The 1,153,433-nt window shown below is 40.8% G+C and overlaps 2 protein-coding genes, 3 long non-coding RNA genes and 1 pseudogene across 26 annotated transcripts; 3 read left to right on the top strand and 3 right to left on the bottom strand.

Annotated features, from left to right (window-relative positions):
- The first annotated feature begins 68,892 nt into the window (after positions 1-68,892).
- Positions 68,893-69,547, top strand: LOC123602259. The gene is made up of 2 exons (XR_006714433.1): positions 68,893-69,025; positions 69,148-69,547. It is a non-coding gene; the product is annotated as an uncharacterized LOC123602259 (long non-coding RNA).
- A 34,332-nt stretch (positions 69,548-103,879) lies between these two features.
- On the top strand, positions 103,880-672,614 carry MAST4 (microtubule associated serine/threonine kinase family member 4). Of its 19 annotated transcripts, none has more exons than XM_045494932.1 (32): positions 103,880-104,528; positions 249,580-249,733; positions 278,618-278,742; positions 363,880-363,954; positions 396,140-396,171; positions 411,218-411,253; positions 555,271-555,359; positions 594,342-594,411; positions 598,157-598,165; positions 599,596-599,674; positions 605,942-606,099; positions 608,099-608,174; positions 610,127-610,336; positions 614,683-614,784; positions 617,911-618,043; positions 621,549-621,616; positions 624,575-624,660; positions 631,973-632,181; positions 633,542-633,680; positions 635,509-635,641; positions 636,510-636,675; positions 638,523-638,624; positions 643,501-643,623; positions 644,025-644,137; positions 646,218-646,345; positions 646,691-646,881; positions 651,053-651,253; positions 653,557-653,786; positions 654,316-654,438; positions 663,598-663,734; positions 665,687-665,868; positions 666,211-672,614. In XM_045494932.1, exons 1-32 carry the CDS (start codon positions 104,172-104,174, stop codon positions 670,089-670,091), a joined length of 7,917 nt encoding a protein of 2,638 aa, XP_045350888.1. In that variant the 5' UTR covers positions 103,880-104,171; the 3' UTR covers positions 670,092-672,614. The 19 variants fall into 19 exon arrangements, with proteins under 19 accessions (XP_045350888.1, XP_045350897.1, XP_045350905.1 ...); XM_045495013.1 differs by lacking the exon at positions 103,880-104,528 and adding an exon at positions 204,597-204,682; XM_045494941.1 differs by lacking the exon at positions 598,157-598,165.
- LOC123582402 lies at positions 443,633-443,795 on the bottom strand (annotated as a pseudogene).
- LOC123606567 lies at positions 634,870-649,349 on the bottom strand. The gene is made up of 3 exons (XR_006716341.1): positions 649,245-649,349; positions 641,375-641,377; positions 634,870-634,914 (listed from the first exon to the last, which is right to left on the bottom strand). It is a non-coding gene; the product is annotated as an uncharacterized LOC123606567 (long non-coding RNA).
- Positions 672,615-678,216: 5,602 nt separating the features above from the next.
- On the bottom strand, positions 678,217-696,159 carry CD180 (CD180 molecule). Of its 2 annotated transcripts, none has more exons than XM_045495089.1 (3): positions 695,915-696,159; positions 687,884-688,050; positions 678,217-683,668 (listed from the first exon to the last, which is right to left on the bottom strand). In XM_045495089.1, exons 1-3 carry the CDS (start codon positions 696,002-696,004, stop codon positions 681,940-681,942), a joined length of 1,986 nt encoding a protein of 661 aa, XP_045351045.1. In that variant the 5' UTR covers positions 696,005-696,159; the 3' UTR covers positions 678,217-681,939. The 2 variants fall into 2 exon arrangements, with proteins under 2 accessions (XP_045351045.1, XP_045351053.1); XM_045495097.1 differs by lacking the exon at positions 695,915-696,159 and adding an exon at positions 693,902-694,230.
- A 46,944-nt stretch (positions 696,160-743,103) lies between these two features.
- On the top strand, positions 743,104-999,830 carry LOC123606570. Of its 3 annotated transcripts, none has more exons than XR_006716344.1 (6): positions 743,104-743,291; positions 763,289-763,596; positions 764,521-764,639; positions 839,258-839,360; positions 999,345-999,414; positions 999,726-999,830. It is a non-coding gene; the product is annotated as an uncharacterized LOC123606570 (long non-coding RNA). The 3 variants fall into 3 exon arrangements; XR_006716350.1 differs by having other exon boundaries at positions 763,289-763,430; XR_006716355.1 differs by lacking the exons at positions 999,345-999,414; positions 999,726-999,830 and adding an exon at positions 912,982-913,693.
- Positions 999,831-1,153,433: the final 153,603 nt, after the last annotated feature.

The following is a 1,153,433-nucleotide window of genomic DNA, read 5'->3' on the forward strand; positions in this document are numbered from 1 at the left end:
TGCTGAATTTAGAAAGATATTTCAGTCTGGTTGTATGTGTTTTCTGTCTTTATTGTCCATCATCAAAATTTTGAGCCTTTGGAGAATTGCAAATCCACATAAGTGACCTACAGTGGTATTATATTACTTTGTAAATGACTCCTTTAAATCTTGGTTGCATTTAAAATAGCATTTTTAAAATAAAATAGCTTTAATAATAAACAGACAATGTATTTGACAAGTTTTATCCTATAAAATGGTCAAAAAAATTACTCTGAACTGAGACAAAAAGGAAACATATGTGAAAACATGGGGCTCAAATATTTATAACATTTCAATATAAAAAGTAGAATTAAGGGGGCATCTGGATGGCCCAGTTGGTAGAATGTGTAACTCTTGATCTCACCGTTGTGAGTTCAAGAGCCATGTTGGGCATGAAGCCTAAAAATTAAAAAAAGTAGAATTGAGAATACCTTTCCTTTTAAAAGAATTTGCAGTGAGCTTCTCATCTACCTTAACCCCTGTATAGACTGTATTTTATCATCTAAAATTAAAAAAAATTATTTTAATGTTTATTTTTTGAGAGAGAGACACACACACAGAGTGAGAGGAGGGGTAGAGAGAGACAGAGACACAGAATACGAAGCAGGCTCCAGCCTCCGAGCTGTCAGCACAGAGCCTGATGCAGGTCTCGAACCCACGAGCCAGGAGATCGTGATCTGAGCTGACATCAGAAGCTTAACTGACTGAGCCACCCAGGCACCCCTCTCATCTAAAATATTATGACCTAGAGAGAAAAGTCAGTTGATAGTGTCAACATTTTCAAATTTAGTAACTATAAATACAGTTCTGAAAATATTACAGTAAAATGTTAAGAGAATTTTAAGAATAATTATGCTAAATAATTACACTTTAAGCTAAAAAGCTTCCATACAATGAAGGAAACCATTAAAATGAAACAGCAACCTACTGAATAGGAGAAAATATTTGTAAATCGTACGTCCAATAAGGGGTTAATATCTGAAATGCATAAACAACTCCTACAACTCAACAGCAAAAAAGCAAACAACTCAATTTAAAAATGAGAAGAGGATCTGAATAGACATTTTTTCAAAGAAGACATTTGAAAAGATGTTCAACCCGATGAATTACTAAGGAGATGCAACTCAGGACCACAGTGAGATATCATCTTACACCTGCCAGAATGGCTAGTATCAAAAAGACAAAAATTAACAAGTGTTGGAGAGGATATGAAGAAAAAGGAGCCCTTGAACCAAGTTGGTTGGATTATAAATCTTTGTAACCACTATGGAAAACAGTGCAAAGAGTCTTCAAAAAATTAAAATTAGAACTACCATGTGATCTAGTTATTCTACTACTGGGTATCCAAAGAAAATGAGAATACTACTCTGAAAAAACCAGATGTTCCCGTGTTCATGGAAGCATTATTTACAATAGTCAAGGTATAGAAACAACCTAATTATCCATTCATAGATGAATGGATAAAGAAGATGTGTGTGTGTGTGTGTGTGTGTGTGTGTGTGTGTATATATATATATATATATATATATATATAATAGTGGAATATTACTGAGCCATGAAAAAGAATTAAATCCTGCCCTTCGGGAAAGCATGCATGCACCTTGAGAATATTATGCTGAGTGAATTATGTCAAAAGGAAAAAGAAAATACCGTATGATCTCACTCATGTAGAATCTAAAAAAACAACACCCCCAAACAGCAAGAAAGCCCCCTAAAACAAAGTAAAAACCCAAATGATCAAAACAAAACAACAAAAAGTCGTAGATACAGAGAACAGATCAGTGGTTACCAAAGGGTGAGGAAGTCAGAGGGATATGCAAAAGAGTTGAAAGGGGATTCAACTGGGAGGTGATGGATAGTAACTAGACATTTGGGGATGATCACTCTGTAGCATACACAGATGTTGAATTATAATTTGTGCACCTGAAACTTATATAATAAAAAAGGTATATTCAGAAAGGTGATTGTGACATTATTAGAAACAGATAGGACTAAAAAACTGAGTAAAGTAAATGAAACTGTCCCAGAAATCCTTATGTGATTTTTTAATATTCAGGTAATCAATATAAGGAATTGTTAAACATTTAAATTTTAATGTACATGGATATATAATTTTATTTTGGATACATTAATCTAAATTCTCTTGGAAGTTTTTATATTGAAAAATAATTTGGTTAGAATTTTTTTGTAGATCCACTACTATATCAATTTGTTAATAAACAGTGTCTAAAATTATATAATAGTAATTTTTTTAGAGACTCTTTCACTCTCAGTGATGTCCTCATTTGGATGACAAATTACATAACCCTAATTATAGTATTAATCATGTACTCACCATACCTGGACTTCTGGGTTATTGTAAATCGATACATTGTGTAATCTCTTATCCTATAAATTCCACCAAAATGACTGTAAGGGAATAAAATGCTTTAAAGCCAGAAAGCTAGATTAGAAGCGCAGAGACACAAAAAATGTGCAATAGCAATAAATTGCTACAAGATTTAAAGTAGATCGGTGCAGATATCTGATTAAAAAGAGTCCAGAGGCTTTAGCCTAAGTGCCTACTGAGGGGCAAGCCTGTCCTGTGCAGAACCCTGACAGCTGCAGGACTCATAGGAAGATGGGGTGAGTTGTGGGGCTGAAAACCAGAAGAGAGTCTGAGAGTCTTGACATGCAGTCATTACCAGCCTTTCTCACGTAGAGTTCTGCAAGAGAATTAGGTCCTACAGAGAATAGTTTGAATGACTAGTTTTTCAGTTCTTCCAAGAATGGCACACAGTGCTATTTAAAAAAAAAATTTCAGTTGTTTATTTTTGAGAGAGACAGAGGGAGACAAAGAGCAAGCACAAGTGGGAGAGGGGCAGAGAGAGAGGGAGACACAGAATCTGAAGTCGGCTTCAGGTTCTGAACCATCAGCATAGAGCCTTGTGCAGGGCTCAAACTCAAAATCATGACCTGAGCTGAAGTCAGACACTTACTGGGAACCAGTAGCCAGGCACCCCAGTTAGTGTTATTTTTATGCATAAGACAGAAGTTCCTTCATTAACTACAACAGATGTCTTCGTGCATCAGAGCTTGAGTGTCTTGCAGTGTCCAGCTGAGAAGGAACAGCTGGACTCTCCAGGGCTTTCTGTACCCTGAGCAGTCACTACTGAAAACACTGACTTCTCAGGCCCTCTGACTCTTTCTCCACCCATCGACCATATTTATACTTTCTGAGGCAGAAGATTAGAAGATGATTCCTTGGGGAGATTGAAAAGCCACAGAAGAAAGAACTACAAATATTGACAGTGAAACCTAGTCAACAAACCCTGTCAGACCCAGAGTATTTCCAAGCAGCATTTTTGTGTCTCTTTCTCACGTAGGAGCAATTGTACTGATCAGAGCTCTCCAGAGGAACAATACCCAGAGATGTGTGTGTGTGTGTCATGTGTGTAAAGAGATGACTTAAAACAAATTAGTTGACACACACACACACACACACACACACCCCACCACAGAGATGAGCAAGTCTCAGGATCTTCAGGGGGACTTAACAAAATGGAGATCCAGAAGGACTAATGGTTTAGTTCCAGTGTGTGTCTGAAGGTCTGAGAACCACGAAAGCCAATGACATAGTTCCCAGCCACAGGCCAGCAGACTCAAAGACCCAGGGAGAACTAATATTTCAGTTGGAGCCCAAAAGCATGAAAGAATGACCTATTACTGGAGGGAAAGTCAAGCCATTTTGTTCTACTCAAATTTTCAACCAGTTTCAGACCAAAGGCATGTGATAATTCCTATGACTGAAGGACTACATCTCTAGACATAGAGGGTCCATCAAGTTCACTGCCCAAAGAATAACAATATTTTTTAAAAAGATCCACATCAGTGTATATTAAAGGAGGGAAAAAGCAGGTCACATACAAAAGATCAGGAGTCAAAATGACATCAGGTTTCACATGAGCGTCTAGAAATCTTGAAGGCACTGGAGCCAGACCTTCAAAATCCAAGTAAAAGTGACTATCAGCCTAAAATTCTTAACCCTACCAAATTACCAATCAAATGTGAGGGTAGAACAGAGACATTTTCAGACGCTTATATTCCATGCACACTGTCTTAAAAAACAACCAGATGATGTTTTGTAGCAAAATAATGGAGCAAAATAAACAAAATCAAGACAGGAAGGGACAAGGGTCCAGGAAATGGATCCCAGGGGAACAGTGAAAGCCTGGGTGTGAACCAGCTCTGAAGGGGAAAAAACCAGGGGATGTCAGGAGGGAAGTTTCCAAGGAAGAAATGGGACCAATAGACGACATGGTGAGGTTGACCTAGTGAAGAAGAACACTGAGACTGATTCTGTAGAACTGTTAGAACTATAGGAAGAATCAGTGAAAGGTATGTGAGAAATGAAGCAAATAGAAAAACAATGAGATCGATGAAAGGAAATTAGACACATTAAGTGGCTGAGCAATACACAGGGTTTATGCATCCATAATCGTTGGCAGATGGACAGTAGAAGGGAGGAACCACAGAGAAATACATATGTTTGTAAAAGAAATATATTCAGCAGTAATTTCCCAGCTCCAGGGGTGCATCCAGCTCTGTGCTAGGCTAGAGACAGCAGGTGAGGAAGATGTGCCTGCAAGGATCGTGCAGCCCAAAGGGTTAGATGGAAAAGTAATTTTGCTAGTAGGATGTTCCCAGACTTTTCCTCAGCTCTTGCTTACAGGTGTGCCTGGTTCCTTTTTGAAAGCCTTGATCTCTTAAATGGTTGGCAATTTACACTTGCAAAATGATTCTAGGATTTTCACTGCAGGGTTCTCATCATTGGGAGCTTCCATTCTTTACCTATTTGTTTACACACCATTAAATGTTGCATAAAGTGAGGTATTACTGGAATTCTAAATTTCCTCCCCTGACAAGAGAGAGAGAGTACTATATCTTCGAATCTGTAATATGCTCCCTCAATTGTTTCACTGTCCCTTCCCTGCTCTTTACTTATCTTCTGGCAGAAGGTGAAGAAGCTCCTTTAGGCGTGCCGACTTCCTTAAATCTCTGGGGGTACAAGCATTCCCCCGGCATTCATTCATGTGAGGCAGTCATGATGGGTCTCACAGGGAGGCATATCTGATCCACTTGATTCAGAAACAGGATGAGTGTCCTTCTTGAATACACCATTGGGAGGAGGACTGGTGAGGCCTGATGGTGGATGACATCCTTAGCAAGAAAGAAGGACATTTGGTGAAAGGAAAACACGATAGAATAAAAGCATTCATGCTCTTCTTCAGAGAAGGAAATCTAGAATAACTCTGTCTGGTAGAACTTTCTGTGATGTTGGAAATGTTGTGTGTCATCCAATACCTTAGCGGTGGCTATTGAGTACTTGAAATAGGGCTTGTGTATGGGGCCTGGGTGGCTCGGTCAGTTAAGTGTCTGACTTTTGATTCTGGCTCAGATCTTGATCTCGTGGTTGTGGGATCGAGCCCTGCATTGGGTTCTGTGCTTACAGTGTGGAGCCTGCTTGGGACCGTCTCTCTCAAAATAAATAAATAAACCTATAAAAAATGTTCTTCAGAGAGACTAGAAATTTTATCTTTTCTCCCTCCACTCTTTCAGTTCTTATACTAGAGAATTACATGGGTCCCGGTGCCTGTATAGTCACATACTTCCGTCAGTCAGTGTCATTTGTTGGGTCTGTCCTCTGTGCCGAAGTGCAAACTGACACGGTGAGAGGGGTTCCACAGAACGCTGTGCATTCAGATCTTCCTCTCAAGGAACTGCATATGAAAAGAAATGAAAGCATATTCATAGAATAATATAGTGAGAACACATGAATACAGTAAAATCTCTAGGTACATAATTAATGAAGGTTCATTAAGTAGAGAGATTAAGAGAATTGGGTCACATTAATCAGGGGAAGTTTGTAGGGAATGATCCAAAGCCAGATTTGGAAGGTGAGAGAGAGTTTAATGGAATGGCATGGGAATGCCTCCCCCATGACTTGCCCATCTTGTCTGAGGATAGGCGTGGCTGGGGCTTGTGTATCTAGTGTTACTTGCATTGGTTGTTGGTGTGACTGAAGCAAGATGGCATTACAGTGCAGGTCCTGTTGTGTTGAGTACAGGGGAGGCAGGAGGCAGGGTGGTGCTCTAGGATCCTTCTTTTTGAATGCCAGTTTCCAAGCCGACTTCAGATCAGACAAGGGTACAGATCCTTCTGCAGAACAGAGTCAGGTAGTGTGTTTTGAAACAAATGACTTGCTGAAGAGCAGGTCCCCTTGCAAGTGCCAGGAAAGGAAGCAGAGCCCTTGGGGGAGAGTGGCCCCTTGTGGACCACTGGGTGGTAAGGGAGGGTTAGGGATCCAGGAGTTGCCTACAAGGGGTGGGTGGAGGGGTGTTGCCCACAGGATGGCTGCTGCTTTCAAGGGGCGGCGATGGGGCTGGGATGGTGGGCGGTGGAGAGGGGCATGAGTTCAGGCAGTTAGGACATGGTGTAGCAAGTCCTGTGGGGGGAGGGAACACACTGGGGCCCCGGTGACAAATTTTGCCGAGGGCACGTGTGAAGACTTCACAGAATTGTGAGTGACATGCGACTTTTGAATTGGGTCCTGAGGACTGTGCGGTGGTTTTCTAGGTGGGAGGGCATATCAGGTAGTGGTACAAGCTGGTAAGAAAATGTAGTAGCATGAAAGGGATGATGTGTCCAAGGAGGTTGACTCTGCACTTTGGCGGAAAGGCCCTTCCTCAGGGGCTGGAGACAGAAGAAAGACATTCTGGTTTCCAGACTCGTTTAACTTCAGGAGCAGAGAAAACCCAGCTGCTGCTGCTGCTGCTGCTGCTTCTTCTTCTTCTTCTTCTTCTTCTTCTTCTTCTTCTTCTTTTTAATATGAAATTTATTGTCAAATTGGTTTCCATACAACACCCAGTGCTCATCCCAACAGGTGCCCTCTTCCATACCCATCACCCACTTTCCCCTCCCTCCTACCCCCCAACAACACTCAGTTTACTCTCAGTTTTTAAGAGTCTCTTATGATTTGGCTCCCTCCCTCTCTTTTTTTTTTTCTTTCCCCTCTGCCATGGTCTTCTGTCAAGTTTCTCAGGATCCACATAAGAGTGAACACATATGGTATCTGTCTTTCTCTGTTATGACTTATTTCACTTAGCATAACCTTCTCCAGTTCCATCCACATTGCTGCAAAAGGCCATATTTCACTCTTTCTCATTGCCAAGTAGTATTCCATTGTATATATAAACCACACCTTCTTTATCCATTCATCAGTTGATGGACATTTGGGCTCTTTCCATACTTTGGCTATTGTTGAGACTGCTGCTATAAACATTGGGGTACAAGTTTGAAAGTGCTGCTATAAACATTGGGGTACAAGTGCCCCTAGGCATCAGCACTCCTGTATCCCTTGGGTAAATTCCTAGCAGTGCTATTGCTGGGTCATAGGGTAGATCTATTTTTAATTTCTTGAGGAACCTCCACACTGTTTTCTGGAGTGGCTGCAGCAGTTTGCATTCCCACCAACAGTGCAAGAGGGTGAGAGAACCCAGCTTCTAATTCGTAGGAAATCTGGCAGTGTGCTGTCAATCCAGACTGTGGCAGACTCTCCCGGCCCAACTTAGTGAGCTCTTCAATTATCATTTATAAGGAAAAGAAAAGGATTGGGGGGGTATTTGCAGGTTTAAAGGGACTTAAATACACCTTTTTTAAAAATAGGCAAGACTAAACTATAGTTTTATCACATGGGTGAAAATCTGAAGGAACCAAAAAAAAGACCTCTCTAAAAATCAGAATGGTAATTACTTTGAGAGAAATCGAAGGGTTTTGACCAAAGCTTCTGGGGTGGCTAGCACATTTCTGTCTACTGACCTGAATGGTAGTTATAATGGTGTTTGCCTTAATGATTTCACTAAGGTATACATTTATTTTGGGGGGTTTCCTGAATTCCTGGGTGAGAAGTTTTAAAAATGAGTGATGCTTCTCCAAGAGTGAACTGACTTTCCTGCCGAGGTGGGTGTTACAGATGGAAGAGATCTTGCTGGCACCAACCCCAGGTCCATCTTAACTGAGCCAAAGTGACAGGGACAGGCAAGATGGGGCATGCTGACTATGACAGGGATCAGCTGGGCGGCATCCTGGCTGCCCAGAGCTCTGGAGCTGAAGCCATAGTGTGCTTTGCCTGGGGAGCCATTACCTTCCAAACTCACCTTTCCAAAAACAACAACTTGTATTTAAAAAAAAAAGGGGGGGGGAATAACAATATCCAGGACATCAGTTTCTCTTGGCCAAAAAGCCTCAGATCTGTGCATCCTACTTTGGATGAATAACTTAATTTTAGGTAACTTGGCTTCAAGTATATCCATTCACTCTTCAGTTTGCCTTTAAAAATTTTTTTTAATGTTTATTTATTTTTGAGAGAGAGAGACAGAATGTCAGTGGGGGAGGGGCAGAGAGAGAGGGAGGCACAGAATCGAAAGCAGGCTCCAGGCTCCAAGCTGTCACATCAGCACAGAGCCCAACGAGGGGCTCAAACTCACGAGCTGTGAGATCATGACCTGAGCCAAAGTCGGATGCTCAACCGACAGAGCCACCCAGGCGCCCCTTCAGTTTGCCTTTTAAGATGGAGATTGATGTGGTCCTGTGGCAGGAAAAAAAAAAAAAAACCCATCCATGCAAACCCTCTGCCTTTTTCTTTTACTAATAATCTATGCATCGTGTACGCCTGGTGTTAAGTTTCAGATCACATCTCCCAGTTCCTGAGACCCTCACATATGTTTGTTTTGTAGCAAGGAGTTAAGCATCTCACACTGTGGATTCCGGCATGGAATGTACATGACCACAGCTACACTACCAATATTAAACAGGAATAATAATATAGCCATAGGTAATGCGGTTAAACAAATAGGTCTCCAGTTCTTTGTCTTCTTCAAACACCTAATGCAGATGTCTCTCTCTTTATTAGCCGAGTGCTTTGCTTCTCTGTCTGCCCTTTCCCTGGCATTAGTAGAAGCAATGTGTCTTGAAGAGTGCTTTCCCATAAGGAAGGCTGTCAGGCTCTCTTAAATATAAACAAGTGAAAGTAAGGACTGTTTTTGTGCATGTGGTGTTTTTGATACTGGTCCCTGTAGTAATTCAGACTTACTTGTTTTAATGAGTAAGGTTTGGACCTTGCTCTCCCCATATGTATATTAACTCCTCACACAAAGGCAGGGTGGATATGGTGTGAATAACAAATCAAGGATCAGAGGCTGCAGGTCAATAGGGCCTTCACAGATGAACACTGTTCAATGTTACAGCCAAGGTCAATTGAAACCGTAATGCTGCTTGGCAGAGGGAGACAAGACCAAGAAAGGGCCTTCAAATTTGTAAAGAGATTAGCTGTCAAGAGTTAACCAGCATGTGTTAGCTATTTTAATAAAAGAGAGCTTGCTTTGTCTCCCAGTTCATGGGTTCAAGCCCTGCATCAGGCTCTGTGCTAACAGCTCAGAGCCTAGAGCCTGCTTCAGATTCTGTGTCTTCCTCTCTCTCTGCCCCTCCCCCACTCATGATCACTTGCTCTCTCTCTCTCTCAAAAATAAACATTAAAAAAGAGGGCTCACTTTGAATACTTTTCATGCAGAACTCTTATGTAGAATTTGTGGAAGACCAAAATCTCCATTTTGTAAAATCTACTTTCTTTTGGAATGGGTCATTCCAGATAGCCAAGCATTCTGAATAGCCACATATTCATCTAGTTAAACACAAAATATTTTTTAAGCCATATTGGTTGATAAACTTTCTGGAAAATGTTTTACACAGTCTCCTGAATGCCCAATTGAAAGAATACACGCTTTGGAGGGCAAAAGAGCCAGAATACTCATAGTCCCATTTACTCATTGAGTGTCCTTGGTTAATTATCTGTACTGCGTCTCATTTTCTTAATATGTGAAATGGGTATGATTGCACTATGTAGTAAGCATTAAGTTAATCACACTACATTGTAAGTACTCTTCACTATTGGCTTCTCTGAGGCCACCAGCCTGGCTCTAATCTTCCATGTGTTAGATAAACATCTGGGAGAACACCAGTACTTAGAAGTGGCACAGAAAGTTTGAAGAATCCTTGATTTGAGAGGCTTTAGAGAAGACTGGGGTGGTTTGGTAAGGCTGGCTCTAATGACTAAGTAGGCAGCATCTCTGTGGTGTGATTGAGAAGGTTTCCCTACCCCCACTCTTCCCCATCTACCTAGAATAATTCAGATGCCTCTTTTGAGATCAGATTTTGATTCTTCAAAAATTTCTTCTTAAACAGAATCTTGGAGGATGTGGCAGACATGACAAATCACCAAAGAGTTAACCCTTGAAACTAGGTCTCACTGCCCAGCTTCAAGGAGTGTCATTAGTTATAGCTTCCAGCGGTTCTGAGAAAGGAATTTCTGTCGTTTGTAAGACATCCAGGCCTGTGGCCTTTTGTTATAGCAGTGGAACGGACTAGGACACCAAGAGTGGGGCAGAGAACTCTACCCGATTGAATGAGGACAAAAAAAGGTGGTGAAATTTCCAGGCAGCCAGGAGACAGTTTCAGGAATTGGAGTTGGAGGGAAGGGAGTGGTGCAGGTGAACATGCCTTCCACAGGCTGAGGACTGGGGTTTGAGGGGATCCCCTTAGGGACAGAGACAGGAACAGAAACAGAGGGAGCAAAGGAAGTAGCTGAATAATGCTTTACATAGATGATCTCCAACCTTGCAACAACTCTACAAGTTTGATGCAAAAAAGAAAAAAAAAAAATGAGCCTCACAGGAGTCAGGTAACTTGCTCAAGCTAGTGAATGGTGCAATTCTGTCTGAAAATAGATCCCCTGCATTGAGAAGTCTCCGGAAAGAATGAGATGAAAATTTATTACTTTTTTTGTCTGCTTGTCATCTTTAGCCTTTGGAAATGGGCTGTCATGTAATTACCTTTCTCGTTATGCGGGTGGTGATGGGAAGGGAGGGCCGGGCTTGGGCCAGCCTATCAAGTGACTCAGAATCCTTAGGCCTAGTGAATTTTCTGGGGGGGGGGCACGTGACCCAAGGGGACCATAGTTTTCAGTGATTGATACGGATGTTTGAGGCCTGGGGGGTTCTCTTTCTTTTTACTGGGATTGGAAGCCAAAAGAGGGTGTAAACCTGGAGCTACTGGGGGCATCTTTCCCATCATATGGAGAAAGCCTGTCTGAGGATAAAGGCTTCATGATGCTAGAATTTGAGGACACTTTATTTTTATCTTTTCTAATTTGAGAACACTTTGGGTACATGAGAAAAATGTATTCTTTTTGATTCCTTGAACTATTTTTGAATCCCTTCTATTTATTATTGCTGTGTGTTTTGACTAAAACAATGCCAGTTGCCCACATCTATCCTGTGGCTAAAACTGATATTGCCTCTGAAAAGTGTTCAGCTGCTAGTCGAAAACTAATGTGATTTTTTGAAAACAAACATCTGTTTCAAGAAAAGATGGCCTAATACGGTTTACTTCTTAACGAGAGACCAATTATAAACTTGTTTGTGAGTCAAAAATAGCAATTTCTCTTCCATTTGTCAAGTTCCATAATACCTTATTCTGATGTAGGGTATTTTAAAAGAGAAATACCTAATTTTGCAAAAAGTTGAGCATTACAGAAATATAATTGCATTGTGACCATTGGGTAGCCACACCGAACAGGGTTTCTCAGGGTCTGAGAAAAAATGAAAATGAAGATGGTTTTAAATTCTAAACCTCTCCAAAACAATGTACTTATTTCTGATAAGTTAAAACAGTGTCACCCTTTGCAATTGCTCATTAAAGTTAGGGAGAAGTAGACATCTGGGAAAATCATCCCAGGAGTTGGTCTGCCTAGGAAATGATCTATTAGTGGCAGTAACACACAGACCCAGGTGTTTCCTACTTTCAGGAAGGGTTTTAGGTGATTCCCTTCAGAGGAACCTATCAATCTGATAACAGTACCTATTGTCAACAGATACTCTGTAATTTTGACAATGGGGAGATGCGAAGACAAGTCTTAATGACTCAATACAGAATATTACAGAAGAAAGGTGGTTGAATATTAATCTCTACATGGGATGAAGACGCTGTCTTCAAAGCATCAAACCATTTTCTGGTTTGCAGGTGGTTGCTTTTTGCAGTATGTTCACAGAGTGAAGAGAGAAAGAGAGCTAGATCTCTGGTGTCTTATAAGGGTAGTCTCCCATCATGCACACTCCACCCAGACGACCTCATCTCAACCTGATTATCACCAACAGGCTCTACCTCCAAATATCATCACATTGAGGGGTGAGGTATCAACATGTGAATTTGGAGGGGAGAGAAACACTCTGTCCATAGCACCATCTCTTGGTAATTCTAAATTTCCTTTGTATATATTGAGACTATGTTGTTAGATGCATATTAAATTTTTTAAAACATTTTATTTAATTTTTTTCTTTTATCAGAGCATAATGGCCTGTTTTATCCCTAATATTTTGCCTTATTTTGCCTTAAACTTTATTTTGTGTAAGAACAGTATTGTCACCCAACCTTTCTATTAGTATTTTCTTAGCACATCATTTCCATCTTTTTAAACTTTATTTGTTGTTAAGTTCTACGTGTGACTCTTTCTAATAGCTTATAATTGGATTTAAATATTATATTTTTTAAAACACAACCTGAATACTCTTGTCTTTTAAACAGAGAAGTTTAACCCATCTATATTTGATGCAAATTCTTATATATTTAAATGGATTTCTGCCTCTTATTTTGTGTTTTTAATATATTATTCTTTTGCTTTTTTTGTTTCCTTTTCTGACTCCTATTGGATTTCAACTTTTAAAGAAATTAATTTTCATCCTTTTACTCATTTCGGAAGTTAAACATTTCATTTATATTCTTGTGGGTTTTTTTTCTTTAAAGTTTTTGCCATGAACACCTGACTTAAAATCTAAATTATTGTTGGCTGGTATCTTGGTTCCATCCTATTTTAAGAACAGTCAATATCATTTATTATTAAAGCATATTTAAAAAAATTTTTTTTTTCAACGTTTATTTATTTTTGGGACAGAGAGAGACAGAGCATGAACGGGGGAGGGGCAGAGAGAGAGGGAGACACAGAATCGGAAACAGGCTCCAGGCTCTGAGCCATCAGCCCAGAGCCCGACGGGGGGCTCGAACTCACGGACCGCGAGATCGTGACCTGGCTGAAGTCGGACGCTTAACCGACTGCGCCACGCAGGCACCCCAAAAGCATATTTTTAAAAAAAATGTTTTTTTTTTGAGAGCACAAGGTGGGGAAGGGAAGAGAGAGAGGGGAACAGAACATCTGAAGCAGGCCCCATGCCGACAGCACAGAGCCCAATGCAGGCTCAAACTCGTGAACCATGAAATCAAGACCTGAGCTAAAGTCAGACACTAAAATGACTGAGCTACCCAGGCACCCCTATTAAAGCATATTTAATTTGCCTACAGAAAATGAGTCTCTGCTCATCATTGCACCCAACTCCTTCTCTGTGGATTCACTTTCCTTCTTTCTGAAGTATGCTTTCCCTTGGTCCTTTCATCGAGGGCTTGTTAGTTGAACACTTTTTCAATATTTGTTTTAAAATATCTTTATTTTGGCCTCATTCTTGAATTATAGTTCCTTTGGGTATACAATTATAGGTTGCCTGTTATTTTCCTTCAGATCTGTGATATGATCATCTTGGGTTCTATGTGTTAGTGATGAGAAATGTACTATCTACTGTTTTATTATAGACCGTCTGTTCTCCCTGGTTGTTTATAAAGTTTTTCCCTTGATCCTTGCATTCTGAAATTTCGTTACACCGTGATTCAGTGTACTTTATTTAAATTTATTTATATTTAATTTGCCTGGGGCTCAGTATGGTTATTCAGCTTAAGGATCAGTAATTTAAAAATTCAGGAAAATTAGGGGTGCCTGGGTGGCTCAGTCTGTTAAGCATCCGACTTTGGCTCAGGTCATGATCTTGTGGTCTGTGGGTTTGAGCCTGTGTTGGAATCTGCTGACAGCTCAGAGCCTGGAGCCTGACTCACATTCTGTGTCTTTCTCTCTCTTTGCCCCTCTCTTGCTCACACTCTGCTGCTCTCTCTCCTCAAAAATAAATAAACATTAAAATTGTTTTAAAAATCAGGAAAATTAATCTACTCTTGTCTCAGATAATGGCTTTCATCCATTATCTCTAGACAAGTGGTCAGTAAACTATGGTTCATGAACAAATCTGGCCACTGCTTGTGCTTGCCAATAAAGTTTTATTGGAATACAACTACACCTATTTGCTTACCTATTGTTTATGGCTGCTTTTGTACTACAACTGCAGGTTTGAGTACTTGTGACAGAGATTATATGGCCCACAAAGAATAAAAGATTTACCATTTGTAAAAATTTGCCAGTCTCTGCTGTAGATTTTTTTTTCTGGAGCTTATACTGGACATAAGTGGACTTTTCATTCTATCTCTTGGGTCTATTAATGTCTAGTCTACATTTCTACAACTTTATTTCTCTGTGCTGCATTCAGGGTAATTTTTTTTGAGTTCAGTATTTTTCAGTGTGAAGTTCAGTATGTTGTATTTTGTGTAACGTTTCTGTGAATGTGTATCAGGATTCAGGGCTGGTTAGCTCAGTCTGCCAGGTTTCAAAACCAGAAGTCTGCCTAGCCTGTAAATACAACATGCTAACCCAAGCACTAGTGGCAGTCATCAACAAATAATCTATCTAATCATCTGATGTATTAGAGTTCTCCAGAGAAACAAAACCAATAGGATATTTGTTTGTTTGCTTGTTTGTTTGTTTTATAAATTGTCTCACAAAATTATGGAAGGTGGCTAGTCCAGAATCTGCAGAGTGGGCCTGCAGCCTGGAGATTTGGTGAAGAGTCAGTGTTGCAGTTCAAGTCCAAAGGCAATCTGCTGCAGAATTCCCTCTTGCTCAGGAGCAGTCAGTCTTTTGTTCTTTCCAGGCCTTTAACTGATTGCATGAGGCACACCTACATTTTGGTGGGCAATTTGCTTTACTCAAAGTCCACCAATTTAAATGGTAATCTCATCCAAAAACACCCTCACAGAAGCATCCATAATAATGTTTGATCAAATAGTGAGCACCATGGTCCAGCCAACTTGACATGTAAACTTAACCATCTCAAGTCCACCTTTTGTCAACTTGGCACTCATATTCATCTTCTTAAATCATGTTTAATCTCCAAATAAAGGTAATAAGGTCAGACTTATGTTTAACATGACACAGCTATCCTGCATGCAATCAAAAATGCACTAACCCTTTCCCCAGAAAATGATGCAAAGTCCATGGTAATGTGTATTCTTCTCTTTGATAACCCATAACTGAGATATTATGATGTAAAGTTAACAATTATTAAATACTATGATGTAAAGCCATTATATCTTATGTGATAAGGGAATAGGAGAAGAAAGGCAAAGACATTTATTATACACACACACAACATTATATGTACACACAAACATATTCATAACAAAGTAAAGAAATTCTCATTTATAGTCCTTGTTTCTTTAACTGGTCACATAATTATAGCTGATATTTAGAATATTATCTTTTACTACCCATTCTATCTTCCCTTCACTCTCAGCAAATACCTCATCTAGTCAGGGTTCTTGGCTTCGTGGGATGATCCAAATCTTCATTCCTGAGTGATATGAGCCATTAGTAGTCCTTCTTGGATTAGATTGTTGTAGTTTTCCATTGACTGTAATCGCAACACATGGTAACTCTAAGAGATATCCTAAAGGATCTCCTGTATCCCAGGAATTCTTCCTAATCTCCAATGTGGAGTAGCTGTCCAATTTCTCCTTGGTCATCAGGATCAGTTGCCCCAGTCAGATTTCTTTCTTGCTTGTTGATTTAGAGGCCAGAGTAACTGGGTGGCACTCTTCATTTCTAGTTCAGTGCCTAGATCATTATTCAGTGCACAATCATTATTGTGCTTCCTGGTGAAAGTGTTCCTCCTGTGGGAATTAAAACATCTAGATCAGCAGAGCACAAAGTTGTAGAGACAGAAATAAAAAATTTTGCTTATCATTCTCTTGGGGTAATACTAAAAGGTACCATCCCATTTCTATCCCTGATTCTTGGACCTGTGAATTTTGGTGATAGGACAAAAAAATATCATATATTGGACACTTACACACAGCATGTACAGCCTTTTGGAGAACCTTTCCCCAGCCCCACAAGATAATGCCATCTAGCTGGTGCTGTAACTGAGTCTTCCAAAGGCCATTCCTCTGTTCTATCACACCAGGTGCTCCAGGATGGTGGGGAACATAGAGAGACGTGGATTTCATGAGGATGGACCCATTGCTACATTTCATTTGCTGTGAAGTGATTCCCTTGATCAGAAGCAGTGTTGTGTAGAATACCATGACAGTGGAAGAGGCATTCTATAAGGTCATGGGTGGTAATTTTGGAAGAAGCATTGTCAGCAGGAAGGCAAATATGTATCCAGGGTAACTGTCTCTTTTTTTTTCCTCCTGGAACACAATGTACTAAGTCAAGTCTCCTTTCTAAAACTGTGTATAATCATAAACACAGCTGGTGGACTTGTTGCAGGTACCAGAAATAAACGGGAACTATGGGAAGCCCATGAAAGAATTAACACTATTCAAAAACCAGGAAAAATGTACTAAGTCTACATGATACCACCGAAGTCACAGAAGTATTGAAGCATTCATATTCCAAAAATCAATCTGAGCTACAGAAATGATTAAGTAAAACCTGTACAAATACATACTCATTTCCCCTTGCACTAAACATAGCCATCTTCTAAAAGGAAATACCAGTGCCCCGTATTTATAAATGCAAATACTACTTGTAGTCAAAAATCAAAGTCATTTAAAGCAGCTGATGAAAATGCCATTTAAGCCATTACAATGGGCAACAAGATCACAAAATCACTGTCAAAGTAGAAGCTGTGTGTGAAGCTTCAATATCATCCCGAGGACTAGTAGACTGGTCAGGCTTCATAGACATCAGATCATCATTACATCCTCACATTTCAGGGTCCTAGTTCTTTTCTGAGCAACACTGCAACAAAGAAGAAAAAGCTGTGGTAAGGAAAATATACCATACCATGATAAGGATTGGCCTAAAGTGTTAGGTGTAAAAGTTTAGTATTGCTGTATAGATGTAAGCCATTTAGGTCGAGTACCTACTGAATACTTGCATCTGTTAGTCTTTTGTGGGTGACTCTGGGGAAGGACAAGAGACATTAAATACTGTGAGATGCTTCAGCTGAAAAGATTTGGATAGCCAACCATTAAAGCCCAAGATGGTGTGCATCTCAGGGCTCAGTCATGCAGTATCAGCTAGTAAGGAGTACGTGTCTTCTACACAACAGAGCACTGATTAGCAGAAGAGGCGGTGATTGCAGCAGAAAGTGGGGAATTGTGGGGTGCTGACCAGAAGGCTCTCCACCTTTAGTAGCTCACATCCGGAGCTCATCCAGGGCTGAGCTCACATCTGGAAATATTATATATTATTTGATTCTAATTTAGATAAAATCTTTTGATCATTGAAACCACCAAGTCATTCTGCTGCCTGGAGTAAGAACTTTCTAGGAGGCCTAGCCCTCCTTCCCCTCTTCACTGATAAATGCCATGCCCCATGGGGCTCTTAATCTTTCTTTGGCTATAAGTACGTACCTTTAAGGCCTGGACTGGGCACCCTGGAGCAGGTGGTATAAAGGGTGTGAACGGATAGGATGACAAATAGCTTCTGCTCTGGGAGCAGCAGATTTCCTCGTGTGTCCTCCTGGCCAGTGCATTCTCCCTAAGTCTGCATTCCAGGCATCCCTGTGCCTGGGACTTTTAGCTGTGCCTCATCCTTTCTGCGTCTCCTGTTCTCTGCTTGCTACTTGCTTGACTGCTGAGGTAGGCCTTGTGCTTCCAACTCTGTCCATTGTCCTTGATGGCTTTCATGGTTTCTCTGAACTGTGATACCAACAGATCTGTCATATTAGTGGGACTTTGAATCTTAAACACCACTGACACCTGAATGCCCTGGATTATTTCACTGGGGAAACTGGCACAGGAAGTCATTGAAGTGGTGCCCTCAGGTGCATAGGGCTGGCATTCTGCTCTGCTCAGCCTTTCCATGTGGCTATTCCTCAGAGCCCTGTTCTCAGCCAACTTCTTTGTCACCTTGACCTAATTTAATCTCATTGACCCCTGTGGCCTCCACCTCCATCTTTTCTCTTATGGATCCCTAGTCCCTCCTTCAGGTTCCAGATGATGAGCTGGCCAGGGACCCAAGTTATAAGCCACACAGGCTCACTCAAGCAAAATGTAAATTACCAAAAATACATTGTGTAGCTCCCAGAGTTGTTGGAAAATCTAAAGAATAAGACTCAGCAAATGGGCTAGAAGAAAGGGAAGCCAAAGTTGAGCAGCATTGTGAGTCTAGGGAGGTCCCTGCTGCCCCAAGTATTGGACACTGCTGTTTGCACCACCAGAGAGCATTTTCCCTTGGAAAATGGGAATTGTTGCTGTCTGCAGAGTGAACATCATTGTCCTTATTTCTTTAAGTTACTCATTCCTAATTCAAAGTCTCAGGTGGGTGCATTTGATTGGCCAAACCTGCATCATGGGTACATATCCTAGGTATAAGGGGGCTGAAAAAGCAAAATCTGACCCTTTAAGATTTTGTACTGGGATGTGAGCTGTCTCTCATTGGGACTCATACAGTGGGGAACTTACCTCTATACAAAGTAGGAAACATGACAATAAAAATAAGGAGGAAAGGGAGAGGAAGGTACGAGAAAGGAGAAAAAAAAAAAAAAACTACCACAGAGACATAGGTCCAATTGCTTTTCAACTGTTCAACTTCATTAGATCTACAAACACCTTGGATTATATTTGAGGTGAAAGCTCCATCATTTATCCCAAAATACTCTCTTTCCTTCCACTGTCTTTCCTTTTTTGACATGTAATTGAAATCATTCATCTAGCCACTCAAGCCCCTATACTCAGGGTTATTCTCCCTTCTTAAACCCCCTGGTCATCAAATCCTATGGGCTATACATTACAAATGCTTCTTAAATCATTGTTTCTTGCATAGATTACACAGGCACGCCCTAACTATTCTTCCAACCTCTACCATCACATCATGGCCCTTGACACCATTGCCACCCCATTTGTGAGATTATTTACTGTCTGCCCCTCCTCATCTCTAGTTCTGCTTTGCTCTGCTCTGCTAATGCTCTCTCTTCAGTCTGTCTAAGAGTGGAACAGTGAGAGGACCATCTATAAATAAAAAGAATTAAGTTGTGTGATCACAACTCACATCACCACTCTTGGCCTTTTCTCACTCTGAGGTGAGGAATGTTGGGGAGTGGCAATACTCTTCTGTAAAACCGACTCCCAGGAAAGAGTAAATTGCATAAAAAGGATGCAAGTCCAAGTACATCAAATTTCTTACCAGGCCATACTGACTTCTCTCGGCTCTGGCATGGTGCTTATTCGTATTGGTCAGCTAGGGATTTGGTAATAACCTCTTAGATAGTGCCCAGAGGACCATACCTTCTAGTATATACCCTTTTATGTCTCTAGCTCATTGAATCTTGGATGGACTTTTGCTTCCCTTTAGCCAATAGAAGTTGGCAGAAATGACCTGATGCTAGTCCTGGGACAAAGTCTTAGAAAGACTTGGTAGCTTCTACTTCTGTGCTTTTGGGAAACCTGAGTTGCCATATTCGATCTGTGGTTACCCTACTGGAGAGACCTCGTGGAGAGGTTGTATGGGAAGAGACAGGCTTTGAGATTACTTGGGAAGTTAGAGAGTTTCCAGCTGTATCCGATCTTCCACCTGCCTCCACCAAGGCACCAGTTCTTATGAGGGAGCCAACTAGGATGAGCCAGCTTCCTCTTGCCCCCAGATGACTGCAACCCCAGCTGACATCACGTGGAGCAGAACTGCCTCTGAGTCCAGTCAACTCCCTGAATCATGAGGGCAATAAGGTGATTGTTGTTTAAATCCACTGTTCTGAAGTGGTTCCTTACACAGCAATAGATAACTGAAACAGGGGTCATTGATTATGTGTGTGGTCTTGTTTAATTATTCATCTAACTGACTTCCACTTCTAGGCATTTAGTACATTTTCCTGTGGGCTAATACTAGCTCTTCAGTGCAGAACTCCTTTAGTTCACTGTCAGCACAGGGCTTTGATTTTTTAAAAGATGGACTCATTCCATGGCCCTTATCGATACTTGAAGCCCAGAAAAGCACACACATGACAAAACTACAAGCTTCAGCCTATAAATTGAATGGGCCAGTGTCCTCCTGCTCTTTTCTCCCTCAGACTTAGAATAGCACAATTACCTTGGCCAGTGAAGATAGTTGTTTAAGACCCTGAAAGAGATAGATCTAAAATTCTTTGGTGAGAAATAAGAACAATGATAGGAGACGAGGGGCGTTTTAATTTGGAGAAATTTGATGAAATAAGAGGGGAATAAAGGAAACCCTCCATATCAAATAATGTGCGTCATGTTTAAAGATGCTATTGTAAGACCCATTGGCAGCAAGGAATGAATCCTGTATTATGTTGATATTATATTCCCCCTGACATAGAATAAGGCTGTCACTGGGGAACAGTTGTCTGACCAGGGACTGTAATTCCTAGCACTCTCTGCACCTACGTGTAATCCTAGGGCTGGTTCTTGTGAATGGACTGCCAGCAGAAGTGATGTATTACTCTGAGTCCAGGATTTTAAGAAGTCGTTATGCCTTTTCCAGGCTCTCTTTCTACTCGTGCTAGCTGGACATGAATGGCTTCAAGGTTCCAGGGGATGAAAAAAATTCCAAATGGAAGAGACCTCGATGTATGAGTTCCAACAGGGAGGTGAGTGGTTTACCAACTAGGAACACTCACTGCGAAGTGTTACATGGGAGAAACAAATTTTTACTGTGTTTGGGCTTTTAAAAACTTTAGGCTTATTGTTACAACAGGTGGCATTCCCTTGGTGAATGTGGTTGTTCATTCTTTTAATTTTTTTCATAGATGAGACCATTACTAGTTTTGAAATTGTGGGGAATTTAACTCATTTTCCTTAGCCTCTGTTCTCACATCTATAAAATGGGGCTAATGCTGTGTACTTCATTGGATTATTATCATGCTAAATTAGGTATTACAATATCCCATCTATTACAAATTGCCCTGTACTAAGTGCTTTATAGTTATCAAATCCTTCCAGTAACTATGAAATAAATTCTGTTAGTATCTATGTTTCCTAGGTGAGAAAAGGGAAACTTGGAGGGCTGAAGTTTTTGTCTGATGTTACATGACTAGTGACTGCAAAACCAGGATTTCAACCAAGGCAGCCTGACTTTAGAGGCCACCTGCCTAAGCACTAGACTGCTATCATTAGGCCCAGCACAAAGCCCAACATAATAAATACACAATAAACACAATCTCATTTTCCTTCCACTTCAAGGAAAGAAGCAAGACAAAACCTAATTATCAATATGTATTGATAATACGTATTAATACCTAATATATATTGTCAATACATATTATTAGTGTGTATTTGTGGCTAAGTATACAACACACACAGGCACACACAGAAACTTGTGTGACTTCACCTTTATTCTCATTCAGTTTGGTGTGTTCAAACGGGAAGCAAACTAGAATTTCCTCGCGGTCACTGCCAATGCTGCCACTAGAACATATAGGCCCTGTCAACTGGGAATGTTATTTTGTGCTCACAGCCCAGCTGCAGCTGCATGGTCAAAAGGACCAGCAAGAACACTGAAGAAATGAATCCCAAAATGACTAATGCATTTTAAAGTTGCTTGTGAAACATTCATGCTATCGACCTGCTGGAGGAACATTGACAGAAAACCCATCTCTGGATGAACATGACTGCAGGAAGTGGAGGGAAGGCCGGGTCCCTAAAGTCTTTCTTATTTCGCTTATTATACCACGTATTTCTTGAAGCAAACTAGTTGCAAGCATCCAATCTGAGCTATAGCTTGGAAATAGACTGACCTTCATAGTTTTGGTCAGGTGGCATTTTATATACGTGAAGTACTTTTTAAAACATTACAAACCATGATAGGAGTGCCAGTGCTTTCTCTAAAGTCATATCAGCTATTATTAGATTGTCTACAGAACCAAGCTCAGAGTGCTTTTTCAAAAAGGTACAGCAATTTCCCCCATTCTAATTCCTGTACCAGGAGTAATTTGTCTTCTGGGCTTTGGAGCTACTGAACTACTTTCTTTTTTCGCCTGAAGTTTTATCAAGGCAATATGCTTAATCAATGTTTGCTGATGTTTATGGTCTAATGCTTACTGACAGCAGGTGCACACAAAAAAAGTAAATTCCCATCCGCATAAAAATCTTACTTAAATTCACCCGCATGCTGTTTTGCTGTAATTTTAGCAGACAGGTGATTTTTCATGGCACCTTCATGCGTTGTATCCCCTCCGTGGCTGGCTCCATTTCCCTACCTGCTGTTCTCGGAAGCTGTGCTCTTAGCTCCTTTCAGATTGTCCAATCGGCGTGTTGATGAACTTTCCTTAGTACTTGGTGTTGATGTGCTGGTCCAGGAAATAGACACCCTCCCTGAGTAATTTAGAATCTGTTGCTAATCCATCAGTTAAGCCAAGCTAGAGGTAGGCTATGGAATTGTACCTTTTGGAGAATAGCAGAAACCCTAAAATAGTTTCATTGACCCATAGGATCTATTTCCAATGGTCTACAATGGAAGGGAATTTAACCAAGGGAAGTCCATTAACCTTGATGATAGTCACTTGGCTAATTATCCATCAAGATCTTGGAAATGTGCACCTAACCACAGCTTCCTCGTCATCATTCTTTGTTTACTGAAGCAAGGGAGGTGGCTCACCTTTCTGCTCCCCATTAGAGAAGGGCAGTTTGTAAACTGAAGACAGCCAACAGTGCCCTAGGCAGGCATTTTTTCACTTTGGCGTCATTTCAGTTGGCCTTCGATTCTTTTAGGCAAAGGGAATAGTTTGTCATCCATTTCTGCTGAAGAGTAAAGAAAAGGGGGAGGGCTTGGCCTCCTGGAGAGACTCCTCTTGGCCCCTCTGGGTTATCAGTGCCCTCTATCAGCTTGCATGTCTATTCCTGTCCTACCCATATGCAGGATTGTGCTGCAAATCATGTGAGGTCCAATGTAGATCTTAAATTTTAAAGTGTTATATGAAGTTAAGGCATTATTTTACTCTGTAGAAATAAAATTTTAGTGGCACCATGCAAGGACAGCCTTTGAATCTCAGGCAACTATAATAAAGACAGAAAAATGAGACCACAACACTAAGTGACTGTTTAGTTTGCTTGTTCTTAGAGAACTTACACAACTGCCCTAAACAGAAGCACTCCAAAGACTCTCTGAGAATATTATAGTTATATTTAAATGTAACTGAGTTGTTAATACACCACTGCTGTTTCACTACGGCTGCTTTCCTCTCCCCACCATACATTGTTTCTAAAACACTGCACGACAATCATGCTAAATCAGCTTTAAAAAATAAGAAAAAAAAAAGGATGAAAGAAGAAGATATCAAGCCCCTCTGGGGGTTCAAAGGCTAGACATAAAACGACAAGCAAGTGAGAATTAAACAAAGCTTTGTGAGAGAAATCTCAAAACAAGATGCATCAGAACCAATAGAAATTCAGGATCAATTGTGTCAGCAGATCAAAGACAAGACCTAGCCTAGTGAAGAGCGTTAACTATCATCAGGGGAGATGCATCCTACTTCCTAGAGTGAAATAGACACTTTCCTTCTCTATGGTGATCAGGCTGATTTTGGGTAAAGATATCCAAATTGAGGAATGCACATACGTGTACCCATAGATTGGGGTTAGAAACTGAGAAAAAGGTAAATTAGCTTTGTAAAAAGCATTCTAGAGAGCTTAGATCCTAAAGATTATAGAAGCTAGTGTTGATGTCCTTGTTAAAGGAGTTATCCTACCTAAGCAGGATCTATACCCCATAGGCAGGTATTTTGTAGGAAGCTTTCTTCTCACTGTGCTTCAATGAGTAACCCTTGCTGCTTATCTGGCAGATAAGCAAAAAACCTGTTCCTCAATTTTAATTTAGCAGACTTAAATAAATGCATTGTTGGCTGAGAATCAGGACCATGGAGTGATGGTAGCAGTCATGGTAAAAAGACTTGGCAGGAGTAAACTGCACAGATTTGTCCAGACTCTATTTAGACACCTGCATTAGATGGAGGGTGATAGACTGCCAGTACCCTGCCTGGCTGCCAGGAGTCTATATTCATCTCAGTACTGGAACTTTTAAAACAATGCTCAAAATGAACCGTCCTATCCATGCAGTACGAGTGATACATATACCTACAAAAGTAAAAAGCTTACAAGTATAACTATAAAATTGAAGTCCTCTGAATGTTGATCTTTTTGGTTAAGGTAAGAAACAGTACTCTTTTATCAAGATAAGGCAAGGGCCCATTTTCTTGATGGCTCATAGTCAATAGTAAAAGAATTGTTGATTCCTAAGGCAAAGGATGGTGTAAACAGAACCAAAGCCTCATGAACAACAAGCACAATTAAACGGGTGATTCAGACTGCAGCTAAACTTTCATATAGTGGTTATTAAGTAGAATAGAAGAAAATAGGAAAATGGGACAGATTAGCTGTCAACTGAATTTTTGTGTAAACTCTGTATGGATTGTGAGAAGGAAATAAATTATTATTACCAAGGGGTACTTGAGAAAACAGACTCCGAGAAGTAAGACCAGCTAACCTGCTCTATGGGACAGACAGGTATGTCTTGGGTGATAATCCCGTTTCTGATCGGTTGGTCACCTCATTGTAACATAGCACCTCACTACTGTTAAATATATGTTTGGGGAAAAATTTTTTATAGAGATAGTCCTGTAAGTCTGTAAATAGGTTGATGTGGAAAATTATGACATTCTAGGCAGCTAGTCTTTCCTCAGCCTTTCTAAAAAATTTCACCATCAATAGAGTTTAAGTAGAGGATGGGTGAGAAACCCTAAGAATTCAGGTAAAACTTGAGCCTCACCTTAGTGTCTTCGCCTTGAACAAAGAGCAAATGGTATTATTATCAGTTAGAATAATTTTTCCTATAGAGAATGTATTCCATTCACAGCAGTCACCTAACACAGTTCTTGCTGAATGAGGATATAAAAGACTTAAATGAATAAATGAGCTAACTGATTCTCAGAGAATTTTAAAATCTCCCAGTCTGATTGTGGCTTTATCTATTGCTCCTCGAAGTGCTTTAAATTTTTGCTTTATATATTTTAACACCATATTATCATATGTATACAAATTTAAAGCAATTTTTTCTTTCTGGCGAATTGAACATTTTATCACTATAAGGTGTCACCCCTTATCTCTAATAATGCTTTTTGTCTTAAGACTTACTGTCTTTGACATTAAAATAGTCATGGTATTTTTATTTTGATTAATGTTTGGATGTTCTATATTGTTCCATTGTTTTACTTTTCATATTCTTATATTTTTGATGCTATCTCTTATAAGCATCATATCCACTTGCTTTCTGTAAACCCTGACTGGTTATCTTTGTCTTTGAATGAGATGTTTGGTGAATTTAATGTAATTGTTGTTATATTGGGATTTAAATCTACCATCCTATTATATTGTTTTTCTTCCCATTCTTTGGCCACTTTGGGGGTTGATTTGAATAGTTTTTGTTGATTATGTTCTGCATCGTACTTCTTCTGATTATCTATTGTTACATAACAAACCACCACTAAGATTAATGCCCATTTTAGTTTGGTTATGATGTGAGTTGGGGACTCAGAAGGACTTAGGTGGGCAGCCCTTTCCTGATTTCTGAGCTGGTTGTCTGCATCTCATCCCAACTCCATATTTACTGAATAATGTTGACAGCTTGAAGTCAGTCTTGGTGGCAGTGTTTATACCATGAAAATTGGCAAATGCTACTATTCAGGGCTTCCTCCTCCTTCCACGGAGAAGTAATGTATAGAACACTATTTTGACCATCGTGTTTAGCAGAGAGACCATACAGATCCCTTTGTAGGACCCAGAGAACAATAAGTTCCCACATGGTGTCTGGTTGATGGGGTTAAGGGTCCATTATAGAGGAATCACATAGTAACTGGTTCACTTAGAAGGGTATGACAAATAAAACTGATGTTTCCCTATATATATGTTCCTCAGTCCAGTCATATTGGGGCCAACACTAAAAAAAAATTATACCTGCAGGGGAGGGAGTGTATAGCAGAAGCTGATGAACTCTTAAAAACAAATGTGTTTTAAGTATTCATAGAAATTAAAGTCAGGGAAGGAAAAGGTAGGCAAAATATATCATTTAGAATAAGAATACTTTCATTAAAGAATTAGTAAGTCCTTAGTGTTAGTTAAGAGCCCAGAGAAATCAGTACAGTAAATGGTGAGTTGAGTTCCTATTAAAAGACTATATATGGTTTATTTATTGGCTCTAGACAAGGTTTGTACTCTTTTTTTTTTTTTTTTTTTTTTTTTTTTTTTGCCTCACATACTTGCAAAGTAGGACTGAAAATAGCTTTCACCCACCTTACTGCCTCACAAGTTCCATAGCATGTTGAGGTAATAAATTAGGTTAAAATAGAAGTTCATAAGTATCTGTGAATTACTTTGATTTAGGAAGAAATACCTGTGTGTAGTATATTGTTATATGCATCCAGAGCCCTGAGTCTTCTTTGAGTGGATTCAATTCCTGTAATACCCAATTACGGAGTCTCATAAGTATATGAAGGGAGTAGATTCTATGGAAAACCTCACTGAAGCACCATGGGAAACAGCAGAGTGGTTGACTTCCCTCACCCCAACAACATGGCTATAGTCCTAGATTATACAGAAAAAGTCCTATTTTATAGCCACTACCTGTGCAGTGTCTGTTCTGTAGTGAACTCAGGGCTTTTCCTTACTTCTCCTGGGCCTTTGTTACATTAACATTTGAAAACCTATTTTAGGAGGTTGAACTTTAAGCTGCTGTCTCAAGGAACCAGTCATATTACATGTATTTTCTGTTCTGATTCAAAATTACAGAAAAAAGCCAGTTACAAAACAGAAAATATGATCCCAAGTTTACTAAAAACATAGATGTTGTCAAAAATATGGGAGGCTAGTTTCCAAATATTTCTATGATTATTTCAGAGCAGTGGGATTATGGGTGATACTAATTTACACACACACACACACACACACACACACACACACACACATATATATATATATATATATATATATATATATATATATATATATTTGGATATCCTAAATTTCAAAAATGAAGATGTATTATCAGAAGAGAACAACGCCCACACAATGTCCCATGTTTATGCCTGGCACCTTTCAGCAGCCCCAGATGCCCTCAGATTCACAAGATAGTACCTTCAGAAAGGAGGGGTAGGCATGTGATTTGATTGTCCATCAGTAGTGTTAAAAATTTCATATCTGAAATGTATTCTGAAAGCATCTCCCATATAATACTCCTCATAGCTCTACAAGAGGCTTTCCCTGAGATGATGAAGTTTTAGGATGAACTGATGCATTGAGTCTCTGTTGGCAGTACGGGTTTTCCATCTCGGTATCTCTTACTTCCTCTTCTGGTTCATGCTGCTTCTTTCCATCCTTAAAATCCTATGGCTTGTGCACACACAGCTTGCCAGCTGGACCAGAGTTATGGCAAACTAAACATTGACATCATCTGGCCAAACCCATAGCCAAGGAAATGAACATGCCTGATATATGTGTGTCCTGATTTACTTTGGAACGCCATTCCATGGCTCACAAAAAAGTCAGTTGTACTTTTTCCATATTGCATCCCAAAACCCACATACTCCTGGCCAAAGGTTAGGCTGTTTTAAGTGGTTAAGGAAAGCCAGAAAAACCTGCCACATCATATATACTCTGAACTGTCTGATTAGGGAGAGATTATGTATTTGATGCTATGTTTTGAATATTTCAACTCCAGGATTTCCATTCTAGACTGTGTGACTTCACCTGGTTATAATTTGCATTTTACTGAAAGAGTCAGCAGAGCACTAACCCCTTTGGAGACATTACCTCATCAATCCTCCCTTAGTCCTTGGGGAGAGATGGGGTCAAGCGTGATAGGGAAGAGAAAGCAGACATCAAGCTTTTCTCTTCACAATGTGACTCAGAGGCATGGACCCTGGTTCAGAGAGGAACGTGGACTCCTGAGTCCATGGTGGGGCTCCTGCACCTGTGAGAAGGCATCAGGGAAGTAGCTCCTTTCTTACAGTGAACCCCCTGTTTGTGATCCATACGGTGGATTCAAGGACCTTCTGGTGGTAGTTCTGTTCTTTGTCTCTCTCTTTCCCTACAATTTCTTTAATTTCCCAGCATATCTCAGGTCCTTTTAGAGTTTAACTCAAACATATAAACTATCTTATTTTGTCCCCTCAATGTCATTCTGTGTTGTGCATTCTCTTTGTCTAAACTGTAAACTTTTTATGACAGGGATGGTACTCTATGATTTTTGCTGCCCAGCACGGCACAACACCCACCCACCTCTCACTACCTCACCCCTCCTCCCTCTACTCAGCATGATTCTTCTGACTGCTTAGTGTGTGTCGCCCCCTGTAGATTGCAACTTCCTTAAAGGCGGGGAATTTTGGTTCATCTTTGCATCTCAAGTGCCTTGAATGGGGTCTGGTACCTAGGAGGCCTTAGGAATGAATAAGTTCACGGAAGGAAAGAACGAATATTTGTAGGAGGAGCTCATTTACAGTGCAGATGTGTGCTTGCTGAGTGACCCAGCACAAGATCACAGTTGACAGCTTTTGGGTTTATAGAGATGGCGAGCCTATTTTATTTTATTTTGTTTTGTTTTATTTTTTTAATGTGTGTTTTTGAGAGAGAGAGGGAGACTGAGAGACAGAGCACAAGCAGGGAAGGGGCAGAGAGAGAAAGAGACACAGAATTTGAAGCAGGTTCCAGGCTCTGAGCTGTCAGCACAGAGCCCGACATGGGGCTCGAACCCATGAACCGTGAGATCATGACCCAAACCAAAGTCAGATGCTCAACTGACTGAGCCACCCAGGCGCCCCATGATGCACCCATTTTAAATAGAGAATAGATGAAGGAAGCACAGAAATATAAACTGAATGTTGCCTGGCATGGAAGAGGGCTTTTCATTCCAGATGTTGTAGAAGAATGGACCATGTAACAGAGGTACTAGGGAGAGTGCCATTGAAATGCAAATAGGGAATAGGACACTGTGCATATGCATAGACTGGAAGAGTCTCAACATTAGCAGGATTCTAGGTGAGTAAACAGGGTTTCAGAGAGATGCAATAATTTACTTAAAGTGCCACAGCTAAATATCGTCTGAGCTGATTTCTAATCAATACAGCATATTAAATGATCTTTAAGAAATTTTAACTCAGGGGCGCCTGGATGGCTCATTTGGTTGAGCGTTCGACTTCGGCTCAGTTGGTGATCTCGTGGTTCATGAGTTTGAGCCCTGCATTGGGCCTTGCACTGACAACATGGAGCCTGCTTGGGATTCTCTCTCTCTCTCTCTCTCTCTCTCCCTCTCTCTCTCCGCTCCTCCCCAACTCGCATTTTCTCTTTCTCTCTCAAAATAAGTAAATAAACTTAAAAAAAAGTTTTAACTTAAATATATATCTACTAGAGCCCACATCTGGTAAGCTTCCATGGTTTCTCAGAATCCCCAAAGTATCTTAGCTAATTCTATAGTTAGTGATTGTGTAAAATCAAGTGCGGCATTTTGTACAGCTTCTGGTTGTATCCATTTGAACCAAGTTAACCTGGTTTGGGTAAACAAGGCAAACCTTACAGAAAGACAGAAGTTCCAAAAAAATAAATGAATAAAATTTAAAAAAGAAGAAGGCAGAAGTTCCTAATATTAAAGAGTACCTAGGTACCAATCCATCTGAGCCAGTAGATGCTAAGAATTGCCTACTGCCTGTGAATGCACGAATAATTACCCTGGCAGGGTGCTCTTCAGGGCCTGCTTTGTGGCTGTCTTTTGAAAAGCTGAGCAGGGATAGAATCAGGTGCTTGCTACCAGGCTGACAGCTTGAGCACTGCTTCCTGATAAGGAGCAGGGCAGGATTGCTGTGCACTTACCCTGTGTGGGCTCTGAACTAAGGGTAATGATTTCCTTCTCTACTCAGAGCTCATGGTAATCCCTGCCTGTAGCATGTCTTTCTGATCTCCTCTCCTCTAAGGCTGGTCGTGTGAACAGAAAATAACCCTGGAGTGAACCCAAGAGGTTCCCAAACAAAGTAAAACCTCCTTTTCAACAATTGGAATCAAGTTGATACTCTTTGTGTTAATACACTACTTATACTATGAAAATATTAACTTTGGTATTATAGGTTCATTCTGGAATAGAGTACTAGAAATACGTCTTTCTTAGTAGGAAAAGTTAGTGCCAAGGGACTGCTCATTACCAATGGTTCCTTGTTCCTTCTCTCTTCTCTGTATTCACTCTTTTATCCATCCTTTTCTCTTGATGCCCCTTTCCTCTTTGCCTTCCCCTCTTCCCCCCTCCCACTTTCCCTTTCCACTCCACTCTCACCTGAGTCTTAGGTCTGCCTGGGACACTCACAGCCACCTGAAGTCTGTCAGCAGCAGGCAGAGAAGTTCCTGGCTTCTCCATTTGTCACAATGAGCTTCAGTAGGGTACTTTCTCTTTATTCAGATAGAATATCCAAGGCTGTGGTCTCCTGTTGCTGCTGTCCCAAATTACCACAAACCCAGTGGCTTAAGACAACACAAATTTATTATCTTATGTGTGGAAGAAAAGAAGTCCTAAAAATCAAAGTATCACCAGGGCTGAGTTCCTTCTGGACAATCTATCCCTGTGCCTTTGCAGCTTCTAGATGAATTTCTTGCCTTGTGATCCCTTCATCTTCCAAGCCCGTAGTATAGATCTTCAAATTTCTCTCCCTCCCTCTCTCCCTCTCATTCTCTCTCTCTGCTTCCGTCATCACATGATGGCTTCTCTGGCTCTAGCCCTCCTGTTTCCTTCTTATAAGAAGAAGAATCACATTTGTGATTCTATTGGGTCTACTCAGATAAGCCAGAATAGTCTCCCAGTCTCAAATTCCTTAATCACATCTGGAAACTCTGTTCTGCCTTGCCACATGGACATCTTTGGGGGCCATTATCTTTTCGACCACAGCTATGAAGCCAGTGGCCTCACAGGCAGGTTACTGACTTGAACATTCTCATTTAAAGAACAAGCAGCTTTACATCCTCTTGTGGGAACAAGCTCAGTTTCTGACAACAAAACAGATGAAACACATGAGTAGGGTCTTGCCAACAGACAAGACTGTAGTTGCCTGTGGGTGAATTTCAGTCTCCAGTGGTTTGGTTTGGGGAAAGATGGGGCAGCAAGTATGGTCAAGCAGAGCTTTGGAGTAACCTGGGTTCCGAGTTTGAAATCTAGCTCTCTGGCATCTGCTACAGGATCTTGGGTGTGTTTTCTTAATTATAAGCAGAACTGTGCTTAATTACAAAATGGGTATGGTAATTCTTTCCTCATAGGGTTGGAAGACTAATACAATTATGTGTATAATATGCCTGCTATGGTGCCTGGCACATAGAGGATGTTTCATAGAAGTTACTTCCTTTACCTCTTTCTTTGGTGATTCGATTAAAGGTCAAGAATGAAATTGCAATGTGGCCCAAAGTAATTAGGTTGAGAGTAATCAAATAGATGCTGAGCAGTGGAATTTTAAAATAAACTCAGAGGATATACTTACACAATCCAATGGGAACTGACGAAATCTATTTCTTCTCCTCTGGCTTCATTCTAATTACATTTTATGTCTCTAAATTGAATGCGGATATGTAAGGGAAGACTCGACCTGTCTCATGTCTATACCTGAAGAATTGTAGACACATAACAAGTATTTCTCACTCTCAAGTTTCACAGATACACAACATCTGAAGATTCAGTGGGTCTTTAGGAAGCATCCAGAACAACCTCTCAACAAATGTCCGCACTCTTTACTTGTCTTTATTTAAATGCTTTCTGCAATAAGAAGTTCACAACCTTTTGAGATAGTTCATTGCATTGTTGGCCAATTCTTATTAGAAAGTTCCTCTTGGGGTGCCTAGGTGGCTGAGTCGGTTCAGCGTCCAACTTCAGCCCAGTCATGATCTCACAGTTCGTGGGTTCATGCCACACGTTGGGCTCCATGATGGTGGTGCTTGGGATTCTTACTCTCTCCTCTCTCTCTGCCCCTCCACCATTCATGCTTTTACTCTCTCTCAAAATAAATAAACAAACTTAATAAAATAACAGTCTAACAAAAGCATTCACCATGAGCCTTGTCTTTTCTAAGTTAGAATTCCAAGGTTTCTAAAACTTACTGTCATTTACTATTCTTTTTAGGTCTTTCCAAATCTTATGGTTGCCTTTCTGTTACTGTGCCCTAGTTTATCAATGTCTCCCATAAAATAAGTCATCCAGAGCTAAACAGAGTATTCTAGATGTGGTCAAATTAGTGCACAGTGTGCTGAGACTTTTCATTTTTATTGGATCTGGCTGACCTTTCCGTTGATGAATTGTAATTTCATCAGTTTTTAAAACATTAGTCTCATAGTTCTGTCATTTGCTTTATTCTGAGCTTGCAGTGAATCAATGCTCTATAAACAAGCATGTCTTTTCCCCTATCCTTACTTGCCCCATTGATTTATTATAGTGTTTGTTGTACAAACAATATTAAAGAGGGTGGATATATATGAAATAGGTGATCCAGAATCTTACTGTGCCAGCATTTGCAATTTTCAATTGTCCATACTCTTTTTCCCTTAAAATAAATTTTTTTTATTTGAGAGAGAGAGTGTGAAGAAGGACAGAGAGAGAATCTTAAGCAGCCTCCACACTCAGCATGGAACCTGATGTGGGGCTCAATCCTATGACCCTGCAATCATGACCTGAGCTGAAATGAAGAGTTGGATGCTTAACCAGCTGAGCCACCCAGGCGCCCCCGTCCATATTCTTTTTAAGTCCTCACTCATAAACTTCTACAAATTTTATATAGTTTCCAACATTACCTAGAAAAATTTTCATATTCCCACTTTAAAGACTAACATGTTAACAACATTTTCCATGCTGTTACATTATTTTTATACCCAAAAATGTATTAAATTCCATAGTAAGATGTACCATATTTACTCAGCCATTACCTATCTCAGACCTTGAAGTGTACATGTACATATACATAAAATGTTTTGCCTTGGCGAGATTTTAACATAGTCCTTGAAATCAATGACTTTTTGGACCCAGATCAGGATTTTATGTTTCTCCGTTTTAAATATCCTTCTTTTTAGTTTTTATTCCTTGTGCAGATCACTTCTCCAGTCCCTCTGCTCTTAATGTCACCTTTCAAGTCTAAACAAATATTTGAGAGAAGTAAGAATAAGACTTTAGGTTTTAATATCCACACTAATTCTACAATTACTTCATAACCATCTCGACCGGCAATAGAAGCCTTTGTCAGTGCCAGCCTAAGAGCTCCTATTTCAGGGGCAGTTAGGAAAACCATCCCTACCCTTAAATGCTCTTTTCTTACTGGCCAGCTGATGCCTGTAATTAATGGAGGCTCAATGGTTAAGTTCCTTGGCCGGGCTCTGGGTTACTTTCACTTACTACATTCCAATCTTGTTATGGAAGGCTCTCAGTGAATACTTAGTAGTAGAAGGAATGAAAAAACATAATTAAAGATAAGACTTAACAATTTAAATCAGCCTGGGGAGATACCGCTTCATTCACACTAATGAGTAAATTGCTGGTATTAGATATTTCCCTGGGCACAGGTTTTACTACAAGAAAGAAAGATTGTGAAGCAGTCTACCTCTGTTGGAGAGAAGACAGTAATGTTTTGGGACACCTCAAACAGGTACATTATAATCTTGCCCAGGGCCAACCTTGGACTTTACATACCCAGACTATTAGGGCTGTAACTAACCACAGAGACTTGGAATTTGTAAGACTCTTGGATACTACCCTCAAATGCATGAGACGTTTTACGGCCTTTTACAATTTTTGACTTACCTGTTTCACTTGGGCTGATGCTACCAAACAAGAGAACTTGCCTTTCGTATTACTACAGAAACATCTAGTTGGGGGAGGGGAGCAGGGAGAACAACGGGAAATAGTAAAGACTTGGTAGCATCTATACTGAGCTCTGCTACATCTTTATTCAAGAGCTAACAGGGTACAGATGGTGGATTGATATCCTTTCCTGGTATTCATCATTCAAGTCAAGGCCTGACTTTTGAAAAGGAGTATTAGAGTGACCCACTGTCAGAGTTTGCCTAGGACTTTCCTGGTCCTAATCCTGAAAGTTCCACCTCCCTGGAGACCCTTAGGCCTGGGCAATACTGCAACAGTAGGTCACCTTGTCTGAGAGCTACCAACAGTCCTGACTGGATTCTCTGGGAATTAACTTGAAAAAAAGCCAGAATTGCCCCATTTCTGTTGCCCGTTCTCAGCCTTCTGGCTGTGTCCCTTGGCAGTGGCCTATGGAAGCTAAAGGGAAAGTTCTTCTCTACCTCCCCTTTTTGGGTTGACTGTTAGTTTTGTATGGTGTGACCTAAGAAGTTGTGCCAAAAGAAACTTACCTATCCAAACTTGTGTTCTCTACTGATCTGTCAACTTGACTGAGATACCTTTGGAGCCTAAATGATCATTCCTAGAAAATTATTTCTAGAGAATCGTCGAGAATCATCACAAGTGCTACTGCAGGTTAAGTCATTAGTATTCCCATTCAGATTTGTATGGGTAAGTTTTACAAACCATCACCTAAACAATGTTCTGAAATTAGGGGACAACAGATAGGAATATTTTAATGGGCCAAAGCAATTAGTAAATCAGGGAATGGTGCTCTAGTAGAGGCCTCAGTGGTACTTTCTGTCTGCCCAGGGCAAGAAGAGGCACTAGCTCTCTTGCAAGGAAGTTATCAATTAATTATAATCCAACTTATAATATATGTTGACTCTTCTTTAAGTTCCAGAATAGAGATACTCTCCATGTTACCAGCTCAGACTTTGAACATTGACATGATTAGTCAGATGGTGTTTTCCCTCTTAGCACTGCACAGCTTCACTGCCCGCTTTGTGTGGGTGTCATTGATTAGACTAACATCAGATAACCTCCTGGTGGCCAGCTATGTCTTTCTCTTCTTTTCGTAGACTAATTCATTTCTTCTTCCCTCTACACATACTCTTTGTAACTTCTTCTCTTTTCTTCATTGACAGTTACCTCAGAAAAGTCTTTTTTTTTATATTTTTTTAAATGTTTATTCACTTTTTGAGAGACAGAGACAGAGTGCGAGCAGGGGAAGGGCAGAGAGAGAGGGAAACCCAGAATCCAAAGCAGGCCCCAGGCTCTGAGCTGTCAGCACAGAGCCCAACACAGAGCCTGAACTCATGAACTGTGAGATCATGACCTGAGCTGAAGTTGGACACTCAACCGACTCAGCCACCCAAGTACCCTGAAAAGTATTTTTTTCTTTTGATGTATTATTCCCTTTCCCTCCTTATGTCCCTTTACAAGCATATACATTCCTGTATATGTATGTGTAGACATGAGATTCCATACACACACACACACACACACACACACCCACACACACACATACACACAGGGATATCTATATCCTCACAGCTTGCTCATATATATCTGTTTCAAGTAAGAATGAGGGGCAGAGATTTGAAGTTAAATTCAACAAAATAAACACTCAAGCCCTTCTATTTCTAGAGTATTTGAAAGTGCTCAGGAGCTTTTCTTCACAATTTTTATGAAAATCTTCATCTGCCCCTTTATTCTCTACTATTTAACCAGCTTTTCCTCAAGCAGTAGTACTCAATAGAAATAATTTCCTACTTGTTTTTCCTTCTTTTCTTTTTTTCCCCTTTACTTAAAAAATGATAACCAGCATCGTAGCAGCAACTTTTTTCTCTTTTTGTTGTAAATCTAAGGCATATGCAGCAATATTGCATGTTAAGCAAGGTTTTGTGGACTAGGTGGAGATATAAACACCATTAGGAATGATGAGAAACAGGGAAAGCCGGGTGTGAGGTGACAAATACAATGGGACAAGATGTTTGAGATACTAACAGACACATGCACATTAGGCGTTTGAGCTGCGATCCTTTGCTTTTGGAAGCACCTCAGAAATCTAGAGACCTCAAATCTGGCATGGGCTTGAAAATAGAGGGTGGAGGATTGGAGCACCTGGGTGGCTCAGTTGGTTGAGTGTCTGACTGTCGCTCAGGTCATGATCCCACGGTTTGTGGGTTTGAGCCCTGCATTGGGCTCTGTGCTGATAGCTCAGAGCCTGGAGCCTGCTTCAGATTCTGTGTATCCCTCTCTCTCTGCACCTCCCCTCACCCCTGCCGAGCTTGTTCTCTGTCTCTCTCTCTCAAAAATACATAAACATTTAAAAATTTTTAAAAAAAGAAAGAAAGAAAAGAAAATAGAAGAGAGGGCCCCAGTATGTTCTGGCAAGTTCTCTCATATTCCACTCATTCTGGCCTGAGATCATAACGTCTTCCAGACCATAAGGAAAAGGGGTATGTTGGTCTTGCCCTTCCCTGGGGCCCTGGCTGCTGGAGTGAGGGCAGCTCTGGGCCATCTGGGTTCCAACCAATTGATTTAAATCACATTTGTATGCCAGAGACTTCTTGTATTTTACAAAGGTCTTTTTATTAATTCACATGGCAAACCTGTAAAATGTAGCTATTATCACTATTTTATAGATGCTAAGTAATTTGCCCAAGTTAATAGTATATTTGACTTTTCTCTCTCCCTCAGCTCCAAAGAATCAAAGCCTTGTTGATTTTTGCCTCGGCAGACCACTCATGCTCGTTGATTCCTTTTCATTCCACTGTTTCCCCTCCCCCCATTCCAGGCCTGGGTCACTTCATGCCTCCACCCCTACAGCCTCCCACCCACCCACCTGTCTCCATCCTGCCTTCAGCTTCAATGTGTCTACACACCCAAATGTTGCTGCTAGGGTTCACTGTTAGATTCATTGTCATTACACTGCTCTAGTTGTATCATTTCCCTCTTCACACATTCGAGGACATCACCATCCTGCTGCAGGATCGTGACCAGACCCTTCAGCCTGGCATTCAGGGTCTCCTGCAGCATTTCCTCAGCCTACTCTTGCAGACTTAGCTCCCCACACCTGGCCTGACAGTCCAACTCTTCCATTCCTTTTACCTGAAAACTCTTGAACTCCACATTCATACTTCTGCTTATTATGTTTCCCGGCTGAAATTCCACCTCTTCTCCCCCCTGCCCACCTCAATCTGTGCAGCTCAGACCTCACCCTTCTGTGAAAAGTCACCCTCAGGGTATAGACCAGCCCTCGAGTATTAATCATGTAGCTCCGACTGACATCTCTGTCGTTTCTGTTTAATATTGTTACTTTCTTCTTTATGGTTATGAACTTTTCATGAATTTCCCCATTTTTCATGTTTTTCCAGTTATATAGGCACCTTGGAGGCAAGAATTAGGTTTTCTACTGTTTCGATGTAGCAAGATAATATCTTGAAATATTAATCTTTGTGCTTTTGTTTTTCTCTTGTCCTTGCAAGTGACTTTCCCCCTCTCAGGCAGAGACATCTACATTGCCTTGGGGAGAAAAATAGAAGCAAGAGAAAAATCCAGAAACTCTTCATGTTCCAGGTTTCCTTTTTAACTTCTGAAACAGATTTTTTGAGATTCAAAAGGGGAATGCTTTCTACTACAGCCAGAGTTTATACCATGACAGTGGAGTTGGAAAGAGGGCCGGGCATATCGCCCATGGTCCACTTGGCACAAGGAGGCCTGCATCTGCCTCAAGACTCTTCTGAGACCTAGTTAAAATGCTCTGTGTAGATACCTTCTACCAATACCGCGATCTGGGACACTCCTAGAAACATGAGCCCTGAAGGAGGGTGGAGAGCTTTGATATCCCGGGGGACATGGAGGTGGGAAAGGAAAAACCCAGCACAGAGACTTGGGAGGACACACATTGGGAAGCTCCTCCCTGTTACCTTGTATCCTGTATCTGTGCTTACCAAGATGGTAGCCACTAGCCACGCATGAGTGTTGGATACTTGAAATGTGGTGTGTGTGACTAAGGAATTGAATTTCAATAACCATGTGTGGCTAGCGCTTACCATATTGAACAGAGCAGTTCTAGAGTGCCTGACCACAGTCTATCTGATTCCAGTGATTCACGGTGTCTAGCACCATTCCTGATGCATAGTAGGTGCTCAATAAATATTTTTAGTAGGAATTAATGATTCACACATTTTAAAAGTAAAACATACATGTTGACCACCAGTTCAAGATAGACCTAAAGTCTCTCGGCTTCAATGTTCTCTGTTCTACTGATCATACAGAAGCTCCTGTGGTTTGGTCCATTTAAAAAGCTTTATAGGAATTGATTTTTCTAGAGGTGTATAGTTCCCAAACCATTGACATCAAAAGATAGCTAGCTATTTAGCCTGACAATCCCTCCACCGCTTTGAATCTGAAAGCACCTAGACCAAGCTTGCCAAAGCTTTAAATAACTCTCTGTACAACCCTAAAGGGAACTTGGGTAACATACTTTTTCACTCTTCCTGGTTGAGTTCAGTTTTGTTTCCTATTATATTTGTGACCTCATTGTCCCAGTTCTTCCCAGTCTGTGCATAACGAGATAAAGTCGTATTGATATTCAAGTGATAGCAGTGGCTTCAGCCCCTTGCTAGGTCTCTGTGTCCTTATCATGATTTATACTGCCTTATATGAGAACACTCTTGAACCAGGCATAGCCACGTGGCCTCAGGACCGCTTCAAGCCCCTGGGGATGCTCCAACATGGAACAGGGCTGATCTTTGCTTTTCTACCTGGTCTCTGAAGCAGCTGCTGATACTCCAAGTCCCAATACAGGTTTCATTTTGTTTTCTTTGTTTTGTTTCAGGGAACATATATCTTTCAGCTTCTGGCTCTTCCCACTCCTTTGGGGATCCAAACCAGTTCTTTAGGCAGAAGGATGAGACTAAATTAAATAATCGACAAATAGCTGTGGATTCTATTATATATAAAAACTAATTTTTTTTTCAGTCAGTAGATATTAAATATGCAACATGCTTACTTCTCAGGCAAGACATCTTCCATGTCTGTCTTCTTTGTGCAGGACACCAGAAACTCCAGTGTGTCTCAGTTCGTGAGAAGATAGAGAGAGACCCATAAGGGTCATGCCAGCAGCCAGAGGATGAAACTTAGGTGGGGCGCATCTGGGAAGAATTACAAATCATTCCTTTAATCCAAAAGTGATCAAATCTTAGTATGTATCAGAATCACCTGGAGGGATTATTATAACACACATTGCTGGGCTCCACCTGCAGAAGGCTCCGCCTTGTTATGTAGTAGGTCTTGGGTGGGACCCAAGAATTTGAAGTTCCAACGAGTTCCCAGGTGGTACTCTTGCTGGTCTGGAAAACACACTTGGACAACTACTGCCTTCATCATTTGGTGACTAGCTTTCCGGAAAATCAGCTTATGGAAGCCTGACAATTCTCCAACTTCACTTCATCTTAGTTTTCTCTTATTCTAAACCTTAGTCCATAAAGACCTTTCTTGCCTGAATCCAAGAAGACAACAACTTGGACGAGAATTCTCAGTACCTTCATTCTCAGTTCTAAAAAAATTGTCAGTTTTTTCAGGGTTTCTTTAAGCTCTCAGACATCTTGGTTTGTAGGTGGTAGAAAGCAGTGATTCACTGACGAATCAAGGCATTGAGCAGTTTGAGTAAATCTCTGTAATCTCACAGTAAGGACTTGACTAATTAGGCAGAGCTCTGCTCTATGAGCCCACAGGAATGAGTCCACTGTCAGATGGACATTGTTATCCTAAATTATTCCAGAACAAGATTGGACAATGCTTGTCATAATTTGGGTAAAATTTTCCAAAAGCCGCAAAACGTTTACAAGGTTTAATTAATCCACTAGAAAATTCAGTTATCTTACAGATGTTTTATCCACATGACTTTAAAGGGTCAGCTGGGTAAAATTTTCAATATCACCAAATGTTTTTGCAACAGGAAAACAAAGCTTCACTTAAAATATTTTAAGAACCTAGATTTTTCTCTATGCTTAATCACTCTTCTGGTCAATAAATTCTCCTTTCTGTGATCAAATGTCACTGTTGCAATTTAAACTCACTTCTTCTTGTTTCTATTTCGTATAGTGGGGGTGAGCACTACTGTTAATTATCTATTGGTAATTACTCTTAATTTATTTGAAGACAGCTAGTCACTCTTTATCTTTTCCTTTTTCATGCAAAATTACCTCCAACCCTTTAGAAAGCGTACCTCATAGATCCTAATTTCAATCTCCTTAATTTGTTCATAACTGTCCTCTAGACCCTATTTTTCCCAGACCTTTTTTAAAAGCCCAGACCCAGACAGTGAATCCCTGGCTCCCGACGGATGTGCCCTCTTCACATTGGCCCTGAGGAGTGAAGGTTCCTAATCCTGTGATTCCTGCACTCCCTGCCTTGTTGTGCTAAGTCTCTATCCCATGCAATGGTCGAGCGTCAGGTTTGAGGATAGTGGTGATGTTGCAGAATTCTGTTTTTTTTTTTTTCCTAGTCATTTATTTTTTATTTACTTTTTCAATATATGAAGTTTATTGTCAAATTGGTTTCCATACAACACCCAGTGCTCATCCCAAAAGGTGCCCTCCACAATACCCATCACCCACCCTCCCCTCCCTCCCACCCCCCATCAACCCTCAGTTTGTTCTCAGTTTTTAAGAGTCTCTTATGCTTTGGCTCTCTTCCACTCTAACCTCTTTTTTTTTCCTTCCCCTCCCCCAGAATTCTGTTTTTAATAAGTATTTTTGAAAAATACTTGAATTCAAAGAATCTTTTGGATTTATACAAATTGGTTCCATTTGCCATTAAGTAAAATTAATATTCATTTCGATTAATGAATGCAAATTTGTCTGGTGCATTTTCTTTCCTTTTTTTTTTTTTTTTTTTTTTTTACCATTTATTCATTTTTGAGAGAGAGAGAGATGCGTGTGTGTGAGTAGGAGAGGAACAGAAAGACAGAGAGAGAGAATCCAAAGCAAGCTCCACACTGTCAGGGGAGAGCCTCATGAAGGACATCAACCCACAAACCATGAGATCATGACCTGAGCCGAATTCAGACACTCAACTGACTGAGCCACCCAGGCACCCCATGTCTGGTGCATTTTTATTGCTGGGTCACTCTGATTTCTTTTAAGGTGTTTTTCATAAACAAAAGTGAAGGCAGCTCTCATGGGTATATATATATATATATATATATATAAATTGTGAGAAACCTATTGGTCTAGGCTTTTCTCCTAGGGAAAAATCAAGATATAGGTAACAATTGCATTGTCCTTCATCCTAATCCAGCACTACCCCCTAGTTACAGCCTCCTCTCTCCAGCAGGTTCTGTGTGTTTCAAATCCATTGACAGCAGTTAACATTCTTCTGTCATTTTCCTGTTGTGAGAGAACAGGATGCAGAGGAGGTTTCTTCTCACAAGTTACACTTAGATCAACATATGGTCTAAAATGCTTACAACTGGTAACTTCATTTCTGCTTACTCATCTTCGGTGCTATTGTTTCCAATTTTTCTTCTTCATGTATGTATATATTTTGCATTTTCAGAATATATTGATATTACTGTTATTGTAAACAATTACTTTTTGAAAAAGGATTTTTTGAAAGAGAAAATAAAATCCTTTCCTTGTATCTGCATATTTACCATTTCTGGCTCTTTCTATTCCTTTATGCATTTCCATCTGCTATCATCTTCCTTCTGCCTGAACAACTTCCTGTAGCATTGCTTATAATTCGTGTTGGCTGGCAGGGAGCTCTGTTTGTCTGAAATATCTTTAGTTTGCCTTCAGATTTGAGGGTGTCTCATGGGTAACAAATTTTAGATTGCTGCTTTGTTCCTTTCATACTTTAAAGGATGACTTTCCATTGTCTTCTGACTTGCATAGATTCTGACCAGAAGCTTGCTAAAAACTCTTCCTCTTCCTCTTTACATACAATATCTTTTTCCTCTGATTTAAAAATGCGTTTCTTTCTCACTGGCTTTGGCAACTTGATTACAATGTGCCTTTCTTTGTGCTTATTCTGCTCTAATTCATTGAGCTTCTTGAGTCTGAGTTTCTAGATTTCATCCAATTTGGGATATTTTTTTCCATTTTTTCTTTTAGTATTTTTTGTTCCCTCTCCCCTTTTTGTCTGAGACTCCAACTGCACATAAATTAGCCCCCTTGTAGACATAAATTAGTGTCTTGTGTGTCACAGCCACTGTCTTCGTGTTCTTCCAGTAAGCTTTCTGTTTCATTTTGGTTATTTTATTCATAATCACTGAACTTTCCTCTTCAGTGTCTAGTCTTCTATTAATCACATGCAATGTATTTTTCATTTCATGTGTTTTTTTTTTCTCCTTGAGTCTTTGGATCTTTTTTATATGTTCCTTTTTTTCCCCCATATTATGGTCATGATTTCCTTTACCTTCTTAAACATATGTAGAGTTTTACAACAGCTGTTCTAATGGGTTTTTTGTTTGTTTTTTGTTTTGTTTTTTTTTAGATTTTTGTCTGCTACTTCGCTCTCTGTGTCATTTCTGTGTCTGTTTCTGTTGATTGAATTCTCTCCTGGCTTTAGGTCTTATTTTCTTATTTCTTTGCATGCCTGCTAATTGGCTAATGGATGCTAGATGTTGGTGAATTTTGCATTACTGATGGCTGGATTTTGTGGTATTCCTCCAAATAGTGTTGAATTTTGTTTTGGCGCCCAATTACGTTGCTTGGAATTAGTTCAAAGCTTTAGAGAGTCTTCCTTTTAAATTTTATTAGGGTAAGTCCAGAACCGCTTTTAGTATAGGCTGAAGGATATCTGAGGATTCTACTGTTATGTCTTATAGGTTATGATCACTTTCCATTTTTGCCCTGTGTGAACTCTAGAAACTATTTTGCTTACTTCTTCCTGGTGGTTATTTCCCTGAATTCATGTAGTTTCTGCTCAGACATGCACAAATTAGTCCTTAGCCAAAGACTCAAGGGGAACCCTCAGATTTTGTGAGCTTTATCTCTGTGCATATAGTTCTCTGTCTCATAAATTCTTACTGCCCTGATTTCCCGAACTGTTCTTTCTGTACCTTCACCTTGTAGAGACACTGGACTCGTTTGATTTCCCCTTTGTGCCCTGCAGCCTGGAAGTACTTCCTGGCAATGAGCAAAATAGTTGTTTACCTGACCTTGTTTGTTTCCCTTCTGTTAGAAATCACAGTCCCTTGATATTTATTGTTTAATGCCTGCGTGGTAAGCAGCTTCTAGGGTGGCCCTCAATAATCTCCACCTTCTGGTATTCATATTTTGTGTGTCCCCCTTCTCATAGGTATGGGCTGGATCTGGATCTAGTGTCCAACCAATAGGATGTGATAAGTATGACAGAATGCCCCTTCTGTGATCACAGAAAGCTACAGAAGACTATGACTTCCTTCTAGCTGGCAGGCTGTCTCTTGCTTGCTTTGATGAAGCCTACATGGCAAAGAACTGAGGACAGCCTCTTGCCAGAAGCCAGAGAAATGGAGGCCCTAAGTCCACTTGTCCACAAGGAACGGAATCCTGCCAGCAAGCACATGAGCAAGCTTTGAAGTGGATCCTTCTTCCACTCTAGCATTCAGAAAAGGCCACAGCACTGGCCAATACCTCAGCTGTAGCCTTAAGAGATACCCCGAGCTAGAGGCTCATTCTTGGTGTTAGTATTGTGGTAATTTGGTAATAGTTAAACCATGACTGGATTCCTGAAACACAAAAACTGTGGGATAATAAATGTGTAGTTTTATAAAGCTGGTACATTTGGGGGATAGCTGCTCAGCCATAAATAACTAATATAGTCTGAAAATCATTGTTTCACATATACTGTTTTTGTTCTGCCTTTTAAGGCAGGAAGATAAATTAGGTCTTTGTTACTTCATTATGCTCAGAAAGAAGTACAGATTATTCAAATGAGAATCTCTAGAAGTGTGACCTAGACATCAATAGCACATAAAACTTTTCAGGTGAATATTCCACTACTCAGTATTTACCCAAAGAGTATGAAAACACTAATTAATTCCAGAAGCTATAATACACCCCCTAAATTTACCGCAGCATTATCTACAATAGCCAACTCACAGAAGTAGCCTGTGTCCATCAATCCATGAATTGATAAAGAAGATATGGTGTATATATACAATGGAATATATATATATATATATATATATATATATATATATATATATATAATGGAATACTCAGCCACGAAAAGAATGAAATCTTGCCATGTTCAGCAACACAGATGCATCTAGACAGTATAACGCTAAGTGAAATAAGTCAGTCAGGGAAAGACAAATACCGTACGGTTTCATTCATATGTAGAATTTAAGAAACAAAGCAAACTAACAGAGAAAAAACCAGACAAACCAAAAGATAGACTCTTAACTATAGAGAACAAACTGATGGTTACCAGAGGGAAAGTATGTGGGGGGGTGGCGGGAAATGAATGAAATAGGGGAATTAAGAGCACACTGTGATGGGACACTGAGTAATATACAGAATTTTTGAGTTGCTGTATTTATTATACATCAGAAACTATACTGCAATTAAAATTTAAAAAAGAAAAAAACTTCCAGGTAATTCCAGTATACAGCCAACTATGAAAGCCACTGTCTTAGATTAGTAATTTCTACCTTTTAATGTTCATATGAATCACTTGAGGATCTTGTTAAAATCAAGTGTTTGATTTAGCAGACATGGAATGGAACCTGGGATTCTGCCTTTGCACCAAACTCCCAGATCATGCTCCTGGTTTGTGGACTACACTTAGAATAGTAAGGACTTAGATTATTGGGTGCCTTCTGTTTATTCCATCTATGGAGAAACTTGGAACAAATTTCTAGTATCTGTACCAAAGAATATTTGAGTAGCTCTACCCTCCTGTTTAAAAACACCCTTCTTCAGGGGCACCTGAGTGGCTCAGTTGGTTAAGCATCTGACTTCCGCTCAGGTCATTATCATACGGTTTGTGAGTTCAAGCCCCGCATTGGGCTCTGTGCTGACAGCTCAGAGCCTGGAGTCTGCTTCGGATTCTGTGTCTCCCTCTCTCTCTCTGCCCCTCCCCCACTTGTGCTCTCTCTCTGTCTCTCTCAAAAATAAATAAATGTTTAAAAAAAACCCTCTTCATTAGCTGATGTCTCATTCATAAATTCATTACTTCAACAGATATTTATTTTATATTTCTTGTATGACAACTGCTTTGCTAGGTGAATGAGACACAGCACCTTCTTCTCTTCCCACCCCACCCCAGCTCCCTTGTAATCTGAAGCATTCTGTTTAGTGGAAGAAGTAGATAGGTGAGAAAGTATATGACAAAGCAGGTTCATAAGGGCATAGATAGAAGCACAAATTAATTACAAATTCTCTTTTAGGGTGCAGAGTTCAGGAAGGCTTCTAAAAGAGGTGATATTTGAAATTTGGAGTTATGAGTGGCCTTCCTTCCCTGTATGTACGTTGGGCAGCAGCTTTTGAGAGAGCGAATCCTAAAACATTTACCCCTTCGTCCTTTCTCTGCTTGAGAGCCTTTATATTGGTATCCCTTGCTCTCATGCAAATTGGGTTCCTAGTGGTCCATGCTGAAGTCCACACCCTGAGAGAGACATACAGATTAAGTCCCTTCTGTAGCCCTCACTGTCTTTACCCTCTTTATTTAAGCAAACAAATTTAAGAAATATCTTTATTTTTTCAAGTCAGTTTTATTATGGAAAAGTTTCAACTGCCAAAAACTACCATGTTTCATTTTTATCTCTACTCATTTCTCAGAAGGTGGGATGAGGAGTGGAGTGGATAGACAATGACATGTTTCACATTTATTTTATCCCACAGCTGAGTTCCTGACTTTTCCCTCCAGGGGAATTCCTTGTTGTGAAACTTATTTCAATGCTCTCCTGAAATATTTCTGATTAACTAATGAAAGTAACAGATGAATTTAACTATGTAGAAAACAAAGCAGAAATTTCTAAGCTTTATTCAGATGGGATCATAAGAGATTGTTCGTTTATTTTTTGGAATAACCGGTGCAGTCTAGGCTTATGAACTGAAAACAACAGAGTTTTTCCCCTTGAGGTGGAAAGATCAGTCCCTCAGTATTTCTCCACAATTAAAAAAATTTTTCTTAATGTTTGTTTATTTTTGAGAGAGAGAAACAGAATGTGAGGAGGGGAGAGGCAGAGAGAGAGAGGGAGACACAGAATCCAAAGCAGGCTTCAGGCTCTGAGCTGTCAACACAGAGCCTGATGCTAGGCTCAAATTCGTGAACTGAGAGATCATGATCTGAGCCAAAGTCAGATGCCACACAGGAGCCCCCACAATTTTTCAATAAATACTGGAGAGAAGAGCAAGACACCATCCTCCTCATAGAACATGAGGCCCTTTGCCATTATTTTGTATTCGAGTCTACATCAAGCTCAGCGTCTCCATTAAAGGTATGGCTAAGGAGACAAGAGAGCTGGTAAGTGGTCCAGCAGATTCCTTATGCCCACTCACATATTATAAGAGTATTGAAATCATAGAACCAAATAGGAAGCATCCAGGTTTGGCAGATTTATTTTTACCTAGCTGTATGCAGTCACTGGTTGACCCTCCTAAAGTCTAAAGAAAGAATCCAAGTGAATAATTGCTGTTTGATGTCCATAACCCTGATTGTGATCATGATAAAGAGAATAAGTAGGGCAGTGTATCAGTTAGCTTTTGCCGTGTAACAAACCACTTCACAACTTAGTGACTTAAAGCAATGAACATTTATAATTTCTCACTACCCTGTGGTAGTTTTCTGTTTGTTTGTTTGTTTTGTTCTTTCCTTTGGGTTTTATGGGCCACTTCTTACTTAGGTCAGCTTAGCTGAGGCCAGGTAATTTAGGCTGGTGTTGGTCAGATGTCTGAATGATTTAGGAGTGGCTGGGATAGAGCCTCTGTCCATTAGGCCTCTCATCCTCCAGAAAGCTAGCTTGGGCTTGTTCATACAGAAGAGTTCCCAGAGTACAGTAAGAGATGTAAACTCCAATATGCAAGCAGTTTTCAAGCTTCTGCTTGCATCACATTTGCTAATGACTTATTTGCTAGTTACATGGCCACGCCCTGATTCAAACAATGAAGAAATAAATCCACCCTTGATGGGAAGAACAGCAAAGTCCTATTGAAAAGGGCATGCATATAAGGAATTATAATGTATCTAAGGCAGGCACATCTTCTCCTGTTTTCAACACCCTGGTTGAATCATCCCATGCCTCAGTTAGTCCAGGCAGCCATGTAAGTACAAACTGGCCACTAATGGTAATTTTCATAGTTACTTGCTCTTAATCTCCAACCATATACCACTAGGTCTCTTTTGCACCTCTTGTCTTTTGGCAGAAACATCTAACGTCTCTGGCCTCTGCACTAGGCTGGGAAGCCCATCTACGACATAGTCATCAAATGAACCATTCATTAGTGTGTAGGCTAATCCCTAGTTTACATATCACTGCTCTTGAATTTTTTCATGACCTCTTCAGGTGGATGTAGGTGAATTCTTTGCTCTGTGGTCTCAGATCTTATTGTTCATAATTCTAGGTTGCCCTGTGACATCACATAGAAATCTTTTATCTATCACTCCCATTGAGCCATAAAGGAAAGTCATCTTGTCACATTCATCTTGGTATTCCTGGTGCCTAGCCCAGGGTCTGGCTCACAGTAGGCATCCAGTAATTGTTGACTGAATATATGATACACAGCCTAAATAAGCTGTACTCGGGGAGTTTATGATTTGGTTGGAAAGACAATACATTTAACAGAAATCAAAATAGATTTCTCTCATGCTGGAAGAAAGGCCTGGGAAACATGTAGAGAATAATATAAATTATTTGCTGTAAGAATCAAGAGAAGGGGAAAAAATAGTGCCTGATTCAGTTTGTAGCCTCTTAGCCACCTTAACCCATTCCTTTCCCAACATTAATTTTTGTCTTGCTCTACCACCAGATCTCATCTGTCATCATTTTCCATGGCTCTGGAAACAGCCACTTTGTGTCCTCATCCCCACCCCAAACAAGTTACTTAATCTCTGAAAGTCTCAGTTTCCTCATCTGTTTTCTGAGGATCGGAGAGGATTGAATAAGTTAGGACACCTAAAATCCCTTGGCATGGTGCTCAATAAATGACAGTTTTATTAATGTTCATAATATTGTTATCGTTACTACATTTCCATCTCTGGTCCTGCTTCTGTTGGGCCTTGCGTTTCCCTTCCTTGACTATTAAAATCACCTTCTCAAGACTTTCCCCTAATTCATCCTATAACTTTCCCTGATTATCTTCTCTCTCTTTTTTTTAAGACTTTATTTATTTTGATAGAGAGAAAGAGAGAGAGGAGAGAGAGAATGAGTAGGGGAGGGGCAGAGGGAGAAGAGAGAGAATCTCAAGCATTCTCCATGCCCAGCATAGAGCCCCCTGCAGGGCTCAATCTCATGACCATGAGATCATGACGTGAACTGAAATCAAAAGTCACATGCTTAAATGACTGAGCCACCCATGTCCCTCTCTTATTATCTTTTCTAAAGGATATATCTGACCCCTTCTTTTTTATGCTTTGAAAGTTTTTTCCCTTCCCTTTGCCTAAAGAATCAAGTTCAGACTTCTCAGCTCTCCTCCAGCAATACTAGACAATTTTCAGTTCTTTGAATATGCCCTGCTATCTTAAACACCCTTGCTTTGCACAGAGGCAGATTTGCAATGACGACATGAGGCTTATGCTCCAGCCTCTTGTTTGCACAAGTACCTTCCAAAGCTTGGAATGTTCTTCAGGCTTCGGGGAGGAAGGAGCTGCCTAGCTAGGAGCCTGAGCCAAGGAGTACTGTTGCATCAAAGGGTGGTAGTACTGGGACCACAGTAAGAGCCAGCGTGCTGCCCGCCCCCCCACGTCTCCATCTGCCCAGACCTCAGTGACAGTTTGCCCCTGGCAACCTCACTGCACCTCTACCTTCTCTATCTTTGACCCCCCTGGAGAAGACCTGGCTTATGAGCCACTCCACTCTGCTTGGGGGGCATTATGACTCAAGCTCCTCCTTGCATTCCTACCCCAAACCCAGGGTCACCATCAGGGAATGGGGAGCCTCTCAGGCTTTCCTCTGTTGAGCATGAAGCCATAAAGCAAGTTACAGATGTGGCATGACTGATAACAAAGTTATGAAACCAAAAGAAACTTCTAAAACCATTAGTAACAAAAAACAGATGTCCCTCACTCATACCACAGGAAAGATTGAATTGTCTTCCTGGTCTGTCTGCAGAAAATATAAAATCAGTCAGACTAGGGGGCCAAAATATAGGGGGGAAAGTATCATAGAAGTGGGTTAGGCAGTTAATTCAGGAATAATAATAACAGCAATAGAACAACATGAATTTGTGATGTTCATGGTATTTAGCAGCTTTTGAAAATTTGAAATTTTATCTACTTTTATATTTGTGAATTTGCTTTCCTTCTTAATAGAGAACCCAAAATGCATTATTAACTTTAGTTCCCATAAACGGAATCTGCCCCTATAGCACACATGGGTTCCTTGTTTATAAGGTACTTATTTTTTCTGAAGATACAATTCAAATGTTGTCACCCGATATCCCCTTTCCTGCACTATCACTGAACCTTGTACATGTACCATTCCTGCTATACATGCACGTTCATCAAAAATCGGTTATTCTCTCCACTTCTTCAAAGCTGGGAGGCTTCTTTGACCCAGGTTTGTGTTCCCTATGCCTAATGCTGTGTCTGTCACATAATTGCTTCATCAACGTTGAATACATGAATGAATGAATGAATAGCTGGGTAGACTGGACAGGGAGTGGACATAATCACAAGGAGTTTCACGAATATTTGGAATTTGTGTGATAGATGATTACCATTTAATTTTGAAGTGAAGTATGAACATTCTAGATAGTGATGTCAGCATAAACACAAGATTTATCGGGGGTGGGGAGGGTGGCAGGAAGAAGGGATGACAATAAGGATCTTTCTGGGATGCTGGAAATGTTCTGTCTTGAGTATAGTGTTGGCTACCTGAGTCTGTACATGTGCTATCATGTGTTAACATGTGTCAACTGCATATCAAAAGAAAGAAATTTTATGAAATGATAATTTTTAAAATAAAATTTGCTAAGGCCAGACAAAACTGGGTATTTGTGACAGACAATAAGGAAATTAATTTGATTCAAGTAAGTATTAAGCTTTATTATTTACATAATCCAATTTTTAAAATAGAATGAAGCAAATGATTTATATTGGGAAATGGTGGGAGAGAAAACTGAACAGGCACAATGATCGGGCCTTAAGTCAGGACTGATATCTAACTTTGATCCACTATGTAGCAGAAAGACATGCAGGTTAGGAAATCAATCAGAGATCACAATGAGCTTAGATAACAGAGATGCCATTAGCAATACAGTGAGAGTCAGAGAGCAGAGACAGATTGAAGGCAAGAGCTGACAAGAATTTAAAAAGTTTTTGGATGTAGGGAATGGAGAGACAGTCAAAGAAAACTTTAAGCTTTCGGATGTGCAGAGGAGCAATGGGACTGCTCTTGGGAAACATGGTAGGATTGAAATAGAAGGTGGTTTGTGGGAAGAAGAGAAGGAAGCTGGATGGGGCACCTGGGTGATTCAGTAGGTTGAGTGACTCTTGCTCTTGGCTCAGATCATGATGTCATGATTCATGAGATGGATGGAGCCCTGCTTTGGTCTTTGTGCTGATACCATGGAGCCTGCTTGGGATTCTGTCTCTCCCTCTCTTTCTGTCCCTTTCCTGCTCATTCTCTTTCTCTCTCTCTCTCTCTCTCAAAATAAATAAATAAATAAACTTAAAATAAAATTTAAAAAAGCAAGTCATTCAAGACAGTTCCTTTCTCACTGGAGTACTTACTATGTGCTGGGCTGTGTGCTCAGCACCTCACCTGCCCCACACCTCCTTTAATTCTTCTCAGTAATCCCACGAGGCCCATCCTTTTGTTATCCTCATGTTGGAAATAAGGAAATTGATGCTCAGAGAACTTCAGTAATTTGCCCAAAGTTATAGCTCAAGTTTTTTATTTTAATTTTTAAATTTACTTCTTTATTTCGAGGTGAGGGGTTGCAGAAAGAGAATCCCAAACAGGCTCTGACCTGTCAGGGCTCCAACTCATGAACTGTGAGATTATGACCTGAGCTGAAGTCAGATGCTTAACCAACTGAGCCACCCAGACACCCTTTAAACACTTTTTTTTTTTTTTTAATTGAAGTGTAGTTGATGTATGGTATTAGATTAGTTTCAGGTGTACAAGAGAGTGATTCGACATTTAAATATATTATGAAATGATCACAATAGTAAGTGTAGTTACCATCTGTCACCATACAGTTATGACAATCATATTGACTATACTCCTTATGCTATACTTTACATGCTTGTGACTTTTATAACTGGAAGTTCGTACCTCTTAATCCCCTTCACTTATTTCATCCATCATCCCACCCACCACCCATTCTAGAAACTACCAGTTTGCTCTCAGTATTTATAAATCTCTCTTTTGTTCTCTTTGCTCGTTGTGGTTTTTAGATTCCACGCATAAGTGAAATCATGCAGTATTCATCTTTCTCTGATTTATTTCCCTTAGCATAATATTATCTAGTTCTATCTATGTTGTTGAAAATGACAGAATTTCATTCTTTTTTAATGGCTGAGTAGTATTCTGTGTGTATTTGTTTATTGATGGACACTTAGGTTGTTTCTGTATTTTGGCTATTATAAACAATGCTATAAGAAACATGAGGGTGCATATATCTTTTCAAATGAGTATTTTTTGTTCTCTTCAGATGAACATCCTGAAGTGGAACTGCTGGGTCATATGGCATTTCTACTTAATTTTTTTGAGGACCCTCCACACTGTTTTGCATATTTGCTATACTAATTTACCTTTCCACCAACAGTGCACCAGGCTTTCTCTCTTCTTGGCATCCTCCCCAACACTTGTTATTTCTTATCTTTTTGATACTAGCCATTCTGACAGGTGTGAGGTGGTATCTCATATTTAGTTTTGAATACATTTTCCTCATATTTAGTGATGGTGAGCATCTTTGCATATGTCTGTTGACTCTCCGTATGTCTTTGGAAAAGTGTCTTTTTACATCCTCTGGCCATTTGTTCATCAGATTGATTATTGGTGTTGAGTTGTATAAATTGTTCATGTATTCTGGATACTAACCTCTTATTGGATTTATCATTTGCAAATATATTCTCCCATTCAGTAGATGGCCTTTTTGTTTTGTTGATGCTTTTCTTTGCTATGGAAAAGGTTTTCAGTTGGATGTTCCCATTTGTTTATTTTTGCTTTTGTTGCCCTTGCCTGGGGAGGCAGATCCAAAAAGAGTTCTTTGAACTCTTGGAGCCTCTGGATGGCTCAGTCAGTTAAGCCTACAACTTTGGCTCAGGTCATGATCTCATGGTTTGTGGGTTCCAGCGTCGCATCGGGCTCTGTGCTGACAGCTCAGAGCCTGGAGCCTGCTTTGGATTCTGTGTCTCCCTCTATCTCTGACCCTCCCCCGTCCATTCTCTGTCTCTCTCTCTCAAAAATAAATAAACATTTTTTTAAAATTAAAAAAAAAGAGTTCTTTAAACTCTTAAAGTTGACTAGTACTTCTTACCTCTCTCCAATAACCTAAAACTACTTTTAGGTCCTATTTGTTTAAAAATATTATTAAGAAAAAAATGTCTAACGTGGTATACAATGCTTAACAGCATTACTATTACATTACATTACATTACAATTTCAAGTGGCTCTTGTTTACTCTTGTTACTCCATTTTGTACCAACTTTGCTTAGTTTAATGAAGTAGTTTTTATTGTCTTTTATACACACGGTGCATGGTGGAGTCTTTTCGCCGGAACCCAGGTGCTTACAATTTAAATCTTTCTAGAGCTGTTTGCATCTCTGTCAAAAGGATCCATTTCCCAGAGTTCTCTGTCGTTGGCTCTTTGGAGACGGAATGCACATTCTGTGAGAAGTATGAATGTGTACTCTTTCTCTCTGGCCCAGGTAGGCTAACCAAAACTATGTCTTGCTTGGCTTCATTTCTCTCGGTATGTGCCTTTCTGCCTTTGCCAAAGCCAAGGATGAGTGAAACAGTGAGTCACATGAATGATCATTAATGTTTTCTTGACACATTGGAAGGGAACTCACACATGCTTATGTTTCTTTTCTTTTAGCTGATCCTTCTTACATAGAGCAAGAGATCAGGGCAAAAGGATGTGAATCACTTGGAAATGATGAACAGTGGCCTCTGGCCAAGAAAGGGTTATGTCAGGTGTGTGGTTTTTCCAAACCTAAAATATTTGCTTTCAATGCACTTAGCAGGGTTATAATTGTAGGGTGTTAAACTCTTAGAAGTGTCATGTCTACCCAGCGCTCCACTTGATGATAATAATAAAAAAATAACAGCTTTATTGATATATAATTTACATACTTACAAAGTGTGTTATCATTATCACTAATTTAGCCAGTAGTCGTCACTTTCCATTCCTTCTTCCTCCAGCCCTGGCAACCACTAATCTACTTTTTGTCTCCATGGTTTTGCCGACTCTAGATATTTCATATAAATGGAATCATATAATATGTGTTTTTTTTGTGACTGGCTTCTTTTCCTTAGCATATTGTTTTCATGTTGTAGCATGTATCAGTAGTGCGTTATTGTTTATGACAGAATAACCTTCCATTGTATGGCCATGCCATCTTTTGTTCATTCATTCATTCACTGATGGACATTGAGTTGTTTCCACTTTTTAGCTATTAAGAATAATGCTTCAATGAATACTCGTGTACAGGTTTTTGTGTGGAAATTCTCCTGGATGTAGACCCAAGAGTGGTATTGTTGGGTAATATGGTATCTCTGTTCAGCTGTTTGAGAAACTGGATATACCATTTTACATTCCTACTAACAGTGTGTGAGGGCTCCAATATCTTTACATCCTTACCAGCCCTTGTTATTATTTGTCTTTTTTATTATGGCCATTTATTAGTTGTGGAGTAGCACCTCATTATGGTTTTTAATTTTATCATGGTAAAATATACATAACATAAAATATACCGTTCTAACCATTTTTAAGTATACAGTTGAGTGGCATTAAATGCATTCACAATGTCAAGCGACCATCGTCATGGTTCATTTTCAGAACTTTTTCATCATCCCAAACAGAAACTACCCACTAAATAATAACTAATCACTTCCCTCTGTCCCTTCATCATAGTTTTAATTTTTGTTTTCCTAACAGCTAATGTTTTCCTAATGGTTGATCATCCTTTCATATGCTTATTGGCCATTTGTGTATCTTCTTTGGAGATATGTCTGTTCAAATCCTTTACTCATTTGTAAGTTGGGTTATTTGTCTTTTTATTGTCAAGTTACAAGGACTCTCTTATATGTTCTGGGTACAAGTCCACAAGATATATGATTTGCAATATTTTCTCTGGGCTGTCTTTTGCTTTCTTGGTGGAGAAACCACAAAAGTTTTAAATTTTGAAGAAGTCTCATTTACCTATTTTTTCTTTTGTTGCTTGTGCTTTTGGTGTGGTAGCACAGAAATCATTGCCTAATCCAAGGTCACAAAAATCTACCCTTACATTTTCTTCTAAGAGTTGTATAGTTTTAATTCTTACATATAGACCTATGATCTCTTTTTAGTTAATTTTTGTTTATAGTGTGAAATAGAAATCTGAGTTTATTGTTATATGTGAATATCCAGTTGTCCCGGTACCATTTGTTGAAGGCCATTCTTTCCCTTATTGAATTGTCTGACACCATTATAAAAAGTTAATTCATTATAAATGGACTTTCACAATGATTCCATTGATCTACATTCCTGTTCTGCCAGGACCACACTGTCTTGATCATTGCAGCTTTGTAGTAAATGCTGAAATTGGGAAATGTGAGTCCTTCATCTTTGTCCTTTTTCAAAATTGATTTGACTCTTCTGGGTTTCTTGCATTTTCACATGAATTTTATCATCAGTTTGTTAATTTCTGCAAAAAAAAAGTCAGTTGGGATTTTGATATGGATTACATTGGATCTATAGATCATTGTATGTAGTATTGCCATCTTAATAATAATATGTCTTTAGATTCATGAAGGTGGGGTATCTTTTCATTTACACAGGGCTTCTTTAGTTTTTTTCAGCATTATCTTATAGTTTTCAGCATAGAAATATTGTACTTCTTTTGTTACCCTTATTATGAAATATTTCTTTCTCTTTGATGCTATTATAAATGTCATTGTGATCTTAATTTCATTTTTGGATTGTTCTCTGCTAGTGTAAAGAACTATAGTACCCCACCTGCCCTCTTATCTGAAGTTTCATTTTCTGCAGTCAACAGTACTCCAGAAGCAGGTGTTTCTCCTTCTGACCTATCACCAAAAGGTCAGTAGTAATGTGACACTACATCACAATGCTTTTGTTGTTCACCTCACTTCAACTAATCATGTGGGCATTTTATCATTTCACATCATCACAAGAGGAGTGTCGTACAATGTTTTGAGAGAGGCCACATTCACATCATTTTTAGTAAGCTGTATTGTTATAATTGTTCTATTTTGTTATTGTTGCTATTCTCTTACTGTGGTTAATTTATACACTTTATATGTATAGCAAAAAACAGCATATGTAGGGTTTGGTATTATCTGCAGTTTCAGGCATCCACTTGGAATGTATCCCTCTCAGATAAGGGAGGACTAGTGTACAATTAATTTTTTGAATACTGATATTGCACCCTGCAACCTTGCTGAGCTTATTTATTCTGACAGCATTTTTGGCAGATTCTTGAGGATTTTTTATGTATAAGATCAAATCATCTACCAACAGAAACAGGTCTACTTCTTTTCCAGTCAGGCTGCCTTTTATTTCTTTTTCTTAAATAATTTCACTAGCTCAGTGAGTGTTTCAGATCCAATTCAAGAAGATTCAAAAGAATTTAGAATTTCTTTTGCCAGAAGAGGAAAAGATCAGGAAGGACAAGACCAAGAATATCTAGGAACCTACTGTCTTGCTAATAAATCTCTTTGTTGATCTTCCTATTTCCTCATTTCCCACTTAAGCCATTTCTTCTCTGACCTCCCCATTTAGGAAGCAAAGTATATTTGAGGCAGGGGACTTTTATCTTTTCTTTTAAAATGTGTGTTATTGGAGGGGTGTCTGGCTGGCTCAGTCGGTTAAGCATCTGACTCTTGATCTCAGCTCAGGTCCTGATCTCAGTGTTGTGAGTTCAAGCCCTGTGTTGGGCTCCATGCCCAGTATAGAGCCTACAAGAAGGAAGGAAGGAAGGAAGGAAGGAAGGAAGGAAGGAAGGAAAGAAGGAAGGAAAGACAGAAAGAAAGAAAGAAAGAAAGAAAGAAAGAAAGAAAGAAAGAGAGAGGAAGGAGAGAGAGAAAGAAAGGGAGAAAGAGAGAAAGAGAGGGAGGGATGGAGAAAGGGAGGAGGGGAGGCAAGAGGGAGGGAGGAAGGGAGGGAAAAAGAAAGAAAGAAACACAAAAATGTGTGTTTTTGAATATTACCCATATCCTGGTGACCAGCATTCGTTCAGTTCTCTTTTACCCCCTATCTCCTGTCTTAACCTAAACCACTATACCGGATACAAAAGACAAGAAAATGTAAAATTTAAACAGTAGAAACCAATGAACTTGGTTGGGTTGCTTTTCATTTATATGCCTGGACTGGAATCCCCAACCATCAGAATAATGAATATCAGTTTTTCATTTTTGGGTTTCTCACCCTGATTTGGGATATCTCATTTTTTATTTATATTTATTCCCATCTATGTCAACGTTAGGAAATAAACATCCCAACTTGGAGGCTATGTTTACAATTGGGCCTCTTCCACACATACATTATTTAGCCTCCTCATTACCTGGCCAACGTAGAGGATTTAAAGCATCAACATAAATCTGATTTTAATTTTCTCCCAATAAGAGCTGAAAAATATGTCTAATTACAAGGATGCTGTAGAGTACAATGGGAGAATCCTCAATTCTTGCTAATAACCCTGACAAGTCTGAAATAATGTGTTATTTTTGGAATCACTATATTGCACTTTGAGCTAGTTTTCAGGGAAGGAGCTATACAATAAAGGCAAGAATCACCTGCTACAAGGGCAGTCCTGGGTTCTGGTTCTTCTGCACTTAGCTAGCTGCGTAGCCTTGGCTAAGGTAAGTCACTTGAGATCTCCAGGCCTGAAATGAAGGCGTTAGACTCAAGAATCCCTGCGAGCTCTGACATCCTGTGAACCTTTGATTCACGTGTGCTGCACGCAAGCCGAGTACCATGTCATTTCAAGAGGTACGTGACTTTCAGAAAGCGGAGTGTGCGTGTGGTGTGATCACAGCTGGCAGGGCAGCAGAGGCTCTTGAAGGAGGGCACGTCTTGGGTTTGATTTTAAGTCTGTACCTACGAGTCTGTACAGTCTTTACCTTCAAAGACCACAGAGGAGGGAGTGACCATATGACAAGATGTCATGAAGTACGTTCTACATGAGAATTGTTTTTTCCAGATAATTATTGTTTTTAATTTTTAATGTTTATTTATTTTTGAGAGGGGGGGAGGGAGAGAGAGGGAGATAGAGGATTTGAAGCAGGACCAGTGATGACAGTATAGTCTGATGCTGGCCTCAAACTTGCAAACTGTGAGATCATGACCTGAGCCAAAGCTGGACACTTAATCAACTGAACCACTTGGGTGCCCCTTTCCAGATAATTCTTAAGAACACAGTTCATCTAAGCAGAAGGCATTGTAAACTTAAAATTTCCTGAATATTGCTGGCATACAGCCTAGAGATCTTCTCACTAATGTTCCTCAGTCTAATGACTGTGAAGTAGGAGCTGATGGGCCAGGTGAGGGTCGCAAGGAAGGGACCGTAGCTATGGGCTTAGAACTCCTGCTTACTGTTAGGTAATTGCACATCCCCATTTGCCCAGGACTGTCTGTTACCCCAGATAAATTATTATCTGTTACCCCAGATAAATTATTAATAGGGCCCCTTTCCTCTCTAAATTCCCCTGGTTTAGATAATAAATTATATAATCACCATAAGAGGATATTTATTCCTAGGTCCATTTGCTCAAGCGGGTTTTTTAGTAGTAAAATAATTTAAATGTTATTCAATTAAGTTCCTCACGTGCTTCATTTTCTTGCCTTAATAGCCATATTAGCTTCCATTTATTCACGCAGCACACACTGAGCCAAGATTTTATGTAGGAAATCTTATCCACAGCATCTCAGTAGAGGGAGAATTATTCACCCTCATTACAAATGAGGAAACTGAGGCTCTGAGAGGAAAAGCAGCAGATCCAGGATTTGAACCAAGGTCTATTGGCATCAGAAGTCTTTTGTCATTGTGCCTCTGTGAGTTCAAACAAAAGAATATTGTTAACTTCAAGAAATGAAAATGGTCTCATTTTATTTATTTATTTACTTACTTTTTTTTAGTACTATAAAATCCATTTATTTAAAAAATTCTCCAGGGACCTACATGGCTCAGTCAGTTAAACTTCTGACTCTTGATTTCCACTCAGTTCATGGATCTCATAGTCATGGGATCAAGCCCACACTGTTCCACGCTGAATGTGGAACCTGCTTGAGATTCTCCCTCTCTCTCTCTCTCTCTCTCTTTCTCTCTCTCTCCCTCCCTCCCTCTGCCCCTACCCTTCTTCCACATATGCGTGCTCTCTCTCTCTCAAAAAAAAAAAACCCAAAAAACCCAAGTTAGTTAGATTTATAAGTGAGTTTTGTCACATTTTAAGGAACACATGGTTTCAGTTTTATATAAATTGTCCCACATGATAGTAAGGATGAAAAGCTCTCTAATTTCTGTTATAATCTTGATAACATACCTTCCACGACGTGGCTGTTTTTCTACCTCTAGAGGTGCAGTTTGTTTTCTCGGTTCTCATATCAGTTTCTTGGGGGTTCAGAATGATTTGATATTTATCTAGCTGTTCGAGGGACAAGGCAAGCCTTGGATCTCCCTACTCCTCTGCCATCTTAGCTCCTTCTCCTTCACTTGTAATTTTAGATTCAGAATGGTTATAATAAAATGAATGAAGCACTGCTAGGAAGTTACCCAAGGGATACAGGAGTGCTGATGCATAGGGGCACTTGTACCCCAATGTTTACAGCAGCACTTTCAACAATAGCCAAAATGTGGAAAGAGACTAAATGTTCATGAACTGATGAATGGATAAAGAAGTTGTGGTTTATATATACAATGGAATACTACTTGGCAATGACGAAGAATGAAATATGGCCTTTTGTAGCAATGTGGATGGAACTGGAGAGTGTTATGCTAAGTGAAATAAGTCATACAAAGAAAGACAGATACCATATGTTTTCACTCTTATGTGGATCCTGAGAGACTTAACAGAAGACCAAGGGGGTGGGCGGGGTGGGGGGGGAGTTACAGAGAGGGAAGGAGGCAAACTATAAGAGACTCTTAAAAACTGAGAATAAACTGAGGGTTGATGGGGGGTGAGGGAGAGGGGAAAGTGGGTGATGGGCACTGAGGAGGGCACCTGTTGGGATGAGCACTGGATGTTGTGTGGAAACCGATTTGACAATAAATTTCATATTAAAAAAAAAAGAATGCAGCACTTCAAATCCTGGCAACAACACTCAATTGCGTATTCTCTCTGTTCCTCAGTCTCCCCTTCAGGAAAATGGGGCTGTTAATAGTTCCTACCCTATACAGGTATTGTCAGGATTAAGAGCTAATACACGTAAAGTGCTTAGAACAATGCCTGGCACTGTGAAATCTCTCAATACAAGTTAGTGATTCCATCACCATCACCATCATTATCACCATCATCATTGATAATTGAATGTCTTCGCTATTACAATTTCATTAAGTACAAAATATGTAAGAATTTTATGTTTTTACTGTGTAAACATATGTTTTCCCTCTCCTTATGAACTGATTTATCCTTCTTTGAAAAACTAAAGGGGTCTGTGAAAGTTATAGTCTTCCAGTGAAGAATTGGTAGTTAACTATTGACTTGATTCAGCATCATAATGACTGAAAAACCTGAAAATTCATTGAGAATCAGGTAGAAAAAGATTTTCAAGTTGTTCTACTTTTTAAGTAATCTCTCTGCTCAACATGGGACTTAACTCATGACCCAGAGATCAAGAGTCGCAGCCACTATTGACTTGAGCCAGCAAGGCACCCTGAAAAAATTTTAAGGTTAAAAATAACTTTTTTCTTATTACCCAGATGAATAACATGTTCATTGTTATATAGATTCTTTGTGTGTATTTTTTTCATATGTAGGTATACATATACGTATCAATGGAAATGAGATTAAACCAAAATAGTTTTGCAGTCTTTTCCCACTTTGCGGGGTATTTTTAACCACTTTCTGTTTCAATAGTACTCATTCCATTTCCAACTATTTTTGGCAGCAGAACTAATTTTCCAAAAGAAACTGATAAAATTGAAGCTTTTGATGTTGAAGCAGGAATGTGAGACCCAGGGCCCCACCTACTTAGGCTCCCATTGGCTTTTATCCTTTCCCACCCTTTACCCAATCACCCCTGAGGCACCACCAAGGAATCCTGAGGCTGTGCCATAATATATTTAACCAGTATCTCTTCGTTTAGATTATTTCCAACTTTTTCCTGTTAAAAAAAAAAATACTGCAGTGAACATCTTTGTAGCTCATCTTGGCACATATGCTTATTTATATATGTATTTTCTTTGGGCGTTTTTTAGAAGCAGGAATTCTGGGTCAAAGGATATATGTATTTTATTTTATTTTATTTATTTATTTATTTATTTTTCAACGTTTATTTATTTTTGGGACAGAGAGAGACAGAGCATGAACGGGGGAGGGGCAGAGAGAGGGGGAAACACAGAATCGGAAACAGGCTCCAGGCTCTGAGCCATCAGCCCAGAGCCTGACGCGGGGCTCGAACTCACGGACTGTGAGATCGTGACCTGGCTGAAGTCGGACGCTTAACCGACTGCGCCACCCAGGCACCCCAGGATATATGTATTTTAAATCAAATTTTTAATCACTATTGCACAAACTGTCTTTTAGAAAGTCTGTACAAATTAACAGGCTAACCATGGGTATTTTCATGAAAAGGAAAATCCTGGCCAATGTATTGATTAATGGCAAAATCAGAAAATTTACACCCCATGCCAGGTATCTTTAAATTAGTACAGGAAATTAGTACAGGAAGGAAGAAACCTCCCACTTCCAAAAGGATTTTGTTCTTAAATGCTTACAGAGAACTTAAAAGCAAAGGCCCTACCCTTATTTTATAGTGAAAATTAAAAAATGGGGAAAATTTTGCTCATTCCTATGAACTGGGCTTAGGACAGTTTTAACACAGCAAACACTCTTAAAGTAGGGATCCAAAAGAGCCAAGTAGCCTGAACATCGCTGGCATTTCTATGGACATTGCTGGTAAGACCAGATACATCCTGACCATATCATGTAACTTCACCCAGCTTGATGATCATACATGATGCTTACTGGGTCCTGAGCCCAGGAAGTGGTCTCACTTCAGTGTAAGGGAGAGTCCTTGAAAAAGCCATCTAGGACTCCTTCCATAAAATCACTTTTGGCTACCTGAAGGTGCTGTCTTGCTTCTAGTCATCTGCCACATCATCAGCCCTTTAACCCTGAAATGCTATGGTGTTGGTGAAGTCACACTGGGTGGGGACAGCAGCCTTGGGTGGTGTAGCCTTAAAGCATCATCTCATTCAAGTTGGGTAAAATTTTGGCTTGGGGCACCTGGATGGCTTCGTCGTTTAAGCATACTACTCTTGGTTTTGGCTCAGGTCATGATCCCAGGGTTGTGGGATTGAGTCCTGTTTGGGGTCCTGTGCTGGGTGTGGAGACTGCTTAAGATTGTGACTCTCTCTATCTTTACACCTCTCCCCTGCTCTCTCTCAAAAAAAAAAAAAAGAAAAAAAAAGAAGAAGAGATTGGAGATTGGCTTAATTTCTCCAGGAGATTCTTAAGTTTGTTTGTTTGTTTGTCTGCATTGACTATCTTTAAAAACCAGTGAAGTCTCTTATAGATCTCTTTGCAGAGAGAAACTAACTTGTTGAAAAAGTTGGTATGGGGTACCTTGGGTACATAGCAGTGCTATACTTTTGATTCCTCTTGTTACAGTAGGTTACTAAGAGTCCTTGTATTAGCATTGTGCAAAAATTTGGAAAGTATTTTTAATTAAACCAAGTGAAAGTCTTGCCATAGATAATTTTCTAGGTATAAATGATCCTTTGGTTTCTCTTATGTCATTGCTGTAAAAGACTCCCGCCTCCAGGCCCCATACTGCGCCTGGTCGGGGGTACTAAACTAACTGCCTTTCTGAAGACTCAAGGAACATCACATCAACTTGACTCTGCTCTCCTAGAGTGTCAGCACTGGCTGCACACTGGAGTCTCTTGGAGAACTTTACATACAGATACCTGGATCCAGTCCCAGATCTTCTGACATAGTTGGCCTGGGATAGAGCTGGGCATGGGATTATTTTAGGGGCTCCCTAGATAATTCTCATGTGCAGCCAGGATTGAGAATCCAGACTTCTCTGATTTCATAGGTTTGTCTAAGAGTTGGATTGAATGTAAGTCAGTTGGAGGAAGCTGGGAAAAAGAAAAAGAAAGAGATTGGAGGAGAAATAATTTCTCTATTTTAAGAATATCTGGGGCGCCTGGGTGGCGCAGTCGGTTAAGCGTCCGACTTCAGCCAGGTCACGATCTCGCGGTCCGTGAGTTCGAGCCCCGCGTCAGGCTCTGGGCTGATGGCTCAGAGCCTGGAGCCTGTTTCCGATTCTGTGTCTCCCTCTCTCTCTGCCCCTCCCCCGTTCATGCTCTGTCTCTCTCTGTCCCAAAAATAAATAAACGTTGAAAAAAAAATATTTAAAAATAAAAAAAAAAAAGAATATCTGTTTTGCTCTCCTAAAATAAATACTGGGGCAAGATCAGGGTTCTTCGTCATCATCAACTTAACTCCCCTGGAGGGAGGTTGAACATCAGGGCAAAGACATGGGCAGTGTGGGAGGAGGTCATTTGAAATTAGTTATCAGTTTAACATAAGTAACGCCTTCTTACGGCATCATTGCTATATGGCCAGAGTGAGTAGAACTTGGAAATCATTCCAAGCTAAATTCTTGGTAATTCAGAAGAAGGCCTTTATCCTCTGAATCAAGTGCTTAATGATTTAATTTGTCTTGGATCTCATTGTGGAGCTCATTACTAAATCCATCAGGACCCAGAGGGTGTCAGAATGATTTAGCAGTCTTATAAATTTCTCTATATTCTCTGGTAATTCTCATCGTATGTTAAATGCTGCAGAATGGCAGGAAGATATAACTTATCAAAATGACTGGGGATGACTTTGAAAACATCTTTTTTTTTTTTTTTTTTCCCTAGAGGAGAAAAGAGCTGTGGAAAAAAAATCTTTTAAATCCCCAAATTAATATTTAACTAAGTTAGCAGTGAACCTGTTCTCATTCAAGCCCTTGATTGCTTTGTTAGAAGTAATTGCTTATCTCAGTTTGAGAAGCTTGGTTGAAGGAGGTTACTCCCTTTCATGTCTTATTCATATAAACTTTTCTGTTAAGTATTTTAAATGCACTTTAGCTCTTAAAATTTTGTGAATTAGATAGGAACCTACAGAAGGGAAGAGGTATGCTTTTTTTTTATATATCAATATATTACTCCTATTAAAAATAACATTCCCACTAATGTCAAATGGTCTTTTGGTACCTAATGATCTTGACAAGAACAAATACAACTGTGCAGACTTGGAATTGGGAGAGAATACGGTCATTTATCTATGGTGCTGTGGGAGAGGCATTTTCCTTTTCAATTTTCTCCCTCCATTTTCTTATTACAATTACTGTTTGGGTTCATTATGACAACTTCCATCATTATGACTTTCCCAGCTCACAAGCTGGAGAAAGATTAATGGTAGAAGAAAATACAGTCTTTGGCAATAGAGCTACAGCTAGCTGTTAATATAACAGAAGTACATGAAATCCATTTATAAGATTTATGCTTGTGATGGAGAAAGTGGTATAAGGTCTACCTTATGTTAAGATATAGAACCCGAACTATTGACAGAAAGCATGTACATTTCATGCATTCATTCACTCATTCATTCAACAGATCTTCAGCATCAGTTATCTGTGCGTGTCACACGCTAAGATAGAAACAAACCCTAATAAGACCCAGTCTGAAAGGGATGTGAGGTGAGGAGGATGCACAGGGTCAGGGGGAGGCAGGGAGAAAGGATTTTGCCCCTTACATGTTTTTGCCCATTCTGAAGGTTAGAATTTTGATTCTCATTATTTGGCAGGAATCCTTGGATCTAGGTCTATATTAATAGACCTAGATGTTGTTTAACACAAAGCTTAGTTGAGAATAACTCAATCTATAAATGAGACTGCGTACTAATTCATCCTATAGTACACAAAGAATAAAGGCCCTACGGTGAGTCCAATAGGAGTCTCTAATTCCTCCTCACCAAAGAAATTGGTAATCCTTTTATAATTTTCATGACAGAAGAGTTCTGGTCCAGACTGGGCTATTTTATTCTAATGTAGATGTGTATCTATGTGGTATCTTTTCGTGACGAGTTTGAAGGTGCTGCAGGTCTCTTACTAGTAGCCCCAGAGAGTTATAAGATGTTGTTTCTTCACCTTGGGAGGGAGTCCTCTGGGCCTTGTTTACAAGAGCTCTCCACCTGTTCCCTCTGTGGGATTTTCTTTCTCAGCCCTATGGTTTTGGGTGGGGCATTTAAAAAAAGCTTTGAAGCAGAAGAGTCATATCCTACTTTTAGGTCTCGCTGTAAATGCCTATGTCATTGCTCAGTGATGGGGAGTTGGGGACAACTGTTGTGCAACGGCATTTAACACCTTCCCCGGTGGAAATACTTTGGGAGTAAGCTCAGAGATGTTGCCCTTAAATCACTTCTTGCTCAGTCTCATGTAGGTTGTAGTCATTTCCAGCTGGGCCCTGGAAATGCAATAATAAACAGCAGTATCCCTGTCCCCAAGGATCTCACAGTCCAGTGAGGAAATCAGACAAGTGTATAAGTGTGTGATCAGTGCTGTGATAGAGGTATGCAGGTGGTGGTGGGCTCCTGTGGGATCACAGAGAAAGGTTACTTAATCCTAAAAAGCTAAAAACATTAAAAATTATGTTAAATAGCACAATTGTAAGAAAGTCGATCATTCCAAAATGATCTTTCTCCAAGATTTTATAGTTCTATTTTAAAATATAAAACTGGTCAATCTTGTACTATGTTTGTTGAGGTCATATCTTGTTATCATTCAATTTCATTAACTCTTAAATGTGAGGTGTATTAGGAGGTAGTCAGGAATGATTTCCTACAAGAATCCTATCAAGGCAGGAGCTTAAGGAAAAAATGACAGTAAACCAGAAAAAAACAAGAAGTGGATAGGAAATGTTCTCTGCAAAGGAAACAGTGCTCACAAAGGCCAGGAGAGAAGAGGTGATGGGTCAGCAAAGTTGGGTCAGTACTTCCCATGTGGCATTGGGGAAGGTAGCTTAGGGCAGAAAAAGAATGAGACTGAAAAGGGGAGCAGAGTGTGATTATGGAGAGCCTTAAGGGCTGAGTAAGGGGTTCAGAGTTTATTCTGAAGACAATGGAGGAGTGGGGGATAATAAAAGCCTTTGAACAGGAATGGGACAAGATCAGAGTTGTATGTTAAATAGAACATTCTCGCAATACCCTGGAGGAGAACTTGAAGGGACAAGGCTGGAGGCAGGAAGACCGAGGGCAGGCTGATGCTATAAACCAGGGAAGGGAAGCTGGTGGCCTAAGCTTAGGCAAGGAGAGCGGTGGAGAGAAAGAACTGAGAAACTAGGCAGATTGTTACTTGAACTAGATTTGGTGACTGGTGAATAAAGGGATGAGGGAGAGGGCAACATCCTCCTCAGGCATGGCCATCAGCCTATGGTTCCAGAATGTGACAAGAGGAACAGTAAGCATCCACTAGAAGGAAATCAACTATAACAAGCCAAATAAACAGAGATGCTCCCACCCTTTATCACGAATACCACAATTTTAATACTTCTACGTTATCCCTTGCTTTTAAAATTTTATTTGGGGGTGCCTGGGTGGCTCAGTTGGTTAAGCATCTGACTCTTGATATTGGTTCAGCCTGTGAGCTCACTGTCATGAGACTGAGCCCTGTGTCAGACACTGCTGAGCGTGGAGCCTGCTTGAAGTTCTCTCTCCCTCTCTCTCTCTCTCCGCTCCTCCCCTACTCAGCCTCTCTCTCCCTCTCTCTCTTTTTCTCTCAAAATAAATCAACTTTAAAAGTTTGTTAATTGTTTTGCACAAGTAACATAGTCGCATGGTTCAGAAATTAAAAAGCCTCAACAAGGTATACATTGAAAAGCCTCCTTTCCCTCCCTCCCTCCCATTTGCTTGTTTCTTGTGTGATCTCTCCAGGGACTTTATGCAGATGCCGGAAGTGCAAGCATGTATCATTCCTTTTTTCCACAAAAGCCAGCAGCATACTTTACACTGTGATCTGTACCTCGGTCTTTTGTTTTGCTTTGTTTTGCTTTGTTTTGTTTTGTTTTTTAACTGAATAGTATATCCTACATAACTTTCCATATCAATGTAAATGGAGAACAACTTTCTTATTTTTCTATTTATAGGTGTATAGTATTCATGGATATATAGTTGTTTATTAAGCCAGTTCCCTGCTGTGGACACTTGGATTGTTTTCTTGCTATTATGAAAAATGCTTCAGTAAGTATGCATTCATCATTCTGTACTTGGGTGTATGTATCTGTTGAAATGGGCTTGACATATCACAGAGAAAAAGCATTTATAAATTTGTTAATAGAACTAAATTTTTATTTTATTTTATTTAAAGGGAAACTGAAAAAAATTTTAGTGTTTATTTATCTTTGAGAGAGAGAGAGAGAGAGAGAGAGAGACAGATGTGAGTGGGGGAAGGGAACAGATAGGACGAGACAGAGAATCCATAACAGGCCCCAGTCTCTGAGCTGTCAGTCCAGAGCCTGACACAGGGGTCAAACTCATGAACCGTGAGATCATGACCCGAGCCAGAATCGGACACCTAACTGACTGAGCCACCCAGGCGCCCTAAAAACACTATATTTTAAAAGTTGATCACTCCAACACAGTCCGGAAACTTTCTTCAAGATACTTTGTATTCATCTATTAAAATATAAACTTATAAATCACACACTATGTTTGGAGTGGTATCATACTGTTACTGCTCAATTTATTAACACAAAGTGTTAATACTGCTCCACTTTAAAAAAATTTTTTTAATGTTTTTATTTATTTTTGAGACAGAGAGAGACAGAGTATGAGCAGGGGAGGGGCAGAGAGAGAGGGAGACATAGAATCCGAAGAAGGCTCCAGGCTCTGAGCTGTCAGCACAGAGCCCGACGCAGGGCTCGAACCCACGGACCGTGAGATCGTGACCTGAGCCGAAGTCCGACGCTTAACCGACTGAGCCACCCAGGCGCCCAATACTGCTCCACTTTATTAACACAAAGTGGCACATGTGTTATAGCAAGTTGATAACATGTGAAAGTAATTTGGGATATCCAGTGCTTCACGGAACGTGGACTTGGAGTCCCTGATAGCCTATTTTTTGGTACTAATAAATGGTAGCTTTAAGTCGCCATTTTAGGTTTTTTTCCTCATATTCCTTAAAACACCCAACTTTTTAAGAGATAACAGTTCCTTGATGTTTGCAAGTTGTGGGCATGTAAGAGGAGATACATTCATTATATGTTCAATATCTCAAGACTGCCTATGCTAGTATTTTTTAAACCAGGAGCTGATCAAAACAAACAGAAACAAATATAAAAAAATATTTCTTTGGATCTGGGCTGTTTTTATAGATACAAATGAATTTTAGATAAATGTGTCTGATTTTACATATTTTTGATAGATCTTCTGTGGAGACAAGATTGCTTTTCCATTCAAATCTCTGCTGTGTGGAACCCACCTCTAGCTTAGATTTCAGAATGCAATTCCCATGAGGCATATACCTCCCCAAAAGTATACCTGTTCTTTCTACCAGTTGGCATGGGTTTGGGATATTGATATCCTATGAAACAGTGACAGTCTGTCTGCCAGCTGAAGCCACACAACCCTTCCTTTCTGGCAATATCCAAGTCAAGGAACCTTGCCTATCTTAACTCTAAGTCTGGAATTTGAGCCTGTTGAGTCTGTGGTAGTTTCATTTGCTTTTGATATTTAGTCAGTAGGAAAACTGAGAGGATATTGAATGTCCCTTGGTCTTACTTAGAAGCATAGATACTACTTGGATTATGAGTATTCTCAAGACTTTAACAACAGAAGGAAAATGCTGTGGCAAAAAGTGAGGGTTGTCTTTGGTCTTCCTCCATACTGTCTTGCTTATTGTTAACATAAATCCGCTGCATCCCTGCAGATCTACTCAACGTGGTGTCTATTGACCATCATTGGGTGCCAACTCGTCTTCCCCACCCCTCTTATTCCAGAAGTTCATATATGTTGTTTCTCGCTATTAAACTGTCCCCTAACTCCCTTACTCTCACTGCCATTTTTCTGCTATTGTGTTCTCTCCACAAGACAATGACTCTGCTCTATCTTAGCAATTCATAAACCTTATTATGCTTCAGAATCACTGGGAGTGCTTGTTAAATCTCAGTCAGGGTTTATAAATTTGCATTTTAATCAGCAGGCTCCACCTGGCTCCCCAGGTGATCCCGACTTGATGAGGAGACCACACTTAGAGCAGCCCTTCACTCTACTGCAGGAGAACAGCACTGCTCTTCTGTTAAGGAGACCTGGGTGTAGGTCTACCCCTACCAGTCCTATGGCTTTGGGTAAGTCACACCAACTCCCCGTGCTTCTACTTCCTCCTCTGTAGCATGGAGACCAAGAAGAGAAATTGCACTGGAGTTCTTCAACTCCTTTGCCCCATTGACTTTCCTTCTCACCTGCTTAGGAAACCCCAACTTGGAGTGGCCTTATCATCTGCCTTTGTTTCTGGGCACCCTGGCTATTGAATGAAACTTGAGAAAATCACAGATCCAGGCTGACTGGTGCTGCTCACCTGAGCTCCCCACACCGTGCAAACACCACAGTACTCCAGCCACTCTCTTGTTCTGCACAAGGACCGTTCCAAATGTACCTTTCTCTATTCAAACTTCAGAGTGAGAAAGGGGTTATGAGCTAAGGAATGCAAGAGGCCTCCATAAGCTAAGAAAGGCAAGGAAACAGATTCTCCCCTACAACCTCCTGAAGGAAACAGTCCTGCAAACTTGTTGGGTTATGCTTAGTGAAACTGATTTTGGACATTTGGCCTCTGCACCTACAAGAGAATAAATCTGTTTTGCTAAAAGTCATTAAGTTTGTGGCAATTCATTATAGGAGCAACAGGAAACAGATGCCACAAAGTGAGATCACTTAGGGAGCATTTGTGAAGAAGTCTCTTGAAAGCTGTTGCCTCTGTGTGGTTTTGTCTTCTATGGATCTACAGACAAGGCGCTGGTGCTGCATCTGAGACCACCCCTGGGTTGTCCTCAAGACCGGAAACAGGAAGTGCTGGATGTTGAGAGAAGAGCTGGAACCCACTAGACAATGTGTCCTTTGCTATATCTGACCAGAAACACTTTCAGAAAGCAATGGCAGCTTTGTCACTTTTGCCTTCTGAATCTCATAGAAGTTCTTGTTTTGGCCAGCTCCAACCCAGATAGGGAACAGAAATCATAGTTCTGGGACCTACAGTTCCCACCTTAACCAAGCTGGTACAACACATTCATCCTCAAATGACCTCATTTTATAGGTTTTCATCTGGGCTTTTCCTCTCACTTACATTACGGCGAGAGCATTTTCCTGTCATTGAAAATTCTTCCAAACTAATTTGGAAGAAATTCTGATGACCCATAATTTATTTAACCATCCCTCTGTTATTTATTGGTGACTTAAGATGTTTTCTTTTTTTTTATTTTTTCCTGTGTTACTAATAGTACGGTGGTAACTCTCCGTGCATACAAATCTTTGTCAGTATCTCTGATATTTCCTGGGAATGGATTCCTAGAAGGGGGATTACTGAATTAAAGGAAGTCAATTTCTACAAATTGTGATGATTCCTGCCAAACTGCTCTCCAGAAACGATATATCAGCTTTCACTCCTATTAACTGGGCCCTGGCCAGCATCGAATATTGTGTTTTAAATCTATTCAGAGAGGCACTTCTTGACAATATCTGATGCTGGTGATCATTATAGCTCAAGACTTGGAAGTGAGGTGAGTTGGCTGCAATATTCATCTGCAGCTGGCTGGAGAGGCTGGTGACACTTCCTTCCTTTACCTCTGTGGGCACCTGCATCTTCAGAAGCTAGACTCGTGGTGAAAAACAACCTGCTGCGATAGGCAATACAGCACTTTTCAGTCAACAACTTGGGGAAATATATTACTTACAATTAAGTATGACCTGAAGAAATACTAATATGGAAGGAAAACTATTCCTTTCTCACAAATAAAGAAACACATTAAGTGAGCACCAATGATTTCTCTAGCTCTAACTAGCAAGTCCCTAACAGATTAATAGTTAGCATTCACTTCCCTGAAGTTTTCAATCATTATTTAGGACATTTCGAAGCCTATACATTGTACCAAAAACTAGATTCTGCGTCTAATATGGGAAAAGCATACTCTTTGGTTTACAGTTAAAACACTAAAACACATTACCTGGCTAATTCCCATTGCAAATATTTGAATTAATAAGGATGGTTTTATGGCACGCTATTTTAAATCCTCTTTTTGATTCTCAGCTTTACTGCAACAGAAATGAAAAATAAAACATGATTGCATATTGCTGAAGTGACCCAAGGAGAAAACCTATTATATCAGAGAATTTCGTGCAGGGAGTGATTAAGCAGTCTGTCTACATGTTTTCCCAAATTTGTATTTCAGCTGAAATGTAATGGTTAGATGGATAAGCAGTAATTGGTATATTGAGAAAAGAAATTAATACTGACTTATCTTCTCTCCAAACTGCAAAGTTTATTTTTATATACAATCTCAGAATGCTAATAAAATAATCTAGTTTCCATTTTTTCAAAATTAGAGATGCCTGAATTTGTGACGACAGTTTTGCTTTATGAAAGCCTATTTTAGAGTTATCAGACTGTCTGAAATCTTTAGAGAGTCTCTGCATTAAGTAAGCCAACCAACAAATAACCTCTCAGCAGACAAAATCACAGAAAGCTGAGCTACAAGGAACATGGCAGAGATGATGAGCGGTTCTCGGGGTGGTCCCTAAACCAACATCAGAATCACCTTGGAATTGATCAGAAATGCACATTCTCAGGGCCCTGCTCAGACCTATTGGATCTGAAACTCTGGGGAGTAGGACTGGGCAGTTTGTGTCTTAACAAGCCATCTGCTACATGCTGAAGTTTCTTTAAGAGCTACTGATCTAGAATGTTGCTTTCGTTGGGCTGAGAAGGAAGCCAAAGCCCAGAGAGGGCTATTACTCCTTGAATCACAGGAGAAGTTAATGGCATAGTAGGACCAGACTGCCTAGTCTGTAGACAACCTCAACAGTCCTTTACAACATGTGGCTTGTCTGAGATACTCAGTGAGGATGAAAGTGTATTTAGCATGCTCTGCCAGTCAGGCAAACTGTGTGGCAACTTTTTCTAGAAAGGAAAACTTAATGCTACAAGAAGCAACCTATACAAAGCTTAGCTATAAAGAAAATTTACTACTGTGAAACAGCCAACCAAGTCTTCAATGAACTAGATGCATGGACTATTACTATACCTCTTGATTGGATATTTTAATCATAAGTACTAGGGAAATTTCTCTGTTGAGATCACAAAAATTCTCATTGAGGTCTGTATAAAATCTAGCCAGTTATCCATCTTGTAAAACATAAAAAATAGTGCAGCTATATGCCTTGAGGGAACTTCTCTGTTCAAATGACCTTATTCATTGGAGGCAGATGAAAAAGTAGGGAAAGTTTGCCAAATTACATCTACATAGCTTATCTCTGTGATTTCTAACAAAAGGGAACTTTTCTATCTCTAAAAGGAAACTCTTGATATACTATCAATGGGAAGAGAATATGATGTAACTGATTTTTGTAGTATATTAAGAAACTCAGAAATGAAAAGGAGGGGCGCCTGGGTGGCGCAGTCGGTTAAGCGTCCGACTTCAGCCAGGTCACGATCTCGCGGTCCGGGAGTTCGAGCCCTGCGTCGGGCTCTGGGCTGATGGCTCAGAGCCTGGAGCCTGTTTCCGATTCTGTGTCTCCCTCTCTCTCTGCCCCTCCCCCGTTCATGCTCTGTCTCTCTCTGTCCCAAAAATAAATAAACGTTGAAAAAAAAAAATTAAAAAAAAAAAAAGAAATGAAAAGGAAAAGATCAAATAATTTTAACTCATATTTGACCTTATTAAATAATTAAGTTTCTTTTCATTTAATCCAGTTGTGTATCACCAGATGGAAGAAAGGATTTATTTGATTGAAATTCCTTTGCAGTCAGCAAGGACATCTTCAGCATCACAAACATCAAGGATATGATACCTCCATTTCAACAGGTTCCCAGTTCAGCAAGGCTCAAATGATCCATGTGGCATTGTCTTTGCTAAAATATAGGTTTATCTGCACAACATAAACACATATCGAAAACATGCAACACATTAGCACTTTTCTTGATGTTTTGGACATGACCTATGCCTTAAGAAATACTTGGAGTGAATGCCTATGAAATTCTCATATACATTCAAGAGTACTGCCACAATAATGATGAGACTATGAACAGACCTTTCACCCAGTCCAATAGAAATAGAAAGTGAAAAAGATGGAGAAATGGAATGTGAGCCACATATGCAATTTCAAATTTTCTAGTAGCCATTTAAGTACAAAGAAACAGGTGAAATTAATTTTAATAATAGTTTAATGTAAGTCAATATATCCAAAATATTATCATTTCAACATGTAATCGATATAAACATTCCTAATGGGATTTTACATTCTTTTTTGTATTCTTTGAAATCCACTGTATGCTTCATACATACACACGTGTCATCTTGACGAGCCACATTTTAAGTGCTCAGCTAGCCACAGGGGGCTAGTCACTACAGTATTGGACCAACATGGGTATAGACTTAGTAGTCAATTTACCTATTTCTAGATGCTTCCCTTAGCTTACTTTCACCCAAATCCTAACTTCCAAAGTATCAGCCTTACCCTCTGATGTCTGTAAGGGACTCTTTTGAAGTACGTCTTGGTTTTATTCTCTGTTCCTTTTTTCTCCAGTTTCTCCTTAGGTCCTCAGGCTTTAAATGCTAGCCATAAGCTGATAACTCTCACATTTGTGTCTCCACCCTAGACCTCTCTTCTGAGCTCCAGATTCTCATTTCCAACTATATACTCAACATTTCTTCTTGCATATTGAATAAACACCAAAAGTGTGATGTCACTAAAATATGCACTGACTACCAACCCTAGCATAACCATCATATTTGCTTCCCCATAAGCTTCCCTCTTGACAGTAAATGGCACTACTACCTTCACAGTTGTTCAGTTAGATACCTCTCTGTCCCTCACACCCACACCCCACATCCAATCCTTTAGTCAACTCTGTTGGCTCCACCTCCACAATGTATATCTATTCAAACTCCTCCCTACCTCCATTGTTATAACCTGAATCCAAGATGCCATCATCTCTCTCTGGATCACTGCAACCAACTCCTAACTGGTATCTTGCCTATAGTCTAGCCACCATTAAGCCACCAGATTGAGCTTTACAGCATACATCATATCATATGTTCCTCTTGCTTACAACTTCTCCATTGCCAGAGCGCCTGGGTGGCTCGGTCAGTTAAGTATCCGACTCCTGATTTCAGCTCAGATCATGATCTTACTCTTCGTGGGTTTGAACCCCACGTTGGGCTCTGTGCTAGTGTGGAGCCTGCTTGGGATTCTCTCTCTCCCTCTCTCTCTCTGCTCCTCCCCCATTCATGTGGTCTCTGTCGTTCTCTCTCTCAAACTTAAAAAAAAAAACTTTAAAAAAATGTTCGACATCATTAGTCGTTAAGGAAATACAAGAGAAGCCTACAAAGGAATATTATTTCACAAACTAAAAAGTGTCTATCACAAATAAAACACACAAGAGCAAATGCTGTGGAGTTTGTTGAAAAATGGGAACCCTCATGCCTTACTGTCGAGAATATAAAACGGTGCAGTCACTCTGGAAAACAGTTTGCAGTTTCTCGGAATGTTAAACATAAAACAACCATACCACCCAGCAATTCCACTTCTAGGTATCTGCCCCAGAGGAATGAGAACATTTTTCCACTAAGAGATTTGCATGCAACTGTTCATAGCACCATCATTCACAGTAGCTAAACACTGGAACAACCTACATATTTATTTACAGGTAAATACATAAACAAATGGTAACACACGCATACAGTGGAACATTATTCAGCAATAAAGAGGAGCAAACTACTGACATGTGCTATGGAACCTCAAAAACATGCCAAGTGAAACAAGCAAGACACAAGAAACTATATATTGTATGTTTCCATTTATAGGAAATTTCCAGAAAAGGCAAATTTTTTTTTCTAGCATTTTTTTTTCAACGTTTATTTATTTTTTTTGGGACAGAGAGAGACAGAGCATGAATGGGGGAGGGGCAGAGAGAGAGGGAGACACAGAATCGGAAACAGGCTCCAGGCTCTGAGCCATCAGCCCAGAGCCTGACGCGGGGCTCGAACTCACCGACCGCGAGATCGTGACCTGGCTGAAGTCGGACGCTTAACCGACTGCGCCACCCAGGTGCCCCAGAAAAGGCAAATTTAAAGAGGCAGAAAGTAGATTAGCAGTTGGATAGGGCTGAAGATGGCAACAGGGAATAACTGTAAGTGAGCCATGAACAATCATACTGGAAATATGGGAATGATCTGAAATTGATTTATGGCAAAAAAATTGATTTATGGTGATGATTGTGGCCTTCAGTTTAAACATTTAAAAATCATTGAATTGCACCCTTGAGATAGGTGAATTTTCTGATATGCAATATATGCTTGAAAAAAAATGTTTTATAAAAACACAAAAACTTCCCCTTAGACTGAGAATAAAACCCAGACTCCTTACTGTGCTCTACAAAGCCCTACGTGATTGACCACTACCCATCCCTCAGACCTCATTTCTTGCTAACCTCCTTTTCCTCATCATAACCCATGTAAATTGGTCCTTTGTTCTACCTCTCTAACATGCCAAGTTCATTGCTGTCTTACTTAAGGTGTTTGTTGCTCTGCTATTCCCTCAGTTTACATGCCAGCTTCCTTCTCCACACTCAGGACTCAGTTCACAGCACTTCCTCATCTCCACCAGAGCCAAAGCAGAAGCCCTTACTCGTCACAGCCAGAGTTCTGTGCAACATTACTAGTTTCTTGTCTCCACAGCCATGACCAGTACCTGACATTACGTTATCTGCACTTACAGCTGTGCTCTGAATGTGCCCCTTTCCAAATTCATGTGTTGAAATCCTAACCCCCAAAGGTGAAGGTTCTAGGGAGGTGGGGACTTTGGGAGGTGCTTAAATCATGAGGGTGGAGCCCTCATGAGTGGGATTAGTGCCTTTATGGGAGAGGCTCCAGGGAGACCCTTGCCCCTTCCACTATGTGAAGGGCACAGAGAGAAGTCTGTGGTGTAGAAGACCGCAACCACACAGGCACCCTGATTTTTTCCTTCCAATCTCCAGAACTGTGAGAAGTAAATTTTAGCTGTTGACGAGCCACCCAGTCTGTGGTATTTTGTTATAGCAGTACCCACAGACTGATACATGCTTATGACACATGTTAACCGCATGTCTCCCCTTGTAAGCCCCCATACTCCCAGTTGAGGGACTTATCCGCCTTTTGGACCCTGTTCAGAACACGACATGCTGACACACAGGAGGCGCTCACTAAGCCAGACCGATTGATTGACTTGCTAAATGTTTGGATGTTTCATTAAATGCTCTGATCCTCAAATTATTCTTCGGTAAAATAATAGATAATAATTGTATCTATCCTTCTTGTCTCACAAGGCTGTTTGTGAGGGTTAAATCAGAATTATGTGAAGCACTATGGACACAAACCTAACTGTTCTTATTTTTACGAGAAGATCACCTCATGATTCCTTTGGACCATCCGCCTGTTTACATAGTTTGGAGGCAGGAAACTACTGTAAGTGAAAGACTGAGTTAAACACTCTGTGTACTTCAGGGAATGGGAGATACAGCGTACAAACAACCATTCTATGCAGTTATCCAAGGAAGCCAATACTCTACTGCCGTGTAAGATAAACAGTGCCCTTTCCTGTCCCCTAATTCCATAAATGAAAGGCGACTTCATACAACCTCATAGGAAGCCACCTATTCTGGTGACAATGAGGAATCTGTAGGGAAGTAGGTCTGTTTGCTTGCCCTTTGCCCTTCCATGTAAAGGGGGACAAGGGCAGATCACTTGCCATATTAGTAAGAGTGCAAAACCCAAAATTCCACATATAGGAAACTGGACTTCAAAACTGGCTTATTTCACATAAGTTACTAGACAGATATCAGAGGGTAATAACTTCTTGCTGCCTTTTAACTAAGCTGCTAAATATGAAGTTATCCTCAATTCCCCTTCTGTCTCTTTCTTTCAGTTTTTCATTCTTTTTCTTTTTTCTTTTCTTTTGTTTTATATATATACACATATAGATATATACAATGTAATACACATATACATTATATATGTATATAATATTGTTACATATAGCATTATATATTATATAGTATTAATTGTGTCTATACATTATATATATAATATATATAAAGACTTGATTCACTTAGAGCAGTTTTATGTTCACAGCAAAGTTAGAAGGAAGGTCCAGAGATTTCCCATATAACCCCTGCCCCTACACATGCGTAGCTTACCCCATTATCAACACCCTCACCACAGTGGTATGGCTGTTACAACTGGTGAACCTGCACTGACACATCACAACCACCCAAGGCCACAGTTTACATTAGGTTTCACTCTTGGTGTTGTACATGCTATGAGTTCAGACAAAAGTGTAATGACCTGTATCCATCATTGTAGTATCATACACAGTATTTGCACTGCCCTAAAAATCCTTTGTGCTCTGCCTATTCATCCCCTCTGATCTTTTTACTATCTTGAAAGTTTTGCCTTTTCAGAAAGTCATCTTGTTTGAATCATACAGTATGTAAACTTTTCAGATTGGCTTCTCTTACTTAGCAATATGCTTTTACATTTCTTCCGTGTCTTTTTCATGGCTTGATAACTCCTTCCTTTTTATGAGTAATATCCCATTGCCTGGATGCACCAGAGTGTGCTTATACATTCCCCTGGACAGTGAAGGACATCTTGGTTGCTTCCAAGATTTGGCAATTATGAAGAAAGCTGCAATAAACATTCACATAGAGGTCTTTGTGTGAACGTAAATTTCCGACTCCTTTGGGTACATATCAAAGGATGCAGTTGCTGGGTCATATGGTAAGAGTGTGTTTACTTTTGTGAGAAACCGTCAAACTGTCTTCCAAAGTGTTTACCGTTTTGTATTTTCACCAGCAGTGAATGAGAGTTTCCATTGCTCCACAACCTCTCCAGCATTTGATGTTGTTACTGCTGTGGGCTTTGGGCACCTAATAGACTTCTAATGGCGTCTCCTTGTCTTTTTCATTTGTCTTTCCCTGATGGCCTATGATGCGGGCGCGGGGGGCATCTTTTAACACACTGATTTTCCATCTGTGTATCTTCTTTGGTGGGGTGTCTTCTCAGGTCTTCGACTCATTTTTAAATCTGGTTGTTTTTTTGTTGTTGCTGTTGCTTTTGTTGCATTTGAAGTGTTCTTTGTACATTTTGGATAACAGACCTTTATCAGTTGTGTCTTTTTTTTTTTTTTTTTACATTTATTTACTTTTGAGAGACAGAGGGAGACAGCCTGAGCAGGGGAGGGCAGAGAGAGAGAGGGAGACACAGAATTAGAAGCAGGCTCCAGGCTCGGAGCTGTCAGCACAGAGCCCAATGCGGGGCTGGAACCCACGAACCGTGAGATCATGACCTGAGCCAAAGTCAGACGCTTAACCGACTGAGCCACCCAGGCGCCCCTCAGATGTGTCTTTTATAAATATTTCTCCCAGTCTCTGGTTGTCTTCTCATTCTCTTGATTTTGTCTTTTGCAGAACTGCAGTGTTACATTTTAATGAAGCCCACCGTGTCAATTGTTTCTTTTGTGGATCATAGATCGTGTCTTTGGTGTTGTTACCGAAAAAGTAATGGTCATACCCAAACTCATCTAGGTTTTCTCCTGTGTTCTAGGAGTTTTATATTTTTGCATTTTACATTTAGGTCTGTGATCCATTTTGAGTTGATTTTTGTGAAGGGTATAAGGTCTATACAAGATTCCCTTTTTCACATGTCAGTGTCTAATTGTTCCAGCACTATTTGTTGAAAAGTCTATCTTTGCTCTATTTCTTTTCCTTTCTAAAATGTACATCTTTAGTAGTTTCATTGAAAGTTCTCTTGAGAATTATTTCAAAAGCAATCAAAATCCTTCTTTCTCTCAGACTAAATACAATTTCCCAACCACCTCACCATTTTAAAACTTTAATCCCTGTATAAATTCTTTAATGCAACAAGAGCTTCTTGCCGTTAAAATTGTCATTTTCTTGTTGCCCTTTAACTCAAATCTTAGTTTTTTAGGAACAAAATAACTCTGCTCAAAATATTTTCCCCTTAAAAATTGAGATTTTGGGGGTGCCTGGGTGGCTCAGTCGGTTGAGTGTCCAACTTCGTCTCAGGTCATGATCTCATGGTTCGTGAGTTGTGCTGACAGCTTGAAGCCTGGAGGCTGCTTTGGATTCTGTGTCTCCCTCTTTCTCTCTCTCAAGAATAAATAAACATTTAACAAATTTTTTAAAAATTGAGATTTTCTAGTGTCTTTTAGCATTCAGTGCTTCTAATGTCAATTTGATACCCAATCCATTCTCAATTTACATCATCTCACTCACTCTGGAAACTTTCTCTTGATCCTTGGTACTCTAAAATTTCATCAAGATAGATCTGTTTCAATTTGTTTAGTGTTCTGTGGGTTCTTTCAGTCTGAACACATGTACTTTTATTCAGCTTTGGGAACTTTTCTTACAGTATTTATTTGATGTTTTGTCTCTGCCTTTTTATTATTTTTCCATTTTGGAGTTCCTCCTAAAGCACCCCTACTTTCTTAGTTATATTTGGTCTCCATGATGTGGGCTGTGGTTTCTTCTACCAATAAGATTACATCATCTTTGTTTTTTCAGGATTTCTTCAAAATTTCTGGAGTACAATAACATACTATTTCTACTTTCCCAGGCTGATTGTGTGTGTGTGTGTGTGTGTGTGTGTGTGTGTTTCTTGTGATTTGAGGCTGGAGGTTAGAAATACGTGACTAATCTGTCATATTGATCTAGGCTCCCAAATGATTATTTCTATAAGGCTGGAATTTGTCTGCTCACAAGTGGAAGTTCCCTGTTTGAGATTTCACAATGCCTTCCTCAGACAAAATTTTGGAAGAAGTATAATTTTTATGGATACTGAATACAGAAGTTATTCCTTTATTGCTGTGGTTTCATGTAAGTCAGCCATGTCCATTCTAGTCTGCCACACTCCTTCCCAGGTTCTACTTTCTGTTAACGGTTGTGAGTGCTTTCCACATTCTCTTATTTTATGTGGAATATAAATGCAGTCACCACGAGGAGGCTAGGTTCACCTTTTCATCCTGTAATTCTTGAAGATCTTGAAAAGAAACGGTCTTTAATGTGGTTCAGGGATGGAGGCTTTTTAAAACATGCTGCTTAGAGAATTAACCTTATGTCAGTGACACCTTTCTAAGTTCTAAACATTTTAAGGGGAAGAGAGATCATTAAGGAAAGAAAGAGGTCATGCTTTCTACTCCATAGTCCTGGGAACCAGTCAAAGGAATAATAATGTTCCAGCCAGAGTAATCAGAGCAGATATGGCTAATAGGTTTCAACTTGAATTGAAATAAATGATTGATAGGGGCTGCCTGGAGCACAGCTGTGTTGGAAAAGATTGTGAGGCCACATCTGGGTTCACAGGACAAAGTGTGATTAATGATGTCTGCCGTGGTTATGAGAGGAGGTGGTGGTGGTAGCCATGCCATGTATATTTAATCCCTGAATAAGAGTCTTCTGATGAATAGAACTATTCATCCATGAGGGTGCCAGATTGCAGTTAGAAGATTATGGGCATGTTCTGACAGCATGGAGGTAAGATGCTAATGCTATTTGGACTGATTTTATTCAGCTTGTAGTCAGAATGATTTCCTGAGTTAGCAGTGCCAGTAAGTTGGAAAATAAACTGTGTCATATTTGTACATCTCCTGCTTAGTTAAAACTTAAGCACAGGACCATGATGCATCCCAGTACAGACAGAGATATGATGTAACACAGAAAATTGGGATAGTAAGCTACTTGGATTATCATTCTGATAAAATCTTCCTGTATCCTAAAAAGGCAGGGGTGGATCCTTTTTCCTTTTTCTTTTTTAATGTTTATTTTTCAGAGACAGAGACAGCATGAGTGGGGGAGGGGCAGAGAGAGAGAGACACACACACACAGAATCTGAAGCAGGCTCCAAGCTCTGAGCTGTCAGCAGAGAGCCCAACGCAGGGCTTGAACTCAAGAACGTCAGATCATGACCTGAGCTTAAGTCGGACGCTTAACCGACGGAGCCACCCAGGCGTCCCTGGATCCTTTTTCCATTTGCTTTATTTTATACTTCATTAAGGGGCGCCTGGGTGGCTCTGTCGGTTGAGTGTCTGACTTCGGCTCAGGTCACAGTCTCACAGTTCGTGGGTTTGAGCCCCGCATCAGGCTCTGTGCTGACCGCTTGCTTAGAGCCTGGAGCCTGCTTCAGATTCTGTGTCTCCTTCTCTCTCTGCCCCTCCCCCGCTTACGCTTTGTCTCACTCTGTTTCTTAAAAATAAATAAATGTAAAAAAAATTTATTTTATACTTCATTCAGTCATTATAGAAAGATATAAAGAAGAGAGTGGTATTTACCCATGATACTGTCAGAGATAATATTGCTACTATTTGGGTGTAGAACCTTCTAGACTCTCTTCAACGTATATGATTGAAATTAACGGGGTCATAGTGTGCATCCTGTTTTCAGCCTAAGTTTCAGCCTCTTTCTAAGTTAATATTATACCTGCATAATAGTATGTAATAGATCATTAATACTTTGTTCGATCTATGTATCATATTTATTTAATCAAGCTTCATAGGTTGTTTCTCATACTTTGGTATTGCAAATAACACTTTGGTGAATATCCTTGTACATAAATATTTGTGCACTACTTATTCCCTTAGAATAATTTTCTAAAAGAGTATTTCCTGGGCCAGATTAGTAAATTTTTGTTTTCATTTTAAGAGTTTTGTTACTGTCCTCCAAAAAAGGCTAACAATATACTTAATAAATCTTGAAGAGAATGACATAGAAAGCACAATTAAGTTGTTAAGATCACTCCCCCGAATGAAGAGCCTGAACTATTCCCCACCCACACAGCCTCTTTTCCTACTTCATGGATGTTTACATCTCTTGATCATAGAGGCCATTATAGTTGGAACTACAGCAGCCGGTTCAGAAGCAGGGAGAAGCGTTCGGGGCCTGTGGAGTGGAGCCAGATATGGTCAGAGGGAGGGCTTCCTTCCATCCACCAAAGAGCTGCATGGTTCCAGCTGTCCCAGGACTGCTGAGCACCCGTGAAGGACTGAGCATTCTTTCCTGTACTTCCTAAAACATGCCAGGCTCATGCTGACACATTATGAAGGTCCCCAGTTACATCCTATTGATTAATCTCTGAGGTTACCTGCAGGCATGCAGAGTTTGGAAGGCTGGCAATTGGAGGGCTGGTGGAGTCTGGAGGAAGACTAGGTTGCTGTTCCTTAAGCGGGGAGGCGGAAAGCTGTCCCTCAGCTGGAGTGAATATTATAGGAAAGTTGAAGTTCATGACTTCCTTCTGAAAAGGCTTGAATTGTTAATGGGTCAGGATGGTGTTTTTTTTTTTTTTTTTTACCTACATACGTTTTCTTTCTTCATCCCGAGACACAGCTCTTTATCCCATTTCATCATCTTCTTTTTTCTTGAATTTCTTTTTGACCTTTAAGAATCCCCTTTGTCATTTGTGGCACTTGAATGAGTATTTGGTATTGTGAGGAAACACTGGAATAAATAAATCACAGTTAATGACATCAGAAATCATAGTTCAGATTATCTATAACAAGTAAGAAATTAAACTTCAAATAACCTATACCTACATGGTTTAGGGGAGAAGTTGTTTTGTTTCATTTTCAAATAATAGCACTACTATTTAGTTATTCCAGCTTCAAAGATTTCATTCTCCCCATAAATTGTCATATTGGTGCCTTTTTGAAACTAGAAACCAGAGCAGCTGGAACAATTCCTTGTGCATATTGGAAAGCATAGTGAGCTAGAAGGCACAATGGGCGGCTGCTGGCTCACAGGATGTGCAGATGTGTTTCTAAACACACCCAGTCTTAGTAGGTGGCATGAACAGCCAATATCAGTGATAACAGAGCTTAGTTTCAGACCTAGAAAATTCTAGTGGGCAAACACACACACACACACACACACACACACACACCTCCCAGGAGACTAAAAAAGTCCAATTACTCACATTCCATTTGTTTTTTAAAAGCATGCTAATTGTAGAAATTTGTTCTTTCTTTCAAAAATAAAAAGTAAAGGATTTAAGAGTAGAAAAAAACCAAAACAATTGGGGAATCAGAAATATATTGAAATTTATTTCTGGAAATGTTTTGCTCTTCGTTTTACTTTGAGAATTGTAAAGATTTTCCTCCATTTACAAAAGTAGTGCCTATGTGTTCATTGCAGAACATTTGGAAAATATGGAAGTTTTTTTTAAATTTTTTTTATGTTTTACTTTATTTTTGAGAGAGGGGGAGGAGGGGCAGAGAGAGAGAGGGAGACACAGAATGCGAAGCAGGCTCCAGGCTCTGAGCTGTCAGCACGGAGCCAGACGCGGGGCTCAAACCCACGAACCCTGAGATCATGACCTGAGTCCAAGTCAGACACTCAACAGACTGAGCCACCCAGGCGCCCCTGGAAAATATGGAAGTTTAAAATTACTTACATTCCACCCACCCAGACACCACTCACATATAGGCAGTTTTGTTTCCTCTTCTTTGTATCTAAATATGTAAATAAAATTTCTCTTCCTTCGTTATCTTCTTTTAAGTTTGATCAGATTTTTTTATGTACTTTTGATTCCTATTTTCTTCACCCCAAATTTTATCATGAGCAGTTCCTTGATGTTTTTGGTATTTAGTTAGCAATTATTTATTGAGTGCTTACCATGAGTCAGGTATTTTTCCAGGCACTGGAGATATAGTGAAGAAGAAAAGAAACATGGCACTTGTTGTCTTGGACTTTGTAGTCAAATGGGAAGACATGTGGGTAAAAAGCAACTATTATGGAATAAGGTAAGTATCACAATGTGGAATAGAAAATATAGGCTGGTAGCACCTAACTGGAAAGACTTTCTTGAAGAACAGAGCAGACACCTAAAGGTGGAGAAGCGTTTGCCAGCAAATATGATTGCTTTCATGGCTACATAATATTCCGTAGCATGAACATGCCACTGTTTAACTAGTCTCTTATTGGACAAGTAGATTGCATCTGATTCCTTGCCATTATAAATAATAATGAGAAAGTTGCATTTAAGTCTTTGTCAACATTACTGATATTTCCTAGTATCAGATTTCTAGGAATTTCATTACTAGGTGGAAGAAAGCAAACCTTATGCAATTTCTTGATACGTACTGCTAAATTGCTTTTCAGAAAGACTTCTCTACACTCACACCTAGGACATGACATCACCCGTGGGACTACTCCCTTGCTGCGGTTGAATATTAACATTAGTTTAAAATACCAAATTGATAGTCGAAAAATATATTTTACTGTGCTTTATTTTTTTTAATTACCAGAAAGATGAAACATTCTTTTCTATATGCATTAGCCTTTTGGGTTCTCTTTTAGTATCTCTTTATGCCTTATACTCAAGTTTTCTACGGGAGGTTCATTTTTGTGTATGTTTTGATCTTTGGGAACTATTTTTATATTATGAAGTATTTGGTGTGCGTGTGTGGGGAGGTGATTTTAGGAATGTTTGCTTTCCAGATGTATCATATTATTCAGATCATTTGTTTCCTGTCACCAAGAATGGAAGTTTATTTAGTGAGCATATACACAGAACAACGTTAGTAGAAAACTATGCACTTGAGCTATCATCTTGCTTTAGATTCTCCTGTTCCAAGTGAATGACCATGGGAAGCTATCTAAATAAAATGTCAAAATTCCCATACTGGGCAACTATGAAGACAGAAAGGGATTTAAGATAAAAGTGACTCTTTATTTACTGACCTATCTGGGTCCACTGACTATCTTTACACACATACAGGGAAAGAAAATGCCTACCTAAAAGTATCTCCCATTTCTGAATGGAGGACGGGTCATGAGTTGTAAGCCCCAGGGCCAGGTCTCTGGGTTTGTCTCAACCACCAAGACAGAGGTTGGTAAGTTGCCCCACCTGGAAGTAGCAGCTGTGGGGCTCAAGAAAAAATTGGACATTTAAAGTAGGTCATTAAAATGTCACACATCATGAAGCTTCAGCCTGGGACTGAGGACTCAGGGTGGGGACCAAGAGAGTAATACTGGGAATTCTTTATCTACCACAGTGCCCAGGACAGATTCTGCTTTACAGCCTGGATCAGAAAGTCTAATACAATGGTGGTTTAGAAAAGAACTTAGAAATCAGCAAGAGTGCTATATAAATTTTCAATCTGTGACTTAATCCTAACCTAAGAATAACTATAACCCAGATAATTTCTTTCTGCTTCACTTGTTGGCCCTATACTCGAAAATTTGAAATTCCTTCTTACCAAGCTACACATAGATTTGAATCCTTTTTCAATAAACATGGACTATGATATATAGAGTTTGGTAATGTGCCATTTAACTTGACATCATTTTATTTTATTTTATTATTATTTTTTCAACGTTTATTTATTTTTGGGACAGAGAGAGACAGAGCATGAACAGGGGAAGGGCAGAGAGAGAGGGAGACACAGAATCGGAAACAGGCTCCAGGCTCTGAGCCATCAGCCCAGAGCCCGACGCGGGGCTCGAACTCCCGGACCGCGAGATCGTGACCTGGCTGAAGTCGGACGCTTAACCGACTGCGCCACCCAGGCGCCCCTTGACATCATTTTAAAAACATTTTCCAATTCATTAACTATTCTCCAAACAGTGTGACTGTATAGTTTTCCACTAAATAGACCTATCACATTAAGTTGACCATTTTTATTTTATTTATTTCTTTTGTTTCAGGTTTTTATTTAATTTCTAGTTAACATACAGAAAACTGACCGCTTTTTAAACTTTAATTTTTTTGCATTCTTTTTTTTTTTTAATGTTTGTTTATTTTTGAGAGAGTGCAAGCAGTGGTGAGACAGAGAGAGGAAGACAGAGGATCCAAAGGGGGCTCTGTGCTGAGCCCTATGTGGGGCTTGAACTCACGAACTGAGAGATCATGTCCTGAGCAGGAGTCGAATGCTCAACCAACAGCCATCCAGGTGCCCTATCCCATTTTCTAAATTATAATAAATTCTATACTGAACATCTGTGTGAGTACTTGTTTTAAATGCATTTGTGATTATTTTGTTAGGATAAAAATTAAAATTGGGTTAACCTGGAGAATTTTATCCCAGACATTTATATTTTTAAAAAATTGGTGTTATACTGTACGTATTTATTGTCACTCAGATGTTTCATTTGGCAAATTGGGAGCATTATTCCATGACATCAAATATTCATTAAAAACATTTTTCTTTAGTGAGCCACCTTGGTGGCTCAGTGAATTGAGTGTCTGACTCTTGGTCTCAGCTCAGGTCATGATCTCATAGTTCGTGGGTTTGAGCCCCACATCTGGCTCTGCACTGATAGTGCTGAGCCTGCTTGGAATTCTGTCTCTCCCTCTCTCTCCCTCCCCCCTCACTCAAAATAAATTGATAAACTTAAAAAAAATTTTTTTTCTTTAGTGGCCGTATGATAGTTCGTTTTGTGAATATGCTATCATTTATCATTTTTTAGCCATTCCCTATTATTAAAGAATCCCATTATTTCTACTTTTTTTTGGTGTTCTAACATCTTTATATATACATTTTATCTAATTAAGAAAACCGAATAGAATAATGAACTTCGTCATCCTATTATCCAGCTTCAAAGATTATCAGCACATGGCCAATCCTGTTTCACCAGTAACCTTCAAATCCCTATTTCCCTGTGGCATGTTTTAAAGCAAGTGTCCCAGAACATTTTTGTTTCAGAAGGCATAATAAGAAGGGGATTATTTGTGGCAGGTAACAACTTTACAGGGGGTTTTGTTGTTGGACATTTCTCAATTTTTTAACTCAGTAGCTTGTTAGAAAAAATATCAGGAGATTGACAAGAAGTAGAAAACAACATGGTTGAAAAACATGGTTCTCAACTAAACACACTGTTCTTAATTTTAGTTTAGTAAATTTGAGGTTATGCCTGAGGGCACAGGAGTCATCATTTGGATTCTCTGGCCACAGGCTGTCTGAAGTAGAGGAAGTAAGCGCTTCTCTTCCTAGATAAACAATGTCACCTCTGACTTTTCATTAACGGGAAAAAGAGGAAATGCTGAAAATAGCTGAAAGATGTTTTTACTTTACAACGTGTAGAAAATTTTCTGTAAATTCATGGTATGCTTTTAGCACTGAAACTAGCAAGAGAAGAGAGTGAAGGGGTGGTTCCTATGAGGAGAAAAATTGTTCACAGTAATCCTCTAGAAAGTCAGTAAGAGGCTTTTTAGAGTGTGGTGTACTGCATACCCACCCACTTTGAGCCATGCGGGGGAGACCAAAGCTATAAACACATCCCTAAAATGTTTTAGTACGTCATAGGTCAGATATCAGTAACAGCTCCCCTTCTTGGAATTCAGCAGAATTATCTCTGCACAGAAAATCATCCCCTCCTTCCTTATCCACATACTTGGACTTCCTCTAAGAACCTCCTTCCTCACCTTTTGTTACTCAGCAAATATGTGTTGATTACTCACAAGAGACCCAGCAAAAGATGAACTGCTTGCTTTTAAGTCATTTATTTTTTACTGTAAATATTATAACCAAATTACTTTTAGAAGCATAGGACCAATATTTCTCTGGTTCTGTTTTTTCAATCATCCGTATGCTTCCTTCTTCCCTCATTGACTTTAACTGCTTCAATTTCTCTTGGAAGCAATCAGATTCAGTCTTCCTGTCTTCTCTTTTTCTTTTTGTTTTCTTGTTTCTGTCTCCCACCATTCATTCATTTTCTCAACTTTGCTGTATTGTTAGGCCACCATCTAAGATGTGATTGGATCTTACCTTCTAATGAAACTCTTTAACTTCTCTTTCTTGTAAAAGTAAAAACAAAAAGCACTGTCAAGAGAGTCTTTCACCCTTGAAATTATTGCTTTGGTCTTCTGCTGGTCGAAAGTTAGCCTAACTAAGGTGACATTATTTTATCTCTTTTTTAATAATCATAGGCTCTAACTAGAAAAGGAAATTTTGATGAGCTTTGCTTTGTAAACCTAGCCCCTTTTCAAAGGAGCTTTACATATGAAACCATGGTTCAGTATTGATTGCTAGATAGAAGCCAGATTTCCTCATAAGAGAGGGGGTTGGAGAGGTGGTAAGATGGAGAAATTTCTCCTAGATTGGGGAAGATTGTTCCCCAATGTAATTGCAGAGGTAGTACATGTCTATATATACATACATATATTTTTTTCCTCACTCTCTCTCTCTCAATTTCCACTAAGATTTCTGAAAAAAGAACAGAACAGAAAAAGAACAAGGATATGCTTTAAAAAGAAGAGAGTTAGAACTTGTGGAAAATTGCTTTAGCAGTAGCCTGGAAAAATAGGCAGTTACAGGAATATTCCTTAATCAGAAATAGCCAAAGGTGTGCCAATTGGGGAAAGTGGTCCAGAAGTTTGAAGTTTGATTCTTGGGAACATAAAGAGTTAGTTAATTGTGTTTGAACTCAGGACAAACCCAGGATTAAATTAAGCACTGATTGATTAACAACAAAGATTATGAGAAGGGAGGACATAACTGTATCTAGAATCTTATATTTCTTTAAGTGGCTTCCTACTTATATGTCCTATTTAAATAGCAGTTAGTCGTATTAGTAAATATGTGTGCTTGTATGGTTGAATAGTTTTACTTTCATATAAAGAAGTATAATTACTGGGGAAAAATTAGTATTAATTTTTATTTCTCATTTTATAATGCCTATGGGACATTATTTTGGGGGAGCAGCAAAGTCATAACCACCAATAGTTTTCTGACACCTGATCCTGTTTATAGTTTAAATGTTTATAGTTTAAGTGCTACTAATGGAATAAAAAGTCCTTTAAAGATTGACCTTGGAAACCCAAAGTTACAAATGATAGCAAATGTTAGGCTGACAAAGTTGCCTTTTTCATAATAAAAAATCATCAGCAATATTTTAAATTTTATGATTTGATTCCATACTATGCATAGCCAACATAATTGGGTAATACTTTTGAAATATTATCTGATGCATTTTTTTGGTTCTTGGACAATCTTAGTCCTGTTTTCTTCCCATTGTATCAGTGGCATTTCTTGGTAGGAAGTATTAAATGCAGTATAGAATAAAGTAATTTTCACTTTCAAGAAAGTTATTAAAGTCCAGAGCAAAGAGAGTGGTCTGAAAGCCAAAACATTGTTGATTTTCAAGAGCTCTTAAAGCTCTTATGATAGAATAGGTTTGGAAGAGTCTGAAAATTTGGCTTTGTGTATGACGTTCTATGCCCTAAATTGATATTGTTGACATAATAAGAAATACATAACAGTATGTGTTCTTTTTGGTATAAATTTAGAGAATTTGTACCATAAACTCTAAAATAGCTCCATGTCTACTATGGCCCCGTGGTGGTAGACCAGGAATGACCGAAGGAAATGTCCAGGGTTCTCAGGATTCTGCCTACCATAGTGGAGGATAAGTAAGCAGCTAGGTGGAGAGTAAAGGAGTGATTAGCAGATCGAGAAGGATCAGAGATGTTCAGATTGTGTCGGTCAACAACTAGAGACTGTGAAGGGCTTCGGATGTTAGCAATGGATATAATGAAGGCAGAGTTTCACGTTCAAGATTGGGAAGGATGAGCTACACTTGAGCAGAATCCACTGTGAGCACTGGATACTAGAGGAAGCAGTCTCCCTGCTAGGACCACATATTAGCACCCCTGGAACCTGGTCCATTTCTAAGGGAAGTCAAAGAGGAATGAGTAGAAGTCTGGATTTTAGCATATACCAAAAAAAAAAAAAAGTTTTAAAATAGAAAAAACTACATTTACATGAATGACGGCAGATTAAATCTGCCACAAGCAGAAATGGGGACCCATCGTTCATTTCAGTTAACAAAAAAATAGTTTTCGCTTTACACATATGAATCTTATAACTATGTGAAATTCAAATTTGCAACACAAATAATCTCTGTCCACAAAGAGCTTACAACTTTAGAGAGACCTTTACACCTAAAAGTGTTCTCCAATAACAACCCAAGACCAGAGTGAAAGGGGCATCAGAGACATTCCAATTATCTACACCAATGTTATGTTTTTTTCTTATTTGGGCCCTGAAGTGTTTGGCACACCTGACTCCTCCCTGTTTCTTGAAACAGCCACTGGCATTGATCTGGGGATCCAGAGATTTTGCTTTCCTTGCTTTTTCTCTGATCTTTCTTTTCTTTTGAAGGACACTGTTTGTGTTCCTGCCTGGGTTCTCTGCCTTTTCCACCCCTGTCCCTGGGGAATCTCATCCATGCTTCGGTTTTTCACTACTGTCAATGTGTTCTTGACCCTCAAAGCTCAATCCCCAACCCACTTCTCTCTCTGTTCAGAATCCCAGACATACATACTCAGTTGTCTCTAGAATAATTTTGCCTCAGTATGCCACAGCCTATGAAAATGATTATTTCCAAACTCATCTCTCTATGACAGAGTGCCTGGCACAAAATAGGTGTTCACATATTTACTGCGGACATCATGTATTATAATTGCCTGTTGTGTTGTCCTTCTCTACCAGATTCTAAATATCTTGAGAGCACAGATAATGTCTTTCTCAAAACCTGTTGCCTCCCCAGCATCCAGCACAGTGTCTATCACTTAGTAGATGCCTCAATGCTTCCTGAATGAATGAGGATAGAAAATAAATCCTTGGAGTTTAAAGAGGGAGAAGTGATCCTAGGACAGAGGTCAGAGAGAATCTATGGGAGCATTCTAATTACTGTTGTTGTGTAACAAATGATCTCCAAACATAGTGGCTTAAAACAACCATTTATTTTGCTTCTGATTTGGGAATCAGGAATTGAGCAGGGCTTGGTGGGGCAGTTTTTTCCTAGGTTGACAACTAGGGCAATCATCTGCAGGTTCTGGAATGAATATCCAAGATGTCTCTCTTGACCGGTAATTATGCTAGGGAACAGGTGGGTTGTCAACCAGAGTGTCTAGACATGGCCTCTCCAGCATGGTAGTCTCAGGGTTTTGGGGCTTCTTACTTGGTGCCTGGCTGCCCCTAGAGCAACTATTCTAAGACAAGCAGGTAGAAGGTACAGGCCATTTATCACAGGGTCTTGGAAGGCATGGAGCATTCCATTCCCTCTGTTGTATTCTAATGGTTAAAAGCAAATCCCTAAAGGTCAACCTAGATTGGAGGATAGGGGACCTCTACCCCTCCTCTCAGTGAGAGAATTGTCAAGAACTAGAGGAAATGTTTTAAAGTTGCCATGAGGGAGATTGGATTTTAGTTAAGTTTGGACATATATATAGCATTTGAGTAGTTGTTGGATTTGTATGTGTAGAAAGGAGGCTAAATAAGATTCTATGTACATAGAAACCCAAGGGGACAAGAGTGGAGTAGAGGCTGAGTTATAAACAGTGAATAATCCATTTTGGCATGAGCATAAGGTTTGTGGAAGGAGGTTTGGAAGGTGAACCTGGAAAGAAACTAGGGCCTTGCATGCTAGGCTAAGAATTTTGGCCTTTATCTTATTGACATGCAAGAGAGTGTGGCATGATCAAAGTGCTATTTCTGGAATATTAATCTGGCATGGGGATATGCACTAAGTTTGAAGGGCTATACTATAAGCTAGGAAATCACCTAGAGGGCTGTTGCAGTAATCTCAGAGGTCATGAGGACCTGAGTCAGGGAAGCAGAATTTAACCTGGGAAAGAAGAGATGAATGGGAGGGTTATGGGAAGGAAAAATCAACAAGACTTGATAACCAAATGGCTATGGAAGGGTCTTGACAGCTGGAGTGTTGTGTGATTCTTATAGGGGAAATATAATGTATCTCGGGTCTCCTGTGTTGGTGTTGATCTGAAGAATTCTTTAACACCTAGGAAGGTAACTCTTGCTCCTACATTGGGCACTTAATTGAATAAGTACAATTAAGGGATACCTGGGCAGCTCAGTCAGTTAAGAGTCTGACTCTTGATCTTAGCTCAGGTCTTGATCTCAGGGTTGTAAGTTTGGGTTCTGTGCTGGGTGTGAAACTTACTTTAAAAGTAAATACATACATACATAAAATTAATATTCATCCAAGCAATTTAATATGCAAGATTAAGTTTTGAAATTACAAGCTACAATATTTGGGAGAAAACATCAAGCCGAGGCCTTCAAAATTTCTCCCTTGTCTCTTTTCCCTCCCTGTCACCTGCTTAATAAATATCATACTGAATTCTTGTATTAGATACCACCATAACTGTGAATTCCTCATGTTTTTCTATATGAAGATCACTGAAAAATAAAACCACACACACACACACACACACACACACACACACACACCACAACACAACACAACAGTAACAGAAAGTATAACAATCAACAATTGAACCTCATGCCATCTGGCCTTTTACCCTATATGAGAAGAGCTGTTGACTTCCCTTGTTGACAATCTATTTTTCCATTAGTATGAATGAGCTGAGCTACTGAAATCACTCAATGTTTTTATTTATGGCCTATTCTACAGCTTTCAAATTAAGCTTATATTTGGTATTAGTAGATATTCATTACCTGTCTAAAGTGCCATTTAAAAAACTGATTGCTTGGGGATTAGATGGCAAAGAAGGGAACATGTCACACTCAGATGCTTCGCCCTATTCATAAAATGTTATAGTTAGACCTTCTCCTCTATTTTGTATACTGCTGCTTCTACCAGTGGACCAGGCAAACTGTCTTTGGATCTTTCTGTTTTAAAACAGTTATCAAGGGGCACCTGGGGGGCTCAGTCAGTTAAGTGTCCAACTTGGCTCAGGTCATGATTTCGTGGTCGGGGAGTTCAAGCCCCGTGTTGGACTTTGTGCTGACAGCTCAGAGCCTAGAGCCTGCTTCAGATTCTGTCTCCTTCTCTCTCTGCCCCTCCCCAACTCGGTCTCTGCCTCTCTCTCTTAAAAAGTGATTAAACATTAAAAAATTTTAAAACAGTTGTTATCTTGTTTCTTGAGTAAAGCTTTTGCTTTCTGTAAAATAACATGCATGCTGACAGAAAGACATAAATAATGAACCACTAAAGCAACATTCTAGCTAGCTAACACAATTTAAGAGACTTATTTATGCTGGATTTTTTTATTAAAAAAACAGGCAATAAATGGAAAGGGGGAAGAAGCAACCCACTAGATATGTAAAACTAAGAAATAAACAAGTTGTTCCCCACAAAGAACATCCTGTGTACGGATGCCTGTGAGGCTCAGAAATCACTCAGTACTGGAAGCTATAAACCCAGAATTCTCTGAGGTGCTTTTCTTCTCCCCAAAGAAGTCATAACAGGTATATATACAGATCTATAATGCCTTTCTGTTGGGGAAATGAAAGTACTTCCAAAACAATCTCATAACGTTGTGATGGAGGAAATGATGGCAGGTTTTATATTACCCCCATCACACAGGTGATGGAGGCTCTGATAAATGGCATCAGTGACAAAGTTACAAATAGATGCTAGGTCTTCTGATGTACAGCCAGGACTTCAGAAGTTAAATGAAAAATGTGTTCCTATTTTGTTCAGCCCTTCCTCATCTTGGAGAGAGAAACTATCTCATTGGTTTTAAACCCTGCACATTTCTACACAGATATGTATCCCCCCCACCCCAAGAGATAGGCCTCCTGACTCAGATTAAAAAAATTTTTTTTTAATGTTTATTTATTTTTGAGACAGAGAGAGACAGAGCATGAACAGGGGAGGAGCAGAGAGAGAGGGAGACACAGAATCTGAAACAGGTTCCAGGCTCTGAGCTGTCAGCACAGAGCCCGATGCGGGGCTTGAACTCACGGACCATGAGATCATGGCCTGAGCCGAAGTCGGACGCTTAAGCGACCAAGCCACCCAGGCGCCCCTCCTGACTCAGATTTTAAACTTGAATCTTAGATTGCAAAATGATATCACAATCAATAAATGCTAAGATAAAAAAATTAACAAATACTTGGAGGGTTCCCTCCACTTGTGTAACAACAGCTTTATGATCATGAGCTCATCTACCAAATCTTTGGGTAGTACAGTTGTTCACTCCTGCTTGGAAGTCATATACCCCTTTGGAAATCTGGTAAAAGCTGTAGGTGACCTTCCCCAGAGAAATGCACATTTACAATTACAAGAACTCTCGAAGCCAGTACTATCTTTGAAAGGTCCATGGATGCCCTGGTTAGGAACCAAATATAGTAGAAAGAGCATAACTTGACCAAGACCTTGAATTAAATCCTAGCACCACCTTACTGTGTGACTTTGAGAAATACTATTTAATTTCTCGGTACTAATTTCTTTATCTGTAAAAATGGGAATTGTACCCTCAAATTGGGCTTATTGAAGAGATTTTAAAAATAATGCATATAAAGCATTTGGTACTGTGTCTGGCATCTATCGTGTGCTCAGTGCGCAATTCTTTTCCTTTATGAGATAACTAGCAGGGAGATGACTGATGTTTGGAGCAGCCATCCTGAAACTGATAGTCACGCCCACTTCTACCTGATGGCTGCAAACAGCACGCAGGGGACAGATTAGTACAATTAATCAAGAGCTTGAGAGTTTTAAAGTCTGAATCATTGTAGTTTACTCTGTTAGCCAAATCAGTTGATACTCTTCTCACATTATGATGGTTCCTCGGGGAATTTCATCTTCCCAAGAAAGAATGCACAGCCCCCACCTTTCTGTTTCTTTTGCCCTCAGGGTACAGTCATGTGACTTAGGCTCTGCTAATCAAATGTGCAGACCGAGATGTAGATGCAGAAGTGATTTATGGGAGGAAGCAAGTTGGGGGCAGGCATCTATTTTGCTGGTGCAGATGGTGGGAGAGGCAGTGTGGTTCTGAAATCATCAGGAATGGCAATCCCCTTTCCAGCTGGTTCTGTGTTGAGGTTCTGTGGGCAGATCCTACACACTCCAGAGCCTGTTTCTTCAGTGCTTCCAAAGACTCTTTGAGCGTTCTGTCTTTTGAATAAGTCACTTCCTACCTTAACCAGATAGAATGGATTCTCTGGATGGCTTCTAAGAACACTGGTTTTCATATACTGCCATGTCCCACCATTTCATTTCATCTTCCTCCCTGCCCGAAGAATTCTTTTGCACAAAGTTTGCAACATGGCTAAGTGCTATAAAAGATCCTAATATTCTTACATAGGAATGGGGTTGCCATATGAATGGAGTTTTCTGTAAACAAGGCCACAGACTCTTTCCCACCATGACTAGTGCCCTGAGTCGTATTCTTGGGTTCTTGTAGCTTACATTCACCTTTCCTGCCTTGCCAACAGGCTGGACCAGTGAGAAATCTTAGCCGCTTCTCAAATGTTCCACCACCTGATTCACATCACATGCAGGTCGTTCTTATTAGTTTGGCTGTTTTAGGAAGGCAGATAGCTGGGAAGAAACTTCAGTGAGCATGACCGTGATAGCGGTTTGAGCTGACGATTTTTAAGCAGTTATTATTTTATTAAAATGAGGGACTCTTTAGGAATGAAGCCACCTTATTACATAAATAGATTTTTTCCCCTCCTCCTAAAATGTTTTGGCTTCTAGTCTTAGACTGAGCAAACTGTAAACACAGAATTTTAGCACAAGTGCTTTAGAGTCATGTGATAGCAACAGTCCCATGCACTTACTCATTAAGTATTTATCATGAATCCTTCTATGGCAGACATGGTGCAAGCTGTTGGCACAAGTAAGGTGCTAGATAAATAATATTCTTTAACCCTCAAGACCCTCATAACCTAGTAGGAAGACAGACAATTCTGACATAGTATGGTGTTAGGATCTATTTCTGCCATAACTGGAAATATTTTTTTTTTTTTCTGCCAGGTCACTCTTTTTCTCAAGTATTAACCTCCATTAAGAGAGACCCCTACGTATACCTGCAACATTAATGGTTTCCTAAAATCTAATGGAAGGGGTACCCTTATTGAGGTCAGGAATACATATTGAAGTTTAGTATTACTCATCGCTTTCAATGGCATACAGATGCCTTCTTCCCACCTGGACTGGGTGACCAGAGCATTCAGATCAGCACACCTGTATTTTTTAGAGTTCCCTGGTAGCAAGGAGTAGCTAATTTTAGCTAATTCATTAAGAATAAAGTTTTTTTTTAAGTTTTTTTATTTGAGAGACAGAGAGAGAGACAGAGAGAGAGAACAAGCAGGGGGAAGGGCAGAGAGTGAGGAGAGAGAACATCCCAAGTAGTCTCTGCCCTCTTGACACAGAGCCCAATGTGGGGCTTGAACTCATGAACTGTGAGATCATGACCTGAGCCAAAATCAAGACTCCAACGCTTAACTGACTGAGCTGCCCAGGTGTCCCTCAGAAAGAAAGAAGTTTTATCGGTAGTTCAGAGGATCAAAGGAAAGGCCAGAGAATAGAACTTGACAAAGTACAGGAACCTCAGCAGCTCTGGACCTAGTTAATGGGAGATAATTGAGAGCTTTGTCCAGACACCACTGTCCTTAAGTTATTCTTCTTAAGATTCAAAGTTCAAGGATATCCAACTCCAGGATTAAGGCCATCAAGGCTGCTCAAAAGGAAATAGGTGATTCTTAAAAATAAATTGGGATGCTCTTACCAAAAGGAGGCAGGAGGGGTATAGGACAGCCAGATACCAAATATGTCTACCATTATGTTTATGTTCCAAGTATATGGTTCCCATGGCACCAACCATGGATGTTTTCCTGGGCATAGCATTGATGTTGTTACTTACAGTTGTTGCCCTTTACCTCAACTACCCCACACTAGTCCATTTGTTGAGGTCAAGATAGGAAAAAAAACATTTCCCTTGAGTAGGGAGAAAGGGGTTCGGTGACTGAGGGCTGGAATTGTTCTCTATTTTGGCTGCGATTAGATTCTCCTAGGGACTCTTGCTTTTTAACAGTTTATTTTGTTTAATCTAATTTTAGATTTAAAGAAAAGTTGTAAAAATAGTACAAAGACTTCCCTAATGTCTCTTAGCCTGCTTACCCTAAAGATAACCGCTTATATAACCATAGTAGAATTATCAAGAAGAGGCATTAACATTGGTGCAATATTATTAACTAAACTACAGACATGATTCACATTTCGCCACTTTTTCCACGAATGTTCTTTTTTTTGTTCCAGGATTTTTTCCAGGATCCCACACTGTATTCAGTTGTTACTTCGTTTCTGTAACAGTTGCTCACACTTTATGTTTCATTATCTTATTTCTGTTGAAGAGTACTGATCAGTAATTCTGTACAGTGTACAGAATTGGGGCTTGCCATATTTTCTTATGATTTGCATTTTGCATTTTTGTTGAGTACCACAAAAATGATGTGTATTATAGCAAGAGGTTCAGAATGTTGATATGTCTTACTATAAATGATATTTAATGAGTAGGTTGAGGGGCGCCTGGGTGGTTCAGTCGGTTAAGCGCCCGACTTCGGCTCAGGTCATGATCTTGCGGTCCGTGAGTTCGAGCCCCGCATAGGTCTCTGTGCTGACAGCTCAGAGCCTGGAGCCTGTTTCAGATTCTGTGTCTGCCTCTCTCTGACCCTCCCCCGTTCATGCTCTGTCTCTCTTTGTCTCAAAAATAAATAAATGTTAAAAAAAAAAATTAAAAAAAAATGAGTAGGTTGATGTCTGAGGGGTTTCTCCACAGCACAGTTACTATCTTTAACTTTGTATTGGTAAGTATTCCGGGGTGGGGGCAGTAGTTGGAGTCTATGCAAATCCTTTTTCTCCTCAAACTTTAGCTTGCTCATTTGAGCACCCACATTTGAGTCTTACCTGCAACAGTTATTCCTTTGGTGTTTGTGTATTGGTGATCCTCTATTTCCCTCTTTGACAGTTGTTAATTGGTGCTCTATTGTGAGGTAGTACTTTCTCTGTTCCTTCATTTAATTTTTTTATTTCATTATTTGTATGAGTTTGGACCCATGGATATTTATTTTATTCTATGGTTTATGATCCAAAACGATCATGATTTATTTTGTTGCTCAGCTTGGTCTAGGTTTTGGCTACCGGGAGCACCTGTGTTCTTCTGACAAGGTCCTATGTTTTTTTTTTTTTTTTTTTTTGAGCATTTTTTAAATTTGTGGGACCATGAGTTGGTTCATCTTGTATTTCCCTGTCTTGCACTTCCCACCTCGGGAACTTGTTAAATCTTAGTGTCCAAGCCCCAACCCAAACTACTTCAATCAGAAAATCTTGGGGGCGCCTGGGTGGCTCAGTCGGTTAAGCCGCCGACTTCGGCTCAGGTCATGATCTCGCGGTCCGTGAGTTTGAGCCCCGCGTCGGGCTCTGTGCTGACAGCTCAGAGCCTGGAGCCTATTTCAGATTCTGTGTCTGCCTCTCTCTGACCCTCCCCCATTCGTGCTCTGTCTCTCTCTGTCTCAAAAATAAATAAACGTTAAAAAAAAACCTAAAAAAAAACATTTAAAAAAAAGAAAATCTTGGGGATGGGACACCAGTATACTTTAAAGTTCTATAGGTCATTCCAATACACAGCCAGGTTTGAGAACCAAACAGGAACAGTATTTTTGTAGCTTTAATGTGGCTACTAATTCCCCATGAATCTGTTAAGATTCTGATACAGTAGGCCTGGAGTGGGGCCTCAGATTCTGCATCTGTAATAACCTCCTAGGTCGTCTTATTGGCAAACCACACTTTGAAGGGAGAAGGACTAGAACATACTATTTCCTCAAGTTCAAAAAGCCTTCAAAGTTAACCCTAAGGTTGCAAACTGGCTCATGGCTGTGGAAGGAGTTGCTACTTCCTAGGTTAATATTCAGCATCATTTTTATTTTCTAATTAGTTGGGGTTGGTGGTGGAAGGAACTACGTGCCATGCAATGTAGACAGAGTCAAGGAAATTGCTGTAAGAATTGAAAATGGAAAACAGAACCATTTGACTCTGACAGCAAACCACTATAATGAATAAAAATGAGTAAATGTGTTTGTGTGTTTTCTGTTTCCTAAACAGGCAAAGAGTACTGAATAAATCTTTTTGAAAAATGAAGAGTGATAATAAAAGAACATTTCATGCTGAAAGCATAACAAAAAAATCCCAGATGTGAGTATCCATCTTGTCCATCTTGGAAAGACAGATGCAAAAGATTGGAGTCTTCTGTGGGAAATAGGTCACCATTTTGAATTCTGTTTAAACAGAATCCTCAAGGGAACATCATCCTCCGTTCTTTTTGTATATTAGCTCAGGTTTTCCAGCTGTTTCTGGAACATGCATATTCCCGCCCAGCTGCTGAACTGTCTTGGTCTCTCCCAAGGTAGTTGTATTCTAAGAGAAGGGGAACAAAGTGGTCCAAAGAGACGCACACTGTCATCAGTCAGGCTTGTTCTAGTCACCTTCTACAGAACCATGCATGTTTGCAGCATAAAATGGCCCTTTGATCTCCAAGTTAGGAACATCTTCAGTAATCCTTAAGTTTTAGTATACTTGATACTTTCTTGGAATGGAGCTGAAAAAATGCTGATTCCCCAGATCTTGGGTGGGGCCAGGGAACCAGCATCCTTTGTTCCCTTGCTTGCCTCCTGGTGATGTGATGCAAATGTTCTACATACAATGCAGCGAGAAACCTTGGTCTAAGAGATCAGATCAGCAGCATCCTCCCCTTTTGGTCCATTGTAGGCTTATTTTAACTTGCTAACATAGCTTAGTTTCCCATTCTTCTCAACCTCTAGGTCAGAAACTCCAACAGCTGCAATTCGAGTCATTACTCTTCTGCACTTACACTTTACAGCCATCATTTAAACATTTTCCTACTTATCTTCTGGAACCTTGTACTGTAGCCCTTCCTTTCCTAGAGTCTCAGACACAAATAACAGCCTTAGAAACTGTGGAGCTTTTCCTCCCAGCTGAGTGGTCAGAAACGGCCATGGTCTGTATTATGCTACACCTTCTGGTATAAATTAGAACCCCCCAGTCTAGGCCACTTCAGTACCACCTTTTCACTGGTGTTTATTTTGTCTTGAAATTGCATTTCATTGGTCAAGGATCAGGCACATCCATCATTAATAGTGATAATTTAAAAGCCTACCAAAAGTATAATACCATCATCTTCAAAATCCAAAAATAGTATGATATTTAGGAGTTTTTAGTGTCGTGAACAGGAACATATTTACTTGTCATTTTGCAAAAATGTTTATTTGAAGTTGGTGATGCTCTAATTTCACGTAGGTAAGACAAAGGAGAGTTGATTTCAATTTTATTAAATCCTAACCCTAATCCTTAGGAGGAAGGTCAAAACAATGGGACTGGACTATGGGTTTGATGACTTTTCCTCCAACATTCTCCATCTCAGAGAGACAGAGCTTGATATTCACATAGCCTCACCCACAGAGCAGAGACTGGCAGAGACAACAGAGACTCCCAGAGGCAACGCCTCCTGTTACCTCAGAAAACTGAGGCAAGTTTTAATCACTGAACACAATGGACACTTATTCAAGTGCCTGTCCTTGAACCAAGCACTTGGGATCATGTCCAGCACAATGTATGGACACTGATGACCTTGTCCTTTCTAATCTGTAGGCTGGTCTGGTTCTGTCCTTGGAAGCTATGCTATTGGCTCCCTAAGAGTTATGACTAAGTCATTTTTATTTTTCTGGCTCTTGCCTACAGTGACAGGACAGAAAAAAAAAAACATACTTTTATACCTAACATTAGGAGCACTTATGAGGTGTGCTTCTGGTGGGGTACTTTCTTTGCCACTGAGGATGATGATTATAATTTATCAGATAAGAAAGGTGAACCACAGGATTCTGGAAAATCAAAACTGATTTTGTTCCAGGGGTTTGGCCATACCTCAGCATTTGTCTCTGGGTCTAATTGTGATATTTCAGGGGAATTAGCCTGACTTTCTGATCACCTTCCATTTTTAGAATCATCCTTTGAGTTTGCCCATTTCTTGTCTGGAAACTCTCAGCCTGAACCACAGTCATAGTTTCCTTGTGGGGCAGCTGTGGAGATGACTAGGTACACTGATTTCGACTGCATGTGACAGAATGGAGTGTGAAATACATTTAGCTGATCACAAGTAGCATTTTTATTTTCAATAATATAACAAAATTCCAGACTTCATTGCTTATAGGAACTTAGTGTAGATATTATTTTGTGGAATTTTATTTGTATTTGTATTGATATGTGTCACAAGTTACAAAACAGATTATGCAGGGTTAAGGTTTAAAAAGTTAAATACTGATCTACCACTTGATTTTGATCTATAGAGGCTAAAAGCACAAACGGTGGGGTCAAACTGCTCAAGTTTGAATCCTGGCTCCATCACTGGCGCAAGCTGTGTGATTTTGGGCAAATTACTTAACTTTTCTGGGCTATAGTTTCCATACATTTTACACATGTATTATGAGAATAATAATAGTGGCTACCTCATAGGGTTGATGTGAGGATTAAGAAAATTAACATTTGTAAAGTGCTTGAAACACATTGTAAGTGCTTTATAAATGTTTGCGGGGGAAAAACAATCTGTTCTCCACATATCCTTTCATATTCTTTTACATATTGAATCAAGACAACAACATTCCTGCTCTATGGATTTTTGTAATGTAGCATATAAATATGTACTTGAAAAAAGTGGTCTGTTCTGAATTGCATTTTACTGGAATGTGTAAGAGTTCCTCAGAAGCAGACCGCTGGGTTCAAACCCCAGTTCTGTCACTCACTTGCTGTGGGACATTTGGCAAGTTATTTGACCTTGCAGATCCTCAATTTCTTTATCGATAAAGTAGGGCCAATACAGTCTATCATCTTAGCTTGCTGCCAAGGTTAAATGAGACCATCCATAGACAGTGTTTAGGGTTCAAGCAATAATAGCTATCATCATTTCTCTTGTTAGGAATTCAGATCATGTCATTGCCTCTTCTTTCCCGATGCACTGAGAGGCACCCCCTCCTTCTCTTTCATGTGAATGGTTTGCTTAAGTCCTCATTTCACTTTGGCTGTGGTGAATCAACCACATACGGGCTCGGATAAAGACCAATACTCCCGAGTAGAAAAGCAATTGGGAGGCCCAGGGCTGGATTCTGACCACCCCACTGTGCTCTCTCTTCAGCCTTGCTGTCACAACTTAGCCAAGTCACTAGAATTGCCCTTTTGCCTCAGCAGGTACTCACATCCCCGCAGATAATCCTCAAGTGTCACAATGCAAGCCTGACAGCCAGAGTCCCGCTTTGCAGTATGGCTGTCCATGGCAATAGGGTTATGCTATATTTCTTTCCCCTTCATCTTGGGAGGAAACTGATCAGGACAAAGCTTGCTGTCCAATATAATGAAGTGCTTTGTGTGATGTATCACTTGTAAATACCGTGATAGCATAAAAGGGCTCATTAGCTGAAGGGGCTATCAACTGGAGTCCTTCAGTTCTTAAGGATATTGGGCAAAACTGTTCTGATAAAGAGAAATCTGAGATTCTTGAGGATTTGTTCACTGTTTTCCTGTAACTCCTCTCTCCTGCCATGGCACATTGTTCTCATAGCATGACTATAGCTTTACAAAATTAATAATGGAGGTATATTATGCTGCATCAATCTCTTTTTAAAAATTTTTTTTAAATGTTTTATTTATTTTTGACAGAGACAGAGCATGAGTGGGGGAGGGGCAGAGAGAGAGGGAGACACAGAATCCAAAGCAGGCTCCAGGCTCTGAGCTGTCAGGACAGAGCCCTATGGTGGGCTTGAACTCACAGACTGCGAGATCATGACCTGAGACGAAGTCGGACGCTCAACCGACTGAGCCACCCAGGTGCCCTGCAGCATCAATCTCTTGCTTGACCATAAGCTCCTGAAGGGCAGGGGACCTGTCTTACTCACCTTTGTACCCCCTGCAAGCACCTGGCACACATCCCAATCACTGTCTGTGGAATTTAATCAGGTTGAATTTATAGCTCAGGTTGCAGTGCCAGAGCTCAGAATAGGGCTGGAGCTGAAGGCACGTTGAAGAGTCATTTATCTACCACTGCTGCACCAAATGCTGGCTTCCAAGAAATTTAAGTCACCCAATCACCCTGCAGGATGCATTCTCCAGGTCCAGGGAGGGCCTTAAGGCAATTCTTGTGCCTTTGGTGCAAGTTCTTTCTTCTAGTTCTTAGAGGTAAGGAAAGCGAAGCACTTGTTTTTGCATCCTGCTGGTTTAGAATCCAGGGCTAGCAGACAGTCAACTGGAAGTTGTAAACTCTTCATGCTGTTTAGCGGATGTGCAGAGGCAGGCAATGGTTAGCGCCACAGAGCCCTTTCTAATTCAACTTTGTGTAGGATTGGGCACAGTACTAGGCACATTCTCGTTCCCAATTAAATACAGGGGCATGACTTAAACTTCAAGTTAATAGACAAAAATAAATAGTTTTTGGAAAACTAACCATGTGTCCAAGCCAGGCACTCTGCTGAAGCTTATATACATACACATAAATATTTGCTCTAATTCTGCCTATAGCCTGACAAGACAGGTATTAATGTAATGTCTCTATTTCCAGCTGAGGAAACTGAGGCCAAACGAGTTTAAACGGAGACACCGTGATTGGAAATCAGGTCTGTTTAGATCCATCCACTCACTATACCACGAAGTTTCCCTCGTTCTCCTCCAGCAGTCTAGTGGGTGCGTGTGTGTGCGTGACTGTGTTTCCTTTTAAATTTCTACTTCTGGTCAGTTTCCTCAATTCTACTTTTTCGAAACAAAGTCCAGTTCTTCTCCAAGGTCTCACCGCCCCCTCAGCCATCTCTCCCTGGCGTTCCAAGGCCGGCCAGCCACTCCTCCGCTAAGCTCGGAGTCCAAGCCTTTGGCTCCGATTCCAGGCTCCGGGTGCCCCCTCCGCCACCGCCTCTCCCCAGTCCCGGGGGCCCCAGCGCTCCGCCGGATCCCGTAGCCCGCGCCTCGCCCCGCCTCCCCTACCTGACGCCCGTGCGGCCGGGGGCGCCGCAGCCTCCGCCCACCGGCGCGCCTGCCCTGCCATTGGCTCCCCTGGCTGCCCGTCTCCTCCGCCGGCCCCGCTCCTGCCCGGAGGCAGGTTTTGCTGGCGAAGCCGCAGTCCCGGCGGCGCGGGCGCAGCTCGCTAGGGTTGTGGAGCGTAGAGCGCCAGCTCGAGCTGGCCTGTCCCCGCGCGCGGGAGCCCCGGTCGGCCGCCAAATCTGGGCGGCTGGTAACTTGGCGGCGGGCTCCCGCGGCCGTGCCGCGGCCATGTAGTCGCCGGCGGGGCTCCCCGCAGCCCGGGAGCGGCAGCGAGAGCGAGCCGGAGCCGCGCAGCCCGCAGCTTTCCCTGGAGACGCTGAGTGCCCGCCGCGTCCCCGCTGCCCCTCGGGCTGCACTTTGGGCCCGAGAGGGAAATGGGGGAGAAAGTTTCGGAGGCGCCGGAGCCGGTGCCCCGTGGCTGCAGCGGCCACGGCGCCCGGGCTCCTGCCCCTGCGGTGGCCGCCGCCTCCTCGCCTGGCGCTTCCTCGGCCGAGTCCTCCTCGGGCTCAGAAACTCTGTCGGAGGAAGGGGAGCCCGGCGGCTTCTCTCGAGAGCAGCCGCAGCCACCGCCGCCGGGCGGCGCCCTAGGCGCCCCGCCGCCCGCCGCGTGCGCTCCCGCGCGCGTGGTGCTTGAGCTTGGAGTCTGTGCGCCGCCGCCGCAGCTCCGCGGAGGAACCGCGCCGCCCGCGCCGCGGGGCAGCAGCGCGTCCCAGGAGGAGCAGGACGAGGAGGTGGGCCCCGCCTTCCCCCGCTCGCCCCCCTCCGGGTCCCTGCTGTCGGGAGACCTCAGCTCTCCACTCCGCGCGCGGCCCACGGCTGGGCGCCCCGGGGCGTGGAGAGGGGGAGGGACCCCAGGTGCTCTGCCCCGAGCCCGGGGTGCTGGCAGTTAGGAGCCTCCCTGTGGGTCATTGACTTCTCATGGCTGTTACCTCGGTGTGTGTGCCTTCATGTGCGGCCTGATCGTGTGGTTTTTATGTCAAAACAGCAAACTCCTTAATGTTTGTGTCTGCTACGGTGGCTCTGTGAATGAGTGATCTGGACGCCCGGCTGGTCCCCACAACTAAGATCTTTTCCGAAGTGGGCGTTGCTTCCCGCCGAAGCTCTCGGGCGGAGAGGGAGTGTGGTGAGGGGATGGGTGTGAGGGGAAGAGACGGTGTGTCTGTCCTGGCGGAAGAGTGGGAGCGGTACCCGTGGAGTTTCACCGGGGCGTGTCAGTGATGCCGGCTCCCCGGAATCACCTGCGGGTGGTTTTGGCTGGTCCCCGCAGCGTCGGTCCTCTGAGAGAGCGGGACTCCGAGCTCTCGGTCGGCGCCACTGTCGTGCACGCCTGCATCTCTCATTCGGACTTGGTCCTGGGTGTCCAGATGCGCGCTGGTTGCCAGACTGGATAGAGAACCCCTGATTTTCTTCCGGGAGACTGTTTCTATCCTGGTCTCCTGGAAGAACGTTCATCCAAAACTTGTGGGTCGCGTCCTGACACATTGAGCGTATGACTTTGGTGTCCTCTAGATAGCTTTCCTTGGCTTTTTTTTTTTTTTTTTTTTTTGGCAGGGGGTGTGTTGGGGGGGCTTTGGAGCACAGTTAGAGAAGCATAAGGTTCTTCATTATCTTTTAGATTGTTTGCTTTGGAGAGTTGTGCCTAAGTCATCTTGTTCAGGCAGGGCTATAAATAAAACATCGTCCTAACATAGAGCCCTTGTGAAGTTAATTCCTCAGTGCCAGAGTCCTATTTTTTCTTCTCCTGGATGGGGTTAGCTTTAGTAGGTAATTGTCTTTATCCCTCAGAATGTGCATGTTGAGGTCAGTGTCCTGCCAGTGGCCCCCAGGGACCTCATTCTGGAGGCAAAGAGTGGATCTGCCACAGGGTGAGGGGAATCATGTCCTGGCGAGGCAGAGATGGAGCAGCGCTGTTTGGTCGATGGCCAAGCTTCTGGCAGTAACCATGATCGATTTTCCAGTGCCCTGGAGAATTGCAAGGATCCTGGACAGGTGTTGGGAGACTTGCTTTCTGAGGTCTGAGTTATGAGCCTTAGGCAAGTGGTTTCATTCCTCTGAGGTTTGGTTTTATCTGTAGAATGAGGGGTTTGAATCAGGTAACTTGAAGTTAAAGTTCATTTCCACAGAAATACTCTTTTTTGCTGATCAGGAATTTAGGGTGGATCAAATGTTCAGATTGATCCTAGGGACAGAATGCCAGGAGTTAAGCTGAGTGCCATACCTGCCACAGAGTCCCTCAGGGGTTGCATCTCATTTTTAAGATGTCAGGCATGTGCCAGGTGTTTATCCTGTGACATCTGCCTCAACTTTCAAGATGAGCGCACTTGTCATTGGGCAGCTGGGGGTATGCCCTAATTCACTGATTTACTAGTAGATTCTAATTTAGTGTTGTCATTGGTCAAGAAGATGCCCAGTGTTTTCTCTGTAGCTAGGAGAGGTTGCTCTGGGGTAAATGACACAGTCTTGCATATGGGTGGGGCAAGCAAGGAGCTTCTCACTTTTGATCCCAATTCTGTAGCTGATTTATTGCCTGGCCTCATGGTGACAGTGTTTTACTTCGTGGGAAGAGATATAATGATAGCTTATTTCTCAGGCAATGCAGTGAGGACTGGTTGATTGAAACACATTTTGGAAAGTGGAATGACTAAATAACATTGGTCACTATTTGTGAAATCTCAGAATTGGATGTAAACTGATACAGTATTGCAATTTATTGTGTAACTGAGTCTGTGGCAGAGGTTGCTGGAAGTTATCCAGGAGTGGAAATCTTGACTTGGCTGTGAGAATTTTAAAGTGAAACTGTTAACTGTGGAGTTTTTTTTTTTTTTTTTTTTTTTTTCCTCCTCAGGAGCCGAGAAGTGGTAGTCTTGGTGAAAGGCGTTAAAGTCCAGTGTGCATTTTCTGGTTTTACCTGGGTGATGGTATGGTGCAGTGATTTTTAACCTTTTGTGGGATGGTAGGCTTCTTTGAGAATCTAATGTCAGCTCTCCACCGGCTCCTCAGAAAATGCACACAACTACAAGTACCATTCCAGAGGGTTCAGTCAGGAACACTGGGTTGCAAACACTAAGTTTAGTGGGAAGACATGGGTGTGCTTCCCAGCTCTGCTGCATTAACTGGCTGTGGGATTGTGGACCATTCAATTAATTGTAGCCTCAGTTTTTTCACCTTTAAATGGGAATCACAACAATAGAGTTGTTAGGCATTTTATACCTGCGATTTTATGTAATCCTAGCACACTAATATATAGCATGAAGTGCTAAGTAAATATTAATTTTTCAAGTTCATTGGTGATGAATATCTTGTGACATGGAAGTACGAACTTGGGCTGGCTTGTTATTTTTATGCGTAATTAACTTGCTACTTTGAGAGAACCTGAGGCTGTGTCTGCTCAGGTTATTCTCATTTTATTAGCATAAGCTGGGAAACAGATTTCATTTGAATCAGGTCGTATTATGGCAAGGCACTGTTAGAGTAATGTCCTACTATGGCAAGGTGTTGAGTATAATGCTTTAAAAGGCTTAAGTGCAATGCATAAAATGGAAAGAGGTTCATTTAGATCTTTAAATTGTTGTGTCTAGCTTGGGAGAGTCATTGTTTTCCAAAGTGTTTTTTTTCTTCTCATAATAACTTACTGCATCACTTTTTATATATTTATTTTTTTATTTTTATTTTTATTTTTTTCTGCATCACTTTAAAAATTAAAAAAAAATTTTTTTAACGTTTATTTATTTTGGAGACAGAGAGAGACAGAGCATGAATGGGGGAGGGTTAGAGAGAGAGGGAAACACAGAACCTGAAACAGGCTCCGGGCTCTGAGCCGTCAGTACAGAGCCCGACGCGGGGCTCGAACTCACAGACTGTGAGATCATGACCCGAGCTGAAGTTGGACACTCAACCGACTGAGCCACCCAGGCGCCCCTCTGCATCACTTTTTAAAAAGCAGCAAAATTCTAGGCTCCTGGGTGGCTCAGTCGGTTAAGCACCTGACTTCTGCTCAGGTCATGATCTCATGGTTTGTGGGTTCCAGCCCCGTCACAGGCTCTGTGCTGACAGCTTAGAGCCTGGAGCCTGCTTCAAATTCTATGTCTTCTCTCTCTGCCCCTCCCCTGCTCATGCTTGATTTCTCTGTTTCAAAAATAAACATTAAAATAAATTTAAAAAAAAAACAGCAAAATTCAAGTATGTGGTGTATAATTGCAGTGCTAACTTGTTTTTGGCAACCTTGTTGAAGCTGATTTGAGTATATCAATAGTGTTTGACCTATTATGTATTTTATCTTACTATCAATATTTGTGTGAACTTACTAGGTATCAGAGACTTAAATCAGCCCCTTACACTTTTGTTGCTTAAAAACAATAAGAAGGCAGTGTTTGCATTCTTCTGTATTTAAACACCTGGGAGTTAGAGATGGTGCATATCACTTAGTTTAATAAACTGCATCTGACTTCCTCCGCTGTTTCCCTAAGCCTGTGCATTTGGAGTCTGCGGGTGTTGAGGGTTGGTGGCTCTGTCGATCTACAGGCATCTGTCTAGATTGGGGGACTGTTGCTGTGACCACATTTCTGAGATTTACTTGTCGGCAACTTTGTCCTGTCTTTTCCCAAAGTACCGTGTGATGACACTAATGAAGTACTCAGGTACCGTTTGCTGTCTATCACTGACCTCCTCGGGGGCAGGGATTTTGTCCTATATGCCTAGCACAGTACCTCTAGTATGTTAGTATGGACTCAGTGAGTATATATTGAATGAATGAGGAAAAAAGGACATCTTCGAAAATAGTTACGCATTTGATTGAACGGTGACTATGTGTTTTCATTTGTTGTGTATGTTGTGAATTATGCCCAGACCTCTAGATCTCTTATCAAAAATACCTCATGGATCCAGGTAAAAAAAATTTTTTTTGATCCAGGTAAATTTTGAACAAAGCTAAATCACTGAGGATCCACTCAAAATACCTTTAAAGGGACTTGTGTATTAAGTCCACTTTTCACTGTGTCTATTAGAACTTGAAACTTGGAAGGATTCTTAGAATGGCTGAAAAAGAAAAGGCTTAGTGGTTAAAAGGATTTTCAACTCCATATATAAAGTGGCTCATTTATACTCTGCTATACTAAAAGGTTTGTTTTATTGACGTATGTTGGGGAACAGTTTCCTGCGTGACAATAGGCACAGTCATGGGATGTCTTTGAACTGTTCTATTGAATGGTGTTTGAGTGCTGCTCTTAATACCTGGGATGTGTTTGTGGGATTCCTGCACACAGTAGTGATGCAGTACATGAATTTCTGCTGTTCATTGTTGAAGAAAATAAATAGCGATAAACAACTATGAATTCAGTAAAGCTTTTCATTGAGTTTGAATTTTATTATATTATTTTATTAATGCTTATTTATTAGAGAGAGAGAGAAAGCATGAGCATGGGAGGGGTAGAGATTAGAGAGAGAGAGGGAGACACAGAATCAGAAGCAGGCTCCAGGCTCTGAGTTGTCAGCACAGAGCCCTACATGGGGCTTGAACTCACAAACCGTGAGATCATGACCTAAGCCGAAGTTGAACGCTCAACCGAGCCACCCAGGCGCCCTGAGTTTGTATTTTATTAATCACAGCACCTACGTAATTTGAACAAAAGCAGTGCATAAATCTTGGTGCATTTATTATTTTGTCTACTTTTTTGACTCACCATTTCGATAAGAGAGTTGAGAAAATCAGTCAACCAATATATATTGCATGAGACTCTAGTGATGCATTGGCCTCAGCATTAAGGACATGAAAGTGGATGAGACAGAGATAGTTTGGACCCTACAAAGCTTCTAGTGTAGTTGAGGGAGATGGTCACACAACACACGATTATTAATTAGTTGGTTTCAAAGGCAGTAAATGGAACAGAGGAGCAGGCTGTGAGGGAGTGTGTCTATATCATGGAGCTCTCTTAGTCTGGGAGGTGAGAACTGCCTCACTGAGGAGGTGATGTTGAGCTGAGACATAATGGATGAGCGGGGAGATAGCTGGGAGATACCATGGGTAAGAGCCATGCAGGTAGCTGGAGGCCCTAAAGTGGGAGAGAGTATGGTGGGTCAGCGGGTCGTTTGGCATGGAGGAGGGGGGAGCATAACATCAGATGACACTTGAGAGTGATGCAGCAGCTGGTGCTGAGAGCCGTTGAAGGATTTGAATCGAGATAGTGGTATGGTGAGATTTGTGTTTGGGGAGGGCAGGAAGCACGAAGCCCACCTGTTGGGAACTGCTTGTGTAGCCTGCTTAAATGTTCCATGATTGGAGCTGATAACCTAGAAGAAGGCATCTTAATAAATGATGTGTACATGGAACAGGGGGCTCATTCCTGGTAGTTCAAGTGCCCCAGGTAAACACATGGCAAATACTGTAGAAAAAGAATTGAGCTCTCTTCAAGAGAATACCATAGTGTGAATATTAATGCTCCTTTTCACTGTGATGTTGCCTTAAGCCTACTATTTTCTTGAAGGAAAAACTTTATTAATGGGAATGGTGACTGAGAAGAGGGCCTTGGAATAGCTCATTTCCACAGTAAATTACAGAGAAATACTTACCCAAGGTGAATACAAGGGGAAATTGCCCTGAGATTGTATGAGATTCCTTGTCGGTGGGAAGTGTGGTGTTGGTGAGCTAATACACATTATGAGAATCTAGCTTGTTTGCCTGTATCTTCCTAGAGAAGGGCTGATCAGCATCAGAGAACTAAGGATTTTGCCTTTTCCACCTCTGGTCTGAGGTATTCTAGGGAAAGGTCATATTTATATTTTGCCACTGTTTTACAGTTGGTGACAAACCTATGTATTAACTATGTATTACAGTCAGTGACAAAGCTGTGTATTAGATTCAGTGGATACAGTGTATGAGTCCCATTGTTTCTCACTTTGTCCCTTGGAGGAAGGTTGTGGAAGAACTATAGTGCGGGGTGCAAACATGATACAGTGTAGAAAGAGCCTTCTCACAATGAGAAGGATCCATAATAGGGTGGCCTGGCATTGAAGAAAACTGAGTGGGTATGTGTGTGTGTGTGTGCATGCATGCATGCACATGTGTATCTTAAAAGAGATGCTTGTACTTTTTATACGAAAGAAACCTCATGTCATTTATAATCACATCCTCGTGTTCTGTAGTGTTGTCAGGAAAGGGCATGTGCTCCTCTCCTTCATCCCTTAAGGGCTAGCAGCCAGTTTTTCTCTGCCCTGCGTGAGAGTCAGTAGTGCCTGAAGGTACGGACCGATGACACTGAGCCACTTACAGGTTGTGTGACTTTGGAAAGGTTTTTAATACTGAGACTGTTTCCTCATAGGTCAAATGGACATGGCAACATTTATTGCAGAGGGTTGTTAGGAGAATTAAGAATTATACTTTATATGAAGTAGCCAGCATGATGCCTTGCACATAGTATGTATTCCGTAGCAGCATTTGTTATTACTGAGCATGAGGAGCTGGTTTATGCAGAATGGCTATGACATAGCCAGGAATAATTAGAAGCCTAGCGGTCCCTTCCCTGATGGATTATGCTACTAGCATGTTTTGTTGGTAGTCATGACAGGCCCTTTCATTCATGAGTAGGTAGATGTGTAGCACAGTTATCACTTTTCGTTTCATAGAGCATTTCTTATAATGTACTAACAGGAAAGCTTTATGGTGTATGGTTCATTAACCCTTCTATTAAGATATGATCTCTCTTTTACTCATGGAACTTGCTCTTAGTGATCATTTATTAATAATATCCTAAACAACTGTATGAACATGTAAATTACTGGCTTTGCCCAGGGATTTAGTCACAAGGCAGCATATCAGTTGTATGGTGAGGCTGGTGAGATGATGACCATGCACTTAAGTATCCAAGGTAATGATTTGGAGGCTGAGAAGGGAGTAATAAGACCAATCAAATGATTTTTTGGAAGCCAGCTTTGGTTTATATATGAGTTAGGGTGGAGTGGGGTAAGGCAGGTGGTCCAAGGGCCACCCCAACTTCACAGAGAGGAAATCTATTAGAAGTGTGATTGTAATTTTAAAAGTACAAGAATTAAGATATGTAAATTTTCCCCCGCCCCTCCCCCCCCCCCCATTCTGTTGTGTCCCTTTGGGGCAGTGTAGACATGTCAACCTTTAAGACAAAAATAAAAACAATCTAGGAGCACTTTTGATAAAATTCAAATGCTACTGCAGGGACTGCACCTCTCACCAACCTGGTGCTCTGTCTTATGAACCTGTTCAGGCTGCTGTTTATACAACTTTGCATTGTTCAGAGATTCTTGTTCTCTTTTATGTCTCTGATATTTTGTCTGGTTTCTTGTCTGGTACTGTTCTCTTGGGTTAAAGTAGAACATAACATAAGATTGAACAGAAGTCTTATCCTCCACCAGCTTCTGTGTACTTGTCTCTTTCATTATCTGTCTCCAGGAACTCTCACCTGGTTCGTAATTCCTGGGAAGGAAAGGAGAGAAAAGCCTTCCCCCAAAGGGGAAATGTTGGTTCAGGACCGTGGTCAGCGGCACACATACATCAAAGTCACATTTCAATGTATAGAACTTGTATGCAGTTTCTGGTGGTCCCTCCCACTTAATAAGGAGCATTCACTGCTTATTTAATGATTTGGATTCATAACTAGCCACATGTGTCTGTGAGACAGCCTATGAATTTGTACCCTAGACTTGTACTCTTTTGCCAGCCCATCAATTCCTCTCTTGGACACAGTCGATATAATTTTGATTATGATACTTATTTCCACTGAGCCTTTCAGCCCCAGTGGTTTGTACTGATATTGGGGGCTGGGATGAGGTGGGGATGTGTGTGAGAGAGAGGAAGTACTGTTAGATTGGCTTTCCTTTCTTAACTAATTTCATAGGCTATCATGTGGAAAATGAAAATTTAATTTTATTATTCTTGACGCTGTGATTTAGTGGTATTTTCAGTGGCTGGCAAGCTCACAGGTGCACCCAATTTAGTTTGGGTAGTTGAATGTACGTTAATAATCGCACGTTGGGTGTGGGTCCTTTGGCCTCTTAGAACTTGGTCAGCTACGTTTTCGATAAGCTGAGAAGTTAGGTATGTTGGTCGCTCCTGTCTGATAATTTTGTGCCTTTCTGTGTTTTAAAAATAATGCCATCATATCTCTGACTTCTGGTGTTAACATTTGTCGTTTAGGCATTTCTTTGTGCAGAGGTGGACACACCTTCTGCGATGTGGGAAGGGACCTGGTGCATCATCGGCGGGAGGGAAGTAAAGTAAAATTGGGTTAGAATTGGTTAAAATTTTATGTCACTGAACATGTCATTGAGACGTATATTACAGAAATTAAAAATTTAAAATTGCTTCTTAGGGCAGTCATTGCTACCTAAACTACATTAAGGTGTTGAAATGAGATGCAGTGATGATGAAATCTATTTCGTGTATAAAAGGTTAAAGGATTATTTTCACAAACAAGTTCATTATGAATAAATTGGCTCTGTAGGAGTGTTTATAGCTCCTACACATGTAACATAAACTCAGAAAATCTGCTTTGTTACTCCCATAGTTTTAGCTGGAGTGTTTAGTTGAAATCATCTGAAGCTTAATTGAGTTTGATGCTTATTTGAAGTCATCACCTCAGGCTTGTGGTTTTATTTTTTATTTTTTGAGGTTTATTTATTTGTTTTGAGAGACGGAGGAAGCGGGGGAGGGCCAGAAAGGGGGAAAGAGAATCCCTAGCAGGGTCTGAGCAGTGCAGAGCCTGATGGGGGCTTGAACTCACAAACCTCAAGATCATGAGGTGAGCTGAAACCAAGAGTTAGAGCCTTAACGGATTGAGCTGCCCAGGTGCTCCTTGTTAGGCTTGTTTTAAGAGGGCTGCTCTGGGGATTCTCAGGTGTAGCCAAGATGAGGAGAATGTTTGCTCCAGGCAGAAGTGCAGCCCAAGATGCTTATTTGGAGAAAAAGGACCATTGAGAAGTTTTACCTGGGGAGGAGAACTTCAGTCTCATCTCAAATGAATAGAGTACCTATCAGGAAGACTCAAGAAAATGCTGACCTTTCATTTTTGTGGCTCTCTTGTGACTAGTGAGTAGAAGTGCCAGGTAAATTTGGTGCAGTTTTAAAGACTAAGCGAGTGCTGTGTGAGCATGGGAGAGTGATGGAGAATGTGAGGGAAACTGCCTGTCAAATAAGAAAAGACTATCTTCTCTTTGCCTTGTGTTATGGTACTTTAACTTATTCTTTGAAATAGTACTTCTGTAAATTTTATTTAATGTACCACTTAATTTCCTTGGAATTTCTTGGCAGTTTGTTCTTCGTACACTGATTAGTTATCCGCACAAGCTGTTAACTGCTGGCTAGGAAGAGAAGTACAGTTAGAGTGGTTCTAAGATCTTTTAGACTAATTTCAATCTGCGGTGATGGGTGGGTTTTAGGCATGGTGCAGATTCACTATTAGAAGAAAGAAAATCAACTTTGAACTCTTCATTAAGAACAAACAAACCCTTTTGTTTTCATGAGTTGCACTTTGGAAATTAGAACGTTTCCACCTGGAGCAAGCTGAGTGTAACGATTTTAAAATTAGGGAATGAGACCAACTGGAAGGAGTTATGCCGGTAGAGAAGCAACTTGACCATTTGGCAATTTTTTCTTCCCTTTCCTCTGTAGCTTGGCTGCTGGCATTTTAAAAAGAACATGACAAACCATGTTAGTTGGGAGATTGTAGTAAACCTTTAGTTGAACAGAATATTTGGGAGAAAGGCCTTTCTCGGTTATGGAATTGTATGACTCAAAAAATTTTAAAGCTCTTTTTGCTCTCACTTTTTCTGCTTTTCCCCCTATAATGTCCTGGTATGGTTTTCCTGCCTTCCTATTCTGTGAACAAGGTACTTTTTTTTTTTTTTTTTTTTTAAATCATTTGACATCTTGTTCTGCTTTAGGGCTCTTGCTTTGGGCATCAATCATCTTTGAAAACCATTGAAGATGTAAAAGTGTTTAAGCGGAGGTGGTGAGGATAAAATTGCATGTAGTCTTGATGAAAGTAGACAATATTTTTTTTAATTTTAAAAGTTGAAGATAGTGGACTGTGTTGTACCTCTGAAACTAATGAAACCTGTGCATCATCTCTCCTTCCATTTAGAAACAAGTGGAAGGTAGCAGCAGAAGTTCTTTTTGTGAGGATTGTGCTGCACCTCTTTGTCTTGGGTTGTGCCAGATCTCGTCTATATTGTTAATATCTGTACAGCACTTAAGTTTGGATAGCATTTTCTGCTATTTCATTGGTTTTCTCATTCCCATTTTGTACACTTTTTTGGTAGTATAGTTAATAATTGATCTCTCTCCCACTAGATTGTGAGTTCCTCTGAGTGGGAACAGTGTCCTGTCTACTCGAATCCCTTCAACAGGGAGAGTGAACAGTGTAGAGTGAACAATAACATGTTGCACAAAATGGTACTTGAGCCATATTATGTGTTAAGACACCATTCTGAGGGCTTTACATGCATTTATTCACTGAACTTTTACCCTAGTCTTTTATTTATTTTTGAGAGAGAGAGAGAGAGACAGAGCGTGAGCAAGCGCGAGCAGGGGAGGGGCAGAGAGAGGGAGACACAGAATGTGAAGCAGGCTCCAGGCTCTGAGCTGTCCGCACAGAGCCCGATGCGGGGCTCGAACTCACAAACTGTGAGATCATGACCTGAGCTGAAATCGGACACTTAACGAACTGAGACACCTAGGTGCCCCTACCAAAGTCTTTTAAAATCTAGTAATTTGGTTGGTTTGCACTACCCTACTGTAGCTGTAGCTCAGTGACCTTCTCGATGTTAAACAAGGGAGGAAAAGGATGGAACAGGTTTGAGGAGACTGTTGAAGAACAGTGGACCCTTAAGGTCCCTGTTTGTTCTCTGTGTATCCAAGATTCTAGCACAGAGCCTTTGGTGCTCTGCCAAGAATAAATGAATGATCGTTAATGAAAATGCCACTTAGCGGCGGGGTCCCTGTGCCTTTGCCATGAAGAGTTTGGATTGTCTCTGGAAGTTAAAGTCAGGGCTAGGATTTAAAGCTATGATCTTGGGTTTTAGGTCATCAGTTAATAGGCTGGGAGAGTTTCTGCAAATGAAGGTTTTAAACCATAAACCAGTTTTTATTTTCTGGTTGGCTTTGGGAAGCTGAACAATCACAGTTGCAGCAGTAAGCCATTATTGGCCACATGTTTAAAGTCATTATTTTAATTTCTGATGAAATATTGATAGCCAGCCTTAAAACATTAACAGTGATGCTGGGCTGTACTCACTGGTGCTTAGGCAAAAGCTGCTGTCAGTGCATATGTGTTGTAGGAATTCTGGCAATTGTATAAGTAGTGGCTGAGTGTTAGCTGAGAGTTTGGGAGGTCTGAACACTGTCTTGGCTTCTTACTGGGTGGATTATAGCTTCCAAGGTTTTCATGTATGGTGAAGTAAGATGTCCTTTTTAGCTCCAATTTTTTGTTTCCCTCTTACTACAGAAACAAGACAATTTTACTGTTGTCATTAGTACATAATTTGTTCTAAAAGTATTTTTTTTTTCTTACAAACTTGGTAGGCAAATGTGTTTTCTGATCTGTGGATAGGCACATATTCTTGAAAGGAATTCTCACAAGGATGTTTGCCCATAGATCCTTCCTTTCAGATTATGCTGATTTGAACATACAGAAAAAAAAAAAGTTTCATGTTCCTCTTTTATTCATCTTTTAAAGTTATTTGGTATGTTTCTGTCATTCATCAGAATAAATTGAGGGTACTACCTCTTATCTCCCAGTCTTGCAGAGGAGTGTAACTCTGGATAACAAGGTCAGTTTTGTTATGTTTGGGCCATGTTTGGGCCACATGTCCCATCATAAGTTTATCATTCTGATGTCCTAGACTAGCAGTTTCTGATTTGATAAAATTCTTTGATTTGAAAAGTTTGTATGGTCTCTGCGTTACCTGGCCGCCAGGGCTCTCTCCTGCACTGTTGTGGATCCTACCTGCCCAGCCTTTGGAGTAGACTATTTTTACTTACTTACTTACTTACTTACTTACTTACTTACTTATTTAAAGACGGTGGTATCTCTAGCCTAAGCTGTTAGCCTTAGCTGTCAGGCCTTTTTTCTAAGTTTGTTTGGAAGTCCATTGTTTGGAACTTGGAGTGTGAAGTCCCATAGAGATGTAGTTTTAAAGGGTGATTGGGTTTCCAGCCTATAGAAGTATAATTAACCCCTAGAATGAATGGGATACTGAGGAGGGGCCTGTTTTCCCTATGGTGTTGGGGGCCATATAGCAGCTTCTGGAGGTGGATGCCTGTGGCACAAGTAATCATTGATGTTAATTGTCAACATCTGCCCATGTGGCTGATCAGGGCCCTAGTGAGCCAGGGGAGCACTCTCAGCCTGTGCTCTGGGGCTCTTCCTAGAGGTGTGGCAGTGACCTTACTTTGTCTTAAGGACACTGTCATGGATGCCCGAGACTCCTTCACATACCGGGAACAAATAATCTTAACTAGAAGCAAAATGTCCCCTGGCAGTTTTCAGTTCATTTCTAAGGGGGTAGACATGTGAAGGCCGAGAATATAAGGTAGAAGGTGGTTACCTCAAAAAACCCATCAGAATACCTTTTAAAATAAGCCAAGTACTTTTAATAGAAATAAGGGAAATGGTCTTTTTTTTAAAATTCTGCTGTGCTTTTTCTTTTAGTTTAACACCCATCACAAGAATTACCTAGTTCCTGTAGATGAGGTTTTTAGTAATTGCACATATCCTCCTTCCACTGGGGAACTTGCACATAAATGTGTGATTTCTGGGGCCTCTTTGTTTTCTGAACCTGACTCTACAGTGTCTGGAAGGGTGGCTGCATCCCTGCAAGTAGAGGATGTTTGTCTTCCTAATGTCTAGAGCTGCTGGTTTTCTCTCTCCCATGTGTCCACCCTCCTCTCAGGAGAGGGTGACAGCTAGGTTCTGGAATTCGTGCAGCTGGTTCATGTCAAGAGATGGAGAAGGCCCCCAAAGAATCGCTCGCAGCTGAGTTCCACCGGTGGGATGGTTCCATCAGAGATAGTCGGTGGTAATTAAAGAGAAAGTGAAACACGGACTTTAACAAATGATAAATGCAGGTTTACCAAGTGATAGGAATAAGCCCTGCTGAGAAATGTCAGGGGGTGCTCACTTTATACTCTTGAAAATCCTGTGATCACGTGGGCACGGTCTTGACTTGTTCAGATACTATTACCTGCGGTTCTTAGGAATTTATTTTGACACTTAAGGACGTCTAAGAATGTAAATTTAATTACTGCTGCTGTTCTGTCTGTGGGCTTGGATATAAAGTGGCAGATTATGTAACAAAATTATCGTGAAATTAAAAAAAAATCTTGAACAGACTAATTTGACTTTCGGGGGTGGGGCAGCTTTCCATTTGTGGGTAAAACAGCTGCTCATTTAGGATCTATTAGGAAACTAGGGCCTGTTGTGGTGGTTTGTGGAGGGAGGCTTCTTTTGTTTAATTAAAAAAAATTTTAAATGTCTTATTTATTTTTGAGAGTACAAGCAGGGGAGGGGCAGAGAGTGTGACAGAGGATCTGAATCCGGGTCTGCACTGATAGCAGTGAGCCCGACACAGGCTTGAATTAAAAAACCAGGAGATAATGACCTGAGCCCAAGCCAGACTTTGAACCGTTTGAGCCACCCAGATGCCGCAGGGGAGGCTTATTTTAATGTGAACTTGCAGGCTGGGACTATATTTATTATTCAAGTATAGGAATGGTGCCTCTCTTGCTGTGGCCTATTGGCCAGAAGGGGAGGAAATACAGGGGGAGGGGGGCTGGATGAATGGATGGACATAGAATCTTGGAATGTCCAAATGTTGTCTTAGTATGTTTTGATAATAGGTGCTGGTGAAGATGCCCTTGGAGATGGGATGTAGGACTCCTGCCTGGTACCTTAGCTGCTGCTGACAATTCTTGTGGTGGGGTTGAGCTGGTGTGCAAGGAGATATTTGTTGAAGCTGCTTCTTGCAAAGCTCTGTAGGAGTTGGCAGGTGGGAGGGAAGGAAACGATACGCAAAAGAAATTTAAAAAATCTGGTCCGTGCCCAAAGCAACACATAGTCGATTTAGGAGACAGCATAAGTGGAGTGAGTTGGTGTGAATGTGCAGTACACTATCAACACGTGAAAATGTGGGTCAAAGTAAGTAATGTCAGTAAGGAGAGCAAAAAAGAACTACAGAATCACCCTGATGGGATTTACCCTAAAGGGTTTTCCTGGTGCCTTGAAGATGGAAATAAGAAGAGGGGAGGAGAAGGTTGTACCAGATAAAATAATTTGCCCAACAGATGTGTTCACTAAGAAGGAATAGGAACTGGTAGGTGGTTTTTCCCTCTCCTATGATTCATTCCTTGTGCCCGTGTCATGTAAAATTACTAGTAAAAAACACTACCAGGATGCTAGTGTTTTCCTTAATACCAGTTTATTTATAGCTTCATAACTTTCTAATCAAGATTATTTTTGTTTTAAAGATTTATCTTTCCCTAGATAATTAAGCAGTGTTTGCGACTAATGCTGTTTTAGTCATTGTCTTAAGGAACTTGGTGTTTTTGTTGGTGAGGACAGAGTTCAGGGAGAAAGTAGGTTTGGTAAGAATTTACCAGATAAGCCCTTTTGGGTCCTGTCTCTTGAGGATACCACTTTATTTCCTTGCTTTGGGATATCTGTTGATTACTCTTTCCTTGAAATTTGCCAAGTGGAGAGCAATGATGTTTTTGGCTCAGCTGGAGTTTCAGACATTTCCTCAATCTTTTTTTTTTTTTTTTTCCTTCCTCTTCAAAACACCCTTGCAAAGCTTGAAGAAGCTCTCACCCTCTTGGTTCTTGGCAGGAATCATGGCCTGTGTGTGGGGGGCTCCTGACATAGCTGAGGATTTGTCCTGGCAACCCGTGATCCAGGAGCTTTTTGAAACTTGTGAGCTATGTGGGCTTGTTTCAGGGCCTCAGCACCCCTTGGTGAACTGGTTTTATGAGGTGGATCGTGTGATTTTACAAGGCAATTTCTGCAGGCTGGTCAGGGGAGCTAGTTGGAGGTGCGGAGGGAAGTGAATCTCCTGCGGATAAAACCTCTCTATAAAACTCAGGGGACTTGATGTCTCCTACAGGATTCTGTAAGCATGGGAGGAAATTGCTTCTCTAAAGAGTTAGTGATTCTGGTCTACTGGTGTGGGGACCATGTGTTATATGATGGCTGCTTCCGAAAGCCACACAAACTTAGAAAGCAAGGCAGCAGGGGGGACTGGAGAAAATGAGTGGACTTCAAGACTGGGGAAAGCTTATAGGAGGTGGTATTAAAATGTGCAAACCAAGGTGGAATGATGAGGGCAGTTGTGCTTTTATAAGGAACATTAAGCTCCCAAATGAACCTTCTCTGAGCTCTGTTCTCTCTTTCCTGGCCCAGCATATCTTCCCCTCACTCTTCCCTCAGGAAAAATACCTAAGCAAGCAGTCTGCGAGGCCCCGGGTGTGTGGCCAGTTCCACTAGACCTTCAAAGATTCTCTGTCACGGTCGTTTTTAGCATAACCACAGTGTGTGCTCTGGATTTGTGAAATTTGCAATTACAGCTATGCTATTAATTTTAACTCTGAGAACCATTCACTCTCCTTGCACAGTGCTTGCAGACAGCTGGTCAATGCATGAAATGATAGAGCCAAAGCTCTTCCTCTAAGGTGGAGTTGTCTGGCCTGAAAAATCAAGGAGTTTATTGGCCCTTACTGAAATGATAATTTGGGATCACTGGAAGTCTTTGGCTCTTGAGGAGGGTGATGATAGATCCTCATCTTTGTTTTCTAAGGTTAATCTGTCTTACTAGAGGTTATCTGTGTTGCAGAACAGAAACCCATTCAGGGAGCCCTGGTCTGTCCATTCTTTGAGAAGGTCCTCCTGTTTTTTTGAGCTGGCTGATTTCTTGTGGACCAAAAAGGTGTGGTACTTTGCACACCTCCCACCATGAAGGTGCTTCTTGGACAGTGTTTTGCGGAGAACGGAAACCTCATTGTCCACCCTCTGGGAGAGGTCTGCTGACCCCTCCAGGTTCGAAGTGATGGGGTGCTTCTCCTGGGGAATCTGTGTCTGTAGCATCTTCTGCTTTGTTTGTCGGGGGCACCTGTTGCAAATTAATCTTAAAGTGATTAAAACTGTCTTGCTGTGCTTTTTCTCTCCTCTAGTATTTGAAGCAGGAACTGAGGCAGTAGTGATTTCTTGCCTTGCATGTCCTTGCCTGGGAGAAAACTGAAGCAGTTTGAAGTAGAGATGCTTCTCAGTCTCTCTATAAAAAGTCTTAATTTACAGAACAGAGAGTGTTGACATGCCTCTTGGGATAGAGGGTGCGTTCCATTGGAGAGAAGGGAGAGAGAAAACAGGCTTTCTTGGAGGGGAAGGGAGCAAGGCTGGTATCCTTGATCGTCTTGTTGGCAGCGTGAGGCCAGGGAGAAGGTCACTGGCCACCGGGTGGGCCTGGGGAGGCTGGATTTTTAGACAGCGGGTTCCCTGCCTTGACAGGGATTCTGGGTGCTACCTGAGGGGCATGGAATCATGGGTGTGTTGGATTTCAGGGCCCTCAGGGTCTGGTTGGCAATGAGGATACAGTAGCAAGCATGATAGACTTTGCTTTGTGTGACATGACTTGGAGGGACCAGTTTTTCACCAGAGGCCCTGGACTCAATTAATTTGATTTGAAGAAAATACTTTTTTTTTTTTTTTTTGGTATGTCTGACTTCGTGAGTTAAGGTTTTATACCTGCTCTACTCATCAGCAAAACGTTGGTTCCTGTAAGTGTTGTAGCCCCATAAACTTAAAATTTTGGTTCTGCCATTTGTACGATTTTACTAAATATCCCAGTATTATAGTCCAGACCAGTAAGGCACCTAACGCTTCCTGTCTTTTTGCTCAAAGGTCTTGTGCTTCCTTCCAGCCCTCTCCTTTGCTCACCCCCAGCAAGTCGGTGGCTTATGGCGTAGGGTATCATCCACACTGAGCGTGCACTGAGCGTGTTGCATTACAATGTCTTCCTTCGCCAGACCGGGAGCTGCGTGAGAGCAGAGACCCTGTCTTGTTCATCTATGTACTCACAGCTGCTGCATTCCAATATGTAGTAAATCTTTGAGTCAATAGGTGTGTGGGAGAAGTTGACTCTGCAGCTCAGGAGAAGTGGAAGCTCTGTGACCAGTGGCAGCAGTGAAAGACTGAATTTGAAGCTAGAGCCTCCTCAGCTTGCCTTGACGATCATGGGTGGTGTAGCGTGTCCGTCTCTCATTTATTCTCTGTCCCCATGTCGAGGTGAACAATTGAATTCAAAGAAGAGAGGACTTAAAAACAGGGTTTTTTTGTTTTTAAGTTTTAAATATTGTATGTTCAAGTTTTATGTCAGAATTCGTTTCTAGAAGTCTGGCCCTGCTGGCCGGCCAGTTGTCACTAATGAGGCAGAACTGCCTGGAATAAGACCAGTTCAGCCTGGCTGAACATCTGAGTCCATTGCCTCCGGGCTACCGGTTTTCTCCCCTGAGAGTACTGGTCCAGGAGAGGGTGAAGACCAAGGCTTCCTTGGACGTGAACCACTTCATTTCTGGATTGACCAGTTTTGTGAAGCTCCGGGAAAGACAGGGTCTTGCTTTCTCAGGCTCCCAAGATGAGTGGCTGGCAAGGGCTTCGGTGTATTTGGGTGGGGGTGCTGTGTCTCCGTCTTCTGAATGGGCAAATGTTTAAAAATGTTTGTGGAAGCAAATTCTGGAAAGAAGACCAAGACTTGATTGTGGAAATAGTTGGTAAATACTGCTCCTTTCTTTCTTTCTACTAATTAATTTCCCTGACAGCTTTCCTGGCAGCTCTTATCCACAATTGGTTGCTGAATTGCAATGCTCAATTATCTGTGTAATAACATGCTATAAAAACATATAAAGCCAGGAAAAAATGGCTTCCACCAAAGAGGCTGAACCTTGAAAATAGACACCTTGCACATTCACATCTGGACTGAAAAGACAACATCAAATCTGTCGTTAATGATTTAATTGAATTTCTTCTTCCTAAAGGTAAAAGAAAACTTTAAAATTGAGTGTGAGATACTTAAGTTACCTAGAGATAAAACCAGAGTCAGTAGCTCGTTAAAATATGGGGTTTTCCGATGCTGTTCTGTGTATTCTATGACAATCTTGAATGTTGAGAATGTATTTCCATCTAGTACTTATTGAAGGCCTACTAGGTGCTGGGCACTGTGCTGGTGCTTTGCATACATTACATTTTTAATTTTTTGGAATTAAATTTTTTTTAAGTAGAGAGGGACGCCTAGGTGGCTCAGTCAGTTAAGCGTCCAACTCCTGCTCAGGTCGTGATCTCATCATCCATGAATTCAAGCCCTGCATCGGACTCTGTGCTGACAGCTCAGAACATGGAGCCTGCTTTGGATTCTCTGTGTCTCTCTCTCTGTCTGTCTGTTCCTACCCCGCTTGCGCTCTGTCTCTCTGAAAAATAAACATTAAGCAAATAAACAAACAAATGAAAAAATAAAACAATGAAGCAAACTTATAAAGGGAGAAAGACCATGCTTGAAAAGTCTGGGAGCACAATAAGCAAACAGCAGTTGTGGTTGAATAGGGAAGTTAGTGCTATGGCCATATTTGTGGTTTCAACTTGGAGCACATCTGATTCCCCTGTGGAGCTTTCAGATGACAGGGTTCAACTAGGAGATGCTGATTCTGTGTGCTTGTGACTGTTCAAGGCTGCCAGGTCGTTCTGTGAGTGGCCAGGGGTGTAGGGGCATTGGCTTTGTCTCTGTTGGCTTGTGGAGAAAGATGTGGAGACATTTCCTGAGAGCCTCTTATGAACACGAGCTGTGCTGGTTGGCTTGCATGTATCATCCTTTTCATCCTCACTGGAAGTCCACAAGGTTTAGTTGCCTCATTTTACAGCGGAGGAAACAGGCGTTACAGAGAGCTCACTGTTGGAGACTGGTCTTGTAGTTAGTGACTGGTACAATTTTTACTCCTCTGTTGCCATTCAAGTGTCTAACTTGTGGTATTTGGATTTTTACTGACCTTCAGCTTTGACCCAAGGGCTTTGCATAGAGGACACTGACCATTGTCTTCGGAATAACACCGGATTTGGCATATTTGACTCTCTTTACATTGTTCATGCATATTTTGTAACCTGAAGGTTCCAGGTTTTCTGTGTGTGTGTGTGTGTGTGTGTACCAATATGAATGTCTATTTACAGAAATGAACACTCCAATTAGCTGGATATGAGTTTGGATATTTACCCTGATGATTGTTGAGTGGATCTTCAAATAGCAAGGCAGCTATTAACACGTGTAATTCCCATTAGAATGATTGTGCTTTTCATTTTGTTTAGTAGTGTGAGAATTGCTAGTGAACATTTAACAAAAAGAGAAAGATTTTTTTACTTAATTTTGTTGAACTGATGACTATTTTGGACTATGAGGAGAGAGGAAATACAGAAGGAAGCATACCTGTCTGCCTTTGTAGGACATTGGTGTCTTTGTATGGTGTCCTAAGTTAGGGAAGCTTTTATGAAAGCACATTCCCTTCATGACAGTGCTCTGAGTGCCAGCCTTTCCCCCCAAGGCAGGCCTGTGACTCATGTGAAGGGTGATAGAGGTACTGAAAATAGTGGCAAGAAATGCAGAGAAGTAGAGAGTAACACTTGTCTAGTATATTTTTGTAGTCATTTGTTAGTTTTTTTTTTTTTTAGTTATTTATTTTGGGGGAGACGCAGTGAGAGCATGAGCAGGGGAGGGGCAGAGAGAGAGAATCCCAATGCAGAGCCTGACTTGGGGCTCGAACACATGAACCATGATTTCACAACCTCAGCCAAAATCCAGAGTTGCACGCTTAACCGACTGAGTCACCCATGTGCCCCAGTGTTGTGATCCTCTAACAGAAGTATGACCGTTAGGTGAGAGTAACTTTTATAGGAATAACAATAGTAGTTGGTGTTATACTTGGGAATTAATGGGGTTCCTGCTTCTGAACCTAGAGCCCCTCATTGTGACAGGGGCTCACTGGATTCTGAATTCGGGCCATGCCACCTGTGCAGCTGGGACTTGGTGAGCAGGGCCCCAGGGTGTATGTATTTCACTTCCTCAGAGCTGTCATGTCTTATCAACCTTTCGTTAGCAATATTTTTCCTCCCTGAAAACTCATAAAAATTCATGCTGTAATATCAATGCCTGCAGGATCCTGTAGAATTTCGTTGAGCTGCTTATACCCTTTTCTCCTAATAGATAATGTTGTTGTGTTCATATACAGGGATACAGATGTGTGCTTGTGAATCCATATAGGAGGCTCATGTATATGCCCGAGAATGTTTTCTGAGGGAAATAAACTCATTCCTCCCCCTCGCCCCCCCTCCCCCCCCCCCCCCCCCCCCCCCGGTTCAATGTGTCCAAGACAATTGTATGCATATTCTCAAAACATTGGATTCTGGTGAATATTTTAAATTTCATTAACCTTATATATATTTTACCAGATAACTTTCAGCATATCTGTTTATTACCGTAATGATGCTTTGCTTACTTGTGTATCTGGAGAGAAATAAAATGAGTGTACTTAATTTTTTTAATGATAAATTTCTTTATCAAGGTCACCTTTTATGTTAGAAAAGATTTGTAAACTCTTACCAACACTGTGTACATTCTTGTGCCCTTAAATTAAAAAAAAAAAAAAAAAGTGTGTTGTTAGCCTAACATATTATACCAGAATTTTAGTATTTTAAATATAGGTCGTAAATTGCAGGAAACTTTTAGTTGATTACCGTTTTCTCCATTTGATAGAATGAGGAGAGGGACAGTATTTAAAAAATAAATGTTACCCTGTAATTTTAGCTCACCATTACTGAAATAGTTTGTAGGGAAAATCATATGCCATTATGCTTAACTGTGTAATATGAAATCTTGATGAGTATCCAGTGGGTAGCTTGTCCTTTTTTCCGATAAAATCGCTTTTATTTTCAAGTGATTATATCCTGTGGGTGTATACATTTGTGAATGGGGAAAATATGTGCAACTCAACAGTGCTAATTTTCTTCCACCCTAAAACCATATGGTAATAGGCCTGTAAGTACATCTTAAAAGCTTAGTAAAATTTTGAATAAAGTTACATAAGCCTTAACCTTTATTATGGATAAAGAAGTTATACTGTGAAATGAGAATGGGGCAGATCAGTGTGTAATACTTGGTGTTCTAGCAGGCAGCCCTAACTGATGACCTTTGGAAAAAACAAAATCCTATGTAGTACTTCTGGTAATAGAGAAGGACTTAGCTCTGTGGCTAGTAATTTCATTTAGGACACATTAATGATGCATAAAATGTGACTTAACATTTCTATGAACTTTATGACAAAATATTGTTAGTACTTTTTTCTTGAATCTTTTCTTTATGCCTCTTTGTCCATTCTTTTTTCCTACCTCATATGAGGCCAGTTCTGTTTTTATGGGTCCCATTTCCCTCCCCCCTCCCCCCTCCCCCAGGACTCAACACAAGTGATAACTCATTTTGTTAGAATGGTAGCGATCTCAGAAGTGGAGGATTATGACTCCACTTGGGGCTTAATCAGCCTGAGCAGGTGCATTCTAAGGAAGAGAGATAGTGTTTTTAATGCAAATGTCCCCCCTTATTCAGAGGAAGGGAGACATGGATAGGAATTGACACAGCAGTTAAGTTGGAATTGTTTCTAAATAGATTGTTTTTTTTTTTTTTTCCCTGAATTCTCTGGACACCAGCAGCAGTTTTGTTAATAAATGGAAGTGAAATATAAAGGAAGAGAAGTTGAGGGTGACTGTCTTAATTTTTTGCTCTAAGGGATCACAAAAACTTAAGAAAAATGAAGTCAGAGGCTTACATAAATAAAAGAATCCTAAGTGGCATAGCATTCATTTTAGAATGGAATTGAATTTGGGATCCTAGATAAGAGGGGATGGTTATATTAAACTGCCCAAAGCCTTTCTGGAAGGCAGCTTAACTTAAAGGGTCTGAGCCTTCACCGTGAGGGTCCAGAATTTTTCCTCTTCTTCCTTTGTCCTGAAGTGTGCTACTGTAGGAGAAGGCAGACAATTTTTTGAATAGTGTGGAGGAACTGTAGTAGGCTGAACAATCTATGGCTCTCTGTTAGGCAAATACATTAACTTTGGATTTTAGACCATGTTTTTGACTGAAATGGCATTAGCCATGTTCTCGTTATTAGGAAGTGGTTACATGAGTGTTTAGAATTATTTATTGCCCTCTATTTTTATGTCACTGATTTTTTTTCTGTGCATTTCAAAATAAAAATTATTCAAAGAGAAGTCACCAATGTGTCCTTCCAAACTTAACTATATCCATATATTACTCATTAATTCCTTCCTCCATCTGCTCCAGAAGTTGTTATTGAGCCCTTACTATGCCCTAGGCCCTGGTAGTGGTACTGGGAATACAGTAATAAATAAGTAAAAGTCCATGACCTCTTGCATAGAAGGGAGACCAACAAAACATTAAACAGGTGTTAGAGGGGACATCTGCAAACTTGATCTGTAAGGCTCCAGATAGTAAATATTCTAGGTTTTGTGGGCCAGGTGGCTTCTGTCACAACTACTTGACTCTGGCTTTGTAGTGTGAAAGCTGCCATAGGTTATGTGTATGGGTATGGCTGTGTTCTAGCAAAATGCTATTTACAGAATGAGGTGGTGGGCTAAATTTGGTCCACAGTCCCTAACTTGCAGACCCCTGTTAGAATGTAAGATGCCTTGAGAAAGAAAATGAAAGGGAATCTGGGGTATTGGGTGGGGGCAAGGAGTGTTGGCGCTTTTGAGGGGTGGTCAGGGAAGGCCTGGCTGAGAAGGTTACTTAAGAATAAGATGGTGTGCTCAGGCATGTGTGTATCATGACTGTGTATCAGTCATGTCTATCTCTGTATCATGTGTGTGTATGTGCAGAGGATGATCCATACAGACGGAACAGCCGGTATAAAGGCCCTGAGGTAGCAACATACTTGGAGAATTAAAGGGATGGTGAGAAGGCCAGGGTGTTTGTAGCTGAGTGAGTGAGTGAATGATAGAATGGGAGATGAGATGAGATCAGACGCAAAGGTGGGGGCTGAGGGACAGGGTCACAGTGTGATACCTCATCGGGCCTTTACAATTAAAAACATTTTTTTGTATTTGTCACTTGGGTAGTTATTGGAGCGTTTTGAGTAGAAGAGTGAGTTACGCATTTTAATTTTAGCAGGATCACTGGCTTCAGGGTGGGCAGTAGACTGTTGGGGAGCTTGAGTGGAAACCTGGCAGAACAGTTAAGAAGGTTATCCAGGTAATCCAGGTGGGAGAAGGTGGTGCTTGGACTAGGCTCCTGGTGCTGCAGGTGGTGAGAAGCAGGCAGGTCTTGGAAGTGCATTGACCCATAGACCAACAGCATTTGCTCATAGACTGGAAAAGGCATACGAGAACTGGAGGAGTTGAAGACCCCATGGTTTTTGGCCAGGTAAACTGGAAGGGTGGGGTATCATTTACCGAGTGGGAAAGATGGCAGAAGGACAACCAGCTGGACAGCCAGCCTGTACAGCCTGCATTCTACCTGCATAGAGTCCCTGGCCCGATGTAGCACATAGCCTGAGATTCAGGGCTAAGCACACTTATGTTCGCGTGTACCCTGGGAGCCACCACTGTCCATTTAATAAGGATGCATTATGTGGCTGTCCATGCTAGGGTTTGCTCACAGCCTCCTGTTTGTTGAATTTGTGCTTGATGTTACTGTGGGCTCCTGAGAGTCCTCGGCTTCTAAGGGGCAGGTGAAGATTCCACATACAAATTCTTTGAACTTTTTTTGATTCATAGAGTTGGTAGAAGAAATGGTGATATCCAGTGGATCATGATGCAAGCCCTCATATTCAGGGAGGTATGTGGACTGATGTTTGGTGTCTATTATCTTTGTGGATTTTGTAAAAGAGTCATGGATTCCACATAATATTGATGGTTCTCACTGTGCTGCTTGGACAGAGTGCAACACCCTCCTGCTCCACTGTTAGTGTGCATATAAATAACATGTAAAATTCAGTGCCAAGAAGCAATTGAGGACAGTCATGCCTGCTTAGAATGTTCTGTAAATTGTCTGCTGAAACATCTGCGGATTGTTTCATGAGTGCATTGCCAAATTTATAACAGTTAAAGGGCAATAATGATTTGAAGACTGTAAGTGGTGGTTCTTGTTCCTAATAAGGCAGATGCTTTGGCCTTCATCTTATTAGGGAATTATGCCATCAATATTTAAAATGCTCTGCTGTATATTATAGAAGGTATTATGTCCTTTCAAGGGGTGGGGTTGAGATTTCTAGCAGACATAGAAGTGCCGATGTCAAGAAGGTCGTCAGATAATTGCTTCTGGAGGTAAGGAAAGATATCAGGTAGGGAAATACATTTGGGAAGTCATTCATGATCCATAAGGTTTTGGAACCAGTAGGATTCCTCAGGGAGTTAGCATAGGTAGAAGAGAACCAAATCCTGGGGTACTTTTGGAGCTTATCGGTTAAGAAGATGAATTAAGTAGTAAAGGAGATGAAAATGAATTGCCAAAGACGAGATTGAGGAAGAAAACCAGTGTTGTCCTGGAAACCAAGACAAGATAGTGTCTTGAGGAGGAGGAAGTCTTCAGCCACATCCAGTGATGCTGAAAGATTGGGGAAGGTGAGACAGAGTGTCTTCACCGGCATGGAAATCCTTGATAACCTGCATTAGAGTAGGGTGGATACAGTGGTGTATTCATCAGCTTTTTAGATGGACGGATGCAAGTAATTAAACTAAGCATGTACACTTTGGGCAGCTGTGACCCATATTAGTGATTGCCATTTTTTCTTCTAATCCTGTATCATCGTGATTTTAGTATTAGGTAAAGAAAAACAACTTTCTAGAGTGAAATGCAGAGCTTAGTGACTTAAAAAGCTGATTAGGAAGATTTAAAGCTTTTACAAAACCTTGGTCTTTCCCCATTGAGCCATGTGACTTGGGGGTCCTGTAGTCACTACAGTGTCAGTGATTCATACCATGCTCTTGCAGATTTGCTGGTAAGTTGGACAGATTTATTAAATAACCTTCAGCTTCCCTTGGACACGGTGCCATCTGTGCATTTTTTTTTTTTTTTTAATGTAGACCACAGAGCTATGAAATGCGATTCTTGTCACTAGACCAAAGGTGGGGCACTTGTTGTGCATCTGTTTAATTAAAATCACATGTTGATTATGTACAGTTAGATCATAACATGGTCAGGTTGGATTTCTTCCTATTGCTCTTAGGGGAATTTTTCCATGTGCTTAGAGGGATGAGTTAATAGATCAGGAAATTGGAGCAAAGGGCAAATTAAAGGGAAAAGGGAAAAACCCTAAAAGTCACGGAGTGGTTTACTATACAAGAACATATGACAGCAGGTCTATACAACAGCTGGAAGAGGGCCAAAACTTGATTCTGGATTTCGTAGCATTATAGCAGCCTAGGCTAAGAAAGTGGAGCCTTCCTTGGTATTGAGCTCTGAAAAATTTTCCCGTAACATAGGAAGCCTTGAATGATGAGTGCACAAAATCTTCAACAGTGTGCATACAATATATGTTCCAGTTAACTAGAATTGCATCTAACATTGAGGGAAAATGGGAAAAACAGGATTACATTAGGGGCCCAAACAATGCTGTCATTGGTAGAGAAAACCTGCCTAGTGATATTCAGTGTTGTTAGTTTAAGTTGTCTCTGTGTGTTTTGACAATGGAATACAAGCTGAAGATTTCTTTTAGACATTAAGAAGCCTACTGGGGCATTGTTTATTTGCATGGATAACCGCCAACATGGGGGTGGTGGCGGCGGAGGGCAGGGGGTGACGCAAGAGAGGTCTGTGCTTCTTACCGGAATCCCTTTAGATAAAAACGTCCTTGGCATATAAACAAAAGCTCTCCCTTCCCTCAGATTCCGTCAGAAGGCTGGTCGAAATTCTAGTTTTGACACTGATGGTTTTGGTACAGACTCAAAGGTGAAAGTGTGAAGAAACACATGTCCAGCAAGGTCCTTCATCTGATAGCTGTGTGTTCAGCCCTGTGGTGAGCCTGGCAGAGGTCAGATACATACCCACCTGTGGATCGGCCTCTTTGTAAGCCTTTTTTCTTTCCAGTCCTAGCTGTCTACCTTCCTTCAAGTTGTAGCAAATTACTTAAAACATTTCATATTTAACATTATGAACCGTTTCCACCTGGGCCCGTTCATATCCCCATTTATCTCAGCAAAAGAATTTCAGATAATGCTTCAGTGTGTTTTACAGCATATGCAGCACCTGCTCTCTGCTGGTCTATCATTGGTTGCTTTGGGTATAACTCGATATTCCCTGTAACACTAGTAGATATTGTCAGGCCATTGAGAATGGTCTGCTCCCTTGTCCTTGCCTCCTGATGGTTACATTTGAGTATATTTTAAAGGTTATTTATTTTGAGAGAGAGTGTGTGCAAGTGAGTGGGGGAGGGACAGAGAGAGAGAGAGAGAGAGAGAGAGAGAGAGAGAAGAGAATCCCAAGCAGGCTCCATTCTGTTAGCATGGAGCCTGATGCAGGGCTCAATCCCATGAACTGTGAGACCATGTTCTGAGCCAAAATCAAGAGTCAGATGTTCAACTAACCGAGCCACCCATGTGCCCCTAAATAGGAATATATTTTTATTTACTAACACTTGAATTATTGCCTCAAGTATCATGGATAGAATGGTAAGCTTTTTCAGAATGGGGTGGAGAATTGAACATCAGTTTTTAACCTGCTAGGTATGATCTTTTAAAAAAAAATGTTTAGCTTGAGAGAGGGACATTGTGTGCACATGTATGAGTATGGGAGGGGCAGAGAGAGAGAGAGAATTCCAACCAGGTTCTGCACTGTTAGTGTGGAGCCCAATGTGGGGCTTGAACCCACTAACTGGGAGATCATGACCTGAAGCAAAAGCAAGAGTCAGACATTGAAATGACTGAGCCACCCAGGCGCCCCGCAGTGTGATGTTTATTGATGAGAAAGGACAGTTTGAGGATGGTAGCTATTCTCTCTGGCCATCATTTGAGTTTTGAGTAAAAGAATTCCCCAGCACCACCCCATAGCAGTTAAATCCTTTCCTCTGGGGTGGATCCTAGGTACCGCTTAAGTCCCCAGATGATTCTCAAGCACAGCCGGTTTTGAGAACCGCTGCTCAGAATGTAGTGATATCGAACCATAACTGGTTATACAGAGTTGATGGACCCTTAAAGTGATCATTTTTTTTTTCTACATCCTTCATCCTGTTTCCATGAAATGTACATAGGAAAAAGATAACAGCTCTACACATTAAGTGAGAAACAGTAGTAATTTGAATTTTCTTATTTTGGAGGTTTGGGTAGGACATAGATTGACCTTTATCCCTGTTCCATCTTGAAAAAGAGACTTTGATACAACATGAGCACTACCAACAGAGTTGTAGGGGGAGTTGAATATAGATGATAAAACAAATTTGTAAACACTTAGGAGCATATATTGAAATTCAAACTAAATATGGAGTTATTTGTATATTAAATCATTTCTGTGAAGGCTCTTTGAGATTATACCTGAAGACCTCATCAATGGGTTTTTAGCACAATATACATACAAATTTGGACTATTGGGGCTGTTGATTATTCCAGGATCTCTGTTTCTTCATTCAGCTCAGTTTACCTCTGTAGAGAGCATCAGAACTTAAAGGGGGAAAAAAACTGGTTCCAGCAAGTAATCTCTCTAAATCTCTGCTTCCTTTTAGATTGCTAAGGCTGCTGACTCCGAGCCAGCATTACAGACAGAGTAACCTTGCTGGACCTTAAAGGTGTTGCATTTGGGAGCAAGAGAGAAGGTGTGTAGGGCTGTCATCCTCACCCCGCCCTCCCCCGCTTTAATTTGTTGCTTTTAATCTGCCATAGACTTGGAAGTCAGGGGATCAAATTAGATTTGCAGATCAGATAAGAGTAAATAGACGGTCAGTAAGGACCTAAGGAGCTTTCTAAAGAATAAAATCTGGGGGGCGCCTGGGTGGCTCAGTTGGTTAAGTGTCCGACTTCGGCTCAGGTCATGATCTCACGGTCCGTGAGTTCGAGCCCCGCGTCGGGATCTGTGCTGACAGCTCAGAGCCTGGAGCCTGCTTCGGATTCTGTGTCTCCCTCTCTCTCTGACCCTCCCCCATTCATGCTCTGTCTCTCTCTGTCTCAAAAATAAATGAACATTAAAAAAAAAAAAAAAGAATAAAATCTGGGAATTGCAGGGAGTTGCATCTAGAAAGATGAGTTTGGTTAATTTCCACATGGTGTTGGGGTGGGGGTAAGGAGTATGTAAAGCATTGTAGTGGGGCCTTGGAATGAAAAACATTCTGGAATTTGGAGTTGCCATGTTTTATATATACTTGTATCTATAAATCTGAATCCTGTGTTTCAGCATGAAGTCTTCATGAGTGTGGGAGACCCAAGTTAGGAGAATGAATATGAAGATTTATTTAATGACTTTTTCATGATAGGTATTGTTCTCCATGCTTCACATGTAGTAAATCCCCACCCCCATCATGTGCTCTAAAGTATAACTTCAGATATAAAGCCATTTGGTGATGGTTGGCAATAAGGAGCCGGACTAGTGACAAAGACTAGGAGAGGGTCCTAGAACAGATCCTTCCCTGGTGCTTCCAGAGGGAACGTGGCTCTGCCACGGCTTTGATCTCAGACTTGGAGCTGCCAGAACTGTGAGAGAATAGATTTCTGTTGTTTAAGCCACTATTTTTGTAGTGCTTTGTTACATTGGCCTGAACAGTTTTTCCTGTATTTTTTTTTTTTTAATCTGTATTAGGAAACTAAGTGTGAAGTAGTTTTTAGTGTAGTTTTAAAGTGTAAACAGTTTTATCTGTATTAGGAAACTAAGTATGAAGTAGCTCTGCTGGAGTGACAGAGATGTTGGAGGCATTTTTTAAAAATACCAATGATGCCATTGATATCATTAGTACAAATGATGGTAGTATTACTGGGGGGTGACAGTGGTTGTCCACTTACCAACATGTCGGTAAGTATAAAATGAAGTCTATTTTACATATATGTGTGTTTTAATATTTTAAATTTCTGTTTTAAGTGAATTTGAATTCGTTCCCTTAACCAATAATTGATACTAAATTTCCTTGACTTCTCTTTAGATTTCCTGAATTAGTGATCATGAATGCTAATTCCTGGGGTTTGGCAATATATTTGAAAGCTCCAGAATTTTGTTTGACAAGGTCTGTTTTTACCTCCAGGACCACATATATTTTGCTTTCTGTCATACATATAATATTTAAAAAAACTTTTGAAGGACTGTGTACTAGTCTACACTGGATGTCTTTGATGTCCCATGTTCACTGAGGCTTCCCTGTGCACATCACCTAGCAGGCACCATTGGGGTTCAAGTACCTTCCTTTGAGAAGCCTGATTCTGGAGCTCTGGATTTCCATTTTCCCTTGTATGGGAAAAACCCTCCAGTTAATTTTTTTTTTTTTTTTTGAGGGAAATATGGCCCTGCCATTTCCATAGTGGCTATTTCCATAGCAGCTGTTTTTTGATCTTTAAAACATTTTTATTTCTTAAATGTTTATTTATTTTTGAGAGGCAAAGTGTGAGCTGGGGAGGGGCAGAGAGAGTGGGAGACACAGAATCCAAAGCAGGCTCCAGGTTCTGACCTGTGAGCACAGAGCCCGACTCATGAACTCTGTGAACACAGGCCTAGACTCATGAACTCTGAGATCGTGACCTGAGCCGAAGTCGGACCCTCAACCCACTGAGTTACCCAGGTGCCCCGCCCCCCCCCCCCCCCCACCTGCCTCCTAGCAGCCCTTTCTGACTTTTGCAGAAAGGTGAGAATGCTTTCTGTTTAGGGACAGGCTCCTCTGTACCAGCATCTTTAACACATCACATTTTTGTGTTTGAAGGTAATTGAGGTACCAGGTACTTACTGGAGAATACAATTAGGAATTAACAGCCATTCATTGATGTAATGCTAGATCAGGAGCATAATAGTTACAGAGAATTTTTGAAGAATATGTAGTCAGTCTAGTTTTTGTAATTAAAACTCATTTGTTATCCTCATGCCTTATTTGCACATCATTTGCTCCAATTTACTATATGACCAATTGTATATTGGTCTGAGTTAGATGTTTCCCAAGAGCCCTCGGACATCCTAGTGGATTTTGATGGTGAAAATGTTAAAATTTTAATAATCTAAATAATAATTAAAAAAATTTCAAATATAGTTTCATGGAATTGGAGACTAGGTTATGTCCACCCCCTCCCCCCCCACCAACCAGGGCAGGGTATCTACTTTATTAAAATTTATTAATATGTGAATCTCTAATTCTTGTAGTCTAAAATTTGTTGCTGAATCTCTTTAGCTCACCAGACTGAGTTTCTGAAAACCTACTTTAGGCCCTTGGAATTGGTTGTTTTTAATAGTCCTTTGGTTGGAAGCTGTCAGCTTATACCCAGACACACTCTTGAGAAAAGTCCCTTGAAACTCCTACTGACAGTAAGGATTGTGTTGCACAGTGGCCTCATTATGAGGACACAAGGGAGCAATTTCTCCCTGGTCTGGGTCCTGAGAGTTGTGTTGCTTTAGAGTCACCAGTTTGTTTGTTTTTTATGAACGTTGCTTTTCATGTAACTGATCTGTTGCTTCCTCGTGTTGCCTAGGAACATTGTAAAAAAGCCTAATTTGTGGCCTTGCTATCTATAGTGCGTAGAACCTCAAATCCTAGGGTGTTGTGTTTCGATTTTTTGAAAATTAAACTCAGTCTTGGCGTCATTATTTTTAAATAAAAAAAAAAAATCCTTATCTCTTTTCCCTTGAACTGATTTTTTTTTTTTCTTGGAGAAAAATGTACACACGTTGTGAACTGCCTTAAAGTGCTTTTTAGGATCTACATAACCAGGGACAAAATAGTCCTAGGAAGCGCTCAGCGACTGGAAGCACATTCATTGTATTCTTCTCAGCAGTGATTAACAGATGAACAATATATATTTTTTTATTATATGAAATTTATTGTCAAATTGGTTTCCATACAACACCCAGTGCTCATCCCAAAAGGTGCCCTCCTCAATACCCATCACCCACCCTCCCCTCCTTCCCACCCCCCATCAACCCTCAGTTTGCAGATGAACAATATTTGATGGAAGCTGTTTGTCCCTCTCTTGGAGCCCCTCCCCGTAGGCGAGAGTGCATCCGGCCGGGCCCAGGGGATGGCCTGAGCAACGGACCTAGACTCTGACCTGTTATCCGGTTAGCCCAACCAAGTCCATGCTTCTGAAACCCAGCCTGAGCCTGTCTGCTTCCCTATCCTAGACGGTGCTCTTCAGTGCTCCCTGTCAGTGGCCGCCCCAGCAGTGGTCCACATATCGCGGGACGTGCTGAAAATCCCAGCCTGCCACCAGGATGCAATCGCTGCCAGCCCAGTGTTGTCTTAGAACATCTTGGGGTCTAGGTTCATGAGTCAGAGGTCTGTAGGTTCTTACTCTTACACATCAGTCCTTTTAGGCTGGATTATGCTGTAGATAGAAACACCACCTGGTTTTCCCAGCCTAAAGCACCGTTGGCCCCTTGCAGGGCCATGGGGACAGCCTGAGTAGCCTCTGTTTCCAGGCTTGCTTGTGATGGTTTCCAAGAGGAACAGAGCTCAGGCGGTTTTCATGGGCAGTTAAATGTGCTGATCTGCAAAATGATACATGCCACTTCTGCTCATATCTCCTTTTCTAGAACTTGTTAGCTGGCCTACAACCAGGAAGTGGAGTGCTGTTAATAAGTGCCTGGAAGAGGAGAAAACTGGAAATGTATGGTCAATCGCGTTAATGACGATCACGCTAAGTACAATCACATTAATGACTATCATGCTAAGTACAGTCACATCAATGACTGTCACACTAAGTTGTGAAATTAGTATGATGTTTTGTTGTTTATATTCCTCTTCCTACCTTTGCTCCCCCCCGCAACCCGGCGGGGGGAACCAAATCACTTTTCTAGAATATGTGCTTCACCAAAACAATGTAAGAAATCAGTAAAGGGATGTGAACTGGAACCAGGTGTGCAGTATTGCAAGTGTATACCAAACGAACTGTCTCCTGGTTGAGGATGGGTGTTAGATGGGAAATTAAACTGGTTGAAGCCCATGTGAAACCAGACCTTGGGAAAAGGGAACTTGGTCCATAAGATGGGGGTTCTTAACCCGGAGTCTGGGGAGATGTCTGTAAACTCCCTGAAGTAACCAAAGGACAATGTGTGCCTATGGTGAAAGGAGTCAAGGCTTTCATCAAGTGTTCAAGGGCATATAGGACCATACCTCAGACATAAGGTTAAAAATCACTGCTGTAAGATAAATACAGACCTTAAGTCAGACCAAGCCCTGTGGACTTGTGATGCTAAGCCCAGGCAGGAATTCTTCCCAGGTGACCCCTCTTGCTCTCATTTGGAATGGAACAGGTGAATTTCATAGGCATGGTTATTATAACAGTGCCCAGTACAGGCTGATGGACTATTCCACCAAAGCTAATTCAGGGAAAGCAAGTCCGTGAGGGCCTGGAATGGTACTGTTTGATGTACCAGCGGTGGCTCTTTGGATGCTAGGTTATGAGCCAAAACTGCTTCTCTGTTGATCTGGCCTAATCTAGATGCAGAACAGCAGAGAAAAGTTGTGTTTTATATCCTTGAGGTTAGGATCCCTGAACCTCGTTTTTTCTCACCCAGCTTTTGAGAAGTATTTGGTGGTAAGAGTATTGAGATTGTAATTGATGACAGCTGGGGTACTGATTTTCTGTGTTGTATTTTTATTAAGACACGTAGGGTCAGGAAAATACTAAGCAGAAGGCTGTGCCGCCTTAATGTGGAGGTAGCTGAAAGTGTGTCTGAGGAGACACCCCCAAGATTGTTGTTAGAATTCCCACCTAGACGTGGTAGTGCTCTGGAAATCCTGATGGCCTTCTAGATTTTGTGTACAGGTATATACTTGAAAAACAAAACAAGACGTGTCTCAGAGCAGACTTACAAATTAGTGGTTTTTCTACTTAATAAATTTTAAGCTTTTTCATGTTAGAACTATTCTACTTCTGTTTTAAGTGATTTCCCAATGTATGAATATATTATAATGAATTTCTTTTTGGATACGTGGATTGTTTTCACTTATTAAAAAAATTATGATTGCACACCATGCTGTGATCATACTGTGACATAAATCGTGGCTCACATGTATGATCTTCCTCTCAGGACAAATTCCAAGAAGTTGCATTGCTGACATAAAGAGTAGATACATTTTGGAGATGTCGGGTATGTATGCCATATTGACCTTGAGAAAAGCAATATAATGTTTGAGTGTTTTTCTCATATTTTTCTTTTTTGTAATGGTATTATCTCTGTTTAGAATTTGTTAACTTCAAAGATGAAAGTATTATTCCATTGTTTGAATTTGAAATTTTTTAATACTAGTGAGGTTGAAAGTTGTGTGTGTGGGCAGATGATTAGTTTTTTTCTCTAACTTGATTATTTATGTCTGTTGACATTTTAATAGGGTCTTTTTCTTACTGGTTTGTAGGAATTGCATATATGATTACAACAAGGGTCGTTTCCTGTCAGTTTTAGTGACATTAATACATTAATGGGATATATTAACAATTTTAATGTATTTTGAAAATATTTTTCTTTTTTTAAAACTTTATTAAATATCTACACCTTTTCTCCTGTTTTCATCAAATTTTTAGGGATTTTTGTTTCTATATCAAGGACTTGAAGGGGCACCTGGGTGGCTCAGTGGGTTAAGCGTCCAACGTCAGCTCAGGTCATGGTCTCACCCTTATTGGCCTTACTGCTGTCAGCACAGAGCCCGCTTCTAATCCTCTCTTCTCCTCTCTCTCTCTGCCCCTCCCCACCTCTAAACAAACAAACAAACAAACAAACAAACAAACATTAACAGCCCCTTCCCCCCAAAAAAGACTTGAAATTAGCTCCCTAATTAGTTTTATGAATTTTCATGTTGTCCTTACTGTTAAACTGTATGGAAGCTCCTACTCAGGGATTCTTTAACCTTCTCTGTGTCATGAGCTGCACTGGCAGTCTGGAGAGATGAGTGGGGTTCCAAGGAAGGGGTGGTGGCTGCGATTCACTTAGGCAAATGGGAATGTATGACCTGAAGAGAATTAACAACAACAACAAAAAGTTACTAAAGCTGACAAAAAGTCTGTCTCCTTTTTATTGTCACCATGTGCTGCCATTTCTGAGCAAGTCAGAGAATGAATGCTTTTCCCTACCAGGGTGGATCTCTTCTACCTCTTACCCTTTCATTATATCACTAGGATGTGGACCATTGCAAAACTTGAAATGCATAAAACAAAAGAATTACAAAGTAAACCAATTATATTGAGATACAGATGTCAAAATAGTAAAAAAGTATAATATAGGAAAAGATTTGCTTTATTAAAGCATTGACAAGTTTTAGCAGTGTGTTTAATAATTGTAATTTCAAGGTACTGAAGAGAGTAAATGAGATTTCAAGATTTCAAGATACCAAATTATAATGAAATCTGAATATTTCTATTGGTGACAAAATCCCAGGCATTGAAACTCGTACTATAGTTTGTAGTCCACCTTGATAGTAGAAAAGCTACATTTCAGAGGTTGATTGGGGGGGGCGGGGGGGGGGGGAGGAGAAAAAAAGGTGGAGTTTTATCATCCCAGTTCATGGCTCCCTGAATTCTATATTGGGGTAGCTTGGGGGTCTACATCCTAAAAGACCCTTTTCTGAATGGGATGCTTAGTGTAGCTTTCATTATAAGGAGTATTTGTCAGCCACATGATACAGTGAAATAAGATCAAGAGTTGGGCTGAATGGTCTGTATTTTTGGTTAGAGAAGATAAAAAAATCAAAGTTGCCAAGCGAGGTAGAAAGAGATAAGAGATACTCTGTGAGGCTGGGATTCAATCTGCCCATGCCCAGTGAGTAGTGTCCTGCATACAGTGCATTATGCTAGCCAGTGCAGGGAGCAGGAAGCAAGGCACAGGGCCTATATCAAAGAGAAGTTAGTATGGTGGGAGGAGGTGACATTTAAGCAGAGACCTGAAGGGATGAGGAAGAGCCAGCCATGTAAAGAATGGGAGACAAGTTCGGTGAAGAGTTTGTAGGTGCTGAGAACCACATGGGCTGAGATTATAAGGTAGAGGGAAGACATTGGCACGTTTGAGGGTGGGCAGAAGGTCATTGTGGTTTAACCTTGAGGGGGGGCGGGCAGGGAGGAGGAGAATTCAATGGAAGAGAGTTGGAGAGGAGGCAGGGCTGATCACAGAGGACCTTTTGGACCTTGAGAGGATCTTTAAATTATGGAAGAAGGCCCTGGTGCATTTCACACTTGAGGGTCATGTGTTGAAATTGGTCTTGAAAAGGACCACTGTGGATTCTGGGTGATGAATTGTGTGGATGGGGGTATGAAGCTCGGAGGTCGGTGAGGAGGCCGTTGAGGTGCCTAAGTGGAGGGGAATAACGCAGGAGATGAAGAAGACGGGACTCAGAGTAGAAAAAGAGGACTTACACTAACAAGACTGAGTAGCGTGTGTGAGGCAGAGGCAAAAATCAAGGATGATAATTGGTTTTCACTTGAACCATTGGGTGTCATTTACGGAGATGGTGAAGAGGAACACTTTTGGGGGGAGCAGTAGTTCTTTAAGGTTCTGCTTTGTACATATTTAGGGCACTCGTTAGAAATCCAAGCACGGGGGCCCCAGGGTGGCTCATTCAGTTGAGTGTCCAACTCTTGATTTCAGCTTGGGTCATGATCTCATGGTTCATGACTTTGAGCCCTGCTTCAGGATCTGTGCTGACATGGAGGAGCCTGCTTGGGATTTTCTCTCCCTGTCTCTGTCTCTGTCTCTGTCTCTGTCTCTGTGTTTCTCTCTCAAAAAAAAAAAAATTCAAGAACCAAAATTCATAGATAATTGGGTACTTGAGTCTAGTGCTCAGGGGGAAAATTTCTGACTGGAGATAGAAATTTGTAGTCACTAGCATATAAATAGTGCTGAATGGCATAAGAATAGATATGTTATGGGGCACCTGGGTGTCCCTGTCCTATGAGCTTCTGACTCTTGATTTTGGCTCAGATCATGACCAGGGTCTTGGGATCAAGGCCTGCATTGGGCTCTGTATTGAGTGGGGAGCCAGCTTAAGATCCTCTGTCTCCCTCTGCCCCTTTCCCTTGCTCATTTTCTCTTTCTCTCAAAAAAATAAAAATAAAAAAAATAAAAGAAAAAGATACTTTGCTAGATAGAAGGTATAGAGGTGACAAGTGGTCCTGGTTTGAATCCAAGGACCTCCAGGAGGTACATGTTTGAGAGAAAGGAAGAGGGAGCAGAGAGATAAGGAAAACCTGGAGAAGATGATGTCTTAGGAGCCAGGGGAGGGTAGTGTTTCAAGGAGGGAATGGTCCATGGGGACTCCTACTGAGAGGCAGCTCATGTTAAACTGGGAGGAAAAAAAAAGAGTTTGGGGTGTGAGGCAAGGGAAGGTAGAAGAAACATACATCTTGTTTTGTAGCTTTGACTTGGGAATGAGCTAAATGTTTTACATAAATGCAAACCTAAGTTAAAATTTAAAAATGATTGTGCCTGTAGTTAATAACGTATTATGCATCTAAAAAGTTAAAAGGGTAAAAACTCATGTGTTCTTAACGCAGTAAACAACAAAAACCCTTAAAGATAGAGAAAGTAATTATGTATCCTGCCTTTACATTTGAATTGGACCTCGGGATACCCAAATGATTGATATTTTACTTTGTAAAAATATTTTAGCCTTTGAATGCGGAAGAATTGCCAGATAGAGAATGTGACCATTTTGCATACACTAATAAATTAAAGGATTCAGTAATTATAAATAGCTACTAACGTCACAGAGGCAGTCAGACGTTATGTACTTCTTGATGAAGTTGATGACACCACCTAGGAGGTATTCTAGCACAAAGGAAAAAGAAAATAAAACCTTGATTCTTTTCAGCTCTGGATCTGCCATTTTATAAGAAGTACAGGGGAGAGAGGGACCTGTTAAATGACACCAGAGCAGTGCAGTCAGCAAAATCTAAACCATGGGAAACTGTATACAGGATGAATGATACTGTTTCTTCAATAAATTGCAATAAATTACAACATGGAGTAGTGAACTAAAAATTGAAGAAATATTTAAAAACGTATCACTCATTTTCAGTGTATCAATGTTATTTGCATCTTTTTCATACGAACTAAACTTTTTATGAAAACTGGGGAAATTGAGCATCCACTAGAAAGTTATTAAACAGTTGCTGTTCATTTTTTTAGATATGATGACATTGTGGTTAGGTTGAAAAAATTACCTTTTAGAGAGAGATACAGAAATTTTCATGGATGTAATGAAATGAAGCCTGGGAAGGTGGGAAGTCATCAGGGACAGAGGAAACTTGAATGACCATGAATTGATAATGGCAGCTGGATCACTGTCTTTTCTATTTTTGTCTAGATTTGGAATTTTCCATTTCTTCAAAAAATGACTATTATCTATCAAGAATTACTAGATATGATTTTGGTGTTATTATGCATACTTCTACATTCTGAGAATAGTCAATTCTGAGAGTATTCAGATAAAATCAGTGGCAGAGCACTTAAATACTTCGAATTGCATTGCACTGTCTCTTACAGTGTCTACTCCCCACTACTCCAAGGAGTTTAGGATGGACATGGCATCACCAATACTTGAAGTACCATGTTCTGTGGTTTCTATGTTGTTATTACTCATGTAGGTAGAAAGCTGGAAAGAGGAAACACCATGTCCTTAGTTTAAAACTGAACCTATAGATTTGTACGTAAACCATTATGTAAATGAGGATTTCAGAATGAGTACCATTTTATTTCTCTTTTAGTGGACTGAATGATTTTAAAAAATATGTATATTATTATGCACACAGACAAACACACAGTTGACATAGGTTTCCGTAGTGATTTGTGTTCTGGGAGAAAAATGGGTTTTGCTTTGGTCACATATCTGGTATTAGAAAATTAAATATGAGAACACTTAGAAAAAAAAGCTACGTGGTCAGTTTTTGTTTGCTAGTCCTAAAATGTCAGGGGAAGCATATTTTCTTGGAAGAAGGTACCATTTGGACTCCTAGGAGTGCTGACTTAGGAAGTCTTTGCAGAACTTCTCTTATTATTGAGCTAGTATCTGTTGGAACTATTGATTTGCCCTATGTGAGATTGTGTGTTATGATATGCACATCTCCTGTTTACAAAGTTTGTTTCTGAACATTAGTTACAGTCACACGTAGAGTTGAATATCGTAAAAGGAGTCAAAAGGAGTGAGAATCTAAAAAGTGAAATGAAACCAACTGGATATTTGTGGACTTTAGTGAGAAGTGTTCCTCTGTGTTAAATGTTCTGTTGTGCAGAGGACGGGTACCCCATAATCCATTACCCTCAGACCGGGCATCAGGCCATCAGGCTGCCGTGTTTTGAAATTTTTCTTCGATGATAACTGGGTCTTCTTGATGGTTGTGTTTCGTTCTTTTAAACAGATTTTCCATTTTGACATACTTTTTGTTTTGCTAGTCAAAATAAGTTTTCTTTCTTTCTTTGTTTTTTTTCTAAACCTATTCCTCTGGGCTCAATCTACCTCAAAAAAAATTAAATTGTATTCCTTCTGTTTAAGTCATCATTAAGTATAAATGCAAATGGAAAATCCATTTACATTCCTAAATTGTTGCTGATGTTTCTAAGGGATTTAATGGAAAAGAAAGAAGAACACGGCTTGATTTTTATCATATTCAAGAGACCCCAATAGCTTTCAGAAGTAGAAAATGAATTTCTACCAAGATTTGTAATACCCACTATTTTCCATGAGTTACTGTGTTCTGTATTCTAGAGCCCTTTATGTAAACAAAAGTGTTTATTAAGAAGACTTTTTTTTAAGCTATGTATGCACTTTGATTTTTAAAAAATTTTAATGTTTATTTTTTGAGAGAGGCAGAGTGTAAGCAAGGGAGGGCCAGAGAGAGAGGGAGAAACAGAACCCAGAGCAGGCTCCAGGCTTCAAGCTGTCAGCACAGAGCCCGACATGGGGCTCAAACCCACAAACCAGATCATGACCTGAGCTGAAGTCGGACGCTTAACCAACTGAGCCACCTAGGTACCCCTGCACTTTGATTTTTAGTACTTAGAGTGTAGTTAATAAACTGTCAGGGAAAACTTCAGTGTGACTTTTTCCTTTTTTCAGATTTGAAAGGAAATATTAAGATTCTGTTAGATAAATGTATGAACAATACCAATAGCTCTTAAATTGTTGGAGTAGTTGCAAACAGCTTTATGTAATAAGGATCTATTGATCAGACTCTAATTTTGCTGAGGCTTATATTTGAACAATATTTAGGAGATTATTGACTATTTATTGCCAGTTTGCATGTAGGTAGAGGAAAGGATAGAAATGGTTATTTAAAAACATTTGTTGTGTCAAAGCATTTTCTGTGGGTGGTCTCTGTTCACACATTCCTACCTTCTTAGTCTAGTCTCTTTATTAAGTTACATTATTGAGAGAGAAATCTCATGGTTCAGTTCAGTTTATGGATTGTGTCTCTCTGACGGAGGTAACTTTGTGGCTTTATTCCTGTCCAGAATGGGGACATCTTATTGGATAGGGTTGACTTTCAGGGGTTGTAGGTAGGGATGGTCAAGCCTATAGCTGGTAGAATCCAAAGTATCCAGAATCCAATATAGGTCTGGAGCTGTGCAAGAAGGCACGGTTCTAATGAGTTAGTATTCTTTGTTTTAGAAAGCTACATTTGAAGTAGTTGATTGCTTTTTAATTGAAATGGAGTAAGATGTCCTGTATAGGACATTCCCTAGTTCTCTGAAATGTACTTGACCATGTTCTAGCCAGGTTCTAACCTCTTAGCAGTAGGCTGGCATGGCACACTCTTCATTTTGGGAGGTGATTTATCAAAGGGTAGTACATGGATGACTGTATCAGAGGATGGGAACCAGCTGGGACCTTAGAAATCCTCCAGAACGGGGATTATAGGTGGGGATTGATGAGTGGGTTTCAGGGATGTGGGTGGTGACTCACCTCCCCATACTCACACATGAGTTGTTAAGCATGGGTCTAATTTGTTTTTTTGGCAAGAAAAGATTCTGGGTATTTCATTACAAATGTGACTAGGAAAGGTTAGAATCACTATAAACCCAGCTCTTTGATGTTACAGATGATGAAACTAAGGCCCAGAGAGATGAGAAGCCATAGTTGAAATCATTTTTCTGAGTCATCAGAAAAATCTGGATTAGGATCTACATTTCTGTTCCTCCTTGTTCATTGTTTCTACAGACACATTGACTTTATAGATCATTATGTAAAATGTGGCTTCCTAAATTTAGTTCTTTTAGACCGTCAAGTGGAAGGGAAAAAAGTTACACTAGTTTCGCAGAATGAAGAGCAAAGACCGTGACTAGGCCAATGTTAGTTTAATATGATGAACACTGAGCTAGGAGTGGTGGACTGTTGGGAGTTACAGGGTATTTATTTCAGTTTGATGCTTTTCAAGTACGTGTTCACTATCTCAGCCAGTGGAACATGGTTAGACAAGCTGTTTGATGCTTTCACTAACTTAGTAAATGTCTGCATGTAAAGAGAGACTTGCATGCAGTTTTTTGCCCCAAGTAGTTAAGTGTCTTTAAAAAAAAAAAAAAAAAGTTTTTTTTATGTTTATTTACTTTGAGAGAGAGTGTGCATGGGAGGAGCTGAGAGAGGGAAGAGAGAGGGAGAGAAGAAAGAGAATCCCATGCAGGCTCCACATTTTCATAGTGTGGAACCTGATGCAGGGCTTGAACTCATGAACCATGAGATCATGGCCTGAGCCAAAATCAAGACTCGATTGCTTAACCGACTGAGGTATGTAGGTGCCCCTAGTTAAGAGTCTTGAAAGTGCTCTTGTAATACTTGCTTAGGGGCCCCTTTATTGTTTAAAAAAGGAAAGGCAAATTAGGTCTAAAGTTACGGTATTTTGTACTAATAAGCCATTTGAAAGTGCTTGGAATTCCCTGGCAACCTTTGCAATTCTGCTTTGAATTTTTCACTTTTCAAATATTGATGACCTTTATTTTGTTCTTCAAATTCTAGTCCATTCCACCTTTCCTCCCCCCGCCTCCTCCTCCCCTGGTAGGACCTTCTTCCCAAATTTGAAATTTTCTCCAACTTGGGTTTTAAAATATTTTGCAGAGAAAAATTTTCTTTATCCTTGTAAGGCTTAACATAATTGTGTTTTTGTCCTATATTGCTAATGCTTTGGTTTTACTCCAGGTTAAAATGTTCTGGAATTGGGATTGATGTCATGGAAATTAAAAGGCATTTGCTAATAATTGAAACAATGTACCTTTTTTTGTACATCTTCCTGCACCTCCTCCCCCTCCCCCGCCATTGTTTGATATTCATTCTCTCTACAACATGCAGTGGATAAATCTTAAAAACCCTTCTTTCTGCCATTCAATCAGATATCTGGATAAATGATCTTTTCGGTCATTAATCATTGATAAAGGATATACTTTTTAAAGTGTTCAGTGATAAATCATTTTGATGGTTTTTAGAGCCCAGGATTTATCGAGATGCCACTAGTTATAGGCAGACATCAGAAATTGAATTGTGACTGAACATACTTTTAAACTCTCAATTATGGGCTCTGATTTTTTTTTTTTAATTTTAATTTATTTTTGAGGGAGAGAAAGAGAGCACAAGTGGGGGTGAGGGGAGAGAGAGAGAGAGAGAGAGAGAGGGAGGGAGGGAGAGGGAGACAGAATCTGAAGCAGGCTCTGAGCTACCCAGGTGCCCTTAGACTCTGATTTTAATCCTTTGTTTCCTTCAGGGCAGAGTCTGTGAGGGTCTCTCAGTGCCAAAAATTAGGTTCAATTGTTACCTTTAGAAATGTGACACACTGTAGGGGCGCCTGGGTGGCTCCGTCGGTTGAGCATCCAACTTCGGCTCAGGTCATGATCTCGCGGTTTGTGTGTTCGAGCCCTGTGTCGGGCTCTGTGCTGACAGCTCAGAGCCTGGGGCCTGCTTCGGATTCTGTGTCTCTGTCTCTGCCCCTCCCCCACTCACAATCTGTCTCTGTCTCCTTCAAAAAATAAATAAACGTTAAAAAAAATTTAAAAATGTGACATTGTATCATTACTTGTCATTTTTGCTTATGTAGAAATAACAAAAAACATGGTGATAAAGCATAAGTCTGGGGGACTTTTTCTAAAAAGCTAGTGTTATACTACTTTAGAGAATATAGTGTTCATTATCTATGTTCATAGAGATAATATTAATTTTTTTGTTCATCTGTTTGAACATCAAGTATTAGTCATTCTCCCCCTTTATTTCCCTTTTAACTCCAATTCATGGTTTGCTTATTCCTGAGCTTCACTGGATGACATCATTGGTGCCGTGAGCACTTTATGAAACCATTTATCACAGCTGTAAGAACAGGCCCCATAACTCTAGGATGCTGTAGCCCCAAGCAGCTGCCCAAGCTGACAGAAGCAAATGTCAGACTCGAGATGGACGTCCCATTTATGTGTCAGGTCTAGGCCTAAAGCCTCTAACATTTGAAAGCTTAGCATTACCAATGTGATTGAAAATTCAAATGATGTTTAATAGAACCTTTAAATAAGGTGTCCAGTCTAGCTGTCTGTCTGAGTCATTCTTAGTAATTTCAAACTTGGATGTTTGCCCTCTATTTACAAATGTAATATAACATTGACTGAATTTTTCCAAGTATACTTAAACTGCCATCGTGAGACTCAGATTTGGGATTATGAATGTCAGTGCTTCCTCAACACATTTGTAAATGATCTTCCTATACTGCATCCCTGGCCAAGTAAGCTGCCTCTTCCTAACTTGTGTCCCCCATTCTCTTCGAAAACACTTGGGTGTTCTTTTAACAGTTTGTTTCCAGGATCACTTTTTGGGACATCATTTAAATATTTTGTATTTTTATAACAAATTGTAAAATCTTTTTTTTTTTCAAGTCTATTTTTATTTTTCAGAGAGAAAGCAAGCGGGGGAGGGGTAGAGAGGGAGACGGAATCCCAAACAGGTTCCGTGCTGTCATCGCAGAGCCCAGTGCAGGGCTTGAACTCATGAACCATGCGATGATGACCTGAGCTTAAGTCAAGAGTTGGATGGTTAACCACCTGAGCCATGCAGGTGCCCCACAAATTGTAAAATCTTTAAAGAAATGGTGAGTTGGAAGAGCCCTCTCCAAAACTAGTTATTCAGACCTCTGATTCACCCTCTGTCCCCATTCCTGAACAGCTTCCCTGTGTCCTTGAGTTCAGTACCTAAACAATTTAAAAATGGCTAATAAAACATTTTTACCAAATGACTTAGCTTTTGTTTCTTTGGATTTTTAAAAAAGTTTAATATCTATTTTTTTCACTTTTATGTATACTGAAGTTTGAAAGTTACCATACAGGTTTTGCGTAGATCAACCATTCATGAAAGAGAAATTCCATAGAATTATCTGCATTTTTACAATAAGGAATGAAAGTTGAAATCGTTTACATAATCTAACTGGCCTAAATGGTATATAGTTTGAGTACTTAGTGTCTGTGTAACCAGGCAAAATTCATATGGCTTAGGGGTGATGGGTTTCAGGCTCCCTTACTGTAGCACAGGAAGCAGAGGCCCATTAGATGCTCCCACATGGCTAACTTCTGTGTCTGTTGCCACTGGTGGGCTATAATTGCTTTTTGAGAATTTACTAGACCACTCATTTTTCATGCCTCTGCCTTTGCTATCTTAAACATGAAGGGAAAAGGCTGAGTTTTTGAGTTGAACTTTAGAAATAATACAGGTCAGGGTAGGAATTCGAGCTAAGTCTAATAACTTTCACCTTAATGACACCTGGTAAGACATTTGCATATTGATGTTCTGCACTTTGAGGGAAATGTCTGCCTTTTAGTGGTTAATGTAATGTGTGTGTGTGTGTGTGTGAGAGAGAGAGAGAGAGAGAGAATTACACTTAGTATTTACATGCTGTTTCAGAGTTGGTGGCAATGTGGTGACTTTGGCCATAATATTTCTGGAAATCTTAATCCTGACGCTGCTTTTTGTTATAAGTCCATGGCATTTTAAGGAAGCTTTCCTTGGTTATTTTTACTACAGTTTGCTGTACTATGATTAGAACAAGAAGATCTGGGAAAGTTGAAGTTGACATGGCAGAGATTCAGCTAAGCGGAGAAAATATTTGGTGAAAAAAGAATCAAATATACAGGATCCCCGAGAGTAAAGTCCAGCAGAAGCAAGAAAATAAAACAGGGTGCCTGTGTTATGTCTCCTCCACAGTTTATATTTTGGTTTTTATACCAGGAATGCCTTAGGTGTATATTTAAACAGGAGGAGAAAGTAACAGCTTGGTGATTTGACTTACTTTTCTTTTAAAAAATGAAATGATTATATCCTGTCTGTGGCATTCCTATGGAGTTTTTATACAAGTCTCTGAAGAAAATGGTCTTGTTAATTTTAATATTTCATTGCAGGCTAACAATCTCAGAAGAAGAGATTGGTGCTTGATGGAAGTGTATCCTGAGATATTTTTAAATGAAAGCCTTGTCAAATATTTTATTTTCCTTCTGTGTTTCAGTATTCAAATTGTCACCTAGTGAGATGACTGTAGTGTAGTTGATTTACCAACGCAGCTAAAATGAAGTTGCTTTTTACCTTATTTGCAGGATAGTCATACATGTAGAATTAATTCTAAAGCAAAAATCTTAAAGTAAGAGTTGTATGAATCGGGACAGCCGAAATTAAAAGATTAAGTTTTAGAATACCTTTATATTTCATTTTTCCAGTTAAAATTGCTTTTTCTGGCTGGGTAATTTAGTCATACCTTCCAAATTGTAATAGGGTTTATGCTTGGGTTTCAAAAAACATATAAAGAATGTGGTGTTCTCCACGTATGCATGTTCTCTCCGGTTGGGAGTACAGGGTGTTCTTTGCTTTTGTGATGCACTGTTTCCTGGAAGTCCTGGCTGCAATACTGTATTAATTCACTTGGATGCCATACCAGTTATATAGACGGTACTTGGGCATAGCTGCTCTTGGGAAATGCTGACTGACCTTGAGCTGCTGAGTTTTGTTTCTGGGACGTGTTCAGGGTTGTCTGGCAGGTACATGGATAAAGCATCAAGGAAGAGGTGGGGACAGTTGCAGTATCAAGGTCTGAGCACAGGTTGGAGCAGAGGCTGTGCTTATCCATGGGGTTGTATAGAATAAGATCTGTACCCTCACTGGGTATAGGGGGAGCAGCAATGGGTTGTCCCCTCACCCAGTTGGTGTTTCAGGGCCAGCTCTGCTGCGTTTTGATCCAGACGCCTGGCCAGTCCTGCTCACATTTCCTGCATAATCTTTCTTTGTCCATTCTTGCAGCTTTCCTCATTACTTAGCAGTTAGTTTCTTCTCACTGAACTGTTGGAGTCAGCTCAGAGGTCACGTCCACTGGGAAGCCTTCTTGGATCCTGTGGACTGGCCTGGGTGCCTCTTCGCTGTGCCCTTGTCCCTTCCCTAGACTGTAATGGCCTGCGAGGTCCCCTGTTCCTCCCACTAGTCTTGAGGGCATCACGTGCTTCTCTCATTTTCAGTGCTAAATCCTCAGCGCCTGGGAGGGCTAAATAAATTCCTGCTCAGTGTGCTTCTCAGGCTGTCCTCCTTATGCTTCCTGAAGTCCTTAGTGCTCCTGGTTCCCTGTGCTGTTGGAGCGTGTCATTTTTCTCCATTGCTCACTGGTTGCCCATCACCATGTCACTTTCAGGGCCTGTCCCAAGTTAGTGTTTTTGTTTTGTTTTTACATGCCAGCCTTTCCTTGTCTGATAGTCGAATTGAACGAACTCTAGTTTACCATGTGGTTTAGTCACTCATTGCCACAATGATGCGGGGTAAGTAACTCTCATAAATCAGCTTATTCAGTCAGGGTTTGTGCTTGGACTCGGGTTCTCTTGGGTGACTGTGGATTGGCTGGTCTAGGCTGGGGGATACTGGTGGCCCTGCCTCAAGCCGTGAGTTAGGCTTGGGTCTGCTGCATAAGTGTTCGTTTTGGGGTCCCAGGCTGAAATGGGCCAGGAAGCATTTCTAAGGGTGAGAGAATACTAACCCGCTCTCTGGAAGAGAAGATAAGCCCTGATTGGTAGCATTTGCCCATTTCTGTGGTGTATATACTCCCGTCATGGCTGATTTCAAGCACCCAGTATGATGTCACCAGGAAGAGCTGCCCAAATAGCACACCATTATATGCTATTTCTCATCATACAGGTACAGCAGACAACCTTAAAAACACATGTAATAGTAATAAAGTAATTAGGAAGTTAGGAGGTTCAGTACTTTGGTTTTTAACATAATTTATTTTTAAGTTGATATAACTTAATTTTTATTAGAGGGTTTAACAACTGACCTATAAATTTGTGTGACAGAGTGTGAACGTGCAAGCACCCGAGTGGGGGAGGGGCAAAGAGGAAGAGACAGAATCCCAAACAGGCTCCGCCTGCGAAAATTTAAGTTTCCCCGAGGTTAACACGAATACCTGATGTGCCAGAAAGATCAGAGCTGCCACCTTGTCACTTCTCTACACATTCTGTTGGTCAAAGCAAGTCTTAGGGCAGAGCTCAAAGTCAGTGGAAGGGGCAGCACACTGTGTCTGGAGGGAGGATGTGCACAGTCACACGGGACAGGTGTGGTACGTAGGAGGCAAAGAGTTGGTGCCTGTGACTCAGTCCACCACACACATTGCCTCCTGGCCATGTTACATGTGGCGATGATATCTGTGTTAACCTTCTCTTTGAAAAGTTTAAACCGTGCTTCTTATGGGAGAACCTGGGAAATAAATTCTGTTAGCAGATTTGCTTAACATAATTTTAAGTGCCATACAGTCTAAGAGCTGTAACTCAGGAAAAATTTGGGATTATAAAATGAAATCTTAGTTTTTTCTGTATGTTGTGAGGTTTGGTATTTCCTTGTAGATTGCTTCTTTATCATTCAGAATCTTCTATGCTTAGTTTTCTCTAAAGACTTTTGTCTGATATTAATGTTCACTCTAGATCTCCCTTTATATTTTGGCCCTGTGTGTCCCAAGTAGTACTTACACCTTTGTAATATATTTGCTAAAGTTTTTCTTTTCTTTTCTTTTCTTTTTTTTTCTGATGGTTGATTGACTAATTTGGGATATGAATTGTGATTTTCCACTGATGAGTTAATTACATAAATTTCAGATCACTGAAATTTATTAGATATGTATTAGATCATTGGATAAAAATAGATTACTTTTGTGTAAAACAAGGAACTTCTTAGAAGGAGTTTAAAAAAAACCCTCTTTACTATTGTGCCAGGTAGAATTAAAAAAAAATTTTTTTAATATTTATTTATTTTTGAGAGAGAGGGCACATGCACGCGCACAAGTGGGGGAGGGGCAGAGATAGAAGGAGACACAGAATCTGAAGCAGGCTCCTGGCTCTGAGCTGTCAGCACAGAGCCTGACAGGCGGGCTCAAATTCACGAGCCATGAGATCATGACCTGAGTCAAAGTCGGACGCGTAACCAACTGAGGCACCCAGGTGCCCCTAGAATTTTTTTAAACCTTAAATAATATATTTGATGTGCATTTACATCACTGTGTTGTCTCTTGGTGTATAACCAATTATCCCCACATTAGCAACTTAAAATTTAAGCATTTATTATCTTACACTTTCTGGTAATCAGGAATTGGAGTGTGGCTTAGCTAGGTGCCAGGATTTTCGTAAGATTACAATTGAAGTGTCAGCCAGGCCTGTAATCTCACCAGAATCCTAAACTGGAAGGGGAGCCACTTTGTATCTTATTCACGGACTTGGTGGCAGGATTCAGTACCTGGTGGTTGTTGGACTGAGGGCCTCACTTCCTCACTGGGTTTGGGCCAGAGACCTCGTTCCGTTCCTTGCTACATGGGACTTCTCCATTGGGGATGAAAGTCACAGTCTTTCTATCACATGATCTTGGAAGTGATAACCGTGATGTTTGCCACGTTGTCTTCATTAGGAGCCAGTCTGTAGGTCCAGCCCACGTTTAAGGGGATAATTTACACAAGGGGATGAATAGGAGGAGGTGGTGATTGTTGGTGGCTATTGTAGTGGTTTGCTTACAACAACTATATTGTTGTATCTGGCACCCTGTAAAATTCCCACTTTGAAGATACAGAAGTAAGGGATTGGAGAGATTAAATTTTCTGTTTCAAGGCCAGGATGCCAGCATACACTGCGGCTGGTTCTTCAGCTTGGAATCTCTTCCCAAAAAACAATGAGGTCTAAGTGATGCTCGGATGCACACGGCATGAAGGACGTGTTCATTGTACCATATCACCCTGTATGGTGTCATTTATAAAATCAGTATTGCATAGATATGTGTCCTGATGAATGATGGAATACTCATCTTAGTACCACATTCTTAGCTCTTTCTGGTCTTGTTTTCTTTGTACGTATTTCCTTAGCTACAAAAATACGGTATAATATGAGAAACACATTTAAATAGTTTTCGAGTTTGGGGTGCCTGGGTGGCTCAGTTGGGTAAGCGTCCAACTCTTGATCACAGATCGAGCCCCGTATTCGGTTCCATGCTGACAGTGCGGAGCCTGCTTGGGATTCTGTCTCTTCGTCTTTGCCCCTCCCCGACTTGTGTGCTTGCATGCTCACACACTCTCTCTCTCTTTGAAAATAAATGGAAAAAAAACATAGCTTTCAAGCTTGAAAATCATCCGTCAGCTTAATTTCTATTGCTCCAAGCTTTTAAAAAATGGTTGCTCTCCATTGCCTGAATCAGAACAATAAAGTAATAAAACTAATTTGTTGACAAAGCAGTTAAAATTAGATTGTCTTTATTTCCAGAAACTCTGATAAAAATCCGTAAGTATCCATTTATCTATCTAAATATCCATGGTGCCTAAGAAACAGAATTCAGTCTTGAATGCGGCCTGAGAGATAATGACCTAGTTGTTTGGTTTTTTGACAGATAGTTGGTTCTTTGGTCCTAGTAGGTCTTAAGAGTCTACTTCCCTGAGTGTGTGTTTTTCTTTCTTTCTTTCTTTCTTTCTTTCTTTCTTTCTTTCTTTCTTTCTTTCTTTCTTTCTTTTTTTAAATGATGTGTTTACTTTTGGTGATTTGTTCATAAACTAGGACTGCTTTTCACTTCGTTTCGGTTCTTTGAAACAATTTCTTTAAGGCAAACTTTTATTTTAGACAAGTATTACCATTGCTTGCTTCACTCTTTGGAATACCAGCTTTGTCTTGTCAGGGTGGATCCTGATGCTTTGAGAGCCGCGTGGCTCTGTTCTTTAGCACATCTTCTGGGAGTACTGTGTGTAGTATTCTATGGTTGTTCAAAGGGCAGAGCTGTGCTAGACCCATACTAGAGTCTGAGTTGCTCATTCTGAAGATCAACCTCATTGAACTGGTGTCAAGAGTTAACAGTCGGTATAAGGACTTAGAGTTGTCACTAACACTCCTCTTTGGGTCTCCTCTCCCAGGGATGTAGTATACATTGATCTGAGGCCAAGAATACATGTTAATTCCTAACCCCACTAAAACCCAGTGATTTCTTCCTTTTGGCTGTTGTTCTCCTTCTCTGTGGTAGAGGTGGCAGTTGTGGGAACTTGAGTGTTTTCAGTATTTGTCACTTCTCTGTTCTCACTGTTGTTGCCCTAGTGACCGACAAATCTTTGTTGGTTTCTTGTCTCTCGTCCTTGGTTTGGTACGTGGTTGACTGTAACTAGTAGGCTCATTTTCTCCCGTTGCCAGTGTCATACTCCCCACCGAACCTGTACAGGTTTTCTTGACCATGACATCAAATATAACAACTTCTTCATTGCAGTCAGGGCCCTTCCTAACCTGGCATTTGATCCACTGTTTCCAGCTCCCTAGCCACTGTCCTGAGCAGCATGAGTCTGCGTGTCATTTCTTCACAGGCCAGGTTTATTCACATCTCCTTCCTTGGCTTGTGCTTCGCCAGCTTCCTCTCACTGTGGCATGCCATCTGCTCTCTTTCCCAGCCCGGATTTAATCCATCCACCAAACACCAGCACAGGGGCTTCATCCATGTGATTTTGTCTGATGGCTGTGGTTGTTCATTCAGCTCTTCCAATCCTGATTCCTTTCCTATTGGGTGCTTATAATCTATAGCATGCCTTTTCTGTATTTTTCTCCTGATAGTGTGTCTTGTGCCTCGAATGAATTGTAAGTTTATGAAATTCTAACCTTCCCAAACAATATGGGTCCTAAATGGTAAGTTCCATAATGGAGGACCCTGTCTGTTGTTGCCCCCCCCACCCCCATAGGGCCTGACTGAAGCACATAAGCACCTCAGGTTCCATTAAAGGATTCACCACATGCATAGTGAATACTTTTTGTTTTGCGAGACACTGTACTAGATATTTGTCCTCCACTGATGAATGGCTGAATGAAGTGTCTGTCCTCATGGGGCTTGCAGTCTGGTCAGGGAGGCAAGCATTAAATAAATAATGTGGTAAATGCTATGAAGCAAATGGTGTGCTGTGTAACGAAGAATAGGGGGACTTGGCATAGAACTGTCATGAGAGATTCTCTGGGAGATCATGTTTAATAAAGTACTGATGTTAAAGATCTGTATAAAAAGTAGAAATACAGGATAATTCTCCACTAGGCATCCAGAAGGGAGAGTAGTATCCATCAAACATCCTGGACCGTTAACTCTTTTTGAAAAGGCAACCTGAAGGGCGCCTGGGTGGCTCAGTCGGTGGGGCATCTGACTTTAGCTCAAGTCACGATCTCACAGTTTGTGGGCTCAAGCCCCGCATCGGGCTCAGAGCTGCTGTCAGCTCGGAGCCTGGAGCCTGCTTTGGATTCTGTGTCTGCCTTTCATTCTGTCCCTCTCCAACTCATGCTGTGTTTCTCTCTCTCTCAAAAATGAATAAACATTGAAAAGATTTAAAAAAAAAAATAAAAAGGCAACCTGAGGTGGTTTGATTCTAAAGGACTGTGCTTGCTACGGGGTAGGTAATCTCTCAGGAACTTTGTGAAGGGACTGAGGACCCAGTAATGGTGATGGGGTGGTCAGAGAGGAGACAGGAAGGGGGCTTGAGGACAAGCGCTGCAGAAGGTGCCTCCTGGCAACTGTTGACAGAGAGAAGAGATGAAGAGGAGAGAGAAAGGTTCAGGCGGCAAGGGAGATGGGAAAAAAATTAAAGGTTTATTTGTAGAATTACTCTTTCAGTACAAATTAAGTAGCTGAGGTAGAAATGGATAAAGGAAAGAATAAATCATTGTATCCACATACCATTTTACTGGAACAAATACATTTTCATGTTGCTGGTAGGTGGGTTTATTCACATTTATTTATTTATGTATGTATGTATGTATGTATTTTTAAAGCCGGAAACCAGATTCAGCAGAGAGATGAGAGAATCACAAAATTAAGTGTGGACAGTCTGGATTGCTAGCATGTGCTTTCTCTTGATTTAAGATGTTTAGTGACTAGGGGCGCCTGGGTGGCGCAGTCGGTTAAGCGTCCGACTTCAGCCAGGTCACGATCTCGCGGTCTGTGAGTTCGAGCCCCGCGTCAGGCTCTGGGCTGATGGCTCAGAGCCTGGAGCCTGTTTCCGATTCTGTGTCTCCCTCTCTCTCTGCCCCTCCCCCGTTCATGCTCTGTCTCTCTCTGTCCCAAAATAAATAAACGTTAAAAAAAAAAAAAAGTTAAAAAAAAAAAGATGTTTCGTGACTAAGCGAATACTTCATGATTTCCTTTCATTTAGTTTTTAAAGGAATTTCTAAACAAATCCTGGTCTGTCCACTTCGTTGCATTGATCTGATGGGTTTTGATGAAAATCTATAGAACGAGTTGTAATGGTATATTTTTCAATAGCAATGGTAACCGCTAGTATTTATTGAGTGCTTTACTAAATGCTAGGCCTTGAGCTAATTTGTTACTTGATTTAACCTTCACCACCAACAGTCACCCTGTGAGGCAGACAATGCTTTCAGTCCTTTGAGTCAGCTCAGACATATTGCAATATAATTGAAGTTTTGGAACGTTGTTGTTAAACAACTGAAGGCCTAAAACTGCCTTCAGTGTTAGGGTATTAATGACTTCGTTAGAAGATTGCCACATTTTAAAAATACTTGTCTTAGGGGTGCCTGGGTGGCTCAGTCAATCGAGTGTCTGACTCCGGTTCAGGTCATGATCTCACGGTTCATGAGTTTGAGGCCCACATCGGGCTGTCTGCCCTCAGTGCAGAGCCTGCTTTGGGATCCTCTGTCTCCCTCTCTCTCTGACCCTCCCCTGCTAGTGCTTGCCCTCGCTCTTCAAAAATAAATAAACATTAAAAAATAATAAGTAAAAATAAAAATACCTCTTAAATTTAGAAGTCACGGAACTTTGAGAGAAAAATAGGCTTGAGCATATTGTAGTTGCAGGGGCTGACGGGACCGGGAAGTCAACTGGATTTATTTATGTTCTGTAGCTAGGTGGTGGCCAAGCTGGAACTAGAATCCAGGAATTTACTTCCCAGTCCATGATAAAGAAGGTAAAGAGACCATTTTAGAAACCGGAAGTTGCTAAGAAGAGCAGTGAGCAGTAAACATGGATATGAAGAGATGCTGTTTCTTCGTAGAGAAATTGCCAAAAACTTGATGTGAGGCAACCTTTGGTCCCAAGTTTACTTTTCAGGAAAGCTGCCTTGGTTTGGCTGCAGCCTGCCCTTGCAGCAAATGCTCAAACTAGAGTGTTCTGAGAGAGAATACAAAGAAAGCATTCCCAGTAGTTTCTTGAATCTCAAGGACCTCGTCCCCCACGTCCCAGGTTGGGACACAGGGTGCATCACTTCCCGGTTATTCCATACCTCCTCGTGTGTCATAATGCAGTGTGAAGCCCCTGTGGGGTAACATTCGGGCTGTGGGATTCGCTCATTAACAGACAGGCCCAGCCAGCTGAAGTGTGGTATCCCTTTGCTGAGTCCTTTTTTTTTTTTTTTTTTTTTTTAACTTAGGAAATATTTGTGGAAAATTTAAGCCCTTAGAAATTTATTGGCTTTGATAATCCACTAGTGGTGTATGAAAGTTGGGAATGCCATTTTGAAGGAGATGGGCCAAGAACCAGGTAATGATGAAAGTGGTGCCCATGGCTTATCTGAGGCAAGAAAGGCAGTCTCGGTGAAGGCGGCCACTAATGGGCCAAACGCCTGGAGGTGAGATCTCGGGAGAAGGGGCCATTTGAGGGTAGGGGCCATCTCTGCTATGTACTTAATAATGGGCCCCTGCTCAGGGTTTGTCTTTCTTTTTTTTAAAAAAACCCTGAACTATGAATGCTGTCTGTACATTATCTTTCCTAAGCTTTGTCTTCTCTGGCATATTTGCCTCAGAAATGGCCTGTTTGCTTGCTGATGAGTTTGGGAATGTTGTTAAATCCCGCTTCATTATATTCCACATTTAACCCTTTTCCATTTATTCAGTAATTGAAATAGCTTCCTGGGTATGTTCACTCTGTTTAACAGTGGAAAGTAAGCTTGTGCGTATCACCCATCAGTCACAGGGTTATCTGGTCTTTTGTAATTGGGGAAGAGGAAGCCCTGAGGAATATTGATGAGAAGACAATGTGGGTGGGAGACTAGATTGGATTGAAGAAACTCTGATAACCTCGCTTGATGAGGTTCACTGGTTTTTTCCATGTAATGGAGAGGCCATTCTCAGATAGTCTGTTTTATTAGCTAAATGAATGCTTTTTGCATTGCAAGCGCATCTTCTTGCTTATGTGACTTGACTTCATGAAAAAAGAATACCTCTCACTTTTAAAGTACTCAAATGTGTGAGGCTCACATACATTTTATAAATTACTAAATGAAATGTTTTCCTTTTCTAGTGCCTTGGAAAGGAAAAATGCTTTTGTTCATACCTGTGAGATCTAATTCTTGGTTATATAATGCCTGTAAGTTCAAATATTGGATATATTGGCTTCATTTTTCCCTGAGCAAAATTGAATTTTGAGAGCTCACCTGTCTTATTTTGCGTGGTGGTATCCAATATCTGTTGATTTCATGTATGTATTTTTACAGTTGTAGAGTAAATATTATTTACCATCTTTCTAAGAAGGTATGTCAAGGTAAGACCCTTAAAAGAAAAATGTTTGTTCCAGAGGTTTTATTAAATTATTTCTACTTTATGGACCAGCTGCTGATCACCTGCATGGTACTGATCTGTCTTCACCTTTTATTAATGACCGAATTTATTTGCTATTCATTATTGTTTGGTATTTGGATGTCCAGCCTGAATCGATAGGCTATCTGGTTTACTGGGTGACAAGCATAGATAAAAATTATTGTTGTCTTAACTGAAGACACTGTCTTACACCAAGAAGAATATCTTCAGTGTCTCTAATAGTTTAGCAATCTGCAGACTGATCACAATCAGACAATGCCCCTATACCCCTTCCCATTCTAATTGTATCCTCATAAAATAAATATAATGCTACCCTCATATTGCCTGGAGAAGAAATTACAGATTCTGTATTAATGTGCTAATATTCTGTTTCTCTCCGATTCAGTAGCAATTTTTTTCTTGAGCATCTTATAACAAAGTGAGGTCGGTATTTGTAGTCTAATTCCCCATATATATTTCCAGTTAATCGAATTTTGCTTTTGTAAATGTATGGTCCAGAATGAAAGATGCATGTGTAAGTACTATCAGCAAGGGAAGTTTAATTTCCATTCAGCTGGAGTTCGGCTTATTTCTATATGCTCTTTCTTCCTCCTTTGCTGCCTGTCATTTTCCTTGTTAACCATGAATGTGATGGGGAATGTGCCGTGGTTACTGATGGGTATGTGGGTTCTTTGGTCTATCCCAATGTGATAGAACATAGTAACAGTTAAAAAATGGAAACCACTCCCGGCAGAAGATGGCAAAACAGAAAATAAGAGAGGAAGGTAAAAAGTTGAGGGATACTTTGTTTAAAAAAATGTCTGTAGTGCTCTTGTTTGGGGGAGTAAGTTTGTGTTAAACCAGGCAAAGAATGATTGCATTCCTATTCAGTGTCTGCCTGTGGACATTTATCTGCTGGGGACTAGAAAGCTTTGGATTATCACTTTGCATTTTCAGTGCATGGTGCTGCTGCCCTTGCTGCCCCTTGAGAACCAGCTCATCACATATGAAGAGAAGTATTTAAAAAAAAATTTTTTTTAGTGTTTATTTTTGAGGGAGAGACAGAGTATAAGCGGGGGAAGGGTAGAGAGAGAGAGGGAGACACAGAATATGAAGCAGGTTCCAGGCTGTGAGCTGTCAGTACAGAGCCTGACATAGGGCTCGAACCCACAGACCACGAGATCATGACCTGAGTCGAAGCTGGACGCTCAGCTGACCGAGCCACCTAGGCTCCCCTGAAGAGAACTAGTACTTGGAATATCAATAGTGTATAGGTAGAGCCAGGGAATAGGAATAAGCTACGTTATTCCACTTTTAAAATTTGCATTATGAAAATACATAGGTTAAATGGTTGGTCTTTAGTCACAATTGTGAGCATACCCTTGATGGTCCAGCTAACCATTGCAGGTGGGCCTGTCTAGACCAAAACAAAATGTAGTTTCATTCTGGAGAAAACAAGGGCTCACAAAGACTGGGCTGCTTCCAACAAGATTTTATGTAAGTTTAACTGTTAATTGTAGAACGGTTATGGAGGTTTTTTTTTTTTTTTTTCTCTTTTTAAATCAATATCAAATTAAAGCTAAGCAAGTGGAATTGTCAAGGCAACAGCTAGCATATAGTCCTTCAAGAAAACGCTGTACTGGAAGAGAACTAGTAACTGATATTTTTAAACTGTACTTGGAGAAAAGTGGTCTTTTGTTTAAAAAAAAAAAAAAAAAAAGGCATTATGAACCTGCAGGGTATGGTGGGAAAAAGCCTGGTCTTTGAGTCCAGACACTGTGTCTTTTCCGGGTCCATCATTCCCTCATATTTGCATACCCCTTAGTTACCAGACAGCGTGTCCCGGCTCAGAATGGCAGTAACAAGTAGGAAATGGTACCGCGACAGCTGCATGCAAGGTAGGTAGGTGGGAAAGCTATTCCTGTCTGGTAGCTGGGGAGTAGCCAGGCGGGGACTTGAACTCAAGTTCTCCGATTTCGAATCTGTTACCTGTGATAAACCACATTGCCATGTAGTATCCATCTCATCTGGATGTTGTAGCCTAATCAGACTACATACATGGAAGCTAATGCTAACAGGCATTTTGAATGGCCCTGACATCCAGGATTAAAAGATGTCTAGGCCAAATGGTGAGCAAAACAACTCTTTATTTTCCCATGCAGATTGTATTTAAAGTCAACTGAGCTTTATATATGTCCTATAGGTTCTAACTTAAATGTTGATTGATTTTCCTATGATATTGGTTATAGTGAATGCCATTATGTAGTCATTGAGTCATGTAGTCATTCAGAAAACTGTGATCAATTATATTTCCATGTTTTTCATAGACTCGAGGGATGCAAAGAGGAAGAAAGCATAGTCTTCATGAGTAGTTTATAGCCCGTAAGAAATACTGAACAGATGATTCTAAGGCTGTCTAGGTTATGCTGTAGTAAAGGTATAAATAAAGTCCCTTGGGATAATCTTCAGAGAGACAAGGTATTGGTTCTGGGTCTTACAGGGTCAGCAGGAGTTGGTTGGTGGGAACTGATGGAAGGATGGCCTTGGCATATGGCACAGTGCTTGTGAAGTCAGAGACGTGGTTCATCATTGTGCATTGCTCAGGGTTTGGGAATCACTGTGCAATTTGATGTGTGTGAACAGTAGCCTCTTGCTTCCCCCAAACCAAAGGGCTGTCGGATGGTAAAAGCCAAGCCTCAACTCCTTTCCTGCCTTACAGTGATAAGGACTTATTTAAAGAACACGTAAAAAAAATTGTTTTTTAATGTTTGTTTTTGAGAGAGAGACAGAGAGACAGAGAGAGAGAGTGCGCAAGCAAGGGAAGGGCAGAGAGAGAGGGAGACGCAGAGTCCAAAGCAGGCTCCAGGCTCTGAGCTGTCAGCACAGAGCCCGACGTGGGTCTCAAGCCCACGAACCGTGAGATCATGACCTGAGCCAAAGTCGGAGGCTTAATTGAGTGATCCACACAGGCACACCTAAAGAATATTTTTGAGTGTTTAATGAAACATCACTATGTTGTGTGCAGCACAAATGGAAATTTGTGATAAATGTAGTAAGGCTGGCCTGACTTGCTGATTGTGGTGTAGGAAATACTGTCTTCATGTCACAGGCCAATGGTTTTTGCAAGCTTTGGGAAGGATCTTAATTTTTGAAATTCAGTTGTTTTTGGATGGCAGCAAATAGGTTGGAAATACTTTTTGTAAGTAACTATTTTGTTTATTACCAGGATAGAAGGGATACCATTAAATTTTTTGATTCAGACTCTTGAGTAGTCGTGCTTGGATTTCCCAACCCCAGCATGAATTTTTTGAGTTAATTGAGTGAAAGAATATATGTTCTAAACAGTTCAATTTCTCGGGGTCCCTGGGTAGCTGAGTTGGTTAAGCATCCGACTTCGGCTCAGGTCACGATCTCACCTTTCTTGAGTTCAAGCCCCACATCGGGCTCTGTGCTGACAGCTCGCAGCCTGAAGCCTGCTTGGGATTCTGTGTCTCCCTCTCTCTGTCCTTTCCCCGCTGGCCTTCTGTTTCTCTCCCTCTCCCTCTCCCTTTCTCTCCAAAATGAATAAACATTAAAAAAAAAACAAAAAGAAAAAAAAAACAGTTTAATTTCTCTTAGCACCAGACAAGTAGTATCTCAGTACTGTTGCCTGGCCAGAATGTGTAAAATGAGATATTGGTATGTAGTTTGTTTTTATTTTCTAAGTATACCAAGTTATTAAGTTTAAACAAAGCCCTCCTAAAAGATACTATTTTTTTTTAATGTTTATTTTTTAGAGAGTGCTAGTGGGGGAGGGCCAGAGAGAGAGAGGGAGACAATGCAGGGCTCGAAGTCACAAGCCTCAAGAACATGACCAGAGCCAAAGTCTGATGCTTAACCGAATGAGCCACCCAGGTTCCCCAAGGAAAGCCCTACAAAAAGCCCTTATTTCTTAGGATCCTTTAGTCCCCACTAAGAACTGTATCAATTAGGATTCAGTTTAGTGTTAAGAGATACAACCTGGAGGGGCACCTGGGTGGCTCAGTCGGTTAACATCTAAGCATCCACCTTCAACCCAGGTCATGATCTTTTGGTTGGTGAGTTCGAGCCCCGCTTTGGGCACTGTGCTGACAGCTCAGAGCCTGGAGCCTGCTTTCGGTTCTGGGTCTGTCTCTTTCTCTGCCCCTCCCCTGCTCGTGCTCTCTCTCTCAAAAAATAAATAAATGTTAAAGAAAAATTAAAAAACAATAGAGATACAACTTGGAACCAGTGGCTTTAACCTAGAAGCTCTGTTTTTCTCCCCGACGGATAAAGCTAGGTAGGCAATATATACTTAATACAGTGACTCTGTACAGGGTCAGTATATACTTAATACAGGGACTCTGGTGTTCCCTCAGGGATCCATACCTTTCTCAGCTTATTGTCCCCATCCTAGGTGTGTGCATGTGCCCTCATGGACCTAGGATGCTTGCTCTTGCTTCAGGATGCGTCTGCATTCCCAGCAGGACAAAGGATATGGGTAACACACATTCCTGCTGCCTGTCTGACTAGAACCTACCGAACCACTTGATTGTTCCTGTCACTTGACAGAAATGTTATATGGCCCTTCCTTGTTGCAAAGGAGTCCAGAGAGTGTAGATTTCTTTTTTCTTTAGTGGTGCCTATTGCTGTTCTGAGATAAATCTGGACTTGGCTAGTGAGAAAGAAAAATGACTATCTGGTTGGCAACTGTAATGTATTACCCTACCCAATCTAAGGATCTTCAAGTATGCTTATTCAGAGCCTGGATCTTGTATTCAGAGCTTAGAGATGGAATTAATATTCCTTCCAGCAAGAGGTTGGACCGAAAAAGAAAATGCAAATAAAGCTAAAGTAGACACGTGTATTTGCCTTTAATAAATTGGGAAATCAAACAGGCTACACAAAGAATTTCTTAGTATTTTTAACTGAAGGGTGTGTTCTCAAATATTTAGCAAAATGGAATTCCAAGAGCCAGTGTCAATTTTAGGTTTACCTAGTTTTTATTTGGAAAGCAACAGCAGCAAGTAATAATACTCTCTTTTATAAGCTTGCTTCCCCCTGCCCCCCCCCCCCCCCCCCCACCGAAAATACACTGAATGGTAACTGAATCAAAAGGGAGCCCTCAGTATAGGTGATAGTTTTCATTGGTGGTGATAATCACAGTAGGTCTGTTTGCCCTATACTGTGCATGATATTCAGGGTACTATTTGACCCTTCAGGCTTTTTTTTTCTTCTTCTTGTTTTAAACACTTAAAATGTATCAGGCACTTTTTTTAGGCTCTAGGGATACAGCAGCGAAGAAAATAGACAAAATTCTCTGCCCTCAGAATTTGTAATTTAGAGTGTTATGTAAGCTCTTCATAATCTAACAATTGTTTATTTTATTTTAATTTTTTAAAATGTTTTATTTATTTTTGAGAGAGAGAGAGAGTGTGAGGAGGGGAAGAGCAGAGAGAGAGTGAGACACAGAATTCAAAGCAGGCTCCAGGCTCTGAGCTGTCAGCACAGAGCCCGAAGCGGGGCTTGAACCGACGAACTGTGAGATCATGACCCAAGCCAAAGTCGGATGCTCAACCGACTCAGGTGCCCCGAAAAGTTTTTTTTTTTTTTCTGACATATTATTCTCTTTCCCTTCTTAGGTCCCTTCACAAGCATATACATTCCTGTATATGTGTAGACATATGATTCCATACACACACAGACACATACACAGATATCTATATCCTCACAGGTTGCTCATATATACCTATTTCAAGTAAAAATGAGATTTTGAAGGAGATTTGAAGCTAAATTCAACAAAATAAACACTCAAGCCCTTCTATTTCTAGAGTATTTGAAATACTCAACTGACTGAGCCAACCAGGCGCCCCTGTTTTATTTTAGCGAGAGTATGAGCAGAGTAGAGGGGCAGTAGGAGAGAGACAGAGAGAATGTGCCAGAGAGAATTCCAAGCAGGCCCCATGTCTAGTACTGAACACAATGCAGGGCTTGATCCCATGACCTTGGGATTATGACCTGAGCTGAAATCAAGAATGGGATGTTCAAACAACTGAGGCACCAAGGTGCCCCTGTTTTTTTTATCCCCCCCCCCCCCTTCTAAACACTCTTGGGACTTTTATTGACTTTTTTTTTTTTTTTTAATTTTTTTCAACGTTTTATTTATTTTTGGGACAGAGAGAGACAGAGCATGAACGGGGGAGGGGCAGAGAGAGAGGGAGACACAGAATCGGAAACAGGCTCCAGGCTCTGAGCCATCAGCCCAGAGCCCGACGCAGGGCTCGAACTCCCGGACCGCAAGATCGTGACCTGGCTGAAGTCGGACGCTCAACCGACTGCGCCACCCAGGCACCCCTGTTTGTTTATTTTTGAGAGAGAGACAGAGCACAAGTGGGAGAGGGACACGAAAGAGGGAGACACAGAATCCGAAGCAGGCTGCAGGCTCTCAACGGTCAGCAGAGAGCCCAGCACAGGGCTCGAACCCATGAACTGTGAGATCATGACCTGAGCCGAAGTCAGATGCTTAACCGACTGAGCCACTCAGGCGCCCCTCATTTTGTTTTTCTAACTTGAAACTTCTATTGGCTGTATGTGAGACTTAGTGGTTAATTAATTGAGCCCTAGTCTTCAATTTCAGAAAGGGAAAACACAGGCAGTCAAAAGTTGTGAGCAGAAAGACATCTTTAGAGTCTGTCAAATCATTTCATTTTAAGCTCTTCATTTCACAGTTGTGTCATGTAAGGTACCTTAATTACAGAATCCTTTTCTTTTCCTAATTAAATATTGTAATACAGTCAAGGATCTTAATTCTTTAGGCATTTCATAATGTGTTCAAGAGCACTTAATATTTTGAACTTAGGGCACATAAAAAGTTGATTTTAAAATTAAAGGGACAGTGGTATTATATAAGAGCTGTAGTCAAGTAATGAGCTGGGCATGCTGGGTGCCTTTATTGCTCCGATCTGTTGAGAGAGAATGAAAAGAAGAAATTGGGAAAAAATCTAGGAGACTGTCGATCGTTAGCTCTAGAATGTGCTTTTTAAAAGGAAGTATTTGATCTCTTAAGGATACTTAGTGATAGCTTCTTTAATAATTGTGATCTTTCATTACTATTATGTGCCTGTACTTGGGTTGTATGCTGCTTTGGGTGCTATGGATTTTCTTTTTTTGTAAATTAAGTCATCAGTCCTAACTAAGATGTGCCTTGTTTGGAATGGTCTTCATCTCTTTGTGGAATTTGGCAGGTGCAAATCAGTCCATTAACTTGGTTCTTCATGATACCTTCCTTCAAACACCTGAGTACCTACCACCTGCCAGGCTCGGATTTCTCAGCAGTAAACAAAATAAATGTAATTCCTCCTTTCATGAAGCTTGAAATCTAGAAATGGAAGACAGTTTAGTAAAATAAACACATCATAATGCCAAATGGTGATAACTGCTATGGAGAAAAATAAAGCTGCAGATGAGAAGTGACAGAGGGAGCAAACTATTCTTATTTTTTGGTCACTGCTGTGAAGTCTCCATTAGCAGGTGATATTTAAATAAATACCCAAAGGGAGTGACGGAGTGAGTCACATGGCTGTCAGGGGGATAGGATATTTAAGATGAAGGGAACAGAAAATGCAAAAATCCTGAAATGAGAGCATGTGTGACTTTCGATTTGTTCAAGGAACAGCAAGGAGGCCACCATGGCTACCATGTAGTGAGCATGTGACAAGGAGGTAGAAGATGAGCTCAGACAGATAATGTCCAATCATTTAGGGACTTAGGTCTCATTTTAAGAACTTTGCTTTGTATACTGGTTGAGAAGAAAGGCTGATGGGAGGTTTTGAACAAAGGAATGGCTGATACTTTTTAAGTCTCATGGCCAAGATCATGCTTGCTACTGTGGTCATAGATTGTGGGAAGCAAGGTAGAAGCAGGAAGAGAGCAGGTGGGAAGTTATGTCAGTAACACACGTGAGAGAGGATGGTGCTGGACCAGGCTGATGGCAGAAGCCAAGGTGGCGAGTGGTGGTTGCATCCTTCATGCCTTTGGCAGATCCAAGGATTTGCTCATGGATTTGGATATAGGGTGTAAGGAAGAGAGGAGATAAACATGCCTCCAAAGTGTGTGGTCCAAGTGATGCAAATAGAATTGCCATTTACCAAGATGTGGAAGTTTGCTAGACGAGAAGGTAATAAAATCAAGTTTGATATTGAAGGTAGTGACTTTGAAGGCAGGCTTATGAGACAGTCAAGATGTACATACATCTTGTAGGCAGTGAGAGACAAGAATCTGAAGAGGAGAGGTCACAGCTGGGAATACTGAGTTGGGAGTTATCAGCCTGTAGGAGGCACTTAAAGACATGGGGGTGAATGATGTCATGAAGGAAGTGAGTGTAGGTAGGAGAGGGAAGGATTAGAAGAAGCTAAGACTTTTCTAAAAACCAAGGGGGAAAATAGATGCACAGGTAGTTTAGGAAATGAACACAGACTTTACCAGTGTGTTCAAGGAATTAAAAGAGAAGATTGAGAATTATGTTAGAAAATGAGATTATAAAAACAAATGGAAATGTTATAACCGGTTAACAAAACAATCAAAATAAAGAACTTAATAGGTTTAATGGAAGATTAGGCTCATTCGAAAAGTTAACCAAACATTCTTACCATATGATCCAGCATTTCACTCCTTGGCATTTTTATACAAAGGAGTTAAACTTAAATCCACACAAATCTCTGCGCTTAGATGTTAATTGCAGCTTTATTCATTATTGCCAAAACTTGGAGGCAACCAGGATACACTTAAATAGGTGATAGGTAAATAAACTGTGATAGGTCCAGACAATGAAATATTAATCAGCACTACAAAGAAACTGGTTATTAAGTCATGAAAAGACATGGTAGAACCTTAAATGCATATTACTAAGTGAAAGTAACCCATCTGAAATTGTTACGGATTGTATGATTCTAAGTATATGACATCTGGAAAAGACAAAGTGATGGAAACAGTAAAAACAAAACAAGGGGTATTGTTTTAAGGGGGGGTATTAGGTGAAGCACAGAGGATTTTTAGGGTAATGAAACTACTCTGTATTCTGGTATAATAATGGATACATGTCATTCTACATTAGTCCAGACCCATAGACTGTAGAATACCAAGAGTGAGCCCTGATAGAATTTGGATGACCATGATGTGCCAGTGGAGGTTTGTCATTCGGAACAGATGTACTACTCTGATGGGTGATGTTGTTAATGGGGGAGGCTGTGCATGTGTGGTGGACAGGCGCATATGGGACATCTCTGTATTTCCTCTCAATTTTGCTGTGAACCTAAACTCTTAGAAAAAAAAAAGGCTCTTAAAAAAAAATAAAGGTAGAGCCAGCCCTATGCAAAATTTTAAAAAGTTGACTGAAAGGTAAGTCCTATGAAGGTCTTCAGACTGAAGCAGTGAAAAGAGCTGAAGAGGTCTATGAAATATGGTGGAAAGATCTAACATAGACATAAGTGGAGTTTAAAAGTAGGGAAAAGGGAAAGTAGAACAGAACAATATTTGAAGAGATACTGACTGAGCATTTTTGAAAACAGGTAAAAGGAATGGGAGAGGAATTGGATGCAATATATATAGAACATTGTTTTGAGGAGGTTTTTGTTTTTTGTTTCTTTGTTTTTTATTTTTTTTATTTTTTTTTATTTTTATTTTTTTGTGAAAGAAGGTAGAGAAATTGGGTGAGGGCAAATGGGACAAACCTGACAAGCAGGTTTTTTCCCCTGCTAGATACTGGAGCATCCTTGTATGCTGATAGGAATGTTCCAGGAAGGAGACAGTTGGTATCAGAGAGGGGAGACAGTTGCTTGTATTGTGTCCGTTAGTGGGTAACATTGGCTGGGATCCGTGGCAAGAATAATACCAACATTTCTGAATACATGCCCCCAAATTTCTATTTGGATTTAAATTACATGATTAACAAGGAAAGTAATCTATTGTTTCTGTAGCTCTGTCATTGATTTGGTCCAGTATGAAGAGCATATTGAAGCAAAATTCTTTTCATGCCTCGCTCTGGTCATATACCAAACACCCACACCCCAAATCCTGTTAGGTATTGAGACACCTACCTAAGATCCTGGGCCTGATCTTTAGTGGCAATATTTGAACTGTAGACTTACTAGGAGACCTCACCTGGCAAACAGACCACTGAGTCTCGAATTACATTCACATATTACTTGTAAAAAAAAAAAAAAAAAGGGCAAGTTATTTAACCTCTTGGATCCTCTGTTTCCTCATTGGTAAATTGTGGTGGATGGTACATTAGTATCTACTCTGTAGAGTTATTAGGATTATTGAATGAGTTAGTGCATACACATTCCTAGAATTGCGTCTAATACGTAGGAAATACCTAATAAATGTTTCTTGCTACCGTGTCTGGTTTTAGGAAAACCTGTGGGAAGTGGAAGAATAGTTCTCACAAAAAATACCAATGTCTGGGTTTTACCTTTTATTTAAAAAAATTTTAATGTTTTTTATTTATTTTTTAGGTAGCATGAGTTGGGGAGGGGCCAAGAGACAGAGGAGGACAGAGGATCCGAAGTGGGCTTTGTGCTGACAGTGGTGAGAGCCCCATGTGGAGTTCCAGTGAACTCCCGAACCACAAGATCATGACCTGAGCCAAAGTTGGGCCCTCAACCGACTGAGCCACCCAGGAGCCCCTGGGTTTTATCTTTTAAAGTTCTAATTTATTTGGTCTAGGGTCACTTATTCTAATTTGTAACTGGGGTTACACTAGCCCTGGAAGTCCTTCAGCATATCCCTGCCCTCAAGAAGCTTTTATTAGGCTTAAGTTTGCCAAGACATTTACATATGTGATTTTGGTTGAACTTTTAAAAACTTGGCTCCTATTTTTATTCTGCATGACTTTGACATGTCTGTGACAGTAATTAGGCTTAGCTCCACAGACCCCCAACTGGCTAGAAAAAGTATGTATCATTCTTGTTTCCCATGTCATATCTGGTAATCTATATTCTGTCTGATTCTTTCATATGGAACTTTGTAGTCTGGGAGAAATTGCAGAAATCACACCAAATGAATTGTGTGACATGCCAAAAATAAAATGGAATATTCATTCCTGCACAGTTGCTTTTTATATGACTTCAAATGTGCAGCCTTTGGGACAATGTTATCACGTTGACTCCATTATGGCAAGAAAAGCTAATTTAGTAGAGAAATTGGCTGGAGTGTCTCCTCTAATAGAAATAAACACGAAACCACTTTAGTGTCTCCTCTTTTCAAGGACTGCTTTTTTTTCATAAAATTTACAAGCCCACAGATGGATACAGAAACCCCTATAACTCATGTACCTGTGACTTCATCATTTTTGAGATTATTTCTCTGGCAATTAACAGTACTAAGAAATGTGGGGCCATTTTAAAATCACAGCTTGCAAATGAAATTTAGTATTACATTTTTGGCATAACTAGTAATAGGGCCAGATGAGTAAATAGACATTGATACTGCAGTGTGGCAAGTGGTGGGGTAAGAATAAAAGCTGGGTTGCATGGGGGAGCACGTCAGTTCATCGGCGTCCTGCATGATGTTGAGGGTAGCACAGGGAGAGAGGCACCTTGCAGACTAACACCTGCAGGATGAGTAGAGGTAACCAGGTGCACAGGGAAGAGTGAAGTATTGGGGTGGGGGGCACCATCTTTTGGATAAAAGGGAGGAGCATATGTTGGGAGCATGAAATAGTGTGGCCTGTGTGAAGTTTGATCATACATATTCATGCCTATGCTGTGTAACCAAGAATGGCTTCACTGTTGACTAAGAAAAATAAACTTATTTGGCTAATCTTTGTGTACAGTCTCCCTACCCGTGTTTAAGACTTAAACAAAGGAATGGAATAAGGAAATGTACAGAAGTTTTCATTCATTAGTTGCTTTCCTTTCAGATGGTTTATCTTTCGTACCTAGCTAAGTAGTCCATTGAGAAATGGTGAGTTATTCTCAATATACGGCTGTGATATTACTGCCCATGTCTTTTTCTTCTGTGGGAAACATTCCTAGTTTTGTTGTTCTTTTTTCTTTTCTTTTTCTTTTTTTTTTGAAATTCAGTCCTATTTTAGGATACATGATGATCTTTGCTTCTTACTACATTTATGTTGGCCCTTAGGCTCTTTTCTTTCAAGATGTTATGTGGCCGGCATGAGAGCCCCCAGTACTATTGCCAGCATCAGGCGACGCAGTGACCCTCAGCAGCCACAAATGAATGGTTTATCTCAGATTCTCATCTAGTCGTGCTCTGTCTTTGTTGATGTGGAGTTCCCACTTCACCACTTAAGACCGTCAGTGGACTTTATTCTGTTGCTCATTTTACTGCCTAGAGTGAAATCTTGGGAACATTACCTGTTTGCCTAATACTTTGTTCTGTGAAAAGGGATTGCTACTGCTAATAGCATCTCCAAAAAATGGTGGTTGAATATGATACATTGTCAAAATGCAATTCATTATCACCTGTTTATTGTAGTTTGGAATGGTTGGGGTCACCTCCATTGTTTACCAACACAGAGACCAGTATTTGAAAGAGTTGCATTTTGAGGTTGGCTTTAACAGTCGATAACTTATTTTTTCTAATCTATTGAAATTGAGATTGCTTACTTTATTGAATTGCTTCCTATTCACTATGTATTAAGGAAAATCTTGCACTTGAATTCAAATGAGGAAGGTATAATTCTGTGGGATCAGTGCATTGGCCCATGCCTTTGCACCAAATGCCAGACCATTCAGAGCATCATCAAAGTGGTCTAGTTTGAAACAATTGCATTTTGTCATGAACGCAATTTGGGGTTTCAAGGAAAGAGCTATAGTTAGAACTCTTAAATTTTCAGCTTTATATTCTGTAATTAGACATCAATACCCATGGTCAGGAAGCTCACTGTCAATCATTCTGAAGTTTGAATGGATTTTATATTTTTATAGGTACTTTTTATCCTGAGAAAGTTTTCTTTCTTGTTCTTCTGGGTATTAATATCACTTGTATTTAATTACTTGCTTGGGCATTGTAGTTCTCTTGACTGTGGCAAGTACATGAGATGTTTGAAACCCAGTCTCCAGGCTTTCCTCACCCTTTTTAACAAGGGTTTAAAGGATGGCTTTTCTGCTTAGGTTGGTAATTTGTACCTAGTTAAGAAGGACTGGAGTGGATTGTGGGAGATGCTGAGGGCAGGAATATTAGGGGGAACGTAGCAACTTGACCACGTGCCCCAGTAGGGTCTTCGAGAAGAGAATCATCTTCTGTAAATTGGAGGCAGTGATGGTACTGCCCCACAGGATGGTGGTGAAGTCTAAATGTTAATTCATATAAAAGGCTCAGAACAGTGTCTGGAGCATAGGAAGCATGGAAATGTTAAGGGTTATTGGTTTGGTATAATTTTGCTTGAGAGAATTGCCAGGACATCATACTTAACGTCTCAAGAAAACTGTTCATGCTTGTAAAATAGGATTTGCTTAACATTCATAGGTAATAGAAGAAAGACATCGGGAGTAGGAGGAAACCTAGCCTTGGCCCAATTAGATCTCCAGCTACTGGTTGCTCAGCAAGGAGGTACAGCCGTTCTTAGCAGAGATCTTCTGGTAAAGAGTGGAGGATTCCAGTGGGGAAGAAATAAGAAAGCTACTCTAGACATGCTGAGGAAAAAAAGAATTGGGGAAGTGTCCAAAGCTCAAAGAATTGGAGCTTAGTGGATATAGCAACAACACAGCATCTGCAGTGTGAGTTCCTGTGCCTAATCCTCAGTCTGGTGCCTGCCCAGGAATTCAGCTGGAGGAAAGCTGTAGAAGCAGCAGGAGAGAGCTTTCCTCTCACCCAACATCGGTCGCATTTCAGGCTTAGTTCTTAGTGAAACTGGTCTCAGAGATACATGGAGAGTTTTCTGAATTTCTAGCCAGGTGTGCTCTGGGACTGAGATATTGCCTGCATACTAGCGATTGAGAAATGTGATGTAGCTTAGTGGTAGGGAGACAGGGTCCAAATTCTTGGTGATATAAAAAGAGAAGATATCAGTAGGTCTAGTGAAGGTTACCAGTTTTCAGAGGTTCTTTGTGTGCTTGGAGACTGCCAGAAGCCGTTTGGGGTGAGGTCACCATTGGGAATGTGGCTGTGGGAGGGAGCTGGTAGAGATAGAATACAAAGCATGGCGTACTGGGGCAGGGACTTGAGATTCTCTCCCTGGATTCAGCCCTGGGGGTGGGCATGATGAGCAAAGACCAGAAAAGCACAAGAGAGCCAAGGCTGCCTGGCAGGTTCTTGGGCTGGCAAATCCCACGGGTGAGGAGAGTATGGACTTGGGGCTCGTGCTGAAGAGTGAAGAAAGATTGTGCACAGTGCCCAGACTGGAGAACAGGAAATTGTTGAGAGTCTGTGAGCACCAAGGGGAACTGTTTCTGCAGTCAGTGAGCTAGCACAGTGGGGAGCAAGGAGGAAAGAGTTACACTAGTGACCTGTGTCAGGGGGTGCTGGCATCTGAAAGAGTGTGACATTTGAGTTGCATCTTGAATGAAGCATAGTTCACCAGGAGAAAAGGAGGCAGAATTGGAGGACAAAGCTTATCTCTCAACTTGAACTTGAATGTTTGCCCAGCTTTTCGGCAGTAGGGAAAAGTGATAAGAGATGAGCCTGAGAAGCCAGGTTACTGCTGGGACGTGCCAGGCTTTCTAATGCCTTGCTCAAGATGTGGTAGTTTACACTGCAGAATTGGGGTGATTCCCAGTGAAGATGTGGCAATTAACCTTCTGCACTACTTGGTTAAAATTTTTGTGAGGCTAGTACAGAAGTTGACAGTTCTGTGTGCCCTGGTCTTATTCAATAGGAAGCATAAGAACAAACACTCCAAGGTCAAATATAAATGGCTCTTGGAGTTACTGTTACTTTGAATTAGTCACAGCTCTATTTTTCTCCACTGGTACAAATCACCACTGCTTGGTAATGTATATGTCTAATTAAGATATTTCAATGTTTAATGTGGTGGTTGTAGTTTGTAATAATCTACCAGTCCCTAATTTTTGTCTTAATTTTCTCTTGAATGGATCGATTCTTAGAGAGCTTGTTACAAGTCGAGACTGTGGAAGCCACTTACTGATGAGATCTTATGAACATGAGCTGTGTGATCATATCTTAGATCAAATATGCTGGTTTAAAAGGAAATTTTTGCTGGAGAAATTCTCAGAAAAACTACTTTTTATTGAAGGTATATACGAAAAGACTAAGCAAGAGATTTTCTTTTCACTGAGGACTCCAGGCAGAGTATCTCCCCAGAACTAGTGTTGTCTTCTTTATAAGGACACGCACAGAATCTGTTCCAAAGATGATGAAAGGCTCCAATGAGGGGATTGGTTAGAGAAGGAAGCATGAATTTTTTTGCTCTTTTGTAATAAGAAAGGCGAGATAAAGCTGTTACTTGAAAATTTTGGAACAAACCAAAAACATGACTCATGTATTACAGCTTGCCTGGGCCAATGTCCATTTACACTTGTGTCAGCATAATTATTAATAGTGCCCCCTTTCGCTCTAAAGTATACCACTTTGGGAAGAGAAATTATTTTGTCACCTGACCCATATATAAGCCTCCTTCCCTGCTACAACTCTTAGAACATTGTATGTTGCTGGTTTTGTTTTTTTAAATGTCTATTTATTTTGGGAGACAGAAAGAGCAGGGGAGGGGCAGAGAGAGAATCCCAAGCAGGCTCTGTGCTGTCAGCATATAGCCCAATGTGGGGCTAGATCCCGAGAACCATGAGATCATGACCTGAGCCAAAATGAAAAGTTGGACACTTAACCGACTGAACCACCCAGGCGCCCATGTATGTTGCTGCTTAATCTTTGACCAAATGTATGAGGTTTTTGTTTTCTGTTTTTATATGTATATATCATTACTTTAATGGTGGGCATGCCATCTCATAGTCTTTTTCACTTAATACTCTTACATTTTTCTACATCACAGTTTTGCCTTTTTTCATTGCTATTGTATCAGGAATGCATTTAGCTAAAACTGAACTGATAGTGGCTTATACAATAAAGAATTTGTTGATTTCATTTAATAAGAGACCTGAAAATTGATCGTCTGGGGCTGGTGTGACTGACTGCTCAGGGATGTTCTTAAGGGTGGAGACCCCATGCTGCCGTCTTTGGGGTATCGTTTTTACCATCCTGTGGCACTGCAGGCATTGCCCCTGTCTTCCATTGGGAAGATGGGGGAAGGGCTAAGAGCAGAAGAGGCCCTGCCAGCCAGATTTGTCCTTTTGTAGGAATTTTTCTCGAAGACCTATCCAGTAAATTGTGCACCTGTGTTACTGGTTGGAATTGGGTTCCATGCTTACCTCTCACTGCAAGAGTTTGTGGGACATTTTAAGTTTCTGTAATGGAGGATGACAAGGAAGATGGGACTTGCTTTTGGGTATCCTGTCTACCAGACTCTGTCATGGCTGTGGATAATTACTTGGCTGTAGGAGTCTGGTTGTTGTAATAATTTTTTTCCAAGAGTTCATTTCTGCCACGCCACTACAAAACCATGTAACATTCATGGCTGAGCAAGGATTAGGAGAGGTTAAATTAAACTCCTTCAAAGAGTGAGGTACAGTGGATCTTACACAATGTCCAACTTAATTTCTTAATTTAATTCTGAAAATAAAGCTGATTCACCAAGTCTTTCAAGAGCGTGTATTTCATTAGCTTAGATTGTGTTAAGCATGACCGATTCTACTTCATGTCATTAAAAATTGGGGAAAAAGGCTGTTCGAGTTTTAAAAGAGTCTTGTAATGTCAAATATCTTGGGTTGGCAAACCAGCTTTAATGCCTGGCATTTTTAGCTGAGCTGGGAACTCACCAAAGATGTACACGAACATGCTCATTCTTTCAAATCCTTACCAAGTGCCTTGATTTTGTTTAATGTAAATGCACAGTGTCATTTAGGTAATATCTGGTGCTGCTATGATTCCAAACCATGTTTAGTCAGTGTTGGATACAAGTGATGAAATGTAATTGACTTCCCTCGCTCCCTTTCCCATTCTCAAAGAAAAACTGTCCCTAACCACTGCCCTTGGGGATCTATAATCTTCTTTTATAAGTTGAAAATTTTGTTGGATGATAGATCGTTCCTTTTTGTCTACTTATCCTTTTATCCCATATTCAATTGTTGTGTTCTCCCCTCTTCTGTAAGCAGTCACTTTAATGTGTATTTTTTATTTGAATGAGCTATTATGAAATATTTTGAGTGTTTGTCTATATTATATATTATATTGCTAGTATTTATATTATTTTCATTTTTAAATATTATTTATCCCCTGGATGATGGGAGAAAGTAAAAGAAAGGAGAAATATCTTAAAATGCATGTAAAATAAATATTTCCTCCTTTTTTTCACTCCACATTGTGTTTCTAAGACCATTTCCATGTTACATACATGTACGTGGAGTCTTTGTGTCTAACTTCTCCCTGAGCTTTTTCTACCCCATTTTATTCTCATTGATGGGTAGTTGGGTTGCCTCCTGACCATGTCCGGCATTTTTCTCCTCGTTTGTATTACCCCAAGATGGCATGATGGTTTTCTCGTAGGGTTTTTTTTCATGTGCCACGGACACACTGTCATAGCTTATTTCCTGACTCATGCTGCCTTGGGAGAGGTGCATTCATCAGGAAGGCAAGCAGTGTCATCAGAATGTGGCCTCTCCCAGACCCTGGGGTGGAAAATGGTCTTGCTCCCTTTCCTGGCCACCAGAAACAAGGCTCCAATGATCATTCCTCTTTGTGTTGCCTTATAGAACCTGTGTGAGAATTTCCATGGGACTTGAACACTGGAGCAGAACTCTTGTGTCATGGGATAATTATAATGTCATTGTATTGAAAATTGTGCCTGTGTACTCTCTCTAGTGGTCACACCACGTTCATTTCTCTCACCAATTTTGTGAGGTCTTCCCCTCCCCTTACCTAGCTGCCCTTGGTATTTTTCAGCTTCCTGCTATCTGCCAATGTGAGTGACTTAAAGTAGTATCTCCTGATTTTAATGACCGTTTCTGATTTCCATTCTGTTTGAGCGTGCCATCAAATGTGTGTTTCTCTTCAGTAAGCTGCTGGTTCACATCTTTTGCTCATTTTTCTACTGTACTTCTCTATCTTTTGTTGATTTGTGAAGGTTTCTTGTATATTGTAGAAAAAAATCCTGTCAGTTTTATGCCTTTAAAATATCTGTTAACACTTTCTCCGCTGTTAATTAACTTATTTTTTCTTGTTTTTGTAGATTGCTAGGCCAGCAACCTGGATCTGTGTGTGTGTGTGGGTGCGTGCGCGTGCACGCACATGCGTGTGATTTTTTCAAAAAGCTTTTATTGTATCTTAATTTTGAAGAAACATTTCTACTTTACATGTTAAGAAATCACTGTGCCAGAGACATAAATTGCTGTATTTTTATCTGTTGGAACTATAATACTTGAGGGTTTTTAAGATCTGTAGAGTAGTTTAAACCAAATTGAAATAGAAGTTGAAAGTTTAAGCTTCTTTTATAGCTTTCCAGCCTTCCGCTTCATTAGCATAACAAAGCGGTCATTTACATGAAACTGTACCTTGCATTTTTAAATTTAGTTAAAACATTTAAAACAGCATTATATGGTATAAGGCTCTCTGGGATACAGTAATTCTGAAAAAAGTCATGAGATGCAAGTGTATTTATTCAGCTTTGTTTCCCCAACAGAGAACTTGGATGTATAATGTAAGAGTGAAAAGTTGACAAGAATGTGGCTAATCATCAAGTCATAGAATATATTTTGCCTTAAACATATGAATGAGTATATCGTGTGGGAATTTTGAGAGTATACACTTGGAAATAAAATTATTAACCTTTGCTGGAACAAAGTGGAATGAGTAATTTCTTTTTTTGAGGAGGGGAGAGGTAATAGCTCTGGAGACAGTAACTGACTTCCTTTTGTATATTAAAAAAAATTTTTTTTTTTAAATTTTTAAGAGAAAGTGCTAGCAGGAGAGAGGGGCAGAGAGAGCGGGAGAGAGAGAGAGAAAGAAAGAGAATCTCATTCAAGTTCCATGCTCAGCACAGAGCCCAATGCCTGGGCTTGGCCCCATGACCCTGGGATCATGATCTGAGCTAAAATCAAGAGTAGGATGCTCAACTGACTGAGCCATCCTAGGTGCCCCTAGCTGGCTTCTTTTAAATATAACCAGGGGCCAACCACCTACTCAGTTCCTTGAGCGAGTGTCTCTGGACACTTTGGGCAAAGGCATAGATCGAAAACCATTTACTGGCATGTCTGCATGGATTACAAAAGAAGGAAAAATACCAAATTTCTTGTTTGCTTTTGTTTCTTATTAAAGAGAATGATAGGATGATCAGGAACAAATCTGAGTAAGAGGGATTAGACACCTAAGATGAGTGCAAAGATAGGACGCAAGTTTTGGTCTCGATGAGTGCAGATCGTTTGTTTTGTATGAATTGCTTTCCAGCATCCTGAGAAAACCTCTAGATGGAGTTGGTGAAAATAGAGTTCATCCATCTTTCAAAGCTCCTGGGGAGTGAGAATGATGCCAGAAGTAGAGACAGTGGTGTCTAGTTTCCAAAAGGGATAAGAGGTGGATTCCGTCATGTTGGCATGGATTCCAGGCAGAATTCCAGACCGATGAATGAGTAGGTGATCAGGCTGTTAACAGTCATTAAGTCCTTGGTTGTGAACAATAGAATCCAACTCGGGATAACTGAAATACCCATGGGTCTTATCCCAGGATATTGGATGTCTTGAAGGGAAGACTTAGCTGGTCTCAAAATGGCAAACACCATCGGAGGGCAAACAGAAAAATACAGCTAGCCTGTGTACTGAGCGAAGGGAGTTGTTAGAGAGCTGCCACTGGGACCCCTGCTATCAGACAGTCCCTGCTGCCTGCTGGAGTCTGGACTCTTCCACCAGTATGCATTCTGAATTGCTATTGTTTTCTCTGCCATTTCTTGCAAGTTGCAGTCCTAGATAGGTACAGCTGTTTGCTGAACTTTGGTAATTTGTCCATGTTCTAGCTGCCTGGGTTTTGTGAGACTTTGCCTATATTTAGCTTCCTTTTTATCTTCCTTGGAAGGAGGGAGGTTCGCACATCCCCACCAAGTTCGTCTCACTGCAGAACCCTCAGCCGTAGGAAGACTGTTGAGACATGGGAGAGCCAAGAGGAATGACAAATGTTCACTGGAGTAGTGATAGAGAAGGAAAGACCTTGCCTTGGGAACCAGTGTATGAACTCTGAGCCGGTTATAGCAGATGAAACCTACCTTTTTGATGAAGTTCTTTAGTTTTAATGGTACAAAAATTTGTTACTCTGAGTCTTCGGCCTTTGCTGCATGCTCTCCAGAAAAGGCTCATGTTCCAGGCATAAGTGATTGAATACCTCCTCTCTGAGAATGTTGGGTAATGGGAGTGATACCTTGAGGCATCTCAAAGGGGGATCCTCTGGGCTTCTTCATGGCTGGGCCCAGAACATCCGGGGCTGCTCATCAGATCTGCTGTTACAGTTACACGGGAAGGGATAGTGAGTGCATTGGAACAAAGAGCTGAGTCTATCAAGGTGAAATTTAATAGGGAATAAATAGTACATCTTGTTCTGATGTTCACAAAATCAACTGCATGTATGTGATGAATAAGAAGTTCACACTTGACAACATCACATGTGAAAATGCCTGAAACTTTTTAGCCGAATGGAGGCACTATCTAGTCAATATGAGTTGGGTGTCTTTTTTTTTTAAAAAAAGAAAAACGTGATCTTAAAGTGTGCTCATGGAAATAAAGGTCCTTCACAAGGGAGACATTTTCCCTATTTTTTTTTTTTTTTTTTTTTTTTGTGGATCTGATGACATATGAAGTATTCATTGATTCTTGCCACACACAAGAATGCTTTGGGGACAGAGACTCACCAAAGTGCAAGCAGAGGTTAAAGCATGGTGTTTGGAGGGCACTGAAGGCTGTGAGTCGTTACCTGGGAGACATAGCTGCTGCCTACAAAAGGAGGCAGGTGTCTGGAGGCACCAGTAGGTGGTATAACCACAGAGGACAGAACTGAAACCAGTGGATGTCATTTTCTTTCTAACACCAAGAGCTGGCTATCCCTTGAGAAGAAGTAAGTTGCATGTCACTTGTGACCACTAATTGTGACCAGCTAGACTGTTGGGGAAATTAAAACATTTCACCAATATATTTGCCCACATTCCTCTCACAGACCTTAGGATTCCCTGGTTGTTGAAGTTCCCCAAAGTTCTTTGCTCACAATGCTATTCAACAATTTTAATATCCAAATGAGGCTAGTGAAAGACTCAGAATAGCTTTCAGACCTGGGCATATTAATTCGTCCATAAAGCCGGAAGGGAAGGTCTTAATAAAGAGCAACATGAGACGATAAATATTTGATTTGAAAAGGTAGGATCATAAACCAATCACAGCACTTGCTGAGAGGGAGGTTTTTTCTTAATTGGCACCCGGCTGCCATAACACACGTGGCAAGCTCTTCAAGAAGCTTGTCTTTTTCAGATTTCAGGTGTTTTCCTTTCAACTTTTTATCCTCAAGATGTCAGTGTGTTGGAATTGCCTGGCTGATGAAGTAAATTCTAAAGGTAATCGCGAAGGGAGTTTAACTTGCCAGACACCTAGAGACGTCTCTTTCATACTTTGAAAAATATAAACAAGGTGCAAAATAATAGTTCTGTCAAGAAAATTACATATCGATTCATCATCCAGTGTTGGGAATTGAGCTAAAGAGTTTGTTCCTGAAACATCTTTTTGAAGGTCAGTTCGTGAAGAAGCAGCTTTTAGGGTTTTGTATACTTTGTGGCAAGCGCTGATGGCCTTGTTTCTCAATGGACAATTATTGAGGGCCTCCTGCAACCATTTTTGCAACTGGGGAGAGTTCTGGCATAGCTACTCGGATTGGAAATGAAAAGTTTAAGAAGTGGTATTTTCAAGGTTTTTGGCCTTTACGATGCAAACAAGTGCATGTGTCTTCCTCAGCAGTAGTATTTGTTGAGAGAGATTAGCATAAAAGTAGTTAGCTTGCAGCGTGATTTGAAAATTACAGCCTTGTAAAGGATCCCCCAGTTATGATGGCTGGAAACATGCAATCACCAGAAATTGCACTGTAAAGTCTGTACTGATCCCTGGATGAATTGCACTCCTTTGGCACTTCTCCGCTCCATCTCTAACCTCTCTTTTCATGTATTGTTCTGGGATAATGAAAGACTGTCTGAGGGTAAACACTGCCAGCTCTCCATTTTGGATTTACTCAAAGCTTGTGCATTTGTTTATATATTCAAAATATGGCCAGCAACAGTTAGTAAGAGCTTACTCTGTGTTAGGGCAGCAGTGGTGATTAAAAAAATACCTTACCTGAAGCTCTCAGTCTGGTAGAAGAGATGGTAAGGAAATCTGGTCTGTTACTTCTGCTGTGTGAAGGGAGCTTGGGATGCCCAGAGGAGGGGTGTGTGTTTGGGAATATGTTCCCAGGGAAGGGATGCTTGATCCTGGTCTGGAAAGGTAGGTGAAAGTTGGCCAGGCACATGTGGGGGAAGGGTAGCTGCTGGGCGGAGTTCAGAACACACCTGCAGAAGTTTGAAAGAGGAGGGAGAGAGGGCCGGCCAGGGGATGTGAAGGGGAAGCCTGGGGTTTTTGAGCTTCTGGTCGGGACTCTGGTGGTATAGCTCGATCAGAGTCCCTTGATGAACTAGTTAAAAATAGAGATTCCTGGGCCCATTCCCTCCACCGTCCCCTCAGGTCAGAATCTTTGGAGGTAGGACTAGGCCTATTTGATGATGAAGTCTGCCAGAGTTTGAGAACCATCTTTTTTGAGAATTGGCAGCACTGAAAAAAGGCAAGCTGCCGAGTGCCGTGGTCAGATGAGGTCTTACAAAGAGGACTGTCACGGGGGAGGCAGGCTGGAGTTTGTGATTGTTCAGGACAGAGGTGAGGGGAGAGAGAGAAGCTGCAGTGGGGGTGGGGGAAGGGGGAAGGAGACCGATTTGAATCCTATTTAGGAGATAGAATTGACCAGACCTAGTGACCCAGTGCCTATGTCTCAGTTTTGACAGCTGCTCAATTTCTGGTAGCAATCGGGGGGCTTTGTGTTCAGGAAGATACTTCCAGAGCTCTGTTCTGGAAGCATTCATGGTGGCAGATGGAGGCTCGGGGCAGCTGCTATGTGAGCATTTGACATCTGTTTTCCTACCTAAGAAAAGAAGCAGGTTAGAAGCCCTCTGTGTAGTCCCCACTGAGGACGACGCTTGGTGAGGCTTCCTGTGTCCAGTCGGCATCCTCTCATATCTCTGCATCACTGCTGAAGTTCAGTCAACCTTGTAGTCCTCCAGCAAGCTTGTTGTATGAAAGGCCTCCATAGGGACACCGGTCTAGCTACTCCAAGGAGGCGGAAACTGTAGGCTTTTTGTAAGGTTCTAGGCTTTCCAAAGGTTGCCAGCGTGTATACACCTTCCAGATAGTTTACGCAGCAGCTGCTTGGCCCAACTCTGGGCAGTACTGTTGCTTGTCTCTCCCCTTGACTGATGCTTTGGGGCTGATGGTTGGATTCATCATCCTCCAAAGCCTGCATTTGGAATCACTAAGCTCAGTGCAGACGTCTGCCTTTATATTAAGCATACTTGGTTTTAGTTGTTACTTTTATTATGCTTCAGTGTATGAGCTCCCTGGGTGTAAATTATGTCCTCACTCCCATTTGGTGAAGAAGACTGATGACATACACCTTCAAGAAAGAAGGGTGTCGTTATGTCCTTAACGGAGAACGAGTTTTAATTGTGTGGATTGGGCCTCTGGCATTAGCTTAGAAATGGTGCACCTGAAAGGGAAGAGCCAGCTGGGGCAAGGCTGGGATACACTTGCGAACCTGGGTCACGTCCCACTTACGGTTTCCTGACTCTTTTCCTCCTGGAAAGACACACTAAATTGAGGCAGAGTTGTGTTGACTCTCTTTTCTTATAGGATTCACTGGTTGGTAATTTAATTTATTTGGTTGTCTTGGAAGGAAAGACGGGAAGAGCCTGGCAGCAGTTGCTACACCTGTATTCCTTGCTGTCATTCATTGTCCTGCAGGACACCTCCTAACCTCATTGACAGTCCCCTCCGTGCCTGCTGCCAGCAATCCCCCCAGTAGTAATTAAAGAGTGAAGGAGAATGTCACTTCTGCTTCTCCCTGAGAGTTTGTGCTAACCACAGATCTGATTTTAGGGCAAGGCCTTTCCCCTCCAGCTTCTTTAAATCCCCTATTAATTCAGACGCTTTATTTACTGAACAAACAAGCCGCAATTTCACAGAGAGTAGTGAATAGACGCTTTACTTCTGGGGGGAGAAGCTCTTTGTGTTATTATGCTCATGCCGAAGCAGAAGACGTTTTCCTTCGTTCTTTGTGGTGTCATTTTAACCACCCCCCCCCCTCAAAAAAAGGCATATCTGAAGTAGAAACAAATGAAGACTGCAGTGATGTCCTGGTGGTTTTAATGGAACTTCTGTTTACCGGAATGAGCTCTCAGGAGCCTTCCCTACAGAAGGGAGTCCCCTTGAGTTGGAGCAAAAGCATATGGGACCAAGCTGCTCTGGGGAGCCCCAGGGCATGAGCTTCCCTGGGGCAGTTTTTGATACCGTTCTGTGTGACAGCCAGCTCCTCTGACTCACCACTCCCGGGTTGGTTGTGCCCACAAGGTGGGGTGGGGGTGGGGGTGCTTGGCAGAAAGAGTATATATTTGGTTCCATGAAAGTGCCAACTTTGAGAGTTCATGAAACACCCTTGTATTTGGCCACCACATTTACCATCACAAAGCACTTGCCATACTCAAAGTCTTCCAGGGCTAGAAGGGACCCTGAGAGATCATTTCCCCTTTTCTCATTTATCGGAAAATGCGAGAGATCCGGAGACATGAAATGGCTTGATCCAGTGTAGTAGTAGTTTCTGAGTCACACAGCGAGGACTTGAACCCTTTCCAGCTCTTTGCCCAGGAGTGCTGGGGCCCGTTGAGGAGCGGACTCTTGGGTCTTGCCCCAGAAGACGGAGTCACCATCCAGGAGAGGTGGGAGTTAGCAACCTGCAGTTGAAGCCAGCTTGACAGGTACTCCCAGCACACTGATGTTGGAGCGCTGCTGAAGGAAGGCCTCACCTGCAGACTTAAGTCCTGAATGTGCTTCTTTGGCCCTACGTGCTTTATATTTGTGCTTCTCACACTACAGGGCTCAGTTTGGCTAATGAGGGAATTGCGGGGAGAGTCTGGATGTTCCAGGAATGTGCGGTGATGCTGACAAGTGTGATTATTTAATGCTGACCTATGTGTACCTCTGTCATCTGCCCTCTTCTCCCAAACTGCCTCTTCCTTAAGGGACAACAACAGCAAACTTATTTTCACTTGTCACTGCTTTGCTGCACATCTCTCCTCTTACTGGCCTTCTCTACCCCTCCACTAGCTTTACCATCATAAACCCTTCAGTTCAGGATCATTTTGGGGGATGGGTGATGACAGCCAGACCATCAGTTAAGGTAACTCACAAATAAGCAAAAGGCTGGGTTAGCTGGACATTCTAGTATGTGGGTGTGTGTTAACTGCTTTAATGTGTGTGCCAGTGTCTAGGCATTATGTCTTGTCATAAATGTACTTGCTCCATGACCTACATAGAAAGCATCCAGGTTGGATGGGTCTCTTGCCAGTCTCTGTGGTGAGACTTGCACATGGACAGAGTTACAAGGCTGCCCCGTGGATCAGAGCCAAGGGGAGTTGTAGATGGAACCCCACCCCAGAAATGGGTTAGAATGTGTCAGGACGTGCCTGGCCTAACATGCTTGGTGCCTAAACTATGGGGGCACCGAGGTTAATTTCATCGGCGTTTTCATTAATCCCATTAAAAAGAATTTTTAAGTGCCCTCATAAGCTTGTGAGTCCCCGAAGGACAGCGTGAGGAATCACCTAGACAGTAAATGTCACACATGAAAGATTCTGTTGGTGTGGACGCTGATTGCAGTGAGTTGCATCAAGAGATAAGCTAAAAACAAAGGTGGGTTCGGTTTACTCAAGGCTCTGGAGTCGACCTGGTTCAAATTCTAGATCTGTTGGACTAGCATTACAACTGGTAAAAGAGAAAATAGTAAGACCTATCTCTTAGAATTGTTAAATTAGAGAATAGATACACAGAGGTGTATGTTCAGTACAGTGGCTGACATAGAGTAATGAGGAAATAAGTGATAGGAATTGTTATTTTTGCCTTAGAGAGTGTCATTGGTAACAACCTGCTTGATGATATGAAGAGTGAAGGGGGGTGAGGAAAAATGATGACAGGAGTAAACTAAAAAAAAATCTGGATTTTACTTCCTCAAAGGTTGACCTTTGAAGGGGTTGTTTGTTGATTTCTCGGTTACTCTTTGGCTGTTCTCTTGGCTGGTAGTCACAGGAAGCCCTGGATGGAATGAAAGTTGATGGAAGAGAGGTGGTGGGTTGTCAGAGGAAAGGAGTTCTTGCTACAGGAGACCCAGTGCTTACCTCAGTCAGGAAACAAGATCCTGCATGTTAGAAATGGGTATTCACTTCTAATAGATGAGCAGCTACCTCATGTCCGAAACCACAAGCTCCTTTTTCTCTAGGGTTTTATCAGCATCATTTTGGATCCTATTTAAAAAATTAAACTCCTTAATTTCCCCCCAACTCTAGCTCTGGAAGCTAGCCCTTTAGTATCATGCAGGTTGGAGCAAAAGTACCATCAAGATAAGAACCAACATGGGGCACCTGGGTGGCTCAGTCAGTTAAATTTCTTTCTTCAGCTCAGGTCATGATATCACGGTTCCTGAGTTCGAGCACTGCGTCAGGCTCTGTGCTAACACCTCACCTCCTGGAGCCTGCTTCACATTCTGTGTCTCTCCCTCTCACTGCCCCTTCCCAGCTTGCACTCTGTCTCTGTCTCTCAAAAGTAAATAAACATAAAAAAAAAAAAAGATAACCAACGTGAGTGCCCCATTACCACTCCTTTCCTTTAACACTTATTGAGGTATTTTGGACCCTTCGATGCTTTCTACTGCCTGTTGACCACTTATATTGAAAAAGTACACGTAGTTCTGTTTCCCAGATGGAGCTAGCCTCTAGTCTCTTAATCTGATAAACACCTGTCTTCAAACTCCTGTTCTTACACGGACTATCCTGTTCTCTATTATTTGACAAAACTTTAAGCCTTTCAGCTTATAGCATTGAGGCTGATGGGTCACCCAATAGTAAGAAAAGAATAGTGTCGCAAAGATGACTGAGTTGATACACCAGCATTCCTGGAGCAGATTTGCTTGGTCATGTTCTGGATAGATGCACATGGCCTGCCTTGGCATCATTAAGGTTGTGCATCCCCAGGGGCTCACCTGAGACTGGGGCTTGGCTTGCCACAGGGGAAGCTAGAGCCCTGTGACATATCTTCCAGCTCTCTTTTCTAGCTCTGAGGGAACCAGTGGGTGGCCTGAGATAATGTAGAAACTGGTATTCATATTGACCTGAGACCAAAATGTACTATTCATGGTGGCAGAAAAATTGGAGTGGAGGGTACAGGTTTATGTTGAGAAGACAGGTGTTTTGCCTTAGGAATCGTGGAATCGGGGCATATGGGTCTTAGGTATTTTTCACTCTAAGTACTAACATGGCAGCCTGTTTTAAAAAGGCACAGTAGGGTAGTGGATACTCAAGGAAGGTCAGTGAGTTTTGTCCCGTACTTCCGAGGAAAGCCTAGGCAACTTTTGCTCTGCAGGCCTGTTGTACTGTTTTTCCATCCATCTATGGCACAGGTCTGAATGGCGCTCTTCCTGCATGGCTGTCCAGGAACATGAAGGTAGACAATGCAACTGGGGGAAAGGAGCGTATGGTACAGTTGTCATGGGGAAAACTTAGTTATTTCTTGAATGTTGCAGCTATAACAAGAGTGTTTGTTTTTTTGTTTTTGTTTGTTTTTTTGGTCTTTTTTAGGTTCTATTCTCGAAGAGCACTAGTTAATAATTCACACACACTTAGCAGTTAAGTAGAAATTTCATTTGAAGCAACACTAGTTTCAATTAAATGTGTTTGCAAATCAGGTTCATAAATTGCTCTGGAAGGAGAGAGGCTGAGAGAGAGAGAGAGAGAGTGTGTGTGTGTGTAAAACTATGTTTTATACATAAACATTTGGCTAAAAGTGAGGATTGAAACATTTCCTAAAGGTCTGGTTGCCAGTCACCTGTCTAATTAGTCATATGTATAAAATGTAACAGTTGCTTTGTCAATTACAAGCAGGTAGAGTTTGCATTTTTATCCCAGTGTTCCTGGAACCGATGAGGTCTGATAATTTTTGAGGGCTTACAGTAGAAGAGGAAGAGTTAGGAAGGGGGCGGTCATTTTCTTGACAGTTTAGAAACGCTACAGAGAAGCCGCCTTTGGTGATGGCCGGTCAGCACCTGCTGTGCTCTTGCAGGGATGTAAAAGGGCATGCTGGGAGCCTCTAGGATTCTAGTAGCTCTTACAGTGTAAGAACAGGAACAGATGGGTGTGGGTTTGGGCACATGTAACAAAGTTACTCCACACATGGCCACATGAGTTCTATAAAGATAATCTGTTAAATTCTAAAGGACCAGAGAACATAAAACAGAAAGAGCTAAAAGCAGGACAGAGGCGTTAAGAAATAAAATGTTTGCCTAGTTGTTTCACTGGACACACACATAGTTGATCACTTTGCTCTTACTGCTTTCCACAGATTTTTTTCTTAAAGAAATCATTAATAAGACTAGGGAAGAAAAATCTCCTCACAGAATGGTACTGGTTACATAGATGTTTCATAGAAAGAGTCAGATTCACCATAATTTTGTCCTTTGTTGGATCTTGGGGAGCCATGTTTAAGAGATGAAGCTTATCAGACAAGGTTGGGCGTGTCCAGGGTGCTATGGCAGTAGACTGGAGGAGATAGGTCTTATTGCTGTGTTCATTACCACAGAAAAAGGATGTACTTTTTATTGAAGTTGGCTTTGGAGGGAAGAGTGATGGTTGTTTCCACCAGAGCATAGAGGTTAAGAATACCAGCATTATTGAGGTGCCTGTCTGGCTCAGTTGGTGGAGTAGGTGACTCGTGAATGCATGGCGTTGAGTTTAAGCTCCACACTGGTTTAGAGCTTACTTAAAAAAAAAAAAAAAAAGAATCCGGTGTTAGAGTTGGACTACTACGTTAAAATCTTGGCTCTGACAATAGTTTTGTGACCTTAGGCTAGCATTAACCTTTTTAAACCTCAGGTTCCGTATCGATAAAATGGAGATAATAAACTTAACCTCAAAAGGCGGATTTACCATGAACTGAATTGATACATTTAAGTATTTAGACCAGTATCAGTAAGGTAATCCATGTTCAGCAAATGTTAGCCATTATTAGTTGCTACTCTTATTGTTGTATTTTTGGTAGGGCTGTGTATACTTTGAAAAGTACATGAAATTTTTATAGAAATGGTTTTTTTCTAAGCAAAGCTGAAAATTCCTAATGAATTTATTAATGTGGAGATTTAAAATAAGATAAACAATTTGTCCCAGAAGTAAAATCTGTTTTATTAAGATTGAAAGGAATGTCTCCAGTTAATGTTTCTCAGCTGTTGCTTGCTAGAACAAGGTTTTCCTCCATTAGCTCTGATGCCACAGTGGAACTTAAAAACATTGTGCAGTATTTCAGGGGCACCTGGGTGGCTCACTCGGTTAAGCGTCCAACTCTTGGTTTTGGCTCAGGTCATGATCTCAGGGTTTGTGGGTTCCAGACCCGTGTCCGGCTCTGCACTGACAGTGCAGATCCTGCTTGGGATTCTCTCTGCCTCTCTCTCTGCCCCTCCCCAGCTCTCTCTCTGTCATAATAAACAAACGTTAAAAAAAAAAAAAAGTGTATTCCACAATACCAGATTTCCACTTGTATGCCCCATGTTGGATTGCTTCCTTAGCAGCCTGCAATCAACTCCTTGCCTATGTTTCCACACCACTCCTATCCCTACATGTTAAGCTCTTTTTGAAAAAAAAATAGGGGTGCCTGACTGGCTCAGTTGGTTAAGCATCTGACTTTGGCTCAGGTCATAATCTCACGGTTCGTGGGTTCGAGCCCTGCATTGGGCTCTGAGCTGACCCCTTGGAGCCTGGAGCCTGCTTTGGATTCTGCATCTGCCTCTCTCTATGCCCCAGCCCTACTCAGGCTCAGTCTGTCTGTCTGTCTCTCTCTCTCAAAAATAAATAAACACTAAAAAGTTTTGTTTGAAAATTACTTCATAAGTTTGACTTTCTCCCTACTCCATTTCACACTGCCTCTGCATCCTCCCCACAGCCTTGTAAGACTTTGTGAGCTCTATGGGCAGAGATAATAGCATGTATGTTTCTGATATTGTCAAATACCTAATTTGGCACCTTATACGGAAAGCATTTAAACAAAATTGAAACAGTACAATATAGCCATCATATTTTACTCTTATTTAGCTAACCTTTTTATTTTTAGTGGTTTTCAGTTGATTGCCATTTGTAAGGGTGAAACTCAAGTCTGCAGAGGATGTTCTATTCAAAAAAAGTTATTGGGGCACCTGGGTGGCTCAGTCAGTTAAGTGTCTGACTTCGGCTCAGTTCGTGATCTCACAGTCCGTGAGTTCAAGCCCCATGTCCGGTTCTGTGCTGACACCTCAGAGCTGGAGCATGCTTCCAATTCTGTGTCTCCCTCTCTCTCTCTGCCCCTCCCCCCTCTCATGCTCTCTCTCTCTCTCTCTCTCTCTCTCTCAAAAATAAACATTAAAAAAATTAAAAAAATTTTTTTTTAGTTGGATTGATAGGAGTCCTAACTTCAATTACCTGTCTGAAGTTGTTTGTTACAGTTCGTAACTTTGTCATAACCTTGTTTGGTTCATAACTTTCCTTCTGCTGCTTTTTTTTTTTTTTTTTTTTTTTTTAAGGATAAAGGTGATTTTCAGAAAGGCTTTGATCCTCAATTCAGTTGGTATTTTCTGCCATATTTTCAAGTGCTGTAGCAGTTTTCCAGGTGCATATGTACAGCACAGAACATTACCTTGTATGGCATAAGCTGTCAGACTGTCTTTATAGCCAGGTCTTACATCTATGAGAATTGTCAAATTTTTCCACTGTTGGGTAAACCTTTAGCTTGGTTTGGACATTAATGCAGTGTGACTCACGATCCTAAGGTCATGCTAAGTCCATATCCATTTTTAAGCCCAGTTCCCTCTAGGTTCAGATGCCTTTGCCTTGGAGCCCATCTATGCCAAGAAGACCAAAGGGGCTGACCCATTTTCTAAGACCTTGCTACAGTGTTAGTGACACTGGGCACATTGGTAAGGGTGGTTGCAGCTTTGACACACTCAAACAGGTATGAAATAATCTTAGGAATGTTCTGGCAGTCATACCTCCTAGTAGAGCACTCTCTGGAACCAGCTCTGTTCATGGTTTTAGACCAAGTTTTAGACCTGAGCTTTACCAGCCAGGCTAACTCGTCACTATTTTGTAGAGCTGAATTCTTCAGAGGTTAAACATGCAGGGATGGCCAGGACCCTGTGCTCTGGTGCAAGGGTAAGCGTGAAAAGGGGTGCTGGGTCATTATGTCTTTATCTGTTACCTCAGACAGGAAAAGTATCAGTCCTTCCACAGACTCTCTTACATGACTGGTGAGTATTGCAGAATCTTTCCCATTGCTTCTGGAATGAGACAAAGAGAAAGGAAGGATTGTTATATTGTAATAGACTACCTTATGGAAAAATGATTCCCGTTCAGGGCAGTGATTGCCTGGTCTGAGAACTAGGATGATTTCTTGGGCCCTTTTAGGTGTTGGGAGAGGTGGGAAAGGATCTTGCTTGGACCAAGACTGGCCACCGTGGCCAATAGGACAGATTGAGTGAAGACCTTCCCATGGAAGTCACTCCAGTCACTGAAGAGGAACATTTTGTAAAATTTGGTTTAAGAAGTCTACATTTAAATTTATGTCCCTAACCTTTCCTCATCAGAGTAAAACCACAAAAGAACTTAGTCCCAGCTTTTCAGGCTTCTCAACGTTTATCCTGTCATTGGAAAAAAAATTTGAAAGGAGGATCTGAGAGTCTCTTAGTAGCAGTGTCTTTAAGAGCTAGTAACCGCTCTGCTTAAACAGTTTCTTTTTTGCAATTTAAGCTTCAGTGAAAATGAAGACAGTTGGCTACTTTGATCTTAATAAAAATGCTTCATATTCGTGGAGACTGTTAATTGTTACTTAGTATTCTTTTCTTCAGATTATCTGCTCTCATGTTGCTTCCTCATTTTATCTTAGGTCTCTGCTGAAATATCTTGTGATCTCATAGAGGCCAGAATCGATTTGTACCCTAGACAGGATTTCTTTAGTCCCAGGGGAAGAGGAAGGTCGGTTTCCTTGAAGTACTCGAATTTAGAGCCCCCACTGACAATTCTCCTTTAGTCTCCTCTTGTCGCTCCTTAAGATGAACTCCTTTTACTCTTTCTTTGCTGAGCTTTTCCATTCTCAGAGGCTTCTCTCTTACTCTGCCTTTCTTCTGAAACTTATTACTGTTCTACCTTGCCTGTAAAACTTCAGCCTAGCACCTCATTGTTTGTTTGACCTGCCTGGATCTTAAAAGTTCAAATCGGTTGGGAATTCTAGATCTGCCCTTGACCAGCCTGTGCTAGTTACTTCAAGGTGCTTGTCCCTGAAGTTGATGAATAACATCTCCAGTGACTATGTAGCCTTAGCTCTACATGTCTAATTAAACAGCTCACTTATTATCCTGACAGTCATTAAAAGGTACAGGGTCTGGTACTGTAGTATATTGAACAGTACTACCTGCATGGGAAGCTTAAGTATTCCAAGGGGTAACAGCATCTCAAGTTATATTCTTCAGACCTTACGGACTAGTAACGTAGATATTGTGGGTTGTTTTCTCACCTGATTTGGGTGCATCTAGAATTGGCCTCCGCTGGTGGAAAGCTTTACGTATATTGTAGGCATGTGATATGGAAACTTTCTGGGGCAGTCAGAATCCTGCATTAATCATTATAAGTAATAATTAATCTGTGTGGGGTGATGGAAAAGCTCTGATTTAGGGAAACACTTTAACTGTTCCCCCACTAACTGGGCATTTGACCTTAGATGAGTCATTTAGATTTTAATGCCTCAGTTTCCTCATTTGTAAAACGGGACCCATGATACCCACCTTGTCTACTTCACAGGGTTACTCATTTGAGGATTAAATAATGAATAAAGGAGCATTTGAAAACCTTGGGAATATTTCATTAGTATAAGGTATTTATTTAGTGTTGGTAATAAGGATGACAATCGGGGAATGAGATTAATTTTTATGTTTCTCATATTATTTCAGAAGCCACATAACCTTTGTTGAGAAACTGTAAAAGTTTTATAAATTTTTAAAAAATCTATATTTATTTTTTGAGAGAGCAAGCATGGGAGCGAGCATGAGCAGGGGAGGAGCAAAGAAAGAGGGAGGCACAGAGTCAGAAACAGGCTCCAGGCTCTGAGGTGTCAGCACAGAGCCGGACGCGGGGCTCAAACTCACGGAGCTGTGAGATCATGACCTGAGCTGAAGTTGGATGCTTAACCGACTGAGCCACCCAGGCATCCCTAAAAGTTTGTTTTCATTTTTTGAAGATGAGAAAGTAGCTGCTGTGGTTGTCTTCTGGTTATTGCTTCCCACCCTTGAGCTAAAATGTCATATGCCATTAACTATCAGTTTGCACAAAATTTTCATACTTCCTTTTCTTTTCTTACTAGGATGTTCAGAAAGATACCTCATTGCTCCCTTCTCTTGCCTTGACTGTGATTACTTCATCCAAGCTGTTGACCCTTTCTGGGCTTTCTTCATGTACTGGTTTGAGTTGTGAAAGAAGAAAATACAGTCAAAGAATTTCTTTTCCAGTCATGTTTCTGATGGTGACTTTTAAGGCAGGCTGACCAATAGAACTTTTGGTGGAGTTGTTTTTACTTAAAATTTTTTTTAATGTTTATTTATTTTTGAGAGAGACAGAGACAGAATGCGAGTGGGGGACGGGCAGAGAGAGAGGGAGACACAGAAGCAGAAGCAGGCTCCAGGCTCTGAGCTGCCAGCACAGAGCCCGACCTGGGGCTCGAACTCAAGGACCATGAGGTCATGACCTGAGCTGAAGTTGGACGCTTAAGCGACTGCACCACTGTTTCTCACCACCTCCACTGTCATAACCCTCACACAGCACCACCTTGTGCACTAGGGCTCCCGGTGCTGATCTCCCTCTTCGTCCTTCCTGACATCCTTGCCTTGTTTATCAGCTTGTGTCTTGTGTAAAGCATAAACTAAGTCCTGTCACTCTTCTGCTTAAATCTACCAGTGTCCTCAAAATGCAATTAGGCTAAAACCACACTTATTTTTTTTTGCCACCCCCAGGCTAGGCGTGACCCAGCCCTGTTTGCCAGTTTTTGACCCTCCCCCCACCGAAGCCTCGCCAGCTACACTCACCCTCTTGCTTCCGTCATTGGTACCTAGCTCTCATCTCAGAGTCTTAGAGTTTGCTGTGGTTTCTTCCTTAAAGGCTGTCTGCCTTAGATCTTGTGGTTGTTTTCTCCTCATTATTTAATTCTAAGTCAGAGGTGGACTTCCTCAGAAAAATGTCCTCACCGCCCTAGCTGAAGCAGCACCCCCGTCCCCCCAGCCCTGGCATTCTTGAGCACAGGCCCTACTCGATTGTCTTCAGGGAACCTCCTGTTCTCAGGGGTGTGCCTGGTTTCGGCGATGTTCCTCCATCTCCCTGTACTTGCGCTGGAGTTCTGAAGGCGCTCTCAGTCACCGACTCCGTCAGCAGCGCCTGTGTCACGGTAGCTGTGCCACAACTGGTTTGGTAGGAACGAACCATTGGACGGTGCAGCTGTGACTGCAGACGGTGTGTGAAGGGGCCGCCTCGTTGCTGTTGTGGCGGTCCTTGGTACTGTCCGTAGCCTGGTGTCCTTAGGCCGGTATGGCTGTGACCCTACAGCCATTTCCCTCCCTCCCTCCCTCCCTCCCTCCCTCCCTCACTTGTAGCATATGGTATTAGGGCTGAAATGGAAATGGCTAAGTTTGTGTTTGCTCTAGTGGGAGCGCAGGTAATAATGAATTGTAGTTTGAAAAGGAGACTTATTTAAAACAAAAAACATTTTTAATGTTTTTATTGGTTGGCGAGAGAGCATGAGTGGGGAAGGGGCAGGGAGAGAGGGAGACATAGAATCCAAAGCAGGCTCCAGGCTCTGAGCTGAAAACAGAGAGCCAGATACAAGGCTTGAACCTGTGGACTGTGAGATCGTGACCTGAGCAGAAGTCAGATGCTTAACCCACTGAGCCACCCGGGCGTCCCTGAAAAGCAGACTTAAACTGCCTTTGCATTTGTTAACACCAAGATGGTTGATAGAAATTTGTCTGCTAGTTCATGATGGAAAATCCTGGTAGTTTCTCTTTCATTATCCGAACCTTATACAGATAGTTGTTCTTTGTTTCCTAGTTGATATTTTCCCTAATCTTGGTGAAATCCTCTAAACCTAAGATTTTGGTGTGACCTGCATAAATGTTTTTTGACTTTTGTGTTAATGTTGTGAGAACTTGTCAAACTGGGCAGCCTGTTAGAATTTTATCAGCCCCGAAGTCACACTGAAGTAGAAAAAAGTGGCTTATTGCAAAGTTTTATTAATAGTTCAGAATATTTATTTATTTTTCGTTTTAAACTTTCCAGTGCCATTCTTGTACAGACAACTTAGGGGTATGCCTTTCTAGTTGATTTTTCCTAAAGATTGTCCTGCGTGGAAGTGCCTTCTCCGTGTGTTCTTCTGCCTCCGAATATTCAACTGTACTGGTGTAAAGAAAGACTGAGAGCAAATGCTTTCCCTGTATGAAATGGGGCTGTGACATATATATATATATATATATATGTATATAGTCCCTGTATTAGTATTTCTGGATAGCATGTACAGATACTTTTGTTTTCTAAAGCAAATTGTTTAATATGTGTTTGTGGGTTTTTTTTTTTTTTTTTTAATATTTTTTTTTTTAAAGTTTATTTATTTTTGGGACAGAGAGAGACAGAGCATGAACGGGGGAGGGGCAGAGAGAGAGGGAGACACAGAATCGGAAACAGGCTCCAGGCTCTGAGCCATCAGCCCAGAGCCCGACGCGGGGTTCGAACTCACGGACCGCGAGATCGTGACCTGGCTGAAGTCGGACGCTTAACCGACTGCGCCACCCAGGCGCCCCAACAAATTGTTTAATATGTGTTTGTGGGGTTTTTTTTTTGTTTTGTTATTTTTTTCTTTGTGTTTTTAGTCTTTGTACATTAACATACTGAGAAATAGACCTTTGGAATGATTTAAGACTATAATTAGGAAATATGTTTTTATTTTCTTATTTTTTAAATTTATTTTAGAGAGTGTGAGCAGGGCAGAGGGGAGGGTGGGGGGGGGGAGAGAGAGAAAGAGAGAGAGAAAGAAAGAGAAAGAAAAAAGAGAGAAAGAAAAAGAAAAGAGAGAGAAATAGTGAAAGAAAGAAAGAAAGAAAGAAAGAAAGAAAGAAAGAAAGAGAAAGAATCCCAAGTTGGCTACATGCTTAGCACAGAGCCGTATGCAGGGCTTGATCCCACATTCCTGGGATCATGACCTGAGCTGAAATCAAGAGTCAAATGCTCAACCAAATGAGCCATGCAGGTTCCTCAGGAAATATGTTTTTAATTTTTGCTGTTAGATTGTAAATATGGTTTGCCTTTAGTATTTATAATAGAATGAAGTACATGTACTACCTTAATCATTAATGTAATCATTAATATAATTTATTATTAAAATATTGATTATCATTGCTAATGACTAGTATTATTGAAGTCACTATTAATGCGTCTTTTAATATTTCAGCAGTTGATGATTAAGTTTGAATTGTAGTAAGCGACTCACATTTGGTCAGTACTGAGTAGGTTGGATGTGGATGACTTTGGGGATAAATTACATGGCTTGCTTTTTTATAAATGTATCTTAAATGCATTCTAAGATAGTGGCATTCATGTCGGATGTCTTGTGGTACCTGGCTGTATTTTCTTTTGGTGGTGTTTTGCCTCTGTTCCCTTTTATAATCACTAAGGTGCATTCCTAGGTCTCTCTCTGCAGACCCTCTTAGAACTAGTTATTGGTTTCACTCTATGATTTTGTTGCTGGGGTGGATCTCACAGAAGACAAGCCAGTGCGCATTTACTTGTCTAGTTTCCTGTGATCCATTGGACCTTGATTTTCTGATCTTGAGTTTCTTAAGGGCTTAAGGCTACCACTATTTGAATTTAGATGTTTCTTTAGTTAGGGTTTCATTTTAAAGAAAATTTTTACTCTTTTTTTTTTAGGGCTTGATTTTCAATAAACAACATAAATGTTGGAAAAAGAAATGGATTTGAAATGGAAGGAATAGGTCAAGTCCTCATGCTGGATTTCACAGCCTTGAGCAAATCGTGTAACTTAATCTCTGCACTCTTACCAGAGGGATGTGGTGGGCGTACCTACCTCATAGGTTGTTAGAAAAAAATTATATATAAGAAAATGCCCCAGAAATACTAGTTTTCACCTCTCAGAGCACCCTACTTTGCCAAAAACTGGACTTGCTCGGTTCAAAACTTTTTAAAAATTAAATTGACATATGGTTCAAATTATACCCTATTTGTATTTTCAGTTTTTATTGGCTTTTGTGTTCACTTCTGTTTGTATTTTATGTATTTTTCTGTTAGTGGGGAAAAAAAATTCTTGGTTTAACAAGTTTCATTAAAGGAGGGTTGTTTTCTGCAGGCAACTGTGAGTCCTGAATGAGTAATTGCTTTTAGGAGCAGACATTGAACTTTGGTGATTGAAAAATTAGCTCATGAAGATTTGCTCCTTGGCCTCCTGTCTTTCTTCCATCTGGAGGTCTAGTGCTGTTGGCTGGATCTTCTGGGAGTGCGTAACTCTCCTGACACAGCATGGAGGTCCTTTATCCCAGGCGCTCTCTCAGCTCTCTGATGTGGGCTTCTCTTTATTGACTTACTCCCACCAAGGACTTATTTAGAATCTTCTATGAGCCAGGCTCCATTCTGGGCTCTGGAGATAGTCTTTCCTCTTGCTGACATTCATGTATAGGGGATGAATACCCACACAATGACACATGTTGCCATTCAGGTGGAGTAAGTGCTGAGGGAAACATAGGGCAGAAGGGGCAGTGAGACACCATGTGTCCGTGAGAGGGGATAGGTTGAGTAAGGAAGGCTTTCTGTCAGGGTAACATTTGAGTGGAGGCCAGAATGAAGTGGCATGCCAGCCTGTAGGATATTTGTGGCAAGAGCCCTCCAGGCAGAGGAGCAGCAGGTGCAAAAGCCCTGAGGTAGGACTGTGTTTGGGGTAATGGAAGAAAAAGAGGTTGGTGTGGATGGAATAGGTGAGCAAGGAGGGACAGAATGGTAAAAAAAGGAGATCAGAAAGGTATCAGGAACCAGGGATGTGGGACCTTGAGGCTACTGTCAAGATTTGGGCTCTTATATTGAGTAGAAGGGAAGCAACTGGATGGTTTTGACATGATAGGACTTAAATCGTAGGAGTATCGCTCTGGCTCCTGTGTTGACAATGGACACCAGGGAAGATGGATGGGAGCAAGGAGGCGAGTTGCAACAGTTGAAGAGAGAAAGGACCTTTGGCTTTGACCAAGAGGAAGTAACATGGGGCTGGAAACTGGATGTATTCTGTGGCTAGGCCTGTCAAGATTCGTTCCGATTTGGATGCATGTTCTTGTGAGTTCCCCTCCCGACAAGGGTGGCTGGCACAATATGTCACTTCATGTCTCCAGCCTTTCAGGAGAGCGTTTCTCACAGGTGGTCATAGGTCTGGTGAGGGAAGTGTCAGTAGGTCGCCAGCTCTTGAAGCAATCCTTTGGTGCCGTGAGGAAGGTGCTCAGATCCCAGCCAAGAGAGGCAGAAAGAAGATGGCATGGATGTGATCAGCGTTATCTGAAGCTCACTTTGCACAGCATTGATGCCATCAGCAACCTTAAAAATTATTCCTTAAAAAAAAAAAGCCAATAAAATCGCTATAATACTGAAGGCATTACTTAGTATTTGAAGGAAGTATAATCATTCTCCTAATAAATGTTCTACATTTTGACAATATCTACGTTTATTAGTTGGATCAGTGATGGGAGGGAGATTGAGGCGTAGGATACAGGAGCAGCAAGGTCACAACTTTTTTTTCCAACCAGCAACCATGATTTCTCAGGGGGAACTCAACAGATAGGTAGCAGTGGAGTGCTGCTGGTGTTTTAACAGCTTGATTTTTTTTTTCTTTAAAAACATTTTTTTAACGTTTATTTATTATTGAGAGACAGACACAGAGCGTGAGCAGGGGAGGGGTAGAGAGAGAGGGAAACACAGAATCCGAAGCAGGCTCCAGGCTCTGAGCTGTCAGCACAGAGCCCAATGCGGGGCTCGGACTCACGGACTGTGAGATCATGACCTGAGCCAAAGTCAGTTGCTTAACCAACTGAGCCACCCAGGTGCCCCGTATACCATAAAGTCCATACAATGTAAGTGTGCAATTCAGTAAATCACAGTTGTGCAGCCATCACCATAATTTAGTTTTAGATAATTTCTGGAACATCCCTTGTGCACCTTGCAGTCACTTCCTGCTCCATCCATCCAGTGAAGTGGTTTTGTTATGCGTAGAAATGTCCAAAGTTCAGAAATAGCCATTCAGTTTGTATATAAAAGATCAAATCAGGAAAAAAAAAAATGGTGTGTTTATCTGTGTTCCAGTTGGAACCCTGATAGCCATCAGAAAGTGTGAGCTGCCTGGAAACCCAGAGATGGTAATATTTTGAGTCACAACTTTTATAGGAACTTGAAGCATTAACACATGTGAACACTGTTAGCTTGTCCAAATTTTGTATGAAGTGTAAGAATGGTACAGGTCGATGAGGTTGGTTGCTGTGTTTTTGTAGTCTCCAGGGTGGAAGATGCCAGAAGGCCAAGTGGACTCATTTTTGCCAACACTATAATCTTGTTCCTGGGCTTTGTGATCCAGAATTGGTAATTAAGACACAAATTGGAGTGCCTGATTTTTTTTTTCCTTGTAACCATTTATATCTCTTTTATTATGCCTTGTCTGTTTGGAGTGTCAGTCATTCTTTAAAAGTGCACTCATTTGGGTTGATTCATTTGTTGATGAGAAAAATAGGTGTAGTCTTGAGTACTTATTAAGTGCCAAGTGTTCAGCTTTAGTTTCCTCACCTGTGAAAAGGGAATCCTAACAATCATCCGCAGGGTGTTACAAAGACTACATTAGGTGATACATAAAACTTCGTCATGGTGTTTAAGAAATAACTGTTGAGGCGAGTCTGCATGGCTCTGTCAGTTAAGCATCTGACTCTTGATTTCAGCTCAGGTCATGATCTCACGATTTGTGAGTTGAAGCCCCAAGTAGAGCTCTGTCTGTGCTGACAGTGCTGAGCCTGCTTGGGCTTTCTCTCTCCCTCTGCCCCTCTCCTGCTCATGTACACACTCTCTTTCTCTCATAATAAATAAATGAACTTAAAGCAACTGTTGAGTAATAGGTTGCCAGTATTCTATTTCCTGTTAATCCTGTCTATAGTACTGTGCCCCAGTTTTGAGCTCTAGGCTGGACTTGGGATTCCCTGCAAGTTCCAGCCTTGCCCCTCCTCCCCCATGCTCCCTGCTCTACTTAGCCCTTGTGAAATGCCCTCACAGGTCACCATTGTTCCCAGGCCTCTGCTTTATCCTTGTGTGGCTTTTGTGTCTTCTCTTACTGTGCCTAAGAACCTGGAGCTTACTGTCCTTTAAGCAGACAGTCAGAAGTTTCATATGTTTTCGGGTACTGGGTGCCCTGGAGGAGGGGTCACTTAGCATGAGGGTGTTTCTAGGGCTTTCTGATCTGGGGTCAAGCTGTGAATGATTGGTGTCCTCCAGGACACAGAAACTGCCCTGCATAAGCTTCATGGTTCCCCTGGGGGCCTCGTTCCTAGATGGGGATCCCTTCCAAAATTCTCCAGAAACTGTTTCTGGAGAGTGGATTACTGGGAGGGGCAGATTTCATGATTTTTATTTATGTGTGGTAATTCGGAATTCTGCTTGCACAGATTCATTTGAGATCATCTAAAGATTAAACGTACTGTGTGCTGTCTGCATTTCCCCATAGCTTCCTTTTTTTTTCTCTCCGTTTTTAATGGGTATAGCACGAGCATGTTCAGAATGATAATGACGGAAACCTCACCGTAATTAAATACATGTGCTGCTTTAGTTCTACAAAAGTCCCAGGTGTGTTTCTAATCTCGGCTCTACTAGTATGTAGGGATTTTTTTTCAGATGGAAACAAAAGATATAAGTGATAAAAACAAAATCTGAGCCAAATACATAATTATACAATCGAATGCTGTGGTATGATTTTGGATGGCAAAGTCAAATAATGTTTCACAGGAATGGTCTCAGGTTCTCTCGAGTCTGCTCTGACACCTCCATTTAAGATGCTATGAAATGAAAACCTTGTTGACTACAGAATCCTGTTTTCAGCATGAGTTCTTATAGCCATATGCCTGGCATTTACCATTAAACATTATTTAAAATCTGAGCACTCAGAACCTTGTGATTTACAATCAGAAGACATGTTTCCATGGTTCCCTTGGAATATTCAGTTTGTTGCAATGAGTTAATCAGTGACTCAACAAATATTAATCAGTAAATTCAAAGTCCTTTTCTATATTGTAATTACAACAGTTGACGTTTTTCGGTATGTGCTATGGGTTAGGCAGCCTGTGTACATTATTTTGTGCCCTCTTCTAGCACTTCTCAGGAGCACGTACTGTTGTCCCTAGAATACAGGTGGGGAAGTGAGATGAAGTTAACTTCCCCATGGTCACACAAGCTATAAATGGCAGTATCCAATGCCAAAGCCCCATGGCATTAGCATATACTGTACGTTGCATAACAATCAACTGGGAAGTTGATTAATACGAAGATTTCTGGGTGCTGCCCTGAGACTAGACTAGTAAATCTAGCTGCAGCCTAGGAATCTGCATTTTTAACAGCCTCCCCTGTGATACTAGTTGAGTTGATCCAGGAACTTCCCTGAGAAACAGAAGTCCCCAAAATTGTTTCCATCTTCAATATGACAAAAGACTTTAGGGTAACAGAGAGACCCTCACAATCTAATTTATGCCAGTGATGATGACCATAATCCATTCCCCAGAGTAGAGAGGACTCACTAAAGAGGCCAAGGTGAGTTGGAAGACAGAGCCAAGCCCAAAATACCCCCCTTATTCATAACACTATGTGAAATGGGAAGGTGATTTATAATTTGAAATTTAAATTTATTGCGAAAAGAAATAGCATTTGAGGTTAATAAGACAGGTTATTTTATATATTCTTTTAAGGAATGTTAATTGTCAGGAGTCTTGTCTATAACTACTTTTTACTGAATGATATTCTGCAAACATGGAGAATTTTCTAAGAAAATGTGTATGGATGGATGGAACAGAGAAATAGTAACTTTTTGTTCTTTAAAATGATCAGATGAAGCCCTTGAACCAGTGAGTGATTCATAAACATTCTTCACCTTCTGTTAGTCCATTTCTTTCTTCAGACTAGGCATTTGAATAATTGCCATTATGTAAAAAGGGGATTTAGCTCTCTGGGGATGATCCAGCAGACTTTGACTGGGATTTATAAATAGCCGTAGCTGAATTACTCTGTGTCTATTAGATGTTTTGATACAGAACACTTTGCACTTAGGCCTCAGCTGAACATCTAAAAATAATAGTAATAATAATGCAGTTTCTTCATCGTTTGATGTAAGTCAAAAACTACCAAGGCAGTGCTAGTCTTTGAAAACTCTTGTAATTTTTTGGTTTTACATTAAATTTTTTTTACTGGGGCATGTGGGTGGTTCAGTCTGTTAAGTGTCCAACTCTGGCTCACGTCATGATCTCACAGTTGATGAGTTCGAGCCTCGCGTCGGGCTCTGTGCTGACAGCTCAGACCCTGGAGCCTGCTTCCGATTCTCTCTCTGCCCTAATCTGCTCATGCTTTCCTGCTTTGTCTCTCTCTCTCCCTCTCTCTGTCTCTCTCTCTCAAAAATAAATGAACATTAAAAAGAAAACTTTTTTATTAATTAACTGACATACAATGCTATATGAATTTTAGGTGTAACAATGATTGGATATTTATATACGTTATGAAATAGTTGCCAGAATAAGTCTACTAACCATCTGTCACCATACAAAGCTGTTATAGTATTATTGACTATATTCCCTATGATTTACATTATATGCCCATGTCTTATTTAATAACTGGAATATTGTACTTCTTCATTCTCTTTACCTATTCTCTCTTCAGTCCCCCCATTCCCTTCCTCTCTGGCAACCACCAGTTTCTTCTCTGTATCTAGGAGTCTGTTTCTGTTTTGTTTGTTCCTTGTTTTGTTTTTTAGATTCCACACGTAAGTGAAATCATACGGTTTTGGTCTTTCTCGGGCCGACTTATTTCACTGTGTGTAATAACCCATCCATGGTATTGCAAATGACAAGATACCATTCTCAAAGGTGTTGTAATTTGTACTTGAAATTATACCTGCCCTTATTCTGAAAGCTCTATGGTGCTCCTGAACATTGAGACAATACGGCTTTATTTCCTGGGTCTTAATGTGTTTATTTCCCTGTAGGGAGGCCTCCACCTGAAGAGAGCTCAGTCTGTCTTAAGAAGATTCCAGTAAAGGGCCAGAGCTCTTGTGCTCCTGCATTCCGGTTCCTCCTCATGGAGTCCTATGAACTAGCCACTAATGTTGAAAATGTAGAAAAAGTTGATCTTCTGTGGACTGGAAGTAGCGAAGTGCCTTGCATCCAATAGGTTCTAGCCTACCGCTCATTTGTGCCAGTTTTCAGGCACCTCCTGTGGTGGTGGTGGGAGCTGTGTGTTCCTCATACCTGGACGGGCTGAAGGTGAGGGGGGATGGCACTTGATGGTTGTATGAGTCTGCCAGAGCTGCCACAACTAAGTGTCAGGGACTTGGGGGCTCCGACAGCAGACATTTATTTCCTCAACAGTTCTGGAGGCTGGAAGTTCAAGTCCAACTTGATCTTGGACTCAGATTTTATTCTGAGGGCTTGTAGGTGACCATCTTCTTCCTGTGTCTTCATGTGGTTTCTTCCTCTGTGCTTATCTGTGTCTTAACTTGCTTTTTTTTTTTTTTTTCTTTCTCAAGATACCAGGCCTATTGGATTAGATGCTACCTAATGACTTCATTTCACTTTAATTGCCTCTTTGAAGACCCTGTCTCCAAATATAGTCACAATCTCAGGTACTGGGGTTTAGGATTTCATTGTATGAATTTGATGGAGGAAACAATGAAGCTCATAACTGGAAACAAGTTGAGACCCTGGAGTGATAAACATGGAGGGCATATACTGTGGTAAAGAGCAGTGCCTTTTAAACTCTCTTCTTTGAAGTCTTTGAACTCTTTGTGTTGACTTCAAAGCGTTGATTTCTTTGCCTAGCATGCCCTCTGTAATGCTCCATGAAATAGTTACTGCAAGATCAGAGCCTTTGTTATCATTGGTAATACTAACAGGTACCATTTGAGTGCCCATAAGTGCTAGATCTTCTGTACATCTCACTCTGGTCTTCCCAGAGAAGGGGATGGTTCTGGTAGATCTATTCAACAGATGAGAAGACTGGAATTGAAAGAAATAACTTTTCTGAGTTCACACAACTACCAAGTGAGAGTCAGACCCAGCTGTGCAAAACTTGTCTGAGTTAGTGTCTTGGCTTAACCACTAGCTTGGGTCACACTTAACTCTGTCTGAACTGCAGTTTGTTTTTTCTTGAAAGGTTAATTTTTTTAATGTTTATCTTTATTTTTGAGACAGAGACAGAGCATGAGCCGGGGAGAGGCAGAGAGAGAGGGAGACACAGAATCAGAAGCAGGCTCCAGGCTCTGAGCTGTCAGCACAGAGCCCGACGCAGGGCTTGAACTCGTCAACTGTGAGATCGTGACCCAAGCCAAAGTCGGATGCTCAACCGACTGAGCCACCCAGGCACCCCTTGAAAGGTTAATTTTTAAGTAATCTCTATAACCAACAGAGGGCTCGCACTCACAACCCCAAGATCAAGGGTTGCTTGGTCTCTTGACTGAGCCAGCCAGACGCCCCTGCACTGAAGTTTCTTGATCGGTGAAGTGGTATGGGTGTGAATGTCTCTGTCACTGGGTGCCAAAAGATGACAAGAGTCCATGAATGGGCCTCTCAGAGTCTCAGTGAGCCGTGGCTCATGTTGTATTTTGTAGGTAAAGGCAGGATTGCATAATGACAGAAACATTGTCTTGTTGGAATGCATCACACCTAACTGACTTCAGCGAGCAGCTTGAATTCTGAACTTCAGTGGCCTTTTCTATAAAAAGGACAGTAGTGACTGGCATGTGGTAGCCAATGTACCCTGTTCTGACTTCCTTTTTAGGACTGACTTTGTGGTTGGCTTTCTGCATTGTCTAAACTTGGCCTTCTGTTTATAAGCGGGAAACAGTCCTTCTCCCCTAGTCACAGTGAGCTGCACGTTTGGCGCTTGTTACGGTCTCAGCCGGGTTTTCTGTTGTAGACCCATTTATTAGCCATTAATCATTGAAAACAGTAATGATGACATCCAAAAGAAGTGAGTTTCAGCTTCCATACGTTTCCTTTGACCATAAGTGAATTTATTTCCTGGGGTGGTGGCATTGTTTGAGAAAATAGAAATGTGTGTGTGTGTGGGGGGGGGGGACACATTTAAAAATGGTGAAATTTTAAAATAATGTGAAAATGGGATAGGTATTGATTAGAATTCACACTTAGAGATAATTGTGGACTGTGCCAGTAGAAAGCATATAATTTTCTCTGTTAAGACCTCAACTGTTTTTCAAAGCTAGGGTTCTTTTTCTTTCATGTCTGTTAATCTTTTCTTTCTAAAAGCACCCACACCATTTTTTTACAGGTGGCTGTTCCATAGAAATTTCCCATGAAATTCTTTAATTTTTCTTTCTCATAAAACTGACACTTTACACTTTTCCAGAAAACCACCAAGACTATCACAGACACCACCCAGACTTAGCCGTTGTTGATGTTTTGCTTTCTTTCAGATACTTTTTTTTCCAGATTCTCCATATCCTGCAGCTTCAGAATCCTTCATTGTTCTGCCTTACAGGTAACAGAGGATGTATTATTTGAGCTTGACCATAGTACCTTTAGGGACTTTGAAGCCTCAAAGTGCATTTTTCAGAGCCAACCTGACATTCTATTGATCTATTTCCTACTGAGTTTTATTTATAGAGCTCATTTTAAGCAATTATATGAACTCAATGAAAATCCAGTGAAATTCAAAAGAATTCAATGGAATTGAGTTGTACAATGTTCATTTTACATGCGAATTTTGGGTTTGAATGCAGTATTAAGTCTCGTCCCATATCAGTGTGTTGATACCAAAACTGACTCCCCGGAGAATGGATGTGGGGACAAAAAGAATGAACAGGGTGTTGACATCTCCACTTTGTGACGTACTAGCTTTGTGATTTCTATCCTCTCCAAGCCTTTTTGGGGACCTGTGGGTATTGCAGTAAGGTGATCGTAGACTTTAGAAAATGAAGCATTTCACCAACATTTGGTACCATATAGGCAGGTGGACTGCCAGCTGTTTTAACTGTAGGACTGACTCTTAACTTCCCAAGCTGGCCACCAGATGCCTTCATACCCTTGGCTCTAATATTATAAGAGAAGGAAAAGTGCTGGCCTCTGCTACCTCCCTCCTTACGTTGTTGAAGTCAGGACTTGCCCTCTCTGGAACTGGTGGGACCCATCTCTGCTTTGGTCCTCCTTATAGTGCTTTAGCTTGATCTTCTTCCATGTCTTTCCTGGATTTACTCATTTTGAATTCTAGAAACTGCGACTTCACATTCAGGTTCATTCATATCTGATATGCTTACAGGAAGCAATGGTTGATGTGTGTGTGTGTGTGTGTGTGTGTGTGTGTGTGTGTGAGAGAGAGAGAGAGAGAGAGAGAGAGAGAGAGAGAGAGATACAGACACACTCTGGATTCACTGGAACTTCTCTACCAAGTTCCTAATCTAATTTTGTTAGTGGTATAAATTAGCAGCTGAAATTGTTGGAAAACAGGAATATGAAACTGTGGACTCTTTTTAGTTGCAAAAACATATTATTTTCCTTCTCTTAGAAACATTGATTTGTTCTTGTTTGTCAGAGACCTCATTCTTCCGGTTTCCTTACCGACTGCTTGGTTATAGCCAGTGGCCTCCTTATCTTTGTTTCTTTCCCTCACAGTGAGAGAACGGCCGAGCTCTGGAATTGCTCCCAAACAAGGCTTCCCCGAGACGGATTTATTTTATGAGTCATTGGATCTGATGATTAAAAAGAAAAAAACAAAATGTAGTTTAAAAAAAAATCCACAAAACTTTTCTTGATGTCTGATATTTGGAGGGAAAAGTATACCCATTACATGTGTATAATTTGGTGAATTTTCTCAAAGTATGTAATCCCCATATACCCACAACCTGTATTAAAAAAGAGACTACTCGGGGCGCCTGGGTGGCTCAGTCAGTTAAGCGTCTGACTTCAGCTCAGGTCATGATCTCTCGCAGTCTGTGAGTTCAAGCCCTGCGTCAGGCTCTGTGCTGACAGCTCAGAGCCTGGAGCCTGCTTCTGATTCTGTGTCTCCCTCTCTCTCTGCCCCTCACCTGCTTGTTCTCTGTCCCTTTCTCTCAAAAATAATAAACATTAAAAAAGTTTAAAAATAATTAAAAAGTAAATAAAAAAGAGACTACTCTTCCAGGTGGCCCCCTGCGTCCCTTCAAGTCAGTGCGCCCTGACAGAGATACCTTGGAGCTGTAACCCTGTGCAGTAGTTTGGCTTGTTTTTGCACATCATGTAAATGCCATCACACAATATGCCCTATTGTATCTTGCTTCATTTTCCAAATGTGAAATGTGACATGTGTGGGAATTATGCCTGTTGTTATGTGTAACAACCATGTATCCTTTCTCCTTTCTGTGTGGTATCCTGTTGCGTCAATTTCCTATTCCTGTTGTAACAAAGTATCACAGAGTTGCTTCCAGGGTACAACTTACTCTCATACAGTTCTGCACATCCTAAGTCTGCAGTTTCACTGGGCTAAATAAAGTCAAGGTGCTTGCAGAGCTTCTGGGTTTTGTAGGCTCTCAGGGGAGAATCGGCTTCTTTGTCTTTTCCAGCTTCTCATGGCCACTGGATTCCTTGGGTTGTCAAAGCATGTCACTCCAATACTTGCTTCCTCTTCACGTCACCTCTTCTGTCATCAAATTTCCCTCTGCTTTCCTCTTGAAAGGACCTGTGTGATTATGTTTAGGGCCCATCTCCACATCCTTAACTTAATCTGCCCCTAAAACATCCTTTTGCTCTGTAAGGTAGCAGTCATAGGTTCAAGGAATTAGGGTGTGGAATTTGGGTACCGGGGCATTTTTCTGACTATCACATCCATTATGTGAAGATACTGTCATTTATTTTTTCCTTCTGCCATTAATGACCTTTTTGTGTTGTTCATACACACACACACACACACACACACACACACACACACACTCCATTGTGTATGTATCTAGGAGTTGGGTGCATAGTAATGTGTACGTTCAGCCTTAGGAATCCAAACTAATCAGTTTTTTCAAAATGCTTGTAGCAACTTGAACCCCCTTTGTTTCAGTATCTAACTGATCTGTAGCTCCCATTTTAGACCCTTTGTAAATAATCCAGGATTTTTCAAAGAGTATTTATGTGAACAGAGTCCTGAGACGTACTGTAGGAGAAAAGAAGTACTCAAATAGATATGGGAAATACTGGATCCTGCTAGGAGATGCACTTTGCAAATGAACCATGTTAAAGATTTTAAGCCTGTCTAATTTTTGTTTGATTTGTTTCTGAAGTGGGTTTGACTTTGACTCAGTTTCCCTCTGTTGAAATCTCAAAGAAAAAGAGTTCAAGGGAATGCTCTTTGAAAATTCTAAAAGAAAACCGTAACTTTTTATTAAACTTTAAAAAAAAATGCTTATTTATTCTGAGATAGCATGCATGAGCAAGGGAGGGTCAGAGAGAGAGAGAAAATCCCAAGCAGGCTTCACGCTGTCAGCGCAGAGCCCAACAGGGCTTTATCTCGTGAACCGGGAGATCATGATCTGAGCCAAAATTATGAGTTGGCCAGTTAACTGACTGAGCCACCCAGATGCCCCTATTAACTTTTTTTTAGAGAGAAATTTATGGTTCACAGAAGAGTTGGGAGGCAGGTACAGAGATTTCCTCTATGCACCCCGCCCTCACACATGCACATTCTCTTCCATTATCAGCATCCCCTGCTGGAGTAGTATACATATTTGTTACCAGTGATGAACCTACGTCAATACCTCACCTCGTGGTCACACCAAATCCATGGTTTACCTTAGATTCTGTGGGTTTGAACAAACATATCATGACATCCATCATTACAGTATCATGCGGACTGATTTCCCCTAAAAATCCTATGTTCCATCTGTTTTCCCCACCCCCACCTTCCCCACTTCTGGCAACCGCCGATCTTCTTACTGTCTCTATAGTTTAACCTTTTCCAGAATTTCTTATGGCTGGAATCATACATTATAGCCTTTTCGCATGCTTCTTTAACTTAGCAACACGCATGTAAGGTTCTTTTATGTCTTTTCATGGCTTGACAGCCCAAACAATACTGCACACTCTGGATGTATCCGTTTGCCTACTGAAGGACGTCTTGGTTGCTTCCACACTTTGGCAGTTACCGATAAAGCTGCTGTAACTTGCCATGTACAAGTCTTTGTGGGGACATAAGTTTTCAGCTCCTTTGTTTAAATACCAAGGAACATGATCGTTGGACCATATGATAAAAGTATGTTAGTTTTGTAAGATGCTGTCAAACTGTCTACCATGGTGGCTGGGCCATTTTGCATTCCTCCCAGCAACAAGTGATAATCCCTGTTGATCCACATCCTTGTCACATTTTGGTATCGTCAGTGGTTTGGGTTTGGGGCATTCGCATAGGTGTACATGGCAACTCATTTTGTTTTAATTTTCCATTTTCTGGATGGCATAGGATGTGGAGGATCTTTTCATGTGGTTATTTGTATATCTTTTTTGGTGAGGTGGCTATTCAAGTTTTGGGCTGAATTATTAATCAAGTAGTTTGTATTCTTGTTGTGTTTTAAGAGTTCTTCATGTATTTTGGATAACAGTCCTCAGTCAAATATGCCTTTTGCAAATGCTTTCTCCCATTCTGTGGCTTGTCTTCTCATTCTCTTGACGTTGTTTTACTTACTTACTTACTTACTTATTTATTTATTTATTTATTTATTTATTTATTTATTTATTTATTTATTTTAAGAGAGGAGGGGGGGATAATACAGAGACAGAGAATCCCAAGGAGGCTCCACACTGTCAGTGCAGAGCCCAACAGAGGGCTCGAACTCACAAACCGCGAGATCATGACCTGAGCCGAAACCAAGGGTTGGATGCTTAACAGACTGAGCTGCTCAGGTGCCCCTCCTGATGTTGTTCTTTGTAGAGCAGAAGTTTTTAATTTTAGTCAAGTCCAGCTTATCCCATATTTTTTTTTTCATGAATCACACTTTTGGTATTAAATTTAAAAAGCCATTCCTAAACCCAAGATCATCTAGGTTATCTCCTATGTGCTAGTAGTTTTCTAGTTTTCTATTTTACAGTTAGGTCCAAGATCTGCTTTGAGTTAATTTTTGTGATCGATGTAAGGTCTGCCTCTCAATCCAATTTCTTACGTGCAGATGTTGTTCTGGGACCATTTGCTGAAAAGACTGCCTTCGCCCCATTATGTTGTGTTCCTTTGTCAAAGGTTAATTGGCTATTTATGTGGGTCTGTTGCATCTTTTCTGTCCTGTCTCATGGACCTATTTGTCCGTCCTTTCACCAGGATGCTATGGTCTTGATTACGGTAGCTTCATATTAAGTATGGAAGTCTGGTAGTGTCAGTCTTCCAACTTTGTTCTTTTCTTAAAATTGTGTTCATTACTTTCGATGTTTTGTCTCTCTGTAAAAAGTTTAAAATTACTTGGTCCATATCCACAAAATAATTTTCTGGGAATTTAAATTGGGACTTCCGTGAACCCATAGATCAAACTGGGGAGAATTGATGTCTTGGTAATAATGACTCAGGATGATTATTGCTAAAAAAGTAATGGGAAGTTGTTGTTACACTTTTAGGAGGTAAAACCACTAATTATATTGGAGTACTCTCTCTTTGATGTAAAGACTAGAGAAACCATCAGAAAATGGGTTTCCCTTAGTGTGGCCTGTGATTTGGGGGAAAAATTATTTGTATTAGTGTCATCTTAAGTGTTGCATCAGGAAGCTCATTATAAGAAATAATTTCTACTTCCTGGGAATATTTTTGGTGTGATTGATTCAAAAGTGTTTGTCTTGGCGTACTTCTTCTCTGTTTGAGTTTCTCCACACATTCCCCTGCCTCTTAAAGGAATATCTTGCTTCTGGTTTATTTTTTCTCTTGGTTGGTTTGTTTAGTTGTGTTTTTCTTGTTTGCACCTCTGGTCTGTAGGGGGAGCCTGGCCATCAGATCCTAAGTGATAAACCCTGAGCTAGAGGGAAGTAAAGGTTTCCATGGTGTGTCGGGTGTCCTGGTGAAGCCTGTACTGAATCCTAAGCTGAGTCCTGAAGGACGAGGACCCAGGATTTGACGGGGGCTTTCTAGCCGGGTAAGGGAGTATGGACAGAAAAGATTCATTTTTGGTGGAAATGCCGCTGTTAAAGAAAGAAAGTTGGCCAGCATTGCTGCCCCCACCCTCACAAAACGAACTGCCTATTTCTGTGGTCTTTTAAACATTTCCTGTTTAAAGAATTATCTTATTAGGTAAAGGACAAAGAATTTTTAATGTTATAAAGTCACAGCTTATGCGCCTGTCCCTGAAGAAAAGCCTCCTTTGGCACTTTAAGTTTTGACTATTTTCTAACACACTGTGAGTGAGAAGCATAACCAATGTATTAGTTTTGACATATGGTTACACCCAGTACAGCCTCAGCCAAGTCATCTCTGGGGACTACAAAGGCACAGAGTTATATTTCCCAAGTTGGAAAAGAGGCTTTCAGAAATGAATTTCTCGCTCCACTCTGAGCAACTTCGCTGCTATTTCCCTGGGGAGGTTGCTAGGCATTTAATAGATCTCCACGTTAGAAAATTCTTCCAAGCATTTCGGTACGAGGTATTTTTTTGTGTGCGTCCTTGGCCTCTGTTTGGTGTGGTGGAGGCTGCATCTTATCTCCTTTATGCTCCTATTTATAAAAGGTTTTTAGAAGATTATCTCTCCCCATTATCATTGGGATCGTCCTCAGTGTTAGTTGTCTTAGTCATTCCCAGTGAGTCTTAGTGCTGCTGAGATCGAAGGAAGCCATGTGACAGCGGAGTCTGGGCCTGGTTCCCACCCACCTCCACACAGCTGTTACCCTTCCTGCGTCCCTGAGCTCTTGCTGGGGCATGAGGGACTTCGCTTCAGCTGTGACACTGTTTTGTTGTTCTTGGCCGTTGCACAGAGGCTCACATCCTGTAGGCTTTAAAAAGTGTCTTTCTTTCAAAGACTCTTTTCAGTACCTGTGGGGTTTATGTGGTATGATATGTATGTTGAAAACTAGTTTTTTGTTTGCCAGGGGCATCAAGCATAAGCAAAATGATAAGGGGACATAGTAAAAGGTATTTTTTGAAAGACCTTAAAGTTCACGATTAAGTATGGGTGGTTAAATTACCAAGTCTTGCTCATGAGATCAGACACATGGCCTCTTCTGCGTCCTGGTGTGTTGTTAGTTTAGTAGAGGCTTTTCTTAGTAAAGGCTCTTTAGAAATCTGCTGGACTCAAGGGCCTAGGATGAGCTCAGGCGTCCGGCCTCGGCAGACGATTATAAGCATGACTGGCTCTGTGTGTGGAGTCATGTCAGTCCACACCCCTGAGCTGTGGGATCCTGGCTTTGGCAAAGTCAAATGGTGTAAACATGGCTGCCGTGTCTCCCAGGTGGCCGTTTGCAGAGAAAGGGGCTGTGGGCTTGGTGGACAACCTTAAAGATACCTACTACAGATTGTCGTATTTGGTAATAATACAGCTTAATTGTTTCCAGAAAGACCACCGTTTGAGCTTTACATGAATTCCTAATCTTCCCAAATTTACATTGATTCTACCTTGTTGCCATAATGCTTTGTTATCTTCATTTTCTCTTCCTCCTCATAATTACCCTGTATATGAGGTCTTGTTCCTTCTCTGTTACTCTCTTTGCCAGTCAGCTTTTCTTTCATGCCTCTTGCTCGACTTCCAGTTGAGTTCTTCCATAAACCTTGTTTTGTTTTTAATACCTTTGTCTTTCCCACGCTTCACCTACCAGCTCTGAACAGCTTCGTCCTTCACAGCGAGTACAGTTCCATCCTGGCGTTTTCTTTTTTTTCTTTTTTTTTTTTTAATTTTTTTAACATTTATTTATTTATTATTTTTTTTTTTTTAATTTTTTTTTTTTCAACGTTTATTTATTTTTGGGACAGAGAGAGACAGAGCATGAACGGGGGAGGGGCAGAGAGAGAGGGAGACACAGAATCGGAAACAGGCTCCAGGCTCTGAGCCATCAGCCCAGAGCCCGACGCGGGGCTCGAACTCACGGACCGCGAGATCGTGACCTGGCTGAAGTCGGACGCTTAACCGACTGCGCCACCCAGGCGCCCCTAACATTTATTTATTTTTGAGACAGAGGGAGACAGAACATGAACGGGGGAGGGTCAGAGAGAAGGAGACACAGAATCTGAAACAGGCTCCAGGCTCTGAGCTGTCAGCACAGAGCCCGACGCGGGGCTCGAACTCACGGACCTCGAGATCACGACCTGAGCCGAAGTCGGATGCTTAACCGACTGAGCCACCCAGGCGCCCCTATCCTGGCATTTTCTAAAAAATAACTAATTTCCAGAATTTTCTGGAGGAAGAACAATGGCTCTTTCTAATACAAAATGGTTGAAGTGAGTTATGGAAGTGAACTGCATGTGTTTGGGATTTTTTTCCTTGGGAAGCTAGGAATCCAAGTATAGTGGCTGCTGCGAGATTGCCTTGCACTAGAGTTTACTACAACCAAGCAGGTACCACCTTGGTTACTTCCTTTTGCTTGGCAATTTTCAAAGCGTTCTCAAACCTCCAGAGTTTCAGGGGAGGCTGTAACTAATTCTTTTTTGGGGAAATATAAACCAACTAACTCACTTCCTAATGAGCTTTCTTCCCAGTGGGAAATCACAGTGAAATAAAGCTGGCAAGTTTTTAAAGTTTTCTTTTCCTCCTTAGGTCGGAGAATTTCTAATTTATAAACTATCAGTTCAGTAAATATTAAGACCAAATGTTCAGGGGGTTATATGTTATCCTAAACCTTTTACAAAGTGAGCTGAAATAAAATATTCTTGCCTCACCATTCAGTGTTTTAAAATTTTGTTTTCCCCGTACCATTGAAATTAGGACTAACACCAAGATCTACTACACTGTTAAAACAAAGTGTAATTAAAACACTTTTTTTCCCCTTAGAATATTTGTGTTTTATTTTAGAAAAGTTTGTTATCAAGCTGCCTGAATTTATGTGTAAGTGTTTTTAAGCATTAGCCTTACTTGTCGAATACTTAACTCCCTTGAGGACAGGAAACAGTTACCTTTATATAGAGATGTTAAATATCAGTGGTAGGAGCAAACATTCCTGTTTTAATAGAATAATAATAATAAGTAGCTAGTGTTGGTTGATCACATAGTATGTGCTTCTGAGGCTAATGGGAAGGACTTTGGAAGTTCATTGTGAAACAGGATCTCAGATACTGGTTAGTGAAAGATGCTTTCTATTTATTTTTGAGAGAGAACGTGAGTGGGGAAGGGGCAGAAAGAGAGGGAGACAGAGGATCCAAAGCGGGTTCTGAGATGACAGCAGAGACCCCAATATGGGGCTGGGGGCTTGAGCCCATGAACCCTGAGATCATGACCCTGAGCCAGAGTTGGACAAATAACTAACTGAGCCACTTAGGCGCCCAGAAAGATGTTGTTTAATGTGAGCTTAATAACATTTTTTATCAGGAAAGATTTTTTGATTTTTTTTTTCAAATGCAATTTTGGCATCTAACAGTATGAGCGCTTTGTAACTGTATATGATTTGACAATTATGTTATGATTCCTTATTTATAAATTAGATGGATTTATATTTCTTACACTATTATTTTTAGAGTTTCCATGTTAAGGTTGTGCTGGATTTTATAAAATGAAATGAGAACCATTCCTTGATTTTTATTTTTTCTGTTCCATGTAACATTTTAAAAAGCATAAAAATTCTGTCTCTTAAGGTTTGATAGTGCCCTCTTGTAAAATGGTTGTCAACATTGTCTATTTCCGTATATTTATTGAATTGTGCAGAGTCTACTTCTCGAGTCAATTTTGACAATTTATATTTTCTTAGGCATCCTCTTCTTCATTGAGCATTACCAATTTCAGCATAAAATCATATATATTCCCTTATACTTGTATTAAATATCTTTTGTCTCTTTGACTTCTATCCATTTTTTTATTTCCAATGTTGTATAATTGTATTTTCCCTCTTAATGAGCTTTGCAAGAGGTTTCTATATTTTATCGATGTTTTCAAAGAACCAGCTGTTCCACTGCTTATATTCTAATCCCTTAATTTCTGTTTTATCTTTTTAATGTTTCTTTCTTTTGCTTCCCTTAGGTTTATTTGATTTTCTTGTAGCTTATTGAGTTGAATAATTGAAAATTTTCTTTGCTTATTTAATAATGAAGATGCCTTTTTTAAGGTGACTTATTCTGATCGCCTCTCCCCTCAGACTTTAAATCTTTGCTTCCATCTTCACTCTGAGCTGATGAACTTGATCCCTACATTGATGAGAAAATTGAAACAGAAGAGAGCTTCCAGAGAGTGCCCCACCCAGTGTCTCCACTCCTGTCGTTTCTTCCTGCTCGTTGCTTAGGTAACCATGCATGCTAGTCAGAGAATAGTCCTAATTAACTAATCATGCTCCTGTCTGAGGCCAGTCCATGTCTAAGTGCCCCCATCCTGTCTCCTCTCGCCTGGTCAGAAGAAACCACCCCAGGTGAGTGAGGGCTTTGAGGGCTTGTTGGTTAAGGGTACAAACTTGCAACTGTTGGATAAATGAGTTTTTGAGAATCCCATCCACATCACAATCCACATGATTACAGTCAATAATACTACATTATGAACTTAAAAGTTGCCAGGAGATTAGATCTTAATCATACTCGTGGCTGGAAAAAGAAATAATTATGTGTCACAATCGAGGTGTTAGGCAACAGTGGTGGTAATCATATTGCACTTATAAATGTATCACATCAACATGCTGTACACCTTACACTAGGTTAGATGTCAGTTACATCGCAATTAAAAAAAAGAAACTACCTTATGAATTCTCCGCACTCTTACACCACAGATTTTCCCTCTTTTGTATCATGCTTGACTTCACACAAGCATGCTACAATAGTTCCATCTCCATAAACCTTCTCTTGCCCTGCTTTCCCACCAGATGTTCACAGTTTCATTGCTATATTGGGCAGCCTCCTCCAAAAAAGTCATTTTTATTCATGGCCTCAAATTCATCTTTTCCTAGTCTCTTGAACCCAGTCTATAAGGCTTTCAATCCTCTTACATCATAGAGACTATCTTGTCGAGGTTGTCAGTTACCCCTGTTGGTCTTTGAGGTACAGTGGTCATTTCTTAGACCTCATATGGTATGACAAGTCCTTCCTGTTTGGTCACACGTGTTTGTCACTTGCCCTCCAGGACATTTCAAACTCTCGGTGGTTCTCTTTTGATGGTTCTTGATTCTCTGACCTCTTAATGTTGGAGTACTCCAGAGAATATTCTCAGTCCTCTTCTCTTGTCTATTTTTACTCTGTTCCTTGTGACCTTATGTGATATGATGATTATGACCCATAGACTCATGGCCACAGGATTTACATCTCTAGCCCTGATCTCTCCTACACTCTAGATGTGCATATCCACCTGCCTCTCTGTATGTCTGTTTGAATGTGTAATAGGCATCTCCAAGTTAATGTGTCCCAAAGCAAACTTTTCATCTGCTTCTGGATCCTGTTCCATAACTCTTCTTTATCTCACTCAATGGCTGCTTCCTCTTTCTAGTTGCTCAGGCAATGCTGAAATCGTCCTTGGCTGTTTATTTTCCTTTATGGCACGTCCACACCATTGGACAATTCTATGGGTTTACCTTCAAGTACATCCAAGGCTGGTCTCTCCTCACTTTCTTTACTGTCACAACCAGGTCTGAGTCACTACTGTCTGTCTCTGGATGTACTCCTGTGGTCTCTAGATGGTCTCCCCGCTGCCATCACTGCTCACTATGGTCTGTCCTCAAAAGAGCAGCCAGAGTGAGCCTTTCGAAATGTGAGTCAGATCAACCTGCTTTGCTGCTCACGATTCTGCACTTGACCTACCTTGCCCTCAGAGTGCAAGCCAAAGTCCTTACACATGGCGTGGCCCTCGTTAACCTCTCAGACCTCATCATTTCCTGTTTCTCCCTCCCTCCCTTGCTCCTTCCACTCTACTCCACCCATGTGGCTATCTTGCTCCTCTTGGATGTGCCAGCTGTGTCATTGCCTCGACCCCTTCTATGACTGCTGCCAGCCTCTAGGAGGCACATTCCCTTCAAGTCTTCACCAAATGTCATCTTCTTTTGAAGCTTACACTGCCCTATTTAAAATTGCCGCCCCTTGCCCCTTCTCAACCCCATTTACCTCTATTTTTTAAAATTACTGTTGACGTGGTGGTTTTCATCACCTATCAAATTATATAACTTACTGTATTGGTTTATTACCTTCCTCCCTTCCTGGAATATAAATTCTGGGAGAGCAGGGATCTTTGTCTTGGTTTTCTCCTAACATCTCCCAATCGCGTGAACGACGCATGGCACATGGGGGAAACTCTTGCATGTTTGTCAAGTGGCTGGTGAATGGAGGCTGTGGTTTGGCCATGAGAAATACTGGCTGCAGTTCATAAATACTGATGTTCAATGTATTCATTGTCCTTAGTTCCTTAATAGTTTCCTGGGATTTGTAGTGTTGTTCTGAATGGAGAGAGGGAGGTGGTCACACTTGAGCTAGTAAGGGGAGGTAACCAAGGAGCAGTGCCCTCCTTACATCCCAGATTAGTGTCTCAGGCACAGGACTGGACAGCTGCTATACATTTTAGCTCAAAAGGGATGTGCATAAGTCAAACAAGTGGTAGAAAAATTACAAAGCAACTTCCCAGCTTTGTTTTTTGTTTTTTTAATTTTTTTTAAGTTTATTCTTGAGAGAGAGAGAGAGAGAGAGAGAACATGCACAGAAGGAGCAGAGAGAGAGGGAGAGAGCATCCCAATCAGGCTCCATGCTGTACGCACAGAGTCCAACGTGGGGCTCGATCCCACGAACTGTGAGATCATGACCTGAGCTGAAATCAAGAGTCGGAGGCTTAACCAACTGAGCCACCCAGGTTCCCCACAAATTCCTAGCTTTGTAAATAAAGTCTATTAATGAAGTCACTTAATGATGTGATATGAGTAGAGATATGGGTATATTCCTGTCGTATCATGCTGTGACACTTTGCAGATTCTGACAGTAGTTTGTGCTTTCAGTAGGCTTGGTTTGCGGGGGTACTACGAATATTCACTTCTTTCTGAACTTCAGTGACATTGAACGAGAAGTTGAGAGAGAGTGTCAGGAAATTATGCAGACACCATTAAAATTTTTTTTTAATGCTTATTTATTTTTGAAAAAGAGGAAGAGAGAGAGTGAGCACTCACACACATGAGAGAGTGCAGGGGAGGGGCAGTCACAGAGGGAGACACAGAATCTGAACCAGGTTCCAGGCCCTGAGCTGTCAGCACAGAGCCTGACGTGGGGCTTGAACTCACCATCTGTGAGATCATGACCTGAGCCAAAGTCGGACCCTTAACCGACTGAGCCCCCCAGGCACCGCTCCAGACACCATTTTTAATCACGGAGTTCATGGAAGCCTTTGTCCAAAATGTTCGTTGATCATTTCTGAGTTTTAGAAGATTCTTCCTTCTCTTGCTTATGCAAATGATTTTTCTGAAACACAATGAGATCTCTTTTAGAATTCTTGACTCTGGCTCTCCTATTAAGCTTGATTTATTAAGTGGATAAGAAATAGCCCAGAGCTGAGTTTGTTTCTCTGCTGTGGAAATGGCAGTGCTATATGCTAGAGTTACTAAAAAGTTTAGCTGTGGCACTGCTGACTTTGCCCTTTCAGAGTACTTCCTTCTAGAATTCCTTAAAAAATGATGTGGAACCTTAGTGAGAAGAAAGATGCTAAATATTCTCCATTTTTGATGATGCATAGAAGCAAAAAGAATTTGATACGGGGAAGCACTTCATCCCTTATGAAACATTTGAGCTCTCTTTCTGGCTGGGCGACTTTAGGAAAATGGGAATCTTCAAAGGTGGTACTTGTGTGCTTTTCCCAGGAATGATCTCACATTGATTTTTGTTTTTCTTTTTTCATTAGACGTCTACAGGATACTTTTCTCAACCAGGTCATTTAAGCAGAAAGACCAAATTACTTAAAATCAAATCGGATTTTGATGAAAACATTATGCTTTATGAGGCTGACTTCTCTTAGTCTCCTCTTTAAAAAACACAAAAAAACTTTGGGAGGAACATTTGGTGATGGTGAAATTTACACCAGGCACCCTCTTCCATGAGCCATCTCTGGAACACCTCCCTGCCTTTTCCCTTTGCCAAATCCATGACTAGGCTATTTCTGGGGATGTAGGCTGAAGGGAAAAAGGGAGATTTTCAAAGTTTGACTCAAGGATATAAAAAGTGTATATATCTATATTATCTTTATATTATTACTATATATATATGCTGTATATAAATTATATGTAGTATGTATATTACTATATAAATAAATATATATAGAAATTGTCACTTTTAGTGGAATTATTCTCATTTCCCATTGTGATTCCACAGTGGCCCACCTTACTAAGCAAGGTACCATTTTTCCACCTGGCAGATGAAAGAGTTCTTGTTGTTCCCTTTCTCTTTGCCTTTACAGCAGTTACATCAGTGCTTAGTTCTTGATACTTGGTTACAAGTTGTATATATTTAAAGGTACACTTGCAAGGTATGCGGCACAAAACCCAGGGCAGGGTTTTGTGTATTGAGCTGTCTCCCTGGTAAGCCAGGATGTCACAGCCAAAGCAAGTTTTACACTCAAATATAGTAAACTATCCAGGTTGAGTTCTGACTGCTAATGATGAGGTAGGGATTTGGGTTTAGGTCATTCTTGCCGTAACTTAGAAACTGGAAAGTACATGCATGTATTAGGAAATGAAGAAACCTTTCAAGTCGTGTTACCTTCAGTAATCCCTCTGTAGGCTTATAACCATCCATTTGTTTCTCTTTAAATGTTCCATTTTCTGCTTAGAACATTGAAAAGTGGTTGTTGACTCATTTTTCATCTAAGTCCACCTTGTTCTTCATGAAATATTATGTCATTTTTAAGAAAGAGTGCTGTTTCTCTGTTAAGGATTTTATTGTTTTTCTTTTTAAGTTTCTCTCAGTTTTAATTTATATCTTCAGGAGGAAGTGATATGCTTCTCTTATTCAAACATCTATATTAATCTTTCATTTGATATGAAGGAATATTTTTTAAATGGCTTCATATTTCTTTTCTAGCTTCAAGTATTGGTCACAAATTTGTGTTTTAACAGCAATTGCTATAGTACATGTGTGAGCTATAGTTGTAGGCTTCAAGAACATATGCATATTTTACCATTCTCCTTCCATTCTTAATCTCATTTTTAAAATGATTATAAATATTGGATGTGCCCATGACTTAGTAGCGTGTGAAAGACTCCTTCCCCGCAATGGATAAGATGCCTTATGATTCATTTCCTTCTGATGCCTTCAGAGTTTTAATGATTCTAATGTCAACAAGTTAAGAGTGCTGAAGATAAGCATAGTAGTAGATGTTCAGCTTTCTAGCTTTATGCCACTTTAGGGAAGGTATTTTTTTTTTTTTATAGTATTCACTTTGAAAAGACAACAGATCCCTAAAAATGTCTTAAATGCCCTGCCTACAGCCCAGGTATGGTGACACTCTAAAATTTCTGCCTTCCTCTCAGTCTGCTAACTGGTCTGCCTAGCCTTAAAGTTTTTTGTGTCCTTGTTTCTACTAAAAGGAAAAGAGTATGAGGCCAATAGACAATGCAGCTTATGTGAGTTTCCGTTTTCACTTTTAAAATGGGAACGTTTTTTGTGTACTAATTCTGTAGTGGGCACAGCTTTGTAGACGCACAGTTGAATTTAGTTTTAGTCTTTGTTGTTCATAGTATTTGTTTATTCATTAAACAAGTATTTATTTTAACCTACAATAGGTTAAAAATATGTTTTATATACTAACATTGTATATGTATGCACATATATGTAATATGTATACATATAACTCATTTATATATTGACTTACATGTGACTTAGATAGGGGTAAGGGATAAGCAAAACACCAAAGCTTAGTGGAGAGAGCAATGTCAAGGAGTAAATTTAGATAAGGTGGTCAGGGAAGGCAGGGAAGCTCTCAATGTGAGAAGGTGACATTTGAGCGAAGACCCTGAAAAAGCAGATAAAATCCATCTTGCATAGTGGAAGAGACAGGCACGCAGGAAATCTAATTTTGATGGAGTAAGAGATCCCACAGACATAGGTGTGTTCAATACCATTCCAAAGTTCCAGGAAGACTCGTTGGGGGAGAAGGCCTCTGAGTGGGGTCTCAGAGGAAGGGCATGAGCAGAGACTCAGCGAGGTCATGTGAGATCTGACAGCTGCTTGGGGATTCCTACTGAGTTGTGAGAGAGGCTGGAGTGGTAGAAGATGAATTTGGAAGGTGTTTCGGGTTGGTTTAAAGAGCATCAAGTATGCCATGCTGAGGGGCTTTGATTTGATTGTATAGGCACTGGAGGGTTTCAAGCTGGAGAGTGACAGGATCAGATCTACATTTTGAATAGGTGATTCTGGCAAGGACTGGAGCTTGATTTATGGGGAGCATGACAAGATAATGGAGGTCAGTTTGGAGGCTTTCCTAATGGTTCTGGTGAGAAATGTTGACCTCACCTGGGAAGTGGTAGGGTGGGGGTGACTGAGACTTAGGGGTTGTAGAGGTCAGGATATATTTGCCAGGTAACCTCAGTAGAGTTTGTTAGTGGCATATGAGAGGTAAAGGTAACCTACACTAAGAAATATATTTTATAGCACAACGTAGTACACATGGTACAAATATACACCTAATTGATTATACAACATGTTGGTGAAAAAAGTTTCACGAGTCAGTTTTTTACCTTGGGGTGTGTGGTATATTCTCATATTTTCCATTTCATTGTATTTTGGTATCGTTAAAATGCTGGCCTTGACTTGCTTAATTGAGTCCACTGATGGGACATGACTCACAGTGTAGAAAACACCTGCACAGGCTTCAGGTTATTTCCTAACAGACAGGTGTCTCCCCCTCCGCCCTGAATTTTTTTAGCATCATATGTCAGGTCTGCAGACACCTTCCACTTGGTGGAGAAGGGAGATAGTGTGCTGAGTCAACTGATGACCTCTCAGTAAGACAGTAACAGAGGAACATACAATGTCACCACCAATTGCCTAGAAAATGTATCTCGGCTGAGAGGGTGACTAGTTGTGCTGGAAACATTAAATGAGTTTTTGTTATTTTAATGGGGTGAGTGGGGAAGGAAAGGGATGTGATCATTGTTTTTCTACTTTCTTTGCTGCTAACATAGGTGTCCTCATTAAATATAGAATGGCAGAATTTGGAATGCTTCATTTGTGATGTTTGCCTATGAGACCCTGAATTGAGTTCATGTTTGAAACCATTTGTTGGTTTGCACTGACTAAATAACTTGAGTTTTGAAGACTGTAAAATGGGAGATAATACCACCTGCTTGATTTGTTTGTTTCATGAGGATTACTTGAGATAACATGTAGAAAGTACAGAAAACCCAGGAAACATATTCCAGATAAATGGCTGCTGTGATTTTCTTCATGTAACTAAAATATTATCAACACAGAACTACTTTGATCATTTTCATTAGCACTAGGAAAGATGTGGAACCTTTCTGAGCTTTATAAATAGAATAAGATAAAATTAAAGTTGGTGTATGCTGAAATTGTTAGGAATGTAAATTTCCCTGAAAAATAGAAATGCATTTCAGTTTTAGAAGGAAAGATATTAAAGTTACATCCAAGTTGAGATGATTCTATAGGTAGCTTTGGAAAGGTCTTTGTTCATTGCATTAGTGTATCCTGAATTTGCTTAGAGTGAGTAGAGCTTTCGGACAGTACTAGCATATGACACATACACAGTGTTTATATGTGTATATACATATCACATATGTGTACCTGTATGCATCTATATGTGAATGTACACACATGTATGTTGTATGTCTACATGTACATGTGTATGTGTGTATATATGTATTTGCGTGTGTTTATGTACGTGTATACACCTGACTATTTCAATATCTTTGCTGCAGTCCTTTGGTAAGTTTCCATTGCATTTTGGATGATGAAGCTTAAATTTTTGAATATACAGTATCTTTAAATGATGGGAAGGTCATGGTTGTAAGACATTAGATTTCTCTAGAATAGTGAAAGAATGTAGTTCAATGAACTCACTGGTAGAAACATGTGGACTTAGGTAGCAGAGCACATCTTCACCAGAAGAATTTTATTGAGACCAATTTTTCCAACACCTTCAAGTAAATTGGAAAAAAAGCTGAAAAGAGCTCATTTCCTTTTGGAAAAAATTGGCAAAATATTCCTTCACACAAGTTGTGATGGCTTTATTTACATCAGTAGGTGATAGATAGAACTGTCTAAAGAAATACCACCTGGAAGTCAGTCCCAGGATTTGGGTTGAGAGGTGTGGAAAGGGTGAGCTAAGAGAGGAGGAGGAGAGAGGATTGTTGAGTGCTTCCTGGTTCCTGAGTTTCCTGGTGCACCATTTGCCTTTTTGTAGTCTTTCCTCTGTTGTGTAAACACAAGACCATATTTTGAGTGAAGTTAACTGAAGTAAAAACATAATATTTAGCTCTTAAATCTGCTTTTTGGAAAAGGGAAAGAAATGGAGCAGCACACAACCGGCCCATTGACAAAGGAGGATAAGAGGAGTGTGTGTTTTATTCCAGCGAGTCCAGTGATCATGAATTTAGGGATATTTAGTTATGCCTTTGGTGTTGCAATCTGAGTAAGAATTGGGGGGGGGTATCTGTTACATGAAGGAGTACGTTAAAAATCACGTGTGAGGGGCTTGCATGTGTGTGAATGTGGATGTTTAAATCACAAAGGAAAAGTGTGCAGGAGCTTTGACTGAAATTGAAGAAATGATGACCTTAATTAGCTCTATTCCTTGGAATTCTCCCTATTAACAATTGGGTACATGTTTTGATTCTTTTACAGTGCATGCCCAGGCATTTGGTCTGCGTGCAGTGTCCTTTTTTTCTTCCCCCCATAATGAAACGTATATTAACTATGCAAGCCAGTGTTTTAATCATTCTCTATTGATTTATACATCACTTCAGTGCTGCCCATCGAGGGCCTCTTCTAAGTCTGCTTTACTCAGATTCTCATTCTCTCTACCTGACTTGCATAATGCTTTGGGACTGTCTTCACATATTTTTTTTTTTTTTTCCTGTGGGAAGCAGTCATGATTAGGAAGCCACAAAAGGTCAGCTGTATTGTTGCTTTCTCTCAGCTTTCTGAGGTGCAGAGAACAAATAATGGCATTAGAGAAATATTGTCATTGTCCATAACTGATAATGAGTATCAGGACTTATTTAAAATTAATCAGTGCTGAGTTTCGAGCTTTGGCATGAATCTGAATGATTTATTGCAAACTGCTGATGCCAAGAGAATGTTTTGCATTTACCAAAGGAGAAGGGCAGTGACCAGAGGACTGTCCTTGTGCCTGAATTTCTTTCAAGAGGGACATTTTAGGCAGGGCCATGAGCAGCCTTATGAACAGTGTTGTTCTTTGAACCTAGGGTTGCTGCTACAAGCTGGCCAATACAGTTGGGAATATTTCTTTTTTCTTTTGTCTTAATGTTAATTTGAATGAGAGAAGTTGTAGATCTGGCTGATATGAATGAAGGATGCCTCCATGGACTTGCATAAATAACTCAAATCCCTTGCCCTCCACCTGCAACTTTGAGAATCTCATTTGGATTGAAAGACTGGAGCTTGATTTTACATATGAAGAAAAGTCTGCTCACTTCATTATTATTCATGGTCAAATCCCCAAATCTCCTCCCTGAAGAGATGTATTCTTCCCAGCAAATTAAAACATCCTTTTTTTTTTTAGAGGCCAAATGATGATGGTGTCAAGTATTGATGAAGATGAATAGGTAATTCTTTTCTCAATTTATACATTCCTTCTCCCCCCCACCTACTGTTCAGGATGGGGCTTGCTCATTTAAACCAAGATCCAGTAATTGATTTCCTCTCCCCTCTGTAAGTTGTACGTGTTGTGTTAATCTCCTGGTTAGGTAATGGAGGAAAATATTTGAAAATGTGATAGCTCATTATAAGGACATTTGACATAGGCATATTTGCTCATGACGGATTGCTGATCGGTGGTAATTTAAAGGGATTCTGAACAGTAGTTAAGGTAGAACATTTTCCTTGCATTATTCAGTTAAGATCAAGATGCGTAACTTACAGATACCTTTCCAATTTCTCTAAGTAAAATGCAGATTTTGGAAGCTGGCTATTAAGTGGGTGTACACATAACTTAGGCTTACCTGTTGTGTTTTTTTTCCCCGCTGCTTAATCAAATTATCCTGAAAGAAGACATGGGTGAACAACCTGCCATTTACTTTATGTGTACATACACACCCTCAAAAAAGGGAATAAAGTTTTTTAAGCCCATGGTAGAAAATGAAATCTGGGACTAGACTAGGATGCTGACTTTGAAGATTGTCATGGTATTGGGAATAGAAACAGATATCACATGTTAATCTAAATAGGTAGTGGAACTTTGGGATGTCTGTAGCAGTGTGATGTAGCTACATGTACGCCTTAAACTATGCGTTTGCCCGCCTCTGAAAATTATTGGGGTGGTTATGTTTTCCTTTGTGGGAAAACATCGTGGATGTGCCCCTGGTGAGTAATTGTTGTTTAGAGGCATTTTGGAGCTCCCAAAGAGATGCACGATTGCATAATAACACTTCAGATTCATCATGACATGCTTTATGATAAAGCAGCATTGGGTGCAGCTTTGCAGTATCCAAAGATCAGAGCAGCTGTTATCTGCAGAGCCACTGGGGTGTATCTGTCAGGCGTCTGCATACAGAACAAGGTGTTTCAGTTAATGTGTCATGATAGTTTAATTACATCACCTTTCTTGGGAGTTTGCTTGATTCCTGGTTCAGGAGCATCCAGTGTGATGGCAACCTATCAATTTTTCTTTCTTTAACAGCCTTCACTTCTTATTGTTTGGTTAGGTTGTATCTGCTCATTTCTAAAACATACATAGGGGGAAAAAAACGTGTCCTTCATCCTACTTAACTTCCCTGTGGTATTTAACCTTGTTCTTTAAAATCACCTTGTCGTGTTGTGTGTGTGTGTGTGTGTGTGTGTGTGTGTGTGTTTAAAGTTTATTTATTTGCTTTGAGAGAGACAGAGTGTGCACACACAATTGAGAGAGGTACAAAGAGAAGGAGAGAGAGAACCCCAAGCAGGTTCCACATGGACAGCATGGAGCCTGATGTGGGACTCAACCCCATGAACTGTGAGACATGACCTGAGCCAAAATTAAGGGTCAGATGCTTAACTGACTGTGTCCCCCAGATGCCCCTACCCTGTCCTTCCCCTCCCCCCCAACTCTTCTTAATAAGAAAGGTCAGCTTCTCCTCTGGTTTACAGTCTTGGCACTGTCCCCCCTCCTAACCGTTGGTGGTCTCTCCTTCGTCTGTATTCCCATTTCACTTATTTCTCTATTGCCAGCTTCCAAACGGATTGCTTCTGCCTGATTTCTTTCCTGTTCCTCCTAGTTGGTTATTCACCTGCTTTCTTGACATCGTCCGTTAGGGTGTCCTGCAGGCATCCTCAATTCAAATTGTTTCAGACCTCCTTTCTTATCTTTCCTCCAAGCCCAAGCTGTCCCCTCTCCCCCCAAGTGAGAACTCTGTAGGGATCTGGAACTTCCTTTTGTCCTTTGCCTTCTTTCCAGTCAGGCACGCAGACTTGCCACTTTATTTCCAAAACCTCTGCCAGCCTGCTCTTCCCCCTTTCTGCCAGTGTTGCTCTCACACAGGTCCTGCTTTGTCCACAGCCTTCCTTCCTTGCTGTCCCCTCTCATGGCTTCTTTCACCATCCAGCTCACCTCTTAGACACTGGTTGCTGTTGTCTTTCTGAAGTATGTGCTTGATTTGTTCTCTTTTCTAATTTTTTTTTTTTCTGTTTTCTGATTGAAAACTACTTGGTTTCCAGTTGCCTTCACGATGCCGCTTGCCCTTGTCATCACTGCATTCAAGAGCATTCACATACGGCTTGCCCCTTTTCCAGCAGCAGTTTACTCTTCTCTGTCCCTACCCCACCTTCTGGCTCCTCGGTACTCCTCATTCCTCCTGCACACCATGCACTTGGAGGCTTCCCCGCTTTGCCTGTGCTGTGGCCCCTGATAGAAAAGCTTTGTTATACCTCCTCGTCCTTGAAACCCTGGCTGGGTCAAGTGGAACTCTTCACTGAATGCTGTTTATTCCTGGAGCGCTTGGCGCACTCGTCCACCCTAGTTCTTGCCACTTTGTGCTGTAGTTATCTACGAAGCTGATATTTTACTGCGGTATCTTAAAGGTGGGGACTGTGCTTGGTGGGCTTTGTACCTCTGGTGCCTGGTCCACGGCAGGTAGGCAGTGTTTGATTCGTTGAATGAACAACCGAATGGATACAGGCTCTGTCAGTGATTCAGCGTCTCGGTGTGTTGGGACCTGGGAACAGAGCTTGTCTCTTTTTCGATTTGGGTGTTGAGCCATGGCCCATTCTAGCTCAGTAGGAAAAGAAGCAGGCCACGTGGGACCGTGATGCTCTGTGGAGTGAGTTGATGAGCTTTCTTCTGTCTGCTCCCCATCTACATCTTTCCTTTAGTATTGCTGTCATTTGGTTTCAAAAGCTCGTCTTGTGTTTAAAAATGGGAGAATCATTTTTTCTCTTCCCATTGGGAAGTCCTGCTGTTCCCCAAGAGTCCCTTCCTCTGCTTTTTCTTACTATTGTATCCAGGCCTTCGTTTCATTATGTTTATGTTTTTATGCTTCTTTCACAGCCATGAATGGCCTGCCAGGTCCATACTTGCTGTATCACAAGCCCATTTGCAATTCCAGTTTCTACAGAGCTGGCAAGCACATCTACCCCAGTTTTTGTTTCAGCAACAAAAAAAGTGGTCTTCTCTTGTCTGGCAAAGCTAGATAATCACATATAAAACATTTTACTAAACATGTCCTTCCACCTGTTCTCTCCTTAAAACACACACACACACACACACACACACATGCACAGAGAGTTTTCTGATATTATTTTTACAAATATTAGGTCATAATTGTATTTTTAAATAATTGTCTAAGGGGGAATATCAGAAAATGCACATTGAAATGAGGCTAAGTTAATGCTCTCTGAAATGTTTTTGTTGTATGCCTACTGGATAATAGTCTAAAATGTTTTAGTGAGATGTGTGGTCAAAATTTTCAAAGTTACTGTTATTCAAAAAAAGTTTCTTAATGTTTGTTTATTTTTGAGAGAGCACGAGCAGGGGAGGGACAGAGAGAGAGGGAAACACAGAATCTGAAGCAGGGTCCAGGCTCTGAGCTGTCAGCACAGAGCCTGATGGAGCCTGATGTGGGGCATGAACCCACAAACATGAGATCATGACCTGAACCAAAGTCAGACACTTAACTGACTGAGCCACCCAGGTGCCCCAAAAGTTACTGTTAAATAGTAATGCAAAACAATTAGTTTCTTTAGTATTTTATGAATTGCTTACTTTGTTCATGAATCCTTTTTTTTTTTTTTTTTAATGGTTATTTATTTTTGAGAGACAGAGACAGAGCTTGAGCAGGGGAGGGGCACAGAGAATGGGAGACATAGAATCTGAAGCAGGCTCCAGGCTCTTAGCTGTCAACATAGAGCCTGATGCAGGGCTGCTCGAACTCATGAACTGCGAGTCTGACCTGAGCTGAAGTTGGACATTTAGCCAACTGAGCCACCAGATGCCCCATGAATCCTTTTTTCTTCTTCTTCTTCTTCTTTTTTTTTTTTTTTAATAATCTCTGTGCCCATCTTGGGACTGGAACTCATGACCCCAAGACCAAGAGTCACATGGTCTACTGACTCAACTAGCCCAGTGTCTCTCGGGAGCCCCTTTGTGACAAAACAACTCTATCATAGGAGCAGTGCTCTTGGCTCTCTTTTCACCAAATATTAAAAAAAAAAAAAAAATACATGGTTCAAACTGCTTTTCTCCTGTCTGTATTAAGTCACCTTTTCTTAATGAAAAGCTGGGACTATGTTACCTATGTTTAGTCACACATGTTGTGTAACTCTTGTGTAGTTCCCGTGTGTGTCTTTTATAATTCCCCAATTCCCCAAATGAAAAACTTTTTCCATTTTTTAGAGCATTCTGCATGACAAGTAGAATTGTAGACTTTACAGAACCAAAAGGAGGGAGAAAGAAACAGGCTTAGATTATTATTTTTTTTTTTTTTAATTTTTTTTTTTTTCAACATTTATTTATTTTTGGGACAGAGAGAGACAGAGCATGAACGGGGGAGGGGCAGAGAGAGAGGGAGACACAGAATCGGAAACAGGCTCCAGGCTCTGAGCCATCAGCCCAGAGCCCGACGCGGGGCTCGAACCCACAGACCGCGAGATCGTGACCTGGCTGAAGTCGGATGCTTAACCGACTGCGCCACCCAGGCGCCCCAGGCTTAGATTATTTATCCAATTCCTTGATTTTTTTTTTTAGGTGAAGAAGATTGGGCTTCCCAGAAAGGTCCTATTTTTAAGTAGACCTAATCTCCACTCATGAGCCAAAAGGAATTAGGAGGCATGTAATGAAAATGAGTCTCTGGAAAAGATAATATTTGAATGAAAAGCAAAATGGTACCTCATAGCAATAAAGTTATGCCTTTCCCTAAATGCTTAAGATTAAATGCCGCATGACTTTGATATGTGGCTATGGAAAATATGTGGGCTATAAATAAATGAATCATAGATATATATCAAGCACTCCCCCCTCCCCCCGCCCCCGTTTCTCTCCATTGAATTCGTGAAGCCTAAAACATGTCGTATTATTTTAGCACTCTTTTTCTCTGCAGGGCATATATAAATACTAGGAACTCAGTAAATGTTGTTATTGGCTGGTAAGGAAGAATAATCCACAGACCTTCAACTGGGTTGGCAGCTCCTGAGCCACTTGAATCTCACATGGAGTCCAGAATGTTGGGGATTTTATTGTGTGATGGGAGACCATTTCCGCATTGCACTAAATTTCTGAATCTTAACTGTTCTGTCTCCTTTGCATCAGTTCACATTCCTTTTTAGTTAGAAGAACTCAGCTGAGCATTGTTCATTGGTGAATCTCTGTGTGTTCTGGCTGAGTTTTTCCTGAGTATGTTCCTGAGTTTTTCACTTTCTGGAATAGTGCTGTCCAGTAGAGCTCACGGAGAGGGTGAAGTGTGTACTCTGCAATGTCCCTTGTTGTAGTCATTCGTCACAGGTGGCTTTTAAACTCTTGAAATGAGGCTAGGGTAACTGAGGAACCGAATTCTTCCTTTGAGTTAATTTAAGTTTAGCCAACCACATGTGGTTAGTGGCTGCTCTATTGGACAGCACAGTTCTAGAAGCTTGAAAACACGTCAGTTCGTGTTTCTTTCTGTCCTGTTTTGTAGCTGTGTGTCCTCAGTCTCTCCCCACCCCTTGCAGGGATATGGTTTCTGTCTTTGTTCTCAGGAGGGCTCAGTTCTTTCACCAGATACATCCTGTTAGCATGTGCTTCTCCGCCCTAAAGAACATTCTCTGCCTGGATCTGAGAACTTGGCTCTTGGAAGACACTGGAGACTATGAGAAAGAAGTTTGAAAAACCCCCTGGTGCTTAGTTCACTCGTCATTCATGTTTTCCTTTTGACAGTATAAATGCAGTTTATATAGAGAAACTGAACTTATTTAAAAAATGAAAAATTCAAGCGAATCTTTTTTCATACCAATATCTTAGGCAAAAATTGTTTAAACCATTGAAACTAATGACAAGTGCTCAGCTTGCACTCTTAGGACTATAGAAAATGTTTCTATTCAGAATTAATCATATAAAATAACCACACTTAGTATAAGGATGAGGTTAAAATGCAGGTTTGATAAACTGACGTTTCATGCCAATTTTATTTTAGTTCAGTTACTATCACCTGTAAAAAGTGATGCCAGAAATATTAGTAAATGTTACTTTTACATGCACGTATGCGTTTTGTCTTCTGCAATACTGGTATTTGAGAAGACAAAGACAGAAGGTCGGTTTTCAGCTGCCTGGAAGAAAGACAAGGCTAATATCTAACCTCACATATCACATAATAAATTTATTAAAAAAAGTTCTGCATGTTTTTCTTTCCTAGTAGATCATATGGTGTTTACCCTGGGAGCCATAGGCCTGGAGGTTTTGTGGAGAACCTGAAATTATGACCAAATTTTAAAAATGAAATTGTTTATGTATTTATTTGGTGGGAGGAGTTGTAATTTTTATAGAATTCACAAATAGGTTCAGCTCATCCTGATATCACTCAGTCCAGGCCTCATTCCATAGTACCTTAACAGAGAGGAAGCCCTCCATAAATCCTTGTGGAATACCATTGGAAACCATGTCTTTCATAGGAGATACACTGCCTTTTCTCTTTACCAAGGCAGAAGAATCAATGATGACCTTCATTTTTTCACTGCTTCTGACCTTAGCTTTCCATGGTCTCCATGATAGGATGACACGGGACATTTAGTCCTGGAGGAGACAGCAGTGGGAATTGGGGGATCTGGAGAAGGTGATTTTCCCATTTTCCCTGCTTGCTTTCTGTTGAAGCACTCTCCAGTGCAAGCCTCAGCACCTTTGTATTGTCCCTTCCTTTCTAGTCCTTATCCAGGGTGTGTGACTTATGTCTTAACCTTTCTCAGAAGTTCGACCTTGGAATGTTTAATGATATCTCCCGAGTACCACTTATACCCTCCAACTAGAAAAGGGGCTGAAGATGTAAAATGCCAGGAGATGGAGAGTTCTTTTGTAACCATGCCTTGTCTGTTTTTGTTCTTTTGTGTGTGTGAGTCTTGGCTTATGTGTGCTTCCCAGCCTGCTGGTAAACTCACGTGCACACAAGTGGAGCTGTATCTCTACTCCGGGCCAGTCACAGAATTATTGTTGAATAAAAGATTAAATGACCCAGAGAATCAAATGTAAGTTCTGAACAGAAGTAGAAAGGCAACAATAACTACTTAGCTATGAAATTGGCAGTGGGTTAGTGTCAGGGGAATGAATCTCTGCGAGAGTTACGCTACTAGAGTCTTTTAGTCTTTCTTGAAAAAAGCTAGAATGTGAATAAAGAAAGATGTAAGTAGCCCTCCCACCTTCCTACAGTCAGGTACTGTCAACAGTGGTCCATTCCTTTCTTGGTTGTTCTTCGAGGTTTCTGAGCTGTGCTGCAGTGAAGGGCCTGTCATGGATGGTGGGAGAAAGTAACGAAACTGGTTTTCACACGTGATGCATGGAAGATGGTTGGCAGAGATGCAGATAGCAACAGAGGGAAGTACTCTTCTTAAATATCATAAACAAGAAAACCTACGAGTAGGAACTAGGAAGTGCTATATTTGGTCAAACATGCTTGTGGCCTCTTAATTATATTTGGGCCAGCCGAATCAGTGTGGAGTTCGTTCCATGAGGTCACTGTGAACACATCATTCTTACAGCACTTGTACATGTGTGTCCCCGTGCATGCGCGCGCGCGCGCACACACACACACACACACACACACACACACACACACACACACACAGAGTCCCCTAGGTCAGAGGATGTTTGACATTGAGTTACCTTTTGCCGTGTAAGAAGTGATCCCCCAAATTCAATTGCTTAAAGAGCAGAACAACACAAAGCCAGACCCAACAGTATTAGGATGTTAGTTAGCATTCTAAAGCTTTCTTTGTTATCCAGGAGCACCCCAGTTGGGCGTTTCTGGCTCAGGGTCATTAGTGAGATTGCAGCCAGGGTACAGTCATTGGCAAGACTGCTGGGGGTGGGAGCATCACTGTCAGCTTGAGGGTGCTGTGACTCATGACTCAGGTCTGCCTTCTGACTTTCTGATGGTGGCAAATATTGAGCTACTTTTACGCCTTTCTCATTTGGAGCCGCATCATCTTTGTGGGCTCTTGATAGTTCCCTTTCCTCTAACTTCTTTGACCTTTTATTTCTAACTTAATTATGTACCATTGTTGATGATTACATTTTTGTAGTGAGGTACTGTCACTACATAAAATTCTGTAATGTAAGAATCCTGAGAAGGTTTTGTATAGATGGCTTCCCTCTCATTGAAGTCTTGAATTATTGATATCTTCATTGTCATTTTCCTTCTTCTCCTTCTTCTTCTTTTTTTTTTTTTTTTTACCTTTTGGTTTTAATTAGCTACAGTGATAAAAGATGCTTTATCATCAAGTAAAAAAATGTCATTTACACTGGGTGATGCGTATAAAGTCATTTCTAAGCTTTAAAAAATGATTCTGAGAGCTGACTTTCCTGTTATTTTCCTATATTCTTAGTCATTTTGGAAATGAGGAAATGGTGCATGGCTTCCCATTCTGGGTGCAGTATCATTTATAAGCAACATCAACGTAAAGTTAATTTTCCCTTCCAGGTAATTTGGTCTTTGCTGTCTGCTGCCAACCTGTTTATCCACATGTGTGTCCTGTTCTTGGAGTTGAGGCCAATTTTTGTTTATTTTCCTTGACTTCTATCCTTGTTGGGACAGGAATTCTTGGACTGACAAGGGGAGAGGGGTTTATCCGGAAGAAAGAGCAACAGCACATACAGAATACCTGGGCCCTTCCTACCCTAGCTCCATGGCATTTTTCACATAGTTCATCCTCCTATCCTATTCCACTAATGGAGGGATTTTAACCTTGCTTCACCCTCCCTTCCCTTCCCTCTCAATAGTGTGTCTTTTTTTTTTTTTTAAGTTTGTTTATTTGGAGGGAGAGAGGGAGAGAGAGGGAGGGAGAATCCCAAGCAGGCTCTGCACTGTCAGCGCAGAGCCCGATGTGGGGCTCGAACCCACCAACTGTGAGATCATGATCTGAGCTGAAATCAAGAGTCGGAGCTTAACCAGATGCCTGTCAGTAGTGCATCTCTTTTACTTTTTTATTTTTTAAATGTTTTTATTTACTTTTGAGAGAGAGACACAGCGTGAACAGGGGAGGAGCAGAGAGAGAGGGAGACAGAATCTGAAGCAGGCTTCAGGCTCCAAGCTGTCAGCACAGAGCTGGACCCAGGGCTCGAACTCACAAACTGCGAGATCATGACCTGAGCCGAAGCCAGATGCTTACCCGACTGAGCCACCCAGGCGCCCCTGTAGTGCATCTCTTAACTCCTTAGGTTACTTACAGCTAGTAATACCCTCAGGTATAAGTAGGCATTTATGTCTGTAACACATGCTATGGGTTGACTGTGTCAAGCCTTTTGCTCAGTTTTGGGGGGGCAGATAAGAGATGAGGATTCAGAGGGGCAGCAGACATAGTAACTAAGAATAGGATTATTTTCTTGTGTAAATGCTAAAATAAAACAATTAGCAAAGCAATCTTGTAATTGTTTTCCTTTGAGCAAGGAGAGTTAATTTCACTTACTTTGGCCATTCTTCCCATTGCGGTTTTTGTTGGTCGCATTTATGGAGGTGTCCTCCTCACTGTCTCGTGCATGCTGCTTTGGAACTTTGTTGTGAATGATTGCTAGGTTTCTTAGTAGTAGTCTCTATTGAGGGGCTACAATGGGAGCTTACACAAACCATGTATCTGTTTTGGGAATGCTTGGGCAATCCACTCCTTGCTTCCACGCCTCTGGGATCCAAGTGTGTGTTTGGGGAGATGGTTGCTTTAGGATTAATCACGCGCATTGTAAATTGTAAAGCTTTGTAAGTTGCATTGCATTGTAAAGCATTACAATCTGATGTAAATTCTGTTTTAAGAAATGTTTATTTTTTGAGAGAGGGAGAGAGAGCTTGGGGCTGGGGCAGAGAGGGAGGGAGGGAGAGAGAGAGGGGGAGAATGAATGAATGAATGAATGAATCAATCAATCAATCCCAAGCAGGCTTGATGCTGTGAGCTCAGGGCCCGAAGCGGGGCTCGATCTCACAAACCGTGAGACCATGACCTGTGCTGAAATCAAGAGTTGGATGCTTAAGTGACTAAGCCACCCAGACGCCCCTGATGTAGATTCTTAAAAGAGGCAGAGAAAACAAGGTGGAAGTGTCTGAGAACATAATTGAGGTTGGAAAGAATAGGAAGTTGCTGTATATCTTGTCTCAGGACATTGGATGATGAATTCTGAGGAGCACAGTATAGTAATATGTGCTGATTTAAAATTTTTATTTTGTCTGTTCTGGAGACTCCTTAAGCAGGTCCTGCATTGTGGAATGCCAAAAACTGCATTGTGGAAGATGTATTTTTCTCCTTTGATATTTTCATGAAGCATCATCTCCCAGAAATAAAGTGAGCACTTTGTGCATTAGTGCCTGGCACGTAGAGACCGTTTGTAAATACTAGTTCCCTTTCTCCTTCCTTATTTTGCGAACTATTTCCTTGCCTCTGTCAGCCTTCCATGGCTCAGTGGATTTGTTTGGAGGCTTTTATGGCATTAGGAGTGGATGGGGTAGGGAAGTTCAGTGAAAACATGGACTATAGAAACAGAGAGTGGAAAAGGAAGCAGGCTCAGTGAGGCCTCTTGCCTCCATCCAGGTGGCCCGCAGCCTGGGCCAGCTACAGCAGGAAAGTCAAGCTGCTGGTCCGTAGCTAGGCGCTAGAGCTCATGCTGTCTGTACAAAGGTGGGTTGGGAAACAATATAGGAGGACCTTGGGTCTCACAGCTAGCCATGGATCTCCGTCTTCATTGGCCCCTAGCTCAATAGCTTGGCTAAGTCACTTAAACTCCCTAAGCCTCAGTTTCCTTACCTGTAAAATGGGGATGGAAACAAGACCATGTCAGAAAGTGGTCTTAAAGGTGAGATGAGATCTGTGCTTAAAGCAGATAGCATGGTCCCTGGCATGTGGCAAGGGCTGTGCCTAGCTGGAGGAAGGGTGAGTGGATGGGGACTGTAGGGAAAGGGGACCTTGTCCAGCCACTTTGCTTGCTTTTACTCAGATGTGCTGAGCTCATTCTCACTTAGGGCCCTGATGCGGCTCCCTCCTCCCCATCCCTCAGGTTGCTGTTCATATGGGCCCCTTTCAGTGACATCCTCCTCTCATTGCCCACATGATGCAGTGTCCCACATCCTGTCCCATATCCTGCTGCTGCTTCTTTACGGCCCTAGCCCTCCTGAAGAAGGGGACTTGGCTTTGCTTACTGTTCTCTCCACAGGGCACAAACAGTGCTTGGCACATAGTAAATGCTTGGTAAATTTATGGAAGAAATGAGGCACTGGCAAACTTGTTTGGTCAAGGGCCAGAGAGCCAATGTTTGAGGTTTTGAGGGCCACATGGTTTCTGTGGCGACTGTTCAACTCTGCTGTGCCAGGTGGAATGCAGACAGTATGTAAATGAAGCATGGCTGTAGTCCAGTTCACTTTTATTTGGCATGTGGGATATAGTTTGTTGATCCCTGGGATAGCAGTGAACGGTGAAGGGCAGGGACAGACCTTGAGGGCTGTGGTGGTTTGAGCTTGGTGAGAGTTGGGTCCTCTCAAGCAGTAGGGTGTGACTGCAGCCATTAGAGGAATATGTGAAATGGGAAGACCAAACCCATAGCCCTGGTGGGCAGGTGCAGCCCGGCTCCTGGGAGCAGGGACAGTACACATGGACGGGAGCTCCACTGACCAGATGAATCCAGTGGGTGTGGCCTTGTAAGTGAGAGTTCTGCTTCCGTTTGTTGCCAGCTGGCTTTTGTTAATCTTTCAATAAACACTTACATGGAGGAATTCATTGTTTAAAGTCCCCGTGTAAGGAGAAGAAATCTAATTTACCTACCGATGAGAGCTGTAGACTTTTTTTTGAAAATTTATACAGTGTACTTTCCATGTATTAGGCATGAAGCTATTCCCATAAGCTTGTACATGTAACTTTACAAAGTTTCATCTTTGTGAAAGAACAGGTTACTTTAAAGAAGGTTTGTTCACAGTGTAGATTCAGTAAGTTAAACGTGCAGGTATTCCCACCTGCTTCTAACGTATATTTGCGAACACATCTTCATGAAAGAAGGTGTTACCTGAAACACGCATTATATGCTGTGCAGTTTCACTGAGGTAAGAATTGGTCTATTCCCATGTGCTTCTACACGTACATTTACAAACATATCAGTGAAAGAAGATGTTACTTGAATGAGGGTTTATACATAACAGTGTAGTTTCAGTGAGGTAAGTGTACAGCTTTTCCCATATGCTTTTACCCATATGTGTAGAAACTTAATGAAAGAAGATGATACGAGAACTGTAGATTTTTTTGAAAGAAGGCACTGACTCCACCTGTGGAGGGGTTGCTCTGTTCTCAGGTAGATTTCAAACTCAGACATGAAAGTTGCCTTAACTTGCATGTCCTTGACTCCAGTCTTTAGATCCACGTGTGTTCAATGCAGAGCCCTTCTCCCTTCCGCCTGTGAGTCTCTGCCAAGAGTGGAGAAATAAAGACCTGGGATGTGGCAGCCAGGCTGGGTCAGATGCTGACTATGAAGTTGCTTCCTGGGTTCATTGGCCAAGTCAATTTCAGACATGGTCAGATATCTGTGTGTGCGTGCTTTCCTAGGTGGGGACCGCTTGGCACTCTAGCTTGTCAGGAGCTTCCTGGGAGTTCTTGTGTATTGCCTGGTTTTGTTTTTGTTCTTCGATGGTAAGAGAGAATTGCTTCCTTTTTTTTTTTTTTTTTTTTTTTGGCTCACATTAGCTATATTTAAAATAGTAGTTTTAGAATTATTGTTTACAGACCAGGTTAAAAAAAAAAAAAAAACAAAACCTGATGAAACTCAGACCGTTTCAGCCCTTCTTGGTTGCTGTGTGGATTGTATCAGTGGAACTCTACCCAATCCTTCGGGGCTGTTTTGAGAACTCAAGGGATTCCTCTTCTGGAATTCTCTTTTGTCTGTTTTTATTACATGGTGACTTCTGGTGAATGCTTCCTTTAGCAGAGTCGTGAACCTGTACCCAAAGGCAACATCTTTTCTTTCCTCGATTTCGTATAGTTGCTGGGAATCTCCTGATTTGTTTTTTGCTCTTGTAACCTGGAGAAGAGTTTTCTTCCTGGGAAGCAAGGAGGGGATCAGAGCAGAGGACTCCCATTCTTCTTTGAAGAGTAGGTACAAACATGTTAGGAGGTTCCAGGGATGGTTGGTCAGCCAGTCAGAGTTTCCGATGACAGTGTGATCCGTAATCAGAGGATCGGAGTGATCAGAGGATTTCCGACCCACGTGAACAGTAGAAAAGGAAGAAAAGGTAAGATGATGCATTTTCTGCAGTATCTACCAAGCTGTTAATTGTCTCCTTTGTCCTTCTTGTGTTTCTTGTTGCATCTCCTACCCCTTTCCTTATCCCTTTATACCTCTTTCTCTGGCATTTTCTCCTTCTCCTTTGAGAACTCCAGTTCCTGTTCCCCTGGGAGGCTGGTAGGTTATACCTGGCCTGACTCTTGAGGACTGGGGAGTTTAGGTAGCGGACATCGGCTTGGGGTTGAACCCTATGAAGGTGTAAACTGGACAAAGGGAATCTGGGATATTGGCACCATTATTTAAACTTACAAAGCAAACCCTAAATCTTCCCAGTAGAGGCAGGGCCAAAGTGTTGCAGTTCATTAGGCCACAGACAGGAAGCCCTGAGACGCAGTGCCGTAGTGGGATCTGGTCCCCAGTAGCCTGCATTTCAGAGGCAAGAGTCAGTCAGGGCGAAGCCCTGGGCACAAGGCAGCCCCCAGACCTTGAGTTCCGAGGGCACACGCCAGGGACTAGTCATTGAGAAGCAGACTCAGCCTGCTGAGTGGGGGCCGACAGGGCAGTGACTTCCCCAGAGCTCTTGCCACATCACTTACTCCTCTTTCCAGCTTCCTCTTCCTCCCTTTCTCCCTCCATCCTTTCTTTCTCTTTCTTCTCCATTTCCCTCATGTTTCTGGGTTATTTTTTTCCCTCTTGAAGAAGAAATAAAGCTGCTAAAAATAGCATGACCTCACCACCCCCATTCCCAGAGCCCTCCTTCAAGGTCTCTATTTTCCAGTTTCTCAGGGACTGTTCTTCCGTCCTTCTAAATGGTTTCTGTCTAACCAGGTGACGGAAGCCTCCTGACTTCTGAGGACTCATGACTCATGATTCTTGGGAATACTTTTCTTAACAATATTTATTTTTGCCGCTTGGGTCAGAGTTTGGTTTGCTGCTGCTATCCGCGTAGACTTGCTCAAACATCCCGTTTTTCTTCTTAATGCGAAAACATGAAATGAATCTTAATTTATATGTTTGTTCAGGTAAAGAGCTTAAACATTATTTTACAAGGAGAGCGTATTTTGAAGTCCTCCCCCCCCTGCCCCGGAAACTTGTATAAAGTTTATTTTTAGCCTTAATAGATGGTACTTGAAAAGAAGTTCTAGTGCTTGATAACCTTTTTATGGTCCTCAGAAAATGAACTAGGTTAAGAGAAGGAAGGGGGAAGAGAAGAAACATTTGCGTGTCTTCTCTTGCCAGGAGCTTTCCATATCGATATGTTAACTTAATCCACAGAAATGCTGTGAGGGAGATAGAATGATCCTTATTTTATAGATGAAATTATAATTGGATCTCCCTTACGTGGTCACATGGCTGAATGTCCTCCTGGCTGTGGGCTTGCCTCAAACTGCTGTCTTCTTCCTCTCCTCTGTTGATCCTCTCAGGAAGTAGGAAGTGATGCCCTGCACTATTCCTACAGCATCTGGCCCATGGTAGCCAGTTTGTGCCTTAGGAAGGATAGATGATGAGGACCAGAAAAGTTCTAGTCATGCTGTGTGGTGCGGGTGGTGAACCTGAGGACAAGTTGGTTGAGTTTGAAAAGTCCCGACCCAAAAACAAAATTAGCAAGTGTTTACATACCACTCTGTGCTGCATCTGGACTGGCTTCTGAGTATCTGAGAAGACCATAGTCTGTGCGAGTATATACAAGTCACGCCCTCCCCCCACCCTGCCACATTTCAGGCAAGAAGTGGTAATAGCATTTTCAACCAACACAGAAAAGAAATAAATTAGGTGCCCAACCATAGCTCTGTTGAAAGCCACTTGTAGTCAGTCCCTAACACCCAGTCCATCCTTGTACTGGTCATGTTTTTTGATGGTTGGGTTTTTGTGTCTGCCTCCTACACTTGGGTAGAAGTGCCCTAAGGAAGGCAACTGTCCATTCTGTTCTCGGTTTTTCAGTTCTTAGCCCAGTGCCTAGTCCATAGTAGACATTTGGTTAAAACACATATTTAAAACAATCTTGGGTTAATAGAGCACGTATGAATAAAAAGCCATAGAAAAATCATACACATCAATTAGGATGGTGAATATCAGGTTGCAGGAGGCAAAGTAGGTAAGAGTGTGATAGGTAGGCTGTGATAGGCAATAAGTTGTAGGTCTGGAAATTTGGGTTCTGGTCTGCATTCATACACGATCTATCTTTGTAAACCTGGGTGGTTGGCTTGATTTGTCAGGGCCTCAGTCTTGCAAAAAGCAGAAAATTAGACTACAGGTAATTTTTAGGTCCATTCTACTGCTAATATTTTGTGATTCTATAACTCTGACTTAAGAATTTCAGCTGCAGAAGCCCTGGAAACTGCTTTTGTAGACTGCCAATTAGGATAGAACTAGACCATTCAGATTGGTTGACATCAAAGCCTAAGATCTATTCTTCTCTAGGGAGTCTTCTTGGATCAGAGATGGAAGAGGAAATTAACCTTTACTTTCTGGGGCTTCGTGTGCTTTGCTCTGCGTACCCCTCTCTGTGAGGCTGTTAGGAACAGTGGAAGAAACTTGGGCTTTGGAGTCAGAAATCTTGGGCTTGATTGCTTTTCTGTACTGCCTGAGAAGTTGATTAGTGTGGAGGGGCTAATCTTACTGAATATATTTCCTCATTGGTAAAATGGGAATAATAATAGTACCTCCTTGGAGGTCTACTCCCTCTGCCAGAGGGGAAAGTAGGCACATGATGTAAAATTTTGTGGAGTCGTGAGAATTTTCCCTCTGACTTGATTGTTTTTTAAGATTTTATTTTTAAGTAATCTCCATACCCAACATGGGGCTTGAACTTACATCCCTGAGATCAAGAGTCACATGCTCCACCAACTGAGCCAGCCAGGCGCCCCTCCCCTCTGACTTGAAATGGTGGATAGTTGAGAGGTGAGGAGTGTATTCTCTTCCTGCTTTGTTAATTGTGGTCTGAATCTTGAGTTTCGTCACTGATGGAGACATGATGGTACCAGGGGAATTTAATGACTTCAGATAAGTAAACAGTTTCAGGCATAGAGCAGATTCCTAAATAAAGGTCAGAGAAGCATCGAGAATATTAAAGTGACAGGAAAACAGGTGATACATATGCAAAGTCAAATCAGTATATTCCCTGTGCTTTCACCAATGTCATGGTTCCTAAACTGAAGTTTGCAAAGTGCTACGTTTAAAAAAACTAACATAAAATTAGATTTTTTTTTTTTTTTACATCTGTGGGCTATTGCATTTATTGCTTAATGTAAACATCACAGTTCATTGGCTGCTGTGTGGTGCTCTGTCCTTGGGACTGATAGTATTGCTGGTGAGGCGTGTGTGTGTGTGTGTTTAGAGATGTTCATAAGCAAAGGAATTGACTTTCTTGAAGTTGAGTTGACAGACAAAAGTGGGATAGTGCTATCAAAGTGCTAATTTACATATTTATCTCAGAAGAGAAGAAAGAAAATCAATTCTCATAAGAGATGAAACCAGTGGTGCGCTCTGTTTAGGTGAATGCCATTGTAGTTTGATCTAATAATGTATTTTAGGTTGTTTCTGAAACACTTTCTATTTTGCTAATTGAAGTTTGTGATTCAAAGAATTAATTAAAAACTGAAGATGGAAAATGATACTGGTATCTAGTACATCTCCCAGTTTAAATATGTTCGATTGATGTATTATTTTTCAAAACATGGTGTTCACTTGAGAAACTGAATTGCAATAAACAGCGAACTAGGTTGGGTAAATGAGAGTGGCTGGGAAAATTATTTGCTTAACAAACTTGTTGACATCACTTTTTGCTACGATTCCATCTGTGCTCTGCCTCTGTCCCTTTTCTTGTTCTTAAAAGGTTTTAAGATGACCTGAAATAATACATCACTCAGCAAGATGAATAACTTAAAACACAGGTAAATATGCACACGTGAAAAGCACGGATAGGACAGCATTTTTTAACTGCAACGTGATTGACATTTTATACTGGGTAATTCTTTCTGGTTGGGGGCTCTTCTGTACCTTGTCCTGTGCTCAGTAGCACCTGTGCTCTCCAGCTAGTAGCTATCAGTGGCATCCTCTGCTCCTTTTCAGTTGAGAGAAGCTAAAATGAGACATAGCCAAATGTCCCCCTCGGTGGCACAATCACCGCCACCTGGAAAACACTGCTAAAGAGGATGTTTCAGTCCATCCCACCTACTGCAACAGCGTACCATAGACTGGTTGGCTTATAAACAACCATTTATTTCTCAGAGTTTATTTCTCATCCACCTGTATCCTCTTGGAGGCTACTGAGTCCAAGAGCAAGCCCCTGGCAGATGTGGTGTCTGATGAGGGTTTGCTTCCTGGTTTATAGAAGTTCTAGCTCTGTTGTCACTTGGTTGAGGAAGCAAGAGAGCTCTGTGAGATCTCATGTATAATGGGCTAATGCTATGGAAGATGACTCCACTTTCATGACCTAATCACTTCCCAATGGTCCTGCCTCCAGACACCATCACACAGGGGTTAGTGTTCAACATATGAATTTGGGGGGAACACAAATAGTCCGCAGCAGAGGGTAAAGTGGAATCCAGAGTGAAGTTTGTGCAGCAACCGGGCCCATGAAGTCTTGATGGAGATTGGACCTACCACAGTTGGTGATGATGGGCTGCCCAGGCTTTGCCCTGTGATTTCTGGCGGTTGAATGAGAGAACTGTGATGAATTAGGTGGGGTTTCCAGGGTGCAAGCAGACTAGAAGCCAGCAGAAGCACACCTGATAGTACTGCAGAGAACCTAACAGCATTTCTCCAGGTTTCTATCTCACCAACCAGAAAGAAGCTTCTGGCAGGCAGGGAGTTTTGTCTGCCGTCGCGCCCAGAGGCAAACTTGGCACATAACTGCTTAACAGAATTGTTTCATTAAGAGGATTCTTGACACGGAGGGCACTAATAGAGGTCCTTCTTCACTTGTTGATACATGCAGAACTTCCATGGCTGTTTCTTACAGTATCATTAAATGGGAACATGCATTCTGGGTGGCACAGTCCACAATGAGAGTCAGCAAAATAAGTGGGCCCCCCTGCAGCGTGGTCCAAGATGGTAGCTCAGTCAGTGTCTGACTCGGTCTGTGTAGTTAGATTTTAAGATGCTGGGGAAAGGAAGGTTGCATATTCTTCATGCGGTGGTGAGCCTGTGAAATGTTTCTTCTCGATTTGAATAGTGTAGAATAGAGGTAAGAATTCAGAGGTGCCCTTCAGAAGGGTCAGGTGAAAGCCGTATGCTTTACCAGTCAACAAGCTGAGAGGAAGTGGAACTTGAGCTGAGCTACGGTGACAGTTATGGGCAGCATTCTTAGTTAATGAGTGCTTTAACGTGCCAAGCGCTGTGTTAAGCCCTTTTCATTCATCATCCACCTGTATCCTCCCCACCTCTTAGGCTCATACTTGAGAGAGGAGTCAAGTAGTTTGGCCAAGGCATGGCACCGTGATGCTGCCCCTGAGAGTTCAGATTTGGGTTAGGCTCCTTCCATACAGCTGTGCCTCATGCACGCTGAACACCCTATAGCTTGAGAATCACAGCTGGAAATAATTGTAAAGCAGTACAAGCCAAGTTCTCCTCTGAGCCATAAAGAAAAGTAAGACAACTCAGTAAAATCGTAATCCGTTTAATTTCCTTGCAAACCATTTGTGATGAAGTACACATGCAGAGATGTTTGCGAATGAGGTGACTTCCTCTATGGCAATTTCAATAACCAGCGCAGCTAACATTTATTCTACACTTACTATGTTCTGTGCATGTTTTAAGTGCGTATATGAATTCTTTTAATCTCCACAACAACCACAGGAGATAGTATTACTACTAACGTTTTGTGGGTGAGGAAACGAGTATAGAAATAGTTAATTGTCTTAATTAGGATGGTAAGCGTTGACTTTTCTAACTACTGCGAAATTAGTATGAATCTGGTAATGACTGTCTTAAAGATAGAACTCTATTCTGTCAAATTTTAAAATGTTGTTTATAGGTTTTGGTTTAAAAGTAAATAAAACCCTGTGAAGTACAATCAGTTCAGGTTGCTCATTTGATTCCTTTTTGGATGGAGGCAGTAGAACAGGTAATTAAGATTATAAGCATAGTCTATGCAATTTGTTAATTATTCATTTCATACCTTAAGTTTCTTAGAATATTTAATATCAAGAAACAGAATAACTGAACCTGGTCTTCATAACCACATGTTACTAGTCAATCTCTTACTCTTTTTTCTTTTCTTTTCTTTCTTTTTTTTTTTTTTTTTAGCATAAAAAAGACTACTGGTGAGCCTCATTGTGTATGCAAGTGACATTGATGATCCAGGTGAACTAATGAACTTTGGCCTTAGGGCACATGCATTCTGGATGGGTCTTTAAAATGCATGTCCCACATCTTGGGAATGAATGGGGAATTACAGCAAAGAGAAGAGAGTGTAGGGAAAGGCTTGGATTGATAGACACAACTGAATATGCTCGTTAGGATATAGTTAAGAGGCCGAATAATTCATTATTTAGGAATCACCTTCAGAGGCAGCGGTGTTAAAAAAATTAGCATATTAGTTTGTATATAGAAAGATTCTTTAAAAAGGTGACGTTTGCTATAACCTCAGGGTCTTTTTCATACATGAAACGTTCAATTTTGTCAAAATGCTGTGGACTGCATTTAGCATTTTCACCTTGAGTAACATTTAATGTAATCTTATTCAGCTTTGTCCAACAGTAAAAACTGTTAATTGTACGTGGTCTTTGTTTTTTGGTTATATTTTAAACGAAATACCAGAGATTGCCATTCATTTGTTCTTTCAACCAATGTTTACATGGTGCCTTTTATGTAGAGCAGTGGACAAATGGAACAGACTAGTATGTAATTTCATGCAACTTAGGATCTAGTGGGAGAAGGAAAACAAATATAGAAGATCTAACATGGGGTGAGAGATGCTAAAAAGAAACATAAAGAAGGGAATGAAGCAGTGGGCATGCTGTTTTACACAAAGCAGTTGGAGAACCCCCCCATGGAAGACTGACTATTGAATAGAGACCTGGAGGGTGGGGGTTTGATGGGGGAGGGCAGAGCATGATAGCTAATATCTGGAGTGCATCTCAAGCAGAGGCCATGCTCATGGTAAGGGTGCTGGGTGGGAAGATGCCTGGAGCACCGAGGTGCAGTAACAGGCCAAGGTGGAGCAAGTGAAATAGTAGGTGCTCACAGAGCACTTGTGAGTAGAGGTGGAAGGACCCGTAGGGCATTGCCAAGACTTTGGGTTTTGCCCTGGGTGAGGGGAAGGGGAGGCCGGAGGACCCCAGCAGACGATGTGGAGCATCTGGCTTATGTTTTAGATGGTCGCTGGCTGCTGTGCTGAGACAAGGATGGAAACAGGTCTGGATGGCAGGGATAAGCTTGGTAGCAGTAGGAATGGGGAAGTGATTGGATTCTGCATTTGTGTATTTTGGAGGTTAGTTTAGAGGAATTGGATATGGAGTGAACACAGAAGTTCAGACTAATTGTAAGGTTTGTGACTTGACTAGCTAGATAAAAGGAGTTGCAGTTTACTGAAAATGGAAAAACGGGTTTATGTCCATATGATCACTGTGATGGTGTAGAAACTGTGAATTAGCGAACTTGTGTGCTCGAGTGTGAGTGTATCTGGAGGGGAGGTTGGAGAAAATAGTTAAGAAGGCTGCAAGTTGAATGTTCATTGAAAGTTTGGATATGCCCTTTTAGAGAGAGATGACGGTACTCCTGGGGGCTATAGCCATAGAAGAATAAATCCATGGTCCGTGTTTGGAGATGGTGGTGGTGGGATGGCAGAGACACTAAAAATAAGATCAAGATTCCTTGGTAATTTGCCTTTACCTGTATTTTCATTCATTCGTTCATTCATTCATTCATTCATTCATTTTATTTATTTATTCATTCATTCAATTTATTTTTTGAGAGAGAGAGAGAGCATGAGTGGAGGAGGGGCAGAGAGAGAGAGAGGGAGAGAGACCATCCCAAGCAGGCTCTATGCTGTCAGCACAGAGCCCTACTCGGGAATCGATTGCACCAACTGGGAGATCATGACCTGAGCTGAAATCAAGAGTCGGATGCCTAACCAACTGAACCACTCAGGCGCTCCTACCTGTACTTTTAATTCATTTTCACTGATGGTAGAAGCCATATTGTGACAGTGATGGGTTCTTCTCTTTTTCTCAGCCTGAGCATCGTAAACAGCCAACAGTGAATGGAGGTGATAAACTCAAAAAACACAGATGCAGAGTTCTGGTGATAAGCTTCTCAATAGGACTGAGAATTTTGGAAACTTTGCACTAAATGTGCATCAGACTTCTAGTAGTTGTATTATAGTTTCCGTACACCCTTTGTTCTCTAAGATGCTTCCATGCTTCCTGTGATAGACTGCTGGCAACAGAAGTTGTTGACATGTATGTGGTGTGTTTGGTCCCTATCTGTCTGACTTTGACATTTAATGATATGCCACTGGACCTCTTCAAACTGTTTTGTGGTCCTTGGAACTGCAGGAGGATGAGAAAACTAAACTGGGAAGCTTTGAGCAAATGGGATCCACCACAAATCAATATTTGCTATTGGTGAATGAGGTAAGGTTGTATTTCTGCAGAATGTGTCTTTGCAGGCTAGTTTGTGGCTAGCAGCGACTAGGTAAGTATGTGACAAGGGAAGAGGGCTATCTCTTGATAGGAATGCATTGTCTGCTTGGTGACAAAAATTAGAAGTCTGTGAAGCAGGCATGATAAGTTCAGCCTTCATTGTTTGGTTTAAAGACAAGCTCTGTCATTAGCTGAGCTTCCTGTAGTATGAGACGTGGGGAGTTTGGAAAAGTTGGAAAACATTAAACAGGAATCCTTTAAAGGGCTGTGTCTGAAGTGATAAGTTTGATGTCTACCATAAGCTCTAGGGTGTGATGAAATATTTGCCATTGGAGTATGAGTGTTTGAATCAGGACAAAAAATGAAAAAGAAATCGCAGGGCTGCAGTGGACCATTTTGAGAAGCTTTGACTAATTGTAGAAAGAACATTGAGCCCCTGACAAGCCAGCAAATTTGGAAAAATGATCTATTTAGAGAGAGCCCTGTTGGGATTGTGATTTGATGTGAAGAAGGAAATGGGATCCTGGAACATGGTGCTACGCTTACAGGTTTTTCTCCTTAGACTGTGTTTGAAACGTTGACAGCCCTCACAGTTCACTGACTCCATTTTCCCAGATTTAAAATAATACTCCCCTCTTGAGGTTGCGGTTCTGATTAGAAATGCCGGGTTATGGACTAATAGCTCATGGCTATATATGTGATGAAATAGATTTTCTTTTTTGTTTGTTTTCTTTTACTTTTTTCTTGATTTCCTTCTTCGCCTGCATTTGTTTCATCTTCTAGGGCTTTGTCTGGAAATATGTAAGGAAATCACATAATTCTTACTTAGGAATTATCTTCCTTCTTATTTTTCCACCCTCTGTTAACTTGTGATATAACACTCTTCCCCAGAGAGAGTAATTGTAATCCTGCAAGCTGAAAAATTTAACTTCAGGTGAAAAAGAAGTAGCAGAAGTTGATGAACCCTTAAACAATAAATATTTGTATTTTATGCAGCTGCCACTAGTAATTGGGAGAAAATAACTAAGTGGAATGGACTCTAAGTCACTCAGATACTCTCAGGGGTTCTGGATGCATTTACGGGATCCAGTAGCTGGCTATTGGGGAACGTTGTGTTGAATGTCTGTGACACATTGCCACCTTGTGGCTGCAAGCTTTCCTTTTAAGGCAGAAGCAAATTCCTAGTATTGAGTCCACATGGTAGAATCTTATTTTATATTTTCCCTACTATTTATAATTCAAGGTGATAACGAAAGACTTGAGACACTTAAAAGGATACCTGTAATACAGGGTAGGAGAACTGAAGAGAATGTCCTTGTTCTCAGAAGAGGCATATTGAAGTTTTGGGGGGTGAAGATCCATAATGTGTGCAACTCTCCACTGTGTGGGGGTGGGAGAAGACAGAAGAAGAGAGAGCAAAGGTAGTATGGCAAAAGGTGGTAAAGGGAATACGGGTGCTCACTGTCATTGCCAAGAAAAAAGAAAAAAGAAAAAAAAAACAGAGTAAAGGCATAAAATGGAGCCATGAAGGAGGCAAAAATAACTTCTACATTGTATAATGATCAGACCACATTTGAGCCACTGATTGCTTTCTGCATTTTCCAGTAGCTGATGTGTCACTGTCCAGGGTTCTCTTGCTCAATTTTGTGTCCATAAGGTTTGAGGCCAGAGTATCTAAAATTCGATACAGTTCCTTCTTAGAGGCTGTCCTAAGTAGGATGCTGTTGTAATGAACAGCAGACTCAACAAATAGCTTCCAAAAGTACAACCTGGGATCTTTTCCCTACTGATCTGGCTTGATCCTGGAGTGGAGGCACTGCTAGTTTTTCGAGGACCTCTCACAATAATACTAAGTGGCCATGAAATACAGTAAGAAATTGACCAGCATTGAGTTTGAGGTGGTTACTTACTGACAAGTGCTTGAAGCCCAGATGTTGGGTGTTACTAATGAATACAGTGAGCTTGGGGGAGCACACATCTTGTAAGAGCTGGGCCAGTGAGGTCTGTTCTACCCCACTGCGCTTGGGAGGAGTTACTCATAGGCAGGGTTAAATTTCTTTTTGTGCCATCGTTTTGAGTATGCTGCACCATGTAGGCAAAATAGATCCATGATAGTGCTAATCTGCAAAAATTCAGACAGATATAACCAGATAGTTGTTTCTCTACCCATGAACACAAAGCAAAGCAAATCTCAGTGAAGCATCCCTAAAAATGCTCAGATTTGAGCAGCGCTACTGAAGTCTTGTCTGAATTTAAATTTCTACAAAGTTTTTTTCTGTGGCATTTGGAATTTCCACGAATACCTTTTGTACTCCTTTCTTGTTCTTAATAACCATCTGGATAGATGTGTATGCAAATGAGTATTTTGGTCCTCAGTAACCATCTATATATATATATGTATATATGTATATATATATTGCATATATACTCTGAAGGTGAACATTTTAGAAGATGTGGCCCTATTCAAGTTTGAAAGGTTTTCTTAGAAAAGGAGGACAGATCTTGAAATAAGTGTTGTGACACAAGGGATTCTTTTGTAGAAAGCTATCTCTTGAAGTGATTTTAGTTTCTCTGATTCTTGTGACAGGTTTTCTTTTACAAGGCTATAAAGTGTTATAGGGATGTATTGATTTGCATTAAGGGATGTGGTGCTTAGAAATTTCCCTTCCCTGCATGTATCTGTGAGCACCAGAAGCCTGTGGATTTCCTTTTGTGAACTACTAAAGAAGTGATCTATTGATTCTCTATAGAACAATACTCCTCATTTTTTAGAAACATCATGGCCCACAGAAAGACCTATACCTTACACAGTGAGTAAGGACACACACACACAAGTATAACTTAACCAGGCAATTCATGAAACTGTGCTTTTCCTTTGTTGGACTCTAACAACTTCTGCTACATTTAAACAAATCCTGGTTAGATCTACTAAATTTGGTTTCATGACCCACTAATTTGTTGGGACCTGCACTTTAAACGTCACTGCTGTTGAGATTTTGCGGCACGCCAGAATGTGCTCCAGATGTAGGACACAATAGTGAAACCCTGAATTCTCTAAAGTAACCACATTAGGAACAGGCTTGGGAGAGAGGGATTTGGAGAAGGATAAGCAAGGGGGATGGTGGGTATGAGAGTGTCCTCAGCCTGTGATGCCCCTGTGTTTGTCTCTACAGCTTGACCACATACTGTCACCTCCGCCCATGCCGTTTCGGAAATGCAGCACCCCGGATGTGACTTCTGGTCCTGCAAAGTCACTGAAGTTTAAAAGACAGCTGAGTGAGGACGGGCGAGAGCTGCGGCGGGGAAGCCTGGGAGGAGCTCTCACAGGTGAGTCCTGAATGACAGACGCGCAAGAGGAGGAATTGCCTTGACACACTGGCGGGTCCTCCCAGGTGGTGTGAAAATTGGCCTGCTTTGGAATGGGCCTGGCCCTCTGCAGACCCTTTGGTGAAATCTAATGCAATCCAGAGAGCAGTGAAATTGAGAATTTTATTGTTTCGAATTTTTATTTAAATTCCACTTACGTAACAAACAGTGTACTCCTGGTGTCAGGCATAGAATTCAGGGGTTCATCACTCATTTACTCCAGTCCTCATCCTAACAAGCTAAGTGGGTGATGGGTCTTAAGGAGGGCACATGTTCTGAAATTGAGGATTTTACTGAGAAAGTTGACATACAACAGAAGGGACCTGTGAAAGCAGGTGTGTGCACAGATTTTGGCAAATTTATTTACTTTTTAAAATGTTTATATATTTTGAGAGAGAGAGAGAGCAGGGGAGGGGCAGAGAGAGAGAGAGAGGGAGACCTCTGCAGGTCTCTTCGCTGTCACCGCAGAGCACCATGTGGGGCTTGATCTCACCAACTGTGAGATTATGGCCTCAGCCAAAATCAAGACTTGACTGACTAAGCCACCCAGGTGCCCCAATTCGGCAAATTTTATACACCAGCGTAGCTACCACCACAGTCGAGATAAAAACCTTTCCTGTGCCCTGTTTTTGTCTTTCCTGCTCTCATCCCTCATTTCTTGGCCCCAGACAACCAGCGATCTGCTTTTCCTCACTGCAGATTCGATTTACCTCGAGAATTTAACATTAATAGAATCAAACGGTACATGTTCTTTTGTGTCAGGCTTCTTTTGCTCAGTATGTTTTTAAGATTCATCTGTGTTGGTGCATGCATCAGTAGTGTATATTGAACTTTATAAGGAACTGCCAAACTGTTTCCAAAATTGTACCGTTTTACATTCCCACCAGCGACAGATGAGCAATCTAATTGCTCTGCATTCTTGCCAACTTGTGGTATTGCCAGGTATTGAGTTGTTTTTTGATTTTAGCCATTTTAATGGATAGATAGTCATATCACATCAGGGATTTATTTTGTATGTTCTTGATGACTTAGGTGGTGTTGAACATCTTTGCATGTGCTTATTGGACGTTCGTTTATCATTTGTGAAATGTCTTCACAGCTTTCATCCTTTTATTTTCCTTCTCACCCATTTTTCAATCATGTTGTTAAATTTAATTTAAACATTTTCGAATACAGAGAAAACACAAATCACTTGTATTGACTTGAAACATAGCCAGCCTAAGATAATTTAAAGTGCTTTTTTTTTTTTTTTAAATTTTTTTTTTCAACGTTTTATTTATTTTTGGGGGGACAGAGAGAGACAGAGCATGAACGGGGGAGGGGCAGAGAGAGAGGGAGACACAGAATCGGAAACAGGCTCCAGGCTCTGAGCCATCAGCCCAGAGCCTGACGCGGGGCTCGAACTCACGGACCGCGAGATCGTGACCTGGCTGAAGTCGGACGCTTAACCGACTGCGCCACCCAGGCGCCCCAATTTAAAGTGCTTTGAAGTAACTCACCATATAAATTTTTCATATTACTCACCTTTAAATCACTGAAGGTTATTTCTTTTTCTTTCTGAGTGCTTTTTTCTGTGAATATAAATATCTTTGGACAAACTGGTTTTTATTTTATTATTCTTTATATGTTTGTTTTTGAGAGAGAGCATGCACATGTGGAGGAGGGGCAGAGCAAGAGGGAGAGAGAGAATCCCAAGCAGGCTCCACACTGTCGGCACAGAGCCTGATGTGGGGCTCAGTCTCACAAACCGTGAGATCATGACCTGTGCTGAAATCAAAAATTGGACACTTAAGCGACTGAGCCACCCAGGGGCCCAAGAAACAGATTATTAAGTCACAAAGCAGAGTTTTCTCTGTATACGACAAGTTTTCTCTGCCAATTCCTAAATGGTCTGAAAAGTAAGTTGAGTTATTCACATTTTTTGGAGAATCCTGGATTTTGACTTCCAAGAGATAAATTTCTGGTAACAGCAAGGATTCTGTCATAGGCTCAGTAGACTTTAGAACATTTGACCCATTGTGGCATACTGCAGGGTGAAATTGACCTCAGGCCAAGGGGAAGAAATTCACCAAAGACTGCTTCACTTCACTAAGTTTAGGCAAATGTTCATACTTGAGTTATACTGATATTCTTTGAACGCTTGTGAGGATATTTTTCTTTGCTTTCCTTTACAGATTGAGACTATTTGCTTTTTTAAGCGGGAGATCCTAAACATTGTTTAGTCCAACCCTTTTTTGTAAGTGGAGAAATTAAATCTTAATGGTTAAAAGACTCATCCCTTTCCTTACTCATTTCACTTAGGAAATTTACTTACTTTGGTTATACTATTTTTGACCAAAAGGAGGGGCAGTAATGATTCTCTCTAATTTTTGCTAGAGGAGTATACTTAAAGCTTTAAAACAATGCAGAGGTATAGCTCTTGATGCAGATAAATGACCTGAGTCATGAAATTTGGCCTACAGCTTAAAAAAAAATCTGAAGTTGATTCCCATTTCATAATCTTAATAGCTCTAGCAATTCTACTCTTAATAATTTAGTGTGCTATATATACAGTTTATTTTATTTTATTTCATTTCATTTCATTTTATTTTATTTTATTTTATTTTATTTTATTTTATTTTATTAAAGTTTGTATTTATTTTTGAGACAGAGAGAGACAGAGCATGAACGGGGGAGGGTCAGAGAGAGGGAGACACAGAATCTGAAACAGGCTCCAGGCTCTGAGCTGTCAGCACAGAGCCCGACACAGGGCTCAAACTCACGTACCGCGAGATCATGACCTGAGCCGAAGTTGGCCGCTTAACCAACTGAGCCACCCAGGCGCCCCTATTTTATTTTTTTATATACACCTTTACATTTTTATATATACTTGCATATGATTAAATTTCAGGTTATGTAATTTTCAAAAATGTTTATTAGCCCTTGAGAGAGAGAGAGAGAGGGAGAGAGAGAGCGCTTAAAAGAATCTCATGAATGTCAGTTTTTAAAAACAGTTTCTTGTAAGTTTGATTAGAATATGAAGAAAACATTCTAATTGGTCCTCTGAATAGCTTAGCTAAGGATTTAATGAAGGAATTTATGCCAAGCCCTTAGCCCAGCCATGGGTGGCTATGAATATTATGTGCAGCATGGATTGAATTTGGGGTGTTTGCACTTGGTGGGCAACTTGGGCTTCTGAACATCAGTTTGGATCCTTTATCCATTGAGTTTCCATCTGTCTCAGGCACTGTGCCAGTATTGGGTTGCAGTAGAAAGAAAACATCATTTCTGATCTTGAAGAGTTTCTACTAGTAATAGGCACCTGTGAATTATCACATGTGATCTTACCTTGGGATATACTTGTTGCTAAACTTAATTAAGTCAAAGTAACTGGTTTTGCCATCAGAAATCTGTACCTGATATATTTTGTAACATCAAGACCAGCCATCTTCATATTGCTTAGCTTTGTTTTAATCTAAAAGACTCTTTTCTTTGGCAATTTTTTACTGCTTTCTTTAAAACGAAGATTCTGTGGGAGCGCCTGGGTGGCGCAGTCGGTTAAGCGTCCGACTTCAGCCAGGTCACGATCTCGCGGTCCGTGAGTTCGAGCCCCGCGTCGGGCTCTGGGGATGGCTCAGAGCCTGGAGACTGTTTCCGATTCTGTGTCTCCCTCTCTCTCTGCCCCTCCCCCGTTCATGCTCTGTCTCTCTCTGTCCCAAAAATAAATAAAAATGTTGAAAAAAAAAAAAAACAAAAACAAAAACAAAGATTCTGTGAAGGCTTATAGCTTAAAATTTTTGCCACTCAGTTATCCTTGGTAAGTTTCATTGAACTCTGCTTTTTGAGGAGAAGATCTATGATGTTTTCATCTAGTTGTCACTAATTATAATGAGAGCTAACCTTGAGAGCTTGCTATGTAGCATGCATTGTTTTTAGGGAATTATATTTATTGCCTTAATTTTTTCTTAAACATCTTTATCCCCCTATGAGGGGCAGTCTTATCCCCATGTTACAGATGAAAAAACTGAGGAACAAATAGTTTGACTGAATTGCACAAGATCATGGTGTTCACAAAGAGCAGAGCCAAGATTTGAGCCTGAGTGTCGTGGCTCCGAAGTCCATTCTTGTAAATACTGCACTGTTCGTAATGCAGTAGGTACCCGTAGGTTTCTAGTAAACTCCAGCAGGGTTAATTGGAGTGAATGCTAGGGGGGGGAATCTTTGCTCATTTGGAATCCAGGGCTGACTCAATCTATAGGGATCCTGGTCCCTTAATTGCAAAAGTAAATTAAAACTATACAATTAATAATTAAACAATTACACATTTGTTAACCCAGCCATTCTGTGTCTCCCATTTCATCACAAGGAAATAGTTGTGAATGGGTGCAGAGAAATAACAATAGTGATATTTAGATCAGCATCATTTATTAGAATCAAAATTGCTTATCATCTAACTACCTGGCAAAAGATATTGGCTAAACACATTGTAGTATACACATAAAATGGAAAGTAATTGTAAACATTAAATATCGTGTAGTAAAAGAATATGTTGTAACATTGACATAGTCTCCCAATATGTTTTTAATATGAAATCCCATTGTTCAGTGGTCTCATGGCCTTGATTGCTTCCTAGGTCTTGCTATAAATGTAAGGAAATAATTGTATATATAACAAGTGGGAGGAAGACAGTTCCTGGGATGATTGTTGACTGGGTTCCCTTTAAAAATGGGCACGTGAAGGATGTTATGGCCTTCTTTTACACCCTGCAGTTCTATCCATGAGACATGTTTTGCCACTGAGATTTCCTGAGGCATTAAGTGGTTTATCAGTTGGTGACAATATTGTATAACTACAAACTTTCATTGGCAGACAAGTATTTCTTATTTACATGGTTGCAGGTCAGCTGGGTTTTGGATCATTTTGTCTGGGCTCTGCTAGGATTGGGTCTAGGATGCTATTTGAGTCCAGATTTGCACAATGTGTCTGTCTTCTTCCTTGGACCAGCAGCTAGGCAAGGCATCATATTCTGGTAAAAGACAGGAGCATGAGAGTGCATATCCACCAGCTCAGGCATGCTTCAAGCCTCTGGGGACATCATGTCTTCTAATTTTGTATTGGCCAAAGCAAGTCACATGGTCAAGCCCAGAGTTAAGGGGTAGAAACATGTTCTACCCACATGGTATCTAGGCCAAGGTGCAGATATATAACACTAATGCAGGGTAGCAAAGAATTGGGACCAATAATTCCATTTGTCATAATTAGCCTCTCTCTCTCTCTCTCTCTCTCTCTCTCTTTTTTTTTTCTTTTGCCTTTACCTATTTTTTAATTATTACAGTGATATCTGTTTAATGTAGACAAATGTAGACAAACTATCGGTACTTTTTCTTTTTCCAGGGCTAGCTTTTAAACAACAAACACAGAGTTGGCTGTATTCAACTCTGTCTGATTTTTTTTTTTTAATTTTATTTTGGAGGCTAAAGCTATCTTCTCTCTTTATGGCCTGCAACTTGCTAAGTAGGCAACCAGAAGCATCATGTAAACACTGAGCTTTGGGAACCCCTTGATGAGTAAAAGGAGTGTTATTTTAATCATTATACAGACCCTTAAGTCTAGGCATAAGTATGTGGTAATGTACCTGACAGTTTACAGCAAGGGAGCTGCACAATGAAGGACAGAACCTCAGGATCTTGAGTCCTGGCTTCTTGATATGTGAAGCAGTGTCCTCAATCCAGGTCCTGAATTTCACAACTATGATACATATTGGAGCTCTAATGGTCAGAAAAGGCAGGATTCTTTTCCTTATGAGGAAAATTGTGTTTTTTCAAAACTTACTGGCTTGTTTGGAGTGTAAAACAAAGGAATCTATATATGTTTGCAAGTTGCATCTAATAATAATAAACCAACTTTGTAGATAGTATAAACTAGAATTTGTAACAGCGTCGTGGTGTTCTATCTTGGGGAAAATAGTGAGACATTTTTCTTTCTTCGACTATGGAAATCAGTTTGGAATAACATCTGAAAAATTTTTAAAAGCATTTCAGAGTGAATTTTACTTCAAGACGGAAAAGAAAAACAAACAACCCTATCCTAAAAAAAGCTTTTTTTTTTTCTTTTCTTTAAAATTAACCTGGTGGCCATTGTGTTTTAGTGCTGTGTAGAGGTTAATGGGTTTTCCATCCTAGAGGCCTCCTTAGCTTACTGGGTGAGACCAAGAATTCAGATTAAAGTGAATTTACATAAAATAAGACCTCATTTTTTTTATGGGTAGCCTTGGTATTTAGTAAATATTGCTCCTAAAAGTTCTCGTTGATGCCCTAGATTTTTTATGTTCATAATTTCATCCAAAGAATGCCTATACAATGATGACGTGTGTTAGAATGCCATAACAAGCAAACCAAAACCTATCAGTGGCTTATCACAATGCTTATTTATTTCCTACTCATGTACATGTTTTTGGTTAGCAGGCAGCTGTCTTCCTCATGCTGAGTCAGGGACCCACACTCCTTTCATCTTCTGGTTTTGTTCTTCCCTATGGCCTTAATATACTTTGCTTCTGGATAATAGAAGTAAGAAAAAAAAAGGAGAAAGCTTTCTGTCTTCTTAAAAGTCCCAGCCTAGAAGAGACACATTCTTCTTGTCCATTCACATTCTTTCTGTCAAGATTATGTCACATGGTCACAGCCAAATGCCAGCCTGGTGCTGCTCTTGGGAGAAGGTGAGGGGACTAGTATGGTCCTTCTGGGCCGTTGCCTATTTGTACAGATACACAAGAGTCAATGGCAACATGGTGCTTACTGAGTTGGGGAAGGCTGAGAGAGAAATAGGTCTTACTAAAGAAATAGAATGTGGTAATTTCCCTTCGCTAACTCTGTATGTCAGGACTGTGGGATCGCAAAAAGGGAGAGTTGTATTTTGAGAAGGAAAGAATTGGCTCCATGTCAGGAAGATGGCTCTAAATGGTTATTGGAATCTGCAGTATGGTCACTGATAACCTTGGGGACAGTAGTGAAGTGGGACGAAAAGCTAGAATGGAGTGGGTTAAGAACAAACGGTAGTTAAGGAATGAGAGGTAGCTAGTGGGTAGACAGTTGAGTGTAGATAGCTCTCTTGAAAAGTGCTGCTGTGTAAGGGAGTAGACACATTGTGGGAGCTGGAAAAGTTTAAGGGGTCAAAAGGAGACCTCTTAGCATGGGGTCCGTGTGAGCATGTTTGTCAGGTGTTGAGAATGGCAGTGAAGAAAGCCAAAGTAAAGGGCTTCCGCAGGAACCTGGCAAGGTATCCAGAGCACATGTAAGAAGGTGGGCTTTTTTATGGGAGAAGGGGCACTTCCTTTCTTGTCATCAGAGGAAGGAGGCGAGAAAGGATGCAAAAGTGGATGTATATCATGGAATACTATTCAGCAGTAAACAGGAATGAACTATTGATGGGGATGGTGGCCTGGGTGAATCTCCGGAGAATTAGACTGCATTAAAAACAAAAAAAAGCCTGCTGTGTAATTCCATTTGTGTATACCATTCTCAAAGTAACACGCTTGTAGGAGTGGAGAACTGGTGAGCGGTTGCTGGGGCTTTAGGAGGGGGAGATGGGAGGGGAGTAAGTGTGGCTCTTAATCGATGACATGCGGGATCCTCTGCTGATGGACATGTTCTGTATCTTGACTGTGTCCAAGTCGTTATCCTGATGCTTATCGTACACTATGGTCTTGCGGAGCGTTACTGTTGAGGAAAACCCGGCAAAGCGTACCTGGGTTCTCTCTATATTATTTCTTACTACTGCATACGAATCTACATTTATCTCAAGAGAATAAGAAGTTTCATTTTTAAATGTCCCATTTCCATATCACTGCTGTCAATAAATTTTCTTGATAAAAAGTAGGTAGTTTAATAGATTTGGTAGCTTCGCTTTTCTCCATTTATTATGAGACCCCTGGGTAGCAGTTGGGAGGGTTATATGGGAGTCGAGTATAGAGGGAAGTCACATGGCCTTGGAGAACAGGAAAGGAGCCATAAATGTGGTAGGATTGCTTTGGAGCGTTAACAACCCATTTAAGGTCTGAGGTCATGAACTGCAAGTGAAGGCTATTGACATGTTTGAGGAAAAGGTAAGGCCCCAGTGAAATGTGTGTAGTGGGAACAGTACTTCCACAGAACATGGATAGCAGAGAACCCAGATTGAGGGTCGTGTGAAGGTAGTGGTGGGGAGAGTGGGGTTGAGCTATTTAAGAACGCGTGGAGTTTTGGTGCCTTTGGTGGAATTTCTCAGTGGCGGAGCCAAAGCACATGGGAGTTTGGAAGGAGGAGAGGTAGTGGGCACTTGGGCATGTGGTTGTATTTGGGACTGAGCACTATGTGGGCTAAGTTGGGTTTACCCAGGCCCTGAAGGTTGAGTGCAATGTTAGTATTTTGATATATGGCAAAATTGGAAACTCTTAGAGGGCAAAGACATTTGCAGTTGTTGTAAATGGTGCTCTTTTGTTCTGCTTTCCATCTGGGTTCTTGGCTCTTGGACAACAGAGAAAAAAGATCCTGGATCCACTGCAAATTCACACTTAAGGTCGTACTGGTTTAAAAACATCCTATTTCTATTTGTTTTGCGATTTGCCAATACTTTAAACATTGCCAGACTGGGGGCTCCTGGCTGGTTGGTTAAACATCTGACTCTTGATTTGGGCTCAGGTCATGATCTCATGGTTCATGTGTTCCAACCTATATCATGCTCCATGCTAAATGAATAAATGAACCAATGAATCATTGAGTCAATGAATCAATGAGTCAGTGAGTCAGTGAATCTCTCTCTCTCTCTCTCTCTCTCTCTCTCTCTATCTCTGGGCTGAAGGCATGTAACTGGGAATAGGAATTTTTTTTTTTACATTAGTTGAGTGTTCTCTTAGAACTTATAAAATTGTATAGTTCATCAACAGTTGCTAAGGAAGTTGGAGGATGTCTACGCATTTTTCTGAGTTACCAAGCAGTCAAGAGGCAAATCCATTAGTACCTTCTTCCTGGTGAGAGTGCCTGCTTTTAAATAGTCTTTGAAATCATTGCTGTCTTCACTGCCCCTATGTCATTCTGTGTCTGGATGTTTTGTTGGTATCTAGGTGTTCTAATTACAAGATGACTCTTGTGGTGTATTTTTGTTGTGCAATCTCTCCTTGCCAGGGTAGGCATAGCTCCAGAGACTTAAACTTAATAGGGCATGCAGCCACTTCCTTTGGCAGGTGCTGCCTCCCAGTGTCTGTCAGGTAGCCTTCTGCTGTGGCTCATCTCTCATGCCGGTGGCCCACCAGTGTGTCATTGCTTCACCTGACAGAGTGATCACAAGGTGGTTCCCAGACCCTGGTGCCCTGCTGCCTCAAACTGACGTGTGGCCACCTTGTTCTGAGCCAGGCTGCAGAGACCTCTTTGAAAGTCAAATACATATCTCTTTCAGGCCTCTTGGACCAAGGAGGCCTTCCCAAGAGGTGAGGATGAAAGGCATGCTGGGAGAATTAATTAAGGGATGAGTCTAAATGAGGACTTGAAGAATCAAATGTGTTTTTCTTATACCGGAAATCAGATGAGAGACTAGGCTGTTTGCTTTGAAGTAGTGTGAGTTCCAGAGAGTGCTGGGAGCCATGCTAGGTCAGCAAATCTGGCTTTTCAGAAAGCCACTTGACAATTTTATACCAGATAGAAGGACTTCAAAATTAGTTCTGAGTGTTAATTAAGATGTTGATAGGAGACTCAGTTTCCCTTAAGCCTTTTGAGGTGCCTTCTGCAGACCAAAAAGTCGCTTGGGTCTTAAATCGCTGTTGGTCTAGAATTTCAAGGTCACTAGGGTAGGAAAATCAGTTGAATACTTACATAGAACTGAACCATTCTGACTTCCAAAATTGAGTTGGCCTTCTTGACCTTCAGCTGGGTGTGGCAAATCAAATGTGGTAAGGTCAGTTTTTGCTGGTATTATTTCATTTTATTTACTTTTTAAAAATCTTTTATATGTTTATTTATTTTAAGAGAGACAGAGCGAGTGGGGGAGGGGTAGAGAGAGAGAGGGAGACATAGAATCGCAAGCATGCTCCGCACTACCAAGCACAGAGCTGGATGTGGGGCTTGAACCCACGAAACCGTGAGGTCTTGACATGATCCGAACGAAGAGTCACACGCTTAACAGACCGAGCCACCCAGGAGCCCCAAGTGCTGGTATTATTTTAAAATAATTTGTATTTGTCTAGGCTTCTGGGTGGCTCATTTGATTAAGTGTCTGACTCTTGACTCTTCATTTAAGCTCAGGCCATGATCTCATGTTCCATGAGTTCAAGCCCCACATCGGGCTCTGCACTGAGAGTGAGCAGCCTATTTGGGATTCTCTGTCTCTCCCCTGCCTCTGCCCCTCCCCAACTCGTGCTCTCTGTCTCTCTCTCTCAGAATACATAGATACACCAAAATAAAAAGTTGTATGTGTCTAAATATGTAAGGAAGCTCTCTATATCAATGAGACTAATGAAGAAACTTAACAGAAACAAACCAAAGATGCGTGAATGTTCACATGAACAAAGCACTAGGCTTCCTCATTCACCCTTTTGGTCTCTCTCTTGCTCCCTTAATGTCTTGCCCATATTTTTTGTGTTCTAACGTGGTTCTATAAGTAACAGACTTGGGTTATTCCTGAGAGAAGAATGAATTTATTGAAACCATGTATCAAAAATTCAAGTTGTTTGTTCTTTTTTTTTAAAGTTTAGTTATTTATTTTTGAGGGAGCACGAGCAGGGGAGGGACAGAGAGGGATGGAGAGAGACAGAGAGAGTGAGAATCTCTAGCAGGCTCCATGCTGTCAGCCCAGAGCCTGATGAGGGGCTCGAATCCCTGAACTGTGAGATCATGACCTGAGCCAACACCAAGAATTAGACTGTCACCCGACTGAGCCACCCAGGTGCCTGAAAAATTCAAGTTGTTTGTTCTGAAAACTTACTTTAGAAGAGAAAGTTGATTTCACTTGGAGTTGTGTGGTTTGGTTTGGCATTTTTATCAAGGGGTTGACTTTTTGAAGGGGGATTATCATGTTCTTTTTTGTTTTCTCTCTGCTGATTTTATATTTTTGTACAGTCCTGAACATTTGTTTTGCCCTGATAGGGTGGACTGAGGCCAAGCGTGGCTGGACGTGGTTTTCCCATCCTTTCTGCCTTGTGTACTTTCAGGTTCAGGAAGGCGTGCAGATTCTAAGCTTATCTTCTCAGCCCCATGTATGTATCATCTATAAAAGATGGATTGGTTTTAGCTCCCTGTGACACTTTTTGGTATATGTGAGGATGCCACAAAAGTTGAATTGACAGTGTTGTAGTGAAGAGCATGGAATATAAAGTTAAATAAGAGAAAATCAGTATGGCCCATTAAATCCCATAGACAGCATTCTTAGTAGGCGCCGGCGGGGGGGGGGGCGCCCGGGTGGCTCAGTCAGTTAAGCGTCCAACTTCAGTTGATTAAGCGTCCGACTTCAGCTCAGGTCATGATCTTGCTGTCCATGAGTTTGAGCCCCACGTTGGGCTCTGTGCTGACAGCTCAAAGCCTGGAGCCTGCTTCAGATTTTGTGTCTCCCTCTCTCTCCCTGCCCCTTCCCTGCTCACACTCTGTCTGTCTGCCTGTCTGTCTGTCTCTCTCTCTCAAAAAATAATAAAAAAAAATAATTAGTAGGGAAGGGAAGATAAGGTTGGGGAATGCAAGGGAGATGGTGGGTGCTGCCATTTCATGCCACCCTGGAGCCACATGTATGCAGTTGGATATGGGTGACTGGCTGTTCTGGTGACATTGTCTTAATGTGTGCAGTGGAACGTACCACATCTGCTCAGAAGTGCACGTGAGGTGCTAAGTGCTCATGTACTGGAATCCTCTGGACAACACATGCGTGGTAGTGGGGTGTGATGCAGTAGCGTTTGGGGGAGGCATGGATCAGAATGGGATACATGGAGTAGACTGAATGGGGTTTCAAGATGGAAAGCAAGTGACTTGCCTGGGTGACTTGGTAGGTTACGCACTGCTCTTGCAGGGTGTTATGGGAACCATGAAATGGGGCTCAGAGGCCCAGATGCTGGTGACAAGCATACCTTTAAGTAAAGCGTGGCTCGGTTTCTGATGCCTAATTTCATCCTCTGTAAAATGAACAGGTTGGATCAGACAGCCTCCAAGTCCCTTCAAACTTGAGTAGTAAATAATTTTAGTTACCAAGATGAGATGGGGGGGGGGGGAAGTCTTTGCAGAGACCGGTTTCCCTTCATTTTCTCCCTTCACACGTAAATATTTTGTCCACTGTTGAGCTCAGAAACCCACTGTCTCCCCTGGAGGAGCATTCCAGTGATGTCCTGTCACCAGCCTCTGAAACTGAGTACCCCAGGCCATCTATCTCTTGTTTAAAGCTCATTTTCAGTGGCGAATCAAAGTCAAGAATGTAGACCTGTTTTTTACTTCCTGGGTGGAAACCGAAAATGAAGCTGACTGTATGTCAACTCCATAGTAAGAGTATAAGGAAAGGAATGCAAATGCCACCAACCGGGAAGTTTAAAGATTTATAAAAATTAGTGTTCCTGATATATTAATGACTCTGGTGGTGGTAGCCTGCATTTGTCATTGTCATGTTCCATTGTCATTCAAGTATTTAATCAACGCCTATTGTCAGGGCTACATTTATTTTCTTGTGTCTGCCTCGCCAGATCATTTCTCTGTTCTTTGACAGTACTGTGTCAGGTGCCCTGCATCACACCAGGGCCAGAAGGGAGATCTTGAGGGTAAGCCCCGTCCTTGCTTTTAACCCATTGCTGACTGGCTCACTGCTGGGAGTGAGACTTTTGAAAAGAAAATACAGTATTATTTAAATGTCTGTTTCCCTCTTTCTGAATAAGACCAAGGTGGAATCATTCCTACCCTACATGATTAATCCTGTGTCCAAATTAGGCTTGAAGGATTTTGCATAAGGTAGCAGAATTACCATGTTCCAAATCCCTGTGAGAGAGAGGCATGTATGTATGTTAAGTAACATACATGGACGTTTGGTAAGTGTTTATACGTATGCATGCACGCACAGCTCTGTGCCCTTGATTTTTATTTAGTGTCTCATACTTTCGGACACGCCTGTAGTTTTGCCTTACATCACTCTAGAAGACAGGAACAGTTACATATGTCAGTGCCCTTTTTTTTTTTAAACCTCAAACAAATTTCACTGGGCTCAGAACAAGGAAAAAGGGGTTAAACTAGTCTGATAAATTTGAATTCTTTCTTGAGCTAAGTACTGAGAGCTGGGTCACCCACTGTGTTTGCCCTGGTTGCCAGGAATCTCAGAGCAAAAACGTTTTGTTGCTCTATTTTTGCTCCATTGCACTAGATTGTGGCTGCAGTGGTACATATAAATAATTTTTAAAAATAGGGGGGAAATAATACATGCACAAACGCATAGCACTGAGATGCCTACTTATATGTAAAAAAAAAAAAAAAAAAGGGAAGTGAAACTCAGGATCCTTAACTACATTCAGATTCCATTCCAAACACCTTCATATCACTTGCTGATTCTTCAACAGCCCTACTTTAACTCTCTCTTTCCATCGTATATTGCTTTCTTCTTACAGGATGGATCACTCTAAATTTTCTGTTATTTGTGTACCTATCATCCCTTTTACTAGTTTATAAATTCCTTGACATTTTCCTTGTTTCTTCAAAGCAGAGTTTCCTGCATTGCAAATATTAATTGCTCAGTAAATAGGATGGCCAGACAAAATGCATGACACCATTAATAATATCACATAGACAGCTAATCCTATTTTTAGTATATGTATGCCCATTCTGAAATTTGGGCACTAAATTCACTAAATCCAGTACAGATTTATTTGTACTGGAATGGATTTAGGGGTCTTATATTTTTATTTGCAAAATCCGTCAGTAAATACTGGAATGGTTTTGTGTCTAGGCATCCTCAGACATACTGTCTTTTAGGTACATGCATGGTATGAAAGGCAGGAGGTTAGAGCCCTTACACATGGATGTCAGTACAATATCCTTTTCTAATGTTTGATTCTCTGGCTGCTTAGTCACCTCAGAGACAGGATTATCTCTGTGGACAACCCCAAGCAGATCTGGTATGTGATGTCCTCTTATGTATGTAAGTCTGGATGCAAATGCCCCACTGCCATTCTTTGAACAGTTATGGTCCTCTCTGTGGATTCAAATAATGGGAGGTTAAATGCATTTAATGGAACTATTAGAAGAAAATGACCAGACACTCAATTTTTTTTGCCTTTTTATATTTTTATTTATTTAATTTTTAAAATATAATTTATTGTCAAATTGGCTTGCATACAACACCCAGTGCTCATCCCAACAAGTGGCCTCCTTAGTGCCCATCACCCATTTTCCCTCTTCCTCCTGCCCCACCTCCCTGTCCACCTTCAGTTTGTTCTCTGTATTTAAGAGTCTCTTGTGGTTTGCTTCCCCTCCCTCTCTGATTGTATCTATCATTCCCCCTTCCTTCCCCCATGGTCTTCTGTTAAGTTTCTCATGATCCACATTTGAGTGAAAACATATGATATCTGTCTTTCTCTGACTGACTTATTTCATTCAGCATAATACCTTCCAGTTCCATCCATGTTGCTGCAAATGGCAGGATTTCATTCATTCTTACTGCCAAGTAGTATTCCATTGTATATATAAACCACATCTTCTTCATCCATTTGTCAGTCGATGGACATTTAGGCTCTTTCCATAACTTGACTATTGTTGAAAGCGCTGTTATAAACATTGGGGTACTTGTGCCCCTATGCATCAGCACTCCTGTATCCCTTGGGTAAATTCCTAGTAGTGCTATTACTGGGTCATAGGGTAGTTCTATTTTTGATTTTTTGAGGAACCTCCACACTGTTTTCCAGAGTGGCTGCACTAGTTTGCATTCCTGTCAACAGTACAAGAGGGTTCCCGTTTCTCCACATCCTCGCCAGCATCTATAGTCTCCTGATTTGTTCATTTTAGCCACTCTGACTGGCGTGAGGTGGTATCTCAGTGCGGCTTTGATTTGTATTTCCCTGATGAGGAGTGACATTGAGCATCTTTTCATGCAGACTCAATCTTGAGAGATGGCTGTTTAGAGGGTGACTAGGACAACCGAATGGCTACCTTCCCCCAACTCAGCACCAAGCACACTGATTTCCCCCATAATCACGGCTGAATTCTCTAAAAAGGAATGCCAACTAGTCTAGTGATACCATTATTTTAAAACATGAAGACTTGACCCTGGAGTTCAAGACTACTTGATGTCATCTAAGCTTTCAGAAGAACTCAGTGAGTAAATAATAGACCAGAAATGAAAGGGCTGAATTCCAACCCTATACCTCTCATTAATTTCTAAGCAGTGCTGAGCCAATCATGATGCTAATCTGGGCTTTAATTTTTCTCTTGTTAAAAACAAGGGCACTATTTTGTTATGTTTTGGAAATCAATGATTTCTTAGGACTTAATTCAGGGCATAGGGTTGCAGCTTGGATAATACAGCTTCTTAGATTCTGTTGCTTTTAAACCAGGTAGGATGGACATTAATTTTCCTACTAACAGAGGAAGGAGAGCAGGCTACAGAGTCCCTGATGGAAGTCTGTCTCTCCGGGAATGGGGACTTTAACAAAGTACCATTTGGAATCATGGGGAGATCTATGATATGGTATTTTTTGAAGAAATCTTTCATAGTTGTGTTCTAGACTTTTTGGTTGTTCATTAATTAGTATCAACAAACTGGAGACAAAATACTAGATTCTTCAGAAAGCATACATGGACATTGCTATTGGGGAGGAAGAATTTGAAATCTATTTGGAGTAAAAGTCAGCTTGGAACTAGAAACTGTTCCAAATAAATATATGTGGAAATACATTGTTATGAGAATTCAATTGTATATAGAAGTTTCCTTGGGTAAACAGAACTTGTTAAGAAATTTGTACTTGTCTGGAAATTTCTGCTTGGATTGTGATAATGGAGTTTGTTTTATCCCCTTCTGGCTGCCTTTGTTCTTTTTGTTTCTCTTGTAAAGTTCCTGATGGCTAGCTCCTCCTTGCTCTCTGTCATAAGTATTTAGATGTAGGGCCATTGTCAGAAATGTTTAGCATCCAGGGCTGCTAGTGATATTTGAGTGTGTCAATAAAATCATCTTAGTGTCCAAAAGAATGTTATTGAATAGGATCCATAATTTCTTCACAAAGCAAGATGCTAAGTACAAATTGTTATCTAGTGTTTTGAGGCTAATCAGCCTACCTTGAAAATAACCAGTATTTTGTGGAGGTGTTGGACTTTTTTGGAGATGCATTTTATTTTTTTTTTTCAATTTTTTTTTAATTTTTTTTTTTTTAATTTTTTTTTTCAACGTTTATTTATTTTTGGGACAGAGAGAGGCAGAGCATGAACGGGGGAGGGGCAGAGAGAGAGGGAGACACAGAATCGGAAACAGGCTCCAGGCTCCGAGCCATCAGCCCAGAGCCTGACGCGGGGCTCGAACTCACGGACCGCGAGATCGTGACCTGGCTGAAGTCGGACGCTTAACCGACTGCGCCACCCAGGCGCCCCTGGAGATGCATTTTAGAAGTGAAAGTCAAACCCAAGAAGAGTGACATTTAAGGTTGCTGCGTCTTTGCCATTATTGTTACAAAGCAAACAACGGGACTGAGTTTCGATATATATTTTTTAAAGTTTTTTTATTTTGAGAGAGAGAGTGTGTGAGTGCATGCATGTTGGCAGAAGAGGGGCAGAGAGAGAGGGACAGGGAGAATCCCAAGCAGGCTTTACACTGTCAGCTCAGAGTCCAACGCGGGACTCCACCTCATGAACCATGAGATCATGACCTGAACCGGAATCCGGAGTCAGATGTTGAAGTGACTGAGCCACCTAGGCACCCCTGAATGTGAATATTTTTCTAGGCAGTGTGCAACCAAACAGTAATGGGAAAATAGGAACCCTGGTTGAAATATAAATGAGAGACAAAATAGAGAGTTAGTATGCACAGATATAAGCGTATAATCATGTACAAGTTCAGTAAGTTCTGTGTACTGGATGTGATGTATGGCTGAAAACACAGATGAAGTCTAGTCCCAATTGACAGAGTTTACAGTGGAGAAGAGCAGGCTACGTATAGCAATAAATGAGACTCTCTACACATACATCCACATAGGAATAGGTAACATGATGGGGAAAGTGGAGGCCATTAGTGCCCTGGAGTATGGATTCGGTGCCTGTGATGGATGGATCAAGCATCCTGGCGGGGGACCTAAACCACCACTAAACACAAATTGTGTATTCCACACTGTGCTGGGTACTTGATGTGTGTAATTTATTGACATCAGCACTAGAGGTATGATACTAGAGCTCAGAGAGGAAAAGGAATGTATCCAGGGTTCTCTAGTTAATAAATGGGGAAACCAGGATACAAACCTTTTCCGACTGGTTTCCCTCTCTATGCTCCTGAGTTTACCTGATGAATGAATGAGAACTAGTTATCCCCAAAGTGCCCTGTGCTGGAGAGAATCTGGTCCAGTCTGGGGATGATGTCAGGGAGGAGTGCCCTTGGCAGGAAGAGGTGTTCAGCCCTGGAAAGAAGAGGGGATAAGTCATTGTTTATCCCAAGACTTGTCTTTGTCAAATGCTAGTAGAGGCTCTCTGCTCATATACTCAGTTTGTCCTCCCAGCCACCCTGTGAGATTGGTGTCTCATCTCCATTTCACAGAACATGCACTGGGAACTGGGGGGCAGGAGATTAAGTCTGACCAAGGCATGCAGCTGCTACACGGTAATAGTCAGGCTTTGAATTTGGGATTTGAACCTTGTGACTGGAGCAAAATGGTAATGGACTTGAAGTCAACAATTTCTTGAGTTTAAACATGGAACATATTTCCAGGATCCAGAGGGGGCAGTGAACATATTTAGGTGAAAAGAAATTTTGAAAAGAATTGGACAAACTGGGTTGGGAAGTCAGGGTATGACGGGGAAGGAGGAGATGACTCCTACTCATTTGGTTGGTATTTTGAAGCGCACACGGTTCTGGTCCTCCTGGGAGGTTGTAGAAAGATGTGGAGGCAGATGGGGAAGAGGAAGGAGCAAGAGGAAGGGAGAGGGGGGAGCTTGACAAGTAGTTTAACAGCTGCTCCACATAGCCGCAAACTGACTCTGAGAAAAAATGGTTCTATTTATTTGCCGTTTCCGTCCATATATCTTCTCAACAGCATTCATCAATATCTGTCATTTCCCAAGGGGTTTAGGCATGTCTAGCAATTCATTCTGCTGAATTATATTTCAATACGCGGATGGAGGGAGGCCAGATTGCAGATGTTAACTCTGACCTATGCCCAGTGTTGCCTAGACACAGCCAGCACCCATCTCCTGGGTGCCCCACGCAGGCTCCCATTCCAAGCAACACCACTTGGCATCAGATTCTTTTGACCACGTTCTCATTAGAGTGGGCTGTATGTAATACTTGCTGAAAAATTAATTTTAAGTTGTCCTATTAGCCTTTGGTCTCTACAGCTGGAGCTTAGGGCAAAACTATTATGTATTTATTTTGTTTTTTTAATGTTTGTTTATGTATTTTGGGAGAGAGGGAGTGCAAGCAGGGGAGGGGCGGAGAGAGAGAATGCACTCAGCGCAGAGCCCGAAGCGAGGTTTGAACTCACGAACCACGAGATCATGATCTGGGCTGATACCAAGAGTCGGATGCTTAAGTGACTGAGCCACCCAGGCGTTGATAAGAATTTGAAATACAGATAATCATCATCTGAATGGAGACATCTTGGTGGTCTAGGTACAGTGAGGATTTGCTGACCAGGACTGGGTCTCACTGAAGAACAGGAGAGTTTGCTGGGCGTTGCTACGCCCAGCGATGTGAGTGGTTGTAACAGCAGGAACATTGCAGTTTTGCCAAGGTCTAGCTCATGTATTAGTTCGCTTGATCCTAATATCTTCCCTTATTAGAGTTTGCAAGTGGTAATCATGGTGGATGAAAAGAAATATTTCTTCTTTAAGAGCAACTTAAAGGGAAAACAAAAGGAAGGAGAAAGGCCAAATATATTTCTCTGTAAGTATGGATTCAAATTATTCCACTTAAAAATGTTCTGTGTAGGGGAACCCGGGTGACTCTGTCGGCTGGGCGTCCAACTTCGGCTCAGGTCGTGATCTCGTGGTGTGTGGGTTCAAGCCCTGTGTCCGGCTCTGTGCTGACAGCTCAGAGCCTGGAGCCTGCTTCGGTTTCCTGTGTCCCCTCCCCCGCTTGCGCTTTCTTTCTCTCTCTCTCTCTGTCTCTCTGTCTCTCTCAAAAAGGAATAAACATTAAAAAAATTTAAAAACGTACTATGTGTTGGCATTTTCCCCCTCTATCATAAAGTGACAAGGGTAAGGATGCCTGGGTGGTTCAGTTGGTGGAACGTCTGATTTCAGCTCAGGTCATGTTCTCATGGTTCTCGAGTTCGAGCTCCATATCAGACTCCGGGCTGACAGCTTGAAGCCTCGAGCCTGCTTCAGATTCTGTGTCTCCCTCTCTGTCTGCTCCTCCCCAGCTCTCTCTGTCTCTCTCAAAAATAAACATTAAGAAATATTTTATAAAATGGCAAGGGTAACTGTGATTGAGGATGAAGAGAGCACCTTTGAGTCGTGTTACTGTATGGCTTACAACTAAAGTTACTTTTGATTTAAAACTGCAGCTGCAGTTGATTGGCAATGGCAGCTAGAGTTGGCTTGTCCAGAGGCTTTGATTTCTGTAGTGCAGACATGGGTGTTGTGTTATTTTTCCATAGTCCCTGGAGCTCTCATGGTATACAACTGGCCTTTAGTGACTCCCTGAAACATGTGTCATGTACCCAGTCTGGGCTTGGTAAACTGTTACCTTCTGCTACCTGCTCTTTCTTCGGGCAGATTTCCTTTTAAAGCATCCCCTTAACTTTCTCACCAGGCCCTTGTGGTTAGTAATGTTGCCCTGCCATATGTTAAATATAGAATGCTGGTGAGGATATTCTACACAGTGAATTTGGGCATCTCCGTTGGATTTGAGTCTTGGAGCAAAACCAAAGTTTAGCGATGGCTGCATTGTGCTGTCATTTAGGTTCAGACTTTGATGTCCTTTTGGTGTCTTGTACTTTGACTACCAGCCTCTCAGAAGACATGCATGGTCTCTCTATTGAGCATTCAGTTGCCTTGTCAATTGGAGATCCCTGTATAGTAGGTGATGATGTCTTTAAGGAGTTAGGGTCAAGGCTGTGCTTTGGACTTTTCTTGTGTGAATGAACAACAGTTTTTTTTTTTTTTTTCTTTTAAGGCTAGAATAGTAGTTCAGTATAGGAGTCAGTGAACTTGACTCTCTGGTCACAGGTCTGTTGGTTTCTCAAATTATATTTATTTGTGCCATTAAGAAGAATGATTTAGCAGCATTGTCGGTGATGTCTAGGTATAGTTATTCTTTTGCGGTGGGACAAGAAATTGGAAGTCAGTCACCCATGCGAGAGGAAAGATGGAAGGAACCATGTCTCTGTGTTGTAGTAGCAGTGAGCTGAAGATGAATAAAGGGAGGCTATAATTGCCTGTGAGTACGACAGTCGCTGTGATGAGGGAACCAATGTTTAGGAGTGAGCAGTGGAGCAGAGAAGAAGAACGCCTTGATGATGGAGTATACTTGAGGACAGAGGCTGCTGACTCATGCATTCTCCCGGATTCGGCCAGTGACTTCTCCTGACCTTTGACCTTTCTCCATTTCTAAAGTTGGGAGTGCTCTGGGAAAAACTCATTTCCTCTGACTTGCAAATGATTCCAAGGGGTTAAGTTATTTAAGTGTAATTTGCAAGAGCAGGTGCTGATGTGGTTTAATGGGGATACCTCCTGAACAGCAAAAAGGACCTTATTTTTCTTGGGAAGGCGAATGGTTTCAGCCAAGTAAGTGAGGGTTGTTTTGTGTGTGTGTGTGTGTGTGTGTGTGTGTGCGCGCGCGTGTGTGTAAATATACATTATAAAATTTACCATTTTAACCATTTTTAAGTGGTCAGCGGTGTTAAGTACATTCACAGTGTTGTGCAACTGTCCCTGCCATCCATGTCCAGAACTTTGTCCTCTTCCCGAACTGAAACTCTGTACCCATTAAATAGTTAGTCTCCATTACCTCTCTCCCCAGCCCCCAGTATCCACGGTTATACTTTCTGTCTCAATGAAATTGACCATTCCAGGAACCTCATAGAAGTGGAATCATACGATATTTGTCCCTTTGTGCCTGACTGATTTCATTTAGCATGTCATCAAGGTTCACCCATGTGTAGCATGTGTCAGAATTTCCTTCCTTTTTAAGGCTGAATCTTATTCCATTGTATGTATATAGTACAATGTTCTGTTTACGTGTTCGTCTTTCAGTGGATGTTTGGGTTGTTTCCATCTTTTGGCTATTGTGAATAATACGACTATGAACTTGGTATACACATATCTGTTCAAGTCCCTGCTTTTAGTTCTTTTCTGTGTATACCCAGAGGTGGAACTAAGCAAGGGGAGTTTTAGTAGGAGATGGGGAGGGTAACATTTTGGGATGTCCCTCTCTTGCTGAAGTGGTGCATGTGAACTTCAGGGAGCCGTCTTGGAGAGCTTCAGTAGATGCTCAGGTCAGCAGCAGGATGGTAGCCCACATGGAAAGATAAAGAATGAAAGAGCTGAATGTGTGGCCCCGTCTGCCTGCTCCTGGCACCAGCATGGTGGTCACCTACCCTTGTTCTTTTTGTCCCCAGCTCCTTTACCCCTGGATCGCCACCCCCATTCTCCTTCCCTCCCTCTCATGGCTCCCCCCACGTCACCAAAACCCTTGAGAGCCACACAGCTGCTGCCTCAGCTTCCTTTTGTTCCTGGTTGGTGCCTTAGAGGGATAAACAAACTTTTTCAGAGTTTTATGTATAGCTGAGCACCGGAAGCCATATCTAAAGACTGCTTTGTTAGTAGTTACTAGCTCTTATTTTCCCTTTGATGGCTTGTTTGTAGTCCAAGAGAAATAACCCAAAATGTAAGACTGTGGACTGACGGCTAAATCTATGTTGCACTTCAGGTGATAAGGAACTTTTTTACTGGAAGCTTTTAAATCTAGTCAGGTACCATTATTCCCTGATGATAAAGTAGTTCTCCAGAGGCTATATTTAATTCTTTATATAGCCATTCTGCTAAAATTATTGCTGACCTGGTATTTTCCTACTTCAGAGGGATACTTGAAGCTTTGGGGTGCTTTGCAAGCATGTATTTCATGTTTGAAAGCATGCGTTTATGGAAGTCTTCTTGTTTCTTGGGATTCAGGGTGGAAACAAAGGAAAACACTCTCCAGTAAAGAGACCGTATGTAGCCTAGATAGAACCAAGGTACATTTTGGGTGTAGGCTTGGTAATCTACTTATTTTAATATATTATCTCAAAAGACTGCACATCTTCCACTGTGTTAAGTAGAGACCCAGTGACCAGAACAATAACAATAACAATAACCAATGTAAAAACCTCATTCAAGTAACTCATACCTCTGTGGGTGAAGCCTGACAAGTGCTTACATTGTTCTGGCCAATTGATCTCAGCTTTATTATGGACCTCTATTTATTGCCTCTAAATTTCTAGTTATGTCAGTAGAATATATGTAATAAATGTTATAATAAACATACCAGAATTTTTAAAATGTGTTTCCAAAGAGCACAGGGCCAATCACAGTTCCAGTTGTAACAGGCAAGCTCGGTTTGGTATTAAAATCAAGCGGCCAGATTGGTAGGCAAGCTCACCTCTCATACCAGAAATTAGGAATGGTATTATCCATTAATTTCCACCCTGCGCAGCTGAATAATGCAGCTGACAGATGCTAATTTTCTTAAATTGTAGGCAGCAAATGATGCATGAATACAACAGCAACACACTTTTTAGAGGCTCTTGGTAGTCATCAAAAAGCGAATTTATATAAAGTTTGATGTAGCCACTACCAAGTATGGCATGATGTTAGTGCCTTCTAATGACTGTTTTAAATCCATCTGTTGTCCTCTTTTCCCTATTAACGCTAATGGGGGTCTAGGCAGGAATAAAAACCTCCCATGTGCTGTGCTAACAGACCATTCAATTTATAACATTCGTGTGATTCCTAATGATAACACTCATGCAAGAATAATGACATCTAAAATTTAACCAGTGACAGGATTATAAATATTTTATTTTATATGTGTATAAGTGTTTCCTAATTTAATTATTTTTTTCCAGTGGCTTAATACAAGTTTATTTCTTGCCCACCTTATAATCTGCTGTGTCTTGGGTAGCTTTTCGTGTTTCTTATTTTTGAGGCTGATATTATTAAATGGCCATTATATAATGTTTTTTCTTTTCAGATTTTAGCATCACCCCGTAAGTGATTTTACAGCTGAGGAAACTGAGGCTTCGAGAAGTTCATGATTAATTGATGGAATTGCTTTTGGGGGTCAGAGTTGGCACTCAGTAATCTGACCATAGAATCAACCACAACTAGAGTAATTTTTACCATTATTGGAAAAATTTATTGTTTTATGTCCTATCGGATTTGAAGATTGTATGAGATTAATACGTGGACTAAATTGAAAAATTTAGTTCAAACTGAATTCAAAAACTGATGAGTTACTGCACATCAAAATGTCTCCTTTGGGTTTGGGTCTGTTGTTGTAATAAAAAGATCAAAGCCTGACAGAGAGTCTCTCCTTGACCAAAGTCTAGCCAGGCTCCTCTGAGCCCTCCTTCTCAACTAGGCTTCAACCTTAACCAATAAAGACATGAAAAGACAGTAGCACAGGTTGAAGGTCAAGGTGATATCTTTAGGATGACCCTAGTCCTCTTAAAGTGCCTGCCGGAGAAAACTCAAGACTGTCAAAATTTTTGTTTGTTTGTTTGGGCTAACAGATAGGGTCTCTGTCTCTCAGCCTGCGTGGGAGGATAGAATCTGAATTTTCAGTATTTGCCAGCTGGCAGACAGAGTTGGCCTGATCGCAGTTACACTGACTAACCCTTTGTAATTTTTCACTTCCCTGACTCGACTGAGCCCCTGCTGGCTCCCTGCCCCACTCCTTAATTCTTCTCTGAAAACACTCAGTTATTGTGTTCAAATGGAAGGTGAGTTCAGTTCACACTGGGCTCTTTTTTCCTGTTGAGTAGTTACTACTGATTAAAATCTGTCCTTACCACTTGAACATCACGCCTTGTTTTTCTTTGACAAGGCACACATCTGGCCTTGCTACCTACATGAGACTGATGTATGGTACAGTAGTGTAAAAAATGTACGTGGTAGTGGTAGACAGAGTGACTTACGAGGAGGGGAGCACACGGGGGTCCCGCTAGCAGTGGTCTCTGCTTGCTTTCAAGTGCCCTTTGAGATCTAACGAAATTGAAGGGTTTGAAGCACGCTTCCGAGTCTGTGGAGGGAAGGGAGGCGGTTCCGCTTGCCTGTGCCCCTCCCACCTGAAGCGTGCCTGGGTTCACCTAGCAGGGATCCTAGTGTGTGAATTTCCTACGTTGAGGATTTATTCGAGAACGTTCCCTGCTTCCGTTCTGTTCACCCAAAGGCACAAAGGGAAACTTTGCTGGTCACAGCTGCCATGACTTTCATACTGGGACCCTGTATGTGTCCTCATGGTTCCTTTTGGTTCTTTGCTTCCCCACCCAGACCCACCAGAGATTTCCTATCGTCAGCAGAGCCTCCCTGATGTGGCCCCAGCAGGGGAAGGAATGTACTCCTGGCTACTTGGCCATATTAGATTAGGGAGCACATATTTTGATAGGAATCATTAAAAGCAATGTTATATATCATGTTCAGAAATTAATAGAGAATAATTTACCAGAACACCTATACCAGCCAGCGTTAGCTTAACTTAATATTTGCCACATTCTTCAGCTGTATTAACAAAATTAAATATTAAATTTATTAAAACTACAAGTGAAAACTTAATTCTTTAAACTTTTAAGTTCAACTCATGACCCCATTATCACCTGCGTATGATTTTTAAAGCAATAAAAATATTAGAGCATACTCCTCCCTGGACCCATTCCCCATTTTCCCTGCCAGAGATGACTACAATTCCAAATTGGCTGTTTATCCTTTCCACAAAGAGATACTCTTCTTGATTTTAATATTATTAAATATTTTTCTTTTTTTGCAGTCTAAGAACACATTGCCCTGTTTTGTTGCTAGGGTGGTGGGAGATGATGTTGATGGAATTAACAAAGTTCTCATGATAATCTGAGTAGTGATAGTAGTATATTGACTATTTCCAATGCCCCAGGTTGAGTGCATTCAATGCATTATCTCATTTAATCCAGTCTGCTACCATTTCTCATCTTTTCCGAAAAGGGGGCTGGCTGTGTGCCCTCTCTGGGTGTTATAGTTCAGATAATATTCCCTAGTACACCATAGGGTTGTTAAGATGTTGGAAGTGCCTGGCATACAGTAAGGCCTCAATGGATTTTTAGCCATTATGCTATGCTGCGAATGAAATTAAAGAAAACAATTTATTTAGTTTTATTCTTTCTGTTCACACTTGATCAAGCATGGGTCAAATAGTGTAGTTTGGCTGAATTTCAGGCAACAAACATTTATTGAGCACTTACTAAGTGCCAGGCACTGTGCCTGGTAGTGAGGATACAGAAATAAATACGTACTTTTTTCTTCTCGAGGGTTATAGGGAGATAGTCTAACAATTATTTCCTAAAAGAAAAAAAAGGACTGATTTATAAAATGTTTCAGTGAACTGAAATGTTTGCATTGTAAGTTTTCCTATTTGCTAATTAAGTTCTTCAACTGTTTTCATATCTACCCTTAGTTTATTTTTGTGTGTGTTTTTTTTTTTTTTTTTTAATTTTTTTTTTTTTTTCAACGTTTATTTATTTTTGGGACAGAGAGAGACAGAGCATGAACGGGGGAGGGGCAGAGAGAGAGGGAGACACAGAATCGGAAACAGGCTCCAGGCTCTGAGCCATCAGCCCAGAGCCCGACGCAGGGCTCGAACTCACGGACCGCGAGATCGTGACCTGGCTGAAGTCGGACGCTTAACCGACTGCGCCACCCAGGCGCCCCTGTGTGTGTTTTTTTTTAAACGAAGCACCTGGGCAGAGCTTAGTGAGACCATAGTAGGTTTTCTCCATCATGTAAACCTGGACATAACGTAGCTTCTATACCTCCTACCAGGATTCTTTTCTGAAATATGAACAAAGAAAATATAAAACCAAATATAGGAAAAGAAATAGAAGGGATTGGAAGAAAAAATCCACGGGTTCTGATTACTGGAGGTTGGTACATTATTAACAAATGATGTCTTTCAAATAGAGTTATTTCTATCTTAAGTCATTTATTCATGTAATACTGATCTTAATATTCTTAAATGTAGTCTCTGGTTTTATTATCCTTCTTTAATAATGTCCTGCCTTTGGGTCTAAAGGGGACAGATTGCCCAAAGCCCCTCATACTTCAGCTTTTAGTTCATGCTTTAAAATAAGACTAGGAAAAAAATAAAAAATCTGGACTTTAAATCTGTGATCTATCTTGTCTGAAAATGTACCTGAATGTTTTTGAGGTGGTGACCAGAATCACAGAGGGTAATTATGTTTGAATTTTCACTGGTAGAGTTTGTGCTTCAATTAATGGGTGTTTGCCATATTTATTTGTTTGGAAAAGTTCATAATCTCTTATGTGGGGACAAAAATCAGTATGAGCCCCTTTTTGCAAGAAAATACAGGTTGCAGAAAGAAAGCATGGCAGAAAATCACTGAAACGTTGATAGTGGTTTTCCCTGGTGCGATTTTAGGTGACTTTTTTCCTTTATATTTACGTTACCTATTTGTGAGTGAAAAGAAACCAAATCCACGTGAAAATGATACCATTTTTACTACCGTTTGGACTATATAGCTAACTTTTACTGAGCGCTTTAGTTAAAAAATTCTTTGATGCCCTCAACAATAGTCAACCGCATTCTCTCCATTTTAGAGACAGAAAAACCAAGGCCAGGAGAGGTTGACTAACGTCTTCCCTGTTGTCACTGAGGCAAGATCGGGATCTCAGAAGCAGACCTCATTTTCTGTAGGGTGTGCTTTCACTATATAATGGTGCAAAAGAGAAATTTTGGCAAAGTAAGTGTTTCCTTTGCCATTAAGATACACATTTATGGGGCGCCTGGGTGGCTCAGCTGGTTGGGCATCCAGCTTGGGCTCAGGTCATGATCTCACAGTTTGAGTTCGAGCCCCGCATCGGGCTCTGTGCTGGCAGCTCAGAGCCTGGAGCCTGCTTCAGATTCTGTGTCGCTCTCCCTCTCTGCTCCTCCCCTGCTTGCAGTCTGTCTATTTCTCTCTCCAAAATAAATAGCATTAAAAAAAAATACACATTTCTGAGAGTACTTGAATTCAAGAGTTAGACCTCTTAGCATGGACAGTGATGGCAGCTGCAGCTCACTACTGTACTTGGATAGTGCTGGTAGTTTCCATGCACACTGCTAGTAAATCACTTTATATTGCAACACTCATTAACCAGTGGGGTAGGCTTGTGGGGTGCATGCCTGAGTAAGAGAGTGAGGCTCTACTACAAGGAACAGATCTGCCGGGGAAAATCGACATATTGCCTCGGCTGTAGGGCCATCAGCCACATGTGATGCATTCTTCCATGTATCTGAGAGGTATGTGGCTGGAATGCCGATCCTCCCCTCCCCAGTCCTTGGATGAGGTTCTCCACGTTGCCTGCCATCCTTTCTTTGTGCCTGTTTGTTGTTTGAGAAAGACGTGCCCATTTGTTCTTTTATCATTCTGTGGATATTTCACGAGCACCTACTATGGCCAGTCGTTGTGCATGTATTAGGGTGAAACAGATAAAAATCAATCATGGTTTCTACTTTAACCGAGCTCCATTACTGTGTGAATATTCACATCCATCCTAACTTCCTAAAGTCAAGAAGTCTTATTTTTTGGGGCACCTGGGTGGCTCAGTTGGTTAAGTGTCTGACTCTTGGTTTTAGCTCAGGTCATGATCTCACAGCTTCATGGGTTCGAGCCCCATATTGGGCTCTGTGCTGGCAGCCCAGAGACTGCTTGGAATTCTTTCTCTCTCTTCCTTCACTCATGCTGTCTCTGTCTCTCTCAAAATAAATAAATAAATGCTAAAAAAAAAAAAAAGAAGTCTTATTTCTTGGGTGTTGATAACTAGTCCAGTCCTTGTGGTGAGGAAGTAAGGCAATGTAAATTTGTTCAACTGTTTGACTTTTAAAGGCATACCAATACATTAGAGTTCAAGGTTGATGTAAATTGCTCAGTGAACCTAGACTGACATTGATGTCCTGATTTATGCAGATGAATACCATGTGTGTCCTGTGGACATGGTTGGATGACCATCAGTTCTTCAGACAGAGGAGCTTTGAGAAAGAGGCACCAGCCCCATTTCACCTTGACAGAATTCCAACTCTTTGTTTTGTTGACCATGATCTCCATTTTGTTGACTTTTTTCTGGTTGATTTTGAGATCAGTTTTTCGTAGTAGATACTGAAAAAGTCCGTTTGAACGTGCTTATGTTTCCTTCTGTGATGCTGAGAATGTTTTATGGGTTTATATGCATCCTTGGCAAGTTCCTATGGAATGGGCAGAAGTAACAAGGGGCTTTATCCTGTGCTGGCCGAAAGGTACAGATGCTGGAGGGGAGGAGGTTTACTTGGGTTTATGTGGGAAATCAGGGTCACAACTTGCCCCTGGATCTCCTGACTTAATTAAAACAGCATTACCCTTGTTGCTGTTAATAAATGTAAGGAGTGTGACAGAAGCAGTTTAGAAGGATGGCCAAGAAGGGACTTGCCCTTGCCACAGAATTACTGATGTTTTGCCTGCCGCTTACACTGTCTTCTGTTTCACCCCCACAGGGCGGTACCTGCTTCCAAACCCCGTGGCAGGGCAGGCCTGGGCCACCTCGGCGGAGACGTCCAACCTCGTGCGCATGCGCAGCCAGGCCTTGGGCCAGTCTGCGCCCTCGCTCACCGCCAGCCTGGTGAGTGTCCTCTGCCTCTTTGTGCAGAGCATCGGGTGATACCGTCTCTCCACCTCCCTGGGGACTATTTTAAGTTTATTGAGTTTAACTAGGTTTGAACTTACAACCACATTTAACGTTAAGCACAGATTTGGCAATGTGCAATATTTTGCTCTGAGTGTGCTGATTTTTTCCAAGGCTTATCTCCATCCCTCCCGCCTAACCTGTACCGTTTGTTTCTACTTGACTGTCTCTCCTCTTCCTTCAAAAGAAATGAAAATATTTGTGAGATTTTTGTCTTAAATGCCTTATTTGAAAATAATTCCAAACTTACTAAAAGCTGCAAGAATATGAAAAATCAGTAGAACATGGTGGGTCCTTACCTTGATTCAGCTATTAATCTCTTGCCAAATTCGCTTTATCATGTGCTTTTTCTCTTTCCTTGTATATATGTCGATGTAGATATATACCTATGTGTGTATATGCATATATATGTCCACACACTCAGATAATTTTTTGAACTGTTTGGGAGTAAACTGTTTGTGTTATGGCCATTTGTTATCACAGTTACGAACAGTGGCAAATTTATGGCTGCCATAAGCCTTTTATGTATGCTCCATTCTGTATTTCAGTTTAATCAATTGGCACGATAATGTCCTGTATGGCATTTTTCTTCAGCCTCCAGTATAGGATTCAGTCTGGGGTCATATATTGCATTTAATTGTCATATCTATTTAGTCTCTGTCAATCTGGAAGGTTGCCACAGCCTTCCTTTGCCTTTTATGACACAGACATTTTTGAAGACTATAGTTCTCCTCCCAATGAAAAAAAAAAGTAATGTTTCTCATATTACACGTGTTTGATATGTGTAATGTTTCCTCTTGGGGAAAGTCACATTTTGCATTCCAGGCCAGAATAGGACATGGGTGGTGATGTTTCCTTTCAGGGCTTGCCTCCTGCAGGCCCCTGAAGTCGGTCTGCCCTTCATTGTGATGTTAATTTCGCCACCCCCCCCTCCCCCGCCCCCATGATGGCAGTGTTTAATTTCTCCACCCTAGTTTGATTTTTTTCCTCTTGCAAACGATAAGCATTCTGTAGAGAGATAGATTTCAGGCCATGTGAATGTATTTGGTCAAAAATTTCCCCTAGATTTCTCATCCATGGGTGACACCTGTTTGTTTGTATGTTTGTTTGTTTGTTTTTGGTAGTAATTGAAAATGGTGATTATTCCAACCTCAGCACTTGATCCGCATTTACCACTTGGCAGGTGGCACCCATATTTGTATATATGTTAGTAGTTTGGACTCCTGAATTTTTTTTCCAGTTTTTTCAGTGTTCACCTTTATTTTCTTTAAATTTTTTTTTTTTTTTTTTTTTTTTTACTGTTTATTTTGAAGAGAGAGACAGAGACCGAGACAGAGCCTGAGCAGGGAAGGGACAAAGAGAGGGAGGGATACACAGAATCCAAAGTAGGTTCCGGGCTCTGGCTGTCAGCACAGAGTCCAACGTGGGGCTTGAACTGAAGATCCGTGAGATCATGACCTGAGCCAGTTAGATGCTTAACTGACTGAGCTGCCTAGGTGCCCCTCATCTTTATTTTCAATCAGAATTCTTACTAGAATTTTTTTTTTCTCCTGGGTGTATTACTTCTTTACCTCAACCTTTGGCACAGCCTAGAAGTCGGTACAAGTTACTTTTGCTCTAGTGGTAGAGTTGTATGGTATGGGAATAGGTTTTTAAACATGTTTTACTGATGATAATGCAAATAATAAATGAGTGCATTGCGGTGCCTTATAATCTTATGCATTGGTAATGAATAAGTTGGATATTTGAGAATCATTCAGTAATCAGGGAGATTTGATTTAGGTTGAGATTCTAGTCTTGCTTTTGCCATTAGGTAGCTGTATAAACTTGGGCAGATCACTTAGTTTCTCAGATTGTATCAACTCAGCTGTACCTGCAAGATGAAAAGAGGTATTTAAGCAGTCTCTGGAATTCAACTTCGGGATTCCCTGATTTTGCTTCTAGAATAATAAAGATTATGAACATAGTGAATAGTTATCCCTAAAAAAGCGTCTTTCAGAAAATTTATGACTTCAAAATTGACTATGATTTTCAAATCAAAGTTCATCTTTTTCCTCTCATGAAAATTTGGAGACTTATATTTAAAGGTATGTTTACAACGATAGTAGTTAGCATTTGCCTTCATTCCATCCCCAAGTTCAATTTTAGTTTTTCTTCTTGGGCAATTATATTAAAAGCTTATTTTACTGAAAGCATTTACTTTTTAAGGAACGAGGGAAATTCCTCAGAATTAGTGCTTTAAAAATTTTTTTTTAATGTTTATTGTTTTGAGAGAGAGAGAGCGAGAGCGAGCGAGCAAGCAGGGTAGGAGCAGAGAGAGAAGGAGACACAGAATCCTAAGCAGGATCCAGGCTCCAAGCTGTCAACACAGCGCCCAACTCAAATCCACAGGGCTCTAATCCACAAACTGCGAGATTGTGACCTGAGCTGAAGTTGGACGCTTAACCAACTGAGCCACCCAGGTGCCCCAGTGATTTTTTTTTTTTTAAACAGAAGTGTTTTTTTGGTCACTGCAATATTACTCTTAACACTTAGATAGTAATCCTGTATGTTTATTGCCAAGTAAATTATTCTGATTAAAAAGCACTGTTAAAGGGAATATATCTTAGGTAATACTGGTAGTCACATAGTCAGAAACAGAAATTGATTCATTCATTCTTAAAACACATGTCAGGTGACCTAAGGCTTGGGAATAAGATAAAAAGATAAAGAGAGCTATTAATAGAAAATGCAAAAGAGTACTCTCTAAAATCTGTCTGATGAGATTCTTAGCAAAGTGTCATTAAATTACTGGCTTATCTGCCCTGCAAGTTTTTCCACTGTTTGCTTGAGAGCAAAACTAGAAAAAGTGCTAAAATACCATCGAGAGCAAACTTAAAACAGTACCTGGCACATAACAAGTCTCAAATGTTAGCAGTGTAATTACTTCTGTTGCTAACCTATTATGGGTAAGCTTGAATACAGAAGCCAGATTATGGTTAACCATTTATGCCGGACAGTGAAAGTTTAAAATGTAACTCTCATCATATCTTTCCTTTAGAGGTTTCACTGCTTCCTGATTATAGTTTAAGGAAAACTGTTTGCCAGCTGTTTGACTAAGTCATCTCCCCTTGCACCCGCCCTCCTGTTCCATTGTCAAAAGAGCAGTGGCAGCTGGAGGAGAGCTGCCAGGCAAAGTACCATCTTATTTTCCTCATAGTTCTGCGATCTGCCCGCATTTCTGGCCATATTGCTGATTTCGGTATGTCACTCAGTCCAGGTTAATGACTTTTTCGGCTTTGGATACCCTTTGCAGAACCATTACGGTTAATCTGTTTGCTATTTCTTGGATTGGATGACATCTAAATTATCTTCCTCATTACAACTATCTATGTCTGTAGTGATAGAGAATGATGCTCCGGAGGTGGAAATGTCCACTTACTAGAACTTACTTTTCCCTTTTTCCTTTTTTCCCTTTTCCTTCTCAAAAAGCGATGTTTAGCGTGGTGCACTGAACAGTACAATGTGCTTCACCCTGACCCTCTTTCTAGGCCACTGTCCTCAATCCCCTTGCCACCTCCCTCCCATCTCAGAGCCCCGCCCCCATCTCAGGGCTATAAATCACCCTTTCTCCTGACTCTTGTTTACCATTGTGCACCATCTGTTTTAGTTCTTTGTGTTGGTCCCTGATACCCGCTGCTAGACTGCAGGCTCCTTGAGGGCAGAATTCCTGTCTCCTTTGAATCTGGACCTCACTGCTCCTGGCACAACTCCTTGCACGTGGGAAGCATTCAATAAATATGGCTGATGGAATGAATAATTATTCCCACAAAGTGACAGATGGCTTTAGTTGCAAGACAAGAGTGATGTTGCAATGCTGTGTGCTGGAATGGGTGGCCTAATAAGACCATCCATCGAAATACCTCTTTGTTTTTGTTGTTCTGTGTGTTAGATTTGCCATTAGCCTTGAAGTCCATGTAATGAGCCAAATTCCATGTAGTTTCACACCAGCCACTCAAAAAATAGGGTGACCCAGTTCGTCAAGAGAGGATCACTGTCCACATTCAAGAAAATGTGGTTAATATGCTTGTAAGGAGACCTGATATGGTCCCATTGATTTCACTGTTTTGTGGGTCCGTGGAAGAAGTAAGTTGAAGGAATGTGTGTCGTCAAGTGTGGAAAAATTGGAAAAACTGGAATCCAAGTGATTTATGTCCAAATGACAGCACTGCACTTGATAAAACAGAATTTCCTGTTCAACACAACAATAAACATTTCTGAAAAGTACAGACTCTCAACCTGAGAGGTATTGATATGTTAGTAAGATATAAATGAAGGCCTCGTGGTTTGGTAGGTATGAATTTTAGTAAATGCATGACCTATAGTGATTTAAATGCCATAGGCACGCTTGAGGGTAATGCTAACTACCTTCTCAAGGAGGAGATTAATTCCTAGCCTGAAGTATCTAGTTTTCCTTGGCAATGCTAAATGTAGTTGTGCTCCCTCTCCCAGACACATTGGGCATTTCAGATAAATGGCACGTTGCCAATTCATCCTAAGTAGCCTGGTAGCTGGCAGGATACATGCTTAGCCAGTGTCCGCCTGCTGGGACACCAGCCGGGAGTGCTGATGAAGTGTCAGATGTATACTTCATATACATTAATCTGAAGAGGGGAAAACTCATTTCCCCATTTGCTTCTTCCATCTTTCTGTCCCTCCCCACACACATGGGTAGTTTATCAAAGAAGTCAGAGTTGTCAAAAGCAGGGGGATTTATACAGATGCTGCTTTCTGGCAAGAAAGATGGAAATTTCAAGAGACAAAAGCAGGACCAGTGGTAACTTATTTTTCTGTAGGAAAATAAGGTTGTAAGCCTTGGTGATTACAGTTTAAAAATAATATATGTGGCCCTCAAATGAAATCCTCACTTCTTTTGTACTTTGGAGTAATGGACAGATGGTAGAAACATGGTAAAAACTAGTTTACAGTGTTTTTCCCCTGTTTTCTGTTTGATTTGAATCTTGAGCCTCCTCTGCTCATGCCCGTAATACATCTTCTCTTGTTGAGGTCTTCCTTGGCCATGTTGTTTGAAACAGTTCCCCCACATTGCATGCTGGACACTCTGATTTACTCCTTAGCTTTATCCCCATTTGGTATGCTACATGATTGGCTTATCTTATTACATATCCATTAACTACTGTAATGAAAAATTAATGAGAGTAAAGAGATTTTCTGTGTTCCCAGCTGTCTTCCCAGGACGTAGAATAGTGCTGGCACATAGTAGGTGCCCACTGAGGACTTGAAGAATGCAGAAGCGAAAATATTTCCTTTCTGTATGTTTTCAATGCCCTAGAATGGGTTGTTGGTTTTTTTGTTTGTTTGTTTGTGTGCTCATTTTTAATCTGCAATAAACTTTTTAGGCTTATGTTATTTTTTTGTATTTATTTATTTATTAAACTTAAAAAAAATGTTTATTTATTTTGAGAGAGGGGGTGGGGAAGGTCAGAGAGAGAGGACAGAGAGAATTCCAAGCAGGCTCTGTGCTGTCAGTGCACAGCCCGATGCAGGGCTTGAACCCATGAACTGTGAGATCATGACCTGAGCTGAATCCAAGAGTTGGACACTCAATGGACTGAGCCACCCAGGTGCCTCAGGTTTATATTGTTTAGCCTAATCAAGAAGCTCTTCAAGCCAGAGAGCAGTTAACCATGGAAAGTACATTCAGGAAGTAGACCTTAGTGGTTAAGTTGGAAAAAGGGAATGAGGGGGGAAAGCAGAGTGGTTAAGAGATCATCTCCACTCTCTAGTCTTTAATAGCTGTGTAAGCCTTGGTTTCCTCATCTGTGAAGAGAGGCTAATGGTTGTAACCTCCTCAGGTTATTGTGAGGATTACATGAGCCAACTCATGCGCAGTCCTTTGTCTGGTGCCTGTCACTTAGGAAATGCTGATGTTGGTCTACCTGGGGTTGATCAGAAAGATGTTTCCTTGGGGTTGTCAGGCTTAGATGAGTGGTATTATCAGCAAGGAGGGAACTGAGCCCTTTCTCTCAGATCACCTGATAATGAGCCATAGTGTAACCTTTTTGTCCCTCTTGCAGGTTGGTGAACCAGCTTGTTTCTTTCTTGCTCATTTTCACTTAGTATTCATCAACACGACAACCTGGGAGAAGATGCTTGCTAGAATAGCTAACGGTTTTGAAAGAGGGAAGTGCTTTCAAATAATGCTCTTCAACTCTTACTGTTAGGTTCAGTGGTATAATTTTATGTTTCTTCAGTGGCCCTTTTTTTGACATAGTATCCATTTCTTTTAATGAAAAAATTACATTTCATGATGTACTATGAATATTAAGACAAAACTATTTAAACTGTAATAGATTCAAAGAGGGTTGATGAATATTCATCTTTTCCATTTGCAAAAATGCATTATGAAGAGTCAGGGAAAATTCACTAAATGTATGCAAAAGTGCATTTTTCCTTTTTAATTCATTCACAATGCACTGGCATAATGTCAGCATTTATTTAGAGTACGGACTTTATTTGCAGTCATTTAATATTATATCAATACTTCATTAGCCTTATAGCTCAAAAACAAAAACCTGAGCTGAAGTCCAATTAGTTAACTCCGAGAGAGGATCTGTTAAATATTGATGGAGGAACAATTTGAATGCCCTTGGACAGATTGCTTAACAAAAGTTGTAGAATACAACTATGAGTTAGCATTTCTCCTTACCCACTGTGACTCAATAATTTAAAGGCTGCATAATACTTGAATGTGTGGATTTCTCAAAATTTCTCCCTTTAGGTTATTTCCAAGTTTTTCCTATTGCAGATAATGGTGCTGAACAGGCTTTTAATAAGGTCCTGGTTCACCTCTAATTACGTTTCCAGGGTAACTTCTTGGAGTAGAATCGCTGTGGCAAAGGATGTGAGCATTATGAAAGTTCTCTGTACTTCTGCTAAATATTGTTTCTATGAACACTGTCCAGATTTATGCATTCATATATTGAGGAAGTGCATTTCACTACACCCTGGCCAGCAGTCAACATTGTCGTGTTAAAAAAAAAAAAAAAAAAAAAAAAAAAGAACTTCACTTGTTTATTTGAAAAATAACTGTTGTAAATTTGTCAGGTTTTTAGTGAAGTTGATAAGGTTATTTGTCATGTTGAACTCTTACATCAAAGCCTCTGGATAAAGCAAATGTGAAGTTAGGCTTATCCTTGCTTCTTCCTGTACCTTCCTTCCATTCCCTAAATCAGCTTACCATACCAACTGTTGGTAACCTGTGTTGCTCTTGGGATATAAGAACTCCTGAGTGTGATTACAGTGTATGTGGCTGAAGGCATTATTCCATAGTTCAGAATTTTTTTCATCTGGAAAGTAGTAATCTCAATTGTGAAATAGTGCCTTCAGCTGTGGACATTATAATCAGAGTCTCAAGAGTGCTTATATTCCAGGAGTAATACATCTCCGAGTTATTACCCTCTGAGCTAGGTTCTGTTTATAGTGAAGGGATGAATTTTCATAACTCAGTGCTGAAATAGCAGTAGGGAGCCCTGAGCAGATTATTATAGGTCAGGCCTAATCCATGAAGATAAATCTCATTATAGGCTCACCTGGGCCCATCCACAGAGTGGCTGGTTTAACAGGACTCTATAAATCAAAGATCAGATTAAAATTGAACTATAAAATCCTTGTTATAATCCAACTCCTGTCCCCGTGAAGAGATACTCTAAACGTGTCTCCTTACTCTAAACGTGCTGGGGTACTCTGAGAATAATTAGCAGAAAAACATATATTGAGTGTGTTGTGATTCAGTCTATTAATGAGTGAAAAACTACTTATTTTGTCAGGGGGGGAGGCAGGTTTTTTTTTTTTTTTTTTCTAAAATGAAATTGCAGCCAGAAGTAGGCACTTGAAACTTCTCCTCTTAGTTTTCTCTTCCTTACATTTGCAAAGATTAAAAAATAGCCATGACTTTGTGTGTATGTTATCCTTCCTGGGAAGGACGGGATGGATGCCTGCTGAAGCGCCTCTCTATGTGGGTGTGACTGGACAGACTGGTCAAGTGTGGACTTCCTGTTATCAAAGTCATTTGAGTGGCAGTGTGATGAATGGTGCCCGTAAATATCTTGTGGGATTTCAAGAATCAGAAGGCGTGCCCTGTTTTAATTACTTAACATCATACAGGGGATTTAAATGAATTTATAACAGTAATACCATATAAATGTTTAGATATCATTGTGTGTGTATGTTAAAGCTTAGGTTTCATTTATTACCCACTTACCCAACTAGTATACCTGTTTAGGAGCTGGTTAACCTATTCATTATGAGATGATCCAGAGAATGCCAAGTCTTGGTATCTCAGCTGTCTTCTGTGCACTGTAATTTTTAGCACCAAGGGCACTGCCTTATATATATTTAGTGCTTAGATGATAGTTGTTTATTCATAAATGTTTAGGTCCTTAATTGTAAGAATTGAGAGTTTTCCGAGGCTCCTGTAGTTCTGCTTCCTGGAGCCTGGACTAGTTGAGTTGCTAGGCTCTCAATGATTTGAATGGGCCCTGTGTCTTGGGAAATGACTGAGATAGAGGTGGTCAAGCAGTTCTGGCTGCCATCATGGAAGTGTCCGTTGGTGCATTGGTGGATAGATGCTGCTCTGGTGAAGTCGTGGTGTGACACAGCTTGTGCTCTTGATCCCCTGATAAAATATCAGCCCCTGACATTGCTGTCTCATTGCCTCATTGTCACAAAGATTCTGCAACCCTGGAAAAACCCCAACAAGCTCATAACAATTAGACAGTGGTTTCTGAGAGAGAAGGTATTGGGATGTAACATTTCCTTTCTTGGGAAAAAATGTAAAGTTATCATTTTACTTAATAGACTTCTTGGGAGACTTTGGTTATTGGGGCTCTGGAAAAGCTTGCATGTCTTGATACTTTTGCTGCTGTATTTTTTAGATATATTTTGGTGGTTAGTGGAATGAGTGGTATTGGTGAATACATTTATTTCTTGTTCATTGACACCTGAAGTATCAATCTAGTGTTGGATTCCAAATCTGTGTGTATTTTGTTATGCTCATTTATCAGTTAATTGACTACTAATGGAGTTCTTATTGTACAAATGGTATTAAAACCTACATAAAAAAAAAAAAAAAAAAAAAGGAGAGAAGAGGAAGGAAAGCTTCCAAATACTTCTATGAGGCCAGCATTACCCTGATACGAAAACAGGCAAAGACACCACAGAAAAATAAAACTATAGGCCAGTATCCCCAATGTACATAGATGTAAAAGTGTTCAAAAAATAGAAAACAACATTCAGCAATACGTTAAAAGGATTATTCACCATGATCAAATCGGATTTGTTCCTGGGATGCAAAGATGGTTGAATATTTGCAAATCAATCACTATGACACAGTACCTCAACAAAACAAAGGATAAAAAGTAAATGATCATCTTGACAGATGTAGCAAAAGCATTCAACCAAATTCGACCTCCCTTTATGGTAAAACCTTTCAACAAAGTGGGTTTAAAGGAAACATACTTGAACACAATGAAGGCCATGTATGAAAAACTCACAGCTAACATCATACTTAGTGGTGAAAAACTGAGACCTTTTCCGTAAGGTCAGGAACAAGACAAGGATATCTACTCTCACCACTTTTATTATATACAGTACCAGAAGTCCTAGCTACAACAAGCAGACAGGAAAAAGAAATGAGGCATCCATATTAGTAAGGAAGAAGGTAGCTGTCATTATTTGCACATGACATGATACTGCACACAGAAAATTCTGAAGACTTCACCAAAAAACTGTTAGAAGAAATAAATGAGTTCAGCAAAGTTGCAGGATACAAAATTAATGCCTGGATATTTGTAGAATTCTTATACACTAATAACAGAGTAACAGAAAGAGGAATTGAGACAACAATGCTATTTACAGTTGCACCAAAAAGAAAAGAATACCTAGGAATAAACTTAACCAAAGTGGTGAAAACCATAAAATATTGATAAAAGAAATTGAAGACAAACAAATGGAAAGATACTTCACGGATTGGAAGAAATAATATTGTTAAAATGTCTGTACTCTCCAAAGCAATCTACAGATACAACACAATCCCTATGAAAATACCAGCAGCATATTTCATAGTACTAGAACAAGTCACAGTAACATTTGAGTAGGACCACAAAACACCCCACACAACCAAAGCAGTCTTGAGAAAGAAGAACAAAACTGGAGATGTCACAATTTCAGATTTCAAGATATACTACAAAGCTGTAGTAATCAAAACCATATGGTACTGGCACACAAATGGACACATAGATGAGTGTAACAGTATAAAAAGCCCAGAAATAAACCCATAATTATATGGTCAATTCATCTCAGACAAGAGAGGTAAGAATTTATAATGGGGAAGACAGTCTCTTCAACAAATGGTGCTGAGAAATTTGCACCACTTTCTAACATCATACACAAAAATAAACTCAACATGAGTTACAGACCTAAATGTGAGACCCCACACTGTAAAAATTCTGGAAGAGAACACATGTAGTCATGTCGCTGACCTGGGCAGTAGCAACATTTTTCTTGATTTGTCTCCTGAGGCAAGGGAAACAAAAGCAGAAACAAACCATTGGGACTCTATCAAAATAAAAAGTTTTTGTACAATGAAGGAAATCATTGGCAAAACTAAAAGGCAGCCTGTTGAATGTGAAAAGATATTTGCAAAGGACTTATCTAATAAATGGTTAATATCCAAGATCCCTAAAGAACTTAACAACTCAACACCAACAAAACACAAATAATGTGATTAAAAATGAGCAGGGGGTCTGAATAGACATTTTTCCAAAGAAGATGTACAGATGGCCAACAGACAGATGAAAACATGCTCAATATCATCACTAATCATTAGGGAAATGCAAATCAAAACCACATGAGATATCACCTTATACCTGACAGAATGGTTAAAATCAAAAGCACAAAAAACCCACAAAATATTGGTGTGGATGTGAAGAAAAAGGAACCCTCCTGCGCTGTTGGTAGGAATGTAAATTGGTATGGCCACTGTGGAGAACCATACGGAGGTTCCTCAAAAAATTAAAAACAGAAATACCCTATGATTCAGTAATTCCACTACTGGATATTTATTCAAAGGAAACGAAAGCACCAATACAAAAAGATATATGCACCCCAATGTTTATTGCAGCATTATTTACAATAGCCAAGATATGGAAGCACCCCAAATGTCCATTACTAGATGAATGGGTAAAGGAGACGTGGTGTCCACACATAAACACATACATAAGCGTGCGTGTGCACACACATAGTGGAGTATTACTCAGCCAAAAAAGGGATGACATCTTTCCATTTGTGACAGTGTGGATGCAGCTAGAGGGCATTATGCAAAGTGAAATAGAAGGAAGAGGATGGCAGGATGGGCAACATGGGTGAAGGAGATCCAGGCTTCCAGTTATGGAACGAATAAGTCATGTAAATAAAAGGCAGAGCATATAGTTGATATTATAGTTGATAACAGTGTAATAGTATTTTGTGGCGACAGATGGTTGCTACACTTGTGGTGAGCATAGCAAAATGTATTGAGAAGTTGAATCGCTATGTTGTACACCCGAAGCTAAGGTAAAATTGTTTGTCAACTGTACTGAAATAAATAAATAAAACGTACCTGATAAAGATGTGATGCGTCATCATTTTTAAGGAGCTTCAAAGCTAGTTGAAATGAGACTTGAGAGAAACCAGCAAAGTGGAAGGAAATAATGTGTTGGATAGTGTGCAGTTTTGAGAATTTATAGATCTGGAAGAAGGATGTGGGCTTCAGGGCTCTAGCAAGGATCGTCAGGCAAGGCTCAAGGTGTAGTGGAATTAAGTATGTAATGAAACGGGCTGGGAGTGGTAGATAAAAATGGACAGTGTGGTGTGAACAATGTTGTTTTTTCTTAGTACAGTGTTTCTAGAATAGTCACAGAGGCAAAGGACCACATGAAGAGCCAGAGGCTCATGGCTGTCAGTGACAGAATGGTTTCTGACTTAATGTGGATCTTGAAAGACCACTACTGTCTGTCTGTTAGTAAGAAGAATGTCCTGTTTACTTAGAAGATCTCCCAGCTGCAAAGTCTGTTATCTGCAGGTATTTTAATCAAAAGGAAATAATTCTTAATTTTTGTTGGATTCCATGGCTAGACGGTAATAATGGCTTTCTGGATTATATCTTTTCTTTGTGATCTGGTACTATTAATTTGTTTTTAAACAAAGAATGGGACACTGTGCAATTTCAACTCAGCTATTTGTGATCTAAATACTTCATTGTTCAGGGCTCTTGTTTGTATAAGTGAATGTCTTTTTTCGTTTTTAATTTTTTGAAACATTTATTTAATTTTGAGAGACAGAGACAGAGCGTGAGTGGGAGAGGAGCAGAGAGGGACACACAGAATCCGAAGCAGGCTCCAGGTTCCAGGCTCTGAGCTGTCAGCACAGAGCCTGATGGGGAGCTTGAACTCACAAACCATGAGATCATGACCTGAGCCAAAGTCAAATGCTTAACTGACTAAGCCATCCAGCTCCCCCACCTTTTTTTTATTCTTAGACATAAGCAGTGATAACTTTGAGCCTCTTCTTTTTACATAGCTCTGCTCAAAATGTTCTTAATTAAACTTTTAAAAACTTTTCTTTCCCCTATTTTCTGGAAAACATCTTTTGACAGATTCAGGTGATGGAAAGTCATGAGTTTCTCATCTTTAAGTGCTTCTAAGGTTTGGTGAAACAACTTTGGCAGTAGTGAACCATCTTCCATTTCCCAAAGACATCAAGTTCCTAGTCTGATGCCCATCCTTGGTCTGGAAAGAGGATAACTATGTATCTTCTTTCTTTTTGCCTTACCAATACATCTCTGTACACATACACTATCTCTTCCGGGAAGCCTTCCCTGACATCTCTCCCTACCCCAGCCTTCTCTGAATTGTGCATATGCAAAAACAAAACATTTATCACATGGGACTATAAGAGTGTTTTTGCTTACCTTCCCCTCCTAACCTCTTTTGTCCCCAAGTGGTCTGATTACTGAAAGGGCCAGGATAATGATCTATAGTTGAAAAAGAAGTGAGCCTAGAGTATTCATGGGATGGCCTCTTAGAAATAACACTAAATGAAATATGAAATTGATATTAGGTGTGTCCATAGCACCTTTTTACATTTTAATTGACCTTCAAGACACTTGTTTCTGAAAATGAATTCTGGAATTGGAGAATCTTATGGGTAGTATATACCTAGGTCACCCCTTTCCCCTTGCCTAGAGAGATGGTGCACTGCAGTGGCCATTATCTAAATGGTGTTCCTTTTTTTTTTTTTTTTTTACAAGCCCTTGATTTGGAATTTAATTCCTGTAAACAGTTTAGAGGAATGCTTAAGAGCATGAGCTCCAGAGCCAGGCTGCCTAGGTTGGAATCTGGACTTGAGTACTTAATAGTTGTGTCCCTTTGACCAAGGAGCATAACCTCCCTGTGACTCTGAAAAATGGGAATATTAATGGTACCTATTTCTTGTGGTTGTTGCTGACATCAGGAAGCACATGAGAAGAGCACAGTAATGTTAACTGGTACCATTTTGTTCAAGAGGAGTAAGCTCACGTATTTATTAAACCAGGGAACTTAAGTTTTATTAAATGCATGCCTGAAGTTTATGATTTAAAGAATTGATGAAAGTGGTCTTGCAAAGATAAGGTTGTCTCTGATTATTTTCAGAGAGCTGTAGGCCTACTCTCTTTTCTATAGGGTAGTTTATAATACATGAAGCTTGTTTGAAATTAAAAGTTAAGAAAAAGTGTAAACTGGTATTTTTAACAGGAAGTAAACTTTGAGGGATGATATCCTGAAACAAACAAAAGTAGAAAGACAACCAAAAAAAAAAAAAAGGAAACCCCAACTACTTTTTTTTTTTCATTTCCCTCATTAGATTACAGAAAAGGCTTATGAGGATCTTGTTCTTCAAGAGTCTTATTTTTTTTTTTTTTTAATTTTTTTTCAACGTTTATTTATTTTTGGGACAGAGAGAGACAGAGCATGAACGGGGGAGGGGCAGACAGAGAGGGAGACACAGAATCGGAAACAGGCTCCAGGCTCTGAGCCATTAGCCCAGAGCCTGACGCGGGGCTCGAACTCCCGGACCGCGAGATCGTGACCTGGCTGAAGTCGGACGCTTAACCGACTGCACCACCCAGGCGCCCCAAGAGTCTTATTTTTTTACCAAATACATAAGTTGCTTTCTTTTGAGGTGACACTTTGTATGCTACTTACCACAGTGCCTTTGTATCCAGGCCTTTGAAATAGCAACATCTATTTGAATGTACTGTTAATTTTGCCTTCATTTTTTGCCATGGCCAAATTTCGCTGTCATTTATGAAGTGGTAACAGAGAGCCTGCCTTTGGGATTCTAACATTTTTGCTGGCTCACTCTGTCAGTGAAGCATTTTTGAGCGCACCTCCCTACTCTATGAATATATTTTAAAATTATTTACATGTACTTAGAGGAGGTATTAAAAAAAATCATCGACCTGTGAATCTTTACTAGGAAGCTGTTGGAACATTTCCTTTAGGGTTTTAGCAGGGGTCTGGAGGCAGCTCTGTTTGCCAACTGTAACCATATAGCTGTCATGTCACAGAGAAGTACAGGGAGTCCTCGGATAGGTAATGGGTAAGGTGGAGTTTATGTGGAGTGCCTGAGGCAGTGACTGTTGGCTAACTTGTGAGGAAGTATTTTAGCCATCAGAAATAGTGTGTATCTGCTGAGCGTCAGCCTGAATGTCAACTTAGGAAATGTACTAAAATCCCCCAAAATGAAGAAACACAGAAAACGGCATCCAGTACTCTTACATTTTCCCCCTAAACCCAATTGGGTTATATCGTGTACCCCTGGGGCGTCCATTTTGTACTTTGTAGATTCTTGGAATAAACTACAAGGTTTGCCTTCTAAACCTGCTATGGTAGAGTTTTATTGATTAAATGATGTTTTGAATATTCAGCGAGGCTGCCTTTTCTTTTTAGGAAAGGTTTTTTAAATTTTATTTGTAAATGGAAGGAGTAGCAGGTCTTTGCTACTACACATGTCATTAACTGCTACTAAATTGACACAAATGTTGATAGTTACTGTGAGAACTGTTGTAGAGCTAATGATGTTAATTAGAATGTAACATGCCAGTAATTGCGTGTATTCAAACATCATACCATCACTTTTTGTGTTTTCTTCTCCAGATGTAAGACATTCATTCATTTGTTGCTTGAAAAGCTGCAGAATTATAGCTAAGATAACAAATAATTGCCTGCAAATAAAATTGGTTCTTTAGAAATATGCTCTAATTGGTTGGCTATGTAAAAGGCAGAAACAAATGTTAGCATGTTAAGCATATAAATTAGGAACATTGCTTACGAAATCCTTAGTTTTGGGCTTTTCATTTAAATAAGCCTTCTTATTGCAATTAATATTATCGTTTGGTTTATGAACCTTAAAAATATACTCCCTTTCAGCATTTTTTGAAGTTGTAATTTAGCTTTCTTATACATGTTAGATGATTTGCAATTTAGATTTCAATTTGATTTCCATTCTTTAAAATACCATTTTTCTTGTATTTCATTTTTATTTAAAGCATGATTCTCTGTATTTGTGGAAGCTAGGCATAAACTACTAGAAAAATCAAGCTTTTAAGCAAGCCAGGAACATAAAACATTTTAATAGGAATTTCACATAACTAAACTAAGTATTTGAGGGTCTAGCCAAAGAATTATGGTTCTTTGGAAATAAACTTTATGGGACATAGTGTCCCTAATTTACTTTCTCTTATTGTTCCTTTAAAAGAAATAGCGTTTCTTTTGTTGATTTAAAATCCTCACCACTTCTTATGTATGTAGAGTGTTATATATGCCTTTTCCTGGTGATTTTAGGGCCATATCTACTTGAAGAGAGAGTTGTGGTCTCTGTAGTTTTTTTAAGGTTTTTAGTATATGTATGTATGTGGATGTGTGTGTATATCGTGTGTGTGTGTGTGTGTGTGTGTGTGTGTGTGTATTAGAGGGAGAGAGAGGGCACTAGTGGGGGAGAGGGGCAGAGGGAGGGACAGAGAATCTAAGCAGTTTCCATGCTCAGCATGGAGCCCAACACAGGACTCAATCTCAGGACTGCAAGATCATGACCTGAGCCGAAATCAAGAGTCCTACGGTTAACTGACTGAGCCACCAGGTGTCCCTATATTTTTTTCCATTGAAAGTTTTGATGTGAATGTTTCTGTTGTAATTGGAGTGTGTCTGGGTTCCCGCCCCCCCCCCCTCAAGTTGTGACCCACATAAATCAGCCCGTCACTTGTGGTACCCTGACCTTAATTCTGTAGGACTTGCAGTATATATATCCTTTTCAGTATATATACCCGATCCATCATCTGGCTCTATCTAATGTGATGTGCTCAGAGGGGAAGAGTGTTTCTTTTAAACCCCTCTTATAATGATCACTGCATAATTCTGCTGGCAGATGCTGTGTTTTGCCTACTTTTTGCTAATATTTTTGTTCAGCATTTAGGGAGCTCCTGTTATCCTTAGTATATAGGTCCTGTCTTGCTTTATTTACTGACTTTAAAAAATAGCAGATGATGATGAAAAAGACTGGCATGTTTAGGGTTGGGAAAGTTAAGACTGAATTCTAGTACTCAGCTCCATAGTTCTGGGCAATTGTCCCTTAACCTCCTTGAGCCCTGGTGTCTTCATCAGTAAAATGGGAATAGTTAATCCTGCGTTTGTCATAACACTTCAGGAATATGACCTAACATACATCAGGACTAACTGCTAAGTACTTGGCATTTTTTGTGTATCTATTTCTGGGCTTCTCTTTCTTGCAGTGGGCATATTTGCCTGCTTCTGTGCCTACATCACACTTTTCTTTATCCCTGTAACTTTGAAAGTCTTACTACTAATTGGTCAAGAAAGTTTCTTCACGTTCTTTATGAGTGTTGGCTGTTTTGGCATTTTTATCTTCTGTGTAAATTCACTAGTGAAATTCTGCAAGCTAATTAGATTTTGATTAGAAATACGTTAAATCCAGAGATCAATTTGGGAAATTGACATTTTTATGATGTTCAGTTTTACTATTCTAGAGTGTAGTATATTGCTCCATTGACTTAGGGCTTTTTAAGTGTTCTCATCTACAGAACGAATTTGTATATCCTCCATTAGATTTATTCTTAGGAATTTAAATAGCATCTTTCAAAAATAAAAATGTATACCTGTTTGCTAATGTATGGAAACTGAACTGGCTTTTGATATTTTAAATTAACTAAGCTTGCTAATCTTTTCTGATCTTTACAGATCTGTAGATTGGTGGGCCAGGGGGCTCTTGTAGACTCTGATGATGTACAAATAATAACAGCTTTGTTTCTTCCTTTTCCAGCCTTTATAGCTTTTATTTCTCTTTTAAAAATCTTACAGCACTGGGGCGCCTGGGTGGCGCAGTCGGTTAAGCGTCCGACTTCAGCCAGGTCACGATCTCGCGGTCCGTGAGTTCGAGCCCCGCGTCGGGCTCTGGGCTGATGGCTCAGAGCCTGGAGCCTGTTTCCGATTCTGTGTCTCCCTCTCTCTGCCCCTCCCCCGTTCATGCTCTGTCTCTCTCTGTCCCAAAAATAAATAAACGTTGAAAAAAAAAAAAAATTAAAAAAAAAAAAAATCTTACAGCACTAACCAGTACTTCCAGGATTATGTGGAAAGGGAGTCATACCATGCATCCTTGTCTTGTTTTTAAACACAAAGGGAGTGTTTTGAACATTTCATATTATGTATGATGAATGCTTTGGAGACTTTGTTTTTGTTTTTTATTTTGGAACCTCTGTATCAGGTGAAGCATGTTATTTTTTTGTTTTTGTTTTTGTTTTTGTTTTTAATACCAATTCTTTTTTTGTATTTGTTAATGTTATTGATATGACACTTTTGAAAAAAATGCAACGTTGTCACGGCAAATAACTTTAAAAAATACTTCTGTACATTCATTCTACTGTTTGGTTTAGGTTTTTGCTGTGTTTATTCATGGTATTAGCTGGTGCTTTCCTTAGGTTATGTTAGCTCAACACCATGAATTAGGAATATATCCGTCATTCCTGTGATACTACAATAAGGGTGCATACCAAGTCAATTGCTCTGTGGCACTTGTCAATAGTATTTATTTCTTGTTGCGGGTCTGTGGGTTGGCTCGGGTTTTGGACTGTGGATGTATGAGTTGGCTTGGCTCTAATCGGTAGGTCAGAGCCCTGTCTGCCTTGCATGGACTACCGTGGGACCCAGCATGAAGGGGAGCACTTGCCTGTGGAATGGTTTTCTCCTAATGGAAGTTGGAAACTCCTAGAGGGAGGAAGAGAAATACTGACTACTTAAGGGTTAGGCTCAAAACAGCCCAGTTTCCCTTCTACCCATTGGCGAAAGCCAGTCACGTGAGTAAATCCAGCGTCAGTAGGAGAGAGGAAGTGCTTGCTAAACCATAATTTTATCTATGACAGGAACAGTTCCTTCTTTGTCTAATCTCTGAAGGAGTTTGTTTAAGAATGGATTGATTTCTTTCTGGACTGTTCTGAATGTTACCTAAAAAGGAGTCTGGACCTGACTGATAATTTCTTTCATGGGGCACTTCTGCCTGATCCCATTTTTAATTAGTTATTGGACACATCAGATTTTTGATTTCTTCTTGAGTCACTATGGTATTTATTTTTTTTTAATTTTTTTAACGTTTTATTTATTTTTGAGACAGAGAGAGAGCATAAACAGGGGAGGGTCAGAGAGAGGGAGACACAGAATCTGAAACAGGCTCCAGGCTCTGAGCCAGACGCGGGGCTTGAACTCACGAACTGCGAGATCATGACCCGAGCCGAAGTCGGCCACTCAACCGACTGAGCCACCCAGGCGCCCCAAGTCACTATGGTATTTAATAGTTTTGTGTGTATCTGGTTATTCTGTTTGCAAATGATGTGTGTGGTGTGGCAGCTGTAGTTTTGATTCCTTTCTCATTCTTACTATTGTTTGGTTGTGTTTTCTTTCTTAACACTTTTTCCCCCCTCTGTTAGTTTTGCAGACGCTTGTTGGAATTAGTAATTTAAATGGCTCTGGATCTCGTATCGTGCCTAGATAGGTATTTTTTCTTCTCAGATTCTAACAATGTGTCTCATACTTTCTTACTTTTATGGATGAATTTTTAATGTTTAAATCTGTAATCTGGAACTTATTTTTATTGATAAGTAAAAGCGCATTTGAGTATATTATTCTGTTTCCAAGTGGGCTAGCTAGTTATTCCAGCACTATTATTGAACAGCTGCTTCCCCTCCCCACCCCTAATTTGTAATACCATATTTAGCATGTGTCGCGACCGGCGTGACAAACACGGAGGTCAGGGTCCTGAGGGTAGGGGAATGCAAGAAAAAAGAGAGAAGAGAAAGTTTGGGAACAGGAGGGTCCCCTGGGCTGATGGCCCAAGTGACGGCTTTATTGTTGCTGTACACAATCTTTTATAATATAAGACTCTTATGGATCAGGTCATTCTAAGAGTAAACAGGTTTCACGTGATCACTGCCAGCCAAAACATTTAGTTCTGTATACCTTGTGAACTTTGTGAACAGGTCACAAGACCTTGTTGATAGATTGCTGGCAAAACACAGTTCCCATGTTTGTGTCTATCTGACTCGGGGTAGAAAAAGGGAGGTAGCATTACTGCCAACACCTGCAGACCACAGGCTTCAGAAATTAACTCTCTCAGCCTTGACAAGGCTTTCGTATGCCCTTGAAAGTGGGGGAATGGGAGGGGGAACCACCGGGTTGGCGTGAGTCAACAGGGAACGTTGCTCAACCCGGTCTCAGCCTGGTGCCGGGGCCCGGCCTCCCACATGAATGGGAGGGGGAACCACCGGGTTGGCTTGAGTCAACGGGGAACATTGCTCGACCTGGTCTCAGCCTGGCACCGGGGCCCGGCCCCCCACAAGCATGCACCAAATTCCCAAGTATGTTATGGGTCTATTTCTTGGCTCTGTTCTGTTCCTTTGATTTGTCTCCTTGTGTTGGTATCATACAATCTAATTCCTGAAGATTCATGCTATTTTTAACATCTAGCAGGGCTGGTAGAGGAGCCTCATAACTCTTCTAGTTACATTTATTTACAGTTACGTTTAGTTAAAAAAAACTTTTGTTAACATTTATTCATTTTTGAGAGACAGCACGAGTGGGGGAGAGGCATAGAGAGAGAGAGACCGGGAGACCCAGAATCCAAAGGAGGCTCCAGGCTCTGAGCCATCAGCACAGAGCCCAATGCACGGCTCCAACTCACAGACCATGAGATCATGACCTGAGCCTAAGTCGGATGCTTAACCGACTGAGCCACCCAGGTGCCCCTATTTGCAGTTACATTTAAAAGACTGGCCCTCATTTTAGCATTTTTTCTATCTCTGGAAATAATTTCCTCATTTTCTTTGAAAGCCAGTGAGAGGAAAAAAAAAAAAATCATCCCTTGTGAAAATAGTAGACATCTGCTAGTCTTATAAATCATAGTTCTTTTGGGTTGCAGTGGGGAGAGAAACTGTCTTTTCTCTGGTCAGTTTCCCACATCAGCCTCCTGACCTGTGTACTACAGAGCTTTGGGGCACCATTTACTGAGACTTGTAATGTGCCAAGTTCTAGTATAGTGGTGTGATACCTAACCCTGGACCTTGGCGCTTCCTGGAGTGGGGCTCACTGATTATTTTTGCCACCGGCTTAAGAAACCAGAGCCTCCCAATAGCAGGTCTCCAAAGACTGGCGATATTTTCAGAGAATGTGCGCATGTGTGGTCCGGCACTGCCTCTACATGTGGGAAACACTTCCTTTGCCAATCTCAGGGGCTCCTGCTTTGATTTCGTGAAGGGAGTGACCAAGTTACCTTGTAGCTTGCAGTTGTGAAATCCTAATGCCACCAACTACCACACTAGCTGTACAGATGTCCTATTTCTTGGTGGCTGCATCGGAAGAGCCAACAAAAGCAGTGAAAAGGTAATGACCATACCACTTTGCTGGCATGAGCTGTTTTCCCAAAGTGTTGTTTTTCTGAATTATTCAGAACGTTCTCTGCCCCTCGTGCAAGGGCAAAGGATGGGCTCCAAGGGGGATGGGTACTGATAACACACAAGGAATAATTCCCCTCATCCATCAAGCCTGACAACTCACGGATTCCTTGCTCTGTCAGAGCAGGGAGAGGCTTGAGCAGGATTGAATGGTCCCTACTTGTCTGGCATTTTAAAGAAATCTGAATTTGGTATGAAATTAACTGGATGCAGTTGAAGTTGCTGGTGGCAACAGTTCCCACTGAAGTCCTAATCCTAGAGCCTCTCCCACAAGGCAGAAGGATGTGACAAACGTGTATCTGAATTATGACCATCATCTGGGCCTGTCATTGCTGAAAGCTCCTCATTAAGATGAAGAGGTTAGGAATCCAGTATCAGGGCAAATGATGCCACATCTTTGATTGGCCAGAACTTTATTTACCTTTCCATCCTGGAGTCTTAGATCCAGTCGATCAATTAGGAAGTTCAGGATTAGATTACTTAGATTACTGTTCTTTATTTTTTGTTCTGAAAAGTTAAGTTTATTTTTGTATCATAAACTTATAAATCCCCATAGAACATTAAAAAAAAAAATTCTTAAAAGGTAGGGATAAAAGTCATGCATAATATGCAACCATTCTTAACTCCTTTTCTGGAAACATAGTTTGTCTTTTCGTGCCCTCTGGTAACTTGTGGTAGCCCATAGACATTCCTCTGTGCTCACCTGTCCTGTTTCCCCCACATCCCAATTTTGGGCTAGTTACTGGTCTGATTTTTCATTTCTCCCTTTGGTTTCTTTCTGTCTGTTTTCCTTCTCTGTAGTTTGTAACTCTGACATTGGAAGTCTGAAGGTTTTTGTGTCTCAGCGGGAGCTAACCCCGTGTCCCGGGTGCCACAACTGATGGTTGGTACCCATCTTTTATTCATGTGATCTCTTCCCTTTCCTTCTCCTACTTCTTCGTGCCCCACTTTGCCATCACAGAGGGGTTTACGTCCTTACGCTCATATGTATTGTGGAGCTGAAGGCTCTCTGTCAGGCATCCCCTTTTCTCTAGACACCGGGGGGCTGGGGGGACCCCTGGTTCCCGAAAGGAAGTATTGCTCTGGCAGCTGCTCCCCTAAGACTGGAGTCCTCTGCTTCCACTGCCATCAGCCCTTTTGTGTTGGCTGCACCGCTATCAAAGCTGATATTCCTAGATATCTCTAGATGGCAGCATCTGCCTCCCTCTGCCTTGAGGCTAGAATAGAAAAGAATACTTGACTGTAGCCCCAAGGATGATGTGAGTGTTGCCGCCTGGTCTTTGTGACAAGTGTCTTTCCTTGCCTTTCCTTCTGCTTCTACGTGGGTGTTAAAGTCCACAGACAGTCATGGAGTTGGAATATCCAATATACCCTTTTCCTGTGTTCTTCAACGGTCCACCTTGCAAAACCAGAGACTTGAATGGAGTTGTTCAGTCGTGTTTTATCCAGTGAAATTTTATTGTGAGGAGCATTGCTTTAACATGTAGCTAGGGGGTGGGGGGGTGCCTGGGTAGCTCAGTTGGTTAAGCATCTGACTCGATCTTGGCTCAGGTCATGATCTCACAGTTCATGGGTTCGATCCCCACATCTCTGTTTCTGTCTCTCTGCCCCTTCTCCCTTCTCTCTCTTTCTCTGTGTCTCTCTCAAAATAAATAAATGAAGTAAAAAATTTTTTTAATGTACCTTGAAGTTTCTTGTTAGTTATTCTTTAAAAGGTTGCCCATGAGGGCTGGTGGGTCGCTCTGCGGGAGGGACACCGGAGCCGATGTGCTAGATGCTGGACCGGTTCTCTTAGTTCTTACCTGGTGCTCCAATGTGTGCGTCTCTGAGTTCATCGTGTGTAACTCTCTTGAACACTGATGTCAAATATGTGGCCCCAAATCCAATTATGTTGTTTCCTGGTTCAGAGTACTTTCAAGATAATTACAATGTAGATTTGAAATCAAGTACAGGAGAGTGTTCTGCTTTTTAAAATAATGTATTATTATGTAGAAATGTTTGACCAGTTGTAATCTTTTTTCAACCTGCCCGTTCCCCAGTGAAACTTTGGCTGCTGGGGAGCCCAGCAGGGCTGTGTCTCTGTGTCCTCTGTTGTCCTAGACCCAGGCCAGCACACTCAAGTTTCTCCAGAAACCTCTCCTTTACTAATAGCATCCTCTTTGCCCTACATTTGGTCGCGGTTCCTGATACCGTAGCACAAACCATTTATCTCAGAATATTTAAACACACATTCTCTCTGCCTTAACTTCTGTGTTCTGGTGGAATTGTGTTCAGTTGATTTAAACAAAATATTAAACAGCTCAGCGAGCTCTTGCATTATATTGGATGTGGTGTCTGTGTCCCGGGTCAGCCTTTTCTCTGCTGCTGTGGAAATTAAACTCAAGCAAAAGAGATGAGCTAGACTCTGAATCGTAAGATGCCTTTATGTATGTTATTGTGAAATGTTCAGGTTGTAGATGTGCTCCTTTTTCTGAAGGATATTTTTTTAAATGAGACCCAGAGTTTCTCCAGGGTTAGGAGAGGTCATTTCTTTTCTTTTCTTTTTCACGTTTATTTATTTATTTTGAGAGAGAGAGAGAGGGAGGGATGGAGAGAGAGAGAGAGAGGGAGGGAGGGAGAATGAGCAGGGGAAGGGCAGGGAGAGAGAATCTCAGTAAGCCTCTGCATTGTCTGCTCAGAGCCTGATGCAGGGCTCCAACTGACGAACCAAACCGTGAGATGATTACCTGAGCGGAGATCAAGAGTCACATTCTTAACCAACTGAACCACCCAGGCTCCCCAGGAGAGTGTAGCCCCACCAGAGCTTCCTTGTGTGCAACTTGTCTCCTTCACTCTGCCTTCTTCCTTGGTGCCTCCGTCCATAGTTTCAAACTGAAGTGCTCCCCTCCCCCACCCCCGCCCCACCACCAACAAAATGTGGCATTTAGACAAAGAGCTTTGAAGTCAGGGAAAGGCACATTAATTCATCCGGGAATGAATTTACGTGGAACTGGCTCTTCAGGCATTTCTTTCGAGATCACTAATCAGAAATGCTCTTGCTGCCTGTTACTTTTCTAATAAGCAGGAGAGTCTTAAGTTCCATGTAAGTAGGGGAGCCTTATGGTCACCCATGACACCAATACAAATTTAGAATTAAATAGTTACAATTGGCAGTCAGTCCGCACCAATCTCTAGTGTCCTCACTTGGGAGTTAATCTGCCTGGGAGGAGGGGAACTCTCATTCATTTTACTGATGTGATCCTTCTTTCATGCTGCTCATTTACATTTTAACAGTAACATTTTTTTTTTTAATACAGGGATGTTTGGGGGGGAAAAACAACTTAGTAGCCCACAGTGTCGCTATCCCTGTTGACATTTTTATAAAAAGTCATACATATATAATATTAGAGAATTTCAAGAACACAAAAAGATACGAAATTAAGATATGATTTACTTGTCTTCCTTGTCCCTCTCCCCTAAGGTAATCATTGCTAATTGTGTCTTGTTACTTGTAGAAAAAATGACATATGTCTCCATATGTCTCCATATTTATGTCTCCATAAATGTATACAATTACATTTCTTTTTGAAATTTTGAACAGAGTTTGGCTTCACTTTTTAATTTAATATGAAGCTGTGACATATGAGCACAGAAAAGTCTCCTGTGCCCCCTTTTAATGGTGACACAATATATCATCGCATGGATATACCATTATGTAAATTGCCCGACCAGTCCCCAGGGTGTGGACTCTGCAACAACTTGGAGATCCCTGGAGCTCTGACCTATGTGACGTCTGCTGGGAGAGAGCTCGCACACCATTATTTGTAGCTGGAGCATGATTTGTGGTTGTTGGTGAGGTAAGTTTTCTCTCTGTTTAATCGGGATGATTTAGGAGTGCCTTGTGTTCTATTCAAGAAATGCCAGCTTTCGGAACAAATATACTCCGTTTTTGCTGATGTAGAAGTTTATTTACTATTGTTGTTGTTTACTTCTCTAAACCATAGAACTTTACTTCTCCCTCACCTGTGGGCCTTTTGGGCAGAGATGTGCGCTCTCCTATGGAGCCCTTCAGGGACTCCGGCTGATAGAAGTTCAGCTGTGTTTTTGTTCTTTCCAAGTTCCCCTGAGTGTTGACACCCCAGATAGTATATGGGGAAGGATCGCATGGGAAGTGTTAATGGTCTGGATCTTGAAGAGCAGTTCATATCTACCCCATAGTCCATTGTCTGGGATTCAGTCTTGTAACCTCACCCAACTCTGAGAGAGGCTAGGAAATGTCTTCTAGCGGTGTACCCAGAAACAAAGATGAATGGTAAATAGACAGTTGACACAACCAAAAGCACGAATGGGAGGACTACCAAAGTATCACCTGTCACTCTACGTGGTGCATCTGGCTGCCTTTCCTCTCTTTGGATCTTTGTGGTACAGGTTCCTCTGCTTTTCAAAAGTTCAAGTTACCACCCTTCATTTCTGCAAAGGACCTGCCTTGGTACCTGTTTTTACTAAAGGAAAGAAATCTAAAGAGGATTTTCAATTTTAGGAAAACAAGCTGAAGGGGAAAAGTAGTGTTCAGCATTTGTTTTGCCCCAAGCCCTAACAGAGGCGGGGAGTGCCCAGCCTTGAGAGTCACGCAGCCAAGCTCCTCCCCCCGGAACTGCACTCCACCTGGCTGCCTCAGGCTGCCATAGCTTTGAACACCCGCCCTTTATCTTGGGCTTCTTTTAGCAAGATGTGTCCTGAGTTATCAGAAAAGCCCGAGAGGTTGTTTTCTTGGGTCTGGGCATGCTCAAAAGGTTTTCCATATAAATTAATGGTAATTGCTTCTTTGCTTTACAAACCTTGTTGGCTTATGAAAGGTTTCATAGGAGCACTCTAGGATAGCTGGGGAAATCTGGATCAAGTGTGCTGGCTAGTTCATCCAGAGAGGATGCTTTCTCCTCTGCTATTCCATCCTTTTGCCTTCCCTCCCTGCCCTCCTTCCACCCTCCCAGTTCTTTACTGACTCTGATAGCATAGTGGCGATGCAGAGGTCTTAATCCCATGTGTGACAGAGCTTGAAAAGAAAAGAGAGGAAGCCGAGATGGGATGGGAAGGTTTTTGGCCATATTCCCCAAAAGGCTTTCCTCTGAAATCAGAAGTTAGAGGATGCTGCTGTCGCTGTATACAACAACCGTGCGTCTGTTCTGTCTGTCCTTCTGAGAGTAACTAATTGCAGGATAAACATCACTGGGGGCTTTCCAGGTGATAACTTTCGGCACAGAGGAGGGCCATGCATGTACAGGATCTGGGCAGTGGCCCAGAGAATCTGCCAGGCAGAATGGCTCATGTTGGCTTCTCTATGCTGCCACCAGGGCTCCCTGACAGTTGGTCCCTGAACGCTGGAGAGAGATGTCAGTAATGGTCTGCTGGCGAGGGCCTCTGATGGGGGGCAGGGGGGGCAGTTGTCCCAGCTTGGCTGTGGGAAAAAGTGAGCAGTTAATGGCTGAGTGCAGCCTGCGTATTTGAGAACTCAAGATAACATTTTACTCTGGATCGGCACTCTTTTTTTTTTTTTTTTAAATGATACCATTTTAGGGTAGGAGTGAAAAATAACAGCTATATTCTTGGTGTATGGATATGTTTGCAATGTGAGAAATAAGACACACTTGTCCAAACACATTGGAACTTTAACTGAGAAAATGATCCAGGAAATGTTTAAAAAAAATAGGTATGTGTCCTTCCAGCTCTCCCTCCTCTGCCACTTTTTCTTGTGTTTATTCAAGTATTTTGGATGCGTACCAGAGCTTGGGCAAGCCTCAGAGTATTTCTGATGCCTTGATAAAACATACCGTACAATCTGGGTAGGTTAACATCTCTTATCTTACGCATTTGAGTAGTCAGTCTGTCCAGAATGCGTTTAATCTGGTCACCATCTTGATTTAGTCATGTGACGGGTCCTGGGGCGATAGTTTGTCAAAGAGGTGAATGGACACATTAAGAGGCATAAAAAGACCTATTTTGTTGCTCTCCATTGATGAAGTCATTGCACATCCTTAAATAATGCTACCTGTCAGGTTTTTGGACACTTTTCTAAGAAAGGAGAAAAGATGTTGAGAAGATAGCTGTGAGTGCAGCAGGGGCTGACAGAGGACCTGGTGGCTTTGGGAATCAATACCATAATTGTGTGCCTGTGCTATAATTTATTAAAGCACCTCAAAATATTTTACAAGTGAGCTCAGGAGTGCTCTAATTTTACAAATGAAGCAGTTGATGGCTGACTGTAAACTGCTCCTTATACACATTCTTGATCTGTGTTTGAGTCAGGAGGCACAGAACAGCAAACAGCAAAATAAAAAAAGACCAGTGCGGGCCAGTTGGATAATGGTGTCACCTTCTGCATTAGCACACCGCCGATGAGTATGATTACAATACAGCTGGTGGGTGCCGAGCTGAGTGCGGAGCCACACCAGACCAGGAAGTATGCCAGGAAACAATCGATAGGAGATGTATTACTGAAAATTAATATTCTGCTGCTGAATTATTCTTATTGATTTAGGGATTTTGAAAGTGGCCATAGATAATTCTGTGAACAAAAGCATTTGTATTTCTGGAGCAGAACACCAAAATAACAGAGGAAATCCCATCTCTAGCACGGAGCATGGCTCAGGAAACACAAAACTTGAGTTATGTGTCCTCAGGAGGGCCTATGCCTATTCTTGATGTGAGAGGTGGTTATCTCGCAAAGCCACATGTGGTAAAGCTTCATTTTCTGTGGTCAGATCTTTAGTAGAACCTGTGTCTAATCATTAGAAGAAACATTAATAACATGAAAGGAGAAAGGAAAACTATCAGAGATTGGCAATAGAAGGTTCTGGTTTGCTCCGAAGGGCAGCTGTCCTGCTTTGCCCTTGGAGCATAGTGATGCTGAGCCACTGGGGGTGAATGTCAGTGGGTTTAGGGAGCTGCTGTCCTTGACCATGCCTGACTACCTCTCATACTCCCTTCATTCCCCCTCCTCCTGGTGTTCTGCTTGTCTTCCAATGTCCCCACCTCTCTTGCAGTGAAGGGTATTATTTATAGCAGATAAAAGATGAAGCACCGTCACTGGGTCTCAGTTTTCATGTCTCTAAAATGAAGGGTTTGAAATGATTTCCAGCTCTGAACAGGAATGATTCTGGGTCCATCTAAGACTGACTGTCCTTAGCGAAGCACTTCCTGGAAAATGTTCATGAGAACTCTCTGTAGTTATAAGAGTTTTTAAAGAACTGTAATTCCTGATAAAAAATATTCTTGAGAAATCTTGCTTAGTATAGGTTATTGACCATTTAACACCTTTTGTGTGGAGCTTTTTACCTAAAATATTTTCTATTAAGTCAGAAAAACCCACCATTTTTGTCTGCACTCTATTTCCACAAATATAGCAAAAAAAGTACAGAAAAGTTTTGTAATTGGTGAATTGAGGTAGAGTATAAATGCATTTGTTGTTGTATTCTTTTAAATTTTCTGTAGGGTTCAAGATTTTAAAAATAAAATATGGCTAAAAAATGGAGGGTAAAAATGGGCAGGGGTATTTGCCCTTAAGGATACTAAAACAAATTACAGGAAGTGACTTATTAAATGACTTTCTCAAGGGCAATCAAGAGCTAAGTGTAAGAACCTGGAATACATTCCAGTTGTTCATCCCCATTCTTGTACTTTTTATTTTTAGGCCTTGTTTCCTCCCTAAAATAAAGTCAGGTGTAGGAAGAAGTTCCCTGCAGGTACTGCTTTTCAGCAAAAGTTTTTGAGCCTGGCAACATTGCTGTATATTTCTGCTTACAAATTATCCCAATGAGCAAAGCAGGAGATGGGTGTCTGTTTTATAAAACTGCTGGCTTGAATGGCACTATGTCGATATTTCATCCATTGAGAAGAGGTAGGTGGTTTCAGTTCTGAAGCTAGAATTTTCATTTCTGAAAGCTTGAACCAGAAAGAGGTGGCCATGGCAAACAGTAGTTAGAAGTGAAGGAAGGAATGGTAGATACAAATCTATGCCTAGTGCACTCTTCCATTATTTCCAGAATGGAATGTTCCCTCGGAAGGGCACTGGGAACAGAAGAGTCTAGAAAGTCTTTATTAATTCTCTCGGAAATTTAGGAGAGAGGTGTTGAATACTCCGTGTGGTCTTCCTGATCCCAGGCCTTTGTGGGCTGAGACAGGGGCAGCTTTGTGTGAGCAGACAGTGGCGCTTACCTGGTCCCTCTCCTCATTTCTTCTCTCTCTTTCCTTCTGGGACTTCCAGGAAGGAGGGTCTCCAGATATTTTTCAGAGTCTTAGGATGTTACCTGACCTAGTAACAAACTATGAGATGCAAATAACTGTTTATAATTAGCGCACACCTCATTGGTGTTACAGTGCTTGTCAAAAGCTGAGAATCTTTTACTCTTTATAGTCTGTGCTGGGTGAGCACCATGTGGATCATCAGCTTGGCAGAGAGGCCATCCCTTTCATCCAGGTCTCAAGCAAGCACCGTCCTTGCTTGTGTGGACAATGACCGTGCATGTTTCATGACCTTTGGTTGCCCCTTGTGCTTCATAAAGTGTGATGAGCAGCTGGAGGCATGCAAAAGACACCCACATTCTGATAATTTACAACCTGACCACCTATAGACCTCTGGCATCGTAGATGGGGCAGACTCTGTGTTTCCTCTTAGATTACCCTCCTCTGAAAAGTAGTTTCCCTGACCCTCATCTTCATGAACGCAGAGAATCTAGGGTTTTAAAAGCTCAAAGAAACAGGGTGAAGTGCACTAATGTAAACTAATGTAACGTGCACGGATGTAACTGATGGTTTATTGTCCAGTAGGTGGCGCATCAGCAAATCTCATTTGCAACCGAGAACTAAAGATGTTGAGGGTTTTTTTTTTTTTTTCAAAATAAGTTTTAATTATAAACTTTATATACAGATTGTTGTACAATTATTTTAATAAAGTGAAATAGTAAGTGAAAAGTACAAAAAGCAAAGCTGGCTCCTCCCCTTTAGTGAAGTATCAAAGGTTTGTTCATATCCCCGTTAGTGATGCAGTAAGTGAACAGTTTTTTTTTTTTAATTTTTTTTAATGTTTATTTTATTATTTTTGAGACAGAGAGAGACAGAACATGAATAGGGGAGGGGCAGAGAGAGAGGGAGACACAGAATCGGAAACAGGCTCCAGGCTGTGAGCCATCAGCCCAGAGCCCGACGCGGGGCTCGAACTCACGGACCGCGAGATCGTGACCTGAGCCGAAGTCGGACGCTTAACCGACTGAGCCACCCGGGCGCCCCAGTGAACAGTTTTTAAAATGGTCTCAGGGAGACTGTAAATTGCTGCACTAGAAACCAGGACCCCAAACAAATCAGGCCCGAGTTACCACTGCCCAAATAATTGCCCTGCAAGAGTGAACACTGAGGAGCCAGGACCTTCCAGCAAACATGGGCACCCATAAAAACATGGTTGAAGTTATTCTAAAAATAGCGGTAGTGTAGCAAAATCTCTCCCACCTCCAATTAAGTAACAGCAGGATAATGCGCGAACTCTAAAGCATGAGGTTAGAGCATAAATAAATGGTGCATATTGCATTAGAGAAGTGAGCCCTTCTGTTTCTTCCAACATTCAAACTGCATTTCAGAGTATGTGTGGGGTCACTTGCTTGTGTGTGCAGAGAGCAGGTTCCACCGTCCCACACTGATGGTCCATCCCACGTGGAGTTACTGGTCCCTCGAGTCATAGAGGATCCTAGGGGCCTTGTGCATTTCCGCCAGTGACGCCATTTACTGCCTCCTGCGGGCGTTTGTGTTCTCCCGGGCCTTCAGCTTCAGGGGCATCAGGCCCTCCGCCCCTGGTGCTGCAAACTGCAGGGACGTGCCTTTGGCGTGTGCGTTTCCTCCTCCGGGATCTGCGCAGTCGAAATGTGCGCAACGTCAATCTCATGGCGGCTGTCCCCATCCAGAAGCAAGATGCATCCATAATGCATGTAAGGGAAAGGCATACCCTACATTCAAGGTGGTTTACTAAGTCAAGTGGAAAAAAGCAATTGGACTACTGAAGGCTAATTTTCTGTTAGCAAAAGGGCAGGAAGAACTTTTTAAAAGCTAGTGTCTGGTTGAAATTAAAATGCTTTATCATGTCACATGGAGACTTGTTCCACATTTGGGCTGCAGATCACTGCTGGACGTTAGAGAATATGTTAATCTTGGTAGTATCTTGAGTTCTAGGGAATAATACATGGTAGGTGTTTGGGTATCTTAGGTTTATGTATTTGAATTATGTTAAGAAAATGTTGAATGCTTGAACAGCTGGGGCCATGCTTTCCAGTGACTTTAAAAAAAAAAAACATTTTAGTGGAACCTGGTAGGTGTAACTTCTTGAAGAAATCAACTTCATATTACTGGAATGCATTATTAGAAACTCTACTGCATGTGCAATTAAATACCACTGTTAAACGAGTAACTCCATGCTAAAAGTCTATTAGTTACAGTTTTTATACTCAAAGATGGTTAAAGATGTTTCTTCAGAAGCATGCAAAGGAAGTGACTTTCTCACTTCTTAAATGCAAGTATCCCCTTGTGAAACTGGTACATAGCTCTAAAACCTGTATTTCAGAAGACAAGTAAGGATTGAGAGAAAATCCTGCTTTCCTGTAACACATTAGAATTTTATTACATATTTTCCCTAAAGAAATCTATATTGTTACTGATGGCTTAGACTAAGGAATCTCTGTGTATTGTTTCACAAAATGGACCCAGATTTGATCTATTAATATTTTCAGTAGGTAAAACAGTCATGATACACACAGGCTATTATATCTACTTTTCTTTAGAGGGTAGTTAAATGATATAATGAATGGGCTTTTCACAGATGTCCTTTTCTCCTGTCTCAGAGGAGAGTGGTGACAGGCATTCACGGTTGTCAGGTGAGCTGTGAAATCTTCACTAGTTTGGGTAGCACTGGAGAAACCTCAAGAGGAAAAGCTGAAGAATCCTGTTTGTTTTTAATAATTGAGTCATGTAATGTGTTTAGTAAGGCCAAGACCGAGAGGACTTATCCCGTTCACTGAACTTCAATTCTAGAGGAAGATTGTGCAAAAAGTGCCTTGTCTTTCCATGAAAATGTTAAGTCTTTGGTGAAAAGAGATTAAAGTCATATTCTTTTATAGCTACAGGAATTGATCCTTCTTTTCCTTTACTGTTTTCCATCACCGTCTCCCCCAGCCCTTTTCTCAAGTTTTATAATCTCTTGTGTGGAAGATTATAGGAACTCCATAGTAAGAAGTCCCCTACTACCCCCTGGCTTAGTACTCCTGTGCCCTTTAGACCCATGGTTGCCTGACTTCTCCCTACAGTGCAATCACCTGGAGAGCTTCAGAAACTACTGTTGCCTGGGGCCCACCCTGGGAGATTGTAATTGAATTGATCTGGGTGTGACCTTAGATTTTGGAATTTATAAAAGATCTTCCAGTGATTCTAATGGGCTGATAAATTGGGAAATCTCCCTTATTCTCCACATGCCTTTTGAGTTCATCTATCCTTCGTACTTGGGCAGAGCAGCTCCTTGAATTTATGTCTTTGTGTCTCTACTGATATCCTGTGCTTTGTTTCTGTGTCTTGGGATCCCATGACTGTGTTCGGGTGGGACTGAGTCTTTCTTTCCTTCTCGTGTTCTCAGCATTCATCATAATGCCTGGTTTATAGTCAATGTCCAGCAGTTGGTTTTTGAATCAAGGGGATACACACACACACACACACACACACACACACACACACACACAAGATGTAAACAAATTGATTCACATGCTTCTGACTCAGGGCAGTTGTATTGCCCAGGTAGATATTTCTCTTTTACTTGAAGAGCACAGATTTTCTAATCTGCTTTCTTTGCTCAAAGCAATGATAAGTATATAAAATTAAAGAGGAATGTGTTCTGTTGTGTGGTATTAGCTAAAGTCACAAAGGCCAGCTTTAGATAAGAGGACAAAGAAGGGCTAAGCCTGTATTCAATAAAGCTCAAGGAAATGAGTGTCAAATGTTGTCAGTTTCTAACAGAATAATTCCCCTATGGTCTTACTTACAGAATATTAATTTATCTAATTGATGATAATCTGGTCAATTTATTGTAGCATTAAAAATGCAAATTAGTTACCACACCACAATATTCACTGATGTGCCTGAGACTTTTTAAATTTTATTTTATTAGGTGATAATGGGAGGCATAATTGTTAATGTTTGATTCTGGCAAAATACAATTAGTTTCTGTGAAACACATTGTGCATTAATGATATCATTAAGATTAATGGATATAAATGAATGAGCAAAGGATCTCAAACAGAACGTAGTGACTTTATATCAGTCTGTAAAACTTGAGATAGATTCCCTTGATTTTTAAGGATAATGTGCTTGAGCTGGGTTCTTAGATAGACTACAGAGAAACTGAATCTAAGAAATTAAATCACCTCTCAGCAAGATCAGTTTTCAAACATTTACTGTCATGTTTTGAGAATATTAATTTTTGTTAAAGCTACTCCTTAGTTTTACTTAAAGAACTATTTTAAAGACAACTTTTAATAGCAATTTCCAGGTCCTTTATATATAAAGGCTATGTATATTTTGTTGTTGACAAAACCTAAAGGTAATGTATCACTGTTCTTTGGAATTAGATATGATTTCATGGTGGTCTTTGTAGAACAAGATGTTCTACAATAGAAATTTATTGCATTTATCATATTGAACTATTAAGAAAGCTAGACAAGTGTTTTGATTTTTCTTGAGCTAAGAGAAGGAGAAAGAAAAAAAACAGAGGCTGCTCATCAAACTCTTCTGGAAGAGTCACAGACTAAATGTGTGACAGAATCCCAAGAATCACATGGTATTTTGGATATAAATGCATGACTGTATGTTCTTGAAGTGTAGGACACTTAACCCCTAAAACAAACAAACAAACAAAAAAAAAAAGCAAAAACAAAAAAAAGAGTTTATCTGTCACCTGTACAGTTGAAATTTAAACACTGTTTTCAACATCATTTTTCTGATCTAGGTAGACATTAATATTGTGTGATTGGGCACTGCTTCATGTGACTTCTCCCCGAGTATTTATCCTTGGTCTGACCTTCATTTAGTCTTCTGTTCGTCCCCCTATATGCATATCCAAACATGGGTATGCACACATTTGTTTTTTATTTGTGTGTCTATTTGAAGGTCTGGCAGGGGAGCTCTTGCCCTTGGATTTCTGTTAAAGCATCCGTGGGATGAACGGGGATGGCAGACGAGGAAAGGGGAGGTGTTTTGGAGCTTAGCTGCTGTCTGGGCACTGGTCTCTGACTCAGAAGTTCCAATCCTTTGGTTTGCTCTGCCTTTTTTTTAAGCTGATTTAGGACTTTGGGCTCTTCTGTTAATCTCATTGCCTCACTTTCCTTGTTGGTAAATTGGGCCAGTCTCTTGCCTTGCTACTTTGCAAGAAACTGGTGAGGATTAATGCAATAGACGCTGGAGCACATTTTGTGTTTCTCTGAAGAGCACGTTTAAAGGGAAGAGTTCGTACCGTCGAAAAGGGAGAGTTTCTCGACAGAGTTCATACCGCCAAGAAGCAGTGTTGTATCATGTTGCTGTGTTACGCGGTCATGTCCCAAGGAGTACTCCTTGCCGTTATCTGAAAAGGAGTTGCTGGAAGCAGCTCTATGTCTGTGCCCGTTGGAGTTGAAAGATATGTTAGTGCAGGGTGATGGAAAGAAAGGCCAACCACATGTGGGGTTCAGTGGAGTCACTAACAGGTTTCACACACAACGTCTGACTTAGATATGCTTGCCTGAAACAGGCTGAGGTGTTTCTTAATACCCTTTTGTGTCTACCTCTTAGCCTTACTTAGCTCCAAAGTATTTGTGAAAGAGGCACCAAAAGTGCTTGGCTACGTGTACACTATGCAAACAAGACCCAGGAGAGGTTCCCATTCAAAACCTCAGGATTAATCTACATTGGTGTCTCAAGGTAGAGTCAGGCTGTAATTATGATTGTAGGGTTTAAAGGAGTTAGCTTGCACATGGCTCTTCGTGTCTGTATCGTAAGCGTGTCAGTATAAACATACAGACCTAGAAAGAATGCTTACTACTTCATGTATGCAGTCCGGCCCTAATTTCATTGAGCATGCTGTTCTTGGTCACTCAGGTTCTAAATTCCACAGTGACTAGCTTGGTTTTCTCCTTAGAAGATTTTTCCGATCCCTCCCTCCCCCACTGCCTTGTGCTTACTTTTATTTGAGAATTGTAGCTAGGTTAACATTACATTTAACCTAGATCTTAGCTTCCTGTCAGTGTGAGATTAAGAAACAGTTTAGTGTGCGTGGTCTGAAAGTGCTGTTGTAATCTCTGATTCAGTAGCTATACTTGAAATAGGGACAAGTCAGTTCCAAATTTTTCAAAATTATCTTGCTTCATTTTTTATCTCTAGGTATATCTGGTCACTTTAGGAATAATTGTAGGACTGTCGCTTTGCTTCCAAAGCTCATGAAATATTTAGTTGATGCCAGGAGTGTTATCATTTACATATATACCTACTGACTTACTTGTTTCTAAAGTTCATCTGGTTGATAGGCCTCCTGTAGAGTCAGGACTGCCAATGTCACTTCACTCATCTACTCTGATCTTGATAGATCTATTAATATTGAAATACAGGAGTTTGGTAACCACTGGTTCACACTCCCAGTGTTAGCTGTGTATCATTTAGAGATGAAGGGGCATAATTGAAAAAAATATATTAGAGCTATTTCCAATTGTCAGATCTTCATAAATGCTCTCGTATGAAAAAAATGAAGTTGTATTACCCAGTTTTATTAGAAATGCTATATTTTGCTGGATCCGTGTGTTCGCAAACTAGAGAATATTTTCCTGCTGTGATTGATGTTAGGGCATTTATGGGGATAGTCTGCTATATTTCATATGTATATGAGGATGTCATTGTTAAAGTGTTCAAAAGAAAATTATGTATGTGATTTATATTTTATTATTTCCTTCTAGGATGTAATTTTTTCAATACCGTGATTCCTGTCATATTGTCAGTAGTGATTTGATGGGTAATATGCCAGAAATAATTAGATAAAAAAAAAGGTGACGCAAACGTCAAGACAATATAGCTTTCTTATGAAAAGCCTTGAGCGAAATCATGCATGTTACATTGTAGAAATCACCAACTGCATACATTTAAAGAGTCTTCAGGATTACAGGCGGGATGGAAAATGGAGCTAAATGCAGGCAGCGTGGGATGCAGCATATTTTATAGGCATATGCTTGCTGCTGACCCCCACCTGCAATTTCTGCTAAATGAAACATGTGTTTTAGAAAATGCTACTCTTGGATAAATTCAGCCTTTGGTGTATCGTCAGTGGGAAGGTGTTAGATCCCTCCCCTTTCCTAGGAGTAGGAAAAATTCTGTCTTTCTCTAGAAGGCAGGCAGCCCATCCTTTGTTTTAGTCCTCTTCCTTACAGGTTTGAAAATTTTGCTTTGGGGAGAAAAAGACATATAGTGTGAAGTAGTTCTTTACCTTTGTTGACCGTAGAGATTAGAACTTTATTTTAAAATTTCAGATGACGTTTAAAATCTAGGACAAAGGAATTCATGATTTCAATGTTGCCTCCTGAGCATAATATCTCCTGGGACTTGGAACAGAATGGAACCTGCATCCTGGTGTCTTTTTACTTTTTGGGCATTGATGACCCTGGTAATATATATCTGGTTCACTTGCATGCTACTTTAATGAACAACAAATATTGCTAGAGATTAGACAGGAGTAACTTCAGACAAGAATCTTGTCATATTACAGTATTAATATTAGGCACAAAGGAAGATGAATGTCCTTTGGAGCCAAGTATGTAACCTGTTCTCAGAGTTGGCACGCAGACTGTGGTGTGCGTTTCGGCCCCCGCGCTTCAGCCCACCCCTGGTGTCAGCATGCTTGCTGCTTTCTGACTTGGGAGAATGGCAGTGAGAAGCGACTGCTGGGGAGCTGAGCTGTGTCCTCTGCCTCTCGCGTGTTCCTGCGCAGGGCGTAGGAGCCTTAAAAGCCAGAAGGTGGCTTGAATGGTATGTGTTGTTGATACTCTGCAGGCTGATGTGGCCTGAAAGATAATAGAAGAGGAAGGAAAGTGTGGACACATGGCTATGGGGCCAGGAGGCCCCGCCTGAAGGACAGTAGGGTCAACTTCCCAAACTTCCCAATTTCCTCCTTTCCCTATCTTCCTGATCTGAAGCCCATTGTCATATCTTCAATTTATGTGATAGAAACTGAAGCTCCGGGAAGTTAAGGGACTTGCCCCAAGCTACCAGATTCCTCTTTGGCAGAGCCTGGGCAGGGACGGCTCTCTGTGCAGGGTCCTTTCTGCTGAGGATGCTGGAGAGTCATGACTTCCAGAAAATGAAGGGAAGTTTCAGTATTGCTTGGAACAGGCTGAACAGCCTCGCCCTGAGTCATTTCACCTAAAAGGAAAGGGAGATTTAAGGAGTGCCTTCCGTGGTAAATTCCAGAAAAGATGAAGAGTATTGGACCAGGAAATTAAGAGCTGCCAGAAAGCCCCACAGGTGAATGGGGGTGTGTATCATGCCTGATACAATAACTGAAAGGTTACCTTTGGTTGTGTGGAATTTACATGGTTGTAAAAATATTATGCTGTATTTAGAATTGAATCGTTTTGGAGCCGCCAGAAGCGTAAAGAGTTGATCAAACTCAGAGGGAGTCCCCTGAGGCACAGAGACATCTAAGAAGAAAGCAGAGCCCATCCTCCATAACTTGTCTCTGGCTGCCCTCTTCTTCCTCCTCCTTCCCCAGGGGTCCTCTCCAGCTTCTTTCCTGAAGCACTGGAAACCCTGCTCCTTTGCTCTTTTAGAGACACATGGCCTGTGGAACCTGACATTCCTTAATGCTCTTTCTGATGTGTTCTGACCAGTGACACCTTACAACATGGTAGTTTTAGGAGCTAAAAATATCTGACGCCTTCCATGTGTTTTCATTCACCTTGGAAGTCCTTTTTCCTCCTTTGCATAGACCCAAACAGGCAATAGGGTGGTTGGGAACCAAAATTGGAGAGTCAGCCTGAAAGAGCCGGTGTCTCAGTCTGCCTTTCCTTGACTGTGTGATCTTAGGAAGTTACTTGACTTCTCTGGGGGTCAGTTTCCTCATCTGTAAAATGGGGATAATATCTATGAGATATAGTTGGTGTAAGGATTAAATGAGATGAACTGTGTAAAGTACTTAGAACAGAGATTGGCACATAGTGTGTGATCAATAAATGTTGACTATTATTATTTAGAAGTAAAACATGGAGGAAAATAAAGTGCAAAAATTGGGGAGGAATTTAAATGTAAACACGGGAATGTATTTTTGAATAGATCTCCCAGCCACATTGGTCATTGGCATTCCGGGTTTACATTGCAGTATGATTATATTCACAATAATGGAGAGTTGTATGCATTCTCGGGAATAGCCTGTTTCTCCTTTTAAGTTCTTATGACTTTGATATTACTTTTTCTTAAATACAGACACGGTCATTGGCCATTGACATTGATCTTATGAGTGGAAAAAGTAATCAGTTAATGAAGAAGGATTTGTCTACTTGGCCACATAAACTTAACTGGCCAATGCACATACATAAAAGATACATGCCTCCTTGGTCTGTTATCTAAAAGTAACAGACAGGCTATGGTGGTTAATGCATTTTGTGGCCGTTTGTCTACCTTACTCAAGCAGAAGTAGTGATCACTGCCACACACGTGCGAGAAAAGACGACGGCACGATGTCACCACAGATTGTGCTGATAGTACTAGAAACCATGTTTGGAGTATCCTGACCACTCTTACTGATGGGATGAGGGACAGGGAACAGTGGCATTCTTCTGACACTGCTCTCTGTGGCTGATGTGAAGGGAGAAGCCTCTTCCTCCACCAGGAAACAGTTCTCTCAGTCCTCTCTGATCTGGGCCTCCTTAGCTTGTGTGTAGGTGGTCCCAGGGCCAAGACTGGGAGCTGCTGGTAGGGAACGGATTAGGTCGGTGCGGGCAAGGTTAAGTTTGGAAACTTCCGCTATCTTAGGAATGTATGCATGTATATGTGTATGCATGCATGTATTTATTTATTTACTTATGTCAGAGAGAGAGAGCATGTAGGCAGGGGAGGTGCAGAGAGAGAGAGAGGAGGACAGGGGATCCAAAGTGGGCTCTGTGCTGGCAGCAGCAAGCCCGTTGTGGGGCCTGAACCCACCAACCAACCATGAAATCATGACTGGAGCTGAAGTCGGACACTCAATGGACCAAGCTACCCAGGCACCCCTATCTTAGGTTTTTAAAAAAACGCCTCAAAGTGTTCCTCGTGGCAGTTTTTCGGTGAACCTTAAGTTGCTGCAGAGTGGGTATAATCAGAACGAATGTTTACTTTGGGGTAACCAGTGTGAAACTAGTGAAGAGAGGTAACTTCTTTTTAAACTTGTGAAAAATTTAAAAAGTTAAATTTAAAAAGTTAACTGACCACCTAAATCAGATGGCAAACCTGTATCCTTATACCAAACGATATAACTGTAGACAGGAATTACAAGATCTCATTCTACCATTTTGTTGAGAATGTGTGTAACCTTATGCTGTCCCCACTCCATCCCCGCTCCCATTTTGCTCAATCAGGATTAGAATTGTTTTTGTTACTGTGAGCCATTTATTGGAATGATCACTAAAATTTGAATTTTACCCATATTGCAGTGTCCATGGATTTTGAGTGTTCTTTGGAGTAAATTATGCCTGCAATGCAGTATGCATGGGGTGTATTCATACAAATACCTTTTTAAAAAAATCAAGTACTATGAAGCTCCTGGCTTTAGAGTATAATTAATGACAAAAGCTAAGAAATTTTATTTGAATACACATATAAGAGCATTAAACACTGAGGTTGGTACTTTTTGAATTAACTCACAATATTGTGAACAAATTCCATAAAGGTGTTAAATTGCAGGAAAGATGAGTTTATTAATGGAAATTAGGCTAGATCCTAATTATTACCTGTGAATAGTGTCATCGCTTGAAGTTTTTATTGCATTTTAACACATGGCTTATCTTGATGAGAAAATATATAGCAAAGGGTAAATGTAGCAATTTTCCTTTTACTATTCCCTCTGCTAAGCCATTATGGCTGGATGTTATTTTTCAGCAGCCTTTCATTTTTGTCCCAAATGTTTTTGCCTCTGGCTGGTTTTATTTCTTTAAAATGTATGTATCACTTCTCAAAGTGATACATTTTGACAGGTAATCGATATTTTTTCATACTAGATTTGATGCTGCAGTGGTTCTAATCTTCATCTTAGACTTAGTTAATGGTTGAATACTAAACTAGATTTTTATCTCAAAATATTCTTTTGTTAAGAAACATACTTTCTTCCCTTAACCAAATTCCTTTTTATCACTCCCACCCACCAAACATCTGTAGCTGCCTCGTGCCTGGGATACACAGAGTCAACTTATCTGGGATACACATCACTTGACTCTTTGACAGGGTGTCCTCGAAATGTCTTGAGATAGCATTTCCAGCTAGCTTACCCAATTGGTTACAGAAAAGATACTTCTGGCCTCTGCTGGTTTTTTTTTTCTCTCTCTCCTTCCTGGCAACCCATATGAGCTTTATATCAAGGGGAAAAAAATCTCTTCCCTTCCTTCTCTGTAGGGAAAACTTGCTGTACCCTCCCCTAGACTGTGTTTTCGCTAGACTGATCAGCACAACGAAGATGGCAGTATTCGGAACACAGGCATGTGTAAGGACCCCGGCTTGGCTTTTGCTCTTGAAAGTTCAGGTTCTTAGGTCATGATTTTTTTTTTTTTTCCTTTTCCTGAAACCAGCTAGGAGTTCCTTATGCCTCTGTGCGCAGATGACAGTGACAGTCTAAGTTGGTAAATATATTCTTACCTGCTGCCAAGGCACTTTGTCTAAGATGCCACTTCAAATTTCAGGCAACTGTTCGTGCTCCTCTCTCAGGAGGGTGACTTGAGGGAGAAAGGTCAACAACTGTCATACCTTTTGCTTTCATTGAAGGAAAAGGTCTCCCTTTTGCAGGAAAAGATTCAAGTACAGGTGGGCCTGTCAAGAATGGGGACCTGTTTCCACCAGCTTGGCAGATCTCTCACAGGTAGGAAGCAGACCTTACCCTCCAGGCTCTCAGGCTTTTTCTTTGGGTTGTTTCCTTCCTTTTTGTTTGTTTGTTTTCCTTTTTGTTTTGTCCTTCCACGTAAGTGAACACATCCGGTTTTTTGAAATCGTTTTCAAACCATTGTTTGCAGTAGGATTTTTTGGTGCCTTTTGGCTTGCCCCCGGATCACTTTGGTGCTCGCTCTTTGCTTTTAGAGATTGCATTACTTCTGCACATGGGAAAGAGAACTAAAAACTCCCTGGGGTTTTGTTCCTTAAGTGGTGTCAAATGTGCACACGTAAGTGGAAGAGCACACTGACACCCTTCTCTGCTGATGCCTCTGCTAGTGGTGGCATTTTTTGACAAGGTTTCTCTTTGTCTGAAGATATATGCGAAGACTGTTTGGGAACATAAAATGCAATCAATTTTCCTCAGTGGTTAGATTCATAAATCCCCAAGCTATTTTTAATGACATAATCTAATCAATTGATAGCACGCCTAATAGTGTGTTGACAGCCAGAAAGAGACAGGAAGCTCGTGTAATAGCAGATGGGTGGGTAAGGAACCTCTAATACTTCCTTCCCCCCCCGCCCCCACACACACACTTAGACGTCAGATATCTGGGCTAAGGTAAAACCCAGGAAATGTGGACTTAAAAAAAAATGCTCTTGTCTTACTCCCTTTCATTCAAGAGAAAGTCTGTCTAATGGAGAGAGTGAAGGCGAATGTGGTTTTCAGATGAATTGCAGAGGGTCCTAGAATCTGCCTCCTCCGAACCCAACTATAATCTCAATTTCAATATCTTGAGAATAGAAATCAAGGGAGAATAATTTATTATAAATTGGTAGTATCGTATATCGTTACTCCTGGGCCAGGCCAGTAATGAAAACTTAATATTCATCTCTTGGTTGCTTTGAATTGAAATCAGATGAGGAGGAGCGGAGTAAACAAGATGAAACAGACTGTGAAATTGCACATGATGGGAATCTTTTTTTTTTTTTTTTTTTTTTTTTTGCTGCTTATAGACTGTAAATAGGTTAATATTCCAACTAATGATGGCTCTTAGAATTTCTTCTGCCTTTTTACATATTGGTCAGGTATCAACAAAACTTAAGTTACTCTCTGGAGGGAAATTGTTACCGAAAATGTTTCTGTCTTTGGGCCAGGAATCCACTGGCAAGGTATTTATGTAAATGAATGGGCTTTCACCCTGGGAAGTGTGAAGTGTTTTGCCAAGGCAGGAAGAGCAGCCGCCCAGAGCCCTCTGTTTTCAGGGTTTCAGGCAGCGTGTTCTGCTCCGTTTTTTCTTTGATGCCATCAGAAAGGATGAGCGGCAGGCACAGTGGTGCTGCTTGGCTGACCAGCTGTGCCCTGGTTTTTCACCGTCCCAGTCAGTGGCTGCCTTTTACGGAGGTGTCTGTCACCCCTGATTTACTTAGCCACTTTGACCTTATCGTTGCTTCAGAAGGGTTTTGACCCACAGCCGCTGCCGAAAGCCGTTTACGGGTCGCCCGGAATGCCAGAGCCAGCATTTTGAAGGAGAAGGCGAAACAGGGATCCCACGATTTCCCCTCTGATAGCAGGAGCCCGCTCCGCCTGGCTAAACGCATTAGGTACCTGAGCCCACTTGCTGCGCTCTCCCAGCGAACTGCAAGCCTCCGTGATCTCCGAAGTTGCTGGAGTGCATAACTAAGTGGGACCAGCTGACTCTGGGCTCCAATCAGCTAGAGCGTGATGTAAGTGTTCAGCAGCTGCCGGGCTCTGAATTAGCGTGCCGAAGTAGAGGTAGTACAGCATGGCTAGACTGTTGTGAGGCTCAGAGAAAGCGGAGGGGGAGATGGATGAGTCCAGCATTCTAAGACGAAGAGGGCTCCAGGTAGGAGATGCTTCCGTTCTTGAAATGTAGCATCATGAGTGGTCTGCCATTGCGGGTTTCAAAGTTCCCTTTTCATTCCTGGACTGGGCACAAATACGTGCACGGTTCTTCGTATCCACTTGGCGATGTGATGTGCTAAGTCTCTAGTTACGGGGTTCGGTGACATATCACAGGGTTCAATGAGAAAGGCTGTTTTGTCAGAGACAATAGATAGGACTTGGAGTTTGGTACTTTGTGGGTTGTTTTCCTGCTGGGTGTTCAAGAATAGTTGAATTGTGGCTGGCGGTGACAGCTGATGAGCCGATTTGGCATTCTGTCAAGTGTCTGGGAAGTCTGTGGAGGGTGGCAACTCCATTCAGTTCTGGGAACACAGGACTCACTTTTGTGTCAGGATCAACCTCCGAGCCGCAGTGGCATCTGTCTGATGGCCTTGCAGATGTGTGCAGCTGCTGGGAGTTTTCTTCTGCCAGTGAGATGAAAGTTTCTGCTGGTAGTTCAATCAGAGTTGTCTATAATTTGTTTATGTTGAGATGAGGAAAAGATACGTTATCTTACTGCCTTGATGATTATGCCCGAGTTTCTCTAATTAAATTACTCCGGCTTGAGTGTAGAAATGTATTCCAAGTTAAAACTTGGCAAATCAGACAACTTGAAAAAACAAAACAAAACATCTGCTTAGTTGTTTGTAAGTTTCAGGAAGCCAAAACGTAAGTATGTTCAAAATTAGTATGTTTAACTCCTTGATAACTTTTTCCTGTATTTAGGTGGTGTTTTATTTTTTTTCTGAAAGAATCTAATGACTAGCCATTGTTAAACTCTCATTCATTATTTTTGAAAAAAAAAAAAATTCAAACGCATGCTTGATCGTACAGAATATATAGACAGGGCATATCTAGAAATGCTTCCAGATAGTCCTTAATAGTCTTTGACTCACAGCTGGTCTAGTTGTCTGCTTTTTGTTCTCAGTGTCAATTACTAATTCAACTATAATTCATATTATAATATTGTGGGCAAATTAAAGGATTATCTGCAGGTAAACAAAAGAGGGATTAAAGAAATTGGGGTTAAATGTCATCTATTGTTCCCAACCTAAGTAAACAGACTGCCTCTTTAATGATTTTCACTGTGGTCATTGTTTTGAATGTACAGTGCTGTTAGTCACTGCTGTGGATTTCCTTTTCTTTGTTTTCATCCCATCTATAAAGTTCTGGTAATGCACAGCTGTTTGTGTGGCTCCGTGTCCTCTTTGGGGTCATTGGTTAAATATGGAAAGTCTCTTTGTCAAAAAGATGATAAGCTATTAAGCTCCTAGGGGTTCTGCTTATTCGTCAATGGCAATTCCGCTAAGTTTTCTCTTTCCTTTAATGCATTTTAGATGATTGTTTAATGTATACTTGATAAGAAACTCCTTTTCGTGCTTCATTTCTCTAGTATACATTCTCATCACTTCGGAGGGCATGATTGAAATATGGTGCTTTTGAGGAGCCTAGATCTCACAGAACTTTTAATTTTAGAAATAAATCATTATTGTGGTTATTTAAAATACTAGAGTTACCTTTTATCTAAAAGATTTGTGACAAAACAAAGGAAACATAGCTCATTAATACAGTACTTAGAGTGCTGGCTGGTCATTGTACTTAACATACTTTTACTATATCTGCCATAATCTATGACAGAATGGATAGAATGTCTGATTTCTTTTATGAATGAGAAAAGTCTTCATGATGTGAGGAATAACAATATAAAAGTGTCTAAAAGTTCTGCCACCTCATGGTTACAACTTAACTTTGACTAAAACCTATTTTTCTTTTACTCCCATTGTATATCTAATATTTTTTAAAAGACATCTCTTATACAGTGTAGCTATTTTAAGAAATTGCTGTATAAGGAATCTATTTACAAAATACAAAATTTAAGCATGTGTTTGTATCAGGAAAGATGTCACTGTGGAGTTCGTGAGAATAACGCCACCTAGTGAATTTAAGAATTAAGTTAATTTACAAATACACACTATTTGAAACATTTCAACATGCAAATGAGATACATCTGTAGTGGTGAAGCTAGGCTGAAACCTACACATTTTGTAGTCCTGATACAGACCCTATGTTTTGCGAGGTAATTTTGAGCAAGTCCTGTACCCTCAGCATATGATTATTTTTCCATCAAACGCACATTGAAGCATAAGACCTTTGAGTGTAGTAAGTAGGACAGAAATATAAATGAGGTTTTTAAAAGTTAATGGCTATATAATAAGTACACTAGCCTATGGTAGGCACTCAATAAATACGTTGTTGAAAAGCAAGGGCTAATATTTCTTTTTATAACATATATCATAACGAGCAAGATGAAATAATTAGATTTTTACTCCATGCATACTATTTGAATTTGTTTTTAAGTGAGAAGAATCAGCAGTAAAGACAGTAAACACTATTTATTTACAGGGATCATTTTGACAGGACTATAGGATTTTGTACAATAATAAGAGTCTGTTGGTGTGCCGCACTGAATAAATGCATAGCGTGTGGAACAGACCAGTTTTTTAAATAACATAAAGCCTAGTCAAAAATCTGGAGCACACAAATACTGCAATTCCATACGATTGAATTTTATAATAATGTAGCATGTGTTTGGAGTAAAATAATGCGGTACGTGTTAAGAACGTATTTTTCCAATTTCAGTACCTCTGGCTCTTAAAACACAGAATACTAGTGGTATTTTTAATGTTTGGTCTTTGGGAAATTATTTTTGGTCAGAACATGTAATTTCTCAAGGCACGACTACCTCATAAAAGGGCAGCACAACTGAGTTGTTCATCTGAAGTGACTGCACTTTTCCGTCTTTTCTGTGGACTGTGTTAATATTTCCAGTACTACTGATAGCCCTTCAATCACGGCCTTGGAAATGAGAATGGGAGAAAGAGGCCCCAATGGCTTCCACTGTTGGAATCTGGGAAACTTTTCAGATTGCATCTCAAAACATGGGAAATTCTGACGGATGGATGGGCTTGGGCAGACCTTGGACTTGGGGCAATTTGAATTTCTAGACAGGTCTAATGCATCAAAGGATAACTGGCTCCTTTCAGTGCTAATATTCCTCATACACGGATCATATTTTTTGGCTGTCAGGGAAATTAATTGTTTCGGTGACTTTTGTTATATGTTTCCATTGTATTTGTTTTAATGAAAGTGTCCCTTATCCCTAATGTGATAGCTCCCAAGCCTGGAGAAAAATGAATAGGCATCGTTAAAGCAGCAAGGAATCACTAAAAGAGGGAGGGGTCTCCCAGGGAGACATCCTAGGGTTCCTCTCCTGTCATCCACTTGTGTTTTCCTTTGCCTCGTATCATCTGTTGATTTCCCTCCTCCCCAATTACACATGACTGTTTCAATACACTTCCAGGCTCTCATGTGCAGCTAGAATGTTAAGTTGTTTTTCCTGTGTGGTGCAGTTAACAACAAAACCTTTTGAATTCAGACTTCTAGGTTTTGTTAGGTTTTTTGTTTTGTTTGTCTGCCCCTACACCTGGCTTCATCTCCCAACCTTAACTGAAACAATAGCAAAAACCTAACATTATTACTTTGGCCTAGGCTCTGATTTCCCACCAACCTTCATCTCGAGTTCAGTTTTAGTAAGCAAAGAAGCAGGTGGATTCTTGTGTTCTGACTGGGTGCCCAGCTTCCTCTGTTTCTCAGTCCTTGAATGTAGGTCATTCAAGTCCTGATGTCTGAGTGCGTCTTCTCTGTCAACTTTAATGTGATTCTGGATGTGTTTACACTTGATCTAAAGTTCCACGGCAGTATCATTGTGTGGGACTATTACTCTGTCCTCATTCATTTGAAGACTCTGTATAGTTAGAGGGAGGAAGTTGAGTTAGAGGATTAATAATAAAAAGTTATGATAGTAATACTTGGGGATCAAATACTTTTGTTCTTCAGAGGTTCCAGAAAGGCAAAGAGGCTTTTTTGGGACAGGAAGAATCAGGATGGCAAATGGACTTTTGATAGTGACGAGTACTGCTTGATTAGACCAGCTGTGGCTGTATCCTAAGGGGTGTTTCTAATCCATTGAAGAAGTTCAATTTCTGTCTCTGAGATGGAGATAAAAAGTTGTAGTTTCCTGATTCACAGAGGATAAGGATAGAATGTCCTCCAGATCTCATGTTCACTCAGATTTCTATTTTATACTCAATTTTTCTTTTTTTAAGAAAAAATTTTAAAATATTTATTTTTGAGAGAGAAAGAGAGAGACAGACACAGAGCATGAGTGAGGGAGGGGCAGAGAGAGAGGGAGACGGAATCAGAAGCAGGCTCCAGGCCTTGAGCTGTCAGCACAGAGTCCGACATAGGGCTCGAACTCAGGAGCTGTGAGATCATGACCTGAGCTGAAACCAGACTCTTAACGGACTGAGCCACCCAGGCGCCCCCTCAGTTGTTTTCCTTAACGCCTTTTTGTAACCGTGTAAAATAAACAGATTTGAATAGTAGTTCCTCTTTTGCCCCTCCTTATTCTCTGATGCAGCTTGACAAACCAGAAAACTGTCATCTCAGGATTTTTGTCAGTGAAATACTAATTCTTCAAGTCATCGTGTTCCCACCCTTGATTTCTGCCTCTGTGGCCTGCTGTCCCCAAGCCCTAATAATTCTATAAAAGTAAGTCCAGAGTGGAAGGCTACCCTCTTTTGCCTTTGAACTTCTGAGGTATCTGGTATCCCTTTGTGTTCAGGCCCTTCTCCAGTCCATGCTGGTTGTCAGCTTGGGTGCCCACACCAACCGCATGGTTTAAATTTCCCATGTGATTTATTATCGACCTCTGGATAGAGTAAAAACATACCTGACTCTTTTTAATGTAGCCTCAGTCTCCTTTTTTGGTTTCATTGCTAGCTTTTTGCCTTGGAGAACCCTTTCCCATCACCCTCTCTCTCCAGATGCCATAGGTCACCTTCCCCTAAAGTGTTCTTTCCTTATTTTGCCCAACTTCCTGCTGCTCATTAAGGACCACAGCAAATTCTCACTCTTTAATGAAATTTTCCATAATTACTGCATTCCACTGTGGACTTGATAAGAGTCAGCATCTATTTTATTTGCACACCTAGTCCTGTTGCATGATGCATTGTTTTAAGATTATTTGAGTGTCCTACACTGAAATTATAAATCCATTGAAAAAAAAAAAAGAAAATTCATGATTTTAGAGTAGATTATGTGTTCAGTGACAATGAATAGCTCTGTAACTTCAGACAAATTGCTAACTACCTCTGTAAAATGGCAATAATAAATAAGGTATTTGAAGGTTGGAGGAGGTTATAAATCCTGTAAGTGCAGTATCTGGCACAGGGTACTTATTTTTTAATTTTTTTTAACATTTATTTATTTTTGAGAGACAGAGACAGAGCGTGAGCAGGGGAGGGGCAGAGAGAGAGGGAGACAGAATCGGAAGCATGCTTCAGGCTCCAAGCTGTCAGCACAGAGCCCAATGTGGGGCTTGAACTCACAGACCGCGCGAGATCATGACCTGAGCGGAAGTCAGACACTTAACTGACTGAACCAACCAGGTACTCCTGGCACACGGTACTTATTAAGTTAACCTTAGTACACTTCCTCTGTATTGCCACAGAACCTTGAATAGTGTGATTTTAAATAATTAAATGTGGCTATCAGGCAGGATCCAGGCAATAAAAGATGGTGTTCATGAACTGGATAATTTGTGGCGAGTTTAATGAAAAGGAAGGTGTAGGCAGGGTACAGGCAAAGTTTAAGGGATGATGGAGTACTAGAGGCTAGAAGCAACAGGGAGCAATCACCTTCACTAGGCCTGAAGGAGGGAGGTGGGGAGCAGTTGTAGAACCTCAAGACAGAGAAGGCCGGTGACAGGTGCCTTAGGTGAAGCTGCATAGCCAGCCCATGGTGATTCTGCAGGGAGGTGCCAAAGGAACATTGCAACCTTATTTTCCCCCTTCCTTTTGAACTCTTCTGCTCCTCATTGGTAAAACCCAGTCAGAAGCCAGATGGGCAAGTGAGCCCGTGGATGTAATTCATGCAAGCAGACTGCGAGGCCCAGGACAGAGTGGGGACTGGGTCTGGATGGGCGATGGGAGTCCACGCAGCATGGCGTGTATTTAGCATGTGTTGAACTGCTCCCTGCTCTTACTGGCAGCATTTTGCTAGCCACAGTCAATGTTGACATTTTATAGTGCAGATCTCTGGAGGCTGAACTGAGTTTAAGCATTTGAAAAGATTCAAAGCTGCTTTTTTGTGCAAAGCCCTCAACCATTTCCCACTTACATGTAATGATGTCTTTCTAGTCAGCTCTGGATCCTCTTGGGAAAATGTTCGTCCCCTTCTGCTTGAGGATCTGAAGCACATGGGTCTCCTTTGAATCAATAATGCAGGACATCTGCTCTTGAGGTCCTGCAAGCAATCTCAATTTTGAATTGCTCAGCTCTTCAGATGGTGGCACAGAGAAGCAAGGTGGGAGAGGAATATGCCAAGAGATCTCTTCCCATTCATCCCCCAGCTTCCCTGGAGGTCTGCCCTGTCACACTCTGACTGTCCATCTCTGCTCTCCCCAAAATCCTTTTACAGAGTTACGACTTCACATCATGTCCTTGGCTCTTAGTGAGAGTTGCTAGAAGAAACGGCTTTGAGAGCTGGTCTCTGCGCTTTGTGTAAAACTCCCCTTGAAGTCCTATCCGTTATGATGCGCATTGTCTCTTACATTAGGCCCACATGATAAATCAGCTTAGCGTTCACAACTCACAAAGGGTCTTCCTCTCCAGGTGGACCGGTTTGCCTCTTTGAATCAGATAATGAGAACTGGCTCTGTCTTGCCTCTTTCCTCCCAGTGATGAGAGCAGTTTCATACTCGGTTACAGTGGCTCTCTACATAAACATAGCCACCATTTCTCCGCCTAGTTCCCTCTTTTAGTAGTTACGTGACCTTATGTATTATGTCTTTTAAAAATCCCAAGTTGCCTGAAAAGGTTTTTCTGTAAGAACTGAAAGTTTAGTACTATTGCACTTAAAACAGTGAAATCGTTTCAGGAATGATTTTAGAAGAAGACAAAAGGAGATGGAAAGACCAGCTAATCAATAAACTAGGTAAACTATAAAAATTGTGAATTACGTGAACTTCCAGAGATCAATATGCATGCAGCCACCAATCATTTTATCGCTGACACCAGAGCCTAACGAAATTAAAGTGTTTGATTTTACTTGAAACTTAAGTTGCAAATAAATTATGAGTTACGGGAGAGCTTTTTCAAGTGTCTTAGCATGTATTTGTCTTGGAAGCAAAGGCATGGAGGTTGGCAAATGACTTTTGAGACATGCATGTTAGAAGACAATATTGCCATTAAAATCATGACTTTGACAATTATTTCATGATGGGGGAAAACGCTGGCACTAATAATTTGAAGTGAAGAAAGGTAACTAAACCGTGTACATAATGCACGTTTAATCCCACAGACATTAGTCTGTGAGGCAGGGATGAGAAGCTGGAAGCGGGGGGGGGGGGGGGAAGAGAAAAAAATAACGGATCTAACATATATGAATATACCTAACACAGGTTAAGAATGCATTTTGTTCTTCATGTAAAACAACAGGAAGAAAAGGCCCTGAAAGGTTAATTGTATCTTGATGGTGGGATCTAAACATTTTTCTTTGAACTGGTCTATAGTAAGCATCTATTACTTTGTCATCTTTCAAAACTGTGGGATTTGGGGGCCTAGTTTTAATTCTTTGGCATTGTTGTCTAAGAAGAAGTTTTATACTACTCAACAACATCAATGAGAAGGTCTTCAAGACGCTTTTTTTATTTTTTATTTTCTTTTGTGCATCTTTATGGAATTGAGAAAGGTAAATCAATTCTAGTGTGATACCTAGTTCCAGACCTTAGGACGGTGGTTCAACTGAATCTGTCCTTTTGAACTACCCGGAGAGCTTCCAAAGCCTGAGGCCTAGATGCAACCTGTGTGAATTAAATTAGCACCTTTCAGCTGTGTGCAGCCAAGATTGAGCCCCTCTGCCCCGATGGGATTACTTGTCCAAGGAACCCTAAATCATGGAACCTCTACTTCTGTATCTCCAGTGCAAGGTTTGACAGACTTCAAAAGGTGTGACCTCCTTCAAAAGGTTTGGCCTCCTTTTTTCCACTGAGACGTTGGTTTGTTTTTACGGAGAAGGAGGTAGATGCACTCCATGTATTTGTTTTTTTGACTTCCCAAGCAATAGCAAAGATTGTCATGTGCGAGCTCAAACCAGTAACAAACTCAGCTCCAGGAGGGATTTATTAGAGTGGTGCGGCTGGAGGCAGCCTTAGACCATTACCCTGAAAAGACCCAGGGCACTGGTAGTGTCCAGGCCCACTTTTCCATTTTTTTAAATTGCTGGGATATGCCCCATCATTTGCATCTAGAAACCACCTCAAGAGCCTGGTAAGACTGTTGCTTTGTCCCTTGAAGCATTGTCCTAATGCTTAGATATTACACGCCTGTGGTTTGGAACTCTTACTCTAGATATTCTTCAGTAGTATTCTTGTTGAGTTCTGCACACATTTGCTATTCTACTTAGATTGTGAATGCAGATGCTTTTGATTCTGGCAGTCAAGCATGGAAGTCCATTCTTTGCCTTTGTTTCAATAAATGTATCATAATAATAATGACAGCAGCAGCAGTGTATTTTGACCAGGTTGGTGTCAGATCACTGAATATTGGGTCTTGATGCTATTGGACTTCCCATCCCAGGCTCCAGCGTTACTGAACGAGTGGAATATGGTACTGACCCACGAGGGGCTTATCATGGGGGAGATGCACGGCTGTTGAGGCAGCAGCCAGGGCTGGGTCCTGCATCTGTCACAGGGCAGAGGCATACACTATGGGGCTGGCTCTGCCGTGGGAGGCACAAGGCTTTGTGCAGGTGAGGATGTTGCTGCCTGGCGGTGATGAGTTAGGAAGGGTGGTCTAGGCTGGGGAAACAGCCAGGCCTGCGAAAATTGGGCCGGGTCTACCCTTTGGAAAGAGCTGCAAGGTAGTGCATGGGAAAGACAGGTGGTGGCAAGCCAGAGGCCCAAGAGTGATGCCATGTTGAGGCATCTGGAGGTTACTGTTGAACAATAAGAAGCCATTGAAAGATTGTAAGCAGGGGGCAGAAATCTTTTGCCAGCTGTCAGCTGTGGTGTCACCTGTGCATGAAGAATGCCTGGGAAGAGGCCAGGAACAGCTAGGTTATGAGCAAGGGGTTGAGGGGTGTTGCCACTGTGTCTCTGAAAGTAGAGAAAAGGCGCTTCAGTAGAATTAATGCATGGTGACCTCTTGGGATGGATGGGGAAAGAGCTGGGAGGAGCCAGGGATGATGGCCAAGTCAGATGAAGACCAGAAATAAAAGTGATCTGGATGGTAAGAAGATGATTAGCTCTGAGCATCTGGAGTTTAAAGCAGCTGTGGAAGCCCTAGAAGCACCTTGTAGGTAGAGGTGTTCAATAAGCAGCTTGGACATACGGCCTTAGACTTCCTTCCGCACAGAGGTCAAGGCTGGATATAGATTCTGAAGTCATCTGCGTTAAATAATTAATCAAAGTACAGGATGAATAATGGGAGAGTACAATTTCTCACAGCCTAATAGATTTGTTAGAATAATTTTCAAGCATTACTATAACATGTATTTTAACACTTATTTTGCAGGGCTGGTTACAATGATAAAAACAGCAAAGCAGTTTTATGCTTTAGTGTCAGGTATTGAAGATATATCCAGTTTTGAAGATGTGGGGTTTTTTGTGTGTGTGTGTGTGTGTGTGTGTGTGTGTGTGCGCGCGCGTGTTTTTGCAGATTGCTTCCAACTTTGACAACTTGCCTACGGGTCTCATTTCAATACAGTTTTGAAAAGGCAAAATGAGACATCCTAAACTAGAGGCTGTAATGGAAAAAGCAATTCATTCTTTTTTTTTTAATTTTATTTTTTATTTTTTAAAATTTACATCCAAATTAGTTAGCATATAGTGCAACAATGATTTCAGGAGTAGATTCCTTAGTGCCCCTTACCCATTTAGCCCATCCCCCCTCCCACAACCCCTCCAGTAACCCTCAGTTTGTTCTCCATATTTAAGAGTCTCTTCTGTTGTGTCCCCTTCCCTGTTTTTATATTGTTTTTGTTTCCCTTCCCTTATGTTCATCTGTTTTGTCTCTTAAAGTCCTCATGTGAGTGAAGTCATATGATTTTTGTGTTTTTCTGACTAATTTCACTTAGCATAATACCCTCCAGTTCCATCCATGTAGTTGCAAATGGCAAGATTTCATTCTTTTTGATTGCTGAGTAATACTCCATTGTATATATATACCACATCTTCTTTATCCATTCATCCATCGATGGACATTTGGGCTCTTTCCATTCTTTGGCTATTGTTGATAGTGCTGCCATAAACATGGGGGTGCATGTGTCCCTTTGTTTTTTTTTTAATTTTTTTAAATGTTTATTATTTATTTTTGAGAGAGAGACAGAGTGAGAGTGGGGGAGCAGCAGAGAGAGAGAGAGAGAAAGAGAGAGAGAGAGAGAGAGAGAGAGAGAGAGAATCTGAAGCAGCTCCAGGCTCCGAGCTGTTGGCACAGAGCTCAACATGGGGCTCGAACTCACGAACCACAAGATCATGACCTGAGCTGAAGTCAGACGCTTAGCCAACTGAGCCACCCAGGCACCCCGCATGTGTCCCTTTGAAACAGCATACCTGTATCCCTTGGATAAATGCCTAGTAGTGCAATTGCTGGGTCGTAGGGTAGTTCTATTTTTAGTTTTTTGAGGAACCTCCATTCTTTTTAAAAAAAATTTTTTTTAACGTTTATTTATTTTTGAGACAGAGAGTGACAGAGCATGAACGGGGGAGGGTCAGAGAAAGGGAGACACAGAATCCAAAACAGGCTCCAGGCTCTGAGCTGTCAGCACAGAGCCCGACACGGGGCTCGAACTCACAGACCGTGAGATCATGACCTGAGCCGAAGTCAGCCGCTTAACCGACTGAGCCACCCAGGCGCCCCAAGGAACCTCCATTCTTAAATTAAGATGACGAGGTTGGTACCATATTGTTTGAAACAGTGAGTGAATTTAAAACCTGAGTGAGATTACATCAAATTCAACAAAGACTTTTCCTTTTCAATGGAATATCTGTAATTGAAGATAGGGGGTTCAGCCAAGAAAGACAGATGGCATATGTACAACCTTATCAGTTTTCTGACACACTGTTGCCAATTTGTGTATGTATACACAAAGACATTAAATCACATTGATAAAAAACTGAACCCTTTTGGGAGTTATAGGTAGGATGCATTACAATGAGCATGAAATGATTATAGAAAACATGAAGTAGTTTTTAATGGATTGTTTTAGCTTAGTGATCATAGTTAGATAGCAGCTACATCTAGAAATTCATTTTATAGGATTTTCATCATAATGATGTTTTTCCTGATGAGATAGTGGTACTTCTGTATTTTCCAATTGCCTCTTCTTTCAATTTTAGCATTGTTCTGAAAGTGAAGGTGGAATTAGACCATTGATTTGACTGTTTACACTTTTCCCTTAAAACTTTATTCTAAATATAAATTATTGAGCTCACAGATTCTTTTCCCATTAACTGTTGAGCAATCCAACTAAAAGATACGGTAAATACAGATCGAATTTGGATAGTGTGGTGGATACAATTATTCTCTTAATTGTTCAGTCCTCTGTCTACATTCACTCCCCTGCCCAGGCCTCATGGCTTCATCTCAGGCAGAGGTACTTCCCCTCAGTTGACTTTGGGCTCAGCTGTGTGACTTGCTGGGGCCCATGACCTGTCAGTTAATGAGTCACAAACAGAGGCTTGAAATAAGGTTGTGCTGTTGGTCCTGCCATCTTGCCCTTTGGTGATTTACTGTAAGAACAACATGCACTGAGTAGCCATTGGGTTCCAGAACAAACCCTCATCGAACTGACTTACAGTAACCTGGAGCCAGGAGCCAAGCCTGGGAAACTCAGAGTCTACCTGCAGACATGCCACTGTGAGAATAAATGTTTACTGTTGTAAGCCACTAGTTTTGTATGGGTTTATTATCCAGCCTTATGGTAGCAGTGATGACAATACACGGGAACAAGCTCATGTTGTGGCAAAGACCGTCAGAGCAGTGGCACTGAAATCTAGTAGACTACTGTGTGGATGTTGAACAAATGCCTTTTGCCTGGATTATCCTGGGCATACTGCTGTCATCTAAACTTCAGGTTTGTCATCAGTCAAATGGGAATACTACTTACACCCCAGGACTGCTATAAAAATAAATAAGATGTACGCATGTAAGTTACTTTGAGCAATGTCAAGCAGCTAGTAAGAAGAACATAGTAAGTAATCATGGCCATTTTCACTGTATTTCTACATAGCTGAGCCTCCCTCTTCTTCTGCTTCCCTTGTACTGTGTTACTTTGCCACATCGTAGTTGTGTGACTCTGGAGCAGGTTAAAACTTTCCTGTGGCTTAGGGGTGTGTGTGTGTGTGTGTGTGTGTGTGTGTGTGTGTGTGTGTGTGTGTGTTTCCCTATAATGTAAGAGTACTAACACTTACCTAGCAGGATTCTTAGTGGACTACTGCAAAGGTAGGTAAATAATTGTCTTAGTTCAGGCTGCTATAACAAAATAAAACAGACAAGAGGTCTTAAACAACAAGCATGTATTTCTCACACTTCTGGAGGCTGGGAATGTCAAGGTCAAGGTGCTGCAGATTCCATATCTGGTGAGAGCCATCTTCCTGGCTTACAGATAGCTACCTGCTGGTTCTATCTTCACACAGTGGAGACAAATCTCATTTCTCTTTTTTTTTTAAGGGCATTAACCCCATCATCAGGGCCCCCGCTTCATGACATAGTCTCCCCCTAGTAATCTCCTGACCTCCAAGTCAATCATATTAGGGCTTCACCGTATGACTTTGCCTGGGGGCAGGACACAGGCACAAACATTCAGTCCACAGCACTAACCATGGCTGAGTGAGACGGCACTTAGTAAAAGTAGCTTTACTATTAAGTTTACTATCCATACATTCCCATCATTTCTTTAAATTCAGGTGTCCATTCCTAGTTCTTGAATGCCTCTTACGAGCCAAGCATAACACTCTGTACTTTGGGCTTACCTCTAGATTTCTAGAATCTCTGTTTTCTAGAGGGTGGAGCACAGAGAAGGAAAGAGCAGAAGTACTGCAGTTGGAAAGGCATGATATATTGGTAACATCATTCAAATATTTAATATGTGTGTATTATACCTTTGCTCCTATGAGTGTTAAAGAGTAGCTCCTTCAGTGTTGGGGGGGGCATGCCGGGGTGGCTCAGTCAGTTAAGTGTCCAACTTCAGCTCAAGTCATGATCTCACGGCTGGTAGGATGACATCTAAAATGGGCTGGTGTTTGTAGCTCATCTGTATTAATCAGTGTGGCAAGATGACTTCTGAAATGCCTTTGGTTTAAATGGACAAAAATAGCTAAGTTTACTTTTTGCCTATGGAAAAATGTTTTGATGTGTTGGCTCTCAGTCTACAGACTTTTGCCTGTTCTTCCCTTTTGTACAAATTTTGTGTACTGTCTTATTCCCTTTGTGTGTGTGTGTGTGTGTGTGTGTGTGTGTGTGTGTGTGTGTCCACGCGTGTCCACTGACCACACCAGCTGTGAGATCCTGGTACTGCATACTTCTCTATCCAGAATTTGCTCCATAGAAGCCTGTGTCCTCAACGTTCTTGCTTTGAAATTACTTTGATGTGTATCAGCTGGAATAGATTTTGAGATGCTGGGTTTTAACATCTGTGTGCCACTTTCTCTAGAAGCTAATTGACTGATTGGGGTTGGAGGAGACATGAGAGTCTATACATTTGACCAATTTCAGAGAGCTTACCTTGCAAGCTATTGAAATGCAAAAACAGATTACACTTAGAGACTCGGAGAACTCACAGTTGAGTTCTTTGTTTTCTTCTGAAAAAATAAGCATTCAAAATTCATGCACATTCTATTATTCATGTGGTTTATATTTAGGTTCTGCTTATATGTCTAGATAAATCTTATCACCATTATTTAAAATTTCATGAATGAAACGTTGCATCTCTAATGCCACACTAGCCTAGACACCTTTAACCAATCAAAGTAACTTGAAATGCAGCCCTTAAATGAGTTCTTGTGTGTGCCTGTGTATATGCATTTACATATGTCATTGCCTTATCTATAGCTGTTTTTTTTTTAATCTACTCTGTGTAAAGTGGGTGAGAATTCAAAACAACCTTATTTTGCCCCAGAAAAACCTGAATTTTTAGTATGTGGTGCTTATAAGGCTTCTATGAAATAGAGTGTTGATGTCAAAGCACTTCTCTTTGATAGTTGTTACATTTGTGGTCCTGATACAGACAGGACACCTTTACTGTGCTCTCTGTTCACCTGCCTGTTCAAGGCAGTCATTGGCCACCTGTCATGTGTCAGGTGCTTGAGAAGAATCTGGCATGTCAGCAAGGCGGTTCCTCTGTTATGCAGTCTGCTCCCCAGCTTAGCTTTCCCTGAACACTTAATGCCTTCAGGAATCCCCTTTTTCCTGAGCTTTGGTCACGTCACCCATATCAGAAGAGAGTATAATTTTCCTAGCCAAGTCCAGAGCCTGTCTACTTCCTGTCTACTACCTCTTGGCATTGACACTGACTTTTCTTACCAAAGCCTCCAGGACATGAGGGGCGGACTAGCCACTGATATGTGTGTGAGAAGGAGCATGGAGTGCGGTAAAATCCTTTGTGTCCTCGGTAGTTCTGGTGATGGTCTGAATTAAGCTTTCTGTTACCTTCTGTAAGCCATATGGAAATTTATCAGGTCTCTTTGCCCTGTTGGAGGTTCTGTAATTTCCAAGTAGGAAAAGTTGTTCTGGGGGAAAAAAAACCCACAAATGTTCATGGGGATTTTGATAGAAAATAGGGCCCGAGTGTATCTGGGTTCATGCTTACAGCAGAAAGGAGTTGCACAAATTATTGCGATTCGATGCTTTTTCTTTTTGGAGTTATCTCAGTTTTGAGTCTTTTCTCCTTTTCCTTCTGTGCCTTCAAATGTGTTTCAGTGGATATGCTGGGGTGGGCGGTGGTGGGGCAGTGAACAGTGGCTGTATCATTTCCTGCCTCCTCATGCCAGGAGGTGTCTTTCATTATTATAGTCCTTCCTGTCATTGTCAGATGCTTTCCTTAAGTTGTTCTCAGCTGAAAACTGGTGTGAAGTCTGGCATTCATCATTAACATCTGGCCCCAGCCAGTGTGTGTTTGTGTGTGTGTGTGTGTGTGTGTGTGTGTGTGTGCATGCACATGCATGCTTCAGGGTGTATGTTGGTTATGAGCTGTTGGTTTCTGCTTTCCACCATTTACTCCCTTTGGTTTTCTCAGTTATGGACTATGACCTTTTAAACCTCCAGGCACACATTTAATCTTCTTTCTATCTTTATGGTAAAAAACAAAACAAAACCAAAAAAAAAAACCACCAGCATTGCTTTGAACATAGTATAAGAATGTTGATTTGATTTGAGAAAGTGTCTTTGTTTTATATATCTCTTCACTTAAAACAGTGATCAGCTACATTCTTCTGGTACTTTGTTGCTTCTGTTCCTATGATTAACTTAACAGTTACAGGAAGTGCTTTTAGGTCTTCATCATTGGCATCATCTCATGGGAACATTCATTCCCTCACCCACTTGGTTTTTTATCCTGTGTTTTTACTTCGTACAAAGCTGGGGATAGAAGGACCAACAAGATACACTTCTTGTCATCTTGTGGGTGCTTACAACCCAGAAGTAGAGAAGGCAAACTAGAAACTAGACAATTGAATGCAGAGTGATACATGTTATGATGGTTAACCTGTCACAAAGTTGGTGCTCTGTAGATGGGTAGATGAATAGTGTAAATATGCAATAGGATGCCATAGGGGCACATAAAAAGACATTTACCCAGTGATGGAGTGATCAGAAGCATGACATCACTGATGAAGGTTGGCAATTAATTTCTGTTCATATTTTGGTCTGCTCATATTAAGTTTCCCAAAATTCAAGGGAAGATAGACAAGAATGTATGTATGAGCTTGGAGAGATAAGGACAAGCGTGGCCTGGAGATAGATATTCAGGTGGCATTGTCCTGTGGGTGATGACCGGAGCCACGGCAGTGGATGAAATCACCCACTGAGAGTATGAAGTATGAGAAAAAAGAAGGATCTAGAAAATAACAGAATTAATCGGGTCCTACCCTGTGCTCTTAGCATAGCCGTGGTAATTGACATAAATGTGATGTTTATTGGGCTTCTGAGTGCTTTCCATGTGTCAGCTCATTTCACTTCTACAGCTGCCCCTTAAGAAAGATGGGATTATCCTTCGTTTTCAGAGGTGAAAACTGTGGAGGGAACTAACCTTTCTGGGTCTCATAGTTCATTTAGTGAGCAAGTAGCAGAGCCTGGCTTCAAAACCTGGATGCCTAGATTCAAATTTAGGTGGTTTAAACATATTCCTAATGGTCTTACAATTGTTTTGCTTCCCTGAATTGGGCACAACAGACAGCCTGAGTGATAACTCTCATCTATTATGACAGGTTCAGTAGAAGTTGTATCCAGCATAATATGGAAGCCCAGAGATGGGGATGCCAGTGTGTCCATGTAAAGTAAGCTAGATGGAGATGGTGATGAGTTCCCTCATCCATAGTTTTACCCTGGCCTTGAGGGGCTAAAGCTATGTTGTTTTTTTGAAACAGTAGGCTTTGATATTAGTTCTGAATAGTTTATCCATCGAAGGCAGGGTGAAATAGCGTCCACTGCCCTAAGAGACAGGATGGCTTGGTCTCTGGAAGTGCATCTGGTTTACTGATAACTTGGGTCCTAGAGAAGATATAGCTAATCCATAATTGTAACTCATAAATTGTGTCATTATATCAGAAAAGGTATATTGTGGCTTAAAATCCCCGGACCATTCTCTTAAAACCTGGAAGGACATTGTAAACTAGTTGGCATATGGAAAGCCATGCTAATAAACAGAGAACAGTTAGTAAGGCAAAAGAAGAAGAAGAAGAAGAAGACGACGATGACGATGAAGAAGATGAAGAAGAAGACGAAGAAGACGACGAAGAAGACGAAGAAGAAGACGAAGAAGATGAAAAAGAAGACAAAGAAGACAAAGATGAAGAAGAAGAAGAAGAAGACGATGACGAAGAAGAAGAAGAAGAAGAAGACGATGATGAAGAAGAAGAAGAAGAAGAAGAAGAGGAAGAAGAAGAAGATTTTAAATTTTATTTGTATTTAGGGTAATTTTAGTTCTTGGAAAAAGGGGTAAAGACAAACAAAGAGCTCTGGAGATCAAATAGTTTCCAGGAGTAGGTATTACTTTTATTATGACAAATAACTCAGTTGGAACCTATAACTGCTTGACTTAACTAAATTGAGATCCTACTGAGTTAGAAGATGTGGTCCCCTGATGCTTAATACTTTGCTGGTATCCATTCCCCCTTTGCTCCTTCTTAGCAGCCCCTGATTTCCATTTGGGGGAATCCATGTGGTTTTAGAAATGTGGACCAAGGTCTGGATCGAGAGGGGCCAGTGGTATAGATTGGGCTGATGATCCTTCCTATTTTCTCCCATTGACCACAGTGATGGCAGGGACTGATGGAGTCTGGCAGAGTGGACTTCTGTTCCTTTCCTGGGAAGGCTGATGCCAAGTTGCTCTTTCTCGCTGGACATTAATTAGGAAATACATACTTTCAAAAGTAAATGCCAGGTATTTTGGATGTGTGAAAAAGCATGCTGTAGGAAGATGGAAATCCCATGAAAAGCAGGGCCAAAGGATTCCAAGAAATCAGGTTTGTAACAACGGAAGCTGCTAAATCAAAGCTTGTCTGAAGCAAAGCCTCTCACTGGACTTTTCAGTTATGCCACTGGGTGAATCCGTTATATCGTTGAACCACTTTGAATTGGGTATTTTGTTCCTTGGAACAGAAATCACCATCACTATTCTGTAGTTTTCATTTGGTGATTTTCTTAAGATAGCTATTTTTCCTTTAAAATATTTAGGCATTTTTATTTTAATGCCAAAATAAATTTAGCAGGTGTTCCCCTAAAATAGTTTGCATTTTTCTTCTACAAAGACGTCTTTATTTTATTTTACAATGTAAGTAGGTTTTAACATATGAGTGTTTTGTTTATGAAGAGGTCCAAGGAAATACAAGAATGGGATTATTAAGGGATGAAAATTTATTTCAGTGACATTTGCAATGAAAATGATAAAATATTTTCTTTGAAGGATTAGTATATTTGTGCTCTTATTCTGCTAACCTCTTAAAAGCAGGCAGACGTTTGTTTGGCAAGGAGAGAATTACTAGGCTCATCTTCGTCAATAAGTTAGCCTCAGTTATTATAATTATATCTTAAGTGATTTGATGGTGACAAATAGCTGACGTGGCAAGTCAGCATGAAGCTTTATAGTGTTCCTGCCTTTTATCACTTCTGCTCTAAATAATTGTTCACATCTGTCGCCAATAGATGTAGCTGTGTGAGGATTTGGATGTGTGGAACAGGAAATCCTGGCTAGTGATTTTTTTTTTTTTTATCCTTTCTTTTATGTCTTTTCTTCCCAGGTTTCCTCTCCTTTCCAGTGCATTGACTGTATGAAGTGTTCTCATTATGAAATGCTGTGCTTACAATGGCAGGTTGAATTCCGTAAGTGATGTGGCCAATCACGCTTTGGTCCATAGCTGCCTTTATTCACATGGCCTAGGCAGCTTGGATGCCTGGTGTGCTCATGGCAGAAAGCTGAGTCAGATACGTGGAGACAGTTGACATCCATGCTGTCCACCCCAGTGTCAAGTTCTCTTCACATAAAGCCTGGAGGTAGAGTGAAGTTTGGGGGAGGGTCTCAGCCTTTGCGAAATAAGAAAACTGACTCACCGACAGTGATTGGGATGATTGGGGTGTCCTTATTCTGGGTTCCCTTGGTTATTTCGGGCATCTGTGAATTGAGATGCAGCCAAAATTGCGTTCTGTGGCCTGGAGGTTGACCATGAAGCATTCTTGGGGAAGTGGATGGAGATTGTGAGGGGTCTGTGGAAATTTGCCCAATTTGCTCCATTTTGCTTCCTGCACCATGAGGAGGCCGAGGAAGCAGGAGAAACCCCTCTCTGTCAGCTCTGCACCAAGGAAACATCTCTGCTCTCTGCCTGGAGCAGTCTACGCCCTCCCACTTCGTCTGCTGCTTGAATCTTCCCCTTCTTCATCTTACTTCCTTCCTCATCTTGGCAGCTCTCCCATGACCTGGCAGTCCCTCTCTCTTTCCCTCCCTTTCTTCTCTCTTGCCCTCCTCCCTCTTCCTCTGCCCCACTTCTCTCTTTTCTTCCCCTGCCTTTTTTTCATTTACTCACCTCCTCCTGTTTCTTGAGTTTACTTGGACATACTTTTGTCCAGAGCAGCAGTTTTCTACTGTCAACCCCCAAGCCTGGGTCAGGTCCCCATCAGATCAGATGGGAATTGCCTGTTCTCTTGTCTCTCTCTATCCCAGGAGTCTGTAAGCTTCGTGAAATTTGGGAGATTGTCTTACTGCCTGTTAGATCCCAATTGCATGGTCAGATGTGGTATGATCAGTAAAGCTGGTTATTGTCAAGGGCTAGGTTCCAGATGTTTTTGATTCTGTGTTTTTGAGCCATTCTGTTAGATTTTTTTTTTTTATTGTGCGTGTTTTTACAATCAGAATAGGAAGCTTAAAAAGGAAATAGAGAAAAAGCTATATGTGAAATAAGGGGACTCTCTCAAGGTCTGTTCAGTTGTTCATGGGGTCTCCAGCAAAAAGCATATTACCTCACAGGCATGAGAGAATTATTTATAGTGGTTACATCAGCCAGAATAAAGATGATGAATTTAAGATTCTCGTCCCTGCACATCCTGTGAGTCACTGCAGAATTCCAGGTAGAGGATTTGCCTCATTTGCTTTTTGTTGTTGCTGTGAATCCTCCAGGGTCCAGGTTTTGAGCTTTTGTGTAAGGAAAGTGTCCCTTTTTCTTCAGTGGCTAATGTCTGAGGTCCTGAGAATGAGAGAAGCACAGAATTTTAAGTCCAAGAGAGAAACCTTAGATTTAATCTAGCTTAATTCCTTCATCTTTCAGCTAAGAACACTGAATCTCAGAGAAATAAGTGACAGAACTGAAGTTATCAAAATAGTGGCTCTCGGAATCAGTGTTTGAATTCGTAGCCTGCTCACCCTGCCCTCTCCTGCATAGCAAATGCTTGAGTTCTTTTGTGTGGCTGTGTTGAACTTTTGCATAATGACTTTGTAAGTAAGAAAATAGTCCTTGCTTAACGGAAATGATCCCATTTTCAGAAAGTTTGTGAATATCCTCCAGTGAATCTTCTGATTAAATAACTAAATTGCAAAAGCCTGTCCCAAGTTGTTGCCATGGGGCATTTTCTAGACTTTGAATAAATGTTTACTAACTGTTTTCATTTTATATTTTGGAAGTGTGAAGGCAAACAAAAATATCTTCAGGGGGTAGAGGCATAAGATACTTACAGAAAGCCAACCATGGGCCCTGTAGGGAGTGGTGGGGGCTCTTGGTCAAACTGGAGAGCATGGGTTCTGCTTTAAAAGGATTCAAATTCCATTTTTATTTGGAAATCCTAAACAGAACATAACTATGACCTTTGAACCTTGTGTTTGAGATTCCCTTCAAATCTAGGCCCTCAAAAAAATTATATAAAGAATTCATTTTAAGCCCCTTAAACAAATAAAAAAACAGGACAAAACCTTGTAAAATTGCATCCAAGTGGGAGGACTCTTCTCTTGGAATATGGGAGAGGGCTTCTCTTGCCCATAGAGGTTACTCAGGCTGTATTTATACTCGGTGCATGCTGTAAATTTCCCCATAGATGGTAATCTCCATCTTCCGTAATTGAGAATGGTTTAAAATTATTCTAAAAACACATGAGAGATTTTAGCACAGTATTCCATCTTGGCCCTGTTTTTTCGTGTGTAAGAACCATAATCTTACCTATTTATCTCGCTATCTACCTGCGCAAAGACTCTGCAGAAAGGCTTGGAGTAGAGAAAAAGAATCTCATAGAGCATCGTCATAAGTAGGGCTTAATCGAAGAGTGGGCAGGGGCAGCAGTGTAGTTGATAAGGCTGCCAGGCATTTTGAATGAACCCGTTAGTTACAAATTTTTGTTACGCAAAATTTAACACTCATGGCGTGAGCCATGAGGATGCTGCAAGTGGCCTCGGATGCATTCTTTTTGTGCTGGCCATTGCTCTTAGAGGACAGTTTAATTTGTGTGAGATACTGCTCCAACTTGCTGTCTCTTTCATTCCTTGGGAAATGACTCTGGCGAGTCACCATTTTCTTAATGTGTTAAAAACCTGTGCTACATATCTAAAACCCTTTTTATTTTTATTAGCACCACACATCACTGGATTATTATAGTTGTGTGCTCCCCTTCTCTCTGTTGAGTCTCTCTTTGTGTTAGCATTATCGTGGTGCAGATTTCCTTCTGAAGATAAGCAGTAACTAATTGTGGAAAAATGCTTTGTAAGATGAGTGTCTATACCATTCTTCTGACTGTTTACAGATTTGCCAAATGGTTTTGCATTGTTTACTTAGAGCTAGAGGGGCTCTAGTGGAGGTTCACCTTGGTCTCATCTTCCTATTGTAGAGCCCAATAAGGTTATCTGACGCTAGCTGAACTCCTATTATTTTAACAAATAACAGTTTCCGTGAACAGTTCTAGTATTGGGCTCAATGTGGTAAAATATTTTAGAAATACATAATAATAATAACCCTCCATAGTAGAATGGATGCCTACTAAATATTAGATGCTCTAAATATTAGATGTTATGTATATTAGCCCTAATTCTCAAAATGACCTGGCTAGGCATTATTAATGCCATTTTATAGGAGAGGAAAATGAAGCTGAGACGCACAGTAAATTGCTGGGACTTCATAGGGCTTGTCTTTGTGGGTATAAACCTGTATTTCGTTGACTTTTACAATTTGCCCTTACCCCCATACCATCGTCTGGTCCTCTATTGCTCCAAAGCGATTTGGTAAGAGGGACTGGGCTGGAAGACATTTTGCGTAGCTGAAAGCCATTAATTCGCACTATGTGTTTTCACCAAATTAGAAACACGGCTACATCTTCTACATGAAAATATCATTGCAGTGCAGAGTAGCAAAGCTCATTGGTGTGTGGTAAGTTTACAAAAGTTGGACGGAGGGGCGCCTGGGTGGCTCAGTCGGTTGAGCGTCCGACTTCGCTCAGGTCATGATCTCGCGGTCCGTGAGTTCAAGCCCCGCATCAGGCTCTGTGCTGACAGCTCAGAGCCTGGAGCCTGCTTCAGATTCTGTGTCTCCCTCTCTCTCTGGCCCTCCCCCCGTTCATGCTCTGTCTCTGTCTCAAAAATAAATAAATGTTAAAAAAAAAAATTTCAAAAGTTGGACGGATGTGTCTTGCTCTTGTTCAAAGGACACCCTAATAAAGTATAAATGATCTTCCCTCCCTAAACAGAATTCCCATCATATTCCTTTTGGCGAGTGAGGGCAGAGGTATGTGGAAAATATGGTGGGACGAAGAGTATGGTACCGTCACATTTGGAATTGAAAAACAAACCTGATTGACACCCTCTTCCTCACAGGGTCATAGTGGGTGGTGTCTCCTGGTGAAAGCCCAAAGCAAGGCTGAGAGAGGATGGTTAACAAATCCTCAGTTCTTTTGTGACCCAGCTCCACCCTCCCTGAACCTTTCTGGTTCCTTTGTTCCATGGCGTGACTCCCAAGACTGGTGGAGCTGTAAGGAATCGCTTCTGCTGAAAGGTAGCATTTGTTAAAGCCATCGCTGGTTAAAGAGAACTGTAAGAATGCAAAGGCAGTAGGCATGTTTGATAGGGCTGCATAACCAGTGTGGTAATTTAGGTCACATTCTAAAAGATGAACCTAGGGTAAACGTAAATGTTGGAGTCATATGGGTCTGAGAGATCCCAGTGTGCCTGTGTACATTTAAAATCTTCACTGAAAAATCATTTCCCCTTCGCTTTGTTTTTCTTTTTTTTCCCAGCGGTCATATTTCTATTAAGTATTCCCAGAGCTGTCTGTGATTCTGTGGGAGAGCTGATTGGATTTTTAAAAATAAACAAATAGGACTACAGAAATATCTTAAGAATAAGCAAGAGAACGTGCCTGCTTTTATCAGTTCTTTCTAGTCAGTGTCACGTGAAGGGGGAAAGTTCTCTCACAAAAAGTGGACGTCTCACATATGTTAAGAAATGTTTAAATGTCTGTCCTGAGTTTGCACAGTGCTTACCGAGTCTCAACAGAGAGTAAGAGGAGAATGTAGACTTCCAAGTAGGCGATTTGGAAAATATTACAGAGTGTTTGGACATAAAGTTTTCCAGCTCACTGCTTCACGGACGTTTCTGCCTGTGGGAATAGCTTTTTGAATGAATGGAAGGAAAAGGCCTGATTCCTGTAAGAGTTTTTGTGGAGAAGAAAATCAGAACTCTTTTCTAAATATATACCTTATGTTTTAAGCGGGTGGAAGAGACCCTTAGGTATATTGCATTGAGCACAAAGTGCATTAATACAGCAAAGACATTTAATTATATATTTAGTAGACTACTTACAGAGTCAGCAGAAATTAAACATTTATAACAAGTCGTAGTTTAAAATAAGCTAGTGAAGTTGCATAAATAGGTTCACCACAAATTTTGCAAGCTTGCCTTTTGAAAGAAGGCAGGGACAGTATCTTTTTAAAGTTAATTTTGTGCCCACACGATCTAGCACATAGTAAAGGCTTATTGAGTGAATATGGGTAAGAACTAGAATTAGACATCAGACACGCTCTGTCTAGACTATATCCGTATCAGTGGTCACTTGTACTTGTGGTTGGCATGTGTATTGTGGAGCCGTAGCTGCATAACAAATCATCCCAAAACGTGGCTGCTTCAAACAAACATCCTAGTTGTTGTAGGTCAGGAATTCAGATGCAGCTTAGCTGGGTGATCTGTCTCATGATCTCTCACAATAAAATTGAGGGGTTAGCTAGAGCCCCAGTTACCTCAAGGCTCCACTGAGGGAGGACCTGCCTCTAAGGTCACTCAGGTGGTGGTTGGTAAGATTAGGCTCCTTGCAGGTTGTTGGAGTGCGAGGGTCTCCATTCCTAACTGGGTGTTATTGGGGGACCGTCTCTTGCTCCTTGTTACATTGTCCTCCCCATAGGGCAGCTCACAACATGACAGCTCCCTTTCATCATAGTAAGAGAGCAAAAGAGCTAGGTAGGTAGGACGGGAGTCACAGTATTCTGTAACCTAATCTCAGAAGTCATGCCTCATCCTTTTGTCATAATCCAGTCTTCAGGAGTGAATCATTAAGCTATGCACACAGAGGGAAGAGCTTACAAAATGGTATGAATACCAGGTGCTGGAATCAGTGGGAGCCATTTTAGAGGCTGCCTACCAGCATCAGAAATGGGAACCAAGTGTATCCTGGGAGCACCTCTGCAGACAGAGGCAGCCTCCCCTGTTTTATAACATGGTCATCTTCTACATACCTTGATGTTAGCTTCTGTCACATTTACTGAGTGTGCTGAGTGTCTGTGTGTGTGTTCTCCCTTACAAGCCTGTAAGTTCCTTGATGACTAGGACCTTATCTTGTTTATTTTTGTGTCTGCAGTACATGCATTTCTGGGCACTTAAATGTTTAAAAAATAGTAGAACCCATGAACTGGAGAAAATGCATCCTGAGCTGGACTAAATGTTCTCTTAATTTGCCTTCTCCTCAGAGCAGAGCTGGATAAGGTTTTGAGGGCAGGTAGGAGGTGTGTGGAAGGAAAGCCAATCTAAGATTGCTGCAGCGGGCACTGGGAATGTCATTCTTTGGGGATCTCCTGAGGTACATGTTGAAAGAACCCCTCCTGGAATCGTCCATTTGAAGGACTCTTTAGAGGAAGCTGGAGTTTTATCAACCACCAGCTCCTGTCCCCTGTTGCTTGAAGGTTGTCCCGGAGGAACTAAGTTCCTTCTCACTCTGGACCCTACAGGCTACCAGGATCTTTGTTTTGTTTTGTTTTGTCTTGTTTTGTTTTGTTTGTTTTGTTTTGTTTTGTTTTGTTTTGTTTTGTTTTGTTTTTTACAGGCTACCAGGATCTTAAAGAATGGCTGGGGCAGGAGTGCCTGAGTGGCTCATTTAGTTAAGCATCTCGCTCTTGATCTTGGCTCAAATTGTTATCTCATGGTTTGTGGGTTTGAGCCCTGCATCAGGCTCTGCCCTGACAGCATGGAGCCTGCTTGGGATTCTTTCTCCCTGTCTCTCTGTTCCTCCCCAGCTCGCGCATGTGCACAGTCTCTCGCTCAAAAAAATAAATAAACTTAAAAAAAATTTTAAAAGATGAAAAGAATGGCTGGGACAGAATTAGAAGGGTACACAATATGTATGTTTGAGATGAATGCTGTTAGCATTGGGTTAGTCTGAGCTGGCTGTAATCCCCACCACAGCAGAGACTAAAGTCAGAAGAGATGTAGGGGGACTCAGAGGGACACGACACAGGCCAGCTCTGGTGTCTCCTCCATGTACAATGGGGTACTGAAGCCTAGTAACAAGTAGGATCAGAGGTAGCCCTCAATGGTCAGGATGGGAAGGTGCAGGAAATGACTGTGTGACCCTTACCTAGAATTTAAATGGATAAATCCTTTGTGCAGTAGTTTTCTGAAATTCTATCCTATTTTATTTTACTATTTCCACTTGAACAGAAGGAGAAGATATTGATCTTGGTTTTGAAGGGTTATTAATTGCCCTCACATGTGCCAGTCAATGTCAGTGCTGTCTGGAGGAAAAGATTAGAAATTCCTGTGTGTTGTCTTTATCAGGAAGACACATACTGACTGATTGCCTTTCTGATTTTAAATCTGATTTTCTTTTTATCTGGTTATGAATCAAATACTGTGCATTGCACAAAGGCAGTCCTTATACCCATATTATCGCAGGAAGATCTTTTGATTGTGCTTTGTAGGAAATTGGAATGTCCTTGTTTTAAATACTGACCTAGACAAGAGTTACATGGCCAGTTGTTAAATGCGGTCTTTTAAAAACAAAAAGTGAAAAGTTTATAAAATACTCCAAAGGATAGAGAATGATAGAACATTCTATACTTGACATCTTGAATTAAGAAACTTTTACATTTTGTCAATTTTTTTTTCAGATAGGAGTTAAAGTAAAAGCAATTGAATGTTCTAACAAGAAAAATAAATGTTAAAATAAATATAACATGACCGAAAACTCCCTTCCCAGGCCTTTGTTTCTTTATCTACCCTCCTTTCCAGAATTAACACCCCATAACCCCTCAAATTGATGTATTTTCAATTTGTTTGTATTTTCCGATACATATTTTGCAATTTTTTTTCATTCAGATTTTTTTTGATGATCTATGTTAATTCATATAGATTTAGTTCATTCATTTTATTTTATGTTTTTTTAACGTTTATTCATTTTTGAGACAGAGAGAGACAGAGCATGAATGGGGTAAGGTCAGAGAGAGAGGGAGACACAGAATCTGAAACAGGCTCCAGGCTCTGAGCTGTCAGCACAGAGCCCGACGAGGGGGTCTAACTCACGGACCGTGAGATCATGACCTGAGCCGAAGTCAGACGCTCAACTGACTGAGCCACCCAGGCGCCCATTTAGTTCATTCGTTTTAAATACTGACTAGTATTTCATCTTCAGACTATCTCACAATTTGTTTTATCCTTTCTCTTAGTAATAGATGTGTTAGCTGTTTCTAGGTTTACCATTACAAGCATGCTTCAGTGGATCTCACTGTGTGGATTTCTTGCTTCCTGTATGTAAGGACTATCCAAGGGCATGTGCCTAGGAGCAAAAGTACTGGTTTCCATTATATACATATTTTCACCTTGAACAGATGCTGCTAAAAATGTTGTCAAAGTGCTTGAACCAACGCACACATCTACAGCAGATTGTGATTTCCTTTCATATTCACCAGCACCTGCTATTTTGAGACTTTTTTGACTTTTGCTTTTTTCATGGATGTAAAGTGATTATTTTGCTCTTTTTAAAAGAATTACACTGAAGAGGTTGTGTATCTTTTTATAGGTCTCGTGACCATTTTAGGTTTCACCTTCTCTAATTTGTGGGGTCATATCTTTCGCCCATTATCATTACTTGTATTAACTCCTATATTTTGTGCATTAGGAGTCTTATTTTAGTCTGCTCCTGTCTTTAACACGATGTCATTTCATCATATAGAATGCTGAAATTATAATGAAGTCCAATTTATTGATATTTTTTAATGAGTTTTTCTTTGCATACACGTTTAGGAAATATATTCCTATTCATAGATTAAAAAATAGCTCATACTTCATTTTTTCTTCCAAAATATTTATAGTTGTGTTTTGACATTAACTTTCTCATTCATATTTTTTTTTTTCTTTTAAGTATGGTTTGTTGTATGGATTAAATTCCTATATTTTCCAGGTACAAAGTGAGTTTTAACTGTACCATTTACTGAATTAGTTTATCTTTTCTTCATTTGGTTCTCTATCTCTATTTTTACTACATTCCCATCTGCGCAGGGGCTGTTTTTGGGTTCTCTAGGCGCCCCAATCTGTTTGTTTATCTTTGGTGAACACCATATGATTCAATTACTATGGTTTTAAAATAAAGCGTGACTTCTGTAGGGTAAGTCCTTTATTTTTGTACTACTTTTATTCAGAATGGATTTGGATTTTTTGGCTGTTTAGGCCTTGAAGTGGATTTTAGAAACAATTTGTCTAATTCCCCTAAAACAAATCTACGTGGAATGTTGATTAGAATTTTAGTGACTCCTTGGGGTGCCTAGGTGGCTAAGTCGGTTAAGCGTCCGGCTCTTGGTTTTGACTTAGGTCATGACCTCGCGGTTTGTGGAATCCAGTCCGGTGATGGGCCCTACGCTGACAGCACAGAGCCTGCTAGAGATTCTCTCTCCCTCTTTCTCTGTCCATCAATCACCCTTTTAATACATAAATACACTTAAAAAATAAAAGAATTCCAATGGCTCCTCAAATTAATTTGGGTACGTATGAGTCTTCCCATGTATATATGACATGTGTCCCTTAATTCTGGTACTCATTTGTACCCATTAAACTGTTTTACAATTTTCACTGTATAGATCTGGTTCATCTTTTTTTGTTTCACATTTTTTTCTGTACATTTATTCTACTGATATGTAACACTGTATTAATTTAAGGGGTGCAACATAATGACTTGATACATGTATGTGTTGTGAGATGACCACCACGGTAAGTTTATTTAACATCTGTCACCTCATAGTATTTTTTTTTTCTTTTGATGCAAACTTGCAAGATCTAATCCCTTAGGAACTTTCAAATATACAATATTGTTGTTAACTTTGGTCACTATGCTATACCTTACATCCCCAGAGCTTATTTATCTTATAGCTATTAGAGCTACACCCATTTTGCCCACCCCACACCCCCTATCTCTGACAACCGCCAAACTGTTCTATCTATGAGTTTGTTGTGGGTGTGTTTTTTTATTCCATATATAAGTTACATTATGCAATATTTGTCTTTATGCCTGACTTGTTTCTCTTAGCCTAATGTCCTCAAGGTCCTTCCGTGTTGTTGCAAATGGCAGGATTTCCTTCTTTTTATGGCTTAGTAATAATCCATTCCAATTTTTTTGGTTCATTCATCTATCCCTATACCCTTAGGCGGTTTCCATGTTTTGGCTGTTATAAATAATAGTGAACCTGGAAGTCCAAATATCTCTGCAAGTTAGTGATTTTGTTTTCTGTAAATATATACCCAGAAATGGAATTGCTGGGTCATACAGTAGTGCTATTTTTTTAAGTAACAAATTTTTTTTTTTTTTTAATTTGAGGAGGGGAGAGGCAGAAAGAAGGAAAGAGAGAGAATCCTATGTAGGCTCCATGCTGTCAGCACAAAGCCTGGTAGGCGGCTTGGTCTCACAAACTGTGAGATCGTGATCTGAGCTGAAATGGAGAGTCGGTTGCTTAACAGGCTGAGCCACCCATGTGTTCCTAGTAGTGCTATTTTTAATTGCTGGGGGAACTTTCATACTGTTTTCCATAGTGGTGGCCCCAGTTTACATTCCCACCAACAGGTGCATAAAGGGTCATTCTAATGAGTATGAGGTAATATCTCACTGTGGTTTTGATTTACATTTCCTTGATAATTAGCGATGTTGAACATCTTTTCAGTTACCTTTTGGCCACTTACATGTTATTTCATCTTTTAATAGGTGTATTTATAGATACCTCACAGCTTTTATTGCCATTGTGAAGTCTCTTTTTTCCTTTTTATGTTTTCTAGTTGGTTATTGCTGGTGTGTACAAATACTCTTTATTTTTGTATGTGATCTTGTATCTAAACTCTCTTCCGAGCCCTTTTAGTTATTTAGTTATATTTAGTTATTTCGTATTCTGCCTTCCATACTGGTAAATACCATTCTGCTCTTCGGCATTTTGGTATTCCTTAAAACTGTGCTGTGTTTAAATATCAGAATAACGGAATTGATGTTGGTGTCCTATCTTTGACCTAAGTCATAGGTCAGTGGCTTCACTGATTCTTGGTTCTCTTTCCCAGCTGCTTGGCCCTTTTTTCCCTCCTCTCTTCCCCAATCCTGGTCCCTTCCCCATAAACCCTCATCTTCCAACAACAATAGGACCTAATTAGAGAGCTTTGTCTCGGCTAGTTTTTAATTCATTGGCATCTCTAGACTATGTTACAGTTTTCCAAGGGGGCATCTTTATCTTACCATCTATTTTTATCAAAGATAATTGGAAAGCAGTGGTGTTAAGGAATGAACTAACTGGAGCCACTAGAAGCCAGGTGAAGGCTGGTCGCTGAGCATGACATCACATGAAATTAATGATTTACAAGGAGAATATCTGTTGGTGACAGCAAGGTCCTTGACCATCTCACACCCTTCAGAGTGTGAGTGGCCTCAGTGACTGCAGGAAGAACTCTCTGCTCATACAGTCTGTTTCATATAGAATACTGTGTTGCATACAGCCTGTTGAAGCCAGGACATTGCTGAAATTGTGGGGCATGTTGTTTGAGGCTGTCCTAAATAGAACTGGACTTTCGTAGAGCCGTAAGGTTTTAGTTTTAGTAGGTATTTGTGTGTCCTTTATAAAACGTCTCAGACTCCTTGAAGTCACTGAACTTAAGAAGCCAAACTGATTAATCAGTACTGCTTTGAATAAGTGGTTTGATACATCTGGTTACTGATTGTTGTGATCAGTGAGAGGTTCTTTGGGTGGGGGATAGTGATAGAAAGCACAGACCATGTGGCCCATCTGTCTGGCTTTGACTCCCAGCACCATTTCTTAGCAGGTCTGTATGACCTCATGCATGTTATTCAACCTCTTTATACCTTATTTTCTCCTCTGTAAAATGGGGATTATCGCATTGTCCAAGTCATGAAGCTGTTATGAGGATTAAAGTAGTTAATACATGTCATCTACAAAAGAGCCTTGCACACAGTGAGTGTTACATAAAACTATTAACTACTTAAAAGCTCAGGTTCAGGAGAATACTTATTCTCCACCATGGCCCTTGCACTTTGAGACAATAAAATGTGCTGTGCTGGTTTTTCTGTGGTTGTGGTTACACAAGAAGAGAGGCTGACGTTTGGACAACTGTTGCTCGTGGCTCTAAGTCATGGGATAGATACCCTTGTTCCTTCAGGAGTGCTTGAGTAGATAAATACTCCTCTGGGATTAAGTGTTAAGGAGTTAAAGACAAAAGTCTTACAATGTTTCCTTAAATATCTGTTTCAGCTGCATAAGATTAGCACATTTTTCTTGGCAAAGACCACCTTTTCCTTTTCTTGCTGGAATATTTTTTTTTTTCATCAGTGGCCTTTAGTGTTTTTCTTCCCAAACACTTCCTCTGAGGCTTCTATGTTTCTGTCATCTGCCCTCATTCTTTTCCCCGGGCACTTCCCTCCCACTGGTTCCCATCCTCTGACTTAAATAAAATAAAATAAAGACAAACAAACAAAACACACACGTGCGCGCGCACACACACACAAACTTGTTCATTGATTGTTTAGCATGTTTCCTTCCTATTTTGGATTCCCGTGGGTGTCTGGGACAATTAGAGTGGAAATGCCCTGGCAGCATGGGAAAGTCACTGTGTCCCTGTGGATAGACGTGGCGTTTATAATGCAGGCAGGACACGTGATTGATGGGGTAACAAGAAACAGTGCCTGAGTCTGGTGCCCTGAAAGCAGGCTAGGAAGCCATCTGCTTCTGTTCTGTAGTCACTGCTCAGTATTTTCAAAGAGGTTAGTTAGCTCAGGATCTGCCTTACAGTTACATCCCTGGAGGTATGAATCGTATGCTTTTGCTTTAAGTGAGGACATTGGTGGTCTCCCCAAAGCCTGGAACTCCAGGGTCTAAGCTTTATGGCTGTATTTATTCACACATGGAGAAAGTGCTCAAAATCCTCATACAATCAGTGACATCAAGTTTATAACTAGGAGTGAGCTGGGTCCACGTCAGAGGCCCTAGAAACCAGCGCTTGACCGGGGCCCTCTCTGTACCTTCAGTGGCCCATATTTATTGTTTACTCATGCCAGGGATGTGCTGAATACGTTCGCTATGTTACTTTATCTCATACCCTATGGACGCAGCTCTTGTCCCCATTTTACAGATGCAGACACGTGTGGGTCTTCAGACCTTTTTCAGTGTGACAGAGTGCCTTTCACATATGCTGTGTGCACCTCAGAGAGCAGAGAGCAGCATGGAACTACCAGTAAAGAATCCAAAATTCTTTTTTTTTTTTTTTTTTTTTTACGTTCTCCGGATAAAAGTAGGTTCTGGTTAACAGAGTGGAAGACGGAATGGCAGCGACGTGACCTGAACTTGAGGATCGTTACATTTGTACCTGTTTAAAAGTTCATGTCTCCTAAGCATCCAGAGCCTTATTAATGAGAGCGAGTGACACGATGACCTTTTATTCATATCCCCACTCAAGGACTCACAGCGAGTGTGCTTGTGGTAAAAGACACTGTTGTCACTGTGTTATGGGTTAGCAGTGTTAGATCAGGTGTTCGGTACCGTAATTATGATCCACATGTGTATGTAGGCCCTTAATCTGTTTGACATATGAATGTTTGAGATAAGCAACTGCCAGGTGAGAGAGAGGTCACTTACACACCATCCTACCTCAGTCTGCAAAACCAGGCTGCTTTGTCCTTCCTGGGCCCCTGGCCATCCTCTCCACACCTGCTAGAACAGATGAAATAAATCCAAACAGCTTCGAGGAGTCTAGTACATCCTCCTGCTTAATTTAAACCCCAATCAAGTGTAATTATCAGAGCCGTATTACTTGCTGGCAATAATTTGCTTTGGGTACAACTCAGAGCTATGTTGAAAATTTTATTTTGCCTTCAGAAAATTGGTTTACCTTAAAAATTTCCCCCCAGATTTCCCCGTGGGAAGCTGGTTCTCTTAATTTAGGTATCTTGTAATTTTTCTCATAAAAAAATGTGTGGCATGTGATATCATTAGGTTTTTTTTCTAAATTGAAGAGACTTAAGTGGGTTGACATATGTGCTGCAATATAATTGTGCTGTGTTTTTGGAGCTCAAGACAGTAATTACATCCATAAACTTATTGTCTATGGTAAAATATGTTAACTGGTCGTTGACATAAAATTCATTAATTCGAATCAATATATAATGTTCTGAAAAGCTCTAACAAAGGATCATTGTTACCCATTGACTGATGGGTAGAATACAGTCAGAGACCCAAACATTTTTCTATGAACTGCTGGAAACATAAACATTTCTAAATAGCAAGTCAATATTGGGATTCCCAAAACACATATATCATGAAGCCTACAAGAGATTTGAACTATGACATGAGCCCATGAACTGAATTTGCTTGTTTTTAAACAGGTTGCCTGTATATTTTTGATCTGTACAATATTGAGCTGACACTCTGAGAGGATCTCAGAATTTCAAACCTCCTGCCTAGTCACAGGTGTGGATGCTGAGGTCCAGCCGGGCTGAGTGACCAAGGGCCCACTTCTGTGCTTGTAGGAGACTGGCCCTCAGGTCTGCATTTCCCACTGGACCTCAGAGTGCCAAAGCTCCCTCTTCATAGCATCTTAGATTCAGTACAGACTGACTTTTGTCCTTTCCTAATGTTCAATAACTTTAAAAGGCAAATTGAAGTGTACTTGGGCTGGGAAATGATGTTGAACTTCCTTAGGAATCCAATCCCAGGATTTTTCTTTTGACTAGAGACTGCAGACCTAAGAAAATCACGTTAATGTAAAACCTTGACAAAAGCACAGTGCCCATCATTAGAAACGTGGTGCTTTACGGATAATACCTAATTTACCCCTTCAGTATTTCTGGGAAGCAAGAGCCAGAAGAGAGAAGAAGCACGTGGCTTCTCAGCTCAAATAGTTGGCCTCTATTCCCTTTAAACAACCGGGCATTCCCATAGTGCTTCAGTGCTAATGCATGTACCATATTCGGTTCGGTAATGGCCAATTTTTTATGGGTCGTAGTCTTTTTTCTTTTTTAACTCCAGTACAGTTAACATGGAGTGTTACATTAGTTTAGGTGTTCAGTATAGTGATTCAGCAGTTCTATACATTCCTTATTGCTCATCAGAATAAGTGTACTCTTTGTTGATCTCCTTTCCCTGTTTCACCCATCCCCCGCTCCCTCCTACTCATGTCCCCTCTGGTAACCATCAGTTTGTCCTTTATAGTTAAGAGTCTGTTTTTTGGTTTGTCTCCTTTTTCTCTGTTCTTTTGATTTGTGTTTTAAATCTCACCTATGCATGAAATCATATGGTATTTGTCTTTCTCTGAGTGACATTTCTCTAAGCATTATGCTCTCTAGTTCTATCCATTTGTTGTAAATGGCAAGATTTTATTCTTTTTTATGGCTGAGTAATATTCCATTGTGTGTGTTCCATTGTGTGTATAGACACACACACACACACACACACACACACATAAATACATACCACATCTTTATCCATTCATCTATCACTGGACACTTGGGCTGCTTCCAGAATCTCACTATTGTAGATAATGTTGCCATAATCATAGGGGTACATATATCTTTTCACGTTAATGTTTTTCTTTGGGTAGTTACCCAATAGTGAAATTACTGGATCATATGGTAATTCTCTTTTTAATTTTTTGAGGAAACTCAATACTGTTGTCCACAGTGGCTGCACCGGTTTGTGTTCCCACCAGCAGTGCACGAGGGGGTGTTGAGTTGCAGAAGTTCTTTATATATTCTGGATACCAACCTTTCATTGGGATGTTACTTAGGGAGATTTTAACGGTGGAACAACACATGCTGTTGAAGAGACTGGACTGGGCGGAGAAGAGAGAAGCGAAGCAGTCCCTGTGCTCGCTGGTGCTAACTTTCGATTATAGCTTCTCTTTGACCCCCAAATCAGTTTGTACCTCTCCCCCTTCCTCCATCATCTCCCTCCCCCACCTTCTTTGTCCCCACTCTGCCTTTCTCTCCACCCACTTCTCTTCTTTTTACCTCCTCTCTCTTCTCCCTCCCACCATCGCTCTCTCCCTCTCCATTTTCCCACCTTCTTCCTTTCTTCTCATCTCCCTCTACCCATCTCCTCTGCAGACTTGCATCACAGGGCTCCATGCCCATTGGCGTCAGGTTGGGGTAGGCCCAATGAACAGGAACTTGGAAGCAAGGAGGGAGACTGAAGAATATGATAGAAGTCATTCTCTGGCTCCCTTCCCGTGGCATTAGCCCAGGCTGGCTGAACGCTCTTCTGAAAAGTAAGGGCACTTGTCAGTGACCCTCTATACCCAGCTCTGTCTTACACATTCTAGAAGCAGCTCTGTTCCTTTGCCTGTTCTGGCCCAGCGGTGATGAAGCAGCGCTACTGCTTTTACTTATTTGTAAGTAATTCCACTGTAAGTTTTTTCTTCACACCACCCAGTCTGAGTTCTGCATTCCGTTTGCTGCAGGAAGCCTGGCTGAAACATTGGGTATGAACCAGCGGGTATACTTGTGCATCATGTGTGTAAATGTGCTTCATTTATTGGTACAATAATTATTTATCTAGCCTCCACCCAGTGCCAGGCAGAGAATACATGAGTCCAAACTCCTGGCCTTGTGGAGCTTATAGGAAATAAAAGATGAGCACATACATGTACAACATAATGTCACAGCGTAGTGATTGTTAGGAAGTAAAGGAGGAGAAGGAGAAAGGGAGTGTTGATAGGGGGCTGTCTTAGGGGAGGGGACTGTGAGCTTTCCTGAATGCAGTGAATGGGCATGCTTTGCACACATACTCCTAGGAATGTTTTTTAGTGAAGAATCACAGGGAACCTCCATTGAGAATCTGCTTGAAGAGCTCTAGAAACAGCACAGAGACTAGTGTGACAGAGTGGAGTGAGAGATGCAGTAGGTTGGGGAGCATAGGATCCAAACAAGTCCTAGCACTGGGCTCGCCAGGGCTTTGGAGGCCCTGGAAGGACTTGGTTGAGTAGAAGGGAAATATACTGGAGAGTTTGGAGGAAGGGAATATTGCGTATGTTTTACAGGGTGGTTTTGTCTCCCTCTGGGAGAGTAGACTTCTAGAGACAGCAAAAGTAGCAGAAGGAATGTGAGATATTGCTGGAGTCTGGATGACTCAGATGGTGGTATGCATTGAATTGTGTCTGCCCCCAAATAGGTTGAAGTCCTAACCGTGTATTTCAGAATGTGATATTATTTGGAGATAAGGTCTTTACAGAGGTATTCAAATTAAATGGAAGATGTTAGGGTGGTCCCTAATCCAGTGTAACTGGTGTCCTTATAATAAGGGGAAACTTGGAGACAGAGGCAGACCTGTCTGAAGAAAAGATAGTGTTAAAAGACACAGGGAGAGGAGGGCCATCTAGAGGCCAGAGAGGCTGGGACAGATCCTTCCCTCACAGCACTCAGAAGGAAACACCCTGATTGACCTCTTGATCTTAGACTTCTGGCCTCCAGAACTATGAGAAAGTGTTGGTTAAGCTACCCAGTGTATGGTATTTTCCTGTGGCAGCCCTCGCCAACAATACAGATAAGTGGCTTGGATGAGGTAGATAATGGTAAAAGTAAGAAAGGTTGAGTTTGAAATGTATTATGCAGTTAAAACGGATAGGATTTGCTGACAGATTAAATATGGGTGAGTTGCGGCGGAGGGGGGGGGGGGTGGGGGGGGTTGGTCTCTGGCCCAGGAGATCTGAGATTAAGAATGAGGCAGTAAGGTTGACCCGAGGTTGTTGGTTAGAGCAGTTGGGCGAATGTTGGAGGTGAGGAAGGCTGCAGATGAGGTGCACTGAGGAGGACAGATTGCGGGGACAGAGGTCAAGAATTGGTCATGGACTCATCAAGTGTGCAATCCCTGCTTGTTGTCTCAGAGTAGCAGTTGGGGTTCATGGGGAGATGTTAAGGCAGAGCCATAAACACCAGTTTAGGGTCACCACCCACTCTGCCTCCAAATAACCATCACAGCAGTACCTAGGCTGCTCACTGCCACCACAGGTTTTGTGGACACCCCTGGTGGCACACAGATGACTGCTGTCAGTACGCAGATATTTTTATGTTGTATTTAATATATTTATCTTAATATACATTAGAAAAAATGATGGGGCAGCTGGGTGGCTGAGTCACTCAAGCATCCTACTTTGGCTCAGGTCATGATCTCACTATTCACAAGTTTGAGCCCCGTGTCAGACTCTGTGCTGACAGCTTGGAGCCTGGAGCCTGCTTTGGATTCTGTGTCTCCGTCTCTCTCTGCCCCTCCCCACCTTGCACTCTGTCTCACTCTCTCAAAAATGATTAAACGTTGAACGTTGAAGAACACTTTTTTTTTTCAGAGATGGGGAGGGGCAGAGAGACAGAGAGACACAGAATCCAAAGCAGGCTCCAGGCTCCTAGCTGTCAGGTCAAAGCCCGACGCGGGACTCGAACTCACGAGCTGTTAGATCATGACCTGAGCTGAAGTCGAACATTCAACTGACTGAGCCACCCAGGCACCTCTGAAAAGAAATTCTTTTTTTTTTTTTTTTTTTTTTTTTATAATTTTTTTTTTTAACGTTTATTTATTTATTTTTTTGGGACAGAGAGAGACAGAGCATGAACGGGGGAGGGGCAGAGAGAGAGGGAGACACAGAATCGGAAACAGGCTCCAGGCTCTGAGCCTTCAGCCCAGAGCCGACGCGGGGCTCGAACTCACGGACCGCGAGATCGTGACCTGGCTGAAGTCGGACGCTCAACCGACTGCGCCACCCAGGCGCCCCTGAAAAGAAATTCTTAAGAAAAAAAGTAACTAGCGGTATAAAGCCAAAATTTCAAGATAGTATGACTTAGACCATTGTCAAAAATGGAAATATTTCATTTTTTTTTTAATGGAGCCATCTTTCAAAGTAATTAAAAGAGTAGCATGCACAGTAGATGTAATAGACATCGCGCATGGGAAAAATTACTAAGTGAATGATTGGAGTTTGGGACACAACCTAAAGTGCTAGGGTCTAAAGATTCCCATCTCATCGCCATCTAAGTACCAAGTCCTTGGTGTCGTTTTGAACCGTACGTCAAATCCATCTGATTTGGTAGCTAGGGACCCGCCTTTGTTTAAAAAGAAACTACACTAGATGAGAAAATAGAGTGCCTTGCTGGCAGTATTGTCATGGACTGTTGCGTGACATGAAATGTATTTCTCACTGAGCATCGCAGTGGCAAAAGTCAGAAAGCCCCTGTGTGAGGGTTTGCTTTCACAGGTGGTAGTATCCCTTCCTTTACCCCATTTTGGCTCACCTGCTCTTGACAAGATTACTCCCCATCTTCACAAGGCAATTAATTATGGAGGTTTTCATAAATTATAGTGGGATTAGTTCTATATGTTTCAGAATCCTACCACGTCATAATCGAAAATGTGTTTCCGCTTCCAAATGGTACATTTCTTGCATTACATGTTCATTTGGGTTTTTGATCCTTATTTTGATATGCATATAATCATTAAATGTCCTGAGCTTGTGAATTCTTTCACTCCATTTGTTCTTGGGGAGTTTCTTGACTTTGCATGGGCTGGATTACTTTGTAGACATGCAGGGGCTCCTTCACCAGCACCTGTTGGCTGTAACTTCACTGTATTTTGGTGGACTGTTTAGTGAGCGCTTCAGATGGGAGTGAAATCTATTCATCACAGACAAAAGGATGTGTCCGAGTTCAGTGAAAAAGTTTATTAGCTGAACATGCACGTGATTCTTTCCACAATGAAAATTGTTTTGGACGGACTTCTAAGAAGTCGTCTGGGAGCCCTTCACACAATTATGTCTATTGTGTTTGTTTTCTTATATTAAAATATCTAGTCTAGAAATGTCCCATGGTACATTCTTGTTTTTACAATAATGGGGCTAATGCCAAAATTACAGATATACTTGGTTTAAAGTTTTTCTTGTGGCTCTAATTTTGAGATACAGGATCTTATACCTGGCTTAAAGAACTAGTGATTTTAGTCATCTGATGTCAGCTACTAAATTCACTGGACACCTATTATTTCACGCCTGATAAATTGTTTTCCACAGAGCATTCTTGTAAGTGTGTGTGATGCAAATTAGGCTAAAGTACTATGCCATCAGATCTGTAATGTTCAGGGAACAATAATTTCTTTTAAAAAGTATGATCTGCAGTGTTAAGGGATGTTTATAACTTCTAAAATGACTTACTTAACAGGAGAAGCCTTGATGAAAGCATTTAGCATGGAGATGAAATGTGTCTCATTAAGTTTCCAGATTATGCACATGTCAACACTTCCTTTGTCATTTTTTAATAGTTTATTTACATAACCGTGGGCTGCTACTTTTATTAGTGGTGGTTATCACAGCAAAAGGATTTTGGTTAAGTTGACCTAAGCAGTATAATGTTTCCACAAAACTGATGGTGAGGTTTCTACCCCTCCTTCTCCCGCCCCCTTCCCTTGCAGGAAAGAACCCCTATTTACATATGTAAATTAAGCTGCTCGGTGGAGAGCCCCGTGGGCCACCCAGGTCCAATCTGTTATTTTGCTGATGTTGATGGAATTAGCCAGGAGGTAAATGCTACCCGGAGACTGATGTCTCAGTCTGGAATGACAGATACCAGAGTCTGAAGGCCGTCATTTAGGAGGAAAAATGACTTGTTGGGACTCAAAGTTTGGGAAAAGAAAAGTCACAAATTTTGTCTTTAATGTTGGCCTGAATGATAGAATTCACTGTTTTCCTTGAACATGGAAAACTATACTTAGAATTTTTATATATATACATATATATATATATATATATATATATATGTATATATATATAGGATGTTGGTTTCCTGTATTACTGTTAATAAGAGCCCTGTTTACTTTTTTAAAAATGTCAAATATTTCATAATTGACTTTATATAACTGCCTGTACTCAAAGATGTGTTGTTTGTATTTCCCCTGGATGTGTCAGGGAATCTGGCCTGTAACAAGACTGGAAAATGGGAAAGAACAAGCTTTTAAATTAAGGTCTCCATAAAGTGAAGAAGCAGGCACGTCTAGCTTCTAATGAATTACATTCTTCTCAAAAGGTTTTATCCAAGACATGGCAATGCACATCTTTCCACAAGGCCTCAGTATCATCAAACTAATTGCAGAATATTTGAGTAACTGACCGCCACTACCTTCCCCCCCACCCTCGCCCCGTGATAGAATACAATGTGACTCTTCTATTGCAAATTAAGATTAGTTTAAGATAGGAGTCACATGGAGAAAAACTTGGTGCGAGCTGTGCACATTTCCTTTATTTTCACTCCGTATGCGATTCATTAAAATGACATCAATCCTCCAGGCTGTTCTTTGGTTTCTATTAAGATGTATTACTAGAATCTGTATAAATGTATTGATTATTTCATACACATATTTGTTCACTGCAAGCAGACTGTTGTCACAGATTCATCGCACTTGATGATAAATGAGATAAAATGGAAACCAGGTTTCGAAAACCCACCTACACCCTCCCCTTCCCCCCCCCCCCCCCCCCCCCCCCGAGGGATGTGGTTACTCTCTTTAAACCTTTCCACAGGGGAGGGAGTTTAAGATTCAGATTCTAGTTTTAATATCAACATCTGCCCCCTGCTGAGTTCATGGTGCAATTAGCTAATTAAAAAAAAATAACATTTTCACCTTGCAGTCAAGAGAAGAGCAATAAACCACAGGCCTAGGATTTAGTTAATTTGCACATTGACTGTAATTGTATATTTAACGCCAAGATTAATTTTTTTCCTGATGAGTGGAAGCCTGGCACTGTGCATTGGAACTCTTAAATCAGTTGTCATCGTTTCTTAGGGAGGTTAATAAGGGCACATAGATCTCCAGATATATTAATGAGGATATTTATTTATTTTTATCTAATGACTTCTTTTAGGGAGAAAAACCATTACACCACTTTCTGATAAACCATTAAATTTAAAGGAGAGTTTTCAAACCCAACTAAATAATCACGTGATTTAAAAAACCTAAAACTATCTCCCCTGTGAAACCGTTGATTCCTTATGGTGGGAAATCATATTCGGGTTTTGTTTGTTCGTTTGTTTTTGTTTTGCCAAATGTTCAGTGGATTAATGAGCATCATTTTTGTTGTTAAACCTTCGGTATATTTTCTAGGTCAGCTGAGATTCAAAACTATTTCCTTGGACTCCTTGAGAACAGGGTAGGGAAAGAATGCATGTTGGCAGGGCAGTGACTAGGAAAACCACAATCCTGACTTGCAGTGTGCTACTTAATGACATTTCCTTTCTGAAAGGTAAGCATTCTACTTTGGACACTGGAAATAGTGATTGTTGGCATTTCAAGTGGCTATGATTGATCCATATGTTAAAAGTAATTGAGCTGTTACTCCTAGAAGAAAAAGAATTCATAAGTATTGTAATATAGATACTGCCTTCTCGCCTAAGTAGGTCTTCTACTGGGATCTGTCAATAGGTCGGAGACAATGCTAACATTCATATGAGGGGCGTTTTGCTCCCTTCCTAGTCCCTCAGTTGGAACCGGGGCTTTAAGCCCAGGGAGTCTTTGAGACCTTCTCTCTCTGTTGCTTTGATCTCATCATCACTTCAGTTGATGCTCACAGTGGATCGTGTTTGCTGCTTAAATTCCTGAAAGAATGGAGATGTGAACCTCTATACAGTTTATGTGGACCCCGATTCTAATTTTTTTTTTTTTTTTTGGTAAATGTGTTTGGCATAGAATAAGCAAGGGGGAAGTATTAAGTCTTCCTGTGAGATCCATGTGTCCTGTATATATACAGGGGCATTAATAGGACTGGACTAAGGAAAGACCACCCTTCTATATAGATTACATTATTAGCTTAATGCTCAATCTTGACTGGAGCCAATAAGATTTAATTGCACTCAGGGACAGAGATTTTGGTGACTGTCAGACGCCAGGCATTCTGCCAGGATGATGCAGACAGGCCGCAGATTCTTCATGGTTTTGAAGAAGACTGTGATTCCTGTGTCATTTTGGTGATACCCAAAGGGGTGGCAAGAATGCCCCTTGAATGCCTTTTGTTATTCCAGGAAGATTGACTTCGTGCTCAGGGAAATCACATTCCAGTTTTCCTTGGTATCCTTGGAATATAATTAGAGACAGTAGCAGATAAGGGAAAAAAATGAAGATTTGGTGGGAAATGCCTGGATACTGGGCTGTGTTGATAACTTTATTACTCACATGTGTATATATATATAGGGCTCATTTTAACAAAAGGACTTGAACATGGTAGATGCTTCCTTGGGGGAAAACGTGGTGTTGTTGCTATTGGATATCAGCTAAAAGAAACAAGTACAGTGCCGTTAAACGCTGTCCCTCTCCCTTTTCTGACCATTTGCCATCATCCCACACCCCACCTTCTCCCCTTCCCATCTCTTGTTCATGCCCCATCTTCCATTCACTGTCAGGAAGGGCAGCCTCCGAAGAGCCATTTCAACTCCGCCCGACATCGGCAGAGACTAGTGGACCCAGCTGCTTCAAAAGTGAGTGTGTCCCGTTGTCCCAGGCGGCGGGTGTGCATGGTGGTGTGGTTCCTCTGTGCAAAATGAGGCTGTGGGGTTTTACATATGCTGGTGTATTTGAAGCTCTTAGAGGAAGCAAAGTCTGCGCTATGAATTCAAGACCATCCGTACCAGCAGAGTTCTGGTTTTAACAACCAGCCCTGAAAACAAACAAAACCCTGATACATAGCATTTGCTGGTTTCTGTCGATACTCCTACCACAGCCAATTTCAAGTACTGCTGTGACAAAACTGACCTCAGAGGTGGAAAGAGATGCCTGGTAGAGCATATGCACATAGTTTTTCTACCATAGAGATGAAATTGACATAAGCCCTAGTAAAATATAACAAAATAATTAGGCAGTGAATCAGGTTTTTAAAAAAACATTTTTTTAATATATGTTTACTTTTGAGAGAGAGACACTGCACGAGCGGAGGGTGGCGGCGGGGGGGGGGGGGGGGCGGCAGAGAGAGAGGGAGACACAGAATCTGAAGCAGGCTCCAGGCTCTGAGCTGTCAGCAAAGAGCCCAAGGCAGGGACTTGAACTCACTAACTGCAAGATCATGACCTGAGCTGAAGTCGGACGCATAACTAAGTCACCCAGGTGCCCCAAAAGTGAATCAGTTTTAAATATCTATTACCTTTGTTTTCACTATAATGTATTTAATTATGAATTTAGATATTTTTTAAAATAATTTTTTAATGTTTGTTTATTTTTGAGAGAGAGAGAGAGAGAGAGAGAGGGCACAAGCAGGGGAGGGACAGAGAGTGGGAGACACAGAATCTGAAGCAGGCTCCAGGCTCTGAGCTGTCAACACAGAGCCCAAGGCGAGGCTCAAACTCACGAACTGCGAGATTATGACCTGAGCCGAAGTGGGACGCTTAACTGACTGAGTCAGCCAGGTGCCCCTCAGTTTAGATATTATTAATTCATAAAAATGGCTGTGTTCAACAGCAGACGTGTACAACTCCTAAGGTATTGAGACTTGGTGAGGGTGGGCTCCAGGGTTACATTTCTGTGTTATATATTTGTTGAGAATACTCTTATGACAGTTTGGTCATGCTCCAGTCTTAGGTTCCCTTTAATAAATAGCAGGAGCCACAGAAGAGTGGCTGAGGTTTTGGGTAAAGCTTACTGATCCCACACACCTCGAGTGTGCCTCCTGCACACAGACTTTCAGTAAGCAAACATGTACCAGCAAACGGGCACAAAGCATTCCTGTAGCCTGTCCTGTGAACCTGTCCTGTCCTGGTGAAATCCCTGCTCTCTGGCCTCCAGCCAGATCTTTTCAGCAAATTCCACTCAAGGTCAGTGACCTAACAACTTTACAGAGGCAGGATTCTCTTGCCTTTGTAATGGGCATCTAACAACAGGGTCCCTTGACCCAGCTGCTGGATATAAGGCCATTGAGCCTTTGGTCCTCAGGTACCAGTCCTGAGAGTAGAAGTTCCAGACTTCCCTAGATTCTTTTTTTTTTTTTTTTAAGTTTACTTATTTTTTTTAAATTTTTTAAAAAATGTTTTATTTATTTTTGAGACAGAGAGAGACAGAGCAATGAACGGGGGAGAGTCAGAGAGAGAGGGAGACACAGAATCTGAAGCAGGCTCCAGGCTCTGAGCTGTCAGCACAGAGCCCGACGCGGGGCTCGAACCCATGGACCGTGAGATCATGACCTGAGCCAAAGTCGGATGCTTAACCGACTGAGCCACCCAGGTGCCCCTAAAGTTTACTTATTTTTGAGAGACAGCGAGCACACAGGGAAGGGCGGATAGAAATAGAGAGAGACAGAGAGAGAGAGAGAGAGAGAGAGAGAGAGAATCCCAAGCAGGCTCTGCGCTGTCAGCGTGGAGCCTGACACGGGACTTGAACTCGCAAACTGTGAGAGTATGACTTGAGCTGAAATCACGAGTCAGATGCTTAACTGAGCCACTCAGGTGCCCCAAGGCTTCCCTAGGTTCTTAAGCCCTGTTCTTGCCAGAATAAAGAATATCTCTAAATTGATTTTGCCTCCTTACCTTAAATACCACTAGTTTCAACAATGAGAGCCTGTTTATTACACCCATTATGCCAATCCGGAAGCCACTGATTTTGACTTCAGCAATGAAAACCCATTTCGTGATGCCAATTGGCAAAACCTCTAGTGTTGACTGAAATGTGGATACCTCTGATGTAACACTAGTTGACCACTCTGGGGTAGTAAATTGTGATCAGGGCCACTGACAGTGGTTTAGGGGATAAATCTAACCAATGCATAAAATTACATTGCTTATGCTGAAATATTTGGAAGTGGACTCCAGATGTCATAGCCCTTTGTTACATTTGTTAAATGCCTAGGGCGTCCCCTCCCCAAGCTCCTTCAGATGATTTGCTTTGGTTCATAACGCTTGTGATTAAGTCACGGAAGTTCTCTTGGTGTGTGAGGGGAAGAAATAAGCCAGCTTTGAGTAAGTTGGATGGTTTCATCATGTCAGAAGTGAATTTTGCTGAAGTAGAGCACAGGTCAGAATATACGAGGTCTTTCTTGGACCGCACCTAAGAGTTTTAGCTATTGAGGTACTAACGCATCATGTTATACCCAGTAGGTCCCCTTGGTCAATGGTGTTCTAAGGACTCCACTCAGCATGTGCTTTTGTTCCTCCTCTTTGTTTCTTCTCGTATTCCTTTCATTCTTCCTTGGCATTTTTAGAAATACTGTGCCTCACCATGCAGTGTATTCCCTATTACACTACAGGTTACCTGATTTTCTTTTAATGGCGGCGAGACTCTTTTTGTTGTTTTGTTTTGAGCAAGAGTCATGGCTTCTTTTTCTAGATAGACTTTAAGAGGAAGTCATCAGACTACTGTAAATAAGTTACCTGGTGCCTTAATGTGCTATGTGAATAGGTTCAGCCATGTTGCCAAATAAAGTTTAAGGGTCGAGTCCTTTTCTCCCCCAAATGCCGCAGTACTAGAAATTTGAGAAGAGCCTAAAAATATTTACATAGGAAGTGATGGGGGAAACCACTGTTAGCTGTGTGGATATGTTACTTGGACAATAAATAGCAAATGGAAATGTGCATCTGTGTAGCCGGTGACCTTTCATTATAAGCACATTGCTTTAGAATCTGCACTGTATCATTTTCAATTCAGTAACCTGAGCTGTAGTAAAGAGCTCTTGCAAATTACAGGTGCCCACCTTCTGGGGGTCAGAAACAATTTATGGTAAACCAGCTGCCAGATCTCTTGAGGGCACTGATTTTGTTGGGAGTCGGTGTTGTGTAATCTTGAAGGAAGTGTGATCAGGTAGAAATGTTCAGTTTCCCTACAGCAGAGTTAGGTGGTGGAAGAATATACTAGCCTGGGCTATGCATTGGGACTTGCCATAAACCAGCTTTTGGGGTAGCCATTTAACACTGAGCCCCCATTGCTCTAGATTTCTCATCTGTTAAATGAGAGTATATGAAATGTTCTCTTCATCAAGCCAAGCAATTATTTTTCTTTTCCCTCAAGGCTATTTATAACTAGTCACTTCACCATTTAGTCTGAGATTTTTGAATGGCATTTCTCAGTCCTAAAGCCCATCTATCTACCAATGACATCATTCCTCATTACTTGCAAAGCATTATTATTAGGAGTCTCCTATCAGTGTCTTCAGTGGAAGTTAATTTTTAGAACAGAATTATGTTAAAGCTATGGGGAAAATATGGACCAGACATAAGGGGCTCATTGTCTGCTCAAGGAATTGGCTTTTTTTTTTTTTTTTTCAGTCTGGATTTTTTTTTTTTCTCTCAGTCTTAGAAAGGCTTTTGTGCTTTAAGTATAGGAAAACAAGCTTTTAAATCTGTTTTATTTGAATAAGAGTAAAGGGGTAGGAAGAAATCAAAGGTAAGTAATGTACCTCTGATTGGCTAAGCTTGTCCTCTGGGAATTTCTAAAATGTCTTTCACTTTGAGAATATGCTCACCTGTCTATCCCACAGTATGAATGCTCTAACACAGTAAATGAACAAAGAATGAAGCAAAACGAGCACTAGGAATAATAGTTCAAAGACCACAGTGCAGTTATTTGTGGAGCTGGTAAAGGCCTCTGTTAAATAAAAATCAATTTGATATGGGAGCATCAGGGACATGATCTGGGGAGACGGGAGGTCCACGAGGAAAGAACACAGGAGAAAACAGAGGATTACTTTTCAAATCCTCTGGCATTTCAGCACAAAAGGATGATGAAGAGTTATTCTCAATGAGCTGTCATTTTCTGTTGGTGGCTTTGCTGATCCAGAATAAATAGGTTCATAAAGATCGTACTTAAAATTAGAGCATGTGAGAGTAAATAGTGGTAGGCATAGCATCTAATTAATTTCAAAACCAGAAGGTATTGGAGCATTCTGTCCTCTTTTATTTTATTTTTTATTTTTTAATGTTTATTTATTTTTGACAGAGAGAGAGAGACAGAGCATGAGCGGGGGAGAGGTACAGAGAGAGGGAGACACAGAATCCAAAGCAGGCTCTAGGCTCTGAGCTGTCAGCACAGAGCCGGACGCGGGGCTCAAATTCACAGACCGCGAGATGGTGACCTGAGCTGAAGTTGGACGCTCAACCAACTGAGCCACCCAGGCGCCCCTTATTCTGTCCTCTTTTAAAAAACAAACCAAACTTACCCTGAATGCACAGATCATCCAACTACCAAAAACCCACATATAATTCTAAAATATATTGTTTTAGTCTGCTGTCGGGCCTGAAAATACTTTATACTAATTCTCAGCAATTTCTCTACCTTTTTTTAATGAGAATAAGGTTTATAAAACCTGGGCTCCCCTGCTGGGAAAATCAGCCCAGAGCTATCTCAGAGCAGATGGTCTTCTTTTCTCATGACCATAAACATTTTAAGATTGATCCTTGTTTCACTTTTTTACCTGTCTGAAGAGTAAATGTCTTGGAGACCTTAGAAACCAGAAGAGGCAAGAAGCTATGGTGAGCAGAGTTCACAGTTGCATAGATGATGTGGAATAATGGCAATTTGAAATCAGGGCATTGTGTTTCTGTCTGTAATAGCAAAAAAAAAAAAAAAAAAAAAAAAAAAAAAAAGGTTGATTGTTGAACACTAAGGGATTTGGTATTAAAACATCTACATTTTGAGCCTTATTATGTATGGAGTTGCTGGATGGTAATGAATACACGTTCCTAGTCCCAGGGATTTCAAGTGTTAAAGAGTAATTTCTTTTTTGGAGGATGTAGTACTTGTTACCGTAGTTTAAGGAGGTTGGAAGACGAGGAAAGGGTTGGAGAGACCCGTTGGTGTCATGATTGTGGGAGTATTTTAGTCGCATGAAGTGTTGTATTGTGTAAACTTTTTTTACAAAGGCTTTTAGAGGTGGTAGATTTCCATCAGAAATTTTCGAGGCAGTTTATAGTTTCTGTTTGTTTTCACATCAGCCATCTACAAATTAACGTTGGTGACACTTAAAATGGGCAGGAGTCCATATGTGAAACTTACCAGCTGTGTCTTTGGACCACCCATCGAAAGAAAGCCTCAGTTTCCTCCTCTGAAAATTGAGGAACAAAATAATACCCGTCTTCTCAGATTGTTTTGAGGAGTAAATGAGATCATGGATGAAAAGTTATTCCCACACCTTGAAGTTATGATTACTGTTATCATGGTTGTTATTTAATTATTATTCAACCAGAGTTTTTTTCTTATTTTGTAAAATAAAGGGTTATTTTACACCAGCTGATTGTCTGCATTGTTAAAAGTGTGTACTTAGGAATGCGTACCATACACTCAGCAGTCTGTTAGGTGTGGAGGAATGTACCTCACAGGACTGGCTGCTTACCTTCAGGAATGTAATATAATTAGCAAATAAATAAAGCCAAGGCAATAATAAATTGTGTGGTAAACAGTATTAGTGCGGTATTGATTTTGAATCGAAATCTGTGAGTGGCAATCAGAAAAGGCCGCCTAGAGCTCGTGAATTTTCATCTGGTCTTGAAGGAGGAACAGGACATTGTAAGCAGCATGAATGTAGACATGAACATTCCATACTGCCCACAGTTAAGTTGTCCGCCAGACCGGAATGGAGGGAGTGTGACGCGAGATTGGCAGGGAAGGCATGGCCTTGAGGTGACCCTCCTTGGGGGGGGGGGGTGCACACAGGCTTTGAGATCAGGCAGATGTGTACTGGCTAGGAGGCTGAGGGAAAGGCTCGTCTTTCCTCATCAGTACACTGGGGGAATAATACTCTCTCCCTCATCACGAAGGTTGTTGTACCAAAGTGGCCTCTTGCAGCCATCCCATAGAGTTGGAAGGCTGTTTAGGGGAGTAGACTGGCAGCTCTTAGTTGAACTGGGCGTGGTCTGCCCCACGGCCCAGCCGTCTCAATCTGGCAAAAGTGGCCTCTGTCCAAGGACATGTGCACAGATGGTTCTTGCAACACTGTCGTTCCAGAAAGTTTGGGGGCATTGTGGGTGTACACAGTTGAGAGTGTGACTGAGAAAATAGGCTGGATGCCTCTGTGTAACGCCCAGTGGTTGGAAACAGCAGCCGGGAGGCCTGTAGCGATGAGGAAAGAGCCTAAAACATGTCACTATGTGTAAACAAGTTTAAAAATTCACTTCTCTACTACCGCACTTTGATTGTCAATTAAAAATAGATGCACAGCAGAGCGCCTGGGTGGCTCAGTCGGCGCCTGGCTGCAGCGTCGAACGTTGGCTCAGGTCATGATCCCATGGTTTCTGGGTTCAAGCCCCGTGTCAGGCTCTGTGCTGACAGCTCAGAGCCTGGAGCCTGCTTCGGATTCTGTGTCTCCCTCTCTCTCTGCCCCTCCCCCACTCGTGCTCGCCTCTCTCTCAAAAATAAATAAACATTAAAAAATAAAATAAATAGACACACACCATGTAATTGACATTTTTCTGGAATTCATACAGATAGCTGAATACCCATCCAGGGCATGTGAAAGGTTGCTTGGTGTCTGGGAATGAGTGGAAAGTAGTGTCAAGTAAATAAGCTGACGGGTAACCATCAGGAGCTCTGGGCTGAACAGAATGATAAAATCTACCCTATCTTCTCCACTTGAATGTCCGCAAGCCACCGCCATCTTAGGCCAGGAGGTAACGTTGTAGCGGAGACTCGTATGCTGCGCAAGTGAAATCAGCTTGGTGTGAGGGGAGGATTGCTACCACAGATCCTGGGATAGCTAACACACAGCCCTGGCGTGTGCCCCACATGGTTCTGGGTGCTTTATACCCTGGGCTAATTCCTTCAGTCCTCACAGCAACCTTAGGAGGGTGGTACCTTAAGCACCATTTTGTGGGCGAAGAAACTGAGGCATGTTCTGAGCTCAGATTGCCTACGCAAGATCCCACAGCTAATAAGTCAGAAGCCAGCATTCAAACCCAGTCAGTTTGGCTTGGAGTCCCAAAATTCAACGTGAGATTCTTCTTGGCCATGAAGAAAAGAATGAATCACTTGTAATGTGGGAAGACATGATGCTGTGAGTGTGAGGTCTCTTGTCATAGCTGAGGGAGGCAGGAATAGAGAATTTCCCATACATGGTGCCCTAGGCACGTGTCTGGCAGTTGGAACTTTGTGGACACTTTTGTTTTTCATCGTGTATGTTGAGTGTCTCCATGTATATCATACTTTATGATGAAATATCTTACACATTCCGAAGTATACAGCTTGATGAATTTCTACAAACTGAACAATCCTGTGCAGTGAGCATCCAGATCTGGAAACAGAACAGGATGGGCGACCCCACTAAACAAAAACTTCTGTCATTTTTACTGGGCACTAAGTTATGATGCTGGAGAACAGCCTCATGAGGACTATAAGCCTTTACAAGCAAAAACAATCGAAATATAAAACGTTCTAAAAAATTGCTGCAGTGGTTGGGTATTTCTAAAGAATAAGAAAAAAAAACCCTACTTTTCATTGATTTTACCACAGTGAGTTGCTTCTGTGAGGTCTGACTGAGGAGCGGAGACAACTCGTGAGGGAAAGCAGGGAGGTCTTTCAGTGAATTGCCGGCAACCTCCTGTTATTAAAGCGTACAAGAAATGGAGCAGTGGACGTTAGTGAGACATAAATAGATAAAAGCTACTATGATTTGGATCATAAGGAGGATCTTCTAATGGGCAGATCAATGATATTTTCATCTCTGCTGTCAGTTTTTTCAACTCTATTGGGCAGCCATCTTTGATGTTCACTCTCAACTCCTGAGGGCCCCATTGGTCAGCTATGACAAGAGACCTCACATTCAGAGCATCATGTCTTCCTACATTACAAATGATTCATTCTTTTCTTCATGGCCGAGAAGAATCTCACGTTGAATTTTGGGACTACGCTTATATGGTGATCTTCTCTCCGGCAACCTGTGTCCAGTTCACTGCCTCTGGCAGGAGAGCACAGAGAAGTTAAACAACTCGTACAAGGTCACAGAGCTAGGACAAGGGGAAGCCAGGGCTCAGAAGCAATTAGTCCCTGTACTTGGCCTCCATGTTATACGCTTGGCCACCACCATCGTAGTGATGTGGTTTGAAGTGTTCTGGTTCGGAGCTGCTGGCCAAGAAAGAATTCTTCAGTGCAGAAAGGTGGTTTTATTACAGCATGGGGACAGGACCCGTGTGCAGAAAGAGCTGGCCTGGGGTTGTGAGGAGTGACTGAGGAGTTAAGATTTTCTGTCCTGTGGAGGGGAAGGTGGTGTCAGGGTCCCAGGAAATTGAGTCTCTAGGTTCCTGGAAGGTTGGCTATTGATAAAATTCCTTTTTCCCCATGTAAATCATTAAGACAGTTGCAGACTGATGGAGGCTCATGTCCTGCATGACTGTGATCTCTACGTTAACCATTTGTTTTTCCCCTTTCCTTGGTTCTTGGGCAGCCAGGAGTGCCTGAGGAATGTCACACATGTCCCGCCTTGGATGGGGCATGGGGAGGGTCGCAGAGGGATAGCTTGTGCTTTGTCCTCAGCTTGCCTTTTGCTCTCTCATCGTTAGGAGGGGCTCTGCCTCTTTCCCAGGGGGTGCCCTGTACCTGCCAGTATTTCTCAGGGTTCACAAGGAAGGCATCCGCTATCCTTAAGGTGTTGTTCTTTTTGCCTCAAGTGCCAGATACATCCCTTGGCCTACATACCACTCTCTTCCATCTGGTCATCCGCTGCTATAAATCTCTGTATTGCTGCAAAGTGTCTGAAAAGTGTTTATGCTCCTTATCGTTGCTGTGTGTGTTTATCCCAATTTATGACGATTTTGGCTTTGACAGAATTCCATACTCCTCTAACAATTCAGTGAAAAATCGGGCAACAGGCACCCCATATTTTTTTTTAATCCTAACATCTCTATACTTAGACACATACAAGCGATTCTGAGGGAAGTGGATTCTACTCATTCTGTAAGGTGTGATATAAAACCACTACTAAAGCATTCATATTACGGTGCTAAAACGTATCTTTTGGAATTCAATGCCAGTAGAATATGCTTAGCATCCTTTTTATAGTCAGATATTGGGACTTCGTGTTCTGATTGAAGGTTAGTACAGACTGCTGCCTTTTGAAGAAATCCTACCTAGTCTTTTAAAACATATTTTTACTGAGATATGACATATATTAAAAATTTTTTCAACGTTTATTCATTTTTGAAACAGACAGAACATGATTGGGGAGGGGCAGAGAGAGAGAGAGAGAGAGAGAGACAGACTCCAGGCTCCGAGCTGCCAGCACAGAGCCTGACGTGGGGCCTGAACCTACAGACCGTGAAATCATGACCTGAGCTGAAGTCAGACGCCTACCCGACTGAGCCAACCAGGCGCCCCAATATGACATATATTTTAAGCTTGATATTGTCCTACAGATCTTAGACATTGATTCTTCTGTAAGAGTGACACATACCCAGGGTGTCTGGGTGGCTTAATTGGTTAAGTGTCCAACTTTGGCTTAGGTCATGATCTCCTGGTTTGTGACTTCAAGCCCTGCATCGGGCTCTCTGCTGTCAGCACTGTGAGCAGAGAGCCCACTTGGGCTCCCCTGTCTCCCTTTCTCTCCCCTTCCTCCACTTGAGCTCTCTCTCAAAAATTAACATTAAAAGAAAAGAGTAACACGTACCCAAGATGTGCAGATGTCAGTGAACTTTTATAAGTGACTCTACTCATGTAACAGCCCCCCACAAAACAACAAAAACCCTAGTTTTCAGAGTTGCAGTTTTCAGAATGTTTTAAATTTCTATTGTTATTTTCAAAGTTTTATGTCTTTCCTGATACTGCTTTCCAGCACGTGATTCATTATCCAGTAAAAGGTATTTGGTTTTGTTTGCCTTTGATTTTAAGAAAAGGATGGAATTGGGTTTCAAAACACTGATAAAAAGAAGAACAAACATAAAGATCACGGTCAATGTGGTTTTCAGCATTTCCGTTGCTGGAATTTTTACTTTAAGTCTGCTTGCAATGTTGCGACTGAAAACATTAAGGAGGAGAAAATACTTCCTGTGGCCCCTTGGTCTTCCTGAAAGCAGATTCTTACAGCAGTGATCTTTCTCCAGTTGGTTTTTTTTTTTTTTTTTTTTTTTTTTTTTTCCCAGCTGGCAAAGGTTAAGTATGTATACATAGGTGAATTGAATGGTTGTAGCTCAGCATCTTTTGTCCTTACGTGGATTTTTTTCCCCCTAAAGGGCTTTAAAAAACTGTTAAATTACATTTGTTGACTTTTCTCAGAGTCATCAGAGACATGTGTGACACGTAAATGACCAAGATGAGATTACCAATTTATTTGGAGGAAGGGGGTAGGAAATCTTTTTAATTTGGAGGTGAAAAGATCACAGAATGGGTTAATAAGTACAGGTTATCCAGTTTGGCGCTAGATTTATGACGAATTACCGAAATCGTGCTTTTGTCTTCAAGGATTTCTGTATCCTGCTTGCCTCTATATTCCTCTAGCCCTTAGGCAAAAAGAAAAGCATAAACAGCATCGCTAAAAAAGTAATTTAGACATTTAGCCAGGCTATTCTTATCCTGTCTGGGGATTCTGTGGATCCTAGTGGTGTTTTGGAAGGACTTTGTTTCGTAGAATGCTTGGAAAGAGCATCCCCAGCAGCTCAGACACACTTGCTGGCTAATGCTCGCAGCCCAGGCTATCTTGTGGTAGGTGGATCGCGTATTTAGATAACCCCCATTGTCTGTTTTGACACTTGTACGTGAATTTTTGAGGGGTGGCAGTGCACTGTCATTGCATCACACACTTTTTCCTGCTTCCTGCTTCCTGCCTGCAAAAGAGATTTAACAGTGATGTGCCCAAGTATGGTTTTCTTTGTATTTATTCTCCTCAGGATTCACTGAGCCACTTGAATATGTGGATGGATGCCTTGCATCATTTTTTTTTTTTTGGACAGTCCTAGCCAGTGTCCTCTCAAATAAATGTCCTACCTCATTTTCTATCCGCTCCTTCTAGGACTCTGTGTATACCTACTTAAGCTGTTGGATATTGTCCCACGGGTCTTACAGGGACTTTTTAGCTTCTGGATTTGTTTTGTTTTGCTTCTCTTGGTGATTCATTTTGGAAAATACCTATCATTTTGACTTAAACTTTGCTCCGCCCACTTGGTGGTAAGTCCGTTTCATTCTGGTGTCTTATCTTTTAGTGTAGCCTTTTCCCTTTTGTTCTTCATTACATGACTGTAGTTTTTACCTCTGTATAGAAATCTCCTATATGTTTAATGATGTTGTTGTACATGTTTGCCCCTGTATCCTTTAGCATAGTTACTTTTGAGTCTTTGTCCAGTAACACCCAGATCTTGGTTATCTGCCCGTCCATTTGCATTGCCTGTTTCTCTTCTTGTCTGTGGGTCACCGCGATATCGAGACCCAGCTCAGGTGAGAGCAGAATTAACACCCCTGTCAAGGTGTGTGACATAGAAGAAACACATTTTCTCTGGACCTGTGTATTATTTACCTCAGTTTCTACTGATTTATTCAAAATGTTTGACCTACTCAAAATTATGGAGTCACAAAGCAGCAAACCTCCTATTTCTAAGGTTGACGACAGACTGTTGCTGTTCCCTTAACAGTCAAAACCAGCTAGGTCAGCTACCACATTGTAGTTTTAAAAAATCATTTAAAAAGCTGAGAGCATAAATTAACCTGAAAAGAAAAAAGTGATAAACTTTATTTTTTTCGCTCCATTATTTTTTTTGTAATTTTATTTATTTTGTTTTTAATTTACATCCAAGTTAGCATATAGGGCAGTAATGATTTCAGGAGTAGGTTCCAGTGATTCATCCCCTATGTATAACACCTAGTGCCCAGCAAGTGTCTTCCTTAATGCCCCTTGCCCATTTAGCCCATCCCCCCCACCCACAACCCCTCCAGCAACCCTGAGTTTGTTCTCTGAATTTAAGAGTCTCTTATGTTTTGTCACCCTCCTTGTTTTTATATTATTTTTTGCTTCCCTTCCCTTAGGTTCATCTGTTCTGTATCTTAAATTCCACATGAGTAAAGTCTTTGTCTAATTTTGCTTAGCATAATACCCTCTAGTTCCATCCACGTAGTTGCAAATGGCAGGATTTCATTCTTTTTGATGCCGAGTAATACTCCATTATATATACATACTACATCTTCTTTATCCATTCATCTGTTGATGGACATTTGAACTCTCTCCATACTTTGTTGTCGATAGCGCTGCTATAAACATTGGGGTGCATGTGCCCCTTTGAAACATAACACCTGTATCCCTTGAATAAATACCTAGTAGTACAATTGCTGGGTAGTTCTATTTTTAACTTTCTGAGGAACCTCCATACTGTTTTCCAGAGTGGCTGCACCAGTTTGCATTCCCACCAGCAGTTCAAGAGTCCCACCTCTTTCTCCGCATCCTCGCCAACATCTGTTGTTGCTTGAGTTGTTAATGTTAGCCATTCTGACATGTGTGAGGTGGTATCTCATTCTGGTTTTGATTTGTATTTCCCTGATGATGAATGATGTTGAACATTTTTTCAGGTGTCTGTTAGCCAGCTGGATGTCTTCTTTGGAGAAGTGTCTATTCATGTCTTTTGCCCATATCTTCACTGAATTATTTGTTTTTTGGGTGTTGAGTTTGGTAAGTTCTTTATAGATTTTGGATACTAACCCTTTATCTGATATGTCGTTTGCAAATATCTTCTCCCATTCTGTCGGCTGCCGTTTAGTTTTCCTGATTGTTTCCTTCGCTGTGCAGAAGCTTTTTATTTTGATGAGGTCCCAATAGTTCATTTTTGCTTTTGTTTCCCTTGCCTCCAGAGACATGTTGAATAAGAAGTCGCTGCAACCGAGGTCAAAGAGGTTTTTGTCTGTTCTCACCTCTAGGATTTTGATGTCTTCCTATCTTACATTTAGGTCTTTCATCCATTTTGAGTTTATTTTTGTGTATGTTGTTAAGAAAGTGGTCCAGGTTCATTCTTCTGCATGTCGCTGTACAGTTTTCCCAGCAACCATTTGCTGAGGAGATGGTCTTTTTTTCCATTGGATACTCTTTCCTGCTTTGTCAAAGTTTAGTTGGCCATACATTTGTGGGTCCATTTCTGGGTTCTATATTCGGTTCCATTGATGTGAGTGTCTTTTTTTGTGCCAAGTTATAAATTCTTGAAGCAAGAGGCCCATGGCTAGCTCTCAATCATGGTGGAATGGCAGGACAGGGAGGAAACAGCCAAACTTACACTTTTCATGTCTTGTTTTTCTTCATATCTTCATTCATATTGTTGAGAGTAATGGTATCTTGTGATGGTCTACATCCTAAGTGGAAATGCAAGTCTCATAAATAGTAAATAATGTTCAAGGAGATCAGGAAATCTGCCAGTGGTAAAAAGAGAACAAAGATAAGTTCTTGGCCATTGATAAATGGGAGACCAGCTCTGTGATTCCATTGCTGTTATAAATATAGACATAGTAATAAGGTTTCTTTATTAAAAATTTTTTTAATGTTTGTTTATTTTTGAGAGAGACAGAGCATGAGTTGAGAAGGGGATGAAAAAGAGGGAGACACAGAATTCGAAGCAGGCTCCAGGCTCTGAGCTGTCACCATGGAGCCTGACGTGGGCCTCGAACTCACAAACTGTGAGATCATGACCTGCGCTGAAGGTGGATGCTTAATCGACTGAGCCACCCAGGCACCCCAATAGTTTTGTTTTTAATTATTTATTAACTGGGTTTATCTGTCACTTGAACTCTAGGCCTATGGAACAGTAGTGTTTTTATGCTTTGTGTTTAATTCTTTGGAGATCCGATCCCTGTGATGCACAAGGGATTTGTTTGTGTAGCTCTCGTTTTCTGTCTCCCATTGGATTAGTTGTACAGTCTTGCACGGCATAGTAGGAGACACTTGATTGAGTTACAGCATAGGTCACCTAGCTGTTTCATCATAGTGCAATACAAGACTGTGAAATTCAGAGTGACTGAGTGCAGTAAGTGGCATATTGCACAGCAATAATTTTTGTCTCTGCTTTTCTTATGATTGTCCTACCATTGTACTAAAATGAGGGATCGGTGAAACTGCCTTTCTCAGAACATGTTGGATCCACATGCTTTGAGTGGGGTTTCCCCCCAGAGTGTTCCAGGGACCCATTATTTTGTGGAACACTGCTGACTGTGCCCCTTGATCTTGTTAGGTAAAATGCTAATAATGGCAAAAATCCTGACTTAAGTAAATGCTCTGTGCTGTATTTAATTATGTGCTTCCCCGGCTTAATTGAATACAGAAGTCAAGGAACTTTAAGTTTTTTATTTTCAATGGATAACCGCTAGCAAAATTCTTTGGGAAATATTAAATCATGTGGACCCTGTTCCTGTTTATGTCAGGGAATATGAATAATTCACATTGACGGCCATTCTGTACACCTGGAAAACCTCCTCCCCACCGTTTTCTGATGGGGAAGCTTTGATTTTTGGAGGTAAGAAGAGCTCTAACCCAGATGCCTATCTGATGACAGCATTCCTGTTCAGTGTTTCCACTTAGAGCCGTGTTGGCATTGCAGCACTCTGTCATCGTAGGGTGTATGGTCTCGGCTGCCTAACTTGTCCAAGGACTGTCCTAGTTTGCTAGTCCAGGAAAATAAGCTAGGTCAGCTGTCATATCCTTCCAAATGAAAAAAGACAGCTCGCTGCCTAGACTGCAATTGGAAGGAAAGGTCAATCAATATATTACCTTCCCCTCGGTGTGTTCCTTGCCTGCCGGCTGAGTTGTGCCTTCTCCGTAGTGGTGGTAATCTCTTCTGCTAAATTTTATTTTAACCTTGCAAATAGGTGAAAGGAAGGGCACAGTTAATAACGTCTTCTCTTATACACCTCTGAGCACATTATTTGGGTTGAACCCTGTCCTCCCGCCAACCCCCCTCGCCCCAAGCTCAGCACGGTCCAGTTTAGATGGAGAGTTATGCAAGTAGCTGGTTTTATTTATTGTGGGAATTTCTCCTAGAGCTCGGTCATGCTCTTGCACAGACAGAATGCAAACATTTTTGTGATTTTTGACAGTGGCTGGGATCTGTGTGGAATAGGGGTTTTTCAAAACATTTCTCAGTCAATATGTTTACTCTCCTTCAGCAGCCATGCAGCGTGACATGGCGCATCACCGATACTTGAAATAGACTGCAACAGGAGGTCAGAATGGAGCATGGATTTTCCAACACAGCATGTTAGATGAAATGATTTTGTGTACTTTGAAGTGGAAAATTCAATCAGAATTTTCCACACTTTTTAGTTAAAGCAACACTGTTATTTATTGATGAAAGGTGGACTGAGAAAAATACAGAATGCAGCATAGGCAACAGATCTAGCCCTGTCCGTGGTCAGAGCAAGAAATACCTTTTCACTTGCAATTTAATGAAGCCCACACATGGTAAAAAGGGTCTGGTTAAAATATGCAGGGTAGGATGCGGGGAACATATGCCGACTTGTTTAGCATGTGTGTGGATAAAAATGGAATCTGGCTTTCTTTTTAGGAAGTTTGGTTTCCATTGCGATGGACTTCATGCTTGAGGAAGGGCCTTTACATCCTCCTAGGTAATCTGTTTTGGCTTAGTTTCGAAGCAGCTGAGCTCATTTGGAAAGCACCTCAGAGTATCAATAGGAAATCCGAAGACAGATTCTTTAAGCAGGCTCAGAGAATATTTTTTTTTTTTTTCAACGTTTATTTATTTTTGGGACAGAGAGAGACAGAGCATGAACGGGGGAGGGGCAGAGAGAGAGGGAGACACAGAATCGGAAGCAGGCTCCAGGCTCTGAGCCATCAGCCCAGAGCCTGATGCGGGGCTCGAACTCACGGACCGCGAGATCGTGACCTGGCTGAAGTCGGACGCTTAACCGACTGCGCCACCCAGGCGCCCCGAGAATATTTAAATTTATTGTTGGTTTTCATCTGTCCTTTGGTGCACAGAGGATAGATCAGCATGACTACCTATTATGTTGGAGGAGCACTTTATATTTTTAAATTGCAAAACTTTTAGGTTGTAATGTCAGATTTGTGCATGAATATTTAGAATAGAATAATAACCTGGTATTGGCATGCTTGATGTATGCCAGTCACTTATCTAGGTACTTTATGTGTATTACTTCATTGAATACTCATAATAACACTATGAGCTATTATTATCTATGACTTGCAGTGAGAGAAGAGAGCCACAGAGAAGTTAAGTACTTTGCCCAAGGCCATACTCCTAAACCAGTATTTTTTTTTTAATTTAAAATTATTTATTTTTGAGAGAGAGAGAGCGAGCAAGCATGAGCACACAAGCAGGGCAGGGGCAGAGAGAGTGAGGAAGACACAGAATCCAAAGCAGTCTCCAGGCTCTGAGCTGTCAGCACAGAGCCCCACAGGGGCTTGAACCCACGGACTGTGAGATCATGACCTGAGCCGAAGTCAGATGCTTAACCGACTGAGCCACCCAGGTACCCCCTAAACCAGTATGCTGAGCCATTCTGCCTGGCTACCTCTCTGAGACTCTGCCACTTAAGCACATTCATCCTGGTGAGCCTAGGCATGTGTGGGTTATCAATTTGATTCAGTCAGTATATAGCATTTCCCATGAAGGATGTTTATATTTGCAGTTTGTCTTTAAAAGAGACGTAAAATCTCTTCTATGTGGAATCCACAAAAAACCCAAACTCAAAAAAACAAAACAAAACCCAAGAGTGGTGGTTACCAGCGGGTGGGGCGTATGAAGAGATGTGGTTTAAGAGCACATCCTTGAAATCAGTAGATAAATAAGTTCTGGACTTGTAGTATACAGTACAGCACTTACAGACCAAGAAACTGTATGATAAACATAGAGCTGGCTTGCTAAGAGACAGGATCTTAATTGTTCCTACCACTAGAAGCAATAATAATTACGTGACACAATAGAATATGGCAACCATACTGCAACATAATGTATCAAATCAACATGTTGCACACCTTAAACTTATGCGGTGTTCTATGTCAATTATACCTCAGTTAAAAAAAAAAGATATAATTCTTTAATAGTCTTTTTTACTTAGGTACTGGCTGTTTTGTTCTGATAAATAATTCAATTCAGTGTAATTAAGTTTACTTTCTCTTTTTTAAGGTAGTATTTAAAAGGAATAGAAGCCTTTAAGAGCATTAGTGTAAATTCATCAGCTTGCCTAAATATTGTGGCTTTGAAAGATAGTTTAGACCATCACTTTGTATTCTTTAATGATCTAAGGTTGGGTCCCCCTCTTTGTTCATGATATTTTATGGTATTGTCGGGTTTTTTTTTTTTAAGGTTTATTCACTATAGTTTCAATGAGATAAAGCATACGGTTATTCCAATATCCTACACATATATCTTGTCAGCATTTACTATTAGTGTTGTTTGTTTTTATTCTATAGATAGTGAGTCCAGAATTAACTGTCAGTTTCAGGTTTCCAAGGTAATCCAGTGTAATCCATTGTGAGAACACAAAGCTTCTGTGTAATATAGTAAGCATGTCAATACAATAAGGTCTATTACGCTTTTTATTTTTTCAAAGGAAGAACCTAATTAGTGTAATAGAAACCAAAGTAGAAACCACTTAAGCTCACCCCTGAATTACAAATGGCGACATTCACATGTTATAAAGGGAAAATCTTCCTGCTTGGAAATTGCTTTATTTTTTCAGTCAACAAAAATGAGAGGCCATTTTATGAAAACTTTCTTAGGTCTCAGACTTAAACATCCACCCGTTTTGTAGTTCTTGTGATCCAAAAACATCACAAGGGATCATTTTGACTTTGAGAGAAGGATTTTGTCTTAGCAGTAAGAGCAGAATTCAGTCTTTGGGAAGAAGCAATTAAAAACCCAAAGCCTTTTATTGCTTTTGATGCTTAAAAAAAAAAAAAAAGGCAAAAACTTCACTGCACTGTAATATTTTCTGCTAATTAACTGTCACAAATGTGATGCCATTAAGTTTGGAGTCTCTTTAGTTAACTTCAAAGTCATTAACACACGCTGGGCAGCCCTCCCAAATCTGTTTTGGAGAAAGGAACCGCGTCGACAGATCTGTAATCAATGTTGTCAAAGTTTTGGTTTCTCATAGAATCTAGTGTTAACTTAAGGAGCATTTGGTCATTTTCCTTGGGTACAAGCTCCAGCCCTTCTCATGCTTGGAGTTGATGGCAGTAGGCTGTCGTGATGCCACGTTGGCCTTTGGATACACCGCTCCAAAGGTGACTAGAAAAGGTTTGCAGGGTCCCTGGAATATATTCAGCTGCAAATACATACCAGAAAGACCAATAGTAGCTTAAGCAAATAAGGATTTATTATTTCTCACATGAAAATGTTGGTTGAATGTCCATGGCCGGTGCCGTATATGGAAACAGTGTTGGTCATCCTCCCTGAGTGTTGGCTCTGCTGTCCTTTACAGGAAGCCTCTGACTTTGAGCAAACCACAGCCTAACTTTTCCAGTACTCCGTGTCCCCATCAGAGAAAATGGTGGTAACCCTTCCTGTAACTGCAGGGCAGCATCAAATCTTTGGCAGAATCCTGTATGAGAAAACATGTAGCACAGTGCCTGGCACTTACCAGAGCCGACCTGATTGGTGGCACTGTGGCAGCAGGCTCAGCAGTGACAGTGTTCATGGTGGTTCTAGAGGGGGAGGCGCGAAGCGGGAAATAGGAGATGCCGCAACTCGTGTTTGTCCATCTTGGGATTCCCGATTCCAGCATCTTCCAGCTGGTGTTACTTGAAACAGCGCATCGGAGAAAATGATTTTAAAGAGTCAGATACCGTATCCTTTATCAACTAGGACCACTTACTAAGTAAAATATATCCCCTCCAAGCGACTTGTTTATTTTATCCTGTGACCTCTTTACAATAAATTCCAGTACCATTAAAGGCTTAAGTCACATTATTGATTATTTGAATATGTGTGTCATTAATCTTCCATCACCCTCGTACATTTTATATGTACATTTTAAGTGTTGTCTTTTGCATTTAGATGGAGGAGAGTGTCTGAAGAGAGCAGACTTGTGGGTATTAGCTCCATACAGCCCTTCAAGAGCTCCCTGGAGCTGGTTTGCCAGTAAATTTCTACACTAAAATGGGCTTTCAGAAGAGTGGCTGCTAGGTAAACTCTGAGGTGTCCTCAGTAAATAAAAATGATTAATCTCAGCTGAATAAATTCACTATCACTGGTCAAATAGTCTCATCCAATTCTGGTTCCTGTTTCTATAAAAAGCCCTTTTCTTTTTGTATTAAGGTTGTCTGTAATTTTAATGGAACATGTGAATTATTATCTGATTTCTAAAAATTGGTTCATAAAAGGATATTGATTCTTTGAATTAGGGGCAGTTGAAATATTGTTTACGGGCAAACTGGTCTCCTCTGATCGAACCTGGAAGCTACCATCAAGAAAACTTATGCTAAATCGGTATTAAGATACACTTGTTAAAAAATGATCACAGTGCTTCATAATTGTCCCCAGATGGGACAGTGATATCAGTGTAGGAATGCAAGGGATCCAGAAGGTAAAGGTGAAGATCTGTTAAGGTGGGGGGGGGGGGTTCTTTGTAATTGCTTCATTTTTATTCCCAGTCATTGACACATTGTCCTGGGTAATGAGAAGATTCTAAAATCAAATAAGGCTTTTGAACATTGAAGATGTTCGCCAGCCACTGTTCTATTGAAGAATCCTATAGAATCATACTGATCCTAAGAGGTATCTTATATCCACTATATTAACTAGCTTTTAGAAGCTTATGAACATTGTAGCTTTTATTGATTCCAGGGAATTGTACCCAACAATAAGCAATAAAAGTCGATGGTAACTTTTTTCCCATATAGGGGTGTGCAGATCAATATTTTGAATTTACTATAATTTGCGGGTAATGGATGGAAGAACTGAAAAAAATTGCAAAGCCTTGTGGGGCACAGCTGTGCAGTGTTGCCTTTTTATCTAAGCTCACCGTAGGTCACAGGCTTTCCCAAGTAACAAGAAACATAGTTAAGTGGCCGGGCTGATACGTGTATTTATCAAGGTCTTCATAAGACTCTTCTAAGGGAAAAAAGAAAATCACAAAACTTGTCCACAATGACCTTAATTTTATAGTCTTGAAGGACCTCTAAACTTGCACTGTCTTCAAGGCAATTAAAATTCTAAATATCTAGCATTTGTGGTTGATCTGCTACAGACATTTTCGTGATGATTAGTAACAGTGTGTGATTTCGCTGAAGCTTGATTTGCTTTGAATTTTCCAGGTTGTTCACAGAACTGGGTCCAGATTCCACACTGAGCGAGGAAAAGCAGGGATGCTGTGTGCTCCCTCTTTGATTTTCCCCCATTCTGTGTTTATCAGAGCTCTTCACTTGTGCCCTGGGTACCTCATGTCATGTGTGCCAAAATAGCCATCGCTGACATTTAGGGTGCTTTTGTGTTTGAGAACTGGGCTAAATGCAGGACATGTGTTCTCGTGAATGTTCTCAACACCTTATGACATCAGTTGTCGTATCTTCATTTTATAATTCAGGAAACTGAGTCCCAGAGAAGGTAAGGAAAGTTTTTTTAGACTATATGTGTATGTGAATCTAGATCTTGTCCATTTAATCATTCTCAGGTATACAGTTAGCTTAAATAAGGATTTTTTTTTTCAGTCTAAAGTTTGGTCTATCTAATGTTTTCTTGTTTAGCTTCTTTTGTTTTGACAGACTGTGGCTCCTTTAACTGGATCAAAAGGAGTTTGTTTAATTTCAAAAAGGACACACTTTCTCTTGAAAGAAATAGTCCTTTGTTCTTAGAGAACAAAATAAGCACATAAAAGTTCACTTTGCTAGAAGCTACTAATCTTGAAGAAATGAATGCCCTTCGTTTAGTATATAGTAAACACTCAGTAAACTGGAGATGTTATTAATATAACAACCCATGCAGGGAAGTGTAGAAACTGACTTAGGAGGTAGATTTCCCTTATATAATACGGATTGGGGAATGCACTGTGGATGCAAATGTCTGATTCCCAGCCTTGATTTTTTTTGAAGTCAAAGAGGTAGCATGTTTAGAAAACTTCAGGGACGATTGAAAGCAGCTGGTAAAGGAAGCCTGTTTCATTGGTCATTTACTCGGGATTAGCTGGATATTTGACTTGTAATGCTTTTTCAACTTTAAAAGGTCTGTGTTAAAAGTAACGTGTTTTCAAGGCTCTGCTTAGAATAAAATCAATCTATAAGAAATGATTTGTGTGAAATTTGCTTAGAAAGAGCTGCAGAAATGTGTTAGGACCCCTTCCTGAGAGTAATTGCCAGTGTGTTATTAACTACGAATGCAGCTCGATAGCCGACATGAGGCGGGGTCCCAATGCAGACCCTGCAAGTCTTCCTTGGGGATGAAAAATAATTAAACTGCTCTGGACTCCGGCTGATGTGGATTCCAAGAGGCTAAGCCATTTCCCAGCTCTGTGACCTTGTGGAAGCTACTTAACCTGTCTGTGTCTCGATTCTGTAAAATGGAAGTACTAGTGTGCATGAAATAAGATAATGTATGTCAGCACACAGTAAATGTGAGGGACTGTTATTAAGTGGATGAGCTTAGTAAAGAAAAACCATTTCCACCCCATGTGTACGAATCATCAAGTGGAAAAGGGGTTTGTGATGATTGATGTGTAACTTTCATGTAAGAAAGACCCAGGATGCTGACCCTTGCTCTTACCTTACTCTGGAACTTTCATCTCCTGTTCCTGCCCATCAGGGACCCTGTGGTCTAACTTGAATGGTTTTGCTCTCCCCTCATCCACCTTCAGATTTCTTTTAACTTCTGAAAAGTTCTCTGTGGCCCTTTTGAATGGCCCTTTTTCCTAATCTTGGCATGGCACCTTGCCCTTAGCTCCTAAGGTTTTAAACCTTCCCATTAGTTAAGCATTTATTCTCCATGCTTGTGGATCCAGCAACATTTCTCTCATGAATCTGCTCCTCCCTGCCCTCCCCACTGCCTCTTCCTTGGTCCCTACTCTACCGTGCTTGCCTGACAACTTCATAAACCACCTTATTCCTTTCCTGTTTGTCTTAAGTAAGGCATTTGACACCCTTATGCCAAAGTGATCCTTTTTAAGATGTAGATTTGACCATCTTTTTCTCATATTTAAAATGGTATAGGGGCACCTGCACAGCTCACTCATTTGAGCATCCGACTTTGGCTCAGGTTCTCACGGTTCATGAGTTCGAGACCCACACAGGGCTCACTGCAGCACAGGATCTGCTTTGGATCCTCTGGTCCCCTCTCTCTCTGCCCCTGACCTGCTCACATGCATGCACACACAAACTCTGTCTCAAAAATAAATAAACATTAAAAAAATTAATAAGGGCACCTGGGTGGCTCAGTTGGTTAGGCGACTGACTTCAGCTCAGTTCATGATCTCACAGTTCATGAGTTCGAGCCCTGTGTCAGGCTCTGTGCTGACAGCTCAGAGCCTGGAGCCTACTTCAGATTCTGTGTCTCCCCTCTCTCTGCCCCTCCCCTGCTCACGTTCTGTGTCTCTCTGTCTCTCAGTAATAAATAAACGTTACAAAATTTTTTTTAATTTAATAAAATGTTGTAGGAGCTCCTCATTGCCTATAGGTTAAAGGTAGACTCTTCAGAAAACTTTGTGATTTGACTCTATTTCTGCCTCTGTTTTCTTGTCCTGTGGGTTTTTTTCTTTCTACCTTCAGTTCCAGCTTTTCCCAATTTACAAAGAGCTGTGTACTGTTTCATTCCACCCTATGTTGCTACATTAATTCCCTTTTCTGGAATACCCATTTGCTTGACTCCTGAGGTTGCCTACCCAACCCCCAGAATCTGGCTCCTGAATCATGTATGAGAGATACCACCCAAGACCCAGTTTCCGTTGTCTGTGTTGTGACTGCCATTAGCTTCCTGGGGTTAATGTTCCTTCTTTCCTGCTAGCTCTCATGGAAGAGGTAGGGAGTTCTTTCTCAGGAGCCTGGAGCAAACGCTGTTTTTTTCATCTCTTTTTCTCAGATTGAATCACATGCCATCTTTGAACCCACTGACTGGCCAAACAGTGAACTTTATCATTACCTTCACTTAACCTGAGTTAAGCCTTGAGGTTGAGAATAGTGTCTCTCGTCTACCAGATGTTGTTATCGCAAATGACAGGGAACATCGCTGACTGACAAGCAGTGCTCACCCTCCTTAAAGAAAACTGATGACCTCCCCTTCTTGGTCCTACTGCATACTATAAAAAGACCTTTATTCCAGGTTTTTCACCACTACATTTTACAGCAAATGGAATCCTTCCCCCCCCCACCCAGGAAAAGGCCCTTATTAAAAAGTGTGTGATAGAATAAAGGACACCCATTTTGCCTGCTTTAATCCCTGCACATGCCCCTTGGCTTCACCCTCGGTAGAGCATTTTGACTTAGGTGTTTCTGAAATTACAGAACTCCAAGTAAATGGCTTCACTTTGACTTTGCTCTTCTTTAAAGGCACCTGTTCACACCTGTACCTTTCTTCCTCTTTAGAGGAAAGACTGCCCTCTTTTGTTACTAATTCCAGCCCTCTCTCCATGTGTACTCATTCAGACCCCCTCTCAGCGGCTCACATCACCCCTCTGCCCACTGTCTGACACTTTCACAGTGCTTCGTAGGGGGGAAATCGGAACTGGATGACTCTGGTTTAGATTTTGCTGCCAGCATCGCCTGGCTTTGTGGCTGTGGGCAATTGCAGGTCCCCCCTGGGCTTTCAAGGGGATAACTTGAGTGTCCTGTCAGACAGCCAGGTGACTTTGTTATAAAATTCTTCGCGCGTTTATTGGTAAGGTATTACAAAACCAAAAGAGACGGATAGCCATACTGTGATATCTTAGAAACTTTGTCTGTAGAACGAACCTGTAAGCCTAATGCCAAGACATGAAGATGATAGCTGATTATTTGGGTTCATAGCAGAAAAAGCCAGCTTGGCAAGAAAACAAGATGATATTTACCTTCTTCTGGTATTCAAAGAAAGGGAGTATGGGGTTTTGATCAACTAAGATTGGTATAAAAACCCAGCAAGCATTTTGTGTTTGATTTTTGTGGTGCATCTTGTTGAACTTTACTACCGCAAATAAATACATTTAAAGTGCATCACGGTTATAGATACAAAAGCAGAATGAAATAAAACCTGCAAGAAAGGGCGATCCTTTGGGATTCTCCACCCCTCTCACATTCCCACTGAGGGATTTTAGTGATTTTTTTTTTTTTTTATAATGGTCGAATGGTATGAATGTCTAAGTATATCTGTGGAGGTGCACCTACTGCTTTTCCAGCTTTCCTGTACAAGTTTTTAATGCAGAAAACCAAGGGCTTTATGGGCTGTTCACTAGATTTTTCAAGTGTTGTTTGAACGTAGGCTGCTGTCGGCTACTACTCTGATTCTAAACCAAGTGTCGTGTAAGATCTGTTTCTGTAGTATGAACTTCTCTGACCTGTGTGTCTGCCTTCACAAGTGACTTTCAGATAGGGAGGCCAGAAAAACGGGGCCAAAATAATTTCTTTACAAGATCCAGTTCTCGGATGAATCTGTACTTCTAGCTAGTTGTGCACCCATCCAGGTAGAGGGAGTTCCACTCAGGGTACCTTTCCTTGCCCTATAGGGCTTCCCACTTGCAAAGGAAATACCTGATAATCTAAAAGGTGACTCTTAGTGACAGTTAGAAAACTAATATAACGGGACGCCTGGGTGGCTCAGTCGGTTGAGCGTCCAACTTCGGCTCAGGTCGTGATCTTGCGGTTCATGAGTTTGAGCTTCACATCGGGCTCTGTGCTGACCGCTCAGAGCCTGGAGCCTGTTTCGGATTCTGTGTCTCCCTCTCTCTCTGACCCTCCCCCATTCGTGCTCTGTCTCTCTCTGTCTCAAAAATAAATAAATGTTAAAAAAAAAAAAAAGAAAACATATACCATAAAGAAAAAAATCCAAAAGCGAATGATTTATGCAAACTCATTGTCCTTTAGTGGAGGGTAGTTCTTTTAAGTCCCCTTAAGAATTTACTCAAACAGCTCCCCGTACATCTCCAGGAGTGGGGTTCAGGCCTTGGCATTTTTAAAAGCTCCCTGGATGATGTTAATGTGTAGCCTGGCTACATTCAGAACCTGTGCTTGGGGGCACCTGGGCGGCTCATTTGGTTAAGGGTCCCACTCTAGATCTCAGCTCAGGTCTTGATCTCACTGTTCAGAAGCCTACTTAAAAGCAAACAAACAAAAAACACTGCTTGAGCTGAATTACCTCATCCCCTTTTATTTTCTCTCCACCGTTAGCAGTTACACATTCAGGTTAAACTGTATAATCTCACACCTGGTGGTATCTCTTTTCACGTGTGTGCGCCCATTTCCCCAACACTGCTTTTAAATCTGCCACCTTTGTTTCCTCCTTAGGAGCGCCTAACATTGCCTGATACGCTGCCCTGCACATTCTGGTCCTTTGAAGCCTCTCCCTAACTTAATAGTTCGTCTGTAAATGCAGAGTAGTTGTAGTAACCCATGATAAAATGGTGAGCCTACCAATGACTAATTAAGGAATGATGAAATGGGGGAAAATAAACTTTAATGATTTCTGGAGAGTAGTGAGGAAATGGTATATGCTAGATATTGCCATTCTATTTGTTTTTTTTGTTAGTTTCTTCTTCTTCTTCTTCTTCTTCTTCTTCTTCTTCTTCTTCTTCTTCTTCTCCTCCTCCTCCTCCTCCTCCTCCTCCTCCTTCTTCTCCCCCTCCTCCTCCTCCCCCTCCTTCTTCTCCTTCTCCTCCTTCTCCTTCTCCTCCTCCTCCTTCTCCTCCTCCTCCTTCTCCTCCTCCTCCTTCTCCTCCTTCTCCTCCTTGTCCTTCCCCTTCCCCTTCCCCTCCTCCTCCTCCTCCTCCTCCTCCTCCTCCTCCTCCTGCCCCTTCTCCTTCTTCTTGGAGAGAGGGTAGGTTGCAGAACTTCCATGTGTCCATGTTACTTTTCTTGGAGGATATTCCTTCCAGAGTATGGGTCTTGGTAGATGTGGCCCCACCTCCCCCTTTGCTGGTGAAGGGAGCTAGTATTCCTTTTCTCTGTTTCTTGACAGCTGAGGCAGAGACCCAGCTGTGATGACCCTAATACTCACAGGGAATGGGAGCCCATCAGGAGCAATGAGGTAAAGGCACAGGGGCAGTTAAGATCTATTCCGTGGAGGCTGGGCTTGAGTTCAGGTTCAGTTGTAGGATGTTCTAACTGGGCTGTTTCTAGGGTTCACTTTTCTGGTTCCTGTCCATTTTCTGATCATCTGTGATACCATCCTGTCATCCAGTGTGAGAGCTGGTATCTACCCAATAGATAGGTTTTGTTTTTTTTTTTAATTTGTAGTCTTAGTTTCTTTTGTTTGGAAGAATCATAATTGCAGAGCACCTGGGTGGCTCAGTCACTTAAACATCTGTCTGTTGATTTTGGCTCAGGTAGTGATCTCAGGGTCATGAGACAGAACCCTACCTCATAAGATTCTCTCTCCCTCTGCTCCTTCCCCATTTGCGTGCACGTTCTTTCAAACAAAAACAAAACAAAACAAAACAAAACAAAATAAAATGAACCATAGTTGCTACAGAGTGCAAAGCATCATTTAGCAACATGTAGCATGAGTCTTCCCACCTGAAGATTTTAAATGTTAAGGTGCTCCTGACAATGCATAAAGGTGTGCATCTTTCTCTGTATGTTCTCACTCCTCCTGTCTCAGCCAGCCTATGGTTTTATATACCATCTTAGACGGTAATGACTCCAAAGGGTATCTGAAGCCCCAACCTCTTTTCTGAACCCAGGTTCATAGAAGTCCATCTACCTCTTTGGAAATTTCTATTTGGAATTCTTAGAATCATCTTGGATGAAACATGTCCAAACAAAACTGTTCTGCCCTCAAAGTATATTTGTGCAGAAAATTTTTGACTTTTCCTTGATTTCTTTCCCATCCTATATATGTTTTTTTTTAATATATAGATTCTATCAAAATGCGTCTCAAATCTGACTGCTTCTCTTCATCTTCAGGGATGGTCCTAATCACAGTCTTCTTTCACATAGATTACTTCTGTAACCTCCTAAAAACTGGGATTAAATGTTTCCTTAAAAGAAGCTTCGAGTATTGAGATTTTCATTTGTTCCTTCCATTCTCTGGCCTTTGCCTTCCCTCCCCACCAGTTTTCCTTTCCCCCTCTCTCTCTTCTCTTGTGCGAGAACTTTTTAAATTTTTTGAAATAATTTTAGATTTATAGACGTTTTAAGAGACTTCACTATACTTTTCCACTACATAATTATCTTATATAGCCTTAATACACTTGGCAAAACTACAAAATTAACATTGGTACGTAATTAACGAGACTTACACTTTATTTGGATAGCAGCAGGTGTTTTGCTAATGGCCTTTTTATGATCCAGAAGCCAGCTCGGGATCCTACACTGATTGCATTTAGTCATCCTGTCTGCCTTCTCCTTTGATCTTTGACAGTTTCTCAAATGTTCCCTGTTTTTCACAGTCCTGACAGTTTTAAAGAGTACTAGTCAGGTATTCTGTAGAATGACCCTCAACTCGGGTTTGCTTGATGTTCTTTCATGATTAGACTGGACTTAGGGATTTTGAGAGAGAATACCACAGAGGTGAAGCCCCTTCTCATCACATCCTATCAGGGGCACATGAGAGCAAATGACTTACCAGGTGGTGTTAACCTGGATCACTTGGTTAAGACCTTGTCTGTCAGGTTTCTCCACTGAAAAGTTATTTTTCCCTTTCTCTTTTCTATTTTTGGAAGTCACTCACTAAGTCCAGCCCACTGTCAGGGGGAAGAGAATTAAGCTTCACCTGTTACACAGGGGGATATCTACATAGGTTTTTGATAATATATGTAAATCTCTTTTTTCTTTTAAATCATAAACTGACCCATCAAAGAATAGCTCAAAGATCCCCTAAACATATGTAGCCATCTTGTTTTATTTGTGTATGTGTAACTATTAAATGCTTATTAAATAGCATATATTTTTAATTATTGTGGAAATTGCTTGTACATATTAAATATTTCAGTTTTCTGTATTGTTTTTATGAATAAAACAAGTTATTTTGTCCCTTTGAGGCCAAGGTTGGCCAGGGAAAAGGGTCAGAATCATTTATTTATTTTTTTTAATGTTTATTTATTTTTGAGAAAGAGCGCGAGAGACATAGCATCGGTTAGGGGAGAGGGCAGGAGGAGAGAGAGAGAGAGACACAGAATCTGAAGCTAGCTCCAGGCTCTGAGCTGTCAGCACAGAGCCTGACCTGAGCCTGAGCCAAACCCACTGAGCCACCCTGGTGCCCTGGGGCAGAATCATTTGTTAAGGCTCTTTTCTTCATGGATTCCCTGGAAATTCTTTTACTGGATTTGAGGTACCCTTGTTTGTCCTCACTCTTATCCAGGAATTACAAGAAGGTAACAGTATTGGGGCACCTATGTGTTCAGTTGGTTAAGCCTCCGACTATTGATTTCCATGATTGTGACCCAGATCAGGATCTCAAAGTTGTGAGATTGAACCCCAACTTCACCCTTATACATACATGCTAGTTAGCACATTCAGAAAGGGGGGCAAAGGAAATTGTACTGTCCAGCAAGTAATGATACACAACACTTCTAAAATATTAGAAGTCACTGGGTAATCAGTTGCAATGAAGATCTTTTTTTTTAATGGTTTTTTTAAATTATTTACTTTTGAAACAGAGAGAGACAGAGCCTAAGAAGGGGAGGGGCAGAGAGAGAGAGGGAGACACAGAATCTGAAGCAGGCTCCAGGCTCTGAGCTGTCAGCACAAAGCATGATGCAGGGCTCGAACTCATGGACTGTGAGATCATGACCTGAGTTGAAGTCGGACGTTCAACCGACTGAGCCACCCAGGTGCCCCGACCATTTTTAAAATTTTAATGTTCTCTCTTTTTTTTTTTTTTTTTTTTTGAGAGAGAGAGAGAGGGTGGGGGGGAGGGAGGGAGGGAGAGAGAGAGATGTGGGCTCACCCGGGGCTCATGTTTTACCCGAAGTGGGGCTCAAGATCACTTGATGTGGGAGATCATGGCCTGAGCCAAAGTCATATGCTTAATGAATGAGCCACCAGGCGCCCCTAAAATTTTAATGTTCTTAAATGTAGTCTTAGGAATTTCTTTAATCCTGTGATGATTAATAACTCCATGCTGTTTAGTTCAGGTTCATATATCTGGTACTTTTTCCTCTTTGCCCCACTCTTCTTCCATCTCCCAATTCATACCTGATGCTAAATTATTAACACATGTTCCACATACACTACACAGAAGCCTTTGGCTTAAGGCTCCAACCAATGCCATATGTCTTATCTAATTACCGAGGCACGTGTTAGCGACGTTACCTTGACATCAAGAAAATACAATGAAGACACATACACACTGTACCACAGGGGCTGTGGCAGCCTCGATGCTGCTCTGAGTGGTGCAGACTGGTCATTGTGTGGTCCCCGCACGTTAGCCACTCGCTGCTCCGTGTGCAATTGCCTAGTGCTCCTGGTATCTGCAGCCTTTTGCAGCTCCCCTTCACAAGGTCTTGCCCACCGCACATTCGTTTCTCTCACTTTATTACCATCGCATCTGATTCCAATTTGCTGCCAAATTGAGTTTCCAGTCCCGAGTCTGACATTCAAACCGTCAGGTGGATTAGCTCCTTCGGCTTGGTTAGCGGGAAGCTTCAGGTCAGTTGACGGTGGCCTATTAAATGTCCTCTGCTCCTCATCCTGGAGCCTCGGCTGCCGTCCCGCGGAGTGGCAGTGCCGGGTTACCCACCGTAACCTTTCTTCTTGTTTAGAACTCCTCATGCCAGACCTATTGGAAAGACTTCTGATTAAAAACAGAGTTGGTTTTTATCCCTTATCCTGCTGTTTCTGCGGTTTTTCTCGGAGCAGAGCAGCTGGCTTATGGTCAGGTCATTGGGTGGAATATGATTGATTGAACTATTTGGCGATAATTCATTTGGCCCTTTCCCTCTGAGTGATCTGTTTGCATGTAGAGTTGAAATAACACCTAACTTATTCTGTTATTTATGATAACACATCATCTCTGCCTCCTTTTCTTTCTGTGCCGATGTCAGATCAGCTCACAGGACCGCAGTGTTGATTGACTGGAGCTCCAGGCCTTTGCCAGGCATCAGATTTCGGTAATTCCTTTCCAAAGGACACAGTCTGGTGAAGAATGATTTCTAGAGAGGTCTTCTCTTCCTTCTTTTCTTTTCTTTTTTTTTTAGCTTGAATCCAAAACAGATTTCTCAGTGTTTGTCATAATCAAAGATATACATATGGAGAATCACTCATTGATTATTCTATTTACATTTCAGTTCCCAAGGAAAACAGTCTTGGTCAGAGACTTTTCTCTTGTCATTAGGGGTTTTAGTAAATGAGGGTATATTTATGTTTGACAGTGAGGCATCCGAGTTGAGCAAACACTATAATTTCTTGGGGATAATCAAGGATTTGAGAAAAAAGCAAAACAAAACAAAAATACAGCATTTCACCACTGAACCCTGTGGCCTTTGAGAAGGAAGCGTTAGCTGTTGAGCGGAGGAAGAAGGTCCGCTGTTTCTAAAATGGTTGATTTTTTTTCTTCTTGTAATTAAACAGTGATATGATTATTGTAATTGTATCTGGATATGTTTGCCAGTTAATGAGTAAAGCGTGCTATATTTAAAGCAGCATCCTCCCCTCTGGTCTGCTGCTTCCAAGGCCATGTTCTGGAAGCTAGGCTGGAGTAAATTGTGTTGTTTAGAAGATCTGCAGGCTCTATCCCTGACACACAGTTAGGGATCCACTAAAAATAAAGGACAGAAAGGCGAATTTGAAGCTGAGGGGATCATGTTCGAGCTCTGGGAGGCAAGAGGAAAAAAAAGTCATTATAGGAATGAAAACCCAAATTTAATTGAGTGTTTCAAATTTATACTGTGTTCTTTTAAACAGCCAGATGACTCATGGCTTCCTATTCTTTAATTACTATCATCAAGTGATCATTCTTGAGAACCCAGGCATGGAGATATTCCTGTAACCCTTTTTTGTTTGTTTGTTTGCTTGGTTTTTCAGTTTGTTTTCACAGCTTCCCCTATAGTTAGATGGATAGTGATCCTAATTTGTGATAAGGATGAGAGCACCCTTTTTTAAAACTTAAAAGCACTCTATTAATTGTTGCTGTCTGGCATTAGACATTCATTATCCTAAGTCATAAGTCACTCTTATTTTAAGAAATAAAACCAGAAGGAAACCTTTTGCTTTATTTAAAAAATATGTATGTATATATAATCTTCGGTGTGCCCATTGTTTTGCACGAGTTTATTTCTGCTGGGGTAAATAGTCTGATTTAACTGCCTTTTTTTCATTTCACCTTTCATTTAAGTTTAATGTATTATTTCTGCTCCTCCTTCTATCTCTTTCCTTTTGGGGTTCCTCTGATTTTGCCTTCCTCTGATTTTTCCTTATGCTCCAGTTTAGGTCCATGTAACTCAACTCAGTATTTTGCTCTCTTGCTTTGAGAGGATTAATGCCTTTTCTGTTTTGGAATTTAGATAAACTGTGTTTGTAGTTCCAACAGAGTGTATAAAGAGAGCAGTGTAAGGGATCCAGAGTAACATCATGACATTAAAATATTCGCATTGTGGAAAACGGCAAATCAAGCATAATGAAGAATGGCACATTTTGTGCCACCCATTGGGTGCCTTGCTAGTCTAAGGTTAATGTAGCCTCTCATTTATGTTTTGTTTGTTTTTCTTTTGCAGAAGGAGTTGAGTCTCCCCCGAAGAGGAAGTTTGTAAGTAGCCTAATTTTGTTTCCTTATTATTATTTTGTACAGTTCGTTATGTATTCTCTGACTTGTTAAGTTTGCAGTGACAAATGGAGGATAAATGATAATCAACTGAATTAAGAAAACAGACACTTTGCATTTATTTATAAATGTCAAATAATGATTTCAGTATATCTTGAAGGAAGTTGCCAGCTTTTTTCCTTACGGGCATCGTAAACCAAAATGTTTACTTACTCCTGCGAGAATCTTAATTTAAAAAAAAAAAAAAATTCTCTTATGTCATCAAGCAAAACCATCCTTTGGTCTGCAGGTAGTATGAATTGATCTGAGTCAAGAATTAGCGCCCTTCTATGTGATCTGGAAATCTATGATTGTTTTTTATGCTATGGATTTTATGCAAAGTAAGTGATACCCTTTTTCGCTGATGAAGGCTTTGAGTCAGCTAAACTTTCTTTTAGGTCTGGATCTTACCGAATTGACTCACGTAATGGTCTTGTTTTAAAATAGCGGATTTATGAACCTTAAGTTGATTTCCTTATAGTTTGTTTCAACCTTTTGTTTTGAAGGCTAATAATATATTTGCATAAATGCTAGTTTTTTACCATTAGCAAGTTGCAGAATGAAATGTATTGCCTTTAATGTTCCACTAAACTTAGAGTAGATTTCTTGTCAGCTAGTACTGTGTAAGGGCTGCCCTAGAAATACTTGGATTTGATATCTGTGCTGAAGAAATGAGTGGATGGGGCAATGTGCTTTTTTATTTATTTATTTGTTTGTTTGTTTATTTATTTATTTATTTATTTATTAATGTTTATTTTTGAGAGAGAGAGAGAGAGAGACAGAGCGTGAGTGGGGGAGGGGCGGAGAGAGAGGGAAACACAGAATCCAAAGCAGGCTCCAGGCTCTGAGCTGTCAGCACAGAGCCCAACATGGGGCTTGAAGACACAAACCATTGAGATCAGACCTGAGCCGAAGTTGGACCCTTAACTGCCAGAGCCACCCAGGTGCCCCAAAGGGCAATGTGCCTTTTATTTTTTATTTATTTTTTTTAACGTTTATTTATTTTTGAGACAGAGAGAGACAGAGCATAAACGGGGGAGGGTCAGAGAGACAGGGAGACACAGAATCTGAAACAGGCTCCAGGCTCTGAGCTGTCAGCAGAGAGCCCGATGCGGGGCTCGAACTCACGGACCACGAGATCATGACCTGAGCCGAAGTCGGCCGCTCAACCGACTGAGCCACCCAGGCGCCCCACAATGTGCCTTTTAAAGACTAACTATAATATTGCAGGTACATTTATGCAGATATCAACTTGGAGTATTGGAAATGTATGTGGTAGCTGTTGGCAGAGAGAATTCATTTTGTTGACTAACTTTTGTTGGGTTATGTCAGCCTTTGCATCTGAGAACCAGAACTTTACCAGTTACATTTCAATACTGTCCATTTTGGTTCTTAATGTTTCACAGCTTTAGGCTGCCTAGAGGATGCTGGACCATTTTTCTTGAAGAATGTGTCTAGAAAATTTCACTCACTTCCAACTTCTATCTCTGTGTGCTAGAAGTTAATTGCTTAAAAGTTGGCTGTAGGAAATGCCCTTAGAATCAAAAACTTGCCTTCTTCTGAATCTTGATTAGGACTCTCACCTAGACTTGGACACATCCAAACATTTTGATATTTCTAATCATGATTAAAAATAAGAAATTAGAAAAACAAGTAAAACTACATGAAATAATAGAAAAAAATCTCTTTTCTTTTGTACCTTTATTTAATGCTGAAAGCATTCTAGGTTTGTCTTTAACGCTTTATCTGAAAACTTTATAACTTTAGTCAAATCTTCCTTTTAGCCTATATAAAAGATTGCATTTTTTTTCAGTTTCTCAGTATGTTTTTTGTACATTTCTATTAAGGTAATGTTAAGTACAAAATGATTCCCTATGCCTATTAAAGGGCTGTGTTTCCTTTTGTAAAATCTCCTTATCTCCATATCTCCTTGTCTAAGTCTGTTAATGTTAGCTGATAGCTGTATATTGATGGGAAAATAGAAGGTAAATAAGATACTTAAATTTATCTACTTCAGAGCTTAGAATCTTTCATGAATGAAAAGGATGATAACTTAAGGTTCTTTGGGATCCATGCTTTGAAAATTTAATGAGAGATATAGAATTACATTTAAGCCATTTAAAATCTCTTCCCTAATAAAAACCAATTGATCTATCAATCAAACGATGGGAGTAAAACATAGCTAAATCTATCTTTTTCTTTTTAGTGAATTCTGGGAAAATTAATACTTCCAAGTGAAAGAAACAAAAAATAAAGATGCTCCTTTGTATTTTTTGTTAAAGACAAATGTTCCCCAGAGAATTAATGGTCTATGATAGAGACGTTTTGGGACTTAACACCACTCAGCATTTTCAGTGACTCCATCCCAAATGCCTGTGATTACTCTCCTCATGCAAGGTTGTTCTATGACTTTGAGAAAAAGAAAATACTTTAAAAAATAATTGCTAGGGTGATTTTAATACAAATCTAATGAGGAAGGGCACAAGTGGTGCTGGCCAGCATAATGGCACCTAATTATTAAACCTGTTAACACTTGGTCAGTTTATTAGCTGGTTAAATGCCTCCAGCATGAATGTTTTCAGATCTTTTAGTATCTTTTCTCTGAAAGATTGAGGATTTGATCCCTCTGTTCTGTCGAATATTCTCTCCATGTTAACAGTGAGCCACTGCATAGGGTGATGTATTCCTCATGGTCTTTAGTTACAAAGCAATGTGATTGAAAGTGTCAGAGGGTGTGTACCTTCAGAAAGGCTGTGTTCTTGGAAGAAGGTGTCCGATTGAATTATATCCACCGCCTCTACTTTGTATGTCTTGAAGCATGATATTCTGAAAATGCATTGCCATCATTCAGGCACTTAGGGATTTATCAGATTTTTTTTTTTTTTTTTTAATGTAGTATCGTCTTAAAGGTAATTTTCATGCCTAGAATCATGGTAACTTATGTTTTCTATCCGTAACAGTTAACTCTTCCATAAAACAACATAGAAAATAGGCTTTTCTTTTTATTACTCATTAAAAGCCTAAAACAAGCAAGTTGTACTGTATTCTGTCTAGAAAATAATCCAGTACTCCAGTAATTTGTATTTTATGATCGTTTTCTCAAGAACTAACTTGAAATCTGTGTTGTTTCAAATATGTTTTAAGAGGTTGTGACCATTTTGTGTGTGTGTGGTACAAGGGGCATCAGAGGAGAAGTGAAAGATGCTTTCCAGGCAAGATATTCCTGAATTACCCATGACTCCAGATCAGTTTTCCAGAGGCTTTTCCAACCCTTGTTCACCTTCAGAGTCCCAGATGCCGTCTCCACTCTGGCTGCTTACATAGCTAGACTTGAGCTAGTTGTCTTTTTCCCTTCAAAGAGTACCCATGTGCCGGTGCTTGGTCCTTGATGCTTCCAGCACTTTCCCTTCCTTTCTCCTTGGAACTAAAGCTTTCATACTCTCTGCTCTTTCTCCTCTTAGCAACCTGTCAAGATCTATATATCCTTTGACTAAATCATCACATAATCATAGAACAAAATACTGTACAGCAGGTAGAATGAATGAACTGGAACATATGTATCAACACATGTAATTGTCAAAAACAGCATGCAGAACAAAAAGGTAAAAGCAAATTGCACAGGCAAGAAGGCATTTACACTATAAAAATTAAAAATAAGCAAGACAAGACAGTTTACTGTTTGTAGATGCAAACATGTACAATAAAAATATCAAAAAGGCATGGGCAACAGATGTACATTATAGCTTATCAGTGGAGGAGAAGAAAGAAATGGGATTTGAGGGGCCTCCCCAGGGGCTGTCACATATATGATTAATGTGGTATGTACATGGGTGTTTAGAGTATTCCTTCCACATTTTGATATTCTTGAAATATTTTATTTAAAGTGTAGTAATTACATGAAGGTAATAGTCAAACTGTTTTATCCAGATGTAGAGATTTAAAAATAATTTGAAGAGAAAATTAAGTAACTGTTAAACTAATTTGAATGGAAGGAGAGAGCGTGCCTGTATTGATTTTTGTTTTATTGTTGTGTATGTGTGTGTGTGTGTGTGTTTTTTTGAGTTCTTTATTTATTTTTGAGAAAGATACAAAGGGAAAATGGGAGAGGAGCAGAGACAGAAGGAGGCAGAATCCCTATCAGGCTCTGCCTTGTCAGGGCAGAGACTGATGCAGGGCTCGAACTCATGAATCATGAAATCATGACCTGAGCCAAAATAAGAGTTGGAGGTTTAACCAACTGAGCCCCACAGGCACCCCCTGTTGTTGTGTTTTTTTTTTTGTTTTTTTTTTTTTTTGTGACATGATGAAGACTGGCCCCAGTGAGTACGGTTTTACAATGGTCAGAATATCTGTTGTGGCAGGTACTTCCTGGTTAGTGCCAGAGCAGCATGATAAATTTTGGTACCTGAGCAGGAAAGGAGGAATGTTTTGACATCTAGTTAGAGAACTAGATTTGTTGTCTTCAGTTTTTAGCCTTTTAAGAGAAGTAACTGTTCTTTAATTCCTACAAGGTGCCTAGCACAGTAAGGTGCAGAGTGTGGATGATGGTAGATCTCCCCAGCCAGACTGTGAGTGTCCCAGCTGAGTAAACTGTCCTGCTTTGGGACTCAGTTCCTATCACAGTGTGTTGAGGACTAACAGTGATTCCGTGGCCCATGCCAGATCTTTCTTGGTTTAAATCAGTGTGGATTACATAGGCTCTCTTGACGTTATTTTGTTTTTCTGGTAACAAGGACTCTACACTGTCCATATTTATAAAAGTGCTAATACTGCCGTGGGGTCCCTTATCTAGTCCTTACCCATATTTACATCTTGGGTCCTGAAATGACTTTTCCAAGTGGAAAAAACTCTCTGGGAGGTGTTTATTTTCAGGGAGGGAAAGTGGTAAAAAGGTAAAAACCCAAGATGTGAGCCCCTGGCTGCTACCCTTTATTTTGTTTTAAAGACCCCTTTCTGTTTTGTTAATTGTCCGAATAAACAGCTTTGAGGACAGAGAGAGCTTCTTTTTACATGGAATTTCCTGGGGGGGGGGGGGGGGGAGGTGCTGGAGATTGGATGGAGCCAGTTCCCTGTCCTCCAATCTTGTTTTTTGAGCTACCTTTCGTATTTCATTATACAGAGAAGGAAACTGAGCTGTGTATTCTAGCAGCTGAAACGTCAGGCAGAAACTCCCCCTCATGGGCACACAAGTCCTGAAAAACAGTGTTTCCGCCTGCTGAGCAATTGGGAGTATTGAAATTCATAAAAGACAACTTGAGGGTCTTGGTTTATTTTAATTTCTTGATCTAGCAATAATAAATACTAGTATCCAGTAACTGTTCCTCTCTGTAGAGTTTTGTCCCTTCTCCATTAACACTGTGCTTTTGAAAAAAGTTTTTTAATGTTTATCTATTTTTGACAGACAGAGCACGAGTGGGGAAGGAGCAGAGAGAGAGGGAGACATAGAATCCGAAGCAGGCTCCAGGCTCCGAGCTGTCAGCACAGAGCCTGACATGGGCTCGAAACCAAGAACTGTGAGATCATGACAGTTGGCAGCTCAACCGGCTGAGCCACCCAGGCGCCCCTCATGCTTTCCTTTTGTTATGTCCTTACTCTGGAGGTAGCCAGAAGTGACTAGGGCTGGGCACTGCATGCCTAGATAGTTGTCTGTTGGCCTCCCCCTTCTTCAGGTCTGCTAGGAAGCCCACCCCCCTACCTACAAAGAAGACCGGCATCTCAAATACATCTGCCACGGTGCCAGACATCCTAGTACTAGAAATCCATTCAGTTGGATCTTAAAGAGTTTTTCTTTTCAGTGTCTCGTTGACTGCTACATACCTTTGGGCAGCTTGTCACTGAGCTGTGTTTAGCACAGCAGCAGACGGTTCATTAATGGAATGTCTTTCTGGTGGACTGATGGGAGATGAGGCAACCAGAGAGGGGAGCAGCTGTCAAGAACTGTTCTGCCCCACGTGTAGGTTAATAAATGTATCAATGGGTGGCAAACTTACCTCCCTTCTTTCTAATTTTGGCTCTCTTGGGCACGGCAGGAAAGGAATGGAAGATGAGTAAGCAACAGAGGGAGAGTGTTGTCAGAGGGTGGCCAGGATGACAGAAGCCAGAGGACGCTCATGGTTGTCAGAAACTTCTGGGTGGAGCTGGGCCTGCTGGATGTAGAAGATGGTTTATCTTACTGTAGATATATTGGACTGAAGGTCCTGGACTGGTTGGAATTTATCATTTCGAGACAAGCTAGGAAGTGGCCTTCTGTGTCATTGAGTAGCCTTGGGTTGATGTCATTGGCATACATAGAAATGTGTATTTTTTTAAAGTAATTTGTAAAGTATATATTCTTGAGAGAGAGACAGACCGGCAGGGCACGAGCAGGGGAGGGGCAGGGAAAAGGGAGACACAGTATCTGAAGCGGGCTCTAGGCTCTCAGCTGTCAGCACAGAGCCTGACCAGGGGCTCAAGCTCATGAATTGTGAGATCATGACTTGTGAGATCATGACTTGAGCCGAAGTGAGATGCTTAACTGACTGAGCCACCCAGGCGCCCAAGAAATGTGTAGTTTTTTTTAAAACAGAAGAGTTCTATTCCCCCAGTTGTATTTTAGCCAGAACATACTGCCTTCATGAACTGTTTAGAAAAGTACTCTGAGTAAAATGAGTAGTTTCAGTCTAGCATGCAAGGAGAGGGAATCGCCTTCATTTAACAACCCAGTTGAATTAGATTTCTGGGATTTTCAGCAAGGTGAAGGCAGCATTTCTTGAAACAGACGGAAAGGGCTTACTTGGAGAAAAATAAAGGACAGAGTAAAACCACACTTGTATTTGGATAACTTTTAAAATAAATTTAGTTTTCTTTTCAGTACTTTCTTCCCTCCCAACCCCCACCCATATTGAAGCAAGAATTCAGAATATCCCTCGTCAAAGGCGAGTGGAAGTCCAGTGTCCTTTTGACTGTTAGAAACCCAGAAACAAAACGAAGGAAAAATAGAGTGTTGCATCTGAATTAGCATTTAAAGTGGCATGTTTATATAAAACGAGAATGGTGTAATATATCCTGAGAGTAAAGAGAGGATTTCAGCCTGTGAAAGAATGTCAATTGCATTTATATATTCATCGAATAGCCAGTTTGGTATTTGGCATATATTTGCAGCGGCTTTTAACATGCATGTATTCATCTTCTGTGAAGTGGTTGGGAGGAGACCTACTGGATAGAAGCAACATAGGACGGATCTTCTTACCTTTGAAACCTTGAGGAAAACCTTAATTTTGCTCCAGGGCAGGAAGGGTTAGGTCCCCCAGGGAGGTTTATGCATTCACATTTCCAAAAACACTTGAGAGTGCAAATTAGAATCTGGAGGAGGGGAAGTGGGGGGGGGGGGGGTTGGGAAGGAGCTTATGGACTTTCCACCAGCTGTCAAGGTGAACCTAAAATATCACGCCCAGTTGAGAACAACTGCTCTTAGAGCTTCAGGGTATATGGTGGCAAACTGGGTTTCTGGATGCCCATAAGGCCCAAGGGAATGTTCTCTACTTCACATTTACTAGAATAACTTTTAAGGAAAAATGAGTCAAACAGGACTTTGGAAAGAGTTTTCAGTGTGCAATCCTTTTCAGCAAGGCTTGTGTAGGGTGACCCCCTGAGGCCACTTGATGGATGTTTCTCACCAAAAGCCACCTTCTCCAGTCTGTAACTCAGTAGGCATTTCAGAGCCTGGAGTTGAGTCACGTTGCCTGGGTTTCAGTCCAGTCTCCACCATTTACCCAGTGCTGTGACCTTCAGACGGTTACTGAGCTTCTAGGTGTCTTTGTTTCCTCATTTGTTTCCTCATTTGTAAAATTTTTTATTTTCGTTTATTTATTTCCTTAGAGAAAGAGCACAAGCCAGGGAGGGCAGAAAGAAAAGGGGAGAGAGAGAGAATTCAAAGCAGGCTCTGCACTGTCAGAGCAGATCCAGATGTGAGGCTTGAAACTGAGGAACCATGAGATATTGACCTGAGGCAAAACCAAGAGTCAGATGCTTAACGAACTGAGCTACCCAGGAGCCCCAGATGGAGAGTGTTTTGAAAATTAAATTAGTTAACATTTGTAAAGTGTTTTAAAACAGTGTCTGTCATACGATATTATGTAAGTGTTCTGTGAAACAGAACATACTGGGAATTAAGCCCTCCCTGTACCATCCTCTCCCCCATCTCTTATTTTTGTCCTGTAGAATTAGGCCAGAGACTGCAAAGTAGGCAGAGGAAGTTCCTTCAAAGCCAGATCATTTGCCTAGCATTTTCTAAAAGACTGTTTTCCCCCCCAGTTTTTGTCAATGGTGACGTTTTAAAGAGGCATTTGGCCCCCATATCCTTGGGTAGGTCTTTCCCCCATATCCCATGATGGTCAAGCCTGGTAACAGGAGGTTTCCAGGTGACTGTGAGGACAGAACATATACATATTCTGGCTTTATATCATCAGGCTCTGCGGGCACTTTTTGTGCTCAGTGGCCCCTTTTCCAGAATAATCTACCTATCCTTTTTCTCAGTGTAGTATACAGATCACTTCTTAAAATTGTGTTTTGGGACAGGCAGGTGTTGAGGAAAATGAAGTTGGGTATTATATATGTCCATATGAAAAATTTTAGTCAGAATTTCATACCTAGAAGAAACTTGAACAGAAATATGATGGAACATACCTTTGAGAAATGTAGAACTAACAACACAGAGGATTTGAGATTTGCTTGTATTCAGGATAGTTCTGTGAACTGGGACCAGAATTTAGATTTCCTACACACAGGGATTGGAAGGCAACCTTTCCGTTTGAGGAGTGTAATACAGTTGAGTTGGAAAGAGATAATCAGCAAGGATGTGGGTGTGCTTTCTTCTGAAAGACATGAATTTTAGCATCAACATCCACAGCGTGGTTAAAACAAATGGTAGACACCACACAGTATGCTTGACTTCACCGTGCTTGTCATGATTTCTTTGAACATTTTGGAAAGCTTAGCCCCAGATCTTCCTGAGTGTTCATACTTATACTTAAAGCTGCAACCAAAGGGAAGACCTCCAGGCACACACCAGATATGCCCGGATGTGAAGTTTATTCAGACTGATAAGGAGACTAGGGAGAGCCATGCTGGTGGGGTGTGGTAGGCCCAGCCGCAGTAACAGGTGTGCCCATTATCCAGGCAGACATGAGTGGAGCAGCTGAGTTCTGTATTGTCCTCTTTACCCTGGGGTGTGGTAGTGAGTCAGGCCCTCTGAGGGGAGCCTTGGAGAGGTGGGTGGTAGCTGGAAGACTGGGCATGCATCTTGGTGTTTCACCTTAGAATCTCTGCCCTTTCCTCAGCTGTTCTGACTCCCAAGAATTCAACTCCCTGCTCTTTTTTTTTTTTTTTTTTTTTCTTAGCTCCTTGTGGCAGCTGACTGACCTAATCGTCTGGGGCAAAGTTATTTGAGTGGTCCCTCTGTTTTTGTGAAGTAGGGGTCCCACATGAGAGCACCTTGATGGGTCAGTTCTTTTATTTGAACACACATGGATTGTCTTTTAACATGTTGTTATATAAAGTCCCCTCTCCTGGGATGAGTTTGAGGGCTTCTCCATGCTCAGGTTTTGGAACCTAAGACGTGTCCATTGAACATGCCTGCCATTGTACACTTCTCTTCCCATGGTCTTTTGGGATCTTCTTCACCTCCTAAGCCACCCAAGTAACTTGTGATGGGTACCGTAAGGAAATTCAATGCAGATAGTTCTGTAAGGAGGGGGGAAGTTTTCATTAAGTATATTCTATGAATTTTATTTGCATGTGAAAATAGGTGACATCAATTTGACCTAGCACAGAAGAATAAATTTTGATTTTTTCCAAAATGAATATTGTAATCATAATAAATTCAAATATGCCTATTATATGGAGGGGAAGATTTTCAAATGCCTTTTTTCTAGAACTGTAAAACCTTTCAAGATATATTTGCATATTTTGTCGATCTTTATGTGAAAGTGTTCTTATTCTGTTAGAAAATATTAGTGTGGCATATGCTTTGTGCTCTTGACTATATAGGAAAAGTGATTTCTAACTTGTGTTGTGTCATCCAGATCAATGAGATTAACATTGGGATGACATTAGCATTGAGTGCCAAACTCTTAATAAACCGTGATTTTCCAATGAAGTCTTTTTTTTTAGTTTATTTTTGAGAGAGAGAGAGAGAGAGCACGCTCACACACAAGTGGGGGAGGGGCAGGGAGAGACAGAATCTGAAGCAGGCTGCGGGCTCTGAGCTGTCAGCACAGAGCCAGACACAGGGCTCAAACTTCCGGACCCCGAGATCATGACCTGAGCTGAAGTCAGACACTTAACCAACTGAGCCATCCAGGCGCCCTTCCACTGCAGCCTTATAATGTTATTGTTGGTGGTCGTCTGTGCTTTTCCTTAGGTCAGCTTTGAGGCAGAGCTTATCTTTGGGTTTCTTTTTATTTTTTGAAAACCATTCGCTTTGGGAAGTTGGCACCATATGACATCGTATGTAGCTGCTGTGAAACAAATGATAGCGTTTTGTTGCAGGGACAGTGAGGACCTTCCCCCTGTGCTGGCAGCAGGACAGAGCAAGGGGGTGTTCTCCGTTTCTGAGCTCTCCTTGGCCTCTCTGCTGAGGCACTAAATGGTATTTGCTCTGCATGGAGCACACGAGTGAGTTCACCAGCGGTTTTGCATTTCAGGGTATAAAGTGTAGTGTTTAGTATCTTAACAAATCAAGAATCAATTATCTGGGAGAATAAGCAGAAGGTTTTTTATGTCTAGGATAAATTAGTTTAAATGCTAAAACCAGTCCTTGTGGATTAAAGAAGCACTTGGGAGCAATGGAGTATATTTTAAAAATGCACTTGACATCATATCCTGAAAAGAAATTAATAGATCAGTACATGGGTTTCATGTCTTAAGGGAAAAATGGTGGCTTTTTCTTAGGTGGGATTCCAAAGTATTGCCAATTTGTATGTAAATGCAGTTGATTCTGATAGAATCGTAGGGAAAAATAGTGTCATCAAACATCTGGTTAAAGCTTGCTACTTAATTATTATCTTTGAGAATTCAGGCCACTTGGCTTTATTCTCATTTTTCTTTCTTTGTTTTTTTTCTTGAAAGTTGTGGTCAGACTTACCTTGAAAACCACAGGAGGAATAGTGATGGTGGTGATTGTCTCGGGATATACTTAAAATGAGAATTACAGTGAAGGTAGTGGAAATTGGTACCTCTTGAGGCTCCACGAAATCTCTCCCTGTCCAGCACATACCTTTGGTCCCTGATTTAACACTACCCAGGCTGTATTATGTTAAGTACCCAGGAATTTTGAATTTTATTTGTATTACTCCACTGCACAATTTTAAACAAAACAAGCACACAAACCCTTCAAAAACACTTCTCATGAAATCCCATGTAGCATGAACCGGTTTCAGCTGTACCCAGAGCAGTAGAGGCCTACATGGTCTACCAGTTAATATTTCCCCCAACAGCTAATAATTCCCCCCTGACATCTTTCAGAAAAATAAAATAGATTTATGGAAGCATAATTGGCATACAGTAAACTGTACTTAATTTAAGGTACACAATTTCATAAATGTCTTATGTATATACTTGTGAAACCACCACCATATCAAGGGAATGAAGTAGCCATCCTGCCCAGAAGTTTCTTTTTACTGATTTATTACTCCCTGCGTTTTCTCAAATTTTAAATAAATGGAACACTACTGGTGGTACTTTTTTTGGGGGGGAGGGAAATCTCATGTCTTTCACTCAGTTTAATTATTCTGAGATTCATCTATGTTGTAGCATATGTTAATAGTTCATTCCTTATTGCTAAGTAATATCGTATCGAATGGGTACAGTTTGATTATTCACAGTTTGATTAGCCATCCGTTTGTTGATGGACATTTGGGTTGCTTATACTTTGGGGCCATAATAGATAAAACTGCTATATATGATTGGTAAACTTTCTCCCAACTTGTGGCTTGTGTTTTCAATCTCTTGACAGCATCAGTTGAAGAGCAAATGTTTTCAATTTTATTAAAATTAAAATCTGTATTATCTGTATTATCATTTTTTTCCTTCGGTGAATATACTTGTGGTGTTGCATCTAAGCCATCTTTACCTGACCTAGGTCACAAAGCTTTTCTCCTGTTTTTTTTTCCCCCCAGAATGTTTATAGTTTGGGATTTTACATTAAGTCTGTAATCCCTTTTGAGTTAATTTTGTATATGGGTGAAGCATGGATTGAAGCTCATATTCTTGCAAGTAGTTATCTAATTGTTCCAGCACCATTTGTTGAACAAATGAACCTTTCTCTGCTGAATTGTTTTTTACCTTTGTTGAAAATCACTTGCTCCCACTATATGTGTGTGTCTTTTTGCAGACTTTGTTCTCTCAATGACCTATTTGTCTTTCCAGCAGTACCACAATGTTTTGATTATTATGGCTTTATAATAAGTCTGGATATTAGGTAGTGTTTGTTCTCCATCTTGATTTTTTTCCAGAGTTGTCTCGGCTATTTTAGGTTCTTTAATTTTGGAATCAGTTTGTCAGTTTCCACAAAAAGAAAAACCTGTTGAGATTTTTATTGGAATTGGATTAAATTTTTATATCAGTTTGAGAAGCTGTGAAGAGTTTTCCAGTGGTTGTTACAGTGGAACTCTAGTCTTAGAGATGGATTAGGAAGAATAAAGTATGAGTTGTTACAGTGTGGAGAGACTGGGATGGAGTTGTCCCTCAGGATGGACTGATGGAAGAGCTGAGTGGTCCAGCTGTGGGAACTTGAATTGAGGAATGAATGGCTATAAATGAGCACATACTTTGTCGAAAAAAATCCCCTCAAAGAAGCCTGAGAGCAATGGTTGGGTGGTTGGTTCGGGGAGCAGCTCAGGTAATGATTTCAAGGTGAAGTTAGAGGGATCTAGGCACACTTCTTTTGGAAAGAAGTGTGCAATGGAGAGCTCAGGGTCAACATAGTATGGGAGGGAAGGGGGAACACATGAACAGATGAGATTCTAGAACCTCATGTGTGCATGGAAAGCTTATGATGCAGAGGATAGAGGAGTAGCATCATACTGTATGCTTGCTGCAATGACTGAGTCTCACAGAACAATGAAGGTCACTTGTGCAGTTGAACTGGTGGTTGGTCTAGAACAGCAGTTCTCAGCCAGGGGGGATTTTGTCCTGTAAGAGGACATTTGACAGTGTGTAGTGACATTTTTGATTGTCACAACTACTGGGCGAGTGGGATTTATCATCTAGTGGGATGCTGCTAAACGTTCTGCAGTGTTCAGGAAAACAGCCCCCAACAAAGTCTTATCTCCTCAAAATATCATTAGTGCTCAAGTTGGGGAGCCCTGGTCTAGAGGGGAAAGACTAGAAAAGAGGGTGGAATAGGAGTGGAACTGATAGATTTCTCTGGCACCTCATGTCCTTATTGTCTTGAGGAGAGGTGATCATGGACAATTACCCAAGATAATCAGGAATTAGTCTGTGGAAGTCTTCAGAAATGTTTCCAGGAGATATCTAAAAAAAAGCTTTACCAAATAAAGCTAGTTTAACAAAAGCATGCCTTGACTACAAATAAACGGAAGAAATGTTGAACATCTGAGTTAACTTGCTTAAGAAGAAAACATTTGTTTGAACATTGGCCATAGATGAATATCAATTGGGATACCTTTGATTGCAGGTAATAAAAAACCTAACTCTAAGTGGTTGAAAAAATAAAGGAACTTTACCAGCTCACGTAACTAATAGTCCAGGCTTCTGGCAGGGGTTGGTCCAGAGGTTCATGGTTGCCACAGGACCCAATTTCTCCCCCCTTGAGGCTTCCTTCATAGCTCTACGTGGCTGCCAGCAGTTTTCATAAATTTTTCTTATTCATTCCCACCAGGAGATGTTTTTTCTCCTGTCATTGTGAGTTTTTCTTTGAGTAGGTCATCCTAAACTATGTGTCCCCCTTGAATATGGTAATATTAAAACAATTCTTTCACTAGTTTAGACTGGTGCTCTCCAGTATGTAGCCACTAGCCACATGTAGCTGTTGAGATGTTGAAATGTAGCTAGTCCAAGTTGAGATATGGAAAAATGTGGAATAGCTCATTAATAATTTGTGTATTAGCTGTACATTGAAATGGTGCTATTTGGGGATATTCTGAGTTAGAATGCTAATACATGATTAAAAACACTTTCACCTGTGTCTCTAAAGTTTTTTTACTGTGACTCCTAGAAAATTAAAATTATAGAAGTGGCTCTAAGTTGTAGTTCTTCTCAACAGAACTGGCTTAGACTATTCAGGAGTCCCTGGGAATCCGACCCACCCAAACCACATGGCTAATAGACATATGGGAGAGAGATGGGATGGATATTGGGCAAGCAATTAAACAAGAATACTGTGATGACTGGCATAAGCAAAGAAAGAAATATTTGTTTATTTGCTCCTCTTTCACCGAGGGTGAATGTGTGGAGACGCTGCCCTACTACCGCTAATAAGAGCTAATCATTGTTCCTTAAATATATTTTTGAAAATTACAAAATTAATAGGGTGCTCCTGGTAAATAGTGAAACAACACAGAAATACACTAAGAGGATGTAAATAATTCCCATCCCTTCTAATCCCTGCCTCCACTTACAACCCTGGGCAGGTGTTGTCAGTCTCGTCTGTATTCCTCTATTCCTTCCTTCATGTACACATGAGTGTTTTCAACTTCATTGTTGTGTTGCTGCTGTTGCTACCGTTTTAAGATGGGATTCTAGCACTTACCCTTCAGTTTGCTTTTCTTACCTCACCAATCTCCTCCAAGTCGGCATCTACAGATTTATCCTGTTCTTTTTAATAATTGCATATTATAGATACATCACATTTCATTTAATCATTTCTCCATCAGTATGCTTTCGTGCTATTTCCTGGCCCCCCTCGTCCTCTACCACACAACAAACAATGCTGCAATCAACATCTTTGTACCTGTGTCCTTACGTACTGGTCCTTTTTTTTTTTCTTCTATAGGATAGATTCCCAGAAGTGGAATTGCTTGGTCAAACGGTATGTGTATTTTTAATTTTCACAGATAAAGCTAAATTAGTTTCCTCAAAGGAATAGCCAATCATATTTGCACGTAACAGTGCCCATTTCTGACATTCTCATCTGCATTAGATGTCACTGCTCCTTTTGATGCTTACCAATCTCATTATCCCTGGTCATTCATTTACATTTTCTTCACTCTTGTGGATGTTGAGAATATTTTCATGTGTTTAGTATCCATGTGAATTTTCCCTTTCTTCACTGCATATTCATTTCCACTGTCCATTTTTCTGCTTGGTTGTGTTTTTCTTTCACATATTCTGGGAGCTGCAGTGTCTTAGAAACGTTAATCGTTTGTTAGATGTGTGCAAATATATCTTTACAGTTCTTGTCTCTGTGTGTGTTGTCTTTTGCCAAATGAAAATTATTAATTATTAATTAATCAAATATGTCTGTCTTTTTCTTTATTGCTTCTGAGATAATCTGTTTTACTCAGGGTGGTGTATCCATTTCAAGGTCATATAAATATTTTCTTACATTTTCTCCCCAAGTTTTAAAACATTCAAGTCTTACTGCAATGTTAAGTTTTGCACATGATATGAGGTAGGATTGTCTTTATTAACTTCTCGTTATTACAAGAACCTTTATCATGGGGTTGAAATGTTATTCTTGTCACATATAAAGATGCCATATGTATTTGGATCTATTTCTGGACTCTCTGTTCTGATCCCTATCTGTTTCTGGGCCAACACCGTTCTGCTTTGAATGCAGTGGCTTTCTAGTGAGTTCTAATGCCTGGTAAGTTCTTCACTGGTCTTAACACTTTTCACTGTTGTTTTTAACCATTTTTTTTTTCATATTGTGGTTAAAATAAATTTAAGACTTAATGTTGGGGGGTTTTATCTCAAATGTTTTGAATATAAAAGGTAATATAATAATATATGATAGATACAATTTAAAAATTAATAATTCTCAGTTTGTGGATCTCTTTGCCTACTGTTCCTAATTGGAAGATATTTACTGATAAACAGAGGCCTTATTTTGTCTGTGAATTGATTCTTCGTATGTGATTTCACGTTGTCTCTCTGATAATTGTACAGCTACCATAAGATGGAAAAATGGGGCTTGTAGGCTTGCTATGTTGCAATCTATCAAAAAAATAGATTGTCGCATTAAAGATAAAATGATTAATGTTTTCAGTGGTGACCTTATAACACTTTATATTTCTGTTTATACGCCGAACTGTAGAATACACTCATACCTGGATTGGTTGATGGGTACATCAATATAATGTAAACAAAGAACTGTAGACATGCATATCAAACCATGTATTTTGTGATCTTTTGTGATTTGATTCTTCTAAGACTTTAATCTTGACATAAGAAATTGTCACACTTGAAGTGTTGGGTAATGTCTCATGTTTTACATGTTTTTGATAATTCTTAGCTCTGTGTTAATGTGTTATTAACTTAATTGTGTTCACTGATATTCTCAATTGCCTTGTGGAAACTTTACTCGTAATATTAAATCACTAAATACCTTTGGTTTTTCTAATGGCGTTTGAAAATATTGTAGCTAAACACTAAAACTGCCTGTGATTAAAAATAATCATAACATAGATAGATACATATACAAATACACATAAGGCTGTATTTTGCTTATGAAAGTAAAGGGACATTCCCGTATAGGTTCCATGCATGTTTACTTGGTTTATTAGAAAAAAAAAAAAAACACACATTAGTTCTGTAGCCAAAAATGAAATGGTAAAATAATTAATGTATTGTGATTATTATTGAATGAAATAATTGGAAAAAATACAATTATGTTTTAAAAAAAATGAGATTCCTTGTACTTTTACTGGTATTATAATTCAAATAAATGAATTGGTATGGCAATTTTTGGCATGCGTATGAATATTAAAGACAGTAATTTAGAAAAGAGAGGGGGAATTTATTTAAATTATTCACATTGAGACCAAAAAAAGGACTTAGTTTAGTTAAATTTAAACCATCTGTGTGAACTTAGACTCTTCATTAAATCATAGCCAAATATAATTTTTCCCTTCTGTTCTAAAGAAGGTAATGAACAGTTAGCTCCTGGCTTCCCTCCAGCTCAGCTATCCAGTACCACCCTACACACTCCCCACGTAGCCTGATTCTGGCCACTAATATTACTTTCCACGAAAGGTCAGCAAGACTTTTCTAGGAACATAACTAGATGCCATGATGAGTAGGGAAAATTTTGTTAGTTTCGGATTGGGTTTGTTTGTTTTTGTTTTGTGCTGAAGATCAAGGATGCTTTCAGTAGTGTGTGGAGCTTGAGCTGTTAAGGTCAGATGAACCAAACTCAAGGAACTCCTTCTGCAAACCCATAGTGGAAATTTAAGTGACAGAGGAAATGGTAATGACAAGCCATTGAAAAAGTTCAGCTTACCAAAAGCCAAGGGCAGATCTTGTTCTGTCATAGGTGACAAATGACAGAAACTCTGCTAAATAAAAGGCATATCATGTTTCTGGTATTTTCAAATAAGCCATATTTTGATCTGAACTCAGATTCCATTTCCTGTACTCAAGCTTTAATCAGGATCAACATTGACAGTTGATAAACATAAATACAAAAAGATATAATTAGGGTATATTTTAAATATAATCATGTATGTAAATTCTACATTGTTAATTTTAAAATAAAATTGTTTTTAAATATATGTAGGCTATTTCAGGAACTGAAAATAACAGTAGAAAACAATAAATAAGGGTATTGCAAGAATAATAAAGGGATTTTTTTAAACAAATAATGTCAAACATTTAAGACTTTAACTTGCTCCACAGCTGCTTGATTCTAGAGACTCTGGAAGATGTGTTTAAAGTAGGAGAGAGGGGCACCTGGGTGGGTCAGTCAGTTAAATGTCCAAGTCTTGATTTTTTTTTTTTTAAATTTTTTTTTTTCAACGTTTTTATTTATTTTTGGGACAGAGAGAGACAGAGCATGAACGGGGGAGGGGCAGAGAGAGAGGGAGACACAGAATCGGAAACAGGCTCCAGGCTCTGAGCCATCAGCCCAGAGCCTGACGCGGGGCTCGAACTCACAGACCGCGAGATCGTGACCTGGCTGAAGTCGGACGCTTAACCGACTGCGCCACCCAGGCGCCCCATGTCCAAGTCTTGATTTTGGCTGATGTCATGATCTCACGGTTCGTGAGTTTGAGCCCCGTGTGGGGCTCTGTGCTGACAGTGAGGAGCGTGCTTGGGATTCTCTCTTTCCCTCTCTTTGTGCCCCTCCCCTGCTCTTGCACACTTGTGTATGCCTTCTCTGTCTCTAAGAATAGATAAGCATTGAAAAAAAAAAAAAACCATAGACAACTTCTCTGTTTTTGTCAAACAAATAAACCTGACCATCTGTGGTCAGAGGTTGGAGTGACTACAGGAGTCCACAGGTGGTGATAAACAGAGTTTTTTGTTCTTGAAGCCAGAAAAACTGCAGTTGCCACAGTGTACTAACATGTTCAAAACACCATTGCAACCAGAGGACTTGAAGTCCTGCACAGAGAAGAGACAGGTGTTAGAAGGGACTGGAGGAATGTAGGGGGAGATACCCCAAATCCACCACAGGGAATAGAAATCAATGTCTGTGTTGATGTAAATGAATCAACTAAGCGTACATTGAGTCTCTGCCCTTTACAGAAAGATACTAAGGAAATGATGATATTACCATGCTGACTCAACAACAGTAATATACCTCCCAAAATGTTTCAGGTATTAGGTTCAAAGCATTTTTCCTGAAGGCTAGGGACATCATTCCTGGCCCTGATGAGATGAGGTAAACTGGAACCCACCTTAATAGGCATTCTTAGTCTGGATCAAGCTAAAGTCAAACAGGCTTATGAGATACTCCACTTTTGTAAAGTGAAAAAATCTGAACTACCAATTAAAACTGGATCAAGGTGAATATTTTGTGCAGATGGTCCATTTAGGATTGGTACTGGTTGCCTCCAAATGACTAAGGCAAACTATAACTTCACTTAACACTGTAGTAGTTTAATGCCAGTCCCTTGTTCTTACTAAAATTGTTACCCTCCCTGAATATCACTTTAGTGTGTTTGGCATCATCTGAAATTGTCTCAAAGTAGAATATCACCAATGTCTCGTCTCTGTTTTGCTTGAACGTACCATTAGAATATGTTAAGCCTTCTACACATAGAGGTTGAACAAATACCTATAGAACAGATCCGCTGTAAGCGTGGGACTTCTGTAGTGCTTCTCTTTTAAACAGGTCTGTTGGTAGTAAAGTGTAGTATCATCAGAGAAGATTTATTTCTTTTGGAGTGAGATCCCATCCTGTCCCTGGGCTGATGGCAGAAATTATAAATCAGCTGTAATTGTGATGTAAGCACTTGACTTTTCTGCTGTCAGGGTGTCTGTCCATTAAAAACTGTGTTGAGGCTGCTCCGTTCATTCAGGCAAAGCCACTGGGTCAGTAGTCAATGACCGTTATTCTCTGTGCCTTAAAGAGGAATATAGCTGCTTCTTTGGGGAAACCTTTTGTGAGCTGGGGATGTGTACTGCCAGCTACCTTGAACTCCCAGGTTATGTTATGGCAGAGGACAACTTTTTAAAATGATACATTAAATTTGACCCCTAGTTATTTGTTATACGTCTAAATGTTGAAATGTCAGTCTCCTTGAGTTTTTGTTGTCATTTCTGCTACCATCCAAATTCTAACAAATGAAATAACTATTTGGAAGAAAAAAAAAAGATGAAGAACCACTGGTACCCTCTCCTACTATTGGATTTTTCAAAGACCCTCTCCTACTATTGGATTTTTCTCTTACAAACGGGTAGGACTATTGAAATATATGTGTAGAAAACTTCAAAAGTGAACCTGTCAAAGCAGTAGAATGTAAAGATATTTTGAATATAATTGCAGTTGAAAAGAATATATATAATTGCAGTTGTATTCAGTAGTAGAAAAAAAATCAAAGCATTTCTCCTTAATGCCATCCCGAGGTGTAGAATATGTTGTAAGAATGTGTAGAATATTCACACGAAGGAGCATATCTCAGCATTCTCCAATTTAAGATAGCACATGTTCCCCAACCTTTAATTTATCTGACCAGGTCTCCACCAGATCTGTTAAGGCCCCTTCATTTTCATCTTCTTAGACATCCAGCCATGGAGCATAAGATCACATTTGTAGGGACACTGTGACTGAACAAATATTTTCCTTTACATGGTGCTTTCAGAAGAATCCTTTTATCTTCTAGAGGGCTCCTTGGATGTCTGGACAATGAAGAATCTTAGCAAGCTGTTTCTATACCAGAACCCTTGGAGCTTAACACACTTTGAACTAGATTGCTCCCCATTGCAGGGCCACAATAAAAAGTGGGGTTTTTCATAGTCCTTGCATTGATGTTTGCAAAGCCAGATGGCTTTGTAAAATGAGCCCCAAAGCAGTATAACTGATTAAAAGAAATGCCAGGTAGTTGAAGGCTTTCGTACCCAACGTGAGCCTGGCAGAAAGAATTGTTCTCTTGAGGTACATTAATATTGGGCAATCTCACTCCCATCTTTAGGGGTCAGCCAATGACAATTGAGACAGGTGTTGGCAGCAGGAGCCTTAAAAATGAAGGCTGGAAAAAATATCTCTAGCCAGCCATGGGGAGACCTGCCTCAAAAAGAAATGAAGCGGACCAGTGACGAAGTGCTTTGAGGGTTAGAGGTGCTTTGTGAGGTTGTAGCTCACCCACTTTGAGTTTTTCTCTCATTCTTGGCTTGTATGTACTGTATCCTAAATCTGCATGCGCCTGAAACCCTAAAGGTTCCATTGCCTCACATCTCAGGGCTGCTGTCATCCTGCTTCTCTGTCAATGACTCTGTTGAGGATGCCGGCGCTCCCGCTTTTTTTTGTTGCCCGTATAGAAATCATTCTGCTCATGCCTGTAACCCTGAGAACTGACCTTAACCTAAGAGCACAGTCATCTATTTCAGGTTGTTTGGTGGAAGACTGATGGAATCTGGCCTTGTAGGTAGAGGCATTCGGGATGTAACAAATTGTTCTCCGGCTTCATAACCCACCATCTGATGATTGGGAAATGGGGTTCAGAGCAGAAGCAAGCTCTAAGATGAGCTTTAAAAACCTGTCATAAAAAGAGGTAGCTGGCCCTGAGTCTAGTTTTTCCATCTTCAGAAAACACTTTAATCCTGCAATGTATGTTATATGATAGAGGCTTGAAAACCAGACCATGTCGCTTTTCCATTTCCTCCCTGCATCTCATTGACGCATCAGACTTGGTGCTGATGGGCTGACAGGGCAGCAATGGGACTGCTGTTCCATTGAAACATCTAATTTCTGAAGGGTTTGTATATTTTAATCCCTCGGAACTTCTGTGGGTCCTTTTAAAGAGGGAAATAATTCAAACCTGGAGGCGTTTTCAAGAATTGTTTTTTTGGAATACACTGATAGGTGTATTCCTATTGTCAATTTTTTTGAGTAATAATGTATAATTTATAGTATCTGAATAAGTTGCAGCCCATTGGTTTTTGTAGAAAATAATTTAATACTTGTATCAATCACACAGGTGGCCATTGTAAAACTAGAAAGTACAGCCTGGAGAAAATGCATTCAAAATTACCCCTTATCACTTAAAGAAAAGAGATTTGAAAAAGCAGAGAATATAGCTTTTGCTTGTGTCTTTTGATGCATTAAATAATTTTTCCTGTAGGTATTTACAATGTTACAGTCTCCTAGCATTTAAGAAGTGGAGTAGCGTTTTATTTTATTGTGAAAAGTCTTAGATCACAAAGCATTTATCGTTTGTCCTCATCATTTCCATTGTAGAAAGAGAAGTATAAAGGATAAAAGTTTTCATCCATAATCTCACCATGTAAAGATAGTCCCCTTAAGCATTTTAGTATATTTCTCTTCAGGCTCTTGTTAAACTCCTCATTACTTGATGATTATTGATTCTTAGTGCATGTTTTCTTTGCGGCTAGGAAGTACTTTCTGGGGCTGACCAGTTGTATATGAGCTGAGTACTCTGCCCACAATATTTGCTGTGCCTCTCAACAGAAACAGCAATGAGGGCGGAGTGCTGGCCCATTTCTAATGGTAACGTATAGTCATTCAGAGAACTGAGGCATTTCCTTATTTTCAGTCATTCATTGTATAAAATTCCAAAAGCTAACATTTTTTTTTTTCCTACAGCTGTTGACAATATTTGTTTAGGCTCAAGGAAGCTTTTACTTTTTATGTGCAGCAAGTCGCTTCTCACAACACATTTTAATAGGTTCCAGCAGTCAACAAAGAGATGATATATTCATTTAGGGAATAGAACAGATTTTCTTTGTTTTGCTCTAACACTTGGGGTTTTATAAGATTTTCCCAGCAACTAGCACTTGAGCCGTTTGTAGCCAAGTTGTGGTTGGTGCAGTGATTGATCGATCAGGGAGGGTTTCCCAGAGTTGGTCGGAATAGATGATTACTGTAACTCTCTACGTGCTGACCTGCTGGAACACAGGCTCCCTGGGTCCAGGAGATTTGTCTCCCTGCTGTATGCTCTGTGCCTAGAACCATGCCTGGCAGGTAACGTTTGTTCTACAAATATTTGTAGAATATTCTTTTGTGTTTTTATAGCCCACATTTCCCCTACTGCTTAACAAACCCTCTCATTGGCTAACCCATTACTTAAGTTATTCCAACTTTTAATAAGAATGTCATGTACTCCATGTAGGATGGTAAATGTTGGGTCCTCAACTTAATGTATTTATGTCTAGTGAAATTATTATTTCATTTTTTGCATTTAAGTCTTTTATGAAAACAGATGAAAGTGATAGATTTGTTGCTGATTGGTATTTTAATGTTTTTCTAGTCCTGTGTATAAAGAGCTGCATTATAAATATTCTTTAATGTTTATTTATTTTGAGAGAGAGAGATAGCACACAAGTGGGGGGAGGGGCAGAGAGGCTCCCAAGCAGCCTCTGTGAAGGGCTCCATCCCACTCTAGATTAGGACCTAAGCAGAAACCAAGAGGGGGACTCTCAACTACAGAGCCACCCAGGTGCCTCCAATATAAATTTAATATTATCCTGCATTCTAATTAACCCATTTTGGTTTTGTTGTCAAGGAGAATTTTAAGCATAGATGATGTACATTTCCATTTACCAATCTGAATTGAATGCCAGAAATAGATACCTATTGAAAGTATGCTTCTGTTGGTCTGCCTTGATTTCCCTGTATCACAGCTTTACTGGGAGGAGGGAACAGGTAACACAGGTGAATAAAATAGACACTAGTTGATAGGACTAAAATAAGCTATTCACAGTCATTACTCCCATCCTTTTCAATACATTTATCTGAAAATTAATATTTTGATAGATGAGAGAAAAAAGAGATAGGAGGAAAAAAATAACCAATGGGTCTGTGGCCAAAGAGCACCATCATTTCAGGTGGGCTGCTTTGTGTGTGTGTGTGTGTGTGTGTGTGTGTGTGTGTGTATGTGTGTTTATTTCTGAGACAGACAGAGAGAGAGACAGAGACAGAGAGAGAGAGACAGGGGCAGAGAGAGAGAGAGGGAGACACAGAATTTGAAGCAGGCTCCAGGCTCCGAGCTGCCAGCACATAGCCCAATGCTATGTCTCAAACTCATGGACTGTGAGATCATGACCTGAGCTGAAGTCAGATGTTCAACTGACTGAGCCACCCTGCTGCCGCTAGGTGGGCTCTTTATGTAGTAAAAGTGTAAAGGCACATTTGAGACTAATAAAGACTAAATTCATGGTGGTGGTTACCTCTTGGGGGAGAGAGAGGAACCAAGATCATGGAGGGGGGTGGGGGCTTCAACAGTGTTTATTTTTGACATATAAAATTGAGTAGCGGATACACAGATGGGTGTTCATTTTGCTAATCCCCTAGTTTTTTTTTTTTTCTTAAAACAGTAAGTGATTGGGGCGCCTGGGTGGCGCAGTCGGTTAAGCGTCCGACTTAAGCTCAGGTCACGATCTCGCGGTCTGTGAGTTCGAGCCCCGCATGGGGCTCTGGGCTGATGGCTCAGAGCCTGGAGCCTGCTTCCGATTCTGTGTCTCCCTCTCTCTCTGCCCCTCCCCCGTTCATGCTCTGTCTCTCTCTGTCTCAAAAATAAATAAACGTTAAAAAATTTAAAAAAAAAAAAAAAAAAAAAAACAGTAAATGATGGAGAGTGGATGCACATAGAAGTGAGATTTTTCTCTAGTTCACTTTTATTTATTAAAAGGTTTAGCTTTGTTTACCAGCTTTTTCAGCCTCTGCCATTTCCAGTGTCTTCCAGCCAGATCCTGTGGCACAAAGGCCAGGAGAAAGAGAGAAAGGAGAGGTGTCACCAGAAGTAGAGAAACCTATTTAAGAGATCTTGACAGCTAGAATACATTTAGATATTTGAACTTGCTGAATCATGAGAAGTGAATGATTATCATGCCTCCTCTGCATAATCATTTACTCGTATTTTTCATTGACTGAGATACTTGTCTTTCCTCAGAAGCCTCTAGCAGCTACCTATTGGTGTAGTTCTATCACATGCAGACTTTGAAAGAGAGGTATCCAACTTGGCAGTGTCTGACTTGTCGATGTCTTGGTCACAGTGGTAGATGATCCTTGTTAGGGTGGAGGGTGCTATGGCTTTCCCTCATTCTCACTCTGGCTGTTGGTGAATATTCCTGAACCACCCCTCAAACATGCTTGGCAGGAACCTCAGTTATATAAATGATGGTTATAGACAATGATGGGCCTTGAGAAGTCACTTGAGGCATTACGCTTGAAAGAAAGGGAGCTGAGGCTAGAAGTTGGAGATGAAGAGGTCAGTGGGGCTGGATCTTCATGAGGTCTGTGGGGGAGCATCTATCTGTTCCAGGACTTTCTCCCAGATTCTAGTGGTTTTCTGGCCCTCTTGGGCGGTCTCTGGCTTGTAGATGCTTCACCTTGATTTCTGCCTCCATTGTCCCATGGCATTCCTCCTGTGTGCATGACTCTGTGTCCAAGCCTTGCCCTTTCATAGGGACATATTCCTTGGACTAGGGCCCCACCCTAATGACCCCATCTTAACTTGATCATCTGCAGAGACTCTATTTCCAAATAAGGTCACATTCACAGGTACTGAGGGTTCAGACGTAAGTATTTTTTGAGGTGCATAGTTCAATTAGAAAAGCCCCTTCGTTCTCATTCCCCCTGCTCAAATGTGAAAAGCAGATTCCACCTGCCAGTAGATGTTGTCCAGCTCAAGCTTGTTGTAGTCTGTGCAATGCCCCCTTCACTGAACTACTCTGGATGGACCACCATGGGCATAAGACAAGTTACTTGTTACCAGGAGAGCTATTGAAAAGTGCACTTGCCAGAGAACAAAGCCAGAAAGAAATAGGAGTTGGTCCTTGCTCTTTTTCTTCCTGTCCAGGCTCTTCTGCACACCTCATTAGAGCAAAGAGTAATCTATCGAAATCTAATCAATTTCACTTTAGGTGATGGCAAATGAATACTATTTCTGCTACATTACCTGTGAAGTGGTCCTCTGTGGATAAACCTGGAAACCTCCCACTATTCTTAACATTGTTTTTTCTGAGAGTTGTGATCTGCTGTCTTCACTTTAAAGATGCACCTTTAGATCACAGCCTCAGATGTTGTTAAGATAAACTGGGGAAATGGATCTGGCCAGGACTGGAGGCCACAGTAGCTTTCTCCCTCCCATGTCAGGGTACTTGGAGCAAGATGCAGAGGGACGCTCAGAGCAAGTGTGCTCTTCCCTTCTAGAAGACTGTCATCCTTGGCAGTGATGTCTGGTGAGCAAGGCTGGACCTTCAGGTGCTTGAAGGATTCCCTTTAGACAAGGCTCATGCCCAGAACTGGAACGGGCAGAGACACAGAGACATCCATCTGTATGCACAGTATCCATGATTCTCTTTTGGTTTACTGATAAAATTCTGATTTTTGTCATGGTTGTAATGTGCTCAATTAAAAGATATAACCTACCAGCCTTTTTCCTTCACACCTAGGTAGAGTTATGATATTACATTTTGGCCAATGAGAGCTAAGTAAAAGTGCTCAAAGGATAGACAGTCCTGCAACCGTCGTGGTCCATGAGGTGACCATGAGGATAGACTACCAAGGATGGTTGAACTGAAAGGTAGAAGTGGCTTGAGTCTGTTGATTTGGTCCCATGACACCAAGACTAGATTCCCTGCCTCTGAACCTCTTTTACGTATGAAAGCAGTAAGCTATTTTAAGGTACATTTTTGGGTTACCACTTATATGCAGCTACACCTAATTGTAACTGGTCCAGAGATCTCCACAAGAACCCCAATCACTGCCCTTTTAGAGTGTACGATATATCAGAAAGAAAAGACTGGTAAAATGAAGTAAATGAAGTAAAATGACAAGTAAAATGAAGAGAATTTCTTCCCAAGACCTAAAGACGATCTTGTCTGTTGTGCCCCATGACATTTTTTCCCCAAGGCATCTTTTATGTGAGATAGAAGACTCTGAAACTGTGTCCTCTTTAACTGCTCCCTTATTTATTCAGAACTCTGTTTCCTAAGAGTGTAGACAGTGTTAGTCATTCCCATTTTTTGCCAGCCAACATTGACATTGAGCAGTACCCCCATCTCGGTGGTACTGCCCTGTTTTGAGTATTACTGCTTTTACCATTGTTTTAGAAAGTTGAATAGAAAACAGAAGAGAATGTGCTGATACCAGGGATGAGAAGTGTAGCTCTCATAAATTTAATACCCCTGATACCAGGGGGGAATTATTTGGCTTTCCAGAAAGGATCAATATTTAGATTCAATCATACATTGTACTTGGGCTGCTAGTGTGTATAGTTGAGAGCAAACGAAGAGAACAAAATAAAAGACTGTGGACAGATTGGGAGTGTATAAATGAGGAATGATTAGACAATTCGAAACTTTTTTTTTTCTCTCAGGTAATGAAAAATTTCCTCACAATATGTATATGACTCTGATATATATATATATATATATATATATTTTAGGAATGTATGAAGCAGGAAAGTAGAGAATTGCTTTTATAGGTGGGTTCATTATCTTTTTAGCATCTGATTCTCTGATAGAATGTAGTGAATTGGTAGAAAGCCAGGATGAGTGAGGCTGGTTTGGGACTCCACAATCGCCCCCTGTGAGGAGGGACAGTAGGCATTTACAGAGCTGCTATGGCAGACAGAAGGTTGAAGACCTGACGTTATGGGCAAGACCCACTCTATGCTGCTGAGTAGGATAAAGCAAGGTTTTTCCAAAGCTTTCTTTGTCCATCTTGAGTTCCTCGTGTTTCTCTACATCTCTGGATTCATAGCTCTCCCCTAGACATGAAGATTTTCATGCGGGTCTGGGTTTAGGGGAAACAGCTTCTACTTGATCTCTAACTAGGCAAGGTCATTTTCTGAATGTCTTCTTTAAAGTCACAATGATGTGAGACCCTAGAAAGTAGCTATGACTTGAGGAACTTAGAAGACAATGCTGTCCATTTGTGCTGAAAGTATACAAAATGTCACATTTTCTCATGGAGTATGTTTTCTCTTATTTTTCTGAGGTTTCACACATTTATCAGAGCGTTTAAAGGTTCACTCTTAAATTTTTTTTGAGTCTTTATTTATTTATTTTTGAGAGACAGAGACAGAGCGTGAGCAGGGGAGGGGCAGAGAGAGAGGGAGACACAGAATACAAATCAGGCCCCAGGCTCCAAGCTGTCAACACAGAGCCCGACGTGGGGCTTGAACTCACAAACTGTGAGATCATGACCTGAAGGGAGGCCAGATGCTTACCACACTGAGCTACCCAGGCAGCCCTAAAGGTTCATTCTTAACCTCATTTCCCCTGAAACTATTGATTTTATCAACTGCGTGTTTACCTTTGTAGCATTTATCAGGATCCTAATTCTTTGTAGTAGGAGAGGAATTTCTCCCCTGTTTTTGGATAAATGTGCTCTTTCCTTGATTGATTGAAAGACTGGAGAGAGGTGAGGTTGGTAAAACGAGTCTAACACTGATTCACACTTTTCTTAATGCATTCCTGATGAAGTTACTATAGTTATCAGTTGAACGTAAAAAAATATTGGGCATGACATGATACTGATTTTCATTTATTAATTTCTAGTTGTTATTCTGCAGCAATGTAGAAACTTTAAAAATTGTTTTTTTTTAGTTAAAGAATTTTTAATGTTTATTTACTTTTGAGAGAGAGAGAGAGAGACGGCACGCAAGCCGGGGAGGGGCCAAGAGAGAGGGAGACACAAAATCTCAAGCAGGCTCCAGGCTCCAAGCTGTCAGCACAGAGCCCGATGCAGGGTTCAAACACAAATTGTGAGATCATGACCTGAGCTGAAGTCAGATGCTTAACTGACTGAGCCACCCAGGTGCCTCTAAAATTGATTTGTATGTTATTTATCCATACTATCCCTGGCCTACATCACCAAAAATACTCAGATTATATTGAAGGTAGTGTTTGTTGCCAGAAAGGGATATATATATTCGGATGCCATGAAAAAAAAAAAAAAAAAAGAGGACAGCATTTAGTTTCTCAAATGCAGGACTCCGTTTCTCCTTGAAATTCCCACCCAGTATGGGACTATTGACAACTGGTGATTTTGAGGGATAGTATTGCCACTTTTTAAAGTATCGTTGACCCTTAAACAATACAGGGGTTAAGGGTGCTGACCCCCCATCCATTCACAAATCTGACTATAAATTTTGACTTCCCCACAAATTTAACTACTAACAGCCCACTGTTGACCAGAAGCCTTACCCATAACATATACTGTGGATTAACCTGTATTTGGTATATGTATTATATACTATATTCTTAAAGTAAGCTGGAGGAAAGGTGTTAATAAGAAAATCACAAGGTAGAGAAAGTACATTTTATAGAATGGTACTAAATTTATCAAAAAAAAAAATCTACATATAAACGGAAGCACACAGTTCAAACCTGTTTTTCAAAGGTCAGCTGTACATACAAGAAATTTGGAAGTCATGTTATCTTCAGGAAATTATGGAAATGCTATAAAAGGAGGTTAGTCTCCAGCATTCTTTTTTTCAGGGGTCGTGATGACTCGAAGGCTTTCTTCCAAAGATAACCTAGCTGGTAGGAAATATAACTGCCTCTTCGGAATTAATGCACATAAAATCTTAAACATCGAGGGCTTCGTAATAGCTAAGGCTGTTTGTCAAATTTCAGTTTGAATTCTTCTTATTTTTTTAAATGTTTATTTTTGTGAGAGAGAGAGAGAGAGAGCAGAGTGAGCAGGAAAGGGCCAGAGAGGGAGGGCACAGAGGATCTGAAGTGGGCTCCGTGCCACCAGCAGAGAGCCTGATGCGGGACTCAAGCTCCTGAACCGTGAGACCTTGACCTGAGATGAAGTGGGACACTCAACTGACTGAGCCACCCAGGTGCCCCCAGTTTGAATTCTTTGAGAGGTTTCTGGAGATGAGTAGCTTAGCAATCTTTATCAGGAAAAGCTCTTCAACCTTTCCTAGGAAAGATGGCAAAAACTCATCAGCTTTAGACAAGATTGGCCTTTTCATTGGGAATCCCTGTGCTCGGAGAGAAGCCTAGAAATGAAGGTCTTGTTTTGACCTCTGGCTTACTTAACTGGTAATTTCGTAAGATGCCTTTACTGTTTTATTATTTTATTGCAGTTAGATAGTGTGGTTTCAGAAGTGGAGGTGATAGAGACCTCTAGGCCATAACCTCGTAAGGTTGTGTATTTCAGGAATTAACATGGTTTGCTTTCTTCTGAAAATAAGAAGGGAAGAGTGGAGAAAGAAGGAGATGAAATAAACTCATGTTAAAATTGTGCTTGCACTTTGAATTAAATTCCCTGCATGACTGGTTCTTATTCAGAACAGAAATGATGAAACCTTGATGTGAGGATCGCAGTGTAAACGAAACAGGCGATGAAGGTCTTCTCCATATTGGCTGGTAATTAGCTATGCATGGGTCATGGGTCGATGATTAGTTCTGTTCCTCAGAGCATGTCTGCAATCTTTGATATCTACTTAAGCTATGTAAATAATTTGCATAATTTTTATTATGATTTTTCTATTAATCTTTGGTAGAGTGAAAGTTGAGATTTTTCTCTATGACACACCATGAAATTTAGCAATTAAAACCGTTCATTTATTCAAATCCATGCTTGGCTAAAATAAATTTCAACAAAATGCCGTGTTGGGCCTTTGAAAATACTACTTAGTGGTTCTTTTGCATCCTGTAAACATAACTCTTCATTAATATTTCCAATTGGATGGAGATATGCTTTCGTTCTTACAGAAGTCATATTGTGAAACCCGTAGACACCAGGAAGCCATTTGGTGCCTTTGGAACCAAGCTTTGGTTTCTCAAACCCTAATGTGACTTCTACTTGTCTCAAGTTTCTTTTCATTTATTACCACATTTAACAATCAGTGGATTGTGTCGGTATCTTAGTAACTGCAGTAGCCTGAGTACTCTTGTTTCTCATAACTCCCTATCCCTACATGGCACTTACATGCTCCCCCTATGTGGAAAAATTTCTAAGGAAAAATATTTCAGCGATGATGAAGCATTGTTTTTAACAATCATGAGATTTTGAATGGTGCCTACCTTTTTTTGAGCAAACTTTCCCCAGCCAAACCTATTAATTTGTGGTTGTTCCTAATTCCTTTCCTGATCCAGCTATTTGCAATGGTTTGGTCCCCACGTATTTCTTTCATAGTTGCATGTCACTTCATAATTAAATAGAATAACTCACCCCTTTTAAACTATACTTATTTTCTAGCTAAGTGTTCTATTCTGGAAACTGTGGACACATGTCTGGAATCCCTGACATTGTGTATGAATGTCTGTGTTTTATTATAGCTTTCATATGATTCTCCAAAGCTTCCTTGGCTGCCAGAAGTTAAAGATGATTTTTTTTCCCTCATAGGGACATTTTTTGTCTAACTAAATTTTAAGCTTCTTGGGGCACAGTGCTTTACCTCCCATTTGTTCTGTATGGAGTTCACCACAGCAGAGTGGCAGTGTGTGGGAGACTGCTGATCGATTTTGGTGCTTCCCAAACCAGTGTATGCATGACCTTTGAACAGTGCAGGAGTTAGGGGTGCCCAGCCCTGGGCAGTCACAAATCCATGTAGAATTAACACCCTAAGAACTAACCGCTAATAGCCTGCTGTAGACCAGAAGCCTTACCCATAACATCAACAGTAGGTTAGCATGTATTTTGTATGAGATACATATATGTGTGTGTGTGTGTGTATATATGTGTGTGTGTGTGTGTGTGTGTGTGTGTGTGTGTGTGTGTAGGGTATATATGAGAATAGTGTACTCTATTCTTAATGTAAGCTAGAGAAAAGGCAATCATAAGGAAAATAAATTGACAGTGCTGTACTGTATTTATGAAAAAAACAAACAACTGTATATACGTGACCCTGTGCAGTTCAAACCCATGGTGTTCAAGGATCAATTGTCGATTGAGATGTTGCAGTTAGAGTCTCTCCTCGAATTTAAATGATGTATAAGCTTTTTTAAAAAAGAAATGTTTTCACGGTTGCAACGTTGATGTAAATATATATATATTTTTTCAACGTTTATTTATTTTTGGGACAGAGAGAGACAGAGCATGAATGGGGGAGGGGCAGAGAAAGAGGGAGACACAGAATCGGAAACAGGCTCCAGGCTCTGAGCCATCAGCCCAGAGCCTGACGCGGGGCTCAAACTCACAGATCGCGAGATCGTGACCTGGCTGAAGTCAGACGCTTAACCGACTGTGCCACCCAGGCGCCCCTATTTTTTAAATTCTTTTTTTTAAAGTTTATTTATTTTTGGGAGAGAGAGACCCAGAGTGCGAGCGGGGGAGGTGCAGAGAGAGAAAGGGAGACACAGAATCCAAAGTAGGCTCCAGGCTCTGAGCTGTCAGCACAAAGCCCGGTGCAGGGCTTGAACTCACAAACTGCGAGACCATGACCTGAGCCAAAGTTGTACGCTTAACCGACTGAGCTACCCGGGCACCCCTGAATATATTTTTTAAAAGATGCTTTATTAAATAGGAAGAAAAAGGCCAGATATAAACTCAGGTTTAACACTTTTACCACTGAAACTAAAACAAATTAATACTAATACAACAAAACTGCTGAGAATAACATTTATAAGAATATTGGTTTAATATTACATATTAATGATGATACTTTCCTACACACTAAATCATTCTTAGGAATACAAATCTGCTTTTGGCTGATAGGCCACCTGCTTACTTCTTTTTTTTTTTTTTTTTTTTTTTTTGAGTTGGCTTATTTATCATATGCAGTGTAGAGCTCAGTTCTGCTGTGACTTTTCTGACAAAAAGCCTTTCATGATGGTTCCGCAGTGCTCCATGATATCATTTGGCCCTCACCTTACTTGTGTATTTAGTCCTCTGGTTTTTTCTCATTAGCTCAGGAAAATTGAAATAGTAATACTTGGCCAACTTGATCATTACCACAAATGGAAATATGGCACTGAAATCATGAAGCAGGCTGAATTTAAAAGATAGTCATTACAGAATTCATATTTTTAAGACTATTAATAAAATATAAACAAAAATTTTTTAAAATATTTTTAATGCTAATTTATATTTCAGTGAGAGAGAGACAGACAGACAGACAGAGTGCAAGTGGGGAATGGTTAGAGAGAGAGGGAGACAGAATCCAAAGCCGGCTCCAGGTTCCAGGCTCTGAGCTGTGAGCACAGAGCCTGACATGGGGCTCGAACTCGTGAACTGTGAGATCATGACCTAAGCCAAAGTCGACGCTCAACCGACTAAGCCACCCAGATGCCCCATCAACAAAAATGTTTATTACGTATTAAGTATTCCTCTCCCTAAGAATCTTTTTTTTAATGTTTGTTTATTTTTGAGAGAACGAGAGAGACAAAGCGTGAGCCGGGGTGGGGCAGAGAGAGGGGGACACAGAATCTGAAGCAGGCCCCAAGCTCTGAGCTGTCAGCACAGAGCCTGACGTGGGGCTCGAACCCACAAACCTCAAGACCTTGACCTGAGCCAAAGTCGGACACTCTACCAACTGAGCCACCCAGAGGCCCCTCGTTATGAATCTTTTTAGACTCCAGTTTGAGGAATACTGGGATAGAATATATGAAGGGCCAGAACTGGTGCAAAATACTTTTAGTACATTAATGGATAGGACTTGATTTATATAAGTAGGTTGACTTAATAGTCATACTTAAAATAGATGCACCTGGGCTTAATTAATCCTTGTCTTCATGTTTTTTATTGAAATAATTATTTGTCCCTAAGCTTTGTATTTTTTCTTTTATTTGTCTTTTAATTGTCTCTTATTCAAAACCCGCCTTGCTTTTTGTTGTATCACCTCCTGCCAAGTAAACTAGCTTATCAGCAAAGGAAGGATCCCAAGGGCATGGGTGGGGAAGAATGTTAGCAAACCATGTGTTAATGAGTTAAAAGCTGGTAGACCTCTGTACTGGGTAGAGATATGGTATAGTGAGTGGAAACATGGTACCCTTTAGTTAGTGATTCCATGCTTTCTCTTAAGATGTTTCCCCAAAATCTCTGTCTTTGAAAGTAGTAACTACTATAGTTAAAACCATATGCTTTTTTCAGGAGGTAATGTTATCTTCCAGTCCAATTCTCCTACTTGGTAGCTATGTTACTTTGCCTTTGTTAAAATGAAGATGATGGAAATGAGACTATCATGAGGATTCAGTGAGACAATGCATCAAAAATGCTCTGCACAGTGCTTGGAACATGGTAGGTGCCAATAAATTTTTGCCCACTCCTAGTGATAGTGCTAGGACTATAAGAAAGGGATTCCAAGCATATGATTATATTCATTTTACATGCAGAGTGGACAAGTAAAGGGCTCAGAACAGGCTTCCTCATTTCTCGAGTTAGTCTTTGGATTTTGATTCTAGAAGGTGATGTACTTCTGTGATCATTAGCTCTTTTGTGAGAGGAAGTAGCATCTTCCAAGGTGCCTATGGAGGCCAATTATATTGTAACCTTGCAAACCTCCTTGCTACCCAGTGAATCTGCCCTTGTGCCCTTTTCCAACCTACACAACTGTCAACCCCTTTAAATTCTCTGCACCATCTTTCCAGTGCTGTCCTCTCTTCCATTTCTGTCCTAGGGGACCCCATGGTGAGCTTTGCCAACTCAGTAAATAGCTCAATGCTAATGCAGCTGTGGCTGCATTTGCTGCCATTGTTTGGAGCTGTGCGTTTCCCTCATTGCCAGGAGCCTCTCCATAGACATTTTCCTCTCAGTCCTTAATTCTGAGGCTAGGTTGTCTTATCTTCATTTAACTAATGTGAAAACCAAAGCCCAGAAAGGTTATTTAACTTGGCCAGCATCTCACAGCTAAGATAGAGAATTCAAACTCAGGTTTTCCTCACTGCTTAGACTCCTTCCTTTATTTTTGAATGTTCTGTTATTCTCATCTTAAAAGAAGAAAGTGTTGGGATGCCTGGGTGGCTCAGTCACTTGAGCGGCTGACTTCAGCTCGGGTCATGGTCTCGCGGTCTGTGGGTTTGAGCCCCACATTGGGCTCTGTGCTGACAGCTTGGAGCCTGGGGCCTGCTTCCGATTCTGTGTCTCCCTCTTTCTCTCTGCCCCTCCCCTGCTTGCTCTCTGTCTCTCTGTTTCTCAAAAATAACAAACATTAAAAAAAATTTAAAAGAAGAAAGTGTTAATTTGGTGGTAATCTATTTGGGGTGAATTATATCAATGGGAACTTATTTGTAGCAGCCTGAATTTAAATCCTGACTTTGCCACTTAATAGCTACATTACCTTGGCCAAATTACTTAACATCTCTGATCCTCTGTTCCTTCATCTATGGGAGAGAGTCATCATGGCATCCGACTCATGAGTCGTAAAGATTAAGTGAAATAATATTTCTAAAAGCATTTGAGCAGCTCCTGGTGTATATTAAGCCTCATGTAAGTATGTTAAACATATACAGTAAAGTGACTTCAGGATGTAACCTCAGTGAAAAGTCTTCTTTTTAAAGAAAAGTCTTTTTTATTTCTTTTCCACCAATATCTTTTTCTTAGGTAATTCTTATCTCTGAGCTCCCCTGTTGCCAGTCTTTGCTTTTATTTATTTATTTTTGTTTTAATGTTTGTTTATTTTTGAGAGAGAGCGCGAGCGGGGAAGGGGCAGAGAGAGAGAGAGGGAGACACAGAATCCGAAGCAGGCTCCAGGCTCTGAGCCGTCAGCACAGAGGCCGACTTGGGGCTCAAACTCACGACCTATGAGATCATGACCTGAGCTGAAGTTGGACACAACTGACAGAGCCACCCAGGCGCCCCAACCAGTCTTTGCTTTTAGAAAGTCATAATACTGAAATGTTTAGGTCCTTGGTTTTAAGCTCACGATCTTTAGCAATATCTTCCTTGTTATTCAAAAGTCCTTTAAATCATTTCTTACTTACTCAGTCGTTTTTACCTGGACCACCTCTTTGACCTCTGGCCTCCTCAGTATAGCATCAGGCATAAAGTGAAAAACATGAAAAATGTTTATCTTTTTCTTCAATGAAATCTCCCTCTTCTGTCCCTCAAACTGTTCTGCGAATGACAAATTGCAATAAGCTTCCGGCATTGGAAGTGAAAGGACAAGAGACCATACTTTTCTATAGGGAACATACACAGAAAGGTGATCCTCTTCTTTTAAAACATTTTTCATAACATGTTATGACATAAATATTTGAGTACCTTCTGTGTGTCAGGCATTGGATTTGAAGGCATTCGGGAGGGGCAGTGAATTAGGGCACACATAGCACTTTCCAAGTTTTCTTTTTTTTTTTTTTTAATTTTTAATGCTTATTTTTGAGAGAGAGGAAGAAAATGCACAGGTGGGAGGGGCAGAGAGAGAGGGGAACAGAGGATCTGAAGTGGGTTCCGTGCTGACAGCAGAGAGCCCAATGCAGGTTTTAAACTCGCAAACCCTGAGATCGTGACCTGAGCTGAAGTCAGGCACTTAACCAACTGAGCCACCTAGGTGCCCCTTCCAAGTTTTCTAATGAAAATTCAATTTGGGATAACACGATTTCCCAGTAGGTGGGATCAGGGACCTCCGTGCACTTTCACATGTGTTCCTTTATTTCTAAATGGCTCGAATATCTTTTCACCTTGGAATCTCTGGCACCTAGCAATATCTGGCATCTAGTGGGCACAAAATTAATGTTGTCAGAATGGATTTGTAATTAATTTTGGTACAATGGAGGATAACATTTTCTTCCCATTTTGCTAACCAGTTACTCCCTCCTGCCATTACTGAATTCTTTCCCCAGTGATTTGTTAAATCTCATATGTAATATATGTCTTTTACGGTCTCTTCTGTTTCTATGATCTGTATTTTCTTTAACTGGGACTATACTGTATTTAACAACTACCCATATATCTTCATATTTGCTCTTATTTTTCAGGGTTTTATGTGATAGTTTCCTCTGTTTATTCTTTTTTTCCCTAGGTAAATGTTAGAATCATATTTGGGGTTCACCCACCATGCCACAGTTCCCTAGGTGGAATATTAAAAGTGTACATTTCATTTAGAGGGAAGTATCATCTTAAGCTATGTTTTATCCTTTTAGGAACATTTATTTTAATGACCCTGGTATTTCTCTTTTTGAAGTGTTTTTTTTGTTTTCTTTTCCTTATGATCACATGTTTCTCCTTAAGATATCTTGAAGAATTTCTTGATTTATTTTTAAAAAAAATTTGTTTTAAATCCTATATATAGTTAGCATATAGTGTTGTATTTTTTAAAAAATATTTATTTATTTATTTTTAGAGAGAAAGAGCTCATGTGGAACAGGGGCAGAGAGAGATGGTGAGAGAAAATCCCAAGCAGGCTCCGCATGGTTAGTGCAGAGCCTGACTCAGGGCTCCGTCTCACAAGCCATGAGATCATGACCTGAGCCAAAACCAAGAGTCAGACGCTTAACCAACTGAGCCACTCAGGTGCCCCAGCATATCGCGTTATATTATTTCAGGCCTACATTCTAGTGATTCAGCAGTTCCATACATCACCCAGCGCTCAGGATGAGTGTACTTGTAATCCCTTTCACCCATTTCACCCACCACACCCCCCACCTCCTCTCAGGTAACCATTCACCTTGGGATATTTTCATTTATTTTTATGTGAATAGGGTTTGCTTATAAACCATATTTTATTCACTGATAGCAAAACTGTTGGATTTTATATTTGTGGGTTCTGTCCAAGCTACTTAACTCTTTTATTTACTCCAGTAGTTTTTCAACTGCTTCTGTTTGGCTGTCTAGATAAAAAATTACGTACAAATATCAGTTTTTATCGTTCTTTTACAATATTGCCTGCTTGCAAGTAAACATTACATAATAGTCATGATAGGTGGTTTCTTCCTGCACTGTTTCCAGTACTTTATTAAGATAAATCTGACTGTTAGTGTGGAATGTACTCTGTGATGTAAGAAGGATTACACTTAACAGAGCCATATGGTTTGGGGCACCTGGGTGGCTCAGTTGGTTAAGTGTCCAAGTTTGGCTCAGGTCATGATCTTGCAGTTCGTGAGTTCAAGCCCCGCGTCGGGCTTTGTGATGATAGCTCAGAGCCTGGAGCTTGCTTGGGATTCTGTGTCTCCCTGTCTCTCTGCCCCTCCCTCACTCACACTCAGTCTGTCTTTCCTTCAAAAATAAATGAACATTAAAAAAATTTTTTAAACGGCCATATAGCTGAATTTCTTTAATGTTTATTTATTTTTGAGAGAGAGAGAAAGAAAGTGCGAGTAGGGGAGGGGCAGAGAGAGAGGGAGACACAGAATCCGAAGCAGGCTTCTGGCCCTGAGCTGTCAGCACAGACCCTGACGTGGGGTTCAAACTCAGGAACAGTGAGATCATGACCTGAGCTGAAGTTGGGCGCTTAACTGACTGAGCCACCCAGGCGCCCCTGAATTTCTTTTAAGTTGCGTGGTAATTTTGTCACATAATGCCTTGTTCATGTTTGAGAGTTGCTTACCATCCAGAAAAAGAAAATAGCTTCCAGAGATGAATAAATTGCCTGAATGTAATGGACTGTTCCCTTTCAATATGAAAAACACTGTCTTGGTTAGTTCTACAATGAAAATGCTAATTTCTATGTTCTAGTGGTGAGTTTAGAGGGCATTTGGGCAAAGACCCACCATACTATCAGATGAATGGCCAGGAGGGCGTCTACACAGGGGAAGAAGGAAGCATGCTAAATCCTAGCAAAACTGTAACCAACCTGGAATCCGCTGAGGCCATGACTGAATGATGGCAATAAATTCTCTATCTGCATAGAAGATGAAAAATAACACTCTCTGGTAGAAGATAGCAACATTTAGAGCTTACATTTTTAGTTGGGTAATATTTCTCCCAAGGGGATAAAAATTGGTTCTTCAGGGGTGAAAAATACTAAGGTTTACAGTGTTCTGTGGGTCTGTAAGGGCCACAATTCACAAAAAGATAATACAGTATATCTGTGTTACTAAAATGTCATGGGAGGGGTGAGAAAACATTGATGTAGAGCTTCTTCATTTTTTATTTGATAATCGGAAGTTATAGTAAGTTATGCTATATGACCTGAAAACAACATAAAGACAATGTAATTTATAGTCACAATTTTGTTCCAGAGATTGAAGTTAGAATTTACGTACTCAAAAATAATGTGACTAGTATGTTAAAGAAAAAAAAAATTAAAAATTGGAAAATTTCACCAGAGCATTGAAATTTGTGGGGGGAAAAGCAGCAAATAGAAAATTTGATAACTTAAAAATACAATATCCAAAATTAAGGACTCTCTGGATAGTTTTATTTTTTTTAATTTTTTTTTTATTTTTTTAATGTTTTTTTTTTTATTTATTTTTGAGACAGAGAGAGACAGAGCATGAACGGGGGAGGGTCAGAGAGAGAGGGAGACACAGAATCCAAAGCAGGCTCCAGGCTCTGAGCTGTCAGCACAGAGCCCAACGCGGGGCTCAAACTCAGGGACCGTGAGATCATGACCTGAGCCGAAGTTGGACGCTCAACCGACTGAGCCACCCAGGCGCCCTTCTGGATGGTTTTAATAGAACATTAGACACAGCAGAAAACAGTATTAATAATGTGGAGGGTAGGTTAATAGAAAATACCCATACTGAATCAAAGAGAAGACATAGTATATGCTTGTGTTTCTACTAGCTAAAGATTGGAGAAGCTTCACATTTTCCCATATTCCTGCTAACAAATAGATTTTTTTACCCTGTTTATATTTCACCAATTTATGTGTAAAGTGATATTTTATTGTTAGCTTAATTCACTTTTCACAAACAAAACATTTTGTATTGTTTTCATTTATTTTGCTATTTAGATGTTCTTTTCTGATGTATCTATTGAAATGTCTATTCATATGCTTGCCATTATGTCTCCGGGGTTGTTAGTATTTCTATCAGCTTGTACATTTTTTGTACATGAGTGATATAATCTTTGTTGTCTCCATTACAAACATATTTTGTAGATGTGTGCATAAAACTTTTACTACCATGCTATTTTCTTTTGCAAAAAAGAATGTTGGTTTGTATGCTGAAAATTAGGCTAGACTATATAAGATGATAAAAAAAAAAGCTTTCACAACCTGATTCTAAGGTAGTTTCATGAGAGTATAGTTATTATTTTATTTTCTGTGTTCCAGACTGTCTTACATACAACTTTGGGTGTGCATGTATCTTATAATTACACTGGTAATTTAGCTTGTTTGACATGAGCTGTTGGAGATAACTTTGTTATCAGCTCAGTTTCTTCATGATTTTGTTTTTGGTCCTGGATTAATTATGTTGGATTACTTTACACCTAGAGATTAATTAATTAATATAACCATCCTCTGATTTGCAAGTAAGGGCTTATTTAGGTAAACTCAGTAGCTAGTGTCTTTCTTGCAGTTTGAGGTGTCACTGTTGACACTAATATGAGGACGTGTCTATGTATGATAGAATGCAAGTATTCCATGTAGATCTAAAATTGTTAGATTATTGGCATATATATGTAGGAAAAGTTGCCATTGATTTCTCCCTGTCATGGCAAAGTAGCCATGATAGATATCATGCCTCTGTTTCTTTAAGGGTAATTATATTATGAAAGATAGTGAACTTAAGGATACTTATTTGACTTTGAAGACTGACCATCCCAGTTCTCTCACTTACCACCCACCCTAACCTTGGGTAAGTGAAATAACCTTTTTAAGTCTTAATTTCATTATCAATGATATGAGTCTGATAAATGTGTGCTTCATGGAATTGAGTGTGGTAATGCATGTCATATGGCACGTGCTGGCCCAGAGGAAGCACTTATAAATGCAAACTGTGGTTAGCGTTTCTAGTAAAACATGTCTGTTCACATTGTGCATAACTTGTAGAGTTTTGAACAAAGAGTTACGCAACATGAAAGTGGAGATTGGACTCCGATACTAAGGGGTATTTAAAGATTCTTCCCTGTCCCCGCAACTTGTTACTGCCTTTAAAAAGTAAGGAGTGAGTGCAGGGAACTTCCAGGTGCCTAAATAGCTCTTGGTGTCATTATTTTGTGGAATCTGTAGCATAACAGCCGAAATATATTTATTTAAAATTAAGGTAGGAGCAAATTCCAAGAGGCTTCTTAGTTTAATGGAATTGCTTGGTGAATGGACATCCTGAAGTTTTGTCTTTAAGCAAAATTATTCATGCTTAAAATTTTTTAATTTTTATTTGAGTATTTCTTATTCTATCTTTTGAAATACTGGGCTATGAATTATAGTACTGAAAAATACATGCTTACAAGAAAATCACTGTCTTTTCCCTATGGTAACATTCTGGAATGTTTTGAGGTTATGCTTGATGCCTGTCTTTCTTTCTTTCTTTCTTTCTTTCTTTCTTTCTTTCTTTCTTTCTTTCTTTCTTTATTTCTTTTGGGTTTTTTGTTAATGTGTATTTTTGAGAGAGAGAGAGAGAGAGCGCACGAGCGAGTGTGAGCGGGGGAGGGGCAGAGGGAGACACAGAATCCGAAGCCAGATGATTTTTTTTTTTCCCTCCAAGGAATGTCTTTATTCAGGGCGATCATAAACATCACAGCCTCTCCTCAGGAGTTAACTTAATTCCCCAGGTCCCCAGATATACCCAAGTCCTTTAGAGCTGGCACAGAGGCAGCTTGTTTGCTGTAGCATCTAAGGATGAGAGAATGACCACCCATGCAGAAGGCTGGCCTGCCTTGGCTTTACCCTGTAGTTAGGAGCCCAGGGGGATTCATCATTCCTGGTGGGGAGAGGCTGCCTGCAAAGCACCACCCAGACAGGTCTGAGTGCTGACAGCAGAGTGAGTTGAGCCTTGTTTCCCGCACAGCTTCTTGGCTGTGGCCACTTAAGGAATGGACCCTGAAGCACGATGGGCCAGGTGGGCTCCCCCTGGCAGCCCCTTGCTATCCTAGCTAGGGAAGTCCATATGTGTAGAGCCAGCACGTGGCATACTTTGGCAGGGGTGAGGTGCCATGGCAGTGGGCCAGATTTGGCATCCTAGTAATCTAGGATCTCGATGACCCACTCCAGATTGAGGATTGTGGCCGTCTGGGAGAGCCGGGCAAACTTGTCTCGGATGGTCCAAGTGATCACTCTGTCAGCCCAGAGCCTGACACGGGGCTCGAACTCACGATCCATGAGATCATGACCTAAGCCGAAGTCAGACGCTTAACCCACTGAGCCACCCAGCTGCCCCTCTTTCTTTCTTTCTTTCTTTCCTTCTTTCTTTCTTTCTTTCTTTCTTTCTTTCTTTCTTTCTTTCTTTCTTTCTTTCTTTCTTTCTTTCTTTCTTTCTTTCTTTCTCTTTCCTTCTTCCTTCCTTCCTTCCTCCCTTCCTTCCTTCCTTCCTTCCTTCCTTCCTTTGTTTTTTTTTTAAGAATCAAAGTTAGAGCATGATAAATGATAGAAATTTCAAAACAATTCTGAAGTAGCACGAGTGTGTTTTGCATTTACTGGTCTTCTCTGGAAAGTCCCTTTCAGTTTCTAAGGAACCTCAAACGTTCTTGTGATGTTAATCTTACATATCTTACATAGATGGCGAGACTTTTTAAAAGACAGCTAATCCTTTCCCCCACTTTTTCCTCTATGCATTTGTGTATGATTTCTATTCTTAAAACATTATGGGATATTTTCTGATTTTTACCGCTTAAAAATAGTTCACAATTCATACATCATTCTGAATGAATGAAAGCAGCTAATTGCTTTCTGCATTGCCATATGGATTACGTCTCATTTATTTCTAAAATGAGGTGTTTTATTCCTTTTTTTTAACCAGTAGAAAAAGTTCGTTCTGAATGGCCTATGTGATAAGCGCTGGTTTATTTTGTATCGTTGTTTCAAAGGTCACAGTCACCTACTGTTTGGTGTTCTCAGTGTCTTTAAAATAAAATTCTTCAAAACCATGTTTAGATTATACCCTTTTGCTGGCTAAAAGATTTCTATCATGATAATGAAGTTAAAACTTTTATTAAGTTGGTGGTAATTTGGCTTGAAATGGAAACTTTAGGTTAGAGTCATGGAAGACACCAGAACATCTTTCTAAATAAAACTCTTTATTTATAAGAGATAACATTTGTTCAGTATCTACCAGAGCATCTAGCACAATACATCTCAAATCTCTCTCCTCCCTCTTCCTTTCTCCTTCTGCTATCTGTGTACTTTGTTACTTCTGATGACTCTTTTCCCCAGAGTTGTAGAAACACAAAAATTTATAATTTTATTCTGTTTTAGTTTTTACTGCTGTGTAATAAATTGCCATAAACTTAATGGCTTAATGCAACACCTATTTATTATCACACAGTTCTGTAGATCAGAGGTCAGGACAGGGGTCAGCTGGGTTCTCTTCCCAGCTCACACGGTTGGCAGAAGTTATTTCCTTATAGTTGGAGCGCTCAGGGTGGCTTTCGTCATCTTAGAGGCAGGTAGAGGCAGTTCTCTGAGGCTGCACCATATTTTAAGGGATTTACCTGATTTGGTCAAGTCTACCCAGGATCTTCTCCTTGTGAACAGTTCAAACTCAGAGTCACCTGCTTCGTAACCACATCATGGGAATAATATTCCACCGTCTTTATAGGTCTGCCCACAGTGGAGAGTGGAGGGGGATTATATAATAGTGTAAGTGGTTAGAGGCCTTGGTAGAGTTCTGCCTACCATTTCCTGGGCTAAAAAGTTTAAAAAAAAAAAACAAACTTTTCTGTAGAGACAGAAGAACATGAACGTCTGTTGACTCCCTCCTGGTTGCTAAGGCATGGGCTTGGGATGTGACCTCCGTGTTACAAATGAGCAAAAGTTAGTTTCACAGAGACTACATCAGTGGCCATAGTTCTCACTGAATTCAAGAGCCACACACAAAACCATAGAGATGAAGCCTCTGAGTGACTGAGAATCTCATTTTTCATTGTTTGTTTGTTTTTAATAAACAGCCACGAGTTTTCAAATGAGCTGCTTTTCACCTGTTCAAATGTAGAGGGGTTGTTGAAAACCTATAAACACATTTCTCCAGGGAAATGGTGGCTATAAATGGTGGTGAGTTCCCAGGCCAAATCACAGAATCCAGTTTACCACGTACTCTCCCGGAGGTTGTCATCAGAGCAATCCGGAACTCCTCAGGTCCTAATCCTTGAGTCCCCTGGAGGCAGTCAAAGTTCCTGGCAGTGTGTGGCTGCTATGGCTGTCTTGTGTGGGACCACTCCTCGGAGACGGAAGTCCCCCGGGCCCTGGGCCACGCCGGGGGGGACACGAGCAGGTGCTGCCCCTACGCTGTAGGAAAAGCTTCCAGCTTGGAGAAATTGGGATCACATTTAGTTTATCGATTAGGTGATTATGTCATATGCTATATACAGAATCTTAGTAGCTGAATTACCTTTTATACCGAATCAGTTACATAGTGATAGCAAGTTTTTAAACAGTGCCATTAAACTTGCACAGTAAGTTGTGTGTGAAAGTATTTGACAATTATTTGTTTCTTTCTTTTTGTTTGTTTATTCATTTTCTTAATGTTTTTATTTATTTTTGAGACAGAGAGAGACAGAGCATGAGCAGGGGAGGGGCAGAGAGAGAGGGAGATGCAGAATCCGAAGCAGGCTCCAGGCTCTGATCTGTCAGCACAGAGCCTGATGCGGGGCTCGAACCCACACACCGTGAGATCATGACCTGAGCCAAAGTCGGATGCCTAACCAACTGAGCCACCCAGGCGTCCCTGTTTATTCATTTTTGAGAAGGAGAGAGAGAGAGAGAGCATTAACAGGGGAGGGGCAGAGAGAGGGGGACAGAGGATCCAAAGTGGGCTCTATGCTTAGATCACTGAGCCTGATGTGAGACTCGAACTCAGGAACCGTGAGATCATGACCTGAGTTGAAGTCGGACACTCAACCCACTGAGCCACCCAGGTGCCCCGACTATTATTTTTATCCCTCAGCTAGTTTTCTTTCACCATGTTCTTTTAAGTCTGTGCAAAAAGCTAGCTTATGAGGCTTATCTCCGACTAACATCTACGTGTTAGGTAGCATAGTTTAAAAATCAGGCAGCCTCTCCTCTTCACCTGCCCATCTTGAGTTCCATCACGTTCTTCCTGTCTTTACAACGAGCTTGAGAAAAGAGGGGAGACGTGAACGGTTCCCAGGGAATCCCCACAGGAAGAGGGAGCCACGCTCAGGCTGATGTGTGCAAGAGAATTGAGGTGATGTTCATGACTGGAATACAGGAGGAGCTGTAGGTGAGGAAGGTCAGAGCAAAGGAGGCTGGGGAGGGAAAGAACGGAAGGAAGGCAGGCCAGGTTTTCTTTCTCTTGAACTTTTTGTTGCTGGTGCTTCGTTTCCTACCCCAGCATCATTCCTGCCTTGTGACCTGGGATGAAATCATCCAACCTGATGAATCCAGGGAACAAAGTAGCCATGTTTGCCTAAATGTGAACTTTTTTTTTTTTTTTTTTTTTTTTTTTTTTAGATCCTCAGTCTTACCTTCTTTTCCTTCACCACCTCTGGTAAAATAAATAAATAAATGAATTCTGTTCCCTTTTGATCTTCATTTCAGGTTCTTCAACGTGTATGGCTGACAGCCTTCAAAGGCATGATGCAGGCATTGGATGTTTTATTCAGTGTATTGCCGCTCTTGCCCTTTGGTGCAGCTATTCAAATTGCTTTGCAAGTGCCTGAAAGCTTGTCATGCATTTTGCCAACAGTAAATGACAAGCGGTAATATATACGGTGAATATGCCGGGTGTATAAGAAATTACTGATGCAGGCCTCTGTTTCATGGAAGTTTGTTTGTTTCTCATGTAATGCTCCAAGTTCAATCTAAATTCCTCCGTCGGATAGATTCAGGTCTTACTTCTCAAGTAACACGTGGAGTCAAAATAATTGAGGATGCAATTATGAGTGGGAAAATATAAAAAGCACGTGGTAACTTTTTAAACAGATTGTTTTTAAGAATTCTGTGCCCTTGAGACAAATGACATCCCCTTTTTATTCCCCGCCCCCTCTCCTTTAGGATATCCACTTCCTCTTCCTTGGCTGCAAGTAAAATCTTTCGAAGATCATTACCTTAGTGCCCCCTAATGAAATGTAAATAAAATGAATGATTACAGTTTGATTATGGGTTCAGTATTTATGAGGCTCCTGGTAACTTGCTGCATAAATTTAAGTGTGCGAGTAAATTCTCTTAGGGACAGTCAGTGGGAGAGTATTTTATTTTTCTTCCCTATTTTTTATGATGTACTAATTCTTTTCACCTCTGAATTCTTTATTGTTGTTTCTGCCCTAGAAGAAGTAGGACCCTGGAAAATGGATATATTTTTTTCTGGGTGACTTTTATGGTCCCTGTAGGGTCTGGACCAGCCCTGAGTTTCTGCCTGATGCTGACGTGTCATGGGAACATTGATATAAAGGAATACAGCTTTTCTTTTAATGCCCATACTGTGTGCATCTCCACGTAAAGAAAAACGTATGAACATTTCTCTCCTCTACGTTTTCTCATAAAGCACATCGAATTTCAAGCCTGTACTTTTACAGAAATCACCAGGGAATGGGTTAACACTATTCTCTGATTACTTAGGGATATCAAGTATTTTAAGCTTTCTTCTCCACCATCTAGATATTGGAAGTTAGCCTCCCACTCACTTCATTGCTCCAGACCGCTTTACCCTGCAGTCTTTTCTTTCTGGAAGAATTATTGTACTGACACTTCCACGGGACAGACTCTTCTCTGCCATAATCGCTGCCCATCCTGCAGAGCCTTTTCTATGGCAGGAGACAGAATAACCCTTAAAGCTTGTGCGTGTTACCCAGCCCGGTTGGGTCCTGCAGTAAGAGAGAGTTGAATTCTCATTTGGATCTGAGTTCATGGGTCCATTCATGTTGTAATGCTGAGTCTCAAGAATCCTGCTGTTGGGGAGGCTTTGGCCTCTGATGTGTGGAGGGCACTTGGAATTGAATGAAATTGGTAGAAATACATGAACGCTTATTTCATTACCTTGTGCAATGTGGGGTATTTGCTTTTTCTTTCCCCTGCAAGATACAAAGGAAAATCGACTATCTGGAGGACAGGCCTCTCTTATGAAGTGACTGTCCCTCTTATCCACAAAGCAAGTGTCACAGGTTGCATGCCATTCTGAGTCCCACGTCTGTAAAGAAGGGAGTGAGCTGATGGAGGAGACCACTGGCATACAGCGCTTATAAAATGCTCGGAGACTGAGTTCCCAAGTGGGCTGAGCAGACAGAAAAGGAAAGGCAAAGGTGAGAACCCATGTCGTGTTCCGAATTGGAGTATTTGTCATGGAGCCATAGACTGAGTTCTGTTGGAATGTGGGGATGGTAAGAGATACTTACAGTGTGATTCCAGGTTGTAGGTTTTTTGGGAAAAGGGTAAGTAAGGCCTTACTGGTGTTCACTTACAAACTCTCTGTGTAGACTCCCCCGTAGTTTCTCTTGAGTAATTGTCAGCTGTTTGGTATGATGACCAGTTGTCAACATTTGTCGTCTTATACTTCTTCTTTCCCACCTGCTGACATCCAAAGCCTTTTTGTTGGCTCCACCCCTTCTCCATTCCTGGTACAGGCAGAGCAAAGCCCTTGAGCCTCTCTCTGTTTACCAAGGTAGCTCTCAGCTTTCCCCCGAAAGCAGTGTCCAGGCCACAGGGTTACCGGTTGCTTTTTGTATATGATGCCTGATGTATCAGTGGCTGGAATGGAGTTGAGTACAGTGTGGTATGTTGGACTTGTCACGATAGCCTGGAGTGATCCTGATTCCTCCAACTAAGGAGGTAACTAAGCCTTTTAGAAAGAATCCCTCAGTTCAATTTGATGCCTTCCCCCACTATGACTATACTTGTAATAATTTTGTCAAGTAATAATTAACTCTTTGTTGTGCATTTATTGAAGGCCTCCTATGTGTAATCAAGCATTTTGTATAAAATAGTAAACAGAAAAGGCATGACCCCTGCTCTCATGTGGTTTATATTAATACATTTTATTTAGTTTTCAATTAGCAATAATCGCGCCTCGGATAAACCTCATTGGCTACGATACTGCCACTGCGCAAAGCTAATACATTTCATTTAAAACTGTATCCTGATGGTTAATAGATGTTCTGAAGGAAAGGAGCAGAATGTTCTAGGTGAGGATCACGGTGGCTCTAATTTAGATTTAGGAGGTCAGTAGCACAAGTGATATTTGAGTTGAGTTAAATATTTTAATTTAGTAAAGTAGAAGAAAGGCATTTTGTTCTAGGATAAAATTTGCAGTTCTGTTTGATCATAGAGATTTCAAGCAGTTGAAATCATTGATCCTTCATGTTTACTTAAATTTTAAAGTGCTAACCAAGGAATAAACTTTAGATGTTACCCAGAAAGCCAAATGGGATAATTCAAAATGTATAATGTGTTTATAGATAGTAACCCATATTAAGGGGAATAATATTGGGGATGAACAATGAATATTGTGGTAAATGGTTGAATATGGAAAAAATGGGGGTTAGAAACAAATGTACCACTAGAGAATGAAGATAATTATTTTGGAAAAGGAAAAGTCTGCATTCAAATCCACAAACTTTGAGTAACTACTGTGTGACAGAGTATGTGCTAGGAGACAAGTAAGATGCTGTGACACCCTTCCATGAGTATACCATTTCAGAAACAGGTGACATCCTTCAACAATCCTGAAAGCCAAAAATGCTCCATATACTGTTATAGGAGGTATTGTTTTTTGGAAGGGAGTAGACATTTTAACACAATATTGTCAGTTTTAGGTGAAGTAAAAAAAATTAAAGCTAATTAGGATCTGAATGAATCTGTATTGAATGTTATATGCTATAAATATGGATATATATTTCCATCGCACCTTCCAGTACTTAAGGAACATTTGTCAAGGGGCACCTGGGTGGCTCAGTTGGTTAAGCGTCTGACTTTGGCTCAGGTCATGATCTCGCTGTTGGTGGGTTCGAGCCCCACTTCGGGCTCTGTGCTGACAGCTCAGAGCCTGGAGCCCGCTTCAGATTCTGTGTCTCCCTCTCTCTCTGCCCCTCTCCCACTTGTGTTCTGTCTCTCTCTCAAAAGTAAATAAATGTTAAAAAAAAATTAAAAAAAAAAAGACATTCGTCAAATCAATCCTCCATTAGACTACAGAAAGCAATCTCAGCAAATTATCCAGAGCATACTGTTAAAGGTTCTCTACCCTTCCTAGCTGGGTAACCTTGGACAATTTAATTCCTCCCTTTCCATCTCCCTTTCCTCACTTATAAAATGGGAATAAGAATACCAGTACTTGAAAGTGTATGAAATAGAAACAAATGTTAAGCTTTTAGTGTAATACTAGAAATTAATAATGTTTTCAGGAGTTTTTGAAATAATATTCTCCTAAATATTAGCTAAAAGAAAAACAATTAGAAGGTAATGAACAACCCAAATGTTACAAATTTTTAAAATTCAAGTTCTGCTCAGGATAAAATAAATAGTTTACAAAACACTTTTGAGCATATTTTTATAGAATGTATATTTTGTGCTTTCAGGTGATCCATTTCCACATCAACCTCAGTGATCACTTGATATTCTTGCAAAGCTTTTTGCTCTTGACATTTTCTAAGATGCTGATTTCAGCAATTCCTAATGGTCCTAAAAAAGGTGCTGTATTTGCATTGAGACATTAGACTATTATTTAGCTCTTTCTGGAAGATAGGGGAATCGGAGAAGGATTTTCATGTTTCCAAAAAGTAAATTTGTGCTTTGAACTTTATTCTCTTTTTAGTTTTACTTTTTGGGTTCACAGTGCCAGACAGGTCAAGTTTGATTGTACTTGGGGTACAGCTCTTACAAGTTGGGAGAAAATAGTGACACTGAAGGAGATGAGACCGGATACACTCTTCTTAAAAACCTTACAACCAAGATATACCTTAAAAACCAAGATATACATGGGCAAAGATGTGAAAATGCCACATTAACAACAACAGAGAAATTTCTTGGCATTGCTTGACCAATCAAAATAGGGGTAAGGCCTAATTTTCTCTTTCGCAGACACAAAATGCCTAAATTCAAGCAGATGTGATGGCAAAGCAAACCTGTCTTTCCAGTCTTGTAGTTGATCCCTTTTATTGCTTGGTAGAATTTGGGATATCAGGATGAAAATCAATTTAAAGACTGTTGTTGGGTGCCTGGGTGACTCATTCAGTTGAGTGTCCCAACTTTGGCTCACGTTAGTGGGTTCGAGCCCCGCATCAGGCTTTGCGCTGACATCATAGAGCTTGTTCTGGATTCTCTGTCCCCCTCTCTCTCTGCCTATACCCCACTCACGCACTCTCTCAAAAATAAACATTGGGGAAAAAAGTTGAAAAAAAAAAGAGATTGTTGTTAAGGCAGATAAGTTTGGACCAAATATCCCTACCTCCCTCTCTTCCCCAGAATAGAGCCAATAATATCTTTTCTGAAAAATTCTATTTTTAAACCAAGAAAACATTTTATAATAAAGCTAAGAAATATTAATTGTCTTTATTGTGGTATTTTGACTATAGTAGGTATTCTATAAATGTCAGTTAAAGGAATGATAGTTACCAAACATGTGATATAAAGAAATAACATTTCTGGGGGACCTGGGTGGCTCTGTCGGTTGAGCGTCAGGCTCTTGGTTTTGGCGCAGGTCACGATCTCATGGTTTTGTGAGCTCGAGCCCCATGTCGGGCTCTGTGCTGGAAGCTCAGAGCCTGTTTGGGATTCTCCCTCTCTCCTTCTCTCTCTGCCCCTCCCCCACTCATGCTGTCTCTGTCTTCCTCAAATAAATAACTAAAAACTCAAAACAAAAAAAATTTAGAGGGGGCGGGGAAAAAGAAGTAACATTTCTTTGCTCTGCTAGTCTCCATAGCATTCATTGTAGCCATTCATGTAATTCTGGTACTTTGTTAACATGATTTTGTAATTTATTTATTTATTTATTTATTTATTTAGCTTTTCTGTTAGCATGAGTTTAAAAAGCAGAGAAGCACACACATATGGGTCATCTCTAATGGATTCTCAGATCGCCATAACGTTTTATAACCAAACAGTGTATTTGACTTGGAATTTGCAAGATATATCAGGGAAAGAAATTTCAGAAAGATGAGCATTTGTAAAAGAAGAATATAGAGTGACCTTCACTGACGATGCACCCATTTGTGCCCTTTCTTTATACCTTGTCTTCCCCAGGTTTCAAAACTTAATGTCCATAAATGTTGATGATCAGGTTTCCATAAAAGAACTTAGCTAAGCTCTTGTATATAGCTTTTTTTATGTTTAAAATTTGCTGCTGATCATCTGAATTTTTTTTTGACTGCTTTAAATTTACCATCCTCCCTGCCTGGGTGATTGAGTCAGTTAAGCATATGACTTCAACTCAGGTCATGATCTCACTGTTCATAAGTTTGAACCCCTCATCAGGCTCTGGGCTGACAGCTTGGAGCTTGGAGCCTGCTTTGGATTCTGTGTCTCCCTTCCTCTCTGGCCCTTCCCCACTTGTAGTCTGTCGCTCTCTCTCAAAACTAAATACACATTAAAAAAATGTTTTCATATTTTTTTTAATTCAAAGTTACCATTCTCCCCTTCTTAGTTAGAAGGTAAGATTTTTACTTGTGAATCTTCACATTACCTCTTTTAGGCGTCTGTAATTCTGACTCACCTGCCCACTCTTGGTCCCAGATTTTAAAAAAAGAAATCCTTTGCTGTGGCTTCTTCTTAAGATCCTGTCTCTGGATCAATAAAGAAATCTTTTCCTGTCCTAGACTCAGATATGTTGTCTGATTTCTTGCCTTTTTTCTCTTTGAAGGGGAAAAGGGACATTTCTCATCCTTCATCCACACCATAGATGTCTCTTAAATTAAGGATTCAGAATGTGAGTCTGCTGTGAAGGACACAGTTAGGCTAGTGCATGGAGAATGAGCGTGAAATAGATACCACTCTGCCTTCAGTGGTCAGCCAGAATCCTGGAAGTGGAGAGATTTTTGCATCTATTTATGAAAATCTCACAGAACTTCACTTAAGAAAAGTATTTAATTGTATAATTCACAACTTGAAAATTAAAAAAAAAAATTAAAAATCAGCCATCGTTAGGATGGCCTATTAAAGAGGGCCTTTCTCTGAGGAAGATAAAGTTCTTCAGCCCACATATATTTAAGCAGTTAACAAAAATGGAAAATATTGAGGGTAGGGCAGTTTTCCATACCGCTGATGATCCGTCCAAGCAGGAGATAATCATGGTGTTGCTGAGTATGGAAATAGAAAAATTTTTTTTGTCAGTTACCTCCTCTGGGAAGTGCTTTATAGTTTGTGAAGCTTTTTCCCAAGTCCTGTGTAATTTAACTTATTTCTGTGTGTTGTCCACTTTTGACGGAGTTTTTTAATGAGTACCTCCAGCTTACCTTTTGGGTTATGTGTCTAACATGTATCTAACCTGATGCAATCTGTTTCCTAAAATGCCATTGAAATCAGATTTTGGTGTGATCAAATTTGTTGAGTATATTACCTAGAAAAATGTTCCTGGAATCATTTGGTCAAATAACTCAATGTCTGTACTTTATGATCTGGAAAAGGATGGTGCACTGTAATAAAATGAAGTAGTTGGAGTCAGAAAATCTGATTTACAGTCCTGCCTCAGTCACTTAGTAAACGCATAATGTGAGGCAAGTAATTAATTATTTTGGTCTCAGGTAGCTCTGTAAAATTTACCCCTGTAACTAAGGATGCTGTATTTTCTGCATATTTTCCCCTGGATTTGTCATTTTATTCCATTTTCTATTTTTTTCTGGTTCTGATTTAATTTTTTTTTTTTTTTTTTTTTTACTTTGCTTCATTTGTTACTTTATTAAATGGCTATTTAGTAGTGTATGTGTGCCTTCTTATGTATTGCCTCAAATCCTGTGTGGAATGCAGCAGGGTATAAATAACTTTCTAAAAAGAGGGAGTATGTTTGAAAAGTGTGTGAGAAAGCTGTAAAACCTCTAAAATAGATTTTTTGCTTTTATGAAAGATGCAGCTTGAGACTTGTAGGAATCCCCATATTTACAAGTTTGAGGGATTTCACAAACTGTGCACATCCATGTAACCAGCACTTAGGTCAAAAAACAGAACATGATTTGTACCTCAGAAGCCCTTTCTTTATTTAAAAAAAAAATTCTTTAATGTTTATTTATTTTTGAGAGAGACAGAGACAGAGTGCGAGTGGGTTAGGGGCAGAGAGAGAGGGAGACACAGAAGCAGAAGCAGGCTCCAGGCTCTGAGCTGTCAGCACAGAGCCCGATGCGGGGCTCGAACTCACTAGCTGTGAGATCATGACCTGAGCCGAAGTCGGACGCTCAACCAACTGAGCCACCCAGGCACCCCTGAAGCCCCTTTCTTTAAAAAAAAAAAGTTGATTTATTTTGAGAGAGAGTGAGAGAGCAAGTGGGAGTGGGGGCAGAGAGAGAGATAGAGAGAATCCCAAGCAGGCTCCATGCTGTCAGTGCAGAGCCAGATGTAGGGTTCACACTCACGAACTGTGAGATCATGACCTGAGTCGAAATCAAGAACCAGATGCTTAACCGACTCAGCCACCCAAGCATCCCTCAGTACCTTTTATGTCTTAAGGTAACTTGAGCAAACTATGTGGATGACAGTGATAAACTGTAAGAAAGGGTCTTATTTTGCGGGAAAGGAAGAACAGGAGAGGGCAGGAGAGAGAAAAAAGGGACAGGGAGTGGAAGATGCTTCTGTCCTGATCTTCAGTCATTGTGCCCCTCTGAGACACGATCCTCTCCTAAGTCACCTTGCTTCACTAATATCACACCCATAGGAGGCATTGAATCTCTGTTCTTCAGTGAATGAACACATGCAGACACCTTCATTTTATTCTCTGAAGTTGCTCTGTGAAGCGATGGAGAATCCTTAGACGCCATTTGACTACATCTCGCAAAGGCCTGCTTGAAAAGTTAATTCCACTTCTTAAAGATAGCCATAACATTGAAACCTGACTCTTCATCTCCTTGGCACGCAGAACATAAAACTGGTTCCTCCTTAAACTTTTATTCTATCCTTCCCCCCCGCTTCACCAAAGAATATTATTCCTAAGAACCAAACTTACCAGTGATTCATCTCTGCATCCCCTATAATGCCATGGTTTATATAAACGCTTAATAAAAATGTGTTCTATTTCTGCCTATCCGACACATGACCTTCTTCATGGCCATTAAATGACCTAGACTTGACCCAGCTTCAGAGGCTTTGCACTTGCTGTTCTCCCTGCCTGTGGTGCTGTGTTGAAACTCTTCATCCTTTTCATTCTCCCTTTGAATTTTTTTTTTACATTTATTTATTTTTGAGAGGCAAAGTGAGACAAAGTGAGAGTGAGGGGAGAGGCAGAGAGAGGGGGAGACACAGGATTGGAAACAGGCTCCAGGCTCTGAGCTGTCAGCACAGAGCCCAACATGGGGCTTGAACCCACAGACTATGAGATCATGACCTGAGCCGAAGTCCGACGCTCAGCTGACTGAGCCCCATTTTTCATTCTCCCTTTGACGCTCCTGCATCACTATGATTTCCCCACCCTGACCTGAAGGCACTATCTACTCCCAGAGTCACTGACCATCCTGTCACCTGTGATGGCACCTGCACAGCACCTGTCCTTATCAGAAACAATCTTATTTATGTGCTTACTTTGTTTACCCAACTTAAGAGGATTCCACAGGTGGGTTTCTGTCTTACCTGCTCCTGTATCTGGTATGCTTAGAACACTGACTGCTGAGTGAAATGCGTGAAATGAATGATAGCAGAAATGAGAGAGTGAAATTGTTCATAACGTGATTTTTACTGGATTATGTGAGTGATAAAAGAAGATGACACAGGGGCACCTTGATGGCTCAGTCGGTTAAACATCCCACTTGGGCTCAGGTCATAATCTTGTGGTTCATGAGTTCAAGCCCCTCATTGGGCTCTCTGCTGTCAGCACAGAACCTGCTTCGGATTCTCTGTCCCCATCTCTCTCTGCCCTTCCTCTATTCGCACTCTCCCTCTCTCTCTCTCTCTCTCTCTCTCAAAAATGAACATTAAAAAAAAAAATACACATGCACCTTTTCTGAAAGTTCTTGTCAACCATGCACAGCTTTTAGAATGTGTAAATACTTGAACATATATAGAAAAAGACGCTCTGGCCTCAGGATTATGTCCACCTTGCTTTGCAAAATTCCCTATCTAGGTTTCTGGTCGGGTGTGGCCTGGAGACACTGTTAATTAGGTTTCTGTGACTTACAGATACTTCTGGGGCTCTAGCTATAAAAAGTCTTTCCCCCTGAAAACAGGACAGAAGCATATACATAGGCTTACGTTGGTAGTATTGCTGAGAGAAGAAATAGGGAATAAAAAAATGAAACAATAATACAGCCTTTTTTTTCCTTAGGCGAAGTGTAATGAAATCAGAACCAAAATGTTTAAAACTGGTTGATGATGCTGTGCGTCCTGCAGAAATTGACCCTTAACTTTATAGCAGAGTTTCTAGAGCCGCACTATTGATTTGTGGTTGGTTAATTCTGGATTGTGAGGGCTGTATGTGCATTGTACGATGTTTAGCAACAACCTTGGCCTCTGCACACAAGATGCCAGTAGCTGCGATCCCCTTCTCTCCAGTTGTGACAACCAAATATGTCTCCAGACATTTCCATCTCTGGTTGGGAACCACTGTTGTAGAGTCTACATAGAAGGACCTAGCCTTAAGCCATGCCAGTGCGTTTGTGCAAAATCTAGACTTCCACCATTAAGGAGACAGTGGTGTTCCCTTCCTGTAACTGTAGAAAGCTGCTTAGCTTCAGCCTTGTGCATATGTCTTCTCAGTTATACCAGTAAGATTTAGAACAGTGTCCTCCTCACCTCCCACCATCACATTGCACGAGACTCTAGTGTTACTGTAGGTTCCTCCTGTGTGCAGCTAGTCCTGGGTGTGTGCCTTCCAGCCAGCAGGGGCCTTTCTGGGTCTGTATGTAGTAGCTGAACACATCCTCATTCTCCAGGTTCTTGGATGCCGCTCTCTGAGCTGCAGACACAGTTCAGTTATCTAATACTGTGGAGAGCTATAGTTATAAGAGAAGGGAGGGCGAGTGTCCTCAGTTGGTAGTTTCACCAATATAGGGAGAGTCGTTCATTCATCTTTCAGAAGATTTTTTTTCTTTTTAAAAAAAAAAATTTCTTTAACATCTGTTTATTCTTGAGAGACAGAGACAGAGCATGAGCAGGGGAGGGGCAGAGACAGGGGTAGACACAGAATGCGAAGCAGACCCCAGGCTCTGAGCTGTCAGCACAGAACCCGACGTGGGTCCCGAACCCACAAACCGCAAGACCATGGCCTGAACCGAAGTCACACGCCCAACCGACTGAGCCACCCAGGCGCCCCCCCTCCTTTTTTTTTTTTTTATTGATGTATAATTAACTTGCAGTATGATATTAGTTTCAGATGTATAGTATACTGATTAACCAATTCGGTACATTATGCACTGTCAAGATAAGTGTGCTCTTAATCCCCTTATCTGTTTTACCCACCCCCACCCCCACCTCCTCTTTGGCAGTCACCAGTTCTCTGTGTTTAAGATTCTCGTTTTTTTGTTTTTCTCTTATTCATTTATTTCTTAAATTCCCCATGTGAGTGAAATCATATAGTATTTGTCTTTCTCTTATCTCACGTACCCTTAGGCCAATCCATATTGTCGAAAATGGCAAAATCTCATTCTTTTTTGTGACTTAGTAATAGTCCACTGTGTGTGCATACGTACACACATAAATATGAGACCTGAAATCGTAAAACTCCCAGGAGAAAATGTAGGCAGTAATTTCTTTGACCTTGGCCTTGGCAACACTTTTCTAGATACATCTCCTCAGGCCAGGGCAACAAAAGCAAAATTAAACAATTGCAATTATACCAAAATAAGAAGCTTCTGCACAGTGAAAGAAACCATCAACAAAATGAAAAGGCTGTGTATGTATATGTGTATATATGTACATATACGTGTGTATAATACATATTTACACAGTGCATCCTCTTTATCAGTGTATTGATGGACGCTTACATTACTTCCCTATCATAGCTATTAGAAATAATGCTACACTAAACAAAAGGGCATGTATGTCTTTTTGAAGTGGTGTTTTCATTTTCTTCCAATAAATAGCCGTTAGTGGAATTATTGGATCCTGTGGTTTTCAGTTTTCAGTTTTTTAGGAAAACCTCCATGCTGTTTTCCACAGTCGTTGGACCCACTTGCATTCCTACCAGCTGGGCGTGAGGGTTCCTTTTTCTCCACATCCTTGCCAACACTTATTTCTTGTGTTTTTTATTTTCGCTCTCCTGGCAGGTGTGAGGTGATAATCCCATTGTGGTTTTGACTTGCATCTACCTCATGATGTTCAGCATCTTTCCAGGTGTCTGTGGGCCATCTCTATGTCTTCTTCGGAAAAATATCTATTGAGGTCCTCTGCCTGCTTTTAAACGGATTATTTGTTGCATGAGTTGTATGAGTTCTTTCACCTTATGGGAGAGGTCATTTGCAAGTATCTTCTCCCATTCGGTAGGTTGCCTTTTCATTTTGTTGATGGTTTCTTTCACTTTCCAAAAGCTCCTTACTTTGGTATAATCGCAATTGTTTAATTTTGCTTTTGTTGTCCTGGCCGGAGGAGATATATCTAGAAAAGGGTTGCCAAGGCCAACGTCAAAGAAATTACTACCTACGTTTTCTTCTGGGAGTTTTACGGTTTCAGGTCTCACAGTTAAGTCTTTAATTTTGAATTTATTTTTGTGTATGGAGGTAGAAAGTGGTCCAGTTTCATTCTTTTGCATGGAGCTGTCCAGTTTTCCCAGCGCCATTTGTTGAAGGGACTGTCTTTTCCCTATTGTATATTCTTGCCCCTTTTGTGTTAGATTAATTGACCATATAAGTATGGGTTGATTTCCTAGCTCTCTATTCTTTTCCATTAATCTATGTGTCTGTTTTGCGGCCAGTACCATACTGTTTTAATTACTACAGCTTTGTAGTGTAGTTTGAAATTTTAGTAGATATTTATTGAATATTTGTATGGACTGCTGTTGACACTGGAGTTGCAACACACCTTCTTGGAGCCCACATTTTTATAGGGGAGAGACAATAAATGAATATAAAATATGTCCAGTGATAGATGTTGGGGAGAAAAATATATCAGGATGAGAAGGAAACAGTAGATGGGGCAGGGGAGGGCAGTGGTGGGGCTTGGAATTTAAAAAGCCTCCTCGGGGAGGTTGTAAAAGACATTCAGGAGCAGGAAATTTGGACGTCTCAGGGAAAAAGAGTTGGAGGCAGAAGGAGCAGTAAATGCAGAGGCCACGAGATAGAAATGTGTTTGGTGTACAGGAAGGACAGTGAGAAACAAAGGAGTTTCAGGGAGGGTGGGTGTGGGTATGCCCTGTGAAACTTTGTAGGCATGGTAAGAACGCTTCAATGTTTTTAACAAACAAAATTTCAGACATGTACTGCAGAGAACGGTATACTGAACCCTTCACATACCCATTATCCAGGTTTAATAAATGTTAATATTAGATTACTGTGTATCTAATAAATAGTAATATTAGATACAACATGGTATCTTACTCTCCATCCCCAGATTATTTTGAAGCGGAGCATAGACACTTTATTTTACCTGTGAATATTTTTATATGTATCTCTAAAAGGAAGCTAAAAGTGATCCTGATTCCAGTATTATTCTTTTTAAAAATTGTTTTAAGTTTGTTTATTTATTTTGAGAGAGTGAGCAAGCAGGGGAGGGACGGACAGAGAGAATCCCAAGCAGGCTGGGGGGCTCAGACTCACAAACCATGAGATCATGAACTGAATCCACACCCAAGAGTTGGATGCTTAACCGACTGAGCCACCCAGGTGCCACCCTCTGATATTATTCTTAAAATAATATTACCGCATATCCAGTCAGTGTGTGTGTCTGTTACACTGAGTATTTCCAGGTATTTGATTATGTGTTTGTTTGGTGTCAGGACACACAAGTTCATATGTTGCAATTCATTGATTTGTCTCTTTAGTCTCGTTTAACCCCTCTGTCTCCTTCACTCCCCTCATTGAGCATTTTGGTTTAAGATGCCAGGTCCTGTGTTGTGGTTTTTGCTTTTCCCAGGCTAGCTCTTTTGCTGATCACTTCTCTTTGTCCTATATATACTGTAAATTGATGCCTTGACGTAGTGGCTTGATTATATCCGGGTCGTGTGGCTTTTTTAGTAAGACTGTTTCGCCTATGTTGCACCAAGAGGCATAGAACAACCACTTGTCTCCCTATGATGCTATAGTCACATCATGATCATGGCCACAATCCACTGACTTATTAGGGTTTGAGAAATGATGATACTCTAATTGTAGCACTCCTTCTTTATTTACCAGTTGGAATATTTATATAAAGAATCATTTTTTCATCTGTGAGGTGCAGTTCATAGGGAAATCAAGATAAGTGGTTGATTTTTCCCTTTTCCAGCTTTCAGAATTAATGGGGTAGTTCCCTAGCATCTTCTAAAAGGGGCCCAGGCTGGCTGGTTCCTTCCTCCCTCTTTCCCACCTTCCTCCCTTGAACTCATGGTCTTAAACACTGGGTATGTTCCAATATGTTGCCATTGTCACAACTATTGATGCTTGGTTTTTTGAGGTTTGGGCCATGTTTGCTAGGTTTTTAGCTTTTACACAGAATGAGAGGGAAACTCTTGGAGGGTTTTCAACACGGGAGTGATATTCTGGAAAAGATCACTCTAGAATCTGTGTAGCCAACAAAGTGTAGAGAATGTCAAGGAGGAAGTGGAGAGATCAGTCACAAGGAAATTATAATGATCCAGCCTGGATAGGACCCTTGGATCAGCATGGTTCAGGGGGGAAAGAATGGTAAGAGTCAGGATATTTTACCTTGCAGGGAAACTTATTTGGCAAGGACAGGAGGATAGGGAGTTTGGGTTTGGATATTTTAAATTAAGGGTATTAAAGTGAAATTCAAGTGAAAATATTTTGTGGTCCATTGGTAACATGGAACTGAAATTCACTTAAGACCTGTGTAGAGAAGTCTGTTGAATAAAATTCTAATGTGTCTCCTAAGATGAGGTACTTTAAGAGATTAAAAAATTTAGAGAATTTAGCTTTTTGGGAGGCAGAGTGGAACCAACCTACCTCCCTTTCTTCCTTCCTTCCTTCCTTCTTTCCTTCCTTCCTTCCTTCCTTCCTTCCATCCTTCCCTCCTTCCCTCCTTCCCTTCTTCCTTCCTTCCTTCCTTCCTTCCTTCCCTCCTTCCTTCCTTCCTTCCTTCCTTCCCTCCTTCCTTCCTTTCCCCTTCCTTCCTTCCTGCCTTCCTTCCTTCCTTCCTTCCTTCCTTCCTTCCTTCCTTTCTCCTTCCTCCTTCTCTTCCTCCTTCCTTCCTTCCCTCCTTCCTTCCTCTCTCATAACCTGGCTTGTGCCATACTTCCTTTCCACTCTCCCTGATTTTCCTGAGTAGAGTTGATCCCTCCTTCTTTGTGTTTATTATATCTTTATTGTTTCTTATTGTTATGCTTTTCATATTAATTTAAATGACTTATTTACATTCTGTCTGGCTGCCAATGATCATGAGCCAATGACCGTAATCCCAGCATGGATTTGTTGCCTCTGAAAGGTAGGATTGGTTAGTTTTCTGTGAGCCCCCACAGAAAGAGGAGTTGTCACCTAGTTAACAAACACCCTAGACCATGTTGGTAGGTTAGGGGTTAGAGAAGGGTTCCAGGAATATCTTATGAACCTTCTCTGGCCCACATGTACCTTTGTAGAATTAGAAACAGGTGACCCTCTAGAGGGGTACAAAGCTGAGAGTAACTTAGTGAAAATGGAAAAAAAAAAAAAAATGGGGTAGAAGCTGCCCAGAGCCATGCAGCAGGCTTGGCAAAGTAGGAAGCAGGCTGGACTTCAGCCTTCACTTACTTTTTTGCCCAGCACCTTTGTGCAGCCTTGAACAACTGTACATGGCCTCCCTGCCAGTGAAGGCCTTTGGGATAGGGAGTAAATACCCCGGAATCTAACCCTAGTACTGCCCCTAGTTGTATGGTGTTTTCTTCCTCTGTGTGAGGATGGAATTTGACTTCATAGACTTTGAAATGTAACCGCTTGAACACAGCCGTTTGATCACAGATTTGCGGTGTGCCTGTGGGCTAGCAGCAGTGCTTGAATATTCTTGCTAAGATAAAACTTCATTTGATCAAGTACTTCTAGGCAGACCACTGGTTACTGAATTTTAAAACACTTTAAAATACACCAGAAGAAATGAGTCAGCTATGTTCTTCCTGCACCACAATGCAAGTACACTTAGTCCCAACTTATGGATAGGACGAAACATTGTGTTGCTGGAATAAATACGAGATGAAACTTTCAGGCTTCCAAAACATACCTTCTCCCTTTGCTTCCTTAATCGGATCTGAATGCTTTTGTCAAGTGTAGTAGCGCTGTGAGGTTCCTAACAATCAGTTTTCAAAAATAGAAATACAAGCTCCTATCTCTCGCATTTCCACTTGGTATTTCCCATTGTAGGGTTTTGCCTGTTCACACAAGGCTGTGCCTCACACCAGAGTTCAACATCCCCCAAATTAACACAGTTAGTTTATTCCTCTTTCTGATGATTGCCTTATATAGAAAAAAAATCTAATTGTTTTCATTCGGCACCATTCTCCCATGTCTTTCTTGTGGCACATGAGTGATTCTGTTAACTCCACCAAGGAAAGAGTAAGCGGAACTTCCTCAGGGTGTCCGGATTCTCTCTGAGCGCGTCCCTGGGAGATGGGGAATGGTTGAGGTTTGCCGAGATAAACTCTTTCACAAGTACGATGCTGCTGCTTTATTGTTTTGCTCCAGTCCGCAGGATGAAAGGACTTTTCATCTCACCGAGGTGAAAACTGGGTCTGTGAGTGGAGCGACTTTGTTTAAAAAAAAAAAAAAATCAGAAACCAATTACTTGATATGCAGAGCTGAAAGCCTCATTCCCTTAACGAAATCAGTGCTGTGTGCACTGCCGTTAACCTGAGGAAGGCGGCTGACATCTCTTGATTACGGCTAGAGGTGGAAGGACCCAAACTTGCAGGATCCCCCTCCCCCTAGAGAGATTCTTAGTCCAGTCCTTTATAGAGGTTCGTTTTGGCTCTCTGTCATCGCCGGGACGCTGGCAGGGAATGTGTGCATTGGTTACAATACAGTGTGGTAACATATAACAACCATGAAAGCCCAGCGGGAAAGGCTACAGATTCCGGGGCTGACCTTGGAGTAAGTATTGTCTGTCTTTAATATTTTAATGCTTTCTGCATGGCACTCGCTTTCCTGCGCCCAATAGCTCTTTAGCATTTGTTTGTACTGACAGCCTCAGAGCACTGCAGTGTGAGGTGAAGGAACGTGTCTTAAATGCATGGCATTTGTTTTCAGCTCATGTGGAAACCCAGACCCTGCATTTTGCACTGCAGTCAGAAGAGAAGAGGGTTTTTTGTTGTTGTTGTTGTTTTTTGTGGGTTTTTTTTTGCATATTTAAAGTTACTAAACCTCAGTGCTGGAAACATCTTAACAGCTCATTGTGAAAGAATGTATCAGCAGGCCTTGGTGTAGCTGTCTTTTTCTCCTCTCTTACTGTTTGTTTATCCCCACACTGCCTTTTTCTAAAGAAAGGCCTCTGTCTGCATTGAATAATAGAAGACATTACAATGGATTAGAGTACAAGAGAAGGGTTATTTGTAACATTCATTAGATGTGATCCATGTTTTATTTGTGCAACAGAATATTAATGAACTGTAGTGCATTTTGAATCCTCTCTGCACTGTCTCCAGCCACCGCATGCAGTGTTTACCTAGTTGAGATATGTGTTTGCTTAGCTGTTTTTATTTTTTTTTAACCCATTAACTCATCCGACTGCCTTCTAATCTGATGTAGCCACATGAAAATGCCCACATCTAATTTGTGGCGCAGAAGTTAAACATCTGTGATGCAGGAAGCGTCAGCAAATTTTTATTTTAAATCTCTTAGTCAAAGATGCAGAAGTCTGTGCTTGGCACACTTACCATAATAAACAGTAAAATAGAAATGTGGTAGAAAAATAGAAATAGCCCTTTTTTCTAACTCCTAATAAAGGTAGAAAATTGCGTGTCAGTTGAGATTCATACAATCCAAATCATTTTATACTCGATTACTTCCAGGAAGAGCCTGCAGGAAGAGTACTGTGCCCCGTTCTGAGTATTAATTATTCTTCTTGAATTCTGGAGATGCGTCATACGAGGGAACTGACTTCATAATTAAATAATTAATAAAAAACATGGCATATCTCAAGTGATGTGAATACTTTTCTAATCAATTCTCACACTAAAATTGACACTGATTTTATACTAACAAGTACTCACTTAGAAAAAGTTAGAGGGCTCTTAACAGCCTTCTTGCTAGCTGTGGCATTTTTCATAATGGACATCCAAGCGGTATTTACCTATTGCCCTGACATCTGTCCCCATCTCCACCTCCACCGTGGCATTCAGCCCTCACTGTCCATATGCAATATCTCAGTGGCACGCACTCCTTCTTCCACTTACCCCTCCTCTCTCTAGCGTTCTGGAAGTGCACAGCTCACTCAGATGCCTATGCTTCTGTGTTCAAGACCCAGGAGCTCTAACCCCCGATTCTGGTTGTGCCACTTCCTTGTTGCTGTCTTTTGGACTTAGTATGTATCATTTCACATTACGCCTTTTTCTTTCATTTTTAGCATCTTTCCATTTTAGAAGGAGACATTTGAAAGTAACTTCTCAATATACAAATTCAGTTGTATCAAATGTTCTGCCCGTAATTTGAGAGTCTGAGGTATGCCACAAATTTTATGACTTTGTCAATGATGACACAGTGCATATGGGTCAGCCAAACACAGGGGGTTCCCTGGATTTTGTTTTGGCTCAGGCCACACCCCCTGGGTCTAGCTTCTAAATGTTACTGTGCATTTAAAATCGATTACTTCTCCCCCTAAGGAGCTTGACATAATAGAAATAGGGATCACTCTTAAATGTCATTGTAGTGTTAGCATAACACTTTGAGCATTTCGCTTACCTTGAAATGTAAAATCACTCTTAGGTAGACATAGTTAATTTTGCATTCAATCACGGAGAAAGGTAATTCTATAGTCTTGGGGTAAATTCATTTTCTAACCACTGCATGGAAATGTTATAATGGGAAATCTTATCACTCATTTTATTAAAAGCAGATTTAATGTTTATTGTTTTAATTATCTGGGGATCTTATAATGCACCACATATGTGGCATAGTTTTTGAATGTTCTGCCATGAGACTGTACTGTTTTTCTTTCAGGAGGGTGTATTCTGTAGGCCTTGCAGCGATCACTCTTACGGTAGCATATTTTATATTCTGTAGACAGAACTCGATTTCCCATCTGACTTACCAATAACACACCACGAAGCACTTTCTGATTCCCCTTTTAAAAATTGAAATTTCTGGATGTGAGACATCAAATACATATGTATTTCAGATATTAGTGAGTCATTAATTTATTCAGAAATCTCTGATATTTAGATAGCAGATGTGTGGCCTTACAGTTTCTGAGAAAGTAAGTAGCTTTTTTCTTTCTTTTTCTCAATTTAAGTATAGAAATTGGTGTAAGTACAGAAATAGTTGGTAACACATATGATACCTGTGTCAGCTTGGAGACACAGAGTGGGTTCCATGCCTATGCATGTCTATTTTCGGAACACAAGGGACAGATAAGGCTGTACTTAGGTTAAATCACGTCTGTGTCAGTAGACATTCCTGAGAGCTTTCCAATGAGCTGCTAAGTTAGAGTACAGCATGTTTAAGAGCAGTGGCTTTTGAACGTGCTCTGACTGTATAAGGAAATCAATTTCTTAGTTTCTTAAATACTGCCACCAAACCAGAGAATGGCTTTAAAAGATAAAAACAAAAAACAAAAAAACAACTTTGTTGAAACATTTCATTAAATAAGTGGGAGCATTTTGAGCAGTAATTCTATGTTTCAGTTTAAGACGAATACAGCCAAGTCTCAATTATCCATATGATGGAAATCAAGGATGGAACTGAAAATGTGATAAACCCAAGTCTGATTTTAGCCACGGTTGTCATTTCTCTGTTCAGTAAAGGGGACAACCAGCTTGAATCATCCAATGTACTGTTCCATTCTAAGACCCCTTCTCTGAGATAGGAAAACATGGTGTGGTGTAGTATGGCCAGTACAGGGGCAGGAGAATATTCTTTAAGAAACTCACTGCACCATAGTGTGCGTTTGTCTGCTCACTTGAGCCAAAGAGTTGGTACCAGAGTGCCTAGCTGATTCTAATTTTGATTTGGCGATGTAAAAATAATTGGAAATAATTGGATATTAGCTTCATACTTTGATCCACGGGTCAAATTTTTATAAGTAAGATATGTGACAAATGTTAAGTTTTGTGTCTTCCCTAAAACAAGAGAGAGATGAGTCCAAAAGGAAAAACAATTCAAGGAAACATAGGCTCTCCACTCTGATGAATATTTGAGAGCTGGCTGGTCATTGTGCTTGGTTGTTTGGATAGGTTGGTGGGGGTGGAGACCGTAATGGTCTTTTGACAGATGAAATTGAAAAAAACCTCTCGAGAAAGTACAATAATTTATAGGTATATGTAAGAAATTTTGAAGTTCTCTATTACAAACGTAAGTGTAAGAACACTTTTGCCTTTGCCCCCGGGGATTACAGAAAATGTTGTTGGGCGTTTTTCACTGCTAAGTGCTTAAAAACATATCTTCCTATTTGGAAATGTTTGCTGCTCTGCCTTTTAAAAACCACTGTATTTAACTTGAATTCTATTATCTGGTAACTACTTCCCTCTAGTTCTACAGTTTTACAATTGATTGTTGGTCAGAAATAGAATATACCGAGTGAGTAAAGCAGGACCAACTTTTCCCAGCAAACAGCACAGAAGATACCTACCACGTTAGCTTTGTGACCAAGAAAAGGCACAAATGCAAATGGCAGCAGGAGTTTTAAGGATATCAGTTTCAGCAGGAAGCCTTGCCCTTGTTCTCTGTTTTAGAGCTGGAAAGAGGCAGGTGATGAGCTGATTACCTAAGGGCATCGATAGGCAGGCCACCGTGGTTCTGGCCTAAAGGGAACACGGTCGCTTAGATGAGCGTTGCTATTTTACTGCCACCATTTCCCCAATTGGAATGACATTATTTTAACTTTCAGTCTCACTCCAAGGAGCCTGAGTCCAACCCCATCCAGCCCAGGCAGCCCCTGTAGTCCTCTCTTCGCTTTTCACTTCTGGAGGTAAGCGCACTCCAGTGCCGCCGGCCCTTGGCTGCTGGGTCTCTCCCTTCCCTTCCCCCACACCGTGCATCATGTATGGAACCCTTGGGACTCTGCAATTCACAGTGAACAGTCCTTTCCTAATTGCCGTCTAAGTGTTAACAGAGAGAGTGAGGAATCTGGTTGAGTCGTTTACAGATGATTTACAGGAGCACCTGGAATGTGTGCTGTGCTCCTACCATTCAGTTCATCTTATATATGCTTCTGTTGATGCCCAGTGATGAGTTGTGTAACTCCTGTGTGTGTATGATGGTTTTTCCTGTCGCTTTCTCAGGAGATGATCTGCTAAATTGTACAAAATGTGATCCACCTCTTATAATACAACTTATTACAATTTCTAGAAAATATTTTCTAATTCGTGTTAAAGCACCACAATATGTGTTGCCACACATTATTTTATACCCTGTTATTTGCAGGACAACACTTTAAATTATCTAAGAGGATTAGGATTTTTGATCTCTTGTAAAACTCCTGCTACCTCCCTACCCTCTTGCTCACTGGCTGAGGTAAATGAATACTTCTCTGGTCTTTAGAGAAAGATCTCCAAAGACCTCTACTTTTACTTGAGCCCAGTTTGTTAAAAGAATGCCTGTTAGAAGGTACTGTTTACATTGTATGTATAATGCTATGTTCTATTAAGATTTTCATGAATTCAAAGCCTGGACAGAGTGAGTCTCCCACTATTTAATGAGAAGATATGCATACCGTATCCAGTACCCCCCCCCCTTTTTAATCCTAAGAGAGAAAACGAATGAAATTCTCAGTTGATAGAGTGACTTCAATTATTTGTTATTAGTGAATATATTTTTTTGCCTATATGCAAATGAACGAAAACACTAGCTACTCGTGGCCATTTCCTTAAAAATAGTAACTCACAGGTTTTATGCTTAGGTGGTATCAGTGGGTCAATTTAACATATTTGTTTCTCTCATTTTCTAAAATAAGACTGAACTAAAATCTGTGAAGAATTGACTGGGGAAATGAATTAATGACTTTGAACTTTACTTCTACTCTTCTGCTGATAGGATTAAATTTATTGTAAAAGTGACTTTCAACATGAAAGTTCCATGTAATAGCTTTCATAAAGCACATAATATATGCTGTCTGAATATAATAGATCCTGAAGCATAGGAATAGTTTTCTGACAATCCAGAAACCCCTACTCATGTAAGTTGTCTATTTTTGGTGATCCAACCAACAGTAATTTGACTCTCTACTGAATTTTTTCTTTAGTGTAACACATGGCTTCATTAAATGCTTACATTCCCTTTTCTTTTTCCTTCCTGAAGACAATATAAACTATTCAGAATGCAAGTGCTATCAACAGTAGAGGAGAAAAGAGTATCAGACAAAAGTTGTGGTAGCTCAGAGGAGGGTGAAGTTTTTTTTGGAAAAGGAGAGTGTTTTTGTAGAAAGATTTATGAGACCTGGTGATATTTGAGCTGGACCTTGAGAAATAGTGGTGTTTCGGGGGTGGCGGTGGGAAGGATGGTTGTGGAGGACAAAACCAGGCTGAGAATAAGACAAAGTGAAAAAGGTGAGCAAATGTGGCACATTGGAGAAATGATGTGTGTAGCCAGGACATAGGATGGATAAAGGAGAAGAAAATCAGGAGTTGTACAGCGCTGGATACGGACTTAAAAAAATAATGTGGGATCATGTTACTTAGAGCCTTGAACACTGAGCTAAGAAGTTTGACTTACATCTTGTAAGCGTTCCAGAGTTTTAGAAAGTTTGTTGAATAAGGAAATGACCAATCAGAGCTCAGACTGAGGAAAGTTACCTTCACCAGGTATTAAGAATAGACTGGATTTTGGGTACAAACTCGAGTGAGGCTACTGGTACACTATTTCATGAGTAACAAGTCCCAGATTAGGACAGGTGCAGTGAATTGAATTAACATGTGAAAAGTACACTATAGTTGACCACATGCTTTCATACACATTGTCTCATTCCATTTAATCCATCACGGTAAGACCGAAGGGAACATTGCTTCCATTTGCCGATGAAGATGCCACCACACAAAGAGATTAACCAGCTTTACTAGCCTAGGATTCAAAATGAAGTCTCACATTTTTCCACCGTGACTAACCCGAGATACATACTGCTCTGAGATCATTTGTATTGAATTTTAATTTCTGGTTTACGTAGACTTGTGACCTCCTTCAGCCATTTTTATTTCCCCAGTGCTTCTTTCCGGAAGTGTTTGAGAAATGTTTATGAATAAATGAATGACTTGGAAGTAGAAGATGGATTTCTTACATCACGGCTCACACACAAACCACCAAATAAACATCAAAAGACATTTGCTCACATACAATGGGTTGTACTGGTCATTCACAGACCAGGAGCGTGAGGGACTATCTCCTCCACACGGTCATTGCGGGATCTGGGGGGCGCGTCTTCAGCACATGCCTTCAAGGTTGCCCTGGGTATCCGCATCCGGCTGGTGGAATGGACAGGAGTGTGGGGGATGGTGGACTGCCCGACCTGAGGATGGCACACATCAGTTCTGCTCACATGCCATTGCCCAGCATTTCCTATTCTGACTGCCTCTGTGGCAAGCAAGGCTGGAGAATACAGCTTTCTCGTGTTGTGGAAATAGAGGAAATGAGTTTGGTAAACAGCTAGCAATCCTGATCACAAAAGTCGATGAAAGAAAGGTGCCCACGGTTGCTCTTTAATAGATAATTTTGTATCAGGGATTTGCACTGAGGTTTCTAGCATTAATTGAATGGACCCCAAGGCAGCAGAGTGGGAGAGGGAGGAAAATCGAGTCGCGGTGAGTCTGGTCTTGAACACCCTGAGACCTCCCGAGGTAGTGATATCTGGTTGGCAGCACGGGATGAAGCATCTCTAACAGTGTGCCCCCAAATAATGGCCTGGTATGAATTGTAGCGATTGCAAATACGTTCATGCTGTTACCACGGAAAGAGATTTATTGTAACCATGCACAGATTTTTTTTTTTCTTTGTGATGGATCACATTTCTTTTTTGTTCTCATCTTATGAGTGGGGTTTGCCTGTCTGGGGGAGAGCGGTGGTGGTGAGCATTCACAGTGTATGTGCCCTTTAGAGGTGCTGACACATGGTTTCTAAATATGGCAATGGAAGATTCTGTTCCTTTCATAGTAAACCCCTGGAGGCAGGCGATGCTGAGACGGGATTTAGCTTTCCAGCTTAGGCTTCCTGAAGGTTGCCCAGAAACGAGAGATCTGCAGCTTCTAGGGCAGGGCAGGTGCTAAATAAAGTTCAAGTTTAGTTTGGTTCGTCTTGGGAGTAAAACCTTGCACTGCGGCCTGGAGGCCCCAAGCGGGGTGGCCTGAGGGCAAGACTTTGCTAAGGAAGTTTTCTGAATGTGGGAGAGGCTGTCTCATCAAACCTTCAGCTTCCTGCCCCTGGAAGTATCGTAGGAAGGCCAGTCTTAGCTGGAAGGATGTGAGGTCATTCCTGCAGCCAGCAGAGCGGTACACCAAATGATTCCCAAAGGCCCTTCCATCCAGAAATTCTGACACCTTTGCTGTCCTCCAGCAGGGCTGGAGAGGGAGATACAAAATACACAATACGTCCACAAGCTGTAAAACGCACGCACGCACACACACACACACACACACACACACACACACACACTGGCCCAAATATTGGCTTATTAGTACAGATGTGACAGAGAATATCTTAAAAACCTTAAGTGGAATTTATAATATGCCTTCACTCTCCCCCTTCTGAGGCAACTATAGCCACTCAGAATTTCCACAGTCCTCAGTACTTCATAAATTGATGACAGTTTAGTGGCTCTTCATATAATGATGATGTCATTGCCTCATGAGTAATTTGGATATGACCCTTGTCAGCTCCTAATCTCGACTCTGATGAAATAGTGAGGTTCCAAGGGAAGCTGCCTCATTTTATATTCTCAGTGTCTTTCTTGACACCTGTCCTGCCTTGCCCTCAGTCGGGACACGGTTAGAAGCCGGGGGCTGGCTGTCTTTACTCAGTAGCTGCCTTTCTGTTACGATAGAGCAGTGTTCTTTTTAAAAAAAAAAAAAAAATCTTTAATGTTTATTTTTGAGAGAGAGAGAAAGAGAGAGTGGGCAGGGGAGGGGCAGAGAGAGGGAGACACAGAATCTGAAGCAGGCTCCAGGCCCTGAGCTGTCAGCACAGAGCCTGACGTGGGGCTCAAACTCATGAGCTTTGAGATCATGACCTCAGCCGAAGTCAGAGGCTTAACTGACTGAGCCACCCAGGTGTCTCAAGCAGCGTTCCTTTGTATTTCCATTTCATGCCCCGGCTTCTCAGCGGATGTCAAGCCCTGGAGCATCCACGGCACTCTGTACACTCCTATGTGACGTCTTCGGTCCTTTGTCCAGCTCTCCATCTGGTTCATGGAGTCTCAGGTATTGGACACACAGTCAGCGAGAAGTCAGCGAGAAGAAGGCATTCATTCCCTTTCTTCTTAGACCTCCCGAAGCCCTCTTGCCATGTTTAAGGTGTGGCTTGAATCACACATGACACATTGCCGGTAGCACACAGTCGTAACTTCAGAGAAGAATATTCCCACCATATTACCACTCTCCACAAGGACAGTGTTTATGTCTATTTTTTTTTTCACAGGTGTATCCACAAATAGTGCCTGACACACACAGTAGGGGCTCCTACTGCTGGAAGAACGACCATTATCTGTGAGACTCAAGCCTGTTCTGATGTTTTGGGGTTTTTTTTTTTAAGAATTTTTATTATTTGTTGTTTTTAATTTGTTTTAATGTTTATTTTTGAGAGAGAGAGACAGCGTGAGCAGGAGAGGTGCAAAGAGAGGGAGACACAGAATCCGAAGCAGGCTCCAGGCTCTGAGCTGTCAGCACACAGCCTGATGCGGGGCTTGAACTTGTCAACCATGAGGTCATGACCTGAGCCGAAGTTGGATGCTTAACTGACTGAGCCACCCAGGCACCCCCTATTTGTTATTTTATTTTATTTTATTTTATTTTATTTTATTTTATTTTATTTTATTTTATTTTAGAGACAGAGTGAATGTGAGCTGGGAAGAGGGACAGAGGAAGAGAGAGAGAGTCCCAGGCAGGCTCTATGCTGATTATGAGCCTGATGTGGGGCTCGACCCCATGACCCTGGGATCATGACTTGAGCTGAAATCAAGAGCTGGTGAATGACTGAGCCACCCAGGGGCCCCAGTTATGATGATTTTGTTTAATGTTTATTTTATTGATTTTGAGAGAGAGAAGGAGAGAGACAGAATCCCAAGCAGATTCCACACTGTCAGCACAGAGCCAGATTCAGGGTTCAAACTCCCAAACTGTGAGATCATGACCTGAGCCAAAATCAAGAGTCAGACATTTAGCTGCCTGAGTCACCTAGATGTCCCCTCAGTTCTGATGTTTTTAACCTGTGCTCCAAACATGGCATATATTTCTATAGTATGTGTGTTTTAAGAATGGTGTTGACACTTTGAGAGGGAGGGCATGCATTTTGATTCATTCGTAAATATTAAATGATAGCCATCAAAATGTAAAAACTGGTCAGCCATTAATTATAAATAAAACAAGGTCCAAGGCCGAAGAAGACAGGCATTATTAAAGAAAGGTGAACCTCAGAGTATATTAGAGACCATGCCTGGCTGTGGTGAGGGGCAGAGAAAATGATCTAGAAGTCATGGCAGATCCCACACTGAAGAGCTCCATCACTTAAAGAAAAGGTAGTCCGAATGTTAGCTCCATAGAGTGGAGGCCTTTTTCCTTTGCTCGTTGCCATCTCCCTGGCACCTAAGAACACTTGGCGTATAGACACATCATAAAACTAGTTATGTGTCATTGAACGTGCTTTGAAGCAGCAAGAGATTTCTCAACTGGTGACTTCGGGGGACTACTCTGAGAAACCAAAGCCCTTCAGTGAGTCTGTATTCCCTCCTAGTGTGATTCTAGTCTAGTGTAGAGTTGGGTCCCTGCTGGCCTTCTTCTCCAGGCCTCCCGTTCCCCGGTGCCCCACATATTCCACCTGGCTAGCTTCCTTCATTGACATTATCTGTCAAGTCCTGGGGAAATGGAGTTTGGGACCCCAGCACGCTGAGTCATAGTGCCTGAGTCTTGGTCATTGCCCCTACATCTGCAAGCTCTGAGACTTTGGACAAGTCATGAACTTGATGGACCTTCATTGTCTAAACCTGCAAATGCCCTGCCTCACTGTTAAGTTCACAACAAAAATAATAAATAGCTTATAGGTAATTTAGTGTAATAAATGTGTATTTGCAAGAATGGGATCTGTAGTGGTCCAAAGGGTAATGAGAAGGACAGGTAGACAATAGTTTGACAAGGGCATCAGGGTCAAATGTCACCTAATTTCAGTTTTGTTAAGAGCTTGTCCGTTTGTCCTTTTGCTACTAGAAATATTCCTGGGTACCCACAGCTGCCTAAATGCCCCTCACTTCACTTGTTGCCATGGTGAGGGATAGACATAAGCAGTATTTACCAAATACATGGCAATGTGTTGTGATTTTGTGTCTTCTTTTCACAGAGAACCTGTAAGTGTGAGAAAGCAACCTGAGTGCTAAACTCTTTTTGTTTCATTAACTTTGTAGCATGAGGACTGTTTCCATTTCTTTTTTATTCTAGTTTCTCCCCTTTCACTCTGTGTAGAACATTGAGAAAATCTGAAAGAAGCTGGTACCAGATGGCAATTTTTTTGTACTCTACAGATTCCAGTTCCTGTGCTTTTGTGAATGTGATGGTTTAATGAATTGCCTTATGCATCCTTGAGGTTTATTTCGGCATTGCTGTGTAGGACTGAGTCTGTCTACTGCAGACACTCCAAGCAGAGATGAGCTTGATTATGAACACTTTGCTGGTCCTGTGGGTGTGGGTCTGGGCAGAGATGGGGAAGCTTGGCATCGGACATCGTTGATGGGGTGGGGAGGAGGTTGGCGTCAGACATCATTGATGGAGGGGGGATTGTGGGGGGAAGTGTGGACAGGCCAGTTAGCACTCCTCTGGGCCCCACCTCAGTTTCTGCTGTTACTAGTAAGTAAGGCTGCTGGAGGCTGCTGTTACTTGTAAGAATTCGAAGAAGGAAGAATGTGATGATATGTCTGTTGTATGCCAGGAGGGGGTGGGTGGGCATAAACTCATGTGCAGTAATGGGGAAGGGTGGGTCTAATAAACTTGTTGCAGAAAGATGCTCTGATAGTTTTCCTTTGACTTTCTTTTACTGGAATCTGTTTATTTATTTTTCTTAACTGATACCATAAACTTAGGTGTTAAAAAGTTACTGAGTCTAGGGAATGAAGTCTTGTGAAGTCAGGTAGTTAAGCATAGCTTTCAAGTTCACTTGGGTCCCTGGAGCCCATTAGTCCTTTCACTGACAGTGGTCCTGGGTCTGGGGGGGTGTACGTGTGCCAGGTCCTGGGAATGCTTCTGGAGCCTTGGTCTTTATCAGGATTATTCTCAGTTTTTTCTTTTAATTTTTTCAATGTTTATTTAGTTCTGAGAGAGACAGAGTGCAAGTGGGAGAGGAGCAGAGAGAGAGGGAGACACAGAATCCGAAGCAGGCTCCAGGCTCTGAGCTGTCAGCACAGAGCCCAATTGGGGGCTCTAACTCACAAACGGCAAGATCATGACCTGATCTGAAGTCAGACGCTTACCCGACTGAGCCACCCAGGCGCCCCATATTCTCAGTTTTTTCTCAAGTGTTCACTTTTTCTCTTTGGTTTACTGACTTGGATGAGAAGCCATCCTTACTGACTTAGACATTTGCATCTCTATTAGCTTCGTTTTCATTTGTCCAGAACTTGCTGCATACCCATTGCTGTTCTTAGTCCTTCACATGTATTAATTCGCTGTCCCTGTGAGACAAGGATACTGTTGTCATTTTATAAACATGAAAACTGAGGCACAGAGAAAGTTACATGTAGTGACCACACATCTTCGTTTGCCCAGGTTCCGTTCAATTTATGCCTATTGTCCCAATGTGATTTTTGAAAGTGCCTTCCTTGACTTTCAAACCCTCCAAGTTCGGACAAGTTATACCCACCTACCAATGTCAAGAAAGAGGCCTGATCTGGTTCACAGTAAAGCATCTGGTGGGAGAGCCCACATTCTTACTCTGACATAAGTACTCTGTCTACATTTTCCTTCAACACACTGGAGTTTGCAATCATTTTAAATTTGCATTCTGGATAGAATATTCTATTTAAAGGGGAGGGATTTTGTTACTCTGTTTGGAGCTCATCTGCTTGGTTCACTATACAAGTAAATTTTTCAGTCCTCTGTTGAGAGTGTGGTTATGGGGCTGGAGAGCATCTTCTGAGTTGCGGCGCCCTATTTTTCTCTTTTAAACAAATTTTATTTTAGACAGAGCCTAGATCATGTGATGAAGGTTAAATTGGTTTCCCTTGGAAATCAGGCCGTGGGTCCCAGCGGCTCTGCCGTCTACTGCTGCTCTAACCTGAGAAGCCTGTGGAGGATTCCCTCAGCCAGGGCTGGCCTGCTTACACCCTGGGGGTGGCCCGCGTCTCACCATTGCTCTGATGGCCCCAGGCCCTTTGAGCCCTACTAGAGCCATAGCACAGCACGTCTAGCCCTACTAGAGCCGCTTCCTTTGTAGCACTCACATTAAATGCTTGCCTGGAGTGGTTTATTACAGTCTTTCCGGGCCAAATACTGAGACCAACTTGTTGAATTTGGGTTTTAGAATATATTGAAATTTCTCTTTGGAGTTTTAACAGTTAGCTCTTATTTACTAGACCATCTTGGGCAAATGAAGAAATTACTTCGTGCTGTGTGTGTGTGTGTGTGTGTGTGTGTGTGTACTGCGGCAAGGGGGGAGAGGAGGGTACTGCCCTATATCCCATTTTGTTGCCGCATTGCTTTGAGACTAGGAAAAAGAAATTTCACATCGTTTTTTAAAACCTATTTCCTATACTTAAAATGCTGCTGCGACCATTAACACCCACCCTGTTGATAAGAGAATTAAGTTGTGATATTCCTTGAAAGCATGAGATGGTGATGATAATATGAAGTACGGAGGTGTCTCTGTAAGTGAATACAAATGCGGAATCAAAACATTCTTAAGTTTCTCCAGCAGTGACATGAGGATAATAATACCTCTTGGAGGTGTTGTAAGAATTAATTAGGTGACGTTTGTGAGAAGTTCTAAGATGACTGTTCTGTTTTATTATTATTAGCTTCGTATTGTTCTTGGAAACACAGTGTAGAAAATGAACTGCAGAACCCAACCTTTGTAAGAAGGATGTTGCATATTCTCACATGACAGTGATTGATGAGATACTATGAAACTGAGAAAGCTGTACTAATGATCCCAAGTGAATAGGAGATGAGCTAAATTTCATGGGTTCTTCTGCTTGTCTACTACTATTCTCATGACAATATGCTCCACTGAATTATTACTGGATCCGGTGAAAACAGTATGGAGATCCCCCAGAGTGAGAGAACATTTCTTTTCCAGCAGTGGTATCAGAATTTTTTTTTTCTTTTCTCTTTATATAAAATATGCGTTTGGCTCCATCTTAACCAAGTTCTGAGTTGCAGTCCTTTTTAATTCCTCCCCCCTCTGTGGTATGTGTGTATGGATGCGTGTGTGTGTATCGTCCATGAGGATGTCCTGTTGATTCTTTGCCATCTACTTCGCTTACTTCCTCTTTGTACCACCTTAGTCAGAGCCACTATCACTTACCCCAGGATTTGTGTAATAGCCTCCTAACTTAATGCTTCATTTCGAACTGTGCCCTCCCAACAGCCAGCTCTCTGAGTGATCTTCGTAGTGCCAGACACTCCCCTGCTCAGAGCCTTCCACTGCCCACCCTCCCATCTCCCATGACCTTACTTCCTGCTGCCTCTCGCTTATTTCCTTCGGGCCACATTGGGCTCTGCTTTCTCTTGACCGTTCCAGTTGTGTCTGTGTCAGTGCCTATTGTCCCCTGTTCCTGGAATACTCCCTCCTATGGAGGAATAATGCAGTCAACACCCTTGTTCACCTCGATTCACCAGTTCGCCCTTGCCACATTTGCTTTGTCTTCCTGCCTCCTTCCCTCTTAGCCCCTGGATGTATTTCAATTTTTGTTCTTTTGCTGATCCATTTAAGAGTCCTTTGCAGACATTCACTTTACCCCTAAATACTTGAACATTTATCTCCGAAGAACAAGTACATTCTTTTTCATAAGCATATCATTATGTCATTATTATACTCTGAAGTTGAACATGATTATAGTATTATCTGATATGCAGCCCGTATCACATTTCTCCAGTTAGCCCCAAAAAGTTCTTGAGAGTCGTATTTTTAAATCCAGGATCCTGTTAAAGATTATATATTCTATTTAGTTGTCCTATCTCTTTAGTCTCCTTTAATTTTTAACAGTTTCCCCAGTTGGGAAGGGTCTTTTCCTAACACTGACATTTTTCAAGAGTGTAGTACAACTCTTTTGTTGACTGTCCCACAATTTTGATTTATCTGATGGTTTCTTTTTCATTAGATTCAGGTTAAACATATTTGGCAAGAACAGATGATGATGTCTTCACAAGAAAATTGTATTGGGAAGCCCACAATCCAGTATCTGCCAGATTCTCCCCTTGTGATGACACCTTTTTTGCTTTATAATGTCTGGAGTGACATTTTGAGTCCACATGGATAATATCTTCTTCTCAAGCTTTCACCGAGTGATTTTTGCATTCGTTGCTGACCTGAATCAATTATGATCTTGCCGTTTATCAAAAGACAGTTTTCTATTTCCGTTATTATCTATGGGTTTTCAGTTAAGGAAGAATTTTTCTCCTTCCCCTCCTGCCACTGTTGGGAGTATTACTACTGATTCACGCATTTCTAAAGAGTAAAATAGAAAAGAAGTATATATTTGATGTGTACTGACCCATGACCGTCATTTCCTTTTTTTTTTTTTTTTTTTTTTGGTCAGGTTGTCCCAAAGTTCATCAGTGGAAATCCTTTCAAGCTGACTCCTGGGTCCTTTTGACATCACCCTCTTAGTTTTTAGCCTTTTTTCATTTTCCGGCACAAGTTGTGGCTGTGCAGTAAAAGAGGATCCTGATCACCAGTCACCTCATCTTTTCTTCACTTCCTTAACATCTGAACTTAAACATCACTGCAACAGAGATGCCCTCCTCAGCCCCACCGTCTCCTTTTAACCTGCATCATGTACATATCCCCATTCAATATGTAACATTTTACTTGTTGTTTATCTTACCCACCTGGAATGAAACCTCAACACTGGCAGGGGCTTGCCTATTTTGCTCCCTGCTGGGTCCCCCATGACTGATACATAGAATATCTCCAACAAATAGTTGTTGGAGAAGATGAATGAATTTATCCCTATCTTGAGTCTCCATCAAGCTCTTCCAGATTAGCTGCAGCTTTTCTGTTCTTGACCCTGAGATGAATTGGGCTGCAGGGAGTCCTCACTCGTACGTCTGGATTTCATCGCAATTATCACCTGTAGTGGTCCCTCTTGCCTTCGGATTCTGGGGATACTTGAAACTCTTATGAACAGCGCATCACAGGTGACGCTCTGGGGCAGGCACTTGGCAGTGACCATGGAAGCATTATGATGCAGTTCTCTGTTCTCCAGCTACTCTGAACAGACGGTCTGGCTATTTTAGAAATAACAAATGAAGCACTTGCCATTATGTGTTAGAATTTTTACCTGGGTACTGATGTTGGGAAATAAAAATTAAGGAGAACAAAGGTTTTATTTTCTAAATGAACAAATAGTCATTCATTCGGGACATAATTCGTTAAAAGCCTTCACGGGATTTACAAAGCCTTAAGAGTTCTTATTCTCGAAGAGTTTCTATTCTAGTGGCGATGATAAGGAATAAGAAAAGAATATGGGGCAGGAATTGCGCATTAACACCTAATGTAACTGGTGGGTGTAGTGGGCTGAACGGTGGTCCCAAAGATAGCAGAACCTAATCCCTGAAACCTGTAAATGTTATCTTAATGGAAAAAAGTCTTTGCAGATGTGATTAATTTAAGGATTTTGAGATGAAGAGATTATGCTGGATTATCCCAGTGGGTCCTAAATCCAATCATAAGAATCCTTGTGAGAGGGAGGCAGAGGGAGATGGGGCACACAGAGAAGCTGGAAGAGGCGAGGGACAGATTCTCTCCTAGAGCCTCTGGAGGGAACATAGCCTGCTGATACGTTGCTTTAGGCCCACGATACTGATTTCAGACTTCTGGCCTCCAGAACTGTGAGAGAATACATTTTTGCTGCTTTAAATCAGAGGAACAAAATATGTTAAAGTGTACATTCTCTTATCTGTGTGGTGTCTGTGGAATGGCCCTGTCAGAGCTGCACGGTGAGGACTGTTACCTCTGGTTCCCTGAGGCAGGGGTGCGAGGACTGAGGAGTCATGTGAGTAGAACCAGCTTTCCTGATTCTGAGGCCACCCAGGGCCGCTCTCACCCAGGCGTCCTACCTCCTTCCCATAACCAGCGCTGATGAACAGCACAGCCTGCTCATAAAGATGGTTCACAAGAGACAGGCCTATGAGAGGCGAGACCCAAAGGCATTCTTTTTTTTTTTTTTCTTTAATTTTTTTTTAAATCTTTTGTTTATTTTTGAGGCAGAGAGACAGAGCATGAGCAGTGAGAGAGAGAGAGAGAGAGAGAGAGAGAGAGACAGAGAGACAGAGAGACAGAATCCTGAAGCAGGCTCTAGGCTCTGAGCTGTCAGCACAGAGCCCGACGCCGGGCTCGAACCCATGAACTGTGAGATCATAACCTGAGCCGAAGTTGGACACTTAACCAACCGAGCCACCCAGGTGCCCCCAAAGGCATTCTTCTGGGGTAAAGGTATTTGACGAGTCAGATGACCAGCCTGTTTCCCACATTCCAAGGGGCTCATTGCCTCTTCAAGTGGCTGTTATTTAAGTGGCTTCCAGATTTTGGATGCCCTGGAGCCATGTGTGTGTCCGTGTGTCTGTATTTGCCTGGAACAGAGAATCCCTTGCTGTCTCATTGACAGTACCTTTTAGCCCATCTCTTGGAACCATCGTCTGTATGGTTCCGTGTGCTGGGTAGCTTCCTGGCACATTGCAGGCAGTGGGATCTGGGGAAGCCTGCACAAGCCTTCAGAGAAAACCACCTAATGAACTACATTTCTAGTCCTCCAGCACTCTTATCCCTCCTGGAAAATGCTTGCTGTGGCTCCCTCTTTCTCCCTGGCAGCTACTAAAATCCCCCTGTTGCAGAGTCTGCTGCAGATGTATGTTCTAGGCCTCACAGCCCTTCATGCTGCTCCCCCCCTGCTTTATACCACTGATGATGACTCATGTCCCTCATCTATTCAGCAATCATTTTGCTTCTGAGAGACTGGTGTGGTGCTGGGAGAGATGAAAATAAGTGGGATTCTGTCCCTCCCCTGTGGGAGCTCTGATCTGTATGGGAACCAGACAAGGAAACAGCTGGACTGAAGTGTGACAGCAGTGATAGGGCAGTGATACTCCCCATGCGGCTCCCTCCTCATGGATATTAGGAGAACAAGCAGTGTATTTAATAGAGGGGACTCTGCAGGCTCACCCAGGAACCAGGACATGGAAGAGAATCCCTGGACCGTGGCATCCTGTGGGAGGATCTGAACAGTTAGCACCTCCACAGTGCAGATCTGGGTTTTCTGTGTTTATCCTGTCTGTACCTGTTACCTTTCTAGAACTTGCAGCGTTATCTAGTTCATATGGGTTTCCTAGTTAGCTCATTGTGGAGTATGAGTAACTGAGTGCCCCCTTTTATCCTTTTAATAGTCACTGACCACCGTCCTCAACTCCTATGCATCTATATCCTTGTATCAATGATGGGAGGTATAAAAAGAGCTAAACTTAGTGGTACCTGGGTAGCTGAGTCGGTTATGCATCTTACTCTTGATTTTGGCTCAGGTCATGATCTCATGGTTCGTGAGTTCGAGCTCCACATCAGGCTCTGCGCTGACAATGCGGAGCCTGCTTGAGATTCTCTCTCTCTCTTCCTCTCTGTGCCCCCTCCCCTGTGCTGTCTCTCATCCTCTCTCTTTCTCTCTCTCAAAAAAAAAAAGAAAAAAAAAAAAAGCTAAATTTTATAGACATAGCTAGAGACCAGCAGTCTGAGAGCTTGAACAAGAACCAGAATTATATGGCATTGGATGATACGTGGGGTCAGCCTCAGAGATCTGATAAAGACGGTCTCATCTTTGTGACTCTGGGGTTCCTTTTGAATGTGAGGCATTTTGTAGAACATCCACATACTCTCTTGACTGAATGTATCTCTTGAAAGAAAAGACAGAAAGCAGAAAGTGACTGTGGACTCCAGAACATTTAAAATTGTCTAATTTATTGATCGCAACAACAGCTGTAGGCATTGAAAAAAAAATGTGCTTCTCTGCATGGCTTTGTTCATTCAGGCTCTTGGCAGTGTTGGGACTCACCTACCTCATAATAGCTTCAAGAGCAAGAAGCTGCTCTTCACCTTAATGACCCATCAGGTTGTACTCTGAGCTTACACTGGCATTGTTTCCTTCCGAAGAGAAAACAGAACAAAACAAAACAAAAAACAGATAACAAGTCACCAGGGCTACAGAAATCAGTGAGATTCCATTTGATGCTATGTTGTGTAGTGAAAACAGAACTTGAAGACATTTGACAAAAAAAGTAATTTATTGTTTTGTTAGTTTCTGCCTAACTTTGTGCAGGCCAGTGGCATTTTGATAAAATGGTGGCGACTGCAGAGGATTTGAACTCTGTACTTGGAACTCTGTTTATCCTGTCTTCTAAAGCATTTTCATTTCTCTTCTTTACTTCTTTGGTGCTTCATAGTGGATTTTATTTTTCAGTTTGAATCTGTTGTGTAGCACTGCTATAAAATCGCATGTGAAATTTTCTATTTCTTATTTTGAGGCACTGTGTTATTCTGTCTTGAAGTTTGTAAGTTTGGTTATGAATGAACGTAAGAGAAGGTACACCTTAAAATTATTGTGATCTTGTTAGCACAGCATTAAAATAAAAAATAATTGGGGCACCTGGGTGGCTCAGTCGGTTAAGCGTCCAACTTTGGCTCAGGTCATGATCTCACGGTTCGTGAGTTCAAGCCCCACATCGGGCTCTGTGCTGACAGCTCAGAGCCTGGAGCCTGTTTCGGATTATGTCTTTTCTCTCTCTCTCTCTCTCTCTCTCTCTCTTTCTACCCCTCCCCGACTCATGCTCTGTCTCTCAAAAATAAATAAACATTAAATTAAAAATAAATAAAAGTAAAATAAAAAAAAATCATTTCAGGAACGCAAAACACTCCTCTGGTCTCCCCTTCCTTCCATAAATGATAGCTTCTTAAGAGCTCCCGTATTGGGTGGCAGTTGTGTAAGTTATAATAATGAGAGTAGGATTTACTCAGTGAAGGCAAAATTTAAAATGTACCCATTCTAGTTTATTCTTTGTCTTAAAAACCAGCCCTTAGCGGGGTGCCTGGGTGGCTCAGTCTGTTAAGCATCTGACTCTTGGTTTCAGCTCAGGTCATGATCTCACAGTTCATGAGTTCGAATCCTGCATTGGGCTCTGCGCTGACAGCACAGAGCCTGCCTGGGATTCTCTCTCTCCCTCTCTCTCTCTGTCCCTCCTCTGCTTTGCCTCTCAAAATAAATAAACTTTTTTTTTTTTTTAATCAGCCTTTAGGAAAGCATCTCAAAACTTTTGGCAAGTTGTAGCATATCAACTGGTCAGTAAATACAACCATGTATGGTTGGTTTATTCTAATATCAAAAATATCAAGAAAGAGATGTTCTGGTTATCTTGGAACTTATTTTGGTTTTAAGTAACAATTCACTTAAACAAAGAGGTTTATTGGAGAGAGAGAGAGAGAGAGAGCAGGGGAGGGGAGGGACAGAGAGAGAGAGAGAGAGAGAGAGAGAGAGAAGAGAGAGAGAATCCCAAGCAGGCTCCACACTGTCAGCATAGAACCCAATGCGGGGCTCAAACTCATGAATCATGAGTTCATGACCTGAGCCAACATCAAGAGTTGGACACTTAACTGACTGAGCCACCCAGGTACCCCGTGTCTGAGGTTTTCAACTAGGATGTTGGTCTGGTGAACTTGGTAGTTTGGTAAGAGTTTCACCCATAGCATGAATGGAGCAGAAGGTAGCAGCACAGCACAGGAAAGAGCGAATAAACACCAGAACGGAAGGACAGCCTTGACAAGTAGAAGAATGCATAGGTGTTAGGAAAGATGAGTCAGCAGACCTTGTGAAGGATGGAGGCATTCTACACATCGGAGGCATTGTAGTATCTCAGAAAAGGGGAAGTTATAAGAAAAGTCCATTTTCAAGAGCATCGTTTCATTTTCGCCATGTTTATAAGGTCAGATCTGAACATGCTGCTGTAGTAGCTATGTGGAAACTTCCAGCCTGCTGCTGGAGATGGATCCCAGAGCTGGGAAGCATTGCCAAGACTTCATACATAACGTGGGTGAAGGTGTGGGAGATATCATCAGGCACTGAGGGATCTTTCCAATTGCGAGTGGGGAGCAAATGATCTGCATAATCCACCTTGTTCCTTTGGTTTGGGTCCAGACTCGGGGAAAAAAAAACAGGGAATAGTAACCAGTCCGGGAAGCAGTGAGCAGCCCTGCAGAAGCATGTCACACTGCAGATGACAACGGTGATTTCTTGAGTCCAGGTATCTGCAGAATAAGCCTAAATTTGGAGATTTGGAGAGACACTTAAATAGTCTAAAGTTCCAGTTCCGGCCACCTAGAAATGCCCCAGAAGCCAGGCAGAACAGCCCCTCCTGCTTTTGATGTCAGGAAGGAGCCTGAGGAATTCTAACAGTGACAAAAGTCTTTGTTTTACTTGTGGAGGTGCACTGCAGGCCATTGTTTTTTTGTTTTTGTTTTTGTTTTTGTTTTCCTCAAGAAAGTGCAGAACTATGCTAATGAAAACATAGCCCAGGAAGGAGATCCCTAAGCTCAGTTGCAGTCATATGTCATTGGGCCAGGAACTTCAAAGGCACGTTTTTTTTTGTTTTTGTTTTTTTGTTTTTTTTTTGTTTTTTGTTTTTTGTTTTTTTTTTACAAATTGCTGCCTCTTTCTTGTACCTCGCAGTTTAATGGAACATGTGACTTTAAAGGAGTGGGAGAGGGGGCTTGCGTTTAAGCCTCCTAGTGGGAGGTACTTGGAAAACGTTACCTCGAATGGCTGAATATATTGATCAGGTGAATGAGATTGAATCTTGATGGTTTTATTCCTTGGAAATTATCAGTTCAAAGTAGAAATTTCCATTTTGGGAAGCCACTGGACTCTAAGTCAGTTGCTCATTTCTGTTTTCTATGGATGGCTAATAATAGACACTTCATTCTGACCACCCTTTTGTAAGATGGACTCAGACCTCCATGCTGAGAAGGATTCTGAGGCTCTCTGGGAGACTTCGTGGGTAAAAACCATCATTAATCAACGAACAGTACAATGAACAGTGTGGTCATAGGGATGAAGATAAAAGTGACAGCACCTGTGCCATTGACTTGCCAATGGAAACTGTGGTCCTAAATTGGCATAGTTGCATTGAATTTATTTTGACAGAAATTGGCCAGGAGCCTCACATGTTTCTGAGACAAACAAATGAACCAACAAGCCAAACAATGCCGTCCCTAACTTGTTGTACCTGGAGAGCATGCATTCCATCACCCTATAAATTGATAAATCGATTTGGTGTTGAGGGATAAGGAAGGCTAGGGCCAGCCTTATTTTTACCCCTTTTAATTTTGGGATTTCATTTTTTCAAGGGACTCTCTGACCCACTTTGATTCTGAGGGTTGCGTAGTGGTATTGCTTCTGGAGAAACATTAAACACTCAGCGTCTCTGCCAAGATCAATTTGGCTCAGTAATTGTAAAGTGCCATACACTTTAGGGGCACTTCTCACATACAAACTCTAATTGATTCCTCATAAAAACTCAGTTAGGAGGCCATTTTTACTTTGTTTATTTGAACTTTATCCCATTATTTATTTCTTTGTAGTGTTTGAGGCAGCCCCAAATGCTCTGAGTTCTCCACTCTGTGGGAAGAGGTAGGACAGGTGGTGTAATACAGTTGTTATTCCCATTTTATAGGCAAGAAAATGAGAATTTTCAGAGATGAAGCTACTTGTCCAGAGTCTCACAAACGAGTAAGTGGCAAGGTCACTACCCACTTTCTCCTTGTATCATGGCCTTGCACACTTAGCATGGTGCCCGTGAAATGTTCTTTTTCCTTCATCATCATCTGTCTTACCCCATTCCGAACCGTGACATCACTGCATGTGTGCGTCCGTGTTCATGTTCACCTTTAACCTCTCTGTATTTCTTTACTTGAAGGGGCTGAATTTGATCTTAATAAGGGTTTGGTAAACCGTCGTACTTGGAGGGTCCCTCAGAGATGTAGTCAAGTGATATGAATGTGTCTGGACACTGTTACCTGCATAGACAGAAAAGTTACGTCATAAAAGAGTATTTAAGAATGACAGAAAATTTTTTATTATTTATCCAAGTGTGTATATCTCACATCATCGTGACAGTCTGTTGGAATCTCCTGTTGGTAGTCGGGGAGAGCTGGCGAGTCCTAAAAATATGACACTGATAAAAATCACTTAGAGGGCTGACATTGGAAACAAAACTCATGTTCCTCTTGAGAATGTCATATTGCAGCTTAACCCCAAACCTTGGGCTGTGTTGGCTTAGTTACAGCATCTCGCTTTGACAACCTTTTGTTCTCCCTAGCTGATATTTTGGCAGCAGATATCAGCACATCAGTTAATGTACTTTCCCTCCTGTAGGATCTCATTTGACTAGTTATGGTAGTTTATATTTTCTCCCTCATTAAAGTGCCTGTCTGCAGTTTGTTCAAAGGAGCCCGCAACCCCTGTTGGAGGGGAGTGCCCTTTTGCTGATGATTAATTTGCCCAACTACACAGACCTCATGGTCTAGTTAGATTTAGTTTTAATATCAGTCTAAAGTACACTAAAATACATACCAAGTAATGCTACCCCATCTATCAGAGAATTATAGCTTTTATTTAGTACATGGCATTTATATAGCATTTTTATTTAAGGAGCTTGGTGGTGACAGTTGCTTTGTGTTGCTGCATTCATTTCATAGGGTAGATACGTAGTTTAAAGGTCTGTCCCTGGCACAGAAACAGACACTCACATCAAGGGAACAGAATAGAGAACCCAGAAGTGGGCCCACAAACATATGGCCAACTAATATTTGACATAGCAGGAAAGAGTATCCAATGGAATAAAGACAGCAAGTGGTGCTGGGAAAACTGGACAGCAACATGCAGAAAAATGAACCTGGACCACTTTCTTACACCACACACAAAAATAAACTCAAAATGGATGAAAGACCTCAATGTAAGACAGGAGGCCATCAAAATCCTCAAGGAGAAAGCAGGCAAAAACCTCTTTGGCCTCAGCCGCAGCAACGTCTTACTCAGCACATCTCCAAAGGCAAGGGAAACAAAAGCAAAAATGAACTATTGGGACCTCATCAAAATAAAAAGGTTCTGCACAGTGAAAGAAACAATCAGCAAAACTAAAAGGCAACCAACGGAATGGGAGAAGATGTTTGCAAACAATATATCAAATAAAGGGTTAGTATCCAAAATCTGTAAAGAACTTATCAAACTCAACACCCAAAAAACAAATGATCCAGTAAAGAAATGGGCAAAAGACATGAATAGACACTTCTCCAAAGAAGACATCCGGATGGCCAATGGGCACATGAAAAAATGCTCAACATCACTCATCATCAGGGAAATACAAATCAAAACCACAATGAGATACCTCCTCACACCTGTCAGAATGGCTAACATTAACAACTCAGGCAACAACAGTTGTTGGTGAGGATGCAGAGAAAGAGGATCTCTTTGGCATTGTTGGTGGGAATGCAAGCTGGTGCAGCCACTCTGGAAAACAGTATGGAGGTTCCTCAAAAAATTAAAAGTAGGACTACCCTACGACCCAGCAATTGTACTACTAGGTATTTTTCCAACGGATACAGGTATGCTGTTTCGAAGGGGCACATGCATCCCAATGTTTATAGCAGCGCTATCAACAATAGCCAAAGTATGGGAAGAGCCCAAATGTCCATCAATGGAAGAATGGATAAAGAAGATGTGGTGTGTGTGTATGCATGTGTATGTGTGTGTGTGTGTATATATATATATATACACACACACACACACACACACATATACGTATATATATGTGTATATATATACATATATGTGTATATATGTATATACATGCATACACACACACACAATGGAGTATTACTCGGCAATCAAAAAGAATATCTTGTGGGGTGCCTGGGTGGCTCGGTCGGTTGGGTGGCCGACTTCAGCTCAGCTCGCAGTCTGTGGGTTCGAGCCCCACGTCGGGCTCCGTAGTGGCAGCTCAGAGCCTGAAGCCTGCTTCCGATTCTGTCTCCTTCTCTCTCTGCCCCTCCCCTGCTTGCTGTCTGTCTGTCTGTCTCTCTCTCTCTCTCTCTCTCAAATAATAAACGTTAAAAAAATTAAAAAGAAAAAAATATCTTTCCATTTGCAACTACGTGGATGGAACTAAAGGGTATTGTGCTAAGCAAAATTAGTCAGAGAAAGACAAATATCATATGACTTCATTCATTTGAGGACTTGAAGACACAGAACAGATGAACACAAGGGAAGGGAAGCAAAAATAATATAAAAACAGGGAGGGGGACAAAACATAAAAGACTCCCAGTTTTGGAGAACAAACAGAGGGTTACTGGAGGGTTTGTGGGGGGAATGGGCTAAATGGGTAAGGGGCGTTAAGGAATCTACTCCTGAAATCATTGTTGCACTGTATGCTAACTAACTTGGATATAAAATTTAAAAAAAATCAGAATAAATAAGTAAAAATAAATAAAGGTCAGTCCCTTTGCTGCCAGTGAGCTTTTTGTGTGTGTGTGTGTGTGTGTGTGTGTGTGTGTGTGTGTGGTCTCAACATCTCTGTGTACGTATCTTCTTGATTACGAGCATATGAAATGTCACTAGTGGTTAGTTTCTGCTGCATGGCAGCATTTGTGGGTGAGACCCTGAGTAAAGTCACCATGTCAGTTTAGTTCTGGAGGCATTAGTTGATGTCACTTACCTTCGTGTGGCTTCTTCTCCATGATAACAGATGGACACCAGTTAGCTTTGTTCCAGAAATCTCTGTGTATAACTCTGGATCTGATCATTCTCATTATCTTGACAGACTCTGGGATTTGGGATGCTGATTAAAAGGTGAAGAGACCATTTTTCAATTCAGTATGTCTAGCCCTCGCTCTGAGATGTTTTACCCTACCAGTGTGTGAAGCACACATGCCTTTGTCCCTTGCTTTAATGGACTTGGGACCAGTTACATAGTATTTGTGAATCCCAGTTTCCTCATCTGTGTAACAGGGAAGTTAACGCATATCTTGATTGTGGACAATTGAGCACAAGGCACAGGGAAGAGGATTAGTAAATAGTAGTTGTCAGGCTGAGGAGGAGATGGGCTTATAGTTACCTCATTATGTTATATTTCGTTGTAACAAAAGAAGGTCTGTTCCAGTGGTAGAAAGCCTTCTGCAAAGTCTGCAGGGTGGAAGTCCTGGAGAATGTCAGGGATGTAACCTATGGCATCAGGTTATAGGCATAGAGTATAGAATATCACTAACTCTAAAAAGAGGGCAGAGAAATTCTGAGCAACGCGTCTCAAAGGGTTTCAGCCGTAAGTGTTGAGGGGTGACACAGGTCTGGCCTTCATTCATACCACACTCGCTCATTTTGAGCATCCGCTACTGGTGAGGCTGTCTTCTAGGCTCTGAGGATATAGCAATGACCAGCTTGGAGAACGTCTCTGCTTTCATGGAGTTTCTATCCCAGTGGGGTATGGGAGCAGGAGGAAAGAAGATCTACCATAAAACAAACCGGAAGAATGATGGAGAGTAACAAGTGATTTGCAGAGAAATTAAACAGGATGGTCTGATGGCTTCTTTTCCTCTGAGGGAGTGACCTGTAAGCTGGACCTGAGTGACCAGAAGAGGACAGCCATGAGAATACCAAATCAAAGGCATTTCAAGGGGGAAGACAAGTAGGGCAAGAGCGACTTAAAGAAGACCTGTGTGGGCAGGGGGAGGGCGTACGGACGAGGGCATATGGATGAGATAGGAGAGATGGGCAGGGCCCGGACTCCAGGACTGAAGGGCTTCTGTAATCAGAGTCAGGGATTGGCTTTTCCCTAAGCCAGAGGGGGAAGCACTTGAGATTTTGAGGTAGGAGAATGATGTGATATGATTGGCATTTTCACAGTTTCCTCTGGCAGCTGGGTGGTGGAGGGATTAGACTCAGTTTTGTGGCTTAGGAAGCAATCTGGAATAAGAGATAGGGGTGGCCTGGACTAGGCCTTAAATGGGGGAGTTGGAGAGTAGTTGGATTCTGGCTGTTCTGATGCAGGGTGCACAGGACTTGCCAGGGGATGAGTTGGAAATAGGGGGTTTGAGGGAAAGAGCAAAATCAAGGTTAGTTTCTAGGTTGTTGGCTGGAGTGACAGAAAACATGGTAGGTCTGTTTTCCAAGGTGGGGAAGGCCTGGGAAGGAACAGTTTGTGGCGGAAAATCACGAGTTTGGGTTTGTCCATGTGATATTTGAGATGTCTCTGTGATACCCAGGTGGAGTCTAGATTTCCCAAGAAAGGTTAAGTCTGGAGAAGCAAATTTGGGACTTGACATAAGGCCATGGGACTGGATGAAGTCAACTAATGGGAAGTGGTTCTGGGATAGATTCCCAAGACACCGCAGATGCAGACGCTCCCATGAGGAGCTAAAGGACAAACGGCCAGGGATTAGAAGGGACAAGAGATGCATACTTTCACAGAAGTGAAATCAGGGAGTTTCAAGCAGAAGAGTATTCCTCTTCAGAGTGCTGCCGAATGGTCAGGGCTGATGTGACCGTTGAATTCAGGGGCCTGTGGTGAGGAGAGCAGGTAGGTTGCAGATGCGAGAAGAAAGGCTGGACAAAGGAAAAAGACCCTTGTGATATCAGCAACATGATGGGCTCTTGATGGTCTTTCTGGGAAAATTGGGGTTCTTGGTCATTGCGTGACACCTGAGAACTATCCAGTTTGATAACCTTTTCCTGCCCTGTTAGCACATCGGGTTTATCTTCAGTGCCAGCCGTAGGTGAGCAGGAGGCCTCAATGATTTCATAAGTTTTCTTCAACCTGTAGTTTGCCTGTGCATGTCTGCATAGTTGAACAAGGCCTTTAGAGTAGGTATGATAGGAGGCCAGGCTTGAAGGAAGGGTGAGATTTGGGTCAGAGGAATAAGGGTGTGGAGGATGTGGAAGGAAACAGGAACAGTGGAGTTAGAGACAAAATGAGCTGTGTATTTAACTCGGTAGTGACAGCTCCATTATGTAGTACAGTAACAGTGGAAACCCAGGCTTCGCTTATTACTTGTGTCCCACCTACTTCTCAAAGAGATTTGAAACCACCCACATGTAGATCCACATGGGAGAACCAGTCATTCATCCTACAAACAGGTATTGATTGCCGGTAACGACCCCACAATAGAGGCTGGGCTACCAAGATGGGTGACCCATGACCTTCCCTCAGGGAAGACAGACAGGAAAACAGTTAACTGTAGTATAATAACAGACAAGGGGAAAGAGGATTAATTCTGTCTGATTCAGTTTCAACAGGGAGCTCCCAGAGGAGATGCTTTTTGGCTTTAGAAGGATGAAAAGATGTCAGTATGAGAAGAGGAGCCAGCAGGGAAGCCACTCCTGGGCAGAGAGCATGGCAGGAGCACATCAATCAGGAGGCCTAGGAGCGTGTGTTGTGGTTACAGCTTGGGAGTCATGGTTCCTGGTGAGCACAGCAGTAGGTGATGGAAGGCACGCGTTAAGTGCTGAGACTGGAGAGGGTGACTGAGACCAAGCTGAGCTTTCTTTTTGTGGACAGGAGGGATTATAGGTTTTGTTTTGTTTTGTTTTGTTTTGTTAAAGAATAGTTTATCAAGGGGTGCCTGGGTGGCTTAGTTGGTTAAGCATCTGACTTCACCTCAGGTCATGATCTCATGGTCCATGAGTTCAAACCTCGCATCAGTTTGAAGTTCAAGCCCGCTTCGGTTTCTGTGTCTCCCTCTCTCTCTGTCCCTCTCCCCCACTTGCTCGCTCTCTCTCTCAAAAATAAATAAACACTAGAAAAATTTTTTTTAAAAAGAATAGTTTAGGGGCGCCTGGGTGGCGCAGTCGGTTAAGCGTCCGACTTCAGCCAGGTCACGATCTCACGGTCCGGGAGTTCGAGCCCCGCGTCAGGCTCTGGGCTGATGGCTCAGAGCCTGGAGCCTGTTTCCGATTCTGTGTCTCCCTCTCTCTCTGCCCCTCCCCTGTTCATGCTCTGTCTCTCTCTGTCCCAAAAATAAATAAAATAAACGTTGAAAAAAAAATTAAAAAAAAAAAAAAGAATAGTTTATCAGTAATCTTAGATACCTTTTGGCTTAAAATGAAAAGTTTTTTAAAAAACTTTTATTTATTTTATTTTATTTTTTTAAGTGTATTTTGAGAGAGAGAGAGGCAGCGCATGCAAAGCAGAGGAGAGGCAGAGGGAGAGAGAGAGAGAGAGAGAAGAATCCCAAGGAGGCTCCACACTGCCAGCACAGAGCCCGACATGGGGCTCGAACCCATGAACCCGTGAGTTCATGACCTGAGCCGAAATCAAGAGTTGGACGCTTAACCGACTGAGCCACCCAGTCACCCCTAAAACCTTTTTATTTTGAATTGAATTTATTTTTTGTAAAGCACATTTAGATTCACAGCAAGATTAAGGGGAAGGTATGAAGGTTGCCCCTATACCTGCCCCCCTCCACCCTGACCCCACGCATAGATACCTCCTGCCTCTCATCACCGTCCGCCACCATAGCGATACCTTTGCGTAACGGGTGAATGTATGCTGACACATCGCAATCACTCAGAGTCCTTGTTGGCATTAGAATTCACTCTTGGAGTTGTACATTCTGAGAGTTTGGACAAAAGTATGATGACCGGTGTCTACCATTAGGGTATCACACAGAATATATTCACTGTCCTGTAGTTCCCCCATTGCCTGCCCATTCCCTGGCAACCCTTGATCTCTTTACTGACTCCATAGTTTTGCTTTTTCCAGAGTGTCGTATACTTGGAATCCTACAGTATGGAGCCTTTGCACACTGGCTTCTTTTACTTAGTCATACACATTTTAAGTTCCTCCGTGTCTTTTCGTGGCTGAGTACCTCGTTTCTTGTTAGCCCCCAGTAATACTCCAGTGTCCAGCTGCACCCAAGTTTGTTTATCCATTCACCTACTGAGGGACATCTTGATTGCTCCCAAGTCTGGGCAGTTAGGAATAAAGCTGCATACACATCTGTCACATAAAACCTGTATGCAGGTTTTTGTGTAGACATAAATTTTCCCTTCCTTTGGGTAAATCCCAAGGAGTGCATTTGCTGGATCACACGATAAAAGTATGGTTAGTTTTGTAAGGACCGTAGGTTTTTAAACAGAAAAATAATTGATCTTTATTATGGAAAGCAAGTTTGTAAATGGGCATTTTGCTTCCCCCCTCCCCCACTTATTTCTCGTCCTGTGTGTGCATATGCTGAGAGAAAACCACCCCATAGATGGATTGCCACCATATCAAATAAAAATATCCAAAACTCATATTCTTCCTTCCCCAACACTGTCTGTATTTTGTTTCACACAAATATGCATGTGTGTAGCATTAGAGACCTCTCAATATCTTGAGTATGAAATTATATAGATATATTACATTCCTCATGGTACTTTATGTGCTAGAGAAAATATTTCTTGATATTTGTGTATTTAAAGTCAAATGTGTGTATACAGTTTATGTGAAAGAAAACAACAGGAGTGCCTTCTTTAGGAAGATCTGTGTCTTGTAGATGACTCTTTTTAGCCTTCTTAAGTAAATTTAATCTTTTTATGTTTATTTTTGAGAGAAAGAGAGAGAGAGAGAGAGAGAGAGAGAGATAGCATGAGCAGGGGAGGGGCAGAGAGAGAAGGAGACGCAGAATCCGAAGCAGGCTTCAGGCTCCAAGCCATCAGCACACAGCCCAATGTGGGCTTTATAAGTGAATTTATAAGTGAAAAACGAGCCACTCTTAAGTTTAGTTGGTGTAACCTTCCTTCCTCAGTATACAGCACATAGTGTATGCTGATGAATTATGTGCAGTTGATTTTAAAATCAGAACCCTTCAGAAGAGCTGGATGCCTGAGTGTCTGAAATGCTTTAGGACATAAACTGCTAAGAAATAATTTCAGTACTCTTAAACAAAATGCACTTCTCCTTATTCTATATTCCTTATGTAATACAACTGTAGTGAAAGATGTCTTTGTCTTTTTCTTTTTTCTGTCTCCCCATACCCATGTGAAGTTAATGGTTTAAGGAAAATACTCCAAGCCCAACAGATCATGTCAAATATTTGGTTTGGTAGGATTAATATTTCACTGCAGAGCGACAGTGGGAGCGCTGTCCTAGTTTTAGGGATGATTATGTAAACTAATGAGCCCCATCCGTTAAAAAACTTAGAGAAAGAGAAAGCCATTTATCATGTGGACTATACTGACTGTACTTAGAACACACTGAAGTAGGTATTAAATGCTTACGGTAGGGTTACATTTAATTAAAATTGTTCTTTTTGTGATATTAAGGTTAATAATTATGACACTGTGCAAATGTTTAGTTTTTCTTTCTTTCTTTTGTTTAAGTCTCAATGGTTTGTTATTCTGTGTCTCATTTCCCCACTGGCTTAAAATTGGCTTTTCACTTTACCATGCTTGGCATTGTTTCCATGACAAGGGGTCTAAAGAATTACACTTGGCTGGGGCAGTTGTAATTGTGTATCTCAACCACTAGAGGGAAGTGACTCTGTTATTCGTTCTAGGGAGAGAAGGTGTTTAATCTCTCAAATTCACCTATTCGTTGACCCTTAGCCCGGAAGGGGTTGTCCTTAATATTGGGACCACCTCTGCCCCTATTCCAGAGAAGAATCTGTGGGAAGGAAAAGACAGAATTAAGGACATTGATCTAGGACTTGGTTTATATAGTTATATCTACCCAAAGTGTGGAGTCTATCCACTTCCTTCAACACAGCTCCCAGTGGATGAGGAGCTTTGCTGGGGAAAGTGAACGGTTCTTCCAGAAGCACTTCATCTATTCGTTTTCAAGTAACAGCATGAGTAATACTTTTAAAATACCAGTCACTGCTCTCAACCCTTAAAAAATACTAACATAATCCTAGCAACAGTCCTATGAGGTAAATATTCTTATTCTAATTTTGCAGAGTAGGACACTAAAGTACTCAGAAGTTAAATAACTTACCCAAGATCCCAGAACTAGTATGAAATGCTGCTGGAATTACAACCTGAGCAGTGGCTCCAACCCATGTCATCAACCACTGTGTGATCCTGCCTCTCCATGTACACCCAGTTTTCCATGCATGAAGAGACATGCACAGAATTACGACCAGTTTGAGTCTGCAAAGGGGAAAGGTATTTAGGGTCAAAAAACAGAAAAAGAAAACTGCAGAATCAAAATTTATGCCATATTTTATCTATGAAAACATACTTTTTTTTTTTTTTTTTTTACATTTTAACATACCTGAAATCAGGTTGTTAGCTTACAGCTTTATTAGATGAAATAAGATATTTGTCTGAAAATATACTGACTCCATTAATCATTGAACAATCACAAAAATGTAACTTTGGGGAACCATTTCTATTTTAGATCTTAGCACTTCATGAGAATTCCCAAGTATGTGTGCTGATTGCTTAGATAAAAACAAATAAAAAATACAACATGTTTCACAGGAAAAAAGGTTTAATGTGGGATGTGGGAGTGTTTGACAGCATGTCAAATGGGACTTCCAAAGGTAAGAATCCCCAGAACCTTGACATTTTAAAAATGTCCCTGAATTCTGCTTCTCACTTCTCCAAAGCACCTTTTCACCACGTCTGTCTCTCCTCACCCCTTGTAGTGCATAATCTGCTTGAGGGCTATTTATTTTCCCTTAAGGAAGTCAGTTATTTACATTAAAATAAAAAATCATAACAGTAAGAACATTTGGGGAGAGCAGTTTGTCTTCAGAGTGATTTTGCCCAGTCATTGATCAGTCAAAGTTCCTTGTCCCATGGAAGTACGTGACAGCCCAAAATTATTCAAACAAATGGGCACAGTCTGTGGTATTTGAGAAAGGCACACCAGCATTGCCGGTGTATGGGTCTAGCCAAGAGCTATATTGACACACAAGTGTAGCCATGTGAAAAGACTATTTTTTATTGTAAATTGTTATTCCACCCCCCACCCCGCACTGACATTTTGAAACCACCTCTTTTGAGGAAAGAAATAGCATTTCAGATAAACTCTTAAGGGAGCTCCCAAGAATCTGCAATTAAATATTTACACTTGGCAAAAGTGGTTTCAACCACTGTGTTTTAAATGATATTTGTATTCTGTGTCTCATTTTCATTAATTTTTTAATCTATAGTCAGAGAATAGACTACACACACACACACTGTGAATTTTGCTTTTGTAGCTTTATTCTAGATTTCTCCCTTAGGGCTTTTTTTTTTTTTTTTTTTTTTGCTCTCCACCAAGCCCACACAGGTTTTAGAGGGAGATGTAGAAGAGGTGAAATTCAGAGTTTAAGTTTGCCTGGTGTTGACAGCGCTGAGGAAGGTTCAGTGTGACAAGAAGTTAAAATAATTAAATAAGGTGAAACGTATGGATTATCAGGGGATTGCTTTTACTCACCTCATGTTTTGCTTATTCTTTTTTAACAAAGAAATTGAAGTAAATTTTTAGATGGCCTTGGGAACCCAAGTAATTGTTTTGAAATCAATAATACATTTTATTTAGAAGTATGTTCTATTTATGAAGTCAGTTTTCATACCCAAAATTATAGAGCAGTCTGACCACAGCTATTCTGTATTACTTCATCTCAATTCATGATAAGTTTATCTGATCATATTTCTCTGTGAGATTTTCTTAAAAATTACTTAACTAGTCTTGGAAACTTGTAGATAGGAATCTAGTCTAGAGTTTCCTGGAATCGGACAAGTAGATTCGATGTGACTTGACTGGAAAACAGATGTTATTTACTTATTTTTTATTTACTGGGCTTTTTCTAGGAGTATAGTGTGTTAGGATTTAGTTATTCTCTCCTGAAATACTTATCCTTTGGGTGAAAAATAAAAATAAGCATGAGTCAGAATTGTGTTAGCGAAAACTTCTCAAGACAGGACTCTGAAATATAGGACCTTAGATTCCTACCTCACTCAAAGAAGCGTTCATGGCCTCATCTACTTTGAGGTACTGATTCAGGTGGGAGAGGGATGTTACAGATTCTAGGCATGACATTCTTCCATACTTATTATGCATTTATAAAAAAATGGCTGGGTTGCATGCTCTGGTCCGTTTATCTGTTGTTTTCCACCTGTTCTTTTATTTGCTTCCCTTGGAACTAGCACATTGAAAAAAAATTCAGTAATTTATATCGTGGCTCATATTTATGAAACATGACAAAGACTTCTTTTCCCCTCCCCCTCCAAAATTCTCCTTGTTTGGATACTTGCATTAACTGTGGGACTCAATCCACAGACCACATGGTGAGTGATGGATATTAGACCCATCTGGAACTTCCATTGCCTGTTTTATATTTTATAAGCATATCCTAAAATGCCCTTTGTAATTTGGTAGACTAGGCCAGAGCTCTCCAGTTAGGTAAATTACGTGCAACAGGCTTTGCTCTCCATTAAAGTTGAAAGTAACAATGCGTCATTTTGGGTACCCGACAGACACCTGGCACGTCACTGAAGTGGAACTGTTCCCATTTCTGGGACAGAATCACTGAATGGATCTTTCTGAGCCATGAATTCCACAGTATTGTTTTGTTTTTTTTTTAAGTTTCATTTATTGGGGCGCCTGGGTGGCGCAGTCGGTTAAGCGTCTGACTTCAGCCAGGTCACGATCTCGCGGTCCGGGAGTTCGAGCCCCGTGTCGGGCTCTGGGCTGATGGCTCGGAGCCTGGAACCTGTTTCCGATTCTGTGTTTCCCTCTCTCTCTGCCCCTCCCCCGTTCATGCTCTCTCTCTCTGTCCCGAAAATAAATAAACGTTGAAAAAAAAAATTTAAGTTTCATTTATTTATTTTGAGAGAGAGACGTTGTGAGTGGAGGAGGAGGGGAGGAGCAGAGAGAGAGGGAGAGAGAGAATCCCAAGCAGGCTCTGCGCTGTCAGCATGGAGCCCGATGCGGGGCTCGAACCCCTAAAACTGCAAGATCACGACCCATCCACAGTATTGTTTTTAAAGCTGTGATACTAGGCACTAACAGAGATAAATAAAAGAAATTATTACTTTGCAGGGGAGAGAAAGGACTTTGATAACGTCACATGACACCCAAAATGCTCACTGAGGATTATGTTTATCTTTTAGCCCCTAACAATTTACTGTCCGGTGTTTTTGAACAATTGAAGTTGTCCCTCCCTGAGCTGCCACCAGAGACAGCCTGGACCTTCCCATTTCTGTGTGTTTTCTTATCAACCAGTGTTATTTGAAGGGAATTGGAAGATGAGTTGGCAAGTCTGTGTGATGTAATAATGGAAAAAGTAACTAAAGATGAGGAAATACTGTTAAAATGTATGATGTATTTTAATGTATATTAAAACAACAATAACAGAAATGAAAGTAAAATAAATCACTTACGATGAACCGTTTCCAGTTTTGCATGACATATACACATCTTTTTCTGTTTGCACACGTGTTTATGTGATACATAGTTATACTGCTGGCTATGCTACAACTCCTACCATAGTTACACTACTTCTGTTTTGGTTTTGTTTTTTTCAACACAGGATATTGCCATACTGTGATATAATTTATAAGGGTGACTTTTGCTGCCTACATAGTTAGTAAGCCATCTACCCTTGATGCCTGTGCGAACGATAAAACGGTGTCTACATCAGGGACTGAGAGCCCTTTCTATGCGAGGTTTTGAAGCTTCACTTCTATTTTTCTTTAATGAAGGGAGGTGGGGAGATGACTTGGTGGCCATTACTCTCGAGGAGCCTGTCTCCACATTTCTGATTGGTATCATTCACTAAACATACCCCTGTAGTTGTAAGTGGGCTCTGCCCTATTCTTCGTAACTTTCTCTAAAACTTTCAGTTCCCCTTCAAGTATAAACCCGGCTGGGTAGGAACATCGTCACCATTATCCACAAAAATGTTAATTCGTAGATCCTCAGGTGGGCGTGGTTGACTGCAGAGTAAGAGCAAGATCAAGGTGTGGAAATGGGCATTTGCCAAAGAGGAAGAGAGGCACTAGGAGAAGAGACGAACAGATGAGCTGTGTCTGTTCCTCCTAAATGCGACGGAGGGAGGGTTTTGCTGGGCTAGTTGACATACCTGAGCCAGGAGCCCAGGCTGTGAGGTGGTGGCCCGCAGGTTGCAGACCTTGAGCAGCTCTTTCGCGGTGCTCAGAATTCTCATCTATTCACTGCGGTGGGGTGGGGAGCAGTGTGTGTTGATCATGTCCCCAGGAGGATTGAATTTCCAGCCGTGGAAAAAGATCACCCTGTCCAAGTTTGGTTTTAGTCATCTTTTCAGAGGATACAGAGTAACACTGCACTTACTTCAGCCATGTTTGTTGAAAAGGATTGCAAAAAGCTAATAGTTGTTTTTTGGTTCATTTCTTTTAATTTTTTAAATGTTTATTTCCCAGAGAGAGAGAGAGAGAGAGAGAGAGAGAGAGAGAGAGACAGAGCATGAGTGGAGAAGGGGCAGAGAGAGAGGGAGACACAGAACCTGAAGCAGGCTCCAGGCTCTGAGCTGTCAGCACAGAGCCTGATGCGGGGCTTGAACTCACAAACCGGGAGATCATGACCTGAGCCGAAGTCGGTTGCTCAACCAACTGAGCCACCCAGATGCCCCGTTTTTTTGGTTCATTTCTTAATGAATCATCAAAATCTGCCTAAAAACCACAGACTTAAATATTCATTGTTCTTTTTGTTTATCATCATGAAGATTGTCAGTAATGACAGTGCTTTAAAAGAAAAATCATCCAACCAGTTGACAAAAGGCAGTATGGTTTTGGAAGCGTCCCCCTAGGGCTTGTATGTAGAAGTTAAAAAGAAATAGAAAAACAACAGGTTCGTGTATGGTGGGTTTTTTTTCTTAAACCTTACAAAATAATGTGCGTGCATCCATGAAATCTGCTGAGTCTCTATGATGTACTTAGAGGCATACACAGATGAATAGAAACTATCCTTGTACTCAGAGGGCTTAAAGCCTAGTGGAGAATTGGACCTGTAAGCAATTGTGCTCTAGTAAAAAGACTGGCATAAAAGAAGTGTTTGTATGTATAAAGTTCATTCGAGATCCAGGAGGAATAACTGTTAGGTCTGCAAGAGAAAGTCAGGCTGGCTTAGCTGGAGAGGTAACCTTACATCTCTCACTTGAAAGATGTGCAGAAGTTTTCCAGGCAGAGGAGATAGAAATTCTAAGAACAGGGAACAGGGTGTGCAAAGGCAATGAGGTATGGCACAGCTCCCGCATCTGGGGAGCTCACAGTAATTCAGTATTTCTGACATGTATGTGTTTTTTCTTTATTATTGGAGCATAAACCATAAGGGGGTGAGTGTCAAAGGATGAGGGAGGAGAGATAACAAGGGACTGTATTCATAAAGTATTCGACTTAAAGAGGTTTTGATTTCCCCATAAAGAACTTCTCAAACTCTAATGTGCATAAGATTCCTTCCCTCCCTCCCACCCCACCCCCCCTCCACACTTTGATGGAATGCAGATTCCTGGGCTTCATGCCCAGAAATCCTGAGTCACTGGGTGTGGAGAAGCCGCCTCAAATCTGTGTTTCTCATAAGCACTCCAGGTAATTCAATGATGGTCGGACAGAAACCGTACTTGAAGAAACACTGCTAGAACAGTGGGGAACCACTGAATTTTCTTTCCCAGGAGAGACAGTAAAATGATTGTGAGCACAAGTTAGTGCTGTGGCTTTGGAGGAATAGATTGGAGTGGAGAGGGTGAGGATATTTTACTAACCCAGATAAAGGGTGATGGAGGCCTTGACCAGGGGGCCCTTTGCAACGTGAAAATCTGCTGCTCTTTTATCATTTTATGTACTGTGAGAGCTTACCCAATTCACTTTGCTCTCATTTTCTAATTTTCCCAACTAGTGTATTTTTGTAACATTTAAGTGAGATTTTTTTTTCTACTCTCTTGAGTCTTCTATTTCTGTTGAGTACATGTCATCTGGCCTTATTTTTCTGTTATCATTGATGTATTAGCATTCTTTATCATTCTGTATGTCCTTCATTTCCTAAAACCCACCTGTAGAGATCCTTCTTATTTTACATCCATAGATACTCCTCTGTCACCCATCCGCCACTGTATTGGATGACATGATTGACTGTTGCTACAGCTCTTAAAACTGGAATAACTTCTTTTTATTTATTTATTTATTTCACATTTATTTGTTTTGGAGAGATATATAGAATATATAGATATATATTATAGATCTATATTATAGAATGTGGGGAGGAGGGACAGAGAGAGAGGGAAACAGAGAATCCAAAGTGGGCTCTTTGCTGACAGCAGAGAGCCCAGTGTGGGGCTCAAACTCACTAACTATGAGATCATGACCTGAGCCAAAATCGAGAATCGGAACCTTAGCCAACTGAGTCACCCAGGTGCCCTGGAAGTTTTTTGATAACTACTAACTGGAATATAGTTGTCTCCTCTGATGTGTCTTAACAATATATTGGTTCAAAGAATATTTCTGTGGTTGGAACCAGAAACTTGGTCTCTGCCTTTCAGGCCTCACAGTCTAGCTGAGGAAAGACAGTAAAATCTGAGTTATCTAGTCTCATGGGAAATAACAAATTTGCGTTTGTTGGGGAGAGGGGAAAGGTAGTCTTAAATTACCTCTAATAGAATATTTTGAAATTAGGAACATCGTTTTATTTTCCTGCATACATGTGGACTAATATTAAAATAGGGCTCGCTTTTTCAAAAGTAAATGATTTTTCTGAGCAATGAAAGAAGAAAGCCTTCATATACAGCACAATGAAGTAATTTTAGAATTCAGAACTGTCCCCAGAAAATGCAGTTTGACCAGTCTGCAAATAACACGTATATTTAACCAAAAACACAGCTCTGTAAGGATTTATAACCGAGTCAGCTTTGAAAATACCCATTTGCCCAGTTGCCATAGACAGGTAAGGATTTATGTGTAGAAACAGTTATTTTTCTTTTTTAGATTATGAAATCCTCTGAATAGGAAAGACTTCATTTTTAAAGCAATTTCAGTATTTCTAAGGTTTTAAGGCTTTTACATGTGCATTTTATTTTGTCAGAAGATGCCAATCCAATTTTAAGAAAAAGTCCTTGTCAAAGTGTATAGTTTTAAGTTTGTAAACTCTTCAAAGTATTCTAAAATTCGCAGGAACATGAAATTTCAGGCCGTGGTAAAAAAGACTGTCAAATATATGGCTTCTGGGATGGAGTTTTTTTCCTAATTAAAAATAATAGGACTCATTGTTAAAATATATGTGTGTGTGTGTGTGTGTGTGTGTGTGTGTGTGTATACCCACATACATATATATATATATATATATATATATATATATATATATGAATAAAATCATCCATAATTCTACACTTACAGATGGCCACTAAAAAGACTTTGTTTAGTTCTTTTTTATTCATATGCACTCATATATTATGAACAAATTATATCATAACTGCTCCATTTTGGGTGGCTTTCTTTACACATATTTCAGGAGCATTGCCCATTACCTATATTTTGCACATGTGGTCTTTGTTTCCGATAGCTACTGTAACAAATCATGACAAACTAAGTGGTTTAAGACATGTATTTATTTTTGTAGAGTTCTAGAGGTCACAAGTCTGAGATAGCTTCCCTGGGCCAAGATCCAGGTATGTCCAGGGCCCAGCTTCCTCCAGAAACAGTAAGGTGGAATGTGTTTCCCCGACTTCTCCAGTTGCTTTCTAAAGCTACATTCTCTGCATTGCTTACTCCACTTTTAAAGCCAGCAGGGTAGCATCTTGCTTGTGTCACACTGCCTTCTTCTCTAGTCAAAACTCTCTCCCCCTCCCTCTTATAAAGACACTTAAGATTACTTTTAGGGCCCACTCTCATAATTAGGATCATCTCTCCATCTCAAGACCCTTAATTGAATCACATCTTCAAAATTCCTCTTGACATACAAGGTAACGTATTCACAGGTCCCGGGGATTAGAACCTGGACGTCTTTGGAATCCATTATAGTCCATCTTTATTGGCTTTATAGTGTTTCATTTTATGGCTATTTCAGTTTTTACTAGCATTTGCCTTCATAAATTAACATTTATTAACATTATCAACACCTTGTACCTTTGGGGTTTTTTTGCCCATAGTATTCTAAGGAATTCTGAGATTAATTTCCATATGCATGAATGTTTGTGTATATAGTTGATTGTATAAGTTCCAGGATGTCCGTTTATAGTTAAAATGTCTATCTGTATGTGTATATTATATGTATATTTTGTAGCAAACATATACATTTATATGTGTGTATCTGTGTATATGAGAGGTATGTGTTGGTGTGTGTGTTTCCACTCTCCAGATAGCTTTCTAGATAGTTGGCAGGGAGAACTTCTCTCCTTATGCTCTTAGCAGCATTGAGTAGGATCTTTATTTTAATCTTTGTCAATTAAACGGGTAAAAAGATACGAGTGATGCTTTGAGTGCATTTTTATGATGACTTATTAGATTGAACACTTTTCATTCTAAACACTGTATTCCATGAGTTAATATTTATTTTAATAGCTTTATTAGCAGTGAAAATGACGTGTAGTAATAGATGTAGATACTAAAGTTTGCTTGAGAACTTGGCTAAAATATTTTGTGTCTTAAGTTAAATAATAGCCTGTGATTTGTGGAAGAATTTGTATCAGCTTTAGCAATGGGATAAACTTTGGATTGTTAACAGAAGCGCATGGTTTCTACCTCTGTCTGTATATGCTCCTTATGTGGTACTTTGTTGGAAACTCTTAACTCTTACTTTAATGGGATAGTTTTCCATAACTTTACATGTCTGACCTGGAAAAATATTCAAGAAAAAAAGAACTGATAAATTAACTTTAATCTTACATTACAGAAAGGTCTTAGTGTCAGCTACTAAAGGGCTAAATATAACTACCCTGACCCACTTAAACCAAATTGACACTTGTGATAATTGCACTGTAATTCATGCTCAGGAGCTGGATAAGAAATGATGAACCTTAGACCCAAGCTTCTGGGTCAAGAAACTCCAGGTCCTTGAAGTTAATTCCAGATTGAGAGACTATTACAATGATTAGTAACTGAGGGTCACTGTTACAGTCAAAAAGCATTCAGCATTTCATATAATCTAATTACATATATGTATATGTATACATACATATAGCTACATATGCATGGTCTCTATTTTCTGAGATTTTGAAATCTGTGACAGTAGACCTGCTTAACTGATACAGCATATATAGATAATGAAATGGACTCATGAAATTGAATAGGAATAGATCAAAAAAGCTTTTCCAAACATATACAAGCTGAATCTTCAAAATATCATGATTCTCTACCTGACTTTGCATCAAATATCTTTCTAACCCTGAGCAAATCTTTTTTTCCTCTTCTCCTTTCTCTAACATTCATGTGAATGGGTGTATTGAGGATTTAAAGATGGAGGAGATACAGCCCCTTCCCTCTTACCCAAGGGGGATTGATCTGCAAATGAACAGAGATTTTAATGTGGTGGGAGAACCTTTTTTTCTGCGGAGGCTGTCAGGAACAGAGGCCATTAGAGCGATATTCAGCGTGGTGGGGTTAGGGAGCCTCAAAGGAAGGCCATCTAGAACAGGTGGCAAGAAGTTCGGTCTTAAAGTGAGATGGGAGTTAGCCTTCCGAGTTTGTCAGATGAGGGGGGCTGATCTCCAAGACTTGTTCTCTGCTCTAAGATTGGATTGCTTAGTTCTATTAGGGGCCAGTACTGTGTGTCAGTTTTTAGTGGATCTTCGAGCCGCTGGTTTAGGATGGAGAAGACACACTGCTCTCTGGCTCCCTCCCACTCATCTCCTGTAGGATGACCCTTGCTGCCCTGTAAGGATGGTAGACCTTTTCTGTCCACGTCTATCCTGGAGCTCTGACAGACTAAGTATGCAGCTCCTCCCAGGATCTTCTCTTGCTTGAAAGCCAGAGGATGGAGGGCTAGGGTAACACGCTTGCAAGCAGTGATTATGACACCCAACCCCGTCCTCTGTGCTGGGCTGCCATCATGCATGTTTTCCTCCTCTTCTCTGTCTTACACATCAAGGAGTCCCTCGTTTGAACAGTACTTCATTGCTCATAATCATCTGTTCTCTCCTCTTGGGTTTTTGTAAGTTACTGGCTATTTCCTCCATTTCCTGAGCCTGTGATTCTCCTGGGATCCAAGGAGTACCTGAGGAAAACTGTTAGGTTCTCTTCCCGTTCTAGCCACTCTTAAGCCTGTCCTTTGCTCTCTCAGACCTTGTCCTTCAACTCGCCCTTGGGGATTATGCAGTTCTCTGCCCAACCTGCCAGGAAACATAAATCAGTTTTACTGTGTTTCCTTTGGTTTATCTATTCACTTTATAAATGTCAATCTACCTTGAAATATTGTTTAAAGTTTTTTTTTTTCATATTCCCAGGATAATGTAACCTTATTTATTATCTATCTCTTGGTGTTCAGCATTCAGACTTATACCTACAAGTTAATTTTCATTTACCTTTTTATCTTCTTTCATAGTTTGGTAACATGAGCAAAAAAAATGGTTTAATAACACTAATAGAGTTTTCTTTCAACATACTCCACATCTCTAGCTCCACCTTTAAGTTTTATTCCTTAAGATGTGCAATGATTACAAGGATTGCTTATTCAGGATGGGCAATTTTCTCTTCACACTTCTACCCTTAAATTCACAAGACAGCATTTAGAAGCCAAAGTAGACCTGTAGGTGTGGACAGCAGTGGGGAAGTAGTCACTTCTAGGTGTTCTAAAGATGGAGATTCATAGAGGTCAAGTTTAGTTTACAGCACAGTCCCCAGACTAGGCCAAGATCAGGCAGAATACCTTTGGAAACTCAGTATCAACACCACTTTTCATTGTGTCTTATCATTGGAATTGGCCTTGTGGCCAGAGTGTCAGTGCAGGGAGCCACTCACCTGCACTTGAAAGCTTAGTTTCCCACAGTGTTTAAGTTCAGGGGAGGCTCGAGGGATGTTATCTTCAACACTGTTCTATGTATGGTGGGAGAAAACCCTATTGCATGGACATGGGGCAGAGGGTGGGAAGCAGAAGGGAGAATTCAAGTCAATGAAAAGAACATGGAATTCTTTGTTTGGGGGGTTGGTGAACAGTGAAGAATTTGACCCATTCTTAAGTACTCATTTTATCCTAAGCCAGCATTTCAGTAGCATGACAAGGTTATTTTTCATTGTCATTTACCTTTCTTATAAAAACAATGACTGATAATATCATCTGATTAAGTGAATGAGCATTCTGGATCACAAAGCTTGTCCATTAGTGTGTAGGCTTAGTTATTGTGCAATAAGTAGAAAATCTTGCTAAATATCTGTATATTGACTTAGACTGGCTGTAGTCTTAGGAATTTCCAATAATCTCAATTTCCTCTTAGTTCTTCACCCAGTTTTACTGCACTTGCAACTAAACTATACTCTAGTTTCTGCCCATGTAATTATTTTGTCTGTACAAAAATGTCAGTAGTTCTGACAATTTTAATTCTTGTGTTTGCTGACTGCATTATCTTCTGAATCATGAGTTCTCAAATCAAGTCAAACAGGTTAGAAGACAAGTTACACTTGAGCATCACACCTACTCTTATCTTAAATGAATGTGGGAATGTATCAGCCACTTTCTCTGTATTAAGTAGTTCATTTCTGGCTCCTCACGCATTTTGTCTGTTTTTATTTTTTTTCATTTTGGATACAACCCACATTTTCCCAAGCCTTTTAAGTGCAAAAACTGTGTTAAAGTATATGTAGTTTAAAAAAATTATGTTTTTTCCCATCCCTTGGAGAATTTTTAGGGTGGGTTACTCAGAATGTATAGGGTGGAGATTGTAATGACATCTGCTCATAGGCCAGGATATTTATCATTCAGTCAAGAGAAGAAAAATATGTTTTATGCATTTATTTACCCATGTTGGTTATCATTGTTGCTCAAATACCTGGGCTTTTCAGGAAGAATAGAATGCAAGAGTTGAGAAGTAGAGAATCATGAGGTCTTGCAACCATCCAGAACTTGATGTCTGTTCACTGTATCTCCTTCAGGTTACCTCTACTCAGACACCCTTATAGGAGGTCCTTTCTTGTTTTTTTCAGTCTTTTTCATCTTCAGATCCAAAGAGTCTTCTGCATTGTTAATTCAGTTTTCAAGGACAGTTGTCAAGCTCCCTAAATTTTCTCTTTCTGCACTTTCAACACAGGTTCTTCAACATGTAATTTATTATTATTTTTTTTAACTTTAGAGAGAGAGATAGAGAGACAGTGTGAGTGGGGGAGAGGCAGAGAAAGAGGGAGAAGAGAGAATCCCAACCAGGCTCCACACTGCCAGCATAGAGCCGGATGCAGGGTTGGAACTCACAATCTGTGAGATCACGACCTGAGCTGAAGTCGGCTGCCCAACTGACGGAGCCACCCAGGTGCCCCTAATGATGACATTTCTTAGAGTGATGTTAAGACATAAGGAATGTTAGTACTTCTCTTTTCAGTTACAGAACATAGATAAAAATTAATAAGAGAAATTCTTTAGAGCTTCATTCTCTTAAAGTATCTTCATGGAATTCTTAACAAGTTGAGATTCTTTGAAAAAAATCAATTGACCTGCTATCACTAATCATTTTAGGGCATTTTAAGGGAAACATAGATACCAAAGCATCTGAAGTGTCTCCATTCAGAAAGCATTTATTAACTGCTTGTATAAATCAGGAACTGTCAGATTTTGGGAATATAGAAATCAGTAACACATGACTTCAGCCTTGAAGAATTCACAGACTCATATGGAAGATGGAAGACCGTAGTAAACAGGCACTTACCATACAATGTGACCAGCACTGCATAGAGGCATGTTGAAGGCACCACCATAACAGAGGGCATGGTGTGGGGTGTCCTCTGCTCTGTTCCCATTACTTTTAGTATTGTATTCTTTTAACTTCTGTGTATTGCTAACATTTATATACATTGTGTTCTAAACACTGCTTACAAGGCCTTATGTATGCCCTCTCATTTATGGAAATCTCAGAGGTTGTCCTATCCTGAACCCCCAAAAATGGGGAAAATGGGCAGAAATTAAGTGACTTGCCTCAAGTCATGGTAATTGTTGGATCCAAAATTCAGACCCAAAGTTGTTGCTCTTAACCAATGGTCTGTCCTACCATTCTAAGAGGGAGACATAATTACAAGCAGTAGTTCTCACCCAGGGGTGATCTTGCCCCCAAAGAACATTTGGCAAAGTCTACAGACATTTTTGATTGTTACAATCTGCGACTAGGGGGTGGAAGGCGGGGATGCTGCCTAACGCCTTCCGGTATACAACACAACCCCCCAAACAAAGAGTTATCCAGCCTAAAATGTCCAAGTACTGAGGTGGAGAAATTGCTTTGGAGCTTGGTAGTTTGTGTCAGCCTTTAAAAATACTCTTTTAGGGGCACCTGGGTGGCTCAGTCACTTAAGCATCTGACTTTGGCTTAGTGGTTGGTGAGTTTTACCACCCCCCCCCCCCCCCTCAAGTCAGGCTCTGTGCTGACAGCTCAGAGCTTGGAGCTGCTTCAGATTCTGTGTCTCCCTCTCTCTCTGCCCCTCCCGCACTAGTGCTCTTTCAAATACAAATAAACATTAAAGAAATTTTTTTAAATACCCTTTTAAATCCTTAAAAGCCTGTTTTTAAAGTGTGGAGCAAAAAAATACTGAATCAAGTTCCTAAGTATCTGGTGAAGTGTATTTTGTCAGTTGTTCAATTGAGAAAAATATTGCCTTCTTTGTCTACCTTAGTAGATTTCAAGGATCTGAGGAGCCTCAGTGAGAATTTCAAAAGATGATGCATAAGAAAGCCCTGTACAACAATGATCAGAAATTCCTAGAGTCCTTGGGGTGAAACTATTTCTGGGAGTCACAAGAATTAGATAGGATCCCAGAGTGCACTCCTGTTGTCTGTTTACAACTCCCTTGTCAGCTGACCTCTCTTCCCTTGTCACTCTGCTATTTAGGTAAGCAAGTTTGTCTGCAACTTGCTTAAGCATTTTTTGAGTCTTTTTTTTTTTTCCCTAAAATCTTGTTTTAAAATTTACTATCTCTCACCGTATTACGCCAATTTAAGGCAGCTAATTTAAATTCTTTTTTTTTTTTTTTTCTTCTGTATAGACTTTTACACAAGCATTTGCCTGTTAGGGGAGTTCTTTGAACACCATGCCTTTCTTCCAGATGAACAACAGGAACGTTGATTTCATCTTCCTTTCAAGTTCTAACACATGTGGCAGGAAAATAACTCTAGCATTTGTTGACTAAGTGCCAGGGAGCGTCTGTACAGGTAGGAGCTGGCCATTCCCTGGATTTGTTGCAGTCCGCGAAGCCAACAGCTGTGCCTGTCGTAACTCATCAACTGGATGTAAACTCATAAATCCAGTTGACTGGGGTTTTAGGTGAGTGTGGCCTCCCCTTGGCGTGCTTTTCCTACAAACAGCGTCCGGGTGAAGAGTAATTACTGACTTCCTAGGAGTGTTTTCATGGTGATCCATTCTGCCGTGAATCACAGACCAGCCCTCAGGTGCGCCCAGCGCTCACCTCGGCGGGTGCGGGCCGCGGCTGGATTGATTGATTGATTTGGGGGGAATGATCCAACTGCGGCTGCGGGCCGGGGGCGCGGCGCGGGCCTGAAGATGCTGGGGTCCGGGGTGCTCCGGGGCTCGCGCACGGGTCCCCACCCCGCCCCACCCCCAAGCCTGCCCCCTTTCCCATGAGGCCCAGCTCCCGGGGGAGGGTCTGCCGGTGGGGAAGGGGCCCCGGCCCAGCCCCTGCCGGCGGAGGCCGCACAAAGGTGCCCTGTTCAAGTCCGCCTATAGGCCCGCTCTCTGCAAGTGCTTTTAAGTTTCCTTTTTTTCCGAAGGGGGAGAAGAGGCGCTTTTGCCATTTCATTTCTTTTCCTTGTATGTAGATACCAAAAGGAAACACGGCACTGGGCATGTTCGGATGTTGAATGGTTTGCTGATAAGCAGCAGCCTCCCGGAACCGAAGCCTTAAAATAGTCGTCGCCCTCCCCTCCCACCCCCCGCAGGAGCTGCAAATGGTATCTGCCAAACAGATGACAAAGTACCTTGGACTGAATCACACACAGACAGCATTTTGTGCAGAACGCACGGCCCAACTCTTGTAATTACTGTTTATAGCTGCCCAGGGCTGACCAGGAGAGGGCAAACCCGAGAGGAAATAAGTTTCCTGAGCCTTGGAGAAATGGCTGTGTGTTAATTAAAGGCTAGGGGTACTTCTCAGACAGGCTCCAAGTTCTTGAGATCACAGTTCACAGCACGTTTCCTCTGGAGGGAGTGAGTAGATAATTGGGATTTTTTTTTTCTTTTTGTTTTTTTCTTTTTTCTTTTTTTTCTTTTTCGGTTCTCCACCCCCCGCCTCCTCCCTCCCTGGTCTGGCCTTATGGCCTTGAACCCGCAGTGAATTGAAGAGAGAACGAAATGGATATGTCTGACCCCAATTTTTGGACTGTGCTCTCAAACTTTACTTTGCCTCATTTGAGGAGTGGGAACAGGCTTCGGCGAACACAAAGGTAAAAACCGCGGGGATACTTTGCCTGGAGAAGGGAGTGTGTTGGCTTTGGAGGCGGCCAGACTGCCTTAACAGCTGGGGTTCTGTTTAGACGGTGGCAGTTTGAAAAGTTTCTGCCCTGCCAGGGGGCCGCTGTTTCAGGTATTCTGTCATCCTCGTGGATTTCCTGGGTAATCCCGATGGCCTGTACTTCCAGAGTTGTTCTCCTTTTGAAATGTGGTTCAGGAGGGGAAGGGGGTATGAGTGGAGGGGAGAGAAATAGAGGAGGAAGATACTTTGTCTCTCTGATGGGATGTTTTCCAGCCCTTTCCTTCACCCAGACGTCTGAGGACGCTTCTGCTGCTTTTTGTAGAGCCTCTCAGATGTTACCTTCTAGTAAAGACTTGACCTTTATAAGGTGCAGATGTGCAATGCAAAGAAAGCTCAAGTTAGCCTGTTTCCTATTGTCTGTTTAAAAGAGACAGGTCCGCGTAACTTTGCTGTTGTTGTTTGTTTGTTTGTTTGTTCTTGTTGCTTTGCTGACATTTATTCCTAATACAGGTTGGCCTTTTCAGTTGGTAAAATACCTGACAGAATAGGTGGAGGCAAAGACAATTTTAAAACCAGGATGAAGCTGGTGGCAAAAGTGAAAGGCAGTTCCGAGATTGAGGGAAGACGATTTTAAAGGAAGTGTTTCTCTTCTGTGCCTTGTGTCCGGCACAGAAAGGTGGCATCGTTGTGGTTTTAGAGGGGCATACCTTCTGAGTTGCTTATAGATTCTTAGTTTTTCTTCCAAACTTGACTTGGACATACACGTGCTCATATGTGCGTAAGAGCAGCAGTGCGGTCAAATAAACAGGATGCTGGCTATCTGATTTGGAGCTTCTGAATCTCTGGGCTCCAGTGTCTCAGGAACACAAGAAAATGGTGTACTCTATTGTTACATCTATAGCATCTTGTAGTATAAGTACTGGTACGTAATACTTTGGAAAACTTTGGAAGGTTCCCATGGTATTTCTTAGATTTCAGAAGCATCCTGGAATACTCACAAGTGTCGTGTTTTGTATATGCGCATGCACACACACACACATATAAAACATCAGTGTATGTCTGATACTGAGTAGATTTTAAAGTCATACTACCTTTAATGCAACTGGAACAGAGTTGGTACCAATAAACCGTGTGAGATTCTCAAGTCGTGCCATTTACGTAAGGTAGCTGTGCTTTTCTTGTTCTGCTATCTATATTCAGAGACCTTATCTTTTGGTGTTGGTCATTTTTGTTCGAGACATATCATCCATGCACCTCTCCCCCAGCAAAATAAACACAACTAGTTAGTTGATGAGATAATGCTGTCTGTGAATAAGACCACCTCTTTCATGGCAGTAAAGTCTGTAACTTCTTACCTTTTCAGTTTGCCGAGGGCCCTTAAGTATTCCCGAGTGGTTTAGTCCTGGCTGTGATGCAATCTGTACTCTCACCTGGAGCCGCTTCTAGAGAGCAGTCTGCTCTGACGTCACACCTGTGTGTCTGAGTCTGAAAAGCAGCTGGGGCCTCTAGCCATCTACCTGTTGATAATACTATTGAGCGAATTCTCAGGCCAGTCTGACCCTGACTTTCCAGCCCAGGGGATTCTAGTTCCAGCCCAGAACACACCAATTCAGACAGCTCACACGGGCAGAGAGCCCACATTCTGAAGTCACTTTGGTTCTTCCCAGCAAAATGGGAGAGTGTGGGAGGGCTTTCTCTACTCCTTAAGTCATAGACCCGTTTTTTTCAGTTCAGGGAAACAGAGAAGGGGATGGATTTTCTTCCCTCCCTTCTATTAGTGTAGGTTGTCACAGCCCGTCTGTTACTGGGGATTTCCAGGATTCCCAGAGTTTGCACATATGTGTCTTGAAGATCCTGTCTACACACATCTACTTATTATTGGTCTCAAAGACCAGCACTGCTTTATATTTATTATGGAGATTGGCAAACTTGAAGGGCAGGTGTCTTCCGGTCCAGGGCGATGTATGTAGTCGTTGCATTCTCTTATTATACAGTGATCAGTTCCAGCTCTGTGTCCTTCCCTACGGACATGTAGCATATGCTTACAGTGGGACTCTTCCCATTCTGTGACCTCCCTTCCCTGCTCTAAATCCTGTCTCCTCCTCCAGCCCCCACATTAACCCCATTCCTCAGCTGGCTCATCAGGTTCCCTAAATCTGTCCTTTCAAAAAGACCTCACTGTCCTCAGGTTGTCCTTTAGCCAGTCTCATTGTGGGTGCGCCTGGTGTTCAGGTGAGGACCCCTTGCCCTCGCCCTCAGGTCATGTGCCTTAGCCCTGGGCATATCTCTGTGGCGCAAGCCGAGCTTTTCTGAACACTTGCCGACTTGGTCTGATAGATCGTTCATTTTACATGTTTTTCCTAGCTACTTGTTCTGATTAATTTAGTAACTTCGGGAACCTCATCCTAACCTTTTCTTTAATATCAGCTTCTTGCATCTATCAAAGAATGAAATCCAGCTTGGAGCATGTGAATAAACATCTTAGAGCTCTTTGGGATGGGATGTTTATACCACTCAGACAAAAGAAGGAGGAGGCGAATGGTTTCCCATTATCGCCTTAAGTCTGTATTGTATGGGCCGTTGTCATCATGGAAGCCTTTTTGGTTTGCTCCATCACATTTGCCTTGCCAGTTCAGCATGGCTTGGTTTGCTCTGTCAGAGGGAAACTTTGAAGTTTTGAAACTGGGCCTGCCTGGGCCTGTAACTTCTAACTCCCTGAGTTCTTGCACAGAGGATCCTGCAGACCTAATCCCGGGCCTAGATTGTTACACAGTATTGACGAACTGACAGCCTGAATTCCTTATCCTGAATCCCAAAGACAATTTATTGTTCCCTTCATTCTTTTTTGTCTTGACTGTGACGGACAGCACTTGTCTGGGTGCACACTGACTTTGTCTGTGTTTTGCCGTAAAGCTCACATATTCCATTGGAAACTGTGTGTTTTTTTTTTGTCACGTCATTTTCATTTTAAGGGAAATTTTCTTCTTTTAATTTTATGAAAATTTTTATAAATATTCTGTAAAGTCTTAAGCCCTTCAAAACATCTTTACTTCCTCTTGCCTTGCTGTCAAATTCTTTGAATGATTGCAAGTGACATTGTCTTAAGGTTTATACTTCTAGGGAAGTTTTGCCTGGAAAATACCTCATAGCTTCTGCCAGTAAACTACTAGCCAATCAAATCTAGCACTGTATAAAAACAATTATTCATCATGACCTGTTGGTCCCAAGTCTATGCACAGGTGGTTCAACACCAGAAAATCAATCAATGGAATCCATCACATAAATAAGCTAAGTAAGCATTATCACAGGATCACAGAAAAATCCATTACTCACTCATATGACAAAAACTCTCAGAAAACCAGGCATAGAGGGCCACTTCCTCAAGTCGATGAAGAATATCTACTTAACACAGCAGTCCTCCCTAATCTGTGGTTCCACTTGGTGCAGTTACCTGTGGTCAGCCACAGTCCCAAAGCAGATGATAGCGGCCGAACACTAGGTCACGATGCTTACTTACATCATTCGCCTGACTTCATCTCCTCGCATAGACACTTTGTACATCGTCCTGAGAAGAAGGGTGAATACAGTGTAATAAAGTTTGAGAGACAGGCCATATTCGCCTAATGTTGATTACACTATGTTATAATTATTCTATTTTATTATTAGTTACCGTTGTTAATCTCTTACTGTGCCAAATTTATGAACTTTATTTTATTTTGGATGTAGAAGAAAATGGTGTATATAGGGTTCGGTACTCTTTAGCATCTTTTGGGCTTCTTCTGGGGGGTTTGAAACATATCCCTGTGAATAAAGGGAACGGCCATAGTGAGACACTGAAAGTTTTCCTTGCTGAGATCGGGTAGAAGGCAAAGATGTCCCATCTCATCAAGCACTCCTTTTCAACCGGACACAGTTTCTTTTTTGATGTCTGCCTTGATCTCCTCTTTCCCTTTCTCATTTCCTCAAGGCTGACTCGGTACAGCCATTCACCTGCTGCTTCGAGGGACCGAAATCTACAGCTGCTTCATGTTACCACTGATGTCGATGACCTTTTTCCCCTGTTGGATTAAAAACTTTTTGGGGGAAGAAGATCAGGCTTCTCTTTGATTTATATCACATATGTAAAGAGAGGGCTACCATTGATTTATAAGTATTGCTGCTCAGTTTTGAGGTGCGACTTTAGTCTTGATGATACACAGTCTAGAGAATCTAGAAGATACTCGATTTTTAACCTTAATGGTCAGAAATCTGTCATGTTTTCATTGGGCTGACCTCATGCTATCCAAATCTCAATGACACCTAAATCGAGTGTCATTGTCCATGCCAATGAGCACCTTGTGACTCAGTTAATCACTTGGAACAAGTTTCCTAATGTATTTTGCGAGAACCCATGGGCTAAAAGTTGCTTTGGGGTGTTTTTGTTTTTGTTTTTTCTTTACTTAAAAGTTGTGTGCTTTATTATTTCTCAATTTTATTCTTTCATTTTTTTTTTAACGTACATCCAAGTTAGTAGGCATATAGTGCAACAATGATTTCAGGAGTAGATTCCTTAATGCCCCTTACCCATTTAGCCCATCCCCTCCACCCCGCCCCCCCCCCCCACAACTCCTCTAGTAACCCTATGTTCTCCATATTTAAGAGTCTTTTATGTTTTGTCCCCCTCCCTGTTTTTATATTATTTTTGCTTCCCTTCCCTTATATTCATCTGTTTTGTCTCTTAAAGTCCTCATATGAGTGAAGTCATATGATATTTGTCTTTCTCTGACTAATTTCGCTTAGCATAATACCCTCTAGTTCCATCCGTGTAGTTGCAAATGTTTTTTTTTTTTAATGTTTTCTTTCTTTCGTTTTATTTTTTTTCTGAATTCATATTACTCAGCAGTTGCTCCGAACAGCAGGTACATTCAGGGATCTTTAACTGCTGAATGTATTGAATTTTTATGTATGCTTCATCTTCCTTTCAGAAACATCTGTAGTGTTTGGTGAGTTTTTCTTTTTGTTTTCGTCATGAATATGTGTCTCTAAAGAGTATGAAGAATACACTTCTCTCTTGTCCTGACATGTGGGGTATTAGTGAATTTGTACCCACCCCTTTTATGGAAAGTCCCATTAAATCCACATTTACTGAGCATCTATTGTGTGCCTGGGCACTGCAGCCCAAAGCTGAGTCATAGAATTGCCTTCAGTGAGGACATGCAAATGAATCATTGCAAACCAGGGCAATAGAGAAGTATTTATAAGGTACATATAAGCCATAGGAGTGGCCAGTGGGGAAGAAAGACTTGGGTCTCAAGGAGCCAAAGGAGAAGCCATATGGAAAAGACAATACCTCAGGGAGGTTTTGAAGGATAGGTTTCTTCTATTTATCAGACTGAAGGACAGGACCATCCCAAAGGGCAAAAGAAATGGTGTGTATGAAGGCACAGTGGCCTTAGCAACAGAGTTCAAGGGACTATACATAGCTCAATATTGCTAGAGCATAAAAAACCAGGAGCATAACTCAGTATTGTTGATGCATAAAGTTTGCAGAGGCAATACAGTATACCACAGTGGTGAAGAGGGTTGCTCTAAAAGCCAGTTCACCTGGGTTTGAATGAGATTGGGCAAGTTCACTGGACTAGAGTTGCTCCATCTATAAACCAGGGACAGGTAAATTACTTACAGGATTGTTGTAAGGAGTAAAATATGCTCATATGAGTAAAATGCCTAACGATGACTGGCACATAAAAACTATCAGTAGATACTCAGTATTCACATTGTTTCTATTGTTACAACAAGCGGATGAGTAGTGGGCGATCAGGCTAAGGATGAGAGTTGAGGCACTTGCTGTTTGTGGGAGCTTGCTTGGCCTTTACCCAAAAGGACGAAGGCCTATCTGGCAGCTTTGGGGATTTTAGGTCTGTGAGAGGAGGGTGGGACCTGGAAACCAATGAATGAGTCATTGCAGTAGCCTACCGAAAAGGTTATGCAGGCCTGAGGAAGGAATATGGTGAGATTATGACTTTGAGAGAGACGAAGGGTATCAAGTTGATAAAAATTGATGAACCATCCGCTCTGAGAGACCAGGAAACGTTGCATAGTGGCCCTGGGGATTGTGACCTGGGAGATGAAGGAACTACCTTTACAAAGAGGCCTGGGGGAAGGGAAGACCAAAGAACTTGTACTCGTCTCTTCGATCCCCAGAAGCCTGATTAATCTAATTTATTGAGCATCTAATGTGTGCTGAATGTAAGGAAGTGTTCCTTCCTTCACTCAGCCAATATTCACAGCACCAATATCTTGGGCTGGGCAAGGACTATAGTGGTGAACAAGACAGAGTGCTTGGGCCTTGCAAATAAACAAGTATCTAAATAAATCAATTGTCCAATGGTGATCAGTGTTCCAAAGGCTTATAAGTAAGTGCTGAGAAGAGAGAGTAACAGTGTGGGGGGCTGCTTTAGATCATGTGGTCAGGGAGTGTCTTTTGAGGAGGTAGATAAAACTGAACAGGAGACCTAAAAACCGTGAAGGAGCCATTGGTGGGAAGCATTTGGGATTGGCATCTGGGAATGGCAAAGGCTCTGAGGCAGGAAACAAAGAGCCCTAGACAGGCCATTGGGGGTGTGGGTTCAGGTCACCAGGGAGGCTGGACCAGAAATAATAAGCTTGAGAGTCATCATTAGGGCCATCTGAAAAATACGGTAGATCAATCTGTGGGAGAATAAGGTTGCTCCATTTAAGGAGTGGGCAGAGATTCAGATAGGTACAGGTACAGAGACTTGGAGGAGAATCTGGAGTGTTCTCATGGAGCTCCAGCGAGGAGGACAGGCAGCAGTGTCACTGCACAGAGAGACAGCAGGAACATGTGCCTTGTGTCTGACAATGGGGAAGGCATGGGTGACCTCAGCACCAAGAGCAGAGGCAGTGACAGGGTGGGGGTGGGGCTGGGGCAGAGGCCCAGGAGCCAGGAAATAGTAGTCAAGTGAGGAATCGCAGACCATGGGTGGTAACCACTCTCTGCGGGTAGCTACCTACAGCAGTGACACATCATCGTGTCCCAGCTCCTGCACATTCACAGCCGGCCCGGCAGCTCTGTTCCCTGAATCATATCCCCTTACTCACTGTTGCTCATTTTATTGTCTGCCTCATCGCCCAAATGGGCAATGACAGTTTCCTTTTCACCACCTCTCTGGAAGCTCAGGCTCTGTCCACAGCCTTATGAGTACCTCGTCACTTACCACTCTTGCTTCACATCACAGGCTCTGAGTGCCCGAAGCTCCCTCCCCCTGCCCCCACCACTTTGTCTTTTCCGGAGCTTGAGCTCTGACTCTCCCCGAAGTGTGTTCCTCTGGAGGCTGAAACCTGGTTCACTCACTGGCTTCCTCTCATCCTCTCCATGCCTGACCTGCAGGCGTGGCCCCTCCCTGAGTCTCTGCACCCCTTTCCTCCCACTCGGAGCTCTGCCCAGGCCTGTTTCATCAGTGCTTCCTTTCATCTCTCTCCTTTCTTCAAGCTCCAGACTGTGTTCTCTGCCTGCTGGATGGGACTGCCTGTCACTGCAGGACTCACCCTTTGGTCTGCCCCTCAGGGTTAGCTCCCACATTGGTAGCATTCCTTGAGACCCTCCCTCGGTGGATCCTCCTCCCCCAACCTAATAAGGCATCCCCTCAGGGAAGAGCAGAAAGCCAAGTCCCCAGGCCAGGAACAGCCAGCAGCTGTCCGAGTGGTACCTGGGGAGATCCTGGCCGCCCCACGCCACAGCAGTCTGTGTGTCCTGTACTCTAGTAAAGTTTACCACATACAAAGGACGTGAGCAGGAATATGCACATGTCGAAAATAACGCTTTTATTCTCTAGTGTGAAGCTTTCAATAGGAGATTGCAGACTGTTTTGCTCCTTGAATAGGAAGGTCTTTGGGGGTTGAGAGGGAGGGATAAAGAAGAGAGGAGGAAAGAAATGAGATGGGTGTGTGTGTGTGTGAGAGAGAGAGTGCAAAAGGAGGATTTAAAAATTAGTTCTTTAAAAATAAGCCATTATAATATAGAGTCTGTGCTCCATGGGCAGGCATGGGCTATTCATTGCTAGAACTTGTCAGCACTGGGAGGAGTATATCACCAAGTTCACAGTGACAGTGTAGAACATTATATGCTTTTATGGCTTTGCTTGGTTCTCTTTACACTTAGATACTGTTACCAGAAGCCTAGGTGATGTCTTTAAAACAAGAGAATCATACACCTCAAGATGGAAAGTATCTGCCTTCTGGGCTAAGAACGGAGAGGTGCTGGGGTTAGGAAGTAACTTGAGTCCCTATGTGGAAATGGGTCCTATTGGAGAAAACTTGGAATAGGACTCCTGCATAATTTGGGAGACTGGAAAGCGGCTGATTTCTCCAGGAGATTAAGACTGGAAGTCCCGAGTCCCCACCTCACCCCCATACACACCCATCTTGTGTGAGTGAGCACGCACAAGCTATTTTAATCTGAGCTGTCTTTACGACATGTAACCTAGTCATTTGGGAGTGACGTCACGGTAACTGAGTAATCCCTTTGAAAGTTAAGTGGTAGAGCCAAGATATTAAAATAGTCCTGGGGCTACCTGGATGAAAGTGGGCACAGGGTGTGTATAAATCCACTTATTAGAGGCGCAATCTCTATCGGTGGAAGTGTTGAGTATATAATAGCAAACTGGGTTTTTGTGGTACGTGGGACATTGTGTAACTTGAAAGATCTCTAAATAGAAGTTCCCATGGTCGTTAACACTTAGGTTCTGGTACTTTATTTTCTTTTCCTCTGTCCTGGTAATCAGGAAAGTTCCCTTGTGGACTTGTTTGTAAATTCTGAAAATGTTGACCCGAAACCTCATTAATAGAACAAGAAGATCTGCAGGAGGTTTAACGACATTAATGGCCATTGGACATGCTTGTTAGAGAAGGTAGTTATGCCAAAACCAGACTGAAACATCATACGGTGCTTTTGTTTTTTACTTACTTACTTACTTACTTATTTATTTATAAGGCCTGAGCAGCATTTGAAGGTATAAACAGACTGGTAAGGAGATTAGACAGCCATTAATGTTTATCTCTTAAGCTTCACATTGCTTGGGTTGTTACAGAACCCTGACACTTGCTACATTCCACTGACTTGGTGTTCTTAGATTTGTCAGTGGCTCAGATTGTGTTACAGTCTGGGATCCCTTAGGAAACAGTAATTGTAGGCAATATATAGGCAAAATCCAGATCGTGGAGTATGCTCGGCCACCTACCATTTGTGTTGTGAAGTTCTCAAGTAAGCTTTTAGCTCTTAAAGTTAAGAACCAGCTCCGTGTCCCTGGAAACTTTCTAGCGTGATGTGGCATTTCAAACTGCAGATATCTTTTGGAGATAACATATTAGTTTCTGAGTGAATCACCTGGGCGGAGGGAATGAGGAACTGATGACCCTTGCTGAGGTCTCCTAGGGTCATAGAATCAGAAAGAGAAGAAAACTGATGGATTCACCAGGGTCATTTTGCCATATGAGTATTTCCGAAAGCTGTCTTTGCTATGCTTTATTCTAATTTTAAACATTACAGTGCATGTCGGTGTCTCAGGACCCTGACTTTGACCTTAGCGCATTTCTTTCTTGAGTCACTATTAGACTATTATCCAGCCACTGCCAAACTGATTGGCTGCTAAATTTGAAGAAAATCACTGAATCCATAGCTTGCATAAAAATCACCTATGTCCCTTTAACATGCGTAGCTTTTCAAATGCTAGATGATGGATATCTTTAAATTAGAAATCATGAGTATTAAATGTTCTATTTTTACATATACACGGAGGGGTTAAGAGGAAGAGGTATGTTTGTCATGGGAGAAACTGCCTGGTGAATAAAGTAGTCTAGGAAATAGGGTAAATGAAACCTTTGTTACTGTAAAACAATAGCCATTAAGTGACTATTATGTAATGTTATTTCTTACGGTTGATTTGGAATGGCTTGTTGATCTTGAAACTTGAGATAAAATTCCTGTAAAAATACTACTTACATTTGGCTGATCTCACGACTTTTGATACAAAATCAAAGACTTTTCCAAGTAGATTATCTCTGTTAGACACTGAGCTCTAGAGATACTGAAGCCATGTCAGATAGATTTTTTTTTTTCCCCACCTAAAGAGTAATTTTATCCACTCGGTGTTCTCCATTTGAGTACTCATCCAAATAAACACAAATATTTGCTAATCCAAAAAATGGTTCATTGTAAAATTAGCCTATGCTTGCTCAACCGCTCCAAAAGGGCACACAGGTGGCAAAACAGCTGATAGGCACACTCACCTAATTTGACAGTTTGAATGGATGGTGATGAATTTGCATTTTCCATAAAAGATACATTGTTTTTTTTCTTCTCAAATCTTTATTTAAATTCTAGTTAGTTTACAAACAGTGCAATATTGGTCTCAGGAGTAGAATTCAGTGATTCATCCCTTATATACATCACCTAGTGCTCATCACAGTAAGTGCCCTTCTTGGTACCCATCATCCATCTAGCCCATCCCCCACCCACCTCTCTCCACCAACCCTCAATTTGTTCTCTGTCTTTAAGAGTCTCTTAAGGTTTGTGTCCCTCTCTTTCTCCCCTGTCCCATCTGTTCATATGTTTTGTTTCTTAAATTCCGCATGAGTGAAATCTTTTGGTATTTCGTCTTTCTCTGAATGACTTATTTCACTTAACAGGGTCTATCTACATCGTTGCAAATGGCACGATCTCATTCTTTTTGATGCTTGACTAATACTCCATTGTATATATACACCACATCTTTTTTTTTTTTTTTTTAAGTTTATTATTTATTTTGAGGGAGAGAAAGCGTGCACGTGAGCTGGGAGGGGCAGAGAGAGAATCCCAAGTAGGCTGTGCACTGGGGCTCAAACCCACTTACTGTGAGATCCTGATCTGAGCTAAAGTCAGATGCTCAAACCAAATGAATTGCCCAGGCACCCCTCACCACATCTTCTTTATCCATTCATCAGTCAAGAGCCCATATGGGCTCTTTCCATAGTTTGGCTGTTGTTGATAATGTTGCTGTAAATTTCGGGGTGCATGTACCCCTTCGAATCCATATTTTTGTACACTTTGGGTAAATACCTAGTAGTGTAATTGTAGGATAGTTCTATTTTTAACCTTTTGAGGAACGTACATACTGTGTTCCAGAGTGGCTATGCCAGTTTGCATTCCCACCAGCAGTGTGAGAGGGTTCCCCTTTCTCTGCATCCTCACCAATACCTTTTGTTTCTTGTATTGTTAATTTTAACCATTCTGATACATTCTTAAACAAAGAAAGTTTTTATGTTAGATCTCAAATGGCCTCAGGGATCAATAGCAGAACTCAGAGGAAGGGGTAATTCAGGGGTGTTTTAAGTCATAATTCTTATGGTAGATTCGCCAAAATGAGCTTCTATGCTTACAAATTATAAATTTCTATATGTTTTAGTATTGGATATTTGGGGTTAGATGTTTGGACCAGAGAGTTAATAAGGGATAACTATTGCCATTATTTTCACTGTGACCTATAAAATTTGTATATAACATTTTTTTTCTTTTTTTTTTTTTTTAATTTTCTTTTCTTTTTTTATTTGAGAGAGAGAGACAGAGAGCAAGCAGAGGAGGGGCAGAGAGAGAGGGAGACAGAGAATTGGAAGCAGGCTCCAGGCTCTGAGCTGTCAGCACAGAGCCAGACGCGGGGCTCGAACCCACAGACCACGAGATCATGACCTGAGCTAAAGTCAGCCGCCCAACTGACTGAGCCACCCAGGTGCCCCTATAGCATTCTTTTTCAATAGTTGTCTTCTCTTTCATTAATTTCCGATAAGTTAGCCTTGCAACTCTAGGATTTTTAAGGTGAGAAATTAATAGTGGTTTGTATAAGCCTTCTTAACAGGAATCCAGGCTCAAGAATTCTCTCTTCAGATCACTTCTTAGATCTTAGTGGTTTTGAGTTCATTTTACCAGCTTCCTCATTGCCAAGATGCCTTCTAGGTACATAGACTTCTGTTTTCTTTGAAATTGTGATTGATTACAAATCATTTGATGGCTTCTTAAAAGAAGCTCTTTAAATATTAGAGGTTGTGGTTTGCCTTACCTTTTAAGGACTTTAAAATTAGTCTGTCTTCTTATACCAGGCCTAGGGTGATTTGGGAGTCAGAAGGTACAGATAATTGAGCTGTTTGGATATTAATGTGATACAGGCTTTTGATGTCATTCCTAGGAAATAGATTCCATGGAATGGGTTCCAGGTTTAAGGTCCATGAGGAAAAGGGTTCTGACTCTTGGCACCGATAGGCATATTCAGAAATGTTGTATTCAAGCCAGAGTAAATATTTAAGCCGTTTACACTTTCTTTCGGTTAGTAGAAGTCCCCTCTAAACACTTATTTTGGCATTAAGGAAGCTCGTCATGACCTGTTGTTCCAGAAAGATTATCGTTTTCAGTTTGAGCCAGTTTTCTAGTTCCCGTGTGAGTGGCATGCCCGGCCCAGAGCTGAAGAAAATCAGGCTTGCTTTTCAGCTCTTCCATTCTTTTAGGTGTGTCCCACAGGCAGTGGCCTGTCGCTGTTTCTTCGGCCACTTAACAGGTTTGATTTCAGATCTATTTAATAAGAAACTAACATGTTTGGAGGGGATTCATGGCCCAACATTTATGGACTTTGTTGGGAAGCTCCAGGTGTGTATGTATCTTGAACTCTATGTTAAGGCCTGTTAGGCTAACGTGATTTCAGTTTTGTCTTCTTTGTTGTGTTTTTGCCTTCTTCACAGACTGGGTTCCTTAGGATGTCTCAGGGGTTTGATTGGGACGGGATAGGCCCCTGATACTCAAGGCCGTGCAGCTCCTCTTTCAATTTATTTTCTTTGGTTAATGTAGTACGAAAGAGGAGTCAAATGATTAGAAACTGGGCCAAAAGCTCAGAGCTGGGGGATTAACCTCTGAAACATGGGATGTTGTTTATATTTAAACATATTTGGAGGGGGTATTTATGATTTATGCATCTCTGTGTGAGCCTTTTCCTGCTTTGTGGCTCGTGGGTCGCCTGAATCACCTCCTGAATCCTAATAACCTCATAGCCTAGTTTGACTACATTTGACTTCTGTGGACAGGGTCTGTGGAATCATCGCATTGCCTCATTTACTCACGTACGTACCACATATTTGTTGAGTACCTTTTATGTGATGAGGGCTGTGGTTATCACCTGGGAACCAAAGATGCATGTGGCACGATCCTTCCTTCTGGTGGGGTTAGAAAGCAGTGTAACCGGGTAATTAACAGCAGCGTGTAATAACTGGTAGGAGATGTACCAACATCAGCAAAGCAAGACAAAGAGGCGGAATATGTGTTGAGGAAGTTTGTCACCTCGGTTTTACCCTATCTATAATAATCTATTTTACAGAAGGAAAAATGGGGGCTTAACAAAATCAATTAACTGCCTGAATCTTGCCAGTAGTAAGAGGTTAATCTGGATAGAAATTTAACTGTATTCTTCTGTCTCCATTGGAGTATAACTCCAGCAACATCCTAATTATTGAAAATGATAGTTGTAAAGTAAGATTCTAGCATCTCAGGTTTTATGGTACAGAATCCACCTGGCAATTTGAAGATAGGTGTGGGAATACAGAGCCCTGATAATTTTCATCTTTGCGATAGAAATGCCACCTGCTTGCTGTCTGAGGGAAGAGAGTGAAAAATAGAGGTAGGTTTTACTTTGTGTTAAAATGCCGCTTGCTGATTCCCTCTCCCATTAATGGAAACTGTATATGTATTCTCCTGTGCTTTCCTCGTCTTAAAGTATCAGTCTATACTGCTATTTGAGTGGGTTGGTAAAATTGAGGTTTTACTTATGGTATAGCTCCGAACGGCTGCTATCTATCTCAGAGGCCTTTTGAATGAGTAACACTGCTGTCCCCAAGCTCACTTTTCTGAGATTTCTCTCTAAATATTATAACATCCTGTGCGTTCACATGAATGTATGTATTAGGAACACATTTCACAATCCTTGCTGATCTTGTACATACAGTTCATTTCCTATAAGGACACAAGTTGACAATACAGTTTGAATGCCGAAAAACAAAAAAAGATCAGTTGGGATTTTAGAGATGAATTGCTTACAGGCTTCTTCCTCACTTTTTAACAATCTAATAATTGGTTTTGAATATGCTGGTGCTAACTACCTTTTTTTTTTTTAAAAAAAAAAAAAGGGAGATGAATGGAAGGCACTCACTTAAATACATCTTTTCTTTGGGAAAGTCATTGTATTTAAAGAACTAAGAGGTAACTGCTTTGCTCTGCATAAAACAATTATAAAAAAATAGAATAAGGAATCTGTAACATGCAAGTGGCACAAATACTGTATCCGGGATTCTCTAAACGACAGAAATCCTTCACTGGCCATCTTGTGGCTCTTATTGGTACAATGTCTGAGCTGTATTTGAGGGAACGGCTGCCCCTTCCTGAGGAGGGAGTGGAAGAAGCAAGTATTCCCTTCAGATGCTTTTTCACATGTTCCGTACCTTCGTTTTCACCGCCACTAACCCAGGCCTGGGCCTTCTCCAGATTGCTTGGGACTCTAGGTTGACCACTGGTATTTACTTGCTCTAGAACAAGTCTAGGGCGATAGGTATGTTTTGTTTTGTTTTAATTAGGTTTATTGAGATCCAGTTTAGAGACAGTAAAGCCATTCCTTTCAGGTTTGTGGTTCCATGAATTTTGACAGACACAGTCCTGTGACCACCACCACACTTTTCCATACCCTCAAAAAGTTGTAGGTGTTTTTTAATTGTTTGATACTGCTCATATTGGATTAGAATAAGGTATTTTGTTTTTCTCACCCCTTCCTTCCCTTTTTAAAAACTTAGTTTCCATATTTTATTAAGACTATAGGTTCTTTTTTCCCTGATGTCCTTTTTCTGTTCTAGGATCCCAGCCAAGATACAGTGTTACATTGTGTCACCCTTTTCAAAAATCATTTTGATGAGGAAGATGATTAAGACAGAGTTTGATGACTTGGTTAATAATATTCAGGAGGTACCAGGAAAATGCATCATGAGATCCCTGAGAGGAAAGCATAAACTACCGAAATCGTGGTACATGATTAATGTATAATAGCCCCTTGATCCTACAAAGGTGAAGAAGTTGTAAGAAACCAGATTAACTATTTCCTGCTGGTCAGATTGTTTGTTTAAAACAATCTGGAGGTGTTTATTGGGCCATGAGGTGGAAGGTATATAGTTTAAGACATAAATTATGAATGTTGGAAAATAAATACAGACATCCAAAAGGAATCTTGGAGTTTTTCAGTGCAAGTGACAGCAAAACAAAACATACATTTTATAAAAGGTAAACTCAAGATACTTTAATTGCTTTGTAAAATAATTTATTGCTTCTTACCAGTATTTTTAATTTTTGAGAGAGAGAGAGACAGACTGGTGTGAGCAGGAGAGGGGCAGAGAGAGAGGGAGACACAGAATCCAATGCAGAATCTAGGCTCCGAGCTGTCAGCACAGAGCCCAACACAGGGTTCAAACTCCTGGACCACATGATCGTGACCTGAGCTGAAGTCAAACACCTAACCAACTGAGCCACCCAGGCACCCTTAACTAAAGAACAATTTTAGTCTCAGTGGAATGTAGATAGCTTTTAAGGTGAAACGTGAACATAATGCATGCTGACGACAGAGAATGGAGAAAATACCAACAACTGTAGAGTCAAAAAATTTCCCCAGATTCTAGTACTGAAACATTCCCAGTATTAAAAATATGCAGTTATCATTCCAAGTTTTCTTTTCCGAGTGCACGTGTATATACCACAAAATTCGTATTTTGTATCTCCTCTTTTATGAGCTGATTATTTTCCCTTAAAGACATTCTTTTAAATAGCCAGCTTTGGGGTGCCTGGGTGGCTCAGTCTGTTAAGCGTCCGACTTCAGCTCATGTCACGATCTCGCGGTCTGTGAGTTCGAGCCCCGCGTCAGGCTCTGGGCTGATGGCTCAGAGCCTGGAGCCTACTTCCGCTTCTGTGTCTCTCTCTCTGCCCCTCCCCCGTTCATGCTCTGTCTCTTTCTGTCTCAAAAATAAATAAACGTTAAAATAAGTAAATAAATAGCCAGCTTTACAGTGGTAGAATATCCAGAAAATTTGCAAAATACCTGTAACGTACAAGAAGGTACATAGGAATTATCTATGAAGTTGTGTGGAAGCATGAAAACCATTGTCTGAAAGCCACTGAGCCAAGGCACAGCCTTACCATACGTGGGAGTGTCCATGGCCAGCTCCCTGGTGTGCAGAGTGAAGCCCAGGCCACTGACACCAGTGATGTCACCTTAGATGGTCTCACATTTTAGGTCCTGTTTTTCTCCACTTGTATTCAGACCTCTCTTGAAATGTTCCCTTTAAAAATACTAATGCTAACTCTGAAAGATTCCAATTACCATCTCCCCACAGGCTTAAATGTTAAACCTCAAGATCTAAACTTTATCCCTTATGGATGTGAGCAGGCTCGCCAGATGGCAGGCCAATTAATATATTTTTGCAAGGTGTAGAAATGTTTTTTCTCCATAGGGGAACAATGAATCCATCTGTTTCACATCTTCCTTTCCCCTCTGTCCTTTGGGGAAAATCATCATTTAATTTTCAGAAATAATTGTGCAACTCTCTAAGTGCTACTTTTGCTTTTTAAGGGAGATAGTTTTAATAATTGAAACTTTTTCTTACTGTGAGAATTTAAAGAGGCCTATGCCATGGATTAAGACATGTGGCCATCTGAGTTTCATCCAGGTTATTATTTCCTTTTTTGATTGTTGGGCCTACAGAATTGTGTTGAAAAACTCATTCAGGGAAGGTGTCACTTGGAAAAGACGTTAAGAAACATGTAGTCAGACCCCATTATTGTAAGATGACAAAACTGACGTTCAGGTACAAAACTTTGAAGCTGGTCAGCAAGTTGGAACTGGATGGTCTTGGACCCTGGTCTTCAGGTTCTAAACTAGGACACCTGTGGTGAAAACAGAATCTTCAACTTCTCAGGAGGCATTAAAAGAGCAAGGACTTTGAAGAAGGTTCAGGTGGAAGCAGGAGTGCACACATTGTTTTTGCCTCTTCCTTGATTCCCAGGCGCTAAACTGTATGCATCACTCTTAAATTTTCTTTACATACTCAAGTGGCTTTTCAGATCAGCAGGTGATGCTTAACTGTTTAGTGTCTGTGTATTGCCTCCAACTCTGTAAAAGTTCCTGAAGGCCAAACACCACATCCTTTTTTTTTTTTTTTTTTTTAAGCACTTTTATAAAGTGTGCTGTCTGGGCATGAAATGAATGAATTAGGAAATATATGAGTATCACTGGTAGTGTTTTACAGAGTTCTCTCTGGGAGTGTTACAGTTCTAGGAGAGTGACTACAGTATAGCTTTGTGATTGTCTGACACATCATAGTACAGAATTTGGTTCCTTTTCCCTTCTGGTATAAAGACGTTCAGTATTGAATATTTCAGAAGCTTCTTTTGGGAGGAGTGCTTCACCTACATCCCTGTTTTACCAGCATTGATGATGTCTGCCATAATGTGTCATAGGTGGGCATAGATCGATTAATGTTAAGCTAGAGCAAGGATTTAGACTCGTCTTTTCTTTTTCTTTCACATTGACTTCCTTATCTGTTTTCACCCTAAGAGAACCTTTCACATGGAAACAATTTACACTTTGGCTTTAGACATACCTTGGTTGGAATTCTGACTGTAACAATCTAGACGTGTAGCCGGCAGGTCACCTTGCTTTGGATACATGGTTTCTTCATCCTTAACTAGGAAAAATAATCAGCACACTTTTTGTGCCTCACATAAAGTGAATTATGAAGCACTTAGGTCAGGGCTCTGTAGACAAACTACAGCCTACAGGCCCAGTCTGGCCCACTGCCTGTCTTTGCGCATAAAGCTGTATTACAACTCATCCACATCAGTTCGTTTAGGTACTAACTATGGCTGCTGGTGCTACAGTAGCAGAATCCAGTAGTTGTAACATGAGACTCTGGCCTGCAAAGCTGAAAAATGTATACTCTGGTCCTGTGTGGAGGATTTTGCCCACCCAGAACCTCTGGCAGGGGCTAGCGCTTGTAGGCACTCAGTCCATGTTAATCCTCCCATACCTTTAGTTTTCCCATTATTGTTTCAAGTTCCTTCTTTCTCTTTAGGCGCTCTGTAAAGAAAGATAGTTCCAGGGTGGCCTTCTCAAATAACATTCCTTCCAAAGCCCCTCTCCACCTCTGTAGTATGGCCAAAGCCTCAAGCCGTGACACAGGACAGAACACGCTGAGAGAGGTATCGACACAACTCCCACACCCTGATATATAGCCTGTCTGGACTTGAATTGGGTATTGAGCATGTTGCAGGAATAGAAATTGCTCTAATCTAAGAGTAAATAAATGCAGGCATTCTATGTACATGGCAACATGTCTCTATTTAGTATTTCTTACTCTCTTACTAGGAACGTCCAATGTATACTTCTTCAAAACCTTCCCAGTAGAACCCCTAAAACTGGAATTTTTTTCACTTCTAAAAACAATAAAAAATTGCTACAAATTATAAATACCATGTTTAGCGCAGGACCTCCTGAAACCCTAAAGCAAGAGTTTTCTGACTGACCTCACTCTGAGCCTTTGAAAAGAGGAAGTTCTCAAAGGAGCGATTAGACTTTTTTGTTGTTGGTTTATTTTGTTTTGTATTTAAGCAAAATGAACTTGGAGTTCTCAGCAATTTTGATTAGGGACGCCCTGGTGTCTAGTAGAAAACTAAGATGGGGAAAAGACTGGTAGAATGTGCCCAACGAGGATTTCATGATTGATGGGTACATGCCAACTCCCACACATGGTAGAGAGAAACATGGTGGGGTTGGGGGGGGGGTGCACATCTGAGAGCTGTTAAGGGCAATTATGCATGCTTGTTATTTTTTATTTTTAAAATGTATTAAGAAAAGGCTTTTTCAGAATAATGAAGGGTTTTCCCCCCCGTATTTTAACATTATCTGTGTCTCTAAAAAAAAATAACGTGAAGAGATGTTAAGAGCATTACCCAAAATTCTGTAAAGTCCTTCTTGCCTCTCTTTGCTCTTCTTTCCAACACATGTCAGTGTTTCTAGTGCTTCTCTACAGCCCTGTTAGCTTTTATCCCAACATGTTATAATTCTGGGTATACTTATCTGAATTCCCAGCTGATAGTAAATGTCTTGAGGCAGAGAGTTTATGCCAGCGTGGTACCTGGCACATCATAGACAGTTGATCGAGGTTTATTGAATGAAAGCCCTCCACAGTGAGCATATTCATGCATATAGGCTTTTCTGTCTTTTGGAACTATTTCCCTAGGATAAATTCCCAGAATAGAGATTTCTAAGCCAAAATGACGTGCACGTATTTATGAATCTTGATATATAATGCCAAGTAGCTTTTATGTCTACTTGAGGCTCCTTCCAAGTTTGTGACTCTCCCATTGCATGGTGTGTTATTACTAGATTGGCAGTCTGGATGTTCCACATTTTCCCTAGCAAAAGAAATAGAAGGAGTGTATAATATCGCTGCTTTTAAGTCTGGAAGGAACACTGCATATACTTTAGGGTGAAAAGCTTCTAGGAGAATGAATATCCCCTCCATGGAACTTAGGAAATGGAGGGAGGGAAGCAGCAGGGGCAAGGGATAGGATAAAAGACACTGTTGCAGTGACAAAGAACTCCTGGAGTTTTATAATTGCTCTGAACTTTGGCTATATTGTTATCAGTACTTGAAGAAAGCATTTGGATGAATTTTATTTGCTTCCCCCCCCAACACATATTAAATGTTCAAATATGAAACATTACTAAAGGCAAATTGCTGTTAATGCAAATTCCAAGGCCTGCTTTTATCAAGGTTTGAAACGTTTTGTGTAATGTTTTATGCATTTCCATCTTCATTTGATCTGATTTGTGTGCGAAATAAGATTGGATCTCTGTGCTGTGACACTGGGTAACCATGGCTTTTTTTGAGTTGGATATTTTGCTCTCCCTCATTTAATGTTTGACTAGCTCATAAATTCCCAACAATAAGTAGCAGTATCTCTCTCCCTTTTGGTACAAGTATGCTGTTAATGAACACCTACAGAATCACCTAAATGCCACCTTGTAGATGGCATATAAAGTTTGTAGGGGCTAAGCTGAATAGAGCTAGGGCCATGTTCAATTAAAAATGCCCTGTCCTGGGGTGCCTGAGTGGCTCAGTCGGTTAAGTATCCGACTCAGATTCGGCTCAGATCATGATCTCACTGTTCTTGAGTCTGAGCCACACATTTGGCTCTTGGCCCTGACCGTGTGGAGCCTGCTTGGGATTCCCTCCCTCTTTCTCTCTGGGTGCCGGTCCTGCTCTTACAAGCGTGAGTTCTCTCTCTCTTTCTCTCTCAAAATAAATAAACCTTAAAAAAAAAAAAAAAAAATGCCCAGTATGGAAATTGAGGATTCTAGTGAGTAGGAGGGTTCAACAGATGTTCTAAAGAATTTATGAGTGTTCTGTGTTATATATTCCATAATATATGATATGATATATGATGTATCTGTGTATATGTGTGTATGTGATATATATTTGTGGATATGTGTATATATGATTCACCTGGCTAGGAAGTAAGCAGTGAAAAATGTGCTGGTTTTTCATCACTTCCTGAGCCTGTTGCTAGTGAAGCGAGAGTATATTAGAACTAACCACAGCCACATGAGCATAGTAGAGGTTCTTGTTACCCTGACCGTTTGCCTTTGGAAGGACCCAACAGCCAGGACTTGTGGGAATGTGGACATGTCCCCTGCTCCTTGTGTAGTAAGTTGTGTCCTTACATTGGAGGAGTCTGTGTCCCTCAGCATCTTGCCATCAGAGCAGCATGGCCTCTTTGTCATAACCACATGTGCTCCCCTAATGAATGAGGGCCATGAACATGCAGAAACCAAGAGCCAGCCACACCTCCCTACTGACCGGGCTTGAATTAGGTTGCCCAACTGGAAAATGAGGTCTTTGAAATAAAAAGAAGTTAAGGAATAATATCAACAAAACACTTCTCATTTGCTAGTCTTAAAGTCGGTCTTCTTTGCTAGAGTTTGTGTTTTAATGACAGAGGTCTGAGTATGTTCCAAACAAGAGGGGTAGCAAGCTGAGTTTATCCTAATCCTTTCAGAGAATGGAAGCCATTGTTTCACATTTCCTGCCTACCTCCTTCAACTTTGCATTTTCGAGAAAAGTCTTTTGGAAGAGAGAGAATTATGAATGCTCTTAAATGTCATGCCATTTGACTGTTAAAACACCGTCTCAGGATAGTAGCTTCTGATGGAGAGGCAGGTTCTTGTTTGGCTTTGCAGTTGTCATATAAATGCCTCCATGTAAATCTACATACAGACTTTTAGCCTAAGAGACCTGTGATTTGACTTGTCCATCTACTTAGGAAAGGTAATTCATGTGACCGTAAGAAGGCTTTGTAAACATAGAATCATTTTCAGGTTGGAAGACCCTCTACCAAATTTGATAGAAGCTTGATGCATAGGCTGTAAGCAGGTTTTCCTCCCTTAGTTGCTACTATGGATCAGTATCTCTTCTTGCCTTCTCTAGAGTTTGCATGCAATTTTCTATCATGGTCATTTATGTTCATCAGTATGAAACAGAATCATTGTAAATCATAGCCCTTTAGGCACATTTTTTTTTCCTTCTGTAATACTTGAGACCATGGAATCCTATTCAGAAGAGATGAAAAAACAATCCATCATTTTTTTAGTGACCCACGGAACTGACATAGATGTGGATGGCAAGGTCTCCTTGTCTCCTTATCTTTGGGCTTCATCTTATAGTTTAATACTTTTTTTTTTTAACTTTTTAAAGTTTATTTATTTATTTATTCAGAGAGAGCTAGAGACAGCATGAGCAGGGGAAGGATAGAGAGCAAGAGGGAGAAGAGAGAGAATCCCTAGCAGGCCCCACACTGTCAGGACAGAGCCTAATATGGAGCTTGATCCCACACACCGTGAGACCATGACCTGAGCTGAAATCCAGAGTCACATGCTTACCTGACTGAGCCACCAAGGTGCCCCTCATCTTATATTTTAATTCTGAATGCAAATGAAAATGAAGCTCCCTGGGGGGTGTCTGGGTGGCTCATTCGGTTGAGCGTCCAACTCCGGCTCAGGTCATGATCTCACAGTTTGTGGTGTGGGTTCGAGCCCCGCGCACGGCTCTGTGCTGACATCTCAGACCCTGGAGCCTGCTTCAGAGTCTGTGTCTCCCCCTCTCCCTGACCCTCCCATGTTCATGCTCTGTCTCTCTCTGTCTCTCAATAATAAATACATGTTAAAAAAAAAAAAAAAAGTTAAAAGAAAATGAAGCTGTCTGTGAAAAAAAAAATCAGGTTTAAAGTAGCCAGTTACCTTTATTTGTGTAAGTCCAAATATATCACGTTAAATATGGGAGGTAGGATAACTATAATATATTCTATTTTAATGTTTTTACATACAATTATTAAAAGTTATCTTCATCAGGAAGGAATTTTTATGTAATTATTATAAATTGTCAGAGTTATTACTTGAGATGTATAAATATATTTATTACCTGCATATTTAATGATATAATTCAGATAATTAGCGTAGAGACGGCAGTTTTTTACTTTAATGTTGTACTAAGAGAAATGGTTTGCCTACTGTTCACATTTATCTGTAGCACAGAACTCATCAAAATATATGGTTACTACAAAAATAAAGTAAAATATATCTGTCTTGACCAGTAGCTCATGCATAAGTGTTTTATTCTCTTTAGAGTCCTAACTGTGCCACAAAAGCAAAGTGAACTCTGGCTGGGTTCCATATCCCTGTGCACACGCACAGGTGAATGTCAATGTATTATAAGCATCTGGAGGGGCTAATGGGACCTCTTGGTTCTCCATTTAGGGTTGGAAACTTAGACATGGTGCCAAGATGTGTCGTTGCCTCTACCCATGAAACTGCATGAAAGATGGGGAGTTTCTTTCTAGTTTTCTTTAGGTCAATCTGCATGAAAACTACCTGTCAGAATTAAAAGTGTAAAACTGTGCATTCTGTAAGAATGGTAAGTTTCTTCCTCATGAGAGTTTTCAGTCTCAAAGCGGTTTGCCGTTTGTCAACAAGTAGAGACTTGGATGAAAGAGTTGTTTGGCTCCTAGTCTGTTTTAAGCACTTCAGATAAGAAACATCCTTATTTCCCAGAAGCCACCCCCTAGGGGATGATCTCTTATGGCTACCTCCAAGTTTAAGACGCTCTCCCTAAAGCAGGGGAGATTTCATTTGGGGGATGAGGCTTGGGAAGTGGAGTTTGGTACACTCTGCCCTACCATTGTCTGCACCTCTTTGTTCATGAATTCAGTAACTATTAGCTGAACACCTTCCCTATGTTGGGCATTGTGTTGAGAAGGCAGTGGTGAAGGAGACAGATGGTTCCTGCCATTTTGAAAGCTTGCAGTTTCATGGGGAATGTGGTGGGAGTGGGTGAAGAAGACACAAAGATTAACAGGAACTTATAACATTGTGTGTGATTGTGCCTCTGTGTCTACCTCTCTTAGCCCTCAGGAGGGTGGGGAGTGCGGGAATACAAAACAGTTTTGAGAGCATCCCGTGACAGAAAGTGCGTTATCAGGGAAGTAAACCAGGTTGGTGGCTGAGAGAGGAGCCAGCGAACGGTGGAGAATATTCCAGGCACAGAACCCTGGCAATGAGACCTGAAGAAATTGTATTAGGGTGCCAGAGGCCTAAAATTTACTCCCCTGGCGGGAGGTGCTGATGAAGGGTTTTACGTAGGGCAGTGAGTGATTAGATCCCATTTGCCCATTGGAAAGATTCCTGGCAGTGGAGGAGGAAGTGGAATGGGACAAGGAGGAGGCCAGGCTTCCAGGCCAGAGATAGTGGCGATACGACTGCCAAGTTGGTGGCAGTGAGCGTGAAGGGAGATGGAATCCACAGGACTGGATGACCAGTTGGATGATTATAGTGAGGAAGGGTGAAACCGGAAACACAGGAAACAGGACAGCAAAAGTAATAAATAATTTTGGTTTACTCCTATAGACACCCAAGTTGCAGTGTGCAGCTGACTCTCGGGATGCAAGGATCTGGAACATAGGAACAAGTTCCAGGTTGAGGATTAAGAGTCATCCACATAAAGATCAATGTTTGTTTGTTTGTTTGTTTGTTTATTGAGAGAGGAAGCATGAGCAGGGGAGGGAAAGAGGGAGAGGGAAAGAATCTGAAGCGGGCTCCACACCCAGCATGGAGGCCAGTGCGGGGGCCCCATCTCACAACTTTGAGATCATGACCTGATCTGAAATCACCAGTCAGACGCTCAACCAGCTGAGCCACCCAGGCACCCACATAAGGATTAATGAATAGTGTCAAAGTTGATTACTGTTGAATATTTCTCTTCCTGGAGTCTTCAGTATTTAGGGCTGCCTAGATCCAGGGCAGAATCTTTTGTGCCTTCTGTGTTCCCAAGTGAGATGGAGGTGAGGATAGGAGATGATTTTCACATGATCTGTGTAGTGAAACATATACTTAACCTTTTTCATAGGTGTGTGTGTTTTCTTTTTCTTAGGGGTTAACATTTAGGGTTTAGCCATCTTTGATCACAGAATCCTCTAGCTACTGAAGTTTCATGGTACTGCTGGCATTTTCCTCACAGTTAAAAGTATATTGGGGACCCCCACCATCATGTATAGTCTGTCTCTAAGGAAAAAGAAATGAGTATGGAAAGAGATGATAGGAGTCGATTAAGACATTGGGGTTGCAGAATTCTGTGGCACAGTCATAGTGTTCTTTGTTGGTTTGTTTGTTTTACTTTTTTCACCCTCTTTTTCTTGACCAGCACAGAAAGCATTTTGTATTCAGAAGTCCTCAGTTGGTAGCATGATTTCTGGGTCCACAAGGAGGGAAAATGAGGTGGACAGAATGGTAGTTTTAGAAGGAGAACATGTTTGCTTATGTGGGCAAAAGGGTAGGAGGAAGCGAAATAGAAATTCATTCTTGTTGAGTTGATAATCTCATGTTAATCACATCATTGAAATGGTTGGCTGTGTTTTGTACAGTCTATACAGAGTTGGTCCTAATTCATATGAAAGGAAGACTTAGACATTATTTTTATTCATTTTGAACTCTGAATTACATACTGCAGAATTTCGTGTAATAAAATCTGTTGAAGTTGAAAAAATGTAGACATGTTACAAAGTTGAAAGTCACCACAATTTCATAGTTAATTGTGAAATGTTATGTATATTTAGGAACATGTAGAGAATTAAAAATCCAAATTCCAAATTAAGTACATATTTTTTTATTACCTAAATGTTTCATATATATGTGAATAAATATCACTCTTTCACATTTTTGTAGGTCATTAACAAATAATTTCTCAGGGCAGTATGATATAAAAGCTCTGTAATTAATTCAGTAATTCCATGATACGATACCTCTATTCCGTATCTCATTCATTTTATGGTCTTGGGCAGTATTTGACTGTTTAAGGTTGTTTTCCTTTAAAACTTTGGCTTGAACCAGGTTAGTATGAGTGAAAACTCTGAGTTGACCATCTGATGGTTATTGGATAGCTCTTGTAAAATGACATATTCATCAGTTTGGTTTTTGGAGAGGTAACCATAACTCTGGTAGCAGAAATAGATCATAAAAAAAAAGCTTTTCGTTTCTGTCATTCATCATTGCAGAGCACTCCTGAGGCAAATCAGTAAGACTCCCAGAGGTAATGTTCGGAAGAAGACCTGTTTTGTATATAGTAATGAGATTGTGGTTTTAAACCCATCCATTCTATTTTGTAGTTTGAAGTGGCTTTAGTTCGAAACATTAAAACCATATAAGCTTTGTGTGTTTGGAGCTCCCCAGGTTTTGTAAATGTTCTTTGCCTCAGCACTTTTCCTATCTTGAGTCCTAGTGTCACTTTCTTACAGTGTCTCATTGTAGAGAGCCTTGGGTGTGTCTCAATGGCTATATTTTCATTTAGTATCTTGGTTCACTAGAGCATTGTGCTAAGGAGGCCAAGGTTATGAGTGTTGATCCCATCCCAGTCAACCTTTAAAGTGAAAAGTATTTTCCCTGTAGTTTCAACTGGTGCTTCAGAACTGGCTGAAAATATTTGACTATTTTTGTTCAAAGTATGGATGAGGCTGCCCCATTCATTAACTACACTGGAGAAAATAAAACTGATGTCCATCGGGTGAAATCTTTCCAAATGGGGACAGTAATTTTTCCTTGGGTGAAAGAAAGCATTTACTCTTATCTGTGAGAGAAAACACATGCATTTCAGCAGACTTGTTTTAATATAAGTTCCAAGAGAATGGAGACCATCAGTCTTCGTAGTACTACCCCATCCTGGTGTGCTCGGCATAGACAGAAATGATCAGCTCTCAACGTCTCCTGCAGCGGAGAACGCTGGGCATTTTGTGGAGTAGATGGCAGAGGGGGGTCATCTCTTCCACCTATTTAACCTGATTTATTGCCTTTGAATTTTTTAATAAGGACATATTTTAAGCTCTGTCTGGGGACTGAGAGCTCTGATCATTCATGCAGTGAACTTTGAATAAGTTGATAAGATTGGCTGGACCCTATTACCATAATGGATGGTGACTATTTGACATTTACAATGGAATGCTCCATTTGCACTAAAATAAGTGAATTTGTATTTAAAAATAATTTACCAGTTGTTTTTTTTTTCCCCCCTACCAGACCTAAAATAGAGGTCATTTACATTCAAAGCTAAAAAATAATAACTGCATTCGGACTTAGTGAAATTTGTTGAATACATGTTAATTCGTGCGGCCCCATTAAACCAGATTGTGTTGATCTGTTAGCTGGAGAAAGAGCAGGAGTCCTCTTAGTCTCATGGACCTCAACTCTAAGTTACTAGATTTTCTGAATACACAAGGATTTTTACTAAGTGCACATTGTTTGTCAGGCCTTGTGACCTTCCTGCCGACTGAACTGCTTATAGGTTAGATGGTGGTTGTCTGTGCTGTTGCAGTTTTAATTGCAACTTCTCTGGTTTGAAAACTGATTTGTGTAGCTCTTCCTGGTGGAGCATTAGGTCACTGGTATCCTTTGCTGCCCATGATGCATGGAAGTGAGTCAGTGGAAAATTCACTTACTCATCATGACCTACTTCTGTCACTTGCGTTGAAGGTGCGCTTATTTGTCAAAAGCCATCTGTCCCCCTTCCAGAAACTCTTGCTCAGTTGCTACTTTAACCCCTTAGCCTATAGGTTCTTTTAGAATTTTCGCAGTTACTTGAATATGTCTATCAGGTACACTGTAGTAGGTGTAACCTGTTTTAAATCGACGCCCGTAAGTCTGATCTTGTATGGCTCTCAGCACATTGCAACCCCCCCCCCCCCCCCGCCCTGCCAATCCCCAGTCACTGCTTTTCTAATGAAGATTCTAGGCCTTTGAGGAGAAACTGTAAAATGGTAAGTTTCAGGATTTATTAGGAGCACACTCTCCCCTCCCTCATTTTCAGTAGAACTTTCCCTTTCTCATGTTTATTAGCTTATTCTTGGGTTCATTGATCCAGCAAGGTTTAGTCAAGGGTGACTTTGTGCCTGGTCAGTAGGGTCACAAGAAAAATAAGATCTGTTCTTCTTGCCTGCATGCAGTTTATACTCCCTACTAGGAGAGTTGCAAAGAGTCATTTTAAAGTAAGACCAATTTTAAATTCCACTTTAAATGTGGGGAAGTGCGGAATATTCCACTCGGAGACCAAAACAAGGATTACTTCTTCATTTTGTTGTCAGATCAGTCCTGCCTCTCTTTGACCAGAAGGTTCACCCTTTTCACACAGTCATACATGTCAGTGTGTGAAATTGTGTACCATCGACCTTTATGCAAGTAGGAGAGGCTTTCTTGAGAACAGAATTCTAAACTGCACAAAAGGAAGTGATGTGTATTTATATATTTTATTAAGTACACATACACACACATATATATGTGTGTGTGTGGCAACTGTAACCATATAAACATATAGTAACAGATGTATTGCTATTTCTTTCATGTCCAATATTCACACCACAGAGGATTAGAAATTATATGCCATATTTACACATGAAACAAGGTAAAGTTTAATTCAGCATTATTTAAGGTATAACTATTTCATCTCAGAATAATATAAAAATACTTGTTTCCCTGATCTAATCAGTTTACAGACTCTCAAGTCAGGAATGAATTATTATACCTAAACTAAATGTATAGAGGAAGTGAATGGAAACCAGCATTTGATGATAGAATAGTATTCTTCTTGGGGCGCCTGGGTGGCGCAGTCGGTTAAGCGTCCGACTTCAGCCAGGTCACGATCTCGCGGTCCGTGAGTTCGAGCCCCGCGTCAGGCTCTGGGCTGATGGCTCAGAGCCTGGAGCCTGTTTCTGATTCTGTGTCTCCCTCTCTCTCTGCCCCTCCCCCGTTCATGCTCTCTCTCTGTCCCAAAAATAAACGTTGAAAAAAAAAAATTAAAAAAAAAAAAAAAAAGAATAGTATTCTTCTTGAAATCCATGTCATTCTTGGCTCTTAATGATGGCTTACTGTGAACAACTCCTCTTAAAAAAAAACAAAAACACAAAACACTTTTGCCTACTTGATAGCACTTAAAAAAAAAAGCACCTGTTTCCATTAAAATAACCAAGTGGAATTTTGTTTTCTGCTAACTGATGAAGTTGTGAATATTAATGTATTTGGGTCTTAATTTCCTTGTGCTGTTTTCAGATTGTTACTGATACCTCTTCTGTTGGAGGAGACTTTGTAGAGAAAGCATTCAGGTTCGGACCGAGCTCATTGGTTCACATTTATTACAACATAGGCATGGTTTATATTGCTGAAAATGTTCTTTGCTTTTAGACAAAGAACCACAAGTTTCTGCTCAAAGACATTAGTGGAACGGCCAATTCAAAAGTAAATAAGAGCTAGTTAAGCTGAGTTAACAATGGAGAAACAGTGATGTGTGGTGCCCTGTGAATTTTGTCGCGTTAGAATGATCTAGATTTTGCAACATGATAACTGATTAACTTTGACCATACTGTGGGAAGACAGTCAGCTTGTGTACATTTGCTCCTTGCAGCTTTATCTTTGCTCTTGCAACCATTTTCTGTGATAAGCAAAATAAATTAAAGTTTCAAAGGAATCCGTTTGTCAAGTAATACGGCATTGTGAATCTCCATCTACTTACACAATCTATCTGGAGGTCCATGTAAACAATGAAGTCTAAGAACAGGTTTTTACACTGTATTACATTTCATTATAGGCATAACCCTGTTGATCTGTTTGGTTCTCAATGAAAGAGGCCCTTCATGGCAGCTTACTTTTCATAACAGACCCCATTTCAAACAAGAGATTAGAGATTAAGCCAGTTGGCCAGTGACTTAAGTATAAAATATCTTATCTGGGCTTTGCGCAATCTCTTCATTTAAAACTACTTACCTAAAAGGCTTATTTCTTTTGTTGTGGTGTCATCATAGGCCACACCTAGAGAATTTAGAATTGTTTCTTAGAGCTTATTCAGATGTTTTCTGCTAAGCTGTCTTTAAGTAAGGTATTGAGAAGCAACATAACCTTTCTGGGCCATAACCTCCAGTGTGATGGGAATGCTCTCTGTCACCACAAAAGCATGGCATTTCTGCAGCCTTTGGACAAGTCTGAGGAGGGAAATGGATGGGGTCCCTGCCAAGTGGTACTTGTGGGCATTTGAGTGGGTCGTGGGGAGCTCTGTAATAGTGATTCCAAAACCACAAGGTCTCCCTGTTCTCCCTTTGGTGCTAGATTCCTAAGTTATGGCCCGCCCCCCCCGCCCCACCCCACCCCTACCGTCTGTTCTATAGCCACTTGTTCTGTAGTGGGGATCAAGGGTAGGTAATAACAGATGATTCATTCCATATGACTAACCTCCAGCACTGGGGCTTTCTTAACGTGTGACAGTGTGATTCTAGTTAGCTTCTGCATTGCAGCCTCAACTTCTGTACGTGTTTGGCACATGGAATGTGAGACACTTTATGTTCCAATGCAATATGGTAATCACCACCTGAATATAAATTCAGTGATTAAAGCTCCAAAAGAAGCGATGATATTTAACAAGAAATGCTGGGCAGAGTTGATGTTTATAGAGCTGTTTGTTGTTTCCGAGTAGCTGGCTTTGTCTTCCACTGTATCAGTAGTGTGTTGTACGTGGCTATTCTAAAAGGATGGTCTTGATTTATAGAGTGTGTTTACGTAATTGAGGGGGTTAGCTGAGAAACAAAAAAAGTTCCCTTGAAGGACTGAAGGACTGCTCGTTTAGAAGGAGCCACTGAGGTGACCTGCTTTTACTTTGAAATCTGTGCAACCACGGGGTCGTATTTGGTGTTTTCATTGACATTTTAGGTCCAGGAGACCTGTTTTCCTTCTGGCTTTGCTATTGGTTGAGTTGACCAAGCCTGCCAGAGTCTGGCTATGTCTCCCGCACATCATTAATAACTATTAGAATTGTCTTGCCCTGGCTTTGATTAGCACTACTGTGACTACACTACCAAAAGCAATTGGATGGTAATTAATTAAAGGGGTGCCGACGATTCCTTCCCTTTGCAAACATGTGGTCAGCATTCTGTGCTGGCTTTCTCTTTTCATGTTTTAATCCTGGCTCTGACAAGAGATGAGCTTTTGCTAAAATACTAAAACGACACTTATTAATGACTTCTCTGAGAGAGACACTTCACTGGTATTCTTCATCGCTGTGAGTGAGTTGACGTTGGCTGGTACATCACAACCAAGGTGATCCGGTATGTCATTTTTTTTCCACTGTGAACGCTTTCTTTTTTAAAAATGACTTTATTGAGGTATGGTTGACATAGCAAACGCTGGACATATTTGAAGTATACCACTTGATGAGTTTGGAGATAAGTATATATATTCATGCAACCGTCACCACAACCTGTGCCCTGCTACGGCTCCTTGATGTAGCCCTTCTGAGATGGTGAAGGGAAGTGGAAACCAGCAGTGGCTTCCTCACCACTTGAGTTGTTTACAGTCGAAGCCTATGTGGGATAATGAGGCCTGATCTAAGCTGGGGTGTGGTATTCCTGGATGCCTGCAGTGGGCATAAACATCTGTAACTGGCACTTGCCAAGCAAGCATGGCTCTTGTGCTCAACTCTGTCCTGCTTCCCTTTATCCCCAGCCACATACTTGCTCACCACAGGGTCTGTCATATTGTACCTCTTGGAGCCCTGCATTGGAACAGAGGAGACACAAGTCCTGGCCACTCACAAGTCGCATGAAGAAACAGGAACCTCTGCCTACTCAGGATCGCTCAGCCCTTCTTCTAGGCTTGGGCCCTCCCCTTCTATTCCCTGGAGGAACAGGGCCCACAGGCTCTTTTGTCCTCAGGGCAGGGTCTGGGTGGCAAATTGCCTCCATGCCGCCTCCTGCTTCTACTCCGGAAACCAGAACTCAGGACAGGCCCTCTAAGTCCCAGGAACCGGACTCTGCACACAAAGATTTCTTCTCCTTTATACTTTGCATTGTCCTCCAGGGGAAGGAATACTACAAATTATTATCTTAATAAACTATCATGTCAAGGACACATACTTCTTCACTTTCTACCACCCTCCATTCCTCTTGGGAATCCTGGCTAGCAGTATTAAAAAAGCCATCTGCTTTTCTTTTCAAATCACACACACATTTTTCCAGATGAAGAGGTTACAGCATTCAGGATTGGAATTTTGTGGAAACACGTGCACGCACACTTAAACTCCCATATTCCCGCTGCTGACGAGTAATCGCCATTATTGTTTATGTACATTTCCTTCCAGTCCTTTTTCTTTTTTTTTTTTTTTTTGCCTTTTCTATACTTTAAACATGTTCGACGGCAGGTTTTGGACTCTACGTTTTTCACCTTTGTCTTTGTAAGCATTTTTGGAATAATGTCCCATCTTGTGGTCATGGCGTGGTTTATTTCACTACTTCAGGGTTTTTAGGAGATAAGACTGTCATCAGTTCTCTGCCATCTCAGAAAAATGTCCAAAAAAGGGATGTGTACATAGAGTGGATGGTAAAACAGCTAGATTACATACAAAAACAAACAAAAAAAAACCTTCCCCAGAGAGGAGACAGTTAATTCTAGGTAATTGTTGAGTGATCTTGAAAAGAGAAAAGTGAGGGAGCCCTTGGGTGGCTCAGTTGGTGAAGCATCTGACTTCAGCTCAGGTCATGATCTCAGGTTTGTGAGTTCAAGCCTGCATTGGGCTCTTTCCCTCTCTCTCTTACCTCCCCCTCTCATGCTCTCACACTGATTGTCATTTTTTTTTTTTTTTTTTTTTTTTTAAAGAGAAAAGTGAGTGGGCAAGCTCAAGGGTCTTGCTCCAAGTTCCAGCTCTTCTTACCTGAGGGGGGGAGGGGCGGGGGGAGAGGGGAGACCTTCCTGGCTCAGCCTCTGTCTTTGAGCCCCCTGGGACCAGCCTTTCCTTGCTCAGTTTGGGACTTTTTCAAACCATTTGATTTCAGGCCACTGTGACTCAGACAGAACTAGGTCTTTATTGTGGGGAAGATTTTTAAAAATAGATATTTCATTTAGTACATAAAAAGCATTTACAGGACAGAATGACCAAAAAAGGAGCTATATCCTAAGAAAAGTTGCCAACTCTTATTTCTATTCCTGAACCTTATCAATTTTTAAAAAACCTGTTAGAAAGGGAAGTAGTTTTCTTCATTTCTCTACAAATTGATGAACTTTTTCATAGATGAGTTAGAGATTAATCTTGTTGAGGTAAAATCGTATCTTGCAAGAGGAGGTAGAAAACTAATCAAAGTTCTTTGTCTAAGAGGAAGTTTTCACAGTTGAAAAATGACTCATCTCTGAAGCCGGGCTGTGATGACGAGGGCCAGGAGGATTTGGGGGGGATAGAGTTATCATTCATAATTAATACATCATTAATTCTTCCTAACGATGATGTCAGACTCATTGCTGATTCTTTGTTGTTGTTGCTTTTGACTAGAACACAAACATTAATTATTGGTTCCACTGGCATTTGCTGTAATATAATAATTACATTAAAATTATTTTATGAATGCAATTGTATGTCTTAGTTTAATAGTGTATTATGGGCACATTAACCATCTTGGGACCTCTCCTCACCCTCATTACCTGTTTTATATTTCTCAATGCTAAAATGATTCCCATGTTAGGTATCTTTACTTTATATTGTACTTCACTTGAGAAAATGCCTTAACCTGATTCAGATGAGAATCACTTGCCTACCTGGATACTGAAAGCTTTAGCCATTGTCTGTCTTCCTTCCTTCTTTCCTTCTTTCCTTCCTTTCTTCTTCTTCTTCTTCTTCTTCTTCTTCTTCTTCTTCTTCTTCTTCTTCTTCCTCTCCTTCTCCTTCTCTTCTTCCTCCTCCTCCTCCTTCTTCTTCTTTTAATCTTTATTTATTTATTTAGAGACCGAGAGAGTGAGAGAGGGAGGGAGAGAAAGAATCCCAAGCAAGCTCTGTGCTCTCATCTCAAAACCTGCCACAGGGTCTGATCTCATAAGCTGTAAGATCACAACCTGAACTAATCAAGAGTTGATGCTTAACTGATTGAGCCACCCAGGCGCCCCTAACAGTTACATTTCTAATTTAGATGATTATGTGTTGATTTGTTTCATTTTATTTTACTTTGATTTTTTTTTTTTTCATCATGGCTACCTAGTTTCTGTCAAACCTGGTGGGGGGGGGGGGGGAGGCAGGGGGTTGTTGGTCGCTATTTTTTTTTTCTCAAATACAGTGTGGCCTAACTAAACAATGGAGCTATTTTAAAACTCTGGGAAATGTCTCCCTCCCCAGATTTCCTGATCGCAAACTCATATGCACATCTCTTGAGTCCTGGTAGCAGTGCTCCCTTTGCCTGAGGCAAAGACATTCTTGAAAAAATGCTGGGGGATTTTTGGTGGAGTTGTAAAGCTGCCTACAAGACAAAGGAGTTAACACAGGAAAACCCACGTTGAGGGATATAACCATGGAGGGAGTTAGAAGATAACTTGATCTACTAAGAATTTATCACCAGGTGCCAGTCTCCAGATTGTAGTAAGGGGACATGACCTGTCACTACCAACTCTTCTGCTTTCTTTTACACTATTTTAAAATATTGAAACTTTCAGATGCAAAAATAAACCTAAGTTTCTAAATTTATTTTATTTACAAATCTAAATAAATTTGTGTAATTTTTTTAAGTAAAAAGAGAAATGATTTTTGTCATTTGAAAAACATACCATCAAATATTTGGTGTACTGTCCTCGAGGTACATTAGCTAATGGCACAAAGTGTTTTTGCTCGTTACCATATAATTTTGAGTTCAGCAACTTTGGTGCCTACTGTTAACAGTCAGTGTAGCTAATATCTGAAGACCCAGGCAGAAAACACTCTGTTAACATAAGTGAGCCCTGTAATTTTATGATTATACTGTGAATGAAAATATGATATGACCACAAAGCCAAAGGAATGACTCACTTGGTAGCTATTGACAGATTTTATGTTCAAGGTGGTTTAGGTGTATTGTTGTTTTCATGAGTGTTACGTTCTTTCCGCAGGGTTTAGGGTCTCTTTAGGAAAACAATAAGTAAAAGTAGCCAGTGAAAAATTTCACCTTCACTTCTTTCATCCAGTCTGCGATTTATTCTCAGTAAGTTGAAGCATCTGAATTCTTGTCTTGATGTGGAGTTTAATTTCATGTGAGCAGATCACTAAGGATCCTTTTCAGTGTGGTAATGTTGCACAGGGGGCTGCTATCTCTCCCTACCGTTGAATTTCTACTTAGAAATGTTGCCATGTGAAGGTCAGATTCCCTAACTGTAATCAACAGGAATCCAGGAACACAATGGACAGGAACTCTGTGAGTCACTGCAGGGAATGCAGAATGAGTTTGGGTTGGTTGCCTGGTGAATATGGTGAAGAGGCAGAGTGGGTGTGTTACTCAGGAGCTCAGGGTACTTACTTATAAGGACCAAACCAGGCTAGGGACGAATGAGGTCACCTCTTTGAACACAAGGCTGGCCTTATGAGAAATAGATGGCCGTGCCTGTCAGAGGCATGCCGGTGGTTTCAAGGTGAGTGAAGCCAGCCTTCAACTTTTCCTTGGTAACTGACGCTTTCATGGCATGCCAGTTTGTCTGAAACCCTGCCGTAGCTCTAACATTTTCTACGGTGCAGTGAAAGCTCTTTCTACACACAAACATATTCTCATACATGATCTCTTAAAGTCTCAGAGGTTATTCGTGAGCAAGAATGGGGGCAGATGCCAGACTAAAGGAATGACATCTTGAAAGAATAAATGGAACAGAGAAATCCAAGATTCGGGTTCACAAGCTTCTGGAAGTTGTAAATATGTACATTTTATAATGAGGAATTTGTTTTATTTTGAGACCTGTCATTTGCAACTATTTCAACTTAAAAAGAAGTTTGTCTCAGTAGTACATGCAATATACCCTTTTATGCTTTGTGTCTTCTGGCCAAATTCCAAATGCATATTACAACATGAGCCATTCCTTTTCTCCAGAGCCACTGCTCATAAACATGCTTCACATCGCAAATCTGATTTCCGTATTCTCCAATACTGAAAGAGTCAGAGTTCTAGAAATAGGGACAGGAAAAAAAAAAAACATGGAGCATGATCCAGAAATTTAGGTTTAATTTCAAAATCTATTAAGAAACAGTGGAACAAAAAAGTTTGATTCATACACGCTTAAGCACAATTCTTTTCTCTAGTTGGGTCTGTCTAGACCAGCTGGTTTGGGCGGGGATAAGTAGAAAGTAAGTGCCTGTTTGGCGTGGCTGATCTATGTGTTGGGTCATCTGCCTTTGGATCCTCCACAGTGCCCTGTGGAGATGGAAATGTCCATATCAGGACCTCTCACATGTCTGTTCGCCATGAGCCTGAGCACTATATGGAAGTATATCCCAGGATAAAAAGCATGCTCCATGTGGTGACATCAGTATGTCTGTCCATCCGGGTCAGGCTCACTGCCTCCAGAAAGCTCTGTCTGGTGTGAAACTTGATGAGCTGATCTCCCTCCTGTGTTTGGATGTTGGGCTGTAGGTGCAAAGATCTGCTACCCCCAAGATCACCTACCTCCATCTCTTTGGCGTGCGTCTGTAGTTACCAAGCTCGCTGATGTATGCATAGGACCAGAATGCTGAGATACTAATTTACAGGGATAAATATAGTTATTATTGAGCTGCGCTCAATAATACTGTTCTAATTCTCTGTCTTAGAGACACTTAACATAATGACTGAAAGCACAGGTTCTGAAGGCAGACGGTCTGGATTTGGATTCCCCTTCCACCACATACTCTTTGTGTGATGTTGCCAGACAAGCCTCTAGACTTCTCACTTCTTCGGTTTTTCACATCTGTTCGATATGGATAAAAATAAGTCCTACCTCAGAGGATTGTCACGAAAATTAAACCGTTTCTTGGCACAGAGTAAACACTTGTCAAAGTTAGCAGTTATTGTTATTGCTGTTTTTTGTCATGCACATTTGGGCACACCTCTCCGCGAAGCTAGCTGCTTCCCCTGTATGCTTGGGGGAATATTAGCAGAGCAAGGCGTGTTAGTTAGGTGACTTAAATGATTCATGGCATCGGGCGAAAGTGGACTGATGCACATGGTTTTGACAGTTGGTCTGAAACAGCGAAGTCTGTTGGGTAGAGTCCCTTGTATGTCCCTCTACCTTGCCGTTGCCAGTTTGAAGCCCTTGGCTTGATTGGCCCAGTGCTTGGATTGACACTTGAACCTGTGGTTTTGCAGCTTTTGTTTTTTCTATCTTTCTTTCTTTCTTTCTTTCTTTCTTTCTTTCTTTCTTTCTTTCTTTCTTTCCTTCTTTCTTTTTAACCATTTCTTTTTAAATGATTTTTTATTTTTGAGAGAGAGAGCTGGGGAGGGGCAGAGAGAGAGAGGAAAGAGAGAATCCCAAGCAGGCTTCGTGGCATCATTGCAGAGCCAGATGCGGGGCTCCAACCCACGAACCGCGAGATCATGACCTAGGCCGAAACCAAGAGTCAGATGCTCACTTCTTTCCTTCCTTTCTTTTCTTTTTTCTTTTCTTTTCTTTTCTTTTCTTTTCTTTTCTTTTCTTTCTTTCTTTCTAACCATTTCTTTTTAAATGATTATTTTTGAGAGAGAGAGCTGGGGAGGGGCAGAGAGAGAGAGGAAAGAGAGAATCCCAAGCAGGTTTCGTGGCATCAGTGCAGAGCCAGACGCAGGGCTCCAACCCACGAACCGCGAGATCATGACCTAGGCCGAAACCAAGAGCCAGATGCTCAACCAACTGAGCCACCTAGGCGCCCCATGTTTTTCTATGTTCCTAAAAGCCAACCAATAGCCCTTCGTGTTGTTACTTTTTTTTTTTCTGTAACTGTGTTAATATTGTCATTTACTCTCACGTCTTGTTGCTTTAGACCTAGCCCCTTTAGCTCTTGAATAATTCATTGTATTGCCTTAAAAGTTAATTCTGTAGGTAATCTTAGGCTTCTTGTTCTAAGATCCTTGAGGGAAAGCCTTAGTGTAACGTTCGAAATATTAAAACATTTATGCACGAAAGAAGGTATGCAAGAGAGGAAGACCGAAATGTTTTATTTTGATAACTAATGTTTATGAAGCACTTGCTGTGTGCCAGGTACTATGATATTTCTTTACATGAGTTACCTCATTTAGTTTCTACATAGCCCTCTGAGGTAGTTCATATTCTTATCCCTATTCTACAGAATGGTAAATTGATGCTTAAGGGGGTTGGAATTGGAAACGAGATCTACCAAGGGTAAGTCCTTGTATTTGATAGCCATCCCATGAAATCTAAAAAGTAGCTAGCTCTCTCTCTATGCAAAAGAATTACTCTACACTCATAAATAGTAGTTATGTGTATCTCTGTGTCTAATGCAGATTTCTAACTTTGATGGTGCCCTGCTTGTAAGAGCCCTGTGACCTCCCTAGTGGCCCCGTTTGCCACTAGTTATTACTGTGGCCTTGGCATACACCACACCACCTTCCAGAGCTACATTGCTGTTTCTCAGCTCCCAAACGACAAGAGCAAGGTGAATTTGCTACCCAGACTGAATACTGTAAGCAGCTAAATTACTGGCCAGCATCTTCTGGTATCTCCCTAGCCCTCCTGTCTTTAGCAACAGAATTGATTCCTTGTGGCCAATTTCATCTTTGCAAAATGAGAGACCCACTAAGAAAACATCAGTGGATACAAATGAGAGAGAAGGAGAAAGAAATTGTCCAGTTAAAGGAAAACCTGACTTTTTTACTGTGCTTTTCACCAGAGTAGTCTGTTCTTCCTTCCTTTAGAGGGCTGTATCCTTTTCATATGGGAAACAAACAGCAGGGGCGGGGTGTACGTGCTTTAAGTATGGGATTAGCAAACAACTCCTGTTAATATCCATTTGGCAGTTTTCCTGTTGTTGTTCCATCTAGGAAACATTTTCTTCTACTTCTGCCCATTATCATAGTTTTGACACTCCTGTCATTAACAGAATGTCATTTTGCGGGATACTGAATTAGGCACAGCTAGCAACAAAGCATACTGAACAGAAAGATAATGGCTTTTTGCCACATGACTTTTCCTCGCAGAAAAGCACAGAGTGGAGCTCTCCTGTCAGCTGTGCCTGTGTGTGTTTGTGTTCTGACTGGGGGCACGTGGAACCAGGGGCAGTTCACTTGTGGGCAAAGCGCTGTGCCAAATTTTGGTAAACGGAAAATGATTTAGAGCCGGAATCATGTTAAATAGTCCCGATGCTCATTCTGTGCTTGACATACATTTCTGTTGAGTGCCGTCAAAGGAGGTCGGGTATTTACAGAAGTAAGCTCCTCTGCCTTTTATGGGTCAGAACCGAGTGGTTCCAGTGTCCTCTGAACCAGAAAGAAGGAACAAGCTTTTGATTTTTATGGGTAGCTTTGAGCTCTGTAGCTAAAGGACCCTACCAGACTAAAATGTATCTACCAAATTAAGTGTTTCTGGATGTAGCAAGTTAAACAGATTTAATTTCTATATGGAGAAGTCTGGAACAGGTAAAACATAGTCATCAGTTCAACTGGTCTGTATATGTCCAAATGAAATTTGGATATAAGAAAATCTTACCAGCAAGGTGCGCCTGGGTGGCTCAGTCAGTTGAGCTCTAACTTTGACCCTGGTCATGATCTCACAGTTCATGGGTTCGAGTTCTGTGTCGGGCTCTGCGCTGACAGCTCAGAGCCCGGATCCTGCTTTGAATTCTGTGTCTCCTTTTTCAGCCCCTACCCCTCTCACAGTTTTTCTCTCTCTCTCTCTCTCTCTCTCTCTCTCTCTCTCCCTAAATAAACAAACAAACAAACATTAAAAAAAGGTGGGGGGGGGGGGTAGAAAATCTTACCATCGAGCTTTATGAAGGTGTTGAGCATTTCTTAAAAGCAGCAAAAGTGGAGACTGTAGGTACAGGAGAAAGAAGTTAATAGTATAACTTTATTACAATGTTTCCAAAAAGGCAGATCAGAGCAGATTTATTAAGTCTATACTGTGGTTTGGTGCTGTTACCCCTTTCTAAGGTTTTTTAAAGATTTTACTTCCTCATCACTGGCTAACGGAGAAAAGTTCAATGTTATTCAATTAAATCGATGAAAAGTAATTTTTATAGTTGGACTTTGAATTTGGTTTTCTGCTTCTTAGAAAAAAATGTATCGTTATGAGTTTTATGTATATCCAGTATGAAACATGAGAGCTTAAAAAAAAGTGTTAAAGTCACATATTTTACCACCCCCCCTTCTGCCCCAACACACACACACACACACACACACACACACACACACACACACACACTGGAAGTTCAGGAACACATTAGTTTGTATTTGTATTTTGTTTATTCTTAACTCCCCAACACATTGTAGGCTTACCTTCAGTCCCTGTCTACCGCTGCCCTGAGCACAACCAAAGACTTAAGTGTCAGTCTCTGAAGGATTTGACCCTGACCTTTTACCCAGTTACACAACCTGAAGTATTTGACCCTGAGCCTTTACCCAGTTACAAAACCAGGACTACCACCCCCACCGATCCCCCACCTGTCTCTCATTGCCACTCAGTTTAGGGGATATCAGCTCTTCAAGCCTTGCAGAATAGATTAGACCATGGTTGTGGATGACTCCATAAGGTGTTTTGGCAAGATCAGCCCTTGGAACAGTTTCCCAAGATCTAGCACATGCCCTTCAGCTCTTAGATCAAAATTAATCACCCCATTTCCCCAGCATTGTCTTCACACCATCATACCAAGGAGGAGCAGTCTTTATTTTGTGTCTTCTGTGTGAGGTTTGAGCTATTGTGTCCTGCGGGAAGAATCTTAAGTTCACAAGTCATCTGTATCTCCTCCTTGACTTTTCTAGCCCTCAGGTGTCCGTCAAATCCATCACCTGCCCTCAAGTCTTAGCATTCCTGAGGGGCAAATGGGCTAGGTATTTCCTATGATTTTGTTGCAGGTAAATTGTCCTAAAAAAAATTTCTCAGGTACTGAGACACTCCTCGCTTGAATCACTTTTTACTTCTAACATTTTTAGCAGTTAGGCTTTGCTTGCTGCTGTAAATATCCCTGTCATTACCAAACTCCTGCTCAACTTTAACCTTCATATTATGCCTCTCTTTTAATCCCACTGACTATCCCTTTGTAATTTTACTCAGAACATCGTGTATGTAGGTTTTTCCAGTAAGGTGTGTTGCACCATACATCCAGCCCCACAAACACTGTCAGTTCTTTGTGTTTTCTCAGTTATACATGACCTTGATCAATGTAGTAGTATTAGACAATGCAGTAGTATTCTAATATCATCTTGGATCAGTTGTATCTTATAAGTTACACAATGTTGGGGCCCCTGGGTGGTTCAGTCGGTTAAGCGTCCGACTTGGGCACAGGTCATGATCTCGCAGTTTGTGAGTTCGAGCCCCGCATTGGGCTCTGTGCTGACAGCTCAGGGCCTGGAACCTGCTTCGGATTCTGTGTCTCCCTCTCTGTCTGCCCCTCTCCTGCTCATTCTCTGTCTCTCAATAATAAACGTTAAAAAATATTAAAAAAATAAGTTACACTATGTTTGTGGCACAAATTAAAAACTTCTTAAAAACTTAAACTATATTAAGTTATTCAAAAATAGTTACTGAATCTTGAGTGAAATTATTATTTTCTATATTTTTCCCTGTGTCCAAAGAGATTGACCATTACATAAAATGTAGTCTTTGGCGTCAAGGAGCTCATCCCCCCTCCTAGATTATAACCTCCATGTAGAATCCCTGGTTATGTTTCCTAAATGAATGAGTGACTCCACAATGGGTGCTGTGCTTGCCAATGTCTCTGTGGAACAATGTGGTGAATGTCAGCCACCCATCAGCCCTGTGGCTGACAAAGGACATTAGAGTTCACCATACCAGCCACATTGCTACGTCTTGTTCTGAAATAGCCACAAAATGGACTAAGAAGAAATAGGATTGGAAAATGTTTTATGTCAGGCTGATCTCTGAGGTGAAGGGATTATTTAGGGAAAACCTATGAATGGAAGGATAATTTGCCATGCACAGTATATACTGTGAAATTCTAGTGCTTACTATTTATGAAAATAGGTTTCAAAGCTGATTGGGATTCTGTCTCACGCTTTAAACAGCAACAGATTTTGGATGGTACCTTTCCTCCAGATTCTGCCATAGAAGGCAGTTATCTGTGAAGTATTCTTATCTCTTTTATACCTTAAACACTTGGAGACTGTTTTCTTCGTGTTCTTATCTCCCCTAGTACTTTATACATAGGAAAAGACATTCCATTAATATCTGTTACACTGAATAGTGTCTTGCTAATATCTGTGTGTTCAGCCATCCCTCCCTTCCTCTATGAAGACAGAAAATTGGGCCAGACTTCACTTTGGGTTATCTTAATGGATTAGATATATTTCCAAGAAGTACCGTGAACAATAATATGTATTTTTTCCTATTGATTTGCCTCAGAATTTTTGAAAGCTTGGAGACCTATGCCTTGCTGTAGGTATGTAATTAGCCAAAATTTTTCACTCATAGGTGAAAACAGTGTGAGCAGCTATTCATTTCCATTATAATGAATGCCTTTAAAAAGGAATTTTTTCCACTAATGGAAAAGTTAAGTTCAAGTATGAAGCTGATGATATCCATAATAAGCATTCATAATTACATACCCTACATAGCTGTTAACTAGGGTCATTACATAGGTGCGGGAGTGAAGAGGCCTGTGGCACTCAGGCTTGGTTGTCACCACACTGTCACTGCTTGCTACATCTCCTTTTTTTTGTTTTTGTTTTTGTTTTTGTTTTGGTGGTGTACAGAAGAACATGGACTGGTATAATGCATTGAATTTGGAGGCCATTAGTTATTCAAACAAAATACTTAAAGTACAATCACAAAGAGTGGGATAGATTAGCCCATCAGCTTAACCTCCTAACTGGCCTCCCTACTTCCTCCTTTGATCATTTCCATCTGGTAGCCTGAACCCTTCTTCTCTTTAGACAAAAGTCAGATGATGTTCAAAACCTTCCAACGGCTTTTCTTTTCCCCCAGGCTAGAGACTGGTCTCCATGCTGTGGCCTCTCAAGATGCTACAGATATGCCCGTGCTCTTTCTCCACTGTCTCTTTGGTGCCTTTGGCTCACTCTACACTTGTGTCAGGCCTTTTGCTCTTTCTGAATGCTGGATGCCTCATCCTTCTGTCCTCATTCACTTCTTACCTCCCCAGTAAGTCCTTTCCTGACCGCCTCTTTACAGGTGTGATTCGTTACATCTGCCCTCCCCGTCCTACCTTCTGAAATATATTTTCTTTCTTTCTTTTTTTTTTAAACTTTTATTTATTTATTTTGAGAGAGAGCATGAGTGCCCAAGCAGGGGAGGGGTAGATGGGAAGGGAGAGGGAGAGAGAGAGAGAGAGAGAATCCCAGGTTCTGAGTCATTAGCACAGAGCCTGATGCGGAACTTGAACTCATGCACCCTGGGATCATGACCTGAGCTGAACCCAAGAGTTGTACCTTTAACTGACTAAGTCACCTAGGCACCCTTCTGCACTATTTATCTCTATCACCATCTCCTACCATATATATTATAGTATAGTATAAACTTTATAAAGTTTACTCATTTTTGTGTTTACTATCTGCTTCTTTCTCCAGCATGTAAGCCCCTTGAGGGCAGCAGGGATTTTTACTGTTTAGAGTATACCTAGCATATATTAGGGACTCCGCAAGCAATTTGTTGAATGAATTATAGAAAGCCTAGGTGGAGCCTTGATTTCACAGACCATAGTGGGATGCCAACAGTGCTTGGCTTTACCTTATATCACAGAGACACAAACACTCATGCGTGGATCTCTGCCACTTTCTAAACTGTTCAGGAAAGGGGGTACATCTGTAGCCTTGAAGAAGCCTCAAGAAAGGGGAGATTGATTTACATCAGAAAAGCAAAAAAGTTCCTGGGAGAAGACAGTGGTATGAAGGTAGAAATGGAGAGAAAGACAAAGCAGTCTCTGAAGGAATAAGTAGGATTTGGGGGGAAGGTGTCTACACATTTTTAAGGAAGATTTGCTTTATGTTGCTTACTATAATTTTTCTTTCAAAATACAGCTCGAATATACTTTCTAAGGCTTTTGCATGCGATTTGCAAACATGCAGAGGCCTAGATCGTTCCTGTTGCAGAAAAGGAAAAAGAAATGTCCATGATATATATAATTTTAGTGCATTTAAGAATTCTAAAATTTGCTTCAAATGAATAACCTAAAACAGGAATGAATTAGACCCATATTTATGTTGCCATGGTTAAATCTCAAAAAATATAATGTTGAGAGGGAAAAAAGTAGGTTGCACAATACCTATAATTTGTAGTGTGTACTAAAGTATAATTTCTACAAAAGTCAAAAAGTGTGACTGCCACAGAAATATAAAATGACCATGTTAAAGATTTTGTTATTAATTAATGAGGGTAGTTGTAATATATTAAAAAAGATGAAAAGATTTCGAAACTCAGATGCGTATCTACATATATATACGTGTGTGTGTATATATATATATATATATATTTTTTTTTTTTTTTTTAATCAGGAATGATGCCATGAATTTGCTAGGAGATGTGCAAAACGGGTTATTATGTTGTAGGACAATGTTATTAAGTGTTAGGGATCATCCTTCCCTAGAGATTATCACTTGTATCTCTGCCATACAAAATTTGTTTGCATTTTTGTGGGCAAGAATCATTCGGCTTACTACCAGTTTTCTACATTTTGTCTTCTACCCCTACAGAGTTTTAAAATAGCCTAGTCAGGAAAAAGACCATGGAAGCTGTCCACCCTTGGACATCCCCTGGGGAGCCCACCGTGTAAAGCCTAATGAGCCATTGAAAGGAAAGCCGTCCATCTCTTTTGCACATTCGCACATGTTTATCAGTTTTGCCTGGTACGTGATATCATTAGTGAAACTGTAAACACGGACACACGTGTTGTTAGATGCACGTAAGTGTGCTCAAGTACCAAAATGAATGGGAAGGCTCCAGGCCACACTTTTTTCAGTAGTTGTCTTGTTGAGAAGTGGAACATGTTGATTGGTTTGCATGTAAAAGGGTACCCTTCCCCCTATCTCTGCTCTCTGATTGGAAACAAATATGACAAGGTGATACCGTTCATTCTCAGCGGTAGAAATTGTTATTTTTCTGTATTTTCTGTATTTTTAAAACATCTTGGACAATAGGACAGTAAACTTCCAACTGTTTTTCTCATGTGGCTGTAGCTCATTCATTGTACAGACATGGAAACTACAGCCTGCTTGGTTTATAACAGGTATTCGGGACTACCACCTGAGTTTAGACAGTCCCTGTCTCCCAGTCATGCCCACCTTCCTCCGCTTGGGCTTTCCCTTTTGTTGAAGGAATATTCAAATCGTCTGATCCTGTTAAGGTATTCACAATAACACATGTCCACATCCAGTGAAGCTTTGGTCTGTAATTGGTCTACCGCAAATTTATCAAATTGTTCAAGACGAACTAATAAATTGGAGCCTAGCGTCTCTAAATTCCTGGGGCCCTCCTCCCACAGGTCACCGTGCCATCCCTGCCTCTCAGTCGTGGCCAGTCATACGTTACACTAGCCTTTCAAGTCAGCTGTGAATGTTAGAGATTACTGCCTATTGCGGTTGCCCCTCTGCAGCATGTCTTACTGTGGTCAGACGTGATGAGTATTCATGTCTCAAAAAGAATGTCATTTAAAATTAAGCTGGATCGCAGCTACTCAGACCAGTTGCAAAAGGCCACAGTCTGGTAGGCCTTGCAGCTTTTACAGACCTTGTAGGGCATAATTAACAGGTTTCTTCAGCCAGGAGAGATGTGACAGATTCCGATGTGAAATATTTACAGGTCCTACCAAGGCCTTCATGTCCTTAGCATAAGGACAACCTGGGCACGTAGAGAATATGGTTACTTTGGACCAAAAATATGTACACCACATTCCCCTCTCCCCCTTCAGCTGCGTAGCCTACATACCTCTTTTCCCTCACACTTTTTTTTTAAAGATGACTTAATTTTTTTAATGTTTATTTTTGAGAAAGAGCGCACGAGCAGGGGAGGGGCAGAGAGAGAGGGAGACGGAGAATCTAAAGCAGGCTCCAGGCTCCGTGCTGTCAGCACAAAGCCCGATGGCCCGATGTGGGGCTTAAACTCAAGAATCCCAAGATCATGACCTGAGCCGAAGTTGGACGCTTGACCGAGTGAGCCACCCAGGCACCCCACCTCACACTAAGTCAGCCCTGACTTCGATGATGACATGTAGGATCTGTCTCTTTATCTTCCTAGCAAACAGAAGGCACTGTTTGCAGTCACTAGGAAATCCAGCAGTTCCTTGCGGAATGCTTTGGTGATGAGAACAATGAGCTCAGAGCAGCAGGAGGGGTGCCCTGGGCAATCCTCACATCACCTGCCTGAGCCAAAACCATGCAGACAAACACTTCCTTGTGCTGGCCTTGTGTCACTCTAAAGCATCTCCGCCCCTTTGCACATCCAGCTGCGACATTCTTCAAGAGTGTTCTGTCCCTCCCTGCCTTGCCTCCCAGCACCCAGGGGCTGGCCAGTCCCACTGACTGACAAGTGCTATCATTGCCTTTCCACCTTCCATTCTTCTCAGATCCCAGGTCCACCCAGTCAGCAGTAGTTGTGTGTGTGTGTGTGTGTGTGTGTGTGTGTGTGTGTGTGTGTGTGTGTGTGTAGTTGGTCCATGGGGGAAAGAACCAAAGGAATGAGGTAAAAAGAAATACTTACTTGGCATCATTATACTCTGTCCTGACCCACTATTTGTTTTTGCCTTTGTCGCAACTCGTCTGTGGCTGTCTTCTTGGGCTAAACTCAGATTTTGCAAGTAAAGAATTTGTGCCAGTGTGTCACCTTCCAAACTGGTAGAACAAACTGAGATGTTATCCAGAAGCAGCGTGTCTCCATGTGTTGCTTCAGGTGGTGAACCGGAGAGGAGGTGGTACCTAGTGGGGAGTGGACATTCCTGTGTTTGGCTTCCAGATCCGAGCACAGGCAGGGGGAATGGCTTCCATTCCTTTTTAAAGAGTGAAGCAGAAAGAATGCATTATGGGACGAGTAGCTGAAACTTGAATTACTAAGTGTTTTACTTTGTTCCAAAGGCTGAAAACTGGAGAAGACTTTTTACAAGCTCAAAAATTAAACAAGGTTAAATTTTAAGCAGGCTAAGATTTCGGCTCCACTAGAGGTGACGTTCCTATTTTACCTGGTAAGACAGCCCCTGTTTCTCCCTTGGGTGACCCTGCTTGAGAAAAAGCAAGCAAGCTGAATCAACTTAGTCATGCTGGTGGTAGGGAATGAACCTTGATTTGTCTAAGTGGCGATGTATCTACTCTTTCTTCACTTTATGAATTAAATGAGTGTGGCACAGTCACCACCACAAGGGGAACCTGCTTCTTACTTGGATGCCGTGAGCTTCTCCTTACATCTTCAGGAAAGAGTGTGATAACCTGGATGAATACATGATGACCCTAGAGGTCAGCTCAGCATTTTGTACCAGCGTCATGTGTGGGCAGTGCCAGGTGCTGTGACAGTGTGGGTAGCAAACATTCATAGGTCCTGCCAACTAGGAGTTGTTTTACTGTGGGTTAAAATCAGCTTTTAATTCATTTTTTGGGAATCAGGTACCTAGAGCAATGAAGTTAGGTGACTGTCTTCCCTACCATTGGAAAATTGTCTGCAGAATATCTCAGGGTCCCAGGTCTGTAAAAGTGCTAATGTACATATCAAGAATTGATATTTTGGGGCTAAATACAGTATAAAATATCCCTTTACCCTTAAGAATATTAGCAACAAATAAATGAATTTGCGAAGCCAAGTCCCTAGTTCGTGACTATATTTATTTTGTGTATGCATAGGAATCTGTCTTGGCCTGTATTGTGTAAAGTCTGGTTTTGTGTATACATAGGAATCTTTCTTGGCCTGTATTTTATGAAGGCTGGATTTGTATTTGTTTAAAAGCTTCCTGTTTGATTGTGGAGAGATTCAGGAATGTTTCAAGTCTGTTATAATTTTAATACTGTCTGTACCTTCATGCTTACGATCCATATAGAGGTTAGAGAAGACCCTTTCAGCTTTGATTGTCCATAGCATTTGTCAATAAGATATGCCTCTGATTATTTAAGGTTTTGTGTAAAATATTCCCAGTATCTTAATTATGGTAAAGTACTGAAATTCTGAAACAATTTGCATTTAACTTTTTTTCTTGCACACATACTCCTAAATGAAGAATCCTTTTTTCTTTTACTCGAAATTGCATTCGTGATCACTATTTTGTAAAGACTACAAGTCTTTACAGAGAGTAGGCAAACACAGGATGAATGTCATATAAACTTTTATTGTATTTTTATATTTTTTATAGTGACCAAACAAGTATATTCCATTTGCCAGTTTTATTTAGACATTCTTTTTAAGATTTTTTTTTGAGTCACTTTTTTTTTTTTTTCCTGAGAGAGAGCACAAGTGGGGGAGAGGGGTAGAGAGAGAGAGAGACAAAGAATTTTAAGCAGGTTCCATGCGTAGTGCATAGCCTGACACGGGGCTCGATCCCATGACCCTGGGATCATGACCTGACCTGAAATCAAGAGTCAGACACTCAGTCGACTAAGCCACCTGGGTGCCCCTGCATCACATTTTTAAAATCAGTACTTTTCAGCCTTTCCTGGTAGACTTTAAATAACTGAAATAGTTTTGAAATTTTCTTCTGTTTTTCTTTGTGTTCAATTTAAATTGATTTTGCTTATAGTAGTATATTAGTCATTCTGTGTATTTGTTAGGAAAATTCTGGTGTTTTTTTTTTTTTAATTTTCTTCAAGAAATACCATTTTCTAGTTTTTCTTTAAGTTCACATATTTCACCAGTATCCCTATTTAAGATAATCATTAGGTTAATATTTCTGTTGATAGACATTTATTATTCAAAATTTTCTTTACATACATAAACACCAATAATTGAGTGTCAAGAGAAAATCTTCATAAGTGATTTAAATCAAATGCTAAATGTAAAAAATAATACAGGTGGCCAGTTTTCTGGCAGTTAACTCATATTTCAGTTAATTTGCTCAAATTAACAACTAACTTTGCTGAGATTTCCAGGGTATAAATCTGTCATTTATAATTTCTCTTATTAATGTTAGCAAGTTGATATGTTTAATATTCCTGTATTAAAATGAAAGAAGACATTCATTTGAATTAACACTAAATAAATTACACAGTGTCTTTTTAAAACAATCATGCTATCTGATTTAATGATTGTGAATTTAATAGGTCAAATACGGTTCTTAACAGATGAGTTGATAATATCACAATCCACCTTTATAATTAAGTATCAAGAGTCTGTTCTTAATCAGCAACTTCTTTAAGGCTGAGTAAACATGATCTTAATTAAACTCCCAGATAATGCTAAGGGATGTTGATTGTTCTAGTAAGGAAAATAAAATGATGCAGCCTGACCTTAACAAATTATAAATATTGGAATGTTGGTAAATGATAATGAGCAGCAAACATTGAAGAGAGAGGATTGGTTCCCAAGTCAATATTGTTGAAAGGAATTGAGTTTGGTTCTGAAATGTGTTATTTGAATATTTGGAAACGTTCCTTTCTGTGTCCACAACCCCCAATTTAGAAGTCAGGTGAAAATTTCTCTTTGAAGAGCCTGTTATAACAGGTATATTCTGAGTTAAAGAAGACATTACACTAAACGTTTAATGGTGGTGGAGGGCAGCCCTAGTGTAGAAGGGTAGAATCACAGTGCCCTGAACCTGCTGGGTTTTATTCCCCTTTTTCTCACTACTAAACTGATAATAGAGAGTGAAGCATCCGTCTGTACTAAAGGAGAGGCAGGTGAAAGGGAGATAATATTCTCCTCATCAACCAGTTTTGCATGTGTCTTATTCTTTGCTGCTTCTGAGACTTACTTTGGAATCAAGATAAGCATTTTATAACTTTGCCCTGGCAGAAACAGGAAAAAGTAGCTGCCGTGTGCCTATAGGTAGCAGTTTATTGAGTGGGTACTGGGATCAAAACAGTGGGTCATGTGCCTCTGGCAAAACACTTTCACTTTTACTTTAATACCAAGTGGAATCTGTTTTTATGATTCCAAAGTGTTTACCTTAATAAGGAATTTGAATATAGTATACAAGATGAAAAATGAATCAGTAGTGAAATACCTATCTCTTCGGCATCAGCTGTTCTGTTGACAAAAGGCACAAATAGGAAATTTGTCTAAATAATTAGATTTTTAATTAGTGCATCATTGTAAGATTAATGTCATCGCGCTTCATTGCATGTAATTTTGTATTAGGAATTTCATGTCAACAAAGATGCTACCTGTGGTTTGCTGATTTGAATCCTTAATTTATCACTTGGGTGTATGGCATGTCAGCTATTTGCAGTCAGGAGTGGAAAGACGGCATTTGATTATAACCTCACTGGTGGTGCGGAATATTGATGGTGTTATGCTATATGAATACATTATATTTTCTAATATTCAAGAGGCAGCCACCCATCAAATATTAGTGAGTGTATATTAACTTGCAGAAGTTGGAGCAACAGCAGGAGCAGACAGGTTGCTCAACCTCTGGTGTATGTTGAATATACGTGGACATCGCTGATGTTATATTTGCTGTTTGAAACTTTGTTTTTGTTTTTCCTTTCTGACAGTTGCCGAACAAGCAACCGGAAAAGCTTGATAGGCAATGGACAGTCACCAGCATTGCCTCGACCACACTCACCTCTCTCTGCTCATGCAGGTAATTAATTACCCTTTCTTAAGTTTTGTTTTACTTCTTTTTGCTGGCTCTTAAAATAATCCAAGCATTTTGAAATTCAAGTGTGCCTTTATATCATACTTTGGTTTTCCTGTTGCTTTATCACTACATTATTCTCGCTGCTAAGTGAGCCTAAGCCTCATCCTCTCTTGCAAAGTGTTTGGACTCTGAAATTAAGAATGTCTTTGTATATGGGATCCTTTTTGAGTTATTCATTTCTCCATTTCTAACTGTGTGGATGATGCAAGCCATGTTTCCATGTTGGGACTGTATTTGCGGAATGCATGTGTGTTCATTCACATGAAGAGAATTAGCATTAAGAACTATAGAGGAGGAAAAATAACTTTTTCCCTACCTTTCTAAGTTCTCCACTGGGAATCTCATAACCAAAGGCAGATTAACCAGAGAAGAGCAAACACATTTACATAATAGAAGATTTCCATGACACAGGCATAGAGGTGACTAACTTGAGTCAATTAATGCTAGGTCTGATGAAGAGCAAAACGTGCAAAGATAGGACAGAAGTGAACTAGGTCTAGTAAACTGGGGCACATTTAGCAAGGGCTCTGTGTTCACAGTCTTCTGTGTCCCTTGTCTGTTCCTTTGTTCAGGGTATAGGGAGGACATCTCTCACATGAGGACTTGATGATGTGCTTTCGGTCCAGGTCCAAAGAGCCTTGCTGCACATGCCATTTCTAATGTTTGTTTATTTTTGAGACAGAGAGCACGTGCGCGTGCGTGCGAGTGGGGGAGGGGCAGAGAGAGAGGGAGACACAGAGTCTGAAGCAGGCTCCAGGCTCTGAGCTGTCAGCACGCAGCCTGATGCGGGGCTGGAACTCACAAACTGTTAGGTCATGATCTGAGCCCAAGTCAGATGCCTAACCGACTGAGCTCCCCAGGCGCCCCTGCATATGCCATTTCTTGTATTTCTTCAGCTTAAAATATTTAGTTTGTCAAGATGCCCTATTTTGATACCATGGGTCTTAACCTCCAACAGAACTGTTCAGCATGTTTTCTCCCTAAAGTTGAACTTATGTATTACTTACATTTGCTCTTATAAACAATGCTGCTGTAAGCAGTCTAGAATGTACCTTGTATGTGTACAAGAGTTTGTCTAAAGTTTCATCTGGCAGTGGCATATATAACTTATTTGTTACATGTATAATCTTTATAGGTACAATGAAGATTTAAGAGGCGAGACCCTTGGCCACAATTACTAATTTTTTTAAGTTTATTTATTTATTTTGAGGCGGGGGGGCTGGGGGGGGAGAGCGAGATTGAGAATCCCAAACAGGCTCTGCACTGTTAGCACAGAGCCCACCGTGGGGCTAGAACTCACAAACCGTGAGACCATGACCTGAGCTGAAATCAAGAGTCAGACACTTAACCGACTGAGCTACCCAGGTGCCCCTGCAAATACTAATTACAAGGAAGGTATAGCCATATTTGAAAAACCATGCAGTGAAGACTTATTGGTATTGTTGTGGGTTTTTGTTTGTTTCTGCTTTTTTAAAAAAAAATTTTTTTTAAGTTATGTCCATGATGGTGCAAGGAAGAGAAGGGTTAATTCCAACCAGGAAAGTATGGGAGAGTATGAAGGAGCCACTTGATTGAGATGTTAAAAGCCAGGCAAGACTTGGGCTGGCAGAAATGGGGTGAGAGAAGGGGAATTACCAGTGTGGCTGCTGTGGGGTATTGTGTGTGTTTGATTGTAAGAGAATATAAAGGTGGAAAGAGAGATCAAAGTCAGAGAGTATAAAGGATTCTGATTTTGAGCGCCTTTCAAGGACTTTGGGGAGGATCTGTGTTTTGGGAAGCTGTCTTCAGGATTGTGAAGGATGATGGGTGCAAATGATGAGTGATTAAGCCTTAAGTCATTGCCCTCTGGTGGGACCTCTAACCCTGCTGGGCTTTCCGATGATACTCATTTCCTATTTAAAAGGAGGACTGTATCTCTTTCCCAGAGGCAGTCCTTTTGCTCAGGGATGGTTTCTAGTCAAGAGTAGGAGTTACCTATAGCATGTTTGGGGAGAAGAAAGGAGAGAGAGAGATGGTCGACCCTTTGGAATGAAATTTGTTTTCCCTTTAGTAATAAATAAAAGATGGCAAAGTAAAAAAGGCGAAACATGTACTGATAAAATGGTGATCCTGGAGCAAAATCACTGAGGTCCAGAAATGCCACTCTAGACAGTCCTAGAAAGCATATTCTAGACTGTTCACAGCAACATTGTTTGGAATAGCTGAACATCGGAAGCAACCTAAATCGCGGTCAGTTGGAAAACGGATAAATGAGTTGTGGCATACTCGTTCCAGAACATCGTGCATGCGTATCCACGTGGCCGAAGCTCAGAGGGCTGGGCAGAAAGAGCAGAGGTCGCAAAAGAAAATTGGTGAAAACATTCCTGAAGGTTGGCATCAGGCTACAAAGAATATTTTGTTTAGGGATACACACACACATACACACACACACACACACACACACACACAAACATGTATGTGTATGTATATATACCTTTCTTGTAAGAGTCTAAAGGAAAACATGATAAGTTTAAAGGCCACTTTCATGACAGTAGTTACCTTTGAGAAGGTGCAAGGAGGATATCACTGGGGGGAGAGATAAACAGTTGGTCAAACTGTATTTCCAAAGCTGCTTGAGGGCTACCCAGCTATATATATCATTACCATTTATACCTTGGAGATTTCTATTACATTATTGTCCTCACAGCACAAGGTAACAGAGAGGCAGGCAAGGCCCAGTACCTACCTGGAGGCTGGACTTGGGTCTCTACATTCCTCGTGCACGGTGCCTGGCAGTGTATACAAGTGCTAAGTATATCACAAATTTTATTTCTGCATAGAATTCAATGGCGATGAAAAAATTGAATCCTGCTCCTCTTGGTAGTGTTCTGTCGTCATTGTACCCTACTTTATGGGCCTGTTGATTGGTCTTTTATTGCTGTGATTTTCTTCATTGCTAATATTGAGATTCGAGAATACGTGGTGAAGACTTTAATGATCCTTTTAATTATTCTTCTTTTTCACTGTGTAGACTTGGTGTGAATTCTTTTCTCTTCAAACATTGTTTTAGTATTAAATCAGAGGAGTGGGCAGAGAGAAGCCTGTCTTTCAGGTTCTGAGAGCATTTTTCCTTAGGTTGTAGAGCCAGTAGGCTTTTATTTGCTCAGAATGAGCTCTGTCAGACTTGTTTTGTGAGAAATGGACATTTATGCAGACTGCTAGTTTCCTATTTATGTATAATAAGGGGAGAAAATATAAATTTGTTTTAAAGCTTATTTTTTTTTTTTTAACATTTATTTATTTTTGAGACAGAGAGAGACAGAGCATGAACAGGGGAGGATCAGAGAGAGGGAGACACAGAATCTGAAACAGGCTCCAGGCTCTGAGCTGTCAGCACAGAGCCCGACGCGGGGCTCGAACTCACAGCCCTCACGGACCGCGAGATCATGATCTGAGCTGAAGTCGGCCGCTTAACTGACTGAGCCACCCAGGCGCCCCTAAAGCTTATTTATTTTGAGAGAGAGACAGAGAGTGAGCACAGGAGGGGCAGAAAGAGGGAGAGACAGAGGTGCCTGTGTGGCTCAGTTGGCTAAGCGTCTGACTTTGGCTTATGTCATGATCTCGTGGTCTGTGAGTTCAGACCATGTGTCGGGCTCTCTGCTGACTCCTCAGAGTCCAGAGTCTGCTTTGGGTTTTGCATCTTCCCCCCTCTCTCTCTGCCCCTTGCCTGCTTGTGCTCTGCCTATCTCTCAAAACTAAGTTAAAAATAAGAAAGAAAGAAAGGAAGGAATCAAGGAAGGAATCCCAAGCAGACTCCACACTGTCAACACAGAGCCTGATGCAGGGCTTGAACTCACAAACCCTGAGATCGTGACCTGAGGTCAAGAGTCAGACACTTAACCGACTGAGCCACCCAGGTGCCCCAAAAATGTACGTAAAATAAAGACCTCCTGTCTTGATGATATGAATACCTGCCGATTTACCATGCTTTTTATCTCTTATTGCTACCTCCTGTGTCATGTGTTTGATACACAGAATGCCAGGTGAGAGTTCCTAAATGTCTTTAGGAAAAAAAACAAGAGAAATTAAAAAAAAAAAAACAAAAAAAACCAGTAAAGAAAAGAAAAGCTGCTATCTCTCTGTGCTTTCTGACCCAAAAGATAAAGTTATACTTTCTCTCTCTCTCTCTCTTTTGTTTTAAAAGGTTGGTATTATGTGAATGAGGCCACTCATCACTGGCACATGAATTAATACAGATGAATTGGTAGAGAAGAGAACATGAATTTATTCGTGTGGCTGTGTCATTTGTGCTCTAGGGAAAAAGATACTGGCATAGTCTTCTGGAGCTTATCTCTAGAAACAAAATAGTATTTGTTGAGAGCCAGGGATTCCTAAAAGAGCAGTGAATGGGAGTCCCATTAAAAAAAGAAAGGTAGAAAATCACAGGCTTCTCGTTCCAGGAAGATTCTAAGTATGAAATATAATCCAGAAGCCCCAAAGGAAAAGACTCATGTATCTCTCCTAACATGAAAATTTCTCTGTAATAAACAAAATCAAAAGAAAACAAAGTGTGAAAAATATTTTGATGCCCATAATTGATGAATATCTGATTGCCTTCATGCACAAAGAGCTTGTATAAATTGATGTGAAAATGGCAAATGCACCAGGAGAAAAATGGGCAAAAGATATAAACGGCGTGTCACAGAAAAAAATTGAAATGTCTCCCCCCAAAATATGAAATGATGATTTGTGGCAATCATAAGAGAAATATGAACCAGAATAATTAGAGTACCATTCACCTAGTATACTGTCAAAAATTTTATAAAATGGACAGAATCCAGTGATGGCAAGGTTGTGGAGAAGCAAGCCCTTCCGCATGACTTAAGTATTGATGTGAATCGGTGCAGCCATTTTGGTTAGCAGTTTGACCTGTTGGTAAAAACTGCAGTTGCATTTACCTTTTGTCCTAGCACATTCATCTCTAGGAATTTATCTACTGATATTCTCACAAAATAACAGGCAATCACAAGTCTGGCTACTTGTAAATAGCAAATGGAAAGTTAAGTTGTTACCACTTTATCATTTCACATGTTCTTCAGTAGGGGACCAGTTTTGTAGAAAATGATTGAGGCATATAATCCAGTGGTTTATATGGTTGTTACAAAGAATGAGATAGACTTTTTTTTTTTTTAATTTTTTTTTTCAAAGTTTTTTATTTATTTTTGGGACAGAGAGAGACAGAGCATGAACGGGGGAGGGGCAGAGAGAGAGGGAGACACAGAATCGGAAACAGGCTCCAGGCTCTGAGCCATCAGCCCAGAGCCCGACGCGGGGCTCGAACTCACGGACCGCGAGATCGTGACCTGGCCGAAGTCGGACGCTTAACTGACTGCGCCACCCAGGCGCCCCGAGATAGACTTTTTTTGTTCTGATACTACAATGGTGCCCAAACCTGGGGGCGCCTGGGTGGCTCATTTGGTTAAGCAGGTCTGACTCTTGATTTCGGCTCACATCACAATCCGATGGTTCATGAGATCGAGCCCCACTTCAGGCTCTGGGCTGACAGCATGGAGCCAGCTTGGGATTCTCTCTCTCAAAATAAATACATAAAATTAACCTTTCAGAAAAAAGAATGATGCCCAAGACAGATAATTGAAGACATACATTCTGTAATTTTATATGTGTGTGTTTTAGACTGCATATTTGCATACATACACAATTTATATATCATGCATATTCATAGGAAAATTTTTGGAAGGAGAAAGGGAAAAACATCGTTTATCTTTGGGCAATAGGAAGGTAGGGAAATTAGCTTATAGTGGTTTTATAATCAAGCCTCTAAAAATAAAGCCAATAAAGAAAACAAAAGAACCACCTGCCTTGGCTTTCTATTGCTGTGTAATAAATTACCAAAGATTTAGTGGTTTAAAACGATATCCAGTTCTTAATTTTATGGTTCCGTAGGGCAGAAGTCCAGGTACACTTGAATTGTTTGAGCTCAGGGAGCTCTCAGGGTATCCTAAGGCCCAAATCAAAGCGAGGTGGCAAATCACAAGCACTTAGTTTCCTAGGAACCCTTACCTGGTTTCTCTGGACATCATAAGACCAAACTCACAGTGTCTTGTGGGCTGGGCTCTCGTCTGTAGACAAAGAAGGCGTCTCCTTCCAAGCTCATGCAGGTTTTGGACAGATTCAGATCCCCGCGGGTGTAGGAATGAGATCCCTATCTCCTCTGCACCATCAACCAGAGTCCACTTTCATCCTCTCCAAGCCACTTTCCCCCATCTTCAAGCCTACAATGACACATCCAGCCATTCTCATGCTTCAGATCTTTAACTTCTCCTGCCATCAACCAGAGAACATTCTTTCTTTGAAAGGCCTTATCTGATTGGGTAGTGGCTCCAGGCTTTTTACATTCTAAGAGCAAATGTTGCCCTCTTGCCAAAATACCTAACTTTTTGTGTCTTCAAAAATTATTTCAATGGGAATTTGCAGGTGACTGCTTAGATTCATTTATAAGAATGCGTCTGGAAGGAAAGATGAAAAGGAATCTCATGTTCCTGCTCGATAATGCTAGGAATTATTGCAGAAGGGAAATTTTCCATAGGTACATATGTGGTTAGTATGTTGTTAGAAAAACCTTCATAAAATATTTTATAATTATATGGGTACCTTATTTCTGAAGGATGGGTCATCGTTTTTTGCTGCCGGTCTGTTCACCAAGCTCTTCTTCAAGGCTTCCTCCTAAAGGAGGCCCATGGGGGTAAAAATAAACAGAGAACTGGACAGATTATGGGAAAACCATATAGTTCCAAGTAGAAGCTTACATGTGAGACACATTAGGATAGGCACATGGGGGTTGGGCAGCACAACAGAACCTCTCACATCCCACTCTTTTTCTTTTTTCTTTTCTTTTTTTTTTTTTTTAAACATTTATTTGTTTATTTTGAGAAGGAGAGAGCACAAGCAGGGAGGGGCAGAGAGAGAGAGGGAAAGTGAGGATCCCAGGCAGGCTCCTGCTCAGCGCAAAGCTCGATGCAAGGCTCCATCCCATGCCCTCAGGATCATGACTTGAGCTGAAATCAAGAGTCAGAGGCTCAACTGACTGAGCCACCTGGGTGCCCCACGTCCCACACGTGCAAAGAAGTCCTTGTGAACGTTGTGGTCCATCTTTCATTATCTTCCTTCCTCCCTGCCACTGGGGGGTAAGGGGGGTATTGACTTAACAAATACAAGTCATTGCACAAAGTAAGGTAGAAAGTATGGGATACCATGTACATTTTTTTTTTAGTAAATTTTTCTTATTTCAGAAAATGGTGAGGACCTTCCTCTTGTGGACTTGTTTGGAGTCTCTCTTTGAGCCCCACACAAAAACTGGTGTCACCGCTTGACAACATGCTCTCCCTGCATTTACGCTGTATCAGTGTTCTCATTCATTAGCCGTGACACTGAATTGGATGCGGTACACACAGTGGTTTTTGCATACAGGCATTGCTGATGCAAAGAATTGGGAGTAAATAGTCTGGCAATGAGCTAGAGACAGGGGAAAAAAAAAAAAAAAAAAAGCACTGTGGAGGTGCCTAGGTGGCTCAGTCTGTTGAGCATCTAACTTTGGCTCAGGCCATGATCTCGCAGTTCATGAGTTTGAGCCCCGTGTCGAGCTCTGTGCTGACAGCTCAGAGCCTGGAGCCTGCTTCAGATTCTGTGTCTCCCTCTCTCTGCCCCTCCCCTGCTCATGCTCTGTCTCTCTCTGTGTCTCAGAGATGAATAAATGTTAAAAAAAAATTAAAAAGGAAAAAAGAAACACTGAAGTAAAGTTCAGAGAAGATGGTCTGGAGAAGACGAAGGGGAACGGGCATTCCAGGGTGCCAGACATGGATTTGAGCATCCCTGATGTTGGTGAGGAACTTCTTAATAACCCCCTGTGCTGAGACGGGAACCCCAAGCTTAGAATATGTGTAGCTGGGCAGTAAGGGATTTGGTAAAACCTGAAATGTTGGCCCTGGGTGCCAACCAAGGGTACCAACATCCACATGACTCTGTGCCATTTTAGAAAAATGGTAAAATCTCGTAAGAAATTTTGCAGGCCTTGTGTCTGTGACTCTGATCTTCCAGGCTGGTATGGTTAAAAAAACAAAAGGTGCTACTCCGATTGTAGCAAAGTGAAACTGATAGTTTGTAGAAAATAGAAATTACATGGAAGACATGCATCTCCTATAAACTCACTCCTCAGAGATAATCCCTGCTAACATTCATTGTGTCTCTTGTCCTTTTTTCCTATATGTGTATGCATGTATGTGTCAATACATGTATACATGTATGTTGAAACTGCCATGTTCATATGCTGCGACTTTGTATTTTAGTCCACCCTTGTCAACACTCATGGTATAGTTTTTTAGGTTCTATTAATATAAGCCAAACAATATCATAGTATTTTTTACCAATTTTATTGAGATATAATTGGCATAGAACATTGTATTTGTTCAAGACATACAACATAATGGCTTGATCTTTGTGTATGTTGGGAAGTAAGTGTAGTTAACATCCATCACCTCACATAGGTGGTACGTTTTTTGTGTGTCATAAAAACTTCTTAAGATTTACTCTTTTAGCAACTTTAAATGTGCAATACAGTGTTATTAACTATAGTCTCCAGGCTGCACATTTACATTCCAGAAATTATAGTTGGAAGTTTGGGCCTTTTGACCACTTTCATCCATTACACTTACCCAGCCCCCACCTCCACCCCTACCCCCACCATCTCTGGCAACCACCAATCGTGTGCGGGTTTTTTCCTTTGATTTTGTTCTCTTGATGAGTTTTTTAAGAATTACGTTTTTCTAAAGTCCACATATTTCTGAGATCATACAGCATTTGTATTTCTCTGTCGGACTTCCCTTAGCATACTCTCCCCAAGATCCGCCCATGGTGTTGCACATGACAGGATTTCCTTCTTGTGTTATGGCTCATAGTATTCCTGTATATGTATACCACATTTTCTGTACACATTTATCTCTTCATGGGCCCTTGAGTCGTTTCTGTGTTGCAGCTGTTGTAAAGAATGCTGCAGTCAACATGGGCTGCTCCTATCTTTTTGAGAGGGTGGTTTCATTACCTTCGGATATATACTCAGAAGTGGAATTACTGGATCATAGCTATTTCTATTTTCAGTTTTTTGAAGAACTTCCATCCTGTTCTTCATAATGGCTGCACCAATCCACATTCCCACCAACCGCACCAAGGGTTCCCTTTCTTCCACACCCTCACCAGCACTCATTATCTCTTTTTGATAATAGCCGTTCTAACAGGTGTGATGTAAATATCTTCACATTTTTATGTGCATATTTCATTAATCTTTTGTAATATCACTGATTTTTTTTTAGATGGTGCCTTTTGAGTAGTATATAAGGCGTTTCTCTTATTTTTAATTTTTTTGTGGTCCGTTCTGTCAGTCTTTTTCTCTCTGATTTCTTCCACTTTTGTTGCCGTCATGTCTAGTTGGTGTAGAGTTTCATTTTTTTTTAACAAGGCTGGTCTTGCTCTAAGAATTGTCTCCTCTTACCTCACTGTTTGTTTGTTTTTTTTTTAAGTTTTATTTATTTTTGAGAGACAGAGAGACAGAGCACGAGCGGGGAATGGGCAGAAAGAGAGGGAGACACAGAATCAGAAGCAGGCTCCAGACTCTGAGCTGCCAGCACAGAGCCTGACGTGGGGCTTGAACCCCCGAACCGTGAGATCATGACCTGAGCTGAAGTCAGACGCTTAACCAACTGAGCCACCGAGGTACCCCTGACCTTACTGTTTCTCCTGCTCTCTTCATACTTCACAAGTTTGGTATCAGTTACGTGTTTCTTTACCCTCTCAAACTCTTCATCTATTGTAGAGACTGATGGTTTTCCCGAGAGGGAGTGGGTTTTTGAGCAACAGGAAGATACACTTATGTATTTCTCTTTGGGTACTTGTGGTACCAGGTTTGTAGGTTGCATACCAAGGGAAAGCTGTTACTTGTGAATTTTAGTTGACTGGTGGGAACAACGTAGAAATCAGTCATCTTTAGGTATCAGTGAAAATTTTCTCCTTAGATAAAGTGAGACTAGGGAGATTGCTCTGAGTGTGATAGTACATCTGTTGCATTTATTTTTTGACTTTCCTGCACAAGGCTTCAGCAGGTTTCCCATGTTTGAAACAGTATTTGCCAAATTGTTTAAATCACCTTTGTACATCTTTAATAAAAATGGTCATTCGGCAAGGTATTCACCTCCTTTGGCCATATACACATGATGGTACAAGACAAATGGTCCCCTTGCTTCCTTATATTTGGGGAATAGGACAGAGCAAGATTATGTGCCCACAGAGTCATAGCAAATTGATTGTTAGCCCTAATGGAAATGGTTTCATGATGCCCCATATAACCACTCTTTGTTTAAAATGATAGAAACTTTCTTTCTTTTTTTTTTTTTTTTTTTTTTTTACTCAAAAGGAATCTCTGATATGGTCACTCATTACCTTTTTTACCTAATTTTAAGCAAATCTCAATTACACCAGCTTAAACTTGTAAAAACCTGTGTTCAGTCCAGAGCATCTGATGTCATCAGAATTTCCTTTTATGGAGGTTAAAATCGGCAAATCGTACAGTCAAGTGAAACATCACCTTGGAATCATCTGGTTTTATTAAAATCCTCAAAGGCCTCAAGACCAGATTTCCTAATCTAGTACATTTGTCCAAGCTATGTAATTTCACAATTCATCTATTCTGTGATTTCAAGTACTTCATAAATCAGTTTCTCTGAATTGTGGAGAATACTGCCTTTCTTATTCCACACTGCATTCACAGTTCTCTGTTTGAATTCTTAGCCTTTGTGTAATTTTCAATTGTTGGCTTGAGTAACGACACATACTGCCCTTCCTGCTTAAGGAAGAGTATGATAAAATCAGATGGACTGACGTCAGTCAGTGTATTTTCCTAGGTTTTGGTATTGCTTTGTGTTGAATCACTAATTGGAGGTGTATACCAACATCATTAATATTTCTTAATTCCTTCATGAAGACCATCAGCCCTGTGACTTGAGTTTATCCTTTTGGTCCTTTGAGAAGACTGTAATGTGTATATGGAATCTGTTCTAGTATTAATATAATGATTGACATCTTTCATATACTCCTAATCTCTAAATGTAGAATTTAATCTGAATGGCCTTGGATTTAGCTTTTTTTCTCTCCTTCATCATAAACTGAAGCTTTTGAAAGCTCCCTTTTAAATTTAATTTTAACCTCCCTTGTGTTAAGATAAGTGATATTATTTATTTTTTTTTTTACAGAACATGGCAGCCCCTCAGAAAGATTCAACTCCCTCATCCATTGGGGACGGTTCTTCATTCATTTTTTTAAATCAGAATTGTATAACTTTTTTGTGTTTATGAATTAACTGTGGATTTTCTTTGTTTTGGTTTAGTTGGTAAAGTACCAGTTGGATCTTAATTACCTATTTTTCAAGTTAGAATTGATAGTGTTTAGTGGTATATCAGGTGTGGGGTGAGAGGGAGTTGATCAAATGTGGCGTGCATGTGTCTTGCTGAGAATATGGATGGCCAGAAGGGGCATTTCCTGAGATGGAAAGGATAAAAAGAATAGGTTTGAGGTAGTGCTGAAAAATTCGCTTCGCTGCGTATTGGGTTTAAGATGCCCGTAATCCATTTGCTTGACCTAAAGAAAATTATTTTATGGGTCTGAAACTCAGAGGATGAGTGTGTCCATAATACCAGTTTGGAAGCCATTCATTCATTCATTAACAGTATTTAAAACCTTGGGAGGGAGTGAAATCAGTGAGGGAGAGAGTTTGGAGTGAAAAGAATACAGAACCCAGCAGGGTGGGGGTGCTGAGTCTACATTTAGAGGTTCTGAGAGGACGAGTCACCAGCAGGAAACTGAGAGGCAGCAACCTGAGAGGCAGGAGAGAAAGAGGAGAAGGTAGTATCTGAGAATTAAAGAGAAGACAGAGCGCCCAGAAAGAGAGAGTGGTGGATTTTAATATCAAGACCTCAGTTTCTACAAGGCACTTAACAAATATTTGTTGAAAGAATAAAAAACTTCATAAAGAAATGCACAGAGCTTCATGTGACTTTGATGACCAAAAACGTAGCATACTCCAGACTGAAAGCAAGATTTGTTCCCCCCTTCCCACCCCCACGCAAAGAGAAAGTCCTCTGAAGTACCTGATTACTTAAAAAGCCCTACAGATTTTAGTGTGTTGTCTTAGGAACTTTATTTTGAAAGCAGTTTTAGCAAATCTTTCATTTCCCTTTTCCATAATAGAATCTGTTTTAACCATTGCTAAAAGCTGAGATGGACCTCCTGCCTTTCATAATAGTTTGGATGTTGGGGCGCCTGGGTGGCTCAGTTGGTTGAGTGCCCACCTCTTGGTTTCAGCTCATGTCATGATCCAAGGGTTGTGGGATTGAGCCCCAAGCCGGGCTCCACACTGAGCGTGAAGCCCGCTTGGGATTCTCTCCCTCTTTCCCTCTGCCCCTCTCCTCTGCTCATGCACTCTCACTCTCTCTAAAATTTAAAAAAAAAAAAAAAAATGAGAAATAAATTTTTTTTATCAAAACAAAATAGTTTGGATGCTAAGGTGCTGTACTACCTCCCAAATCCACAGAGCAGTCAAACCAAGGCAGTGTTTGACCAAGATGAAGGAAATCTGAACTGTAGAAAATAGACGTTGGAAACCTTGAAGTTATTTTTTCTGTGAGGAGAGAGATTTTTACAAATTTTGGAGAGGAGAGGATTCTTGAAACACAAAAATCTCAAAATAGCCTGTTTTCTTGAAAGTTAGCGAAGTAGAAAAACCTTTTTAATTTAGATTTTACAAATATTACAATTAGAAATTAAAATAATTATCAACAGTGTTTACTTTGGGATTAGATATTTTCAGATTTAAACCTTACACAATGTGGTAATTAAACACTTCACTGTTTTAAAATAGAAAAGTGACATGTATTATTAGGTCTTCTAAATCTCTGGAAGTTTATGTATTCACACTGGCTAAAAAAACATTCTTTTTTTATCTATCCATTGAAAAAGAGGAGATTGCTGAATGTTTAGGGTTGCTTTCATATCAACGTATATATTTAGGTGATCAAATAAATGATCACCTAGAACATAAAAAGGTACATTTAAAATCCTTGCTTAAATCACTGCTCTCCTCACCCTCACGGTTTTCAGAACTTGATGGTCTCAGACTGGACAGCTTTGGTGATGGTCACAGTGACTATGGTGCTTCTGACACTCTCTTCACCAGCTAATCCCCGAATTATCTCTGAGCTTACGTGTATATACAGACTGTCTTCTTCAGCCCATTAGCTAGCTAAGAGTGTCTGCATTTGTATCACAGAAGAACAGACTGTTCCATAGAGACCAAAGAACTTGAGGCAGGGGTCCCATTAGTTCGGGATCAGCCAGCTGTCTACATTCAGTGCCAATGCCCCTGGTAGGAGGTGAGATGCTCAACGTGACCTAAGTGGCCTGTACCTATCAGGCAACCTTAAGTAAGGGAGGCTTATAAGTCTATATTTTAAATTCAAGTGTCTGTGTTAAAGAGCATTTTCTTAAATACGCACGGTAATGCCATCTCTGTCTTTGAACTTACTCTGGCATAATTATAATTTCTGCTTTCATGATGCTTTAATGCAGATTTTTGTATTTATGGCAGCAGTGTGTGAGTACTCCTCCAGAAAGCTGTGCAAATTGCAGGCTTTTGAAGTTCTAAGCTTTTTTGTTAGGGGTAACAGGGGTAATGATGGATCTTGTCATGAAATGTTAAGGTGTACATATACTGTGGCAGGCATCTCAAGTTACGAGGGTTCAGCTGGGGCGAAGATGAGCCCATCAACACTCTTGCATTGCAGTCGATAGCAGATTCAGTAGCGGTGGAGAAAATTTAGAAGAACATACATAACAGAAGAGTCATACAGTGTTTGGGAAAACAAATGATCTTCGCTTTTAAGTAAAGAAATCATTTATATTTTATAAAACTGTCTTCACAATTTTTTTTTTCTGTTTACAAAAGCTGTGCGTGTTTATTATAGAAAATTTGGAAAATACAACAAAGTATGAAAAAGAATACTCAGAATTAAATTAGAGAAGAACCACTCAGAATTAACTGCTTAACATTTTGGGTATTTGTCTATATTTATTTATTTTATATGTGTACATCTGTTGTAATATTGATGGCAGTTTTGTCTACATAAATTTGTGCATAAAATATAAACTTAGATATATACACACACATACATTTGTGTATCCATGTGTAAGTAAGGGATCCTAGATACAATTTGGTGTCTAGATCATTTTTCTTTCTTGTTTTGAGATTTTTACATATTATTAAGTGTCCTTTTTTTTTCAAATACTTGGTTTTAAAAAGTACAAAATATTCCATTTCATGAATATGCCATGGTTACCTTCCCTTAATGAATATTTTGGCTGTTTTCCTGTTTTTTGTTCTTATAAGTATGCTATAGTGAGTAACATTACACGTAAATTGTTGTGATCAACCCTGATTAGTTCCTCAGCTCAATCTGGGAGGGTATTCTTTAAAGTGCTGGCCTTCTATTGTCTTGTATTTGCATGGTTGGGCCATTCGTTATTGTCTTTGGTTGGGCCATTCGTTATTGTCTGCTGTAACTTTCTGAGGCCCTCGAGTCACAGATTGTGTCCACAGGAAATGCTCTTTAATGCTTGCTGCAAATGACTTTTAATAAGCATCAAGAATGTGTTGTGTAGGCACCAAAATAACTTTATACGTATCTAAGTACATCTCAAGTGTGTTCCCTCTCGGTGAAACAATAGCTAGTTCTGTTGAACTTCCGGGAACTTTGTGCCCAGTGACATCATGGTGGCCGGGTAAAGTTAGTGAAGTAAATGAAGAAGGAACCATAGCACAGAGCTACAGAGCCCTTCACACTTCATGCTGTGTCCCTGCTTCCCCAGACTCTCAATGTAAAAAGCCCCAGCTGTTATGTAACTCTGATCCTGCCACCCGAACCCTTTTAATTTTGAGATCTCAGACAACCAATAAAGTATTAAATGGTATATGTAATAAACACTGGACCTTGGGGTTAAGATCTGGATTTTAGCTCATCTCTTCCATGTGTCAGCATTGCTACTTTGAGCAAATCACTCCCTAGATCTCAACTTCCTTCTATATGAAATGTAACTAAGAGAACTTGCCCTTGCTACCTCATTTAATTGCTTAAATGTGACTATATTTACAGTATTGTAAAGTGACACATCAGTGTTAGGTTTTCAGAAACTATTACGGTATTATTTTATGACCAACCTGAATTCATAATGATGTTAAAATGAAGAATTCCATGGTGTGTAAATACAGAGCAACTTAGAACACAGGCTTGCGGCAGTCTTCAGGTGGGTTGCTGACAGGGGAATGTGGCGTCCTTATTACAGACCCCGTTGGGATGCATTTGTCCTAGTCTTTGATATTTGCATTTTGGCATTCAGCCTTTGGAAGTCTCTCAGCTGTGTACTTACTCCGGTTTAGAGCTGGACTTGGGAAATGAATAGCATTTTTTTTAAAAAGTCAAACTCATTGGATCAGAACCACAGCGGTTCCAGAAGGGCTGCGCAGGGATAGGGAGTGGGAAGGGGTATTTAGGAGTGTGGCTCACTGCCTCCTATTCCACCTTTGCTTCAACCAGAGAAGATCAACCTATGTCACATTTTGGGGTACAGACTTATCTTTTGCCTGAGCAAAAGGTTTAGTGTGTGTACATGCATGCACGCACACGTGGCATGTTTAGAAACCATTTTAGTAAACTGAGACCCAGTGCAGGCAAGTGTTAAGGATCCCATGGCTCAGTGGTGTCAGAGCTAAGTCTGGCACCCTACTTCCCAGTTAGCACCCTTCCCAGGGGGACCTTGTAATTTGACCCTGAAGATTTCTTTTGGAGGGATCAGGGAAGAATGGTAACATCCCCGGAGTGAACTTTGATTCATTTTTCTTCCTTGCGACTGACAGAGTGTCTAGATCAATGGTTTTCTTCTTTTGTGTTTCTTTTGTACTAGACCTTGGGTCCCACACCTGAAGTAGGAGGAGAAAAGGTCACTTTCTACACATAAACACATAGGTTTATAGGCATCTTGTTATTATAGCTACCATTTATGGTGTGTTTTAAGGATAGAGAAAGTTTTCAAATTATTTTAGGAATGAATTAAGTTGCCGTAAGACATTAAATGAATAACTGGTAGGAGATGGGCGTGTCAATAGCATACTAAATTTAGACCCCACATGACTAAATCAAGTGAAGGATGGTCAACAGGAAATGGCACCTGGCTGGTAAACAAGTAGACTGAGAGAGAGAAAGTTTCATTTTCAAGAAAACCGTGCATCCCCTAACTCCATCGCTGCTGACTCTGCTGTCGCCGTCCCCTTACTGGTGGAGAATCTCTCATATAGGTGCACCTAAGAATTTCCCCCAAAGCATAAACATTCCAGACTGGTCCATCTATTAAGGTATCTGATGTCAGTAAATGAAAAACAGAATTTAATAACATGGACTGTGTTCACCTTTTTTTATTAAGATATAAAGCAGTTGTATTTCAGATTAATTTTCTTGTAGTTCTATGGCTAAAAGTTCTGTGGTTTGCTATTAATCAAGTATGCCTTTGAACAGATTTTCTCATTTTCACTTAGCTTTAATTTCCTTTTCTGTTAAAGGAAGAGATTAGATTATATGCATTTATTCTAATACTCTCGTAATATTTATTCCAAGGCTGTAACTCCATATTTCTAGTTCTTATGTTTTAAGGAATTTTTTTTTTTCACGCGTTGTTATCAAGATGAATTCATACTGGACTTCGGTTTTTCACTGGGGGAGTGCTTTTAGTATTCTATGGTTTGGTGAAAAATAGTCTCTCAGCGTCTAAAATATTAAGGAAAAGATTTAGGGTAGGAGAGTAGATTGGACTCTCCAGACTTAAGACGGATAGGGGGCATAGCTGAGTGACCGAAAAGCATGTTCTGGATATGGTCACAGATATCATCTGAGGATGGATATTCCATTTGGAAGGACTTACAATGGGAGAACTGGTTGTCCTCTGGTCTAGGCCTCCCAGGCACACTTTGGGAGCCGTCCCTGTGTTTATCTGGCTGGAGTAGCAATACCTCTTAGTTTGTGGTTTGTCTATGAACTGGAGCAATTGGGCCTAAAAGTCTTGTTTTGCACATGTGGATATGTTCTAAGAATTCTACAGTAGTTACCAGAGTGACCCCCCCAATCATTGAAGGAATGAATTTAGTTTTGAAGGATTTGAGAGTGAGGGAGCAGTCGGGTGGTGTGTGTGTGTGCGTGTGTGTGTGTGTGTGTGTGTGTGTGTGTGTGTGTGTGTTTGTGTGTGAGAAAAAGAGATCCTCAGGCAGAGAATAAGCCCCAGTTCAATGTTTACAGATGTAAATCGTTTTAAATTGGCCAAATGTAGGAATTGAAGCAAGTTCCTTGATTGGTATAAAGCCCACTTCCTTGTAGGATCAGTAATTTGGTGTGGGAATGGACACAGTCTAGCATCCTTGAAATTGAAACAAAAAGAATATGAATTAGCTCGTATTTGGTGCTTTTGTGTCATTATTTCAGTAGGAAATGTGGGTTTTAAGCTTATCACAAGTCATTTCATTTGACAGCTTTGATTTTCAAAAGAGAAAGGCCAAATGTAAATTCTTCTCCTTTCTCCGGAGACCCAGGCAGACTTTTAACATCAAGAGATGTACATACTTCCCCTGACAACAAATTTCCCATAAGCAGTAGCAGTCTGCTTTGTCAGGGGCTCTGTGAAGCTGTCGTAATTCACTTCTCCTGTTCTCATTGTTGACATAAATGATGGATGTTCATTTCTTCTGGTGATGTGAGGCCTTAACTATTTCTGTCATGATTATGTGCCTATCTAACCTGACTCCTGTTTAACATTTCATTTCCTGAAATTGTCCTCACTAGCAAGATAGAAGTTACAATACCTAAATTTTAGTTGCTGACTTTAACATACCTCAGTGAGTGCCTGACTTACATGTTATGTGTTTGTTAGTCATGCTTTTCATTGAAATATCTATAACATCCCGCCATCCCTAATTTGTAAAAGTGAAGTAACACGGGAGATAAAGCACATATCAATGATTGGTCACTTATTTAGGAAGAATTACCCTTACGTATGACATAGAATCTTGTGATTCAAAAACAGTCAACACATGGCTAGACTCAGAAAAGGTATCACAGCCTGATGGGCAGAGACAGAGCATTTCCACAAGACTGTGGATTTCACTTTCCTGTACTACATACCCTGATATTAGAGACTTTGTACCTAAGCCAACAAGCAAAATATTTAGCAGTCACCTTCTACCACCGAAAGCTGCTTTTTGAGCTTCCATAGACATCCATTGTCCTCCCAACAGCTTTATCTTTCTCTATTTTATTTGAGAAACTACACTTAATAGTATTAAACATCTACCTCAGATAAGCTGAGGATTCATTAATTAATTTATAACAATCTATCTTTTTGGTGGGGAACTAGATGAATGGAACAAAAGCAATAATCAAAGATACTATTAATGAAGATTTTCCATGTGAGAAGGAGAGATCAAGTAAAAAAAAAAAAAATAAGGACCAAAAATTAAACTCTGCCCTGGATATAGGGCAGGGTTTTATATGCAACAATGGGAAATACACCAGCCCACTTCTGAGCAGAAAAGAATAAACTGATTGCTTATAAAGGAATAAAATGTATGCTGGCCTCAGACTTCCCTTCCACAAATTGCCAGATAATGATGTTGGGGCCAAAGAACTTTATTTGCTAAGATATTATATGTATATATGTATGAATGTATTATCATTCATTTGGGGCCACATAAAATTCACATTTCATGTCTTTCCTGAGAAACTCACTTGAAGATATTAGCTAAAAGTTAAAGAACTGAAGAATTGGAAAGATGGGGTATAAAAGCAGTATGTTGAACATTAATAGAAAAATGAAAGTTTGAAAAGATAGTTTAAAAATATAACAGTGTTGGGGCACCTGGGTGGCTCCATTGGTTAAGCGCCCAACGCTTGATTTGGGCTCAGGTCATGGTCTTGTGGTTTGTGCGTTCGACCTCACATTGGACTCTGTGCTGGCAGTGCAAAGACTGCTTTGGGTTCTTTCTCTCTCCCCGTCTCTCTCTGCCCCTCACCAGCTTGTTCTCTCTCTCTCTCTCTCTCTCCCCACTCCCCCGTAAATAAATAAATAAACAAATAAATATAACAGGGTAAAAAATGGTTCTCTAATAACAGGCTAGATCTATAACTCATATCAGCCAAGATGAAAGACGGAGGTATGACAGAAGTACACATATGCCATGTTCCTTGGCTTACTTTGGGGAGTGGGGCAGGGAACTAGAGTTATACTTAATCCTTTTGCATCTATTAGTTAGCAAGATAGGCATTCAGGTGTGTTTTTTAAACATTTAAAGAAGATAACGTAGTAGTGTGAAAAGCAGTGATTTCCTCATATGTCACAGATGGGAAAAAGAAAGTAGTCCTACAACACAGAGTAGGCTCATCCAAGAATGCTGATTGATTTAATGTTATAAGCAGTACTAATACATCCGAGCAGTGGGCCAGATGTTCATCTGAATTGATGTTGAAAGAGCACTTAATAAAACACCACCTCCATTTTTCCTGAAAATGCTTTGGAAATGAGAATGCACAGAGGATCCCGTAGTATAGTAAGACATATCTAATGTAGATGAATAGCTGGTATCTTACTTTTGCAAAATACCAGCAGCATTTTATTGAAATATCTCCCCATTAATATTTAACTTTATTCTGGAGGTTCTTTGTAGTCAAGCAACACACGAAACTGAAAATCTCGAACTCAAAGCTCATAAAATGTGTTGTATTCAGATGACATAAATAATCTACAATACCCAAGAGAATTAAGTGTGTATTAAAATTAATAAAAGTATTCATTAAATGGATTGTATCCAAGATGAATATATAGCAATTACTCCTGTATATTACCAGCTGTCATCAGAAATGATAAAGAAAGGAATCAATTTGTGATAGCATTCCACTCTCTTTTCTTATACCCCCTTTCCCATCCAAAGAATGGGGCATAAATACCATGCCTTTGAAGTAACCATAGAGACACTATTCATTGGGGAAGAAGCTAAATATCCTAATTTCCCCTAATTAAATTACAGTTCTGAAGCAATTCTGATCCACATCCTCTTGATTATGCATGTGTATAACTATTTTATTGGAAGCATCACATTCACTCTGTAGTTTAAGCAGAAGAGGAGTTTATTAAGGTATATTAGGTGGCTCACAGAATTTTGAGGAGGGCCAGAGAGTGAGCATTGAAGGTCACATAGCCTGGAAAAACATGCAGACTGCATCATGGTACTGTGCAGGGCAAGCCCTGGCTACTGGTGTCCCTGGTTCCTGAATTCCAGAAACTCAGACACTGTTGCCTGCTCCCCCTGTGAAGAGGGGTGCCCCTGACACCACTTTTGCCACAAAAAGTAGTTACTTTGTCACCAACTTCCTCATATTGTCTTCTTTTGAGCCAAAGTTGAGTTTACCAATGAGAGCAAATGGGCAAATCTTCACCTTTGCTCTCATTGCAAGGACCAATGGACTTAATTGGCAAAGCTTGGCCTTCGCTCTCATTGCAAGGAAAGCTGAGAGTGTGGGTGGTGGCACAATCTTGGGAGGCAGCCCTGGTGATATGGGAAATCCCTCTTTTATAGGAAGGCTTCTCAGAAGATACTGGGTGAACATACCAATGACACATACTTACCATGGTAATTGGACATAATGACTCTAAAGTACATTTGGAAGACTGTGTAGATACAGTTGGCCACGTAAATTCAGGGAGCTGGACCTGACTCCCTGAGATTAGCACACATCACAGGGTGATGACAATGCAAGCAGTCATTCACACATGAAATAAAAATTGACAGGGGTTGATAATGATATGCCGAGGGGGAACATCACACACCCCTGAGAGAGTTTAACCAGCAAATGTTATTGGGAAAATTGGCCATCTCTGTGAAAATATGTGAGGTGAGCTTCCTTCATACACCGTACTAAAATGATGTTCATACAGATATTAAGCGACCTATAAAAATTAAACCCTCAAAAGTAAAATTAATATGTACATGAGTATTTTACTTAGGATGAGGAAACAATTTCTTAGCATGAGAAAGTGGAAGAAATTGCTAAGGAAAAGATTGATCATACAAGTGTATTAAAAGCTTAAAATTCTTGAAAAAAAAAAAAGCTTATAATTCTTTAAGTTGAAACCACTATAAAAAGTTAAAACAGTAAGTGAGCAGATATCTCCAGCAAATAGAATGGGCAGAAGTTGAATATTATCAAGTCATAAAAAGCTCTCTTTAAATGGATGAAGGAAAAAATTGTAATATCCACCTACATAGGCAAAGGACTTGGACAGCTCACCAAAGAGGAAGTAGAAATGACAAGTAAACACATGAAAAGTTTGATCTGACACTAATCAAATAAATGCAAATCAAAACATTGAAGTACCAGTTTCACCTGATTTGCAAATATAAAAAAAGCATAGACACAGTGATGATAATCGTATCTGGTGATGGTGTAGCCAAATGGGTATGCCTAGCCCACTAATGTAAGTTCATAATTGTTTTAGCAAGCAGTGTGGTATTTTGTCAAGAACACTCAAAACAGTTTCTATCACTTGAAATATTATTTGCACTTCATGAAATGTAATTGGAGTTAATCAGAAAAATACTCAGAAATACATATTTAAGGATATTAATTGTAGCATTACTTGCAATAGCACAAAAAAATGGGAAACACCCTAAATATTAAGTAGTAAGAGGACTAACGCTTACCTTGTAGTCCATCTGTATAACGAATAATTTGTAGCCATTGAAAAATCATCACAGCGGGGAAAAAAATTTAATGGCATGTGAAAATTATAATTACAACCTAGTCATTAAAGAACAGGATACAAAAACTGAATACGGTTTGTGATCCTATTTAAAAGTGCATTTGTGGGGCACCTGGCTGGCTCGGTTGGTGAAGAATGCGACTCTTGATCTAGGGGTCATGAATTCGAGCTCCACACAGGGCATAGAGATTTCTAAAAAAACAATAATAACAAAAGTATGTTGTGATGTACACACTATCAAAAGAACAGAGTAAAGAAAAATACCACATTACATTAGTAGGATTACCAGTTTCGCTTTTATATTTTATTTTCTAAGCCCTCTACCATGAGCACCTTTAGAATCAGGTTTTTAAAAGCTATTTTAAAACTGAGCAGTTCCTTTTCTGTGGATTTTAAACATTCCACGAGCAAAATCTCATGTGCATATTGCTTCTACCGTCACCATCTGCCTTGAGTTTAAAGCAGTTAAACAGTTATATGTTTAGTATTTTCCAATATTAGTAGCAGTGCTAAAGTTACCCCCTCAGTCTAATTTATCCTTACTCAGCCCCACAGCGGTGATGTGCATATGCTTCTGTGTTCCACCTAAATTCACCTAGAAAAGCATGTGTCTGCCACAGAGAAGCATAGGATCTGTGTGAATATTGGAGTGTTTTTTTTTTTTTTAAGACAAATATTGTTAAATAAAAATGGCTTCGGGGCAAGGGTGCGTGTTCTGTGCTTTAATTGCCATTGGAAAACATTATGAAACTATTTAGCAGAACTTCTTCATTTTCTAGTTAAAAACATGTTCATTAGAAGTATCCTCAGTAAAACTGGTTCGTGCTAAGAATCAAAAGATTGTAAACCCTCTAGCCTGTGATGGAGAAAACAGTTTTGTCCTGTTGTAGCTTCTTGTCATAAAACGGGAAACCTACCCCTTACTTACGCATGCATTGTCTTTGATCTCATCCATATTCCACCTGAGAGCACATTTTTAACTAGGAGGCTTTTAAGTCATTCTATGAAGTTATGAGCTATTATAACATTTAAAATTTCTTCCTTTTAGAATTATAACTTGATTTGAGTTAATAAACCAAGTGTGGATGTTGTTACTCATGTTTATTTTATGTCTCAGGGAGACAGAGTCAGCAAATCTTACTCCATTTCTCTTGGGAAACTAGTTCAGGTCCAACGTTGGCTGAGATTCACTGATGATGTACTGGGCATGACACCACTCCCGTCCCGCTCCACTAAAACCATCATTTCCCAGGGTCAAATCCAATGATTGCTTTTGTAAAATAGTGTCATTCAGCCTGAGCGTCCTGCACAATTTAATGTCAGGAACCGTTTCCTACTTCTTGAATATTTCCCTTCCCTTGATTCCTCTAATTCTTCTGTGTTTCCATTCTTCTTGTTGGTTCCTTTTTTGTGTCCTCATCCATTTTAACTGTTGGAATCCCCTGGGTTACATCTTTTTTGTCACCCTTGTGACAAGTGCTCCCTTTACCAAGGTCTGCTGCTTTGTGCACGTGGTGATTTTTCCTACAGTTTTATCTTGAGCCTGAACATTGCTTCCGAACACAGATGCCTGTTTCTGTTTGCTGGAGCTTTCTCCATATGAACGTGTCCCACCAGCACCTCAAATCCAACTGTTACTCAATAAGCAACTTTGTTATCGTCAATTCTGTTCTCACTTTTGGCCATGTCATCATACCTGGCCACCCAAGCTACTAGTCTCATAAGCACCTTTTGTTAGATCTTTCCTGCTAAGTCTTCCTTTCCCCCTGAAATGGGTTTCACCTCTGACACTTCTCCTCACCCACTAGTTCAGGACTTTTGCAGTAGAGCAAGGACTGGGCTCCCTCTTTCTGCCTGCTCTCACTGCCTGTGTCTACCTCCATGAAATTTCTCTTCTCTGTTGATTTTTTTTTTTTTTTTTAGGCACATGAACATAATTAGTTCTTTCAAGAAAAACATTGATGGTTGGTCATGACATACACGAGGGTAGTGGTTTCCAAGCGTGGTCCCCAGAGCAGCAGCAACTCCTGGAACTAGTGATAAATACGAAGTCCAAGGCGCCAACCCATACCTACTGATCAAGTAACTACGATGGTGGACCCCAGTAATCTGTGGTCTGATTCTCAAGGTGATTCTGGTACACTGTGCAGTTGAGAATTACAGCTCCATAAGTTCTGAAGCCTGACTGCACAGAATCACCTGCAGAGCTTTAAAAAATACCAGGTCCCAGACCAATTCAATCAGAAACTCCCTGTGTCTGACCTGCCATCAGTATGTATCTTTTTGAAAGTTCCCCAGGGGATTTTGATACATAGTAAGGTTAGGGAACAACTTAATCTATAAAATCCACTTTCTTTGGCAGAATCCAAAGCAGTGTTTCTCAAACTTGAATGCACATTGGAATCATCTGAGAAACTTTAAAAATGATCCTGCCCCTGGGGCGCCTGGGTGGCTCGGTCAGTTGAGCGTCCGACTTCTGCTCAGATCACGCGTGCTCTCACAGTTCGAGAGTTGGAGCCCTGCGTCAGGCTCTGTGCTGACAGCTCAGAGCCTGGAGCCTGCTTCAGATTCTGTGTCTCCCTCTCTCTCCCTGCTCATGTTGTGTCTCTCTCTCTCTCAAAAATGAATAAACTTAAAAAAAAAATTTTTAAAGTCCTGCCCCATCCCCAACCCCCATTCTGATTTAATTGGACTGATATCTGCTTTGTCATTGGCAGGTTGATTTGTTTGTTTTAATGTTCCCTGGACTATTTTAATATCAATCCAAGGTTAAGAATCACTGTTCTAAAGTCAGGATTCTGAAACTTTAGTGTGCCTGAGAATCACCTGGAGTACTTGTCAAAAATAGGGACTCCAGGGGTCCAACCAGATGCAGAATCACCTGGAATACTAATTAATTAATACTACTATTAATTAATACTACTTACAAGTATTAATCGTCATCCATTCTCTATGTTCCCCACCATTCACTGCCCTGCCCTGCCCTAATTTCCTGCAACTTTCATTTTATGACATCAAACTACTTGACATTCTTTAAATGTGCTTTGCTTAAATCATTGGGAAAAAATGTAGTTTGTTAAAGCTAGTAAATGGTCTTTAATCAGTTGATTAGTCATTTAGAAAGGAAATAAACTGGACTGTTCTCTCAATCCATACACCAAATAAATCCTATATAGATATAGAAAAAAAATTAAAAAGAAACCATAAAGCACTAGAAGAAAGTGTGGCTGCATTGAGGGAATAATTTGGAAGTGGGAAAGGCTTTTCCAAACAAGGTACAAAAGTTAAAAGTCATAAAGGAAGATGGTTGATAAATGTGATTAAAAAAAGATTTCCCCTTGAAAAAGTTAACCATTACCAACATTAAAACATAAGAACTGGGGCACCTGGGTGGCTCAGTCGGTTAAGCTTCTGAGTCTTGATTTTGACTCAGGTCATGATCTCATGGTTCGTGGGTTCGAGCCCCACATCAGGCTCTGTACTGGAAGTGTGGAATCTGCTTGGGATTATCTCTCTCTGTCTCTCTTTCTGTCTCTCTCTGTTCTTCCCTGTGTGCATGTGTGCGTGCTCTCTTTATAAATAAATAAGAACAAATGGGAGAAACATCTTCAGTGTATTGACACAGTTGCCTCGGTGTGTATAAATACAATAAAACAAGACAAATCAATAAAAAAAAGACTAACAGAACAATTCAGAAGAATGAAGTAAGAGCCAGGTAATTTGTACAGAATGAAACACAAATGGTTAGCTAACATAATTAAAAAATGCTCAGGTTCACTCATAACGTAAAGAAATGCATATCAAAACTACGATGCCACTAAAATCTTAAAAACAATTCAGCATTGGCAAGGTTGAGAGGATGTGGTGCCCCGTATGCTACTAGTGAGAGCATACATTAGTGCAGTGTTTCTGGGGAGCAATTTAGCCATCACACCAAATTGGAAAATGGACACACGTTTGGACCCAGCAGTTCTGCTTTTCGGAATTTAGTCTTGGAAATAATCACTTAAGTGTTGTTGCCTAACAAACTGTAGGCCCCCCTGCAAAGAGGGGAAGGAGAAACTGAAGAAAGAGGCCACTGCACATCAGTAAGTGGCAGCTTTAAAAAGCCAGGGAACTTCCTTACAAGGCTGGCTAGAGGGGCCTCAAGATGGGTAGTTCTGTGCGTCACAATCAGAATCTTACAAGCTTATCTAGACGACTTATGGGTTCAGTCACGAATTGAGTCCAGTCATTCTCAACGCCTTACTCTGTCTCAAGGCTGTATCCTCAGAACAGCTTCCCCTGTGCAAAGTGTACATTCCTAGGATAGGGGAGGGGATAAGGAGCCTCCGATTACCTGGGTCTAGTTTCCAGGTCACGTGGCGGTCACATCCTCAGAATGACCTCTGTAGAAAGTATTCACAAGATAGTCACTGAATTATCAAAACACTGATATCAGTCTAAATATCCATTAATAGGAAACTAAGTGAATTATGGTTCAGGGCATACTGGAGTTTTATTTGATGATAAAGCTGATGACAGAGATTTAGGTGTGGTGACATAGAAAGATGTAGATAGATTATTAAGAAAAGCAAATTTAGAACTATACATATATCTGGCATGGTATTATATTGGGGGATTTTTTTAATATTCATAATGCATGATTGCACATCTATATGTGTTTCTGGGTAGATCCATACCCTGTCAAAAGAGGTTGCAACTGAAGAGTAAAACGGGGGGGGGGGGGGGGGGCGGGGTGGAGATAATGAGTTCATAATACATGTTTGAATGAATCCATGAATGAGAGTCAGAAGTTGGGACCTATTTTTGGTCTTTATTGTATACCTCCCTGAACTTTTTTTTTTTTTTTTTTTTTTTACCATGTGTATATAATTGCTTTTTTTTTTTTTTCAACGTTTATTTATTTTTGGGACAGAGAGAGACAGAGCATGAACGGGGGAGGGGCAGAGAGAGAGGGAGACACAGAATCGGAAACAGGCTCCAGGCTCTGAGCCATCAGCCCAGAGCCCGACACGGGGCCCGAACTCACGGACCGCGAGATCGTGACCTGGCTGAAGTCGGACGCTTAACTGACTGCGCCACCCAGGCGCCCCTATAATTGCTTTTATAATAAAACTAAACTAGGTAAAATTAAGCTGTTCTCTTTGGTACCCTGTCCCTTTGTTCAGTTTCCTCTGAACTTAGACTTAAAAGTCTCCTTTAAGTCCTTCATCTACTACTTGCTCTGGAGGTTCAGCTCAAAGGTCTCCTCTGTGTGGCCACCCATCCATCTTCTGAATTCATGGCTTCCTCAGTTTATATCACATAAGTACAGTATCTTACTATGTTATGTTCCGTGTTTCTTCCCTGCCTGATGGGTGAGAGCATTGTGGTCAGGGATGGTCTGATTCATCTAACTTTCACCAAAAGCCACCAAGAGTCTTCTTCTGATAAACGTCTCAGTCTTGTCTTTTCTTTATACATATACATATTTTTAAATGTTTTATTCATTCTTTGAGAGAGAGAAAGAGAGAGAGAGTGCACAAATAGGAGAGGAGCAGAGAGAGAGGTAAACAGAGAACCCAAAGCAGGCTCCAGGCTCTGAGCTGTCAGCACAGAGCCCGATGTAGGGCTCGAACCCAGGGACCACAAGATCATGACCTGAGGCAAAGTCACACGCTTAATCTTCTGAGCCACCCAGGCACCCCCACCTTTTTCTTTTTAGTTTATTTGCTTATTTTGAGAGAGAGAAAATGTGTGTACAAAAGCAGGAGAGGGGCAGAAAAAGAGGGAGAGAGAGAATCCCCAGCAGGGTCCACGTTTACCACAGAGCCTGACAACCAACTCGATCCCACGACCATGAGATCATGACCTGGCCCAAAATCAAGTTGGTTGCTTAACTGATTGAGCCACCCAGGTGCTCCGTGTCTCAGTATTTTCCTCTTGAGCCGCTAAGCACTGGTCTTCGTTACAGTCACCCTTGGTCTGACACTTGAAGTGATTGGCCATTTCCAACCCCTCAGGTATTCTCAGAACACGAAGCTCTAATTTCACCGCAATCTCCAGAATTGCCAATAATCCGTTTCATCCGTCATCACTGCCAACATCAGTTGAAGGAAGTCACTGGTATCGATTACCTTAGACTTAATGGATCTAATGAATGATCCAGCATATAGTGGCCTTCTCCCCCACTGAACATTATGGAGATGTTATTGATAGATAACCTACATAACTTTAAGGTGTATACTATAATAATTTGATATATGAATATATTATAAAATGATTACCACAATAAGGTTAGTTAATATCTTTATTCCCTCACATAATTATCTTTTTGTTTTCTTTTCTTTTTTTTTTTTTTTTTTTTTTTTTTTGGTGTGTGGGGATAACATTTCAGATCTGTTCTCTAAACTTTCAAGTATATAATGCATTATGTTAATTACAGTCAATACACTGTACATTAAATCCTCAGAGCTTATTCATACCTAGAAATTCATACCCTTTGAACAACATCTGAGCATTTTCCTCAGCCCCTAGTAGCCACCATTCTACTCTGTGCTTTTATGAATTGAGGTTTTCTAGACTCTACATATGAGTGAGAAAGTACAGTACTTGTCTTTCTCTGACTTATTTCACTTAGCATAATACCCTCACGTTTCATTTTTGTTGTTGCAATAGACAGGGTACCCTTTTTTATGATTGAATAGTATTCCTATATGTATGAACCGCAGCTTCTTTGTCCACCACTGGACACTTAGGTTGTTACCATGTGTTGACTATTGTAAATAATGCTACAATGAACATGGGGTGCAGATACATTTTTGAGATGGTGATTTCATTATCTTTGGGTAAATACCCAGAAGTAGTGATTTCATTACCTTTGGATAAATACCTAAAGGTGGAAATTTTGGTTAGTATGCTATTTGTATTTTTAATTTTTTGAGGAACCTCCATACTGTTTTCCGTAATGGCTGCACCAGTTTACGTTCCCACCACCTAGGCACAAAGGTGTCTTATTTTCCACATCCTTGCCAACCCTTGTCTCTTGTCTTTTTCCTGGTAGTTACTGCAAAACACGCGAATGATATCTCACTGTGATTTTGGTTTGTGTTTCCCCGATAATGAGTGATGTTGAGCATTTTTTCATGTATCTGTTAGCCATCTATATGTATTTTTTGGAAAAAAGGTCATTTAAGGTATTTGCACATTTGTTAATTGGGTTGCTTGTGTTTTTTGTTACTGAGTTGTATGATCTCCTTATATATTTTGGGTGTTAATTTCTTATCATTTAAATGGTTTGCAAATATTTTCTTCCATTTGGTAAGTTGCCTTTTTGTTGTGCTGATTGTTTCTTTTGCTATGTAGGAGTTTTTTAGTTTGATGTAGTCCTATTTATTTCCTTTTGATTTTGTTGTTTGTACCTTTGGTATCATATTCCGAAAATTGTGGCCAAGCTGATACCAAGGGGCTATTCCGTGTTTTCTTCTAGCAGTTTTACATTTTGTGGTGTTGCATTTAGTTAGGTAAGGATTTGGCACGTGATTTAATATTCCAAAGTTTATACCCGTTATGTAGCTCATTTTTCCTTCAGAGGGCCATAGAGACCCTGCCGTGCTGTTGAAGAAGACTGATCACTTTTTCCCCTACCTCAATACACTTCAACATACCTGAAGGGTTTGACACATTGTAATTAGTAACTGTGGACCCTTAAGATAGTGACTGTCTAAAGGTTGGCATTTGTGCAGAGAGAATCAATGAGTTGTGTGTGGTTTGAAGCAGGCTCCCCTCACCCTACCCATCAATAACTTATGAATGTATGCTAAAAGTACCATGGATGCATATATACAACATGAGTAAGGACCTGAATGGACACATCTCTGTCATGGAGAAGGCCAAATCATGTTTTTCTGTAAGGAGGAATGATAAGAATAATTGGAGTGGTCTTATTTTTGCTTCTGATAATTACGTGTTACCTCGAGGCCCCTGTGCATTGATTTCAACTGTTCTAATAATTGTAAATGTTCCAGTATTACATGACCCGAATACTGGTGTTCTGCCTATGAAAAATGAAAGGAGATAGATAGTTTTAAGGCTAATATCTCATTCATATACTGTTAGGTGGTGATTAAAATGAAAACCGGTGTTCTAGCTTTGAACAATCAAAAGATTAAAGTTGATAGTGAACGTGAAACAAGATTATGGTTAATGAAGGGTTTTTTCCTTACATTCTATGGAGACTTCTGGTCTTAATCTGGGAACATAGGAATGATATACAGCTAAGCTTGGGGTGGAGGGAGTGTTTCTGTTTGAGAAGAAGGGAGAAATTGTGGAAGTAATTGAGTGTAGAGGAGGGTAGCAGTAGGATTTGGGTAGAGGAAGTATATGATTTATTTGATAAACCTAAGAGGAAACCTGTGGGCAGGTGGGATTTCCAGAGTGTTGACATGGTAGGATGCTCTTTGTTTGGTTTGACAGAGAAAGAATTTCAAATCTTACTCCTTGGAGTGAATCTGTAAAAGGGACATTGAACTAGTGTACATGAAACAAGAAGGAGGGAGGTTGCCTTATGGAAAGAAATGGAGAAGTGGAAAATAATGCAAAGCTTCCTGGTTAAGAGCTCTAAAGGGCAAATGGAAGTTTTGGATCTGATTTATATGTCGTATGAGCAAATTCTAAGCTCATGGTTCCCAATTCTGGCAACATTGTACAATCACATCGTTAAAAAAATAAAAAGCATTAGGACCTGGATATCAGCATTTTTAAAGCTTCCCAAGTGATTCTCTTATGCACCCCAAGTTGAGAACTGTTTATTGATCTAAGGATATGAAAGAGGAGAGTGGAAGAAAAAAATACTAAGGCAAAGTCTCAGGACCAGGGAATTTCCAACATTGGGATGGTTTCTGGGAACTGAGCGTCACAATTCTGATTTGTTAGATACTTGGCACATTGCATATTATTTTATAATGAATCAATAGAATTGAATGTCTTTGATTCTTTGAAGTCTGAACCTGTTTCTGGAGTTAGAAACTGAAAATGCTTAGGTAACTGTTAAAAGAAAACAATAAACATATTTTGCTTCCTTCACATAGACTTCCTGTGTACGAGAAGCCAAAGAAGCACTTAGAATTTGTTAAATGGGGCCACCTTAAATTGCACATGTATTTTTTAACTGTAAGAGCTGAAAAGAAAAAGTTTATAATACAGAATACATTTAGATTATATTTAGCAAGTTACATGGATGTGCACACCATGCCATTTAATACTTCCTCTTTGACTAGAAATTACTAAGCAGTTGAAGCAAACAATCTGAGAGGAACCAATTTCCTGATAGCACCCTCCTCTCTTTTGTAGGTAAAAAGAGAAGAAACGCTTTGTATCTAATTATGTTAAAGAATTGAAATCCTTTCATGTAAAATAGAAAAAAATGCACACCGTAGGTTACATTCTTTAACTCCATCTTTTATCCTGATTCAGATATGAATTAATTATCTAAGATGAAGGAATGCATCAAGTTTCATAAAATTGCATGAACCTTCAGAATATCTGTTGCACTGGCTATGTTCTTAACTTCCCTTTTTTTGACCTTAAAAATGCTACTCAGTAACGTTAAACAACGGCTAAAAATAATCTCTATTGTGGGAAGATGAATTACTGTAGATGGGAGGAAAACATAAAGTATCAACTTTCTTCATCACTCTTGACATTTGCCAGTCTTTACTCGGGATCACCTTGAGATGTGACATCAATTCAGAGTAATAAGGAAGGGTCAATGAAAAGCTAAAACATTCTCAAGAACCCATTATAACACATCTCCAAGGGCTTTGTGTCAATGCCGCAGCATTTCAAATAGAGTACACGAATTCCAGAGAACAGCTTCATGAAATGGAGACAATAGGCATCTGCAAGAGTCTTATGACATAGAAGTTGACCTGTTACTGGATCTCTCTTTTACTCCCTACGTGTTTCCCATGCTGCACCCTCATCAGTCATTCCTTAGAAAGCGTCATGTGTACATTGGGCAAGAATCTGTTGTGACACAGTATATTCTCCACAAGGTTTCATTGTTGAGAGCTCACTTTTAGTAAGTAATTTTGATACATTTAAGGACTTTGGTTTAAGAAAGTGTTTTTTTTTTTCACATGAATTTGGATGCAGAATTGTTTTTTCAAGATGAGTCTAGAGCTGGGTGATGTATAGAGTTAGCTGCCTCTATCAGATTTTTGGCTCTTTAGGTCTTGTTGGCCTCTTTATCTATTGTAGCAGGTAGCTCCAAGCTCTGTGCATAAAAAAACCTAATACATAATCACTGAGTTTTAAAAAAAACTGTTTCTAGTTTTCTATATTGTAAGGACTAGGTTAGGCACTGAGAATCCAAAATACACTTTCTGTGTATCTACATGTATAACTAGAGTTCATCGTCCACCAACATTTAGAATTAGCGATTAGAAGAAGAGAGAAAGGGAATAGAGTACATGTTGTTAGATTCCATTTAGTTTCACCCCATGGTGACAAGTAACAGAATGATTGAAGTTATCATTACTCAGACTTCATTGTTTAGCCTGTAGAATTTTTCTTCTCTGTAAACCCTTCACCAGCACTGAGATTTGAGTGTCTGAAACAGATTAAGACTATTCAGTCTGCTAGGCACTAAATAATGTGAACTGGAGGGGCACCTGGGTGGCTTGGTCCATTGAGTGTCTGACTTTGGGTCAGGTCATGATCTCACAGTTTGTGGGTTCGAGCCCCATCAGGCTCTGTGCTGACAGCTCAGAGCCTGGAGCCTGCTTTGGATTCTGTGTCTCCCTCTCTCTCTGCCCCTCTACCGCTCACACTCTGTCTCCTGTATGTCTCAAAAATAAATAAACGTTAAAAAAATTTTTTTAAGAAATGTGAACTGGAAAAATGTTACTTGCTTTCAATAACAAAAACTATTAGAGAATTTTTAAATATTTAATCAATATAAATGTTATGTGAGAACTGCAACTAAATGTAAATTGCCTATAATATAGAACATGAGTACATTTTGATAGATTTGAAATTATTTGAGGTGATGTCTCTGTAAGTAAAAGAGCCTAAAGCCTACCCACGTAGTCTGTCTTATACTCCCAAGCTCTCTCCTCCCTTGGTTTTCCTCATCTCAGTAAATGCCACCATCTACTCTTTTGCTTAGTCTTGAAATTTAGGAGTCCTCTTTGTTTCTTCTCTTTCCCTCATCATCCCACTCAATCCACATTTTCAGCCAGTCCTATTCATTGTCCTGCTAGACACAGCTAGGATCTGCAGTTACCCTGTCCAAATTGCCATCATATCTTACCTTATCTGTGCGAGTAGCCCCCTAACTGATCTCCCTGGTCCGCTCATGCCTGCTTAGAGCCATCGGTCACAGAACACTAGAAGGATCTTTCTAAAATGTAAATTAAATCTTATTATTCCCTTCTATGTAGTAGAGGATTGATAAATATTTATTGAATGAATTAATCAGGGAGATGCTAGTGAATAGTGATACTGGCTACTGGAAGATCAATAAGCAAGAAGGGACAGGGAAAAGCAAAACAGGTTCAGAGAGCCCATATTTTATGAAAACTTTGGTTCATTGTCTGTAATGCTCTGTTTACTTGAGAACACAGAGAAGTCTACTCTCCATTTGTTGGCCTGCTGTGGACACTTCACAGCCTACCCAGAGATGATGCCACTGACGGCCAATCAAGGTTTTTCTGTGTCCACTTAGATTCTAAACAGCTGCCCAGCTTTAATTAATATCCCACAATTATATCTGGAGAGGAGCCAGTTGCTGAGACAGCTGTCTAAGTGAAGGGAAGATCTTTTTTTTTTTTTTAATTTTCTTGTGTTAGCTGGGTCTGGTAGGATGGAGTCAAAGTTCTCAGATGATTGGAACTATTGTTTCTGAAAGTTCACTCAGCCTAAGGTTCCTGCATAACTGTTCCAGTGCCCATCTTATCTGTTGGCATCCGTGTTGGAAGGAGATCCTAGGTTGGATTCTTTCCAGTTTGCTCTTAGGGCTTACTTTATTGTGTGTGTGTGTGTGTGTGTGTGTGTGTGTGTGTGTGTGTGTGTGTGTGTGTGTGTGTGTGTTTAAAGTTTATTTTTGAGAAAGAGAGCACAAGCAGGGGAGGGGCGGAGAGAGAGATAGAGACACAGAATCCAAAGCAGGCTCCAGGCTTCGAGCTGTCAGCACAGAGCCCAACATGGGGCTTGAATCCACAGACCACGAGATCATGACCTGAGCCGAAGTCGTTCGCTCAACAACTGAGCCACCCAGGCGCCCCCTGGTCTTAGGGTTTAAAGCAGTGGCAGTGTGTTGCTGAGAATCTCCTGTGGAGCGATAGGAAACACGGTACTGATTGTTGTAGTATAAAACGGCACAAGTCATTTAAGCTGATCATCAAGTAATGACAACAAGGACTCAAATGGGGGCTTACTCTTTGATCCACCAGGAGTTTCAAATGGCAATTATCATTAATTCTTGGATTCCCTCAGTCCTGATAGAAAATCAAGGCAACCAGAAACTATCATTTTGTGAACAGACAGCTATTAAAAGCACATTAATAATCTGTAGTGGGTAGAGCATATGCCTTTTAAAAAGATTTGCAGCTTGTTTCTCTGTGGTGAAGACACAGGACTTCTCCAACCTAATTACAAAGCAATCAAACAATTTAATTAATCTGGAAATCACTTTCTTAACAATAACTGCCTCTAAAATGAGGCACCCTGTGCTGAACCGTTAGGTAAAGCCCCAATTTGTTATATTGCTTGTATGTTGGCCATTCTAGCCCTCCCCCCAACCCCACCCCCGGGATCAGAGAGTTAATTACCTACCAAATGCCTGACCACTACTAAGGTTTACTTTACCAGGTCAAAAACATCAGCAGCAATAACAACATCCTATAAAGTGTCCTAGTGCTCAGACATCCAAGAGCCAGCAAATCCCTGGGAGCAGCAGGATTTGAGTTATAAGCAAGTGCTGCACATATGGGCAGAGAATTAACTGGCACCAGTTTTCGCTTGAGAGTCTCTCAGGTATTGCTTTGCAGATGGGGGGATGAATTCAGAGCGCAGTGCTGTGAGGAGTGAAGGTCATGTGTAGGACGCCGGTTTCAGTCCGTCTTGCTTTTTTATCCTGGGGACTCGGTGTGCACATCCCTGGCAGCCTGGTCCTCATTTCATGAGTTAAGAATACATATATAAGATGTGCTTTTTTTGTGTGTTCTAGGTTAGTGGTATTTTGAGCACTGTAAGGCTTTAGAGACTGAGTAGGTAACCTGGAAACCAATTTTTTAAAGTTTGTTTATTTATTTATTTATTTCAAGAGAAAGAGTGCATGCACGACTGAGGGAGGAGCAGAGAGGGAGGAAGAAATCCCAAGCTGACAGCACGGAGCCTGATGTGGGGCTTGAACCCATGAACTGTGTGCTCGTGACCTGAGCCGAAATCAAGAGCCAGATGCTTAACTGACTGAGCCACCCAGAAGCCCCAGAAATCAATTTTTATTCAAATAAGAACACAGACTTCAAAGTTTGACTCCTACCTTTCTAATCTGCTAATCTTGTTTTTTCTCCCTAAGGAACATTGGGGAATATTCTGTAATAATGTCTACAGGATAATCTACAGAATACTCATCCGCCCTTTTCATCTTCTAGTAGTACCATGCCACTTCTCTCTCCAAATTCCCTACTAATGGGCAGTTGTTGTCCCACAGTGGGTAGTCAGTCACCCATAGTCTACCCATATTGGAAATGTTTGGTCACTTGTAGTCTGTAATATTTTCGTTACTTCATTTCTAGTCCATCACCAATTATGCTAGGTTTGCTCACCAAACTATGTTTTCTGTTGGCCTTTCAGGTCCTAATCTCAGCACCTCAGCTCCTCTTCTTTGGCCGCTCCTCTGTCCGCCTAACACACTTATGCCATCTATTGAGACATCTCTTGAGGTTAAGACATCTATTGAGGCCCTCCTCTGGTTAATACCAATAAACGTAGTTCACAACTCATTGGCTCTACCAGTCTGACTCCCCTACTGCCAGAATATCTGTCTCTACTGCATTGCCCTACTCCCTTTGGGTCGTTTCTGTCTCCTTCCTGAGGTTCTTCCGTTTCTTCTCTTGAGCTTCCTGAACCGTCTTCAAATGAAGCTGTAGTCTCTTGTCTTTAATGAATTGTCAGATATTCTAGTTCAGGCCACCATCATTTTCTCTAATATCCCATACATTTAAGAGCCTTTGTGTTAGTATGTGGGGGGTGTGTGTGTATACACCTTGGCACTTAAATCTAGATCTGCCATAAAACAGGAAGAAAGATCTGTTATTAGCAAGATTTTGCAGATGGCTTTGTAGTCTTAAGTTTTGGAATTTGCGTTTGATTTTACAGCAATGTAGTGGATGAGAAGAAAATGAGGAATATTTTCAATCAATTGGCTTAGAAAGGCAGCACAAGATGCAGAGGCAAAACCCGAAGATTGAAAATGGTTAATGGTTGGGGTGCCTGGGTGGCTCAGTTAAGCATCCGACTTCAGCTCAGGTCGTGATCTCACGGTTTGTGGGTTGGAGCCCCACCTCGGTCCCTGGGCTGACAGCTCAGAGCCTGGATCCTGCTTCAGATCCTGTGTCTCCCTCTCTCTCTGCCTCTCCCCCACTCGTCCTCTGTCTCTTTGTCTCTCAAAAATAAATGAACATTAAAGAAAAATAATAATAAAAACAGAACTATTTAATGGTAGCCTTGATTTTTTTTCATTAAGAGCAGAAAATTAACCTATCTCTTTATATCTCTGTCTCTACCTGTTCATCTTCAAAGTGAGGGGGTTGCCATGTATTGTAGGATGTTACATGGCTTCCTAGGGACCACTCATTAAAATCTCTAAAAGTGAGAAGAAATTTAAGTTAATGCCTTGTTTTTCCCTTCTTTAGATTCTTAAAAATATTTAATAAGCTCTCTCTAGTTCTAGTTGATCTCATTATAATTTCCAGATGTAGTGTTCCCTTTACAAAGAACATGGGGCTAAGAATTTGGTGCCAGGTTTCATTATTTATTCTCAATGAATTGGGTAGCAGAGATTGTTAAACCTCTCATACCTTGGCTTCCAATAATTAACTGTTTTGTTTTTCCTAATAATTTAGGAAACTATATGGGGTGTGAGCAAAGTGAACATTTTTTTTTCCCCCAAATAAAATCTACACTAAGATTTTTGGCATTAGATTCATTTCTCTTTAGGAAACAAAACTTTTAGCCATGCTGAATTTTTCAAGATCTTTCAAGGCTGTGAAGAGTGATATATAAGCTAAGTTGGGAAGAGATGGGGCAGGGAGAATCAAGGCTGTTGGGAGAAGTTGACGGAACTTAATTTAGCTGTGTAGATAAATGGACGGAAAGAGTCCTGGCTTACTGGATGGCAAAAGCAGAATCCATTTCTCCAGGGGCCCAAGGAACAACAGATGCAAAGACATGATAAATTTCATTGCAGCAGAGGGAAAAATTCTTCTAGATTCTCTGTCCATAAAGAAATGGGCTTTTCAGCGCTTCCTATTCAAATGGCTTTAATTGTGCTGTCTGTCATAAAGTAAATGGCATCTGTTGGAGACATCACTGTAAACTTTGCAACCTTAAGTTAACTGAAAAATTTCAGTAGGGGTATAACCAGTCCAGAAGTCCTCAAGGTAACACTAAACTTATCCTCTTATTTAATGGGTCAGTCTGTTCTTTTTTGCACACAGGTTATAAATTGTTTACAGCTAGGTACTGACTGGAACATGCAATCTTGTATGCCTCACACCTAACTACAGTTGTCACTTCCGTTATAAAATCAGTAATGTGGGAACTGGCTGGCTGTGAAGGATTAAACAGATCTTCCTGATTTATTTTCCGTGTTTCAAGATCGTACAAGCTTAGTTTGCAGCTTTCCCTCACCTCCTTATTTAAACCAGCTACAATTCCATCCGGTCCTCAGATAATTCTGCCAGTCTAATTAAACATGCAGAGGGAAGCCGGGTGGTCTGGAGTGTCCTGAACTGCCCCTCACCAGCTGCCTGCCAAGCTTTCTCAATGATCAGCAGCAGGTTGAGTGTTCTGATGGAGAAAGTAACAAGCCCCCAAGGAGCTGCTCTCTTTACAGTGAGCGGTCTGTGCTCCCCCCCCACCCCCCACGGAAGGATTTAAGAACACCCCCTGCCAGCCTTTGTGTGATAGTGGCTTTTAAAGCCTGCCTGGCCAGTCACAGCCCAGATGCTTAGGAGCAGGGGGACTGTTGAATAAAATATTGATAAGGGCTAATCCTGCTGGGCCACTTGGGCCATGCTGAGAGCAAGCTAGGTCATTTGGCAGGCGAGAATTCTACCACTGAACCACCCATGCACCGAGCTGGGTCGTTTGGGAAACAGGTCCAGACTGCTGGGTTCTTCCCAGGATTTTATGATCAGTTCTGACATTTCCACCTTTAAAATATGTACCCTGGAATACAAGGATTCATTTTCCAGAATTCAGACATGTACTCGGTTTCTGTTAGTAAAAAAATACTAAGGCTGCTTTTTCTAAAGTAGAGAGCCCCCACCCATTTCTAAAGTAGAGAGCACCCCCCCCCCCCGCCACACACACACAAGTTGGAGCATACACTTCTACCTCCATCGCCTGTTTAAAATGTTAACATCTGCAAGACTAAGAATCAAGACACGTGTATATACGTTATTCTATAGTCCTGAAATACTGAGGTTATTAATCTGTGGAAGACTGCTGCTTGGTGATGGGTGAATGTGCTTATTTATATACCTGCACACTTGGAACGCTGTGCTGGGACTCAAGCCCATTTGCTCTCCCGCCCCCTGCATACACACACACCCCCCCACCCCCCCAGCCCTGCTGCCAGCAAAACTAAAACATTCTTGGAGATGGACGTTTGACAAAAATGTACAGAAATGCATTACTTGCAAGAAGATGATTCTGGATGTGGGTTAGGAATCATGTTGTGATTTTTCCCTCTGTTTCTCTTTACAGGAAACAGCCCTCAAGATAGTCCAAGAAATTTCTCCCCCAGTGCCTCAGCCCATTTCTCATTTGCACGGAGGTAAGGACTTCCTTTGAGTTGAATAGAAAAGTGTTTTGTAGAAGATCCTGTCTCCCGAACCTCACTCTTCCTCATTCCCCGCTGTTCCCTCCTGTACCTCTGCCTTCTGCCTGTGTGATCCTACCCATCGTCATATACGGCTTTCTCTGAAGCTCCCTGCCCAAAGGTAGCTTTGGACCACTGCAAAACTTCATTGTAAACACTCCTGCTTTAAAAGTTTAATAATGATATCTGACTCATGCTGGAGTTGCATGGACCTCTCTTGGTCCTTTCCTAGATGGCGGATTCCCATTGAGGGCAAAAAATGACTGTTTCCATTTCTTTCTCTTATCACTGGTGCAATGCCTTGTGCTTGATGTTCAACAGATTATTACTGAGTTATCTGAGCTTACATTATAAGGATTTGATTGATTTACATGTCCTGGTGCAACTGTTTTTTGTTATTGTTGAAATACTTTTTTTTTTTAAATGACCTTTCTTGGGGTCGCAGGGTATTAAAGTCTAAGATGGCTCTTTATGTGAGAGAGTGAAGCCACCAATTTAGTAATCCCCCTATGAACTATAGGACATTTTATGTTTTCTCTTCCTATCTTAGTTAGAATTTGACACCAAGTATTGAAGATACATGTTATTTCTGGGTCATTCAGTCACAAGAAAGTCTTGTTGTTCAGAGGATCATGGGCATGTGATGTAACATCACACCTTTTTTGTTCTGGATCTTCTACTGGAAAAACACAGAGAACAAAATGCCCCTTCAGCTATAGGTCTCTGAATATTCAGGACAGATTCAGTTTATGGTCTGATTGTCCTGCATATTTGCTCATTTTTCTCGGAGACCTAACTATACCATGAAGTAGATTAACATAGCACTAATAAAGACTTGTGTGTAGGTTAAAAAAAAAAAAAAGGTTTTAACACATGTTACTAAGCAGCAAAACCTGGAGTGTCCTCACTGCCATTTGTCAGCACGTAATGCATTTACATTACTAAATCCAGAGAAAAGGATCTGTTGGCAGTATTTTCAGAATTCTCTGTAATTAAGATTCCCTTGTAAATGTCACACATTCCCCACTATGTGGTAAATGCCTGTGTGTGTAAGGTTCCAGGCTTCACTGTGGGCAGGACACAAGAGTATAAGACATGCTCTCTAAAGAACTTGAGACCCCCCCCCCCCACCCGACTTTTGGCCCTTTTCCAGCTTTTCTTCTTTTAGCAACTTGTTTTAAGCACTTAAAAAAAATGCGAAAATTAACAGGTCCCGCAAAGCCTGTGTTTGCCCAGTGAATATTAATTCATGATAATGCTGCTACTCTAAGTGGAAAAAAAAAAACCTTACAAAAAATTAATAAACAAGAACCCACCATAGCCTTTAAAACATATCTCTTAAAAGAATGCATTTCATCACATTAAGTAGTAAGAAAAATGCAAATCTCATTACAACGTGCATTTAAGCATGACAGAAATCATAGTCTCTTCATCCTGCCTTATTTATAAAAATGAAGAAAACCTGATAATTAAGTGGGTGACTAGAGGATAGGCCAGTTTGGTTTCTATGCTATTTAACAAAACACACAAACCCCCAGGCATATGCTAGTTTTTGACCCGTAAACCTTCAACCATGACACAAGATGAGCACAGAACTCTAGCCCATTTTGCATGAATTTACAGATGGACCTCCCTCTACAATCTTCAAAAAGTATTAATTTCAATTAGGACATGAGTGATCATCTTTTTAAACTTATTCAAGTAAACAGAATCCTACAACTCTAATTGGTGTATTTTTATATAACCTCTGGTGTGTCTGTCTTCCATCTTAAAGTTGATTTTTATTAAGGAGACATGGAACTCGTGGGTCTCCATTCCCTTCCATTTGGTATGCATTTTTGAGCCTTTAAGAAATAATACCATTTTTGAGGGTCTCACATTTTATTATTTTGTATATTCAGTTCAGCAGAGAAGAGATTGCTGTATTTTTTAAAACTATTCTTGAGTGAAGGGATAAAGATCAGGTTTATTAATGTTTTCTCATCTTATATATGTAATAATAACCCACCAGTAGACATCCCCTGTGATGTAATAGTTTAATTTCAGGCTGGAAAATATGACACTCGCTTGCTTTCTGCATCATCTAATACATATATTAAAGGTAAAATTCTCATACTGATTTTTTTTTTTTTTACCACTGTGCTAAAAGGCTGAAAATGAGCATTGTAGTATAGTAAATATTTTTATTTTGCTAATAACTGTGATACTGATTTACAATCCATCCGATTATGGAATTAACATTTTTTTTCCTGGGTGAGAAGATGGAGGTAATAACATTGTTCTGCCTTTCCTGGAAGGTGTGGGACTTATTTGGGAACTGCTTTTACTTAGGTTGGAAATATGGAGCCCTGAATACATGCCATAGGTGTTTCCTAGTTGGCTTGTTGTTGCTTACCAGAGTAAATCTCAGAATGTATTTGCACAAGCAAATTACTAGAATTCAGCAATTGCCTGCTGAGTTCAGGTCATAAGACGCTTGTTGAGTGCTGGCATAGTTCAGCTTGTTCCAGGATCAACCAGAATGTCAAATGTGTCACTCCAGGTGACTTATAACAATTAAATAAATAAATCTTCTTCCTCTTCATACAATTATAATAGCCAGGTTGATACTGGGACTTTTCATTCTTTATTGTACCCTGTATTAATCTAAATTTTTGTGAGTCCTGTTGAAATGCTGGGTTTTTGTGCCAATCTTTTTGTATTCTGTGTTCTCATCTGATGTTTTTAGCTTCTTACTTTTTCACTTAGTTTAACATTGAGAGATTTTTACCCACAGGAGAAAAAAAAAAAAAAAAAAGGAAAAGAAAAAAAATTACTCTTTAAAAAAGCCTTGTTGCTTTGGCAAGGATGAAGTCTGTCTTCCGATAACATTTTATTGGTAGCTACTGCAAAGAAAAGACAACATTGTTAACAGGATCCAAATTGCACTTGTGTGATAGCCTTCTTGAAAAAAGAGGGCATGCTCTCTCTTAAGTACTATATGTAGCGTATATAGTAACAGCTGATGTGCGGTTGTCATGGTAATGAAAACGCAATGGTCTTTTGTGCTCCATTTGAGTAAATAGACACAGAGAACTTGGGGAACTTCATGAGACATAAATTATTTCTGGTCCGTGGATGCACAGGGTAGTAAGTGCAGTCTTGTTTAAACGTCTTTTAGTTGTGTATTTTCCAGAGTAAGCAAATGTAATTTATGTTTCAAAACTAATAAGAACATGTCTTTTCTTGGAATTGTTCATTCATGTGAAATATGCTTATTGATACCTGAGGGAAAGGAGAGTTAATGAATCACAAAACAAAATCATGGTGGGGGAAATGGTGTCCCTCGTTCTTTCCAGAGACTAGATTCTGATAATTGCTATTAAATGGACTGAATAATTCTTTTAAAAATCATATCATTTTTTACTTTTAAAAATAGGAGGTGTTTAAAATATAAAGTACACCATGGAATTTTAAGTCTTCAATAAGTAGCCAAGTAAAATAGGACTCACCTGTGTCCATCTTGAGAACCATGTTGTTATAATTATTGTCTTTTTAAACCTTTAACATTTTTAATTGCTTAAAAATATTTTGAAAGAATGTATGACTTAATTGTTCCCATTCCTTGTATGTGGTATATTTACGAACACTTTATTTTGCTTCTTTTTTTTAAAAAAAAAAAAACATACTTGATTCATTTGTACTCCAATCATGGTCACAGAAATGACAGGTAAATTTTACTGAAATTTTAACATTGTAGTATTTCTGTGATTCGTCCCCTTCAATTTCTCCATTTTGTCTTTGTGGACCATGTGCATTTATTGGAGGCAACATCCATGGTAGTCTGTGATTATATTTTCCCTTGAATTAATTTAGTCTCAGATGTCAGTTTTTTGTTTTTTTTTTTACATAAACATCTAACTGTGACATTTCTGCAATTCAAGTCTAGTGCTGTTGAATCCTCTGACTTCAACTTACTGTGAATTGTGTCTGTGGTAAATTTGGTCCGCTCTTATCTCTCATTTGGTAAATTGGTATAATCACGCATTACAGAAAGTCTACATATGATATTCCCATCTAAAGAATGCAGTAAGGCTCTTTATAATGTGTGTTTTTCCTGTTTTTCCCTTGGCAAATGTGCATGTGTTTGTTCTCACAGTGGTATATGGTTTTGAAGTCACAGTCTTACTCAGAATAAATAATAAAGCAATGATTCCAGGAAACCAGAGATTTCAGAAAGTTTGCTTTTGGGTGTTCCCTTGCAATAGTATTGTCTCTCCTGCTTCATTAACTCATCTGAGACCCTTGTAAGGACCCTCACTCATCACCAGAAGCTACCCCAGAGGTTACCCTATGACCATTTGGAGAGAAGAATCACTCTCTTCAAGGACTCCTGACAGTTTTGCCTCTGTGACGGGGCCACGGTTGTACTCTGTGCATTAGGTTCTGTCACTAGTGGAGAATTTTCATTCTGCCCCTGCCATCACTGGCCAGAATGGGGTGCATACTCAAAACCTGTGCAAGGGGCTTTGGTTCCAACACTTTATGAAGCCAGGTCATGCCAGAAGGCAGTAACTCTCAAGAGATTCTAAGTATAGGGTCAGTCCCTTTTTTAGTGTGAAAGTAATTTGCTACTTAAGGCTTGAACCAGCCCGGAGCCTCACTAACCCTTCCCTAGATGTGATGAGTAGGACACTTGCCTTGAAAATAAGTGGAGCATCTTTAGGATGTAATGGAAGTCCCCACAGGCTCTTGTACCTTGCTGGAATTCAGGTACACATTCCAAAAGATCCATGGCCTCGGTTATCAGTTTCCAGCTACGAGTATTTTTCCTCCTCCCTTTCTGTTTTTATTCATTTGAATCTGCTGAGTCTGACCATTGTAATTATCCCTGGTATTCATTTTGTCAAAGTGCGTTAGTGAGAGATCAATAATATGGATCAACCCATTCACTTTCTCCTTGTTTGGGTGTATTGATTCAGTTTAAATAAAAGTCAACCTGCTGTATAATGTTTGTTTACTCTGGTCCTTGCTGAACATTTCCTCATCCTCACTGACTGTATTTGTGTCATTCGTTTGGCTGAAAATACTCGGTTTCCCTGGAGTTCCCATGCAATGGTACTCCAGTGTTGGCCAAAGCTAATCTCCCTTTCTCACCAGGACTGATGGACGCCGCTGGTCCTTGGCTTCTCTCCCTTCTTCTGGCTATGGGACAAACACCCCCAGCTCCACAGTCTCTGTAAGTGCCTAACTTGTCTCATCCTCCTCACAGCCACACGGCTCTCTTACTCTGTTACATGGAAGATGTTTTCTCTGGGTGTTTCCTGGTAGGAGGGAGAAGATAAATTCTGCATGTCTGCCACTGTGAATGGGTTACTTCTCACTTGATGAGCTGACAAATATAAAAAGGACACACTCTCTGCTACAAGCTTTTAAACCATGGTGCATAAATTGAGTTAAGTCAGTCCCAGGATCGCAAGTTTGGAGGAGATTGGGAGCTTTCGTTTTAATACCATTTGGTGTAGTTTGGGGGTGGAAATGCAATCTGGTTTTATTGCTTTGGTTCCACACCAGCGATGTCTGTACTGAAAATGCCATTAAACTTTGATGGCCTGGGTCTTATTTTCTTGTGTGCCTTAAATGGAGGGATTTTTGTTTGTTTGTTTGTTTTTGTTGTTTTGTTTCTTTGTTTTTCTCCTCCAAAGAAAAAAAATGGCAAGCCTTAAATGTATACCTTCTAGGTAAGGTGTTTTTTAAAGGGGAGATTAAAAGAATTTAGTTGTAAGTTAAGACAAGGAGACAAAATGAAACCATGAAGATGGAATAGAGGAAGAAGGATACCCTTGCCCCAAACTGTAACATTTCAACAAGAGCCCTAGCAATTAATGGAAACAATTCAGTAAGTTAGATAGATGCTTTCTCAGGTTAAATTAGTGGTGTTGTGGGATATCTGTCTTGGCCAAGCTTCAGAAGCTGGTGGTCATTTAGAAAGACTAGGTATGTTGTAGGTATTCAGTGAATACCTAATGGAGTGGTCTGAACGCCCTTGAACCAGCAGGAATGTGGACTTGATGATTTCAGATTTCCTTCTAATCTAATACATTTCCATCTTCATTTTGTCAAAATCCGTGGTCTTTTGTGTAGGGTTTTCATCCGTTTTGTTGCGGTGGTGCTGGTTATTCACAAACCCCAACACTGTGCTAAGCATATAGATTCAGCCATGTAATAGTACTTGCATTGAAAAGACACTACAATTAAGTTTATAAACTAACTGGTATCACCACTGCTTTATATTATGTGTTTCCAGAATTCCGTATGTAGTATAATGTGATTTTTCTGGAGCACCTTTAATACTGCTGTGTTAAAATCTGATGGATTCTTTTTACCATCTCCTTGGTCATTTTTTGAGGAGAAGTAATTTATTTTCCTATCCTCTGTTCCATTTTGCTGTGGTATGTGAGCTTATTGTCCATTTAGATAATTTTGGTGAAGCGTCCTGACAGTCTTGAGTAGTTTCAGTGACAAAGAAGGCTCACATCAGGAAAATGTGCTTCAAATTTGTAAATGGTTTCAGTGGATAAAACTGTCACTAAAAAACAGTGAAGTCACCCTTGGCTGCTGTGTCCATAACCATCAATTTTTTTTTTTAAGGTTTTTTATTTTTTTTGATAGAGAAAGGAAGGGGGATGCCTGTGAGCAGTGGAGGGGCAGAGAGAGAGAGAGAGGGAGGGAGGGAGGGGGAGAGGGAGAGGGAGAGAGAGAGAGAGAGAGAGAGAGAGAGAGAAAGAAAATGAGAATCCCAAGAAGGCTCCGTGCCGTCAGCCCCAAGCCCAGCATGGGGCTTAATCCCATGAACCATGAGATCATGACCTGAACTGAAATTAAGTCAGATGCTCAACTGACTGAGCCACCCAGGTGCTCCTGGTTATTGGTTATTTTAGAGGTTAAAAAGTTGGATAACTCCAGTGTGAAAATGAATGCCAAAACTGATCGACCAAGGAAAAAAAAAGGGTAATTTCCTGACATTTAAGTATTGTTCTTCTACAGAATTTTTGGCAAGTCTCTTGTCTCCAAATTCTTCATTTCAGCTATATGACCTTGCTTTGCCCTTCAGTCAAGTTTTATTGTGGTTTGGATGCAGAGATTTGTTGCTTGTAGGAAAAATAGGGAAGAGTGCAAGATCTTTCATTGTTCCATCTCTAGTAAATCATACACCATTTTAAAGAGCAAATCTCTTTAAAAAGGGGGGAATTAACGTAGAATTGGACCTTGTTTGGTACAAATAAAAAAAAAAAACAGTTGTTTGTAAGCACTTATTATGTGCTGGGCATTAGTCTAACTACTTAGAATGCATTATAATCCTTGTTTAATCCCAGCAACAGACCCTGTCATATAGTTGATGTTATTCTCTTCATTTTATGGATCAGAAACTTGAGGCACAAAGAATGAACTGAGGGGCTTTAAACAACCCCCTTGTTTATTAGTAAGAGTACCCAGTAAATGGTCTAGACTCTGGGCTCATGGCTCTTTTGAAGGAATTTACATGGTGTTTCTTAAAATAAACCTTTTAATTAATGAACATGACCTGGCCATCTGTCATAATGGAATTATCACCATCCTTGACTTCCATATGTACTCTAAAGAAGAAACCACCCGAGACAATTTATAGTTACACACACACATACACACACTCACACTCACACTCACACACGCACGCTCTTTCTTTTTCTAACCAGCAGCTTCCAACCAGAGGTAACACAGTTTTTCTCTTACATGTTTATTAAAGAAAGTGGCACATATAATTATTAACCTCATATTCCCAATTTTTCTTTCAAGATAGAATTTTAACTTTCAAAATTACTTTTTGCCAAACGATGTAAGGAACTGTTAAATCTGTGAAATGTAGGTTTTGCACACCTAACAAAAGTTCAATTATCTCTTTTCCCTATTGTTGATAAAAGTAATGAGTGAAGATTTGACAAGCTCTTTTTCATTTCTCTTATTTTGGGGGGGGCCTTGTCCTTTAAATTTTGGGGCAAAAATTGTGCAAAACTGCTTAGTAGTTTCATTTCCTTTTCTTTCTTTTTTTTTTTTTTTCAAAATATGTATTTTACTTTATTTTTAAATAATCTCTGTATCTAGTGTGGGGTTGGAACTCATGACCCGGGGATCAAAAGTTGTATGCTCTGCTGACTGAACCAGCCAGGTGCCCCTCTTCTTTTCTAAATCTGATCCGAGTCTCTCTCAGATTTTCACTTTCTGGGTTAACTGTCAGTCACTTAGTCAATCAGAAATGCACTTTAGTTATTGTTTTGAATAGGAAGAACACAAAATTACACTTTGAATATATAGCTTCAGTCTGACATATGATTGTGTTGTTAGCTGAATTCCAGAACTACTTAAGCTGAAGTGTAAACATCAAATCTTTATCCTTTGGGTATTATAGCAACTGTAAAACTGGCAAGTGTTAAAAATGCTGTATTCTGAAATTGAAAAGATTTGGTCATAGGAAATTAATCAGTCCTTCCAGAGAATATTTAGTATTGTAACTTCTTTTAACTTCCAATTTTGCCATTAAAATTAACTTGTGGAACTTTTCCAAGATAATATTAAGATCATTAAGTTTTAATTTTAAAATAAGTAATAGGGAACCACAGCAGTAGGAAGACATTCCCCCATATATTTAACAGATAAATCATTTTCTACAGAAGGGAAAGAACGGAAATAAAAATATAAATACCTGTAAATATATGAGGTATGACTATAAAATGGTATTCCTTTTAATAAATAACAAGTAAAAAATGACACATGCTTGTGAATAGTGTCCTTTGCAAAACGGTTATCTGGACAGACGAAATGATACCATTATTCAGAACATTTTGGGGGAAGTCTTCTGCAGCTTTTTTATGTAACTTGTTACTCTTGGAAAGTAGGTTTGATTTAGGACACTACTAGAGTCACGCAAACTAATTGGGTGATGAGACCCACTGATACCACATTTAGAGAATATGCGAAAAAGACAAAGTGATGAGACACAATATATTGGGAAACCCCCAGACAAATGATTGAAGCTCTCCTCACAGCAGTGCCCCCCCGGGTTGCTTAGATCAGTGGAGGCATCTTCTCAACAAAGTGTGCAATCTTGAGCGCGGCCTCTGCGTCTCTGCTGTCCTGCAGCTCTCACTGACTTTGAAAGTTCTCCACTGAGCGAGTCCCTGGTCTCTGCCGAAACCTATCCTTGGACTTGTCCGTTGTCAAGTATCAACTCCCTTTTAGGGCTGTATTTGGTATCTTTGGAACCCATGGGGCCATTTTGCTGGCCTACGGTTGTCCCCACTGCCATAAACCCATCCTGTGTCACTTGGATTTGGTGATACCCTCATCCCATTTGGACACTGCTCTTCCACCTGAGATGAAACAGGCTTTCTTCCTGGAGGACCTCCCTGCCTCCTCACTTTCTTAATAGTGTTAAGGTTATAACCCTCACTCACGCCACCATATCGTTCATTTTGCCATATTCTGTAAACCCAGGGCACATAAATTACGGAGTTCAGCTCGGTGGCTGGGTATTTGATATGACCACAAAATTTTCTTCTCAGAGTCAACACTTGTTAACAGCTTGTTACGTTTGCTATGGCTATTTTTAAAATAAATTGTTATTTTGTTTAATAAATGTTAAAGATACAAAGAAAGCCTTTCCCATCCAATCCCTTTCTCCTCCTTGCCTCCCCAGAGGGAACTAACTCTCCTGAAGTTGATTTGTGTGGTTTCCATGCAAGTACAGGCCCTAGATACTTTATGTGAAACTCTAGAGCCCAGTGAGTCTTGGAATTAACTTTCATGTTTTAGAAAGGTAGCATGATCCCTGTGCTGTACACAGCAGCCCAACAGCACCTGGCCAGCAGTGCATAATCAAATATATTAATATTTCTGCAGCAGCCTTGAATCAACAGTCACACTAAGTGGATTAAATACATATTTTAAATAGCTTTCCAATCAGTCCGGTCGATGCCATGCCATCACAAGGATTACTGTAAACTTATGAATAACCTTCAGGGTTTTAGGGTTTTGAAATCTTGGATACAGAATTGCGCATATCAATTTACCTCTGAGACCTATGTATAGATTTTTAATTCTCTTTTTTTATTTGCTACTTTCCTTATCTTCACTTTATCATTAGTGCATCTCTCCTGCTTGCAGTGATTTCATAATTCTTTTCCTGATTGTTGGAGTTGATTTGGTTTGTGTTTTATTTGTTTCTTCCTACTGAAAAGTGTTTAAGACTGTGCCTGTTCTTTCTGAGTGGAGATTTGGTTTATCTCATTACTCTTTCTAGTAGCGTTCTCATTTTTATGGCTTATAAAACAGTCTCATTACATTATAAAAATTCCTCTTTGTCTCAGTATGTACTTACAAGGTGTTTTATAATTTCAAGGTATGAGGGCATTTTTAAGCTTTAGTCATTAATTTCTAGGGTTGCTTCATTGTGATGCTTCAGTGTTTATGAAGTGTATTATTAACCTAATGACAGGTTTAAAAAAAAAAACCTGCTAGAACTGAGATTTCAAATGAGTGTTACCTTTACAAATATGCTTATTCTAATCATGGTTCTGTTGCTCAAAAACGTCTCCATTTTGTTTTGTTTTGTTTTGCTTTGCTTTGTTTTGAGAAGTGCTTGTAGAGTTTACCTCTCAGGAAAAACAAAAAGAAAAGTCTGTTTGCTTTAGAGATAAAATTCTCATATTGATTAAAAACTGTTCTTTAGCTATTCACTTTTTCTACATTACGTTGTCCTCATAACTATTGAGTGACGTCTTCAAAAAGCAAATCTATATGCAAGGGACTAAAAAAAACTCACCACTACTGAAGCTACTTTAAAATGTTTGTTTTGTAACAAAAAAACGTGCCAGCCAGAGAAAAAAGGGCAGAGAAATCTGATTTTTAAAACAATGACATTGGTGAGAAAAGTACATTCTTCATCTCTTCCCCTTTTTACTCAGGGCACATATTGATGTGTCAAAGGGCAGCATGCTTTGTAAAGGAAGGTCTCTCATTACTTTATTTGTGATCACACATCCTAACATTCATTTTATGTTACTCACCTGAAAGTCACAGTGTTTGATTGTGAGTAGCGGTAGGAGCGAGGTACCATACTCAGTTGAGAACTAATCTGTCATTTCATGCGCCCAGGTTCTCTGGTTGTCACTTTCTTACAGTGGCTTTGAGTGGATCCTGCCCATTTTCAGAGCCTGAGTTTCCTACAAGAGAGGAAGCTATCTTCTGGGAAATGGTCTTATAGACAGCTGAGATGAAATATAGAAGGCATTTTGACCTCTGAGAGAAAGCAGCAAGGGTACACATTTAGACACTAATTATTATAGTTCTAACATCAAAAGGCAATAGTATGAAATGGTGATGTCCCTCCCCTAGGTTCACTGCTTTGCTCACAGATTCACTTGTCTTTCTTTCTGAGGTGGTCCCCTAACCTCACTGTGGTTTCTCGTAGTCCTCCTCTTCCTCCCAGGAGAAGCTGCATCAGTTACCATACCAACCAACGCCAGATGAATTGCACTTCCTGTCAAAACATTTTTGTACTACTGAAAGCATTGCCACGGAAAACAGATGCAGGAACACCCCCATGCGCCCCCGTTCCCGAAGTCTGAGGTGTGTGGACCTGATTGAAAAATGTTACTTAACTGGATTATCTGTTTTTAACCATTTCTAGGGAAGCCTTTGGGTGGTCCCATTCATCTCAGTGTTAATTGATTTGTGAACTTCTCTAAATAGAGAGTGATTTTCCCATCTCTACGTGATGTTGTTAATTACCACTGAAAGGCATCTTACTGTTTTTCTTTCAATTTCTCTCAATTTGCTAATTGCTATAGTAGCAGTAATCATGATGGACCAAAGGGACCTCCTATAAAGCCTTCTTGCCATTGGAAATTCCAAGACAATCTAATTGTGGTGTAGGAGCACTTAATGCTCTCATTTTAGGAGCGTTAAGCTTGGCTGGAAAGGAAGGACAGCAAAAATAGAAGGATTTTCGTTCAGATTCCACATTATAAAAGTTCACCCCTATTTTTCATTTTTTCTTCGCATCATGAGTTTTACTTTTTTCCAGGATCATGAATGCATTGTTAGGAGTTTGTCTCCCTTGAATTTTGACATTTGGTGTCTCTTACAGTTTTGTTTTTTAGGAAGCAGACTCTAAAACAGATTTGTGTTCAGGATGCTTAGTAGGGAGTGCTCAGGATTTATACTTGTAGAAAGAAGGCAAGCAAGCAAAATGGGGCAGAGGCAAATGAAGCCGTCACACAGCTGACTCCACAGGGGACTCCGGGGATGGCATGACCTGTCAGAGTTGTGCTTCTGGGCCAAGTGGCTTTTTTTTTTTTTTTTTTTTTTTTATCCCTACCTCAGTCCCTGGGTGCAGCACCCTGGCAAGGACGTGGCTTGGATGGGGTGGCTGCATCTCAGGCCATCTTTGAAGGGACTGGTGGCTGAAGGCTTCTACAGTCACAGCAGCCGGGTGACAGGTCCTTCTCTGCCGGACGCTCAAGGCAGTTTGTCTCCGCAGTGTGATATCTTGACGCTAGAGTCGGAATACTTTCCTGTTTAAGATTTTATTATGAAAATAGTTTGTCAGGTGTTCAGTTGAACATCTGAGTTTCCTGAGGAGGGTTTTCCCATTTGTATTTTTTTCAAAGTAAGCTCTACACCCAACATGGGGTTCTAATTCAAAACGCTAAAACCAAGAGTCCTATGCTTTATTGACCAAGCCGGCCAGGTACCCTACCCCCGCTTTGTAGTTTTTTTATTTAGCATCATAAACTGATAGTAAATGTAGCCACGCTGAATAATTTGGGAATGAGTTATTATTTTGAGTTAGGGAATAAAAGACCAATTTTACGAATTCATTTAAAGGCGTTGTATTTTACCACATGGGTGCCCATTTTATGGTTTTATGAAAGGAGCTCCTTGGGTATCTGGTGCAGGCTATGTTCTCCCTGGAATGTAAATACTCGCACTGACGTTGCACGACTGTATACCACGAGGAACAAACACGAACTGCTATTGAAATAATGAAAGCGCACAACAGTTCTCTGCCTCTCTTTCATATTGTCCAAAGTGCTTACCTCAGCATCCCAAATAGGTATTTGCTAGGCCAGAAAATGGATTTCAGTGGCGACACCTGTGCCACAGAAGACTCTGAGACCTTTTCAGTGGTACACGGCAGAGCTCAGGTGTACAATAAAAGTGTGAAATTACCCTGTTCGTTGTGTCCTAGATGTTGCTGTTCGTAATGATCCTATTTTGTTTTATATTGCAATTCATTAATTGGTTTCCAGAACGACACAAATGCATCCTACATACAGAATATAAGCTCAATTTAAGAACGTTTTTGAACTAGTTTTGCATCGTAGCTGTAATTATTTTGTGGCATTCCATTTCTTAGGCTTCCTTTCTGAAATCCTCTCCAGGGTGTCACCATGTGTGGGTATGTATGTATGTACTAATGACTGATTTTGTAGTTTATCGCCTAATATACTTCTCTTACGAAGGTTGTATAGTCCTTTTGATCCAACCCATTGTTTATAAATAAAAAGCTTATTTTCATTTCATGCTGAGGCAAGTTTAAAAGGGTAATTTGCTTTGCTTGCAGCCCCGGACGTTCTCCCGCCTGCTGTGACCATGAAATAATTATGATGAACCATGTCTACAAAGAAAGGTTCCCAAAGGTAATGAATTGAATCGAAGATGCCTAGCATCAACGAACAGGCAACCTGGGTGTAGCATGTGTAAGGTGGTTTTGTTACGGGAAGCAATGGTCCAGTCTAGTAGTAACGAGCTGGGCTTGTGTAAAACAGCACCATAGCTTCTGAAAAAGGTAAAATCACTCAACATTTTTTAAAAATGGCTGAGGACTAGCCATATTTGCTGTGTGAGCTGCCTCTAAAATGAATCCTGCTGCTTGTCCCACCCACTGGGTGGGCCTGATGAGGCACCCCAGGGAGAATGAGCCTCTAGACCCTCATGTTCCCTCTGCCGTAATCTGGGCCCCGTTGCTGAATCCTCAGGCAGCAACTGTTTTACTTCGTTAGAAACCTATAGAGTAGTATGTGGTGACTGTCTTTTGTTTTGTTTGTTTGTTTTTGAGAGAGAGAGAGAAAGAATATTCCAAGCAGGCTCCACGCTGTCAGTCCAGAGCTCTTGTAGGGCTTGAGCCCACGAACCGTGGGATCATGACCTGAGCCAAAATGGAGTCGGACGTTTAACTGACTGAGCCATGGAGGCGCCCCAACTTCATTTTTCTTTTCTGGGACTTCCTATCTCTTGAGCAAGTTGATGTCTTCCCCTATTAATTTAGAAGGGAGGGTACAGTTGCGGTGTTCCCCACTGGGCTTGCAAAAGGAGTTCGAATTGAGCCAGGGAGGACTTGTCGAAGAGTTGTTGCCAGACGTCCTGGCTGCAAAAGCCTGCTGTTTGATAGTTCCTGTCACCTAGTAAACACGGCCTTTGCACTAGCATTCCTGCACATTTGGGAGAAGACTTTCTTTCCATTGTGTTCCTGTTCCTCCCCCACTACTTGTGTAGCCCCAGGCAAGAAAACGAAAGGAAATCTCTGGTTTCATAAATCAGTAGCAAAATGCTTATTATTTGCAATGAACCCGACATTGATGTCATTGATTAAAGCTGTCTTAGCTATTAATTACATGTCACTTGTTCACCTGGGAAATAGGTCCTGACTCACGTAGTTAATGCTGGTTAGGATTTTAGAAGGGGAGCAGGAGGCCAAGAGAAACCCCCGCCCCCTCGTAGACAATATAAGCAAAGGATACTGATTAGGCAGTAGGGCGTCACAGAATGAAATGAAAGTTGGAAAGGAAATTTTCTATTTATCCTACCTAGGGAATCTCCTTGGCTTTTTACATGTGATACAGCTTTTTGAGAGAAGGATAAGGATAATATAAGATGCTTGTTCCTGGTACATTATAACCTACTGAACAAAACAACTCTTGCCTATCCTGTGGAATTCTAGCAGCAGTCTGAGTTTTGAATAGGTAAAAACATAACCTGATATTTTTGAGCATCCATCTGAAAGAAATAGCCCAAGATCTAAAACGAAAGCATGACAATTCACGGTATTGTTTGACTTGCAGAAGACTTTATAGACCATCTTATATTTGATAGGACAGAAAAAATAATTATCACCCTAGGGTAGTCAGTTTCCCTTGTATACCTCAAATCTTTCTTCCATGTGATGAGGCTGCTGTTGCTGCTTTAAAAAAAATAAATAAATAAATTTCTTTTTTCACAACAGTTTTAGGATCACATCAGAGTTGAATAGAAAGTACCAAAAATTCCTGTATACTCTGATGCCCCCCCAGCCCCCTCCCTGACATTCACACCCTCCTGCCTTCAGCATCCCTCACCAGTTAAGAGTCGATGAACCTGCAGTGACACATCATCATCACCCAGAGTCCATAGTTAACATTAAGGTTCACTCCCGGTGGTGTGTATTATGTGGGTTTTGACAAGTATGTAATGATGTTATGTATATACACCAGTAGTTTCTAGAAACTAACAATTTGTGGAGGTGTCTGAAGATGCTCACTAAACGTGATGATTGAATTGTCCACTTGTGTGTTTTGTTGTCTTACATCTGTGTGTGCGTGTCTTCTCTAAATAGGCCACGGCTCAGATGGAAGAACGTCTGAAGGAAATAATCACCAGCTACTCTCCTGACCACGTTCTTCCTCTAGCAGATGGAGTGCTCAGTTTCACTCACCATCAGATTATTGAACTGGCTCGAGATTGCTTGGATAAATCCCACCAGGGTCTCATCACCTCACGATACTTCCTTGAATTACAACACAAATTAGATAAATTGCTGCAAGAGGTATGAACCACCATATAAAGTTTTCGGATCTGTTTTGCTTTTCCCCTGAAAAAAGAAAAATTTCATGAGTGCATTTGCTTACACATTGTAACCATGAGATAGAGTTCATATTCCAGGGAAGCAAAGAAGAAAAAACTGATTGCTACTTGCTATAAATTGATTCTCGTCATCATTTATAGTAGTAATAGAAAGTTAATGTAATAACCTTTACAGGAACCTTGGGACCCAACAATCTATGGCTCTGGGATAAGTGGATTGTAAGGGATTTTCAGGCAGTGATTTCCCCCCCACCCCCACCCATAAAGTTATAAATTGCCTGAGTGCATGTGCGTTATTTGATGATGCTATCTAGTTCTAATATCTGGAAAAGCTAAATGGAAAATTGCTGGCTCCTTCCAGGCCATGTGTCCTATTAATTAACCTGCACATGATATTGGGTAGTAAATGGCAACTTAAATTCTCATTAGTGTCAGTTCCTCTTCTAACAAAATATCCAATTTCCAAAAGACAGATAAACACAGGTACCTGTCTAGGTCTAATACTTGAATGCGTAGCTCCTGATAACACCCAGGGCAGGAAGGAATGTGTATGGTAGAATGGAATTAATGCGTATACTGCTCTTGTGACTGAAATTGATCAGCCACAGCCTACAAGTAAAACCTATTTCGTCTCTATATTTAGATATATTGTATTTCTCTACCCCATAGGGCATAAGTTATGCCCATGTCAGCAAAAACCATAGATTGTTTTTCTAAGCATGAATATGTAAATAATTGCATGGAACTGGAAGAAAATATTAGCATCCTAGTTTTCTAGAAATTCATCTGTATTTGCCCCTACTGAATTGAGTTCTGGCAAGATGAGAAGATGCCTTTCTGACTAGAAGTCACTATTTTTCTTTCCCATCCAGACATCCCAACAGAGTTTTCTGTACTCTGTGCCCATTTCTCATATTTCACCCTATTGTGAAATTAAGGCAGTGTTTCTCAGAGTGTTTTAGGGAGCTGAATACCTTGTTTTTGTTTTTCATTGTTAATTTCCAATTTGTCTTGCACTAATTCTCCTATGAATTAAATGAAAATAAATTTATAGGAACATGCATTTGGGTGTACAAGAAATGTTAAAAATGTAAGAGCTGCTAAATGCTTGTGCTCAATTATTGTACCCGTGTCATCACAGATTGGTAATAGCTCAGGGACCAGTCCCAGCAGAGGTGTCTGTGTGAGCAGGGATTTTGTCTGTTTTGTTCATCTAGTGTGGTGTCTAGCATATAGAAGAACTCTTGAATGAATGGCTTCTGACCTCCCCTCATTTAACTCACTGAAGTCCACTGTCCTCCTTACTGTCTTGTCCTCTGGACATTTTACTGGAACAGTTCTCTTTTACTGGAATATTATTATATTCAGCAATATTAATATCTTCCTTTTCTCTCTTCATAACACCCCTCCTTTTCAATTCTTCTTCTGTTGTTGTTGTTTATTTATTTTGAGAGATAGTAAGGAAGGGGCACAGGGAGGGTGAGGGAATCCCAAGCAGGCTCCATACTGTCAGCACAGAGACCGACGTGGGGCTCGAACCCACAAACCATGAGATCATCACCTCAGATTTCACCTGACCTGAAATCAAAAGTCAAAAGCTCAACATACTGAGCCACCCAAGAGCCCCGAGATATTTTTAGTGCTTGTGTTTTTTCTCTGCTTCTTCCAAGAGCTCTTCCTCTAACTTGTGTTTTCTGAAAGTTAGTTTTCCCATCATCTGATTTGTGGCCCACTGCTCCTCCCTCTGTTCTGGTGATCTTGTTGGCTCTCTTAAAGACCGATGAACTCTAATGGCTTCCTGTTTGTATCTCTGACCAGCAGCTCTTAGCTTTCAGATTCATGTGTCTGCCTGGCTAATGAGTATCTTTCCACGTGGACAGTTCACTGAGACCATAGTCCTGACTCCCAAATTCTTAATTCTCTGTGGCTGTAAGAACATTTATTTAATAACATTCCTCACTGGCTCCTTTCTGCCTATAAGTAAAAACCCTAAGATGGCACATTGACCATAGTGCAGTTTCATTCTCTGTTTTGGGTTTTCAAAGAGGGCTCTTTGAAGAACATGGATCACATCCCAATCGTCTTCAACCCCCTGGTGCCTAGAACTGTGGCTGATACTTGCTTCCTCAGTAATTATGGAAGGAAGGGAAGGAGGGAAGGAGAAAGAAGATATGTATATATGCATGTCAAAATGCTTGATTTATTACAATTTATTGTCAAATAATTCACTTCTGCTGTTCCTTTTAATCAAACAGCTCCCCCAAAAAAGTCTGGGAACGCAATGCATATTACTTGCTATGAGAATATCTTGAAAATGATATTTGTTAAATGGTGTGTTTTGAAACAGAAGAGGCAGATAAGAGAGTAACTCTGTAGTCAGTCTCTGTGAGATGCTCCTTCCTTAATTCCACAGTTCTGTCCCAGGATGTTACCATAATTACTAATTTAGTCCTGTGTTTTTTTTTCCTTCAGAGGCTTTCCCTGAAAGGGATAGAATCAATATCCAAAGCTGTTTACATTGAAATCCTGCCACCCCCTTTCCCCCCCACACACACACATTTAATTTTGTTTCTATCTAATAGACCTGGCAGATTGTTTCATGGCAATTACAAAAAGAAAATTTTGGGTTTCAAAAATCATCTGAATATGCCATATAGCATAATATAATTGTTGATATTTAGAGAAATTTGTCTTTTGAGCAGAGAAACGTGTTTACTTGTGGTATGAAGAGCATTGTTGGGTTGTCTTATTTATCTTCACGGATAAACATTTTCTTCAGTCCTTGTGTGAAAATTAAAACTATCTTCAGAATGACATTGACAGTGTCCTTCCAGAGTTTGGAGCTAAAGAGTCACAGGGAAGCTTGTGCCTTTCAGATGGAGTCCTTATTGTGGGAATTTCCTTTACCTTCCACAGGATGCAATTGTTGTTAGTTCCCAGCTGTGACTTTGTGTGCCTGGTATCTCCTGGCCGCTTTCCCCATTGTCAGTCTTTTGTAGACCCAGGCAAGGTCCCCCTGTGGCTTTGAGCAGGTTGATTTAACTGATGGCTTTTTAAAGTCCTGAGGTCTAGGTCTGTTCCAGATGAAATGCTTGATGTCTCCATTTGTTTTCTCACTTAGGTGTATTTAGCCAAAGAAAATAATATCCATAGGAAACTATAACCTACTTTCAAATATGGGTCTTAGTATTTCTTGTAGCGGCCAATGCTTAAAATATAAACACAGGGTATCCATTAGTGTTGGTGCTTGCTCTTGGCAGCCTGGAAACTTTCTTCTCATGCTGTGCGATTTTGTTTGGTGTTAGTCTTAACAGAATTCCTCCCTCCCCAATAATGTTAGTATATAAAATATTATTTGAGTTAATACAACCCATTGTATGTTCTGGCTTTGGTTATAGCTGATAATTCTTAGAAGTAAGAAGTAGGAATGAACTGATTATTTTTAGTTTAAAAAATTTTTTCTTAATGTTTATTCTTGAGAGAGAGAGCACGAGTGAGCGCGAGTCGGGGGGAGGGGTGGGCAGAGAGAGGGAGACGCAGAATCCGAAGCAGGCTCCAGGCTCTGAGCTGTCAGCGCAGAGTCTGACGTGGGGCTCGAACTCATCAACCACAAGATCATGACCTGAGCCGAAGTCAGATGCTCAATGAACTGAGCCACCCAGGCACACGATAACATAAAATTTAAAAAGATTTAAAGTCAAATTTTACTGAGTTGAGTGCCTAGGTATAATTTATTCAATATGCGAAATCAAATTGGTATGAATATATCCACGTATAAACGTTATCTCCCTCACATTTGAAATCAGCAGTGCACACTTCTTACAGGTCGTAAAATAACAAATTTGTAGGCTAATCATGGTGCACGTGTAAAATATATTTCATGACTGTGTTAAATGTCCAGGATAACAAAAGCAGCCCTTCACTGTGTTAGCCATTTCATAGCTAAAGTTGCTATATCTGGTAAATCAAGGTCCCTTATCAGCCTCCCACTCCACTTGTATCATGTACTTAATGCATCATAATCTCTTAATCTCTCCATCATTCATGGTTGACATTAGGAGTTTTAACATTTGATTTTTAACACCGAATAGATCAAAGTTATGCAATTGAAATTTAGCTAATAGAGCCATTTTGTAGGTAAAGAATTTTAACGGTGTCCATTTATGAAGAGATAATGTCCGCTTATCTGTCTGTGAAAGGTATTTTCTAAATCACTTAATTTTCAGAGATTTGTCATTATCTAATTAGCGTGCTTTGCTGATTTCCTTTTCCACTGAATAGAGCAACTCTGTATCATCTTTCTTATAGGCTCATGATCGTTCAGAAAGTGGAGAATTGGCATTTATTAAACAACTGGTTCGAAAGATCCTAATTGTTATTGCCCGCCCAGCTCGATTATTAGAGTGTCTGGTAAGTTGCCCCTAGATGTGACTCCATTATTTACTGTTAACTGTGGGAAGGCAGTGACCATCAGAAACTTTCAGTTTCTTTGGCTTCAAAGACCAGAGTTAAATGGAAAGAGTCAGCAGGAACTACAACTTGTGAATGTTTATGAGGACATCCTGATGTGATTTTTGTTTTCTGGTTTTAAGTCAGAGTTCTAGGATTTGTGCTGTATTCAGTGATAATCACATCACATTCTGGTCAAACGTGAAGGATAATCATGAACTAATGTGCTTGTTAACCTTAGCATAGATACTGGGTGACAGTTAATTTAAAACATTTTGAGCCTTACTTTTTTGGTGTTGGCAAGATGCAGAGAAAGGGACACCAGCAATATGATATATAATAATCTATAGTTATTATCATCTGTTTTTAAAATGCGGCATGTTAGAAATAAATGCTAGGCAGCAACCAGCTTGGGCAAATACCCCAGCGTCTCATACAGACCTCAAGAAGTGAGACTTTCAGAGATTAGTTCATTTCGTCAATCATTTTCCTATTTAAAAATTTTTGTTTTATGTAACTCTGGTTGAAATTTCAGTCCACACTGTGAACACACATGAAGCTTTGAGCCTGAGAATAGTTTTAAGGGGCTTAGCACTGTATCAACACTCACTTTTAAGTTCTGCTAGTCACTAAAGTATTTGCGACACTTCAGAAATATTTGTACCCCGTGCAGTACAGCTTTGTGGTATTACACATGCACACACATACGTATAGGGTGGGATTGCTAGGGTTTTGCCCTTATTTTGATTAAAATTCATAGCTTTTTTGTAATAGTGGAATGTTCACTGCCCCCTAAAAAATATACCAGTGCATTGAGAGTCACGGGAGAAGGGAAATCTTGAGGAGACAGGGCGGGGCATGGTGGAGTAGGTCTTTCCGTCAGTGGCCAGGACCCTTAGAACCACAGAATCAAAAGCACCACTTGGCTTTGTCTCTGGAAGGATAAAGGGGGAAAAAATACTCTGGATGCTTCTGGGAGGAGAACTGTGTGACTGGCAAATGCCAGCAAAAGGAAGTCTGATTTTGTACTGTGTCTCCCATTGTACTTTTTGAATTATGCACCGCATGCGTGGACTTCCTGCATTTGTTTCATTTGAGGGAAAATGCCACTTAGCATTCTAACCTGTTTCTCTGGACAACAGCAGATACGCGAATAGACAATCTTGCCTTAAAAGAGGAAGTGAATTTTTTCAGTCATCGCTCCACACCAGAAGAGAAAAAGTAAAAGTATAGCCTCTCAAAGACAGAAACGAGTGAGCTCAGAAGTAGCGTTGAAAATGTTGCTGTTTTCAACACTATTTGAAGCTCTGTTGAAACTGGAGCTTTAGAGTTTTAGGGAACATTCCCCAACCACTGGTCTTATACCTACTGTTTCAGGCTTGTGCTGTGTATCATTGTAAGTTTACAGAAAGGGCACTGAGTGTATACGCTCCTTTGGCTTTACTCTCTTTACAGCGAGCTTTCTTTTTTTTTTTTTTTTTTTTTTTAAATTTTTTTTTTTCAACGTTTATTTATTTTTGGGACAGAGAGAGACAGAGCATGAACGGGGGAGGGGCAGAGAGAGGGAGACACAGAATCAGAAACAGGCTCCAGGCTCTGAGCCATCAGCCCAGAGCCTGACGCGGGGCTCGAACTCACGGACCGCGAGATCGTGACCTGGCTGAAGTCGGACGCTCAACCGACTGCGCCACCCAGGCGCCCCACAGCGAGCTTTCTTTATACATAATCTTTTTTTTTTTTTTTTTTTTTAATTTTTTTTTTCAACGTTTATTTATTTTTGGGACAGAGAGAGACAGAGCATGAACGGGGGAGGGGCAGAGAGAGAGGGAGACACAGAATCGGAAACAGGCTCCAGGCTCTGAGCCATCAGCCCAGAGCCCGACGCGGGGCTCGAACTCACGGACTGCGAGATCGTGACCTGGCTGAAGTCGGACGCTTAACCGACTGCGCCACCCAGGCACCCCTCTTTATACATAATCTTTAGAAACCCTTGAGTAATTCAGGTGAAATGCTGATATTCTAAAGTTGCCTATTTGGGGCATTAATCAAAATGGGTAACATCCTGGGGGAATAACATTTAGGAAATACAACTGAAAGTAGCAACTGTCATTTAAATCCGTAAACATAATTGTTTACGACACATAAACCCATGGCATCCATCTAGAGTGATGGAATCCTAAAGATTTTTATTACATCCTAGAAGTAACAGCCAAAGGAAGTAAAAGACGTGAGTAAAATGTGCTACCAAATTTTTAAAATAGGCACTGGTAATCGAAAACATTGATTTCATATTTTTCTTTCTTCATCTTCACATTATGGGAGTATTAACTTTAGGATATACTGATAAAATGGTAATATTGAGATTTAAAAAAATATTTTTGGATACCTCTGTACTAATGGAGTTTCCTGCAAAACATTCGAGAATATATATTCTAGCATTACTCCTTTTGTGGCTGTTTATGGAGAAGGAGAAACTGAATCTTCTGGATGAGATTTCTGGATTTTATTTTATTTTATTTATTTTACTTTTTTAATTTTACTTTTTTAATTTATTTATTTTGAGAGACAAAGAGAGCAAGAGGGGGAGGAGCAGAGAGAGAAGAGAGAGAATTCCATGCAGGCTCTGTGATGTTAGCGCAGAGCCCGATGCAGGGCTTGACCTTACGAACCTTGAAATCATGATCTGAGCTAAAATCAAGAGTTGAATGCTCAGCCCACTGAGCCACCCAGGCGCCCCCTGGATTTTAAAGTTTTACTCAAAAAGCATTATTTAAATGTTAGACTTGTTCATTTTCAATGAGATAGATTTCTTAAATGGAGCATATACAGAACCTCCAAAATTACATTACGAGGAATCTGGAAGTGGTTGTTGTGTGAGTTACCAAGGACTTAAATGTACTGCCTCAGAATATGAAAGGCTTCAAATACAAGGTGAGAATTATATACTTTTTAAAATCATTTGCTTCCTTTCTGCACAAACCACAGCCATGTATATCCAGCAAATGTTACTGTGAATGGAATTGATGCACTAAAACCTCAGAGAATTTTGGCTCAAGTTAGTTTCCATCTGTGTTTGTCTTCTGCTAGGAATTTGATCCTGAAGAATTTTACTACCTGTTGGAAGCAGCCGAAGGCCATGCCAAAGAAGGACAGGGTATTAAAACTGACATTCCCAGGTACATCATTAGCCAGCTGGGGCTCAATAAGGATCCTTTGGAAGGTGAGTCCCTGGGTTGGGCTGGCCTTTTACTTGCCTACGCTCTGTGACTTCATACAGGAACTTAGCAGCTCTTTACTTTTGCCACAAGAAAAGGTGAACATGACCTATTTTGTGTTGTACCTGCAGTATAGGGATAGGCCTTGAAATCCTAGGGGCCTGTCAGCCTGACAATGCCAGAGTGTCCTGAAAGGGTTTCGGTTTCAGCTTTCTCTGTTTTTTCTCCAGCAGAGCTCCGTTGGGTTCTCCTCAAGTGCACTTGTACTTTTGAAGATGTTGCTAAAGAAATTAATTATAATTAAATTAAAAGTGACATTTAAAGGAGTTGGGGAGTAGTGCAACTGATGATAGATATAGATCGGGCGCAGTGTTGGTAGATCTGTTTTTGCATGTAACAAAAAAAATTACGAAAAAAATGATAATATACAGGAATGTCCGTGGGGGGGAAATGTTTTTTTAAAGCGTATGAAAGCATTTCTGGTCGGTTCAGATGAAAAAATACATCTGATGTTATTAAATACACCCAAGACTAAGCACCCTGTTAGCGGTTCTTTAAAAAATCTAATACTGGTAAATGACCCCCCCCCCCCCCCGCAGCCCCCTACCTTTTCCTACTCGTTACTATCAGGGTGGTCATTTAAAACACTTGAGTTACATACTGCCTAAAAAGAGTCAAAAACAATCATAGGCTCCTCTATTCAAAATTGTCTTCCTGGTTCATTAAATTGAATTTGCAAACAGTGTTTATCTTGCTAAATTGTTTGTAATGATGGTGACTGTTGGCACAGATATTTTCCCATCTAAAGCCAGGGAACCTGCTGCTCTCTGCCCTGCTCTCCTCTTTCCCCTGCTTTGTTTGCTCTTACGGCCATCCGATCTTTGCTTCCAGTGAAATGATGCATGCATTACTGGGAGATAATGCCAGATAAATTTATACTGTACTGAAAGCAATACCACAACAGATTCATCACTTATCAGAGACTGGTGGCTGCTTTTCTGAAAAGTTCCCTGGGGAGAGATTTTTCCCCATGGCTTTTAAATTACCATCTTTACCTTTTTGAATCATGAGTCTTCAGAAATGGTTTAAATCAATGAAATAAAAAGGGCAGATGTTTAATGGTATTTAGATGAGTTTTAAAAATCTCTTCAGGCATTACAAAATGATGCCTTAGCTTCCTGCTTCAAAAGCTGACTCTTGGTTCCATTCCATTACTACCCACTGCTTGCAAATAATATGTATTTCTCAGATAATAGTTATTTAGCAGAAATCCTATTTAAAACAGAACCATCTTTTAATTTGTTTTTTTATGAAAATAATTGGAGTGGGGAGGCTGTCAAAGTGTATTATAGTGACTGTTCACGCTGGTAGAGTTAAGGTTGTTTCAGCCCTTGAACTGTAGAGCGACTGAGCACTTCACAGTTTTCTTACCTGGAGGGAAATAACACTGTAGGCTGAACTTCGGTAGGTGAATAATCTGAGGCCCATTTGTGTACCTTTATAGAGACTTTAAATAAATTTTAATAGTGATCTTGGACCAGTTTTATGTTTAGTAATGCAAATTTATCACTGGGAGTTGTGTTTTTAACTCTTGACACTTTGTTTTCTTGATTCAGATCTGAGGATCATTTTTAATCGATTTAATATCACTTAGCCTGCTGTTATGACAAAATCTGGTCTCCATTTGTTTCCCTTCTTGTCAGCATCTGCACTAACAGGCCTACAGCCTGACCTTTGAAAGTCTGGAGTGAGGGTGTGGAGTGGGAATGCCCCGGTCTGCACCCCGGGACCAGCCCTGCAGGCTGTGACCTTGACCATGCAGTTGATGGGCCTCTTTGTGCCTCTGTGTTCTTTCCCTAAGACCAGGGTAGTGGTACCTATTCATAGAGATGTTTTTAGGATTATGTGAGTTATTTCTCTACCCAGGATGCAGTAATGCTTAATAAATGTTAGCTACTATTGCCTTTTTATTCAAACAATATTCAAGTCAGTCTCTTCCTTGAGAATCCCTCCAAGTGAACACATTTTGGTTCAGCTACCAGTTCAACAATCTAAGGTCCTAGTCAGAGAGGATGTTGACATCACTGGAATGACACCAAGGAAGCACGTAGTTAGTACTGAGCTCATTTTTAGTCTTGAATTTCGGCTACTGGTAGACCGGGAAAGTTAGTGACAGTCTTCACTTACTGTAGATTCTGGAGTTTGTTAATTTTTATCTGGAGACAACACTCCATTGTTGTTTCGCTTCCTATCTTTTATGTGTAATCTCTCCCAAAAAGGATGATTATATTTATAAGAATATGAATACATGAAATGAGAGCCTAAGGACTCCTTTTAGATGCATACAAAAATAGGTAACTAAAAACTATAACTTATGTATAAGTTATTATATATATATGTACATATATATATATATATATAACTTAGCATACACGTTCAATTTTGAAAAAATAGAAAATGCAAATTACCTGTGGTCTTACCACTCAGAGATAACTACCTATCAAAGTTTTGGAGGGAATTCCTTCATGTTTTTTGGGTTTTTTTTACTTAAACATATTTTTAGGTGTAGAAATTAAAATGAACATAAAATGAATTTGGTTTCTTCATTTACTTAGGTAGACTCAGAGATGTGTTCCATTGTGGATTGAGCGGTTAAATGCCTGTGTCTTTTTGTTTGTTTCTGTTTTTCTTTTTTGTTTTTGTGTCTTTTAAGCAGACCACCAAGGTAGTACTTTGTCAGGCATGTGGCATCCAGCCCATGCTGGATTGTAATAAATAACAATCAGTATTCAGTGAACACTTAATTTTTGTTAGTCAACATGCTAAGAGCTTTACACGAATATCCTATATTGTACTTATAAGAAACTAGTAAAAGATGAATACATTGTTCCCATCTTACAGAGGAAGAGCCTGAGGTTAAAAGGTCCCTAGTAAGTGCTGACTGTGGTGACCCAAGCCTTCTCATCGTCAAGCGTCTCTTAACAACTGTTACTTTCTTTGTGACAAATTGCAAATTCTTAGTGTACCAGGAAGGGGATATTGCTCAGTGGATGTGAAAGAAATGGAGCAAGGAATGCTCAGCCACAAGTTGAGAATCATCTCTGAGCTGTGGTCCGTGTATCTTTGATGCCTTTCAGAGCCTGGGAAGACTTGCCTGTCTTGAGAATCCTATCATAAGAATAATCATTGACACACACACCTGCCCCAACCCCACCCCATGGTGATTGCGTCGACTACTGAATCCTGCTAGCTGAAGCAGAAGCCCAGCTCTCAAGTACCCGTGTCTAGGTGTTCATAAGAAATAGGGTTCTATAGAAGGGCATATAATGAACAATTTCAAAAACAGCAGCTGGTGGCTCTTACCATTTTTGATTAAGATTTTCCCATGGGTATATTGAAGTAGAGAGTAGATTGTTTTTAATATCAAAGATATTACTTCTTATCTAGTTAAAATTGTTGTATTTTTCTTAAACTTTGCTTTTTTTGTTTGTTTGTTTGTTTTTAATTTAGAAATGGCTCAGTTGGGAAACTATGACAGTGGGACAGCAGAAACACCAGAAACAGATGAATCAGTGAGTGTAAGTGTCTTTCTTGATGAAATATGTTTGTTTTTCTGTTTATCAACATCTGGAGATTTGGAGTGTGTTAATTACTTTGTCTCTTCGCTAAGCATGTATTGTGCTTCTATGTGCAAGGCAGTAAGCATATAATTTTAGTCCTTTTTTTCAAAGAGAAAAAAATTAGTAAAAAATCATGCATGAAAAAAGAAAAATGCTAAACTTGAATATAAGATCAATGATGAAAAAGGGCCATGTGCTACTAAACATACAGAAATTGACCTTAGTCTTACCAGTCCAATAAGATCTCCCAAGGAAATGGCGCAGGAGATGTGACATGAGAAGTTGCTAGGATAAGAAGGGGCAGAGGGAACATTCCAGGCCCAGGGAACATCCTGGGCAAAAACTGTGCCACAAGGGAGCAGAGTGCATCTGAGAGCAAGGGCAAGGAGACCACAAAGATTGGAGAGCTTGGGTAAAAACCTGACATACAGGTCCCTGTTGCTCATCTTTGTCAAATCTTTTCTTTCAAGGAACAGTGGGAAGCAGTTGAACTTTGGAGGAAATGGGTGTGTTTGTGGGGTGGAGACAAGTAGACCGGAGGATGACCCAATCAGAGTCATGGCTTCCAGTCTTCTGACTACAGTCCAGACAGTAGATGGGGTGAGGGGAACACACAGGGGTGACCACGGGGAAGCCACTCAGGAGACTATGCAGTGGCACAGGTGACAGTTTCAGGATGCCGTCATCCAGGGAACCAGCCTGGAGTGAGTTGGGGGTGGTCAGAAAAGAGAGGTAGCTGTATTGCCTGGGGGCTAAGAACCCAAGCTCTGGAGTAACATTGCCTGGATTTGAAAGCTGGCCATACCTCTTGCTAGCTGTGGGAATCTCTGTGCCTAGTTTCCTCTTCTGTAAAAAAAAAAAATAAAAGATTAAATGAGATAGTTTGTGTTAGATGGTTAGGTCAGTGCACTACTAAATGCTAAATAAATGATAGTTGGCGGGTGTTTTGTTTGTTTTTTGAGAGAAACAGAAAGTGCGTATGAGCTGGGGACAGGGGCAGAGAGAGGGAGGAAGGGAGAGAGGGAATCTTAAGCAGGGAGCCCTACCTGGGGCTCAGTCTGGCAAGTGTGAGATGAAATCACCACTTAAAAGCTCAACTATTTAAGCCACCCAGGGGTCCCAATAGTTATTTTTGTTAATTCTATCATATTTATTACAATTTTGAATGTGTTTAGATTTAAGTTTTTTGGGGGGGGACAGTCACAAAGAGCCATCAAACTAACAACTATATATATGGTGTGGAATTTTGGGGCACTCAGAGGGATAGTTTTGGGTGGAGTTCTGAATGACATAGGAATCATCCGTGGGCATGAATGAGGTCACCTGGGTGCGGAAGAGTTAATGAGACAGGTGGGCTTTGAACAGCCCAAAGCTTGGGGACTCATCAGAGTGGAATAGTGGAACAAGTGTATGGTCCTTGTCCCGAATTACATTTTCTGTGATGGGGTGTTAACAGTGATGACTGGACCTAAGACTTGTGCCAAAGGCCAAGGGGAAATAGAGGACAGAAACAGTCGTTGGGTTGAGCAACTAAAGTAGCCCAGAGGCCAGGGTGTTGGGTAAGTTACCTGTGGGACACGGAAGTCATCCAGGATGGTGAGAGAACGCGACCAGAGAGGAAGATGGAAAGCTGGGTACCTAAGTCTCCAAAAGATGAGTGGGACAGCATGTTAGCGCATGACAGCCTCGGTTTGGAGAGGGTGACACGTACCTTAGACTCATAGGATTTCTTCTAAAATAATAGGAAGGGAATCCTGGACTCCGCAGGAGACGCAAAGAGGCTGTCACTGCTCACCCTCTCAATGCTCAGATACATGGAGTATGAGAGAATTAAAACATAACACTTTGCTTATGATTTTCCTTTGAGCTCAACTTTTTATTTTATGTTTTTCCTAAAGTTGATTTACTTGTTTTGAGAGAGACAGAGAGGGAGAGAGAATCCCAAGCAGGCTCCACACTTACAGCTCAGAGCCCAGTGAGGGGCTGAAACCCACAAACCAGGAGGAGATCAAGATCATGACTTGAGCTGAAATTGAGAGTTTGATGCTTAACTGACTGAGCCACCCAGGCGCCCCTGAGCTCAACATTTAAAGAGCTATCTTTTTGAAAATAGATATTTAAAGCCTCGTAAGAATAATGATAGGGAAGTAAAGAAAGGCACACAGATTGTCTGTTCGAGCGTCTTTGTTGCCGACTATCTTTTCCAAACAAAAGGTACTGCAGAAAGGACACAGACATTCTCTGGCCAGGGACAGACCAGAGTTCGTGTATCCATCAGCTCGTGTAGAGCCACAACAGCCCGTTCTTTCCCGGCTGACTGAAACCTGAATTAAGGCTTGACATTTTGGACTTAAGTCTCAAAACATGAAAACACCAGGATGAGGCTAACAAGAATAGTTTACAAAGGTAAATCAAACTTGGAAATTTTCAAAAGCTCGGTGCCTTCATCTCCCAGAAATGGGGGTTCACGTACATGAGACTGAGGCTCTGTCATGAGAAGTAGTGGATCAGCACTGCTGTGCGACATTGATCTTGAAAGTTGTCTCTCAGGTTCCTTTGGCTGCAATACTGACTTCAGTGTATTAAACACCAGAGCAAGAGCATAGGGGTGCCTGGGTGGCTCAGTCAGTTGAGCGTCGGACTTCAGCTCAGGTCATGATCTCATGGCTTGTGAGTCTGAGCCCCACGTCAGGCTCTGTGCTGACAGCTCAGAGCCTGGACCCTGCTTCAGATTCTGTCTCCCTCTCTCTCTACCCCTCCCCTGCTCACGCTGTTTCTCAAAAATAAATAAATGTTAAAAAAAAAAAAGTTAAAAAAAAAACTGGAGCATATCACGCTAATATTATTTATGTTGCTGTTAAAGTCATTTGTCTGGAGTTTTCAGCTATTTTCTAACTTCCATATTTTGTTTCCAAGAGCTCCAATGCTTCCTTGAAACTTCAAAGGAAACCTCGGGAAAGTGATTTTGAAACGATTAAATTGATTAGCAATGGAGCCTATGGGTGAGTAATTCAAGAAAACTCTCTGTTGTATCTTAACACACCTGAGTAATGTATTCTTCACATTTATTTTAGGCCAAATAGATGTCATTAGGGACTTGAATTTTCAGATTACCGCTCCTTCACTGGTGGCTATAGTGTGCGGCCACAATCATTTTTCATTTGGATACTCCATCAAGAAAACGTATCAAGTGACCTGGAGTTATTTTAGAAGTATGGAGAAGGAGGCTTTATGAAGTCATGGAAGGTTTTTATATAAATCCCTGTTTCTGCCTCCTTTATTCCACTATTTTGAGTGCCATAGTGCCTACTCCTGGTTGTAAATATGCATCCACACGCATCTACCTCTGGATATATATAATCTTTATCTCTAAACATATTTACACTCCTATATAGCATTACTACTTAAGAATTAACCAGTACTTTGCAGTCTCACCACCAGTCAACCTTGTGAGACAAGTACTGTAGTAAAAAGACTGCTTGAAAACTTAGAGCAGTTCATTTCCTTTAGTCTTTATATCACACCAAGGTTTTTTTTTTTTTTTTTCAGTTGATGTCCATACTCTGATCACATTAGTGGTGCCCCTTTCTTTTTTTAAATTCTTTTTATGTTTCATTTACTTGTTTTTGAGAGAGAGAGAGAGAGAGAGAGAGAGAGAGGGAGATAAAGAGAGAAAGAGACAGGAAGGGAGGGGCAGAGAGAGAAAGGGAGAGAGAATTCTAAGCATACTCCAGGCTGTCAGCATAGAACCCAATGTGGGGCTCGAACTCACCAACCGTGAGATCATGACCTCACCAAAACCAAGAGTCAGACGGTTAACCAACTGAGCCACCCAGGCGCTCCTGTGGTGCCCCTTTCTTGATTCGTTTTCATGGACATAAGCTTTTCTTCTCACAGTGTAGGGTCAATGGTGACAAGATCTTTCTGAGTTCCTTAGAAACAGGAAGGGTAATTAATACACATATTGTGTCCTGATCCATCTTAGACAGCCCAAGAGCTCTAGTTTAATTAAGTATTAATCTCAATTCCATCCGTATTTGGAGAGCAATAAACAATCCCATAGACATTTATTGCCATTTGTCACACATATGAGCAGATGAGATAAAAGCGATTTCTGTTACGCCACAAGGGATATTTCTCCTTACGATTTTTTTTTTACCTAATATTTTCCACACCATTAACTTAGTGAAGAGCTTAAATATTTGTGAGTCCTTCCTGTGCTTCACTGATTTATTTTCAGAATTATGGCAAATGGTATATTTCCTGATGTAGCTTATAAATGTTTTCTGATATTTTATTTTTAGAATATTTTATTTTGTTCAACGGTCCTTTGAAACTTGTCCCCCTAAGGAAATTATTTGGGTATAGAGTTGTTCGTGAGTTTCATTTGTTTGTTATTTGGTTTTAGTTCGTTTTAGTTTTCAAGATCATGTGAGGATTTCTTCCTTCATTAGGGAAAAGACTGAACTTAGATTTAATGAGTCTATGGGTTTGAGCCCTGGTAGACTTTATTGGCAGTGGAATTCTAGAATAAGATGATCTGTGAAGCACCACTTGTGTAAAATTTGGGCATATATCTTAGCACTATTTGGAGTTCTAATTGGTTGAGTAAACTCATTTGTAGTGCAATTAAACCACTGTATAGTAGATGAGGTATATCACACTTCAGGGAATGGCTGGGAATATACAAGAAGTTAAACAAGCTGTGAATCACTAAACACCCAGGATGCAGGCCAAGCCATTAATGGGCTTACAAGCTGCCTGTGGGAGCTTCTGCCCATCAGCCAAAACTTTTTTCCTCTTTTGCTCTTCTCAGATTTAATCTCTCATTACGTCTCTGACAGATTTCCCCTTCATTTTAATTATTTTTAGTTCAAAATTTGAATAGGGCTCTACCCATTGGTCCACCCAGTCAGGAGGCTGATCGTAAGCTTATGTGTTCCAGTGGAACACTGGGTAGATGATCTGGGGCTGTTGGAAGTTTCCTTGACATGTGTCACAGTCTGCCACTCAGCATCCATGGCTCAGAGTGACACCGATGCCTCGACTTTGTGAAAATTGCCCGGCCTGGGAACTAACCCTCTCATTAGGAGGGGCTCTAACACATCAGCGTTTTCTCCGCATCATACTTAGTGACGGTTCATGTTATGAAGCCAACCTGCTAATTTGATACCATCCAGTTTCCTTCTCTCCACGTTACCTGTTTCGGATCCCTGACTGGAAGTTAGATGTCCCTTCACGCCAACTTAACACTTCGTAGAGAGCTAACACTTGCCGTGTGCCCGGCACCGTGTTGGTTTATATATACTGTCTTCTCGCAAGAGCCCTGGGTGGTGTCGATACTATTTCCATTTAGATGTGGGGAAAGAGAAGCTTGGATGCATGGATGGCCACAGGTGTGCTAATTCTAAACAGTGCTCTTTCCTTCTCTCAGTATTCTTGTTACAACTTAGAGCCAGGTTCATTGGGTATAGAAGGCCTTCTTCTCGTGATTCCACCTGGATTTTTCAATTACGGCTTTGAATATTTTCAAAGTAAAAGAATAAAATTGACTTAAAATATTTTTAAAAACGAGGTCCAGGGGCGCCTGGGTGGCGCAGTCGGTTAAGCGTCCGACTTCAGCAAGGTCACGATCTCGCGGTCCGTGAGTTCGAGCCCCGCCTCAGGCTCTGGGCTGATGGCTCAAAGCCTGGAGCCTGTTTCCGATTCTGTGTCTCCCTCTCTCTCTGCCCCTCCCCTGTTCATGCTCTGTCTCTCTCTGTCCCAAAAATAAATAAACGTTGGAAAAAAAAAAAATTAAAAAAAAAAAAAAAAAAAAAACCGAGGTCCAAACCTGGGTGGCTCAGTTGGTTAAGCATCCGACTTCGGCTGAGGTCATGACCTTGCATTTCGTGGGTTCAAACCCCGTTTGGGGCTCTGTGCTGACAGCTCAGAGCCTAGACCCTGGTTTAGATTCTGTGTCTTCCCCTCTCTCTGTCCTTCCCCTGCTCGTGCTTTGTCTGTCTCAAAAATAAATGAAACATTTAAACAAAATTTTTTTAAAGACTAAATTTGAAAGGCATGACATCTCCCACTTTGCTTTACTTTCGGGCTTTGCTGCGCATCAGTCTGTTTTACTCCTCAAAAGATGGGGTCATTTACTTAAGAGAGCCGTGAGACCCATGTGTGCGGGTTGATGGCCACCCCTCTCTCCTTGTAGCCTTTTTTCTAACACATGCACTCTTGTTCCCACGTACAGATCTGCTCGCACGGATTCACGTATTGCCTCTCAGACTTAAGCATAATTTTATACGCATCAGACATTCACACTCCCGAGAGGACTGATTCATTCTGCTCTAGATCCCATCAGCTTCTGATTCCATTTCTCCCCACCCTCTCACTACTCAGTTCTGCATGGGTGGAATGAGTAAAGCTTGGCTCACAGAGGACAGTTGCCTCACCCCCTTGGGTTTTCTTGCTTTAAAAGCAGGTCGGTGTAGGAAAAGAGACCCAGAAGCAGCCTTTTCAAAGAAAGCAAGGAAATGTGGGGCTGAATCAGTTCAGTCCAGTGTTAGAATTTGGCTGGTTTACACCTGTGCTTAGCGGCGTTAGATGTCTGTCAGCTGGCTGCTGTTTGTCTCTTTCAGTCTCTGTCTCTCCTCTCCACTGACTTAAGTAGATCTGGAATATGAACTTACAGGAAAGGAGGAAATGTATATGAGAGACAACAGTTATTACTAAACAAAGAGATTTATAGATTTCAGCATTAAGAGTAATAGTCCTAAAGCAGTATGGTATTATAAAAACTGAATAAGAGAAGCAGAAATCCAGCTACAGCAAATTCTAATTAAGAAGCCTAGTTGACTTTTGCAACTTGATCAAGATATGTGTGTCCTGAGGCAGTGATGTCTCAAGCTACCTATAGGATTAATTTCAGTTGATTTAGGTAAATTCCCCTAGGGATTAACTGATTGTTTTAAGTACATCATAGCAAGGGAAAGCAAAAAGATCAAGTTTTACAAATTGCAAATCTGAGAATAAAGATATGAGTCCTTTTTCACATCAGAGCACTGAGAAACCTGGTCTGGATGCTGGTCAAATTAGACCTGAGGCATCTTGCTACTTTGTTCTTTCATTAAGTCTTAGACAGTTCTCTTCTTCCTTCTCCACTTCTACTGTTCATAAACATATTGCTGAGCAGTTGTTTATGGAAGAAATGCTGATGGTTGATTAAAAATCTAATGTCAGCTATGTGACAGTCTAAAGTGAAGTTCATAGTATCATGTCTGAGGACCCTCAGCACTATAGCTACTCAATAGTAAATACTCAAAGAAGAAAGGGAAAGTAAGCTGTCTTCCACTTGACTGTCAGTCATCAGCAAGTGCTTATCTAAACATACTATTTGTTTCAACGTTTCAAATTCTAATTTTCATTTTAAAAAGTAAATTCTGTTACAAAAATTCCTCCTCATGACAATATGTGTTCACCATTGCTTGTCTTCTATTTTTAAGGAAACCAGGTTATTTTCTGTGCTCCCTTATATCTGATTCAGTATCTGTCTGTCCTCCTTCCAGATTTTCTCTACGAGAAGCTCAAGGTTTGGGGAGGGCGAGGAGGAGCTTGATTTTATCCAATCAGTATTCGGAAAAGAAAAATACTGTAAAAGCCTTTAGTCTGACCTAGAAAGAATGAGTCGTTGGTTAGTTAATTTAGAAGTCAGTCAGAGTAGGAAATCATTTTAAAAAGACACATACTGTAGGGGAACCTGGCTGGCTCAGTTGGTTAGGCGTCCGACTTCAGCTTAGGTCATGATCTCATGGTTCATGAGTTTGAGCCCCTGCTTCGGATTCTGTGTCTCCTTCTCTCTCTACCCCTCCTCCACTCATGCCTGTCTCTCTCTGTCTCAAAAATAAATAAACACTAAAAAATTAAAAAGATGCACTCTGTAAACATTTTAATTTAATGTAATCTCAATATGTGTAAATTAACTAGTCTTTTTTTTTTTTTAATTTTAGAGTGTGTGTACACAAGTGGGAGGGGCAGAAGGAGAGAGAATCTCTCTTTTTTTAAAATGTCTACTTAGTTTTGAGAGAGAGAGAGAGTGCATAAGCAGGGCAGAGGGAGAGGGAGACACAGAATCCAAAGCAGGACCCAGGTTCCAAGCTATCAGCAGAGTTCAAACTCAGGAACTGTGAGATCATGACCTGAGCCAAAGTTGGGCACTTAATCCACTGAGCCCCAAGAGAGAGAGACAGAGAGAGAGAGAGAGAGAGAATCTTAAGCTCTACACTCAATGTGGAGCCCAACACAGGGCTCGATCCCATGACCCGGGGAGCATGACCTGAGCTAAAATCCAGAGATGAACACTCAACCAACTGAGCCACCCAGACACTCCTACTAGTCTTTTGATATAAGGCCCTTTTAAGATAGCCTATATAAACCACACTTGTAATACATCATTTTTGTTTTCCACTTTTCACTGCTTTTAAAGGTAACGTAAGAACTTGAAGCACTCTGAATGTAGGAATCTAGATTTGTATTATTTTGTCAACTTTAGAAAACCTTCTCACCCATACTAAAATAGGAATTTTATTTGGTAACTCACGTTTAACACATTTATCAGTACTTTCCAAAGCATCCCACTTGTGTGTGTGTTTTTTTTTAATGAACAACAAAGCTTTTCCTTTTCACACTCATGTTTCATCAGTTTAAATATTTGTTGAAATTAGTTAATCCTGATATGAGGCCTCACCAGAAAAACAGGTGTGGAGATAAACCCAGCTGATGGGAGCCCCAGCATTTGGCATCCTGAAGAAGACCCATGGCCCCTGTGGAAGGTGTTAGCTGCCCAGCTCCCTTGTCAGTTTGTTGTACAGCGGGAATAACAGCACTAGATTGTTCCTTGGGTTGGTTATCTAACGTGTGGATAAAAGAGATTTTCTGTATATGGTGAAGGAAGGAAGAGAAGACCAAAGAAATAATGAGGGGGAAACAAAAGTAAAGAAAAAAAAAATTGAACAGAGACAAAATGATGTGTGATTTTGCAAGTGAAGGAGAAAGATGGATACAATAAGACAAAGATACACGTACACATACTTGACAGAAAAGCGATTTGCTAGTTGAACACTTGAGCGAAATGCGTGAATACCACTTAAACTGAGATTGAATATACTAAGATTTACAGAAGTGGATTACCCTGACATCTTGGTTCAGCAGGGAGTTAGGGTGTTCTAGTCGCCCTTACATTCTCTTTTTAGGAACAATGAAAATAGTGGGATAGGCATCTCAGAATAATCCCTCATTTTAGGAGGCAAACGTTGGAATGCTTTACTGTGAATGATTGCTGTTTGGGTAAATTATTACTTATTTGAGCATTTCCTAACAGTTCAAATCTATTCTCCCACAATAATGACAAGTGAGGAGTAACTTAAGAGAAAATGAGCTGATCGAAGACATTTTCCTTGTTGCTCATCATTTCCAGGTGAGGTTTTAAGCCTCCTCCTCTCTTTTTACTTGTTTGTTCCACATCAAGGTTCAGGGAGTCCATTGTCTTTCCCCAGCCAGAATTGGTTCTCTAGAGTGTTTGAGTGAGTCTTGCAGCAGAAATTCAGTGCAACGTCATTTTACAGTAAAGTTGGCTGTCACCTTGGCCATGGGGTGGATGGAAAGGAAATGCAGTGTATTATTGGTCCCCTTTTATGTTGGGAGAGGAATTTTCTGTTAAAACAGGCATAGGTGTAAATCATGCTGAGGTCTCTTCATTGTAGGACAGCCTCTTTATGACCTAGTACACACTTATCATTTATCTGGAAATGTCATGGGGAGTAAATTACCTTCAAACTGGAAGCCACCTACCCAAAGAAGCTTTGGTCCTTTTTTCAGGTATCATTGGTATCGTATAGAAAATTATTGTTTTAGTCATATAGTCAGTGACATATATCTAACGCCCAAAAGGATGTAGGTCATGGTATGTGTGTACTTTTGTTCTTTTCCTGTTCTGACTTAAATACTGAATTTTGTTTGTGGAAAAACTGAAAACGTCAGCTACCTATTGGGAAATAGCTCACTCTGGAAACTGTCCATTTCCATCCTTGCCATGAAGATGAATTTGGTGCCTTATGTACAGCCGATTACCTTTATTGAAAGATTAAGAAATAAATAAAACTAGCTGTAAGCTTTTGCCTTGGAATGGAATGTATGTAGCTGCTAGCATAGCTGTGTGAGCTGAATTCCAACTTCCTTGTGAATGTAAAAAAATGTTGACGATCACGTGGTTTCCCGTACCCAGAAGCATCCTCACCTCCTGTGAACTCCAACTCTTATGCTCCTTTTCAGGGCAGTCTACTTTGTTCGGCATAAGGAATCCCGGCAGAGGTTTGCTATGAAGAAGATCAATAAACAGAACCTCATCCTCCGAAACCAGATCCAGCAGGCCTTTGTGGAACGGGATATCCTGACTTTTGCAGAGAATCCCTTTGTTGTCAGCATGTACTGCTCCTTTGAAACAAGGCGCCACCTTTGCATGGTCATGGAATATGTGGAAGGTACATCAGCCTCTGACACACAGAACGTGACCCATGTATCCAGAAGCTGCTTGCTCCTTTGTGTAGCTGAGGCTTTCCCTGTTGTGCTACCCAATGGTTGTATCCACCTAGCAACTGAAGCCAGGCACCGAGATGGCTGTCTTTCCAGTCATTATCTTCTGATAATTGCTTGTAAAGTGCCTGCTCTACTATAACAAAGGGAAAATTAGTGCTTTTTGGAAAACGGTGGTTTTGCTTTTTTAATAGCTTTTAATCCTAACTACCTCCTCTCAATTGGTCATTACAGTTAGGATATAGGTGATGGAATTTTTCCTACCTACTTTCATTACATAACATAAAAAATCATTCGTGACACCGAGTTTCTTAAAGAATGAATTAAAAATGCATTCTTTGTGGTCTACGGTATGAAATTAAAAATGAGTTTAGGGGAAAAGGAGATACAAGTCAAGAAAATCTAGCACTACTTTTTTTGACATTTATGGTTTACTTTTTAAATGTTCTTATTTCCATCAGTTTTACATTCAATTTCTGCATGTTTGGCCATGACTTATTGAGATAAACAAAGTTAATAAAAGGCAGAGATGAGGAAAGGCCAAAACAGTCTTCAAAAGCATCTAATTTAAGCTCTTGTAATTGTTTGAGCAGAATCCCAAAACTATAAAATTCTAAGAAACATTAAATATCATCTAGTTCGACCTTTTCATTTTGCGGATGAGTGAACTGAAACCCAAGAGGTGGGAGACTTACTAGATACTTTACTAGTAGACACAAGACAAAAGCGTAGCGTGCCTGATTTCCACCTGTTTCCCCCACCCCCACGCACACCAGCGCTTGGCCTTACTAACCTTCGTTGTGGTTATGATAACTAACATTTATCGCACATTTAATAAGTGTTGGTAATGTCCTCAATTCGTTGCATATATCACCTCGTGTAATCTACTTAATAATCTTACAAGGGATGACAGTCTTACTGTCATGATATTAGAGAAGGGTGCCAGGACTAGCTTCCCTAAGATCTCTCCACCCGTAACGGAGCCAGGATTTGAACTCCAGGAGCCTAATTCCAGAACCCATGCTTTATACTGGTGTATTTTGTTCTTCAAATTTCATTTCCACTTTGAAACCAGATCTGCTCTTAGGAGAACTGCTGCCTTAAAAAATATATATATGTTTATGTTTATGTTTATGTTTTTTATCCACACCACATCTTAGTTAAAAATGGGAATACTCTGCACAGTCCCCACTTAGGAACTTGGTATACTATGTCTGTGGGTAGATGCTATTTTATAATCTGCACTGATGGTCATCTTCAATCCTAGCTGATACTGTACCTGCCAAGTCTTGTGTCTGTGTTTTATAGGAGGTGACTGTGCTACCTTGATGAAGAATATGGGTCCTCTCCCTGTTGACATGGCAAGGATGTACTTTGCGGAGACAGTCTTGGCCTTGGAATATCTACATAATTATGGAATTGTACACAGGGATTTGAAACCAGACAAGTATGCACACTGAGGAAACAGATCTTTTTTTTCACACCATGCAGAAAGTTTTCTTATGTCTATAAAAATGTTTTCTTTTAATGCTGCTTTGCGCATTTTAAAATTGTCCTGTAATGTTCCCATATGACTTATTTTGGCAGTATATATGGTAATGTTTATATAGTACTTGAAAGGTTCTGGGGCTTATAATAATAGCTTCTAAGGAACAAAAGAAAAAGATGATGATAAAGCCAGGGTTAATTAAATTTTTAAAAGTTTGTTTTTTATTATGTTAAGTTTTGAATCATAGAATGCTACTGGTTGCTTTCTGGATGGTTTTGGCATGTGGTATTATATACTTAGATAACCCTTCCCTACTCCAAGATGATATATTTGATATTATATACTGTCTCACCATTTAATGTAAAAGTTTTAAACCTATGTGATGTTCATTTTAGTGTCTGATTTGAGATACACATAGACTTTTTCCCCCAAATGACTGTTATTCATCTTGACACCATTTATTAAATTTTTTATGCTTTCTCCACTGATTTCAGACAGCTCTATAAGCATTACGTGTAATATGTAAAGATTCTAAGTGTGCTGAGAACTATATAAAATTAACTCATGCTCTTCCAGAAAATTTGGAAGTACAGAAAAAGATTTTTAAAAATTTATTCATGGAGCGCCTGGGTGGCTCAGTAGGTTAAGCGTCTCTGACTCTTGATCTTGGCACAGGTCATGATCTCACGGTTCATGGGTTCAAGCCCCACGTCGGACTTTGTGCTGACAGTGCAGAGCCTGCTTGGAATTCTTTCTCCCTCTCTCTCTGCCCCTATCCCATTTGTGCTCACACACTCTCTCTCTCAAGACAAATAAGAACAATTTTTTTAATAAAATAAAATTTAAAAATTCATTCATGACATTACCAAAGACAACTATTAGAACTTTGGAATATTTCTTTCCAGTAGATATTCTTTCTCTTTACACTTCCTCTATCTCTTTAATTTTTTTTTCTTTTTTTTTTATATAGATTTTTTTTTTCCCACGTTTTATTATTTATTTATTTTTGGGACAGAGAGAGACAGAGCACGAACGGGGGAGGGGCAGAGAGAGAGGGAGACACAGAATCGGAAACAGGCTCCAGGCTCTGAGCCATCAGCCCAGAGCCCGACGCGGGGCTCGAGCTCACAGACCGCGAGATTGTGACCTGGCTGAAGTCGGACGCCTAACCGACTGCGCCACCCAGGCGCCCCTCTTTAATTTTTTAAATTAATTAAAATTTTGGTTTTTCCCCTTAAAATGAATTTTTTTTAATTTAAATTCATAAAGCTGTCAAATGTGAATCCTTTGCATACATAAGAAATTTACATTTTGTGCTTAATAAGTAGAAATTTAAATTCGAGCCATAAGTTGAAATCTTAAACAATAGTACGTTTTTCTGTCCAAGTTCTTTATCTTATGTCTCACTTAAACCTTGGACAGATTGACATGGGATTATTGGTAATCAATCCTTTATTGTTTTATTATTCTGAAAATAGATGTCAGAGTCCCACACTAGAATTTTTCTAAGAGTTCAGACCTATAAATGAAACTGTATGTGGCCGCTCCCAACAAAGTTTAGCTGGACCCAGTGTCTGGCCCTCCCTTGTGAATTACACTCATGAGCCAGATACCCCTGTGTAATATGTTCTTGTGATTTCATCTCTTCCCAGGCTGGGTTCTATATTGAGATTGATACCTCTACACTAAATAGACTTAGGAATTGATAGGGGAAGGAGAAAGCTAAAAAAAGAAAAGAAAAGAACTTAAAAGCAAATGTTATAATATGTGTCCTTCTGCTTCATAGTTTGTTGGTCACCTCCATGGGGCACATCAAGCTGACAGATTTTGGATTATCCAAGGTGGGACTAATGAGCATGACTACCAATCTTTATGAAGGTCATATCGAGAAGGATGCTCGAGAGTTCCTGGACAAACAGGTAAGCTGCTTGCATGCAGCCCAGTTCTAGAGGGAAATACAAAGTACGATATTGCCAGCGACATTCCGAATCAACTTGTATAAGCCAGCTTCACATTAGTGCTGGGCGTCTAGATGTCTGTATAAGCCTTACGTTTAATAAAGTGCAAATTGCCTCCATTTTTCTCCCTGGGCCTCTCTGAACTGTCCGTTCCTCCGCATTCCTCCCCCAGCATTATGGTCTATTAGCAAGACGAATGATGTAATTGCGCACAAGTGAGAATGTGAGAGAGACAAATGGAAAACTGTTTTTGTAAGGAATTCAGGAGTCTCAGTAGAGTACTCATGAAACTCATGATGCATTGTACAATCCCGGGTGCTAAAATCCCAGCCATGGCCCATTTCCCTTTAAGCATGCCTCATTACCATGTGCCCACAATCTGTTCATTGTAAAGTTACTTAAGGTAAACACATCTCAACTGTCAGGCTTTGATAAAGTAACCAGGATGTGAATATATTTTGGTCATACAAATACTAAAACTATCTCTGGTGGCAACAGATGAAGAATGCGTCATTCTTTTAAGCGTTAAAAATGTTTTTAATATTGTGGAAGAAGTAGAACCACCAAACAGGGTCAGACCCTCAATTTGAAATTGCACGTTATGCATAGTTTAACATTAAAGCGGCATTTAAATTTCCCTTTTTTGCTGTTTAAATATTTCATTGCCTTTGGGGTTATGGATGCTGACTTAATAATTGCTGTTCTTAAGTTCTCTGCCCATGTGGTTGAGCAGGTGCACTCTGGGCAACCTAATTGATGTTTAGCCATCGTGTTCATTTTGATTCATGTCTAATATTCCAATTATTCTAATATTGCAATCATCTTTTAGGTCTGTGGCACGCCTGAATACATTGCACCAGAAGTGATTTTGAGGCAGGGCTATGGGAAGCCAGTGGACTGGTGGGCCATGGGGATTATCCTCTATGAATTTCTGGTTGGATGCGTGCCATTCTTTGGGGACACTCCAGAAGAGCTGTTTGGACAAGTCATCAGTGGTAAGTATCTTCAAGCGACTGTTGGAAAGCAGCTCTTTAATGTAATCCTGCGGAGTATTGCCGTCTTCACTACTAAAATGTCAACCTTTACCAAACAGTTTAGCCAACACATTAAAAGAACTCACTCATCATAGCCCATAACTGACTGACAAATCTCAGGAGATCAATTTGTGTTGAAAATTGATCTGAGGAAGTGTCGTTAACATGGAATCTGGCACGGCGCTGGCGGTGTAACCGATTTTTATGGTGTGCTTTTTCTGCAAAAGAAATTCACGTGGGATTTGCAAATTATTTCCTTGCCGTCCAGTCTTCCTTTCCATCATAGGAACGTGGCACCAGGGAAGAAAAGGTTAATGTGGGTCACATTTACATAAATGGGAGGAAAATAGCTAATGGCACAGTGAAGAAATTAACAAAAATGTAATAAACCCTAAAACAAATGTCTACCACATAATAAATAATGAGGATGGGAAGGAAGCAAATTTAATTCACAGACTGTTAATGATTTCATTGGTGGTTGTTATGGTGTAATGTTATTTCTGTAACAGCTGTTCATCTTTCATTTAAAATTCAATAACCTTTAGATCTTAACCTGCACGCTGACCCTCGCTATTGTTACGCGGCTTGTGGCAAAACTAAATGATAATTAAATAGGCCCTATTAGTACCCTACCTGCTGTTTTTATAAATTTCCCCGAAGCATATCAAAAAGGCCTCTCCTCCTCAGAGTTTTATCAGTCATCACCGACACCTCCATCACCCACTCGGACACCGTCTGGACTGTGCTACAGGGCCCAACAGTGGAAAGAGAGGGAAAATGCGAGTCGGTACGAGGAGTCCCTTAATCACAGCGTTATTCTCTATCGTTGACTTTGCAAGCCAGGCATATTTGTAAACTTTAACAAAGTAGATTTGTGCGTTGCCTGCAGTGTATAACCCTTTTCTACAATATCTGAGCTGTTTATGGATTTATAACTAGGCTGTTTGCTGATATACCAAGGCCTGAATGGCAGGAGGAATCAACTGTTTAATTAACACAAGCAGCAAATGCTGGCTTTGTTCTCGATGCCTTACGGCTCAGATGCATATTCATGTTTTATTTTCCAAATCAGATTTAAACTGCAGCAGAGGAAGCTGGAGGCAGGCACACACAGAAATAACTCATGTTTTTATTGCATTTCCATACACACAAGCACACACACCTTATCTTCAGGCAAACTCCTGTGGAATGTAGAACATGTTCTCATATTTATGGCAGATTTTGAATACTTCCATTACTATGATTACTTTGGATTTCTTTGTCTTCAAGCTTAACACTTTGGCCTTTCATTTGTCTCTAGACATAGTTATTTTTACAAAATTAACTCGTGCTTCTCAAAGCTGAAGAACTCTATGGCTGTGGCTAAATTCTCATTTAAAGGACAGTAGGAGAGAAAAATCTTACTGTCTTGATTCCCTGTACAAGCAATCACCTGAAACAGAGGTGTTTTGGGTTTCCCTCATATTAAGTCCTCTTAGTGACTAGAAGGAACAATTTGTGGTGAGCCAGTTCTGCCGCACAGAAAAAAAAAGATACAAAGAATCAAAGAAGGAAATGGAAGGTGCTGCTTGTTGAAATATTCTCTCCCTGCCTTGTTGACAGCTGTACTGTTTTATATCTCATGAAACAGTACTTCTCAAACTTGCTTATGCCCAACTGACATCCCTGTCAAAATGCAGATTCTGATTCAGTCTGGGATGGGGCCTGAAATTCTGTCTTTCTCACAAACTCCCAGGCCACATCCAGGCTGTAGGTACCCAGACTGCCATTTGAACAATGACATTGTAAGCTCTGTGTCTCCTTTCTAGATGAGATCAACTGGCCGGAAAAGGATGAGGCACCACCCCCCGATGCCCAGGATCTGATTACCTTGCTTCTTAGGCAGAATCCCCTGGAGAGACTGGGAACAGGTTAGAGCACATATGTTTTAATTTTGCTAATATGCAAGAAATAATGTCTTTGTGGAACATTAAGAGGTTCTTGTTTGTGTTTTGTTTTTGTTTTTGTTTTTGTTTTTTTTTGCCTAGGAAACATCTATTGGTTGATGTAGGACATGACTACAACACATTTTAACAATCATATTTTGTTTTTGTTTTTTTTCTGGTTCAGAGCAATATGTATGCTAGGAAGGTTGGTGGTTGTGTGTCTTTGATTTTTTTTTTCTCATTGTTTTTTGTTTTTTGGGGTTTTTTTTTTGCAAAGCAAAAGTTACTTGTTTCAATAAATAAAATTGTCTGGAAGAAAACCTCAAGGGCACATGTAACTCTTCTGTCCTGAAAAGCATGCATCTTAAATAATTTAAAATAGATGATTCGAGATGTACAGCTTTTTTTGTAACACATGTATTCCTAGAAGGATTTGACCCAGCACGTTCCGTCTATAGGCTTTAAAACGGGTTATCAGTCCTTGAACTAATTAGTTTCTGGAAATGAGTGTCAGAGGTTTGAACCATGCTGTCTCATCATGGTGATCATACCATAGCCCAAGAAAGAGGATTAAAACTATTGGCTTTCAAGATTAAGGAGATGATAGATTTGTTTCTTGCCGATTATTTTTTCCCAGCTGTTCCCCATACAAGTTAGGTTTCTGCCACTCATTTTCCTTTTCTAATATTCTGAATGGAAAGTGATCCCAGTATAGAGTCCCAACCTGCCCTAGTATGTAAATTTATCTAGATGGGACTAAATATTAAATATAAGTACAAAACACAGTAGACCATTCCCATAATTTTCACCTGTGAAAATTTTTGTCTTGATGGGTTTTTTACTCTGAACTATTTCATTCTACCTCATTGTAATAGAAATATCAGAAAATACTGAAGAAATCATTCTCTCCCTCAATTTTCCCAAGGCAAAAATAATTTGCAGCAGCTCCAAATACATATCTTCTATTATTCCCCATTTTTGCCCACAGCTTCCCCAGTTGGAGGGCTCCATTCTTGCTTAAACATGCTCTGCTACTAGAGTTTATGGTAATGCATTGAAGCCCGTGGGCCATATTTTTGTCTTGGAAATAAAGTTTGATTGAAACACAGCATTGCCATTCACATGCATTGTTTATGGCTACCTTCATGGTAGAGTACCAGAGTTGACTCATCAAACCTGCCCACAAAGCCTAAAGTATTTACTATTCGGCTTTTTGCAGAAACATCTCTCATGGTCTGCATTAGAGAATCAAACAAGATTCAAACTGCAGGCTCACTTGGGAAGACTTCTTTGAGTTGAGCCTCTTACCGGAGGACCATGTGCATTTTTGCCTTTTGCAGTGGATGAGTGGGCCTTCGAGTAGGAAAGACAATATAAACGGAAGTTAAGGATACAAACTCCACGGTCAGATTGCGTGCATTTAAATCTCTGCTGTGTGACTGTGGGCAGGATGTTTCCCTTTCTGTGCCTCATTTCCCCGTCTGTAAAATGGAGCTTAGAGAAGTACCCGCCTTTTCATGAGGATAAAAGATCATCCACTGTGGCTCTTAAAACCAGGTGTGACACTGCTGGCCCCGGTATTGCCATTTTAATGTTCTGCCCGTATAATCTCACACTTTCCCCCTTTGGACATACAAGATACAGAAATGGGGGTGGTGCCCCTGTCTTTGAGCTGATTGAACTCTTTGAACAGAGTACTTTATATTTCTTCCCTCCCCCCTATTTCATTTTCCTTTGTCTGGAGTAACTAGCAAACTCGTTGCTCCCTGCCCTCTGTGACCTGCAGTCACATTTGCTTTCTGGCTCCAGGGATGTGAGTAGGTGTCAAAGAATGGGTGTCAAGGCCCCGTGCAGGGCAGAGTTCTGAGGCATGATTTCCGCTCGAGCCAAATAGGAGAAGCGGCGGCATTTTCAGACAGCCTGCAACACCGCAAATATCTGTTTACGCGTGCTCATCAGCTGTTCCGGGGAAGTGTTGGCCTGAGATACGTCTAAAGATGACGTTAGAATCGGCACATCCCTTCCAAAGAGCCCACTTATCTCCTGTGTTCTTGGGTTGGCTTGGAGAGTGTCCTCACGGAGTCTTCTGCCTGCTGCCCTCCTCTGAGAATACTTGGGAACTTGACTGGGCTGGATTTGACAAAACAGGGTTATGGTGATGGTCCACGCATCCATGTTTATATATGATATGCTGTGCGTTACCTCTCTGCTCATTTTTCTCCCTGCTACTGCTACTTGGGTTCTTTTCGGGGTTTGACAATTTGAGAAGCAAATCTCCTAGCAGAAGCTCAAAAGAGACATTTAAAAGGCCCTGACCCAGCTCTTGGTATTGTCGAGAAATACGTGCCAAACAGACAGGTCCCATGTGACAGATCCCGTAGGGTCCAGAGAACGAGGCTGAGAATCCCGCAGGCCTGCCATGCTGCTTCCAATGACAGCATTTTGGATTTAATGCATATTAAGCGGGCAAAATAATGCACCGTGAAAATGTGCGAATTCACATTTGCCCGAGAGACTAGAGAGGCTGAGAAAAAGAGTGTGAAGAACATAATGGATGTTTAAGAAACTTCCATGAAAGGAGAGAGAACCTCAAGGGAGAACATTAGGGCAAGGGATAACTTGCAGTTGGGAAACTTGTCCTCCAACTAGACTTTTGAACTCGTGAAGTACTGAACGGCAGCCTGGTTTGTCAGACTTTACAGCTGCTCAGATGCGACGGACTTCCACCCGTGTACCAGCTGGGAGGTCTTGAGTGGTTTCTTCTTCACTTGGGTCACAATTTCCTAATCTAGGAAGGTGGGCATGCTATGTACCTCAAGATTATGGCGAGGACTGGGGCGCCTGGGTGGCGCAGTCGGTTAAGCGTCCGACTTCAGCCAGGTCACGATCTCGCGGTCCGTGAGTTCGAGCCCCGCGTCAGGCTCTGGGCTGATGGCTCAGAGCCTGAAGCCTGTTTCCGATTCTGTGTCTCCCTCTCTCTCTGCCCCTCCCCCGTTCATGCTCTGTCTCTCTCTGTCCCAAAAATAAATAAACGTTGAAAAAAAAATTTAAAAAAAAAAAAAAAAAGATTATGGCAAGGACTGAAATTCAGTATGTTCATGAAGACACCAAGTACGTTAACGTAATATGTAACAGGAGCTCCAGATACGATCAGTGCTCTTTCTTTCCCTTTCCCCATCCAAGCATGGAGTTGATGCAATGCCTGCTTTGTGGGGTTGCTTTCAGTGATTTAATTGAAGAGAACTGGATGCTTCTAGCGTCTCGGGCACTACTTGTCCAAGTCAGCCCTCCTCTGCCCGCTGCCACTACTATTGCTGTTGTGGTCAACATCAGACTCCACTGTGTACCAGAAACACAGAGAATGCCTATGTAGCATCCTGGATAAAGATTCCAATCAAATGCTTAGTAAAGAAGAATCTGTTCTTCCTTTTTGGGGGTGGCTTTCCCACTTTGCTCTTGCCCTGGCTGGGTTTGGGGCTCCAGTCTGCACCCTGTGCTGCAGTAACCTGACAGGCAGAGCCACGTCTCTGGGCCACACAGACAGGTCCCCCACCCCAACACTCAGGCCCGTTTCTCATCCTGGTGTTTTGTTTTGTTTTGTTTTGTTTTGTCTTGTTTTGTTTTGTTTTTTGGTACCACACTGAGGACAGAGTGGGAAGCATGGTGACAACTTCACAAGAAAGGCATTTACGTCACACCTACAGGGCATCTCCTGGCAGGGAGGTGATGAGAGCCTGTGTTAGTCTTGTGAGAAATACTCCTTCGTGGTATTTTTTGGGGACTGATTCTCCCTTACCTCCCTCCTCGACAGTGTGTGTGTGTGTGTGTGTGTGTGTGTGTGTGTGTGTGGAAGGGCAGAGGCCTGATTCTCACACTTTGATTGTCTAACCTGTGTACCTGTTTCCCTTTACCTGGGGCATGATATATTTTGATGGGGCCTGCCCTTTCAAACCCTCAATAAAATCATGAACTAAATTAGGGGCGCCTGGGTGGCTCATTCGGTTAAGCGTCTGACTCTTGACTTTGGCTCAGGTTATGATCTCATGGTTCATGAGTCTGAGCCCCGTGTCAAGTTCCGCACTGAGAGTACAGAGCCTGCTTGGGATTCTCTCTCTGCCCCTCCCCCACTCGTGCAGGCACTCACTCTCTTGCAAAACAAATGAATAAACTTTAAAAAAAATAAAATCATGAACTAAATAACTATGCTGATTGGCAAAAAAAAAAAAAAAAAAAAAAAAAAGCCTAAAACTTAGGAATGGTACCTGATTTTCATCACATGCTTTATAAATCTATGAAACAGGCTTGCCAGTTTCTTACCTAAGAATCTGTGATCCACAGAATCGAAGTCCTACCTATGTTAATGAGCAATCCAATAAAACTGAATGGAAACCATTATATACTATTCAGGAAAAATTCATCTTTATAAACCTTATCTCCGACGGAAATGTTGCTGTGAACACATTTTGTGCCTTGTTAGAATTTCTTTCTTTTTTTTTTTTTTGTAATGAGCAAGTCTCCTTTGGGCCAACGTGTGTGCACATCCCCAGGTTCAGCATAATGTGATTTTAAATGTCCGCATCATTAACCTTTGAAAAATGGAGGAAGTCATAGAAAAATTAACAAAGGAAAAATGTGCCATGGCAACTGCTGTTAGCAAAATCAAATCGTCTTCCGATGAATTATGGGAAAATTTGGGTTGGGAGGGGTTGTTGTAGAATGAAAAAGTAAGATTCGCATGATTCTTTAATTTGTTTCTCTATTGATTTGAAGTGTTGGCAGAGGGAGGTGTTGTCAAAAGCTTTGCTGTGAGGGTAGTTTAATATTTTCCTCTCTGTTCTTTCCCTCTCCTCTGCACCCCAAGGTGGCGCCTATGAAGTCAAACAGCATCGATTCTTCCGTTCTTTAGACTGGAACAGTTTGCTGAGACAGAAGGCAGAATTTATTCCCCAACTGGAATCTGAGGATGACACAAGTTATTTTGATAGTACGTGAATTATCTGACATAAAACGTTGTTTGACCTTTACTTTGTAGAAAATTATCTTTGCTCGTGATAGAAGTTTCTAGTCTTGAGCCTATGAGTTCTTTTTTTTTTTTTTTTTAACATTTATTTATTTTTGAGACAGAGACAGAGCATGAACGGGGGAGGGTCAGAGAGAGAGGGAGACACAGAATCCGAAACAGAGCCCGACGCAGGGTTTGAACTCACGGGCCGTGAGATCATGACCTGAGCTGAAGTCCGATGCTTAAGCAACTGAGCCACCCAGGCGCCCCGAGCTTATGAGTTCTTAAACATAATGCTTCGATATAGAAACTCTTAGTAACATATCTAAATTAAAAGCTGAAATTCTGAGTGATTGGAACTGTTACCAAACATTTCTCTGCAGCTCGGTCAGAGAAATATCATCACATGGAGACTGAGGAAGAAGATGACACAAATGACGAAGACTTTACTGTGGAAATAAGGCAGTTTTCCTCCTGTTCACACAGGTTTTCAAAAGTAAGTGAAATATGGCAGAAACCTACAGAGTCTTTCTGGAGAATCTCCCTCAGGCCAGATAGTTGGCATTTCTAAATAGGCAAACAAGATTGTAAAAATCACCTCTGTAGTGTTTTAGTGCTTGGGGTCTCCTGTGCTTAAAATTCCTTTTAGCCTAGGAACAGTGACCCCACCATCTTGATAATCCAGAGTCCCTACCTGCCTGTCTCACTCTCCACAAATGGATATCTTTTTTCTTGGAGATGCAGACTTGCACTCACAGTATTGTCTATGGAGAACACGAGAGCCATATATGTTGACCTCACCCTGTATGACTAGGTTTAGTTCATTGCCAGACTGTGGAGGCATCCTCCCCTTTCTCTGACCCTTTTTGTTTGTTTATTTGTTTATTTGGTTTGACAGAGAGAGAAAGAGCATGTGCGGGGGAGGGGCAGAGAGAGAGGGAGAGATTCCCAAACAGCCTCCAACAGTGCACAGCCTGACAGCAGGGCTCGATCTCACAAACTGAGTCCATGATCTGAGCCAAAATCAAGAGTTGGTCACTTAACCAACTGAACCACCTAGGCTCTCCTCTCTCATCTTTTAATGAAGAACATTGAGCTTGAGGTCATTGTGTGCATAGCCCCCTCCTAGTATCACATGGAATACAACACAAAGGAGCAGTCTGAGTCCCTGACATCAGGTAGGACCCTTGGGGATTAGTTGATGCAGAATAAGAAAGTCTGGTAACCAATGACAGAGAACATAAGTTACATGAAAAAGCCTGTAGGAAGCCAAGCTCGAATTTTGGAAGTGGGAGAAGGTAATAAAATCGATGTCTGAAATGGATGCTTTTTACTGATAGTGGTAAGATTAAAACACACACACACACACACACACACACACACACACACACACAGGCAAATAAAATGAAGAAACCTGATAGTCCTGAGACTGGAAGAGCCCTAGAAAAATGGAAACAAACCTAAAGGGCCCCCTGCCTGCCTCCCTTGTGATATTTTCAGTAGCTATGCATTTTCTGTTGCCATGGCATTTTGCATGATGATGTTCAGCTTTTCTATAACACATAGAGTTGATAAAGTGTTCATACCTTTTTCTATGTGGCTCCCTAGATACAGCACATCTGCATGTGGGCTGGCACTGACCGCCCTGTTTATAGGAAGGCCATGGAGAGGTGAGGTTTCCCCGGAGGAGGTGGTGGCCGGCCTACCCAGAGCCAGTACTGAAGCTTTGATTACACTGAGTGCAGGCTTTCCCCAGTGCCTGTTCTCTGGCCCATCCAAGCCAGGCCCTGGACTCCATTTCCTTCCTGTTGTCTTCTGTTGGTTAGCCAGCCTGGTCTTCACCCTAGTAGACCAATGGGCCATCTAAGGGCACCCCACCCATGAGAGCAGTGAGTGGCTGCATGGCACGGTAAGGATTGCTTCCTGCACTGGGCTCCCAGCTCTGTATTTTCCCTTCCACCTTTCCTGTGGGACCACAGAGGTCTCAGGTTTTCCTGAGCTCTGATCCCTTTCAGAAATGCCAGTGCCAAGCTGCGTGTCTGTGTATGTGATTTATAAGCCAGAGACCTCTGACTCATAACCACATACGTACTGCATCCCCCCACACACTTCTTGAACCAGGTAATTTATTCTTCTGTTTGCACTCAATTCCAATTCATTTTTCTCCATCCCACCCCTGACTGGTGGCCATTAAAGCTTTCTCTCTGTGATTTTCTTTTTCTGATAGACATCATGGTTAAAAAGTAATCTAAGGTGTGCATTGATCCCCCGGCCTAGAAACCCCAACGCGTCTATGGATTTTGTTTGCAGATACAAAGTCCATAACAAGACAGGGCAAGAGGGTGATGAATTCATAGCTTTTGCTCCAAGAAGAAAAAAAAATACATACATTGACCATACATCTCAGGACTCAAGTAAACAGTATCGGAAAGTACCTTCTAAATACACGGTCCCAACTGAAACTTTAGTCATACTCTTGGGCTTTACTCCCAGGGTTTGGGTTTTGTTTTTTTTTTTTTTTTTCTGACAGACTCTTTCAAGAAGATATTAATAAACCCTAATGCTTCACCTCGCAGGTTTTCAGCAGCATAGACCGAATAACTCAGAATCCAGGAGAAGAGAAGGAAGAGCCTGTAGACAAAACCAAAAGCACAACATTGCCATCCACAGAAACATTCAGCTGGAGTTCAGAATATTCGGAAATGTATGTGAAACGTCTCTTAAGAAGGGTCATGTGCAGTTGCTGCTAGAGCAGTGATTCTTAAGCTTGAGTGTGCATCAGAATGTCCCAGAAGCCCTGTAAAAACACAGGTTGCTGGGCCCATTCCAGCATGTGTGATCCACTAGATCTGGGATGGAGGCTTTGTAATAAGTTCCAGGAGATGCTCTCGCTGCTGGCCCAGGGACCACACTGTAAGAACCACTGTGCTAGACATGTGTTGGTTGGGTATATCCAAGTTCCGTTTTTACCTAATTTCCTCCAAAATTCTCCCTGAACACCGTTTCCTAGTATGTATGTATACATGACTTTGTTTTGTTTTTAATTAAGGCAACAGTTATCCACATCCAACTCTTCAGATACTGAAAGCAACAGACATAAACTCAGTTCTGGCCCACTTCCCAAACTGGCTATTTCAACAGAGGCAGAAAAAGATGAAGGTGCTCCCTGCCCCAGAGACCTGCACGAGGAGCCCGAGGTCACCACTCCCGCCAGTACCATCAGCAGCTCCACCCTGTCAGGTAAGCGCCCGTGTGCGGTGCCTGCTGTCCACACGTCACCCACCCCGTTGACAAGTGGTGGCTGGTATTCTGAGTCCCGGGCTGGCCTAACCAGGTGGTGGCAATGGCTGTTTTGTGCTGCTAGACTCCATCCATGGCCCCGCGTCAAAGGCTCGGGGGATCAGCTCTTAGAAACTGAGGTCCAGTGTCTCAGACCCCTCCTTATTGCGTCCCCATACAGTAAACCCTTCTTGTTTCAGTTTGACCCAAGAGCCAGCCTTAGCTTTCATGACTGGGTTTCAGTAGGATTCTTTGTCAGCAACCAGAACCACACTAAGGACCACTTTCTCTGTTGATGCAAAAGCAGGTCTCACAGTGTAGTGTCTAACTGAAAGTTAGGAGTAAGGAACTGTACCAAATAGTGACACTCGCGAATTACCCTCAAAAATGGCTTAAATCACCCACAAGGTACAGTGTAAGGCCAGCTCTCCTTCTTGTGTCAAAATGGATGGTGGTTTCTTCAAAGGAGGTGGTTTTTGTTATGGGGCCATGTTGTGCCAAACAACTTACCTCTTCACGCTGGACTCTTAGTGAGTGCAGCACGATGCTTATTTTGTGAGATTCCCAGATGCTGTCTGTGCATCCAGGACTGAGGGGAAGAGTGAGTGAGAAATACCAGCACAATTCAGATTGGTATTTTATGTGCATATGAGGTGCCTCCACTATAGACATGTTACCTTTCCAGTCTGGGTAACTGGAGTACAGAAACTCCTGAGACCTCTTTCACTGTTTGGGAGGCAGTTAAACGGATTAGGCCTCTCTCTCTTTTTTTTTTTTTTTTTCTTTAATTTTTTTTTCTCTTTTGAGAGAGAGAGGAAAAGCATGAGCCCGGGGAGGGTCAGAGAGAGAGAGAGGGAGACACAGAATCTGAAGCAGGCTCCAGGCTCCCAGCTGTCAGCACAGAGCCCAACGCAGGGCTCGAATCCACAAGCCATGAGATCATGACCTGAGGTAAAGTCTGACGCTCAATCAACTGAGCCACCCAGGCGCCCCTGGATTAGGCCTCTTCTTTGAGAGTACTTTATAATGTCACTTTTGTGTAAAAGTAACCTTCCTGACAGGAGTGACAGTATCTTCACAGGTTTTTAAAAAGGCTTATTGTATCATGGATATTTTCTGGCCTTTAATCATGGAGGTGTCCTCGTTAGGTGATCAAACTTGAATTTCCCTCAGACCAAGCCAAGTGCACTTAGAATATTACTTGGTTTATAACAGTTTTATGCATAGCATATCCTTCTACAGAGAAATGTTCATGTATGCTTTTAAAAAAAAAATGAAACATGGATATGGCTTAGGGTTCCTGCGATAAATGTCATCATTAAGCTCTCTTCGATATGCTATATTGATAATGCTGAACTATTCCAGGAATTTTTATGAACATTTTTTTTAACTAACTGAATATTCATAGTGTAACTTTTTAAAAATCATTTCAAGGAAATACATTTTACAGGCTAGGTTTATTTCAGCCTCACTGAAAAGTTTGCCTCTATGGAAATAATGTGGGTTGTTTTTTTGTTTTTTTTTTTTTCTTTCTCTCTCTTCTTCTAAGTTCTGTTGCCATGTAGGATAATTGCCCTTATCCTTCCTTTTTTCTAAAACCAAGAGAATAGGAGTGTAGAAGTAGTGTAGAAACAACCTACTGGTCCAAAATTCTTAATTATGTTTAGTTCATCTTGATAAATCAAATGGAAGTATCTCAGTATTTTATTTTTCTCGTTACTAAGGTCTCTGTTTCCTAGTTTATTATGCTCTAAATAAAATATACTCACCTCTATTTAAAAAATTTTTTTTAATATGGTGAGTCATTGGTGATCACTTAGTCTCTTTGCCCTGGTCCCCATCAGCAGTGTCAGAGGGAGATGGTATCTAAGCAGTTGATTGATTACTTTCATAATTAAAAAAAAAAAAAAAAAACTGCTTAGGTCCTGCCATGCATTTTGATTAATTGATTCAAACCACCTTTCTGTCTCCCCCATATACACACTAAAAATAATCAAAGACCTTGGGGGCTGCACAGAATAGAGAGATGAACTGATTTGCTTACGGCCAAGGGTAATTAGGAAATCTGAAAACCGTGACTGTAGTAAAATTAAATTTGTTGATTTTTATATTGCTCCGCCATCAAAAAGAAAGAACCCTTGACATTTATAGAACATTAAGGTGACATTATCCACTATTGGCAGAACAGAAACGCACACTTCTATCCATTGCTCTGAAAGGAGGTGGCAAAGGCAAGGGGGCAGGGATGCTAAAAAAGAACAGTACCTATTCACACTCGGGCATTTAGGGAAGTACAGTTTCATACCTCTTTCTCTTTTTGTCACGATCGTGTTGCATTTGAATCGGTGAAAAGTAAAAAGTCTCGAAGTCTTAGGTGTAGTGCTCGAGTCAACCAATTATTCGTTGTGAAGAGATTCGGCTTTTCATTTGTCAGGGAGCCCATCCTACCAGATTAGCAAGGAGAAGAGTGTGTAACTTAGCCCAAAGTAAGCTTAAGGTTTTGGAGATGAGGTGTCTGAGTCGCGAAGCAGTTTTTATCAAGTCCTTGAGCTGTTGATTTCTTGATACAGAGGGAATTGAGTAGATGGAGTTAAGTGAGGTTGAGTTTGGAATATAGGAGTAGGAAGGCTGCTGATGCTTCGTTTAGGATTGTCTTCCTGGGTCTCATGGGTGTCGCGTGGAGGTCCAGCTCTTTTCCTGTACCCACAGCGCTCTCTCAAGTCCCAAGCTTCCTTTAGCAAGGACCCTGCCTGTAGGGTCTCTGTCACCTCCTAGGCACAGAGGCCAAACTTGAGCTGTGAAGTTGAGTAGTGGATTCAGCAGCAGAACGGGATTGTGAATTAAGTCCTATCCAGCCTAACTATTTCCTAGGCTTTAAAATGCACTGGTTGGTCTTTCAAAGGATCATTTATAATGGTATTAAATTCTCTGCATGGATTATAGTATATCTTAAGGTGATGATAGTGTTGATGGTTTCTAAAGCACAGGGGGCTTGTAACAGCATTTAGAAGTCAAAATGAGATGAGCATCACTTTTTCCGGATGGACAAAGATAAACTGTCAGTGATTACAAAAAGAAAGAAAGAGAACTGATAGCCTGTGAAAGAGTAGGAAAAACCCAAAGTGGGTGGCTGTTCCCCTTTCCTCTGGGGGACTCCACATGTTATTTCCGCTCAGAAGCGTTATTTATTCTTGGTCTGTGTGGTCACCCAGGCAGACATCACTGATTTTCCATTTTTGCATCCTCCCACATGATTCTCTTGTGATCCTCTGCTGAGGGGAGTCCTAATTTTTTTTAAAACAAACAAGCAAACAAACAAAAACCCACCTTTCTGTTAAGGGCTAATAAACTTAAAAATAAAGAAGGCGTGGCTGGCTGAGACGGGAAGGGAAAGGATCTTACCGCTGGTCCAGTAACCTCAGGACAGATCAGGAGATGATACACTGTCTAGAGAAAAAACCAGGAAGATGCAGCAGGCCATTGTGGAATGCAGTGAGTACTGTCCTTTGTTGTCCTGGGAGATTTGCAAGGAGACTTAGGGCATGAGAAGTCACAGGTGATGCTTGAGGCACTCTCCTGTGAGTTACATACGTGAACCTCGTGCAGTCTAGTACAGTCCAGGAAGACACTAGGAGATGACACAGTCCCAAGTCTACGTGAAGAAATGAGATGATGTCCACCTGTCCCAAACAGCATTATCTACATGTCCACATTATTCACAGCATTGCTAACGATGACCATTAATATCACAGGATAATTTTAGCATACAGTGGGTGGTCATGGTGTTCATAAGGTGGTGTTTGCTTCAGAGCCTTCCGTGGTTGGAAGCAGTGGGGAGGAGTTGTCACTCGAAGGGTTCTAAAATCGAAATTCTGTAAAGTAGTGACTCTTGTAGTTAAGCGGAGTCATTGAGAATTAGCAGACTTAGGTACAAGGTACATGTCTTTCATCCCCTTCTCTTCCCCATCACCTTTCTCAAAGCAGTCATGTGTGTTTAATGCTTGCCTGGCGCCATATGGATTGTTGAGCCACATGGGAGTACGTTTCCCAGGTTGTTCTTCCTTCTTTCTCTCTCTTTCCACCTCTCCTATCTGATTTCCCTGAACGTGTTTATCCCTTCTTGTTTGTACAGTTGGCAGTTTTTCAGAGCACTTGGATCAGATAAATGGACGAAGCGAGTGTGTGGACAGTACAGATAATTCCTCAAAGCCACCCAGTGAACCCGCTTCTCACATGGCTCGGCAGCGATTAGAAAGCACAGAAAAAAAGAAAATCTCGGGGAAAGTCACAAAGTCCCTTTCTGCCAGTGCTCTGTCCCTCATGATCCCAGGAGGTAGAGAGACATCTACTCGCATGAAATTGTGTGGTTTTGTGCATGTGTCCCCCTCTCCCCAGTTTGGAATGCTGATCGAGATGCAAGATTGCTAGAAGCAGTAACGGGCGGTACCCAGCGCATCTCTCTGGAGTTTCTCCCTGCGGGAGCTCCGGAGCTCCCAGACAGCATGTGTCACTGATTTCTTCTTGCTTCTTTCTGCATCAGGAGATGAGGCAGGCTTCCTTCCCACACAGCCTGATTTCTTTTATTTGTTTTCTTTCCTTTTCTGCTCCCCCCTCCTCAAATTAAGTGGTAAATTTATCTCCTCTGAATCATTTTTCTTCCCTAGACTATGCATCATTTATGTACTTTACTGAGTTGTTTATAGCATATGTGTTGGAAAGCTAAGTACAGTTTTTCCTCTTCTAATTAATGAGGAGAGAGATATGGAGAACATAAGTTTTTCATTTCTGGGGATGCAGAGAGTCACAGACAGCCCTGAAATTTACAAATTTTCCCAATCCTGTCTGTGGAGCTATGCTTCCTCCTACTGGTAGTGATTTTCTCCCCTGTATTGGAAGACTGGGCTTAATTATGGTTTTGTGGAATTGCAGTATTTTTATACACCAGGGCTTTGCCTCTAGAAATCACTAAGTCTACGCAATTCCCCCAGAAGTGAGAAAACATACACCCTGGTGTTTGTGACTTAACACTCAAACGACAGCCCGAGAGTGGAAGTGGCAATTGAATTATATTGCAGATGGCTTGCATTTGGAGGAATACAGACCTTGTATAAAAGGAATTGTTTACAGTTTCAAAATTTCCTGTTTGTGCAGAAAGAAATTTGATACAAACAAATGCTCATTTGGGGGTATTGCTCACTCTAGCCCACTCTGTTTTCTGGGAGGCGTCCCATTCAGCACCATAAAGTAACCATCTATCTCCTTAGTTTGAATGACTATTCATAACTCCAAAGCAGCGGCAGTTGGAAAGGTAAGTCCACTTTTGAAAGCTGGTGAGAAAGCCCACGTCTCGGTAAGGTAGAGCAGTTGTTTAATACAGGGCGATAAGGGAAACTGTCATGCCACAAAGGATGGGGACTTGGCTTTCCAGCACTTTGGATGTGTGTATGTGTTTCCACTCTGTCCAGTTCCCGCTCGCATGGTTACAAGTTCCCTGCCCACCAGTGTGTGTCTCTTCACTTGGCCTTGTGATCCTTAGACAAAAGGTAGCCAGCGAAAGAGTACCAAGAGTGCCACACGCAGTCCCGAAGTGAAGGAACATCGCTAGTGATCCACCTAGCTTTGTTCCACTTTGACAGACCTAAGAATCGGAAGAAATGATAGTGTGGGCACTGGCAGTTTGCTGTGGCTCCCCTGGTGCTCACTGAACCTGGTGAGTCTTCAGTAACGCTGGGCACATAGTAGCCTGCCTCTGACTGAGCTCACATTTAAACTTCAGCATCTTTAGTGGATCGTTCTTTTTGTCAAACACACACACAATTTCACGTGACCAGTTAATTAAGATCTGTTTAGACTCACATGGATGGAATAGTGATATCAACAATAAAAGCGTGTTTGCTTTTAAAACAAAAACAGAATAGAATTGGTATTGTGGTATTAAGTTTTGTTAGAATTTCTCTATTTCACCTGTATTATCTTTGAGAATCATTGTTAGAATTGTAGGTACTGTAGGAAGCGATCAGTTGTATTCATAATAATTAGGAGTGATTGTTTCATAAAGAAATTGACATTTCACTGTTGTCTTGATCAAAATCACTTGAGTACTAGTTCAGTAGTACTGTAAAAAGGAACTGGTAACTTGATGGATTGTTTTCCTGACCACGTATGTTGGAAAAGGACCATGTTAAATTTGTTGATTTGGAGCCTGAGATTTGGAGCCTGAGAATCTTTTACTATAGTCTCCACAGTCTTCTCTGTGTAAAGGCATACTTCAAATTTGTGCATCTCTGATTTGTTTAAGGACAACAAAATATACCAACTAAAGCTATCCCAGCCAGGTAGGGACTAAGTTTTGTGTGTGTTTTAATTAGCATAGAGAATGAAGAAATTCTAACCTCACAGAATTCACTGAAAAATTAGTTGCAGTACAGACACTTTTGAAGTTTTCTTAATATCCCCTGTTTGGAAAGCCATCCTAGTTAGCAATATAAATATTTTTATATTATTTCTTGATGAGAAATGAATGGATTTATTGTGTGGCTGAGCTCCCCATCATTGCAGGGCTCATGCAGTGCGGGCTGGCTGCATGGATATTTGTGTGATCAGCATCAGCTCTAACGACTGGCTTCTGTGTTGCAGATATGTTTGCCGTTTCTCCACTGGGAAGTCCAATGTCCCCCCATTCCCTGTCCTCGGACCCTTCTTCTTCACGAGATTCTTCTCCCAGCCGAGATTCTTCAGGAGCTTCTGCCAGTCCACATCAGCCCATTGTGATCCACAGTTCAGGGAAAAACTACGGTTTTACCATCCGAGCCATCCGGGTGTATGTGGGAGACAGCGACATCTATACAGTGCACCATATTGTTTGGGTGAGATCAACAGCCTCTCATCCTTGTTACTTTTCATTCCCAGCCAAACTGGACAATGAATAAGTTGGCTGAGGCATACTTATAAGCAAACAGTTTTTCTGCTAAGCTGGCTTTTGGGACCTGTTTCATGCCCTTTCCCTTTATATGGTGGCATTGAATTGAGCGAAAACTAATAACTTCTCATAATTCTGTCCAGGTTTCATATTTGATTGTCCACTTTGCCTGCCAGCATGGTAGAAATTGTCAAAGATGGTCCTATTGTCACCCTTCTTTTTAATTTTGTCCTGGCCTTCTTTTATTAAAAAACAAACAAAACTAACTACCTTTCCCACTCACCTGAAATTTTGTAAGTAAGTGTCCTATTTTAGGATGCTGTCAGAAAAGGAATAATAACCATGCCTTATTGATTTCCTCTTAGAAGCTTAGGATCATTTGCTAATTCACCCAGAATATTGTCCCAGAAGAAACAGTAGATGTTAAGGTTGCCATTTGTTGGCTGATCAATCTATACTCTTTTCTTGGACTTCAGAATGTTGAAGAAGGAAGTCCAGCATGCCAAGCAGGACTGAAGGCTGGGGATCTGATCACACACATCAATGGAGAACCAGTGCATGGACTTGTCCACACGGAAGTTATAGAGCTTTTGCTAAAGGTATTATCTTTTTTATGCCCATGTCACACAAGTAAAGGTCATCAGAAAGAACTGGTACCAAGAGTTCTCTCCTTAAGTTCTAGAATTCTCTATGATGCATGCATAAACAGTCTTATTACTGAGGAAGTATTCAGTGGTTTAAAGTCTGATAAAAGGTGAAGAAACAGATAATATGAATTTGCTTGTTCTATATATCATGAAAAAACATGGCCTTCTATCTGCACAATCACTTCTGAATTTAACTTCTTATTCTAAATTACGAATAACAAGAGTTCTTTTTCACTTTATGAGCCTTACATAGTAAAAGCTGTTGGGAAGTCACCTATCCTTAGGATGGTTTTCTTCAGGGCCATTCAGCAAGTTTTATTCCGGTACCATGGAAGATGAAGTGGTATGAAAATGAGGTCAGATTTGAAGGTTCAGTTTGAGAGTTGGGTTTCCTTTGAAAAATAGAAATGGAAATATATACACATACACTGTAGATGATAGAAGTAAGTAGCAATGGAGGAAGGGGTTCTAGTAATCATTAGGCCCTCACACAAATGATTTTGAACGTAGAACATTTTCTGTTTTGAATGTAAGCTGAGTAAAGCCCATGGAGTTAAGATCACAAGAAGCATGAATGTGAGTGGAGAGAGAAAATCTACACTGATCCTTCAGTTCTCTTATTTGCTGTGTCACCTGCTGACGGTAGAATATAAAGTTATAGCTCCAAATATGGCTCTTGTAAAAACAAAGACGAATTTGTACTTGATTTTAAATGTGTTCAGAAAAAGAAGTCAGTGATCAGAAATAGAGTCTCTAGTTGTAAGATTATTTTACAAATCAGCAGATTTATGGGTGATTTCTTGCTTTTTGGGCACTGAAAGGGGCTGTAAGGGAGTTGTATACAGAGAGGTGTGAGCCATGGTTTCAGATAAACTACAGTCTGTGGAGAGACAGAACATAAATATGTACCTGCCATTTAGATAATGTACGTTCAGACTCTTTTCAGAGCACTCGCACTGAGCCCAGTGCCATAGTACATATTAGTAACACAGGAATGAAGGTATAGTCCTTGCCTTTGAGAAATATGGGAGATATAGGAGATGTATGGAAGCAGATGAAGTTTAACTTAGGACTGTCGCAGAGGGAGGAATGTTATACTTTTGGAGAGAATATTCTATGAGTGGGGAGAGACATCACAGAGAAATTTCATTGAATTGAAACAGGAAAGAAAATTAGAAATTTAGAAGGCACTACAAAGAAGTGGGTGTGCTAAGCCTTCCAAAAATAAGTGCAGTTAAATGTCTTTTCTCCTTTTCTGTCGTTCCCCAAGCTAATATGAGCGTATTCTTCAAAAGAGTAGGGTTGGCTTAGGTTCTGAGAGTAGTAATAGCAGGCATATTCAGAGGTCCATTGTGAAGTAGCAGGTTGTAGGAAAGTTATTGCCACTGATTAATTCACATTATTAATTAAATTTTGGTCTTGGGCTCAAAACCAAAGTCTGTAGGGGGTGGCGCCTGACTTTGCTGTCATTCATACCTACCGGTTGATGATGCAGGGGACATCTTCCCATGTAGTTCCAGCATTTACCCAATACCCGGGATATACAGGTGGGTACGCAATAAATGTTCGTGGAATTAAGGTGAATGCCGGGGTCCTCTTTTGCTTTCTTTCCAAAAGTTACCATGAAGGGGGTCAAATACTCCACTTCTACTTTTGTTGGTTTTGACTCATGTCTTAATATGTAGGCCGTTCAGTTTGTCAGTCAGCTTGAAAGGGCTGGGTTTAGTCTATACTTTCAAGTATGGCTATTGAACAGAAAGAGTTGACACCGTGGGTACAACCTGAGGTTTTCAGTTTAGATCACCATCTGTCCCTGGTAATATTCTTTGTCCACCTGGTATGCAACAACTCTCTCATAGTAAGAATCCAAGAAATGGGAGGTAGGGCATTGGGATCCCTTGTCTGTGAAAGTCGCCTGATAGGACTTCGGGCTTTGCAAGACTAAATTCTGGACGGGATATAAAGACTCATGAGTCTGACCAGCAGATTCTCTCACAGTACCTGCTCCTATGGTCCAGGGGTGCCCCATTGCTGGCTCACAGATAGACCCCTTTGTTGTTGTTGTTGTTGTTGTTGTTGTTTTAAGTTTATTCACTTATTCTGAGAGAGCATGAGGTCTGGGGAGGGCCAGAGAGAGAGGGAGAGAGAATCCTGTGCTGACAGCATGGAGCCTCACACAGGGCTTGAACCTACAGACCGTGAGTTGATGACCTGAATCGAAACCAAGAGTCGGATGCTTAACTGACTGAACCACCCAGGTGCCCCTTGACCTTTTGTGAGTAAGAGTCCAGGAAGGTTGTTTTGGATTTTTCCCTCCCTCTGTCTTCATATCCAATACACATGCCTTAGGCTCCTCCGAAGTAGGTTAGGCTCCTCCGAAGTAGGCAGACAGAAGTGTTGTTTGTCTCTGAAATGCTCCTTGATCTGTTCTAGGAGCTCACCCTTTCTTTTGGATAATAAGTCTGTGTATTACAGTGAGGTTTTCTTAGTTGTTATTCATCCTGCTAGAGCTTTTTCCAGTCTTTGCATTAGCATTTAAAAGAAGGTCAAGGGATTTTCATTGGTAACATCAGCTTGGCTCTCTACCTTCTTTGTAACAGTATTATGTTACATGCAACGTCGCTTCATCCACAACCTATCCTCCTATCGCTTCCTGGGTCTGCTCACAAAATCAGAAGAAGAAATAATAAACTGAAGTGTATATATCTTTAGAAAATAGGCATTTGTTTATCTTGCTGAGACATTTGGTTATTTCCATAATTTATTTTATGGAGTGTTAGATATGATCGTGGATTTTAAAGCCTGCTTCTGTGAAATTTGAATGTATATTTCTCCTGAAGGTGTCTGGCAAAGTGTCTTAGCCAAATTCAATCCCATTGATACAGTTTTGTCCTCCTCTGGTTAGGGAGCACCTTGATTCCTGGATGTAGTCAGTGTGTCTCTGAAACTGTGTAAACAAGCCGTATTGGAGAGCCTTGGCATCCTCTGGAGCCATGGCCTGCTCTGTCGCAGAGCCAAGCAGAGGGTCCTGCCTCTGCTTCATAAAGGAAGCACTCGAGAGGAGCGACCAATGTAATGAAACAAAAAGGATATGAGGGATTTAATTATCTTTCCAGTGAACTGTGTAATCATGCAGCTTTCTTCCAAATTTAAACAGCGGTTCTTGGACAGCGTGTAAAGGGAGTAGGATCAACACTGGGCGTCCTCGTGACAACACTCATGGAACATCAGGGTAGTGGCTATATTTTGGTATTCTCGGGTACTGTTTACTTGATGTTGTTTTTTTTTGTTGTTGTTTTTTTTTAATGTTTATTTATTTTTGAGAGAGGGCGAGCAAGCATGAGCACACAAGCGGGGCAGGGGCAGAGAGAGAGTGAGGAAGACACAGAATCCGAAGCAGGCTCCAGGCTCTGAGCTGTCAGCACAGAGCCCAACATTGGGCTCAAACTACAAACTGAGATCATGACCTGAGCTGAAGTCAGACGCTCAACCGACTGAGCCACCCAAGCACCCCTCTTGATTTCATGTTCTATACTTGCGAACTACTTCGTGAAATGTCATGGCACCTTAGGAAAAAGGTGGAAGAGCCATCGCTTGAGGCTGCTATATATCTGTTTAGAAGTTCGTATGCAGTACAATATCTTTCAGATTGCAAACGGAGTAAGCATTTTCCACATTTGACGTCTTCACATGTGGTCTCGTTTACTCTCACACCTTCCAAGCAGACCTGCTATGGGAGCACTAACTCATATCCACAGGGAAGCTTGTCCAAAGTCACTTCTCATCATAGATCTATGGAATTACAGAATCAATGTGTTTCTCCAGTTCACTTCCCCATTGGCTCTGAGAATCCCTTCCCGCGTGCTCCTTCAGCTTTGCCTCACACTGGTCCTGCCGCAAGGAGGTGATCCCCTCCTTTCTGCTTTTGGGTAGCTTTCTAAAAGAACTTTGTAAGAGCAGTGAAATCTCTGTGCACTCACTGCAGCGATGGATGGAGTCCGTATTGACGCACATGATAACATGCCCGGCTTAACCTCTCTAATCTGGGAAACTCAAGTAAACCAGATTGCTTTTTGGGGATAGTATTAGTTTAAATACCCAGCACATAAAAGCAGCCCTAAAACTTCATTAGTCCCTGCTTCAAGAATTTCCTTTCTATGAACTCTGGGGAGCCTTTAGATGTGAAAATGGAGGCCATCAAATAGTGTCGTTATGACCATCCTTACATATTTGCCAAGTCCTAAAAACGTGCAGAGCATTGTGTTAGATACTGAAGGGTCAGTCGCACAAGAGACAACACATAAGAATATTAGGTAATAGTGCTTTATGTAGCTGAACCCCTATAATCCTCACTTGCTGTGAAGCAGGTCCTGTAAACAACATTGTTCCCATTTTACGGATGAAGAAATGAAAGCAGCAGAAATTTCACAAAGCAGCCCAAGGCTACCCTCTAGGAAGGAGCAGAAAAGAGGATTTGCACCCCACAGTGTGGCTTTGGAGCCCGTGCTTGGCATGAGTCCACCAGAGTATGTGGAAAACCAGTGGCGAAACCAAGTCTACAAAGTGTTAAACATAAGGAGCCGACTGTAAATCTAGCCCACATTCTGAAGGAGAGATGGCTTTCCAGGGGGGATGAAATAGGGGTTATCTGTTCAGGGCTGTGAAGGATGGGTGGAGAGTTAGTGTATGGGAAGAGAGTGCAGGGTGGGCTCAGCAGAACAAAGAGGGTGTGTGCAAATGCAAGGCCAAGAAAGCTCAGAGTGCTTGAGGTACACAAATCGAGTGACTGGAGCCTGGGTTTGTATATGGGATGGAGTGTGCAGGCTGGCTGGGGCTGGATTGTGGAGGACGTGAGTCACAGCAAAGACCTAGGCCTGCAGAAAGCGTGACATTCCCCATGTGCATGTCGCAGAGAAAGGAATGTAAAAATAGTCTATCCAAGGCCAACTGAGAAGTTAACCTGGAGCCAGACTGAGGGGAAGAGATGGTTAGCCTGCCATTGTATTCAGTTCAGCCAGCTTAAAATAATTTCCCTCGCGCCGTGCACAGTTATACCAACAGTTTACAGTAAAAGTGAACAAATTGAACATTTAACAATCCGCCGGCACCATTTTTTGTTGTTGTTTTTTTAAACAAGTGCCACAGAATTTCTCTTACAAGAGTTCGCTCCTTCAGAAGAATGTATTGAGGATAAATTGACCCAGTAAGACACATTGCACTGAGTTCAGGCAGCCCTCCCTGTAGCCGATGGATCCACCAGCTGGCAGGCTTTACGATTCTCACCCTATTGTGGATTAAGTTGTGTTTTAAGTTGTTTACCATTTGCATGATCATTAATGCTCCCAGTGAAATATTTGCACTCTGCATCTTGAGTGTCTGTAGTTCCTCCTTAGGGAAGTTTTCTGAGTGTATAGGTCAAGCAAACTGTCCTCTGCCATATATAGAAACAAGAAAGAGAAAACTGGGTTTGGTTTTTAATAGGGGAAGGGAACATTTGTACAGAACGCAGTGATGTGCTCTGATTTAAAAACTCTGGCTGTAACTTTTCTGATGAGATTTGTTCATCATTTATTTTTATTTCCTACAACGTTTATGCTATTTTTATATGTCTTCCATTTCTTCTTGACAGTCTGATGCATCGATCATTCCCTATATTGTCCAGAGCCTGGTTCCTTTGCCACCACCCGTTAAGTCTAAGCCATCTACTCTGCCAGGGGCAGGAAAGGTGGAGGACGATCAGGTCATGTTAGCCTCTTACAGATAAAGATAGAAAAACCAGTGGTGAATTACTCTAGAAAGGGTGGAATTGGATTCAGGCTCAGTGACGTGCACAGTGGGACGGCCCCAGTGGACATATGATGGCTGTCTGTGTCTACCCTGCGTATGAATGTGGAAAAGGATTGAAAGAATTGTAGTGAAAGATGGACTCCAGCCATATTTGTTACTTTTTCATTCACTGAAGGCATATAGGAGAAACTGAAATTGTAGTATGGCCTCCCTCAATTTGTGCAGAGAAGATCTCCTTCCATACAACCTCCGTTCATAGGCCTTTCATGCTTGTAAGCTGAATGTTCTGTTTAAACAAGAAATAGAATCAATCTTTGTCAGATAAGGGTTTATTTTCGAACTTTTGGCATTTGCATATAGAACGTACGGTTTGTTCTTGCAGAATATTTTTTTTCTCTTGTTCCAGTTCAAATCTTATTATTATTTTTTTTTTTTTTTACAATTACGACATTAGGTGTGAGATTACATGTTCTTAAATACACACACACGAAAAAAAACCTCTAAAATCATTCATAAAATACTAAACTTACTGACACGAAAGTGGATGTAAGACATGAACAGGTCATTTCCTAAAAAAAATAGGAATAACCAAAATAAATGAGACAATGTCGAAGAATGAAGATTAAAACTCGTTGCAATTTATTCGTATAAAATTGGTAATGTGTTTAACATTAATACTCAGTTCTGACAAACCTGTGGTAAGAAAAGTCTTTATGTGCTGCCAGCAAAAGTATGTATTGACATAAACTTTCTGGAAAATAGTGTATTAGTATATACTAGGAGTCTTTAAGAGGTTTAGGGCACCTGGATGGCTCAGTCCGTTGAGCGTCCAACTCTTGATAGCAGCTCAGATCATGATCCCAGGGTCATGGGATTGAACCCTACATTAGGTTCTGCACTGGGTGTGGAGCCTGCTTGGAATTCTCTGTCTCTCTCTGTCTCTCACTGTCTCTCTTTCTTTCTGTCTTTCTCTCCCTCTCCCCGCCCACACCGCCCCTCTTTCCCTTTCATGCACTTTCTCTCTCTAAAATAAAAAAAATTAAAAAGTTTAGATAGACCCTTTGATTCACATATGTAATCTAAGGGAAATGACAGAGACTAGGACAATGATTTATGGAGGATGATATTTATAGCAAGTCTTAAAAGAACTGAAACTGGGGCGCCTGGGTGGCGCAGTCGGTTAAGCGTCCGACTTCAGCCAGGTCACGATCTCGCGGTCCGGGAGTTCGAGCCCCGCGTCAGGCTCTGGGCTGATGGCTCAGAGCCTGGAGCCTGTTTCCGATTCTGTGTCTCCCTCTCTCTCTGCCCCTACCCCGTTCATGCTCTGTCTCTCTCTGTCCCAAAAATAAATAAACATTGAAAAAAAAAAAAAAATTTAAAAAAAAAAAAAAAAAAAAAAAAAAAGAACTGAAACGTAGGAAATAATAGCAGTAGGAAAATAGTTGAATTTTGATTCACCCATCTCATGGAATATTATACAGCAAATAAAAATTAAGTTTTTTAAAACTTTTTAATGTTTTTGAGAGAGAGAGAGAGAGCACTAATGGTGGGGGGGAGGGGGTTGGGGAGAGAGGGAAACACAAAACCTGAAGCAGGCTCCATGCTCCGATCTGTCAGCACAGAGCCCTGCATGGGCCTTGAACCCACAAACTATGAGAACATGACCTGAGCCAAGGTTGGATGCTTAACCAACTGAGCCACCCTGATGCCCCCAAAATTATGTTCTTAATGACTATTCAGTGATGTGGGGAAGGTTTTTCAAGTTCTATAATGAGAAATGGAAAAACAACATAAAACTAAATATTAGATTAATTAAGATTAAAGTTGTTGACAACGTATGTCTGTGTGCATGCGTAATTCATACATGCCTGAAAAAAGATTAGGAAATATACTGAAGTATTACCAGTGTTAGCTGGCAATAAGTTTCTCAATGATTTTTATTTTTACTTATACTTTACAATTTCTTCTTATAATGGCACGTATCACTTCCCAAATTGGAGCAGCGGGAGCTGGTGGTGGGGGTAGATGTTAACATTAAAACAATCAATCCCCATTGGTTTGGTCCCTGCCCCCACCGTGCTTAACTCCCCATCTCTTAGTACCACTTACAGCTGAATTGCTAGGCGTTTTTTGGGCATAGAACTTTGAAAAGACCCTGCTCCTTGTATTTCTTATCTTTTTGAGGTAATCGGGGCCATCTGTGACTTTGAAAGGACATGTTTTTCCCCTGGTTATTAAGAAATTCAAGAAGAAGTCATTAATGCTGCAGCAAAGGGGATCATTTCTACCATCTGCCCAGGGCGCCCCTCAGCCTAGCTTCTGACTCCACTCTTCTGTCGACCCCCAGGGCCTGCCCGGCAAGCCCTGTCCCAGCACTGAGTGAAAGTCCCAGAAGTCTACCAGGAGTTACCTCCCCATACATGACCTGGTTAAAGAAAGGCTGTTTTGTACTCGCTGGCGTAAACTCCCCAGCTCTGCAAGCTGACAGGTTCCATGGTGCCAGCAAAGGAATCTTTTAAAATAATTAAAAATAAAAGTCTCGGGGCGCCTGGGTGGCGCAGTCGGTTGAGCGTCCGACTTCGGCCAGGTCACGATCTCGCGGTCCGGGAGTTCGAGCCCCGCGTCGGGCTCTGGGCTGATGGCTCAGAGCCTGGAGCCTGTTTCCGATTCTGTGTCTCCCTCTCTCTCTCTCTGCCCCTCCCCCGTTCATGCTCTGTCTCTCTCTGTCCCAAAAATAAATAAACGTTGAAAAAAAAATTTTTTTTAATAAATAAATAAAATAAAAGTCTCATTCAGCTTTGCTGGTCTATGATTTGTAGGTCAAAGGAAAAACACAAAAAGGAGAAAAAAGAAAAATAAATCAACCAACAACAGACAGCCCCTGGGCTCATTTATACTTACTACAAATGGATGAAGATCACTGTTGTTTATAGAGTCCTTTGCCTGTGTCATACTTGGTGCTGCAGGCTTTACAAACTCCATCCCGGGTAATGCACACACGAGCCCCTGTGAGATAGGTGTGATTCTGCTGCTGGATAGTGCACGTGTTTGAGGCACAGAGAGGAGAAGCAACCTGCTCAGGGCATGCATAGAACTTGGGTTGAACTCACATCTGTGGAGTCCAGAGCCTGCCCTCTCAAAGAAACCGGACATTTTGCCTTCGTGTTCTGTCAGGGTGCCACTGCTTAAAAGGCTATTTAGACCTGGAAGGCTCTTGTATGTATGTCCTTACGTATCTTTATTTGTTTTTGAACGTGCTTTCCCACTTCTGATCCTGTGTGCTCCCAGATTTTCCCTTTAATAGCACCCCATTTTTTTTTATAGAGTGGAAATAAGGTCTCAATCACTACCACCCCATTTGAAAACACGTCCATCAAAACGGGACCGGCCAGGAGAAACAGCTGTAAGAGCCGGATGGTGAGGCGGAGCAAGAAATCGAAGAAGAAAGAAAGTCTAGAAAGGTTAGTTAAAGCAGGATTTTTGTGGGGTTTTAATATGCCCGTGTTGGACGAAGTTACTCCTTAATTTAAACAATTATATATGGGAAAGACTCATTTTTCTGTGAGAAATTTGGTGCTGTGGTTCAAATATTAATACGTTAAAGTTCACATTCACAACAGCATTTTTCACAGTGAAAAGATTTCCAGAGTTAGATCGCAGAAGAATTCAGATTGCATTTTTTTTTTTTTTTTCCTGTATGAGTACCATGACCAGTGCTTTGCTGTTTGTTGGATTTCAGGTGAGTTGAATGTGAGGCCCCAGACCTTCAGGCAGTTTTTAGCATTAAATGTACACTCAGTAATGGCTTTTACATTATCTGAGAACAAACGATTGCTTTTTTTTTTTTTTTTTAACAATTGCTATTTTTTTAAATGCCAGATACTCTAAAATAACTATATCTAAAAAGCATCCACATAAGCTTAAAAATAAAGGTTTTTGTTTTACTGACTGCCGATGTAACTGGCTTACACATTCGCGACCTGGGAGGTGCTGTGAGTCCTTTTGTACTCTCTGCAGACGCCGGCAAGATGTGTGTGTGTGTGTGTTTCTGGTGGGGACATTTCTTGCCAGGCACCTGTCTGGATGGGCTCCCCATGTGACTCCACAGCAGCATCCCCGTTTGGCCCGCTTGGATCTAATGTGTCTGATTGTAGTAAGAGGGGTTTTGATGACAGAAATGTGGAGAAAGAAGCAAATGAAAAAGGGGTGCTTATTCACTCCAGGAAAGACAAAGTCCTGCAAGAAAGGAAATGGAATGATGCTTCTCATCGCCTGGCTGTGAACAGTGTTTAGAATATAAAAGAAAAGCTCCGCCTCTTTTCTAAGTGAGTTTTGTTTTAGCTCTAGAGGGAGGCGTAGAAAAGGGGGAAGTGTATTTGGTCAGAAGGTGGAAGGGGGTTGTGTAAGAGCCTAACTCTCATCTTGTGTCCTAGGAAATCAGTAGATCGTTTCTAAAATTGAAAAACGAAAACTTAACGAGATTACTTAGCAATATGCAGACAAATAGGAGAAGTAGCTAAAGGAGTAGAAAGCGGTTTCTCTGGGGAGTGGGCCAAGGGCTGAGCAGGGGAGTTGCTGTCTGTCATTAGGAACTTGATAAAATGATTTCATTGTTTAACCCAAGTACATTTATTGCATTTATTAAACTCAAATAAAACACACACACGAATTCTGAGATGCGGTCTTTTGTATTAATGACTGATTCATACACTTTTCTTAAAGTGTGCTTTAGATTTTGATTGTGCTTTAAGTTAAACAGAACACACTGTTTCAAAGGGGTGTAGCAGCATGTAAACCTTTGCTTAAGCTCACTGGCGGGGGGTGAGGCTTGCCTGACCTTAAAGGTGAAAGAGCTCTCTACAGCCATGTGTACTTCTAAGTCATCAGAAGCTTTTTTTTCCCCCCCCTTTAAGATATGCTTGTTGAGCACTAAATACTCATTTGCTTCTGCTGCAGCTATATAGTGTGTGGTGCCCTGCTGATATGATAAGCTTCAGTTCACCTTTGTCGCTTTTTCTATGTAAATGTACCGCCTACATGGTCATTAGGAATATTCAAGAGCCCACAGTGGAATAAGCACAGCAAACAGCTGTGGGTACAAAACACCCTCCTCATAACCCTGACAGATAAATAAATGAATATATATTTCCTGTGTTTTCTATTCTTCCTATTTTGTCGCTTCTTCTTAAAGTATTCGGAATTAAGAGAGCTTCCGTTGTACATTAGCAAAGACCCTTCTTTTCTGAGTCATAAGGTTTTTAATATGGGGGTGGGAACCTACACCTTAGTGTGGGGTCTGACACCGTGTTGCTGTGCTGGCACAGAGGTGTGAAACTGAGCACACCCACATTGTGGGGAGACAGAGGGGCCCTCTATGTAGAATCTGATTCCTTTGTTTTTGTTTCCGCTCTAGGAGGAGATCCCTTTTTAAAAAACTAGCCAAGCAGCCTTCTCCTTTACTCCACACCAGCCGAAGCTTCTCCTGTTTGAACCGGTCCCTGTCATCAGGGGAGAGCCTCCCAGGCTCCCCAACGCACAGCTTGTCTCCCCGGTCCCCCACGCCCAGCTATCGCTCCACCCCTGACTTCCCATCAGGTGAGTGAGTCTCCTGGCCCAGACAGTAGGGGAGAGGTGGGAGGAGGTCAGAGTCACTATCTGAGCTCCTGAGAGATGGGAGGCTTATTCCAGCGTAATGAAAGAAGGTATAAGTGAAAGGATAGTCATAAGATACGTCTATTTAGACCATTAAGGCAGGAAATACGGGGTTGAACCCTGATGTGGGGGGAGGTTTACCTGTAAAGCATTTTTTCAATAGAGTTAGATGCTAAGACAATTTGCTGACCTTGATCTGACCCAACCTACAACCGTTTGGGTTGGAAGCATGGAAAGAAAAGGGATGGAGTCCATTGCTCATGGCTTTTTGTTTTCCACCCCCAGGTACTAACTCCTCTCAGAGCAGCTCCCCAAGCTCTAGTGCCCCCAATTCCCCAGCGGGGTCAGGACACATCCGGCCCAGTACCCTACATGGTCTGGCCCCCAAACTCAGCGGACAGCGCTACCGTTCTGGAAGGCGGAAGTCGGCTGGCAGCATCCCCCTCTCCCCACTGGCCCGGACCCCCTCTCCAACACCACAGCCCACCTCCCCTCAGCGGTCACCATCCCCTCTGTTGGGACACTCGCTTGGCAATTCCAAGATTGCTCAAGCTTTTCCCAGCAAAATGCACTCCCCTCCCACCATCGTCAGACATATCGTGAGGCCCAAGAGTGCAGAGCCCCCGAGGTCCCCACTGCTCAAGCGCGTGCAGTCAGAGGAGAAGTTGTCTCCCTCCTATGGCAGTGACAAGAAGCACCTGTGTTCCCGCAAACACAGCCTGGAGGTGACCCAGGAGGAGGTGCCGAGAGAACAGCCTCCACGGGAAGTGACCTTGCAGAGCCTGGAGGAGAATGTGTGTGACGCCCCTTCCCTGAGCCGCGCCAGGCCTGTGGAGCAAGGCTGCCTGAAGCGTCCTGTCTCCCGGAAGCTGGGGAGACAGGAGTCTGTGGATGAGCTGGACCGAGAGAAGCTCAAGGCCAAGGTGGTGGTGAAGAAGCCAGATGGTCTCCCAGAGAAACAAGAACCCCACCAGAAATCCCATGGACTTGGGAGTGATTTAGAAAACCTCTCTACTTTTAGGCTGGAAGAGAGAGAGAAGAAAATCTATCCAAAGGCTTTAGAAAGGTCAAATCATTTTGATAACAAAGTGGCCTTGCAGGAGGCCCCATCCGTGGGCAGCCTGCTGAAAGGGGCTCTTCACAAGCAGGCCAGCATTCGGGCCAGCGAGGGAGTGACCTCGGAAGGGGCAGTGGCTGGCCATGGCCCGGCACCTGGGGACCACAGCCAGGGCATCTGTGACTTCAAGCGCACCTCTGCTCCTGGCACCCTCCAGGACACTCTCTGCCACTCGGCTGATAGGTCCAGCTCTGGGAAGGGTGAAAACACGGAGAAGGCCTCCCAGGCCAAGGAGTGTCTCCGATGTGAGAAGTTAGACAGCAAACTGGCCAACATCGATTACCTCCGAAAGAAAATGTCACTTGAAGACAAAGATGACGGCCTGTGCACTGTGCTCAAGCCCAAGATGACGTCTAGTGCCCACGAAAGCCTGCCCGGGAACCCCGTCCGGTCCATGGGTGGACAGCAGGAGGCCCCAGTGGCCTCTGAGAGCCGAGCATTCATGAGCAGTGCCCACACGGCTCAGATCAGCACTGTCTCCTTTGTACCTCTCAAGGCACTAGCTGGGCGGGTGGACGGTGGAGTAGAGAAGCCGGGCTTGGTTGCTCCTGAGTCACCCGTCCGGAAAAGCCCTTCTGAGTATAAACTGGAAGGTAGGTCTGTGTCCTGCCTGAAGCCAATTGAGGGCACTTTGGATATTGCTCTACTGTCTGGACCTCAGGCCTCCAAGACAGAGCTGCCTTCCCCGGAGCCTGCACAGAGCCCCAGCCCGGCCAGTGATGTGAGGCCCTCTGTGCCACCGGCTCTCCCCAGCACCGGGGGCAAGAAGGGTGAGACGGCGGGTCAGAGGGAGCCTTCCCCTGCTGGCTTCAGGATTAATAAGTCCTACCTGCTGGAGCCGCGGTTCCCACCCCCCAGCCGGGGTCTCCAGAGTTCACCAGCAGCTCCCGTGCCTTGCTCTGACCCAGAGCTAAAGCGGGATAGGAAAGCTTCCCATGCAGCCAAGAGCACAGTGACGGTCATGGAAAGCGATCCCCAACGGAGAGAGGGGGGCCCCAGCAAACACCAAAACCACAGCCCTGACACCAAACTCCTCCCCTCCTTGGGATTGAACCCCCACAGTGCAGACCCATCCAGGTCATGCAGCCTGCTGCTGCCTGAAGGTACCGCCTCAAGAGAGAAGCCGAGTGGGAGGGAATCCTCTGAAAGGGGCCCTTCCACGGCCAGAAGCGAGCGGTCTGCTATGAGACCTGACTCCCACAGGGATCCCTCTGTGGAGTTGTATCCTCCAGAAGCTGCTAAAAGCAGTGACAATTCCAGAAATCTCCCCTCCGGGGAAAGGACCCGTCCAGATTCCTACACTCAGACCCAAGCCCTGGAGAAAGCATGGGCACCTTGTGGGAAAACAAACCACAGAGATGGCCGAGATGAGGTGAGGCCCCTGGCGAGGGAGGACTCCTCTTTGCAGTCAGCAGGGACTCCTCGTGAGAGGGAGCTGGGTAGAGGAAGAGGTGGCCCGGAACCCCAGCCAGAAGCTCCTCCCAGCCGGTGGTCCCTGCAGCCACCGGGCACTGAACGTGGGAAGGAAGCCCAGCTCTCTGCTTTCCCATCCTTGCCGAAAGACGGTCCCAAGGAACCAGAAAGGAAAGAACAGCCTCTACAAAAGCACGTCAGCAGTAGCTCTCAGCCCCCGCTGGTCACCAAAGAACTGCCCAGCCTGGCCACTCAGCAGCACCGCAGCTCCCCAAGCCACTCCTCAGTCAGAGAGCCGGGGAGCAAGCCCTGTACTACAGAGCCCAGCCTGGGCCTCCAGGGCCCTCCCAGGCCCGCTGCAGTGCATGGTGAAAGCAGCAGCCCCAAGTCTGGGCCTGGCCCCGACTCCATCCCCGCAAAGTCTAAGCACCCTGACAGGGCCCTCTCCTCCCAGAAGCCAAGCGTTGGGCCTGCAGCAGGCAGAGAGGCTGCGGCCCAGCCGCAGGTCGGCCCCAGCCGAGAGGGGAAGGACAGCAGTAAGGGTGTGCCGGAGGCCTTCCCTGCCCTCCCAGGCTCCCAGAACACAGCCACCAATGCGATTAGCCAGGGAGGAAGTGGACCCTCAGTTCCGCTGCTCACCGAAGGGGGTCCTCTAGACCCTAAGCTAAAAGCCACCGGTGGTAGGCGGTCCCCGGAGGCACCAGAGAAGCCCACACATCTGCCGCAGCAAGGACACCCTGGAGGGGGTGAATCGGCGGACCAGAAAGTTGCCCCTGTCAGTGAAAAGCAAAACGTGTCTCCAAAGCACCCCAAACCATCCACTGTGAAAGATTGCCCCGCTGTGTGCAGACAGACAGACAGGAGTCCAAGTTCACAGGCTGCCACCGCCACGGACAGGAAGTCTGAGGGGAAGAAATGCACTGAAGCACTTTACGTTCCAGCAGACGGCGGGAAGCTTGAGGCCAGCCTTTCCCTGGCACCCGGTGAGGCCCGGCCAAAAGGCCCAGAGAGGCCGGCAGCTGCTGTGGGGAAAGGCTTGCCAGAGACCAAGGGGAAAGTGCTGAGTCCCCAGAAGCCACTGACTGAGGCAGGCAAGCCCAGCGGCATGAAACGGTCGCCCTCGGCCACCGGACAGAGTTCTTTTCGATCCACTGCCCTCCCAGAAAAGTCTCTGAGCTCCTCCTCCAGCTTTCCTGAGGCCAGACCGGGGGCTCGAGAGGCTGCTGCAACTAGCGGTGACGCGTCTTTGGCCAAGGCCAGCGGGGCTGCGGCTAAGACCCTGCCCGGGGGCGACGGCAGAACCCACATGACAAAGAGCGACTCTCTGCCATCCTTTCGGAGCTCCACCGTCACCCTGGAATTGCACCACCCCTGCCCGCCCGTGGCAGGGGGAGCCGGCCACCAGGACAGGGCCCTGTCGGTATCTGCCACCACAGGAGAAACCAAAGGCAAAGAGCCTGTCGCAGCCCCACCCTCTCAGATTAGGAAACAGAGCGTGGGCAGAGAAGTGACCAAGGCATCCCCAGCTCCAAACCCTGACCGGCCCATCGCCCTTTCTTCTGAGAAGGACTTTGTGGTGCGGCAGAGGCGGGGGAAAGAGAGTTTGCGTAGCAGCCCGCACAAAAAGGCCTCGTAACGGGGCAGGCCCCAGGCCGGACTGGGGAGACCCGACCTGAATGTGTACCTGAGTCTTGACTACCTTGTGAAGCCAGCACTGTGTGGGAACGCCCGCTGGGCAGAGCCTGGAGCCCCTAGGCAGAGGGGGAGAGGGAGAGAGAGACAGAAAGAGGGGACCTTCTTCCAATTGCCTTCCCAATTGTAACCCATAACACTGTTACCAGAGAGGGTTTGTACGAAAAACGAAAACAACAACAATAAAGAAACACCTTGACAGTGGAGGGTTGTTGAGGATAAAGATTTTCTCTGTAAATACCTAGCAATGTGTTTGGTTTGGGATGTAGAGTGATACCTTGCTGCTGATGGCGTTGTTTACCACAGCTTTTTCTTTTCTTCTCTTTTCTTTTTTTTTTCCAGTAGGATTTTTGCTTTACCACTTATCATCACATAGTAATGAAGCAAAATGGTTAAAACCGGGTGTATGTAAAAGTATAGATACACTCACACTCGTGTGTATATACACATCCACCCACATGTTTTGGTCTATGGTTTCAGAGAATATTTCAAGACTACATTTTTCTAAGTTAAAACATTCTGAGTAGAGTTCAAGATGAAAGAAAGCCCTAAATACAGTAGATGGTGAGTTTGTGTGTGTCTTTTTAACCCAAGATTTTGAGAGTACTGTATCTGCCTACCTAGACTTCCAGATCTTAAAGCAAGAACTACTCTTATCACTGCATTTGGACTCTTCCTCCATTAGGAATGGCCGGAACAAGCAGAGCTAACCAGATTCATGTTACAGTCATCGCAGTGGACACTTGATCTTGGGTCCAGCTGTCTGAAAGGCCAGTTATCCTTGTCTGTGGGTATATATGTCGGGTCTTCACCCTGGGTGTAGTGGAGGCTATAAACACACGTCAGCTTTATTTCTCTCACTTTCCCTTCTCTTCACGCTCTTAAACTCAGGCCTTGATGCTATGAGTCACTAGTCCAAGAAGCACACATTTTGTAGTAGTCTTGTGCCAGCCCTGCTCTTGAACAAAAAGGAAACTTACTGGCCACACGCAGATCCAATAGTACTTAAGTTGAGTAATAAGCATCAGGCATTGGAAGAGGTTTTAAATTTGCATCTTTGAGGGAAAGGGGGGGTGGATTTTGGCATCATAGCATATATATTAATGAATAATCAGGACATCAGATACATTTTAATACATAGCTGGGGCCTTATGTTGTAGATGAAGCTTGCTGTTTTTAGCAAGTTCCTGGGTTTCACATTCATTTCTGATGCATCGAGTAGCTCCATACATTTCATAACATGATCTCTTTATTTGTATGCAAAAAAAAAAAAATACCGTATTAATAAAGAGCAGCGTTTTTTAACAAAAAGACTTGGTGGAGCTATTTGGTGCTTGAATGTGACTGTCCTTTTTACTTTTGCTAAGCCTTATTTAAATTTTGTATACCATGGAATATGTAGACTTCGTCAAATCATTTTAGTGCTGAGGGGGTTTTTGTTTGTTTTTGTTGCAGTTGTCCTGGAGGCTTGTTTTGTATTGTAAGACGGCACTTGCTGACCTAAGTACTAAGGCACTAAGAGAAAATACACACAGATAAGTATTTATAAGATGTTTGGGATCCATAGCAGGATTTTCTGTTTTGTTTTTCAAGAGGGAAAACAATTACCAATAAATACAAATTCAGCACCCAAACCCCCTCGGATGTCTTAGTATCTAAATCATTCATCTAAAGCACAGCCTGTGGATTGTAAATTATTTAGCAGGGCTGTAAACCCTGCTCCAAAAACAAAGGCATCACTTAACTGACTGCTGGGTTGTCCTTCCTTGTAAAATGAGTTGGCAAACAGAACAAAAAGTCCCCCCCTTGCCCCTGTTTTCCGCCCCCCGCCCCCGCGTAGTTTTAGCCATTCCCCATCACTATGTTGTGAAATGGTAGAAGAAACGCATATTTTAGAAGAACTTAAATGGGTTTCCAAAGTGGTCTCAACATTTATAATTCATATCTGTGTTTGGCAGTTGTCATAACCCAATCATCTGTACTCAGACATCACGACAGGTGTGTCGGGGAGGGAGTTCATGGTTTACAGCCTTTGCTTTTTAACTGTCCAGTTTCCTTTAAAGCACAACTAGCTGCTTGTTTACAAATGATATTTTTATGTATATTTTGTATAGTGTATTATCATTTTGGCCAAATATGTTTTTGCATTTTGGATGGGTAAAGAGTACTTAAGGTTGCATTCATGTAATACCTGTCTGTTGTTGTAAACCTCTCCAATCAGCTGGTAGAAATTCTCCTGTGTTCTATTTGGTCAGTCTCCTGTGATTGTAAGATGTGCTCCTTGGTAGTACTCCCAGCTGTAGATTTACCAGCTTAAAAGTTTGTTAGGATCTGTGCAATAAAGTGTTTGCAGTCTTATTTTCTCTAAGAAATTCCCTATGGATGTCATAATTGTTGTATATTGAACAAATATTTATACTTATGCAGTTGCATAACATTGAAATAAAAATTTAGCATGAAAAGATAATGACTGATGTTTTTCTTACATCTACACATACATCTCTAAAGTGTTACTGAATATTACTGTGTATTATGGGAAGCATGGGTTTTTTGCAGGTTGCTTTTTGTTAATTGGACGGGTTTGCTTTTTTTTTTTTTTAGCTTACACAAACATGTTCTATTCTTGAAGATTAAGCCTCCCTATAATGCCTTCCTACGTTTTGTACCAACCTTATTCCTTGGCCGCAGAAGTTACCAGCTTCCACACCAAGGTCGCTATCTTTTTTATGGTCTCTTCCTCAGTGAAACCATCTCCTTCAATTCCCCTATTATCTCCTATTACCTTCCTCCATCAGTTACCAATCAGTTACCACTGTGCCCTGTCATCTTGCATTTCCTCCTTTCCTGTGTGTTTTCTCGTCATCAAAAATCACCGAAGCTGGCAGGAAGGAAAGAAGCAGCCTAACATTTATTTTCTGCCTTATATATATAAATATGTGCATAGTGCTGGGCAAGATGCTTTTCATCTACCATCTCATTTGAGCCCCAAACCAGATGATAGTGGCATCCCCATTTTACAGATGAGGAAGCAGGCCCAGACAGGCTCTGCTGTTTGTTTAATATACACCCTGTAAAGAGAATTTGGATTAGAATCCAAATTTTTTCTGGCTGCAAAGCTCTTGACCTTTCTAAACATTACCAGGTGTCATGTAATTGAATTCAGATCTAGGCTCCTCTGTGAATGATCTAAGCCATCTCATTGTCTCTTTCTTTACATGCAGAAAAATCATATGGTGCAAAATTACACGTTTGGTGATCGGTGGGAAACCACGAGCCAAGGAAGCTAATTATTCTCTGTAGTAGGGCTCCTTTATTAATTCTAATTAATCAGCAGGCAATTTTCCATCGAGCATCTGGGGATTCATAACACAAATGTAACATGAAAAAGTGCAGCTGTATTAACTATAGAAATTTGCTTCCTCTGGTATCGGCCAGGCCTTAAGGAACTCAATGGTCAGGCAACACTCTAAATCTATTTACCCGTCTATCGGTATGGTTTGAACTCATGGCTCAAAGTGATCATTTGTGTTCCTCCTGTCTTCTACCTCTACCCCAGTGAATATTACATCTTCTGTATCTACAAAAGCTAGAAATGCCCAAAATGCGTTGTTGAAAGTCAGTTTCATGACTTTTTGCATATGGAAAGTCAGTCTGGCTCAGGTTCAAGTTCTCTGACAGTTCGACTCCTTGGACCCGGGACGGGAATCTTAGCAGCAATCCTCACAGAAAAGCAGCATCCTCCTACTGATTTCTGGGATGTGTGTTCCAAAAGACAAGATGGCCATCTCTTGTCACAGGCTGGCCGCGGGCTCTGTCCCAACACGTGGATGCAGGCAAGCACGTCAAAAAGGGCACCTGCTCCCAAATCTGTCGTTCCCTATGTATTTGACCTGCCAGTCAAGTCTGTTCAGACACAAAGAAAGATATGTTGTATATGATTACTAGGTACTGCCCCATACCGCTTTACAGAAAGTCTGGTAACATTGTAAAGCTGAAAGCCTCTCACAAATACTCATCTGCTGTTTCATTACGCACTGCCCGGAGATGGCTGTCAGTAGCCAGGAGGTGAAGAATGAAGATGCTTACGATGCCTGAAGCAAGCATGTTGCATTTACTGCGTCTTCATATGTCAGGCTGGCATCACCATATCCTCCAGCTCTAACCTGTCTCCAGAAAAATCCTTTGCCTGAAAATTCTGCCCCTTTGGAATACACGCGCCGTGTTACACAGTGCTGTGCCGAAGTGACTTTCCCAGGCTGGAGACAGATTTCTACTTTTTGGGACTAGGTGCCCATCCACATCCATCCGTGTGATGCTGTCCCTGTAGTGCAAGTCCCAGCTCCTCGGCCTGCTGCTCTGTTCACATGGACATCCTTAGAACAAGCACGGCTGTCTGACCTCAAAGAAAAAGCAACTGGTGAAGCTTGGGCTTGACCGTTTGGACTTAAAAACGCAAAGCCTTGGGGCACCTGGGTGGGTCAGTGGTTAAGCGTCCTGATTCATGGTTTCAGCTCTTGTCATGATCTCCCAGTTGATAAGTTCGAACTGCACTGCAGCATATAGCCTCCTTGGGAGTCTCTTTTTGCCTTTCTCTCTGCCCCTCACCTGCTGGCTTTCCCAATCAATCTCCTTCTCTCTCTCAAAATGGATAAATTAAAAAATGTATATTTTAATTTTTTTTTAACATTTATTTTTGAGAGAATGAGACAGAGCATGAGTGGGAGAGGGGCAAAGAAAGAAGAAAATGCAGAATCCGAAGCAGGCTCCAGGCTCCAAGCTGTCAGCACAGAGCCCCATGCAGGGCTCAAACTCACAGACCGTGAGATCAAGACCTGACCCAAAGTTGGATACCCAACCAACTGAGCCACCCGGGCACCCCTAAAAAAACTATTTTAATAAAATAAAAATAAAAACACAAAGCTTTAGAAAAAGATTGCCTCCTTTTTTGCTATCTGTAAATTCTCACATCCAGTGACCTCTTTATTCTTCTTGCACCTTTGTGAAAAAGCAAAAAAGTCTTTAAAAAACAGCAAAACTCATTGCATAACATGGTCATTGAAGGCAAATTAGAAATACAGAAGAGAAGAAAAATGAATCCCTGCCATCCAACCAGCTGCTCATCATTCTTCAATTTATATAGGTTTTTAATTTTTTCAAAAACCTGAAATAATAGTGGAGGTGAGGTTTGCTGACCTCTTCTGTTTAGTATTGAATCACAAATATATTTCAATGTCTATAAATATACTGTGCAATATTGTTCATAATGGCTACATGGCATTTCACTTTATGGGTGTGCTATATTGCTTTCATTCACGTGCACATGCATAGATAGCCGAGAGCCTCTGAAGCAGACGATTGGGTCGTCCCACCAATTCTCAGCTGGCTTATGCCTGAGTTCATTTAATTTATCCCCACACTTCCTTTTATCCCCCCTCCCACCCTTTAGGCAGCCATGTTAATTCATGGTTTATCTTTTTGTGTTCTTAGAAAATACTGGTATATTGTTTTGTATGCATGTATTTTTAATTTATAAAAGCTATGTTAATATGTCATTTTGGGTTGGTTTTTTTTTCCCCATCAAGCTCTCTCTCTTGGCCCACAAACTGGCCCCTGTACCTGAAGGGGGAGGAGAGACTGAAGACAGTGGCAGACCACTCCAGATTGGTAGGCGGCAGGTTTAATAAGCAAGGAAACTTACATATGAGGCTTGCCTTGGGTGGCCCCAAGACAAGTAGATCGTTGCACCCATGTGCTAGAATCTTAACAGTTTATATATAGAGGCCATAACTGGGTTCAGTCATGTGTACCATCCAGATCAACAGAATGTTGCTTTCTTAAGGCTGCTTCTGGGAACCAGCTCCCACTGTGGGAATGGGGGGTAGAGTGTACATTCCAAGGACAGGGGAGGGCATGAGGAGCCTCTGATTGCCCAGATCCTGCTCATGTGTCAACCAGTAGTCCTGTCCTCTTGATGACCTCCTCCAACACTGTATGTTTAAGATTCAAGTACATTGCCATAGCTGTATCTAATCCATTGCTTGTGACTACTGTATCATACCCATGGTGGGCATCTTCTACACTTATCTACCCATTTTCCGAGTGATGAACACTCAAACTGCTTTGAACTTCCCTCTCCGTAAATGATGTTGCACTAAATATCATTGTGGAGATGTGAAATTTTCTTGGGAAATATACCCTAGCAGAATTTGCGGGCCACATACTTAATTGAACTAATTGTTGTCAGAGGGTCCTAGAATGGCTACACTAGTCTATGTCTGTAAGCCATGCATGCAGTTCCTACAACCCCACATCCCACTGGTGCTTTTATCCAGCTCTTCCTCTTTTGCCGGACTAACAGATCGAAACCTTTATCTCATTTTAAGTTGTATTTCTCGATTTCCTAGTGACACCAACAGGTTTCTAATGTTGTTATCCCACCCAAGAATATAGAATATCTCTGCATTTGTTCAGATCATCCCCTAATTTATTTGGTCATGTGTCTATTGTTGGCTATTTAGGTTGTTTCCAAAGACCAGATAAAGAGAAAAAGGGAGACCCAACCTGTTTATAAAGCCCATGAAAGAACATGAAGGGAGAAAGGTAGACAGATGGCTACACCAATGGCCACCTGTCTTCTTACCTTTGTGGCTCTAATACCTTGTCTTGAACAGTCAAATGCTTAGAGGATATTATCAAAATTTGGGGGGATGAGAGGAGGAAGTTCAATGAAGTTCACTGTTTAATATTTCATGAACAGTCTTTCATAATGGCTTTTAAAAATAGTCTGTGTAGATTAGTTCTTTCCTTTTTTAAGATACGCATTATCCAGTAAATGATTTCATATCGTAAGTAATGGGATGGAATGGGAGTGGGGGACAGGGCATAGGTGGGAGAGCAGGGGAGGTTAGCAGCAGAATCTTGTGGCCTGGAAGTTGTGGCAAGAGACTAACAGGCTTTCTGCCCAGGATGTCTCACCCTTGGATTTGAAGGCTTCTTAGCCCCTTATTCCCATTTTGTTACAAAATTTCCTCTTATTGGGGCGCCTGGGTGGCGCAGTCGGTTAAGCGTCCGACTTCAGCCAGGTCACGATCTCGCGGTCCGGGAGTTCGAGCCCCGCGTCAGGCTCTGGGCTGATGGCTCAGAGCCTGGAGCCTGTTTCCGATTCTGTGTCTCCCTCTCTCTCTGCCCCTCCCCCATTCATGCTCTGTCTCTCTCTGTCCCAAAAATAAATAAACGTTGAAAAAAAAAAATTTCCTCTTAGAGAAAACGGAGCAGTTCTTCAACTCATTTGTTGCATGGAGCCTTATATATGACTCTGCCATTGGTTGATAACACTAAGTTTAAGGAAGTATATTTTGCATGAAATCATTTGGCGTAGAATCCAGTGCCAACCCCAGTCTAACCAAATTCCAATATCTGGGGATGGGGCATGGGGGCGGGTAGAGGAATCTGTTTGGTAATGAATGCCCAGATGTTTCTGGTGATAAACCAGTATCTAGGAGACACACCTGCCTGTCCCATTCTTCTGTAGCCTTCAAGCTTACTCCCCCACCCCCTATCAGACATTCTAACTCTTAATATTCCAGGCGACTGATTCTAGTGAAATACCCAGGTTCCCCACTTGTGACTTGCTTAGAACCAATCCCTTCTTTCTTGCCATAACTCGAGTTAATTTTTTCTTTAGCATTCAAGGCAGATAGAAACAAGGTCAACCACCCCTCTTGCATCTTATAATAATACACAAAAACATTGAAAAGCCATTTATTTCATACTTTTGTAAACTTCAAAATTACAAATGACACTTCTTGAGGAATTGGACAAGTAGGAATGGTATGACAGCTTCCTGTCTTGAAATTTTACTGATCATGCCTGTGTTTGTGTCTGTGCTATGTTCAGTTAGCAGTGATGGCTGCTGGCTCTGGGGAAAGGTATAATTTGCTATCAGATTGTGGGAATTGCAGCTCACGCAGAGAGTCCTCTGTGATGGAGGCCAGTCAACTTTTATGGACTTCAATGCTATTTGCTTCAGTACACTTTGAAATGCAGGGTCAGCTCACTGAGCTACAACATGCAATAATAACACATTTTTATAGGAATAGCTTGTCAGAGCAGTAACAACATACGATACATAAAACCAATAAACACACCATGTCTACAGATTCTATCCTAGTAACCAGGATAAAGCAATAAAATTGACAGCAGCTATCAAAAAGCTGCCTTTCTGACTTTGTAGGGTGAATTTACTGTTGCTTAAAACAGAGGAGCTGTCACAAAGCCTTAGATCAGTGTGCAGTTACAGAATAGCAAGTTGCATTACAGGGAAGGGGCACACCCCTGATAAATGAAAGCAAGATGGGCAGTTACATTTTGCTAGGGCTTAGGACCCTCCCATCTGTCTTGTGATGCAATCTGCATCACAATATTCCACAGAATACTTTTGTTTCTGTTTTAACACATTAACCATTACGGAGAACCATGTGGCTATAGAGTGGTAAGACGGCGATTAGTATATCATCTCTACGGCTTAAATCCTGCAGTCAAGAAAGAGCTTAAATTTGCTAGAATGCAAGGGAACTCAGTGCATTCTGGTTCTGTCTTAGACTGGATTCATAGAGTGTTCGAGTTCCATCCTGTCTGATATGGATGAAAGAAAGAAGGAAAGCATGAAACCAGTAGAGAAGGAGGGAAGCACAGAGAGAGAAGGAGAAAAGGAGAGAAGGGAAGAAACAGCAAAGAAAGAAAAAGGAAAGAGAAATAGAAAAGGGAGAGAAGGAAGAAACAGCATGGTTTTTGCATCTTTGTGGTCACTACCAGGAATAGTTCCCAGAGTTTCCAGAGCTGATCATTTAATTTGGTACAAGCAAATTAATGAAATCAACAAAACAAATGAACTATGTGTCCTGCTACCTTCCTGCCTGAATCCTCAAAGGTGAATGGCTCTTGCACAAGAGTGGGCAGCATGGGGTGGTGTAGTTAGCAGGGATGCTCTCTCTCTTGACTCGGGAGGGTTGGCTGCCTGAACTTATAAACTAACACTGCCTTCACGTCCCTAGAAAGAGGGGTCTTTGGTGTAGCACCAGTTAGGAAGCTGCCTGTTCCACACACTGACAGAGGCTGGCCAAGGCAGCCATGCCCACTTCTGCCTTAGGTCCCTTCTGAGCCCAAAACTCAATGAAAAAAGTCTCGGTCATTGCCAGACTCAAGGCCAATACCAATACAGCAGTGGCTCAAACTGGCCTTCTCGGAATGTTGTTCCACCCTCCTTAGGGCCAGGGAAGGAAGAAAGGGGGATGATGGGTGTGTCCCCATTCCTCATATTTCTAGCACTTACTTCTTCCACACACATCTTTAAGTGACTGCCTCTCCAGGGCTCCCTCAGGAAAGCTGAGGAAAACTTCCTTTTCAGGCACCTGTTTTCCCAAACACTGATACTCAAGGTAATTAAAGCAGCTAATTGTGTGCTGTTTCATTGCATTAGCAGGGTGGTGCTCTGCCTGTGCCCACTCACCAGGTCTCCAGGCCACCTAGAGCTCAAGAGGATATAGTACCCTTTCATCTCTGCTACGTCTCTCCACTTTGAAGGAAGGATGCCTTTGAGTTGGAAGTTACCTGAGAATGTGGCAGAAGGTGAAGAAGGTGTAAGCTCTCGGACACTTTGACCTGCTTCCAGAAAGTAAGGGGGAAGGGAAAGGCCCTTCAGAATAACTTTGAGATAATATGCCTGCTAATAGGCCCTGGGTAAACTGTGGCCTGGGAGTTAACTGGGGTACCTACTTCTTAGTATTTGTCACAGTGGGAATAAGGTGAGACCAGTGAGACACCCACCTTGGGTGCTAAATTTAAGGGTGCACCAAAGAAATCAGTAATGAAGATAGTATTTTAATGCAATATTAAATTAAAAAAGACTAATGCAAAATATCAACCATGAACAAAATACCAAAATTTTAAACAGAGGCAGGATCAGTATTACTGATTTTTCCTTTTGCCTCAGGCCCTAACATGGTTCAGCATGGGACTATTTTGGATGCCGTTTTTTAAAATTTTGTTGTTTTATTTATCACAGATTTTTTTCATTAATCAAAAGTTTTTAAAATATTGCGTTAAAATATTTTTGTCTTGATTACTGAGGTTTTTTGGTTCCCCCTTAGATTCTGTGCCCAAGGCAAGCACCTCTGTCCCTTTACTGTGTGTTGTTAACCAAGATTTTCTGGGAAAACTTGGCCTCCCACCTAGTACTACCCCCAAAAAATCCCCCAAGACTACAAGACAAGCAGAGCAACTGCAGGAGAGGTTTATGGCATTTCTTCACTATATCCTGTCTTTTTTGCCATTCTTGGGGGATATAGCGGTAAAGAGAGGTTGGTTCCCAAGTTTCCACTCTGTTAATATGTCCCACTGTTAGACCCCCAACATAAGGGCTAATAAATTCTGATTGGATATGAAAATTAATTTTATTTTGATATTCCAATCAGATTTCCATAACTCGAGTTACCGCCTCTAGCCTAAAATTTGTTATAGAACTTAAGGTCCTATGAATGCAACACCCTGAATGCAAGAGATTTCAGCTCTTGTCCACCATTCCAGTCCACAGAAAATCAAGCCTTATAGGAGTGGACCCTTTGGGTCTTGCAAGGCCTAAATCCTAACACTTTCCACTTCTCTGTCCTTTCTCTCTCTCTCTACATTCACTGGTCCTGTCTAATCTTTTCCACTGTACAATCATTGCTGACACCCCCAGACTCAACAGAAACTCACTGAGCCAGAGTATTGTGTTGTGGACAGCTAGAGCACAGTGATGCTTTCTTCCACTGGTTTTCATTGCAAATGCACTAGCTCGATTGCTATCCCAGGTGAATAGACTTTTGAGAGATGCCCTGGGAACCAAACCACCATTTATCTCATAGTTCCTGTGGGAAAAAAGCTTCTAAGGACCAGACATTCAAATGAGAAGAGCATTTGGGCCACAGCCATGTGTAAGGTAGGATTTGTAATGTAAGACCAAGCACACAAGATCGGTAGGAAACTTCCGTGGTTCTGAAGTGAGAGTGGCCAATGTAGCAAAAATCCTAGATTGGGGGTTGGGGGACTGGTGGGGTGGTTTTTGCTGTTTGGTTTTCTTTTTTGTTTGTTTTATTTTGTTTTGTTTTGGTTTTTTTGTACCTATTTACACCCTAATGGAATTGTAGAGACCTTAGAGACTTAGAATTAAGGAGATAAATGAAGTTGATTTGATGTCACGATTCATTTCTCAGCCTCTTCTTTTAAATTTCCTTGTGTATTCCCTTTTTCATTAAAAAAAAAAAAAAAGCATTGAGACTTTATCCTCAACAAGTTTCTCAAATGACTGTCTTACTGAGGACTCAGAGCCAAGCACGATGCCCAAGCCACAGGAGACAGAGTTTGGACTGGGGTCACCAGTGCCGCCAAGTTGTGGTTGTTGGTCTCCTTTTAGGGTCAGGGTAGGCGCTGCTTCGGGAAGTGTCCACGAGTGGAAGGAAGATCACCTCCTCGAACATTCCTCTCCTGGCCTTTCCCTGCCATGGGTCCTCCAACCACCTTTCATGTGAGCAAATGGCTCTGTGTCTCTCACAGCTGTTGTTTGGTCCCCTGGTCCTAGTCAGTTTACATTCCAGGAAGGTTCATTAGCTCTGGGACTCAGAAAAGCACAGCAAGTCCTGTCCAGCTGCAGGAACCAATCTGAAAATTCTGACAGCCAACAACAGACAACAGTTCCTTTACTTGGGGCAGTTTCCCTAAACACATTCATTTGCCATCTCCAGAAAGCTTCAGCACTAAATGTGCTCGTATTTCCACCTGAGGAGGAATTTAACTGAAAAAACAAGCAGAATGGCAATGAAGAGTAAAAATACTATAAGAAAGAAAATGCCCACAGCCGTAATCCCACAGGACAGTTTGACATCATACAGCTTAACTCCCCTTAAAGATGGAGGGTTTGCACACATGGTTTCCTCCACACCCTCAATTTTCCGCAGGTTTTCTTTGTACCATGTTATAAAATGTATGTTCGAACAAGTACAGTCCAGGGGATTGTGGCTTAAGTTAATGGTGTTCTGCTGGGACAGGGTGTGGAGGAGAAGAGGTGGGATGGCGTGGATGCTGTTGACGGCCAGATTGAGGTAGATCCCCTGAAGATGGCTAAGAGCATCGATGCTATCGCCCGTCAGGCTGTTGTAGCTTAAGTCTACGTGACTCATTTTTCCAAGGCTCTGGAATGCTTGCTTGTCTATGGAAAGGAGGTCACAGGAGGATAAACTAAGAATCTTCAAGCTGTTCAAGGGCTGAAGTAGGTTGGTCTTTGAGATGCGCCTATCTTGAAAGTGATTCCCCTGTAAATTTAGATGGCGGAGATCCACCAGGCCTGCTAGAAGGTGCTGATTGCTGGTATCCAGGAGACAGTGAGAAAGATTCAGAACCTGTAGGAGACGGAGGTTTTGAAAAGGACTTTGTGGAGCCTTAATGCGCAAGTGGGTAAATGCCAAATCTAGATGTTCTAACTGAGGACATTCTTTGAATGCCTGACTCTGAAGACCAAGAGGCTCATTGTAGCTCAGGTTTAGGTATTGTAAGTGGGGCAGGTTTTTGAGTTGCAGACTGCAGCAGTCGGAAGCTTCTATATCATTGTGGCTTAAATCAAGTTTCTGAAGATTTTCTAGTTTTTCCAAACACCCAGCACCGAAGTCAAGTGTTTTCATGTTGCCTTTGATAGAGAGGTCTGTGAGGGATGGAAAACTGGCAGCATTGATCTGACACAATTGGTCAAAATTATTTACATTGAGAACTAATTTCTTGAGAGCATTCATACCCTCAATCCCGGAGGGCAATGCTTTCAGGTGAGTTGCCGTCAGATCCAATTCCTTAAGTTGAGTGAAGCAGCGAAATGTGGTAGATGAGATATTAGAGAAATGGTGCTTCTGTAGATTGATGCTTTCCACAGACATTTCACAAAGTCCCTCAAGCATGGCTGGAGTAAGGTCTTGGTCATCAGAGTCTTCGAATGTCCCCAGCCAGAGAGACTGAGTAGTGGAGTTCTGTAGACCTTTTAATATAACAGACAAGTTAAGAATCCCTCCAAATTTCAAACTTTGGAAGCTTTTTGAGTGGAAAGCTCCAGGCTCAATGGCTTTAATGTCATTGCCATTGAAATTAAGGCTTAGGTTGGTGGCCTTCTCCAGAGCATTCATGTCTTCACTCGAGATATAGTATATAGCGTTATTCTGAAAATCCAGGACTTTCAAATTCTGTGTTGGGAAGTTCTCTGGGAACTTAATGGAGGAAATATGGTTGCTTCCAAGATGCAAACTTTCCAACTGTTCCAGATTATACACTGGGATAAACTCGAGATTGGATATTCCTGTTTGGATTAAGGAAAGATGCTTCAGCGATTTGGGCCCATTAAATGCTGTTTCTGCCATGAATATCAGGGGATTTCCAGTCAATACAATTGTGTTCAACTGATGCTGGTATTGAAAAGTGTCTTCATGTACCCAGTTAATTTGGCACCTTAAAAATTATTTAAAAATAATTAGAAAAAAGAAAAACTCTGTCACAGTGACTAGTATTAACAAAGCCATCTTTTGTGTAGAGTAAAAACAGTATATATCGTTATTTGAGGAAAAACATTAAAAATTTTCTGCAGTACCAACAGATTACCTGTCGAATTAATGACTAGCCTCAGTTCCGAGCACTCTGATTTAGAATATTTTCCAGAAATCTTATCCCTTTGGATTGAACTCTCAGAGCTTTGTTTATAGAATCTAGGGAACAGTTAGTCATTTGACTTTAGGGAAAATGGAGGTATTATTTACTGTTGTAAGTAATATACAATATGTAGTATATAATGTATACTATAGAATAAATGATATGTAATATATGTATCTGTGTCACCCTGGACAAGTCACAAATTTTTTCAAACTTTTGTTCCATCTATAAAGTAAAGAAGTGATGAGTGCTTTAGGCAATGGCTGTTAACCAAATGATACATATGAAAATGCTCCATAGAAATATGGAGCAGTACAGGTGTCATCCTGGTAATGCACCTGAAAATACTGGATTACGCATGTGCTAGCACATACGTGTGCATGCGTGCGCGCGCACACACACACACACACACACACACTCACAGCTACCCTGGAAGTTGCTAAGGGAGTTCCTTAGAAACACACTAAAGGAGGGGCGCCTGGGTGGCGCAGTCGGTTAAGTGTCCGACTTCAGCCAGGTCACGATCTCGCGGTCCGTGAGTTCGAGCCCCGCGTCGGGCTCTGGGCTGATGGCTCAGAGCCTGGAGTCTGTTTCCGATTCTGTGTCTCCCTCTCACTCTGCCCCTCCCCCGTTCATGCTCTGTCTCTCTCTGTCCCAAAAATAAATAAACGTTGAAAAAAAAAAAAAAATTAAAAAAAAAAAAAAAAAAAGAAACACACTAAAGGAGCTGTGAAAAAGAAGCTGGAATCCCTAGGACCAAGTGAGCCCTGGTCACTTGTCATATTGCCAATATCTGCCAGTCTTTGATGGCCTAAAGCCTGAGTTAAAATGAGCCACATGTACCATGGCAGGAGACAAAGCTTGGGGTCCAAGCAGAGTAGGAGGTCCTATCAAAAACCTACAGACCACCAAGATCTTCACAAGGGATCCTTTCAGCGGATCACCTTAAAAAAGAAAGCTCATAGAGGGTGACCTTGAGGATATGTGTTTATCTTGGCCCATGGCTTTAGATGGAGCAACAAGGATAACAACGAGAAAAGTCTCCCCTTGGGATTCTCGAACCATAAGTTTCCACTCATGAGGGCTGGGGTCTGAACTGACACTACCTCTGTGGACCTCCCAAAAGGAGCGCAGGTAGAAAATTGAGTCTAAAATGGCTCCAGAATGGTAGTGACTTCAGAGAGCAGCAGAAGTGAATAGAAATTTCTTTTTGAGTGATATACCTATTTAATTAATTTTTAATAAAAAATACTTGCAAACCTAAAGTAAAGATAGTAGTACAATGAACTTTCATATACCACACGGGTGCAGCAGTTCTCAAGATTTTGCCATATATACTTCCTTGCTTCTTCTATTCCCTCCTCTCCCTCCTGCAGTGGTTTAAATCAAATCCTAGACATCCCGAACATATTTCACTATGCATCTCCAGAAATATTTAGGCTTATTGTCTAGCCATAATGCCATGGTCTAATCCCAGGAAAGTATTTTAAACAAAGATTTACATCAAGTTCCAAAAGATAAATGAGCTCAAAATAAAACTTCACTGAATACATAAGGGCAATTCATTAGCCAAAATCAGTTAAAAAAAAAATGTTCTACGGGAACACCTGAGTGGTTTAGTCGGTCAGATGTCCAGCTCTTGATTTTAGCTCAGGTCATGATCTCACGGTTCATGGCATAGAGCCCTGGGGCGGGCTGCACTCTGGCAGCACGAGCCTGCTTGGGATTCTCTCTCTGTCTCTCTCTGACCCTTCCCTGCTTGCCTGTGTGCACATGTGCTCTCTGAAAATAAATAAACTTAAAAAAATTATAAGTATATTCTGCATAATTAAGTGAAAGAAACAACAGATACCAGAATTATCAGATATATCTCATAATACATATATGATTTGGAAAGAATATGTGATATTCCTGATATATATTATCAGAATATATCATATATTTAGATCAAACGTGCATTTGATATGTTTAAAGGAAACAGTGTGAGCCAATAATAGGAAGAAGGAAAAACTTATTAAAGCTGATCTGATATACCTGAAATGAAAAGTCATTGAAATTTATTGAAATAGGAAGTTAATGAAATTGAAAAGCCAATGGATAGTTTATACAAGAGATTAGCTGAAGAGGGTATTAATGGACTAAAAGGGGATACGAGAAAATTACCTAGAATATAGTCCAAAACACCAGAGAGGTGGAAAACAAGAAAGATATATTGATGTTACAAAGGATGGATGAGAAGATGCAATGTAAATCTAACCAGAGATCCAGAAGAAATAAAAGAGTGACCAGGAGCAAGCCAAGTTTCAAACAAATAATGGCTAGACTATTTTAGAATTGATGAAAGGCACTAATCACAGATTCAGGGAGCCCAAGCATCTACACAGTGCAGCCCTGTGATATTACAGAATGCCAAAGACAAAGAGAAACCATTGAAAACACCCAGAGAGAAAAGATCACCTACGTGTGCACAATGATTAGACAGACAGGTGACTATCTAACAGCAAGAAGGCACAAAGCGAATGGTAGCATCAAAGGGCTAACAAGAACAAAAAACCGTCACTTGCAATCATGCCAGAAAAGACTGTCTTTCAAGAAAGAGAGTAAAATAAAGACATTTTTGGAAAAACAAAAACCGAGGGAGTTTAATCCTAAGAGACTTTCACCAAAGACATTTTGGGGGATGTACTTCAGGAAAAAAGAAAAATTATTCCAGAGAGGAAGTCTGAAAAGCAAGATGGAAGAATGAGCAAAAAACCCCAGAAAACATGTTGGTAGAGCTAAAGAAATGGTGGCTCTTTAAAAGAATAAAAACTGTATCTGATTGGTGGCCAGATAAAAGGCAGGGGCTAGGGGACTAAGGAGAGGGACTTTAGGAAGTATGAGGTCATATTTTTTATCATCTTTCGAAAATAACAAGAGGAAACTTACAGTCTTCTATCTAGAGAAGCTGTCATGGCCCCATGCACTCCTTCAAAATGTGGTCAAATCCATTTCATCTAAAAATGTGAAGTGGTAAAGCAGAGGGCAAGTAAATGTCCTGGGGGGCATACTAGGTAGGTAGCAGAGTAATCTCTGTCCCTATCTGCAAGGGCAAGACTTTGTCTCAGTGAAGTGTTGCTAGGCAATAAGTGGAATCTTGGCCGTGGAGGTGGCCTGGGGTCATTTGGGGGACTCTGGACTGAGAGTCAGGAAAGCAGAGACCCAGTTGCCTTACTCTGTGACCTTAACCAAACTCACAAAATCTCCTTGAGCTTTCATTTCCTCTTCGAACATGAGTTGGACTGTAATATACAGCATGCCTACCTCCCAGTGGTGGTTATAAAGATGAATATAGTCTTACGGATGTGAATGTTCTACTACCCTGGGCAGAAGCTGAAACTGAACCACCTAAGAAATAGAGCTGCTGCAAGGGATATATGCCTCATACACATGCAAAGCCCTTTCCCCTCTTACACACACACACACACACACACACACACACACACACACACACACAATCATGTTGCAATTCCCTTCTGGTTTCTTCTCTTATTTTCTTGTAATACTTCTGCCTTCTGGTTCACAAACACTGGTTCAGTATTTGGAATCCTGACTCTGCTTCTAAAATTAAATGATGGAACTATTTTCCCAACTTACAGGGGAAAAAGTTAGTAGCTTATGTGTTTCTTCTGTAAATTTTTCTTAAAATGTTATCACCCAATAATAAACTACGCTAACATGTAGTATAATACGGCATCTGACTGAATGAAAGATTTGTCTTTAGTATTCCTTAAAACTTCTTAAACAACACTGTTGATGTAGCATCGTTTGAAAACAATCCACCCTTCTGTTCAGTTATTGGGTTTCATTAATATAACATTTCACCTGCATAAAAATATTTCATGGGGAAGAGTAAACACACAGTATAGGTAGAATGCCCCTGTGCTCCCAAAAGAAGGTCCTGGAAACAATTTGAATGCAAGTTGTATTATTCCATAAGTAAAACATCAGCCACACACAAGGAACTCAGATACATACCTGGTTAAGTCCAAAAACATAAGATCTATGAGTCTGGTGAAAGTTGTATTTTCAATTACAGGCAAGAAATTAAAGCCAAATTCTAAAAATTCTGTTGTGTTTGGTAGAGTGTCAGGAACTTCTGTGAGACCTAAATTTTCACAGTTATATGTTTTGTTGGCTTCTTTCTGACAAGAGAAACAACAGAAATTAATATCAGAGTTGGTAATTTGATTAGCAAAATTACACATATTTTATCCTTTGCACAGCAATCCCACTTCTAGCAATCTTACCAAATACACAACTGCAAATACCCAAAGTGACTTGTGCATAAGATTATTTATTTTAGTATATTTTTGTAATACCAAAAGGTAGGCAGTCACCAGATTATTCATCACTGTAGGACTAGTTGAACAAAATATGGTCCATTCACAAAATGGAATCTTCTGCAGTTGAAAATGGAATGAGTAGGGTCTCCACATGTTAATATGGAGTGACATCCAGGCATATTGTAAGGTGTAAAAAGCAAGGTGCAGAATGAGCTTATAGTATATACAGTATATGGTATGTCACATATAGCATACTGTATGTGTATTTCTTACATTTGCAAAGAGAAGCCATGGGGAAAGGCCCCACACTCATTGCCTTGAAGGGGAAAAAAGGAACCAGATAGAGAAGCAGGGAAGGGAGACTTATCTTGATTATACTTACACAGTTCTGATTTGGGATGCATGGAAATGTTTTATGTCATTTTGAAAACAGATCAACTCTGCGTTAGCATCAACAGAACAAGACAATCAGACATTTCACACTTTCTGATGGAGACAGATTCCTGCCCCCCCAGAAATTAAATTTGAATACAAGACTTTAGGCTTAATTTACAGCCTACAAATGAAACGAGAGGTTTAAGTTAAAACAGCCTGCACGGTAGCTGTCAGCCAAATGCCCAAGGCGGAACATCCTGTAGAATAACTGACTGTTTTGTTGACATGTGAATGGTGTTGGGGAAGTAGAGAGGAAGGTGGATGGGGCAAGAGGAGACTGCTCCTGTTAAAAGAGACAGCAATAGAAGCTCTTTAAGAGATACAACCAACAACAGAGTAGCCCTCGTTTTGATTCTGATTCACATGAAGCATCAGGAAAATACATTTTATAGACTATCAAGAAACTTTGAGGACACGATATTAGAGAATATTAAGGAATTAGGAATTTTTGAATGATAACAGCAATGTTCTTATTCTTTCGAAATGCATTTTGAAGTATTTCTGCATAAAATGACTTGATGTTTGGGATTTCTTTTAAAATATTCTGGGCATGAAGGAGGGGAGGAGGGGATACATGAAATCAGTAGGCAAAATATCAGTGATTGTCGAACGTCGATATATACATGGAGGCTCCTTGTAACTACTTCTGTATCTGTTTCAAAATGTTCTGTCCCCATCCTCAGTTGCAGACAGCCCTGCTTAGCTGGGAACAGAAGACTGAGCACGTTCTCCTTTACTATGAAGCCTGATGCTTTAGAGATGTCACATTTTAATTGCTTTCTGCTCTACTCCAACTTCTGCGTAGTGGTGCACTTTTTCTGGGTACCGCGAGCGTATGCATGCTCACCTACTGGATATCACGTTTTCTTCTATACTGTGATAATATTATCAGTGTTACTGATGAAAATGCCATATTTTTATTTCCTTGTAATTCATTCCTCATTTTATAGACCCAACGTCCTCCAGGCACTGCCACAAATCCACCTAATGTCCTTGAAATTCACACTTCGCCTTTAAAACTTAAGATGTAGCTGACTGGTGGGAAAAACACATGTTGCCAGACCCCCCTTGTGCCCGTGCACATGGATGGCCCCAAGAGGAAATGAATGTAACTTCTCCAGTAGCTGCTAAGGTTTGGAGGAGCTTTGAGAAGACATTTCCCTTTTCTGGCGTGCACTGGCGTAACTGATGTCACATATACTTGGAGAAAGGGACCTTTCCTCAATTTGTCTTGAGCTATTCTGGTCCTACAGCAAAAGGCGCCATGCTGGCAATTCCCTCCTTCTCCTGAATATATAAGCGCCCGTGACACCTAAATTAGTCCTCTTCTGTGCTTTACTAAGCTCTTTTACTGCATTAATGGGATTCGGAAAGTTGAGAATCCAGCAGGAGCTCTATGGAGCCAGTGGCCTGAGGGAGCTTCTAGCAAATGGAAAGGCAGATAAATGAAATAGCTCAGTTTTATCCCGGTGAAAAACAAAACTAGTGGATAACATTCCCACAGAGTTCTGAGAAACCCACCATGAGCCGGTATCATGCATTAATCTCTACTTAGGTATAAAGTACAATGAACTCTCTGCCCTTGATTCCTGGGAGAACGAGGCAAATGACAAGAATTGCAGCTTATAAGAGAATTTAAAAAGCAAGCACATTTTGGAGAATGTCCTGAGCTCCACACACGCGACCCTTCCCCTTTGGCTTTCATATTCACATTCTTGTACACTCACAGTTACTATTACAGATGGTGACATGAAGCGTCCCCTGCTCTGGAATCACTCAAGCAGCATTAAATTGTTTCCAGTCTCTCGAATTTTTTTAAAATTTTTAAAAATGTTTTTTATTTATTATTGAGAGACAGAGAGAGAGCATGAGCATGGGAGAGGCAGAGAGAGAGGGAGACACAGAATCTGAAGCAGGCTCCAGGCTCTGAGCTGTCAGCACAGAGCCCGACGCGGGGCTCGAACTCACGGACCGTGAGATCATGACCTGAGCCAAAGCCGGACGCTCAACCGACTGAGCCACCCAGGGGCCCCACCCCCTTAAAAAAATTTTTTTTAAATAGTCTCTCAAATTTTTTAAGGCAGGAAGTATACACACACACACACACACACACACACACACACTGTTGTTCTCATTCCTTTTTTGTTGAGAGTAAATTGTAGACATCATGACCCATTACCCCTAAGTCTCCTGAGAACAAGGACATCTCTTCTATAACCACAGTGCCAATGCCTAATTGAGAATATTGAACATTGATACAATGTTATTATACAGTGTACACATTTTGGCGATTGTCTTAATATTATCCTTTATAGTAATTTTGTTTTTTCTAGTCCACGTTCACACATTGCATTTAGTTTTTGTGTGTCTTTAGTTTGAGGCAATTCCTTAGCCTTTTGTTGTCTCTCATGACATTGATATATTTATCAATAACACACACACACACACACACACAATGTCCCTCACTTGAAGATCTTTCCTCATGATTTGATTCAGGTTATACAGTTTTGGTAGAAATACTACATGAGTGAGGTTGTGTCTTTCTCACTGCCAGGATCCTCACAAAACTTTTTGAGAGGGAGTCGTGATGGGTAGAGCACAGGATTCTAGGACTGCAGCATGACCCTGCAATGGAGAAGGGACAGGATGCAGAGAAGGAATATAGGACGGGGCTGGCTGCCAGGGTCACATGTATAGTTGCTCCTCCAGGCAGATACCCACCCCTGCTTCTGCAGCCCCCGTGGGTCCTCTGAGCGCCGCGTGACTACTTCCTGTCAAAGCAGCCTTCATTCTCTAGCCCTCAGTGTGGGGTTATTGTCGAAAATCACCTTCTCCCACTCCTACTTTTGCAGCTCTCTTCTTGATGTGAACCCGTGCAGCCAGGAGGGCTGTGCAAGGAGACACGGCATTCACAACAACCCCATGCCTACCCCCGGTCCTAAGTCATGGGCCATTTCCTCAGGACCTCCTGTGCACTGGGACCTGCACCAACCACTTTGTCTCCAGCTTCATATCAGAGCCGTCCCTTTTCCACAGAGCGGGACTCGTAAGTGTTAAATCTGTGTTTGCAATCCCTTTTCCTTCCAGGTAATTCATTTGCATTTTTTCAATCAGGATCTTATTTTGCTTCCTTCTGCTGTAACTCTAACTCTCTGCTATCCCATTGTATTTTCTCGTCTCGAAAGTGTTGAAATCATTTTCTAATTTTGAACCTTTTGAGTTTCACCTAGTGCTGATTCCCACCTTTCCAATGTCTCCTCTGCATTCGGCATACACCGCAGCCAGCGATCCCATGCACAGAGTCTGGCTTGCAGAACACTGAGCCTCCCTCCAGAGTTAGCAGTGTGACTGCATCAAATCCCAGAGTAACAATTACTCTCTGAAAATAAAACAAAATATTCCCGAGGGCACAGTCCTAAAATTTCATTGTTAACCTGATTCCTACAGGCAAAGGGCATCCCAGTTATATGCAGTTCATTTTCTATGTATCTTGAGTCAGACTGCTTGGGTTCAGATCCCAGCTTTCAACCACTAAACTGTATTCTCTGAGACTTCTTTTTCGCCACTATAGATGGGGGATAACCTTCTTTGTGGGCCAACTCGGAGGATTAATGAGACCATGTACGTTGAGCACTCATAAGAGGAGTTTGTGTTTTACTGGTTCATCACAATATCATGTCATTGTTTAGAGCTCTTCAGAAGCCTCTGTGTCCGTGAATTTGTGAACTTGGAGTTCTTCCAAAAAAGAGCTCCACTAGGCATTTCCCACCCCTACCTAGGACTGAAGAAGGACTGTCTTCCTCCCATAGGTTTGAGCGGACAGGATAGCCACCATTGAGCCCATCTGCAATGAAGAGGCATGTCTACACTCCAGTGTAATTATTCAAGAGTGTATCTAAAGTGTTACCAGAATTCAAATCACAGAACACTGTATTTCACTTATGCTTTGCACATCTGTCAGCCTCCAAAGACCTGGTCCTGGCTCTAATTTTGTTACTTATGGTTCACATGCATACAGAGAAAACAATAGATTAATATAACACAAGAAACACACACATACAGAAGAAAACAACAGTTGAATATAACAGTGGAAGATTCCACATGGAGTGTTTATGGAGGCTCATTATATTTTTAGAGCTTGTCTACCTTAGAAATATTTTTCAAACAAAAAGTTTTACTAAAAATTCATCTTGACTCCCACTTCACATTGTATGCAGAAAACAATTCCAGTCGGCTATAGCTCTAAATGTGAAACCTAACAATAGAGATAAATACAAAGTCAACTTCCAGAAAAGAGAGGATAATACTGTCATGGCCTCAAGGTCGGCAAATTTTTTTAAACAGGACAGAAATGCGCTGAGAATAAAGGAACAATTATAAATCAAGCTGCATTAAAGTTAAGAACTGTGTCTCTCTCATATACACATGCACACGTAGATATGAAAATGGCTAACAAAGTTGAAAATATCCTCAGTAATCAGGAAAGTAAAAATTAAATCCCAATGAATTATCATTATTCACCCATCAGAATTGTTAACATTCTTAAACAAACAATAGCAAATATTAAGATGGGGAGTAATCAGAATTCACATACATTGCCAATGAGTATAAATGGGTACTAACCCTTTGGAAAACAGGTTGGCGATACCTACTGAAATTAAATATATGTATACCCTATGACCCAATACATCCCCGCCCTGGCAAACACCTAATAAAGATTTGCATATTTGTTCGCTAGAGACAGAGATATGAATGTCCAAAGCAGCAGCGTTTATAATAGCCAAGAAATGGACAACAGTGCAAATGGCCACTAACAGTAGGATGAATAAATAGTGGTTCACTAGTACAACTGAATACCATTCAGCAATGAAAATAAACAAATGATTGCTGTATGCAGCATCTTTGGTAAATGTCCCATATTTACTGCTTTGCGAAAGAAGCCAGACACAAAAGACTATACAGCAGGCGGTCTCTGGTATATAAAATTCACAAAGAGGCAAAATCTTTGTTTGATGATAGAAGTTAAGAGTACCTGGTGCCCCTGGCGGCTACTGACTGGGAATATGCATGAGGGGGCTTCTGAGTTGCTGAGAAGGTGCTATTTCTTGATCTGTGAGCTGGGCACACGGATGTGCTCGCTTTGGTAAAGACTCATTAAACTGTACACTTAGGATTGGGGAACCTTCTGTATGTATGTTTTACTTCATTAAAAGGTTTACTAAACTCAAAGCAAAAAAAAAAAAAAAAAAAAAAAACCCCAAACAAACAAACCCACCTTTGTTTTCAAGATAGGGCCTGATAAGCTAATGGGGGCCACATGAGCACACAGACAATATGTGGTTAATTCTGCTTCAACTGGAGGAGAGAACAAAAGAGGGAAAGGAAAGCCAGCATGAGGGCCAGGCAGGCTAGAGTAACGTACACTTGAAAAGGGGCCAGACCCTTCAACCCAAAGCTTCCTCTTCCACCACTTCCATTTTTATTCCACTTTCTGCAGCCCAGAAGTTCCTTACCTTCAGGAACAAACTCTCATTCATCTTGGTAACCCCCAGGAACTTCCCAGTACACACATAGAGTGATGGCTGGTAAACAGCCTGAGAATCCTGCTGCTGAGAACTCAGACACGATAGAGGATATATAAACGCAAGTTAGATCCAATGTTAATTGCCTTGGTTCCAAGGCATTTAAAATCAGTCCTTTCAGAGGGAGGACTGCAGTCTCACCTGCAGAGGTTTCAGTCTCACCTGACTTAACCAAAAAGGAAAGCTCTTACTGCCACATAGGGACAGGCCTGGAGATCCTGGGACCCTCAGCATCACTTTTGCCACCTGAGTGTCAGGGAGGCCTCAGAAACAGGCAACAAAAGGACTAGGGCGCGGTCCCTGTTTCTCTCCCCTCTACTCTGCCAAAGCAGGAGCCACTTGCAAAAAGCAACGGGCAACTCTGGAACCTAATGTCTTCAGTAGGAAGCTAGACTGGTCCAGCATTTCCATGGGCTTTCCAGAATCTCCCAGGACTCCCGTGTAGGCTTCTGAAGGGCTGTGCAGGCTTTGCAGCAATGCAGAGATTTAAGAGTTGAACTGGTGAGCTTCAGAGTGGGGTATTTAAAATAGCCTGGTTCCCAATAAGCTGGGAACTGGAATTTAAGTGTGATATTATCCTACCTGAGGATGTTGGCAGATGGTGGGTAGCATACCTACCTGGTCACTGAGGAGGTGGTGTTCCCACTCCTACCCTCTTATCATGTCACCTCCTCCACATATGTGTGTAATTGACCTTCTGACCTGAGTGTTGAAGAGACAGCCTTCTGGGGCTGATAAAAACCTCTTGCTTGACCCCTTCTGTTGCGGGCTGCTTTGTGTCATTCCCAGATTCATATGCTGAAGTCTTAATCCGAGTACTCAGAAGGTGACTTTATTTGGAAAAAAAGAGTCTTTAAAGAGGTAATTAAGTTGAACTGAGATCATTAGGATGGGCCCTAATATAGTATGACTGGTGTCCTTATAAGAAGAATAAATTAGACACATACAAAGGGAAGATGATGCGAAGACACGGAAGATGGCCGTCTACGCAGGGAGAGCCAATGAACGAGGTCTCCGAGAAACTAACCTTGCTGACGCCTGATCTTAGACGTCTAGCCCCCAGAATTATGAGCAGTTTCTCAGTGGGAGGAAGGTTGCAGCATTTTAGAAGATGGCAAGGGACCCCCTCCAAGAACTTCCCACGAGTTGGTAAATATTGTTAAGGCCAAAACAGAAGATGCAGTTTGGCTCTGTTCTCCAATGTTACTCCTGTGGGTCAGTAAAACAGATGGAGGGCTGTCCAATTGGAGGAGAAAGCCAGACTCATTCGGAGTGATCTCTATAGGCTCTAAAACCTGGCACAGGCCATCTTCGCTAATCTCCAGGAAACCAAAAAACTGTTTGTGGAGTAGTGGCCATATGCTGGGATGTTGGACAAACAGCACCTCCATTCTGGAAGCACATTTGGAAGGCTGCTCTTTGTACCGAGACCCTGTTGGCATCGTATGTCTCAATTAGGAGCGTTTCGAGGGAATTGTTTGTAGAGGAGGAAAACTCTCACTTCTTCCAACGGATAATTTTTGAGATCATCCCCTGGCTGAGCTCTATGGCTCCTTCTTCATTCTGAAGAAGAACCTTTCTCCATACCTTGTCACCCTTTTAAAGACAGTGAATATAGGGAAGCCAAGGCTCAGATAGGACTGCGTGCTGAATCTCAAAATTTCCAGGCAGTTTAATCTGGATAAAGACAAACAGTTTGGACTCACCTCAGTGCACATCTGATCCGAGGAGGTGATGGCTTTACAGCTGGCAGAAAACATCACTGCCAACAGGAAGCAGCCGGCACAGGGAGCCATCACCCGAATGAGGCCACCCCAGCTTGGTGGGCTTATCTTGTGCCTGGAGCAGAGAAATGGAATCAAACTCTAATGGCCTCAGTTATTTGGCGGGCAGAGAAGTGCTCAGAAGGGTGATCTGGGAACAAGAAATGCTGTTGATTGCTCAGCTGGTTCTGTGCTACAAAAAAAAAAAAAAAAAAAAAAAAAAAAAAGGAAGTTCCTTTTGCATATCACCAATCCTCCTTGCCAAAAATAGCTGAGAACCCAGCCTCAGAATGGCCCAGTGTGTTTCCTGGCAAATATGAATCAGTTGAGCACCCCTCTGGGGCCCGTCACCCGGACTCTCAATGAGATGGTTTCTATGGACATTAGGCCAGCTTCCAGAGTTTGGCTAATTCCAACAGCTTCTGGTCTCTTCGGCGAGACAGACTATAGAAGCAGGAAGCTGTCCTCACAAGGAAGGCCACTTTGTTAGTTGTGCTAGGTGAGTGACCTGGACAGGTGCAGCGGCATGCCTTGGGGGCAGATGGAAGGACCGGGTTCTGCAGTGGCACCTGCTGAGGTGGGTACTGGAGCAGGAGGGAAAGGGCCATCCCCAGAAAGGGGCTGTACCCGCTCTTTGCACCTCCCCTGCTGCCTCGGGCACCCGGTTCGTATTGCCTCTGGTCTTGGTCCAGAAGGAGGACACATCCATCCTTAGACCCTGTGATTCAGGCCGGCTAAATCAGCTGGGGTGGAGTCTCCTCTTTTTCCCTTTGAACCCAACCCAGGGAAGCAGGGGACACTGCTGCACCCAGAGCATTCTGGCTCAGAGAGCAGAGTTACGGATGTCAGCCTTGGCTCTCTTTCTTCTTGGAAATAGCTTGAAGCAGGATTGAACTTGCCCTCATCATGGTGCAAGATGTGGTAGTTATTAAAAAAGGTCAAATTTCAAACGTTCCTCCCTGGGCTGAATTTAGCTACTTCAGACGTTGTTTCCCAACCTTCTGGCATAGAGGGCCTGCTTGGCATTGCTTTTCTTCCACTTCATTTCCAAGAGTCCCGTTCTTAGCATCAGAGTTCAGAACAACTTGAGATACTGCTACCACTACTGTATTACTTCTGCTAATAAAGTCATTGTAGGACCTACCATTTATTGAGCACTTATTGTACGTCAGACCCCAGGTGGGATTCTTTTTTTTTTTTTTTTTTTTTTTTTTTTAATTTTTTTTTTCAACGTTTATTTATTTTTGGGACAGAGAGAGACAGAGCATGAACGGGGGAGGGGCAGAGAGAGAGGGAGACACAGAATCGGAAACAGGCTCCAGGCTCCGAGCCATCAGCCCAGAGCCTGACGCGGGGCTCGAACTCACGGACCGCGAGATCGTGACCTGGCTGAAGTCGGACGCCCAACCGACTGCGCCACCCAGGCGCCCCTGGGATTCTTTTGTATGTGTTTATACCCTTATCACATTTTCTACCAGAGAGATGCTATTATTTCACCCACTTCATAGATGTAAAAACTGGTGTGGAGAGAAATTCAATGACCTCTCCAAGGCCACACGACTAGAAAATGGTGGATGAAGGCTTCAGATCCACTGTCTCACTGTGGAGACTGTGCCATTACCCTCCATAGTGTTAGAAAGAGTTTTGCTTCCTGCAGGAGAGAAGAATAGGTGAGATAAAGAAAGTTCTTCATCTGAAGGTTTCAGAGCAGATGCTAAAAAGCCGAGCGGGTTGGAGAAACTATGCCCAAGCACTGTGCTAGGGCTTTCCTAGTCTCCCCTAAAACGCCATCCTTATCAATAGAAGCAGTTCCAAAGATGCTTTTGGCAAAACATGGTTCAAGCAAACCCAGGCTGATGACAGCCCGTCTTGCTTTAAAGGCATGAATCACGACGAGAAGCAAGAGCTGGTCTTGAAGCAGGGGAGTTTTCAGCCTCAGATCCATTGGTTGTTAACTGAGTGAACTTGGGCAAGTTATGTCACTTAAGTGAGTCTGCTTCCCATCTGAAAACTAGAACAGGATCAAATGGGATCATACATGTGGAAATGCTCTCTTGACCTTTAATCCTTACATAAATACGAAGAAGGTGTTACTCCTCTGATTAACCAGTTCCAATGTCATGTAAATACCTCTATCAGGAAATTGTCTCCTGCCCCAGAGATGTTGAAAAGGTATATTACTTTTCTTTTCAAAAAAAAAAAAAAAAAGGTTTGATGGCTCAGTTAAGGCCATAGGATTTTGTCATTTTCCGAGGCCACAGTATTTGCATATGATTTGCATGTGTTTGCATAATGGATTCAGAAGACTCACTGCAAGTGTATAAGACTAAAAGAAAATAAATGAATATGAGTGACCTTCTGCCACAGCATTCAAATCAAATATTCGGGGCATAATACCCTGAAATATGAAACAGATTAAAATTTAAACTATTGCAAACAGATGGGAAGATAGGTTTTAGAGTTCAAAGACAAGAGTGAAACCCTGATTTGGTGCCAGGTTGTGAAGAATCACATACTCTTAAAGGTCACCCCATCCAATGATTTTCATGACTGAAGTCTTTCCTCCACACCCCTTGCCCCACCACTTTCCATAGACAAAACATACCCACTACATACTATGTTACATTCCAGTCTATTCTTTTTTTTTTTTAATGTTTATTTTTGAGAGAGAGGGAGTATGAGCAAGAGAGGTGCAGAGAGCAGGAGGACAGAGGGTCCAAAGCAGGCTCCACGCTTACAACAGTGAACCCGACGCGAGGCTCAAACCAAGGAACCATGAGATCACATGACCTGAGCCAAGGTCACATACTCAAACGACTGAGCCCCCCAGGAACCCCCCTTCCGGTATATTCTGAAAAGCTTCAGGTGACAGAAAATTTGCTGTCCCCCAAGAAATTGTTTTGGCAAAATTTAACTGTATAAAACTGAAACCCTTAAACTTCTCTCCAATGATCCTCCTTTCCTCAGGCCAAAAGAACAAGTTCCAGCCCTTATCTATCTGCTGGTCCTTGAGCTACTTGGCAGTAGTTAGGATGCCCCTGAATCATCCCTTTTCCAGATTAAAATTTTCTTGTGCCTCCAACTGTGATATACGTTCATGCATCATAAATCCCTAACAATCTCTCTGAATATGTTCCAAATCTCCCAAGAAGAGCAGTGACTTGATTCTAGCTCTAGGTTTGCCATTAATTCGTGTGTCTCAATGTCCTCCTCTGTAAAGTGGAGTTGGACCGTAAGGCACTTCGTCATCTTCATCTAAAAATCCCATTTCGCTGTTTCAAAACAGTGATTTCCATTTTACTTACGTAACAATGATTGGCGTGAGCCAATAAAATGGAGTTACACTTTCTCCAGGTGGACTTGCTCCTTGGCAAACATGAAACACAGCCAGCTTTGGCTGGAACAATGGACATCACGATTGCTGCATTTCTGGTGAATTGCATTGCCATTAAAGGATGGTCACCTGTTTTAAGAACCAGTTCTGGGGCACCTGGGTGGCTCGGTCCGTTAAGTGTCTGACTTCGGCTTAGGTCATGATTTCACTGTTAGTGAGTTCGCGCCCCACCTCGGGCTCCCTGCTGTCAGCGCAGAGCCCTCTTTAGATCCTCTGTCCTCTTTCTCTGCCCTTCTCCCATGGGTTCTCTCCCTCTCTCAAAGTAAATAAACCTAAAAAAAAAAAAAAAAGACCCAATTTGTGCAGAGATCTGGAAAGAGAAAGCAGATGGTGAGAAAAGGCACTAGAAACTCATTTATTTCTACTGGCCAGTAACCAGGTCAGTTATTACGCTTTTATTCCACCACATTTCCATGCAGTTCATCCCTTGGGTCAGCTGCCACCCCATAGGTAACTCCATAAACCTGCCCACTTTCATGTCTGGGAGTCCCATGCCTTCACTTGCCTGTGTTTCCATTTGATTATAGCCTGGGGAGGGACTTGGGGTCCTGGGATACCTTGCTTGGGCCTTCAAGCCATTTCTTAACGACAACCCATAAGCTAATATACTTTCTTTCAAGGGTTTGCAAGCCCAGAGATGCTTTTGTGATCCAACTTTAGCAAAGAACTAGATGTTTCATTTCCATCGTGGCTTATGGACACCAGGTGGAGTACAACTGTCCTTTTCCATTTTTCTCTTGTACCTATGTTTAGTTTTTGTTCTGCTTTTGGGTCATGCCTGCCCTTCCCCCTGGTTCCTCTCCCACCCCCAGATGGTTAAATCAACTTGCATCTAGAATTCTACTTACATATGAATATTCTAATGCATTTTTATGATCAATTTTATCCTTTGTTGTTATGTTTCTCCATAGTTGTTTATTCATTTTACTAAACTATGAAGGCTTAGAGTGGCAAAGGCCTGGAGTAAAGTCCTCTTTAAGTCATCCTCACCTCTCTTCCAGGGTTTCGTGGGGTGCTGCCTTGTGGGCACGTCAGAACAGAGTCCTCAGGGCTTCGTGTCATGCTCTACGCTGCTGCCTTTCAGGTGATGGCTCTTGTGAAGTCACCAGGCTAGCCAGAGCAAGCAATGCTGATGCTCTTTTCCCACCTGGAGAGGAGACCTGACTCTCCTCACATTCTGCTTGAGTTCAAGCTCATTTGTTGCTGGTTTCACAATGCCACCCTTGATCTTACTGTTCCAGAACTGCCTATTTCTGTGCACTGTTGTTGATGATGCTGTCGCCATCCTCACCACCACCAGTGACAAAGCAGACACAGTTATCCTCATATGGCCTGTGAAGCTGACCTCCCGGGGCATCCCATCTCCTCCACAGAAACACCCCAGGCCTTCTTGGCTGCTATACTCAAGGTAAAGGGGGAGTTCTTCTTGCCCAGTCCAGGGATGGTTTGCATTTCCTGCCCCAGGGTTCACTCCTTTCTGAGATGACTGATAGCGGAAATATCCACCCCCTGGAATTACAACCACTTAACCTGATTTAAAGGTTATAACATTTTACGTTTATAGCAGTTTAAAAACTGATGTTTTAAACTGGCATTTCCCCAAATCTATGTTTCGTTAGTATCGGTGGTCATCTGGTTACACATGCAGTTCATGGTTCTGGAAATATGTGTAACATATTAGAATATTTGTCAAGTTTTCACTTCCAATTAACCGTAAGTTCAGTGCCATTTACTAAATTTTCTTTTGTCTGGTGTGTTTTAGAAAGGCATAAGTGTTAAAGGCATCCTTAGGGTTTTCCTCTCCAGCTTTAAATGAATATATTAACAGGCACTGGGATACAGGGACTAGAGAATAGGACTGGGAATTGGGATTCTGAGATAAACCCTTAACTCTGAAAGAAAGTGGTCTTAATAGTGGTACATTAACATCAGGCATTTAAAGCTAAAAATAAGCTTTAACATAATCTAATCCAACCCTGTCATTTTTTCTTTTAAATCTAAGATTGTAAAAGAACATGAGCGTGACATTCCCAAGAGTTGAGATTATTCATATTATTGTTCAACCATTTACTTTTAGCCCTTCTGGAACATTTTTCACATCCTGTCTCTTGTCAGGCTTTTTACTATGAGCACCATATTAGATTAAATTCCCATAGCTCTTTGCAGTGAAGCATTGGAGGAACAGATTTGCTGAATGAGAGGCGAGAGGCAATTTCTATAAATGGCAAGATGGCACCCTTTCCTCATTCTAGTGGACCCCAGAAAAGTCCTGTTGGTATGAGGAGAAGCATTTGTTGAGGGTGGGATGGTGGTGGTTTGAGGGAAGCTTTTGTTCATTCCTCTGAACCATGTGCAACACTGACTTCCTCACGGAGTGGGATTAGCAGCAGATCAGAGTTCCTCAGCCTTGACGGGTTTCCATCTTTGGACTCGGCTACCTTTGTGACCTTCGACAAGTCATTAGCCTTTCAGGGTCTCAGCTTCTTCTATAAAAGCAGTGTGCTTGTGAAAAAAAGACTAACCCATAAAGAACTATGAGGCATCATTTATTATTTCCAGCTTAAGGCATGCGTGGGTGCCCACCTTGGTCCCTTGCCCCCATTCAGATCTCTGTTTCTAAGAAGCAGGTCCTCTGAAGGCAAAGAAAAGTGAGGGGCAAAACTAAAGAAGACTCCTTATAAAATATATGCGAGGAACCCTTACTAGGAAGGTGCCGCCTACTCTTGTAAGCACTTGACATGCATTATGTCAAAAAATCTTTGACACAACAACTTGTCAAAGAAGGTCCTGTTGTTATCCTAGATTTATGGGTGAGTAAACTGAGGCCAGAGTGGTTCAGGGATACGCTCAAGGTCACAGGTCCGAATTTGGAGGATCCATACTCCTAATTGGCTCCGTGTGATGCCAGCGTCATGATCTTGCACCTCACCACACTGCCTTTCCAGAAATTCCCTTGCTTGTAACAGAAAGAATTCCAGAACCCCAGCCATGTGGCAGGAAATTTGCACAGTGTGTATGTCTCAGACAGTCAGGTTCCAATTCAAGCCCTCCTAGTTTGTTGTTGTGTGCAGGGATTCTCCTGGCACTTATTTGACAACCACGTTTTCATAGGACGGAGAGTGTATTTGGAAGAGACGTCAGCCCTAGAAATTAAATCAGCTGGGCTAAAAGCAATCAAGATGCCATCTGGACACACTCTGACTTCCTGCCCAGAAGATAAAGACATCTGGACCTAGTAAATGCCAAGGACATGCTGACTTGGTCCCCAGGCCTGTAGGCAGCTCCTTGCTCCACACAGATGCATTTTCTTAATTGTGCAGAATCCACGGCTCTGAGCTACTGCTGGGGCTGCTGAAGGCTTGGTGCGGTTGACTACTAAGGGCTTCCCTGCTCACAACCAGTGACTACTTGGAGAGGCAGTGACTTTCCACTGCTAAGGAGATGAATTGACTGCAAAGGCCACTGTAAATAGTCCTCTTTAATGATGGAGTGGGAGGTGACTGCCCCAGACCCAATCTATTGTTGTGATTAGGGCACATCATGGCTGCCGATTGGTAAGTAGGGCCGAGGGGAAATATTTATACAAACAAAGAGGCTAGTTAAGGGGGCTTCCCAGGTTTGCCTACCCGATCTATGCTTACTGCTGCCTCTTCCTGTGAGGGAGGCTGTCTCTAATCACATGAGGTCTTGAGCCATCAGCCTGCCTGTGGGTGCCCTGGGTGGAGGACAGAGAGGGCTTTGGGGAGGAACCGAAGAACTAGAAGTGAAAGGTTAAGATTCTGCACAGAGAGCTTTTCTTGTGGCAACATCTGAACACTTGCACATGTTTTCCAAGGGGTGAATCTCACACACCAGCTTCTATTTTAAAGCACAGCTTGACTCTCTCCAATAAATGCCCAAAGCTGCCGAATTTGGCAGGGCTGGGACAAACCTCTCCCCTTTTACTCCCCCAGAGAAGCAATATTGGCCCCAGTTAGACTCCCCAGTTAGACTCCAAATAGGTCTCTTTTAGGTCTTGCATAGATGGAACATATTGAAGATTGTTGGTTTTGGGGGAAAGATTTGCTAGTCTAGGATGGTTTACATTTGGGAAGCTTTTTCTTTCTTTTTTTTTTTTTTAATGTTTATGTCCTTCATTTATTTTTTAATGTTTATTTATTTTTGAGACAGAGAGAGACAGAGCAAGAGTGGGGGAGGGGGAGAGAGAGAGGGGGAGACACAGAATCTGAAGCAGGCTCTAGGCTCTCAGTTGTCAGCACAGAGCCTGACATGGGCTTTGAACTCACAGTTCGTGAGTTCAAGGCCTGAGCCGAAGTCAGTTGCTTAACCTACTGAGCCACCCAGGTGCCCTGGGAGTTTTTCATTTCAAAATAATGAAAAATGTCGTGTTTCTAAGTGTTTACCAAGCTACTATTGGCTGTGACCTAAAAAAGAAAACAAAACCACACCCAGTAGTAGAAGAATATCAGTTCAGATAGAGAGTCGTCCAAGCCTTGTGTCCCTCTGTCCTCTGTAGTCAGGAGAAGGGCCTTGCGATTATTTTCTTACCTGTCTCCCACTTCATTTCTGTTGTACTCCCTTTCTGAAAATCTTTTTCTTGTAAGGTTTGTCAGTTTTGTTACCATTCCGTTCTTGCTTCAATCATCTTTACCTCTAACTTTTCTTCCTCTTGGATTTTATATTTCTTTTTATTTTTCAACCTCATCTTTACTTATGGCTTTTCATCATCCTAGCACCCCATGTAGCCCTTACTCTTAAGCCCTTACTCTTAAGCCCTTACTCTTAAGACCTTTTTTTCCTGTGGGATCATCATGTTTCTTGGTGTCTGGAAGGCCAAGACAGCACCCATTTGCTTTCTCTCCGTAGGCCCCATTCTTCCATGACCTTGCAGGGTTGCCCAGATGCCTGATCAGGTCAGCAGCCAGCACGGTGGAAAGGAAAGCCGCCTCACATCTCAGCTCTGAGCTTCCTCCACTTTTGAGGCTGGGACCCACTGCTCACCTGAGCCTGGCCAATGGGATGTGTGCCTGGTTGGAGATAAATCAAGGCATAGAGGGTCCTGAATACCTAAGAGGCACCATGCCCCACAGCCCTGACATTGACCAGCATGGTAGATGGTTCACCTCCAAGATGGTACAAATTCAGCTTTTGGCCTTTTCTTTTTCAAATGAGACACAAACATGAGGAGCCTGTGGGGAAGAAAATAAGAAGTCAAGATCTGGTCTTGAGATTTTCAACAAGAGAGAGAAAATCCATATTATATTTCTTCTGTTTATTTTTAATGTTTATTTTTGAGAGAGAGAGAGAGAGAGAGAGAGAGAACGTGAGCATGGGAGAGACAGAGAGAGGGAGGCATAGAATCCGAAGCAGGCTCCAGGCTCTGAGTTGTCAGCACAGACCGCCACATGGGGCTCGAACTCCCTAAAAGTGAGATCATGACCTGAGCCGAAGTCAGATGCTTAATCAACTGAGCCACCCGGGCAACCCCGTATTCTATTTCTGCATAAACATATATTGTGATCAGATCAGCCATAAATAAACATCAATGCTATACAAAAAAATGTCTTCACATGGAGATACAATCAACAGTGGCCAAGAATGAGAAAATTATGATAGCTTCTGTTTTAATATAGTCTTCCTCTTTGGAACACAATTCCTTCCTGTGGCAGTCTATTATTAACAACCAAACCAAAAAATAAAAAAATAAAAGAAGAAGAAGAAGAAAAAGAGGAAATTCTAAAACTTCCCCTTCACTTTCTAAATTGGTTTAATTCATTTTAAACGTATCATATCTACCAGGACAATTGAAATTGTTACACTGATAATATAGAGAGGTTTATTTGAACAAAGGACCCAGTTTATCCATGACTGCACTGCCCATTCCTTTAAACTGTAACCAAATCTAGTACGTTTTTTGATGACCTGATTTTTCAAAAATTAACAATACATGTGTCTGCTGTGTAAAGTGTAGCTGACTTGTAGCTTTGAAACATATGCCCATTAAGTATGCAAGAGCCAGCAATAAACCAAACAAATGATCAAAAAAAATGTTTGCTTCATGAGTCAATAATGTCACAGCCACTGTTGGAATTATTGTAGAGCTATCCCAAGCTATGGTTTTCTAAGAAAGATATAGGGCCTGGGCAGGGGCAATGCAGTTTTGTAACGTCTGGAGAAGTCAGCTGTGATGTCACCACGTGTGCTGATATGAATGACTGAACTACCGCCCCCATCAAGACCCAGGACACGTTGTTCTGCACAATGCTGGTTGAGCGTCAGGCTGTTTTTCTGCAGGAGATGGAGGAGGAATCTGGATCCCTGATGAACTGGGTGCCTTCCAGGGCAGGAGGTGGCTCATTCCCAATGTAGAAATCTACCAGGACAATAACCTGACCATTGTTCACAGTTCCAGAATCGATGTACCTTTTGTTAGCTTGTCAATATTTTCTTTACACTTGCAACCGCAAAATTGGGATTGGAAATATTTTTGTTTTTCAGTTTTTTTTTAAAGTTATGATTTAGAATGCTAACTCTTTATCCCTTTCATAAGGAAGTTTGAAGAAAAGTTACAAGAAAATAGCAATAATATCTAGCACATAGTGTTTATTTTTGCCAGGTACTGTTTTAAGTGCTTTACAGATATTTTTTCCCTTGAATCTTCATGACTACTCTCTGAGTAGAGAGTGGGTAAAGAAACACAAAGAAGGTAAATAAATGGCTCAAGGTCATTCAGTGATGTGTATGAGACGGGGCTTGAACCTAGGGAGTCTGGTGCCAGAGATAAAACAGGAGAAGTAAAGTGACAGGGAAATCTGAAGACGAGAAAAAAAGAAACAAACAAAAACCAAAAAACTGAGCAATTGAGTTTTCCTAATGCTTTATAGAAAGCTTTGAACTTTGTTCTCTAACCCTGCTCCCAAACCACTTGGAAAAATCTCTTAGGACAGGATCTGAACTGAGACCAGTGCCTCTAAGAACAGAGAGGGATCCAGCTTTCCAGTGAGGGATTGTATATGGAGAAGGATTGGGGTGAAATTCGAAAGACTCTGCCCAGCCACCCTGTCGCCCCAGGACTTGGATCCACTGTCCCCTTGGGCTAGAAATGAAAAATGCCCATTTGATTACAGTCTCATGCTCAAGAGCAGAGCAAGGTGGGGGAATCCCAGCCCACTGCTCTGTGACCCCAGGTCAGCCTTGTTCCCTAGCCACTTTATTGTCCTGTGCTCTCCCAGTCCCATGCTATCTCATTAAACAAAAGTCCCGTTGCTTAGGCTAACTCTACACATCCTTCTGAACAACAGTGCCCGAGAGAAACGACTGGAGCCGTGCAAGTAGTTTTAGATTTTCTTGTAGCCTACTGCAACAGACCGAATGCTGGTGTCTCCTTAAATTTATGATAGTATTTGTAGGTGGGGATTTTGAGAAGTAATTAGGTCATGAAGATGGACCCCTTGTGAAGTGATTTGTGTCATTTTAAGAGACACAAGTGAGATAATCTCTCTCTGCACCAAGTGAAAATAGCCTAAGAAAGTAGTCCTCTCCAAACCAGGAAGAGAGCCTTCACCAGACACTGCATCTGTCAGCCCCTTGATTTTAGAGTTCCCAGGCTCTGGAGTTGTGAGAAGTAAATGTTTGTTGTTTAACCAGTTAGTTGATGGTATTCTGTTATAGCAGACTAAGACACCCACGTTAAAAATTTTTTAAATGTAGGTGACATCAATTTTAATAATGTATTTTATTTAGTCTGACATATCAAAATATTAGAGTTCCATGCATCATATACATCCTTGTAGTCATTGTAAAATGATAATGAGATACTTACCTTTTATTTTTCATAGTGTGTATTTGACACATATACCACATCGCAATTTCACAGTACGTTTTCATTTGAAATTCTTGGTCTGTATGTAGATTTCACAAAATTTATAGTTGAAAAGGGAGATTGACATACCCAACGTGTTCCAAGCATAGTTGAAAGCTTTTCAATAATTGAATAGAGTATGAGCTTTTGTATTTACATGAATTAAAGAAAATAAATATTGCTTTCTCATTTGCACTAGTCACACTTCAAGTGCTCAAGAGATCCATGTGATTAGTGTCTACTGTATTGCATAGCATAGTTTTAGAGGCTAGAGATACACAACACTAAATAACCATGGGTTCATCAGTTCACATTAAATACGACCTAATACCATCATTAGTTACTGTTCCTCTTTTTGCTGGTCGCGTTGGGCCAGCAAACGTGGAAACTTCTTGGGCAGGCCAGAAGTTTGGTTTTGGGCACCAGATGGTATCTCATTAGTTCCTACATAGTATCCGGCTATTGGCAGTTATTTTGTAAATGTTAATCCTGCCACCTAGTGACCACTTTCTGAATGCCACGTGGAGATTACCGTGTAGAAAATTCCATGTTGACCTCTGCATTGGCGCCCCGTCTGACAGCTGTGAGACTGTGTCCTGCCTGGAGATATACCATGTGACACTGTGCAGTTTTGCCGCGACTTTAGTTGTGCCTGGAGAATGAAAGCTGAAATGTCATTTCATGTTAATTTCATGTCTTCTCTTCCCCCACAACAGTTTATAAAGTTCTTGGAGTACAGTGAACATGGCTCAGGAGCATCCTATGTGCCAAGTATTGTGATGGAAGGAGATGACTGCTGTCCCCATAAGGGTTAGAGTCCTCACTCTCCTTTTGATTTTGTGTTATAGTTCCTCAATATTCTGTTTACTTATATGCCTCCCTTCTTCACTGAATTGTGAAATCTGTGAGGACCATGTCTTGCTTGTTTTATCCTTACTGCCTAGTTTGGTGTCTTTCTGACAGATGGCAGTTGGATGGATGGATGGATGGATGGATGGTATAGCTATAAATTCACAGCCCTTTTCAGCGCTCTTACCAAATTTACCCAGTTGGGGTATTTTCCCTTTTCCACTCTCAGTATGAACTATGTTGTCTTTTTTCCCCTTTTCCTCAGCTCCCAGTCTCCCCTTTATTCCATTCTATGTTTAGCACACACTTAGCACATGACATTTTCTTGTGCATTCATTGCATTGAATTTTGAAAATACAAAGATGAAGTTGGCAACTCCCTAACGTTTACTCACCAAACTTTCAAAGCTACTTGCACCTGTGTATGACCCCCCTTGGACTCACTTCCAGGTATGGTCCGAAGCCCCTGGACCATGCACTCGAATCACCTGGGAAGCACTGACAAAGACTGATGTCTGGGTCCCAGCTCAGGAAATCTGACATCATTTGTCTTGGGTGAAGGCTGGTTATCGAGATCTTAAAATTATACCCAGGAAATCCTAAATGACAGCCCCGATTGAGACCTGCTTTCTGCATGCTTCCCCTGTCAGCTGTGTCAGGCTTCAGCCAGCAACCGCACCCTCACTTGCATTTTCAATTTTTTGTATTCTATTGGCTCATTTTCTAAGTCACACACAATGCCCTACGCTCTGCTACTTAAGAACAAAAAAGTCCTCCCTGGATCCAATATTCCCAGTAGCTATCTACTCTATTTACTTTCCAAGCCAAGCACACTTCAAGAGTAAGTTGTCCACACAGGCTATTTCTGTCTTCACTCTTTTTTTTTTTTTAAGTTTATTCATTTATTTCGAGAGAGAGAGAGAGAATGAGTAGGAAAGGGGCAGAGAGAGGGGGGACAGAGGATCCAAAACGTGCTTCTTGCTGACAGCAGAGAGTCTGATGTGGGGCTCAAACTCACAAACCCTGAGATCATGACTTGAGCTGAAGTTGGACACCTAACTGACTGAGCCACCCAGGCGCCCCTCACTCTTAAGTCTTCTCCACGCTGGGTTCTGCTCCCCAGTTGATAACAATGTAGTTCAAAAACACTCACCTCCCTTGACCTCCAAGACCCCATCGTCTCCTGTTTCTTTCTTAAGCTATCTTTCTTCCTGACTTCTCACTATTTAGAGTTCCTCAGGATGTGGTGCTCAGCTGTCTTTCTTTTCACTCCACTTTTATTTCTTTTCTTTTCTTTTTTTTTCCTTTTCTTTTCTTTTCTTTTCTTGTCTTTTGTTTTATGAAAGAGAGAGAGTGTGTGAGTGTGTGAGCTGGGAGAGGGGCAGAGGGAGAGAGAGAGAGAGAGAGGGAGAATCTTAAGCAGACTCCGTGCTTAGCACAGAGCCCAACGTGGGTCCCATTTCTACAACCAGAGGATCATGACCAGAGCTGAAATCAAGAGTCAGATGCCCAAATGACTGAGCCATCTAGGCGCTCCAATTCACTCCCTTTCTTAAGCTTTCCAGTCTCTGGGACCCCTGGGGTTTATACCTGCTCAGACCATTCCATCAGTTCCATATCTGCATGTCTAAATCCCAATTTGGCCTGCCTCTCCCTCAGGCGTGTGATAGGTCTCTCAGATTACATGTTCCAAACTGAATCTTTTCTTATAGTGGTTCCCATTGCATCAGTGTCCTGTGGCTTTTGTAACGAATCACTATAGTCAGATTGGCTTAAAGCAGTACGCGTTTATACTCTCACAATCTTGGAGGCCAGAAATCTAAAATCACTTTCACTGAACTGAAATCAAGGTGTCAGTAAGAATGTATCTCCTCTGGATGTTTTAGAAGTGAATATGTTTCTTGACCCTTTCAGTTTCTGGTGACTTGTAGCATTCCTTGGTGTATTCATGAGGGTTTTCCGGAGAAACAAAAGCAATATGTGTGTGTGTGTGTGTGTGTGTGTGTGTGTGTGTGTGTGTGTGTTTGTGTTTTGAGAGAGAGAGAGAGAGGGGGCACAAGTCAGCAGGGCACAGAGATAGAGAGAGAGAGAGAGAGAGAGAGAGAGAAAGAGAAGTGGGGCTCACCTCAAGCAGGCTCAATCTCACCCAATGAGCTCACTTGAACTCACGAACCATGAGATCATGACGTGATCCAAAGTCAGATGCTTAACTGACTGAGCCACCCAGGCGCCCTGTGTGTAGTTTTATTATAAGGAACCGGCTTATGCAACTATGGTGGGTGAGAAGCTGCAAGATGTGTGAGCTAGAGACTCAGGAGGCCCTATGATATAAGTTCCAAGTCTGAGGGCAGGAGAACAGAAATGTTTTAGTTCAATTACTCAGGCAGGAGAAATTCCCTCTTACTATGTCTTGTTTCATTCGAGTCTTCACTTGATTGACTGAGGCCCACCAAATTAGAGAGGCAATCTGCTTTACTCATTCTTCCAATTCAAATATTAATCTCATCCAGAAACACCCTCACTGACACACCCATAATGATGTTTGGCCAAATGTCTGGGCACCCTGTGCCTGGTCAAGTTGACACATAAAATTAGCCATCACAGTTGGCTTGTGACCCCATCACTCCAATCCTCAAGGCCAGCATCTTCAGCTTCAAATCTCTCTCTGTTCCATTTTCTTATTGCCTTCTCCTGTGTGTGTGTGTGTGTGTGTGTGTGTGTGTGTGTCTTTTGATCTTATAAGGACACGTGTGTTATATGGATACATGTGATTACATGTGATTGTGCTTAGGGCCCACCCAGATAACCCAGAATAATCTGTTGTCAAGATCCTTAAATTATCATGCCTGCAAATATCCTTTTTTTCCAGATAAGATAGCATTTACAAGTTCCAGAGATTTGAACATGGATATCTTTGGGGGGGCATTATTCAGCCTACTATACTACATTAGCAAAGGCACGTTAATCCACTCGGTTTCTTAAACCAGAACTTTAGGACTTAACCTTTGTCATAAATTCTCCCCAACACCATCTAATCCATTTACAACTCCTATTATGTTCTATTTTCTAAATAATCTTTAATCTGCTCAGCTCTTTCCATCTCCTCTGCCACCAACCCAATATAAAACATAAAGTTTTTTCCTGACTATTTTAATGGCACACTATATCAATTGTAATTGTGTGCATGTGCATAATTTCCATTATTTATGAATTTTCATAAATTTTATAAATAACTCATGTGTGCAGTTATTTGTAGAGAATCTGTCAACAGTCACTAATTTATAAGTTCCATGAAGGCGGGAGCTTGTACATGTTTGTCCATCATTGAATTCTATTCTATTCTATTCTATTCATTTAGTGTTTATTTTTGAGAGAGAGAGAGAGACAGCATAGGTAGGGGAGGGGCAGAGAGAGAGAGAGAGAGAGGATCAGAAATGGGCTTCATGATTACAGCAGAGAGCCCAATGCAGGGTTTGAACTCACAAACTGTGAGATCATGACCTGAACTGACGTCAGCCGCTTAACTGACTGAGCCACCCAGGCATCCCTGTTCATCATTAAATTTTAGACTCTAGCACAGTGTGTGGTATAGATCAAGTGCTCAGTAAATACTTATCACATGTGTGAATGAATGGATGCCACATTTCCTGCCATGGAGGAGCTCTGAATCCAGCAAAGGAGCCATTCAGTGGCTCTTGACCTAAATGAATGTATTTGTTTATTCAGATTATTTGTATCAAGAGCCCTCTATATGCCAGACAATCCAGAAAGAATCCACAAGTTAACAAATTATGTAAAACTCCTTGTGCTCATGGAACTTTGCATTTTAGTGTGGGGAAAGACAGATAGGAAGTGTAATAAATATGTAATAAATGCATCCGATATATGTAAATGTGCTCATATATAACATTAGAAAGTGATAAATGATAAGAAAATAAATAGAGCAGCTTAAGGGGGATTTGCATGCCCTTGCAATTTTACAAGGGGTAGAGCTTCATGAGAAGTTGATATTTGAGAAAAGGCTTCAAGGACCTGAAGGAATGATTCATGAATATATCTGGGGCAACAGCTTCCCAGACGGAACTGCATTTGAGGAGGTCTCTGAGGCAGGAGTGGTCCTGGTTAGTTCTGGGTGGGGGAGGAGACCAGTGTGGCTGTGCTGAGTGAGTGCAGCTGAGAGGAGACGGAGGTGAGGGCAACTGCTATGGGGACCACACTACATGGGACCTTGTAAAACCATGGAAGGACTTCAGATTTTCCTCTGAGTGCAAAGGGAGCTATCACAGGATGTCCAGCAGAGAAGGGACACTTGCATTTGACTGACATTTTGTTTATTCTTGCTACTCAAATAAGTATTTATTTTTTTCTTTGTGTTTTTATTTAAATTCCAGTTAGTTAACAGACAGCGTAATAGGGGCTCCTGGGTGGCTCAGTTGGTTAAGCGTCCAACTCTTGATTTCGGCTCAGGTAATGATCTCATGATTCCTGAGATTGAGTCCCATGTTGAGCTTTGTGCTGACGGCATGGAGCCTGTTTGGGATTCTCTCTATCTCTCTCTCTCTCTCTCCCTTTATCTCTGTCCCTCCCTCACTCACTCTCTCAATCTCTCTCTCACACACACACACAATAAATAAACTTAAAAAAAATCCATACAGTGTAGTGTTTCAGGTGCAGAATTTAGTGATTCATCACTTAAAAAAGTATCCCTCTGCTGTGTGCACTGTAGGTGAGCAAGGAAGCAAACACAAACCTTGGGGGAAGTTATTTCAGTAATCAAGGTGAGAGATAATGGTGACTTGGACCAGGGTGATAGGTAGCAGCAGAGGTGGTGAGAAATGGACAGAAATGGCTATATTGAGAAAATAAGGCCCATAGGATTTCTGGATAGACTGGATGTTGGCAGGAGGGTGGGGGACGGGGGAGATGTGTGTCAAAAATGGCACCAACATTTTTGGTCTGAGCAACTGGAAGCTAGACTAAATTCAGAGTTTTGTCTGGAACTCCTACCCCAAACATCTTAATTCCCTAAAGTCACTGGAACAGCTCAACAGCCCTGAACTTTCCAGACAGCTGCACGGAGTTGTCATCCATCCTTCCCTGGAGAGTGTCTGATCCCTTCCCTAAACTTACGTCCTACTCCTCTTTCTGTCACATCTGTGCACAGGGGACTCGGTCAATTTGCCATCAGCACAATGGTCAGCCCACATTCCAGCTGTAACACACTGTTGCAGTGCATCCTGGGACTTCCTCTTGAGGTTGGTCTGACACTGTGGTGTTCCTTTGACCCTGGGCTCTGTGTTCACACCCAAGGCTCCAGGAGGTTGGCCTGATTATTATTTTGCAAAGAAAAGTTTCTCCTTGTTCTGTTCCAGAACAGTTGAGGTCATTCAGTAGCCCCCGAAACTCTCTGCTGGCCCAGGTGGCCTGGCCAAGTGCCATTTGAGGTAACTATGCCCTGTTTACTCAACTTCTTCCTGGACTTTTAATATTCTTATTGATGGGGCTTTGGACTAGTTTATATGACAGGCTCAGTGAAAAGACCATTCCATTAAGAAGCTGCAGCTGTTAAGAGAGAAGGCTCATTTTCCCTGCATATGTGCAGTTATGTGGGTATGCGTATCGGGTGCTATAGGGCTTTGGGAAATGTTTTGGAGAGTCAGTGGCAAGAACAGTTGTCTAAGACCTTGTTTTGACCCAGTCGCTCACCCCACATAAGCCTCTCGGCAAGTAACACGAAGGGGTCAAGCATCTACTGTGTCTTCCCCCATGAGACTCAGGAGTGTCACTGTTTCTCCCACTTTTCATTTGGCAAGAGGATCCTGTTTGTGTGCGCACCTGTGTCCATGAGCCCATATGTACACGTTCTTGGAAAGAAGTCTCTGGGGGGACTAAACTGAACTGACTCCCAACTGTTTGTTCAGGAGCAGTCAGTGTTTGATTTGCCAGCTTCCCCTTAATCGCACCCACAAGCTCTTCCAAATTCCACCCTGCCCCCCCCATATCTCAGTATTCACCCAACTCTTGCCTGCCCTGCTCTCATGGCCCTTGCCCCTCCCCCACCTGGTGCCCAGTCTGACAAAATGCATTCTGGGTAGGCTGTGGAAAGATCCTGGAAGGGGGAGCGGAAGGCCCCTTGGGTATGCAAATGAACCGGAAGTGCTGCAGTCGTCTGCTTAGGGAGCTGAAAATGGCGAAAAGAGGTGTGTGTTCCTTAGAGCTTTCAAAGTTACCTGACTCGAAAACTGGTCATGAGGGGGACCGAGAGGTCTTTGGGCATGTCTCGAAACCTCTGGACATGTGGCCTTGCGCTCCCCAGAGTAACATCTGAATTCACGCCTCCTGTGAGTTGTGCTCTTATTGGGGGACTCAAGAAGGGTTGGGACCGGAGCCAAATGCAAGGGATTCCACCTTCTAGAAACATCCCGTGAACTAATGCAGAGCTGAGCCAGCTTGGGCCAAACTGTTGGGGCGCTGATTCAACACAGCTCATGGTATCTGGCTGAATTTAACTTTGCTTAGCATGTAATCAAATTAAAGTGTGAGGAGATGTTTTTCTCCTTGTTTTGAAAGTGGTTACAGCAAAACCCTTTATGAAGCCTTTACTCTTCCGTGTATTATTTAGACTTGGTGGGGTCAGTGGGAGGTAGGTGTGATTTTATTTAGGAGAACGTGGGCTCAGGTGACACTATTTCTTCCAAATACCACACAACAGGGAGAGGTAACAGCCGAGTCTGCAGGGAGCTTATCTCTGGGAATGCGAGTGGGGAGAAACACTTATGAGCTCTCGTACAGCAGAACCCCAGCGTTGTGTGTGTGTGTGTGTGTGTGTGTGTGTGTGTATGTGTGTGTGCGCGCGCGTGCACGTGTGCTCCTGGGGTCTAGTTGATATAAAACTCTTGAATGCTGGAATGTCCTCTGATAAACTCCATGTCAACAGTTGTTTATTTAGCATTTGCTTTGGGCCAGGAACCATTCTCAGGGCTTTGCATGTATTAGCTTAGATTTACAAGTTACTATGTTAACAAAAAGCAAGTTGCCCAAGAGTATGCATTGTGTTTTTTTGTTCCTATAAGAAATGATTATATTGTATATATATTTGCAGGGGCGGGAAATCTACCGGAAGGGTGTCTCCTAAAATGGTATAGTGGTTGCCTTTTAGGAGACTGAGAGACTCCTCAACTGAGAACTTGGGGTGTGGGAGGGAGAGTTTTCATTCAGTGCTTTTTTCAGAACTTTTGTTCTGTTTGAATTATTTTTAATCATGTGTGATGTATTCTTGTTCCAATAAAAAAATACATTTATTTTGAAGGAGAATGAAATGAAACTTTATAGTCCAAGTCAACTTTGTGGATCAGACGCTAGGGCTGAATCCTGGTGATGGACAAGTGCAAGGTAGTACAATGGCTACAGTACCAGGGGCAGGTTGCAGGGGGGAGGTTTGTGGAGGATGATTTTGACACAAAGGAGCCTGTAAGCAATAGCTCCGAAGTCAAATTGGAGGGAGAATTGGAAATAGCAGTTAAAGTTCACTTGACATGAATCACTGTCAAACTTAAATGTGCAATTTTGCACCTGTAACTCTCCTGCGATGTATATATTGTTCTGATTCCAAGATTGCCTCAGCCTGCAAGATTAGCCCGCCTCACTTTGTCATATGACTAGTCTGAACCCCACTATGATGTGATTGTTACCACTTCTACAGATAGTCAGAAGTTTGGCCCAGTCATCTGATCCTCACATACATAGATGGACATTACTGTGCAAGTGTTTTGAGAGGTTCAAGGCAAATGAGACCCAAGCCTGCCACTCTGAGGAGCCCACTGTCTTAGAGACAACACATGCACCATGAACTCTAACAGAGGCTCCAGTGTTATAACTTCGGCCAGAGGAATATATACAGGATTATGAGGTTTCAGAGAAGAGAAGTGTTGCATTAATCAGGAGGCATTTGGGGACATTTAAAAAGTGCTTTCCTTGCCATTTGGGATTTTGATAGAGGGAAGGGAAGATAGTTCATGCAGGAGAGTGGCTTCAGGAATTTGAGCATGAAACATGGTTAGGAAACCGATAAGGAAGTTTGGTTGAAATGCTAGGCATTTTTTTTTTTTTTTATGAAATTTATTGTCAAATTGGTTTCCATACAACACCCACTGCTCATCCCAAAAAATGCCCTCTTCAATACCCATCACCCACCCTCCACTCCCTCCCACCTCCCCATCAACCCTCAGTTTGTTCTCAGTTTTTAAGAGTCTCTTATGCTTTGGCTCTCTCCCACTCTAACATCTTTTTTTTTTTTTTTTTCCTTCCCCTCCCCCATGGGTTTCTGTTAAGTTTCTCAGGATCCACATAAGAGTGAAACCATATGGTATCTGTTTTTCTCTGTATGGCTTATTTCACTTAGCATCACACTCTCCAGTTCCATCCACGTTGCTCCAAAGGGCCATATTTCATTCTTTCTCATTGCCACGTAGCACTCCATTGTGTATATAAACCACAATTTCTTTATCCATTCATCAGTTGATGAACATTTAGGCTCCTTCCACAATTTGGCTATTGTCGAGAGTGCTGCTATAAACATTGGGGTACAAGTGCCCCTATGCATCAGTACTCCTGTATCCCTTGGGTAAATTCCTAGCAGTGCTACTTCTGGGTCATAGGGTAGGTCTGTTTTTAATTTTTGGAGGAACCTCCACTCTATTTTCCAGAGCGGCTGCACCAGTTTGCATTCCCACCAACAGTGCAAGAGGGTTCCCGTTCCTCCACATCCTCTCCAGCATCCATAGTCTCCTGATTTGTTCATTTTGGCCACTCTGACTGGCGTGAGGTGATATCTGAGTGTGGTTTTGATTTGTATTTCCCTGATAAGGAGTGATGTTGAGCATCTTTTCATGTGCCTGTTGGCCATCCGGATATCTTCTTTAGAGAAGTGTCTATTCATGTTTTCTGCCCATTTCTTCACTGGGTTATTTGTTTTTCGGGTGTGGAGTTTGATGAGCTCTTTATAGATTTTGGATACTAGCCCTTTGTCCAATATGTCATTTGCAAATATCTTTTCCCATTCTGTTTGTTGCCTTTTAGTTTTGTTGATTGTTTCCTTTGCAGTGCAGAAGCTTTTTATCTTCATGAGGTCCCAATAGTTCATTTTTGCTTTTAATTCCCTTGCCTTTGGGGATGTGTCAAGTAAGAAATGGCTGTGGCTGAGGTCAGAGAGGTCTTTTCCTGCTTCTCTGCTAGGGTTTTGATGGTTTCCTGTCTCACATTCAGGTCCTTTATCCATTTTGAGTTTATTTTTGTGAATGGTGTGAGAAAGCGGTCTAGTTTCAACCTTCTGCATGTTGCTGTCCAGTTCTCCCAGCACCATTTGTTAAAGAGACTGTCTTTTTTCCATTGGATGTTCTTTCCTGCTTTGTCAAAGATTAGTTGGCCATACATTTGTGGGTCTAGTTCTGGGGTTTCCATTATATTCCATTGGTCTATGTGTCTGTTTTTGTGCCAATACCATGCTGTCTTGATGATTACAGCTTTGTAGTAGAGGCTAAAGTCTGGGATTGTGATGCCTCCCGCTTTGGTCTTCTTCTTCAAAATTACTTTGGCTATTCGGGGCCTTTTGTGGTTCCATATGAATTTTAGGATTGCTTGTTCTAGAAGAATGCTGGTGCAATTTTGACTGGGATTGCATTGAATGTGTAGATAGCTTTGGGTAGTATTGACATTTTGACAATATTTATTCTTCCAACCCATGAGCACAGAATGTTTTTCCATTTCTTTATATCTTCTTCAATTTCCTTCATTAGATTTCTATAGTTTTCAGCATACAGATCTTTTACATCTTTGGTTAGATTTATTCCTAGGTATTGGACACTTCTTGGTGCAATTGTGAATGGGATCAGTTTCTTTATTTGTCTTTCTGTTACTTCATTATTAGTGTATAAGAATGCAACTGATTTCTGTGTATTGGTTTTGTATCCTGCAACTTTGCTGAATTCATGTATCAGTTCTAGCAGATTTTTGGTGGAGTCTATCAGTGAAATGCTAGGCATTTGAAAGGGAGTGGAAGGCAAATAGGCTGACAAAATTGGGGGGAGGGTCAGCTGGCAGAGGGTCTTGAGTTCCAATTCTGTGTCAGCAGTGGGGAGCCATTTCATTCTTGTGAGCACAGGAATATCAGGACTTGAAGCCTTCCGGAAGATGAACCTGGCACCACAGAGGAAATGATGAAGGAACTGGGTCTGGGAGATGGGTTTTCAGGCTCTGGGATTAGTCATCTGGCTGAGAGCTAATGAGAGTCTAGGAGGAAGAAAGAAGAGGAGATATTCATGATACATTTTACAAAGGGCACAGAAGAGAAGTGATAGCTGATGGGGTGTCAGAAGAGAGGAAGCAGTTGGGGAAGTTTTGAGGCTGGTTGGCTAAGAGGGAGGGCATGGAATGAGTGGCTTTGGTGGCAGTAGTGTTAAGGAAGAGGGTGAGTCAGCACAGGATGTTTGGGCGTTCTTGTGCCCAACATACAGAAGTTTGAAGATAGAGTTGGTGAGAGAAGCTGAAGATTTTTGTGGGGAGCGCTGCAGTGGGAATAGTTGAAGCCCAGATATGGATGATCTTTGCAATGAGAGGTTTTTGAGAGAGCAAGAAGAAAAAAATGAAGCAAGATAAGCCTAAGAAAGAGAAGACAGAGCAGTGAGGAGAGGGAGGAGTCAGAATCTTAGCTATGGCAGTTTAACACAGGGGTTGGTGATAAAACAGCCCTCCACACCCCCCCTCCCCAACACATAGAAGGTTGAGGAAAGTGAGGTGAGAAAGGCCATTGTTTATGGCAACTAAGTGATCGCTGATGGCTTTTAGGAAAACTCTTTTTGGGAGGTTGGGTGAAGGAAGCCAAAGGTTTTAAAAAATAGTTTGCACATTTCAGGGCCATAGGCCGAATTCAACTGGAAGTGGAATTTTACTTGATCCTCAGTGTTTAAGAAATCAAATTAATTGCTAATATTTCACCGTTATTAGCTTTCATGTAAAAATTCCAAATTCCAAACCTAAATGATGTGGCTACCCTGGGCCCTCATTCCTCTCTGGCTGGATGTGGGCCGGAGCCCCTGTATCTGGGTTGTAGTGGGAGGATTGTGAGAGATAGGGAGCTTGCCACTCCATTTTGTTTAGATGGATCGAATGAGCCTCATGCTCACCTGTCTCCTGCTGGTTGCATATTTGGTTCAAGTGTGTGGAGATGGTGAAGAAATATAAGTCATTTGCTCTTTCAAGTAGACTATTTCTATGAAAGTATGGCAGTGATGTGCAGAACAGAAAGAGGCTGGTAAATCAGGGTGCTCCAGAGGAGAAAATGGGCGTGTTGGGGTAATGGAGACTCAAGCCCCATTTGGTGTCACCAAAAAAGAAATATTCAAGTACAGCATGGGAGACCCAAGAGGCAAGGGAGGAAGTGATTGATGAAACCAAAATGTTATGTGGGAGCTGGGGAAGAAGCAAGTGTGGAGAGGAGAGGGCCGTTTCTGCTTTTGAAATAGGAGAAGCAACAGACAGAAATGATAAGTGGGGTGGGTGGGCAACCTGCGATGGAGAGGAGGGAGCAGAAGAAGAGCTGGGATTGATGTCAGGTGTGGATGTGCTCATAAAATGAGCTGAGGGCAAGGTGGGACAAGCACGTGTGTGTGTGTGTGTGTGTGTGTGGTGGGGGTGGGGGGGGAGTTCTGAGAGCAGGGCCTTAATTTGGCAACCTTCAAGCGGATTTTTTTTTACAATTTTTTATTTTGGGGGCACCTGGGCATTCCGTTAAGCTTCTGAGTCTTGATTTTGGCTAAGGTCATGCTCTCACGGTTTAGAGATTAAGCCCCGTGTCGGGCTCCATGCTGACAGTGTGGAGCCTGCTTGGGATTCTCTCTCCCTCTCTTTGCCCCTCCCTCTCTCACGTGCACATGTGCTCTCTCCCTCTTAAAATAAATAAACATTACGAAATATTTTTTTTTATGTTTAATCCCTATACCCAACCTGGGGTTCGAACTCACCCTTCAAGATCAAGAGCCACATGCTATACCGGCTGAGCCAAGCAGGTGCCCCTCAAGTGGATATTTTTTAAGTGTTTAATAGTCATTTTGTGATGGCAAGGAGAAGCTGATTTTCTCTTTTAAAATTGCATACCTATGTTTATATTAAAAAAATTAGAGTTTTCTGCATACTCTGAATGTAGTATAACATTTAGATGTAGCTGAAATGGCCTTTTGCCTCACGTATTTTTTGTAGTGATAGGTACTAAGTATGGGAAAAACTACATGAATAGGTGTAAAGTTTTGTTCAAAATGTATTAAAAGTTGTTTCCTGACCTCCATGGTAGAAAAATTTCCCATTTTCCCTTACTTCTCTATTTCTCTTTTTTTTTTTAAGATTTTTTTTTCTGAAGTAGTCAACTTCATAGAAGTCTTAGGTGAGTGCTTCAAATTGAGATAATAATGTGAGTCTCTTGTTACTGGTAAATAATACTACATGCTGCACCCCTAGTTCCTGCGTTTCATTCGTCCCTCAGTGCTGATCATAGCTGTTTGGTCAGCTGGTCTCAAGATCTTACAGTCTGTGGGTGCCCCATCCATTTTGCTAGGGTGCACTGAAGGGAAAGGTGGTACTACGTGGGATGCTTTTAAATATATACGTTGGTTGGGGGGGGGTCAGGAATGGGTTTAGTTTGGCCAGTGTATGAATTTTACGTAGAAAGCTGAGTTCCCTGGCAACACATGGCCAGATGTGTTGCCCTGTTGCTTTAGCGCACCTATTTAATAAATCGATACCTGTAGAAGGTGTTTGGATGGCTCACTCCTTTGCGTGGATCTGGGTAGGGCTTAGGTTGCAATGCGCAATCGGTTTGCTTTCGCTGTTACAGAGGATGTGAAAGTAAGTTTATTCAAGGCAAACAAAAGGACCAGTAAGCCTCAGAGAGGGACTTGCTGGTTTGTGGCAGAGAGACAAAGGAGAGACCAGAATGATTTTGTCCAGAGGCCAACAGGGTGAGCACTGAAATGGTGGGTTTTGTAGGCTCATGACGGGCTAGGGGAGCAAGAGTCCGGTGTGGATTGATGGTGGTGGCTTGCAGCGTGAGAGAAAAGAGAAGAAGGAGAGAAGCGCTACTCAGGTTTCAGACTTCTGGTCATTCTGTGAAATGTTCGTTTTACTGAAAAATTTTTAGTATTTTTTAAAAGTTTTTATTTTTTTTTTGAGAGAGAGAGACAGACAGACAGACAGGGAGGGGCAGAGTGTCAGTGTGGAGCTGGACACAGGGCTTGATCCCCTGAACTGTGAGATCATGACCTGAGCCGAAATCGAGAGCCAGAAGCTTAACCGACTGAGCCACCCAGGGGCCCGTTAGTGAAAAAATTTATAAGTTGTTTTAAAAATACAGCCCTATAAAAGTGATAATGAAATAAATGCTTCTCTGTGAATTACTTGGAGGGCCATCACTATAAGCTTTGTGTGACTGAACATGCTTCCTTTTTCCAAATTGTCTCTGGTCCGAGGTAAACGTCCAACTTGTAGTACATTTGTGGCAACCTTCCAGAGAATAGATTTCTCATGTGATGGAACATGACACATCACTTTAACTTTCATTTTAGTGTTTCTGTCAATCCTGACTGAGTAGCATTGACTACTCATACATGCTGGGGAGGAGTAACCTCTGTGGATGTTGTTAAGTCTCATTAAAATGATTTGGTCAGCGTTCATGGAAGGAAGGATAAACATTAGTATGTCCAAGATTAGTTATGATCTTGAACATCCCTCAACCTCCCTGAGTCTTAGTTCCCTTCTTTTAAATGGTCACGGGGTGAGAGTGGTGATGTGGTGGGCCAGATGGTCTCTAAGACATCTTCCCTTTTTCAATGTCAGAGAACACGACACTAAGGATAGTATTTGGGACTGAGTTTGAACGTGCTAAAAGATAAACTGAGGCATATGTTTACTTGAGCAAACAGGGGCAGAGACACAGGCCAGAGTAGTCAGGAGCCAGGGGAAAGCCATTCATAGAGAAGACTTGGAAGCCAGCAAAGAAATGATTTTATTGGTTGTAGCTTAAGCCGTTGCCTTGTTTGGGAAGCCTAGTTGGCTGTGATTGCTATCCTTCGGTTTCAGTTTCTTAGCCATGAGGCATTTGCAGGCTTAGGTGTTTGGGTTTCCTCGCTAGGCTACTAAGGCATTAAAGCCACCTCAGTCTCCTGGCTTCCTTGTTTAATTAATTTAACAAATGTGACCAGAATAAGAAAGCAGCTGAGTGGCGCCTGGGTAGCTCAGTTGGTTGAGTGTCTGACTCTTGATTTCGGTTCAGGTCACGATCCCAGGGCCATGGGTTCTGTGCTAAGCACGGAGACTGCTTGGGATTCTCTCTCTCTCTTTCTCTCTCTCTCTGCCCACTCCCCTGCTTGCACACACACTGCATAAAGTTCTTGGGTCAGAGTTATTGTTCGTTTGGTTTGTGTTAAGAGAACTAGGCCATTTGTAGCACTGTCTCAAAAACTCGTCTCTCTTTTTTTTTTAATGTTTATTTTTGAGAGAGGGTGGGGGGAGGGGCAGAGAGAGAGAGGGACAGAGGATCTGAAGCAGACTCTGTGCTGACAGCAGAGGGCCCTATGTGGGGCTCAAACTCAAAACCCTGAGGTCATCACTCGAGCCAAAGTTGGATGTTCAACTGACTGAGCCACCCAGATGCCTCTCAAAAAACTCTTCTGGATTTCAAGAAGATAATTATTTGTCACTTACATGTTGAAAACCTCTTATATCTAGCACATACATTTGTAGTGCTAAATACAGTAGAACTGCTAAGAGAACACAGGGAGACTTTGTATTGTCCACACGTAAGGTATTTTATTCTTGTTTTGTAGGATTTAGGAGATGGGGTTACTACTTGAAATGATTTCACTCTGTTGTGTTGCTCTGTGTTGTAGGATGCTGCTGCTCTCCAGGATCTGGCATCCAGGACCCACGAACAGGATGTGTCTTTCCTGCAGTGATCCCACTCTTCAGCCCCTGCAGGAAGTGAAAGTTTTGCAGAGAACTTCTTAAAGAATATTGTGGGCCCCCCTTGTTGCAGTTTTACCTCTTCTCCTGGTCTTTTTGGAGCAGTCTGTAAGCGCCGCCTCACTGTTGGACAGTGGGCCATCATGGGGGGGCTCCTCTGTGACACCACCCGGACTTCCCTTTCCCTGGCCAGGGTCCCACCTCTCAAGTCAGCACATTAATGTTCTCCGCAGAAAGGGTGTCATCCATTGCTCTTCTATCAGATACATAATGAATTCCTTCATTGCCTGTCTGAAGTTTTACTTTGGCAGTCCAGCTTTCTCTCTGTGTGGTTCCCCTGGGCACCTTTGCTTTGGAACACGGCTGCACTTACCGAAGGTCATAAGGTGTAGCCTGTGAACTCTGATTTCCGGATACTTAGCTACCAGGTCCCGCAAAACTTCATTCCTTGTGGGTACATCAAAATGTTTTCCCATAATATTCCAATATTATCCTTTCTTTCTTTCTTTCCTTCCTTTTCTTTCTTTCTTTCCTTTTCTTTCTTTCCTTTTCTTTCTTTCTTTCTTTCTTTCTTTCTTTCTTTCTTTCTTTCTTTCTTTCTTTCTTTCTTTCTCTCTTTCTTTCTTTCCTTTTCTTTCTCTTTCTTTCTTTCTTTCTTTCTTTCTTTCTTTCTTTCTTTTCTTTCCTTCCTTCCTTCCTTCCTTCCTTCCTTCCTTCCTTCCTTCCTCCCTCCCTTCCTTCCTTCCTTCCTTCCCTTGGTTGATCTTGCTATGGCCACAAAAATATATATATTTTTTTCTTGTCCAAGGTCTGTTTTCTAGCTCAGTGTCTGCTCCTGTTTTGGCTGGACAGTTGGCTAGTTTTAGTTTGTTAGGGATCTACTTCACACTGCTATCAGGGGATTACAGTAGCTAATGATAACTAAGAGGTAATGATAAGGTATTTTTTAAACATCCTTGTGGACAAGACGTTGTGTTATGCACTTTCCATAGATCATCTCCAGTCTTTTGTGCTGGGTAGGTATTACTCACCGATTTTGCTGTGATGAGGTAGAGGTTCCCAAAGGTGACATGCCTTGTCCAGGGCCACACAACTATCAGTGGCTGACCGGGAATTTGGAACCAGCTGATTGTCAAACTTGTGACCTTTTCGCTATACCATGCTGTCTCTTCGCAGGGACTTGAGGGTTTCTATTGCATTGTTAGATGTGATGTCTCTTGTCACTAGCTTTTTTTCCTGTCCTTCCCATCTCACTCATTTGTTCCTCATGTCCTCTCCATTCCCTCTGTCAGAACATACTCCTCCTAATTTAAACCTCCATCAAACCCACAGCTCCCCTTCAAAGCTATTACTCACTAACCATTACCTGACTTTGGATAACCTGTCCTATTGCAGGTGTTCTGGTTATCACAAGTCTCTAGATGAGACCTGAGAGCACAACTTCATCCTTAAAGATAGTACAGTTGATTAATAAACACTTATTAACTTAAAAATTTTTTAATTCGAGTGTAGTTAGCATACAGTGTTGTATTAGTTTCAGCTACATAACATAGTACAACTTTTCTATACATTGCTCAGTGCTCATCAGGGTAAATGTGCTCTTAATCCCCTTCACCTCTTTCACCCATTCCCCACCCACCTCCCCTCTGGCAGCCACGAGTTTGTTCTCTGTAGTTAAGAGTCTGGTTTTTGGTTGGTCTGTTTTTTTCTTTGTTTATTTTGTTTCTAAAATTGCACCTATGAGTGAAATCATATGGCATTTGTCTTTCTCTGACTGACGTATTTCCCTTAGCCCTTTACTCTCTAGATATATCCATGTTGCTGCATATCTTAAGAGTTAGTCTTTTTAATGGCTTAGTAATATTCCATTGTATATATATACATCACATCTTTTTTTTTTTACATATATATATTTTTTATAATTTAACTTTATTTTTTATTTTTAAAATTTACATCCGAATTAGTTAGTATATAGTGAAACAATGATTTCAGGAGTAGATTCCTTAATGCCCCTTACCCATTTAGCCCATCCCCCCTCCCACAACCCCTCCAGCCATCCTCAGTTTGTTCTCCATATTTATGAGTCTCTTTTGATTTGCCCCCCTCCCTGTTTTTATATTATTTTTGTTTCCCTTCCCTTATGTTCATCTGTTTTGTCTCTTAAAGTCCTCATATGAGTGAAGTCATATGATTTTTGTCTTTCTCTCACTGACCAATTTCACTTAGCATAATAACTTCCAGTTACATCCACGTAGTTGCAAATGGCAAGATTTCATTCTTTTTGATTGCTGAGTAATACTCCATTGTATATATACACCACATCTTCTTTATCCATTCATCCATAGATGGACATTTGGGCTCTTTCCACACTTTGGCTATTGTTGATAGTGCTGCTGTGAACATGGGGGTGCATGTGTCCCTTCAAAACAGCACACTTGTATCCCTTGGATAAATACCTAGTAGTGCAATTGCTGGGTCATAGGGTAGTTCTATTTTTAGTTTTTTGAGGAATCTCCATACTGTTTTCCAGAGTGCCTGCACCAGCTTGCATTCCCACGAACAATGCAAAAGACATCCTCTTTCTCTACATCCTCGCCAATATCTCTTGTTGCCTGAGTTGTTAATGTTAGCCATTCTGACAGGTGTAAGGTGGTATCTCAATGTGGTTTTGATTTTTATTTCCCTGATGATGAGTGATGTGGAGGGAGCATTGTTTCATGTGTCGGTTGGCCATCTGGATGTCTTCTTTGGAGAAGTGTCTACTCATGTCTTTTGCCCATTTCTTCACTGGATTATTTGTTTTTTGGGTGTTGAGTTTGATATCCAAACCAGATAAAGGGTTTGGATACTAACCCTTTATTTGATATATTGTTTGCAAATATCTTCTTCCATTCTGTCGTTTGCCTTTTATTTTTGCTGATTGTTTCCTTCTCTGTGCAGAAGCTTTTTATTTTGATGAGGTCCCAGTAGTTCATTTTTGCTTTTGTTTCCCTTGCCTCCGGAGACGTGTTGAGTAAGAAATTGCTGTGGGCAAGATCAAAGAGGTTTTTGACAGCTTTCTCCTTGAGGATTTTGATGGCTTCCTGTCTTACATTGAGGTCTTTCATCCACTTTGAGTTTATCTTTGTGAATGGTGTAAGAAAGTGATCCAGGTTCATTCTTCTGCATGTCGCTGTCCAGTTTTCCCAGCACCACTTGCTGAAGAGACTGTCTTTATTCCATTGGGTATTCTTTCCTGCTTTGTCAAAGATTAGTTGCCTATATGTTTGTGGGTCCATTTCTGGGTTCTCTATTCTGTTCCATTGGTCTGAGTGTCTGTTCTTGTGCCAGTACCATACTGTCTTGATGATTACAGCTTTGTAGTATAGCTTGAAGTCTGGGATTGTGATGCCTCCTGCTTTGGTTTTCTTTTTCAAGATCGCTTTGGCTATTCGGGGTCTTTCCTGGTTCCATACAAATTTTAGGATTATTTGTTCTAGCTCTGTGAAGAATGCTGGTGTTACTTTGATAGGGATCACGTTCAATATGTAGATTGCTTTGGGTAGTATCGACATTTTAACAATATTTGTTCTTCCTATCCAGGAGCATGGACTCTTTTTCCATTTCTTTGTGTCTTCTTCAATTTCTTTCATAAGGTTTCTATAGTTTTCAGTGTATGGATTTTTCACCTCTTTGGTTAGATTTATTCCTAGGTATTTTATGGTTTTTTGTGCAACTGTAAATGGGATAGATTCCTTGATTTCTCTGTCGCTTCATTGTTGGTGTATAGGAATGCAACCGATTTCTGTGCATTGGTTTTATATCCTGCAATTTTGCTGAATTCATGAATCAGTTCTAGCAGTTTTTTGGTGGAATCTTTTGGGTTTTCCATATAGAGTATCATGTCATCTGCGAAGAGTGAATGTTTGACCTCCTCCTGGCTGATTTGGATGCTTTTTATTTCTTTGTGTTGTCTGATTGCAGAGGCTAAGACTTCCAATGCTATGTTGAATAACAGTGGCGAGAGTGGACATCCCTGTCTTGTTCCTGACCTTAGGGGGAGAGCTCTCGGTTTTTCCCCATTGAGGATGATATTAGCATTGGGTCACTCGTATATGGCTTTTATCATCTCAAGGTATGATCCTCTATCCCTACTTTCTTGAGGGTTTTTATCAAGAAAGGATGCTGTATTTTATCAAATGCTTTCTCTGCATCTATTGAGAGGATCATATGGTTCTTGTCCTTTCTTTTATTGATGTGATGAATCACGTTAATTGTTTTGTGGATATTGAACCACCCTGCATCCCAGGTATAGATCCCACTTGGTCATGGTGAATATTTTTTTAAATGTATTGTTGGATCCGGTTGGCTAATATCTTGTTGAGGATTTTTGCATCCATGTTCATCAGGGAAATTTGTCTATAGTTCTCCTTTTTAGTGGGGTCTCTGTCTGGTTTTGGAATCAGGGTAATGCTGGCTTCATAGAAAGAGTTTGGAAGTTTTCCTTCCATTTCAATTTTTTGGAACAGTTTCAAGAGAATGGGTGTTAACTCTTCCTTAAATGTTTGGTAGAATTCCCCTGGAAAGCCATCTGGCCCTGGACTCTTGTTTTTTGCCAGATTTTTGATTACTAACTCGATTTCCTTACTGGTTATGGGTCTGTTCAAATTTTCTATTTCTTCCTGTTTCAGATTTGGTAGTGTATATGTTTCTAGGAATTTGTCCATTTCTTCCAGATTGCCCATTTTATTGGCATATAATTGCTCATAATATTCTCTTTTTATTGTTTTTATTTCTGTTGTGTTGATTGTGAATTCTCCTCTTTCATTCTTGATTTTCTTATTTGGGTCCTTTCCTTTTTCTTCTCGATCAAACTGGCTAGTGGTTTATCAGTTTTGTTAATTCTTTCAAAGAACCAGCTTCTGCTTTCATTGATCTGTTCTGCTGTTTTTTTGGTTTCGATAGCATTAATTTCTGCTCTAATGTTTATTATTTCCTGACTTCGGCTGTTTTTGGGTTTGTTTTTACTGTTCTTTTTCCAGCTCCTTAAGGCGTAAGGTTAGGTTGTGTATTTGAGATCTTTCTTCCTTCTTTAGGAAGGCCTGGATTGCTATATACGCAGCCTTTGCTGCGTCCCAGAGGTTTTGGGTTGTGGTGCTATCATTTTCATTGACTTCCATATACTTTTCAATTTCTTCTTTAACTGCTTGGTTAGCCCATTCATTCCTTAGTAGGATGTTCTTCAGTCTCCAAGTATTTGTTACCTTTCCAAATTTTTTCTTGTTGTTGATTTTGAATTTCATAGCATCATGGTCTGAAAATATGCACGGTATGATCTCGATCTTTTTGTACTTACTTAGGGCTGATTTGTGTCCTAGTATATGGTCTATTCTGGAGAATGTTCCATATGCACTGGAGAAGAATGTATATTCTGCTGCTTTAGGATGAAATGTTCTGAATATATCTGTTAAGTCCATCTGGTCCAATGTGTCATTCAAAGCCATTGTTTCCTTGTTGATTTTTTGATTAGATGATCTGTCCATTGCTGTGAGTGGGGTGTTGAAGTCTCCTACTATTATGGTATTACTATCGATGAGTTTCTTGATGTTTGTGATTAATTGATTTATATATTTGGGTGCTTCCACATTTGGCGCATAAATGTTTACAATTGTTAGGTCTTCTTGGTCTATAGAACCCTTGATTATGATATAATGCCCTTCTGCATCTCTTGATACAGTCTTTACTTTAAAGTCTAGATTGTCTGATATCAGTATGGCTACTCCGACTTTCTTTTGTTGACCATTAGCATGATAGATGGTTCTCCATCCCCTTATTTCCAATCTGTAGGTGTCTTTAGGTCTAAAGTGGGTCTCTTGTAAACAGCATATGGATGGGTCTTGTTTTCTTATCCATTCTGTTACCCTATGTCTTTTAATTGGAGCATTGAGTCCATTGATGTTTAGAGTGAGTACTGAAAGATATGAATTTATTGCCACTATGATGCTTGTAGAATTGGAGTTTCTGGTGGTGTTCTCTGGTCCTTTCTAATCTTTTGTTGCTTTGGGTATATATATATATATATATATATATATATATATATATATATATACACACATACACACACACATTACATATATATATATATATATATATATATATATATATATATACACACACACACATACATATATAAATTTTCATCTTTTTTCCCCCTCAGAGAGTCCCCCTTAATATTTCTTGCAGGTCTGTTTTAGGGGTCACAAACTCCTTTAATTTTTGTTTGACTGGGAAACTTTTTATCTCTCCTTCTATTTTGAATGACAGCCTTGCTGGATAAAGAATTCTTGGCTGCATATTTTTCTGATTCAGCACGCTGAGTATATCCTGCTACTCTTTTCTGGCCTGCCAAGTTTCTGTGGATAGGTCTGCTGCAAATCTGATGTGCCTTCCCTTGTAGGTTAGGGACTTTTTTTTCCCTTGCTGCTTTCATGATTCTCTCATTGCCTGAGTATTTTGTGAATTTGACTATGATATGCCTTGTTGATGGTCCGTTTTTGTTGAATCTAATTGCAGTCCTCTGTGCTTCCTGGATTTTGATGTCTGTGTCTTTCCCCAGGTTAGGAAAGTTTTCCACTATGATTTGCTCACATAACCCTTCTACCGCTACTTCTCTGTCTTCCTCCTATGGGACCCCTATTATTCTCATGTTGTTCCTTTTTAATGGGTCACTGATTTCTCTAATTCTTAAATCATGCTCTTTTGCCTTAACCTCCCTCTTTTTCTCTGTTTCGTTATTCTCTATAAGTTTGTCCTCTATATTGCTGACTCTCTATTCTGCCTTGTCCATCCTTGCTGCTGCTGAATCCATCCGTGAATGCAGCTCAGTTACAACATTTTTAATTTCATTCTATTTTTTACTTCTTTTATCTCTGCAGAAAGGGATTCTAATCTATTTTTGACTCCAGCTAGTATTATTATTATTGTGATTCTAAATTTTGGTTCAGACATCTTGCTTGTGTCTGTGTTGGTTAAATCTCTGGCTGTTGTTTCTTCGTGCTCTTTCTTTTGGGGTGAATTCCTTCGTTTTGTCATTTTGAAGGGAGAAAAGGAATTAATGAGGTAGAAAAATTGAAAATAAAAAAAATTAAAATTAAAAAATATTAAAATTAAAAATTAAAAACACACCCACACAAAAATCAAATAGATGATGCTAGATCCTAGGTGTGTTTTGGTCTGGGTGTAGAAAGTAGTTTGACAGATTAGAGAAACAAACAAACAAAAAAAGGGGGGAGGAAGAAAAAAAAGGAAATCGTTTGAGAATTTGAAAAAATGAATACACTAAAGTAGACTAAAATACACAAAAGTAGAGAATATAGTAGAAAAAATTATAGAAAAATATTTTTAATAAAAATTAAAAAGAAATATGAATTTTTCCATTTTCTGTATGTAAGAAAAAAGAAAAGAAATGAAAAAGAGAAAAAAGATTAAAAAAGAAAAGACAAAAAAAAGAAATCATTTGAAAATTTGAAAAAGTGAATACACTGTAGTAGACTGAAATAAAATGATGGGAGTAAGATAGAATTTGAAAAAATTTACATAAAAGCAAAAAATATAGTAATAAAAATTAAATAAAAATATTTTTAAAATAAATTGATAGAAAAAATGAAGTTTTTCTCTTTCTGCATTCAAGAAAAAGAAAAGAAAAGGAGAGAAAAAGGGAATTGTTTGAAAATTTGAAAAGGTGAGTACACTGAGACTAAAATAAAATGATGGAAGTAAAGTAGAATTTGAAAAAATTTACACAAAAGTAAAAAATATAGTAATAAAAATTAAAGACATATTTTTAATAAAAATTGAAAATAAAAATGAGTTTTTTCTCTTTCTGTATTCAAGAAAAAGAAAAGAATTGTAAAAGAGAAAAAGGAAAAAGAGGAAAACAAAAATTGAATAGATGAACCTGCTAACAGATTGAAGTAGGACTGAAATTGCTTCGTTTTCCCCTAGAGGTCAGTCCCTGTAGCTCTTTATAGTCCATAAATTAAGCAGGCGGTGAGGTTTGTGTTCTTGAAGAGCGAAGTTGGCCCAGTTGTGCGGGGCTTGGTGTAACAGCTCCGCTCTCCCCTAGATGGCGCTGCTAGCCTACTGGGGTGGATTGTTGCGATGCTCCTCGGTGCGCACGCGCATGCGCGGGAGCGGTGAAAAATGGCGTCACCCAGTCACTCCGTTTGTTCTCCTGGATCAGCAATCATGCGCCAGTCCTCCGTCTTCAGCTCTCGTCCACTCCCCGGTTTTCCATTCTCGTGACCAGGTTCCAGGAAGTACCTCTCTCCCAAGTTTTGTCTCAGTTGTGGCTGTTTTCCCTGGCCCCTTATTTCCGAAGGACTGCGGCTTTGACCCACTCCGATCCTCTGCGGGAGGGTCTCACGGAGCAATGGCCGAATGTCGGCTGCACCCAGGAACGCCCGCTGGACCCTGCTTTTGCCGGTGCTCTGAGACTGCGGCCAGGTGCCAGCCCACCCCCCAAAAAAATCGCAAGACAGTGTAGCCTCAGCATTTCAGGGACCATGAAAAATTGCAACCCACATCTGGCACCAGGCTTCACCCTCAACAACCTTGCCCCAGCACCAGTGAATGTGGCTGCCTTCCAGGGTCTGCTGGGACCAGGTGGCTTCAACAGTCTCTACCAAATGTGCTTCCTGCAGTGGAACCACTTTTCCCCGTGTGGCCCAAGAACCTCCCGGATCCCAGTCTGTTCCTGGGGATTCACCTTTCCCACCAGAGCACAGCCAGGTATTGAGCTGCAGAGTTGCAGCCTTTGCGCTCCCCTTGTTTACAGTCTTAATGGAATTGAAACCCTCTCCTTTCTCCTTTCTCCCTTTTTAGTTTAGTCCCTGCGGCTGTTTCCAATTTTCCACTTTCTCTCCAGCTGCTTTTGGGGAGGGGTGCTTTTCCCGTATGCTCCCCCCCCTCCAGTCTCTGTCCTCTCTCCGCCCACAAAAGGGGTTTCCTAACTTTCGGGGCTTCTTGCTCCCCAAGTTCAGCATTTCGTGTCGCGTACCTGCTGAATTCTGTGGTTCGGGTTGTGCAGATTGTTGTGTTAATCTTCCAGTTGGTTTTTTAGGTGTGTAGGATGGTTTAGTGTTGGTCTGGCTGTATTTCATGGACGCGAGACCCACAAAAAGCTTCCATGCTGTTCCACCATCTTCCCACATCTTCTTTATCCATTCATTTATCACTGGACACCTGGGCTGCTTTCCTAATTTGTGTATTGTAAATAATGCTGCAGTAAACTTGGGGTGCATACATCTTTTTAATTTAGTGTTTTTGTATTCTTTGGGTAAATACCCAGTAATGGAATTACTGGATTATATGATAATTCTGTTTTTAAGTTTTTGAGAAACCTCCATCCTATTTTCCCCAGGGGCTACTCAACTTTGCATTCCCACCGACAGTGCAAGAGCGACTTTTTTTTCCCTCCACATCCTCACCAACACTTCCTCTTTCTTGTGTCTTTGAAAACAGTAACTTTTAAAAACAGGGAGTTATTATGGTTTTTAATAATTTGTATCTAATTCCCAAAATATACCAGGCAGCTTAAAATAGCGTATGTAACACTGTGCTATATCTCTTGCGAACATTAATATGTTCCCCATTATAAAAACCTGTGAGATAAGGATTATTACTCTTTTCCAAGTTCACATAATGAGAAAGGAGCAGGTTCAAATTAATGCCTTTTTTTTTCTCAGATACCCAAGCCTTTTCCACCACACCTACCTACCTCCTTACTGAATTGTTTATAATATTAATTTCCATATATCTCTGTTATATTAGTGTTTGGAGATAAGCATTATCATTTGAATTTGTCTGAGTTTCCTGGTAGAAGAGAAACATGGAAAGGTAGGTAGGTAGATAGATATGGAGAGATTGGCACAGACTGAGAGGTGAATAGCTTATGTTAATACATATTTTTATGTATTTAAGCAAACATTTTCAATGGTAAATTTGATGAGTTTTCCACTAAAAAAGTCAAATTGGGGTAAAGTGAAAAATATTTGAAGTCACTGTAATTGAATTCCAAAATGTTTTAAAATATCTTGAAGGTGGATTAATTAAAGCACTGAATCCAGTCCCCCCACCTCTGCTTCCTTTATGGACAGGTCTTGTGATTCTGAAGGTGATCTCACTCATTGAAGAAAAACTTATTGATCAAAAGGCCCTTCTATGTGTGTACAATACAGTAATCCCATCTCTCTCTTCCATGCTCAATGTTGGTGTATTTTTTGTCTACACCTCTGGATTATAAACTCCTTGGGAGTGAAGACTCTTCTTGTTCTCTCCTATCTTTTGGGGAAACTGATCAGGGTCAGGCCCATCGTGTGCTCACTGATTCATGCCAGACAGTCAGACGTGATTTCAGGCCATGAGAGGAGACGTCCATGAGTAAACAGGGGGAAAAAAGAAGACATCATGGGTGCCTGGTGGGAGAGGCAGGTTGTGTAAGAGGGTAACTAGCTCTGTATCCTCACTGTCTGCTTACAGGACCTCTTGTTTATTACCTAAGTTCAAACTTTGCCGGAGATGCCAGCACCTAATGTCATTACCCTTCCCCTCCAGTACAGACTAGGGACACAGGTGGGGTTATATGGCATCAGCGATCTGCCTGATATCAGATTGGGGTGGATGTGCAAGCAGATGTTTGTTTTTGAATGACCAGACAGGCTGTCTCCTGAGATCTGACCAAAACTGGAACTTGGAGGAGATTCAGCTGGCTTTGGTTCAAACCAGACAAACTAAAACAATGCTAACAGCCAGGGAAGGAGTCTCAAGACCCCGCCGGAAATGCCTACTCACCTTCAGCCTGAAGTCCATAAAGTATAAACACGAGTATGTGAGCAGCCTTTGAGTACTTGTGCCCTCCGTCACTGCATAGAACCATGCAGAACCGTTCTTCTATGGGGTAGAATGATGGCTGCAAATTTATAAATAATAACATTAAGTGGTATTGCAGCTAGGTGAACATGTGGTAGATAGAAATGACAGAAGCAGGGGCACCTGGGTGGCCCAGTAGGTTGAGTGTCTGGCTTTGGCTCAGGCCATGGTCTCACAGGTTCCTGAGTTTGAGCCTCCTGTCCCACTCGGCTGGGTGCTGTCAGCAGGGAGCCTGCTGCTTCTCCTCTGTCCCCCTCTCTTTCTGCCCTCCCTGCTGGTGCTGTCAAAAATAAATAAACATTTTTTAAAAATGAGAGAAGCATATTCACAATATAGAAGATTCTTAGGTTGTGGAAAATTAGTCTAAAATTAGAGAAATCCTAACACTGCCATTTATTGTCTATTGACCCTGACCATAATGTTAGGTACATATAATTGTGTGGACTCAGGTGGGTGAAAAAGATAATATCTCTAATATCTCTAAGACGGAAATGCCAGTGGAGAACTGGCAAGGATGTTGTCCATATTTGTTAACACTTTGGAAGCAGGTGGTCTGCTAAGTCTAGTGACAAGCCACTATGGTGCCTTTGGACCTGATGCCTCATCCCATGTGCTTTAGACAATCCTCCTTTCGGGTTACAGCATAAGAGTTAGCTTGAAGCGTAGCTGCCAGGCCCATTTCATGGCTTTCTGTCTCTCTTACACACACACACACACACACACACACACACACACACACACACACACTTTCATATTTGTATGAGGGAGGGCACGATGGAACATCCAATGTGGTTTAGCTTTCAGGACTGTAAATGAGAGCCTCTTTGTCAGTGAAAAGCAAACAAAACAAACTGGCCTGGGGTCAGCATGCTCTGGAATGCAGAATTGTTTGTCCCCAGTCAAACAGCCGCCTGATGTTGGGTTTACATAATGTTTCAGCAAACCGAAACAATGAGGACATTTACCATTAACTCTTGGCCTGAGCCATAAAATCAGAATGGGGAAGATCAGGGTCATTAGCTCTGATTCTTAAGACCCTGAAAACATAGCTCTGCCCAGGTCAAAACAGCTACTTAGAACAAGTCATACAAATTTATTTAACACCTAGTATTTATGCCAAAGACTGTCTGGATAGGACAATGCAAAGGCCCAAGCCCTTTCGTAGGGTCGGATTTCCAGGCCTGCACTGAGGTTTACCTAGCAGGTAGAGAAACTAGTAATGGTGGGGTGTCATTGTTAACGTGATTTTCTATTTAGACAAAATGCCCTGGGTGAGTATAAACAGAAGAGAGTGTTCAAGTTCACCTATGGAGTCAGAAAAATTTCCAAGAGGTGGTAGCATTTGAGATGAAGGGTAGACGTTTGCTGGGACCACAAACTGGTGGTGATGGGGTGGGCACAGAGGTGCATGCTGGACACCAGGATAAATAAGGGCATGGTGTGAAGAGCATGGATATTCCAGAAACTACTAAAAATAACATAGTGGTGTCAAATGTTGTGGTCAGAATAAGCACGCTCTTGTGTGTATATCAGGCCAGGTGCTGATATTTTATCCTGGGCAAGGAGGAATGCCAGTGGAATATTTTGAGCTGAGGTAATGATTTGGCCGTGTTTGTGTCTTAGATCAGTGCAGTGGCCTCAAGGTGGACAAGTGGGAGGATGGGTGATTGGAGCCGGTGAAGTGGTCCTTCGGGCATGGGTTTGGGCAAGTTTTCCTGTCCGGAACACGCTGTGGAGTTGTTAGGCGCAGGTGAATCATCAGAGGCCTGCATAGGCAGACATGGGATCTATGAGGGGAGCAATGGGACATCAGGAACCAGCTGTATGGTCAGCCCTCGCTCCACGCAAATGGCAGGGTTCAGGAATTGCTCTTTGCAGTCCCCGGGCCTCACCTGACTTCTGAGAGCTGTCCTTAATGCTGGGCAGTGGGTTCACCACTGCTCTGGGGCATCAGGGACTGGAGAGCCCGGCTGTGTCAGCTTTGAGCAGTGCATCTGAGGTCCTGCTGCCCTGCCAGTGTCTGGAGCATAGCAGTGGGTCTTAATAAAAGATTTGTTGATCGAGCAGAACCCAACACTAATATAGGAGCCGGGGGTGCAGCAATGACCATATCACACAAAGCCCCTATCTTGGAGGGGCATGTATTCCAGGTGGTGAGACCAGCAGTCAGCAAAAGAAACAAAATGCGTAAAAAGCTGGATGGTGAAATACACTGGAAAGAAAAAATACGGTGGTGAGGGTGGTTTGGAGTTTTAATGAAGATGTTTAAGAAAGGTTTTACTGAGCAAAGACCTGCAGGAAGTTGGAGGGCACCCATTAGGACATATGGGAGAAGAGCCATCCGAGGGAAGAGTCTGGGCCGAGATGTCGAATGGGGCGTGTTGGCACGTTGGGAGCAGCAAGGGGACCAGCGTGGCCCCAGAGAAGTGACTGAGGGTTTAGCGGGGTGGGAGGACAAAGCTGGGAGTTTGTCCTCCGCTCTGAGTGTGATGGAAAGTTCAGTTTGCTGTCCTTGCTAGACATGGGCAGCAGGAACCAATGTCCTTGAAATAAGAAGTAGGAGGACTGCTGTGTGTTAGAAGGGCCTACAGATAGCAGCCACAGTGCCTTAATTCTTGGGATGCAGAGGGAGATGGGAATATGGACTAATATTAGATATCATGGAGTTACTCTTAATTTGCTTAGGTGTGATTATTCTATCAATAGAATGGGAGAATATGTAGGAGAATATCCTCATTCTGAAAAGAGGCAGTAGTTATGGGTGAATTGTCATGATACCAGGAACTTTTTTTTTTTCAAGTTTGTTTGTTTGTTTGTGTGTTTAGAGAGAGCATGAGTCAGGGAGGACCAGAGAGAGAGGGAGAGAGAGAATCCCAAGGAGGTTCCTTACTGTCAGTGTAGAACGTAACTGGGGACTTGAACCCACAAACCATGAGATCATGACCTTAGCTGAAGTCAGATGTTTAACCGACTGAGCTACTGAGGTGCCTCAGGAACTTACTTTGAAATGATTCAACACACACACACATACACACACACGCACACGCACACAATTGAATGGATACATATATACATAGATAATACCAAAATATAAACCATTGTTGCATCTGTGTGGTCTGTACATAGATTCTGGTTGTACTAGTCTGTCAACTTTCATTTTAGAAAATTTTGATTTTGAAAAGTTGGGAAAAACCCTTTCTGCTATTGTCCATTTTTCTTGGCTCTGCTTTTGGTTGCACTTACTTATTCTCATGAGATTCTGCCTAGCCCCGTAGGCAATTTATTTACTTTGTATCAGAAATGTTTACCTCTGGAGGCTTATAGGAGACACGGAGCATAGGGATTTGGATGGGATATCTTGTGGGTGGCACGCCAAACACTTGGCTGGCGATCCTGAACAAGATAGGACTCTCAGTGGACAGATCGTGCATGCCTCCCAATTTTAAGACACTTCTATGCATGGGGAGGACAAAGAAGAAATGTAGCTTTGGGGAGACTGATTCCTCTCTGGAGTGCGTGTTTTCCCTGATGTTGTGGTTCTAAATTATTCTGCTGTTTACCTGCTGTGTGGCCTGACAAGAGGGTAATGTGATTTAGAAACTCAGCAGTCATCCAGAAAGTCTGTTTCCAGTCAGGCGCTAACCAGGCACTGTCAGGGGATTGGCCTGTGGTATATTAAATCCCAAATTTAGTCCAGAGGCCAATATATCTGCAAATGTTAGAAAAGTTCAATTGCCCTTTGCATGGGTCTCATCAATTCCATGTGGTATTTTCCATGTGAAAGTAAGAAGTACTGCATCCAGAAAGCTGGGATTAGCACCTCAGGTCTCCTGATAAGATGTCAGCATATGGTTAAGATGTGAACATTTATATACACACACACCCTGTGTCAGCCACACAAGACAAAAAAAATAACTCTGGAAAAATAACTTAGATCTCAGAGAAAAGAAGAATGTAGGTGGTAATGTATAAAGGACTTCCTAAAAATGAAGTTTTTCACAGTCTTTGATTTAAAAAAGTCTTTTGTTCGCTGTAGGAATAACAATAAAAGAGAAAAGTCATTTGAAGCTAAGTGGGGAAGTAGAAAAATGAATTGTAGTTCTGTGTATTCTCAGTCGTAATAATAATAATACTAGCAACTGTAATGCCAGTTAACATTTATTGAGTGCTTACTGTGTGCCAGGCATGGTAAGCACTTTTTACATTTAACTTATTGAATTCTCATAATGACCTAGGAGGTAACTATTATTATTATCCTAAGTTTTAGAAAGCTGAGGTCCAGAGAAGTGAAATAACTTGTGTGAGGTCCTGTGATGAGTTATTACCAGGTAAGATCTATCAAGTGGTCTTTTGAGGCAAGCTAAATAAAACTGTATTGCATTTTTGTAGAGTCCCATTTTTACTTCCTCCTCTTGCCATGGTAAGGCTCGTCTGATCCCTCTGCAGGAGGGAAAAATGCTTTCATGACTCACTGTTAAAAAATTAATGTTGTACAGCAGGACTTAATATATTTGGAATAAAACTTTCACAAAACACTTTTACTATATGTGATACACTTTGCTATTTCCCATTATATTCTATTTCATTTTAAAAATGCTGATTGTGACATGCTCATGGATTTTATGTCTTGCTTAATGATTTAGAACCCATTGTTTAGAAAAACTCTTCTTTAGTTCACTTCACTTTTCACAGTCATCTTATAAAGTCGGTATAATTTTAACACCCGTTTTACAGATGAGAGAACTGAGTTAGTATGTTCAGGGTTTATGCAAAGAAGCCAAAGTCTATACCTTATACTTGAGATTATGTATTTTTCAAAACAGACATTAGTTATGTTAAAACACAGCTTTGTAAATTCTTATGAGCTTACTACATTGTCTGTAGCCTGAATAAATACACAGTCTTGTACATCCGGGTATATGGGCACTGTTCTAGATCTAATACAAGAAGATGGGCCTGTAGTTTATCACAGGTAAAGTAACTAAAGTTGTGGTAGCTTTTAGTTATTATACCTGTTTCATCATTTGATTAAATAATTACAACTTTTGTCATATGGAGATCTGAGGAATTCTTTGAGATCAGAGTTGCTTATTTTCTAGGAAAAGTATTGAAACACAGAGGCCACACCTTCAGAAGTGTGGTTAGCAGACTCATCTGGGGATTTGTGAATTACATATTTCGTTTTGTCAGCCTCCAGTGAAATTTCAGCGTATGTATCAATCATTAGTAGACGATGGACCACACAGCAGGACACATTACACTTGTGCTCTCACACAGCACACGAGAGTTTGTCACCAACAGGAATTATCAATATTTCGTATCACCTCACAGTATTACAGACATTTCAAAATATCATTCATGCTCATCAACTAAACTGAAGTCATGCTAGTTACCAGAGCCACCATTAGATCTTGGTATTGAATGTGCTGATGGAGAAGCACACGTATTAGTGTATCACAAATGTTGTTCTTAATATTTTGGTCATTGTGTTTCAGTATAATTTTTCTAGTTTCTAGTACATTAGAAAATAGAAATAAGAAAGGGTCCATAGGTCTTAGTAGATTGTCCGAGTGGGCCATGTCTCCGAAATGCATTAAGGCCTTGGCTAAAGGACGGGGGTGGAGGAGCTTGAACAGTAGCTGATGGTTCCTGGAGACCTCTTTAGAAACAGGGCCTATTTCTAGCCCCTCAGCATCAACATCATTTATTGTGATGGTTTGGGATACGGAGAAGTGGACTACCTGCTCTTTCTAGGCAATGTGGAAACTGATGGGAGCGAGTTCTTTGGTCCTTTAAGTTGTTTCCTCTGGTCTCTGAGTCTGTCCCTTATGTTCACTTTCCTGTTTTTGCCTTCTTCATTGATAGGACTCTGCCTCTTATATTTGGCACACAGAGGGATGAATGAGCTTTAGAGCTACCGTTTTGCTGAATGTAAGTGGAGGAAGTCACCTTTGTTTAGCAGATACCCGTTGTTTATGGTTTCAACAACAACAACAAAAAACCCAACTGACTGATTTTCTTGTCCGAGTAGTGGGAAAAACCTACATTTCTGGGCTGAGTCCTGGTGTTAGTCTTCCTAAATATTCATGTTGCTTTGCAGAAGTTAAGGGCCAGGGAAATGACCAGTGATTTAAATTATTGCTAGACCTGCATTACAGTGCTGGGAACATTAAATAATAAGTAACACACCTACTCTCTCTCTCAAAAGTCTCTGCTTTGATGAAGGGTTGCAATGGTTTTCATTAAGTCTTGTGTTAAATTTAGCCATAAAAATGTTCTGTATATTTACAGGAAAATAGGTTATTGTGTGTTCTATGAATTGACATGTTTGACAAAGCTGAATTATTCTAATCTTGGGATCATCAAGATACACAAAGTTTAATTTACCTCTGAAATTCCTTTGAGATGACATATACTCCCTTCTATGATGTTATCAGAGTTACCTCTGATTGAATAACTCCATTCCTTTTTCACAATCTTAGCATGTTCCCTCTGTTGTCAGTAGAATGATGGAGTTCAAGATGCTTAAGAGGGGGCCCAGGGTTTCATGGTCTGGGCCCTGCTACTTCTTTATGGCTGACCATCTTCCCCCATGTTGTATAAATTTCATCCTTTCTAAGGTCCTTGTATTTTCCTGCACTCATTCTGACTTCAACTACCATGACTCTGCATAGGTGATTCTTTCTCTTGCTCTATTTGCTTCCTGGAAAACTCCTATTGGTCCTTTCAAATGTCTTGGGCATCACTCTCTTTAGGAAGACTTCCCTTTAAAAAAAGTGGTTTTAGGGGCGCCTGGGTGGCTCAGGTTAAGCATCTGACTTGGGCTCAGGTCATGATTTCACGGTCTGTGAGTTTGAACCCCACGTCAGGCTCTGTGCTGACAGCTCAGAACCTGGAGCCTGCTTCAGATTCTGTGTTTCCCTCTCTCTCTGACCCTCCCCCATTCATGCTCTGTCTCTCTCTATCTCAAAAATAAATAAACATTAAAAAGAATTAAAAAGATGGTTTTAATTCCAGTATTGCTAACATACAGTGTACTATTAGTTTCAGGTGTACAATATAGTGATTCAACAATTTCATCCTTCACCCAGTGCTTATCACCACAAGTACCCTCCTTAATCCCCAAGAAGACTTCCCTTGTATTGACCTCTACTCATTGCTACCTATCCAATAGAGGCTGGAGGATCTGTGTTGGCATATTAACTGGTGGTATTGCTCTGAATGCATTAAAATGGCTTATTTTCACAGTAGTATCCTCCTTTAAAATGGAATTCTCCTTGAGGAGAAAGAGAGTGTCTTTATCTCTTTATTACAGGTGTCTAGCATGAGACAAGTACTCTTCTGATTTTGGATGAAAAAATATAATGATCATGCTAACCTAACTGATGGTGTGTTGAGAGGATGGAGTAGTAAAATTCAAGCATTACATATTACATACCATATGGGTCACTTCTTGCGTCCTTCCTTATGTACTCGTAGCCTAACTTTTGACTCCAGCCGTTGCTGTGACAACGGTGTGCACTTGTGACCCATCAACTCCTTGTCTCACCTGCACCACTTAATTCTTGCTTCCTGATCTAGGGCTTCTCTGATGCTTCTGCTTGCAGAGGCCGGGCCACTATGCTCACACTGTGCTCACACTGGAAGTGGGAGTGATCTAAACCCTATGGGGCAATGATGGTAATTGCTGGGTAAATATTACCCAGTCCCCACATTCCTCAGGAAGACACTGGGGGCTCATTCTGCAAGACAGTTCAAAGTATCCCAGGAGGAAGGAGCCTCAGTTGCCCATCCCAGTGACTATTTCAATAAGATGTCCGTGTATTGGATTCCCCTCCTTCCCTGTTTCAATCCGCCTTGTTCTTTAGTCCTGTACCTTGGAATCACTTCCCAAAAAAATGATCTTGTCTGAGGCTCTGCTTTTGAGGAAACCAGACTAAGTCAGAGCCCTGATTTAAAACCAGCCTCACTATGTTATATTTTTCTTAGCTTGAGCGATGTTTGGAGACTATTTGCAAGTCGCATAAAGTAGCCAGATGGTATGGAATACAAATAAATAGGATAGCATCCCCTGAATTTTGTATAAATGTGCTATAAAGTATGTGATGTTTTGTGAGTTAGGGATTCTTATTTCCTTCAATCAGGAGACAGACTCAGCCAGTTGTTCAGTTTGTAAAAACACTTCTCCGTAATTCTACAGCTGTGTCTTAGGTGGTAACTGATAGTGATGTTTTGATCACAGCTTTACAGATGGTGAGGTCCTAGACACAGCAGCTTTCTCTGAGCAAGTGTGAGGCCCTGGAAGACACACGCCTTTCCCATAGGTCAGCGTAAGGAACTTGGATGTGAAACTCTATGCTAATACCAGTAGGCTGGATGGCTTGCTCTGGTGTGTGTGCGTGTGTGTGTGTGTGTGTGTATGTGTTCGTATGTATTTCTTTTTTAAGCACAAGGTATGGATTCCAACCTCATATTTTAAATATCACAATCCTTGGATTACAAAGAGAAAAAATTCTTTTTTTTTGAAAAATGCAAATTATTAACCAGTAAAATTGGCATCTGAAACCCTGTGCATTACCAAGTGGGTAAATTACAGAATTATTGTATCCTTTGCAGCTTAGAAGAGACACTCAGCGTTACTCAGAGCTGGAGACCCAAGTAATTTCTAACACAGCCTAGGCCTTTGGAGTCCCCTTCTCCTGGTCCTGTGGTACACCACACTGCCTTTCCTTGAGGATCTTTCTTTTATTTTTTTAATTTTTAAGAATTTTTAACGTTTATTCACTTTTGCGAAACAGAGCAAGACTGAGTGTGTGGAAGCAGCCATAGAGAATACTGAAATGAATGAGCATGCCCGTGTTCCAATAACGCTTTATCTACAAACATAATGGCAGGCCTGATTTGGCCTGAGGGCTATCATTTGCTGTCCCTTGTTTTACACCATTGGAGTTACAGTGATTTCTACTTGTTGGTCGTAAAAAGGCTAATGGGTTTGGGAGAGTTAAAACCGCCGCCCCGCCTGGTGGTGAGCTGGGCTGTTGCATCACAGCACACACGTGATTGGGCTTCCTTCCAGGTCTGTGTATGGTCAGACTCTGAGCCAGCAGCTAAGACAGTGAGCCTGGCACCCACGGTGCTCCGGTTTCCAGAAAGAATCACGAATACCCTTCCTGTGCAGATAAAGGAACAATTGTACTACAGGAGAACTTACTGGAAAGTAACGTGGGGTCACCCGGAAGGAAAAGGAATTCACTCCTCAGTCACAGTCTTCAGTCTGGTTGGGAGTCACTCAGACTTGGAAAGGTCAGTTAGGATGCATGTCTGATTTTGGCAGGCCTCCAGGGCTCTGCACTCACGGAATAATACCTTGGCTTTGGTGATTACAATGGCACACTCAGAGCTTCCTTTGGCTGCTCCGGCCATCCCTTCCTCCTCACAGTCAGGTACATGATTCCTTCCAGTATTTCACCCTCATGTGTCATCTGCCGATGCTAAGATTTATTTCTGTCAACCAAAATCTCCAATAGACTCAGTTTGCCTTCTTTCAGTTTTATCTTTCACAAACCTTGACAACATGGCTTTTGAGTCTCATACCCCGTGCTTCCCATCCCTGGGATCTGGTCCCAGGTTTGAGGCCCTGGAAGACAAATGTCTTTACAGAATTCGATGCAAGGAGCTGGGATTGAACCCTATTATGCCAGTGGACTGGATGAGTGTCCCTGTGTGTGCACATGGGTACGTGCATCTGACTTCAACCTTCAAATCAGAAGATCACCTTCGCCTTGGGCCTCTCTGCTCAGCGAAGCTCCTTCAGCAGCCTTGGTGCCCTCAGTTAGATTCATGAGTGGGTATTCTCTGGCTGTCGTTCTCTAGTCATCTCTCCTTTTCATTTTTTATCAGGTGGATCCACATCATGGTCTGTTTCAAAGTTGAAGGAGGGGCTTTCAGAGGCTGGATGACTTTTTCAACGGATTTAATGATCTAATACTAAAGAAAAGTACATGCATTACCTGTTTTGATGATCAGTTGGCCACACTGGATACTGGTCATAAAAGCTCTTAATGGAGGTCTACATTTTTAGTGTTGAAGTGTTTTAGGGGAAAAAAAAAATCACACATTATTATTATTTTCTCCAAGTAGCACTCTGGCCCTTAGGGAAAGGGATGTTGGTCGTTATGTGAGAGGAAGCAGAAATGAAGAGGAAGGAAGGAAGGCAGGAATTTGATTATTTCTTCATAAACAGCTGATTCCTTTAGCACCTGGCTGTGGCTCCTGCTGCTGTGAGAAGAATATCAATGGCTTTAATATTCCATTGTTTGTGGCTGGAAAGCATTTGCTTGCTGTTCTAAGCTGCTTGGCTCTCAGGCTGGCAACGGGGCAGAAAATGTGGTGGATATAAGAAGAAAACAAGCCAAAGTGCTTTAAGTCAGGTTAGCTTCCCCTTTAAAGCCCATCTGGGATTTCTTTCTCTCTCCCTTCTTAATAAATCTGTTTGATTTGTAGCTATATTTCTTACCCTGAAGAGTGGCATATTCTTCAGTGTACAGGTTCTATTGTTCTGCTCACGTTATGGCTTTTTTGTTAGTATTTTTAATGGCCTACTTTGTTTTGACGAAATCCTATCTTCTTCAGTAACACCAACGTTGACGAATGATTAATGAATACAAATGAAAAAACCACTCTCAAAACAGAAGCTAGAAAAGGTGGGGGAAGAGCCAGTGGGCAGATGAATTTGAAATGGCTCATTACCACAAGGTGGCGCTGTTAAAACACCTCATTTTAAAGTCCTAAAAACAGGTTGCAAATAAAGAAGGAAAACACAAAATTAAAGACCCTTTCATAAGAAAATACTTGGTATCACAAGAGTGGAGTGAACGTGTGTGATGTTATTTGTGTGTGCATGTGTATTGAAGATATAGTCGTTACGGGGAGAAGTGATAGAATTGTGTTTGTTTTTTGAGAGAGGTGTTTAATGATTGATACTCTCATAATTCAAATAGTAAATATTTTTATTGGGTTTTTTAAGTATGTTTAATTACAACTGGATCCTTCCTGGAGTTTTCTGAAGCATGACATTGTGGACATCAGAATGATAGGTTAAATTTACCATTGCTTAATCTACTTGCTTTCTACATAGAGAGCTTGCACACTAGGGGCATTTATTTGAAAACAATTAGTGCTCCATTAGGGGAAACATGAGGCTAGCAGGGTCTCAAATGTTCTTGACTGCTGTGGGAACTTGGTGTGTGGAAAGATGGTAAGTTAATACAGTACTTGGAAAATACTTCCTTACTTTAAAACGTGTTGTCTATTATGCGACTCCCTTGATGCCACTACTATTGTTGTTAAAAGTGAATGTTTTCATGTTTGTGCATTCTTTATTTGTCTAGAGTATCATTTACTGATGGACAGAGAGATGAAAAGCTGATATTTTTCAAGGTTGTACTTTGAAGGAAAGGTGTTCATATAATGGTCCAGATCATCTTACCCCTGAGCAAAGGCAGGAGTGGAAAGTTATCTAACACAAGTGAGTAGAAGCACCCAAACTATACATGGATGTTCCCTTACTCCATCCTCATAGCAATTCTCTGAATCAGATGATGTTAATATCTCCATTCTCAAGAGAGGTTCTGAGAAGTTAAATAACCTGTCAACTGTCACAAAGCCACCGTGTGGCACAATCAGGAGTTGAGTTCAGAAATTATTCAAGGGAGGAAATGCAAGGAAATGAAAAGGTCTAGGCTGTCTTGCAATTTGTATTTAGACAAAGCCTGATCACATAATGTGGATCTCTTTGAAAGAAAAATAAACCTGCTTTCCCTACAGCCAGATGAGGGCTATAGGTAGAGTAATACACACATGCATGTACATACATATATATATATATTTTTTTTCTACTTCTCATATGCAATTTTCATCTCTGTCTTAGCATAACTATAACATTTCCCACCACCCACAAAGCATGTTCCGTGAATTTTTACCATAGCTGGGGGAAGCACTACAAGTTGATCATGAAAGCTGTAGCTGGGATATCTCCCAGATAACTCATACTACAGAGGCACTGACCCAGCTGGAAATGCAATTCATGATAGAGAACTCAACTGATTTCTGCTTCAGGAAAAATTACATTAATGGGAGTATGAAACTCTGACGACAGTGATACATGCTAGATACTCCATATGCTGGCAGAATCTGAGCCTATAGTAATATAAAAAATCCTCTTTATTGTTTTGAAGTATCTGAAAGAATTATATGTCTATAATTAGACTTATAATTGAATTCTATTTAGGGTAGTAGTATTAAGCCTATATTTTGCAGAGATACCTGTGTGTCCATCTGGGAAATTGTGTGGAAGGTGATAGTTTGTATGGGGTGGGGGTGATGGTGGGTGTGAAGGGAGTGTGATGGAGGAGGTGGACTTTGGTCATCTATCTGAGCGTTTTCTGGAGCAGGTGGGCGATTTCTTATAGTATTTTGTATGTGTGGGATATTTGATTTTGGTGTCAAATCCCATAGTATATTGGGAATCTAAGTGATTTATTTAGGTTTGTTTGTCTATGTATGTATGTATTTATTATTTTTATTATTTATTTATGTATTCATCACACAATCATACTTAAAATATTCAAATATTTTGACGATTTGTTTTTAAAAATGAGAAAAGATGCCCCGTGACCTCTGGCTTTCAGGATTGACACAGTATTTGGAAAGAAAAAAATCATTATAGATCTCAGAGAGGTGCATCACAAAGGATTTAAATTCTTAGTTTGATATATATAAGAACAGGAAAGAATCTCATTCTGTGATGACAAATCTTGAACCAGCCCGATGCTGACTAATATAGAAGTAAAAGCAAGCAGGAAGCATTTTGACAAGCCACAGACCTGGGGTTTATGCTGCAGTTTTGAATGGTGTCCTCTAGTGGTTCGGAAACAGTGACAGGAGTGTCATTTATTTGGCTGTTTCTTGGCTCGTTTTTCATTCCTCTATGTTACAAAGGGATCTCACATGCCCACTGTAGAGAAGGGAATCAGAAGACCTGGATCAGCAGGCAGCTTGGAGACTTTTTTTTGTTTGTTTATGAGAAAGGTATGTGGTTTATCTTCTAGCATACTACTTACTAGCTGTGTTTTCAGGATAATATTTTTGATGTCGAAAAAGTGCTTCCTGCCTGGCATTGCACTTGCACTGTTGCCATTTGTGTTTTTGCTGCAGTTGAAACATGGTGTGACTTGGTCTAGTTCCCAGCTCCTGGAGACCACAGGAAGCACAGACAGGTACCTGCTTGATTCTCCACGGCTGCAGACATTCCCCAGGGCGCATCAGTTAGCACACACTGCACTTCCTGTGTCATGCCCACGTCCAGCTGTCAGGCCCTCACCCAGAGGGCTGGGGGAGTACTTGGGAGTATTTTGTTGATTTGGACTCAAGGTTAAGCAATCTGTTTTAGATCTGAGGAAACTTACCTTAAGGAATATTAAAAGGTCTCATGAAAAGGTTGGAAGGATTGGCTACATGTCGGTTTGTTAATGAGACTTGAGTCATACTTATCTTGGTAGTTAATCAGTTAATAAATGATTTCGATATGATATTTCCTTTTCTTCTTAAAAGTTTTTCCCTGGCCGTAAAGGGTTGCCAAGGATATGGCGGTCTTTGGTGATTTCCTGTGCACCTTTTGCATTTCTTTTTTTTAATGACACCTCCCCAGTATGGAGAAGCAATAGAGGAAAAAGGAAATTTAGGGAAAATAACCAAATGCAGGATCAGGAATCAAGCTGAGTTTTTTGCGTTCCATGTTCTGTATACTGCTTTGGCATTGTTAATAGCAAGCTAAGTATTTAATAGCTAAGCAACAAGAACTTGAGACTCAAGCCCCATTTTTGAGATTCACATACACCAAAAACTATTGGGAAGCAACACCCGCAGTGTATATTTATTACTAATTTATTTACACAAGACCTCATTCTGTAAACGAAGTTAGTGGTTTGCAGCAATAACATGTACAATAAATAATAGCAAAATATGAAACAGAGGAGCTGGAATATGTATATCAGGACAAAAAGCCAATATGAACTTAACCAAAGGACTTCAAGAATGTTCCATGAGGGCTCATCAGCTGTTACAGTCCTGCCTCCTGTCTGGCAGCAAGCGAAGATGAGGCCAAGTGTAAAAAGGACCACAGGCAGAAAGTAAGGAACATGGAAGCCTTCCCTGACAAACACATCCTCTCTGAGTACCCGCAATTCTCATCATTCCTTAATCACTCATTGCGCCGAACACTAGATCATGGAGAAGCTTAAGAGGGTTGATTTATCTGCATATCAAATCACTATTAATATTACAGAATGGGGCCTGAAGCAGGTACATTTTGTTGGCAAAAGGGGGTTGGGTCAGGAGCTTAGCACCCTCAGGCCGAGTCCCAGGGGGGCATGCACCCCAAGGGTCTCGTAAATGGTGGGGGACAGGCAGTGTGAGAGTCAGGAGCTCCGATTACAAACAGGATCTATACTGTAGCTTTCTTTTTTCCTTTAATTGGCACTGGTATAATAGGATTACAAAATAAAAGGAAGCCAAGGATTTATAATTGCTTTGTAGAGAAATATTTACCCTTATTTCTAGGAAATGGAAGAAACGTGGGTAGGGATGTCCTCTTCTTATAGGAAGATACAGATTGCTTGCTTTATTTGGCATCAGCTACAACCTGTTGGCTGAATTATAATTTGGTCAAGTCAAGAAGACACAGGGAAGCAAAGGATTCAGGCTAGCAAAATTTTATTTCGGTCTTTTACAGACTTCTGTGGGTCACGCTGTGATGCAAGGAACAGGTATCTGCAAACGACCTTTGATGCCTTCTCTTCTCTGGGTTGCCTAGACAGTGATTCAGCTGGTCTGGGGGACTTCCCTGTGCCAGGGGGAGATGTTGTGCCCAAGCTCAGCTTCTCACAGGGTGGGTGACTTTTCTCGCAGCAGGAAGGCCTGCAATTCCACATGGGCCTCAAGATCTCTGGATGCTGGGTGGCTGGCTTTCCTGGACAATTCTGATAAAGTTAGCATCTAAACACAGCCCCCCTAGCAACAGGAATCTGTCTGCACTTCCTACAACAAGGCCACTTTCTCCTGCATATCCTTAACAAAGGTACAGAGGAAAGGGGGTTGGGTTTCTTTACTGGACAAATAAGCCACCATGCTTGTCTAGCAGAGTGCCCCGGCCACTCTCTTTGGGGTGAAGAGTGACCCCACCTTCTCTCCTCTCCTCTTGCCTAACTGTGCAAGCCTCCACTTTCCTCAATAAAGCCCTTTCTTTAACCCATATTCTGTGATGTCGCAATTCCTCTAATGTCCGTGCGTGACAGGTTGCAATCCATGAGACTCACCTTTAGAACAGTTGTTGTAAAGGCAACAGGAACGATAGCCTTTGTAGCCCACATTTAAATTGTGACCCAGAGGTCACTAGAATAACATAGCAAAATGGCATTTTCTTCATGATTAAAAATCCTCAGAGTGCCTGGGTGGCTCATTCAGTTGAATGTCTGACTCTTGGGTTTGTATTGGGTCATGGTCTTGTGGTTCTTGAGATCAAGCTCTGGGTCAGGCTCTGTGCTGTTGGTGCAGAGCCTTGGGATTCTCTCTCTCCCCTATCTCTGCCCAGCTCTCCCCCCCCACCCTGCCCTGCTGCCACTGCCTTTAAAACAAAACAAAACAGCTCTCTTAGGTTCAAGGTTAGTTCTGGACCTGGAGTTAATTGACTCTGCTTAGGCACCATTTATAGCCTCACAGGGTAGAAGGCTCCCTCTACTTAAATTCTAACTTCATTCCTCTTAATTGTGTTGCTCTCTCTAGGTAAGTATTAAGCAGACCATAAAATGCAGCGTTTATGGTCAGATTTCATATGGGGACCTGAGTGAATGATGTACAACACTGTAGATAGTTTCATTAACATGATCACTCTCACTAATGAATATTTACCCACCTCACACTGGGTGCTCTGCTCTGCTGACTGCATACTGAATGATCCTAGCATTGGTAACAAATACAGGTTCCATCGTTGTGGAAACGGTAAAGCCTTATGCAGGTGTAAAGTCGTCACTCAGTTTTATTCATTTTATTGTTGTTATTATTGTTGGAACACTGGTTAATTCAATTCTGTCCCCTGAATTGAACTTTAACCAGGATTAGTTTTTATGACAACTAAGGGCATTGCTCACCAACGAAGGAAAATAAGGATTGAATTGCTTTTCACATGTCCTTTTAAACCTTCTGTCTGAATATCATAGAACTCTGCTATTTTATTTATTAATTTATTTTTAACATAGTTTATTGTGTAGATTCAAATAGGTCTTGAGACTATAGTGTTCCCTAAAACGGAACATCTGCTTGTAATTAAAGTATTATGTCACATGTTCAGCTCACTTATGGTTATAGAGCGCTATCTACCGCTTTCCGTATTAACAAAGGACTTTATTAAACTGTAGACAAAAATCTAAATCATTACATGAAATAGAACAATGAGTGCTATTTAAGTTGAAGTGCCATCCAAAGGTAGAGAATTACAGTAATAGATTGGGAATTATGCATTGTAGGAAGATTTGTGCTCTTTATTTCTTATTTTAGCACAGAATTTTATTGATCATTGATTATGATCTTTAGTTGAAGACCTGTGTGGTTTAGTATTTTTAATAGAATAATGAATACCTGTGAAGTCCCTGTCCAACCCCAGAACAAGGCCACCACCAGAAAAACAAACAAACAAAAAAACCCCTACTCTTGGGGTGCCTGGGTGTCTCACTTGGTTAAATGTCTGACTTCAGCTCAGGTCATGATCTTATGGTTCGTGGGTTCAAGCCTCACGTTGGGCTCTGTGCTGACAGCTGGAGCTTGGAGCTTGGAGCCTGCTTCAGATTCTGTGTCTCCCTTTCTCTCTTCCCCTCCCCGACTTGTGCGCGCTCTCTCTCTCTCTCTCTCTGTCTCTCTCTCTTAAAAATAAACATTAAAACCTACTCTTACCGCTACTCATAAATGGTGAGTTAACCTGTAGCGCCCCTTCCTGGTTGTTTCCTTACCGTCAGCAGCAGCATCATTATTATTTCCTTGAACTGATATAGTGGCTATTAAATTTTGCCCCCATAGGCCGTGTAAACTGCATGCCATAGAAGGTTAAGCTAATATAACCAACCAATACTGGGTACTTCGGTTAATCAAACATGACCACGCTCCTTTGGCAGTACTGTTTTTGCAGTTGTAGTGTCAACTGCATACCTACTGAGAGAATTGTACTTCTAGCAGGCACATCCCATGTTCCTGAGGCTTCTTGACCATTCGAGTGTCATCCTTGGTTGATTAGTTCGTTCATCCATTCATATATTCAGAGAACATTTCCTGAGAGCTAGGCGCTGGGCTTGGTGCTAGGGCTTCAAAAGCCAAACTGGGGAGGCAGAGTTGCAGAGAGGTCATTGTAATTGGAAGTGAGAAGTGAAAGAAAGCTGTGTGCACAGGGGGTTGCTTGGGTAGGAGAAGGCGAGGGCCACTCTCTCCATTCTGATAGAGCTAGTGGAGGCCACCTAAGGAGGTGATGTGTGTCCTGGGGATTTTCCTGATGAACAAGAGATGAAGGTTTAAGGCAACACTGAATAAAGTTACTCTAACGAAACAGAGGGAGATAGCTGCCCCTCCCTCCTCTGAAAGCCTGCTGGCTTTGTCAAATTGTTCATACCCGCCACTAGCCAGAAAATGAAAGTATAAAACTACTTGGAGACCTAGTTCTAGGCTGGGGTTTATTTCGTGCATACACTATTAGAAGTAAACTTTGTGAACAAATGGAATGGTGTACTTGCACGGTGTCAGAACGTGCGGTGGGCAGATATAACCAGCATGCAAGCACATCATTGTGAGAAGATAGGTGGTTGCAACATCTTTACTAACCCCAAAGATAAAAAGGTGTGTGGCAATTCAGTAATATCACAGTGCTATCCCGGAAGTACTTGTCTTGTCTGTTATATAGGCACTCAATTCTGTGTCTTTTCTACCAGAGAAATACAAAATGCGTTTGGAAAAAAACCCAGAACCAAACAGAATACAGTGTCTCCTGAGGTTTCTCCTTTATCTGTTCCCTGGAGATAATGGGGAAAGACTAGTAAACCAAGATGAGAACAGCATCATTTGGGTGTACAATCCATATAATGATGCCGTGGCAATAATTCTTTGTTTCTTACACTAATCGAGTCAAAGGCTTATAATAATATGATTCTGAAGCCAGAGCAGACAGCAGATTTCTGTGGACCATAGTCTCTCAATTAGATTTCTGTGGCTTAGCTACAGGAAGCCATCAGAAGTTAAAGACTTAATTTTTCTCATGGTGTTTCCTAAAGAAACATGAGCAGTATGCAGTTTTCCTAACCACCTCTCCATCTTGAAACATTTTGTTCTCTCTGCTTTCTGCTGCCGTTGTCAATATGGCAATTCATTATTGCAGTCATGATGAATGGGCTGATGCTGTCTTTGTTCTCACTTTCCTGAATTATCCTCTAGTTAGGGAGAACCTGCACTGGTCTTGGGAGACCCATAGCTTATCTGGACTGGCCTGATACCTGTGAACAGCCCTCTTTGGTGAGCACCTGGACTAGGTTCCAGTTCTTCCTCCAAACTTCAGATTTAAAAGCACTCCCATATCACGGTTAAAAAAAAAAAAAAGCCATTTCAGTAAAATTTTTTTTCTGAGCTGATGGGCTGCTCTCGTGGCATGTCCTGGAAGTTATTGTCAGATTTCAAAGAGATCATTTAGTACTCAGGGGGCAAAGGTGGGACAGTGTGGTAGTGAGTAGTTAAATACAGGGCAAAGTGACTCTGAAGATTTTTGAAGAGTCATCTTTCATGCCACAGCTGTATATTCTTGGCAGCATTTGGATGGTATTGTCTTTTTTTTTTTACTTATTTTGACTCTGGGGGCCATTGGAAGGTGGACATTTTGATATTCTGTACCTGGCCAAGCAGTGGCTACTTACCTTCAGCCTCGGTGCCCTGAGAATAGGTCACAGCTTGTTACGACACCGGTAGGATGTGGCAGGAAGGCCTGGAAACCCGACAACGTAGGGTTCAATTTCTGTATCCTCCTTTGATTTTTAAGACGAGTGAGATTCGATTTTTTATTCATTTCACTGATGTCACGTTTTCATTAATAAAAGTGAGTGGGCATGTCATGTTTACCTCTTCCACCTTGTGGGACAAAGTAGGAACATGTGGGGGGGGGGGCAAGGTGAAGAGAGTCCGTGTTCATCACTCCACCAAGGCCATGGGGAGGGATGTATCCCTTCTTTTCTCGCTGAGGACACAAGTTCATAGAACAAAAACATTAAAGTTCTCCCTTGAGTTGTAACTGGGTTATATAAGGCCTTTAATAGGCTTTACTGTGTTCTGTGCAAATGCTAACTCATTAAAACCCATGATGTAGGCACTATTATCCTTCTCATTTCACAGAAAAGAAAGTAACTTGCCCAAGGTCACACAGCTAGTAAGATGTGGAACAGGGATTCAAACCCAGCAGTATATTCTGGAACCTGCACTCTCAATTGCCATGCTTGGTTGCTGCTCCTCCTACCTGGTGCTGACTGGATCTTCTCTAGTACCTCTTGGGAAAGCATATGTTCCATGCTTGTTTAAAAAAAAAAAAAAAAGGCTCCTATAACCTCTTCATAATAGGATGTGATGTCATTTTGTGCCCACTGCTTTCCAGGTAGTATTTCAAGTGGAGTGAGTCCTGAGCCTAAGAAGGGCTACTCACGATTGGAAGGGTACCACCGACAGGGATTGTTGGCCTTCTCAATGACAAGCCTGCCCTTCCTAAGATTTAGGAAACTTGTATCCATGGGCTTTAACCCCAAAAGTATAAACAAAAGAGGAAACAAAGTGCATTGGCTTCTCAATTGTAAACTCCAAAGGAAAGTATAAAAAAAAAAAATCAGTGGTGGTGTTTTGATAGTCAAGGTCAAAGAATTCATTTCGCTTTTCAGAATGAAACCACTTTTACTGTGTCAGACTTTATGGCCTTATATAATTTATGTACTCCCCTAATGTTGGTGGCTCATGGAAACTCAGTAAAGTTGCTCTAGGAAACCATAATCATCGATTTATTTGAATTCTGGATCCTCCTCTGGGGAGTATGTTTATTGCCCCCTTTTATACTCCCAGTGTGCCCTATGACATCTGAGCAGTGAGTATTTTCCCCTAATGTGGCATTAAGATTAAAGACCCTAACTGTGTTGATTTGTAGCAAAATGAAGTTTGTTGTTGACTTGTTTGACTGTCCTTGTCTTTCATTTTATGTTGCAATTTAGGGTAGGGAATAATTTGCTAAAACGTCTTGTCTAATCCTTCTGAATTTCAGAAAGCAGATTGAAACAAAGACCTATCTCAGATGGTGGTGCTTCCTGTTTTGTACCTACTTTGAAAGTCTCATTTAACCTAATATTGAGACTCTCTGAGCACTCAATTCCCTAGTTTCCCTGGTGCAACCTAGGTAAACATGCTGGTTGGTGAGTAAAAGTTGAGGAATGGGCAAAGAACAACCATATCTTGAATACCTATTATGTGCTAAGAATTATACTAGTGTTTACACACGTTTTCTCATTAAATTCTCAAATTAATCCTATGATGCAGTTTCAAATCACCCCATTTTATGACTTAAAAAAGCAATATTCCAAGATTTTGAGTATTTTTCCCAGGACCTCAGCTAATTATGACTGAGATACAAACACAGGTCTGCCTGGTTGCACAATGCATGTTGCTTCCACCCAGCAGGGCTCACCGTGAGTCAGAAAAATGTGAGTTTGTCCATATATTCATTCATTGCACAGATTTTTACTGAGCCTCTGCTGTGTACCAGGTACTTATCTAGTCTCTGGCAGTCCAGTAGTGTTCAAGACAGAAATGATGACTATTCTGAGACTTTGCCTTCAAGGTAGAGATGGTGGAGACAGGTTGAGAGATCATACATAGTACATAAATTAAAATTTCATGATCAGTGTTTTTATAAAAATAAAGCAGGAAGATATAAGACAGCAATGGATGATCAGGGACAGTGTTGTTGAGCAGGTGACACTTGAGTTGAGCTTTGGATGGCCAGAGGAGCAGCCGTCTGGAGCAAGAGCTCCTAGGCTGAGGGATGGTGGGGGTTGCTGACTGAAAGCAAGGGTGGTGGAGACACCGGGAAGGGAGAGCAGGTAGGAGGTGTGGTTGGGAAGGCACTTGGGGCCAGGATCATGTACAGCCTTGTTGACCAGAGAAGACACTTGGATTTAAGAGTCCCCTCAGAGTATTAAGTGGGGGAGTGATATGATTTGTTCATTTTTGAAATTCAAGGAATCGATTAAAGGGACTGTCCTGGAGGTAGTCAATGGGACGAGCTGCTGCCTCTAATACACCATGTTGTATTGCATATGAAATGGGTGCCTTTGCATATCAGTTTTACCCTTGATAGAATGAGGGCAACTTGGATTCCATGTTTATGTCTAAATATCATAATAGTTGTAAAATGTAAGAGAAGATCATTTTATTCACAAAATAGCACACGTGATAATATATATGAAGAAAGTGAATGCATTATTGAGAAAAATAAAACTTGAATAGACATGCTTTGCTTGTTCCTAGAAGGAACAATTTACTCAAATTGTAAGGCTATCAGTTTTTTTCCAAATGATTCTAATAATTTAACACAATTCTAATAATGCCATTTTTTTTGGAGGGGGAACTGATAAAATAATTATGAAATGCATTTGAAAGAATAAACAGTGGTAATAATGATGGGAAAATTGCCTCCTGAGACATTAATATGGCTTATAAAGCTGTCATAATTAAAAGAGATAATAGTAGCATAGGAATCAGGAAGAAAATCTGTGGAGTAGAGCAATGATGCTAGAAATGACCATAAGTGAATATACAGTTTGGGTATAAAATCGATAAGTAATCTAAAAAATGAGTTATGAATTTACAGAGTGCTTTGTAAATGGTGTTTGGACATTTGATTTAACAAATTATAAGAAATAAAGTACGTATTACACCAATGAGTGCTAGATAAATGAGATATTGAAATGTAAAAAATACTTTGATGTACAAGAAGAAAACTTAGATATTTTTAAAACCTTAGAGAGAGATTCTTTTTATGGATAATGATGATGACATTTTTAAAAATAAAAAAAATGAAAAAATTGGGAGAAATATATTTAATACATTATTTTGGCAAGTGATTACTATATAATGAGCCCTGAAAGAAAATCAGCTATGGACAGGAGTAGAGATTTTACAAAAGCACTAATGAAAATACCAAAACATATGAAAAATGCCCTGCCTTGGTGCTAACTAAGGAAGAACAAATAAAAGATCAGTGAGATATTATTATTTCCCCTTTAAAATTGGCAGAGATGATCAAATGCTAACACCCAGTGCTGGTGTGGGGTAAAGGACGCTCTTTAATACGTTGCTGATGGGAGTGAAAATTCATATTTGTCAAGGCAATTTAGTAATACGTGGAAAATCTATGCCTTGTTTCTAGTAATTTATCTTAAGGATGTAAAAATATGTGTAAGAAGTCAGCTATTAGGATATTTATCTCAGCACTCTGTGTAAGAACCAAAGTGTCCCAAAGGAGGATTGATTGTACATTATGGTGTAGGGATAACAATGGAAAACAGTAATTAAATATAATGTGGTAGACATGTATAGATGGGAAAGACCTCCACAAAGCATTTCAAATGAAAATACAAAGCTTCTACAACAATATGTTAAGCATGATCTCTGCCCCCTTTTTTGTTAAACTGTGGGTGTATGTGTATTAATGTGTATAGAAGAGGTTTTGTCAAGTTGTCTCTGAGTGAATGTGATTGTAATTCGTTTTGCTATCCTTTTTACGTATCTAATTTAAAATGTTTCTGTTGTGAATGTATTTTAAAACATTGTAGCTAAGAACGTGGGCTCAGATGTTCAGATGGACCTGTGCACATCTGTCTAGTGTTCTTTGATACTGGTTAGCTATAAAATGCACCTCATACTAATACCTACCTCATAGATGGTTGTGTTAAAATAATGCATGAAAAGCACATAGCATATTTTTGTCATGGTTAGTCCTGTTAATTATTTATTTTTACTTTTTACTATTTTCTCAATAATTTGAAAATATTCTTTTAAAATAGAATGTATTGGCTCTACAATTCAAAGAGGATTGGATAAGCATCAGCTCATCTTCTTAGATGGTCAAAACCTATCTATTCGCTTATTTCTCACTTGTCCCAAATGTTATCTCTACATTGTGCAATGCAAGTTCCACCAGCCAGGACACGGCAGTTACCACTTCTCGCCAGGATTATAAAACCCCCTGGACGTGACTGTTTCTGGGTGCAGTCCTTGAGAATCCCGCTGCTCTACAGTTTCAGTTTGTAAGTTGTCAGATTACTTGATTTTGGAAAAGAAAAATAGACAAAGAATGGTAGCTGAAAACACCCCTATGTGTTTCCCTAAGTAATGGATAAGCAAGATAGACCGTACTAAAGCAATAATGGGGCATCTCGGTGGCTCAGTTGGTTAGGCATCTGACTTCAGCCCAGATCATGATCCCGCGCTTCGTGGGTTCAAGCCCCACGTTGGGCTCTGTGCTGAGAACTTGGAGCCTGCTTCAGATTCTGTGTCTCCCTTTCTCTCTGCCTGCCCCGCCCCCCCCCACTTGCACTCTTTCTGTCTCCCCAAAATAAACAAATATTAAAAAAATAAAGCAATAGTGAGGGCCTTTATTTTATTTTATATATTATATATATTATATATACATTAATAATTTATTGTCAAGTTAGCTAACAATCAGTGTATACAGTGTAGTCTTGGGTTCAGGTGTAGATTCCCATGATTCATCACTTACATAAAACACCCTGTGCTCATCCCAACAAGTGGCCTCCTCAACACCCATCTCCCATTTTCCCGTTCCCCCAATTCCCCACCCCTATCAACCCTCAGTTTGTTCTCTGTATTTAAGAGTCTCTTATGGTTTGCCTCCCTCTCTGTTTGGAGCTTATTTTTCATTCCTTTTCCCCATGGTCTTCTTTTAAGTGTCTCAAATTCCACATATGAGTGAAAACATATGATATCTGTCTTTTTCTGACTGACTTATTTCACTTAGCATAATACCCTCCAGTTCATCCACGTTGTTACAAATGACAAGATTTCATTCTTTGTCATTGCCGAGTAGTATTCTGTTGTGTGTGTGTATATATATGTATATGTATATATATATACATACACATACATACATCTTCTTTATCCATTCATCAGTTGATGGACATTTTTTAAAGTTTGTTTATTTTGAGAGAGAGGGAGAGAGAGAGCATGGAGGAGAGGCACAGAGAGAGAGAAAGAGAGAGAGAGAGAGAGAGGGAGAGAATCCTAAGCAGGCTCCATGCCCTCAGCAGGAGGCCAATTTGGGGCTCTACCTCAGGAACTGTGAGGTCATGACCTGAGCTGAAATCAAGAGTCAGATGCTTAACTGACTGATCCACTTAGGTGCTCCAATAGTGAGAGCCTTTAAAAGTTTGGTTTGGTGCAAAGGTTTTGTGGTACAAACACGGTACATTTGCTTCCTTGTGAAACATGTCCAGAAAGGAGCGGGGGACCAGTCCATGGGTTATCTATCACATGTCCTTGTTCAAACCTCTGGTCATGCCATGTATGTTTCAAGAAATAATATTTCCCGAAGCAGTGGTTCTTAGGCTTTTGGTCAGTCTGGGGCTTACCTGGGGCTTCAGATAAGGCTTAAAATAAGGAGGAAGGAAGAGTTATGCCTTTTAGATGAGTGCCTAATTGTTAAATTCTTCATTCCTCATTCTTCTTTTCTCCTCTTGTTCACTTACTCCTTCTTCCTCCTTATCTGTGAAACACATTCATCAACTGTTAGCACTTCTTCATTCAGGAATGGATAGATTTAACAGTTGTAAGGAGAGCTTGAGAGCTTTATCTACACACATTTCATAGTTTTGATATATTTAAACACACTGGTCGGTCTGAAGGCAGCAGGGAGTAGGTGGGTAATGAGTTACAGCACTGCTTTGCCTTGTTAAGGAACATCACCAGAATGTTTAAATGGGGTTTCCATCTAGTCCTATATGCTGTAAGTTAAGAAAGTGGATAAATCTCTATAACTGGCTGGTAGAATTTTTTTTTCCATCAGGCATTCGTTTGAGTCACAAAAGAAGAACTGGATCCAATAAGATATATGCAGGTTGACAAGTGGCTTATTTAACTTAATACAGGAAAATATAAAATAATGGAAACTAGGTCAAAAATGGCAAAAAGGATTAGGGCTTGAATAGAGACAGGCTTCCAGACAATGAAGGGAAGGGGATCTGGCAGTAATAGTGTCTGTAAAGCCCAACCCATCAGCTTCATGTCTGGCAGTAATTAGGAGGCCGAAGGAATACTGTAATGAATCAACTGAGGACAAGAATGGAAAAGAGAAAGGGTTGATAGGCTCTGTGAAGCTGGATGGCCTTACAGAGGAAGGGGAGGACTTGCAGGAGGCAGTCCCCAGAGTTAGAAAGAGACAGCAGGAGAGCCTCTTCTCTGTCCTCTTTGTGGGTGGTCGGGTGACGGACATACCGGAGAGAGGAGACAGAGTGGTCAAAAGAGGAAGTGTTGAGAGGGGCAGGAGGTTACCTATCACGATGACCTGTGGGGAGTTCGGGTGCTACCACTCATGACTTCCTCAGGTTCCCTGGCTTGCCCCCTGTGGGCCTTGTGGCCCACCTGTCACTGTTAATTTCCATCCATCTCTTTGAAACTAGACTCGAAGGAAGAGTTAGCTCCTGACTAGGGTCCGTCTTAGTTAGGACCCCTCCATCTTTTCTAACATGCTGCTACTGAATCCTTTCTCCCCCCAGCCTCCTGCTTCCCAGGGAGGGCAAGCACACTCAGACATGACAGCTTTTTGGACTTCAGCACTGGGTTCTCCAAGACTTGCCAGTCTGTTCCGTTATTTAACCAGGACGCATACCAGCTGGGTTGAAGAGTGCAGCTGGATGTCTTTCAAGGCTCATCTGAGCTTCAGCTGCAGTGTATTTTTTGTGTTTGTCTACATCAGGGTTGCCAGTTCATGCTGGGAAGCTGCGCAGGAATCCTTTCTCTTCCATTTGCTCTGCAGAACACCATGTGCAAGGCGGTGTCCAGTCCACACTCTGAGGCAGTTAGGATTGCTACAGAAACAGGGGAATGAACTGTGCGAAAAGAACCATAGGCTCAAATAGACATGCTGAGCTCTGGAATCTGAATTCAAATATGGCTCTTCCCTGGCATTTGAAACAAACACAATATCCCAGGAGGATGAGAAAAGCATGGTCCACATGGTGTCTTTGTTGAGTCAGTCCTCAGCGGGATGGGGGGTGGGGGTGGGGGGTGGGTGCGGTGAGGCTCTGAGGCCTCTTGGGGTATGAGAGGAAATATCAAAGAGCCTGGCTTAGCAAGGAGGGAAATTAACTCTCATGGGTCACCTGGCATGCCTATAGTATCCTCCACCAGGAAGGACTTAGGCAATGGCCTACAGTTGTCTTATTGTGAGGACAATAAAGTGGTTCACATGGATGCTGTCTCCTAACAGGCCTGCATGACAGCTAAATGCCCAGCTATAGAATAGCGGATGCTGTGATTCAGAGATTTTTTCCATGTTTGTGTTTTCAGGACATTTCCTAGCTACCAAGACATATGTATGCAAGCTCAGCCATTCCTTTGAAATCCAAAGCTAATTCGCTGTATCAGAAATGAGCATTGTTTGGGGCATGAGAGGTATAGCCACGAACAAAAGAGATATCAATTCTTGCCCTCCAAGCTCATACATTCTTGTGGGTAGTCAGGGAAAACACAAAATAGGGTATTACTTATAGAGTATAATGGGTGGTGATAAGTGGTATTTAAAAGAAAGATGAGGGGGGCATAGGGAGTGTCAGGGAAAGGGTTGAATTTGATGGTCTTGAAATATCCAGGTGACTGGCAATACACAGACGTAATTTTAAATATCCAGGAATTTATTTTCTGTTTTCTGGTAGGTATTCATATCGTGTTAATAGCAATGTTTTTTCTATAGTGCGTTGTAATTTTTAAAGCACTCTCATACCTATTATTTCCACAGTGGAAAGGGAGTGCCTCTGCCACTTTCACGTACATAAGTACTTAGCTCCGTTCAGGACTGGATTTGAGCTCTATTGCACTGGACTTAACAACACATTTAGGTGACTTACTGGAAAAGTGCTCCTTAAAGTTCTCACATTGAACTTTATCAGTCACTCCATCGGGAAGCCAAAGGGCAAGGCGCCTCCCCAATGGCCTGGAGGACTCTTGAGAAGCTCTGGAATGAGGAGTCCTTGAACACAGCAGCATGCTAGTGTACTCTTCCACTGTCTGGGATAGGTTTCTCTGTCATGGAAGCAACAGAGAGTCTTTGTAAACCATCACAGTCATGTACACAGGGACACTCCACAGTCATTGTCACGCCCAGGTGCTAACACCCCATCTCCAACTCAGCTGTGCATTTTTCCTTGGGCATCCTACTTTCACACCAAAGTCATTTTGTCTAAATGAAGCTCACCCTCCTTGCTTGCCCCTTCCATTCTGGCTTCTTCTCTTGAGTCTTAAATCTTTGAGCACTCCTTAGATACCCCTTTGTGTTCCCCCTCCATGTAGGAGCTTGTCCATTCTTCACATCCTTTCTTCCAGTCACCTCTGGGCCAGGTCAGGACTTAACAAACTCTGAACAAATTTCTGAATAATTACAACGCCCTCCTCTTTGGTCACTTCAATTTCGGTGTCATTTTGAATGTTCAGCTGCTCACCCTTCCTGAGCACAGACATCATTCCCTTGCCAGACCCATCTGCAAATTCCTTGCAGGTTCTCGTTCTCTCTGCTTGCTGCTCATTGCCCCTCCCACCAGTCTCCAATGAGAAGAACCAGTCCCTTCTCTCTTTGCCCTCTCTAAGTCTGACTCATTCATCACATTCTTGCTCGGCGGCAGCCTCCTCAAAGATAGGCTTGCAGATAAAATACAGGACACCCAGTTAAATGTGCACTTCAGGTAAACAAATACTTTTTTACCATAAGCATTTATCAAATACTGCATGGGATATACTTATTCTAAAAAGATTATTCATCGTTTATGTAAAATTCAAATTTAACTGGACATCCTTTATTTTAATTTGTTAAAACTGGCAACTCTACTGCAATAAGTATTCCTTGGCTACTCTGTGTAGTTCCCTGGGCTTGATGCCTGCGGAAAGCCTATAGCACTCACATCATTGAATCTTTGTACAAGAGCGTAGGGTATAGGTGGTAAATCAAAAACTACTGCTTGCATTCTTGGAATCAGTGATCACTCAATACCTACTATGTTTTAGGAAATGTGTAAGGCATCCTGGGTGCAAAAATAAACATAATGCCTGTTCTCAATGGTGCCTGGCTAGAGCAGCAGGCCTCCCTAGCGCACAATTACAGTGCAGCATTTTGATGGCCACTATACTTGCTATGAGCTGACTTCTTGGAGGAGACAGGTCTTGAAGGATGACTAGGGAGGTAGGAAGAGGGTGTCTCTGGACAGAGAGAGAAAGATAGGCAGAGACCCAGGTGAGAGAGAGATTAGGGTACGACCAGGAAGTTGGTAGAAAGTTCATTGTTGTTCTCGAGGAAGTGTGTCTATAAGATAACACGTGGTGTTGTCTGGAGGTTTGGTCAGTATACATTTCTCAGCATACCACTGAGGATGAAGTTTGGAAGGTTGGACAAAGACCAGATCATGAAGATTTTGTAGCTCACACTTAAGAGGCTGAGCGTTATCCTGAAAGCTGTGGAGAACCACTGAACCTTTTAGAGAAATGACACACTCAAATTTACATTTCAAGGAGGGACTCAGAGAATAGCTTCAAGGGGCAAGACTGCCAGAAGGGATACCAATGTGGTGGCAGCTACAGTGGTTCCAGGTAGAGATGCCGAGGGTGCTGGGATTTAGGGGTGGACATGTTCAGGAGATCTGAAGAGCGTAAAACATCAATGGGACCTGTGGCCAAATTGGACACGTTAGGTGATGGACGGGGGAGGAGTGAACATTTCTGGCATGGGCACCTGTGGGGATGACAGAGATATCTATCTAGGTAGAGGGTATAGAAAGTTAAGCAGGTTTGAGGGGGTGAGGATTACGAGGAGATCTGTCTGAACGTGTTTCATGTCACACTTGGCATTTATTATATTTGGTTGTATTTTGTTCCTCATCTTTTCATGTGCTCTGTTGTGTCCCCAGGTGGACTCTGATCCTTCTGAGGTCTTGGACTGCATTAACCAACCTGGGGATGCCCCGGAGCCTTTAACTCGTTACCACCCCTTGCACGTTCGCCTCACCACACGCGACTATGTGAAGCCCCAAGCTAACGCTGCCAGCAGCTGTAAGCAATATGGTCTGCGTCGTTGCTCATGGCCGGAACTTTGAGCCGGGACACAGTTTCACTCCGTAGATGTATTTCTCCTCTGAGGGAAGCCTAACACCCGAGCTGAACTTGCCCCCTTCTGAAAGGGAGGACCATATCTCACAGTGGCAACAGGAGGCTGCAGGTCAGTGGGGTGATGACCGGACCCTCAGAGACCCTGCTCTCTCTCTTTACAAAACCCCATAAATCCTTCCAAAGGGAGTAATTCCCTCAGGATCAAGAGAGTCCTCCACATTCCTAAAATCAGTGAAGGCAAAATGTACAGGGATTTCTGAGAAAAGTAAATGTGGTGTGAGCATGATCCCTGGGTGTTACTGTGCTGCAGAGAAGGCCCCCCCTTCCCCCCCTGAATGGTGTTCTTTGCTCTCAAGTTAACTCACGCACTGGACTTGGTCCAAGTACATTTTGTTTCTTGATTTCTAGCCAGGCTTCTCTCAGTTGTGGTGCATTCTCCTCTTTGCTCCCCTCCCTCCCCCGCCCCCTTCTCTCTTTTTATAATTATTTCAGCTTTTCCATGTGACTGAACTGATACAGAGGAAAACCCACCAGCTTAGGTAGGGCTTCCACCAGAGTGGGGCCAGAGGGACTCTGTGAACGGCCGGCCCCTCACTCAGCAATGGCCTGCATGGCAAGGTATGTCTAAGAGCAGCTGAAGCAGAAAGCGTTTGAACTCTGCCCCTGCCAAATGACTTCCAGATGTGTAAACTCCAGCCTCCCTCTGCTCTCTGACTGTAGCCCTGCCAACATACATCTGCAGATTTCTGGTGCACAGGAAACATGAAAGAGTATCTTCTACAACATCTGTTCTCTTTCCCCAGCTCCCCACTCTGTCTTCTCGGACTTTGCCCTATATTTCATCTCCTCCTAAACAAAGTCATTAAGGAATCACTGCACAACTCGCCTTGGCCCATAGATGCCATCTCCCCCCTTCTCCCCCCAGAGCCTGTTCTTGGCTCTCTGGATGTTTGGCCAAAGCAACACTAGAATCATTAAAGACACGTATTGACTTGCTGCAGGAGACAAGAACCAAGTTTTCTCTCCTGGGCAGGTGCCACTCCATAAGCTGCAAAGGGAGATTTTGGCCACAAGGAGGACCGAGCAGAGACCTGAAGATGAAAACACGGGTCTCCATGAAGAGTGTGCCCGCTTACACACCCTTGGGAGAAGGTGAGATCTTCAGGAAGAACTTTTTTCTATGGACATTCAGTTTCTTGGAACAAACCAAGCAGGCTTCTCTAAAATTGGAAGCATTTATGTGCACAATGGGTTCTTTGCCTCTCCCCCAGCCCCTGGGGTATGGCACCTATCAGGCCAAGAGGATAGAAGAGGACCAGTTCTTAAAGTAACTCAAAGGGGGATGAAAAAAAATCAGAAACACTTTCAGCAAAATGGAGCAGGAGATTTTTATGGAGGCATTTACTCTCATTAAGAAAATGATTTGACTGCTGTGTAAATAAATGCTTGACCTTCATTCTGCCCTTCATCCATATGGACCTGAAACTCTCTCCGGCCCCATCCCAGGGGACATGGAATGGAGCCAAGTGACCAAATCTGGGACAGGGAACTAGGGTGCACTACAAAAGGGAGCAGAGAGTTAAAGGGGCCTTTGGGCTCCAGGGGCCGAGAAAGGAGCAGTTGTAGGTGAGAGGTCCTTGCTGCCCCAGGTCCTGTGTCATAGGCGTGCAGGTCCACCTGGGAGCCTGTGGGGATCGCAGAGGTTAAGGAGATCTGCTCCTGATTATGCACCCAGGGTGAGCCTCCCAGGAGGCTCCAGCAGTGACTTCCTGCACCCTGGATAAGACTGCCCTGCCCTGTAATCTGAAGGGCAGAGTGGAGAGTGGGTAAGATGTACATCCTGCTGTAATAGTCCCGAGCACCTCCGTCTCTGGCTCTCGGATGGAGCCCTAAGATTTGGCTGGATTCTGCTACAGTAGCCTCCCTATTTGAAACAAACAAACAAGCAAATAACCAGTCAAGACAAACCACACATTGGTCTCATACTTCAAGTAGAACTTGTTGCAGAAAAACAAGTGGAAGAGATAAAGCTCTCCCTCCATCTGTGTCTTTCCATGCAACTTCCCCAGAGACATTGGATTACCTCAGTAGTTAGGGTACTCCTTCCTGAAGAAGAGCAGAATCTGTAAACTCTTTCATATAAGGATGGATGGGTAAAAGGGGTAAACAAGCCTTTTTATTCTGCCTGAGAACTGATCTTCGTTTAACTGTATAGCTCTATTACTTCAGCAACCTGTTTGGGAATGCAAACTATACCATATTGCTGAGGATAAAAAAGATCCCTGACTGGACTGGGGAGCTGTATCTGGAGTGGGTGGAATTATAAAGAACCACAAATTTCTGCTAAGGACACCATGCTTTAGGCTTTCCTAAGTGTGGTGACATTTGTGATGGGCACCCTGTAGGGAAGTTGGAAGCGATGCCTGGGACTTGTTACAGGAGATAATGGCCCCTTTGAGGAGTGAGGATTTTAAGTCAGGTTAGCTCCCATACTTGCCCACTGTGGATCCCATCCCTTGTGCCTGAGCTGTCCCTGGGGAGAAGTCGGTGGTGAATGGCTGTGTGGGCTGATATATGGGCTTTCATTGAAGGAAACCACTGATGCTGTCCTGCTACTTGACCTGTGGTCCTGCCTCACATCCTTCTGGGTACACCACTTGTGGCCTGTGATCGTCTTGTGAGTGAGAGTATCTAGTTGAGGCTAAGAAAATGCTCTTGGGTGGTTTGGAGAGTATAACTCGTTGCCTGTTAAATTGTCTCCCATCTCCTTTGCAAAGATAGACTAGTGGGTGGAAGACACACTTAGGGGGCCAGAAACCTGCGGAACATGCCTCAGATCACACTCAGAGGACATACTCTGTCTTTAGGACTTTCAGCTTCACCCCAAATGATGCCCAGGAAGAAAATGGTTGTTATCTGATTTTGCTTTGCATGTACCTATCACCCAAAGCTGTTGGAACTATAAATGTCACAATGACCTCCCACCTGGCCCCTATTATAAAGGCTCTAACTTCAGAACTCGGGGAACAGGTGTGAAAGTTTCCATCTTCTAAGTGTATCTATTCCAATTATAAACTCAGTTAGTAGAGAAATAACTAATGATTCTACTGTGAGATGCATATGGACCAGAATTTCATTTGTCACCTATTCTCTGTACTTTTCTCTAACCGGAGAACAGTAGCAAATGACATTTATGATTTCTTGGTAGCAGTGTAAGGTCAAGACATCTCTGTATTTCCCTATCTTCCATACAGTTGCCCTGGTAAACAGCCACAGGTCACTTTGGGGAAGGAGGAAGCAATGTTTATTGTATATATTTGTAATAGGCTTGTGGGGCTTTTCTTCAAGGAAGACTGCTTCTCCTTCATTCAACATAGACATACCTTAGACATACCTTGCCATGGGCTTACTTAGCCCATATGTGTATGTGTCTGTCTGTGTCTCCTTTAAAAATTAAAAAAAAAAAATTTTTATTTATGAGAGAGAGAGCGTGAGCTGGGGAAGGACAGAGAGAGAGGGAGACAACAGAATCTGAAGCAGGCTCCAGGCTCTGAGCCGTCATCACAGAGCCCCACGTGGGGCTTGAACCCACGAACAGCGAGATCATGAGCTGAGTCGAAGTGGGATACCTAACCAACTGAGCCACCCAAGCACCCCTGTCTGTCTGTCTGTGTCTCCTTGACCTCCCTCCCCCATTGCTTGACTTCATGTAATTGATTGACTAACCTTTCAATTTCAAATATAATCTATTGATGTGTCATTGATGAGTAGAATTAGCCCAAATGGTATGTTTAACTTCACTACTCGACTAGGGTACCAAAAGAACATGTGATGTGGTAGAGGGAAGAAAATATGGTGGTTTGAATGAATACCTTTGTGATTGCTAACACATTTGGCAGGTTGAAATGTTTGTGTTGTCAGGCAGTTAACTCCTGAGAATCAACATGGTTGGATTATGAAGCCGTTGAGCTGTATAGCCCCTGTGTAAACAATCATCTCCAGCAGTTATGTGACCATGGAGGAATGCAGGCCCAGTGTTACCATTACAGGTTTTCAAGATAAACTGAGGGTTCATTTCTGGGTTTTCTATTCTGTTCTATTGATCTGTGTGCCTATTTTTATGGCAGTACAATTATGTCTTGATCACTACAGGCAGCCTAGGAAGTCATATGGAGGTTCCTCCTAAAGTTAAAAAAAGAATGATCCAGCAATGCACTACTAGGTATTTACCTAAAGGATACAAAAATACAAATTCAAAGGTATCCATGCACCCTGGTGTTGATAGCTTTGCCAACAATAGCCAAATTATGGAAAGAATCCAGATGTTCATTGACTAAGGAATGGATAAAGAAGATGTGGTATGTATATACAATGGAATATTACTCGGCCAGCAAAAAGAATGAAATCTTGCCATTCATAATGGTGTGGATGGAGCTAGAGAGTATTACTCTAAGTAAAATAAGTCAGAGAAAGACACATACCATATGATTTTACTCATAGGTGGAATTTAAGAAATTAAAAAAATGATCGTAGGGGAATAAAAGAGTGAGGCAAAACAAGAAAGAGACTCCTAACCATAGAGAATAAACTGATGGTTATGAGAGGAGGTGGGTAGCGGGGGGAGGGATGGGTGAAATAGGTGATTAGGAGTGCGCTTGTGATGAGCTCCCGGTGTGGTATGTAAGTGATGGATCACTACATTGTATACCTGAAACACTGTATGTTAACTAACTGGAATTGAAATAAAAACTGAAAAAAAAATTTAATTGTGGCTCCTTAAACACACACATACAATCCCCCCCCCCCCCCAAAAAAAAAAATGTCTTTGGGCCAGCTTTGCTCTGCAGGCTGCCAGTTTGGGGCTATCGGCATATATAAAGAAGGGGAAGATGAATCAGCCTTTACTGAGCACCTACAGGCCATTGTTTTTGACCTCATCCTGGGAAAAATGTATTGTCAATGTAATTTTCTTTATGAATAAACTGAAACTCAGGAAGGTTAAGTAATCTAAGGTTGAACAAGAAAATTGTGGCAGATTCAGGTAGAAGTCTTCAGATGCCTGAACCTTGACTCTTTCCACCCTATCAAGCCAAAGTCACTGCTCTCCATGCTGTGAATGAGCTTTCAGTTTTCTTCAGAAAGTTTCCCAGCTAAAATTGAAGTATGATTGAAGTGACTCTTTTCCTCTCAACTTGGCTACCCAGTGGTGTAAACAAGACAGACACAGTGACGTTTGCAGTTGTTGGGGAAGCATCCTTGGTGTGGCTCCTTGGGGAGTGCTCTATGGTGTCTCATCCTTGTGTGCACAGTAGCTTCCTTTCAACTGCAAGTGCACCCCACACAAACTCTTCACTTCTGCTTTCCCCCACACTGGCTTGAACACCTCTGTTAAGAAACATTATGGGGGTGAAGGAAATTCAAATGAGGATAACATTAGGTTGGGAGCCCAGGATAGATGAACTTTTCTGCCTTGTGTCTTACACCTGGCAGTGCCTATGATCTTGTTTGGTATGCTCTCTGTCCATAGTTCTCCTCCCCAATTTGCTCCCCCAGGACAGTGAGATTGTGTGAATGGGGGATTTGTGAAGTGGTGTGAATGGGGCTCTTAGAAATGAGGCCAAGAAGGCTTAGTTAGACGCACAGGCAATCAGTCACACCAGCTGCTTGTCCCCTTCTAGTTTGTAACCTGAAGAGGCTTTTTTGTTTTTATTCTTATCATTTATTCTAGCTGTTCTTTTAGAAGTCTTTTCTTAATCGCTTCAGTCCGCATTTCTCCCTATTCTTTTCTGTTACTTGGGGCTTTATTATTTTTTTTAATGAATCTTAAGAATTTAAAACTTGTATGTCTTATACCCGGTTTATAGATGGAATTATGTTTTTCATGATCAAAACAACATTGCCTGAATTCTTCAGAGTCAAAATAAATCTGCCTCTACAAAATGGAAAATTACGTAGTTAAGTGTTTTGATGGTCTTTGTGTCATTGAGAATTAATATAAGAGGATGGCAGAGTTAGTAAGTTGGCAGGTAAGGTAACTTTGTCCTCATTTTGGAACAAGTAACAGGCTTGGGTGCTTTTTTTTCATGCAGTTCTGGGCACACAGAAATGTGTGACTTATATATGTCTATTCATTTTCAGTTTAACTGAAAAAACAGAGCAAACATTGTGGATTAAACTAATAGAAATTGTTTATGAGATCTGCAAATTGGTTCTCAGAAAACTAAACCAGGGGAGAAATCAAGCTATCAACAATTATTATTTTTAACCTTCTTTTTCTAGTTTTCAGTATCATATTATAAAGTTAATTAGAACCTTGAGTCATTTAGGAATTGCTTTTGAGTGCTGCTAATAGAGGCTCAAAATAACAGCGGCTTAAACAAAAGAAGACCCCTTTTCCCCTTTTATGTAAAACAGAAGCAAGCAATCCAGGACTAGTACAGGGCTCCATGGTCATTAGGAAACCAGGCTCGGCTCCTTCTATCTTTTTGTTCCTCCACCCTTAGTCTGTGTCTTCTATGTTCAAGGTTACCTCACTGTCACTAGATGATTGTTGGAGCTCCATCCATCACTTTGGCTTGTAGACACGAGGAAGAAGGAAAGGAGGTGGGTAAAGGCACCTGTAATCAACTCTTCTCAACATCTTTCCCTGAAACCATCCTGAATAACTTCTCCTTAAATCTTACTGCCTGCCGGTATCTGTAAGGGAGGTTTGTAAATGGGCACATCGTAGTGTTTAACTGTGTATGTGTCTTCGACTAAGGAAGAAGGGAGAATGGTTCTTGGGTGGGCAAATAGCAGGCTCTGATGGCACTTGGTGTGGTTCTGCTTCCGTCGCTGTGCGGGCTCACCCCTGGGTGTGGTGGTGAGGGGCAGGGAACAACCCAAGCAACAGACTACCTTGGCGGAGGCCCTGAAGCTCAGAGGGAACTCATTTGTTTGGTAAGAGATGGTAAGGTGAGAAGGGGGTCTCACCCCAGGTCTGTCTGGCTTCAAAGAGTCTGAACTTGGAAGTTGGATGTTATGTTGCTACAGACCAGGTTGGCAAATAAGGGGCAAAAATGGGGAGATATAGAGAAAAGAGGTGATAGAATTTTTTTAAAGCTTAGGTTAGTACATTGCCATAAAAATAGGAGACTTTCGTACCTTGCTTCTTTCAGTTAAAGTAATGCTTTTGAGATTCATCCATGTCGTTTTATGTATTGGTAGTTTTTTTTTTTTCCTTATGTTAGAATAGTGTTCCACAATTAATCTACCTTCCAGTTGATATTCACTTGGGTTGTTTCTAGCTTTTGACAATTATTAATAAATATGCCATAAGCATTTATAGTTTTTTGTGTGAATGTATTTAAAAAAAATTTTTTTTTGCCTAAGTACCTAGGAAATGGGTATTAATGAGTTGTATGGGGAATATAAATTTAACTTTCTAAGAAATTGTGAAGAGTTTTCCAAAGTGTATCATTTACTAAGTTTACTGGCAATGTAAGCCATTTCCAGGGGCTGTACATCCTTGCCAGCTCTTGGTAAGGCCAGGTTTTCGTTTTGTTTTGTTTTGTTTACATTCTAATAGGCATTTCGTGGTATTTCAATGTGACTTTCAGGTACATTTCCCTAATGACGAATGGTTTTAAGAGTCTTGGTATTTATTTGCCCTCCGTGTCTCTTTGATGAAGTATCTTCAAACCTTTTGCCCATTTTTAATTAAGGTTTGTTTTCTTACTGAGTTATGAGGGTTCTTTATGTACTCTGGATACCAGTCTATTATAAGGTAAGCATTTTGTGCATATTTTCTCACAGTATGTGGCAACTGTTTTATGCAACAGAAACTTTTAATTTTGGTACTGTCTGGCCAGTTTCTTTTTTCTTTTTTTCATGCTTTTTGTCTCATATCAAAGAAATCTTTGTGTAACCTAATGTCTAGAAGATTTTCTGTGGTGTTTTCTTAGAAATTTTATAGAATTGGGATTTTATAGAATTGGGATCACTTAGGTCTGTGATCTGTTGAGAGTCATTTTTTATAGGTGGTATGAGGTATGGATTGGGGTTCATTTTTTTACATAACTATTTCAGAAGCGTTTCAGAATCATTTGTTGAGAATCCTTTCTTCCTACCTTGACACCTTTGTCAAAAATCAGTTGACCAAATATGTGTAGGTCTATTGCTGAATTTGATCCTATTCCTTGAGTGCATTTATCCTTTTGCCAGTAACACAGTATCTTGGGCATTGTAGCTTTATAGGAAGTCTTGAAATTAGACATGACAATTCTTTATTGTGAAATAGTAAAAATACACAAACAATACACACACAGATACATACATACATATGTACATACATACATCTATGCGTACATATTGGTCTCTGCCCCTGGATCCTAGCATACCGCTCCTAAAACCCTTGTAATTTTTTTATTAAGATGATTTATTGTCAGATTGGTTTCCATACAACACCCGCTGCTCATCTCAACAAGTGCCCTCCTCAATTCTCATCACCTCTTTTCCCTCTCCCCCACCCCCCAACCACCCTCAGTGTGTTCTCTGCATTCAAGAGCCTCTTGTGGTTTGTGTCCCTCCCTCTCTGTTTGTAACTATTTTTTCCCCTTCCTTCCCCCATGGTCTTCTGTTAAGTTTCTCAAGATCCACATATGAGTGAAAACATACGATATCTGTCCTTCTCTGACTGACTTATTTTATTCAGCATAATACCTTCCAGTTCCGTCCACATTACTGCAAACGGCAGGATTTCATTCTTTCTCATTGCCGAGTGAGTAGTATTCCATTGCATATATAAACCACATCTTCCTTATCCATTCATTAGTTGATAGACATTTAGGCTCTTTCCATAATTTGGCTATTGTTGAAAGTGCTGCTGTAAACATTGGGGTACATATGCCCTGTACATTAGCACTCCTGTATCCCTTGAAACCCTTATAATTTTGTAAGTGATAAGAGCACTAGGAGCATCTTTTGTTCTAATATTTGGTCTTTAACCCTGGTTCCAGACCTGAGCCCCTAAATCCCTTGTAATTTCCTAGGAGTGTCTTTTGTTCTGATGAGGTGACTCTGGGTAGGCTGCTGGATTGGGTCTGGTCACCAGAAAGACCCAAGTCATGATCAGAAGCTTGGAATTTTCTGTTCCACCCCTTATTCTTCAGACAGGGGAGAGGGGCTGGAAATAGAGTTAATGATCCATCATGCCGTCGAGATACAGCCTCCATAAAAATCCCCTGCTGCGAGAGTGATGCACCTGGACAGGGTATGCAGTTCCACACCCCTTCCTGCACACCTTGTCCTGTGTATGTCTTCATCTGGATGTTCTTTTGTATCATTTATCATATTATTTTATTTTTATTTGTTTATTGGTTAAGTTGATTTGAGAGAGATAGGGAGAGGGAGGAGGGAGGGAGGGGAGGGGAAGGGGCAGAGTGAGAGGGTGAGAGAGAATTCCAAGCAGGCTCTGTGTCTTCAGCACAAAGTCCAAGGGAGGCCTCCATCCCATGAACCGTGAGATCCCGACCTGAGCCAAAATCAAGAGTCCAATGCTTAGCCAACTGAGATACCCAGGTGCCCCTAGAAACTGTGTTTAAATATACTTGATACATTTTGCCTCATAGTCCTTCTCATACCATCTATATAAAGAGTTTGTACTTTTTCAGTAAAAGGTGAGGAAATCAAAGTTTAGATGAATGAAGTAGCTTGTCCAAAATAATGCTGTAAGGAGGGATTTGAAGCAGGCATGGTGGGGGGCAGCTTCACCTGACCACGGACTTCGGACCTCACTGGTCTCTTGATGTGTCAAGTCTGGGTGAGGCCTCGTGTCGCTTTCCCCATAATACCTTTTTGCTGGCACTCAGTGGCATGGGAAAAGGTCCCACCCAGTGTGGGCAGAGTTGTAAAGTGGATGGTAGCATCTTTTCACTTTGTACTTGGCTTGTAGACCTGGAAGGCTAAGCTCCCTTAGGTTGACTGAGCAGTATCTATGGGCTGGTAGAGCTTGCAGCTAAGAATCCTATGAAGTACTTAGTAGAGGACCCACACCCCCAACCCATACATACTTGAGGTCACAGGAGGGATAGAGAGCCGGGGGCACAAAGTGGTGGAAAGGGAAGAATGAAGTAGCGAAAAGGCAAACAACACATCAGTGGATGGAGAAGGGACTAGTGAGGGGGTGTGTCTGAGAGACAAGAGCTTTGAGTAGTCTCCTTCTCTCAGGTGTCTCTTACATAGAATGTGTAGCCTGGAGGCCTAGGAGCATGAGTATCTTTCTGGGAGTCATCTCCTGGGGAAAGTCTGGGGTTTAGGGAACGGTGGCTGCAGAGCGGGGCCTCTGTGGGGCTTGGAAAAGCTGAGTAGGGTAGAGCTGTTCAGGGAGGCTCCCTCTGTTTCTCCACTTGCTGTTCTCTGTACTTTTTTCTGAAAACTGACTTGATGGTGTCCATAGGGTATGCTCGGTTCAGACTCAGGAAAGCCTAGGGATCGTATAGCTTCCCTTTCCTGGCTCATCCCACTGACTGTCTCTGATTGCATTTCCATGGCCCGTGTACTGGGCTGGCCTGGAGGCAGGCAGGGGACTGACTCCCTCCTCCCACTCTCTCTGTCCTAGCAGCGCCCATCCTGCAATCACTGCTTATTACCCACGGCCCGGAAGGTAAAGCCTCTCATCCGAATGTCATCTCTGCTGTTTCTTATCACAGAACATCCTTATCGCCACAATTTCACTTGCTGGGAATTGTTGGTACTCAAGATCCTAGTGGTCAGCCCCAGCCACCGTTCTGATTTCAGTGGGAAAAAGGGACTATTTCCTGATCACAGGAAGATTTGAAAATAAAGAAAAGAATAAAGGGAAATAAAAGTCACCTATAAGGTGCCACCCAAACATCACTACTGCTAACATTTTGTTGTATTTCTTTGTTCCTTATTTTTAAAAATGCAGTCTACACTCAAGGTTCATATCCTATTTTGTCAGTTAATATTTTATCAAGAGCTTTTTTATTCTGTCTTTAAACATCATTTGCAGATAAATTATTAACGGCTACAGACTACTGTATTGTATGGATGCAGAAGTTGGCCCACCGTTGTTGGACATTGGATTGCATATAGGAAAGGTTCCTAGAGTTGGGGTATGGGGGAAAATTGGGATGTTTTAAAGACTTGTATACACTGCTAAATTCTTTTACAGAGAGGGTCGCTGTGTGTGCTGGGAGCAGAAGTACCTGGGATTGCACATCTAACCATACAAGCAAAGTGTTTGTATTTTTATCCTTGCCAATTACACAGGTAACAACAATTCATTGAATCAATCAATTCATTAATCAATCAATGAGTGTTTATGAGTTTCAGCTCTGTCACTTACTATTAATATATCCTTTGACATTGCAGCCCCTTTTCTGTAATCGCAAAATGGGGAATTTAATAGCACTTCCAGAAAACAGGTAGAGTCGTAACAGCTTCTTTGCTTTCATTTCAAGGCACTTCTGATGATTAAATGAAATAAGTAATGTAAAAAATATTTTGTAAACCTTCCAAGCGTATCAAGCCCTGCTGTATGGCCAGTAATATTTGAGGCCCTGGAGGGAGGAGTGATGTGAGGAATAAATGGAACAAAATTCTTACAAGTGAAGAACTTTAAAAATTGGTGCTATTCTACATGTGGCATCATTACAGCAGCCTTGTGTCCAGGGTTTCCTGGAACTGTCTTCCTTTTCCCTGCAGATTCCACCTGTCAGATGTAGTGTCTTGATTTTTGGTTCACAAACAGACATAATGCCTGTTTTATAGGAAAGTTCATAAGCTTCATTGAGGTTAATGGGTTTAGGTATATCTGTAATTATGTTAACATTTTTTTAGTTTTGAAAGATGAGAAAGGCTAGTTGTTTGAACATGGTACTTTTTTCACTTCTGGTAAGCTTGGCACATAGGGTGTGTGTATGTGTGTATGTGTGAGAGAGAGAGAATATATATGTGTATATATATATATCATATATATTTACATATATACAGTAAAATTTTTTTAAGTATATTTATTTTGAGAGAAGAGAAAGCACACATGCAAGTGGGGGGAGGAGCAGAGAGAGAGAAGAGAGAGAATCCCAAGCAGGCTCTGTGTGCTGTCAGCACTCAAAACCCAATGTGGGCTCGAACCCACAAACTGTGAGATCATGACCTGAGCCAAAATCAAGAGTCAAGCGCTTAATCAACCGAACCACCCAGGGGCCTCTACATACCTATTTTTAATTGGTAAAATCTTCTCTCTCCTTTCAGGAATAGTATTTACATGATCAGTTTCATTTCTCCCTCCTTTGATATAAAGTTGATTTTGAATCAACTAAACACAAAGGAGTGCCTTGCCTCAGATAAGCTCGCTTGCCCTTTCTTTCTCTCTCTCTCTCTCTCTCTCTCTCTCTCTCTCTATTTTGTAAAGTATACTTTCCGGAAACTTGATCCAGCCAAGCAAAAAACTTCAATCCTAGCCAAAAGTTTGTTCTCAATTATAAATTGATATTATCCTATAGTCTTGTCCCCAAAGGAATACTTTTTGCTGAAGATAAAGATTCTGTTAAAGAAAACATTTTCACAAGGAAGCTATAACGATATTGTTTATATAGTGTTTTGAGTGGGGCAGCACGTTTAGCCCATTGGCGTCCACACACGCAGGGATCCTGAAAGAGGAACATGTGTTATTCCCGGTGATTACTCTGTCAGCTGCAATCCTGTGCTTTCTCTCATGCAGAACCATAGGGTTAATGGATTTTGATAGGCAATGTGTGCCCTGCGTCTTTTCATACGTAAGAGTTCAAATGAGTGCTTCATTAAAAACACACTACTTGTGTGGCAAATTATTCTTGGTCTTTTCTGACCTAAACAGTAAGCAGAAACCTCCTAAATTGTGTTTCCAAGGGTCTGCTGATCTGACTGTACCTGACATGAGCATAAAACCAAACACCAGCGTTTCTAGCTTCACAGGCCTGCACCTGGATTCTGAGGCCTCCCTGGATGGATGGGCCTTCTGGAAAGTAGATGGGGAAGCTGAGAGAGATGGGGCTCTTCATGCTTGGTCATCCCTCTCCCTCCTCTTATCCTACTCCTCTTCTACCACTGAGGGGCCCTCTTTGTCCTTCTCTTGGGAACCAGAGGATCCCAGGATGGGCTGCTGTTGATGGCCAGGCACTCCCTTAGTTTACCATGGAAACCTGTACCCTCCTTCCCTTCTGCCCCAAGGCCAAGTGGGAGTGGTGGGGCCCAGATCATCTAAATATACAGAAAGAAAGTTTTCAACGGATGCTGTATGGGGTAGATAACTCAAGGAATTACTAACACATGAATAATGCCTTGGTGAGGCCTAACCATTCCTGTTCGCATGCTGGAAGTGAGGAAAATTCCTGTTCACATGCCGGAAGTGTCGAGTTTCTGCAGTGGCCCTCTGCTGACTGCCTTACTGAAAAGTGTAGCCTGAGTGAGCAATGATTTTGATAGGAAAGTGTTGGGGCGCCTGGGTGGCTCGGTCGTTAAGTGTCCAACTGCTGGTTTCAGCTCAGGTCATGATCTTTTGGGTCGTGAGTTCAAGCTCCATGCTGGGCTCTGTGCTGACCGTGTGGAGCCTGCTTGGGATTCTCTGTCTCCCTCTCTCTCTGCTCCTCCCTTGCTAGTGTGCTCTCTCTGTCTCTCTCTCAATAAATACATAAACTTAAAAAACAGTGTTAGACCCCTTAGATAGGGTGGGGGTGCAAAAAATGACGAACAACTTTGCTGGTGGACTTTATAATGCCACAGGTCTATGATCTTGTGCTGATTTGCATGGCCAGACTGGCTTGCCCTCTGTATGAGTCAGGTTTTATCAGAAGAGCAGAACTGGTAGGAGACAGATATTACCAGAAGGGATTGGTTTAACTGTTGTGGAACCTGAAGTCCATGAGGAGGTGGTCTGGGAAGAAAGATCAAGAACAGGTTGGAATCTCCCAGGCACAGGCTGAAGCCATTAAAGGGAGGCAAGGAGGGAAGCTCCTGTGAAGGGAGGGCAATCATAGATCAGATGCAGCTTGGAATAGGGTTCAGGGAGTGCCCGAGTCTTCCTTACAGGGCTTCCACTGATTAGGCCAGACCCAGCAAGATAATCTTACTTAAAGTCATTGGGTTAGGGAATTTAATTCGATGTACAAACCCCTTCATGGCAGTGCCTAGATTAGTGATTGATTGAATAACTAGGAAAAGGGGTGTGCATGCCACAAATGGCTGCCCCCTCATCTGTCCTCATTATCTAGCCTACCCATTCAGACATACCAAAAAACCATCACTTCCTCCCCCCTCCCTCTATCCTTCTCTTCCTTCGTTCCCAAAAAGATTCAGAACTTTTTGAGACTTAGAATTTGAGCGTTTCCAAAGTGCAGAGTGGAATTTTTAGATTGCTTTTCATTGGAACAATTCACGCCTTAAGGTAGGACCGTGTCATCGTATGTTCTCCACATCCACGTGCCCTTTGGCCTTTTCCCTCCATCTCAAGATGACTGTTCATCCTCAGACTCAAGGCACTGGCCACTCTATGTGCTATCCCAATCCCCAGATCATTCCAAGCTGGGCTGTCAAGTCCAGGAGCGTGGTAGGCAAAGAGAGATTTATGTAACTAGGGAATCAAACAGCCAACACTCAGAAGAATGACTTTTAATATGGAAATCTCTCCCCTGGCCAAATCTGTGCACATGGAACACCCACAACAAACAGGGCTATAAACAATGGCAATTGTGCTGACTTCACAGCACACACAGATGCGGCAGCTTTTTAGATGCATTTGAACAAAGGGATGAATCAAACTTGTTGTTGGCAAACAATCTCACATTGTCTTCCCCTCTGTCCCCTCAAATGGGGCAACATTCTCTGGACTCTGAGAAGCACTGAAGGCTTGGGTGTGAAGCTCTTTGGGGCAGTCAGTAGATAAATGCCAACTCTCCCAAGATCCAGACTTACTTGACACTTGATCTGAACAGTATGAAAAGAGGGCAGCCTTAAATGTGATCCAAAGAATTTTCATCTTGGGAAGGTTCTTTCATCAATACGGCAAGTCTAGAAGTCTGATCTGGGGGATGTGTGAAACGTCTGACACATTACTCAGCCCAGTGCCTCACACCGGGAGACCATCCACCTTTTTTTTCCCCTCCTCAGTGTCTAGCTGATGTAATGACACGTTTGTGTGATTACAGTCTGTTATTTACCATAAGATGACAGTGCCGGGGGTGGGGGCTGAGCGACTTAAGTGCAGGAGCTGAGGATGCACAAATCATTTACTATAATGACTGCACAACCTTGGAAATGATCGGCGGGATCAGAATGCCATGACAGAGTCTTTTGTCTTGGGCCTCAGCGTCTAATAGCAAGGTGGTGTTCAGGTTCCTGCCTTGGTAAGAGAATCTTTAATAGGGAATCCAGATCTCTTCCTTCATGGTCCTGGGAAGAGATACTCAGAATGCTCCCTCCTCTTTACTCTTTCCTTCCTGTGATCTTAGATAGATATGGGCAACTTTTTTCTGATAGAGCCAGATAGTAAACATGTTAGCCTCTCTGGGCCACGAGATCTCTCTTGCAACTATTCAACTCTGCCACTGTAACATAAAACTCAGCCACAGCCGACATGTTAATGAACAAGTGAGGCTGTGTTCCAATAAAACTTTATTTATGGACACTGAAACATTTGAATTTCATGTTATTTTTACTGTTGATAAGATAATCTTTTGATTTTAAAAACCATTCTTGGCTTGTAAGCTGTATTTAGCCCACAGGCTGTAGGTGTTAAACTTTGTCTAAGAGCATCTGTGCATGTCACTTGGAATTTGGAAGGGGAGGTAGCTTCAGGGTTCCTTCCAGATAAAAGGTCCTGACATTTGGTCAGAATCGCTAGACCTGGTCTTAGTTTTCTCATCTGTTCTCTGAAGCCATCCTTATTTCCCTAGCATCCTGTTGGTGGAATGAACGAATGGTTGCAAAGTCTGCAGAGAACCACGTATTCAAGTTAAAACATCTTTTTTTTTTTTTTTTGACTGCCATTTTTCTCATGTTCATTGTGGTTTTAAGGCATTTTGTTCCTTCTTAGCCACCTGTACTGAGAGTTTTGTTGGTTTCGAGGATTGTAGTGGTTTGAATGAGATAAGCATGTCATAGATTTTGGGGTGTGAAAAGTCACTGAATGTCAACATGCTGACGGGGCCATTTGAGGTTTTGCCCGTGCTACTTCAGCCAGGCTGGGCGCCCAGCGGAGTCCACTTAAAAGCTTTGTCTTGTCCGTTCCTCTGCTCTTATCTCTGCATAGAAGGAAACCTTTCTCTGATGTCTTTTCATTTTCAATGTCATATATTGCTTTTGTGAAACTTTAAATGAAAGAAAGACTTTTGAACATCTTTGTGTCAGACATGGTTCCATACTTGAAAATATAATAAGGTCTTTGGATAACATTTCTTGTGAGAATTTAACCACAATTTGTCATTATTGTTTTCCTTAGGTCTTAGCCACCTTTAACATGCTTTTCATTTTGCTACCTCTGCTCAGAGGATTGCAGGCCCCCTGACCTCAAATAAAAGACCAATATTGAGGGGTAAAGAAAAGTGAGAGTGGTCACAAAGGGCTCCCTTCGCCTTTGTCTGCACGGATCCTGTCCTTACAAAAAGAGCTGGGAGATAAGCTTGCAACACTTTGTTGTCCTTTTAGCAGAGAAGAGGACTACACCAGCAGTGGCCTCTCCCTGATGGTCTTGGGCAGAGGAAGACAGAAGGAAATAATTTTGTCCATTTTCATGCATGGAGGTTTGTGAAGGATTTCAAAGTACAGTTGATAGTAAATTAGGTCGAAAATCATAGTGTCGTTCTCCAGTCAGATGGCACCTGGCCTCTGATAATGCTCGGAAGCTTTATCATTCACATGCAGAACTTCAGCAGGCAAGGCCCCAGCCTGCTCTGCTCAGACACACAGCAGAACCCAGGGCCGCGTTGAGCCTCCAGCAGGCTGGGAAGCAATCAGCAGCCCCAAAGAGAGTTCGGCGCCTGTGCTGTTCTTGCTATTACCGGTTGTTATCTGTTCAGGGTCACTTTCAACACAAGGGAAACAGCTTTTGTGTGTTCCACACACTCACAGGTGGGTGGAGACAGCCTTGAGTGCGGCACAGGTTTTTCATAGTCCAGAGTGTAGGGGTATTGAGGGGGTTCGGGATTTCTTCACAGTGACTAAGAATTTTCTCTTCTTCAATTCCACTGTCACCTGCAAACGTGGCATGATGGCTTATGCCACACTACTTGCCACAGAGGGACTTGGTGGCATGGGGAGCGTGGTTCTGGGCACATGCCCCTGTTCTTTCTCCCCACCTGCTGCACCCACCTGCAAAAGTTAGTCCCTGTATGTTTGTCCTACCTTGTCTCTTCAACACATCCACGCACACACACGTGTGCATGCACACACATAATTTCACGCACACACATAATTGATAATTTCCCACCCAAGATCAAAGGCCAGCCATGATGCTCATCCACAAACTACACAGCGTGATTGCACGTAGACAAGCACGTGATAGGAAAGGCAACTGTCATACTGAGATCAAGTGTACCTCTCAGAACGTGAAGCCCCACGCACTTGGTCCTCTCATTTGCTGGTCAAGTGATCAAACAGTAATCAAAACAGTTTGCATTTCCATTCCGTACCTTACCTTGCATCAAGAAGCAGAGTGATTGGTGCCATGCGAAATACGATAAGTGTTTAGTTATTATATCAAATAGTGATTGAGTGACTAACATTCAGACACAGAGCTAGAGATAAGGGATAGAATGATGGGAATAAATAATGTGCCATGAACTAGGTGAGTCAGTAATTAAGTCCTGGGCAAGCTACTGAACTTCTCTGGGACTGGACCAAATCTCTGGTATTGGCTCTTGCTCTGATAGTGTAAGAATTCAACAGACATGGGGGAGAGGGATGGAAGGATAGCTTGGGGGTCAGTGGCAAAAATGACTCCTGAAAGGATGTTCTGTTGGGTGGCACTACTATCCAGAGGGAAGAGTAAGAAGACATAAATAAGACATTGTCCACCTGGACACCAGGAGAAAGCAGCCCATTGTCAGGGGGAACTAACTAGGAGTGGAAGTTTTCTTCGAAAAGAGGTCATTTATTTCTTTCATGATAAGATGCTCTTCTGTCATGCAGGTCATTTACAGGAGGGGAAGAAAGGCATTCTCCTCTTAGGCTGGCTGTTGTCTTGGCCATGTGTCCCTTCGCTGAATAGCCAAGGGGTCTAAGTACCTTTCAGCAAATGGGTGTTGCTTGAATTTTGAGGATTTAGAATGTAAGCAAAACAGAGGAGGAAAAGCGAATCTTGCAGCCACTAAAAGCAGCCTTGAATCACACTCTTTAACGTCTTGGTGTGTCTGTCTCTGTTTCTTTGTGCCTGTAAAGGGGACTGATCACATTCTGCATGTGTGGGTAATGACCTGTATTCTTCGGAGTGGCCTCATAGACCTGCTTATTTCACTCCACCGGGGAGGAAGGTAGGAAGGAAGGCAGGTGCTAATTTGCACCCATCCTTTGGTAATGGGCTGTCTTGTGAAAAGCCTGTCGGTGAGAAGCTTTTGGCCTATGGTCCTAGTCCATCTAGGGTGACTTCTGCTTCATCTTTGAGGAGTCTTTCAGCCTTGAGGTCCTTCAAACTTTCAGCAGGTATAAGGTGGTCATTATAAATATCACTGGGCCTACTCACTGCAACATTCTGCATGTGTGAGCTGGACCTATCTCTAAGGAATGAGTCACTCATTACTGGCACGACAAGCTCTTAGACACGTTAAACCTCACTGAAGGAGGCCTGGTGGGGGCAGTTCTAGATGCATAGAGTTAGTGCTTCCCAGGTGGGGGGCTTTGCAGATAAAGAACCTAGTGTATATAAGTGGTTGGTTCTGACATCTAGTTATCTGTGACCTTTTCAGGATGAACTTAAGAATGAAACAGCAGTTGTTGTTTTTTTTAAATTTTTTTTTTTATTCTTGATCCCAGTAGAATGTTGAAGGAGTCTTGCTGTATTGTGCATTGAAAGCCCTCATTAGCAATGCAAGCACTTCAGAAGGCAGTGAGTGACTCATATAAGGTCCAGAAATAGTACTGAGGAAAATTGCTTTTATGTAATTTTTTCTCAGAATATCATGCTGTGAATACTTACCATTTCAGCAGAAACACGTGGAAAAGATGACATCTTCCAGGGTCTGCAGGGATGCTCTGGGTCCCAGAGCCATGTCACTGACTCCATGGCCTTCAGATCCCCCAGAAGCTTCAGGGCATCTGTTGAGGCACAGCGGGGCAGAGAACAGGAAAGGAAAGCCTAAGAAGTGACGTCTGTCTTCAAGTTCATTAGTCCTACGTTCAGCACACAAACCCCGAAGTGGTGACACTTAGGTTTATTTTTTATCAGTTTTGTTATGCTTCCAAAAAGAGACGCTTGAAAAAAAATTTAACTGGGGGGTAAAATACATATAGAATGTACCATTTTAAGCATTTGGCAGTATATGGTTCAGTGCCATTAAATACATTCACAGTATTCTGCAACCATTACCACCGTCCATCTCCAGAACTTTTTCATCTTTCCAAACTGACACTCTTTACCCATTAAATAATAACCCCCCACTTCCCTCACCCCCTCCCAGCCCCTGACAGCCGCCATTCTGCTTTCTATCTCTATGAATTTGACGACTGTAAATAACTCACATAAGTGGAATCATACAGTATTTGTTCTTTTGTGTCTTGGCTTATATCACTTAACATAATGTCCTCAAGAGTCTTCCATGTTGTAGCCATGTTTCAGAATGTCCTTTCTTTTTAAGGTGGAATAATAATCCTTTGGATGTATATATATCATATTTTGTTATGGGCTGCTTCTTCCTTTTGGCTATTGTGAATAATACTGCTGTGAACACGGGTGTATAAATACCTGTTTGAGTCCCTGCTTCTAATTCTTTTAGGCTTCTGTCCAGAAGTGGAATTGCCAAAAGTGGACTCTTAAGGATGAAAAGGGAAGAGGGGAACTTGAGTGGCTCAGTCGGTTAAGCACCTGGCTCTTGATTTCGGCTCAAGTCATGATCTCATGGTTTGTGAGTTTGAGCCCCATGTTGGACTCTGTGCTGACAGTGTGGAGCCTGCTTGGGATTTTCTCTGTGTGTGTGTGTGTGTGTGTGTGTGTCCCTCCACTACTTGTGCTCTCTTTCTCTCTCAAAATAAATAAATAAACATGAAAAACAAACTAAAAAAGACTAAAAAAGAATGAAAAGGGAAGGTCTTGAAGGGAGTAGGTCATACGATTTGTACTGTATGAACACACTGGGAGAGCACTGGCAGAGGTTGGTAGTCCACGAGTTTGAACCTAGAGGAACTACTGGAGGTGGTTGCCCAGGCAGAGTGGGAAGGCAAGAGGGGGTGGGGGTTGATCTTCAAGGAGGTCAAGCTCTCTATGACTTGAGGATTAGATCTTTTTTTTTTAAATGTTTGTTTATTTATTTTGAGAGCGGGTGCAGAGAGAGAGGGAGAGAGAGAATCCCAAACAGTCTCCACACTGTCAGTGCAGAGCCTGCATGGGGCTTGATCCCACGAATTGTGGGATCATGACCTGAGCCAAAATCAAGAGTTGGACACTTAGCCGACTAAGCCAACCAGGTGCCCCAGATTAGATCTTTAAGAAGTCCTTCGTGAGGTTGTGGCCAGCTTAGTGAGAGCTCCAGAGAGATGAGCCAGGGTCAGCACCTACAGGAGCCATTAGAATGCACACCGCGAGGTCTCCTTGCAGAGCAACCACATCAGCTCTTCTCCCCTGTGCTGCTGGGAAAGCCCTGCCACAGATACCTTTGGCCCTTGCCCAGAGACGGTCCAATGCCATGGTGTCTCCTGGTTCTTCCGTATCAGAAGTGAGGATGATGTCAGAGTGTTTTGGTCTTTAAGCTGTTCTGAGGTGGTAAGGACGGGCATGTCTCCTGCCCCTTTGGAGCCAAATCTGACTCTGGAGTTGAACACATGTCTCCTCAGGGTCCCCAAAAGGGGGCTCTGCTGTGTGCCACCTCCCAGCTGTGAAAAGCCACTGGGTGAGAGGGCACATGAAATGGGCACAAGCTTGCAAGTTAGGGCAAAGGCTTAGGATAGTCAGCATTGGTGGCCCGGAATGATCCGATCTGGCACCAGGACACTCCCTCTTTGGGACAGACCCAGCCAGTGTCTCAAGGAGCTTCATTCTTTTTCTGTGCTGCCTCTCCCATTAGGCAATGACTACAGCACCCGAGATAATGAACAATCTTGGAAAGATTAGCATTCTGCATACTTGGTTAAAACATTATTTTATGCAACTGGTGTTCTGCTTTTTCCTAGAATCTTTGCCTCTCTAAGGACTAGTCCTTCCTCTTACAAAGTGAAGAAAGAAAGGGATCCAAAGGAAAAAAAAATGTGGTCCATAGTAACTTTGAATTAACACCCCAAGCCAAGTGATAAAGATATATTCTAGGCTTCAGAGTTCTGTGTGAGAGCCCACCCAGATCTTTGCTTCATTGCCTAAAGGGGCCCTTTGCTTTAAAATGGCTTACACTTCAGGCCTGGGTTTCAAGAGGATTTATTAGTCAGTGGCAAGTGGGGGGTTTGGCCCCATGACAACTTGGAAGGTTTGCCTTTGATTTGGAAAGAAGGACAGCCCATGTTCTGAATAGAGAGAGGGAAAAGGGGACAGAGTTCTCAGCTGAACACTAATGAAAATAAGATGAAGCTACTTCATAAAGATGTCCAGCCAACAGTCGATGAGTACACTTGTGTGTGTGGCAGACGGTTCGAGCACGGTCACATACGGGAGCGGAGTGACTGGGACAAATGGGATGCTCTCTTTGAGAGTATCAAGGCAGCTCTTACCAAAATATTTTTTCCCCCAGAATTAAAAACGAAACACAAGAGACAATGCAATCTGTATATAAAGACAAGGATGCTCCTGTTGAAATGTCTAGACCGCTTATATTTTGCCCTGTGGCCCCGTTAGATTTGAGAACAGGAAAAGGTACAGATTTTTATGGAAGTTACATTGGGGGTCAGATACTAAAAAAAAAGAATAGAAATTTGTTTTCATGGTTCACAAAGCAGTAGGAAGAAGTGTGCTGTAGGAATTGAGGGAAATGGGACTAGCTTTGGCCCTGTGGCAATTTTGGCTACTCAAAATTAGAGGTATTGTTTTACCCATTGAGCTACTGCTTTCTCATTTTATGATGGGGTAGCAGTGGGTGGGAGGTGGCAGGGCCAGGTGTCTTCTGCTCCTGATTCAGAGGGCTTCAGAGATCTTCTGAAACCTCCAAAGTAGTTGGCAGTGTGTTATGTCTTTGTGCATATGGATGTTTTTCTGAAGAAGGCTCATTGCTTTTGTCATATTCCCTAAAGTGGTCTACAGCTCTCCAAATGTTAAGAACTCTTGAACGGGGTCCCCAAATATCTTAACAGTCTGTGAACATGCTGTGGCACATCTGTGATTTAAAGATTATTCTGGTTTATTCTGAGAGGGGTCTGTGATGGTGTTTTCCCTAAACCTGTTAGGTTTTCAGTGTAACTTGAGAAGAGTTGTAGGTACATGCTGTGGTCCACTCTTGTTGCCTGGTCTCTGCTGGGCTCTCTGGGGAAGCATAATTAAGAAGTAAGAGGGGTGCCTGGGTGGCTCAGTCGGTAAAGCGTCTGACTTCAGCTCAGGTCACGATCTCCTAGTTTGTGTGTTCAAGCCCTGCATTGGGCTTTGCACCTGACAGCTCAGATCCTAGAGCCTGCTTCAGATTCTGTGTCTCCCTCTCTCTTGGCCCCTCCCTGGCTCACACGCTTTCTTTCTCTCAAAAATAAAGAAACGTTAAAAAAAAAAAAAGTAGAAAATGGGAGTCTTGAGTCCCTGTAATCTTCCCAGTTTCTGATTGTGTCCCTTCATCCCAGCCCAGCAGGGGGCTCAGACGGGCCCCACTGTGCAGCCCTGTGGTCCTGCTCTATATCTGCTGCTGCTGGGTCCCTTTCACCCTCTTTCCTGTCCTGCACCCATATCTGCCCATTCCACGTTCCCTTCTTCAAATGACTGACTGCATTTGAAAAGGTAAATGGGGAGTAATCTTGGGGCAGACGAACATTTTAACACGTCTAGGACACCCTTCGCCTCTGGTGAAGGAACATCTGCTGAGTTATTTCTACATGTAGAAAAAGGTGGAGAGGGAGCGGTGTGTTCTTTTTGAAGAGGAGAGTTCCTGGGGCAGATTTTCACCCTGGGTGAACTTGCCGGGAACGCCCACAGGAGTGGCACACCAGACTGTTCTGCCCACGAGCATTTGAAGAAACAAAATGCAATCAAATGATCCTCTGTTCGGCATACACAAAATTCACTGTTTCAAAACACTTTCAACGTGACTTTTGTGCCTTAGGTTTCTTGTTCCAAGGATTTTGCCCCACCCAGCGGGGGATTGCTGAGTGTTCTGAGAACTGTGTCTTCTGCCCCGAGTGTGACCTTCTCAGTGCAATACCAGGCTCCAGGGATGTTCACAGACAGCGTGCAGGCTTCTTCATAGGAGTAGGAGTGTGGGGTTGTTGGGGGTGGAGATAATTCTGCCTGTATTACCAACTGCTGTTTATTAGGTGACAATGACAAATTTGCTTTTCTTCATTTGTGGGGAAAATGTTTCCCTGAAATGGCACCTGGGATTGTTCGGTTCTAAGGCACAGGGTCAGGTGAGCTGACGTAGAAAGTTCTAGATCAGTGCTGTTAAAAGTTAGCTTGTCTGTGCTCGGCACAGGTTGCTAAAAGCATGAGCGAGGGTGTGATAGACATTCCTGTGTCTCTTATGAGCCACTCTCATTTTGTTTTTGGAGGATAGCAAGTTGAATGTAAGCCAGTTGGAATTCTGAAAACCCTGGAATTTCTTTTCTCTCCTTCCTCCTTCCTTCCCTCCCTCCCTTCCCTGAAGTTCTTCTCCATCTAAGAAATGTCAAATGCATTTTTTAAAAGGAATTATTTGTGGCTACAAATTCGTCGATTCCATCTTACACTTCTTATCCTTAGTGTTTCAGGTACATATCAACATGAACGTGTGTGGCCCCACAGTTCAGTTCACTATTTATGAAGGATGCATTTCAATGAGTTTTGAAAGTCGGGACTGTTCATTATTTCCCTTCCACTTCATGATCCTCTTTTACCAGCTTTAGCATTTTCTCTAGAGTATTTTAAGAAAAAAAAAATGTATAGAAACATTTCCATTCACATCACATGTTATCAAAGCCCTCTTGTGGGACGAGGTTTAACTCTTGAAAGGGGCTCTTTGATAGCTAAAAATTTGGTGTTCAGCGATTACTGCTTTTTGAGAACTCCAAGTACACCCAGCATTGCAATTTTTGAAACAATCATCTCTTTTCTCTGGTTTCTCATCTCACTTGGCTCCTATAGAGAACTGAGACAGGCCCTCTGTTTCTGTTGAAGTAGAACAACTCACATTTATGGTCTAGCCGGAAGTACAGAGGTAGGTTGGCTGATTCAGGCTTTCTTTTTTTTCTCTTTTTCCCCCCAGCTGAAAATGTGATATGGGTTTGTTATATGTTTGTTTAATCTTAATTCAGGCTCATCTATAAAAATCCTGGTGGGAGACAGAAAGCAAAGCTTTAACATATGTGTTGAACTTGGAATAAGAAACTTTAATCGTTGGAAAAACAGTACTGTGTAAATTTCAGATTGCAAGTAATCACAATATATTCAGACAGTGGCAGGAACATTTTAGTTTCCATTTTAATATTCAGTTCACACAAGCATGCATTAAAGTGACCTTTTGGATGCATGTTTTTCTCAAAAATTTTTAGGCTTATGTTTATTTTCTTTGACTGAAACCCTAGTGGCCTATATGAAGTCAAGCAGATGTTTTCCATTTCCAGAAGGTGCACCTGACTGTCTGCATAGGTTTGTTCCTGGCCAGCTGTTTGCTCGCAGCATCAGTGTAGATTTTAACTGCAGAGAACAGGTAAAAGGCTCTGTTTATTGGGCTCTAATGTGCTGGGCTCTCAGCGAAGTGCTTTAGTTTCATTAACTGATTTATTAGTTACATGATCTTATGAGGCAGGTCTTCTTACTAGGCCATTACTTTATTGGAGAGGAAACCGCGGATCAGAGAAGGCAACTTTACACAGTCACAGACATTGAAGTTAGAAAGCAAAACTGGGGTTTGTGACTACAAATTATTACTATGTTCTATTGCCTTAATGCACGTGTCAGTTGGACCCCTTCTGCCACTTCAGATATGAATAAACAAGATTGCCTTGAAACTCACCCCTACCCAAAGATGTAAGGAAAAGTCCAGTAGAGTTATTAACTTCCTGGGGGCGTATCTTGTTTTCAGGAGATGTAGCTCAGATTGGTGATTCTGAGTGTGGGCTGTGGAGCATTTCATCAACCTGTCCATGCCCTCTCTTCTCTGTGTCCAGTGTGGAGATAAGAGAGGTTCCTCCCTTCAGAGGGTGGTTATGAGGATTAAATGGTTTCATCCATGTAGCATAGGGCAGCTTTGCAGATCAGCCCTTAGGATTGCTGTGGATGTTACTTCTGGATCCATGGTCCGGCTTCTGCTAAATGTATTCTGTTTATGGAAGGTCTCATCCTCGCATACCTGGGTCCCACCCCCATGCCAACTCCAATGCAGAACTCATTCTTTTTCAATTCCATAAACCTGCCAATACTTCTCCAGGCCTGTGTGTGTGTGTGTGTGTGTGTGTGTGTGTGTGTGTGTATGTGTGTGTATTCAGTAGGTTTTTCCAGGGGTTTTGGGAAACGAGGGGTGTTTAAATCTTCACTTCCATGACCCAGACTGATCATGGAGCTGTCATCTGATAGCAAGCTGCTTCCCTCGAAGACATGCTTGTTGTGCATCCCCCCAAGGGTTCCATCTTTCTTCCTGGCTCTGTGGTCCCTGCAACAGGACAATTGGTGGCCTCACAATGCTTCTCTTCACTGCTGCTTCCCCCGCTCAAGGTAGGAGCTCATGTTCTCAGGGAAGAGAAGCAGGGAATGAGCGAAAAGGTGGCAAGGGCTAGAGAAGAGGAGAAGGCAGGCAAAGAAGGGAGGAATCCATTAAAGCTGACCTGACCCGTCAGATGAAGTTTGGTTAATATAATTGGTATGTGTGTGCGTGCGTGCCTGTGTGTGTGTATGTGCGCACATGCACACACATAATTGCTTATATAATGACTTTTGTTGCATAATTAATGAATATGAAATAATTGTGGTTGGGAAATGTGGAAAATATGGACAAATCCAAAGGAGATAAATAAAATATTCATAATCTTATGATACAGAGAAGTCCTTGCTAAAATATTGCTGTGTCTCTCCACTTGTCTTTGTGTGGCTACACACATACCTGTATAACATGGTTTAGACCACAAATGACCATATGCCTGCCCATTGTTGATACCTCTGCTTAGGCTAAAGTGAAGTGTGTGTGTGTGTGTGTGTATGTGTGTGTGTGTGTGTGTGTGTGTATTTTTCCTTCTGACAGAGTGAACTTAGTTGGTACCTTTCTCTGGTCTTTCCAATGTTCTCAGAACCTATGCACCTTTGCGGTGATGTCACTGTTTTTCTCAGCTTGGTCACGTGCCTCTCAGTATTTGCATCCCTACTTACCCTCTTTCAGGATGCCTTCTTGACCAGTTACTTAAGTGGAAACCGCCTCAATTCTCTGTGCCTCACCTGGCCCCACTGGGAGCTTCTCAGACAGGAGGGCCCGTTTTTCAAAAGTTTTGATATGTGGATAAGCAGCAGCAGGAGACCCCTCCTGTTCCTTCACAGGTGCCTGTGAAATGGATCATTTCAACATTCAAAAACAAAGCAGCGTAATATTAGGCTTGGAACTCTCCAAGCAAAGAATAAAGGTGGAACTCTCCTGCAAAGAATAACTGACCTGACGATGAATTGAAGTGGAATTCATAGACAAATCCAATAGTAGCAGTATCTGTATGAGTACTTCCTCTATCCTGAGCATTTCACAGGGTTTCATTTAATTTTTGCTACAATACTGTGAAGTGGGCACCATCACTTTGCCACTTTGAATAATTGAAATCCCAAAGGCTTAAATGATAAAAAAAAATTCATTTTCTCTCATGATAGGAAGTTCATGAATTAGAGCAGTCTGCAAAGTTGGTTGACACACTGACCCAGAATGTCAAGTGCAGCCCTGACTCTTTGCCTCTCAACTGCCATCCCGTACGTTGGCTTCAGTCTCAAGCTAGAAGCAAGATGGTGGCAGGAGTCCCACACATCACAGTCAAAGACCACGAAGTCCAGAGTGAGATCGTGTCTTTGTGTGGCTCTCTCTCAGAAGTGAGAATAATTCCCCTAAGTGTCTATAGTGGGTTTTCTTTTTTTTTTTTTTTCAATGTTTATTTATTTTTGGGACAGAGAGAGACAGAGCATGAACGGGGGAGGGGCAGAGAGAGAGGGAGACACAGAATGGGAAACAGGCTCCAGGCCCTGAGCCATCAGCCCAGAGCCCGACGCGGGGCTCGAACTCACGGACCGCGAGATCGTGACCTGGCTGAAGTCGGACGCTTAACCGACTGCGCCACCCAGGCGCCCCTATAGTGGGTTTTCTTTTACATTTTATTCTTCAGAATAAATCTGAACCAATCATTGAAAAAAACAAATGGAACCAATTTGAATCATTGAAAAAAACAAATGGAATTACTCTTAGCTCAGTCAGGTTCACTCTTGGAGTTAAGAGTGGCATTAGCTGCCATGCTTGATGAGAGTGGGTGGATACCTGGCAAAACTGGGGTCTTATTAAGAAGGAAGAATGGACGCAGGTTTGGCACCCAGTAGCATCCAATGAAAGGATCATCCCTATTTTTCAGATGAGGAAACTGGCAATCACAAAATTTAAGTAAAGTATCTGATGTCCTGTGGCTAGCAAGGGGCAGAGGCAAAATTGTAATCTATGATTCATGTGACTCCAATGATTACACATTTCTGAAACCGCTAAATACATAGTTGGCCTGGTCTTTTGCAAATATTCTGATCATGAAGGTATGGTTGGAGCAAGATTCTTTCAGAAGATTGTAAAGGCTTATGGATCTTTTGAAACCCAACATGTGGCAGTGTGGAGTGCTGAGAATACCGTGTGTAGCCAACGTGATCTGGCACAGAGCCAGAAGTGGGGTGGCACTTCTGGGGACACAGTAGGGGTGAAAAGGCTAATGTTTCAATGGAGACATATTGTACAAAGGGTGTATATGGTTTTGTGCCAGAGTCCAAGCTGTCAAAAGGATAGGGAGACAGAAAGCAGTGTCCGCGTTAGACATCAGTAATTTTTCCAGTGCCAGAAACGTCCAGGCTCTGTATTCTTCACAAATGTCTACTTAGCTGTTCATCATGAGATCAGATAGGGGTAAACACTCCTCTCATCGATATACATAATGAAAAGGAGAATCTCGGGGAGTCAGTTTAGCCTGAGACCCCACAGCTAGAATCCGAGTTTTTCCACAATCAGGCCCATGGATTCCATCCTTGACCTTCCCCTTGCTTCCCTTGCACTCTTTGACTGTGTCTTCAACGACAGCCCGAATGCCAGTGGTGTTTAGGTCTAGGTTTCAGACTCCTGCCTTTTGCCATAAACTCCAGGACTTGGTCCCAACTACCTGTGGACACCTTCATTGATTACTTCAGAGGCTTCTCAAATTCAGCCTGCCCAAATGAATTTATATCTGCTCCCACCAAAGCCAAAACCGGAACATTTGTTTGTACTTCATAGTCTTTTGAGTCAGACACCACCATCCAGCTGGTAGTACAAAATAGAGCCCTTGGAATAATGTTGACGCCTGGCATCTAAATGACATTCACACGGTCTCCATGTCCTGATATTCCTACTTCCCTTTATCTAGCCATCTTCCAGCTCTCCATCCCTGTTGACTTTGTCCTACTTCAGGATTTCATGCTTGGGCTTTTTCAATAGTTTTTGCCTGTCCTCTCTCGTCACGCCCCTTCTCTCCCCCATCAAACTTGTCCTCCACATTGCCCTTGAAGGTATCTTTCTGAAACATAGACATAGTCATATCACTTTCCCGAGTGACGTCTTGACAGGCTCCCCAGTATCTGCTGGATAAAGTTCATCCTCTTCAGAGTCTCTCATAAAGCCTTTCATAGTCTTGTCCCAGTTTGCCCTTGGCGAACTTTCTTGTACCCTAGAGAACTAATGCCTGTCTTTCAGAACCCAGCACATGTATTCCTCCTGGTTCCCTGTGCTTGTGGCATTACGTTGTGATGCATCTTTTCTTTTTTAGGCTGTGCCTTTCTATACTGTGAGGATCACGATTTTCTTTCTATTTGTGTCTCCTATTCAGCTAGTAGGGCCTGGAAGATAAGTGTTGTTGGAAATGAAATAACTTCTTTCTGCTTTGTATCTTTGCATGGTTAACATTCATGGTTAAATGCTAAACTAATGAATGCCTATGTTTTGGTTTCTGGGTTTTTTTTTTCTTTGTTTGTTGTTTTTAAACCTTCACACCATTCACATAGGTACACATGTCCCTTTTAGCGGTTCCTATTTTGGGTAATGATGCTCTCACCCTCAGACAACAGTATGGATGATAGTGACCTTTGTGGTCCCTGTTCCTTGAAAATCTATCCCGATATAAATATGTTGGATGTCATGAGAACTATCAGCGTCAAGTTTATACTATGTCCCTCATTGCTGCACATGTATTGAACCATTTATTTTAATTATTTCAACAACAGAGTAATCTTTGTACTACTTTTTCCCCAACTTCTTTATACATGAGGAAACTGAAGCACAGAGGTTAGGTACCTTGGCCAAGATCATACCACTCAGTAAGTGATGGAGCAGGGGTGGGAAGCAGCTGGGTCAGATGTCTTTTGCTCATGATCGAGAGAACTCGGTCTGTCCTGTTCCAGACCTCATGATCATGACCACTAATGGGCTCTGGAACCACTAGCAATGGCCTTGTTTTCATGTGATAGTTACAGTTAATCATTTGTTTTTACAAGAGAAGGAAAGAGGGAGCGAGAAAAGGGAGAGAACAGAGAGGAAAAGAGAAAGACCTATAGCTATACATCAGTTTATACTATATTTCAAATGACAAGGTCCTTTTTCTTTCCAAAGTATAAGCAGAATGATGACTATACCCTGATGTTGGTCAACCCTGATGTTGAAAGTGGATTTGAGGGCACCAGGGTGGCTCAGTCGGTTAAGCGTCCGACTCTTGGTTTCTGCTCAGCTCATGATCTCCTGATCCCTGAGTTCAAGCCCCTGGTAGGGCTCTGTGCTGACAGCTTGGAGCCTGCTTGGGATTCTTTCTTTCCCTCTCTCTTTGTCTCTGCCCCTCCCCCATTCATGGTCCCTACCTCTCTCTCTCTCTCTCAAACTAAATAAACTTAAAAAAAAGAAAGTGGATTTGATTTTATTCCTTTTCTTCTACGCTACTTACCTATGCATCCCCTCTCCCCCATACACAGCAAAAGTTTAGTGCTTTTCTGCCTGAGGGTTTGAAATGCTCTGACTCCCTAGAAACCCAGGTTCAAATCCTAGCAGAATGCTTATACTTGGGAGGGAAGAAAAAGGATCTTGTCATTTGAAATATAGCATAAACTGATGTATAGCTATAGGTCTTTCTCTTGACTCTCTTCCTGTCTGTTCTCTCCCTTTTCTCCTTCCCTCTTTATATACATTTAACCTTGAGTTCTCTCTATGTCACTGCTATTGTTCATTGGGTTTACAGTCCAGTGCTTTTGCTCTGGGATCATTTTTTCCACGTTGTGTATTCTCTCCTCACCGAGAAGGCATGCCCCTTATATCCATGCCTGCGAGTTTTCTCTCTGCACTACTACTTAGGATACAATGTTTGATATGAAATATGTGCAAACAGTGGCTTGGGGACAGGCTTCCTGGTGGATAGGAAACTGTTTTCTCCAGCCAGCCTTCCATGGTCCCCTGTTTGTTAGAGGGGCGATGAAGTCCTTCCTGGTTCTGTGGATCTGCGTTTTTGCTTCCAATCAAATGTCCCTACTTAAAATCAGTGATACTATGTCAAGGTTGCTCCTGAGAAGTATGACAGTACCCTGGGATGGAGGAAGTCATTACTTTGTAGAACTGGAGGAGTCCTAGGACTGATGACAGATTACAGAAGATAATGCCCAGTGGGTCTTGCGAGGAGAGGGTGGGCATATTTAGGGACTCAGCAATGATATTTCTCTTCTTTTAATTACTCTCTAACTTATTTTTCTCCACACACGCTTAAGGCCTGCTCAGGCTTCCCTGGTGGAAGGAGTGCTTGAAGGTGGCATAGGGAGGGAGGTAGATTACAAACCGTGTGAACTCAATCTCACTAGAATCCACTTGGTGACAGAATATTGTTTGCTAGATTCTGTGCTGGAAGGTTCTCTTTTTACTATGCATTGTGATTGATACTGAGTTAGTTAAATCTCGTCTCTGATTGTGGGAGGCAGAGAGGGACAGGGAACAAAGAAACACAGGCATACATACAAATTTCTGATGATTCATTGTTCCACCGTGTGCAAAGGGAACCACGTTTTTGAATTCCCAGTCTGGCGCACATGTGTTCCTCACGTGCTCCCCTGCACCCCCCTTTCCTGTCTGCTGCAGGCCTGTTGTGGAATCCTGAATCCTGGGGGACCTTTGTAGTGCTGCCCTCAGGAGAGAGAAATCCTGCTGCAGGCTACCTCCCTGAGGCTGGAAAAAATGGAACCTCCATCTCTGGCCAACTGAAGCGCAGAATGATTCATTTCCTGTCATTAACAGAGGGAGAAAGCTGTCGTTCACAGAGTTCTTTAAGCTGGAAAAGCACATTATGCTAAATACTCAATTTCCTGATGGATGGCATCAGCCCTCCTAATTTCCTCTCAGCAGCAGCGCTGCTTTTGGATGTTTGAGATTCTGGAGGCCGATGGAGCACATACTAAGTGGTTCAGGTGCTCTGTGTGCAGTCAGAGGGGAGAGAGGATATTACGCTACCTCAGCCCTGGATTAACATCGTGACGTCAGCTTTTCCCTGAGAGCTGTAGCGATGTTTAATCCTCAGGTTGCTATAGAATCTTTCTAAATATTTAGGCATTGGATCTCAGGTTAAAACTGGAAGGTACAGGCTTACCAGGGCGTAAATCAACTGAAACAAAACCGGTACCAAAAACCAAACTCCCACTTAACATTGCAGTGGGTGTGCGACACCTGGGTGGCTCAGTCCATTGAATGTCTGACTTTGGCTCAGGTCACGATGTGGTTTGTGAGTTCGAGTCCTGCATCGGGCTCTGTAGTGACAGCTTGGAGCTTTCTTGGGATTCCCTCTCCCCCCTCTCTGTCCCTACCCCTCCTGCACTCTCTCCCTCTCTCAAAAGTAAGTAAACATTTAAAAAAATGTTTAAAAAATCCTAACCCTTCTTAGGATACGAATCTTTTACCTAGAAAAACAAGTTTGTGTCAAATAGTCCATTTACTTCCTTCCCTTTTTTGATACGATAGGATTATATGGTCATAGATTTGAATATTTAAGATACTTCTTTACACAAAGGTCAAAGAATTTCATCTTCTTTCCTATCTAGTTGCGGAATGCCTTCAGAAGAAACAAGATGGTAACTACATTTCCCTTGTTATAGGTGGCCAAGGCCCTGAAGTTAGAGATTAAGTGATTTGTTGGGGCACCACAACTATAGTTGGGATCTGGTGTAAAAACACACATTCTCATGCACTGTTCAGTGCAGCTGGTACTTGACATTGATAATGCATCTCAAGTGACTCCTAATCTCTGTGTATGGTATACCTAAAGAATACACCCCAGGCTGCAGATTGGGGCTCAGCCTTTTTATGCTTGGGGCTTCTGCGTGGCTGATTTCACCCCGTGAGAGTGTCATGATGTTGGCTATCACCAATGGCTATCCCCATTTTGCCAATGAGAAAACTGAGACCCAAGGTCTTACAGCTGCCAGAGACTGCAGTAGGGTTTGGATACAACTCTACCTGACCCATCCTGTATTAGCTGCCTGTGGCACATAGACAAACAGATATATGAACGTGAAACAGATACAGCAGGCGTGTGTTCATCATTCACCAACATTGACGGGGAGTCAGTATTCTCAGAAAAACTGAAGAGCAAACATTTAGGATCAAATTTGATTTGCTGGTTCCTAGTTACAGTAAAATTGTTAGCGTCTATTTCCTTTTGGCCAGAGTTAACATTCTGAAAGAAAGAGAGGGTTGTTGTACACAGGGGTTTTCTATGAGTGACGAAAGGATGGGAGCCGCAAGGGAGAGGAGGCTGGTCGAAGAGGACTTCCCCACAGTGTGGCCTCAGTGGCCTTGATTGTCTTAGGAGAGATCTGATTTTGGGCAAGGACACTGGGCAGAGTGAGAGAAGGGGCCCTAGGCAGCTGTTAACAAGATGTGATTAGCCTTGAAGGGCCCAGGAACCTCCTGACCTCAGGAGGATACCATCTGAAAACCAGAATCTCAGCAGGGGAGCTGAAATCTGAGAGAGGGCAGAGAAAGCCTTCTGACATGACAAGGTGGGAAAGGGGGAGAGTTACTCTGGGTTCAGGCCATCTTTGCCGATCTGGTAAGAAAAACTCTAGCTTGGGAATCAGAATGCTCTCCTGGTATCAGCATCACTTGGGAACTTCTCAGAAATCACCTGCTCAGACCTTCTGCCACATCTACTAAATCAGAAGTGCTGGGCTGGGGACTAATCAAACAGGTTTTAGCAAGCTGTCCAGGTTTTGCATGCACCTAATCTTTAATCTTTGACAGGCATGGCTGTAAAATAGACAGGGCCATATAGGTTATCTCTGCTAACAGAATGAGAAAGAAGCTTGTCACAGGTAAAATTTTACACTTGTTAGTGTGATTGTTTGACTAATAGCCATGTACTAGGCTTTAAATGCACACCACGTGCCAAGGATGGCTAGATGTTTACCGGGCACAGAGGAAGACTATGTTTCCCAGCCTTTCTTGAAGTGTAGTTGGCTATACGGTTGGGTTTTGGCCAATGGGATGTCATGGAATCCATGTTAAAGCATGGATCCTGAGAGAGACACTGCCAGCCTGTATGAGACTATGAGAACCAACCTGTATTGTATTAAGTACCTAAGATTTGGGGATTGTTTCTCACAGCAGCTTCTATTAACTAGCCTGATTAATACAGACTGTAAGCAAAAGAGCGGGAACTAACTGGTCCAGTGTTGGCTTGCTGTTATATCCATGTTTGATATTCAGAATGTTAACCATTGCTGTGGCCCAATGCATCCACACGGACACTGCCTTGAGCACGGGTAGGATCCTGGAGACGCTCTGCCTTTCTATGTTAACTCTTTAGTTGAATGATTTGGGGGAAATCCAAGGGTTCCAGAGGGAGGAGATATTGCGTGGGAGAGTATGGAAGAGCTTCAATATTTTAATAGCGTACACACCTGTGGTGGTGCATGCCAATTATATCACTGATGCTTAGCACAATCCTGGCACAAGTAGGTGTCCAATAAATCCTTTTATTTTTTGAGTTTAAACCAGATAATTTGAATTTAATGCAGCCAAGGTCCTAATTGAGCATTGAAGGTACAAATTGCAGACATCTGTTTAGAGTCTCTCCTGATGTAAATAATCCATGGAACCTAGGGACGTCTATATGGGCTCCATTCGATTTATTTGCCCTAAAGGATGAACGAGGACCTCCTTTTACAATTGTGAGTCCTCGATCTTCGTTGGGTTTCCAAATCCTTTTGGCGTTTGATGAAATTTACAAGTTCCCTTCCTAAAGGAATGTAGATATACACATAAATGCAAGGATGTGGATTCTTTTCAGGGGATTCATGTGTCATTTGAGCTCCATTTCCAGGCATGAACAGTAAAACATGGAGAAATGCGGTTTCTGGAAGTCGCTAAGTGTGCGCCAGGACTTGCTTGCCTTTGAGCAAAGAATACATATAACTCATAAAAACGGGACTTGGGAGGTTTCTGCGGCATGTGTAAATTCACTGATGTTTGCTTTTTCTCAGTTCCTGTCTTGTAGCCTGTAGTGAATAGTGTCATAAACTTAAAAAACAAAACAAAACAAAAGGGTTTATGGCTTTGTATAGAAACAGGTATTAGCATTCACGTCATAATTTGTAAATGGGTTTTGACTTACACACTAGGGCACTGTATAAAAACCCACACGTCATGTCCACACACTTTCTTCTCTGTCTCCGATTCTTCTTAGAGAAACAAGAGGTTCTTCGCACTGCCAGAGCCTGTTTATTTGAACACCCACCATTGGGGGACTACCTTCCTGTTCTCCCACTGGATATAAAAACTGTTGGATGGTGAGACCTGCCGATCTGAAGGGAGGAATTTGTGGCAGGTGGGCAGTTGAATGACTCACTTCCCGACATTGGTACAGTGGGAAAAGTCTCATTCATAAATGTTCTCTCACTTGCAGCCACTTTAGTTTTAGGAGGTTTTTATTACTGGGTCATTCCAGACCCTAAAGAGTCTTTGGCGTGATCTCAAGGGATGTGAGGACACTTGTTATTCCACAGTGTAGGGCCACTCCAGGGGCCAGAGATAGACATTCATCCTGAAACAGAGGTTGACGTGGTGCCAGAAAAAATGAAGTGGCAGTTTTTTAAGGTAATGCAAACTCAAAGTAACCCTTAGCAAGGTTTAAAAAAAAAACTGTTATGGCTGCCTAGACCTGTTGCTGTGAAATGAGCCCCTACATTTTCATGTCTGAGGATTAGGTATTTTAGGGAAAGGGATTTAGAGAACCTCTGTAGTTGGCCACAAGCAGATAGGGCAAGCTGTGTAGACGTGCTATCCAGACAGGGGCTGGCAGTGCTTCTGCTTGGCTGCAGCAGGTCTCTGTGGACAGGTGCAGCGAGAATAAAGCCAAAGGTGGGTCGAGGAAAAGGCTGGGGGCACTTGGGAGCGCCTCAGCAAGAATTTGAGCTTCATTCCATGAGCCATAAAATATTATTCAACATCTCAGCATGTGAAAGTGAGGGAAGCAGTGGCATGATTTGTCCAGGAGAGAAGCCAGGAGTGGCACAGACTGGACACATTGGGTGTGTGTGCCCAAACAGATCACCTACCCGGGTCACTTTGCCTTGAATCTGCTGTGAGTTTGCTCCTCAGACACTTGGTGGTTGTCACCCTTGTGCCCTGGAGGAGCCCCATACACTTACACACGTGATGGGCTGGCAAGGCTGAGCCATGGGCAGAGGTTGATTGGGGAGGGAGAACGTGGTACCAGGAGTAAGGAAGGTAAAACGAAGGTCGGGGATGAGGTTACAGACAAAACTGGAACCAGAGAGAATGTCACCGGTCACAGAGTCAGAACCAGTCAGGAACCATGGATCCCGTGGGTTTTGGAGAGCCTTATGGTGGGGCTCCCTAGAACCAGGCCATGAGGGCAGAGCAGCGGTCTCCAGATAAAGAAGCATCCCGTGTTGGGCCTGTTACAGGGCTTGTGCTCTCGCCCATGGGTTCCATGCAGGCCTCAAGCAGCTTGATCACCATGTCACCAAGCCTCAGAGAGCTTTGGTCCCTTGCCCTGAACCACACACATCCTGACTCTACCAAGCTTGGAGCTCAGACTCATTCTTGGATCTGTTTAGTGGTCATGTGGGAACTTAGGTAGAACTGGCTTTGGTGTTCATCTTGGTATAACATGAAATGGGGGCTGGTCTTTCCCTTGGGGTGCAAGCCTACCTATGTGCTAAATGGAGACCCCGACAGGTCCCAGAGAAGCCCGAGACTGTGAAGGCTGGAGGGTTTCTGCCTTCTTTTCACCCTGATGGCAGATGCGAATCTGATAGACAGACTTTGTATGGAAGTCTGGGATATGCCGGCCTTGAAGCTGGGCCGCCTTCTCCCTCACTGAGATCCCTGGCATTCTTTGAAGCAGATGAGTGCTTTCATTCCTCAGAAAGAAAGAAGGAGAAAGCAAAAATTGGGTGGAGCACAGGTCATGAGAGCATCTTTTTCTGGGGAGATGTGTTTTGTGTTTTTCTCTGGAGCAACTTTGAAAGACTGCTGATCCGAGAAGGGGTTCTGGAGTCAGAATGTCTGAGTTTTATCCTGGCTGTATTGCTACCTGCATGCCTGAGCTTGGGTAAGTTATCAACTTTCCCTGACCCTCAGTGTCCTCAACTCTAAAAAGGGCTAATGATAATAGTTTCTACTTCATGCATTTGTTTTTAGGTTTGAATGAGATGATACAGGAAGAGGACTCTACTAGTGCCTGACATAGAGTATGCCCTCAGAAATGTTAGTCGCCAACAGGATGGTGATAATGACCTCAGAGTCTATACCCAGTTTCACATTAGCAAAGAGGCATTTCTCATAAGCAACTGGGAAGGTGACACCGAGGAGGGTTATGCTGGTGGGAGTTGATCTTATAAAGAGCAAGAACTTGCCTGGAGGGGTGAGGGTGTACCACTCCTGAAAAATTACTTCCTAGCTGGTGAACCTCACGCTCTTGGATGACTCATTGGCAGAAGCGAGCTGCACGGTCCATAATAAGGAGCAGTTTCGTCCCCTCCTGTGGGACTGGTAAAGCTATAGACCTAGTGTCAGGGGAAGGAGGTAAGGGGCTGGCACGGAGGGGGAAAGGAGGGGGCAGGTGGGAGAGAGAAGCCCTGGCTAGCAACCGAACCAGAAGCCTATCTCAAACAGAAGACAGCTCATGAATCAACATGAAAAGTCCCCCCAAAAGGCCAGATGTGCGACCCCATGAGAAAGTTTATCCTCCAGATGTGACATTTTAATGCGATTAAAACAAGCCTTGACAAAGTTGAGCCAGACAGGGGGCAGAGGGTAGGGGTGGTCTGTGAACTACAGATTCTTTGTGAGGTGAAGAAAATGTATAGGAATTCTCTCCAAAGCCTCAGCAGACTTAGTATAGACCAGTAATTGCAGACTTAGTATAGTTCTAATGAGAAAGCGTTTTAGTTTGGCAAACACATCTGTGCTGCGTGTCCCAAAGCCCAGCAGTATTCCCCTGCTTGCCTTTTGAACTCTAAGAAGTGGCACAGCAAACTCCAGTAATCACAGGAGATTTCAGATTGCCAGTGGGTTTATACCAGAAACATCTTAGCACAGGGCTTAAGAAAACCTCACACTCCAATTATGTACTGAGAAAGGTCCCTGGGTGGAATTTCCTTAAGAAGAATTCCAGTGTTTTGTACAGAGAGTTCAGCAAGCAGAGGCCATTTTGATGTCCTGCTCTAAAGCCAGTGTTTTTTGCACAATTTCCATGGAAAAGTGGTGAAAAGTTCTGTAGCCATTAAGTTTCTGTGATTTTGGACCGCTTTGCCTTCTAGCAGAGGGGCACTGGTAAAGAGGATTCTAAGACAGTGAGCTATGTGGAAAAAGCAGGCAGATTTTGAAAATTTGAAAATAACACGCATTCTTGGGGTACATGTGACTAGGACTCTATTGTGTGGTTTGAAGTGCTGGGTTCTTGGACTGAATTTTCAGCCTCTTCTTACTGTGGCCTTTGTGAACAGATCACTAAGCCTTGTCATGGTTCTTGCAGCAGCAAAAGAGAACAGAAAATAATTCTATTCCTCGATAGTAGCACTAGGATTGGACGAGAGAGGGTGAGCTCTCACTTGAGGAGCTGTGTGTATGAGTGTATGTCCGTGTCATTTTTCTGTGGCTTGTAGCAGATGCAGCAGTCCTGCAGTCATCTCAGGTTGTACAAGATCACCAAGGCCAGGAGAGGCAGTAGGTATAGACGAAGTGAGATGCCGGTGCTGAGGTATACACAGACAGCACGTCTGTGTATGCCTACTTCTAAGGCAGGGTCTAGTTGGTATGAGCATGCGGGTAGGTATTGTTTCGGTATTTATTGTTCTAGACACTGTGCAGGCCTGAGTTTACCTGTTGGGATAGCCTTACCAGGCAAAGGTAAAAGCTCTAGAAGTTTTGAGGTGAACAGATTCTGTGTTAGAGCCAAGACTCTCTTCAGGAGCCAGCTCACCACTGAAGCTGTCTTCCAAAACAACACGAAGACTTACTACTTACTAACTGTGTATTAAGACACAGGGTTCCTATTGAGGGTTCCTATTGCTAATTGGACGGAGTGTCTTAGATCCAGGGTCCAAAGCCCTGAGAGCCCCAGGAACTGACTTCCAGCTTTTAGCATGGCATACTTCCTCCTCGGCCAACCACACTTTTCCCATCCCTCCTACTGTTGACAGTAACACTGAGTGATTGCCTCTTGGGTATGTCTCTCCTCATCCTGTTTTCTGGTTACTTTCATTCTGGGTAGAGCCTCAGCAATTCTGGGGCAGAAGAAGAAAGAACCGTCACTTGGTCCTGTGGGGTTCTGTTTGCTGGCACAGCCTGTAGAACAGTGAACATTGTGTTCAGTCATAAGCGAACTTTGCCCAATGCTTCTCATTCTCTGTCCTGAGTATGTGTGTAGGCTGCTTGTCCTAGCTCCCTGATGGTCGGGAGAGACCATTTGAGTAGACCTGGCAAATGAGTTGTGAGTAAAGGGACATGTATCACCTCCCAGTTGGAAGATCTCAGTGCCAATGTGAGACATCCCAGAGTTCTCCCTTCTGGGAAGCACCCAAGATGGTAACTTGACTCTGATAAAGGGACCCTTTCTGCTCACCTGTGACAGAGACCTGCATTGCTTGTAAGTGGCTCAGATTTTGGAGTTTACTTGTTAGGGCATCATAACCTGGCCTATCCTGACCAAGGAAGGCAGTTACATTTTATGAGAATCCAGGGTCTTCTTTCCCTGTATTCTGTGTTTTTAGAGTTTCTAGAAAGGCAATTCTAGTTTAGAATATCACTACCTCACCATAGCCCCCACCCTGCTCCCAAGCTTTCCACACCTGGCTGAGGCCATGCCACTTAGGGCAATTTGCTCTTTGTATTTTGGGGCCTTTGCTCTCTAATTTTAAAACAAGGGATTGGGTGAGATGGCCTCCAGGGCCACAGCTGGCCCTCTGCTCTGCATCTCAAAGGAGAGCTGGTGTCCTAGGTACCTATTCTGGTAAGGCTAACATCCTGAGATGATGATGGTAGAGTTCATGGATCTTTCTCTAAGGCCACAAGCACTTCTGCCATCTACCCATTCTGTCTCCATAGTCTTTGTGCATTTTATTCCTTCTGCCTTCATCACTGGGTTTCAAGAAGCTCCATTGTCATGTCCCCAGACAGGACTTCCTTGAAGTCCAGTGTAACACAGTTTGCTCACTCTCATGTCATCTACTCTCACCTTCACTAGGGTCCTAATAGTGCTTGCAGTGGTCACATTTCTTTATTAGTTTACTGTTTATTGTCTGTTTCTCCTTCCAGAAAATAAACCACCCTGGAGAAAGGACCTTGTCTTTGTCGTTCATTCTTTTAGCTCCCATGCTTAAAACCAAGCCTGACACATGGTTCTCAATAAATACTTGTTGAATTATTGCCTCCTATACGAGGGTCTATGGAAGGTAAAGGGAACAGCAGCCTGGGCATCCGTGAGCCATACCCAATGCCATAGTAAGCAATTAGCTGCCCATACACCTGCCCTTCTGGGCACAGTATGCTTTCAGGAGCTGGTTTGTTGGGAGCCTTATCAAATTAGAGGCATTTCCCCTATTGGTTCCTACATCTGGAGGATGAAACTCATAGAATGAATTCAGGAATACATTCAAGGTAAAGTCAAGGTAAAGTTTGGGAGATTTTCCAGCAGTAAATTCACAGTCTGCCTGTGAGCAGCAGGGCAGCAAACAGGAGATAGGATGAGCTGGCGTAGGACCCCAGGAGCATGGGCAGTCTTTGTGCCTCTCTGCCTCTGAATGTAGACATGGCTCAGAGTAAATGATGCTTTATTTAATTGCATAGAATGATTACAACACTTGGGGTGCCTCGATGGCTCAGTTGGTTATGTGTCTGATTCTTGATCTGGGCTCACATCATGACCACATGGTTCATGGGTTTGAGCCCCATCTTGGGCTCTGCAATGATAGTGCAGAACCAGAACCTGCTTGGGATTCTCTGTCTCCTTCTCTCTCTGCCCCTTCCTTGCTCATGCTCTCTAAATACATAAAATAAAATAAAATAAAATAAAATAAAATAAAATAAAATAAAATAAAATAAAATAAAATAATTTTTTTTAAAAAAAGGAATGATTACAACACTTAAAAGGAAGGGCTTTTAAAGAGATGCCTCCATTCACAAGATGCCCACAGTATACACTTGGCAGTAAATTTCCAAGGGAGTGTGTGAACATTGGTTTCATAAAATCTTGGTCTTCTTTCCATTATCCATTATCCCTTTAAAAAAATATATCTATTCAGTAATAGCCAGAAAGTGAAATAAAACCCTGACAATAGAATCTCATTTGGTTTTAAATGGGAGAATAGACTAGCATCCAAACTGCCTTGCAATGAGTTGGAAAGAGTCAGTTTGGGAGCAGACCGGTCTGCCTTCTTTTCTCACTTCCAGGTGATATGAAATATAAAAATCAGAACATTGAAGAACTGTTTTTCAGAGTTCCCAGCTTTTTAAGAAAATGTTCCTTTATTGCCAAACACGTGGTCTGTTGGGTATGAGTAATGTCATTGTACAGCCTACATGGATGTTAGGCGCAAAGTTGGTTAGGCAAATTGAGGGGTCTGTGAAATTGACCAGGTGTTTTGATACTATCCTTTAGCTTCTGGAGAATCACTGAATCCAAATGTCTAATTCAGAAATTAAAACAAATGTACTCTTAAAAAAAATGGGCTTTTATGCATTATGCATTCTTCCTTTTCTTCTTTTAGAACATGAAGGGAATGGTCAAGCAACTGGCTCCCCTTTTTATACCAAGCCATTCCTGGTTGCACGAGAGGGCTTCCTACCACCCAGGGGATCCAACCTGCATGTGATTCGACCTGCGAGCGTGTTGGGCGGCGCTTGGCTCGATTCAGAGAATCAGGCTCAGCCTACTCTCCACACAAGGGCCAGTTTATTCGGCTCCCACTGTTGGCAAAGCAGCAAATTGCTCTTTTGTGGAAGTTGGGGAGGTCACAATTGGCTGTCTGTTTCTTGACGGACACACTAAGGAGGCAGGGTGGCCTCTTTACCCCAAGCCCAGGGCAAGCATTCAGGAGCTTTGCCTCCTGCTGTCAGCTCTCCCACTAAAGGGCCTTAGCCCTTCTGAGTAGGTCAGCTAAACCGCCTGTGACTCAGCTCTTTTCTTTGCAAGTTGAGGGTGGTCAGATTAATGTGGGAGCCCTGAGGCTCGTTTGAAAAGTCCTTTGCAAATGCCAGCTCGTGTAGAATGGCTGTCTAGTGTATGGTTTGGGGACTGACACAGATGTTGGGGAATTTCCCTTTCTTGGCTGGAGTGGTCTTCCATGTAGAAGGCAGGGCTGGCCTGCTACAGAATTCCCTTCTTCTTTTCCGCTTCCTCTTGGGACCTGACCCCCATGGTTTGGACTCTACCATTGGCACTCAGAGCCCACAAGCCCTGCCATGTCCTAAGTCTCTTCTCACTCCTCTTTCAGATAAAAACTCACTTTTTCTAAGTGTGAAAGAATTTGAACACACAGTTTACCTAGAAGAAAATTTAGTAAGTCAAACATCACATGGAATAAATGCAGAGCTTTGAAAATAATTGAGGAAATGAAAATGCAGACAGCTTAAGTTAGCAGAAATAACTTCTCACCTGTAGTGGGCCAAGGAGACACACACACACACACACACACACACACACACACACACACACTAATAATAGTTACACTCTTGCTTTGCGTAATAGGCTCCCCTCAAAAGAAAGAATGGTTTGTTAAAAAAAAAATTCCATAGCAGTGAAGTATATCAATAAATATGTACAAAAGACAACAACCATCCAAATGATGATCGGTAGAGTAATATAACTCTGGTTCCCCATCACTGTGAAACGTTAAATACTGGTGAGGCTCAGAATAGGGAGCCAGATTGAGGGCCTGCTTGGCCACTACTCTAACAAGCCATTGACCCTGGTAGGTGGCTGTCACCTTAATAAGGCATATTGTAACAGAAAGATTAAAAATTAATGTTATAAACAACTATTGAAATGTTAATACTTAGGTTCATGCAAACATATGATATATGTGACATAATCTTTATTGAAAAATATAAGCAACGATTATAACTGTGTAAACAGATATTTATCATGTCTATATGACTCTCCACAATGCACTCAGAGTGATGAACAATGATGTGAATTTGTTTACATATTTATTATAGAACAGGAAGCTTTATGATGACATTGGTAATAACAAAGCAAACAAAACAAGACACCACCGCTTTCCAGTATGTCTCTCCAGGATAGAGAGAGGGATTTTTACTCTCTTTGCCTAGCACATGGAACATAGTAAGTGCTCAGCATACCTTGGCTAAAAGTCGAATGAAATCCAGTCACATTAGGAGCAGGCTTTCTGCCATTGAAGCTGTGCCAAGTATATTGACCAGCTAATATACAGCCACACCCCTCCCTACCTTCCCTATTTATCCATGTTGGATTCAGATACATCTACAAGGCTCTTAAGAAAGGAATTAAAAACAATATGTCAAGAGTGGAAAAAGGGACTGGCTGGTTTTGGTGAGAAAGTCCTTTATTTGCCATTCAAATTATACAGTGAGGTCAACTGAGTAAATGTCTTCTAGTGGGCCTTGTACTAGTAGAGCCTAGACAAGTCTAGACAAGTCTAGTAGACTTGTCATAATGTCCTGTCATGGCATCTCTTTGTCATGATCTGCCTTGTGATGTCCTGTTATGACTCACAGGGAAGGGAGAGCCATGCCATTGTCTAACTCAGACTTCTGAATGAGCATGATTTTCTCATAACCTCATGTGATAAGCTGAGAGTTTCTTGAAGAAGAAAAAAAAGAAGGCATTCATTTTAAAGCAGGAAATAGGATGGGTCTTGAGACTAGAAGAAGGAGGGAGAGATTTTGTCTCTTCTAGGCTCAGAGGTGACATCAACATTTTAGGGTTGGAGGGGAGTGCACTTCTCAACATAATATGGTTAAGGATTGAAGTTCCTTCTGTCCCAGCTACTCTGGCATTGGGGTGAAGGTGTCCTATTTTCTTGGAAATGGTATGAGTGTGTGCAGGTGTGCATGCATGGGTGCATTGTGTGTGGGTGTGTGTGTGTGCGTGTACTGAAAGTATAGTGTAACACACTACAGTAGTGTTGGGAGCCCTGGTTACAATGATGTAGAGTAAACAGAGCTGGTGTAGCATGTAGGGAGAGAGATTTACTCCATTTACTGAGAAACCAAGATGTTTCACTTTAATCAGCGGAGGTGGAATCTTAGCCCAGATTTACTAGAAATTAGCTTGAGGGAAAAGTTTTGTGCTTTATGGGCAGGGCACCATTTCAGGGAAGCAAGAGTGAGGCCCTAAGAAGTTGTGAGGCAGGGAGGGAGGGAGAGAAAGATACAAGAGGCTGTGTTACAGAGCAGAGAGCAGCTCCAAGCACTAAGCTCCAAGCACAGGTGACTTCTCCAACACATGTGATGTCTTCAAAGCAACCTTATGAATAGGCATCTCAGAACTGCTCACCCCCTGCACTTCTTGTGTAACTGGTCATGATGGGAAACAGCTGGAGCAGCCAGTGCTTCTGGGGGTACAGCCATCCAGTGCAGGAGTCTCTCCTTGCTGGTTTTGGCATGGAGGCCCGTTGGTCATGGTGGTGACAATAGCACCAGTAGGGGCAGATGTTGCACTTATGGGGACATGGCTGAGGCTCTGTGGCTAGAAACCAATGGACAAGACATGTGTCTAAGACCTCAGACTTGAGCGGCACAGACAGGCTAGCGCTGGTGGGCACATGTTTGGATTACTGCAGCTCCTCAAGACCTTTATCTTGCATCAAGCTGTCGGGATGCCCATTGTCATGCTTAGTTCTGGCATTGTTATAGCAGTTGGCAGAGATTGTGCTGAGCTATTTCAATAACACCAAGTAATGGTTCCGGCAATGGCAGCAGCAGACAAGTTGGCCATTCCATGGAGGATGCAAAGATTGATTTGGGGATTTTCTTTCCATGGGGTGATTATCAGGACTAATTCCCTGCTGGGTAAGCATTCTTAGCATTTTGGGCTTATCCCAGGTAGAGGAGACAGTCACTCATTCCTCATAAGGAAACTTGAAGTCATTCAATTAGAATACTTAAAGATAAATGATCTGGTTTTTATCTCCCCACACAGTGGAAAGGGACCTATCCAAGATTAGCAATCATCCCCAGAGCTTGATCACATTCATCTTGAAGAGGAATTCCCTTGTCAAGGTAAAAAGAGGGAATATAGAAGGTGGAAGAATAAAGGAAAGGGGACTTACTACTTAAATGTTCCGTGGTAGCAGGGGCCCCTGGGTGGCTCAGTTGGTTTGGTGTCTGACTCTTGACTTTGGCTCAGTTTGTGATCCCAGGGTCCTGGGATCGAGCGCCGTGTCATACTCCCTGCTGAGCATGCAGCCTGCTTGAAATTCTCCCTCTCCTTCCCTCTGCCATCTCCCCTGCTCAGATGCTCATTCTGTCTAAAAAAAAAAAAAAAAAAAAAAAGTCAGTGTTCTTTGGTAGTGATTGTGTTTACATTGGTACAAATGTGATAGCACAAATGAGTTATAAGTTGTGAGGGCTCAGCACATGTATTGAGACATAGGCGTTCCAAGTGTTCAGCTTTTAGCAGCAGCACACGCAATATATCTGAGTCAGGAGCCCTGGGATCCGTACCCTTCCCATCTGTAATGTCTTAGTTCACATGTACCATGCTATTTTTGGGGATAAGTAATAATTGACTGTGGAAAACTTGAATGACAAAATATCATATGTGAATGACAGTGACCTTTTCTCAGTCACCAATAAATATTTACTAGGCACTAAATTCAGGTTTTTTTAACTATCTTTCTTTTTTTTTAAATTTTTTTTAACGTCTATTTATTTTTGAGAAGAGAGAGACAGAGCATGAGTGGGGGAGGAGAGAGAAAGAGGGAGACACAGAATCCGAAACAGGCTGCAGGCTCTGAGCTGTCAGCACAGAGCCTGAAGCAGGGCTTGAACTCACGGACCACGAGATCATGACCTGAGATGAAGTCGGATACTTAACTGACTGAGCCACCCAGGCGCCCTGCACTAAATTCAGTTTTAAATGGCCTTCGGTTTTAGACCCAAACCAGGGTTTCATCTTGGTGTTATATTTTTAAACTTTGAGGTTAGATTCAATCAATGAACTTTTCATTTAGAGAATCTGACATTTCTCTCATGAGCACAATCAGTTAAATATAAGATAGCAAAATTAAATTCTTACATGTCAGACGCTTTCTATCTTGAAGACTAGGTTCGCTTTCTTGGTTTATGAGGCCACCAGATCTTCTCATCTGTTTAAGTGGCCTAGTCATCTTGGTGAATTTATAGCTGTGGCTACTTGAGAAAATGATAGCATTAGGCCACAAAATGAATAATTGATATGAAATGTGTATTGATTAAGACCCAATCAATGAAGAATGAGAAAATTTATGTTTTTGTGTGCGTAGAAGGAGTTTCATATTATTTGGAGATGGAATAATATATCTCTGGGTTTTGTTTGCTTTCTTATTTTTCCATGCCTACATATGATCAGCACTTATTTTCTTAGTATCCTATGGTTATTTATCACATCCTGTTTCATTTTAAGGCTGTTCATTTTACATCACTCATCTTTTTCTCCTAGGTTTTAAGCTCTAAGAGGTCCATGATTATAGCCCAATTTCCGCTGTAGCCCTCACACAGTTCTAAATTTAATAATTTGAGAGTTTTGGTTGTATAAGAACTGACATTTCTAGTAAATTCTCCAGAATTGGCTAAGGACATGTTTAAATCACCACAGAACTCTGTAGCCTTTTAAAAGTATTCTGACACCTTGCCTTGAATCACATCTCATTGAAGATTCCTATAAATTATTTCTGAGCAGGTGAACCTTTTTGAGTGTCACATGTGAGGAATCATCTGGGAAAGACATTGACTTAGCACTTCTCAGTGCTACCAGAGGTACATTCCCAGGTTGCCTCATTCCAGAGCACATTGATAATGTCTGCTAATGTCTTAGTTCTTTGAGAAAAGCATAACCCCATGCATACCTGCTTCCTCTGAGCAGACTTCTTTATTTGCTTGGCAAACACTGGTTCTTGTGGTACCCTGAAAACTAGGCTGAGCCCAGGTATCTGACAGAGAGGGTTCAGAAATGCTTCTGGAAAGAAAAACAGAATATCCAGATGGCCTGGAGCCAAGTTTTAGGTTGAGAAGTACTGTTACTCTTTTGATCTTGCATGTTCAGCACCAGCTTTTCTATGGTAGGCTTCTGGTAAAGGTCCTGGGTACTGTTAGCGCCTGTGACCTTCCAAAGTCATGGTAAGAGATAAGACTTTGTGGAGAGACAGGGTTGTGGAATTCAGACCGAAGACTTAAAGTAGCTCTTACATGTTCTGGGCGGTCATCTCTGTTTGGTTTTGTTTCTCGTGGTTGTTTTGAGCCACGAGTCCCCAGATACTCGGCTAGGCATTAAAGGTGGTACTGGACAAGGTAGAATTGGACACCCAGGTGACCTCTCAGCCCACTGGAGTCTTGGATGGACAGGAAGAAGGCGGCTGTATTATCACCAACAGATCCAACCTCTAGGGGGGTGGTGGTATAGGGACATGTGTGACCACATGGTACTACTTTTCTTCTTCTTTCAGTTTTGAGCTCTCCAAACCCTTTTGAAGGATAGCCCAGTGAGTTCCTCTCTAGGGTTTTGAGAAAAGCGTCCTAGAGGAAACTGTGCACTTCAACCATGCCCCCTTGAAGAAAAGAAAAATGTACCCTCCAGCCGTGGCAGCAGCGTGAGCACTTACCACAGCAGCCTTTGCAGGGGTCTTAATCAGCACTCCCCATTTGGGGAACCCGCCCCTGCAAGTAGGCTCCCCCCCCACCCCCGCCGTGTCATGAATATGAATGAATTTGGCTATAATTAGGTCACAAAGCAGGTGTTATTAATCATATCATTACCAGGGGAAATGATCTATGGTACCATATAACTACCGTACAAGGTCTTATCCGCACTTGGAGCTTCTTGCTTTCATTTACAAAGAGATTGTAAAGGAAAGCCTAGTATGAAAGCTAAAATACCTGCTTTCTGTTTAAAACAGGGTTCTCTCAGGAGCAGACGTTATCTGGCACGGGAGGGCTTGCTTTCTCTTGCCAACGATGATTAAACAGCAGCAGCTAGAAAACAGCGCTGATACCCAGTGCCCACTGCCGTTTCTCATTATTGTCGGAATGTCTTCAATTGCCCAGGGGTGTATTTTTTTCCTTGTTGCTATTGGTTTAATTATGGCAATGCCATCCTATGGGAGAGAACTAATTAACCTTCTGTCAAGAAATCAACTCTCCTATATTGTGTGTGACATTAATGGCTCTGTGTGTTTCAGGGCAATTTTTTAAAGGTACTTTTCTGTTTTGTTGTTACTGTTGACACCTTGAGAGCAAACAGTTTTCTAGCAAATACAGATGTATGCAACTCTCTGAACTTTCTGTGGGTATTGTATTGCTGTTAATAATTAGAAGTAAAATGATGGCACACAGAGGGTAATTTAGTAAACCAGAAAAAATTTCTCACAGGAGCATTTACTACCTGAAGTAAGTAGAAAGGGGAACTGGAAGTGAGAAGGGAGAGGGAAGGGATAAGAAGGGGCAGGAAGCTAACATTCACTGGGTCCCTGACACATATAAGGCAGTTCAGAGCTCCCCAAAGTGGGATTTATTCTTCTCGTTGTAGCGATGAGAAAGGTCAAGGTTCTCAGAGGTTGTAAAAGTAAAACAGAGCCAGTGGTCACACTGAGATTGGCATGATTTCAAAGCCTGGGCTTTTTGTAGAGAAGCAAGGAACAGTCCTGCCGCGCATGATACCTTCCCAGGCATTTTTCTGTCTGTGATAGCCCTCACTGTTCCCAGCTTTCCAGTGTGTGGCTTCCCTTATTGTAGCAAATATTGAGGTCTTTATGTGATGAACTGTTTTAACTTTATTCCCAAATCTATTTGATATCACATCTTGTTTTTTTCTGTCTTTTCTCAGTCCCATTTCTTATGCCATCTTTTACATTCACAGTAGTTGTCTTAACTCCTTTCTGAAAGAGCATGAGATGTAAGGAAATAAAAAATAACGCTCACGGTTACCCACCATGGTAAATGTAGTCATTCTCTTTATCTGAGAGAAGTCAGTTGCCTAGATCCCACACCTAGAGGAATTGGGCCCTGACCCTAGTTCTTTTGGTCCCATGCTTGTTTCACCACACCGCGTGGCTGATTTTTAAACTTACTGATGATGGAGGAGGGAGCACCAGAATCAAGGCTATATTGAATACAGAGCTTACACTGAGGGGTGGAAGAATAATGCGGTCTTTGATGAAAAAGAAAACAAACCAGAAGGAGCATTTTTCACCTGTGTGGTGAACCAAAAGCTAAACTGGACATAGACTATTATTAGAATGTTTCTGTAGATCCAAATACATGAATTTTTGTGAACTAGTTTTGTTGTTTGAGTCTATTAATTCACACAAGTATAGGAATAGTTTACCTACCCGAGCTGGTGACCAAGATCTTCTTTCTTTAGTAGACTCTTGAGTGTGACTCCGTCCCCATGAGAACTATTACTAAATATTTACCTTGGATCTTCTGAATACAAGGCGCTTTATATAATTTAAAGACACAGCGTCTTCTCTGTTGAGGTTAAAAAATAATAGTAGATTTGCATCTGTTGTTAAGCAAGGTAATGCACAAATAAGTGCTACTTCTTAACAGGTAACATTTGAATCCACATCTGTATATAAATAGCCTTCCTTTTCAATGTTTGAGACCTCTGGAAAAAACCTCAGAGATAAGGTCAATCCCACCTCCTCCTGCTGTGTATGTGAGAAAACTAAAGCAGAGAGAAGGAAGGTGGTTTGTGTAGAGTTACCCACTAAGCGATAGCCTCTTGTGAAGACTGGACTTACCTTGTAGACATTTTTCAACAAATTCCTACACTACAAATCCATAGGGATCTTGTCAGTTGCTTCACTGTGGGAAAATCAAGGAGAGCTGACCTGCTGCTTAAGGTGACATTTCTCTAGCAGTGTCCCCAACTAGTCCTTGGGTGACTCTTCCTGTCCTAGTTCAGTCATAAAACAAATGTCACTCGTCTCTCCCACCTAAGAAGCTGAAAGCCGTGGAAGAAGTAGCTTCTGAGTCTTGGAGGCGATGCCTGATAATCATGTATCTCCCTTTCTAAGAGGAAGTAATGCTGAAGTGACTCGGTCAGATTTCAGGACATTGAAGGAGCCACGTTTTCTAGTGGTAGAAGCATCACACGTGGGCATAGCTGTCTGCTGCTTCCTCCATGTGAAAGATGTTTAGAACAAGAGCTTATTCCTAGATTTGTTTCTCTTGCTCTTCTGTCACCATGTTGCCAGGTAAGTGGGATCTTTTCCCCCTTCTCACAGAAATGTTTAAGTATTAGAAAGTTTTCATTACATTTAACCTGGTGGCTGGCAAGGAAAGGCCATCCTGCAGTCTTCAGACTCTGTTACGAGTCTTGTCATGTCTACCAGGGGACTCTGTGGGTAATGTGCACCTGGCAAGTAGTAAGGTGGAGTTTTATTTCCGGTTTTCCATTGTCCTATGTGCACATCTGCCATAGGAAAGCACAGAGCTGGAGGTAAGGGATAGGGTGGGGTGGGGGATGAGAATGAGGAGCATTGCTTACTGGGCCAAGGCGAAATTGGAACCTTTCTGTATTATTCTGGCTATATTGCCATGTCACTGTCTCATCTTGCTCTCTCACATAGCTCCCCTTGGATGCAAATTAGAAAGCATTTCTCCTGGGGAACTGCACTCAGAAAGGGCAGTCTCAGGATGGAGACAGCAGTGACAATGTGAAAAAAAAAAAAAAAAAAAAAAAAAGAAAGAAAAAAAAAGAAATGAGAGACCAGAGAGAGCCCCCTCTGTGTGAGCCCAGGATAGACACTGGTTTGAAATCTGCCCCATTTCTGGATCTTCTAGTAATTGATTTAAAAAATGTCCTCTCTCAGCCATTTTGGGCTGGGGTTGCTGTTAACTGCACCTGAAATGACTGTAAACCTGTCGACGTGATTTCCAAGGTAGGGAAGTGTGGAGGAGGAGAGGAAAGGAGGAGGGCAAAGCACGTGCTCAGCGCATGGCCAGACACAGAGAAACTTTGCTCATTTCGCATTCTGTCTACAGATGATCTTCATTCCAACTGGCCCGCTCTCCCACCCCTCTCTCTTCTTCCTCCTTATCTCCCTCCTTTCATGTTCTCTGTCCCTTTCACTTTCAGCCTCTCACTCTTCTGTCTTCCAAAATGTTTTCAGGGGCAATATGGGTTAATGACAGTGTCTTTCACTTTCATGGAAAACAGTGCTGAGTTCAGGTCCCTATGTTAGCAGTCCTGGGATGTGACCTTTTGTCTATGACACTGAAGCACTCACAATCTTGGTTACCTGTGTGTAAAAGAAAGATAATCCCTGTTCTCACAGAAAAAGTGGGGAGTTGAATAAAACAAGCACATGCAACTCGTAGCCCCTAGCCTGTGCTCAGCACACACGTATGTTCTCTTTCTCTTGCTTTGGTGACTGAGAAAGTACGGTTTAGCAAGTCCTAGATGGATGTTGAAACATTTATTCAAAAGTAGCTAATCTTATGTAAATGGTGTTTCTAAATTGCTGCCACATTTTGGAAGGCCTAGAGTTTTTCTACAATTAATGAAAACACTTTCTCAAACAACTTCTGAGTAGTAAGAATCCCAGTGAAAGAGAAAAATTTGGCTGTCGAAAGAGATACTGATGAATTTCCTGATAGTGTCTTTTCAAGTAGAGCAGCTGTGATACAGTGACATGATTTTGCTCCCCTAAAACATAGGGGGCTAATTGGAGGGTACCTAAATTAATTCCAAAAGATTTCATTATTTTGCCTGGAGCAAGTTTAAAACTGTGGAAAATACTTGAAATCATATGTTTTATTCAGTATCAAATTCTTTACGTTTATGGTGAGGAGACTCAACAGGTTTCCTTCTGGACCTTTCAGAAAATGGACCTGGGTACATGGCAAGATCTAGGTCTTTTGGCTGCTTTCCCATGATAACCAGATGCTTTTCTTAGAAATGGTTGACCTGTCGCGTTTTGGCAAACTCATAATATCCCCTCCTTAGCAGTAGAGGCAGGTTAAAGCATATGTTTATAGTTGATTTTATTTTGAGTCAGTTGGGCAGTGCCTACTGTGTGCATGCCAGAGGGAGGTTTTACAGCTGAATGTTCTATTCCGGTGTGTTAAGGTCTCTGTGGTCTGTTTTAGGATTCCTTCTCAAGTTTATTAACAGTTTTATATATGTCATTTGTTTCCCATTTTATGCTGTTCCAAATTTTAAACATGCCACAAGTAATTTCCTTTTCTCTTCTTCTTTTCAACCTTATTTATTTTCTTTGGAATGCTCACAGACACGTCTTATGTTCTGAGGAGCTGTCGGTTATGTGCCCCTCTGGGATCAGAGTGATGTTGACCATGAGAATGGGCATCTTTGAGATCTCATGGAAAATGGCTCTACATCAACTGTCTGGACCTGGGAAATGCCATCCCATTGTTCCACTGAGTGAATGTAGGCCACACGGAGACAGGATGATGGATATGCCGTGATTCTTTGATGCTACAGAGGAACAGTTTTTAAAAATAACTTTGTATTTTGGAAGAATGTTAGATTTGTAGAAACCTACAACTGCCAAGAGAACACACAGAGTTTCCAAACATTCCTCACTCATTTATCCCCCATTGTTAACATTTTACGTCACCACAGTACATTTGTCACAACTAACAAATCACCATTGTTACAGTACTATTAAGTAAACTCCAGATTTTATTTGTATTTCACAAGTTTCCACATTCATGTTCTTTTTCTGTGCCAGGATCCAGTCCGGGGCACCACGCTGGAATTGGTTTTCACGTCTTCTTAGTCTGTGCTCTGTGACAGTTTCTCAGTCTCTCTGTGGTGTTTAGGACCTTGCTGGTCTTGGGTTCATGGCCAGCCACTTTGTTGATGCTCTTTATTTTGCATGTGTTTGATGTGTTTCTCATGCTTAGACTGTGATTATGGGTTTGGGGAAGAAAACCACAGAGAAGGGCCCTCCTCATCCACTTGACATGTTATTGGGGCACATGGTATCTACATGATTTTCACTGATGAGGTTAACCTTGATCATTCTGTTACGGTAGGTTTTGCGAGCTTCTCCACTGTAAGGTTATTATTTTTCCTTGTCTATACTCTTTTTTTATGCAAATCACTGAGTCCAGCTCATGCTCAGGGTGTGATTTAAGCTCTACTTCCCAGAGAGGGGAATATCCCCTTACAGTGTTTTGAATTCCTCTACGAGAAAGATTTGTCCCCTCTCTCCTAAGTGATTTTTTGAGGTGTGGATGTAATGGAAATCCTATGAGTCAGTAAGAGGTCCATTGTTCTTTGCTTGGTATAAGTAGAAACTTGGATTTTTCTATGGGGTTCTTTGGGATCATTAAGAGACAGGAGGAAATTTCTGAGGTAGTCATTTCTCCACCACTGAGACAAAAGGGGCATATTTTTTAGATCCTCTCTGGCCTTTGTTCAAGCATGTTTTCCCCATGCACCCACCTAGAGCCTGTACCACTCCTTCAAGATCATACCTTCTGGTATCCAGGACCCTGGAATTCTCTGCCCAGATGGCCCCGAGCCCACTTCCAGGACCTCTGTGGTCCTCTTCTTCAGGTCTGTCTCCAGAAGGAAGACTGGGCCACTGATAGGCAAATTTCTAGGCCTAGGGATAATTAATGGCTACTGTGGGCAGAATCTGGATATGCAGTCTGAGTGTCTACATATGTGTGGATAGATGTGCAGGAGCAAGCTAGGTTTGGGAAGGCAAGGGGACAGTCCACAGCTCAGAGGCTGGGATTGCTTCTCCCATCGAGGCCACTCACTGATGTCATGTTCTGGTCCAATTCTGAGAATTCTCATTTCGAGTCTGGCTATTCAGGTTGTTGGAAAGGTGTAGCTGTTAAGAAAGGAGAATAGAACATAGTTGAAGAGTTTGCTGGGCTTTATAATTGAGATATATGACATGGGGACCTCTATTTATACTCTTGCCCTGGGCTCTGAAAATATTTGAGATAGCCAAAAATATCTGTTTATGCACAAAACTAGGTGGAGAAAATGTTGGGGCTTTTGGCCATATCTGCTTCTCACCTCCAGCACTCTGGAATGCCATGCCGTCCAGATGACAGCTATGGCCATGCGTATGCTGACTCTTATTGGGACACAGAGTGTCTTTTAAATTCCTTCAGAGGTCTGAGTAGAGGGACTTCTCTGCTGTCAAAATAGAGGCCTTGTCTTTGCTCTTGTCTACCTAGAATTCCCTTTTATTCACTTAAATCTGTTTTCACCACTCTACCTATCCAACCCTCCATTACCTGAAATTCTCCTTTTCCCATGAAGTTTTCCTTAGTTATTCAAATCTCTTCTTCAGAAAAGTGATACTATTACTCATTTGTAGATGTGGCTCCCTCCAGGTCACTCTTCTTTTCCTGTGCACACTTGGAATGCAGTGGCCCCAGACTCTAGGCTATCCCAAAGCACAGTGAGCTGAGAATTTAGCATGGCTTTATACTCAGTGTGGCTAAGTATAACTATTCTACTTTAAAATCTATTTAAATCAGAAATATTTTGGAGCAAGGCTGAGAGAGATGCTTAAAAATGGGTACAAATTGATGGTTATTCACTAATCATTATTGATTCCTTAATCAAATCATGATTTTCTCCCAGGATTATTAGCATGTTTCTTGTAATTCCTCTACAGTCATGTGTCTGATTCAAAAGTTATTTTGGGGAAAGATGAGGAACTGTAGGATTTCAGGTAACCCTGGGAGGTGGCAAAACCCTGTGGTCAGATCTGAATCAAAGAGTTTTATTGGCTCTTAATGGTGACTTTTTTTCCCAGCCTTGCCTGGGGTCTCAGTTCTTCTCTTTCTTATAGTCTCTTAGTGTTTTTTTTTTTTTTGTTTTTTTTTTTTTAAGTACTTATGAGAGAATTGCCTTTTTGTTTTGGGGGCTAAGCCAAAATCCATAGAAGGTAATGTAACCAGAGAATGATGTCCAGATTGGAAGGAACTCTTCCGCCTTTCTTGCCTCTCCTAATGCTTTTATTCAGTAAATTATTAAAGGTATATTATTCTTACTATTTTTTAACAGTTTTGCTTCTCGAAAGACAATATATTCCTCTTCTGTGTTTGCTAATTATTTGTTTTGAAAATAGGGCCAGTGGCTATGATAAAAGGTACCAAGGTTTAAATGTAGAGTTATGAAGTGATTTCGGGGAACAAACTGAGGGTTGATGAGGGAGGTGGGGGAAATGGGTGATGGGCATTGAGGAGGGCACTTGTTGGGCTGAACACTGGTGTTGTATGTAAGCGATGAGTCATGGGAATCTAAGAAGCATGAGCACACTGTATACCATCTACGTTACCTAACTTGACAATAAATTTTATTAAAAAAGCTATGAAGTGATTTTGCTATGAAACTTATACAGCGTATGCTTTCAATTTTATGTAATTTAACAGTTATATTCCATCTTGCATTGACTTGTTGCTTTCATTCATTCAACAAATCTGTATTAAACATCTACTGTTAGGCTGTGTTCTAGGTGCTAGGAACATAGTAGTGAACACATAGGTAAAAATTATTGCTCTCGTGAAGCTTCTATTTTAAGGACCCAAGACAGTAAAAAGAATTAAGTAATATAAACACTTTTTTGGATGGTGTTAAGTGTTAAAGAGAAAAATAAAACAGGAAAGAGGGCTAGGATGTGCGGGTGGGGAGTTGCAGTTTAAATAGGATCATTTGGGAAGGCCTTACAGCAAAGACTGATGGAGGTGGGGGAGCAGGACACTTGGATCTGGGAGAAAAGGCATAGGAAATAGCAAGTTCAGAGTCATCTAGGGAGCAGGCCTGGTGTGTTTGCCAAGCAGGGAGGAAGCAGGTGCTGACAGCAGTGAATGATGGGGGTTACAGAAGATAACACTGGGGTGCCAAGTGGGGGCCAGTTTGTGTGGGACCCACTTTGGCTTTCACGCCAGTGTGATGGGTGCCATTGTAAGGGCTGGAGAAGAGCAGTAATGTAATCTGACTTAATTTTCAAAGTGTCACTGTGGCTGCGTGTGGAGAAGGTTCCAGGTTGAGCAGCAAGAGAAACCAGTGGCCTGTCTGGTCTAGAGGCTGCTGTGATACTTTGGGGGCAGGATGATGGTTTGGGCCAGGGTTGGACAATTGAACAGATACTGAGAAGGGTTCGGGGTGTAGAAATATTGTATATGTATGCTTTTTAAAGAAATAACAGGTTTATTTAGATATACTATCCACGACACCCAGTTAAAGTGTACAACTCACTGGTTTTTAGTATATTCACAGATTTGTGCAATCATTACCATGACCAATTTTAGAACATTTTCATCACCTTAAAGTATCCCTTAGCCGTCACTGCTCACTCTCCTTTCAGTTGGGCAACTGAGATGGGGAAAACTGTAGAAAGTACAGGTTTGGGGAATTATCGGGAGTTTACTTTTAGGAGCATCTGGGTGGCTCAGGCCATGATCTTGCGGTTCGTGGGTTCAAGCTCCACGTCGGGCTCTGTGCTGGCAGCTCAGAGCCTGGAGTCCGCTTCAGACTCTGTGTCTCCCTCTCTCTCTGCCCCTCCCCCACTTACATTGTGTCTCTTTCTCTCTCTTAAAAATAAATAGACATTAAAAAAATTGGAAAAAAATTTTTAGAAATGCTAATTTGAGATGCCTATTAGATATTTAAGTAGAGAAGGGAAGTTGGCATTTGATACGTGCTGTAGAAGTTCAGGGGAGGAGATGTGGCTAAAGATGAAAATTTGGGAGTCATCAGCATGTATCTGTGAATTTTTTCTGAATGAGATTATTAGTTCCTGGAGGTCATTTCATACAGTGTTGCCCACCAGGTTGCAAGGACCTTCCCTACAGACATCCCGTGTTCATATAAATGAGTTCCTGCATAGAAGTTGGCCCAGTCCCCACTTCTGCCAAGCTTGAAGCCCAACCAAGATGTCAGGCCCCACATGGAGGAAGCTGGTGACCAGCCTCATCCAGCTCTCGTAAAATCTCCTGTCTCCTTCCACAGCATCACAGCCGTTCGGTCTGGAACTACTCCTTGGCCCACTCTTTGCATTTTGTTTCTCCCTACCCACCTCTCTCCCAACAATTGGATCTTTTCTGCTTTTGTCTCCTTTTTAGTATGTGACCTAAAATATTATCTCCTCAACTGTGCTGACCCTTGGGTTGTCAGATCAGACACTCCAATCCTCTCCCCCTTAATCTTGCTGTAGAAGAGTCTGAGGGATGCCTGTCCCTATTCAGCCAGAGCGTGATCGTTTCACCTGCTGCGCAGTACCTCCTAGGCAGTTTCGTGGTCTCAGTACCACTGACATTTTGGGGTGCACAAGCCTTTATTCGGGGGCTCCCCTGTGCACTGTAGGGTGCTTAGCCCCGCTCCTGGCCCCAGATGTCTCCAGATGTCAGTAGTACTCCCCCACCAGTTGTGAAAAACAAAAATGTTTCCAGACACTGCCCACTGCCCGCTGTCACCCGGGGGGTCAAAGTCCCTTCTTCCCCCATTTGAAAAATAGTGCCCTAAGGGAAAATGTGGTAATTGTGAATGTGGTCCCTTCCACCTCTAAAATTTGGTTATTTTATATCTATTCAAGCAGTCCTTCTCTCATTAATATACCTAACCTTTTCATTCTGTTTGCTGTGTTTGACTCTCTGCACCGTGATCCCATTCACTTTTCTTTCCCTCTTTCACTTTTTCTTTTTTTCCCCCTTCTTCTCAGCTCATCTAAGAGCCGTCTGTGAGTCACAGAATGGTGATGCTCCTGGAAAATAAGTGCAAAAATTAAGGCACATCTACATGTTGTGCGAGAAAAAGGAAAATCAAAAGTTTCAATAAAAAAAAAATTTGCCCTGGGGCGCCTGGGTGGCGCAGTCGGTTAAGCGTCCGACTTCAGCCAGGTCACGATCTCGCGGTCCGTGAGTTCGAGCCCCGCATCGGGCTCTGGGCTGATGGCTCAGAACCTGGAGCCTGTTTCGGATTCTGTGTCTCCCTCTCTCTCTGCCCCTCCCCCGTTCATGCTCTGTCTCTCTCTGTCCCAAAAATAAATAAATGTTGAAAAAAAAAATTTGCCCTGAAAAATTAATCTTAGTCATCCTTAAAGCTCTTACCAGAATCTGTGAAGTCATCTATTCAGTTCCGGTAGTCTTCAGATTCAAAATCTTCCTTAGGCGCCAACATCAAGTGAATGAAAGCACTTTTGGATTTAATTTAACTTTGTTGCCATTGATTAATAGTATTGTAAGAGTATGGCTTCCCACACCCAGGTGGGAGCATCTGCTTTTCATGATTGAATTACAATATAGAATCGGCACATGGAGGCAAGTGGTGGGTTTTGTGGGACTGAGGGTATTCCAATGTGGCTTGTTTTTTTGTTTTTTGTTTTTTTACATTTATTTATTTTTGAGAGATAGAGTGCAGGCAGGGGAGGGGCAGAGAGAGAGGAAGACACAGAATCAGAAGCAGGCTCTTGGCTCTAAGCTGTCAGCACAGCCCCTGACGCGGGGCTCGAACCCACCATCTGTGAGATCATGCCCTGAGCCGAGGCAGGATGCTCAATCGACTGAGCCACCCAGGCTGCCCCAATTTTGCTTGTTTTTTTAAAGAAAAACAAGAGAGAGCACAAGCAGGGGAGGGTGAGAGAGAGAGAGAGAGAGAGAGAGAGAGAGAGAGAGAGAGAGAATCCAAAGCAGAATCCAGACTGAGCTGTCAGCAGAGAGATGGACATGGGGCCTGAAATCACAAACTGCACGATCATGACCTGAGCTGAAGTTGGACCCTTAACCGACTGAGCCACCCAGGGGCTCCTCCAGTGACGTTTTAAAACAATTTTGTTTCTATCTCAGGAGATGAAACATTGAGATGAACAGTGTTACAAATGCTTCCTGGCCTCACCCAGAAGCATCAGTTACATTTTTCACTAAGTGCTCCTTTGCTAGGTATTGTGAGGAGTTAAAAAAGCAATCATGGTCCTTAAATAATGTTCTATCTATGGAGGCAGGCAAGAAAAATAGAAAAATGTACAAAAAATGCAAGTAGGTATAACTGCACCTACATTTCTGTCATCCTTAGGGCTAAATAATTGTTCCTACTGGGAAAAAGATGAATAATGAGAGCCAAGTGGGGTCTGTCAATAACCCCCCCAGAATAAATTGCTAATCAGAAGTGGAACTAGCACAGGCTGATGAATAACAAGGTTACTTGATGTGAAGAAAGAACCTGCTTCCCCTCATGTTCGTAATTATATCAATATAGGGAAAGAGACAACTTGGCTTTCACTGGGTTACAGCCAGCTGATGTTGTAAATCAATTACCGGTTCACAGGCACCCTCTCCTATGGTCTCCTGGTGGGGATATAAGCAACAGCTGACCCCACTGTGAATTGCTTCTGCAGCTTAATGATTGCCTTTGTACCTAGCATATGTCTGTGCACAAGAGCTTGGGCTCAGATCCACGGAGAGCCCTGCTTTCAGAGCTTACCGTGCCCACTGATTACCTGGGGATCTTGTTAAAATGCAGATTCTGGTTCAGTAGGTCTGGGGAGGGGCTTGGGATTCTGTTTCTAATAAGCTCCAGGTGTTGCTGGTGCTGCTGATCGATCCATGGAACACGTTTTGATTGGCAGAATATTGGGAAGAAGAGTCTCACAGTGGGAGAAACAAGTGGAATTTGAAAGGACTGGGAATTGAAGTGAGAAATGAGTGGATTTCATCTTTCTCTCCAGTCCCTCTTGTTCTGGATTTTTCTCTTCTTTCACTTCAGGGCTGTCCACCTCTTCACTCCCCTCCCCCCGACTCTCTTTATACACACATGGCCAAGAGATCTGGATTCAGTAATCATGGTCCAGAACCTGGACGGAGGTCTTTGTCACCATTCTCCAGATGTTTCTCACATGCAAATCAACTTGAGATTCACTCGTTTATCATCTTGTATTTTTTATTTTTTCAAAAATATAATTTATTGTCAAGTTGGCTAACAGTGTATACAGTGTGCTCTTGGTTTTGGGGGTAGATTCTCATGATTCATCGCTTGCATACAACATCCAGTGCTCATCCCAACAAGTGTCCTCCTCAGTACCCATCACCCCATTTCCCCTTCTCCCCAACTCCCCATCCACCCTCAGTTTGTTTTCTGTATTTAAGAGTGTCTTACAGTTTACCTCTGTCCCTCTCTTCTTGAAATTATTTTCTCCCCCTTCCCTTCCCCCATGGTCTTCTGTTAAGTTTCTCAAGATCCACATATGAGTGAAAACGTATGATATCTGTCTTTCTCTGACTGACTTCACTCAGCATAATACCCTCCAGTTCCATCCACATTGTTGCAAATGGCAGGATTTCATTCTTTCTTGTTGCCAAGTAGTTTTCCATTGTATATATAAACCACATCTTCTTTATCCCTTCAGCAGTTGATGGACATTTGGGTTCTTTCTATAATTTGGCTATTGTTGAAAGTGCTGCTATAAACATTGGGGTACATGTGCCCCTATGCATCAGCACTCCTGTGTCCTTTGGATAAATTCCTAGTAGTGCTATTGCTGGGTTGTAGACTAGTCCCATTGTTGTTTTTTTTGAGGAACCTCCACATTGTTGTCTGGAGCGGCTGCACAGGTTTGCATTCCCACCAGCAGTACGAGAGGGTTCCCGTTTCTCCACATCCTTGCCAGCATCTGTCGTTTCCCGAGTTGTTAATTTTAGCCACTCTGACCGGTCTGAGGTGGTATTGCAATGTGGTTTTGATTTGTATTTCCCTGATGAGGAGTGTAGTTTATCATTTTTTAAAAATGACTTCATAGTTATCTTTGAGCCTGTCTTAATTCAACACATAGAATTGTTACATGCTTGTGAATTATTCATGAATTATTTTTGTTGAAGAGAGACTGTATCTAACAAGATGCCTATTCTACGAGAAGGGGAGTAAAACTGCTTTTTTTTTAAAAAAGGTTTTTAATTTTTTTTAATATTTGTTTATTTTTGAGTGAGAGAGAGAGAGAGAGGGAGGGAGAAAACGAGTGAGAGGGGAGGGGCAGAGAGAGGGAGACAGAGGATCTGAAGCAGGCTCCACACTGTGAACGTAGAGCCCCATATGGGGCTCGAACTCATGAACCCGTGAGATTATAATCTGAGCTGAAATCGAGAGCTGGCTGCTCAACTGACTGAACCACCCCAGAGTGGAACTGCTTTTTACCTGGACATCCAGGCACTTGTAGAGGCCTCTGAACTGGACCCCTCCCTCCCTCAGTCCCTTCGCACATAGCAGCTCGTTCTCCAGGTCCTAGACAGCCTGTGGGTGTCTCCGGGAGCTTGTTCCAGATGCAGAGTTCTAGGGCCCTGTCCCAGACCTATGGAACCAGAATCTGCATTTTAATGAGATCCTCCCTTTCACTTCTGAGTATGTCATTCTCCAAGAACCACATCTGTCATGCCCTCGCCGTGTGTGTAGAGGCCCAGAACTCAGGGCCCCAGTGTCCCTGTTGAGGAGAACAGACGTGCCTGCTGCCCTCTTACTTGCCTTTCCTCTCTGTCCTCATGCTGCAAGTTTCATTCTGTCAGATGGTGGGGTAGCATGATTCATCCTGTGAAACCACACACTTGTTGGGTGGAAATTTTTCTCTTGTGAAGCCACGTTCTGCTTAAATGAATGTGCTTTTGGGTCTGCACTGATTCGCGAGTGCCAGGTGCGGTGACGGGGGGGGGGGGGGGGGGGGGGGGGGCGCAGCCCCGGACTCTCGCTCCGGTCGGCGTGCAGGGTCTGGCTCACTGTGGCTCTGGTGTGGTATCTCGCATTCTTGTCCTCGGGTTTCTGCTCCGAGATGGCCGCGTGATTACCACGCTTTGGCTCTCTGTTGCTTCTTTCTGGAATATCATCTTGACAGCCCAGATTTCATGAATGTCCCCATTGATGAGTGGAAGTATCTGTAGTCAGAAATGAACATGCCAAAGGCCGCTCAGACTATTTTTCCCCCTGCAGCTTCCTGTCATTTGTGGTGTTCTCTTCATAAACCACAGGGCTCGGCAGTAACTAGCGGCTGTTTACAGAGCTCTGGCGGTAATTAAGTCAAATTGGATCTGCTCTCTTAGTATGGTGAGGGCATATACTGACATCCATTATGTACCGGCGGGGTGCGGGGAGAAAAGCAATTCTTGTCAGTTTTGATACATGTTCAAGCTGGGGAGCATGTGAAGGAAGAAGGAGTTCTGTGGGTGAAATCAGAGTGCTGTGTGGGAAGCAGACCTGCCTTTGTGACTCCCAGGGGCTAAGCTGAAAAGTGGGGAGGAAAGGCCGGATGTCTGGTTGGCATGAGAGGAACATGCTGGGGTGAAGGGGGACACCCTCCCTGGAAAGTGCTGGCTGGATTGGAGAGGGACTTCGTGGGCAATGTCAACACCATCTGTGCGAACGTCCCAGAAACATCCCATGGCAAGAGGCAGCATCGCCCCAACTCCAGCCTGATCATGCCTTGTCACTTAATTAATTTTTGTTTTTTCATAAAATTCATCACCTTCTGGAGTAACCCTATTTATTTCGTTACTTGCTTAGTGTTTGTCTTCTCCACCAGAACTTTAGCTGCATGAGAACAGGGACCTAACTTGTTTTGTGCATTTGTATACTTTTTTTTTTAATTTTTTTTCAACGTTTTTATTTATTTTTGGGACAGAGAGAGACAGAGCATGAACGGGGGAGGGGCAGAGAGAGAGGGAGACACAGAATCGGAAACAGGCTCCAGGCTCCAAGCCATCAGCCCAGAGCCTGACGCGGGGCTCGAACTCACGGACCGCGAGATCATGACCTGGCTGAAGTCGGACGCCCAACCGACTGCGCCACCCAGGCGCCCCAACATTTGTATACTTTTTGTGTTTGGTACTGTGACTGCAAAATACCAGCAGCTATAACAAGTTGGCTGCCATAAGGAGTTACCACAAATGGGTAGCTTCACACAGCAGGAATTTATTCTCTCCCAGTTCAGGAGGCCAGAAGTCAGAAGTCAAGGTGTGGGCAGCGTCGGATCCTTGTGGAGACTCTCTGGCACACTCCCGTCCATGCCTCTCACCTCCGGTGGTCTCTGGCATTACCTGGAGTTAGCTCCGTGGCTTGTGGCTGTGTCACTCCATTCTCTCCCTCCAGCGTCACATGGCCTTCTTCCCCATGTGTATCTCTGTGTGTCCTCTTCTCTTTTTATAAGGACATCAGTCATTGGACTTAGAGTCTACCCTATTCCAGCATGACCTCATCTTAACTAATTACATTTGCAAAGACCCTATTTTCAAATAAATTTGTATTCTGTCGTTCTGGGTGGATGTGGATTCTTTTTTTTTTTTTTTTTTTTTAATGTTTATTTACTTAGAGAGAGAGTGAGCGAGCACAGGGGAGGGGGCAGAGAGAGAGAGAAAAAAAAATCCCCTGCAGGCATTGCACCATTGCACTGTCAGCATGGAGCCTGATGTGGAGCTCGAGCTCATGAACCTGTGACATCATCACCTCGGGTGAAATCAAGAGTCAAACACTTAACCAGTTGAGCCACCCAGGAGCACCAATGGGTGAACGTGAATTCTGGGGGAAGCGCTGTTCAACCTACTACAGACTCTCAACAAATATTGTTGAATAAGTGAGTCCTATGAGATTTCCTTTGACCTTCAGGTTTAAGCCCCAGAACAAATAGAGGACAGAAAGAAAGAGAGCAGCTACCTATGGTTCTAAATAATCTTGGGGCAGTTCATTCTGTCTGCTGAGTGCAAAAGCCCATTGTTCTCAGGAATACTCTAGTAGAAAGACATTGGATAAGGAGTACTGTGTTTTACTATAGGAAGATGTATAGATTTTTAAGCACAAGTAGCTCTGATGTCAGCAGGGCTCTGGGATTAGGTCCCCATGTGCAGCTGTGGTGGGGGTGGGGTGCTCTGATGCTGGACCTACTGGTGGGATTCCCAAAAAGCTGAGTGAGCTGGGGGTACCAACAAGGAAGGATTCAAAAGAAAATGAGAGCATCTTTGCCCTAAAAAATTATTTGAAAAAAGCTCCCAAATCATCAGAGGGGGGAAAAAAAGAGAATTCAGTCGGATTTCTTTGTACTTAAGCGATGGTTTTGGATTGTGTTCATTTTGAATTTTGTATGGGTTGGGGGGTATGATAATGTCATCAGTGCTCTCCAACAGTTCAATCCAAGCCTCTTCAAATCCCTATATTTCTGAACCCTCAATCAGAATAAAGTATGGGCCTGGAGACCTAGCTGCTCTTGGTAAGCTGTTAGTAGTTTCTGTTTAGTGAGAAGTTTTAGTAAACTCTTCAAGTTTGAAACTGGTTTATGCAAGATAAAGCCCAAAATAAGTATAGGACAATGAAAAGTCAAGAAGCTCTGCCTGACGATATGGAAGTCACCTTTCTTGAGACCAGAGTTGCATTTCTGAGGGATTGGCCAACCAATGACCAAGGGCAAAAAGGAAGCCGTGTTCTGGTGGAGATGCCCAGGGGGCTTGTAGTATTTGAAGTTCGGTCAGAGTAGAGTATGATAGCCTTTTCTTCTCCCACAACATTTTGGCAAGCCTAAGAGGACCAGGAGGCAAGCAGGTCATACCACCTAAGGAGTGGCCTGGCCTGTGCACCCTTGGATGGGTGATGTCTAGTAGCCAATTGGAAATTTTCTCCCTGCATTCTTTTTCCCTTGAGTATCCCCTAGCCTCTTTATCGTTAGATATTATATTCTGGTCTCAGCCACTCTTGAGGAGGTGTTCATGTTCAGGGAAAAAGAAACCAGAAAAACTAGCTGTGAGCCAGCAAGTAATGACCCACAGAAGGGCTAAGTCGCTGAGAGCAGCTTGGCTCATAGAGGTGGCAGGTGACAGTCACGACAGACTCATGTGGATGTATCTCCAGAAAGATTCAGAAATAGTTGAGGGAGGAAAATTGTCTAAAGAGTGGGCTTCTTGAAGTTCTGCAAAAGGGGATCTCAGATGGGGTGATGAAGGCAGGAATGAGTCATGACAACTCAAGAGATAGGAAACCTGGAGTGCACACTCATTCATATTCTTCCAGAGCTGTTGGGTTTTCACGTTCAGTGTATCCTGATTCCCATTGTCTGCTGTCGCATTTTCCCCCTCAATTACCGCTCTTCACTGACCAAGGCTAATTGGCTTCTCCACCTGATCTGCGTGTTGCTCCTAAAGTGCCACAGGAAAAAGCACTGCACCAGCAGCGCTCAGCTCAGCTGCTGCGGTCTGGCAGCCAGCTTCACCACCACTGTGTGTGGGACTCGTGTGGGACTGGGGCTTTGCCAAGTCCCGCAAGGCAGTCGGTGATGTTCCCTAGCACAAGTGCCGGCCGTGGCAAGGCATTGCCTGGAAGGGTAATTAGCATGCGAGTTTTTAAAGTGTTCTTTAATTCAGAGTAGCTGTATTGGCTTTCATGTAAATAACTGACAATGTCCTGTTGAGTGGACTCTGCAAGTGAATGTTTTAAAGCATGTGTCCTCTTAGAAAATAACTGGAAATTTGCACACATTTGCATCACGTGATTATCATACGTGAGAGGAAAGTGCAAACATGGTCAACTGTGGTGACTGACCTGTACCCTCCCCTTCATGTGAAGAGGTTTGCTCTGTTCCAGGGGGAGAGGGGCCCAGGGTTGCATGAGCTACTTGGATGTGCAAAGGCCTCTGTGGGCACCTACTTGATCCCCAGGACCCCCTCTGCTTCAGAGTCAGTGAGATCTTCTGCTCTGCAGTAGAAGATTGAGTTTGAACTTTTTATGGGTTCTGATAACAGCTGGGGATTCCTTTCCCCTTCTGTTTTCCTGCCACCCACAGCCTCCCAAGAGGCAGGATAAAAGAGAATGCCATTGCTTTTCCTTTCTTCTCTGGCTTTGATTTCCTCCTCTTTGTGTTTCTGAAAACTTTAAAACAACCAAACAAATAAAATACTACAGGTCATCTCCTTGTGAGCCTTCCCCTCCTTCTGGTGTTTCCCCCCTTTTTCTTGCTGACTTTCTTCTTAGCTCCTCATTCTCTTTTCTCTCTTTTTAGGAGTTAGGACTTGGGTTTGGCTGTCTCAGAGTAGAACAAAGACATGTGGCTCAAAGTAGATAAATGTTTCTCTCTCAAATGACAGTATGTGCCGGTGGGTGATGAGGAGGAATGGTCAAGTCGGCTCCGTGTGGCAGGCTGGGGACTCAAGCTTCTTCTAGTTTGTCTTGCTGTGTCTGTGTTCTTGGCCAGTGTTGACATTCCATTCCCCCCTACGTCTGATTTCTCTCCCAAAGGAAGGGGCAAGGATGATGTGGAGATAAAGCACAAGCAGGTAGGTCCTGAGATTTATCTTCAGCACTTCCACTCACATCCTTGTGGCCACATCTAGCTGCAGGTCAGGTTGGGAGAGCTCATGTCTAGCTAAGTAGCCAAGGGTTCAGTTAAAACTAAAGGGCTCTGTTATTAAAGGAAAGGAGTAGTGAGCGATGTGAGGAGATAAATAGCCATTCCTGCCACACCACTTATGCTGTTAAACTCTGTGTTGAAAATGATTGAACACTGGGGCAAAGCAGACCAGACTGCAAGTTGCAAATGGGGAAGAATAAGGAAGGGAAGAAACTTTCAGTAAGTCCCAATTTATCAGTTGCCTAATGCATATGTATACATATACTGACCCCAGAACTACCACTCACCAGGTTCTGTGGGGAGCGTGAGGAATTAAGCATCATGGACATTGATGCCAAACCAACATGGCTGCCAACCCCCCTCCCTAGCACTTGCTGTTAGATTTCGACAAGTGATGTAACTTCCTTGAACTTGGATTTCCACACGTCTTGAGGGGGAACGATAATACTGCCTACTTTATTGTGATGTTTTGACATAGTACGTGAGAACCGATTTTTATGATGCGTGGTACAAGGTGAGCTCTCAAGAAACACTGACCAGGGTCATTTCCCACAGAAGTTGTTTTGAAAGCTCTGTATGATGTTCCTAAATCACAAATCCACAAGTAGAAATGGCAGTTGCAATAATGCCCATGAGGAATGGGGTGGCACTGAGGAGCTGCAGGAGCTCCCGGTGGACCCTGAAAGAAGGAACTGTTTTGGAGAAGACTCTGAGGACAAGTAGCCTGTTTGAGAGGTGATCCTGAAAAACACCGGTAGAAAGTGGGGAAGTGAGAGAAGAGAAGGAAGCCAATGAGGGTGTTATTGAGCAGGTTACTATGATGCGTAGCCAATCCTCCTGAGGAGTTCTGGGAGACCACATGGAAATGTCTCAGGTTGTTCCATTCAAGGAGAGCAATCCACCAACTTCTACCAGTTATTGGTAGAGGTATGCTCCAGGAGATGTTAACTCCCTGGCACTTCTTCCTGCCCCACCTTCTACTGAGTGGGCCAGAGAAAGTCATCAGCCCAACAGCCGTGGTTCATGCAGCTGGAAGTACTGGGTTGGTTAGTGCCAAGGGGACATAGGTGAGGTGCCCACAGGGTGGCCTCAGCTCTACTGGGTGGCCTAATACAGGGCATTGACTTTCCAGCTATGGTCTGGGGTTGGTGCCTCTGGAAGAATGCCCACGCGCTTGCATTTTACAGCTATGCTGCAGCTTTATGCATTTGAGGATGATTCAATCATTTGCATCTTTTCATAACAACCAGATCCCATTGGTAACTGCCATAAATCAATGCCCAAGACCTTTTTAAAAATTTTTTAAAGTTATTTTATTTATTTTGAGAGAGAGAGAGAGAGAGAGAGAGAGAGAGAGAGAGAGAAAGCAAGTGAGCAAGTACGAGCAGGGGAGGGGCAGAGAGAGGGAGAGAGAGAGCATCCCAAGCAGGTTCCACACTGTTAGTGCAGAGCCCAATGGGGGGCTTGAACCCAGGAGCCGTGAGATCATGACCTGAGCCAAAACCAACAGTTGGTCGCTTAACCCCCTGAGCCACCCAGGCGCCCAATGCCCAAGACTTCACATGGAGGTTGACGTGATGAGCAACCTTGTATCTCATGGGTCCAGATAATGTGCCAGTTTATCTTACAATGTAAAGGCAAGATTCCTACTGTACTTAATCACAATTTTGATCACAGTGGATTGAGTGCTTTCCAGGAACCATGCCAAACACATTGCTTGGTGATCTTATTTAATCCTTAGCACTTTCCCATAATCTATATGTTATTCCCATTTTGCAGATGCAGAAGTTGAGGCTTAAAAGGTGGGACAAAATGTCAGGTGATTGCTTCCTTGCTTTTGCAAAGCAAAAACAAATGCCTATCTCATGAATATATTGGGGAGCATAAGTGAGTTTGTACAACATCTCCTTCACTCTCCAGAACGGAGATGTCACACCCACCCACATGGAGACCTCTATCCTGTCCTGCTCACCCTCTAACTTTGCCTCATTGCTCACTCTTTTCCTTTTGTCCTTTTCTTTCTTTTCTTTTTTTTTTTTCTTGTCAAATCTCTTAAGCCTGGCAGAAGAGAGAACCTTGCTAGAGGTTAGCTTGTCAAAGTGCTGGCGTGTGCAGTGAGAAGGAGAGCAAAATGATTTGAGCACCTGGGATTTCAGAAGGGATGTCTCCACCGAACGGCGCCAGTCTTAGTGTGTGGCCATCTCTATAATTGAGATGGGGACTGCTCTGTGTAGAGGGCCAGCCTTTCAATTTACTTGAAAAAGTAAATCTACTACTTCCAAAAGGTCTTCTTCCTGTTGAGTAAAATCAGAGAGCTCAGATCAGTAATGGCTTTCTGGTCAGTCTGCCGTAACCCCGTCAGAGCTGGCCCACCTGGGATGCCGCTAAGTGGCTGTGATGTGTTTTACCTTCCTGGCCCTTTTTCTAGGCTGCCATTATGTGCGCCAGTGGGGAGAGCAAATTGTGTTACGTGGACATATTTCCAATCTGTTAGCTCAACAGTTTAACTCCTTTTGTACAGACTGGTAAATAGCCCTCAGATGGTAATGACTTCTAATTGTAGCCAAGGAGGAGAAAAAAAAAAATAATGGAGCCAGTTATTTCGACGTACAAAACTTCATCGCTGCAATCCTTGGAGCAGTCTGGTCCTTCGGAACAGTCTGCCATCAGGATGCAAAAATGAAAGGTCTGATTGAATTTGCACTGGGCAGCTCTGGGGAGTGAATATATTGGTACAAATCCCCGGATGTTCTGGGGCTTGCTTGTTAGCAACTGGTTACTCCCTGTGGTTTCTCTCCTATAATTGTGCACTGCAGGCTGGCATGAGGGGTGTAACCTTCTTTTGAGGTGTGAAAAAGCATTAAGTTGTGTCATTATTTTGAAGTCGTGACCCACACCGAAGTGAGCAAGATGGAGTTAAATATACGCAGGCCAGTGTGCACTAAAAGCTTTTGCAGTCACTTCTTTTTTCCATTTCCCAAAGCACCCTTGCAATTGCTTCTTTATGTTTATTTTTATTAATTTTTTTTAATGTTTATTTATTTTTGAGAGACAGAGAGAGACAGCTTGAGCAGGGCAGGGGCAGAGAAAGAGGGAAACACGAATGTGAAGCAGGCTCTGGGCTCTGAGTTGTCAGCACAGAGCCCGACGCAGGGCTCAAACTCACGAACTGTGAAATCATGCGTGACCTGAGCAGAAGTCAGACGCTTAACCGAGTTAGCCACCCAGGTGTCTCATGTTTGCTTCTTTATAGGCTTTCAGTAATAAAGTCTGCATGGCAGTTTATATATGTATACAGATACATTCAAAAAATTTTGGTGGTGGTACAGGTCAGAATAAAGCACCAACTTTTTTTTCAGAATTACATTTCATTTGTTTATTAAACCTTAATTGAGCAGTGACACTTTGCTGGGTCCTGTGCTGAATACAAGTACATAAAGACAAACAAGACATAGACTCATATTATTACTCGTAAAATAATTTAATATTGGCATATTGCATGATTTCTTGGGTGTAAATAAAGTTTACAATTCGTACAACTTACCTACATACAAATGACAACCCCTTCCAAAGCACTAATTGTATATAAGATCTTCCACAAACACAAGGAGAGGATGTTTTTATTGTAGATATTAATATTGAAACTCCAAATTCCTCTGCTATAGGCCTGCAGTGTAGAATTTTATTATATTTTTCTTGGGCCCAGAGAAATTTCTGGAGCATAGGACACTGGTGCGTATGAATGTTGGCAACCTGACAGACTTAACTGTGTTGCCTTCACGCTTTGCTTTTCACATTCTTTGCAGTGAGAGAGATGCCTCGCCTACTGTCCAGGCTTACCTCCTGTACCTTTTCTCCAAGTCCCATCCCTTCTGACCCCTCTGAGTTGTCTGTCTTCAGTGTTTGCACCCCTTTCTGCTTCTGTGCAAGCTCCCTTCAGATTGAAGTGAGTTTCAAGATATCACGGGATTCTCAACTCTCCATAGTAAAATCCCCCTTCCTGACCCCCAGTCCCCACTTGTTAACTGCCATATTTCTTCCTTTCTCTTATAACCAGTCTTCTAGATTGAATTATCTGCACAGATTTTCTCCTCTTCTTCTCCCATTTTAAGGCCACTGTCTGTAAATGTATTTCCATCATTTCACTAAGAAGACTCCCACCAACTCACTCATGATCTCCTTGTTGCAAAGCTAATGAATGGTTTACATTTTGATTTTACTTTCTCTGCCCCATTGATAGCATCAGCCACGCTCACCCTTTTCAACTGACTTGAACTTATGTACAAATACAAGACATACTCGAGGTGCACTGTTCCATCACTGAGTGGTGATTCAGTCACCTCCTGCTGTCTGTGACTCTCCAGGATCATTTTCTTTCTTTCTTTCTTTTTAAATGTTTTTATTTACTTTTGAGTCAGAGAGAGACAGAGCATGAGTAGGGGAGGGGCAGAGAGAGAAGGAGACACAGAATCTGAAGCAGGCTCCAGGCTCTGAGCTGTCAGCACAGAGCCTGATGTGGGGCTCGAACGCACGGACCGTGAGATCATGACCTGAGCTGAAGTCAGACGCCCACCCGACTGAGCCACCCAGGCACCCCCAGGATCACTTTCTTAAGGACCTCTTTTTGATAGTTTCTTGTTTGTCCTTGCAGAAATATTCAACTCAATATGGAAAAAAAAAAAACCCACACCCAAGGCGATTATGCCTCACATACTGTGTTCAACCCGCTCTTGTCATGTGATTTATGTTGAACATCCTCACCTCTCGGCACATATAGATTCTGGATTTTGAAAATTCAAGTGTCTTGTTGAAAATTCCCTCCTTCTGAGAGGTTTTGCTCTCTAGACCACAGCACTCCCCTTCTTCCTCTGAAGGCATCTCCTCAGTCCCCTTGGCAAGGCCCACTCCTAGCCCCGTTTAAGGGGTCAGAGTCTCAGCCCTCCCCTTCTCCATGGTAGGTGTCCTCTCCCATGCACTGTCATGTGCTATTGATTGACCCATGTTTACCTTTTGTCCACTTGTCTTTCCTGACATCCATACTTATGTGTCTACTGCACACTTCCACAAGAATGTCCTGCCCAATGTGCAAGTTAGCACATCAAAAACTCAGCTGCTGCTTCTCCTCCTCCTCCTCCCCTTCCTCCTCCTCCTCCTCCTCCTCCTCCTCCTTCTTCTTCTTCTTCTTCTTCTTCTTCTTCTTCTTCTTCTTCTTCTTCTTCTTCTTCTCCTCCTTCTTCTTCTTCTCATTCCCTAAATTTTCTTTTCTCTCTAGTTTCCTATTGTAGCAGATATGATTCCCTCCCAACAAATTGCTAAAAACAGATGTTTGGAGTAGCCCTTCATTTCTCTTTTCAGCTTTCACATGTACTCATTAATTCTTAGATTTCAGCTCCTAAATATCTTTTAAACATAGCGACTCACTTACATCCTTGTTGTTATTCCCCTAATGGAAGTCATCATGATTTCTCCTCCAAATTTCTGTAGTAAACCTCCTAATAAATAACCCTTCTCCACTGTAATCCATTCTCCCCACTGAAGAGGGATATTTCTGTGACACAAAACATGACAAAGTCGAAATTTCTTCATGTGGCTAATAAGAGACATCAAAGCCCAAACCTTGTTTGTCTGGTCTCCTGTCTCATTTTGTTGTGTCTGAATTTTACACCAGCCAGTTTGAATTTCTTTTGGAGGCTGAACCAAGCTGTTTCTCATCTCTGGGCCTTTGCTCATACTATTCCCTTCTTCCAGAGCCTTTCATCCCTATCCATATTCCTCTTGCTGCACCATGATTAACTGTTAAGCACCTTCTGGTTTCAACTTAGAGATCATTTCCTTTAGCAAGATTTTCTTCATTCTCTCCTAAATCCATTTCTGTACCCATTTTATATGTCCACATATAATCTCCTTCTCACTTCTCCTACATCTCATTTATTACATTTCTAATGACAGTGCTTTGTGTTTGTTTCCTTATTTTTAGCTACCTTTATGCTGTAAACCTGTTGATGACAGCAATCATGGTTATCTTATTTGCAGCTCTATCCATCTATCCTATTGCCTAGCCAGAGTAGATTCTCATTAAAAATACATAGAATAATTCATGAGATTATGCCTCAGCTTCATGAGAGTTGACAATTCTTTCTAGATTTTATTTCTGTTGATTGGGATGGAGATGTACTTATGCTGTAGCCTTCCTTTTTCCCAACCCCTGACTATCCTTAAATTCGACATCTTTTTATTTCTTTGGAGAACTCAAGTGGAAACTGGACTCCTAGGTCCTTCCTTAATCAAATTAGGAAATGTCTAATAACCTGTTCCAGTGTTTGCCCTAGTTTATATGCACATCTCTTCTGTGGTCCTGTCCTCCCAAGAGACAGAGGGCCCAAGGCCATATCTGCCCTTGGTGTTGGAAACCTCTGCAAGTACAACTTGTCACAGTCCTGGAGCTGCAGTGTCACTTTGCTTCTCAGGAGACCCCTTCACCATAGCTCATAGATGATGATGGCATTGGCCTAGCAAAGACCCGAATCCTAGAATTCTCAAGAGACGATTACATGCCAAAAGGGAAATTGGGAGGGTAAGAAGAATACAAGATGTCAGGGAAAATTAAAACTGCCTGGCAATTTACTGCAGGGGTAGAAACTAATGACTGAAAGAAAAAAATGTGTGCGGCCAGAAGGGTGATGTGTCCGTTGAGCTCTCCTTAAAGGACACTGTCACGTCCTCTGTATCCTGGATTTAATCACTAGAGCTGACCTGGGGCCAGATCAGCACAGCTTGTAGAACTTCATGCTGCTTTTACTTGGTGTTGGAAAGATGTGATGGACCCACAAAACATTTTGGATGCAGCATTTATAAGATTTCTGATTGGATTTAGGGAATGAGAGTGGGGGAGATTGGGAATAGGTTTCTACCTTGGATAACTAGGTAAATGGTGGTCCCCAAAAAAGTGAAACCCCCCCCCCCAAACAATGAGAAGTTGATTTGAAATTAGAAGGTGAATAATGTGATTTTAGACATTTTTGGTTAGAGTTCCCTGAAGGATATTCAGGTGGAGATACAAGGTTGTAAAGCTTGTGAGAAATATTGTGCTAGAGATAGAGGTCTGAAGATTCCTCACCAAAGAAGTGGTAAATGAAGTCAGAACAACAGAAAAATTGGCTCTTAATTTTCTTTATAGCTGGTAGTGCAGGCACAGGTCCCCCATTCAACTCTGCTACCCCTTTGCTTCCAAGTTTCAAGCCAGGTCTTTCTGGTCCCGGGGTCCAGCACCATCTCCTGAAACCCCAGCACAGACAGATGTGGTACGCAGGTGCCTCTTTGTGCCTAGAAAGGGAATCCAAGAGTGAGCATGTGTAGCATGAGAAAAGCAGAATAGCCCTCACCTTTTAGAGGCAGCTGGAGGCAGAGGAACTCACTGGGGAAACAGAAAAGGACCTTTCAGAAAAGCAGGGGGAGCTCCAGAAGAACAATGTCACAGAAGCTAAGGTAGGAGAGCTTCAGGAACAAGAGGGTGTTCAAGAAACAACTGTGAATTTCCTTCAGAGCTGGTAAAATGAGGGTTGCCTTGGATATGTTCTCACAGAAGACAGTGACCATAATTGCCCTATTGCTTGTTGTTTTCTAGGTTATTTATTTTTAATGAAGTTTCTAGAAGGAGGTAGTGTAAAGTAAGATGGAAGGTTTTCCTTGGGGAAGTCTAACACATGGGGGAGTTGGCTACTTGGAGAAACTGCATTTAACGTGATTCACATACCAAATTTTATCTGTGTATGGGAGGCTCAGTCAGCTCCTCTCAGACCTTCATGCCTGGGGATATTATTTCATTGGCTTTCTACCTTGAGCAAGACAGCTTCCTTAAGTTTGGCTCCATATTTGAGAACTCTTTCCTTCTATCATTGAGCCTCCTACTGACCACAAAGATGGGTACATGTTTCTTCAAGGTGACTTTTTTTTTAAATAATATTTTTGAATATAATTTGTTTTGCTTTTAAAATCTTTAGGTGGATTTTATTTGTTAGCTCAGTTTTAGGTTCACAGCAAAATTAAGAGGAAGGTACGGAGGTTTCTCATATGTACCCTGCCTCACACATCCAACAGCCTCCCCCACTATCAGTGTCCCCTACAGCGTGATATATTTGTTATAACTGATGAACACTGGCACCAATTTTCACCCAAAGTCCATGGTTTACGTGAGGGTTCACTCTTGGTGTTGTGCGTTCATATAGGTTTGCACAAATGTATAATACTTTTTGACCTGTACGTTTGGACTAGGTTACAAAGCTAAGCACTAAATTTTCAGTTTAGAAAACCTCAAATAATGTGGGAAATAGCTATCCTTAATCCATCTCTTGAGGAAGAGCTTCAGAGTCATGGTGAAAGTCATGGATGGGATAGAAGGTCAATGATATCTGCTTTGCATGTTACTTTGTAATTTTTTAAAAAGTCATTTCTACATTTTGTCCATAGGAGTTTTGATGAGGCTGTGTCCCTAATATTCTCTGCAAATAAACAACTGAGTCAGAATATTCCGCTTGGGTGAAAACCCTCCCAAGTACATCTTCTCTTGCAAGCACTGTCAACCGCGGTTCTTGAAAGTATGAAGTGGTCATTACAAGCTACTTGGGGCCATGTTTTTTTCCAGGACAATGGAAAGGGAGCCTTGAGTATCCAGCATTGTGTTAGGTGCCTCCCACACACACATTATTGCATAGGTATCATTATCCTCATTTTAGCCGGGAAGAAACAAATGATCAGAGAGAGGAGCCAGTCCAAGGGCATATCGTTCAGGTTGCAAACATTTACGACACATGAAGTCCCCAGTGCAGAAAGATTTCTTTAGAAAAAGATGAGGCATACGCTTGGTTTGGGGAACACGGTGCCTTTATCTGAGTGTTATTTTTGTTTCAGTACCATTAACCACAGTATTTTTCCAGCGAGATACTGATGTTTTGTCTTTTTTTCCCCACTTGCTCAAATGAGTCAGAGACTTTTAAAAGCTTAAAGGTAATTGATTAAACTGTCCTTGTAAAAGCGCTGTGAGATCAAGAAGGTTTGACTGTTCCAGCTTATTTTAAAGACGAAGAATTACATTTTTAAGATGATTACATGTTCCTTTTGATAAAGCAAAAACATTCACAAACGCAGGTGTGGTTTCAGACTGGTGTGTTGAACTGGCTGCCAGCTGTGGTTAGCTTGTGGTAACAACTCTTCTCCCTAGGGAGAAGCAAGTCCTGAAGGATCTTAGTGGGTGAAGGAAGAGAAGGTGAGCTTAGTGGGCCACCCTTCACATGCAACTCAACACTGCCTGAACTTACAAGGCTGTAAGTAAAGACTTTGTTACTCACTGATGGCTAAGAAAGGACTTAGGAGGCCCTGGGAAACATCAACTGAAGTTGTATAGCTACTTGCAGTCTTGTCTTGTCTGTCCGTCTTTCTTTCTTTCTTTCTTTCTTTCTTTCTTTCTTTCTTTCTTTCTCTCTCTCTCTCTCTTTCTTTCTTTCTTTTCTTTTCTTTTCTTTCTTTCTTTCTCTTTCTTTCTCTTTCTTTTTTCTTTCTTTCTCTCTTTCTTTTCTTTCTTTCTTTCTTTCTTTCTTTCTCTTTTTTCTTTCTTTCTTTCTTTCTCTTTCTTTTTTCTTTCTCTTTCTTTTTTCTTTTTTCTTTCTTTTTTCTTTCTTTCTTTCTTTCTCTTTCTTTCTTTCTTTCTTTCTCTTTCTTTTTTCTTTTTTTCTCTTTCTTTCTTTCTTTCTTTCTTAATATTTATTTTTTAGAGAGAGAGACAGACAGAGCATGAGTAGGGTAGGGGTAGAGAGAGACAGACACAGAATCTGAAGCAGGCTGCAGGGCTGCGAGCTGTCAGCACAGAGCCCGATGTGGGGCTCAAACCCACGAACCACAAGATCATGACCTGAGCCTAAGTTGGACGCCCAACTGACTCAGCCACCCAGGCACCCCTGCGGGGTATTACTTCAACTCTCTGAAGGCATCCATAATTTGTATTGAACTAATAATATTCACTGACTCTTTTTTCTCTGTGTCCTTTGCTGCTTCCCTCACATCATCCAGACTCTACACTTCCTAAGGTCAGGACCCACTTCTTCCATCTGCATTCACTATTTTACACCAATTCAGCACGTACTGTCTGGAAGCTGATGACTTCCAAAGCTGTCTTCAGCCCAACTCCTCCCCCAAGCTACAGATGAGTTCTAATGGCCTTTTTGACATTTCCTCTTGATGTCTAATAGAATCCCAAACTTATCATGTCCAAAATGGACTGATTTCCTCATCTCCAACCTGCTGCTTTTCATCAGCTCATTTGTTCTTTTTCTATCTCAGTGAAAATCTGTCTTTCCAGTGACTCAGGCTAAAGAATTTTTGAGTCATTCTTGACTCCTCTCTTTTTCTTACTTTCTACATCTAAACTTTCAACAACAAACCTATTGGCTCTGGCTCCAAAATATAGCTGGAAGCCCACCACCTCTTAACATGTATATTTCTATCATCCTGTTCTCTTACCAGCTACTGTCTTCTCTTACTACCCTGGTACCTACTATCTGTTCTCAACATAGCGATCAGAACAGTCCTTTAAAGTGAGATTTAAAAGACGTGTTCTTCTGCTTGGAACTTTCTGGTTGTTTCCTTATCACTGGTACTCAAGTAAAAATCTTTAAAGTGTTCTGTAGCCCTCACTACCACCATCCTCTTACCACTCTCTGTGTGGCTTACTTGGCTCCAGCCACACTGACCTGCCTGCGAGTTATTTAACATGCCACATACAACTGTCCCTAGAAGGGGTTATTAAAGCACATTTCTTTGCCCCACACCCAGAGTTTGGGTTTTATTAGGATTGAGGTGTGACTGGATAATTTACATGTCCAAAAGATTCCAGGTAATGTGGTTGCTGATGTTTTAGGATCATACCTTGACAACCACTGGTAGTATGTTGATAAACCAGATATCTGGCTAGGTGGATGGAAAGCCTGATTTACAGCGTCTACCTATTTCTGCACTGTGAATACTCCCACTGTGGCTTTTGTTAAGCTCCCAACATGCATCATCTGGCTCACAAAATTCCTGGAATTAAACAATTGGCTCTCTTGAGCATGCCACCAGAACGGGGACCATTGGTCTATAATGGCTCTCTAGGTCCTGCCCGGGGGAGAGGTCGGGGAAGAGAGTGATCACTTATTCTGCACTTACAATATGCCAGTCATATAGTATGCTGATGTGGTCCTTGATAGATAATGTTTCATTTGGCCCTTATAACAAACCTATGACATTACGCCTTCCTATTTCCATTTTTTTAGGTGAGGAAGTTGAGAAATGAAATGACTTTTTTTCTGAGTCACACAACAGATTTGAATTCAGGACTGCCGGAACCCTCAATCTCTCCCCTTCTAACAAAACAAAACCAAAAAAAATAGAACCTTGATGCTTTGGGTGGCATCTTGTCATGGGGGCTAGGAGATGAAAGATGTGGAAAGCTAAAAGTAACTCACAGCATAGGTATAGATGTCGTCTGAACTTCAGGTGACTGAAATCTCTTCAGTTGACTCTTTGGAAGGGGGCCCTGATGAGTAAGCCTGTACATGAAGCAGGCTAACTACGTGGTATCTGCAGCCCTCATTGCTGATCACAGCCCATGGGCCAAGTGCAGCTAGACAACATGTTCTTTCCCTTAGTTACTGCCTGATAATCCAGGAACTAGTAAGTGCAGATCAAAGGAGACTGTAGAGCTCATATATTGAGAATTCTGGTGCCAGGTGCTGAAATAACCTTCCTTTGAGGGCAAGTAAATTCTCTCAATTGATGGGACAGAAGTTGCTCCAGGCAAAGGCCCCACTTGTTCCCCTTGCTTAATTGCCTCACTACCCTCATTCTGGATCGAGCTTCAATCATTTTACTTTCTAAGCTTGGAAACCCCTGGGACAGGTTTCCACTGGCATGCTTTGCAAGCAACGGGGGCGATTATCCAGGCATCAAAATTGCTTTTCTCAGGTCTTTTCTAGCCAAGCTCAGTCTCTCTTCCTCCAAATTGCCTGGAACACTGCCCTCTCCCTCACCATCCTGTGCCGGTAGAGACCTGGTCTCAGGCTGGGCGGTCCAGCTGTCTGGCTCCATTGAAAATACTTGAAACCTAAATATGACAGACCTTATGCTAACCCCAGTGTCCAAGGCATTGCAGAACAAAGTCCAGTGTGATGAAAATCAAGTTTCATGTTCTTCACACTTTTTATTAGGTTATCAAATGAGTAGTTTCTGGGCTCCAGCTGCCCCAGAGGCATTTCATTAGGGCAGAAAAGTAATCCTGAGGAAGAGCAGAGAAGTTTCCATCTTTTACAGATGGGTAAGCAAGGGAGAGTCCATTTGTTTTATCATTCCTCATTCATTCATTCATTCATTCATTCATTCAAATGCCTTTATACAAGGCACAGTGGAAAACTAAAGAGTAACATCATTCTGGCTGTCAGAGACCAGAGCACACTTCTTGGGAAGCTTAGGATTTTTGGAGATACAGTTATGGGAACATGGCAGGTAGAAGGAAGGAGAAGGCCCAAGACAGTTGTGAACTCAGAATGTCTGAATGTCAGAATGCTTTCTACCTATCTTTAAGGACAAGAGTCAAGTGAAGGCCATCAAAAAGTAGAGTTTTCCCAACTTGATCTGCTCTATCTTAGGGCTTTCTTATCAATCCTCATGGTGGATTGAGAAATCTGCTGCCATTTCCCTTTCTCCTAGTAAGGCCTTCTATACTTCAAGGGCAAAGAACAGAAAGTAACACAATGCTTTCTGTCAAATGAAAATCACCTCTGAAAAAGTGAAGACTATTTTTTGGAGTTCACGTCACTCCTTCTTATCTGCCAGGGCTCTTTGAAAGAAACTTCTAGCAGATAGAGTGCCAAAATGTCACCTCTACTCTGTTAAAACAGTTTGGACAGTGGTTGTAGGTGTCTAGGCAAGATGGCTAACTGATGCTTAGCAGACTAAGTGGACTCACCCACCCAGGTGCTGGCATGGAGAAGCAGTGGTGACTTAGCTCCTAGTGTGAAAGAAGCAAGGTGCTGGGAGAAACAGGCTAAGTTTATTTTTCTCAGTACCACTTCACTTCCCTGAGGTAGAGTAAGAAGACAAGGGGAGATAGACCAGGATCGCTGTCTCAGTGGAGCCCCCTCCACTTAGGATGTTAGAAGTGATGAAGAAGCAATTGTCCTCTCATGCACTGGTCAGAGAAAGAAAAGCTCGCAATGTCCTCAACAGAGACTGGGTGAACTTCTTCTACTAAGAAGAACCATTATAAAACATTTCAAGCTGGGCATTTCTTTTTTTCCCTTCTGTGAGATGTTGAGATGGGAACAACTTACCTCACAGAAACTTGAGTCCCTGGCAGGCCAACCCTGAGTGGGTTCCACTGACATTCGTTTCTGGGAGTCATGAATAAGAAGAGGTAAAAGAGAAAAGGCCTGACTCAGTGAAAGGCAGGGCTCTAGGACCTCTCAGGCTTTGGGATAAAGTGGATTTAACTTGGTTCCATCTCTCCAGCACATTTTTAAAAGAAGAAAGGACAATGGAGATTTTGTGTGACAAGAGTAGAATAAGGCTGGGTTTGTACTCTCTTATGCATTCAAAAGAGAAAGAAGGAAAGAAGGACCAAATATGGAATTGGACTTCATTTCCAAGCGGGAACCTTCATCACTTTCATCAGTAGCCATCTGGCACGCAGTGTTCTGTGGCGTTTCTCTAAAATGACTGGCAACCTCCAACAGTTTCCTTGGCACTGCCACTGAGAAGCCTCAGTTCTTAGCAATGTGCTAGAAATAGTGAAAGCTCAGTGCCGGCAGGTAATGGTGCTTATGTAATCAGCATCGTCTTCAATCCCAGAACAATGAAGCTCTTGCCCCTGTGTGCTACCTCCAGACGCATATTCAGAACTTGTTTGTTTTGCCTCTGTCTCATGAGGCTTCTTGAAAGAGATGCCAGCAATAGGGAAAAATTACACACACACACACACACACACACACACACACACACACACACACACACAAATCCTCCGCTTCTTTTGGGTTCCACTTCACTATATTCACATATCCTTGTAGCACGTATGACATAGTACTGTAATTATCTATTTATATAGCTGTCTCTTCCAGTACATTTTAGCACTTAGAGGGGAGAAAATACATCCATTTCATCTGTTTATCCTCATCACAGAGCACAGACGCTCAAAGAAGATTTAGATGGACAAATGTTGCGGCTTCATGCTACAAAACATAACACTTTGTACAAACCTTTTGTACAATTGGTTTACAATAGTTGAACCAGTCACCCCTTTTCAGAATATAAATGATACTCTTCACTTTTTAAGGAATAGGTGGTTCTGAAAAGGACTTTTTCCCCTCCTAACAAGTATTGACCTTTCCCAAGGTGCTAGGTGAGGAACCAGCTGAACACCCAAAGCGAGTCTGACCAATAACCCAGGACGCTTTCTCCAAGCAAAGATATGTTCTGGAGCTCTAGGCAACATTTGGAACTGGCAGTTTGATCTGATTCAATCCAAGAATTTATTCAGTTTTTCAGAGACCAAACGGAATCTCATAGCATTTTGGAAGAGAAAAAATATATATACACATGAACAGAAACACACACAAATTTGAGAGACCCATGAAAGTTTCTGATGATTATGTAATAAGAAGTTTACTCTGTGCTGGAGAGAATGGGAAACACATGGAACGAAAGTTTGGACAGATCTAAGATCTCTGAGGAGAGGAGCCCTTAGAATGGAAAGCTTCCGTAACATTTTATGGAAAAAAAAACTCTGAGTGACCAAATAACATTCATTATTCGATTTGTATATCCAAAGGGAGCTCTAGATGCTTGCTTTATGTTGCCCCTGGTTTCTAAAGCTGCTGTTCCGTGTGTATGTCTGTGGGCGCATTAATACCCAATGAAGTTGAATGCCTTGCTGAACAAAACTAGTACTTCTCTAAAGTGTGTCTCTGAACCCCAGGTGATGGCTGAATTCTGTGTAACAGTGTTTGATACAGCAAAATTTGCGGGTCGGGGGAGGGAGTGAAGAACTTGGACTTTTATCTTCAAGACTGTCGTCATAGTTTTTGACCTGTTATAGAATTTTCTTGTATACATTTTCACACTGAATACTCTAGTGTGGAGTAACTTCTTCAGTAGGCAGTGCTTGCCGAAACGATGTAGGCTCTGATATTTGTTTGTGTTGGCATTTGGATATCCTCCTCCAGACTCTACCTGTGGAAATTTCATCATTAAAATGTACATGTAAATCTCAAGATAATTTGGAATATCTGCACAAAACATGCATTTCGCACTTTATTGCCCCCAAAATAACAAAGATGTTCGGTGTGTTAAATTTGCTAGTTTGGAAATCATTAAGCTTGGAAATCATTAAGGCTCCTTTTAAAAGCAAAAGAAAATTCCTCAATATTCCCATGGAGATCCCCAGAACCCAGTTTGATGGACTTTGACTTAAGAAATTAAAGTTTTAGGGACACCTAGATGGTTCAGTTGGTTGAGCATCCAACTCTTGGTCTCGGCTCAGGTCATCATCTCATGGTTCGTGAGTTTGAGTCCTGCATTGGGCTCCACCCTGTCAGTGTGGAGCCTGCTTAGGATTCTCTCTCTCTCTCTCTCTCTCTCTCTCTCCCCCTCCCTTTTTCTGGCCCTCCCCTGCTTGTACTTTCCATCTCTCTCAAAATAAATAAATAAGCTTAAAAAAAGGAATTGAAGTTTTAACTAATGAAAATATCTTTAAAAAGGGAATATCAAGGACCTATGCTTCCTCTGATGATCAGTTGAGGAAACATCTAGCAATTGTGTGGTAGTTCTTTATAATCAAAGTTATGAAGGAAGTGGAGAACAAAGTTTATACCTCTAAATGAGTTCTGTTGAACTCTACCCTCCAAAAGGGAACGTTTTGAATCTCAATTAAGTAAATGGTGGGAAAGAACTAATGGTTTCTCATCTGAAAGACTTAAAGATTAAAGAGAAGTAAGTAAGCTTTTGAATTATACACAGATAATTATTTTAAGCCTCACTTTAAAAGTATCTCACAGAGTGCTGTATAGGCATTTCTCTTAAAGCGTGAGCTTCCATAATGCAAGTTGTTACCTTGCAAATCATTTATAATGTCAATTAATTAAAAGACAGAAATTGAATGATGTGGATCCATCGTCTGGAATATGTGTGAAATTTGTAACCAGCATCCCCAAATAAATCAAAGCTCTCCAGAAAAAAGTTGAAGTACTTTGCTGAATAGCTGATCAGGGTTTCTCTGTTTCACATTGGTGTTTGTGATGGAATTGCCAGCTACATTGTCGAGGGCAGAGGTGACAGAGATGTTATGGAGTCCTCTGAGTGTGTGGAAGGAAAGGCTGATAAGAAAGTATTTACCTTTGTTCAACCAACTTATTTGTAGCTTGCAATAACAAAATATACACAGAAGATGCTTTGTTTATTGAACCATAAAAACATTTTATTATGCAAATGTGAATGTCTCTTGCCTTTAACAGATTTTTCCTCCTTTAAAACAAATACCATTTTAGGGGCGCCTGGGTGGCGCAGTCGGTTAAGCGTCCGACTTCAGCCAGGTCACGATCTCGCGGTCCGTGAGTTCGAGCCCCGCGTCGGGCTCTGGGCTGATGGCTCAGAGCCTGGAGCCTGTTTCCGATTCTGTGTCTCCCTCTCTCTCTGCCCCTCCCCCGTTCATGCTCTGCCTCTCTCTGTCCCAAAAATAAATAAACGTTGAAAAAAAAAATTAAAAAAAAGTACCATTTTAAACATTTTATGATAACCTGATCCTTTTAAAATTGGAATGATCACGTTACTCATGGACAGGCTGATTTTAATATTGTTATATTTTTAAAATTAGGAGCTTTCTATTCCCTTGTAAATGCTAATTGAATGGAAAAGTGTTAGTAATTCAGTTGAATAATAACTATAGTTGAATCCTGGCTGTTCAGACTATGATATCAATATGACAGGATGCCATCCACATTGCGATGGCAAACTCGTAAAAAAAATTTTGTTTTTACGTGAGAGAGAGTATGTATGTGCCTACACGTGTGTGAGCAGGGAGGAGGGTGGAGGAAGGGAGGAAGGGAGAGAGAAAGAGGGAGAGAGAATCCCAAGCATTCTTCATGCTCAGCGTGGAGCCCTGTCCAGGGCTCCATCTCACAACCCTAGGGTCATGATCTGAGCCGAAATCAAGAGCCAGATGCTCAAATGACTGAGCCACCCAGGTGCCCCTCTGATGGCAAAGTCTTAATTTAAAAGACCCCATACCTGCAGAGAAAAATCTGTATTCAAGGCTTGATACTTCTGAGCACCATCTCTGAATTCTTCTTTATGTCCCTACATTCTGTATAGCAGTCTTCCCCTGGTAACAGAAAAACAGACACTTTGATTTTACCATACCAGTTTTTATGCTGTTAGGTATATTTAGAATACTCCTTCTTAATTCATTATGGCAAAATTTTGCCCATTTGGGCCGGTTTAAATGTCATGTTCTCCAAGTCAGTCATCTTTGTGTTTTTTTCTTCTTGCCGTGTTGACTGTGGTGTGATTTTTGGACTTCTATTGACCAATATAGTTCCATAGTAGCATGAGAATGTAGATTTTGGAGACAGAAATACGCTATAGTAGATTTACAGCTCACTCTTGGAAACTGGCTCTGAAGTCTTAAGCAAGAAATGGAACCACTAAGGCTCAGTGTTCTCAAAGTAAAGTGGGATTTACTAGCCTTCAGGAAGTTTGTGAGGCCTAGAAGAAAATAATAAACAGTGTGGTCACTATCATACAGTAGACACTCAGTAAATGGTTAGGGTGATTTTTTCCATATGTATGTTTTTTTCTCATTATATCTGACCCATGTGAGGTCAGAGACTGTCTTACCCTTGTTAATAAGCCTAGCACGTTAAACCTAGAGTACAGTAGTAGCTTAACAGAAGTTAAGTGATGATTAAGTGATTGAATGGCAGAGAAAGTGAAAGTACCTCCCGAATCCTCAGCTTACAACCTATACATTTAAAGTAATGAGAAAACCTTATACCCATTCCTAAAGCCTATGGTGCTCTTTTTCTTTATAATATTAGCTTATCCAATTAATTAGAGCCTGATACTAAGGAATTTGAAGGCTTTGATTCCTAAATGAAGAAATTAACTGAGGATATCCTTAGCCACACTGAGTTATTTTAGAAGCGTTGACTACTGTTCTCCTGGCAATTTGGAGTGGGGGTGGGGGAGAGTATGATCAGCGCAGTAACACTTAAAAATAGTCAATCAGTGTATTTGCCTATTAAAGGTGGGAATTTTACTTTAGAAGTTGTATCCTAAAGATTGTACTAAGGCTGGAAAACTGACAAATCATATAATTAGAGAGGTACAGGATTATGACCCAGGACTCCCAAATCTTAGCCCCTTGTTTTGGATACTCTGACTGTGATGGTTAATTTTATGTATCAACTTGACTAGACCTCAGTGCCAAGATATTTGGTAAAACATTGTTCTGGATGTTTCTGTGAGGATGTTTTTAGATGAGATTTACGTTTAAATTGGTGGACTTTGAGTAAACCTTATTGTACTCTCTGATGTGGGTGAGCCTCATCCAAACAGTTGAACACTTGAAGAAAACAAAAGGTAACCTTACCTGACCAAGAGAGAATTCTTCTTCAGACTACCTTTAGACTTTATATGCTACATTGGCTTTTCTGGTTCTACAGTGGGCTATCTCTGGATTCAGACTGCAGCTCCTTGAGTCTCCAGCTGCCAGACTCTCCATTTGATTGTGGACTTGCCACACCTCCACAATTCCATGAGCCAGTTCCTTGGGATAAATCTCTCTCTATATATATACATCCTGTTGGTCCCCCCACCCCCAGAGAACCCCAAATAAGACCTATAATTTTACAAACTGATGATTATTATATTACTCTCATCTTGTGGCATCATTAAGCAAACTCACCCCAATATTTATCCAATGATTTTTAGTGTTTCCCAAAGGATCCTAACCTGTTAGACTATGTACCTGTCCAGTGGATTGTCTGCATGAGTTACTTGGGGAACTTGCTAAAATTCACATTTCCGGACTTGACTTGAGACATTTTGAATCAAATCTGGGGCTAGCTAATCTGTATCTTTGACCAGTTCTTCTGATTCTAGTGCACATAAAACTTTGAGAACCACTGGTTTCTATGATGTGTTTTTTATTTGCCTACACAGTGAAAGTATTAGCAAAGAGCCTCTTTTTTAAAATTAAAAAAAAGTTTTAAATGCTTATTTTTGAGAGAGAGGGGATGCAGAGGGGCAGAAGGAGAGGGAGACATAGAATCTGAAGCAGGCTCCAGGCTCTGAGCTGTCAGCACAGAGCCCAATGCGGTGCACAAACCCTTAAACTGCGAGATCACGACCTGAGCTGAAGTCAGACACGTAACCTACCGAGCCACACAGGTGCCCCAAGAAGAGCCTCTTATAACTAAAACCCCCAATAGGGACCAAAAAAGAATTCAGCAGTAGGAGTAACATACTTAGATGATAATTTCTGTATTACACATTTTCTTTTCAATATGACTTATAGGTAGACTATTTATTTCTTTTAAATAGGGAATCTGGTTGTTTTCATTGGATTGGAGTGTATGAAAGATTCAAATTTAAAACATCATAGAAAATAGCCCAAAGTATAATTTAAAAAAAAAATCTAAGGTTATAATTGACATATAACATTATTTTAGCTTCAGGTGTACAACATAGTGATTCAATAATTGTATATATTGCAAGTCGATCACCGCAGTAAATCTGGTGTACATCCCATACTTGGTTACAACTTTTTTCCTGTGATGATTTTTTAAGGTAAACTCTTAGCACCTTTCAAATATGCAGTACAATATTATTAACTATAGTCACCATGCTGTATGTTACATCCCCATGACATATTTTATAGATGGAAGTTTGTACTATAATTCTTTTAAGGGCAATGAGGAAAATACTAAGGAAATGTATAAAGATGCAAAAGAGATTGGAGGGTGACCCTGAAGGCCATGAAGAAGAAACAGGTGGCTGTGTAGGACAGCAGGCAAAGACTGACTGTAACCTGGGGCCTGGGTTAGAAGTGCTCTTGCAGGAACTGATGGAGCACACACAGTTTCCAGCTTCTGGCTATCGCCAATCCTTAATTTTCTAAAGGAAGGTGGAGGGAAGGAGGAGCGGGATGGACCCTGACTCTTGTATAGATGCCAGTTGTGTAATGTATAACATATGGGGTATGCTTTTCATCAACACTACGCCAAAAAAATTCTGACCCACCTGGCTGAGAAACGAGTGGGTTTGCGAAACAATTAGCATATGGAATAGATTATGAAGAAAGTCATCTTAGCATCTGGTTTACTGAAACCCCACATTTCCTATAACTCTAGGACATAAGAAGAACAATTCCCATAACAGATTAAGGCCAATAACATTTGAAGAATGACTTATTTTGACCCAGGGTGACCCTTGTATTTATTAACATGGTATTGATTTCCTGTTTGCTTTTTCTGAGTCAACACGGAAAATGATCTTTAACCCCTAAAAAAGTTACGAGGACTAGTCAGACAAATGAATGTGGATGAAAAGACTCTGATTCTCTATATTCATTTCGACTTCTCTGTGTGCTATTCATACTGGTTGATGAATTTTTCAGAGAGAGACTCACTGGTTAAGTACAGAGTGCTGACAAGTAGTAAAGTTTATCTTAAGAAGCTCAAAAGCCCCATTCTCTCCCCCTTTTATATCCAGAAATTTTTGGAAATCACACTGTAAAATCTTTGGAAGTTTAGCCTATTTAAGATATTTTTAAATCAAAGGGGTCAGACTCACAATTTTTACTCTTCATAGAAATCTAGACAAATTATTTAGCAATTTATGCAGAAGTATGTTAGTTTAGAGACCTATAAATTCTAAATTTAGTCTTAGAACCTTTGGGAAAAGAGTTAACTATGAAAAAAGAACCCCAAATCCTGTAATTGCTATTGAACAAACAAAAAATACCACCTCCCCTAAACAAAAACAAAAACTAGTTGTAAAATCTGAAGGCACTTTTAATTTTGTCTGGTTCATGGGACAGGGTAAAAACTTAAATGCAAATAATTCATCAGCAAAGTTCTAGTCCAGAGGTTGACACACTGTGGGCTGCGGACCACGTCCAGCCCACCACCTGTTTTAATATGGCATGTGAGCTATGGTTTTTACATTCATGAAGTGTTGTAAAAATACGATAAAGAAGACTATGCAACAGAGGGCATGTGTGGTTGCAAAGCCTAAAATATTTACTATCTTTCTCCTTCCAGAAGAATTTTGCTGACTCCAATCTAGTCTAAGTAAGGAAGGATATAAAGCGGTTCCATCATCTCTGTGATCCCAGGCAAACTGCATGTCTGCTCGGAGCCTGCTTTCTTCTCTGTGACTTTGGGGTGTTTAGACCTGGCAGTCTCACAAATAAAAGCAAATGGGGGGAAGGTCTGAAAACCAGCACCTGCAAATAGACATTAGTTGGTGGTATCATTAAAAACATGTAGCCTCTTTCCATTGAAAAATAAGGGTTTTGATGGGGCTGCTTTTAAATTTGACACAGGCTTTTATTTTGTAGTGATATTATTTTAGGGACAGCCCTCTTCATCACATTATTTGCTTTGAGCACATATTGGACATCACCCCCAAATTAGACTGTGGTATTTTGGACCACGTCTGAGCTATGGCTTTTCTTTGTTGGGCACACGAAGCCTTCCTTCGTAGATTGTGCCGGTTATGCATGGAAAAGTAACTGTGCTTCTGAGTGAAGGAAGGGGAGACTCTTTAGGATACTTGAAATTAAACTCCTTTTAAGTAAGTACCCTCACTTTGGAGAATATGAAGGTGCCACGAGGTCCTAGGCGCTGGGAAACCACAAAGGTTGAGACACAAGTGACATGGCCAATGTTTAGAACAGAAGACGAGTGGAAGTTAAGATTTACTTCCTCCTGAATGCTGAGAAAGGGGGAAGGGTACCCACAGCCTAGGCAAATAGAGCCACGGATGTCTAGTGGCATGGGACAAGCAGAACGCGCCGTTTCAATTCTCAGCAAATCTAACTCATGAAAAGGATTATGAGTTAACACCTCACACACTCCGGATCTGGGCTAACCACTTGATGTGCTTTATCTCATTTATATCTTCACACCCACGTTGTGAGGTAGACATAATTCTGTCCATTTCATAGGTGAAGACATGGACCAAGGTTACAGAGAAGTTAAGTAATTTGTTGAAGGTCAAGCTCGACAAGAGAAACCAGCAAGTTCTCAGGAAGAGAAGAAGCAGGGGCTGAGCAGGCAGGAAAACAAGCGACTAGCCGAGGCCCTCAAACCTCAGCCTTGACCCGTAAACATCTGGATTTTATCCTCCTGGTTACATGTGTCACCCTGGCGATACCCTGTCTTAGTTAGACTAAGAGCCCCGCTGGTGGTGATTACAAACCTGACTGAGTAGTGTATTTGAGGCAGAGGTTGAGAGAGTTGTTGGTTTGTGTTTTAGTTGCTGGAGTGCAAATCAGTGACATGAAAAATAAACACATTTTTCTCTCTTGATTAAAGTAGGTTCTTTACCAGTCGTTAGCTTTGTTTACTTGAGAGTAACAAAGCCTCAAATATTTTACTTCTCAGATTGTTGTGAATTTCTGCCCATACACTTCTCCCCAGTAAGTAGTAATTCAGGTAATTCAGGGGAGGGCTTGCTGTGTATGGACTCATGGTTAGACAACCACCCCATCCCTGTTTAGCAATATGTCAGATGAGCGTGTCCTAGTAGTTTATAGTGTTGGGCATGGAAGGAATTTCAGGGAACGTTTAGTCCAGTCTCCCTTATTACTCACAAAAGGAGACTGAGATGCAGAGAGGCCATGTGATTTGTCCAAGGTAGTGCAATGCGTTTGGCAGTGTAGACCAAGTAGTGGCCATGAGCTGTGCACCATTATATGTAGCCCTTGCTGCCTCTACATGCCCTCCCTGTCTGCAAGAGAACCAGATCAGAGCCCCTATAACAAGGTATCTTTTGAGGAGTCTATCTGGCCACTTGGTGGCAAAGTGGCTACGTGGGCCTGTCCTTGAAAGGCCGGTGGCTCATCCTCACAGGGTAGATATCGACTCTAGGTATATATTTGCTTTTCCTGTATGCATAATCTCAGCCAGCACCATTAACCAGAGACTCACAAAAAAGCTTGACTGACAGATAAGGATCCTATTTTGGATCCAACTTTATAGCAAAGGAGGAGTGGGAGTGGGATTAGGACCATAGTTTCTGCCAATCCTCCTGCATTCTACACCATCCATCATTCAGAAGGAGCTGACCTCAGAAAGTCCTGCAATCATTCAAAGGCATGGCCGATGCACTGGAGGCAGCTCTTTGAAAGGCTGGAGGGCTATCCTTTAAGTTGCAGTTCAGACATTAAATCACAGCCCTCTCTATGATATTGTGTCTCCAATAGGAAAAACATGTGAGTCTGGGAAATATGAGTAGGTCAGTGGGAAATCACTCCCAATGACCCTGTGGAGATTTTGTGCTTTCTGTCCTTGTAACTCTGGGCCTGCAGGCTTACAGATCATAAGCTTTTGTCAGAGGCCACCATCATGTCCTCTTGAAGTCCAAGATACCTCTGCTGCCAAGCACTTTAGACGATTTGTGTCCAGGAGCCAGCAGGCAAGAAGAGGTCACCACCCTGGCAGCAGGGGCAGTAGAGCTGTTTGCACCCTGGGGCCAGGAAGAAATGTGCACTCAACCTTCTGATCCACTTTGACATCTGCCAGCATACCCTTACCCCACTAGAGCTGTGAACAGATAGGGGCAGCCGTTCACTGCCCAGAAGGGTGTGATTTCCCAGAAGGAATGAAAGTTTGGGTCACACTGCCAGAAAAGTCTCCAAGATCTGCCACAATGATAGTGGAGGGTGAGGGAGTTTTGAATGGATAGTGGAGGAGAGAGAGGGTAAGAACCAGCCATGGCCCTGAGACCACTAACTGTGAGTAAGAGATGCTGTCCAAGAGCCATGGAGGAGCATGTCCCAGGCCTGTGTATGGAATAAACTTCTACAGCACAGGTGGAGTATGGTGGCCATGAAAATGAACTCTCAGACTTCCTGCTGTAGGAGCATACATGACTGAAGCCTCCAGCTGCTGACCCACCACCATATTCCTCCTGGACCCTTGCTTCCACAGGCTGTTTTCAGCCAGTGACCAGTGCAGTGGGACTAATGCAAGCCCTTTCCCTATAAGATACGGGAATCCTCTGATGGGCAACTTTGGCTTGAGTACTTCCCACTGGCCCATCCAAGACTTTCTTGTATTTTCTGAGGCTCTGCCTGCCCAAACTTCTTCCCCCCTCTCCTTCATAGGACTCAGACCTGCATTACAGTTTAAGGTTCTTCTCTACCTTCTCTGGCTCCCTTCCTTGTTTCCTTTACAGGTGCTTCCTCCAAAAGATCTCTTGTGTATCTAAGCCTCTCTTGGTTTCTACTTCTCAGAAGCCCTGAATTAACACAGAAGTGCTCTTGACCCTCTCACTGAGTCTTCTGTCACTGATCCTGGGTGTGGGCTACCATCTGGCCTGTGTCTTCCTCTCTGGCCCCCAACCCCCAAACAGCATTTCTCATTTGTCCTTACAGAGTGGACATCTCCTGAAGGCCCCCTTGTTGCTCTGTTTTTCCTACTATCACCTGCTCAGATTTTTATGTTCGAAACGTTGAATTAAAGCCCATAAATCCTGCTCAGTGGACTACATGCTACCCTCAGTCTCTTTACTTGAAGTGCCTGCTCTGTGTCATAGTGAATCCTGCATCACTGAGGGACATCTTCAGAGGTAGTGGCCAGTCCTGTTCGGCAGACACGTGGAGATCTAGGCTTACCATGGCCTTGTAGTGTTCCTCATGAGTTCAGCACTCTTTTCAGGTACACATTTAATCCCTACAACAGTTCCATGAGGTATGGACTCTTAGTATCCTCTTTTTACAGAGGAGGAAATAAGAGAAGATCCTTTAACTAACTTGCCTCTGAACCTACAGTTAGTAAATCCTATGGAGGCAGGATCTGAACCAAGGCAGGAGGTGGAAGAGAGAAAGGAGATGATAATTGGAGAAGGAGATTAGGTCAAAGGAAGACCTCTTTTTGGGGTCCTCCTTAACTTACCAGTCACAGTTCTGGACCTACATTTTTGGTTTGTTTTTGTTTTTGTTTTTAAATCAAGAAAATGCATGTGTTACACCAAATGATTTGCTGCTTGCTTATTCATTTGTTTTCTTTCTTGCTTGTTGGTTTGTATAGTGATAGCAAAACACCCACAGAGCTGTGAATTCTCTGTGACTCTTAGTCTCTCTTGCCTTGTCTCCTCTCAGCTTTTCTAGGGTTGGCACCTAGGGCGCCATAGCTCTGGCCATTCTTAGTTGCAGATATACCGGCCGCTCCTATAACCCTGATACTGTAATAATCTGATTACTTTCTCTCATTCTTTGTTTTTAAACAAGAATAAGGAGGATATACAAATTCTTGTAAGACCCTGCACAACACAAAGCAAGGACAGATGGATGATTTTTGCATCTGAGTTTCTGGACACCATGTGTGAACCCTCTGGCAGTAGCATGTGTGTGCAGGGTAGCAACTGGGATGGAACCTTCTCAGTGAGGTCCCTTCATGTCACCAGCCTGGGGGCCTTGTGACACCCAGCATGTTGGAGCAGAGTTAGATGGAGCCTGGGGGATTTGAGCAGGTGGGACAGAACAAAAGGACAGAACAGAGCTGATCAGCTTTTAATGTCTAGGCGGCTAAATCAGGATTAACCTTTTTTGCCTTTTGTGCTGATGAGATTCAGAGAGCCCTGCACATCGCCCAGCTTACAAGCAGACTTTCTGCTAAATAAGATTTGGGTCATAAACAGTAGCCTAGATATGCACCACTAGTTACAAAGTAATGATGCCCTGGAATTGAAATCTATATGTTAATTTCAAATTCCGTTTGAATTAATTGGACTGATATTAGGGGAATAAAAACCTTTGTCAGTTTGTTTCAAGCTTTGTCTTAATGGGAATGGTAAAACACCACGTTTTTTTTTTTTTCCAACCTCATTTTTCACTGTATCTATTGATGGTGCCATCTTTATTCCCACAGAATATTTAAGTACTTGATGCCACCTGTTTGTCCATTGTCTTATGTGCAGTAGGTGCTTAAAATAGGTATCAAAAACAAGTCTCTATAATTGTACCAAATGGCTAACAATGAATCTACCTCGGGGGATGTAATATTTGTGATGTTTTACTACATGTCAGGCACTTTATTTTCTACGTAAAACTTTTTGCTTCTTTAAAAAAAAATTGATTTATTTTGAGGTAGAGAGAGCGAGCATGTACAAGGGGGGGGGCAGGCAGAGAGAAAGGTGGGGGGAGAGAGAGACAGAGAGAGAGAGAATCCCAAGCAGGCTCTGCACTGTCAGTACAGAGCCTGATGTGGGGCTTGAACTCACAAACCGTGAGATCATGACCTGAAATCAAGAGTCAGATCCCCAACTGACTGAGCCACCCAGCCGCCCCAACCTTTTTGCTTCTTAAAACATCCCATGTTCAAATGAGGACTCTGCCATTCAGGGATGTTAAATAATTTGCTTGTGGCAGACGGTAGAACCAGCATTCAGATTCACGTATTGTGACTTTAAATCCAGTGCTTTATTTCTCCCTTGCGTTTGTGTGTTTACTGTAGAGACTCCCTGGGAAAGGGCGAAAAGACCATGGCTCTGATAGCAGAAAAACCCACGATCAATAGGCATCTCTGTGGCTACTGTGGTTGTATGACCCTTGGAAGCCTCTTAATCTCTCTCTGTCTCTATTTCTTTATCTTTAATATGGTGATCATTTTTAACACACTGAGCTGTTTTAGCGATTACTAATGTGTAGTCCTGAGATAGTATGGGTGAAACCATTAACATGTTGTTGCCTGTTCATAGTTAGCTCTCCTTCCCTGGCACTGATTCCTAGCTCTTTTTGTTGCGATAGCCCTTCCTGTTTTGAGCCAGGACATTGTACATTGTTAGCAGAGTGTCTTTATGGGGAATACATTTTTAAAATATCACCCTTTTTGAAGCATGTTTCAAACCCCCTCATATTGTTTTAACATATCTCCTCTTGTGGTAGAGTTGCACTATATACAAGCGAGGTTTCATATGAAAAGAGAAATAAAGTTGATTGTGGGCTGGTGGCTTCCTGATCGATATTCACTAATAATAGGGCCCTGGAACTTGACTAATGGCCTTGTATCTTATCACCATCTAAACTCTCCTAATCATTTCTCAGTTATTTAACGATTCTTTTTGTTCCAGTTTTTCTGCAGATATGGCCAGATGTGTCCAAAAGGCTTGGGCCAAAGTTAAAAACCCTGTTAGTGTTAGGTTTGGGATATTTGGCGAGGTAGGATGTAGGATGAGATCTCAAGGTTAACTTATAAGGCTTGACCCCACTTCTGATAACCCAGTGCCTTGCGTTGGGGGTTGTGCCATCAAAGAAAAGTGCTCCATCAGGAAGGGTTTTCAGCCTTTCACCTCACCCCTTGGAAGGGCCCTAGATGGACCCATTAAATTCCTGTCTGTAGGAAAAAAAGGTACAGCCAGTTTTCAGGCCATGTATAAATACCACATGAGCTAATTTGAATATCTAATGTAATAACTGTGCATATTAGTGGCTCCAGAATTAGACTTGTCTCATACTAAGGAATCCAGGTATCAGCAGAGTTGATGAGTTCATCGTTTAACGCACACCTTTATCTCTCATTCCTGTTAACATTATTCTTAACTTTCCTTCAGCTTTATCTTCTTTTGATTATTCCAGCTATCTGTTGTTGTAGGATAGGCTGTAACTTTTATTTCCTACAAAGCAGTTATTCCTTTTTACTTACATAATTATAATCTCCCCTATAGATGCCTAAGCAGTACAAGATGTTCACATAGAAAAAACTTGCGAATATATAACAGAACCATTTCCTTGCTTTGTAGCATTACATTTGACCTTAGGGGCAAATCATGCTTACAGTGTCCTTTGTCCTCTGAATCAAGCCATATAATTTTCATCACTGTCGATCCTACCCAGTTGTAAATGAAGAAAGAAAATAACACAATGCACTGATTTGATTACATAAACATTGGGTTCTAGCCATATCACACACATACCATCATGTGAAATATATCATACACGAAGGCTTAAACATTTGTAACCTGAGGATTTATTCTGTGTCCACTTTATTCATCTTTGTTTCATTAGTTGGAGGTTGGTGATTGTGCACAGATTACTGTGAAAATGCCCATTAGCACCTAGGGAATCTGAGAAATGACTTTGGCGGATGTAAGCAGCTGATGCTGATTTGGGTTAACAGCCTCTGTGTTTCCATGCCCACACTCTAGAGCTGATTGAAAATAAGGTTGTTTGTTCCATCACCCAGAACTTATCATTTATCTGCATATTATATTTCGTGTAAGGATATATGAACCTAGACAGCGATGTAGGTTACACAGTTAACTTGTAACATTGATTTTCACAGGTGGCCAGGGTGGGAGTGATTGTTAATCTTTTATACTTAAAATTGTATATTGTTTGAATTGGTATATCATGGTACTTTTTAAAAAAAAATCCAGAAAAAAAGAAAAGGCAAAATATGATTTATAAGGAAAAAAGTAATGAACTAAATCAATGCTTAAAATTGTGCATATAGTTCACCTGTGGATTTTGTTCAACTACATTCTGATTCACTGTGTTCTAATTGATGCGTTCTAATAAGATGCAGGTGACACCAATGCCGTGTACCCTTCCATGGATCACAGTTAGAAGAGCAAGGACTTAGAACTGGAAATAGATAACCGGACTTGGTCTTCACATGAAAAACAAGAAGGAAGTAGTGTTGTTTTTTAGTTCTATATCAGTTCCTCCTACAAAAGGAGGGAACTTTCCAGAAATTTCTCAAGTCCAGATGAAAATCCTTTTTCAGAACAGAGCAGTAGCTTATGGGGAGGTTGGTTCCTTCAGTACAGTGCTCACACAGAGTAGGTATCCCATATAAACAATGACAGTGAAATCACTCTAGCATGCATTTCCTCTGAAAGCATTTGCTTTAGAAGAATTCATTGCAGCCTGTTCCCTCAAAGAATTTATGCTCCTGTTGTAGAAATAAGACTTAAAAGTCATCTGTGCCTGGTGGAAAGTAGTGCTGTTTGTAGGAAAGCGGAAGATAGGGAAGCTTGAAGGCAAATGTGAGGTAAATACAAGACACATGCAAAAAGCTTTTGCATTCAGAGGCTGAATTTGGACTAAACTTACAGACCCAAAAGGGTTGGGTCATGCAGAGAGTAAAGTAAATGTTGACTCTCTAGATGCAGTAGTTGTTTCTAGAAGGTGACTCTTGGGTGCTTGAGAGAAGCTGAGAGTTTACTAGCTTCAGGTTTCATGCAGCCCAAGTGGGATTAGCCACTGATTAGCTAGGAATTGCTGACCAGAATAAGCTCTGTTGAGCGAAATCTCATTCTCCTCATCACATCCTCATATTCAATTACTCTGACTAAAATAAGTATTTGAGTCGTGTCTGCCAGATGGTCAGCTTTCTTTGCTCTAGAAGAGCTGTTCATTAAAGTGGATTAAGGAGAAAAATACTTGGTAGGAAATGTATAAATAAATGAATTGCTTATTATATCTTTGTACTATTATTCGAAAATTCCATGAGGGACATGGAAAAGGACAGAAATACTGTTCAAGTCAAATACCTAATGTTCTCAAAGTAGATGAGGCAGACAGTGGGCCAGAATGTCTGCATCTTCAGATTTCACATGGCAAGCATGGCTTAGGGCATGCTAAGTTGATGACTTATTTGGAGTATAGACTTGTTAGTAGTATTTTATCCATTGTCATTCACATGGGTAGCTTTTTAAAAAAATTAATTAATTAATTAATTAATTAATTAATGAGACAGAGAGAGACAGAGCATGAGCAGGGGAGGGGCAGAGAGAGAGGGAGACACAGAATCGAAAGCAGGCTCCAGGCTCTATGAGCTGTCAGCACAGAGCCCGGCGCGGGGCTCAAACTCACAGACTGTGAGATCATGACCTGAGCTGAAGTCGGACGTCCAACTGACTGAGCCACCCAGGCATCCCTGGGTAGCTTTTTATAAATATCATCATTCTCGTGTGATTTTACAATGTGCATTTTTTTTGCACATGACTTTTCATTTGGGAGACCCTTGTTTTTCCAGTGGGAGGCAACGTGTAATTTGTATGCAGTCTGGTGAGATGAAAGGACCACCATAATGGAAATTGGATTTAAGGCTGTTTTTCAGAATTGTGTTCACGGTGTTAGGTTCGGGCTACTCACATTACCATATGCAATTGCAATGTAGCTGGTTGTCCAACAAAGAAGAAATGGATTTTCCACATTTCCAGTTAGCTGAGGTGAATCGGTGACAACTTCATTCAGTGACCCAGTCAGGTCTGTGACCAGTGACTGTATGAACAGGAAAGTGTCACTATGTGAGCATTTGAGAATTAATGCTAACCTTACAAAAAATCAGTAAATTCAAAGCTACTTGAATTTTCTTTGAGTTAAGGATTTTGATTAACCGTATTTAGTAATTCTATTATGCAGACTTACCTCTTAGATTGTATATAGGTACAGCGTTTGGGAACATGGGAGGGATGAGATTGAGGATGGAGGTACAGACCCTAGGAGAAAGAGAACTGTCCAGAGGCTATGGACTCAACCCTGGAGACAGAATTCAGTTCCAGATTCAGATCCTAGTCCTTTAGCTTAACCATCTCCGTGATGTTGGGTGAGTCGCTTAACTGAATTTCTTCATCATCAAAATGATAATCGAACAACTAACATTTTGAGAACAATTACTGGGCATGAGATAGGGCTCTAAGCACTTGCTGTGGATTACTTCGTTTAATTATTACCAATAGGAGCAACTTCACAGAGGTGTGGGGGAGGAGGGTAACTGAAACAGCGCATATAAAGCACCCCATCTATGCAGTGGTTGCTGCTGATGGTTGTGACTTTTGCTGCCCTTATCATCATCATCTTCACCACTAGCTAGAAGGAAGTCTACATGTAAAGGAGGGTGACACTTTGCTTCTCATTGAGCAGAGTCTATCACTGGCTGTATTTATCAGAGCTAGTGGTTAAAAAAAATTTTTTTTAATGTTTATTTGTTTTTGAGACATTGCAAGAGACAGAGTGTATGCAGCAGAGGGTCAGACAGAGGGAGGCACAGAATCAGAAGCAGGGTCCAGGCCCTGAGCTGTCAGTCCAGAGCCTGACGTGGGGCTCGAACTCACGAGCTGTGTGATCATGACCTGAACCAAAGTCAGACGCTTAACCACCTAAGCCACTCAGGTACTGCTCAGAGCTAGTAGTTTATAAAGTGCCAACTGAGAGGCACCAGATACACTGGATATATTTGAAAGATGTCACTGATGCTTTTCATTCTTCCATAGATAATTTAGAACTAAATGCCTCCCGAACTTGTTTGTATAACCACTTCGTCCAGAACCTTCCCCAAATATCCACGGGTTCATTGTACATTTTGAGTCCTGAAGTAATGATGTGTTTGACAGTTAGTTACTTAGCATGAATAACACATATCTTCAAATGAAGAAGCATTCATTGGTAAGAAGAAAGATGACCATAGCTCCCTGGAGCTCGTATAGCGTTTGATTATGACCATTCACCTCACTATACAGTCTAGTTACCTAAAAGAAGCAAACTATTCTGATGCTACTAAATAAAAATGAGAATTATCTTCACATTCATTTCACACATGTTTACTAGTGCCTCTGTATGGCAGGCACAGTTGTAGATTTTGGGACTATAACAGTGAATGCCACAGACAAAAATTACTGTACTCTGGAACTCACGTTCCAGTAGAGACACACTTATACAGACAGCAAATACATACACACGTACATAAATATGTACATACATATGTGTAGGGTGTGTGTGTGAGAGTGTGAGAGAGAGAAAGAGAGGAGAGCACAGCTAGAATGGAAGGCCCGGGATTAAAGTTTTAAATGGAGTCCCAGGGAGGGACACTCATAGGAGGTGCATTTGCACACTGATAAACTCAATCATGTGGATTGTTAGAGATACAGCTTTTGCTCTCCGCCAAGATAAATGACACCCACGGTGTATTTTTGGGTGCCCTGAAATACTTACCATTAGATGTGTTTCCCAGTGTATTAATACCGTGTGAATGTGAGTTAGCCGGGATAAATGACCCACAGGGGCAGATGACAGAGTACCTCATGGGACTGCAGATCTCTAACTCAGCAGCAATGGCAGGCAGCCAGCCCTGGACAGTGCTGAGGAGTGAGACTGAGGGTGCTAGGGCTCAGCCAGCACATGCTTAACATTTCAACCATCTAGGAAGACTTCTTCTTCGTTTTTATATCTGCCCTCCTTGCTTCCAAACAGTGTTAGGCACCTTTCTCCCAGCTTCATAGACTTGCCTGCTCCAGAAGGCCCTGGAACGTCTGCCAGATGGGGCACTTGAATTGAGCAAGGTGGTGGGAGAGAAATGGCCTATTAACTCTGCCTATTAAGAAATGGCACTGTGAGCATATGTCCTACTTCCTTAAGGAAGTAATCTAAGTTTGTCAGCTGTACTTAAATTTTATATTCATTCTACTTGTTGATGCCTCAAGTTAGTAAGCATTTTACCTTTGTTTTGCTATATCCCATTTTAGGATTTTTGAAATCAGAAAAAGAACTGTTATCAACTGTAGATGTTCCATTTTCACTTTGTAAAAAAAAAAAAAGACTCCTAATTCATGGCAAATGTATTTATTGTCTCAATTTCAGTTCTTTTAATTGTAGATAAGGAAAGTCCTGATGATAGAGTAAACCTAATTTAGGATAGGGAAAGGGATGGGAGGAAGGGCTGTGGCCTCTTGACACATTTTACGGTACAAAAGGGTGTTTTTATTATAGCACAGAGACAGGACCCGTGGGGAGACAGCTGTGTTGCGAGTGGAAGGAGTGGTTGATTATATAGGGTTTTTGATCCTCTGGAGGTGAAGGTGATGTTAGGGCTCCTGGCAATTGAGTCTATAGGTTCCTGGAGGCCTATTATTAAGATTGTGCTTTTCTTGTAAATCATTAAGACAGTTACAAACTAGAGAGGAGTTTCATATCCTGCATGACTGTGATCTTTATCAGTTGACCATTTGTTTCCCCCTGACTTTGTTCTTAGACAGTCATGAGTGCCCTACGAATGTTACATGTAGCCCACCTTAAGGGGGCCCTGGGGGGATGGCAGCTCAGTTTACCCTCAGCTCGCCTTTTGCTCTCTCATCGGCTTCCATTCTTACCTCTTCTCCCACTATGGTCTACATGGGAAATTAACCCTATGAAAGCCTCTCACTCAGTCTTTCCTGTTGCTGACCTAACAGTCTCAAGGGGTTAAAGCGTTTTATACACACACACATACACACACACACACACCACTTAGTAAGCCCTTTAAAATACAGAATTAATGTTAGAATCTCTTAAGTAAGTTTTCTTAAATGGAAAAGCTAATATTTCTAGGAAGAGAAAATGACCAGCATGGAGAGTCTCATATTTGGGTTCAGCAAACTGTATTCTGAATAGTGGAAAACCTATAAAAGACAGTGAAAGCTTTAAAAAAAATCCCTTTTACCCATTCATTTCAAAAATGTTTTAGTTTTTTTTTTTTTGAAATTTACAATGGCCCTGATACTACTTGCAAATTTCATTTTGCAATTAGTTGTTCTTGTGCCTCACTTATTTTCATTTAGTCTCCTTCATTTTTAAGTTCTACCGGTAGAATTTGTTTGCAGCTGCTTTTTAATATAGAGTGATGGGCTTGAAGTGTTTGTATGTGTGTAGTGAAGAAGAGATGAGCCTATACTTCTTCGATAAGGGATCTTTTATGTCCAATCTACTTCTGTTTGCTGCCCGTTAAGGTAATGGGTTCACTTAGCTGCATCAGAAGGAAACTTGTGCCCTCTTTCCTCTTCATTCCTGCCCCCATCCTGTTTATCCATTGTTGATGTAACCTTCTCATTTACAGAGAGTCTTATGTATCTCCCTCTCTGGGCCCGACTTCTCTCCTGAGCTCTAATTTCATTTCCCTCTCTGATAACTTGGCGGTCCTATGCATATTCCACTCTAGTGCATCTAAAACTGTGCTCATCTTTCTCTAAAGTCCCACTCTAGATTATCCTGTTTCCTTCAGTGTGCCTCCAGTCTCACTGCAGCTGAAAACTTCTGTCTGCTTTTGTTTTCCTTCCCCTCCCATCCCTAACATACACAGCCATCAATCAGAGCCCCATGCCATTGACTCCTCCATTCTATGTCTTCCCCTCATCTCATTTTTGTGTCTGACCGCTAGCACCCCAGATGTTGACCCTATTCTCTTCATGCCTGGATTATAGCAAAGACTGTTGGACTCATCTTCCCTTTTGCCCCCACTCACCTCTCTTTTCTCATTTATTACCATCTGGTTAATATGTATGTTAAGGATGGGACTCTACCTTAGAGCTCTTGTATCCCCAGAGGAGAAATTTTCACAACACAGCATTTGAATTTGTTTTTTTCAAAAAGACAAAAGGTCATTTCTGATATTTGCCATATGTCTCTGGTTCGAAATTTGAAACTGAACACTGTGCAGACTTCAGGAAGTAATGTTATGCAGATAGGTTTATTTTCTGTGACTATTAGTTGACTGAGGTGATTTCTTTTTTTTTTTTTTTTAATTTTTTTTTTCAACGTTTATTTATTTTTGGGACAGAGAGAGACAGAGCATGAACGGGGGAGGGGCAGAGAGAGAGGGAGACACAGAATCGGAAACAGGCTCCAGGCTCCGAGCCATCAGCCCAGAGCCTGACGCGGGGCTCGAACTCCCGGACCGCGAGATCGTGACCTGGCTGAAGTCGGACGCTTAACCGACTGCGCCACCCAGGCGCCCCGACTGAGGTGATTTCTAAGGTTTTTCTCAACTTGTAAATTTCTCAGCTCTAAATTTCCATGATAATGGTACTGTAAGAAAATTTATTACATGTGCAGTGCAGTGTGGGAAAATGTATAATTAGGGTGCTAATACACGTTTTTATTTAAAAAATACTTATTTAAATTTTGTAAGAACATCTTTTTGTCTTAGTTTTTCTAGTTAGTGAAAATTAAAGATTTTAAATTTAAAGTTGTACATTCAACTGGATAGAGAAAAAATAGATTATGAAATACCTATTTTAAGCAAATATTCAAACTCAAGAAAAAATATTCCAGTCTGCCAAATGGTCTTTTAAAGAAACCAGAGTAGGAATGCCTGAAGTTAACTAACAGTAGTTCTTAGTCATGGTAGGATGCAAATCATTCACTTTGAGTAAAGTCTTCATTTATTTAACCTTTCTCTTTTTGATGTGAAGAACTTGGGAGCATATCACATGTATCTTTTAAAATGTTTGCCTCGATGGAGCACCTGGGTGGCTCCGTTAAGCATCTGACTCTTGGTTTTGTCTCAGGTCATGATTTCATGGTTTATGGCTTCAAGCCCCACATTGGGCTCTGTGCTGACAATGCAGAGTCTGCCTGTGATCCTCTGTCTCCCTCTCTCTCTCTCTGTCTCTGTCTCTTTCTCTCTCTGTCTCTCTCAAAAGTAAATAAACCTTAAAATGTTTGCCTAGAAGTGTGACACCAATACTTTGGATGGAAAACAATAGGTTTTTCCTATGCCACAGTTCCATATGGACTTAGTTTTAAAACATCATTGTATCTAATAGCAAGTAATGACAACAATAACAAAACAACAAAATCCATCATCATTACCACAGAACCAACAAATGAGAACCCCTGTACCTTTCTTGGATTAACTTAGATCCAGTGTTTTCTAGTGCTGCTCAACTGGGAAAGGGAAAGCAATGCTGTCTTATTTCTTAACTGACTTCTTTTCTCTATCCACCTCTTGTCTGCACATATCACCCATTGTGAAAGGATCCCTGAGAACACTACTCGACTTTTGTCTCCAGAGATGATTCATTATTCATTTCTGCACTATTGTTGAAATTATAATTGCTTCGTCTCTGCAGGATGTCCAAATCTGCATCAGGACTGTAGTCTGCCCTGAGAAGGTAAATTCCTATGTCTTTATGGTGGGTATCACATATGGCCCTTTGAATCATGTAATTGAACAAATCCTCAAGAAATCCAGACCATCTTAGTGGCCTGATTTTACATTCAAAAATAGAGGAATCATGTGGTAGAATGATTCTCTGTCCAAGCCACTGACGCCTGGATTGTACCCCAATCCCTTCCCAGAAACAATTTTTACTGAAGTTACCAATGACTTCCCAAATTGCTAAATCCGTTGGACATTTTACCCATCTTCTGTGACCTCTCAGTGGTCAACTGTTCCCTCTCTGAAAAATGTTATCTCTTGATTTTCATGATGTCACGTGCTCTGGAATTCTTCCTTCTCCTCTGGCAGCTCTTTCTCAGGCTCTTTGAAGGTATCTCCTTTTCTTAGCACCCATTAATTGTTGGAACCAAAGGGCTCAGTGTTGGGCCCTTTTCTGGCCTTCCTTTATGCTTTCCCTCTAAGCACTTTCATCTGCATCATGGTTTAAGTCCCAGCTAGACAGAGACAAGGCCAGAAATTCAGCCTCAAGCTCACTTGAAGACCAGAACCACGTATACGAACGGATGTTGTAAAATTCACTTAGGTGTACCATTGATACCTCAGTCTTTTCCCCACAGGTGTTCTTCCCAGTTTTCCTCCTTGACAGTATGTGGCACTTGTATCAGCCCATGGGTATGAGCCAGAAACTGAAAGTCATCTGTGACTTCTGCCTCTCATTCCCTCCCCACATCCTGGTGGCTCTTGATCATCGCATATCTTCAATCTCTGTCTCCCTCTCTTTGCCTGCCCCATCCTGGATCACCCCCAAATCACATTTGTCCTGAAAGTGCTTCTACAGCTTCCCGCCTTGAGCTTCCTAGTTGTTCTTCATCTTCCTACCAGCTCTTCAATTCTCATGCCTTTGTCCTCTGTATCCACAATGACCTTTAACACTTCAAATAACCTTTTATTCCCTTATTTACATCTTGCAGTGCCTTCTCGTTGCACTTAGGATGGAACACAAGGTCTTCAATGTGGTTGGTGTGCAAGGCACCATGGGATCTGGCCCCTGCCTGCTTCGCTGGTGGTAGGTGGTGCTTCTGTCTTCTTGGCTCAGGATAAGTTCTTAGTTACTCTTTTTTGTTGTTACTAAATCTGCCCCCTCCCCTACTTTATTGAGATAAAATTGACATAAAACATTGTATAAGTTCAAGGTGAACAGTGGGATGATTTGATAAACTTATATATTGTGAAATAATTATCACAACAAAGTTAGTTCACACATTCTTCACGTCACATAATTACCGTTTTTTGTTTTTGTTAAGGTGAGAGCGTTTAAGATCTATCCTCACAGCAGCTTTCAAGTATGCAATAGTGTGTTGTTAATTGTGGTCACCAAGCTGTACATTAGATCTCTGGAATTTGCTTTATAGGTGCAAGTTTGTACTCTATGACCAGTATGTCACATATTCCCCACCCCCTGGTAACTATCAATATGCTGTTTCTATGAGTTTGATATTTTAAGATTCTCTGTATAAATGAGATCATAGAGTATTTATCTTTCTCTGGTTTATTTTACTTAGCATAATGTCTCATGGTTCATTCATGTTGCTACAAATAGCAAGATTTTCTTCTTTTTTAAAAATTTTTTGATGTTTATTTATTTTTGAGAGAGAGAGAGAGAGAGAAACAGAGACAGAACACCAGTGGGGGAGGGGCGGAGAGAAAGGGAGACACAGAATCCAAAGCAGACTCCAGGCTCTGAGCTGTCAGCACAGAGCCCAATGCAGGGCTTGAACCCATGAACTGTGAGATCATGACCCGAACCAAAGTCAGATGCTCAACTGACTGAGCCATCCAGGCACCCCAAGATTTTCTTCTTCTTATTGGATGAATAATATTCCTCTGTATGCATATGTGCGTGTGTATTTGTATTACATTTTCTTTACCTATCCTATCTAGAGACATATAGGTTATTTCCATGTCTTGGCTATTATGAATAATGCTGCAGTGAACATGGGGATGTGCATATCTCTTTGAGACAGTGATTTCATTTCCTGCAGGTAGATACCCCAAAGAGGGGTTGCCGATCATATCGAAGTCCTATTTTTAATTTTTTGAGGAATCTCTGTACTGTTTTCCATAGTAGTTGTACCAATACACATTCCCACCAGCAGTGTACCCGGTTTACTTCTTCTCCATATATTCACCAGCATTTGTTAATATTTAAAAAATCATTTTATTTAATAGCAAATGACAACAGTAGCCATTTGTCTTGTGTTTTTGATAATAGCCATTCTAACAGGTGTGTGGTAATACATCATTGTGGTTTTGACATGCATTTCCCTGAGGCTTAGTGATATTGAACACCTTTTCATATACTTGTTGGCCATTTGTATGTCTTGTTGGAAAAACGTCTCTTTAAGTCCTTTGCCCATTTTTAAAAACTAGATTTTAATTTTTATCTATATGTTACTATTCAGTTGTATGAGTTCCTTTTATGTTTGGATATATATTTGGTCTGCATATAATTTTTCCTAAGTTGCCTTTTAATTTTATTGATTTTTTTTGTTGTGCAGAAGCTTTCTAGTTTTAGGTAGCCCCTCTTGTTGATGTTTGCTTTTATTGCTTATGCTGTTGTTTTCTTACCCAAAAAATCATTGTCAAGACTGATGTCAAGGAGCTTCTTCCCTATGTTTTCCTCTAGGAGTTCTATGGTTTCAAGTCTTAATTCATTTTTAGTCAATTTTTGTAGTGGTATAAAATAGGGTCTGTTTTCATTCTTTACCACATGAATATCTAGTTTTCCCATTACCATTTATTGAAGAGTTTATGTTTACCCCATTGAGTAGTCTTGATTCCCTTGTCATATTAGTTGACCATTTTTGTGTAGGTTAATTTCTGGGCTCTCAATTCTGTTCCACTGGTGTGTGTGTCTGCTTTTATGCCAGTACCATATTGTAGCTTTGTAGTAGAGTCTGAAATAAGGAAATGTGATGCTTCTAGCTTTGTTCTTCTTAAGATTGCTTTGGCTATGTGGGGTCTTTTGTGGTATCATGTGAACGTTAGGATTGTTTTTCTTTGAAAAATGAGATTGGGATTTTGATAGGGATTACATTGAATCTGTAGATGGCTTTGGATAATGTGGACATTTTAACATATTAACTCTGATTCATTAACATAAAATATCTTTCTGTCTTCTGTCTTCAGTTTTTTTCATCAGTGTCTTACAGTTTTCATTGTATAAATCATTCATTTCCTTTGTTACATGTATTCCGAAGTATTTTATAGTTTTTGATTCTCTTCAAATGGTGTTGGTTTTTAAATATCTTTTTTAGATAGATGATTGTTAGAGAATAGCCAGAAAACAGATTTTTGTATGTTTATTTTGTATCCTAAAACTTCCCTGAATTCGTTTATTCTAACAGTTGTTTTTGTGGAGTCCAGAATTTTCTATATACAAGGTCATGTCATCAGCAAACAGACACAATTTTATATCTTCCTTTCCTCTTTGGATGCCTTTTATTTCTTTTTCTTGTCTGACTGTTTTGGCCAGGACTTCTAGTACTATGTTGATGAGAGGTGGTGAGAGTGGCCACCCTTCTCTTGTTCTTGATCTCAGAGGCCAAACAAGTGCCTGTGTTGTGGCAGGGGCCAGCTGCAGACATACTTAGTGGTGAGGACCAGGCTCAGCCACAAAGGCTAGAGCGCACCGGGAGCTGCCGCGGCTCCAGCTGTCGGAGGGTACTCCTCTGCCTGCGGAGTTTCCCCACAGGTGTTTTCAGCAGTGAAGCCCGGGGCTGAGAATTGGGCCAGCAGGGTGCAGGTGCGCAGCTGGAGGAACCAGCTGCAGGTAAACCAAGCTGTGCAGGCCAGTGACAGGAGTCAGGGCCAGGTCTGGGCCCACAAGCAGCTGTGAAGGTCCTGGTTGTCGCACACACCCCCATGGCTCCAGGCTCTTGATCTGATTCCCACAGTAAATGCATGAGAAAAATCCCTTTCTTAGTTCTTAAAACATACTTTCCCCCTCCCATGGGGCTTGGATTCCAGTTCCTGGAACACCTTCCCCCAAGTTTTGCTGGCAATACCTCTTCATTCTTTAGTAATCAGCCTAGAAGTCTTGTCATCAACAATTTTTTTTTACCCAGGTCTCCTTGTTATAATCCCTTACTAATACTTTTTTTTTTTTCCACTCCTAGGACTTTTCTCATCCTGTATATATTTGAGAAATCAGCTGTCTCATATCTCACTCCCTTGGAAGCTTCAAGCTCTAAAGGTTCCCTCTCATTCACTCTAGTTTTCGTTTTCTCTTTTCTTAAAGTGCATGTAAACATCATGGGGCCCTGGTCGTGCCCATGTCTTACAAGTCCCCACAGTAGTGAAATCATGTTGGTAGCTTGCAATCACCCATGGTGAGAGTATTTACCCTATGGAAATTAGTAACTATTATGATGAGGCACCCCTCTCCCCAGTTAGTTGTTAAGCTTTTACCACCAAACCACTATACGCGCGTGCGCGTGTGCGCACACACACACACACACACACACACACAGTTTATTGACCTATTGAATTAATTGAGGTTTGTGCTAACTAGCTTATGCTTTATCTCAGTTACTATCATTATGTCACAGATATTGTTATACAGGTAAGAAAATAACTTAGGCATTGCCAGACTCTCATCACTTGTAGCACATATGTAACATAGTTGGCACAAAACACATATTTGTATTCAACTGAAAGCATAACTTGGGGAAGATAGGTCCTCAAAGGAAATTTTGCTTATCCTTCTATTCTCTTCAATAAATAAAATCCTGTTGATGACCTCTTGGAACAGTCTGAATGTTAATCATCTGTTTTAAATGTTTTTAAATCATAGGACATATTCATGTTTTCTTAGCATCCTAAACCCTAATACCTTTCCCACAGCAGCAATAAATAATATAAGACAGCTGAATATTATGTAGACAGATTAATGGGAATAAATATGAGTGAAAAGTTGTGTACCAGCCCAAATTGTCTCTCAAGTGTAAAGGCAGCAGACTGACGTTGTCAACATGAATTCCTTCAGAGAAATAGAGTTCTTTTAAATAATCTACCTTCCTATGAAATTCAGCCAACCACGAGGTGAATCAAAATCAAGAGCACATGGGAAAGATGTTGTAAAAGAAGTGATATTCATCTTCAAATCCTTTTAAGTTTAAAACTTGAAACCGCTATGAGAACTTTGATGGTAGAGCTGAATCTAAATATTATAGGCATTGGGGCACCTGGGTGACTCAGTCAGTTAAGTGTCTGGCTCTTGACTTCCGCTCAGGTCATGATTTTATGGTTCATGGGTTCGAGTTCCACCTCAGGCTCTGTGCTAGCAGGGTGGAGCCTGCTTTGGACTCTCTCTTTCTCTCTTTCTCTCTGCCCTACCCCCACTCATGGGCTCTGTCTCTGTCTCTGTCTCTCTCAAAATAAATAAACTATTAAAATATTACAGGCATTGTGCACATAAAATGATATAACTAACAAAAGGGATGTGCAGGAAGGTTAAATGGGAAGAAATGTAAAATTAATACATTTTCTATAGGGCATCCATGGATATTGCCTAAAGTTAAAGAAAATTGTTCTTTCCTTAAAAGATTTTTTAATGTATAATCATATTTTATTTTATTTTTACTTTTTATTTTATTTTATTTTTTATTTTTTAAAATTTACATCCAAATTAGTTAGCATATAGTAAAACAATGATTTCAGGAGTAGATTCCTTAGTGCCCCTTACCCATTTAGCCCATCCCCCCTTCCACAACCCCTCCAGCAACCCTCAGTTTGTTCTCCATATTTATGAGTCTCTTTTGTTTGGTCCCCCTCCCTGTTTTTATATTATTTTTCTTTCCCTTCCCTTATGTTCATCTGTTTTGTCTCTTAAAGTCCTCATATGAGTGAAGTCATATGATTTTTGTCTTTCTCTAATTTCACTTAGCATAATACCCTCCAGTTCCATCCACGTAGTTGCAAATGGCAAGATTTCATTCTTTTTGATTGCTGAGTAATACTCCAGTGTGTGTGTGTGTGTGTGTGTGTGTGTATTCATACATATATATATGTACACACACACGTATATACGTATACCACATCTTCTTTATCCATTTATCCATCAATGAACATCTGGGCTCTTTCCATACTTTGGCTATTGTTGATAGTGCCAATAGATAGTTGATAGACCCAATAATATTGGGTGCATGTGTCCCTTTGAAACAGCACACCTGTATCCTGTGGATAAATGCCTAGTAGTGCAATTGCTGGGTCATAGGGTAGTTCTATTTTTAGTTTTTTGAGGAACCTCCATACTCTTTTCCAGAGTCCCACCAACAATGCAAAAGAGATCCTCTTTCTCCACATCCTCGCCAACATCTGTCGTTGCCTGAGTTGTTAATGTTAGCCATTCTGACAGGTGTAAGGTGGTATCTCATTGTGGTTTTGATTTGTATTTCCCTGATGATGAGTGATGTTGAGTATTTTTTCATGTGTCAGTTGGCCATCTGGATGTCTTCCTTGGCGAAGTGTCTATTCATGTCTTTTGCCCATTTCTTCACTGGATTATTTGTTTTTTGGGTGTTGAGTTTGATAAGTTCTTTATAGATTTTGGATACTAACCCTTTATCTGATAGGTCATTTGCAAATATCTTCTCCCATTCTGTCAGTTGCCTTTTAGTTTTGCTGATTGTTTCCTTTGCTGTGTAGAAGCTTTTTATTTTGATGAGGTCCCAGTAGTTCATTTTTTGCTTTTGTTTCCCTTGCCTCCAGAGACGTGTTGAGTAAGAAGTTGCTGTGGGCAAGATCAAAGAGGTTTTTGCCTGCTTTCTCCTCGAGGATTTTGATGGCTTCCTGTCTTACATTGAGGTCTTTCATCCACTTTGAGTTTATTTTTGTGTATGGTGTAAGAAAGTGGTCCAGGTTCATTCTTCTGCATGTCGCTGTCCAGTTTTCCCAGCACCACTTGCTGAAGAGACTGTCTTTATTCCACTGAATATTCTTTCCTGCTTTGTCAAAGGTTTTATTTTTAAGTAATCTGTACACCCAGTGTGGGTCTTAAGCTCACAACCCTGAGATCAGGAGTCACATGCTTTACTAAGTCAGCCAGGCTCCCCCTAAGAAAATTGTTCTTATTTCTTAAAGGTTTTATATGTTATATTTTTAACATTGGAAGAATCTGTCTAAAATTTAGCTATTTCTTTAATTTCACTATTTCATCTGTTAAATTCAAGTAAAATTAAACTCAAGCTTTTTATTCCAAAGTAGAGTATATAATACAGATGCATTTTAATAAAATGACCCATAAATATCTATCTATCCATAACTTTATCTACTCACCTTTTATTTATCCATACTCATAAAGAGATGTATAGAAAGTTGTCTATCAAACATCTCTGGTAATTTGCGACATTGAAGTGATTTTTTTAATTCTCTGTTATTGATTCTTGGTGAGCAGGCATCACTTTTATAAGACAATATATCCTTTAGGCTTCAAATAATCACCACTTTATTTATTGCCCCAAATCTGATTATGAAGAATTCAGACTTAGATAAAATATCACCTAAGCAGTAATTTTGTTTTGTGTGATTTAAGTAAACATATTGGTGAATATGGAGTCAGTTCTGAAGTAGTCTTAAAGTGTAAGTAATTTGAATATTGGAAATGAACTCTCTGCTTTGAGTTCAATTGAGTCAAAAGTTTACCCAGTCTTTGCTCTCTCCATTAGTGAAAAACACTGGTGAGGCATCCCAGGGCATGTTCCTGAGAAGCAAATGATAGGATTTCCCCATTTAGCCACCTTTGACTAATTATGCTAATTATAGAACAAGCTGCAGGGAGCAGGCAAGGATAATGACTTGAATTTTACTCTAAGGATTAGTTATGAGTTGCTAAACAGAGGCCCAGGATGGACTGTTAAAACCGTTTCTGTATCTGTAATAAGTACCTGAGCAAGGAGAAGAGAAGAATGGAGAGCTTCTTTTTAACAAAAAGCTTTAGAAATAAGGCCTAAAACCACTGTGAACTCAAGTACCTATACTTGACATATTTTACTTTTTTTAAATGTTTTATTTAGTTTTGAGAGCAAGAGAGAGAGACAGAGTGTGAGTGGGGGGGTGGGGCAGAGAGAGAGGGAGAGAATCTGAAGCGGTCTCCAGGCTCTGAGCTGTCAGCACAGAGCCTGAGTGGGGCTCAAACCCATGAACTGTGAGATCGTGACCTGAGCCGAAGTCTGACGCTTAACTGGCGAGCCACCCAGACGCCCCTATACTTGATATATTTTAACAGGTAGAGCAATACCTTGAGAAACATTGTCCTCTTTCGTTGGAAAATCATGTAGCGTTCCTCATCTTGCTTCATGTCCCACCCCTCCACCTCATGACTTATTTCCCTTTCTCCAGGGCAACTGGCGTGGGAATATTTTCTTTGCAAATGAGTCATGAAAATGAAAATATTAATATATTTGAACTGGTAACAGTATTAAAATGGCTTGTGTGCTGTTTTCATTTTTCAGTGTGTGCTGACACTCAAAAAGCCAGATAAGGGATTTTTTGGCTGCTGTTGATTTTGAAATAGGATGGCATTTTGGGTTAGGATCTGTGTTCTCTGGTTGCAGTGCTTTCCCTTTTGGAGTAACTCCTTGCCAGGACTACTGAATGCTTTTACTTTCTAAGGGCCCCCGTGATGATTTGAAATCACAGATTTCTAAAGCAATCATTGCAGTCTTCTATTAGTATGGTTTTCTGTTGCCTTTTATGGTGAAGGTAAACTATGTTAGCTGTTTATTTGTTAAAGAATCTTTCACGCACTAAAGACATAACTACTATCTTTAACATTTGTTGTATTTTAAAAACATTTTTAAAATGTTTATTTATTTTTGAGAGAGAGCGCGTGCAAGTGAGCATGAGGGGCAGAAGGGACAGAGGGAGAGGGAGACACAGAATCTGAAGCAGGCTTCAGGCTCTGAGCTGTCAGCCCAGAGCCCGATGCAGGGCTAGAACTCATGAATTGTGATATCATGACCTGAGCCAAAGTCGGATGCCCAATCCACTGAAACACCTAGGTGCCCCAACATTTGTTTTAATGGGAAGCATTGACTTGACACTCAAGCAGTAAAATTTTTAGACCACAAGTCACTTTAAAACAGTGGGTTGCTAAAAAGGTAGAGCTCTTTACTGAGTTTATAGTGAACACCTATTATGGGCAAGGGTTATCAGGAGGAAACAAAGTACCTACCCCGTGGGGGTGGGGACATACAATATGTCAAGGAACATATAAGTGAAACTATTAATAAGATACAACAGTGTATGTTTGAGTACTGAATGGTTGTATCACATATGCATGTCACTGAGGGTCTAAATCCATTAAATTATTCAACTGAAAGACTCTACTTTAGTCTGTCCAGACTGTCTTTACTTAAATCATTTGTCATGTACTCTCATGTATCAGAAAGGAGATATACATAGGAAATGTATAAAAACTATTTTCTCATATTGAGATTTTGAAGAGTCTTCCTGTGAAGGGAAACACATGCACTGCATATCTAAATTGTTTATGCTATTACAGTTTTCTCTTTTAACACATTGCACATAACAAGTAATTATTGATTAGTGGTGGTTGGAAAGGATCCCATATAAACCCTTTTCCAACAATGGTGTTTAGAAGTTATTTGGGCCTGCACCGAAAACTTACATCACATATAAGTGCCTTATAGTTATTAAGCAAAAATGGTAAGAGAATTACTTCAGAGAGTTTTCTCCCAGGAGAACCACACTGTTGGTTCTTCTCTTCTTGCCCTCTTCCAGGGTGCGAATAACTCACATTTTTATAGTAGAGCCATGTGAACACTAAGGCATTCATTGTTTTGGATCGTGGTGAGGCTAGTTGTAGAAAACCTCAATATGGGTGGCAGGTCTTCCCTCACTAGTTCCTCTCTAGGATTTTCTTCATGTCCTCCTGTATCATTCCTGTTGGTATTCTCCCCTGTGGTTATCTGGGTCAAACTCAGTTCCTCTACCTTTCGTCTAATTCATCCCTTAAGTATTAGCCCACATTCATTCTCCTTGCCATCCTCTGGCCCCAGAGAGTCCTGATTTGGTTTAGACATCCACCCTCTCCCCCATGGCCACGCCCTTCAGGAGGGGCTGACCCATCCCCACTCCCATAGACTGGATTCTGATTGGTGGTTTCAGTTTGCTTGCCAGTGATTGGTTCTAGCATGGCTGGTGATAGGTTTAGGGCAATGCTACATGAAAAAAAGTGTTCTGTGGGAGTAAAAGCTTTCTTATCCTTACAAAGGATAGAAGGAAAATGTGGCTTTCTTTCTGCTTGGGAACATTGCCATACTTGGGTATGATACCTGGAATATTTACCTTTTGACCTAGGTAGGCAGAGTCTGAGCATAGAATCAATACCTGGAAGAGAGCAGATCTTAGAGAATTATAAGAAGGTAGAGATAGAGCAGAGGTCAGACACCTGTTTACCATAGGGCTAGATAACAAATATTTTAGGCTTTGTGGCCTATGGTGTGTGTTATAAATACTCACCCCTCCTATTGCTGCACAAAAATGGCCATAGACAATACATACATGAATGGCCAAGGCTATGTTCTAATAAAACTTTATTTATAAAAAAAAAAAAAAAAGGCAAAATAAACAGGCCAGATTCGGTCTGTGGGCTGTAGTTGCCAAGCCCTCAACTAGAACCTACCTTGGTATGTATTATAGTCCGTTTCTACTCACAGTGCTTCGGACACCAAACATGTGGAGGATTTCTCTCACGCAGTCATTTCTCCAACTCTTCACTTACAACTAGGTGTTCTATAATTCAGTTGAATTCAGACACTAACCACTGGGACTTAGCACAGATCACACAGGTTGGGGGCTCTGTCCCACAAAATTGCCTCCACTTTGGATGCCAGTCACAAATCCCAGACCACCATTACTTCTCGCCACCTGGCTATAAGTCAGGGGATTCCCACAACCCTGTCGTCCAGTTCAGTCATTTGCTGAATTGTGTAATGGAACTGTTGGTTCCCAACCTTCTCAGGAACTTTCTTGGAGTAATCTGAAACAGACCCCTGTATACAGAGGGCAGGAGAGACCTAAGAAAGGGTCAGGCCATTCCACATTGGTAGGTGGTAGTTTTAATAAGCACAGGGAACTTACCTACAGCGAGATGAATGGATCCCCGCACCTGCCTAGGAAATCTTAGAAGTTTATCAAGAGGCTGTACCAGGTCTAGTCACATGTAGGTAACTTTACCACTGCATCACCATCTCAAGGCTCTGTCCTTGGAGTAGCCTCTGGAAGGAGGAAGGCAAATGGAACCCACATCCCAAGGACAGGGGGAGGGGTGAGGAGGCTCCAAGTGTCTGGCTCCAGCTCATGGGTCATTTGGAGGTCATGTCTTTTGGATGACCTTCCCCACTGAGAACTCAGAAAAACACTTTACTTACTAATATGGGTTTATTATAAAACGGTCAGTTTTGGAACACATAAATGGAAGAGATACATAGGTCAAGGTATGGGAGGAGAGGTTGTTAAAGAATTTATATCATTCACGAGTTTCTTTAGAGCTTGATCTCTATCCATCTATCTTTTTCTGGAGGCTTGTAGGTAGGGCTGAAAGTTCTAATCGTCTTGTCACTTCGTCTTTCTGGTGACCAGCCCTATCATAGGGCTATTTGCCCCCCTTCCCACCACCACCCCCAGGGCCAGGTCACCTCATTAGCATAAACCCCAAGTGTGATAGAACAGGGCTCATAATGAGTAACAAAAGATGCCCTGATCACTCAGGAAGCATTGAGTGTTTTAGGAGCTTTTTGCCAGCAACCAGGGACACAAGACCAATTATATTTCTTAATACACCACAGTGTGTGTCTAGAGCTTCCCTATATTTGTACTTCTTTATATGTGAGACCATGCGTTTTCTTTCTTTTTTTTTTTTTTTAATTTTTTAACCTTTATTTATTTTTGAGACAGAGAGAGACAGAGCGTGATCGGGGGAGGGTCAGGGAGAGAGGGAGACACAGATTCCGAATCAGGCTCCGGGCTCCCAGCTGTCAGCACAGAGCCCGACACAGGGCTCGAACTCACGAACCGTGAGATCGTGACCTGAGCTGAAGTCAGACACTTAACCGACTGAGCCACCCAGGCGCCCCGAGACCATGCATTTTCTAATTGATTGAAAACTCTAATTGATTTTCTAGTTTCTAATTGAGTCTTTGTTTTTTTTCCTTATAACCATAAGCATCCTCATAATCTTAACTTGAGATAGCAGGATAAGACTCATCTTGTCTGCTCCTAAGTAGTGCCTATATTGCAAAAGAAGCCTTTCGAGAACAATATCCCTGTCTCTGTTGCTTAATCTACTCTTGTTTCTAATGACCCAAATCTTAGGCTTGAACTTAAACAGAACTCAAGTTAGTAGGAGGTGAGTTATTCTAGGGCAAACGAGGTCTCACAGAGAATCCTAAATGCCATTGTGTTAGAAGTTGCTCACCTTACAAGTAGCACTGGACAGAGTGTGCTTTGTTGTTGTTTACTTTGATTGGTGGGGTGATGACTGCTGACCATTCTAGACGTGGATGTTCCTATTAACTTTTCTCGCCAAAGGTCTGGTTCTGATATCTTTGCTTTTCCCCATCAGTGCCACTTGGGAGCTTCACAGGGCAACAGAAACAGTCGGTGTGACTGCTCTTCAGAAACAGTGACAAACAATTCTGTGAGAGAAGAGACCAGTGGTTTCCTGAGAGAGACGTAATGAAGATGCTCTGTGATTAAGTCCTTCCAGGCTTGGACACTTCTTGCTTCTAGCCTTGGTATAAATCTTCATAATGTAACTATGAAGTTTGTAATTAAATTCTTCTGGCTACTTTGGAGTATACCAGGAATGTTTTAATTACTTTTCATGGGTTATTGTCATTTATTTCCCCAGGGGGTGCCTCATTTGAGTAATTCCATTCTTTTGGATTACATGTTACTATTCCTAAAATAGTTATTCTCAACACATTTCTTTACCTCTCATATTGTATTTTTAACTAAACTCGGTGCACAATCTCTTTGAGGATCGTTGTGTAGGAGGTCCAAATACTGTTAATTCTTTTGAAATAGATGAAAGCTACAAGTAAGCAAAAGGACACATGAGAAAGAAAACTTAATGGCAGAGGCAATGAAAGGAAGCTGTTAAATCTTTCAAAACTCAAAAAAGCCTGCCGAATAATAGATTTGATGAATATATTAAGTCCCTGACCAACACATCTTCAAGAGACTAGAGGCTAACTTACTCCATCTGCGTTCGGGTTTGGACTTGGTATTCTAATTGCCCTTAATTTGCTCTTTAGTTCTACCTTTGTCCTCCAGATATTCAGTTAAATTGTTTTTCTTGGATACAGGATATCTCAGATGATGAAAAACAAAGTAAATGATGTTACTATCTGCGTGTGTTAGCAAGTAGCACATCCTCTTATCAGGATGATGGTTTTACCATGCCATGTGTTCTGTGACCTGCAAAATTACAGTCAACAGCCCCTGGAAGACCAGTAACAACAATCACAAACGGAATTCCTGGAGAACAGCTAGCTTATCTTTCTGTAGAAGGAAGTCCTTAGGAGGGACCTATCTATATATCTGCATAGTGAAATTTAGAATTCTTTATCTCTTCCATCGATTTGAAGCTTTAGTGTTGTCATCTCTGCCTGTATCCATGCTGGAAACACTTGGATTTCTCAGTTGACCAGAGAGTAGGGATAGTTTGTGGTCCAGGGAATGACTCAAGAATCCAAACACAAAAACAAAACTTTCAGTCTTATGCAGTACCTGGTTCCATCTTCATAGCCGCAGGAGAGTCCGTTTGATGAGCTTCAGTTAGAGTTTCATGAGTGGATGTGGTCTGCATATGGAAGGTGGAAAAAAAAAATAAAAGGTCAAATGAAACATCAGAGAGCAAGAGGCAGCCTTGTCTGACTGCCATCCTTTTTTCTGCCAAGTCAAAATACTGCCTCGATGCTCCTTGGCTTGGAAGGATATCCAGGGAAGAATCTTTCTTCCATAGCTCCTTATTTTATATTCCACTACTTTTTGAAGTTTCCAGGGCTGTGAGGTTTCAATTTAAACTGAGCAAATAATAAAGATGCTTTGGGTCTTTAGTTTTTTTTTTTTTTTTTTTTAGAAATCATAACAGAAATTTCTGAATTTTTGCCCTTAGGGGCAAGTGAACAGGTTCTGATATGTTTGCTGTTCCCCATCAGTGCCACTTGTGAGCTTCACAGCAGTGAATAGTTCACATAACTTAGGTTATATGAACAGTTTTTATTTTCTCTAAGCACAGAGAGCAGCAGAGGCTGGGGTGGACAGGGAAGGAAATGGTGGTAGCCCTGGGTGTTGTATTTTACCTGAAGTCAGAGCATCTCTGTCTGCTTTGTCAATAAAGGACAGCTTGCAGTTAGACCTCCCCTCCTCTTGTTTTTTCTTGGTAAGCACAGTGAGAAATTGAAAGTGAAATATTCTTTTTCTTTTATCTTAAGGAGAATTAAGCATAATGATTTTTTAAAAATTTATTTTTAATTTACATCCAAGTTAGTTAGCTTATGGTGCAAGAATGATTTCAGGAGTAGATTCTAGTGGTTCATCCCAACAAGTGTCTTCCTCAATGCCCCTTACCCATTTAGACCATACTCCTTTCCATAATCCCTCCAGCAACCTTCCGTTTGTTCTCTATATTTAAGAGTCTCTTATGTTTTGTCCTGATCCCTGTTTTTATATTATTTTTGCTTCTCTTCCCTTATGTTCATCTCTTTTGTATCTTAAATTTTTCATATGAGTGAAGTCGAATGTAATTGTCTTTCTCTGACTTACTTAATTTTTCTAGCATAATACCCTCTAGTTCCATCCATGTAGTTGCAAATGGCAAGATTTCCTTCTTTCTGACTACCAAGTAATACTCCATTGTATATATAAATGACATCTTCTTTATCCATTCATCCGTCAATGGACGTTTGGGCTCTTTCCATACTTTGGCTATTGTTGATAGTGCTGCTATAAACATGGGGGTGCATGTGTCCCTTTGAAACAGCACACCTGTATCCCTTGGATAAATATCTAGTAGTGCAATTGCTGGGTTGTAGGGTAGTTCTATTTTTAATTTTTTGAGGAACCTCCCTACTGTTTCCCAGAGTACCTGCGCCAGTTGCATTCCCACCAGCAGTGCAAAAGAGATCCTCTTTCTCCACATCCTTGCCAACATCCTTGCCAACATCCTTGTTTCCTGAGTTGTTAATGTTAGCTATTCTGACAAGTGTGAGGTGGTATCTCATTGTAGTTTTGATTTGTCTTTCCCTGATGATGAGTGATGTTGAGCATCTTTTCATGTGTCGGTTGGCCATCTGGATATCTTCTTTGGAGAAGTGTCTATTCATGTCTTTTGCCCATTTCTTCATTGGATTATTTGTTTTTTGGGTGTTGGGTTTAGTAAGTTCTTTACAGATTTTGTATACTAACCCTTTATCTGATAGGTCATTTGCAAATATCTTCTCCCATTCTGTCGGTTGCCTTTCAGTTTTGCTAATTGTTTCCTTTGCTGTGTAGAAGCTTTTTATTTTGATGAGGTTAAATTTTGCTTTTGTTTCCCTTGCCTCCGGAGATGTGTTGAGTAAGAAGTTGCTGTGGTCGAGGTGAAAGAGGTTTTTGCCCACTTTTTCCTCAAGGATTTTGATGGCTTCCTGTCTTACGTTTAGGTCTTTGATCCACTTTAAGTTTATTTTTGCGTATTGTGTAAGACAGTAGTGTTCCAGGTTCATTTTTCTGCATGTCGCTGTCCAGTTTTCCCAGCACCACTTGCTGAAGAGACTGTCTTTATTCCACTGGATGTTCTTTCCTGCTTTGTCAAAGATTAGTTGGCCATACGTTTGTGGGTCCATTTCTGGGTTCTCCTGTTTCATTGATCTGAGTGTCTGTTTTTGTGCCAGTACCATACTGTACTGAGGATTACAGCTTTGTAATACATTTTGAAGTACAGGATTGTGATGCCTTCAGCTTTGTTTTTCTTTTTCAGGATAAACATAATGATTTTTTTAATTGCTTAAAATATCATTTAAATACACTGTGATGGGAAATAGAGATACATTTTCCAAGGTGAAGGAACTATCTTCCAAGACTTGCTCCACTCCTCCTTGCATTCCTGCCTGTCCCAGTTGCCTACTATTTCTTATCAAGCATAGCAAAATGTAGGGGCCATGTATCCCCTGAAAAGAGTTAGGTATGTGTCTTGTATAGATACAAAGTGTATAAATATATTTGAGAACCCAATGAAATAGTTCTTGATTGGATCCAAGATGGAGTCAACATTGTAAATGCACATCCTGTCAGTCCCTGGAGAGAAATGATTCTCTGGTTGCTGAAGATGCTGGTTTATTTTCATCTGACCCAATTGGAAAATTGAGAGTAGAGTATAAAATTATAAAAAGAAAGAGGATGGAGACTTTCAGAGAACAAAGTCTACTGCCCGTTCCTTAATATTGATCTTTCCCAAAGCTGCACATTCTCTTTTTCTTTCTTAATCTAAGGACTCTCTATGGGCTTTCTCACTTACTCCCGTAGCCTCAGTTTTCTACTGTATATGCTTCTAATTCCGAAGTCAGGATTTGCAACCAAGATCTCTATTCTGAAATTAAGCACTATATTTGCAACTGTTTCTTCACCTTGTTATCAGATGCCTCAAAGGACATGTTTACAACTCAAATTATTATCTTACTCCTCAGACATTTCTATCTTTCTTAATGCTGTTGATAGTCACACCATATACCACATTGCACAATGGTTCATTCAACCTCAGAAGGGAACCTCATATTTATTTATTCTCTTCATTCTCAAAGTCACCCTTCTAACTCTGGTCTTAATCCTTTGTCCACTTGTCTGTTGTCCTTATCTCCTAGATGAATCTCTGCTGTTATATCTGAACCCTGATCATCACCATTTTTTTTTTTTTTTTGGACTTACTGATCTGTGTAATTCACTGTCAATAAACCATATAAATCTGAAGTCTGTAACTGGAGAAGTTTTCAAACCATTGCCATAATAAGGGTAATGAAAATACCCTTTGTCCTCAGAAGTTTCCACATGCTCCTTTGTAATACCTCCCTCACTTTCCTCCCCTACGTACCTCTTTTTTTGGGTAGTCATTCTTCTACTTGCTGTTGTTATAGGTCAGTTAGCATTTCGGAGAATTTGATGTAAGTAGAATATTCTTTTAATATATATTTTTAATATATATTTTTAGTACAGGTCTGCTGACTCTGAATTCTTCAGCTTCTGTATGTTCTGAATAAGTTTGTATTTAATCTTGGTTTGGGAAAGATATTTTACCTGGGTATGAAAGTCTACATAGACAGTTTGTCTTTTCTTTCAGTCTTTCAAAGATGTGCTCAATGCCTTCTGCCTTACCTTTTTTCCAAGGAAAACCCTGCTGCCATTCTTGTCTTTGTTTCCTTGTATGTAATGTTTCCCCTCCCTTCACTTTTATGTTTTTGTATTTATGATGTATTTATCATAACCAATTAGGTTATGATGAACCTTGGTGTCATTACATGTATATTTCTTGTGCTTGTGGTTCATGTATCTCTTTGAGTCTGTGTGTTTATTGTTGATAAGCATCTTCGAAAATTTTTCTCGATTATTTATTCAAAATTGTCTTATGTCCAACTTCTGTTTCTTTCTTCAGGGACTCAATGCATCCCACAGATCACTAATACTCATTTCAGGTTGTTTTGGTGGGGGGGCTTTTTTTTTCCTCTCTGTGTGTCATTTTGGATAGTTTCTATTACTATGTTTTTGGGTTCATTGATCCTTTTTCAGTAGTGTCTAATATTCTGTAATTCTATCCAGTTTATTTTTCATTTTAGGCATTGTATTTTTGTTGTTGTTTCTAGGAGTTCAATTTAGGTGTTCTAAAAATATATTTTATATCTCTATTTAACATGCTCAAATACTCCTCTACTTTGACATTTGGGCATTTGGATTATAGTTATAACTTTCAAGATACTTGTTTAACAATTCTGTAATCTCTGCCATTTCTCAGTGTGTTTCTGTTGATTGATTTTTATCCTTATGATACACTTTATTCCCTTCCCCCTCCTATTCTGAAGCTTAGAATCTCTCTCCATGCAGGAATCTGGGTAATCAAGGTTCCCTTCATTTCTACCCTTTCTTTCAGGAGTCAGAGTCTGACACTGCCTCTTTCAGTGTCTGAAAACCTAGTTTCATGTATCTTGTCTAGTTCTTTTTAGCTGTTTCAAGCACAAGGTTGAAGCTGGTTCCTCCTATTCCATCTTGGTCCCAACCCAGTGTTTTTTTTTTTTTATATAATTTAGGTTTGTACTATTGCTTGAATTAATTGTTTTGAATCTCTAATCTAATTGTGTCATTCTCCTACTTAAAAATCTTTGGTGATAATCTTTTACTTTCAAGTAAAAGTTCTAACCTGTAGTAGAGCATCTAAAGCCCTTCATATAATGTCTCTTTCCACATTCGTTTTAGGCCATTACTTTTTCCTTTCCTCATGCTACCTTCTAGACACATAGACACCCTATAATCAAACACACTCAGTTAACCACAATTCCTGAAATATACCATCCTAGTTTTTTTATTTTGTTTTTTTCTTTGTGCATACCACTTTATCTTCTCAGGCTGTTGAGATCTTACCTACTCTAACAATACATGTGTCCTAGTTCAAATATAACCACTACTGCAAGGCCTTCTATGACTTTCTCCTGACTGTCCTCAGCAAGATTGTTAGTCTGTTGTTCCCTCCTCAGATATTTTCTGTTCCTTATGGAGGACTTATTGTAGTACTTACTAGTTTGTCTCACTAGACTTAGAATGCTTCCAGGGTAGAACTTGGTAAATTTATTCTGTAGAGGGCCAGATGATAATTAATTAATTAATTAATTAATTAATTTTAATTTTTAAATTTATTTTTGAGAGAGAGAGGGAGGGGCAGAGAGAGAGTGAGATAGAGAATCTAAAGCAGTCTCTGTGCTGTCAGTGCAAAGCCTGACATGGGGCTTGAACCCATGAATCGTGAGATTGTGACCTGAGCTGAAGTCGTATGCTCAACTGACAAAGCCACCTAGGTACACCCAGGTAGTAAATATTTTAAAGTTTGAGGGCTCTACAGGTCTTTGCTGCATATTATTCTTTGTTTTTCTTTACAAACCTTTGAAAATACAAGATTCGTTCATAGATTAGCAGCCAAGCAAAAACTTTCTGCTGTAGGCTGTAGTCTGCTTAGAAAAGAGAGGTTATTCCGTTGGTCTGTGTGCCTGTTTTTGTGCCAATACCATGCTGTCTTGATGATTACAGCTTTGTAGTAGAGGCTAAAGTTTGGGATTGTGATGCCTCCTGCTTTGGTCTTCTTCAAAATTACTTTGGCTATTCGGGGTCTTTTGTGGTTCCACACAAATATTAGGATTGTTTGTTCTAGCTTCAAGAAGAATGCTGGTGCAATTTTGATTGGGATTGCATTGAATGTGTAGATAGCTTTGGGAATGTGTAGATAGCTTTGGGTAGTATTGACATTTTAACAATATTTATTCTTCCAATCCACTAGCATGGAATGTTTTTCCATTTCTTTATGTCTTCTTCAATTTCTTTCATAAGCTTTCTATAGTTTTCATCATACAGATCTTTTACATCTTTGGTTAGGTTTATTCCTAGGTATTTTATGCTTCTTGGTGCAGTTGTGAATGGGATCAGTTTCTTTATTTGTCTTTCTGTTGGTTCATTATTAGTGTGTAAGAATGCGACTGATTTCTGTACATTGATTTTGTATCCTGCGACTTTGCTGAATTCATGTATCAGTTCTAGCAGACTTTTGGTGGAGTCTATTGGGTTTTCCATGTATAATATCATGTCATATGCAAAAAGTGAAAGGTTGACATCATCATTGCCAATTTTGATGCCTTTGATTTCCTTTTGTTGTGTGATTGCTGATGCTGGAACTTCCAACACTATGTTAAACAACAGCAGTGAGAGTGGACATCCCTGTCGTGTTCCTGATCTCAGGGGGAAAGCTCTCAGTTTTTCCCCACTGAGGGTGATATTAGCTGTGGGCTTTTCATAAATGGCTTTTATAATGTTTAAGTATGTTCCTTCTATCCTGACTTTCTTGAGGGTTTTTATTAAGAAAGGACGCTGAATTTTGTCAAATGCTATTTCTGCATTGATTGACAGGATCATATGGTTCTTATCTTTTATTAATGTGATGGATCACATTGATTGATTTTCGAATGTTGAACCAGCCCTGCAACCCAGGAATGAATTCCACTTGATCATGGTGTATAATTTTTTTTATATGCCATTGAATTCGATTTGCTAGTATCTTATTGAGAATTTTTGCATCCATATTCATCAGGGATATTGGCCTGTAGTTCTCTTTTTTTGCTAGGTTTCTGTCTGGTTTAGGAATCAAAGTAACGCTGGCTTCATAGAATGAGTCTGGAAGTTTTCCTTCCCTTTCTATTTTTTGGAACAGCTTGAGAAGGATAGGTATTATCTCTGCTTTAAATGTCTGGTAGAATTCCCCAGGGAAGCCACCTGGTCCTGGACTCTTATTTGTTGGGAGATTTTTGATAGCTGATTCAATTTCTTCACTGGTTATGGGTCTGTTCAAGTTTTCTATTTCTTTCTGTTTGAGTTTTGGAAGTGCATGGGTGCTTAGGAACTTGTCCATTTCTTCCAGGTTGTCCAGTTTGTTGGCACATAATTTTTCATAGTATTCCCTGATAATTGCTTGTATTTCTGAGGGATAGAAACCCCAGAAGTAGACCCACAAAAGTATGGCCAACTAATCTTTGACAAAGCAGGAAAGAATATCCAATGGAAAAAAGACAGTCTCTTTAACAAATGGTGCTGGGAGAACTAGACAGCAACATGCAGAAGGATGAAACTAGACCACTTTCTTACACCATTCACAAAAATAAACTCAAAATGGACAAAGGACCTGAATGTGAGACAGGAAACCATCAAAACCCTAGAGGAGAAAGCAGGAAAAAACCTCTCTGACCTCAGCCACAGCCATTTCTTACTTGACACATCCCCAAAGGCAAGGGAATTAAAAGCAAAAATGAACTCTTGGGACCTCATGAGGATAAAAAGCTTCTGCACAGCAAAGGAAACAATCAACAAAACTAAAAGGCAACCAATGGAATGGGAAAAGATATTTGCAAATGACATATCGGCCAAAGGGCTGGTATCCAAAATCTATAAAGAGCTCACCAAACTCCACACCTGAAAAACAAATAATCCAGTGAAGAAATGGGCAGAAAACATGAATAGACACTTCTCTAAAGAAGACATCCAAATGGCCAACAGGCACATGAAAAGATGCTCCACGTCGCTCCTCATCAGGGAAATTCAAATCCAAACCACACTCAGATACCACGTCATGCCAGTCAGAGTGGCTAAAATGAACAAATCAGGAGACTATAGATGCTGGCGAGGATGTGGAGAAACGGGAACCCTCTTGCACTGTTGGTGGGAATGCAAACTGGTGCAGCCGCTCTGGAAAACAGTGTGGAGGTTCCTCCAAAAATTAAAAACAGGTCTACCCTATGACCCAGCAATAGCACTGCTAGGAGTTTACCCAAGGGATACAGGAGCGCTGATACATAGGGGCACTTTTACCCCAATGTTTATAGCAGCACTTTCAACAATCACCAAATTATGGAAAGAGCTTAAATGTCCATCAAGTGATGAATGGATAAAGAGATTGTGGTTTATGCACACAATGGAATACTACGTGGCAATGAGAAAGAGTGAAATATGGCCTTTTGTAGCAACGTGGATGGAACTGGAGAGTGTTATGCTGAGTGAAATAAGTCATAGAGAGAAAGACAGATACCATATGGTTTCACTCTTATGTGGATCCTCAGAAACTTAACAGAAGACCATGGGGGAGGGGAAAGAAAAAAAAAAGAAGTTAAGGAGGGAGCCAAAGCATAAGAGACTCTTAAAAACTGAGAACAAACTGAGGGTTGATGGGGGGGGTGGGAGGGAGGGGAGGGTGGGTGATGGGTATTGAGGAGGGCACCCATTGGAATGAGCACTGGGTGTTGTATGGAAACCAATTTGACAATAAATTTCATATTAAAAAATAATTTTAGAAGGTGGATTCTAAACTGAACACATAAACACATTTAAGATGGTAAAATATTTGTTATATGTATTTTACCATAACTAAAACTTAAGACAATAAAGAAAAACAGGAAAAAAAAAGAGAGGTGATATTTCATTCTTTTACCCAGTAGAGTGTCTGACCCTGAGAAGAAGCTCCATAAAAACATATAGTTCTTTAATAATGACCATAAAATCTCCTGTAATATTTATTTTAAATTTTTAATGTTTATTTTTGAGAGAGCAAGATAGAGAGACAGAGCTCGAGTGGGGGAGGGGCAGAGAGAGAGAGAGAGAGAGAGAGAGAGAGAGAGAGAGAGAGAGAGAATCCAAAGCAGGCTCCAGGCTCCAGGCTCCAAGCCATCAGCACAGAGCCTGATGCGGGGCTCGAACCCACGAACTGTGAGATCATGACCCTAACTGAAGTGGGACGCTCAACCCACTGGGCCACCCAGTACCCCTCTCCTGTGATATTTAAATACTTCATATGTGACAGTAACTCTTCTAAGAGCATAGGTTTTACCATTTGGTTTGTGCAACATCAGGTCATACTGTAAGCATCATTTTATAGATTAGGCAATGTTGCCATGAAGAAGATTAGGAATTTGCCTAAGAAGTTAGAAAAGGAGTAGTAGGGGGACAGAGGCAATGAAGTTAGAAAGGGAGTAGTTTAGGGACAGTGACAATTGTATGTGTTCTTGCTATATTGGTCTTAGCTCCCAAAGAGGACAAAATGTCCCCGCTGAATTTGATGTATTCAATCTCTCTCTCTCTCTCTGTCTCTCCCTCTCTGATGGAAACAAATGTAGATTCACAAATGTAGATTGTAGAGTCTTTGACCTAAGTATTCATCAGTTTCAAGGATAAGTAACCACATTTGCTCACTTTTATGTTTATCATATATAGTTTGGACAAAATATCAAAATTGGGTTTCTAGGAATATAGGCATTACTTTTTAAAAATATGAAAAGTCTTGTGTCCCTGGGTGGGTTAGTCAGTTAAGCACCCAACTTCAGTTTAGGTCATGATCTTGTGGTTCATGAGTTTGAGCCCCCATTGGGCTCTGTGCTGACAGCTCAGAGCCTGGAGCCTGCTTCGGATTCTGTGTCTCCCTCTCTCTCTGCCCCTCCCCTACTGTCTCTTTGTCTCTTGCTCTCTCTCTCTCTCTCAAAAATAAAAATAAAACATTAAAAAATATATATAAAAATATGAAAAGTCTCAGATATATTACCATCACCATTTTCTCCTTAAATTCTAGAAACTCCTATTACTCCTTAAATTATAATAATATCCTTCAAACAAAACACTTTGTCTAAATTGGTTTTCGGCAATATCTGATTTAGAAGCTGAAGAAACATATTATTTGAAAGCCCACACACAAATGTTTTATTTTTTTTAAATTTCTTGACCAAAAAGGAAAGGATAATTGTCTTTGTGTTTTATATAAAACATTACCTCATAGCTGTCAGTTTGTGACAGAGTGAACTCATGTGTGCTGATACTAAGAATCTTGATGATGCTTTTTGGGAATCCCAACAGGCTAGACTCGTTAACATTGTGGAACTGAAACTCCAATAATCAATCAAACCATCATCATGAACCAAAACACCCTCAATGCAGCTGCCATTTATAATTAAGTGGTAATGATCTTTATAGGAAAGATTACAGTGGCATAAAAAGCACCTGCTGTCACAATTAGCTTTTCAAAAAGCAAAGGCTGTTTCACTGCCATATCTTTAAATAATAATTATTATTAGGCCAATTTAAAGCAAATTAGTAGGCGGTTTAGCGTTAAATATACAATATATTTATGTCAAGAGCACTATTGTAAAGACAGTTAATTTTCCTCACTGGAAATTCAGTATGTTTTATCAGATGACAGCTATGCTCCTTCCTGAGTTGAATTCTGCCGCCCAGAAGACAGACAGAAGAGGGTCTTGGGGGAACAGAGGCTCTGAACCTGAGGTGGGCTCCTGCCCAGGCAGGGGACCATTCTTGGGAATTATGTAACTGGTGTTTATTTCATTTTCTAAACATGAATCTCTTTGGCTTTTAATCACTGACATTTCTCCTTCCTTGCAGCATTTTATGTTGGTTATATCATTGTATTCCTGAAAAGTGTTATTGACACCCCAACAAAAAACAATAAAAAAATGATGCAATAGCAGCATAAATACGGAGTATAGATGGGTTGTTACAGGGTGGTCGCTGCCAGTTCTCACAAATGTCAGGGTGACCTCTGAGAATTAGGGAAAATTGGAGTTACAAATGTAGTTTGACATGCCTGTAAAGCAGATTCCTGTATTGTGTTCTTGTCTGAGGACACATCATTTCTAATCACTGGTCCAGTTTAAGTGAGGTTTTGAGGCTGAGAACTGAGAAGACTAGGGCTGTGTCAGCTTGGCTTATCAAGGAAAACTTGGGAGGGGACAGTTATTGAGTCCCTACCCTTGGCTTACTTGACATAAAGCCATACACCTTCCCATAGGATAATTAACCATCAGGTGATGGGGTTGGGGGTGGGAGTTCCTGTACTTGACTCAATTCAAAAATGAATTCACACATATTTTATGTGGGGTGCAATAGCATATGCCGTGGCAAGTGGGGCTGAGAGGTTCACAGTTTGTTTTATCTAGCAAATGAGGTCTTTGGATTACCGTTTAGTTGGTGAAATTGATCACTTGGTAATGCATTTCTAAAGAGTTGAGCAGATGCCATAGGTAAGTTGGGAATGTTTATTTTGCTCATCACGTATTATATTTATCTACCTATTTTATTTTTCGCACATACAAAAAATGGCTCCCTGAGAGAAACAGTATCTAGATAATGATTTGCCCATTTCTGCCTCTTTAGCATGAGTTGCATTCAATGACGAAATAGATTTTCTCCATGTCATTGATCATGGGTTAAATTTCTGTGGAAATGACATTGCTTCTTTGAGATCCTATGGAATCTCAAACTCACTGGGAAGAGCCTCCTTAGATGCTCCCTAATGCCATTGACATCTTTATGTGTTCCCACTTGGAGACATTTTTCTTTAGTTTCCATACCATTTGCTCTCCGGTGTTATTCCTTTTCTCTGTGAACAGTGTTGGATTTGAACCCCTTCTGTTCACTTCTTTTCCATTTAAAGGCTCCCCTAGCACCTGTCCTAAGATTTCCCTCACCACACTCTCTGCTTGGAGAGGGTCTTGGCATTAACTTTCACCTGCTAAGTTTATCCTTGACCTCAACTCTCGTTCAAGTTCCTGGCTTCCATTTATTGTTGCTATTTACCTTCATTCACAGCAGCCATTTCAGAGCAACATGCCCTAAACTTGCCATCTTTCTTCCCAACCTGCCTGCCTCTCTCTTCCTCCTTCCTTTGACACCTGCTCCTCTCCCTTCCCAGCAGCCAGGCATGAAGTCTCAGCATCAACCTGGATCCCCCTTCCTCCTTCCTATCATCCTCCCTCAGTGACCCTGCCGTGTCACCCTCACTTCTGCAAGGACATGGTGTACCAGAATGGTTAAAAACAGTGTTCTGGAACCAGAGGTTGGATTCCTTAATGGGTGCCCTGAGGTAATCTTTAACCTTTCTGTGCCTCAGTGTCTGCATCTGTAAAACTAAGAGAAAAGAACTTACCTCAAAGCACTCTTGTGAGGATGAAATGAGTTCCTTACTTATTCTCAGAGCACTGCAACGTGCACAGGAAACACCCAAAAGATGTAAGCTGTTATGATTGTTATTAGTTGTTGCGGGTGCCCCTTCCAGTTCTCCCCGTGATGATGTTGATCCAGGCACTTGTCATTTCTTGGTTGGACACTGGAATAATTCCTGATTGACCTCCTCATCCCCAGGATCTTGTCAGTCCATTTCACCTTACATTCTGCTGCCAGAAATATCTGGCAGATGGCCAAGATTTTTACTCTCCTGCTCAGAAAGATTTAACTTAGACAATAAGGTCTTTAACTCCTTTGTTTGTCCTTGAAGATTCTGTACAATTTTCCACCGCCATTGACCAGTATTCCCTTGCAGGGCCCTTTCAGCCCAGCCAAGGGGAATGTTACACTTCTCTCCATTTTTGTTCTGCCCACCTCCTTGCCCATCTTGCCCACCTCCTTGCCTTTGCTCACAGGGGATCATCAGCCTGGATCCCCTTCCTCTTCACACTCTTCCCTATGGGGCCAAGGATTCTTTGTTTCTGAAGGCCTGCTCACAAGGCTCTACCCATGGAAACTTCTTTTATCATCTCCATGGCCCCACAAAAGGTATGTGTCCTTCGTTTTATCTCCCATAGCAACTTATTTATATAGCTCTTATGATTCTTTTTACTTTCTGATATATATTTTAGTTATGTAAGTACCTTGATTATTCCTAGGTTTAGAGCACATTTATACTTGGTGCAATTTTAAATTCCTCTCATAGGTACACAATGCCTTACTCATAGGCAGTGGTCAGTACATAAACATGGCATGAGTGAGTGATTCTCCCTGAGTCTGTGTGTCCAGCAAAGGGCATTCAGGTAGGAGATGCCCAATATGTCTTAAAAAAGGAACAGAAAAAATATATATATTCTTTATTCCCAGGCAAAATTATTTATTTATTTAATTTATTTTTTAAATTTAAATTCCAATTAACATGTAGTGTAATAATGGTTTAAGGGGTAGAACCCAGTGGTTAATAACTTCCATATAACATGTAGTGCTCATCTCAACAAATGTCCTCCTTAATGTCTGTCACCCACTTAGCCCATCCTCCCTCCCCTCCAGCAACCCTCAGTTCTCTGTATTTAAGAGTTTCTTAAGGTTTGTCCCCTTCTCTGTTTTTATCTTATTGTTCCTTCCCTTCCCTTATGTTCGTCTGTTTTGTTTCTTAAATTCCACATGAGTGAAATCATGTGATATTTATCTTTCTCTGACTGGCTTATTTCACTTAGCATAATACACTCTACTTCCGTCCATATTGTTGCAAATGGCAAGATTTCATTCTTTTTTTTTCAACGTTTATTTATTTTTGGGACAGAGAGAGACAGAGCATGAACGGGGGAGGGGCAGAGAGAGAGAGAGACACAGAATCGGAAACAGGCTCCAGGCTCTGAGCCATCAGCCCAGAGCCCGACGCGGGGCTCGAACTCACGGACCGCGAGATCGCGACCTGGCTGAAGTCGGACGCTTAACCGACTGCACCACCCAGGCGCCCCAAGATTTCATTCTTTTTGATCACTGAGTAATATTCCATTGTGTATAGGTACATACCACATCTTCTTTATACATCAGTTGATGGACGTATGGGCTCTTCCCATAATTTGGCTATTGTCGATAGTGCTGCTATAAACATTGGGGTGCATGTGCCCCTTCGAATCAGCATTTTTGTATCCTTTGGATAAATACCTAGCAGTGCAATTGCTGGATCATACTGTAGTTCTATTTTTAATTTTGTGAGGACCCTTCATACAGTTTTCCAGAGTGTCTGCACCAGTTTGCATTCCCACCAACAGTGCAGAAGTGTTCCCCTGTCTCTGCATCCTCACCAACATCTGTTGTTGCCTGAGTTGCTCATTTTAGCCATTCTGATAGGTATGAGGTGGTACCTAATTGTGGTATTAATGACAAAATTATTCATTATTCACAGCAAAGCCTCTCTGACCCTTTCTAGTAAGAGTTGCATTTGAACTTACAGAAGCCACAGCCTTTGGGAGTCTACATAGACCTTATAAGGAATGGTCCAATCCCCTGTGGGAAAACAGAGGCCCAAAGGGGAGTATGGCTAATCCAAGATGGAAGATCCAGTTATCAGTAGCAGAGTATCTCAGTGGCTAAGATTGCTGGTGAGTTCTGTACTCTTGGGCTCATTGGCTTCCCTTTTGATTGTTCTAAAATAATCTTTTTGTGGTCTAGGAGTAGTAATCAGAGAGTTTGAGTCAAGTTTCTTTCCAACTAAAATAATTTCCAAAGGGAAAAATTATTCACCATTTATAAAGAAGTTATAATTAGCATAATGGTGCATCTTGAATAATGAGACAATTTAGACTGCTGAATATTTGTGCTACTTAAATATAAGAAGTGTTGGAAAAAATGCAAGCAATGTGGTAGGAAGACATTAGTGTACATGGCTTCTTACTGAAGTTCACTTCACAAAAACTTTTCATATGCAGATCTGGTTATTTGTACACACCTTCCCTTCTCTTCTGTCTATTACAAAGTCTTTGTTTCTTTCCCTCTTTTTCCAAGTGTCATTTAGAGAATGATTTCCTCATGTATTTAGTGTAGATATAGTGTTACCCTCATTGGATCTATGAGAATTTAGTACGAGAATGTGCATAAAAGCACCTGATGCAAAACAAGTACTCAGTTACTATGATTCTCCATTTCTTCTTTGTCTCCATAGAATATATGTTGCCATTCCCTACTGTTTGTTCAAATTAGACATGTCAGTATCTCCTAATAGTTTTCAGTTGCCCCCAAGCAGAGCCTTAGAATCCCTTTGAGCACTACCCTCCAGGCGGTACTATCAATCAGATGGGGTTCACATGAGATAAAACTTATTTGTTGTCCTGTCCTGGTAAATGTGAGATGATTTTTCCCCCACTTCTAAATATGGTTCAACTACATTGGTCTGCTTGTTTCTACCACATCTCAGTCTAGAAGTTTGCCTTCTGACTTTGGTTTAGTTTATGTTCCGTCGTATTCTCTCTTGGTTTCTATTTCTTTTTCCATATTCTAAAAATATTTCAAAGAAACAAAAAATATGACTTAACTGGGCTTGGATATATAAAGTTATGCTATGTTGCATTGATTGTCGTAACTTTTATTAGTTTGGTTACTCCTCCATTCTCTCAAAAGAAAAGTATTTCCCTTTTGTTTTACCAAAAAATATGAAAGATTTTAGCCCAAAATGCATTTTTTGAAAATTTGAAGACCAGGGTGAAAAACCAGAAGTGAAAGAATCTGAATGTAATATTATGTAGACAATTCCTATAAATCAGAGAGACCTTGGTTTGAACTTATACTCGTTTTGAATTTTGGAATACCTCGAGTACTTTCTAGTCATTAACTATAATCTGTGGAATCAGAATAAAACTTTCTCCTGGTTATGAGGCCTTACAAGAGATGGGTCATGAAGAGTGCTTTCTTTTTTTAAAAAAAATTTTTTTTTTCGACGTTTATTTATTTTTGGGACAGAGAGAGACAGAGCATGAACGGGGGAGGGGCAGAGAGAGAGGGAGACACAGAATCGGAAACAGGCTCCAGGCTCTGAGCCATCAGCCCAGAGCCCGACGCGGGGCTCGAACTCACGGACCGCGAGATCGTGACCTGGCTGAAGTCGGACGCTTAACCGACTGCGCCACCCAGGCGCGCCAAAGAGTGCTTTCTTAACACAGAGCCTGTCACTGAAAAAGGATTCAAACAATCACAGAAATTATCATTAATTTATCCAAGTGTGTTTTCAGTGTCAAAAACAAGGAAAGTAATTCTGTAAATTTTCCACTGGAAAAATAGCATCTTATTTCCTTCTTGTGAAAGAATGCATGACCTTTGACAAAAATCTCAAACTTTTAAAAAGCAAAAAAAAAAATTGCTTAATGAGCTAGTTTGCCAGACATTGAGAGACCAAGTGGAAGATCTTTTTTTTTTTTTTTTTTTTTTTTAATTTTTTTTTTCAAGGTTTATTTATTTTTGGGACAGAGAGAGACAGAGCATGAACGGGGGAGGGGCAGAGAGAGAGGGAGACACAGAATCGGAAACAGGCTCCAGGCTCTGAGCCATCAGCCCAGAGCCCGACGCGGGGCTCGAACTCACGGACTGCGAGATCGTGACCTGGCTGAAGTCGGATGCTTAACCGACTGCGCCACCCAGGCGCCCCCCAAGTGGAAGATCTTTAACATGTGGATCCCCTTTCTTTCTTTCTTTCTTTCTTTCTTTCTTCCTTCCTTCCTTCCTTCCTTCCTTCCTTCCTTCCTTCCTTCCTTCCTTTTTCTTTCTCTCTCTCTCTCTCTCTCTCTCTCTCTTCTTTCTTTTAGTAAAATAATTACCTTCAAATAGTCTACAGAAGCTAGGATGATCTTGTGGAAAATAACCTTAATGGTATAATGGAGCTGAGTGTTAAAGCTGAGCTCAGTTAGCATTAGGAGTATACTTTCAACTGAAATGTATTTCAGTGGAAGGATGTACTAAACTGTTAAAGGAATATGTCTTGAGTGGGACAGAACAGAGCCAGAGGTGAAGATTCCTTTTTTAATCTATATTTTTGTATTACTTGAATTTTTGCAATAAACATGGACTATTATTTTTTGATAGTGAATTTTTAAAATGCCATTACATTTTAATTTTTTAAATGTTTTTATTTCTTTTTGAGAGAGAGAGAGAGAGAGAGAGAGAGACAGAGCACAAGTGGGGGAGGGGCAGAGAGAGAGAGAAGGGAAGACACAGAATCCCAAGCAGGTTCCAGGATCTGAGCTGTCAGCACAGGGCTCGAATTCACAGACTGCGACATCATGACCTGAGCTGAAGTCCGACACTAAACCGACTGAGCCACCCAGGCGCCCCTAAAATGCCATTATGTTGTAAATGCAAGTCATTTTTACTTTTGGCCCAGGGTAGAATAATGACACAGCTGAAATTTGTGGTCTGGGTTTTCTGCCTCTTTATTCTCTACGGTTTGATTCCATTTCCTTCTCTCCATACTGAAACATCCATATTATTTTTCTATGATAGTTTACTGCCAAAAATGACATCATAAATGTATACATTCTTTAACATAAATAATTTCTATTGTTTAATGAAGATCAAAGTCATAGGTCAGACATGTAAACCCCTCTACTTGAATTTCTATTATCTATCAGCAAGAGAGAGGTTTTTTTTTTTTTTTTTTTTTTTTTACATTTTCAAATATTTATTTATTTTTGAGAGAGAGAGAGAGAGAAAGAAAGAGCATTGCAAGGTAGAGGAGGGGCAGAGAGAGGGAGACAGAGGATCTGAAGTAGGCTCTGAGCTGACAGCAGAGAGCCCAATGGGGGGCTCAAACTCATCAACCAAACCGTGAGATATGAAGTCAGATGCTTAACTGACTGAGCTACCCAGGCATCCCAAGAGAGGGTTTTTAAAGTGACGACTTTTGGGACACCTGGGTGGCTCAGTCGGTTAAGCGGCCGACTTTGGCTCAGGTCATGATCTCCGGTCCGTGAGTTTGAGCCCCGCGTCAGGCTCTGTGCTGACAGCTCAGAGCCTGGAGCCTGTTTCGGATTCTGTGTCTCCCTCTCTCTGACCCTCCCCCGTTCATGCTCTGTCTCTCTCTGTCTCAAAAATAAATAAACATTAAAAAAAAAATTTTAAAGTGATTACTTTCTGGATCCATAAAGTCATATCATTAATACATTGGATGCAGTCTATTCTGCCTTGTAGGATTATTGACTGATGCTTGGTGATACTGCACCAGTATGTGTAGATCATGTACATGATTATAAGAAATATAATGTTGTTGTTGTTCTAGTGAAGAGCTCTTCAAGAATTTAGAGCAAATGAATAACAGTATCTACCTTAATTTTAAAATGATTGCTCCTGGGGCGCCTGGGTGGCTCAGTCGGTTAGGCGTCCGACTTCAGCTCAGGTCATGATCTCGCAGTCCGTGAGTTCAAGCCCTGCGTCGGGCTCTGTGCTGACAGCTTAGAGCCTGGAGCCTGTTTCAGATTCTTTGTCTCCCTCTCTCTCTGACCTTCCCTCATTCATGCTCTCTCTCTGTCTCAAAAATGAATAAACGTTAAAAAAAAAAAATGATTGCTCCTCCTGGGGCGCCTGGGTGACTCAGTCGGTTAGGCATCCGACTTCAGCTCAGGTCACGATCACACACTTCATGGGTTCAAGCCCTGCGTCGGGTTCTGATGACAGCTCAGAGCCTGGAGACTGCTTTGGATTCTGTGTCTCCCTCTCCCTCTGCCCCTACCCTGCTCGCTCTCTGTCTCTCTCTCCCTAAAATAAATAATCATTAAAAAAAATTTTAAATGATTGCTCCTAAGATAAAATAAAATAAAAAAGATAGGAAAAGAAAATGATTCCTTCAGCTATTTGATTGAAAGTAGGCCTTAGGCAAGCCAGAACTGGAAACAGACCCCTTAGGAGACTACTGCAATAATTTAGTTGGGAAAGTATGGTAGCTTGGGTAGGGTAGGGGAAGTGATGCTAGTAAGAATTTGTCAGATGCTGGATACATTTGAAGATAGAGCCATTAAGATTTCCTGATGGACTGGCTATAAGATGCAAGAATCAATGGTGACTCCCAAGGACTTTGGCCCCCACAGTTGGAAGGGTGAAGTTGCCATCAAGTGTGATGGTGAGTGGGATTTCACGCTGATTCTCCTCACCAGGTTCAGGTGAAAGTTTTCTAGGAGGGGCTAAGGGGAAGTATTGGTCCTCATCTTGATGGTCTCTCTGTGTTCATCTCCTGTGTCTGAGTTCTCCAGCTGTTTTTAATTTGTATCTGACTTAGGTCAAATGAGCAACATTTTTGTGTCAGGATGAGTACACTAACCAAAGAGAATTCTTTATCACTTTCTTCACTTGCTGAAAGATCAAATTTTAAGTTCAGAATCTTCACAAACTGTCCTAATAGAGCTATGATGATTTATGTTCTGATTAGTATTAATGCATCTGTAGAGTACTAGAATTTAAGAACATGCACCTCTTGTAACTGCCCTGGAAATAAACATGTGCTACAGGACTGTGGAAATATTTGAGGAGGGCCTGTTGTCATCACTGCAATGCTCCAGTGTTACTGTGTTAAATGCTACCCACAGCCCAAACTGCATTAGAGATTTTCTTTCCTTTTTTAATGTTTATTTACTTTGAGAGAGAGAGAGAGAGAGAGAGAGAGAGAAGGCACTAGCAGGGTAAGGGCAGAGAGAGAAAGGAGAGAGAGAGAAAGAATGAATGAATGAATGAATGAATGAATGAATGAGTCCCAAGCAGGCTCCACACTGTCAGCACAGAGACTGATATAGAGTTCAAACTCCTGAACCGGGAGATCATTACCTGAGCTGAAACAAAGAGTCAGATGCTTAACTGACTGAGCCACCCCAGAAATTTTCCTTCTGTTTAAGTATCTCTTGCCCACTTATGTATGGATGACATCAGACCAATAAAGCCACTGAGAAATCTGCCAATTGTACATTATAATTTACTTATATTACCCATACCAAGAATGTTACCTGTTTCTTATCCATCCATCTAATAAAGATGAAATAAAAGAGAAGACATTTGTTCATTTCTCCTTTAAAAATGTTTCCTATCTAGCCTAGACTATAGGGCAAATAAGGTTTTCATTTTTGCAAGAACACTATTATACATTCTCCTTGAACCCCAAATGGCATGAGAACATTTTGTGATTATATTTTCTGAGCACAGTTAAAGAAATTAATGGAAACCAAGCTGAATGGCTATAAAATGTTCTGGAACAAGTGTTAAATAGAATCAAGGGACTAAAGAGAAGGACTGGGGATGTTTTATGCTGCAAGCCTTTTAAAAAAGGATATGGATAGAATAGTTTTCAAGGACTAGAATAAAGCTGTTCCCTTTACCAAACTATTTATTTTAGTCCTTGCATGATCTTTCCTTTTCTTCTTTGGCTGATTAGTATTCCCACTAATCACAATGAGGTAAACAGTCTTTAACAAAGAAAGATTTTTACTTTGATGCATCACACAAGGGTTCTTAATGAAGACAATACAACAAATGATGTAAGTGGTCTGAATAGGACCTGAATACCATTTCTCCAACTTTCGACAGGAAGGATAAAAGCAACTTAATGCACCCCTCAAGAAAAATAGCAAAACACATTTTCTCATTCTCACTTGTTCCTCTATCCTTCTTATCCCCTTGTACACACAAGCAGGATGTGCACAGTGGTAATTATTTCAGTTAGAGTGAAGTGGTCTTTCAAAACCTGACAGGAAATGTAATAAAGGAAAGAAAGGTTGGGACTGGCCACTTGAAATTAGCGGATGTGTAACCCTCCTCAGACCTCTGTTTCTTCAAAAAGAAAAGTGACTAACAGACTTTCCCGTAAGTTGCAGAGTATAAGTAGTTAAAAGAACTCCTATAACCACCTTCCTTTCTTATCTCCACAGCAAAGGCAAGACACCATTTGAATATAAACATCAGAGTGACCATATGTTCCAGTCATGGTGTATGACTCTTGTCCTTGTATATTTATTAAAATTGTCAATTCTTCTCAGGTTGAATAATTAATTATATGATCATCTGAGCCATAAGAGGTTCTGATCTCCAGAGAAGCTTCTCTTTGACTAAATGAATCGGCTGAATGTCCCTTTCAAGGTTATGAGAGATTCATGTGTGTAGAGCTGATAATCATGCATAGGAACAAATTTAGACTGGTTCAGCTTCAGGAAGTAAACTCCTGTAGTCCTTTGTCATATGTGGCTAACTTTTCAGGTATGTTTTGGCTTTTCGTTCCCATCTTCCTAAAAGGGGTAGAGTTTAATCATGATTAAAGTGCACTGGTCCCAAATTTCAGAGGTTGGAAAGTTTCACGTATTTAAGAGTTTCTGTTGAGCTGTAACTGTTGAAGTGTGTGTGCACACACCCTCTACTTGGGATAAGAGGAGTTTATAACCTCTAGTAATGGTCTTATTGTTCCATCCATTAGAGACAAAAATTATTATCAGACTTACCTTTCCTCCGTTAGCAAATATAAAACTAGATGAAAGATTTGAAGCAACCTTTTTTTAAGGCATTGGAAACTAGACTGCACAGATCTGTGATCCTTAAAAGAAGGGAAATAAACAAGATGAGCTCCCTATGCACTCCAGCTTTTTCATGTGAGGGCACTTCCCAAGTGATGACATGTGGAAGAAGAACCTGCATGGAAAATAGCTCTCTTGCTGGACAAAGGAAGTAGACTGCAAAATTTATAGGGTGTTGAAACTTGCAAGGTAGGATACTAGAGTGTAGGATGCTATGTAGAGAAGAAATATCAGAAATCTGATTTTGTGTTTCTTTGAGTCTTTAGCTGACTATGCATATATTTTGAAACTCTGTCAGTTCTGGCAGAAAATAGTTACTGATGGCTTTTAGCTGAATGGATATTCTGAAGATAGCATAGGGCTGGGAAAAGTTGGAAATCCCAATATTCAGAGGGAAGATACCTCAGTGGACATATAAGGTGTTTAGTTGAGATGCCATAAAGGCCATGCATTAGGAATAAGCTACTTTAACCCTATAGGCAGGGTTACTGTATCCCTGCCCTAACAAAGCCTTCAGCAAAACCTTCTACTAATCAACTTAGTGCCTCCCAGGAAAAGAAAAGTTAACTAGCTTTAAGAGAAAAGAACAAGTTCTAGACTTGCAGCGATGTAGCACTCAACAGCATCCAAGTGATAACAAAACATTATTAGACAAATGAAGAAACAGGAAAATGTAAACCATAATAAGGAGAAAAACAGTCAATAAAACAGATCCAGAGATGACATAGATATTTCAATTGTGAGACAACATTTTGAAAAACTCTTATAGATGTTAGATGATTTAAAAGAGCTTAATGAGCCAACCCAGGGAAAATCTCAGCAGAGAAACAGAAATTATAAAAATAACCAATGAAAGCACTTGTGCTAAAAAAGACATCATTTACAAGGAAAAATTCACTGAGTCAGCTTATTATCTGTTTGGCAACAGCAGGAGAAAAATCACTGAATTTTATGTTTGGACACTAGAAATGATATAAATGGAAGCATAACAAAGAAAAAACTTTAAAAATTGACTTAACCACGTTTAGGGCAATATCAAACAATATAACAATGTATAGTTGGACTTTTGGTAAAAGAGTATGGAGAGATTGGGAAAGGAAGATATTTGAAGATATAATATCAAAACTCTTTCAAATTTCATGAAAAATACCAATCAACAGATCTAAGAATATCTGCAACCCCAAGTAAAATAAACATAAAGAAAATAACATGTGGGTACAGCATAGTCAAGTTTCTGAAAGTCACACATAAAGAAAATATCTACAGGAGAAAAGACATATAAAGGAGAACTATGTTCAGAAATACTGTTGACTTCATGGAAAACACTGCATGCCAGGAGACAGTTAGTGACATCTTTAAAGTACTGAAAGAAAAAGGTCAACCTAGAATTCTCACCTCAATGAAAATATCCTTCAGAACGTAAGGTGAAATATCAACTTTAAAAACAAGCAAAAGCAGAGTTAACCAGCAATGTTAAAGGTAGTTATTCAGACCCAAGGGAAATGATATCCGGTGGAGTCACAGATCCACATGAAGATACATAGGATGCTAAAAAAGCAAATACTTGGATAACAGGAACTACTTGGTATGAGTAATTCTAGGGAATTACTTCTTTACAAGATTCCTAAAGTATATGATAGTAGCACACAGAATACAAATCGTATATGTGTATTTGCATGTTTTGAATGAAACTACCAACCCACTTAGCCAAATTGGTATTTATAGATCACTTCAGCTAAAGACTCACAACACCGGTCCTTTTTCATGGTACATAGAACATTCATCAAGCTAGATCATAGGATGAGCCGTAAAATTATTACCAATAAGTTCCAAAAAATTGAAACCTTGGTGACTACGGTAGAATCATTCTAGAAATCAACAACTAGTCATATGGGATGACTCCATTTTTCTGAAATTCTAGTGCAGCCAAAACTATTCTACGGAGGAAGAGATCAGTGCTGTTGTTGCTTCTTTGGGGGATGTGTAGGAACTGACTGGGAAGGGGCATTCAGGGAAAGTTCTCAGGCGATGGAAATATTCTCATATTGTGACCTAGGTAATGGCTATACAATATCAATAAAAAAATACATAGTCTGGCAGAAAATATTTACAAAACATAAATCTGACAAGTTCTTACATCAAGAGTATATAAAGAATTCCTATGGTTCAATAGAAAGAAGACAAATTGCCCTATTAAAAATTAGGCAAAAGACTTGAAACAGACATTTCACAAAGGGAAATGTATGAATGGCCTATATAAATATGAAAAAGTCATCAGTGCAGTTAGTCATCAGGGAAATGCAGAGTAAAACCACAATGAGATACGACTACATACTGACTTAGTTGGCTAAAATTAAAAAGACTGATCACAGCTACTTGTGCTGAGGATGTGGAATAATAATACATTGCTAGTGAGGAGGGTAGAATGTTGTACTACCCAAAGAAAAAGGTTTTGCAGATTAGAAAAAATTTTTTTTACAGAGTTAAACCTGTACCTGTTCTATAAACCTCTTCAGTATTTACCCAAGATGAACGAAAACATTTGTCCCCCCGCAAAAGATTTCTTAAGGTATGTTTATTCCAGATGTATTCTTAACAGCCTGTAACTGAAAACAATCTAAATGTCCATCAACGGGATAATGGACAGACAGTTGTGCTGCATTCATGTAATGTAATGCTACTCAGCAATAAAAAGGAACAAAGTACCAATATGCACAATGACATGGCTGAATCTCAAATAGGTGCTGAGTAAAAGAAGCCAGACACACACCAAAAGAACAGATGGGATGACTCCATTTTTATGAAGTTCTAGTACAGCCGAAACTTCTATGGAGGAAGAGAGCAGTGCTGTTGTTGCCTCTTTGGGGGATGGGCAGGAGCTGACTGGGAAGGGGCATTCAGGGAAAGCCCTCAGGCGATGGAAGTGTTCTCATATGGCAATGGTTATACAAATTATACATTTGTCAGAATTCACCAACCTGTAAAATTAAGAATCAAAAAATGAATTCATTTGAACTAATAATAGAAAAAAGTTAATGGCCCCAAAAGAAAAGTCTACTCTTCCCCAGAGAATGCAGCAGAAGGAAAGAGCATTTGGCATTGTGAAGGGTGGGAAGAGAAGGAAGGGGGAATTCTCAGCACTTCCGAGCAGAAATACACAGTTTCAGCATGAAAGATACAAGATCTATGAGATTTCTTGGCCCTCAGTCACTCTAAGTTGGAGGGTGTGGTGGCACTGAATTGAGGTGTTTTGGATCAGTTACGAGGTAACTCAGAGTTCATTTCCTTTCTGATTTATAGCTCATTTTTTAGAGTGTTGTCCAGAGCTAGTTTGGAAGTAGAATGGTAGATTGAGCACTGAGCCTTAAATTCAGCACTGTCTCTGCACTCTGAGTTAATGTATTTGTGTGGAATTCTTAACCCCTGTAGACTTCAGCTGTGGAATAATACGAATTTTATCAGATGATATTTGTCAAGGATGTTGGGATGTAGGAATGAAAAAGTGATGAGGAAAATACTGGTCATTATTTTATGACTATAGAAGTGCTTTCTCTCTCTCTCTCTCTCTCTCTCTCTCTCTCTCTCTGTATGTCAATGAAACTGGGCTGTTTCAGTAACTGATTCCTGTTGTTTGCCCTTATGTAAATGCCTGTTTTGTTGGTAATTCTGCAAGTGTTTGCTCAGGTAATTGTGTGAACTATTAAAGCTCTCTTTATACTCTGGTCCTTCATTCTGAAAAAGACATGGTTTTAATAAACAGCACTTTTAGGGGCGCCTGGATGGTTCAGTTGATTAAGCATCTGACTTCAGCTCAGGTCATGATCTCATGGTTCATGGGTTTGAGCCTCATGTTGGGCTCTGTGCTGACAGTTGAGAGCCTGGAGCCTACTTCAGATTCTGTGTCTCCCTCTGTCTCTCTGCCCCTCTCCTGCCTGTGCTCTCTCTCTCTCTCTCAAAAAATAAATAAACATTAAAATAAACAGCACTTTTAGAAATCTTGCAGCTCAGACTGAAGATGGGACTGTTAGTAGGATTTTATTTAGAGAGAAACATAGTCCTTTCAATGTGTTTTTACTTTTAGACTGTTCTAAAATTCACTTAGGGTAAAAAATCTCATTAATTGCTCTCCCATTAGCCTCTGGGTTTTTTCCTTCAGCTGTTATCTTGGCCTGGTGTGCCCATGGCCACCTTCTGGGCCCAGTAATGGCTGTTGTGTTCCTTTAAGGCCCACCTCCATTGAGGTGATGCTTAAACTTTGGGTGTTGATCACTCTGTCTTCTGTACTTTGAAAGCCAGGCTGTGAGCACCCTGAGGGCAGGGGCTGTGCTTTATTCCTCTTAAACTCCGAGTGTAGTGTCTAGCGTACCATGCCAAATGTGTGCTGAATATAAGGACAAATGTATATGAATACATGAACAAATGAGATATGAATGATAGTGAATAAATGAAGTAGCCTTCTTAACTTCTTAAAGTTCATTTAGGCTTTCAGAAAAAGGTAAGCGTTGTTTTTTTTTTTTTTTTTTTTTTTCTATAAAGGTAATGTACCATACAGATTTTATAAAGGAATCTCCATTTTCTTTTATACAGAGCTGTAATGTATTTAAAACTGAAAGTGAGCTTGTTTTTATATTTGGAATAAATCACCAAGGATGGATGTATGAATACTCTTGCATGTCTGAAATGAAAGAAGTACCTTCTTTACCTGTAATCTTGTGGCTATGGCTAGCTGAGTTGTCTCAGTGACCTAACACAAGGCTGTTTTCACCAACGGGGTAAGGTGCTTGGTATAAACACACTAATCAGGCTTTTGTGATGAGGATTATCCTGTTGAATTGAGGAACATTACCTCGTATTTCATCTTCAGTTACATTCGTGGTCAGCTGAGTGGCCAACATATGTTTGCCCTAATTATTTGCCCCCAAATGACTGCCCTAATTGTTTTTCTGAGTAGAGATGGGATTCTTGGGAGATTGAATACAAATGCCGTCTGTGATTCATAAATGGATTTTTGCTAGGTAGACATTTTAAACCCCACAGACATCTTGAGGGCTTCCTGGCTGAGAAAGGGGAGCACCATGATAACTTAATGGGGCATGGTGTGGAAGAGACAAGATTGCTTGGATATTGTCGAGTTAAAAAGTCTAGCATATTGTTTTGGTGACTGTCTGTATTCTTAAAATTACTGTGCTTTCCTGATGAGACTCTGAGCTACACAGTGGCTGGGTCACTTTGTTTTTTCACTCTGTATCCTCCACACCTTTTGCTGAGGATGTGGAACAACTGTACATTGCTGGTGAGAAGGTAAAATGTTGTAACTCCCAAAGAAAAGGGATTTGCAGGTTAAAACTTTTTTTTTTTTTCCCCCAATTTGTACTTTCTGAGCAGGTAATAAGTAATTGTCAAATGAATGAATTGGGATATGCATTGCAGATCAAATGCTCCTTAAAAGCAATCTCTCCACTCTGATATTTAGAAAGCTAGATGTGTAGTAATTTATCTGGGCAGTTCTTGCATCACTTACTTTCCACTTATATGGTAGTTATTTAAGTGCATACTTAATCTTACTACTAGCTTCTCACTTTCTTGTCCGGAGGAAATATTTCTAACTTACCTTTACATTTTCTACAGTGCCTACACTGTTCAGCATTCAATTAGGTCATTTGTTGAATGAATGAATCATAAAGAACCCTGTAAAACTTAAAGTGATGTTTATTGCTACTTACTTATTAACACTCAATAAATATTTTGTTGGAAAGCAAGGGATTTTATCTCCATTCGTATCAAATCAATCAAGCATGGAGTCAGTGACAAATACTCTTCTTCCTGGGCATGTGACATGTGGAGGCTCTTGAGGATGCCTTGTTTGAGTAGAATATACTGTGGGAGCACATCCTTCTGTGAGTTCCTAATTCTTTTATTCAGAATTTCTTTAGTTATATCATGCTTCTATTAGACAAATGTGCTGGTTCTCACAGAGTGCAGACAGGTAAAAGATGCTTTTAACTACATATCAGTTTAGCTATGACCAGCAACAAGATTCTGGTTATCAGAGAATCAAATTAACTTTGTAGCCCTTGTGCTGTGGACCTTGTATCCTTGATATCTGGCCTATAATGATGAAGGTAAAAAGGTTCACTCTTTGCTCCTACCTTGGGCAACCCTTTGGCAGAGAGGTCTATGAGCTTTCACCAACTCCTTAGACATACTTATTCACCCTGAGCTGATGTATGTATTTCCCAACCCAAGGAAAATTTAGTGGTGTCTCATGCTTCCTCCAGCCTCTTTTCTGAGCTAAAGTCTTGAAACACTTTATATTTGCAAGTAGGAACAATCAACCTATCTCTCATATGGATTGAGGTTGACCCATAGGCTTTGAATCCTTTTTGTTGTGGCAATAGGAATGGGGAAAACAGCAAAATGGAATGACGGACAGGGATTAGCAGGATGTTCTATAAGCAGAACCAGAGAATCAAAGAGAAAATAGCAAGCAGAAAAATGGGGAAGATCCAGGATCTTGATATGTTCCAAAGTCCAGTGGTATGGGAAGTTTCAAGAAGGGGAAGTGAACAGAGTTGATTACCTAGAGAATGCAGAAAACAAGAAGTGAGAAAAGAAGTAATTTCATTCGTCAGGAAGGCTATTGGAGACTTTAAATTGTGCCATTTTAGGACAGGTCACATGGAAATAAGCAGTGAAGAAACGGAAGCAATGACTGTAATCCACTTATTCTAGAAAGGTAACCGGGTTTCTGGAAGTCACTTTTCATGTCTGTTACCTTTACTTTTCCTTTCTGTTGGCTTAGCTTGAGTTATAAAAACTTTTCATTTGAGTCAGAGCAGGAAAAGAATTTCCTGTAGCTGGGGAATTTGGGCAGAGTTGGCAAGGTCATCCCGTTGGCCATCTTCACATTTAGTTTCTTTCTCTATTTTAATAACATTGGGTGATGATGATGAGTGGTTCTGTTGTGACATTAGAACTGTTTTCACGGTTTCCACATGCCATGAAATGAGATCTGAGTTACCAAAAGGTTACATTTATTGGGACAGTGGGAACGGGGTAGAAAAGAGGAAGATGTGGAAGATGGTTGAGAACACTAAGATTTGGGGGAAGTGGTGGTGGAGGCTGAGGGCAACACATTTATCACAGAGGCAGAGATTCAGGGGCTCAGTGCTTGGTGTTGACCTCGGGTTAGACGGATGGGCTTTGTTGGTGTTCTCATAATGAAACTCAAGAGAAAAGATCCCTAGTGGTTTTGCTCCTTCTGAGTTCCTGTGCCTGGGTGTGGCTCTGGCTTAGCCTGGGATGGGTCCAGAGACGTTTTTATAGACACTAGTGTTATGTTGTTGAAGTAAGGTCTGTTTACCACTTGCCACTTACTGCTCTAAGGAATGAGGGAAGGGGGGACACTTACTGGGTCGCCTAAAGGAAAGAAAGCCTGAGTTCTGGTGCCTGTTCTGTCTGGTGTTTGCCTAATACACACACACCTTTGCCTTTCACCAAACATCTCTACCCAGCATCTCGAATCTTAGCTTTCTTGCCTGTAAAATGGTTTTACTAATAGCCTATCTCCCAGGGTATTTATAGGGCCAGAAGAAATGCGTTAAAAAGGAATTTAAAACCAAAAAGTTGCATTACAAATAAAATGCAGTATTACTAAGCAAGGAAACAAGATAAATAGAAGACAGTAAAGAATTGAGTCAGGGCTAAATATTTCTTCTTATTCCCATTACCCACACTCCTATGGGGGAGGTAACTGAGACCCAGCCTCCTTTGTGAGCTCCATAATTCATTAAAACCAGAATGTGAGGGTATGAGCTACAAAGCAAGAAATCAAAGCTCTCGGATTCTGTGGAAGCTTTAGTTTGTATAAAATGCCTTTCATGGGGCGCCTGGGTGGCGCAGTCGGTTAAGCGTCCGACTTCAGCCAGGTCACGATCTTGCGGTCCGTGAGTTCGAGCCCCGCGTCAGGCTCTGGGCTGATGGCTCAGAGCCTGGAGCCTGTTTCCGATTCTGTGTCTCCCTCTCTCTCTGCCCCTCCCCCGTTCATGCTCTGTCTCTCTCTGTCCCAAAAATAAATAAACGTTGAAAAAAAACATTTAAAAAAAAATAAATAAAATGCCTTTCATTGGGTCTAGCATATAGTTAGCACTCAGAAAATGTTTATATCATTCTCTCTTTTCAGTTCCTCTCCCTTCTCAGCAGTAGGTACATGTCGGTGAGATCAAAAGCATACACAACATTGGGCCATTTTTTAAGTAGAAAAATCACAACAACATCTACAGATTTTATCAACATATGGTCATTTAAACAGATTACTAGAGGTATCTCAGACTCCTTTAAACCTCTGTAGTCTGCTTCCCCATTGTGTTTGTCTTCAGTGAAATTGACAGAGCCTTCCAACTTAGGTCACACCATTGACAGTTTTTAGTTACTGGAATCACGTGTATCATCTAGCATGCACAAGCTTTACAATGAAGATGCATAATGGAAAGACTGTTTGCTACAGACTTGATGGCAGAATACTGTGCAGTTGATGAAAGACCTCAAAGTGTGGTTTGGCTTTAAACTATTTTGACCTGTATTATAAAAACTCCGAAAAACTTAGAAAGTGAATATATGTAGAAAGAAAACAGCAATCACCAATATTTTACAACCCAGATGTAACAACTATTAATATTGTGATGTGTTTTCTTCTCTTTTCCTATTTATGGATGTGCATAGATATTTACAACAGCTAGCACATTTTAGCTGCCTTTTTTTCTTTACTTAGTAATATATAATGAACAGTTTCCCATAGCACAGTTTCCCATAGCACTAACATTTATCAAAGCATTAATAGGTATATGATACTTCATCTTATGGATATAGTTTTGTTCATTGCTACTTTTTCTTTGATCTTGTTTTTGTTTATGCTGGATTTGTAGAAGATTAATAATAGTTTCATGTATTTTTGAAATTAAATAAAGTAATACACCAATGTATTTTCATAATAAAAGTCTCAATTACATAAAGTTCTCCAATATATCCCATCCTCAGATGTAACTGTTACTATTTTGTATGTATCTTTCCAGACTTTTTCTATGCATTTGCATTTATATATGTGAACATTTAGAAAATAGTTCTTTATGGCTGATGCTTCTTTATAATTTATTTAACAAATCTTTCACTATTAATTATTTAGATAGGGTCTAATTTTTGTTGGAAAAAGTAACTCATAGCTTTGCACATAAAAGTTAAATGCTTCTATGATCATTTCTTTGGAATAAATTTATAGAATTATTGGGTTTGAGCATATGCTCCTGTGGATATTATCTTAAAAAGATACTATACACTAGTATATACTTCTCATTATTACAAACCTGGGGCTTTTTTGGTGCTGAGTGAATATACTCATCTGTCTAATGGACAAGAAAAAAAAAAGAAGTCATTGGAAGTCTGGGGGAAAAGTTATAGAAGAAAACCAAGGGGCAGGCTAAAATGTAGTACTCTGAGTAATTTATTATGTGTAGGACAGTGGTTGCTTAAACTACAAAGCCAAATATTCATTGGACAGATAATTCAGGAAGAAGAAAGACTGATAATCTGAATACATGAGTAACTTATTTGTATTTAAAATTGCTGTAATCACCACTCACTTCAGCCCCTTATAGTTTTTTCTTTCATCTTGTATATTGCTTGTAGCTTAGCATTCCATTATTATTTTTTTCTTGAAAACTCATCTTGCCAGTAGGCTTATGTTTTACAGTGTTTTGTGTGTATAAAAAATAGGATGGGACACTTGTGGTTGGTTATGAGTTTGTTCAGACTGATGTCTTTTATCATAGAGTTGACTGAATTTTATTCCTTGAAAATTGAAGTTTATTCTTATTAATAAACAAATATTGAAATACACATTTAGACACATAACAATCCCATAATATTCAGAATATTTTACCTAATATTTTAAATTTGGTAAAATCTCTTGAGAAATAATATTGCTTGCTGTAATGAGACTTACTGGATTTAAATTTTAAATACCAAGCGTGTATCATTTTTACGAAACTATTAAGTGATTTTTAAAAGTTCCGCATCAATTTACACTTCTGGCCTCCTTGTATGGAAGTATAAGTCTTATTATATTTTCTACCACATCTTTTTAATTTTATTGTTAACTCTTGATAGGTGAAAATAATGTTTTAATCTGTTAATTTATGTCTCTCTCACTATTGGCTAGATTGGATATTTTTTATTAATCATTCCTTGCTGGGAAATATGTTCTTTATCAATTTTTCAGCATTTGTCTTGTCAATATCTGCATCATGCATGCAATTTTGAAGACTGTCTTTCCATTAAGCACTTTTTCTTCAATTGAAATTTTTATCAAGACAATTGTAGATTCACACAGAATTGTAAGAAATAATACAGAGTAATCAATCCCTTGTACACTTCGCCCAGTTCCCTCAACCAGGGCATCATATTGATAGAGTTCAGAAATCCTAAGATTTCCTCAGTTTTACTTGCGTTGTGTGTGTGTGTGTGTGAAATCTGACACAGCTTTGTCACCTGTGTAAATTCACATGTTGCCCTCCTCAGTCAAGATTCTGGACAATTCCCACAGGCACCACAAGGATCCCTCATGCCTCTCTTTTATAATGGCAACCACCTCCTTCCAGTGCTCCCCCCACAGACCTTTGCAGCCCCACGTCTGCCCTTCATTTCTAAACACTATCCTTTCAAAGATGTTATAAAAATAGAATCGTACAGTATGTAACACGAACACTTTGTAAAGTTGAAGAAAACGTGGATGTCCCATCCCCATGTTTTCTTTTTTTTCCTCTCGTAGCCAAGAGCAATTACCCAGCCTCCCTTGGCTTGGCTTTTCTCTTCTAAAGTTTTTGGGGTCTAGAGACCCTCTACTTTTCAAAGACTCTTCATTCTCCTCTCAAGTGATTCCTGGGCTGTTAGAAATAGGTTTTGAAGTATAGTAAGAGCATGGAATGGCTGAGGCCAATGTTGAGAAGGAAATGAAATGAAACCTTATCTTAAATTTTGAGAGTGAGAAACCCCCAGAGCAGTATTTCACGACTGTCATAGTTTCTTTCCATTATATGTGCCCAGAGAGAAACTATAGCAGAAATCCAGAGTTCCGCCTTAGACTCAGTAACAACACAGCAAAATTGTCAGAAACTTGAAGGGAAGAAGAGACTCTTTTTTCTTTGCTATTCTGTATCAAGGCAAGAAACACCAGGGCCATAAAGATTTCCCAAATTTGCTAGTCGGCCACCATGTTCAGAATTCTGGTATCCCTTGGGCTCCACAAGTCCTATGATGGAACAGGCCCAGGGAAAGGGCTCCCTGCCTCTGATGTCCACCTTTTTCAAGGCTCTAGAGGTTTACTTCGGTATGATTGTTCTGACTTGATAAACTATTTTACCTTTGCTGGAGTTGGAGCTCTGAAATCATATAATCAAGCTTCAATAAATTCATAAGAAATACTTGTAAAATGCAATTCAAATATATCTTACAGGAGAAAAATAGATATTTTATAGGAGAAAAATAGAAAAATAGAGTGGGTATTTATATTAGGGTATTGCTATTATAGTGGGTAGCAACTGGGCCATGGATGGAATACAGCTTATTTTTTCTAATGACATCATTTGAGCCCTCATTTATCTGGGAAGTGAAAATCAATCCCAATTATGCTGGATCTCTCAATTTCCCATTTTCTCTCAAGTTGCATTCAAGTCCTAGGTTTTACCTGGTACCATGGGTGCATCAGTACAGGAATTTAGGGGAGAGGGTGGGGTAAGCATTGATCAGACTTAAGACTTTAAGACCTGATAATTTAAGAAATGTTTTCCCTCCTCTTGTAGGGTTATCAAGACTGACATTAATTCAAAGGTCCCTTAGAAGCCACATGCACTTCTAGCAAGACTGCCTTCTGCTCTGTTTCCATGCCTGGAGGCAATGGGGGCTGGCGGTGAGTTATGGGAAGGAGGAGACCCTTCTAGCTTGCTTTCGGAAACCTCACGATGCCTCTTCAGACAACCAACCTGGCAGGTCTTTGTGCCCACGCCCATGCTCTGATCTCTCCCTATCAGTCATCCTTCTTCCTCCTTTTCAGCAGCACTTTATTTCAAGGATCTATTAGGAAGGAAGTAACGGAAGGAAGCTAACATGTATAGAACATATGCTGATATTAGATTTTGTTCTCTCATTTATGCCCTCAACACATCACCTGGTCCTGCCCTCTCAACCTTGACAGCATCCCCAGAATCTAGCTGTTGCTGCCCAACTCCCACCACCTCCAGGCCAAGCCACTACCACTTCCCTCCTGGATTAGTGCCTTAGCCTCCTTAATGGACTCCCTGGTTCTGTCCTTGCCTTTGCAGTTTAATCACAGCATGAGAGCTAGGGTGATTCTTTTACAACAGAACTCAGACCATGTCTTGCCTTTGCTTAGGATGTGCAGAAGGTCCATCTCATGCAGAGTAAAGCCTGAAACCCTTCTTTCCACTGGCTTACAAGACCCTACATGATTCTCAGCTGCCTGGACAGTCTGACCTTATCCCTCACCACCCACTCCCTTCCTCAGTCTGCTCCAGCCACTTTGGTATCTTCACCGTCGTGTGAAAAAGCAAACACATTCCTGCCTCAGAACGTTTCCACCTGCTGTTCTCTCTGCCAGAAAGGCTGTTCCATCCAATACCTGTGTGACCAGCTGGAGGACATTGCTAATCACTTTATATAGAAATGGAATGCTCGATGACACTTATGGGCATTTACTTACTTACTTACTTATTGTCTGTCTGTCTCCTTGAACCTTGCTTCCTCTCAGGCTGTTGTCTGCACCAAGAGAGCAATGGCTATTACCCATATTGTACACTGCTGTGTCCCCAACTCCTGGAAGAGGGTCTGACACAAAGTTGTCAATAAATGTTTTGGAATGAATCAATGAATGAATCTACACAGTGGTCTGGGAAGATAAATACTTTCCCTTATTTTTCTGAATGAAGCCAACGGTGCTCAGAAAAATAAAGTAAGTCGTGAACACTCACACAGCTACTAGGAGGTGGAAACAAATACCCCAGGAACCTTTTCTAGTCAGAATAGAAAAGAGACAGGCCGATATTTCCAAAATGGTCTTGCAGATAAATAATGTGTTATTGCATTATCTTTCCTAACCTTTGGATTAATTTATAAAGAGGTTACTTAGGAACAGGCAATGTCTTAACCTGAGGAAATGTGTTTTTGATGGAATCTCAGACGCACTGGCAGGGTCTGCTGGGTGTTGTCTTGGCGCCAGGGGACAGCTATGCTGCTGGTCCTGTGATGAGGCCATGTGCTGGCATCTTCCTAGGAACTCTGAAAGAATAGATTGTTGGCCAAGCTCACTTTAATATAAAATATGCTTTTGTGGCCTTCTGGCCCTGGCTCAGTGGAACTTTTTAAAGTTTCTTTCATTCAACTTTGGAAAGAAGATTTGATGTGAGCATTTAGTAGACACCCTCTTTGCTCTGTCTGATCTGCTAGTTAAGCTGTTTCTATATAGGAAAAGGGGAATCTGGTGGGTCATTTAATGTGTCTTTTGGAAATAGGAGAATTGAGGGCAAAAGTCAAGAACAGTTAAGTTCTTAGAAATGAAGAAACATTCTAGATCTCTAATTTTATAGATAATTTTATAAGATGATCTAATTATAAGTTTTCATAAGTCTATTAAATTTTCCCTAGAAGTGTAACCAAGGAATATACAGTCTGTTATTTTAATAGTTATAGATTAATAACCCCTTCCCTCTGGTATCTTTTCTTGCATAAAGAGATACTTAAATAAAGAACTCTAAACTCAGTATGTATGTCCACATACACTCTTTAGAAAACTAATTGTTTATTCCACTGTAGAAAAGATGTCAAGGACAGCAATGCAATTTCAACTGAGTAAATTCTACTATAGCCAATCAGTTGAAATGATGGCTAATCATCCCTGAAGTTGAAAACTGTTTTATGGTAAGAAGAAGAAGGTAAAGACATCATTGTAAAAACTGAGAGCTATGAAACCTCAGAACCTTGTCTCAAGTGTATCTGTAAACATTATAAAACTGTTCTGCCATTGTTTCAGCCATTGGCTCTCTACAGGTTTTGTTCCAGCCAGCCGTAGAAGTGGGTGGGACAAGCCACATTTTTACTCCACCATTTGGGGTCAGGGCAGGTGGTGGACAGAGGCAAAGTCCTAAGTCAAAATGCAAATACCATGGTGGAGCCAAGCCAAACATTAGTTGTAGGGAGAAAATTCATCACAAACTTCACCACTATCCTCTGGTCTGTAATGTTATTAAAGTCACAGGAGAAGAAGTAGAAAAGAAGAGAATAGGTCTGTTAGTATAGTAGTTTCTTTCTCTGTCAATCTCTTTTCTTTTTCTTGCTTTTTCTTAGTTTTTCTCTCTTTTTCCCATTACTCTTTCTTCCATTTCCCCACCTTGGGTTTCACCCACTTGGCCCTGGCTTCCTTGGGAGGCTCTCTCTTTGAAATTTATTATCCACCTGTGGTCAGAGCCTCGCCATTAACTGTCTCCCCTTCTCTGAGTCACTCTCACCCTTTTTTATACTCTTGGAATCTCTTCCTCCAGCTGAACTCAGGAAGTTATACAGTTCCGAGTGAAGAAAATTTGGGCCTGGGTGGGACTTGAGCAGGAGGTAAGGGGAAGGTCATGGGTTGAACTCCTTCACTAATTCCTCTTCTGTCCTCTGTTGCCTTGACGTATCTGAGTCTCCAAAGTCAATTGAGTCCTTACAGAGTAGAGTGGGTGTCTTTGCAGGAAAATGGAGGAGGTAGGAAACTGCATTGAACAATGATAGGAGAGATTGTATACCACTGGTGCGATATTAACAGTGATTTAGATCTTATTTAAACTTTTAAACTCATTGATTTTAGTTAAGTTAAATTCATTCAAGTTAAGTTTATTTTCGTTTTCCAGTTTTGCCTCAGAGCATATTTTTAAAACAGAAAAAATAGCCTTATGTTATACTGTTACGTGAAAATGAGGATTCTGCATTATGTATATAATCTAGCTACAAATACATTAAAAAACTCTGGCAGAGAAATAAAGCTAGAAAGAAATATATGAACCCATTAAGAGCAGCTGCGCTTGGATGGTGGGTCTAATGCTTATTTTGATTTTGTTATTGATCGGATATTTTTATTCTCATTTTGGTCTCGTATCATCTGATTTTCCTCAAATGCATGTGTTTTACTTTTAGAATAGAAAATACAAAGCATATTTCACTAAAATTTCCCTTCTTTTCATTTTAATTAATGGCAAGAGTTACAAAAATATATATGTATTTAATTAAAATATTGTATACAAGTTGTAGTTTTACTCCTTGTTTTCTTATATAAAAGCATTGTGGAGCAGTGTAAAACCAGTAATAGACCAGAATTGGGCAATTCAAACCTCAGTTCCACATGTGCCCCCAGTCATCTAGGTGACCCTGGGAGGCAGGTTCCTCTCCCTGCCCACGGTTGATCCTGAGAAGATTGGGCCAGCTGATGCCTTCTGGTCCCTTCTGCCTCTAGAATACCCTTGCAGTATCTTCCCTGGCTTTATAATTTCCCTGGTGTCTCTCCCGCCACTCTCTTCTCTAAGAGGATACGGTGACAGCGGTCCAAGGTGGTGTAGCCTTGGAAATTTTGGCAGCATATGAGAATTTTCTTTTTTAACATAAGCAACATTACATATGAGACTCAGTTTTTGTGACATTTATGCGTCTGTGGTGTGACTGTATTTTTTGCTCATGCATACAGCACCATTCTACTTCTGTTTTCCAACTCAAGAACCAAAGATATTTTAAAGTTTAGCAATATGTTCTTAAAGAAATTCTTTTTATAGCCCAGCTATAAAATAATTAACCATGAATGGAAACAGTACTGTTATACATTCACTGCTGCTTCCAGGGAGACACTGGATGGGATTACACAGTCTTGGTGGTGGGCATATTTTCTCAACTCCTAATCCAAGCCACTAGTCAGCATGGTTGAAAGAACATCCTGGTACAACCTTGATGAGGTCCTTTTGGATTTTTGATGCTCACTTGGCCTTATCTGATTAGTCCATTTGGCCACCGCTGACATATGTGGATATACACTTATTAAAGTACAGAAGTTACAAACTGTGTAATGGAAGAATGACTGGAATTGTAGAGTGAGTTGGTTTGCATTATCTGTAAGAAAAAGAGTTCCCTCCAGGGAAGACTCGGTCAGGCCAGGGATAGCAGGACAAATAAATAATAATGTTACAGATGATGGTAATAGTAGTAGCTAACACTTAGCACTTACCATCTTCCTGGCATTAAAAAAAAAATTTTTTTTAAGGTTTTAACTCATTCACATCCGACTCTAGAAGCTGTGCTCTTAGTCACCTGACAATTTCCTCTCTACTAGTCAGTATTTGGAAATCTCTGCAGAATCCAGATTTGAGTCAGGAGCCTGCCAAGCTTCATGGATTATGTATGCTCCTCACTTTCCATTCTCTGTTTCTGAGGCGTTGGCTTGCTGTGTCTCTGCTTATAGGCCACATGGCGTCATCACCCTCCTAATCATATATTGGTTGGGTCTGTAGGTAGAGGTTTAGAAAAAAATCTAACTTGAGGCACATGTATGGGCTCCAAACTTTGAGGATAAACAATAAAGCTACTATATATATATATATATATATATATATATATATATATATATATATACATACACACACACATATACATATATATGTGTGTGTGTGTGTATATATGTATATATATATGTATATATATATGTGTATATATATATATGTGTGTGTATATACATCTACATGTATATATAGAATGCCTACCTAAGAGTAGGGGAACTTGGGTCTAATTTCAGATACCCTCCAAGGGAGGAGACTGTGACAAGACTCTGATATGGTCAGAGTTTGAGGGATTGAGCCTTATAACTGCATATTTAAAAAGGTTTCCCCAAATAATTTTGGCATTCATCCTGGGTTTGAGAATTCCTAAACTAGAGCTTGGAGAATGTAGAAAATTCTAAGATAACAAAGAGTATGAATCGTCACTGTCTGTCGATTAGATAAGGCGATAGAGTACATTGACAGCCAAATCCTGGGGGGCAAGAGGGAAAAATCAGGATCTAGAGCTGATTTACCCTTTAACTCCTGTACTTAAAGATAGGGTGAATAGCTCCCCAATATCACGTGATTATATGCTCCCCTAACACCCTCCCATGGGTTGCTGTTGTAGTCTGATGATCTTGGAGAGGAGGCCTGAGGAGCCAAGAAAGATTTCTCAGAGGAGGTGATTTTATTTATTTTCATTTTTTTATTTTTTCATAGTAAATATAATTTGTCAAATTGGTTTCCATACAACACGCAGTGCTCATCCCAACAGGTGCCAAGGAGGTGATTTTAGATAGAAGGCCTTTACACATTGGGTTCTTATTCACCCCCAAATCTTTGAGGATTTTAGAGCCAGAACATAAAGAAATTTATTTGGGAAAAAATTAAAACCATTCAGTTAACAGCTCATTTTATTCTATCTGATCAGGATTCCACCCATAGATAGTGAAACCACTTCCTTCACCTCACTGCCCCACCCTAACCTGGCCTCTTTGTGTTTCCCTCTTTCTGTGTAGATCCAATCCCTTCAGTTGAGAGTATATGACTAGAAACTAAAGTAGAAATTTTACATGTCAGTATATTTCTATGTATCTTTTAAAAAAATATTTATGTATTTATTTTTGGGAGAGAGAGAGAGAGAGAGAGAGAGAGAGCACAGGCAGGGGAGGTGCAGAAGGAGGGAGACACAGAGGGTAACATAATTCCCATTTGGACTTTCAGAGTTTGTCATGTCTCCTGAACGTGTCTACCCAACTCTATTGCCACTGCACTTGGGTTAATTCAGGCCCTGTTAACTCTGGATAATAGCAGTAGTCACTTTGCAGGCTTCCCTGCTTCCCAGCTTACTCACTTCTTATCAAACATCTGGGTGTCCTCAAGCCTTTTTTTTTTTTTCCTGAGATATCATTGACATATAATATTAAATCTTTTTCGAGCTCATTGGTGTACCCATCTCCATGCAGGTTGTGGTAAGGAGTCTCAGATGACAAAGAGATTCTAGAGTCTGAGAGCATCATCAACATCATCTGAAACATTTATTAAAGATTTTTCTGTCTGCCAAGAATTAGTTTATAAACTTTACATGAATGAATTCTTTAAGTTCTCATAGCATCTCGCTGACACCAGTTCTGTGATTACCCCTGTTTTAGGCGCAAAGAGGCTTAGGCACTAAAAGAGTAAGTGGCTTGTTCCAGTTTTTCTAATTAACATGTGGCAACGCTCAAATCTGGATGTAAGCCATCTGACTCCAAAGCCTCCGTTCTTCACCACCTTCGTCCCCTGGCCTTTCAGTGTAGCTCTTGGTGGCAGTGAGTGGAAGAGCAAGTCCATTTGGGAGGTTTAATATTTTTTTCAGTCCTTAATGGCTACTGCACTTTGTCAGATTTTTCAGAAGTTAGTCTTTTGCTTCTCTTGAAGGAGTTCTGTTTGGCAGTTATTTTGAAGTCGAAGTATCTGGAACACCAATATGCTTTTTCTCTTGGAATAAGGTAACCAAGAGTAGCTGAGTTGTCAGACAAATCCACAGTATATTTAAGCCACGAGATAGCTTGAATATGCCCGTTTGCCATAAAAATTAAAGAAAAACAACAATGCTCTCACAATATTAGTGAAATGAGAAAGCCAAATGTTCGATTTTATGTTTAGATGATTGTTTTAAGGGAAAGAAGGAAGAAGAAATAGAAACTTGGAGAAGATGTTAGATTTATGAATTCTTTCAGGGGCTTTGGAGGTAGATGCTCATTGTATCTAATTGCACTTAAAACTTAAAAGTTTTCCTTTTGTTTGATGCAGTTGTGCTAGTAATGTTTTGTTATATCTAGGACTCTGAAACAACAAGAACTTTTTGTTGTTGTTTGCATCTAAAGAGAAAATGAGAGATTTTGCTGAAGTAATCAGGCAAGAGTTAGAAAGAAAAGGAGAAGAGGAAAGGACTTACAGAGAATATACATGCTTGTTTGGTGAAGAGGGACCATTTGAGCTGTAATTAGCTTAAAAAATAGGAGTAGGTAGTGTACATACCTTCCAAGTGAGAAGATGATTGTGAGGAAAAGATTCTGTGGGACACAGTCCCTTCTGCCGTCAACAGTGGCACCATTGACTCAAATCAATATGGCAGATGAAAGGAGGAATAAACTGTGCAACCCGCTGCTGAAACCTGGTGTGCCCTGAGGGAATTTGTAATTTAACATGTTCTTTGTATTTCTCTGATGGATTAGGCATGGGCCCCTGCATGGCTCAGTTGGTTAAGCCTCGGACTTCAGCTCAGGTCATGATCTCATGGTTGGTTGGTTTGAGCCGCGTATCGGGCTCTGTGCTGAGAGCTCAGCGCCTAGAGCCTGCTTCAGATTCTGTGTCTCCCTCTCTCTCTGACCCTCCACCACTCACACTCTGTCTCTGTTTCTCAAAAATGAATAAAAATGTTAAAAAAATTTTTTTTTTAAATGGATTAGCCATGATTTTGAGAAAATGGCAGTAGAACTGTTGCATAGAACACAAAAACAAATGCATTGTGTCATTATCGTTGTTGTTTTCTACGAGGACTATTTTCCCTCCTCTTTTCTCTGTGTTTGGTGGCACTGCCAGTGGTACCTGTAGGCCCTCTTCTAAGTCTAGTTGTTCCTGAGTTCTCATTATGAAGGATGTAAGGAGCGTTGCAAGAGTGGCTTCAAATAATCTGCTTTAGTTGTGGCGAGCCAAGCTCGCTGAGTTATTTATGCTCAGCACTGTTCCTCTTCTGTTTTCCTATATCTTGTTTCTTTGTTTCATGACACCATTAGTCACAGGGATGGACACATGTGTTTTAGCCACCACATCAGAAAGCTTGTCTTCTTATTATCCGTAGAGTTGAAGTTTCAGCTCAACAGTGGCTTTAGTGAGAAGGAAGTCCTGGATTGGACATTGCTAAGGGACTGGGAAATATGGCTCTTTTCAAAACATGTCACCATGTCATTAATTAAACACTAAAGTAAGTAAGTGCCTTAAACTGAATCGGTTCAAAGAGAACTCTTCTCCCCTGACTACTCCCATATAAAATAAACATGATTTAAATCTTGCTGAAAATTTCTCAGGATGCCAATCTTAATAGTTAGAATCCGAAATAATAATATAACTTTTCTCCTATTTGTGAAAGGAGAAATAATAGACTTGAAAAATCAGATTATTTTTGCTTGCATTACCTAGCTAATGATATCAGCATACTCGATTTAAGATATTTACTGATTTTAGGTATTTGTCGTATAAAGCTTTATAAGTCCTGCTTATGTGATTCCCTTTGAAATTAGTCCTGGAAACGATTTGTTCTTAGAAGATGCTGGAACGAGCTCTAACAGGGAAATCATTCCCTAGAGGGTCTGAAATATGACTTGTCTAAAGGTCTTGGAGAAGTTATAAATACCACGGGATCCTATCTGTTTCTCCCTTTCTACTTAGAACTGTAGCTCTGAAATCTTCCAATGAAATTCTCCAGTTGCATCACCCAACTCCAATCAGTGGATGCAAAGCTCTTCCTCCTGATTTCTGAATTTGTAGGTCCCATGGGAACTGAAACTGGTGATTTCTTTCTACTGAGTAACAGTTTACAAAGGCTCCTTGTGAAATTTTGTCAAAGTAAAATTTCAGAAAAGTGCCTTCGATCTTTTTCCTGGGATAGAGCCGGGAAAAAAGCGACTAGTTTCACAGTCCTTTTGCTGGAGAAGTATTCAAACACCCTAATTCCACATTGATGTTCCTGAAAGTTTTTAATGCAAGAATCTAGAAAAATACTACACATGCACACATTTCCTACCCCACCTCCTTTTTGTTAGTCAAGACAGGATTGAAGATTTTTAATCCTCCGTAGTAGTAAAGTATATTTTACTAGTGAAAGTAAAATTAATGAAGACAGTTTTTCTCTTTCCTTTTCTACTTGCAACCATCCTAGTGAGTAGGTATAGAAATAAAAGTTTAGTCACCCAGGGGTGCCTGGGTGACTCTGTCGGTTAAGTGTCTGACTTCAGCTCAGGTCATGATCTTGTGGTTCAAGAGTTCATGCCCTATGTAGGGCTCAGTGCTGACAGCTCAGAGCCTGGAGCCTGCTTCAGATTCTTTGTCTCCCTCTCTCTCTCTGCCCATCCCCCCCACTTCGCAAAAATAAACATTAAAAGCATTTAAAAAAACTTTAGTCACTCATAAGAGAAAGTTTATCTTTAAAAATCTCTCCAATAATAATTATTTAATCATACTTCACTGCTTTCCACTAAATGTTCCATTTAGTATTCACTGAGAAGTCACTTAAAAAATACTTTGTGCTATGTGGGGGGACCTTCATCATAGAGTTAAAGAGGTTCTGGTGGATCGGATGTATGTCCTGCTCACATACGGTACATCCAGATACAGGAACCATAGGTTGTGTTTTGGCAGATGGCTCGTTGGGGACACATTTGATTAGTAGTATCACATTACTTTTTTCAAAGAAAAGTAGAAATAACACAAGCTGAGTGTAAATTAGCAGAGATGGAAGGGTACAGAGGAAGGGCTGTATACTAAGATTCAGTATGGTTCCTAGAAATACCAGAATGATCCAACATCTCTGAACCTCTTGTTTCAGCTATAACATGCAGATGACTATTTACTGTGAAAATTAAATGAGATAGTCTATAAAAGTATTTGGCAGACTGTAACATCCTGTATAATTTCAGCATGCCTTGTAATGTCATGACTTCTTTTTTATCTTTTTATTGAGATATGATTGGCATATAACATTATATTAGTTTCAAATGCATAACATAGTGATTTGATATTTGTATGCAGTATGAAATGCTACTACAATAAGTCTGATTAATATCCATCACCATACATTCTTACAAATTTTATTCTATGACTTTTTCAACTTTGGTCAATACCAGTATCTGTAAGAAACTGTGTGGAAAAAATAAACTTTTATGTGAGTAATTATAGGTTTGTGGAATTGAAGCCTGAAATGTGGGACCATGTTTGTAAGGATAACCTACAGCAGCCATGTTGACTACCCCACTCTCTCTCTAGATGGAAGTACCAAAGACACTTCCATCCATGAGATGAGGCTGTAGCTTGACTGTGCCATTTATTATCTGTGCGATCTGAGGCTAATTACTTCTCTGAGGTTTTATTCCTTTCCAGTAGGTGTCATGATCCGTGTCTCTCAGGGTTGTTTTGTGAATTGGAAAGGACCCCAATGCATCTAAGTGTATAATGCTTGGCAGAGGGACATAGTGATAACTTATACATGTAGGTCTTACTACGTATCAGGATGGTGGCTGAACACATTAAGGCCGTTAACTCATTAAATCCTCACAGTATCCCAATGGTATAATAATATTTGATCTCCTTTTTATAGGTGAGAAAACAGAGGTAAAGATTAAGTAAGTTAGTGAGCATCAGATATATAGTAAGTGTCAGAATCGAGCTTTAAATTCAGGGAAGGCTGGCTGTGTCTGTGTGCTCAAACATCACACTGCCCTATCTCTCAACAGGAAAGGTCTTTTCTATTAAGGAATCCAAGTCTTTGATTTGAATTTGTGGATTACTTGCGACTTCCTTGCATACAGGATAACTTGAATTCTACAGAAACTTCTTTGAGAAACTTTTTTCCTCAAATAGTTTCTTATGAATGGTATAATTTTGGGGTAGTAATAAGATTCAGTGGATTCAGTGTATGCATATTTTCAAATGCTTATATTTTGTTTTTTACATATACAAACCGAGAGAAGCAAAATGTATTTGCATTACTTGCCAATACTGTGCCTATATTAGCATATTCTTAATAATCTATTTTCTTGTAAATTTCTTAAGTACTATATTATTTAATGATTTGAAATAAAAGTTAATAAGTGTTTTTGTACATTTGCAAAAATAGATTGGTATTAGAGGAATTTGGTTGTGTGACTTTCGGCAACTCCCATAAATTTTCTGCATTTTGCTACGCTTCTAACCTGAAAAGTATTAAAAATAATCCCTCTTGTGTTTGCTGTGAGAATCAGATGAGAACACTGATGTAAATAGCCTTGGCGAGCTCTCAAGTGTGATCTAAATGCAAGGATTGTGATTGGTATCAGGAGAGTTCCAGGATTTCATGTGATTGCTCACTCAAGTGCCTGGAGAGCTAGGATGTGAAATCTGCACTTCTCACTCCGAAACCTTGGCCAGTCATCTGAGATATCACCTCATTGGCAATACATGGGGCTGAGACCACATTGCTTAAGTGAGTCCCAAGGGAGGTGTTGACTCATCAAGGAGATGGTCTCTCTGAATCAGATAAGAGCTGGCCTGGTTGCCTTCCACGGTTCCCAACTCTGAGAGTTTAGAAACCTAAAGCAGGAAAAGCTCTTCTGTAGCTTAACTGAGCTTCAAAGTGAGAACTTCGAGGTGATTTAGTATTAGCATTTTATGATAGAGTATTTGCAGAGGAAACCCAATGTGATCAATCCCAGTGTTTTGAGCAGGCTCAGCTTTTTCCACAGGAAATCGTTTTCATTTTAGCCGTAGGAACTGGTACTCTTTATTTCCTCATCCATATGTTTGTGTCTGGAAATGTCTTGAGCTCCTCAAGCCCACCAGATCATCCTGACCCCTCCCACTTATACCCTTGAAGCATGCTCTTACCCTTCTCTTTACAGTACCTCCAGTGTCTCAACCTTTCTCCTTCTCTTATTTGTTCTCCTTTCTTACATTTTCCCTGCCCTCATCTCCCAGTACTCCCTCCTCTGTGTCTTTTGCTGGCTTTTAATTATGTGTATCCAAACACATTGAAAATTAAGGGCAACACCTTGACCATTTTTCCTATCAGTACCAAACTGTACCTGGGTTAGTGGGAGAGTTGGGGAAGGGAGGGATGAGCCTGTGATCAGAGACCAGCCCTTTTGTCTAGAACAAACAACTTTCTCTTTTAAACAAGGGCAGCTTCCTGCTCTGGGCCCCTTTGGAAGAGCCCTTTCCCATCATGCCTTGCCCTTTTCTCCCAGAGCAATTGTGGCTTTCCTTCTTCCACCCTTTGCGGCTGTGCCCTGGCAGTCCTTCAGTCCTTTCTGCTCCCTTCTCTTTGAGGCATCGGTGCTGGCTGCACTGCTCTCCCTGTGCCTTTCCAAATTCTTCACACTTCTGCTGCCAGTTTTGGAACGATTCATGATCTCTGCATCCAAAATATTAGTTCTAGAAAAAGATCTCCCTGGTTTCCTGGTCTCATTTGGCTGAGGTGTTCACCATGCTAAGCCAGAGAGTGGGGCAGAAGCAAAGTTGAGATTGTTGCTGGCTCTTAGCCTGCTTCACTCGTCAGTTGTCATGTTTCCTGAGGTTTCCCAGCCTGATGTGAAAGTCATGGTCTGAAATAAAAATGTTCTCTTTTGGTTATTATGTTCATTTTGCATTCAAAATAGAGCATATGTGTGCTATTATTTATTTTATGATATTGTTGCTTTCAGCTAAAATTTGCATTAATGGTGTTTGAGAAATTCATATTCTTCATTTGGCCTCATCAAATTATTTTGTGTCATTGGTCTTTTTCACTTTCCTTTGGATACTTAATATCGTGTTGGCTCTTGGTGTGGTTAGAAAAGTTGTTTTCTCAGATTAAAGTCTGCCTTTCTTCGCTTTGCTGTGTCATTCCTAATTAAGTCCCCTTTCCCCTTACCAAGACCACCCAGAAATATTTCTCCCTCTCAGGTGTTTACAGCCTTCAAAATCTTGCACATCATAAATGAAAAACGGCTGGGTATTTGAACTTTGCACGTACAAATCATTAACAGAGTCAATACAGTGTATGACTTTGGTGAATGAAACTGTGTTTTTGACATGACTGTTTGCTCTGATAAATTTAAATGATTCTTGATCCACTAGTGCTATAGCCTGAACTATCAGACATCCCCTAAATGTTTTGGTACTCCCAAATGTTTTGGTACTTCCATCACATTTGCTGTAGGACCTGACAATGACGATCGATGCGTGGCATCTGTTATTCAAATTCATGAATTTCTTCTCTGCTTACTTTTTAACAAATGGAAAAGGCACTTCCACTGAAAATATTTTGGTTAAATGATAGCCTTGTAAATTTCTCGTTTAAATGAAGACCTTGGCATATAGGTTTCCCAGAACATCACAGTTTGTTCAGATCTAGTATGATGGGTCTATAATTAACTTCAATTGAAGAAAAGTAATAAGAGCAAGTTGGCAGAACTACAGAAAATGTGACAGGTAGAGAACAATAAAACCCTATCTTCACATAAAATGTAAATACATTTGTTTGAGCGCCTAGGTACAGCTTTGCTCTTAGTTGCCAATAACTGTTCCAAATTTACTAGGCTTTACAAACATTTCTTAGTCCTAGGGCTTCGTGTGGAAAATAATAACAAATTAATCATGCTTTTTAAAATGCTTACTATATGTCAAGTGCCGTATTAAATCCCTACATGTGTTACCTCATTTAATTCTCAGAAAAACTCACCGCAGTCGATATTAGTTTCATCCTTATTTTATATCTTTGTGCCTCTGGTTAGAGAGATTAGATAACTTGCTTAAGTTACATAGGGTATGAAGTAAGAATTTGAGTACATTCTCGTAGGCCTCCCAGCCCTCAAAAGCAATTTGCCAACCTGGAGGAAAACTCACCTTCCGGGAAGCTAATACCCTCTTGTAGCCAGTGCCATGTTACCCTGTGGCAGGTGGATTTCTCTTCCTTCTTTCTGTTCTTGTCAAAGATGTTAACCTGGCTCTTTCAGGGAAGGATGATCTATCCCTTTACAAACCTATCCTAAATACATCTCTTTTTCTTGACCAAACTGGAATTTACCACTTCCCCTTTTGTTGTAAAGTCTTTAATGATCATGTTCTTTTCTTTTGTATCCCAGTGAGGCCCAATCAAATTTCCCCTCTAGCTGTGGGTGAAAGAAAAAGATAGGCAGAAATCTCCAGTTTGGGGCAGCAGTTAGTCCGAGATAGGTCAGAGTCATAAAAGAGAGGAGACCAACGTAGAGCGGTGAAACAACAGTGCTATCCTTCTACAGTCTGGTTATGTCAATACTTGGAGCTGAAGGAAAGCCAAGATTTTGGTTGAACACCCTACTTAAGTTGTTAGTGGAGTGGCTGCAGTCTATAATGTAAAAATCTAAAACACCAGATTTTTGTTCCGTAAAACTTTGAAAATTATGTCTTATATGGAGTTTTACAGGACCACAAGGATAGAGGAGAGGAGTGGGATCTTTAAATGGGAAAGAAACGGAGAGAATTATTGCGCCAAAGTCAACTAACAATTTAAGATTGATTCAGTTGAGGGCAACAGTTATCCATTTGATTAATTTTAGCAAAAAAAGAGAGCCAGCTTAAGTAGGTTTTTCTTGGTTAATTACCTAATGTTTCAGTCTGTCTCAGGGAAATAAAGTCAGAGATTACTTACACACTGACAAAGAAAAGAGTTTTAACTTGACAAAATTCTGGTAATTTACTCATTTTCTGAACAGGTCCAGTAAATGATTTGGAAAACAGTAGAATAAACTGGTGCTTTGTTACATTATCTCCCACGTGTAGAAATTAAGGAACATTGTATTACTTTGCCTTTGTTCAGTATACCATATGATCTTTTTAAATATAGAAATAGTCAAAACCTATTTTGTTTCTTTGAAAAACACTCCTAGAATGGAGCTCATTCACACACCCACAAGCCATAAGCTCAAAGTGTTGAAGCAAGTTTCATGCTAGTAAATGTCATGCCAAAACCTTTGGGTCCATAAAATTAACTACATGTTGATTAGACCATGTTTGGAGAGGTGGAAAGAAGTGTAATTGGTTGGAGCCTCTGTATTACTAACTTGTCCTACACATGCTACAAGATTAAAAGTTTTTTTTACAGATTCCTTTTGGAAACTTCATTAATAAGTGAAAAAGTTTAAGGTTTTGAAGTTAAAAGGACCTAGTTTAAACTATAGCTTTGTCACTAATTAGTCATGTACCCAAACTCCAGGGGTTCACCACTTGGAGTACATAAAATTGAACACAACCTAACCAAGTGTTGAAGGCTAAGAACTTTCTATTACTTGCTACAAATAAGGAGACAGGGGGCTATCTCTCAAGGCACTCCCTTCCAGTGGGTTTAATACAGGGAGGTTTTATTCAGTGTATCAGGGGGCAGGGACCAGAAGCTCCCATAGGCACTTCACTTCAACTGTGCATGCCTAGTATGTCAACATCCTTGCTAGGGCACACATCGTCTGTTCAAAAACTGCTAGAAAACTCTGCCCCTAGGAGTAGACCTTAGTATTATACTGATCTAAATGTAACTTCAGGACAATTCAGGGGGGCTTCTGTGCATGTCCTCAGCTCCACCCCAGCTCCAACTGGGTCATGTAAGGGGCCGTCAGGTGGGACAAACCTAACCTAGCAAGGGGCTTTCACGTGCAACACTGGTTGGATGTCTCCTTGGCTGGAATTGCTGTTTCTGCAAAGCCAAACACATTCTTTCCCTGCTTTTGTGCCCTTCCCTTGTCTCTTTTGCCGATAACTTTCAGCCCTCTTATTTGAGTAACTTGCCACTGCATCCTAGGTAGCAGTCTTTTCTCTCGAAGGGAATTGCGTAACTTATTTATCTTTTCACTTATCTGTTTTCAGTTTTTCTCATCTGTATAATGGACTTAAAAGCAGAATTCCCCTTGCGGGGTGATTGTGGAAGCTCCCATTGCCTAGCTAATGCATACGAGTTTCTTAACAAATGGGTTGTATGTAGTGTTCAAAAACAAAATTCAGCTGAGTAAATTTGAACTGGTTTTTATTCAGTGATTCCTGAATCAGGCAGTATCTCATCTAGCAAATAGAAAGGAAGAGCTGCGTTTTGTTTTTTATTTTTTTAAGGCAGGACGAGAAAAGTATGGATTATTTTAGACAAAGTCACTATCCTTTTCATTTAGGGAATGAAAAGAGTATATCAGGTAGATTGCCTCACTAGTGCTGTCCAGGACATTCCAGACTGATCAGTTTAGATTACATTTCTGGAAGGGGCTGAAACTTCAGATAGGTTAGGTAGTAACTATTGGTTTACTGACACGAAGTTTAGCACAAGTGACTCCGCTGTGGGCCTGTTGTGTCTTTTAAATAGTAGGAATTCTTAATTTAAACAAAATAGCACATCTTTCGTCATCATCATCATCAACATTAATAAATTCTGTTAGAGGTATAATTTGTGTTACATAAATACTGACCTAAGATGTGTTATATTTTCGGATGTATGCTGAGAATTAGACCACTCTTTGGGGTCTTTAATTTTAATCTCAAGGTGTATGGAGGGAGTGAACCCCACACTGATGCAATCTAGACCACATGGCATATGGTGTAGTGTCTTGCAGACAGTTCTTGGTTTTGGCTAGATACCAGAGTGAACTGATGTCCCGAGAGGAGAAGGGCTGCAAGTGGACCAACGGCATCTGTCAGCCTCTCAGAATTCCTCCAGGCTGGCCCCTCTCTGTGTTGTTTCGCTGTGGTGCTTCTCAATGCCCCGTCTCTTCTTCAGCTCCAAAGGTTAGCTGCGGTTTTTACTTCACCCTTGGAGACCTAACCCCTGACTCACTCTTCTAACCTCTCTTGGACCAAATGCTCTTCACTTTTACAAACTTGTAGTAAGAGGTCTCCGATCCCTGTACCACTGTGACCCTGAGGTATCCCTTGGCAATAGAGGACAGATCAGAGTTTTGATCAGTAGCAGTCCACGGGTTCACACAGAGTCTGGAACCATCTCCTTCGGAAGGGTGCGTGGCTTCATAATGATCCGGAAAACAGATCTTTCAGAATAGCAAGCTTAAATAACTCGGCCCCCACATGCTATTTTTAGGTACTTAGTATATACTCTGATTCAGGGGTGGGCCCTGTTTTCAGAGTCAGAAAGCCCTGCCATGTAGGTGGTCTTGGGGGTTCCAGTTGAGGATGGGAAACCTGTCAGTCTGCATTTCTGTGAGTTTTTGTTGTTGTTGTTCCTCACTCTCTTTTGGTTGGAACTGCACCCTGCATTTTCCTCCCTGACATTGCCGTGGTAGCCAGGCATGGGATTAAAGGGTGATCGAACATGTGGACGTGGGTTTACTACTGTCTGGATAGTAAAAACGATAAAGTAGTAGAAAGGATAAAACTCCTTTTTATTTGTAAGTTTATTTGTTTTGAGAGGGAGAGAGAGAGAGAGCGCACGAGTAGCCTGCCCAAGCAGCCTCTGCACTGTCAGCTTGGAGCCTGATGTGGGGCTCCAACTCATAAACCATGAGATCGTGACCTGAGCTGAAATCAAAAGTCAGACACTTAATTGACTGAGCTCCCCAGGCCCCAGGATAAAGCTCTTTTTATGAACTTTTTTTTTTTTTTAAACCCATCTACCAAATGGTCATAAATAACATTCTATGATAGTTCACATGGAGCCATAATTCAACACAAATAATTTCAATTTATATTTGGTCCACAGGTTATATGTGATAATTTATACTGCATTTCAAATGCACAAGACTAGGGGCAGCTGGGTGTCTTAGTCGGGTGAGTGTCTGACTTTGGCTTAGGTCATGATCTCAAAGTGCTTGAGTTTGAGCCCTGCTTCAGTCTCTGTGCCATCAGCACAGGGTCTGGAGCCTGCTTCAGATTCTGTGTCTCCCTCTCTCTCTGCCCCTCCTCTGCTCATGCTCTGTCTCTGTCTCTCTTAAATAAACATTAAAAAAATTATAAACGCACAAGACTTATTTTTATATTGAATAGGTATAATCAAGTGAACTAAATTTCAGTGGTATAGTAAAGGTAATAGAACAGCCGTCTACATTCAATCACTTTCCACTATTTGCATCCTTCTAGTGGTTTTGCCATGAGCATAGTGGCTAACCAGTTGCTTGATGGACTGGCAGAAGAGCCCCTAGCCATCACCACTAGTAGCTTTATAATCCCTTGTCAAAAGTCAGCAGAGCCCTGTGGACATTCCAAATAACATTGGAACTGAACAAATTCTTACACAAAGCTGTTTTCCTGTAGAAAATGGCAAGAGCAATGTAATAGAACTAAAGATTTCCCTTAAAGAATGAGGGCAATTTAGGACTTAGGCCCATATTTTAAAATCAAACTGTGTGAAAGGTGATCATATGTCTCAGTATATACTTATTGTCCTAGTGTAATTATTAGGGGCACTTCTTATTACTCTCGAAACTGCCTGGGCTTGGTTGGACCCTTAATGTTATGGTCACTGGAATAATGAGGCACATGGGAATTTGGAGCCTGAGTACTGCCTATGTAATCTTAATATCAAAATTACAGTACCGACAAGATGTCACTTGGCAGCAAATTTGACTTGCAGAATCATTGATGTTCTTAAAAGTTCTATGGTAATAAATGCTCTTTCATAGATATGCATGATCTTAACATTTAATTATGTCCCTTGTGCAAGGTTTGAAATAATCACAGACTATTATGTTTATTCTTTATACAATTTCTCCTTTTTAAAAAAATTTTTTAAAATGTTTATTTATTTTTGAGAGAGACAGAGCACGAGTGGGTTAGGGACAGAGATAGAGGGAGACACAGAATCCAAAGCACGCTCCAGGCTCTGAGCTGTCAGCACAGAGCCTCATGTGGGGCTCGAACTCATGAGCTCTGAGATCATGACATGAGCTGAAGTCGGACGCTCAACCTACTGAGCCACCCAGGTGCCCCTGAACATTCTCCTTTTTTTTTTTTTTTTTTTTTTTTTTTTTTTTTCAACGTTTATTTATTTTTGGGACAGAGAGAGACAGAGCATGAACGGGGGAGGGGCAGAGAGAGAGGGAGACACAGAATCGGAAACAGGCTCCAGGCTCTGAGCCATCAGCCCAGAGCCTGATGCGGGGCTCGAACTCACGGACCGCGAGATCGTGACCTGGCTGAAGTCGGACGCTTAACCGACTGCGCCACCCAGGCGCCCCACATTCTCCTTTTTAAAGAAGGTAGAAATGTCTTGCAAAATCAAACCTAAAGGAAAAAAAAATAAGTGGCAAAAATTGGTGAAAGTAAGAAATAAGGTTAGTAAAAGTAAAATGAAACCAGGGACATCATTAATACTCCAAATGTATGCTTTCAAGTCTTGTAGTGGCAAATCAAACTTCCGTTTTGAGCTTCCTGGCAGCCAATGAAAAGAAAAATGATCAGTTACGTGATTTACATTATGCATACAAAAGAAAAAAGAATGGTAGGTATATGAGAGACATTGATGCTGCTCAATTCCAATAATGATTACAACAGAAACTTCAAGGTGCTTAGAAAACTCTATCCCCCATGCTCACCTCAAACTCCTTTTTGTCCTTTTCTTTGCTTTGGCAACTCTGCCATGGGAATTCCTCTCAACTGTTTCCCCCCAAAACTCAACTCTCAAATATTTCCTTGAACTTTTTATCCACCTGGCCACTAACTAAGCCAGAGGGCAATAGACAGTTTCCTTAGGTAAGCCTCAACAGTCACTGAAATAACTGACCAACCAGTGTTCCATTTGCATCTAAATTAATCTTGGCTACTTCTGTTGTACACCTGAAACTAATAGGTTAACTAACTGGAATTTAAATAAAATCTTTAAAAAAAAATGGTTCAGGGGCACCTGGGTGACTCATTCAGTTGAGTGCCCAACTCTTGATTTTGGCTCCGATTATGATCCCAGGGTTTTGGGATCAAGCTCTGCATTGGGCTCTGCACTGAGATTGGAGCCTACTTAAGACTCTCTCTCTCTGTCTGTCCCTCCCCTGCTCACACACGTGCACGCTTGCTCTTTCTAAAAAAAAAAAAAAAAAAATTACAAAATTTCTCACAAAAAATTTTAATCTTGGCCACTTCCCAAAACACCAGGTTCTCTAGGAATCTATCCTTTGATTGTGTCTCTTATTGCTTTGTGTTTTCTTCTTCTCATCCTTTTTTCTACTGCATTGCCTTCTTGTCCTTCCCACCAACCTTCCCTTCACTGGTCTCCCCAATATCCTCTTCCCTGAATTTTCCTTCTGTGTATTGCCATAATGGAAACCTGAGTGCTCTTTGAAAATACCACTCTTTACTTCATCCTATTTGTTCCTCCGGTGTTTCACTCTCTTACATGCCACAGGCCATCAAATCAAGATTGAATTGGATTTCTCTAAATGCCTATTTCTATCTCCAGGTCAATACATACATTCCTGTGTGAAAGTGCTTCTCTTCTGAGGTCCCTGCCATTGTGATCATCCATTTCTTGACCCACCTCTTGCACATGAGTCACACTGAAGCTAATCACTCCAAAATTCAGGTGGCTCACACTCTTAGTACCTTTGCCTCCACATTTCTTAATCTCATCACTTCTGCCTCTGCTTCGGCTACTTACTTCCATTTTATCTTCTGAATTCTTAGCTGCACCCTCCTGTTTTGAAAAAAAACCTCCTATCTGCCTTATCAATCTTACCTTTTTGCCTCCCTCAACGTTTCCTTGAAGTTCACTGAAACCTTGAGTGTTCTGAATGCTCTGTTATGTCTGGGTGTGTTACCATTCTAGAGGCTGTGTTTCCTCCTCTATTTAAATACCTCCCTGCTTCACTGTTGCCTTACTCTCCTATTCTGTCACCAATGTTCGCTTTCCCTCTTGACTTTCTGCTGTATGCTCCTCACAGTATCCACCTTGGGACCCATGTAAATATTTGCATTTTACTTTTACACTAGCTTCAGGCACAGCCAGAGAAAATCTCATTCCATCCAAGTTTTCATGTTGATGCCATTAGCAGTGTCCAGTCTCTAGCCTGGTTGGGGTTATCCTTTAAGTCTGTAACCAGTCAGCTCTTGATGGTGGCTGATCTAGAACTTTTTCCTGCCATGCATCTGTGAGCAACTTGAATTCAGTTTCTGGCCCTGGCTGGCACACTGTAAATATTGAGTAAATGTTTGTTGAATGAATGAAACCTTCATACTAGTCTCATTTTTCTTATCTTACTTCCTCCCCATTCACTGGCAACCAATAATCTTGCCTCTTTTTCATCGAGAACAGAGAATCCATCCTAGAGAGATCTCTCTCAACTTCCTGTACCTCCCCTCTCCTTTATTTCTAACTCATTGAAAGAGGTATTCACTCATATGTCCAGGGCTCATCCCTTCAACTGTGCTCTGAATCCTTTTGCTGATTGTAATTCCCAACTAGCTCCAAACGCACTCACTCTGGGAACTCCTTTGAAGCTACTCTTGCCAATATACCTAAGTTGTCAAACCTGGTGGAAAATCTTCCATATTGTTTCCTCAATCTTCTTTGTCGCTTATTCCTTCCTTCTTGCCACTGTCCTGCCTTGGTTTGTTTGACACTTTGCTCCTGTGTCTTGTTGTTGCTTCTCAGAAGCCTTCATGGATACCTTCCTATTTATCCACACTTCTGATGGATGTGTCTCCCAGAGTTAAATTCTCCTTACTCTCTTGCTTCAAACTATACCATCTCCTTTGGTGACGTCAGTCATGTTCAGTTTTTATCATGGACACTGTAATGATCCCAAGGCTGCATTTCCAATCAAGAACTCTCCCTTGGAGTGTCTGATTACTGTAGATTATTCACTTTTGGATGATCCATGGACACTTCACAACTAAACATGGCTAAAAACAAACTCATCACCTTTCAAAGCCTTCCGACATTCAATATTTGGGATTGATGCTGCTGTCCGTCTTCTCATTAATCCTGGAAACAGCCAAGTCCTCTTTTCTCGCTCCCTGCTGTATCTGGTCCATCTTCAAGACCTTTCAATTCTGCCTTCTCATTATTTTCCATTTTCATGCTCTTCCTTCTGTTTCTATTGTCATTGTTTTAGTTTGGGCCCTTATCATTTCTTATCTGAATCCCTGCAACAGATTCTTTTTTTAAATTAAATTTTTAATTTTAATTCCAGTATAGCTAACATACAGTGTTATATTGGTTTCAGGTGTACAATATAATGATTCAACAATTCTATACACTACTCAGTGCTCATCATGATAAGTGTACTTTTAATCCCCTTCACCTATCTCATCCCATTCCTCTATCTACCTCCCCTTTGGTAACCAACAATTTGTTCACTATAGTTAAGAGCCTGTTTCTTGGTTTCTCTCTCTCTCTCTCTCTCTCTCTTGCTATTTCTTTTACTTTGGTCATTTGTTTTGTTTCTTAAATTCCACATATCAGTAAAATCTTATGGTATTTGTTTTTCTCTGACTGCCTTCTTTTGCCTAGCATTATACTGTTTAGTTCCACCCGTGTCATTGCAAATTGCAAGATTTATTTCCTTTTTTAATGAATGATATTCCAGTGTGTGTGTATGTGTGTATATCTGTATCTTTATCTATATCTACCACATTTTCTTTATCCATTCATCTATAGATGGACTTTTGAGCTACTTCCATAATTTAGCTACTGTAAATAATGCTGCAATAAACAAAGGGGTGCATGTACCCCTTTGAATTGGCATTTTTGTATTTTTGGTGTGATTTCTGGGTTGTAGGGTAGTTCCTTTTTTAACTTCTGGAGGAATTTCCATAATGTCTTCCACAATGGCTGCATCAATTTGTGTTTCCACTAAGAGACCACAAGGGTTTCTTTTTCTCGATATCCTCACCAACACTTGTTTCTTCTTTTTGATTTTAGTCATTCTGACAGGTTTGAGGTGATACCTCATTGTAGTTTTGATTTGCATTTCCCTGATGATGAGTGATGTTGAGCATATTTTCATGTGTCTTTTGGCCACCTGGATGTCTTCTTTGGAGAAATGTCTGTTCATGTCTTCTGCCCATTTTTAATAGGATTATTTGTGGTTTTAGTGTTGAGTTATATAAGTTCTTGGTATATCATGTAACAGATTCTTAACTGGTCTCATAGTAAGGTAAATTCATCTATCGTATGACTAGCAGTGTGATTTTTCTGAACGGGAAATCTTAACACATTACACCCATGCTTAAAATCCTTCCATGTCTCCTCTCCTTTTTAGGATCAAGTTCAAAATTCCTATTAGGGTGCATGAAGTTCATGTTGATGTGATCACCATCTGTTTTATAGCATCATCACTCAACCATGGCAATATTATGCACATGCCACTTCCCTTAGTGTGCCTTATGCTCTTTTTTTTTTTTTTTTAAAGTTTGTTTATTTATTTTGAGAGAGAGCAAACATGGGTGGGGAGGGGCAGAGAGAGAAGACAAGGGAGAGAATCCCAAGGGAGAGAATCTGCACTGTTAATGCAGAGCCTGATGTGGGGCTTGGACTGACAAACCCTGAGATCATGACCAGAGCCGAAATCAAGAGTTGAATGCTTAACCGACTGAGCCACCCAGGTTCCCCTGCCTTATGGTCTTTGCCTCGCACCTTGGTACAAGCTGTTCCTCTGTCCAGCGTACTTTGTTTCTGTTTCTCCCTCCTGGCTCAGATCCCTCTTTCTGGAAAGCCTCTTCTAAACTTCTAGAGCATGCACCTTAAGCCTGTATCTTCAGGTTGTGCTATTTTTCTGTGTCCTACAAAACTGTGGGGACCTCAAGTAGGAATTATTTCTCTCTTACTTTTAATACTTATACCACTCCACCTCTTACCCTCACTTACCAGTTTTCACAAATGGCATTTTCTACTCGAAGTAGATTCTAGAAACCAGCTTAAATTTTATCCAATAAAAGCACAGTCTTAAGGCAATAGTTTGTCATTGCTACTATGCATAAAGGTATATAGGAAAGCCCAGAGGGCCACACCTGTGTAACTTTTGCACCAAAGCAACGTTAGAATATCTGTGTGATTTTGATGTATCTATTTGTAGCAGCAGCTAATATAATTAAAGTTTGGGAATACTAAAAAAAGTGTGTAAATTCACTTTTCAATTATGCATTATATATAGAAAGATAAAATGTAATTTTATAGAAAGAGCTGTGTAATGTCATATTTACCCACAAGATTTTGGAAATTGTTCTTTATGGAAGGTTCATCTTAACTTTCCACACTGCCACTGTACAACCTCTAGCAATAGCACAATTTGCTGTGTCATTAAATTCTGTTCAATTTCTCACTTCCTAAATGTATTTGGCTTGTGTCAGATGATACTTCCACTTCCCTAGCCCTTTAGTGTTCCAGGGCGTACCTATCAGGAGAGGATGTGATCCAGGCAGATGGAAATCTTGTTTCTCGTGTCTGTAATAGGGCACTGCACCCCGTTTAACTTTGGACTTATGAACTTCCCATCTGGGACTTCGAGGCCCCTGGTTTGCATCAACTTATATACAATCTCCAGCTCTCTGGCAGTCCAGAATCACATGATCTTGGGGGAAGGAAATTTAGCATTATGCTGATTTTTCATTGTACATTGTACCTGTAGTGTTTAGTTTGCTCCAGCTTTCTCTTTCCTTTCTTCTTTACTTGGAATTGTGTTTCCTGTTTATATGAACTGGGGTGATATGGAGACCTCAACAGACAATAAATCCTGCAGGGCAAAGGCAGACTGAGATAGGAAAACATTCTTTCCCTCGGCTCAATGGACAAGGCAGCTCTGGAGCTGCTGTATGGCTTTCATGGTTTTTGTTTTTTTTGGTTTTGTTTTTTTTTTGCTTTTTTTTTTCAATTCCCAGTGTGGGTTGTGCACAAGGAAGGACCAAGAGCAGCATACTATTTGTCTCTATTCCGATTCTCACTCAGAAAAAGCTCTAGGAAACAGAGATAGTGGACAAGAGTAGAATCATATTTGATCTGATGACTACAGTTTAATTATGAATAGAATCAGGGAGAAACTGATTTCTGAACTCTCTCTTTGCTTCCTGTCTTTAGATTCTCCAAGACAAAATACAAGAAAATGTTAATGTTTGATCTACAGAATGAGCTCCATTTGGAGATGTGATTCTCTCTGCTTCTGGGTTATTTGCTTAATTTATTAGAGTGGTTCAAATAATAGGATATTATTGTATTGGGCTTTCCAGTCAAAACTCCCATTTTATAGTTGAAAAAACTGAAGTCAAGAAAGATGATAGATCTTGTTTTCTTTTATTTCTTTCTTTTTGAGACAGCGTAAGTGGGGGAGGGCAGAGAGAGAGAGAGAGAGAGAGAGAGAGAGAATCCGAAGCAGGCTCCAGGTTCCAGGCTCCAACCTGTCAGCATAGAGCCCAATGCTTGAACCCACAAGCTGTGCGATTATGACCTGAGCCAAAGTCGGACGCCTAACTGACTGAGCCACCCAGACGCCACTAGATCTTCTTTTCTTAAGGTACAGGATTCCCTCTGTCCCTGCTCATGTCTATTTATTCTCAGTACATACTCGCCTCCTTTGGCCCCAGTTCCACAAACACATGTGCATGTTAGCAATCCTGGTTGCATTCAGGGTTCACTGGCAGTGGTAGACTGAGTGTAAAGCTGCAGTTCCTGAAAGCGCCATCAAATCGAAAATGGGAAATTACAACTCAGTCACTTACTTGGCGCTCATTTCAGAAGAGAAGAAAGAGAGCAGGCATGTGTTTCTCAAGCTCTTTGGAGAAGGAGCAATTTATAGGAAGTAACATCTCAAATCCTTGAGACCATCTGTGATACTCCGTGAAGGCTGTCCAATATCAAATTTGTGGACAAAAACACAGGAACTCTTGAGAAGTTTGGATTGTTTTTAGCAAGGAAAGAGGTGAGAGGAGCTATGAAGATGTGGAGGAGAGCAAGCACGTCTGTACAGAGAAGGGTTAAAAGACAGGCAACCCCCTCAGGTGACCAGTTGGTCTAGATCTGTGCAATAAATCTCTGGACAGTTGTTCAAAGTCTGAGAAATCTGTGTTTATAAGTCAGCTGAAACACCTGCTCAGATTTCACTTTAGGGTTGCTTATGTCCTGCAGAATTTAGCTTTAGTTTTAAAGGTGACGAGTGATTAGTGAAGCTGACCCTGACCCCTTTTGAATGTCTCACATTAAATGAATCGTATCTTGCGGAGACAACGTGTGTGTGGGTAAAGCATCAGCTGTCAGTGTATCTGAAGAGGAATAAACAATAGGCTGAACTCTTAACCATTCCTTTAACTCTTTATTTGAAACTACGCATAGACTTTCAAGACGTTGCAAAATATAACAGAGAGAGGTTGTACATGCTCTTCACTCAGCTAACCTCCCCCTTCAAGTAACATCTCAACATAGCTAATTTATTATCAAAGCCAGGAAATTGATGCTGACATAAGACAATTCCCTAGACTACAAATCTTGTTCATATTTCACCAGTTTCTAGAAGGACCCATTTGGTGTGTCTGTGGCTCCCAGGAATTTTATCATATGTCTAGACATGTACCCACCAACACAACCAAGATACAGAACTGTTCTGTGACTATAAGGGAACCCCTTTATACTACTCTTCTGTACTCCCTCCCATTGTTTACAGGTGTGAGTGACAGGTTGGTAAGGACTAAGAAGATACTGTGTCAAATACAATGAAGGCTGCTTTCCTTGGTCTTACTGAACGAGGCTTTTGCCCAAACCATGTGCTATTTTTCTTGTTTATAGAGCTGAAATTGATGTTCCAACATTTCATCCTTCTTATTATATATCATGGATAAACTGAAGAGTGTTTTAAAGGTGCATTCTTCTTTCAGGATGAAAAGAAAAGACGTTTTCAGAAATGTTTTACCTTACGTTAAAAAGCAGATGGTCTTAATGGAATAGAATAGAAACCCCAGAATTAGACCCACAGAAGCATGGCCAACTATTCTTTGACAAAGCAGGAAAGAATATCCAATGGAAAAAAGACAGTCTCTTTAACAAATGGTGCTGGGAGAACTGGACAGCAACATGCAGAAGGTTGAAACTAGACCACTTCCTCACACCATTCACAAAAATAAACTCAAAATGGATAAAGGACATGAATGTGAGACAGGAAACCATCAAAACCCTAGAGGAGAAAGCAGGAAAAAACCTCTCTGACCTCAGCCACAGCCATTTCTTACTTGACACATCCCCAAAGGCAAGGGAATTAAAAGCAAAAATGAACTCTTGGGACCTCATGAAGATAAAAAGCTTCTGCACAGCAAAGGAAACAATCAACAAAACTAAAAGGCAACCGATGGAATGGGAAAAGATATTTGCAAATGACATATCGGACAAAGGGCTAGTAACCAAAATCTATAAAGAGCTCACCAAACTCCACACCTGAAAAACAAATAATCCAGTGAAGAAATGGTAAGAAAACCTGAATAGACACTTCTCTCAAGAAGACATCCAGATGGCCAACAGGCACATGAAAAGATGCTCAACATCGCTCCTCATCAGGGAAATACAAACCAAACCACACTCAGATACCACATCGTGCCAGCCAGAGTGGCTAAAATGAACAAATCTGGAGACTATAGATGCTGGCGAGGATGTGGAGAAACGGAAACCCTCTTGCACTGTTGGTGGGAATGCAAACTGGTGCAGCCGCTCTGGAAAACAGTGTGGAGGTTCCTCCAAAAATTAAAAACAGGTCTACCCTATGACCCAGCAATAGCACTGCTAGGAATTTACCCAAGGGACACAGGAGTGCTGATACATAGGGGCATTTGTACCCCAATGTTTATAGCAGCACTCTCAACAATAGCCAAATTATGGAAAGAGCCTAAATGTCCATCAACTGAAGAATGGATAAAGAAATTGTGGTTTATATACACAGTGGACTACTATGTGGCAATGAGAAAGAATGAAATATGGCCTTTTGTAGCAACGTGGATGGAACTGGAGAGTGTTATGCTGAGTGAAATAAGTCATAGAGAGAAAGACAGATACCATATGTTTTCACTCTTATGTGGATCCTGAGAATCTTAACAGAAGACCATGGGGGAGGGGAAGAAAAAAAAAAACGTTAGAGAGGGAGGGAGCCAAAGCATAAGAGACTCTTAAAAACTGAGAACAAGCTGAGGGTTGATGGGGGGGTGGGAGGGAGGGGAGGGTGGGTGATGGGTATTGAGGAGGGCACCTTTTGGGATGAGCACTGGGTGTCGTATGGAAACTAACTTGACAATAAATTTCATATTTAAAAAAAAAGCAGATGGTCTTTAGAGCAGGGCTTTAATAAAAACCTCTGTGTCGAGTTGGATCAGAAATGTTTCTGCAAACTTCCACGAAGTAAAAGAATATGCCAGTCCATCCTAATAATTAATTAAATTCTACTTGATAAGGTTTCAATACCTCTGAGGCCACACATTCTCATCATATTTCTTGTAGTTGGCACCTGGGAAAAGCTGTTCCAGTTTATACAGGAAAATGCCCAGGCCTTTCTTTTCCAAGATCAATGTTTGGTAGATGGGATGACACCACCGTAGATTCCTTTTTTCACTGTGCCACCCTGGACTGCAGAGAGAAGCTCTCCATGGCTCTTCTCAACATGTGCTGAGGGAAAGTGTTAGGTAAGGCTGAGTTGGCTCCCCTCAGGGTGTCTTCCGTGGGACCATTAGTTAAGAAGAATGACAAAGCTTGAATCTCTTCTTTGAAGCCAAGGAAACCAGGAGGTCATCAGTTGCTGATCTTGGAACACTGGCTTTCAAACTTAAGCATGGACAGTGATGGCTGGGGTGTATATTAAAAATGTCTCAAAGGAAATTTCTGTTTAGTGAGGCCTGGGATGGTACCTACTCCATTCTCACTAAGTTGCCTCAGGAATTCTGGTGCAGGTGTTCTTTTCCATAGTCTGCATTTGGGGAAATGTGCCGAAAGATTGTGTGCCTTGCCATCTTCATTTTGGTGGTAATGGAAACTGAACCCAGAGCGGTGATAAATGCCATCTAAAAAATCCCAGTCTACGGTCATACCACCCTGAACGCGCCCGATCTCGTCTGATCTCGGAGGCTAAGCAGGGTTGGGCCTGGTTAGTTCTTAGATGGGAAACAATCCCAGTGTCTAGAATTTATCTTCTGACTTCCATATTAGAAGCTAGTATTGAAACGACAACCAAGAACCTTGGTTTTTTAAAGAAAAGGAAAAATGCATGATTATGGGCATAGGAAAATTTTCTCTTAAACCAAAAAAAACAAATTGGCTGGAAATTGTGAAACCTTGGACTGGCATGCCCAAACATCAAACAGGAAAAGCTGCCCATGTGGAAAGAATGCACAGGCAACATGGCACTGGGAACCACAGAGATCCAAGGACAAGGTCTCAGCACACAAATGATAAACTATGTTTACACAGTTTCCCAGGAGCTCAGACCACTTGGTAGACTATTTTTTTTTCTTTATTGTGAATAATTCTAACATTGAACTCATTATTATTGATTCTCTCTTGCTGCCATGGAGACTAAAACACAAAGAGAAGTGACTGGTTCATGGTAATGAGGATGACAGTGCATAAAGCTAAGTGGATGGTAACTGCCCTAACCTCTCTTCAGATGGATGCCAGCCCATAATTAGATGAGCCCAATGCTGCTTTATGGCTCCATTTGGCATCAGAGAATACCTTTTCACCATGATTTGAGGATACACCTTGCCAATATAGTCTTGAGCATAATGTTTTAAGCATTATTTAGGTATAATGTTTTAAGGCATTGCTTACGGTACCGTTTTAAGGACAGCTGTGAAACTGAATACCTAAGCAGATTGGCTCTGCCTTAGAAAAACAGTGCTCAAGGCTGGGGTTCGTGAAAGTAGAATCAAGAAGGAGAAGAAGTTTCATATACTTATTAACTCTGCCCAGCGCTGCCCGTGTTTGAAGTTCAGGATGGTGCTTAAAATAACTACCTGTAGGACCACAGAAAAATGATTGGGACCCTTGGTCTCAGTATAGAAAATGTTTCCTTATTTTGTGGGTTAATTCTTAGGTTTAAATTGGGCACCACAGTATGAGGCTTACTTTCTGCTTTTGCTTTTGGTAGCTGGGAACAAAGAAAATTACTGTATAGGACTGAGACAGTCAGTACATTGGAGTACCTGAAAATAACTTTTTAAATAAGTTGCATGCTTTGCCAATGTGAGTTATAAATTTCTTGGATTTGCTTACTTTTCTATAATCTTAAAATAAATTCCCAGAACTATGCATTTATTTATTCTGTGTTGAGAACCTGTTATATGCCACCCAAACAGTGGTGATATTACTCAAAGTGAATAACCTGTTTCCATGTCTTATACAAAGTATTATATCGTATGTTAACCTTTTCTAGTTATAGGCTATTAATTATTGCTTTGTTTTATAACTGTTAAGGACATGGTCTCATTGGAAGGATTGGCTTAACCACTATGAAGAATTAAAGCCAAATAGTGATTGTTTGGTGAACTAAGAAAGTGAACAAAATTTGTCCAAATATTTTCTTGCTCTAAGAAATGGATATTTTATATTTTACAATAAACATATTATTTAGCCATGTGTTTTTATAGTCCTGGTATTTAATATTGGACTCAATTATCTTACTAAGTGCAACTTCTCTGCATAATTTTATTGCTTTCTCATAAGCCATAAGGATTTTTATTTTGCTAAAGGAAAGAATAAAAGGAAGAATGATTTATGACTCCTATTTATCTTAAAAATGGAAAGAATTAATGCCAGATTTCCTTCTGTTTCCAGCTTTAATTTTTCATTGTAGTGTCCCAGGGGGAAATTTGTGCAGCAGTAATTTCGTATTATAAAAAGTACAATTTAAAAATGTATGTAGAGTATTTGCTTCGTGAGAACAACTTCCTGTTCTTTCTTAATCCTACCAAGTTGTTTGGTAGTTTAGATAATAATTCAATTTGGAAATGGAGAAACTCAGGCTTAGAGACATATTGAATGACATCCTCAAGCTAGTACATCCAGTTTGCGACCCAGATGTGACCAGAATAGGTGGTGATTTTTCCACCAACTCACATAACCATCTGATAGGTAAAATACAGAATATTCACAATGCCTAAATGTTCTCTTAATTATATACTGGTGCACAATCTTTGTAAGGCCTTTGCTAGTCATACCACATGGAGACAATACTTCCAGTAGACCATGCGTATTTGTATGCATCTGTAATTAGTCACAAAATATTACTTTTTGTGATTACATTGGAAAGAATGGAGCACATTCTTTTATTGCTATCCTGAATGTCTATTTGCAGATTTGTTGCCTGGAACGTATTTACTTGTTCTTTGCAACATCTGCTAAGCCTGTTGATGGCTTATTAAAATAGCAGATCTAAGTTTAAAATGATATCATTGGATATCACGCTTGGGTTCATCAGACATGTCTAATATGGGTAAAGGTTATGTGTGAAACATGTAATACTCACTGCCTTTAGGGGTTGGATTCTGCTCATTTCAGTAACAGAGTTGTTTTGATAATAGCTATTGAGTATTTGGGGAGGAATGCTCCTTGACCTCTACCCCATACAAATTAATAATGATATGATTAACTGTTTGCATTATTGATGTCTCATAAAGCAGGTGGATATGTAAGACAAATTAGTGAAGTGGCGGCTACCAAGCATCCATAATTCCTCACCTTGAGCAGCTTTTGCACTAGATCTTGATACTTTTTTCATTTTGGAGGCAGCTGGAAGACTTGGAAGTTTCCTTCCTGTCTATCCTGTTTCCAGCCTCTATCAATCCTATCACTTTTTCAGTGTTCAGTTCAAGCCTCTCCTCTAAACAAATGCCCCTGTTTTGTTTTGTTTTGTTTTTTTTTCCAGTCCATTTCTCCTTCTCATTCTGGTCTCCTAAAGCATTCGTAGTCAGTATCTCACTCTTTTTATACTTGAATGTATACTTCCTTATTATGTAATGTTTATAAAGTCATCATGCACATTGTTGGATCCAGAGGATGTCGTAGGCAAATGTACACAGTCTATAAAAAGCCTTTTATTTGAAGGGAGCATATAGTTACCAGCTCATCTTCACGTTCTCTGTTTTCTTGCACCCTCACACATAATTGTTCCAATGTATCTCTCCTCAGTGGCCTTTCCATTACATATCCACACACAGAAATAATCATCTAGGGTAAATGTGCTTCTGGGCCTGGCAGAGCAACTAGTAAAGGGCTTTTTCTTCTATAAGTAGGAACCTGGATAAAAAATACAAAGCAAGTGGTTTCAGACATCAGACAGTAGGCAGATAGGATTGTGTCTCATGAGAGAAGAAAACCATACAAGATGGCCGTATGACCTACCCAGCTTTCTGCCTGTAGGTCTTCAATGGGCCCTGGCCCAAAGGCAGAAAATTCAAGTAGAGAATCCAGTAGTTTCACTGAATTGAGGTGACAGAGATCAGAGTTCATGGAAATGGAGGCAGCTGGACTTGATGGGGCAGAGTGTCTGAAACTTGTCAGAAAAAGGGTTCCAAATTCCTTCTTGGGGCTGGAGGGTATGAAGGATGGGAAGGGGCTATCTTTTGAGTTTTAAAGTGAAAACTAAACTGTCTGTGTACAGGGTAAGACTCCAGGAGGACAGGGATGACCAAAGAGTTATAAGCCAAACAATTCTAAGAGGTCATATTGGGCTAGGTGATCCCCTGGTTTTAACCAGGCAGAATGGAGAGACTTGACACATATCATTTAGTAGAGAGTCCTAAAAGGTTAAAACTTTATAAGGATGGCCAAATTAGGTCTTCCCTAACAAAGCTTAGAAACAAACCTTTAAAAGATCAAGTTGATCCTTTTAAATGCCTGACAAACTGAAAGGCAGCATTCTTTAAAGGAAGACAGCATAATTCATAAGCTCAGCAACATAGAATTCATAATGCAGCATCTAATCCAAAATCATTAGAGATTGGAAGATGCACAAACATGTAACCAGAAACCCAGAGAAAATTCAGGCATAATAAATATACCCAGAAATGACAGGACAGAATTAGCAGATGAAATCTTTAAGAGATTTTTAAAGACTCTTTTAAATATTTGATAATTTAAAGTAAATATGATATGGAGAAAAATGGAAAATATATAAAAAAGAACTATGTGGAACTTCCAGAGGTGAAAAATTAAATACATGAATTGAAAAACTCACAGGATAGGCTTACTATATCAGACACTAAAGAAAAAAAAAAAGATCAATGAAATTTAAGGAAAAATGACAAATACCATCCAGAATGAAGTACTTGTATCTATAATATAGATAACTCTATAGAAAAGAATATTTATAGAGTATAAATAACTCCAATAATGCAATAGTAAGTTAAGCAAATATATTAAAAATGGGCAAAAATTTGAAAAGAAATTTTACAAAAGAAGATCTATAAATGGCCAGTTAGACATGAAAAGATACTGTTTTTAGTCATCAGAAAAATATAAATCAAACCACCATGCGATACCACTGTTTATCACCAGAGTGGCTAGAAACCAAACTGACAATACCAAGTGTGTCCCTCATTCATTGCTGCTGGTACTAAAATGTAGAACCACCGCTTTGGAAAACAGTCTGGCAGTTTCTGAAAAAGCTAAATCACCTTACAAGGTGATTGAGAGAAATGGATTTTAAACCTTTGGAAACAGCTGTTGGAACACTGAGAAGAGAATATTCCTCCAGCCTTTGCCACTGTGTGTCCCTCGCCTTGTTGAACGCTTACTCTTTCATTTATTTTTCATGCTCTTGCAAAAGTCTGATAAAAGACAAACTGAAGCATATTTAACATTTTAAGAGTTTATTTAAATAAATTTCTTCAAACTGGGTAGCTCCAAGCTGCAAGTTGTTAGAAGCACTGAGGGTGGGAACTGGGAGGGAGTTTCATTAGGGAAAGAGGCAGAAATGAGTAAGGGAGCTGGTGATTGTCTGTAGCTTAAAGCCTAGATGGCTGCCTGTGATTGGTTGTCCTCAGGTTTTGAATTCATAAACTTGAGGCATTACAGGCTTGGATTTTGTGTTGCTCCTGTAGGCTGTCTGGGCATTAAAGCCACCTCAGCCTATTGGTCTCTTGTTCGATTAATTTAACAAGCCCATGCACTTAGGTGATTAAACAGGAGCTTCTTAGATTCAAGGGGTGGAGAAGACACAGAGTAGACCAAGCGTGAATCGTGTCTAGCTGTCAGAGGTAAGCAGTATGCCATGAAAACTCACATTCCTCCTTATCACTGTGTCATAGTTGCCATGTTTGTGTCGATGACTCAGGTTATGAATTAGACACGCTTTTCTTTCAAGGATTATTCAGCCTTTATAAGAGGGAAAAGTCCTGTGGAAAGTAGCATTATAACAGAAGTACCGAGTGTTATGTGAGTTCATATGTATTTCTGACATAAATTTTGGAACTTGATCATGTTCACCGTCAGCCTTAATTCCCCAAGTTTTAAATGAGAAGGCAAGGACAACATCCTGAATGTCTACTGTATTAATGTAAGCATGCCCCCCACCACCCTCCCCCAATGTTGAGATCACAGATAGTGCTCCATAAACGTAGATGATTGCCTCATGAGTTTGTTAGTATTAGACTTGGCAGAATCCTGGAACAGAAAATCCAAATAATTGACATTAAAAAGATACAGGTTTCCTTTTCTTCTTTCTCCTATGAGCGGGAGGATCTCCAGGGCTGCCAAATCAGGGTCAGACTTATCAGGGACCCAGGATCCCCTTCTTTCTGCTTCCTTCACACCTCTCATTCACCTGCAGAATGGTCAAGAATGACGGCTAGAGTACTGCTGTCCATCATGTTCATATTCTAGTCAGAAGGACAGCGATGTGTAGTGGTGGAGAGGACTGCACATGAGCCCCTCCTGGAGAATCAGATACCTTTAAAGAGCTTTCCCAGAAGCCCCACCCAATTAATTCCACTTAAATCTCACTAGACACTAGTCATTACTAGTTGCAGGAAGAGTAGCAGATACACTTCTAGATGGGCATACTGCCTCCCTGAAAGCAGTCAGGTTCTGTAAGTAAGGAAGAGGGGGAAATGCAAATTGGGTGATTAAACAGCCATGATCCATTTCTTGGCCATCTCAGGCTTGTGAAAGCTGATATGACTGTTGCCAACTAGGTGATTATGTTTTTCCTTTTTTTTTCCCTCTAGTCCATGTGAGGGAAACTGTCAATTCATCCATTAGGCACAAAAATCCCTTGAACCCCTAAACTGGCCGTATCAAAGAAAGACCCTGTTCAGTAAGGCTGATGAATAAATGTTTCCTAAGAATTTGCCCTTTTTTTTTTTTTTTTTTAAGATTATTTGTTTTTTGAGACAGAGAGCACACACAGGCAGGGAAGGGGAGGGAGAGGGAGAGAGAGAAGCCCAGGCAGGCTCCACACTGTCAGCACAGAGCCCGACACTGGGCTTGAACCCACAAATCATGAGATCATGACCAGAGACAAAACTTAAGAGTTGGGCACTCAACTGACTGAGCCACCCAGACACTCCAAGAATTTGTATTTTTATAAAATTCTTACAAATTTGGTAATCCTCTGATCATTTTTTTGGTTATAGCAACTGATCCCCATTCCACCACAAAATATTCATAGCTGCCTGTGCTAGTTATTAAGCTTCCATTTGTGCTTCTCTTCTGTAGTGTTGAGATCTATGTTTGGCACACAGCAGAAATAGCTTTCATGAAGTGAAAGAAACATAGGGAGGCAGAGTAGCCTCTGTAATAAAGAGGTGGCATGTGGGATATTATGGGTGAGGCAAAGGTAAACTGATTACAAATCATCCTTCAGGATTTTTATGCCAATTGGTTAATGTTGAAGGAGAAAGTTAGGGTTCTTTAAAGTACCTGACACAAGTGTCTGTGAGTCACATGAGCCATGCTGGGCCTCTTCCCAGAAGTCGGAACAGGCTTATTCCCCTACAAATAAAAATAGACAAATGCTGTTTGTTTTAATTTAGAAGTCATTTCACTAGTTCCCACTGGCTAGAGATAATAATTAATATTAGCTGCCAAGGTCTCAGCAAAACTGAGGAAATTGAATTATTACTTTATTCATCTCTCAAATAAGATGATGGGATATTTTTCTAAATCCTTTTGATCTGCAGCAGGAGGAATGTTCCATTTGAAAGCACTGCTATTATCAACAATAAAGGAAAGGACAGTAAATGGCATCCAGACATCAGCTCTGTGGCAGCTGCTGTATGCTGGATGGAGTTTAAGTATGGTTTCTGCCCTGTGGTCCAGATCAATTTTGTAGTCATTATTCTGTTTCATATAGTTTCAGGACTAAATGGCCAATTGTATAGTTAGGTTCTTGCCAGTGCATTTGTCTATAGAAGCAGCATCCATTTTGTGATGAGTCATAAGTACAAAATTGAACAGGAAGAGGAAAAATAAATGAATCATAAAGCCTATTAGAAGTCCTTGAAAAGCCAGCCCAAGTGCTAGTAAATGCTAAAGGGGAACATATTTACTGTAGTTGAGATAGCTTAAATGGATTAAATTGGTAGATAATTGGGCAAGGTATGTGGGAAAATTGAATGAGTGTAATGGGTAAATAGCATAGTACAAATGGACAAGTTTCTCGTGTCTAAACTGGGTACAGCCAAGGCTAGTGCACATATCACCCGAATGAAGAGGCTGTAGTTTGCTGGGCCAGAATGTTTCTGTGTGCCACACACATATGATTTGAAGCATCTTTAACTTAGTGTTGGTTTCTAGAAGGAATGCTTTAATCAGGCAGAGAAATGGGGTACAGTTTGTGATGGGAGGGCTCAGAGACCACAGCTTCATCTTTTTATCCCAGAGGAAAGGTGCTGAAGAAGGTGGGGTCTGTGTGCATACCCTTAGCCCTGTGGAATGCCACTCATAATGAACATCCTCCCTGGCATCACTGGGTAGAATTGTTATACTGCTTTTGTTCATGTGGTTTGTTCTTGCATTCTTTCCTTCCTTCATTCACTCAATAATTATTCAATAGTTGATTTCTACACACATAATACTGGAAAATAGATCCTATTTTTTAAAAGTCATAGTTACTTATGAAGTGTAAAGACATTGAATTTGGGAGGATAAAATATGAAGAGCATTTGTTATGTACGCCCTTCAAAGAAATTGGGATGATAAATAGTTTTGGGGGAGTATGAGTTATTTGAATCTTTTTCCTAGGAGATTGTAAAATGTCCTTTGAGGAATTAAACAAAGTATAGGACCTTAAGATTAAGAATTGCAGCCTTCAGGGGGCACCTGGGTGGCTCAGTCAGTTGAGCGTCCGATTTCGTCTCAGGTCATGATCTCGTGGCCTGTGAGTTGGAGCCCTGCGTCGGGCTCTGTGCTGACAGCTCAGAGGCTGGAGCCTGCTTTGGATTCTGTGTCTCCCTCTCTTTCTGCCCCTCCCCTGCTCATGCTCTGTCTCTCTCTCTGCCAAAAATAAATAAACATTAAAAAAAAAAAAGAATTCCAGCCTTCAACCTTCCTTTTTTGTGGTTCATAAATACCCATTAATTTTTTTTTTCAATTATGTGGCTGACCAAGAAATGACATCACTGCATATTCTTTATAGTTTAGCACTAGTGGACTTTTCTCATTTTGCAAGTTTTTTTTTTTTTTTTTTTTTTATCCAGTGGGACTGACTTGTAGTTGAGTGAATTTTCTGATTGAATATTTGATATATGCATTTGAATTTAATACAGTGCACTTAGCAATAACAGCATCCCAGAAATGATTTAATCTTATTTGAATCTGTAGATACTTCAGGAATTTCTAAATTGAAACACAAAACAAAAACCACTAAGATAAATCCGGAAATTATTGTGCAGGACCACATATATGGAAGTTCTGGGATGGAGAGTTGAGCCCATAGGAAGCCTACGGCATATTCATAGGAATTCTTTTGATATAAATCTCTGATAGTGGCTTATCACTTACATCTCTTTTCCATAGAAGTAGAATATATACAAAAGAAAGGGATATAAGAGGCAAAAGTCAGATGAAAGATAATGGTGATGTTGAGATGTTAGAAACATCTAGAAAAACTGAGCTGGGATTGTGTATACATAAGCTTTTATGAAGACTTGAGAACAAGGGAACTTCCTGTTTCTTTCTTTTGTTTAAACATACTGCTTTGCTACCATGGCAACCTTCCCCCTAACTCTTGCCTTCAAAAATATTATCATGGTCTGTAAAATGGCATCTTCTCTCTTCTTCCAGTCTTCTTGATAATGGTGATAGTAACAGTCCTGTCTTGTGTTATCTATGGTATAGCCAATATGGCACTTGGGCCAAGGACTGCCCAAGAAGAGACTGAGGCAATACCCAAAACCAATCTTTTGCATAGTAGTTGCACTTGTGGCAGCTGCTAACTGCGAGGGAATGGTGCTTGGAGAATTCACCCACTCTGTGAGTTGGAGCTGTTGCCTCCATCTTTAATTGTAGATTTAAAACTTAGATTTTAAATAATAGGGGCACAGTGTAAATTCCAGGGATGGCTGAAACAATTTCTGAAATTGCAATGCCAAATGTAGAGGGTTTTTTTTAAGTTTATTTATTTATTTTGAGAGGGGGGTGGCGGAGAGAATCCCAAGCAGACTCTGAGCTGTCAACACAGAGCTCGACATGGGGCTTGAACTCACAGAGTGTGAGATTGTGACCTAAGCCAAAATCAAGAGTCAGAAGCTTAACTGACTGAACCACCAGGCACTCTCCAAATGTAGTTTTATGTATTTTTAAATTTATCATATAGTAAAACTGACCTTTTTGGTATACTGTTGTGAATTTTAACACCTGTATAGATTTGTATGGTCACTATTGTAATGAGTGTACAGAACATTTTGATCAACCCAACAAAAATGCCCCCAATACCATCTGTGTCTTATCACACCCTCCCCAGTGCCCCAACCAAGACTTGTGGCAACCACTGGCTTATTTTAGTCATTTTATTATTATCCATTTTATTGTATGTATCAATAGTCCATTGCTTTTTACTGTGAATATTATGCCATTCTATAAATGTACTATATTTTATATCCATTCACTTGTTGAAGGACATCTGAGTTTCCAGTTTTTGCTGTCACATATAAAGCTGGTATGAACAATCATGTACATGTTTTTAGGTGAACATAGTATGTTCATAGTTTACATAGTTTGTAAACATTGTATGTTTAACTGCCAAGCTCTTTTCCAGAGTGGGTATGCCGATATGTATGAGAGTTGCAGTTGTCACAAATCCTTAATAGCAGTTGGTATTATCTGTATCCTTTGTTTTAGTCATTCTAATAAATGTGTAGTGGTATCTCATTGTGATTGTAATTTGTTTGCATTTTCCTATGGCCAATGGTGGTACACCTCTTCCCATGTACTTAACTGCCAGCTTTCCATCTTCCTTGGTCCTTGGCTTATTTTTAAATTGTGTTGTTCGTTTTCTTATTGTTGGATTTTGAAAATTCTTCATATTCCAGGTGCAAGTCCTTTGTTAGGTATGTGGTTTGTAAATATTTTCTCCTGGTCTTCAGCTTGTCTCTTTATTCTCTTAACAGTGTCTTTGGCAGAGCAAGTTTTTAATACTAATCCTAGCCTTGCCACGAAAGTATACACATTATGAGTGCAAGTTTCAATAGAGTACTAATCAGACTGTTATGTTCCAAGTATTTCTGTGGAACATGATATCACAAATTAAGTCATTAATTTCAAGAAAAAACAGTTTATTAACAAAAAAGTACAAAGAAGTACAAATGGATATCCTCCTTTCCCCCATTATGGTTCATCTGTCTATCTCCCTTTCAGTCCATGACACAGCCTTCTTGAGCTAAAAGAATAGGTAAAATATTTCTCTTTCCAATGGGCCTAATAACCACCCCCAAACAAATCATTACGTATTTAAGTTATACCATCCATGTCAATTAAAAAAATGTTTTATCTATATGCGTTGCTCTAAAAGCCTCTTCCCTTGCAATATAGCATGTACCTAAACTGAATTATCAATTCCCATTTTTATGGACTGTGCTATTGGTGTCTCTTCTGATAACGGTCTGTTTAGCTACAGGTCAGGACAATTTTTCCTGTGTTTTATTCTAGAAGTGTTATAGTTTTACATTTAGATTTATGTGCATTTTAAGTTAATCTGTGTATAAGTTATGAAGTTTAGATATAGGTTCAGTTTTTTCTTATGGGTATTGGTCCAATATTTGTTGGAAAAACAACTATTCTTATCCACTGAATTGCTTTGCACTTTTGTCAAAATCAAATGGTCATATTTGACCAATACCATATTTCCTTGATTATTATAGCTTTCTAACAAGCCTTAATATCGGATAGTGGGATTCCTACAACTTTGTTCTTATTTCTCAGAATGGTTTCAGATATTGTAGTTCCTTTACCCTTTTATATAAATTTTAGAATCAGCTTATCTATATCTACTTAAAATCCTGCTGGGATTTTGGTAGGCATCTCATTGATTTACAGATCACGTTGGGGAAAACTTACATCTTTGTTATGTTAAGATTTCTAGTCTATGAACCTGGTATGACTTTCCATTTATATAGGTTTTCCTTTATGATTTCTTTCCTCAGTATTTTGCGGTTTTGAATATACAGGCCCTATACATGTTTTTTAAGTTTTATATTTAAGTATTGCTTATTTTGGTTCTATTGCAAATGGTAATGTAATTTTGGTTTCTGACTTTTCACTGCTTGTATATGGAAATACCATAGATTTTTGTCTCTACCTCGTATCTAACAACCTTACTAAACTTATTAGTGTACATCAGGACTTTTTAAAGGAATTTCATGAATTAGCATAGAAAGACGTTCCCAGAAAAGAAATAAGAGAGGTATTTGTTCAGGGGAATTGAAACTCTTAGTAGCAAAATCTCACTGAGTATTCTTTAGAAACAAAAGATTGGAGATCTCCAGAGGGGCAGGATTATCTAAGCAGAGAATGCCTGTTTTCCTATTTCCATGAATTCTCTCCATTCCTTTGCTGTTAAGTGGCTGTAGTTATATAAATGGTCATTTCTACAGCATACATTGGAATTATATAAAAATGTTTTTCCTTTTTCTTTTTCTAAGAATATTGGCTTATAATGATTTAAGATTAGACTTGACTCTTAGAGTATATTCACCATTCAATTAACAAACAGAGTGTGGGTGAAGAAGAGTACAAGTAGCCCCACCTCTACCATCCAGATCTCCACAGCTTCTTTTCCTGGGTTTTTATTATATGTTAATGGTCCTATTCTTCCTTTTGTCTATAAGGGATTTCGTTTAATAATATCACACTGGTTTTAGTATCTTGTAGTACAGCATTTAGTTTGCGTGAGAAAGGAGTTATAAAGAACCAAAAAATGATCTTGGAAGGGCAGTAGATAATTAAGGCAGACTCAGTCACTTAGGGGCACAGAGTGACACTCCTTATATGTAGCAGGTGCAGATGTTGTTCATTTGGGAGACAGAAAGCTTTGCTAAAGATAGGGTGAATAGAGGCATCTGGATGCAGTGATATTTCAGAAAAGAAGCATTTATGTCTTTGAAAATTTTCCTGAAAAGAGGTACATTTCAATCTCTCCCTTCCATACATGTACACACTATTAAAATCTTGAGGCAATTATATAAATGAAAGAAATACATTTCTGAGAGGTGTCATATTGTTAAGGACAGTTAAAAATCCAATCATCATATGTATAGCTCCTAAGCTAAGATGTATCCTGTCAGTCTGCTCCCAAATATTCGCTAGTTAAGTCACTTCTTTCAAAGATGTTCCCATAGAACATTGGATAGGTCTTGTGCTCCAACAAGAACTATTGAGTTACTTTACTCTGATGTAGGAGAAAGCAAAAGCAATAAATGTTATCTGTAAGGGAGAAAATGGATCCCCAAAAAGTGGTCGTTGAGAATTAAATTAAAAATACTGACCAAGATGGGTGCCTGGATGGCTCAGTTGGTTAAGCGTCCAATTTGGCTCAGGTCATGATCACACAGTTCGTGGGTTTGCGCCCCGTGTCGGGCTCTGTGCTGAAAGTTCAGAGCCTGAAACCTGCTTCAGATTCTGTGTCTCCCTCGCTCTCTCTGCCCCTCCCCCCTCTCAAAATAAATAAACATTAAAAAAAATTTTTTTAAAATACTGACCAAGAATTGACATTGACATCAATGCACTTAAAAATTTAGTATTCAGGTAGATAAAAAGAAGATTTGGCAGGATTGAAGCTGATATATTTGAAATTCTGGGATACTGTTTGTATTTTATGGTGAGCTACAATGAATTTCCATTCTTGGGATGTGCTGTCATGGAAACAAATTCTATATTTAAAGTTTTTCATTTTATGTCCACTTTGTGTTTGGGTGTATGTGTATGTTCGCATGATTTTTATTGTCAGTTAAAGCCTCAACAATTTGAAAAGTTAAATCCAAGGATTAGAAAGATCATCACCATACCGTTTAGCTTCTTGCCCCAACTCCCATTGGGTCAGGGAAACATCACCATTACATTGAAGTAGCCTGTCCTCCTTTCTTCTTCTCTCCCTTCCTCCTTCCCTTCCTTCATTCTCTCTCTTTCTTTTCTTAACAATCTCCAGTAAAATTCATTCCTGACTGATGTGTTCCAATGTCTAAAGACCCACTCAGTAAAAGAAGAAAAGATGCTCATTCTGCCAAAACATTAGCTTTACGAGAAGATAGATTGTTATAGGTGTTTGTACCACCACCACAGTTAACTCTCAAGTGTGTATTGTGGCTTTTATTGGACTCCATCAAGCACATTTCACATTAAAATACTGTAAGATTTATCGGGCGCCTCGGTGGCTCAGTCAGTTAAGCGTCCGACTTTGGCTCAGGTCACGGTCTCGCAGCCCATGAGTTCGAGCCCTGTGTCGGGCTCTGTGCTGACAGCTCAGAGCCTGGAGCCTGTTTCAGATTCTGTGTTTCCCTCTCTCTCTGGCCCTCCCCCGTTCATGCTCTGTCTCTCTCTGTCTCAAAAATAAGTAAACGTTAAAAAAAAATTTAAAAAAATAAAATACTGTAAGGTTTAATAAAAGTTAAACTACACAGGTATTACTGGAAAAAAAAAAAAAAAAACCCTGCAGAACATTACCAGATGTAATTAAAGGATTCATAGGAAATAAATGTGTTGTAATCAGGATGAAATTAGCATTTTAATTTAATCAAATTCTATAGAAACATTTGATTCTGGAAGCTATAAAATTTTAATTTTTTCTGTTGGAATACAAAGGGAATACAGGAGCTGTTGTATTCCAACAGAAAAATTAAAATTCTATAGCTTTACATGAATGTATTCTTTCCCATCTAACAGCATGTTTTGTGTAGTTGGTGCTCTTTACAGTTATTCCCTCGTCTTTGTGTGTTTTATTTGTGAAGGGATATTTTCCATCACCATCATATGTCTAAAATTAGAAAACCAAACCAGGCTCCAAACCCAACTTTACCCTATAATGATATCTTATTAAACAGTTGTAGTTCTTAATGAATACTTGAAGATGTCAGATTTGATGGAACAAAACTGACTCTACTTCAAGTGTCAAGGGATAATTAAATAGTCAGACTTAAATTTCATTACACATCACTAACAATACCTTCATATTTATTGCTTTGTTTGCTAGGTAGAGAATTTTAATATCGAGCACCAAAGTAGCTTGGACAAGTTTAACTAAATTTCATTCATTAGTACAACAGTTTATTTGCCAACAACTGTGTAATTGGCACTGGTATATGTACTTCAGTGACCAAAGGTAGAGTATTATTTCTCTCTCCAAGAAGACGTACAGTTGTGTACAAGCAATAGAACCAGTAGCCAAATGAGTACTGTATATGTAAAAATACTAGTTCACAGTTGTTGAACCATTACTATGAACTGTGGTTCATGTGTTTCAGATCATTTAACATCGTGGAGAGTTTACATGGTAGAGACAATTCGTGTTTGAATCTTTGTAGGTGAAAAATCTGAGTCTTAAGATGTGCAATAACTTGCTCGTGGTCATGTAACTAGAAGTCCAGAAATTCAGCCCCATGCCATCTGACTTCTCTGTTCCTGATCTGACTCTTTAAGTATAAACCTTTTAGCTTGTAAACCTTTCTTAGTTTGTAAACTAAACATGCTTAATCAAACATCACAAAGTGGGTGTAAGTGCCTGATAGGACATCAGGCATTGTGTAGGAGTTCAAATGTTGTTATTATTAGTCTCTAAGAATGTATAGATTTTTATAATTCTTAGTTGCTTAATTAAACTGTACCTCCTGACAGCCTTGTCCTTAAAAAGAAGTTAGTAATTTTTTTCTCTGTAGCTTTGAGTGGAATGTTTACTGTCACTTTCTTCCATTTTAATTTTGTCTTTAATTGGGGAGTTATTTAGGAGTGCATTTTGGATTTTCAAAGATATTTATAAATTACCTTTTAATTGTTATTTTTATCTAAATTGCATTATCACTTAGCATCTTTATTATATAGATTATTTCACATTTGTTTTGTGGCCTCGTATGGGATCAATTTTTATAAGGTTTCTGTAAGAACTGGAAAGAAAAAGAGTACTGTGTTTATTGGGTGTATTGTACTACAGATAAAATTTCTTATTTAAATTTGTCTAGTCCGGGTTGTTTCTTAGTTTGATAGAGGACTATTAAAATATCCTACTCTGATGCTGTGGATTGGTTAATTCCTCTTTATTATTCTGTCAGTTTTTATTCTATTTATGTTGAGATTCTATTTTTATTTGTAGCAAATAAGTTCATACTTTTTAAAATTTATTGGTGGAATAATTCATTTTTATTAGAAAGTATTCCTCCTTATCTCTATTAATAGTTTTCCCTAAATACTACTTTATCTTCCATATTTTTCCATAGCAGCTGTTTGCCCAATGGAACTTTGGTATATCTTTGCTTTCAGCATTTTTTTTATAAACAGAATTTAGCTGCCTTTCAGTCTGCCTGTGTCTTTTGGAAGGTTATCTTTGTCTGCTTTCCTTATCTTTGCTATGTGTTAGAAGCAGGAGGTTTGCATCGGAGGGCTGACTTTCTGCCCATCTTGGTTAGAAGTTCTCTGCTGGGCTTTGGATAGGAGCTGGAAGTAAAGGTCAGAGCGCTGGTATTCTGTGTTACCGATCCCTGTGAATGTAACCCTATGATCTCACGGTACGATTGAACAGAAGGTGACCCTACCTCTTCATGGCACTGGCTTGGTAGATGGCTCTTATAGGTAGAGCCAGGACTTTCCTCAAGATGCAGGGGCTTGAATTTGCCAAGTGTGGGTGACAGAATGTAGCTACTAAATCTTCTACTCTAATAAAGATGAGGAAAACCAGTGACCTAAAATGAAGGAAAAACTCTAGCTGGACATGTCACAAAGAGTAATTTTTTTCCAAAAATCAAGAATCATACAATCTGGAAACAAATATAGAATTAGCTTACTTGAGGTAAGCTGAAGAACCAATAGAGAAAACAAATTGGCTAGAACCAGGATTAACTTACCTCAGAAGACAATTTGAGATCATTTTAGGTGCCTGTGCCTTGAGTTCTTTTCTCAGGAAGTACAGAAAGTAAAATGTTAGTGGTCTCTAAAATTCCGCCTAATGATCTGGCATCTTGGGAATTTACCCTGACATCTGCTTGATAGAAGCCGTCCAACCCTAGTGATCACTTCTCTTCAACCTATTTTGTGATGGTTACACTTTTAGTACTTAAGCATATCTGCCTTCTAATTATAGCCTCTGGGTTGATGGATTCAGGAGTTACAGAAGTAAATCAAGTCAGCATGATAACTCAATTCCAGTGCGTGCTTAACTGAAACTATCTTGTGAAGAACACGGTGTTCTCTTCTGTCACATGTGCAACAGGGTATGTGAAATAGGGCAACAGTTAATGAGTTGAAAAGTTTGTTTATTAAATATGAGTCTCATTTTAAATATGGCAGGAGACCTAGGAAGGGTTTAGGTTTTCAGTATCAATATCTTGTGTACATACTTGTCTGATATTAATTCTGGGTCAAATTAGTAGATGCTTGGTAATATGGAGGTTCTGTGTGTGCTTTTTTAAAGACCAGCCAGACCAGGGCCTCCTGGGTGGCTCAGTGGGTTAAGCATCTGACTTTCAGCTTCAGCTCAGGTCATGATCTCATGGGTCATGAGTTTGAGTCCCATATTGGGCTGTACATTGACAGTGTGGAGCCTGCTTGGGATTCTCTCTCTCCCTCTCTCTTTGCCCTTCCCCTGCTTGTGCTCTTGCTCTGTCTCCCTGTCTTTCTGTCTCTCTCTCTCTGTCAAAATAAATAAACTTAAAAAAAAGACCATTGTAAATGCCATTAAACAAAACAGCAGAAAAGAAAAGGCACATCTCTGTAATGATTGTCAATCGTCTAGACAATTCTCAGTTGTCTGATGTTTGTTTCTCATTCTCTTTTCCAACAAAATCTTCAGAAGTATAATAGTCTAACCACACCATTATCTTCCTAGCTTTGTGCTTTTGTACTTTATCTGTGAGGGACCTCTTCTCACTTTAGTTTGAATCAGTGAGTCTTAACATGGCTTGAATGGACTTAAATGACAAATGCAGTAAAGTTAAGAAAATGTAGTGAGTTTTTCTAATTCTAAATTATCTTCTTGTTTGTATGTTCAGGTTATATCCTTTTTTGGGTTTAAAATGAAAAATAATAAAATGGGGATAGTAACTGGGAAATTTTAAATGTGCTTATTATTACTTAGGAAAACAAATCGATAATTTAAGTAGCTCCCCTGACTATTTTTTCAAATTTTACAGTATTGTGAAATTTAAAGCTCTGGAAATCATTGACTCATGCCATTCACTGGGAGTTCTTTTAAAAACTAAGAAGATTAAGTGATATTTTTAAAACTAGAAAGAATATTCCTAGAAATCATGTGGAGTGGATGGAAATATCTGATTTACATAAAACATACTTGATTTGAAGTCATCGAAAGTGTTTTTAGACATTCCCTGATCTACCCACTAGTTGTGTTCCTACCTAATAGAAATGGGTACATGGACCTGAGAGGCACTGAGACCAAAGCAAGGCCCCTCAGTCTTGGAAAAGAGCCTGTGCTTGGCATTTTCCAAGGAAATGAAAATGGAAAACCTGTAAAATTGCTATGTCCTTGGGTACTTCTTGAACTTGTTTAGACCATGGGTGGTCTCTCTGACATGATTTGGTTTGCTAGATGAGAGGAATATGTATGCAAAGTTGGAAACACTTGTCCAAGTTGACAAACTCATTCTTTTCAGAGAAATCCAGAAGAGCCCTTAAGCCAGTATTTAGGAGCCATTCCCCCTCCCTCACCCCCCACTCCCACACTTAGCCTATATTTAGGAGCTATCTATACACACATACCCAGAACCAGTTTATTTTGTGTTTTTTTCCCCAATAAATTAAACATGACTATAAATGAATGGGCGCACGCTTAAGCATATTATGCAGATGTATTCTCTTTCAACTTGAGTTTCTCCCCATGGATTGGCAAAAATCCTCGACCCACAGGTGTAAGAAGCAGGATCCCAGCTTCGGTGCTGATCATGCTCTGGGGTGTCCTTTGCCTCACTGGTCCTCACTAGATTGGCTCCTTTATAGTGATGCCTCTTATATTAAGATGATTGGAGCTTTTCAATTTATTGCTTTCCATTTTGGCTACTGTGGCTGTTTGAATTCTATTTTTTGTATCATTCCTTTTCCTGTTTGCATCTCATACATTTGTATGTTGGAAATACAACAGACAACATCTTGGGTAGTTAGAAAAAGACATGATAATCTTTTGCCAGATAGAATTTACATCAGCAATTGGTGCTGGGCTCACTCACCTTCCTGTGTGTTACTAACCAATACTCTCTTCTTGGGTTGTCCCAGGAATCTGTTTCCCTAAGTCATGTTTTCTCTCTAGCTTCTTGGGTCTTTGGCTGAAAAGGTCACAGATCTCTTCTAAGATATGACACCCTCCTTGGCTACATTTTTTAAGGGGATCTTCTTGACCAGTTTTATGATTCCTCCCCCTTTGTTGGGAGCTGTTTAGACAATATTGCATGTCACACTACAGATAGTTATCTAGACGCGAATGTCTTTATAACCCCTCTGGGACCTGATACTTATTTATTACTGAGATTTGAGAAAGGAAAGACTGTGGTAAGATGCTTCTGAAAAGACTGTCTTTAGGAGCAACAGATTTCCTTAGCACTGTGTTTGTGCTGTTCCTCCTTTATCCCTACAGCTGCCGGCGGAGAGCTGTAACTTCTGTTTGAATTCTGCTGTCCCAGGAGAAAAGCCATTTTCTGTGCTTCTAGTTCTTTGCTGTTGTCCTAAGACTGATAAGACAAGAAAAAGGGATACTTTAGGGGCAGAAGGGAGTCCTAAGACCCTGTAATGGTTATCCTACAGATGATAATAAAAATATTGGTTAAACAATTACCACTTGCAAACTCTTTAGGGAATCATATACATAAACTTAAGAAACAGGCTCTATAACGTTAGGATGACCTTAAAGTATGTTTACACACTAAACTGAGCCTGCATTGCTTTATTCTTTTAATATTTACAGAACACCTCTGCTGGATACTGTACTAACTTCTAGGGATCTAACAGTGAAATACATATGGTCTCTGCCCCCATTGCAGAATTTCCAAACTTTTGGGAAATAACCATTGTTTGAACCCAGGACCTGGATGTTGAAACACACGCTGTTGATTGATATCTCATTAATAAGAGACATAAACGTGGGGTGCCTCAGTGACTCAGTTGAGCATCCGACTCTCAATCTCAGCTCAGGTCATGATCTCATAGTTCATGGGTTCAAGCCTCACATCGGGCTCTGCGCTGGCAGTGCAGAACCTGCTTGGGATTCTCTGTCTTCCTCTCTCTCTGCCCACCCCACCTCAAAAGTAAATAAACATTAAAAATAATAAGAGACATAAATGTGTCATTCAATATGATTTCATTTACTTTCTGCCTGCCCACATGGTAGTTAGTTATTTTGGATAACTTTCACTGTTGTGCAGTTAGAAACTAATGAAGCCAAAGGAAATGCTGTAGTTTTTGATTCTTGTATTTTATCCTGAAGCTACCTCAACTTGAAATCCTTGAGCAAGTTTTCTTGCAGAGATATAATGAAAATAACCTCTGTACTATGAACTTTCTTAACCTAATGTCCATGGCTTGGTTGACACCCCAGCCAGGGTTGGCTGGTTGAGCTAGGAGGAACCACAGCACCAGGAGAAGAGTCTTGTGTTAAACAAGGCACCCTGGTGTTAAATCCATGGGCCAGCCTGCCTACCAGGGATTGGGTTTTAATCCACCCAGCACAGGGTACAGGGCTGTGAGAACACAAGGCATGCCACACCAGCCATAACAGGCTTCTTAGACACCTGAAAGCTTTTTGCCCAGTTTACTTTATAAACTTCCCTTTTGATCACTCAGACAGATGTTCCAAATTCATCGCTTCATTTTGTGCTAGGTAATGAGGAAGAGGCCAGTAACAATAAATGATCCTAAGAGCTTTTTGGGCAAGTAGATGATAAAGCCTGTAGAACATCACTAATGCTCACAGTCAACTTTCTTAGTTGGAAGTGTGCTTAAAATGACAAATGTGGTTGGTGATTGGCAGGGGTCTGCTTCATGGGAATGCTGTACCTTGTATTTGAAAAGCCCTATTGTTGAGAAAAAGAGAGGAGCTCCTTTATTAATACAAATGATGACTTGGTTTTGTTTCACAAAATGTTGAGAGATGGTGTTAGGTATTATTGTCAAATATCTGTGCATACACATATGCATGTACAAGTGTGGTCTGTATATTTGTGAGTAAGTCAGGGACGTGTATCTTATAAACTTGGCTATTGAGTGCTTACAGGTTTGTGGAGACTGAAGAAAATAAAAGTTTTTCTAAAGTGAGAGATTTCATAATTGGTGATTTTGGACATCAGAGTTAAGAACTGACCTTCTGATCTTTTAGGCATTCCAGGTAAATAGGGAAATCAGGCTTTGCTTTTATCTATGTGATATACCCTTTATTTATGGCCCTAGACCAGTGCATTGAGGATCCTGCACCTTCCCATGTGTGCAAAGTATATACACCTTGCAGGTTAAAAGCAAGACCTTGGCTTTATTTTCAAAATCGCATGTACTAGTTTCCTTATTTTAATGTTTCAGATTTTCCATTTTATCATAACCTGTTTGGGGCTTTGTCTTCAGACGAAGAAAAGTTTTATGAATGGTATGAAAGCTTTACTTCTGATCACTTAATGATCCGAATCCATGTTCCTGATAGAAAACTCACAAATGTTTTGATTATGGAGATAAGTTAATAGACAGTTGGGTAAGGTGTTTTAATGGAAATGGCATTGTTAGGGCTCCTTTATTTGCCAGGCAACTGGGCTAGATAGAAGGCAAAGTTTCTCAATCAACAGAAATTTGGGGTAGACTTTTAAAAAAAATTTTTTTAACGTTTATTTATTTTTGAGACAGGGAGAGACAGAGCATGAACGGGGGAGGGTCAGAGAGAGAGGGAGACAAAGAATCTGAAACAGGCTCCAGGCTCTGAGGTGTCAGCACAGAGCCCAACGCAGGGCTCAAACTCACGGACCACGAGATCATGACCTGAGCCAAAGTTGGACACTTAACCGACTGCGCCACCCAGGCGCCCCTGGGATAGACTTTCTTGCCACAGCTTCCCTGCATACTCAGATAAAGGAAGTATGAAATCCTGAGCAAGCAAATTAATTTTACAAAGCCCTGAGAAGCTGAATTTAACGTGCCAGTGGAGACCATTGGAAAACTATGCTGAGTGCTTTCAGTGAAAATTCTACTTACTGCCCAGCTGTAACCGACAGATGTGGTGTTATAACTGGCAGGAAATCAGATTGTTAAGAGACAGCTAACAGAGTGTAACATGATGAATCCAGGGCAACCATGATTCACATGTCTTGATTCCAGATCGGGACTCTCTGTTAGGATGTAAAGTACGTTACCCAGATTCATTCCCTTAGAAATTGTTCCAGAGATTTGTCTAGAGACATCAGAACATCCCACAAACCCACAAGTTATTTTCTGAACACGTTACTTGTAATATAATGACCACATGAGTTATCATTCAAAATTCTGTTGGGGAAGAATGTGAATTCAGATGGAATGGTGAGATTCTGCCAGGCACAGTGAGAAGTGTAGTCACTGTATTTATGAAGAACTTGCCCATTGGGCCAAGTGTCTGATGAGAGAGAGAGAGAGTGACTGGTGGTTTCTCCACCTTCTTGCAGCATGAACAGGAAAACTTGCTTGTTGATAATGCTTCCGTGATTGACCAGCAGTGTTACCATAGGTTAACTATTTTTGAAAGATAGAAATAACTAAATTCAGGTTTTCAGTTAATTTATTAATTTTGTAGCCACTTGTTAAGCTTTTTTTGAAGCAACTTCACCCCTAAGAGTGTCTAGGACATTGGCTTCCAACCTGCTTCTTGTTGTAACATGCCAGAGTGTGATCAGTCATGAGGTATGTTACAAATGATAGGTAAGGTGTCAAAATTTGTAACATTATTTTTATATAAACTTAGATGAAATCAGGGTTACCGCAACAATGATATAAGTCCCACTCAACCTGGATTCTAAAACACTTTCTGGAAAAAAAAAATCCCAAATGAATTAGACAGAGATGGAGAACCAGCCTCTTATTTTAAATACCTGCTTTGAACAGTGTCTCTTATGGCAATGGTTTTCTCACCTGTGTTTAGCCAGGGGAAAATGTTGAGAATCTGTGTTATCTATACTTAACTAGGTAAGAAACCAATCCAAACTATAATGGCTTAAAACAAAAACAACATTTACATTGGTCATACATTTGCAGTTTGGGCAAGACTCATTAGGGATAGCTTTCTTTTGTCCCACTCAGAATCAGCTGGGTCAGCTCCAAGACTAGAGACTAGAATCATCCAAGGAGTTGCTTACTCTGTTGTCTAGGGAAGGAAGGTGAATTGTTGTGGCCTAGGACTATGGCACATTGGATTTTGCAAAAGTGGCCACAGTTAGCTAAGTATCTGGTCTTCTGTTCTCTGCAGAACCTCGGCACTCACCCACACATCAAGAAGTGGAGTTTGTGTTCATTTCCCTTGATCCTGGGGAGGATGGTGAATTCTCTGAGTATTAGAATATGGCAGAAGTCTTGCCATCCTTAACTTTAGAGGCTGGGCATACGCGTAATTGCAGTTAAATCTTGAATCAACGGTGAGGATCAGTCTTATTAGATCTGTGAGTAAATGAGTCTCCCCTCACCCCAGCTCCCAGGTTTCAAGCCATGCTAGCTGATACCATGCAGAACAGAGATGAGCTGGCCCCACAATGTCTTGTCCAAATTGTAGATTTGTGAGTAAAATAAATAGGTAGTCATGACAGATAACTGAAGCACTTTTCTTTAAAGATTAAAAGATGATGTATTCAAAAAAATTTTAAAGAGCCCAGAGATCACTCTGGAACAAGAATAACTCTATTCATCTTTCCTGCTGATATATTTTTTCTGTATGATTAAATTGACATGAATCTCTTGTCAAATTTCACATCTTTCCACTACAGTGTATACTCTGATTCTCTTTTCTAGAAAGTATCCTTTCTGTAGAATGTAGAGTCAGTACAGCTAAATTGATAATTTGCAGATTTCTATTATCTTTGGCAACGTGTGCCCCCATATTCTTCACCTCTATCCTCTTATTTCCGAGTTGCTTAATGTGATCATCTTAAAGTCTAATTTTTGAGCTGCATGGTAATGATAGAAAATTCTTATTATATCAATGTTGGTGAATGCCAAGGATTCAGAGCTTTGGTGTTAGGGTGAGTCCAACTTAATGAATGTACATAGGGACATTTTGTGACAGTGTGTAATGGAAGATAAATAAGGCCAAGTTTCTTTTAATAGGATTTTTCTGTCTTCACCTTGTTCCATATTAAATAGGAACACATTGACGTATGGTTTTGCTTCTGAAATGTCACTATGCTGTTTATTTATCGTAAGAATTCTGATAAATGTCAGCATTTTCACTTTTCAGAGATAATAAATGATAAACAGTGCTTTAAAATTTACACAAATTTGGGGCGCCTGGGTGGTGCAGTCGGTTGAGCGTCCGACTTCAGCTCAGGTCACGATCTCGCGGTCCGCGGGTTCGAGCCCCGCGTCGGGCTCTGGGCTGATGGCTCAGATCCTGGAGCCTGTTTCTGATTCTGTGTCTCCCTCTCTCTCTGCCCCTCTCCCGTTCATGCTCTGTCTCTCTCTGTCCCAAAAATAAATAAACGTTGAAAAAAAAAATTTTTAAATTTACACAAATTTATCATGCAAGTTTTTTCCTTCAGATGTGAGCCATGCTGTCGTTCTGTTCTTTGAGAATCTGCATCAGAGACCATCTAGTACAGAAATACTCAAACTTTATATGCATAGGAATCACCTAGGTGGCTTGTTAAATAACTGATTGCTGTGCCCGGGTCCCAGAATCTGGTATTCAGTAGTAGAGTGGAGCCCAAGAATTTGCATTTGTAACAGTACGGCTGCTCCAGGGATCAAGCTTTGAAAACTATTGATCTAGAGAAACAAGATAAAGGCCTATTGTGTGTGTAGAGCTTTTTCTAAAAGCCACTCTCTGGAATAAACTCTAAATGTGAAACAGCTCTCAAGTCACCACCTGACAAAATAATTTTCATTCATCCAGAGGTTAGATAAGCCATTTCTCTGTGCCACATTTCATCACACATTGGGGTAAAGTTAAGAGAGGAAACAAATTGGTTCTTTCAGTCTGAATGTCATCGAGTTCTAAATGGATTCCAAAATTGAGGATGTGTCATGAGAAAGTTAATGCCGGCATTTCTCACAGATGCACAACTGGGGGATTTAGTTAGTTTTGATGATTTGGTTTTAAAATAGCCAGAAGTCTGCCTCAAAAATATCAGTAATAAAAGATGCAGAAGACACTTCAGATTGTTCCTGTGGGCTCAAAGACGGAACCAGTTCTGGTCCAGATGCCGTGGGTATCTGAGTCTCGAGAAAGGGGCAGAGTCCTCATGGAAAGAATGATAGGGTTTCTTTTCCAAACTTCTGAGAGAGGAACATCTGCAACCCTGAAGACTTTCTTTCAGTCTTCTAAATATTTTCAACGAACTGGACCTAGTCACATTATTCAAAGAGATGGCCTAGCCAGTGTGCTCTAGGCCAGCCCTGGAATCATTGCATCATTATTACAGTAGTTACTGTGAAAATTTTCTTCTAACTCCTTTTGTCTCTATATGTGCTCATTTAAATAGGTTTATGATTTTCAAAAATATAAATTGAGCATCATATTATAGAATTTTAAAGAAGTCAAATGGTTTTTAAAAATTAAAGCATGTAAATAGGAAAAAAAAAGGAAGACAATTATAACTTACATATACCCTTCCCACCCCAGGTATTACCTTTATTTACATTTCAGTTTGATCTCTTCAGATATTTTTATATGTATATAAATGCATTTGTCTGAAAGTGGAATTTTCTGCTTTGCCTCTTTTTTTACTTATAAGATCATTATAGTAAATATTGATGTATTTTTTTTTGTTTTTTCTTAAATTTTTTTTAATCTTTATTTTGATAGAGGACAGAGTGTGAGCAGGGGAGGAGCTGAGGGGAGAAAGACACAGAATCAGAAGTAGGCTCCAGGCCCTGAGCTGTCAGTACACAGCCCGACACGGGGCTCGAACTCACAAACTGTGAGGTCATGACCTGAGCCGAAGTCTGACGCTCAACGGACTGAGCCACCCAGGCGCCCCGATGTATTTTTTTTCTTAGATAAATTCCCATAAAAAGGATTCACATATTAAAATGAGTAGATTTTTTTTTTAGGCTTTGTTAAATTAATTTTCAGAAAGTTGTGCCAGTTTATTCTCTGATAAACACTAAGAGTACTTTATTCCCTGACTCTCTTTTTTTAATTTTTAAATTATTTTTCATTTTAGAGAGAGTGGGCGCACAAGCGGGAAAGAAGGGTGGAGAGGGAGAGAGAGAATCTTAAGCAGACTTGACGCTCAGCAGGGAGCCCAGGGTGGGGCTCAGTCCCATGATCTTGGGATCATGACCTGAACCAAAACCAAGAATCGGGTGCTCAACAGAGTCACCCAGGTGCATCTATGTCCTCATTCTTTTTTTTTTTTTTTTTTCAACGTTTATTTACTTTTGGGACAGAGAGAGACAGAGCATGAACGGGGGAGGGACAGAGAGAGAGGGAGACACAGAATCGGAAACAGGCTCCAGGCTCTGAGCCATCAGCCCAGAGCCTGACGCGGGGCTCGAACTCCCGGACCGCGAGATCGTGACCTGGCTGAAGTCGGACGCTTAACCGACTGCGCCACCCAAGCGCCCCATATGCCCTCATTCTTAAAGATACTATTATCTTGAAAATATCTTCAGCATTTCGATGGGTCAAAAATGGTGCCCATTATGTTTTGTAATGCATTCCTTTTTTTATAAACAAAATTTTCATAGGTTGGTTGACTATTTGTATTCCTTATATTCTGAATTATCTGGCCATAGCTGATATGTGTTTTTCTATTTTCATTTTTTTCTTTATTTGGAGGACATTTTGTTAGATCTTAAGGATATGTTGTAATTTTTAAAACCAGTGTGTCATTTGCCTTTTCATGTTTTGAGAGTATTTTTTTTTACATATAGAAGTTACAGTTTTTGTGGTGCCTGATACAAAAGTTAGCTGTTGTTGTTTTAAAATTTATGGTACCTGAAAAGGCCAGAGATTTTTGGTTTTTTTCACTTATGAAAAATACCCATTTATTTTTTATTGTTGCTAGTATTAGTGAATTTATTCTTTGTTCCTTTTGTTCATGCGTTTTTATAATCATCACCCCAATCAAGATATACACATTGCTAGGGCTCTTAGAATAATCTTTTGTGCTTTCACTCAGGTATTTCCTAACTCCTAAAGGTAACCAGACTCTGCTTTTCCATCAAAATAAACTATTTTCTTGATTTTAGATTCATAGAATTGGAGTAAAACTATATATGCTTTTTTTGTGTATGGAATATTTCACTCAACGTTAAGTTCATGAGAGTCATCCTTTTTGTAACTAATGAGAGTAGCTTATTCTTTTATTTTTCATTGACATAAAATACATAATTGCTTAAATGTACCAAAATTTGTTATTCCTCCTGCTGTTATTGAACATTTGGTAATTTACAGTTCAGGGCTATTTCAAATAGTGACATTCTTGGACTTGTTTTTTGATGCACATATGTATGTGCTTTTGTTGGATTGAAGAATTCCAAAGGGTATGTGAATAAATATTTAGGCATTTTTATTATTACTTAAATAAATGTACAAGGTAATTGACAGTTCAGATAATAATAATTATAATGTATGGGGCCTATGAGATAAGTTAGCACAAATATTGGAAGGGGAGAAATGAAAGTAGAGAGTGATAAAGTTTTTGGACTGTGTATGTAAATGGTCTAATATCACATGAAAGCAGACTATGACAAGCTAAAGATGTATAGTATAAACTTAAATCAAGTTTTAAAATAAAAAACAAAGAGTTCTTGCTAATAATACAACAGAGAAAACTGGAGTCTATAAAAAAAATCCAAAAGTAAACAGAAAAATATAAGGGAACAAAGAAGAGATGAGATAAATGTAAACAAATATCATGATGGTATATTTAAATACAACCATATAAATAATCTTTTTAAATTTATATAACCTAGATACTACATTTAGAAGGCAGAGGTTGGCAGATTAAATAAAAAAAATAAATAAAAGACTCAACTATATGCTGTCTACTTTAAAGAAACCCACTTAAAAAATTTTTTTATAAGGTTTATTTATTATTGGGAGACAGAGACAGACCATGAGCATGGGAGGGAATGAGAGACAGGGAGTCACAGAATCCGAAGTAGGCTGCAGGCTCTGAGCTGTCAGCACAGAGCCCAACGCAGGGCTTGAACTTACAAACCACTAGATCATGACCTGAGCTGAAGTCGGACGCTCAACCGACTGAGCCACCCACGTGTCCCCCCATTTTTAAAAAAGATTTTTTTAAATAAAGAAACCTACTTTAAATGTAAAGATAAAATTGATTTAAAGAGAGAAGATTGAACAAAGTTATACCATGCTAACGCTAATCAAAAGGAAACTAGATTGGCTCTGTTAATATTAGACAAAGTATATTTCAGAGCAAAAACTATTAGTGGGGATAAAAGTCATTTTAGAATGATTGAAAGGTTAATTCATTAAGAGGACATAGAAATCAAAAACATTTATTTACTTGTGAACATAGTTTCAAAATACACAAAGCAAAATCTGATAGAATTGTAAGGATAAAGAGCCAACTCCACACAATGGGAATTAGATATTTCAATACCCCCTTAGTACATGATAGAACAGACAGGAAATCACTAATAGAGAAAACTCAAACAACACTATAAATCTAATACATTCTCATAGTACACTGCATTCAACATTAGCAAAATGCAGTCCCTTCAAGTATACACAATACATGTAATAAGATATATATATATATATATATATATATATATATTAAATTTTTTTAATGTTTATTTTGAGACAGAGAGAGAGACAGAGACAAGTGGGGGAGGGTCAGAGAGAGAGGGAGACAGGATCTGATGCAGGCTTCAGGCTTTGAGCTGTCAGCACAGAGCCCAGAGCAGGGTGTGAACCCACAAGCTATGACATCATGACCTGAACCAGAGTCAGATGCTCAACTAATTGCACCACCCAGGTACCCCTAAGATATATATTATTTTATGCCACAGAACAACTCTAAATACATTTAAAAGGATTCAAGATGTATATTATGTGTACAAAGGAATTAAATTAGAAATCAATAACAGACAGGTACCCAAGTCCCAATATGTATCGACTAAGTAACACTTTTTTTTAACACTTTTTTTTAATGTTAATTTCTTTACTTTTGAGAGAGAGGGGAGTATGCGCATGCACATAAGCAGGGGAAGGGCAGAAAGAGAGGGAGAGAGAATCCCCATGCAGGGTTAGAACTCACAAACCATGAGATAATGAGCTGAAATCAAGAGTAGAGCGCTTAACCAACTGAGCCACCCAGGTTTCCCTAAATAACATGTTTCTAAATAACCTATGGATTGAATAAGAAATCAGAAAGGCAACTAGAAAGTATTTGGAACTGAAAAAAGCGGTGGGGGGGGGAGGGTATATTAAACACAAATAATACTTTTACACAAAGTAAACAGTGGAAGGAAATAATGTATATCAGAGAAGAAATCAATAAAATAGAAAAGAAATACAATGAAGACTACCAAACCCAAAAGCTGATTTTTCAAGAATATAAAATTGCTAAAACTCTAGACAACTAAACAAGAAAAAAAAAAAATGAGAAAGGATTCAAACTGCCAGTATCAGAAATGAAGAAAAGGAACATCATTACAGATTCCACAGATAGTCAAAAAATAAGGGACTACTATTAAAAAACTTTATTCCAATAGATTTGACAAAGGCATGAAATGGTCAAATTCCATAAAGGCGCTAAATACCCAGGCACACTCAAAAAGAAATAGAGAGCATCAATAGCTATATATAACAGAAAAAGAAACTGAATTTTTAGTTAGGAATCTTCTCACAAAGAAAATTCCAGGCAACATGGCTTCACTGGTGAATTCTACCAAACACCTAAGGGATAAATAACACCAGTTTTTCACAAACTCTTCCAAACAATTGAAGAGGAGGAAATAATTGCAAACTCATGCTATGAAGCCAGCATTACCTTGATAGCAAAACAAGACAGACATGACAAGAGAAGAAAACCACAGACCAATATTCCAAATAAACATAGCTGTAAAAATTCTAAACAGAAATTTAGCTAAATGAATGTAACCACATATAGAAAGGATGCTACATAGTGACCAGGAATGGTTGATTCCAGGAATGCAAGGTTAGTTCACATTGAAAAATCAAAAAAACAAAAAGAAGTTCAGAGATACAAAGAATAGATTGATGGTTGCCAGAGGCGAGTTGAGGATTGGGAGAATTGGGTGAAGGGGGTCAAAAGCTAAAAAGGAAAACATAAATAAGTAAATATGGAAAAAATCAGCGTGACTCACTACATTAACTAAAACCCCAAACCACATGATTATTTGCGGAAAAGTATCTGGCATAATTCAACATATATCCATAAGTTCCAATGCTGCTGCATTCTCTGCAAAAGTTCTGAGACACACTTAATGGATAGGTAGAACTAACCTGTATTTGGGGCTCCTATAGATTCTAATCTAATGCAAGCCCTGGAGGTCAATAAAAGTGCCCCTCATTTCTTTGCTTAAATAGAGCTTCTCTGCCTCTGCCAGGTCTCTTCTTTCCCATGCCCATTCATTTCTAGGAAGGGACAGTTCGTCACTTGTTTCTGCTCATGTGGAAATGTCTTGTTCCTCTCTGGAACATAGTTTCTTTAGCTTGCTTTGTGCCCATAGTTCTCTAGTGTTTTTAATAAAATACATATTTTTTAAATAAAATACACAACTTTAATGCATTATTTTTTTCCCAGTTGTTATGGCAGGAGGAATGGTCTATCACTACCTTCTACATCCTACCAGGGAGAGGAGATCTGTTTTAAAGGAATTAAAAGTAACCAGACAAGCATGAAGGAACTTACAAAAGAATATATAAAGAATTGTCTATATATATATATATATATATATATATATATATATATATATATATGAAAGCCGGCAGCTCAATTAAAAAAAAATAGGCAAAAGATATTTACAGAAACTTTACCAAAGAAGATACAGAGGTGGCAAATGAATACATTGAAAGATGTTCATCATTAGTCACTAGGAAAATGCAAATTAAGACCACAGTGAGATACCTTTACATGTTTATTAGAATGGCTAAAAGTAAAAAGTCTGATTATAGCAAATGTTGACAAGGAATAGGAATAGGAAGGGCTAGGATTCTCATATACGCCTCATGAGAATAGCCAATTAGAATAACAGTTTGGCAGTTTCTTAAAAAGTTAAATATACACTTACCATATGGTTGGTATATATGATCCATCCATTTCACAGCTAGATATTTACACAAGAGAAGAGAACACATATGTCCATGCAAAGACTTGTACACAAGTGTTCATACCAGCTTTATTTGTAATAGCTTCAAAAGTGGAAGCAATCACATGTTCAACAACAGGTGAATGGGTAAACAAATGTAGTGTATCTATACCCTGGAAAGCTATCCAGCAATAAAACACAGGAACTGTCGATCATGTAACAACATGAATGAATCCCAAAATAATAATGCAGAGTAAAAGAATCCAGACACAGAAAGACTATATGTTGTATGTTTCGTCATAGATAAAATTCTAGAAAGCAAGCTGTCTTTAGTGACAAGAAAGCAAATCAGTTGTTGACTCAGAACGTAAAAAGCAGGGAGAAGTAGCAGGGATTGACTATAAAAGAGCCCAGCAGCACTTTGGGGCATGTCTATATTCATTGTCTCGACTGATATATATTATGATATGTGATAATGTCAAAACTTACCAAGTTGTGCATTTTAAGTATTTGCAATGTGTTGTGCATCAATTACACCTTAAGGAAGATGCAATTTTTTTTTCAAAAAAGGAAACTTGGGCATATTTTTGGCCTCAATTTTGGGATATGGGTCCACACTACATGCATGACTGTTGCTATTTCAGTAGTGTAACAACTGAGGAATGGCATTATAAGTATATGAGGATGAAATAATTTTATGTAAGCTTATAACACAGCATCAGTGGAGAAGAGAGAATGGGATTCAGGTGGCAGAACTGACTTTTGTCAAATGACAATAGTAGCTCTTTTATGTTTCGGGATTCTTGGAGAAGTAAGATTTCATTCCCACACCACTTCCCACCCCCCGCCTGTATTTGACATCCTAGCAGCCAGTGTTTATTTAGACTATGATTTCTCTACTCCCGCATCCTATTTACCCACATAGGAGGCAGGACATAATAACTGACGTTGGGACAAAAACTGAGAAAGACAGCTTTTGGGGTATCCTCCAAGCCTTGGTTCACATTTACTTGCTACCTGTGATGTATATTTGCTATCTCTTATGTCCCTCTAATGTACATGTGACAGAAACACACAGAAACTAGTTTCTGTCTTTCTAGTTAGCTCAGGGATAGATATATAAATAATGTTAATTGATATGCGCATCTAGAGCTCTTTGAGCACAATCCTGTCAGCCATAGAGGGGAGGAGAGGCTTTTGTACCCAGCCAACTATGCCAGATTAGCAAATTTGTGGGCAAATTGAAAGTACTTTACCGTAAGAAATATGTACTTTATTTCTTAAACGTTCCCATTTTCAATTGACTCTGCTTCCCCCCTGATTTTAAGAAATTTCCTTTAGTAAATACCAAACTTACTTAAATAGAAAATAAAGTGAGATTTTACTTTCAAGTTTAGCAGAAATATTCAGGGAGATCAGCAAAGCCTCAAGATTAGAAGGTATATGCCTGCCTGTCTTTCTCTCTCTCTCTCTGTCAAAAATAAATAAAGCTTAAAAAAAAGGGGGTGGGCGCCTGGGTGACTCAGTCAGTTCGGCATCCAACTTTGGCTCAGGTCATGATCTCACGGTTCGTGAGTTCAGGCCCCACATCGGGCTCTGTGCTGACAGCTCGGAGCTTGGAACCTGCTTTGGATTCTGTGTCTCCCTCTCTCTGCTCCTCCTCCACTCATGCTCCATCTCTGTCTCCTTCTCTCTGTCTCTCTCTCTCTCAAAAATACATAAAGCTTAAAAAAATAAAATAAAAAATAAGGTATATGTCACAGTAGCTGTTGATTCATTCAGCCACTCAGTTAACAGATATTTTCTATACTTTCATTAAATAACATTTTTATATGGCTAATCTTTTATGGATGGGGTTTTAAGTTGTTTCCAATTTTTTATGATTGCAAACAAATACAAAAGACATGTGCATGTGTCTGTGCTTATATAATCTTAGGTTGTATGTGCAACTTTTTCCATTAAACCTATTCCTAAAAGTGGAATTGCTGGGTCAATGGTATAAATATTTTAAATTTGTGCAGATATTGCCAAGTTTATTTTCTGTGTTGAGAGAATTTAGCTGTGGATTTTATCTTTGACCTTGGCTAGAGTATTTTTGCAGATACATAGTCGGAAGCCAGATTCTAGGAATGCAGGGAAGGAAAGAAAAAGATTCAGCCAGTGGAAAAACTTTCTTCAAAATTTGGTGATGATACTGGGGTTTAAAGGCCAGTCCCCTTCTCCCAATTGAAGACAACTTTGCGGGGCATTGTCAGCTTCTGAGTTCTCATAGTGATCATCTGAAGCCTCTGTTGTGATATTGTAACTGAATTACAGCTCAGTTTCTCCTTCTACACCATCGATATCCCTTCATCCTCCCAAAGGTGTTGATCTGGGAGATAAAGTTCCTGGAAACTAATCTCTACCTCAGTCGTCTTCTCAGGCTTCACACACACATTTGCCAATCTCGTATTCTATTCCAAGTAAATTATATCTTTGAAAACTAAAGTATAAATCAATCCTTTTTTGGGCAATCAAAAACTAAGAGGATTCTTTGCAATAGGCCTACCCTACAAGAACTCAAAAGAATTTCTTCAAACAAAGGGAAATGATCACATATAGAAGCACAGATTTTCAGGGAGAAAGGAAGAGTACTAAAAAGGATATACAGGTGGGTGAATATAAAAGTAAGTAAAAAAAAAGGCAAACAAAAAAGTAGCAGTGCATGATGAGGTTTATAACATGTGTAGAAGTAAAATATATGACAACAATAACAAAACACAGAGTGAGTGGTAAAAATAACATTTGTGATATCTTAAAATATTCAAGGTAAACTATAATTTTGGCACATATATTAACTTCCAATCTAACTATTAAAAATAGTACAAAAAGATACAGCTAAAAATCCAGCCAAAGAAATACAATGAATAACAAAAAACATTTGTTTGACTAGAAGTAAGGAAGAGAAGAACGAAAGATCAAAGAACAGATGAGACAATTAGAAAACAGATAGCAAATGGAAGACAATTTCAACTATGTCAGTAATTACATTTGACAATAAATGGGCTAAACATTCTAGTTGAAAGAAATGATTAGAATGGAGGAAGACACGTTCACATGCACTCTCTCCGGATTGGCCTCAAAATAGTGAGACACTTTGTAGGGGTTTGAAACTATCCTTACAGTGGAATTTTGCCTATAGAATGTTCACACACACATGCATGCAGGCACACATGCATATATTTATATATGCTATTTACAAGAGTCATACTTCACATAATACATCACACATAACACTTGAAGGATGCTGTGACCATTCTTTCTTTACAAAGGTGTGATTGCCTCACTGGGCTTCAGGAAGGGGAAGGAAAAACAGAAATTAAAGGAGAAAATAACAAAAGAAAAGATGGGAGAGAGACATAGGAAATGAGAGAGAGGGGAAAAAATGGAGAAGAGGAAGAAGGGCGAGAGGGAAGATCTGGAAATCTAGAGGAGAAAAAATAGTGGAGGGAGGAGAAGGGAAGGAATAAGGAGGTAGGACAAATCAGATGGAAAAAATTGCTACCATCAATTTTGTAAGGAATTTCTCCTTGGGCCCCAAATTTCTGGCAAACGCAGTTCCCAATTCTTGACAGTCCCTTCTAGTATGAACCACTCCTTAACCTGTTTCTTTTCACTTTTCTATACGTTACATTTTTAAATGCCTGACTTTTTTTTTTTTTTTTAAATATCACGAAAGGGGCCTCTGATGGGTAAGGAAATAGAGCAAAATACTTTCAGTGTAAAAGTGCCACTAATGACTTCAATCACCTGCATTCTCCTTAGCCACTGCTTGGGAATGCTAAGTACTCCATTCCAGACCTCATAGCCAACACTCTGTCCTCTGAGGGAGTGATTTAATAGGTGACTTCTCCACTAGAGGGATTTTGAGACAAATTTTAGGAGAAGACTTTATATTTGAAAGGACTATGGAACTGTGAACACTGGCAGCCCAAAACTGCAAAAATACGTGGCAAGATTAGAAGGAGCTCTTTCCAGGACAGTGGGGTCTCAGTAGGGCCTTAGGTGAGCTTTTTTTTTTTTTTTTAAATAATTAACATTTCTATGGAAGAAGAGAAATTGTTTGTTTCAAATTGTTATTCTTAGATTGCCCTCAAAACAGAGAGGCATTTGAAAACTCTCCTTACAATGGAATTATCTGCATGAATTTTGCCTGTAAGGTAATCAGCACTAGTGAACTCAAAAAGAATCAGCATTTTCTTATGACTCAACCCTGCTGCCACTTACTGTTTTTCCCCCACAAATATGTAAATATTACCCAAAGGTGTTGGAGTCAGGAATAGCAAATACATGGTACCCATTCCTGTATTTTCCCCTCCACACACAGCCAGCCTTGATAACTAAACATGACACTCTTTTCCCTGGTTTCTTTGAATCCTTCTCTGTGTATCTTCTGGGCTACACCCTCAATCATATATAGAGTTGGCACGTGATTTCTTAGCGTGTGTGTGTGTGTGTGTGCATGCCACAGTCTCCTTTAGCAGTATGGAATGCCTGTGGATTCTTATTATAATAAAACTAATAATCTATTTCATCTGTCAAAAAAAAATTCGTGCATGAAACAAAATACTTAGGAATATTGTGACATGCAGAGACCAAAATATTTTTTATTTAAAATACAGTAATAGATTTGCTTTTTAATAAGCACACTAAAAACACCATGTGCCAGTGGGTTTTTATAAAAATTACCTGATTTGAACACAGCAATGAGTATAAATAATTCATCTGTATTATGTCCAGTTAGAACATGATATAAACATTTCTGTAATTTGTACTGTTGACAGAGTCACAGATGGCACTACTAATTTTTTTCCCATCCAAGTGAACCCTAAGTTAAGCATCCTGGGTGTGAGGGATCATGAAATTTGGAACCTCCTGATTTTTAGCAAAAGAAATTTTTAGACCAGATACAATGAAGGAGAATTCAGTGATTGTTTTCCTTATGGCATAAGAATTTCTCATAATAAGAAATAGGGAAAAACTCTGAAGCTCAATATTAAAGGTTAGTAAAAACTATTAGTAAAATTAGCATTCCTAATGTATTTTATTATTTCTTTTTTATTTAGGAGAGAGAGCGCAGGCATAAGCTGGAGAGGGGCAGAGGGAGAGAGAGAATCCCAAGCAGGCTCCATGCTCAGCACCAGCCTTGTAGCAGGATTCTCGCACAGAAAGTCATGACCCTGAGGCTTTTCTTTCTGGGAAACAATTTCATTTGTGCCGGCGCTGGTCAGTTGGGTTCCTACCCGAAGAACTGAGGCCCGAATGCCACGTGGTGTAGTTTTTTATACATTTTCTATTTCTTTGTCTCCATATGTGGTAGCACACAAACATGTAGTCTGATTAAGTGGTCTCACGTTACAAGTTCATGAGGGATGTTGTCACGTAAGCACATAGCCAGGTTGCCATGAGGATTTTTTTTCTCCTCTCCTTAGGGAGGGGACCCTACCACAGCCTGATGCCCCAGGGCTAGATCCCAGGACTCTGGGATCATGACCTGAGCCAAAATCAAGAGTCAGATGCTCAACCAACTAAGCCACCCAAGCACCCATATTCATAATATATTTTAGGCCTCTGTTGCCTTTTATCGTTCTTTATCTTGGTTTTTGAAAAGAGCCAGATCTTTCTAAAGTTGTAGTCTTTTTTTTTTTCTTTAAAAAATTATTTTTAAGACAGAGGCAGAGAGAGTGAGACACAGAATCCGAAGCAGGCTCTGTTCTGTTGGCGTGGGGATCGAACCCACAAACTGCAATCATGACCCGAGCTGATGTCCAACGCTCAACTGACTAAGCCACCCAGGCGCCCTGCCAAACCTGTGGTCTTAATACCAGCCAAAATCTCGATATGGAACATACTTTGTGATTTGTGGATATCCGGAATATGGCAATAAAAATGACATATATCCTAGTAAATGTTGGCTATGTAGTTCTATATTAAAAAAAAATTCTTTCCCTTACTAGTCCTGGAAGATGGCTTCTATATTTGGATTTCAGTCTAGACCAATAGGGAGTTGGATGTGACAGGCCCTGGAATGTGAGGTCCTCTCCGCTGAGCATAAATAGTCAACTCTCAGGAAGATGGATGTGTGGCCCTTGGGTTTGTAGCTGATCTGGGCCTTTTTAAGAAAAATCGAGGGATTGGAGACCTCAGACAAAAATGCAGGGCTTAGGTCAGACCTGCTCTGACATCATACTCCCTTTCCTTCTCTAGTAAATTGTTATTAAGGAAGCACCTTCTCCTTGTGAAATTGGCCTTTTTCTATCCACCATTCAGATGTGAAAATTAATGAGCAGGAAAGGCAGGAGCTGGGAGGTTCTTTGAGAACATCTAGCTATTAAGAAAGTTGTGCCAAGCAAGGTAATAGCCCTTTAAGGAGGAAAAAACAACAACAACAACAACAAAAAAGCAACCTTTCAGAGGAAAGAAATTCAGAAGAGGACATAGTAATGTAACCAAACAAGTCTTGTCAAGTTTTAAAAAGTACAATTTAGAAAATGAATGGTTAGAAATGCAGTGGGGGCATGTTCATCAGCAAAATGCTATAATGTTTGAAACAGTATCCACCATCACAGCCAGCCAGGGGCCTATCATTACTGGTCTAGCAGGGCATACTTTGTTGGCTATCCTAATTTTCTTAAAAATCAGTTGTTTTCCACTTTTGCTTTTCTTTCCCTATTGAAACTGAAAAGAGAGTAAATGGAAAATGAGTGGAATAAATTAAATTTCTTTATCTGAGAGAAAAGTTATTCGGCATTATATACTTTTAGCCATAATAAACAGCATATGTAATATGGGGAATTTTACCTGATTACTGGCATAGTTCATCATCTTCCAGGAGCAACCTGGCTCTCGAAATGCAAAATATGTATCTTTAATAAGCCATTTGGGAAATTCTGCTGGAAGGTGTTTGTTAAGCTGACTGGTGTGACAGTTAGGCAGTTGATTCATACACAGGGTCGCCTGGCCAAGGAAACCGCATTTTACCAGCCCACAGAAGTCTTCATGAGCCTGAGCACTTTTTTTGCCAGCCCATTTAATCCTGGAGGAGGCCCATGTGTAGACTACAGAAGCCCTCTCTGCTCCCAGATCGCAGGCTCGCCACAGGCACACAGGACTCTGGAAGCAGTGTGGCACGATTATCTGCGAGCCAGCACCAGCCGGGTGTCTGTGCATACCGACATGGGTGGTTCTCTGTCTTCAGTGACCCCAGAAAGGCAGGAGGAACCAGGGCCATCCCTAGAACGTGGCTTTTCCAACACAGCAGAATCTCTCTCCACCTGATGTCCAAACCATCCATTTTTGCTCAAGTGATTGCCCAGACACTAGGTGTTCCTATATTCCCTGCCAGTCTCCCAGAGGGCTTTTACTCAACTGTCTTGGTTTCTATACAGAAGCTGACATTTTCCCTGTGATAGAGAAAAAACAGAAACACTTTTTGCCAGTCTTGGCTCATCCTTTGCTTCCAGTGATGCCCATCACACGGATCTGGAAGACCCACTGCAGAAGCTCCTGCCAACTAGTATCATTTTTGTCCCGTTAACGGAAGTTGCAGGCCTGCTCTGAGTTATTCACGTTTGGGTCAGCCACGTGGGCCTCAAACAGGGTAACCTTGGGCTGGAATTCGGCGTCACAATCTGCAGCTCCTGTGTATGATTTCTGAGTGGAGGGGACATGCCCGGCATGCGTGTACAGTCTTTCATGAGTCATCCTTTTGTATTGTGCTGGTTGGACCTTGTCTTGCTAAGCACCACTTAGAGCTTCTGTTGGTGGGTCGTGTTGCCTTCGCTTGAAGCATGTGATGTGCTTAAGGATCACATATCCAAGCAACATGGCCTCTCTTCGCTGAGGCCACCGAGCCTCTTACATTTCAGTAACTCTCCCAGTGAAAAACAAGCCCTTCTGCAGGGCCTGTGTCCTTAGAGCAGGGAGCTTCACTGCTCTGTGGGCTTGGTGGAGACCATAGAGGGAATGAATAGAATCCGGGTGGCATTGTTACTGGCCTTGGCACAGGCCCCTGGTGTAATGTGATAATCCCAGCCCTCCAGCCCTGGGGAGGAGGCCACGGCGTACCTTACTCAGGAATCAACTTCTGACCTCCTGGCTTTTCTACACACACCCCCCTTCACATCCCCAAAACAATTTTCTTTAAAACGCTAGCTGCTCTGTCATAAATTATCCTTTACTTAAGGGGTTTGGCTCCTGTGTGAGTTACTGTGGTTTGAAAAGAAGAAGAAAAGAATCGGAACATCTTGGTTTAGCCAAGATCCAACCCTAACCAAGGAGAAGTGAAAACAGGCTAGAAAAGGCAAAGTGAAAGGGCAGGGAGAGGAGGTTTACTCACATGCTGTTTTCAGCTGGAGGCTCATAACTTGCTGCTGGTATACTTTTTTACAAGTATCTTTTTCTGTACCTGCATTTCTCTGGGGAGGGGGCTGAGAAGAAGAATGTGCCTGTCGGCAATAGTTCGCATTGTATTTTTCACATTTTCAGATGTGTTGGGAGCCCTGGAGCCGCTTCTCTGCCGTGTCTTGACGGTCGTGTGCTTGAGGGAAGCAGGCCAGGGAGCAGAGCCTTGAGGGCGGAGGTCTCTGAGACCCACGGGGGTGATGTCGTGTCGGCCAGCGGCACAGGAGAGAGTGAATGCACCAACAGTGTGCCAGCCGAGAGCTTTTCCCTTGCACCACCGCCTGGTTTCACAGAGGAAATGAGCTCCTTTTGTGTGTGATTTAGGAGTGTTTCTGTGTGCTGTCACTGGCTGTTTAGCAGGGAAACCGAAATGAACTACATGCCCGCTGCAGTTTAATGGTTTACTTTGATCCCAGTTGTTTCAGTCCTCTTTTCAGGAGCATAAGTCTCTTTAGGAAATTTTTTTTTTAATGTTTGTTTGTTTGTTTATTTATTTATTTATTTATTTATTTATTTATTTATTTATTATTGAGAGAAAGAGCACGAGTTGCGGGAGGGGCAGAGAGAGAGAAAGAGAGAGACACAGAATCCAATGCAGGCTTCAGGCACACAGCCGTCAGCAAAGAGCCCAGCACAGAGCCAGCCCGGAGCTGGCTGCTAGCACCACTCTCCCAGGCACTGTCCCCTGACCCCCTGAGTGGTGGTGTCTATACCAGCTCCATATGTGCAGCCAGTAAGTGTGTGGCTTAGGACGGGGCCTCGGCCACCTCCTCCTTGTGGATTCGGCCTCTCGGTAGCACTCAGCGTCTGCAGACCATCGCCCTCCTGTGTCAGCCTTCCCTGTCTTTTCAGGGTCGCCTAGCCTTGCTCCGTGAAGTGCTGGGCCCACTCTCTCCCATCTTAGCCTGTGGGCCACCTAGGGAGTGAGATCAGCTTGAGCACAACGCTCAAGGCTTCTTCATTGCCTGTGATGCCCTGTCTTGTTGGGGTCCAGCCCAGATGGGTGTCTGGCAGCCTGAGAGGCAGCACCTTGACTTCTAGGGTCCTTCTCAGGTCTCCCACCCTTGGGACAAAAACCCAGAGAGGGACAGTCAGGAAACACATGTCTACTTGATGTGCCTTCCCGCCTTGGTGTCCCTTGATTTTCTTCAGGAAAACGATGCAGGGATGGGATTTTCCTTCACCTCCTTCTTCCTCTGTACTCTAGGTAAGCCTTCAACAAGAGCACTTGGGGTATCATCTCCAGAATACCACAGAAGTCAATTAGCTGGGCCTTCCAGGATTGCTTTTAATGTGCTAAAGAGCACACAGAGGAATTTAGCAAAGCCTCTCTTTCCACGAAGCCTAAAATCTCCCCAAGAAATGAAATTCCCGCCCTTGACTTCCGAGATAAGAAAATGCCACAGAGTATGCATTCAAAGAGAAAGTAAAAATCATCAGTTTAATATTTTCTGAGGTATTTTCAGTATTTAAACCTTAAGTGGCCAGGACTGCCACAGTGCACATCTCCTGCGGGGTGCGATCCACGTTCCCTGGAACGGAGCTGTGTGTCACTGTCATCTGTTCTTACCTTTAAATGCATGTGTCCATCTGTAGTGGAGCTGTGAGGGAAAGAAGAGGATGCCAGGAGGTAGAAAATCTTTCTAGAGTGAGTTGTCAATCATATTCTTAGCCGTGGTTTTGTCTGGTAATGGGATAATAATCAGGAAAGAGTTTCATTTAAGTTATTAAGCACCAAGAAACTCTACGTGAAATATATTTTGACTTTACTGTTCCTTGACTTTCTTTACCAAGAATGCTTCTACTTGGCACCAGAAACCAGGGATGTTTAGTGTTTAATCTTTCAACTATGCCTGTGCTTCAAGAAGCTCCTGATCCTTCTGTGTGTCTGTCCTCAGCTTGGGTAGACAGTCTGTGCTCTAGGCTTCCTTTGGTAGGTTTCTAAGGCAGTTTAAAATGAATATAAAAATAAATGACATGCTAAATTGTACCCGATGAGACAGTGAATTATGTCAGTTAGAGGTGTTATTTTTAAAAAGAAAAAAAAAACATAACCATACACAATATTATTTTTTCTCATTAAAAATGAAAAGGTCATATCGCATAAGCTTCTCTGAATCTTGATTTCCTTACTGAACCACACTGGAGAAACACCTTCAAATTAACGAGCATATCTCTAACGCGTTCCTTTAAATGCTGTGTAATACATTTTATGAATGTAACGATATTTTCAAGAATTCCTCTCTTGATAAACATTCCCTTTATTTCTGTTTTTTCTCACTGGCATAATCCTTCATTCAAATACTTTGTAAATATATCCTTTTATATCTTAGTGCCATTCTTTCTGTAGAATAAATTCGTAGCAGTGGGATTATGTGGATTACAGTACATGTATTTTTAAATTGATGAATATTGCAGATTGCTTTCCAACAACAACAACAAAAAGAAAACTCTAACAATTCACATTTCTAAAAGCAATATAGTAGAATTTTTCCTGGATCCCTGCCAAAAATAGGCATTCTCACTTTTTCTTTTTGACAATCTGATGGCTGTAAATTACCTCATTGTGGCCTTAACAGGGTTGAATGCTTTTTGGTATTCTGCTTTCAGAGGATTCTTTATGTATTTTACCCCAGCATCTGTTGGGTTGTTTGCTTTTGTTGTTGTTGTTGTTGTTAATTTATAAGACCTATTTGTGTAATGAAAATATGAATCATTTACCTGTTGGGTTTGTTGTAAATATTTTTTTGCCAATGTGGTCTTTTTTCCCAACAAAATTTTTAATTTTGAATATTTAGATAGCTCCGTAATTTCTTAGTGTGTCTGGGCTCCCAGAATTGGTAGAGCATTCTCTCCTGCCTCTAGGATTGTACATGAAGCATTTTGAAAGGCTTTGATTGTTTTAATTTTTATACATAAGTCTTTAATCCATCTGGAATTTGTTTCTGCATTTGGTGTGAACTAAGGGTCCAACTTAATTTTTTTTACGGATGGACAACCAGTTGTTCAAGCTCCATTCATGAAATAAATGACCTCTTCCCACTGAATGAAATATCACCTTTGTCCTACATTAAGCTCCAATTTATATTAGGTTTTATGTCTCTTCACCCCTTTTTTTTAAAAAAAATGGTTTTTTATTTATTTTGAGAGAGAGAGAGAGAGACAGACAGAGAGAGTGGGGGAGGGAGGGAGAGATTCCCAAGCAGCCTCCATGCTCAGCATGGAGCCCATTGTGGGCTTGTTCCCACAACCCTGGGATCATCACCTGAGCCAAAACCAAGAGTCGGATGCTCAACCAACTGAGCCACCCAGGAGCCCCTCTTCCCTCTCTTTTATTCCACTAACTTACTTGTCTATTCCTGTGCCACAGTTATTTCTGACAAGGCAAGTTCTCCCTTCATTAGTCTCAGCGACCAAGAAGAAATGTAGGGAAGAATATCCACCAGGTTGCTTAATTGGTTCACGAGAGGTGAGATGAAGAGGTAATGGAGAGTTTGTACAGGATAAAGAGACAAAGGGCAGAGACAAGGCAAAGGAAAAAAAAAGACTACAGAATAAAAGCTGTCCATGAAAAATAGTATGTTAGATAAAATTCCACCCACCTTTTTCTTCCTCCCATTCTGTAATGATGTTGTGAATATTAGCAGTGAGATACATGACCACCATCGTGATCACGTCCAAATGAGCATCTCTGTGTTTCTGACAACTGCTGTGCTTGGTGAGGCCCGTGAGAAAATGCCTGAGATCTCTTGCCTATGACGACCTTTGAAGTGAGTTTGAACAGTGAATTCAGAGATGAACACAGTTGATAAAAAATGGCCCTCTGAAAGGCGAATCTTCTTTTCTACAAAATGATCAACCATAACAACTTATTAACAGCAGACCTGGACGTTGCCTTGGAAGGTTGAATATCATGATGGATCCAACTCATTATTGCACATTTGTATTGTGCTCTTTAAATAGCTAAGTGCACAAAGAGAAAATTGTTTCAGTTTGAAAAAGCTTGGATTTTTCCCTTGAGTGAACGGATTCTTTCTGCCTCAGGAGGTTTTATTTACACCAGCTCTCCCAAGGGTCTCTCCATCTGCTCATTCTTCCTCCCGGCCTCAGTGTTCTGTGTGAAGAGTACAGATTTACATAATTGGCTATTCCTTATTGGAAGGGATGTATTTTAACCCATTTTGGGAAGTAGATAGTAAAAAACACACACTGTAGATTTTTGGAAGCCTCATTGTTTATTTCTTTTCTTTCACATTCTTTTTTTTTTTTTAATTTTTGTTGCTTCTTCAGTCTGTATGATTTTTTCTCCTTATTTTGTTAACCCTGATTATATTCTTTATGAAACTGTTATAGACAGACCCTTCATGTTCTCGTCAATGAGAATGTATTATTAGAATCCTTATTTAGTGTTTAGGTTTTGTGTTAAAGGAATGGTGTGGGAAAATTTAACAAAGTCATTTTAGTAAAGCAATTAGCAGTCATTTCATTTGTGATCGTTAATTGGGGCAAATGAGTTATTTGTAGAATTAAGAGGGCATAGAAAAACCCAAATGCCGACTTTCTCTTTTTCTGCTTTGTATTACCTATCGATATAGGGTTTTTATATTTCTCCTACTTGGGTGATTTATGTATAATTTCCCTTGAACAAAGGTAGATATTACAGATTATATTTCTTTATAATGATCATTTTTGAATGTTTAAATTAGAATCATCAGAAAGATCTGTATGAACCAGAGCTCTGGATTGTTAATAGGAAAAAATATGTTAAGAATGGTATATGGCATGAAGGTTTCAAATTAAATACATTTTGTTTTGAAGAAAAGCTGCCATTGCCTCTGCAACTACATCACAAGATAGATTTCAACCCCCCTTGCCAGCTCCTCTGTGGAATTTTCAGACAAAGACCTCTTAATTGGCTGTCAGTGAGTAACACCTCATTCTTTTCCATCCAGATGATGTGGAAGAAAGAAGGCATAAACTGCACAATGGAATATCGTTGGAAATTGTCTCATGGACAGAAGCTTTGATTCCACATCTGTAGACCTGACAGTAAAGGAGAAGATTCCCCTCCCTTCCTCTCACCATTCTTCTAAAGCTGGTCTCAATTCAAGATAAAAAGCAAGTTCTAAAATTTAAGATTATTTTAATATCAAAGGGAGGCCATGAAAACCGCATTTTCATCAGAATTACAGGCTCATGTTTTCTTTTTAAATTACGCTTTAAAAAGCCAACTCCCAAATTTTAGCATAGAAGCTCACCAAGGGTAGGGCCAATGTTTAGTTAGCCAAGGGTATTAATAATGAAGTGTGAACCTGACCTTGTTATTATTTTAATACAAAAAGAATATTACTGTAAACCAAAAGAAGAAAATGTTTCTAAAACTCTTAAAAAAATCAATATTAAAAGCAACCTTTTGAATTTAGTTCAAAAATTTCTGAAATGAGTAAGACATAGTGAGAAAAGGGACTACATAGTAGGAACATATTTTTGAAATTAGTATCCAATATTTTTTTCTCCAAATATTTCCCATTTTCTCTCCTTTCTTTCTGTTTGCTGGTTGGTCAGGGCTCATTGTTTTCTAAACAGTTTTTGAACTGAAAATGCCAAAGGCCCAAGATTTAAGCTAAACAGGTGGCATGGATTTGAGGAGAGTGGAGCTTTCTTTGGAAAACAGAAAAGATTTCCTTGGGCTAAGAATGAGAGAGGCTCTGCCTCCTGGAAGACAGGTCCTGGATCCTTCTTCCAGGATAGACCCATGAAGGTAGTCAAACACCAGTCGGACTGGGAGACACTGGAGAAGAGTTTGAAATCCATTACGGTGACATTCCAGTAGGATTCTAAATGGCTACCTCTTCACAGAACCACCAGAATGGTCCCCATGTCTTAGAGTACAGATTCTTTGGAAGTAGTAGAGAAGACCCGTCTTAAAAAAGCCAAACAGACAGAAAAGAGGGCTGTCTAAAGTGCTTCAAGGATCACAGTGAGTGTCCAAGAAGATAATAGATCCATACATACCTATGTGGACATCAGCCTTCAAGAATCAAAAGAATGTTGCATACTCTACTACACTGTCATACTTCGTGAACCCCTGAGAACTTAGACTCCATGCAGAAAATAAAAGGGAGAGAGGGCTCAAGCATACTGATGGGAATTAGCTTCTGTCATCTGACATGGGGGTTCAAAATGGAAATTCAGTTAATTTACAGACAGTGAAGTGATAAAGTCTCACTCAAGAGTTGGTAGAGATTCGAAGTGGAATGGCGAGTATTAAAAAGATGTCCTAAGGGCTTCTCCATGTTCTGCTATGAGATAGCCTGCACCTAGAAGTCTGCCTTCAGTGAGGTGTCAATCTTTTTACTTCTATTTCATTTTCTTTGCTCTCTTTTCTTATGTATTTAAAAGTGTCTGCTATTTTACTGCTCGGAAAATAGTAGTATTTTAATATGTATCTTTGCTATGATATGATCTATGTAATACTTGAAAATGTTTGCTTTAGTTTACTTGTCCTATTTTAAATTTCTTTGTTTTCTTATTTAAAAAAAAATTTAAGTTTATTTTCAGAGAGAGAGAGAGAGAGAGAGAGCAGGGGAGGGGCAGAGAGAGAGGGAGAGAGAAAGAATCCCAAGCAGGCTCCCACACTGTCAGCATGCAGCCCTATGCGGGTCTCAAACTCACAAACCATGAGATTATGAGCTGAGCTGAAATCAAGAGCTGGAGGCTTAATGGACTGAGTCATGCAGGTGCCCTTCTTTGTATTCTTCAATGTTTCTCTTTGCCTTATGGTTTTCTTGTCAATGACATTTTTCTTTTTCCTTTGTTATTTCAGATTTCTTTTCTCTTTACCTGATGTTATTAATTTTATTAACATCTTTCTGGTTTTGTGCTTTGAATATATTGGTAGTTTTTTCATTTATCTTAAATTTTCTTTTGCTGTTATTTATATATTATTTTTCCTCCCCAAATATTTTATCTTGCTGATGTGTCTGCTTTTTCTGGGTTTTAAGACATAATCCTCTTACTCTTGTACCTTTTCTATATTCTGTTGCTTTGTTTTTACTTCCTTTATCTTGAGAGAGTGTGACTTATTTTCTAAATAGCAAACAAGAAGCAAAGTTCAAAGCATGGTAGCAGTGGAGTGGACCCACACACTGAACAGAGAAGACTAGAAGGTTTAAGTTGAATGGAGGGTGATACCATCTGGTCAAGTACAGGCTTGTTGATGTTGATAGGACATTTTGTCAAGTTAAAATTATTGTAGCCTTGGCTTGTCACTTATGATTTTTAAAGTAATCAGTTGTCTATCTGTCCATGAGTTGGGGAAACCCTCAAAGTTCTTTTGAGGAAAAGCTTGGACCTGTTCATGGGTTGATCTTTGACTCACTTCCATTCTACAACACAGAGCCCTATATGTATGTTTGTTGCACTTCCCAGTTCTCAGAAAAGAGTAGCAGTGCTAGACTGAGAATAAAAATGTACATCTTTCTTATAGCTTCTTTCAAGAGCAGTTTGAAAATTGAGGCCAAAATTTGAAATATGCACCGAGCAATTCTACAATGAAGAATGAAGAATACATTCTATGGAAATATTCACAAAAGTACTCAAGGATGTTGGTAAAACATTGTAAGTCATAGATACAATTTGAAAACAACCTAAATTCTCACTTAGTAAGATGTTTTATTTTATTAAGTATATATTACATATTTGTTAAAAAACAATAACCAAGAAATTGGTCCTTTGGGTCTAGCAACATTAAAGATTGAATTTCTGAGGGTCCCTGCTCTTGCAAATAGAAAACATTCAGAATAAAATATGTATTTTAAAATGATTTCAAAATATATCCAGAAAAAAATATGTAGGAGCCAAAAATAAATTTCAAAAAAGCCAAAATGGTTAAGTATAATGTGATGACATGGTGGCCTTGGGAGGATTTCATTCCAAGATCTAGGACCAAACAGTTGAGAATAACAATTTAAAAACACTTAGAAAAAGGAATTTTACTCTTGAAACCTTTATCTATAGAAGTCATCTGACAGATTTTTTTTTTAAGGAGAAAAAATGTAATGCAGATTTAGTAATAATTTCTGGGGGAAAATGAGTATAAAAGGTCACAATTGCAAGTGTTGGTTGTCATCATATATAAGCCTTTTAAATATCACTTGAAAAAGTTAGATAAGGATTTTGAGAAAATTATGGAAGTGGTATAATTTTTGAATCTTTTTGAACCTCTCTACAAATGCAGACAAACAATCAGGCTGTCACTTTGGGGAAAAAAAAAGGGGGCACTTTCTACAATCGAACTAGCAGACAAGGTATTCCTAACACTACAATTCACAGGAGGTAAAGACAAATCAGGACATTGTATAAACTGGGGGTAGGCAAATAATAAGAAGCAAAAAACCAGGAGTATTTAAAAATAAACAGGTACTTACTGGAAAATATTAGAGGCCAATTTGAAAACAGCAGCTGAAATAGAGAAAAGTTTTTATATACCAGCTTGAGAATGAGTGCAAGGTATATGGTAAGGTCTGGAAAGTCCAGAGCAACACTATCAACTCTCAAAACGAAACACAAACCTATGAGAAACTGACACGAATGTAATGTGAATTAGGCAGAACCGTGTCAGTAGGAGCAGAAATAAATTTATATAATACTGGAGGAGGGGCACAGAGCCAAGGGATTGTCAGAAAGTAAGATAATATAGCTTCTAACACTTCATTAGAACTCTACTACAAGTAGATGCTAAGTGATGTTAGAAAAGCTATTACAACCCATCCATCCTTCCTGCAAGTTAAGGAAAACTACATTGAATTCCAGGTCTAGTAATTATGGGAAAGCAAGAATAAGGAGCATAATAATGTTTCTACAGAAAGTTGAAGCCAGGAAGACATGCCCATAAAACAAAAAGTATAACCTGATAACATAACATTTCAAAATGAGCTAAAAATTAAAAGTTGTAGGTGATATGAAAGAACAGCATAAATGAGACTAAAACAAGAATAAATATAAAGAATAAAATTATTTCAGGGGTGCCTGGGTGGCTCAGTTGGTTAAGCATCTGACTCAGTTTCATCTCAGGTCATGATCTCACAGTTCATGAGTTCAAGTGCCACATCAGGCTCTGTGCTGGCAGTGTGGAGTCTGCTTGGGATTCTCTCTCTCTCTCTCTCTCTGTCTCTGCCCCGCCCTGCTCACTCTGTCTCTTAAGTAAATAAATTTTAAAACATTTAAAGAAGAAAATTATTTGACAAATAAATAAAGTCTAGAATAAACATGAAAATAAATGAATAGCACCAATGACGCCTGAAAGTAAATAGCAAGCAAAAAGAAAGCAAAATGTAGGATGACACAAGAATTCAAGAAAAAGTGCAAGATGAAGATAGGCAAAGAAGGTCCAATATACATATAATTAGGGATCCTTGAATAAGAAAACTGCAACAATGGAAAAGAACAAGTACTAAAAACTGTAACTCTTGAAAATGGTTTTGAAATAAAAAGACAACTGTACATTGAAAGAAATCACCATTTATCTTGAAATTTGGCCTAGAATTATGTCACTTAAAACATGAGCAGAACTGTCAGCTATAGTGAAATTACTGGACTTTAAAGAAAGAGAAAAATGAGCAGTAAGAGAAAAGATCAAGACATTTATCAAGAAAAGAAAATTTGATGTCATCAGACTTCTTGATAGTAATGCTTTATGCTAAAAGATAATAGTCTTTACTCAATAAAAGAAAATGTGAGCCAATCACTTTATAATCAGCTAAACTGACTTCCTGATAGAACTATTGCACACAGTTATGAACGTGCAGTAATTCAGGGAGTATTTTTTTTCTGAGGAATTTACTAGAGAATGAGCTTTAGGCAGTAATAAAGAACAAAAAAGTTGACATAATACTGATAATGAGAATTAAACATATATTTACATATATGGTAAAACCATATGGTAGTTTTATAAGAAAACATATAGTGCTTAATAGCTACACACTCTAAAAATGATAACATGTAATAACTATCAAAATATTAGGGAAGAATAAACACTTGAAAAGTTTAAGAAGCTTACTGATTACTTCATAGTTATTATTGGGAGTACACTAATATTGTTTCAACTTAGATGTTCAAGGAGATGCAGGGAAAAGAAAAAAAATAGTATCTTGTAATATTGTTCTATTTTCTTTCTTTTTTAAAAAAATGTTTTATTTATTTTTGAGACAGAGAGAAACAGAGCATGAGCAGGGGAGGGGCAGAGAGAGGGAGACACAGAATCCAAAGCAGACTCCAGGCTCTGAGCTGTCAGCACAGAGCCCAACATGGGGCTCGAACTCACAAACTGTGAGATCATGACACGAGCCAAAGTCGGATGCTCAACGGACTGAGCCACCCAGGTGCCCCTATTGTTCTATTTTCAAATAGAAAATAACCAAATGTAGGGAGGGTGCTAAGTATTTTATATAACATAAAACAGTATGGCAGAGTTGAAGCCAAAATATGGATCATATCAAAAAAGTAAAAGAGATTAATTTACCTATTAAATATTTTCTGATTGGTGAACAAAGCAACATCCAAAACTACATTATATATGAGACAGACCCAAATGAAAGAGATTCAGAATGGTTGAAATTAAAATAATTGTCGAGGACTTATCAAGAGAATAGAGCGGTGGTCAAAATATTGGTATCTGATAAGGTAGAATTTAAATTGGAAAAAAAATAAGACATATTTCTTTCTTACACAATACACAAAAATAAATTCAAAATGTATGAAAGATCTAACTGTTGGATAGGAAACCATCAAAATCCTCTTTTGACATAGGTTGTAGCAAGTTTTTTCTAGATATGTCTCCTGAGGGAAGGGAAACAAATGCAAAAATGAACTATTGGGACCTCATCAAGATAAAAAGCTTCTGCACAATGAAGGAAGGAATCAACAAAACTAAAAGGCAACCTTGAGAATGAAAGAAGATATTTGAAAATGACATATCTGCAGGGGCGCCTGGGTGGCGCAGTCGGTTGAGCGTCCGACTTCAGCCAGGTCACGATCTCGCGGTCCGGGAGTTCGAGCCCCGCGTCAGGCTCTGGGTTGATGGCTCAGAGCCTGGAGCCTGTTTCCGATTCTGTGTCTCCCTCTCTCTCTGACCCTCCCCTGTTCATGCTCTGTCTCTCTCTGTCCCAAAAATAAACATTGAAAAAAAAATTAAAAAAAAAAAAAAAAAAAAAAGAAAATGACATATCTGCTAAAGGGTTGGTATCCAAAATATGTAAAGAACTTATAAAACGCAACACTCCAAAAACAATCCAGTTAAAAAATGGGCAGAAGATAATAGACCTTTTTCCCAAGAAGACACAGAGATGGCTATAACAGACACATGCTCAACATCACTCAACATCGCTCAACATTAGGGAAATAAAAATAAAAACCACGATGAGATATCACTTCACACCTATCAGAATAGCTAAAATCAACAACACAAGAAACAGGTGTTGGCGAGGATGTGGAGAAGGGAACTGCTGTTGGTGGGAATGCAAACTGGTGCAGCCGCTCTGGAGGATTCTCAATATATGGAGGTTTCTCAATAATAATAGAACTCCTATCAGCAATTGAACTGCTAGGTATTTACCCAAAGGGTAAAAAATACTGATTTGAAGGGATACATGCCCTCCAATGGTTATAGCAGCACTGTCAACAATAGCCATATTATGAAAAGAGCCCAATGTCCAATGACTGATGAATAGCTAAAGGTGTGACATATATATATATATACACACACACACATATATAATGGATATATGAATATTGCTCCGTCATCAAAAAGAGTGAAATCTTACCATTTGCAATGATGTGGGTGGAGCTAGAGTGTATTATGCTCAGTGAAATAAGTCAGAGAAAGACAAATACCATATGATTTCACTCATATGTGGACTTTGAGAAACAAAACAGATTACTATGGGGGGCATAAAAAGGCAAACTAGAAAATAGATTTTAACTATAGACAACAAACTGAGGGTTGCTGGAGGGGAGGTGGGCCGGGGAGGATGGGTTAAATGAGCGATGGGTCTTAAGGAGGGAACTTGTGATAAGCACTGGGTGTTGTATCTACACTAGGTTCTGCACCTGAAACTAATATTGCACTTTTTATTAACCAGCTAGAATTTAAATAAAAACTTGAAAAAGAAAAGAATTGCTGTATGAAGACCATAGAAAAACAAACAAAACAAACATGAAAATAAAAAGACATAAACGTACTTTATAAAACTTAAGGCTAAAATTCACAATGAAAATAAAAAATTACCTGTATTTGCACAATCACAGAAGCATCTTTTATACAATAGGAGATTGAATGGGAAATAGACAAAAGGTTAATAATATAAAAAAATTTTAATAATGTTTAAAATCCAAAACAGATGAATTAGACTGAAAATTAGTGATGATATAGAACCAAGCCAGCAGATATTTTCTTTAAGAGGCCAAACAGTAAGTATTTTGGAATTTGTGGACCATACTGTCCCTGTTGTAAGGACTCAATTCTGATATAGTACAAAAACAGCCAGAGACTGTACATAAATGAATAGGTGTAGCTATTTTCCACTAAAACTTTATTCACACAAACAGTTTGGGCCAGTCTATAGTTTGCTAACTAACTATAGTATTATTAAGGGTTCCTACGTGAGGAAATGCATGTAGGAACCCTTAATAATATTATACACAAACACACACACGTATGTTTGCATATATATCTTTCTGTGCAATTAAGTAGATCCGATATAGCTACCTAATCAAAACATATATAACAAATATATATATATATATATATATACACATACATATATAAGGTGTATATATATATACATATACACACACACACACACACATATATATATATATTTTTTTTTTGGTGTATTTTTATGTATTTATATATGTATAAGGAACAGTCAAAAATTGACCCTAATGTAGGCCATAGAAAAATCCATTAATCCCAAGTATTAGATATGGTACAGGAGCATTTTCTTTCTATAATGCAATTAAACTAAAATTAAACTAAAATTAATTTCAAAAAAAACCCCACAAAACATTCTCACACTTGGAAACATTCCATTAAATCCTATATCCATAAGACTAAAAAATGGGAAATAAAGAATTTAAAAATCAAATTAAAAAAGTTAAAAACTAAAATAAACCAAAATAATCAAAAGAAATTAACTAACAGTATAATTAAAATGTGAGCAAACAAAAATACCTTAAAACCAAAAGCTGTGTCTTTAAAAAAAAAATGATGTCACTAGCTAACCTGATCAAGAAAAAGGGGATAAAGTATAATTTGTACACAATCAGGAAGCCAAAAAGATAAATCAGCCTAAAAAGAGAAAATTTTTAAATATTTTAAGAGACTACTCAACTTTGTACAAATACTTTGAAATCCTAAACTAAGGGATACATTTTAGACTAAATGAAAATGACCAAAATAGAAAGTACCTAAGTCCACCCCTACAAAAGACACCATCTTCCAATGGCCTCATGCAAGAATTCAACTAAGACTTTTATGATGACATGACTATTAGGCTCCTTAATTATTTGGGAGATTTTGTGTTCTACAAAGGAAGAAAAAATTCAAGTTTACTTTTATGAAGTGGGTATCATATTTTAAAAAGTACTTACAAGATTGTACCAGAAAAGAAACAACAGACTAATCTTACTTATAAATATTGATACAGAGCTCTCAACTAAATGTATATTAGTGTATTAATACTTGTCATTATGTTACCAGATCCTTTTCATTATGTTGCCTTGGTTAAGTCCACATGGCTTCCTGCTTGTAACCTCCTGTCTGATCTTCCTGATTCTTGCCTGTTTCTTCTTATCAAAGGTTTTCCAGATTCCATTGGTACATTAAAAAAGAAATATGAGCAGGTAGGGTTTTGCAAAGATGGTTTAATATTAGAATAAAAAACATTAAAACCTGTCATACTAGTGGAAATGCATTGCAAAATCATATGATCATTTCCACAGATGCAGAAAATTCCTAGGGAAAAATCCAACTACTCATGTTCAAAACCCTCAATAAAATGGAATTGATGGAGACTTCCTAATACAAATAAAATAGCTCTATAACACAATCCCATCTTATGATCCAGGAATTCGCTTCACAGTAACATAGGCCCAATATTATATATATGGTAGCATTGTTTAGAGGAGCAAAAAGCTGGAAATAATCTAAATAGTCATCAGGAGGTACTGAAATATTTTCATTCATCAGACTGTTGTATGGTAGTGAGTATGAATAAACTGGCACTAGAAATATTGGCTATATACTAATTTAATCTATGTCTGTGTGACTTTGAATGAGCTACCCAGTTTCCCTGGGCTTTTGGTATTGTTGTCTGTAAAATGGAGACAGCAGTATCCACCCTGCAGTGTGGCGATCAAAATCAGAGTCGATATATGTGTAAAGCTCTTTGCACAGTGTGAAACATGGCAGACACTCAGATGATGACTATCTCAGAAGTGTACTCATGCTGCCAAGTAACTTCACTAGGTTATAGCAAGAGAAACAAATAGAGCTTTATTAATAAGGCAGAAGTTACCACATCCTTTCATTGTGTTGCCTTAGTTAAGTCCACGTCTCTTAACTGCTTGAATTACTACAGTAACCTCCTGTCTGATCTTCCCGACTCTGGTTTATTTCTTCTTATCAAGGGTTTTTCAAAGTTTGGGTCACATCCCATTCGAGGGTTGTGAAATCAATTTGGTAGGCCAAGGCCAGAATTTTAAACAATTAAACAATAGAAAATATCAGCGTATCACATGCTGTACAACTCTATTTTGTTTTGTGAAGTTATTCTTAATTCTGCTTCTGTGTTTCAAGGGCAGTAGGTTGTTATGTAAGAGCATTTACCATGGGTGACAGAATTTGATATTTCTCTGCATATGATCCATTCTGTACAAGTCAGCCAGAGTGATCTACTGAGATGCAGATCTGGTTATGTCACTTTCTTATTTATTCATAAATGGTTGTCAGTAGCTGTCAAGAAAATGTTTAAGTGGCTCCTGGGTGTCTCACTTGGTTAAGCATCCAACTCTTGATTTCGGCTCAGGTCACGATCTCACGGTTCGTGGGTTCGAGCTCTGTGTCAGTCTCCATGTTGACAGTGCGGAGCCTGCTTGGGATTCTCTCTCTCTGACTCTCTGTCTGTCCCTCTCCCACTTGAAGTAAATGAATGAATCAAGCAACCAATGAATGGGAATGCTTAAGTTCCTTACATGCAAGACCCTTCAAGATCTTAAGCTATTTTCCAAGCCCTGTCTCCTCTCCATGGTCTCTGGATTACTCCACACGGCACTATAATGATCTATTTGTAGTTCTCTGGTCAAGTTATACTGTTGGCATTCACATCTTTGCACAGTCCCTCCCCCTTGTTACTTCTTTCCTCCTTGAGTGACTAATGTTTCCTGTTCATGCTTTAAAATTGAACTTATGCCTCCTCTTTCAGGAAGCCTTTCGTGGTTCTCTGTCTCATCTGGGATCCACAGCACCATATCATTAACTTTACAATGATACTTGTTACAAAGTATGAAAATTTTAATTTCTTAGTCTGTCTTATCCACGAGAACATAAGTTTCTTGAAAGTAGGGTGTTTTATTTACCTACAAATCTTCAGGTAACAGCAAACTGGTGCCTTCCAGGTCCTCAGTATGTTTGTTGATTGACTTATTGATTATGCCTACATGGGTAGCAAATGAGAGGTCTTGGTATACGTGATGAAAATATTAGGAATACATTTGTTTTGTTTTTTAAGTTTAAAATTTGGCTTGTAATTAATGTCGGGTATATTATTTTTTATTGTAAGGCAAAGAAAAAAGAAAGAGAATCATTTTGAGTCATTGATACAAAAGCTGATATAGATATGGTTACTCTTTGATATAGTCTTTTGTCTATTAATTTTAACTAGACTACTATAGTTATGAAACCATAACTATAGTGCCTTTGATATATATATATATGTATGTCTTTTATATATGTATATTAAAGATCATTCCCTAATGTCTGAAAGCAGCAAGTTAAACAAAGTTTATTTGCAGAACTGCTTTTGTGGCAGCTGTTCCAGTAAACACATATCATGCTTTACAAGGTGATAAGTCTTTTGAGCCAAAAGATATGTCAAAGCATTAGTTATCAAAGATGAAGTGACACGTGGGTAGTGAAAATTCCTTTAGATAGATTGCCTGTGGATCTGATATTAATAAAATATATTGTTACTCTTCAAAGATGTATTTTCTGGGTTTTAGGCCATTTTGATTTTACATTTTCCCTCTCATTTCCTGTCTTTTGATCAGTTCTTTATGGCTAACAGCTTTGTACGAGCAGGGGTATGGGGAGAATAGGGGAAAATCAAAATGTGACGCTAAGTTCCTGATATTCATAAAAATGACAGTTGAGTACTATTTACCACTCACTGTCTGTAAGGCACTATAATAGGGGCTGTTAGATGTGCTGTGCGTGACCCCAGTGAATCCACACACCATCCCTACAAGACTTAGTTGAGCAAATTAAAGTTTGGCAAGGTAAAGTAAGCTGGATAGTTACGCAATTAGCGTTGGTTTCTTATTCTTTGTATTTAAAAAAATTTTTTTAATGTTTATATCTGAAGGGGAGAGATACAGGGTATGAGTGGTGAGGGGCAGAGAAAGAGAGAGAGAGGGAGACACAGAATCCAAAACAGGCTCTGTGAGCCCAGAGCCCAACGTGGGGCTTGAACTCACGAACCGTGAGGTCATGACCTGAGACGATGTCAGTTGCCCGAGTGAGCCGCCCAGGCACCCTGTTATTCTTTGTATTTTAAAATGGTAAAAAAATGATCAGAGAGAAGACAGAAATGAGAATTTGAGTTTAGTTTTGTCTTTGATTTCTTCAGAGAAAACCTTCCTGTTCATGTATTATAGGGAGTATGCTGGACAATGGATGGCATACTGTACTTCGTAGAGTTTTTGCTTATTTGGTGCATTTTGCTGTACCATTAAGAAATTAATAAAAATCAAACTGTGAATTTCATTCATTCATTCTTTCATTCACTCATTCATATTTTAGATTCTAGAGACATAAGCAAAAGTAGGAAATAGTAGAATCAGTGAATTAAGGATCTAGACATGGATGTAAATTAGAGCATTGTAACCAGAGGTATGATTGATATGTACCTGTAACAATAAGAGAAAAAATAGAATGGCTATTTTAATTCTTAACTTGTACTGTAGAAATGAGGGAACTTTCTGAAGACGTGACACTTGAACTGAGTATTGAAGGATAAATGGCGGTTGCCAGTTGATTGCGAGTTGATTCACTAAAAGCATGTTAACAAATACGGAGTCGGTGGCAGCAGTGGCCTGAAAAACTGCACAGAACAAACATCTAGAGAGCTGATAAAAGCAGTAGCCAAGTGATCAGAGAACACTACAACTTCCAGGACGTTTTCTGTCCTGCAGGCTTTAAAGTCTGCTGAGATGACCTGTGACAAGTAAACCTGCTTGATGAATATTTGACGGCAGTCCAATGATGGGGAGTGAAGGACATAATGGGAATAAAGAAGTTGACAACTGTTCTAAAACACGAGGTGCCTTATCATTTTTATTTTTTCGCATAACGATGCAGTTTCCCTGAACATTTGCGGTTCATTACCAGGTAATGGGACAAAGATGGTCCTCCTTCTGTCCTTCATCCCTCCCCACTTGCTTCTCTACTCTTGACAATGACATTATTTAGGAAGACAAAAGAAATATAACTAATGACTATGGAACTTCTTGGAAATGCCAGTTTTAGGGAAAGCCCCCAAGGATCTAGGATCTTTCAGCTCTTTCTTTCTTTCTTTCTTTCTGCACTTGCAAAATGATGGAAAACGTAAAATCAAGTAAAGAACGTTTTTTGCTTTTCCAGATCTGCATGGTGCAAGTGCAAAAGAGACCACAGATGGAAGCCTGCTGTTCATACAGCTGTGTCTTTGTTGGTACGAAAAAACCAATTGTGGGTGGGAGCAATGGAGGACGAGACAATATTAGAATGCAGTGGCATTTTCATTATACCTACCATAATTCCAATGTTCTGTTCTGTGGTGAATTGTTTGGGGAGTTGTCTTGAAATTAGAATCCCGTCCCACAAACTTGAATCAATTAAAACAGTACTATTTGGAAATAAACAGAGAAGCAAGTTTGCAAAAGATTTTCCAGTCATGTTTAGACTTCCTCTGACGATTCTCGGGTTGAGAGGAGAGGGAAAGGAGAAGGCCAAGATTTCAAGTGCCCTCTTTCTGTTCCCTAGGGACATCCATCGGAGAACATCTCTAACTCCTTGAACTGTTTGGACTGTTTCTGAATACACTTACCAGAAGCCACCTTGCTGGCAGTGAATCCAACTTGCCTAAAAGAGGTAACGTTTTTCTAAACTTGTGCCACCGTCCCAATATTCCAGGAATGGAGACTTGAAAGCCAATGACGTAGGCTACTCACTAAACGTCATACCAAGTTTCATTTCATAAGTTGCTACAAGCCTTCAATGTTCCAGGCACAGGGATAAGTGAGACAGACACTGTCCTTACCCTCCTGTAGCTTATTGTCTGGTAGAGAAAACGTGTATACATCAGTCTATTAACTCTTTAGTGATGAAAGCAAGTACCAAATGGTATGAGAATATAGTAGAGTAGTACAAGAAATACATAAAGAGGGCAGTAGAGGCTTACCCGGGCAACTTGAGGCTTGTATACTGAAAAGACTACTGTTGGTTAAGAAGGAGGAGAACAGAACTCCAAACAGAGGGAAGAGCATGTGTGAAGATTCTGTGGGTGAAAGGGGGATGACTTATTTGAGGAACTAAGAGAAGATCAGTGTGACTGGGGTAGAGACAGCTTTAGGAAAGGAGGCAGAGGTTGGACTAAAGAGGGCCTTGGAAGCCATACTAATGATATTTCACTTGATTCTAAAAGCAATAGGAAAACCAAAGACTTTAAAGAGGGGAGGGGCATGCTCCAATGTGAGCATTCTTTGAAGATCCATTTGGTGATTGTGTGCAGGTTGATTTAAAAGATGTCAAGTCTGGAAGCAGATTTAGTAAAGAGGTGGTGATAGAATCTCACACATCCAAGAGAGATTTAGGAACCACATCAGCAAAGTTTGGTGACTGATTAGTTGTGGATTAGGAAGGAGGAAGGGGTGTTAAGGGTAACCTCTTAACTGAGGTTATCTCAGTGAACACATGGGTATTTGGTATGTCATTTGCTAGCATTAAGACCCACCAGAAGGACTAGGCTTGGTTGAGTGGGTACAAGGCAGAAACATTGTGAGTTCAAGTTTGGACAATTGAATTTGGGATGCCTTCTGAGAGATGCCCAGGTGAAGTAACAGAATAAAAATGAAATAGTGGAGGGCACCTGGGTGGCTCAGTCAGTTAAGCGTTCGACTTTGCCTCAGGTCATGATCTTGCGGTTTGTGATTTCAAGCCCCGCGTTGGGCTCTTTGCTGACAGCTCAGAGCCTGGAGCCTGCTTCGAGTTCTGTCTCCCTCTCTCTTTGTCCCTTCCCTACTCACACTCTGTCTGTCTTTCTCTAAAAAATAAATAAACGTTAAAAAACAATTAAAAATAAAAGAAATAGTGCAGGTGTTGGAGTAAGATGAATCTGAATGTGTAATCCATCTTCTGCCACTTACTATCCAAGAGACCTTGGACAAGTTTTTAAATCTTCTTATGCCTCACTTTCTTCATCTTGTAAAATGCAGATAACAGTCACACTACCTCTACTGAGTTGTTGTGAAGATTGAGAGTTCATACTTGATGGTGTGGGCATGAGATGAGGTGGTATAGGAAGCGGAATTGTAGGTGAGCTGAGATGACTCGTCATCTTTTTTTTTAATCCCTTAAAGTTTTATAGGAATGTGTATGTTACACGTATACTTAGAAACAAAGCAAATAGTAAAATATGAAAACGTATAAAAGACTAAATTAAAAATATGCATGTACAGCACTTGGCATAACACTTGGTGAGCAATCCATGAATGTTAGCGGTCTGTAGACATAGGGACCTAGAGATCAGAGAGAGGTCTGATCTAGAGAGTTATAACTTTAGTAGTCCCTGCTGTTCTGACAGTAACCAAAGTAACGAGTTGAGGAAATCATCTGGAGAGAAAATGTTGAGTAAAAGAGGGCCAAATGTTGAACTTTGAGCAATCCCAACTGCTAAAGATCAAGTAGAGGAGAATGAATCAGCAAAGGAACTTTAGAATGGGGCAGCCAGCATAGGAGGAGGAAAACTCTGCCCATGTCGGTAAGGTGAGCTTGCATTTGGAGGAAGACTCAAGTGATACGGCATGTTGCTGGAAGCTATAATGAGGGGGGGGGAAACAACAAAGTGTGCTTTGGGTAAACTAAACCAGAGACTGGAGAAGGCTTTTTGGATTACCAGGCAGAAACCTTTGTTGAGAAACTATCTGGTTCTTTATATTAAAGCAAAACTTGGCTTCTATTCTAGAAATGGAGCCAGTCAGTTGGTCACTTGGAAGTTGAATCCATTATGTCTTATGAGATTCTCCATCTTCAGGGAGGTGCTACTTCAAACTTGGTCAATTTGTATAAAATACAAAAAAAAAAAAAAAATCACTATGTCAGAGAGGAAAGCAAAAAAGTACAAGGAAAGGAATTTCACTCATTTGTTCTGTTCATTCATGGTTCTGGCCAACGAATAAGCTTTAATTTTTTTTAAGAAAAATTCTTTTATTTTCTTGAATTACAATCCCATAGATACCCATCCCTCATTCCCATTTTCTTTTTTATAAAAACTGGCAATTTTATATTTGGAAAAAATGAGGATTGTCTGATCACTTCATTTCAGATAAGTGGAAAATTTCCAAAGGGAGAGATGTGTTTAATTCTATGCCCTGTTTTTTACTTGCATAGCGTTTTACTGTAAGACCCTGAAACATGCTAGTTTTACTGGGAAGTAAAGTAATTAGCCCTAATCACACCATGGAGAGAGTGGAAATGAAAGAAGTAAATGGGTTGTGATGAATCTGTAGTTTCAGATGGCATTCTGAAGGGGTTGGGTCCTAGCTCTTGATTGAGCTTGGATTCTGAGCCAAGGCAGATGAGGAAGCAAGAGGAGGGTACTTTAAATCACCCCTCCTACTTTGCATCTGTTCGTTGCACTAAGGGTGCAATATAGCACAGAGTTTGATGCAGTGTTTGGCACTCTTAACTTCCTACTAGCCCAGTTCTGAATTCTAGGCAAGCTATTGACTTCTATGACCATGACTCTTCTAATCTGTGGCTTGGAGATTAATAGTCCTGCCATCCTCACAGAGCTTTGGGAGGAGCAGATCGGTTAAGGTAGGCAAAGCTCTTGGCGTACGGGAAACTGTCATGTGTAGCATGGCCAGTTCTCTGAATCATGAGAATTCTCTCAGTAGGGTTGTTGGTTTGCTTATCTTCATTTGTCCTGAGCTCATTTAGGAAATGTCTTTCTGTTTTCCTTATTCGCCTTCTCCCAACTTCATGATTGGCTTTGTAAAAGTTAAAGGCATGACCCTCAATCAGCAAACTCATTTACACAAAATGAAGTTTTTATTTCCTTCAAGCTCAGTCTGATTTTTATTTTGAGACCAATTCTGCCAAGTAGGGTAGAAATAACCTCCATCAATTTGAAGGTCTCTCTTCCACCTCTACCTGCTTCTTTCTCCAGAGTTTTATGTAAATGTAGGAATCATAAATGATGTCAAAGCTTGTTCTGGAAGGGAACTTGTCCTTCACTGTGCAGGAAGTGGCTGTATTGTCCATGCTCTGACCTGGCCCTCCTGAGTCATCCATCATCAGTAGTCCCACTGGCAGATCATGGTTCTTACGTACATGGTGCCATCTTGTCTGATGTCTCCCTAATTGCGTGTGTGCCAGGATATTGGATTCTTTCCCTAGATCTTTATTCCAAGCTTCTACCAGATATTTAGTCTATACACTGAGCCACTAGGTTTTCTTGCAGATTATTTCTCCTCTCCCACTGGTCACATCTATCATTTGGAGCACCAGATGCATAGCCGGTTACCTTCTTAGTGAGGGAAAAGGAAGGGGACCACAAGAGAGGGAAGGACCAAAGTCCACTATCTCAAACATACTACTCTGCCCCTTAAGTTACAGACATGATATGGAAGTTAATGCTTGCAACCATGGAACACACTGAGGTGAAATGTAGTATTTCAAACTATACTGAGGTGAAATGTAGTATTTGAAATGTCATGCAGGATTTATTGTGTATACCCAACTCAGCAGAAAGACATTTTACAAGTGTAAGTTTTGTTTTTTTTAGAATGGACCATGACTGTATATAGTGACCTAATTGATTTAAAAATCTCCTGTAAGTCAGAGAAGAAGGCTCATTACACAGCCTAGTGAGGGGAATCTTGATGTCAAAATCGTTACACCTATATCAATAAGGTAGACAAGGTCTGAAACATTACATATGCTTTGAAAAAACAAGCTTGTTTTTTCTGGTGTTTGTGCTTTGACTGAAGGCCTGATTCTGTGCTTTGGGGAATTTTCCTTGACTTCTTCTGGACCCAATAATTCTGCATAATTTAGCAAAAGGAAGAAAAATGTTGGTGTTCACCCCCTCTGGTCCACTCGTAAATGGAGCTTTCTGTTGCCCTTGGTTACTTCCTACATTAGCAGAAATAGGAAGGAAAATAATTGAAAATTTGGTTTTCAGAGGGACAAAGGGATTGCGAAGCATTATTTACCTACTAGACTGAAGCAGACCTCGGTGGCCATCTGGTGCACCATGTTTTTGGGTAATTAACATGCATCCACACTTCTATTTCGTTTCTTTTCTGAAGTAAATCTGAAAATGTGTGCTAACAGACTGTCTTTAACACAAAGGAGCCAATGTTAAAAAATGATTATACTCCTCTCCTTTCAAAAAACAATGAAAGAAAAAAAAAAAAGCCCAAACTTTGTTTTGCCACCAAAGGCAGAAACTACCCTGAGAGCTGCCAAAGACTCTGGGTCCCAGACGGAATCGCTCATTCTCTTTAGTCAGCACATTTGGTGAGCAGTGTTGTAGGCCCAGTGTTCCCCCTTCCTTTCCATCAGGCTTGTCATTCGCAGCCTTCAGGGGAACATGTACATGATCAAATGTTCACGGCCACAGTGGTGTAGCCCCATTCACGAACTGGGTTTTGAATTTGGGATTAGTTCTCACTGGTTAACAGCTTGAGTTTGTTTTTCCAAATGACTTTATGATAACTATAAATTCAAGTGAGTCAACCTACTGGATGGTGGTTCTGTGTCTATGTGTTGGCAACATATATTTGATTTAATCTGTAGGGAGAAAAAAAATCTTCTTCCTGGCATAAAGCCTTCCAGGAGAATTCAACAAATAGGTCACATACACAAGTCTAAACAGTCTCTTTCTGGGAGATTTTACTTTATAATATCAGTGCAATTACTTCACCCACAAAATATCTAGATGTATTTGAAGTCAACCTGAACGAATAGTTGAGAAAACTCAGGCTGTCATGGTGAACATAAATGCAAACATTTATTATATAAATAAAAATCTACAGCTAAAATAAAGTGCTTGAGGGGTAAGGGTGAGAATGAAATGGAATTTCATTGTGGATCATGCATCCCACAGTATGAGCCTTTAAAGCAAAACGGATTGCTTTTAACACAAACGGATATTTAATACTTACTTCTAGGAAGGTTAGCCTGTTTTGGCTGAAAACCCATTGTTTTCTGATTTAAGAATAATTCTCATTTTAGATTTTATACAGAGTTTTATACAATAGAAAATAAATATTCTAAAGCATTATTATATTTCCCTTTTACAGATGAGAAAACTGACGTTTAGAAACATTAAATTACTTGTGCATTTACTTGCATAATTAGATCTTAAACATACCCTAGATTGATTTAGTTCCTCCCTCTCTTCCTTTCTCCTAGAATATTTTATGCCTACCATGATTCTGCTGTTGAGATAGGTACCTAGGGTACAAAAATGCATAAGACCAAAGACCACAGTAATCAATCGAAAAATGGTTAGAGTTTGCCTGGGTAGAGACAAGACAATATAAGAGTCACACAGGTGTGGGTATGGGGAACTTTTAGAAGAGAGAAGGGGGCCCAAGATAAGTGTATGTGTGTGCCTGTGTGGTGTGTTGGGGGAAAGGGATCTAGGGAGTTCCAAAATCCAGAGGGTTAGAGAATGCTTTAAGTATTTTTAACAGGCAAAAGGAGATGTACCTGCTGCATTGTTTTGCTCAGTGGGCTCCCTTTCATCAATTCCAATGGCACCAGAGAAAAAGCCACAATTGAGGCTAATTCTGACTTCAAGATTTCTACAAGTAGATCTAAGAGTAGCCATGGGTGAGTAGGCAATCAGAATGCAAAATTACAGCTCCTGGGGTGATTAACCTTAAATCTCAAGGTATTATTATTATTATTATTATTATTATTATTATTATTAATGCATAGCAGTGAAAAATAAGAGTCAGAAAGTAGAGGCAGGCAAATGAATAGGGCAGGAAATAAACCATCCACATTTCAATGTTCAGTGAAGCCAGAGTCGGAAGAGGTGGCGTTTGAACTGGACCGTGTCAATTGAGATGACTTGTCATTGCTCCTCCAAACTTGATGACTGTCTAGGTAAACACACTGTCATTTATCAAATTCTAAAATCAGAAGCTATCTGCCAACACCATCCCGGGCAGTGGGGTGTGACACATACTAAAGCTACCAACACAGTGGACCAGAGGGACTAGCACAGTTCCAGGGAGAGCAGGGAGGCCAAGAAGACAGACAAATAACACTGAACGACCAGGAGCCAGAAACATGCTTATTCAGAGGAAGCCTGCACAAGGTGATTTCCACTCCTAGCTAACGGCTAGCAACGACAGCATTCAGATGAAAGAGAATACGGTCCTATCTCTCAGAAGAGTAGCATCAATGAGTCTTGATTACCCCAGAGTGGGACTTTTCTGATACTTCTCTGGAAAAAGGATATCTCAGGAAGGTAAAAGAAGCTGATGGAATGACACAGGTAGTCACTGGGTGCAGCAAGACTACCAGGGTCAGAAGCTCAGCAGGAACAAATGATGAGATATTCTTCGGCAGCCCTCTCTAGGAGTGCTTTGCCTCGCCTTATTGCTTCTTTCTCCCAACCTCTGATAAAGAGTGAGAGAGGGACGTCTGGGTGGCTCAGTCGGTGAAGCGTCTGACTTCGGCTCAGGTCGTGATCTCGCAGTCCGTAAGTTCAAGCCCCGCATTGGGCTCTGTGCTGACAGCTTAGACCTTGGAACCTGCTTTGATTCTGTGTCTCCCTCTCTCTCTGTCCCTGCCCCACTCCTGCGTGCGTATGTGGGTTGGCTCTCTCTCTCTCTCTCAAAAATAAATAAACATTAAAAAAAAAAAGAGAGAGAGGAGATTTTTAAGGTCTCCTGTACTTCTTATTCCCCTTTTCTCTAAATCTTATAAAGAACGGAGAAGTTATAAATGGGGTGGAGTGAACAGGACCCTTTCCAGATTATTTCTGCACAAGAACCATTTTGTGGGGCTAAGTTTTCCTACACCAGTCTGTTTTTTCCCTTCAATCTAACTTGCATATATCATGATGAAGGACATTAACTTTCTTCTTTTCTGCAACTGCGTAATATGCAGTGTCCTTTTCCTTAGGAAAGGAAAGAACACAGACTGCAGTGATCAGAGCCTCTCTGCCCTTCTTTGTCAGATGGGTCTTCTGGGATAATAATATGGAATTCACAGTGCCTGAGATTTATTGGGGATAATGATAATGAAAGATGAAAGGAAGAAGCAACAAGAATAAGCAGTGAAAACCTTTAGGCCATGATGTAGGTCTGTTACCTATAAAAGGAGAAAGGGAGGGAAGGAGGTTTAGGCAGGAAGGACTTCAGACTTCACTGTGGCTCTAGAGAGTCTTAGCCAGGCCCACAGGTGCCATGGCACAAAAATTCCCCACGGAGGCATCCCACATCGTCAGAAAGGGTGACCTGATCCTGTGGTGCTGAGATTTGGCTACACCCTGCCAAGGAAGAGCATGACCTTGGCTCAAGCGCTCCTGTTCACAGCTAACTGGCAAGTTCTTTCTCGAAAGCCAGTGTGGATGGTGCACCTCCTTGGCTGCCACATGGGACTGGGAGTAGGCGAGGCTGGCCCTGTGGCCGCACCCCCGTGGCAACCTGAATCTTACAGATCCGCATAAAATGCCCCTGAAGAAAGTGTTCTGTGCTTCCAGTTACTATGAAAGTCCCAAAGGAATCTATCCTATTTTACAAACCATCAGATAAAAGAATTTTGGAATCTTTTCCCTAAAAGAGGTGATATATTTTACTTCTACATTTGACACTCATAATATGGGGAGATTCTTCTGATAGGTAGTGTTTTAAATTTTTCACCTTGCTCTGTTCAACCTATTTCGTCTTGGTTTGCCTTGGTAGAGAAGAAACAAATCTGATTTTCACCCACCCTGTGAATGCTTCCCTTTGTTTGCTTTTCTCATTAAGGTTAAAGTGGCCAACTGATTTTAATTTTATACAGTGGCCTTATTTTTTTTGGATACATATATACATAAATACGCATTATAATATGTATTTTATATGTGTGATATATAGTATATATGTATATTTACTAATGCACACATACACATACATCTATATACATCTGCGTAAAGTTGGTTTATTGCTGAAGCATTGCTGATAGAGCTAGCTGTTATAAGAGCATTTCTGGAAGAGGTGCCTGGTTCAGGTAAGCATCTGACTCTCGACTTCGGTTCAGGTCACGGTATCAAGGTCATGCAATCCAGCCCTGCATTGGGCTCCAAGCTGAGCGTGGAGCCTGCTTAAGATTGTCTCCCTCTCGCTCTCCCTCTGCCCCTCTCCGCCACTCATGTGCATTCTCTCTCCCTCTCTCTCTCTCTGTAAAAAAGAAGAGAAAAATTCTGGAAGACATTAGAAATAGCAGATGAGTGACTCTCAGTGCTACTTCACTGAAACACTAAGCTGTGAAAATAAATGTACCGCCAATGATCAAATCTGGCTTTAAACCCAGCTCTGCCATAAACTGGATGGATGGCCTGGGGCATGTGTAAAGCCCTCTGTAAACTGAAGAGATGAAGTTAGATGAAACCCAGGGTTTTTTCCTGCACCAACAGTCTTTAATAGTGGTTTCCAAACTCTTCATGCCCTGGAGTTGTAGGGCTTCATGAAGGTGTTACTGGTTTGGGTAATGGGATGTGCAAGGGAGATACTTGAGTAAACTATGATCCCTGTCTCTCATCCTTCATTTCAAACAGAACAGCTCAGTCTGACCTGTTTTCTCGGTGAAATTTCAGTGCCAAATTCCCATTTGAAAACTTCACATTTTTTTCTAAGCTTCAAATTTTGTAAACATCGATCTCTGATAAGAAGCAAGATTAGGTAAGTCAGAGGCAGGTGTAAGGTAATCAGGGGAAAGCAATGTGTTTGTTTATCGACTTAAACCTTTTTACTATAAAATGTGGCATGCAGAAAATTGTGTAAGGTTGTAGGCGCATGGAAACATTTGTCTGTGAAGCAAACACCCATATAACCCTGTCGGTTCATGAGCTAGAACGTTTACTGGAACCACAGAATTTCACTTACATCCTTTAACTCTCTCTCTTCACTGTGTCATCATAAAATGACTTTTGGCATCTTACGGTAACTCTGACCCTGACTGACTTTTCCAGTACTTTTTTCTTTGTTTATATTTTTTTACTACCTGTATATGCATTCTTCAAAATTACATTAGTACTGCCTCCTCTTGAACTATATGTAAATTGAACAATGTAATTGCCATTTATGACTTGCCTTTTTCTGCACACACATTTGTAAGTTTATCTACATATCTGTGACAAATTCAGATCTGTTTCAATGTAGCGTCCCATTGTAAGAACATAAAACATTTTATATGTGCGTTCTACTAAGGGTAAATACATGGTTCTTCGAAGAATTTGGTAACTATGAGGAGTATTGCCATGAGCATTTTTAAACATGAATCTTTGTATCTAGAAGCAACATATCTTTAAGGTGTATACGTATAAAAGTGGGATTACTGGATCACCGTGTTTGCACACTTCAGTTTTACCAGGAAATGATAAACACTTTTTTAAAGTTGCCGTAACAATTTACACTTCTGTCACTAAAATAGCTACTGATGCATTTGTCTTTGCCTATGTTAAGTACTGTCAGACTTTTATTCTTTTCCAACTTGACAGGTGAGTAGTGGTAATCTTCTCATGCCTCTAAGTTTTTTCTTTTTTATTCACCATCTTTTCATTGGGTTACTGGCTATTTGGGTTTCTTCCTTCGAGAAGTGCCTGCTGAAATCATTTGCTCATTTTTCTATTGAATTGTCTACCCTTTTCTATTTGCATTATATAAACTTCTTGTATATTATGGAAAGTAGCTATGTTTTGGTTAACAAATGTTTCAAATATTTTAAACTCCATGATTCTTATTTTTGTTCTTTATATCTGATGTCTGTCAATGAACAGAAGTTTTAATTTTAATGTGGTCAAATTGATGAATCTCCTACTGTACTAAAATTTGTGTCTACTTCACGAATCCTTTTGTCGATCTTTCACAGAGTAGGAATGCAGTGCATGTACAAAAACCCATAGCTAGCCTCACATTTAATGGTGAAAGACTGAATGCTTTCTCCCTAAGGCCCGGAACAAAACAACAATGTCTTTTTTTGCCACTTCTGTTCAACATTGTATTGGCAATTCTAGTCAGGGAAATTAGGCAACAAAAAGAAGTGAAACATTTTGTTTTCCCCTAACACTACCAAAGAAGATGACATTAAGAAAACAATTCCACCCACAAGAGCACCAAAATAAATACATACATAAAATTCTTAAGAATAAATTTAACAAAAGAAAAACAAGTTGTATAATTTCAAAACCTTATTAGAAGAAATTGATTAAGACATAAATAAATGGAAGGATGTTCCATGTGCATGAATCGAAAGATTGAACATTGTTAAGACGATAGGACTTTGTAAAATGATCTACGTATGTAGTGCAATCCCCATCAAAATCCAAGCTGCATTTTTAGCAATAATTGACAAGCGTGTCTTAAAACTGATGTGAAATTTCAAGGAACCCAGAAGAGCCAAACAATTTTGAAACAGAAGAACATAGTTGGCAGCCTCACACTTCCTATTTTTATTTTTATTTTTTTATTTTAATAAAAATTTTTGTTTATAGTTTATTCAGTTTTGAGAGAGAGAGAGAGAAAGCGTGAGCATGAAAGGGACAGAGCGAGAGGGAGACACGGAATCCGAAGCAGACATCAGGCTTTGAGCTGATGTGGGGCTCGAACTCACAAACCATGAGATCATGACCTGTGCTGAAGTCAGACGCTTAAGCGACTGAGCCACCCAGGCACCCCTCACACTTCCTATTTTTAAAACTTATTACAGAGTTGTAGTAATTGAGCCAGTACTGCACGGCCATAAGAATAGACATACAGATCACTGGGATGGAATTGAGAGTGCAGAAATAAATCCCAATATGTATGGTCAGTTGGTTTTTTTTTTTTTTTTTTTAATTTTTTTTCAACGTTTATTTATTTTTGGGACAGAGAGAGACAGAGCATGAACGGGGGAGGGGCAGAGAGAGAGGGAGACACAGAATCGGAAACAGGCTCCAGGCTCTGAGCCATCAGCCCAGAGCCCGACGCGGGGCTCGAACTCCCGGACCGCGAGATCGTGACCTGGCTGAAGTCGGATGCTCAACCGACTGCGCCACCCAGGCGCCCCTGGTCAGTTGGTTTTTAACAGACGTGCTAAGACCAATTAATGGGGAAAGAACGGCGTTTTCAACAAATGGTGCTGGAAAACTGGATATTCACGTTCAAAAGAATGAATTTGAATTCCTACCTCACACTATACATAAAAATGAGCTCAAAATAGAGCGGGATTCTAACCGTAAGCGCTAAACTATAAAGCTCTCAGAAGAAAGCAAGAGAACAAATCTTTCTGAACTTTGGTTAGACCATGGTTTCTTAGATATAACACCAAAAACAGAAGTGACCAAAGGAAAAAAAAAGATACTGTGTTTCATCAAAATTTTAAAGAAATCTGTGCTTCAAAGGACACCAGCATGAAAATAGAAAGACAACCCACAGAATGGGAGAAAACATTTGCAAATTATATATTTGATAAGAAGCTTATATCCAGAATACATAAAAGACTTTTATAAGTCAACAATAAAAAAAAACCAAAAATATGACCAAAGGATTTGAAGAACACATTTGTTCAGAGAAGATATACAATTGGCCAATAAAAACGTGAAAATGCTCAACATTATTAGTTATTAGAAAAATGCAAATCACAACCACAATGACATAGCACTTCACAATCACTAAGATGGCTAAAATTTTTTGAAAGACAATAACAAATGTTGCAGGTTTATGGAAAAAGTGAAATGCTCATATATTGCTAGTTGGAACTTAAAATGATGTAGCCACAATGGAAAAGAAGTTGGTGGTTCTTCCCAGTGTTAAACATGGTGTTATCAAGTAACATACCCATTCCACTTGTAGGTAATGAAGACACAAGAGAAATGAAAACATGTACATACAAAAAGTTATACAGGAATTTTCATAAGCCAAAAGTGGAAACCACCAAAATCTCCATCAACTAATGAGTGAATAAACAAAATGTGGTATATCCATATAGTGAAATGTTATTCTCTTGTAACAAAGAATAGATTACTGATACATGATTGTTACAATATGGATGAATCTTGAAAACATTATGCTGTGTTAAAGAAGACAGTCCAAAGACCAAATCTTGTATGATTCCTTTTATTTTTTTAAGTTTTAAATTTTTTATTTTTATTTTTAGAAAACATTTATTTATTTTAAGAGAAAAAGAGAGAGAGTGAGGGCATTAGCAGGGGAGGGGCAGAGGGACAGAGAGAGAGAGAGAGATAGAGAGAGAGAGAGAATATCCCAAGCAGGCTCTGTGCTGTCAGCCCAGAGCCCCATGCGGGGCTTGACCTGAGCCAAAATCAAGAGTCATGACTAAGCCATGAGTGCCCCCCCCCCCCTGCTGATTCCTTTTAAATGAGATGTCCAGAGAAATCAAATCACAAAGACATAAAGTAAATTAGTGGCTGCCAGGAGCTGGAAGGAAGAGAGAATGGGGTGATAACTAATGGGTAAAGGGGATTTTGGGGGGTGGAATTTAAAATATTTTAAAACTGAATAGCGGGATGGTTGTACAACTCTGAATATACTAAGAGTAGCTGATTTGTCTACTTTAAAAGAATGTTTTTTATGGTGTCTTTATATCTTAATAAAGATGTTATAGGAAAAGAGAATTATTTTTATACCTCAAGGTTGAAAGACAATTCTCTTACAGTTTCTTCTCAAAGTTTTATAGATTTGGGGCACCTGAGTGGCTCAGTCAGTTGAGTGTCTGACTTTGGCCCAGGTCATGATCTTATGGTTTATGAGTTTGAGCCCCATCTCAGACTCACTGCTATCAGTGCAGAGCCTGCTTTGGATCCTCTGTTCCCCCCCTTTCTCTCTCTGCCCCTCCCCAGCTTACACTCTCTCTTTCTCAAAAATAAACCAACATTTAACAGTTTTATGGATTTGCTCTTCATAGCTCTTTTATCCAGCTGAAATTGATCTTTGTATATGGTATGAGGTAGGTGCTCAATTTAAATAATTTTTCATACAGATAGTTGTTCTGGAAACATTTATGTGAAGTTCATCTTTTCTCACTGATCTTTGGTGCCAAGTCTCTCATGAACCAAACATTTATATTTCATGAGTCTTTTTCTGGGCTCTCTACCTTGTTCTTTTATCGAGCTGCCATTTTCTCTGCTGATACCACAATGTCCTTATTACTATAGCTTTAAAATATTTTTAAATATTTTAAAATACCCTAAAATAGGTCCTCCTGTATTGTTCTTTTGTATTCAGGAGTATCATTTTTAGTCTTGGTATTTCTATATTGTATGCATTTCTAAATAAATTTTAAAAGTAACTGATCAAATTAAAAAAGGAAACACACACATCTGAGCTCTCTGGTATTTTTATTTTTTATTTTATTTTTTTAACATTTTATTTATTTTTGAGACAGGGAGAGACAGAGCATGAGCAGGGGAGGGGCAGAGAGAGAGGGAGACACAGAATCTGAAACAGGCTCCAGGCTCTGAGCTGTCAGCACAGAGCCCGACGCGGGGCTCGAACTCACGGACTGCGAGATCATGACCTGAGCCGAAGTCGGCCGCTTAACCGACTGAGCCACCCAGGCGCCCCTCTCTGGTATTTTTAAAAGTGCATTGCACTTTCAAATCAATTTGGGGAGAATTGACATCTTTTCAAAATCTTCCAAATTATGAATGTGGTGAGTCTCTTGTTCCTTTATGTCTTAGTATTTCCCAGTAAAGTTTCATAATTTCTTGTCTATAGATGTCTTATAGACCTTGAATAAGATTTATTTCTGGATTCTTGCTATTTTTTTATACTATGATAAATGAATTCTTTTTTCAAGTTGTGTTTTCTCATACGGAAAAACAATTGACTTTTGTATATTGAATTTTTATCTAGTGACCTTGATAAATCTCCTATTAATGTTAAGGTTGACATATACATGCTTTGGATTTTCTGTGTGCTTAATCCTATTATCTGCCAACAACCACCGTTTTTCCTCAAATTCTTTTATACTTTTAAAATTTCTTAAATCACTGGACAGGACCAAAGTTTCACAGAAGTGACGATAAGCGGAAAACCTTGTCATATTCCTAATAGCAAAAGGAAAATTCCCAGTTTTCACCATTATATATGGCATTGGCTAGAGTTTCTATAGTTGTTCTTTATCAGATTAAGAAAGTTTTCCCTGATAGCATACTGGATCATTGTTTCTAATTCTTTACTCCCTCTCTATGTGAGAAACACAGTTAGATACACTGCCATATACATGCTTATCGCTTTCCAGTATTGGTGAAGTATATTTCCCTATCTCTTAATGTTGGACTTGGTCATGTGACCTTTCTTTGACCAATGGGATGTCAGTGAATGTGATATCGACAAATATTTTAAGTGTGTTTGCATGGTTCACTTATCTTCAGAGCCTTCTGTATCTACTATAAGAAACACATACCCTGGGTAGCCTCAAGGAGAACACACAGAGTGCTCCCAAACACAACACTCAGCCTTGGTCAAGTTCGTCAAACATTGCTGAGCCCATCAGAGCCGCAATGTACTCACTGACTAGTAATTATTGTTGTAATCTACCAGGCTTTGCAGTTGTGTATTATACAGGATTACAATAGTAAAAACCTCCTGGTGTTTCTTCTCAGCTAGTTTACTGGAACAATCCCTAGTTTATTATAAATGGACTTTGAACTTTATCAGATACTTGATCTGCATGTATTGAGATGATAATAATTTCCCCTCTTATTCTATTTATGTGGTAATTTAGGTTGTTCGATTTTGTGCATGTTAGACAGATTTTGCATTCCTGGATTTAAAAAAAAAAACCAGCTTAGTACTAAGGTATTATTCCTTTTAGAATCTGCTGGATTTCACTTGCTTTATCTATCTGTCTGTGTATCTATTTAATTTTTGCATTTATGTTTATGAAAAAGATTAGCTTGCCAACTTTCTGTATCATACTGTGCTTATCTGGTTTTGTTATTATTATTATGTCACTCTTTGGAAGAGGTTGGGTAAAACTGGAATTGTTTCTCCCTTGAATAGCATTGATAGAATTCTTTCATGAAAACATGTATGCCTAGGGTTTTCTTTGAGGAAATATTTATGAGTAGTTATTCATTTTTTTAAGTTATTATTATGGACTAAGAAAAACTTCTATTTTTTTTTTTAGTGAATTTAGTTAAAGAGAATTTGTCTTTGCATTTGTGAGGCACCTGAGGTTCTATTATTTGGGTGGCCTCAAAACGAGTGCAGGGTTTCTGAATAGCTTCATTGGCATACCCTAGGTCCAGACTCATGCTAGGGTTGTTCTGAAGAAACAGCCACTCAGAAACAGCTTCCTTTCCTTTTCCTCTTCAATTGCATGTGACCCTGAGAGAGCCCTCTCCACAGTCCACCATGATTGAGAAGAGGTGGGTCAAGTCTAGGTCTTTCCTCTAAACCTGAGGTAGTAGGTCCCGGGGGCTCCATATCAGGGGAGAGAACTTCTTTTAAAAAGTCTTGCCACTCTGGACAGAGCCTGGGCCTCTGAACTCTGTCTCTGTGGAGCACCAGAAAGCAGGGTTAAATGCTTTATTTTCAGACAAAAGCGGCCATGAAACTTCAACATTCTTATCTTACTGACTATAGACTTTCAACCAAAAATCAACCAAGAAGTTCCTCTATGTCCTTTAAGATTTGTACTGGGAAAGAGTCAGAGTCAAGTCAAGGTAACACATGGGGAAGATGACAAAACCTATGAATATTTTAATAAGAATTAGGCTCATGTTATTCTCTGATAATAATAAATGGAAGACACTTTGGGTTTCTGCTTTGTTTTTATTTCTTTAAATGATGTATGTTCCATATTCTGTTTTCTGACCCACCGTCAGCTAAAATACTGAGAATCCTTCCTTTCTAGGACAGACTTTCCTTCCAAGCTGGGGATGTAATACATGCAGTAAAGAACCATCCCTCTGGCTACAATTCCCTGTGAGATCCATTAGAATTTTCTTGATTAACTCTTCACATGTTATGAAGGAATAGGGAGGTCTAACTATGCATTTAGCTTTTCTTTCAGTCTTTTTTTTTTTTTTTTTTTTTTTTTTAAATTAAGCTTGCTGGCAGTGACAGAAGTCAAATCCTTCCAGAAAAAAAATTGTGTAGGGCCACTGTGTAAGACAAAATACTGAGCTGGATAAATCTTTGGGCTATCTGAGAATGGTATTTCTTATTAAAATCTAGCCAGGTAATCACCTCCAAGGCTGTCATATTTTTCTCCAAATGAATACATCTCTTTCTGAGCACTGCCTGTCCTGGCTGCATTTTTTGGCTTTTTAGTCTTGCATGTCTATTCATATTTTGCCTTTTCACAAAGGGCTCCTATATGCTTATTCCCTCTACTTGAGAGAGGCTTTTTTCATGTCTCTACAGAAGCAGCTGTGGTATTTGGGATGCATGGTTTGACATTACAGATGAAAAAAGTAAACCAGTTTAATAAACAGAGTTAGTAATAGTTTTCCAGTAACTTGGGAATTTCTTCTTCCATCTAACCTCCATAGTCATGCCAGGAGGCACCTCTAAATAACAATGATAATGGCTGATCTCACAGTGCTTCGGGGGCCCCATCCGTCACGTGGGAAGTCAGTTAAGTGCTGCTTCACTTGTGCTTGATGTGGCCTCTGAGATTGGAGTTTGGCTGTGCTCCAGGGCCTCTTTCTGGCTTCTGTCCTGGTGTTTTTATGTATGATATGCAGGTGTTACTGATATAATTTGTCCAGGAGTTGTATATGATGTCATGCGTACTAACCTACATTTTCCCGCGGTCACTATAGCACAAGAGAACCCCTAAAAATGGAATCGCCGATAATTACATAATAGAATAACATCCTAGAAATAGCTTTATGTGCCTGTCACTGAGATGAGAGCATATGGTTATCTCTGATTTAGATTTGCTTATGAAAGTTAATTTAATTTGGAAGGAGAGATCAAGGCCAATATTTAGAATCAAACATATGATTATAATTTTAGAATTATGAAGAGAGATGATACAATCTGTTTTATGGATGTTAGAGATAAGGTGTTTGAAAGGACCTAAAGGAGTGGCTTGACTTGAGATGGTCTGATGGGAGCAGATGGTATGGACTCAAATTAAGAGTGGGTTGCAAGCATGCCGAATAAAAGTGCATTTTCCATAGCTGTTGTATTGATTTGTGCCATTCGTTCCAAGTACTTTGAACATCTACTCTTTTTACTTTGCTCTTCTGAGACCCTTTAGGTAGGAGGAACACACCAAACGACCTATCAGTAAAGAAGAGTCTTTTCTGGGAATATGACTGTAAAATAGCTTTACTTGGGGATTTTATTGTTTCCAGGTTTATAATAAGAAGAATGTCAAAGAAAAACAACAACTGACCTAAATATAAATTTTAAGTCCATGCCTTCCATGATTTGCATATAACCAAAGCAAAAACGAGAGGAGAAAAGACGTTTGGGATCCTTAGGATTAAGAAGATGTGTGACAGTTCCTGGTTATATAATAACCTTGCTCCTTCCAAAGAGCTATGAGGAGTCTGGTGAAAAACTCAAGAAGGCTGAATTAAATGAAATGTTCTAGAAAATGAGCCAGGACATTAGACTGGATGTGGATGCTTTCTGTCCCTAAAATATCTCATCTTTGTTTTTATTCCTCTCATTTTTCATCTAGCTTGTAGATGAAAATATTTCTTGATACAAATGGTTTTTCTCACTCAAAAATTTTTGGCTATTCTCAATTGTAGCATTACTAATGAAGTTAATACTGTATAATATTTGTCGAGAATCTTCTATATACCAGATACTACATGTTTTACATACATGATTATGAAACCTCATAACAAATATTAGGCTAGCTGGTATTTTCTCTGTCTTACACATTTGAGAGAACTGAGGTTCAGGGACATTGAGGGTCTTGCTCAAGTTCTCACAGCTCATCAGTGGTAAGGTGGAGATTTGAATACAGATCTGACTGGTTCTAATTCTATAATGCTGTACTCCCTCTCCTAATAATATGTAATATTCTTTTGTGTATGTACAGAGAACAGGTATGTCACACTATCTCAGTTGCCTGAATAACAATCCTGTAGATGTATTTTTGTTTTATAGTTGAGGAGTTGAGAAACAAAAGTTCAGAAAATAGAGTCTACTCAGCTAGATAGAGGCACAATTCAGACTGAACTTAAATCAACTGGATCTTCATCCATGTTGCTTCTACTGTGCAAACTGAGCTTGGCCACAGGGCTGCAGATTGGTGGGCTCCATGAGATATTAATGCAATTTCCAGGTGGTAAAAGTTGCTCTTTTTTCAGAAGTACTCAAAAAAATTAAAAAGGAGGAACCACTTAGTAAATAAGTACTACTGACCTGTTTATTCACTTTGTAGTCAGTGGAATTTAGTTCTTGACTCTGGTCAAAAATCACATCTGATGTCCATTTAAGAGAAGTCTTTCCTCAGAGGCTATATTGCCGCAGCAATGAATTAGCAAAAAAGCAAACAAGAATGAAGAGGAGTTCATGGCTCTGAAAAAATTGTGAAGTCCTGGGATGCAGCATACAATAAAACCTGGACTTGACACATCTGAATTTGGAAAATCACCTCCTTAGAGTAGGTGACACAACTACACAGGTGTGTAACTGCAGAGATTCGTAATTTTTGGTTGAATGACAGTGGTGTGGCAGTGAATTCCGTTCTAGAGACTTAGTTCAGATGATCAGTATAACCATAGATGTATAGTGATAATCACTGTTTGTTGAATGCCCATTTTTCTCTGAATACCACTGTTGGTAATTGTGTCTGTGTATGGGGGTAAGGACATCTAGAGGGAAGAAGGGAGGGAATGAATAGAGTGCCACTATTAAGTGAGAGAGAAGAGAGCAGGATCTCTTAAAGAAGATAATATGCCTTATTTTCAGGTGATTGTACCTCCCATTTTTTCCTCAGCTTGCTGAAAATGTAAGGCCATGATTGACCTAGGAACTGTTAAAGCCATCACTTTACTTGATTTCTCTGTAGCTTTTTGAGTTTGTTGATGATCTTTCATCTTTTGATCAAATGCTTTTTTCCTGGTTGTCTGATATCCTGTTTCTCCAGGCTACTTTAATCTTTGTGTTCCTTAAATGTTCTAGTTTCCCCAAATTAATCAGCAGCATAAAAAAAACTCTGTGTACCTATGACTTAAATAAGTCCAAATATCATTTGTAATAAAATTGTGAATGGAATTAACTCTGCTGTTAAATGACACAGGATCTCAGAATACAATGCAACAAAAACATTTAGAAAAAAAGGAAGGACAGGGGCACCTGGGTGGCTCAGTTTGTTGATTTAGGCTTAGGTCATGATCCTAGGGTAGTGAGATTTAATCCCATGTCAGGCTCCATGCTGAGCGTAGAGTCTGCTTAAGATTCTCTCTCTCTCTGTCTCTGTCTCTCTCTCTCTCTCTCCCTCTCCCTCCCTCTCCCTCCCTCTTCCTCCCTCTCTCCCTCTTTCCCTCTCTCTCTGGCTCCCTGTCTCCCTCTGCCACTCCCCTGCTCTCCCTCTGTCTCTTAAAAAAACAAAAACAAAAACAAAAACAAGCATTGTAAAAACGAAGGACAGAGTTGTATTAGGTACATGCTAACAATTAGAATTAGAATTGGCATGCTAGAATAAACACAGGTTTAAATAGACATTATTACAAAACATGAAGAGGGATATACTTTTATATTGATTGAGGATAAAACATAGGTTGAAACATAGCACTTAGTGCTAACAAATATATCTTTGTGTATTTACTTGCTTATTGTATATGCAGACCTGCCTGATTATAATGCAAGCTTTACAGGGGCAGAGACACTGGAAGAGGTTCATGAGAAGTTGCCAAGCCCAATGGAACTTAACCAGTCTTTCATTATGAAGCCAAAAAACCCAAAAACCAGAAAACAAAAACAAAAAACAAAAAAAACTAACTAAAGAGATAGAATGATAAAAATAACAAAGTTGGTTTACCAGATGTATCTTGAAGCTTGTCTCTTGCGGCAAAGAATTAGCTAACTTGTTTAACAAGTACTTATTAAGTACCTGCTAGTGCATGTGGTTCTTAATATCACAATTTGTGGTTTGTCTACTATAATTCTCTAGAAGCATTTCCCTTTCTGATAACTGTCCCCTACTGCGCAGGCTTTTGAAGAAGAGACTGAGCATCTGAGAACAAAATGTCTCCTGCATCCAGTCATAATCATTCACTGCCAGACGTGAGTTCTGACCATATTATTAACTGATTATTTGCTTCATATGCAAAGACTGATAAAAATGGATGAGCCTTAAAGTTTAGTGTCTGGATACAGAAAACATGTGAAACACACTGGTCTGAGACTCTACAAAAACTTGAAAAATGAGGGAGAGAAAAGGAACATTTTAAAATCAAACATTTAAAGGTTGGGGGAACATGAGAAACCGGTATAAAAATGATAAAGTATTCATGAGGGGATGACGTCAGTCATCACCTCAACACTTGGCCGATTCTGTCAACAACCCATTTTTTTAATAGAAATTTTAAAATTTGACAGAGTTTACACTTAGATATTTAAAACTGTGCCCAGGAGGAAATATTTGGCATGCTTTCCTTGCATGTTCTTTTTAAATGGGTGTAAGATGATTAAAAATTAATTTGATTGCCTAGAGTTTTGTTGCATAACTGAAAAAAAAAAAAGAATTTCATCTCAGATTGGGGAGCAGGCTATCAAATCATAAAATTATGAGCTCACTTTCTACTTGATGTGAAATCACTCGGATCCAGTCCCTGTTCTGACCAGTTCCTGGATGCATAAGAGGAAATGTGTACCAGAACTACAGTCACCAGTAAAACCCCAGGCCCCCAACAAAGACGAGACTCATGCTCTTTTCTTTCCTGAATCTTCCAGATGCTCTGTCTGTATCTCTCTCTAGATGATATAGATATAGATATAGATATAGATATAGATATAGATATAGATATAGATATAGATATAGCTTTAATAAACTCTGCTTGCATTTAAAAAATTAATTTGATTAATTCAATTCAGTTTAGTAAGAAGAAAATACCTAGAAAAGAGATAAGGCAAACATAAAGGTAGCAGTAGACATTTGGTCTGGATCCTGTGATTCAAGGTAAACAGTATTATGATAATAACCAAAGATCTTTGAACCACAGATTATCATATTCATTGGCAATATTAAGCACCAACACATTTGTTGGATGATAAGTACAATAAATATTGTTCACAAAAGGATTTCTGAAATTATGCAGAGAAAAGATTCATGACCCAAAGAAATAACTTTACACACAGAAGAAAAGAGAATTTTGCAAGGACTTTTTTTTAATTATCAAAAAAAAAATTGAGTTAGAAATGATTTCTCATCTGATAGACAGTTCATAACCTTATGATATGATACCTCAATCCCCAATTTGAGATGAAATTTTTTTTTTCAGTTATGCAGCAAAGCTCTATGTATAGCAGTGCTTGGGCTAAGTTTCAATACTATATGAAATATTGATTACTGCTTTCCTGCATTGTGTATCTAAGGGTCTTTAAAAAGCTACCTGCGAGGGCGCCTGGGTGGTTCATTCGGTTAAGCATCTGACTTTGGCTCAGGTCATGATCTCACAGCTCGTGGGTTTGAGCCCCACGTCAGGCTCTGTGCTGACAGCTGGGAACCTGGAGCCTGCTTCAGATTCTGTGTCTCCCTCTCTGCCCCTCCGCCGCTCATGCTCTGTCTCTCTCTGTCTCAAAAATAAACAAAACATTAAAAAAAATTATAAAAGATAAGTAAAAAAAATAAAAACCTGCCCTGCCTTTGGTCAAAATTATTGTAGAAAATTATATTAAAATTATTGGTGGGACACAAAAGTAACACATTATTATAAAAAAATCAAATACCAGGAAAACTGACCTACTCTGGAAAAGATCAAAATTTTTTTCTGAGGAAATGAGTTTTTAATATGAGGTCTGAAGGATGAGTTGGGTTTCAGAAAGGGGGAATAGTGTGTGCAAACGACCCAGTACAGAAAGGATTGAGGTGTATTTCTATAAATTCAGGGGAAGATCAAGAATGCTTTTTACCAAACTGTCAACACTAATTACTTTGGGAAAAGGGTTCTTTCATTTACTATACCATATAATTAAGTGGTAGGATTGTGATGAATTCAAGTATTATTCAAAGTAAAGAGATTCAAAGTCCTCTCAACACATACACAAATTTAGGAGTGAAGACAGGTGGAAAATGGTACTCGAATGTCATTTCATGAGAGGTATCCATTTTAGAAGGCCTGACCAAAGGTGCCTCTCAAAGGTGCTTCTTTACATTTGACAGGGCTGCAAATTATCCTCAAATCATATTAAAATCCAGATTCAAGTCTAATAGGTCCAGGCCTTGGCTTGAAGTTCTGCATTTTGAGCAGAGTCTCAACTCATGGCAATGCTTGGCATCCTTGAGGAGCAAAGTCCCAGGTGATTATATAGACTGTCAGAATTGGAAACATTGAACTACAATTGTTGGCTGTTAAGGTCATCCTGTCCTTCCTCTCTTGTCGTCTTTTCCACCTGACAAACCACCTTTTCTCCAAGTCTCAGTGTAGGGGAGCCATACACATCGGTCAGCTGTAGAGATTCCTCCAATGGGTCTCAAGAGCAGAGTTCCTCAAACAAGTGTGTAAAAGAATCCCCTGAGGGGATTACCAGATATGCAGCTTCCTGATCCCCATTCCAAATGATAAGAAGCAGCTTGGTCTACATTGGTGTAGAAATTCATGATTTTCACGTATAGTCTTTCCAGAAGACTCTGATGTAAGTGGTTCTGAGATTTAATTGAGAAACCCTCTGTATGTTTATTGTCAAGCATGGTGCTCCCCAAATATTTGGTATATAAATGAATGAATTAGTATAGGTTCCCTTCCTCTTTTTCTTTTGTGATTATAAAAGTTAAAAATGCTCAGTCTAGAATATCAAGAGATATTAAAAAAATAGAAATGTAGAAAAATTTCACTGGTCATCCTCACACTGAAAAGCAAACTTTGTTTTTGTTTTTGTTTTCTTACTTTTTACATATTTTTTGGTGCTCTTTTCTATACATTTTGTTTCATTTGACTCAGAACATATTGTATATATCCCACCCTACATTCTTTGCGGACGAAGAGAATGTCTGTGTTTTCCATGGCATTGTTCACATAAACACATTATTTCAAAGGTTGAATTGGACAGCCCTTTAAACATTTACATTTCGATTACTGTCTCATTCTTTGACAGCAGACTAATTTACCAAAGGGGGAAAAATCATTACCTGAATTTTGGGATTCTAAATTCTATATTCTCGGTTCATGTTTCATCTCTTAAGAGACGATTCCAAAATAAAAGAAGTTCTCATTTCCCAGAAATTTGCAACTGAAGTGCTTCTACAAGTTGCCACATTTCTTTCCTATAATTAAGTCGCAAGGATTTTTATGTGTTAGATACGTGTCACCTTTTTGATTTCTAGCCAGAAAACTGGGACTTAATTATTAGCTTTTTAGTGACCTGCCATTTATTTGAGGATGTTGACATTTGCACAGCAGTATTGTGAGAAAGGTGCCTGAATATTTAACAACCCAGTATTACCTCTCGTGTCCTTGAAAAACCAGCCAAAGGCATCATCTTACTTTTCACTGTTTAGATCATGTGGTTTTCTGTCACTTAGCACAGTGAGAAGAAGGTAACGTTCAATTCTTCCTATCAACAGTGTTCTGCTTTACTCTTCATTTTTTTCTCAATAGTATATTGGATAATGTATCTCTTTATTCCTCTGTTTTTGTTGTTGCTATTGCTGTTGGTTTTTCCTAAAGGAGACTTAAAATTGGATAGTAATCTAGCCCTAAGTAGCCCAGAAGATTTACATCAGTTTTTTCATTGATCTGTACTACCTTCCAAGAAGTAAATTACCTTCCAGTGAGTAAATTAATCAGGAGAAAAATGACTCAATGAAACAGGAGTATAACAAAATATGAAATATGTCCCCCCATTCTCAGGGAAGTTTCTTGACCCTTGTGATCAGAGGTATTCATTGTTTTTAAACTTTGATAGTCGTGATGATGCATTTTTTTTTCCACAAGGAAATCGTATAGGAAGTAGAAAAGTAAACTGCAACATATATTCAGGTTTGTTGTGCTCAGTTAGAGCTCTGAGTATTCTGGAATATACTATAATCAAATTCTGCATAGTCACAATAGCATGGAATAATCCTGAAGTAAAAACAGGACTTGGTGGGTGTTCATTCTGGATGATTCATTCAGGCCTAGGGTAAGAGGTAGTAAGCACAATCAGTGTTTACTGAGTTTTCTTCATCTTCAGGTGTCACTGTGCCAGATTAGCTGAAATGACTTAACACTACCCTGAACTCATGTTTCTGCATAACACATGCATATTCAAAACTTCAGTTTTCTTGGGGCATCTGGGGGCTTCAGTCAGTTAAGTGTCTGACTCTGGATTTTGGCTCAGGTCATGATCTCACAGTTCATGGGATCGAGTCTTTTGTTGAGTGTGTGGAGCCTGCTTGGGATTCTCTCTCTCTCTCTCTCTCTCTCCCTCCCTCCCTCCCTCTCTCTCCTCTCTCCTCTCTCTCTCCTTGTCTCCTTCTCTCTCTGCCCCTCCCCTGCTCTCTCTTTCTCCCTCTCTCAAAATAAATAAACATAAAAAAACCCACAAAACAAACAAAAAACTTCAATTTTCTTAACTTTAATGTCTAGAGAGGGATTACACGTAACGATTTAATCAATTGAGAACTGAGCAGCGTAACATTATAAGTTACTTGCTATTGATCTCCTCTTGTGGATAACTATATTTGGGATCATTAATTTATAATCTAGTGGCCAGATTGACCATAATTGAAAAAAAAAAAGAAAAAACATTACACACAGAGAGAGAGAGAGAGAGAGAGAGAGGGATGTATGTGCTTAAATAATTATAGTAACTCTCAAGACAAAAAAAAGATAAGAAAATTAGTCTTTAATAGTAAAACTTTATATATTGGAAGTTTGCATTTCATAGACTTAGGACTCAGTTTCTTTTGTCAGAGTTCAAGGCTCATAAATATATTCAATTCTGTGGCAGGAATGATGTATTTCTCTAGGTTATACATTGCATAGAAAAGGTTTTCAAAGCCTAAATGTACTCATCAGCTTTATGTTTGTAAAATACTGGTAAAAGAAATGTGTTTTTAATTTTTTTTTGGATGTTCCCAGGAGGCAAAGACCCTTCAGCTTCTCATTTCAGATTCATTGGAAAGAGAAATTGGAGTCAATCATTTCCAGGAACCAGGCATCTCTATTTTTAGCCTCTGCTGATTAAGACCATGTTATCTAATAGGAAGAATGTGAACTGAATGTACCTTTTTACTCCCGAACAATACTTATGGGGTTTTCATGATACTAACAGGGTATGTTCTTGAATAGATACATGGGCAGTAAATCGCTCTTATTTGAGTTCACCGAGGAATGTTGTTGGATCCAGTTGGGTCAACTCTGGTGCTTCTATTTTGTGCTTTTCAAGGGAAATTCAGTTAAAATCAAGTCTTGTGTCTTTGTTTTGCTAATGTGGATCTTTCAAATTTATTCAAGTAGTAAGATGGGGATAGAGAAGAAAGTTAGTTAAGGCTAAAAAGAGAAAAACAGGAAATCATAACCGATGCTTGGAATGAAGATATCAGCATCATGACCAAAGCAGATGAGCTGCAGAGAGTGAGAAATAATAAATGTGGTAGGTGGGTGCTGAAGAGGGCGACAGAAGGAAAGTAATGGTGAAATTTCAGTCAAGAAAGAGCCTTGTAGAAGTGGGGAGGAGAGGCTACAGCAACAGAGGGAGATCTTCTTTTAGGGAAGGGATCAGAAGAATAAATGTATCAGAAATGAGAAGCAGAGAAGTTACCATTAGTAAAATAGTGATGTGCCAGAATTTGGTAACAGAGACTTTGAAGAGTAAAAGTTACCTTGTTGCAAATTCAGAACTGGATTTGGCAGCGGAGACCCATGACAGTAGGAGAAAAACTAAAGGAGAAACAGCTGTTGTATAGATTTAAATGACAAGACAGAATTAGGGAGGATGAGAGGACCCCAGGTCTTTCAAAGAAAAAGCAAAGCAGACCGCCACTTCTCTCTACATCAAGGCAGGTGGTATTAGAGGAAGAACCGTCTGGGAGAGGGTAGCTGAGTCATTAGGCGAAAGGCAGGTAATGGCCAAAGCACTTGGAGGAGACAGTACCTGGATCTTTCACATCTGTTGGCTACCTTAAATCTTATTTCTTCCTTTTCTCCTGAGACTCAAATTGCTCTCTCCCTTCTCTGCAGGTTCTTTAAACAATGACAACTTTAAAAGACTCCAGATGGTTTTGAAAATACTTGAAAGTCATCCAAGGTGCACTGTAGGCCTTTGTAGACACTCCATGTGGAGCCAGTCTGAAAACCCTATAGTTTTTCTGTTTGGATTATGTTTTGGGGCTGAGCTGAAGTTGCCAGAACACACACAAAAAAGTTAAGAATTAAAAATAAGCCAGCCCCAGCCCATGTGCACTCAGCAACAAAAAGACAACATGAGTTCTTATAGTCCCATTGATTTTGGTTATGCTGTGGTCCCATTGGCTTTGTGTATCGCTCTGTACTCTACCTGGTCTTGTTGTGAGCAGAAGGCAGAGGACATAGTGACCAGTGGAATAATTCATTCCCTACTTCTTAGATATCAGTGTATCACGCACTCCTTCAGTGGATTTACTGTGCTTGCATAGGAACTTTAACCCACGATGGCTTCACTGGGAATATATTAGATTCATACACTCAACCAATTTTGCCTAGTTTTTTCCAGGACTGTTGTATAGAAAGCCAATCTCAAGAATGAGCTGTGTTGAAATGACTTTAATAACAACCAACAAGTGTAAGCAGGTATGTTTAGAAGATGGGAAGAGTGCAGAAAGCTGAATTTTAAATTTTGTTTTTCAAGGAATTAAGTGATGAAGCACTGAAAAAGCAGTGTAAGGATTGTTTAGATGTACTGGTTTCTTGGGAAGAAATAATCCAAAGTTTTAAGGTAATACCAAAACGCGAGAACTCTGAAGTATAAAATTCACATGTGGATTTACATTCTGGGTAAGGTGTGTGTGTGTGTGTGTGTGTGTGTGTGTGTGTGTGCATGTGTGTGTATGTGTGTGTGTTTGAAAGAGGGAAAGAGAGGGAAAGGGAAAAGAGAAGAAGAATAAAATGTCTGTTCTCTTGATGTGTTGACTGATTTATAACAAGATGATTTGTGCTAAAAATATGTTTTCTAGGCTCTCCAGCCCCTCTATCTGCAGACAGCTTGGCAGGAAGAACATGTGGGGTGGTTCTGGAAGGAGAAGGGGTGGTTAGAAAGGTCTAGGTGTTACATGAGTGTTATTTTGACTGTGCCTAAACTTATGGGGAGGTGTTTTATTTTTAACACCATTGCAACATCAGTGTGTCTTGTAGCCAATATGTGGACAAGAGACATAAAGGATGGATGGATACTTAAAAAAACTTGTTCCATTGGCAAGGTTGACCCAGTTGAAATATACCTGGTTTAGGGTGAATTTTCAACTCCTTCCAGAGTACTAATGACAAATACCAAGATTTTAAAAATAATTCTATTCATTTAATTAAGCAAAAAATTTCACTTACATCCTCACATCACCAAGGAGGCTCTTTGCACTAAGAGATGTCATAAGAACTCCTTGCAAGAGTTGTCCGTGAATCACAGAGAGAAGGGTATTCATGATTGTGGACTATTTCTCTCCAAACCCACATCAAGAAGATTTTCAAGGGATCAAGGGCAGCTTGCAGGTTCAAAGAGAACTGAAATCACATACTGGTTATTGATAGGATACTATTATTCATCAAGAAAGTGTTTCGACACAGAGAGTTCCGTGTGTTACACGGTCGTAAAAGTCACCAGTGACTATGCCTTTCTGAGCAACGTACTGTCTAACGGTTTGTGGATCTAAGAGTAAGAGGAAACACCACAAATTTGCTTTCAGCTTTGGTGAGGCAGGGACAGTGTTTCTCTTGCTTCAGTCACTCGTGCTCCAACTTCGCCATTTTTGCAACCTCTAAAATCACTTGTATTTACTATTTACTAAATATTTGCTTTAAATGGACTCAGCTGTGCTTAAATAAACTTATTTTAAGCAAAATTAAAAACAAGGAAAATAAATCAGTGTCATTAAACTCTGGCTATGTACTGCTCTTGTCTGAGACCCTCACCTCAGTTGTGTTCTCTTCCTGTTACAAAAAAGAAAACTAGCAGTGTTAGAAAGTGCTCGCCACTTTCTCTGAACTGAGATCTTCGTCTTGGAGGGAGTCTGAAGGACTAAGGGAGAATTACAAGGCACTAACAGTGTTATTTAAGGTGAAAATCCTGAATCTCTTCTAAGATTTGTAGGACGCCCAACTCTTGTCTTGTCCTGACCCTCCTGGGCAGGTCTTCCGTCTCTGTGTGACTCTGGATGGAAGGGAGTGGGCTCATCACTGTGATCCCAGTTTACATGATCACATGAGTCCCTGCTAAAGCGAGATGGGTAGCCCTGCATCGGCCACCCAACCAGAACCTGCCACAGAGGTCACCACAGCAGAATGGAAAAGGGTGGCCACTGGCATGAGGCTGCCATCTTTTCCTACTTTTGCAAACTTCCTCTCCCACAGGAGTTTAGGGAAGCTTGGTTAGGATGAGATGGTCAGGAGATGAAGAAAACTGCTGATTCTTTTATGTAACATGTCTGACACCTTCTCTGACTTCTTTGTTTTAAAATAAATCCCCCCCCCCACCGCCATCATATTCCATATCACCTTTTCTTGTTTTATTTGACAATGTCGCTCTTACTACCACTTAGCATCATTGTATGTTACTACCCATGGTACCTAATAATAAGTTTACATTTGTTTCTCTCTTTGGTTTTTCGTTGATTAATTGATTGTCTCCACCACTAGAACATAAGCCTAGAGTATAGGTATCATTGGCCTCTTTTGTTTACAGCCATATCTGCAGCTGCTGGGACAGTATCTGGCATATAGTAGTTGGTAAATAAATATTTGCTTAATGAATATGAATGAATGAAAGAACTGGCCTTCAGAAAGGAGTTAGTGAAAAAGGATTTCAGGTCACCTATAAACATTGATAGTTGTAAAGATCAGTTGAATTATGTATGATACAAAGTGAAAAATGTCGCCTAAAGAAACACAAACATTGGCATAGAGTTTGAGGTGACATTTTATGTGGGGGAGAGGGGGGGTCAGGCTGGTGTTTTTTTCTCCTGCCACAGCCTACGGATGAAGTTTAGCAGCAGGTCTTCTAACAAGTATCATTGACTTGTCATGGGTCATGGTAGTTGATATTCCGGATCATCTGCAATAAAGTGTTAAAATGAATCCACTCATCAGACATGAAGTCGGCATACCTGTGTGCCGAGGCAGAGCCCGGACCCTTCTGGGAAGGCTCACCTGAAGCAGTGAGGCGGGCAGCAGACATTCCTTAGCGTAAGATGCACTAGATGTGATCCTCAGAATGTGACCCTGTGGGATAAATAACGGGTAAATAAAGGGAAACATAAAGGAGAGGGGAAAGTGTGGTCCAACTAGTTGGAGAGACCCAGATTCAACAAGGCCAGGTGGCCTATGGTAAGGCATTGCGAGGCCAGTGTGCTACTTTTTCCAAGTGTATTTCATGGCCCTCTAGCCCCAGGATCCCACGGGACTGGTGATCCAACAGCCTCACTTGGGAAGCCTTGGAGTATCTCTGTGGGCCGTCAGGGAGTGCTCCTAGATGGCTTTTCCAGAATTAAATACAGATTGCTGGCTCTTTCGGGGCGAAGACAGAGTCAGAAAAGTCAAGGGCTGTCGCTCCATTTGCTGACAGACTCCACGCAAGAGCAGACATTTTGTGTAAGAAATACAGTCTTTACTGTTGCCTGATAAAATGGCTGATGTAGTAAAAAGAATAATTAGCCATGTTGCAAGCCCCACCTTTCTGTGACCTTCAAGAGGTATTGATACTTTTCTGGGTCTCAGTTTCCTTCTTGTAAACAGAAAGAGTTAGTTAAGAGGTCTTTGAAGTCCCTTTCGCCACCAGCACTCAGTAATTAAATGGCTTTTGGATGTCTGTTCCAGCCCTTAGTGCTGTTTTATTCTAAAGGACAGACAGATAAGACCCAGATGAGGGAAGAAGAGCTAATGATTTGAAGCTTGGAAGTTACTGGCTGAATAATGATTTTCATACCTAGGACGTGTAACCGTTAAAAAGCCACCTTCCCTAATGAGTCTGTAAATAGACATCTGCAGACAAAATTCAAACACCTCTGGCTTAGGGCCCAGCATATGAGAGCAGAGCTCCACGGTGCTTGTTTATGATGTTTTAATTTTTGTAGTAATTTTTTGGTTCTTTAGTGAGGACAAAAAAGAAGTTTTAATTTTTCTCATTTCTGTGTTACTTGAAATAGCATCCTTGGTCTAGAGCCAACAGGATTCTTGAATTTTAAATCGAACCTCCGAGTGACTCAGACTTAATTGGACACACCTCTTGGCTCAGACTATTGATAATTAGTCCATTAAACATTAGGGAACTATATACCCTCAAGTTCCCCAAATAAATGTTCCAGCAGTGGTGGGGAAGATGTAATTTATTATAATAGCTCTCCTACAGTTACCCAAGTACAGGGATAACGATTTGCAGTGCTTTTCTCTGTATCCTTTCATTCCTGCTCTTTATCCCGCATCTCCCTATGCTTCAAACTACAAAATTCCAAGGACTGAGGGCGTCTTAAAGGAGGACTGCCTCATCCCCCTCATAGGACAATGACCAAACTAGAGGTGAATTCAGGGTTGGTTTTGTGACTCAAACTAGAATTGGAATTTAACGTTCTGGGTGCTACTTCTGGATTAACTGCTAATTAACAGGAGGATATAACTTGCCTGTGCCTTGGCTTTCTGGTGTAAAATAAAGGTATTAGCGTAGAAAATCTGGGACATCTCTTCCCGTTAAGAACAAACAACAACAACAAGACACCTTTCTTTTTGTGTCCTGGGAATGAGATTAGGAGGGGAAAGAAAGAGTCTATGAAAGACACACAGGGAAGCAGGGAGTGGGAAGAACATGGGTTTAGTGTGGGCTCAGCTCCTTAATGGTTACTTCTGAGCAGGAAGGTAAGGGCAGGGTCCTGGGAGAGATGATAGTAACATTCCTTTCCTAAAACCACGTAAATGGGCATCACTTGCATTGTTATTTATACATGCCTTACCTTACAGGCTCTTTTTTATCTACCACTAGTTGGAACACATTAAAACCAAATTAAAAATGGATAAATATGAATAATAAATAGAACAGGCTCATTAAAAACAAAAGAAATGAAGCCTGCCTTACCTTTATGACCGCACTGAATATTTTGTGTGTGTGTGTGTGTGTGTGTGTGTGTGTGTGTGTGTGTGTGTGTCTATAGTATTCTCTACCATTATGACTTCTTCTTTTTGGTCCCCCATGAAGTGGCCACTGCTTGGCCATCAGGCTTCATGTCCCACCTCTCTTCCCCCAGCCCTCCTCTCTGCAATTTCAGATTCTCACACACGCTCATGGTTGTCTTTCCACATGCAGTCATTGTGTCTGAAATGCCTCCTCTCGACCTCCTCCAAGAATCCTACCTCTTCTTTCAGTTTTATCTCAAATGCTTCTGGGAAGCTTTCTTCATCTTCCCGTGGCCAACGTGGGTGCCCCTTTACCCCTACGTCAGTAGACATTATGAATCTCTGTATTGAAGTGGCTGTGTATTATACTGATTTGCATATCAGGTTCCTGCTGGACTATACATTCTTGAAGGGAAGAAATTGAAATTTTTGTGTATTTGCAATCAGCTTGCTTCCACCTATCCATATTCATCTGCCTCATCTGTTTCTCCATCCTTCCTCTTCATCTTTTTCAGGCATACTTCAGGTCATTTAAAAGTATGGCCGGTAACTGAAATGTAGCCCGTACGGAACAGGTCTTCACTAGTGCCAAGGAAAGGGAAGGCAGCGAGGATTTGAGCAGTGGCTGGGAAACGTACCGTATCAGCAGAGGTAAAACCTTTTGTTATTGGGACCTGGGCTTGACATTAGGGGTGCTGAGGCCGGTGGGGGATTGGGGCAGCCAGCTTAGTCACCACTATTATTTGGGGATGGTCAAGGTGTGTTCAGAAAGTTTCTCACAGTTGTTCCTTGGTCACTTTGGCTTTAGCTGTCACTCTCTTTTGATGGAGAAAACCCTGTTTGTTGTTACTTGTGGTTACATTGAGTCAAGTATAAAATTATTCCCATAGCACATATTCAAGTGTAGATTTACCAAGGCTATTGGTTAACATTTAAAGTAGCTTTACCTTTCAGATTTCAGGAAAAATACACACACACACACACGCACACACACACACACACAAACCAAAGCACACCTGATTTGTTGTTAAAGCGTTGCTTCTCTTTTTTTTCCTGAGTACTCTCCCACATTTATTTTTCATTGCTTCTCTCTATTTTAAGTCCTTTAAACCTAAAACAGTTTGCTCCTGGTGCCGTTCTTTGATTCATACTATGCTATACTCTGAGAATTTCCTACAACTTCTGTGTACAAATCCTATGTATCTTTCAAGGGCTAGACTTCCTTCTCCTATCGAGTTATCCCTGGTCACTGTGGTCCTTATTGAGTTTCTATCAGTGTTAACGACATCTAGACTGCACACACTGATTTTGCTCTCTTTCCATTCATCCTGTTCCAGTTGTTCCTGGCTCATTGACGTGGGTTCACTGGGGAGCAAGCACGTTGAAACCAAGGTCCATCTCCCACATATACAGCTTCTGTACCTTTGAGCCTCAGTGTTTTGTTAAAACATGTAGTCTTCACTTAGTAAAATATACTTGATGATGTAGTTGATAACAGGAAAATCACCCACCAAGATTAATTGCCGCTAGGATACCCAAGTTCTGGTTCAGAGTCTTAGTTTACAAAGTACATTTTGTATCTTGTCCTCAGAGGCAAGCAAAGAGAAAAAAATATGAGCGTGGCTCAACTTCTAAAATTCTCAACTTGGAAAAGTTTATATTCTTAAAGAAAAAGGTAAAAGATGAGCTGTAAGATACTCCCCTAGGCTTGCACTCTGAGATCCACTCTTTCAATGCGGAGTTCTATGAAGAACCAGCCAGTGGGTAGAGGTTTACTTTGGCAGTTGAGGTGAGTTGATCATAGTGTTGCATTTCTTGGAATCACTACTCGAATTTTACGTACTATTATTTTTCCTCCCCATTTAGAAAAAAGTTAGTTGCATTTCTTACTAATACTTATAAGCTTTTAAAAAGCCATCACATCAATATTATTAACTACGTAGTGAATATGCTTTGCTTATATATTTCCATGCACATCTTTAGTCATTTTACTGGGGTTAGACTGCTAGAGGCAGAATTTCTGGGTCAGAGCACACAGACCTGCTTAAAGTGCATGTTTTGGAAAAAGTAAAGAAAATTATGATTTGGCATGTGATGCTGAGGAAGAGGAACATTATGGCTTGATTTTTATAGATTTTTAGCCCCTCCACCCCCCGACTCCTTTCTCTTCCTTTTTTGAACTTAATTTCCTCATTGGGTCGGTTTCCTTCACCATCCACCATAAAAGGATGCGCGTGTAGTATACTGGACCAGCCCTGTCAGGATGCCATTTTGAATGGGATACTTTATAACTCTTGTTGATCTTTCACAATAATATTCAGGTCAGTTCAACCCAAACTGCCTTTAACATTTTCTAGAATGGTTCTTCAATTCAGGATTTCATGAAGACAGAAGTAGGATTAGTTGATGATGAATAAACCCACAATCTCATGAGAACTGCAAACTTAAGCATAGCTATTCAGAATAATTCACAATTTACATCTATATACACAGACACACAGCTATTAATTAATAGCATACACTGCTATTAATATACATTCCATTCTCACTAAAGACCTCAGTGAAAAACCCTAGTTCTATGTTTCTAAAAAAAAGTAGTCTCGATTGTATTCCCAGCCTGAGAGCCTCTTGCTTTGCACACTCCACAATTTGCTGATTGTCCTGTGTGAACCCAACACAGTTTTCTCCCTTGAGGTCCCTGAAGTTATGGAGAATCCATCTCTGCACACATATTTGCTCAAAGTTCACTTTAACCAGGTTTGGGCATCATCAGTTCCATTGCTCGGGAGCTTTTACTGTTTTCTGTGAACTCTGTGAAAATTCCTGTCTCTAATTACTTCCTAGTGAGATGTGACTTCTTGTCTTTGCGGCGGGGCTCTGCACTTCTCTGGTTCTTTAATCTGAGTACACTGTGTTCTCTGGCTTGCTTCTCCTGGGTTCTGCCTGTGTGTGTTCTGGAGCAAATTTTGCTTTGGTTAATCAAGAGCATAACTTTCTGATGAGAGTTTGAGCTGAAAATGGGTTTTGCCATGATGTATAAACTTGGATACCCTGACATTTACCCCTCCTCTGTGGTCCCGCAGAACCCAGGGCACATTTCTACTGTCATATTCGCTTGAATATCTGCCTCATCCACAGATTAAATTGCAAAATGTTGTGTTTTTCTTTTATCCATCCAGTATCTTGCTCAGTGGGTGTAAGATTTTGTGAAAGTATTTGTTGTTAAGATGTTGTGAAACAGTTGAAATATCTACTTAGTTATTTCTGGTCAGCATTTTGCTATTTAATCAACTCACCTCCCTTTTGTAGATTACATTTATTCAAACAATGCTAAGTCTTGACTCATTGCCCAGAATGAGTTTCGGTGTGCTTGTCTCAGCCCCCGGAATGCTGTCCCTGATTTGCATGTAGAAACTGTGTTTTCAGAACTAATTTAGCAATATGATGGGGCCGTAATGTTTTTTTTTTTCCAATTAGGAAATTTAATTTCTGTAAATAGACTTACAAAGATATAAGGATCAATTCCAATTTGGATTTCCATTTATTGTATTGTTACAATTGAGTAAATGCATATAACGCCATGGGAATTGTGTCCATAAGGATGGATGCAGTTATGCAATGATAACAAACAAACACACAAACAAATTTAGTGGTTTAAAACAGCAGCATTTATTTCTCATTCATGTTACGTGTCCATTTGGCTTGCCAGGACTCTGGTTTGTATTGTTTTCACTTAAGTTTGTAGGCTGATGAAGGCTCTACCATCTGGACCATCACCAATTCATACAGGGAAGCAGTGGTAAAGCACTAGAGGTCCTAAAGACTTCCAGAAAAAGAAACACGTTATTTCAGCTTTTTGGTTAGTAGTCAAAGCAAGTCACATGGTTTTCTCAACTCCAAAGGGGTGGGGTAGCATAATTCATGTGCCCAGAAAGAGAAGAAATATTTGGTATTCAGAACTAATGACTCCCTCAGTTTGTATTCTAGTATTAGATATCCAGCTCACTTTCCCTCCCTCTGCCAAGTGACCTAATAATACCATTTCCAGGGAAAGGAAGACCAACCACGGAAGTGTCATAATTTCACAAAAGGGTGTGGATGAGGCAAGTGCAGGCTGGCTGGCGGAGGCTGGGATTCTAGATTAGGAGCATCTGCTAGTAGAGCAGACGAGGGACTGAATTCCAAAGACGCACTTGGAATTGGTAGGTCTTAAATCACTGGGCTGGTTCCTTGGGTTCAGATAGACTAGAGGTTTAAGCCAGGGATGCAAGTCACATAAGCATCAATCCATCATAACCATTACCATAAATCAGAACAGAAGGAGTGTCACACACCTATAAACATGACCAAGGAAAATTTCAGATCTGAAAAGATGCTCATTTGCTTTTATTCAAATGCTTATTTATTTATTTTGAGAGAAGGAGAGAGAGAACGAGTGAGTGAGCACGAGCAGGGGAGGGGCAGAGAGAGAGAGGGAAATAAAGAATCCCAAGCAGGCTCCACACTGTTAGTGCAGAGCCCAACTCAGGGCTCCATCTCATGAACTGTGGGATCATGACCTGCACCAAAACCAAGAGTCAGATTCTTAACCGATTGAGCTGTTCAGGTACCCCACTCATTTGTTCTTTTTTTATCCTCAGCTAAGGAGGATAGAAGAGGGTTCACGTACATTGTTTGAAGGCAGAACATAGAACAGACTCACAGTGTGCTTGTTTTGCCTTAGTAAAGTCTAAGAATCTTCATGGAGGCTCTTTTTATGTAAAATAATTATTCTTAACCTTTTGTGACTCAAATATCCCATTTAGAATCTGATAACGCAATTTAATGCAGGAAGGACAGCCTTCCTTGACCTAAACTTCATACTTTATACAAAAATTAACTCAAAGTGGTTCACGTAGTTATGAGTAGAGTAAAGCTATAAAACTTGTAGGAAAAAAGGTAAGTCTTTAGGATCTAGGATTAAGCGAAGAGTTCTTAAACTTGACATCAAAAGCACGATCCATAAAAGGAAAAGTTGAAAACTTGGAGCTCATCAAAATTAAGATATTTTACTCTGCAAAAGACTCAATTACGAGAATGAAAAGACAAGCTACAGACAAAGATAAAATATTTTTGCAAACCACATATCCAAAAAAGGATCAATATCTAGACTGTATAACAAATTCTCAAAATTTAACAGTGAAAACAAGCAAAAAATCCAATTAGCACATGGGCAGAAGATATGAAGACATATTTTATGAAGAGGGTGGAAAAGAAGCTCGTGAAAAGATGTTCAACATAGTCGCTTGGGAAATGCAAATTAAAACAACAATGAGATACCACGTATCAGTCAGAATGGCTAAAATAAAAAATAATGGCAACGTCAGATGCTGGAGTGGGTTCAGAGACCCTGATCCCCACACACGGATGGTGGGCACAGGGCAGCAGCTCTGATACACAGTTTGGCATTTTCTTATAAACACTAGCCATGTGTGTTAGTCAGCTTGGGCCTCCATAACAAAATAGCACAGGTCAAGTGGCTCAAACAACAGAAATGTATCTTCTCATAGTGCTGGAGACCAGAAATCCAAGATAAAGTTGTCACCTTTTGAGGCCTCTGTCCTTGGCTTGCAAATGGCTGTGTTTTCGTTGTGTGCTCACTTTGTTGTACCTCGGTCTCTTTGTTATCTGTATCTTAGTCCCCTCTTCTTAGAAGGACACCCGTCGTATTGGGTTAAGGCCCACCGGTGTGACCTCATTTTACCTTACTTACCTCTTTAAAACCCTATTTCCAACTACAGTCATATTCTGAGGTATTGGAAGTTAAGGCTCCAAATATGAATTTTAAGGAGATATGGTACCACCCAAAGTATCCTGCAAGTACCCTCTAACCTAGCAATTGCACTCGAGCATTTATCTCAGAAAAAGTAAGATTTGTTTTTAAAAATTGGTATGCAAATGGTCATATCAGCTGTTTTCTATTATGAGTCAGATGGCCTTCAATGGGTAAATGGTTAAATATGGTATATCCATACCATAAACACTACTCAGCAATAAAAAGCAATGAATTATTACTATTATTTTATTTTATTTTATTTAAATTGTAGTCAACATACAGTGCAATATTGGTTTCAGGAGTAGAATTCAGTGATTGAACACCCTGTGCTCATCCCAACAAGTGCCCTCATTAATACCCATCCCCCATCTCACCCATCCCCCACTCACTAACCTCCATCAACCCTCCGTTTGTTCTCTATCATAGAGTCTCTTGTGGTTTATTTCCCTCTCACCTCTTTTTTCCTCCCTTCCCTGTTTTGTTTCTTAAATTCCACTTATGGGTGAAATCAGGTGGTATTTGTCTTTCTCTAAGTGACTTATTTCACTGAGCATAATACAGTCTAGCTCTGTCTACATCATTGCAAATGGCAAGATTTCATTCTTTTTGATGGCTGATATGTATCACATCTTCTTTATCCATTCATCAATTGATGGACATTTGGGCTCTTTCTATAGTTTGGCTGTTGTAAATAATACTGCTGTAAATGTCGGAGTGCATGTATTTGTTTGAATTAGTGCTTTTGCATCTTTTGGGTAAATACCTAATACTGCAATTGCTAGATTGTGGGGTAGTTCTATTTTCAGTTTTTTTTGAGGAACCTCCATACTGTTCTCCAGAGTAGTTGCACCAATTTGTATTCTCACCAACAGTGCAAGAGGGTTCCACTTTCTTCACATCCTCACCAACACCTGTTGTTTCTTATGTTGTTAATTTTAGCCATTTTGATGTCTGACGTGTGAAGTGATATCTCATCATAGTTTTGAATGTATTTCCCTGATGATAAGTGATATTGAGTATATTTTTATGTGTCTGTTAGCCAGACAAAATTCAATAACAAAAATCATACTATATCATTTCATGGGGGTGTTTATATTTATATATTTATATATATATATATATATATATATATATATAATTTCATATATATATATAATTTCATATATATATATAATTTCATATATATATAATTTCATATATATATAATTTCATATATATATATAATTTCATATATATTTATTATATATGTTTTATTTATTATATATATTAATATATAATTTCATATATATTTTATATATAATTTCATATATATATATATATATATATCTCCTTGAAAAGATAAAATTATAGGATGGAGAATAATGATTTCCAAAGATTAGGGATTGGGCAATAAATAGAGGGAGGTGGTTGGGTCTATAGAAGAACAACAACATGAGGGATTCATGTGGCGATGGGAATGTTCTCTACCTTAACTGTATCAGTGTCAAATGAGCAATTTTTGTTGAGTATTTTTGTTTGCTTTTTTGTTTGTTTTTTAATTGCAGAGGGAGAAAGAGAGTGTGTATGAGCAGGGGAGGGGGAGGGGGAGAGGGAGAGAGAAAGAGAGAGAGAGAAAGAAAGAGAGAGAGAGAGAGAGAGAGAGAGAGAGAATACCAAGCAGGCTCCTTGCCCAGCATGGAACCTGATGCTGGACTCAGTCCCATGAACCATGAGATCATGACCTGAGGTGAAATCAGAAGTTGGCTGCTCAACTGACTGAGCCTCCCAGGAACCCCTTTCTTTGTTCTTAATCAGTCTTGCTATGTGTTTATTAATGTTATTGATCTTTCAAAGAACCAATTTTTAGTTTAGCTTTGTTGATTTTCTGTAATTTTGGGTCTATTTTGTTTTCCATTGATTTCTGCTTCTATTGTTATTATTCTTTTGAAAAGCTGTCTCTTACAGTAGACTCTGTGATAGAGTTTGCCATGCAGGGGATTTATTAGATTAAAAAAAATTTTTTTAAGTGTATTTATCCTGAGAGAGACAGAGACAGCATGAGTGAGGGAGGGGCAGAGATAGGGGGAGACGGATAATCCCAAGCAGGCTCCACATTACCAGTACAGAGCCCCATGCGGAGTTCAAACTCATGAAACCACAAGATCACGACCTGAGTCAAAACCAAGCTTCAGACACTTAACCAACTGAACCACCCAGGAACCCAAAGGGACTTATTAGAGGTTAATTCCTATGGCAGGGAGGAAGAACTGTGATCTAGCCTGAAAAAGCTCAGGCAACCCTATAGGGAGCTTGATGGGTATATTGGCTGTCAGGAGCATCCTGCATTGATTGGTCTCTGATGTCTGGGACTTCCTATCTCTACCTCAATCAGTCACTGGACTTCTACTGCCCAAGAAGGGTATACCCTTGTGTGAGGAGCTTCCCTGTAATTGAAGTAGCTGGACAGCCTGAGGCTATCTGCTGATAGCTGGGGCAGTATATCTTAATTGATACTGATGGGTGATCCGAGTGCCACACTCCTAGGTTCACTACAGTTTCTTTTCTTTTTTTCTTTGAGGTTACCTTTTTCTTTTATTAGACACTTGAGTTGCTCACTTAGATTATTATTTTTTTAGCCCTTATTATTTTCTGATATAAGCATTTAAAGTCAGTACATTTTCTTCAGGTACCACTTCATCATCATCATCATCATCATCATCATCATCTCACAGATCTGATACATTGTGTTTTCATTATTTCTTCTTCAAAATATTTTCTGATACCCATTTGTATTTCTTCTATGACCCAGGGGCTATATTTAACATTATGTACTTAATCTCCAAACCTTGGGGACTTCCTAGGTAACTTTTTGTTACTGAATTCTAGCTAATTTTCATTGGGGTTAGAGAACACACTCTGGATTTGCATCCTACTAAGGATTAGCTCAAGGACACACATCTGGCTTATATTGTTATTTCGTGTATATTTGAAAACGGTACGTATTCTCCATTTGTTAGTTGTTGTGTTATAGAAATATACATTGGGTCGAGTCTTCTAATAGTTTTTCAAATCTTCTACAATGAACTATTTTATCTAACTTGCTTCATTTCTGACTGGGAGGTGTATGTGAAAATCTCTAATTATGATTGTGGATCAGTCTCTTCGCCCTTTTAGTTCCGTTAGTCTTGCATCATATATTGTAAGCTGGGACATGAGTTGCATATACATTTAGGCTTGCATCTTCCTGGTAAATTAATCCTTTAATCATTGTGAACTATCTCTCTTGAATGTCACTGCCTGTGTGGCATAACCTTTCCCACCCGTCTCCTTTTTTTCTATCTGTGTCCTTATACTGAAGGTGTCCTTTGAAGATAGCGCATACTGAATCATGGTTGTTTAAAAAATCGATTCTTGTAAACTTTATCTTTTAATTGGAGTATTTAGGTTTCTTTGCTAGTTTTCCAATGTAATTGCCAGTATGGTTAAGTTTAAGCCTACCATTTTCTTTTCTGTTTTCCCCGTCATTTTTGGTTGCTTTGTTACTTCTGTCATGGTTTCCTTTGGATTATTCAAGAACGTTTACTGTATTTTATGTTTTGTTGTCTTTTTATTAGTATGGTTTTGTATTTCCCATTAGTGTTTATGCTCTATATTAAAGTAGGCGTTGTATATAAAGTAGGCATTAATAAACCTTGAATTAAAATTTTACCATTTCACAAATAATGTAAGAAGCTTTCAGCTCTGCCTGCTATTATTGCCACTGTTCTCAAGTGGTTTATTTTTATGTATGCTATAAATCCCTTAAAACGTTGTTACTTTTGCTTTAAACAGTCTTTTTTTCTTTTTTTAAGTTTATTTATTTATTTAGAGACAAAGAGCACAAGCAGGGAGAGGGGAAGAGAGAGGCAGAGAGAGAGACTCCCAAGTAGGTTTAGCATTGTCAGTGCAGAGCCCTGTGTGGGGCTTGATCCCACAGACTGTGAGATCATGACCCAAGCCAAAATCAAGAGACAGATGATTAACTGACTGAGCCACCCGGGTGTCCCTAAACAGTCTTTTCCCAAAGTAAAATATTTTACTTCATATTTACCTATACATTTGCTCTCTTCAGTTCTGTGCGTCTCTGTCTGCAATTCTGTGCTTCCATGTGCAGCAATTTCCTTCCAGTCTGAAGAAAGTCACTTAGTAGGTCTTGTGGTATGGTTCTGCTGGCAACAAATATGCTCATCTTGTCTGAAAATATCTTTAGCTCTTATTTTTAAAGAATTTTTTTCCTAGAAAATAATATCTGACAGGTTTTTTTTTTCTCTTTTACCACCTTGAAACTACTGTTTCATTGACTTATCTCTCCCACTGTTTATGTTAAAACATGAGGTCTAATTTTTCTTGTTGTTCCCCTAAAGATAATATTTGTCTTCAGCTATCTGCTGGGGGTAGTGGCTATGGTGTTGGAGGGAAGAAGAAATTTTATTGAGCAACCACTGTTTCCTCTTGGTAGAAGAGAAAAAAGTACCACTGACTAGGGCCAGTAGCTGGTGTTGTCTCGTTGGCAATAGGGAAGCATCTGGGAAAGAAATAAGAGTTATGGACTACTGGGCATGGGATAAGGTTGTTTTGGGGAATTCCCACGAGTAGTAAGAAAAACCAAGAAGAGCAGATTCATAGGTCCCTTTGGTCTGCACAGATGGTGAAGGCAGTAGTGACCTACCTATATGACCTTAGGAATAATATAAACTTTTTCTAGGCCTGTTCCATAAGGGAAGCAGGTCAGTATATGGATCTGAGTAGGCACATAACCTTATTCTGGAACAAGATATTAGGAAGATACTCCCCTTTTCTGTGATATGAGTTTCTTTTGCTTTAAATATAACTTATTGTCAAATTGGTTTCCATTCCACACCCAGTGCTCATCCCAACAGGTGTCCTCCTCCATGCCCATCACCCACTTTCCCCTTTCTCCCACCTCCCATCAACCCTCGGTTTATTCTCAGTATTTAAGAGTCTCTTATGGTTTGCCTCCCTCCCTCTCTGTAACTTTTTTCCCCTTCCCCTCCCCCATGTCTTCTGTTAAGTTTCTCAAGATCCACATATGAGTGAAAACATATGGTATCTGTCTTTCTCTGACTGACTTATTTCACTTAGCATAATCCCCTCCAGTTCCATCCACATTGCTGCAAATGGCCAGATTTCATTCTTTCTCATTGCCAAGTAGTATTCCATTGTATGAGTTTCAAATGTGTCCCCCTTCTGTTGGTTTTACATAGTCTTACTATACATGGAACTACCCAGACCACAGCCAGACCCTCATTTCAGGAGACATCCTGTGAAGGCAAACTAAATATAAACAGTGTGTCACAAGACATGAAGCTGAGTGTGGAAAAAAGGGCGTATTCATGTGGTTTGTCACATGGGTGAAGAATATACTTATTCTATATGGAATCATAGATCAGAGTCAGGATATAGGGTTAATCCTGCAATGAGAAATATTTTTATTTAAGAGAAGGAAGACATTTCCATATTTCAAGATAGTGCTTTCCCAATAATAGAAGTAAACACACACAGACTGGATGACCATCTCTTTGGGATATTAGTGGGGGGTGGTAGCTATATTTGATGGTTTCTCTTACCTCTTCCTGTTGCCAAGCTCTGTGATTGGAAGCTATTAGGAGTAGACATGTAAGGCTACCTTTGAGTAATAAGGATACAAAAAAGGTAATGGTAGGTATAGCGATAGAAAAATATTCCTTTAGGCAGTACACTAATGAAAGAAGAGATTTTGAGTCACTTGAGTGCCATCTATGTTGGCTCATCGAGACTTTATTCCTAGAAATAGGAAACATTTTAATTGAGTCATAAAACATTAAGGGCTAACAGTATCCCCAGCTGTTATCTAATCCAGCTCCCTCATTTTACAGATGTGGCAATTGAAGCCCAGAGGAGTTGGCTTGCCTGAGGCAGTAATTCTCAAAGTGTAGTCAGAACAGTTCCTGGGGAACTTCCTTAATATGCAGATTTATGGTCCCCACTGTAGAGCTACTAACAATAAAGCTGTAGAAGTAGAGTCCCATAATCCGCATTTCAACAATCTCAGACCATTCTGTGAACATTGAAAAACCATTGGCCTCCATCACAATGTTGGTTACTTACAGAGCTTTGAGGAAGACCCAGCACTCTGAACTCCAATCCATTATTCCCGTTATGCTAACTTACCCATCCTTGGGGCTCCTGGGTGGTTCATTCCGTTAAACATCTGACCCTTGATTTTGGCTCAGGTCATGATCTTATGCTTTCTGGGATTGAGCCCTATGTGAGCTCCACTCAGTGTGGGGCCTGCTTAAGATTCTCTCTCTGCCCCTCCCCCTCCTGCTCATTCATGCATGCGTGCATGCCCACGCATGTGCTCTCTCTTCCCCCCCAAAATAAATAAATTGCTTATCCTTAAAGTGAAATCTGTTACAATTTCCTATAAACTAATTTCCAAGCTTAGAGACAGGCCTAGAAATGAAATTGTGCTACCATTATGAAACTGTAACTCTTTTACAAAATGCAAAAGAATGGTTTGGAAAATATTAACTAAGTCACTAAAAAATCAGGATGAAGGGACCTGGCTGGCTCAGTCAGTTAAGCGTCTGACTCTTGATTTAGGCTCAGGTCATGATCTCATACTTGTGAGATCTAGCCCACATCAAGCTCTGCTCTGGGTGTGGGGCCTGCTTAAGATTCTCTCTCTCCCCCCACCTCCTCTGCTTATGCTCTCTTGCTCTCTCTAAAAAAAAAAAAAAAGAAAAAAATCAGGATGAACCCCAGGATCAGAGGCCATGAACATTTTTTTTGATTAGAAATTTAGAAAATCTCGGAGCAATCTTCTCCATCCTTGACAATGGAACTTAGAGAGTTTGTCTTCTTGATTTGATCTAGTCAAAGACTGGGACCTGAGTCCAAAGATTTCCGCTCACGTCATGATCTCACAGTTTGTGGGATCGAGCCCCAGGTTGCACTCTGCACTGACAGCATGGAGTTTGCTTGGGATTCTCTCTCTCCTTCTCTCGCTCTCTCTCTCTGCCCTTCCCCTGCTCTTTCTTTCTCTCAAAATAAATAAACTTAAAAAAAATCAATAAAAATGTTACTCTGCTGTCATCTGGTTTGCACTGTTTCTGACTAGAAGTGTGCCATTATTTTTGTTATTCTATAATGTATCTGATTTTCCTCTGACTGCTTTTAAGATTTCCTTTCTAGCAGTTTTTCAGCAACTGATCATAAAGTAGTTAGGTGTGCTAATTTGGAAAATTAGCAGCCATTATTTTTTTAAATACTTTTTCTGCCTGTCCCTTCTTCTGGGGTGGTCATTTGATGTCTTCACAGATCACTGATGTTCTTTTAACTCTTTTTCCTCTCTCTATTACATTTTGGGTAGTTTCTGTTGTTATATCTTTAGTAATCTTTCTTCTGGAAAATATAATTGCTTGTTAATACCATTCAGTGTGGTTTTCATCTCTAGAAGTGTGATTTGGCATTTTAAATAACATTTCTCTTCTCATCAGGCCCATACTCTCTTCTACCTTCCTGAACATGTAAAGTATATTTCTAATAGTTGTAGCTTTATATTTTCAGATACTATATTTTATCTTTCTGTCTTTTTAAAAAGTTTTGTATTTTGTTAAAAATAAGGGGTTTTGTTCTGAGATGAGAGTAAGTTACTTGGAATCCATTTGATCCCTGGTTTTGAGCTTCATTAGGGCATTCCAGAACAGACTTCATTTATCCCTCACTCTGGAGGCAATACCTTTATGAGGACACTGCTCGCTGTCCTGTGTGTTGGGAGATCTTTAGTCTCTGGAAGTTGGAGAAACAAACTACTCCCAGTTTTGTGTAAATTGCAGGGATTTTTTTATCTACCTCCTGCTGGTGATTTTCCCTTAGCCTCCATAGTTTCCCCACACTTCATGTTCCCCACAATTCAGGTAAAGACTTGACTTTTACCCTGTGTAGATCTCTGCAGCTCTTTCTCTCTCTGTGCAACTCTTTCCTCTCTAGGACTTTACCTTGCAAATTCTAACCATCTACTAAATTCTGGACGCTGTCTCCGCAATACAAGGAACTGCTGAAAACTGATTGGGTTTATTCTCCTGTTCTGCAGTCTATGAATATTCTCAAGGTTGTGATGGGGGACATTCACAGTACTCGCTTTCTGTTTCCTTCTTCCTTGTCCTCATAGTTTTGTATGGCCTGTTGTCCAAATGGTTGAAAACTGGTCCACTTTTCTAGGTATTTAAGGTAGAAAGGTATACGTGCTAGCTTACCATTGCTATAATCAGAAGTACTTCCATACTTTGCTTGCATGGAATGCATGAACCCCTCCCATAGGCGGTGATCACCAAAGTCTCATGCATTTAATGCATCCAACTTGAAGCTCACCATCTCTGGGTGACAGACAGTTCTCTGTATCATGTCTGAGTATAGCTTCTCATAGTCGAATAACTAGTAAGCTAAAATAAAAAGTTTTACTTCCTTATGGCCTGCTGAGAATAGAGGCATAGTAACAGGATTGCACATTAAGAAAACTAACGAAGATTTACACTAGCCACCCTGTGGGGTGTCCCCGAGAAGTAATAAGAAATCAGTAATGTAGTTATTACATAGCTGTTCTAGGCAACCTTAGAAAAGCCTTTGATTAAAATACTCTTTTTTAATGTGTATTTATTTTGAGAGAGAGAGCATGTGTACATGCACATGTGAGAGTGGAAGAGAGAGAGGGGGAGAGAGAGAATCCCAAGCAGGCTCCATGCTCGGCACAAAGCCTGATGCAGGGCTCCATCCCATGACCGTGAAATTATCATCTGATCTGGTATCAAGAGTGAGACACCCAACTAACTGAGCCATCCAGACCACCCTAAAATACTCTCAGCTGAGAGAAAAGAATGTATTTATTCAGAGCATATTTTATGTTAGACAAGGAGTCTCTTCAGACTAGTGCTATGTTTACATATGCTTCAACAGAAAAATAGAACTTTAATTTTCAAATTAATCTTGCAGTAGAGTTGAATGTTAGAGTTGGCTCTAAAGGACCATTATTGAATTCAAACTGCCCCACCATGTAATTTACTACAAATACCCTTTCAAGCTTCCAAAGGGAGATCACCTTGGCTTTTTGAAGGATATAAATTAGAAATGGCACGTGGTGGGTTCCTAATAAAATATTGTTGACTGATGGCCTTAATCACCTTGATACTGTGAAACACTGAATGACCCAGGATTTTATCCAAAGTATTTACATTGAAATGGCTGGCTAAGGTGGAAAGCTAGTCTTAAGTACACAATCGCTGTGGGTTAAGGATGAGTGACATGAGTGGAAATATAAAGAAATGCACATGTTTTTTTCTGTCCATTTTAGAGCTGATCTGGAAAACATAACGATGACTTTAATTATTCTTTAGTTTTCAAGCCAGCACGTTTTCAAATAACTCACTCTTGCTCTCAAAGTGAATTATTTTGAACTTTTAAGAGAAAAAAAAAATCCTCAAATCCAAACAGGCTTAGCTGTATGGATTGGGGGCGAGTTAAGAGGCTATTTCTACAGAATATACTGTCCATGCTAATCTGCCAAAGTTGGGAAGTCTGATGGGAGCCTAAGAAAATCTAAAACCTTGTGACACGGAACTGGAAGTGAAATTCATTGAATTTGAACTTGAGGTCCACATGTTTCCATTGCTCGCAGTCATTGCTCACATTTATTTACTTAATATTAAAATTGAACGAACATTGTTGGATTACAGCTGTTTAGATTTTGATAAATGACAAACAGCATTTTCTCCTTCCAAACAGTGCAAGACATCAAATTCATACTTTAGAGGAATGAAAAGGAGATTGAGAGAGACTAACAGGAAGTGGGTTCATTCACTTTGGAATTCTAGTTATAAACAGACCAAATCAGATGGACCCTAAGCCAGAGGGTGGCCACATCTTGATCCTATAAACACACAAATTCTAATCACCTTTAGACAACATCTTTTTGGCTTTTGTTTGGCTTTATGCATGGTAAAGTGCATCAGCTATTTATATTCCTGCCTGTTGGAAATGATCGGCCTGTTTTTTTTTTTTTTTTTTTTTTTTTTGGTAGGGCTTTTTATTTTTAACTAAAATGTTGAAGTAGATCCACATCGCCCTGATCCTGCTGTCAAAAAGTTGTAATTACTGCAATTTCTGGCTATATGAAGTCCCAGGGACTTTGCTGCCTAAAAATATAAAAAAAGACAAGAAAGTATTTTAATTCCTTTATTAGAAGCAGTTTATGAAAACATCAAATTCTTAATAAAGTGAAGGTAGAATAATACACTATCCAAAAGGTGCTGACTTTCTATATTCAAGCTATTTGATTTTTGTTAAGAGAAATAAGTAAAATTATTTTCCTTTATTACTGGACATGATAGACACTTACCTGTTTTTTTAATTAATCTCAGGATTGTCACTTCAGATATGCCTTTTCTTTATACTCCAGCTGGTGGTTCAGATGGAGCCCCCATATTTTGACATGAGTCTATCCCTCTGCCCTCAGATCCTGAGGCTTGAAAGGTTAAATTACCTGCCCTAGGGCACCTATCTGGAACTGATAAACCAGAGGCTTCCTCAGGATTTTTCCAAACTGTGCAACTTGGGTGCAGTTGATGGCCATGTATCCTGCCCTTTATAGACAAATAGGCTCTCGTGAGTGAAATGAAAGTCAACATGTAGTGAGAGACGGGCTGATCCAGTACTTTGTATTTGGGACCAACTATGTTTTGAATCCAGTGGACTGTAGCCAGCCCCTGTACTCCATCATCCTATAGCGTACATAATGAACCTATGGAAGAATTAGCTATGGGAAAGAAATGGAGGCTACACATGGGCCTAAGAGCAAGGATCCCCTTGCATCAAGAGTAATCTAGTTACCATTGTTGATGAATGTCCAACCTGTAGGCAGCTGAGATAAACTCTGAGCCTATGGTATGGCTCCATACCTCAAGGAGACTAACCAGTTACCTGATAACAAGTTGACCATATGAGACTCCTACCCTGGTAAAGGCTATGAAATGTCCAACAGGATACCTAATTTCTGGTTAGAGGTTGTCTTCACTGCCTGTGGGCCTAAGCTAGCATCACTACCAAAAGGCACACAGAATGTCTGATTTACTGACATTGCTTCAGATCAAGAGAGTCGTTTTATGGTGAAGGAGATAGCCAAAGGGCACATGACCGTTTGATCCACTTGTCCTACCTCATATAAGATAGCCCAGAAATGGTCAGCCTGAGAGGACATTAGAATTGCCTTCTTGAAAGCATCACCTAAGTGCTTACTTAGAGATGACACTCTGATATTGAGGTGCCATCAATATACATATTTATATACATAAAATTTAGGATAAATATGTATCAATAGCCATTATGTTACTGTGTCCCCAATTATAAAATATATGAGTGTAGAGTAGTACTTTCTCATAGAATTTTCTGCAATGATAAAAATGTTTTGTACTTTCTAATATGATAACCAGTAACCACATGTGGCTGTAATGTAGATGAAATGTAGCTAGTGTGACTGAGGGATTTAATTTTAATTTAAGATGAAATATCTACACATGGCTCATGGTTCCCACATTGGAAAGCATAGGTCTAAAGGTCTTATTTCCAAGAGAGGCCATGTATCACAAAAGAATCCCACTAAACATAAAACTACAGATACTAACTGGCAAACTCTCCTTCCCCCATTACACCTTGGGTAATTTGGAGTTTCTCATATTGTTAAGCAAAGGAAGGAGCAACCATCTTGGCAGGGGCAATTGATCCTGATTATCAAGGGGAGATAAATTTTGCTGTTACATAGTGGTAGAGAGGCTCCATTTTGGAACTGAGGAGATCCAGTGGGTCATCTCATGGATGTCCCATGCTCAGTTTACCTGTAAGTGAGAAATTACAACAGTGGACTGACAAGCATGGTAATCAGTGAGCCTCAGGCAAATCAATTAGGCTGAGTTTTCACTAGCTGAAAGGGAAGAGTATTTGTGACTTTGTCATAAAGGATGAAGATGATGAATTCCATTACACCATTGTGAGCAAGTGTAGCATTGGGGTTGTCATTGGTCCTACCAACTTGCCTCTTTTAAGTTCCTTCCCTTCTGCCCCCTCCTCATATATTGTGCCCAACCACCATTTCAAAGAAGTTATGATAGTACATAGTGAACTGAATATAATTGCCAGCAAATTCTTAGTAGTGTTCTATTTCATGGTCTAGATCGTTGGTACATGAGTAAAAGCTTGGAAAAATTTATCGTGCTGCACATTTATCTAGCAATGAGTATACATCCATCCTCATTTACTCTGCTTTCTCAAGCACACATGTATCATGCACCAAAATACATCACATTCTGAGTTACCAAATATACTCCAGCAAATTTAAAATAATAGAAATTATACAAAGTATTCCTTCAGACCACAATGAAATTGAATTAGAAATCACTAACAGAAAGATAGCTGGAAAATCCCCAAACACTTGGAGATTAAACAACATATTCTACATAACACTTGAATCAAAGAAAGAGTTTCAAGGGAAATTAAAAAAAAAATTGATCTAAATGAAATTTAAAATACAATTTATCAAAATTTGTGGGATGCAGTGAAAGCAGTCTTAGAGGAAAATTTACAGCATCACGTGCATGTGTTAGAAAGGAAGAAAAATCTAAAATCAATAATCTAAGCTTTCATAATAGGAAACGAGAAAATAAAAGCATATTGAATTTAGCATAAGCAAAAGGAAAGAAATAATAAATATTAGAGCAAAAATCAATGAAATTGAAACAGGAAATTAATGGAGAAAATCAACAAAGCCAAAGTTGATTCTTTGAAAAGATCAATAAAATTGATGTCTCTCACCAAGATAACTAAGGGAAAAAAAAGGAGGAAAGATTACTAATAACATAAATGAAAGAGGTTGGTAAGGTTAGAAAGATTTAATGTCACATATTACTGAGGATTCCATAGACATTAAAAGATAATAAAAGAATATAAAGAACAACTCTATGCTCACACATTTGATAATCTAGATGAAATGGATCAACTCCTTGAAAGAGACAATTTACAGAAACTTAAAGAGGAAGAGATAGATCATTTGAATAGGCTTGTATCCAAGAAATTAAATCAATAATAGTAACTTGCCAATACAGAAAGTATTTAGTTCAGATGTGTTCACTAGTGAATTCTACCAAACATTTTAAAAAGAAAGTAGTCCATTTCTCTACAATATCTCCGAGAAAATGGAAGCAGAGGGGACACTTCCTAACTTATTCTATGAGGCCAGCATTAATCTGATACCCAAACCAAACGCATTACAAGAAAGGAAAATAACACAGTGACCTCTCTCATGAACATAGATGCCAAAATCCTCAACAAAATATTAACAAACCAAATTCAACATGGTATAAAAATAATTATACACCATGACCAAGTAGAATTTATTCCAGATTTTCAAGGCTAGTTAAGTATCCAAAAAGCAATTAATGTAATCCATCATATCAACAGGTTAAAGAAAAAAAAATCATATGATTATATCCATGGATGCAAAAAAAAGCATTTGATAAAATTCAACACCCATTCATGATTGAAACACATACACACACACACACACACACACACACACACAACCTCTCAGCAAACTAGAAATGGAGGGGGATTTCTTCAGCCTGATAAAGACCATCTACAAAGAAATCTAAAACATACTAAAGTGTAAAAAACTAGATGCTTTCTGCTAAGATCAGACAAGGCAAAGATTTTTCTCTGGCCACTCCTACTCAACATCATACCAGAAGTTCTAGGTAAGGCAATAAGACAGAAAAGGAATAAAAGATATACAAATCAGGAAAGAAGAAATAAAATTGTCTTTGTTTGCAGAGGACATTATTATCTATGTAGAAAATCCCAAATAATCACACACAAAAAATCTTTTTCAGAACTAATAATTATAGAAAGGTTCCATTCAGGTTATTAAGGTTAATATATAAAAGTCAGTTGGTTTTTTATGTAACCACCAAAAAAATGGGAATTTGAAATTAAAAATATAATGCCATTTATAGTAGAGACAACAACAACAAAAATGAAATACTTGCATATAAATTTAACAAAATACTTACATGATCTATGTGAGGGAAACTAAAACTGAAGATCTGAATAAAGGGAGATATATTCCATGTACATGGATGGAAAGATTCCATATTATCAAGATGTTATTTATTTCCAAGTTGATCTATAAGTTCATTCAAATCTTATCAAAATCTCAGCAAGTTATTTTGTGAATATCTTCAAACTGAATCTAAATTTTATATGGAAAGGCAGAAGATCCAACAGATAATTGGAAAAGAAATCAGGAGAAAAAGAATCTGAAGACTGGCATTACTTGACTCCGAGACTTACTCTTAAGGTACAGTAATGAAGGCAGTGTGGTATTGGTGAAAGAATAGACAAATACATCAATAGTGAGCCCAGAAGTAGACCTATACAAAATCAGCTGATGTTTAACAGAGGAGCAAAAGCAATTCGGTGAAGGAAGGATAGTGTTTTCAACAAATGGTACAGGAACAACTGGACAGCCACATGCAAAAAATGAATCTAAACATATCTTACACCTTTCACAGAAGTTAACTCAGAATTGATCACAGACTTAAATGGAAAACTATAAAACTCTTAGAAGATAACACAGTAGAAAATCCAGATAACCTTCGGTTTAGTGATGACTTTTTAGTCACAACATCAAATGCACAGTCCATGAAAGAAAAATAAAAAAATGGGACTCCATTAAAATTCACAAGTGTTGCTCTGTAAAGACATTGTTAATTAAAGAATGAAAAGATAAGCCACAAGAAATAAATAAAATAGAAATTAAAAAAAAAACAATAGAACAGATTAATGAAACCAGGAGCTGGTTCTTTGAAAAGAGCAACAAAACTGATAAACTTTTAGCCAGACTCATAAACAACAACATCAACAACAACTCAGATAAACAAAATCAGAAATGAAAGAGAAAAAACAGCCAATACCACAGAAGTTTGTACTTTGTGGTATTGTAAGAGAATATTATGAAATATTGAACAAATTGGACAACCTAGAAAAAATAAATGGATAACCGTCCTAGAAACATATAATCTCCCAAAATTGAATCAGGAAGAAACAGAAAATTTGAGCAGACCAATTACTAGCAATGAAATTGAATCAGTCCTAAAAAAATTCCCAACAAATAAAAGTCCAGGACTAGATGTCCTCACAGGTGAATTTATGAAACATTTAAAGAAGAGTTGATACCTATCCTTCTCAAACTATTCCAAAAAGCAGAAGAGGAAGAAAAGCTTCCAAATTCATTCTTTGGAGGCAGCATTATCCTGACACCAAAACCACTTAAAGACATTGCAAAAAAAAAGAACTACAAGCCAATATCTCTGATGAACATAGATGCAAAAATCCTCAAAAAAATTATTAGCAAAGCAAATCCAAGGATACATTAAAAAAGTCATTCAGCATGATCAAGTGTGATTTATTTCTGGGAGGTGAGGGTGGTTCATTATTCACAAGTTAATCCATGTGATACATCAATCAATAAGAGAAAAAATAAAAACCATATGATCACTTCAATAGGTGAAGAAAAAGATTTGACAAAGTATAATGTCCATTCATGATAAAAACCGTCAACAAAGTAGGGGTAAATAATAAAGGCCATAGGGGCGCCTGGGTGGCTCAGTCGGTTGAGCGTCCGACTTCAGCTCAGGTCATGATCTCACCGTCCATGAGTTCGAGCCCCGCATCAGGCTCTGTGCTGACAGCTCCGAGCCTGGAGCCTGCTTCGGATTCTGTGTCTCCCTCTCTCTCTGCCCCTCCCCTGCTCATGCTCTGTCTCTCTCTGTCTCAAAAATAAATAAAAACATTAAAAAAATAATAATAATAAAGGCCATATATTAAAAACCCACAGATAAGATCATACTCAATGGTGAAAAACAGAGCTTTGAACAAGACAAAGATGTCTGCTCTCACTACTTTTATTCAACATAGTACTGGAAGGCCTAGCCACAACAATCTGATAAGAAAAATAAAAGACATCCACATTTGTAAGAAAGAAGTAAAAATTTCATTCTTTGCAGATGACATGATACTATGTATAGAAAATCCTAGAGATTCCACCAAAAACTGCTAGAATTCAGTAAAGGCACAAGATACAAAATCAATATACAGAAATCTATTGCATTTCTGTATACTAATAATGAATAGTAGAAAGAGAAATTAAGAAATCAATCCCATTTACAAATGCACCAAAAATAATAAAATGCCTAGGAATTAACTTTAACCAAGGAGGTGAACGACCAGAACTCTGAAAACTATGGAAAGAAATTGAAGACAACACAAGGAAATATCAATACATTCCATGCTCATGAATTGGAAGAATAAATATTGTTAAAATGTCCATACTACTCAAAGCGATTTAATGCAATCCCTGTGAAAACACAAACAGTATTTTTAACAGAACTAGAATAAAGAATCCTAAAATGTGTGGAACCATGAAATACTTCAAATACCCAAACAATCCTGAAAGAGAACAAACCTAGAGGTACATAATCCCAGATTTCAAGATGTACCGCAAAGATGGTACAAAACAATGTGGTACTGGTACAAAAATAGAAAGATGGATCAATAGAACAGAATGGAGAGCCCAGAAATAAACCCACAATTATATGGTCAATTAATCTTCAACAAAGGAAGCAAGAATATGCACTGGGAAAAAGTCTCTTCAACAGTGGTGTTGGGAAAACTGGACAGTTACATTCAAAAGAATGAAAATGGACTACTTTCATATATCATACATAAAAATAAACTCAAAATGGATTAAGCACCTAAATATGAGACCTGAAACCTTAAAGATCCTGGATGAAAGCACAAGTAGTAATTTCTCTAACATCAGCTATAGCAAAATTTTTCTGGATGTTTCCTGAGGCAAGGGAAACAAAAGCAAAAATAAACCATTGGGACTACATCAAAATTAAAAGCTTCTGCACAGCAAGGAAACAATCAACAAAACAGAAAGACAATCTACTGAGTGGGAGAAGATATTTGCAAATGACATATCGGATAAAGGGTTAGTATCAAAAATATATAAAGAACTTGGTGCACCTGGGTAGCTCAGTTTTTGAGTGTCTGACTCTTGATTTTGGCTCAGGTCATGATCTCAGGGTCATGGAATCTAGCCCCCATGTAGACTCCATGCTGAGCATGGGGCCTGCTTGAGATTCTCTCTCTCCCTCTGCCCCTCTCCCACTTGTTCTCTCTCTCTCAAAAAAATTTTTTTAATTAAAAAAAAAATATATATATACATAAAGAACTTATACAATTCAACACCAAAAAAAAAAAAAAAAACACCAAAAAACAAAAAAACAATCCCATTAAAAATGGGTAGAAGACATAGACATTTTTCCAAAGAAGATATCCAGGTGGCCAATATACATATAGAAAAATGTTCAATATCACGAATAATCAGGGAAATTCAAATCAAAATCACAGTGAGATAAAAACCTCATACTTGTCAGAATGACTAAAATCAACAGCCCAAGAAACAACAGGTGTTGGTCAGGATGTAGAGAAAAAAACCCTCATGTACTGTATAGATATACATATACATATATACATACATGTATATATATATATATACACACACACATATATACGTATATATGTATGTGTGTGTGTGTGTGTGTGTGTGTGTGTGTGTGTATTACTCAGCCATAATAGAGAGTGAAATGTTTGCCAATTGCAACAGGATAGATGGATATAAAGGTTATAAGGCCAAGAGAAATCAGTCACTAAGAGAAAGACAAATACCATATTGTGTGGAATTTAAGAAACAAACATACAAAGAAAAAAAAGAAACAAACCCCAAAACAGACTCTTAACTATAGAGAACTGATGGTTCTCTAACTGATGGTTACCAGAGGGGAGATGGGTGGAGGGATGGATGAAATAGGTGAAGGGGGATTAAGAGCACATGTATTATGATAAGCACTGAGTAATGGATATGAAACTAATATAACACTATTTATTAATTATACTGAATTTTTTTTCAAAATGAAAAAAAGACAAGCCACATACTAAGAGAAAATCTTTGCAAAACACATATCTGATAAAGGACTGGTATTCAAAATATACAAAGAAAACTTAAAACTTAGCAATAAAACAACCTAATTAAAAATGAGGAAAATATCTGGGGTGCGTGGGTGGCTCAGTTGGTTAAGCGTCTGACTTCAGCTCAGGTCATGATCTTGTGGTTTGCGAATTCAAGCCCCACATCGGGCTCTGTGCTGGCAGCTGGAGCCTGAAACCTGCTTCAGATTCTGTGTCACCCTCTCTCTCTGCCCCTCCCATGCTCATGCTCTGTCTCTCTCTGTCTCTCAGTAATAAACGTTAAAAAATTTTTTTTAAATAAAAATGAGGAAAATATCTGAACAGACACCTCACCAAAGATGTTAAACAGATGGCAAATAAGCATATTAAAAGATGCTCAACATCATATATCAACAGGGAATTTTAAATTAAAATGACAGATATCACTGTGAATCTAGTATCATGGCTAAAATCCAGAACATCAGGAACACCTAATACTGGTGAGGGTGTCGGACAACAGGAATATTGATTCACTCCTGGTGGGAATGGAAAATGATACAAATATTTTGGAAGATAGTATAGCATATTTTTCAAAGCTAATAGTGCTTACCATGTAGTCTATCATTTGTACTCTTTGGTATTTAATCATATGAGTTACAAACTTATGCCTAAACAAAAACATGCATACAAATGCTTATAGCAGTTTTGTTAATAATTGTCAAACTTTGGTAGCAACCAAGAAGTCCTCTAAGTTAATGGATCAACAAACCATGGTACATCTATACATGGAATATTGTTTAGCAATAAAGAACAGTATACTATCAACCGTGAAAACCCATGGAGGACGCTTACATGAATATTGCTAAGTGAAAGAAGCCGATCTTGAGAAAAGTCTGCGTATTCCATATTTTCAATGATATAACATTTTGGATAAATCAAAACTATGGAGACAGAAAAAAAAATCCTTGTTTTCCAGGGTTTGGGGAAGAGTTGAGGAAGGATGAATAGGTACAACATGGGGAAATTTTTTTAGGGCAGGGAAACTATTCTGTATGATACCAGTAGGTAGATATGTCATTATACATTTGTCAAAACCTATAGGTTATACAACACAAAGATTGAACCCTAACATAAACTAGGACTTTGGTTAATAATAGTGCATCGTTATTGGCACACTAATGCAAGATATCAAGAATAGGGGAAACAAGGATGGTAGACGTGGTGAGGGAGTATATGGAAACTCTGGACTTTCTCCTAAATTTTTCTGTTCTGTAAACATAAAGCTGCTCTTTTAAGAAAGCCTCTTAATTTAAAACAACACATAAAAAGTCTCCCCACAACTTTTTTTAAAAAAGAAAAAAGGTCAGTATCATTTGACATTGCAAATTACATATGGAATTAAAATTTGTATATGGAATGCAAATTACATATGGAATTAAAAACCACAAGGAGATACTACCATAGATATGTACCAGAATGGCTAAAATCATAAAGACTAAAAACACTGAGTGCGGACGAGGAGCTATCAAGACATGAATTATTTTATAGTCATACGTTGCTGATGGGAGTGCAAAATGAGACTACTTTGAAAACCAGCTTGTGTCTTATGAAGATCAACCTACACTATGGTACGGTGCAATACGTCTAAACAAAAATGTATACAAGAATGTTTCAAGTAGCTTTATTCATAATTGCCCCAAACTGGAAACAACCCAAATGTTTATCAACTAGTGAATGGCCAAACAAATCACAGTATATCCTTCCAATGGAATACTACTCAACACTTCGCAGGAATGCAACAACATGAGGGAATTTCCAAAGCATTCTACAATGTGAAAGAAGTCAGATAAAAGGCTGTAAAAAAGACAACCCAACTGATCTGTAAATGAGTGGTACAGCCACTTTGGAAAATAGGTTGGCAGTTGCTCAGGAAGGTAAACGTAGAGTTACTGCCTGAGCCAGAAAGCCCATGTGTAGGTATGTACCCAAACTAATTTAAAATTTTTTAATATATGTTTATTTTTGAGAGAGAGAGAGACAGAGCATGAGTGGAGGAGGGGCAGAGAGAGAGAGAGAGAGAGACACAGAATCCGAAGCAAGCTCCAGGCTCCGAGCTGTCAGCACAGAGCCCGATGTGGGGCTCGAACTCACAGACCGTGAGATCATGACCTCAGATGAAGTTGGACGCTTAACCGACTGAGCCACCCAGGTGCCTCTATACCCAAATTAATTTAAAACATGTTTATGCAAAAATTTTTACCTGTATGTTCATATCAGCATTGTTTAGAATAGCCAAAAAATTTTAGAAACAATCCAAATGTTCATTGGCTGATGAATGAAGAAACAAATTGTGGAATATCCATACAATGGGATGTCATTGAAGGAATGAAAGGGAGTAAGTACTGATACATGCCACAACATGGATGAACCCTGAAAACATGCTCAGTGAAAGAAGACAGACACAAAAGGCCACATATTGTATGATTCAACTTATAAGAAATATCCAGAATAGGGAAATCTATATGATAAAAAGTAGACTAGTGGTTTGGGGGTCCTGGAAGGAAGGGAGGAATGAACAGTGAATGCTAATGGGCATAAGGTTTGTTTAGTTGGTTGGGTTTTTTTTTTTAGTGTTTTTTGTTTTTTTTTGTTTTTTTTTTTTTTTAACTGATGAAAATGTTCTGGAGTTAGACACTTGTGATACAACCTTGCAAATGTGCTTAAAGACCACTGAACTATATACTGAAAAAGGTAAATTTTGTGGCATATGAATTAGATCTCAAATTTTAAAAAGGCTGTATATCATGTGATTCCATTTATACAACATTCTGGAAGAAATAAAACCATAATAATAGAAATCCAGTCCCACGGCCTAGGGGTTGGAGGAGGGCATTAGCTAAAAAGGGGTAGGGAGAGACTCTGGGATGATGGCAAATTTTATATTGATATATTGATTGTGGTGTTAGTTATACAACCATACAGATTGGCAGACCCATAAGACTGTATACTTAATATGACTCAAATTTAGTGTAACTTATAGTTCAGTAAACCTTACCAAAACAAAGAGTGAGAAACACAATGAATAAGAATGAGAGATCATCTGAATCATATATCACAGATGAACTTTACTTTGGATCATATATTTGGAAGCAGCTTTGCCCAGTAGAAACAACAGGAGCTTAGGCTTCCCTCAGTTCTAAGTTTATCTCATAGGACTGATCCTTTTAGATCTGTGTCTTTGGCAAGGTTCTTTTTTTTTTTTTAATATAATTTATTGTCAGATCAGTTTCCATACAACACCCAGTGCTCATCCCAACAAGTGCCCTCCTCAATGCCCATCAACCACTTTCCCCTCTCCCTCACCCCCCATTAACCCTCAGTTTGTTCTCAGTATTTAAGAGTCTCTTATGGTTTGTCTCCCTCCCTCTCTGTAACTTTTTTTCCCCCTTTCCCTCCCCCATGATCTTCTGTTAAGTTTCTCAGGATCCACACATGAGTGAAAACATATGGTATCTGTCTTTCTCTGCCTAACTTATTTCACGTAGCATAATCCCCTCCAGTTCCATCCACATTGCTGCAAATGGCCAGAATTCATTCTTTCTCATTGCCAAGTAGTATTCCATCTCTTTGAGCTTCAGTTTCTTTATCTGTAAATTGCAAGAGAAAGAGACAAGAAGAGAGACTAATGGTTATTAGTTAACTACTACATACGGAGACTAATCTTAATATTTTAAGTTTTTGTTTGTTTTTGAGAGAGACAGCAAGTGAGGGAGGGGCAGAGAGAGAGGGAGGCAGAATCCCAAGCAGGCTCTGTGCTGTCAGCACAGCACCAGTTGCCAGTCTTGAACTCACCAACCCTGAGATCATGATCTGAGCCGAAATCAAGAATCGTGATGGATTAAATGGGTGACGGACATTAAGGAGGGCACTTTTTGGGATGAACACTGGGTGTCTTATGTAAGAGATGAATCACTAGGTTCTACTCCTGAAGCCAAGACTGCACTGTATGTTAACTAACTTGAGAATTAAAAAAAAAAAAAGTTACAAATTTAAAAAAGTAATAAAAAAAAAGAGTGGAATGCTTAACTGACTGAGCCACCCAGGCGGCCCCTAAGCTGAACATGTTAAAACAATATTGTAATGCTAAAAAAAAATGTTTATTTAGGGCAGAACAGTCATAAAAATGTATAAGGTTAAAAAATGCTTGAATAGTTAATAAATATACTCTACCAGAACATTTGAAAGCATCATACAAAAACAGCTGACTCAGAAGACCCTGTTTGAGGGTGGAGAATAGTTTAATGACAAAAGTGTGTTGGCCAGAGAAGCATTTATCTGATGGAAAGATGACCAATGCTGGGCTGTGCTGGGGATTGGGGTGGGGGGGGGTAGGTGGAAAAGGGTGGACTGTGAATAGGTAAGTAGCCTAATATATGCCGATTTTCTGTTTTAGGGCAGCCCAGGTCATGCAGGTCAAATGTATAGCAATGTAACACTGAGTATCTAGCCTACTATCTTGAGCTGAGCTCAGTTAGCAGCGGCCTGATGGAGTTGGCACATCCACCGTCTGCCTCTTTGGGTTTGTGAGCTGAGTTGCCTTAGAGCAGCCTGGGTTAGCTCCCCAAACTCACAGGGAACCCTCTCAGCCTGGGAAGGTTTCTCCTCTGTGCAGAAAGGGGGAAAGCCAGGATTTGGTTCAGCAGCAACAGGTTGAAATTTGGTCTGAAAAACCTTTTGCTCTCTTCTCCCGTCATTGAAATGACCTTGAGTTTCACAGGCCCCTCTGTTCCCTCTTCCTTCCTGAAATCAAAGCCATGGCTCTGGCCCTCTTTAACACCTTTTGTCTGCCACACGGTTTTGCACTTTGTGAATATACTCTCCTGTACCTTTTGTATCTGATTCTCTTTTTCCCAGGCTCATTTTGTCTGGTAGATGAAATGTATATTCCTGAGGGCACAGGGATGTCCTCATGTATCTGTGTTTTATCTTTGTAAGCACCTGGGATATCAGGTTTAAACCAACTCCTTATGAACGGACCAGATTTGCTTGAACTCTTAAATCATCTAGTCTCAACCCTCAGATAATTGTCCCTTTAACTCTTAGCAGGGCCCAAGTTCTTTTTCATACCATTTTTGTTGAGATAAAACCACGTACAGAAAGAGATAGGGGGTCTTTAGCCAGCTACAAGCTCTCTTAGCCTCAGTTTCCCACTATAAAATGGGCTAGAGTTTTTTTCTAGATTCCTGTAGAAAAGTAGCAATAACGTAGTGCAGCACCACATAGTATCTACTCAATAAATGTGTGTAGCGTGGCTTGCCATCTCCTCTTTTAGAGATAACCATTCATGAACAGCTGTAAACAAAAATAGCATGGGGGAAGTAAGTGGGAAAAGGAAGATTCCTCTTCTATGAAAGTGTCGCCATGAAAACTTTGCAGGATGACTGTGGGGGAAGAAGCCCTATCCACAAACGCTGAGAACGAAGAACCCCTGATGGAGTCTGTCACACGGTATTTGAGGGACATCTGTCGAGTGGGATGTGGAAGGAGACAGATTCTCTTATCTGTGCACTGGAACCTCTCAGTTTGTTTGGCATTTCTGTGTAAGGAAATCAAGTATTCCCTCTAAATAAATTACAGCATTTCGGAAGCTACTGATTAAAGATTTGTACTTGTGAAATTACTTTAAAAGCACAAGTTTTCAGACTTCTCCTTGCTTCACGCATTACTTAATTTTCTAGTTGCAAGTTGGCAACTTGCCATTTGGAGCAAGAACAGGTGCTTTGGGGAAGTGGGGAGGATTCAGAATTAATGGCATGCAAATCTATTCTGTGTCTGAAAACAGGCTAGGTATCTAAAGCCTTTCTCTGTGTCTGTGTCATTTAAGTGCTGGAATCATAAAACACAGGATGAGACAGAACAGTTGTGCGATTGTTTTAACATCCTAAAAGAGGATTTCAGGGTACCATAAGCTGCTAATCATTTTCAGGAGGCAGGTGCAATTACTCTTCCACTTCCATCCCTTTTTATCATTTGAGAGCACTTACAGATTATTCACTGATTTCCATGGCAGAGGATTTTGGTGAAAAAGAAATATTCCACCAGAAAATAGCAGTTAAACATTGTTCAGGATGTCTGTATTTAGAAAGAAAATAAGAAAGACAATAAAAAAATGACAACTTCTCAAATTTAAAAAATCTCAAGCAGTTCTCGTTAAGTTTTAAATGGTCATTTTATTTCACTTTACTAGGACGCTGGCTTACTAAGACTCGTGACTGGGACTCCATCCAGTTTTTCTCCAAGGAAATCACATGCTTTACTCCTCCACGTTAATCCCAGTTATCTTGAACCTTGGTTATCATTGCCTCGTTTTTATCTGCTCCCCGTTCATTGTCTCTGTCTCTGTCTCTGTCTCTGTCTTCCTGGGTTTTAACTCCCTGGTACCAAAGGTTAGGCCTTCATGTCCAACTGTAAACTAAGTTGGAAGCACAACTCTGAGACAGCTTTAGGGCTTCAGAAACAGAGTCTTATTTTATGGTTTTGCAGAAGGCACATTCATGAGCGCAGGTTAGCAGCTTCTCATGGAATTTCCTAGAGGTCAACCCTGCCACTTTCCCATCTACCATCAGTAACTACTTTAGCTTTGACATTTTGAAGGATGTAAAAGGTATCATTGTGGGTCGCCTGGGTGGCGCTTAGTTGGTTGAGGGTCCGACTTCGGCTCAGGTCATGATCTCACAGTTCGTGAGTTCGAGCCCTGCGCCGGGCTCTGTGCTGTTAGCCTGTCAGTGCAGAGCCTACCTCAGATCCTCTGTCCCCCTCTTTTTGCCCCTCCCCTGCTTCTGCTCTCTCCCAAATAAATAAATAGTTAAAACATAAATAAATAAAAAGTATCACTGTTTAATTGTAACAGGCTGTGGAAATGCATTTTCTTGTGTTCCCAGCATTGTGGCTAAGGCCCAAAGTAGACATTAAAACCACCAAGAAGCCAATTTACAAGGTCTGGAGGGCAGCCAGCATGGACAGCTGTCCTCCTGAGTCTGAAAAGCTTATCAGGGGGTCCCAGAATCAGCTCTGTTACTCCAGCCGCTCTTCCCTCTCTGCACCTGATCGTTATGGCAAGAGGACTGGGTGGTCACATTTACAAAGCCTAGTCTTCTTGGAGAGAAGCTCTCTTTTACTTTCACACCGGGGTAGTAAGATGAGAGCTTCAGCTTCCCTGAAGCCAGTGCGGCAAGGTCACCCGAGACTCACCCGTTCAACTGGGAATGCTGCCATTTCATTACCCTGTTAGGCAATGGGGTAGCAGAAGACAACTGGAGAGTAACCATGGAGCCAGGAGAAGAGGTAGAGACCGAGAAGCCTGTACTCCAACCACCCAGTGTGGCGAGAATGTGTGAGCTGTTTTTAGACCAAGCACGCCAACAAAAGGTAGTATGCTGGAGTCCCACCAAAGAGGGCAGTGTGAGAGGCCAGAGAGGATCACCAGTGGACGGTGGACCCCCCAGTTGGGGGCTGAAGGAAGGGTTAATGAGAAAGGTTAAGTCACAGTTGAATCTTCTCACCAGAAACCAGACATTGAGGAGACCCCTCTGTTTCGTTGAGGAACATACATGCTTGGTTTGGGAGACAGGCAGCAGCCATGGACGGACTCCTTGTGAAGACACTGCTGATTGGTCAGTACTGGCAAGAGAGGCAGCAGAAATCTGCCCACAAGAGGACTTCAGCTCTCCCAGAGCAGTCCCCTAGGGAAAACCGCCTCCCGTTTTTCCTCTCCTGGCCCCTAGACTTAATGGAAAGAGCTGCGGAGAGGAAGCAGAAGTGTGTTAACAGAATAGTTTGTTTCTCATGGCCCAGACAAGCCTGGCCAGTGCTAGCCAGGAGGAAGAATGCACCCCTTCAGTGAGCTTGACACTTTAGTTTTAAGAGGAGAGGAGTGAATATTATATGCCGGAAAGCATTCATTCATTGCATGAGTATTTATTGATCACCTACTATATGCTAATACTGCTCTGGGTGTATAGAAGGATTAGTAAGCAAAATAAAAGCTTCAGAGGAGACTGGCACAGTCTAATACTGAAAATGATGGGAAAACTAAAAAACCTGGAAAAGATAGCCTAAAAGGAACCACCAACCAGTGGGGAAAGAGACAACAAAGCACATTTGATGGATCATTGTTTGAAAAAAAATCAAAGGCATCTCATGGTTCCATCCCAAGGAGTAGAGACTGTACAAAATGCTGTTTGCCTATTTCACCTATTTGACATCTGCATTTAATGGGCGCAGGGTGGATGCCAGAGGGAATGAGGTTCAGACAGGAAGAAGACTGGCAGCAAGGACAAAGTAGGGAATGAGGCAGTCGAGGAAGCAAGAAAGCTAGGATCACTTCTCATTTTTTTGTTAGCCTAACCTTGCAGTCATTGCTGAGAAACCAGATTAGCTGTTAGAGCTTGAAGAAGCACATCCTTGCCATCCAGCCTTCATGCCACAGTAGCATCATGAGGACCACCTGCATGCAGGATGCTAACCGTGAGGGAGGCAAATGTAAAGGAGGTGTGGATCCTGTCCCGAGAGAGTCTAGCAGCGAAAGAAGATCTACACATAAATTATAATTGCGTTATCACATATTTGCATAATGCTTCATAATTTACAAGGTGTTTTCACATACGTTTGATTTTAGAACATCGCTCTCGGGTGGGCCACTCTTTTTTTAGACGAGCAAATTCAAGTTCAGCAAGGTTATGTAAGTTGACCAAGATGCATAGCTAGCAAGTAGATGTCGAACCACATCTTTGAGTTACAGGTATTATTTCCATGACATCTCACTTCATTCTCAGATTCATAAAAAACAGTGTGTGGTAGGTCGTAAATATACAATATTGTCCTAGAGAGTGTCGGGAAACTTTTTCACTGAAGTCCAGATAGGAAGTATTTCAGACGTTGTAGGCCAGAGAGTCTCTGTTACAACTACTCCTAGCTTAGTGTGGAAGAAGTTGTAGACAGCACATCAAGGAATGGGTGTAGCTGTGTGCCAGCGATACGTTATATATAAAAACAGGTAGTGGTTCAAATTTGTCCTGTAGTTTATCTGTCTCTGTTCTAGAGGGTGATATGAAGACCGGCCCATCTCTCCTTGGCACCGGTGTACTTGTAAATATTTAATAAGTAGATCTCTGGGGGAGGTAGACCTGATTTATAATGTTTGCCCATCTCTGTGTTGTAAATACTCCTTGCATGGCTCATTTCAAGCTGCCAGCATGAAGCTACTGCATGATGAATTGGGAAGAGGCATATATAAGCCAGCCTCAGCACATCATTGCCTGAGAGTGTCTCTGAGGACTTCTGGGCTTTGGGTAGGACATCAAAGTGGGTAGGTCATCAGGTGAAGACAGAGTACCGATGGAGGAGAACAAGAGGAACATCGTAAGAACAGGCAAGTGTCAAGCAGGATCTGAAAATGATGGCCATTTCATTTGGGCTGAAGCACAGGTTAGGAGTAAGGGGTAAAGGCAGGTGGATGATTGGCCCCAACAGTTCTAGAGTGCTCACATGCTTGAGTGCCAGCCAAAGAGCTTGGACTTGTTGAGTGGGCCCCTGTGGTCTCTGAAGCTTTGTAACCTGAGGACAGTCATGGTCAGAGCTGTATTTTATAAAAGATGTCTGTAGCAGTGGTCTGAAATGAGCACCAGAGAAATTGGAGGAAGGGAGGCCTATTCAAAGAAAGAACCATCACTGAGGTTCAAAACAGGTCAGATAGAAGTGATAGCTTGAAACAGTCAACCAGTTTGGTGAGCAAAGTAGGAGAAAGTAGAATAATTTCCTACCCAGAGTAGTGCAGGGTCTGGTATATTCTTTGTCCTGCTTTCTCTCTTGCCTCCAGCCCTTTCTTATTCCTGTTCTTCATAGATTTGCAATAGTCCAGTGCATCTCAAATTTGAGAAGGCATCAGAATCACCTGGAAGCCTTGTTAAAGGAGGGCTTTGTGATTTGAACCCGCATCTTCTGAATTCCAAGTGTTGTTAGTTCCATGACATTTCACTGCATCCTACTCTTTATGAAAACCAATGTGTGGTAGTGGGTTTTAAGTAGAAGAACCCTGGGCTATGAAGCAGGGGCCCCACCCCTAGAGTTTCTGCTTCAGTAAGTCTGGGGTGAGACCTGAAAATGTGCATTTATAACAAGTTCCTGGTGCTGTTGAAACTGCTGTCTCTGTGACTGCACTTTGAGAACCACTGTTGTGGAAAATACTCTGACTCTTTGAATATACACATTACTCAGTCACCTCTAACCCAAGTATGAGATTATTATTCACTCCTTACACTTGTCAGACTGCCCAGTTTTTCCTCATCGTAATAAATCGCATCACATCTCACCAAGTTTTTTTGGCAAGAAGCCTCAAAGTCTTCTTTTTCCCTTCTCCTTTATTCCCCTCCCCTAACTCGTTGAATCATGAAGCTCTTGCTTCTGTTTACTAAGTGTGTCTTCAGTTTATATACTGTGTTGTAGCCCCACTGCTGCCACCTTAGTTCAGACACCAGCATCTGATGTTTCATAGGGACCTTCTGGATAGAGCCCTACATGCCTACTTGTCCTTCTCTAATGTTCTCCACACTGTGGGCAAGGTGATTTTATAAAACACAAGTCTAATCATGTGACTCCTCAGTATAAAGAACTTGTTTTCACTTGCTCTTGGTATAAAGCCCCAAACCTGTAACATGGTCTACAAAGCTCTGGGTGACCTGCATGGCCTGTTTCTCCACACTCGCTTCAGAGCACATCCCCTACACTCCCCCATCACAGTGATAGCTCGTCACCTTTGGAGCCTGTCATTCTTTCTTTGGAAGCTGGGCCTTTGGCATGCAACCTAGAACACTATTTATTTTTCTTCACCTTTTGTTTGTACAACCCCTGGCTGTTCTTCAAACCTGCTTGGGGGTCCTTCCTTAACAAAGTGTTGATTTACCCACTAGATGAGGTTAAATAGACTCACTTTACTTGTCTGTGGCAACTATACTTCACTTCCTGATATCCTTGTCAAAATAAAATTACTTCTCTGAGTGTATGGATTCCCAACTAGAGTCCAAGGTATCTGGAGAGAGAAACCATTTGTCTTGTACATCACCTTATCCCTAGTATTTAGCGCTATGCCCACTGCATAACAGAACTCAGGATTTGAGGAATGCAGTCCTTCCTTCCTTCCTTGCTTCCTCCCTTTATCTTCGTTCCCTCTCTTGAATACTACAGAAAACATTAGTAGTTTCTTACCCAACATTCATTTCCCAGCCTTCTTTGCTAACAGAGCCTTGATTTGTTCAAGTTATTATCTAAAATGTGGCCAAATATGATGAGAACCCACCATCCCCCCCCCCCCCCAGCTTTGGAGAAATTCATTGAGGAAAAAGTTCTTTTATTTTCAGTTTTTGATGTGGGATTAAAAACAAAGCAGACAGAAACTAAAATAAAAGAGTTAAAAAGAACAAAACTATTGACTCTCTAATATGAAAGAAACTCACCCATTCATCCATCTACTCATCCAACAGGGACTGCTTCACGTGAAGCAGTGTTTTAGGCATTGGATACTAGTGTTGAGAAAAAAAATAGGATTCTTACCCTTATAACAAGTAGAAATTGCCCACGTGTGTGTGTGTGTGTGTGTGTATTGAGAGTGGGCACTGGTATTCCAGACAGAGGGAGAACTGTGTGTAAAAACCTGGAATTGAGAGTCTTCATGATTTGTTGGAAGAACTGAAAACTCTTCACCTTGGTCAGAGCAGAAAATGAAGTGGGAAATGGTGAGAGCATGGTGAGTGCATAGAGGAAAATCATGAGGGATTGTTTTGGCCATATTAAAGGGATTTATCCTAAGAACAATGGTAAATTTTGGAAGGATTTGAACCAAGTCAAGGAATTGTACATAATATCCAGGTGGATCCTGTTAGAGATTAACCTGAAGGATGAGAGAGGAAACAGTGAAAATAGAGGAAATTATGGAAGATCATTCGTCCGGTTGTCCTTAAAGTTTTTTCACCACGGAACACATGAAAAAATGATTTTTTTTCTTTTTTGTAAGTTCTTTATTTTGAGAGAGAGAGGGAGAGAGTGCATGCACCTATGCACTTGAGCAAGGGAGGGGCAGAGAGAGAGAGAGAGAGAATCCCAAGCAGGCTGCACACTGTCAGCACGGAGCTCAAGCTCACAAACCATCAGATCATGACCTGCGCTGAAACCAAGAGTTGGACACTTAACCAACTGAACTACCCAGGTGCCCCCCTCCAAAAGTGATGTTTTTCTACATATGGTTTAAACTGGAGGGAATTTGAAGCCTCCAATTAGGTCTCCAGCTGTTGGAGGGGACAGGCTTGAGGATAGGTTCTAGTAGACCTAGTAGACCAGTAGTTTGTTCAATTGACTGAAGAGTATCCAGTATCTAGGCCTTTCTGCACACCTGTAAGCCATTTTCTGCACATCTGTTGGAAAGCCTCTCTCTCTTAAGACCACTAATGTGAAATGCAAGTAATCTCAAAGACTAGGAGGTGCTTTGGCTGATCTGCCACCAATTGCTTTTCAACTTCCTCCTACCTTTCTCTCTCTGCCTGGTCCATTCCTTGTGGCTTCTAGATGACTCAAGGCTTCCAGATACTTGTGACTTTTCCATCACTTTCTCTAACTTGTTTCAACTCTACACAGCCAAACCTCCAGGTACATTCCTTCAGAGCTCTACGTCAAGAAGATGACAGTGGGTACAACAGTGATAAAGCCAATTAGTTCAGTCACACTAATGTGTAAGACAATACAGTCTTACCCCACCAGAATACCAACACACAGGTGTCAAGAAGGTCATTAACGGGAGATTATACCGGTGGGATTTTCTGACAGGAACACACTGAAACAATTGAGGTGAAAAGTAGAGAGGAATTGGGAGGAAGTAGCAAGGATACCCATAGAGCCCCTGACTAAACCTTGCTGATAGCAGAGTAATTTGCCAGGTGGATTATGGTGGTGCTTAATTTGCATAAAAAAGGAGCTAGGCCTTGTAGGAGAGTGCGGTGTCTCCAGGCTGTACCTCCATATTAAACAACACTTTGTAGTCAGAGCATTTGTTTCATCAAAAGCCTTCCTGGAGAGCTTTAACAAGCGTTTAGTAATTAAATTTCAAAATATCCCTATGAAGCAGGCAGTGCACTATTTTTCTGCCTTGTTCAGAAGGAAACCTACTGAGATAGGAAGAGGTCAAAAGACTTGTTACAGAGGATGTCACCAGAAGGCTGGCTTCTTCATCTCTGGGTTTCACACACATCTGATGGGAGGTGATGATTCAGTTCGGTAAATGCCTCCATGAAAGTCAATAATGCGTCTGAAAAGATTAAGGACATCAGTTGGGTGAGCAGACTGATGTTTCACTAATTCTTTACACCAATGAATCTCTGACTTCAGTGACATTAGATTCATCACTAGCCGCCTGCAAAGTTTTTACATAGCCAGGGCCCTGGTATGTGGACAATCTCAGTCAATTTGCCTGACTAGGACCAGGCATTTTCTCCCCTGGAGCTCCATTTCATTTCTTAGAGATATTTTCCTCCATAAAAGTAGACAGCAGAACTTCCCTTGACCAGAATCACTAAGAGAGGGGTGTTTTTAGTCTTCTCCTCAACTTTCTCAGCACACGTTCCCCAACTTGTGCCATTGGCTTGATGAGCAATGTATAAGCTAAACAGCAGCATGTATGGCTTGTCCAGGGTCAGGGGAAGATTCCTAATCCTACTTTTATGTGTTACTAAGGTGGAGAAACTCTCTGTACCTTTGCTACTGAAGGCGCCTCATGTGTGAAGAAAATTGTGCCCAGTACTCACTGCTACCAATCATGTTGTGGCAACAGGGGCTAGTGATGAGGAGGGATTTGAAGGAGATAGCTCCTTATCTCCTTCACAAAGCAGTCTGTTTCCCTGAGCTTACACCTGGAAACGGCAGACTTACTATTCTTACCAGTATGATTCAGAAGCCAGGGTTTCTAGAATCTCCAGTTTGTTTAACTCTTGCCATCTCTATCCCATAGAACTTCCTTGAGAACACAGAGACTAAGCATACTTGTTCTCTGGGCCGGGTGACCACATTCCCCATTCCATGGCACGTGACAGGTCGTGATGGGGTTTTGAAGAGGCTTTGAGGACCCACCTTGTGGAAGGGGGTGCTACCCTGTAGCCTTTTCCTGTGCAATTTTAAAAGCAGCTGTACCAATTTACTATAAACTTCCCACAGGGCTTTTGAACCTCAGAAGTAGATTGCATGATTTTACAAGAGCAGGGATGTGTCACCTCTGAAACTCACCTACCATAGCATATGTAATAGTGATGGGGATTTTGCGAGATTCATGTCTGCCTCTCCAGAAATGCAATGAATTGTTCTAACCAGGTCATATGACCTTGCTGCTTTGAGATTGCTTAAGAGGGAGCGAGGTTTTTCTAATGGGATTTAACTCCTTCTCCACCTTCTATAACTCATGCCTCGGTGTTTATACAGTTTTCTGCACACACACATTCCTCTTTCTCCCATGTGGACTCACCCCTTGGAGGTTTGAGGCCTCTGGAACATGGGAGCCCCTTCCTCACGTTGGTGCCTCCACCCAGTCTCTCTAACCCAGTGGTTGTCCACCAAGGGCGATTTTGGCCATATTCCTCAGAAGACGTTGGTAATGTCTGGAGACCTTTTGATTGTTGCACCTGCCACTAGCATCCAACAGGTAGGGGTCAGGGTAACACCCTGGTTAACACCCTGAACAGGACAGCTGCCCACACAAAGAATCATCTAGCCCAACATGCTCACAATACTGAGGTTAAAAGACCATGGTGTGAGCAATGACCGCCTCCTTACTCTGTCCACAGTCCGTGATGTAGACTTTCTCGTGCAGTCCCCCACTTCTCCTGTTTCAGATGAGGTGATCCCCTATACCCCTCCCCACCTCATGAGCCCTTCTTTCTCGGGGCTCCACTCCTTTGTGCATACTCCTTTTTCTCTTGCATTCTTCATTGTTTCTTCTGTAATTCCTCCTTTCCTTTGTCTATAAATATGGAGCAGGTTTTCCTAACTTAGTAGGAATCCACAAAATAGGTAGTAGATGACGGATGACTCAAAAACCCTTCTCTAAACCCCCTGAAGTACACCCTCTTTCTGTTTTACTGCAAGATTTCTCATATGACTAGACACGCCTTCTTCCCTCTGTTCTTCCCCGTCCCTGTTTTTTATTCTGGATTCTTCTACCTCTGTCCTTTATAAGGCTTTAACTTCAATTTCAGGCTTCTCTGGATTCAGCATTGTTAACCACTCACTTTTTCATGTTCTCTTCTTCTTCGTTTGCAGCGCGTGCATTTACCTACATCTGAAGCCGCTCTGCTGTCTCTCTTTAATAATTGGTAATGGATGATACACTTGCAAAATTCAGAATTTTTTTAAACTGAATTTTCTTGCCACATTCTGTCAATAACACAACTCTCAGCATCTGATGTGTGAATAGTGAGTTGGCAACAGGTTTTGGGTAGCATTAAAAATCTCTTTCAACAACATCTCTGTAAATCACAAAATGCTGTCCCTGCCTTTGAGCCTCACTTTCTACAGCAAAATGGGGTGGTGAAAGCTTACCATGGTCACCTCTCCACCTTTTACAGCCACATCCCTTCTTCACATCTGATTGGCTCATATTATACTACCCATTCATTCATTAGTATGACTTCAGCTTTCACTTTTTAAAAAATGTTTATTTATTTTTGAGAGAGAGAGAGAGAGAGAGAGGAGGGGAGGGGCAAAGAGAGAGACTGAGAATCCCAAGCAGGCTCCAAGCTGTCAGCACAGAGCCTGGCTCAGGGCTTGAATTCACGAAGCGTGAAATCATCACCTGAGCAGAAGTTGGACGTTTAACTGACGGAGACACCAGGTTCCCCTTTAGTTTTTACTTTTATATGGATGAATCCCATAACCAAATACCCAACTATAGAATTTCTAGAAATTACCTGACCTAACAGATTTGTGGTGTGATCTTTGGATTTTTGCTGGCCTCTGTAGTAGGCATAGCCAGACTGGTCTACCCATTGGATGGGCTCCTGCTGAGGTATGACTGGCCCCTTCAGTTTTTTCGAGTGTTTTTCTAACATTCAAGGTCCTGGATGGACTGTGGATTTTCTGTCTGCAGAGGCCTCTTCCGTCCTTCCCTGAACCTTCACCGTTGTCTAGTTTCTCTCAGAGCATCTGCGTCTCCTCATGGAGCACACAGGGACTTCTGAGGCTCCTTCACATCCCACACAGAGTGTGGTCTGCTGAAATGCTCTTGCATCATTTTCCCTTCTGCTGCCTTCTCCAATATTGTCACTTCTGTGTTAGCTTTTTGTTGGTGCCAAACTGTAGGCTGGGGTTCCTCTAGGGGTTACACACGACTCTTCACTGTGACTAGGAAGGCCGACCAGGAACTCTCAATGTCAATCATCTTCTGTTTCTTTTTTTTAAGTTTATATATTTATTTTGAGAGAGAGAGAGAGAGAGAGAGAGAGAGAGAGAGAGAAACAGAGCATGGAGCAGGGGAGGGGCGGGGAGAGAGAGAGAATCCCAAGCAGGTTCCATGCTGTCAGCACAGAACCCAAGGTGATCCCACAAATTGTGAGATCATAACCTGACCCAAAAGCAAGAGTCAGACACTTAACTGACTGAGCCACCTGGATGCCCCGGTCTTCTACTGTGTCTTAAGTTTCTTCCCCTACCTCCCTTTCACCCCTGAATCCCCAACATTGAGGCACAGAGGAGGAATGGGAAGGAGGAAATCCAGTCATGCAGTTCCATTCCTGACTTTACTTTCTCCTTTTCCACACTGTTCCTCAGATAAAATAAAACCAAACCAAACTAAACTAAGCTTCCAGGATTTTCTTTTTGTGTCTCTTTGCCTTTCCTGACATGGAGTAAGTACAATAGCCTCCACACCGCCTGCGAGGTTGGTTTGGTCCAGGCTATTCTTGCCCTTGGTAATTGAACTCTCTTTTCTGAATGCCTATAACACTTTTAGCCTGTAACACTCACAGATGTTGCATTGTTGTGTTGTTAATTACATCATGTCCCATCTCCTACCTCCACAGCTTGGTTGCAAGACTTTCAAGGTCTCTGACCCTCGTGATATTATATAGTGAGATATCTGGCCTTTGTCCCGGTTGCTGGCACAGAACTCCTAAAATGCTTGAAGTTTTCTAAGTGCTAAGGGTGATGGGAGCACCTTTTGTTCTCAGGAACTATAGATTGAGTTAATCACCAATGACCAATAATTTAATCAGTCATGCCTACATAAGGAGACCTTTTTAAAAAACCCTAAATGATGAGATTTGGGAGCTTCCGGGTTGGTGAACACATTGATATGCTGGTGGATGGCACACCTCCATGCCTTGCCATATAAGTCTCTTCCATTTGGCTCTTCCTGAGTTGTACCTTTTACTAAAAACTGGTAAATGTTAGCAAAGTGTGTTCCTGCATTTTGCTTAGGAATTTTGCTTACAGTTCCTGCTGTAAACCATTCTAGCAAACTCAATAATAATTGAACCTGAGGGAAGAGGTTGTGGGAAATCCCAATTTGTAACCATTTGGTCTGAAATATGGAAGTCCTGGGATTTGCACCTGGCATCCGAAGTAGGGGGACGATCTTGTTGGACTGAGCCCTTAACATGCGGAATCTGTGCTAACTCTGGATGGGTAGTGTCAGAATTTAATTGAAATGTCGGACACCCAGTTGGTGTCTGGAGAATCAGAGAATTGGTTGCTGTGAGGGGAAGAAAGAAGACCCTCTTGTTCAGTGTCAGAAGTGTAAAAATGAGTAAAATAGCTCACTGTCACATCTGTCTTTGCGTTCCCCCCGCCAAGGAGTATACTGTGTGTTTCAGTAGTTTTGATAGATTCTCTCATAGTGTCAAAGAAAATGCTTTGAATCATTGGGGGCAAGTGGTCATATTGTGATTCATTTTGAGTTGAAACTCAAGGAAAAGGGTCAGAAACTACTGGTCAGATTCTCACATGGGGTTCCTTCCTCCTCTACTGATGGAGGTTGTTGCATTTCATTTAAATCCAGGTGCTTAGTTCCTCACTAAGTGGAGGTCTTAATTCCTTTTTAATTCTTCAGTAAGTGAAGGTCATGGTATTTTTGGGTTCAGTTGGCTCCTGCAGGATTCGTGAGTAAGATATTGAACCTCAGTTTTATAAGTTCAGTACCCTGCAAATGTGGATTAGAAGGACCAAATATGGGGAGATAGGAGATATCCTAATAATGTGTAAGTGACGAGTCCAAACCATGATTTTGAGTGAAACTCTCTCTGACATGGTAAGTTACACGTTGTTTAAAGACTATTATTGCCTTAGTTTATGATAAAACTGGTTTTAAAATCTGTTGAAGCAGTTGGCTGATGATGCATTCCTTCCAGAGATGAAATTTACCCCCAGAGTGAATTCCAATAAAGACACAGTACCAGCCATTTGATGTATCGCTAGTGAACTTGCAGTAAGCTGGATGTCACTTGAAACCTCTTCCATGGGAACCACATGAGCTATCGATTGTTTACCTCTGCCATACCTCTAACAGTTAGATATTTCCTTGATTGCCCAAAGAGGAAGATGTGGAGATAAATAGTCCTGTCTGTTTACTGAGATATATAAAACTAATATTCTCTCTTTCCTTGTCCTTGCTTCTGCCATCCAGCTGTATGTTCCCGTGAGGTCTCCCCAGCTAACTCACCAATAATTCCGTGTATGGAAGGAAGACAGATAAGGGTAACTGGATTTGGTGTAAGTAATTGCATTTCACTTTCTTCTCTGAGTCCCTCTCTATCAGTTGGATCCAAATGAATATAAAGTCTGTGAATTCATTAGAAACCCCACGTGGTGGCCATCTGTTAACAGATATAATGATTGGCTCACTCAGTGGTGTCAGTACAACCGTGGTCTCCAGAACAGCCGCTTCGGTATCATCCAAGAGCTGGTTAGGAATTCAGAGTCTCAGGCCCCATTTCCCACCGACTGAGTCATAAAGTCTTAGCCGTCAGTGTTGTAACAAACCCTGTGGGCAATTCTGATTCACACTAACATTTGAGGACTCCTGCACTACATCTCTGCTACTCAAAGTGTCATCAGCAGAAGCATTGACATCACCCGATGACTTGTACAACTGCAGAATCTTGGACCCCAAGTCAGACCAACGGAATCCAATTCTGCATTTTTATAAAATACCCAGAATGTTCATATGTACAGTGAAGCTTGAGAAACCATGCCCGGTGTCTGGTTCAACACTGCACATTGGAATCACCTGTGGTGTTTTTGTAACCAAACCAAAAACAAAACATAGGAAGCCCCAGAGATTTACATGTACTTGATATGAGGAACAGTCTGGGTATTTGGACTCTTAAAGCTCCCCACATTGTTCTCATATGCAGCAAAGTTTGAGAACCATGGCCTTATGTCATACTAGTGCCTGGGAAACCAAATATCGTATGTTTCAACTATTTTATGTTTTCAGATGATCTAACTTCCACCAAGTAATGGCATTTGAATATGATTTGGAAGGCATGTGTGAAGCAGAGTCAGACTCTCTGTTAGCATGCAGTTATTACGTTTTTCCTGTGGAAGCAGTTAAGGGACCCCACTGTTCATCTTTAATTTCCCAGACATCGAGAGGTGGGGGATCCATTTTCCTGGGGTGGAGCTGAGAAGAGAACAGTTGAATTAGAGCTTGCATTCAGAACAGAAGCTCCCTGATTTCCTGGATGCCTGGGGGTGGGGGGAGGGGATGGGGAATAGTTGTCCTGGTGAACAGCTTTGTCGGTGTCATTCCACAAGTCACTCATGCAAATGTCAGCTTGGAGCCCTTCTACCCACTTTGTGAGCATGTAATTCCTTTTAAATCCTTTAACAGAATTCACCAGCTAGAGTGGTTTCATTATCTGCTGGTGAATTCTGACTGATCCATCCATGTAAGGTATATATGCATCGTTGTGGCTGAACTGAGCCATGTTTTGTTTAACCTGAGCCCCTATCTTTCAATTTAAAAACTGGATTTTTGTCCATGAGGAAAAAGGAAGTTAATCCTGAGAAAACTACTCTACAGTCCAAACTTATGATCCTAGTTAAGAACAGCTCTCTTTCTCATTGTTACCCCCACCCTTCCTACCCATATGCATTCCTCCCAAGCTTGAGTGCTCAAGTCATATTTGTGATGATCATAAATGATCATAACATCTTGTGTACTGACACTTGCCCCATCCATGTCTCAAAATCCCTTCCCATTTGGAAAGGCAAGAGTGATTCCTCTACTGCCTGGTCAATAAATAAGAAACGATTTTTTTTTTTCATTTCTTTCAGGAGTCAAAACCAAACAAGAGTTTTATCATATAAATTCATAGATTGGCTTATAGCTACCAAAGAAAGAAAGAGAACCAAATGTACTAGGAAACACAATTTTGTTTTCACATCATATTTGTGATGACTAGTTTTTTATATTAGGCAGCTCTGATTTTTCAGGAGTATTTTCTACACACAAAGGGTTACAATTGCTTTTGGTGTTGGAAACTGATGGTCCAGCCAGGGGACAGATGGGAAGATAAAAAGCAGGAAAAGGGGAGGGTGAAGAAGAGGAAGTGCCCAGCATGGCCAAAGCGGCCACAGATTCCCTGCACATGTAAGAGTGAAGTTGCTTCGAGGTCCCTACCCCGCGTTTTAAATATAATTTTGAATTTTCCAAGTGTTTTTAGACATCTCCTTCTAGGTTGGTCGTTGGAAGATAATTAAACCTTTCCCCGGAAGCTGTTGAGATGGCATCTCGTACAGAGGGATGAATGGCCATTCTCTATAGGATTTTTACACAGTGACTTTTATTCTAAGGAAGCAGAGTAGCCAGAGTCTCCATCCTCCGCAAGACCATCTCAAGTGCTTTTTGTAGATTATCTCGCTGCCTTTCCCAAAACGGGTTCTATTTAGCAGAGTAGGGGGGGTCATGACAGTTTTTTTCTTTTTTTCTTTTTTAACTTGGGCTCTCCAACTAAGGAGGCTTCCTTCCTCATTACCTTTGATCTTTCTTTGAAAATCATCTCAAAGAGTAGCCCCCAGTATACAGCAGCTTCACTCCCAGATGGTGCGGGGATATGTACAGTTAGGCTTGCACTTTCAAGGGAGGTGGAAGGAGAGACCTGGCAGCCTAAACTAGACCAAGACAAATGTGATCTTTGTGAAGGCAGGAACATTAAAGATTATCTTCGTATACAGTGAGCCGAACCTAAATCCCACATGGAGATTGATAGACTTAGAGACACAAGCTTTGTTTACACCCTCCTTCCTATTCAGTGTGTGTTTATCATGTTTAATTTATTGCTGGTTTTATGCATTTTTCTTTCACTGGTTATGGAGGTTTGTGGCTTGCCTTTTAACTTTGCAAAAGTTTGGTACAATGGAAATTTAGAACACCAAAACATTTTCCAAACAATTGCAAAATGAACTATGTCCCCAACTAATTTGATCTGGAGGAAAGAAAGAACAAAGTCTTGTTAACAGAGAGCCCTAAAATGTAATTACTCACACGTGCAAACATGTTTAAGTGTGGGTTCTCAGCGAATGCTTATCATGCAGCACTTTCTTGCTCTAACTGTTGCCCATTAAAAACCTCCTGTGCCATATGCAGGTGTGATTATACAGCCAACTGCCAATTCTCACTGGCTCAAGGATCCTTTTGAAAATGTCCAGATGGATATGAATGTCGGATTTGGCAGTTAAATTATAGAGCCCAATATATCTCTTCTAAGTACTAAGGCACTGAAGCAGAGTATCGATGTTTTCCCCCACTCCTAACTAGATTTCAAAAGAACAGTTTGGTTTTTTTAAGCTGGGAATTATATTTCCTCATTTTTTCTGAATCTCAGGATAAACTTTGTTATGGCTTTTATCACTTTTCATCAGTCCACATATCTTAGGAACAACATCAAAAGCTTTTTTTTTTTTTTTTGGTAAGCCAAAAGTCAGTCAGAAATTGGCTCTTGAGGTGACCTGGTGTATTTAAACAAGTGCAGAGAGAAGGGGGGAATAAAGCAGTGGTATTATAGCTCCCCAGAGCCTGCCATCTGCCCTCCAGAGAAATGAAATGGTTTACGGGAGAAGGACATGAGAACAGAGTGACAGAAAGGCATCTCCTTGGTTCTTGACGATATGAACCACAAATGCAAACATCTGTCACCCCCAGGACCACAAGGCTCAGCAGCAGGTTGTTATCAGCTGCTGTGGGAATGCGCCACAAATGTCGTTGTTACAATTTCTCCTTGCCCAGATTGGAAGTCCTCAGTGGTAGTCCAGAAGCTCCGGGGAGTTGGTCATCTTTTCACATAATTCGTGTGACTGATGGGATGTGGGTTTGCTTCATCTAATATGCTGTGCATCCCCAGAGCAGTGCTTAAGGTAGGATTGTTGAGTGGGGTGCTGTCCCATGATAGACCCAGCACAGCATATGTAGGGGACATGGCAAGAGGAGGCATGAGGAGTTTTAAAGAGCAAGGCATGGGGAGTGGGGAGAAGAAAGGACATGGTGCGTATTTTTTATGTTTATTTATTATTTGTGAGAGAGAGAAAGAGTGGGGAGGGGCAGAGAGGGGAAGACAGAGGATCCAAAGCAGGCTTTGCACTGTCAATGCAGAGTCCAGTGTGAGGCTCGAACTCAAGAACTGCGAGATCATGACCTAAGCTGATGTTGGACACTTAAGCGACTAAGTCACGCAGGCACACCAGAAATGGTGTTTTTATACAGTGCCTGGCTCAGTCTAGGTATAGAGCAACCGCATGACAGCATTTGTATGGCGGGTTACAGCACATTGATGGCTTGAAGCACAGTTGGGGTGCGGGTCTAGGGGTAAGCTGTCAAGAGGTCTAAGATTCCTATTGTCAACCAGCCAGATGACAGCCAAACTTCACGCTCACATATTTTATATTAGGAATATAGGTCGGAATAAACATTTTAGATGAAATATATAGGTAAAGTAGAAAAAAACTGGGGAGTCATGTAACTTCATGTAACATTTAAAGTGCTTTTTTTGAGGATTAAATTTTTTTTTAATTTTTATTTTTGAGAAAGAGAGAGAGAGAGAGTGAGCACGCATGAGTGGGGGAGGGGCAGGGAGGTGGGGGGAGACACAGAATCCGAAGCAGGCTCCAAGCTCTGAGCTGTCAGCACAGAGCCTGAACACGGGGCTCGAACTCACAAACCATGAGATCAGGACATGAGCCGCAGTCGGACACTTAACCGACTGAGCCACCCAGGAGCCCCTAAAATACTTTTAAGTGTAAACAGTGAGGGTAGGCAGAGGAAGCAGGTAATAAACAAAATTAAAGCAGTGGCCTCACATTTTCTAGCCTGAGGGTACATTCCTTTCAGGCCAAGTCTCTCTGAACAACCTACCCCATCTACTCATTCCTTATGTAGATACAGCTTAAGGGTTTGTCCAAATTGCATACTTCACTTCATTTGAACGTCACAGAAATGTATACTCACGACTCATAGACATCTCAAATGCAGCATGCCTCAAGTTGAACTCCTGGTCCGGCCCTAAAACCTGTGTTCTGTCTCATTGATGGCAAGTCCAGCCCTCCCATTACTCAGGCTGAAAACCTCAGTGTCACCCTGATTCTTCACTTGCTCTCAACACCCTACATCCAATGGTTCCAAATATCCTCGTGCTTCTGCCTTCAAAATACTTTCCATCACTTCTGCTGTGGCTGCAGTGGGACTGAGCACATATCCCATCCTCTGTTTTTACCGTAATAGTCTCCTTCTGTTTTTACTGTAACAGTCTCCTTACCAGCACCTTTGTGATGAGCATTATTCACGGTCAGAGGAACCTTGCAGACATAAATCGGATGGATCGTCACTCCTTTACCCCAGACTTCCCAATGGCTTCTTATTTCATTCAGAGTAAAAGCCCACATCCTCATCAGGCCCCCAGAGTGCTAACGGCCTGGCTGGTCACCTCATGCCTTACCTGCCTCCCCCTCGCACCCAGCTCCTTGTTCTTTAAACACTCCAGACATGCTACCACCACCTTAGGGCCTTGCCCTGCTGTTCCCTCCACCTAGCACGCTCTCCCCACATGGCTGACTGCCTTGTTCTCCTACTTGATCTTTGCTCAGAAGTTACCTTCGCCCCGCCCATTCCATTTATTGTAACCGAGCCTCTCCAGCCTCTGGAACAGCTTACTTGCTTTATTTCCTTGCCCCTAAATAATTTACACATTTAATCATACTCTACCATATAGTCATTTGCTATGTTCACAGTCTATCACCCCCAGTAGACTATAAGCACCATGAAGGCAGGTTTTTTCCCCCCTCTGGTTTGATCGCTAATGTGCCCTAACTGCTTGGAACAGTGCTGGCACATAGTGGGTGCTCAATAAATATTTGTTGAATGAATGAATGAAGTCATCTCAGTCATAATGTTATCAGATCATACTTTAGTTAGTTAGTTAGTTATTTAGTTATTTAGTTATTTATTTTTTTTAATTTTTTTTTTCAATGTTTATTTATTTTTGGGACAGAGAGAGACAGAGCATGGACGGGGGAGGGGCAGAGAGAGAGGGAGACACAGAATCGGAAACAGTCTCCAGGCTCTGAGCCATCAGCCCAGAGCCTGACGCGGGGCTCGAACTCACGGACCGCGAGATCGTGACCTGGCTGAAGTCGGACACTTAACCGACTGCGCCACCCAGGCACCCTAGTTATTTATTTTTAAATGTTTATTTGTGAGAGAGAGGGAGCCTGAGCAGGGGAGTGGTAGTGGGAGCAGAGGATGTGAAGCGGGCTGTGCACTGACAGCAGCAAACCTGACGTGGGGCTCAGACTCACGAACTGTGAGATCGTGACCTGAGCCGAAGTTGGACACTCAACTGACTGAGCCACCCAGGCAACCCCAGATTATACTCTTACATTCCAGAAATATTTATAAGGAGTTTTCACCTTTGTGTGGCATTATATAAACCTGTGTGGCAGGCATTACCATAATCCCAATTTAAAGAGTGAGAACCAAAGGCAAGAAAACTGAAGAATCTAATTTAACACAACAAGGAAGTGCTAGAGCCAGAATGGAAACCTATGTCTCTCCTACTGCAGAACCCAGACTCCTCACCCCTGCTTACAATAGCAAGAAAACAGAAGACCTGGTTACAAAGTGGGCAAAAGATATGAACAGACACTTCACCAAAGAAGGTATATGGAGATAAATACATGAAAGAGATACTCAGCATCATTTGTTACTAGGGAAATGTTAATTAAAAACAAGACAGTATCAGTCCACACCTGTTAGAGTGACTAAACTTGAAAAGACTAACCATACGGAGTGTTGGTGAGGATGTGGAGAAACTGGAATCTCACACACTACTGGTGGGGATGTAAGATGTTGCAACTGCTTTGGGAAAGTTTAAGGGTTTCTTTAAAATTTAAACAAACATGTCATTTGCTCAATCTTCTTAACTTCTCTGTGTCTCCCCAGGAGAAATGAAAGCATATGTCCTACAAAGATTTGGGCATGAGCGGTCATAGCCGCAAACTGGATGGAAGTGACTGAAATTTTTACAGGTTTCAACTGATTTCACTCTTCTTATTTCCACCCCATTGTTTTCATTTCCCTCTTCTCTTTTTCCATGGTAAGGCTATTGCTTTACACACTCTAAATTCATTCTGTCCCTGCTAGCTTCTTCCAGAAGATTGTTGAGTCTCCTTGCCTTCTTGCAGACATTAGAGGAATTGCCTTTTCACAGAGTCATGACATATTCCTTGGGGATTCTCAGGAAGAAACAAAATGAACCGGATCCTTCTCATCGTGTGTGAGGACACGCCAAGGACAAGCCCTGTAGGTGTTTCCTTACTTTTCTTCCACCAAACTGCTGGACTCTAAGAAAGACAAGGTCTTGGTGAGAGGCTGTCTTTCTTGCATTTGCTGCTGCTGGTGGAAAGGGAGCCAACCTGTCACCCTTCTCTGGTCTCTGTTTTTAATGCCTCGTACCTTTATGTCACCAGTGGGTGAGGTGGTGTGAACAAGTAAGAGTTCGCAGTTTCTTCCATCAAGTCCCTCCAGAAAGTCTTTGCAGAGTTCTGTGTCTCAGCTATCTGAGTGGTTTGGGAATTAGCAAAAGAAGTTTTAAAAGAGGAACTGGCATTTAAAAGAAAAGTCATGCTAAAAAGGAAGACTAGGTCAGATTTTTACTTTAGGAACACACTTCTCTACCCCTTCCTATGTAGGCTGGGAACAAGCTAGCGAGTTCATACAGATGGTACCATATCACACTAAAGGAACACATCTTATATTTTTTGGGTCTGTTTTAATGTGAAAGCTATACAAAGAAACACAATGCCAATTTTGCATGTAAAATTCCACCGTTTTTTGTTTTTTTTTTTTTTTTTTTAATTATCTGGCTGCTGATTTTTATTGTAGAGTTAAAGGTGAAAGGAAAAGATAATTTACGGTATTCTTTCATCACTTAAGGAATCCAACAGTTATTATAGTTTCTTAATGTGTCTTAAAAATAATAGCAGTTTTTCATGGCTCATCTTTCTCAGCTTGCGATGTGCCACATGTGTGATATGCTTTGGAGGAAGCTGGGGTATTACTCTTGAATAGATGCATGTTTATGTGTTGGCCCTGCCAGTCAGTAGCTGGGTGGCACTGAGCCTTCTTCACAGATGTCATGCACATCAGGGGTTGACTAACATTTTCTATAAGAGCCAAATAATAATAGTTTGGGCTTTGTAGGAAAAAAAAATGTCTCTGTTGCACCTACTACTCACTTCTGCCATCGTGGCTGGAAAACAGCCATAGATAATAAACGAATAGGGGTGGCTGTATTCCAATAAAACTTTATTCACAGTCACAAGCTTCAGCCATATTTGGCCCATGGACTGCAGTTTGCTAATCCCTGATACAGATAACGGTACCTTTCTCCCAGGGTTGCCCTGTGGGCCGTATGCCCTATGTCAAGTGATTAGAGCAGGGCCTGGTTTGACATCAGCTCTAAAACAGAGTCAGCTCCCTTATCCAGTGCCTCCGTGAGTCCCGGTGCTTCTACCTGTGATCTCAGTTACAATGTGCTCGGGTGAGGGGATGTGTGTGTCAGCACAGTATCAGACTGTTCAGGGAAGAGTTTCTCTTTGCATCCTTCTTACTACGTGTGAAAGTACTTTTAAATCTCTGAGCACAGAACGAATGCCACTTGTTCTTGTTTTTGGTTTTGGTTTTCCTTCCCGGTGTCAGGGCAAGGAGAGAGAAAAGCATTCCCAGAGGAAGTGACCCCTTGGCCCAAGGAAGCCTCTTTATTAAATCTTCCTGTAGAGTTTTGAGAAAAATCAGAACCGATTGGACAGTACATTTCCCCCCTTCTGGATAGGTTTTCTGATTTTGTGATAAAGAAGGTCAATGTGTATGTAAGATTTGAGTTTGAGAAAAGATGGCATGTTTCAACAATTTCTGTTTGAGCCTCATTCCAACACGGCAAGATAAAGAAGATTTACAGGAAAATCGCCAAGTAGAAATAGAGTGTGCCCTATCACTGGTTTAGGCAATAACCCGAAAAGTTAAATTTGTTGGGAGTCTTTTAAATTTTTTTAGAAAGTGATACATTTCTACTTTACAATATTTGGAAAATGTAGGAAAGTATATAGGCAACAAACAAAGAAACAAAACCCAACAAAGCTTTACTCTCCCCATCTCATGTTGACAATCGGTCTTTTACTCCTTCTCATGTCTTAAAATAGATGGAGACCCTCTCCATTGTCTTAGTTTACAAAATTGGAGTCATACGCCATGTTCATAGGATTACGTCTATAAGTTGCTCTTTTCACAATAATGGCATGAAGGGAACACATTCCCATGTCTTTAAAAACTGTGTACGACATGGTTTTAAATGGCTGCAGAGGATTCCAAATGTTGAGATAACACATTGGGAGGCTGACCTTTCGAGACTGCCTTTAGGAACTTTAACTCCTCCTCAGCACCTTTGTCAGAATTCGGAAAAGGAAAAGAAAGAGACAGAGAGACAGAGAAAGAGAGGCAGGCAGGGAGGGATGGATTAAGACTCAAATCAGTTCATTTGTCTCCTTTTTAAAGCAGCGAAAGGTTGGGTGCAGGAGAATCCTAAACCAACACGATTGTCCTTTCCAGCAGTCAGAGCTACAGTGAGGCAAGTGGGCAGGAGTCTGATGTGGCAAGAGGTTAGCAGGAGCCCCACGTCAGCGGCCAACCTGTACGAGCTGGGATATTGCCCCAGCCACAGGGCTGCATGGTGACACTTCAGGAGTTGACAGCATATTTTCCTATGCAGAACCAGCACATGCCTGCCCCATCTTGATTAATTTTGGTGTTTCATCTTAGACATTCTCCTGTCACAGAACATTCCATGCTTGTGTGGAGCCATAATGAGTTACCCCAGGGATAACCTCTTTAGAACTAATAAGTCTGTTACTCTTAGAGTAGTGAATTGTCTGAAGATACAAAGCGATACGTTAATAACACTTAATATTATAACATTTGAGTCTGGATGGGTATGAAAAATTGTATGTTAGCAATTAACCCCTTTGTTTGTGGCATTGATGAATGAGATTAGAGTTGGATTTAAGGATTTGTTAGATGACAAAGTCCAGTGACCTTAATTACTCTAATCTTATCTGACCTAGATGAATGAAATGCGTTTCCTGCACATAAAATGGTAAGCATTGTTACCTTATCATGTGTAGCTGCTGGTCAGATCTCTGATGTTAAAAACAAGAGTGGAATGAGAAATAATGAAGCAAAGACTAATTTATCCATAAATCTCCAAAAACAAAATTAAAGGTACCTCAGGTCTGGGCCCCATAACATATCCCTTCAATCCTTTTCTAATTTCTACCTAAAAATTTCTTTCTTGCTCCCAATTTAAGAGTTTTACCTACACATTGTGAAAACAAAAACTTGCAGAGAGAACGTTAAAAAACAAAAAACAAAAAACAAACAAAAAACCATGATATGATTATACAGATATAACCAATGTTTACATTTTGGTCTGTACCCTTCTAACAAATTTTCTTCCATGCATATATACATAGAAATGAATATTTATTTTCCTAATATGTACGGATGGGAACATATTATACATATTGTTTAATAACATTCTCTTTTTTTATGGTAAACAGTATGTCTTGGGCCAATATTGTTCCTCTTCATTCAGAACACAGAGACTTAATTGTCTTTGTTCCTCTTCAGAGCAGCTGCTCCCACCCCCCCCCCCCCACTTCTAAAGGTCTGTCCCCCACACTCACTGCGGAAGACAATACAGCCTTCCCACATTCTACTTCCCTCACTGTGCACGAAGCTCACCACACAGGCCGTTGTTAAGGATTTCACTGCTAATTGAGTAGGAAAGCAGATGATAGAAAAATAACCACCATGGTAGGTTCTATAGATTTGACGTACTTAGACCTTCCTGGTTCCCTAGCTGGGTGGTCCCTGGGTGGCATGAAAGGCTGTTGTTTGTCATCTCTGATCATGAGTAGAAAGCACATCAAATTTCCCCTCACTTAGGCCTTTTCCTACCTTCACCCTCTGTAGGTCAGTGATTCTCAAGCTATCTGGGAGAAGATTCAGTTGCTTTTTGTTGTGTTTTCCTTCCAAGCATTCTTTTGTTGTGTGTGGTAGAATGCACATCATATAAACTTTACTCTTTTGCCGCATGGAAGTGTGCAGTTCCGGGTCATGAAGTGCATTCATTGTATGTTCAAATACATTCAGTGTGTATTCATACATTGTTGTGCCACTGTCACTACCGCCGTCCATCTCTAGAACATTTTTCATCTTCCCAAACTGAAGCTCCATGCTTGTTAAATGGTAATTCTCCAGGGGCGCCTGGGTGGCGCAGTCGGTTAAGCGTCCACTTCAGCCAGGTGACGATCTCGCGGTCCGTGAGTTCGAGCCCCGCGTCAGGCTCTGGGCTGATGGCTCAGAGCCTGGAGCCTGTTTCCGATTCTGTGTCTCCTTCTCTCTCTGCCCCTCCCCCGTTCATGCTCTGTCTCTCTCTGTCTCAAAAATAAATAAAAAATTAAAATTAAAATTAAAAAAAATAAATAAATGGTAATTCTCCATTCTCCTCTTCCCCTGCCCCTGGCACCATAGTTCTACTTTTTGACTCCAAGTCAGTCTGACTGTTCTTGGTACCTCAGGTACCGATTGGAATCATAGTATTTGTCTTTGTGTGACTGGCTTATTTCACTTAGCATAATGTGTTCAAGGTTCATTCAAGTTGTGGCATATGCCAGAATTTCCTTCCTTTTAAGGCTGGATGGCATTCCCTTGTATCAAATATACCACTTTTTTTAATCCATTCACTCTGCCTCTTGGCTCTTGTGAATAATACTGCTTTGAGTATGACTGTACAGATACCTGTTTGAGCCACTCTTTCAATGATTTCAAACCAGTGAAACTGTCAGATCATGTGCTAGTTCTGTCTCTAATTTTGGGGGGAACCACCATACTGTTTTCTACCGAGTCTGTACTATTTTATAGTCCCATGATGGACAAGGCTTCCAATCTTCCCTTTGCCAAGACTTGTTGTCTTCTGGGCGCTTATTGTTGCTGTTGTCTGATAGTAGCCATCCTAATGAGTGTGAGGTGGGCATCTTATTGTGGTTTTGATTTGCGTTTTTCTAATAATTAGTGATTTTGAGCATCTTTTCATGTGCTTATTGGCCATTTATCTTCTTTGGTGAAATGTCTATTCAAGTCATTTGCTCATTTTTTAATTGAATTGTTTGGGTTTTTGTTGTTTTGCTTTGTTTTTGACCTCACTTCCATTGTGAATTAATACTTTTAGAAAATACAGTAAAATTACTATCACTGAATCACTGGATACCAAGATGAAGGATGTTGAGTCCCAGGACATCTTTTTCTAGCCATGATGAAGTAAAAGGGATCCATTTACCCTCCCATCTTAAATGATTAGGAAACCAGCAAAATATATAAAACAATGGTTTTCAGATATTGGACAAGAGTCCCTTTAGCAGTATGATCCTTCCAGAGAAGGAAAGAAACAAGATGTCTCAGCTTACTGCTTGGAGGCAGGCCAAAAGCATACCTAGGGGAGATCAAACTGATCCATGGTAACATACCTGTATTTCAGAACAAAGTTGACTACTCTGTAAAGAAATACGGCTAAATCCAGGACCCTGCAGTAGGAATTCACAGTCACCACAATCCAGTCAAAAAATTGCCAGCTATGCAAAGAAGCAGGGTATATGATCTATAAGCAGAAAGAAAAATTAACTGTTAGAAGATGAACTGTAATAAAAACGAAACAGAAATAAAAGACATAAAATATAAGCCCCATTTTAAAAAATATTAGGTTTAATAGATAAAAAAATTATTCTCTCAGGTTGCTGTAATGGCTTCTAAATGTTTACTCCCAGCTTCTATTTTTATAGCTCCATGGGCTGGTAACAATTCACAGGCCATCACCCCATCAATAGACAACATTTGCTGTAGCCCTGCTTAGACCAGTTTTGTTTTTAATTCCTGGCAGATTGACTTGGATACTTGGTAAGGGCACAATCTGCTTTTGACTACATTGCCATACAAAAGTCTAGTGTCTCTAAGTGAATTTCATATCTCAAGGAATTCCAGACGGAGTGGATCCCACCTCAATTGGTGTTCAGCACCATGCCAGACCCTGAGGGAACACCTGAGGTGTGGTCCTCAGAGTGAAGTGTGGCTGGGATATTTAGGAGAAGCCTAATTAGCAATGTCATTTTAGATAAGTAGAGACACAAGGTTTTAAGTAAAACCCTTCGGAGCCTAATTATTTCTTATTTTAGCATGAACTTTAGAGGAAACTACTAAATCATTCTGGAAATAGGTCCTCAGTTCACAAGATGCTGGGAGCTAATTATTTAATGCATTCAATTGCATGCATATTGTAACTGCAATATGCATTTTATTATGTACATTTCTGTAAAATGTACATTTTATATTGGAAGAGCCACTGCCGACCTCTAACCCGCTACCCCTATGAGGCAAATGTCCGTGGACACATTATTCCAGAAAAGAATGGAGTGTTTTAGGTTCTGTTAATTAGCAGCTTTCTTTACACTCTCCAAGATTTCTTCTCAGCCTCTCCAGGTTCACTAGTTAACTAATAAATGTTAACTATCTATGACCACAAATTTTTTTTTTTTTCAACGTTTATTTATTTTTGGGACAGAGAGAGACAGAGCATGAACGGGGGAGGGGCAGAGAGAGAGGGAGACACAGAATCGGAAACAGGCTCCAGGCTCTGAGCCATCAGCCCAGAGCCCGACGCGGGGCTCGAACTCACGGACCGCGAGATCGTGACCTGGCTGAAGTCGGACGCTTAACCGACTGCGCCACCCAGGCGCCCCATAAATGTTAACTATCTATAGGTGTATGTCTCTGCATGTTTACTTATTTCATTTATTCAGATCTGCTCAAGAAATGTACAGTATCTGAGGGGTTAATTTAAAAATTACACAATTGGCCTTGATATAATTTTCTAGAAGACAGCACTGTTGAATTCAAGTTAGATAGTTTTTTGTTATTTTCTGTGGCAAAAGCATATCTGCCTGAGGGCAAGGAGTAGGGTCCTTAGGTGTGGGCAGTGGAATCATTCAGCAAGTGCTGGTTGCCTCACATCTCCTCCATCATTTACAGAGGCTCACCATTCTCTTTGGTTTCCCCCAGAATCATCAGGGTCCATTTCCTAGGATGGGGCCATTTTGATCTGTTGGTGAGGAAAACCATTAGGTGGCAGAGCACAGAGGGATGCCTGCCTTATCTGGGTGTTGGCACATAGACCTCGAGTGCTCAGAAGAATGACAGAGGTCATGCCCTCCCTGGGCTAGGTCAGAAGTGAAAGAGGGCAAATGGTCTTTTCATTGTTTTCTTAACTTAAATTCAAGTTAGTTAGCATACAGTGTAGTCTTGCCTTTAGGAGGAGAACCCAGGGATTCATCTCTTACATATGACACACAGTGCTCATCCCAACAAGTGCCTTCCAATGCCTGTCACAAATTTAGTCTGTCCCCCCAACCAACACCCCTCCAGCCACCCTCAGTTTGTTCTCTGTATTGAAAAGTCTCTTACGGTTTGCCTCCCCCCCCGGTTTTATCTTATTTTCCTTTCCCTTCCCCTAAGTTCCTCTGTGTGTTTCTCAAATTCCACATATGAGTGAAATCATGTGATATCTGTCGTTCTCTGGCTGACTTATTTTGCTTAGCATAATACTTTCTAGTTCCATCCACGTCGGGCCTGGTTAGTACTTTGATGGTAGTCTTTTCATTTTGTAATCTCAAGTCCATATCCCTTTATCCTCCTGGGCAAAATAGAATCTCACGGTGATTACAATCATGTCTTAGAGGATACTCTGCCAGGATACATAAAGAGGTGTCTGTGACTTGCGCATTCATGTCTGAAATGTTTGATGAGTGCCCAGCCCAGCTACAGCCTATCTGCACAACAGCACCTTTTCTGTTGTCAGTGAGACACTGATCTGTGGGTTGCTAAGTTTCTTTATGAGTTTCAGTAGGTGTTCCCTCTATACATGTGGAAACTAAGGTGAGCAGTGGCCACTTGGAATGAATGCTCTAATTACTGTTGGTGACAGTAAATAAAATTAGTTAGAAATGGATCAGAAGTCTTGTCTATCAAGAAAGGACTCTTTTAGTTATCCTTAGGTCTGGCTAAATGGGCTTTCTGAAATGAGAATGTAATATTCCTCAGAGACTGAGTGTTCACATCGAATCACTTTCATTTAAAAATAATCATTTAGGGGATGGAGGTGAACTCTGTGTTAACTAGAAGTGGCAAAAATTGGATAATAAGGACTTTATTTATTTATTTTTTTTGTTTCTCTGCCTCTTAGCTTTCCTCTTTGGCATTCTCTAAACTTATATTATTGGTCACTTTTGTGTTGTTGTTTTTCCTTTCTTGACACCCTCAGCCAATCCCTTGGTTTCAAATATCACCATTGCTTTGTAAAAAAAACAATCAAATCTCTCTTTACAGCTATGGACTTCCTGTTATATGAGTGAATAAATCTTTATCAGCTGAGCCATCTTGGTTTGGTTTTCTCTTGCTTGCCTCCAAAAGCATCTTGACTTTTTTTTCTCCCTGAATAGGAGAATGAATCACCCTGAAGCCAAGTCATGAGCATGTCACTATCATGGGCAGTAGTAATCTTTGGTAGTGCCCCACTCCCTACCAAAAACACTGCAAATTTATAATGTAGCATGTGAGACTTTCCTGAATTTTGTCCCAGCTTGACTCTACAAGCTCATTTCTTATGTGCCTCATTTACATGGTTCCTTCTGGTGAATAAAACACTTTAAGAGCTGCAGGGGCTCAGGGAAGAGGGGCTCCCCATCCTAACGGCTTTCTAGGCCCTGAACCAAAGCCCACTCCCCCTCCCCTGCCCCCACTCCACCTCCAGGGACTGAACATGGAGCTAGCTGGTGTCAGCCCTTTTTTGACCTAGAAATTCACTTCTGTTTGGGAGACAGAGGTGATTTTAGAGAGTTCTTCTGTGTCCCATTTTAGAAAAAGGTCAACTCAAATGTCCTAAAAGGTGAGAATTGCTTCTGCAAATATGACTCCTAGACCCCTGAATTCCAGGATCAGCAGGCTGTGCCCTCAAGATACGAGGTTCTCCCCTGGCAGCAGGAGACATACCCAGAGAATGGTGAAGCTGCAGGACCAGCTTCAGTGCATGGAAGAACAAAGAGGAACAAGGCATTCAGGTGGCCAGCATGAGGGGACGTAGCCAACAAGCATCCAGTCGCTGTCACACAGATGTTTGGGCTGCAGTATGAGAAGAACTCAGAGAGCCTATTCCTATTTGTGACTGCAAGCTCAGGAGTTCACCCAGTTCTTGTAAACCTAAGGGAGGAACTCCCCACCATGAAAAGATAATCAAGCAGTCTCCCTGCAGTGATGTCCTTTTCTGCAGACCCCCACCTGGTTCCAAAGTTCTCTGAGCAGAGTAACCATGGAAACTAACCAGTCATCCCAGTCTCCTTCCCTCTTCCCCCTTGTGACTCCAAGAATGGGGGTCATACTCCTCAAGTGCTCCTTGGGTCGCGTGAGATCATGAGTCTGAAGAATGCAACTGGAAGTGGTGTCAGGGGAATAAGGTATTTACACCTTCTCATTTGGTCCGAGAGCTCCTGGGGCTAAAGAAAGTAATCCTACTGACCACAGGAAGTCCCAGGATTCTTAGCACACTGCACATTGATGACCATGTCAAATTCCATGACCCACAGGTCTTCCAGACCTTCCCATAGCCAGACTTTTCCAAATCCCACGCCTGCTCAGAAAGTGTTAGCCCAAAGGACGCATATGTTTTCAGGCTGCAGAAGCTTCATTGAAGGTCAAGTTGAAACTGCCACTCCTTTCCAAGCCCAGGACATTCTTAGCAGCAAGTGAGAGAGAGAACCAAAGCCCCTGTGAACACACAGATACTTGCCTTTGGAATGACCTAAAACCTCTTTACTATAGCCCCCACATCCAGTCATCCAGGGCTGTAATTCCTCTCTGAATGCCAGCTGCCCCAACTCTTTGTTCTGGCACCAGTACCCAAACCTGCTGCCCCCATGTGTCCCTGGCCTAGGACAGGCCTAGGGTAGAAAACAAACTGGTTCTTTCTGTGGGCAGCCTGGCCAGCTCTACTCCCCTGCTGTTCTATGATATTGGGACAAATACATTTGATGTCCACAAACCAAGCAGTTATCTCTGTCTCCTACTAGGGCAATAGCTCTTTGGCAAATTCTTATATCTTCCTCCCTGCCTCCAGCCCCTCTACTAGTGTTGGATGGAGATACCCCCCACCCTGGGAGAGAACCCAGACAGATTGTCTCATGAGTAGTCTGGAGCATCATTGGCACTCCTTTCAAACTCTCAAATATCTAGCATATGTTTTTCTGTAATGAGAAAATACTCACAGTAGCACAAACAATACAGAATGCTGGGGTATACATGTAACTCCCAAGAAACCTTAGATTATTCTATGATAGTTCAATACCAAAGCCCAGGTAAGGGACTTGGGCCCCAGACACATGTGGCAGCTCTACTTGTCCTTGTAGGATATAGAGATGTGTCCTTTTCTCCAGATGACCTGGTTTCACCTTCTATGAACTCTCAGTCTGGGCCCGTAGAACCCAACCACCCAGATCATAGGAATCCTGAGCAGATAGTTTGGCTGAAATTACAGGAGGAGTTTTTATAAAGAATAGAAGAGAAATCAGGGACAAGTGGTTATTCTACCGTACTCCCTCCAGGATATGAAAATTTATTAACAGGGACTTGGGAACCAGTCCAGGGATTCTCCTTTGTTAGCAGATGACTCCTAATGAAGGCTAGGTATTTGGGCAAGAAAAGCCATCTTCTTATGGTATCACTATGCCACATTCTCTGCTCCTAGGGGCACTTCCCTCAACCCCAAGATGTCAGGGGCCAGATATGCCTCCTTGGATTTGCAGAAATGATAACCTTAGAAATGGAGAGGGCAGATGTCCCCAGTTGTTCATCTAGACCTGGTCTTTATGTGGTCACTGGGCCAGACAATATGTCAAAAATCCCAGATGATTGAAACTTCTTTCCTGACCAAACCATCTTCAGTGGTCTTGACTGAGGGGAGCACTTCCACAATTCTCAAAGGTTGTCTGCAGAGCATTTTCAACAGCAGTTGGCAAAGAAATGCCCAGGCCTTCTCCCTGGGATAAGCATGGCAGGCATCAAGCACAGCATGGAGATGACCAGGATGATCCCAGGATCTGAATGAACATTTCCATCTTCCGTCTAAGTATTACTGGGGATGACATTCCAAAAGCAGTGCCCCACAGATGGGTCCTGGTTGGGATTTGAATTTGGGATGGTCCTTAATGTCATGAAGGGAGATGTCAATTTAAATGTCAACACAGGATCCAACTCTCAGATGATACCTTAAAAGATGAGAGGCTCGGGGCGCCTGGGTGGCGCAGTCGGTTAAGCGTCCGACTTCAGCCAGGTCACGATCTCGCGGTCCGTGAGTTCGAGCCCCGCGTCGGGCTCTGGGCTGATGGCTCAGAGCCTGGAGCCTGTTTCCGATTCTGTGTCTCCCTCTCTCTCTGCACCTCCCCCATTCATGCTCTGTCTCTCTCTGTCCCAAAAATAAATAAACGTTAAAAAAAAAAAAAAAGATGAGAGGCTTGGTGTGACCTGGAGAGATGATGAATTACACTCAGGTGGCTCCAAGATGCTTCCTGCTTAGCAGAAGATGGTTTCCCTGCCATCTGGTGAGCACCCTCAGCAGGAGTAAGGCGTGGACTTCAGGCCATTCCCTCCTGTGTCTCAAGGTCCAGGAAGCAACAATTATTTGCAAAATCTCAGTCAATCAGACCCATCAGAGAACTAATAGCCATCTTTGTCATAGTCACTGCTACTTGTCAGTTCTTCTAGAAACCCCATTAGCCTCAACACAGCTCCTCCAGTTTGATACAGCCAGGGCAGAAGGCCATGAATAAATCCCTGGCAGGCTCCCATGTGCATTCTGCTTGTATGAATTCTTTGAAACCTCCTACTATGTGCAGTCCAGTCATCGATGTGGAACTTGGCCTTGGGGAACCTCAAGCTTCTCCAGATCCTGCTGTATGTGGTGGGCCAGACATTGGTACTTGAATTAAATAACCCCATCTTAGGATTTGCTGCAACTCTGCTTGTTGATCTGCTTCTGTGAAAAATCTAGATGTCTTCTCTCTAGCCTCCAGAGCCCTTCCTTTTCCAAACCTGCTCTCTATGATGATGTTTTGAATATCCAAGTTTGTAATATCCACTTCTCCCAGACTGTGCCATCATACCGTCAAGACTGCAGTTGACTTAGATGACAACTCCCCTCTAACTCTTAGACCCAACCTGCCATCAATGACCCAGCAACTTTTCACTCCAACCATATGTCCTTCTTGAATGCCATGGAAATCAACATGCTTTTCAGTGGGGCCTGGCTTGATTTCATACAAACCTATCATGGGTCATGGGTCCCAGGTGTCTTCAATGACACCTCAAGGACACACATGTTTTCCCAGGGGTTCCCTCCAGTATGAATCTCTTCCATAGCAGGTACCATTTCTTTACCATGGCCTGAGTGGAGGCAGGGGAACTTTCCTCCTGCCTCTCATTGGTGTCCCAAAAGAAAACACACTTGACCATCCCAATAACCTACCTCAAAAATTCAACAGTGGTATCTCCTTGCAAGCCTGAAGGCCCTAGGGGTCTTGACTGCTTCACTATACAGAGGAATGGCGTGCTTTCTGTGTTTATGGACCCAAATCTCTAGGAGGTCATAGAATTAGAACTGGCCTTTATTACTCCATCTGAGAAGCCTAGTTCAGACACTTAAATAGTTCCCCTAAGGAGAAGTCTCAGGCCATAAACAGCAAGGGAGTCCTAAAGCTGGGTTCCTGGGTTTTTGCACAGAGTATAATAGCAAACCAGTCTTCAAATGGCACTAGAATTACCTGGAATGGTGGGTCTGGAGTCACTAGAAATTCTGGCCATCCTTCCAGGTACAGGCCCATCCATGCCAGACCTTAGCCCAATGAAATCACTGACCTCTCTTAAGTAAAAGCAAAGTGTTAATAAAATGCTCACCCCCCCCCCCAAAAAAAAGGAAAGGATAAAGAGAAAAAGAAATTAAGTTATGAAAAGTTGCGTATAGGGTAGGGATAGCAAGGAAATCTTTTTTTTTTTTTTTTTTTTTTTTTTTTAAATAACAAAGTTTAGGAACACCTGAGTGGTTCAATGGGTTGAATGTCTGACTCTTGATTTCAATTCAGGTCGTGATCCCAAGATCCTATGATCAAACTCTGCACCGGGCTCCACACTGTGTGCAGCCTGCTTAAGATTCTCTCTTTCTCCCTTCCTCTACCCCTCTCTCCTGCTCACGCAAGCTCGCTCTCTCTCTCTCTCTCTCTCTCTCTCATAAATACATACATACATACATACATACATACATACATAAAAAGTAAATAAATACATAAATTAAAAAAAAGAAATTTAGGACATTTGTTTTTCAGTTTAAGCACTGCTCAGCACTGTCCCCCTCTCTAAATATACAAATAGAGCTTCCTCACCCTTCGCCATCTGCTCCTTAAGTGTTTCCTTCCCTATGCCTGCCCTCCACCGTGGTTTGTTCTTCTCTTGCTTCCCCCCTTCCCTCCGGCTGCTACAGTGGGCAGTATTATTTTGGGGAGATGAATCCAGCAGGAGCTTCTCTCCCCAGCACAGCGTCCTCCTGGTTTGGGGAGGCGGGATGAGGTCTGTCTTTGGGGTGCTCTGTGCCTTTTTTCTCCCTTGTGACTTTATTCACTGCCTTCCTTACCCCCTCACTCTCGTTGTCTGTTCTCCTTTTCTTCAGAATTCTCAGGTGAATTTTATTAATGTAGGAGTGGAACAGATGCTAAAATTTATCCAGGATTTTTTTGTGTTTTCGCATTTTTGAATTTTGTGGTTACTTCTCTTTCTTCCTCCTCCCACTCACAAAGCATTCTGTGTAACTTCCATTAAATTTGGTATAAAACCACTTGCTGGGGCTGTGGCATCAGAAGAAGGAAATACACTGTTTCTTATAAGATTTTTTACTTTAAGTCTCAATCAAAAACTGACTTCCTTGAGACTCTTCCTGGTCTCCCTGGGAAGACCAAATGTCATTTTCCTTTGGAACTTGCTACTGACATCTAACACTTTCTTCTGCACCCCCTTCCCTTTTTAAAATCTTTCCTATAAGCTGAAGCTGTATGAGAGTTGGGTCTGAGTCTGATTCAACTTTGGATGCTCTGCAGTGTTTTGCATACAGACGTTCATTGAGTGTTAGGCAGATGTGTAAAATTTTTTTCTTTAACCACTTTAAATTATCCCTCACATGGGGGATGGTGGAGGAAGCAATGAAAACAAGTTGGGACATGATACTCAATTTATGAAATTAGAAAAAAAAAAAAAGGAGCCCGAAAGAGGATATAACCTGAGCTATAAATAGCTTCAGAGAAACCAAGCAGCAGATAGATGACAGAGGTATTTCCAAGAGCTTACAAGGTGCTGAGGGTAAAAAGCTAGTCTTCCTAAAAAATTGAGAGAAGTTGATCAGATTGCTTCTTTTAAAATTTTTTTTTAATGTTTATTTATTTTTGAGAGAGAGAGAGAAAGAGACAGTATGAGTGGGGGAGGGGCAGAGACAGCGGGAGCCACAGAATCCGAAGCAGGCTCCAGGCTCTGAGCTGTCAGCAAAGGGACTGACGTGGGGCTTGAATTTATGAATCAGGAGATCATGACATGAGCCTAAGTCAGATGCTCAACCAACTAAGCCACCTAGGCAACCTGGATTGCTTCTTAACAGTGCAGCTAGGCAACGTTGGGGTTATTGTGTGTCTTCATCTGTCCAGGCTGCTGTAATAAAATACCACAATAGAATGAGTGGCTTCAAGTAACATTTGTCCCTCACAGTTTTACAGGCCCAAGGTCCAACATCAAGACCCTAGGATATTTGGTGTTTGGTGCAGTTTGCTTTCTGGTTCACCGATGGCTGTCCCCTCACTGTGTCCTCACCATATGCCCTTCCTGAATGCCATGGGAACCAACATGTTTTTCAGTGGGGCCTGACTTGATGTCACATAAACCTATCATGGGTCATGGGTCTCAGGGATCTTCAATGGCACCCTGAGGACACATGGGTTTTCCCAGCGGTTCTCTCTAGTATTAATCTCTTCCGTAGCACATACCATTTCTTTACAATGGCCCGAGTGGAGGCAGAGGAACTTTCCAACAGACAGAGGGGCTGGGGTCTCTTTTACGAAAGCAATAATCCCACTCATGGACCCCATGGATCCATAGATTGGATCACCTCTCATAGATCCCACTTCCTAAAACCAGTGTCCTGGGGAGTAGGTTTCAACATATGATTTTGGGCGAGACACAAACATTCGGTCTATAACATTGTGTGCGGTTCTGCCCTGGCTCCAAAAACCACCCACAGCCACATCAGATCAAGTGAAAAATGAAAGGCCATGCTGATGATAGCCCTATGCTGTCCATGGATCCTCTTACAGCTGGGGAAGCCGGGATTTAAGTATCATTCTTTTTCACACTGTTTCTCAAGAAAAGTTGGAGGTTAAAATTTTGTCAGGTTCACTGGCATTACAAAATGATTCTTTTGTGGCATCCCCAAATTATTTTCTTATTCAAAGTAGCTTATTTCTGCCAGTCCCTGTTTAGTTAAATGAGGGCTTGGAAGTACAGTTGCCTGTAGAGAAGAGAAGAAGGCCTGTGTATCTCTCTGTTTCAGAAAATACAGTTACCCTTGAACAACACGGGTTTGAATTCTGTGGGTCCATTGACAGACAGATTTCTATTTTATCAATACAGTGGGGAACTGCAAATGTATTTTCCCTCCCTTATGATTTTCTTGATAACAATTTCTTTTCTCTAGCTTACTTTAAGTATATAATATATCCTATAAAAATAGGATGAGAATATCATATACATATATATATATCATGCAAAATATGTGTTAATCAACTGTGTTATCAGGAAGGCTTATTGGTAGTCATTAAGTTTTGGGGAGTCAAGAGTTATATGCATATTTTCAACTATTTTTCGAGAGTAAACTGTATTCTGAGCGCATGCCTACAACTTTTTGTGGCCATCTTTTTTTTTTTTTAGCGTATGTTTTCTGCACTGTATTTTTATTTACATTTAAGAATGAATGTTCTGAAGACTCTTCATTTTTAAAATTTTGGGGGGGGGCACCTGGGTGGCTCAGTCTGGGCATCCAACTTCGGCTCAGGTCATGATCTCATGGATCATGGGTTCGAGTCCCGCATCAGGCTCTGTGCTGACAGCTCAGGACCTGGAGCCTGCTTCAGATTCTGTGTCTCCCTGTCTCTCTGCTCCGCCCCTGCACACACACACACACACACACACACACTCTCTCTCTCTCTCTCTCTCTAAAAAATAAACAAACATTTAAAAAAATAAATATGTGCTTTTTTTTTTTTTAATTTTTTTTTAACGTTTATTTATTTTTGAGACAGAGAGAGGCAAAGCACGAACAGGGGAGGATCAGAGAGAGAGGGAGACACAGAATCTGAAACAGGCTCCAGGCTCTGAGCTGTCAGCACAGAGCCCGACGCGGGGCCTGAACTCACAGACTGTGAGATCATGACCTGAGCCGAAGTCGGACGCTTAACCGACTGAGCCACCCAGGCGCCCCTAAATATGTGCTTTTAAGAAATCTCATGTCCAAGATTCTTAGCTTCTAAATGCACCGGTAACGAGGAAGCCCCATGACACTGATGCTATGGGCACCAAACTCAAGCTACTGTCAGTTCACCAGAGTTTGGCCCTCTCTTGGGTCTAATGCTCTCTAGATATTCACAGGGGCACTCACCTTAAGTAAACACAACTTATGAAAATTTTAACTTGTCAAAGAGAAAAGCTGGCAGAAGGACATATCGGCTCAAGGAAGGGATCCTTTTCTCAGTCAGTACTTTAATTAAAAACTTTCTTTAGAACACTTTCAAGTTTGAAAAACATTATTTCTCAGGAACTCTGGATTTTCTGGAAAGGTGATGTACCTGTAGTCTCTTCGTTGTTCTAGCAGAGACCTTGGCAATTTCGGAAGCTAGTTAGAAGTAGAATAAACAGCTAACAATCTGTGCGATGTACTGTGTGGCTCATGAGTCCAGAACAAGAAACCAAAGGAAAAAAGTAACTCTGGTAGCACTGATTTGTGATGAATCCATTTGGAGCCTCAAAAAAGCTGTTTTGTTTTGCTCCTAGGGAAATCATGTTAAGCAGCCTACTCCATGTAAAGTAGTTTGGGTTTCTGTGAAGAAAGAACATATCGTTGGGTCTGGCAGAGAAGCATATTACTAGGGAAAAATCGGATCATCAGAGAATATTGCAGCTTAAATGGTCCTTAGCATTTTCTTAATCAGTCCAAATCTTTCATATTGTAGATGCAGAAAGTATGGTGGGCATCTTAGTTTTGTCTGCCAGGCAGGTCTTCTCTGTTCTCGTCAGCATTGAAAGATGGGCTCACTTTCAATGAAGAGCTCCAAAGGGTTATGTGGCATTATTCGCCTCATTGGTACAAGTTTTTTGAGGCGGTTCCTCTGGAGGTTCCTCACTCAGGTCATACCAGGGACCTGCAAGTTTGGCATGTATACTGGGTACCAGGGAAAAGCAGTTCATGTGAATTGAAAGAATGCTCCACGTTTACGGTTGTCATCCAGTGAAGCAAGTTTTTGATTTTGTGTGTGTGTGTTTTGAATCACTTTGCTTTGGCCCAGGGTGGGGTAGAACAGAGAATGGAGTTACAAATTAAGTGGCATAATCCTGCATTGACAGACGTACAAATTTAAATGTAGCTTTGGGTGTGAGTTAGTGTGTGTAACATCTGAGTCACCCAGTTCTTCTTCTTAGTTTTCTTCTTAGACTTCCTTTTATAGTCCACCCTAAAAAATGAGAGATAAAACATTCTCTGGGTTGAGATCCAGGTCTCATATTCTGATCTGCAAAGATGCAGAATTGAATTTGCTGCAGTGGCATGTTATAGAGATATGTTCTATCTGGAAAATAAATAAGATATTTCTGTTAAAAATAGATACAGATTAGTGGTGGAGAACTCTCATTAAGTTTGTAGTCTGGGTTAATTTCATTTAAAGGTTCCAGGAGTTATGAGGCTTAGTGACAGGTTACAGAAATATTTGGAGGATAAAGAGCTCATCAAATCCAGAAAAAAAATACAAGGGCTTTAAGGACTTTTCAAACACACACACACACACACACACACACACACACACACACACACACACACGTGTGTGTGTGTGTGTATGTGTGCATAGACGTGTATAGATATCTATGCATACGTACTTAAGAAAAAAGAATCAATGACCAAGGATTTAAACTTTCAGACTTGTATCTTGTCTAGTTCTATGGGAGAAAAGAACGTTATTCTGAGCCACGCTCACTGAAGCAAGCAGACTAAACAGAAGGGTGCCCAGTGCTTTCTCAATGGCCATATTAAGCGCTGAGCTCCTCTGCAGGTTAAAAAGGAAGACAGCCTGTCCTGGGTACAAATTCTGTCACTCCTATCTTAGCTATTATGTGGCCTATTGAAATTATTCTACCTCACATTCCTTCCATTCCTCCATTCTTTCCACTTAAAGGGGGAGAGGATAACAGAGTGAGTCTGAATTTCTTATCACAAGATGAACTTTAGAAACCATATTTAATTTTAAAAACAAACAAACAAACAAAAAACCCCAAAACCCAAAAGTTGAAATCTACTCAACATCTACTCATGTTAACTGGATTTTGTGTTTCTAAAGAGTCCTGCCTACTCTGGACCTCCAAGGGCAGGGAGCCCCGCTTCAGTATCTATTTATTTACTACCAGTTCAGTAGTTATTTATGGGATCTAACACAGGGAGAGACAGTGGTTCTTAAAAGAGATAGTCTTAGGCTTATGGGAAAAAAATTGAGCTTGACATGATTTATCCACTACCTCTGGAAAATCATTACATTTCCTGGAGTTATGATTTCTTTCTGTTAGATTGTGTTATGGACCAAATGTCTCCCTTGCCTAAATTCCTATGTTGAAGTCCTAACTCCAGTGTGATGGTATTGAGAGCTGGGGCTTCAGGTGGCAGTTAAGTTTAGATGAGGTCATGAGGGTGGAGACCTAATGAATGGGATTAGTATCCTTAATAAGAAGAGAAAGGGACCTCTCTCTCCTTTTCTCCCTTTCTCCACCATGGAGGACCCAATGAAAAGGTGGCCATCTGGAAGCCAGGAAGTAAAGCTCTCACCAGGAACCAAACTGGCTGGCACCTTGCTCTTGGACTGCCCAGCCTCCAGGACTGAGAAATAAATGTCTATTGTTTAAGGTACCTAATCAGTGGTGTTTTGTAGTGCCCAAGTTGACTAAGACAGATGGGAATAAGAATACCAACCTATTTTATAGAGTTGTTAGGTCACAAGTGAGACATTGTATATAAAATATTTGTAAAATTTTAATCAATAAACAAATTGCAAGTACTCTGTTAGGACCTAGAGAGATGTAAAGGTGAACTAGACACAGATCTTATCCTCAAAAAGGTCATATTTTCCTAGGTAAGGTAAGACTCCCGTATACCAATTATGATAAGAAAGAAAAAGGGCCATATTCATTCATTCTTCATTTATTCATTCCTTTAACAACTATGTATTTAACATCTGCTGTGTGCCAAGTGCCAGATTTGGGGCAGCAAATATAACTCAGGCTACTAGTAGTCACGTTCTGGGGGAGTGAAAAATTTTACACTGATTGTCAACTGCGCAGGGGGTTGGCACCCCTAATCCGTGCATTGTGCAATGGTCCACTGTATTTTATCCGATCTACTTGTCATTTGTCTAGATCATATCTCATAACTTCCTCTCCATAGGTACATATATACATATATATAGTAATTACTCAGCCCTCAAAGTCCTGTCTACCTCATTCCAGTTTCCTGTAAACATCATAAATGGACATTGTTACTAGTCATCCCTTTCCCATCTTGGATTAATATTGTTATTATCATCCTCAGACACAGAATAGATTATAGTTAAAAACCTATACTTTAGAGTCAGACACACAAAAGTTCACATCCCAATTCAACTGCTTATTAGATTTCTGACCTTGACAATATTGCTTAGGCTTTAAGAACCGTAGTTTTGGGGTGCCTGGGTAGCTCAGCCTGTTAAGCATCCAACTCTTGATCTGGGGTCAGATTACAATCTCATGATTCATGGTATTGAGCCCTGCATCAGGATTTCTGCTGACAGTGCAGAGACTGCTTGGGATTCTCTCTTTATCTCTCTCAAAATAAATAAACTTAAAAAAAGAACCATAGTTTATTTATAAAATGGAAGCAATAATATCTAATGAGTTTTTGTGAGAATAAGAATGTTCTGAGATTTTACACACACACACACACACACACACACACACACACAGACACACACACACAGTATTTAGCACAATACCTGACATAAAGTAAATGATCACAATAGTCATTTAAAAGAGAAACAAAACAGCCCTCTCTTACCCATTGTCTCCCATGGATGTGGTATTGAAAATTTGCTCACTGATGCTGTTCTTTTGCACGTTCTTTATTAAAATATTCACAAACATCAAAATATAAAGCAAGATACACAATCTAAAAGTCAAACTATGCAAAATTCATCCAAAATAAATGGAAGTGAAAGTCTGAATGGAAGTAACAAGAATAAATATTTGTAAGTCATGACTGCATAGAAAGGCTTTCAAAGACATTAATCTATTTACTCTTTGGTAATAAGCCTGTAGCCTGAATATTATTCATCTTCCCCATTTTACAGAAACAAAAATATGACTCAGATAATTTGAGAGATTTTAGCTAAAATCATCCAGCTTGTTGAGTGGCAGGCGTGGAGCTCATGTTCAGGTCTTGTAATTCCAAGTCCCTGGGAGTGGTTACTGGTGCCCAAGAAATCCTTGCAAGGCTAGAGTAACTTCCAAGTGATTAACCATGTTGGTTGCATTATGAGCCTCCCTTCTACTTGTTGATTATGAGGATTATTAAAGAAAGTTACCTAAGCTTATTCATAAGGCATCAAGCATTCTTGCTTATGTGACAACTACTAAGTGTACAAGGCTTCCTTTGGAATGGATTCCAGAGGAGCTAGAATGTAATAGCCTTGGTGGAAAGTAAGGTCTCTGCCTTGGGTGGGCTCCTTTGATCACTTATCTGGTGTTCCGCAAGGATGGTGACCATACCTTACTCCAGGTGCCAGTACAGAGCCTGGGACACAGGAGGTACCAGGTGGGGTCTGAGGACCAGGTCCTTGGGCACTATGACTCATATCAGCATCACCAGTTTTTTAAGCTCTGCTTTTCCTGTGTGAATGGAGCAGACATCAGCTGTCTTGAGAAAACATGGCACATGTTCATTTTTCATTTTTGATTCTGAATCCAAGCCACCGACCTGGACAATGAGATGACAGAGCCTTCCAACCTCTACATCTCCCATCAGTTCTCCTCTCTTTCTGGTCCCTTTTCAGAGAAAGCTTCTTCTGTAGAAGCCTGAGCCAGGGCTATGGGCCCTGTTTGCCTCAATAGGAAAAATAATTTTAAAATCAGGGTATTAAATAACCTTCTACTTTGAGTCTCTTGGATATCAGTCTGTTAGGCTTCAACCTTCCCCATGGAGGAGAATATCCCTGACTGGCAGGGCGGTGCGGTGGCATTAGCACCAGCTTGGAAAGGTTCTGTACTAGGTCGAAATATCTGTGCTATTGCAGAACAGCGGCTGAATTTATTGACCAGTTGCCATACTGATCACTTTCCACACATCGCTCTGCTTAATCCTTGATGAAGTATTCTGATGATTATTCCTGTTTTCCAGATGGGGAAGTTGGAGGAGAAAGGTGAAGTGACTTATCTAAGGTCACAGAGAGTAAATGGCAGATCTGGGATGAAACAAAGCAGTTGGACTTCACAGTTCACACTCTTAACCACATGACCTTGGGCAAAGGAATGACCCTCTCAGCTCCGCCATTTCTTACCAGGAAAGTGAACAGAGGAACAATTACATCATTACATTGTTAGGAAAAGTCATTGGGATACTAGATGAGAAGTGCCTGACACTTAATAGGCTCTTAGAATCTATCTGTTGCTGGGGCGCCTGGGTGGCTCAGTCAGTTAAGCATCCAACTTTGGCTTAGGTCATGATATAATGCTTCGTGGGTTCGAGCCCCGTGTCCGGCTCTGTACTGACAGCTCCAATCCTGGAGCCGGCTTCATAGTCTGTATCTCCCTCTCTGACTGCCCCTCCCCCACTTTCTCTGCCTCTCAATCTCTCTCTCACTCCCTCTCAAAAATAAATATTTAAAAAAGCTAAAAATAATCTGTTTAGAATATGTCTGTTCTCTCCTTTCCCTCACATAACCTGATTGACGAGTATTACGTCTTGAGCAATCCTTTAGAAATATAAAGCTAAAAATTAATCCAAACCATGCCAGAGCCAATGACAATAAAGTCGATTTATTCAGACTTATTATTTTGTTTCATTAAAAGACCTGTCTCCAGTGTCCTTGTCAGACCCACAGAGCCAACCCAAACTGAAAACACACGGAGTGATTGCAAACTCATTATTGAAACACAACAGACACTTCAAGAATCAGGAAGCTCCTTTTTTTTTTTTTTCAACGTTTATTTATTTTTGGGACAGAGAGAGACAGAGCATGAACGGGGGAGGGGCAGAGAGAGAGGGAGACACAGAATCGGAAACAGGCTCCAGGCTCTGAGCCATCAGCCCAGAGCCCGACGCGGGCTCGAACTCACGGACCGCGAGATTGTGACCTGGCTGAAGTCGGACGCTTAACCGACTGCGCCACCCAGGCGCCCCTGGAAGCTCCTTTTTTAAAGTGATTTGCTTCTTAGCCAAAGCAGACATGGTCAAATAATACAGCAGTGCAGCTGTGGCCTTCAGGGCGCACAGTGGGTCTTCATGCTCTGAAGCTAGTGGAAAGTCAGGGTGCACTTGCCAGCTGGCCCCGACACTCTCAGGACAAGATATGCGTGGCCTTGCCTTCCAAGTTGAGAGCAATTGCTGGCAGTACACTGTGAGCTTGTCAAGTTAAGGGAATTTTTTTTTTTAAAGGCCCATCACTGTTTTTCTTTCTTTAAATGGTAGCCACTGAAAAGTTATGCAAACACCTCAGCTGTGGAATATTTAATCTGACACTTGGCGTGGCTCCCTTGTTGATCCAAGATGTGAAGTATGTAGTATATGCCTTGGAGTTGTTTCACTGCTTACTCAAAAAAGATGAGCCATTTACTCATCTGAATTAGTCTTTTCTTCACTTTTAATGGGGTCCCTACCTGGATCCATCCTTGGTTCTCCAATAGTAAGGTGACAAGTAGGGACCACAAGGCCATAAGATGAATAGCTCATTTAAGCAGGTGGGTGGTTTTAATACTTTTTACCCGCCCCCCCTCCCTTTTTTGGCCCTGCTGAAAGCTGTAGGAATCCCTGTGGTTGTGGTTCTCTGAAGGTTTGGCAGCCTCCGTGGCTCTGGTGTCTCATTGCCAGAACTGTCCTCTCATTTTACTTGTCATTGGGCTTTTAGTAAGAGGAGAAGGAGCATCTTGCTGGGGTCTTCCCCCCGTTCACATTGGACATGTGTCCTGGCTACATGTGCTCCTTCTCTCCACTGGGGAAGTTTGCTCACCCTTCTTCTTCTGAAACTGTCTCACCGAGAGATTTGTTTACCTGAAAGGGGAATTTCCTGCGGTTCTCTCTCTCTTTTTTTCTAAAAGTTTATTTATTTATGTATTTATTTATTTATTTTTGAATAAGGAGAGACTGAATGGGGGAGGGGCAGGGAGAGAGGGAGACGCAGAATCCGAAGCAGGCTCCAGGCTCTGAGCTGTCAGCACAGAGCCCGGCATGGGGTTCAAACTTAACAAGCCTTGAGATCATGACCTGAGCCAAAGTCGGGCACTTAACCGACTGAGCCGACCAGGGGCCCCTATTGTGGGTTCTCTTTGAATACCAGTCATAGGGTTTCTGATCCCCAGCAGGTAAGGAGTACATTGCCACCCCTCAGAAAACACATTGGTTGCAAGAAAAAAAAAAAAAAAGAACTGAGTTAGTGGGCAGTTCACATTTCTTACCAAGGGCAGGGAAAAATGCGTTCCTGGCCAACATTCCAAAGGGAAGGAGAACTTTCCAAATGTTCCAAAGCTGAAGAGTTCTAACAGTTGCTTAGTGGAAACAAACACAATTCCAAAAGTCCCATCCTTCCTGCCGCTGGGTCAGTAAGGCTGAAAAGCACTAGAAATCATAGGAAAATGCAGACATTTCTGCATTCCTCTCCACATCAGTGTTCATTTGTTACAACACCGATATAAACATCAGGTTGCTGTCACTCAGCCCAGGTGATGGCATAATTCTGCTTCAGAGAAATACTGAAACAGCGCTCATCCTTTAAAAAGTGATGAGTGCTAGATCTCAAATACTAGACTCACAACTAAATAGTATATAGCGATGAGACTGAACTATTTACTCTGTGAAAAAATATAGATTAATCACCCAAAAAATAATACTGAATAAAGGAAACTGAAGATAAAAATAAAAGCTATATCATTCTATTTATATGAAAGTATGAGGGGCTCCTGTGTGGTTCAGTCGGTTAAGTGTCTGACTTCGGCTCAGGTCATGATCTCACAGTTCATGAGTTCAAGCCCCACATCGTGCTTACTGATGTCAGCCCGGAGCCTGCTTTGGATCCTCTGTCCCCCTTTCTCTCTGCCCCTCCCAGGCCTCTCTCTCTTTCTCTTTCTCAAAAGTAAGTAAACCTTTAAAAAATAAAAGCTATATGAATTCATTTACATAAAAGTATGAGGGGTTCTTGGGTGGCTCAGTCAGTTGGGCGTCTGACTCTTGATTTCATGTCAGGTCATGATCTTGTCGGATTCTCTCCCATTCTCTCCACCCCTCCCTCGCTCACACATACGTTCTCTCTCTCTCACACACAATAAATACATAAACATTAAAAAAATAAGAGTATGAAATACGACAAAAGAAATCTGTGCTGCTAGAAGTCAAATAGTGGTTAATCAATGGTGGGGGTCAGGGGAGGGATGTGATTCCCGGGTGGATGCGTTAGTGGGAATTTCTGTGGGTGTGGATAATATTTTGTTTCTTGACCCACATGCATTTCATAAAGTGTGCTTCATTAGTCATTTGATGACAATTGACCAAATTTTACACTTAAGATATGCATAATTAAAATGTTTTTTAAACGTTGAAGTAAAATTAAGGACAGCAGTCCTTGAAGATGTGGAAGATTCAAAGCATAGATGCTATGGAAGGGATGCCTCGTTTAGAAGGGGGCTAGAAATACTGAACAATGTTGGGGCCTTCACTAAAAAAAATTTTAAATAAGTATTTATGTTAAAATTGTAATAGTAATACTAAATATATAATACACTCCACTGCTTCAAAGTCAGCAGAAATAAGAAAAAAATAAGATTAAAGAAAATTTCATCAAGTTAATAGAAGATAGACAAGATGTGAAATAGGAGATAAAATGCACAGTGAACAGAAACATTAAAAAGGGATAAAAGTTGCTCCAAATATATCATTCTTTACAGTAAAATATGAATGAATTAAATTCGCTGTTTAAAAGACACAGATTATAAAATGAGATTAAAAGATCCCCAGTCCAGATCTTGTTCCAAAATACCATTCTCTAATAAAACCAACCTTGGCTACTTGGAGATGTGCTTGATTTCAGAGTTAGTGGGAGATTTAAAAAAAATACCTATAAGTTCATGATGGTATACAAAAATAATTGAATGAATAAGGATGAGGAAAGAATTACTCTTCCTTACAGAAAATTCCAATTAATAAATGTAGAAGGAACAAGGAAAAGAGAAAATACGATAGAACACCATAATAATTGCTGTAGGCAAGATCCACAAATAATTGCTAAAATTAGTGGGTAAAAGTTTAAGAGAAACAGGATATTGCATAACTTCAAAGTATCATCCGTTCCCAAAATACAGTGAAGGAACCTGGCAGATAAATACCTTAATCAGATGATTCCAGTCAATATCCTCAATAGTAAGACATATCAATATCATTTAAACCCTGATATGATGCATTGAGAAGGGCAAATCTTTCTGGTATTCCTCCCAAGAAGCATAATAAAGTTAATCCAATCCTGAGATAATGTCAGACAAACCCAAATGGAGGGACATTTGACCAGATGCCTGACTAGTAGTCTGCAAAAGTATTAAGTTCATAAAAGATAAGGAGCAAACCAAGGAACTATCACAAACTTGAAGAAACATGACACCGAAGTGTCATGATCAGGATCCTGAATTGGTTACTAGAACAAACCTAGTTAGAGAAAAAACAAAAACAAAAACAAAAAAACAAAAACAAAAACAAACCCTGGTAAAATCTACATGATATCTAACAGCATTGCACACAATATTAATTTTTTATTTTTGTAATGTTTTCATGGTCATATAAAATGTCAACATTAGGAGGAGATGAATAAAGGGTCTATGGGTATTCTGTACTATCTCTGTAACTATTCTCTAAGTCTAAAATCATCTCAAAATATTTTTTTTTAAATCAGACTTAAGTTGTAGAGACTTCAGGAGCTTTTGAATTTCTCCGTTATAATTGAAGTGCAAGTAAATACATCTGACAGATGATTTCATTTTCTTTAACCAGAGGGAAACAAATTTAAGATACCATAGGTTGTGGCCAGCTGGGAGAAATGGGAGGGACGGAAGCATGCAGTGATGTTGTACCATGAGATAAGGATACACATCGTTACAGTGTTCTGGGGGAGTTAATGTCCTGAGGGATCTATTCAAAATAGATTTCTTTTTTAAATATTCATGGTTTTTGATCTCTGAAAATCCACTTCTAAGAGTATGTTTTAAGTAAATAATTGGACAAGAGTACAAATATCATCTACCAGGGTGTTTCTTTTTTCAATGGTATTTACAACTAAGGCAATGTTGGCTTTTATTTCTTGTTCCTTTCAATTCTGGATGTGATTCTGGAGTTAGGATACCAAATTGCCCTTCTTAAGATGAAGACCTGACATAGCTCCACAGATCAGAAGAGAACTCATACATAGTGTATACCCTATTTTTGTGCATGTGGGTTAGTATTAGTTGTTTACTCTCAAAATATTAATTGTTGACATTAATGAGCAACAGATGGGAGAGACGTAGGAGTAGCCTGAGCCAGTGGTCCTCCAACTTGAGCGTATGTCAGAATCACTTGGAGGTCTTGTTAAAGCACAGATTGCTGAGACACATGCCCAGAGTTTCAGGTTTAGAGGATCCAAGAATTTATTCCCAAGTGTTACTGATGTTGATAGCCCAAGGACCACATTTTGTGAACCACTGCTCTCAGGGAAGCCTCTTGAGTCGTTTTCTTTCTTCATGGAGTAATTGACCAGAGAGAAATGAGAAAGAGACTGTAGGGCAAAAGCCATTTCTGCTCTGACATGCTGCCTTTCTTTTACTTTCAGAGGGACATTCAGAGCATCCATTCAACATATGTGCTCTGAACCCTCACTGTAACAACTTCCTCTTGGTATATAAGAACAAAGAGTAAAAAAGAAAATAAACAAAACCACTTGGGCCTGAACCAAGTTCTCCTTGCAGCTCATCTAATGGGATCTAGTTACCAAAGTCCCAGTATCTTTCCAAAAAACACACAAGCACACTTAACTCTCTCTACTACATTGACACGAAAGTCATCCTTCTAAGCAGGACTCTGCCCTTCACTTTAGTGAAGATGCTAAAATCTTCAATATCTTGGGCTACACTTTTCCCTCAGTCTCTCTACATATGGGCTTCTTATCAAAAGGAAGAGAGAAACAATGATAATGGACTTCTAACATAACCACTTTGAGAAAAGATACAAAGAAAGAAGCATTTGGCACTTAGGCCAAAATGTGACAAGGTCATGGTCTGATCACCTCCGTCCTTAGGGAAGATTGGGAATTGAGTCTTTCTGGTTGATCCGTTGCCAGAGAACACATCAGCAGTTTGAGCTGATGACTACACTTCATGGTCTAACTTCGCATTTCATTAAATTACAAAATGTAATTCAATATAACTGAGGTAATGAGGCTTAATGTGTTGGCTTGGTACACACTAAAAGTCTCAAATCACCGGCAACCATAATTCAGCTACTTGGTTGTCTCACCTACCATCCTGGCCAGGTCCCATCTAACTTAGGAACCTTTTTGTTCTCCTTTATATACCAAAATACTGATCTTATTTCTTTAAATGCATCATAAGTTTCCAACACTATATTTGCTCTAACAATTTTTAATCAGAAGAATCGCCACCAGTTCTTCCATATTCAGTTTTCTTCCTTTTACCTTTATCAAATAGCTTAGTAGTTAAGAACATAGTCTCAGAACCTTAGCACCTGGGTTCAAATTCCGGCCTTGCCATTTTTAGCAGCGTGACTGTGGGGAAGTCACTTACATTGTGGGTGAGGCTTATTTTCCTCAACTGTAAAGTTTTCTCAGATAAATTAATTAATATAGGCCAAATACTTAGAACTGTATCTGGAATTTGGCTTATAACTTAAGAAATGTTAGCCCTTATTAAATATTAATTCCTTTGATGTTTTGGTAGCAATTTCTGGGACAATCCTATTTAGGGACCTGATCCCCTAAATTAATACAACCTCATTTCCTAAATAAGTGGATACCTGTAGCCCTTAAATAAAAGCTGACTGACACAAGATGATTATAACATGGAAGCTTAAATTTAGCTTCCAACATTATTTTTGTTGGAGTGTAAAAATGGAAAATCTTTTAGTATTAAGTATTGAATAATTCATGGGTGACTTATGTGTCAGGAGCAGTCTGTGGATAGCCGACCTGAAAGGTACCAGTATAGTTGGGCCTGCTGAGACTTGCCTGCCTGAGGAGTTGCTGGCACTGTCCTGGGCTGACTCAATAGGGCCTTATTTCCTTGGGGCCCTGTAGGCTCACAAAAGATTCCCACCCACCACTTCTGCAAGATCAGCAGCCTTATGTGTGGCCAGAGAGGTCAAGGCGGGTAAAGACCTGGCCATGTAGAAAAAAGAACTCTGGAGACCAAAAACTGGTGTTTCATTAAACTGAGGTATCAGTATGGATTCATTCAGATAAATATTAAATATTTGGTTGCCAGCCACTGTGATAGATTTTTAGTTTGATGACAGGCAGTGAGTGATGAACAGTTTTCAACAATGCATGAGAGCAAGTCCCTAACTAAAAAGAAGGTTTATTTATTCATTTTCTAACTCTTTTGGCATATAATTATTATATAACACTGTGTAAGTTTAAGGTGTACAGCTTGTTAATTTTATATACTTACATATTGGAAAATGATCAGCAAAATAGTGTTGGCTAACACCCCCATCATGTCACATAATTACCATTTCTTTTTTGAGGTGAGAACATTCATCTACTCTCTTAGCAACTTTCATGTGTATTATACACTCTTATTACAATACAGTCTTATTAATTAACTATAAATCATCATGGTGCACATTAGTTCCCCAGAACTAATTCTAAAAAGAACTTTTAATTTAGAAAAGAAGATAAAAGATTTCTGTAATTATTTTTCATTCTTTATTTTCATATGCAGCATCTTTTATTTTCTTTCAGCAAATTCATGGCCTGCCAATAAACAAAATTTTATAATATATACTATGTTACTATACTATTTATGTAAAACTTCTATTTTTATAGGATGTCTTCATTCCTTTGCTAAGGAAAAGCAGGATCTCAGTTGTATTTTAATTACAGTTTTTGATTACTAGTGAGAGTGAATATTTTATTGTCCCTTTGTAATTCTTCTTTTGTGGATTTCTTATTTAAAGTTTTTGCTCTTTTATGTATATAGTCATCTCTCTTTTGAAGTTAAGTAACTCCATTATGTGTTACATGTTATGAGTATGGCCTTTTTTGTGTGTCCTTCATTGATAGTAGCATTGTTATTTCATATATAAAAATATTTTTTTATGTTGACAATCTATTATTTTTCCTTTTGTGACTCTGCCTTTGATGTGAAGCTTATAAAAACTTTTATCATTCATCAGTATTTACTAATATATAAAAACAAGTATATGTTATTTTCTTCGTACTTTAAGGGCGCTATCGTTTTACAACACCTTTAACCTACATTAAGCATATTTTGAGGTATGATATGATGGAGAGAAAATGATTAGCTTTTCAATTAGTCAATCAACCTGATACCCTTTATTGAATAATATAACATTACATGTTAATATTCTCAAAAATAATTTTTTCTAGAAAATTACATATTTTATTATTTATTTTCCTTACACATTTTTGTAATTCTGTTCCTTTGTTTTTTGGCTCCATATTGATGGTAAATTTGTAATGCTTACTTTATGGAAAAAAAAAGAACAATAATTCAGTCTTTACTCATAACATGGCTGATCACAAATTTTTTACAATTTGTTATTTATTAAAAATTTTTTAAACAATTTTTGTAGTTCACAGTGAATTATGATAGTGCCACATAAATTTTTAGGTTTATAGTCACATTTTGTAAAACATTTATTAAGTTACTATTACTGTAAGATTTCATTATATTTCAAGTTTTCTCATGCTGTTAAAAATCCTAAATATTATGAACGGATGATACTTATCACCCAGTTTATTAAGTCTGTATTCGTTTTGAAGGGATCAGATTTTTTTTTTTTTTTTTTTTTTTTTTAATTTTTTTTTTTTTTTTTTCAACGTTTATTTATTTTTGGGACAGAGAGAGACAGAGCATGAACGGGGGAAGGGCAGAGAGAGAGGGAGACACAGAATCAGAAACAGGCTCCAGGCTCTGAGCCATCAGCCCAGAGCCTGACGCGGGGCTTGAACTCACAGACCGCGAGATCGTGACCTGGCTGAAGTCGGACGCTTAACCGACTGCGCCACCCAGGCGCCCCGTGAAGGGATCAGATTTTTAAGTAGCACTTTTCTTATTCTAAAAGTAACATGAGGTCATGTCAGAATGACTTAAAAATACAGTAAAATGTCGAGAAAATTATAATTATTATGAATTATATAAACTAGAAGTAAGTATTTTAACTTTTTAAATAGGAATGATCTGATAGCTATATTTGAATTACATAGAATGGAGGAAACTGAATTGAAATCTACAAAACTGTTAAACTTCAGCCCAAATTCTTTAAAACTAGATAGAACAAAGCACAAGCTGTTGCAGTCTAAAAATTCTCCCAAATTGAAAAGATAAAAATCATTAAGATATTGGGGTTATTGTATTTTTTCACCTGCATGCCTCTTACACGAGAATAAGTTTAAATTTTCTAGAAGGTAAAATAAGCCAGAAAGTGTTTGGAAAAAAAGGAATCCACTCAGCTTCACAAAATCTCCCTTGCAATGTGGAGGTCCATTTATTGACCCCAAGTTAAGAAAGTCTCCTCATCACATTCTGATAGTTTTGTGGTGCAAAACAAGGATTGTGGCATCACATGATGTTGCTTTCTCATCTCATTTCTGCCTCTGTTTGTGTATTTTTTTTTTTTTTTGGTTGTGTATATTTTAAAAAAATACCTCAAATGGGAATTTGGGGGCATTTTCATTTCTCTGTATGGCTCAAACAGTTTTATTCACTGTAGTCTGCTGGGGACAAGGACCATTATCTGTTTTTTTTCCAATTAATACATCTTTTCTGGGCACTTACTTTCTGCCTAGAACTATGACAGGCACTCTTCTGGGTGAGTGATCCCTGGAGACTGTTGGCAGCAGGCAAAGTAAAGATCTCCACCCTTTGTGCCTGTTCCCATAGGCCCATCCCCATGCTGTTTTTCCATACCTTCTTCTTTCTTATCTTTCAGTATTGCTCCTTCCATATCCCTGAACAACCGGTGAAACCATTCGCTGGTGCCCAAGAATCCACATCTGTTTTTTCCTCAACTTTTTCTCTTCCTACACAGAGTCAATGGCTAGATGCAGTGCCCCAAACTCCACCCATTAACAGGATTTTTCTTCACTGCCCTTTTTCTGGACCATTGTTGAGTAAGACTATAGTACAGTAAGAGTCCATTTGCAGTGGGACCCTACATTCCAAACTGACTTCTCTGTGAATCATTTGTCTGTTTTTCCCTGCTTCATCTTGTCTGAAGGACTCCCATGCAGGTGCAGATGTGGGCTGAGGGAGAGAAGGCTGTGAAATACTGTTTGATGACATGGTAATTTTGGCTACTTGATTGTGTAGCCTACTCGTGTCTCTGGTCTTGCGCGTTTCTGATCCTGGATGCACCACATCCAACTTAAGATGGGTGCTATAGTGACTTTATGACCTGTGGCTTTGTGGACAGAACCCAGCTGTAATGGACAGCTGTGGCTTCATGGTCACTCATAGCCCAGGTCTAGAAGCGACTAGGCCTAGTAAGAACTGTACTTTGAATGTTATGTGTATGGTTCTAGACTTCAGATGGCATGACCTTGCTCCAGAACTATAGCATTGTACACTTGTGATTTTTCTGAAAGGGATGGCTGTAAGTGCCACGGAACATATCCTTTTGCCACAGATGCCTGAATACCCTCATGTCTGTGGATTTTATTTTACAGCATTAATTATGCCACAGCTTGTATTTGCTGATTTGGGTTCCACCTAAAGCTCTCAGCCTTGTGTTACTCAGTAAATGAATTAGAGCAGTATTCCCAGGTGTGAAATATGCTGCCTCTAGAACCCATACTTCTTTACTTAGTGGGAAGAGGGGAAAGGGGCAATAATCTGTCCTTTACTATAGAGGAATATCTAAGCATGCTCTGGACTAGAAGAAAATCTCACTGGATTCTTAAAAACCCCACTGATGTGGAGGGAACGCAGATCTTCATAGACTTTATCTCTTACACTCAGGAGCGAAAGTGTTTTACAATGGCCCTCAAATCCAATGCCATTGTGATATTCTGTGGAATGTCCAGATATTTATGGTCCCTTCATGCCACATTATGATAGAGTTTGGAGACTCGATAGAGCCTTGGGGCAAGACCTTAAATATTGTCCTTATTGTCTGAAAGGGAATTGCTTCTGATCCTTCTTCTTGATAGGGATGAAAAAGAATGCATCTGCCTGACTGTGTTCCTGAGATCAAATGTTGATCTATTGGAGTCAAAATACCAAATCTATCTATTGGAATCAAAATACCAACTGGGGCTAATGCTTGGTTGAGTTAGTGGAAGTCTAGCTTTATCTGCTAGGATCCTCCGGCTTTTTGTAGTGGCCAGACTGGTGAATTAAATGGATATAAGAAGGTGACCACCACACTAGGTGCGTAGGGGTAACACCAACTGCTGACATTCTATTCATGATACAAACTCTTTTTGGTTTACTCTCTTGAGTAGAGGAAGGACCAGGCAGTTTCCTAAATTTCTACTTTGCCTTTCCCGTTATAATAGCTACTTCACCGTAGGCCAAGGAATCAATATAATAGGGTTTCTGCTAACTCCTACATTTTCTGAATGGAGAAATGACCACTAACTGGATCTTTTGTGAACCAGACATAGGACAGGACTCCACTTACTATCTGGCACTCAGACATCACAACTCTAACAGAGGACATGATGATGCTTTAAGTCATTGGCTCTCAATGTTAACATAGAACCTTTGCCCAGGAGTCCCCAAAACATTTGATTATTCATTCCCCTTTCCCCAATATATGGTTACCCAAAGGGAGAGAATATTTTCCCCTTCTGATTGGAAGATTCAATCTTGTATTCTTGCTCTGTGGTGCTGCAGTTCCTTTCTTATTAGAACATGGTTTCTCTTTCTGTCAGTGAGCTTGAATCTAAGATATAGGCTCAACTTTAGAAATTGATCTTTGTGAAGCAGACTGATGGGGGCTGAGAATTCAGCCTTCTCTTGAGCCCTGTTGCTCTTATCATTAAGTTCTGGGCCTGGTTCTCAGAGTCTTCTGCATACAGCTAGAGAGGAGTCTCTTTCTGGGCTGCTACTAAGACCTTCGAACGTTTACATTTAATCTTGTGTTGGGGACTAGTCTTCCTCAAGATTTTGTTGTCTCTGTCCAGTACATCAGTAGGACAGAGCAGCCATCCAGTTTCATAATATTCCTGATTACTATTTTTCCATTACTTCTCCAACTGTCCTCAGATATTGTGCCAATAAGTACATTCTCTTTGGCTCATGTCCCATTGCACCCTTCCACCGGTGTAATTAACACTTGTACCAATACAGCATCCTAGGGGCTATTAGTACTCTACCTACCACTAGTGATGGGGTTCTTGTTGCCTCGCTGGCTGGCAGATAATCTAGTTCAAAAATTTCAATTTAGAGTCAGCCTCCTAGTACTACTGTTGATATGAATTCTTTTTTGTCTTTTTTGTCAATTCTCCAGAAAATAGACTCTGATATAGAGATTTACATGAAGGAAGTTTACAGAGGAAATGAGAGAAGCAGGGCTGTAGAAAGGAGAAGTTGACCATAACGTGGTTGCATTAGAGGGCTAAGCTGGTCTCACTGGCATCTTTGGCACTCTGATGGTGCTTCAGAGATTTCCCAAATCAAGGTGAGGAGGCTCCGGAACCAGTTATTGGATGTCGACTACCTTTAGGGAGGGTGTGTTAACTTGGGTGAGGCAGCTTCCTTTGTCCACAAATACCAACCTGATACCCAGCTGTGAGCCATCAGTAGCCAGCAATTGTGGCAGCTGAAGAAATGAATTCCTTGGTCCTGAAAGGGGCATCTGAGTGGTATATGACAGTATTCACCATATCCAGGTATAAAGATCCCAATGAATGCTATGGCAACTTTACTCCTCTGTTGAATTTTAAGACTGGAAAACTTACTGAAAACAATCAGGCAAAGACAAATAACCTGAAATTTAATGACACAGGAAAATATCCTGCTGGGGCAATGTAAGCAAAATCTTTGTTCAGAGATAGATCAGATTTCTTCTGGTTTATGTAAGAATTAACCTGGACTTTTGAAAAAAGGAAGTATGTTTTTGAAACATTAAATAAACTATCTACAGTCTGTGAGGGTTAAGGCTACCAGGGATGGCTAGAGCTTTTTTTGGGTAAGTGTACACCCCTCCAATTTTTCTCCAGGCAGAAGTTCCAATTGTATTTGCCAAAGATAACATGAAGTTTCTATAAAGGATGAAGTCTTCATTTTCCTTCACTCTTGCTTTCCCTTCTCCCCCCTCCATAAGCATTTATTTCTGTGTGAGTCTGTTAAGATGCTGTCAGTTTCCCTAGCACATTATAATCCACAAAAGATTGGGTTGTGGTTTCTTTTTTCCTATGGTGGACACAAAAAATTAAGAGCACATCAAGAAACTATACGGAAACAGATGGTTAGGGAATTGGAGAATTTAGATTCTTGTAACATTGCAACACTTTACAAAGTCTGGGGAACATGATATGCCAACCATAGGGAGAGGTCCCTATCAAGTATTCAGCAACAAACCTGTGTGTCCACCAAAATGTTAGTTGGATATTTCTTTGGCTAAGGTCTGGAAGATTTGAGGGAAGAATCAGAATTGTGTGATCTCCATGGCTTTAATAAGAAAAGCCTCTGAGATACTAATTGAATGCAGAAATAATTAAAATCCTACAGACACACACATTGTGCTAATAAGAAAATACCTAGATGTAGAACTTGAGAGAGTCATTTACACATGCACACACACACATGCACACACTCACAAATAGACACATACATACTCATACATTCCAGGTGTGACAGAAGGATTGAAAGATCAGCCAATGACACTCTAAAAACTCTAAACTGTGTTTGAAGTTAGAAAATGAAAATAATTACCATTCTTTTCATAAGGAAATGTCCTCAGTCTCTGACAGCATAGATCTCAGTATCAAAGTAACTTGGCCTTTATTATGTAAAGGATATTAGAATACTCATCTAAGACAGTAAGTCAGGGGTTGTAAACTGTCGTTTTTAAATTAAGTCTTAGTTTTAAATTAGGTCTGATATATTTTTTTTTTTGGTCTCTAGCATCTATTTTATTAATTTCTGAAAAAATCAGAAGCCCTACCAACACCAGGCTTATCTGTGTGGCACATGGGCTCATCATTTCCTTTCAACCCTCTCCTGTGTGTTCTTGCCATTCCATTTAGGGACTTGAATGTGCAACACTAGGGAAGAAAACATCACATCACAGTGGCTACTAAGGCAGTTTATAGTAAATGGAAGTTATAAGAGGTTAAGGACAAGTTATGCTGTTGCATATGTAACCCTAAAGATATGACCAAGAAAAATAAACTGAATGAAAACCTTGTTGTACAAGGTCTCTTATATAAAGCAACTACTGTGACCAAGCACCCATACAAATTAGATGATATATTCAGCCAAAGAAAGACAATGCCTTTGGGGCGCCAGGGTGGCCAGGCTGTTAAGCATCTGACTTTGGCAGAGGTTATGATCCCGCGCTTCATGGGTTCAAGCCCCATGTCGGGCTCTGTGCTGACAGCTCAGAGCCTGGAGCCTGCTTCAGATTCTGTGTCTCCTTCTCTGTCTGCCCCTCCCCTGCTTGCACTCTGTCTCTCTGTCTCCCAAAAAATAAATAGACATTAAAAAATTAAAAAAAAAAAACAGACAATGCCTTCTAGACGCTCATGTTGTAGAAGCTGTTGCTTAATGACATAAATAAGCTGTGTAACCAGCACAAAGAAAAACAACACAATTAGTATTCAGCTCTTGGTAAAGTGGTTATGATATACAAAACACTCATAAATAATTACAAACAGGCTCCTTCAAGTTGTGAGATTATTAGCTGAGGCTTGTTAACCACAAATACTGAGAGAATAGTCACTTGACAATTGTACTAGGAACACATTTATTAACTTAGAACCAATTCCAGGAACTAGTAGTGACAACCAGCATGATTAACATAAAACTAGAGGGCTGTACTTAGGAGGATGAACTCGGGAAACCTGAGCTGGGTTGGATTGTTCAGACTTCAGAGAATCCACGAGGTTAGCACATTCACAGTAGCTGCTTCTGAAGGCCTGAGTACAGTTAAGCCATTGGTGTTGTGTGTTACAGAGGTAGCATCAGGTTCCTGGCAAGCTGGCCTGGAATGAAGGAAGCAATTACCTCATGACATTTGCCACACCATATGGCAGGTGGACGTTTCTCAGGGTGCCATCCAACATCACCTCGGCACAGGAACGGTTCTAGCGAGAGTCACTTGATACGTGAAGCTTACCAAGGCATTCACATTCTCATAGGTGATTGCATTACCCAGAGAAAAAGACAAGACTACAGCCTGAGAGCTTTGCAAGAGCCATGCCATGAGTGGACTAGAAATTAGAGGCCCAGCAAAAGTCGTAGAAACAACAGTCAATGGAGCGATATTTACCAAGCTCAGAAAGAAGTGGCTAAGGATGTAGGACCCAGGTCCAACTGGTGCTTAATATTACTTTTGTCTCTATTCTTATTTTCATCATGGTAAGCGTGATTACTATTTATCATGTACTATTATATTCCAGGGACTGTGCTTCTTCTTTTCCTACTTTAGGCTGTCTAAGGAACATTTGCTGAAGTAAGGGTAAGTTAATTCTTCGAGCCATTTTGCAAGGATTACAGATGAGAAGTTAACCATCTTGTTCAAGCCGTGGCAAACAGGCAAAAAGTCAAATCCAGGCCTGCCTCATCCCAAATGCCATGAATTTTACACTCTGATCGTTTGTGCGTAGGACTGAAGAAAGTGTAAAATGATAGGGCACCAGTAATCACTCAAAGAGTAGTATTGCTGCGGAAGGAGCAAGAGTATCCGAACGAGGTCAACAAGAAGGACCTAAACAATAGCCAGAGTCTTGGAAGTGACTGGAGAGGCAGTGACTTTGACAGATGGAAGCTTAGTAAGTTGAACATGCTGGACTTGGCTTAGGGCTCACCCTCAGACCCCAAACATTAAAAATCTGCTTGTCACAAGGCATACCAGTATGCAGGCTTGACATCTGTGGCTGCCGTTCTCTGTAGGATGTTCTACTTTTAGGGCTGAGAAGGTTGAGGGAGTGAATGAGAAGCTCCAATAGTATGGTTGTGGTCCCAGGTGCAGGTAGGCCCTGTTTCTGCTTCCCTGCGTGGTGGTGACTTCAAAGTCTGAGGGTTGCATAGGGTTTTCTCTCACTGTGTGCACAGGGTGAGCTCATAAGAAGGAATAATCCAAGCAGCTACCCTTTTTATCTCTTCTCCCATCCCCACAAACCTTCATGTGAAGCCAGCTGTGAAAATTATGAGCTGGAGTGTGGGAACCCATTTGGCATTGTGTCTGTAACTCATCATGACCCTCTACCCCTTACTTGAAGAATCCTCATACAGCTCTTCCTACAGAAAACCCAGCAAGTGTGTTTCCTCTCCAGGAGTGGGGGCCCTGTCTGTCCCAGCCGGACAGCATTTTGCCTTGCCCCCATCAGTATACATCACTGAAGAATAAACAAGTTACTGTGGCAAACAGCTAGGCCGTTAGGCTGTTGGGTGCACTGGTTGATCTGTCACCAATGCCAGCTTGTTAATGTCCTACAGTGTGGGACAAACACAAGAAGAACTTGAAGCCAATGGACTTTGTTTTGCAAATCTAGCTGGTTCTCAATTATCCTGGCTAATGAGGCACGGAGACTGCCTGAGAACAAGGATAGATAAGTCTCAAGCTGAACGCAGCAAAGCATATCGCCTACTGAAGGGTTACACCAAAGCCACAGAAAAGGTATGTGTCTCTGGATATAAGTATGACATGCAGACTGGATTTTGAACTTCTATTTCTAAGTCCCACTAATGTTGAATACTAAAGTGCAGCAAAAACAGATAGACTTAACTCCCCAAAACCAAGGAAGGCTGCCAGAGAACCCAACCTAACAGATTGCTCTAGCCATATAAATAGGTCGAGTAGGACCTCCTGCATGCTTCAGGGAAAGCTCTGAGAATGTGCATGTTTGTGTGTGTGTGTGTAAACAACTAAACAGAAAGTGTTAGAAACCATGTTTTTTTAGACTCTGTTACTGTGGTATGGGTGAGGTATTGGACTCAGATCCTTTTGATACTTGCAGTAACCCCTTTGGAAGGTGTCCTAAATTAGCCTCAACAATCCCAAATTCCATACAAGTGTTCCTAGTGTTGTAGAGAAACTCGGTGTTCTGAGTCTAGAATACCAGAAATGGAAAGGCAACATGTTAAAACAATTCTGGATAAAATTCCAAGCATGGGATCATTTCACCTACTTCATTAAGAAAATCTGTTGCAATTATTACCAACAAAATCAAATGTCTTCTATTAGTTAAGTCTGCTCCAGAGGAACATATATTGTTTCCAAATTACCCTGGCTTCCTCCACTCTTGTAACCTACTGTAATTTTTTCCACAAGGGTTATTAAGTATTTTTGTTTTTCTAAAGCTACCCGCATAGTGTCCCATCCAAATACTATTCTTTTGAATTTTTATTAGGGGTAGAGTATGTTGAATGATGCCTCATTGTTAGACCAGATTTATGAATCCTATTAAATAATTCAATAACAGGGGGTGGTTGGGACGAGGCCTAGGGAGGGGCGGGGCTTGGGGTGGGGAGGCAGATGTATGAAAAAGATTTCCAAATACTCATACTGGAAATGGATCATTATGGCCTTTCCCAGACAGGCAGGATTACATGCTGATTTTTGCCTTGGCATTGCCTGAAGTGACCCTTGATAGACATCTGGGCCCTACACCCTATCACAAACTCTCTATCCCTGGACTTTAGTCCCCCTCATTTGTGTCACCATACATGCCTTTTTCTCTACTCCATCTACTGGGGAAACTCAGGATGATCCAAGTCCCATTTTAGAGCTTTAACACTTAATCTTTTAGGTGGCATAGAATGAACTCCCAAAGCCCCAAGCAAGTCTGTCATTCTGTGATTCTTCCTGTCCTGCTTGGTCTTCCATTTTCCTTATTTTACCGTCTTCTAAACTTGGACTTGCAATACGAAAGTGGAAATGCTGCTTTTCCAATCAGAAAACCTCTGGAAGGTTATATGCATTTGAGTAGGGTAATCTGTCTAGTCCTTGCTTGTCAGTTTCTATGCTGTGGCTTTCTGAAGGTCAAAGTAGTCAGTCATAGGGAGAGTTGGCTATAAGAACAAGAACTAAAGGAGGTTTGACCTCAGAGTTTGGGAGGTGAGGCGGGACGAAAAATGTCTCTTTATTCTTTGTGATGACTAACTATTATTTAGTGCACAATAAAAAACTGGGCATTTAGCTTTTTGTGTCCTCTGGGTTCTCCATCTGTTTTTTTTTTTTTTTTTAACTATACATTATAGACCATTATTGCCTGGTGAAATAAAATGAACTTTTGGGCCATACCCAATATTTTCAAAATAATGAAATAAAGTATCTCAGTAGTAAGGGTATGTCTTTTCACATACACACGTAGGAAATAAGTATGGACTGGACCAAGATGTAGAATGTATTTATCTATCTACCAAGCATTGAGCTCTTTCTTTTTTTGAAGAGTCAACGTTCTTCCACATCAAAACACATATTCAGAGACCTACAGGGGCCAGGCAGGTAACAAATTTTACTCAGGCCAGGTACCAGTCAGAACAACATAGTGGATACATAACTGGAGATGTGTGTCCCATGTAAAGACATGAACAATTCTCTATTTTAAAACAGAAAATCCACTGTGTGGGCCTAAGAGAACACATCGTCATAATAGCCCTTTATTTCAACAGTCTGCTTAGATGATATTTTCTCAGGGAAACCTTTCATAAACTAGGTGAGGACCCCTGTTATGTGTTATTCTAGCACCATATACTTTCCATTGAACTATATATTGCAATTTAAACTAATTATCTCAATGACTGTTTGTTTGAGGATTGACTATAAAATCAGGGCCTATCTCTGGCCAGGTCACTTCTGTGGCCCCAGTTCCTCACACAGTGCCTGGCACATAATAGGCACACAATGAGTGTTTGTGGGATACATAAATAAACTCTTTTGGAGGGATGTTAAGGAATGCAAAGTCAGTAGTGCATAGTAAAAACATTCTTTTCAGAAATAATCTCACTGCTTGTTAATTTGTCTGGCGAGAACATATTGAACACCTACTGGGTTTTCATTCCTATATTGTATGCTGAAGATAGACAATAGTCACTGCCCTCATGATGATTCATAATCGAACTATTCAATGTTTTCATGTCTTATTTTTCACATTTAAATATTGCCAAAGATAATCAAAGTGCCTTTTTAAAATAAAGAAAGATGCTTTCCAAAGATTTTGTAAAACATAACATCTCGTTTACTCTGATTCTGCTTATTATCTTTATACCCACTACTGTCATTATGATGTTATTTTTCATTAATCTCTTTCCCAGTCTGATGGATTCATGGAGAAAATAACAGCAACACAATCAAAACTATGCTTCTGTAGTACTTGACAGATCAAAAGAAGAGAAAGGACTAATTTGGAATTATGAAAATATCAGTGTATTTGCCTTGAGAGTAATAGACGCTGACTCCCTTTGACCTATTAGTAAATTCACTTGGGAAGGAGTCAATAGGCATCCTGTCCAATTATAAGATTCAGCTGGCCTTTGGAATAGGAAAGAAGTGAAAGTAGAAATGGAAAATGGAAGTTTATGGCTGCCAAGAGTAGCCTGAACATGACTCTGGATGCTCCTTGGCTGTTACAGAGGTGAGGAAAGGTGAAAGAAAAGCATGGTCTCTGAGCAACTGTTTCTCCTTGCCCTTAGGAAGAGAGTGTGATGGTTCATTTTCTGTGTGATTTTAGACAAGCTGCTTGAATAATCTGACTTAGTTTTCTCCTTTACAAGATGGAAATTTTAATACCTGTTTTATAGGTACTGTATTTTCAATATGTAACACAGGCACACACCAGTATTACATAAATGAGAGCTCTAATTATTATTCTGTGATGTCCTCAAGAATACCTTAATTTCAGCTAATTTTAGTGATAAACCAAATAAATTCAGAAGGGAAATTATAAAAGATATTCTTGGGGCCCCTGGGTGGCTCAGTCGGTTAAGCGTCCGATTTCAGCTCAGGTCATGATCTCACTGTTCGTGAGTATGAGCCCCACATTGGGCTCTGTGCTGACAGGTTGGAGCCTGGAGCCTGCTTCAGATTCTGTGTCTCCCTCTCTCTCTGCCCCCCCCCCAAAAAAAACAAATAAATGTTTAAAAAATTTTAAGATATTCTTACCTTGGTTTTCTATAAAACTTTTGATATTTTAAACAATTATATGATGAGAAGATCATATCTTCTTGTTGGGGAGGACTTTTTCACACTATCAATGAAAATATTTCTAAAAACCACATACAAAGCCTCAAAAAAACCCTACAAAACTGAAAGGAATGAAATTGTACAAATATGCCCCCCAACTATGATAGAATAAAATTAGAAATCAAAACTCAGAGAGGAACTTGGGAGGTTCATAAAGATGTGGAAGTTAAACAGCATACTCCTAAATAACTCATGAATCAAAAATATTGGTAGAAAATACATTAAGATGAATGAAAATGAAGGCACAAAACACAGAAGTTTATGGGATACAGTTAAGAAAGTACTTAGGGGAGAATTTTTAGCTGCAAATACCTATGTTAAAAGAAAAGAAATATCTTAAATCAACAACCTAAACATCTACCTAAGACACTGGAAAAAGAAAAGCAAGCTAAACCTAAAACAAGTGGATAGAAGGAAATAAGAATTATAATGGAAATCAATGAAACAGAGAATATACAAACATTAGGGGAAATCAACAAAATAAAGAGTTGGTTCTTTGAAAAGATCAATGAAATTGACATAGGTAGTTTGACCAAGAAAAACAGATTACTTAGAGAACTCAAATTACGAAAATCAGAAGTGAACAAGACATTATTACCAACTTTACAGAAATAAAAAGGATTATAAGAGAATATTATGAACAATTATGCTAGTAAATTAGATAATTAAATGAACAGATTCCTAGAAGAACACAACCACCTAAGTTGACTCAAAAAGAAATAGACAACCTGAATAGATTTATAAGCAGGAATTAAAAACTACTCATACACACACACACACACACACACACACACACACACACACACAAACACACCTAAATAGCTTCATTGGAGATTTCTACCAAATATTTAAAGCATTATTAGTAATTACTCACAAAATTCTTCTAAAAAAACAGAAGAGAGAATATTTCCCAAGTCATTCTGAGGTCAGTATTATACTAATACCAAAACTGACAAAGACATCACACAGAAAAGAAATATCTAGGCCATTATCTGATGTATACATATACATGTACATATACATACACACATACACCGTACCCTAGTGGAATTTATCTCAGGAGTGTAAAGTTGGCTTAATATCCTAAAATCAGTTAATGTAATATATCAATAGAATAAAGGACAAAAACAATATGGCAATTTCAGTAGATACAGAAGCATTGGACGAAATCTAACCCCCTTTCATGATTTAAACATTCACCAAATTAGGAGAGAAGGGCATTTCCTCATCCTGATAAAGGCCCTTTATGAAAAGGCCACAGCTAACATTACACTTATTTGCAATTGACATGATCTTGTATATAGAAAATCTGAAAGAATCCACAAAAAACTTTCAGATAATAAACGAGTTTAGCAACTCCGTAGGATATGAGATCAATATTAAAAAACAACTGTATTTATATATACTTGCAATCCAAAAATAAAATTAAGAAAACATATCCATTTAAAATGCCATCGAAAAGAATAAAATACTTACCAATAAATTTACCAAAAGAAGTACAAGATTTGTGTTTACATTTTTGGAATAAATTGAAAAAGACTTAAGTAAGTGGAAAAATATTCTATGTCCATGAATTAGAAGAGAATATTATTAAGATGGCGGTACTCTCCACATTGGTCAACATATTCAATACAACCCCTATCAAAATCCAAGCTGGCTGCTTTGCAAAAAATGACACACTGATCCTAAAATTCATATGAATATGCAAGGGACTCAAAATAGCCAAAGCCATCTTGGAAAAGAATTAAGTTGTGTGATTCACATTTCCTGATTTCAAAAATTACTACAAAGCAAATGTAAACAAGATAGTGTTATACCAACATAAATACAGACATACAGATCAATGGAATGGCATAGAGAATTCAGAAATAAACTCTCACATTTACAGTGAATTGATTTTTGACCATGATTCCAAAACAGTCAAAGGAACAATGAAGAGTTTTTTCAACAAATGATGCTAGCACAACTGTCTATCCACATGCCAAAGAGTGACATTAGACCCCTACCTTACATTATATACTAAAAATTAACTCAAAATGGATCAAAAACCTAAATGTAAGGCTTAACACTATAAACCGTTAGAAGAGAACAGGGAGGTAAATTTTCATGACCTTTGTCTTGGCAATGGTTTCTTAGTTATGATACCCAAAGCGAAAATGAAAGAGACAGTAGTTAAATTAGGCTTCGCCCAACTTCAAAACTTCTGTGCTTCAAAAAACACCCTGCAAGGCAACCCACTGAATGGGAGAAAATATGTGTAATCATATATACAAAGAGCTATCACAACTCAATAATACAAAGATTAATACATGGGCAAAACTGTATAGACATTTATTCAAAGATATATGTACATGGCTGACAAATACATGGAAAGATGCTCAGCATCATGACTCTTCAGTGAAATACAAATCAAACTATGAGATACTACTTAACACCCACTAGCATGGCTATATAATCACAAAGACAGATAATAGCAAGTATTGGGAAGGATGTGGAAAAACTGGAATCCTCAGACACTGTTGGTGGGATTCTAAAATAGTGCAGCTATTTTGGAAAACATTCTGACAATTTCTTGAAAGTTAAACCATAGAGTTACTTTATGGCCCAGCATTTCTACTCCTGGGTGTATACCCCAGAGAAATGAAACCATATGGTTACACAAAACCTTGTGCACAAACGTTCATAGGCACACTATTCATAATATCCCAAAGGTGTAAACATCCCAAATATCCACCAAATAATGAGTGGATAAATACAGTCTAGTATATCCATATCCACACAAGGGAATAGTATTTAGTCATAAAAAGAAGGAAATACTAATACAGGCAACAATGTGAATGAAACTTGAAAACATGCAAAGTGAAAGATTCCAGATATGAAAGTCCACAAATTGTATAATTCCATTTATATGAAATGCCCAGAATCGGCAATTTCATAGAAACAAAAGTAGATAATGGTTTCCTAGGTCTGAAAAGGACAGGAGGATTGAGAAGTGATAACTAAAGATATGAGGTCCCTATTTAGGGTATTGAAAATGTTCTAAAGTTGTGGTAATGACTGCACTATATACTAAAACCCCTGAATTATATACTTTAAAGGGTGAATTGTATAGTGTATGAATTGCATATCAATAAGCATGTTACCAAAAACATTTTTTTTTAATTTTTTAATGTTTACTTATTTTTGAGATAGAGAGAGAGAGAGAGAGAGAGAGAGAGAGAGAGAGAGAGAGAGAAACAGAGCACTAGTTAGGGAGGGGCAGAGAGAGAGAGGGAAACATAGAATCAAAGCAGTTTCCAGGCTCTGAGCTGTCAGCACAGAGCCTGATGCAGGGCTGGGACTCACGAGCCATGAGATCATGACCTGAGCCAAAGTTGGACACTTAACCAACCGAGACACCCAGCCTTGCCCCCAAGTAATTTTTTTAAACCCTCATATATCCTTCTCCAAATTCTGGATGTCTATCCTGGAGAAAACACATATGTTCTCTTTGAGTTGAGTACAGACTATTAATTTAAAAACTGTTTAAGTCCATTAATGGGAAGCTTAAATAATTTATAGTAAATTTATACCATGGGATATTACAGTGTCATTAAAGAATGAGATAGATCTTTTTTTTTTTTTTAATTTTATTTTTCAGAGAGAGAGTACACACACACAAGTGGAGGAGGGGCAGAGGGAGAGGGAGTGGGAAAATCCCAAGCAGGCTCCACACTCAGTGTAGATAGAGCCTGATGCGGGGCTCAGTCTCACAATGTGAGATCATGACCTGAGCCAAAATCAAGAGTCAGATGCTTAACCAACTGAACCACCCAGGCTCCCCTAGAATGAGATAGAAATTTTTCTATATTAACACAGTTACATCTTTTACACACTTTTAAGTCCCATTCATAAAAAAAAAAAAAAACCTGTTTTTATACACATATATGCATGTAAATACACAAAGGACATACAAGTGTATGTCAAACGATTAACAGTAATTTCTTCAGCAGTGAGGAGGTCCGTAGGTGGATGGGAAGTAGAACAGGGAAAGTTGGGTGAGGAAGCTTCCACATTTCCCTCGATAAAATTTTGTATTGTTTGCACCTTTCCAACAACAAAGTGTTTCTGTATCACCAGTATAAAATAAAAGCAAATAGAAAGCTACATAAAATGGATATAACTCATGAACCAAGTCTCAAGGCACTTTATACCATCAAATTGTTGCTGAGGGGAGTAAACTAAGGTATCGTTGCAGAACTGGGAATTACTCTTAGTGGCGCAGAGTTTTATTCTATGTGACATTAATTTTGGTAGAACAAGGGAGATGGCATGCTTTGACAAGAGTTCTGTCTGGTTCATGGTCAGGCCTGTGTGGTTACTATTCCCTCTGACTAGAGTATTCTTCCTACAAATATCCCCACGCAGTCCTCCCCACTCTTTTACACCTTTGCGCAAATAGCTTCTTCTCAGCCATTCTTATCGGCCCATTGCACTTGAACTTCAACACTCACCCCCCACCCCATTAGACCAGCCCCCTTCCTGCTTTATTTTTCTCAACAGCACCTTCAGCCCTCAGACACCCTGTAGCTTTTACTTACTTGTCTAATGTCCATCTCCTCTCACTACAAGTTAAGTCTATGAAGGTAGGAACGTTTATCAAATGTTTTACAGCTGTAACCCAGGATCTAGAATGATATCTGGCACATGATATGTGTTCAATAAATTTTTGCTGACTCACTGGAAGAACTATATATATATATATATATATATATATATATATATATATACATATATATATATACATATATATATAACAGAATATAATTATTATATATAGTTCTCTCTATATATTAAATACATAGAATAAGCAAATATTATATATATATTTCAATAATGGCATTTGAATTGAGGAGATGGTGATTGTGGGAGCTACTGGCATAGCTGGGATGGAAAAGGGTTGCCTCTCTGAACACTTATTGTCAAATAGTGCCCATTGAGTGAAATAATTTAAAAACTAAACATGGTTGACAACAATACTGTTTCCAGATTTTCTGCAATTGGCCAAAACCCTTGCTCTCACTCATGCGCTAGTCATCACTGAGACTCACAAAGGGGAACAACATAAGAGCAGAAATGGCATTTCCTTTTCTCCCCACTTTTAGTCAAGCTGAACCAATCACAGAATCACACAAAATATCTGCACTTGGGGAATAAGAATTCAGGGATTTCATTTTTTTTTTAAGTTTATTTTGAGAGAGAGAGAGAGACCACAAGTGGAGAAGTGGCACAGAGAATGGAGAGAGAATCCCAAGCAGGCTCTGTACTGTCAGCCCAGAGGCTGACGCAGGGCTAGATCCCACAAACCGTGAGATCATGACCTGAGCTGAAATCAATAGTAGGACGCTTAACTGACTGAGGCACCCAGGTGTCCTGAGAGTTCAGGGATTTCAAAGATTAACTTCCACTCATCAAAGCATTGTATCCCCCATCTAAGGTTGGAGTTGCAATTAACATAACTCTACTTCTTTACGAAGCTGATTTTTCCGTCCATTCATTAATGTGTCCTTCTTAGTGAGTCAGTGAGTCCTTATTTAATTACACACTTCTTTCTCCTTCACTATTTCTGTGTATGTATGAACATGAAAATGCTTTCTTCAATTTTCAAGTCCCACAAACCAAGATACGGTATAGTGATGGGGTGAGTTTTTGGACTTTGCATGTGAACATTCCAAGCTTGAAGGCAGAAGGTGTGAAGCTGTCTGTATCGTGCAGAGGTGGTTTTGCAAGACCGCAGAGAAGAAAGAAGAGATTCAGGAGGATTAGCAGCAAAAACAGCTAAAGGAAGAGCACCCATAGGTGGGATAGGAGATATTCATGGGTTGAGTTAGAAAAAAATCATTTCTTCCCCATAAATTCACAAGAATTTGATAAAAATAGGAAAGACCATGGAGGTCTAGATCTAAAACCAAGAGGCACGATGTAGTCTTACATGTTTCTTTGAGATCTCCCAAGGGGCACTGAATTTGGATATTCCCCAAAGGGGTGAAGGGTAAATCTATATTGTCATTGTTTAAAACTCCCCCAGGAGATTGAGTTCTCTTAGAAAGACAGGCCATTCTCATTTCAGAGAGAGCCCTAAGTTCTTCATATATCGTCTACATCTCTCTCATCTTCATTTAGATTTCATGCCCCTTCTCGAGTGTTTGGAGTAAAGAGAAAGACTGCCTTTCTTGGGAAAACTGAAGTTTCTCAGTGTCCCGCAGCCCTATGGTGCATCGGGGCATGGCTTCTCTCAGTGTGCTTACACTGAGGTGCAAAACACAGTGTTCTGTAAGCATTTCTAAGAACTGTTATAAAATACGAAGGTTGTTCTGCCAAGCAGATCCTAGACGGGCTGTACGCTCCTCACTTGATCATAACACACGACTTGTTGCCTACAGGTCTACCTATTAAGACGACAGAGCAGTGCTCCTAAAGCGGTTGGGTGATGGAGCAGGGGGCCCCTGAGTCACCCTTCCATTAGTTCTAACAGACAGGTTTGGGAAATGAGGCTGGTTACGGTCTGGTTGGGTGGTTGCCCTGTGCTGCTCTGTCCCGTCGGAATTGCTCAGAAGGAGTCTGGAGCCGCGCCTGTCTGGGTGGGGTGCAGATGGGTGCAGATCAGGAATCTGGGGTCAGAGTAGGAGCAGCAGTTTCAAAAATCCTTGGTCGGCTGTGTGGAACCTCACGTCTCTTTTCGGTGCCAATGGCTTGAAGCCAAACTGGCGGATCGAGTTTGGGGAGGTGAACTGTTGTTTGGGCTTTGTTTTTCTTTTTTTTGTTGTTGTTTTTTTTGTTGTTGTTGTTTTTTGGGGTTTTTTATTTTATTGTTTTGTTTTAATCCTTTGGGTTTTCTGCAAATTTGAAAACGACCCACAAGAAATCAGTATTTTTCCTTCATACCCTATCTCTACCCGTTCCTGATTTGAGCAGATTCCACGGTATCAGTTGAATGGAAGAAGTGTACCATTCGTAACTCGTATTTCCATAAGCACATCTTTTTACTCATAGTACAAAGTCGTAATTCTTCCAGTAAAACAGTGATGAAATATTAACGAAGATGCAATGATAAGATTGACACTGCTGATGGCAATACAAAGATTTCTTTTCTTCAGTCACTGAAGTGGTTTGTTATCCTACTCCTTGTCCAAGGCCTCAGGGATAATTAAAATTCTTTCACTACACGAGTGTCTCGCAAAGTGTGTTAATGAGATTGTTTTCTGATATGCAAAGATGTCCTGACATGGTTTTTAAATGCGTGTCGCACATCCCCGACCAATTATCATACAAAATGCAACTCTTTCTCTTTGTCTATCATTAGATCCTGAATAGACAGCATTAGACTCGACTGCCTAATTCTGGCTTCATTCTCGCGTCTGATTCTATAGTAATGTTGTGAGGCGCTTACTTAGCAACGGGGGTAAATGTTTGTTTTAAATGTGATTTCCTTTCTTCAGCCTCTTTGGAAATAGGCTTCAATTAAGAAGCGCGCCTTCCGTTTCTTCAGAGGAGCGAGCATGTGTTTGCACACACATACCTTGGCTTGTTCCCTCTTCCTCCCTGTGGTGATTTTGATGAGGTGAGGGTTTGTGCTGGCAAAACTCTGAAGTGTGGACAAATTGTGCCGCACTTCCATTAATGCAAGATGGAAAACGTGACTAAATATTCTGGAAAATGTAGTTTATGTCCGCTCGAGCTTTGTATTAGTTTGCTAGGGATGCTGTAAGAAGGTATCACAAGCTGGGTGGCTTAAACAACAGAAGTTTGTCTCGCAGTTCTGGAGGCTTTAAAGTCTGAGATCAGCGTGTTGGCAGGCTTGGCTTTTTTTCTGAGGGCTGGGAAGGAGAATCTGTTCCATTCCGCTCTCCTAGTTTCTGGTGGTTTGCTGGCACTTTGGTGTCCCTTGGCTTGTAGAAGCGGCTGCCTTCATCTTCATATGACATCCTCCCTGTATGTCTGCCTGTGTCCAAATTTCCCCGTTTTATAAGGACATCAGTCATATTGGATTACGAGCCACCCTCCTCTGGTATGATCTCATCTTATTTTAACTAATTATATCTCCAGTGACCCTATTTCCAAATAAGGTGCAACTCTCAGATACTGGGGATTAGGTTTTCACATATGAATTTGAGGGAGAGCACAGTTCAGCCCACAACAAGCTTCAAGTAAATAATAGACCATTTAACTCCATGAATTGAATTGTAAGTTCAAAATAATAGAGAAGTTGTTTTTTTAAGATGAGCGTAACATTTGCTTTTCATCTCCCCGTAAGTCCCCCTAAGGCACCCTTGTGTGCCTTCCTTCACCAAGCATTGGGAAGATGATTTATAACTGGCTTTAAAGGTGTTGCTGTGCACAGAAGTTTGGTGTAGCCTTTTCGAGACTAAGATACAAAAAAAAAAAAAAAAAAAAAAAAAAAAAAAAAACTCATTGCCCAATTCTTTTCATTATAGTCACTGTTTCTTTTGCCGCTTCTGTTAATTTGGAGAGACATATGCGACTTTGTGCTTCACTAGAGGAGTACAGACTTCATGAGGGTCTGACCCGGCTCCACCCGGTTCATCCGGGTGAACAAGGTGTCTGTTCAGCAGAGCCCAGAGACCTCGTAAGGTTTGTGGATTCATGTTGTACATTAAGTTATAGGTTTAAAACTCACTGTTCATTAGCCACCTTCTAGACCCGAAAGAATGCTGCCACAGGATGCCGAGTTGGAAAAGTGGTAGTAAAATGTCATAGTACATGCCCCACACTTTAATGGAAAAAAGAAAGGTTTTAATGCTTGCTGCCTATTTTTTGTTGTTCATTGGACAAAAAAAGGTGAACGCTCCTAGGCCAGAACATGATAAAATCAGGTTTCCTCATTTCCTTCAATATTAGATCATGATGAGAAAATATTCTGTTACCTGTTCTCTTTATAAATAGTGGAGTTCTAACAGTCATGTACTTTAATCTCTTTTAAAGTCCCCAGCAACATATATAAGTGGTGCCCTTTGACCCAGATCCCAGTACGCGTACCTCATAAATCATTTTTTTCAGATGTATGTGTTTTTACTTTTATTTTATTTTTAAATTAAATTTTTAATTCCAGTGCAGTTAACATACTATGTTATATTAGTTTCAGGTGTACAATACAGTGATTCAACAATTCTATACATCACCCTGTGCTCACCATGACGAGTGCACTCCTTAATCCCCATCACCTATTTCCCCCATCCCCCACCTACCTTCCCCCTGGTAGCCATGTTTGTTCTCTCTAGTTAAGAGTCTGTTTCTTGGTTTGCGTCTCTTTTTTTTTTTTTTTCTTTGCTCATTTATTTTGTTTCTTCAAATTCCACATATGAGTGAAATCATATGGTATTTGCCTTTCTCCCATTCATTTCTCTTAGCATTACACTCTCTAGCTCTGTCCATGTTGTTGTAAATGGCAAGATTTCATTCCTTTTAATGACTGAATAGTATTCAATAGTGTGTGTATATCTATGTATATATATACATAGATATACACACACCACATCTTCTTTATCTATTCATCTTTTGGTGGACACTTGGGCTGCTTTCATAATTTGGCTATTATAAATAATGCTGCAATAAACAGAGGGGTGCATGTATCCCTTTGAATTAGTGTTTCTGTAATTTTGGGGTACAAACCCAGTGGTATGATTGCTGAATAGTCAGGTAGTTCTATTTTTGACTTTTTTGAGGAACCTATATACTGTCTTCCACAGTGGCTGCACCAATAGTGTAAGAGGGTTCCTTTTTCCCCTCATCCTCGCCAACACCTGTTGTTTCTTGTGTTGTTGATTGTAGTCATTCTGACAAGTCTGAGGTGATGTCTCATTGTAGTTTTGTTTGCATTGCCCTGATTATCAGTGATGTTGAACATCTTTTCATTCGTCTTTTGGCCATCTGTATGTCTTCTCTGGAGAAATATCTTTTCATGTCTTCTGCCCATTTTTAAATTGGATTATTCATTTTTTTGGGTGTTGGATTGTGTAAGTTCTTTTTGTATTTCTGATACTAACCCTTTATCAGATACATCATTTGCAAATATCTTCTCCTATTCAGTAGGTTGCCTTTTACTTTTGTTGATTGTTTCCTTCACAGTGCAGAAGCTTTTTATTTTGATGTAGTCCCAATAGTTTATTTTTTATTTTGTTTCCCTTGCCTCCGGAGGCATGTCTAGAAAAATATTGCTACAGCCCCTCATGAATAATTTTTAACTATTCATTAACTCTTCTAAAATGCCCTCTTCTGATAGCATGCCTTTTCAATATTGGCATAATAATATGCTAATCACTTCTGTTTCATATATTTTCCATATATGCTGAGAAATGAGAAGTGACACTACTCTTCCCACCCTCTCCCCCAAAAGGAATGGAAGAGATTGAGAACCCTGTGCTCTCAGGTCAGTGGCTCCAGTCTTCCCTTGTTTGGTGTGCTTTCAGAGCACAGTGCATTCTTTCTTTCTATTGTTGCTAGTCGCCCACATTGAAACTCTGGGGCAGTGGTTTGCATGTTTGGTAATGTTACAGACTGAATGTCTGTGTCCTCCCAAAATACATATATTGAAACCCAGTCCTCAGTATGATGGTGTTTGTAGGTAGCGCCTTTGGGAAACGATTAGGTCCTGAGAGTGGAGTCCTCATGAATGGGAGTAGTGCCCTTACAAAAGAGGCTCCAGAAAGCTTCCTGCCCTCTTCTGCCATCCGAGGATAGAGCGTGAAGATGGTGGGGAACCGGGAAATGAATTCACCAATGTCAAATCTGGTGGAGCTTTGAGTTTAGACTTCCCAGCCTCCAAAACTGTGAGAAAAAAATTTTTTGTTGTGTTTAAGTCATGTAGTCTATGGTATTTTGTTATACCAGGCTGGGCTAAGACAAAGAGGGAGCAGTTTGAACAGAGTAGGCTACCTTTATATGCCACACTGAATTAGGCTACCATCATCCCATGTTCTAGTGCAGAGTATAATGCTAACCACGTTAATACAGTAATGACTCTATAGGCTGCTTGACTCTCAGAGTGCTTTCACATTCGTTCTTTCATTTGGATGTAGCTAAAACTGCCCCGTCTAAACCAAGAGCACTTTCCCTGTGAGCTGGAAAGAGGTTTACTGAAGGTATAATTCGGTCATACAACCTCCTCCTCTTTGAAGAGAAACACGTATACAGTTGATGGTCTCTATAACAATAGGGAAACAAACAAACAAACAAACAAACAAACAAACAAAAAAACCCAAGAGCTTTCTACCATTATACCTGTTTCTGGAATTTAGTTTTTGCCAAAAGGAAACACATACAAATTTATCAGAATGAAATTTATCAGAATGAAAATTTATCATTTTCAGAAAAATATTAGAAAGAAATTTATCAGAATGAAAAGGAAGTTTGGGTCATTAAGAAAGGAAGACACAGAACTCTCCAAAGCTGGGTGCAACTTAGAAATATTTGACTCAGACACCTGGGTGGCTCAGTCGGTTAAGCATCTGACTTCAGCTCAGGTCATGATCTCGCAGTTTGTGAGTTCAGGCCCCACATCGGGGTCTGTGCTGACAGCTCAGAGCCTGCAGCCTGTTTCAGAATCTGTGTCTCCCTCTCTCTCTGTCCCTCCCGTGCTCATGCTCTGTCTCTGTCTCTCAATAATAAATAAACGTTAAACAATTTTTTTAAAAAAGAAATATTTGACTCATCCAAGTATTCAGATCTGCTGACATGGGAACATGCTCCACAATGCCATGGGGACTGTGAAGGATCATACTCTACCCAAAACATAAGTTCCTCTAGTTCAGACATGTAGCTTAAGAGAGTCTTACATAATCTCTGCTGCAAGCAGCTAAAATCTTTAATCATATTGGTGTTCTCTGCAAGACTTAGAATTTAAGAATGCGGAGTCATTCTTAAGGATACCTGTATGGATGCCCCAAACCCTGAGTTTCTGGAAGTGGGTTAGATTTTCTTTTTCTCTATAGGGATAGGTGGGAGCTGCCTCCTCCTTCCCTCCCTCCCTTCCTTCTTTCTCTTTTTTTTTTTTCTTTCTCCCATCCTCACCCTCTCCGTCCTTTCTTCTTTCCATACTTATTTAGTACCTACCATGTGGCAAGTTTGATGCTCTACTTCACAGATTAAGAAATACATCACTTTGCCTCCCCTAAAGATGCATGTAAAGTAATGAAGACACACAGGTCTCATCCAGGTGTTATCAATGCAAGATGAGTCTTTTCTTGCCAGCATCTTCCTTTAGGTCTTGTTAAAACACTTCCGCTTCTTTAGACATTTGAACAGCTGTGAAACTCCATCCTATCTCACATTCTCAGGGCAAAAAGCAGTGACTTCAAGTTAGTATATGATATAGTTAGTAAACATCAAATATAAATAATGTATTTCGCATCTTAATTTGAGCCCCTAAATTGGGGTGTGGTTTCTCTCTATTCATGAAAACTTGAATTTCAGCGCTTCCTGTTCCATAAATAATGTGACTTCAGTGACCTGAACCCCTTCCCCAAGGGCATTGTTCAAAATGCATGTTTGAGATACCAGGAATAGTGAGGAAAATGCCCACATGGCAGTAACCTGAAAAGCAGGGTGTGATCCCAGGAGGCACGAGAGATGTTTCCCCAGTTGGTTAATCCTGGGTGGGGGTGTGTGTGGGAGATCAGGATTAGTGTGTTTCTGGTTCAAGTAGCTATGAGCTTTTATTTTAAGACCCTCAGGGTAACATAACAAAGCCTTCAAGCCCATGAGGGCAGAGCTGGAAACCCTGAAGGTCTAAGCCTCAGTAAGATACAGGACTGATAAAACTGTGTCTAGTGCCACAGGAAGGCCACAGGGAGGTTTATCTATCTCTGCCAAAATTCCTGGGGAGTTGTATTTGGGTCTTCTGTGCATAAATGTGGGGTTTAAATTTATACCACTTTTGAGGTCCTCTCAAGGTTTAGGAGTTTCCAAACTGAGAAATTAACATCATTGGGCTCCCATACCAATGATAATTCTGGGTCAATTATTACACATGAAGAGAAAACCACTCCGTGGCGTGTGTGCCCCATTATTCTCACGAATGAAGTGCCTCTCACACTAAACTTTCATGAGTAAATGATCTAGAATGTGGAAGGAACTACACACATAACAGGTCACTGGGGGAGTAAATGATCTAGAATGGGGGAGGAACTATAGACATAATAGGTCACATTAGAAGATCAGTCTTTTCATATTAGAGCATATTTTAATAGAGAATATAAAGTCATTGTGTTCAAATAATTATGTTAGTACAAAGAATCAACTCTAAGAATACACCATAAATAACAACAAAAAGATTGAAACAAGTGAAATAGAACTTTTAAAGTTAAACAATAAACAAACAGCTTGTGGAGCATATTAGAAACAGCTGAAGTAAAAATATTGAACTAGAACATAGATCTGAGAAAATTAACTGAAATATAACTGAGAAAGATAAATTAAAAACTTAAAAAAAAGAGATTCAGTGACATGGAGATAATGGCAAGGTCTAATATATGTCTGCTGAAAGTTTAAGAGGAAAAAGAAAAAGAATGATGAAGAGTCAATAGTAACAAGATGACGGCTAAGAATTTTATAAATGATGAAAAACATGGATCTTGAGATCCAACAATAAAATGTTTCAAGTAAGATAAATACATTAAAAAAAACTACTGATAATAGACTTGTCATGGCAGCAATAGAGGCCAGGGTACATTTGAAGAATATCTTCATGTTGCTGAGGAAAAACTGTCAACCTAGAATTAGAAACTAAACAAACTATCAATCAAGGATGAAAATATAATAAGGACAATTTTAGGCACACAAAAAGACATTGAGGCACTACCACCCACATATTCTCACGAAGGCCATTATTTAAGGATTTACCCCAGAAAGAAGAAAATCGAACCCAGAAGGAAGAAGAGGGTTTCCAAAAGCAGTAATGTGCAAAACAATTGGCAAACACAGGGTAAATCTAAACAGATGTTAACAATATAAAAAATGAAATAACTATGAAGTATGTGTTCATACGAATCAAGTTGAATTAAAATTTTGAGAAAAATGACATTTAAGAAAGGAAGGGATGGGGTGCCTGGGTGGCTCAAGTCAGTTGAATATAAGACTTCAGCTCAGGTCATGATCTCATGGATCATGAGTTCGAGCCCCATGTAGGATTCTGTGCTGACAACTCAGAGCCTGGAGCCTGCTTTGGATTCTGTGTCTCCCTCTTTCTCTGCCCCTCCCCTGCTCTCTCTCTCTCTCTCTCTCTCTCTCTATCAAAATAAGTAAACATTAAAAAGTAAAACAACAACAACAACAACCAAAAAAAAAAAAAAAAACAAGAAAGGAAGGGGTAATCATAGCTAAAGTTTCTAAAGTCCTGATAATATTTGGCAACCTGGTAAAATTTTTGCTTCACTTTAAACTTTGTTCAGACAGGTGTGCACAACTAAAAGGATAAACCATAAAACCGTATAGATTAAATGTATAATTTTCTAACCAATGAAAGGAAAGAAAAAATTATGGAAAATAAATCATTCCAATGCTTGTTTTGGGAAGATAAAAAAAAAAAAGGACAAATAAAAATATGTGATACAGAAATCATGAAATAAAGTGATAAAAATGAAAACTACCCAGAATAGACTAACTAATGAACTAATCTCATCAGTTGAAAGACCAGGATTACCAGATTGGATTAAGAAAATGGAATCCATCTACTTGATAGTTACAAAAGTTAGACATTGTCTTATTCTGAGTGCATTGTCTATTTGGGCTGTCATAGCAAAATACTGTACTGACCGGCTTAAACAGGAGGAATGTATTTTCTCATAGCTCTGGATGCTGGAAGTCCAAGGTTAAGAAGCTCTCAGCGTTGGTTTTTGGTGAGACCTCCTATCCTGGCTTGTAGATGTTTGTCTTTCCACTATGTCCTCACATGGATTTTCCTCAGAGCATGCAGGGAGAGAGAGAAAGAGAGAGAGAGAGAGAGAGAGAGAGAGAGAGAGAGAGAGGGAGAGGCAGAGACAGAGACACAGCTCTCTGGTGTCTCTTCTTAAAAGAACACTAATCCCATCAGATCAGGGTCCCACTCTGCAACCTCACTTAACCCTAGTTACTTCCTTAGAGGTCTTATCTCCAAATACAGATGTACAGGCGGGGGGGGGGGGGGGGGAGGGGGCAGGGAGGGTTCACCATATGAATTTGGGGGGATGGAGTACAAACATTCATTTTTATAACACTTGTCTTTCGGAAAGCAGAACACAAGGCAAAAATTCCAGTGCTAAGCCAAAGAAGCCAGTGTGAAAAGACTACATACTGTACGATTCTGATTATACCCGAGAAAGTAAAATGATCAGTGATACTGATCCTGGAACAGAAAAAGGACATTAGGTAAAAGCCAAGGAAATCTGACTAAAACGTGAACGAACGTCAGTTAGTAATAATGTCGTATTGGTTCATCAAGTGTAACATATTTACCATAGTGATGTGAGGTATGAATAATAAGGGAAATTGGCATGAGGCATATGGGAGCTGTCTGTACTATCTTTATGATTTCTCCATAAATCCAAATTGTTCTAACACAAAATGTTTATTGTTTTTAAAGGAGTGTGACAAAGAACAACAGGAAGGAAAGCAGTGCAGTGTGTTACTGCACTGGCCTCCTCTTTCAGCAAAGTCGGAGAGATAGCCAATTAAGCTGCCATGCTCACTTAGAACACAGGTTTTCTCACTGGTGTGAGGGAGAATTTGTACCTTTGAGTAGTTAATGGGAGAGAAAAATAGGGAGAATTTGTCAACTAATGAGGAATATATAACCTTTCCAAATCTGTATGTACATAATAGCACAGCTTCCAGATATATAAAATTAAAATTTATAGAATTACAAGAAAAAACTTACAAATCTGCATTATATTTGGATTAAAATACATCTCTCTGAAGATCTGATCACACATTCAAACAAAACTCTATACCTCAACCACAAGATAAATGTTTTTCTAATAAAAACTTACAGATACCTATACCAGTAAGTAGAAAATAAACATTCTTTGCTCACATAGAAGATTTATAAAATTTTCTTGTATAGTAGGACATAAAACGATTGTTCACAAATATTGTAAAATTTATATTATATAGCATACTTTTTCAAACTCAACACCCAAAAAACAAATAATCCAGTGAAGAAATGGGCAGAGGACGTGAATAGACACTTTTCCAAAGAAGACATCCAGATGGCTGACAGACACATGAAAAGATGCTCAACATCATCATCAGAGAAATACGAATCAAAACCACCTCATACCTGTCAAAATGGCCAAAGTGAACAGGAAACAACAGATGTTGGCGAGATACCACCTCATACCTGTCAAAATGGCCAAAGTGAACAGGAAACAACAGATGTTGGCGAGGATGCAGAGAAAGAGGATCTCTTTTGCACTGTTGGTGGGAATGCAAACTAGTGTAGCCTCTCTGGAAAGCAGTATGGAGCATCCTCAGAAAAATCAGAAATAGAACTAATCCAAGACCCAGCAATTGCACTAGTAAGTATTTATCCAAGGGATGCAAAAATGCTGATTTGAAGGGGCACATGCACCCCAATGTTTATAGCAGTGCTATCAACAAGAGCCAAAGTATGGGAAGAGCTCACATGTCCCTCAACTGATGAATGGGTAAAGAAGATGTGGTGTGTGTGTGTGTGTGTGTGTGTGTGTGTGTATGTGTGTACACACACACACCTATATATATACATACATACACACACGCACATTTATATATACATACACACAATGGATTATTACTTGGTTATCAGAAGGAATGAAATCTTACCATTTGCAGTGAAATGCACGGAACTAGAGTGTATAAAGCTAAGCGAAATAAGTCAGTCAGAGAAAGACAAATATCATGTGATTTGACTTATATGTGGCATTTAAGAAACACAACAGATGAACATAGGGGAAGGGAAAGAAAAATAAAAGAAGATAAAAAGAGGGAGGAAAACCATAAAAGACTCTTAAATACAGAGAACAAACTGAGGGTTGCTAGAGGGGAGGTGCGTGGGGAGATGGGCTAAATTAGGTAGGTGATGGGCATTAAGGAATGAGCCCTGGATGTTATATTTAAGTGATGAATCACTAAATTCTACTCCTGAAACCAGCATTACACTCTATGTTAACTAACTTGAATCTAAATTAAAAAAATATTTAGAACAGATCATGGAAATATTACACATCAAAACTTTGGGATCAAGTGACAGTGGAACTTAGAGGGAAATTCATAACCCTGAATGAACATGGTGGAAAATAAAGATATACTGGAAATTAATGAGCCAAGCCTACAACTCAACAGCTTTTTAGAAATGACTGAATAATTTCTATAACTATAAAAAAGACAAATAATTCATACTAGATAAATAGTGAATCCTAATTATACTGCCCAAGAAAAAAAGATGAGATGGCACAGATTATAATGATGGAAATAAAAGAAGAGGCAGCAATTCAAATATGAGAGAGACTAAAACGTTCATAAGCAGAAACTCTTAATTCTGGATATAACTGATCAACGAGAATCACACTCACCTTCCTACCGTAAATACCTACAAAATAAAGTATATAAAGACGCCATTTTCTTGGACAACAGGAAACACAGGGCTCTGATCCCCAAGTGAAGGGATGAACATGAGTTGAGCTTCACCTTTACCCGGTTCTCTGCCTGAGGACACTTTCTAGACTGAGGCACAAGGGAGTAGGGACCCCTCAGAGAGCACTAGTAGGCCTGCAAGGAGAAAGCAGATGTTGGAATTTGGGTGTATAGAGGCATCTGGGATTTGTGTAAGCAGGGTCCCAGGAGGAGAGACTTGTGTAGAGAAAGAACCCCAGAAATCTTAGAAGTGTTATCTGGGCTATTTAGCCAAACATTAAGCTGTGTATGCACAAAGAAAGACTCTGGGATGCCTGACAGAGAACAGATTCTGGGGTGCTGACAGCAAAACTGGAACCCCAAGAGTGACACAGTACTGGGAAACACTGGAGTTTTGGCAAGCCAGAGTGGATAGACCTCATGAACAACTCAGCCACTCAAATGAAACCCCAGAAATATCATGCCTTACGAATGGAGCTGCTCTGCCTCCATAGTGGAGGGTTATTCTAGACTCATCTTAAAATGTCTAAAATCAAGCTTCTCTAGGATAGAGCTGATCTGCCATAATATTCCACCCTCCTAAATGAAGACAGTATAAACCAAACTCTCAACAATGTAGTATCCATAAAGTTGTACGTACAATAAAAATTACTAGACATAAAAAGAAGCAGGAAAGCATGACCCAAAGTAGGAGAGAAAACAGTCAATAAAAACAGAGACGAGACAGCTATTGTAATTAGCACACAAAGATGTTAAAACAGTGAAAAAAGAAATATGTTCAAGGGCTTAAAGGAAAAGCTGTGCTGACAGCTCAGAGCCTGGAGCCTGCTTCGGATTCTCTGTCTCCCTCTCTCTCTGCCCCTCCCCTTCTTGTTCTCTGTTTCTTTATCTCTCTCTCTCAAAATAACAAAACATTAAAAAATATTAAGGAAAAAAAAAAGGAAAAGCTGGCCAAAATGAATGAGAAGATGGGTAGGTGAGCTCAGAAGAAAAACAGAAACTACCAAAACAGAGCCACCCACTAATTCTAATTCTGAAACTAAAATAATACAATATTAAAAAATTTCTAGGGGCACCTAGGTGGCTCCGTTGTATAAGTGTCTGATTTCGTCTCAGGTCATGGTCTCACGGTTTGAGAGTTCGAACCCCATGTCAGGTTCTGTGCTGATGAAGGCAGGACACGGAGTGGTTTTTTCTTAGAACACAAATGGAAGATGGAGGTTGAGAATGGCAGAGCAGAAGATTAGGAGTAGGGTCCCTGTCACTATCACCAGTATATAGACTATTACGCGAAGGAGAAATTCACTTTCTCCTTTGTAAGCCATTGTTATTCTTGGAACTTTGTTAGAGAAGCTACGCTTGTGAGCTAACTCACAGACCATCCAAGTGCCCACACTTCTCTGTTACGATGCCACATCAGCTGGTGAAAGAAATAGATGAGGAACAAGACACCGTTATGAAATATCCTTTAGAGTTAGTACCCATTCAACTTTTTTCTTACTTACTGTCATTTCACACGGATGCTCTCACCATCATCTTGTCCCTGTGGCCTGTCCCTGTTGAGTGCTTATTTTCATTGCTAGTATAATTACTTCCATTTTAACGATAAGGACATTGGGAACCTGCTTTTAAGTGTTTTTCTTTTTTCCAGTCTATAATGGTATTTTTCCCTTTTTTCCCCCCTTCAGATATATCTTTTAGTATTAATCAGAAGAATCATAGCAGTGATTTTTCCTCCCCCGTGGGGGGTGGGGTGGGGAATAAAAACAAAACAAGGAATCCTTTCTGCAGTGTGCTATCTGTAATTTTCGGTGTGCTCCTGAGTCTGAATTAGGATTTATTTAACTACAGTTTGTAAAGGCTGCAGTCCATCATTGGCTCCTAGTTCTCATTCTTTTACTTCATCCAGATTGACCAAAAGATAATGATGGGGCTTTTTTTTGTTTTGTTTTGTTTTTTGTTTTTTGCTAATGGTCCTGGATTATTTCTGCCAATTGGCTGATGGCTTGAGTATGTAAAAAAAAAAGAAAAAAAAAACTCTACAATTAAAATCTGGCTAAAGTCTCCAAAAGACATAAGAATCAAAAGGTCAGCCCAAATGTGAAGAACATATTGTCATGAATGATGCCTTCTTTCAAGTCTCATGCTTTCCCCTCCAGTGTTTAGTCACCTAGAAATTGTCTAAATCTCAGGAGAATTAAAATACTTGTAAAATTCATCTTGACTGAGGTAACATGTTCACCAAATGTATGAAGTTTTTCAGCCTAGAACATTCTTACCAAATGATCTTTCCCTGTAAACTATTTTTAAGCCAAGAACTATATTATTCTTGTACAAAAATTTAAAGGAAACTCTCAGAAAATTGGGAAAATACTTGTGCTTCAAAGCTACTGCCCTTAAAAATGTCCCCGAGTCCTTTTTAATCTTTGCCGAAGTACATCCAAACATCCTCAATTAGTATACCGCTCACCGATTCAAATTGCTTTATGATTACAGAGAAACCACTTACAACGTACATGTGTTTGCTTTTCCAGGGACAAACACAAGCGTTGGATAATATAAAGTGCTGAGGTGAGGGGTTTGTGGTTAAAGGAAGCTGTGCTTGGGCTTCGTGTTTTACAAACTCTCATCACTGCATTCCCAGCCAGCACTGCTGGATCTTGGAGTAAAGAATCAAGGCCTTGTTCTCTCATGAGTCCAGGCTTCACTGTTGAAGGAGGCTCCCCTTTATTTTTCTATCATTATCTTTTGCTTCTTTTCATCAAAAGATGCTACCATTTACTGGAGTTTAGTATGAAATCCCAACAATACCATTGTTGCATTTTTCAATATTAAGAACAGGTTTTGTACAAAAAATCACCTCCTCAGGTTGGAGTTGTACTGCCAGTGCCTTTAGAACATTTATGTTTTCGTTGCTGAAATGGAGACAAATGTTGTGGCAAAAATATCCTCTTTCCTTCACTTGCTGGCAAAAAAATTACAAAGGCAGCTTTGAATTGAGACAAAGCTTTGAAAAGCAAAAGAACATTCAAGAGCTCAAGCGTTCTAGAATTTTAATTCTCTCTTAGTCAAAAGTAACATTTCAGAAGAAATGAAAACACACCCCCTTAGGAGTTTAATTAATCATTTTCATGGACTTTAATTATCATTTATATCCTGACGGAGGATGGGAGAACACATCCTACAGTCCTACACATTTTATTGTCCACGGAAAAAGGAAAGCACAACACGACCAAGAGGGCCCTGCTGTGAATTAGGAAGGACACATTTGCTACAGAGTTGTCCATGGAAAGAACATTTGAGTCTCTGAAATAACCCTAATGTCTTTAAAATCAATCAAGTCACCAGTGGGAATTTACTACGTGCCTTGAGCCACGCTCATCTCTGTAGAGGAAAACACATAATCTTTTGTTCATGAAGGAAGTGAGGAGGAAATATGACACACATTAAAAATAAGAGAATAATGACAAGTCAAGGAGTCAAAGAATTGTGTACCCAGAAAGCATTGTTTTCACCCAACTTCTCTCGAATTAGACTCTGGAGTGATACCATCGGTCAGCTTTGAGGGATTTCTAAGAAACAAACTTGAATGACATTCACTAAAGTATTTGTTGGAGATTTGTTGAAAACATCCTTTGCCTTAAACAAATAAACTAAAAATCATAGAAATAACAAGGACATGTGAGATGCAGATGAAATCGCCACAGGGGTTAGTTAGGGCACAGCCAGGACACTCAGGGAAGTCTTCTTGGAGGAGGGGAGACTTGAGCTCTACCTCGAAAAATTAGAGAAGTTATGAATATCACACTTGTACCTGAGAAGTCAGGACTGGAGATGTGGTCGTCCGTGCATTAATTCCACAAGGGTGTATTAACACATGCCTCCCCTACACCAAGCACTGAAACTATCACAATCAGACAACAGGCAAAGTTTCTGTCCTCAGGGAGCTTACATGCTAGTGAAGAAACAGCAAGATAAGACCATGAAATACTTAATTGGCCAAAGATATTGTCTATTTCTGTTTTTTCCTGCATTTCATGATCATAATGTCAGGTAGAGCCAGATACAAACATATTGTCTACAGAAAAGCTGTAATTAGGAGGGTAGGAAGAGAAGAAACAGTAAATATTTATTGTTGTTTTCTTTTTTATACCTTCTAAGCCAGTAAAATCAGAAGAAAGGTCTTGAGGGGAGTGGAAATAGGAGCTTAAGATATGTACACCATGGGGGGGGTGGGAAGAGAGGGCGGGGGGGGGAGAAAGAGAGAAAAAGGAAAAATAGGCTATAGATGAGGTATATCTGTGCTGAAAAGAGAAACAGAGGTCATGATGTTGTACCTTGGTAGAGGTCAGTCAGGGAATTGGTGAGCAGGTAAGGGAGTAAAGTAGAGAGAAAACTGTTAACAAAAGGAGAAATGCCAGTAACTACCAGTGGTCAGAAGCAGGACCACATGGGTGCTGAGCCAGTTGCCTGTATACCCTGGCCTTTGGACTGGGAATGCCTGTTGGTTCTCCAAAGGAGGTGGCTCTTCTCATCATGGTGACCAAAGGGCCTTCCCCTGGTGCCTTCTAGTGTGCATAATGCCATGATCATGCAACTGAAGGATGTCTGCCTCTCACTTGAAAATTGTTTGAGCCTCTGTGAACTGCTCAGTATGCTTTTAATTTCCTGCCACACTCAAAAGAAGGTGTGAGTTCTGGAACCCTGGAGGAGAGGTGGTGATAGAGAAGGGAAGATCTCGTCACTGCTTGTTGGGGTAGCCGAATGGTGGAAGATCCCATGCACCTGCACTCACGTATATGCACACACATGTGCTCAAGTACATACAGCTGCAGAAAGGGCTGTTCGAGTCAAATAAAATTCAACTATGAGAATTTTTTAAATTGAATCCATAAAGTCTGGAAGTGTAGATGGGATAAAGAATGGTGATCCTGATGTTTCCCAAACTTACCTAATCATGAAAATCACCTGAGTCAGTCGTTAAACATGCCATTTGCAAGGCACCTGCCCTACAGGTTCTGAGGCTTTGCCCCACACCGTTAAAATCTGGACTTTTAACAAGTCCTCTAGGATTCTTATGTTAGGTAGGTTTGGGAAACACTGCTTCCTCCAGTGTGGGCAAAATGTTGCAGGTTCTTCTGCTTCTAGCTTCCACCAGGAAACTTAGCAGTTTGGAGCTGCTTCCTGCTGAGCCTGCATACAGTCTCTGGTTTCTTCGTAACAGGGTTCCAGACAGTCGGTCACTACCAGTCTCTCAAAGTTACCATATGAGAGAGGACAGAACCAGTCTATCATCCCAGTGCAACTTATGGGTGATAGACTCTTGACGTGAAATCTCATAAGCCATGCTATGGTAAAAGACATCCTCTTGCTGGCAGTGACTCTAGTTGCCAAGATCTGGTGGCCCTCTGGAACTTTTAGGAAATGATTCTGTACCTTCCCTGGTGAAAATGTTGGTACAATCAAGTCTAAGGTATGATGTGATGGAGGCTACAGAGAGTTTCTCCTTATACTTAACTACAAGGCCATAGAGAGCAGATCCATATAGCTGGGGACTCCAGCTAAGTGCTGTGTGGAGCCACATTGTTTGGAAAACGGGCTTATTAGCTAGCTTGCCAGTCTCCTGGATAAGGTGGATAACTAGCTAGTACCCTGCTGGATTTAAGCTGCCACAATGTCTTCTTCTCTTTCCAATGTGAGTTTCCACACAAGCAGGTGCTGCTTTTCCAGCTAGTTAATAAGATGGTTATGGCTCAGCTTTGAAGTCAGACAGGCGTACATTCCTATCCTGTTCAGCTGCTTTGTGTCTCTGTAACGTGGGCACATTTCTTAACCTCTCTCATCTTAGTTTCCTTTCTGCCAAGTGGGGATAAAGAAAGTACCTAATTCATGGGCTATTTGTTAGGACTGAACCAGATAATGAAACTAGAGCGTCTTGCCTGGTACCTGGCAGGTCATATGGTCTCACCATGTGGAAATTTCTGTCCTTATTTCTAGTCGGAAAATTGTCCCTGCTGTCAAAACCTACCCATTGTGTGTGTGTGTGTGTGTGTGTGTGTGTGTGTGTGTGTGTGTGTCACTTTCTTATTCTGCCTGTTTGTCTTAGGTTGCAATGCCATTATAAGCTTGCACTGTAGAAGAATATTCTCTAGTTCATCCAACCTAAATACCTCCATATTATTCTTTTCCCACCAATTCACTATTTAAAGGCTTTCAGAGGCTTTATCCTGACTTTGGGAATTACTTCAGGACACCTGGAAATGTACAAGTTGTTTTTGCCTAGCAAAAATACAAAAACACTAACAACTACGGTGTGGATTTTCTTCATATAGCCAAGAATCCAAGTTGCTACATTTTGAGCTGTTTCCTTGAAAAAGCATTTGTTAAATCGAAGACTAAGCCAAGAGCGTCTAATAAATGCTCTCCTAACTTTTTTTCAAAGCACTTCACAGTGTATAATGTTCTATCCACTTGTGTGATTCTTGGCTAAAATGTCTTCTTTGTCAATACCATTTTAACCTTAGCTGGAATGGGCGATGGGTCCAATTAACATGGTGTTTCCTAAACTGAGGACAGTACCCAGCACAGAGCAGGAGCTGGGTCACTGCTGGCCACATCTCCTAGGATCCTTTTAAAATTTCTTGTGTCCCCCACCTTGACTTCTGTGTGCTTTTGTGTCTAATGCCAGCTTCTTTGACTTTCTTCCAGGGACTTCCCTGGGACATCTGGAGTCTCGTTGTCAGGATATTCAGAGATCTAGAAGTGCCTGGGGGTTTTTATCTGCCTAACCCGTCCTTAGCCAATGGCCCAGCCCCCTGATCTCAAAGGAGAAAAACTGAGGTGTAAGTCATACTCCCAAGTGCCTTTAGAAGCAACCATGAGACTTTTCCTGGAACCACACCCCTCCTGACTCCTTCTCCTTCCCTATTCTGCTTCCTACATTCCCTTGCAAGCTTCTCTTGCCTGTCTTTAATAAATCACCTGCACTGTCCCTGAAAAGTAGGACATTTTTATTCATTAAATATGCCCCTCCAAGGCTTATAAAGATTAAGGGTAGGGGGGTAAGGTTTACGTTGTGTGTGTTCTGTCAGACACCAGATATGAGCCAGAGATTCATCAGTAGAAGAAGGATAGCGTAACAGCTCTTTCTGTGGTTAACAAATGACTGTGTACAACACAGGCAGAAGAAAATGGGAAGATGATAGGGGCTTTTTCAGGTAGAAAAGTGAATCTCTATCAAAAGCACCTTCAATTTGCTGATACAAAACACATTTGAGAGCACTGAGTTCTTGGTAAATGGGGATTAAAAAACCTTGGCCTTTAGCCAGGTAATGAAAAGAAATGCATATTTTTCTTAGGTGTGCCTAAAGAATTTTTAAAAACCCTTTGAAAAGCTGAGCTCTACAAACATGAGAGGAAAGGCCAAAGAAATTTTAACTCTGTAATTGTGAAGGTTGCATGCAAGGAGCACAGGGATATTTGCAAGCTGTCAGAAAAGCCCGGGTGTGCTTGGGTGTGATTGTAAATCTGAATGTTTGCAGGGGATTATGTCCACGTTAAAGGACTTTAGTTTTGATAGCAAAAGGAAAACATGGAATTTCTTCATTGTGAAGCCACTTCACCTAAGACCTCAGAAGATTTCAGAGGGGAAAGGCATGAACTAAATCAGAATAGTGCTTACTCCCATTACCAAATGGATAGTTTATACACAGATACACTCATTTAAATGAAATTTCCAAATGTAACCCACTGCCTTAGGCATAGCTAAAATTACTCACATTAACCCTTGCATTAGAAAACAAATTCTCATGATTAAATAGCCTAAAGACTTTGGCACTGCTCCAAATTTTTGTCAACCTGTAAATTATATTATGGGAATGTAACTTTCTGGATGGCCACTTCTGCTCCAGAAACCATGTCCAGGTTGATTTCATTCGAGCCTAGCAGGGGAATCAAGAGATCTTAACTAGGAACATGGTTTCCTGTGACCTTGAAGATTTCTACTCTTCCGTACATTTTGTCTCATGCAAATGTCCTGGGGATTAGACAAACTAAACAGCAGATATGCTTTAGTTTACTTATAGAATTTTGTTTCTCTGCGCTATAAAATATAGAAATAATTTTAAAGCTTGGGGGAAAGGGAGGGTGGGGAAGAAAAAGAAAAGCAAATATCCACAAAGCTTTGGGCTCTAGATCCATATTGGAGCTACCAAAACACTAGAGAATTGTACTCTGGGCTTACCTCTTGAGTTCTGTGGTTCAGAGGTCAGGATTAGGCTGTTGATTCCTTATTCCTTCTGGAGCAAAAGTTCTTTTCCAGTCATATTTGATCACTTTTATTCCATCGTGGGCACAGATTCTCTGGAATAGCCAATTGAACAGTAACAGAAACAGAACAGACTCCATTAGCCTTTATATAACATTTCTGCTTCATTCTCTTTAGTCTTTTTTTTTTTTTTTTAAAGTGAGGGAATTAGAAACTCTTTAGAGTAGAAAGAAATGTTTTTGCTTTATTGGACAGATGAAGAAACTGAGGTCCAGAGAAATGAAGTTGTTTATCTGAGTGACAGCTCAAGACTTTTGATTCTCAGACCTAGCTCCTCCTCCCGACCAACACTGTCTCTCTCCAGGACTTTGATGTAGTGTTCCACACTATCAATACATCACCATTTGTTCTGATAAGTATTTGGTTTGTTTCCCGTTCAGGGCAGTGAGTATTTCTGTAGAAGTCTTTGTATGATTTATGCTTTTGTTTATCTTGTAACTACCTTGGAGTGGGATGATGCATGTTTAGCTTTTTAAGACATTTTCAAACTGTTTTCCCAAATGGTTGCACCATTTTACATTCCCAGCAACCCTGCACGAGAACTCCCAGCTTCTCAAATTTCTCACCAATGCTTAGGATGCTCAGACATTTTAATTTTAGCCATTTTAATAGGTGTATCTCATTGTGGTTTTAATTTGCGTTTTTCTTATAACTAATGATGCTGAACATGTTTTCATGTGCTTATTTGCCATCTGTGTATCTTCTCTAATGTAGTATCTGTTCAGATTTTTTGCTCAATTTTTACAAAACTAGGTAGTTTTTTTCTCTCATTGGATTTTCAGAGTTCTTTATATAATCTAGGTATAAACCCTTTATCAAATACATGATTTGAAATATTTTCTTCCAATCTATCTCTTAATTTTAATTTCTTGAGAGTATCTATCAAAAAGCTCAAATTTTTACATTTCCTAAAGTCTAATTTATCAACCTTTAATATTATGGATCACACTTTTGGTGTCAGCGCTAAGAAATCTTTGACCAATCCAAAGGTCACAAAGATTTCCTCCTGTGTTTTCTTCTATAGAATGTCTTTTTTATTATTTGGTTTTACATTTACCCTATGTTTCGCTTTGAGTTATTTTTTTGTGTGAAACAAGATATGATTCAAGTTTCTTTCATTGCATATGGATGTGCAGTTCTTCCAGCACCACTTGTTGAAAAAAAATATCCTTTCTCCATTGAATTTACCTTTGCACCTTTGGTGAAATTTAGTTGTCCATGTAGATGTGAGTCTATTTCTGGATTCCGTTCACATTGATCCTATTTGTCTTTCTTTGCCTATGCTATCCTGTCTTGATTGATGAAGTTTTATGATAAATCTGAAAATTAGGTAGTGTTATTCTCCAACGTTTTTTTTCTTTTTTAGAATTGTTTTGACTATGGTAGTAGGTCTTTTATATTTCCATTTGAATTTTAAAACCAGCTTGCCAGTGTCTAGATAAAAACAAAAGCCTGAAAATATTTGGGTCTTATTTTTGTCCAGTCTGACAATTACTGCCTTATAATTAGGATGTTAGGAGCATTTCCATTAAATGTGATTACTGATGTGGTTAGGTATAATTCTATCATTGTGTCCCTTGTTTTATGTTTATCCCATTCACTCTTTGTTCTCCTTTCCCTCTTTTCTCATCCCTCCTCCCTTTTTGGGGAGGGGGGCTTAACTGAATATTTTTTATGATTCCATTTTATCTCCTTTGTTGGTTTATTAGCTCTACTTCTTTGTTACCTTAGTGGTTGCTTTTGTGTTTATAGTGTACATTGTTAACTTACAACCGTCTACCTTTCAGTGGTCTTAGGCCACTTCATACATATTTTAAGAAGGCTACAATACTATACTTCACATTCCCTCTACTTAGCCTTGGTAGTATTGGTGTGTTTCAGTATCCTTTGTCTGTTATAAACCCAACAGGACCTTACTATTTTTGTTTGAACAGTCATTTAACTATTAAAGTTATTTAAATCACAAATAAATAATCTTATATACGTACTCAGGTTGCTCCCATTCTGGTGCTCCTCATTCCTTTTGTGTAGATCCATGTTTTCAGGGGTTGTCAGTTTCCTTCTGCCTAGAGAATTTCCTTTTATATTTCTTGGAGTGTTGTTTCTGCTGGTGATGAAGTCTTTCAGCAATTTATGGTTGAAAAAGTCTTGTATGCCTTTAGTTTTGTTGGAAAGATATTTTCCCTGAGCACAGAATTTTAGCTTGACACTTTTTTCTTTGCATTGTTTTTGCATTGTTTCTTCTAAAAAAAAAAATCCACTGTGTTTTTTGTCATTATTGCTCTATATATAGCACATCTATTGTCCCTGGTTACTTTAAAATGTTTCTCTTTATCACTATTTTTGAGCAATTTTATTATGGTGTGCCTTAGTGTAGTTGTGTGTGCGTGTGCGTGCGTGCGCACCTGCACGCTCTAGATTTTGGTAGCTACTTGGATCTATAGGTTTATAGTTTATATCAAATTTGGGGGAAGGAATTCTACCATTATATCTTTAAATATTTTTCTGTTATGTCCTCTCTTTCAAGCATTTCAGTTATACATGTACTAGGCCATTTGGGGTTGTTCCACAGGTCACTAGTATTCTTTTCACTTTTTTGGATTATTTTATCTTTGTGTTTAATTTTGAAAGGTATCTGTCACTCTCTTCAAGTCCACTGCTCTTTTCTTCTGCCATGTCTAATCTAAAGTTTATCCCATCCAGTTTATTTTCTCATTTTGTACATTTTAGTTTTCATCTTCAAAAATTTGATCTGGATTTTTTTTATATTTCCATTCCCAACTTAATTTTTTGAGCATATGGGATACAGTCACAGTAAGTGTTTGCAAGTCCTTTGTCTGCTCATTCTGACATTTGTGCCAGCTATGGGTCAGTTTTGACTGAGTCGGCTCCTCATATTCTCCTTCCTTTTTCCATATCTGATAATTTTTTATTGGATTTTAAAGATTGTGTTCTACCTTTACCTTTGTGTAGGTGTTGGATATTTTTGTGTTTTTATAAATATTCTTGTGTTTTATTCTAGGATACAGTAAGCTATTTGGAAACCTTTTGACCTTTTCAGGTCTTTCTTTTAAGATTTGTTATATAGTCCCAGAGCCACGATTAGTTTAGAGCTAATTATTCTCCACTATTGAGGCAAAACCCTTATTACTACTTTCCCCATTCCAGGCGGCTTACAAAGATGTCCCCTCTAGGTGTTGAGAATAGGCTCTGACTCTGTGTGAGCCATGGGTACCTTTCCCTCTCATCCTTCTGGGTGATTGTTTCCCCAGTGTCAATTACTTTTATCACATATGTGGGCTGATTTATACTCTTCTGAACTTGAAGGTGGACGCTGTGCAGTTCTCTAGAGTTCTCTTTCTATGTGACTCTTTCTTCTCTGTATTCTTTCTTATGAACTCCAGCTTCACTGGTACCCCTAGACAGTCACCTCTGTGTCTTCAACTACGGGATTCTGCTGGACTACACCTTGTTTTTCCTCTCCGCTCCAGAATCAGGAAACTTTCTGAAGGTAGTAAGCTGGGACAATCAGAGGTCTCACTTCATTTGTTTCTCATATCCCAGGGGTCTCTATCCTTTGCTATCTAATATCCAGCGTCTTGAAAACCAGTGCTTCTTCATATATTTTGTCTGCTCTTTTATTTCTGTGAGGCAAGAGGGAACACCTTGTCCCCCAAAGGACATTTAGAGATGGAAGAATGGAAGTCCTAGAATAGCATTTAATCAAGGTTTAGCTCCATTTTCCAGATATAAAAAATCAAGGCTCAGAGAGAATAGATAACTTAATATCACAAATCTGGTAAGAGTTCTAGCCAGGATTTGGAATCAGCTTGTCTGACTTCAGAGGCTTGGGTATTGAAAATCCAGGTATGATAGAGAAATCATAATGGAGACTTAACTGCCACATGTTTTTAACCAGAGGACCTCACTCATTCTGTAACCACACCAGCTAACATAGCATTTCCTGTAGGACTTT

The sequence above is a fragment of the Leopardus geoffroyi genome, chromosome A1, assembly GCF_018350155.1.
Source record: "Leopardus geoffroyi isolate Oge1 chromosome A1, O.geoffroyi_Oge1_pat1.0, whole genome shotgun sequence".
In the NCBI taxonomy this organism is placed as follows: Eukaryota; Metazoa; Chordata; class Mammalia; order Carnivora; family Felidae; genus Leopardus; species Leopardus geoffroyi.

Coding starts and splice junctions, on each gene's coding strand:
- MAST4 (XM_045494932.1), top strand. CDS start 104,172: ATGGGGGAGAAAGTTTCGGAGGCGCCGGAGCCGGTGCCCCGTGGCTGC. Junction 618,044..621,548: donor CAATAAGGATCCTTTGGAAG/GTGAGTCCCTGG, acceptor TTTTTAATTTAG/AAATGGCTCAGTTGGGAAAC. Junction 638,625..643,500: donor CCTGGAGAGACTGGGAACAG/GTTAGAGCACAT, acceptor CTGCACCCCAAG/GTGGCGCCTATGAAGTCAAA.
- CD180 (XM_045495089.1), bottom strand. CDS start 696,004: ATGGCTCCCTGTGCCGGCTGCTTCCTGTTGGCAGTGATGTTTTCTGCC. Junction 688,051..695,914: donor CGGATCAGATGTGCACTGAG/GTGAGTCCAAAC, acceptor TTCTCTTGTCAG/AAAGAAGCCAACAAAACATA. Junction 683,669..687,883: donor ATGTTTTTGGACTTAACCAG/GTATGTATCTGA, acceptor ATAATTTTTAAG/GTGCCAAATTAACTGGGTAC.